This window comes from Schistocerca nitens, chromosome 2, assembly GCF_023898315.1.
Source record: "Schistocerca nitens isolate TAMUIC-IGC-003100 chromosome 2, iqSchNite1.1, whole genome shotgun sequence".
Taxonomy (NCBI): Eukaryota; Metazoa; Arthropoda; class Insecta; order Orthoptera; family Acrididae; genus Schistocerca; species Schistocerca nitens.
In genome coordinates, this window is record NC_064615.1 from 179,154,168 (window position 1) to 180,255,299 (window position 1,101,132).

The 1,101,132-nt window shown below is 41.1% G+C and overlaps 3 protein-coding genes and 2 non-coding genes across 20 annotated transcripts; 2 read left to right on the top strand and 3 right to left on the bottom strand.

Annotated features, from left to right (window-relative positions):
• Positions 1–27,082: 27,082 nt before the first annotated feature.
• On the bottom strand, positions 27,083–27,157 carry Trnas-cga (transfer RNA serine (anticodon CGA)). The gene has a single exon. It is a non-coding gene; the product is annotated as a tRNA-Ser (tRNA).
• A 245,450-nt stretch (positions 27,158–272,607) lies between these two features.
• LOC126235854 (cryptochrome-1-like) lies at positions 272,608–733,099 on the top strand. Of its 9 annotated transcripts, XR_007544820.1 has the most exons (12): positions 272,608–272,985; positions 399,454–399,562; positions 403,465–403,610; positions 406,924–407,108; positions 411,829–412,058; positions 412,435–412,602; positions 416,264–416,404; positions 418,743–418,894; positions 419,022–419,224; positions 444,054–444,092; positions 478,800–480,393; positions 732,887–733,099. XR_007544820.1 is itself a non-coding variant. In XM_049944722.1 (11 exons), the coding sequence occupies exons 1-11, from the start codon at positions 272,813–272,815 to the stop codon at positions 731,949–731,951; spliced, it is 1,743 nt and encodes a 580-aa protein (XP_049800679.1). In that variant the 5' UTR covers positions 272,608–272,812; the 3' UTR covers positions 731,952–733,099. The 9 variants fall into 9 exon arrangements, 5 of the variants coding, with proteins under 5 accessions (XP_049800679.1, XP_049800676.1, XP_049800680.1 ...); XR_007544823.1 differs by lacking the exons at positions 478,800–480,393; positions 732,887–733,099 and adding an exon at positions 731,755–731,864 and having other exon boundaries at positions 443,992–444,092; XR_007544822.1 differs by lacking the exons at positions 444,054–444,092; positions 478,800–480,393; positions 732,887–733,099 and adding exons at positions 699,593–699,693; positions 731,755–731,864.
• LOC126235855 (probable glutamate--tRNA ligase, mitochondrial) lies at positions 534,271–887,563 on the bottom strand. Of its 8 annotated transcripts, none has more exons than XM_049944732.1 (9): positions 887,325–887,563; positions 874,000–874,234; positions 858,733–858,928; positions 858,442–858,653; positions 858,062–858,290; positions 838,511–838,671; positions 829,607–829,779; positions 545,776–545,936; positions 534,271–534,672 (listed from the first exon to the last, which is right to left on the bottom strand). In XM_049944732.1, the coding sequence occupies exons 1-9, from the start codon at positions 887,482–887,484 to the stop codon at positions 534,577–534,579; spliced, it is 1,623 nt and encodes a 540-aa protein (XP_049800689.1). In that variant the 5' UTR covers positions 887,485–887,563; the 3' UTR covers positions 534,271–534,576. The 8 variants fall into 8 exon arrangements, with proteins under 8 accessions (XP_049800689.1, XP_049800690.1, XP_049800688.1 ...); XM_049944733.1 differs by lacking the exon at positions 829,607–829,779 and adding an exon at positions 572,335–572,507 and having other exon boundaries at positions 534,272–534,672; XM_049944731.1 differs by lacking the exons at positions 829,607–829,779; positions 838,511–838,671; positions 858,062–858,290 and adding exons at positions 572,335–572,507; positions 581,134–581,294; positions 600,328–600,556 and having other exon boundaries at positions 534,273–534,672.
• Trnat-ugu (transfer RNA threonine (anticodon UGU)) lies at positions 625,426–625,500 on the bottom strand. Its single transcript has one exon. It is a non-coding gene; the product is annotated as a tRNA-Thr (tRNA).
• A 71,092-nt stretch (positions 887,564–958,655) lies between the features above and the next one.
• On the top strand, positions 958,656–996,551 carry LOC126235857 (DCN1-like protein 1). The gene is made up of 5 exons (XM_049944734.1): positions 958,656–959,090; positions 959,203–959,416; positions 959,500–959,668; positions 960,291–960,504; positions 996,289–996,551. The coding sequence occupies exons 1-5, from the start codon at positions 959,088–959,090 to the stop codon at positions 996,472–996,474; spliced, it is 786 nt and encodes a 261-aa protein (XP_049800691.1). The 5' UTR covers positions 958,656–959,087; the 3' UTR covers positions 996,475–996,551.
• Positions 996,552–1,101,132: the final 104,581 nt, after the last annotated feature.

Genomic DNA, 1,101,132 nt, shown 5'->3' on the forward strand with positions numbered 1-1,101,132 from the left:
CTGAAAACTCTGGTGAACACTGTACGATCAGGAATTGGACGTGTCGGAAAGAGCCAACGGTATTATTCGACAGCAGATGGAGCACAACCATCGCAGAAACTGTAAACATACACCATATCCCCATATTCTTCATTTTTGTAAATGTGACATTTTAGACAGCGCATGTAGAGACACTGTTAACCGAGTTAGTTAATTATTTAGTTACTTTCCTGTTCCATGGATCATTTGGGACGATAATTCGTCATGATGTGGAACGAGTCGTTTTACATTCATATTGAAAAATAATTTGTACATCTGTTTGTACTCTCAACATCACCATATAATTATCCCCATCCCCCACTGAAATGAAAACAAGATATACAAATTGAGTTAGTAATTCCTACCCACCTTTTACACATTACAAACAAAGAAATTCTTCTGCGGAATAGAAGGAGTTGTGAAGGAGAAACTTTTTCAATTTATTTTCAAATTTTACCTTCCGTCTGTAAGACATTTTATATCTCTGGGTAAGTGGTCATTAATTTTTCTTCCAGTGTTGTGCACCCCTTTCTAAGCTAAAGGCAACCTTAATGTTGAGTAATGAATGTTATTTTCTTCTAGTATTGTAATTATGTAACTCATTGTTCCTTTTGAACTGTAGTGGATTATTTACAACAAACTTCATGAGGGAATAAATATACTGTGAAGCAGTAGTCAGAATGCCCAATTCCTTAGACACATGTCTACAAGATGATCGCAGGTGGGCACCACACATTATTCATACAGCATGTTTTTGGACAATGAAAACCTTCTTTCTCAAAGATGAGCTACCCCAGAACATTATTCCATATGACATTTTACTGATTTCTCTCTCCTCAAAATTTGGTAAAAATGTGGCTGACTAAGTCGTTTCAGGTGTTCCAAAACGTGCGTTTTTCCAATTTAAATTCTCATCAATATGGACAGCTTAGAATTTTGAAGTTTCCACCCTATGTATTATTTCATCACCATGTGTTACACTTATCACTGGTGCAGTACCCCTAGAGGTGCAGAACTGAATATGATGTGTCTTTGTGAAATCCAGGGTGAGACCATTCGCAGTAAATCAGTCAATGATACTTTTGAGAACTTTGTTCACCATTTCTTTCATTTCTGTATGTCTACTGGGATTGATTGCAATACTGGTGACATCTGCGAAAATGACTAATTCTATTTGTTGTAAATTAGACGGTAGATCATTTACATATATGAGAAACAGTAGTGGACCGAAGATTTAACCTTGGGTAACCCCATACATGATTTCTCCCCAGTCAGAATTAAGTCCCTGGATTCTATTGGTTGAATTACTACCAAGTACAACTTTCTGCATTCTTTTGGTTAGATGTGACGTGATGACTTCTCTCTGATGCAATTTCAATTCCCCGCACCCTCCAGACACTTGCCAACTGCACTTTCAACCAGTTTAATGACAAAAAGACATCTCGTGAAAAGAGGTTGAAAGCAAGCAGGTAAGTTGTGCTAGAATAAAACATCAAAGACGTTGGTGGGTAAGAGACGTATGTACACGTCACCCAGCCCCCCCCCCCCCTCCTACCCATAAAAACAAATATACAGGCTGTCATAAATTACTTTTACAAGTTAACAATAGATATTAATAGATGATTTTCAACGTGTAATAAAATAACTCATTCATTCATGCACAACAATAAGTGCTCCATTAGTGGCACAGATAATGTATAGTCGGAAATCCATTTCTCTCCACGTACGATAAAGATTACCATGGTAACATGTCCAGATGCATTGGGAATGCGTTACTTCAAGTTCTGTAGGTCTCTAACCTTGGTTCGGTATACATATCCTTTACAAAACCCGACAGGAAGAAGCCTGGTGGTGTATGAGTCAGGACACACACTGAGCTTACTCCTATGGCGTCCACGTTTCATCAGGTTATTAAGTAAAATTCTGCGAAAAAATTGCGTCACCTGGAAGGTAAAAAAACTTTATGAGTTATCTTGTCACATGTTGAAAATCATTTGCTAGTAGCTAGCATAGTTTTAAAGCTATTAAAGTCTTAAGTCGTAAACATAATTTATGGACACTATATATGTTAAATGTGATCTCTATCGGAAACCATTCGAAATAGGGCACATGTACATATGAAGTTTTTTGCTTCAAAAGAGAGTGTCTGTCATAACCCTCTTTTGTATGAATGTATTATAGTTGTGATGCTTCTGACACGAGTAAATAATAAACAACCGGTTGTCCGTTGTTAAAGTAGTGGGATCTCGTTCGTATAGCAATGTTACAGTTTATTATAAAAGTTACACACGGCTATAATGTCATATGAGCATCGCTGTGCTTCTTCCCACAACTGGTCGTATCATGCTCACATTCACAGGAGGGCAACGATGCTCAAGTTACATTATAATCGTGTGTGAAATTTAGTATTACTGTAACATTGCTATACGAATGAGGTAAATATTATAGCTGTTTCCTACGAAATGAACGTTATGAAGCAAAATCACTGATAAACGTCTCCATATAGCAGCGTCGATGCCTTGTTACCGCTCTTCCCTCATACAAGGCGCCACTACGGCCACGTGACACCCAGCCGAGAAGCCACACGTAATGATCCTGTTGCGGGTGAGCCACGTGGGGTGCGCCAAGTCTTTTGCGGCACCAATGCGTCGGCAGGCGGCCAACGTCTGAGGCGGTTGGCTCCTGACCGAAATGAAATGTACTGTGGCTACGTCCTGCCATAGGGTAGACTTGGCAGAAAATCCTAAGAAATTTTGGTCTTATGTCAAAGCGGTAGGTGGATCAAAACAAAATGTCCAGACACTCTGTGACCAAAATGGTACTGAAACAGAGGATGACAGACTAAAGGCCGGAATACTAAATGTCTTTTTCCAAAGCTGTTTCACAGAGGGAGACTGCACTGTAGTTCCTTCTCTAGCTTGTCGCACAGATGGCAAATTGGGAGATATCGAAATAGACGACAGAGGGATAGAGAAACAATTAAAATCGCTCAAAAGAGGAAAGCCCGCTGGACCTGATGGGATACCAAATCGATTTTACACAGAGTACGCGAAGGAACTTGCCGCCCTTCTTGCAGCGGTGAACCGTAGTTCTCTTGAAGAGTGTAGAGTTCCAAAGGATTGGAAAAGGGCACAGGTCATCCCCGTTTTCAAGAAGGGACGTCTAACATATGTGCAGAACTATAGACCTATATCTCTAACGTCGATCAGTTGTAGAATTTTGGAACACGTATTATGTTCGAGTATAATGACTTTTCTGGAGGCTAGAAATCTACTGTGTAGGAATCAGCATGGGTTTCGAAAAAGACGATCGTGTGAAACCCAGCTCGCGCTATTCGTCCACGAGACTCAGAGGGCCAGAGACACGGGTTCCCAGGTAGATTCGTGTTTTTTGAGTTCGGCAAGGCGTTCGATGAAGTTCCGCACAGTCGTTTAATGAACAAAGTAAGAGAAAAGGGACTATCAGACCAATGGTGTGATTGGATTGAAGAGTTCCTAGATTACAGAACCCAGCATGTCATTCTCAACGGAGAGATGTCTTCCGAAGTAAGAGTGATTTCAGGTGTGCCGCAGGGGAGTGTCGTAGAACCGTTGCTATTCACAATATACACTCCTGGAAATGGAAAAAAGAACACATTGACACCGGTGTGTCAGACCCACCATACTTGCTCCGGACACTGCGAGAGGGCTGTACAAGCAATGATCACACGCACGGCACAGCGGACACACCAGGAACCGCGGTGTTGGCCGTCGAATGGCGCTAGCTGCGCAGCATTTGTGCACCGCCGCCGTCAGTGTCAGCCAGTTTGCCGTGGCATACGGAGCTCCATCGCAGTCTTTAACACTGGTAGCATGCCGCGACAGCGTGGACGTGAATCGTATGTGCAGTTGACGGACTTTGAGCAAGGGCGTATAGTGGGCATGCGGGAGGCCGGGTGGATGTACCGCCGAATTGCTCAACACGTGGGGCGTGAGGTCTCCACAGTACATCGATGTTGTCGCCAGTGGTCGGCGGAAGGTGCACGTGCCTGTCGACCTGGGACCGGACCGCAGCGACGCACGGATGCACGCCAAGACCGTAGGATCCTACGCAGTGCCGTAGGGGACCGCACCGCCACTTCCCAGCAAATTAGGGACACTGTTGCTCCTGGGGTATCGGCGAGGACCATTCGCAACCGTCTCCATGAAGCTGGGCTACGGTCCCGCACACCGTTAGGCCGTCTTCCGCTCACGCCCCAACATCGTGCAGCCCGCCTCCAGTGGTGTCGCGACAGGCGTGAATGGAGGGACGAATGGAGACGTGTCGTCTTCAGCGATGAGAGTCGCTTCTGCCTTGGTGCCAATGATGGTCGTATGCGTGTTTGGCGCCGTGCAGATGAGCGCCACAATCAGGACTGCATACGACCGAGGCACACAGGGCCAACACCCGCCATCATGGTGTGGGGAGCGATCTCCTACACTGGCCGTACACCACTGGTGATCGTCGAGGGGACACTGAATAGTGCACGGTACATCCAAACCGTCATCGAACCCATCGTTCTACCATTCCTAGACTGGCAAGGGAACTTGCTGCTCCAACAGGACAATGCACGTCCGCATGTATCCCGTGCCACCCAACGTGCTCTAGAAGGTGTAAGTCAACTACCCTGGCCAGCAAGATCTCCGGATCTGTCCCCCATTGAGCATGTTTGGGACTGGATGAAGCGTCGTCTCACGCGGTCTGCACGTCCAGCACGAACGCTGGTCCAACTGAGGCGCCAGGTGGAAATGGCATGGCAAGCCGTTCCACAGCACTATATCCAGCATCTCTACGATCGTCTCCATGGGAGAATAGCAGCCTGCATTGCTGCGAAAGGTGGATATACACTGTACTAGTGCCGACATTGTGCATGCTCTGTTGCCTGTGTCTATGTGCCTGTGGTTCTGTCAGTGTGATCATGTGATGTATCTGACCCCAGGAATGTGTCACTAAAGTTTCCCCTTCCTGGGACAATGAATTCACGGTATTCTTATTTCAATTTCCAGGAGTGTATATAAGTATATACATCTAGTGAGCAGTGTGTCTTTCAATTTTTTTTTCTTTATTGTTATTTTAAAACCTGTATAACATGCAGGCTGTCAGCAGCATTCTACGCTGCTCTTCAGCCATAGAATACACAATGAGAAAAAACAGAAAGCATACACATAAGTTACAGAACGGTGGGCAATAAAATAGTAGACACATAAAGACAAACACGAAGCCGTTCACACTCGACGATAATCCACACTGCAAACTGTTGACACGACGCACAAACACTGAAGATGGCGATGGCACACGTGACCGATGGAGTGTGACGGTGACGGTCAACACTGAACACTAAACACGACGGCACACACAAGACACTGATGGCGATGATCTCCAGTGCGCGAATGTCCACTTAGCGTATGCGAGTCCGGGGACCTGCCAAGAGGGGAATAAGGGTGAGGTGGGGGAGAGGGGAGAACAAGGATGCCAATGGCTGAGGAGATGGGGGGAGGAGGAGAGGGACAGGGGAGGGGAAGCCCGGGGGTGGAGTGGGGAGAAATGGATGAGGGAGGGAAGAGGAAGAGAAGGGAGGGAGGGTGCCCAAAGGAGCAAACACAGGAAGAGGGAGGGAGGATCAAAGTTGGTAGGAGGGGTAGATGGAGGGGAGGAGGGCATCATCAGGGAGGGGGAGCTGGCGGAAGCCACCTTGGGAGAGGGTAAGCAGGGTGATGAGATTGAGACCGGGTGGGACGTGGGAATACAGGCGCGGCAGCGGGCGGGGGTGGGAGAGGATGGGCGAGACAAGTGGGTGAGGAGGATCGAGCTTGCGGGATGTGTACAGGATCCGTATCCTTTCAAGGAATAGGAACAGGTGGGGGAACAGAATGAGATCGTACAGGATCCGCGTGGGGGAGGGGAGACGGATGCGATAGGCGAGGCGGAGAGCATGGCATTGTCTTTCAATTTTTTTTTTCTTTATTGTGATTTTTATCACCTTACACAAGGCGGGCTGTCAGCAGCTGAGTACGCCGCTCTTCAGCCTTGAGATTTACAATAAGTAATAAATAGAGGGGGCACAGAGAATACAATCAAAACGGCGGGCAAAACAATGTAGACACTAAAAAACAAAAAACACGGAGCCGTTCACGCCTGACGAGAAAACATCACTGACACTAGTTGACACGGCGCACAAAACATGGATGATGGCGATGGTACACGTGAACAGTGGCGGCGTGACGGCGAACAAACACGAAACACAAACGAAGGCACACACACGAGACACTGACGGCGATGACCTCCGGCGCGCGAATGTTCACTGTGCGTGTGTGAGTCCGGGGACCTGCCAAGAGAGGAGGAGGAGGAAGGGGAGTGGGAGAGCGAGAGGGGAGAGCAGAGATGCCACGGGCAGGGGAGATAGGGGGAGGGCGGAAGGGGGAGGGAAAGCCCAGGGAAAGAGGGGTGGAGGGAGGGGATGGGGGAAAAGGAAAGAGAAGGGAAGGGAAGAGAAGGGAGGGAGGGTGCCTAAAGGAAAGGACACCGGAAGTGGGGGGGGCAGGGTCAAAGTTGATAGGAGGGGTAGATGGAGGGGAGGAGGAAATCATCAGGGAGGGGGAGCTGGTGGAAGCCACCTTGGGAGAGGGTAAGGAGGGTTGAGAGATGGAGACCGGGTGGGACGTGGGAATACAGGCGCGGCAGTGGGCAGGGGTGGGAGAGGATCGCGGAGACGAGCGGGTGAGGAGGATCGAGTTTACGGGAGGTGTACTGGATCCGTATCCTTTCAAGGAAAAGGAGGAGGTGGGGGAAGGGGATGAGATCGTACAGGATCCGCGTGGGGGAGGGGAGACGGATGCGATAGGCGAGGTGGAGAGCATGGCGTTCAAGGATTTTGAGGGATTTATAAAAGGTAGGGGGGGGGGCGGAGATCCAAGCCGGATGGGCATAACAAAGGGGTTGTCTTTCAACATACAACAGCAATATGTATCACAATATACTGTCATACAACCAGGGAAATGTACAGATAAAATACGGTATAACGTACCCTTTTTACACCATGTCCTAAAGTGATAAGGCCATAATGGCATCATCAAAGCATATAAATATAATCAGCACAGCATCGTCACATAGATGTAAAATAAGGTGTAGAATAGGCCACATCGTCCACATAGTGATTATTGCAACTGGCTACTGAAGTACAGCAGCAACCAGAAACCTGTTTGCCTACATCTTCCCTAGATGTCGCTACTATGGGCTTACTTAGATGTAGTCATCATTTATGCAAAAATATAATCTGATAAAAACACATTAGGTAAAATTCATGTAGCAGACTTATTAAAATTTGTGACTATCATAGGAACCAATTGTGATACATTAAAAGATGAATGCAGTTACCCACATATAATTATTAAAAGGAAATATATGAAGAGAATATGTCCGACCCTTTTTTTATGGTGAATTTACGGTCAACAATTAATACACGTAATACATTGCCTGTGGCAACCTATAAATTGCTTGTTGTTGTTGTTGTGGTCTTCAGTCCTCAGACTGGTTTGATGCAGCTCTCCATGCTACTCTATCCTGTGCAAGCTTTTTCATCTCCCAGTACTTACTGCAACCTACATCCTTCTGAATCTGCTTAGTGTATTCATCTCTTGGTCTCCCTCTACGATTTTTACCCTCCACGCTGCCCTCCAATACTAAATTGGTGATCCCTTGATGCCTCAGAACATGTCCTACCAACCGATCCCTTCTTCTGGTCAAGTTGTGCCACAAACTTCTCTTCTCCACAATCCTATTCAATACTTCCTCATTAGTTATGTGATCTACCCATCTAATCTTCAGCATTCTTCTGCAGCACCACATTTCGAAACCTTCTATTCTCTTCTTGTCCGAACTATTTATCGTCCATGTTTCACTTCCATACATGGCTACACTCCATACAAATACTTTCAGAAATGACTTCCTGACACTTAAATCTATACTCGATGTTAACAAATTTCTCTTCTTCAGAAACGCTTTCCTTGCCATTTCCAATCTACATTTTATATCCTCTCTACTTCGACCATCATCAGTTATTTTGCTTCCCAAATAGCAAAACTCCTTTACTACTTTAAGTGTCTCATTTCCTAATCTAATTCCCTCAGCATCACCCGACTTAATTAGACTACATTCCATTATCCTTGTTTTGCTTTTGTTGAAGTTCATCTTATATCCTCCTTTCAAGACACTGTCCTTTCCATTCAACTGCTCTTCCAAGTCCTTTGCTGTCTCTGACAGAATTAAAATGTCATCGGCAAAACTCAAAGGTTTTATTTCTTCTCCACGAATTTTAATACCTACTCCGAATTTTTCTTTTGTTTCCTTTACTGCTTGCTCAATATACAGATTGAACAACATTGGGGAGAGGGTACAACCCTGTCTTACTCCCTTCCCAACCACTGCTTCCCTTTCATGTCCCTCGACTCTTATAACTGCCATCTGGTTTCTGTACAAATTGTAAATAGCCTTTCGCTCCCTGTATTTTACCCCTGCCACCTTCAGAATTTGAAAGAGAGTATTCCAGTCAACATTGTCAAAAGCTTTCTCTAAGTCTACAAATGCTAGAAACGTAGGTTTGCCTTTCCTTAATCTTTCTTCTAAGATAAGTCGTAAGGTCAGTATTGCCTCACGTGTTCCAGTGTTTCTACGGAATCCAAACTGATCTTCCCCTAGGTTGGCTTCTACTAGTTTTTCCATTCGTCTGTAAAGAATTCGTGTTAGTATTTTGCAGCTGTGACTTATTAAACTGATAGTTCGGTAATTTTCACATCTGTCAACACCTGCTTTCTTTGGGATTGGAATTATTATATTCTTCTTGACGTCTGAGGGTATTTCGCCTGTTTCATACATCTTGCTCACCAGATGGTAGAGTTTTGTTAGGACTGGCTCTCCCAAGGACGTCAGTAGTTCCAATGGAATGTTGACTACTCCGGGGGCCTTGTTTCGACTCAGGTCTTTCAGTGCTCTGTCAAACTCTTCACGCAGTATCATATCTCCCATTTCATCTTCATCTACATCCTCTTCCATTTCCATAATATTGTCCTCAAGTACATCGCCCTTGTATAGACCCTCTATATACTCCTTCCACCTTTCTGCTTTCCCTTATTTGCTTAGAAATGGGTTTCCATCTGAGCTCTTGATATTCGTACAAGTCGTTCTCTTATCTCCAAAGGTCTCTTTAATTTTCCTGTAGGCGGTATCTATCTTACCCCTAATGAGATAGGCCTCTACATCCTTACATTTGTCCTCTAGCCATCCCTGCTTAGCCATTTTGCACTTCCTGTCGATCTAATTTTTGAGACGTTTGTATTCCTTTTTGCCTGCTTGATTTACTGCATTTTTATATTTTCTCATTTCATCACTTAACCCCAATACCTCTTGTGTTACCCAAGGATTTCTACTAGTCCTCCTCTTCTTACCTACTTGATCCTCTGCTGCCTTCACTATTTCATCTCTCAAAGCTACCCAGTTTTCTTCTACTGTATTCCTTTCCCCTGTTCTTGTCAATCGTTTCCTCATGTTCCCTCTGAAACTCTGTACACGCTCTGGTTCTTTGAGTTTATCCAGGCCCCACCTCCTTAAATTCCTACTTTTTTTGCAGTTTCTTCAGTTTTAATCTACATCCATAACCAATAAATTGTGGTCAGAGTCCACATCTGCCCCTGGAAATGTCTTACAATTTAAAACCTGGTTCCTCAATCTCTGTCTTACCATTATATAATCTATCTGATACCTTTTAGTATCTCCAGGGTTCTTCCATGTATACAACCTTCTTTCATGATTCTTAAACCAAGTGTTAGCTATGATTAAGTTGTGCTCTGTGCAAAATTCTACAAGGCGGCTTCCTCTTTCATTTCTTAGCCCCAATCCATATTCACCTACTACGTTTCCTTCTCTCCCTTTTCCTACACTCGAATTCCAGTCACCCATGACTATTAAATTTTCGTCTCCCTTCACAATCTGAATAATTTCTTTTATTTCATCATACATTTCTTCAATTTCTTCGTCATCTGCAGAGCTAGTTGGCATATAAATTTGTAATACTGTAGTAGGTGTGGGCTTCGTATCTATCTTGGCCACAATAATGCGTTCACTATGCTGTTTGTAGTAGCTTACCCGCATTCCTATTTTCCTATTCATTATTAAACCTACTCCTGCATTACCCCTATTTGATTTTGTGTTTATAACCCTGACCAGAAGTCTTGTTCCTCCTGCCACCGAACTTCACTAATTCCCATTATATCTAACTTCAACTTATCCATTTCCCTTTTTAAATTTTCTAACCTACCTGCCCGATTAAGGAATCTGACATTCCACGCTCAGATCCGTAGAACGCCAGTTTTCTTTCTCCTGATAACGACATCCTCTTGAGTAGTCCCTGCCCGGAGATCCGAATGGGGGACTATTTTACCTCCGGAATATTTTACCCAAGAGGACGCCATCATCATTTAATCATACAGTATAGTTTCATGCCCTCAGGAAAAATTACGGCTGTAGTTTCCCCTTGCTTTCAGCCGTTCGCAGTACCAGCACAGCAAGGCCGTTTTGGTTATTGTTACAAGGCCAGATCAGTCAATCATCCAGACTGTTGCCCTTGCAACTACTGAAAAGGCTGCTGCCCCTCTTCAGGAACCACACGTTTGTCTGGCCTCTCAACAGATACCCCTCCGTTGTGGTTGCACCTACGGTACGGCTATCTGTATCGCTGAGGCACGCAAGCCTCCCCACCAACGGCAAGGTCCATGGTTCATGGGGGGATTGCTTATGAAAGATAAAATGTATATATGACAGCTGAAAAAGAGACAGATCAATGATCAGCGCCCTCTGTTGGGTCGGCCGCTAGGATGTTACTTAGGCGCGCACCGTTCGTAAGAACTTAACCACTAGAGGGCTTTACATACATCGTGACATGTCTCCCACAGAAAACGTTTAAACAACTTATAAGCAGTCAATAAATAAAATTATATAGTCTGGCTATACATTCCATGAATAGGTAGGAGATAATCAGTTACAGGATTAGAGCGACTAATGTTCGGATGTAAGGCAACGCCTACTGTTCTTAACATAACTCATCAAGTAAGGCTAGGTATAAATATGCGAGGCATTATTTGGTTATCGTAGTATGTTATCAAATAAAGCAAAGTAGCGGCCAGCGATCAAGCGGCTGTAAAGATGCGAAATGGGCATGAACCCAAAAAAAAGCCTGAAGATAACGAGTAGGAAACTTGTCGAAACGTTACCACAGAACGACGCCTTGACTCAGCTGAAAAGCCGAGAAGACTTCATCATCGAAATTCACCGAAATATCTTGCATTCCCAAATACACTCCTGGAAATGGAAAAAAGAACACATTGACACCGGTGTGTCAGACCCACCATACTTGCTCCGGACACTGCGAGAGGGCTGTACAAGCAATGATCACACGCACGGCACAGCGGACACACCAGGAACCGCGGTGTTGGCCGTCGAATGGCGCTAGCTGCGCAGCATTTGTGCACCGCCGCCGTCAGTGTCAGCCAGTTTGCCGTGGCATACGGAGCTCCATCGCAGTCTTTAACACTGGTAGCATGCCGCGACAGCGTGGACGTGAACCGTATGTGCAGTTGACGGACTTTGAGCGAGGGCTATAGTGGGCATGCGGGAGGCCGGGTGGACGTACCGCCGAATTGCTCAACACGTGGGGCGTGAGGTCTCCACAGTACATCGATGTTGTCGCCAGTGGTCGGCGGAAGGTGCACGTGCCCGTCGACCTGGGACCGGACCGCAGCGACGCACGGATGCACGCCAAGACCGTAGGATCCTACGCGGTGCCGTAGGGGACCGCACCGCCACTTCCCAGCAAATTAAGGACACTGTTGCTCCTGGGGTATCGGCGAGGACCATTCGCAACCGTCTCCATGAAGCGGGGCTACGGTCCCGCACACCGTTAGGCCGTCTTCCGCTCACGCCCCAACATCGTGCAGCCCGCCTCCAGTGGTGTCGCGACAGGCGTGAATGGAGGGACGAATGGAGACGTGTCGTCTTCAGCGATGAGAGTCGCTTCTGCCTTGGTGCCAATGATGGTCGTATGCGTGTTTGGCGCCGTGCAGGTGAGCGCCACAATCAGGACTGCATACGACCGAGGCACACAGGGCCAACACCCGGCATCATGGTGTGGGGAGCGATCTCCTACACTGGCCGTACACCACTGGTGATCGTCGAGGGGACACTGAATAGTGCACGGTACATCCAAACCGTCATCGAACCCATCGTTCTACCATTCCTAGACCGGCAAGGGAACTTGCTGTTCCAACAGGACAATGCACGTCCGCATGTATTCGGTGCCACCCAACGTGCTCTAGAAGGTGTAAGTCAACTACCCTGGCCAGCAAGATCTCCGGATCTGTCCCCCATTGAGCATGTTTGGGACTGGATGAAGCGTCGTCTCACGCGGTCTGCACGTCCAGCACGAACGCTGGTCCAACTGAGGCGCCAGGTGGAAATGGCATGGCAAGCCGTTCCACAGGACTACATCCAGCATCTCTACGATCGTCTCCATGGGAGAATAGCAGCCTGCATTGCTGCGAAAGGTGGATATACACTGTACTAGTGCCGACATTGTGCATGCTCTGTTGCCTGTGTCTATGTGCCTGTGGTTCTGTCAGTGTGATCATGTGATGTATCTGACCCCAGGAATGTGTCAATAAAGTTTCCCCTTCCTGGGACAATGAATTCACGGTGTTCTTATTTCAATTTCCAGGAGTGTACATAAATGGGATGATGCTGTGGTATAGCGAGAGGTTGTAACAATGGAAAATTGTACTGAAATGCAGGAGGATCTCGAGCGAATTGACGCGTGGTGCAGGGAATGGCAATTGAATCTCAATGTAGACAAGTGTAATGTGCTGCAAATACACAGAAAGAAATATCCTTTATCGTTTAGCTACAACATAACAGGTAAGCAACTGGAAGCAGTTAATTCCATAAATTATCTAGGAGTAGGCATTAGGAGTGATTTAAAATGGAATCATCGTATAAAGTTGATCGTCGGTAAAGCAGATGCCAGACTGAGATTCATTGGAAGTATCCTAAGGAAATGCAATCCGAAAACAAAGGAAGTAGGTTACAGTACACTTGTTCGCCCACTGCTTGAATACTACTCAGCAGTGTGGGATCCGTACCAGATAGGGTTGATAGAAGAGACAGAGAAGATCCAACGGAGAGCAGCGCGCTTCGTTACAGGATATTTAGTAATCGCGAAAGCGTTACGGAGATGATAGATAAACTCCAGTGGAAGACTCTGCAGGGGAGACGCTCAGTAGCTCGGTACGGGCTTTTGTTGAAGTTTCGAGAACATACCTTCACCGAGGAGTCAAGCAGTATATTGCTCCCTCCTACTTATATCTCGCGAAGAGACCATGAGGATAAAATCAGAGAGATTAGAGCCCACACAGACGCATACCGACACTCTTTCTTTCCATGAACAATACGAGGCTGGAATAGAAGGGAGAACCGATAGAGGAACTCAAGATACCCTCCGCCACACCCCGTCAGGTGGCTTGCGGAGTACGGATGTAGATGTAGAGACAGGTCGCGTGGTGGAAGTCTTTTTGGCTGACGCCAGTTCAGCGACTTGCGCGTCGATTAGGATTATACAATGCTGAAGACAACACAATATCCAGTCTCCGAGCAGAGAAAATCTCTGACCCAACCAGGAATCGAACCCGGCCCCCTCGCATAGGTCTTGGCAGTAAGAAGCACTTAGAAATCCTGTTGTACAGTTGGAAATAATTACATGTTACTGAATTAACAAAAGTGCATCTCTGCGATTTACTTGGCGTAATACACTACTGGCCATTAAAATTGCTACACCAAGGAAATGCACATGATAAACGGGTATTCATTGGACAAATATATTATACTACAACTGACATGTCATAACATTTTCACCCATTTTGGGTGCATAGAACCAGAGAAATCAGTACCCAGAGCAACCACCTCTGGCCGTAATAACGGAATTGAAAAGCCTGGGCATTGAGTCAAACAGAGCTTGGATGGCGTGTACAGGTACAGCTGCCCATGCAGCTTCAACACGATACCACAGTTCATCAAGAGTAGTGACTGGCGTATTGTGACGAGCCAGTTGCTCGGCCACCATTGACCACACGTTATCAGTTGCTGAGAGATCTGGAGAATGTGCTGGCCAGGGCGCAGTCGAACATTTTCTGTATCCATAAAGGCCCCTACAGGACCTGCAACATGCGGTCGTGCATTATCCTGCTGAAATGTGGGGTTTCGCAGGGATCGAATGAAGAGTAGATCCACGGGTCGTAACACATCTGAAATGTAACGTCCACTGTTCAAAGTGCCGTCAGTGCGAACAAGAGGTGACCGACACGTGTAACCAATGGCACCCCATACCATCACGCCAGGTGATATGCCAGTTTGGCGATGACGAATACACGATTCCAATGTGCGTTCACCGCGATGTCGCCCAACACGGATGCGACCATCATGATGCTGTAAACAGAACCTGCATTCATCCGGAGAAATAACGTTTTGCCATTCGTCTACCCATGTTCGTCGTTGAGTACATCATCGCAGGCGCTCATGCCAGTGACGCAGCGTCAAGGGTAACCGCAGCCGTGGTCTCCGAGCTGATAGTCCATGCTGCTGCATACGTTGTCGAACTGTTCATGCAGATGGTTGTTGTCTTGCAAACGTCCCCATCAATTAACTCAGGGATCGAGACGTGGCTGCACGATCCGTTACAGCCATGTGGATAAGATGCCTGTCATCTCGACTGCTAGTGATACGAGGCCGTTGGGATCCAGCACGGCGTTCCGTATTACCCTCCTGAACCCACCGATTCCATATCCTGCTAACAGTCTATGGATCTCGACCAACGCGAGCAGAAATGTCGCGACACGATAAACCGCAATGGCGATAGGCTACAATCCGACATTTATCAAAGTTGGAAACGTGATGGTACATATTTCTCCTCCTCACACGAGGCATCACAACAACGTTTCCCCAGGCAACGCCGGTCAACTGCTGTTTGTGTATGAGAAATCGGTTGGAAACTTTCCCATGTCAGCACGTTGTAGGTGTCGCCACTGGCGCCAACCTTGTGTGAATGGTCTGAAAAGCTAATCATTTGCATATCACAGCATCTTCTACTTGTCGGTTACATTTCGCTCCTGTAGCACGTCATCTTCATGTTGCAGCAATTTTAATGGCCAGTAGTGTACAGTGCATCGTACTTCTGAACAACACAGGCACTGCAAGATCGTATAGTGATAAATGTGAATCCGAAGCTGTGGAGGAATCTAAGCACACAACAAAAGCTATTCTCTCAGGGACATTGCTATCGAACCATTCCTACGCGGCCTGTATGTGGATGTCAGGGTAAACGGGACAGTCACTTACGCGAGTGACTTATTAATTGTTCCACAAGATTTGGTACGTAGGATATCCGCAGGTGAGAGGCACGATAATTAAATTAGAGGGATACTCTTGTACTACTTATTTATTCAAACCATTACCGGCTTTGGGGTTTTATTAGTCGTTGTATCAGCAACACCACGAGTACAATTAGAAAACATAACTGCACGGCTTTTCATAAGTATAAGTAATTGGTGTAGCGAAAACAAACTCAGAATATCAGCAAATAAAACAGTTAGTCTGTTAGATGGGGATCAACCGGATAACGTTAACATACAGAATAAACAAGTAACACGATATTTAGGGATATATACTGACGAACGTCTTAAATTGAGTATGCACATCAGACTAACACCTGACAAAGCAACGAAACTGTTGCACAAGCTTGCAAGGCTAAACACCACGCAAAACAGATTACCTTTGAGGAACTGCCACACAGATCTCTTTGAAAAAATAGCATGCTTTATAGCAAGTGAATGGGTTTCATGAACAAAGAAAGTTTAAAACAACAGCAAGTGACAGTTATCTGGAAAGCTTGGAGTCTATATTCTTTCTAACCCATAAATAATTGCTTTCTTTTCGAAAGAAGTATTTTGCACCACTGTGGTGCAGCTTTTGTTGTAGCTAGACAATAACATTTCCACAGTATCATATGCTCTGTAAGTATAAAGTATTGTCGAGCCTGGTTGTTTATGATAGCTTTTAGTGCTTACATGACCTCCGTTTATTTACAACTGATATTTAAATATTCAAGTTGCTGCATGTTGACAATGAATCCAAATCATATAGAGGTATGTCAAAATTGACATTCAGATGATAGATCGTTGTTTGTCGAAAATAAGACCAAGATATGCTAATTAGTGAACCATCCCAGAGATCTGAGTTCATTAAGGTGCATGCTTCCGCCACACTGGGAGATGTGCTGGCCTCAGATTGATTCCATCTGGCGGGTAAACGATGGGGGACAGTGATCTGGTCGGTCTAGATATGTTTGTAGGTGGGTTTCCATATCTAATAAAGTAAATCTCACCTTACCTCAGTCGCACGCTCTGCAAACATTGAGGAAACGTTCTCAAAGTTGAACATGAGATTTACTCTAAGTACAGACAAACAGAGAAAACAAATCCTGCTCTGGGGAAGTTTCTTTTTAAATGCAATCTGCGTTTCGACTGGAAGACATTAGTGTACGAGTATTTATCTCTTGGTCTCCCTCTACGATTTTTACCCTCCACGCTGCCCTCCAATACTAAATTGGTGATCCCTTGATGCCTCAGAATCTGCCCTACCAAGCGATCCCTTCTTCTAGTCAAGTTGTGCCACAAATTTCTCTTCTCTCCAATATGTGATCTACCCATCTAATCTTCAGCATTATTCCGTAGCACCACATTTCGAAAGCTTCTATTCTCTTCTTGTCTAAACTATTCATCGTCCATGTTTCACTTCCAAACATGGCTACACTCCATACAAATGCCTTCAGAAACGACTTCCTGGCACTTAAATCTAAACTCGATGTTAACAAACTTCTCTTCTTCAGAAACGCTTTCCTTGCCATTGCCAGTCTACATTTTATATCTTCTCTACTTTGATCATCATCATTTATTTTGCTTCCCAGATAGAAAAACTCATCTACTACTTTAAGCGTCTCATTTCCTAATCTAATTCCTGCAGCATCACCCGATTTAATTCGACTAAATTCGATTATCCTCGTTTTGCTTTTGTTGAGTTTCATCTTACATACTCCTTTCAAGACACTGTCCATTCCGTTCAGCTGCTCTTCCAGGTCCTTTGCTGTCTCTGACAGAATTACAATGTCATCGGCTAACCCCAAAGTTTTTATTTCCTCTCCATGGATTTTAATTCCTACTCCGAATTTTTCTTTTGTTTCCTTTACTGCTTGTATTATCAAGCGGAACCCAGGTGCCTCAGGAAGGCCATCCAGCTGCCAATTACCACTACCACTCCCACAATCCATATAATAGTGCTACTGTCATTAACGTTTAAATAACAGCTACTACTACTGGGACTGCAGCCACTGCCTCAGCTGTGATGAGGTAGTTACGTGTCTGATGCAAGTTGGCGAGTCACACTGTGGCCACTGGCCTAACATTCAGCCACTGTCGTTTTGGCTCATGCCCCTAAGGTCGCACATGGTCAGGTAACTGTATAACAATCAACTCTCACCCCACATGTCTGGAACAATGGGTCTCTTGTCACTGAGTCACCATGCATCACTCTGATTTCGAAACCTATTCGAGAAGTTACTTCCATGTTAGCGATGTGCAATCTGCATTCTGCAAACTCTATCTGATCAAAAGTGTCCAGACACCTGCTAATAACGCAAACATAGCGATCAGAGGTACAGTGGTCCCTCCCAGATGCATTGGTATACATATCTTACCTTTTTTCCTCAATTTATTGTGTTTGCAGCCGGACTCGCCACAAACAAAGACTGCTCGCCGCATTTAATGTGATGCTCACTGTCAATGGAAAACGTTTCGTTGTTTTCTGTCAAAAACAAAATGACTTTAAAGCAATGTTTTACTTGTTCATTCGACAAAGTAGTCCCAAATTAGTCTAGTGTAATATTTGTTTAATTGATACGTATTAACTGGGGCATTAAAACTTGAATAAGAGCCAGTACTCCAGCAGACTCAGTAGTACAGAGGGAATTTAATGGCATACATTTATTAAAATACCAGCCTCAGTGACTTGTTAATGCAAGATGTCACTCTCAAGTGAACAGTACATCCCACCTGGGCAACAGTACTCTGTGGTAGCAGAAAGTGTTAACACATCTTGCTTCAAAGTACATGTATTAACAAGGATATTAAAACATGAAGCACAGGCAGAACTCTAGCAGCTCTGACAGTGGTCACCAACCAATCTTAGATTTTAACACCCCACACCACTAATCTACAATGCCAACTAAGTAACCAAATGACTTCAGATGCGCAACATAGATTTCCACCATTCCATTAACAGCGTATCTTGTCGCCAATAGTATATCGTGAAGGAAATTTAGTTATAATTACACAGTGCTTAGCAAAGTATCCACATGACACTTGATTTCAGCTTGATAGTGCACTGTATGATCAACATTATACACTCCTGGAAATTGAAATAAGAACACAGTGAATTCATTGTCCGAGGAAGGGGAAACTTTATTGACACATTCCTGGGGTCAGATACATCACATGATCACACTGACAGAACCACAGGCACATAAACACAGGCAACAGAGCATGCACAATGTCGGCACTAGTACAGTGTATATCCACCTTTCGCAGCAATGCAGGCTGCTATTCTCCCATGGAGACGATCGTAGAGATGCTGGATGTAGTCCTGTGGAACAGCTTGCCATGCCATTTCCACCTGGCGCCTCAGTTGGACCAGCGTTCGTGCTGGACGTGCAGACCGCGTGAGACGACGCTTCATCCAGTCCCAAACATGCTCAATGGGGGACAGATCCGGAGATCTTGCTGGCCAGGGTAGTTGACTTACACCTTCTAGAGCACGTTGGGTGGCACGGGATACATGCGGACGTGCATTGTCCTGTTGGAACAGCAAGTTCCCTTGCCGGTCTAGGAATGGTAGAACGATGGGTTCGATGACGGTTTGGATGTACCGTGCACTATTCAGTGTACCCTCGACGATCACCAGTGGTGTACGGCCAGTGTAGGAGATCGCTCCCCACACCATGATGCCGGGTGTTGGCCCTGTGTGCCTCGGTCGTATGCAGTTCTGATTGTGGCGCTCACCTGCACGGCGCCAAACACGCATACGACCATCATTGGCACCAAGGCAGAAGCGACTCTCATCGCTGAAGACGACACGTCTCCATTCGTCCCTCCATTCACGCCTGTCGCGACACCACTGGAGGCGGGCTGCACGATGTTGGGGCGTGAGCGGAAGACAGCCTAACGGTGTGCGGGACCGTAGCCCAGCTTCATGGAGACGGTTGCGAATGGTCCTCGCCGATACCCCAGGAGCAACAGTGTCCCTAATTTGCTGGGAAGTGGCGGTGCGGTCCCCTACGGCACTTCGTAGGATCCTACGGTCTTGGCGTGCATCCGTGCGTCGCTGCGGTCCGGTCCCAGGTCGACGGGCACGTGCACCTTCCGCCGACCACTGGCGACAACATCGATGTACTGTGGAGACCTCACGCCCCACGTGTTGAGCAATTCGGCGGTACGTCCACCCGGCCTCCCGCATGCTCACTATACGCCCTCGCTCAAAGTCCGTCAACTGCACATACGGTTCACGTCCACGCTGTCGCGGCATGCTACCAGTGTTAAAGACTGCGATGGAGCTCCGTATGCCACGGCAAACTGGCTGACACTGACGGCGGCGGTGCACAAATGCTGCGCAGCTAGCGCCATTCGACGGCCAACACCGCGGTTCCTGGTGTGTCCGCTGTGCCGTGCGTGTGATCATTGCTTGTACAGCCCTCTCGCAGTGTCCGGAGCAAATATGGTGGGTCTAACACACCGGTGTCAATGTGTTCTTTTTTCCATTTCCAGGTGTGTACATACACTACATGATCAAAAGTATGTAGACAATTTCTAATGGACGTTAATATTGGATATGTCTTCCAGTCGAAACGCAGATTGTATTTAAAAAAGAATCTCGCGACTGACAGGATTGGGACATGAGCACTGGATTTGCGACCATCCATCTGGTACACACATGTTGACTTGAAATCTGTTTGGACACACACATATGCAGTTCCCAAAAGTGGTTTCTCATCTCTCCATTATCAATGCTGTTCTATGCATTTCGTAATATCCCATCCTAATTCAGTAAATCACTTAACCCAAGTCCTCTGTTTAAACACAGCCATCACAAGAGGATAACTTGTACCACTGCTGTCACTCCCAAAAAAATGGTTCAAATGGCTCTGAGCACTATGGGACTTAACTTCTGAGGTCATCAGTCCCCTAGAACTTAGAACTACTTAAACCTAACTAACCTAAGGACATCACACTCATTCATGCCAGAGGCAGGATTCGAACCTGCGACCGTAGCTATCGCGCTGTTCCGGACTGTAGCGCCTATAACCGCTCGGCCACCCCGGCCAGCTGTCACTCCCACTCAACCCACATGGGCACTGTGCGTGCATATGGAGATAGATCTAAATGCAATACACATCCGTTGTACATTTGTCATATCTAAAAAGAAAACACATTGAAAAAGAGAATGAAGTATATAATTCAGGTGTAATTGATACATTAGAGCCACACCAGAATTCTATAACATATAAATTGCAGCAAGCATAAAGTAAACAAATATGCATTTGGACACTAAAATTATCATTCTTTAATTCTGGGCACCTTTTTCAAAGGATGTGTTAAGATCATATTATAACATAAGTGACACATCACTTTAACAAAAACAGCTGTAATATTAGACGAAGCAGCAGTCGACAGGAAAGAGATTGGGGATCCAGTATTGCAATCAGAATTTAAAAAAAACCTTCGAAGATTTAAGATTAAATAAGACAGAATGGACAGACAACATTCCATCGGAATTTCTAAAATCATTTGGGAAAGTGGCATCAAAACTATCACTCACGTTGTTGCTTAGAATGTATGAGACTGGCGATATACAATCAGACTTTCGGAAAATTATCATGCACATAGTTCCGAAGACAGCAAGAGCCGACACGTTCGAGAACAAATACTATGAACGTGTCTTGATTTTTCTTCAGTCTTGCTTCCATTATCAACCACAACGTCAGAACTGCCTCTCTGATGCCTTTACCTTTCCTAAAATCAAACTGCTCATCATCTGACACATCCTCAGTTTTCTTTTCCATTCTTCTTCATGTTATTCTTGTCAGAAACTTGGATACATTAGCTGTTATGCAGATTATGCGATAATTCTTGCACTTGCCAGTTCTTGAAATTTTGGGAATTGCGTGGATGATATTTTTCCGAAAGTCTGATGGTATATCGCCACTCTCTCACATTCTATACATTAATGTGAATAATGGTTTTGTTGCCACTTCCCTCTACGATTTTAGAAATTCCGATAGGGTAAATAGTGCAATTATAGGGAAAAACGAAAGTCACTTGTCTCTTTCAGGAGGGAATTTTGCGATTATTCCAGGTTCAAGTTAGTCTCAGTAACACAGAAGAATGAGACTGACAAGCTCTGAGCAATTCGTGAGTTCACTATGGTAGGAAACTGTAGTTTGAGGAACCTGATCCTTATCGCCTGCTGGATGAAACTGCATTATTTACTTACGTCATTTATCAATGTATCCTAACAAGCGGCAAGAAACATGACAATATACGTGCCAGGCTTTTTGCCACATATTTAATATTCGTTCGGTATCATGCTCAAATAGACAGTTTTTGTCGCTATTTGCTCGTCTCCTTCTGAAAAGGAATAATTTGTTTTTATTGCCTTCAAAAGCTGAGTTTCTTCACTCGGACTGTGTAATCGTGGATATTAACACTAGTTTTGAATTTAATACAATTTGATTTGTTACTAAATTTTCAGCAGATGCCTAATGTTTCTATATTCTGTAGAGGGATTCCACCGCAGTGAAATGTATGCAGCTGGGATTTCGAGGACTGGCCTCACATAGCACCGACGCTGTGTGTAGGATGGAGAGTGAGTAGTGACGCGTAAGTTGTCGCGCAATGGCTTTTTCTGGAAGGTGATGCACAGTTGTTTCCGCAGGCCTTCGAAAGTATCTCACATTTACTTATTTCATTTATTAATAGCTAGTTTTACATGTGACCTACATTATAGTAAACGATGTATTATTATCGTTATTATTATTACTATTCTTATTATTATTACCATCCACAACACATTAAGAACAGTTCTCCATTATTTTGTAAATATAAGTGACGATCAAAAAGTTTCAGCCATAATGCCACACTAACCTTTCGTCTACACGTCGGTGTCTATATTCCCACATAGGTGTCGCGATGGGCTACATATACACTGCAGCAGCGCTCTCAAACGGAGACTTCTTGATCACCCCTTATAGTTTACTGTATACACCCGAAAGCCAAAACTACGTTGTGGGGGAGACTTCTGCAGTTACAGCAGGGGTTCCCAGACTTTTGGTCAGTTTGACATTTTTATAATTGTAGGCGTACCACTATAGCTTGTTCACTTTTTAACGAACTCTGATATGGGGGAGAGGGCGGGGGGGTGGGGGGGGGGGGGGGGAAGGGTGCGTACAGTTCAGCGACAACTGCCGCAGAGGGGAGGAAAGGTACGTGGGGATAGTTTCCGCATTCGCCATCTTGCTCAGTCTAGGAACACAGTACTCTTTTTGTGTCATGCCGATCAACTACCACCCATAGTAGAAACGTTATGCCGATCAACTATGTATGCTAGAAGAGTGACACACATACGTAATAAGGTTTCGTGGAAGAATTTCTTTACAGAGTCAGTCATGTTATGTGGTTCATTTGTTGTTGTGGTCTTCAGTCCAAAGGTTGGTTTGATGCAGCTCTCCATGCTACTCTATCCTGTGCAAGCCGATTCATCTCTAATAACTGCTGCAACCTCCTTCCTTCTGTATCTGCTTACAACGTTCATCTCTCTTGGCCTCCCTCTGATACTTCCCCTCCCCCTCCCCCTTCCCCCATAATTCCCTGCAATACTAAACTGGTGGTCACTTGACGTCTCAGAAGGTGTCCTACAAACCGATTCCTTCTTCTAGTCAGGTTGCACCACAAGTTTCATTTCTCACAAATTCTATTCAGTACCTGCTCATTAGTTACGTGAGCTACCCATCTAATCTTAAGCATTCTTCTGCAGCACCACATTTCAAAAGCTTCTATTCTATTCTTATGACAGAGAGGGGTAGCGCAGTGGTTAGCACACTGGACTCTCATGCGGAAGGACAACGGTTCAAACCCACGTCTGGACATCCAGATTTAGTTTTCCGTGATTTACCTAAATAGCTCGAGGCAAATACCGGGCTGGATCTTTCGAAAGGGCACAGGCGCTTTCCTTCTCCATCCCTCCATAATCCGAGCTTGTGCTCCATCTCTAATGACCTCGTTGTCGACGGGACGTCAAACACTAATGTGGTCGTCCTCTCTTCTTGTGTAAACTGTTTGTGGTCCATGTTTCACTTCCATACACGGCTACACTCCAGACTTAAGTCTATATTGGATGTTAACAAATTTCTCTTCTTCAGAAACGCTTTTCTTGGCATTGGCAGTCTACATTTTATATCCTCTCCACTTTGGCCACTATCAGCTATTTTGCTGCCAAAATAGCAAACCCTATCAACTACTCTGAGTGTCTTGTTTCCTAATCTATTTTCTCAACATCATCTGATTTAATTTGACTATATTCCATTATCCTTGTCTTGCTTTTCTCGAAGTTCATTTTATATCTTCCTTTCAAGATACTATCCATTCTGTTCAACTGCTCTTCCAAGTCTTTTGCTGTCACTGATAGAATTACAACTTCATCGGCAAAGCTCTAGGTTTTTATTCCTTTCCCTGAACTCTAATTCCTACTCCAAATTTTCTTTGGTTTTCTGTACTGTTTGTTCATTGTACATTTAGGATAGGCTACAACCCTGTCTCACCCACTTCTCACCCAATGCTTCCCTCTCATACCCTTCGACTCTTGTAACTGCCGTCTGGTTTCAGTACAAGCTGTAAATGGCTCTTCGATCCCTGTATTTTACTCCCGCTACCTTCGGAATTTCAAAGATAGTATTCCACTCAGCATTGTCAAAAGCTTCCTCTAACTCTACAAATGCTATAAACGTAGGTTTTCCTTTCCTTAACCTTTCTTCTAAGAGAAATTGTAGAGTCAGTATTGACTCGCGTGTTCCTACATTTCTCCGAAATCCAAACTGATCTTCCTCGAAGTCGGTTTCTACGAGTTTTTCCATTCTTCTGTAAAGAATTAGTGTTAGTATTTTGCAACCATTAGTTATTAAACTGGTACGAGGATCTCTCGACTGTTTCATATATGTCACACACCAGATGGAAGAGTTTTATCGTGGCTCTCTCTCCCAAGGCTATACTAGTTCTGGCGGAATGTCGCCCACTCCAGGCGTCTTGTTTCAACTTAGGGCTTTCTGTGCTATGTCAGATTATTATAGCAGTATCACATCTCCCATCTCATCTTAATCTACGCCCTCTTCCATTTCTATAATATTGCCTTCAAGTTGATCTTCCTTATGTAGACCTACTTATTCCTTCCCCCTTTCAGCTTTTCCCTCTCAGTTCTGGTTTTCCATATGAGCTCTTGATATTCATACAACTGCTTTTCTTTTCTACAAAAGTCTGTTTAATTTTCCTGTAGGCGGTATCTATTTTTCCCCTAGTGAGATATGCTTCTAAATCCTAACATTTGTCTTCTAGCCATTCCTGCTTAGCAATTTTGCACTTACTGTCAATCTCATTTTTTTAGACGCTTGGACTACCTTCGGTTGCTTCATTTACTGCATTTTTATATTTTTCCCCTTTCAACATTTAAATTCATTATCTCCTCTCTTATCCAACGATTTCTACAGGCCTTGTCTTTTTACCTATTTGATCCTCTGCTGCCTGCATTATTTCATTTCTTAATGTTACCCATTCGTCTCCTGCTGTATTTCTTTCCCCTGTCCTAGTCAAGCGTTATTTAATGCTCCCTTTGAAACTCTCAACAACCTCCGGTTTTTTTTCAACTTATCCAGGTCCCATCACATTAATTTCCTACCTTTTTGCAATTTCTTCAGTTTTAATTTACAGTTTACAACCAATAAATTGTGGTCAGAATCCACATCTGCCCCTGAAAATGTCTTACAATTTTAAGTGTGGTTCCAAAATCTCTGTCTTAACAACATCTAATCAATCTGATACCTGCCGGTGTCACCAGGTCTCTTCCACTTATACGACCTTCTTTCATGATTCTTAAACCAAATGTTAGCGATGATTAAATTCTGTGCAAAATTCTACCAGGAGGCTTCCTCTTTCATTCCTTTCCCACAGGCCATATTCATCTACTATTTTTCCTTCTCTTCTACTGAATTTCAATCCCCAGACACTGTTAAATTTTTGTCTCACTTAACTATCTGAATAATTTCTTTGATCTCATACATTTCTTCGTCTTTGGAGCTAGTTGGCATATAGGCTTGTACTACTGTGGCAGGTGTGGGTTCCCAATGCTGTTCATAGTAGCTTACGCACATTCCTATTTTTTTACTCATTACACCCATTTAATTTTGCATTTATAACTCTGTATTCACTTGACCACAAATCCTGTTCGCCCTGTCACCGAACTTCACTAATCCCCACTGTATCTAACGCCAATCTAACCATTTCCCTTTTTAAATTTTTTAACCTACCTGTCCGATTAAGGGATCTGACCACCATCTGATCTGTATAACGCCAGTTTTATTTCTCCTGATGACGACGTCCTCCCGAGTAGCTCCCGACCGGAGACCCTAATGGGGATCATTTTACCTGCAGAATAACTTACCAAAGAGGACGCCATCATTATTTAACCGTACATTAGAGCTGCATACCCCCGGTAAAAGTTACGGCTGTTGTTTCCCCTTGCTTTCAACAATTCACAGTACCAGCACAGCAAGGCCGTATTGGTTGATGTTACAAGACTAGATCAGTCAGTCATCCAGACTGTTGCCCCTGCAACTACTGAAAATGCTGTTACCCCTATTCTGGAACCACATGTTTATCTGACCTCACATTAGATACTCCTCTGTTGTGGTTTCACTTACTATCTGTATGGCTGAGGCACGCAAGCCACACCACCGACGGCAAGGTCTATGATTCATGGGGTTCGATGTGGTACTTTTTTGTAGGAAATAATATTAAATTAGATTAAGCTGGTCCTTATACAAATATTAAATGAGAAAGTAAGGAATGACATTGAAAATGTTTATTTAATTTTTACATCACCGTTAATATAAACCAGTTGTGCAAGAGAGTAATAAACTGAAGACGGAGTGTAGTAAGTTATAGTCCTAAAAGCAAAAAAAATCAGAATCAGATCAAACTTTGACGGTAAATCAGACTGCAAAATACTTAGTCAGTTGTCAAATTTAGATTCTGATTAAAGAACATCTACATGTTTCACCTGGAAGCAGGTGCTGTTCATATTTAATCAGAGGTTCAAAAACTGGCTTGATTGAGCTCAACTTAACTCTCACGTCTTCTTCAACAGTAAACCTGTTTCTTTATTTGTTTTTAATATACGAGAACTCAGAAAACCCACTTTCACAGATGCAAGTAGTAACAGATAGCACCAAACGTTGGATGGCTTGTTTGCAAAGAGAAGGGTATTCTGGCAGATTAAAACTGTGTGCCCGACCGAGACTCGAACTCGGGACCTTTGCCTTTCGCGGGCAAGTGCTCTACCAACTGAGCTACCGAAGCACGACTCACGCCCGGTACTCACAGCTTTACTTCTGCCAGTACCTCGTCTCCTACCTTCCAAACTTTACAGAAGCTCTCCTGCGAACCTTGCAGAACTAGCACTCCTGAAAGAAAGGATATTGCGGAGGCATGGCTTAGCCACAGCCTGGGGGATGTTTCCAGAATGAGATTTTCACTCTGCAGCGGAGTGTGCGCTGATATGAAACTTCCTGGCAGATTAAAACTGTATGCCCGACCGAGACTCGAACTCGGGACCTTTGCCTTTCGCGGGCAAGTGCTCTACCAACTGAGCTACCGAAGCACGACTCACGCCCGGTACTCACAGCTTTACTTCTGCCAGTACCTCGTCTCCTACCTTCCAAACTTTACAGAAGCTCTCCTGCGAACCTTGCAGAACTAGCACTCCTGAAAGAAAGGATATTGCGGAGACATGGCTTAGCCACAGCCTGGGGGATGTTTCCAGAATGTAGGAAGGTAGGAGGCGAGATACTGGCAGAAGTAAAGCTGTGAGGGCCGGCCGTGAGTCGTGCTTCGGTAGCTCAGTTGGTAGAGCACTTGCCCGCGAAAGGCAAAGGTCCCGAGTTCGAGTCTCGGTCGGGCACACAGTTTTAATCTGCCAGGAAGTTTCATATCAGCGCACACTCCGCTGCAGAGTGAAAATCTCATTCTGGAAACATCCCCCAGGCTGTGGCTAAGCCATGTCTCCGCAATATCCTTTCTTTCAGGAGTGCTAGTTCTGCAAGGTTCGCAGGAGAGCTTCTGTAAAGTTTGGAAGGTAGGAGACGAGGTACTGGCAGAAGTAAAGCTGTGAGTACCGGGCGTGAGTCGTGCTTCGGTAGCTCAGTTGGTAGAGCACTTGCCCGCGATAGGCAAAGGTCCCGAGTTCGAGTCTCGGTCGGGCACACAGTTTTAATCTGCCAGGAAGTTTCATATCAGCGCACACTCCGCTGCAGAGTGAAAATCTCATTCTAGAAGGGTATTCTGTTTTTGATCCCATCCAAAGAGAAAGCGGAGTTTGTTTTTGAAAGCATCTTCCTCTGAACTATCGCTACTCACGTCGATGAAATTTTCTTTCTTGATTACTCGTACCGATACTTTTGCCGAAAATGGATTTCTTATCCAGTCGTATTTTTTAGTACTTTACTCATCTTGAGGTGTAAAGCGGAATGTGTAATAATTATTTGAGAAAAGATGAACTTCTTAGCTAAGATTGCTTGTTTACAATCTTTATTGTTGATTACAGGTTTCAGTAAGCATGGTTATCATCTTCAGATCTCGATAAAACGTTGTTACATGTCTCATATACCAGCTGTTCAAGTTCTCTGTCTAAAACATTGCCACGTGTGTGAGGAAAGACATGAACGACGGATCGGCAAGTATATAAGAGTAATTCACCAAATGCTCGTGACCCATAGCGGACACTATTACGTCCTTCATTGCAGCCAGAGCACAACTACACTCCAGTGTGTGGTATGTGGCAAGAGCATTTGGCGAATTACTCTGTATATTGTGGTTTCAACCATGACTTGCGGATGCACCGCTCATTTCGCTCGTCGCATTCTTGGCACGTGTACAGCCGGTATACGAAAAACATAATAACCTTTTATCGAGGTGTGAAGATGGTAACCATGCTTACCGAAACGGGTAACCTACAATAAAGGTTGTTTACAAGCGATCTTGGCTAAGAAGTTCACCTTCTCTCAGGAAGTCGTATTTTGCGTAATATTCAGCAAAGTACTTTTCAAAAGATTTCTGAAGCGCCTCTAAGTGTATAATAATTTCTCGAACTAAATCTTGCATGGCAGCTGGTTCATTGTCTTCAAAAAATGGTGTACGAGCAGGGAATGCGAAAAAGTTATTGTTCAGTATTTGTGAACTTTTAAAGGAATCAACTTTCTTTTGAAAAACTAAGACTGCCTCGTCCTTGTCGGACCATATTCAAAATATTAAACCTGTCGAAGATATCAGCTAAATAGACCAATTTTGATAACCACTGATCATCAGCGAAAAATTCATGTCACTGTTTTATCACTGATAAACAACAAAACCTCGGACCTCAGTTCAAATATTCGTTTTAAAAACTTGCCGCAGAAGAGTCATCTTACTTCAGTACGAAGAATCATGCTTTTAAATTTACCTCCCATATCAACAGTGTGAACAGCCGTGAATTGAGAGCCCTTGCCTTGATGAAGTTTATAACCTTTACAACGGACAAATTCTCAGAAGCCAATGCTTCTCGTGTATTATACAGTGTGTGCTTCGACAAACAGGTGCAACCTGTTTCCAGTTGTAGCAATTGATTCAAGTGGTTTTCAAAATAAAAACTCTTCTCTTCATGATAATCGAAAAGGACAAAAACGGGTAACTGCGCCACATATGTGACATCTGTACTCTCGTCTATTTGAAGAGCGAAATAAGCGCACTCTTGCAGTTGCAATAACAACGCGTCTTCACTACTGAAAGACATATCTTAAGTTCCCCTTTTCATCGTATGGTATTATTGGATAATGGAATTTATTTGCGTTTCTTTGGCCGCTTCCCCCACCCCGGGGTCACGTCTCTAGCCGCAGGCATTAAGAGAGCCTCACCAATTACGTGACAGGCATGAGACTTTTATCTAGTTAGTGTTAAGAAAACTTTTGATACATTTGGATTCTTCTTTACAGAACGCAGATTTTCTTTGAAGAAAGTCAACAGGTTTACCTACCAGATCAGAGTGCTTAGAACTTTGATGACTTTCTAATAAGGCTTCCTGCTATGATCTGAAAACTTTTCAAAAGCATAAAACGCATTGAAGAACTGGGTTCTCATTAGTTTCTGTACCGGCCGTTACCGTAAAAGCACATTGTGAGTAGCTTTCATCATACTTGCAGTTAGAGGTTGGGTTGGGTTTTTTAAGTGCATGCTGGGAGCTTCGTGGCTTCAGAATCACTTCATGGTAAACATAATCAAGTATAAACTCCATAATCAAGTTAAACTTCACTTAACAATTGTAGTAGTCAAGAATTAGGTCGTTGCAATACACACACTCCCGTTCCAGACGCAAGTTTTCTTCGTATGACAGTACCATTTACCGTAATGCCCAACAAAGCGAGAATAACAGCAAACAATTCACTGCGTAATGACTACTGCAGTGCCACACACTGGTACACCGCAATCAAGCCCGACGGCAGGGAAAGGGAAAAGGGGGGGGGGGGGCAAAATCCTCGCATCAGTCCTGATGACAGGGGGGGGGGGGGGTCGGCAAAATCCAGGGGGCCCAAGCCTCTCAAGGTTCGGATCCCCAAAGATGCTAAATTGGCGAATATCAGACTGTTATTGTAAAACAAATTTTGATCATATAATAACTAAAATAACTAAAAGAAAACTACCCCAGTACCAGCATAACCAAACTTTCTCTTCCTTTCCACTTCATTTCTTCTGGTTTATGAGTCATACAGGACAATTGTGTACAGTTATTTTTCGTGTTTAACCTTGAATGCACAATATTTTCTTTAGGCATCGTGCACTAAAACCACTTTGTGATGGAGTGGAAAATGCGTTTTCTTTAAATGTTATTGGAAATCCTTCCAAAACATTTCCCTAGCAAATAAATAGCTGTGAAACAGCAGTGAAAAGCTGTTATAATTTGGCAGGTTTGCCGCCAGTATTCAAAGATAAGGCACTTCTGATTCCATCACAAGGTGATTTAACACGAGAAACGCGTGTACAGAAAATATTTTGCATTCAAGAGCAAACTCTAAATAAAATATTTCTGTATGTATATAGTTGCTCTGGAAGAAAGGTAAAAGTGAAGAAACAAAATGACATACATGAAGTACACTGGCCACGCTAATGCTCGAAAGTAAAGATGATGATGATGTTTGGTTTGTGGGGCGCTCAACTGCGCTGTGGTCAGCGTCCGTACAAATTCCCAATCTTTATACAGTCCAATATCGCCACCTTCACGAATGCTGATGAGATGATGAGAACAGCACAAACACCCAGTCCTCGGGCAGAAAAATCCCCAACCCTCTGGGAATCGAACCCGGGACGCCGTGATTCAGAGGCAGCAACGCTAGCAACTAGACCACGAGCTGAGGAATCGGAAGTAAAGAAGTAATGTTCTTATTTGTTCGTCCTTAGAATAGCCAACTTACACGGGAACCCTCTCGTTACTTAATGTGGCGTTATATCTTGGCCAAAGAGGCTTGGGCTTCAGATGTTCAGCGCAGAAAATTGGAAATCCAAATAACACTAATTCCCTCGGAATGATTAGAGCTCTGGAGTCACTGTGATCCACTTCCTGCAAAACATTAGCAAGGTCAAAGACAGACAAGAAGCTGGAAAGAGTTTACAAGGCCATTACCTGTTAAATTAGTTTTGTAACATATAGGAACATACTGCATTTGTGAAGACATGTTCAGTGTTTCATAAGAAGTTATATTTAGTCTATGTTTCATCCCAATGAGTAATTTTTGTGTGCCTTCAGTATTTCCCAAATTGCATAATGTTTAAATCATATCAAACCTTCTTTAATATAACAATAAAATTGGGTTGCTATATTTGGAGATGGGGCCTAATCACACATCTTGCCTGGGGCGCAGTGCTGGTTCTGTCCAATGATGGTTGAATAATCACAGTTCTCGAGTACACGGACGTAGCTCAGTGTGGATTAATGCATTTAACGATCATTATCAAACCCCGAAGGTCTTCCTGAACACGGGGAGTCGTTAATGCCAAAACAGTTCTCCTTAAAACAAGAAAACCATTTTCCTGCCGTAATCTGTCCAAAGACATCATCTGCAAACACGGCGCAAATGTTTCTGGCTGCCTGCGTTGCTGTCATCCCTCTACTGAACTCAAAGAGAGTAATGTATAGAAAATGTTCCGATTTCTCCATTTGACACTCCATTTTCTAGCGTCCGCAGCCCCACTCACTGTCTCTATATCAAAAAATGAAATATGTGAACTCAGGTAGCAACACTGAAGTACGAAAAAAAATCCATAGATAAGTATACATAATACAAGCTTAACACAAAATCGTTAGCTTTACATTTTTTCTCAGTACTTCGCTTATCGACTGCAACTCATCGAAAACGGCCAGCTTATGATTTGTTTCATAAAAGGTAAGAATGTTATTATAAATAATTTACTGAATTTGCAGTCTTTCCAATTTTACGTAATTTCTGCCAGTCATTTTAAGTTCTTTACAGACATATTTTTTGTCCATTTTTTGTTACTGCAGTACCACTTTTGGCATATTTGTATAGGCATGAAGTGCCCATTATACGGTGACAGCGCATCATAAAGTAATTACTGGTGAACAAATACTGATTAAAAACATAGTTTGGTGACCTTAGAATCCGTGCGATGATCCGAGAAACCTTCCCACGTGTTCACAACGTCAGTTAAAACTACATTTACGCCTCGGACTGGATTACGCGCCTATTTTAGTGCATAAATACGATAGCTTTAAACCCTGATACTTGGTAACGGATAACGATACCGAAAAAGGTTTCGAAGTTTCATGAGAATCTCACTTAAGAACATACGCTACAGATTAATCGCCTGCCATCAATAGAAATTATAGAAGTTGTCGTCCCTAAAATTGGTACATTTCGTGTCCAAAATATCGTAGTTTTTCGGGATTTTCTCAGTAATCGCCATTGAACAAATGTTGCTATTACAAATCGTCTAAGGTCCACTCTAGACCACACCTAATGCAGAAGAACCAACCAATTTGCTCAATTTTTCTGCTCTGGAGAAAGTGGGTTATTGTTTTAACTTGGGTCTTGTACTGTAGGATAGCTGCAGCTTGCTAGTTTTCTGATAGTGGTGCAAATAGTCTCTAGCCCAAGCGATATCCAAAACAGTTGACCCGTATCTCTGTGGTCAACGGAAACCGAGGTATGACCCCTGAACCAACGGTATTTTGGAAAATATTAGTACCGTGCACGGGCTGATGTTTGGTGTTTAATAAGAAATTATATTTATTCTGTTTTTCACCCCAATGCGTGTTTTTTGTGTATATCCAAGATTACCCGAATTCCGTTATGTTTAATTAATGTCAAACCTTCTTTAAAATTACAGTACAATTGGGTTGCTATATTTGGAGATGGGGATCAGTCACTCATATTGCGCCGAACCCAGTCTTGGCTTTCATTGAACCTGCACCGCCGAAGTTGGCAGCAGTTTGTGAGGTAATGGGCGAGTTGCGACACCCTGGAAATATTCTAAGTTCAGAGTTGGCGGTCACCGCTCGGGCCGCGAGGCAGTGCCGAGCTCGTTAGCAAACACGTGGTGCCACACGTTAGCCGGACGAGAGGGGTAGCCCCAGCGCATGGTCCAGCCACGTAGCTGGGAATTCCGCTGTGACGAGGACGGTGCTTTGTGTCGACGAAGGAGATGTCTACGACGGGAGTGCCAAAGATGGCGGACTTTGTGAAACCTTAATGGCAGACATTTCACAGTTCGTATAGAAATTAATAGCAGCCAGATGAATCATGATACCTCAAAATCAAACATGTACATTACTATTATTTGCACGACGATTCTGATCGTGTAATCATATTTTCAATATCTGTATTAGTTTAAAGGTTAGTATCTGACGGTAAATTATACAAGTAACACCCAGCAACGAATTTCCAAAATATAAACGCTTCATCCGATTTTGTCAATCGCCGTGTCTTTAGAAAGCTATTAGTGTAAACCTAAGTTGGTATGAATTACAGGCATGTAACATAAATAGCACATGAGTTATTGTAGGTCAAAGTGGCCGATTACTATCGATCGCGTCACGCCATAAGTACTGCAGTTACACGAAAAAACGGTAGCAGCATACTTATTGTGGTGTCACCGCCAGACACCAAACTTGCTAGGTGATAGCCTTTAAATCGGCCGCGGTCCGTTAGTATACGTCGGACCCGCGTGTCACCACTATCAGTGATTGCAGACCGAGCGCCGCCACACGGCAGGTCTAGAGAGACTTCCTAGCACTCGCCCCAGTTGTACAGCTGACTTTGCTAGCGATGGTTCACTGACAAATTACGCTCTCATTTGCCGAGACGATAGTTAGCATAGCCTTCAGCTACGTCATTTGCTACGACCTAGCAAGGCGCCATTTACCAGTCACTATTGATGCTGTAAAACATGTACCGTCAAGAGCGATGTTCACCAGTTATGGATTAAAGTTAAGTATTCCAGCAGCTACGTACGTTTTTGGCTATTCTCATTTCCGTGTCCTGTTCCAGACCTCACGCCAGCCTGCGTGAGCTTAAACGCGTCCCTTTCGGCTTCCTCCTAGTGGATTGGCTGTCTTGCCAATCCACAACAAGTAGCGACGAGACCACACCGCGTTCGTAACTCTACTGCCCTGATTTACTTGTGTAATGGCTTCGCCACAATCTCCAGATGTACTGTCCGAATTTTATCGCTTACAGAATCAGCAGACGCAGGCCTTACTGGATGCCCTTTGACAGCTCGTCCAGGGTCAACGTGCAATGCAAAATGATGCGGCAGCCGCCACTCCACCGCTCACGCAGCCACAACACGCACTTGCACCACCTTTTCGTCCTTTTGATGCGGCACTGGAAAGCTGGACGGAGTGGTCACGCCAATTTGGATTCCATCTCGCCGCCTACAGAATTCAAGGTAATGAGCGGCAGCCTTATCTCCTTTCGTCCGTCGGCGTCCACACGTACTGTGTGATAGTCAAATTATTTCCCCGACACGACATAGCAACTCTGTCCTACGACGAAATTTTGTCTGCATTAGATACATATTTCAAAGAATTAGTCAGTGTAGTTGAAAAAGGTATACCTTCTTTCGTACAAAATTTACGGCAGGTCAGACAAACGGGCAGTGGGTTGCAACCTTGCATGGCCTTACTAGGGATTGTGCTTTTGAGTGTCAATGTGGACTCCCTTATTCAGATACTATGGTACGTGATGCAATTGCACAGAACGTTTCTGATGTTCATATACGGGAACAGATTTTGAAACTAGTCAATCCCTTCCTTCAACAAGTGATGGACATATTGGATCGGCAGGACACACTTGACTTTGCTCAGGAATCATTTGAAACTTCGCCACCCGTGTGTCAGGTTATCCGGCCCGCCGGGCGAGCTGCACGGAACAGTAAACAGTCCTCGCGCCAGGCCGCGCCAAAGCCGCCTGGCTCTCAGCCACGTGTACCGCGCCAGCAAGCAAATGCGGTGAAATCATGCCTGCGGTGTGCTACTAGACATTCGCGTGAGAATTGCCCGTCCCGCCAGGCTATTTGCTTTTTCTGTAATAAAAAAGGACATGTTCAAAGTGTTTGCCGGAAAAAGCTCGGATCGGACACTCACATCCATTCCAGGCCCTTTGCTTCACGCCGGAATCGAACCAAGAATACTCAGGCTCGTGAACCTTCGCCCATGGAAATTCATGGAGTTCATTCCACTCCGCCCAGTGCCACTCTCTCTAACAGTGACTGTGTTCGTCCTACAAATAGTGTGCGTCGACATCGATGGAAATCCCGTCATGTCACAATTGATTTTGTACCAGTGTCAGTTCACGTTGCACGAGACAGTCGCTCTTGTCGTCAGCAGGACAATAAACTTTTTGTAAACTTGGACATTAACGGCAAAGTGATACTATTCCAGCTCGATACTGGAGCTGCAGTTTCACTGATCAATCAAGACACGTACAAACAGCTGGGCACACCTCCGTTGCGTGCCGCAAATGTTAAGCTAACTACATATTCAGGTCATGGGCTCCCTGTGTTAGGACAGTGCAGCCTTCTTGCAACATACAAGGGACAAACAAAACTTGTGTCATTTTACGTCCTTCGTTCTTCTTCTGCAGTGAAATTGTTTGGTTTAGATTTATTTCAGTTGTTTAACTTGTCTATAGTAAATCAGGTCCTCTCAGTGAACCAGACTGTGCCTTCAGCCAGTGTTTCTCGTCTATGTGAAGAATTTGCAGACATTTTTGCACCGGGCCTCGGTTGCGCTAAGAACTATAAAGCACATTTGGAACGGAAAGTAAACGCGCAACCGAAATTTTTCAGAGCGCGCAATGTTCCCCTCGTATTGCGTAATGAGGTCACAAAAACATTACACGATTTGGAATCACAAGGTGTGATTGAACGTGTGCAGGCTTCTCTCTGGGCATCACCCTTAGCAATTTTACCGAAACCTTCCGGAACATTGAGACTTTATGTGGACTTCAAGGCAACAGTGAATCCATAACTAGTGATTGCAACTTTTCCTTTACCCCGCCCGGAAGATCTTTTTGACAAACTGTGCCCGGGTAAATATTTTTCGAAGTTGGACCTAGCAGATGCGTACTTGCAAATACCGGTGGACGAAGACTCCCAGCGCGTTTTGGTGGTTAACACGCATCTTGGTTTGTATCGATTCAAACGACTGCCATTCGGGTGTGCATCCGCCCCTGCATTGTTTCAGCAATATCTGCAAACTGTTTGTGCGTCGGTCCCTACTGCAGCAAACTATCTGGACGATATTGTGATCTCCGGAAAGACGGAAGAAGAACATTTAGCCAATCTCAGAACATTATTTCAGGTCTTGCGACAAAATGGTCTTCGCTTGCCATACAAGACTTGCCTTCGCCGCAGAATTTGAAGCAGCTACAGAGTGTGCTGGGAAAAATCAATTACTACCATAAATATGTGCGCCACGCCTCTTCCATTTCAGCTCCGCTTCATCGCTTACGCCGTAAAGGTGTTCCGTTCGTCTGGACGACGGAATGCGAACGCGCCTTTCGCCAGTTGAAATCGGCGTTGCTTTCCAATACTTGCCTTACGCCATTCGATCCCCAGAAACCCCTTTTGTTGATGGTAGATGCATCGGATTTCGGGATCGGTGCTGTGCTTGCGCACAAAGATGGCTCGCACGATCGCCCTATTGCCTTTGCGTCCAAATTGCTCTCGTCTGCGCAAAGAAATTATTCACAGATCGAGAAAGAAGCATTGGCTCTCGTATTTGGTGTTACAAAGTTTCATGATTTCTTGTATGGTCGTCACTTTACCATCATCACAGACCACAAACCTTTGACATCGTTTTTTCATCCGAACAAGCCTGTACCTCCACGTACAGCGCAGAAATTCATTCGCTGGTCTATTTTCCTATCGCAGTACCGCTACGATATCTTGTATCGGTCCACTGCTCAGCACGGAAACGCCGATGCGTTGTCCCGTTTGCCTGTTGCTGAGGATAGAGCATTCGATTCCTCCGACCTTGCTTGCATGTTCATTGATGCGGAAACCGATGACGTGGTCGAATCGTTTCCGGCTGATTTTCGTCGTGTAGCTACAGCCACAGCTGCTGACCCTGTCCTTGCTCCCGTAATGCGTTTTGTTGCTACTCAATGGCCCTTGTCAAAGTTACGGATCGGGGATCCGTTGGTTCGCCGATTTTTTGCTCACAAGGAGAGACTTTTTGTACGACGTGGTGTTTTGCTGTTGCGTTCAGATAATGATGAGTCCAGGGTCGTGGTCCCACGTTCGTTACAGTCCTCTGTCTTACGGCTTCTCCACCAAGGACATTGGGGTATAGTGAGAACGAAACAACTTGCTCGTCAGCACTGTACTTGGTTCGGAATCGATGCTGCGATTACACAAATGTGCTCTTCTTGCATGGTGTGTGCCAAACAACAATCAGCACCACCGCGGCAATTCTTTGCATGGCCAAAAGCCGCTTCCCCTTGGCAACGCTTACACATCGATTTTGCTGGTCCATTCTGGAATGCTCGATGGTTGGTTCTGCTCGATTCATTCAGTAATTTTCCTTTTGTTGTCCGGATGTCTTCCACGACGTCTTCTGCCACCATCCAAGCGTTATCTGCTATCTTTGGCATTGAAGGTCTTCCACAGACTATTGTTTCCGACAATGGCCCACACAATTCATGTCCGCAGACTTTCAGTCATTCTGCAAGGCCAATGGTATTCAACATCTGACGTCCGCGCCGTTTTCGCCACAGTCAAACGGTGCCGCTGAACGATTGGTCCGGACTTTCAAGTCACAGATGTTGAAGTCGAAAGAGTCGCATTCTCGGGAGGACGCGTTATTGCTCTTTTTGTCCTCGTATCGCTCTCAGCCCCGAGATGGTCGCTCACCGGCTGAGTTGCTCCGCGGTCGCCCTCATCGAACCTTGATGTCTTTGCTACATCCGCCGCATCAGGTTCCTGTGCAGCGGCAGACACCTGCTTTTGCTCCTGGCGACGTTGTCTACTACCGCAATTATCGAGGTTCACGGCGTTGGCTCGAAGGGCGCATTCTTCGCTGCCTCGGCCGCGCGATGTATCTGGTTTTGGGGGCCTCTGGTGAGGTGCATCGGCATCTCAATCAGCTGCGCCTCTGTCATCGCACGGGATCTGCCGCTCCCCGTCTGCTTTCAGCGACGGTGCCGTCCGGTCAGGGCCCTGGGGACCCATCTACTGGCTCGCCTCAGCCCCAGGTGTTACCGACGATGCCTTCCATTTTGCCCCATGGCGACGCGCCGCCGCCGCCGCCTGTCCTCCCGCCGGCGCCGACCGCAGTGGACGCGTCGCTGCAACCACCGGGCGCCTCCCTGGGTCACGCGCCGCCGATCGCTTCCCGTGACCAGTTGTCCTCCGCCATGGAACTCTTGCCCGCTCCGGACCATATGTCGTCTTCGCCCGTCGGGTGCCCCAGCCCGATGGAGGTCGACCCTTCGGCCCCTCCTGTCTCTCTACGGGCGCATACACAGCATGTTGGCGTGCACCCTGGAGTAGGTTTTCAGGCGTTTCCTAGCTCCCCTCGGACCGAATGGCAGGGTGCGGGTGGCGCAGCCTCGCCTGTTGTTAGGCTCCCCACCACGTCGCATACGTCAACATGGGGTCCTTCCCCCGGCGGGCGGAAGCCTTACGCCACAACCGTCCGCCGATTTGCGGGGGAGGAATGTGGTGTCACCACTATCAGTGATTGCAGACCGAGCGCCGCCACACGGCAGGTCTAGAGAGACTTCCTAGCACTCGCCCCAGTTGTACAGCTGACTTTGCTAGCGATGGTTCACTGACAAATTACGCTCTCATTTGCCGAGACGATAGTTAGCATAGCCTTCAGCTACGTCATTTGCTACGACCTAGCAAGGCGCCATTTACCAGTCACTATTGATGCTGTAAAACATGTACCGTCAAGAGCGATGTTCACCAATTATGGATTAAAGTTAAGTATTCCATCAGCTACGTACGTTTTTGGCTATTCTCATTTCCGTGTCCTGTTCCAGACCTCACGCCAGCCTGCGTGAGCTTAAATGCGTGCCTTTCGGCTTCCTCCTAGTGGATTGGCTGTCTTGCCAATCCACAACACTTATAAATATATTGATTCATCTATGTCTTTGTTAATATCCGATTTATGCTATTGATGAAGAAACTGGTCAATTATTTACTGTGTTTTAGAAAGCACAGAGACATTAGGCTCCTGGTCGACCTTTTGCTTCTTTTCTTTTGATATATGTTTACTTAATTGTTTATGTAGTTAATAATGTGTGTTAGAGCGTGTTTATGGTCCAGCCGTAGGAATATTTACTCAATTTCAAGTAGTTAAATGTAAATCCAGTATCTCGTATGTGCTTAAATATGTTTGTGAGTGCATGTCGGCTTGGGCCCGCATCTCGTGGTCGTGCGGTAGCGTTCTCGCTTCCCACGCCCGGGTTCCCGGGTTCGATTCCCGGCGGGGTCAGAGATTTTCTCTGCCTCGTGATGGCTGGGTGTTTTGTGCTGTCCTTAGGTTAGTTATGTTTAAGTAGTTCTAAGTTCTAGGGGACTGATGACCATAGATGTTAAGTCCCATAGTGCTCAGAGCCATTTGATTTTGTCGACTTGGAGGGCGCGTTCTAGCCAATCACAGCGCTCGTTACTAAGAGAGACGTACGGAATCTGAGAACACAGGGGAGTTCGCAACGGTGTGGCGCGAGGGACAGTCGCACAAGACATGGGAAGTGCTGGACAGTGGAGCAGTTTGTGCGTGGTCGCAGATGATAGAAATATTTCGGAGTGCCGACTTGTGCTCTTGTGAGATTTCCGTGGCTTCTGCAGTGAAGACGTAGTATGCGTTTAGAAGTGAATATCTCGCGAGCTACGTTGTTGTTCGTAACTAATTACGTGCAGTAGGAATCTATTGTTTTCCTGTTATTCAAGTTATATTTTATTTAATTGCTGGACCATAGACACCAATGAGTGTTTTGCAGAGATATGCGGCATTTTCAAAAGTACTTTTGCTATCGTACTCATCATTTAAAGTCGTTAAAATAGTACCTGCAGATTTTATTTAATTGCAGTCTTTCATTTATAAATTTCTATATCAATTCGCAATTCCCGAGTGATAGGAACCTTCGACCATTCGATTCATGTGTGTATTCGTATTGTATACTGTAGACTCAGCAGTATTTGGCCTGTAATGCGGCAACTACGTATCCCAGCCCCTAGACAACGAAGCCAGCCAAAACTTTTAATATTACAACTCTGAGTCGGAGGGTGCTTAGTAATTTGAAAGCCCGCAAGTTGCAAAGCGGTACAAAACTTTCGTATACGGAAATGCGTGGTGTCTGTACTTTCGGGCATGTCAGATAGAACAGAAACCACGCATTTATATAATTGAACGCCCAGCTGGGTAATTGATCCATCTTCTTCAGTGTGGATGCACAAATACGTCCGACCTCCTGTGAGAATCTAAAAGTAGCGAACGCGAGTAAAATGGACAGGGGAAACGAATAGGTGGCGCTCGGTGGGAATGTGGATCGACTGTGAGACGTGTCGAGATAGTCCGCGCACCTGCGATAATGCTGTCTCCCAGATGGTGCATTGGTTTACGCACGTGCCTAGTAAGAAACCGGTTAATTTGCATATAAACTTTCTTATAACCACCGACAGGACCTGATCAAAAAGTAGCCCATGTCAAAGCAAGATGGGAAAGGTAGAGAGGATACAATCCGACCGGACTGTGTCCTATGTACAGTCCTAAACAAATATCTATGGTAAATTCATTTTCTTTAACATTATTCAGTTCCTGTTTTTATCAGTCAGTTGTTTAACAATAATTTTCTCTTAAGAATAAAGTAATGTAAGAGAATAATTCTAGCCGGCCGACGTGGAAGAGCGGTTCTAGGCGCTTCAGTCCGGAACCGCGCGACTGCTACGGTCGCAGGTTCGAATCCTGCCTCGGTTATGGATGTGTGTGATGTTCTTAGGTTAGTTAGGTTTCAGTGTTTCTAAGTTCCAGGGGACTGATGACCTCAGATGTTAAGTGGCATAGTGCTCAGAGCCATTTGAAGCATTAGAATAATTCTACTTCTCAAGTTTTCTGTTTACTTATATGTATACCAGCAGAAAAGTTATTGCTTACCACCAGTGGTACGCTTATCATTGTCTGGGAACCTCCGACGCAGGGATAGTGTACCCAGTTAACACACGACGGAGGAATATTCTGTAGAGCAGGGCTTCCCAACGTGTGGTCCGAGGACCCCTTAAGGTACTACAGGGTGGCCCAAAAAGGATGGTCACATTTTAAATAACTATAACTCCATCAGTTTTACAAATTAATTTTATTCAATTACGTAACTAAATGCTCCCAGGCACCCAATTACAAGAACTAACCACAAAAAATCATGTACGGAAAATGACTTCCGGAAGATGGTGTCCTTCCTCGGTGATGCATTCCACAAGTCTTTCCTCGAAATTTTCCATCACTTTCACTACTGTTTCTTCTTGAATTGCCATAATTTCCGCACTGATTGCCTCCTTCAGATCAATTAAGTTTCGGGGCTTCTGTACGTAGACTTTTGACTTTAGGTATCCCCAAAGAAAAAAATCACAGGCTGAGAGGTCAGGTGATCTCGCGGGCCAGTGGACATCTCCAAAACGCGAGATGATGTGGTGGGGGAACATCCGCCTTAAAACACACATGGAGTCATTGGCTGTGTGGGCCGTGGCCCCGTCCTGTTGAAACCAAATTCGATCTCGATTTACATGTAACTCTCGCAGTTTCGGCACCAAAAAGCTACGTAGCATGTTAACGTAACGTTTCGAGGTCACTGTGACTGTAGCGTTGTTCTCCTCAAAAAAATAAGGACCAACAATCCCCAATCTTGAAATTCCACACCAGACTGTTACCTTAGCACTATGAAGAGGCTTTTGGTGCAATTCTCTGGGATTATCTGCTGCCCAGTACCTGCAGTTTTGTTTATTGACATAGCCGTCTAAATGGAAATGGGCTTCATCTGACATAAGAAGCACAACATCATTATTAGAGTACAAGATGTCAAGCATTGATTCACAAAATCGTCTTCGCTGCTCAAAATCACGATCATACAGCTTTTGCGTGATCATAATTTTGTATGGGTGAAACTGTAACTCACGGCTTAAAATACGCTGCAACGAACTACGGCTGAGGCCTAAAGTTTGAGCACGACGCCTAGTGGAACGACGCGGGCTTTGCAGCACTGACGCTCTAACATCATCAATGTTCTGTGGAGTAACTGCCGTACGTGTACGCCCTGTAGATTTACCACTTTTGACAGACCCTGTTGTCCGGAATGCAGTCACCCAACGTGATATGGATCTGCGATCTGGAATGGGTCCATCACGCGCTACACCAAAACGTTGTCGAAACAATCGTTGCAAAGTAATAAACGATTCATCATTTCTGAAAAACTGTTCCACAGCAAAAACACGATGCTCGACCGTCCACTGCGCCATCTCGTGGCAAACTGGGTGTAATGGCCGACTTGCAGACGGCCGGCAGTGGTCCCCCCTCCTCACCTTTCAATGGTACTACGCAGTTCAAATCCGACCATCCTTTTTGGGCCACCCAGTACACTCCTGGAAATGGAAAAAAGAACACATTGACACCGGTGTGTCAGACCCACCATACTTGCTCCGGACACTGCGAGAGGGCTGTACAAGCAATGATCACACGCACGGCACAGCGGACACACCAGGAACCGCGGTGTTGGCCGTCGAATGGCGCTAGCTGCGCAGCATTTGTGCACCGCCGCCGTCAGTGTCAGCCAGTTTGCCGTGGCATACGGAGCTCCATCGCAGTCTTTAACACTGGTAGCATGCCGCGACAGCGTGGACGTGAACCGTATGTGCAGCTGACGGACTTTGAGCGAGGGCGTATAGTGGGCATGCGGGAGGCCGGGTGGACGTACCGCCGAATTGCTCAACACGTGGGGCGTGAGGTCTCCACAGTACATCGATGTTGTCGCCAGTGGTCGGCGGAAGGTGCACGTGCCCGTCGACCTGGGACCGGACCGCAGCGACGCACGGATGCACGCCAAGACCGTAGGATCCTACGCAGTGCCGTAGGGGACCGCACCGCCACTTCCCAGCAAATTAGGGACACTGTTGCTCCTGGGGTATCGGCGAGGACCATTCGCAACCGTCTCCATGAAGCTGGGCTACGGTCCCGCACACCGTTAGGCCGTCTTCCGCTCACGCCCCAACATCGTGCAGCCCGCCTCCAGTGGTGTCGCGACAGGCGTGAATGGAGGGACGAATGGAGACGTGTCATCTTCAGCGATGAGAGTCGCTTCTGCCTTGGTGCCAATGATGGTCGTATGCGTGTTTGGCGCCGTGCAGGTGAGCGCCACAATCAGGACTGCATACGACCGAGGCACACAGGGCCAACACCCGGCATCATGGTGTGGGGAGCGATCTCCTACACTGGCCGTACACCACTGGTGATCGTCGAGGGGACACTGAATAGTGCACGGTACATCCAAACCGTCATCGAACCCATCGTTCTACCATTCCTAGACCGGCAAGGGAACTTGCTGTTCCAACAGGACAATGCACGTCCGCATGTATCCCGTGCCACCCGACGTGCTCTAGAAGGTGTAAGTCAACTACCCTGGCCAGCAAGATCTCCGGATCTGTCCCCCATGGAGCATGTTTGGGACTGGATGAAGCGTCGTCTCACGCGGTCTGCACGTCCAGCACGAACGCTGGTCCAACTGAGGCGCCAGGTGGAAATGGCATGGCAAGCCGTTCCACAGGACTACATCCAGCATCTCTACGATCGTCTCCATGGGAGAATAGCAGCCTGCATTGCTGCGAAAGGTGGATATACACTGTACTAGTGCCGACATTGTGCATGCTCTGTTGCCTGTGTCTATGTGCCTGTGGTTCTGTCAGTGTGATCATGTGATGTATCTGACCCCAGGAATGTGTCAATAAAGTTTCCCCTTCCTGGGACAATGAATTCACGGTGTTCTTATTTCAATTTCCAGGAGTGTATTTCGCTGCGACTGCCCGCCGTAGCGGCGGGCCTTAACTGCCAGCCGTAACTGCCGACCGCCACTGCCTGTGCATTTCGTTGAGACTGCTGACCGCAGCGGCCACGCCACTCAGTGTTACCTCTGTGAAAAGAACACACACGCGAGTTCGCAACATGGATGCTAATACCTTTCTAGGTTTTTTGGTGGACGAGGAAGAAGAAGAGGAAATTGTTGCAATGCTTACAAGATCTTGTCCCTACAGCATTTTCTAAACACGGAAAAGTGAAGGAATTTATGCTAACTTAGTAACCGGTCACTTGCGAAACGATGAAGAGAGGTTCAGAAATTTCTTTAGACTTAACCCATCTCAGTTCGATTTTGTTTTAAGTCTGGTGAGAGAAGATATAGCAGGAACAGCTACCAGTACAGTGCAAACTCCAATAGAAGCCGACGAAAAAATGGCAGTGACTTTACGGTAAGTAGCTCTATAAAAGCATACGTATTCATCAAAATGGTTTAAAGTGGATAATTTTGTGTTTCTATGAAATAACATAAATTTCTATTGAAATAATAAGTTTATTTGGAAACGACTCAGGGCCTGTACAGATTGTTGTTTATGTTTACATTATCTTTACACTGTGTTTACATTATGATTAGTAATTATTTTCAAAAGTAGTATCACCTGCTTGTGGTTCGACGTTTATTAATGAGGTGAAAGTGTACGTACCGTCTCCAACCGATGAAGTTCGTTCGAATGGGGGTGAAAGGGAAGACGAGCCGGAAGGTCTGATGCTGACAGGTAGTGGCACAAGAGATGATTCTGAAGAACTGTCAAGTCCCGTAACATAGCTGAAAATGTCAATTTTCGCTTTATTAATGAGGTGACGTGGTAGTTTCCTAATGGACGCTGCGATGCTTCTCATGAACAGCCCCACATCATCTTCCGGGTCCCGATTATTAGCCAAGCGCTGCAGCAATTCCAATCGTTGTTGGCCCCTTTGGTTGATTGAATCCCAGTGTGTTTTCCTCGATCTGCGAGCTGAGATGGAAGAGTTGGCAGCAAGTGCGTCACCAGTGGACAAGGAAGCAATGGCTTGTGGAGTGTCAGGCCCTGTTTCATTGGCATTTTGTCCGTCTTCATCAGACAGCAGTCCTTCAACACTTGTTGGCTCCTTTAGCGGAAAACTGCAAAAAGACGGCCGCTCCCTTTCTACAGCTCTCAAAAAGCCTAGTCTGTTGAACAACGCCCATTTTGTTGTTGAACTTGGTGCTGCAGAACCTGTTTGCAGTTGTTCTTTTCGAACTGTTTTCCAGTAATCTCTGATGTGTTTCCATCTCTTCTTACACTGGTTGCCTAAAACGGAACGATATTTGTTTAGCTTGTAATTAGGACAAGACGTTTATGTTTCATGTATTAATAATAATTATGGTTTGTGTTACAGGTTTCTAGCTACAGGGCAGAGTTTTATCTCGAGAATCTTTCAGGAAAGGTGCGAAAGAATTCTACACTCTTTCGGGTTTCCCTAACTGCTGTACTGCGATTGATGGGAAACATATAAGGATACGGTGTCCTGGAAAAAGTGGTCCCCTTTCTTGGAATTACAAAGGGTACTTCTCCATAGTACTTTTGGCATTGGTTGATGCGAACTGTAAATTCGTTGCGATAGACGTAGGTTAATATGGGAAGGAAGGAGACAGTGGCATATTTAATAAGTCGGCAATGGGGAAAATGATCATGAAAGGAGACGTGTTTCCAGCAGATGAAGAGCTTCCATTAACTGACATCAAGATGCCATTTGTTATAGTAGGCGACGAGGCATTCCGCTTGCGAAAGCATATTCTCAAGCCTTACACTCGCTCGTCTGCCCAGCAAGATAAATCAAAAGCGACCTTCAACTATAAATTGTCACGAGCGGGCCGAGTTTCTGAAAACGCTTTTGGACTTTTGTGTTAGGTATTTCGAGTGTTCTACACAAATCTGAATCTGGAACCTAACACATGTGATAAACTCGTTACAGCTTGTTGCTGTCTACACAATCTCATCAGGGACGCCTATTTAGAAAAAGGAGGACGACCTTTTTATGAACTTGAACATGACGTGAGTTTACCACAGAACATTATTCCCCTGCCCCGAACAGGGGGATTCTACCAAGCTGTAGGGTTTCAGGTACGAGTTACATTTAAGAATTACTTCTGCGAACCTACAAATCAATGATTACAACCTGGAAAAGAACTAAGACTCAAATAAAGGAAATAAATTATTGTTACTATTCGTAACGACTATTGTAATCGTTTGGTGACAGAAAGAATGGAAGCATTGTTGTAGCCTTCATATTGTACAATTAGTCACAGTAGGAAAAAAAGCATAAATAAATGAATGTGTATATGCAAAACACTTACCATCTTTTTTCATTGCTTCTCCTATCTTCGTCCACAACTTATCCTTTGCCATCACATTTCTGACATCTGTATGCGTATTATCATACAGTATAGAGTATCTGCTCACATACTCCACTAACTGTTCGTCGTCATCGTGAAAACCTTTCTTCGACATAGCGCGTCGTTGATTTCTGCAGTCGTCACACACCTGGCAGTCGCGGCCCAACTGCTTGACTGCTTCTGCAGCGGCCGAGACGCGGCAGTCATCGCGATGACGTCACGACCGCTAACTGCCGAGCAGTTACAACGACATATGTTCCGTTGCTTTGCCTAAGAGCAGTAGCACGGCCGCCTGTATTAGAGGCCAGAGTCGTCAAGCTGACAACGTCGTGTCCTGTGACGTCAATAGGCCGGCTAGCGTGACCAGCTAGGCCGAGACTGAAGTTTAGATTTCGTCGAATGAAGACGACGTGTCAGATATAAATACGAAATCACTTTCTTTTTTTTTTGTAGATTTGGTCCCTATAAATAACACAGTAACCTAGAAAAGCCAATTTCTCGCAGTATTACGCCGACTTTATGTCGGAATTACGCATTTTATTCTCGTTTCCTTGCAACGATGAACTTTTCAATAACTCACACGTGCTTCTTAGCAGTATATTATGACGTTTCTTACCCGAGATTTGGAGATACAAGTTCAGCAAACAATTTTGTGAGGAGCCTACTAACATTATTTGCAGACTTGCAATTATTTCAGTCTGTTATTTGAAATGTATTATCATGTTCCTTCCTATATAAATGACAAACTAATATAAAAGTTTCTGACAGCTGCAACATATCTTTCACACCTTTATATATGAGGGTGGCATAATAATAATAATTTTTAACGAATGTTTTTTGTGTATTGTTCATTAGTATGTTAGATTTTTTTTTTAAATCACAGGTCTTCAGAAAAATATAGAGTATAAAAGAATATCTTATTCTCTTTAACACTAACACTCCACTTTCCTACACTGTTTATTCTATCCTGGTACTCAGCACACAAACACTGAAAATTTGCAATAATGTCCTCATTTAGCATGGCTTCATCCTTCTCTTCATGGCGTGCACGCTTCCTTCTTATTTCTGCGTCACACCTTCTTGGAGGCTGCACCTTACTTAAATGCGATGGTAACCCAGGGAATATTTTGGGCACAGCTTCTGGTAAAAGCAATGGCCTTTGGCGAGGAAACTCGTGACAGTTCCCTTCAGAGTCCTTGTAAATCTCCACTCTTGATACATCACATTCTTCAAAATGTTTAATGCAAACAACACTTCTATTTGATGGAGTCCAGTCCTTTCTGGGGATATTTCTTGTCCATCGTTTTCTGTTTTCCTCTTCAGTAGGGAATCTGAACATTGAGAAGTAACCCTCTTCCTAGCTGGATTTGTAGTTGCTATTGCAACCAGGAACACAACATTTTTCTGGCATCTGCAAATAGAATGATGCATTAATTGCTAACATCTTAAATCAAAATACTATTCTGTAAAAATAGTAAATGAGAATTTGAGGGGACTGGTTTTTTTCTACTGCTTGGACATCACGAAACACAAGTCCACAAATAGAATCAAATATGTAGAAATATTCGTAATATTAACACAAAATCACTTAGGAGAAGATTCTGATACTAAACTTGTGAATTCAAAACTTTGTTTTCAAATTGTATCTAGAATATAGTAGAACTTTTTTTGCAATTGTGTAGACGAAAGTCGTTCACGTAGCACACTTGCACATATACATGTAAAAACACTACAAACTTCACAGGATTGTATACTTACATTGTGTTATATCTTCGACTGTAGTCACGACTAGTTGCCATAATTTTTGCAGAGTCCATTGTAGCATAATTACACTGTAATGTCGGATAAAACGGACACCGCGAAAGTACGTAAACAAATGCTTCCGTTCGCTACTTTATAGCCACAGCCATGCGGTAGGCCTTAACGTAACGTTGCCACATTTCAGTCCTCCGGCCTCTAATACAGGCGGCCGTGGCAGTAGTCAACTGCCCGCAGTCACTGCCGGCAGCTACGGCCGGCAGTTGCAGCGAAATAGTGCCTTTAGGGGTAAGCCGGCTCTTTCTAGGGGGTCCGCTGCCACCTTTCACAAAATCGTGTAAAATAATGAGTAAAATTATTGAATAAAAATGTGGAAATCAAATTCATCACTATTTTATTTTCGTGTGAAAAACATATGTACTTTTACTTCAGGTCGTATTGCCAAGCAGCCTTCGCGGTTCCAAGTGAGTACGCATACACAGTTTAGCGCAGGAGAATGCGGCTTCTCTGATCGACTGTTTCGCAACAATACGGGGGTCGATTGTGCGCGGGCGCACGGCGCTGGATGCGCTGAAACCTTTTACGCATGCGCGGAGCGAGTTTTGTTAACCAATCACAGCGCTCGCTGGCACGTATGCGGCCCCAGGCGTCATTAAATGTTGAACTTGCTTTGTCAGTGCGCTACCTATTTTATAAGTCGATTTTTGACCAGTTTATTACTTCTAACATGGATCGGTGGCTGAAGTCAGGATCATTGAAGAAGGGTGCAGTTTCCAGTTGAAATGAATGAGGAGGGAGGACGACCAAAGGAAGACTTTACATACATTTGAACTTTTTTTTTTCGGATTTCACGTAAACCATACACACACACACACACACACACACACACACACACACACACACACACGACTGTTACGAAATGTGCGTGCTCCTTACAAAGGGAGTAAATCCACTAGTAAGTGTCTGGATACAGTGGGAATTCAAATTGGATCGTTAATTTCAAGTTATTTTCATTCATCTCTAAATCAAAGACTATTGATACTTCGAGGGGGAGGGGGGTCATTGGGAACATGGCACTTGCATTAAGAAGCTTTCAGTTCCCATGGGTTTCGCTCTGAAATTTAAAGTTGCTGTGCTCTTGACTGACTAGGGGTCCGCCATGGATTTTCGTCTGAAGAAGGGGTCCGCCAACTGAAAATGTTGGGAGGCCCTGCTGTAGAGACTACCATAAGCAGTTTTCGTCTTTTTCCACAGTTTTTGTTGTTGTTAGACATGAGATTGCGTTTTGGGCACCACTTGTAAATGTTTCGCATTCTACACAATTAATTGTTGTATAACACATTAAAGCCGTTTGGAACACATTGTTAATTCTTCAGTTACAGAATTTTGTTGTAAGTAAAATGCTATATATTTTTAGAACTGTTTATACAGTGTAACATATGGACAGTTAAGCCGTACTTCATTGGTCCTGCATCATCTCGTACCTTGAAAAAGGTCTTTTCCCATGGAACACGTGATACTTGCAAATGAACTGAGTTTCTTTAATGTCTTAACAATTTTACCTGCACTGAAAATGGAAATTTGTGTTGGTTTTCAACAGCTTCTATTTCTAAACGTATTTAACTTGTAACTGGTTTTTGATAATACTTGTGCTTAATTTTATTTCACTTATGATTATCGGTGTGTAGTAAAGTAATAATGAAACAGATATACAACTAAATACCGTACTGACTGCATTTTCTCGATTACAACATTTTAAATTTCAATAGAATGTTTGTTGCTAGGTAAATGCCACGCTTTGTAACATGTTTTCTCTTTTGGAAAAACTTTAATTTTTTTTTGTCTGAACAGACCTTGAAGGCCCAACGTTAGCGACCGGCCGCCGTGTCCCACTTAGACGTCGCCGGATGCGAATACGGAGGGGCCCGTGGTCACCACACCGCTCTCACGGCCGTAGTCAGTTTTAGAGACCGCTGCCGCTATTCCTTAATCAAGCAGCTCCTCAATTGTCCTCACAAAGGCTGAGTGCATCCCGTTCGCAACAGCACTCGTCAAACCCGGTCAGTGACTGAGACAAGTACTAGTCAAGCCCGACAGCGCTTAACTTCGGCGATCTGACGGGAACCGGTGTTACCACTGCGACAAGGCCGCTGGCAATTTTCTAGAGCAATTTTTGTAATTTCAGAAAAAGACTGCACCACATAAAAAGCAATGCCGTCGCTTGAAAATAGAATAAGAAAATATATTGAACTTCTATGGCACGACTGGCTAGAGGAGAAATTCTGAAGAGCACACCAAGATACAACACTCTCCCCTGGAAGAAGTGTACTCTTAGTGCTAGATGGCAGAGCAGTTGAGAACTGTTCTCTTATTGCTAGATGGCAGAGCAGTTAATATTGTAGTACCTATAAGAATGTTCCTTGAACATATCGAGGAGGACGACGGTTCAATCCCGTCTCCAGCCATCCTGATTTAGGTTTTCCGTGATTTCCCTAAATCGTTTCAGGCAAATGCCGGGATGGTTCCTTTGAAAGGGCACGGCCGATTTCCTTCCCCATCCTTCCCTAACCCGAGCTTGCGCTCCGTCTCTAACGACCTCGTTGTCGACGGGACGTTAAACAACATTAACCTAACCTAACCCATATCGAGGAACTGATTGAAAAGTGTGAACTTCCTAACAGGCATACACTAATGAGCCGAAACATTATTGGTCCGTGGCGACTTTCTCGAAATGTATCGATATCACTATTGTTATGACCTTTGACTAACATACTGCCATTAGAGCGCAACGCCCTCTGGTGTGGCGGCTCCGGGCGGGATGGCCGATTTGGTGGGCGATAACGCCGGTATTACACAATCAAATTTCTTTGTCAAAGATTTGATCAAAGATGTGATCAAATATTAGTCAAATATATTTGACAAAGATCTTTGACGTGGCGCTAAAAAGGGGTATTACACTGTCATCACATTTTTCGAAAAAGTTCAAGATGGCTGACAACAACTTGTTATTAACTGCAGCAGTTGCATGTACCACAATTGCACTGTGTGCACATGTGGAAGAGAAGTGGGGGTAAAAAAGGAAACGTACCTGGGTGAAGCTGTGGGTTTTACGACGACACGATAAAAGCATTCAACAAAACTTGTTATGTGAGCTTATAGTGGAGGACGTCAAGTCGTACATCAATTACTTAAGAATGGATGAGCATATATTTCTGTATGTGCTCAGTGAAGTGTATCCTCATATCACAAAGCACAATATTCACTTAAGAACTGCTACATCTGCAAAAGACAGGCTCACTGCAACACCCCGATTCCTTGCTACAGGAGAGAGTTAGGTTAGGTTAGGTCAGGTCAGGTCTCCAATCTTCTTAATCTACTTTTGTATTCAGGGTGCCTCACGCTGTAAAGCGCCTCATCAGCTTCATACATCTCTATTAATTTTGTAGTTGTCGGTACACACCTATTGTATTTACTGGCAATGTTTATAAAAATGGCTCTGAGCACTATGGGACTTAACTTCTAAGGTCATCGGTCCCCTAGAACTTAGAACTACTTAAACCTAACTAACCTAAGGACACCACACACATCCATGCCCGAGGCAGGATTCGAACCTGCGACCGTAGCGGCCGCGCGGTTCCAGACTGTAGCGCCTTTAACCGCTTGGCCACCACGGCCGGCGGCAATGTTTATATAAACACTACGGATGACAGAACGCTGCAGCGATGCTAGCGCTCCACGTGGTAACATGTCACACTGCAGTGAACAGAAGAAAAGCGACTTCTTTGATCAAATCTACAGCGAGGCCCTAGATTTGATCAAATATTTGACGACATTTGACACAGTTCCCTATTACACCATCAAATTTCTTTGACAAAGATATTGTACAAAGAAATTTGATAGTGTAATACCGGCCTAAGAGCTGAGGAACGAAGCTGTAACGAGCTTTCCGTGGCGTCTCTTCGACTGTTAGCTGTTGGCGGGCGGCTGATATTGGGGTCATGTTACCTCGTGCAGCTTATAGAGTACCGACGTGGCTTGTGCTGTGGTTTTTCAGAAGGGCACCGAGCTGTCAGGGCAGTGTTTACTGTCATTTTTGTCCGTCTTCCTTCTGTTTGTTGGGTACGGACGCCCATGTCTCCATGGTATTCGAAGGGCAATGATATTCCAATATCTGGTAGTTCTGGACTGATTCATTGGCTAATATCTTATTGTAATTTGTTTTATGTGTTAACCTTGTGTATCCGTGGTGCTTGTAAACCTTTAGCCAGCGTAAAGCGCCGTGTCCCAGAAGAAAGCTTGTTTGGAAGGTTGGCCGTGTGCATTAGTGTATTGTTACCTGATCTTGTCCGCCTCTCATTAATTCTTCTGATTTCTCAAGTAAACGATTGATCATGTATATTTCAATTGGAGGCGGAGTGAAATGTTTAGTATTACCAGTTACCACATATGTTTAATTCTTCATGCCAGAGTGTGCCGGGTTTACTATTTTGTTGGCCTATTTACAATTTGCTTTTATTGTTCTGGTTTCCTTGAAGTTAATGCTAAAAGGCTTATGCGTTTAAGAAATTACATAGAGCGTCTGTTGTATTTAAGTGGTTCAGATAAATTTTAGTTTGTTCCAGTACGCATTTGTTCTCTCCGAACCACTATGGACTAATGTGTGTACGGATGAGCTTTGAATGTCACGGAAGTGTCCTTGTGGCTGCTTTAAGAAAAAAATTCTGATATTACTATTTTATTGCTGAAATCTCTTTTTTAAATTTTTTTGGCTGGTTGCTTAAATCTTTTGCTCGTCATGGTTTTTGGTAAGAACTTACATTAATTAATTCTACCCTAAGAGTTACTTATTGGGGCATGGCTGTGTGATGAAATTCTAATTAAAATTATTTGTGCTGCACGGAACTGTCGTTAGTAATTTTTTGTACTCCATTACTGGTACGTGTTACCCAGGATCGGGCCCCACTTACGTCCCGTCCGCTTGCTTAGCCAGGTGTTTACGTCATTTGTAGTGCATATGCTCGGTAGCTCTCGCCACTGTCTGTCTTTCACGTTGTTTCCCTCAACCGCAGCTGCCCTGCATAATGTTCCGGTTCAGGTTAAGTTTATACTTGGAATAATAATTCTGAATTTGTATCAATTAGCTTGTGGCAACCACCTTCAGCAAATTTTAATGTGCGTTGGAACCCCATCATGTACCTTAATCTGTTGCAACTTAATTATTCTTGTGTTATTGGAAAATGTGTTAAGTCTTCAATTGATGTGTGTTTCTGGGCTCAAAATTATCTTGCCTAGGTATTGGTGTTAAATGGTTTTTCGTTGTTTTAAGTATAGTTTTAGTTTTTTCATCAGTCAAGATTAAAGCATGTTTTATTCTCACAATTTGGTGATTAAGACCCTTCTGATCTGTTCTGGTACTGTTGTTTAGTTTTACGTCTGCCTTTATTACGACTTTACTGTTATTTCATTCTGTGTTTTATATAGAGTGTGTCTTATCGTCTTGTTAAAGTTAACTTTAAATTTTCTGTAAAGTATTTAAACTGGCATTGAATTTTAAATGAGTCACACTGCTTGGGCCTTTAATTAATTAAAAATGGGCTTAATTGGCTGCTATGGCCGGCCGCTGTGGAGGAGCGGTTATAGGCGCTTCAGTCCGGAACCGCGCTGCTGGTACGGTCACAGGTCCCGAATCCTGCCCTGGGCATGAGTGTGTGTGATGTACTTAGGTTAGTTAGGTTTAAATAGTTCTAAGTGTAGGGGACTGATGACCTCAGATGTCAAGTCTCATAGTGCTTAGAGCCCTTTGAACCATTTGGCTGCTATGTGACCAAAACTGTGCAAAATAAATTTGTGTTCTATCAGGGAATGAAGTGTGTAAAATCCCCGCTGGTCCAGCCCTTCCCGGTTTACCTGCCTGGCTGAATTAAGAGGCCGTAATTATCACATTTCAGTTATGACAACCTGCTTAATAGCTTGTTTCGTTGGAACGAAATGCATCACTGATTCTGCGTATCATGGGTCCGACAGTTTGGTGGGCTTGTGGTATTAGACGTCTACTCACAGATCATGTAATTCGCGTACTTAACAGGTTGCTGATTTGCGTACGCGGTGATGGCGCCCAATGGCGACCCAGGTGGGTTCAATGGAATTTACATCAGGTGAATTTGATCGCCGAGTCATCAACGCCGTCCACTAGAATGCTCCTCAAACTAGTGTAGCACGGTTCTGGCTCCGAGACACGGACAGCTATACTGCTGAAAAGTGACATCGCCGTAGGGGAACACATGAAGTATGAAGGGATGCAGGTGGTTCGCAGCTGTCAGCGAGTCTTCGATTACTACCACAGGTCCCATGCAAGCACAGGACAATGTCTCTCATAGCATAATACTCCTCCCAACAGCTTGTACCCGTGGCGCGCTGCCGCCGTTTACCTCGATGATGGTGCTTACGGAGACGACCATCGACCTAGTGTAGCAAAAATGTGATTCACCCGAAGACCCGACACGTTTCCATTGATCGACCGTACCGACGGTCCCGTGCCCACTGCAATCGTAAATGGTGATGTCGTTGGGTCGACATGTGAATACGTTGGGTTGGTCTGCTGCGGAAATCCATGTTCAACAGTGTGCGACGAACGATGTGCTCCGAAACACTTGTGCGTGCGCCAGCCATTATGCTCTTTCGGCAGAGATGCCTACTTTACAGAGCAGACAAGCCTCCGAACCTCAAGAGTCTAGTGGTAGTTTCACTGTCCTACCTCTTTGCGCAGATGCTCACGACAGGAGCACGTGAACATTCGACCTGCTTCATGGGCTCAACGTAATAAGCCCGTATGTTCGCTAGAGTGACCCCTCCATCCCTGTCTGCTCCGCTTACATACTTCCGTGACCGCGTTACGTGCCCGCAGCGGCACCAGGCGGCATCCAGCGTCGCGGTGGGCAGTAGTCATAATGTTTTGGCTAATCACTGTACACCTATCTCCTACCTATTGACAATCCAAAAAATACGCTGCGCCGGCCGCTGTGGCCGAGCGGTTCTAGGCGCTTCAGTCCGGAATCGCGTCGTTGCTACGGTCACAGGTTCGAATCCTGCCTCGGGCATGGATGTGTGTGATGTCCTTAGGTTAGTTAGGTTTAAGTAGTTCTAAGTCTAGGGGACTGATGACCTCAGATGTGAAGTCCCATAGTGCTTAGACCCATTTGAACCAATTTTGAAAATACGCTGCCTTGATCTACACTGGCAAAAGCTATCGGTTCAAGGTCTTGCTGTTCATTCTGAACGAAGTTCTGTACTATTTATTGCATCATTGCACGCTGTACTTAAGCCTGAATTGTTATACGTGGTGGCTTTGTTCGTTGATGACCTTCTCATATGGCCACGAGATTTGACTTCTAGAGTTCTCAATAAACATTACGAAGATGGGGGTTATCTTCAGTCTTCGAAAGTCTAAGTTTGGGCACAAAGATATAAAGTTATTGGGTCATTCAACACCACAAGAGATTTACCCTGACAAATCAAAAATAAGACCAACAGCTAATTTTCCCACAGTCAGGACAAGGAAACAATTGAAAGCATTGCTTGGTTTGACACCATTCTAATGTCTTTTTGTAGCTAATAAATAATTGAACAGTGAAGCATTGTTATATTTACTTAAGAGACACTTACAGTAGTAATAATCAAAGCACTGACAGACAACAGGTGGTAACATAAAACACACTCTGATATCCTCCACTATGTCATTTCACCCAGATTTGTCCCTGAACTTCTGTTCTCTGACAAATGCCTCGAATCTGGGTTCGTGGTGTCTTTCTGTTCCAGATTAGGAACATAGAGGGAAAACACACAATTTGTACTATCGGTTTTGCAAGTCTCACTTTGTCGGACTGCAAACGGTCTTATTGTGGCAACGAATTGGAAACACTTGCGGACTGCGGCCATCACTAATTAGCTGTAAATGACAGAATTGTATATTGCGATCTCCCAATATGTTGCTTTTTATAGAGTTGCAGATTACTACATGCGAGGTTAGCAAGGTGGTCCCTTGTCCTACAAAAATACAGCTTTGAAATACATGTAAAGGGCGAAAACGACATAACAGCGGACGCACTTTCTCGTCTGCCACAAGGGCTGGAAAAGTTACACTATTGTAGTGAGAAACCCTATGATTTTGAAGTTGTGTTCATGAATGACGTAGTTAACTTTTATTTATTTATTTATTTATTTACACGTTAAGCTCCGTAGGGCCAAACTGAAGAGCAAATCTCCAAGGTCATGTAACGTGTCAGTACATGAAATTACAACGTAAAAGTAATGACAGATAAAAATAAAATGTTTATGAAACCGAAAAAAGTCAAGCCGAAAGTTTAAATAAACGCAGTCAGCAATACAACAAGAATCAGCTTAATTTTTCGTGGAACTCCTCGATAGAATAGAATGTGTGACCCAAGAGGAAACTCTTCAGATTGGATTTGAAAGCTTGTGGATTACTGCTAAGATTTTTGAATTCTTGTGAATGCAGCAGTATATTACACGCCTTTCTGCACAAGAGTTACGGAAGTCCGATCCAAATGCAGGTTGGATTTCTGCCGAGTGTTAACTGAGTGAAAGCTGCTTATTCTTGGGAATAAGCTGATACTGTTAACAAGAAACGACATTTCAAAATACCCAGACTAGTGAACAGGAGTCGACAAGAGGTTCGTGAACTTACACCACTTATTGCACTAACCGCCCATTTCTGCGCCAAAAATATCCATTTAGAATGGAAGGAGTTACCCCAAAATATAACACCAACGACATAAGCGAATGAAAATAAGCAAACTAGACTAATTTTCGTGTCGAACTGTCACTTACTTCAGATACCGTTCGAATAGTGAAAGTGGCAGCATTAAGTCTTTGAACAAGATCCTGTACATGGGCTCTCCACGACAGTTTACTATCTGTTTGAACACCTAGAAATTTGAACTGTTCAGCTTCACAAATCATATGACCATTCTGTGAAATTAAAACGTCGGGTTTTGTGGAATTGTGTGTTAGAAACTGTAAAACTGAATCTTACCGTGATTTAGCATTAGTTTATTTTCTGCAAGCCATGAAATTATGTCACGAACAGCAGTATTTGAAACCGAGCCACTGTTGCACACAAAATCTTTTACTATCAAGCTAGTGTCATCAGCAAACATAAATATTTTAGAGTTACCTGTAATACTAGAGCGTGTATCATTTATATAAATAAGGAACAGGAGTGGCCCCAACACTGATTCCTGGGGCACCCCCCCCCCCCCCCACTTGACCCTACCCCGTTCCGACCCCACATCACAGCCATTCTCAACACTGTGAATAATGACCTTTTGCTGTCTGTTAAAGTAAGAGGTGAACGAATTGTGAGCTACTCCACGCATTCTGTAATGGTCCTACTTCTGGAGCAATATTTTGTGATCAACAGAATCAAACGCCTTAGTTAAATCAAAAATATGCCTAGCGTTCGAAACCTTTTGTGTACTCCGTCCATTACCTGACAGAGAAAAGAGAATATAGCATTTTCAGTTGTTAACGACTTCTAAAAACAAACTGTACATTTGAAAGCAAATTATGTGAAATTAAACGATCAATTATCCATACATGCACAGCATTTTCAATAACTTTAGCAAACACTGATGGCATAGAAATGGGTGCAAAATTGTTTATATTATCCCTTTCTCCCTTTTTATAAAGCAGCTTTACCACTGAGTACCTTAATCGTTGAGGAAAATGACCGTTCCTAAAGGAATTAGAAATATGGCTAAACACAGGGCTAACATGTGCAGCACAGTACTATAATATTCTGCTAGGCATTCCATCAGATCCATGAGAGTCCTTAGTCTTGAGTGATTTGATTACTGACTCAATCTCCTCCTTGTCTATATCACAGAGAAATATTTCAGACAGTCTCCAAAAGGCATTTGCCTGTAATCTAACCATAACATGGTTAGATTACAGAATGTAAAACAACTGAACAGCTTCGAGCTCACTATAGGGTGCATAATGAAGTACTGTTTTATCAGCATAATCCTCAAACTGAAAGCTTTGTGTGTGTGTGTGTGTGTGTGTGTGTGTGTGTGTGTGTGTGGGCGCTCTCGCGTTCCCATTGCTAGAAAGAAGTATATCTGGTACACGTACCATGTGTGGGGCTATTTCAGTGCAGTAAACTGCGCAAAAAAGATTGACGGTTACTGTTACTATGCGAATGTGAACACAAGGTGCAGCAATTTATTAAGACTTGTTTCATATGTCAGAAAGAAAAGCCAACAAAGAAACGCAGTGAAGAACTGCATTCCGTTCTTCTCTAATTAACAAGATAAACAAAACAAAGGCAATTATTGTATACTGGACCATTTTTCATAGTGAGAATACCTCATTATGCTGCCTATTTGTTATTCTATACTGGGTCTAATAAAATAAAAGGTGATACGTTATAACGCAAGGTACCGTTGGTGCCATGCCTTGTGGTGTCTGCAGTTACCTTGCCAAGCCGCAAGAGGACATGAGATCCACATGTGCTGGTTTTAAGATGGGGTGTGGGAGATGGACCATGGAAGAACATTGGCCGATGGAGTCTCCTGGCAGCGGCGAGCACCCCAGCATAGCCCAAGTACAGGGATGGTTGCCAACTTGGACAGGAAGCAGGTCTCCCAGTTTGGAGTTGATTATGTGACTGGTAGCCACTTACAGATTGTTCTGTTCTTTTCTTGCTGGTCTTCAACATTTCCACGCAGCGGATCCACGTTCTGATCCTGCACGAAAATAGTTCACACCAACGTGTAAATGATGTGAGATCGTTGTGGTAGTCATCATCAACATCGTATAATGGAAGTTAATGGTAAGCTTCCGTCTGCCGAGTTACACCTTAATGGAGCTTAATTGTACCAAAGTGAGTTAACATACCACTTGCGTGGGTAAATCATGATATTGCTCACGTGAGATCGGCTGCCCTATCATTTACGTGTCGATAAAAATTGATTCTACGTTTGATGTGTAGAAATCAGATGCCAACTATTGTGGTACAGTATGTTAAATTTATGCGTTCCTTTCGTTTAAGATTTAAGAGTGCTAACAATAACATGTGCATTCCTACGTTTTAATTCAGTCTGAAACGTTGTACCCACGCGTGGAATCTTGCCGCAACCTTCACTTTGTTTTGAACTGGCTGAGGTGGTCGTTTGATGGTAAAGTTTTTTTTTTTTTATTGTGGTTTGTTTCGTTGATATGGGCTGTCCTTGGGGATACATTTATTTAATAACATCAGTTAAGAGTGAATTCCCCGATGCGGTTCCTTAATTATTAGCTAGCACTCGGTTTAAATGTGTGTTACTGCGCCAAATGGACCATGTAGTCAGCCGAATTACTGGAACTGTCATGATTTTTACCATGGGTGGGGATGGCCTGTTGAGATCTTAGGCGAATGTAAATAATTCTTGTACCAGCTTCTGAGTGGAATTTTCCAGGCTGAGTCTTTCACTTCCTTCGTTGGCTACTGCCTTTTTTTCCTGGTATTATAATTAAGTTATGGATTATAATTTAACTCTTGTTATCGGAATTTCTATGTTACTAGTTTTGAAATAATTCAACACTGAGACAAAGGTGTACTTTTAAGGGAAAGTGTTTTTATATTCAAAGTGTCTTATTTAGTTGTCAGTGATTCTAAACTACTCAGTATTTACCTTGGGAGTGTTTAACTTATTAATCATGTGCGCTCAGGTTATCAGTGTATGCCTTACATAAAACTGTTGGTGTGAAATAAACTATGAAAATTTATTTTGCTGAGTGTGTTTTTGGCAGCTTACCACACCCGCATCTCTGTATCCTTACCATTTCAAAAGATTATGTCCTAACCAGAATCCAAAAATACTTTAATTGATTAGTTCCTTTGCAGAGCTATATTTAATTAGTTTGATACGCATCAGGAAATTGCTATTTTTCTGTGGCATGTCAAAAAGAACATAAACTCTGAAAGCCAGTATGTTAAATAATGTAGGCTGTGAATGTAAACTCTCATAGTGATTGCCATGTAGGACACAATTAGTAGTCTCTTGTGATCTGACATGAATATCCAGTGACTGAAATTATGATATCGAAAAGCGTACTTTTTAGCGTATCTTAAGGAAATACATTTTGCGGACAATGTGTTAATTTTAGTAAATAGTAGAATTACTAACCTATGTAAAGCCCTATATGAGTTTATATGCGTTATAACAGTAAGAATCTCTCATTGCTGATAAAGCTTAATTTGCAGTGGATGCTCGGATGTCATTTTCTATTTATTTTTCATTGTACAGCTGGTAAGAGTTTAGCACGTAATTTTTTTCTACGCTCTTCAAGTGTATAACAAATTAATAAGTAAAAAGTAATGCTCACCGCAATCTGTGATATTGGTCTTTTAAGATTCAGGGTTTATGACGAGAGACAACTGATGAGCCTCGGTGAATTTTTTCACGTAATAGACTGAGGATAAGTACTGGTATGCTGTGAATACCTGAGGTAAGATTTATGTTGCTTTTATGATATCGCAAGCCGAAGATGTGAAAGGAGTGTTATTGCAAAGAAACAAAGTTGGTTACTAATTTAGTTTAATTATTAATTATTATAATAACGCTTTCTATTATACTTAGTTGTATCTGCAGCCATACTTTCAAGTGTGATGTGCGGGCTGCAGTCTCATATATGATTGACTCACAAACTGATAAAATACACGTACATAGCATTGACTGGTTAGAACACTCGTGAATCGGAAGTCGGTACAAATGATGTCACAAAAACAAAGATTACAGTAATGCATGCATAAAGATTGACACGCCAGTTACCTTTCATCTGCATCACGGCGGTGTGTAGAACTTCTATCACCGTGTGTGTGGTGGATGGTTTTGTCCCTGTAAACACAAATCATGGCATGTTTCTACATCTACATACATACTCCGCAATCCACCATACGGTGCGTGGCGGAGAGTACCTCGTACCACAACTAGTATCTTCTCTCCCTGTTCCACTCCCAAACAGAACGAGGGGAAAATGACTGCCTATATGCCTCTGTACGAGCCCTAATCTCTCTTATCTTATATTTGCGGTCTTTCCGCGAAATGTAAGTTGGCGGCAGTAAAATTGTACTGCAGTCAGCCTCAAATGCTGGTTCTCTAAATTTCCTCAGTAACGATTCGCGAAAAGAACGCCTCCTTTCCTCTAGAGACTCCCACCCGAGTTCCTGAAGCATCTCCGTAACATTCGCGTGATGATCAAACCTACCAGTAACAAATCTAGCAGCCCACCTATGAATTGCTTCTATGTCCTCCCTCGACCTGATAGGGATCCCAAACGCTCGAGCAGTACTCAAGAATAGGTCGTATTAGTGTTTTATAAGCGGTCTCCTTTACAGATGAAACACATCTTCCCAAAATTCTACCAATGAATGTTTAGTGGAACATGCGCGTTCACTCTTCACTAACATGTTGTAACGTGTTATGGCACTAAGATTGTAACGGCTATGGAACCGCCAATCAAACGTTGCCAGACTGTATAGTTGCTGTTCAGTTGACTGAAATGGTTATCACACAGGTATGACTGCCGGAAGTTAAATAAATATGAACGATAAACAGCAAAGGCGCTCCACGAGTGCGCTTGAGGATTATCATAAACAAAATGAAGAATGCTACTGACTTGTGGCTAGAGTAATGATGTCCTTGTCCTAACAATGCCAGCTAGTGAACTTCGTGAAAACTTAAAATTACAAGAGCCACCGGCGAACACATTGGACACTTAAACTGTTACGCCCCCCTCCCCTCCCCCCCCCCCCCCCAAATTCGTCGGTATCAAGTTTAATAATAAAAAATGTAACAATAATTAAAAACAACAAAAATAAAAATAGTAACAATGGAATTTGAATTTGAGTAAGATAATTAAGTGGCATGTTTTCTATATTTTTCGCACGACTGTTACACCTATTGCTCCCATCTCGCGTCCTGGATAGCGTTTTCAGGATACTGGGCCTGAGATTTCCACGTACGTTCCTCTCAAAAGCCAGATGTTCAACCAAACAAGCCCGTCCCTCGTATGACCTGAGAGTAGCTCCACACAACTTTTCCCTCCCTGTATTTTATCCCTGTTATCTTCAGAATTTTGAAGAATATGTCCCAGTCAACAGTGTCAAAAGGTATACTGAAACCTACAAATGCTATAAAGCTTGGTTTCACTGTCTTCAGTCTAATTTATAAAACGCGTGTTGCAGTCAGTACTTCTTCGAGTGTTCCTACATTTCTCTGGAATCCAAACTCATCTTCCCCAAGGTCAGCTATTGCCAGTTTCCCCATTCCTCTGTAAGTAATTCGTGTTATTGTTTTACTTATTAAATTGTTGGTTCGTTAATATTCACGCTTGTCAGCATCATTCTGTCCTCTTTGGATTTGTAACTAAATGTGTTTGTTGAGGTCTGACGGTATTTTGCTTGTCTCACACACTTTGCAAACCAGGTGGAACAATTCTGTCACGGTCTGTCCTCTTGAGACCTCAATAATTCTGAGCGAACGTCGTAATATCTAGGAGCCGTTTCCCGGCATAGGTATTTCCTGCAGATGCAGTGTAGTTTGACATTTACGAAGTTCTTACTGTGGTTCGGACCACTGGCGTTTCTATGTTTCAGATTTTTTTTAGATTATCTTCTACTTCTTCGAGAGTGTGTCTTTCGTTTTCTTTGAGGTCAACAATGTTTGTAACCGTTTCTGAATCTTCATGCAATTCAGAATGCTAGCACACATTTTGCAGAGCTGCTTCTGTTGTTCATCTGATATCAAATTTTATCCAGGCTATGTTTTTTTTCTATTTGTGTAACTGTTGTTGTATGGTATTACGGATAATCGAATACTTGCGGTACAGCCGAAATGATCCCCAGCCGTAAACACCGCAGTTAGCAGGAGGTCGCCAATTGGCACTACTTGCGATACTGATTAGAAGACGACTGATAATGACAGGGTTTTTTTGGCACGCTTAGTGTACTTTCGTTAAAATGGCAAAATGACCAGAAGCCACACATTTCAGCGGTTGACAATTCAACGCTACATCAGCACATATATTGACAGCACGCAAAAGCAGTCTTACGGGTGGTAGATTGTATGCAAAGTCTATTTCGTGGATGTTCCTGCTGGGAACCCTGATTTCCATAAAATGTATAAACAATACACATGGTTATTTTTGGTGTCCTGAGGGTCATCGGCGAAGGCAACGGGACTTTTGGTTTTTTGTATTCTACCCAAATGGATAATCGAATCTCTAAGTTCACTGTACAAATTTTATTTCCGCACTTAAGCATTCAAGAGTCGAAATGGCCTAATCAGCACAAGAAAAGAATACAAGTCAGTGTGTACTCTTTGGGAACAGTAACCAGTAAAACTGATGGAGCACAGCATTATGTGGTGGTGTAACATGGGCTGCGGGAAAACCGGAAAAGAGGAGAATTGAAGCATTTAAGACGCAGTGTTACAGAAGAATCTTGAAAATTAGGAGGACTGATAGGCTAAAGAATGAAGAGAGTCTCCGGGGTATCGGCGAGGAAACGAATAAATGGAAATACTGACAAGAAGAACGGACAGGATGGTAGGACATCTGTTAAGACGTCACGGAATAACTTCCATGGTAATAGAGGGAACCGTAGAGGGTAAAAACTGCAGAGGAAAACAGAGACTAGAATACATCAAGCAAATTATTGAGGACGTTTGCAAGTGCTCAAAATGGCTCTGAGCACTATGGGACTCAACTGCTGAGGTCATAAGTCCCCTAGAACTTAGAACTACTTAAACCTAACTAACCTAAGGACAACACACACATCCATGCCCGAGGCAGGATTCGAACCTGCGACCGTAGCGGTCGCGCGGTTCCAGACTGTAGCGCCAGAACCGCTCGGCCACCAGCGGCCGGCTGCAAGTGCTACTCTGGGAGAAAAAGGTTGGCACAAAAAAAACCTGCTAAATTTATTACGTATTCCTAAGTCTATAATGAGTTATGGGGTGGTAAACACTCATACCAATGAAGCAGGATCACAAAATCGTACACAGTGGTTTCACTGACAAGTTTTAAAAACTTTGCAGGGAATTATCACTGTCAACTTCCGTTAGTAAAATATGCCCTAAGGAGGAAGACATATCCCAAAAGACTGCAGTTCAATCAACTTTTTACCATGCACATAAGGCTACACTTGCAGAGGCATCAGTATCAGAATCAGTTTTACGACTTCAATAGAAAGCTTCTTCAAACACAGGCAAACAGTCTAAGCGTAGACTGTGGTGGTGTCTGAAACGGTAGAGACAGTAACTGGCCCGGCTCCAGGGATTTTTGACACCCGGTGCGGAATTTTCAAGCGCCCTCCTCTCTGACTGTCACCCTCCTTGCACTTTCAGACGCAGCAACCTATTTCACAATACGGGGTCCCTGGTTCGATTCCCGGCGGGGTCAGGGATTTTCACCTGCCTCGAGATAACTGGGTGTTTGTGTTGTCCTCAACATTTCATCATCATCATGAAAGAAGCGAGATAGGCTAAGCAAAGGTTCGGAATTTGTACGGGCGCAGATAAATGCGCAGATGAGCGCCCCACAAACCAAACATCATCATCATCTTTCACAATGTCATCCATGCATGACGCCTTATTTTCATGTGAATACGTCTTGAAGACCAGAACCAGTTAGGGGGCACCAGTGAACGAAACGGATGTGAAAAGTTTTCAATATAATACATTAATTATGCAACCAAAATTAAATTATGTCACTCGCAGACTATGTAACTGAAATCTGTTCACCTTTTCCTCGTTTGATGAACAGAGGGGAGCGTGCCGCGCGAGACCTGTAGCAACCAGCACAGCTGAGTACTACACTGTCGGCGGTATCGTCGTCGCTTCTGCTGTACAAAGTAGAAGTCATAGGACAGCGTATCACTTCCAGATGAATGTTTTATTTGTAGATAAACAAGTGTATAAATCGCCAGTGTCTATTTATTACTGTAATGCCTCTTATACCTTATAAGCTCATTACAAATTTTACCGATTGTATCCCCCCTTTACTATTTTCCGATGTTCAATTAATCATTGAAGGCTACAGTAGCGACATCTGGTGAACTTATAACACAAACATCTTGTGGCTCCTGTACGGCAGTTTGTTTCGAACAGTAGTGCTGCTGACAACATGACTCGTACATATGCTGTTATTTAGGCCTATATATATTTGACGATGCTGGTGCTGATTTTACATTTAACATTTTACGATGCCACTATGGATGCAGGACATTAGCACATTCCGTTCAGCCGCTCTTTCAGGTCCTTTGCTGTCTCTGACAGAATTACAATGTCTTCGGCGAATCTCAAAGATTTTATTTCTTCTCCAGGGATTTTAATTCCTACTCCGAATTTTTCTTTTGTTTCCTTTACTGCTTGCTCAATACACAGATTGAATAACATTGGAGATAGGCTATAACCCTGTCTCACTCCCTTCCCAACCACTCCTTCCCTTTCATGGCCCTCGACTCTTATAACTGCCATTTGGTTTCTGTACAAATTGTAAATAGCCTTTCGCTCTCTGTATTTTACCGCTGCCATCTTCAGAATTTGAAAGAGAGTATTCCAGTCAACATTGTCCAAAGCTTTCTCTAAGTCTACAAATGCTAGGAACATAGGTTTGCCTTTCCTTAATCTATTTTCTAAGATAAGTCGTAGGGCCAGTATTGCCTCACGTGTTCCAACATTTCTACGGAATGCAAACTGATCCTCCCCGAGGTAGGCTTCTACCAGTTTTTCCATTCGTCTGTAAAGAATTCGTGTTAGTATTTTGCAGCCATGGCTTGTTAAACTGATAGTTCGGTAATTTTCACATCTGTCAACACCTGCTTTCTTTGGGATTGGAATTATTATATTCTTCTTGAAGTCTGAGGGTATTTCGTCTGTCTCATACATCTTGCTCACCAGATGGTAGTTTTAATGGAATGTTGTCTACTCCCGGGGCCTTGTTTCGACTTGTCTTTCAGTGTTCTCGTGCTTGCATTCCATCCAAATGTAGCATCCATTTCCTTATGGCACCGAGTCCGCCTCACGCTGATCTGCCTTTCCCTCAACTTGCACTCTGATACGAATACGTGTGTAATAATTTTCCATAATTCTGTAGTCGAATCCAATATCAATCGTTCCTAAGAATGTGAATAAATATCATAGTTTGCAATGCTCCATTTTAAATTACCAGTTTCCTAGTCTCAACATCATTTTAGCAGTTAGTATAAAACAAGGAAGGTACAAATTCCATTCAGTGATATAAGTAGTCGTCTCCACAAGGCTGTGCAGACTTAACGTCACCATGCGCAGGGTTAGACTGAGACGTCTCTGTCTTGAACTCAGGGCTTAGAGGATTCATTTTGGACAGAACTCGGTATGGTCACTGCAATTATGGTTGATGATCAATGCAAACTGAAAAAGGTGGGACGTATGGTGAGAGAAGTTGCTAATGTGTTCTTGCAGTTAAGGAGCAATCAGCTGTTACTAAGTCGCAAGTCTTTATCATATATCAGCCCCATCTATTGCCAAAGATTTACACTGAGTTGACAGAAGTCATGGATGCACACATACAGATGGCGGTAGTATTGAGTACACACGGTATAAAAGGATAATGCATTGCCGCAGCCTTCATTTGTACTCAGATGATTCACGTAAAAGGATTTCTGACGTGATTATAGCCGCACGACAGGAACTAACAGACTTTGAACGCGGAATGGTGGTTGGGAGCTGTACGCATGGGACATTCCATTTCGGAAACCGTTAGGGAATTCAATATTCCAAAATCAACAGTGTCAGGAGTGTGGCGAGTATACCAAATTTCAGGCATTACCTCTCACCACGGACAACGCAGTGGCCGACGGCCTTCACTTAGCGACCGAGGGCAGTGGCCTTTGTCAGCACTAACAGGTAAGCAACACAGTGCGAAATAACCGCGGAAATCAATGTGGAACGTACGACGAACGTCTCCGTTAGAACAGCTGCGGCGAAATTTGGCGTTAATAGGCAACGGTAGCAGACGACCTATGCGAGTGCATTTGCTAACAGCACGATATCGCCTACAGTGCCTCTCCTGGCTTGTGACCATATCGATTGGACCACAGATCACTGGAAAACCATGGTCTGGTGAAATGGGTTCCTATTTCAGTTAGTAAGAGCTGATGGTGGGTTCCAAATGTGGTGCAGAACCCACGAAGCCATGGGCCCAAGTTGTCAACAAGGAACTGTGGAAGCTGTTGGTGGCTACATAATTTATAAACCACCAGGATCCGCATGGCCAGCAGATGTTCTTCAATCACACCGCCATCCCGCGGTCTTTATAGGGGACTTTAACAGCTACCACACGCAATGGCGATACAGAACAACTGATACAAATGGTGAAGCCTTAGCAGACTGGGCAGAATAAAATAACATCCACCTCATTTTAGATGCTAAAAATCGTGTTTCCTTCAGATCAGCAGCTTGGAAACGGGATTATGACCCAGACCTATGCTTTCTCACAGCTGATGAAAATCACCAGCTGGTCAATACAAACCGAAATGTTTTGCCAGATTTCCCTCACGGTCAACACCGTCCTGTTGTCCTAGTAGAAATCGGCACAAGTATTCCATTGACAACCTCAACGCCTCGACCCAGATGGAACCTACAAAACGCGGATTGGAAAGCTTACTCTGAAGACCACGATAAATGCCTGGGATGGATCTGCCCATTTGCTGATAGCTATAAAAGATTTGTGGAAGCAGTTATCAGCACAGCAAAAAAACACATACCTAGAGGATACCGCAAAGAATACATTCCAGGTTGGGACGAGAAATGTGAGGAACTGTATAACGACTACCAAAGCAGCGGTGACAGAGAAATAGCAGACGAACTCATACACAGCCTTGATACTGCATGACGACAGAAGTGGATGGAAACTACTCAGGCTATGGACTTCAAAGTATCCAGCAGAAAAGCATGGTCCCTGCTTCAAAAACTAGCAGGAGCCAGCCGTATCACTCGAGAAGAAAACCCCACAACACCTAACCAAACTGCTTTGCACATTGTTAAAACATCTAAAGGGCTAAACCACCGAGAGATCACAACACACATTAAACGTGAACTTAGAAAGCTAAAAGCAACAGCCCGTGTTGACACTAAATACACTCCTGGAAATGGAAAAAAGAACACATTGACACCGGTGTGTCAGACCCACCATACTTGCTCCGGACACTGCGAGAGGGCTGTACAAGCAATGATCACACGCACGGCACAGCGGACATACCAGGAACCGCGGTGTTGGCCGTCGAATGGCGCTAGCTGCGCAGCATTTGTGCACCGCCGCCGTCAGTGGCAGCCAGTTTGCCGTGGCATACGGAGCTCCATCGCAGTCTTTAACACTGGTAGCATGCCGCGACAGCGTGGACGTGAACCGTATGTGTAGTTGACGGACTTTGAGCGAGGGCGTATAGTGGGCATGCGGGAGGCCGGGTGGACGTACCGCCGAATTGCTCAACACGTGGGGCGTGAGGTCTCCACAGTACATCGATGTTGTCGCCAGTGGTCGGCGGAAGGTGCACGTGCCCGTCGACCTGGGACCGGACCGCAGCGACGCACGGATGCACGCCAAGACCGTAGGATCCTACGAAGTGCCGTAGGGGACCGCACCGCCACTTCCCAGCAAATTAGGGACACTGTTGCTCCTGGGGTATCGGCGAGGACCATTCGCAACCGTCTCCATGAAGCTGGGCTACGGTCCCGCACACCGTTAGGCCGTCTTCCGCTCACGCCCCAACATCGTGCAGCCCGCCTCCAGTGGTGTCGCGACAGGCGTGAATGGAGGGACGAATGGAGACGTGTCGTCTTCAGCGATGAGAGTCGCTTCTGCCTTGGTGCCAATGATGGTCGTATGCGTGTTTGGCGCCGTGCAGGTGAGCGCCACAATCAGGACTGCATACGACCGAGGCACACAGGGCCAACACCCGGCATCATGGTGTGGGGAGCGATCTCCTACACTGGCCGTACACCACTGGTGATCGTCGAGGGGACACTGAATAGTGCACGGTACATCCAAACCGTCATCGAACCCATCGTTCTACCATTCCTAGACCGGCAAGGGAACTTGCTGTTCCAACAGGACAATGCACGTCCGCATGTATCCCGTGCCACCCAACGTGCTCTAGAAGGTGTAAGTCAAATTCCCTGGCCAGCAAGATCTCCGGATCTGTCCCCCATTGAGCATGTTTGGGACTGGATGAAGCGTCGTCTCACGCGGTCTGCACGTCCAGCACGAACGCTGGTCCAACTGAGGCGCCAGGTGGAAATGGCATGGCAAGCCGTTCCACAGGACTACGTCCAGCATCTCTACGATCGTCTCCATGGGAGAATAGCAGCCTGCATTGCTGCGAAAGGTGGATATACACTGTACTAGTGCCGACATTGTGCATGCTCTGTTGCCTGTGTCTATGTGCCTGTGGTTCTGTCAGTGTGATCATGTGATGTATCTGACCCCAGGAATGTGTCAATAAAGTTTCCCCTTCCTGGGACAATGAATTCACGGTGTTCTTATTTCAATTTCCAGGAGTGTATTCATGCGGCATCACCACCGAAGAGATCTCGGCAGCAATAGCGGCATCACCACCGAAGAGATCTCGGCAGCAATAAAGGATATAAAACCAGGTAAAGCTCCCAGCTCAGATGACATCCTCCCAGAGTTTCTTAGCAAGTCTGACAAATATACGAAAATATGGTTAGCAAAGTTCTGCACATCACTACTGCAGACAGGAAACATACCCCAAGAACTTAAACGTGCCAAGCAAAATGCCCTCCTAAAGCCAGGTAAACCGGGAAATCTTCCGCAAAACTACCGGCCCATGGCACTGCTTAGTATGGTGCACAAATTTCTGGAATGAGTACTACTTAACAGGATCGGTCAGACAATACTCACGGCCATCCCAGTAGAACAAGCCGGCTTTCGTCCCAACCGAAGCTGTGCAAACCAAGTCCTGGCCCTTACGACACATATTGAAGAAATAAAAACATCTGTGGCCTTCATTGACTTGTCAGCAGCCTATGATACCGTCTGGAAACAAGGTCTACTCTATAAATTAATGAAAATTATTCCCTGTCAAAAAGTGACAAAGCTTATTGGTAACACGATTGTTAACAGATGATTCCAGGTCACCATGGGAAACAAAGTCAGTAGCCAGAGATCCCTTCAAAACGGCTTACCTCAAGGCTCGGTATTAGCCCCACTGCTTTTCATACATTGATGACATGCCAGAAACAGCTTGTACGAAATTTGGCTACGCTGATGACTGATCCACTGCAACGAGGCATACCGATTTTGATACAATGGAAGAAACCCTGACATCCGATCTGTCTACCCTGGCAGCATACTTCCGTAAATGGAGGCTTAGGCCTAACACCACGAAGACAGAAGTAACTTGCTTCCACCTGAATGACAGAGAGGCCGACAGAGCTCTGGAAGTATACCTTGACGACACACGCCTCAACCACAACAAGGAGTCAAGGTACCTAGTGGTCACGTTAGACAGAACCTTGTCATTTAAATCACACCCTACAAAAGCAGCTGCCAAGGCGAGAACAAGAAACAACCTCATCCACAAACTCTGCGGAACCACCTGGGGATCAACGGCAACAACTCTGAGGACGTCTGCACTGAGCCTGGTATACTCTGCGGCGGAGTCCTGTGCACCAGTATGGCTAAACAGTAGTCATGCGAACAAAATCAATGTCGAACTTAACAACACCATGTGCATTATTTCAGGAACCGTTAGGTCTACACCTAACATACGACTACCTGTCCTCAGTCATATACCACCCCAAAAAATACAAGCAGCCTTGGTCAGGGAATACAACAAGATCGAAGCAAACCCTGAATTACCGGTACACATCGATATACCTGATCTGAGTATCAAGAGGCTTCGTTCAAGACATCCTCCTCTTGCTCTCCACAGCCTCACTGGGGCTGACATCAACTCTTGGAGAAGAGAATGGCTCCTAAATGCCCCAACAACTTACCACCTACTGCCTTATATTACTGAGTCAGTTCCTGCGTTTGATCAGCCCCGAAAGATCTGGTCAACTCTGAACCGACTACGAACTGGGCATGGAAGATGTGCTGACTTACTCTTCAAATGGGGACTGTTGCCTTCGCCAGTATGTGACTGCGGCGCGCCTAAGCAGACCATCCAACACATCAGAGAAGAATGCAGTACCACAGTGTTCAGTGGGGACTTTGAAGAATTCCTCATGGCATCCCAAAAACCCATTGATTATATACAAGGATTAGATGTTTCTCTGTGAATATAAGTAACGTTATGTAATGTAGAATAATGTGATCCAATATTGAAATGTATTTAAATGCCTTACGCGAAATAAATAATAAATGGTGCGGACTGTATTTACATGGAAAGCACTTGGTCCAGGTTATGTTCGGTTTGCAGCCGTTCATGGGCTTTATGTTCCCAAACAAAGATGGAATGTTTATCGATGACAATGCATCATCTTACTGGGCGACAATTGTTCTCAGTTTTTTCAGATAACATTCTGAACATATCGAGTGATTGATTTGGCCACCCAAATCTCCATACATAAATCCCATCGAACAGCAAATGTCGTAAACACCACAGTTGATGATCCAAGTACCATTAGTATAACACTGTTTGACAAAGGTTCTGCACCGATGGGCTGTTGTGTGAGGCTTATTCGTATTTTACTTCTTTTTCACGAATTTGAAGATTTTATATCGCTAGTGCTTTAGTTCTTAATGTGTCTTAACAGCTTAATCATATACAGAGTTAGTTCAAATAAACCAAAATCCCTCACAAATTTTAAAGTATTTCAATGTAAACTGCTTTTATAAAATGTACTGCTGATGTTCCGATAGACGTTGCAGTTTATTAAACTATAAGACAACTCAGCTGGAGAGTATAATCGCAGATGCACGGTATTCTTGGGAGCCGGCCGGGGTGGCCGAGCGGTTCTAGGCGCTACAGTCTGGAACCGCACGACCGCTACGGTCGCAGGTTCGAATCCTGCCTCGGGCATGGATGTGTGTGGTGTCCTTAGGTTAGTTAGGTTTAAGTAGTTGTAGGTTCTAGGGGACTGATGACCTCAGATGTTAAGTCCCATAGTGCTCAGAGCCATTTGAACCATTTTATTCTTGGGAAACATCGTTGGGGAGCTCCAAATACTACAGCTAGGAAGAGCTGAGTTTTACTATGGAACCAGCAGAATACTGTCTCCAAATAACCCGATGTAAAACTGAAGTCCAGACTTCTTTGCCAAGAGACAGGGAAAAGTTAAAACAGTTGGCGCTGGAATGAGGCAAAAGCCAAAATTTATTCCTATAGTAAATGATAAGAACATCCTTTAGAGCTTCCGTTGTCAGTGGAAGAGCGTCGAAATATTCCTACCCTTTTCTGGGGTGGAGGGGGGGAGGGGCAAAATGAAAGACAAGTTTTTCTAGTAAGCCGGCAGCATTATTTCCTCTGGCACTGAAACTTCCTGTCAGATTAAAACTGTGTGCCCGACCGAGACTCGAACTCGGGACCTTTGCCTTTCGCGGGCAAGTGCTCTACCATCTGAGCTACCGAAGCACGACTCACGCCCGGTACTCACAGCTTTACTTCTGCCAGTATCTCGTCTCCTACCTTCCAAACTTTACAGAAGCTAACTCCTCTGGCACTATCTGTCGGCCAGGCTTTGAACAAACACAAATAACTGAAAGTAGGTGTTATCTAACAGTTTTTCTAATGTAATAATTACTTTTTCAAAGTTACTTTCAAGAAAGTGTAAAAGCTGAGCACTACGGCTCGTAATGGAACTATCCGAAACCTACGAATTAAAATTCACTGTCAAATGTTAGCAGCAGCTGGTGAATGAGACGAGGTTTATTCAGCAAAAAAGGCGCCGCACATCCTAAGCGATCAATATAGGCGATGTGAGAGAGCCATGGCAATGTTAAGCTAGCTAAACTTGGAGAGTTAAAGCGGATGGGTCGCTGGTTTAGCAGCGTGGTCCTAGTAAGAACAGATCTTCGTAAATCAACCAAAAAATTTCGCTTTGCGATATAACTGTAATAACGAACGTAAGATTCATCATCTGTGACAGCTCGGACTAAGGAGTCGTTCGTGGCTTCTGTCGTGAGGGGGTGAGGGGGACATGTTGTCGGAAACTTTTGTTGCATTTTGTGTTGTACAGGCAGCATACGGGTCTCTCAACTTAGACAGACTTCTGCTTCGGCTAACTTTTCAATTACCGCAGATTCAGAACAGTCGATGGCAGCAGCAAAGCGCCTGTAATTACCATTGCCTTTGATCCGCTTGCGCTCTTCAAAATACTTACGCTTCTAATTAATTTTAATAGCCTGATCTGGCAGGTACTTTTCATTTCAGATTGAAATTCATTATCAATATCGTCTTATTAAATAGCCTTTCATCAGAAAAAAAATGGAAGACAGGGTGCTGCTGGTGCATTCGGATGGGCTACCATATCAATAGGACACTTTTGCATTCCTTAAACATTAATTTAATTGTATATAAAGTCATCAGTTGCCTGCAGGCCAATGAGCTAAGCACAAGTGCCTCATTTAAACATACACCACCGTGCATCAGTTGGTAATTTGTGCACTAACTTTTCCTCATAGCCTCTTGAGAACGTGATCGTACTGCCAGGTCGTTATTATGGATTGATGGTAACGGTGTACTGCACATTTTGCTCACTTTGAAAGTTCAATTTGGCAAATGGAACATGTTTAAGGGGCTCCGGAACGCCCTATACTTGCAATGTTAAAATAACGCTTATAAATTACATCTTTCCTCACAAAGTATTTGAGGTAGGAAGTTGAACTTTTTACAGATTATTTATTGGAATATGGGCTACAACTTAACACAGGGATTTTACAAAATTTTAGTTCAGTTATTAAAGATGATTTTTTTTCAATTGTAATGAAAATTCACAACATTTTTTTGCAATTTTTTATTTATATATTCAAAAATATACAGCTTTTTGGAAAAAGGCTGTGTTAAATTATGCAGAAGGTACTGTGTAACATTAACTGAAAGTTTGAAACAAATATGTTTGGAAGATCCTTAGAAAACGTAATTAGTATGAGAAAATAAAAGTTTTGGGAATCGAGCGACAAAGATTGGATTAACTTTTTAGTGCATTCCAGGTCCATAGGATGGATTATCTTCATCCTCTGCAAACTCCTCCTCCAGCTTCCTCTTGTTCCTCCTCCTGTTTACTCTTGCTTGTATTTCTAGACTCTTTACAGCCCTGTCTGCAGCCCGAAGGCGTTCCTTGTCTAAAGCAAGCATCGCTCGTACCATGTTAGAACCTATCTTCATTCCCATATTTCTAAATACCTTTGGCTTTCCAACATTTCTCCTTTTCTTAAAAGCCTTCAGAGGATTTCTAATAACTTTACTTTTACTCTTTATTATACTTCAACAAAACAGAGACTCAAGAAACAGAATTAATTATGAATATTTTCGAGATAACGACAGAGTAAATAAACATGAAACGATCGACAATCACACCAGCGATATATATTGAACCATCACAGGTTAGCCACAACACATACTTTATCTCACATCACTAAAATGTACCTGATGAACACGGACGTTAATAATAACACCATTTGACAGCAGTTTAACAGCGCCACAGTGGGTCACGCCCATGTAGAACACATTTCAAAAAAAAATTAAAAATAGTTGTAGTCTTCGGAATTGAATAAATTATATATCTATTAAAAGGTAATAGTCTGCAGATTCAGAAAACGCAAAAAAGTAAAAATTGAACTTTTCATGATTTTGAGCCTTTCCGGAGCCCCTTAAGAGTCAGTGAATAGTTAGCTCATTTACTGTGTCAGGTGGGCCAAAACGTTTCAACTTGCCTCTGCTGTGCCGTTGCCTAGATTAGCATATACACTGCCGGAAAAAATGCGACAACCTCAAGGAGAGTGTTCAGTGGTACCAGGATATAACACGTGCGTACGAAAGGGTTGTAGTGTCAGTGATTCATTTGTCACGGTCACTGGCGATCAGGACGCCTGTCTTTGCACCCTCAGTTTGCCTCTGCAGGAAGTAATTGTGGCGAGTTCACAGATGAATAGTGTTTGCAACATTCATTCTGGGGTACAACTACACCCCACCAACTCCTACTGAACAGCTTCAGCTATCTGAGCGGAGTCGCAATTTGGATCTACTGGAAAGTAGATGGATGTAGCGACGGATTGCGGCACTAGTTGGGCAGAGTGTATCGGTCGTGTGTCGCTGCTTTCAACAGCGATCTATGGAACATTCCTACACCTGTATGACAGGTTCTGGACATAGGACATCCGCGTAGAACAAAAGGCGCACATCAATATCGCCGCATTGTGCGAGCAAGGGTGGCCGACCAAAAAAAAATCATCCAGGGACGAAATCTGGCCTCTTGTTGCATCTCCTGTGTCATCAGGGGCCATTGGGAACCGTCTGCTTGCAGCAGGATTAAGGTCACGTGCCCCTCTGGCCAGACTATCACTGACGCTACGACACTGTCAAGCGTGGCTACACTGGTGTTGTTAAAGAGTTTAGTGGAGCGTGGAAAGGCGCTCTTTTTACTTCAGGGATGAGATTATGTTGTGTCTGTATGCGAATGATGAACGTACACATGTATGGCGGCGACCTGGTGAACTGCCTATTCCAGAGTGCATCCGCCCACGACACGCAGGTCTCACTCAAGGTCTCATGGTGTGGGAGGGCTAACAGTTGCAAACCGTGGTCAAATCTGGTGTTCCTGCGGGTGAAGTTACCATTGCTACTGCATTTATTCGACAGGGAGGTGGTGAGCTTTTTCAGCAGAACAACGCACATCCACATACGGCTGCTGCGACGCACGTGCTCTTCGTGGTGTACAGCACGAGAACACAAGCTTCCCGTGTCACCAGAGTGGGGTCCCCTGTGTACTGATGTGACTTATTGGGCACGCTTTACTGTGGCATATGTGCTTCATTTGGTCTGAATTTCTTAGTAGTGTATATATTCCTACAGTGATGAAGTATGTTTCACTTCACATGTCATAAGATGATCTTGTTCTTCAGGGTGTTGCATATTTTCCGGGAGTGTAGTTCCATTTTCGGAAAAGCGAGTTCATAGGTTGGAAGATATAAATGCTAAAATGTTGTTGTGTACCTCATACAATTCACCGGATACCCGTTATAACTTAGCGGAAGCATCAGCTCGATATATTTATTCGTTCTGTGTATACATATTATGGATGACCTATCTTAGATACCAATAGTACTGATAACATTATAGAGGCGTATTTACAGGGGTCAGTAGTTTGTGACTATCACGAACTATTCCGTGATTTCCTTTCGTTATTTCAGACTAGAGTTGCGAAGGCCCCTTTAATACAGTTCCCTTGCCCATCCTTGTTCAGCTGAGATAGCGTTCCCTCGAAGTCTCGATGTCGACGGATCGTTAAACACGAGGATTCTTTCGTCGTCCTTATTTTGCACTTGAAATTCGCTACCGCGTTTTCATTCTTATTACTTCTGGCAGTAGCGAGAATACCGACCTGCTCCTCACTGTTGCCAATGCAGCAGCGTGTGAAGCGTTTTCCGACGCTGTAGCTTATTCGCATGCTTGAAGCACTAAGGTAAGGCTGCAGGTGGCAGACAACAGCCGGCGTGTTCACACTTTCACAGGTGCGGTTTGCACTGCAACGTTGTCGCGCTCCGCAGCTAACCTCGAGTCACAGCCTAAGTTGGGCACAGATTGCACAACCTCGAATATAGTTGCATCAGCCATGAACTCGTATTCAGTGGAAACACAATGCACGAAAAATACTAGCTCTAGCTACACACTACGCTCACCACGACGGCATCCTCACCAGAAGGAAAGTATGGCTTTTTTGTTATTTCTTTCTCTTTGGTGACATAAAAAAAAAACAGAATTGGCTGAGGCATGTCCTTAATTTATTCTGTTTCTTCAAAGTCAACATTTATCGCTAACATGTGTGATGGATCTTACTTTGGTTTACCCATAATCAAATGCATCGTAACACTGTGCGGGGCAAACATGAAATATAAACACGCTCGCGCCATAAGGAGACATGCACGTAATATTTCACTCTTCAACTATCTGTCTTCTCCCGTCCGTGATTCTGGGTGAACGTGTTGCGTGTGTGAGCTATGATTATTTCTGTAAAAGTTTCTTTTTTCTTCTGGAAAGAGAGGTAGTTTCTAGAACAACGGCGACCTCATTTATGATTGTATCAAACTGCATTCTTTATCACAGTGAGGGACGACGTTTCCTTCTCTTCAAGAAGGAAGAGGTAAATATCATACTATTAAAGGAAGAATTATTATACTAATTAATTAGACTGTTTCAGTGGTAATAGTAGCGAAGGACCGCGAAAGTATGAACTTAGACACGTGAACTGTTGCTGGTGAAAGTATCCACCAGCCACTCACCCCCAAAGAATCCACATTATTCGCACCCCCCTTACGTCGCCAGTGCCTTAATAACTACTATAACTGGTGACCGTGAAAAGGACGATGCCAAACACAGATAACTTAAGTAACTGAAATGCATAAAACATGTTGTAAAAATTTTCCATTGTATTAATTACTTTTAGTTTCTTTGTTGCATGAAACGAATAATGCTGCCAACTGAGAAAAAGAGTAAGGTTCACGAAAGAGGGATATGCATGGACGGAGAATAAGATTTGTATGGAAACTAACAGAAAAAGAAACTGCGAAGCCCATCGAGAAGGTAGGAAAATTCTAATTTATGGCAAGCACGGTTGCGCTTGGTAGCGCCTCTGAGTAAATAGTAGTACCTCTCTCCTCCAATTCTAAAAGTGGAGCATTTTAATTTGTAGTAAAATAGTGCATTTATTAAAAATCATTTTATCTGATCAGAATTCTGAATGAGTGTCAGTGCGGCAGCCATTAGTTACAGTATACGTTCGCAACACGTCACAGGATAGTCCAAAAAAAATTTCTCAGAGTAATTTAGAAAAGGATATTCATTTTAAAATTTTGCAATTAGTAAATCACAGGGACATAAATGGATACAGCAGATAAAACCATTGTTGACAATTCAGTAGTTACTGTAGAAGCACAAAATGTCGCCGCAACTCGCACGATGACAGATGATAGTGAGAGTGAAAAGTCGGTGAGTCACACGACAACCGTGAGTATTATTTAAGCTCAACTATGATTGAGGATAGCAATGTTGTGATTAATGATATGACTTTTCTTACTGTGGATGAAATAAATTTACAAATATTACCGGAAAGCATTTTTTCACACGAGGCTTGTGAAAAGCGCGGTAGTGCAGATTCGCATTGGGCGAAACGGAGCCGAGTGTAATCAGATACGACTCACTAGGTGTCCCAAATCATACCCCAATATTGATACAGCTTATCCAAGGGATGATGAAAATTCATAATGATTTTAGGAATGAACAATCACAAAACTTTAATAATCTAACGCAAAAATTTAACAATTTAACATAAAAGGTCGAAGATTTTTCGAAACAACAAATATAGACATTTAATGATTTAGGAATCACGTGACACGAAAATTTGAGGAACTTTCAAACGAACAAATGCAAAAATTTGATGACCTACGTAAAAAGTTGCGAAATGACTTGTCAAATGATTTAACATGAAAGTTGTCTGTAAAGGGAAAAGAATTGAAGCTGGAGTTATTTACAGATCTGTCTCAGGAAATAGGTAAGCTACGTAAAATCTATCGGATGTTGACAAGGAACAGAAGGAAATGGCAGGTAAGCTGAAAAACGTGAGCGACACACAGGTTAAAATGAAGGGGACTCAGCCAGAAATTAACAAAAGTGTAAAGAAGATGCATGATACTATTCAAATCAAATGGCTCTGAGCACTATGGGACTCAACTTCGGAGGTCATTAGTCCCCTAGAACTTAGAACTACTTAAACCTAACTAACCTAAGGACATCACAAACATCCATGCCCGAGGCAGGATTCGAACCTGCGACCGTAGCGGTCTTGCGGTTCCAGACTGCAGCGCCTTTAACCGCACGGCCACTTCGGCCGGCCATGATACTATTACCGAGTTGCAAGCTGTATGTAAAGATTTGCCTGACGAAGTACAGGAACTGTCTGTAGAATTGAATAATTTAAAACTGAGCAATTAGTTCTTAAAGAAAACCCAAGAAAGAACGGGTAAGAATGTAAAGATCTTAATGGAGAGAGCGGAATCAGGATTTCTGGATAAGAATACGACACTAGCACTGAAGGTAGTGCAAGAGCGTAAGACCTATGTGGAAGGGTTTGAAGAGGTGGTCAAGGAGAAGGAAAATAAACTAATTGTAAAAAAAAAAAAAAAATGGCTCTGAGCACTATGGGACTTAACATCTGAAGTCAGCAGTCCTCTAGAACTTAGAACTACTTAAACCTAACTAACCTAAGGACAGCACACACATCCATGCCCGAGGCAGGATTCGAACCTGTGACCGTAGCGGTCACCCGGTTCCAGACTGAAGCGCCTAGAACCGCTCGGCCACTTCGGCCGGCAAACTAATTGTCAAGACTGAATCAAATTTAAAGGCAGAGAAAGAAAAACTGCGGAACAGATTCGCTAATGGTACTGATATCACAAAGGAGCCACTAATCGCTAACAGTCGGATGCAGTCTGACAGAATAGAGAGCTGCAATATCTATCCGCCGTTTACCACTAATCCTTCAGGCGAAGAGCAAGGGGAGTATAAAATGCAACAGGCACTGCCAATGTCAATACCAGTTGCACCGGCAAACACGGAGTGTAACAGTATGTAGCCGAACTATGCAACGGCAGTAGCAGACGTACATCCCGCCTGTCTAGCTGACGAAGGGTTGCTACGGCATAGGCAGTTTCCGATTTTTACGACAGAGGGTAAAAGAACGCACCCCATGGCATTCTTCAGAGCCTTCTGTAACATGTTACCAAGCAACTGGACCGAAACACAGCAGATAAGGTTCGTTGTGGTGTATTCCCAAGGTTATGGTTGATTATGGCGACCCATACGGGCGAGCATTGCCATACTTATGAACAGTTTGAGCGTGCCTCCTTGGGCAAATTCTGATCAATAGCAGTCCAAGAGAGGCTAAGGCGAGAGGTATTTAACCCAGTACCATTCGATAGTAAACACGGGGGCTACGGAAATATTTTGAAAAATTCCTACACAAAATAAGATACAGGACAAATCCAGTCTTTCATGTAGATGTACTAAAAATAATCAAAAGTCGCTTACCAGCACATATCAAGGAAAAATTAATCATAATACCCCATAACGCTATGGAATACTTTTTATCCGTTCTGGATTCCGTTGACCTGATTTATGAAGAGGGGCAGTCGCAACCCCAAACAATAATATGCAAAGTGAAAATCCACGAAATAGTGATCTGCAAAGTAGTGACGGCGGAAGCAACAAGCACGTTGGGCACCAGTACCATCCGCGAAATAATAATCATACGAGAGATAACTATGGTAACTGGGGAAACCAAGGACACAAACGAGGTTTTAAAGGAAATCATGTGATACCGAACAGAGGGGTTTCGGACAACAGATTCAAAACGTAAACCTGGCGGGCGATGATAACCAGTATAATAATTGGCAAGGGCCGACCAGTGGTAGAAGGCTAGGCAGTCCTCCTCCTGCTAGTTACAACCAGCTGAACAACAATCATGTACCAGGAGGTCAAGGTCAAAGGAATTTTAATTCATGGGCATCGCAAAACACAAATTGGCTGTCAAGACCACACTGCGCATGTAGAGGAGGTTATCGAAAATGGGGAGATTACCCCTCCCCCCCTCCCCCCTTCCCCAACTAACCTGGAAAACCAAAGCAGGTCATGATAGGGCCCCGTTCACAGACCGAGGAAGGAGACGGAGGCGTACAATTAATTCCTAATTATTTTCTGAGATATGACAAAGAAGTAGATGTCAAGGAGGACTTGCTTCAGGAAAATGTGGAAAATTTGGAAGACAATGGAAGAGTGTCTCTACAGACTTTAATAAGTGCCCTTATAGCTGTTTTAGACATGCACATTGTGCTGGATACAGGTGAATCGATGAGTGTAATCTCACAAGGTTTTTTTAATGAGTTACGAAAGCCAACACACGTACCAACCTTTCCTGTGCAGAACAGTCGAATACTGACTGCAGTGGGGAGCTAATCTAAAGGGGCGAAACTTCAACCATTAAAACCCATCACCATAGAAAAATTTTCTTTAACTTGCATTTTCCTAGCAGTGGAAAAACTTATAGTTAATTATCTTACTGATGTGGATAGCTTCCGACAGTACAAGGTACAGATTGACATAGGACATGGAAAGTGTTTCTTTACAATTAACGAACAAAGGTGATAAGTAGATTTAATCGGAACCAATAAAACAGAAAATAAACGTCTTCCAAATATAGACATTAGAGTACAATAATCTTTTTCAGGTGTATTGTTCTGCGATACACAAAAAGACGAACAGCTACATGGAAGAAGTATGGATCTAACACTAGCACAAGCAAAAGCAAATGAATCAGTTTGCTTGTCGGAAGAACAGAAAGAGGAGCTACAGGAAAATATCCTATAGTATGCGCTTGTATTTGAAAAGCACACAGGAGTAATCCACATCTACATCTACATGGATACTCTGCCAATCACATTTAAGTGCCTGGCAGAGGGTTCACGAAACACCTTTACAATTCTCTATTATACCAATCTCGTATAGCGCACGGAAAGAACGAACATATATCTTTCCATACGAGCTCTGATTTCCCTTATTTTATCATGGTCATCGTTTCTCCCTATGTTGGTTGGCGTCAACAAAACATTTTCGCATTCGAAGGAGAAAGTTGGTGATTAGAATTTCGTGAGAAGATTCCGCCGCGACGAAAAACGCCTTTCTTTTAATGATGTCCACCTCAAATCCTGTATCATTTCAGTGACATTCTCTCCCCTATTTCAAGATAATACAAAACATGTCGTCCTTTGAACTTTTTCGATTTACTCCGTCAGTCCTATCTGGTAAGGATCCCACACTGCGCAGCAGTATTCTAAAAGAGGACGGACAAGCATAGTGTAGGCAGTCGCCTTAGTAGATCTATTACATTTTCTAGGTGTCCTGCCAATAAAACGCAGTCTTTGGTTAGCCTTCCCCACAACGTTTTGTATGTTATCCAATTTAACTTGTTCACAAATGTAATTCATAGGCATTTAGTTGATTTTACAGCCTTTAGAATTGACTGATTTATCGTGTCACCGAAGTTTAACGGATTGCTTTTAGCACTCGTGTGGATGACCTCACACTTCTCGTTATTTAGGGCCAATTGCCAATTTTTGCACCACACATATATCTTTTCTAAATCGTTTTGCAACTTATTCTGATCTTCTGATGACTTTATTAGTCGATAAACGACAGCTTCATCTGCAAACAACCTAAGACGGCTGCTCAGATTGTCTCCCAAATCGTTTATACACAAAAAGCTAATTCTGTATCACAAGATGTTTTCACTGTGTGTCAATAGACTGTTTTCTTCGAGGTAATTCATACTGTTCGAACAAAATATAAGTAGTAGTATAATGGGGTTTGAGGTGCAATTATGATATCAAATTGAGGGGCAAATTAATTAAATTGATCAATTAATCATCCCGCCTCCACCCTCCCACGCCCACCCCGCCGACCACGCCCACCTCCGCTCCCAGATGACGTCATGTGTTTTTTCAGCTGCACGTGTACCCAGCCCCTCCTTCCCCTCCCCCCCCTCACCCCACCTCCCCCCAACCTACCCTACTGGCGGGAATTTCGAATTTTGGCGGGAAATTAAAATTGGCGGTAACCTTTCTGGAACTCGAACCCTGGTCCTCCTGGGCGGAAAGCCCAAGTGAACCCCCCTAACACAATTAAACCACCAGAAGCGCTTGGAACTGACGGGAAGTTAAAATTGGTGGTACCCTTTCTGGGACTCGAACCCTGGTGCTCCTGGACGGGAAGCCCAAGTGCACCCCCCCCCCCCCTTTAACACAATTAAACCACCAGAGGCACTTGGAATTGACGGGAAATTAAAAATGGCTGTGCCGTTTCCGGGACTCGAACCCTGATTCTACTGGATGGTAAGCCCAAGTGCTCCTCCCCCCCCCCCCCCCCCCATGGAAACAGTCCAGATGCTGGAGAGGAAGGTTAAGTTTATGTACTTAATTTATTTTGACAGGAAAGTGACGCAATTATCGATCGTAATTACGTAGTTAATCACAAAGATCGGTCCTAAATAACAACTATATGCATAGCGCTACACAAGGACGGCATAAAAGCACAATACAGCTCAAAAACTGACGATACCACACAACCGGTGTTATCCTGCTGGAAAAAATTTCGCAATGCCACTCGAAACAAGCAACAGACACACTCAAACTTTACTGTACAACTACAAGCTGGTAGGAAAAAGGCACATGTGTAAGGTAGTATCTTCATTCTTTTTGATGGAAATACATTCAACTGACAAAATGCTGGTGTTGGACAGAGAGGAGTTTAAAAAGTGTATTATCTGTAAGCGCACAGTATCTATCACTATTTGACGTCAGTGTTCGCTACATATGCCTGCTCAAAAACCATCCTGCAGTCCAGGTAATCAAGGCAAATATACGCTCCCACAACTGATGGAAAAAATGCATCACAGTTCTAATTACATTTCTAAAATTGTCGTGAAAACACCAGCACTGGTGATGAACGGGTCATAATGCAGTACATGTACTGGGGGAAAATCGTCGTCCTAAAAGACTGCAGAGTGCAGAGGGGGTGGTAGTTGAAGGTGTGTTCTTCTCAATGTACAATCACAAACTGCCAAAAACCAAGGCCTTCTCACTTCCCCTCATACCTCCCCCTCCCCCCTTCTATGATGCACCACCGAGTGTCTTGCGCCCCCGCTATCACCCTCTAAGGCCACTGCTCGCTCTAGGCTATCAACCATCTGGCCACCGCCTTAAGGCTATGCTCCTACACCTGCACCTAGTCAACTAAACAAATGGAGATAAAAATAAGGCCACCTCAAATGCAATTTGTTCATCTAAAATATAGCGACAGAGCCCCACGCACCACAGATGCACCCCCGCTGCCACTCCCTTTGCGCCACTCGTGATACGCGGCATGCCCTCACACGAAGGTCCTTGACAACACAAAAGGGAAATTAAGTAGCATAACCCCACCCACCCAGAGAACAGTCCACCAACTGGCCGCCGCCTTAAGGCGACCCTTCTATGGCAACACAGTAGTGTGTATAATCAACTAAACAATTGGAGCTAAAAGGAAGATCGCCTCAAGTGCAAGTTGTTCGTCCAAAATATAGCGACAGAGCCCCCACACGCCGCCCACCGGACAGAGAGCAGCTGTGTCCGGCGACTACTACAGCAGACACGCCCCCTCCCCCTCACCCACAGCAGCCCGCCGTTCGGCGATGGAGAACAATTGTCTTGGATGTAAACACATCTATGTGTTTTTTTCTGTATGTCTGGGAGCCATCTGCGACACATGCATGCACACAGACATACAGAAAACAGAACAACCGCACTGCAAATGTGGAATATGTGGGTGGAGGCGACTGGATGCAATCGAGCACAGTGCTATACTATGCCTCCCGATCAGAAAAATAGTGTGTTTGCGCTAGATGTTGTCAGCTGTACTACAGTTACAGGCAATTTTAGAACACGAAATGAGAGGTTATGTCATGATCGCATGGGTAGAAGTGGCATAAGAAAATTATACAATTGCAAAAAATACACATAATCTGAGGGAAAATACGCCGAAATGCGGGGAAATTGGAGCAGTACTTGTATGTCTTCTGACTGGTGAAGAGCAATTCTTGTACATGGGACCGAGTATACGACAGCAAGAGGAATACGGGAAATCGGCGAGGTGGAAGCAGCGGGAACTGGGTATACAATCTTTTATTTTTCGTCTAGGCAGCATTCTACTGCGATGTTTAAAGCTTTCCCGGCGTACTGATTGTACGTCCAATTGTGAGTAACATTGGAGCAGCCACATACGACCTAGCAAAATTCTTGGCATCTTTGCTCAAACCAATGATAGGTAAGTGTGCACATCACATAAAGAATTCTGGTGATTTTATCAGCCGACTTCAGTCACTACAACTGCAAAGTAACGACTTATTGGTCAGTCTTGATGTGGTTTCACTTTTCACAAAGGTGCCTCTGGTGGACTCACTACACCTCATTGGCAATATGTTTGGTGCAGACATTACAGCGTTGTTTGAGCACACTCTCTCCTCTACATATTTTATATTTAACAGTGAATTTTACGAGCAATCTGATGGTGTCGCCATAGGGAGTCCTTTGTCTCCCCTGGTGGCCAATCTTTTTATGGAGGATTTTGAGGAGACAGCACTCGACTCTGCCACTTTTAAAGCGACGGTATTTTAGCGATACGTTGACGACACTTTTATAGTGTGGCCTCATGGTCTGGACCGTCTCCAAGAATTTTTACGTCATATGAACTCCATACATGAAAACATAAAGTTTACCATGGAGGTAGAGAAAGCTGGTTGTCTGCCATTTTTAGACGTCTTGGTGCGACGGAAGAGAGTTGGCACACTTGGTCACTCGGTGTACAGAAAGCCCACTCACACAGACCTGTATCTACAAGCTACTAGTTGTCACCATCCAGCACAAACAATGGGCGTTCTCAAAACCTTGATCCACCGTGCCCATACGATCTCTGACGCCGACAGTCTTCAAGCGGAACTGGAACACCTGCAGAATGGCTTTTCACCTAGGCAAGTGAACAGAGGGATGAAGACCTACAAACGACGAAACAAGGAAGAGGAAGAGGCCTTCAGGTCGACTGCTTATCTACCATTTATTGGGAATATTTCTTCACAGATAGGCAGAATATTGAGAAAGTATCAAGTGAGGGTCATCTTTCGCTCTCCTTGCAAAATTTCATCACTGGTGGGATCCGTTACAGACGACCTGTGCCTGAGTAAACCAGGTGTTTACAAAATTCCGTGTGAATGCGGCAAATCATATATAGGGCAAACAACACGAACTGTGCAGGAGCGCATTGTGGAGCACCAACGGCATACTCGCCTTCTCCAACCCACCAAGTCCGCAATCGGCGAACATTGTATTTCCACGGACCATTCCATGAATTATAACGACACAAAAAAAATTTGGCCCATACATCAAACTTTTGGAGCTCGATTATCAATGAATCTGTGGAAATGAGATTGTCTGGCAACGAGACTCTCATCAATCGAGATAGCGGTTATCAGCTAAACTCTGCTTGGAATCCTGTTATAGAGAAACTTCGTAGTCGACCTAGTTATCTGCATAAAGATGAAAATCGAGCTGATATCGATGCGCCAAGCTTTCACCGTGGAGGGCGCGAGGCGCAGCGCACGGAGTTGTTATGAACGCGCACGCTGAGCAGCGCATGCGCAATGTTACCTCAGTATGGCTTTAAATAGCGGAGCTCAGCGCGTACTCTCCAGTACTACTACAGTGTCACTCACCTAAAGATGGCCAGAAGACTCTGCGCCGAAATATCGTGGCAGGACGCTACTGATATCCGGCAGTTCTTCCGTGTTTTTATGGAACAGCATTCTACTGTATGACTATTGAGGTAATAGTGACACGCGCGAGTTGACTGCTGTCTTCGATGCTTTCCTGGAAAAAAGAGAATCATCTGCCTCTACACTTACTTGCATATGAATTAAAGGATGACAAAGAGTGGACAGAGTGATAGAGTGAGATGGAGCTGTAGCGAGGTAGGATTTAATGGTAGACTGATGATACATTCTAGAGAGAGAGGGACATGTTGCTGCATGTCATTTTACCATTTTTTTCCGCTGCTCTGTCAGGATGCACCAATTGAGTAACATAACCTGCGTTCGACTCGCATACAGCTGTGTGTGACGTAAAGTACTGTCTACTTGCAGTCGTTAACAGCAAACCTCTCGGTCGTCAGAGGACTTCCATCCTGTTTCGACACATTCCTGTAGACGAACGAAGATTTATACGACGTACTCCATTCCCCTGCCGCATCTTGGGTATAAAATCGAGTCTTCAGTTTCGTAACTACGGTGATTCTAAGTTAGCGATAGGTGTTTGTCAGGTACTATAACCTCCATGTATACATCTGCTTGACATATGTCCTGTATACGGAGTAAGTGGTGGAATGACGCATAATTTCACATGTCAAACACCGCTGCTATGCATTTGTCCCTTTCTTTGTAAGAGGCATTCCCCATTACTAACGATCATTTTATATAGGACTGATGCGAGCATAGTGTAATTTTTGAACCGTGATCGGATCTGAACGGTGGGAGCTATACACCTCTGGAAAGCTATATTGCACATGTATCACAAGGAATCGATGTTTTAAAGGAGTAGTTTTTCATTCTACAGTTTATCAACATAGTTTATCGTAGAGAAACCTGCAAGGAGAATTGAAATATATTTCTTACATTGAGATAGTAACAGTGTTGCATTCCATACGACTAATAGGTCGGAAACCGCAACAATCTAACATTATAGCGTGTTCTAAGTGCAGAACATTGTAGCCTTAAGAATGCATGTGTTTATGTTCAAAAAATGGTTCAAATGGCTCTGAGCACTATGGGACTCAACTGCTGAGGTCATTAGTCCCCTAGAACCTAGAACTAGTTAAACCTAACTAACCTAAGGACATCAGAAACATCCATGCCCGAGGCAGGATTCGAACCTGCGACCGTAGCGGTCTTGCGGTTCCAGACTGCAGCGCCTTTAACCGCTCGGCCACTTTTTTTTTTTTTTTTAAATCTCATTTTGTTCGTTTTTTTTGTTCGTTGTATCTGCTCTGGGCGGACGTCGAAAGACACCCGTTACAGTTCGTTGTTGATCCATTAACTCAGTTTTTTTTATTACAGAGGGTAGCTAGCCCTCTGACCGAACACGCTGAGCTACCGTGCCGGCTTAGAATTGCTAGCGCAGTTGATTTACGTAAAACGCAGCAAAACTCCATCCGCCTGGATCTCCATCATGCATAAAAACCACCCTTTTCTTGTTCTTAAACATCTGTTACATCATCACAACAGTTTCATATCTACTGCACAGCGATAAGGGGTGCTAATCTCCTCGACATTCGCGCATCTGGAGAAATCTTCTCTCTTGGATGGGTGCAGGACAGCAGTTACAGCCTCGGTTTGCACTGTTCCTACACGAAACGTGGAATGTAGCGGTCTACTTCTGGTGAGCTGCAGGGAGCGTTGGTCAAAGACAATGCGAGGAGATCTTTCGGTCTCTGACTTCAGTCTAAGAATGCGAGAATGCCCTGTGACTCCCATGCACATAGAGAACGAGTGTCAGGTACGCACTATGATTGAAGTGCTCCAGATATGTAGGTTGCTGTCTGGTATACTTCGGTGTACGTGTTCGAGAATTAACAATGAATGAACATACTGCATAGTCATCTACTTAAATTCGTGATGGTACTCACAAAGTAGTGGAGGGGCTGTTTACTGATGATACAGAAATCGGTAAGCATGCTGCTACGTCATTGATCAATGTTGAAATTACGATAAACTTGCTAAAATTGATCGCACTATCAACTATGATGCTTATTATTACAGTACATCGACGGTCTCTTTTCCATCCCAACAGTCCACTGGTACGATGTTGATTACCACATAATGTGATTTACACCATGCGATGTATACTGTCCTGGTGGGGAGTAAATGGAACAAACGTGCTATATGTAGGTTTAGAATCTGACACAAACGTCGAAGTCGTGGCGGAAAAAAAAAATGTATGGCAGTGTATGAAGCGTGTTGCAGCAGAAAAAGCGGTGCATCATACAACGAAACAGGGACCCTCTCCTGCGACTGATAACTTGTGGGAGAAGGTTCTCGTACAGTACAGGCGAAGAAACTTTACACTGGTCTGTGAAAGAGACGTCACTGGCCACCTCCTCCAATCGATTAATACATGTATATTTAATATGATCCCTGCATATTCTAGATGCCGACACATAGAAAGTATTCGTTTTCGATATATCGGAAGAGAGAGATGCTGTAAAAATCTATCGGATAAAATTAACGGAGCTTTTATAGTTCGTAATTTTTCTCTGCTGGATGGTATAGAATAACGATGATGGAATGCTTGGGTGATAGAGGTGAATGTATCCTAAGGGATGCGGATCTGCTTCGATGCTGAGTCTTCCTAATTTTCCCAGTAAGAAACACCACCGTAACTGTTCGTACTGTCGTCGTGTTGCAGGAGCAGGCTTCATTTGCCGCTGACCTTACACGTAGTAAACAGGTGGCGGAGCTACAACAACATGTTCCCATTTCCAACGAGTGGTCAAACACACTCGTATAGCATTAACTCAGCTCACTCTGTCTCTACACAGGTTGCAGAATGTGGTGGATATTGCTCTCTCCGATTTCAGAGTAAAATTGCTAAAATTGATCTCGCTATCAACTGTGGTGTGTACTACAGTACATCGCTCCATATCTATGATGTCTTTCCAATCCCAGCCATCCACTGGGTACGCTGTTGATCACTGCATAATGATAGACTGACACCACTCCACTGATATGCAGGGAACCTTGACAGGACACTGGATATCTGCTACTTGTCACTAAGGAACAAGGGATTAAATCTAAAGGTCATCACCTTAATACAGTTGTTTGGAAGCATTCCTCATTGCTACAGACTCGTCCTATTTCCATATGCTGCGGTACTCTACACATGTTTTTATTTTTTTTTTCACCAATAAGAAAACAGTACCTCTTTTTATTTGTGTTACCTCACGCATATTATGAACAGCGCCTTCCGGCGATGGTCAACACCAGAACAGTAACCGGAACAGTAATCATGAACATGACTGCAAAATGAAGGAACAATGCTTTTTGAAACGGAGTGCCAAGACATCCGCTATGGTGTCGATGGGACATATGACCAGTATCTCTTTGGATTTTCTGCCAGGTTTCGAGATAAAGTTTCGTTGTGGAACATGTCATAGGCATCTCACTTTGAAGTCTGCGCTAAATTTCGAGCTACTGTAAAAGATCGCCAATCTTGGGGATTTTGCGTCTGTTTAAATTTGACATGTTTGTTTCGTTGTTTCTGCAACAGTGATCTGGCCCGTTTTGGGCACCAAGGAGGATCAGCTCCGTCGTTTGTTAATTTATTTGGTATAAATCTCTCAACTGTTGCCGATACTATTTCTTTGAATTCAAGCCACATCTGGTCTACACTTATATTGCTAATTTAGAAGGAGTGGAGACTGTCTCTCAGGAAGGCGTCAAGTGAATTTTTATCTGCTTTTTGAATAGGTATATTTTCCGTTTATTTTTGGAGGATTTGGGGATTACAATATTCAGTCTCGCTACGACAACACTGTGTTCACTAATCCCTGTATCTACACTCCTGGAAATTGAAATAAGAACACCGTGAATTCATTGTCCCAGGAAGGGGAAACTTTATTGACACATTCCTGGGGTCAGATACATCACATGATCACACTGACAGAACCACAGGCACATAGACACAGGCAACAGAGCATGCACATTGTCGGCACTAGTACAGTGTATATCCACCTTTCGCAGCAATGCAAGCTGCTATTCTCCCATGGAGACGATCGTAGAGATGCTGGATGTAGTCCTGTGGAACGGCTTGCCATGCCGTTTCCACCTGGCGCCTCAGTTGGACCAGCGTTCGTGCTGGACGTGCAGACCGCGTGAGACGACGCTTCATCCAGTCCCAAACATGCTCAATGGGGGACAGATCCGGAGATCTTGCTGGCCAGGGTAGTTGACTTACACTTTCTAGAGCACGTTGGGTGGCACGGGAGACATGCGGACGTGCATTGTCCTGTTGGAACAGCAAGTTCCCTTGCCGGTCTAGGAATGGGAGAACGATGGGTTCGATGACGGTTTGGATGTTCCGTGCACTATTCAGTGTCCCCTCGACGATCACCAGTGGTGTACGGCCAGTGTAGGAGATCGCTCCCCACACCATGATGCCGGGTGTTGGCCCTGTGTGCCTCGGTCGGATGCAGTCCTGATTGTGGCGCTCACCTGCACGGCGCCAGACACGCATACGACCATCATTGGCACCAAGGCAGAAGCGACTCTCATCGCTGAAGACGACACGTCTCCATTCGTCCCTCCATTCACGCCTGTCGCGACACCACTGGAGGCGGGCTGCACGATGTTGGGGCGTGAGCGGAAGACGGCCTAACGGTGTGCGGGACCGTAGCCCAGCTTCATGGAGACGGTTGCGAATGGTCCTCGCCGATACCCCAGGAGCAACAGTGTCCCTAATTTGCTGGGAAGTGGCGGTGCGGTCCCCTACGGCACTGCGTAGGATCCTACGGTCTTGGCGTGCATCCGTGCGTCGCTGCGGTCCGGTCCCAGGTCGACGGGCACGTGCACCTTCCGCCGACCACTGGCGACAACATCGATGTACTGTGGAGACCTCACGCCCCACGTGTTGAGCAATTCGGCGGTACGTCCACCCGGCCTCCCGCATGCCCACTATACGCCCTCGCTCAAAGTCCGTCAACTGCACATACGGTTCACGTCCACGCTGTCGCGGCATGCTACCAGTGTTAAAGACTGCGATGGAGCTCCGTATGCCACGGCAAACTGGCTGACACTGACGGCGGCGGTGCACAAATGCTGCGCAGCTAGCGCCATTCGACGGCCAACACCGCGGTTCCTGGTGTGTCCGCTGTTCCGTGCGTGTGATCATTGCTTGTACAGCCCTCTCGCAGTGTCCGGAGTAAGTATGGTGGGTCTGACACACCGGTGTCAATGTGTTCTTTTTTCCATTTCCAGGAGTGTATTTTGATGCTCGTTATTGTCTCAGGATTATTTGTTGCTAAGAAGTCAAGTGTATTCTCACAACAGTGGGCTCGTGAACTAACTGCTCGAAATAATTTTCAGAGAACGCGTGTAGCGCAATTCCGGATGAGGCTTTATGCGTATCTCCGGAATTAAACATGTATTTTCACCAAATATCGAGGGCAAATTAAAGTCACCACCAACTACAATCGTATGAGTCGGGTACGTGTTTGAAATCAAAATGAAATTTTCTTTGAACCTCTCAACACCTGTCTCTTTTGAATTGGGAAATCGGCAAAAGGATCCAATTATCATTTTATTCCAGCAATGACCTCTGCCCACACTAACTCACAAGAACTATCTACTTCAATTTCGTGATAAGATAAACTCCTCCTAACAGCGACAAACATGCCACCGCCAACCGCGTTTAGCCATATCCTTTGGGAACACCGTTAGGTTCTTCGCAAAAATTTCGGCTTTAGCCAGATTTCAATGCCTATAACGATTTGAGCGCCCAGAACCGCTCGGTCGCAAAGGTCGGCTCAGACCCTCCACTCGGCTCTGCAACAGAGGTCCGCAATCGGTTCTGTCGACTATGTTGCAAATGTTCAGCTCTGCTTTCTATTAGCGCTTGGAGCTCTGGTACTTACCCAACACCGTTACACTATTTTACAACTGTTATACCGATGGTTCCTATATTTACGATCTCCCTATGTTCGACCTGCACCCTTTGAGACTGAACCTCTTTTTGTGTCTTCCGAGACCATCTAACCTAAAAAACCGCCCAGTCCACGCCACACAGGCCCTGCTACCCGCGTAGCCGCCTCCTGCGTATAGTGGACTCCTGACCCATTCAGCAGAACCCGAAATCCAACCACCCTTTGGCGCAAGTCGAGGAATCTGCAGCCTACACGCTCGCAGAACCGTCTGAGCCTCTGATTCAGACCCTCCAAAAAATGGTTCAAACGGCTCTGAGCACTATGGGACTTAACATCTGAGGTCATCAGTCCCCTAGAACATAAAACTACTTAAACCTAACTAACCTAAGGACATCACACACATCCATGCCCGAGGCAGCATTCGAACCTGCGACCGTATCGGTCGCGCAGTTCCAGACTGAAGCGCCTAGAACCGCTCGGTTGCAACGGTCGGCTCAGACCCTCCACTCGGCTCTGCAACAGAGGTCCGCAATCGGTTCTGTCGACTATGTTGCAAATGTTCAGATCTGCTTTCATCTCGCAAGCAAGACTGGCAGCCTTTACCACTTCTGTTAGCTGCTCGAAACCAGAGAGGATCTCTTCTGGTCCAAAGTGACACACATCATTGGTACCGACGTAAGCCACCACCTGCAGTTGGCTGCACCCTGTGCTCTTCATGGTATCCGGGAGAACCAATTCCACGTCTGGAATGACTCTACCCGGTATGTACATTGGCATTCTTCCCCTTCTTGGCAGCCATATCCCTAAGGGGCCCCATAAAAGATTACTCATAAAAAATGGGCGGTTACCCACACGAAACGTTCCGTTTTCCATCATATTCCATGGCCTGGTCCAAGAAGGAGGCAGTGAGGTACGAAATTGAGAGGACGATAAACTGGTCTATCATACAACACTTATATTTGTCATATTGTAATCCTATTTTAGCTCTCGCCAAATCCGACGGTAGCATCAGGTTTGTACTCGACGCATGGAATATAAAAAAGATCATTGTTCCTGTTAGTACACGTCCCGACAACTTAGAAGAACAGCTACTAAGGTTCCATAAAATGAACTACCTTACCATTATCGATTTAAAGGCATCTTATTGGTAGATAGCTCTCCTGAAGACATTAGGAAATACACAGCGTTTGTATGTGGGGGCAGAAGCTATGAACTTTGTTTCTTGCCTTTCGGCTTAAATATGAGTGCAGGTGTTTTCATTTCTGCTTTAGACAAAGTCTTAGGTCCAGAACTATTTAATAAAGTTACTGTCTACGGGGGTGGCTCGCTGATAGCAACACCTATCCGGTAAGAGCATTTGCGACTTTTGGGACAAGTACTATACGATTCGCAGAATACGGTGTTACAGTGAATTGAAAGCAGTCTGAATTTGGGAAGGGAAAAGTCAAATTCCTAGCACACATCATATCACCCGAAGACATTTTAGCAGATCCAAAGAAAGTAGATGCGACCAGACATTTCCTCCCTTCTGAGAACAAAACACGGCTCTAAGCTTATCTAGGCTTAGTGACTTTCTTTGGAAAATGTATTCCTGGCCATTTGCTTGCAAAAAACGAGGTAGAAGATTTTTATCTCTTGTACATATAGTTAAGAGTATGTTGAGTCCACGTTTTCGACCTCCAAAACCCTTGGACAACTTTTTGTAGCCAGAAACCAAGAAATTTTGCCACTTTTTTCAGGTTTTCACTTAAATTTCGGAAATTCAGCACCCTACTGAAAATTTTACTATCACCAAAATTTTGTGTCGAAGGAGCTACTTCAATATCACAATCGGTGCAGCCGTGTGACCACAATCAGTTGTCAAAGTTCGTTCATTTTCACCAGCTTGGCCAAAATGTCGGTCCCAGCGCCTGTAACTCAAAAGTGGCTACCTCAAATGAAAAATGTCAAGTTATCGAAGTAGTAAAGTATGAAATTTCATGTTACAAAAGCATCTAGTTTTTGAGTTTTAGGCACTATTAAGCGTTCATACATTTGAAAGTCAAAGTAATCCCATTACGAGTTTTTTAAGTCAAAGTCACTCAATGAAATCAAATTGCCAGTGGGGAGACGGCTCTCTAAGGAGCACATACTTGTTTTCTCTGTATATCTTTTTAATTTTCTTCATTCACGTGTATTTTATTCATTTTTATCCTTGTCTTAAATGGTAAGAGTGGGTTGCTAAAATGAAAACTAAGTACATAGCGATGGCCAATATGTATTTACAAACAAGTAATCTAAAATTTGTACAAATGAACAAATAAAAGGACATGACAATATTAAAACAACGCAATTTCAATGTCAAATAGATGTAATATGACAATACCACGTGAACCAGTACATGAGCTCTTACTACTAGAGTGTATGCACGCCCACTCAAAACTTTATCCAAACTGTTTACAGCAAATATTGTGGGCAGTAGGTCTCTCAAGACAGTTCCTGTCATTATTATAACGGAACACGCCAAGGAGGACATTAGAAGATGAAACTCCCCTAACCGTGCAATGACATGTTCTAAATCACTGTCTTCGCTTCTTACAGTATTCGTCGCCTTCAGATAAAGTGGATGATTGAAAATAACAAAACATCACCTTTGGCCAAGTTTTACATATTTTTTCAACACTGTTGTGTCGTACAAAGGATAATTTAAGAATCAGAGGAACATTATTTTTGAACGAATCGACTGTCGATGATTTGCCGCTTCTTCCACGAATCCATTCCACTCTGGCACATCAGTGAATTTCTTCCACTTTCCATAACGCCACAGAATATCATATCCGGAAAGCGATACCTTTAATCACTTTGCTTTTTAATTGGTGATCAGCTGAAGTACACAAACTGTAGACAGAAATTCAGAAGATGAACGTCTTCTTTCCCAAACAATGTTCATGTCAGACTCCACAGCTTTGTAGGGAGTGACTGGATGATTCCTCCATGGAATAGAAAGTATTCAACCCGTCAGTCTCGCAGATGTTAAAATCAACCTTATCAAACATGGACTGGATAAGTTCTTCACTGGTTATGTTAGGATGCTCAGACTATGCAAACGAGGACATCTCAAACAGGTAAGCTTTCACATATGGAGCTGCGAATCCAATTGAACTAAGAGGATCGACAATAAGTCTTGATCCAAATCTTTTGTACATGAACGTTCTGAGCCCAGTGAAGAGTGAAGATAGAAATGACCGTGGCCTTACTGCAGAAATCACTGCATGTGACAGAACAACACACTTTCTTCCATTTATTTAGAGTTCCTCTTTTGTTTTTCAAAATCAACGACTCAAAGAAATGCAACAATGATTCAGGGATCACTGATTGGACACCTGACAAGAAATCATCAGATGGAGGAGGAGGGGTGTTTCAGTGTATCATAGGCCTGTTACAGATGTTCTCAAGAAGTATATCTGCAGTGGCGTGTACTTGGTCCTTTACCTCCTGAAAAGTAAACTGGCACTCCTCTGCTCGTTCAATGTAGGAAGAAATCATTTCCGTTGCTTCATCTATCTGTGTGCGTCCAGCACTTCCTTGTTTTCCTCCACCCCTGGTTGGTTGGTAAAAATCCCTCTGACAGAACCTATGATTTTGAGCATCTTTAGTGCAAAGGTCCTTATCACGGTTACGTTCCAGTACTTCGTGAGACTTTCACCACCTCGGTTTTCAGTTACCCCAATAACAGTGTCTCTTAACTCAAATTTCATCACGTTCTGAAAAATATTTCATTTTGTATAGGGAAATCTGAAAGTTTCTCCCAATTAGCATCAATTTCCTCACCACAATCAAAGCACTGTTTATTAAAGTCAAATACCTTCTTGGATGATCGAAGATTCGATGTTGAAGGTGCAGGGACTTCTGTCAAAGACGATCTAATTAATTTTGGGTTATTGTACTTCTTCTGACAAGCACTGCGCACTTCAGATTCTGTCCGCCAGTTAATAATTTACGATGTACTGCGATTTTACTATCCTTACTAACTGTACTGTTTCCAGTCCTTTCTGTTTCAGTTTAACTGCATCACCAACAGCTAAATTGACGTCGCATATACAACCCACCTCCGTACTATCTGAAGCATTCATATTTTAATGCACTGGCCACACAACGAAAGTAAATTCAAACGTGGAAACGAGAATTTTGGAAGACACAAGAAATTTTGAATGCATCTGTCGCACAACACAGGAAGACTGGGCGAGGCTAACAATGGAAACAATAAAGGAACGGAGGAGATCGCAGCCTCGGCTGTTTAAGACATATCAGTCGAGGGAGATCTATAGATGATACCTCTACACCCAAAGGAGGAACAGTGTTATTTTACTGAATAATTTTGACTTACAAAAATCTGTTGAATGGAATTACTTTGACTTTCAAGTGAATGAACGCTTAATAGTGCCTAAAACTAAAAAAAAACTGTATGCTTTTTATAACACGAAATTTCAAGCTCTGTCTTTGATAACTTGACCTTTTTCATTTGGAGTACTCGTTTTGGAGTTACGGTCGTTGGAGCCGACTTTTTAGCCAAGCTGGTAAAATGACAGAACTTTGACAAATGATTGCTGCCAAACGGCTGCACCGATTTTGACATTTAAGTAGGTCATTCGATGCAAAATATAATGCTCTTTCATTTTGCTGATAATAGTATTTTCAGTAGCTTGCAGGATTTCCGAGTAATAGGCGAAAATCTGAAAAAGTGCCAAAATTTCGTGGTTTTTGGCCACAAAAAGTTGTCCCGAGGGTTTTGAAAGTCAAAAACTTGGATTCTACATACTCTCAGCTATAAGCATAAGATAAAAGTAAAATCTTCTGCCTCATTTTTTGGAAGTCTAAGGCCTTTTTCTGACGCCGTTACTAGACTTGAAAGGCAGTGCCCTGTTATACCTGTTACGAAAGAATTACCCATGGGTATGGACCAATCAATGTCAAACCGACTCTGAAAACATAAAAGGAGCTCTACTCAATGCAAACATATTGCAGCGCCCAGACGTGTCACAAGAGATGTTTAACCACTGATGCGTCTTCGCAGGGTCTGGGGGCACGCGAATTCCAAATCACTGATATAGATGGACAACGAACACCCAAGATAATTAGTTTTGCAAGGAGAACTCTTACTGGATGTGAGCGATCAAATTCAGTAACGGAGATCGAAGCTCTTACTACAATGTGGGCTTTTAAAAAATTCGTATATTATTTGTGAGGAAAACACGCTGTGACTACCAAGCGCTTTCTTTTCCCCTGACGTGCAAACTGCTGCACAGAAAAATAGCTAGATAGTGTCTTTGCTTGCTCGAATTCAGTTTCGAGGTAGTGTACATAAAAGGTAAACGAAACCCCAAGGATTAAATGAGTTTTTAGAACTCACCGAACAGATTTCTGAAATCAATACTTACGCAAGACAAAACACACCAGCCATATAATACATATAATATGAAAATATGCAATAGTTTGGAGCAATTGCAAGAAGAAGATCCACGCTGGAAAAGGGTAAGACTGAAACTATTTGAAGAAGATAATGAAAATTACTTAAAAAACTTTTGTGCTGTTTATAATGGAGTACTGTTTCACCGACATATACCTAATCAAGAACGGTGGTACGTATGTTTACCTGAAAAGTTTGGAGATGAGTTCATTCTTTACACACACAGCGTATTGGGCCATAATGGTGCTTCTTAAATGTACCGATAAGATAAATACATACTGCTATCCAGAATGAGATTTTCACCCTGCAGCGGAGTGTGCGCTGATATGAAACTTCCTGGCAGATTAAAACTGTGTGCCCGACCGAGACTCGAACTCGGAACCTTTGCCTTTCGCGGGCAAGTGCTCTACCATCTGAGCTACCGAAGCACGACTCACGCCCGGTCCACACAGCTCTACTTCTGCCAGTATCTCGTCTCCTACCTTCCAAACTCAACAGAAGCTCTCCTGCTAAGTTTCCCGCGAAAGGCAAAGGTCCCGAGTTCGAGTCTCGGTCGGGCACACAGTTTTAATCTGCCAGGAAGTTTCACATACTGCTATTTCCCCAACAGGCGGCGCCGAATTCCCCAATTTATCCGAAAATGTATTACTTGTCAGGAGACCAAACGCTCCAACAAATCAAAATTAATTGTGACTGCATCCAACAGTTCCCACAAAACGTTTAGAATTAGTATCATTTGATGCTGCTGGTCCTTATCCAAAAGGAAAATTAAATGTTAAGTATATAATTGCCTTATATGATGTTTTTTCCAAGTACCATAATCTCCCAAGAGTAGGTAAGCTGCAGATACTGTTAACTGATAATGCGTCGTACTTCACAAGTAACTGAGGGATGGGATTCACGACCACAAATAAAATAAAATACATACTGGTATCACGATTCCACCCCAACGCAAGCTCCATAGGAAGGGTGTTTAAATAATTTAATAGATTTATACGCCGCTAGACACCACAGAAATATACGAAATGGATCAAATTCGTCTCGCCGTTTCAGCAAATCGTTAATAACTTGCCACATACTTCGACAGGTTTTAGACCAATTGAAATAATGTTTGAGAAACGAGAAATGGACGAGTGGGAAAAACCACTGCATAAAGTACCTAAGGGGAATATGTCATCTGAAGGAAAAATACGCCACGCCTTGATTAATCTAGAAGAGTAGGCTGAGCAGGGAAAAAAGTCTTAGAACAAAAGATTAGGGCACACCGTACAATTCCACACAGGACAAGAAGTATAGCTGCGAACGCACCCAAAGTCCACCAAACATGGAAAACTTAACTGCAAATGGCAACTCTTATAAACTTCCATTCGTAATTACACAAGTCCCTCATCCAGGATCATATAGACTAGCTTAACCTATGAGTGGAAAGGACAAGGGCCTTTATACACACAAGGATCTAAAGGAACTTGTATGTTGAATGGGTTTTACAAAGGTTAAACCAACGTATGAAGACGTATGAACGTTCCAGACGCTCGGCTAACATTAAATAGAATATACCCGAAAGATTATGAATATAAATTGATTACTAAAATAAATACTGAGGTATACACTACAAGAATAAAATTAATACAAGAAAATGGTTACTGTTTACAACATATACACAAAAATCTACATTATGGCTACATACCAACTAAACTAAGCACTATACTATAGGATATCTGTATACGAGTATACCGTGAAGGAATGAATAATTCTTGGGATATGCTCACGCTGCAAAGGCTACGAGAGGTGGTAATGACACCGTGCATCGTCTAGGAAGATACCTGTTAATTGTGTGAATATGAAAGAGATAGAAAAGGTAAGTCGAAGCGAAAAACATGCTGTTAATATTTGCGCTCCTCACAAAAAAAGGTTGAATTCTGAGAACCAGTCAGAAAAATAATGAACTACAAATATTTGCGTTATATATATATAAGTGTGACTGATACTTTGGTTTGTCTTGGAGCAACTACGTACTTAGCTGATAAGAAGTTAATATGAGGTTTTTTTTTTTTTTTTTTTTTTTTTTTTTTTTTTTTTTTTTACAGGGAACGATGCAAGGACATGTCCCAGAAATTTAGGTAGTTGGTACCAAAATAAACGGGACATATCGCAACATGAGTAATTATTTATATATAAATATGCATATGAATGTGATAGTGCGAATGATGTGTGTGAATACAGAGAAGTTATAGTACGTGAAATGTATTGAAATCGAGGTCCTGTGCTAACAAAGGATAAAAATGAGGGGCCAGACCGTACATTGAAGAATGCAAGTAACCGATATGAACGCCGAATACTAGTGTTCAGGACACAATTAGACATGATCACGGTTTAGCTGAATGTCCTTCCATGAACATTTTTTTCTTTTTTTTTTTTTTTTTTTGACACAACCTTCGTAGCAAAGGAGTTACACTTACGCTTGCAATAGTATGTAGGAGCATTATCGCGTAGAGAAAAGTATACATTAAGTACACTCAAGTACAATAATTACAGGTATTTTTTAGCAACTGGCATTAATAATCTCGTATGACATCATGATGTTAGAATTTTATCTATAGCGCTGCAAACACTGAGTAAATACTGGTATTTTGTCACAAAACGCAAAGCTACCCTCTGGACATTATAACGACGTGCAGTTCGTCGTCATCTACGAAGTTATAGATCCGGACTGAACTGTTCTCCATAGTTGCACGGATAGTATCGCAAGACGCGCACGGCGAACACCGGTTAACGTCTGATGTGCTCGCACAACTATGGGTGTCAGTTACGACTTAGTAATAGAGTAAAACACTCCAATTTCAGCATGCTCTTTGTCGAGACGTGATCTCTCATAAAATGACTTTTGAAGTTAAGTAAATTTCGTGTAGATGATTGTAATATAAACGAAGCTGACGTGCAGGGGATAAATAAGATATAAACTTGGCCACAAATAAGGGGATTTGATTCCTGTCCTTGTCAAAAAGTAGTTTAGGTGGTACTTTCATATGAAATTCGTTTATTTATGTTATGTATGTTTGTAAAATGCATCACTACTGCATACTGTCGTCCAGTAAACATAGAAACGCCAGTTTACAGTAGAAAGGCAGTTCTAATAGATCTTATTTTGGTTTACCTATAAAGCATATCAATACACTAAGCAGATTCAGAAGGATGTAGGTTGCAGTAGGTACTGGGAGATGAAGAAGCTTGCACAGGATAGAGTAGCATGGAGAGCTGCATCAAAACAGTCTCAGGACTAAAGACCACAACAACAACATATAAAGCATGTGTCATTTAACAAATATGGGAACACTGTGAGGGGCAAAGATGCAATATAAACATGCCCGCGTCAAAAGGAGATACACTATGTGATCGAAAGTATCTGGACACCTGGCTGAAAATGACTTACAAGTTCGTGGCGCCCTTCATCGGTAATGCTGGAATTCAATATGGTGTTGGCCCACGCTTAGCCTTCATGACAGCTTCCACTCTCGCAGGCATACGTTAAATCAGGTGCTGGTAGGTTTATTGGGGAATGGCAGCCCATTCGACACGGAGTGCTGCACTGGGGAAAGGTATCGATGTCGGTCGGTGAGGCCCGACACGAAGTCGGCGTTCCAAAACATCTCAAAGGTGTTCTATAGGATTCCGGTCAGGATTCTGTGCAGGCCAGTCCATTACAGGGATATTATCAGGGGCGATTCTAGAAGTCGGTCAAGGGGGTAGGGGGGGTACTAATGGGGGAGGGGGGTTTGGGGGAATGGAATATCGCTTAACAAAAGGAGGGTTGGGGTCCTCCACCGACAAATTGGTAAAATTTGGTGTTGCTTAAAGTAGTTTTGGTAACTGTTTTTGAGTTCAGGGTAAAAAATGTGCATTAATAAATAATAAGACGCCCATTTTAAGTTAAATGGTATTTATTGATTTAGATAGTAAGATATTAGCCGCTCTTATTCTTTTGTTGAAATGTGTTTGGAATACATTGCAACCTATATTGCAACATAATTATAAAAAAATGATTGAATCTGTTGGAGTAATAATATTCGCTGATTTCTGAAGTCATTTTATCCAGCGTAATATGATAGTCCATTGGGGGGGGGGGGGGGCTTGCCACCACCCCTGGATGTTATTGTCGTGTAACCACTCCGCCACAGGCCGTGCATTATACGAACAGGTGCACGATCGTGCTGAAAGATGCAATCGCCATCCCCGAATTGCTCTTCAACAGTGGGAAGCAAGAAGGTGCTTAAAACATCCATGTAGGCCTGTGCTGTGATAGTGCCACGCAGAACAACAAGGAGTCCAAGCCCCCTCCATGAAAAACACGACCACACTATAACACCACCGCCTCCGAATTTTACTGTTGGCACTATACACGCTGGCAGATGACGTTCACCGAGCATTCGCCATACCCATACCCTGCCATCGAATCACCACATTGTGTACCGTGATTCGTCACTCCACACAACGTTTTTCTACTGTTAAATCGTCCAATGTTTACGCTCCTTACACCACGCGAGGCATCGTTTGGCAATTACTGAAGTGATGTGTGGCTTATGAGCAGCCGCTCGACCATGAAATCCGTTTTCTCACCTCCTGCCTAACTTTCATAGTGCTTGCAGTGGATCCTGATGCAGTTTGGAATTCCTGTGTGATGATCTGGATAACTGTCGGCCTATTACACATTACGACCCTCTTCAACTGTCGGCTGTTTCTGTCAGTCAACAGACGAGGTCAGCCTGTACGCTTTTGAGCTGTACGTGTCCCCTCACGTTTCCACTTCGCTATCACATCGGAAACAGTGGTCCTAGGGATGTTTAGGAGTGTGGAAATCTCGCGCACAGTTATATGATACAACTGACACCCAATCACCTGACCACGTTCGAAATCCGTGAGTTCCGCGGAGTGCCCCATTCTGGTCTCTCAAGATGTCTAATGACCACTGAGGTCGCTGATATGGAGTACCTGGCAGTAGGTGTCAGCGCAATGCACGTAATATGAAAAACCTATGTTTTTGGGGCGTCCGGATACTTTTGATCACATAGTGTATATGCGTAAAGCAAAAAATGACAATTCTTTTGTTTCTTTAAGCTGATATCAAGTTTTTCACTCTCTAACTATGTGTCTTTCCTTGCCCTTGATTCTGGGTGGACGTGTTGCGTGTGTGAGCTGTATGCATTTGTGGAAAAAAATTCTCAATATATCTTCTGGAAAGGGAGGCAGTTTCTTTCATTTCTAAAATATTCCTCCTGGAAACTATACCTGGAAGCACAAGAACCTACAGTCTTCGATAACAACGGCGCCCTCATTTATGATTCATGACGATGTTTCCTTCTCTTGAAGAAAGAGAGAGGTAAATATCATCCTGTTAAAGGAAGAATTATTATAGTAACCAAACGACGGTCGGAGTATCCATATTGTAGGCCCAAGATCCTGGGGTTGGTGGTCATGCGTGCACGAGGTGTCCTGGCTTGTGTTTATCTTTTGTTAATGAAGGTTGTGGCCGAAAGCTTTTTTGCAAGTGTCTTTTAATTGTGCCTGTCTGCAACTGGACATGTGTTCTTTACGGTAAGTAGCAATCTGTCTTTTCCTACATCGTTAGTATTAGATTGTTCAGTGTTAATCGTAGCGATAGACTGTGGAGGTGCGAACTTAGACGCGTGAATTGTTGCTGGTGAAAGTATCCGCCAGCCACACACCTCGAAATAATGCACATTATTCGCACCACCCTTACGTCGCCGATGTCTCAATAACTCCTATATGTGTAAATTGTGATAGAAAATTAGGAAGTTTTTATTTGGCTAAGAGTGCTTCGCAGCACTAGCGGTACTGATTCAAACAGCTCCTCGCATAGTATTGAGCAGCCATTGTGTAGGGAACCACAACGTACTACAGTCAGCACCCCATTTAGATTCAGTGCATTGCTGTCTATATACGGAATCTTAAAGACCTACTAAAATAACGTAGAGTGGCGAGAGGAAAACAAAGAAAGATTAGGGTTTTCAGTTCCAGCGACATCGAGGTTGTTAGAGACAAAGAAGAAGCTCAGACTGGACATGGCTGGGGAAGCATATGTGCTGTACATTCACTCCAGTATTCACTTTAAACGATTTGGCGAAACCAGGAAAAGCAACAGGGTGGCAGGACGGGGTTTCGAACCCTGCTCTCCCCGAGTACAAATGCAGCTTCTCCTGTATGTCGTTACATTATACATAGCATATATGAATACATAAACATGTAATTTCTACACACCTGAACAAATGCTGACGATGCTCAAATACTGAATCTTACGTGACGGGCATTAGGCACACGACATTCGACTCTGAGGGATTCTATAAACTTAAGTTTCGAAAAAAAAAAAATGGAAAAGAGTAGTGTATTCTTTATTAATTTTTGGCATAACACACGTTAAACAACTTTTAATGTTATTTTTTCTTATTTTTGCAACGAAGTCAATGGGAAGGATGACCTTGCTTCTTCATAGTCAGTTCTTTAAGCTAGAAAACCTCCATCAAATAAGTAGGATGCTGCAGAAGCACACTGGACTCGCATTCGGGAGAATGACGGGTCAAACCCACGTCGGGCCATCCTGATTTAGGTTTTCCTTGATTTCCCTAAATCGCTTCAGGCAAATGCCGGATGGTTCCTTTGAAAGGGCGCGGCCGACTTCCTTCAGCACCCTACCCTAATCCGAAGGAACCGATGACCTCGCTGTTTGGCCCCTTTCTCCCAAACCAACCAACCAACCAAAAGGTACCAAAACCCTCAGGGCCTTGGTATCTACTTGCGGACACTCCTGCTTCACCAAGCTCCAAATCTAAACAAATGATGAAGAGACTAACATTGATTTCAGTGTGGAGTCAAGGAATATCAATAAACCGCTCTTGTTTTTCAGTGGTAAGTGTTGGCAGACGTAGCGGTTCTGGCGCTGCAGTCCGGAACCGTGGGACTGCTACGGTCGCAGGTTCGAATCCTGCCTCGGGCATGGGTGTGTGTGATGTCCTTAGGTTAGTTAGGTTTAAGTAGTTCTAAGTTCTAGGGGACTTATGACCTAAGATGTTGCGTCCCATAGTGCTCAGAGCCATTTGAACCATTTTTTTGTTGGCAGACGTTCTGTATTGAAAGGATCTTCTATCCAATTTTGTTGATCAACTTGTTCTACAACGTACTCCAGAAAGTAATCACTGAATTCAGTTAAACGATCCGCAAAAACGGACGTCAATGAAATCTTCATTCACGTGAGTGCCATTATCTTCTAAGACCGCGAGAGGATCAATGAAAAAGTAAGTATATCTGTATCATCGAATTTTTCTTCCACAATAGTAGTTTCTTACTGAAGGAGAAAATTTTGCCTGACAGTTGCAGACTGTTGGTCTCATTACGTTGAAGGGATACATTTCAGTGAAGTGAGTATTTTTAATATGTCACAAAGATACACTAGCTTCAAAACAAACTCATTGTCTACGAACTTGTCGGACCTCCACTGTTTCTTTTAAACGAGGTAAAAGTAAAGTTTATTCGCGAGTTCACACACCCTTTTCAACACGTTCTCACGTGAAAGCCAGCGACAGCTGATGCAATGAAACAGAGAATGTACTCTGACCACGTATCAACGCACATTTAATGAAAACGCCTCAACTTATGTGACCGACTTTGAAGCTTATCGCTTCGATCACGAATAAAGTGCATCATGAAGGAAAGGGTTTTTTATGATAGTGCTTCTTGGTGAATAAAACGGTGTGTCCAAATAGCCTGAGGAGCCTCTTTACAGATAAAAGCTTGCAATCTAGCTCAACAGCCAGCTATACCACGACCTCCGTCTGTACACACGCCTACACGGTTTTCCCAATTGATGTTTTCTTCCACAAAGAGTATAGTACTTCAAAGAGATCTGTTGCTTATGTTGCAAGAGTTATTTTCTTGCACAAAGAAAATCTACATGAAATCTATTGGCCGGCCGGAGTGGCCGTGCGGTTCTAGGCGCTACAGTCTGGAACCGGGCGACCGCTACAGTCGCAGGTTCGAGTCCTGCCTCGGGCATGGATGTGTGTGATGTCCTTAGCTTAGTTAGGTTTAATTAGTTCTAAGTTCTAGGCGACTGATGACCTCAGAAGGTAAGTCGCATAGTGCTCAGAGCCATTTGAACCATTTGAAATCTATTGTCTGTATAAAACGCAGAGCACCAAATTAGATGCATATCATTGTGGTTGTAGCTTCACGCAACTCAATAGCGTAATCACTATTACCTTTGAGTTCCAACAGTAGTACACGGAAATTCAGGTAACTGTCGTCATACTTCCTGCATTTTCACCTAATAATGTCTTTAGAACTCTATCACACATTGGAAATATCACGTTTAGTACCTACATTTAAAAATTTGTCCATGTTGACAGAGATACACAAATAACAAAGGACAAATAATAATGATAAACGATCTAAACTTCAAAGTGATTGTTACTGAATAAAAACAAATCAGTCACGTAGTAGATTCGACTGCGATCTCAAACTCTGCCCCAGCACTTTCACTTACATGCCACCCTGCTAGACCGCACTACCAGCGCACACGTCGTTCCCTCACTCAGGAAACAATTAAACCAAATTATTATGTATACGAAACCACCGCGACGCCCCAACTCTAAGGCCGCGGCACCCCTGCGATCCGGTGTGCCATGCACTCTACTATTCAGGCTTAACAGTTTAATTCGAGATGACAGATTCATGAACTAAGAGAATCTCATTCTACTTACATGCGTTGTTCGTTTCTTAAATCACTAACCTCCGTCTTTTGAAAATTGAAATAATAACTACACAAATTTTGCGATGAAGATTAATCATGACGTTCATCGACAAAGCAAGTCGATTAAACGGTGATTTAGCTATCCCTAAAAACGTCGTTTTACGCAACCCTCAATGTTATATCCGACCTTCAAAAACGACGTGCGAGATTTTCATATTCTCTCGCTCGCCACGCTGCAAACTGTTAGTCCTACAGGAAAAAAATGAGCAGGATACTTTTGTAGAAAATTTAACGTACTTAAATTTTGTACTAGCATACGTTTACGCTAGAGGACGTAGTTCGAGTTATTTAAGGAAAACGTACAAAAGTGACCTTCAAACGCACCACCACTCTCACACTCGGCCCCTGACGGTCAAGAATACTAGTATGTTGGTCATGGCACTCCCTTCTACCATTATACAAAAGTTTGCGACTGTACGAATTATTTCCCACAGTCGGCCTTTTTTGGTCTTAATTGACTGGCCTTATTACGCCACAATCTTGATCGAGCACTTCCAAATATTGTAAAACTGCCATTTGTGTAAATTTTACCTAACAGTTTTGTGAATTTTAATAGCATAAAATAAACAACTGCATCACTGTATTCCTCAGGCTTTCCGACTACGAAACTGCTGTGCTTGTAATGGGTACTTTTGGACTGAATTGTCAGCGTTAATTGGTTTTTGCGTAATGTCTACGAAAGACGTTTTTCTTTCATTATCCTCACGGGCACGCACAAAATTAATAATGTTAAGGAAATAGCCGACTACGCAGGTGCCGTAATAGGCCAATATAGAGACCAAACAAAGGTTGAATAGTTCGTGCAGTCGGATATTTTTGAACAGTGGTAGGAGGGAGTGCCACGAAAAACATACAAGAATCTTGACTGGTGAGAGATCTGTGTGGGGGTGGAGGTGCGTTTGAAGGTCACTTTTGAATGATTCTCCTGAATAACCTGGAAACTGTGGCCTCCAGCGCAAACGTGTCCCTGTACCAAATTTAAGTGCATTAAATATCTTACAAAAAGATGCTGTAATTTTTTCCCGTTGGACTAACAGTTTGCGCATAGCGAGCCAGAGAATGTGAAAACCTCGCACAAGGTTTTTGAAGGCCGAATATAACATTGCGGGTTGCATAAAACTACATCGGTAGGGGCAGTTGAATCACCTTGTATAAAGGCAATACCTACACGATATTTATTTATTATTTATTTTTATGTGTTTAATTTGCCTAGCAAGATTACGTCCATCAGGCCCTCTCTTAACGTGAGTCTACATCTGCCACTTTTCTCCAGAAATATCTGTATCTCGAGTGCTGGATAGAATATCGTTTTGACTGTTTACATACTGATAGAAATTACTAGAAATTTATGTCATGTATATTAACTGACAGTTCTCGAAATGCTATAATCCATACAAATTATTCATAAAAATGGATGTACCTATGTATGTACATATGTATACAGGGTGGTCCATTGATCGTGGCCGGGCCAAATGTCCTCACGAAATAAGCGTCAAACGAAAAAAACTACAAAGAACGAAACTTGTCTAGCTTGAAGGGGGAAACCAGATGGCGCTATGGTTGGCCCGCTAGATGGCGCTGCCATAGGTCAAACGGATATCAACTGCGTTTTTTTTTAAATAGGAAACCCAATTTTTTATTACATATGCGTGTAGTACGTAAAGAAATATGAATGTTTTGGTTGGAACACGTTTTTCGCTTTGTGATAGATGGCGCTGTAGTAGTCACAAACATATGGCTCACAATTGTAGACGAACAGTTGGTAACAGGTAGGTTTTATAAATTAAAATGCAAAACGTAGGTTGTTCCAATGTGATACATGTACCTTTGTGAACTTATCATTACTGAGAACGCATGCTGTTACAGCGTGATTACCTGTAAATACCACATTAATGCAATAAATGCTCAAAATGATGTCCGTCAGCCTCAATGCATTTGGCAATGCGTGTAACGACATTCCTCTCAACACCGAGTAGTTCGCCTTCCGTAATATTCGCACATGCATTGCCAATGCGCTGACGCATGTTGTCAGGCGTTGTCGGTGGATCACGATAGCAAATATCATTCAACTTTCCCCACAGAAAGAAATTCGGGGACGTCAGATACGGTGAACGTGCGGGCAATGGTATGGTACTGCGACGACCAATCCACCTGTCATGAAATATGCTATTCAATACCGCTTCAACCGCACGCGAGCTGTATGCCGGACATCCATCATGTTGGAAGTACATCGCCATTCTGTCATGCACTGAAACATCTTGTAGTAACTTCGGTAGAACAATACGTAGAAAATCAGCATACATTGCACCATTTAGATTGCCATCGATAAAAGGAGGGCCAAATATCCTTCCTCCCACAATGCCGCACCATACATTAACCCGCCAAGGTCGCTGATGTTCCACTTGTCGCAGCCAGCGTGGATTTTCCGTTGCCCAATAGTGCATATTATGCCGGTTTACGTCACCGCTGTTGGTGAATGACACTTCGGCGCTAAATAGAACGCGTGCAAAAAAACTGTCATCGTCCCGTAATTTCTCTTGTGCCCAGTGGCAGAACTGTACACGACGTTCAAAGTCGTCGCCATGCAATTCCTGGTGCATAGAAATATGGTACGGATGGAAGCGATGTTGATATTCTCAACATCGACGTTTTTGAGATTCCCGATTCTCGCACAATTTGTCTGCTACTGATGTGCGGATTAGCCGCAATAGCAGCTAGAACACCTACTTGGGCATCTTCATTTTTTGCAGGTCGTGGTTGACCTTTCAATTGTGGCTGAACACTTCCTGTTTCGTTAAATAACGTAACTATCCGGCGAACGGTCCGGACACTTGGATGATGTCGTCCAGGATACCGAAGAGCATACATAGCACACGCCCGTTGGGCATTTTGATCACAATAGCCATACATCAACACGTTATCGACCTTTTCCGCAATTGGTAAACGGTCCATTTTAATACGGGTAATGTATCACGAAGCAAATACCGTCCGCACTGGCAGAATGTTACGTGGTGCCGGCCCCCGTGGCCGAGCGGTTCTAGGCGCTTCAGTCCGGAGCCGCGCGACTGCTACGGTCGCAGGTTCGAATCCTGCCTCGGGCATGGATGTGTGTGATGTCCTTAGGTTAGTTAGGTTTAAGTAGTTCTAAGTTCTAGAGGAATGATGACCTCAGATGTTAAGTCCCATAGTGCTCAGAGCCATTTGAACCATTTTGTTACGTGGTACCACGTACGTATACGTTTATGACTATTACAGCGCCATCTATCACAAAGCGAAAAAAGTGGTCCAACTAAAACATTCATATTTCTTTACGTACTACACGAATATGTAATAAAAAATGGGGGTTCCTATTATAAAAAAAGGAATTCATATCCGGTTGACCTATGGCAGCGCCATCTAGCGGGCCAACCATAGCGCCATCTGGTTTCCCCCTTCAAGCTAGACGAGTTTCGTTCTTTGTAGTTTTTTCGTTTGATGGTTATTTCGTGAGATATTTTGCCCGGTCACTATCAATGGACCACCCTGTAAATGTATGTATGTATGTATGTATGTTCCACATCTCCTCTTAAACCATTGGACCGATTTGAACCACACTTGGTACACATATCATTTACAGTCTGGAAAGAATCACTGTGAGGGTGAAAACCACCCACCTATCAAAGGCATGAGGGTGGCGGTGCAAAAGCAGCGTAGTCCAGGACACGAGAATACCCATACTATAGTCATCCATCATTTGAGAATGAGCGCGCACTTAGAGACCTGTAACAAACTTTACACATAATTTCAAACCTATAGAAACTTTTTCTCGCTGACGACTCCCAAAAAATTATGAAAGGAAAAAAAGTTGATCACTTACCACGTTTTCACTGCTCATGCAGTAAAAAAGTATTCGCGTATACCACTGGACGTACGAAAAAAATTGTATCATTATACGGCACATAGTTCGGGAAATATGACGTCATAAACACTGAGCTGCATGAAAATTACGGCATCAGGCAGCACGTTTAAATTTATTACTTCGCTGCTACTCACTCCAGTCACAACGCTTTTCGCACACTGTATCCACATACCCCTCTGAATGTACCTGCAAAATTATATCATTGTACGTCACAACGTTCAGGAGATATACCGTCAAATACTGATATGCGTGAAAATCTGCATGCATGACGTTTGAATTTATTACTTCTTTCCTATTAAATCTATTCACAGCTCATTTCGTAGACAATAACCTTACATACCGCTGAATGTACCTACAAAAATTTATCGTTGTATGAATCGTAGTTCAGGATACATGATGTCACAAACGCTGAGCTGCGGGAGAAACTGCCGCATCATTCATGACGTTTTAATTCAGTACTTCATTATTACCAACTCCATTCACAACAAATTTCGCAGACAGTTGACGTGTACCAGTGGATGCATCTGCAAAATTATATGACTGTACAGCACACAGCAGGAGATGCCACCTCATAAATAGTGAGCTGTCTGAAAACCAAACTGCAGGGCGAAATTCGCTACACATACTGGTGAAATATGTGTGCAGATACACGCGACATACACTGACCAGCCAGAACATTGTGACCACCGTCCTGCTGTCGATATAAACCCGTCCAGGCGACAGCAGCACACACGGCGAGGAATGACTGCTAGTCAGACACACGCACGGTGCTTGTACTATCAGTGACCGTGCTGTCCTTACGTAGAATGAACTCTGACTTTGACCGAGGGCAGATTGTGATGACCTGGAAGCTCGGCACGAGCATTTCGGAGACGGCGCGATTTGTCATGTGTTCGAGGAGTGCCTTCAACATGTGGCGAAACGAAGGTGAAACCATGTCCAGACGTCGTGGGGTTGTGCGGCCACCTCTCATTACAGATGTCGGACGTCGTAGCCTGGGCAGATAGGTAAAACAGGCCAGGCGGCGAACTGTGGCGGAACTAACATCAGACTTTGGGTTCAAATGGCTCTGAGCACTATGGGACTTAACATCTGTGGTCATCAGTCCCCTAGAACTTAGAACTACTACCTAACTAACCTAAGGACATCACACACGTCCATGCCCGAGGCATGATTCGAACCTGCGACCGTAGCGGTCACGCGGTTCCAGACTGAAGCGCCTAGAACCGTACGGCCACACTGGCCGGCTAACTACAGATTTTAATGCTGGGCAGAGCACAAGTGTGTCTGAACACACAGTGCACCGAACACTCCTGATGATGAGCCTTCCCAACCGACGAACCACGCATGTGCCAATGTTAACACCACGGCATCGCCAGCTACGACTGAAATGGGCACGTGACCATCGGCACTGGACGTTGGCGCAGTGGCAGAGCGTTGCACGGTCTGATGAATCCAGATATCTTTTTCATAACACCGACTAGAGCGCGTGAATTCGTCATTTTCCAGGGAAAGAGCTCCTTGACACCTGTACTGCGGAACGAAGATAAGCTGTCGACGGCTCCATTATTCTCTGGGGAACATTCATGTGTGCATCCTTGGGTCCAGTGGAGCATGACGGCCAAAGAGTATCGTACACTGGTTGCAGACCATGGAGACCCCTTCATGACGATCACGTTTCCCGACGGAAGTGACATTTTTCAACAAGATAATGCGCCATGTCACAAGACCAGGAGTGTGATACAGTGGTTCGAGGAACACAGTGGCGAGTTCCAGTAGAAGTGCTGGTCTCCCAACTCGCCAGACATGAATGCGATCAAACACGTCTGTGGTGTGATTGAACATGGCGCCAGAGCTCATCGGCCCCCTTCCTGGAATTTACGGGAATTATGTGACTTGTGTGTGCAGATGTGGCGCCAACGACCTACCAAGGCCTCTGCTTGCGTGCCATGACGCATCGCTGCTGTTACACCTTCCAGAGATGGACATAACAGCTGTTAGATAGGTAGTCATATTGTTATCGCTGATCAGTGTATGTTAAATATGCGTGGAATATGTTTGACACGTGCACATGTAGGCAAATCCACAGCTGAAAAGCTCATCCTAAACGCTGGAATGATTTCAATCCAATTTGACACACATATTGCAACCTGGAAAGAAAAACTATAGGGGGCAAGAACCGCCAGCTTCTATTAGTGCGAATGTGAGAATGTGAAGAGAAAAGGGAGGATGAGGAAACAGGGCAGACAGCGAGGGAGAAGGAAGAGATAGGCACACATAGGAGGCAGGGGAGGAGGAGGAGATTAACAGAGATAGGGGGTAGAAATGAACTGAGAAAGGAAAGAGGAGGAGATGGAGAGAGAAAGCATAGGAGATGGACAGAGACGGGGGTGGGTGTGGGGGGGGGGGGGGAGATAGAGAGATGACGGAGCAGTGGAAGGAGGAAATGGACAGAGAAAAGGAAGAGGAGCAGATGGACAGAATGGACAGAGTGAGGGGAGGAGATGGACAGATTGAGGGGAGGAGATGACCACAGAAAGGAAAGGGGAGCAGATGAACAGGAAGAGGGGGCAGGAAAGGGACAGAGAGAGGGGTAGGAGAAGATGGACAGAGAAAGGGGAGAAGGTGACTGACCAAAAGAGTGCATGGAACAGATGGACAGAGGGGAAGGAGCAGATTTACAGATAGAGGGGAAGGAGAAGATGGACAGAGACAGGAGCAGGAGGAGATGGACAGAGAAGAGATTGGTGACGATGGACAGAGGGGAAGGAGCATATCTACTAATAGAAAACTGGAATAAATACACACCTGGGCAACGCCTGGTACTCTGCAAGTTTGTAATAAATGTACATCCTGACATGCAAATATGTTCTTTGCGGTACATTTGCTTTATTCTACTTACCTTGTTGAAAGCATCGAACCGCAAAATCGCGACCTGTGTATTGGATGTCAGAAAAGAAGAAAAAACGTTGTGTGCAGATTCTAGAGTGGATTTTAATACGTGAAAATTTCGGTACCTACAGTCGATTAAGGACTGGGCTCCGTATTGAGGATTCAGCGCAGTTCTCGAATGTTTTAATAATAAAACCAGCTAATTTCGAAAAGCTAGCTTGTAAAATTGGTTCACTTATATAAAAGCGAGATACCAAATTCAAAAAAGCTATTAGCGTAACACAAAGACTTGATGTCAACGTTGGGATGTTTTGCACCAGGTAAGGAAGTACTTAAGGTTCTTAATGAAATAGTAATTTATTTCATGAAGTATTTATTAAAAATATATTGTTTGGAATTGAACATTATACATTTACAGATGATTCTTACATAAGCCTAAGTTGTTTATTCAGAATAGGAAAATGTACAATAATCCTCATTGTTCCTGAAGTATGTAGAGCAATTATGTCAGCATTAAAAGAAGGTAAGGTAAGAAAATTCTTACTGAATAGGTGAAAAGGTACTTCCAGTTTCAGTCAGTATCTAAGATGCTAAGGCTTTTGGTGATTGCAGATTTATATCACGTACTGTTCAAATTTACTTGACGATTCGGAAAAGCAACTGAATTCGGATTACTATAGGTGTGAGCAGCAGAACTTGCTTGTAGCTCATCCTCCTCATTTATCTCCAGTGTGCCTTGCTGAAATTTTCTTTTCGCGTTTTAACATAAATATTCGGAAGAGAGACTTGTCATTTCGACTGTAAAAAATTTTCCAAAGACATCACATTGATCCTTTTCTTCGTTCACCTTTTAACGGCTCTTTTTTGCTGCTATGTTTACTCAAAACATACAGAGCCAGAAAAGTAGACGAGCACCCAACCTCTGCGATGTCTGTCGGAAGATTCTGAACTTTCAAATAAACGATGTTTATATCTGTTGGCATAGATGTGTCAACACATATCGCTGGTAGTAGAAATACGCTAATCTCGGTCCCTGTAGGCCTTCGCCAGGAGACCGAGACCAAGAGTGAAGGCAATAGGTCTATGCAAGAGAACGTCAATATGAATCGCTATCAGGATGGTAAGAAAATCGAAGATGAACTGTATCAAGAATCTACCGTTGCTGATAGGGAAGAAAAGAACAGTATTCAGGCAAGTGTTAATGGAACTACGAATTGTGTAGCAACCATTAACCTCCTCGACACAGGTGCGAGTTTATCGGTGATGAACGCACAATTTTTCAAGAAGGTAAAGCAAATAAAAAGACTGCCCATTTTGCCTGTTACGAATTGCAAAGTTATAGGCGCGCTGGGAAACAAGGCACAAATTATAAAGTACCAGACACAGGTTGAGGTTTCTTTGGGGAATGATAGCGTTATATGCACGTTGCTATCAATGGAAAGCTTGTCAATATCGGTGTTACTGGGCCTTGAGTTTTTACGGCTGTAATAGATCTCGCCCGGGGAACATGTGTACTCAAGTAGTGGCAGCAACTAATAACGAGGAAGTTGAATCGAGAGTTCGGTGCGAACCTTCCCGGTGTTAGAGTATGATCATCCATAAAATTGTCATAATAAGCGAAACAATGATGCACGCAATACCGTGAGTGACATCGGCGCAACAATAGAGGGGAAGGTGAAAGCGATGGGAAGAGGAATTCCGGCGTATGCAAGACACCTTTTTTCTGTTTTGTTTCACCCAGACATGTTTCAGCCTGTTTTGTGGTCTCTTCAGTGAATTCTTTTTTAATTTTTTAACTGTAAATTGTTGTTACAAATTAACATTTAACGAAACTTTTGGTATATAATATTTAGAATTGTGAATGAACAATTGTTGTAAAATAATATACATCATTTGCTCATAGTTCACAGCTGAGATATTTATTAACGACCTGATGCACTATGTGCTGTTTATAACATTATGTCAAAGTTCTGTTTCTAGATGTAAACAGAACTTTAACATAATGTTATAACTATAACAGAACTTTAACATAATGTTATAAGCAACACATAGTGCATCAGGTCGTTAATAAATATCTCAACAGTGAACTACGAACAAATGATGTACAATATGTACAACAATTATTCATCCACAATTGTAAATATTATGTACCAAAAGTTTCGTTAAATGTTAATTCGTAACAACAATTTACAGTTAAAAAATTAAAAAAGAACCCACTGAAGATAGCACAAAATGTGCTGAAACATGTCTGGGTGAAACAAAACGGAAAAGAGGTGTCTTGCATACGCCGGAATTCCTCTTCCCATTTCGTAACAAACACGGACATAACAAGAACTGCAGCACCACAAGATGATTAACGTGAAAGGGGCTTCTTGCATTGACGCTTCACAGGCTGGACAATTAATGAAATTGCTCTCCAGATACCATGAAGTATTTGTAGTTCGACCAGTTATCATAAAAGATTATGTTTATGATATGAAAGTCTATCCCCATAAGATCTGTTGTAGAGCTTTATACTCGGTCCCTTGAACAAAGAAGATGGCAATTATTGTAAAAAGGACCATTTAAAATAATCTCAATCCCACGTGAGGGATGTTATTTACTAGAAGATGTCAGTACAGGCAACCGAAAGGGACAGTATTGAAATAGAGACATTAAGAAATATTTGCAGTAGGAAGCCACTTTTGAGTCTCTATTAAGAGAATAATATGTCCAGTGCAAATGCGCGATTACACAAATATAAATAGTAGTTATAATGGAAAAGTTAGCATAAGTGATTTCATTAATTTATATGTACTAGTCTGTAAGTTCACATGTCAGTAGTTACACTGCAGTATTCATGAAGTGTAAATCCCATAAGGGAGAATAATGTTTCTATGATAAAATTTTTATTATTCTGAAAAAGTCATTTATATATAGACCACAATCACTTTTGTACGTTTTTCTTGAGTAAATCGAAAATCTCACCCTCCAGCGAAAAAGTGTCGCAGTACAAAATTAAACTATATTAAATTTCCTACAAACAAGGTCCTATTCATTTTTTTTTTTTTTTGCTCCAGAACTAATGGTTTGTGCGAAGAGAGCGCGAGAATGTTGAAAAACACGCTCGACACGCATGCGCTGTAGCTTACGTAGTTTTTGTAGGCCAATTTGAGGTAGTTTGCGTACGTGGTAGACCACCAGTGTCCCGTACCAAACTGTTCGTCTCAACTTGCTACCTGAATATGCTACCTCAAATTGGCCTGCAAAAAGTACATAAGCTAAAGCGCATGAGCGTCGAGAGCGTTTTTCAACATTCTCGCGCACTCTTCGCACAAACCATTAGTTCTAGAGAAAAATAGGACCTTTTTTGTAGGAAATTTAGAGTATTTTAATTATGTATTGCGACACGTTTTCGCTGGAGGGTGGGGTTTTCGAGTATTTCAAGAAAAACGTACAAAAGTGATATTAAATGTGGTCTATCTCGGAAACCATTCGGAATAGGGCATACGTCCATATGAAGTTTCTTGTTCAGAATCACTAATACTATCACCCCTCAAAGCATGTACCTTTGCTCCTGACTCACCCTGTATGGAGCATTTTCTTTTTGTGTACCGTTTTGGGTAAGTTTTCCTTACGCGGTTGTCTTTGCCGTTTGCTCTCGTGAGCTTTTCTCTTGTTAGGTGAACCGAACATGGATATCTGTCCCATAATCTGGTAATAATTCTAACAAGAATGTGAATGAATGAGTATAAAAGAACATAAGTAAAATGAATGCTATCAAGTATGGAAATGTACTGGTATCTACATGGTTCAATGATGATCCTGTGGTCAGAACAATGTAGAGGAGTCCAACAGTCATCTTCTCTTTTTTTTTTTTGTTGACAGTATATGATCTTTGATATCATGTTATTACAATATGGAACAACTTTGTAAAGTGTCAGTTGTATAGAAGATTGTTTGTTAAGTGGTTTATGAATCAATCAGGACAGTGAAGCGTGTCTCGCAAGAACTATGAAAGTCTAGTGGATGTGTGAAAAACTGTGTTTTCTTCTAAGGAAAGTGATAAACAGTGATTTTAGCTGTGACCAGCGAACATATGAACGCTCATAGAGAGTTAATGTTAGCAGCAACGACATGGACGTTGAAAAACTGTTGACAGTATAAAAATTGCTATGAAAGTTCAGACCTCAAATAAAGCTGTTCCGAGTCACCTTCGCGTGTCAAGTTTTATGAGAAAGACTGTACAGCCAGCCGCTCGGCAACAATATAGTGCAACGCTGGCTCTGCAGTACCTCGCACAAATGTTTGCTTACCGCAGAAAATAAACAAAGCACACGATGGACACCAGACTGAAAAACCGTAAAGTATCGTACATGTGCATCGCTAATTAAAGTTGACAATGAATCACTACATTCAAATGAACAGTGTTAAGATGCAGAACATCATCCGAAAACAAACAGTACGAATCCGTGTGATTGAAAGTGAACTTGAAAGTAACACTTCTTGCAGAGCATGAATTTAATAATTACCTCGTTACTGACACCCCCTTTCGACATTTCATGTACCCACCTTGCACGAGAGAGGCGTGGAACGAGCGAAGCAGGACTCCTGCAGTAATAACTTCCAGACCCAGGGTGCGATCGACGTCAGTCGACGATCAATCCACGCGGTCGGGGGCGTTCCAGCAGCGGTTGCTGCCTTGCCTTCGATTCAGCGGCTCGACGCGGGGGCGGCTACGCAACGTCGTCGGGAAATCGTCATATGAACTTCTGTTATTTTGAACTACATGAACTTTTGATTTTCATGTTAATCCTCGATGAAAGAATCATTTGACCTCTGATACAACTGAACACAAACATAAATACTCGTGTTCAAAATATTTTCTGTTATAATCATGTCAAGCCTGTATCTTCTTGAAGCCCCTTGGACGATTTTATTCCCGGTTTTCCGGATCCAGTGATACCCAGGTGGTGGAGGGGGATAAGTTCATCCGGGAAGTCTCCGCTGCATTTTCCAAGATTTTACAGTTACTTAAGTCATTTACACAATCAGATCAATACTAATTGTGTCATGAGTTACTCAGTGTTATATCTGAACATTTGCATAATGAGAATAGTGTGTTAATGAAGTGAAAGTGAACAATAAGCAACGTGATAAAAAAAATACAGTACATAAACCAGTTCTTTTTTTTCTCAGCCCAAGGGACAATGTAACATCCACGCCTGTATTTTTTTCAAAATACTATTCACGACAGCATTTTATGTGGAATGTGACTGAACTTTGATCGTAATCTCGTGATACTGATAAAAGAGACTTCAACGTTCATAAAAAATAATTATTGTCAACGACATAATTTAATATTTTGCAAAAAATTATATCCCAGACAATACCCATGTAAAAAGATAATGAGAACCTCAATCTTTTGTTATCAATGATTTTTGTAGGAAAATCCTTCTTCTTGTTCGAAGTATTGTACTGATAGGATGTGATTGATGTCTCGTAACACATAGGTCTGTAAAAACTGCACTAAAGTATTGTTATGTTGCTGTACTAAAATATTGTTATGTTGCTAACATATTTAAAAATAGAGCTTATGTGTTATTGAAATGAATCTTCTATGTTTGGAGTTTTATATCATTGTAATTCTGCTCCTATATAAAGGTTAAGTTTTCTGGTCTTATGTTAGCCGCCATCTTAGTGAAATAAAGTAGCGACAGTTTTAAATTTATTTTCTATACAGACTTAAATATTGTTGGTTATAACTGCCATATTAATTGTGTACTAGTGGTCGAGGACCCACTTCGAGCTAATAAATTCCAGTTAGACTGTGAACATATCGAACTTCTATGAATGCAAAAATAGCATCTTACGTGATATAAATTCTTATCTGCTGATGTGAAGCCTGGTAATTTCGTAACAATTTTTATGAAATATTTCGACAGGAAAATACATTAGTGTTATATACGTGTGGTACTGTGTGCAAAACTGTTGTTTGCTTAAAGAAAAGTGTTGCCACCTCGAGATAACAATAGCGTTAATTTTCATAAACGATCTGCAGCTAGCAAAAAGTCTTTTAAACAACAGCACTGAAATTACTACACCGCTTGACAGACAACACTGCTACACGTTACCAGGTGGAGATTTCTTTAACAAAATAACGTTCATTAGCCGGAAAAAGCAGTGATTAAATAAAACCTCATGTTACATTAGTAATAAGTAACTATTTTTTAGGAAACTTGCTGAAATTATAAAACACAACACAATACACACGATTACACCACACGCCACAATACCTTTAAGACTACGAATGCGCCATTGTCAATAGCTCACTGAGTTTGAACAACGTCGTTTAACGGGGCTACAAGAGACTGGATGTTCCTTCCGCGGTATTTCTAAAAGACTTGGCAGGAATGTAGCCATTGTACGTGACTGCTGGCAGCGGTGGTCACAGGAAGGTACAGTTGCAAGAAGACTGGGCTCCGGACATCCACGTGGCACAACCAAGGGGAAGACTGCCGTGTTCGGCGAATGGCCGCGGCGCATTCGTACTGTGTCTGCAGCAGCAATTCGAGCAGCAGTTGTCACCGCAGTGACGCAACGAACTGTTACAAATCTGTTACTTCAAGGACAGCACCGAGCCAGACGCCGTGTAGCGCCTATTGTACTGACCCAAACCATCGCCGTCTGCGACTTCAGTGGTGTCAAGTAGAGCTCTGTTGTGTTTTCTGACGAAAGCCAATTCTGCCTCGGTGCCACTGACGACGAAGGTCAGATGAGCACCTGCAACCAAACTGTCTGCAGCCTGGAGACACTGGACACACACCTGCGATTTCGTATGCCAAAAGGACACTCACGCACTCTGACTGCAAATTTGTACGTTAGTCTGGTAATTCGATTTGTCATGCTGTCTTTCATAAACAGCATTCCTTGAGTGTTTTCCAACAGGATAACGCTCGCTCACATACCGCTGTTGTAACCCAACATGCTCTTCAGAGTGTCGACATTTTGCCTTGGCCTGCTCGATCACCAGATCTGTCTCCAATCTAGCACATATGGGACATCATCGGACAATTCCAGCGTCATCCATAACAATTTGTATTGACCGGCCAAGTGCAACAGGTATGGAACTCCATCCCAAAAACTGACTTCGGCATCAGTATGACACAATGCATGCACAGTTGCATGCTTGTGTTCGACTGTCTTGCCGTTACAGCTGTTGTTAATCTACCAGCCTTTCACGTTTGCAATGGCTTTTCTCGTGCTTACATTAATCTGTGAACTTACAAAGTTAATCACTTAAATATGTTCCCTAGACAAATGTATCGCCGAAATTTCATTACTCTACATTAATTATCTCTTGACGTCGGAATTTTTTCCTTCCGTGTACGTTGCGAAAGTTTTGAGGGTATAGAGGCAATCTAAAGAGTTCCTGCATTTGCCGAAAGTATTTGAAGACCAGTAGATGTGTTCATTTGAAATTAAAACCAACTTGTTCATTGTTTTCTCATATAGTATTGGAATAACGTAGAGAAGAATAGGAGGCAAATATTCGCGTAATTCATAAGTTACTAGTTTCTAACAGTTCATATCATACATGATACCTTACCTCAAACCCGCCAGTTGACAGCTACACGTCCCAAATGGGTTTAAACACGTAACACAATGTTTAACAGAATGAAATCTGCAGAAGACTAAATTAAATCAGAGATTTGGTAAACAAGGGAACAGTGTAGAACATAAATATAGAAATACTGCCTGCCAACAATATGGGAAAACATACGTAATCGAGACCTAGCTACCAAACATGTGATATCAACAGAAAAAGCACTACGAGTTCCGCACACAATACAGTTAGCAGATAACTCAAAAGCACAATCTCCAAATTCGTAGAAAGTGAGAAGCACAGATTCGTCTTCTGAAAAGTTACAGAAATACGGAATATCTTTCGGGAAATATTATCAGCAGTAAACAGAAGCATACCCAGTACCATAATATGCAGGGTGTAAACGGTAACTCTTTGCAACGTACCACTGTTTACAATGTATCACAGGGGAAATCAAAACGAACAAATTAATATAGGACACTTGCGGTCTGTCAAGCTGGAAAGAGCTTCGAATTGACCTACAAAAGCTGCCTAAACTGCAGTGCATGGGCGCCACGGTACATACTGAGTTGCAGGTTTGATGGTTTAGTACATTATTATACACATTGAGTTCTTCGTTATGTCAGTGAGGGTTTGGAGTCTTGGTTACACAGTTTTTCATAGTTCAGCAGGACAAACTCGGCCCTGTTTGTTTTGGAATGTGCGAGCTTTCTTTGAAGAAGTATAGCTTCCATGGTCTTCCTAGACTGCACGCTCGTGTAAGGTGAGATCCTTGAATACGGTTGTACGATACACAGTTCGTCACGATCTTAAGGCAATCACTGTAGTTAATTAGTTACATGTTCCATATACGATTGACACGAGCTCTGTCGAAATTTTGCCGTATCAGTCACTTTATGAACTTCCAATACATTGGTACTGAAGGACCGTTTTAGCCAAGATCTGTCGGGGCGCATGCGCTGTAGTTTAGGCAGTTTTTGTCGGTCAGTTTGAAGCTGTTTTCGGTTTGATAGACCACGAATGTCCTATACAAATTTGTTCGTCTCAGCTTCCCATGTGCTACATTGTAAACACTGATAGACCACGAATGTCCTATACAAATTTGTTCGTCTCAGCGTCCCATGTGCTACATTGTAAACAGTCTATGATAAACCAGGTAATATATCAGCTGTGGTTCTTCGGTGGCAGCTATCACGGCGAAAAATTGGCTGTAAATGTGAGTGGGTATTGCACTACCTACATCCAATGTTGTGGTCGAAATATACATAATTTGTTTCACCGGTTTTACTTCCATAAACGTCACACCCCCCCCCCCCCCCTCACTGAATTAGTTATGGCCACTTCCTTGACGTAATTGTGTAGTTAAGTCTCATATACCAGTATGCACATACTGCACTTTCTACTTATACGGTAATAGTCGCTGTGCAGTATGAAGTAGCTAACCATCAACAGTCTCACTCAAATGAACAATACATGTGGCACTTTCATCTCAAAGTTGATCAGTAATCATTGTTACTTGTTTTACTTCACTGTCTGTCTTCTTATTCATAACAATACGTCGATGCACCAGCACGTTATTACTGTTCTGACTGACACGGGATCCACTCTCGAAATCTCGGAACAGACGGACTAAAAATGGCTTCAGGCCCAATGCTTATTTAGTTTAGCAAAAATGGCTACTGAAGTTTCATATTGTGAAATACATATTTTAGATAATTTACAATTAGAATTTTACATCTGAAATTAATTGAATAGTACAAGAAAATTGGTTTTGATCAGAAATTTATGTTACAATAAGAATTGCGACTGAAATAAGCCTTCTTGGTGACGAAATCTGCAAATGTAGCTAAATAAACAATAACATACATAAAAGTGTTCATTATCCGGAAACTAATTAATTGATGATATTACTACCATGTTTTGGAAATGAGCTACACAAATACTTTAAGGATTTCTATGGGTTATTTTCTTAACTTTATCAGTAATGTAGTAATTACTTCTGCTTACAAATCAACAATGTGACTGGAATAAGAAATAATTACTGTTCGTTAATTGAACTGAGGTTTAGGAAAACTCTTTACTTGAAAGGTTCAAATTAATAAGGAAATTACTTTCACTAAATTAATTTAGCAAAGCTGGTGGGCCTGGTGTTATACTCGGAATTATAGAATGGCTGCTTTATCTTATGACACATCTCTCACTAACACAAATTATAATTAAGAAAGCAAAAAATAATATCATTTAAGGAGGCTAATAACAAATCAAAATGGGAGTGGCTCCCAGCTTGCTTTGTTACGAGGGATACATTGTAAACAGTTACCGTTTACATCCTGCATATTATGGTACTAGGTACGGTTCTGTTTACGGCTGCTAATATTTCCCCAAAAGATATTCCATATTTTCTTAACATTTTCGCAGACGAGTCTGTGCTTCCAGTTCTACCAGATTGCAGATTGTCCTTTTGGCTTATCTGCAAAACGTATTGTGTGCTGAACTCGTAGCGCTTTTTCTGCTGATATCATAAAGCTCTAACTTTGGTAGCTAGGTCTCGATTATGCCCTATATTTATTCATAGCGTTAAATGCATTTCAGTCACACGTATAGGTCTATACACAATTTGTCTGACAAACCAGGACATTTCTCTTAAAGTGACTAAAAACTGATGTAGTTTGGGAAGCAGAAACCGGGACATTTTCCTTATACTTAAAAAAATTTCCCCTTTAATCAGCAGATTGCGAACCGCTGCAGCGAATCGTTCACGGTAGGAGACATGTGGCTCACACGAGCCTCTGACCAGGCACTTCAGATAACAGCTGTCCTCCAGTCATTGAGTCACACTGTGCTCGACGGGGAAGAAGTAGCAGCTGTTGCTGTGGTGTCACCGCCAGACACCACACTTGCTAGGTGGTAGCCTTTAAATCGGCCGCGGTCCGTTAGTGTACGTCGGACCCGCGTGTTGCCACTATCAGTGATTGCAGACCGAGCGCCGCCACACGGCAGGTCTAGAGAGACTTCCTAGCACTCGCCCCAGTTGTACAGCCGACTTTGCTAGCGATGGTTCACTGACAAATTACGCTCTCATTTGCCGAGACGATAGTTAGCATAGCCTTCAGCTACGTCATTTGCTACGACCTAGCAAGGCGCCATTACCAGTTACTATTAATGCCGTAAAACATGTTCCGTCAAGAGCGATGTTCACCATTTATGGATTAAAGTTAAGTATTCCACAGCTACGTCCTTTTTTTTTTGCTAGTCTCATTTCCTTGACCTGTTCCAGACCTCACGCCAGCCGGCGTGAGCTAAAACGCGTGCCTTTCGGCTTCCTACAAAACTCCGTGGGTTGGCTCCTGCCAATCCACAACAGTTGCGGCTGTGGTCGTATTCACCGTAAGTGTTGTCGCCCAATAATAAATTTAAAACAAAGGTACATTTGCACATTTATTGCTTTCCCGGTCAGCTGCATTCAGAAGTACTTCACACCAGGTGTAGAAGTATTTCCCTATAGATGGTGCTAGCCGTCAGTGTACGGCCCGTGAGACAGCGTCTGCAGCGCCATCTGCTTCCGCAATGGCTGACGACGAATGTCAACACACAGTAACCCAAGTTCCATCCATACATCGGTATCTGTTTCAAACCTATAAACATCGAATTTGTGCTGACGAACTACGATTTGCGGACAGCATTGGTTTTCTGTTATCATTTGAAGATAACTGCTGCAGAATCGCATCAAATGTCGAAGCTTTCGGCGAACATGCTCTTGGGAAAACACAGTGTTTTGAGTGGTTTAAAAAATTCGAAAGTGGTCATTTTGACATGAGAAACGACGAGCGTAGAAAACCACCACAAAAGTTCGAAGACAACGAACTGCAGGTCTTATTGGATGAGGATGATACTCAACAGGAACTTGTGGAACAGCTGAATGTGACGCAGAAAGCCGTTTCTGTTCGGCTGAAAGCTACGGAAAGGCGCAGAAAGTGGGAAAATGGGTTCCGCATGAACTGAATGAAAGACAGCAAGCAAATCTAAAGACCCCTTGTGAAATGCTGCTCGAGAAATACAAAAGAAAGTCGTTTCCCGATCAAATAGTGACAGGTGATGAAAAAGGGATATATTTTGAGAATCCTAAGCGTCGTAAATCATGGGTAAATCCAGGCAAACCATCGACATCCATTGCAAGACAAAATCTCTTTGGAAAGAAGACAATGCTCTGTGTTTGGTAGGATCAGAAGGGTGTCATCTATTATGAGCTGCTAAAACCAGGTGAAACCGTTAACGCCGGCCGCTGTGACCGAGCGTTTCTAGGTGCGTCAGTCCGGAAACGCGCTGCTGCTACGGTCGCAGGTTCGAATCCTGCCTCGGGCATGGATGCGTGTGATGTCCTTAGGTTAGTTAGGTTTAAGTAGTTCTAAGTCTAGGGGACTGATGACCTCAGATGTTAAGTCCCTTAGTGCTTAGAGCCATTTGAAACCGTTAACACTGTGCGCTACCAAAAGCCGATGACCGATTTAAATCGAGCATTGCGTGAAAAACGACTGGAATATGGAAAAAGGCAAGACAAAGTCATATTGCTCCATGATAACGCCCCATCATATACAGCAAAACGGGTTAGGGAATCGACCGAGGCGTTCAGTTGAGAAATACTAGGGCATGCAGCTTTTCTCTAGATTTGGCTCCGTCCGGTAATCATCTATTTGCATCACTGGGACACGCTCTCGCTGAAAACGCTTCAATTCGTATGAAAATGGATCACTGACTGGTTCGCTTCAAAAGAACTGTCTTTTATGGCGTGGCATTCATAGTCTGCAGGAGGGGTGGGAGAAATGTATAAATAGTAATGGAGATTATTTTGAATAAAATTTTGTTTATCAGTTTCAAACAAAAGACATGTCATTATTGCAACGAAATTTCGGTTTCATGCTTCTACACGTGGCACATTCTGCTGCTGTCCGGCTTTGTATGTTTGTTGTTATCCACTACTTTGCATTCACGTATGTGCTCGCTGAATTGAAATGTATGGTACGTTTACGTAGAGAACAATGAATTTCGTCAGATAGAACCGCTATTTTTGTTTGTTTCAGGACTCTAGGAGCCAAGAGGCCTATACAGGATACCTTATACGAATTTCTTCGCGATCTCAAAGACAATGCCAGAAGAGACGAAATCTTACCGGCACCGCAGGCAGACTGCTACAGCATAGGCCTGCGGTGTTTCACTTCGAACTGCTCAGAGAATATTTGTGGAAGCACGGTTAATGAAATCTATCATTTTTTTTTTTTTTTTTTGAAGTACCTGCAGGGTACACATTTGATCTGTGGTTTAAGCTAGCTAAATGATTCTTAATATCTGCTCTTCTCCTATGTAGAATGGAAACGTAACACTTACAAATTGCACATTTCACTTCATAGTCACATCTTCCTCGTTTTATGAAGAACCATTCTTCGGGAATACTTTTCTTGGAATGAACAATTCCTCTTTGGCATTTTGAGTTCACCTGAAACAATCAAACCCTTTAATAACAAATTAATCAAGATAAGACTGGACAGAGAAACAGAAAATCAGTGAACTGAACTGAGATAATGGACAATAATGGAAACTCAGCAGTGTTACCGTGCAATAATACTCATTAAGCGAGTCACCAGCGATATTAAACACTTCTTTGTACAGCTTAACAGCTGGAGTTGAAGTATAGATCCACGCAAGAATTTGGAGAAAAATATATTGTATGAGAATATTTGTTTGAAAGCCGGGACAAACTGCCAGCCAGATTTCGTAATCTGAAACCGGGACAGTCCCGGAAAACCGGGCCATCTGTTAACCCTACGTATATAGACAGCTATGAGTCATAATTTTCACGATCGTTAGTGTGTTTTCCGTCGCAAAAAAGGAAGTAGGTATACCAATTTCAGCATGTCTGATGCAGCCTGTCTCTACCTCCTGCTTTTCATCAACTTGTTTGTTATAGTTAGCGAGAAGCATATTACTGACGCGACAGCTGTTACCAATAACAGGGAAGTAAACAAATCAATTGTTGCAGTGACGCATCTAGTACGTAACAAGTCAGCGAGAAACGTTTTCCAGCGCTGCTGGCGCTGCCTGTATGTACGCGCTATGAACCAGGACGATGACGTCGCAACGTTGGCGGTGGGCGGCTAATTCTCGCGACTGACTCGCTCAGCCTTGAACAGCTGTGTGGCTTCGCATCCTGGATTCAGTAGGGACGTGCACGAGCCGGCCACGAGCCACAGCCTGGTCAGCAAGTCAGTACGCTATGACTCTAACGAGGCGAGAATCAGCTGAAGTTGTAGAAGACATGATGCAGCGTAAATAAAAGAACTCACAAAGAACTAATAACATCAATTAAGGTGTCTGTTTGGTGACATACTACTAACGTCAATGAGTACTATACCCATCTTAAGTCACCAATGAGGCCCACACGCTAAAGGGCAATGCTCTTCATGATGCTGCCTATTACATAATTGGAAAATGACTACATTGACGCCAGACGTGATGTCATTAAAGCACTCTAGTCCAATGACACTCGTGCGAGAGATAGCCATTTCGTATCCTGATGGTGAAAACTTTTGTCACCTCCAGGAATTGATTAATAGGAGTAGGAAAGTTGGTGACATGAAGTTCTCCTTGAGACCATAAATCCTTCAGTTCATACATACGTCATGCCGGAGTTACAACCTGTACACTCATGGCACTGAGGAGTTACTGTCCTAGAAGATAGCCACAAAGTCCCTTATACATTAGCCAGTACTCATCACTTGACAATGACCAGTGCATGAGGGCTTAATTATATAATGAATGCAAATACTTTTAATTTTAGTCGCTGTCTGTCCGATTACGAGTCTCGTAACCGGTTGGCCCTGTCTGGTATAGTACGCAATCTGACTGCAGAGAATAACAACAAAGAACGAAAGAAAACTTCCGTTAACACAATTAATTAATTAAGTCCCCAGCAACTATGAAAGCTACGAAACAACAAGGCAAAGTGTCGCTGTTCGGTGTGTGGAAGTGTGATTCAACGTACACATCTGGCACGGTTCTTCCTCAATACGACAAGATATTTTAAATACCATTTATACTGAAGTAATAAAAAAAATAAACAAATACTATAATTACACATAGAAACCAGAAATGCAGTCTAATACAAGGAACACGAGCCAGATGCTTTGTTGACTGAACCTGTGACCAAGAGGCATTATTGTTTAAGACATTGAAATAATAAAAAAAACGGTATTTTTTTACCTTCATATATATTGACGAAAAGCACACTCTGATCATTACAGCCTCCCAATCCAATAACATCTGGTGTCTAGCCCATCAAAACAATACTACAAATTCTGAACAAGCACTCACTACCGCAACTTCTCAACTACGACTCACCACTGCTACATCTCAACAAGCATTACTTACTACGACTTCTCGACAAGAACTGCCAGTGGAGGCGGCTGAATAATACTCTTTGGCGCAATCTCTGGCGCTGTGGCTTAGTGTAGCCACCTTTCATATGCCCCTCCTCCACGGGCCAGAATTTGATGGTATTTTTGCCAGCATTGGTGGTGAAAATGCCACCAAATTCGTCCCAAAAAAAACACAAACAAAAATAAAAGATAATATTAATAATTAAATATCATATAACTAAATAAATTTTGGCTTTGCACTGACCCTTCAATAACCTAATATATAAAATACAGTAAGGAATACAAATGCTTTCATACATGTGATTTTACATAATAGTTTACACAAGTACCATTCAATCAATGGCACCAGTAATGTCAAATAGGTGCAGGTAAGAGTCTCATAACATCTCATAAACAGTAAACACACAAAAAATCAGTTTATACAAATATTCACATAAAATCCTTTCAATAGTTCAATAAACAAGTAGAACTCCTCAGAGTAGTTGACAGTTCCAACAGTAGCACCCAGCAATGATCAACAGGTGCAAATAGCAGTCTCATAACATTTCATCAGCAGTATTTAAACAGCTTCAACAGTGGCACCCAAAAATGGCGAGCAGGCGCAGACACCAACAAGTGACATTATCTCAGTAGAAGCAGTTCCATTAGTGGCACTCAGTAACGTTGAACAGGTGCAGACACCATCAAGCGACATCATTTCAGTAGAAGCAGTTCCAACAGTGGCACCCAGCAATGTTGAACAGGTGCCGACACCAACAAGTGACATCATTTCAATAGAAGCAGTTCCATCAGTGGCACCAAGCAATGTTGAGCAGGTGCAGGTACCAACAAGTGATATTATCTCAGTAGAAGCAGTTCCATCAGTGGCACCCAGTAATGTTGAGCAGGTGCAGACACCAACAAGTGACATCATTTTAGTAGAAGCAGTCCCATCAGTGGCACCCAGTAATGTTGAGCAGGTGCAGACACCAACAAGTGACATTATTTCAGTAGAAGCAGTTCCATCAGTGGCACCCAGCAATGTTGAGCAGGTGCAGACACCAACAAGTGACATTATCTCAGTAGAAGCAGTTCCATCAGTGGCACCCAGCAATGTTGAGCAGGTGCAGACACCAACAAGTGACATTATCTCAGTATAAGCAGTTCCAACAGTGGCACCCAGCAATGTTGAACAGGTGCAGACAGCAGTCCATAATATTCACTATCACTAATTAGACAGTTCATCAGAGTTTACCAGCAGAAATTAAACATCTCCTAGTAGCACCCATCATGTTGAACAAGTGCAGGTAATAGTCCATAATATTCACTATCACTAATTAGACAGTTCATCAGAGTTCATTAGCACAAATTAAACATCTCCTAGTGGCACCCATCAATGTTGATACATGTAAGCACGAACAACAGTTTAAATGCACTCACAATTGCTTTTACAAAATTATTATCAATGCTCTAACACTAAACATACAAATTATAATAAAGACACAAATGATATCAGATAATTGTCATATTAAATATTACAAATACACAAATATCAGTAAACCTATAATATTTATGGGTGTCAGTGCAAGCCACAACAAACAAGTAAAATAATATTTAGGAGATAGGTCGGTACCAATTATTTGGGATTAGGAAAGGAAAACACACTCACTCATCTTTCATCCACATAGTAAGTACTACTGTGTAATTCAATAGTGTTAACTGTGTAAATGCAATTCTGTCAAAATTTGATGTTCAACATGTGTATCAAGTAGTACTGGCAGCAGTGTATTACAGTCAATAATAGTTAGTCAACGTCATAGTCATCATGTCAAGACCAATGTTTGCCAAGCCAAATCAAAATGTACGGTTGCTGAACAACTGTCAGTGTGCCAAGATATGCAATTACTTCCTCTCTCCAAAAAAAAAAAAAGTATATACTGCTTAGTGATTTAACAAAGTGTGTGTGTAGACTATCTTCCTTCTACTTGAGTGTTCTAGTCTGCCAACTTCATCCTCCTTGTTCCATATAAACCAACAAAAAAATATGCTCCTCACTTACATTAACTCATATCCACCAAAACTCCAATAATCATTATCATCACATAATCTTAATACTTCAATAATACCTCTTACGTCGATACATATAAACCTTATCATCAATATCATTTACCTTACCTCTTGTCCACCAAAACTCCAATAATCATCAACTTCACACAATCTCACTACCTCAATAATACCTCTTCAATACGTCGATACATATAAACCTTATCACCAACATCATTTCACTTCCATAACAACTCTTTTCTCCAGTCAGTCTCCTCGAACAAGTACAGATAAAATCCTAGTGCAAACTTCAATTCATCATCCCATACAATCCGAAGACACAATCTCCACACACAACCTCTGTGTAGTCCACCTGAGCCAAATCTTCTACTCATTATGAATTATAAAATACATTTTGGTTACCTTGTCCATCATAAAATAAAAGAAATGCATACATGACCTCTAACAGCCTTCAGTTTGAATAACTTTCAGTAAGTAGGTGCGAGTACGTAGTATGAAAGATCACATAAGACTTTGAGTGAATAAATCATAATATTTCACAGTGTGTACACCACTTCAAGAATCATGGCAAAACAGAAGCAAACATGTGGAGTATTTCTTGTGTCAAGTGTCACTTACTATTTCAGTTGCTCACGAAGAATGCAGTGTAACAACTGTCAATGGTCTAAACCTAGTGTTGGTATTTCATGTCGTTAGCTTCCTTTCTGTTAGCATAAATTTATACAGCTTCCATAAAACCTCCAGCTCATGTGACTTATATGACGTTTCTTGCACTAATGTCGTTCGTCGAGTTATAGCAGTTCATTTTCTTATCTTAAAAATATAAGGCACTGAGCGTAAGCAAAACATGCTATAGCGAGTAAATATACCAGTAGAGAACAGAACGTCAACAAGTGGATGCAGCACAATCCCTATAACGAGGCTCTGCCAAGCGAGCAATTTATAATTAACACCATACTGTGGCCTAAACTCCATGTTCGTACACCATATATCAGCATTTCTATATACCAAATTAAAGAGTAGTTATAATAACAAAACAGAAATGTGTAAATATGCAATCCATACGCAAAGCAGCAAATATGTATCTTCCATAATAAACAGATATTTAGCATCATATCAGCATAAGCAAATAAATGTTCATATGTAATCTTAATAAGTAAACATGAAGGCGCAAGCAGATAAATCACAAAGTATAACCTACACATAACCATATCAGCACGACTAATCAGGTGACAATTATAATTTAAATAAATAAGCACAGCAGACACATAATAAAAAAATGTGACATCAGTGAAAAGGCAGTGCAGCCAAGCGATGCATAATATACACAATTAACAACCCTGTTCATTAATCAATCATTGTCAAAATCAGTTAACACAAAGTATAAATCACGTAATCGCGAGCAGCAAATTACGTCTAAAGTACGTACCTAAGTGGAAATATGTTACCTGAACAATAAACTCAATTAATAGTTACCTTTTTAGTTTATTACTTTCTTCTTCGAAATTACATTCTTCCTGAAATTTTCTCGATAGCAAGTCCTCTTAACGTCGGACACACACAGAATTTACCTGAAGTTCTTAAATATTTTACACAACTGTATCCTGAAAAATACTGAACGTTAATAACATAATTTATCAAGTCACTATAGCTTTATACTGAATTTAATCGGAGAAATTAGACTATGTATTTGTTTACGGCTGTCAGTGCATTCGCACTGAGCGCTCGATCACCTGTAGGTACGCGTGACGTAGGAAGTAATTGTTTGCGGTCAACGACTGCCTTGTGCGGCGCGCAGACTTGACTGTTGCTTTGAGTATGTGCCGCCGCCGAAACAGGGCACGGTATCCTTGTATTCTCTGCATGTTTAGGTATAACTGTTGGTTTCTCGAAAGTATGTCATTCCACAAAAATTTTAACGTTAGATATATGATGTACTCCCTTAGAGCGTCGAGATTTGAGAGTTTCTACTTCGACAGTGTTATCATGAATAATTTTGCGAACTCTATATGGACCGTTATAAAGCAGAAAAAATTTGCGTCACAAGCCTTTTCCTTTGTGAGACAAACGATGAAACTTAATTAACACCTTTTGACCAACTGACAAAGTTTTTAAACGACCAGGACGTTTAGCTGATTTCTCTCTTCTAGCAGCCGCAGATGCAATATTTTGCAGAGCTATGTTGACAACTTCAGAATGCTGCAGTTTCCGTGTAGGCGGAAAAGGAACGATTTCAGAAATGCGATTTGTCGGTGCTTTATTTTTTAATATCAATATAGGCGGTAAAGAAGTTGAATCATTAGGGAGTTCATTCAGAATGTTTTGAAAAATATGAAGATACTGATCCCACGTTCTGTGATTATGATGACAATAAAGACGACACAATTTATTGATTTCCTTCATCCATCTCTCTGACGCATTAGATTGAGGGTGAAAAAGTGAAATGAAAATTGGTTTAATCTTACGACGCCGTAGAGTACGAAGCCAAATTTTAGAGCGAAACTGTGATCCATTATCTGATATAACTTCATCAACATGACCCACTTCTTTAAGCAAATGTTTGATGAAAGCATTAGATACTGAACGACCTGTTGCTTTGCGTAAAGGTGTAACACACACATATTTTGATGTCAATTCCACTGCTACTATAATGTGCGCAAAACCATTAGTAGAACAAACCACTGGACCGAACAAATCGACTGCAGCCATCTCCTTTAATTTCGCTGGAATGATAGGAAACAACGGTGCTCTGTGAAAAATAGTTGGCGGCTTTGCCTTTTGACATAATTTGCATTTGGCAAGAACAGATCGAATACGTTTTTCCATATTACTGAAGTAGCTATTTTCTCGTAATTTATGAAAGCATTTTCTGGGACCAAAGTGTGCATAACTGAAATGTGTGTATCAAATCAATTTATTGACCCACTCATCAGGAATACAAACTTACCAAACAGAGTTGTCAACCGATTTTCGTTTAAAAAGAACTTTCCAGATATTTCGCAAAAACGAGGTGTGGCCAAACTGTCCAATCTAACAAAGCGTCTAAGAAAATTAGAGACACCAAGGAAACTATGAACATCACGTTTTGTCGTAGGGACAGCATAATTACGAACAGCGTCTAGTTTCTCTGGATCAGGAAGAATACCTTCTGTAGAAATAATATGACCAAGAAATTTCACCTGAGAACAACCAAATTCAGATTTTTCCAATTTCACTGTAATGCCAACTCTTGCAAAAATACGTAATAATGAATCCAAAATTTTGTTATGCTCACTCCAAGAACGTTTAGCAATAAGAATATCGTCAACATATGAAGTAATATTGTCACGAAGATAAACAGGTAAAATTTCGTTTAAACCACGAATGAATGCTGCTGAAGATACAGTAAGTCCAAACGGTAATTTCCGAAATTGGTAACAGTTACCAAAGGCTAAAAAGGAGGTGTATTTTCTACAATCAGGGTGGAGTTCAATTTGCCAAAAACTTGCGCGCATATCAATCGTGGATAAGACTTTAATTCCATGGAAATGTTGAAGAAGTTCATCTAAATTTTGTGGGCGGTCAGTTTCAGGAATGATGATATTATTAATCTGTCTGGAATCCAGAACCAAACGAATTGACCCATCCTTTTTAAGAACGACGTGTAATGGGCTGGTATAAGGACTGACTGCTGGCTCAATAATGCCTTGATCTAACATGTATTGAAGTTCACTCTTAACCTTGTCTCTGTAAGCCAAAGGAATAGCGTACGTTTTCCCCCGAAATGGTGTGTGTTCTTTTACTTTAAATAAATATTGTAAGTCTTGTACAGTTCCTGTGTGATGACTAAATACTGTAGCACGTGAAGTCAAAATTTGGTGCAGTTCTTCTCTTGCAACGTCATCTGGCACTTCGGCTTTCTTAACCTTTTCATTAATTAATTCTTCGCTATTAATTATATCATCCATCGCGTCTCTGTATCAATTGTCGTTGTCATGAATGAACACATTGTCGTCATAATACTCAGCGAAAACATCAGAAGTAAGAAACCTTAAACATTTTGCATCTTATTCAGATCTTGTTAAACACTCGAAAAATTTCAAACTTTTCGGCATTCCGGCAACAGTCAAATTCACACTTCCTTCTTTAAGGTTCAAAATTGCCTTATGTGTGTTAAGAAACTCCATACCTAATACAATTTGTGTATTGAGTAGTGGAACAATAATAAAATTAGCAGAAAATTCGTATCCTTGACAAATGAAATTTAAGTTGGTCTGTTGTTTGACTTCCACACTTTTTCCAGAAATAGCGCCTCGAATTGTAGTTTTAGAAACAGGTAACACAGGACAAGCAATAGTTCTTACACATATACGAAAAACTGATTCACTAATGACATTCAATGGGCTCCCAGAATCTAAAACTGCAGTGAACTTATTCTTACCCACACATACTTCAATAACAGGATGTAAAAATGCGTCTACATTATTTTCCTTTTCGTCTAGCAAAATGTCTCTCATGTCTTCCAGGCGTACGTAGTGTAAAGTCGTAGTGTCATTACTTTCTGAACCGTCTATATTGCTGCCAGAAGCCGAAGCTACAAGTCATTGTCGATTGCTTGCGTCACGTCTTTGATTATTCGCGTCATTTCGCGGATCAATTTCTACGATTTGCACTTGTCTCTCTGAAGTTCTGTCACGTGGAGGATGCCAATTAGGTCCTTCCTGTCTGTTAGATGCAAATTCTTGGTTGTGTCTGTTATTAAAATTTCTATTTTCCTGTCTGTCTGCATAACTACTTCTTGTGTAATTTCGACTGTCACTTCTGAAATTATTGTTATATCTACTACCCTGGTTATTTCTGTAGTAAAAAGTCCTATTATTGTATGAATAATTTCTGTCTTGATGATACCGATTACTGTTTCCGTATGATTGATCATTCCGGTAGGAATTTCCGTTATTATAATTGTCTGTGTAATTTCTGTTAGAACGTCTGTTATTGTCATAAGGTTGGTATCTATTGTCCTGTCTGTTTAGTCTGTCATTCTCAAAATTACCCATATAACGTCCGTTGCGATCATTATCCCTTCTCTCTGAAAACCTATTGTGATTACCGTTACTGAAAAAATTACAAGCAGTCCCGTCGTCGTTGTCATACTCAAGTTCTTGTAGCAAAGTCTTAAAAAGTCTCAATGTCGTCTTTACATCTTCCAGCTAAAGCAATTTGTCTTATCGATTGTGGCAGCTTAGTTAAGCCAATGCGAATTAATTCAGTCGGGCTATAAGGGTTGGACAGGAATTGATTCTTTCGAATCATGTCTTCAAAGTATTCTGCTGGCGTGCGGAACTCAGACTGTTTAAAATTACGCTGCATAATAAGACTATGTTTGACTCTATCTTGCGTGTTTTCGGACCAATATGCCGATAGAAATGCATGATAAAAATCATTTAAATTATTACAATCTCTAATAAGTGCGCGCATCCGCGTCGCCGGTTCGTTCTCTAAATCTCCACACATAAATTCCAGTTTGTGACTTAGTGGCCAATTTGGTGGAAGTGCGTACATAAATTGATCTAACCATGAACATGGATGTATGTCATTCTTAGAATTGCGAAAGATCTTAAATTTCCGAACAGTTAAAAAGTGTTTATAGTCAAAGTTTTCGCCTCGTGGCGACAAAGACCTACCGCGTCTGTCCCAGTCCGAATGTCGATTATTGTCAAGTTCGCGCGCCTGGCGCTCTCTTATTGCATCTCGTAAATGAAATAAATTATTTTCTTCAAAGCCCTCTGCTATCTGTGATTCTGAATTTCTTCTGCTGTCTTTTCCTACGATTTCGCCTTCAATTTGTTTAACTTGCTTTTGTAATGCCTCAAATTCCCTTTTAACGCGTTCATTAAATTTTCCCTGATTTTCAATATGCTTATTTATGTTCTGGTACTCTTCGGTTTCTGCAAATGGTAATGGTGCTGTATCATCCGAATCTCTGTCCCAATTTAAACTAAGACTTGTCAATTTATCTGAAATCTCCTCAACTCTTTCCGATAAATCACCTATTTGTTCTTTCTGTTTATTTACGTCTTCTGTAAGTGTCGCGACTCGGGTTTGAGTATTGACACATTTAGTAGTTAACTGTTCATATTGTTGTGTTAGGTTATTTATTCTGTCATTTGGTACGGATTCCTCGATTCTCTCAAATATTTCTTCCTTATCGTGTGCACGTTGTAAATTTAACTCTGAAAATTTTTGTACCATCACGCGATCTCTTTCTTTCTGTTCTCTATCCTGCTCCCTTTGTCTGATTTCTATTGAAATTAATCTATTATTGTGAGCACTCAAAATCGGTTGTACTTCTTCTCTAATTTCTTTCTTTAATTCATCTTTCATGTTTCTGAAACATGTCCCTATTCGTGAATCTAACCGTGTTTCCATTGTTCCCATCTCAGTTTTAATTGTTCCTATTTGTGAGTCTAACCGTGTTGCCAAAGTTCCCATCTCTGTTTTAATTGTCCCTATTTGTGATCCCACTGTTTTTAATTCAGATCCCAACTGTGATCCCAGATTTAATATTTCACCCATCAACTGCTCCACAATGACTGGTTCGAAATTCCTTTCGCCCCTAACATTTCCCGCAAAACCAGCTTCCTTCGTCATAGCTGTAAAGCTATCTGTGTTCAATACTATTCCAGAATCTTCTGTCATTAATCTCGTATTCTGAAAATTCTTTAATTGTGAAAAGTTTTGAACTGGTTCTGGACTATTTTCCCTGCTTATTAAATTGCTTTCTACTTCATTATTCATGATACTGTTTTCCTCTGTTGGCGAGTTCGCCATGTTAACACTTTCGTCATTCTCACTATCCATCATTTTTGCCTTTTTCATCGATCGCGTAATCGTTTACAAAACATACAAAACTCATCACTATACGAAAAATAAACACAATATGACACTTTATCACCAACAATACCATTCACACGAAATGCTTCCCTCAAACACCATTAACGAACAATTGAAATCTTCATAATTACACAAAATTGTCAAACGTATATACAAAACAAAAAATTAAATTCTGCAAAAAATACCATTAGAAGAATGACAATTACCAAATCTACACATGCAATATAGACTACAATTACTTCAACAATACTACTGTCTGCTATTTTTACAATCAGAAGAACTCCAAGGGACGATCTGAAGCAGCGGTCGCCACGTGCATGGGGGCTTAATTATATAACGAATGCAAATACTTTTAATTTTAGTCGCTGTCTGTCCGATTACGAGTCTCGTAACCGGTTGGCCCTGTCTGGTACAGTACACAATCTGACTGCATAGAATAACAACAAAGAACGAAAGAAAACTTCCGTTAACACAATTAATTAATTAAGTCCCCAGCAACTATGAAAGCTACGAAACAACAAGGCAAAGTGTCGCTGTCCGGTGTGTGGAAGTGTGATTCAACGTACACATCTGGCACGGTTCTTCCTCAATACGACAAGATATTTTAAATACCATTTATACTGAAGTAATAAAAAAAATAAACAAATACTATAATTACACATCGAAACCAGAAATGCAGTCTAATACAAGGAACACGAGCCAGATGCTTTGTTGACTGAACCTGTGACCAAGAGGCATTATTGTTTAAGACATTGAAATAATAAAAAAAACGGAATTTTTTTACCTTCATATATATTGACGAAAAGCACACTCTGATCATTACAGCCTCCCAATCCAATAACATCTGGTGTCCAGCCCATCAAAACAATACTACAAATTCTGAACAAGCACTCACTACCGCAACTTCTCAACTACGACTCACCACTGCTACATCTCAACAAGCACTACTTACTACGACTTCTCGACAAGAACTGCCAGTGGAGGCGGCTGAATAATACTCTTTGGCGCAATCTCTGGCGCTGTGGCTCAGTGTAGCCACCTTTCACCAGACAGTACTCTGCAGAAAGCTCTTGAAGTTCGAACCACTTGAACTGGCTGGACGCATGAGAAGCGTTTATAAAATCATATCGCCATAAGACTGTGGGTTGATGCCTATTGGCTGGTTCAAATGGCTCTGAGCACTATGGGACTTAACATCTGTGGTCATCAGTCCCCTAGAACTTAGAACTACTTAAACCTAACTATCCTAAGGACATCACACACATCCATGCCCGAGGCAGGATTCGAACCTGCGACCGTAGCGGTCACGCGGTTCCAGACTGAAGCGCCTAGAACCGCACGGCCACACCGGTCGGCTATTGATACCTATTAATCTCATACAGGGGAATATGTGGCGACTTGTGTTTACCATCAAAGAACAAACTGAGAATGGACGTTCAGTGTATGTGAAGGAAAGAGCATTAGCTGGTACTGAATGGCTCACAGAGGCGTGATTTCACTATGAAAATGCACCAGTTAACCTTTGTCCTGCTGAGAATTAAGATGCGAATCCAAGTGATCATTCATCACATATTTCGGAATGACAGCTACAGTCCACACTGCAACTCTGTCAGCTGGTCCCATCTGCAGATTTTTCTGCTGTTTCTATTGGATGTTAGTAGAGGAATGATAGGGGTACTGGTGCAGAGTGCATTGTCGCCAGATGTGTCCAAGATGGCAGCAGTGGCATCATCCAAGATGATCGCCTATAGACTTGGCAACAGCGCATGTCGTCATCCAAGATGGCGCCCGTGCTGTCAGCTGTTGATGTAAGTATCATTATCCAAGATGGCGGCTTTTGGCAGGAAAGTGCCACACCCCCTGGCAGGAAGTTTGAATTTTGGCGGGAAATTGAATTATTTGCTTCTACAGGTCACCTGGCAGCCATCTGCCCCCCCCCCCCCCTTCCAACTTTTTGCATGATGGCGCGATAACCTCTTGGAAAATTGGCGGGAAAACACGAATTTTGAAGGGAATTTTGCTCTAAGAGATTACCCCTACAGCTGGGGTGAGTTAGTACGGTGTTGCTGCCACTAGAGACTGCTAATGATGTCAGTCATTTCAAATATTATTTGTTTAAATTTGCATAAATTTGTTTGAATTTGTTGGAATTTATTATGTACCTACAGCAGTAGTGGCTTAGTGCGGTGTTACCACCACAAGAGGCTGAGATATCAATGCTTGTTGATCTGTCAATGTGGAAGGAGCATGTGTTCAATTAGCAAGATGTTAGTGCCAGACAGAGGGAGTTTTAATAGCTGTATTACATGCACTCATTCAGCTGAGGAGTGCATCCACAGCTCACTGCATGAAGAATGGAAGAGAGCATTAATCCTTGAACATATGAAGAGGAAGAATATGGTCCTGCAAATAAATACTTTGCATTGAGATGCATTACACAATGCATGGAAACATCTGTCTCCGCTGGAACTGTCTATCATTTCTAAAACCTACATATAAGTTCCCATCCCACAAGAGACAACTGCCTCCCAGCCAGCAGACCAAATAACTGACCTAGTACACAGTACAGCCACCAGAGGGCGCCATCATCCCTCCCATGATGTAATCCAAGATGGCGTTGTGGAGGGGAAAAATGGTGGGAAAAGGACTCAGCCTGTTCTGGGCTGGTGCAGAGAGTAAGGAGTGTACTTTATTTATTTTTGAACAATTTATTTAGGGATGGATTTCATGTAGTTTATTTATTACACTGATACAAAACACTCTCCCTGACGTGCTTGGGGTCACAACATACAGTTTACAGACCTGCAAACTACTCGTAAATAATGCACTACAGACGCGAAAACAACTCGTATATTACCGAAATAATGCACTGCACAGTGTACAGACATGCAAACTACTCGTAGATCACCGAAATAATGCATGTGTAATGCTATGCAAACACATTCGCAACACCTAAACACCCGAAAATAATGCAGTGCACACTCACTCAGTGCACATAAAAAACGCAATGTATCAGCGACTCGAACGCTGATTCTACTGGATGGAAAGCCCAAGGGCACCCTGCAACACATGGAAACTGTCCAAATGCTGGAGATGAAAGTTAGGTTAGTGTACTTTATTTTGGTCCGGAAACTGACGAAAATATCGATTCTAATTACGTAATTGATCACAAAGACCTGGCCTAATTAGACAACTATATGCATAACGCTACACAAGGATGGCAAAAAAGCGCAATAAACGGCAAAAACTGACGATACCGTACAACTGATGTTACTCTGCTGGGTAAAAATTTCGCAATTTCACTCGAAACCAGCGACAACAACACTCAAACTCTACCCTACACCTACAAGCTGGCAGGAAGAAGGCTAGGGTGTAAGGTACTATCTTGATTCTTTTTGGTGGGGAATACGTTCAATTGACTAGATGCTGGTATTGGGCACAGAGGAGTTTAAAAAGTGTATTACCTACAAGCATACAGTATCAATCGTTTCCAGAATGAGATTTTTCACTCTGTAGCGGAGTGTGCGCTGATACGAAACTTCCTGGCAGATTAAAAACGTGTGCCGGACCGAGACTCGAACTCGGGACCTTTGCTGCCCGCGAAAGGCAAAGGTCCCGAGTTCGAGTGTCGGTCCGGCACACAGTTTTAATTTGCCAGGAAGTTTCAGTATCTATCGTTGTTTCACATCAGAATTTGCTACAGACGCCCACTAAAACTCACCCTAAAGCCAAGATAACTGAAGCCAAAACACGCTATCACAGCTGATGGATAAAATGCGTCACAGCTCTAATTACACTTCGAAATTGTCGTGAAAAAGCCGACACTCGTATTGAATGGGTCATAATGCAGCACATGTACTGGGGGAAAATCATTGTCCTAAAAGACTGCAGAGGAGGCAGTAGTTGAACGTGCATTCTCGTCATTGTACAATGACAAACTGCCGAAAATCGACGCCCTCCCTCCCTCCAACCACCTACATAGTGGATGGACGGAGGGAGGGAGCTACTCCGCCATCAACCACACGACATGTGCTGGCCGCTGTCTGCCTTGAGATGATTGTCCTTCGCCAATACAAACGTAGGTATAGTTAACTAAGCAATAGGAGATAAAAGGACAGCTATCCTGAATACATCTTGGTCGTCTAAAGTATAGTGTCACAGCCATTCCTAATGGTTGAGGGGCGCACCAGCGGTGATGACCCGTCACAGACTAGACAGATCCTCAACGCCTCCAATAGGCCTCTTGTTCTCGGATGGAAAACATTTTTGTTTAATGGGGACTGCTGGGACTGTAGGAGAGCCACGGTCTCATAGGGAAGTCGCCTGCCATTCTATGCTGGACTATTCAACATCAACTCGACCCCTATAAAAAAGCAACTATTAAAAAAAGGAAAAAAACATTCGTGACGAGAACAGATGTCCTCCTTCAAGAAAATAGACAACATCCATTTTCATTTAGATTTATGAGCAAAATCGGTATAGATTTTTACGTTAGATTCCACTCGCATCTCATTATTTTGTGATGTCTAGCGAAGTGTACTGACACTGATCACAAATGATCAGCAGAGACATACCCCCCCCCCCCCCCCCCACACGTAAAATTAGGAAAAAAAAATCGACTATTTTGATGCGAAAACTGGCGATCACCGGAGAATATTCTCGTTATCTCGAAATTAAATTGACCATGAGAGTCACTTTGCATGGCAAGTTATTTTTGTTTTTGTTTTTTTCTGTTTTCGGGTTACACTCACCAGATGGGTCAAATGGGAATCCGTGGAGGGAACACGATGTTCTTTTCGAGGAACACTATTGAGAAATGACCTCTGAAGATGACCACAGAGGGATTCTACAGCCCACAACATACATTTCGCATAAGAACTGTGCTATTAAAAACACGATCGTCGCGACCTCGTTACCGTCACCCTTCATGAAAAGCGGTCATGAATCTACAGGTACACGCACGAGCCACTGAAAATGTTACGCTTTCTGGTAGAAATGCTGTCAGCGATTTTGAATCAAGTTTATTCATTCAATCACTTACCTGCGTTGTATCCTGTAGAGACATCCTTTAATGATTACAGCCACTGATGAATCATATTCATGGCACTCTCATATCTCGAAATGAGTCACTTTTTTCGAACCTGTCTGCTAAGGATATCATATGACAGAAACTCCAGCGCTGTTTTTTAGACAGTCCCTCAGCATCTTGTAACTGCCTCTAAATCTATGCCGGAATTTGGAGAGCGCTATAAATCTATGCCGGAATTTGGAGAGCGCTATAAATCTATGCCGGAATTTGGAGAGCGCTATATCTAAGACCTTCTGTATCCTGTAGGGAAACAGGACGAGCTGTGTTAATGCGACAGGAGGGCGTGTTGACCACTCAGTAGAAATGGGACCATGATGTCACATCTCCGCTAGCCGTGTACAGTGTGTAAGACCATCGCCAAACGAAGCTTTCCCTTGCAACAAGAGGTAGTAGGAGACATAGTCCAAGCAGTTACGGTGATGTTTCTTGTTGGGAAAATTAGAAAGACTACACATCATACATGGCATGGGGGAAGGACAAAGATTTTTTGACACATCTCCAAACCACATACAGTTGTCCGAAGGAGATCTGTATCTCGCAGGGTGCATTCATGTCTATCACCCAAACATATGTGGCGATCCTACTAAATATACAGGTTAGTTGGAGCAGGTGGTTCGTGGTCGAAGTCACTTCCACAGACCGGTGTAAAGTTTCATCACTTGTACTGTAGGATGACCATATCCAACAGACTATCAATCACACGAGAGAGTTCCTGTATTGCTCCTTCATAAGCAGTTTAATACTTGTTTTTTCGGTTGTAACACACCCAATCAGTGTACATCGCCATACACTTTTTTTTCTGTCATGACTTAGAGACCCGTCTCAGGTGCTACTAAACCGACATTAACACGTTTTGATCCTCTGGCTCTCACAGAAAACTGAACAACGCATGGCATAAACTGTACAGCTACCACAACACTGGCTAGTAGAAATGAAACGCAGACACTATGTTTCTCATTGACAAAAATGTGGAAGACATCGCAACATATGGAAACTGGAAGAGTCTGTGGTATTGTAGAGCACTTCCAATAGCTATTCGAAGGTGATAACCTGTACAATTAATCTCATCTTCCCATCGAAAGGGTAGCGGATGTCTCGGTGCTCCATTTCGAAAAGAATTATTCCTTCATTTTGCAGTCATGTACATGATTACTGTTCCGGTGTTGAGCATTGCCGGAAGGTGCTCTTTACAACACACGTGTGGTGGCACAAAAGAGAAGTGGTGCTGTTACCTTATTGGTGAAAAGAAAGTAAAAATACACTCCTGGAAATTGAAATAAGAACACCGTGAATTCATTGTCCCAGGAAGGGGAAACTTTATTGACACATTCCTGGGGTCAGATACATCACATGATCACACTGACAGAACCACAGGCACATAGACACAGGCAACAGAGCATGCACAATGTCGGCACTAGTACAGTGTATATCCACCTTTCGCAGCAATGCAGGCTGCTATTCTCCCATGGAGACGATCGTAGAGATGCTGGATGTAGTCCTGTGGAACGGCTTGCGATGCCATTTCCACCTGGCGCCTCAGTTGGACCAGCGTTCGTGCTGGACGTGCAGACCGCGTGAGACGACGCTTCATCCAGTCCCAATCATGCTCAATGGGGGACAGATCCGGAGATCTTGCTGGCCAGGGTAGTTGACTTACACCTTCTAGAGCACGTTGGGTGGCACGGGATACATGCGGACGTGCATTGTCCTGTTGGAACAGCAAGTTCCCTTGCCGGTCTAGGAATGGTAGAACGATGGGTTCGATGACGGTTTGGATGTACCGTGCACTATTCAGTGTCCCCTCGACGATCACCAGTGGTGTACGGCCAGTGTAGGAGATCGCTCCCCACACCATGATGCCGGGTGTTGGCCCTGTGTGCCTCGGTCGTATGCAGTCCTGATTGTGGCGCTCACCTGCACGGCGCCAAACACGCATACGACCATCATTGGCACCAAGGCAGAAGCGACTCTCATCGCTGAAGACGACACGTCTCCATTCGTCCCTCCATTCACGCCTGTCGCGACACCACTGGAGGCGGGCTGCACGATGTTGGGGCGTGAGCGGAAGACGGCCTAACGGTGTGCGGGACCGTAGCCCAGCTTCATGGAAACGGTTGCGAATGGTCCTCGCCGATACCCCAGGAGCAACAGTGTCCCTAATTTGCTGGGAAGTGGCGGTGCGGTCCCCTACGGCACTGCGTAGGATCCTACGGTCTTGGCGTGCATCCGTGCGTCGCTGCGGTCCGGTCCCAGGTCGACGGGCACGTGCACCTTCCGCCGACCACTGGCGACAACATCGATGTACTGTGGAGACCTCACGCCCCACGTGTTGAGCAATTCGGCGGTACGTCCACCCGGCCTCCCGCATGCCCACTATACGCCCTCGCTCAAAGTCCGTCAACTGCACATACGGTTCACGTCCACGCTGTCGCGGCATGCTACCAGTGTTAAAGACTGCGATGGAGCTCCGTATGCCACGGCAAACTGGCTGACACTGACGGCGGCGGTGCACAAATGCTGCGCAGCTAGCGCCATTCGACGGCCAACACCGCGGTTCCTGGTGTGTCCGCTGTGCCGTGCGTGTGATCATTGCTTGTACAGCCGTCTCGCAGTGTCCGGAGCAAGTATGGTGGGTCTGACACACCGGTGTCAATGTGTTCTTTTTTCCATTTCCAGGAGTGTAAAAACATGTGTAGGATATCACAGCTTATGTAAATAGGACAAGTCTGTAGCAATGAGGAACGCTTTCAAACAACTGTATGAAGGTGATGACCTTTACATTTAATCACATGTTCCACAGCAACAAGTAGCAGATATCTAGTAGTCCGTCAAGTTTTCCTCCATATTAACAGAGTGGGGTCAGTCAATCTTTATGCGGTAATCAACAGCATGCACAGTGGATGGTCAGGATTGGAAACACACCATTGATATCGAGTGATGAACAGTAATACACACTGCAGTCGATAGCGAGATCAATTTTAGCAATTTTACCCAGAAGTCGGAAAGAGCAATATCCAACACAATCTGCAACCTGTTTAGAAACAGAGCGAGCTGAGTTAATGGTATAGGAGCGTGTTTGACCACTCGGTGGAAGTGGGAACATGTTGTAGCTCCACCACCCGTGTACAGTGCGTAATGCCAGTGTAAAATGAAGCCTGCTCCTGCAACGCGACGACAGTACGAATAGTTACGCATTTTTTCCTGATTTTAAGCGGGGTATAATTAGAACTGTGACGCATCACTGTGATAACGTGTATTGGCTTCAGTTATCTGGGCTTTCGGGTGATTTTTAGTAGTAGCCTGGAGCGAACTCTGACGTCAAACAACGATAGATACTGTATGCTTGCAGGTAATTCACTTTTTAAACTCCTCTATGTCCAACACCAGCATCTAGTCAGTTGAACGTACACGACTGGCCATTAAAATTGCTACACCACGAAGATGACGTGCTACAGACGCGAAATTTAACCGACAGGAAGATGTTGTGATATGCAAATGATTAGCTTTTCAGAGCATTCACACAACGTTGGCGCCGGTGGCGACACCTACAACGTGCTGACATGAGGAAAGATTCCAACTGATTTCTCATACACAAACAGCAGTTGACCGGCGTTGCCTGGTGAAACGTTGTTGTGATGCCTCGTGTAAGAAAGAGAAATGCGTACCACCACGTTTCCGACTTTGATAAAGTTCGGATTGCAACCTATCGCGATTGCGGTTTATCGTATCGCGACACTGCTGCTCGCGTTGGTCGAGATCCAATGACTGTTAGCAGAATATGGATCGGTAGGTTCAGGAGGGTAATACGGAACGCCGTGCTGGATCCCAACGGCCTCGTATCACTAGCAGTCGAGGTGACAGGCATCTTATCTGCATGGCTGTAACGGATCGTGCAGCAACGTCTCGATCCCTGAGTCAACAGATGGTGCTGAGTACACACGATACTTTATTGTTCATTAACGTACAGGTTGCGAAGAATGTTCGATATGTTATAAAGCTAAACACGGACTATAACAAACAAAGAGTTCACATCACTCGGTGCTGCCGACATCAACAGTGTGATTCTGACCTCCAGGAAGCGATTCAGTTCGTCGAGTCCCCACAATTTTTTCAGTCTCTTCATCATCTGCGCATCTTGTGGCCTTATCAACTTGTACTACTGTAGTTGTTGTTCACTTTGTTTCCATCTTGGCTACGATAATGGACTCACTACGCTGTTCATAATAACTTACCCGCATTCCTATTTTCTTATTCATTATTCGTTATTATACAAGGGCCCACAGTACTCTTGATGTTATGTGTATTACTCTTGCTGCATTTGTACTGTGCACAATAAATGCCATAGCTTGCCCCGCCAAAACAACCAATTCAGTTTTCACTGCTCTGCACTGCGGAAACAGACTTTTGTCTCTGCACTTTTGCATAGCGACACCGGCGAATACACACAACCAACGTCACCAATCCTCTCCTCGCGACTCCCAAGAGCTATTTTTTTGGGCCCGCTCGCACGCTCAGCGATAATGCATTTACAAAGTATTACACCTTTTGACTATAGCTCTTCCCTGACTAGGTCAGCGTTGACTATAGCTCTTCCCTGACTAGGTCAGCGTGTCTACTTACAAAATGTTAACATCCATGTCTATTCTCTTTCTTAAATAACAACATATTTACAAGAATAATATTCGGCACAACTAATAAAGCAAACGTCGCAAAACACGTAGAAAATGTATGATCATCTACAGAGTTGTGATGTTACAAGCAGACGTATCAGGGAAGTTCACATAACAAGCAAGGGGCATCTCTGGAATATCATTAAGGATGTGAGGAATCATGTAGGCTCGCAATATCTTGAGCTTGAGTTTGTGAGGCAGTCATTAAATTTAAGGGAGGATACTTTGACGAAAGTAAACTCCAGTTGTTTCTGTTTGTATTATAAAGTTTGACTGTACAGAATTATATTTTTGGAGAAGTAAAATTTTGTTTGTGTTCATATTCGAAATACTAGATAGCAGTCATGGTTTGTTGAAATTAATGAGCGGTTCTGTAAATGATATTGTAATGTTTCATTTTAGGCGAAGGAAGTAACACAAGCTTTTTGTACAGTTCTGAACGACGCAAGGATCCAAAGTACTGACGTAAATAAGTAGGTTGAAAGACGGCCAGTGAGAACGTATCTCGGTAGGGATAGTGGGTCGTGGAAGAGACAAGGATGGGTCCTTGTGAAACAGAAACAAGCAGAAGGTTGTCAAACACGGAGGTTCGCCTCTGTGTGTGAGTGGAGCACGTGACGGCCTTTCCAGACACCAGGGTTTCTTCGGTGCAATACGGCGAAGGTTACCGCGCCATCCGGCTCCATCTGAGGCTGCCATAGTAGGCGACACTTCCGCTGCCTTTAAGGAGACTCCGTCTAGTTAGTTAGTGTTCCATCGATCAATCTCACGGTAACCGTTATGTGGAACGTGTCAAGTGTATAAGAAATGCACACATGAAGTAAAGTTGTTTTTAAAGCTTAAAATATTTGTTACCTACCCCATGCCCTTAAATGGCACAAAATACATATATTATACCTATAGGTTTATTTATTCCTATTCAAGAATTCATCTATGGTACAGAAGGAGTTGTCAAGGAGAAATGATTTCAGTTTATTTTTAAAACTGTTACTATCGTCTGTCACACATTTTATTTCATCTGGTGATTTATCGAAAAGCTTTACCGCAACTTATTTCACCTCTTTTTGTGCCAAGGAGAGGTTAAGTAGAGGATAGTGGAAGTCTTTCTTTCTTCTGGTATTATAATCATGACTGTTGTTTTTAAACTGGTCTATGTTGTTGAGAACAAATTTCATTACTGAGTAAATGTGCTGTGAGGCTGTTTGAAGAATTCCTAACCTTTTAAAGATATGCCAACAAGATGTGCGACTATGAGACCCAAATTATTCTAATCAATTTCTTTTGAGCAGTGAATACTTTTTGCCTAGGTGTTAAGTTACCCAAATATTATTCAGGATGACATCGGAGGGTGAAAGTATGCAAAGTATATTGTTGTTGTTGTTGTTGTGTTCTTCAGTCCTGAGACTGGTTTGATGCAGCTCTCCATGCTACTCTATCCTGTGCAAGCTTCTTCATCTTCCAGTACTTACTGCAACCTACGTCCTTCTGAATCTGCTTAGTGTATTCATCTCTTGGTCTCCCTCTACGACTTTTACCCTCCACGCTGCCCTCCAATGCCAAATTTGTGATCCCCTGATGCCTCAGAACATGTTCTACGAACCGGTCCCTTCTTCTTGTCAAGTTGTGCCACAAACTCCTCTTCTCCCCGATTCTATTCAATACCTCCTCATTAGTTATGTGATCTACCCATTTAATCTTCAGCATTCTTCTGTAGCACCACATTTCGAAAGCTTCTATTCTCTTCTTGTCCAAACTATTTATCGTCCATGTTTCACTTCCATACATGGCTACACTCCATACAAATACTTTCAGAAACGACTTCCTGACACTTAAATCTATACTCGATGATAACAAATTTCTCTTCTTCAGAAACGCTTTCCTTGCCATTGCCAGTCTACATTTTATATCCTCTCTACTTCGACCATCATCAGTTATTTTGCTCCCCAAATAGCAAAACTCCTTTACTACTTTAAGTGTCTCATTTCCTAATCTAATTCCCTCAGCATCACCCGACTTAATTCGACTACATTCCATTATCCTCGTTTTGCTTTTGTTGATGTTCATCTTATATCCTCCTTTCAAGACACTGTCCATTCCGTTCAACTGCTCTTCCAACTCCTTTGCTGTCTCAGACAGAATTACAATGTCATCGGGGAACCTTAAAGTTTTTACTTCTTCTCCATGGATTTTAATACCTACACCGAATTTTTCTTTTGTTTCCTTTACTGCTTGCTCAATACACAGACTGAATAACATCGGGGAGAGGCTACAAACCTGTCTCACTCCCCTCCCAACCACTGCTTCCCTTTCATGCCCCTCGACTCTTATAACTGCCATCTGGTTTCTGTACAAATTGTAAATAGCCTTTCGCTCCCTGTATTTTACCCCTGCCATCTTTAGAATTTGAAAGAGGGTATTCCACTCAACATTGTCAAAAGCTTTCTCTAAGTCTACAAATGCTAGAAACGTAGGTTTGCATTTCCTTAATCTATTTTCTAAGATAAGTCGTAGGGTCAGTATTGCCTCACGTGTTCCAACATTTCTACGGAATCCAAACTGATCTTCGCCGAGGTCGGCTTCTACCAGTTTTTCCATTCGTCTGTAAAGAATTCGCGTTAGTATTTTGCAGCTGTGACTTATTAAACTGCTAGTTCGGTAATTTTCACATCTGTAAACACCTGCTTTCTTTGGGATTGGAATTATTATATTCTTCTTGAAGTCTGAGGGTATTTCGCCTGTCTCATACATCTTGGTCACCAGATGATAGAGTTTTGTCAGGACTGGCTCTCCAAAGGCCGTCAGTAGTTCCAATGGAATGTTGTCTACTCCCGGGGCCTTTTTTCGACTCAGGTCTTTCAGTGCTCTGTCAAACTCTTCACGCAATATTGTATCTCCCATTTCATCTTCATCTACATCCTCTTCCATTTCCATAATATTGTCCTCAAGTACATTGCCCTTGTATAGACCCTCTTTATACTCCTTCCACCTTTCTGCTTTCCTTTCTTTGCTTGGAACTGGGTTTCCATCTGAGCTCTTGATGTTCATACTAGTGGTTCTCTGTTCTCCAAAGGTCTCTTTAATTTTCCTGTAGGCAGTATCTATCTTACCCCTAGTGAGATAAACCTCTACATCCTTACATTTGTCCTCTAGCCATCCCTGCTTAGCCATTTTGTACTTCCTGTCGATCTCATTTTTGAGACGTTTGTATTCCCTTTTGCCTGCTTCATTTACTGCGTTTTTATATTTTCTCCTTTCATCCATTAAATTCAATATTTCTTCTGTTACCCAAGGATTTCTACTAGCCCTCGTCTTTTTACCTATTTGCTCCTCTGCTGCCTTCCCTACTTAATCCCTCAGAGCTACCCATTCTTCTCCTACTATATTTCTTTCCCCCATTCCTGTCAATTGTTCCCTTACGCTCTCCCTGAAACTCTGTACAACCTCTGGTTTAGTCAGTTTATCCAGGTCCCATCTCCTTAAATTCCCACCTTTTTGCAGTTTCTTCAGCTTTAATCTACAGTTCATAACCAATAGATTGTGGTCAGAGTCCACATCTGCCCCTGGAAATGTCTTACAATTTAAAACCTAGTTCCTAAATCTCCGTCTTACCATTATATAATCTATCTGATACCTTTTAGTATCTCCAGGATTCTTCCATGTATACAACCTTCTTTTATGATTCTTGAACCAAGTGTTAGCTATGATTAAGTTATGCTCCGTGCAAAATTCTACCAGGCGGCTTCCTCTTTCATTTCTTACCCCCGATCCATATTCACCTACTATATTTCCTTCTCTCCCTTTTCCTACTCTCGAATCCCAGTCACTCATGACTATTAAATTTTCGTCTCCCTTCACTACCTGAATAATCTCTTTTATCTCATACAATTCATCAAATTCTTCATCATCTGCAGAGCTAGTTGGCATATAAACTTGTACTATTGTAGTAGGCGTGGGCTTCGTGTCTATATTGGTCACAAGAATGCGTTCACTATGCTGTTTGTAGTAGCTTACCCGCACTCCTATTTTTTTTATTCATTATTAAACCTACTCCTGCATTACCCCTATTTGAGTTTGTATATATAACCCTGTATTCACCTGACTAAAAGTATTGTTCCTCCTGCCACCGAACTTCACTAATTCCCACTATATCTAACTTTAACCTATCCATTTCCCTTTTTAAATTTTCTAACGTACATGCCCGATTAAGGGATCTGACATTCCACGCTCCGATTCGGCTGTAGTTTCCCCTTGCTTTTAGCCGTTCGCAGTACCAGCACAGCAAGGCCGTTTTGGTTAGTGTTATAAGGCCTGATCAGTCAATCATCCAGACTGTGTTGCCCCTGCAACTACTGAAAAGGCTGCTGCCCCTCTTCAGGAACCATACGTTTGTCTGGCCTCTCAACAGATACCTCTCCGTTTGGTTGCACCTACGGTACGGCCATCTGTATCGCTGAGGCACGCAAGCTTCCCCAGCAACGGCAAGGTCCATGGTTCATGGGGGGGGGGGGGGGGGAGGGGCTAAGTATATTAGCTTGCTAATTTCTATATCTTCAAAATAAGCAATTATTCTGATTGCAAAAGTTGCTGAACCTAGTCGCTTTATGAGATCCAAAATATGAATTTTCCAATTAAGATTCGCATCTATATGTACAAACATCCAAAAACTTAGTATGCTCTACCCTAACTACTGACTACTGTTGATGTGTTATTTTTATTGAAGGAACTGTACTTCTTGCAGTAGAAAATTGGATGTACTGTGTTTTTTCAAAGTTCAGAGCAAGCCTACTTTCAGAAAACCAGTTAATAACTTTTCCAAAGACATTATTTGTACCATTTTCCATTGGAGTTCCTTTTACTGGATTAATAATGGTGTCAGTTTGGCTTCTTGTTTCAGATAAGAAGGGAGGTCACTCACATATATGAAGGACAGAAGGGGATCCATTATCGAATCCTGTGGAACACCTAATGTAATTTCATCCCAGTTGGATGAAGTGGAAAACTTCCTTAATTCACTTAAAACATATAAAGAAACTTGCTTCCTGTTCTATAGATATGGCTCATATGCTGCTCCGCTTATAACATAAAATTGTAATTTCTGTAACAAAATGTCATGGTTCACACAGTCAAATGCTTTGGAGAAGTCACAGAAAATTCATATTGGTGACATTTTACTATTTAAAGAGTCTATTACGTGGGCAGTGAAATTATTGTATATTGCTGTCTCAGAGGAACAGCATCTTTGAAATCCGAACTGTGATTTACTAAGTATCCCATTACTGTTGAGGTGGCTAACCACTCCTGAGTACATTACTTTCTCGATGATTTTTAAAAATGCTGTGAGCAAGGATATTGGCCAGTAATTATTGACATATGTGGTTACCCCTTTTTTGTAGAGAGGCTTGACAATGACATATTTTAACCTGTCTGGGGAAATATCTTGAGGTAGTGATGCATTGCATATTTGACTCAGAACATCAGCTATAACTGTTCTACATTGTTTTAATATCTTGTTACAGATGTAATCTACTCCAAGACAATACTTGGTTTTCAAGATTTAATGATTTTCGTTATTTCACAAGAGGTTGATAGATGAAAATTAATCTGACTAGGATTTCTCAAAACTGTCTCTTCCGTGTACTGCATAGCTTTTTCTTTTGAACTATTCTCACCAACTTATTACTTACACTTAAAAATGGATGTTAAATACATTAGCTACTTGTGTACTGTTGGTTAAGATGGTCTCATTCTCTTTAATAGTAATACTATCTACCCCAGTGGTTACTTTTCCTGTCTCTCTTCTAACAACATTCCATTCTGACAGATAGCGTAATAGGCAGTCAAACCTTTTTAGGAATAGCTCCCAATCTCTTATGGGGACCTGTACACTGCTGCTAATACACTCCTGGAAATGAAAACAAAAACACATTGGCACCGGTGTGTCAGACCCACCATACTTGCTCCGGACACTGCGAGAGGGCTGTACAAGCAATGATCACACGCACGGCACAGCGGACACACCAGGAACCGCGGTGTTGGCCGTCGAATGGCGCTAGTTGCGCAGCATTTGTGCACCGCCGCCGTCAGTGTCAGACAGTTTGCCGTGGCATACGGAGCTCCATCGCAGTCTTTAACACTGGTAGCATGCCGCGACAGCGTGGACGTGAACCGTATGTGCAGTTGACGGACTTTGAGCGAGGGCGTATAGTGGGCATGCGGGAGGCCGGGTGGACGTACCGCCGAATTGCTCAACACGTGGGGCGTGAGGTCTCCACAGTACATCGATGTTGTCGCCAGTGGTCGGCGGAAGGTGCACGTGCCCGTCGACCTGGGACCGGACCGCAGCGACGCACGGATGCACGCCAAGACCGTAGGATCCTACGCAGTGCCGTAGGGGACCGCACCGCCACTTCCCAGCAAATTAGGGACACTGTTGCTCCTGGGGTATCGGCGAGGACCATTCGCAACCGTCTCCATGAAGCTGGGCTACGGTCCCGCACACCGTTAGGCCGTCTTCCGCTCACGCCCCAACATCGTGCAGCCCGCCTCCAGTGGTGTCGCGACAGGCGTGAATGGAGGGACGAATGGAGACGTGTCGTCTTCAGCGATGAGAGTCGCTTCTGCCTTGGTGCCAATGATGGTCGTATGCATGTTTGGCGCCGTGCAGGTGAGCGCCACAATCAGGACTGCATACGACCGAGGCACACAGGGCCAACACCCGGCATCATGGTGTGGGGAGCGATCTCCTACACTGGCCGTACACCACTGGTGATCGTCGAGGGAACACTGAATAGTGCACGGTACATCCAAACCGTCATCGAACCCATCGTTCTACCATTCCTAGACCGGCAAGGGAACTTGCTGTTCCAACAGGACAATGCACGTCCGCATGTATCCCGTGCCACCCAACGTGCTCTAGAAGGTGTAAGTCAACTACCCTGGCCAGCAAGATCTCCGGATCTGTCCCCCATTGAGCATGTTTGGGACTGGATGAAGCGTCGTCTCACGTGGTCTGCACGTCCAGCACGAACGCTGGTCCAACTGAGGCGCCAGGTGGAAATGGCATCGCAAGCCGTTCCACAGGACTACATCCAGCATCTCTACGATCGTCTCCATGGGAGAATAGCAGCCTGCATTGCTGCGAAAGGTGGATATACACTGTACTAGTGCCGACATTGTGCATGCTCTGTTGCCTGTGTCTATGTGCCTGTGGTTCTGTCAGTGTGATCATGTGATGTATCTGACCCCAGGAATGTGTCAATAAAGTTTCCCCTTCCTGGGACAATGAATTCACGGTGTTCTTATTTCAATTTCCAGGAGTGTATCAACACTACATTATCTAGCTGTAGTTAACATACACAAACTTCAAAGTGCAGATCGACACAAAATTTGCTCACTTCTGCAGTTTTGTACTTACACCCTTGTTTTGTGTAAATGGCAACTTCTCCTTTATCTATACTAAATCTGCAAGTGTGAGACGCTAAATTATACCCATTTATACTGACACATACCATCCCCACAGTTACAAGGTTTTCAGACAGACAAAGTATATCGATCTGATACTTATTTTTGAGATCATCTAAACACACCAACAGCTCATCTATTTAATTTTTTATTCCCCTGATATTTTGATGACGTAAATTGATACTACCCTTAGCTTTATCCCTGTTTACTATACATGAAGTTTATTTTATTCTATTTTTCTTGATTATTATCTGTCTGGACTTTGGCTTGAACATAAAAAACCTGTCTGCCTGGTCCCATTAACCACAGGAATCATCCTTTGTGGGACTGTGCCCCGCCCCTCCCTTACACTATCTGCTATTAGAGAAGCTAAGTTATCTTTCCCTTTCCTGTTTAGGTGCAGGCCATGTGTAGTGTATCCCCACCTACCAACAGCATCAACTGGAACAACACTCATGTGAGATTTTGCCGATGTCTGGAGCATCCTGTACAGCTCAGTGTTAACATGCCTTACCCCAGTGTTTGCCCAGAGCCGATCATGGCGCTGAAAGACCTCTACAAACCTCACATTTGTGTGCCCAGTTTCTGCTCCTATTTTGTCCAGGTCACTCCTAATACTATATCTTGGATTCATAGCCAGGCTGTTTCCTGCTCCCCCAACTATAATTACCTGATCTTCCTTCTCAAAGTCCCTGCATATCTGACCTAAGTCAGCTGTCACCTGGCTAAGGCTAGCACTTGGTTTCACAAGACTTTTCACCTGGTAGCCTTCACCTAATTTCTGCTGAAGGCTGCTGGCCTACACCCCCCCCCCCCCCATGACTGTCACCTAGAAGCAGAATTCTTCTATTCCTGTCCTGATTTGATCCCGACGTGCTTAAATGGTTCAGATGGCTCTGAGAACTATGGGACTTATCATCGCAGGTCGTTAGTCCCCTATAACTTAGAACCACTTAAACCAAACTAACCTAAGGACATCACACACATCCTTGTGGCAGGATTCGAACCTGCGACCGTAGCGGTCGCGCGGTTCCAGACTGAAGCGCCTAAAACCGCTCGGCCACACCGGCCGGCGATACCGACCTGTCTTTTTTCTTTAAGCTACTATTGTGCTTCAACTCACATTCAGCTACATCACATTCAGATCCACTACTTCAGATAGCAAGCCAAGCTGATTTATTAACGGAATTTCTAAACTTTTTTCAACAGTTTCCCTTTTTTGCCCTTTGCTTGCTACCTTTTCGCAGCACCCCGTCTCTTCTTCTTCCCTTAGCCTACATAATTCCAAATTCGCGTATTCTAATTCATCCTTAAGGGCACAAATCTTTGTCTCCTGTTCAGCGATTTTTCTGTGCTTCCTACATAACCTGCATTGCCATGGAAGAGTCTCATTATCTATCCCCGTTTCCTCGCCGCTACATTCGGCGCAATGAAACCATAACCTGCAGTCTTCACAGAAGACCCCCTCGTTCAGATTTCTACGGGATCCACCACATTTGTCGCACCTGGTTTGACAGAAAAATTTACACAAACTCTACATAAAAGAAGAGAATAACTTGGCACGGAAGTTTCGTAGCCTGTACTAATACGTAACTAAACGCTAGTGTAAACAAACTTGTAAACTTACTTTCGAAAGTTCTAATTAACTACCTAAAGTCTGTATGACAGACACGAATTAATTTAACTTTGAACTGCTAAGTCTAGTAAAAAAATAAAGATCTACACTCGCCCGAAATTTATGATTAAAATATAAACAAAACTAACGACTATCGGCCCTTACGAAATATTTTCTTTTCGATCTAAATAAGCTCTGAAAAGCGAAACCTTCAATTGGTAGCGAAGAAGTAAATGCACTAGTCTAATATGTAATACTAACTAAATTAGCTCTTACTTAAATATTAATCACTTAACTTAGCAAGAGCTTCGTGAACGTGCCTCTGCCAGAGAAAATGACACTGATGCTCGAGAATTTGGTATAATTCAGCTCATAACGCCTAGGCTGCTGTGGATTAGATGGGTACTAGTCTTGAAAGTAAAAGATGGTTGCAGTATGTTCTGCAAACTAAGAAAGGGACTGCCATCATCTTGTCAAACGACCTATACTGCTTCAAGGCTTGCTGCAAAAATGTTTTATTAACTGATCTTAAATATGTAGTGATGCTTCACAATTACTTTTATGTAATCTACCGTGTCAGCTGTGAATACATCATTCGTAAAAGCTATTTCAGCCAGTGATTCAAAATAACGTAATACGCCCATTATAAACTTTCTCCTGGAAAACTTAGCGGGGCGATGTCAGATCATGTAGGAAACTACCTGGCATCATGTCGACGAAGTCAGTGCTGTGAGGACATTGCAAGTAAGTGAACTTCTCGAATCCTTAAAACTGTGACCAGTATAACTGCAAGCATCGGACTGAACTGCCTTAAGTGCCTTTCACTTAATTAATTTTGTCACTGTTGTGGTTAGATGCTGGAGCAGTGTTTACTATCTTCTTTTAATAATATTCCAGTTGTAAAATTAATAAGAAATTTCATTCATCATCTCATTAATGTATACAGGATGATTTTTTCCACCGCGTACAAACGCTAGGGAATGATTGATGAGAAGATACAGAACAAAAAAGGTTAAATGAACTTAGATCCGGAAATGTATGGTTTCCATGCTAGAGACCATTTATTTCATCATACATTGTCACAGAGACTGCGGTCTAATACACACTATACCATGCAGCCCCAGTCACAGTTGAAAAGGGTTTCCAGGTGCCTCAAGACATGCCTGTATGTGTCGCAGTATGTTCTGTCTCACATGGTCACATTGTCCAGGCTGCATCCGAACAGTGTCAAGGGCAGCGTGAATACGCTACTTCAGTATCTCTACATCTGGAATGGGCTCTTTATTCACGATACTTTTCAGATGGCCCCTTAACCAGATGTTAAGACTTCTGCACCACTTGCTAGCAGCAGACACAGCGGCTGCGCCAAGAACTGAGATGGCGTTCAATTTTACAATTATTTATTGAACTTTCTTTACAATTTCTCCCTCGTCGTCGCTGCCCAGCCCTGCAGATCCCTCCGCCTGCCTGCTACTGTGTAGATTCTCCCACAATGTGAGCAATGCGCGCCGCTGATCGCACTCGGGAGCCTCAGGCCACCAGTGCTCTGCTGAAGCCAGGATGCCCTGTGGTTGAGATGAACTCGTCGCCGCTCGATGAGGTCAGCTGCCGATGCCTGCTGCACTGGCGGCTGGGAAGCCGTCAGTCGCGATGTCCCGGAGATCCCGTCATGGACGGACCACGCGCCATGGGGCCGGGTTGCCGTGAAGTCCGGGCGTCAGTCCCCGGCGGCGCCTGTGACCGAGACCGCGCTGCGGCCGGTCCTGCTGGAAGTTCTCGCTGTAATTAGTCAGCCACGGTGCCGACCGAACTCGGGCCGACCTCCAGAGCTGAACTTGACATCTGGCGGCGAACGGATGACTCCTGCGAGCTGGAACAGACTTCCGGAATCGTCACCTACGAAGATTGAACATTCGGATACGGACCACGTCCGTCCTGAGATACGAACTGCTTCCTAATGGCTTCTGTCTGTTGCTGCCTGCGCTCCATTATTTATGTCTGGCAGGAGGACGTTTTTTACCCTCAGTGGTAGCTTTTTGTTATTACTCCCGCAGTATATTTCAGCGTAACTTAGCGTGCTGGCCTCACTTCCCCTTACTCAGCACTCTGCAGGCTTCGCTCAGCGCTCGGTCTGTGTGCGTCCTTGCGTCAAACTGTTGGTAGACTGCTGCTGTCAGCAAGGCTATGTGTGCCTGCCTACTTCGCAACACCTCGGTCGCCAGCATGCCTCTGTTTTGCCATTCTCCACTGCGCGAAGCAACACTTACTACATGTGGCCGCAACACAGAAATCGCATGGCTTGAGATCTAGTGAACGATCAGGCCATGAGACTAGACCCCCACGTCTGGTCCATCGACCAGAAAAGACATGATGTGTCCGGACATTAAGGCAAAGTGGGCTTGAGCACCATCATAGAGGAGTCACATAACCCTTTAAATCATCAATGGCACTTCTTCCAGGAGGGGAGGAAAAGTCACCTGCAAGAAACGCTGATAGTTCCAGCCTGTTAGGCGATGTGGAAAGAAGACTGGTTCCAAAATACGGCGCCAATTATCCTGGCCCACATATCGTCTGCACCGATGCTGATAATTCGCTGTCACTACACGATGGGGGTTTTGCGCCGGCCGCGGTGGTCTCGCGGTTCTAGGCGCGCAGTCCGGAACCGTGGGACTGCTACGGTCGCAGGTTCGAATCCTGCCTCGGGCATGGATGTGTGTGATGTCCTTAGGTTAGTTAGGTTTAAGTAGTTCTAAGTTCTAGGGGACTGCTAACCACAGCAGTTGAGTCCCATAGTGCTCAGAGCCATTTGAACCATTTTTTTGGGGGTTTTGCACAATATCCCACAGACGACTGTTAAGAAATTTGAAGATACCACTCCACGTGAACGTGGCCTCGTCTGTAAATAGGATTGATGACGTAAGTCCTAAAATTGTGGTTGCCTGATGAAGAAACAAGTGACAAAATTGCTTCTGATGTGGAAAGTCCGTCGCTAGTAATCCCTGCACACGTTGTAAGTGGTAAGGGTAGTAACAGTTGTTATCGAGAATGTTTCACATGCTCGTCTGGCTTACCCTGTACTGGCAGGCCAACTGCAGCCTGGCCTGCTGCTAGGGTTAGAGAACTTCCTGTACAGCTTTTATAAACTGAGTGCAGCAGGAACAAAGTGTGCCACGTGGCTATATGGAACCCACATTTTTCTCATCACTAAAATCTGCTTTGAACAAGCAGACGTAATAATAGTGAATCTGGTAAAACAATTGTAACTAAAATGGATTCCGATAGCTGAAAATTTGTTGCAACCGGAAGGAAAAGGCAGTTTTTATGACAACTATTGCCGGGTGCATTATAGGTCACCATTTAAATATTCCAAGAGTAACAAGATGCAAGACTACACTGGTTTTGCAGATCAATTCGAAAGGCTGCATACCATGGACCAATCTGACTCATTTTTACAACATTGCGCACCAGGAGATCGAACATCAAGTCAGCAGACCTGATACAAGCAAAATTGTCTCGGCACAGTGAGTTGTTGAAGATGACTGAAGTCTAAACTTCACAAGCTGCGATTAGTTTAAACGGTTAGTAAAGCTAAGACTTCGCTACAGGCCCCTCAGTCAAGACCTTTGCCAGTGCGAAGTCACGCTGAGGACGAGTGCCCCAAGTGCAAACCACTCTTAACAAAAATCGAGTCTGAATCAAAAGTCATATTTCTTTGTTCCACCCTTTGCATCAAACCTCGGTAAATTCCAAAAAAGCATCCATGCAAAACGCTCCCACAAGGATTTCGTGCCAGTCACCAGACTCCAGGAGCACCATGTCTTCCCTCTGGCTTATCTGCTCTACCGTCTGGCCAATCCTTATCAAAGTTAATAATTAAATGAAACAAGTTTACTGTTACCAGTCACTGTTTATTTATCTCCACGACGCGTTTCAAAGGTTTAAACCTCCATCATCAGGTGGATTTACATTATCTAATATGACATTTGTGTGTGTTGTGTTAGGATTTTCTGGAGGAACTTTTGGCACTGTCTCCAGTGGTCACAAGTTCCTTTCACTGTCGTAACACACCACTTGTACATTTTCATATGCCACCTGACATGTGTTCATATTACAGACCTCCACCTGTATCCTAAAAAGTCCTCTTCATCACCCAAGAAATAAAAATCTTGGGGCATCTAGTTTATGATGATAGAGTCCATCCCGATCAGAGAAAATAAGGGCAGTCACAGATTTTTAGAGTTCTCGGCACATTCATGATGTAAGAAGCTTTTCTTGGAAAGTGCTCATGCAATAAGCGATTCATAAAGAACTTCTGTACCAAGGTATATCCTTTTCCAAGAATTACCGCAGGGAGACGCCAGATTTTCCTGGAGCAGGGTGCAAGAAAGATCGTTCATTGTCTTTAAGATGGTGCTAACATTTTCTTCGGTCTTAGCATTGTATGATGTAAATCCAGAGACAGAACTTTACACTAACGAATGGTTCAAATGGCTCTGAGCACTACGGGACTTAACATCTGAGGTCATCAGTCCCCTAGAACTTAGAACTACTTAAACCTAACTAACCTAAGGACATCACATTCATCCATGCCCGAGGCAGGATTCGAATCTGCGATCGTAGCGGTCAGGCGGTTCCAGACTGAAGCGCCTAGAACCGCTCGGCCACAAGGGCCGGCTCACACTAACGTTATTGGTTTTGGAATAGGGGCAGTCCTAGTGTAAATTCAGTCAGTTGCTGAAAAGATGTTAGCTTAAGCTGCCAAATGTGAGATGAGCTATTCTACAATCGAGAAAGAGTGTCTTGCACATGTCTGGGCTATCAACAAGTTCCGGCCGTATTTACATGGAAGATCACCATTCTCTGTGCTGGCCGACAAGCCTGAGGTATCAGCCTGGTCAACTAGTGAGATGAGCGTTGAAACTTCAGGAATACGACGTCACAGTGGTATACAAAAGTGATCGCAAACACAATGATGCCGATAGAGTTTCAAGAAATCTTTTGTTGGAACACAGCAGCGTGGATGAAATCAAGTCATCGTTGCGTTAAATGACTTTACTGCTGAAGAGGAAGGAAGATGCAACATTGCTAAAAGCCATAGAAGCCTTGAAGGAGGAAGAACAGATCAAAGGCGAATTTTGATTAACAAAAAATTGGCTCTGAGCACTATGCGACTTAACTTCTGAGGTCATCAGTCGCCTAGAACTTAAAACTAATTAAACCTAACTAACCTAAGGACATCACACACATCCATGCCCGAGGCAGGATTCGAACCTGCGACCGTAGCGGTCACGCGGTTCCAGACTGAAGCGCCTTTAACCGCACGGCCACACCGGCCGGCTTTGATTAACAAACGGAACATTGTATAAGAGGAACTATGATCCACTGGGGCAGAAATCATTGCCTGTCATTCCAGATCATTCACTGGACGCTATCGTGAAGTATTTCTAACATGCTTCCACATTTGATCCCCTGGAATTCGTGAAGATGCTAGACAGAATCAGAGGCAGGTACCGCTGTCTAGGTCTCTACTGATCCATTAGACACTATTTGAGCCACTGTCAGGAATAGCAGTGACAGAAGCACGTGTGTGCCACAGTTAACTTCTGGGCATCTGATACCAATTGAGCCTATAGCAGCGTTATTCCTTGGACTGGAAATCAACCTCTTGGGGAGGTCCCGAAGTCGACAAAAGGAAATACATGCGTACTAGTCTGCACCGACTACCCTCCGCAAAGCTGTGCCGACTACCAAAGCTCCGTAAATGGCAAGGTTCCTCATAGAGAAAACCGTTTCGATGCACAAAAATGGTTCAAATGGCTCTGAGCACTATGGGACTCAACTGCTGAGGTCATAAGTCCCCTAGAACTTAGAACTACTTAAACCTAACTAACCTAAGGACAACACACACATCCATGCCCGAGGCAGGATTCGAACCTGCGACCGTAGCGGTCGCGCGGTTCCAGACTGTAGCGCCAGAACCGCTCGGCCACCAGCGGCCGGCCTTCGATGCACAGAGCGCCCCATGTGATGATCTCTGACTGTGGAAAAGTATACCTGTCAAATCTGGTATCAGACGTAATTTCACGTTATGACATCACCCACAGGATGAAAACAGTTTACAATCCACAGACGAACGCCACCACAGAACGCTTTAATAAGACGTTGGCAGATGGCTCTCCATGTATGTTGATGTCGAACGGAGAGACTAAGGTACAATATTGTCCACTGTGACACTGCCATACAACACAACGAAGCAAGACTCTACAGGCTTCACATAGCTTTTTCTGCTCCACGGTCGCGAGCACGAAACGACAATGGGTATGCTGCTGCCTTTTCAACTGCACGATACTCAGGATGACTACGTGAGTCACTTCATCACCCGAAGTGAAGAAGCAAGAAGCCGTAAATCGTTTATGAGTATATATTGCTACGAACAGAAGAGGCCTATCACGGTTGCTTGGGGAGCCCCAAGATATAACTTCGGTATCACCGATTACTTTCCCTCAGTTGCTACGTACTGTACTCCCCTGTCTAGCCGAGGTCGCTAACGAATGGACGTGCAGTGGCGATCAATTCGGAGATACGCCGATTCGAATCCTGATGATGCATGAAATTTTCATTTGCAATATTTGGCCAGCAAGGGAGAGTGGTGGCATAAAGTTCCTGATCATCAGTCTTCGCTTAATATCCTGCATTAAATTCGGGACCTCTCCGCAGTATCTCATGAAGTGAGGGCATGACCTCTCCGCAGTATCTCATGAAGTGAGGGCATGTGGCAAAATTGATGGTGATCCCTCCGTCGGATAAGGATGTTATGTTCGGCGGCGCCGCATCCGTAATAGTCACCCGCACTCCATAGCTACACACACTATACAGCTTTCACATAACTGCAAGGAAAAAGGCTAAGGTTGTGCAGTGGAAGAACATCCTTTCCTTCAGGCGGCCGAACCCACACTGTGTGAGATCTCTGTCAACAACGTCATACGACATTTATGTTTTTACTACGTACTGCGACCTTTCTGACAGAATATCAAGAATTCAGTCGCATAATTGAGACGATACTGCATAGGTATTCAATTTGGTTGGAATCTACATCATGGTAGCTCTTACACGCTGTGATTTTCAATCCGGTCCTTGGGCTGATGCAATACATGAAAGAAAAATTCATCTGCAACGACTTTTGCACAATTTTGTTTCTCTGGTGTCACCGTAGGGTATGTGTGAATTGCGCAATCTAATTAACACCATACTCCCTCTCGGAGTAGACATCCTGATCGGATCCATGAGGAGATGGTGTGGTGATACATTTATTATTGGTGTCAAACTGCCTATTGGCTTCTGTCTCGGGTTCTTCGGCCGACGTTCATCTAATGATTTTTCTGACGTTTCGCCAGCACGAGTGGCTGGCATTGTCAAAGCTTCACCCTCCATTGCCGGTGGTGAACCGGCAATGGAGGGTGAAGCTTTGACAATGCCAGCCACTCGTGCTGGCGAAACGTCAGAAAAATCATTAGATGAACGTCGGCCGAAGAACCCGAGACAGAAGCCAATAGGCAGTTTGTCAACAAGTGGCCACGAAAGCCTTAACAATTTTGTATTATTGGTGTATTATGAAGTAAACTAAAATAAGTGAAAACGCTACCTCCTAATAGGCTGTGTGTCCCCGAATCAAGGGAGAGACGGACAGTACTTAACATTATTCCGTCTGTACAGGAGTAATTTTGGGCCAGGTTAATTTTAAAGTAAAGCGTTTCAAACTGTAAGTATTGGAGCTCACAAAAGAAAACGAAGTAAATATTCCAGACTTCGAATCGAGAACAGCTGCCAACATGAGTAACGTAGAAGTAAATATCCTTGGAGTAGCGAAGCAACTTCAATCACTTAATAAAAGCAAGTCTTCTGGTCCAGACTGTATACCACTTAGGTTCCTCTCGGAGTATTCTGATGCATTAACTCCATACTTAACAATCATATACAACCGTTCGGTCGCCGAAAGATCCGTACCCAAAGACTAGAAAGTTGCACAGGTCACACCAATATTCAAGAAAGGTAGTAGGAGTAATCCACAAAATTACGGGCTCATATCTTTAACGTCAATATACAGTAGGATTTTGGAACACATATTGTCTTCGAACATTATGAATTACCTCGAAGAAAACGATCTAGTGACACACAGTCAACATGGGTTTAGGAAACATCGTTCCTGTGAAACACAACTAGCTCTTTATTCACATGAAGTGTTAAATGCTATTGACATGGGATTTCAGATCGATTCCATGTTTCTGTATTTCCGGAAGGCTTTTGACTCGGTACCACACAAGCGGCTCGTAATGAAATTGCGTGCTTATGGAATATCGTCTCAGTTATGTGACTGGATTTGTGATTTCCTGTCAGAGAGATCACAGTTCGTGGTAATTGACGGAAAGTCATCGAGTAAAACAGAAGTGATTTCTGGCGTTCCCCAAAGTAATGCTGTAGGCCCTTTGCTGTTCCTTATCTGTATAAACGATTTGGAAGACAATCTGAGCAGCCGTCTTCGGTTTTTTGCAGATGACGCTGTCGTTTATCAACTAATAAAGTCATCAGAAAATCAAAACAAACTGCAAAACGATTTAGAAAAGATATCTGAATGGTGCAAAAAGTGGCAGTTGACTCTAAATAACGAGAAGTGTGAGGTCATCCACATGAGTGCTAAAAGGAACTCGCTAAACTTCGATTACACTATAAATCAGTCTAATCTAAAAGCCATAAACTCAACTAAATAACTAGGTATTACAATAACGAACAACTTAAATTGGAAGGAACACATATAAAATGTTGTGGGGAAGGCTAACCAAAGACTGCGTTTTATTGGCAGGACACTTAGAAAATGTAACAGACCTACCAAGGAAACTGCCTACACTAGGCTTGTCCGCCCTCTTTTACAATACTGCCGCGCGGTGTGGGATCCTTACCAGATAGGACTGACGGAGTACATCGAAAAAGTTCAAAGAAAGGCAGCCAGTTTTGTATGATCGCGAAATATGGGAGAGAGTGTCAGAAATTATACAGGATTTGGGCTGGACATCATTAAAAGAAAGGCGTTTTTCGTTGCGACGGAATCTTCTCACGAAATTCCAATCACCAACTTTCTCCTTCGAATGCGAAAATATTTTGTTGACACCGACCTACACAGGGAAGAACGATCACCACGATAAAATAACGGAAATCAGAGCTCGTGCGGAAATATATAGGTGTTCATTCTTCCGCGCGCTATACGAGATTGGAATAATAGTGAATTGTGAAGGTGGTTCGATGAATCCTCGGCGAGGCACTTAAATGTGATTTGCAGAGTATCGATGTAGATGTAGATGTAGATGTAGAACTTCCTTAGTTTGAAGGAGGACGCGCCAGGGCTGGAAGGCTACTTTTCCGGGATGTAGTTGGCGACTAGGTTCATCGAGGTAATGGCAACGTAACAGATCTGGATAGCTCCCTCAGAACTCACTGGTATGACACACATAATTTTGTATGAACGGCCGTTTAGTGTGGCAGTAGAAAATAGTGCCTACCCTGACAGTGCATTGTTTTCTTGCTGGGTTAGATTCTGCATACAGGACCCAGCAAGATCACTCAGCCTCAACATTTGCCGGTGAGTTGGAGCGGGCAACACGTAGCGTCCGGATTCGACACAGAGAACCTCGTGGACGACTGCCAGCCGCCTTTGAAACAATACGGCGGGACGCCACGGCCAATTGGATAGGTTAGGCCCCATCATGCTCCACTGTTGGCTTGATCACTATGGGACTTAACATCTGAGGTCATCAGTCCCCTAGAACTTAGAACTACTTAAACCTTACTAACCTAAGGACACCACACACATCCATGCCCGAGACAGGATTCGAACCTGCGACCGTAGCGGGCCCGCTGTTTCAAACTGAAGCGCCTAGAACAGCTCGTCCACACCAGCCGGCCGCTCCATTGTTACTCCTCATTACTAGCATTTCTCTCTCTCGGTCGTCTCAACGTTATAGGATCCTCATTGTTCGCAATTTTGTAGCCTTTATTCTGATGCTCGATAAACTGTGAGCTCAACATTGAACATCTCTTGAAAAACAACACTCTTTCCTTCTAATTTCAGTTCTTAATATTCGTTTTACATTGACTCATAATTCTGCAAAACAAATGCACACGGTCCTGTGCCATTAATGTGACCACCACCTACGTTCGACGTCAACGTGTAATAACCACTTACAGGCGGCAGGAGGCAGCAAAAGCAGTAGAGGCTATATGAAGCGTATCAGAGGGACGTGGAAAACAGTTCAGTCATCGTTCGGGCCGAAGACAGAAACATGTCCAAAACGGCCTGCCGCCGTGGTTAAGTTATATGGTGTATGGCAAAATGGCGCTATCCAAAACCGGCGCCGAGGCAATTGTGGTGCACCACAGGCCATAGATGACAGATGAACGACAGCAGCAGAGATGTGTACAGGCGAACAGACGTGCACTGTTAACCAACTACCGCCCAGAGGAACCAAGGGGCTACCAACAATGTCTCCTCAACGAGCATTCAGCGAACGTTTATGGCGACTGGTGCCCTTTACAGAGGAAACACGTTTAATGCTCCATCAGACAGACAGCCTTCGGCGTGTATGGCGTGATGCGTCTGAAAGCAAACATCCTGCTACAACCATTGGAAGGGTCCAGACTGCAGGGCACCCTCCGGGTGATGTCATTCTGGAAGACACAATGGATCAATATAAATGTGCGTCTATCCTTGGGGACCATTTCCACATCTACACGCAGTTTGTTTAACCTCAGCCCGATGGTATCTACCAGCAGGGCAATGCAACGTGTCACACAGCTCTTAATGTACATGCATGGTCCGAAGAGCACCAGGATGAGTTTACTGTACTCCCCTGGCCACCAGACCCTCCAGGTTGTACACCTAATCGAGAATCTGTGCGATCACCCCGATCGGGCTTCGCGCCGTGGATCCTCAACCGAGAAACCTATCGCAACTGGCCACTGCACTGGGATCGGCATTTCTCCACGTTCTTGTCGGTACTTGGCAGAACCTCATTGGCTATCTTCCTGCACGTCTTACAGCTATCCGCATTGCAAAAGGTGGTTATTCAGGTTTTTGATAGGACAGATTATCTAAGTTGTGGAGTTCAGTTATGACTCTCCTCATTCTGATGACTGTGGTAGGCCTGTTGCCCCTAGTTCACATCCATTCCCATTATTACCTTCGATCAGTCCATATTCTAAGTGACTGCTTGCTAGCGGAAGCAGTGGCCAGGCGAGGTGTAACACCACACTGGGAATGGGCGTCCGCATCAGTAAGTAGGGGTGTGAAACTCTGTTGAGATGTGTCATCCACATAGGATTGCCTTACGCTCTTAAGCAATGAATTAGAGAACGTATAACTAAGGCGATTATCTGACACACATCAAACTCGGATGGAAGAATATAAAGCAAACATGAATAATATGTACACAACTGCCACGGCTACTTAAAATCCAGGACACGTGAATCTGTCGCTTTTAATGGATGAAATTAGCTGATGTTCCAACCTGGGTACACACAGCAGAAACTAAAAAGTTGAAAGCAGTAAATGCTTTGATCGGTGGCAAAATTTCACGAAATTCATGCAACAAAGAAAGACGACTCTTGGAAGAGTCAAAGAAAGAAACTTTTCGCACATGAAAAGCGGACAGCTTACTTCAAATCACAGATTGATAAGGAATTTTATACAGAAGTATTGAAATTGGCGGAATATTACTCTGAAATTGCAGGCCAAAACTCCAACGTCGAAAGGGTGATCTCCTTTACAAATGCACACAGGACAAAGGAACGCAATAAACAGCAAACCGAGACGATCGCATACATTATGTTGTTGTGTAATTTATAGTTATCCTGCCAAGAGCTTCACGGAACGATTTCCAAGAAAGATAACGTTCTGGATAAAGTGGGTCCAAATGACAGATATTAGTACTTAACTACAGACTATTGTTATTTAATTATAAGTCTAACTGAAGTTGCCAGAGTTGTTGAATTTCTTTTCGTTTTCCGTCCCAGAAGAACAGATAATTCTTTACTTCTTTTTAATGAAAAACTTACAGTTTATTTTGACGTAAGATTATCTTAGGAAGGAGACTGAGCCATAGGGAAATTCAACACTCAGTTGCTATCATTATTGTCCAATTATAAGGCTGTCTGTTGACTGCTTTTTTTCAGTTTAAGCACGTTTAAGGTTTATCTCGCAAAAAATGTAACACCTATATAGATTAGAAGTAGGTTTATATTATGTAACTTGTGTCTGTAATTATGAAGTGTTTATTCTTTGTTAGTTAAGTCATTGATTTTTAAGAGGAAATTTAAAGTTTGTAATATATATATAAATTTCCTCTTAAAAATCAATGACCTTAACTAACAAAGAATAAACACTTCATAATTACAGACACAAGTTACATAATATAAACCTACTTCCTATATATATACAGGGGGGTCCAAAAAATGTATCCACTGTTTAAAAGTACATAACTGGCAAACTAATTGACGGCGTTGTCTCATCTTTGGTAGTGTAATAGTTTGTAGTTCCGGCAACCGCCACACAAGCGTTGTATTGCGTTGTTTTGTTTTGTCAGCCAGTCGCCAAATAGTCAGTTTTTTGTTCTTAGTTGCACCTAGTTACTCGAGTAAACTTAGCTGGTTCAAGGCTTACGTTCGATGAAAGGAAGTCAGTTTTGAAGTGGTATTTTAAGTAAGAAAACATTAATGAGGTTCAACGGCAATGGCGAATGAGTATCAAACAGAGTCACCGACACGTTTAACGATTCGTCGCATTCGAGACAAATTTAAAGCCGAAGGCTGTGTTAAAGATGTGCACAAACAACGATCTGCACGACCTGTAACAGTAACAAGTCCAGATAACTCCCGTCGTGTGTTCAAACTCAATGGTACAGTAAATCGCCACAGTTGCATCTGGTGGGCCGCCGAAAATCCGAACGTCCATGTAGACAAAGCCGTGAATTTTTTGCCAGGAGTAAATGTGTGGTGTGGGTTGTCTTACCGGGGCTTGATTGTGCCATTCTTCTTTGACGGCACAGTTACCGGTGAGGTGTACCTTCAGAAGCTTCAGACATCCATTTTACCTGCCATCCGAGACTTGTATGGAGACGGAAGAGTTTGCTTTCAACAAGATGGTGCCCCACCCCACTACCAAAATCGTGTTATAGCGTATCTCGACAAAAATCTACCAGGAAGACAGATAGGCCGTAGAGGTGCTGTGGAGTATCCACCGCGTTCCCCAGACCTAACTCCTCTGGACTTTTACCTGTGGGGAACACTAAAGGACGTCGTTTATCGACAAAAGCCACGTGCATTGGATAAACTTCGAGAATACATCGTACATTCATGTGCAAATATCCAACTGAACACGTTGCCGTCAGTAGTTCGTGCTGCAGGTCGGCGGCATCGTTTGTGTGTTCATGTTAATGCTGATCATTTCGAACACCTACAGTGATATCTTTAAGTTGGGCTTTAAGCTACACTTTCACCAAAAATGAGACAACTCCGTCAATTAGTTTGCAAGTTATGGACTTTTAAACAGTGGATACAATTTTTTGGACCCCTCTGTATATGGAAAAAGATAAATGATTGTTTAAAAGAATGAAATTTTATAGTATGTGTAAGTTTATAAGGTAAACAATGTGTATTGGAAGCTGGTTCATTCTTAGGGCACTTGTATTGTAAAATGTAAAAGACGTAGTCAAGTCCCTCCTCAGCGGAAGTGGCACGGCGCGAGGTAAAAGGTGGTTTTGGCGGTCGAACTTGGCGGCTCCTTGGTGGGAACGGTACGGAGTCAGTGGCTAGCCGTTGCACGGTACACATCGACGGTGCCAAGGGAGGCAATTACAGGCAGCTTTGAGTTGAATTTTGCCTCGGATGTGGATTTGGCTGTTGCTTGGTACTCTCGGCAGTAAGGAATAGCTGTAATAAGTTGAATAACCGTCGCCAAGAAAAAATTTTATAGAGCATTCAAACATCAAGAGCAGTGAGGATCAACAAAAGCGAAGTTAGTTAGAATTTTGCTTAAGTACTCTCAGCTTATTGCAAAGTATCGTTTTGCAAAAGTACTGTGCCAGATTGTGTATATGTTATTGTGTAAAATACCTGCTTCACAAGCGATGAAAAAGGCATATAACTTAAACTCGTTTGAAACATAATTTACCCTTGATTACTATCATGAAAGTTAATTGAGCTCAGTGTTGAATAATTTGCCTAGAAAAGTAAAATATAAACTATCTCAAGTGAAACTTCCTGGCAGATTAAAACTGTGTGCCCGACTGAGACTCGAACTCGGGACCTATGCCTTTCGCGGGCAAGTGCTCTCGGTCGGGCACACAGTATTAATCTGCCAGGAAGTTTTATATCAGCACACACTCCGCTGCAGAGTGAATATCTCATTCTATCTCAAGTGAAGATTAAGTAGACATTGAACAACTTCGTGATGCTTTAGTCGCTGCTCCACTTCTTTCACACCCTGATTTATCTAAAGATTCTTGTTTGGCGACGGACTCATCATACAAAGGCCTAGTTGCACACTTATTTCAAGAGATAGAAGAAAACGGCGCTGTAGTACAGAAAACTATTGCTTTTGGAAGTCGTGTTCTCTCTAAATCAGAAAAGAACTATTCGATCACGGAACTTGAAGCTTTGGCTGTTGTTTGGGCTTTCACAAAATTTCGCATCTTTTTGTATGGCAGGCATACTAAGGTGCCAATCATCGAGCTCTGGAATTTCTTATGTCAACAAAATTAACACATGGAAGATTATCACGATGGGCACTGTATCTACAGGAATTTGATTTTAGTATTGTTTACATCCAGGGTTCTTCTAATATTATTGCTGATGCTATATCACGTGCACCTATGGGTTTGAAACAAAGTGCTGAGGAGGACTACAAAGAAAACAATTATTGTTTGATGCATATTCAAGGTGTTGCGTTTGTAATTTTCATTTCGTCTTCGCTCCAGGACATCGCTAAGGAGCAAAACAAGGATCCAGTCTGGAAGGACATTAAGGAGAAGTGGAGGAGAAAGGAAAGCGTAGCGATTAGACACTATTATTTAGTTCGCAATGATATTCTTTTTAAACGAAAATTGGTTGACAACTCTGTTTGGTTAGTTTGCATTCCTGATGAGTGGGTTAATAAATTGATTTGGTATACACATTTCAGCTATGCACACTTTGGTCCCAGAAAATGCTTTCATAAATTACGAGAAAATAGCTACTTCAGTAATATGGAAAAACGTATTCGATTTGTTCTTGCTAATGCAAATTATGTCAAAAGGCAAAGCCGCCAACTATTTCTCGCAGAGCACCGTTGTTTCCTATCATTCCAGCGAGATTAAAGGAGATGGCTGCTGTCGATTTGTTCGGTCCAGTAGTTCGTTCTACTAATGGTTTTATGTACATTATGGTAGTAGTGGAATTGACATCAAAAAATGTGTGTTTTACACCTTTACGCAAAGCAACAGGTCGTTCAGTATCTAATGCTTTCATCAAACATTTTCTTAAAGAAGTGGGTCATGTTGATGAAGTTATATCAGATAATGGATCACAGTTTCGCTCTAAAATTTGGCTTCGTACTCTACGGCGTCGTAAGATTAAACCAATTTTCATTTCACTTTTTCACCCTCAATCTAATGCGTCAGAGAAATGGATGAAGGAAATCAATAAATTGTATCGTCTTTATTGTCATCATAATCACAGAACGTGGGATCATTATCTTCATATTTTTCAAAACATACAGAATGAACTCCCTAATGATTCAACTTCTTTACCGCCTATATTGATATCAAAAAAAATAATAAACCGACAAATCGTATTTCTGAAATCGTTCCTTTTCCGCCTACACGGAAACTGCGGCATTCTGAAGTTGTCAACCTGGCTCTACAAAATATTGTAACTGCTGCTGCTAGAAGAGAGAAATCAGCTAAACGTCCAGGTCGTTTAAAAACTTTGTCAGTTGGTCAAAAGGTGTTAATTAAGTCTCATCGTTTGTCTCACAAAGGAAAAGGCTTGTGTCGAAATTTTTTTTCTGCTATATAACGGTCCATACAGAGTTCGCAAAATTATTCATGATAACACTGTCGAAGTAGAAACTCTTAAATCTCGGCGCTCTAAGGGAACACATCATATATCGAACGTTAAAATTTTTGTGGAATGACATACTTTTGAGAAATTAACAGTTATACGTAAACACGCAGAGAATATAAGGATACCGCGCCGTATTCTGGCGGCGGTACATACTTAAAGCAACAGTCAAGTCTGCGCGTCTCACAAGGCAGTCGTTGACCGCAAACAATTACTTCTTACGTCACGCGTACCTACAGCTAACAGCCGTAGACAAATACACAGTCCAATTTCTCCGATTAAGTTCAGTATAAAGCTATAGTGACTTGATAACTTATGTTATTAATGTTCAGTTTTTCCAGGATACAGTTGTCTAAAATATTTAAGAACTTCGGGTAATTTCTGTGCATGTCCGACATTAAGAAGACTTGCTGTCGATAAAATTTCAGGAAGAATGTAATTTGGAGGAAGAAAGTAATAAACTAAAAAGGTAACTATTAATTGAGTTTATTTTTCAGGTAACATATTTCTGCTTAGGTATGTACTTTATACGAAATTTCCTGCTCGCGATTACGTGATTTATACTTTGTGTTAAATTTTATGCTCTATGAATTTAATTGTGAAGCGACATGCGTGCGTACATTTGCTGATTTTGGCAATGTTTTATTAATGAACAGGGTTGTGACTTGTGTATATTATGCATCACTTGGCTGCTATGCTTTTTCACTGATGTCGTATTTTTTATTATGTGCCTGCTGTGCCTATTTATTTAAATTATATTTGTCACCTGATTAGTTATGCTGATATGGCTATGTATGTAAGTTATACTTTGTGTTTTCTCTGCTTGCGCCTTCATGTTTACATATTACGATTACATATGAACATTTATTTGCTTATGCTGATATGATGCTAATGACCTATTTATTGTGTAAGATATATACTTGCTGCTTTGTGCATGGATTGCATATTTACACATTTCTGTTTTGTTGTCATAACTACTATTTAATTTGTTGTTGTTGTTGTTGTCTTCAGTCCTGAGACTGGTTTGATGCAGCTCTCCATGCAACTCTATCCTGTGCAAGCTTCATCTCCCAGTACTTACTGCAACCTACATCCTTCTGAATCTGCTTAGTGTATTCATCTCTTGGTCTCCCTCTACGATTTTTACCCTCCACGCTGCCCTCCAATGCTAAATTTTTGATCCCTTTATGCCTCAGAACATGTCCTACCAACCGGTCCCTTCTTCTTGTCAAGTTGTGCCACAAACTCCTCTTCTCTCCAATTCTGTTCAGTACCTCCTCATTAGTTATGTGATCTACCCATTTAATCTTCAGCATTCTTCTGTAGCACCACATTTCAAAAGCTTCTATTCTCTTCTTGTCCAAACTATTTATCGTCCATGTTTTACTTCCATACATGGCTACACTCCATACAAATACTTTCAGAAACGACTTCCTGACACTTAAATCTATACTCGGTGGTAACAAATTTCTCTTCTTCAGAAACGCTTTCCTTGCCATTGCCAGTCTACATTTTATATCCTCTCTACTTCGACCATCATCAGTTATTTTGCTCCCCAAATAGCAAAACTCCTTTACTACTTTAAGTGTCTCATTCCCTAATCTAATTCCCTCAGCATCACCCGACTTAATTCGACTACATTCCATTATCCTCGTTATGCTTTTGTTGATGTTCATCTTATACCCTCCTTTCGAGACTGTCCATTCCGTTCAACTGCTCTTCCAAGTCCTTTGCTGTCTCTGACAGAATTACAATGTCATCGGCGAACCTCAAAGTTTTTTATTTCTTCTCCATGGATTTGAATACTTACTCCGAAGTTTTCTTTTGTTTCCTTTACTGTTTGCTCAATATACAGATTGAATAACATCGGGGATAGGCTACAACCCTGTCTCACTCCCTTCCCAACCGCTGCTTCCCTTTCATGCCCCTCGACTCTTATAACTGCCATCTGGTTTCTGTACAAATTGTAAATAGCCTTTCGCTCCCTGTATTTTACCCCTGCCATCTTTAGAATTTGAAAGAGAGTATTCCTGTTAACATTGTCAAAAGCTTTCTCTAAGTCTACAAATGCTAGAAACGTAGGTTTGCCTTTCCTTAATCTATTTTCTAAGATATGATTCTTGAGTTTCTCCCGGCGTATTTGATAATCAAAATATCCACGGGTGTACTGCCGGTCTACAGTGTCCAACGGACACAATATTTCGGCGATCATACATGTCGCCATCATCAGGTGAACTGACGGACTGAGCTCCTGTGAACGTGCAGGCACGGAGATCCGTACACTATGGCTGCTCAGGGGGAACTGGGTTCGGTCGCGGCGGCCGATTTAAATACCCTCCGCCCGCGGCGCGCTCACTCCGCCGTCCGCGCCCCGCGCCACGGCCGCGCGGTGGAACAGATTGCGACGGCGTCTGAGATGACGTCGGTGTGATGGCTCTGTCCGCCGTGGTCGTCACAACTATACATTTGCTCGATTTACTCTTGATTAACCCAATCGCTGGTTCCCAAGCCTTGTTAAGATTATAGCCACAGTCACGGTTTATGAGGTCGTCATTGGTGCGAATTTCGATGGCCTCTCTAACAACGCTGTCCCAGTATCTCGACGTCTGTACCAGAATCCTCGTGCGTTCATACTCCATAGCGTGATTTTCCGACAAACAATGTTCAGCGACCGCCGACTTGCTCGGATACATCAGTCGAGTGTGCCTCTGGTGTTCACGGCATCGATCCTCGACGGTACGCATCGTCTGACCAATATACGACTTGCCACATTGACACGGAATCTGGTACACGCCGGCCTTCCTCAAACCGAGGTAATCTTTGGCGCTCCACACCAGTGCACGGGTTTTATTCGGAGGACAAAACACAGTTCCGACCCGGTGTTTCTTCAAAATGCGGGCGATTTACCCCGAGAGTGCGCCTGTATATGGGATAAACGCAGTTCCTACCTCCTCCCTCGTGATTTCATCCATCTCCACAGGTTGTGCTGTAGTGGTTGCGCGGAGAGCACGTTGAATCTGCCACTCTGAGTACTCATTTTTTCGAAATACAGTTCTCAGATGTTCCAATTCCTGGGGTAGACTCTCTGCGTCAGAGATAGTGCGCGCCCTATGTACTAGAGTTTTAAGTACCCCATTTCTCTGTGAAGGGTGGTGGCAGCTGTTTGCGTGCAAATACAGATCAGTGTGCGTTGTCTTCCGATACACCCCATGACCTAGGGTGCCGTCAGGCCTTCTCTTGACCAAGACGTCAAGGAAAGGTAGTTTACCCTCCGTTTCAGTCTCCATAGTGAATTTGATGTTGGGGTGTATGGAGTTAAGATGTGTAAGGAAGTCAAGGAGTTTATCCATACCATGTGGCCAGATGACGAACGTGTCGTCCACGTAACGGAAAAAGCAAGTAGGTTTCCATTCGGATGACGACAGGGCTTCCTCCTCGAAGTTCTCCATGTACAAATTCGCTACCACCGGTGAGAGTGGGCTACCCATGGCGACTCCCTCCGTTTGTTCGTAGTATTCCCCATTAAAAAGAAAATACGTGGAAGTCAAGACATGCCTAAAAAGTTCAGCGGTCTTCTCGTCAAACTTCTGACTAATCAATTCTAGTGACTCTCGCAGGGGTACCCTCGTGAACAAGGAAACGACGTCAAAACTCACCATGATATCTGACTCACCCAACGTGAAGCTATCAAGGCGTTTAACAAAATCCACGGAATTACGGATGTGATGAGGGCATTTACCCACATAAGGACTTAATATTCCCGTCAGGTATTTGGCCAACAAATATGTAGGTGCCCTGATGTTGCTGACAATGGGGCGTAATGGTACCCCCTCTTTGTGAACCTTCGGGAGTCCATATAGTCTAGGCGGTACGGGACCTTGGGGTAACAATTTCTTAGCGTCACCCTCCGGTAAATCTGCGTCCTTGAGAAGCGACCTCGTCTTGTTGTCCACTTTCTTTGTAGGGTCAACGCTGATCTTCCGGTAGGAATTGTCATTTAGCAGGCTCTGCATCTTATCAGCGTAGTCCTTATGGGAGACAACAACTGTAGCATTGCCTTTGTCAGCCGGTAAGACAACAATTTCAGAGCGCTCCCTCAGATCACGAATGGCCGCCCTCTCTTTACTAGTGATATTTGACTTCATCAGCTTGGATTTCGTCAACGCACGACAAGTTTCACGACGTATTTCCTCAGCTGATTCAGGCGGAAGTCGAGCTGCAACCTGTTCAACAGCACTAACAATTTCTGCAACCGGAGTGAACTTGGGGGTGGGAGCGAAGTTGAGACCTTTCTGCAAAACCGAGACCGCATCATCACTCAACACTCAACGGCAGTACACCCGTGGATATTTTGATTATTTTCTAAGATAAGTCATAGGGTCAGTATTGCCTCACGTGTTCCAACATTTCTGCGGAATCCAAACTGATCTTCCCCGAGGTCGACTTCTACCAGTTTTTCCATTCGTCTGTAAAGAATTCGCGTTAGTATTTTGCATCCGTGACTTATTAAACTTTATAGTTCGGTAATTTTCACATCTGTCAACATCTGCTTTCTTTGGGATTTGAATTATTATATTCTTCTTGACGTCTGGGGGTATTTCACCTGTCTCATACATCTTGCTCACCAGATGGTAGAGTTTTCTGAGGACTGGCTCTCCCAAGGCCGTCAGTAGTTCTAATGGAATGTTGTCTACTCCCGGGGCCTTGTTTTGACTCAGGTCTTTCAGTGCTCTTCACGCAGTGTCCTATCTCTCATTTCATCTTCATCCACATCCTCTTCCACTTCCATAATATTGTCCTCAAGTACATCACCCTTGTATAGACACTCTATATACTCCTTCCACCTTTCTGCTTTCCCTTCTTTGCTTAGAACTGGGTTTCCATCTGAGCTCTTGATATTCATACAAGTGGTTCTCTTTTCTCCAAAGGTCTCTTTAATTTTCCTGTAGGCAGTATCTATCTTGCCCCTACTGAGATAAGCCTGTACATCCTTACATTTGTCCTCTAGCCATCCCCGCTTAGCCATTTTGCACTTACTGTCGATCTCATTTTTGAGACGTTTGTATTCCTTTTTGCCTGCTTCATTTACTGCGTTTTTATATTTTCTCCTTTCATCAATTAAGTTCAGTATTTCTTCTGTTACCCAAGGATTTCTACTAGCCCTTGTCTTTTTACCTACTTGATCCTCCGCTGCCTTCACTACTTCATTCCTCAGAGCTACCCATTCTTCATCTACTGTATTTCTTTCCCACATTCCTGTCAATTGTTCCCTCTCCCTGAAACTCTGTACAACCTCTGGTTTAGTCAGTTTATCCAGGTCCCATCTCCTTAAATTCCCACCTTTTTGCAGTTTCTTTAATTTAGTATAGAGAATTTTTTTTTATTTTTTCATATTTTTTTATTTTAATTTAGTATAGAGAAATACTTATACACTGTGTACTAACATTGAGTTTGCTATGGTATTAATTATAGATTGTTCGCTTGGCAGAGCCTCGTTGTAGGGATTGTGCTGCATCCACTTGTTGATATTCTGTGCTCTACTGGTTCAAATGGTTCAAATGGCTCTGAGCACTATGGGACTCAACTTCTGAGGTCATTAGTCCCCTAGAACTTAGAACTAGTTAAACCTAACTAACCTAAGGACATCACAAACATCCATGCCAGAGGCAGGATTCGAACCTGCGACCGTAGCGGTCTTGCGGTTCCAGACTGCAGCGCCTTTAACCGCACGGCCACTTCGGCCGGCGCTCTACTGGTATATTTACTCGCTATTGCATGTTTTGCTTACGCTCAGTGCTTTACATTTTAAGATAAGAAAATGAACTGCTATAATTCTACGAACTACATGGGTACAAGAAACTTCATTGAAGTCACATGAACTGGAGGTTTTATGGAAGCTGTATAAATTCATTATAATAGAATGGAAGCTGACGACGTGAAATACCAACATTAGCTTTAGACCATTGACATTTATTACACTGCATTCTTCGTGAGCAATTGAAATAGCAAGTGACATTTGACACAAAGAAATACTCCACATGTTTGCTTCTGTTTCGCCATGATTCTTGAAGTGGTGTACACACTGTTAATTATTAGGATTTACTCATTCAAATTCTTATGTGATCATACACTGGGTACTCACACCTACTTAGTGAAAGTTGTTCAAACTGAAGGCTGTTAGAGGTCATGTATGCATTTCTTTTATTTTATCATGGACAAGATAACCAAAATGTATTTTATAATTCATAATGAGTAGAAGATTTTGCTCAGGTGGATTACACAGAGGTTGTGTGTGGACATTGTGTCTTTGGATTGTATAGGATGATGAACTGATTTTGCACTAGGATTTTATCTGTACTTGTTCGAGGAAACTGACTAGAGGAAAGAGTTGTTATGGAAGTGAAATGATATTGGAGATAAGGTTTATATGTATCGACGTATTGAAGAGGTATTGTTGAAGTATTGAGATTGTGTGATGTTGATGATTATTGGAGTTTTGGTGGATAAGAGGTAAGGTAAATGATATTAGTGATACGGTTTATATGTATCGACGTATTGAAGAGGTATTATTGAAGTAGTGAGATTATGTGATGCTGATGATAATTGAAGTTTTGGTGGATAAGAGGTAAAGTAAGTGAGGAGCATATATTTTTGTTTGTTTATATGGAAGAAGGATGAAGATGGCAGACTAGAACACTCCAGTGGAAGGAAGATTGTCTACACACACACACATTGTTAAATCAATAAGCAGTATATACTTTTTTTCGGGGGGGGGGGGGGAGGAAGTACTTGCGTATCTTGGCAAACTGACAGTTGTTCAGCAACTGTACATTTTAATGTGGCTTGGCAAACATTGGTCTTGACATGATGACTATGACATTGACTAACTATTATTGACTATTATACACTGCTGCCACTACTAATTGATACACATGTTGAACATCAAATTTTGGCAGAATTGCATTTACACAATTAACACTATTCAATTACACAATAGTACTTAGTATGTGGATGAAAGATGAGTGAGTGTGTTTTGTGTGTTTTCCTTTCCTAACCCCATACAATTGGTACCGACCTACCTCCTAAATATTATCTTACTTATTTGTTGTGGCTTGCACTGACACCCATAATTACTGTAGGTTTACTGATATTTGTGTATTTGTAATAGTTAATATGATAATTATCTGATATCATTTGTGTGTTTATTGTAATTTGTATGTTTAGTGTAAGAGCATTGATAATAATTTAGTAAAAGCAATTGTGTGTTCATTCAAACTGTTGTTCGTGCTTACACCTATTATCATTGGTGGGTGCCACTTGAAAATGTTTAATTTCTGCTGATGAAATCTGATGAACTGTTTAATTATTGCTGGTGAATATTATGGACTGTTACCTGCACTTGTTCAACATTACTGGGTGGCACTGTTGGAACTGCTGCTACTGAAATGATGTCATTTGTTGCTGTCTGCACCTGCTCGCCATTGCTGGGTGCCACTGTTGGAGCTATTCAAATACTGCTGATGAAATGTTATGGGACTGCTATTTGCACCTGCTGACCATTGCTGGGTGCCACTGTTGGAACTGTCAACTACTCTGGGGAGTGCTACTTGTTTATTGAACTATTAAAAAGATTTTATGTGAATATTTGTGTAAACTGATTTATTGTGTATTTACTGTTTATGAAATGTTATGAGACTCTTATCTGCACCTATTCGTCATTGCTGGTGCCATTGATAGAACTGTTTAACTACTCTGAGAAATGATACTTGTGTAAACTATTATGTAAAATCACATGTATGCAAACCAAATTCTAACCCGTGGAGGAGGGGCATATGAAAGGTGGCTACACTGAGTCACAGCGCCAGAGACTGCGCCAAAGATTATTATTCGGCCGCCTCCGCTGGCAGTAGTAGTTGAGAGGATGTCAAGGGCAGTTGTTGTTCTGTTGGGCGAGAGAGTAGATGCTGTTCGGTTGGTGTAATGTATAGATGGAAGATGTTGCAATTGTCACAGTGTATTTAAGAAAGGAGATGGGCTTTTGATTTATGATGCTGGTAAAATGGAAAATTTTCGTCAATATATAATGAGGTAAAAAGGTATTACAGTTTTCTTTAATGACAATGGCTCTTGCTCACAGGTACAGTCAACAAAGCATCTGGCTCGTGTTCATTTATTATACTTGTAATTCTGGTTTCTATGTGCAATTATAGTATTTCTGGTTTTCAATTAGTTCATTGTAAACGGTGTTTAAAATATTTTGTCGTATTGAGAAAGAACCGAGCCAGATACATGTACGTTGAGTCATACTACCACACACAGAACAGTCACACTTGTGCTTTGTTGTTTCGTAGTTTTTATAGTTGCAGGAGACTTAATTAATCAATTGTGTTAATGGAAATTCCTTGTATTCTTTATTTTTATTTTATACAGTCAGATTCCGTGCTAATACTAGTCAGGGCCAACCGGTTACGAAACTCCGTAACCGGTCACACAGCTACTAAAATTATTGCATTTATTCATTAATATTTTTAATTAAGCCCCCATGCAATGCTAGTGCGGTACTTTAATCCTACAATTGCAATTAACGCCAAAATATTAGATATCCGGAATTTACCTGGAGAAACTGCAGTCATTATACACTGAAACCCCAAAGAAACTGGTATAGGCACGCGTGTTCAAATACAGAGGGATGTAAAGAGACAGAATACAGCGCTGCGTTCGTCAACGCCTATATAAGACAACAACTGTCTGGCGCAGCGGCGCAATGGCAGGTTATCAAGATTGAAGTGAGTTAGAACGTGGTGTGATAGTCGGTGTACGAGCGATGGGACACAGCACCTTCGAGGTAGCGATGAAGTGGGGACTTGGCCGTACGACCATTTCACTAGTGTACCGTGAATATCAAAAATCAGGTAAAACATCAAATCCCCGACATCGCTAAGGCCGGAAAAAGATCCTGCAAGAAGAGAACCTACGAAGACTGAAGGGAATCTTTCAGTGTGACAGAAGTGCAACCTTTCCGCAAATTGCTGCAGATTTCAATGTTGGATCATCAACAAGTGTCAGCGCGAGAACCATTCAACGAAATATCATCGATATGGGTTTTCGGAGCTGAAGACCCACTCGTGTACCCTTGATGACTGCAAGTCACAAAGCTTTACGCCTCGCCTGGGCCGCCAACACTGACATTGGACAGTTTATGATTAGAAACAAATTGCCAGGTCGGATGAGTCTCGTTGCAAATTGCATCGAGCGGATGGACATGTATGGGTATGGAGACAACCTCATGAATCCATGGACCCTGCAAGTCAGAAGTGGAATATTGAAGCTGGTGGAGGCTCTGTTACGGTGTGGGGCGTGTTCAGTTGGAATAATATGGGATCCCTGATACGTCTAGATACGACTCTGACAGATGACACGTACGTGGGCATACTATCTGATCACCTGCATTCCAACGAACTTGGGCAGGACAATGCGACACCTCACACGCCCTGAATTGCTACAGAATGGCACCAGGAACACTCTTCTGAGTTGAAACATTTCCGCTTGCCACCAAACTCCCCAGACACGAACATTATTGAGCATATCTGGAATGCCTTGCAACGTGCTGTTCAGAAGATATCTCGAGCCCCTCGTACTCTTACGGATTTATGGGCAGCCCTGCAGGATTCATGGTGTCAATTCCCTCCAGCGCTACTTCAGACATTAGTCGAGTCCATGCCATGTCGCGTTGCCGAATTCTGCGTGGTCGCGGGGGCCCTACATAATATTAGGCGTACCAGTTTCTTTGTCTCTTCAGTGCATATGATTCTTTAATGGACATTCGTGAAAATCACGACCTTAAAGACAATGCAAATACAAATTTTAATAGAATTCAACGTGAAAGACAATATATCGTTTTCTTCAAACTTCTAGAGGGCTTAGGAAGAAAAGTAGTTGGTGTGAGACACTCAGCACACATTGCACACGACGCTAGACGAACATCAGCAGATCTGTTACCAATGGACGTCGGATATATTGTTACGAAGATACATTGTACTTTTATATATACACAGTATATGTAGGAGCTCTCAAAGATTTTTGCAAAGAGGCAGATATGCAGTACAAAAGAATTTTGGTATACAGTAAAACTAGATGGCATGCACTTTTGCCTGCAATTCAGAGAATCTTTTACATGTATGTGCTATTGAAAGCTTACTTTTTATCGCCAGAAAAATGTGCAGCTGTACTACATGCAATCTTCTCTAACGCATGCTCGGAGGTGTGGCTAAAATTCGTACACGTTCAAGTTGCATTTTTTAACGATTCCGTAAAAATGATGGAAGCAGACAAAATTAGCTTTACGAGAATTTCTCGTTTATTGATGGATCTGAAAAACAAGTACAACAACCGCTTAGAATACAATTATATTCCTCTCAGCATACGAAACGAGTTAAAAAGCTTGTGGAGGGAGAGCGAATCGACAGAAATTATTTTATGGGGCATGCACGAACTTCTATGACTGCTGCATCCAGTGTCTACAGTAATATATTCATCAGTACCGTGAATTCGAAACATATAATTGGACTGAGCTAAAGCAATGGCTGGAATGGGTTGGCGCAGAGCAGACTTACCATCAGTTAATATCCCAGATGCCTACGACGGTAACGACAATAGCAGAACGTAATTTATTCGAGGAAGTAAGCTACGTCTCAGATTACGTAGACCACAATGTTCTGAAAAGATGAGAAGAGATGAAGAACAATATAGAGCAACGGTGGTTAGAGGTGTTTGAACAACTTAATTAACGGCAAACACCATACAACAACTGCAGACAGTACCTACTCCGTTTACCAGGGACGAACGCACCTACCGGACGAGATTTTCGTTGATGAATTCCATGTGGACATCGGAAAAATTGTCACTTAAAGCTGAAACGCCACTGAAACGCTTACTTACGATTTCGTGACCTTTTTAAAAAAATCGGAGAAAGTGCATTGTCAAGCGACCATAGGTCACGAAATCGGCGTATTCACTTCGCCAACAACATATGAGAAAGCAACACAGTGCCAAAACCATGAGAAATGGTAGATTATGTAGCAGCATAGCTACCAAAATAAATGTCCAATAGTATCATATAAGTTAGAAAATAAAAAATTATCCACTGAAGATAGCAAAAAATGTGTTGAAACACGTCTAGGTGAAACAAAGCAGAAAAAGGGGTCTTGCATAAGGTGGAATTCCTCTTCCCACTCTAGAGGAAGACAGAGATTGGAATACATCCAGCAAATAATTGAGGACGTAGGTTGCAAGTGCTACGCTGAAATGAAAAGGTTGGCATAGGCAGGAATTCGTCAAACCGGTCACAAGACTGATGACGCAAAAACCTGTGTACACCCGGTTGCAGGCTTTCAGATACATCTGGGTGAACATCCATGGCAGCCAAACCGTTCAACCTTTCACCGTCATTCTCGTACGAAGCTACGATTTTATTCGTTTATGCGATGAGAAGCTGCGCTCCATACGTACTTTATGCGTCTCTGTTGCTGTTTGTGGAAACGTACTCTGTCTCACCAAAGCTCTTTCCAAAGAGCTATTTCTCCCGATCACGAGAGAGGATGAGGCAAGTCGTTGTTGTAAACACGTGCACCTGCCACTGCCGAGTTCAGATTTTCTGTTTCTACTATGACACATGGTATAAGGGCGAACAGGTCAAGAATTGAAGGGTGCTCAGCTCTTGAAAAGTGACTCAACTGTCGCAACACAAAATCGATAAAAGGTAGGAATACATTGAATCTGAAAAAAAAAGAAAAACACGACATGACACTATTCTCGAGCTCTAAAGAACATAACAGAAAAGAAAGAAGTGCTGCATCAAGAAAAAGGCGTGTGTATGTATTGAAGGTTTATTTTACCTGTGGTATTCCTCAACATCCAGTGCTTCTAAATTTGAGCGATGAATTGAACGTTTAGAGGATCTGGGGGCCTGCACTGAGATGTCCAAATGTTCTATAGTATCACACGCCTCTTGGAAAATTTCTTCATCTCACAGCGAAGATTAAATCTAATGCAGACTGATACCTTCTAGTTTAGTCCCAACCATTTAATCTCCAGCCACCTAACGCAAACAGTCTGAGCTGCCGCGAAAGGGAAACAGTAATTTCAAATACAGCGACGGTTACCTTCACAGATAAGACAAAGTGGAGACGTTGAATAGAAGCCAGAAGACATGCACTTTCCGACGACCGAGACGTTCTGTCTATTTCTTCAAGGAACTGTACGATAGAGTGAAAGAGCTCTTTGAACTGAAGGAGTGCTTCTTGTCTTTCAATCCAGCGTGTGTTACTAAGACTTAGTAACTTAACTCTTTCTCCTCTCAGTGTCTTTCAAGGATATCTCGCTTGACAAGTTCTACCCTTTCTGCTGACTCAAGTACAAAATTGGTAACACTACTTACAGCTCCCATCATATTTCGAACACTAGGGAAGCTGCAAGCCTTCATGATAGCTAGGTTTAGTTTACGTACTGCACAACGGATTTCAATCACTAGCGGTTGGATCTGCTTTATTCGGGATTGTACGCCACTAAACTTTCCAAACATCCTGGCAACTACGTCATAACTTTGACTTCTCATAATAACTTGTAGACCAACTGACTTTAATTCTTGAACTATTTGATCATTGAGTGCAGCACCAGTCAAATCAGCTACAGGTAGGAAATACATTAACTCTTCGTGTATTGTGTTCTTTTGCATATCCAAACATTTGACACATACATTGAGTTGTCCTGTACCACTGGTATCGGTTGTTTCGTCAGCAAGTAACTCACAGTATTTTGCTTGTTTGACTTTGTCGAGCACCTTTTTTTATGACAATAGCAACAATCGATCAGCAGGTTCTGAGTTGCTTTACTCAGATATGTGGTATTTTTCGAAGTTGTCTGTATGTTTTTGAAGGGAGACTCAATGCGAAATTTTGAAAGTGCTAAAAATCACTCAATGTACCATGATCTCGGTGACCTCTTAACGGTATATTTCCTCGGCCACCTAGTATGACCATCCTTACCATGGGAATGAACCGTTCTTAGTTTGACTTAATGTCTCTATTACCGAGCGAGGTGGCGCAGTGGTTAGCACACTGGACTCGCATTCGGGAGGACGACGGTTCAATCCCGTCTCCGGCCATCCTGATTTAGGTTTTCCGTGATTTCCCTAAATCGTTTCAGGCAAATGCCGGATGGTTCCTTTGAAAGGGCACGGCCGATTTCCTTCCCCATCCTTCCCTAAACAGAGCTTGCGCTCCGTCTCTAATGACCTCGTTGTCGACGGGACGTTCAACACTACTAACCTAACCTTTGACTTAGTGGTTTTCAGTTTCTCAGTTTCAACTAAGATATTGACAGCCTTTTCAGAGTTTTCAAATGAACTTTTGAAATGTGTACTTTCCAACACTGCCATTTAGGGGTAAGCGGTAGCGAAATGGTTTCTGGAGATTTCTAGAGCTTTTTTGTATTTGGAAACTGGGCGAGTGACTAAAGCTCCTGAGCCACAGATTACTTCCCCCGCTATCTGGAAAAATGTTCAAATGTGTGTGATATCTTATGGGACTTAACTGCTAGGGTCATCAGTCCCTAAGCTTACACACTACTTAACCTAAATTATCCTAAGGACAAACACACACACCCATGCCCGAGGGAGGACTCGAACCTCCGCTGGGATTAGCAGCACAGTCCATGGCGGCAGCGCCTTAGACCGCTCTGCTAATCCCGCACGGCCGCTATCTGGACCAGAAAATAATACGCAAGGCAATGTTGTTGGGTATAGACTAGCTAGGACTACTGCTTTTGTTAGTCAAATAGAAACTTTTTGTCAACTCTCTCTCTGCTTTGGATATTCACAACTATGAGATGGTTCTGATCACACTTTCAGATGTTCATACTTTTCCTCGTCACCAAGTATTTTTGCTGTTACATAAAAAATGTCAAAACAATTTTCAGCGCGCAAGTTGTGGGTGTACTAGCCACTTCCAGTGGCACTGGTTCCGGCTCAGTAACAACAGCAAACAAAAACTACAGCTTGTATACGAAGCAGGGAATCATATATAAACAAATTAACAAGTTGAAACTTCATGGCAGATTAAAACTGTGTGCCGGACCTTTGCCTTTCGCGGGCAACTGCTCTACCGACTGAGCTACTCAAGCACGACTCACGCCCCCTCCCCACAGCTTTAATTCCGCCAGCTGTGAGGATGGGCCGTGAGTCGTGCTTGGGTAGCTCAGTCGGTAGAGCACTTGCCCGCGAAAGGCAAAGGTCCTGAGTTCGAGTCTCGGTCCGGGACACAGTTTTAATCTGCCAGGAAGTTTCATATCAGCGCACACTCCGCTGTAGAGTGAAAATTTCATTCTAGAAACATCCTCCAGGCTGTGGCTAAGCCATGTCTCCGCAATATCCTTTCTTCCAGGAGTGCTAGTTCTGCAAGGTTCGCAGGAGAGCTTCTGTGAAGTTTGAAAGGTAGGAGACGAGGTACTGGCGGAATTAAAGCTGTGAGGACGGGGCGGTAGCTCAGTCGGTAGAGCACTTGCCCGCGAAAGACAAAGGTCCCGAGTTCGAGTCTCGGTCGGGCACACAGTTTTAATCTGCCAGGAAGTTTCATATCAGCGCACACTCCGCTGTAGAGTGAAAATTTCATTCTAAATTAACAAGTTACCAACAACTTAAGTAACTCTTCGGAACTACATGGTTATTTATCAATGGTCAATAATCCTTTAAGGGGTTAAAATATTACTCATCAGTCAATGTGAACAGCTTTTATTATGTGACCAACTTCGAAATCGTGGAAAGAAAAAAATCAACTATCCTTACAAAAGTCACATACCTACTAAGCTACTCTCCCAAAACGTATGAAATTGCTGGTTTTTTTTCCCCACGATTTCGTAAATGGCCCCACAGTACAAGTTGTTCTTATTCTTGAGTATCTTAAGCCCTTAAAGGATTATTGAACCATTCTAGGTAAATAACGCGGTATAACACATTGAATATCGCATCTGCAGGCAAGCGAAGAAAGCTGATTTAAAAAGATTTTAAAACTGAACAAATGCGATGATTGTTATTTATTACAGCGTTTACGTCGAACGTTACTTCACGCTGTCCCTTTCAGGGCAGACGTAGAGGTTCGAGCACCGACTCCAGTCCACACCAAATCGAACGAATCATCAATGATCTCAACCGAATAAAAAGCCACTAACTCGACTAATTGTGTTTATAGAGGGTAGGTCACTTATTATATGCAATTTAATTATTTTTTTTGGTAGAACTGTCGTTTTACGTTGATAACGCATGCTTAGTTTATTTGTTGTTATATCTTTACTGTTTTCAAGCTGCTAGGTTAGTTTCGTTATCGCTGCCGTGCTGCTAATCATGACTGCCACGCTGTTTGTTTGCACCAAAGAAGAGTAACGTTCAGTGATCCGTTTTTTGTGGTCGGAAGGCGTATCAGGGGCCGAAATTCATCGAACACTTTCGGTACAGTACGGGAACAGTGTTTTGTCACAAAGGAGTGTCTACGAATGGACTGAAAAATTCCGAAATGGTCGCACAAGTGTTACGCACGATGAAGGAGCCGGACGGCCGTTTACCGCCACAAATGAAGAAAACATTAGCGTTCACGTGAAATGATTCTCGTAGACAGGCGGTTGACTATTTACAAATAGCACATCGTCTGCAAATTAGTCACAGCTCTGCCTACGAAATCATCCACAACAGACATGGGTTTCATAAAGTTTGTGCAAGATGGGTCCCAAAACAACTCACACAGTTGCATAAACAAACGCGCTTGGACATCTGCAGACAACATTTGGATCGCTATGGTAACGAAGAGAACAACTTTTTAGACAGGATCATTACTGGTTACGAAACATGGATCCATCATTACGAGCCGGAGAGTAAACGGCAGAGTATGGAATGGAAACATCCAAATTCGCCGTGCAAGAAAAAGTTCAAGACCCAACCGTCCGCAGGAAAACTGGTGCTAACGGTTTTTTGGGACGCACAAGGTCCAGTACTGGAACATTATGGGGAAAGGGGAACAACAATAAACAGTGTACGTTACAGTGAGATGCTTACTGCCAGGCTAAAGCCTGCAGTTCAAAGCAAACTCCGAGGATTGCTGTCAAAAGGTGTTGTGTTGTTTGTATGACAATGCCCGTCCGCAAAGAGCTGCCTACACTGCTGAAACGCTCCAGAAACTCAAAGTACTGGACCATCCTCCATATAGTGCCGATCTTGCCCCTTCTGACTATCACTTGTTTGGTCCACTCAAATAGGCATTAAGGGGTCGTCGATTTGCCTCGGTAGAGGCAGTGAAAGAAGCGGTGCATTCCTGGTTCGCAGCTCAACCGAGAACCTTCTTTTATGAGAGCATCAGGAAGCTTGTACAACGAGGGACCAAGTGCGTTGAAACGCAAGGAGACTATGTCGAAAAATGATGTTCTTGTAAGTTTCCTATTTGATTACAATAAAATTTTATAACTACTTTGCGGATAATAATTGACTTACCCTCGTATAATTCCGTTCAATATATACAATACAGTCTTAAGGATGTATCTGACGAACTCTGAGTCGACAGTGATAAGTCACTGAACAGTGTAATATTGGTTTATTTTCGCTCGATTCGCCTACTTTCCTATTTTTCAGTAAAAAAAAGTACCACTTGTGGGCGAGCTGGGGGCGGTGGTAGCTAGCTGTCCGCGCGGCTGCAACTCGAATGCCTTCGTACGGAATAAAAAGTCGTCACGTGAACACCTTATAGAAATTTAAAATTTGAAAACATACTGTAGCTACTTGGAATGGATTAAGTAATGCTAAGTGGTGAAAACTTTACTGTAGATAGTATAGTACTAAGAAAGCAGGATAAAATCAAGTTTGACATTTGTTAGGGGTGGACCTGGTACTTTTTTTGGGGGGGGGGGAGACAGGCAGGGGGGGAGGAAGGGGGCTTGAACTCGTTAGCCTCCCCTCTGGATCCGCTATCAGCGAGTCGATGATATCATCAGTGGTGTCTGAGGGTTGACTGCAGATGGTATCCACGGTTGCATCGCATTTTTCAATCTTCCATGAATGCGAATGCGCGATTCATCTTCTGCATTCAAATATTCTATCACAGAACGCTGTCTGAGATGAGAGTCGAATTTGGCCGTTTAGCAAGCGATTGCATTAGAGGCATCTGTAGAATGAAGAAAGTTACTACTGCAGTGGATTCGAGAAGAGGCATTGCGAAATAGCGCCAGACTCAAATTTTTCACTTAACACCTTTATTTAGGGAGAAAAAAAGAGGCGTTTCTTTCTCACTAACCCTCGGAGAGTTCGATTACAACATAGTCATCATACGCACATTACGAGAAGAGTCAAATGGTTCAAACGGCTCTGAGCACTATGGGACTTAACATCTGAGGTCATCAGTCCCCTAGACTTAGAACTACTTAAACCTAACTAACCTAAGGACAGTGTATACACCCATGCCCGAGGCAGGATTCGAACTTGCAACCGTAGTAGCAGCGCGGTTCCGGACTGAAGCGCCTAGAAACGCTCAGTCACAGCGGCCGGCTCGAGAAGAGTCATATAGACATAATCATATCAGAGTATAAAAATGATCTGACATGTTTATGCCCATATAACTCTTCTCGTAATGTGCATATGAAGGGCTTATTTCAATAGTGGTACAAGTCCATTACCTCCATTTTTCTGTCTATAATGCTTCTGACATTAATGGACCAAACAAACAGAAAGAAAGGTTCATCTCCAGCAAGAAGCCATGTGCTTGAATATTTCTGGTATCTCGACTGCAGATTTTTCAGCGCTCATGTAACTTTAGGACTCTGTATCTCAGAATGAACAAAAATGGACTTGTACCACTATTGAAATAAGCCCTTCATATGATGACTATTTTACAGTCGAAATCTAGATCAGCAGTAAATCACGGATGCTGCACTGACTGCTGTATGTTTGAGTCTATTTTAAATAGGTAGGCCAGTATTTACGGATAAACGTACGGCTGCATGTAATGTCAAGTCTGGCTTTTCTGCTTTTCGGGCCTGGCAATACCATCTGCTCACCGCTCGCTACAGATGCTGCCAAGCGGTGCAGCAGCCGACCTTGATAGGAGCGCATATGACCTTGTGTGTGAGATGCGCTCCCCTGCTAGCGCGCAGCGAGATAAACCTGGACCCTCTCCCACTGCCTGCCTGCTGCCTGCTTTGTGTGTGTGTGTGTGTGTGTGTGAGCCAGCGGTGCGCAACAGACGTGACAACGCCGGCGGCACTGTGGGCCGAAGCTAAGCCCTGCAGCCGACTTGCCGCACATCGTCGCCTCGAAACGTTCCAAGGAACTCGCAGCATTCTGTACGTGGATGGTAGGCGCCGGTGTTCGAACGACTCCAATACGTTGTTTGCACCACTAACCAGCGGTGTCACATGTTGTAGTTTTGCCCACTTGCTACGCAGCGGTGTACAACGTTTACTAGCATAGTAACAGTGTGATAGAACAGTGAGAAAGTAGTTTCGGACAACAGTCACATTACCTTGTGTTCTGTCCCAGCTACAACGCGGCTTAGGGCAGGGACAATCAATGGTGTTGAAACGTCCCCTTAGAAAAATTAATGAATTACTGTGCTGATAAACCTCTTACGTTATTTGATTTTCAAACAGCTGAGCGGAACTGAACGTACTCAGACATTTCTCTCTTTACTTATATTTTTAGCGCAACGCAATCTGACTTTCAATAATACCTACAAAAGAATGGCCCTGACTGACAATAACCTATACCTTTCATGAATCACTTACCTCACAAAAATCTTCGTTATCGAACTACTGGAATACAGCGAGCGCCAATACTGCCAGCTAAATAAAAGTTTCTAACTACTGAAGGCACTAACTACTGATAGGCATACTTAGCAAATGAAAGATATTGATAGAGAATAAACAATGTATTTACCTTAATAGTGTTCAAAAGTCATTATATATATATACTCCTCCATCTCTCTCCCCACATCCACCACTGCTAGCGGCTCACCTCCAACTGCGCAACGCTACGCGCTGTTCACATCCAACTGCCTAACACTACAATAGCAACTATTCCAACAATGCCAACCAGCCACAGACTTCACACAGCACAATCAGTGATTTTCATATAGAGCGCTACGTGGCGTTACCAACATAAAAACCTAAACAGGCTACTTACAGTGTCATGCAACGTAAGCGTGAACAAATATCTTCACACATCCCTGCAATTCTTGTAAATAGCTAGCGCTAGATGAAGTCAGAAACATAAGTACAGTCCCCTAGACTTACAACTACTTAAACCTAACTAACCTAAGGACATCACACACACCTATGCCCGAGGCAGGATTCGAACCTGCGACCAATGCGGTCGCGCGGTTCCCTACTGTAGCGCCTAGAAACGCTCGGCCACAACGACCGGCTTTTAATTAAAAACACACATTTTTCAAAGTAATCACTCTTTAAGTCAAAGCAATGCACTCATCGTGGACGGTAAGACAGAAAGGTTAACCATCTATTGTTGCAGTCTATGAGATATATATGTACCTCAGGTGTTCCAATTTTGTAGCAATTTACTAATGATATACCTGTATAAAGTGGATTTTCGATCACTTTTCAGAATTTTACATGTTGCCCATAAAATAATGTCCCTGGTATAAATTTTGGTAGTATCAACTATAACGTTGGAGAGTGTTGGTTGGAGATCACAATTAAAGAGTAACTCAAAACAGTTTTGAATAAGCAAATGCCCGAGTATTGCTTTCTTGTTTTCCCACTTGCAGCGCCACATAGGCAAAATCCTGAATCCTGAGCGTAAGGCGTTTTGCGTTCTGTAGTTTGCCAGAGTGAATCTGCAATTTCGGTTCAACGTGCGTTTCGTTTAAAGTTTAATTGTGGTGCCCCATGTGACAAAAACATCCACCTGTGGTATGGTCAGTTCGAAACGACTGGATGTATGTGTAAAGGGAAAAGAACGATACGCCCAAAAGTGTCTGAAGAGGATGGTGACAGCGTCAGAGTAGCTTACCCTTGTAGTCCTAAAAAGTCTATTCGGAAAGAAAGTCTTGAACTTCAACTGCCAAAGTCAACAGAAGAAGGTTTTAAGAAAACATGTACACGTGCGTCCTTACTGGAGTTCCTCCCCATTGGCATCATTTTGCATGAGAATGGTTGAACGTCGAAATCCCTGACTAACCGTTAGATTGGTAGTAATGGCCTATTCGATAGAGTCCTTTTCCGTTGGCCTCCACGTTCAGCAGACTTCATACCATGCACATTATTCCCTTTGAGACTTTGTAAGAGATCGTGTCTATGCTCCATTCCATCACTAACTAATGATTTGCCAGAGTTGAGACACAGGGCTGAAGAGGCTATTGCTTCAATTACTCCGAACGTACTAACCAAAGTTTGGGAAGATTTGGATTTTAGTTTGGATTAATACCAAATAACTGAAAGGTATATACTGATCATTGTAAGAAAAACTAGGTTAGTTTAGCTTCAGTTTGACGTATAATTTCTTGTAAATAGTCTAAATTAAACTGTTATAATTTACCATTGAAACTGGAACATTCTTTTATGGCCACCCTGTTGACTGTTGTGTCGATGGATGGTTGGTTAATTTTGGAGGAGGGACCAAAGAGCGACGTCGTCGGTCCCATCGGATTAGGGAAGGCTGGGGAAGGAATTCGTCGTGCCTTTTCAAGGGAATCATCCCGGCATTTGCCTGAAGCGGTTTAGGGAAATCACAGGAAACCTAAATTAGGATGGCCGGACGGGGGTTTGAACCGTCATCCTCCCGAATGCGAGTCCAGTGTGCTAACCACTGCGCTGCCTCGCTCGGTGTATGTAACTGTCGAAGTGCTTTACTCTTATGTTTCTGGTCTCAACAACGTTCCTCGTTTGGCGCTCGCTTGCGTGCTGTGGGTGTAGTAGTATGCATGAGTGTATGCCGTAGCGTTGTACGTGTTTCATGTGTAGGGTTATCCGTACGATAGTGGCACATTGTCATACAAAATTTAATAACTGTCACGAGAGATGCTTAGAGAAACTGATAAAATAAACGGAAGTCTTTGTTAAGCACTGCTCGACTTACGCGTTATCCTGCGATCATCACAGACCATTCCTTAACCTGGTAATACAGGAGCTTACCAACAAAGTTTTTGAGTTCTTGTTTACCAGAGAAATTGGCGACCTTATATTTGAGCTCACCGCTTAGCACGACAAGAATTTGGACGGAAATTGTGCTGCTGGTATTTAAAGAACAGAAGCAGAATGAACCGGATGATGATGTGGATGTAACAATAGAGGTCATTGACATGCAGCACCTGCTACCTCAGAGTAGTTCAGCAGAAGTACACGCTGCCATTTTAGAGGCAACTGAGGGCAGTGTCGATCAAGTAAATACGAATTCCCCCCCCCCCCCCCCCCCCCGCCATATGATCAGTTTGGCATCTAGGGATCATTTACGAACAATAGTGCAACCCCTCCACTCACCTCATGCAACGTTCTGTGCGATGAAAGTGAGCGAGGGAACACCTGAAATGGAAATTTAATTCTCGCACCACTGCAACGATAATATAGATATTAGTGTCAGTGTTGGTGAGAAACAGCTGGAATCACTAAAACCGAACAAAGATCCAAAGTCCGATGAAATCCCTGTCAGATTCTAATACCTAATTTGCGGATGAGTAAGTACCTCTTTCAACTGCAGGTGACCCAAAAGCCCAGTAACATTTGAAAATGCAATACTACACGTAATAATGTAGATGGAGACGTGAAAATTAACACACGTGCTTGAAACGACATGGGGTTGTATCGAAACCACAAACGTGTACAATGGAAAACTAATGGCGTTTCAAATGATACAAAAACAATAATAAGCGAAACAATCGATTTTTAGAAAAGACGATGTTCTTTATAACAAATTCTCAACATGTCGGCCGTCATTCACCAATAATACCTGTAGTCGAGGGACGATGTTGTGAACAGCACTGTACAGCATATGAGTAAGTATGGTGAGAAATTGCTGTCGGATGTTGTCTTTTAGCATCCCTAATGAAGTCAGACGATCGCGGCAGACTTACGATTTCAGGTAATCCCACAACCAATAATCACAGGGATTGAGTTATGGAGACCTGGGACGCCAGGTATGTCAGAAGTGGTGGTTCAGCATGTGATCCTCATCAAACGATGTGGGCACGAGATCCTTCACACGTGTAGAAATATGGATGGAGTACCTTCCAGCACCCTCCCCCCCCCCACCCCTTCCCCTGAACCATGGACCTTGCCGTTGGTGGGGAGGCTTGCGTGCCTCAGCGATACAGACGATACAGATAGCCGTACCGCAGGTGCAGCCACAAGGGAGGGGTATCTGTTGAGAGGCCAGACAAACGTGTGGTTCCTGAAGAGGGGCAGCAGCCTTTTCAGTAGTTACAAGGGCAACAGTCTGAATGATTGACTGATCTGGCCTTGTAACACTAACCAAAACGGCCTTGCTGTGCTGGTACTACGAACGGCTGAAAGCAAGGGGAAACTACAGCCGTAATTTTTCCCGAGGACATGCAGCTTTACTGTATGGTTAAATGATGACGGCGTCCTCTTGGGTAAAATATTTCGGAGGTAAAATAGTCCCCCATTTGGACCTCCTGGCGGGGACTACTCAAGAGGATGTCGTTATCAGGAGAAATAAAATGGCGTTCTACGGATCGGAACGTAGAATGTCAGATCCCTTAATCGGGCAGGTACGTTAGAAAATTTAAAAAGGGAAATGGATACGTTAAAGTTAGATATAGTGGGAATTAGTGAAGTTCGGTGGTAGGAGGAACAAGACTTTTGGTCAGGTGAATACAGGGTTATAAATACAAAATCAAGTAGGGGTAATGCAAGAGTAGGTTTAATAATGAATAAAAAAATAGCATTGCTACAAACAGCATAGTGAACGCATTATTGTGGCCAAGATAGACACGAAGCCCATGCCTACTACGGTAGTACAAGTTTATATGCCAACTAGCTCTGCAGATGATGAAGAAATTGATGAAATGTATGATGAGATAAAAAAAAATTATTCAGGTATTGAAGGGAGACGAAAATTTAATAGTTATGTGTGACTGGAACTCGGTAGTAGGAAAAAGGAGAGAAGGAAACATAGTATGTGAATATGGACTGGGGCTAAGAAATGAAAGAGGAAGCCGTCTGGTAGAATTTTGTACAGAGCATAACTTAATCATACCTAACACTTGGTTAAAGAATCATGAAAGAAGGTTGTATACATGGAAGATTCCTGGAGATACTAGAAGGTATCAGATAGATTATATAATGGTAAGACAGAGATTTAGGAACTAGGTTTTAAATTGTAAGACATTTCCAGGGGCAGATGTGGACTCTGACCACAATCTATTGGTTATGAACTGTAGATTAAAACTAAAGAAACTGCAAAAAGGTGAGAATTTAAGGAGATGGGACCTGGATAAACTGACTAAACCAGAGGTTGCACAGAGTTTCAGGGAGAGGGAACAACTGACAGGAATGCGGGAAAGAAATACAGTAGATGAAGAATGGGTAGCTCTGAGGAATGAAGTAGTGAAGGCAGCGGAGGATCAAGTAGGTAAAAAGACAAGGGCTAGTAGAAATCCTTGGGTAACAGAAGAAATACTGAACTTAATTGATGAAAGGAGAAAATATAAAAACGCAGTAAATGAAGCAGGCAAAAAGGAATACAAACGTCTCAAAAATGAGATCGACAGTAAGTGCAAAATGGCTAAGCGGGGATGGCTAGAGGACAAATGTAAGGATGTACAGGCTTATCTCAGTAGGGGCAAGATAGATACTGCCTACAGGAAAATTAAAGAGACCTTTGGAGAAAAGAGAACCACTTGTATGAATATCAAAAGTTCAGATGGAAACCCAGTTCTAAGCAAAGAAGGGATAGCAGAAAGGTGGAAGGAGTATATAGAGTGTCTATACAAGGGCGGTGTACTTGAGGACAATATTATGGAAATGGAAGAGGATGTAGATGAAGATGAAATGGGAGATACGATACTGCGTGAAGAGTTTGACAGAGCACTGAAAGACCTGAGTCGAAACAAGCCCCGGGAGTAGACAACATTCCATTAGAACTACTGACGGCCTGGGAGAGCCAGTCCTGACAAAACTCTACCAACTGGTGAGCAATATGTATGAGACAGGTGAAATACCCTCAGACTTCAAGAAGAATATAATAATTCCAATCCCAAAGAAAGCATATGTTGACAGATGTGAAAACTGTCACTTTAATAAGTCACAGCTGCAAAATACTAACACGAATTCTTTACAGACGAATGGAAAAACTGGTAGAAGCCGACCTCGGGGAAGATCAGTTTAGAATCTATAGAAATGTCGGAAAACGTGAGGCAATACTGACCTTACGACGTATCTTAGACGAAAGATTAATGAAAGGCCAACCTACGCTTCTAGCATTTGTAGACTTAGAGAAAGCTTTTGACAATGTTGAACGGAATACTCTCTTTCAAATTTTAAAGGTGGCAGGATAGAGCAGCATGGAGAGCTGCATCAAACCAGTCTCAGGACTGAAGACCACAACAACAACAACATAGCTTTTTATAAGCGTTGCGAAGAAACTTTACAAAAGAACAAACAGCAAGAAGGATCTGTGGTGTGAGGCTGTCGATGTTAATTCACGAGTGAACTGTTAAGGCTGACTAAGATTGCAGACGGTCGAAGACTGTGAGTGAGACTGCCCCTGGCCATCCTATATTCCATCGGCAGAGGGCCTCGTAGTCGGAGCAGCTGAAGGCGTGGCTCAGCAGGCGCACATCACCAGATCCGCTGGGTCCTTGCGCGAGCACTATCGGCATTGAGAGGTGGCCTGCCACTCTCTCACTTTAACGACACTGTCAGTCAGATAAATATTCGTATTTCAGGTCATGATCTACATTTACTGTATGCACACTATGTGATCAAAAGTATCCGGACACCTGGCTGAAAATTACTTACAAGTTCGTGGCGCCCTCCATCGGTAATGCTGGAATTCAATATGGCGTTGGCCCACCCTTAGCCTTGACTACAGCTTCTACTCTCGCAGGCATATGTTCAGTCAGGTGGTGGAAGGTTTCTTGTGAAATGGCAGCCCATTCTTCGCAGAGTGCTGCACTGTGGAGAGGTATCGATGTCGGTCGGTGAAGCGTGGAACGAAGTCAGCGTTCCAAAACATCCCAAAGGTGTTCTATAGGAATCAGGTCAGTACTCTGTGCAGTCCAGTCCATTATTGTCGTGTAGCCACTCCGCCATAGGCCGTGCATTATGAACAGGTGCGCGATCTTGTCGAAAGGTGCAACCGCTATCCCCGAATTGCTCTTCAACAGTGGGAAACAAGAAGGTGCTTAAAACATCAGTGTAGGCCTGTGCTGTGATAGCGCCACGCAAAACAACAAGGGGTGCAAGCTCCCTCCATGAAAAACATGACCACACCATAACACCATCGCCTCCGAATTTTACTGTTGGCACTACACACGCTGGCAGGTGACGTTCACCGGGCATTCGCCATTCCCACACCCTGCCATCGGATCGTCACATTGTGTACCGTGATTCGTCATTCCACACAACGTTTTTCCACTGTCCAGTTGTCCAATGTTTACGCTCCTTACACCAAGCGAGGCGTCGTTTGGCGTGATGTGTGGCTTATGAGTAGCCGCTCGACCATGAAATTCAAGTTTTTTCACCTCCCGCCTGTCATAGTACTTGCAGTGTATCCTGATGCAGTTTGGAATTCCTGTGTGACGGTCTGTATAGGTCTGCCTATTACACATTACGACCCTCGTCAACTGTCGGCGGTCTCTGTCAACAGACGAGGTCGCCCTGTACACTTTTGTGCTGTGCGTGTCCCTTCTCGTTCCCACTTCACTGTCACATCGAAAACAGTTGCCCTAGGGATGAGTAGGAGTTTGGAAATCTCGCGTACAGACGTACGACGCAAGTGACACCCAATCACCTGACCACGTTCGAAGTCCGTGAGTTCCGCGTAGCCCCCCACTCTGCTCTCTCACGACGTCTAATGACTGCTGAGGTCGCTCATATGGACTACCTGTAGGTGGCAGCACAATGTACAGTCGTGGACAAAACGAGCGAGACCCCTCGCCTTTTCGTTATGCTGATCCGCACATCTTTAAAGTCTGCTACACAGCATAACAGGCAAGGCGACGAAGTGCTACCATCATAATATGAACAGGCGTGAAATTGACAAACTATCCGAACTTTGTCAGACTGTTTTCAATCATGTGTGTGACTATATTAATGCTGATTAGTGTGTTAAACACAACACGTAAATATAAGATATAAATGAAAGAAGAAACGCTAATTAGTATGAACTGTACTAATAAAAATGAATTTCAGATTATCGAGATAACATAACTGTTTTAGTAAGACAAAGTACCACAGATCGTTACGAATTGGCAAAACTGGTTTTAAGGGCTGGGTAGACAGTTAGACGGTGAAGAAAGTGAGACTAGTAGGGTACCATGTTTACCGATTTAGGTGACGAAATCCTAACAACGAAAATGGCTACGACAGTTACTGAAGATGAGGGCCGCATAAATAATTCCCACTACTCTTTATTGGAAATGTTCTAGTTGCAGTCGATACATCAGCATATTACTCGTAGATATGCTTTCAATCCAAATCACGTTTACAGGAATGCAAATAAAATCCATTTGCCTATACACGTGGTAATTCAGATCCCAGTATTAATGCCACCGCGCTTTAGAAGTGCAAGCATTCCCATTGCTAGGTAGCTTAAGAAATGAAGTGTCGGCAGAAGTGCCAACACCGTGTTGTTTGACAAAGCCGAAATGCACGCTATAAACTCACGCAGGCTGGCGTGAGGTCTGAAACAGGATACGTAATGAATGCTATAAAGAAAAGTACGTAGCTTCTGGAATACTTAACTTTAATCCATAATTGGTGAACATTGGTCTTGTTACTGTACATGCTTCATTAGATACATAGCAAAGGAGAAATGGCGCCTTGCTAGGTCGTAGCAATTGACTTAGCTGAAGGCTATGCTAACTATCGTCTCGGCAAATGAGAGCGTAATTCTCAGTGAACCTTTCCTAGCAACGTCGGCTGTACAACTGGGGCGAGTGCTAGTAAGTCTCTCTAGACCTGCCGTGTGGCGGCGCTCGGTCTGCAATTACTGACAGTGGCGACACGCGGGTCCGACGTATACTAATGGACCGCGGCCGATTTAAAAGCTACCACCCAGCAAGTGTGGTGTCTGGCGGTGACACCACAAGAAACACTTCGGCTAATGAACGTTTTCGGGCTGTGGCGAGTCTAATGGAGAATTCGATACATTGTAAAATACGTTTGGCAGCTATGTAGCTGTTTATTTCCTGAGGTGGTGCAGAATTATTCTACTAAGTTTACTCGCTTAATAACAGTATTTTGTTATTTCGATAAACATCCCGAATGATTGTCACATAAGCGGTGACATAAAGGTAGAAAATTCTTGCTTTTGATTCCAGAAAGCACTATGCAACAGAAACTGCAGATCATTTTGCCATTTTCATTGCGAAATTGCCGGCTTATTCAAGCCTGGGGTAATAATAGGGGGCTGTTTGTTTGGGTTGTCTGCTAGCGTAGTGAAAGATGTTTGCTACTGCAAGGGAGGTCTGGTTTGTTTTCGGTTCTAATCTCGATGGAGGCAGATAGACTATCAGTAAAGCAATTTTAAGAAATTCTCGCGCCCCCAAAACGTTGTATTGCTACCTTTATTCTGTACCGGCGCCCCGTGGATGTAAATATGAAGATCTTGTAGAATTTCATGCTTGTTACTGATTACTTTTTCCGCTTCTGCCAATAATTGATTTGACTTACGTGTGGAACTGAATGATTTTTAACTGAATTTCGTTATGAATCTTCACGCATTGCTAAATTTGCGCACTTTCATGGTAGGTCAGCAACGGTAATCCAGTATGACTGGTCTGAACGCTGACACAGATCGTTTCCCAGCCGAATGCGTATAATGTTTTGCTAATTCGTAACGATCTGGGGTACTTTGTCTTACTATAACAGTTATGTTATCTCGATAATCTGAAATTCATTTTTATTAGTACAGTTCATACTAATTAGCGTTGCTTCTTTCATTTACATCTTATATGTACTTGTTGTGTTTAACACACTAATCAGCATTAATATAGTCATACACATGATTGAAAACAGTCTGACAAAGTTCGGATAGTTTGTCAATTTCACGCCTGTGCATAGTATGTTGGTAGCACTTCGTCGCCTTGCCTGTTATGCTGTGTAGTAGACTTTAAAGCTGTGCAGATCAGCATAACGAAAAGGTGAGGGGTCTCGCTCGTTTTGTCCGCGACTGTACCTAATATGGAAAACGTCTTTTTGGCGGTGTCCGGATACTTGTATCATATAGTGTAGTTAATGACTTTTTACATGAGTAAACTGGGAAAAACGTTTCATATAACTTCATGTCTTGCTTGTAGAAAACGTATACCCGAGGGGCCATAGTGGAGGCAGCGGAGAACAGGGAGAGAGATGGACTGCAGGCCATGAAGTCTGAGTGCAGTGACCTGGCTGTGAGAGTGATTCTGGGAAACAACTCTGCCGGCCGGAGTGGCCGAGCGGTTCTAAACGCTACAGTCTGGAACCGCGCGACCGCTACGGTCGCAGGTTCGAATCCTGCCTCGGGCGTGGATGTGTGTGATGTCCTTAGGTTAGTTAGGTTTAAGTAGTTCTAAGTTCTAGGGGACTGATGACCTCAGAAGTTAAGTCCCATAGTACTCAGAGCCATTTGAACCATTTTTTTAAACAACTCTGCGTATTGTGTTTGCAGAGGGTCATCTGGGTGTACTAGTCCCCTCTTTGCGCTTAAGGTTGGAGCAGCAGGGCGCTGGCTCACAAAACATTTTTCCTGGGCCAGGCGGCAGTCCGTCGCGAAGGCGACCAGTTGGCGGAAAATGGGTGGAGGAAGCCATTTAAGAGAAACTGCTTCAAACTGAGCCTTTGTGTAAACGGTGAAAAGGTCATAAAACTTCTTGCATTCTCATGTTAAAAGCTGGGACGATATGGACAGAACACTTAGTGCACATATTTACTGGAGGAAAGACTGTAACTCCCCTGACACCAGGAAGTCACCACGTTCTTTCAGCGAGCGCCAAGAAATATGCAGGGTGTCCATAAATTCCCTTTACAGCTTCAAAGTTTTATTACAATGGCAGCTGTTGAAATATTTTAAGAAAATTTCTTATATTGTAATCAGTGTTTACTAAAGGTTTTATATATGTTGAAATACGTTAACAGAATTACAGAATTTCTTTTATTGTAATCACGGTTTACTAAAGTATATATATTCTGTCTTTCAGATACTCTGTTGGTGGAAGGAACTGAACCTCTATAACATGGCAACTCCTCAAGAGAAGGCACAATGTCTGTTCTGGTTTATTGAGACAAAATCGGATGTTCAAACTCAATGAAACTTCAGAACGAAGTATGGAAGAGATCAATCCGTGCATGGCACAAAAAGTTTATAGAGACAGGGACAGTGTTGGATAAAGGGAGGACCGGACGACCAAGAACATCCGAGGAAAACATCGATCGCGTTTTAAACGTCTTGACTCCTTCTCCTACGAAGTCCATCCGCACTGCTGCCAGACAGTTGCCACTACCACATTCAACTGTATCTAAGGTTCTCCACAAGAACTTATGGTTGTACGCTTACAAAGTGCAACTGTTACAGACACTTGAGCCAAATGATAAGCCAGAACGGACAGAGTTTGCAATCAACATGCTGGAACGCCTTTCGGAAGCATTCCTCAAGCGAGTTTGTTTCAGTGACGAGGCAACTTTTCATGTTTCTGGGACATTAAACAGACACAATGTGAGAATCTGGGGATCTGAACATCCCCATATGACTAGGGAGCTTCACCGGGATAGTCCAGAATTAAATGTGTGGTGTGGAATCATGTGTTACCGAATAATTGGTCCATTTTTCTTCAACGTGTTAACAATTACTGCAGCTGTTTACCTCGACCTTCTGACCGAATATGTAGCACCAAAACTGATTGACTTACAACCAACTATCATTTTCCAGCAAGATGGTCATCACTAGATTAGTGACTGTATGTTCGTCAGTTCCTCAATCAAACATTTCCGGCAGCTGGATTGGGAGGGATGGGCCAATTCCTTGGCCACCGCGTTCGCCAGATATCACTCCCTTGAAATTTTTTTATGGGAGTATGTAAAAGATATCGTATACCAAACACAGGTAAGGGACATTGCTGACATGAAGCGAAGGATTTGTAATGCCATTGCCATAATTGATGACGCTATGCTATGGCGAACATGGCAAGAAATCGAGTACCGTCTTGTGCTTCGTGCAACTAAAGACGCCCATATAGAGGTCTATTAACCACAGTAATATATATATATATATATATATATATATATATATATATATATATATATATATATATATACTCCTGGAAATGGAAAAAAGAACACATTGACACCGGTGTGTCAGATCCACCATACTTGCTCCGGACACTGCGAGAGGGCTGTACAAGCAATGATCACACGCACGGCACAGCGGACACACCAGGAACCGCGGTGTTGGCCGTCGAATGGCGCTAGCTGCGCAGCATTTGTGCACCGCTGCCGTCAGTGTCAGCCAGTTTGCCGTGGCATACGGAGCTCCATCGCAGTCTTTAACACTGGTAGCATGCCGCGACAGCGTGGACGTGAACCGTATGTGCAGTTGACGGACTTTGAGCGAGGGAGTATAGTGGGCATGCGGGAGGCCGGGTGGACATACCGCCGAATTGCTCAACACGTGGGGCGTGAGGTCTCCACAGTACATCGATGTTGTCGCCAGTGGTCGGCGGAAGGTGCACGTGCCCGTCGACCTGGGACCGGACCGCAGCGACGCACGGATGCACGCCAAGACCGTAGGATCCTACGCAGTGCCGTAGGGGACCGCACCGCCACTTCCCAGCAAATTAGGGACACTGTTACTCCTGGGGTATCGGCGAGGACCATTCGCAACCGTCTCCATGAAGCTGGGCTACGGTCCCGCACACCGTTAGGCCGTCTTCCGCTCACGCCCCAACATCGTGCAGCCCGCCTCCAGTGGTGTCGCGACAGGCGTGAATGGAGGGACGAATGGAGACGTGTCGTCTTCAGCGATGAGAGTCGCTTCTGCCTTGGTGCCAATGATGGTCGTATGCGTGTTTGGCGCCGTGCAGGTGAGCGCCACAATCAGGACTGCATACGACCGAGGCACACAGGGCCAACACCCGGCATCATGGTGTGGGGAGCGATCTCCTACACTGGCCGTACACCACTGGTGATCGTCGAGGGGACACTGAATAGTGCACGGTACATCCAAACCGTCATCGAACCCATCGTTCTACCATTCCTAGACCGGCAAGGGAACTTGCTGTTCCAACAGGACAATGCACGTCCGCATGTATCCCGTGCCATCCAACGTGTTCTAGAAGGTGTAAGTCAACTACCCTGGCCAGCAAGATCTCCGGATCTGTCCCCCATTGAGCATGTTTGGGACTGGATGAAGCGTCGTCTCACGCGGTCTGCACGTCCAGCACGAACGCTGGTCCAACTGAGGCGCCAGGTGGAAATGGCATGGCAAGCCGTTCCACAGGACTACATCCAGCATCTCTACGATCGTCTCCATGGGAGAATAGCAGCCTGCATTGTTGCGAAAGGTGGATATACACTGTACTAGTGCCGACATTGTGCATGCTCTGTTGCCTGTGTCTATGTGCCTGTGGTTCTGTCAGTGTGATCATGTGATGTATCTGACCCCAGGAATGTGTCAATAAAGTTTCCCCTTCCTGGGACAATGAATTCACGGTGTTCTTATTTCACTTTCCAGGAGTGTATATATATATAAACACTGATTACAGTAAAAGAAATGTAATAAAATTTTAAAGTTGTAAAGGGACTTTATAGACGCTCTGGATATATTTCATGTGTACGACTGTCTGGGAAGCTCAACAGCCTTCCGAAATTGGAAATGGTCAGCCTGGAAAGATCAGATCTCTCCGTAAATGAGGAACTGTGGTCCCATCTAGGTAGATTTTTGTTCTTCTAATAATTTGGCCATGCTTACCATGAGAACGGCGCCTCCTTAATCTAAAATCTTATTTTTTTAATCAAGAGAGATTTTGAGACCCTGATTGGCTCCTCTCAGGATTTGCAAAGTGGTAGCTTGACTACTCCTGCTTGGGAATCCCGGTGCTATGTCTGGATTGGCTACCAGTCCAACACAACAGTTAAGAGGGAAGATTCAATGAGTAGAGGATAATTTGATTGGTTTGTGCAATGTGGGGGCAGTTTCGTTTTTGCTAATTCAGCTCCCGTACCGAGGCCTGGTGGAAAGTGGTTGTGATTGTTTGCCTTCTTCATCTTGTGGCTGGTAGAGAGCTTCAGGTCTTTCCCTGGTGGGTGAGACTTGTGATATGTATCTTGTGGTGGACTAAGAGCTAGTGGCAGTTCCCAGCTGTACTGACAGTGTGACTGCATATCATCTCGGACATATCTTGTGTCATGAGGGCGACCTCATTCGTTCTGAGTCGGCCGTCTGACATTTGACACTTCCAGCACGCACCGTCGTGCCTGAGAGTCAAATTGGTTCGGCCAGACCAGCGAACAAGTACACCTCACACTGAAATCTCCGGGGATTTCAGGGCTCTGACACGGAATTTTCCCGCGGTCTGATAATCACAACGCTAGATGGCGTAGTTTGCAAATTTTCGTCGAATGCTCAGAACAGCTGCAGCATCGCACCGCTTCTCGCCCAAGGTGAAAGGGTAAAATACTGTTGTACCGGCGTAAGGTCGTTAAATACGATTCACAGCTCCCTGTTCTCTGGTGAACCTTAGCTTGTGGTACACTTGGTCTTAGTTAATTCCATTTGAATAAAGTTGGACCTCACATTGGATTCATGTAAACGAAGTCAGATTGCGTTGTAAAAGGGTTTAATTCGGGGGCGAATTTGTACAATTTGCAGGAATGAATGCTTTGTCAATCAAGCACCATACCTTTTCTGATTTGTGTTTGTCTTTTTTTGCGTGTAAGATTTATCAGCTCGTTGTAGTTATAAAAGGATTAATAAAACTTGTCATTATTTTTTTAAACTTAAATACGCCACTGTTCTCATTCATACTCCCTGAACTCTTCCCTGAACTATATTCTCCTCATCTGAACACATGCGACTCCTTTTTGTTGGGCTATACAAAAGACAAGGTGTACTGCAATAACCCCAAAACCATTTCTCAGCTGAAAACAGTCATTCAGGAGGCCATCGGCGTGGCCGGCCGGAGTGGCCGTGCGGTTCTAGGCGCTACAGTCTGGAGCCGAGCGACCGCTACGGTCGCAGGTTCGAATCCTGCCTCGGGCATGGATGTATGTGATGTCCTTAGGTTAGTTAGGTTTAATTAGTTCTAAGTTCTAGGCGACTGATGACCTCAGAAGTTAAGTCGCATAGTGCTCCGAGCCATTATTAGGCCATCGGCAACATCGATGTTCCGCCGCTTCAGGGGGTCACGCAGAATTTCGCTATTCGTCTGCGCCTCATCATCGCCAATGATGGCAGGTATATCGAACATGTCGTAACCTAAATCCGAATATCTGTAGTGACCTTTACATGTTGAATCAAATGTGTTCACTCCGTAGCTTGTAACTAATTTACCTGTTTTTCATATACACTCCTGGAAATTGAAATAAGAACACCGTGAATTCATTGTCCCAGGAAGGGGAAACTTTATTGACACATTCCTGGGGTCAGATATATCACATGATCACACTGACAGAACCACAGGCACATAGACACAGGCAACAGAGCATGCACAATGTCGGCACTAGTACAGTGTATATCCACCTTTCGCAGCAATGCAGGCTGCTATTCTCCCATGGAGACGATCGTAGAGATGCTGGATGTAGTCCTGTGGAACGGCTTGCCATGCCATTTCCACCTGGCGCCTCAGTTGGACCAGCGTTCGTGCTGGACGTGCAGACCGCGTGAGACGACGCTTCATCCAGTCCCAAACATGCTCAATGGGGGACAGATCCGGAGATATTGCTGGCCAGGGTAGTTGACTTACACCTTCTAGAGCACGTTGGGTGGCACGGGATACATGCGGACGTGCATTGTCCTGTTGGAACAGCAAGTTCCCTTGCCGGTCTAGGAATGGTAGAACGATGGGTTCGATGACGGTTTGGATGTACCGTGCACTATTCAGTGTCCCCTCGACGATCACCAGTGGTGTACGGCCAGTGTAGGAGATCGCTCCCCACACCATGATGCCGGGTGTTGGCCCAGTGTGCCTCGGTCGTATGCAGTCCTGATTGTGGCGCTCACCTGCACGGCGCCAAACACGCATACGACCATCATTGGCACCAAGGCAGAAGCGACTCTCATCGCTGAAGACGACACGTCTCCATTCGTCCCTCCATTCACGCCTGTCGCGACACCACTGGAGGGGGGCTGCACGATGTTGGGGCGTGAGCGGAAGACGGCCTAACGGTGTGCGGGACCGTAGCCCAGCTTCATGGAGACGGTTGCGAATGGTCCTCGCCGATACCCCAGGAGCAACAGTGTCCCTAATTTGCTGGGAAGTGGCGGTGCGGTCCCCTACGGCACTGCGTAGGATCCTACGGTCTTGGCGTGCATCCGTGCGTCGCTGCGGTCCTGTCCCAGGTCGACGGGCACGTGCACCTTCCGCCGACCACTGGCGACAACATCGACGTACTGTGGAGACCTCACGCCCCACGTGTTGAGCAATTCGGCGGTACGTCCACCCGGCCTCCCGCATGCCCACTATACGCCCTCGCTCAAAGTCCGTCAACTGCACATACGGTTCACGTCCACGCTGTCGCGGCATGCTACCAGTGTTAAAGACTGCGATGGAGCTCCGTATGCCACGGCAAACTGGCTGACACTGACGGCGGCGGTGCACAAATGCTGCGCAGCTAGCGCCATTCGACGGCCAACACCGCGGTTCCTGGTGTGTCCGCTGTGCCGTGCGTGTGATCATTGCTTGTACAGCCCTCTTGCAGTGTCCGGAGCAAGTATGGTGGGTCTGACACACCGGTGTCAATGTGTTCTTTTTTCCATTTCCAGGAGTGTATTTCAATAATTGTTATCCTGTAAGTACCAAAGAAGAAGAGATAGAGGATGACCCCGACAAAGACAAGGGCCAAAGAAGAACAGACAGAGGAAGACCCCGGCAAAGATAAGTATCTTAATGGGCAACTTCACCTAATACTGAAACGTCCCCTTAGAAAAATTATACATGACTGTGCTTAAACTGACACACAATATTTTTAGTGCAACGCAATCTGACATTTAATAATCCCTACAAAAGAATGGCCCTGACTAACTTAACCTATACCTTTCAAAGATCACTTACCTCACAAAAATCTTCGTTACTCAAAGTACTGCAATACAGCGAGCGCCAATACTGCCAGCTAAATAAAAGATTCAAACTACTGAAGGCACTAACTACTGATAGGCATAGTTAGCAAATGAAAGATTTTGATAGAGAACAAACAATGTATTTACCTTAATAGTGTTCAAAAGTCATAATATATATATATATATATATATATATATATATATATATATATATATCAGTCCATGATATCCAATATTACGAATTTACTCTTTCTGATGGACATACGTCCAGACCGTCCGCTCTCAAAATTGCGCCATCTCTCTCCCCACATCCACCACTGCTGGTGGCTCACCTCCAACTGCGCAACGCTACGCACTGTTAACAACCAACTGCCCAACACTACAATAGCCAACAACAATGGAAACCAGCCACAGACTGCACACAGCACAACCAGTGATTTTCATACAGAGCGCTACGTGGCGTTACCAATATAGAAACCTAAACAGCCTACTTACATAGCCCCCATGCTCTCCACAAAAAATTTTACAAACTGTTTTGGGCAGTGGCCAATACAGATTTGAAATATTTTTTCATAATTACAATAATAAAGAAATCAAATGCACACACTTATCGATACAGTGTCGGTCAAAAGCTAAAATTATCTCACAGTCCAAAAGACAGTCCTGATCGTTCATCACAGTAAAATTGCAATGTTTTCTCAAAGTCTGAGCAGTAAAAGAAAATGCACACGGAAGTAGTGGATTTCCATGCAGTCTTGAAGAAGTAGTGTTGTCCTTCCAACGGAAAGACAGTGCTGACTCTTGACATGCAGACAGGTAATGGGCCACAACAGAGCAAACCCACAGCAGAGTCATTCGAAGTTTTTGAAGAATATTGGTAGGTAGGTCATCACAGAGCAGACCCACTGCAGTCCTGGTTGAGATTACGGTATTGGTGGGCCACCAGAGGTGCAGACCCACTGCAGTCCTTGTAGAAATAATGGTATTGGTGGGCCATCAAAGGTGCAGACCCACTGTAGTCCTTGTAGAGACGGCCAGCAGCCATCTCTTGCGACTGTGCAGGTGCAGAATCACCATCGAAGAGTCTTGCGGACAATATAGCAAGTCCATAAACCACCACTTGTGCACTCACAAAGTTTTTGGAATTGTCCTTAGAACCAGCAATGCTGTTAACCAGTCCCTTGCTGAATTATCGACACACGTGCAAGCACTAACAGTCCCAACTTCTCACATACTGTGCATATATTATGACCAACAGAAACGTGTGCAGTGACATGATACTTAATTTGAAGAACTGGCGTCTATACAATTATAAATTTACAACATAAGAATACAATTACAAAGGTACAAAATACATCATTAAAGAACATAACAGTACAGATAACATTTGTAGTAATACAGGCTTTTCAAAACAATAGAAATAAACATATACATCAGTGTTACAGGAATTATGACATAAGTAAATACGTAAAAGATCAGAATAACTTTTGAAACATCAACTTCACACATGAGCATTAAAACAAAACAGAACAAATAATGTCTAAACGTCTTTACAAAGTAAATAACATGTTATCAGAAAAATTCTACAACGTAAATCTTATTAGCTAAACACATAAAGACAGGAGAAACACAAATTCACATAGCGTAATACCACAAAAGTACAGGACAGGGTTTGTTTTCAGTGTGACATTTGGTACTGCAGTCCCACCCAAAACATCATTCTGTAGATCTTTCCTCTTATTTCCACCAAAAAAAAAAATTCTATCCAACCATGCTTTCTGTATTCTGTTCACTTCCTCTTTCAAAAACAGTTTTTCTCCACTGTACACTACTTTTTTGGCCAAACCATTTTCTTATAGCTTCTCAATGCATTTCTTCCAATTCATCATAGTTAGTTTCTTATATAGTCTACCCCCTCTTAAGCTATCTTAAATCTACTGAGCTCAGATATATATACCAAGGGACGAGGCAATGCAGCAGCGCATAACAAAGTAACAAAAACAGCAATGACAAAAAATGGAAATTGACAAAGCAAGCAGCAGTATACATAAATTAGCAAAGCAATTGCAATATTACAACTAATATAAGGCAATGTGCAGCAAACAAGAAAAATAAATCCATAGTAAAACTGGCTTAACAGAGTAATACAAAGTCAAATTCAGTAACACTATGCCTGGCAAACAGCAGCAGCAAGTGCTATAACTTATACCTAAACATGACAAAGCTCAAGCAGAAAAAATATTACACTAAAGACAAGAATGCAGATAAGGGAAATGTCTAATCACATCTTAATGTCTATGTAATTAAAGTGGTGCAAAACAAAAACTTATTCTACAAAAAATTACCAAGTACTTGAAAAGAAAATTCTGTATGCAATTCCTGTGAAGGGAAATGTCTTTTTGCGCTCCTTCGTTTCTTTGAAGTACATGATAAAGTTATTATTTACTGGATCTGTAGGCATAAAATATTTATATTAGTACATCTATAAAATTTTATTTTCACCAATGCTGCAGTCCGGCTAGAAACTAGATATTAAACAAAATAGGCAAAGCAAGGCGTGAAACGTCATTCACTAGCCATATGGCATTTCACAATGCAGTAAACAATCTTTCAACTAGCAAGACAATAGACGTGAAATTTTTCTCATCATTTCATTTCAGTAAATATCATAAATTAAGAACTCTACAGTGTAATCATGTTTTCAAGTTTGAGAGTGTCACATTTGCGATGCTTTCTACAAAGAAGTGTCAATATCGAGGTTAATGGCCTCTTTTTTCTCCACCTAATGGCTTTTTCTCCAGGCGACGCACAGCTGGGCATCAACGACGCATTACGTCGAGGTCACTTAGCTTTCTTACCGAAATTTAGAACAGAAGTTTCCGCTAAAGTGACAGTTTGATACAATGATACAAATAAAATTTCACAAGTCGAGAAATTACAGTAGAAATGTGTAGAAACAAAATCCTATAAATATGTTGTTGTTGTTGTGGTCTTCAGTCCTGAGACTGGTTTGATGCAGCTCTCCATGCTACTCTATCCTGTGCAAGCTTCTTCATCTCCCAGTACCTACTGCAACCTACATCCTTCTGAATCTGCTTAGTGTATTGATCTCTTGGTCTCCCTCTACGATTTTTACCCTCCATGCTGCCCTCCAATGCCAAATTTGTGATCCCTTGATGCCTCAAAACATGTCCTACCAACCGATCCCTTCTTCTAGTCAAGTTGTGCCACAAACTTCTCTTCTCCCCAATCCTATTCAATACCTCCTCATTAGTTACGTGATCTACCCACCTTATCTTCAGCATTCTTCTGTAGCACCACATTTCGAAAGCTTCTATTCTCTTCTTGTCCAAACTAGTTATCGTCCATGTCTCACTTCCATACATGGCTACACTCCATACAAATACTTTCAGAAACGACTTCCTGACACCTAAATCTATACTCGATGTTAACAAATTTTTCTTCTTCAGAAACGCTTTCCTTGCCATTGCCAGTCTACATTTTATGTCCTCTCTACTTCGACCATCATCGGTTATTTTACTCCCTAAATAGCAAAACTCCTTTACTACTTTAAGTATCCCATTTCCTAATCTAATTCCCTCAGCATCACCCGACTTAATTCGACTACATTCCATTATCCTCGTTTTGCTTTTGTTGATGTTCATCTTATATCCTCCTTTCAAGACACTGTCCATTCCGTTCAACTGCTCTTCCAAGTCCTTTGCTGTCTCTGACAGAATTACAATGTCATCGGCGAACCTCAAAGTTTTTACTTCTTCTCCATGGATTTTAATACCTACTCCGAATTTTTCTTTTGTTTCCTTTACTGCTTGCTCAATATACAGATTGAATAACATCGGGGAGAGGCTACAACCCTGTCTCACTCCTTTCCCAACCGCTGATACCCTTTCATGCCCATCGACTCTTATAACTGCCATCTGATTTCTGTACAAATTGTAAATAGCCTTTCGCTCCCTGTATTTTACCCCTGCCACCTTCAGAATTTGAAATAGAGTATTCCAGTCAACATTGTCAAAAGCTTTCTCTAAGTCTACAAATGCTAGAAACGTAGGTTTGCCTTTTCTTAATCTTTCTTCCAAGATAAGTCGTAAGGTCAGTATTGCCTCACGTGTTCCAACATTTCTACGGAATCCAAACTGATCTTCCCCGAGGTCGGCTTCTATCAGTTTTTCCATTCGTCTGTAAAGAATTCGCGTTAGTATTTTGCAGCTGTGACTTATTAAACTGGTAGTTCGGTAATTTTCACATCTGTCAACACCTGCTTTCTTTGGGATTGGAATTATTATATTCTTCTTGAAGTCTCAGGGTATTTCGCCTGTCTCATACATCTTGCTCACCAGATGGTAGAGTTTTGTCATGACTGGCTCTCCCGAGGCCATCAGTAGTTCTAGTGGAATGTTGTCTACTCCCGGGGCCTTGTTTCGACTCAGGTCTTTCAGTGCTCTGTCAAACTCTTCACGCAGTATCTTATCTCGCATTTCGTCTTCATCTACATCCTCTTCCATTTCCATAATATTGTCCACAAGTACATCTCCCTTGTATAAACCCTCTATATACTCCTTCCACCTTTCTGCTTTCCCTTCTTTGCTTAGAACTGGGTTGCCATCTGAGCTCTTGATATTCATACATGTGGTTCTCTTCTCTGCAAAGGTCTCTTTAATTTTCCTGTAGGCAGTATCTATCTTACCCCTAGTGAGACAAGCCTCTACATCCTTACATTTGTCCTCTAGCCATCCCTGCTTAGCCATTTTGCACTTCCTGTCGATTTCATTTTTGAGACGTTTGTATTCCTTTTTGCCTGCTTCATTTACTGCATTTTTATATTTTCTTCTTTCATCAATTAAATTCAATATTTCTTCTGTTACCCAAGGATTTCTATTAGCCCTCGTCTTTTTACCTACTTGATCGTCTGCTGCCTTCACCAGTTCATCCCTCAGAGCTACCCATTCTTCTTCTACTGTATTTATTTCCCCCATTCCTGTCAATTGTTCCCTTATGCTCTCCCTGAAACTCTCTACAACCTCTGGTTCTTTCAGTTTATCCAGGTCCCATCTCCTTAAATTCCCACCTTTTTGCAGTTTCTTCAGTTTCAATCTGCAGTTCATAACCAATAGATTGTGGTCAGAATCCACATCTGCCCCAGGAAATGTCTTACAATTTAAAACCTGGTTCCTAAATCTCTGTCTTACCATTATATAATCTATCTGAAACCTGTCAGTATCTCCAGGCTTCTTCCATGTATACAGCCTCCTTTCATGATTCTTGAACCAAGTGTTAGCTATGATTAAGTTATGCTCTGTGCAAAATTCTACAAGGCGGCTTCCTCTTTCATTCCTTCCCCCCAATCCATATTCACCTACTATGTTTCCTTCTCTCCCTTTTCCTACTGACGAATTCCAGTCACCCATGACTATTAAATTTTCGTCTCCCTTCACTACCTGAATAATTTCTTTTAGCCGGCCGAAGTGGCCGTGCGGTTAAAGGCGCTGCAGTCTGGAACCGCAAGACCGCTACGGTCGCAGGTTCGAATCCTGCCTCGGGCTTGGATGTTTGTGATGTCCTTAGGTTAGTTAGGTTTAACTAGTTCTAAGTTCTAGGGGACTAATGACCTCAGCAGTTGAGTCCCATAGTGCTCAGAGCCATTTTTTTAAATTTCTTTTATCTCGTCATACATTTCATCTATTTCTTCATCATCTGCAGAGCTAGTTGGCATATAAACTTGTACTACTGTAGTAGGCATGGGCTTTGTGTCTATCTTGGCCACAATAATGCGTTCACTATGCTGTTTGTAGTAGCTAACCCGCACTCCTATTTTTTTATTCATTATTAAACCTACTCCTGCATTACCCCTATTTGATTTTGTATTTATAACCCTGTAATCACCTGACCAAAAGTCTTGTTCCTCCTGCCACCGAACTTCACTAATTCCCACTATATCTAACTTTAACCTATCCATTTCCCTTTTCAAATTTTCTAACCTACCTGCCCGATTAAGTGATCTGACATTCCACGCTCCGATCCTATAAATATAACAGTGTCCAAAAAATTTTCGCCGGCACTGTGATACATTCACGCATTTACACACACTTCATAACACTTAAAGTACGATTCTTGGTTTCCAACATCCTTTTTCTCAAATCGGAGTGCCTAACCACTACTCATTATTCCTTACCTTATTACCTATATACATATTCGTCGATAATTTAATATTTCATCATAATAAATACATAGCATAATCAAATTCCTCATATAGCATCAGCTTATTGATCATAAACATACCTCAACAGCATAATACACGTTGTCATCGTAATAATATCATAAAACCTCAGCCAAATCTCAAAAACTTCGTAGCTTTCTGCAATAATTTCAAACCCTAAAAAATATTCTCTGCTCATTTCAATAGTGTCATCTACCTCAAACGTACTTTAAAAATCATGATCTCATACCAAATACATCATTCAAAGCTCTCATAGTATCACAATGGTTCTGAAACAATATGAACAGTTCACAAAGTACAGACAAAATACAATTTCATTAGTGTGAAGTTATCCAACTGTGTAATTACGTAAACATGTGTCACTGACATAGTAAAAAAAATGTTTCTCTCTCTCAGTTAAATAATCAGAGAGCTGTGTATTTTACGTTTTAGAGAAATATGGTACCGATGTGTAAAGTTGTATAAGCAAATACCATATTAGCTAGGGCTCCTTGTGCTTGCCACACACATGGTACACAAAGTAGGCGTGTACCCCCCTGAGGATTAATGTAATTATACCCTCAGGTGTTACAGATTACAGCAATGGAATGAAATGTATCACAGAAAACCTTTGTATCATTGTAATTCAAAAATATTTAAAAATAAATGTTTTAAGTACAAAATTAATCACTCAAATACGTGTCCTTTAGCGCTAAATGTGCGTCTTGCTATAAGATAATTCTGTGGAAGTGTCGTAGTTCGTCCTCCGAAAACTAAGTTCTGCAGAAGTCAATGTACTTACCTCATGATAAACAAAAGTGAAATGCTATGCGTATAGATATCGTAGTTATTACGTACATTACCGTGATCAAGAAAGTACAATACTGTAACGTATTGTTACGCTACGAAAAAGGCTGTCACATTGTAGCTATACCACAAAAGTTACTACTAAAACATGTTTTACTTTCCAGAATAATACAGAAAAACTGTGCAGATATAAAACAGATACACCGCAAAAGCAACAATGTAAATTGTGTCACATATTAGTAGTGTCGTGATATAATCGTGTAGCTATCAAAGAAAGCAAGTGTTAAGTCATCTTTAATCTCACAGAATGTACTTCAAATAGAGAATATCTTTTCAAGTAAACCAAAATGTTGCATTAAAATCTCATTAGCAGTATATGCTCTAAGTATGTAAGCCGTATATTCGTTACGTAATAGTGCAACCAACAAGCAAGAATATACAAATAACAACACTGTGTCGTCTGTTCACTATAACAATGCATTCGTAATTTCTGTTTAAATAAGTTCTCTTGGTTCTTGACTGGATATTTAACTTCAAACATTGTTGCATGTTAACAGATTCTAAGTCTGACAAAGCATACTAGTAACGTGAAGTGAAAAGTTTTATGGCAAAGTTAAACAGCAGATTATCTTTCAATAAACGGTTTTACATGTGAAATGTGGTGTAAACCTTTACTCTTCCTAGTACGCAGAGTTTCAACTTCAACACAATTATCATGTGGTATACGTCGGTAAGGAATGCTAAAATTTTTCTCAAGGTTAGCGTCTATGTTATTTTTCTCTGAGCCAGCCGGCGCACGTGGCTGCCTGCGGTGCGAGTCATTGTCTGTCTCTTTGTTGGCGCGCGTCTTTATTGGGATTAGGAGACCTAGCTTCTACAAATTCACCTTGTCGAGAGGGCCCTGCCCTGTTTGAATCCCGCCAGTTCTGATGCAATTCAGGTCTGTCGTTACGATTATATCGTCTGCCGTCATGTCGGTAGATTCCTTAGTTTCTTTCTTGCCGGTCATGTGGTGGAGAATTTCTCCCTGAATCGTAACTGTGCGCTGAACTGTTGCGTCTGAAGTTATTCTGTCTCCCATGATAATAATTATTTTGGTTCCCATATTGTCTGTTTCTCTGATTGTCTCTGTGATAGTCATTACCGCGGAGAGGTGATCTTTCCCTGTAATTATTACTACTCTGCCAACGGTTGTCATACGGGTGGAGTCTGTTTTGGTCACGATTTACGTTGTAAGAATAGCCTTGTCCTGTCCAGTTATTATTTCTGTCATCGCAGAATTGTGACGGATGTGACCTGTAATTGTTGTGCTCCTGTTTTCGCGTTCTGCGATTGTCAGTGTCAATTTCCAGTTCTTGTAACAGTCCCTGAAAAGCTTCAATGTCGTCTTTGCAACGTCCTGCCAAAATAGTATGTCGTAAATGTTCAGGCAATTTGATTAAGCAAACGCGGATGAGTTCTGAGGGGCTGTAAGGGTTTGATGGGTACTGATTCTTGTGCAACATGTCTTCAAAATATTTCACAAGACTGGAAAATTCAGATTGTTCGAAATGTTTCATCATTATGATGCTATGTTTTACTCGGTCTTGTGTGGCTTGAGACCAATATGTTGAGAGGAAGGCATGATAAAATTCTCCTTCACTGTGGCAGTCGTGAATGACCGATCGCATTCTTACAGCTGGTTCATTCTCCAAGTAGCCACACATAAATACCAACCTGTGCTCCAATGACCAGTTGGGAGGAAAACAATGAGAGAATTGATGAAGCCACGCTTGTGGATAAATGTCGTTGCCAGAATTCTTAAATGTTTTGAATTTACATGTAGTAATGACCAGCTTATAGTCAAAATCATCGTGTTGGCGAGTCGCATATCGGTCACTGTTACGTCGTGTCGGCGATTCCATCTCAAAATTCGGTGCACCTTGCCAATTTCTTTCATAATTTCCGAAATGCCCTGTGTTATTATTTTGTGGCTTTTCCGTATTTCTAAGTCCCTCTTCCCGTGTTGGAGCGTGAGTGTCCTCTGAAATATGCAATTCTTGTATTACTTGGCCAACTGATCTTGTACTTCCCAGATTTCTCTTTTGTGTTGCGTATTAATTTGATTCTGATTTTGTTTGAATTTCTTAATTTGTTCATACTCTTCTGTGTCAGTGAAGGCTACAGGTCTTGTGTCATTCAGATCATCATCCACCTTTGTAGATAAGTTAGTGCACTGATCTGAAAGTTCGGCTACTTTTTCCGATAGTGAACTTATTTCTTCAGTGTTTTTTTCAGAACCAAGTTTCAGAGTGTTCATTTGTATTGAAATCGTATCTAATGTGTCCTTTAAGTTTTCCTGAGTTTTTGCAAGTTACGTAACCGAATCGGTAGATGCAACTGAGTCAATTTTAGCTTGCAAGATCTCATGATTTTCATGAACAATAGTTTGCAGTTCTTTTATGGCTGCTTCGTGATTCTGTAATGTATTTTCATGCCGCGGAAAAATAGGTTGGAAATGCTCACAAATTTGTGTTTTTACGTCATTACAGTCTTTTTGACATTTCGATTCGATTTTATGTAACTCAGTAGTTAAATCTTCACGTGTTTGTTCAAGCGTGGTGTCTAACTTTTGAAGATTATGTTCCATTGCGTCTAACTGTTGCTGTGTTTGTCTCTGGTGTTGTTCCATTGTGTCTAACTTTCGAAGATTTTGTTCCATTGTGTCTAACTTTTGAAGATTTTGTGCCATTGTGTCTAACTTTTGAAGATTTTGTTCCTTTATGTCTAACTTTTGTAGCCCTTGTCCCATTTGTTGCATTAACTGTAATAACAATGCACTGGTGTCTGAAACATGTTCCTCAGTGCTATTTGGCAGTGCATTTGAACCGGCAATATTCGCATTTTGAAAAGCAGGAAATGTGTCTTGACTTATTTGAGAAAACGGTGAGGACGCAAAACCTGAATCTACAGTATTTGCAAGATTGTGTCCTTTCGTTTCGGAATCCTGAGGCGAGCTGTTGCCGACCGATCGATCGATAATGCTTCCCTGTTCACTAATTGTTTCACTGCCTACACCATTATTTGCAGCCCGCTCCATTTCCCAATGCACAATTACCAAATTACTACTTTGAACATTAGTTAATTCATTACTCGGCGGCGCTAACACACTGCTTCCGTCTTCACTGTCATTTCTCAGTTTACTTTGCAGCCTAGCATTACGTTTTTCACACGCCATTATTGTCACAATATTTCACACGACAACACAGAAAAGCACAATTTGAAGAGCAAAATAAGAAAACACATTAACATAGCATTGAAAATACTATCTCATTAATTGCTAGGGCAGCTGCGAAATATTTGGTGCAAATCTACCTGCATGCCACAAATGTTTTACTGTACAACAATAAAAGACTGCAACTACAAAGGAGATTCTCTCTACAATTACGCGCTAGCAATAAACAAAAGCTACACTAATTACACAAACTACAAGAAAAAATCAGAAGATTCCAGTGAGGTACCCTCATCTAAGGCTCGACATATGAAACGTCCCCTTAGAAAAATTATACATGACTGTGCTTGAACTGACACACAATATTTTTAGTGCAACGCAATCTGACTTTTAATAATCCCTACAAAAGAATGGCCCTGACTAACATTAACCTATACCTTTCACAAATCACTTACCTCACAAAAATCTTCGTTACTCAAAGTACTGCAATACAGCGAGCGCCAATACTGCCAGCTAAATAAAAGATTCAAACTACTGAAGGCACTAACTACTGACAGGCATAGTTAGCAAATGAAAGATTTTGATAGAGAACAAACAATGTATTTACCTTAATAGTGTTCAAAAGTCATAATATATATATATATATATATATATATATATATATATATATATATATCAGTCCATGATATCCAATATTACGAATTTACTCTTTCTGATGGACATACGTCCAGATCGTCCGCTCTCAAAATTGCGCCATCTCTCTCCCCACACCCACCACTGCTGGCGGTTCACCTCCAACTGCGCAACGCTACGTGCTGTTAACAGCCAACTGCCCAACACCACAATAGCCAACAACAATGCAAACCAGCCACAGACTGCACACAGCACAGCCAGTGATTTTCATACAGAGCGCTACGTGGCGTTACCAATATGAAAACCTAAACAGCCTACTTACAATACCTGAAGAGAAGAAAAAGAAGATGACACGTTTTCTTTATTTTTCTCGTGAAGTAATTGTCGTGCTTTTTCACATAAAGATTTTTGAACTTGCCTTCTGGAGCCATGTCAGGCTACTGTCGACTCCGGTTCCAGACTCTGAGTCGGATCCCTGCGTTACTTGCGATGTTTTACGTCCCTTTGTTACATGCTCTTTTTCCATTCCATGTCGCATAGACTATCTTGTGGTCCGATGCTTGAATCTCTAAGCATCTGAAAGCATTTTCCTGCCTGACTTCAGCTTCAAAATATTCCGATGACATCACCTCTGTGAGATAATCACTATAGACAACAATCGCCGAGTGCGAAGACAATAACGCACCGTCGGCTGCCGGGCCACACTCCACATGGAGAGATTACTCCAGGAGCACGGAAGGTATGTCGTATTACGCTGCCCTACACATGGCATCAAAACAGCAAAACGCGGAAGACAAAAATCATCAGCTGGCAACCGGCAACAACACATAAAACACGCCGTCATCACATCAGCTGCACCTACCGACATGCAAAACTGTTCCATCGATCGGTGAGATGAAATACAGGCCATTCAAAAAGCAGGAACAGTTTCAAACATTTATTTCTTCCAAACTAAAAAAGATAGAAACACATTTCCAACGTCCCTGGAAAGAAAAAAGTTCAAATTTTACCTTTTTAAATGAGAGTATCAAGTGCTACACGAAAGTTATCAGAAGGGTGGCTCATTTCCTTCCACACACGAAGCAGTTGGTCTCTCGTTACAGAATTCACAGCTTCAACAATGCAATGTCGCAAACTTCTAAGTGTGTCAGTTATAGGGAGGGGGGAACGTGGTCTTTTACGTACGTCCACAGATAAAAATCGCAAGGTGTGAGGTCTGGAGACATGAGAGGAAACCGGCAATGAAGTTCATCTTCTGCCCCCCTCCTCTTCCAATCCAATGTCCTGGGAATGGTGTCATTCATATAATTTCGAATATGCTTAGGGAAAGTCTTGCATGAAGATGAAGTCATCTGAATCATCTTCAAGTTAAGAAAATAACCAGTTTTGAAGCATATCTAGATAGGTTAGCCCCTTCACAGTTTTCTCCACGAAGAAGAAAGCAACGGCGCCAATGCGACCAAGATTGGACCGTCTGCCCGAACCGTTCAAATTTTAGACAGTTGTCTGCCCCGGAACGTTGGAATTATGATGCTACCTTTGTAATCTGGAAGGCATAAATGTTTGAAATCTGTTCCTTCTTTTTGAATAGCCCTGTAGTTCATTGCTCAAATACTGAGTTTATGTCCAGTCAAATCGGCCCTGAGAGTATACTTGCATTATTGCTCTGATAATGAGAACTATAATAAATATAAATATTTCGATGGATTTACTGCCTTCGAATTCCATACATTTTTGTGATCTTGTTTACACATCAATCCCCTCCATAAATTTAATTGCAATTCCCGACATTTTGGCTCCCTCCGTGGAGCGACGTCATTTTCAATTAATCAAAGCAATTTTAATTAATACATTTTGGCACCCAGCTTGGAGTCAGTTGAATTTTAATTTCCTCAATCAAGTCCAAAACATTTTTGGCGTCGGATATGGGGTGATCGGCAGATTAATTTCCACCAACAAATATGGACTTACGATTTAGGTTCGCAACGTGGGGCTACGATTTAATTTCATCCTTCGTTTAGTGCTAGCGCGACGACCCTGCATCATTAGCACGACTCGGGAAAAGTTAATCTCCCATATCTACATCAGCGGTCATCAAACTGCGGCCCGTGGGCCGTATGCGGCCCTAACCTGTTATTTGTGCAGTTCGCGTTTCTCAGCGGTATCTTGAAACAACATGCATTTAGCATCTACTTGAAAATAAAAGGAAGGTTCAAGAGTGGAATTAAAATTCAAGGAGAAAGAATATCAATGAAAAGATTCGCTGATGACATTGCTACCCTCAGTGAAAGTGAAGAAGAATTACAGGATCTGTTGAATGGAATGAACAGTCTAATGAGTACAGAATATAGACTGATAGTAAATATAAGAAAGAGGAAAGTAATGAGAAGTAGCAGAAATGAAAATTGCAAGAAACTTAACATCAGGATTGATGGTCACAAAGCAGATGAAGTTACGGAATTCTGCTACATAGGTATCAAAATAACCCATGATGGACGGAGCAAGGAGGACATCAAAAGCAGACTTGCACTGCAAAAAGGGCATTCCTGGCCATGAGAAGTCTACTAGTTTCAATCATTGGCAAAATTTAAGGAAGAAAATTTCTGAGAAGGTACGTTTGGAACACAGCAGTGAAACATGGACTGTGGGAAAAGCGGAACAGAAGAGAATCGAAGCGTATGGGATGTGGTGTACAGCCGAATGTTGAAAATTAGCTGGACTGATAAGGTAAGGAATGAGGAGGTTCTGCACATAATCGGAGAGGAAAGGAATATGTGGAAAACACTGACAAGAAGAAGGAACATGATGACAGGACATCTGTTAAGACATCAGAGAATAACTTCCACGCAACCAGACTGAGCTGTAGGGGGTAAAAATCTGTAGAGGAAGACAGAGGTTGAAATACCTCTAGTACCTAACTGAGGACGTTGGTTGAAAGTGCTACTCTGAGATGAAGAGGCTGGCACAGGAGAAGAATTCTTGGCGGCCCGCATCAAACCAGTCAAAACACTGATAATTCAAAAACGCCAACTATTGTTAAGAGCTTCTTAACAATGTAGTTTTCGTGCTCAGTAACAAACAAATAGACTTACAGAGACAGTAATATTATAAGATGAGCTTACAGATACAATAATATTGTAAGGTGGGCTAATTTTTAATTGGCGTTGGTTGATTCGGCCGTGCGCTAAGTAAAGTTGGCCTGTTATACCCAGGGACAGACGGGTAAGTCGCGCGACATTGGGGCTACAGGCTGTGAGAAGGGGAGTGTTTTATTGTTTGTCTTACAGTACTGACAAATTGTACTGACTACAGGGTGGCGCACGAAATGTGTTACCATTTTGTTTTTGAATAAAAACTTTATTGTCAATACAATCTGAAAGGAACATATACTACAATGTAGAGCCGTCCATTGGGATTTGTTCTAACTCAGCACATGCTCAATATGTCCACCATTTCGTTTCCTAACTTCCTTCTAACGAACACTGAAGTTAGTGATTACCATACGGCACATGTCTTCCGTAATTTCACTGCAAGCTTGAAGAGTAAGTCTTCTGAGCTCCATTAAATCACGTGGACGTTTCGGGAAATTTTTTTCCTTTGGGTACCCCCAAAGAAAAAAGTCACATGGATTGAGGTCTGAACTGTTGGGGAGGGGGGGGGGGGGGGAGTGGCAACTTTGTCCGTCATTGAAGAGACCTGGAAACCTGAGTGAAATGATCCGCATGTCGGGAAAAAACTCCAACACGGTATTTGCAATATGTGGCCTTTCTCCATCTTGCATGAACCACTGCGTGTTGAAGGGCAAGGCAGTAGCAAGATGTGGAATGAAGCTATTGTGAAGCATGTTCAAATAACGCTCGCTGTTCACAGTTTCTTCAAAGAAAAAGGGTCCAATAAGTCCGTGACTAGAAATTGCTGCCCACGCTGTAATCCACGGAGCATAATGTTGTCGTTCATGAAGCACTTGTGGGTTTTCAGTGGCCCAAAAGCGTACATTTTGTTTGTTAACCACACCGTCTAAATGAAAATGCGCCTCGTCTGAAAACGCAAACGTTGTTGAGAGTTTCTTCCCTATCCTCCGCTCACTGAGCAAACAGTAATCTCTGCTGCTTGTGTTCTTCAGTGAACTTCTGTGCACAGGTCATCTTGTATGGGTACATATGGAGGTCACTTTTAAGAATGCGTTGAACGGAGCGTCTGGATATTCCCAGTTGCACTGCTGCCTTTCTACACGATTTCCCGGGACTTCTCTGTACAGCAAGTCGTACCGCTTCAATATTCTCCGGCGAACAAACAGGCTTAGGCCGAGGTCGCTTCGTTTCCAATATTGTTCCTTGCTGTACAAATTTATCGTACAACCTGTGGATGGTCTTCTTGCAAGGGACCCATCGTGTGTTAAACTGTTGTCGAAAACGCCTCTGAGTCACAACAAGGCTTTTCGTTTCGTGAAAAAGTAACACAGTTGCCGATCGTTGCTGTGTCGTCAGTCTTCCATTGTCAGCCATTGCTGCTTACTATAGTTCAATTCTTTTATCTTGGCGGTTCGCGCATGCCCGCCCAGACGCGGGAGATTGCTGCGTTGCCAGTTGTACGCGCCAAGAGAAGCAGCTCCATAGGATAGTTCGCAAACTTACGTTTAGGGGGGAGCACGCAGTTTATGAAGTAAAGCCACCACGGCCACATTAACCCTTTCGCTGCTACAGAGACGTGCTCCCCGCATTCCGCGATTTTGTCATCATTGCACTGCTCGCCTGTGCAGACACATGGTGTTTCGACTGCTTTGACAAACTTTATCATTCGATTTCACAAAAACTATTTGGCCCAAAAATTTGATTTTTACACATCTTCTTGACTGATACCTTCCCCCCATTAATGACGATGTTCAACGCAGTTATTGTGCAGCATTAGATGTAGTAAACCATTGCACGAAATTTTGAAGAGTTTGCAGAGGTAAAAGTCCATAGCGTATACTTTCCGTATGGTCGATTTTAGTTGCCACTAAAAATTTCAAAAAATTACATTCGAACGAATAAAATTCATGAAGTAAGACACTTCGATATTGTTTTTAAATAAAGAAAATATTAAGCACCGAGCAAGGTTTGAACTCAGAACCTTTCGCTTAGCAGCCATACACTTAAAAAAAAAAAATCTCATTTTGTTCGCTTTTGTTCGTTGCATCTGCTCGGGGCGGACGTCGTAAGACATCCATTTAAGTTCGTTGTTGATCGATTAGCTCAGTTTTTTTATTACAGAGGGGTGTTAACCCTCTGACCGAATATGCTGAGCTACCGTGCCGGCGACACTTGAACCATTACGCTAACGCAGCTCGTCATTCAATTACATTTCCCGGAGGACTTTAAAATATCATGCAAAATACCGACAATCACTGTTGGTATGATTATGACTTACTCACATTCCGTCGAAGTGCAATAGGAAATAAACAATTGCCGCTGTTCTTTATTGCGATAGAGCGGTTAGTGAGAATGATACAAATACCTTTCCTTGCTATCGCCTGAATTAGGAGGCTTATTGCTTGTTTGGTTTAATTAATTAATAGAATATGAAGCAATTGGTATAAAGAATGCTTTTTCCAAACTTTCTATAAAAGAAAGTCTGCTATCAAGACATTGCTTTTGTTCAAGTACTTTATTTATGACTGAACGTTTCTAAAACTCAAGACACTCGTCCGTGCTCTGCACTGCAGTCGAGCTCTGGCAACGTCGTTCTCTGTTCATTGGCTGACTGTGTTTTGTGACGTCAGATGCGCAGAACGAACCTAAACACGGCCGCCGTCATAAATGACGCGCACTTTAGTCTCCTAGCGCCAGTATCGTGAATTACACGTAATTTCGTAACTCATTTGTTTTTCCAAGCTCTGCTGGTACTGCTGTAGAGATCCCAGCGGGATATCTAATGTGTGTCGTAAATTGTGAAAGAAACAACTGGTAACAAATTTCGTGCGCCACCCTGTATATGCCGTGGTATAAATTTCAAACAATAGTAACGGGGATTCGTGAATGCGCATTATAAAGACAGTCATCTTCGAACGTGGTACGTATTTATTGCAGGGAATATGAAATTAAGGCTGCTGTAATACAAAGCAATGAGTGGAAGAAAAATTGAATTCAAAATATTCAGTAAATATTTACGATCGTGTCTCATTTATCAACATGTATTTAAATATAAGTAAAATTACTGTTATTAATCGTCCTGTGACACAGAGAACACGACAACACAATTACAGTGTCACAACTTTGGGGCCACTGAGGGTGGCAGTAATGTGAAACGGAGAACTGTCTACACGAACTGCTCCGAATAGTGCCGACTTTTAATGATTAGTACGGTGGCCAGCAGCCAACTTATCGCGCCCTTAAATCGCTACTCTATTGGAGGCGTACACTGATCAGCCAGAACATTATGACCATAGCCGGTATGTCCACCTTTGACACGGATAACAGGGGCGACTCGTCATGGCATAGAAGCAATGAGGCCTTGCTAGGTCTCTGGAGGGAGTTACTACCACAGCTGCACACACAGGTCACCTAATTTCCGTAGGTTACAAAGAGGAGAGCGATGAGCTCTGATGCGACGTCCAATCACATCCCAGATGTATTCGATCGAGTTCCGATCTGGGGGGGGCCAGCACTTCAACTGGAACTCGCCACTGTGTTCCTCGAACCATTCCATCTCACTCCTGGCCTTGTGACGTGGCGCATTATCTTGCTGAAAAATTCCACTGCCGGCGGGGAGCACGACCGTCATAAAGGGGGGTACGCAGTCTGCAACCAGAGAACGATACTTACTGGCCATCATGGTGCGTTGCACGAGCTCCACTGTACCCGTGGATGTCCACGTGAATGTTCCCCAGAGCATAATGGAGCCTCCGCCAGTTTGTCTCCGTCCCGCAGTACACGTGTCAAGAAGCTGTTTCCATGGAAGACGACGGATTCGCGCCCTCCATTCGGTATTGTGAATAAGGTATCGTTATTCATCAGACCATGCAACGTTCTGCCACTGCGCCAACGTCCAGTGCCGATGGTTACGCGCCCATTTTAGTAGTAGTTGCCGTTGTCGTGGTGTCAACATTGGCATATGTATGGGTTCACCGTGTGTTCAGACACACTTGTACTCTGTTCAGCATTAAAGTGTGATGTTGGTTCCGCCACAGTTCGCCGCCTATCCTGTTTTACCAGTCTACGCCGTCCGACATCTCTAATGAGGTGAGGCCGCCCAACCCCATGGTTTTACCTTGGTTCCGCCACTTGTTGAAGACACTCACCATACCACTCCTCGAACACCCGACAAGTCTTGCAGTTTCCGAAATGCTCATGCCAAGCCTCCCTGTCATCACAATCTACCCTCGGTCGAACTCAGACAGATCGCCTCTCTTCCCTGTTTTACACACGGACAGCACGCTCACTGATCCTACATGCACCGTATATGTGTTTGGCTGGCAGTCATTCTTCGGCAGGTGATGCTGTTATCGCCTAAGCGGGTTTATATCGACAGTAGGTCGGTGGTCATAATGTTCTGGCTTATTAGTGTATAACAATAACTTATGTAGGCTACCAGTTTATAATAAGATCGGTAAATATGCGGCACGAGATGCTGCTTCACAATGTCTATTTTGGCTCCTAAGCACTGATTTACATAGAAAATGCTAACCTTTTCGCGTCCGATGTCAGGTGCAGGAATGTGTGTGTGTGTGTGTGTGTGTGTGTGTGTGTGTGTGTGTGTGTGTGTGTGTGTGTGTTGTCCTCACACACAAAGAAAGAAAATATGTTATGTGGACATGAGTCCGGAAACGCTTACTTTCCATGTTAGAGCTCATTTTATTACTTCTCTTCAAATCACATTAATCATGGAATCGAAACACACAGCAACAGAACGTACCAGCGTGACTTCAAATACTTTGTTACAGGAAATGTTCAAAATGTCCTGCGTTAGCGAGGATACATGCATCCACCCTGCGTCGCATGGAATCCCTGATGCGCTGATGCAGCCCTGGAGAATGGCGTATTGTATCACAGCCGTCCGCAATACGAGCACGAAGAGTCTCTACATTTGGTACCGGGGTTGCGTAGACAAGAGCTTTCAAATGCCCCCATAAATGAAAGTCAACAGGGTTGAGGTCAGGAGAGCGTGGTGGCCATGGAATTGGTCCGCCTCTACCAATCCATCGGTCACCGAATCTGTTGTTGAGAAGCGTACGAACATTTCGACTGAAATGTGCAGGAGCTCCATCGCGATTGAACCACGTGTTGTGTGCTACTTGTAAAGGCACATGTTCTAGCAGCACAGGTAGAGTATCCCGTATGAAATCATGGCGGTGAATCGAGGAAGTGCAGTACATACTGACGAAACTAAAATGAGCTCTAACATGGAAATTAAGCGTTTCCGGACACATGTCCACATAACATCTTTTCTTTATTTGTGTGTGAGGAATGTTTCCTGAAAGTTTGGCCGTACCTTTTTGTAACACCCTGTATATAGCAAACAAAGATGTTTCAGATGTAGTTCGTATGCTTATATGTCTGTAGCCGCATTACTCCCCGTATCTTGTGATGCAATTTTAGAACGTGTAGTTTGTTGTTGCTTTAGTGTTTTGGTTTATGTTTCCATTCGTCTGTCTGCTGCTACCCGCACTGATTTTGGCTTTATTTTGTTTACGTCACCTTTTTTTCCGTGGAACACTCTCGTTTCGTGTTCTTGGGTTCCAAGCGGCTAAGGTCTGAGAAGTTGTAGACATGGAAGCTGACAAGTCAGGCGAAGAAAGTTGGAGAGTGAATGGAAGAGCACAGTGCGCTTCCGTGAGGGTATAGAAAGCCTGAGTCCACTGGGTCGCATCCTTGTAATGTTAGCAAACGCAACTAAACAAAGCACTTCCGCCACAGCAGCTTACTTAGCCGAGCTGAAAATCTGAAATGCCACACCTGCAGAACAGCTAGCTGCGCTAAAACAAGGAAGTGTGTAATGGTACTTGAATTACGTAACCATTATGGTACCTCACCGGAACCTCTCGATACCAGTAATATTCTACTGTATTTCTGTTACCAGTAATATTCTACTGTATTTCTGTTAACTACTTAACATATTTCTGAGACAACATTCAGATTTGATTTCACTTTTGATACATCGGTATGTTGCAATGATATTATTCTTATGTGTATTCTTTCTTTTGTCACTATGATCTTTGACGTACTTGTAACTGATTTTTGGGCGCGTAAGCGATTAGTTGGTTGTTAACTCGTTAGAGAGTCGGACCCTGAGAAGGTCAAGTGTTGGACGTCATGTTGGGAAGATGCATATTGTAGTTGGCTTATAAAATGTGAGGAAGATGTTTTCAAGTATGTTTTGTATTGTGAAGTGATGTTTTGTGTGTTACGTGATACTGCAATAAAAGCAATTAAAAGGAAGTGTAACTTAAATTCGGAGTGCTGATTATTTTTTTACATCACTATTGTGCTAACTTAGAAAGGTTTAATCTCCAAGAATGGTTTGTGAATCGCATCTACAAAACTTTTGAATATAGCAGAATAAAACCTAGGCCTCTTTGCATCCGAGCTTGGAATCATAACCACCTAGATTTTCAACGATTGAGCCATGATTTTACGACGAGACCAGCGTGGGAAACACAAAAAAGACGAGTGCCTAGTTTTTTGATTATTACATGAAATGAGTTTATTAACTGTGCTCTAATGACATCTGCCACATAATATGACTGTTGTTGCCCGAAAATGCAGTATTTAGAAGCGTGAGCAACACCACAATCGTTATTAAATTCTGACCTTTGTTGTGGTAGGGTTGTTAGAAGTGCTACCGCAGTGGAGCTGTTGGCCGAATTAAAAAAGGGAAATGCAGAAACTGCGGAAGAATTCGCTGAGATGAGTGAGGACAACCAGACGCAATTTGCGAAGCTAGAGGCCACGCTCAAACTCAGCAATCAAAAGATTGATTGTCAGATCACAGAAGTTAGGTGTGCAATTGGTGCAGAGACAGCAAAAAAAATTTTTAAAAAAATACAGGCGGAAGTCGGCAGTAACCTGGGCGAGGTGAGACACGTGTATGATGAGAGAGTCAGCAGTGTGGAAACACGAGAAACCACAGAAATTGCGGAGATCGCCACACAGAGCAGGACGCTAGCCGGCAGTTATGCAACACACAAACAAGAGGGTCCGCTCTCGACGAAGAGGTGTCAGCAAAGCGACAAAAAAGTGCTCTTGCAACGCAGGTCACACCAACGGCTTTGCATGCCGTGTTTCCGATACAGGATGTGGACATACTGTTGTCTAAGTTCGACTGAACGCCAAGCATCCACCCGAACGAGTACTTACAGAATTTCGACGTGTATCTGCGAGCGAAAAGAGCGGCAGAATGCAAATGCACTGCTTGTTGCGCGGCAGCTGCTTGATCATGAAGAAGCTGCCTGCTTCGTTGTTACGATTGGGACAGCAGCACTTGCAAAGGTTTCTGCAACATGTTCCTGACGATGACTGGAATCTGGTCACTAAGGTGAATGCCAAAATGAACGTAGGCTAAAACTAGTAGAGTTCATATTTGTCAGTATGTGCCAGCAGAAGCCTGTCAGTAGCGAGTTAGTAGTTGTAGCGAACAGGTGTCCTGAAAATTCTGTAGTAATTGTGAGCATATTCGTACGTTGTAGAAGGGAATTTTCTCACCGACTGGCCGAGCTAAATGTCTGAAATTTCATGAACATAGTACAATATTGCTAAACACTGAAGAGCCAAAGAAACTTGTACACCTGCCTAATATCGTGTAGCGCCTCCGCGGGTACGCGGAAGTGCCGCAACACGACATGGCACGGACTTGACTAATGTCTGAAGCAGTGCTGGAGGGAACTGACACCATGAATCCTGCAGGACTGTCCATAAATCCGTAAGAGTACGAGGGAGTGGAGATCTCTTCTAAACAGCACGTTGCAAGGCATCCCAGATATATTCAATAACACCATTGTCTGGGGAGTTTGGTGTCCAGCAGAAGTGTTTCAACTCAGAAGAGTGTTCCTGGAGCCACTCTGTACAATTCTGGACGTGTGGGGTGTCGCATTGTCCTGCTGAAATTGCCCAAGTCCGTCGGAATGCACAATGGACGTGAATGGGTACAGGTGATCAGACAGGATGCTTACGTATGTGTCACCTGTCAGATGCGAGTGAGACAGACGAGAACCTACGTAATAAGGAAACCCAGCAAAGGCCGTTAGTGGCCGAGGAGATGTAGCAGTGTTAAATAATGCGGATCTAAGATCGGCTATAAAGGGAAACATTCATGGAAAATATTTAATTCTATAATAATGCAAGGAATGAAGCCACAGTAATTTTAATCTACCATCCTTCATAAATTTTAATGGTGATACCAGTAAAACTTGAATATTGATCATATCTATTTTAGTTTAGGATTTACTGTTAAAGTGAAATTCACAAGTTTTGTAACAAAGACCTGGATGCTAAAATCTGAACGCTTTAGTCGATGTTAACAATCGACATTTCATACAGAAGCGCATCACTAAAATGACAAATGTTGTAAATATCAACTCTGTAACTTCATTTGTTTAAAAGATATAGTAAATTTAAATTATCAGAATTTTCAATTAAGCATCAGATCATCTATTCCTCCACACAAAACACATTGAACGATGACAGCATGACACCTTATTGAATCATTAGGTAATAGAATATTTGTTGTAAAGTTTAGTGCATAATAGTTCCTTTTGTTCTTTATTTAACATAAAGCCCATTGGTGCAAGGCTACTGGCCGTGACATTCAAGGTTAAGAAGGAAATTAATTGGTTTTATGTAAAAGAATTTAACAATGGATAGTATTGCTACCTTATTTAGAACGTCGAAGTGGTCAAGCGTTGATTATTTAAATATGTTGAAATGTAAAATAATGTAGAGTAAGCTGTAGGCAATCAGATGGACAGCTTCAGGAAAGGGAACTGCCCTAGTCAGTTGAGCGAGGGTATTCGGCGAGCGGAAAACGCGGCCGGGGACGGGCAGAGGGACAGTGCTGGTGCACAGGCGAAAGCGGCCAGTTCTGCTGGAGACACCAAAGTGAACAGTTCGTTTCTTTTTTTTTTTTTGTTTTGTTTAGGGCGCTCAACTACTAAGGTCATTTGTGCCCAGTCACAAACGTTAGTGCACTAATGGCGTAGAAAAATGCAAGGGGGCACATCAGAAAGTACTTACAGGGACGCAGATAAACAAAGAAAAGAGTTATATCTTTTTGGACAAGTCCGACAGTGTAATAAAACGAAGGACACGAGCAACAGACGGCAGACATAGGACAACACGAGAGTGAATAAAACGGGGACAGGACAATAAAACATGGCGCACCGTCAATGGATGACCACAGGGGCGCTGCGGTGCGGGGTCACCGGACAACAGGTAGCGGTGACTAAATCGGCAATGCCCAATCCGCAACCTGGCCAAAATGACCTCCTCTCGCCGGGAAGGGCGTGAGGAGGTCGTAAAAGCTGTCGGGATCGGTTTGATGGCCCTAAGCTTATTTTCATGGAGAGAGGACCAAGCCTCATGCCACAATGATGAAACGCGCCGACAAAGAACCCCACTAACATCAGCTGATGGGACACAACAGGAAGCTGTCCGAGGTAGGAGGACAGCAGCCTTGGCCGCAGCATCAGCAGCTTCGTTCCCAGCACACCAACGTGGCCAGGAATCCACAAAAAAGGACACGATCGCCGGTATCAGCTAGTGACTGAAGGGACCTTTTAATTCGTAGCACGAGAGGGTGGTCCGAATATGGGTCATGGAGACTCTGAATGGCGCTCAAAGAATCAGAGCAGATGGCATAGGGAGAATGGCGATGGCGGCGGATATACTGAACAGCCTGATAGAAAGCAAAAAGCTCAGCTGTAAAGCTTGAACACTGGTCAAGGAGCCGGTATTGAAAGGTATCATCTCCAACGACAAAAGCAGTAGTCTTGGAGCCATCTGTGTAAATAAAGACGTTATTAGCGAGCCTCGAATGAAGTTCGACAAACCCCGAGCGGTATATCGAATCCGCGGTCCTCTCCTTTAGGAGCGAGCTGAGTTCAAGGTGAACGCGAACCTGAGCCTGGAGCCAAGGTGGCGTCGGACTCTTACCCACTCGAAAAGTCGTAGGGAGGGTAAAATCAAGGTACTGAAGCAGGCGACGAAAGCGAACTCCAGGAGGTAACAGGGCAGAGACATACAGCCCGTATTGGCGGTCGAGGGAGTCGTCAAAGAAAGAGAAATATGACGGGTAGTAGGGCATTGACATCAGTCGGCAGGCGTACCGACAAAGCAACATATCGCGCCGGTAGTTTAGCAGTAATTCGGCAGCTTCGGCATACAGACTCACAACAGGGCTGGTGTAGAATGCTCCAGTAGCCAGACGTAACCCCCGATGGTGGGGCACCCCATTCTCCTGGCGAAAGGCATCTGACAAAACAGAACCCACACAAATGCATTAATAAAAAGAGGGAGGCGACCGCGAAGGCCCCAAGTGTTTATGGTGTGGAGAATACCCGCCCTCCAACAGGTGTCGTAAGCCTTCTCCAAATCGAAAAACACAGCCACCATCTGGCGCTTACGCAAAAAGTTGTTCATAATAAAGGTCGACAAGGTAACTAGGTGGTCAACAGCAGAGCGGCGCCGACGAAAGCCAAATTGGACATTGGTAAGGAAGCGTCGAGATTCAAGGAGCCAAACCAGTCGAGAATTTACCATGTGCTCCATCACCCTGCAGACGCAGCTGGTTAGGGAGATGGGGTGACAATGGAAGGAAGGTGTTTGTCCTTTTGTGGTTTGGGTATGGGAACAACAATTGCTTCACGCCAGCGTGTGGGAACATGACCTTCAGTCCAGATGCGATTATAGGAGCGAAGAAGAAAGCCTTTACCTGCAGGAGAAAGGTTCTTCAGCATCTGAATATGGGCACCATCGGGCCCCGGAGCAGAGGACCGCGACCGGGCGAGTGCACTTTCGAGTTCCCGCACGGTGAAGGTGGCATTGTAACTTTCACGATTCAAAGACTCGAAATAAGGTGGCCGTGCCTCCTCCTCTTGTTTTCGGGGGGAGGAAGGCAAGGTGGTAATGGGCAGAGCTCGAAACCTCCGCGAAAAAGCGGCCGAAGGCATTTGAGACATCCTCAGGATCCACAAGGACTGCATTCGCTACAGTCAGGCCAGAAATCGGGGAGTGGACCTTGGTGCCAGATAGACGGCGCAGGCCACCCCAGACAACCGATGAAGGAGTAAAACTGTTGAATGAGCTGGTGAAAGCCACCTAGAAAGCCTTTTTGCTTTCTTTGATAACACGACATTGCGCTCGGAGTCGTTTGTAACTGATACAGTTCGCCATCGTAGGGTGGCGTTGGAAGGTGCATAAAGCACGTCACCGAGCACGAATAGCGTCGCTGCATGCTGTAGTCCACCAGAGGACTGGGACTCGACGGGGAGAAGAGGAAGTATGAGGGATGGAATATTCAGCAGCAGTGAGAATAACGTCCGTGAGGTATGCGACCTGACTATTGCAGATGGAGAAGTCTTGATCACGGAAGGTCGCCAGGGAGATGAAAGTCCCCCAGTCGGCTTATAGATGTTCCAGCTAGTGGATCGTGGAAAGGAGTGTGATGCAGGAGATGGATTACGCAGGGGAAATGGTCGCTCGAGTATGTGTCAGACAGAGTATACCACTCGAATCGACGTGCGAGTTGGATAGTGGATAATGAGAGGTCCAAGTGGGAATAGGAATGCGTTGCGTCCGAAAGGAAGGTAGGTGCACCGGTATTTAAGCAGACTAGATTGAGGTGGTTGAAAAGGTCTGCCAAGAGGGAGCCTCTCGGGCAGGATGCTGGAGAGCCCCATAGAGGATGGTGGGCATTAAAGTCTCCAATCAACAAAAATGGTGTAGGAAGCTGAGCAATCAGTTGAATCATGTCTGCCCTAGTAAAGGCAGACGACGATGGAGTGTAAACAGTACAATTGGAAAATGTGAAAGTGGGGAGAGTAATTCGGACGGCAACTGCCTGCAGATCTGTGTGCAATGTGATTGGATCATAGTAGACATCATCCCAAAGCAGCAACATGACCCCTCCATGAGCCGGAATACCTGCCAGAGGGGATAGGTCAAAACGCACTGAGGTATAGTGTGCCAGGTCAATACGATCGCATGGGCGTAACTTCATTTCTTGGAGACCTACGACAAGTGGGCAGTGCATTCGAAGGAGCAATTTTAGTTCCTCTCGGTTGGATCGAATGCCGTGATATTCCACTGAAGAAGTGGCATTATGAAAACGAAAAAAAAAAAAAAAGAAAGAAACAAGAAAGGGTCACCTCGATGGCCACTAAGGGCCTGGCTTCGAGGGAGCGCTGCTGCTGCAATCGATAGGTGGTGGGTCATGGTCCATCAACTCAACAGTTGCGTCTGCCACCTTCCTGAGCTGGTCAGGAGGGGCAGCTTCCTCCGCCGGTGAAAGGGCAGATGATCGGTTACCAGTAGTGCGGCCTGGCGTAACTGAAGATGGCCGGGGACGGCAACCGCTGGGTGGCGCGGGAGAAGAAACGCGCCTCGGCGGAGATGGAGAACTCTTTTTACTATGAGCCTTCTTTGAAGAATTACGTTTTGTCGAAAATACAGTTGATGGCTGTGAAGTTCGGGTACGCAAGAAATCTTCGCGTGTCGGTTCTTTTTTGAAGGTCCGAGCATCTGATTTAGAGGACATCTTAGCAGTAGCAGATGATGATGTTTGAGCCTTAGTGTTGGTGGGAGGAAGAAGAGACGCTGATGGGGCGATCTTAGCACTGGTCGATCTGACGACCGAATCGCTAAATGTTAGATCGCATGTCTGTGTAGCTACCTCCCTGCTAGGCCGAGGAGAGGCGAGATCTGTACTGTATTTCCCTGCCGGGAGCACAGTGGGCTTTCTGCTATTGAATAACTTGCGAACAGCCGAGATCGACACCTTCTCTTTCACACGAATTTCCTGTATACTTTTCTCATCGTTGTAGACGGGGCAGTCGCGAGAGGAGGCAGCATGGTCGCCCATGCAGTTGACGCAACGAGGGGATGGAGGTGGACAGTCACCCTCATGGGCGTCCCTGCCACAGGTAACGCATTTAGCCGCACTTGAACAAGACTGCAGTGTATGGTTAAACCGCTGACATTGATAACACCTTGTAGGGCTGGGTACATACGGCCGAACAGAATTGATCTCATAACCCGCTTTAATTCGTGAAGGCAATTGCACATTGTCAAATGTCAGGAATATGGTTTGGGTCGGTATGAGGTTCTTGTCGATCCTTCTCACGACCCGATGGACTGTCGTCACTCCCTGATCAGAGAGGAAAGACAGCATCTCCTCATCAGTTAGTCCGTCGAGTGACCTGGTATACACCATGCCACACGACGAATTCAAGGTGTGGTGGGCCTCCACCCGTACAGGGAATGTGTGTAAGTGAGTGGCTCGAAGTAATTTTTGGGCCTGGAAGGCGCTCTCTGTCTCCAACAGCAAGGTACCGTTGCGCAACCGAGTACAAGATTTCACTGGTCCTGCAATCGCATCTACAGCCTTCTGAATGACGAAAGGGTTGACTGTTGAAAAATCGTGACTGTCAGATCTTGTGGCAACAAGAAACTTCGGTGCTGGTGGTAGAATTTTCGGAACAGGAGTTTCATCTAGCTTTCTTTATTGGGCAGAAGACAGGGAAGAAGAAGAAGAAGAAGAAGAAGAGAAATCCATTGCGGATGAATCCCCCATGATTGCCAGCGTCTCCGATGGCGCGCTCCTTCCTTGTGGGGGCCCCCTCAGAGGGCACTCCCGCCTTACGTGGTTGTCCACACCTCAGGTCACACCTCCCGAGAAACGGACGGAGGGACCAATCGGCACGTTCGGAAGGTAACAGCTCAGGTAATCACCCCTCCCTGGGCCTGGCCTTTACCAGGGGGTACTTGTCTAGCCAGGGCGGGGAATTACGCGTTACCCCGTCACGGCTACGAGTGGGTCGGCCTTCAGACACGCACAGGGAGGAAAGAAGAGAGGAAGGAGAGAGAGGGATAGAGGGATAGAAGAAAAACGCCGAAGCGGAGAATAAGATATGGAAAAGAAGACAAGGACAATAGGGCAAGGAGAATGAGGCAGAGATAGAAGTAAGGGCATGAAAGCAAGGAGAAGAGTGAACGTAGGGAAAGACCAATAGAGGAAGAAAGCGTGAGGATGGAGAAAAACAAAGGAAACAGGATCCAGGAGTGTTCAAACGTCCGTCTCCAGACGAAGGCTCGATACATTACTCCCAAGAAGAGGGAGTGTGAAGGGGAGGTAAGGGGGGCGGGAAGGATTGGGAACGAGGAGGGATGGGGAAGGGGGGGGGGTAGGGCAGCCCAGAAAGGAAGGAGAACTGCACTAGCTCGGGACCCCGTGCTCTGCAAGCACGTATCCACAAAAGAGTTGTGGACCCCCTGGGGGGAGTGAACAGTTCGGATTGAGACGCGAAAGCGGACCGTCGGTCTGTAGGCAGCTAGGAAGTGAAACGACTTAGAAAATTTGGCGTTGGGTGGTATCGCGGGACTTAGTCTCTGAGCAGTGAGCAGCCACACGCCTTGTGTGAACTTTTTGAGTAGATAACTTGTATATTGCGATGAGATTGTGAATGATCGAACTGTGTCAAATGGATATGCGCTCGAGTGGCACAGTAACTCTAAATACGACCACTTTTGCCATTAGTTTGCTTTCTGTATAAACATTCTAACCAAGTCGCAACAGTGTGGCCTACATCATTTATGGATCGTTAATTTAATTCCCGGTATTATTGTTACTGTTATTATAACTTTGTATTTTTCAAACTTGCCATCAGCCAGGCAATTTAACCAAAGGGTCACAAATGTCTAATTTAGGGCGTGTAATGCGACACCTGGGGTCAACCCCTAGACGAGTTTGAGCCAAGATATTTCGACGAAGAGGAACCGCATGTGACTCCGAACGTATTTGGGATGTTAGCTCGCAAACACTCCAGTGTCGGTGTTGACGGGCCCAGGCGAGGCGTAGAGCTTTGTGTCGTGCAATCACCGAGTGCGGAAGGGTTGCGCTTCTGTAGCGTTGAGCGATTTCTTCAGTCGTCGAAGGTCCTGTTCTTGCAGGATCTTTTCCGACCGCAGAGATGTCGGAGATCTGATGTTTTACCGGATTCCTGATATTCGCGGTACACTCGCATGGTCGTACGGGTAAATCCCTACTTCATCACTACCTCGGAGATGCTGTGTCCCGTCTCTCGTCCACCGACTGTAATACTACGTTCGAACTCACTTAAATTCTTGATAATCTGCCACTGTAGCAGCAGTGACCCATCGAACAACTGCGCCAGACTCTTGTGATCATATTTAGGCGTTGCCGACGGCTGTGCCGTATTTGAATATGCATGCCTATACCAGTTTTTTCTGCGCTTCAGTGTATGTACATATACCGGGTGATCAAAAAGTCAGTATAAATTTGAAAACTGAATAAATCACGGAATAATGTAGATAGAGAGGTACAAATTGACACACATGCTTGGAATGACATGGGGTTTTATTAGAACCAAAAGTTCGAAAAATGTTCGACAGATGGTGCTTCATCTGATCAGAATAGCAATAATTAGCATAACAAAGTAAGACAAAGCAAAGATGATGTTCTTTACAGAAATGCTCAATATGTCCACTATCATTCCTAAACAATAGATGTAGTCGAGGACTAATGTTGGAGCACTGTAAAGCATGTCCGGAGTTATGGTGAGGCATTGGCGTCAGATGTTGTCTTTCAGCATCCCTTGAGATGTCGGTCGATCACGATACACTTGCGACTTCAGGTAACCCCAAAGCCAATAATCGCACGGACTGAGGTCTGGGGACCTGGGAGACCAAGCATGACGAAAGTGGCGGCTGAGCACACGATCATCACCAAACGACGAGCGCAAGAGATCTTTCACGCGTCTAGCAATATGGGGTGGAACGCCATCCTGCATTTTGGTTCTAATAAAACCCTATGTCATTCCAAGCATGTGTGTCAATTTTTACCTCTCTGTCTACATTATTCCGTGGTTTATTAAGTTTTCAAATTTATACTGACTTTTTGATCACCCGGTATATGTACATGGATTTTTATAACACATATGATTAAATTACAGCTGCTTTCCTGAATTTACGTCACTGCTATGCACCGATTAAAATTGCTTTGTGACTGACGCTTCAACGAGTCGAGCGGTAGGGCCAGCCGCCATCCAACCGGAGTTCTTTCTCTACCGCCACGTGCTTACTGCGTTGCCTCATTTGCAGCTACAGGGTGTTTCAAAAATGACCGGTATATTTGAAACGGCAATAAAAACTAAACGAGCAGCGATAGAAATACACCGTTTGTTGCAATATGCTTGGGACAACAGTACATTTTCAGGCAGACAAACTTTCGAAATTACAGTAGTTACAATTTTCAACAACAGATGGCGCTGCGGTCTGGGAAACACTATAGTATGATATTTTCCACATATCCACCATGCGTAGCAATAATATGGCGTAGTCTCTGAATGAAATTACCCGAAACCTTTGACAAAGTGTCTGGCGGAATGGCTTCACATGCAGATGAGATGTACTGCTTCAGCTGTTCAATTGTTTCTGGATTCTGGCGGTACACCTGGTCTTTCAAGTGTCCCCACAGAAAGAAGTCACAGGGGTTCATGTCTGGCGAATAGGGAGGCCAATCCACGCCGCCTCCTGTATGTTTCGGATAGCCCAAAGCAATCACACGATCATCGAAATATTCATTCAGGAAATTAAAGACGTCGGCCGTGCGATGTGGCCGGGCACCATCTTGCATAAACCACGAGGTGTTCGCAGTGTCGTCTAAGGCAGTTTGTACCGCCACAAATTCACGAAGAATGTCCAGATAGCGTGATGCAGTAATCGTTTCGGATCTGAAAAATGGGCCAATGATTCCTTTGGAAGAAATAGCGGCCCAGACCAGTACTTTTTGAGGATGCAGGGACGATGGGACTGCAACATGGGGCTTTTCGGTTCCCCATATGCGCCAGTTCTGTTTATTGACGAAGCCGTCCAGGTAAAAATAAGCTTCGTCAGTAAACCAAATGCTGCCCACATGCATATCGCCGTCATCAATCCTGTGCACTATATCGTTAGCGAATGTCTCTCGTGCAGCAATGGTAGCGGCGCTGAGGGGTTGCCGCGTTTGAATTTTGTATGGATAGAGGTGTAAACTCTGGCGCATGAGACGATACGTGGACGTTGGCGTCATTTGGACCGCAGCTGCAACACGGCGAACGGAAACCCGAGGCCGCTGATGGATCACCTGCTGCACTAGCTGCGCGTTGCCCTCTGTGGTTGCCGTACGCGGTCGCCCTACCTTTCCAGCACGTTCATCCGTCACGTTCCCAGTCCGTTGAAATTTGTCAAACAGATCCTTTATTGTATCGCTTTTCGGTCCTTTCGTTACATTAAACCTCCGTTGAAAACTTCGTCTTGTTGCAAGAACACTGTGTTCTAGGCGGTGGAATTCCAACACCAGAAAAATCCTCTGTTCTAAGGAATAAACCATGTTGTCTACAGCACACTTGCACGTTGTGAACAGCACACGCTTACAGCAGAAAGACGACGTACAGAATGGCGCACCCACAGACTGCGTTGTCTTCTATATCTTTCACATCACTTGCAGCGCCATCTGTTGTTGAAAATTGTAACTACTGTAATTTCGAAAGTTTGTCCGCCTGAAAATGTACTGTTGTCCCAAGCATATTGCAACAAACGGTGTATTTCTATCGGTGCTCGTTTAGTTTTTATTGCCGTTTCAAATATACCGGTCATTTTTGAAACACCCTGTACATGCAGCGTCTGGTGAAACGTGACTGGCTGCACGTCGACAACGCTGCCCCTCGCCACTGCAGTCTGTCGACCGCAAAATAATTCTAATCGTAATTTATCTCTCGTAAATTGAGCCTGGGTTCAGTGTGCGCCGCATGACACATTCGACATCACCTGTCGCTGCATGACGTGCCTTGTAGAGGTAAGCGCTCCTGGTGTCAGGGCACGTGCTGCAAAATAGAGCGGCTTGTTTTACACTGGAGCCAATCGAAGCGAACACAAGAGAACGAGGAATCGTATCTACTTCGCCAGTGTTCACTACAATTCGCTTTTACCTGCGAGCAAGCCTTTACACTGGAGGGAACGGTAAAGAATACGACAGAACGAATGTAATTTTCAACCCTATTTTATTTTCGCGCTAATAATCGTCATAAAGGTTTTACTCGATACATCACTAGTTATAACCATGATGTAAAACTTGCCTACGGAGATGGGATTATTCTATACGGTGAGTGTGCTGTGTTTGACGAACCAAGTAGAATGGCGTTGGAAAAAATGAATGTACGTGCTTGTATTTGTACGAAAGTGCGAAACCGGTGGAGGCAATTACTTACTACTGAACTGCAATTCAAACTCTTAACATTATTAAAAAATTTCGCACACATGGCGGTTGACGCTTTTCGCTTGTTTCTCGTTACAACTGAGGAGAAAAGTTAGAAGCAGAAAACTAATTACCGACGAGCAACACAACTTGAAAAAGGCAAGCATTTACACTCTGGTAATTGGCATCTGCAGACTTTTAGAACTTGTTTCGTATTTCAACATCTGTTAGATAGTTCCTGATGCGTGCAGTGACATGTGCGAAGCATCAGAGGATTTTACTTTGGTACATATAAGGAAGATAACGTCAATACACACAGTTTATTAGAGGGCATATGGTGTAGCAAGCGTATATTCTATCTCGTCATTTAAGGATAATTAATTTCTGCAGACTGCCTATTATTATGAGCTGGTAATTAAGCTAGCTGTCATATAACCATGGACTTCGATGCTTGCTCTAGAGTAATGAATGGAGGAAGCAAGTAATTTACATAAATTTTGTCTCACTCTTGTCCACCGCGCATACAATGTCGACTGCTCGGATGATTAACAAAGCTTCTTTGTAATGATTGTGCAACAGTGAGGCCCTTGTGGTACAGTTCGACTACACAGAGATGTAGTGCACATCACATAAACACTGATTACTTATGAAATTTGATTAAATGTTATTTGTTATCTAAAAGGACTTGATTCCTTTATCTTTAGAGGGACAGCTGAAGGATACAGGAGATCACGGCAAGGGCGAATGTTTGGAAAGCAACTCGAATTAAAACCGCTGATTTGTTATAATGAGCGACAGCCGACATGAAATACAGTAACTAATATCAAACCAAATTTGAAATTATAGTCCCTTACTTGCGTGATAACTGTGCTGAAATAAAATGACAGGGGGAGGGGGGGGGGAAGCAGCATGAGTGACTTCAGATGCAAGAATATGAAAACTGGGAGACCAAACAAACAGGAAAATAATCCTACACTGTCGTTAGAATGATTACACACATAATAGTGATTAAAAGAGACAGTTCCTTCCCCACACCCATTAAACCACACGAATGAAAGAGAGTGAGCTACAAACTGACTGAAGCTGAACCTATCCATTAAAATTAATACATTCCCTAACTACAATTATATTTGAAAAATATTATGCAAATTGGGATTCATTCTGCATAGAACCACTTATATATTATAATCAGCAGGATAGTGTGTGCTCATGATATCTTCACTTTGTTCACACAGCAGGGAGGCCACGTAAAGGTTCTTACACCAGAAATCAAGAAACAACTTCAAGTCTCATGATCAGATTCACGTAAATACACGTCAAGACTACGAGTTGATCGCTAAAGATGATAACTTTGAGTAAAACCGAGCCAGTGGGACTCATTTAACCTGTTTTGGGGAAACCTGCTTTGTACCATGCCAAGAGGACGCAAATGTAAAAGGATTGGTGTCTATTAATCGTCAGCAATTTAAATGTGCCGGCCGGTGTGGCCTTGCGGTTCTAGGCGCTTCAGTTTGTAACCGTGTGACCGCTACAGTCGCAGGTTCGAATCCTGCCTCGGGCATGGATATGTGTGATGTCCTTAGGTTAGTTAGGTTTAAGTAGTTCTAAGTTCTAGGGGCCTGATGACCTCAGATGTTGAGTCTGATAGTGCTCAGAGCCATTTGAACCATTTCAATGTATGGCGTGTAGGGATTGCGGCAGGGGCATGAAGAAACACCAGGTGCTCTCACTGTGTATGCCTGGAGGTCTGATTGAACATGTTGAAAATTCTGTTCAGGCAGTCACTGAGGAAAAGGGTGCAGCCAACTGCAGTTTGTGGCGCACGCTGGAACAAACGATGCATGTCGTCTGTGTGCCGAGGTCATACTTGGATCGTACGACTGACATAGAAGATTGATTTTCAGCAAAGCTCACAGTTTGCAACATAGTCCCCAGAACTGATAGTGGCCCCCTAGTTCAGAGCGGTGCGGAATGACTGAACCAGAGAATTCGAAGGTTGTGTGACAAGCTAGGCTGCGACTTTCTAGACTTCTGTCATGTAGTTGAGAACTGTGAGGACCCCTAAATGGGTCACGTGTGCTCTGCACATCATAGGCTGCTACCCAGGTAGCTGACTGTGTGGGTGCACACAAGGTTTTTTTTTAGATTAGGCGACTCACCATCAAATGGCTCTGAGCGCTATCGGACTTAACATCTGAGGTCATCAGTCCCCTAGAACTTAGAACTACTTAAACCCAACTAACCTAAGGACATCACACACATCCATGCCCGAGGCAGGATTCGAAACTGCGACTGTAGCAGTCGCGCGGTTCAGGACTGAAGCGCCTAGAACCGCTCGGCCACCGCGGCCGGCTGACTCACCATCCAGTCCAGGTAAAGACAGCTGTAGGAAACTAAGAATTATCAGACTAAGGAAGAAATGCCTCTCGCAGGTGAGAGCCTAAAATTCTGGTGGTCAACTGTCGAAGCAATCGCAACAAAGTGCCAGAGTCTGAAGCACTCCTAAAAAGCACTGAACTCACGAAACAGGATGGCAACTTACACTAGGGGTAGCTTAAGCGACGACCGACCGACTAACCTATCTGCCTAACGTCCGATCACCAGTACAACGATGGGATATTTTTAGGCAAGGGCGAAGAGACGGACAGCACCACGTCTTCAGAAACACACCCAAGGCAGAAGGAAACACTAGAACCAAGGTAGGCCTTCCAAAAACAAATGTACAGTACAATTCAAAAGGCTGTCGAATACATGCTGTGTCGGACAGTATCAACACGTCGAGGAAAGGTCCACTGTTGGAAAAGTACGCTAACCTCCAGGGCACGTAACTGGGGCATTAGCAGCCACAAGGCAGAAAATACCGCTAGTTGCACTTGTCTAATAAGAATAATACTAAATCCAAACTAACATCAATGAGTAGAAGGCAGCTAATAGCTTCTGCCAACCTGACAGACTCCACTTGTTGTGGTTGGTCTCACCGACCCTGGGAGCACCAACACGCAAACAACAGTGCGACCTCAAACAGTGGAGGTTTCAGTACTGGATTCGGTTCTCTCAACTTCAAACGTCCTGGGTTCGGTCATCGGCTACAGCCCCTCAATCCGACAGTGCCAGCACACCGTCAGTGGTTCCGGCCTGCCCTCGCGCTGCAGACCTCCTCGCTGCTCCGTCCGAAGCCCCGAACTGCCTGACACACCGAACGATCCAGGAATACTAGTCGTGGCACGAAAGTTAGTACCACAGTACGGGCTATCGATAACCGCTGCTGTTGCCACTCGCGGACAAACAAGACTAGCAACTCAGTGGCACCAATAACACAAGAATGAATCGTCACGCCACTGCCACTATTACGAGATGCCAAGCTATGAACGGCATCAACGCGAGTCGCACATGGCTCAACCTCACCCCCTCAGACATCAACCCGGGGGTACCAATGAGAAGCCTAACCAATTTAGTTTGATAAGGATGCACTTGGTTATCATTAACCTAATAACCCAAAAACACAAACAATTTTACAATCAGATCTCAAAATGAAATCGACTGGCAGCTCCTTAAGGAAGGCGAAAAATAATGGCCATGAGAAAGCCCCAAGTGAGACACTCACTCGGACCCAACTCTGCAGAGGGAACACCTGCCCACTGGTCACTTAACATCCCTGCACCAGGAAAGGACCGACCTAAGTCCCGCAAGATGACCAATTCAAGAAACCATTGCTAGCTCAGCAACAAAAGAAGCGAGATACCCACTCGGACTTCAACCATGCAGAGGAACCCACGCCCATAGGCAACCCAACATCCCTGCACTGAAGATGGTACCGAGCTAAGTCTCACAAGATGACCAACTTCAAGAACTATTCGAAGCTGCCCAACCAAAAGGAGCTACCAGAATTGAAGGGGCACAAAAGGTTGGCCACCTACTCAAAAACATGCATTAATTGTGCCCGCACCCTGTCTAACTGACTGCCACTAGGTTGAGTGCGCTCCAAAAAGCCTATGGTGTCCTCAAGGCCCCTAATGGCCTTAAACAAAAACACATCCGGGGTGACGTGAATAGGCTGAAGAATGGTAGCACGCAAATGAGCTGCTAAGTCCGGAACGCTACCCTCAATAGGCTGGTGCCCTATCGCCAGCTCATAAATGAGGTAATCCCTCCTCAACAGGCCGATCCCGGGGCACTGCCTGACCGCTATTAGATATAGTCACCTAAAACAACAAATAGCAAGACAAATATCATGTTACAATTCAAACCAACGGTAACTTAATGGGCATATTACAATCGCAACTACACTCTGCTACCACTGATACGTGGGACTTAGGGAAAGGAGGAAAGGTGTGAACGGGGTCTAATCAGTTGCCGTTGGTTGCACAGAAAACACATATACTTTATTTTTAAAAAAACAAAACTCGCAACAATCATTTTTAAAGATTTTACTACACTGGTGACTGAAAGCCTTATTAGAAGAATTGCAAGTTATTGTCAGCTGAAGGCCACAAGCAGTGTTACAGACAATCAACGGCTGAAGGCCTGATTAAGAAGGTTCAAAATTATTCGTCGTTTAATGAAATTTCATTTAAAGAAAAAAAAAGTAATCATAATCAGTTAAAACAGTTACCTTTTCTTTTTTAAATTTGTTTTTTAGTTAATTTGCCTTTCTCTCCTTCTGTACGTACGAACTTTGTTGTAGAACCCCTTATTTACGTGTGGTAATAAAAATTCATTTAGACAGAATTAAATCCTTTACATAATTCGGCCTTGGCACACATTTTCTAAATGCAGTGGTTTTTTTTAATATTTACTGAATTCTTTCCAGGCGTTAGCTATGGAACACAAGACTGTCTCTATTAGCAGAAAATGGTTAAATATTGCCAAGCCGACGTTTAATTATCACTGATAAAACACACTTCATTATACATTTAAGTTATTTGAAAGAACCAAAATTGTTAAATTTCAACGTTAACTATCCGCCTATGAATGCACAAATATGAAACTAGTAATAAATTCCGTCAGTCTCAGGATCGCTGTAAAAGAAAAACATTTTCTTAATTCACTGTTGATTTTTATCTGCTCCCGATTTACGGGTTTGGTTAATTTTTCTTAGCGGAACAATTTTTTAAATGTGCCGCCGCTGCAAATCGTTCGGTCGCGGCACAGCCCAGCAACACCGCTAAAAACGCTGAAAATTCTTTAAATAAATATTATAGATGACATGGGCAAGCTAATTTACATGAGTAATACACACTTTTGTTAAATTGTAATGTATTTAGACACAACAATAATTCAACTTACATTAGTTTGTAATTTCTCCTCTAATGGCGGCTACCTCTAGATACAGACAAAAGAAGTCTACCCATTCATAAAATGCTTCGTCACAGCTTGCTCTCACTTTCAGCTCTACCGGGAGACGACAAAGAACGCACACCATGCAGTGTTATTTATATTATTGCTGACCATTAACATCTCTTTGTAATCTTACAACATTATTTTCCTCTGTGGCTCAATTTTACATTTTTGTTATTGCAGATATTGACACATTTCGCAATTACATTATGAGTATAGTAATATTACAATCATAAATACATCGAGAATATTACTACAGAAAATATTACAATAATAACGAATGTCCTTTACACAAAATTAAATAATATTTTTTGTTAAATAATTACAGTATATACAAATTGCTTCAGAGCGGCGTATATAGTACAATTAAATTTTAGTTTATTAACAGTGTGTTTCCAGGGAACGTTACAGTCGGCTGAAGGCCAGAAGCAATTTCAAAAATACACAACGGCTGAAGGCCTGAATTACCAATAAGGTGGACAATTACACGTTAAAAAATACCAAAAACCCTTTTAACAATTTTAATAACTGTAACAAGTTATAGTGACGGCTGAATGCCTTATCAAGACAGAACTGAAACTATTTGTCAGCTGAAAGCCACAAGCAATGTTACAAACAATTAACAGTTGTAGGGCAGCAGCAATTTCAGGATACACAACGACTGAAGGCCTGAATTACAAATAAGGTGGACAATTACACTTTAAAAATACTAAAACCCTTTCTAATAATCTTAATAACTTGTAACAAGCTATAGAGATGGCTGAAGGCCTCATTAAAACAGTATTGAAAATTATTAGTCGGCTAAAGGCTACAAGAAATGTTACAAAGAATTAACAGCTGAAGGCCTGATTAAGAAAGGATTCAAAATAATTAGGGACTGAAAGCCACAAGCAATTTTCGGAATACTCAATGGCTGAAGGTCTGAATTACAAGTAGGAAGGCAGTTGCATGTTAAAAAACTAAAACCTTTTTAAAACAATCTTAACAAACTGTAATAGGCTATAGTGATGGCTGCAGGCCTTATTAAGAGAAAATTGAAAATTATTTGTCGGCAGAAAGCCACAAGAAGTGTTACAAACCATTAATGGCTGAAGGCCGGAATTACAAGTGGGGAAGGCAATAACATGTTAAAACATTGGGGTAAATTTTAAACAATTATGACAACTTGTCCAAATAAGATAGAGTGATCCACAGACAGTGCTCCGTGGATCGACTTGAGGAAGGTGACTACAGCTGTGTAAGCGGTGAAACAGGCAGCCAAGAGTTGTACTCACATAACAGTATGGCAACTCAGACTACGGGTAGCTTAAGCGCCAACCGACCGACTAACCAATCCGCCTAACGTCCGATCACCGGTACAACGATGGAATATTTTTAGTCAAAGACGAAGAGATGGACAGCACCACGTCTTCAGAAACATACCCAAGGCCGAAGGAAACACCAGAAGCAAGGTAGACCTTCCAAAAACATATGCACAGTACAATTCAAGAGACTGTCGAACTACATGATGTGTTGGACAGCATCAACACAACGAGGAAAGTTCCACTGCCGGAAAAGTATGCTAACCTCCAGGGCAAGTAACTGGGGTGTTAGCAGCCACAAGGCAGAAAATACCGATGGTTGCAATTCACTCAGGAATAATACTAAATCCAGACTAACAGCAAGGAGTAGAAGGCGGCTAATAGCTTCCACCAACCTGACAGGCTCCACTTGTTGCGGTTTGTCTCACTGACCCTGGGAGCAGCAACATGCTCACAGACCCGCGAGGGCCGGAATAAGGAAGGAATAATTCCATCTGATGTCTTGGATATTGGCAGAACCCTGAGTGCTTTAACCGCCCCTTTATGCTTCAGAGCACTTTCAGCGGCATACATAGCTGCCAGGATACAGGTTTTTAAACATTCCTTCTTCTTCTTCTTCATCGTCATTGTCTTCTTTTTCCTTAGTGCATGAAATGCTGCTTTCATAACTTGCTTGAAATTCATACCCAAACCCAACTTCATTTTAGTATGCATGGTTTTATCAGTTGCAAATGCTGCAATCCGCTGTCCTATACCAGTAACCCTTCTTGCATGTATTGCCTTGTCTTTATCAGCTAAAATTCGATCTGCAGTCTGACATCCTGGGATATCTTTATTTGCCGTGTATGGGACGCCATGTTCATACACAACTCATCAAACAGGTCAATCCGCTTCTCACTAAGTTCAAGCTTTGTTGTAAGGCTACAGTACTTATATTTCAGAATGTGTAATTCGACCATCATTTTTTTGAGAATACCACCACATCCTCCAATGTGTCTCCAATCACATAAGTTACACTACTTAGGTGGTTGTGGTCTGCACACCCCATTACATAGCAAATCGTTGGTGTTGATCCAGTTGTTTTGTGCTCTATTCCCTTGACGTCTTATGACATGTTCTACGAGAAACGCATGCGGTTCCAAGCTCTTCTGTTGTTCCTCTGATTAAAAGCATCCTGCAGTTTCAGTACTGCTGCTAACCCTTAAGATAAAAGTTCTTTGCATGATTTATCAAATGCTGTCTTGTGTTTTGAGAGATGTACTAAATCACCTACATTAAGTTTCTGTTTGCGTGAATCCAGCATTTTAATACAATTGTGTGCTGTAGTTACGAGTACATTATCACGAACATCTATTGGTCTCATCTTTATTGTGTTATGTTTGGTCCTGCAGGATGTCTGTCCATTTGTATGGACTGTGAAGATTACAGCTCATCCATATTTGAGCTTACACTGTTCTGTTCAGATGTTCCATGGTACTTGCCTTGAAGTGGGTGATGGTTGACTAGTGGTGTATTCCATACTGTTCCATCAGCTTTGAAATATCTGCTGTAAAACTCTCCACCATGACCTATTTGAAGGTTGACCAGACACCGATTCGTCACCAGCTGCAGCAATTGCTCAAACACTTGCGCAACATCTCTCCCCATTTTTACTTTTTCAGGTAATTCCCAGGTAAGTTCAGACTATTTATCAATGACCATTAAAACATACTTGAAGCTGTTATTCTCATGTGAATATTCCCTCATATCTGCAAGATCTGTTTGCCACAAGTTATCCAGACCTTTAATCATAAACTGTCTATGAAAATACGTTTTGCATACCGGTTTGTGTAGTTCTCAGACTACTGTCTCATACTTTTTCGATAATACCACTCTCTCTAATCTCGGAAGTTATTGAAACAATCTCATTTGAATGAGCTGTATTATCAGCAGCAGCTGATGTCATGAACAGTCGTAGCTAACTTATTAGCTCATTGGGGTCGTCATAGTATATATGCTGTAAGGGGGTCGATTATTCACTCTTTTATGCTGAATGTCAATAACGTCATTACTGTTATTTTGAGAATCTAATATAGGTGTTATAATGGTTTTATGTTTCAAGCTGCTTCGGATTTTTAGTACTCCATTTGCTTTCTTAGGTACATCTGTCAGTTTTCTAGAACGTTTTTGTAAATAATTTACGGTTTTTGAAGGTCTTAGGAAAATAAAGTTCAGTAGACCTGGTTTTCTTTGAAATTCCCTATCACCGAACTGTATCATGTTATCCGTTAAACTTATAGGCTGATTGCCCAGCATGTATGGTTTCACAATGCTGACACTGTATACTCTGTCTAAATTAAAAAATCGGCGATAGCATTGTTGTCATGTTATTTTGTCAAGAGCTGCCTGACCGATACAATAACAGGTTCAAAAGTTTGTCTTACAAGAGTAGGCCACGACGTTGGGGTAGCGAGGTATTTTATTAAAATGATTGGTCTCGGCTTAGTTTTAGGCCATCTTCAGAAGAGCACTTTGAAAGGCAGAAAACGTGTTAGTTACATAAAGAAGTCAGTGATTTAAAATAAAGTAATTTATACATATTAAAATCGAAGAGCGTCCATAGATAGCAAGTTCAGACAGGAAGAACAATATGTAGATTGAATAACATCAGGCGTAGGCTACAACGTTGTCATACTTCCTTCTCAACCATTGCTTCCTTTTCATGTCGTTCGACTCATGTAAATTCGGTCTGTTTTCTGTACAAGTTGTAAATAACACTTCTAACCCTGTATTTTCGCTACTTTCTGAATTTCAAAGAGTTTAGTCCAGTCAACACTGTCAAAACCTTTCTCTAAATCTACAAACTGCCTTTCCTTAATTCATCTTTTAAAATAAACGGGAATTAATACATTATTTTTGAAGTCTAAGGGTGTTTTCGACTGCCTCATATAAGGATGAGACAGGAGGAAAGGTACTGCTTTGCGGAGTGACAGTGTTAGTGGTTTTGACGAAAAACGTCATGTGAACAATGTCTTGTTCTTAACAGTTTCCAAGGAAACGAGGAAAACTAATGAAAACAAAGGGAGGCAGGATAAATGTTTTGTTTTATTGTGTACATTCTTCACAAAGAGAGATGTTTAACTGCAACGCATTTTGGAGCTCTTGTAGACGGATGCTGTGTTACTGGTCATGAGCATACGCTTGTAAAATACGAGTGCAAGAAAAGTGCGCAACACTACGTAGCCTAACGTCGCTTTGGGGTGTCACTGCCAGACACCACACTTGCTAGGTGGTAGCCTTTAAATCGGCCGCGGTCCGTTAGTATACGTCGGACACGCGTGTCGCCACTATCAGTGATTGCAGACCGAGCGCCGCCACACGGCAGGTCTAGTCTAGACTCCCTAGCACTCGCCCCAGTTGGACAGCCGACTTTGCTAGCGATGGTTCACTGCCTACATATGCTCTCATTTACAGACACGACAGTTTAGCATAGCCTTCAGCTACGTCATTTGCTACGACCTAGCAAGGCGCCATATTCGGTTACTATGTCTTCTGAACAGATAATATTGTGAATCATGTACCGTCAAGAGCGACTTTCATCATTAATGGATTAAAGTTAAGTATCAAACTAATTACGTCCGCTTTCTGAATGCTAATTCCTGGTCATGTTCCAGACTTCACGTCAGTATAGTCCTTCCCTCCTCACGCTAGCCTGCGTGAGCTAAACGCGTACATTTCGGCCTCCTCTCGTAACACGGTGTTGGCTCTTCTGCCAACACAACAGCTTTGATTGTATTCGCATGTGAGTGCTGGTGAAGAAAGATTGAAACGTCCCCTTTTTATAAATATATATACGACTGTGCTTAAACTGACACAATATTTTTAGCGCAACGCAATCTGACTTTCAAAAATCCCTACAAAAAAATGGCCCTGACTAACATTAACCTATGCGTTTCACAAATCGCTTACCTCACAAAAATCTTGGTTACTCGAACTACTGCAATACAGCGAGCGCCACTACTGCCAGCTAAATAAAAGATTCAAACTACGGAAGGCACTAACTACTGATAGGCATAGTTAGCAAATGAAAGATTTTGATAGAGAACAAACAATGTATTTACCTTAATAGTCATCAAAAGTCATAATATATATAGGAGTTCATAACATCCATTCTTACAAATATCAAAACTCCGCCATTTCTCTCTCCACATCCACCACTGCTGGCGACTCATCTCCAACTGCGCAACGCTACGCGCTGTTCACATCCAGCTACCGCTGCCCAACACTACAATGGCAGACAACAATGCAAACTAGCCACAGACTGCACACAGCACACCCAGTGATTTTCATACAGAGCGCTATGTAACGTTGCCAATAAGAAAACATAAACAGCCTACTTACACAGCCCCCATGCTCCCCACAAAAAATTTTACAAATTGTTTGGGGCAGTGGCCAATAATGATTTGAAGAAATTTTTCATAATTACAATAGCAAAGATATCAAATGCACACACTTATTGATACAATGTTGGTCAAAAGCTAAAATTTTCTCACAGTCCATAAAGACAGTCCAGATTGTTCATCATAGTAAAATTGCAGTGTTTTTCTCAAAGTCTGAGCAGTAAAAGAAAATGCACATGGAAGTAGTGGATTTCCGTGCAGTCTTGAAGAAGTAGTGTTGTCCTTCCAACAGAAAGACAATGCTGACTCTTGACATGCAGACAGGTATTGGTCCACAACAGAGCAAACCCACAGCAGAGTCAGTCGAAATTTTGAAGAGTATTGGTAGGTAGGTCATCACAGAGCAGACCCACTGTAGTCCTGGTAGAGATTACGGTACTGGTGGGCCACCAGAGGTGCAGACCCACTGCAGTCCTTGTAGAAATAATGGTACTGGTGAGTAAGCAAAGGTATAGACCCACTGTAGTCCTTGTAGAAATGGCCAGCAGCCATCTGTTGTGACTGTGCAGGTGCACAATCACCATTGAAGAGTCTTGCGGATAATATAGCAAGTCCATAACCACCACTTGTGCACTCACAAAGTTTTTGGAATTGTCCTTAGAACCAGCAATGCTGTTATCCAGTCCCTTGCTGAATTATTAACACACGTGTAAACACTAACAGTCCCTACTTCTCACATATTGTCCATATACTATGACCAACAGAAACGTGTGCAGTGAAATGGAACTTACAAGTTAATAATATGATGAACTGGTATCAATTACAATTTTATAGCATAAGAATACAATAACAATGGTACAAAATACATCATTAAAAACATAATAACACAGATAACATTTGTAGGAATAGGGGCTTTACAAAAGAATAGAAATAAACATATACATCAGTGTTACAGGAATTATGACATAAGTAAATAAATAAAAGATCAGAATAATTATTGAAACATCAACTTCACATGAGCATTAAAACAAAACAGAAAAAATAATGTCTAAACATCTTTACAAAGTAAATAACATATTATTAGAAAAATTTTACAACATAAAACTTATTAGCTAAACACATAAAGACAGGAAAAACACAAATATACAAGAGTACACAAACACATAGGGGGATAACACAATGGAAAGGACTGGGTTCGTTTTCAGTGTAACATTTGGTACTGCAGTCCAACCCAAAACTTCATTCCATAGATCTTTCGTCTTATTTCAACATTTGTTTTCACCAAAACATCCTATCCAAGCATGCTTTCTGTATTTATATGTTCACATATTTCTTACCTCATTATTTATTTTCCATTATCTAACATCATTTATTTCCAAGAAAATCCTACCTAAACTTGTTGTCTCTAAACCCCACTTTTTTGTTCATATCCTCTTTCAAAATACTTTTTTTTGGCCAAACCATATTCTTATAGCTTCTCAATGCATTTCTTCCAATTCATCACAACTCGTTCTCTTATATAGCCTACCCCATTTTAAGCTAACTTAAATCTACTGAGCTCAGATATATATACTAAGGGATGAGGCAATGCAGCAGCACATAAAACAATTAATACAAACAGCAATGAACAAAAAAAATGGAAATTGTCAAAGCAAGCTGCAGTAAATCTAAATTACCCCCCTGAGGATTAATGTAATTATACCCTCAGGTGTTACAGATTACAGCAATGGAATGAAATGTATCACGGAAAACTTTCTTTGTAATTCAAAAATCTTGAAAAATAAATGGCTTAAGTACAAAATTAATCTCTCAAATGCGTCTCCTTTAGCGCTAAATGTGCATCTTGCTGTAAGATAATTCTGTGGAAGTGTCGTAGTTATCGTCCTCTGTAAGCAAAGTTCTGCTGAAGTCAATATACTTACCTCATCATAAACGAAAGTGAAATGCTTTGCGTATGGATACCGTAGTTATTACGTACCTTACCGTGATCAAGAAAGCACTATAATGTAACGTATTGTTGTGCTACGAAAAAGGCTGTCTCACTGTAGCTATACCACAAAAGTTACTACTAAAATATGTTTTACTTTCCAGAATAATACAGAAAAACTGTGCAGAAATAAAACAGAAACACTGCAAAAGCAACATTGTATATTGTCACTCATTAGTAGCGTCGTGATAAAATCGTGCAGCTGTCACATAAACTAACCACTGTGTCATCTGGTATCTCACAGAAAGTACTTTAAATCCAGAATGTATTTTCAAGAAAACCAAAATGTTGCATTAAAATATCCTTAGCAGTACTGGTTAATGTTCTAAGTATGTGAGCCTTATAGTCGTTACGTAATCGTGCAACTAACAAGCAAGAATGTACAAATACAACACTGTGTCGTCTGTTCACTATAACAATGTATCCGTAATTTCTGTTTAAAAATGTTCCCTAGGTTCTAGACTGGATATTTAACTTCAAACATTGTTGCATGTTAACAGTTTCTCAGTGTGACAAATTGTACTAATGCGTGAAGTGAAAGTTTAATGGCAAAGACTAAGTAAAAAAACAGATTATCTTTCAATAAATGGTTTTACGTGAGAAATGTGGTGGAAACCTTTACTCTTCCTAGTACGCAAAGTTTCAACTTCAACGCAATTATCGTGCGGTATACGTCGGTAAAGAATACTGGAATTTTTCTCAAGGTTAGCGTCTATGTTATTTTTCTCTGAGCCAGCCGGCGCACATGGCTGCCTGCGGTGCGAGTCATTGTCTGTCTCTTTGTTGGCGCGCGTCGTTATTGGGATTAGGAGACCTAACTTCTACAAATTCACCTTGACGAGAAGGCCCTGCCCTGTTTGAAGCTCGCCAGTTCTGATGAAATTCAGGTCTGTCGTTATGATTATATCGTCTGTCGTCATGTCGGTAGTTCCTGTAGTTTCTTTCTTGTCGTTTAAGTGGTGGAGAATTTCTCCCTGAATTATCACTGCACGGTGGACCGTTGCGTCTGAAGTTATTCTGTCTCCCGTGATAATAATAGTTCTGGTTGCCATATTGTCTGTTTCTATGATTGTCTCTGTCATGTTCATTACTACGGAAATGTGATCTTTCTCTATAACTATTACTACTCTGCCAACAGTTGTCATACGGGTGGTGTCTGTTTTGGTCACGATTTACGTTGTAAGAATGGCCTTGTCCTTTCCCGTTATTATTTCTTTCATCACGGAATTGTGACGGATGTGACCTGTAGTGATTGTTTTCCTGTTTTCGCATCCCGCGACTGTCTGTGTCAATTTCTAATTCTTGTAAGAGTCCCTGAAAAGCTTCAATGTCGTCTTTGCAACGTCCTGCCAAAATAATATGTCGTAAATGTTCAGGTAATTTGATTAAGCAAATGCGGATGAGTTCTGAGGGGCTGTATGGGTTTGACAGGTACTGATTCTTGTGCAACATGTCTTCAAAATATTTCATAAGACTGGAAAATTCAGATTGTTCGAAACGTTTCATCATTATGATGCTATGTTTTACTCGGTCTTGTGTGGCTTGAGACCAATATGCTGAGAGTAAGGCATGGTAAAATTCTCCTTCACTGTGACAATCGTGAATGACCAATCGCATTCTTACAGCTGGTTCATTCTCTAAATAGCCACACATAAATTCTAATCTGTATTCTAACGACCAGTTAGGAGGAAAACAATGAGAGAATTGATGGAGCCACGCTTGTGGATGAATGTCGTTGCCAGAATTCTTAAATGTTTTGAATTTACGTGTAGTAATGAACAGCTTATAGTCAAAGTCATCATGTCGGCGAGTCACATATCGGTCATTGTTACGTCGTTTCGGCGGTTCCATTTCAAAATTCGGTGCACCTTGCCAATTTCTTTCATAATTTCCGAAATGCGCTGTGTTATTATTTTGTGGCTGTTCCGTATTTCTATGTCCCTCTTCCCGTATTGGGGCGCGAGTGTCCTCTGAAATACGTAATTCTTGTATTACCTGTGTCAGCTGATCTTGTACTTCGCGGATTTCTCTTTGGTGTTGCGTATTAATTTGATTCTGATTTTGTTTGAATTTCCTAATTTGTTCGCACTCTTCCGTGTCATTAAAGACTACCAGTTTTGTGTCATTCAGATTATCATCTACCTTCGTAGATAAATTATTTAGCTGATCCGAAAGTTCAACTACTTTCTCTGATAATGAACTAATTTCCTCCATGTGTCTTTCTGAACCAATTTTCAGAGTATCTACTGTGTCCTTTAAGTTTTCCTGAGTTTTTGCAAGTTGCGTAACCGAATCGGTAGATGCAACTGAGTCAATTTTAGCTTGCAAGGTCTCATGATTTTCATGAACAATAGTTTGCAGTTCTTTTATGGCTGCTTCGTGATTCTGTAATGCATTTTCATGCCGCGAAATAATAGGTTGAAAATGCTCACAAATTTGTGATTTTACGTCATTATAGACTTTTTGACATTTCGATTCAATGTTATGTAACTCAGTAGTTAAATCTTCACGTGTTTGTTCAAGTGTGGTGTCTAACTTTTGAAGATTTTGTTCCATTGTGTCTAACTTTTTAAGATTTTGTTCCACTGTGTCTAACTGTTGCTGTGTTTGTCTCTGGTGTTGTTCCATTGTGTCTAACTTTTGAAGATTTTGTTCCATTGTGTCTAACTGTTGCTGTGTTTGTCTCTGGTGTTGTTCCATTGGGTCTAACTTTTGAAGCTTTTGTCCCATTTGATGCATTAATTGTAATAACAATGCACTGGTGTCTGATACATGTTCCTCAGTGCTTTTCGGCAGTGAATTTGCACCGGCAACATTCACATTTTGAGAAGCAGAAAATGTGTCTTGACTTATTTGAGAAAACGGTGAGGACCCAAAACCTGAATCTACAGTATTTGCGAGATTGTGTCCTGTCATTTCGGATTCCTGAGGCGAGCTGTTGCCGACCGATCGATCGATAATGCTTCCCTGTTCACTAATTGTTTCACTGTCTACGCCATTATTTGCCGCCCGCTCCATTTCCCTATGCACAATTACCTAATTACTACTTTGAACATTAGTTAATTCATTACACAGTGGCGCTAACACACTGCTTTCGTCTTCACTGTCATTTCTCAGTTTACTTTGGAGCCTAGTATTACGTTTTTCACACGCCATTATTGTCACAATATTTCACACGACAACACAGAAAAGCACAATTTGAAGAGCAAAAATAAGAGAACACATTAACATAGTACTGAAAATAATATCTAGTTAATTGCAGCTGCGAAATACTTGGTGCAAATCTACATGCGTGCCACACCTGTTTTACTGTAAAACAATGAAGGACTGCAACTACAAAGGAAATTCTCTCTATAATTACGCGCTGGCAATAAACAATAGCTACACTAATTACACAAACTACAAGAAAAAAAAATCAGAAGGTTCCAGTGAGGTATCCTAGGCTAAGGGTCGACATATGAAACGTCCCCTTTTTAATAATTTATATACGACTGTGCTTAAACTGACACAATATTTTTAGCGCAACGCAATCTGACTTTCAAAAATCCCTACAAAAAAATGGCCCTGACTAACATTAACCTATGCGTTTCACAAATCGCTTACCTCACAAAAATCTTGGTTACTCGAACTACTGCAATACAGCGAGCGCCACTACTGCCAGCTAAATAAAAGATTCAAACTACGGAAGGCACTAACTACTGATAGGCATAGTTAGCAAATGAAAGATTTTGATAGAGAACAAACAATGTATTTACCTTAATAGTCATCAAAAGTCATAATATATATAGGAGTTCATAACATCCATTCTTACAAATATCAAAACTCCGCCATTTCTCTCTCCACATCCACCACTGCTGGCGGCTCACCTCCAACTGCGCAACGCTACGCGCTGTTCACATCCAGCTGCCGTTGCCCAACACTACAATGGCAGACAACAATGCAAACTAGCCACAGACTGCACACAGCACACCCAGTGATTTTCATACAGAGCGCTATGTAACGTTGCCAATAAGAAAACATAATCAGCCTACTTACAAGATATGCGAATGACGCTCGTGATTTTCAAACAGTTGTATGCCAGATCGGTTAAGAAAAGGACATAAGTTCATTTGAAATTTTTTGTTCAGAATCAGATGGAATAGTTTTGTCCTGTTTGCCTCTCCCAAAGATCTCAATAATTCTGACATGAAATATATAAATATGGTTGACACGAGGACGATAGTGTCTTAACAGGAATGAATATCCATTGGCGCACTTCATAGAGAGTTGCAATGTTGTCATTTCAGAAAATGCTGTACGGCTATGAAGGCGAGTAAACAGAAAAAAAATCAGTTGCTCATGAGTGTGTACTTAGCGATTTCCTACTCTTGTTTCAGACGTCAAGGGTTTGTAGAGGTTATGGCACAGTCAACGTTCCGAATATGAACCCAAGTCCGTAATAGCGTTATTTCTCCACTATGATTAAGGGAAATCAAAGCAGTCTAAATTGATTGCTTCTACTGGAGTCAGAGAGCCATCGCAGCTGTTTATTTTCTAAAGCGTCGTGCCTCTCCACGTGTCTTCGCGACAGACGCCTTGAATCATCCCGACTAAACATTTCGAGGAGCCCAGCACAGCTGTGTGATCTTACCGACCGCTGGATTTAGCTACGCTCAATTTTTCCTTTGTAACGCATTAACTACGTAATTTACGACGCACGAAGTCGCAGTAAGCTCTGTGAGGAGAATTTCTGTCCGTAACAGCTGTACGCTTACTCAGCACTAGTGCTGGGTTAAAAACTTCTCGCAGGCAGAAACCACGTAGTTAAAATCTTCTGGGTTATTAGGCCGCGTCATAATTCTTTTAAAATGTTCGACGTTTCGTTCCCTCTGCTGGGATCTTCCTCAGGAACTTTTGGTGTCCTCTACTGCTAGAACACTGTCGCGTCCACTTACAAAGGGGGAGTTTTCTGTCATTCGTGCTGGAGAAGTGATAGTATTGGTTCAAATACATGTGGCTACCATTGGTGGGCCATAGTCATAGGCTAATACAGGTGGGGCGCTGGTAGCTCATCTCCTGTGGATACTATTGGCGGTCATCGTCATTGGATAGAAAGGCACTGTTCCACACATGCTGGAGAAGGGTTGGGGGTTGTTTCGGGGAGAATCCCAGACAGCGAGGTCATCGGTCTCATCACGTTAGGGAAGGACGGGGAAGGAAGTCGGCCGTGCCCTTTCAAAGGAACCATCCTGGCATTTGCCTAGAGCGATTTAGGCAAATCACGGAAAACTTAAATCAGGATGGCCGAACGCGGGATTGAACCGTCGTCCTCACGAATGCTGGAGAAGGGTTATTGGTTGAAATGCCTGCTACCGCTATTGGTTGGTCGTCATCAGTGGCTAGATTCGAAACGGACAGAGCAAGAGAGGGGGAATGTTTACCCAAAATATTATTGTCCGACGAGGTGACTTGCAGCGCGTTGTTTATGCCGCTCACACACCGCGGCCGCGTCTTTACTTCCTTGATGGCGGGGAGCCACGATGCCGGAAGCCTATAGCCGTCCTCTCTATTGAAATTAGATGCATTCTTAGAAATTTCAACCGCTTCTCGGACCTTCCTTCTATAGATGTTTGTTTCCTTAGCCAGTACACGTACCTTATTAAAATCGATGTCAGAGGCACAGTTCTCGTGATGTTCCGCTACTGCCGATTTTGCGCTTTGATTTAGCCGCATGTGCCGTTCGTTTTCCTTAATGCGTTCTTTAATAGTTCTTGCCGTTTCGCCTATATACACTTTGCCGCAGCCACATGACACTTGATAGACGCTTGCATTGTGGAGGTAATCAGCTGCATCCGTTTTCCGTCGGAAAAAGTCTTTTATTTTGTTTTGACTAAAGAAAGATGTCTGAATACCATTTTTCTTTAAAATTCTGCTTATGCGGTCAGTGACCCCAGAAACGAACGGTAACATGACGGAGTGAGAAGGCGGTTCCTCGTCATTCTTATTAGCGGTATTAGCGGTATAAATATCCCGCCTAAAAGCCCTGTCGATTGAATAACTATCATACCCATTTGTCTTCAATGTCCTCTTTAAAAAAGTCTACTCCGATTCCAAGTTGTCGTCATCGCTGATACGGAAGGCACGTGAAGACAGAGTGTTTGAGTACTGCTTCCTTCTGGGCTGGGTGGTGGTGGGAAGTGGCATCTAAATACCTGTTTGTTTTAGTCGGCTTTCTGTACACTCTGTGACCTAGAGTGTTGTCCGATCTTCTGTATACCAACACATCCAGGAATTTTAAAGAAAAATGGTACTCAGACATCTTTCTTTAGTCAAAACAAAATAAAACTTTTTCCGACGGAAAACGGATGCACCTGATTACCTCCACAATGCAGGCGTCTATCAAGTGTCATGTGGCTGCGGCAAAGTGTATATAGCCGAAACGGGAAGAACTATTAAAGAACGCATTAAAGAACACGAACGGCACATGCGGCTAAATCAAAGTGCAAAATCGGCAGTAGCGGAACATCACGACAACTGTGGCTCTGACATCGATTTTAATAACGTACGTGTACTGGCTAAGGAAACAAACATTTATAGAATAAAGGTCCGAGAAGCGGTTGAAATTTCTAAGAATTCATCTAATTTCAATAGGGAGGACGGCTATAGGCTTCCGGCATCGTGGCTCCCCGCCATCAAGGGAGTAAATACGCGGCCGCGGTGTGTGAGCGGCATAAACAACGCGCTGCAAGTCACCTCGGCGGACAATAATATTTTGGTTAAACATTCCCCCTCTCTTGCTTTGTCCGTTTCGAATCTAGCCACTGATGACGACCAACCAATAGCGGTAGCAGGCATTTTAACCAATAACCCTTCTCCAGCATAAGTGTGAAATAGAGCCGTTCTATCCAATGACGATGACCGCCAATGGTATCCACAGGAGATGAGCTACCAGCGCCCCTTCTTCTGTATTAGCCTATGACTATGGGCCACCAATGGTAGCCACATGTATTTTAACCAATACTATCACTTCTCCAACACGAACGCCAGAACATTCCCCCTTTATAAGTGATAAGTGGAAGCGACACTCGTCTCTGACAGTGTTGTAGCAGTAGTGGACACCAAAAGCTCCTGGGGAAGATCCCAGCAGAGGGGTCGAAACGTCGAACATTTTAGAAGAATCATGACGCGGCTTAATAACCCAGAAAATTCTAACTTCAGTGACAACGGCCACGAAAGCCTGCAGATTTACAAGAAACCAGGTACTTTCCCGGTCAAATGTTATCCACTTAACGTCTGCTACTCTAAATGCAATTATAAAACCGTCGTTTAGCATGTATTTGCAGCGGTCCACTTTAAGGCGACTCAAAAGTTTTTTGTTACCTGAAGAGAACCGTAGCAAAGGGCGGTCGAAACGTCGGTGTTATAGCTGCTTGTAGTGCTTCACAAAGACGCCGCCGGATCGCAGATCGATTTTACTCAAATTGACAGTAACCGTGGAAGACTAAGCGCTTACTTTGTCCTTTTTTTGGATAGTACTCGACTGCTGAAAAGACTTACGTTCAGCGTATCGCGAAAAATTTTTGTATCTAATTTTATTAGTCTTTCACGTTTCTTTTATATCTTCCATTTCAGTCTTCGCGTAGTATTTTCTCTCCTTCACTTACAGTCAATGTTTCATCATTCTCTCGCTGACCTCTCTTTTGATTTTTTGTGCGTCCTGAATATCATGAACTAATAGGCCTTTGGTCTCAATTCAGGTATGTTCAGTTAGTCCCCTTCTTCGACTGTTAATCTGGCGAGATCCATCCTCACTTCTTGTAATCAGTTTGGCGCTGTTTTCCTTTGGTTAAAGTAGCAGAAAATACTAATCGTTTCTTGACCTGTATTCTTCATAAGTTTTAAACTGTACAGATGTGTTACCTTTTTAATTGCTGTTACCATTCCTTCTGTGTTTTTGTACCTTTGTTGTTACGTCAAAGCTTCTTTCTCCACAAGTTTCGTTTTCAAATTCAAGAGTTTTTAAAAACATTTTCCTCTTGTGTTTGAGATTTCTCTTCCTTGACATTTTCAGTCTTTCTACTGTAAAAGTTTGGCGGACCACCTCGGAAGACCAGACCATCAGTCCTGGAACTCGAAAATGAACTGTCATCTCTCTGATTTTCAGAAGTAACGTATGAGTGCATCGAAAAATGTAAACGAAAGAGACTTTTGATGAAAAGGCCCAATTATGGGACACCTGTCGGATGGCGAAACGTTGCAAGAATTCAACTATTCAGTCCTAAAAGAACATGGTATTCAGAGTTCAAACATTCAGTAATAGACATCGACGGCTGCTCCCGCTACGTCAGGCAGCGAGACAAACTGTTAGACAATCGTCAAATTGGAAAATGGAAATGACCGTATGACATTGTGGACCGGGAGTCCCCCATTCGGGGAAGTTCGGTTGCCATGGGCAAGTACTAATTCCATTCGACGCCACATTGGGCGACTTGCGCGTCGGAGATGGGGATGAAATGATGATGAGGACAACACAATACCCAGTCCCTGAGAGGAGAAAATCTCCTGCCCCAGCCGGGAATCAAACCCGGGCCCCTTGGCGTGGCATTTCGCCGCGCTGACCACTCAGCTAACGGGGTCGGACGTCAAATTGGAAATTCCCCTACATATAAATGTCACGAACCTTGCCCGACAATCCAAAATCTATGTCCGCATGGCGAAATACACACATCAAAAAAAAGTTTTGCGTCACCTCGGTTCCGAGAGTTCCGGAACCTGTACAGAAAACTGGAGTAGGGATCATCATAAACATCATTTCCGCCCTTTTTACTGCTCATGAAAACCACACATTGCATGTTGTACCACCATACAGCGAGACCTTCAGAGGTGGTGATCTAGATTGCTTTACACACCGGTACGTCTAATACCCAGCAGCACGTCCTCTTGCATTGATGCGTGCCTGTATTCGTCGTGGCATAATATCTACAAGTTCATCAAGGCACGGTTGGTCCAGATTGCCCCACTCCTCAACGGTGATGCGGGGTAGATCCCACAGAGTGGTTGGTGGGTCACGTCGTCCATAAACAGCCCTTTTCAATCTACCCCAAGCATGTTCGATAGGGTTCATGTCTGGAGAACATTCTGGTCGCTCTAGTCGAGCGATGTCGTTATCCTAAAGGAAGTCATTCACAAGATTTGCACGATGGTGGCGCGAATTGTCGTCGATGAAGACGAATAACTCGCCAATGTTCTGCCGATATGGTTGCACTACCGATTGGAGGCTGGCTCATGTATGGTACAGCCGTTACGGCGCCTTCCATGATCACCAGCAGCGTACGTCGGCTCCACATGCCACCCCAAAACAGCAGGGAACCTGCAGCACTCGCTGGACAGTGTGTCTCAGGCGTTCAGCCTGACCGGGTTGCCTCCATACACGTCTCCCACGATTGTCTGTTTGAAGGCATATGCGACACTCATCGTTGAAGAGAACATGATGTCAATCCGAACAACATCGCTTTGGTTCACCCCGAGACGCGTGGACACTTCCCTTGTTGAGGGCCCTTCCTGGCACAAAGTAACAATGCGGATGCGATCGAACCGCGGTATTGATCGTCTAGGCATGGTTGAACTACAGACAACACGAGCCGTGAACGTCCTTCCTGGTGAGATGACTGGAACTGATCGGTTGTCGGACCCTCTCCGTCTAATAGGCGCTGCTCTTGCAAAGTTGATTACATCTTTGGGTGGGTTTAGTGACATCTCGGAGCAGTCAAAGGGACTGCGTCTGTGATAAAACATCCACAGTCAACGTGTATCTTCCCAAGTTATGGGAACCGGGGTGATGCAAACCTTTTTTGATGTGTGTATTTATCTCCGAATTTCGAGATGAGAAGACACGAAGCCACAGCAACCACATTATCTGTTTGACTCGACAGGTGCTCAGACAACTAATTGCAGAAGATAAAATCATTTACAGTCAGTTATATTGACTGCTTATTTGTTTACATTGATAATCCTTATCGCTTTTACTTACGTATCCCCGATGTTGATCTCGACAATACTCACACCGATTAGAGAAAAGACGGCCGCTGTGGCGGAGCGGTTCTAGGCTCTTCAGACTGGAACCGCGCTACCGCTACGGTCGCAGGTTCGAATCCTGCCTCGGGCATGGATGTGTGTGATCCTTAGGTTTAAGTAGTTCTAAGTTCTAGGGGACTGATGACCTCAGATGTTAAGCCCATAGTGCTCAGTCATTTGAACCATTTGATTAAAGAAAACATTGTTAATTACTGATTCTTCGCACAACATTTCTATCACACTATAGTTCACTAGTTTGTGTTATTGGGATTGGCAGCACACCGAGATGACAAACGTCATGGGATGTCTCCTAATATCTTGTGGGGCTTCCTTTGGCCCGGAGTAGTGCAGATATTCAGCCATGCTGCTGCTACAGCCGCCCAAAACTGCGCAAGTGTTGCCAATGCAGGATTTTGTGCACGAACCGACCTCTCTATTATGTCCCATAAATGTTGCATGGGATTCATGTCGGGCAGTCTGAGTGCCCAAATCTTTCATTTGAATTGTCCAGAATGTTCTTCAAACCAGTCGCGAACAATTGTGGCCTGGTGACATGGCGCATTGTTGTCCATAAAAATACCATCGTCGTTTGGGAACATGAAGTCCATGAATGGTTGCAAATAGTCTCCAAGTAGCCGAAAATAACAATTTACAGTCAATGATGGGTTCAGCTGGACCAGAGGACACAGTGCATTCCATGTAAACTGAGTCCACACCATTGTGGAGCCACCACCAGCTTAAACAGTGTCTTGTTGACAATTTGAGTCTATACCTTCGCGGGGCGCGCCACACTCGAACCCTGTCATCAGCTCGTACCAACTGAAGTTGGGACTCATCTGACCAGGCCATGGTTATACAGTCGTCCAGGGTCCACCCGATATGATCACGAGCCCAGGAGAGGTGCTGCAGGCGAAGTCGTGCTGTTAGCACAGGCTCGCACGTCGGGCGTCTGCTGCCATAGCCCATTAACGACAAATTTCAAAATGGCTCTAAGCACTGTGGGACTTAACATATGAGGTCATCAGTCACAAAATGGTTCAAATGGCTCTGAGCACTATGGGACTTAATTTCGGAGGTCATCAGTCCCCTAGAACTGAGAACTACTTAAACCTAACTAACCTAAGGACATCACACACATCCATGCCCGAGGCAGGATTCGAACCTGCGACCGTAGCAGCAGCGCGGTTCTGCACTGAAGCGCCTAGAACCGCTCGGCTACAGCGGTCGGCTCGCCAAATTTCGTCGCATTGTCCTAGCGGATACGTTCGGCGTATGTCACACATTGATCTCTGTGGTTATTTCACGCAGTCTTGCTTGCCTGTTAACACTGACGACTCTATACAAACGCCACTGCTCTCGGTCGTTAAGTGAAGGCCGTCAGCCACTGCGTTGTCCGTGGTGAAAGGTAATGGCTGCAATTTGGTATTCTTGGCACACTCTTGACACTGTCGATCTCGGAATACTGAATTCCATACTGATTTCCGAAATGGAATGTCCTATGTGTATAGCTGCAAATACCAATCCGCGTTCAAAGTTTGTTTATTCCCGTCGTGCGGCCATAATCACGTTGCAAACCTATTCATATGAATCACCCGAATACAAATGACAGCTCCGCTGCTAACGCTCTGCACTTTTACACACTGTGTACGCGACACTACCGCCATCCGTATATGTGCACATCGCTACTCATTACTTTTGTCATCTCGCTGTATATGATTAAGAAAGGGAATGAGATGTATGGAAGCTTCGGTGTCAACATGTCAAATGTATAAGTAATTTGTAAACTTATTAAATGAAACTGAAGTTGGCTAAGTAACTGGATAGCTATGGGTCAAATAAAAAAGAAAAACTTCCTGGCAGATTAAAACTGTGTGCCGGACCGAGACTCGAACTAGGGTCCTTTGCCTTTCGCGGGCAAGTGCTCTACCAACTGAGCTACCCAAGCACGACTCACGCCCCGTCCTCACAACTTTACTTCTGCCAGTACCTCGTCTCCTAACTTCCAAACTTTACAGAAGCTCTCCTGCGAACCTTGCAGAACTAGCACTCCTGAAACAAAGGAGAGCTTCTGTAAAGTTTGGAAGGTAGGAGACGAGGTACTGGCAGAAGTAAAGTTGTGAGGACGGGGCGTGAGTCGTGCTTGGGTAGCTCAGTTGGTAGAGCACTTGCCCGCGAAAGGCAAAGGACCCTAGTTCAAGTCTCGGTCCGGCACACAGTTTTAATCTGCCAGGAAGTTTCATATCAGCGCACACTCCGCTGCAGAGTGAAAATCTCATTCTGGAAAAAAGAAAAAGCTTTTGTTGCGAACGATCAGGTTTGACGGCTGCATCGAAGTGTTTCACTTCAGACTCTTCAGACGATGGTTTCTTGTTTTGGTGACAGCAGCTAATAAGCGATTTCCAGTGTTCTCACACCTTCCTTAATCGCACCCTTCTCCTGGATCAAAATGTTCAAATGTGTATGAATTCCTAATGGACTAAACTGCTGAGGTCATCGGTCCCTAGACTCACACACTACTTATATTATTTATGCTAAGAACAACACACACACCCATGCCCGAGGGAGGACTCGAAGCTCCGGAGGAGAAGCCGCGCAATCCGTGACATGGCGCCTCTAACATCTACTCTACGTGATTACTCTGCTATTCACAATAAAGTGCCTGGCAGAGGGTTCAATGAACCACCTTCAAGCTGTCTCTCTACCGTTCCACTCTCGAACAGCACGCGGGAAAAACGAGCAATTAAATTTTTCTGTGCGAGCCCTGATTTCTCTTATTTTATCGTGATTATCATTTCTCCCTATGTAGGTGGGTGGCAACAGAATGTTTTCGCAATCGGAGGAGAAAACTTGTGATTGAAATTTCATGAGAAGACCCCGTCGCAACGAAAAACGCCACTCCAATTCACGTATCATGTACGTGACACAATCTTCCCTATTGCGCGATAATACAAAACCAGCTGCCCTTCTTTGTACTTTTTCGATGTCATCCGTCAGTCCCACTTGAAGCGAATCCCACACCGCACAGCAATACTCCGGAATAGAGCGGACAAGCGAGGTGTAAGCAGTCTCTTTAGTAGACCTGTCGCACCTTCTAAGTGTTCTGCCAATGAATCGCAGTCTTTGGTTTGCTCTACCAGAATATTATCTATGTGATCGTTCCAATTTAGGTTATTTATAATTGTAATCCCTAAGTATTTACTTGAATTTACAGCCTTCAGATTTGCGTGACTTATCGCGTAATTGAAATTTAGCTGATTTATTTTAGTACTCATGTGAATAACTTCACACTTTTCTTTATTCAGGGTCAACTGCCACTTTTCGCACCATACAGATATCTAAATCATTTTGCAAGTCGTTTTGATTACCTGATGACTTTACAAGACGGTAAATGACAGCATCATCTGCAAACAATCTAAGACGGTTACGCAGATTGTCTCCTATGTCGTTAATATCATCCCATTTATTTTGTTTCAGGATCTTGAGCTCCTCCTGGTGTTATTTTGCAGGGTAAAATTGTATAGACTGGTCGCCAATTAAGGCACGAATTGTTGCCCACCACGCGCAGATACAACAATAAATAGATAAACATGCAATAATTACATAATAAAGAGGTAACCAATAAGCTAATGCAAAGGTCTATATTTACTGACCTGATCTGTCTTTTACATTACCGGCGGCTGTGGCCTAGCGGTTCTAGGCGCTTCAGTCCGGAACCGCGCTGCAGCTACGGTCGCAGGTTCGAATCCTGCCTCGGGCATGGATGTGTATGATGTCCTTAGGTTTAAGTAGTTCTAAGTCTAGGGGACTGATGACCTCAGATGCTAAGTCCCATAGTGCTCAGAGCCATTTGAACCATTTTGTCTTTTACATTATGTGACATTAAGTGCCGAAAATTACATCCTTGTGCTTAAAGCACTTTTGTCTGCGCCCAAACATGTTAATATACATTTTGCGCTAACCTGGCGCATCAATTCTCAAAATTTCATTACGAATCTTGTCCTTCAAACCTTCTAACGTTATTGGATTATTTGCGTACACATTTCCCTCTAGACTGCCAACAGATAAAAGTAACAAAAGGTTAGATGCAGCGAACGCGGCGGCCTTAATCCTTTACTCACGAATTCGTGAGCTTGACTCGCGTGAAGTGTCACAAGCCGACCCCTCCTGTTGAAAGACACTATACATACGTTCAAGGGAGGGGAAGGGGAGGGGTCAACTGTGTGTAAAATTCCTCAAATATTTTCTCAAATACACAGCAGTGCTTACTGTTGTTCCAAAAAATATGGGACCCACAATACGACTTGCTGACACAGCAGAACGCACTCCGATTTTTTCACCGTAAATATGATCCTCATTAATCGTATAGGGATTACTTGTTGACCAGTGTGTTCTGGGAGCTCAAATGTCCTGTCAAATGGAACTAGGTATCATCACCCACAAAATACAGCAGCGGATCCATCATTTCTATTCTCAGTTGTTTGACACAGGCCCGCGCAATTCACAAGTTTTGCCTCTCCTTCAGTTCTTGGAGACATGTCATTTTGTAGGGCTTCATCCGTGGATGGTGTTAAACACGTTGCCAACACCTACGCGAAACGTTCAATTGTTGCGGCAATTTACGTGCCGACTTCTTTGGACTCTGGATCATTCGTGCTTTGATGTCCGCGATCACAGCTAGTGTACGAACGGACGAGGCTCGATTCTTTTTTGCGTTTGCAATTGACACTGTAATATGCCACTGGTCACCAAATTCTGTATAGTGCTTTTTGCAGAACAAGGTGTATTATTGCGCACTTTTATTTTTTCAACAATTGTGCTTTGAATGATATTTGAGTGTGGGAGAGATATACGAAAATTCAGTAAGGTAGATACTGTTAGATAACTCCAACTGTATGAAGAACAGTTTGATCAAATTTTATCCACAGACGAGCCAAATGTAATAACGCTGACATTACGTTAACGGATTTTTTTAAATTCAAGAGCTTGAAAAATAATTTACTCAGATTTACTCATGTCAAGTATGTAATTCAGTTTAAAACAGTCTCAGGGAAAAACTTTTCCACGGTATTTTGCATCACATCTTAAAGGCGTGTACTGCGTTTTATTTTAATGGCTTTAATAGCCAGGCAAAACTAAAAATTTAGTGGCGTGCTTTGTGTGTCTCATTCTCGATGCACTAGTGCTTTGAATGCAGGTATAACAATTTGAGGTTTTATTTCTATGATATGCACATAAAATATCAACCCGGTTTTTAAACTCGATATTTTGACGCGAAAATGAATTTAAAAACATCTTCATATCGTTTGTTTCGCATGACTTTCTTTTTCTCACAATAAAAACATAAATAATTTTTTTTCTAGGTACTTACAGGACAAACTTCACAATATATGCACTGTAACGTTAAATTATTTAGTACACTTAGCAAACTACTACGAATAGAAGCTCGGTGCTCCTCTCCCAATTCTGTGACCGATGCTGACACATGGTTTATTACAACTGTGAATTGTGGTTCATCCTGCATAAATCAAAATCTGGTTTACTTCGAACTGCTTCCTTCATTATCGTGAGGTTGCGATAAAAATTTGCTGACGTCAACTGTGTTACAACAGCGTTTCCAGTAAGGCTCTCAACTGTTACTTGTTCGTTGTTACGTTTTTGGTCTTCCGTGTGTATGCTGACGAGCCCAGTACACACGCCAACATAGCTTTAGTTTGCCTTTTTGTGCGTTTTAATTCAATCTAATAAAACATTTTCATGTGATACTGAAATAAGTTTTGAAATATTAGTTCAATTCAAATAATTTTCCTTTAATCAACCATATTTTTTTCGGACAGAAGTGGGACTTTCATATATTTTCTTGGCCAAAAAGTGGGACAATTTTTATTTCTCGTTAAATATCACTTTTAATGTTAACATTTCTTCTTCCTCTGCAAATATAGCCTTCACTGATATTTGTATGTGTGTGTGTGTGTGTGTGTGTGTGTGTGTACAAAACCAAACAAAGAATGGAAAGACTGGAAAGAAGTACATTTCAAGTTTTAAGAAACTTACTTGTTAAGAAATGTAACATTTATAACACAGAATGTAGAAAGACACACAGTAACAATCACTAAAAAAAATTCTAAGTGATCACAAGGAATTTATGGTTTTGTGCATTCCACACTGCAATCATATTTCTTCGAAGATGAAATTTCATTCAGCAACTCAGGTTTGCCTAATAGGTATGAATAGAAGTCAGTGCAACTGTATTTACTGAAGTTTTAACAGGTCAGTAAAATACACTTAATGCTCCTCAACGTAAATCTATTCCTCTCATCTGTCAACTGTGACGATAGTAAGCTGAAAACTCTTTCAACATTTGCATTGTGGGCAGGGAGTGAAAAGAAGTACTGCGCTATATTAAGCGATTCTCTGAACTGTTCATTACACTGGCAAGATCTGAAAAACCTACACCATTTTTTCATGTGCCATCAACTGATTCCATTGTTCACTGTCTGTTTCAACTTGTTGTTTTACAAATGACTGTATATTAACTATTTCATCAAATAAGAGGCTTTCATTTACTAGAATGCCCTTTTCATTTAGCCACATTTAGGAGCATTCACGATACTGACACTGAGTGCTGACAACAATGGCAAGCAAGCATTGTTGACAATTGCTTCACACTTTGTTCTTCCACAAGAAACATTTTCTGCAATCTTATAATCAGGAAAATATTTTTTTGTTTAGTTGAACACTGCAGTCATTAGAACGATAGCTTTGGTGGTGTTTAACAACACGGAATGACAGGGTTCCTTATGCTGCAGCTACGTTTTTCTGTTCCTGTGTATTTGAAGTTACAAAATATCTTGTCATTTTTTGCGAGGAACCTGCCCAGCGTAGATTCGTCCTGTGTTTCTCTGATTGCATATGATGCTTGAGATCTGCAGCACCACCATGAGACACGGATACAGCACAGTTACATATGTTACATTTTGCTGAACAGTCATTGTCTGTAGCAGTGAAGCAAGGAAATTTCCTCTGAAGCTCTCCCGAAAACATTGATTTTCGTTTCGGCATCGCCACGACGTGCTAGCACTTCACGATACTGACACTGAGTGCTGACAACAATGGCAAGCAAAAGCAAAGAAAATAAGAGTACGCAACCATTATAGTGCTTAAGCTGTACATTATCAGGGGGTTCCAACGCACGGAATATCAGTTTCAATTGATAGTTTATAAAATCGACACTCAGAAAATATTTTAACCACTTTGTAAATGTGTGAAAATAAGCCTTGAAAATCGGGACAAATTGCTCGTTTAAAAAAAAAAATGTCGGGACAAATTTTTGAGCGTCAAAAAACGGGAAAATCCAGATTAATCGGGACGTATGGTCACCCTAATTTCAATGCTTCTCTGTTGTCAAGAAAAAAAGCTAGAAAAGAAAACAAATGATGGTGAAGAAAGCCATAATTTTCGGACCCCAGCCGAATCACTCATTTGCCAGATAAACGCTATTAAAAAGAAGCCAGAGTTAGTTCTTAAAAAATCTGACAGGCAACACTGGGTCGTCGCAACAGCTTCGAAACAATAGTTGACAATTGGTGGACGACAATGATTAGTCTAGTACTTGGGGCCGGTTTTGCGTGAGTCAGTCCGTATTTTCTCACTAAGCTCCAATTACGCCACGTCGTATCAAGGCATTTTTAGTCCTTTTCTTATTTTCTTGGGTAGGATAAATCTAGTTTATATTCACGTGACATCAAGCCTACTTGAATTCCCCGTTACACTCCCCCAATCATGATCTTCTGCGCTTACCTGGAATTCGCCACAAGATCATTTTGAAAATCACATAGGATCAGCTTAGAATATTTTTTTTTTCGTTTTCTTACATTTGAATGTACTTGAATTCCCCGTTACACTCCCCCAATCATGATCTTCTGCGCTTACCTGGAATTCGCCACAAGATCAATTTGAAAATCACATAGGATTGGCTTTGAATATTTTTTTTCGTTTTCTTACATTTGAATCTAGTTGATCTCTGACTGAATCATGCTACACCATTCACAGACTTAAAATGGATATTTTTCAGAAGTGAATAAAGTTTTCGTAAATTTGATAACCTAGTGTTTCGTATGCATTGGATTGGTCGCCCTTCTCAAAAGTTGTAATGATTCTTAATAAATATCTATAAAAATGTGTATACTTGCGCACAAAATCAGGCAAAGAGGCGAGAAAACCACGAACTATGTCGGCTAGAAAACTCTACCGAACCGATTCCTGAGTTGAAAAGATTTTGCTTCATCACACTATACGCATATACATAAGGATCCTCAAAAATTATATGTATCGCACAACTAGAAATATTTGACTCTCATGCAAAAATCGCCAAGACTCCAAAAAACAATTTTCCGTTAACTTGCGAGTCAAAGAGTTCTGTTAACTACGTTTAAGCTCTCTTCGAAAGCTAAGAAATTTCACCTTGTTGTAGCCTTGTGTTAATTCCCGGGCAGCAGCAGAAAGGTCAGAGGTTCAGGCTTTTTCTTCGGTCCAGGAAAGAACGTTTCGTAACCACATCTATGGAGAGCATCAGATTTAACGAGGCGGCAACAATCTGGTCGCATAAATTATTTATTCCTCTGCGTATATTTCGTGTCATTAAGTGAAATGATGATCCTTGGTATACATCTTGATCTTTCGAAATGGCGTAGAGAGATATCTGCGAGACAACAGCAACACCAACGAGCGACAGCGCTCTCTTTTGTTTAGCCGGATGCCGCTGCCGACAGATCGAAGGAGCGACGCTGCCAAAACGTGCCGTTTCCGTATTTTTAACGGCTGCGGTAAACACCTTCGCAACACACGTCGCTCGCTTCTCCCCCACCTCCGCCGCCTAGCGCAGTCGATGGCCACGCCGAGCTCAACGTGACTTCTCGTACCACGTGACCGCTGGCTCCAATAGCGAAGCGGCTGACGTACAATGTCACGTTGCACGCAGCGTGCTGACTTCGCCCGCCACTGGGCGCCCACCGCGTACGTTTCGAGAAGTGTTCAACGTTTGGCAGCGAGCAGCTGTGTCCCTGACCCGCGTCACAACTTTTGCTAGAGCAAACGCAGCGTCGACAACTGCCCGCCGTTCGTGAAGAATGCCAAGATGAGCTTCGCTTCGCATCCAGTGAATCAGTGTCCGGGATAAATCAACTATGTGTGCGAAAACCACTCAGGAACACACTGTGCATTGGTTCAGAAGGGGACTTCGTCTACATGACAACCCTAGTCTGCGTGCGGGACTGATAGGTGCGAGGACATTTCGGTGTATTTTCATCCTGGACCCTTGGTTCGCGGGTTCATCTAATGTCGGCATTAACAAGTGGAGGTGAGTGCTGACATCAACAGTTAATTTTCATGTTCTTAAGATGCTCCGTTTCATAAACTCTTTTTGCCTTCTGTTTGTTTGCCTGATTTGTATTTTATGCAGTAACGCTTTGTTCAGTTCTCTCCCTCGCTGTAGCTGTGTCAATGCTAGATTTAAGTTTGCATACGTATGGTGAATCTGTAATAAACATTTCTTCTCTTGTGACGTAACTGGCGATAACCGTTGGTTTTTCTCAGTGTATTTTCCTTGCAAGTGTGTTGTTCGCCAGTGCTCAAGCTGGATGGTTTGACCTTCATAAGTGTATTCCATTACAAGAAGTGAAAGTCTGTGCTCAGAAACGCAATTGTGTTTGAAAGGATGTACGTAATATTGTAGTTTTTTTTTTTTTGTATCACTAGAAACAGTCGATGAAATGGATTCATTCAGTGTTAAAGCGACCGTATAGTAGTTGTCAGATCAGTAAGTGGATACCGGAAGTAATAATAAGTACGAAGTACCTTTTACGGTGTCCTGTTGACACCTATCAGTTGGCTGTCACTTCTTCGTGTTCAAAATTTATTTCAGTAATGGCGCTCCGTGGAGATTAGTCATCACCTCCAGTCGCCCACCGTTTAATGTTTGCGTCCTCTACAGCGCGAGGGAGGGGCTAGGTGGGGAGCTAGGCCAGGTAACGCAGCATCATTTGTCATTGTTGCAACACAAGAGTCATCCCAAGAAAGATACCATCACGCCTACCTTTTGTCACAATAGTAATACCGCTGTTACTCAGCAGATTTTTTTTTTGTTATTGTGTATATAATATCGCACTCGAAAGGATGGGGCAATAGTACGAAGCTTTCAGTGGGAAAAGGTTTACAGAACGAGCGTGGGCTTTTAATTCTAGTAATTAACATCTCCCTTAGGTGTTTATTTGTCACAGACGTGTAATATTTCTCTCAAATATGATAAATTGTTTCATCTATGAAATGCTTTCCGCCTGTGAGCCTGTGATCTTGGTGAACATTTTACTGCGCAGTGGTTGTTCAGAAAATTGAAAGTATTGTTGGCGATTATTGTGTATGTCGATGTGCCTCCATAAATGCTTCTCGTTGGTGTACGACTCCTCATGATAAATGACAGAATTCAATATGTGAGAAATGACAGGATTCAAGACATTGTAGGGGAATATCAGATCTTTACTGGCGGAACAAACCATCGCGAATATCATAGGACTAGTGTGTAGAAGAAACGAAATTTCAGGAATAAGAATTTGCATTTTTAGCTGTTCACAGAAAAGTAAAAATTTCGCGAAGTCCACTCATGACGGAAATTTGTTAGATCTTAATGACAACAAACAGACCTTACCTCTTTTACGATGTCCGCATTGAGACTGGTAGATTTGTCTCTGAGGCAGATGTAGCAAAAAATATTATCGAAGAACAAAGGGCAACTACAACAAATAGTGATTGTACATGTTAAGTGAACTACATAAAAAGCCAGTAGTTTCATATTTCACTGAGGAATATGAAACATTGAGAACTGGACAGGTGCCTCCAGAGGTATTATAGCTCAGTTTAGGATAGTTGATCAAGCACTAGATGTGTACGTACCTAGTAGATAAGTTCATAATGTGAGGGACGCTGGTGGTGTCTGTAAAGAAATTCTAAAGAAACAGAGGCTGCTGCACAGTAGGTACAAAACAAAATGCAAGTCCATAGGGGGACCCCAAATAAGGCGTGTTGACTGTCAGAGGGGCAATAAACGAAACTTTCTGTGACAGTAGCAATATCTTCTCGAAAGGCTACCCCACAAAACGCTTATAAAGTCTGGTAATATATCAAAAGTGCTAGTGGCAGCAGAGTTAGGGTCCTGATTCAATGATGACACAGAAACGGAAATTGAGGGTAGAAAGAATATTCCGTTTTCAAGTGTTCCCTTTCAAAGGATGATGTAGGAGTATCGCCTCAGTTTAATTCTTGCATCACGTCAAATTTGAGTGATAGTAATTGTGAGATTGAGATACAAATGAAATTATGGACTGGGACCTGCAGGAATCACTATCAGATTCTACACAAAATTTACAGCTGGGCTACCCGTGATATACAAACGAAAATATCGTCACATAGGTTATCATAGCAGGTTTTTTTCTTTCTACTTAACTTATGATACACAAACAAGCAGTTGAAAATACACATACCATCTTTCTACACCCCTTCATCGTGCATCGCATGTTCGGAAAGGGATCTGTCATCTGGTCTTGGAGGTCTATATATGCCATCCACTCCTTAATGATGTCGAAAGACACTGTAAACTACTGCTTGCAGGTCTTCAGAATCTGAATCACCATGATATACAAATCACTTCCTTATCGCTGTTGAAAATATCATCAAGCTTCTGTAAACCCCCCTCCTCATCATCACCACGAATTACTCTCATCGGCTTGTTGTTTGTTTACTAAGATCAGCTACCACTGACACACATGGCTGTGCTTCATTTCAGAATACATTTAGTTAGATATTGAATTTCAAACTGCGTGATACACACTGTGCTGTCTTACAATACCTTTTCCTCATTTCCGGTTTCGTTCATGGACCATCTTCACAGTGGAAAAAGACCTTTTGTGTCATGTTCACATGGCATACCTGCTGTTTAACCAGGAAAGTATAGGCAATTGTTGGCTTGATGACTGTGCCTCAACAATGGTGCTATGCTCTTACTGGTCTTATTTGTTTTCATGTTTTCAAGATGTTTTCTGCTTCGTTGAGCCTGTATTATGGCGTTAAATACCAATTTCCTTACGTTTTCATATCGGCAATGGCATATACGTTCCTGGTTAAATAGCATGTACGCCACGTGATGTTGTTAAAAAAAAATGGCTCTGAGCACTATGGGACTCAACTGCTGTGGTCATAAGTCCCCTAGAACTTAGAACTACTTAAACCTAACTAACCTAAGGACAGCACACAACACCCAGCCATCACGAGGCAGAGAAAATCCCCGACCCCGCCGGGAATCGAACCCGGGAACCCGGGCGTGAGAAGCGAGAACGCTACCGCACGACCACGAGATGCGGGCACGTGATGTCACAGCATGTATTCTTCCACTGTGAAGATGGTCGATGATGGAAACCGGTAGTGAATAAATGTATTGTGAGATAGCACAGTGTGTATCATGCATTTCCCCAAGTATATCGATGCTGTTGATAGTTGCTGAAAAAAAAATTAAATTTCAAACATTCATATAATGAAGGGCGCTTTGCAAACTGATCTCATCATACGATTTAAATGCCATAGCAGCTTCATGCGATTCCAACTCGTCATTTGTTGCGACTGGGTGAATGGATATTATCAACAGGCTCAATCGTAGGTAATGGAGGTGATTTCTTCTCACTGGTAGATTAACTGTGAAAATGAAGTCGGCCTAGAAAGGAGGTTGTTAAAAAGAAATTGTTTGATTCATCCTGGAATATTGCTCAAATGTGTTAGAACCATAACAGATAAGAGTAACAGGAGATACTGAATGTAGAGCAACAAGATCAGGTCCTGTGGTCACAAGTTTGTTTGCCTCGCGGAAATGCTGAATAATCTGGACTGGCAGGCGCGAAGACCATTTACAACGTTTAATGTACCAATATTAACTGAGGAATCTAGTATAGCACAACCCTCCTACATATCGCTTCCGTATAGACTGCTAGAACAAGTTAAAAGTAATTACATTCCGAACAAGGGCGTTTGAGCCGTCATTTTTCCAGCATTCCAGACGTGACAGGAAAGGGAAGCAACCCTAATAAGCGATGAAGTGTCCTCTGCCGTGCGCATCACTGTAATTTGCAAAATAGGGATGTAGATATCTTTCCTCAAGGGAATAACAAATACAGCTTGACCGTAAAATTTCCGAATAATCTCATGGCGAACTTGCACTCCTAATTTTGTCGCAGGCACATTGTGCTAAAATTTGGTTTAGCTGCGAAGAAAACAAACAAGGGATGAGAAGTCCTATCTGAGGAGGACTATCTGTTGACAGTAGTGGAACTTTTATTTATCTGTCTAACGGAAAAAGCATTTGGTGGTATGTTCCTATGGGACCAAACTGCTGAGGTCATCGGTCCCTAAGCTTACGCATTTCTTAATCTAACTTACGCTAAGGACAAAACACACACACACACACACACACACACACACGTGAGCCGCGCGAGCCATGGCAAGGCGCCTCAAACCGCGTGGCTACCCCCACCCCCCACCCCACCGTGAAAAAGCAATGTTAACAATATTTAATAGTCTACACATCTTTCAATGACATATGCAGTACGGTTGGTGAGCAGCTTAAACCAGATAAAATGTCCTCGGTTGCTTTTGGGGAAGTACTAAGTGTTTTGCAGTCTTTTAACTGATAGGACGCAGCTTTATCATAGATAAGTCTCTTATCAGTGGATTAATATTTTGCATCGCCATTTTTTCATTTCCAGTCTGCAGCGGGAAATTAGGAAAACTGTTATGACACAAATGTATCACTGTTGCGGACTGTATCGTAGGTATATTAAGTATATAGATCAAGGTTCGCATTGAACGACATACCGATTGGAAGCTCGATGATGACGACATTGTAATCTTATCCGGCATTCTAAATGCTCCTGTCCAATGTGCACTCAGTTCGTTTTTCCGTGGCGAATGTGCAGGCTGATCAAAAGGTTCATCCGATTTCACAAGACTGTATCTTCTCCATGAATGAAGAACTTTGGGTGAACTTTAACTTATTCATAGGACTATTAAGTTGTATCTCACCAATGAACCAGTCAGTTTTAGAAGGTTGTATATAAGGGGCAGTCCAATGAAAACGAAACAGAGAAAAAAAGTAAGTAAACAGTTTATTATTTCAAAAGGAATTGCCTTAATTGTTGATACATTTGTACGACTCTGAGACAAGACGTTCAGTGCCTTCACGGAGAGAAGCATGATTGTACGCAGACGTGCACCTCTTTGCCCTTCATGGCTCCAAGATATGGAAATCGCGTGAGGAGAGATCGGGACTGTACAGAAGAAGTGTAAGGGTTTCCTAGTGAAACTTCTGCAGCGCACTCGAAACAATCTTGGCAGTACGTGACCCTCTGTTTGCTTCGGAAGAAGAGCTGCTTTTTCGTACCTGCCTCGTTTTTATTTGACTGCCACACATATTTTTCATGCATGTACATACAATCTTGGAGTACATTGTTTTTAGGACCAAAGTTATGTTACCATTCACAAATGTACACTCTAAAACAAAACAAAAAAGACGCACCACGAAGGAATTGGCCAAATGGTATGGAATCGGGAAGAGTGATGTACATGTACAGATAAACAAATAATTATAATTTGAGAAAAATTGGATGATGTATTCAAGAGAAAGAGCTTCACAAATTCAGCGAGTCAGTAATGCGTTGGTCCACCTGTGGCCCTTAATGCAAGCAGTTACTCGGCTTGCCATTCATTGATAGAATTGATGGGTGGCCCTCTGAGGGATATGGTGCCAAATTGTGCCCCATTGGTGCATTAAAGTGTCAAAATCCAGACACTGTTGGAAGGCCCTGCCCATAGTGCTCCAAAGGTTCTCAATTGGGGAGTGATCCGGCGACCGTGCTGGCCAAGGTAACAGGTAAGCACGAAGGCAAGCAGCAGAAACTCACACCGTGTGCGGGCGGGCACTACCTTGCTGAAATATAAGCCCCGGATGGATTTCCATTAAGGGCGACAAACCATGGCTAACATCGTCAGCTTATCGCTGTAAGGATCCCGTGGATAACAACCAGAGGGGTCCTACTATGAAAAGAAATGGCACTCCAGACCGTCACTCATGGTTGTCGGGCCATATGGCGGAAGATAGTCAGGTTGGATCCCAACACGCTGTCTGGGGCGTCTCCAGACAGGTCTTCACAGTTGGAACTCGTCACTGAAGACAATTCTACTCCGTCCAGTGAGATTCTAGCCGAAGACGTGTCTGGAGACGCCCCGGAGAACAATTGGGTACCAACTTCATTGTCGCCGCCCTACAGCGCGACAACCAGGAGTGATGGTCTTTGGTGCCATTTGTTTTCATAGCAGGAGCCCTTCGGTTATCACCCGCGGCACCGTTACAGCACAGCGGTACTTCGACGATATTCTACGCCCCAGTTTGTTGCCCTTCATGGCAAGCCATCCTGGGCCCACATTTCAGCAAGATAATGTCCCCCGCACGTGGCAAGTGTTCCTACTACCTGTCTTCGAGCTTTCCAAACCATACCTTGGCCATCAAGGTCGCAGGATGTCTCCTCGATTAAGAACGTTTGGAGCACCATGGATAGAGCCCTCCAACCACCTCGTGATTTTGACGATCGAACGCGCCACTTGGACAGAATTTGGCACGATATCCTCAGAATGACATCTAACAACTCTATTAATGAAACTTCCTGGCAGATTAAAACTGTGTGTTGCACCGAGACTCGAACTCTGGACCTTTGCCTTTCGCGGGCAAGTGCTCTACCATCTGAGCTACCCAAGCACGACTCACGCCCCGTCCTCACAGCTTTACTTCCGCTAGTACCTCGTCTCCTACTTTCCAAACTTACAGAAGCTCTTCTGGCCGAAGTAAAGCTGTGAGGACGGGGCGTGACTCGTGCTTGGGTAGCTCAGATGGTAGAGCACTTGCCCGCGAAGGGCAAAGGTCCCGAGTTCGAGTCTCGGTCCGGAACACAGTTTTAATCTTCCAGGAAGTTTCATATCAGCGTACACTCCGCTGCAGAGCGAAAATCTCATTCTGGAAGCTCTATCAATGAAGCCAAACCATAAAACTGCTTGCATAGGGGTCAGAGGTGGACCTACGCGTTTCTTGCTCAAATAAATCATCCAGTTTTTTCTGAAATTATAATCATTTGTTTGTATATGTACACTATATTTACCGATTTCCATCCCATTGCGATAATTCCTTAGCGGCGCGTCTTGTTTTTTATTTCTTGAGTATATAATGAGCCCTCTACCTGACGCACAGCAAACATTCAGTCGGTTGCCAAATTCGCCCCATACTTTTACGAGGATGTGTGGAGTTATTGCATCCATTTCTGTTGCCATGCGCCGCCACAGTTCATCTAAAGTTGTAAGGAGAGGCACGTAGATGAAGACATTCTAAAGCGTTGCAGTGCGAAATCCGTTCGCGCCTTCCTCTTGTAGGAGGTGTACTGCGACAATCTCAGCGGAAATCATGTCTTATAGCTGTAACTGAATTGCATCTGTTGAAACGGGAAACGCAAAACCCTTTTTGTTGTGGGCATCTCGACCCGACTCACTTTGGGTAACGAACTGGCGCCCTGGTAAACTCTTGTAGTTTCGATGCATGAGTCAAAATTCACCCCAAATTTCTGTCTTCAGTCACGGATAAGATATATTATTGCGAAATCGGTTGAATATTTTTGAATCATACTGTAAATTCCATGAATGTTAGCTATTATGAAACCATAGGAGAGGGACGACAGTAAGTAATATTTTGTTTAATGTAGCAATTAATGTGTCCATCTGAAGATGAATCTGTTACGATGAATAAATCTTTATATCAAAGCATTTCTTACTTACAATTTGCGGCGCCATTGCTCTGCAAGAGGCAGCTTCAACTCTCAACACAAACATGTTTCCGTCATCAGTAGAATCAGAAAGTTGGGTAGAATTGCGACTGGCGTAAGGACGTGGTTTTATAATAGGTAGTTTACACTATTCTTCATTTCGTCACAACTATCTTGCTGTATTATCAAGAAAGGTACTGGGATAGCAATTTCATTCACGTCCGATTTACGACTGACAGGAGCGGTGAGTAGTGTGACAGCTGACGATTACGATGCTGTATTTGGGACTGTGAGCTAAACTGCACGCGATGTTTCGTGATGCCGTTGACCGCTTTGATGAGAAGCAAAGTAAAAGATTGTAATTTTACCTGTAGCGCGCGGGATGCGTTGAAATAAAGAAGTTTCGAAGACATTTCTAGAGTAGTGACAGTCCACTGATGTTGATTGATGAGAGCAAGATCAAAAATGGTCGTCACTGAGTAATTAGGTGTCATGGGATAAGGAACAAATACTATTTTTGTAGTTTAACGAACAAAGGGAAACATTTTACCGCCAAACTGTAGTTTCGTTTACTTAGGTAGGTATGTGACAGATCTGTTATTATAATTAGAATTATAACCCTTGCTGTACCAATTCCAGACGGCCGTATTAAGTGATTCACTGCGTTGTGCAATGCCCACCCTCCCTTCATAAATTAGAAGGCCTAAAACGGTAGATTTCTCTTCACACCACCAGTGGTTTGTCAGCTGCATTTTAACAAGTCCTGTATCCGTTTTGGAGACACTCTAGAATAGGAACGCTGTTACACTGTCTCTTTGCATTCTGTCGGGAAATACGTTTTTAATGAACTATGCAGCTTTCTTTTATCAGTTTCCTAACACGGACTTAAGTCAGTGAGTGGTGACTGCGCCCGCTAAGGAAGCTTAAGGCCCACATCTTTGGTCTGATAGTACCTCTAGACCGCTTTCGAATCTCCAGAGAGGAACTCCGGTACTCTTGCGTAGCCTACTAGGACTCCTGAGAGGAAACATACCGCGGATAATGTTTTCAGACCGAATCTCTAACTCTGCTGAGGAGTGTGGTTTCTTATGAACTTTAATAATTTTAATTGAAAGCTATTTCCTCTTGTGTTTTTGTCGCCACCTCATTGATCTTATTGGTGCATAGGAACTACAGCGTCGAGCACAATTCAACAAAGGACAAAAAGTATACGTCGAACGTACAACTACGTCTGACCTTAGATCCACCGAAAGATGTTGAAATGCGTCACATTGAAGTAAAATATACGCTAAAGAAATATGTGCTCATGCCATATATATATAAAAGCCTTTCGTAAAAATTCTTTGTGTTGCTCCATTGCCGCGCCGGCCCTGAGCTTTAAACTGCTGCCAAAAAGCCTTCTGCCTGTGTCGTGTGCCATGTCTCCATTCGGGGTTCACTTGTTTGAGTCGTAAATAATTGACTATGTTGTACTTTTTTCCAAGCAAGCGGTGTTCTTGGGATGAAGGTCAGCCTCGGGAACAAACGTGCTAGTCCCTTTGCTCCTGTTTGAGAGTTTTTGAGTTTAAACTCCCAATTCGATCATCTGGATTTACAAGCTTACCGACGTCTCTGTAAATGAATTCACATTGAGGGAAATCATTCTACAAGTTCGCGGTTACTCTCTCTCCAGCCGAGTTACTTGCTGCGCCTTAAAACTGTGGAACAGATATCAAGCACAAATCTACCGTGTTTAAGCTGCCTATCTTTAAGGGCTTTACAGACCTGGAAGATTAGCATATTGTACATTTCACGTTACCGGCCTTAAATCCTAGTCAGGCTTAAATGCAGTTGACAGTAGTTTAGCGGTTTAAAATTCTTCCGCTTTTTATTTTTATTTTTATTCGATCTGCAGAGTTTCCCCCCTCACACTGCACTTCGAGTTTGAATTTAGTTGTTATTGATGATGACACGTTAATGTCTTTACCTAACCATAGTATCAAACTATTGGACGACATATGCAGAAAACCCTTGTTTACTGGACATTTTTTGTTGCTTTGGTCCATACTCTAAATGCTCCTCTCAAAATATGAAAAGCAAAGAGCTTCCAGTAGAAGAGATTTGTTCGAAGATACTATATACCTGTTAAGGTAAGCATCTTAGAGCACATGTTTACCAGACTTTTTTGCTTCGAATGATCGTTCCCACCATATTCCTGAGTTTATGATTTTGGTCATGGCTGTTACTGAACAGCTGCAGAATATTTCAACAAAGATAAGTCAGTCGTCAGCTGCATAGGAGAACCTTTCTTTGGTTCACTTTACTGGTTTCAACAGTTTTAACTATCTTCTTCAGAAGTGAAATAGGCTCAAATCATTGATAAGCCAACGTCGAAATAAAAAACTAAAACTCCGCCCGAACACGCCGGCCGCCGTGTTATCCTCAGCCCACAGGCGTCACTGGATGCGGATATGGAGGGGCATGTGGTCAACACCACTCTCCCAGCCGTATGTCAGTTTACGAGACCGTAGCCGCTACTTCTCAATCAAGTAGCTCCTCAGTTTTCCTCACAAGGGCTGAGTGCAGTCTGCTTGCCAACAGCGGTCGGCAGACCGGATGTCGCCGATCCAAGTGCTAGACCAGCGCGACATCGCTTAACTTCGGTGATCTGACGGGAAGCGCTATTACCAGTGCGGCAAGGCCGTTGGTAGCGTCAAAATAAGAAGACACTACCGCCCGATTCTTATTGGCTTAACAGTGATTTGAGCCTTCTAAATATGACAGTTGAAACTGTTGAAACCGGTAAAGTGAACCAATGAAAAGGTTTTCTTGTGCAACTGACTCCTAACGTTTTATCTTTGTTGAAATTCTCGTAGGTATTGGCTACTCCTCCTGGGTCACCCTTTATATGTATCTATGGTCGAAGGACCACATCATCTAATGGTGCTTAAATTAATGAAATAAAATTTTATTGGACGTTATATTCACATAGCACAAGAAAGTAAATTAACGCACTTAAAAAAGTGCGAGGGCGAGCTAAAAAAGTAATGCCTCCGAGTTATTATTCGGTCGATTTTCCCGCTTCGCCGACGCAAATTGCAATCCTCTGCCGCTAGAGGGCTCCGAATTGTGGCTTGTAACATGACAATGCGTAACGTAGCTATGTCTGTACGTAATAGACCCTCAGAAAACTGAAAGCACTAACTCGAAGAGTTCGTCCACCTGAGTTCCGACTTGGCCCCATCTGATTTACATCTGTTTTCAGAACTTGAAGAACACCTTCAAGGACTTCACTTTGACAGTGACGAGGCGGTGCAAGTAGAGCTGGTCATGGCTCCTTCAAAACATTCTACAGTGACGGTATCAACAATCTTGTCTCTCGGTAGGAGAAATGTGTTCGTCGCCAGGATGATTATTTTGGGAAATAAAAATGTAGACATGAATAGGTATAATGTTAATGAAGTTTAATTTAAAAAACTTCAAGAGTTTTCATAGAAAAAAATCGGAGGTATTTCTTTTCACCACGCCCTCATAGTACATGTTACTGACTATGGGCCTCACGCTATTTTAAACCGGCCCTAGTCAAAACGCTAAATGGGTGACCATTTCCTCCTCTTGTATCGTGCATCGGAGCCTGACGCAGGAGCTGGATGCGTCGCAGATAAGACTTCGGGCTATCACGTTCCTCGCGCGCTTGCGTTACGCAATGGCCGCCCACGGTTAGCGACCGCTGGACTGACAGCGACTCGTCACCGCCGCCGGTTACTGCATCAAACGTAACCTCTCCCGGCACGCCGTGTCTTTTGTTTTTCGTAACGAGTTCCTACGGTACGCCATCGAGAATTCCCCGACAACCAGCGTACAATGACCCATCTAATGCCACGTCTGTTATTTTCCTACCTGAATGAACTTCAACCTTTTTCGTCTTTTGAGAAAGCTAAGTGCAGTTCCTGCTAACTGTTATCACCCCGTTAGTCGTAATGTTGTGACGAAGGAAACGCATCTCGCAAAACTAGAGAGCAACGCGTGTTTTATAATTCCCCTCCTGTGTATCTTCATGTGCGTTTCTAGTATTGTCACTATTGTGCACGGTACATTATTACTAGTGATGAAAAAGTAACGACTAAATTTTGGGCCAGCCGGTGTGGCCGACCGGTTCTAGGCGTGTCAGTCTGGAACCGCACGACCGCTACGGTCGCAGGTTCGAATCCGCCTCGGGCATGGATGTGTGTGATGTCCTTAGGTTAGTTAGGTTTAAGTAGTTCTAAGTTCTAGGGGACTGATGACATCGAATGTTAAAGTCCCATAGTGCTCAGAGCCATTTGAACCATTTTTGAACTAAATTTTTTAACGTACGTATTTGGTAATGTCGAGACACCTATCCGTTAAAAAGTATTCGTTACTCGTTACTTTCGTTACTGAATGTCATTACGTACGAGTATGTTTTGATATTTCAAATGTTTTTTATTCCAGTCTCTGATCACAATATCAATTCTTTAGACGATGACCGGTTTCAGTCCGTAATGACCATCCTCGGATCTAAAATATATATAAGTATATACATCTAGTGAGCAGTGTGTCTTTCAATTTTTTTTTCTTTATTGTTATTTTAAAACCTGTACAACAGGCAGGCTGTCAGCAGCATTCTACACTGCTCTTCAGCCATAGAATACACAATGAGAAAAAACAGAAAGCATACACATAAGTTACAGAACGGTGGGCAATAAAATAGTAGACACATAAAGACAAACATGAAGCCGTTCACACTCGACGATAATCCACACTACAAACTGTTGACACGACGCACAAACACTGAAGATGGCGATGGCACAGGTGAACGATGGAGTGTGACGGTGAACACTGAACACTAAACATGACAGCACACACAAGACACTGATGGCGATGATCTCCGGCGCGCGAATGTCCACTTAGCGTGTGCGAGTCCGGGGACCTGCCAAGAGGGGAATAAGGGTGAGGTGGGGGAGAGGGGAGAACAAGGATGCCAATGGCTGAGGAGATGGGGGGAGGAGGAGAGGGACAGGGGAGGGGAAGCCCGGGGTGGAGTGGGGAGAAATGGAGGAGGGAGGGAAGAGGAAGAGAAGGGAGGGAGGGTGCCCAAAGGAGCAAACACAGGAAGAGGGAGGGAGGATCAAAGTTGGTAGGAGGGGTAGATGGAGGGGAGGAGGGTATCATCAGGGAGGGGGAGCTGGCGGAAGCCACCTTGGGAGAGGGTAAGCAGGGTGAAGAGATTGAGACCGGGTGGGACGTGGGAATACAGGTGCGGCAGCGGGCGGGGGTGGGAGAGGATGGGCGAGACAAGCGGGTGAGGAGGATCGAGCTTGCGGGATGTGTACAGGATCCGTATCCTTTCAAGGAAAAGGAAGAGGTGGGGGAACAGAATGAGCTCGTACAGGATCCGCGTGGGGGAGGGGAGACAGATGCGATAGGCGAGGCGGAGAGCATGGCATTGTCTTTCAATTTTTTTTTTCTTTATTGTGATTTTTATCACCTTACACAAGGTGGGCTGTCAGCAGCTGAGTACGCCGCTCTTCAGCCTTGAGATTTACAATAAGTAATAAATAGAGGGGGCACAGAGAATACAATCAAAACGGCGGGCAAAACAATGTAGACACTAAAAAACAAAAAACACGGAGCCGTTCACGCCTGACGAGAAAACATCACTGACACTAGTTGACACGGCGCACAAAACATGGATGATGGCGATGGTACACGTGAACAGTGGCGGCGTGATGGCGAACAAACACTAAACACAAACGAAGGCACACACACGAGACACTGACGGCGATGACCTCCGGCGCGCGAATGTTCACTGTGCGTGTGTGAGGCCGGGGACCTGCCAAGAGAGGAGGAGGAGGAAGGGGAGTGGGAGAGCGAGAGGGGAGAGCAGAGATGCCACGGGCAGGGGAGATAGGGGGAGGGAGGAAGGGGGAAGGGAAGCCCAGGGGAAGAGGGGTGGAGGGAGGGGTCGGGGGAAAGAGAAGGGAAGGGAAGAGAAGGGAGGGAGGGTGCCTAAAGGAAAGGACACCAGAAGTGGGGGGGGGGCAGGGTCAAAGTTGATAGGAGGGGTAGATGGAGGGGGAGCTGGTGGAAGCCACCTTGGGAGAGGGTAAGGAGGGTTGAGAGATGGAGACCGGGTGGGACGTGGGAATACAGGCGCGGCAGCGGGCGAGGGTGGGAGAGGATCGGGGAGACGAGCGGGTGAGGAGGATCGAGTTTACGGGAGGTGTACAGGATCCGTATCCTTTCAAGGAAAAGGAGGAGGTGGGGGAAGGGGATGAGATCGTACAGGATCCGCGTGGGGGAGGGGAGACGGATGCGATAGGCGAGGCGGAGAGCATGGCGTTCAAGGATTTGGAGGGATTTATGAAAGGTAGGGGGGTGCGGATCCAAGCCAGATGGGCATAACTAAGGGGTTGTCTTTCAACATACAACAGCAATATGTATCACAATATACTGTCATACAACCAGGGAAATGTACAGATAAAATACGGTATAACGTACCTTTTTTACACCTTGTCCTAAAGTGATAAGGCCATAATGGCATCATCAAAACATATAAATATAATCAGCACAGCATCGTCACATAGATGTAAAATAAGGTGTAGAATAGGCCACATCGTCCACATAGTGATTTTTGCAACTGGCTACTGAAGTACAGCAGCAACCAGAAACCTGTTTGCCTACATCTTCCCTAGATGTCGCTACTATGGGCTTACTTAGATGTAGTCATCATTTACGCAAAAACATAATCTAATAAAAACACATGTAGCAGACTTATTAAAATTTGTGACTATCATAGAAACCAATTGTGATACATTAAAAGATGAATGCAGTTACCCACATAAAATTATTAAAAGGAAATATATGAAGAGAATAGGTCCGACCCTTTTTTATGGTGAATTTACGGTCAACAATTAATACACGTAATACATTGCCTGTGGCAACCTATAAATTGCTTATGAAAGATAAAATGTCTATATGACAGCTGAGAAAGAGACAGATCAATGATCAGCGCCCTCTGTTGGGTCGGCCGCTAGGATGTTACGTAGGGGCGCACCGATCGTAAGAGCTTAACCACTAGAGGGCTTTACATACATCGTGACATGTCTCCCACAGAAAACGTTTAAACAACATATAAGCAGTCAATAAATAAAATTATATAGTCTGGCTATACATTCCATGAATAGGTAGGAGATAATCAGTTACAGGATTAGAGCGACTAATGTACGGATGTAAGGCGATGCCTACTGTTCTTAACATAACTCATCAAGTAAGGCTAGGTATAAATATGCGAGGCATTATTTGGTTATCGTTATCAAATAAAGCAAAGTAGGGGCCAGCGATCCAGCGGCTGTAAAGATGCGAAATGGGCATGAACCCAAAACATAGCCTGAAGATAACGAGTAGGAAACTTGTCGAAACGTTACCACAGAACGACGCCTTGGCTCAGCTGAAAAGCCGAGAAGACTTCATCATCGAAATTCGCCGAAATAGCCTGCATTCCCAAATAATTATGATTTTTTCGGTTTGTTACCACAATCGCCCTTTTTCCTGCGAAAATACTTTCACAACAGTGAAGAAGCCTGTAATATGCAATAATCAAAACGTACACAAAACACAGTGATGCAACGACCCTCAGACAACACACATACACTTTTATTACAGTGTGATAACTAGGTTCTGTCAGTGTGTTGTATAGCATGTAACAAATGCAAAACTGTTCCCTTAGAAGTACACCATGATCACGGCAGGGTGTACAGCGACGCACCGTCGACGTTCTTATACGCTCAAAAATTCCAGGAGTTTAGCGTCTACTTCCGCGGCTGCTATAATCCTAGCAACCAGGCCCATGTGAGCACCGATCGGAGTCTCGTAAGCAAGCGGAAGGAATAAGTTTGTTTCCCAAAATGACACACAGCAAATACAATCGATGAAGTTTGTCGGCGTAGTTTCGATTCGCCGTGTATATGTATTTTGAACAGTAATAGTTGTCATGGTACACGCGAAGCTACTATTAGTCCTGAAGATACCTTTTTGTGATGTTACATAGGCAGCTTTGCGGTAATAATTACTGATCGGCTGTTGTACCTCTCAAAGTCAACAGTACAATAGTTCCGCATGAGCTAGTGCTATTATTTGGCGACAGTTTTGTATCAGATTGATGGGTAATAGCTAGAGAGGGTGATTATTGAAGAAGAGGATTAGGCGAGGTTTGGCTCTGAGTACTATGGGACTTAACTTCTTAGGTCATCAGTCCCCTAGAACTTGGAACTACTTAAACCTAACTAACCTAAGGACATCACACACATCCATGCCCGAGGCAGGATTCGAACCTGCTACCGTAGCGGTCGCGCGGTTCCAGACTGTAGCGCCTAGAACCGCTCGGCCACTCTGGCCGGCGATGAGGCGAGGTTTATTTGAATAAGAACAAACAGTGTTGCTTCCTAAGAAACTGGAGCGTTTGATTTTGTTCTGACTTTTGTGACTTTCACATCTTTGACGTCTTGTTATGAGATGTTGTCTTTGCTGAGATTACAGTGGACGTGGCAAAGAGCCAGGTTGAATAAGAGTTGTTCGAGTTGCGTATTTGGAATCCATTAGGCAAATTGTGGGATTTATCTCAGTGCAATATGATGGCTTCCTCGCTTTTTCATTTTGTGAGTGGATGTGGGTTCCTTCATTTTTGTGACTGTGCCAACTTTCCCAGAGTAGCACTGAATCCAGCACCTTAACTCTGTGGCTTGTCCAGCAATTTTCGTCCCTTACTGCTCCTCCTAGTACCATGGAAGTTATTCCATGACGTCTTCACTCGTGTCCTATCATGCAGTCCTGTTGCTGCGCGGGATTAGCCGAGCGGTCTAAGGCGCTGCAGTCATGGACTGTGAGGCTGGTCCCGGCGGAGGTTCGAGTCCTCCCTCAGACATGGGTGTGTGTGTTTGTCCTTAGGATAATGTAGGTTAAGTAGTGTGTAAGCTTAGGGACTGATGACCTTAGAAGTTAAGTCCCATAAGATTTCACACACACACATCCAGTCCTGCTTCTAATTAGTGTTTACAACATTTCTTCCCCGATTGAACAGGGAATCTTATCATTTATTATCAGGCCATTTAATTTTTGTAATTCTTCTGTACAACATCTTAAAAGCTTCGGCCCTTTCCTATTTTTTTGATTACCCTTGTCCATACACTGCTGTACTTATGATGTACATTTTCAGAAATTTACGTCTTCAAATTAAGTGCTATTTTTGATATTAGTACACCTTTGTTAGCAAGGAATGTCCTCTTGTCTGTGCTAGGCTGCTTCTCACGTCCTCCTTACTTCAAGGTAACACAGCTCCTTTACTTCTACTACGCTGCCCCCAATTTCATCGCTAATCTCGTTTCTGATACTCCCCATTACCTTCGTCTTCTTTGCCTTTCTCTCAGTCCATATTTTGTGTTCATTAGACTCTTCACGTCAATGAAAAGCCCTGTGATTGTTCCTCACTTACACAAAGTATAAAAATGCAATCAGCGAACCTTATCATTAATATAGTTTCATCCTCAATTTTAACCCTATTCCTGTACTAATTATTTGCTTGATAAATTCTGCGATATACTGATTGAACAGTAGGGGCGACAGACTGCATCCCTGCCTTACACCCTTTTCAATCCGAGAACTTCTCTCTTGGTCACCCATTCTCATTGGGGCTCGTAAATACTGTATATTATCCGTCTCTCCTTGCCGGCTGAAGTGGCCGTGCGGTTGTAGGCGCTACAGTCTGGAACCGAGCGACTGCTACGGTCGCAGGTTCGAATCCTGCCTCGGGCATGGATGTGTGTGATGTCCTTAGGTTAGTTAGGTTTAAGTAGTTCTAAGTTCTAGGGGACTGATGACCTCAGAAGTTAAGTCGCATAGTGCTCAGAGCCATTTGAGCCCTCTCTCCCTGTAACTTACATGTATAATTCTGCTTGTTACTGGGCAGTAATCAGTTACGTCCGCGTTTTTAATCCTGTCTAATGAGTTAAGCGATACTGGCGTCTCTTCTCAGAAACTATTTAACTAATATATCACAACAGATACCTGCCTTGAACCTCCAATAGGAAATTTGTTTCCCGGCTGTAGCGCTTCCTCGTGCGTCAACAAGGCGTTTGGACGACAGCATGGGCTTGCTTTCGAGACTTCGCATCGCTGAGAGGATAAGAAATCAATTATCACAGAACTACTGAATCCGTCCTATAAATAGCTGCTATTTACAGCCAAAATATAGCAAATTTTTCCTCGACCTCAGCACCTGTGCATTGGCTATTACACTCAGGCGACAAAAGTCATGGGATAGCAACATATACATATACAGATGGCGGTGGTAGCGTACACAAGCTACGAGGGTAATCCCAAAAGTAAGGTCTCCTATTTTTTCATAAGTACATAGACCTGTTTATTTCTACAATGGTTTACATCACTTTACAGTTTGAACATTTATCAATTTTTCGACATATTCACCATTTATGTCGATGCATTTTTGTTGACGCTGCGGCAGCTTTTGTATGCCCATGTCATACCAGCTCGCCGCCATGCTGTTGAGAAAGCTATGTACCTCTCCTTTCACCTCGTCGTCGGAGCTGAATCGCTTTCCAGCCAAATGTTCTTTTAACTTACCACACAGAAACTGTTGCAGGAGAGCAATGGTTTGCCTAGCGATGTGTGGGCGAGCGTTATCATGGAGAATGTGCACGCCCTTGCTCAACATTCCTCTTCTCCGGTTCTGAATTGCCTGTTTGAGTTTTTTCAGATTCTCACAGTACCTGTCAGCGTTAATTGTGGTCCCAGTGGGCATAAAGTCGACCAACAATACCCCTTTCCGATCCCAAAAAACGGTTGTCATGACTTTACCGGCAGACTGTGTTTGAATTTCCGTGGCTTTGGCGAAAAAGGATGACGCCACTGGCATCATTGTTGCTTGGTCGCAGGTGTAAAGTGGTATGCCCAGGTTTTGTCACCCTTAACAATTGAGTCCAGAAAGTTGTCCTGTTCGGCTGCAAGTCGGTGAAGAAATGCGCGGGAAGCATCAGCTCGTTGCCGCATGTGGTCTTCAGTCAGAATGCGTGGAGCCCATCTTGCGCACACCTTCCGGTAATTCAATGTTTCCGTTAAAATTCTGTGAGCGGTGCTTAGGGAAACCTCAGGAACCAACGTGCAGAGATCATCCAGGGTGATCCGCCGATCTTCACGCATGCTTTGCTCAACCTTCAACACTGTCTCCTCAGAAATTGACGGTCTCCCGCTCCTTTGTCCGTCGTGAATTTCGGTCCGACCAGCTGCAAACTCTCTACACCACTTACGAACATTTTTGACATCCATGCACGACTCACCATACACTTCCGTCAATTGGCGATGGATTTCAATCGGCGCATTGCCCTTCGCGTTCAAAAACCGAATAACTACGCGCAGTTCGCATTTGGCGGTAACCTCCAACGGGAGCTCCATTCTCAACGGTTGCCAAGCCAAGACTGAGCTCCTCAGCGCGGCGTGCGCATGTTTACACACAGCGCGTGAAGCAGTCTTCATAACCGTGTGACCAACTGCAACACAAACAGAGTTCTGTACTTATAAAGAAATAGGAGACCTTACTTTTGGGATTACCCTCGTAGAAAAGGGCAGTGCATTGGCGGAGCTGTCATTTGTAGTTAAGGTGGTTCACGTCTAGAGGGTTACCGACGTGATTATGGCCGCATGATGGGAATTAACAGACTTCGAACGCGTTATTGTAGTTGGAGCTAGACTCATATGTGCATTCCATTTCGGAAATCGTTAGGGAATTCAATATTCCGAGATCCACAGCGTCAAGATTGTGCCGAGAATACCAAATTTCAGACATTACCTCTCACCGCGGTCAACGCAGTAGCCAACGGTGTTCACTTAACGACCAATAGCAGCAGCGTTTGCGTAGATTTGCTAGTGCTAACAGGCAAGCAACATTTCGTTAGATAACTGCAGAAATCAATGTCGGACGTACGACGTTGGGACAGTGCGTTGGTGTTAATGGGCTATGGCAGCAGACGAACGACGCAGGTGCCTTTTCTAACAGCTCAGCATCGCCTGCAGCACCTCTCCTGGGCTTGTGACCGTATCGGTTGGACCCCAGACTACTGCAAAACCTTGGCCTTCTCAGATGAGCCCGATTACAGTTGGTAATAGCTGATGGTACGGTTCGAGTATGGCGCAGACCCCAAGAAGCCATGGATCCAAGTTGTCAACAAGGCACTGTGCAAGCTGATGATGGCTCCATAACGGTGTGGGCTGTGTCTGCACGGGATGGGCTGGAACCTCTATTCCAAATGACTGCAAATGGTTATGTTCGGCTACTCACAGACCATTTACAGCCACTCATGGACTTCATGTTCCTAAACAACGATGTATCTTTTATGAATGTTATTGTTGTGGTCTTCAGTCCTGAGACTGGTTTGATGCAGCTCTCCATGCTACTCTATCCTGTGCAAGCTGCTTCATCTCCCAGTACTGCAGCCTACATCCTTCTGAATCTGCTTAGTGTATTCATTTCTTGGTCTCCCTCTACGATTTTTACCCTCCACGCTGCCCTCCAATGCTAAATTGGTGATCCCTTGATGCCTCAGAACATGTCCTACCAATCGATCCCTTCTTCTAGTCAAGTTGTGCCACAAACTCGTCTTGTCCCCAATTCTATTCAATACCTCCTCATTAGTTACGTGATCTACCCATCTGATCTTCAGCATTTTTCTGTAGCACCACATTTCGAAAGCTTCTATTCTCTTCTTGTCCTAACTACTTATGTTTCACTTCCATACATGGCTGCACTCCACACAAATACTTTCAGAAACGACTTCCTGATCCTTAAATCTATACTCGATGTTAACAAATTTCTCTTCTTCAGAAACGCTTTCCTTGCCATTGCCAGTCTACATTTTATATCCTCTCTACTTCGACTATAATCAGTTATTTTGCCCCCCAAATAGCAAAAGTCCTTTACTACTTTAAGTGTCTCATTACCTAATCTAATGCCCTCAGCATCACCAGAGTCAACTCGACTACATTCCATTATCCTCGTTTTGCTTTTGTTGATGTTCATCTTATATCTTCCTTTCAAGACACTGTCCATTCCGTTCAACTGCTCTTCCAAGTCCTTTGCTGTCTCTGACAGAATGACAATGTCATCGGCGAGCCTTAAAGTTTTAATTTCTTCTCCATGGATTTTAATACGTACTCCGAATTTTTCTTTCCTTTACTGCTTGCTCAATATACAGATTGAATAACATCGGGGAGAGGCTACAACCCTGTCTCATTCCCTTCCCAACCACTGCTTCCCTTTCATGCCCCTCGACTCTTATAACTGCCATCTTGTTTCTGTACAAATTGTAAATAGCATTTCGCTCCCTGTATTTTACCCCTGTCACCTTCAGAATTTGAAAGAGGGTATTCCGGTCAACATTGTCAAAAGCTTTCTCTAGTCTACAAATGTTAGAAACGTCGGTTTGCCTTTTCTTAATCTAGCTTCTAAGATAAGCCGTAGGGTCAGTATTGCCTCACGTGTTCCAATATTTCTACGGAATCCAAACTGATCTTCCCCGAGGTCGGCTTCTACCAGTTGTTCCATTCGTCTGTATGGAATTCGCGTTAGTATTTTGCAGCCGTGACTTATTAAACTGATATTTTGGCAATTTTCACATCTGTCAACACCTGCTTTCTTTGGTATTGGAATTATTGTATTCTGCTTACAGTGCACTATTTTACAGGGCCAAAGTTGTTTGCGATTGGTTTGGAGAACATTCTGGACAATTCGAGCGAATGATTTGACCACGCATAACCCCCGACATGAATTCCATCGAAAATTTATGGGACATAAAATCCTGCATCGCTAACACTTCCGCAATTACGGACGACTGTAGAGGCAGTGTGGCTGGATATTTCTACAGAGAATTCGTTAAGTCCACGCCACGTCGAGTTGCTGCACTATCTCGGGGAAGAGGAGATGCGATACGATATTAGGAGGTATCCCACGACATCTGTCATCTCATTTTAACACCACTTTATGTACCGTTCGCCATAGCTACGTTTGTGTTGAGCATGCATTTGTTTGCGCTTCACGATGTACATTTAAATTAGGTCTTGAAAATCTTTAGAAATGAGATTTTTTTTGTCGCCTTTTTTATGTCTTCTTGAAGTTGAAGCAAAGCTTTTGATGCACGTTTGCGAGATGTGTTGTCAGTACGACGTGTTGAAAGGATCATTCGGGTACTGCCTTGCACAGCGTATGAGTCAAGATAGCGCGTGACGAGTGCGTCACGTAAGCTGCAGCAGAGCGCAGCGATAGCGGGTTTCAAGGTCACGTTGAGTTTTGTGCGGGATGTACGGTCGTCTAGAGTCCAGAACGATCCAACATAATCACCGTCCGCTGCCCCGTAGTCCTTTTAAGGTGAAGCAGGGTCTGCTGGCTAGTTAGAACCTAAAAAGGACCACATAACAAGCGATCACAGCTTGGCACTGTCTGCTACTCTACACGCTTAAACTCGTCAATAAGCAATACCGTGCGGAGGGGCCTGAATGTTTATTCATTAGCTTACGTGATTGTAGGCAGACAAAATGGCCGTCCTAGAGCGCTTACCCAACGTTTGTTGTGTGAATTCTCTACGTATTATCATTGTACCTCTGCACGACGAAATCTTCTGCTGATAACAGTTTGCACAGTAAGTTCTTGTTCTAATCGTTATCAGCACTTGATTACGGCCATTGACCGCTTTCAGAGACAGTGACTATTTTCTTCGTTTAGCTGCGTAATGTTAAACTCTGTATTGTGTTTTATTTATGCCTTTGTTTTTTACTGCGTCAATTCGAGCACATTATACATAAAAACGGACACTAACTCTATAGCTTAAAACGGCGATAAAACGAGAGAATAGAATTAATATATTAAAAACACAAGCTGTGGATATTACAAAGTATTGTAGTATTTAATTACAAAATTAGTTGCAAACTTCGTCCCACAGCGTTTAGTTCAAATATTTGGCCGTAATGCTACGAAGGGATGGTTCGAAAATGTGGGATGAATATTAGGGAAGGCGAATGGGACAGAGATTTGTTATAAGACTTCTTGGAAAGCGTGGTACATGTCTAAAGGAGACCAGTAACTGGGCTCCATTGCGACTAAATCCTGATATTATTCTCGAGTTTCGAGTTTTTACCGAGTAGAGGTGACAGTAGGTGCCGAACAAGTTTAGAAACGCACTTCTAGGATCGTAACAGATCTATATAGCCAGTGCGGAAGTGTGGCAGTGACGCTCATAGAATTTATATGGAAATGGAAGACGATACTGTTCTTGTGAATTCGTTTTGGCTGAATGTAGAGTATTCTCGAAATACTGTGCGACAGTCGTACTGCCTCAGTCCTATACCTCGCGTGGAATCATGAGAATAAGATACAGTCCAGCGCTCGTACCGAAGTTGATAGCCATTTTCCTCTCGCTCCATACGCGTTGTAAAGTGGCAACCCTAGTATGTTTCATTATTAATAAACATCGTTTTCCAACATCTTTGTTTTGTTTTAATAAGAAATTTCGCTTCCCTCCATGAAACTGAGTGCTCGCCTCCCAAGCGCATCTCCTGGGTACGCTGGTGGTTTCTTACCATAAACTAGAATTCAGATTTGTAGTTTTTTGTGACTGTAGAAGACGAAGAATTATTTATGTTTTCAGCAAGAGAGCGAGTACGGCTCCTTTGCCACACTACTCTGACTTCAGTCTCATTATCTGCAGGGAGGTCAGCGGGGCACAGCTAGCTGCTGAAAATGTCGATTATTCTTCGTATTTCGTTGTCGCCATCAATAAGTAACCTTCAGGTGAATAAAGCATCACACGAAATAAAGGCTTCTATATCGACTGCGATGGTAAAATTGTAATTTCTACAGTGTTTTGCTGTGTTGGCAGAAGAGCCAACACCGTGTTGCTAGAGGAGGCCGAAATGCACGCGTTTAATCTCACGCAGACTGGCGTGAGGTATGGAACAGGACAATGTCTTGAGAATTGCAATAAAGTACGAAGATCTTGGAATACTTAACTTTAATCCATAATTGTAGAACATCGCTCTTGACGGTACATGTTTTATAATTTCAATATTAACTGGTAATGGCGCCTTGCTTGGTCGTAGCAAATGACGTAGCTGAAGGCTATGCTAACTATCGTCCCGGCAAATGAGAGCGTATTTGTCAGTGTAGCATCGCTAGCAAAGTCGGCTGTACAACTGGGCCGAGTGCTAGTACGTCTCTCTAGACCTGCCGTGTGGTGGCGCTCGGTCTGCAATCACTGACAGTGGCGACACGCGGGTCCGACGTATACTAGCGGACCGCGGCCGATTTAAAGGCTACCACCTAGCAAGTGTGGTGTCTGGCGGTGACACCACATGTTTTGTTTATGATGGGAACCAAAACGTCAATTTCCAGTGACACTGGGTCAGAGAGAGAGAGAAGGGAGAGGAGAGGTTGGCTAGATGAGGTGTATAGGAGTAAAGGTAATGAAAGTTTTGTATACTATTCGCTGTAGGGAGAACACAATTTCTGATCACTCGCACTGGCGGAGACGGTGGAACAAACAAGCAGTTCCTGTTGTTTATAAGGGCGGGGTTCACGAACTCGTTTGGTTATCATCAGTTGATCGTAGACCATAATGGTGACTGCTATTGCCAAGAAAGTGGGCACCAGAAATATCATGAAACGCGTACGCTGATACTGTGACGTCTTAAGCTTTGGCAATTTTTAACACATCGCTCAGGGTTGGATCAGACGACTCCAAAGCCTTCGCCGTATTTTCTCAATCAGTAGCTAGCAGCTGTCCGTATAATTACATCACAAATTAATGATTCCGCATAGGATGTACCGTATTGTTGACAGGAAAAATCGCACTTGCATGTGAAGCTTTGTAAGACAGCAGCACGTGTTGTTAAGGTTTGTTTATGTTGCTGTACATTGACTGTATTTGAGCGCAGTTTCAACCATGTGAGTTTGGAGACCATAATATTCAGTCAGCAAACCATAAACATCAGAAAAGCTCGAACTGCAGGGAACCGAGAGTGGGCGTAGTTTTTCCACAACTTTGTTCAATTTAGCTCTAAAAGAAAGAAAGAGTGCACTCTGGCATTCAACGTCAGCTATTTAACTTTCCTTGCAGTGAAGAACTAAACAAAATAAACAGACCTGATAACTCTCGCTTGCTTTCTCGAAGCAAATGAATGATTGAGGGGGAGGGAGTGATCCTGCAGCTGCAGAATGTTGTTGGTTTCGCAGTGGTTGTAACAATTCCTGTTGCTGTTGGAATTCCAACTGCTTGTCTTGTTGTTGCTGCAGCTGTTTCTGTTTCAGCTGCAGCTGCTGCTGCCACAGTTGTAGAAATTCAGTATTCATGATTCACAGTGAATAACTGCTCTGTAGCAGCCAGGATGTGAACCGCTACTGTGAGTAATGCTGGCTGAAGTGTATCAGAATGTCTCCAATCCACCGCTCTGGTGGCAGGCCTTAGATGGTGATACGTCATGTAAACAGTACAGGCTAATAAAATCCCTTTATTTCAAAACAAGCTACAGCAGCGAAGATAGTACTGAGAATGCAACCAATGCCCGCCATGATATAGGCTGGCCTCGACCAGCAAAGCGTCCTAGTGTGAGCAGCAGCCTAGCAAATGGACCATTGAGTCTTCCCACTCAGGCCTTGGCGGCAGCCGGCAACGTGAAGATGTCAGCAGCGTGGCTATAGCGCCGATTCAGAAATGGCATGGAGTGGAGTGGCCTGATTACGACAGTGCCCGAAGCCCGCAGCACCTGGCTGCCCTCGTCGCTCAGCATGAAGTGGAATGGGACAGGGGGGATCAGACTGTGGTCTTCAGGATGGACGATGGTGTTGATGCGTACCTGCACAGAGCGATGGTTAATAGCAGCAGCGTGTGCCCTCCCAGGGCGGTGAAGAACGACAGTATTTGCCCATAAAGGCGGAGAAGGCTGGGCAGCTAGATGACCCATGCACGAACTCCAGGCCACCAGGAAGCCAGCCAACAGGACGTGACGGTCATCCAGATGGTGGAAGGGTGCCGGTGGAATTGTGACAAGTCGACACCATTCAGACATAGCGCAGTTGGCGGCTTGCAGTTACGGAGACAGTGTCTGGCAGTGGTGGCTTGCTGACTCATCTTAACTCAAGACTGGCACAACTCTCACCTCGCGGCTGGCAATCACTGAGACTGTCTAAATTTGGCAGTGTATATACTGGCCTGGTCCACTGTTGTTTCTGAAATGCTAGTGGTAGCGATTTTGCCCTCCAAGTCAAGGAGCAACCGCGACATCATTGCTCCATTTTTCCCTTCATGTCAACAGCTTCACAGTCGTGATGTTACTATAGTGATGTCGCAACTTATTCTTGCAGAAGCCCCAGTCAGAAACTTCTAGAATGTCAGCAACCTCAAGCCGTAACTCAGTGAATGTCTCCTCCAGCCTCTGTACTTTGTTCCTCACTTGCCATGCATTGCATGTCAGTTTCAGCGTCCAAACGTGACTAGGTAGGATGATATCCCCCTGCCTGCAGAACAGTTCCCCTACTTCCAGTTGCTTCTGCAAGATGCCTACCTGTTAACCACTGAAGATGTGTAGTACTCACAGAAGTATGACATGCATTAGGTCGTTTTTGATGGTGACGTCACCTGGGGAAGGGAAGCCACAATCACTCACCTTCCGGAGAAGACTGGATGTTGTGGTCCATCAACATACACATTATGAATATATAAATTATTCTGTTATGTTAACACACCTTCGTCATACATCATTTCTTGCAAAATAAACTCTGTGTCATTCCTGTGTCTACAAAATACACAAAAATAATATAAATTTCAGCATATTTACAAACAATAACCCAAGCCAAATCAAGAAAAAACACATGAACAAAACATAACCCTCCACTGCATTTCCCATGCATCCCTTACATCCTACATAACTAATAACTTATAATAAATAACCTCAATACACATGGTAGCCTACCTATCTTTATTTGCGACCTCAATGCATATGGCATTTCATGAGAGCTTCCATATCCTTACCCCTCCCTTAGCCCCCTACTTTCTTCTCAGGTAATGGTGCTGGTACCTGCGGGAAGGCATTTGGAGAACCTTTAAAGGGACAAATATGGCCCACTTTGACAATAGTTGTCCTTAATTGCAGTTGCAATTTATCATTTACTGGCAGTGTCATTTCGACAACTTGGTATGGTCCCTGATACCATGCCGGCCGAAGTGGCCGTGCGGTTAAAGGCGCTGCAGTCTGGAACCGCAAGACCGCTACGGTCGCAGGTTCGAATCCTGCCTCGGGCATGGATGTTTGTGATGTCCTTAGGTTAGTTAGGTTTAACTAGTTCTAAGTTCTAGGGGACTAATGACCTCAGCAGTTGAGTCCCATAGTGCTCAGAGCCATTTGAACCATTTGACCCTGATACCATGTGATAAATTTCTCCGTCTTACCCCTCTGCGTATTTAGTTAATTTCATCCATTGGCCAACCTGATATTCTGGCAGTTTATCACTACACCATCCCATTTTCTCCTTTCATTCGAGTGCCCAAGAATTCACCTTCTGTGACCACTTTCATACATCTTGCAATGTTCTAGTGATGTTCTGTGAAAGTTATCCATTTTTTCCGATCTTTCTTAATAATCTCAAACAGTGATGACATTGTCTTTCATACACTACTTCATATGGCGAGAGACCAATGCTATTATGCACCCTTCAGTTACATCCCGTCATGACCTATAAGTAAACAGCCCAGTCATTATGGTGACTAATACTGTAATAGCTAAGCATCTTACTGATCCCTTGGTGAATGAGTTTAGTCCTCTCGTTAGCCTGTGGGTGCAATGACCTAATTCACAGTTTATAGATACTTAACAGGTGACTTCCCTGTTTCATTCCATTTGACAAGAAGTTGGAGCCTTGAGCCATGATTATCGTATCAAAGACGCCAAACTTCAACTACCAGTTCTTCACCATCATATGCGGAACTGTGCTTGCTAGCTGATTTGGAATGGCAATCGTTGCAACATATCTCGAGAAAAGATCTCTGATAGAATATATGTGTTGTCTGGCTAAACAAGTCTAAGATGTTCACCCAAACATCTTAAATGGCTTGGTTGTCTCTGGTAGCCTGTAAAACGGTATTTGCTGATGACTTAAGTCTGCACATTGTTCACATGGCCCACAATTCTTCACATTCTGGTCAATATATCATTTCTGTGCCCTCCATAAATAATGCTTGGCCACACTGCGATACGTTGGCGTGTATCTTGAGTGTCCAGATAACACATGATCATGTGCCTCAACACTTCCTCTCGTGGCACAGCAGACACTGTGATGTGTTGCCTATCCTGCAGAACAATCTATTGTCAGTGGAAAACTGCAGCAGAGTTCTGAATACGCCGCAGTCTATGTCAGCGGTTTGTGCCTTCTGCCATCTCGCAAGGCCATGACCGAGCGCTCATATTACGCCAGTCTTCCTGCTCAGTCCACGTGTGTTGCCATGTTTATTACCCGGTTTGCGAATCACGTTAAATTCGGATTCACTCAGCTTCAATGTCCACTGAATCAGCCTACTTGATGGATCATTTAGACTTAACAACCGTTTTAACTGTGGGCGGTCTGCTAATACCAAATTTCATTCTTTATAGGCAACATTTGAAGTAAGTGATGTCACATAAAAAACCTAAAATTTCGTTTTCACTGATCCAGTAATTTGTCGCAACCATATTCAGATGTCATGATGTGTAGTTTCAGGGGATATTAACACAGAGCTAGTTGGTAGTGCCACCTGAAATTTTTCAAACGCAACTTGACAGTCTGCCAGTCATTGATACATTACACCCTTCTTTTATAATCGTGTCAGTAGTCTTGTAATATCCTAAAATCCCACAACAAATTTCACATGTTAGCTAGTCCCAAGGAAGACTGACGCTCTTAACTCCCCTGTGGTGCTGGGAAACTGCATGTATCAATCTCAGACCAATTTTTGCACCATCTTGGCTAATCACATGTCCCATGTAGATCACTTCTGTTAATGCAAAATGACACTCCACGATACTCGATTAGGCGTGCAGAATAAATGGTTCAAATGGCTCTGAGCATTATGGGACTCAACTGCTGTGGTCATAAGTCCCCTAGAACTTAGAACTACTTAAACCTAACTAACCTAAGGACAACACACAACACCCAGCCATCACGAGGCAGAGAAAATCCCTGACCCCGCCGGGAATCGAACCCGGGCGTGGGAAGCGAGAACGCTACCGCACGACCACGAGATGCGGGCGTGCAGAATACCTTTTAAAACTTCAATTACTGTGGAAATTCCTTCATACCCTTCGAAAATACAATTATATCACCCAGGTACACAGTGCATTGGCATGGCTTTGAACTTCTTGGAAACCATCCACAAACCGTTGAAATCTGGCAGGTACATTCTTTAAACCAAAGAGCATTCGCCAATATTGGCAATAGCACCAATAGGCTGCAAACAGTTTTTGGCCAGTCGACTGTCATTACTTCTAATTGATGTTAACCATTTTTCATTTACTAGTGTATATAGAAAAGTATTTGGACTAATCCAAATTATCCAGGATCTCGATAATATTTGCTGTCGGATATGAATCCATAATAGTTCTAGCATTCCAGTAGCGATAATCACAGCAAAACCTAAACTTTTTTGTATTGTTTGACGACATTTTGGATAAGATAATGACTGATGCTTCCCAGGGACAAGTAATTTCTTCTGTTATGCTATCATTTAATTGCTGGTTAATAAACTGTTCCATTACTGGCTGTATATGATGGAACATTCTACATGGTTTCTGGCATACGGATGATTTGTCTCCTGTTGGAATTCTATTACGTGTTATGGATGCTGCTGGCTATATTTCGGAGGGAATGAATAGGTCCATGAATTCTACTGACGACTTCTCCATGACTATCCTATCTTATCTTTCCAAATGCTAAACTTTTGCATGTAATGCAACTGCACTGCACTTTGGTTATGATTAAGGACCATACTTGATCTGTCTAAGTTGTTCTCATCCAGAATGTACTAACTGGCAACTAAAAATCCTTTTGCCAAAATCACTTCATGGATGCCAGATTTATCCGCATTGGCAGGAGAAATATGTTTACCATCTACTTCTTATACACGTTCAACACTGCTGTGAATAAAACATCAAGTTCATCTGGTTCACCATTGATCTGCAACAGTTCTAGTACACATAAGACAATGGTTTGTAATTCTGTACCTACACTCATCCATAGCAATATATTTCTATGTCATGCGGCACTTTTATCACGCAAATTGAATTTAAATGACTTTGTATGCAGTTTAATTGGTTCAGCCTTTAAGACAGGAGAACCTTCCGACTGAGTGTTGTTGGCAACACTTTCCTCCAGTCAGAACAAAACCCCACTGAGTTCCATGGTACGTTGTGAGAGAACTTTTTTGCATGATGCTTATTTAAGAAATGTAACCCTAGGATTGTGCAATACCCTTCAGCTACATGGGGCAAAATTACCATACTCCCTCGGAATTATTTTGCTCCAAAGCGATACCCAAGCACTGCTGAACCTAGCGATGTCACATCATTGTATCCTATACCCACAAAATCGATAGGGGAACTCGGGGCGGAACGGGATACTTAATGTTTAACAATTTGTATAAAACAAGGGAACACAAGGAAACACTTCTTAAAGTTATAAAAAAAAAACCTGTAGTGTAACCTAATGTACCTTATTTTAAAATCACTTAAAACAATACATTTTGCATTTTTTACAATTTTTTTAAAGAAAGTCTTGCATATTTCCCGTTCTGCCCCACCCACGGGGCTTTATGCAATGTTGATTTCGGTACGTTGAACTGCTTAGATGCTTTTAAAAACCCCATTTGGGAAGATGAAACGGCTGAAACTGCCATCTCCATCGCTTTTACGTCCCATTGCTGTCTTATCAGTCTTTTTCATGTACGTTCGCACCATCTGGAACAGCAAGGGGGAAAGAAAAAAAATATAGTTTGCTTTCTACGTGCATCAAAATATGACGGGGCAGAACGGGACACTATCCCTTTCTGCCCCGTCCCGTTCCGCCCCAAGAGCACTTTTAAGGTTAACAACTTTTATGGAGTGTAATGCCATGCACTTTAAGGGAATGTGTCATTTTAGGGTATACAATTAACAATTAACAGCTTACCTGGCGTTGAAATTCACCAAACGTTAGAACAACGTAAGCGGACAACAATTCACTTAGATCTCGCACTTCAAACAAAATCAAAATGGCTGCCCTGACTTCCCTTCCATTCGGAGAAATAGTTACATGTCCATACAACATGCTGCAGTACTGTCCAGTCTAGAAAAGAGCAATTTCCCAATGCGCCCCGCTATCCCGTCTGCCCCTAATGCAGAGACTACAATCTCCTCTTACCCAAGAGGTCCTAACTTGCCACAGACACATGGATCATGTGACCAATAATAACTTATCCTCTCTACCATCTTTTACGCCACTTGAGTAACAATCCGCTTCTGCAAATGTCTTCATAGCATTGGAAAGCATTGGGAACGCCAGCTAGTGGATTTGGAGTTTCAGTTGGTGTTCAGCGACCGATTATTTCGTCCTTTCCCATGCCGCTTTTTACTTCTACAGTCATGTTCCCAGTGTCCAGCCTCTCCACGTTTGTTGCATTGTAGCTGGCGACACTGCCTCTGAATGTGCCCCCGCACACCCACATCGATAACACCTTACGTCTGCAGAGAATACATCCCATTTTTCTTGTACCCCTGCCACTATATCTATTTCTTCTGGATCTGTGGCTACACTGATAGCGGCGGGAAGGTCCTTTGTGTTTTGTATATGCACCCTCCTGTGATAGCTCATTCAGGAATTCATCCAATGCTTTTCCTCCTGCTTCCTGAAGGAAGCTAGACTGGTTTCAAAAATGGTTCAAATGGCTCTGAGCACTATGGGACTTAACATCTGTGGTCATCAGTCCCCTAGAACTTAGAACTACTTAAACCTAACTAACCTAAGGACATCACACACATCCACGCCCGAGGCAGGATTCGAACCTGCGACCGTAGCGGTCACGCGGTTCCAGACTGAAGCGCCTAGAACCGCACGGCCACATCGGCCGGCTAGACTGGTTTCATTTGAAAAGATATGAAAAAATACGACATAATGTGACGAGTGTTTCATTTTATTGCTCCCATAGACTAGTTTCACTTGGAAAGAATGAATAAATAATAATCCAATTGATGTGTAAAACTACAACCGATTGAATTGATTGTTTTCATTAGGTTTTTCCGATCATTAGCATGACAGGTGAAGAAAATCCCTACTTGATGTATCATGGGGACTTTGTATGTACATTCAGCAGCTTAAGACAGGGTTCGTGTAGTGCCATAAGAAACTGTGTAGTATGAGGTTCTTTTGTAAGCAGCTCAGTGGAGTGCAGCAGAGGCGAAATGAATTGGTGGAAACTTTTCTCGATTAGAATAATTTATGACTCGTACCTATGAGTTGTCGGAGAATGACGAGACAAACAGAGTTATTCTCATGGAAGTAGGACGAAGAGCACTGTGCGCATACCCTATATGTCAAGGACGGTGCATACAGAAAACCCAAAGGACCTTGCTGCCGCTTCTACATTAGACACGGCGCTAGAAGAAATAAACGTGGCTTAAGTACGAGACAAAAGAGGTGTCTTGTCTGCAGACGTAAGGTATTACGTAAGAGGTGAACAAAAAGTTTCCGTTCGAAGGCCGTACAGTACAGAATCGGTACGCCAATCAGACAAAATCGCTGTGATGATTGGGGCAATCACCCCGCTGACACAGCAGGTCGAAGGTACCCGTCTGGTAAAATACCGTGTCCTTGTTGCATGAAGAAGTCCTTAAACGCCTGCTGCACACACTCGTCCTATAGGAAACGTCAACTGTTCAAGGCCTTTTTTTAACGGCGAAGTCGTGATATTCGCGTGGGGAGTTTGGTGCACCATTCCACAGCGGTGGTTTCGACAAACATGCTGCCCCATGTAAATTCTCCGTTCTCCAGTGGGTATCTACCAGTGTTTCTCCTTCGGCAGCCAAGAAAAAACCAACAGCACGTTGGTCCTGTTTGGATACATTTGCTAATAAATTCGACGTAGATCACGTTTCCGTACTTACCACCGAGCGAGGTGGCGCAGAGGTTAGCTCACTGGACTCGCATTCGGGAGGACGACGGTTCAATCCCGCGTCCGGCCATCCTGAGGTTTTCCGTGGTTTCCCTAAATTGCCTCAGGCAAATGCCGGGATGGTTCCTTTGAAAGGGCACGGCCGACTTCCTTCCCCATCCTTCCCTATCCGATGAGACTGATGACCGAGTTTGTTCTCCTCACCCCCCCCCCCCGCCCTCACCCCAACCCTCGTATTTACTACACGCGTGTCGGAAAGACACGAATGCCACATTAATCACTCACTACATGTAGGTCCTTATATACCCGCACCGGAGTCGCGCTACGTTGCATATACGCTGCAGCAACGCCCTCAAATGGGATCTCTTTGATCGCCCCTTATACATGTGGGCGTGCGGGCCACGTTTAGAAGCAATGTCGCAAATCACAATGCAACATATGTGAAGTGGCTGGGCACCAAGAACGTAAGTGTAGGAGTAAAAAACTAAATGGACTAGGGCGAAATAATATGACAATAAACACCAACGGCAACACCAAATCCACCAGACGTTGTTCCCAATAAAACGTTGTAAGGAGGACTGATTCAGCATACAAAAAGTCAAAACAACCTTCGGGGAAATTAAAAGCAAGGGCGGGAACATTACAGCGTTCAGGGGCAATTGGATTGCTAACGGAGAGGAGAGAGTGGGTAGGTGGAAACAGAAAAGGCCTCTGCAAGGGGAAAACTTGTCTGATGACACGTTAGAAGAAGAAATGATAGTTGATGTGGTAGATACTAGTGACACATGATGTAAACTTGGTTGTCTCTCGTAAAGCGCATCAAATATTTTCCTGACAAGTTTTGCTTTGGCTGTCCCAACCCCTTTACGTTGACGATGCAGTGAGAAACGCCTTTCAGAAACTTAAGAAGACATGGTATATGTGTGTACTACATGCAATTACTATTTACAAAATGTAGTGTGCGAATAAAGCAAGCTGTTTTTCCACATATGAGTGATTTTGTTTTTGTGTACCCATGGTTGTTAATAGGACTATCCTCCACAGATTTCCAGTCACACGGGAGTGTTTGTTGCTCGAGATATTCTCGGTTTCCTGTCGTCTTCAGTTTCAGCGGTAGACTGATCAGTTTCAGCGCTAGACTGATGTAAGAGGCACTATTTAGAAGTTTTAGATCCGCTAATTTAATTTACGATTACTTATGACCAGAATATCCTAGGATTTTTTGAACCGGTATTATGACAGGATCTGACTGTGGAAATGACCGTATGCTTCTAGCATAACTCGTCTTGATGCACTAGTATCGGGCAGGCGTGCAGCCTCCGTTGCTCGTATACGCCTAAACGTCGCGCGCGCTCCATGCCGCAGTCACGACCGGACAACAGGCTATTGTACCAGCTCTCACAGACGCCGCCACTTCCGAGGGCCTATTCGCTTCCTCATAACACCTGACTTTTGTATCCCGCCTGGGAGGCGGCGCATGGGTAAGGAACAGGAAAAAGTACTAATCTCTCGGTACTGCAAATACGGCTTAAGCACCTTTACTAGCGGATAACATAAGCAAACGTATTACATAACTTGCAAAGTGGTGCGAAGTTGAAGTAAAGTGTCCTGGCTGTCTGCACCTGATGAAATGGGCTGAAGCAGTCGCGTAGCTCGTAGACCTCGACAGCACCGGCTAGAGGGCGCTGTCGTCTGTGTCTTGTCGTAGTGCCAACCTAAGCAGTGGCATCGTAGGTGCTCCAACCAATGTGATGAAATTTCCGAACGCAACACATGCTTATCAGTCCGTCACTCATATTTCTTTTCCGAAACACATTTACGATGATGTAACTTGCACGAAGGCCAAGCAATTTAGTTATGACAAAACCAGTATGACGTTTCAGCTACACTTCTAACTTTTGCACAAGAGAATGCAGAACAGCTGAAACAGATCGTAACAATGTATGCCTAATGTCTGAGTATATCACGTCAGTTCCTGTTGATTACTACAATTTGCTGCAAATTTATGGTTTCTTGCACATGATAAAACAGGCTCATGTTTGAACGTTCCCAAGAAAAGAATGTATTTTATTTTGAATATCTTCACTAGTGGTAAAAGAAAAATTAAAAAAATTGTAATAATGATCCCAATGAAAAATTAAAATATTGTAATAATGATCCCATATGAATGTTATATTCACACATTAAGCCAAAACGAGCAAGTCACATACAGAACGGTTTACCACAAGGATCTGTCCTGGCTCCACTGTTGTTCAACCTGTATATAAGTGACATGACAGAAACTATATCCAAGAAATTCTGCTAAGCAGATTGCATTTCGAAGCAAGCACCTAGAGGATGGAGAAAATGTGCTCACACTAGACCTGAAAGTTGTTGTTATTGTTGTTGTGGTCTTCAGTCCAGAGACTGGTTTGATGCAGCTCTCCATGCTACTCTATCCTGTGCAAGCTTCTTCATCTCACAGTACCTACTGCAACCTACATCCTTCTGAATCTGTTTAGTTTATTCATCTCTTGGTCTCCCTCTACGGTTTTTACCTTCCACGTTGCCCTCCAATACTAAATCGGTGATCCCTTGATGCCAAGAATATGTCCTACCAACCGATCACTTCTTCTAGTCACTTTGTGCCACAAATTTCTCTTCTCCCCAATTAGATTCAATACCTCCTCATTAGTTATGTGTTCTACTCATCTAATCTTCAGCATTCTTCTGTAGCACCTTATTTCGAAAGCTTCTATTGTCTTCTTGTCTAAACTATTTATCGTCCACGTTTCATTTCCATACATGGCTACACTCCATCAAATACTTTCAGAAACGACTTCCTAACACTTAAATCTATACTCGATGTTAACAAATTTCTCTTCTTCAGAAACGATTTCCTTGCCATTGCCAGTCTACATTTTATATCCTCTCTACTTCGACCATCATTAGTTATTTTGCTCCCCCAATAGCAAAACTCTTTTGCTACTTTAAGCGTCTCATTACGTTATCTAATTGCCTCAGCATCACCCGATTTAATTCGACTACAGACCTGAAATTACTATGTGATTATTATAGAAATTGGTTATTGTGCCATAACCCTACAAAAACTGCAGTGAAAGCTTTTCTCATTAACAACCGCTTAGCAAACCAGTCGCTAAATATCACCTTCCATAAGAAAACAGTTAAGTATAACCCTCCCCCTTGGAATCTCAGAATCACATCGGATCGACCACTGCCATTCGACCACGTCACATACAGAAAAGTTAAAGACTAGGAACAAGATAATCCGGAAACTAGCTAGAACTTCGTACACCCGCCTTGTCTCCTGCATATTCTGTAGCTGAATATTGCGCACCAGTATGGTACAAGAGTGTGCATGTCAGTAAGTTGGTTAGTCATCTGAACGAAGCCATGAGAATCATAATAGGTATCTTGAAATCAACTCCTCTATCTTGGAAGTCTGCGCTCAGTAACATCGGTCCACCACATTTGAAACCACAACAAGCAGTGACCCGAGAGTGGGACTTACGAGTTTTCCCAAAGGCTACCTGTCCAGCAAATTTCGGTCAGTCCACCCAGCATGCGTCGCAAGTCAAGGAAAACATTCTGGACAGCTCATGGGAAGCAATCACTGAAGAATGAAGATGTGTGGAAAGAAATGTGGAAAACCAACAGCAGTGTACGCAGTCATGGCCTCGAGACACCACATATCAGACTTGCAGATTCCTAGAAGAACCTGGTGTCAGTTGATGTGGACACAGAATAACTGAGTCCTTCATGTACAAATGGGTACTCACTGACACGCTATTATGTGACTGTGAACCTTCAGCGCACACCACTGATCTCATTTAGAGGACTGTCCCAAGAGATGTTTCAGTGGAGACTGGAGGGATATCATAAATATCTCCTTTTAGAATGGATACACTCTCTTGCCATCACTCTGTAAGATCAACTGGCACCAGAGCTCTTGCATATTCCTGTTGTACTTCATTATGTAAATAATACTGTGAATTCGATATGTACCGGTACATTCGGCAAAGACCATGCTTCTACGTCGTTCTTTAGAGTGAAACGTCTAGAAGGTGTTGCAGTTTGTGAACAACATAAATATTCGATTAAAGAAAAACGTAAAAAGTCTGTGCAGAGCATATAGTCTATGCGAGCGAAGCAGCTGGTGCTAAGATAGTACATACTATATTCATCCAGTATTTGAGAGTGAGACCTACACATAATTTCAAAAGTATCGAAAGTTTTTCTCACGGACGCACCCCGCTACACACACATATAATCAAAACAATGAAAGGAAAAAAAAAGTTTATTCCTTGGCCAAGCTGGAATGTAAGTGTACGCCGGTCTGAAAGTAAAGCACAACTGAGGGAAAGGAGAAAATAGAACGAGAAATGACGTCTTAATTTATTACTTCTTTACTATTGACGCTATTCGCAACACTTTGCTGGCAGTATCCACGTATACCACTGACTGTACCTATAAATTGTACGGCATATAGTTCAGGACACATGACGTCGTAAACACTGAAATACGTGAAAAACCAGCTTTTGCGTAAAACGGGACGGAAATTACAAAGACTATATTCATCCATTGATTTGTACATGACACTGGCGGTCGCAAAAAGGCATCGCCACACGTGCGGCTCATGTGGCAGTATCTGTTGGCTGCGTTCCATGCTTTTATACTTAATATCACTTGGTCAGCAAATGTTTAATGGGGGTTTCTGGGCGGTGTAATCTCTTGGCGCGCGCAGTTTCTCCTTTCATCTGTCTTTGTCTCTCTCTCTCTTTCTCCGTCTACGCTCGGGTCGGACATAAACACCGGAGCTCAAGTAATCGTACTACACGCTTGCCAGAATAGAAATAAGTTGCTGCAGCTTATAGGCAGATCAGTTACCCCAACGCTATAACCTGAACGACAACATTAGCTCGCTTACCACACTACAATGAGACGGCTGATGTTAGCCACTAGGTCTTCGCTATTGGTCTTGCGCATGCGCACTAAGCTGTGTTCTGTCTGTCACTCCTCTGACAATGGGCATCTCAAGACGCACCCACAGTAAATACCACTATTTTTTCATCTTACTGGTGCTAGTCCCACTTCCATATTTATCGTATGGTTTTTTAAGCACAAAATTAAAATACATTACTAGCCATTAAAATTGCTACACCAAGAAGAAATGAAGATGATAAGCGGGTTTTCGTTGACAAATATATTATACTAGAACTGACGTGTGGTTACATTTTCACGCAATTTGAGTGGATAGATCCTGAGAAATCAGTACCCAGAACAACCACCTCTGGCCGTAATAACGGCCTTGATACGCCTGGACATTGAGTCAAACAGAGCTTGGATGGCGTGTACAGGTACAGCTGCTTACGTACCTTCAACACGATACCACAGTTCATCAAGAATAGTAACTGGCGTATTGTGACGAGCCAGTTGCTCGGTCACCATTGACCAGACGTTTTCAATTGGTGATAGATCGAGAATGTGCTGGCCAGGGCAGCAGTCGAACATTTTCTGTATCCAGAAAGGCCCGTACAGGACCTGCAACATGCGGTCGTGCATTATCCTGCTGAAATGTAGGGTTTCGCGGGGATAGAAAGAAGGGTAGAGCCACGGGTCGTAACACATCTGAAATGTAACGTTCACTGTTCAAAGTGCCGTCAGTGCGAACAAGAGGTGACCGAGAGGTGTAACCAATGGCACCCCATACCATCACGCCGAGTGATACGCCAGTATGGCGATGACGAAGACACGCGCCAATGTGCGTTCGCCGCGATGTCACCAAACACGGATGCGACCATCATGATGTTGTAAACAGAACCTGGATTCATCCGAAAAACTGACGTTTTGCCATTCGTGCACCCAGGTTCGTCGTTGAGTACACAATCGCAGGCGCTCCTGTCTGTGATGCAGCGTCAAGGGTAACCGCAGCCATGTTATCCGAGCTGATACTCCATGATGCTGCAAACGTCGTCGAACTGTTGGTGCAAATGGTTATTGTCTTGGAAACGTCCCCATCTGTTGACTCAGGGATCGAGACGTGGCTGCACGATCCGTTACAGCCATGCGGATAAGATGCCTTTCATCTCGACTGCTAGTGATACGAGGCCGTTGGGATCCAGCACGGCGTTCCGTATTACCCTCCTGAATCCTCCGATTCCATATTCTGCTAACAGTCATTGGATCTCGACCAACGCGAGCAGGAATATCGCGATACGATAAACTGCAATCGCGATAGGCTACAATCCGACCTTTATCAAAATCGGAAACGTGATGGTACGTATCACACAACGTTTCACCAGGCTGTTCGTGTATGACAAATCGGTTGGAAACTTTCCTCATGTCAGCACGTTGTAGGTGTCGCCCCCGGCGCCAACCTTGTGTGAATGCTCTGAAAAGCTAATCATTTGCATATCACAGCATCTTGTTCCTGCCGGCCGTTGTGGCCAAGCGGTTCTAGGCGCTTTAGTCTGGAACCGCGCGACCGCTACGGTCGCAGGTTCGAATCCTGCCTCGGGCGTGGATGTGTGTGACGTCCTTAGGTTAGTTAGGTTTAAGCAGTTCTAAGTTCTAGGGGACTGATGACCACAGACGTTAAGTCCCATAGTGCTCAGAGCCATTTCATTTCATCTTCTTCCTGTCGGTTAAATTTCGCGTCTGTAGCACGTCATCTTCGTGGTGTTACAATTTCAATGGCCAGTAGTGTACCACTATTTTTGCATCTTACTGGTGCTAGTCCCACTTCCTTATCTATCGTATGGCTTTTTAAGCACAAAATTAAATAAAATACAACAGTAGCATATCTGATTTACAGACATTTAATTAATAACACCGACAAACTGCAGGGACGGATTCCTGACTGGAACATAGTACACAGCAACATCGCATCCACGTCACAGCAGATGTTCAGAGTGACCTCCATGGGATAGTAGAGGTTGTCATGCAGGATACACATAATCGTACTTGGCTTACACCATGTTGACGGGCCACTTGCCTGGAGCTTGTGCTAGGGTTCGTCCCAGTGTCCTGTAAGACCTGCTCCTCGAGATGTGGTGTACGCACAGTCCGCCGCCTCCCTGCACGTTAGTCTGTCTGAAAGGACCCACGATCACACAAACGCCAAAAAAAAAAAAAAAGCGCTTGAATGTGTGTGATGTGGTTGGTGTCTGTGAGGGTACTTGTTTTGATGTAGCCGTGCTGCCTTTCGACTGTTTCCGTCTGCTTCGCCGTACACAAACGCCATCTCGGCTTGTTCCCGACGTGAACAGTAGACCATTCTGCTGCTTACAGTACGCTGCGTCAATTACACAGCGTGCAACACACAAGAAACACACGACACGTGGTCAGAGGAGCTGTCACTCGTCGGACCCATCTACCGTGGCAACAACGCATTCCCTATTCATAGACTTTTCTTCCTCCATTTTCAGTTAGAAATCCGTCCATGCAGTTTGTGAGTTTTATTAACGTTCACCCTGTATAATCAATTGTTTCGTTCGTTATCATCAAGAAATCGTTGAATGTTCCACGATGTGTCCTGCTGTGACATTCTGTGACAATGTGGCGAACGGTTTGGCTAGCTACTTCACCATCACGTTTTGGAGATGGAGTCTTACCACATCTACAGGGTGGTCCATTGATCGTGACCGGACTAAATATCTCACGATATACGCGTCAAACGAAAAAACTACAAAGTACGGAACTTATCTAGCTTCAAGGGGGAAACCAGATGGCGCTATGGTTGGCCCGCCTGATGGCGCTGCCATAGGTCAAACGGATATCAATTTGATGATTAGGAACATCCATTTTTATTACATATTCGTGTAGTACGTAAACAAATATGAATGTTTCAGTTGGGCCACTTTTTTCGCTTTGTGATAGATGACGCTGTAATAGTCACAAACATATGGCTCACAATTTTAGGCGAACAGTTGGTAACAGGTAGGTTTTTTAAATTAGAATACAGAACGTAGGTACGTTTGAACATTTTATTTCGGTTGTTCCAGCGTGATGCATGTACGTTTGTGAACTTATCATTTCTGAGAACGCATGCTGTTACAGTGTGATTACCTGTAAATACCACATTAATGCAATAAATGCTCAAAATGATGTCCGTCAACCTCAATGCATTTGGCAGTACGTGCAACGACATTCCTCTCAACAGCGAGTAGTTCGCCTTCCGTAATGTTCGCACATGCGGCCCACTCCGCAGATCTCAGTTTGGCTGTAAATTGTAGGTAAGGGGAACGCTCGACTTCGTTTTATTGGAAGAATTTTGGGGAAGTGCAGCTCATCCTTAAAGGAGACGGCATTTAGAACGCTAGTGCGACTCATTCTTGAGTACTATTCGAGTCTGTGGTGCCCTCACCAGGTTGGATTAAAGGAAGACATGAGGCAGTTGAGAGGCGGGCTGCTAGATTTGTACGCACGCAAGTATTACGGAGATGCTTCGTGAACTCAAATGGGAATCCCTGAGGGAAGACGATACTTTTTCCGCAAACCACTGTTACGCAAATTTAGAGAACCGGTATCTAAGGCCGACTGCAGAACGATTGTACAGCCGCCAAAGTACATTTCGTGTAAGGACCATCAAGATAAGATGCGAGAAATCAGGGCTCGTACAGAGGCTTTTAGAAAGTCGTTTCTTACTCGCACTATTTGTGAATGGAATAGGCGAGGTAATGGCTAGTAGCCGCGCGGGATTAGCCGAACGATCCAGGGCGCTACTGTCATGGACTGTGCGGCCGGTCCCGGCGGAGGTTCGAGTCCTCCCTCGGGCATGGTTCAAGTGGCTCTGAGCACTATGGGACTTAACATCTATGGTCATCAGTCCCCTAGAACCCAGAACCACTTAAACCTAACTAACCTAAGGACAGCACACAACACCCAGTCATCACGAGGTAGAGAAAATCCCTGACCCCGCCGGGAATCGAACCCGGGAACCCGGGCGTGGGAAGCGAGAACGCTACCGCACGACCACGAGCTGCGGACCCTCGGGCATGGGTGTGTGTGTTTGTCCTTCGGATAAAGTAGGTTAAGTAGAGTGTAAGCTTAGGGACTGATGACCTTAGCAGTCAAGTCTCATAAGATTTCACACATTTGAACATTTTTGAAATGGCTAGTAGTGGTACAATGTACCCTCCGCCATGCATCGTACAGTTGTTTGCGGAATATGTGTGTAGATGTTGATGTAGATTGGTGCGCAGTCTGTTAATCGTTGTCTAAAATCTTCGCGATTGATCAAAGGCAGGGGATTTCTTTCTTATGCAGGGCAAGTTCTGACATTGTAGAGGGCCTGCCTCTGTCGTAGTTGTAGCAGCCGTCTGATGGCATTCACACCCCAGCACTGTGGAATCAAGAATCTTCTTGTCCGAGATCAGCGGAAGTTACCGGAATTGCCTTCCCCCCCCCCCCCCCGCTGTCCCCTCCCTTCCCTCCCGACAACCGCTTCCTTGGAACTTTCGCATTCGCTTTCAATCCATTTAGTATAATTATATGCCGTTTGCGACGTGAGTTTAATAAGGCGCTAACGGAGCTTTCTGTTCCCCACTCTTTGGCACTTCGTTTGTAGTCCATTTGATGACGGACAACAAGTGGAGGGATTCATACCTTCTTATACCAGAGAGAGGTATTCAGTGCAGAGAAACAGACTGAGATTGTGCCACTGCATGTCGTACCACAAGCCAAATGGATATTGTGGGCAAAATAATGTAACATAAAAACCTCCATTAAGAGGAAACATTTATTTTCTACTCTCGTTCTATTTTCTTCTTTCCCTCAATTGTGCTTTACTTTCAGACAGCGGCGTACATCACACTTTGGTTTTCTGAGAACACACTAACAGTATTCACAATTACATCCCAGTTTGCAATACGCCTCTGACCTGACGGTTTACCCATTTTAACAAACTTATCGCAGTCTTGGAGAGGACAGAAGTCAAAGTATACACTGAACAAGCCAGGTTGTGGCTTATCAGTGGAACCAAAAACAAAACAGAGCGGTTCTGTCAGGCAGTACCGAAGCAGACCATAAGGAAGAAAGCTATTAAAGCCAGAGGTTAGAAATCATGAGAAGGTCCACAGTGCATAGTGAGCTGTTGTAAAAAGAAGCCGGCCGGAGTGGCCGTGCGGTTCTAGGCGCTACAGTCTGGAACCGAGCGACCGCTACGGTCGCAGGTTCGAATCGTGCCTCGGGCATGGATGTGTGTGATGTCCTTAGGTTAGTTAGGTTTAATTAGTTCTAAGTTCTAGGCGACTGATGACCTCAGAAGTTAAGTCGCATAGTGCTCAGAGCCAATTTTTTGTAAAAAGAACCGCACAGGCGGGTTGCAAACAGAGGTACAATCTTGTGGCTCAAGTGATACATTGGAACTTGTCAGTAATGTCGTCAGCCAGTAGAGAACAGCTGATGGGATCAAAGACGAGGCAATATCGTCGAAAATGAACAAGGCAAACTACTGTGGGACTTTCCTACACAGACTCACTGAACGCTGGGACACAATCGTGGAGAGAAATGAAGTATGGATCGACATTTGCTATTGCAGGCAACAGAAGTCTAAACGAACAACAGTTGAATAAACTTACACGATACGGAGACCTGAAAATAGAACTTCAGTGGCTTTGGCGTAAAACATTCTAAGTGGCCCCAGCGGTTTTGGGTACAAAAGGCGAAGCGCCGAGAAATCTCAGGGGGCGCATGAAACCACTTGGCATCGATAAAAAGTCCATTTGTCAATAGGCTAGCTACAGAAAGCAAATTTGGGTCGCTTGAGGAGTGTCTGACTGGTGAAAAACCTGAAGTCGAGCATAGTGAACTAATGTGCTATGTTTATCGTTTTCTTTTACGTCAGTAAGTAATAGGTGGCACAGAAGTGGCGTACCGAATGCGAACCAGGAGGAACATACCTCCAGTGTTTCTCTCTCTTCTGATTGTTCTATACGACATTATACGGGGTGTATAATATTTGGCAGCGAAAACCGCCATGGGTTGAATAAGCGATATGAGAAGCAAAAATGTTCCAGTAAACATGAAACCACAAATGAGCCTTTTGTGAGATAATTCTGGATGTGTGATTACAAGCCGCTACTAACTTGAGTACGAAGTATCTTTGTAGTTATCACAAATGAACGTGGAATGCAAAATTTTTGGTCTAGTTCCTATTTGGAATGTAGTAACTACTGCTATTGTTAGTCCAGCCCAAACATTCACGGTAGTAGAAGAAGATTCCCAGGTACAGTTCCGTAAGGGTAGTCATCACAGCAATGATTATTAAGCACTTGAATGACTATAACAGAGACGCGGCAACACGATAAGAAATCACTAATAACATTAATTAAGAGTATGTTTCAAAATGGTACTAAACTTTGCTGCGTGGCCTTGATGTCCTATAGCAATAACTTAGCTGTTTTGGCAGTCTATGATATTGCAGCTCTCAGTGAATGTAATGTTGCAGACATTCTATTAGTGGTACATGATTTCCATAAATAGCGACTGCTAAGTTCGAAGGTAGTCAGTATTGTGCTGAGCTGACTGGAGGCCTGGACTGAACTGTCTAATTGCGGGATCGTAAATATTTGAAAGTCTGCAGCGCGTCGTGTTTTGGTACCTGTCAGCGGAAGGATTTACATGTCCGCCAGTATGAGGCGAAAGCAATGTAAACACAGTTGACAGTGCTCCATACGGCTGCTGTTCATACTATCGGCAGACGTATACGACGCGCTGGAGGAAAGGTGCGGAAGCAGGAAGAGGTATGTATTTGTGAGCACCATCTGGAGGTTGCTGCACGAAACTGAGGTGTGAGACACATTTTTATAACTCTATGATGGTGGCCTCTCGCGATATTTCTTATGTGCCTCTTGCTTAGTACACAACAGTTCCCATCTATTACTCACAAATGTCACTCATGTTTTCACTAAACTGCATAAGACTTGTACAGTACTCAGTAGAAATGGGTCTTTCGCGAACTAACGGTTCCAAAGGAACGGTTCATCAAGAAGAACGGAACGAGCAATGAACGAATGCTAAGGAACTGTCTTTCATAGTTCACTTCGGTTCAAAAATGGCTCTGAGCACTATGGGACTCAACTGCTGTGGTCATAAGTCCCCTAGAACTGAGAACCACTTAAACCTAACTAACCTAAGGACATCACACACATCCATGCCCGAGGCAGGATTCGAACCTGCGACCGTAGCGGTTGTGCGGTTCCAGACTGTAGCGCCTTTAACCGCTCGGCCACTCCGGCCGGCCAGTTCACTTCGGTCACGGCTTTCTACTTATAGTTCCCGGGAACGGTAAACGGTCTGTCTCGTTCCCGCAACGGCACGTCGGCCGGTCTCGTTCCAGCCTCGGTCCCGTTCCCATCCGTCTCGGTCTCGCTCGGCCGGACTCGTCCTTCTTCGCGTGGCCACTCGTCGCAGTTCCACTGCCGACTGCTCATAGTTCAGTATAGAGTTGTTCGTTTCGTTCGCTGCTCACACACGTTCTAGATCTGTTTCATATATTTTTTGAACGCTGAACTTCTGGTTCTTTTCGTATTCTATTCAGCGTCCATGACCAGTGATTAAAATGTATTTTATAATTACGCAAATTACATAAAATTACGTTGTATGTAATACATACATCTTTTCAGGTAACATAACGGCGTATCAGCTCACTTCACTATTTCGATAAACAGCAGGCGAAATACTTGTAAAAAGGCAAGATTTTTTTAGTAGACATGCAAAGGAAGTCGGCACGGCACACACACGTGTCCATTTTCCGTCTTTTTTTTAATCCAAAGTACACTACTGGCCATTAAAATTGCTACACCACGAAGATGACGTACTACAGATCCGAAATTTAACCGACAGGAAGAAGATGCTGTGATATGCAAATGATTAGCTTTTCAGAGCATTCACACAAGGTTGGCGCCGGGGGCGACACCTACAACGTGCTGACATGAGGAAAGTTTCCAACCGATTTTTCATACACAAACAGCAGTTGACCGGCATTGCCTGGTGAAACGTTGTTGTGATGCCTCGTGTAAGGAGGAGAAATGCGTACCATCACGTTTCCGACTTTGATAAAGGTCGGATTGTACCCTATCGCGATTGTAGTTTATCGTATCGCGACATTGCTGCTCGCGTTGGTCGATATCCAATGACTGTTACCAGAATATGGAATCGGTGGGTTTAGGAGGGTAATACAGAACGCCGTGCTGGATCCCAACCGCGTCGTATCACTAGCAGTCGAGATGAAAGGCATCTTATCCGCATGGCTGTAACGGATCGTGCAGCCATGTCTCTATCCCTGAGTTAACACATGGGGACGTTTGCAAGGCAACAACCATCAGCACGAACAGTTGACGACGTTTGCAGCAGCATGGACTATCACCTCGGAGACCATGCCGGCGGTTACCCTTTACGCTGCATCACAGACAGGAGCGCCTGCGATGGTGTACTCAACGACAAACCTGGGTGCACGAATGGCAAAACGTCATTTTTTCGGATGAATCCAGGTTCTGTTTACAGCATCATGATGATCGCATCCGTGTTTGGCGACATCGCGGTGAACGCACATTGGAAGCGTGTATTCGTCATCGCCATACTGGCGTGTCACCCGGCGTGATGGTATGGGGTGCCATTGATTACACGTCTGGGTCACCTCTTGTTCGCATTGACGGCACTTTGAACAGTGGACGTTACATTTCAGATGTGTTACGACCCGTGGCTCTACCCTTCATTCGATCCCTGCGAAACTCTACATTTCAGCAGGATAATGCACGACCGCATGTTGCAGGTCCTGTACGGGCCTTTCTGGATACAGAAAATGTTCGACTACTGCCCTGGCCAGCACATTCTTCAGATCTCTCACCAATTGGAAACGCCTGGTCAATGGTGGCCGAGCAACTGGCTCGTCACAATACGCCAGTCACTACTCTTGAACTGTGGTATCGTGTTGAAGCTGCATGGGCAGCTGTACCTGTACACGCCATCCAAGCTCTGTTTGACTCAATGCCCAGGCGTATCAAGGCCGTTATTACGGCCAGATGTGGTTGTTCTGGGTACTGATTTCTCAGGATCTATCCACCCAAATTGCATGAAAATGTAATCACATGTCAGTTCTAGTATAATATATTTGTCCAATGAATACCCGTTTATCATCTGCTATTCTTCTTGGTGTAGCAATTTTAATGGCCAGTAGTATAAAAGAGCATGTTCATTGTTATGAACACATTTTGCAAAGAGAATATCATAACTTCTAGAATGTTATTTCAGTGGTACAGGGTGGCTCACGAAAAATCGGCCCCGCGTAGTGGACTGCTCATTGTCGCCTACCAATCGTCATCTATTGTTTTGAAGTTGATGTTTGCATTAGCTTTTTTGTTATTTCTTCACTGCCTAATTATTACACGTTTATTTATTCTGCTCGTAGCGGTCAACAAATCCTGCATGATTGGCGAGCAATTTGTATTCGGAGCCACTATCCTTAATATTACAGCTGATTCAACACCCACTCGTAACGGTCTTAGTAACATTTGGTCAAAAGTTGGAGATCAGACGAAAACGCACATGCCTTAATGGAGGCATATTTTCAGAAACGTTTCTCTGTTAAAGTGTGCTGTGGCATGGTAGATAACAAGTTTATTGGGCCTGTTGTGTTACCATGTCGTCTTACAGGGCCCAGTTATCTAGACATTCTTTACAACAAACTTTCACTTCACTGAAAGTGTTTCCTTTGGTTACAAGGCTTGGTTCTTCCAGCTTGACGGGACCCTTGGATACTCTAGTCGTCACGCCACACATCATATACACCTAACCTAAGCAAACCCGAAAGATGGACCGGCAGGAATAGTCACTTATCTCGGTCATCAAGTTCCTCTTTTGATTTTTGCCTCTGAGGATGGTTGAAAGTGGACGAATTGCTCGTCCGGATTATGAACAGCGCTGCCCCATTAAAGAACGCCAACACAAAATGGAAAGAGCTACGCGTGGTGGCGTTAAGGGAATGGTTGAATTCCAACATCTGTAGCTCTGTAATCAATAAAAGCTGGTCTCATATTATAATCAATGTTTTATTCGAATTATTCTGTACTACTACCCCTCGAAACACGCTGTGTACACTAAGAGATCACTGAATCGTGTGTACCTTGGCTAGCTAATAAACCGCAGCGTAGACTAAGGAAGACGAAACTTTAATGCTTTTTGCTCCAGAAGAGATAAAGAGAATAATTTGGTGTCTTAGTGCCATGCCACCTACTTCAATTGCAGTCTCCTGGAGAATAACAACGCCGCATGTGGGTACTCCGTTTATACCGACGACTATTGAAACAGTGCTTGTATGACGCTTGGCTTTCTTTCAGGAGAGCTTCTGTAAAGTTTGGAAGGTAGGAGACGAGGTACTGGCAGAAGTGAAGCTGTGAGGACGGGGCGTGAGTCGTGCTTGCGTAGCTCAGTTGGATGCCGGCACGGTAGCTCAGCGTTTTCGGTCAGATGGGTAGCTGCCCTCTGTAATAAAAAAAAAAAAAAACCTGAGTTAATCGATTAACAACAAACTTAAAAGTGTGTCTTACGACTTCCGGTCCGAGCAGATGCGACGAACAAAAGCGAACAAAATGAGATTACAAAAAAAAAAAAAAAAAAAAGTTGGTAGAGCACTTGCCCGCGAAAGGCAAAGGTCCCGAGTTCGAGTCTCGGTCCGGCACATAGTTTTAATCTGCCAGGAAGTTTCATATCAGCGCACACTCCGCTGCAGAGTGAAAATCTCATTCTGGAAACATCCCCCAGGCTATGGCTAATCCATGTCTCCGCTATATCCTTTCTTTTAGGAGTGCTAGTTCTGCAGGTTCGCAGGAGAGCTTCTGTAAAGTTTGGAAGGTAGGAGACGAGGTACTGGCAGAAATGAAGCTGTGAGGACGGGGTGTGAGTCGTGCTTGGGTAGCTCAGTTGGTAGAGCACTTGCCGGCGAAAGGCAAAGGTCCCGAGTTCGAGTCTCGGTCCGCCACATAGTTTTAATCTGCCAGGAAGTTTCACGCTTGGCTTGTTTCCGTAGTGGAGCATAGCGACAAACTAACCTTTACCAAACATAATTAAATGTTCAATGTTCACGCCAAACTCGTGCAACATACAAAAAGACAGAATGACGCTATTTCCTGATGCGTCACATAGTACAAATACACACTGAGGTGACAAGTCATGGGATAGCGAGATGCACATTCACAGATGGCGTTAGTACCGCGTGGTTCGATTCCCGGCGGGGTCAGGGATTTTCTCTGCCTCGTGATGACTGGGTGTTGTGTGATGTCCTTAGGTTAGTTAGGTTTAAGTAGTTCTAAGTTCTAGGGGACTGATGACCATAGATGTTAAGTCCCATAGTGTTCAGAGCCATTTGAACCATTTTTGAGTACCGCGTACACAAGGTGTAAAATGGCAGAGCAATGACGGAGATGTCTCATTTGCACTCAGGCGATTCATGTGAAAAGGTTTGCGGCGTGGTTACGGCCACACGCCGGGAATTATCAGTCTTTGAACGCCGAATGGTAGCTGGAGCTAGACGCATGCGATATTACATTTCGGAAATCGTTAGGGAATTCAGTATTCCGTGATCCGCAGTGTCAAGAGTGTGCCGAGAATACCAAATTTCAGGCATTTCTCTCACCACGGACAAAGCAAGTGGCCGAAGGTATTCACTTAACGACCGAGAGCAGCAGCGTTTGCATAGAGTTGCAGTGCTAACAGACGGACAACGTTGCGTGAAATAACAGCAGAAATCAATGCGAGACGTACGACGAACGTATCCGTTAGGACAGTACAGCGAATTTTGGCGGTAATGGGCTATGACAGCAGATGACCGACACGAGAGCCTTTGCTAATAGCACGAGGTCGCCTGCAGCACCTCTCGTGGGCTCGTGACCATATCTGTTGGTCACCTAGTCAGATGAGTCCCGATTTCAGTTGGTAAGAACTGATGGTAGGGTTCGAGTGTGGCGCAGACACCACGAAGCCATGGACCCAAATTGTCAACAAGGCACTGTGCAAGCTGGTGGTGGCTCCATAACGGTGTAGGCTGTGTTTACTTGGAATGGACTGGATCATCTGGCACAACTGAACCGATCATTGACTGGGAATGATCATGTTCGGCTACTTGGAGGCCATTTGCAGCCATTCATGGCCTTTATGCTCCCAAACAAAGGTGGAATTTTTATGGCTGACAGTGCGCCATGTTAGCGGGCCACAATTGCTCGCAACTTGTTTGAGGAACATTCTGGACAATTCGAGCGAATGATTCGGGCACCAACATCGTCCGACATCGAACATTTGTGGAGCATAATCGAGAGGTCAGTTCGTGCACAAAGTCCTGCACAGGCAACTGTTTCACAATTATGGACGGTTATACTGGCAGCGTGGTATTTCTGGAAATTGGAAATTTGTGGTAAGGTCACTAAGCTTACACACCATTTAGTCTAACTTACACTAACGTACGCTAGGTACAACACACACACCCATGCCCGAGAGAGGACTCGAACCTCTGACGGAGGGAGCCGCTCGGAAAGTGACAAGGCGCCCAAGACCGCGCGGCTACCACGCGCGGCCTGAATATTTCTGCAGGCGACTTCGAACGACATGTTGAGTCTACATCACGACTATTTGCTGCACTATGTCGGGAAAAAGAAGGTCCGAGAGTATTTTGGGAGGTATCCTACGACTTTTTTCACCTCAGTGTATTTACTCCTTATTACGTGCATCTCCCCTCCACACACTGTCTTACACACACTATTCAATCAGCACCAATGAATATTCGACTGTGATGGCGGACAAAAATATATAGATGTTTCGTAATTGGCAGATGGGCATATTTTGGGGGTGCGGAGAACTGGTGGTTATGAAACTACAGATTTTGTAGGGTGTTCGTGGTGTACGGGGGAGGGGGGGGGGGGGGGGGCGAGGCGGCCTTCAGCCGCATCAATCGTGCATTGCGCTGGTCTGTAGGGCGGTAGTATGATATCGGAATATGTTTACATGGTAACAACATCGACCTAAAATGTCTGTAAAGGGACCGAGGGAGGTGGCGCAGTGGCTAGCACACTGGACTCGCATTCAGGAGGACGACGGTTCAGTCCCGCGTCCGGCCATCCTGTTTAGGTTTTCCCTGATTTCCCTAAACCGCTCCAGGCAAATGCCGGGATGATTCCTTTGAAAGGGCACGGCCGACTTCCTTCCCCGCCCTTCCCTAATCTGATGAGACCGATGACCTCGCTCTCTGGTCTCTTCCCCCAAAAACAACCCAGCCCAACTCTGTAAAGAGATGGACGACTGCTTTCCGGGTTCCCAATTTGTTCTCGATGTACCGGGTGATCAAAAAGTCAGCATAAATTTGAAAACTTAATAAACCACGGAATGATGTACATAGAGAGGTAAAAATTGACATACATGCTTGGAATGACATGGGGTTTTATTAGAACAAAAAAAAAAGAACAGAGTTCACAAAATGTCCGACAGATGGCGCTGGACAGCCAAACGTCAGTGACTGCGCATGACAATCGTGTATAAAAGGAGCTGTAATGAGAGAGAGAATCAGATGCGCCAGCAGTCGCAGCATGTTGACGTTACCTGAAAAGGCGCTGATAGTGAAGCTGTATTATCAGAATGGAGAATGTGGTAGTTCAGCGTTACGACACTATCGCCACAGGAAGGGGATTTGAACGGGTAAAGGTCCGTTGACAAATGCAGCTGTGGCGAGAATGATTTCGAAGTTCGAAGCCACGGGTTGTTTTGACGATAGACCCCGTTGTGGCCGACCGAGCAGAAGACGTAATGCTGCTGAGACAGTTGACTGTATCGGGTTCATTTATGCACGGGGAGGTCAGCGCTCGTGCAGTCGCACGTCGCACCGGCATTCCATACACTACTGTTTGGTTGGCACTGAGGCGTACCCTCCGATGCTATCCTTACAAAATCCATCGGCATCATGAAGTGTTACCTGGCGATTTAGTGAAGCGAAGGGCATTTGCGGTGTGGGCGTTTCAAAAGATGGCGGAAGATGACGATTGGTTGAGTAACGTGTTGTGGACCGACGAAGCTCATTTCACGCTCCGAGGGTCTGTCAACGCCCACAACTGCGGAATTTGGGCTACCGAAAATACTAGAACTGTCGTGGAAACTCCACTGCACGACGAGAAAGTCACAGTATGGGTTGGAATTACCACATCTACCGTTATCGGGGCTTTTTTCTTCGAGGAAATGCCTGATTCTGCTTTTGTAACTGCTACCGTCACGGGTGAGAGGTACGCCGATATGTTACAGAATCGCATCATCCCCAGCCTGGCTGATAAACAGCTGCTGGAACGTACGATGTTTATGCAGGATGGCGCTCCACCCCATATTGCTAGACGCGTGGTGATGATCGTGTGCTCAGCCGCCACTTTCGTCATGCTTGGCCTCCCAGGTCCCCAGACCTCAGTCCGTGCGATTATTAGCTTTGGGGTTACCTGTAGTCGCAAGTGTATCGTGATTGACCGACATCTCAAGGGATGCTGAAAGACAACATCCGACGCCAGTGCCTCACCATAACTCCGGATATGCTTTACAGTGCTGTTCACAACATTATTCCTCGACTACAGCTATTGTTGAGGAATGATGTTGGACATATTGAGCATTTCCTGTAAAGAACATCATCTTTGCTTTGTCTTACTTTGTTATGCTAAGTATTGGTATTCTGATCAGATGAAGCGCCACCTGTCGGACATTTTTTGAACTTTTGTATTTTTTTTTTTTTTTGGTTCTAATGAAACCCCATGTCATTCCAAGCATGTGTGTCAATTTGTACCTCTCTATCTACATTATTCCGTGATTTATTCAGTTCTCAAATTTATACAGACTTTTTGATCACCCGGTACTTGTACCGAACACTTTCCCAGCGGTGGCGTCTTTTCAGACGGCAATGCACTTAGCCATTGCGCTTGTTCCAGACAGCAGCATTTAAAGAACAGTGCATATTTCTTCTCCACCTTAAATGACTTTAGTCTGAAATGATTTATCGACACTATACGAAGCTAAGTAATAATGATGACGTCCGCAACCGAGGCTACCTTATATTACGAAAATCAACATTTCATCAACAGCGCCATTTCATTCGGTCCGTTTACAAAACTGATTAGCTTAAACGACGATCAATATACACATATTTCGTTTATCATGCTGAAGATCGCACTAAAACCTTTTAGGAAATCGTAAGTAAACACACTGTCCAAAAGAATTATGGGAACATGTGTTTCAATGTGCGGTATGTTAAAACTATTTTGATACAGGCGGTACAGATCTTATTGCACGGCTTGAGGTCTTCGCTTTCAATATAGGCAACAATTAAAATTGCTCCCCATTTGTTGGCTGTGTTGTACATTACAGTATCAGGTGACTTCTCAGAAGGAACCGCGCACCGTTGTTTCATTGTTTTGTAGTGAGGTACACAGATGGCACATGTCTGTTGTGGACGTTGTATTCAACCAAGCACATGCAAAGCGATATCTTAATGCAGTGCAAGTTGCAAGTGCAGTCTGTTCGATCCAAAAAGGATGGACTTTCGCTCATGTTGCTGCAGATGCCAATGCCTCTCCATGGGTCACCTGTAGCTTGTGGTCTCGTTACAAGGAGAGAGACGACTTGGACAAGGTCGCCGACGCATTGCAACCCCATGTGAAGACCGACATCTTAGCATCTATGCACTGCGGCGTCGAACGGATAACGTCAGAGCACTGCAAGACGATCTCAGAAGGGCCACTGCAGCCGCTGTGTCCGATCAGACTGGAATGAACAAGAGAAAGGACCGTGTTCAAGAACCCCACTTGACACGGCACTATCTTGCGGTTCGCCTTCAGTTCTGTCGTCTCCAAGTCAACTGGCAACTTCAGGAAATCGACAGATTACCAAGGTTCTGTAATGTTGTAGGAAGGCTTTTGTGTTGACAGCCAGTCGGATCTTGTCGTTGCCCATGGTCGCCTAACCGCCAGGCAGTACATCGAACTGACCCTGTTGGACGATGTGGTGGCTGCTGCGTACAGTGGTGGCCCTGAATTCCTTCTGATCCCAGGGCCTATGTGACGGGCATCTGCGGGGACCTCTTGCTTGACAAACGTTTTCATGATCGTTCTGTTCCACCAAAGAATCTCCCAAGAACTTTCTTGGGCTCTCACCGAAGAATGGGAACGGATACCACAGGGTGACCCTCCATAGACATATAAGGAGCATGCCACGTAGGTGTCAGATAGTGATAAAAGCTCATGGGGCACGTAGATGTATTGGAAGCTCTCAGAGTCCAATGAAAAGCACCTATAATGACAGGATGAATTATTGTTCCCACTTTGTTTTCGGCACCTGTCGGACATTTCAGTTCTTTTTATGTAAATGATCGAGGAATTATAATATTTTGTTATTGTTGTGTAGTTAATTTGTCAAAGATAAAAGTATGATTTGATAACATATACAGCCTCCAATGATTCCTCAATAGAGTACGGCTGACTCCCAAAGTCATGTTCCCCTATTAGTTTTGAGTGTGTGTGTGTGAAATCTTATGGGACTTAACTGCTAAGGTCATCAGTCCCTAAGCTTACACACTACTTAACCTAAATTATCCTAAGGACAAACACACACACACATGCCCGAGGGAGGACTCGAACCTCCGCCGGGACCGGCCGCACAGTCCATGACTGCAGCGTCTAAGCCCGCATCTCGTGGTCGTGCGGTAGCGTTCTCGCTTCCCACGCCCGGGTTCCCGGGTTCGATTCCCGGCGGGGTCAGGGATTTTCTCTGCCTCGTGATGGCTGGGTGTTGTGTGCTGTCCTTAGGTTAGTTAGGTTTAAGTAGTTCTAAGTTCTAGGGGACTGATGACCATAGCTGTTAAGTCCCATAGTGCTCAGAGCCATTTGAACCATTTTTTTGCAGCGTCTAAGACCGCTCGGCTAATCCCGCGCGGCTATTTGTTTTGAGCAGCGTAGTACAAGCCCTCGTTGCTTTGCTTATATCCAATTACCAGAATTTATATATACCCTCTCTATGTGTAATTTCATTCGAACCAGTGACACCACATTTCCTTCGTTTCATTTCCTATCGATGACATGGCAAAGGTAAGACGAGGGGTGTTAGAATACCTGGGGAACAGGCAGGAAAAGAGGAGAAGTCATGAGGCAGTACGTCGCTGATTGTTATCTGCAATGCACAGAGACAGCAATAAGGGCAGTAATGTAGCTAAATTTTGCCTATTATCGAGCAAAGTGCGAATCACTAGAAGGATAAAAGATTGTAGAGATGTCATTTAAGTGACCTGTTTCAGATGCAGCCGGTGGACTCCTCGAAGTGAGACCTGTTGGCAGTTACAGTATATTTCTGGCTCTTTGTAACTGTTCCGTGACAGAATACTAACTGCGCCAATTTACAAGATAGCTCGGCGCTGGCAGTGAGCCCGAGATAACCGGGACTTGCGCGAAGCAATTTTAGGAGTGTCATCAATCTCTCCACTGTTGCTTCGCCGGCCAGAGTGGCCGAGCGGTTCTAGGCGCTACAGTCTGGAACCGCGCGACCGCTACGGTCGCAGGTTCGAATCCTGCCTCGGGCATGGATGTGTGTGATGTCCTTAGGTTAGTTAGGTTTAAGTAGTTCTAAGTTCTAGGGGACTCATGACCTGAGAAGTTAAGTCCCATAGTGCTCAGAGCCATTTTTGAACTGTTGCTTCCCTTTGCGCCAGTGTTGGCGAGCTGTTGCAGTCACTACACTGCAAGCGACACCTGGCAGCCTCATTACTTAAGTGCCTGTTTACACGTTTCTTTTAATGCACAAAAAGAGACCTTGGAGTTTCGCAGTCTGTCTAACTCACTACTCCACCTTGCTGCTGCATGTTGCACGGAACCGAAGGGAAGCCTGTGCGTGTTTCGTCCATACGATGTTACACGAATGTTGGCAACAGAAACTGATATGTTCACTCGCACGTGTGCTAAGGGCAGCTTATCAGATTATAAAAGCGTGCAGCAGTATTCAAGAATTTTACATTAACTACGAAACGAAACTATCGCGGGTGACCAAAACGTTTCCGATCGTAGGCCGTACAGTTCAGAATCGATATGCCAATCAGGCGAAATCGACGCAATCATCCCACTGAAGATACCCGTTTATTAAAACACCGTGTCCTGGTGCTTGAAGATGTCCGTAACTGTGTGCTGCACGTTTTTATCCGACAGAAATCTTCGACCCTGAAAGGCTTTTGTTAAGGGCCCAAGGCGTGGTAACAGCGTGGGGAGAGATCAGGTCTATATGGCAGGTGCTCGAGCGTCTGATACTTGAGTTGGCGTTACTTCTGTTCTACAAAAGACGTGCACTATCATGAAGTTGGCGCTCTATTCCACGTCGGCGGTCGTTGACAGGCGTGCTGCCCCATACACATTCTTCGCTCTCCGGTTGATCTATACTGGCGTTTGTCCTTCGGCAGCCGAGAAAAGAATAGCAGCACGTTGGCTCTGGACGAATTTGGTAAAAACGTCGCCATAGTTGACGTTTCCGCATTTATCGCCCGCACGTCGGAAAAACACGAATACCACAGTAATCCCCTGCCTACATGTCGGTGCTTATATACCCGCGACGAAGTCGCGCCATACGCTGCATGTACGCCGCAGCAACGCCGTCAAACGTCATCTTTAATGGATGTTTCATCTGCCTGTGGGCAAAGGAAAAAGCCAGATACGTTCCTGTGGGCAAACAAAAAAGCACAGATACGGTAAGTATTCAACCTCACATTATGAAGCAGCAACGTTGATTGCGAATTTGTTCAAGTTAAAAAAAAAAAAATAGTTCAAATGGCTCTGAGCACTATGGGACTTAACTTCTGAGGTCATCAGTCCCCTAGAACTTAGAACTACTTAAACCTAACTAACCTAAGGACATCACACACATCCACGCCCGAGGCAGGATTCGAACCTGCGACCGTAGCGGTCGCGCGGTTCCAGACTGTAGCGCCTAGAACCGCTCGGCCACCCTGGCCGGCTGTTCAAGTTAAAACACTTTGCTCTTTGTTACATGACGTACTCGTACGCACGTTTCAAATCTTAAAGTGATTTATGTTAACTCATAAAAATTTCTCTTCGTACATCTCTTTCTTCAAAAGGAATCCTGCAACATTTACCTCCAGTATGTTCTTGTAAACTGCAGCCCAATGCATAGTACTGTGGCATTATTTCAGGGGCATAATACGTCCTATGCCACGCACGTAGTTGAAGTGTTAAGTCAGGCGACTCCAGTCAGTCGCGAACTGCAGATGGCGGCAAGCGTAAAGAAGAAAGGATGACACAAAGTTTTCAACAGCCTCGTAAGACTTTGAACCTCAATTTCTCGAAAACGCTTGAGAAACGCATTGTACTAGAACAGCACTCGTTACAAGTAAGTGTGTACTAAAACTGTGCGGAAGATGAGTGAAAAACTTTACCCGATGCATGTGTACTTTCCTTTGTAGATGGAGACTATGGGAACCAGGGACATATTTAGGATATATAACCATCTAAGCTGAACATGGCGTGATAACTAAGAGTTAAAATACCATTTTACAGCAGTTTTTGCATTAAAAACCTATAACTCAGCATTAAGAGTTTATTATTTAACTAACATCTTGCCCCGGCTTCACAAGATAGCACTAAGTTTCTACATCCGGATGACTTGTGTGGGATAGTGGTTACAATTTCTCTGTATTAGTGAAAATTGCACCCAAATGCTCCCTGCAGTAGTTCCTGAGATTCGCCTTGTCATGCAGACAGAAAAATGTGGCGAGTAACTTTAATTTATAATATTGCATAGATTCTCGTCAAGTTGTGCGCTCTCTGGAACTGCGGCAGTTGTTTGGTTTACTGCTTTTCCCGTCAGACACCACCCCCACTGTTACTGACCAGTCATAGCTCCCATCATAGGCAACAGGTGTCACAGCAAAGGCCAATTAAAAGTCGAACAGGCAACAATACATATATTACACACTCATCAGTACTATAAACAAAAAACTTCCTCGTGACTCTGTCTATCTCTTAATGAAAACCTTATAAAATCCTTACAGTACTTCCTGAGGTTAGCTTTCACACACAAACAAACACCGTCCGAACAGGTCGGAAAGACCCAACGGTACCGACCGGCCGCCGTGTCATCCTCAGTCCTTAGGCGTCAACGGATGCGAATACGGATACGGAGAGGCTTGTGGTCAGCACACCGCTTTCCCGGCCGTTGTAGTTTTCGTGACCGGTGCTACTATTTCTCAGTCAAGTAGCTCCTCAATTAGCCTTGCAAGGGCTGAGTGCACCCCCCTCGCCAACAGTACTCGGCAGACCCAGACAGCGGCTATCTTAACGCTAGCCAAGGCCGACAGCGCTTAACTTCGGTGATCTGACGGGAATCGGTGTTACCACTGCGGCGAGGCCGCTGGGCAGCCTTCATACACAGAAAAAAATGCGGCGAGGGACTTTAATTTAGTAATATGTGCAGATTCTATAAAATCTTATTTTGGTTAATTCTAGATTACTAAACGCTTGTAAAATTTACTGTTGCAGCAGGTTATAAAACAGTTCATTTTATACTTAATTTAGCATGTAACATATCATTGGAGATGTAATAATTGTAATCAACTAATGTATACCTATAAATTATTACCTGCTTTGAATAAATTTGGAGTAGTAGAATTTACGATGGTTTAGTAGCGACGTAACACCCCCACCCCTCCCTTTAGTAGTAGCGTTAAAAAAGGTCAAAAGGTTATTTCAGTTTTAAAAATAACATGTTGTAACTATCAGCAAACTTGTTTGTTATCAAAATGCAAGATGATGAAAGGAATATATCAAACAAGCAAATTTTAATTAAATTTGTCTCTAATATTATACTTCCGAAATAGTCAGTCTCAAATCGAAAGTTTTAAAAAATCTTTTTGGCCAATTGGTTTGCATGATCTGATGAATCCCAAGACCTTCTTCATCATGCCGATGGGAGGGCGCTAGTCCGTCGTCTTCCAGAGGAACAGCTCCTTCACACCTGTGCTGTGAGACGGAGACAAGTTGGCGGCGGTTGCATGATGTCTGGAGAACATTCACGTGGACACTGGACATCCATGGGTGTTCTGTGGAGCTCGTACAAGGCACCAAGAAGGCCAAGGGGTATCGTACACTGGTTGCAGACCACGTACACCCCTTCGTGACGATCATGTTTCTCGAAGGCAGTAGCATTTTTCAACCAGATAATGAGCCATGTCACAAGGACAGGAGTGTGATGGGGTGGTTCGAGGAACACAATCGCGAGATCCAATTGACACTGTAACCCCCAAACTCGCCAGATCTGAATACGATCGAACACAATAGGGATGTGATTGGCCTTGGCGTCAGAGCTCATTGCTCCCATCCCCAGAATTTACGGGAATTAGGTGACTTGTGTGTGCATATGATGCCAACTCCCTCAGCAATTTTCCAAGGCCTCAGTGCATCCATGCCAGGAGGCATTGTCGCTGTTATCCGTGCCAAAGGTGGACATAACAGCTATAAGGTAGGTGGTCATATTCTTCTGGCTGATCAGTGTATGAACGTAATGTGTAGAACTGGCGAAAGTTTTTTCGTCAAAAGTAAAATGTCCCATCCGCTAATGCGGTACTCTTTTTGCGAGGGTAATCCCAAAAGTAAGGTCTCCTATTTTTTTAAGTACATTGACCTGTTTATTTCTACAATGGTTTACATCACTTTACAGCTTGAACATTTAGCTATTTTTCGACATAATCACCATTTCTGTCGATGCATTTTTGTAGACGCTGTGGCAGTTTTTGTATGCCCTTGTCATACCAGCTAGCCGCCATGCTGTTCAGAAAGTTATGAACCTCTTCTTTCACCTCGTCGTCGGAGCTGAATCGCTTTCCGACCAGATGTTCTTTTAACCTAGGGAACGGGTGATAGTCACTGGGCGCCAAATCAGGACTATAGGGTGGGTGGGTGATTATGTTCCACTGGAAAAATGGAAATGTCGTGTGGCTAGGGCCTCCCGTCGGGTTGCAGGAGTGCAACGGTTTGCCGAGCGATGTGTGGGCGAGCGCTGTCATGGAGAATGTGTACGCCCTTGCTCAACATTCCTCTTCTCCGGTTCTGAATTGCCCGTTTGAGTTTTTTCAGAGTCTCACAGTACCTATCAGCGTTAATTGTGGTCCCAGCGATTCAGCTCCAACGACGAGGTGAAAGAAGAGGTTCATAACTTTCTTAACACCATGGCGGCGAGCTGGTATGACATGGGCATCACAGCGTCTACAAAAATATATCGACAGAAACGGTGATGATGTGGAAAAATAGCTAAATATTAAAGTTGTAAACTGATGTAAACCATTGTAGAAATAAACAGGTCTCTGTACTTATAAAAAAATAGGAGACCTTACTTTTGGGATTACCTCGTACTACACAGAAATTGCAGATTTTGTTTATAAGTGAAAAATACTGCATTATTTTCAAGGTCTACGATACAAAACCATTCGCCTCGACGCGTTAGAACATCTTAACTGTTTACTGCTTTAATTCCCTCTTTGCAGCGCGAGGATGCGTTAGCATCGTTTCCTTCTGGCTCTGTACAATGATAAATGAAAAGTAGTTGTTTCCATTTTATGTATTTCATAGCTAACTGACCTAGATAATTCTGCTCCTATTATTTTAATGGGTTATGAAGTTTAGTTCTTTAAACGCTTTTCTTTTGCAATTATTCCGCATAACATGATTCAGTAACCCTAGCGCTTTTGATTTCATGATTATGGTTGTCTGTTAACCCTAGAACACTAAAGGGGGCGGGGAGGTTGCATTGTTACTAAACCATCGTAAATTTTACTATTCCATATTTTATTCAAAGGACGCTATAATTTATAGCTTATGCCTTATTTAATTACAGTCATAAGGTCTCCAATATACTGAAGATACTGGATGGGCCGGAACCGAGAGTTGGTGCCAACTGCAATCGTAAATTTTACGTGGTTTACTAATCTGGGGTTACATAGACTGTATCACACATTCCCGCATTAATCTGTGAATTTGCGCCACAATTCTTCTCCGTGCACCTCCACGCAATGTCACCCTTCCTCATTTTACGCTGTTTCTGCATTAAAATTGATTTGCAATAGTTTTTACGAAGTCCATTCTTTAAACACTTAAACTGAGAAGAAAAAGATAAATGCAATTCGCTATCACTGTCGAGCCTTTGTTCCCACTACGTAAGTGGCTGGCTCTAAGCACTATGGGACTTAACATCTGAGGTCATCAGTCCCCTAGGCTTAGAACTACTTAAACCTAACTTACCTAAAGCCATCACACACATCCATGACCGAGGCAGGATTCGAACCTGCGACCGTAGCAGCAGCGCGGCTCCTGACTGAAGCGCGGCTCCTGACTGAAGCGCCTAGAACCAATCGGCCACAGCGGCCGGCCCACTGCCTAAGTGAAGCAGTGACTTCCGACTGTGTACGTGGAAATACGCAACACATCAAGGAGCTGTGCGACATAAACGAAAGGTGGTAGGCTTGTTTCGAAATATGAAAGATGATGTCTGTTTAAATGTCACGCCAATCGCATAAGAGTGGTGCCACTATGTGGATGCAAATCAGGTTTGCTTTAAATGCACGCTGTAACGGTCGTGAGCTTTAGTTACCTTTGATAATGGGCGTAGTGAGTTGATGTTATAATGCCTTAAAGGCGACAAAGACGCTATTCTCTACAACTACCCGAGTTTGAACGAGATTGTGTAACAGGGCTAAGAGAAGCTGGATGTTCCTTCTGCGGTATTGTAGAAAGACTTGGCAGGACTGTGGCCACTGTACATGACTGCTGGCAGCGGTGGTCATGAGAGTGCACGCAAGAGGACTGAGCTCCGGACGGCCACATGGCACCACCGAGAGGGAGGACCACTGTGTTCGGCGTATGCCTCAGCCGCCTCGTACTGCATCTGCAGCAGCAATCTGAGCAACAGTTGGCACCACAGTGACACAACAGACTGTTACAAATCGCTTACTTCAAAGATAGCTCCGAGCCACAAGCCCTGTACTGTCCATTCCGTTGCTGTTGTTGTCTTCAGTCCAGAGACTGGTTTGATACAGCTCTCCATGCTACCCTATCCTGTGCAAGCTTCTTCATCTCCCAGTACTTACTGCAACCTACATCCTTTTGATTCTGCTTAGTGTATTCATCTCTTGGTCTCCCTCTACGATTTTTACCCTCCACGCTGCCCTCCAATGCTAAATTTGTGATCCCTTGATGCCTCAGAACATGTCCTACCAACCGGTCCCTTCTTCTTGTCAGGTTGTGCCACAAACTCCTCTTCTCCCCAATTCTATTCAGTACCTCCTCATTAGTTATGTGATCTACCCATCTAATCTTCAGCATTCTTCTGTATCACCACATTTCGAAAGCTTCTATTCTCTTCTTGTCCAAACTATTTATCGTCCATGTTTCACTTCCATACATGGCTACACTCCATACAAATACTTTCTGAAACGACTTCCTGACACTTAAATCTTACTCGATGTTAACAAATTTCTCTTGTTCAGAAACGCTTTCCTTGCCATTGCCACTCTACATTTGATATCCTCTCTACTTCGACCATCATCAGTTATTTTGCACCCCAGATAGCAAAACTCCTTTACTACTTTAAGTGTCTCATTTCCTAATTTAATTCCCTCAGCATCACCCGACTTAGTTCGACTACATTCCATTATCCCTGTCCATTCCGCTCAACTGCTCTTCCAAGTCCTTTGTTGTCTCTGACAGAATTACAATGTCATCGGCAAACCTCAAAGTTTTTATTTCTTCTCCATGGATTTTAATACCTTCTCCGAATTTTTCTTTGTTTCCTTCACTGCTTGCTCAATATACAGATTGAATAACATCGGGGAGAGGCTACAACCCTGTCTCACTCCCTTCCCAACCGCTGATTCCCTTTCATGCCCCTCGACTCTTATAACTGCCATCTGGTTTCTGTACAAATTGTAAATAGCCTTTCGCTCCCTGTATTTTACCCCTGCCACATTTAGAATTTGAAAGAGAGTATTCCAGTCAACATTGTCGAAAGCTTTCTCTAAGTCTAAAAATGCTAGAAATGTAGATTTGCCTTTCCTTATTCTATTTTCTAAGATAAGTCGTAGGGTCAGTATTGCCTCACGTGTTCCAACATTTCTACGGAATCCAAACTGATCTTCCCCGAGGTTGGCTTCTACGAGTTTTTCCATTCGTCTGTAAAGAATTCGCGTTGGTATTTTGCAGCTGTGACTTATTAAACTGATAGTTCGGTAATTTTCACATCTGTCAACACCTGCTTTCTTTGGGATTGGAATTATTATATTCTTCTTGAAGTCTGAGGGTATTTCGCCTGTCTCATATATCTTGCTCACCAGATGGTAGAGCTTTGTCAGACTGGCTCTCCCAAGGCTGTCAGTAGTTCTAATGGAATGTTGTCTACTCCCAGGGCCTTGTTTCGACTCAGGTCTTTCAGTGCTCTGTCAAACTCTTCACGCAGTATCGTATCTCCCATTTCATCTTCATCTACATCCTCTTCCATTTCCATAATATAGTCCTCAAGTACATCGCCCTTGTATAGACCCTCTATATACTCCTTCCACCTTTCTGCTTTCCCTTCTTTGCTTAGAACTGGGTTTCCATCTGAGCTCTTGATATTCATACAAGTGGCTCTCTTTTCTCCAAAGGTCTCTTTAATTTTCCTGTGGGCAGTATCTATCTTACCCCTAGTGAGATAAGCCTGTACATCCTTACATTTGTCCTCTAGCCATCCCTGCTTAGCCATTTTGCACTTCCTGTCGATCTCATTTTTGAGACGTTTGTATTCCTTTTTGCCTGCTTCATTTACTGCGTTTTTATATTTTCTCCTTTCATCAATTGAATTCAATATTTCTTCTGTTACCCAAGGATTTCTACTAGCCCTCGTCTTTTTACCTACTTGACCGTCTGCTGCCTTCACTACTTCATCCCTCAGAGCTACCCATTCTTCTTCTACTGTATTTCTTTCCCCCATTCCTGTCAATTGTTCCCTTATGCTCTTCCTGAAACTCTGTACAACTTCTGGTTTAGTCAGTTTATCCAAGTCCCATCTCCTTAAATTCCCACCTTTTTGCAGTTTCTTCAGTTTTAATCTACAGTTCATAACCATTAGATTGTGGCCAGAGTCCACATCTACCCCTGGAAATGTCTTACAATTTAATACCTGGTTCCTAACTCTCTGTCTTACTATTATATAATCTATCTGATCCCTTCTAGTATCTCCAGTATTCTTCCATGTTTACAACCTTCTTTTATGATTCTTGAACCAAGTGTTAGCTATGATTAAGTTATGCTCTGTGCAAAATTCTACCAGACGGCTTCCTCTTTCATTTCTCTCCCCCAATCCATATTCACCCACTATGTTTCCTTCTCCCCCTTTTCCGACTCTCGAATTCCAGTCACCTATGACTATTAAATTTTCGTCTTCCTTCAGTACCTGAATAATTTCTTTTATCTCATCATACATTTCATCAATTTCTTCATCATCTGCAGAGCTAGTTGGCATATAAACTTGTACTACTGTAGTAGGTGTGGGCTCCGTGTCTATCTTGGCCACAATAATGCGTTCACTATGCTGTTTGTAGTAGCTTACCCGCACTCCTACTTTTTTATTCATTATTAAACCTACTCCTGCATTACCCCTATTTGAGTTTGTATTTATAACCCTGTATTCACCTGACCAAAGTCTTGTTCCTCCTGCCTCCTTCCAGCGAACTTCACTAATTCGCGCTATATCTAACTTTAACCTATCCATTTCCCTTTTTAAATTTTCTAACCTACCTGCCCGATTAAGGGATCTGACATTCTACGCTCCGATCCGTAGAACGCCAGTTTTCTTTCTCCTGATAACGGCGTCCTCCTGAGTAGTCCCCGCCCGGAGATCCGAATGGGAGACTATTTTACCTCCGGAATATTTTACCCAAGAGGACGCCATCATCATTTAACCATACAGTAAAGCTGCATACCCTCGGGAAAAATTACTCCTGTAGTTTCCCCTTGCTTTCAGCCGTTCGCAGTACCAGCACAGCAAGGCCGTTTTGGTTAATGTTACAAGGCCAGATCAGTCCATCATCCAGACTGTTGCCCCTGCAACTACTGAAAAGGCTGCTGCCCCTCTTCAGGAACCACATGTTTGTCTGGCCTCTCAACAGATACCCCTCCGTTGTGGTTGCACCTACGGTACGGCCATCAGTATCGCTGAGGCACGCAAGCCTCCCCACCAACGGCAAGGTCCATTCCACTAACCCAAAACGACGCCAGTGACGACTTCAGTGGTGCCAATCGACAGCTCATTGAAGGACAGGGTTGACGCCTGTTTTGTTTTCTGATGAAAGCTGGTTATGACTCGGTGCCAGTGGTGGACGTGTGTTGGTTAGAGGGAGACTAGTTTCAAGCAAACTGTCTGCGTGCTGGAATGAAATTTTCACTCTGCAGCGGAGTGTGCACTGATTTTCCTTTACAGAAGTTCTCCTACGAAACATGCAGGACTGGCACTACTGGAAGAAAGGATATTTCGGAGACATGGCTTAGCCACAGCCTGGGGGATGTTTCCAGAATGAAATTTTCATTCTGCTGCGGAGTGTGCGCTGATTTTGAAACTTCCTGGTAGATTAAAACAGTGTGCCGGACCGAGACTCGAACTCGGGACCCTTGCCTTTCGAATGGTTTGGAAGGTAGGAGACGAGGTACTGGCGGAAGTATAATTGTGAGGACGGGTCGTGAGTCGTGCTTGGGTAGCTCAGTTGGTAGAGCACTTGCCCGCGAAAGGCAAAGGTCCCGAGTTCGAGTCTCGGTCCGGCACACAGTTTTAATCTGCCAGGAAGTTTCAAAATGTCTGCGTGCTAGACACACCTTACCCACACTTGGAATTGTGGTCTGGGGTGTTATTTCATATGACAGCAGGAGCGCTCTCATGGTTGTCCACGCACCTCGACTGCAGATTTTTACCTTCAATATAGTGATTTAACCTGGTCGGCTGCTATTCATGAACAGCATTCCAGGGGGTGTTTTATTACATGATAACGCTCGCCCTATAATAAGCTAACATACTGTACAGAATATCGACTTGTTGCCTTGGGCTGTTCGATTACCAGATCTGTCTCCAATCGAGCACATACGGGACATCACGATCACATATAGGACATCATCGGACGATAGCTCCAGCGTCATCCACAACCAGCATTAACCGTCCCTGTATTGATCGACCAAATACAACAGGCATGGAACTCCATTCCACAAACTGACATCCGGCACCAGTACAGCATAATGCATGCTTGTTTGCATGCTTGCATTCAACGCTCTGGCAGTTACACCAATTGTTAATGTATTAGCATTTCACATTTGCAGTAGCTTATCTCGCTCTTACATTCACCTGTTATCTTGCAAATCCAATCACTTAAATTTGTTATTTAGGCAAATGTATTCCCAAAATTTCATTACTTTGCATGAATTATTTTTTGGTTTTGTGAGTTTTTTTCCGTCAGTGTATATGTATATGCCTGAATTTTAGTACCATGGGTGCATGGTAGAAAGTGCAAAGTATGTTTGTAGTGGGTGTATTATGTGAGGAAAAGATGTCCGTACTATCGTGTCGCAAGTTATAACCTCCACCACGGTATGTCACGCATGAATGCTGGAATTTGAAAAAAAAATATTAATATTATTGGTATCTTATCTAATCAATATTACAGTGTCGAAATAGTGATAACAGTAACGATAATTAAGAACAATTTAGTTTCTTGGTGGAACCTTTTTGTTTTTACTCTTCAGAAAATTTCATTCCACCCCTCAGAGGGTGATTCTGCTAGAGTCAACCCACAGTCTTCGATCTAGCGCCATCTACAAGCAGCAATAGTTATGTATGCAGGATGGTATACAATAAACGCGGAGTTGCAAAACTTAAGTAGTTTTCAATTAGGAATTTAACTGAACGACACTGAAAATTTATCTTTTGCGGTTATAGTGAAAAGTTCATTTTTTTCGGAATTTCTTTTACTTTTTTTCGCATTCGCTATCCAGCCTCCTGTGAGAAAGACACTTGATGCTGACGTGCCGTCAAGCGTAATATAAGGCCGCAATCGGCGTATCGCTTCTCGATCGGCTGCTGTGGCCACGACAGCTCCGATCGCCTGGGCCGCTGAGTTATTGAGCGGCTCGGCACTCGAACGCCGGCAGGTGGCAGGTGGAGCCTGGCGGCATCCACTCGGTCCTGACGTGCTCACAGCCGGGCGAAGCAACAGGCCCGAGAAAATGTCTTACGTCACGCATGCTACGAAAACTGTCGTCTAAAATATCCTGAGTCACAGTGTCTCAACAGTACTAAAATGCTGCTCTGTTCGTGATCACACGGCAGTAATTTCAGCAGGCACAATAGATATTTTGATCGCTTGTTTACACTCGAGAGGAAAATTATGGCAGGCGGGGAAGACTCTTGCAATATTTGTCGCTCCAGAGGAATAAAGTCGAATAAAATGCCCGTAATCACAAGTAGAATGGGTGGCAACAGTGGCTTAACCCGAGTCACTGGTCCCCAGGGCGAACTTTGCCTCTCTCCCCTCCCCATCAATCAACATCTCGCCAGTTTCGTAATTGTTTCAGGAAGGCCACAGTTCGTAAGTCTGACGGAAAATTATTAATGAAACAGAAGTCATGTATTGTATTCCTCCAGGAAGTGTTATAGTCTCCCTGTTGTTCTTAATCTATACAGGTTGTTAGGGGTATAAATGCAGATATTATGACCATTCGTTCCTTAATACGTACCCATTTCAGTGCATTAGCTGTTTTTTCTCTAGGCCTAACAGCCTTCCTGCAAACATGTCACACAATTTACTGCCTGATGTTTTCTGCACGGTCGTAACTGCACCACAAAAGTGGGCTACGCCTGTCAAGTACATTTCAACACCTGACCTGCTGCCCAGGAGAAAATAAGCATTTAATAGCTTACTTTTGCCACATGTGCTTGGTTGTATTAACCAACCTAAAAACATACTACTCCTAATCGCTGTACTTATTAGTCCTCAAATGCAGTAAATACTGATGTAATGATGCTCAGTGCACTGTCCTCAGTCACTAAGAAAAATATCTGCAATTATACATCTAACACCCTGTATAAACAATTTAGAAGACATTCTGAGGAGCCCTGCTTGATTGCTTGCAATGACACTGCAATTTACCATCTAGTAATCAGAAGAACAAAATCAATTGCAAAATGATTTAGACAGTATATCTATACGGTGCAAAAAGTGTGTAATGACACATTCCGACGCAGAGGCATACCATATCTTAAAGGCTGCGCCAAAGATTAAATTGAGAGGGAGGTAGAATATAACCACTGTAATGTTCACAATGGATTCTCTTTTGTTTCATACTCCAAGAAGGAGCTAAGAGACACTTCCGATTGTTGCCTTGTAGAGGATGGACTAATTTTTGGTATGTGCGGAAAGGCAGCCATATTGTTAGTATTTATTGTTTGTGCGACGAGCAGAGGAAGTCTTTATTTTCTTGTGAATAAAAAAATAGTGAGAAGTAACGAAGTGTTTCGAGAGTTATTTAAAGCGACGTAGCATTGTATTCCTTGGTTTCCACCGTCTTCGTGAAGTGAACCGATGCCAAACTCAGGAAGATCACACGGTCAACAAAGAGAAGAACATCGATGGCGACTAATGAATTAATATTGTGGCAGAAGGACGAATTTTACGTCTAAGGTGAGAACTCTGAATGAATCAACAATGACGTAGAATTAAAAAATGTAATTAATCGGAATGGTAAATTATATTACAGGCAATTTTCATGCAGCACTGGATTTGTCCGCATTCAAGCCGGTCAATACAGTCCGTAAAAAAAAGCCTTTCAAAAATTCTAAAGTTGCAATTCCATGTCCATAATTTTTCCTCTTTTCAAAAAACCAATAAATTTATTTTTTTTATTTATTTCGCCACAAGTGGTAAACAATGAAAAGTGCGAGGTCCTCCACATGAGTACTAAAAACACGTTAAATTTCGGTTACGCGATAAATCGCTCAGATTGAGAGGTTATTGATTCAACTAATTATCTAGGGATTACAATTACGAACACCTTAAATTGGAACCATCACATAAAAAATGTTATGGAGAAGGCGAACCAAAGATTAAGTTTTACTGGCAGAACTCTTAGAAGATGCCGACCAGTTTCCTCCTCCGAATGCGAAAATATTTTGTTGACGTACACCTACACAGCGGAAAAATGACCACTGTAATAAAATAAGAAAAATCAGAGCTCGCGTGGGATTTAGGTGTTGATTTTTCCCGCTTGCTATTCGACAATGGAACTGTCGAGAAATAGTCTGAAAATGGTTCTAAGAACCCTTTGCCAAACACTTAAGTGTGAGTTGCAGAGTTGTCATGAAGATGCATATACTCGCGCTGTTTAGCTTGTTTACACGCTTATTCAGATCAACACGAATTGGGAATGAAGCGAAATACGCAGTTCGTGCTCAGTGTTTAGCGGCGATGCATCTAGATCATGGGGTCCTGGTTTTGATTCCCCCCTGGGTCAGAGATTTGCTTCGCTCGGGGACTGGGTGTTCGTATTGGTCTAATAATATCTTCATCTTAACCACAAAGATGCACAAGTTGCCGAAGTGGCGTCAAATAGAAAGACTTGCATCTGGCGGCCGAACAACCCCAGACAGGTTCTCCCAACCAATAAAGCCATACAATAATTTCATTTCTGTTATTCAAGTCAACACATGGTTCAAGTCAACACCTGGTTCAACGGCTCATCCTGTTTTCACTGTTTCATTGTAGATCAGTGCAAACTCGAAACAAATGAAACAACAAATGCAGAATGTACTCTACGTCCTCACGTGGCGTAACGAGAGTCGCTGCACGACCATGGACAGACAGATCTTAAGGAATTGTTACTCAAAACAGTTCAGTCCACATCTCTTCATGATTTATCGTGCATCTCCGCCTAATTCTCATTTATTGCCCTCCGACTTGTTCTTATCATCATCTTCATCTTCTTCTTCTTCTTCTTCTACTACTACTATTAATACAAATTCTTCTGTCCCCATACTTCGCCCTATCTCTTCCCCCTTTCTTTCGCATTTCTTCATTTTTTTCCGCCTGTTACATTAATGAGGACCCATATCACGTAATGCGGTTGCCTTTCCCTTGTTACGGCCCTGGATATGAAGTACAGCGAAAATTCTGAAATTCCGATATACTGGTATTTTAGCTCGTGATGATACCGAACGAGGCGGTACGGTGGCTAAAGCAATTGAGACCTGGATTCAGGGGAAGCAGGGTTTAAATCCCTGTCCGGCTGTACCAATGTACATTTTAACCGTGGCTGGCGGGATATTTCTTTACACAAGGTACTTCTTCCATGTCCGGTTCGAGCTGGAACTCCGTCTGCAGTGACGACGACATTTACGAGATATCAGAATATGACCTTCGTAGCTTCTTTCCCGATAGCAAAAAGTGTAGGACTGGCTTATCGCTACTGTTGTTAACTGGTGCATCGAAGAAACAATGAAGCGAAAGAATATTGCAAACATGATGATTAAAGGTTACTTGTGGCCATAGTGGCTGATGGTGATCACGGAGCGATTTTTCCGGTGGCGGGGTTTTCTCGCCGTTTCAGTTGGAGCCTATGTGTTGTTCCTGCCGAACATTTAGACTGACAACGAGAGAGGATCACAAACAGCCCGCTTCAGTGAGTCTCGGGTAGCTTCACTTCCTCGAATCATATATATAGTGTGTTTTGGGAACCTTCTCCCACACGAGGGACATGTTTGGCGCCTTCGCCCCTGTCCTCCTCACACATTAGTTGCTTTTTCCTTGTGCTGTTGTTAGAGTCTTTAAAAATAAATCTAAATATAGCGAGCGGGAATGTTTTTTTTTTTTCTTTTAAAAGTTCTACATATACGGAGGTTGGAGCTTTAATAGTGGCAACTATTTATTTACAGCTCGTAAAAAATAGATACGTGTTTCGAAGTTTTACTGACCTTCAGAGTAGTAACCGGCATTGTGTATAGCCCGTTGCTAGCGATGTGGAAATCGTAGGATACCTTAGCAGTACCAGTTGTGTTGACAGTTCGAACGGCGCGTCTATTGCCCGACGAATTTGTAGCAGTTCTGAAGCGAATGCCGTGAAGTGTTTCCTTCCGTTTAGAAATCGAGTTGAACTTACGAGGGCTTAAGTCAGGGGAGTGCAGTAGGTGGTATAGCACTTAGCAGCCCCATCAGTCAAACAAATCAGTAACAGCTTGCAATGTACGTGCTTGAGCATTGTCCTGCAAAATGATGGTCAGGTCCTGCAGAAAGTGTCGTCACTTCTGTCTCCATGCTGTTCATTTTTTGAACACAACCTACGACCAGCTTAGAGACAGAAGTGATGACACTTTCTGCAGGACCTGACCAACATTTTGCAGGACAAATGCTCAAGCACGTACAGTGCAAGCTGTTACTGATTTGTTTGATTGATGGGGCTGCTAAGTGCTATACCACCTACTGCACTCCCCTGACTTAAGCCCTCGCGAATTCAACTCAATTTCTAAACTGAAGGGAACACTTCACGGCATTCGCTTCAGAACTGCTACAAATTCGTTGGGCAATAGACCGCGCCGCTCGATCTGTCAACACAACTGGCACTGCTAAGATTATCCTACGACTTCCACATCGCTGGCAACGGGTTATACACAATGATGGTGACTACTTTGAAGGTCAGTAAAACTTTGAAACACGTATCTATTTTTTACGAGCTGTAAATAAATAGTTGCCACCATAAAAGTTCCAACCCTCGTACATTCCTCTGTAACAGAAATAAATTTCAGAATCTTATTACAGTGATAAATATTAAAAGAACAGTTCATTTCCACTTAAGGTAGTTCCTGAGATCTTCGAAAGCATTTAGAGAAAGCAAAAAGAACTGAACTACTGTTCCAGCATCAATAAAATGTGCTGTCTATTATACCGGGTGGAAATAATGGAAATATTAAATTTTTTATATTTCTAGTTTAGTAATGAAACATTTTCTCTCTAAAATTCACAAATTATTTCACGTTCTATTGAAAAGTGTTTGACAGAAACAAAAAAAAAACGTCGTCTAATTTTATACTGATGTGTGAAACGTAAGACAATTTAACTGCCAGAGTTGTGTGTTAGACGTGGAGTAAACTCTCCGGTAAGCAGTTAAATTTTAGGTAATTTTCCAAGAACGTAGTTGAAAATTTATAAAGAAGGTCAAAATATTACGCATACAACTGAAAAAGATAACACAAATTCGTGTGTAATACGAAAGAGAAATCTCAAGGTGGACCCATTATCAGAAACGATTTTCTTGCTACTGCTAGTCTGCATTTTATATCCTCTCCCCTTCTGTCATCATCAATTATTTTGGCGCCCAAATAGCAAATCTCATCTACTAATTTTAGTGTCTCTCTCCCAAATCTAATTCCACGAGTGCAGCCTGATTTAATTCTACTACATATCATAGCACTTGTTGGTGTAAATTTAACATTTTTTCAATATACTATCCATTCTGTTTAACTGCTCTTGCTTGTCCTTTGCTGAGCCTGACAGAATTACAATGTCGTCGAGAGACCTAAAATATTTTATTTCTTCTGTCTAAATTATAATTCCCTTTGCAAATTTCTCCTTTGGCTTCTTTGCTGCTTGGTCAATGTGTGGTGTCACCGCCAGACACCACACTTGCTAGGCGGTAGCCTTTAAATCGGCCGCGGTTTGCTAGTATACGTCGGACCCGCGTGTCGCCACTGTCAGTGATTGCAGACCGAGCGCCGCCACACGGCAGGTCTAGAGAGACTTCCTAGCACTCGGCCCAGTTGTACAGCCGACTTTGCTAGGAAAGGTTCACTGACAATTACGCTCTCATTTGCCGAGACGATAGTTAGCATAGCCTTCAGTTACGTCATTTGCTACGACCTAGCAAGGCGCCATTACCAGTTAATATTGAAATTATAAAACATGTACCGTCAAGAGCGATGTACACCAATTATGGATTAAAGTTAAGTATTACATCATCTACGTACTTTATTTGCAATTCTCAAGACATTGTCCTGTTCCAGACCTCACGCCAGTCTGCGTGAGATTAAACGCGTGGCCGACCGCGGTGGTCTAGCGGTTCTGGCGCTGCAGTCCGGAACCGCGGGGCTGCTACGGTCGCAGGTTCGAATCCTGCATCGGGCATGGGTGTGTGTGATGTCCTTAGGTTAGTTAGGTTTAAGTAGTTCTAAGTTCTAGGGGACTTATGACCTAAGATGTTGAGTCCCATAGTGCTCAGAGCCATTTGAACCATTAAACGCGTGTATTTCGGCCTCCTCTAGCAACACGGTGTTGGCTCTTCTGCCAACGCAGCACAATGTACGGACTGAATAACTTTGGGGATAGACTACAATCCTGTCTCACTCCCATCTCAAGCAGTGCTTCTATTTCACGTCATCCGACTAACACAACTACATTCTGGTTTGTGTACAGTTTGCAGATGACGTTTCGCTCCATGTACTTATTTCAGAGAGTGTATTCGAGACAACAATGTAAAACGCTTTCTCTAAATCTGTAACTGCCATAAACATATATTTGTCTTTCTTTAAGGTATCTTCTAATACAAATCGCTGGTTTGTTATTGCTTAGCCAGTTGCTACATTTCTCCAGAAACAAACTGATCTTCCTCGAGGTTGGCTCCCAGCAATCTTTCCATTCTTCTGTAAATAACTCGCGCCAGTAGTTTGCAACCATGAGTTTTCAAACTGAAAATCTTGTAATATTCACAACTGTCAGCATCTGCCATCTTTGCAATTGGAATTATTACAGTCTTCTTGAAGTCTCATATATCTTCAGCACTATGTGAAATATTGTTTTCATATCAGGTTCGCCTCAAGGTTCTCAATAATTCAGAGGGAATATCTCTACTCCAAGGCTGTGTGACGACTTAGGTCTTTCAGTGCTGTGTCAAATCCTTCTCGAAATATCGTATCACCCACCTCATCTTCATACACTTGCTCTTCCTTTTCTGTAATATTGACTTCAAGTCCACTTCCCTTGTACAGCCCGTCTATATACTACTGGCCATTAAAATTGCTACGCCACGAAGATGACGTGCTACAGAGGCGAAATTTAACCGACAGGAAGAAGATGCCGTGATATGCAAATGATTAGCTTTTCAGAGCAGGATCTATGCACCCAAACTGCATGAAAATGTAATCACATGTCAGTTCTAGTATAATGTATTTGTCCAATGAATACCCGTTTATCATCTTCATTTCTTCTTGGTGTAGCAATTTTAATGGCCAGTAGTGTATTTCTTTCATATGTCAACTTTTCCTTCCTTGCTTAGTACTGACTTCTCATATGTACTGTTGAAGTTCATACAGATGCTACTCTTTTATCCAAAGATCTCTTTAATTTTCCTATGTGTGCTATGTATCTTTTCCCCTAGTTATGTATGCTTTTATAAGTTTGCTTTTGTCTTCTAGCCATTCCTGCTCAGCCATCTGTTCCTGGGAATATTTTCACTATAAAATCTGGTTTTGAAATCTTTGTTTTACCACTACATAACCTATCTGAAATCTTCCGCTGTCTCCGGATCTTTCACTTGTACAACCCCTTTTCTTGATTTTAAACCAAACATTTGCTGTAATTAAATTACATTCTAAGAGAAAACCAGTCTATTTCATTCCTTTTTCCAGTCGTTGTTCTTCTAGTGTTTCCCCTCTATTCCGTTTCATATTATCGAATTACATTACCACATCACAATTAAATTTTCACTTCCCCTAACCATCTAAATAATTTCTATTATCTCATCATGCAATCATTTAGTCTCTTCATGGTCTGTGGAGCTAGCATCTGCGAAACTATATAAACCTCAACGTACCTGTTTTTCTGTACCACACAAGAAGTAAAGTATGTTAGAACATACAGTGTTAATGTCTTTCGTCTAATGCTCGCCTCCTCTGCTTCCTCGTCGCCTTCTATGATAGCATTTTCGCTAGACAGATCGCATTAATTGGAAGCTCCGATTTAATCACTAATTAACATGATCCGCTAATTAGCTATACCTGTGTCAAATGACTTCCCTCAGTTTTTCTCCAGCAGGATTCCGCTTGCTCGTCGGCTCCTACAGTAGTACCGGAGGTAACTTACTCGTCGGTTAATCCGATTCGCTGGTCACCTATTATAGAGCTAAGTATTACGACCACTGATGACATCTTCTCGGGTTATCAGCCGAGACGCGCGTGGCGTCGTGTTGCCCCAGAAACTGAAAACTTTGCCTGAAGATAGCGAACAGTAAGCCAGTCGAAAAGTTGCGACTTCCCGATGCCACTATTCGGCTGATAACCCGAGAAGATCTCATCAATGTAAGTTGCCCAGAAAGCCTGTATTCTCTTACTAAGACTGTGGCTGTTAATGAATATCTATTTGCGTTTACTGCCACCTGGAAAACACTGACCGGGGAAAAGGGGTGAAAGAGGAAGCCTCCTGGTAGAATGTCGCACACAGCACAAATTTAATAATTGCAAACATTTAGTTTAAGATTATAAAGGAAAGTTATAAATCGGAAGAGACCTAGAGCACAACAGAAGGTTTTAGATCAATTATATAACGATAAGACAGACCAGAATTTAAACTGCAGAATATTTCCAAGTGCATATTTTGATCGAGGAACGTGCTCTGGAATTGGTGGCATTGAAACCCGCATACGTTCTAACATACGTAGATGATGCTTTTGTTATTTGGTCTTATTGCGACGAGAGTTTGCTCAGCTTGTTAGAATATCTCAATTCAAGCCGTCTCAATATTCGCTTCACTATGGAGTGGAAAAAGATGGCTGTCTTCTCTTCCTTGATATATTGGAGAAAGGAGGATCATACTTTGGGACGTGCCGTTTATAGGAAGCCAACTCAGACTGATTTGTGTTTCAGCTTGATAGTTGCAACCATCTGGCTCAAAGTGAAAGGGCACTTCGTACCTTGGTTCACAGGGTGCATGTCATCTCAGACCCTGAAAGTTTGTCAACCGAGTTAGCCCACTTTGAAGTTACATTTCTCCAGAAAAGATATAGTGCTTTCGCCCAGCTGTGAATTGGCTGAGTGATGCCCCGAGACGTGCGATTTTTGGAGTTATAGAAGAGGCCGATGTTCGATTACGGCAGTGGCACCCGACTTGAGCGTAATTACCCCCTGAGAGATACAAAGAAAATTTCTAATGGGTAAAAGGAAAACGGGTTCAATGAAGATTTAGTGACAACTCTAAACTAATTTGTTTAAAAAAATCGATATTGCCAAAATTTCGGTTCAAAAATGGCTCTGAGCACTATGGGACTTGACATCTGAGGTCATCAGTCCCCTAGAACTTAGAACTACTTAAACCTAACTAACCTAAGGACATCACACACATCCATGCCCGAGGCAGGATTCGAACCTGCGACCGTAGCGGTCGCTCGGCTCCAGACTGAAGCGCCTAGAACCGCACGGCCACACCGGCCGGAAAATTTCGGTAGACTTCAATATACACTGAGGCGACAAAAGTCGTGCAATGCCTTCTTATATTGTGTCAGGTCTCCTCTAGTCCAGCGTAGCACAGCAGCTGGACATGGCATGAACTCAACAAGTCGTTGGAAATCCCCTGCAGAAATATTCAGCCTTACAGCCTCTATAGCTGTCCATAATAGCAAAAGTGTTGCCGGTGCAGGATTTTCTGCACGAACTAACCTCTCGATTATGTCCGGTAAAATTTCAGTGGGATTCATGTTGGGCGATCTGGGTGGCCAAATCATTGGCATGGACTGTCCAGAATTTCTTCAAACCAATCGCGAATAATTGTGGCCCGGTGATATGGCGCACTGTCACCTACAAAATTTCCATCATTGTTCGGAAACATGAAGTTCGTGAATAGTTGCAAATGGTCTCCAAGTAGCCGAACATAACCATTTCCAGTCAATGGTCGGTTCAGTTGGACCAGAGGATCCAGTTCATTCCATGTAAACACAGCCCACACCATTACGGAGTCACCACCAGCTTGCACAGTGCCGTTTGGTAACTTAGGTCCATGGCTTCTTGGATCTGCGCCGAACTCGAACACTATCATCAGTTCTTAACAACTGAAGTCGGGACTCATCTGTCCAGGCCACGGTTTCCAGTAGTGTAGCGTCCAACCGATACGGTCACGAGCCCAGGCGATGTTGTGCTATTAGCAAAGCACTCGCCTCGGTCGTCTGCTGACGTAGCCCATAAAGCCCAATTTTGGCGCACGCCCCACAATGATTTTATTTTACACAGTGTTGCTTGTCTGTTAGCACTGACAGTCCTACGCAAACGCCACTGCTCTCGGTCGTTAAGGTAAGGCCGTCGGCCACTGCGTTGTCCGTGGTGAGAGGTAATGCCCGAAATGTGGTATTCTTGGTACACTGTTGACATTGTGCATCGCGGAATACTGAATTCCGTAACGATTTCCGAAATGTAATGTCCCATGCGTCTAGCTCCAACTACAATTCCGCGATCAAAGTCCGTTTATCCTCATCGTGTGGCCATTACCACGTCGGAAACGGTTACACACGAATCACCTGAGTGCAAATGACAGCTCTGCTAATACGCTGCCCTTTTATACATTCTGTAGGCGAAAAACTACCGCCATCTGTATACGAGGTGCGACAATAAAGTCATGAGACTGATGCGAAAAAAAAGTTGCTTACCGTTTTAGTCAAGTTTCGTGCTGTCTCCTTCAAAGTAGTTCCCTTCTGGTTGCACACACTTTTTCCAGCGCTTCTGCCATTGATCGTAACATTTCTGGATCTCATCTTCTGTAATATCCTCCAAGACCCCCGTCACAGCTTTTCGGACATCTTGTGTTGTTTGAAAACGGTGTCCCTTGACCCCCGTTTTGACTCTTGGAAATAGAAAAAAGTCGCACGGAGCGATATGTGGTGAATAAGGTGGCTGTGGTAGTACTGAAATTTGTTTTGAGGTTAAAAATTGCTGTATTGACAGAGCAGTATGGGATGGCACATTATCGTGATGCAGAATCCAATTATCAGCAATGTTGGCACGGACACGAAGAACTCTTTTACGAAGTCTTTTTAAAATTTCTGTATAGTAATAATGGTTAACTGTTAGTCAACGAGGCACACACTCTTTATGAAAAATTCCCTTGGAATCAAAGAAGCTCTCAAGCATGCATTTCACTTTTGACTTTGACACATGAGCTTTTTTGGTCTGGGTAATCCCGTTGAGCATCATTGCGAACTTTGGCGTTTTGTCTCTGGATCGTACTGAAAAAACCAACTTTAATCACCAGTGATAACACGGCTCAACAATTCTGGATTGAGTTCCGTTTACTCTTAACAGATCGGCTGCGACATTTTTCCGTGTTTCTCGCTGTTGTGGTGTGAGATTTCTGGTGACCACTTTTGCACAAATCTTTCTCATACCAAGATCTTCAGTATTATTAGACGAACCGTTTCTCGATTGATGTTCAGTTCTTCTGCAATCTTCGATCAGATCGTACGAGTTCACGCACCCTGGCCAAGTTGACATCCGTCCGTGAGTTTGATGGTCGTCCACTGCGGTCTTCATCTTCAACATTCGTTATGCCTTCACTAAACACTTTATGCCAACGAAAACCTTGAGCTCTTGACATAACCTCCTCTCCAAAAGCCTTCTGAAACTTACCGTTAGTTGTCGCGTTTTCACCCAATTTAACGCAAAAAGAAATGGCATACCGTTGCGTAATATTATGCGGTTCCATTTCCGTGACGAGAGACACAAACACATGTTAACTTATTACACCACAACTCACGTCTGAGATGTTGCATCAATGTGCCGCTTGGACTAGAAGCAGCTTACAGACCCAGGTCAAAGATGTTGTGCCTACGCAAGCCTGTAGGGTTGCCACATTTTGCAAAGAAAATCAGTCTCATTACTTTTTTGTCGCACCTCGTATGTGCGTATCCTTATCCCTTGACTTTTGTGACGTCAATGTAGAGCACATCATCACCATCATCAGTAGCAGCAGCCATTTGATATTTACTGCTTAATAAAAAGCTCCTACATATTTCCATGTCTTGTGATCTTTAGCGATATCTTACCTTCCATAAGTTTGTCTTAGCCATCTTTTCTTATTTCTTGGAATCCAGAAAAGAACTACATTTGGCCATCCACCTTCCATCTTTGTGGATATTGTCCAGCCCACCTTCACTTTCTTTTTATCACTCTCATAGTCATGTCTCCCATTCTAATCTGTTCCCTAACCCATTTATGTGCTTTCCTGTCTTGCTCAGTAATCTGCATCATGCATCTCTCCATCAGCCGATGAGCCACCCTCAAATTTTGGATAGTGTTCGTCTTAAAAGGTCATGTTCTACCGTAACTTCCTTCGCCGTCGGCGTTGTCGTGGTTACCGTGAGACACCGTTATACCAAGAGGAAAGGCGCGTCGATCTTAGAGCATGAGATATGATGACCTTAAGCCACTGACAACACACAACGGTCACGGTAGCACCTGATTCCAGAATAGCTGCAGCACTTAAGGTCTACGAACTATCCCCTGTTGACCAGGTCCCCAAAACTTAACTCGTAACGAGATCCCTTCAAAGCAAATTGTCATAACGATCGTCTATAAAGGCTTCGTACAACGAGAAGAAATGTTACAGTTTATGGAATAATAACAGGTACTACCAAACTGTCTTGTCTCTTCTGCTTTATTTAACATAACTTTGTTCACAGTTTCATTTCACATTCACCACTCATTCACCGAAACCCTTTGATGAACAGTTTTGGTTACTTGACACCAACAGTCAATGATAATGATACAGCTTTTCTCGTTTTTTTGTAAATTGAAGCCCGTTCTCCGTGATATAATAAAAAAAAAAAACGGTCTCAATATCGCGTCCCTCGTGAGATGCGAATATACTTATTCCGGAATTTACCGCCCTGTAGGTGTACTCAATTTAATGACCACACTTCACTGTCCGCTATTTTACGTAACTGAATGTCCATTTTTTAGTCTGATTATACACTGTAGCTATTTAAAATTCGCCCCTATATTTTCCACAACGCACAATTAGCACATCGTTACTTGTTTTCTTTTTTTTCTTCTAAGAGTAAACGGAAAAAAAAGACGCCGTATCATCGGCTTAGTCGATATAAAGCAAAACACCTTAATATGCCCAATTTTACCTCTTCTTATAGGATCGGCTACCTTACCCATGAATTTATTACATATTATTTCCAATAACGCTAAACAGATATCGCCGTTATATTTTAATTGTATTCAAAAGCATGTTACTACTATTATGACCGACCAAATCGTAACAAATCGCGCGGCGTGCGTTTTTAACGATAACTTTACGCTATTCAAGTTCCGTTACAGCTGTCTTGACTCGTAATGTTACACGGCCCCCCAGACTGTGATGTCTTGAAGAGGGTTCCAGACAGAACAGGCTTTTTTTTGTGTACTGTGACAGGAGAGGGTATTTGTTTCGGCGAATACACTCACTCTCAGATTCACTCAACAAGTCAGTACATACATTCTACAATATTTAAGTTGAGTTAATGGGCCTAGACAAAATGCCCTTAACTAAATTCCACATTTGTTTATAGGTTGTCTTAGAAACACTTCGCACTAATCACTTCATATTCACACCACATTTTTTTTTCTTGGATGAAGCCCTCAGTTCTTCAACAGACTGTGCAAGGCAGGGATCACAGCCGGGTTCGACGATTGGCATCCTAGGCCAAAACCCTTATCAGGCCACTTGTTTAACCAGAGAGGATTTGGTCCTTTTCTTTTCCTCTTAATTCCACTTTTAAATCATCCATCCTCGCTGTTCGGTGAGAGGATAAATCGTATTTCAGCGTCGACATTGTTGCTGATACCAAGAAGGTATCTCATGGAAATCGTCGGTACATTCTTTAATTTTCTTTGTAAGTTAGTATAAGTACGTATTTATCCATTGGTGCTTTTATTTAGTCCACTGAGTGTAGTCTTGGTATCATTCAGTGTTTCTTGAATCTATATTTTGCTCTTTATTGATAATACTTCTTCAGGTCTATGTGAGGGAACAAGCCTTTAATTACATCAGTATCACAATCTGCCAGGAGGTAGCTCCCTTCATGAGGTATTTTCATTATTTTATATGGACCTGTATATAAATATTGCCATTTCTTATTCAGTCTTTTCCTGGTTGATGCTTTTGGGTGATTTCTCAATAAAATTTCTTCCCCTACATCATATGTGACTACTTTCTTCACATTTTTATCAAAACGGGTTTTTCTCAATTGTGCTTGATGCTTCAGGTTTTCGTAGACCTTCTTCACCATATCTTCTTTCTTGGTAATCTTTTGTTCTATCGCAGGTAATTTCTTCATCCATTCTGGCACAATACTTTCACCAAATACTATTTGGTTAGGTGAATAACCTGTCGATAAGTGTGGCAAGTCATTATACACTTTCTCAAATTCATAAATCCAATCGATCCATTTATAATGTTGTTTGGGTATGTACACTCTTTGACATAAAACTTGACCGGCGGCCGGCCGCTTCAGAGGCTAAGTCCGCGCCGATCGCGACATGGGACAAAAAAACTGGCCAACTCGCTAATTCTCTAAGTCCGGTTATCTGCACAATCTGGCAACACTGTAGACTGCGGCACTTCCTGGAGGAAAACTTGTCCCATGATAGAGAAACTCTAGGCTGATTACGCCTGTGGTCTAGCGGTAGCGTGCGTTGTTTCTGTTCATAATGTCAGTGGATCGAGAGCAGCTGGCATAAAATATTTTTATAGCCTCTTCTGTCTGAATGCTGAAGACGTGAATGTAAAGGTAGCGCAGATTCAATCTATTTCGCTTTGTGACACACCGATATAAAAATTTTATCCAGTAACGATTTTGCGGCAGATTTCCTGCATACTGTCGTCCTCTGGACGCCGTATGCGGCAAAGCTCCGGGATCCATTTGCTGGCTACTGGCAGCGGCCGTGGCGACAGCAGCGACGCTGCACTCCCCCGTTCTTTATCGAAAGCGCCTGCTACCGCTCATCGCTTTTGATGATTTAAAACGCTTTATTATTAAATGTTGCTCCACAGAAAATTTCTACAATTTCCATTCACGCTCAAAAGCAACGGAGACAGACGCCCTGATTAGTAGGCGGGTATTATATTACATTAATCGGCAAGAGCTGAGTATGGCCCGAAATTAATTTTATAGACTGGGACGAAATTAAACCACCTCACTACATTCGATGAATTTATAAATGCTTCATACCTCGTTTCTTTTCCTTTCAAACTCAATTATTTGTGCAACTTTTGGTCAATGTTTGGATGTTTTCGTCAAGCCAGAGTGAGCGTCTATGGTGTAAAGTGTATTACAGTTCTTGTTTCATTCCTTATGGTAAGTCTATGCGATAAACTGTGTGACTACCTTGCAATGCATGCTCTGTAGCAGTGCAGGAACACTGCACATTTGGAGTTCCATGTATGGGTTCATGAAGTATTTATTGTTGATCGGAAGTGATAGTTAAGGTCATCAGATTTAAACCAGAAAAATTTGTCGTTTTGAAGGTTTCAGAGAACGGAAAGGAATTGCTAACGCCGGTGTTAGAAAACGTCTACAGTTAAATGCTATTGCAAAAATTTAGAAGAAGGGAACTATATTAATGAACATGTGCACTTCATAAACAACCTTCTGACATGTTAGACCTATATGACGAACAAAGCTCAAATTTATATCGTTGACAGTCGGTTTGAATCTTTTCAGGGTCTATTTTACAGTGAAGCACCTTGGAATTTGCAAAGCAGAAATCCATGATATTAACTTAATTTACTAAGTCGAAATCGGACGAAGATTGATGTTTAAAGGCATTCTTCAGATTTCGCATAAGAAATTTTTACTAGCAGTTTGCAACTCCATTAATTAAAATGGAAAATAAAAGGTTGTTGTCAGCGGCTTCTACCGTACAAGCACTGCAACGCACGAGGGAACCTCTGAGCTAACGACACACTGGCGGCCAGAGGCGGAATATAGTCACTGCGATGTTGCCTGAGCCTCAAAACGCAACCTTAAACACACGAACAGGGGAGGTGGAGATTACTGTTTTAACGTCCCGTCGACAACGATGTCATTAGAGACGGAGCACAAGCTCGGATTAGGGAAGGATGGGGAAGGAAATCGGCCGTACCCTTCCTAAGGAACCATCCCAGCATTTGCCTGAAGCGATTTAGGGAAATCATTGAAAACCCAAATCAGGATGGCCGGGCGCGGGATTGCACCGTCGTCCTCCCGAATGCACACACAAACAGGTGTTACTTATGTGAAGAACGCCGTTCTTGGAGTCCAGAAATTAAATATACTTTCTAATTGTGTCATCTTGCAGTGGATTATATCGTACGAGTCTTCGATGTGGAAAACGAATGTCAAGTGAATTTAGCGAGGTAACGCCGACCTACACCCGGAAGTAAATGCACTATCAGAGTGTTGACAAATACTTGCTACGACGCTGCCATTTCTAGGCTCTCTGACGAGGCAGCTCTTCAGCGAAATGCTTGCCGTGATTCTCCGATACGGTTCTTCAGAGTGGAGACGCGCGCGCACGTTTGGATTTTATGCGGCGTTCTCCCCTGATGGTTTCTGACGTCGCCTTGTGGGCTATGTATACATATGAGACATTCAATTATCATTAATCCAGAATCATACAAGTTTCAGCTTCCGGCGTGGAAGAAGGCCGTTGACGCCGACATTATATCATTTCAACGTAGGGAAAGCAAAACGGATCATTCAATGTTTCTCATTCAACATAAAGCATGTGAGATAATTTTCCGTAACGTTCATAATCATCTAAAAATACAAACGAAGTAAAAATACACCGGAAGCTTATTCGAATTGAATATAACGCTTTGCACCTCGATGTCGAATTTGTCCACTTGCAATCTTTTGCAGCATACACATAGAATGTCATGATTACCACGAGAATGAAGAAATATGTTGGTAAGGATGGAAGCAAGAAGAGACGCAGTCAACAAATATTCTATTCCTCATGGCATTCATTTCATTTGACACGTAAGAAGAGGTAAAGCGGGAATTTACTTTCGTTAACACGAAAGATATGCCGCACATATTGATAACGAGGAAGTCTGCGTCTTCATACGTTTCCTCCTTGAAATCTCTATGCTCTATTATATACTAAGTGGCCCGATCATTGTTTCAGTAATGTTACCTTCTTGTTTGACCCCGTAACGATGAACAGATTCCAAATGCATGTCTCCCTTCCTGGGTTGTTTTTTGTGTTTTATTGCTTGGAATTCCTGAAGCAGACCACTGTGCCTTCCCCCCTCGTGGGTTAGGTCTCAAAACTAAACCGCTTTGTATCCAATGGCATAATTTATTCAGCCAGCATCAGCATAAGACTATCAAACAAAGCCTTCCATTTACAGTTGCAGCACTCTAACCAGCACTGACCAAAGTGTAATCCACGGTCATGGTCCTAAATTACCAGCTGTCTGCTACTGTGGCAAAGTCCGTACTACACTTTCGATTCCGCAGCACCATTTTATCTGGTAACACTGTGTAGTTGCACAGTTGTGCTACCAGGTCTGTCCTCACGCTGCCAACTTTATGTATCTCACTTCTCCTGTAGCGTAGATCACGAGGAGCCGAAGTAAATGAGTGTATTCTGCATGACGTAACATTCAGTATTCCCTTCTTTCATAGCCACTCTTCATGTGCATCGATACCAAATAGGAATGCGAAAACTCTTGCGAGTGAGAGAATGACAATAACAATCGTAACAAGAACAAGCAAATAATGAATGATGTTTATTCCAACGCAGAACGAGAATGGCTTTAAATATAAAAATCTGTATCTATATCTATATCCATATCTATTGATCTTTGAGTTGGCACAATGCAAATATATTCTTAGCATTTAGTTACTGAATTTAGTTCTGGATGTTTGCAGAGAAAAGGAAAAGTCGGTACTTCTCGCTAGTGTAATATAATGTGAACCAGCAACTACACTTTCCTTAGAACACGACTCAAGCAGGTCCTCAAGTAGGTAGCAAGGCACTGCTGCATTCTGTTCCCTGACATTGCTCTGATGACGGTTAATGCAGATAGTTCCGATTATGAAATACAAAACGTATTGCAGGTTAGTTCCTAGGATAGTAACATTAAATTTGCGTTGTAGACGGCACATGAACGTGACGACTATCCATATTACTCATCAATATAAAAAGACAATATTTTGGGAATTTAGCAGGATTACTCAAAATGAATTCTGAAATTGGGTGACTGACTGCACAGGTGCTAAACGTCGTCAAGAGTATACGATGTCCTAATCGCATTAGGAATATGAAGATCGTCTTCGACAGCTCGCAAATTTCACATTGCTATCTCCACCCTACTCCAGACAGCCCTCGGTGGAGTTGCACTACGTTGCCGATGTTATGGAAGGCCTTCAAACCGACAACAGACCACATATTGAAAAATACAAGCGAATTCCCTTGCAGCGTAAGCTTATTGTAACTAATCTAAAAATTATTGGAGAGGAACATTGTCCTATTCAAAAAAAGTAAAATGTTACACACTGTTGACGTCAAACGGACATTATCTATGTCCTGTCTTGTGTCCTACTCATCTATAATATCAAGTGTACTATGAAAATGATTATATATAATGGATGATAGGGTAATGCATTGATACCAGATGGTGGGGGCCGGCCGGTGTGGCCGTGCGGTTCTAGGCGCTTCAGTCTGGAACCGCGTGACCGCTACGGTCGCAGGTTCGAATCCTGCCTCGGGCATGGATGTGAGTGATGTCCTTAGGTTAGTTAGGTTTAAGTAGTTCTAAGTTCTAGGGGACTGATGACCTTAGAAGTTAAGTCCCATAGTGCTCAGAGCCATTTGAACCATTTGAACTATTTAACACAAAATGACATTAAAAATTAAAGTTATTCACGAGCAGCTAGTTGAGAATATGTATGAACATTAAATGACACGACGAACTGAAATAATATGACGAAGAGTTCAGCGCTCACTGGGAATAGAGCCCCACACTTATCGTTGTTGACTACACACAAAGAGACGTCAGCTACCGAATTTTTATCCACCAGCTGCTCAGAATAGCATCTTGAACTTACAGTCATCTCGCAAATAGTTCTGTGTCTCACTGGGAGTTAAAAACGTCAGATATCGTTAGTGTTGACAACGAATGAAAATACATTAAAAATCAAAATTATTATCCACCAGCAGATAGGTGTTCTCATGATAGAGCTTGATAATACATAATTAAATCTTTAGTGCCGGGCCAGGATTCGATCCCATTCACGCGTAATATGTGAAGGTGATGAGGAATCTGCAGTTTTGAACAAACAACAAATTGTAGCCGAGCTGTATTGCCACGAAGGGATCAAATTCAGTTTAGAACCAATTTTATCGACATACAGAAGCTCAAATAAAAGATGGAATAAGTGTCCTGTGACCATACATAGCGTTTGTGTCGTCACTTGAAATAAATAACTAGTATAAGAAAGGTTACTGGTGATAGAGTTTCTACATGTCGCCACTCCAGACTTTATTGTGGTTCAACCTACCGTCTACTTGGTAAAGAAGGAATATCATCTTGAATGTGAATTTTCAGACCACGCAGCCATTATATCTCCTTCACTTGGTGTAGCCAGGAGAGAATGGAATCTGTCTCTCCCTATCTAAAATCATTGACGGAAGTGGGAATCGAACCCAGACCATAGGTATAACAACCTACCATCCTTCCAACAGACCACGAAATCCTCTTCTCTGCGAGTCATTTTTCTATCGTACCGCTGCTGGAACACGACCGTAGTCTTCAGGTAAAACGCGAGACCAGCTAATATGACGTCTGGCGACCGAAAGCACATATCGACAAAATTTTTATCGCCCCTTTCCTCTCGGTGCTGAAGCTATGAGTGTAATTCAACTGAATCTACAATATCATATTAGCTGGTCTCGCGTTTTACCTCAAGACTACGGTCGTAGTCAAGAGTAATGTACTAAGACTGGAGTCATGACTTCCTCTGGGAAGTGCCGCAGTCTACATGTTGCTAGATCGAGCATATTGCCAGACATAGAATTCTGAGAGGAGCACGACTGTATTGTCCACCTTACGTGAACGACTCGGCGGTCAATTTAAAAAAAAAAAGTAGTTTATGAGAGCAACGTTAACCATAGCGTTCGAAGTATTCATAGTATTGTATATGTGTGTGTAAACGCCTTCCAATGACCACTCAAGAAAGACAAGGATACACAGTCTAGCTCCAATATTATAAATACGCCTCAGTTTGTGGATTAACTCAGACTTAGGTTGATAATAATAGTGAAAATTTAGCAGCACTGTACCCATTGGTGTTAAACTCGTTTTCAACCAATGATTCCCACAGCTACAGGGATACTACTTGTGATACCTCTTAGACAAAATACTTAAGCAGTGTTATCAGACGGAAAAATCAACCTGACACAAACTGTGGGAAGTTTGTTTTACAACCTTCGTACCTGGATATTCAGCTTTTTCCTATTTGAGATATCTGTGAACGTTGCTGCTTAAGACGATTTAAGCAGAAACTAAATTCCCTCAGCTTCGACAATGTTTAAAGAAATCGTCTTATTGGCACTAAATCGTGGTTTGTGAATTGTTTACCGGCCGTACTCTGCCGTATTTTGCCGGTTGGAAGGCAAAAGCTTACTGACAAATTTCACACAGAAATTACTGTTACAGTGTACTTATGGAGCCAAATGAGTGAATTGCGTATTTTCCGGTGAGAAAGAGCACTGGCAAACAGTCTTCGCTACATTAGGTTATTTAAACTGGTGTCACTCTGAGCTAGAATGTATGGTCACCGACTAAGTGTAAGGTCAACGTTTCGGATGCGAGTTTTGCGACTGTGAAATACTTTCCTACATTATAGAAGCTAATATTAAATTTGAACTAATATTGCGAAAATTTTGTACTTGGACAGCTTAGAATGAAAATACTTCTGTTTATTTCAAAGGGAAACAATAGATTTTCTAAAACACTGTCTGTCATACACAACTTGAAACAGGTCATGTCGACCAAATCATGTGGAAGAACTAACAGCAACGTATATCGGAAGGCAGTAAGATCTCTTGCCTTTTGGTTTGTCAGTACTCGATAGCCATTTCTAGGCGAAAGTAAATGAAGAAAGGCAGTGCGTTTTTGTTACCAAGTAACGCCTTCGTCAATTACTTTAGTTTTAAAGTAATCTACGAGTAATTGCTGGTGTTTGATATTAACATGAAAAGGATTCCGTAGACAGGGAAAGAACCTGTTCTTGGGAAACTACATCTATAGTGACCAAAAGGCATTAAATGATGTTCAAGCACTTGTGTTACAGCAGCGGTATGAATAGAATGATATTAATAATAACAGTAATAATCGAATTATCCGGCAACTTCACACTTCACAGTGGATTTTCTCGAACTAAGAAATTTGCTGAATTTGTGAAAAATCAAAATGGCGTCACATCCAGTATATGATGCCTAGAAGAGTCTTTACATCCTGCTGACATGAGAATAGCATAATCTACGCGTCAGAAGCTTGCTTCTACTTGACCATTTAATAGACTCGCATTTTTTCCACCGTGACTAATTTTGTAAGCTAAGCACATCATCCGTTACAGCACACTCTTGGGGCTGGGTAATGTGGCCACAATGGTATGGTGGAACGAGCTATCACAGGTGCAATGCGTGGGTTCAGGCATTTACTTTTAAGAGGCACAAACAGATTTATTTTACCTCTGGTAACCTCAAGAGAAAGACGTTATAATCCAGAATCCGCATTAAACATCACGTTCCTTCATTACCAACTGGGCAGAGCCGGTTTACGTTGGGAAATGACACAGCGGAAGTCATGGTAAACAGAAATACAGTCGCCAGTAAGCTTACTTACATTAGGATATTTTATTTTATTTGATGAACCGATAGCCATTTAAAGGGACAGGGCTCTTATTTTACTTGTACTTGATTGAACTAGAGACGTTTAAAAATTTGGTGCTGGACTGTGATTCGAATTCGTATCTCCTCTTTCGAGGATCTGAATCTCTCGGAACAGTATAGTTCAGTCATTTCGTTCCTTTTCCCAAGACTGCAATCTTCTCTAGGTCTCCTCCAAAGGTAAGTATGTGGGTCTGAAACCTGATCCAGTACAAAAATATTCATAATTTCATTTCTAGCTTTATCAAGTGCACACCCACCTGCTAGTGAAAATTAACGCGCAATTTCAATGTCTGTTCATGTGTTTCCAACAATCGCAACAGGTGTCGTTATTTCTGGTCAAACACGCACACATCTTACTGTTCATGAGTAAGCAACTGATACTTAAGCTATATTCGTGGATGCACGGTAGGTGTGCAGTTCGATTGTCGCTTCGGCACAAAAGTGTGTATCCTTATTTTAGATTCAGACACCTAGCGGCTCGTAAGAAAAACCGATACGTAACATTTGATTTTTCTTAGTTAACAATCGGATTACGTGTTGGGTTCGTATCTCCGTCACAGAACTTCACATCATGCACTTCATCTTTACATGCATGCACACTTTGTTACTTCAGAATGGAGGTGTATCAGACATCTTTCGTGGTTAGATAACAGGGACGAAAGGGTCTTGATAGGAGTCACGGTTTATTACAAAAATTGTCGTCTTTTATTTTCTAGTTTAGATTTGGTTACTGGTATTGGCCAAAATTTCGGTAATTCATGACTCTTCATGGCTAATCATCAATATGATGTGATTAGATTACATTAGATTAACTCTTGTTCCATAGATCATGAATACGACATATCGTAATGATGTGGAACGTGTCATTTTAATGAAAGATTTCTTTAAATACCATGATTCAATTTCTTTACAATAATTTTTACACTCTCTCTCATTGCTTTTTATTTATCTCTCTCTCTCTCTCTCTCTCTCTCACACACACACACACACACACACACACACACACATTCTTTTTTATTTTTATTTGTATGTTGTGCTCGACTATCGGCGAGGCACGAAAACGCCTGTGAATGACTTTCTTAGTTTTGAGTACACTTACGAAAGAAATATAAAAACAACAATGAGAGTTACTGATTTATGATGCTCAGTTTGCAGTCAGTTCTGAGTATTATTAGTAACTACGCTCCAGTCCCTAAACCTAGTTACAGAAAGCGAATCAGACGCATTACGTATTCCAGGCCGTAGCAGCCGCGACTTGGAGACACCAGCTATGGTCACTTGCCAGACCGCTGTAGGATCACATCGGTTCGTCTTCTTCCTGCTGGTACTGTAACTGAGATTTGGCAACAAGGCAACGTATGTTTGGCAACTCTGTGATCGACGAATTACTTCCTGGTGTGCACGGAATTAAGCCTCAAAGTTCACTTGATTTTACCTGTCATTTCCATTGAATAATCTGAGTTATTATCGCGTGAAGGGTAACAAAAGATTGAAAATTTACGGTTTTCAGCCCAGGAAAGTCGTTGCAGGTGGAAACCGCAACTAATCTCGACCTTCAAATAGCGGTTTACGAGTTCTAGTTACTATTGCCCTCGTAATAGGAAGCTAAGACCCATACCTCCTCGCCAGCTCTGTGGTAACGTGCTGACCTGTGAAAAAGCGTCTGTTACGGTTCGCAGTTCCAGTCTCACTGACTGTAACGTTTTTATCCCTTCTGTGAAAGAGCTACAAGCAGTCAGATCAAACATCAATAAGGAAATCGCAAGAAAATGCTTTCAGCTTGTAGTGCAATGTTGAAAAACTTACAATGCTGCACAACAGGTAAGGCCTCTTTCCGCTGCTGCCAAGCGAATTTTGGGTTTCTGGGAATACGTAACTATATTTATGAAATGCCACATTTGCATACCTCTTGAGTATGACACAGCATACCAATTAAACACAGACCCAATCAAAATCTAAGTGAGTAGTATTTTACTAATTCGTGTCGATAGAGGCATGCTTGTGTACAGATACTTTCGTCGTAAGGTTATCATGGTTAGTTTTATTTCATTTCTTATAATACAGTGCACAATTTTCGTAAGGTTTCCTTTAGTGTTGTTAAAACAATAGTAAACATGAGAGAGAAATTAATCATCAACGATATATGCGAATTCTCTGATGTTACCTATGACAGTCTGACAATGCACATGCAGTTTATTGATTACATTCATGTAGAAAACTTGTTCTGAGTTAAAGCTGTCAAACAAAGTTTGAAGAAGAATAAAATATCACTACCACACGACGGCTAATGTAGAAAATACTTTTCTGACATATTATGGCACGATGCGCTCTCCCTGCACATCTTCGAGATGCATCTGCTGCCTGCTGTCTATTAAACCTGAATAGAACAAAATGTCACAGTAGTTAGCCCTTTTTCCACATGCGACTACTTTGGGTTGAGAAGTGAAGGGAATTATGTTCAAAGTTCCATTAGATTGATACCTTCAGCAGAGAGCAGAATTGCGTTTTAAAAAATGGAGCACTGAATGTATTCGAACTCGCGACATCTTATCTATGCTACAAGCTGACACGTAGCTACAGCAGCTCCAGAGCTCGGCAACTATTCCTCCAGAACTTTTGGATTCCACAGCACTGTGAGATTATGCATATGGCCAGGTCTTGACTTCTGAGAGACAAACCCAGTTACAGCTTTTCTTTTGGACTGAACGACGTTTTCTAGTAACAGATAGTGCAATAGAATAGCTCAAGTGGAAAGGAACACTTCCTATCTAAACTTCTGCATCCTACACTGTTGGCAGTTGTGTGTAGGTGGCAGTTACGTGATTTTATTTCTGTGATTACAAAATAGTCGAATGTATGCACTGGGTAGCCGAGGCAGCTAGTTCATGGTGATTCGGTCAACCAAGTAAATGAATTTACTGAACATGCTGCAAATTACTACAGGGAGCCTGTGTGTCAGAATTCTCATCCAGTGTGGCGCAACTGCGTTACGATAGAAAAATGACTCGCAGAGAAGAGGATTACGTGGTCTGTTGGACGGATGGTAGGTTGTTATACCTATGGTCTGGGTTCGATTCCCACTTCCGTCAATGATTTTAGATAGGGAGAGACAGATTCCATTCTCTCCTGGCTACACCAAGTGAAGGAGATATAATGGCTGCGTGGTCTGAAAATTCACATTCAAGATGATATTCCTTCTTTACCAAGTAGACGGTAGGTTGAACCACAATAAAGTCTGGAGTGGCGACATGTAGAAACTCTATCACCAGTAACCTTTCTTATACTAGTTATTTATTTCAAGTGACGACACAAACGCTATGTATGGTCACAGGACACTTATTCCATCTTTTATTTGAGCTTCTGTATGTCGATAAAATTGGTTCTAAACTGAATTTGATCCCTTCGTGGCAATACAGCTCGGCTACAATTTGTTGTTTGTTCAAAACTGCAGATTCCTCATCACCTTCACATATTACGCGTGAATGGGATCGAATCCTGGCCCGGCACTAAAGATTTAATTATGTATTATCAAGCTCTATCATGAGAACACCTATCTGCTGGTGGATAATAATTTTGATTTTTAATGTATTTTCATTCGTTGTCAACACTAACGATATCTGACGTTTTTAACTCCCAGTGAGACACAGAACTATTTGCGAGATGACTGTAAGTTCAAGATGCTATTCTGAGCAGCTGGTGGATAAAAATTCGGTAGCTGACGTCTCTTTGTGTGTAGTCAACAACGATAAGTGTGGGGCTCTATTCCCAGTGAGCGCTGAACTCTTCGTCATATTATTTCAGTTCGTCGTGTCATTTAATGTTCATACATATTCTCAACTAGCTGCTCGTGAATAACTTTAATTTTTGATGTCATTTTGTGTTAAATAGTTCAAATGGTTCAAATGGCTCTGAGCACTATGGGACTTAACTTCTAAGGTCATCAGTCCCCTAGAACTTAGAACTACTTAAACCTAACTAACCTAAGGACATCACTCACATCCAGGCCCGAGGCAGGATTCGAACCTGCGACCGTAGCGGTCACGCGGTTCCAGACTGAAGCGCCTAGAACCGCACGGCCACACCGGCCGGCCCCCACCATCTGGTATCAATGCATTACCCTATCGAGTAGGACACAAGACAGGACATAGATAATGTCCGTTTGACGTCAACAGTGTGTAACATTTTACTTTTTTTGAATAGGACAATGTTCCTCTCCAATAATTTTTAGATTAGTTACAATAAGCTTACGCTGCAAGGGAATTCGCTTGTATTTTTCAATATGTGGTCTGTTGTCGGTTTGAAGGCCTTCCATAACATCGGCAACGTAGTGCAACTCCACCGAGGGCTGTCTGGAGTAGGGTGGAGATAGCAATGTGAAATTTGCGAGCTGTCGAAGACGATCTTCATATTCCTAATGCGATTAGGACATCGTATACTCTTGACGACGTTTAGCACCTGTGCAGTCAGTCACCCAATTTCAGAATTCATTTTGAGTAATCCTGCTAAATTCCCAAAATATTGTCTTTTTATATTGATGAGTAATATGGATAGTCGTCACGTTCATGTGCCGTCTACAACGCAAATTTAATGTTACTATCCTAGGAACTAACCTGCAATACGTTTTGTATTTCATAATCGGAACTATCTGCATTAACCGTCATCAGAGCAATGTCAGGGAACAGAATGCAGCAGTGCCTTGCTACCTACTTGAGGACCTGCTTGAGTCGTGTTCTAAGGAAAGTGTAGTTGCTGGTTCACATTATATTACACTAGCGAGAAGTACCGACTTTTCCTTTTCTCTGCAAACATCCAGAACTAAATTCAGTAACTAAATGCTAAGAATATATTTGCATTGTGCCAACTCAAAGATCAATAGATATGGATATAGATATAGATACAGATTTTTATATTTAAAGCCATTCTCGTTCTGCGTTGGAATAAACATCATTCATTATTTGCTTGTTCTTGTTACGATTGTTATTGTCATTCTCTCACTCGCAAGAGTTTTCGCATTCCTATTTGGTATCGATGCACATGAAGAGTGGCTATGAAAGAAGGGAATACTGAATGTTACGTCATGCAGAATACACTCATTTACTTCGGCTCCTCGTGATCTACGCTACAGGAGAAGTGAGATACATAAAGTTGGCAGCGTGAGGACAGACCTGGTAGCACAACTGTGCAACTACACAGTGTTACCAGATAAAATGGTGCTGCGGAATCGAAAGTGTAGTACGGACTTTGCCACAGTAGCAGACAGCTGGTAATTTAGGACCATGACCGTGGATTACACTTTGGTCAGTGCTGGTTAGAGTGCTGCAACTGTAAATGGAAGGCTTTGTTTGATAGTCTTATGCTGATGCTGGCTGAATAAATTATGCCATTGGATACAAAGCGGTTTAGTTTTGAGACCTAACCCACGAGGGGGGAAGGCACAGTGGTCTGCTTCAGGAATTCCAAGCAATAAAACACAAAAAACAACCCAGGAAGGGAGACATGCATTTGGAATCTGTTCATCGTTACGGGGTCAAACAAGAAGGTAACATTACTGAAACAATGATCGGGCCACTTAGTATATAATAGAGCATAGAGATTTCAAGGAGGAAACGTATGAAGACGCAGACTTCCTCGTTATCAATATGTGCGGCATATCTTTCGTGTTAACGAAAGTAAATTCCCGCTTTACCTCTTCTTACGTGTCAAATGAAATGAATGCCATGAGGAATAGAATATTTGTTGACTGCGTCTCTTCTTGCTTCCATCCTTACCAACATATTTCTTCATTCTCGTGGTAATCATGACATTCTATGTGTATGCTGCAAAAGATTGCAAGTGGACAAATTCGACATCGAGGTGCAAAGCGTTATATTCAATTCGAATAAGCTTCCGGTGTATTTTTACTTCGTTTGTATTTTTAGATGATTATGAACGTTACGGAAAATTATCTCACATGCTTTATGTTGAATGAGAAACATTGAATGATCCGTTTTGCTTTCCCTACGTTGAAATGATATAATGTCGGCGTCAACGGCCTTCTTCCACGCCGGAAGCTGAAACTTGTATGATTCTGGATTAATGATAATTGAATGTCTCATATGTATACATAGCCCACAAGGCGACGTCAGAAACCATCAGGGGAGAACGCCGCATAAAATCCAAACGTGCGCGCGCGTCTCCACTCTGAAGAACCGTATCGGAGAATCACGGCAAGCATTTCGCTGAAGAGCTGCCTCGTCAGAGAGCCTAGAAATGGCAGCGTCGTAGCAAGTATTTGTCAACACTCTGATAGTGCATTTACTTCCGGGTGTAGGTCGGCGTTACCTCGCTAAATTCACTTGACATTCGTTTTCCACATCGAAGACTCGTACGATATAATCCACTGCAAGATGACACAATTAGAAAGTATATTTAATTTCTGGACTCCAAGAACGGCGTTCTTCACATAAGTAACACCTGTTTGTGTGTGCATTCGGGAGGACGACGGTGCAATCCCGCGCCCGGCCATCCTGATTTGGGTTTTCAATGATTTCCCTAAATCGCTTCAGGCAAATGCTGGGATGGTTCCTTAGGAAGGGTACGGCCGATTTCCTTCCCCATCCTTCCCTAATCCGAGCTTGTGCTCCGTCTCTAATGACATCGTTGTCGACGGGACGTTAAAACAGTAATCTCCACCTCCCCTGTTCGTGTGTTTAAGGTTGCGTTTTGAGGCTCAGGCAACATCGCAGTGACTATATTCCGCCTCTGGCCGCCAGTGTGTCGTTAGCTCAGAGGTTCCCTCGTGCGTTGCAGTGCTTGTACTATAAGACATAGCAGTTCGAATCACGGTAGAAGCCGCTGACAACAACCTTTTATTTTCCATTTTAATTAATGGAGTTGCAAACTGCTAGTAAAAATTTCTTATGCGAAATCTGAAGAATGCCTTTAAACATCAATCTTCGTCCGATTTCGACTTAGTAAATTAAGTTAATATCATGGATTTCTGCTTTGCAAATTCCAAGGTGCTTCACTGTAAAATAGACCCTGAAAAGATTCAAACCGACTGTCAACGATATAAATTTGAGCTTTGTTCGTCATATAGGTCTAACATGTCAGAAGGTTGTTTATGAAGTGCACATGTTCATTAATATAGTTCCCTTCTTCTAAATTTTTGCAATAGCATTTAACTGTAGACGTTTTCTAACACCGGCGTTAGCAATTCCTTTCCGTTCTCTGAAACCTTCAAAACGACAAATTTTTCTGGTTTAAATCTGATGACCTTAACTATCACTTCCGATCAACAATAAATACTTCATGAACCCATACATGGAACTCCAAATGTGCAGTGTTCCTGCACTGCTACAGAGCATGCATTGCAAGGTAGTCACACAGTTTATCGCATAGACTTACCATAAGGAATGAAACAAGAACTGTAATACACTTTACACCACAGACGCTCACTCTGGCTTGACGAAAACATCCAAACATTGACCAAAAGTTGCACAAATAATTGAGTTTGAAAGGAAAAGAAACGAGGTATGAAGCATTTATAAATTCATCGAATGTAGTGAGGTGGTTTAATTTCGTCCCAGTCTATAAAATTAATTTCGGGCCATACTCAGCTCTTGCCGATTAATGTAATATAATACCCGCCTACTAATCAGGGCGTCTGTCTCCGTTGCTTTTGAGCGTGAATGGAAATTGTAGAAATTTTCTGTGGAGCAACATTTAATAATAAAGCGTTTTAAATCATCAAAAGCGATGAGCGGTAGCAGGCGCTTTCGATAAAGAACGGGGGAGTGCAGCGTCGCTGCTGTCGCCACGGCCGCTGCCAGTAGCCAGCAAATGGATCCCGGAGCTTTGCCGCATACGGCGTCCAGAGGACGACAGTATGCAGGAAATCTGCCGCAAAATCGTTACTGGATAAAATTTTTATATCGGTGTGTCACAAAGCGAAATAGATTGAATCTGCGCTACCTTTACATTCACGTCTTCAGCATTCAGACAGAAGAGGCTATAAAAATATTTTATGCCAGCTGCTCTCGATCCACTGACATTATGAACAGAAACAACGCACGCTACCGCTAGACCACAGGCGTAATCAGCCTAGAGTTTCTCTATCATGGGACAAGTTTTCCTCCAGGAAGTGCCGCAGTCTACAGTGTTGCCAGATTGTGCAGATAACCGGACTTAGAGAATTAGCGAGTTGGCCAGTTTTTTTGTCCCATGTCGCGATCGGCGCGGACTTAGCCTCTGAAGCGGCCGGCCGCCGGTCAAGTTTTATGTCAAAGAGTGTACGTCCGTAAAAATCGGTTCAACTCTCGGAAGATTCTTTCAACCGGATTTCCACAAGGGTAAAATCTTGAGATGTAAATGTGCTGGATTCCTTGTTCTTTCATAGTGTCTCTCCATACTTTCCTTGTATAATAAGCAGCGTTGTCTGTCAAGATCATTATAGGTTTGCCAAGCTCAGTTATATAGTTGTTGATAAATTTGCGTAACATGGGTCGAACGTGGAGATTTTTCAAAGGATATAATTTCACATATTTTGAAAAGAGATCATAGAAAGCCAATACATATTTGAACCGTCCACGTGTCACGGGACATGGCCCACAGACATCACATGACACCAACATTAAAGGTTGTTGTGGGATGATAGGATGTAATTCTATCTTCCGACAATAGTTTATGGGTTTCGCCTTCTGACATATTTTGCACTTCTTAATAATATTTGTAGCTATACGTCCCAAATTTGGATGATAGCAGTATTGTGCTATTTTGGCTGTACATTTAGCGGAACCAAAATGACCCCAATTCAAGTGAGTGTACCATACTAGTGATTCTAAATATTTATTTGGAACACAAAGTTTCCAAACATCTTCTTCATCCTTCCTCCGATACAATATTCCAGATTTTAATTGATACTGTTCTTGAGAGTGACTTAGCGTTTTGCTTTCAACAGCATGCCTAATGGCTTTCCACAACTTATCATCTTCTTGCAGTTGTGGAAGACTTCGAGATAGCTGTGAAATCTGCCTCTCACAATATTGCCTTGATAAATTCATGACTTTAAAGTCAATAGTCCGTTCTTCACACTCGTTGTTATTCTTTCTTTTCGGTAGTCTTGAAAGAGCATCAGCTATGATGTTGTCTTTCCCTCTGATGTATTTGAGCGTAATATCATATTCTTGCAGTAGCAAGGCCCACCGGGTTAAACGTGAATGGAACATCCTTCCTGTTAAAATAAAAGATAAAGCTTTGTGGTCGCAGAATACAATGATCTTCTTTCCATATACAAAATAGCGAAACTTCCTAAGGGACCAGACCACGGCCAGTACTTCCAATTCAGTAGTACAATATGCACGTTCACAGCTAGAGAGTGTTCTGCTGGCAAACCCAATTATTTTGATGGTACTGATATCTTCTGGATTGTCCATCTGGAAAAGAGTGGCACCCAATCCTGTTTCAGAAGCATCCGCAGCAATATAAAAATCTTGATCAAGTCTCGGATGATGTAACAGTGGAGCATTAGTCAAAGCATTGCGGATGTTATCAAAAGCTTGCGTGCATTCGGAATTCCACTCCCACATGACATTTTTTCTTAACAGCCGTAACAGACAGTCTTGGCTTCCTAACTGATTGGGTAAGAATCGTCGAAAAAATGAAACTAAGCCGATAAATGACTTTAATTCCGTTCTATTCTTTGGATAAGCACATCTGTTAATCGCATCCATCTTTTTAGGATTTGGTTTTATCCCTTCAGGAGTGATTATATGTCCAAGAAATTTCAATTGGTTATGAGCAAACTTGGATTTTCTCAAATTTACAGTAACTCCGTATTCCAAAAATTTCGCAAAAACTCTTCTTAATAAGTCCAAATGTTCCTCCCAAGTTTCAGAAGCAATTAACAAATCATCCACATATAAAGTAACTTCATTCAAAAGGTCTCTGCCCAGTACGGTATCTAAGGCCGATATGAAAACACCACCGCTTATTTTCAACCCAAATGGCATGACAGTAAACTGGTAACTTCGGCCCAGAAAAACGAATGCAGTATATTTTCTAGATTCTTTCGATATTCTAGTTTGCCAATATGAACTACGCATATCCAAAGAAGTTAAGAAGCGGGCACCATAAAACTTTTGTACTAACTCTTCTAGGTTCTCCGGTCGCGTTTGTACAGGTATAATGATCTTATTGATCTCTCTGGCATCCAACACCAATCTGATGTCACCATTGGGTTTAATTACCGCCACAAGAGGGTTACAATATTCAGAATCTGAGGGCTCAATAATACCCCATTCTAACATTTTATTGATTTCCTTTCTGACTACTTCTTTCTTTGCCCATGGGATAGAATAGGAAGTACGACAAAAGGGTTTATGTGCATACGTCTTTATATGGTATTCAAAGTCTTTTATTATACCCGGACGTTTACTAAAAATTGACTGATATGCTTCCAACAAGTAGTACAGTTCATCCCTTTGGATAACAGATAAATATTCTGATTCTAACACCTTTTCCTGCAATGACATTTTATCAATCATTTCTTCAGAACATTCAATAAGGCATATATCATACACATTTTCATCATCAATACTGACATATTTTGCCATTAGATTCATACACAACTGATTTGGAATTACTCGGCCCTTTCTCAGGGTGGTTGTCAAAACGTTACCATTGGAATTAAATATACATTCACCTTTCTCTAAATTAATGATTGCACCGGTCTCACATAAAAAATCCAAACCCCAGATACATGGTACTGTCATTTTAGGAACAACCAGGAATGTACTTTCTATTTGAGCCCCCTGTATTGTAACGTCAACACGTACCTGTTTCACAACTTTTTGCATTTTTGCGCTGAACGCGCCAGACACGGTACATCCTGTGATAGGAAAAGTGGGCATTTTTACCCCTCGGCTTATCTGTTTTAAACAGTCCAACGTCATGACACTAATAGTTGCTCCAGTATCAATTAATATTTCAACATCAACATTATTTATACTTGTTGGAATTATTGCCTGTAAAATTTGTCCGCATTTATTAGAAACTTCAGGTTTTTCTTCAATTAACTCATTCCTTATATCCTGATCATTGTTGTACCTTAATACTCTCACTTCAAATTGATGCCTGCCTTCCTTCTCCTTTCCAGTCATCCTAGGAAGGCATTTGGTGACTGGTATTAGTTTAATCTATCTCGTTGAGTCATCGGTGGGGGTTCATGAACTTCCACAATCCGTACAGTATGATCCGAGTTATGGTATTCACCCCGTCGCACACTGGAGGCTCCTTCGCCCATTGGTATAACTCCTTGTGCTGGATGAGGACTCGAGGCATTTGTTCCATCCTGCCGATGAACATTATGCTTCGAATTATCTTCCCAAGGTCGAATGCTATTGGGTTCATCACTTGGGTACCTGTTACTCTTATTAATATCACTACTATGCACATTCGCGTCACCATATCGAGGTTTACCTCTAGCACAGTAAGTATCTCTTCTATATTTATTATAATCATTGTTTTTATTGCAACCATAGGATGAAGATTGTCCACGCTCCTGTGATGCGGGTTTGACCTGGTTTTCGGTATTATTATTATCATACGTTAAATTATTATTATAATTACTCGTATTACTATGAGTGTGAGTCGACATTTGATTACTACTCATTTGTCTTGCGTCTTCCATAATCATATCTATAGAGTCAATCACCGACAAGAATTGTTCTACATCGTGGTCAGGAACATTTATTAACTTTTCACGTATATTTATGGGCAACCTTCCCTTCAAAATTCTGATCACTTCCTTGTGAGAAATTGGATCACTCCAATAACGTGTCTTATTTATGTACTTTTCAAAATATTGCCTTAAAGTACTCCTTTTACTGTTAAAATACTCAGGTTGGTAAACCTCTTTTCTTAATTTCTCTTGTTTACTCGACGACCAGTATTTAGCCAAAAAAAGTTGTTCAAACTCAGCGCAAGTATGGCAACTTTCACTTACTTCGGCGGCCCATAATGCGGCTTCTCCGGTAATTTTGGATACTATAAATTGAAGTCGGTCGTGTTCTGACCAGCTACGCGGAAATATTCTTTTGAAATTATTGATAAAGATTTTCGGATGCAGGTTGTTCTTTTCAGTGGAGAATGTTGGGAATTGTCTACTTTTAAAAATGCTGTTCTCCACCTTTAAAGAAGACAAATATCCTCGCTGACCAAAAGAATCATCATCTTTACCAACCGAATCATCAACTTCCCAATGCAAATTTTCACCACAATTGTACTTCGTATTATCACATGTTCGGTTGTTTTTCAACCTATTCTCCGAACGTTCGTCCTCTGTCAACAAATTTTGTGATGACTTTCGTTCTAACTCCGCCAATTTATGATTGGTTTCCTTTTGCCATTTAGGTAACTCATCAACTATTTTGTCTTTTATTTTCTGAAATTCGCTAGTGAAGAGCTTAATTAATTCATCATTTCTACTTAGGTACTCATTGATATTTTCATTTGGCTGGGATCCAATAGTAGTCTTAACCTTGTCTACAATTTCATTTCCTTTTATTTCTATCCATTCAGATAGATCTTCGTCAAGTCTTTTAGTTTGATCTACTAAATACTTGTCAATCCCCTTACGAGCATCAGACTCAAATTCGACTATTTGTTTCGAAAGCTCTTCTATCTGTGCGCTAGCATTGAAACAGCTGCTTTCACACTTAACCATCCTATTGGACAGGCCATCATAACTCTTCGAAACTACCTCATATTTCTTTTCTACGTCATGAAGTTTTCCCATTAAATTATTATATTGCCTTTCTAAGGTGTTAGAAAACTCTACATCTAGTTCTCCAAATTTCGCATTTAATTGAGTCTCCCAGTCCGTCTTTAATTCTTTCTTAGTATTTTCTAGTTTATAATCAAAGGTGTTCAGTTTGCTTTCCAAAGAATCCATTTTAACTTCTAATGAGCCAAATTTGGCCTCAAATTTTTCATTTAACTTCTGATTGTCCTCTTTTAATTGCTTATTATCTCTTTCTAGTGAACCAAATCTTCCATTCATTACACCCATTTGAGTATTTATTGATACCAGCATATCAAATATTTTTTGATTAATATTTCCATTTTGAGGTTCAACTTGCTGATCTACTTCCGAAACCTCAAGATCTGTATGTTCTCCCACGCTGCTTACCTTACTTATCATTGTATTTGAATCTCCTAACGGCTCTAAATCAATAACTATATTATTATCTGTACATGTCTCCTGTCCCACATTGAGCTCATGGGATGCATCATCCCTATCCTCTTCACTTTCCTCTCTCTCTCTACTCATTACTCTACTCAACTGCACATTATCATGTATTCTTTTCGTTCGTTTTGACATGATTATAAGACATACACTTATTTTCACTTTGTATTTATATATATATTTATCTACCGAAATCACAAGTCTCAACTTCCTTTTTTTTTATAATTATACAGTTATTTTAATCATACCTGGTAGTATCGCTCACTTTTAGCGATTATTGAAGAATACCTCTTTCATTGGACAGACTCACTGGCTGCTACAATATTTTCCAACTCTAGGGTTCGTGAATCCGGATGACACTCGACTCGATGCAGCAATCCTCCTCGATCGAGCCCCACGTTGTGGCGCCACTTCTACCGTAACTTCCTTCGCCGTCGGCGTTGTCGTGGTTACCGTGAGACACCGTTATACCAAGAGGAAAGGCGCGTCGATCTTAGAGCATGAGATATGATGACCTTAAGCCACTGACAACACACAACGGTCACGGTAGCACCTGATTCCAGAATAGCTGCAGCACTTAAGGTCTACGAACTATCCCCTGTTGACCAGGTCCCCAAAACTTAACTCGTAACGAGATCCCTTCAAAGCAAATTGTCATAACGATCGTCTATAAAGGCTTCGTACAACGAGAAGAAATGTTACAGTTTATGGAATAATAACAGGTACTACCAAACTGTCTTGTCTCTTCTGCTTTATTTAACATAACTTTGTTCACAGTTTCATTTCACATTCACCACTCATTCACCGAAACCCTTTGATGAACAGTTTTGGTTACTTGACACCAACAGTCAATGATAATGATACAGCTTTTCTCGTTTTTTGTAAATTGAAGCCCGTTCTCCGTGATATAATAAAAAAAAAAAAAAACGGTCTCAATATCGCGTCCCTCGTGAGATGCGAATATACTTATTCCGGAATTTACCGCCCTGTAGGTGTACTCAATTTAATGACCACACTTCACTGTCCGCTATTTTACGTAACTGAATGTCCATTTTTTAGTCTGATTATACACTGTAGCTATTTAAAATTCGCCCCTATATTTTCCACAACGCACAATTAGCACATCGTTACTTGTTTTCTTTTTTTTCTTCTAAGAGTAAACGGAAAAAAAAGACGCCGTATCATCGGCTTAGTCGATATAAAGCAAAACACCTTAATATGCCCAATTTTACCTCTTCTTATAGGATCGGCTACCTTACCCATGAATTTATTACATATTATTTCCAATAACGCTAAACAGATATCGCCGTTATATTTTAATTGTATTCAAAAGCATGTTACTACTATTATGACCGACCAAATCGTAACAAATCGCGCGGCGTGCGTTTTTAACGATAACTTTACGCTATTCAAGTTCCGTTACAGCTGTCTTGACTCGTAATGTTACACGGCCCCCCAGACTGTGATGTCTTGAAGAGGGTTCCAGACAGAACAGGCTTTTTTTTGTGTACTGTGACAGGAGAGGGTATTTGTTTCGGCGAATACACTCACTCTCAGATTCACTCAACAAGTCAGTACATACATTCTACAATATTTAAGTTGAGTTAATGGGCCTAGACAAAATGCCCTTAACTAAATTCCACATTTGTTTATAGGTTGTCTTAGAAACACTTCGCACTAATCACTTCATATTCACACCACATTTTTTTTTCTTGGATGAAGCCCTCAGTTCTTCAACAGACTGTGCAAGGCAGGGATCACAGCCGGGTTCGACGATTGGCATCCTAGGCCAAAACCCTTATCAGGCCACTTGTTTAACCAGAGAGGATTTGGTCCTTTTCTTTTCCTCTTAATTCCACTTTTAAATCATCCATCCTCGCTGTTCGGTGAGAGGATAAATCGTATTTCAGCGTCGACATTGTTGCTGATACCAAGAAGGTATCTCATGGAAATCGTCGGTACATTCTTTAATTTTCTTTGTAAGTTAGTATAAGTACGTATTTATCCATTGGTGCTTTTATTTAGTCCACTGAGTGTAGTCTTGGTATCATTCAGTGTTTCTTGAATCTATATTTTGCTCTTTATTGATAATACTTCTTCAGGTCTATGTGAGGGAACAAGCCTTTAATTACATCAGTATCACAATCTGCCAGGAGGTAGCTCCCTTCATGAGGTATTTTCATTATTTTATATGGACCTGTATATAAATATTGCCATTTCTTATTCAGTCTTTTCCTGGTTGATGCTTTTGGGTGATTTCTCAATAAAATTTCTTCCCCTACATCATATGTGACTACTTTCTTCACATTTTTATCAAAACGGGTTTTTCTCAATTGTGCTTGATGCTTCAGGTTTTCGTAGACCTTCTTCACCATATCTTCTTTCTTGGTAATCTTTTGTTCTATCGCAGGTAATTTCTTCATCCATTCTGGCACAATACTTTCACCAAATACTATTTGGTTAGGTGAATAACCTGTCGATAAGTGTGGCAAGTCATTATACACTTTCTCAAATTCATAAATCCAATCGATCCATTTATAATGTTGTTTGGGTATGTACGTCCGTAAAAATCGGTTCAACTCTCGGAAGATTCTTTCAACCGGATTTCCACAAGGGTAAAATCTTGAGATGTAAATGTGCTGGATTCCTTGTTCTTTCATAGTGTCTCTCCATACTTTCCTTGTATAATAAGCAGCGTTGTCTGTCAAGATCATTATAGGTTTGCCAAGCTCAGTTATATAGTTGTTGATAAATTTGCGTAACATGGGTCGAACGTGGAGATTTTTCAAAGGATATAATTTCACATATTTTGAAAAGAGATCATAGAAAGCCAATACATATTTGAACCGTCCACGTGTCACGGGACATGGCCCACAGACATCACATGACACCAACATTAAAGGTTGTTGTGGGATGATAGGATGTAATTCTATCTTCCGACAATAGTTTATGGGTTTCGCCTTCTGACATATTTTGCACTTCTTAATAATATTTGTAGCTATACGTCCCAAATTTGGATGATAGCAGTATTGTGCTATTTTGGCTGTACATTTAGCGGAACCAAAATGACCCCAATTCAAGTGAGTGTACCATACTAGTGATTCTAAATATTTATTTGGAACACAAAGTTTCCAAACATCTTCTTCATCCTTCCTCCGATACAATATTCCAGATTTTAATTGATACTGTTCTTGAGAGTGACTTAGCGTTTTGCTTTCAACAGCATGCCTAATGGCTTTCCACAACTTATCATCTTCTTGCAGTTGTGGAAGACTTCGAGATAGCTGTGAAATCTGCCTCTCACAATATTGCCTTGATAAATTCATGACTTTAAAGTCAATAGTCCGTTCTTCACACTCGTTGTTATTCTTTCTTTTCGGTAGTCTTGAAAGAGCATCAGCTATGATGTTGTCTTTCCCTCTGATGTATTTGAGCGTAATATCATATTCTTGCAGTAGCAAGGCCCACCGGGTTAAACGTGAATGGAACATCCTTCCTGTTAAAATAAAAGATAAAGCTTTGTGGTCGCAGAATACAATGATCTTCTTTCCATATACAAAATAGCGAAACTTCCTAAGGGACCAGACCACGGCCAGTACTTCCAATTCAGTAGTACAATATGCACGTTCACAGCTAGAGAGTGTTCTGCTGGCAAACCCAATTATTTTGATGGTACTGATATCTTCTGGATTGTCCATCTGGAAAAGAGTGGCACCCAATCCTGTTTCAGAAGCATCCGCAGCAATATAAAAATCTTGATCAAGTCTCGGATGATGTAACAGTGGAGCATTAGTCAAAGCATTGCGGATGTTATCAAAAGCTTGCGTGCATTCGGAATTCCACTCCCACATGACATTTTTTCTTAACAGCCGTAACAGACAGTCTTGGCTTCCTAACTGATTGGGTAAGAATCGTCGAAAAAATGAAACTAAGCCGATAAATGACTTTAATTCCGTTCTATTCTTTGGATAAGCACATCTGTTAATCGCATCCATCTTTTTAGGATTTGGTTTTATCCCTTCAGGAGTGATTATATGTCCAAGAAATTTCAATTGGTTATGAGCAAACTTGGATTTTCTCAAATTTACAGTAACTCCGTATTCCAAAAATTTCGCAAAAACTCTTCTTAATAAGTCCAAATGTTCCTCCCAAGTTTCAGAAGCAATTAACAAATCATCCACATATAAAGTAACTTCATTCAAAAGGTCTCTGCCCAGTACGGTATCTAAGGCCGATATGAAAACACCACCGCTTATTTTCAACCCAAATGGCATGACAGTAAACTGGTAACTTCGGCCCAGAAAAACGAATGCAGTATATTTTCTAGATTCTTTCGATATTCTAGTTTGCCAATATGAACTACGCATATCCAAAGAAGTTAAGAAGCGGGCACCATAAAACTTTTGTACTAACTCTTCTAGGTTCTCCGGTCGCGTTTGTACAGGTATAATGATCTTATTGATCTCTCTGGCATCCAACACCAATCTGATGTCACCATTGGGTTTAATTACCGCCACAAGAGGGTTACAATATTCAGAATCTGAGGGCTCAATAATACCCCATTCTAACATTTTATTGATTTCCTTTCTGACTACTTCTTTCTTTGCCCATGGGATAGAATAGGAAGTACGACAAAAGGGTTTATGTGCATACGTCTTTATATGGTATTCAAAGTCTTTTATTATACCCGGACGTTTACTAAAAATTGACTGATATGCTTCCAACAAGTAGTACAGTTCATCCCTTTGGATAACAGATAAATATTCTGATTCTAACACCTTTTCCTGCAATGACATTTTATCAATCATTTCTTCAGAACATTCAATAAGGCATATATCATACACATTTTCATCATCAATACTGACATATTTTGCCATTAGATTCATACACAACTGATTTGGAATTACTCGGCCCTTTCTCAGGGTGGTTGTCAAAACGTTACCATTGGAATTAAATATACATTCACCTTTCTCTAAATTAATGATTGCACCGGTCTCACATAAAAAATCCAAACCCCAGATACATGGTACTGTCATTTTAGGAACAACCAGGAATGTACTTTCTATTTGAGCCCCCTGTATTGTAACGTCAACACGTACCTGTTTCACAACTTTTTGCATTTTTGCGCTGAACGCGCCAGACACGGTACATCCTGTGATAGGAAAAGTGGGCATTTTTACCCCTCGGCTTATCTGTTTTAAACAGTCCAACGTCATGACACTAATAGTTGCTCCAGTATCAATTAATATTTCAACATCAACATTATTTATACTTGTTGGAATTATTGCCTGTAAAATTTGTCCGCATTTATTAGAAACTTCAGGTTTTTCTTCAATTAACTCATTCCTTATATCCTGATCATTGTTGTACCTTAATACTCTCACTTCAAATTGATGCCTGCCTTCCTTCTCCTTTCCAGTCATCCTAGGAAGGCATTTGGTGACTGGTATTAGTTTAATCTATCTCGTTGAGTCATCGGTGGGGGTTCATGAACTTCCACAATCCGTACAGTATGATCCGAGTTATGGTATTCACCCCGTCGCACACTGGAGGCTCCTTCGCCCATTGGTATAACTCCTTGTGCTGGATGAGGACTCGAGGCATTTGTTCCATCCTGCCGATGAACATTATGCTTCGAATTATCTTCCCAAGGTCGAATGCTATTGGGTTCATCACTTGGGTACCTGTTACTCTTATTAATATCACTACTATGCACATTCGCGTCACCATATCGAGGTTTACCTCTAGCACAGTAAGTATCTCTTCTATATTTATTATAATCATTGTTTTTATTGCAACCATAGGATGAAGATTGTCCACGCTCCTGTGATGCGGGTTTGACCTGGTTTTCGGTATTATTATTATCATACGTTAAATTATTATTATAATTACTCGTATTACTATGAGTGTGAGTCGACATTTGATTACTACTCATTTGTCTTGCGTCTTCCATAATCATATCTATAGAGTCAATCACCGACAAGAATTGTTCTACATCGTGGTCAGGAACATTTATTAACTTTTCACGTATATTTATGGGCAACCTTCCCTTCAAAATTCTGATCACTTCCTTGTGAGAAATTGGATCACTCCAATAACGTGTCTTATTTATGTACTTTTCAAAATATTGCCTTAAAGTACTCCTTTTACTGTTAAAATACTCAGGTTGGTAAACCTCTTTTCTTAATTTCTCTTGTTTACTCGACGACCAGTATTTAGCCAAAAAAAGTTGTTCAAACTCAGCGCAAGTATGGCAACTTTCACTTACTTCGGCGGCCCATAATGCGGCTTCTCCGGTAATTTTGGATACTATAAATTGAAGTCGGTCGTGTTCTGACCAGCTACACGGAAATATTCTTTTGAAATTATTGATAAAGATTTTCGGATGCAGGTTGTTCTTTTCAGTGGAGAATGTTGGGAATTGTCTACTTTTAAAAATGCTGTTCTCCACCTTTAAAGAAGACAAATATCCTCGCTGACCAAAAGAATCATCATCTTTACCAACCGAATCATCAACTTCCCAATGCAAATTTTCACCACAATTGTACTTCGTATTATCACATGTTCGGTTGTTTTTCAACCTATTCTCCGAACGTTCGTCCTCTGTCAACAAATTTTGTGATGACTTTCGTTCTAACTCCGCCAATTTATGATTGGTTTCCTTTTGCCATTTAGGTAACTCATCAACTATTTTGTCTTTTATTTTCTGAAATTCGCTAGTGAAGAGCTTAATTAATTCATCATTTCTACTTAGGTACTCATTGATATTTTCATTTGGCTGGGATCCAATAGTAGTCTTAACCTTGTCTACAATTTCATTTCCTTTTATTTCTATCCATTCAGATAGATCTTCGTCAAGTCTTTTAGTTTGATCTACTAAATACTTGTCAATCCCCTTACGAGCATCAGACTCAAATTCGACTATTTGTTTCGAAAGCTCTTCTATCTGTGCGCTAGCATTGAAACAGCTGCTTTCACACTTAACCATCCTATTGGACAGGCCATCATAACTCTTCGAAACTACCTCATATTTCTTTTCTACGTCATGAAGTTTTCCCATTAAATTATTATATTGCCTTTCTAAGGTGTTAGAAAACTCTACATCTAGTTCTCCAAATTTCGCATTTAATTGAGTCTCCCAGTCCGTCTTTAATTCTTTCTTAGTATTTTCTAGTTTATAATCAAAGGTGTTCAGTTTGCTTTCCAAAGAATCCATTTTAACTTCTAATGAGCCAAATTTGGCCTCAAATTTTTCATTTAACTTCTGATTGTCCTCTTTTAATTGCTTATTATCTCTTTCTAGTGAACCAAATCTTCCATTCATTACACCCATTTGAGTATTTATTGATACCAGCATATCAAATATTTTTTGATTAATATTTCCATTTTGAGGTTCAACTTGCTGATCTACTTCCGAAACCTCAAGATCTGTATGTTCTCCCACGCTGCTTACCTTACTTATCATTGTATTTGAATCTCCTAACGGCTCTAAATCAATAACTATATTATTATCTGTACATGTCTCCTGTCCCACATTGAGCTCATGGGATGCATCATCCCTATCCTCTTCACTTTCCTCTCTCTCTCTACTCATTACTCTACTCAACTGCACATTATCATGTATTCTTTTCGTTCGTTTTGACATGATTATAAGACATACACTTATTTTCACTTTGTATTTATATATATATTTATCTACCGAAATCACAAGTCTCAACTTCCTTTTTTTTTATAATTATACAGTTATTTTAATCATACCTGGTAGTATCGCTCACTTTTAGCGATTATTGAAGAATACCTCTTTCATTGGACAGACTCACTGGCTGCTACAATATTTTCCAACTCTAGGGTTCGTGAATCCGGATGACACTCGACTCGATGCAGCAATCCTCCTCGATCGAGCCCCACGTTGTGGCGCCACTTCTACCGTAACTTCCTTCGCCGTCGGCGTTGTCGTGGTTACCGTGAGACACCGTTATACCAAGAGGAAAGGCGCGTCGATCTTAGAGCATGAGATATGATGACCTTAAGCCACTGACAACACACAACGGTCACGGTAGCACCTGATTCCAGAATAGCTGCAGCACTTAAGGTCTACGAACTATCCCCTGTTGACCAGGTCCCCAAAACTTAACTCGTAACGAGATCCCTTCAAAGCAAATTGTCATAACGATCGTCTATAAAGGCTTCGTACAACGAGAAGAAATGTTACAGTTTATGGAATAATAACAGGTACTACCAAACTGTCTTGTCTCTTCTGCTTTATTTAACATAACTTTGTTCACAGTTTCATTTCACATTCACCACTCATTCACCGAAACCCTTTGATGAACAGTTTTGGTTACTTGACACCAACAGTCAATGATAATGATACAGCTTTTCTCGTTTTTTGTAAATTGAAGCCCGTTCTCCGTGATATAATAAAAAAAAAAAAAAAACGGTCTCAATATCGCGTCCCTCGTGAGATGCGAATATACTTATTCCGGAATTTACCGCCCTGTAGGTGTACTCAATTTAATGACCACACTTCACTGTCCGCTATTTTACGTAACTGAATGTCCATTTTTTAGTCTGATTATACACTGTAGCTATTTAAAATTCGCCCCTATATTTTCCACAACGCACAATTAGCACATCGTTACTTGTTTTCTTTTTTTTCTTCTAAGAGTAAACGGAAAAAAAAGACGCCGTATCATCGGCTTAGTCGATATAAAGCAAAACACCTTAATATGCCCAATTTTACCTCTTCTTATAGGATCGGCTACCTTACCCATGAATTTATTACATATTATTTCCAATAACGCTAAACAGATATCGCCGTTATATTTTAATTGTATTCAAAAGCATGTTACTACTATTATGACCGACCAAATCGTAACAAATCGCGCGGCGTGCGTTTTTAACGATAACTTTACGCTATTCAAGTTCCGTTACAGCTGTCTTGACTCGTAATGTTACAATGTCTCACTGTCAAGAGTCAAAATTGTTAGTACGAACTATTTGTCAACGCTCAGTTTCGTACACATAAAAAGCTTCATTTTGAGAATTAATTTAGCTTATGAACACCACTAAAGGCCAACTTCACTCTTGTATTTATTGGTTTGCTGGTCCGTCCAGTCATAGTAATCACTTTCCATCTAGTCGTAGTAATCACTTTCCATCAGCAACGAAGTGTATTAGTAACTATTTTTTTCAGATCTAAGCCCAGTTTCAGTGGATAAGGGTATATATTCAAGTACATAAATATTTCATCCATCCTGGGAATCGAGAATCTCGACAATTTTTGCCTATTATTGATATAGACACTGGTAAAATATTAGTCCCAGGAATTCCAAGACTTTCGAGAATGTTTTAATTTTAAGTTTAAATTTTTTGTGTGATGTTGCATTCGGTATTGTAGTTTTTCATTTATTTCGTTAATTTTAGAGTTATATTAACATGCTATGCTAATTGGCGATTGCAGCTGCGTTGACTTCGCCTGCTCACATCATGTTGCGATTATTGATTATATTTGATGGAAGGCTCCAGAGAACAAAACTTTAAATCCCGTCATAGGGCTATTGTTGTTTCGCAAATGCCAAATTGTTCTGTGGAATGCTGTAATGGATATTTTATGGGATAGCGGAACCTGATCCCAAACAATATAAGTGCAGTCCTGCATCAGTTACGAGTATTACTTTGCTTTGAAGCATTACAGTTGCGGCACATATCGTAGTCGTAGACTGTCAGGGAATGTTTGTACGTAAATGAGCACTTCGTTAAAGGACCTGCGAAGCTAGCGCGGGCGTGGTGTGGACTTAAGCCTATTACCGCTTGCTGGCAAAGCTACTGTTTTCAGCGGCAGGGGATATCACTTCATCGTACCTCAGCCAGTTAGCACGAATTATTTGTAAACTATATACACAAACCTTCCTCGTGACTCCCTCTACCTATTATTGAATACCAGATCAAAATCCGTACAGTAGTTCCTGAGATTTTTGGCGGATTACGAACGGAATGTGAGTTAGTAATAACAAAAAATATTTCTTATGTAGTATTATTACAAATTAACTATTCTCGGATTATTACTTGTACTTTGAAACCTGGCTTCTTGCCAAATATTATTATTCCATTCTGATTTTGTCCACTATAAACCGTTTTTTGAAATCCTGTGACGGTGAAAACAGTTGTTTTTAATAAACAACTTTTCTGCTACGGGTCGCGATTTTCTTTTATCATATTTCAAACGACGCGTTACGGAAAATGATTCCTATTTTCAAGTGCGGTTCCCCTTTGTAATACCATTACGCTCACATTCGGAAGGACGACGGTTCTAGCCCATGTTGGGCCATCCTGATTTAGGTTTTGCGTGATTTCCCTAAATCGCTTCAGGCAAATGCCGGGATGGTTCCTTTGTAAGGGCACGGCCGATTTCTTTCCCCATCCGTCCCTAATCCGAGCTTGTGCTACGTCTCTAATGACCTCGTCGTCGACGGGACGTTAAACACTAATCTCCTCGTCTTCCTCCTCCTACTCCTTTGTACGATGTCATTTTTACGTAATGCTTTCGGTGTGTGAGGTTCTGATTAGTTTTGTTGACTTTAAGTTTGCTTATCGACCATTTGTGCAGAGTCTCAGACATGTTAAACATCACACACAACTTTCATTGCACAGTATACATTCTCGATGTAATCTGTGCACTGAAGTTTACTTATCGTCCACTTGTGCAGAATCTCACCCATTTTAAACATCACACATAACTTTCAGTGCACAGTATACGCAACTGAAAGTGTGAGACTCTGGGGCCGATCGCTGTGTCAGTCTGGAACCGCGCGACTGCTACGGTCGCAGGTTCGAATCCTGCCTCGGGCATGAATGTGTGTGATATCCTTAGGTTAGTTAGGTTTAAGTAGTTCTAAGTTCTAGGGTACTGATGACCTCAGATGTTAAGCCCCATAGTGTTCAGAGCCATTTGAACCATTTTGAGACTCTGGACGAATGGACGATAAGTAAACGTAAAGTTAATAAAACAAAGCAGAATCTCACGCATCGAAAACATTACGTAAAAATGGCATAGTACAAAGAGAAAACGCATTTGAAATTGGGAATCATTTCCCGAATCGCGCTGTGTGAAATACGAATAAAAGAAAATCGTGGCAGGTAACAGAAAAGTTATTTATAAACAAACTCATTTCATGATCCTGTGTCAACGGGAAGTAAGCTACAGGTGTTCTACATCTACGTGATTACTCTGCTATTCACAATAAAGTGCCTGGCAGAGGGTTCAATGAACAATGATGAGTGTGTCTGCGAGTATCAGAAACAGGCCATATTTTTGCGTTGACTTCGAAGCTTAATTTTATTACACCGCCAAGTGACCTTAGATTTTGTTAGCGACGTAAATTTCAACTGTGTACTTCTAGCCGTTCCTGAGAAAAAGGGTTCTTAACAGCCGGACAGATGGACGGACAACAAAGTGATCCAGTAATGGCTTCGTTTTTGCCGATTTGGGATACGGAATCCTGATAAGACTTGTTACAAATAAGCAAAACGAAACTTCCATTGACTCAATACTTTTTGGTTTAGTGAAAAACATAAAAACGTGTGAGTTTCAATTGTTTTAACAGTAACTAATTATTATAATATACACTACTGGTCATTAAAATTGCTACACCACGAAGATGACGTGCTGCAGATGCAAAATTTAACCGACAGGAAGAAGATGCTGTGATATGCAAATGATTAGTTTTTCAGAGCATTCACATAAGGTTGGCGCCGGTGGTGAGACCTACAACGTGCTGACATGAGCAAAGTTTCCAACCGATTTCTCATACACAAACAGCAGTTGACCGGCTTTGCCTGGTGAAACGTTGTTGTGATGCCTCGTGTAAGGAGGAGAAATGCGTACCATCACGTTTCCGACTTTGATAAAGGTCGGATTGTAGCCTATCGCGATTGCAGTTTATTGTATGGAGACATTGCTGCTCGCGTCGGTCGAGATACAATTACTGTTAGCAGAATATGGAATCGGTGGGTTCAGGAGGGTAAGACGGAACGCCGTGCTGGATCCCAACGGCCTCGTATCACTAGCAGTGGAGATGACAGGCATCTTATCCGCATGGCTGTAACGGATCGTGCAGCCACGTCTCGATCCCTGAGTCAACAGATGGGGACGTTTGCAAGACAACAACCATCTGCACGAACAGTTCGACGACGTTTGCAGCAGGATGGACTATCAGCTCGGAGACCATGGCTGCGGTTACCCTTGACGCAGAATCAGAGACAGGAGTGCCTGCAATGGTGTACTCAACGACGAACCTGGGTGCACGAATGGTAAAACGTCCTTTTTTCGGATGAATCCAGGTTCTGTTTACAGCATCATGATGGTCGCATCCGTGTTTGGCGACGTCGCGATGAACGCACATCGGAAGCCTGTATTCGTCATCGCCATAATGGCGTATCACCCGACGTGATGGTATGGGGTGCCATTGGTTACACGTCTCGGTCACCTCTTGTTCGCATTGACGGCACTTTGAACAGTGGACTTTACATTTCAGATGTGTTGCGAACCGTGGCTCTACCCTTCATTCGATCCCTGCGAAAACCCATATTTGAGCAGTATAATGCACGACCGCTTGTTGCAGGTCCTGTACGGGCCTTTCTGGATACAGAAAATGTTCGACTGCTGCCCTGGCTAGTACCTTCTCCAGATCTCCCACCAACTGAAAACGTCTGGTCAATGGTGGCCGAGCAACTGGCTCCACACAATACGCCAGTCGCTACTCTTGATGAACTGTGGTATCGTGTTGAAGCTGTATGGGCAGCTGTACCTGTACACGCCATCCAAGCTCTGTTTGACTCAATGCCCTGGCGTATCAAGGCCGTTATTACGGCCAGAGGTGGTTGTTCTGGGTACTTTCTCAGGATCTATGCACCCATATTGCGTGAAAATGTAATCACATGTCAGTTATAGTGTAATATATTTGTTCAATGAATACCCGTTTATCATTTGCATTTCTTCTTGGTGTAGCAATTTTAATGGCCAGTAGTGTATAATTTTTATATAAGTTTTCTCTTTCAAAATAGGACTATTAATTCCTGCAGTCTTATGTTTAGTTAGGTCCCAGGCTTTGTATAGGGTATTGCATGGCATATGATCTCGTCCAGAGGGAATGGTTTCGCAAATACTGGGAACCACTGGATTACAGGGGAGAGAGAGAGAGGAAAAACGCATGGCCGTGCGGCTGACAGGAAAATCGAAAATAAAGCGGGGGCGCGTTGGTACGCGTGGCCACGGGCGCACACAGCGGGCAACGTGGGTGGGTGCCCGGCCGAGCCGGGCGCCTGTGGGCCAACGTGACACGCGGGCCCCACGTGCAGCGCGAGTCTGGGGCCGCCCGCCGCCGTGCTATAAGCCACCGGTCACGGGCCTCGCCGAGCGCCGCGTATACGGGGTGGTTATAATTAAACTTCCGCTACTCGAGCCCGTGTAGATGCAAAACTATTTTACCGCAAGAGTTCCCAACTTCATAGGATTTATGTTCAGACTGTGCGCTGTGGGATTTCCGTTGTTAGCGGTGTTAGGCTGTTAGTATCATCACTTGCCGTTAGGCGCCGGTACTGGCACCGTGTTACGACTGACATGAGAGAACGTTTTGCTGTAGAAAATATTTATCATTTAAAATTCAATATACTTTTGCCCTCACAACTACTGAAACATGACGTTAATGATGTGGCACATAAATTGAACCAGTACTTAACTGAACTGCCGTTCTTTGAAGAAGTATCACTCTTTGTGATTAAAAAGAGACTAATGGGAGAGATTCTTCAATACAAGCAAACGAGCATAAACGCCCTTAATTGTGTATTGTGTTTTATTTATCTCATAGCTTACATTTGCAATCCATTTGGTTTGCGTACAGGAGACATGTCAGAAATTTATAAAACAGTTACAATGATTTTTACATTAATAAATAATAGCACTCTTATAAATAATAATACTACAGGGTGAAAAGTATTTAAACCGACAAAGTCTGGGAGGTTGTAGGGGACATCAAAACAAATATTTTTCCCTAAAGTCATTTTTTCCTATGAGGAGTATTTAAACCGGTAGAGGAAGATTTCTCTGGCGGCAGATAATTAAACCAACAAACACTTTTCTATTCTTTTACGACCAAAAGACAACAACTAGGTAGCAGATACGGCCCAATTAAACAGTCCCCAACAACACCGACCCACACATTAACGAAGAACCGCACTTGGTGAGCGCTAGTAACTGTGGCATGTGGATTATCCTCACTCCAAACATGCGAATTGTGCATGTTGAAGACTCCATCACCCCCGAACGTTGCTTCATCGATAAACAACACGGAGGATGGAAATGTAGGTTGCATTTCACACAGTTCCAGGTACCACTGCGAAAACTGTGCTCTGGGTGGATAATCAACTGGTTCCAGGTTGTGGACACGCTGTAAGTGAAATGGACATAACAATTGCTCTCGAAGGACTGTTCTTACATTCGTCTGATTCGTCCCCATCTTACGTGCAATTTCACGAGGGCTGATTGAAGGATCCCGCTCCACATGCTGCAAGACAGCTTCCTCAACTTGCAGCGTTCTTACCGTGCGACGGCGTCCCTGTCAAGGTAATCTGCTAAATGACCCGGTCTCACGCAGACGTTGGTACTCAGCAGCAAAGGTCGTATGATGCGGGATACGGCGATTAGGATATTGTTGTTGATAAACCCGCTGTGCAGCTCGTCCGTTGTGGTGCACCACATAGTACGCACCAACCATATCAGTGTACTCACTCCAGGTGTATCGCTACATTAGTAAACAGAGACAATGCACTACTGCACTGGTGAACAGCAGTTGCCTACAACTGAAGAGCGTAATACCGCCTCTAACGCCGGCCAGTGTGGCCGAGCGGTTCTAGGCGCTTCAGTCTGGAACCGCGCTGCTGCTACGGTCGCAGGTTCGAATCCTGCCTCGGGCATGGATGTGCGTGATGTCTTTAGGTTAGTTAGGTTTAAGTAGTTCTAAGTTCTAGGGGACTTATGACCTCAGATGTTGAGTCCCATAGTGCTCAGAGCCATTTGAACCATTTGAACCGCCTCTAACAACTGAAGATCGTAATACGGCCTCTAACAGCTGAAGAGCGTAATACGGCCTCCACCGGTTTAAATAATCGTCATAGGAAAAAATGACATTAGGAAAAAAATATTTGTTTTTATGTCCCCTACAACGTCCCAGAGTTTGTCGGTTTAAATACTTTTCACCCTGTATAAGGATATTTCTTGGAATGTGTAACACATTGTATCCAGCTCAAATTTCCAGTTTGTTCGGCATGAATTCATCCACTGAGAATTACACTTCAGAGTCAGTACCTCATATAGCTTTCTTTTCAGTGAACCTAAATTCATCTGCCTCAACTCGTTCCCTTTTAAATTATTACAAATTTTCATTCCCATGTATTGAGGTCCCTGGGCATACAGTCTGAGGTGGTGGGTGGGGAGCAAAAAAATTCTCTTTGTTTCTAGTATCATGTGAATGGACAAAATGGTTTCCCTCAAATAATTCATGTCTGGTGTACAAAAATATAATAATCTCATACATGTATAAGGATGGAAGCGTTAATATTTTAAGTTTTCTAAATAATGGTCGACATGGTTCTTTGTGATTTGCAGTACACATTTTTCGAATGATTTTTTTTTCTGTATTTTTAGTATCCGCACTATGTTTGTCGAGTTACCCCAAAAACAATATCATCCCTAATAATGGATACGAAGTAGCTTGTTATGCTACTTTTCGTGTGTCCATGTCAGTTGCAGTTGATAATATGTGCACTGCAAATGCAAAGCTGCTCAGTTTGTTTGCCAGGTATTCAATGTGAGCCTGCCAGCTCAAATTTTTATCTACACTTAAACCTAAGAATTTGATTGAGCCAACTTCTTCTATTCCTTGGTTGTTGTTTACAATCTTAATCTGCTCACATTTTGACTGTTTGGTTTTGAACTGCATCGCGTGAGTCGTAGATATATTTAGATTCAACCCATTTAGCTGAAACGTGAGTCTGTTATACAAGCGTTGTCTGTTTGTCCTAGATCTGACTATCCTACTTTGCACACGCTGTACAAAATATTTGCTTGTCTACCTGCATCTATTGCTACAGTATAAAAAAGTTTTTCTACGTTGCAGCGTACAAAGATATGGCTGAGGTCGACAATGGAGGAGGATCGACTTAATGGCTTCTCTCTTTTTGAATACTCACCCTGACATTGGTTGTCCTATTGACGATGTAATTAAGCAATTTACCGGGAAGAATAGGAGCATAAAATTCATCATTTAAGTAGGAGAACCACAATTGTAACTTTTTTATACCATGAGATGGCATTGTCTTCTGTATGTGTATAATCAGTTTAAATAAAACTTTCTCAGACTTTGCATGTGACTTGATTATTTTTTATTACGGTAAAAGTAAAGGTAGCTCAAGATATCTTTAGCGCCCTCCTCCGTGAGGGTTTTCTGTATCCGCCACTGGTTGAAACACAAGAGTGCCCATTAACAGTTACAGATAGTCAACACGGGTCTTGGCAAGGTCAGCAGGGCTTTTTTACTCGTGAAACTGCTTTTTCAAGACATGGTGGTTCAAATGGCTCTGAACACTATGGGACTTAACTTCTGAAGTCATCAGTCCCCTAGAACTTAGAACTACTTAAACCTAACTAACCTAAGGACATCACACACATCCATGCCCGAGGCAGGATTCGAACCAGCGACCGTAGCGGTCACGCGGTTCCAGACTGTAGCGCCTAGAACCGCTCGGCCACCTCGGCCGGGCAACACATGATCCGGACGTTGAAATTAACTGGTGTTTTGCGAACTACTCCTGGGATGGTTTACGGCCTACTGCGCCACAAATTGTTGAAGACATTATTGATTCCATGGCTGAGAATGGTGGAAGCAATGTGTGATCTTCAAGCAGTGAACGAGCTGTGCCACGGCATCTGAACATTCCATGATCCGCCGTTGTTTCGGACAGCGTAGACCAATCTTTCGGTACCACTATCTGATCCCTCCAACCGTGTTCCAGTCGCGAATAGTGTATGGGAAGAATAATTGTCGGTAAGCCTCTGTATTGGCTCTTAATTTCTCGAATTTTCTCCTCGTGCTCAGTACGTGCGACGTATGTGGGAGGGGGAAGTAACATGTTGTCCGACTCCTCCTGAAAAGTGCTGTCGCGAAATTTCAATAGTAAATCTTTCCGTGATGCACAACGCCTTTCTTGTAACGAAAAAAATGGTTCAAATGGCTCTGAGCACTATGGGACTCAACTGCTGTGGTCATCAGTCCCCTAGAACTTAGAACTACTTAAACCTAACTAACCTAAGGACATCACATACATCCATGCCCGAGGCAGGATTCGAACCTGCGACCGTAGCAGTCGCACGGTTCCGGACTGCGCGCCTAGAACCGCGAGACCACCGCGGCCGGCTTTCTTGTAACGTCTGCCAGTGTTGAGCATTTCCGAAACGCTGTCTCGCCAGCTAAACGATCCCGTGACTATAAGGGGCCGCTCTTCGTTCTCTATCTCCTCTATCAGACATACCTGATAGGGATCCCAAATAGATGAACACTACTCAAGATTCGGGCGAACAAGCGGCTTATAATCCACTTCTTTCGTGGATGAGTTACATTTCATTGTCCTACGACCATGGGGCCCTCTCAAATAGCGAAAGTTTAGTTACAACCGCCCTGTATACTGTACATTTCATATCGGGGTACATTGTACGCATTTGACCGATTGTCTGGTCTGTGCCATTCACGTGCTGCTTCGCATCACCGTCCTAGATTTTCAGTTTTGTCTAACTGACGGTTCATATTCTTCTCGTAATGTACGGGATGACTCAGCTAAGACAGGCCAACACAAACATATCCACAAGGACTAGTTACAGTGTGGGCACAAACAGTCTGAAAAGCTTGTAAGGGTGCTTCAGGGTAGCTTGTGCTCAGAAATAGTTATGAAGAAAAAAAATCTATACTTTGTGCCCTTTCCGAGTAAATTAACACTGAAGTTAGCCAATCAGACCGTTGCGCGCCGAAATTCATGCGGCCCGCCAGAGTCGGTCGCCCAACATGTTCTTCGTTTGGTTTCCTAAAACCGAACAAGAACGCGATACGAAAATCGGACGTGGAACGGTAGTAATGATCAATCCCGAACCAAAGGCTGAGCAGTCCCGTGCGCTATCGCCAAAGCTGTGCGAACAACTGACACTAACGGTATCTGGCGGACCACTTGAATTCACGCGCAACGGCTGGATTGGCCAACTTCAATACTAATTAACTCGGAAACAGCTCAACGTATCAAACATTTTTCTTAATAATCATTTGATCACTAACCTATGCTGCAAAGGCCTTACAAGATTTTCAGACTGTTTCTTCACACCCTGTACATAGAAATGCGGCTTTAGCAGTGTGGCGAACTGTCTGATGTATACGAGTAATTCTTAATATTTATAGCTGCTGGATTGTGTCAGCGATTCTTTTTTATTTCGTGTAATAATTTTATGGTAATTCTGTCAGAGACGACAAAAGACAAGAAAGAGCAGCTTAAGAAGAACCACCCGTGCTCCATGAGATCGAGCATTATCGTCCATCAATACGAAGTTTGGGCCCACAGCACCTCGCAACAATCGCAGATGAGCTCCCAAGATCTCGTCTAATACCTGATAGCAGCTAAACCTTGCCGTTTCACCCGTACAGTTTCATGAAGAGGGGTCCGAGTGGTCAACATAATACCTGCCCACACCATTAGGGATCCTCCTCAACATCGGTCTCTTTCCACAATGTTTGGGTCCTAAAATCGAGGTCTACGTGCCCTCCAGATGCGAATTCAAGAATCACTCTCCAGAGTAAACCGGGACTCTTCTGTGAAAACAATATTGGCTCACTCTTCGACCGTCCTAGTGGCATGTTGTGTAAACAACATTGGGCCACTCGTCGACCGTCCAGGTGGCATGTTGATGACTCCACTCTAGACGTTCGTTTCTGTGAAGAAGTGTCAGCGGTAGATATACAGCAGGTCTCCAACAATAAAGGCCACTCTGCCAAAGCCTTCTGCACGCCGTTTGTCTCGATACAACACGTTCAGTAGATGCTGCGAGCTCACACGCCAGTTGCCTTGCAGTACTCAGGCGGTACTGTCGTGCCCTTAGAGCCAAATAACGCTCCTCTCTTCAGAAATCATACGTGATAGATGCTGCCCTAGTCTTCGATGTACAGTTTCGGTCTCTATAAACTGTCGCCACGTCCGGAAAACAGTTTGCGACTGTCCTGCTTCCTTTCTTTCTATGGCTCTCCTCTACAGAGAGTCTGGTAGGTATCTTCTCTGTCTCATAATGCGCCGTCTGTGACAGTGTACACAGCGATTGTAGATGTGGAGTTACTACCTCGTTTCGTAAGTGCCCTGACGTCATCGTTGGCATGGTTGCCAGTTGACCGGAATGCCATCTTCCGTGCATAACACGATCGTACGGACATCTGGTTGACATTTGGTATGATTTATGTCGTGAATTAGACACAGGACGGGGAAATAGCGCGGTTTGTTGCTTTAATTTTAGACACCAATGTATTTCAGTCCTTCTTATCAGAGAATCACGCACTCTTTCAAATACATTTGTATTTCGTCACAAGCGTTGGTCACACGTTCCTGTAAAGTCCGCACATTGTTGATGCGTTGGGCATTCGCCGAGCCTTTTTAATGTCCCCATAGCCAGAAATTCAACTACTCCAGGTCTGGTGAAGGGGATGGCCATGGTACCGGACCTCCTGGACCATGAAACGTTGCAGTGAGGTACTGTCTCTTTGTCGAGTCCCGAGCGTGGATTTTGCCAGGGACTGAGCGACAGGTGTTCCTGTCGAAGGAAATTCAGTCTGTTGACCTGAGTGAGAGGGAGATTTGATTGCCAGGCGTGAATTCCCTGAGGTGGATATAGATGATTTGAGGAGAATAACCATTCAGAATGTGCAATTAACCTTCAAGTTTATTCTGAATCTCAATTTGCAGAGTGACTTTCCTAATTGAGGTGCCTCCACGTTAAAGTCAATTCCTTACGCAGAGACAGTGATTGCTCAATGCTATTCCGTCTGCTAACTGAAATCCTCGTGTAAATCTAAGATCAAAAGAGCCTTGAAGCTATCTAACTCCAGGCTGTAACTCAAACTGCTACCGTTTACTATCTCACTTCTACCGACTTCTTTCTACGTGTTTCTGCGATCCTAGGCCCTAGTTCCTAACATTTTGCTCGCCTTCACCTTCGATCCCACCAGTCCCTGACATGACGTGGCGTCGCAGGCTTCACACCGCCTCATTGGCTATCTTGGTTCGTTATTCTCCAGAAATCGTTCAGAGAGTGAGAGGAGAGGGTAGAAAGCCCTTCCCTACATGGACACGGAATTCGTCCTAAGCCTTCCATTGGCTTGTCATGACGTAGCGTAGACTTCAACAAAAGCCCCTCTCTTTCTTTTTTCCCTCTGCTTCATTTATTACCCTTTTATTGCCGAAGGACTTTGCTTAATTTATTATGCCACCTTATTTATCCTTTACTGTCTAAGCCCTTTGCTTCATTAATTCTATCATCTAATTTATCGTTTCCTGTCTAAGGACTTCACTTCATACATTATGTTACCACATTCATTCTTTTATCGCGTAAGGTTTTCGCCTCAAATGTCTCGTCAAATAACTTATTTCATTAGGCCTTCCATATCGCGCTCTTCTGGCCAAACACGTATGTTCTCGGGACTTCTTCTTCCACGTCAAAGTTCCGTCTGTGCTATCGATATCGTTTACAGAACTTGTCTTTTCGCTATGGACACGACAGCATGACCCTTAGAAAATAACTGGTGCGCCGTCGTAAGGTATACCACAGTCGTCTTTCTGTTAGGGTAAAGTACTCCAATAGCGCTGGCAGTTCATCGCTCTGAAATCGTGATACACAGCACAGGCTAATCTGTTTGGTAACGTGTGTGGCCCCATCCCAATGTGTATATCGTTGACAATTCCTGTCCATATGTTGCGTTGATACTGAAACGATCCTGATGCCTCATGCCCGTGATTTCCAAGGGTTTGGTTTTGCCCACACGTGCGCGTTGTAATTTACTGTGTGATCTCTTGTGAATCGTCCCTCATCTATAAATAAAATGCAGCATGTGAATTGCGCATCTTCAACGGCCAGTATCTCAATTCTCAACAGGTATTTATTTCCGAACCAAGGGCGCCCATATCCGTGGCCAACGACCCCCGCCCCCCCCCCCCCCCCCCCCCACACACACACCTTTGCGGCCTAGCTCTCATCGAAAGGGAAAAAAACCTAGTTTATCCAGATGTTTTTATTTCGAGAAAAGGATTTTAAAAAGTCGTTAATACGCAGGTTTTTTGCGTGGTCGGAAATGGAACTTTTTATGGCTACTTACAGGTTCCCATTCATTCGTCTTCCAAAATATTAAAAATACCCCATACCCCCAAGTATAGGCTACTCTTAAAAAAACTAGCGTATGAGCGCCCTTGTTCCAGACATATCATTATAGGAAATTTTCTTCTAGTTTGACCAGTAATTTGTAAGTGACTCTTCGTTTTAAAACACTCACTATAAGCCTTGTACAAGGACTGGCGAAACACTAATGTTTGAGCGGACGTGTTACATATATAAGTGGGACTGAAGAAGGGTAACAAGTCTAATGACGTTAAGCAGCCAATCACATAGTATCACTTTTAGGCAGAGCAAATGATGCGTTTCATCCCCTTGGAAACTACGGTTTGATTGTTTTGTCCGTTTCTATTTAGAACCTGGAGCAGATCCCCGATTGTTAACTATTTAGGTATTCAGAGCTGCAGAAAAGTATTTTGTTCGTCATTCACCGCTCGTTTCCGTTACAGAGTATTCATCGTCGCGTATAGTGACAGTAATCACAGTTGTTGTTGTTGTTGTGGTCTTCAGTCCTGAGACTGGTTTGACGTAGCTCTCCATGCTACTCTATCCTGTGCAAGCTTCTTCATCTCCCAGTACTTACTGCAACCTACATCCTTCTGAATCTGCTTATTCATCTCTTGGTCTCCCTCTGCGATTTTTACCCTCCACACTGCCCTCCAATGCTAAATTGTGATCCCTTGATGCCTCAGGACATGTCCTACCGCCGGCCGGAGTGGCCAGCCGGTTCTAGGCGCTACAGTCTGGAGCCGAGCGACCGCTACAGTCGCAGGTTCGAATCCTGCCTCGGGCATGGATGTGTGTGATGTCCTAAGGTTAGTTAGGTTTAATTAGTTCTAAGTTCTAGGCGACTGATGACCTCAGAAGTTAAGTCGCATAGTGCTCAGAGCCATTCGAACCATTTTGAACCATGTCCTACCAACCGGTCCCTTCTTCTTGTCAAGTTGTGCCACAAACTCCTCTTCTCCCCAGTTCTATTCAATACCTCCTCATTAGTTATGTGATCTACCCATCTAATCTTCAGCATTCTTCTGTAGCACATTTCGAAAGCTTCTATTCTCTTCTTGTCCAAACTATTTATCGTCCATGTTTCACTTCCATACATGGCTACACTCCATACAAATACTTTCAGAAACGACTTCCTGACACTTAAATCTATACTCGATGTTAACAAATTTCTCTTCTTCAGAAACGCTTTCCTTGCCATTGCCAGTCTACATTTTACACCTTCTCTACTTCGACCATCATCAGTTATTTTGCTCCCCAAATAGCAAAACTCCTTTACTGCTTTAAGTGTCTCATTTCCTAATCTAGTTCCCTCAGCATCACCCGACTCAATTCGACTACATTCCATTATTGATGTTCATCTTATATCCTCCTTTCAAGACACTGTCCATTCCGTTCAACTGCTCTTCCAAGTCCTTTGTTGTTTCTGACAGAATTACAATGTCATCGGCGAACCTCAAAGTTTTTATTTCTTCTCCATAGATTTTAATACCTACTCCGAATTTTTCTTTTGTTCCCTTTACTGCTTGCTCAATATACAGATTGAATAACATCGGGGAGAGGCTACAACCCTGTCTCACTCCCTTCCCAACCACTGCTTCCCTTTCATGCCCCTCGACTCTTATAACTGCCATCTGGTTTCTGTACAAATTGTAAATAGCCTTTCGCTCCCTGTATTTTACCCCTGCCACCTTTGGAATTCCAGTCAACATTGTCAAAAACTTTCTCTAAGTCTACAAATGCTAGAAACGTAGGTTTGCCATTCCTTAATCTTTCTTCTAAGATAAGTCGTAAGGTCAGTATTGCCTCACGTGTTGCAATATTTCTACGGAATCCAAACTGATCTTCCCCGCCCCGCGGTCGGCTTCTACCAGTTTTCCATTCGTCTGTAAAGAATTCGTGTTAGTATTTTGTAGCTGGGAATTATAAAACTGATAGTTCGGTAACACCTGCTTTCTTGGTACGTTAATATAAGACAGTTTACAACATTTAGATGACAGATGAGTAAAGCACACTCGCGTGAGTGAGATACCTGATCTCATTTAGAAAAAGCATAAACAATTATACTTAACAGAAATTCACACTTAATATCTAGAAAGACGGCAATTGCTTCTCACTTTTCCGTGCACAAGCACAAATGACCAGTATTAAAATCATTTGTGCCGTATGTCAGTCGTTATTCCTGCTGTTTCTGTTGTAAGTTGTGCATGAAGAGCATTTTTGTAATCGAATTTGAATATGGTGATACTTTCCACGGTGACATGAAACTGGTCGAGACTACCCGCACAAAAAATGGTTCCAATCGCTCTGAGCACTATGGGACTTAACATCTATGGTCATCAGTCCCCTAGAACTTTGAAATACTTAAACCAACCAGCCATCACGAGGCAGAGAAAATCCCTGACCCTGCCGGGAATCGAACTCGGGAACCCGGGCGTGGGAAGCGAGAACGCTACCGCACGACCACGAGATGCGGGCTACTGCCCGCACACAAATAGTTCATAAGACTGCGTGAGCTTACTGTTGCGCATCCAAACACAATCTCTCAGAAAAGTTCGGCAAATGTGGGTTTCATTCGTACACACCTGACTATTCTCTGTTTTACAGTACAAATTATGTTAACAATATAAGCATGTAGAATGATTGTTGCATACCGCGGAGTTTCTCCAGTGAGCCCTCCTTCCGGTAATTGCTCGCTTCGTGAAGTTGTTAATAAAAACAGTAAGTGAATCTTCTGTGCAAATATAAATAAATAAATACGTAAATACAGGACAAATACACATAATATTAATTGCTTGGTCTTACACTTAGTGCAAAATGTAAACAAATAGAGTTCTATTAATGTCCTAGATGACAATTCTGGTGGGATGTTGGTGATATGTGCAGTACACTATGCTTGGTCCACAGATATTCCTACATTTTAGAATATATTTCCCGCTAATTATTTTAGTTTTTCAGATTGCTGTACTAGGCTTTTCATTTTATTTTTCAGGTTTCTTCTCCAGTGTCTCGAAGACCTCGATTCTAGCTTGCGGAAGCTCAATTCTCGGCTGTTCGTCATTAGAGGGCAGCCAGCTGATGCCCTTCCAAAATTGTTTAAGGCAAGTTATTTCCATGCTGTTACTTAAAGCTTAAAAGTGCCAGGTATATTGTTTCATTCTTGTGGCAAAAATTCAAATTTTTTGCTGCTTGGAATGAAGGAGAGAAAATTAAAGGATAACGTAGGATAGGGTATGGTAATAGACACTACTGTGACAAATATTTATTCACTGATACAATTGCTAAGCAATCTCACTGTGATACATCCTTCAACCATTCATTAGTCATCTGTGGAATATAATATGTTGCAACGATATATTCAACTGTGTGACAAAACAATAAAAGTCTGATATTGCTTAGTGATGTCACATACATAGGTCTACAAAAATCACTGATTTAATTTACTTGAGTTTCATCAATATAAGCAGTATAATACATACAAAAAGTCAAAAAAATGTAAATAAATCTTAGTTTACAACTGTCATTACAAGTTTATTGCAGTACTCTAGCTTTATCATTATCTAAATGTTCTGTGACTGACTAATAACAATTTTTCATAAGGATGGCATGTAATTTTCTTTTCAGCATATCTTATTTTGTACTATTAAAGGTTTGCACTTTTAATCTATTATGAATTTACAGAGCCATTTACTGAGGGGTTGAGGTTTGGGAATAGAGATATAATCTATCTAATCAAATTTGGAACTGATATGTGCAATGACAAACAAACTTTTGTTGAAATATGCAATTTATACCTGAACAGTGGTTGCATTTCCTCAAGATATAGTTGACATCCTGTAGGATGACTGCTGGCTTGTTTCTTCAATCTGTTTCTGTTAAAACCGCTTAACATTTCAGTATGAGCAGAAACCATGAGCTACAGGAGTTGAGCATAGAGCAGGGTGGGAGACAGGTAGTGTTTTCTGTTTGTGGGCTGGTTCCAGAGTTCTTGGTTACGCAGCACTAGCATGGAGGAGCAGCTCATGCTAGATAATTCCCCTGCCCCCTCCCTCCATACACTCATAAAATGAACCTTTCATGGAGGCAGCTTCATCCTAGAAAAGTAGGATTGTGGGGGGGGGGGGGGGGGGAATTGGGTTGTAGGACATCAGATATCAACTAGATATGGTATACTACAGAAACTCACAATCAGAAAAAGAAAAAATGGCCTTTCAGAGGAAGACCTCTGGCTTCTGTAGGTGGAGGGGTTACAGCTGATTATTCCCCTCCCACCTGCTGCTGTGTATGCCCAATCTAACTGAATACATAACAACCTGAGACAAAAGCAAGTGCAAATGTGAGTATAAACAATTACAGTTACTTGATATAGTGTGAAAGGTGGAGCTGTCTGTATTTGCTCACAAGCTCATCAAAGTCTGGTTGCATTTCTAATGCAATTTAGATAACTATGACTAACTGATTGTCAACCATCATATGCAAATGCAGGTTACATTTCCTTTGGTTCATGACCAAAATGCCTTATGGTATTCCTTAATTTTCTCTTTCCACTTTTTCACAGTTACAAACTTTTCATATATTTTGTTTGTGATATTTTTATTTTATTTATTTTATATAAATTATATAGTTAGGTACTGTGTCACCACCTACTTGGATCTTGGAATACCATACAAAAACATATTATGTTTGTCTACTGGGAATATGGTTCTGAGAATTTAAAATTCATTTGCTTTTATAGCAATCAGAAGACACAGTATAGCTTTTCAAATACCTTTGTGGTTTTTACAGCTCTTCTTTTATAGTAATATAAAATATGCTGCTGGTTTCGTATGCTTTCTTGTAATGACAGATATCTGATAATGAAGGATCTATGAACAAAATGCACTTTATTGTTTACAATGACAAACTTCTCTGCCTTTAAAAAGAGGGAGACAAACACACAGAGTGATGTGAACCTTTGTCCTATTTTGTCATAGGTGGTATTTATTCTTTTCATAATTATTTTATATTTAGATATCAATATGATTTGTTACTACACTGGGGGTAGAAAACAAAGAAATATTGCCGTTTATTCACAATAACATAGGCCTAGTGCAACATCACTACCATTCCTTTGGCAAAATTCTGTAAGTTTAGTTTGTGCAGTTTTTACAGACCGGCCTTGGATTCAGGAGGATGGAGTTACTAATCCCCATCCAGATGACCTGGTTTAGGTTTTCCTGATATCCCTAAATTACTTTAAGCAAATGCTGGAATATTTTATGCTATAAGACCATGGATGTCTACAAGTCGCATTCTTGTCAAGCAAGACCTGTAAGTATGTAAATGCATGTATATCTGAATTATGTTTTTTGTTTGTCAACCATAATGTTGTGAAATCTCCAGAATCATTGTAAAAGTGATTGACTGTGAACAAATGTAAATGCATGTATATTTGAATTATGTCATTTTTTCTTCAACCATAACACCATGAAATGTCCAACAGACTTGCAAAAGTGGCTGATTGATGAACAAAACTACCAGTACTACTACTACCACCAACACTGTAGTATAAGAGATTCTCATCATCATTTGCCACAACTGAAACTGTGGAGCAGAGTTAATAGAACTGGGAAAAAGAGTGAGAGTGACAGGGGAGGGGGGATTATATATATATATATATATATATATATATATATATATATATATATATATATATATATATATATATATATAACAGAGGGAAACATTCCACGTGGAAAAAATATATCTAAAAAGAAAGATGATGAGACTTACCAAACAAAAGCGCTGGCAGGTCGATAGACACACAAACAAACACAAATATACACACAAAATTCAAGCTTTCGCAACAAACTGTTGCCTCATCAGGAAAGAGGGAAGGAGAGGGAAAGACGAAAGGATGTGGGTTTTAAGGGAGAATTTTATGTGTATGTTTGTGTGTCTATCGACGTGCCAGTGCTTTCGTTTGGTAAGTCACATCATCTTTGTTTTTAGATATATTTTTCCCACGTGGAATGTTTCCCTATATATATATATATATATATATATTACTTTTTTCAAGGTGCAAAATAATTTAACTAGACATGAAGAGGGCGGGGGGGGGGGGAGGTGGGGGTGATCAGCAAGAATGAGTATTGTTGGGAGAGAAATTACAGGAAGTAACAGATCAAAATACAAAAGAAGTTTGAGTTAACACTAACTCCTTTCAAATAATTTGAGCATGCTTTCCCCACTGTGTGTACTTCGTTTTAATAGCTGTCTCCTACTTGACTATTACTCCAGTAGCTCAAGAGCCAAAGTGTTCTGTCTTTTTTTGTACATACCTGTTCTACAGGAGCAATAGTTTTGTTTATTTGTGAGCTGAATAATGTGCATTTTTGATGACTTGTGGTATTGTTAATTATAAGGAGCACTATAAGACTAAAAAAAGCCATCAATAGACATCTGTAATTTACCCAGTAACACAAAAGTCAACACAAACAAATTAATGTCTTTCCTGTGTTTTATATCAGACACTTGAACTAACTACTCATATTTAAGAGAATTGTGTGTGTGTGTGTGTGTGTGTGTGTGAGAGAGAGAGAGAGAGAGAGAGAGGGAGAGAGAGAGGGGTGAGCAGGAGTGAATGAGTTTGGGGAATGGTTGTTGCATCATTCACAAGTACAGTAATTTACTTTCACTCTGTTTTCAGATGGAATGTAATTGTCAGTAAAAGATTTCTGTTATGCTATATAACTGAATCTGAAATAACAGAGAAGGGCAGATAAGTTTTGTATTTAAGAGTAAGTTAACCATTGTGTGTATAAAGTCACTGGAACTCAAAAGTAAAGTCTGTAGAAACAAAGATTTACCTCACAATTAGAATTAGTGATGATTACAATATATAGTGAGTGACCTGGTGTTTTAATGTGATTTATTAGTGGTCAGTATTCCACAAAAATTTAATGAAGATGAAAATTTTTCTTGATGTGAAGGATGAATAAAACAGAGATGCTGATCTTTTTAGCAGGAATGGGGGACAACAAACTTGACCTTTGAGGAAGATCCTGAACCATTTGGAAAGGTGCGTGATCAGAACATAATGGCAATGTGCAGAGAAATGGGAATCTCAGTAATTTCCATAGCTTCACACACACTGTACAGTCTTGATACGTGAGTAAATTTTGTGATTCATTAATTTAGTTGTCAGAGTTGTTTCAGTTATTATATTTTGTTCTTTGGTGCTACTGATTTTTCTGTCACTGTGCCTAATATTTGGGATTATTGTCGAAACTTCTAAGATAAACTGACAAAATTTCTCTTAAAATTAGATTTTTTCACAGTAATGGTCTTTTTGGTAATTGTATAAGATGATCATTTGTAGCCTTCTAAGCAAAAGTAGAAAAACTTTGATTATTCTTAACAGTAGCTAAGTGTTATTTTATGCATGTTTCTCTATTTATTTATATATTTATTGCCCTCTGAATCAATACTGTGCATGACATGCACATGGTGATGCATAAACATACATTTGATGTTGGACATTATGATAATTTGCTGGCATGAAGTAATATGCCGAAAGTTTACACAAACATGAGCTTACATACATATTTTCTGAGAAGTTATGAACACACAAATTTATGAATACACAAATTACATACTCAGTTACACATTTGTATTTTAGTGCTGTATTCCTCTCACACATATACACAACAGTACCTGGTTGGATATTCTTTCTGCACTTAATTTGCTTAGTAGCAGATGATATAGATGCAAGATTTTTGCACATACTTGCATTAATGTTTTACTCTTGACAAAATTCTTTGCTGCAATTTGTTTATGTTTCTTTCCACCCATGTGGAGCAGAAATTCACTTGCACTGTAGAAACAATGATCAAGTGGGAATGATTTTAATTTTTTATTAAATACAGTCAGGGACTTACTGTTTTTTTATTTCTGATGGCAGGCTATTGTATATTTTAATACCTTTGTTGAAGGGAGAGTTTTTAAAGGCAGAGGTGCGCATTCCTTTAACATGGAGTTTCATTTTCTGTCTAGTACCGTAGTCATGTACATTTACATTTTTATTAAATGTTGCAATATTACTTTTTACCAATTTGCATAGTTCTAGTATATACAGGCTGCCAAGGGGTAGGATGAGCAACTTTTGGAAGAGAGGTCTGCAGCTAGTGTGTACCTTAACTCATTCCAACATCCCTAACATTTGCCTTCACAACGGAGTCTACAGAATGTGATAAATATGAATTGCTCAAGTCAAGACTGTCATAGATATGCAATACTACTATGCTTTGTAATTTATTTAGACTTAAGCATTAAACATAATAAGGTACCCATGAAATAATGATGCAGTGATTTTATATTTTATTTACTAGGCTTTCAATAATTTTTCAGCTTTGCGAGTAAATAACGGAAGTCTGAGTCTGCTCATTCACTATTTCATTTCAGGCTGGTACTTCATCCATTCATTCCATTTTTGAATCCTTTGTGCCAGCTTCTTGCATTTCTTGGTAAACAGTTTACAAAGTACTTTGCTATGTATCTGTCACTGATATCCTGTGTAACGACCAATACTTTCCCCTCTGTCATTTTGGTGCCTTTTGATCATGTTACTTTGTCTATGTAGAGCTTTTTTGCTTTGCGGTTTCGATATTGAAAATTTTTCATGCCACTTATAGAAAAGAATTCTCAAGCATCCAACACAATCAGTCACTGTTACATTTCCACATTAATACATCTCATGTAAGCAGCAGGAAGATAATAGGAAATTAATAGATCTAAGCTATTACATAGAGAAGAGTGTGGAGTTTTTATGTTGATCTATGAAGCTCATGAATGTATCTGAGAAAGCCATATGCACAAAAAATGAGCATTAGGCAGAGTCATATCATTTATGGCTGAATTATATAATTGTTGGATCATAGGCAACTCCATTTGAAATGTTAATGATTAAAAAGTATTAAAACTGAAAGAAAAATGCAGTTAAAATGCATTATAAAAATGAAGAACTCTTTACAAGATACAGAGAAAGGAGAAAAGGTGTAATGTCCTGCAGTGAAGAAAGATTTGTATATCTATGAAAGCACATAACAGGAGAGCAGAGAAATGAAAAACAGATGCTGAAAGTATGACTGTCCCTTCAAAAGCCTGATCCAAGTGATCATTCCAGCAAGTGAAAACAGTTTTTTAGACAAATACTAAATTCCATTTAACACTTCCTTCCTTTCTGTTTCTGCCCAGTTTGCCTTCCATACTGGTACTGACCTTACGTGTCATCCTACTACCTTGTGCTTCTCATTGCTTTCATACAAGTTATCTATTTTCCACTGTTCTCAGTTACCTCACTGTGAACCAGCTTAAGACTACATTCTTTTCATTGTTTTGCATACTGTATTTCAATGTGCTAATGGAATTAATGACATACAAAAGTGATAGACTGATTCTTGTGTAATAAGAGTAGTTAAATATTTGCTTCAGAACTTCAGAGAAACTTACAAAATGTAGATGATAAAATGAAGTTATCTCCAGTTTGACAACATCTGCAGAAATTAACTTTCCATCTCTACCTTGGCAAAATCTGTAGAAATTATCACCACTAATATGACTGCATTAATTTACTGGTCTCTCTCAGCTTCTAACATACCTCTTTCTTCCAAGCATTCCTTATCTATAATTTGATTCACTTAAGTAATGTAAGGAGTAAAGTTAAGCAACTCACTGTGTAGTTCAGGCACTTGGTAGTCGATAGAGACATAAGCAAGACTGAAAATATTGCTAAGCTTTCGGATGACGTCCTTCTTCAGAACTAACTGGTACCAAACACACACACACACACAGACCTGTGTGGCTACATTGTTCCAGCTGTGTTCATTGTTGCAGCACTGCAATTTACATTTTGCTATCGCTTTACTCTACTGTTCTGCCACTTAGATCTTTACCCCTTGCGTCTTTCTTAAGAAAATAACAGATCTTCCTCCTCACCCAGAATGGTGCCCCTATTCTTATTACCCCCTGTCTAATCTTCTCTTGTACTCTTCTCCCCCCCCCCCCACCCTTTTCAGCTCCATTTTCACTTTACTTCTCTCTATAAATCTTCTTACAACTACAATGCTACAGGGGATATTACAGTCTGTATATCATCTTGTATATAATATTTTACATGTACCTCTATACTCCTCAAGCCAACTTACAGGGTGTGATGGAGAATACATCCACTACCACTATCATTTTCCCCCTTCCCTGTTCCATTTCTGGGAAGAACAACTTTCTACAAGCTCCACGTCAGTTCTAGTTTTTCTTATGTTCTAGCTGCCATCAGTTCTGAAGCACCATCACCTTTCTTCTGCTCCCAGGATTGCCCACTTTTGGAATCATTTCAAATTCTGGTTTATCACCTTACCAGAAACATTGTGTTAAAGTAAAATCCCTTTTTTGCACTTGTGGATTGATGTAATATATGTTTTTACAGGATCATTGAAAAAAATGGAGGGAAAGCACCTTTAACTTACCACCAGTTTCAAAATATAGTGGCTTCCATGGACTCACCACCTCCAGCTGAACCCAGTATCACACCAGCATGTGTGAAAGATAAATTTACCCCTATTTCTGATGACCATGACGAACGATTTGGTGTTCCTACCTTAGAGGAATTAGGTAACATTGTTATTAAAGTTTTAATTGTTACAGTAAATTGGCTAAGTACCTTAAATGTGTTTTTTTCTTTACTCTGCAGAATTGGCATGCAAGTTATAATGAAGGCACTGATCAATGGATATATATATATATATATATATATATATATATATATATATATATATATATATAAAATCTTTTACGTGTGTGTGTGTGTGTGTGTGTGTGTGTGTGTGCGTGCGTGCGTGTGTGTGTGTATGCACGGAAAGGGGGGCGGGGGGCGGGGCATGTGGTAGCCCCAGTATTTCTTCTTCCCATTGTCTCAACTTAGTCATCCATAAACTGATAAAAAAGAGACTTATCTTTTCGATCTCCTCGTATGTTGAATGCCAGTAAAACTTTTTTTGTTCAGACCTCTTTTACATTTCTAGTTAAGAATATTATAGAATATGTGTGTGGTGTTTTTAATGTTCAAACATGTATTTGAGGCCTTTGCATTTTTCATGTGTTAGTTTGTGCTTTGTGTTGGAATGTTTGGATGATGATGCATGAATGGTTTGCTAGATTTTCAGTCATGTAAAACTGTTACTATCCCTATTAATGAACTATTCATTATGAAAGCAAGGATTGAATATTGACAACATATGCAACAAAGAAGAGCACTGCAGGGAAATAACTTGGACATTACTGACTGGCACACAAATCAAAAACATTATTGAACCAGTACCAGAGAAGGAAAGTTGCTAATCACCATATAGCGGAGATGCTGAGTTGCGACAGGCACAACAAAAAGATTCACACAATTGTAGCTTTCAACCATAAAGGCCTTTGTCAGCTGTAGACACACATACACATACGCACACACAGACACTCATGCAAACGCAACTTTCACACACGTCTGCAGTCTCAGAGAGCTGAAACCACACTGCGAGCAGCAGCACCAGTGCATGATGGAAGTGGCGAATGGGTAGGGGTTAGGAGGAGGCTGGGGCGGGGAGGGGGAGGGATAGTATGGTGGGAGTAGCAGACAGTGAAGTGTTGCAGTTTAGATGGAGGGCAGGAGAGAATGTGTGGAGGAGGGAGGTGGTAAGTAGCGGAAAGGAGAGAAATAAAAAGAAATTAAAAGACTGGGTGTGGCGGTGAAATGACGGCTGTGTAGTTCTGGAATGGGAACAGAGAGGGGGCTGGATGGGTGAGGACAGTGACTAATGAAGGTTGAGGCCAGGAGGGTTACGGGAATGTAGGATGTATTGCAGGGAAAGTTCCCACCTGTGCAATTTAGAAAAGCTGGTGTTGGTGGGAAGGATCCATATGGCACAGGCTGTGAAGCAGTCATTGAGATGAGGGATATCATGTTCCAAACATGATATCCCTCATCTCAATGTTCCAAACAAGGACTAACTGCTGAGATTAAGATTCCAGACTAATGCCTTTAATGGACTACAGATAGTTTCAAGATGTGAAGTAAAACAATTACATTGTTGTGCAGAATCTTTCTACGACTGACCTAGTCAGGTTTATCAGGTACTGCAAGTGTGGTCTTAGGATGTAATACTGCTGTTCATTGCATGACAAGTAGCAATATTCACTGTAAACAAATTTCTGTTGCTACAAATGTTGATAACTGTTGTATGCAAATGATAAGTTATAAGCAGAAGCTTTTTAATGAAACTAATTGAGACAGAAGCAACCATTTTTTAACAATTTGTTATGTGCACAACTAATTTATGGGAGTTTAACAACAGTTAATTATTAATGCCATCTTTAAAAACAATTTGTCTTCGATAGTGTATAAGCTGGTCCATTTCACACCTATGAAGATTCTCTTTCATGAAGTGATGTATGGAACATGAAGTATGGACAAATGGATGAATGAATTAATTAATTAACCATGCTCAGTACCTCAGTTTCTACGAGAGTGCTTGGAGTTGAGCAGTAGGAAATTCTAAAGCAATTGCTCTCATTGTGTGATGAAGACAACTAAATCAGATATCAAAATATTGTGAAATCAACTGGAATCTTCAACATGGCTAGACAAGCAAATATACAGGGTAACTTTGGAATGTGTTAAGGAAAATTTAATTCCATACAGATAATGCTGAAAGGAATTGAAAAATTATATACCGCAGTTCACAAACACTAACATTTACATTTGTTGTTTTTCTGTAGCTTGAAAGCAACAAGTTGGATCAATGGAAAACTAAATATTTTGTTTCTAAAATGAGCATAATATAAAGAGTTCGTGAAGCTCATTCATGTAAATGAACCACATTGGTTGCATGATACAAGAAAACTTTCAGTAGTGATCCAAGTGGAAGAGTGTCACTACTGTGGAAACTTTTATTACTGCATGACACAGCCAGAAGAACTACTTTCTGAGTGCCATGAATGAATGTGGCATACTTTTCCTTATGTGTATTTGTTACATATTGTCAACTCATCCAAGAAGTGTCCTACACAGCTGCTTGTTACAGTAACATCACCCTGGTGCCTGATGTGACCACAGGCAGTTTCTGAAGGTTGTTCCTATAAACAAAAAACTTTGCAAATTAAGTGCACTTCTACAAGTGACACTCCTGTACGCATCAAAAAGTCACCCTGGAAAGGAATATCAACAATATTATGAAATGGATAGATTGCTACTCACCCTAAAGATGACATGTTAAGTTGCAGATAGTCACAACAAAAAGACTGTTAGACACTGAGCTTTCGGCCAAAGCCTTCTCCGGAAAGCAAACCACAAGTAAGCACATCGCATGCCTGCATAACCACTACTTCTGGCCACTCGGGGCGGATCTGTCTGAAGCGGCCAGAGACATCAGTCATATCTGCATGAGGTGTGCTTGTTTGTGTGAATGTGTATGTGTTTCCCTTTCTGAAGAAGGCTTTGGCTGAAAGCTCAATGTGTAACAGTCCTTTTGGTGTACCTGTCTGCAGCTCAGTGTGTCATCATTATGGTGAGTAGCAGTCGATCCTTTACACAATATTGTTAAGAAGTCACCCCGTATATTTTCTAGAGTAAGCATTGTCAAAAGAATTTAAGATGTTGTAGACCTGTTTCTGAGGATTTTGTAGTAGCTTCGGGCTATTGCATGGGACTCTATGACAGTGAATCATGGCAGTGAATACGGAGACGCACTTACCTTGAGGAATGGTACCTACAAGTACGGATGGAGATGTGCAAGTAAGTAGTTCTGGGTCATGAGACCCCAAATGGTGGAAGTGTCACTGTTTCCTTGCCCGTGACTCCATTCTGCTTCTCTCTTTATAGTGTCAAGACAAAGTGAACAGCTCCCTTGCCTGGCCTCTAGATTTGAGGAGTGAGCTGGTAGGAGTAGAAGACCATTACTCTGTTAAAAGGGGTGGCACGCCCCCCCTCCCCTTTCCTCCTTTTTATACCTGGGATAATCCTTCCTTCCTGAGGGATGGATTAGGATGGAATAACAATGACTATACTTGTTCAGTACTATGGTTTACCCTTTACAAGTGATGAGTGTGCAGCAATCTTGACTCAACTGTGGGTAAGTGTGGCCAACTGGGAATTTAGTTCCACAGATTTTTCAGCAACATAGTGCCACATGGGAGTTTTATCACTGCTGACTGACAGTTAAAGGTGTTCTTTATTTGAGGGTCATTCCCCATTTGTGGTTATATTTTTTCAAAATGTTTTCTAGATTTGGTGTACAGAGCAGTTTGTGGATAACCCTATGTTTTCCATCGCCAGTTTATAGTAGCCTTGGTACATCTTGGGACTGCTGGGAAACCATGGAAAAAGAGGGAGAGGACAGTATTTCAACATGGAATTTCTTGCTTATTGATTTGATGTATTACTCTTTTTTTGTTTTATTTATTCTTATTCACTTCTTTGTTGGGAGGTTGGTAGAGGAAACATGAATGATTCCATTAGAAGTTAGTATTCATGAAATATAATGGACATTAATTAGTCACTTTGAGCATTAAATTTATTGTGCATTGTGGGAAAATTATTCCATGCAGATATCACACATCATTTTTAGAAAACTTACGAAATCTGCTATGATACAAAGTGGTGTTACAGTACTCATTTAAATGCAAGAACTGTTTTTGTTTCCCAGTTGGAAACTTGAAGGTACAATGTAAATTTTATATTTATTATAGTAATTTAGTGGAGATGTTGAGTTACAGGCAGGCACAACAAAAACAAGTGAACTTTTGGCCAAAAAGGCCTTCTTGTAAAGAAGGCAACATGCATGTGTGTGTGTGTGTGTGTGTGTGTGTGTTTTGTCTATTTTAGAAGAATTACTTTTGGACAAAAGATCACATGTTTGGCAGTCTTTTTGTTGCACCTGTCTGTGACTCAACACCTCACCAAGCAGGGCAGCGCAGTGGCTAGCACATTGGACTTGAATTTGGGAGGACAGTAGTTCAAACCTGCATCCAGCCATCCTGATTTAGGTTTTCCATGATTTCCCTAAACCACTTAAGGCAATTTCCAGGATGGTTCCTTCAAAAGGGCACAGCTGCTTTCCTTCTCGATCCTTCCCTAATCTGAGCTTGTGCTCCATCTCTTATGGCCTCATTGTCAATGGCGCATTAAACACTAATCTCCTTCTCCTCTTTCCTTTCTCCTCAACATCTCCACTATATGGTGAGCAACAATCTGTACTTTTCATAATATCATCAGTAATCCATCCTGGATTTTATATTGTTTGTCATAATAATGTATTTTACACTATTAATTATTTCTTTTTTTCTATATTAGGTTTTGATACTGATGGCTTGATGCCTCCTGTGTGGCAGGGAGGAGAATCTGAGGCACTTGCGAGGCTGGAAAGGCACCTCGAAAGAAAGGCATGGGTGGCATCCTTTGGAAGACCAAGAATGACATCACAGTCATTGCTTGCCAGTCAGACAGGTCTCAGTCCGTATTTAAGATTTGGATGTTTGTCTACGAGGCTTTTCTATTACCAGCTTACTGATCTTTACAAAAAGGTAAGCACATAGTGGTAGTTACAATTTCTACAGTTATTATTTGTTGTTTCTTAGACATTGGTTATAGCTTCTGAGTAGGGCTTTTTTATTCTAATTGCTTAATCAGGGCTCAATTGACAGTGTTTGTGACATATTATATATGATTTGAACTGAGAAATTGTTTTAACCATTAGCTAACTGACACATTAGCTGATAATTAAATGTGAACTCAGGTACAATATTAACATTTTTCCAGTTTAATGGTGTTTCAGAGTCAAATGCAAAATAGTTTTTATAACAATTGTGCAAAAAATTGGATAGTTGTTTCAGTGTGCATTCTTTCATAACTTTTTAAATATTTTCTCACAGATGTTATTATTTATTCAATGTGTTCCAGATAAAAAAGGCATGCCCGCCTCTTTCTTTACATGGACAGCTGTTATGGCGGGAATTTTTTTACTGTGCAGCAACAAAAAATCCATATTTTGATAAAATGTATGGAAACCCAATATGTGTACAAATTCCATGGGACAGGAATCCAGAAGCACTTGCCAAGTGGGCCACAGTAAGCATTGTTTTACTATTTATTTGCCTTTCTGTACATTTGTAAATCTACATTGGACTTTCTTTCCAAATGTGTGGTACCACACCTTCTTTAGATTAATATGTTATCATATTTATCATCTGCAAATTTGAGCCCATTTGTGAATGACTTTGTACCCTGAAAGTACCTACAATATGCTGTGCTTATAGATCTTATGAGGGGTCTTAGTAGGGAGTAAAATCATAAATTTCCTGTGGCTTATAGGTGAAAAAGCATGGCTAAGCAGAATGCAGAATATGTTGAGTGAGATCAAGATTACAAGAAGCCTGGCTAAATGATTAAAAGTACTAATTATCTCATGGACAATTAGATAGGTTACCATGTTTTTTCTGCACTGGCAAACTTCACGAATGACTAAACCTATGGGTAACCTCACAAGAGTATGGTCAGACGTGTCATGCCAACCTATTCGATTTCTTTCCCACTGTTAACTACCTTGCAAAATTGCTCTCTACAAAATTTCAGCTGCCAACATGAACTGTAAGTTATCAATAGTAATTATGAAGTAAGACACTTTTTGCATTGTTTCCACACTTGAAAGTGCTTGGTGTACAACCCTGAATTTTCTCACTGCACAATGCAGCATTCTTTTGCATCTGCTTTCTTTGGTTTTTGAGCCAAGTGCTGAAACTCTATCTAAAGGTGATCAAAACATAATTTAATATTTACAAAGAAATAAAACTTACCTTTTATCAATAAAATGTTTTTTCTTCCAAATTGGTAATGAGCATACACAACTTCAGAGCACTTCCTATATTGCTGCTGAATGGGTTGCTGGAAATGAACAGTTCACTTGTTGTTCAACAAACAATATTTGATATGCTTTGGGCGTAGACCATCTTTAAAATGCCAGCTAAGTAAAATACAAATTCATGAAAGCACAAGCCTGCGATTCAATAACCATTAAGAGTACAGATGTTACAAAAACCTTTAAAGTAAAAACACATATCATACAAAATGTCTTCATACAAAGTATGGCATCACATTTGTATGCCCTCGCCATCAGCTGCTCAACTAATGATGAGTCACTGTTACAAAGGATAACTATCAAAACATGCCAGAAGAGGGCCTGGTTGTATGATAGCAGTGGTGTTAAAAACATTCATAGAGATAACTGAGCAAATTGATACCAAAACAGTACTTGAAAATTATAAAGAAAATATGGATAGAGACCTATATGTAAAATTAAATGCAATAATTCAAATTGTACCTATAAAAATACAATTATACAAGGGATATAGGGAAAGTAGTGTTCCAAGATTTTTCACATGTACACAAATGCATATATTTCAATGAAACATATTGGAGCAGTAGCATAGGTATTACATCATATTTTCACATAATCACCATTCATGCTTTTTGCCAACTGCAGGATGAGCTTCTTATTTCCTGCTTTGTAAATATCTCCCATCAGCTCTACTTTGATTTGCACCTCCTCATTGTGGGAAAAGTATTTTCCACCCACATATTCCTTCCATTTAGGAAATAAATGATAGTTGCTAGGTGCAAGATCAGGACTGTGATTGGAGTGGTTTAAAAGATTTCAATGAAATGAAATCAGCAACTCTTAAGTTGCTTGACTGGAAGGCTGCCTAGCATTTTGATGAAGGAGGCAGACTCCCTTATCAGCATTTCACACTGTTTTTTCTGTATGGCTCTGCAGAGTTTCTTAAAGGTCTCACCATATCATGCAGAGTTGACTGTTTCACCTCTTGGGAAGAATTTGACATGCAGAACCCCTTTTCTGTCCCAGAGAATGGTAGCCATTACTTTTTGAACTGATTGCTGACTTCTGAAGTTTTTTTGTTGAAGGGGGTTGAGTGTAGCACCACTGCTTTGATTGCTGCTTGTTCTCTGAGATATGTTAGTGAACTCATGTTTCATCTCACATCACTATGGAGCTGAGAAAAGTCTCGTTGTCACTTGCAAAATGACCAAGAAACTCTCACGCGCATCCTAGACTTTGTGTTCTGCAGTAAGCATGTTCGGAACTCATCGCTCACAGAGCTCATGATATTCTAGTTGATCAATCATGATTCCATGAGAAATGGTTCAAGAAACTTCAGGATACAGTTCATGCAGGTCATCAGTGATCATGTGGTGATCAAAACAAATATGCTTTTCACATTTTGCACCAGTTCATTATTCACCATGGTTGGGCATCTACTTCTCTCTTCATCATGAATTTCTGTTCTTCCAAGAAAGTGAAATGCTGTACCCATTTGGTCACATGTTGCCATGACATAATACCCTCCCCATTCACTGACACAAAATTGTGACGAATCACCGTGGCATTCATGCACTTCGCATTCAAGTAGCATATTATAGAACACACTTAGCATTTGGTGGGAGACAGAATGAAAGCACTCATTTTTAACCATCACCACAGTGAGAATCAGAACGCTCTTGATGACCCTTATATACATTCATTTCAGTGTACTCTACCATACACAACAGTGGCACCAACTATGAAAAATTCAATTCCCTGGTAGAGCAAAGGGCCTTGTAACCTTACTTTCTGGTTATCCCTCATAAATTGTATATTTCATTTGATGGGCAGTGGGGAAGGGGATGAAAGGAGAACAGGAGGGGGAGGGCAGGAGCATCATAGTAGAATTCATAAGAGTAAGGACCAATAACATTAAAAAAAATGCATACTCATGAGCGGGTATGAGGAGAAGGGGACATATCAGGGATTGGGAGAAGCATCTTTATTAAAATTAATGTAGCCACTGCACCAATATAAACAGTGAAATATCAAGGAATTTAGGAATTTACAAGCAATACATGATTTACAAATGTCATTAAACATCATTGCACCATTGAAGCAAAATATAATATACAAACTAAAAAGTATTTATAAATTTGTTTACAAATTTTGATAGTTACTGTTTATAATGGCTACAAACAAATACTCATCATACTTGGTTGCACCTGTTCTATAGCTATCTGTATCGCAGAGGCACACAAGTCATCCCACGTCACCATTGTTGATGGTTTGTGGGGACTGCTTATATAACAATATGTATTAATATCCATTGTAAGAGAATATGCAGGAACTTCTCATGTTTCTTAACAAAACATCTCTGATCACAATCATGAATCCTGAAGCTGATGAAATACATTCACATCTCCCAGACCATAACACAAAATACAAAATATCTTCCTGTTAAAAGAAGTGTCCTATAGTGAAATACAATTTACGGCAACCTGCCTGACTACATAAAACTGGAGAAAAATGAAATCCTTTTTAAAAACAGTCATAAGTTATTTCTGCTGAACTAAAGTTTTTAATTTGTAATTGACTGCCCTGTCAGATGAAATGGAAATTCATGATGTAGAATTCTGGTAGGCCTACTTTGTATCATACTTGTGTGTGTGTGTTTGTGTGTGTGTATTCAGATCAAAGTGAAGAAATGCTTAAAGACTATGACCATCTTATTTTGTGCTCTTTCACTGTAGGCTACAGTTCAGATTGCTTATATTCTATCCAGGATGACACATTATTGGAAAAACTGCAAGCAAAAATATTTTGTCATGTGCTACAAAATAATGTTGCAAAATAAGTTAACATCACATCATTGTTACACTTTTGTGAAATAATTATTACTTAATATTTCAGGGCCAAACAGGTTATCCGTGGATTGATGCTATAATGATACAGTTGCGTGAAGAAGGTTGGATACATTATTTAGCCAGGCATGCTGTGGCGTGTTTCCTTACACGAGGAGATTTGTGGATTTCATGGGAAGAAGGCATGAAGGTATGTATTTCAAAACAGTAGTTGTTATAACTGATGTTCAGTTCTGGGAGAAAAAGAGGGCATAAAAATTGGATTTATAGAGGAAAAATTGTTTAGAATGTGAGATAAACCTCACATTTTCACTGAATTTCTTAATGAATTACTTAATAAGTCAGTGCTGTTTCATTCATGTAATATCTAATTGGTCATTAAATTCAATAAATTCTTCCCGCCAACAGATGAGAACACAGGGACAAAAAAGGCACCACTGAAAGCAGTTTCATTGGAATTACTTTGACAGGCATTGCATATTTCACCAGTAGACATCAGTTTTACCAAATCAATTGTAAAAGACATCACAAAAATCATTAGGTTACTCAAAAGGAGTCTTTCTTCTGGCTATGATAGTATTTCAGTTAAAGAATTAAAATATTGTGTTAACTTGGTTGTGCCACCCTTGAGTTTTGCTTTGAAACTAGTTGATGAATTGATGTACATTTCCTGAAACTCTGGACAGAATCGTATCTTAACAAGGGAAAATGAAGCTTCACATTAACATATGATACCATCACTGTAACCTTTGGTGCTTGGTCCACTCCTGTTCTTGACATATGTAAATGACTTATCTGGGATATCAGAGGATTCTGAAAAAAATATTTTGTTTGTTGAGGGCACATATTATTCAGTTAAAAAATAAATAAATTTACTGGTTCAAGAAATAAACATCAATAGGCATACACTAGATGAGGCTCCATATGTAAAGTTCCTAAGCCTTTTAATATATGATATCTCTCATAGCTGCGACATATGTAACATTCTTGTCTTTATTTTTCTTGTCAAGAATTCTTTATTATCAGTTAGGTGCACACAATAGCAATTTTATCTCTGTTGACATCTCATTTTCATTTGCCTTGAAATAAATGAAAAGAGGGAGAGGCAGATGTTATTTGTCTGAGATGGCACAAACAAAGGGATAAATCAAGCAATGGAAAATCCAGGATGGAATGTAACAATACCAGAGAAGGAAAGTTGTTACTCACCATATAGCGAAGATGCTGTCACAATAGGCACAATAAAAAGAGTCACACAGTTAAAGCTTTCGGCCATTAAGGCCTTCGTCAGCAGTAGACGCAAGTACACACACACACACACACACACACACACACACACACACAGATATATAGATATATATATATATATATATATATATATACACAACTTGCACACACATCTGCAGTCTCAGAGAGCTGAGACCACAAAGGGATAAGTTAGCTAAAATTCTGAGTCCTGCCTGCTGTGCATTGATCTAAAAACTGAATTGCTAGCCCAATTTGCATTTTTCCACTCATTAGTGTCTGAAACCTTATCTTCTGGGACAATTTGGTAAACTATTAAAAGTACTGTATTCATTCTATGGTAATGTACAGTAAGAATATTGTGAAAATTTGATAACCAAACATCTTCTAGAAGCCTCTCCAATGACCTTGAGATTCTTACACTTGCATGCCAATACATACACTACAGGATGGTTTTTGTTATCAATAATAAGAGTGAATTTAAGGTGAAATGTTGCAATTCACAACCACAACACTAAGAGTAAAATAATTTCTGTGTAGACTATGCACCCTTATTTACTGTTCACAACAGGATTTTATATTTTAGTACAAGTCTAAACAGGTTGCAATCAGATGTCAGGGATAAAATTGAAAATTGCCATATATTAAAATAACAAGATAAATGATTACATTATTAGTGCTTCCTTCTAAAATTTATCAGAATATCAAAACACAAGGAAGTAATTTTAATTTAACTCTAATGCTGGCATTAAACAGATCTTGACATATCCAGTATACTGACAGCTGATAGTGTTCTTTGTAAGGGTACAGAAATGCTGTTTTAAATATTCAATAAAAAAAAGCAGATAGGTAATATAAGAAGAGGAACAGTGAGTTTTTTACTTCAAAGTAGCTCTTACACCTCTAAAATAATCTAGAATTAATTCCCATAGTTAGAAAATCAAGCACTAATCGTGATTTATTGATTGCATACTTTACAGCAGTAGTCTGCAGAAGTTGCTGCTGTCTGTTAAGGTATAGCTTGACTCCTACACATCTTAAACAACACTTCACTTTGGATCTGCAGAATGAAGAGTAAATCTAAATATATCAATTCTTGCATAAAATATGCACCCTGCATTTTGTTTTTCTGATGTTTTCAACTTTCTCATAATCTCCTCACTATGATTGATGGAATATACAACATATTTACTGTGATCAAGACACATTTTTCTATGGTCAGTAATATCCACATTCTCTTGTTGGAAGCATTTAATGCATTACAGAATTATCTTATTGTACAGGTGTTTGATGAACTACTGCTTGATGCTGACTGGTCTGTTAATGCTGGAATGTGGATGTGGCTGTCTTGCTCATCCTTCTTTCAGCAGTTCTTCCATTGTTATTGTCCTGTCCGGTTTGGTCGCAAGGCAGATCCAAATGGGGACTTCATAAGGTATTGAAATATTATGATTATGACGTAACATATCTTCATATATTTGTTGTTAAAGTTGCATATGGACTGTATTTAAATGAATGTTGAATCATCTCCTAAAATCAATTTTTTTTCATGTTGCAAACAGGAAGTACCTGCCCATTTTGAAGAACTTTCCAACACGGTACATCCATGAACCTTGGAAAGCCCCTGAATCAGTACAGATAACAGCAAAGTGCATCATTGGGAAGGAATTTCCTTTGCCTATAGTGGATCACCAATACGCAAGTCGAATAAACATAGAACGAATGAAGCAAGTGTATCAACAGTTAAGCAAATATCGAGGTCCAGGTGAGCTGTAATACCAGTTATAGTCTGTCTACTAACTTTTAAATTTGGATCAGTATTTTACATAATGTTGTGCTTGATAAATGTGTAGCTCAATTTTAGTACTAGCTCCCACCACCCTAGCTGTCTTCATTTTTCCATGATATTATTATAAGTACAATATAGTGATGTATTCATTAGAAATCTGTAGATTTGTCTTTGAGTACAGGAAGGCCAGTTCAATTAGTAAGATAGTGTAAGATAGTTATACCTTATATTTATAGTGCTGTATTTTCATAATTGGGTAGGAAATGGGAGAAAATTAACTTCTTTTTGTACATACTATCTCAAGTGTAGTCATATGTTGTATTTGAAATGTTTTGAGGTAAACGATGATCATCTTAACTCAAGGTGACAGGGGGAAGGCTGTTGTCATCATTGGTGAAGAAGTGATAAACAGTCTGTCCAAAAAATGTTGTTTGTCACAGCTAAAATACACATAATATTGAAGATATTCATATGAAGTGATCAGATGTTGAACTGAATCAGTGTCAGTGAGCTGAACAACTCTATGATAAATTTATGACAGTGTGAAACAGAAAGTGTTAGAGTGAAACTCAGATAAGTGACTGAAGATTACACATACACTAGTATGAGAGTCTCGATCAAGTATTGTACTGTAGCATAGGAAACCAGCTTCTGAATCTTGTTTTTCTCAGTCTCTTCCTGCTCCTCCCTAGCTGGAACATTTTAGTTACATGGCATCCATTATGTACCATACAACTATGACAAGGGAGAAGCAAAACTCAAGTTTTTTAAAGAAATCCAGAACTGTGTTAGATCAGAGAAAATCATAGAAAGAACAATAATTTTCTTCATGTCTGTACCACAGCCATATATTTATTGAAGGATGTAGTCGTGGTTTCACCTCAGCTGTTGTTTACATGTATTTACTTTATTTAATTTTGCACTATTGGCCAATTTAGCCTTACAGGTCATTCTTAATTGCTGTAGGTGCCAACATGTCATAATATATCTTTATTTGGCAGTGGATATGGCAGTTCTGAAAGCGAGCACATATGTGCAAGTATCAAACCTAAAAGAGAAATTGACCAATCATGCAAAATTAAATAAATTAAATACATGTAAACAACAGCTGATATTATGACCTTCATAGAAATAACTTTTTGAGGCAGTACATTCCTGTGGGCTTTGAACAGTTGTTTTGTTGCTTCATTAACCTGCCATTCTTCTCTTGAGACCAGCATTTGCTGCATGTTATGGGCTGTTTGTTACTCTCACAGGGTGGTTTGATTAAGCTATCATCAGTAGTCTATTTAGTGCAAGCCTCTACATCTCTCTGTCACCACTGCAACCTATACCCATTTCAAACTGATTACTATTGTGAAGCCTTGATCTCTATGGGGGATGTTGTGCACTTATCCATTCAGATGCTTCCAGTGATTTTATCTGCTCTGACTACTGCAGGGCACACAGATGACAGATGATCTTCATTTAATGATGAAGTTCAACAAGCTGTTTTCAGATACATTACAGTGAGTCTTTTTGTACTTATGTATTTGAGAATTACTTTTGAAAAGTATTCAGCTTGGCATATAAAAAACAAAATTTGAGAGACAACATATTTGTTCCAATGACTTTCCAATTTTTTATCATCCTCAGAAAGATACTATTTGTCCAACTGTGCAGAATAAGCATCTATCTCACTTTTAACATCACCACTTGATGTGAATCTGCATTCATTTGATCATTCCTGAACAGTTCAAGTACAAAAATTAATCACAGGAAGCCAAATTTAGATCATAAAATACATCATCATGGATTTTTATTGCAACCTCATTGGTCATACTGGTTTTTGTACATCCTGACAGCTTATTGTCTTTAAGGTAAGGCCACACATTCAATTTTGCACTGTCCAAAACTGAAAGAAAGAGAATCACTTGATATTGGCTCTAACTCCTTTTTTATGTGCATTGGGGAAAAAATCCTTAAAACAAAGTACTTTCTTTATCACAAGAAGTAAATGTTTATACATATCAGTAACGTCACTAAATGTTAGCTAAAAATTAGTACTTTTCAAAATCTAGTAGTGTGGACACATTCATGCTCTTTATAAGCTGAAGAATGTGTAGGACATCCTGCTATTGTTATAGATATTTCTGAATAACCTGAATATTGTGTAAATATAAATTACACAGCAGCCAAGGTTAAGCCAGTGGATTACTCCTTAATAGCAATGCCAGTTCAAGGTTTTTAGGGTTTCCCTAAACTGAAAAGAATACAGTGATATCCTTTTTGCCCTCGTTGCTTGTTTCCTTCCTTATTTTTTGTAAATATTAACTGAAGTTTTAATATTGTGACAGGTGTTGTTGTCTTGCTTGTTGGATCATTTTGCAGTGGAAAACTTACTTCAGTAATCTTTCTGTGAAATAAGCATATCAATTTTTTGTCATCTAAGCAGAAGACACCAATTTAGACATATGACAGTCCCTGCAGATGCAGTATCTGTTGCAAGAATTTAGAACACAGAATGCAGAAATTGCTGGGTAGAAGATATAGTGTAAAACACAGGTGTATAAATAAATGGAGTTAAACTTGTGTGATTGGTCAAAACTCAGTATATAGATAAATCAGTAAATTATAAAGAAAATATACAATATATTCTGAAGTTTGTGCTTACCAGCTCTAAGGAACGAAGCAAATCATGCAGGAGAGTCTCTCTGCAGTCATGCTGTTGTGTGAGCAAAGTCATTCACCAGAAAAGGAGATCTTGCACCTCTACTTCTTCACCTTAATTAAACAATATTTAAATGGTAGGTAATTCATACAATAATAATAATAATGAGCCATAAATTTACCATAATTACAGCAACAAGATGTAACATGAAACACTTTATTTCAAAGAAATGATTTGGACAAGTTTTTTTGTAACCGTTAGGAATGATTAATGCCAATGCCTTGCCGCAGTGGTAACACTGGTTCCTGTCAGATCACCGAAGTTAAGCGCTGTCAGGCTGGGCTAGCACTTGGATGATTGACCGTCTGGTCTGCCGAGCACTGTTGGCAAGCAGGGTGCACTGAGCCCTTGTGAGGCAAAATGAGGAGCTGCTTGATTGAGAAGTAGTGGCTCCAGTCTCGGAAACTGACATATGGCCGGGAGAGCGGTGTGCTGACCACATGCCCCTCCATATCAACATCCAGTGATGCCTGCGGGCTGTGGATGACACGGCGGTCTGTCAGTACCATTGGGCCGTCATGGCCTGTTCGGGAGGAGTTTTGTTTAGTTTTTTAGGAATGATTAATAATTGAAAGTGTTCCGTCTCTATGTTGAACTTAATGTTACAATGTGAATATAAAAAACTGGTAGGCACACTATGCATGTGAAGAAGAGCTGTACCATTGTGTTGTTGAGGCCTTAAATTGTCATGCAGCCGACATATGCACAGTCTAATGAACTGTACTTCTGTTAATAGAATTCGTCCATTGGAATATAATTTGTAATGGTTGCTTTAATATATTCTCTGCAAGACAAATAACCTCATCACGTAAGGCAATCCTTGCATCAATTTGGACAAAGAAAGTTTTTCCAAACTGTCACATGGTACTGATAAATTAGAACATAGGGACAAGTGAGTAGATTGTATTGCTCTGCATTGTACTTGTTAATGCACGACATTGCGAGACTGCAATGGATAAATATTTTGCTCTTTCTTTTTTCTAAACTGTGACATTCACAGCATCTGTAACACACTGTTGAGAAAATACAAATTATTTTTCAGGGCCAACATGTTGTAAATAAAGCAAACATCCTCTTCACTGTCATTTCAACCAGTGCTTTATTTCGTATTCATTTGTTGCACAATTTGACAAAATTCATTTAGGAAGTAACATCTGCATTACATGTTGTTGCATTAGAGAGACAATTGTGATTGCCTTCGTACCAGTCTTAATTGTTGTTTTTGTACAAACTTTGTGTTATTTTCTTCCTTATTCTACTTTCAGCCTTAAATATGTGTATTTGAAGCTTTATGAAGTCAGCCTATACCAACCCTTTGGAAGTTGTTTTCTTTGGTCCAAATACCACATTTTTCTGTTTGTGATCAACTTTACGGCCTTTTTTGTTTTTATTTTCTGTTGGAGTAATTCAAAAGGATGGTAACCTTATATGCAGGTACAGAAAGGATCTTGGATTCTTAAGACTGAAGTTTTCTTGGAAATAGTGTGTTATCTAATAGGCATTATATTTCATAATATTTATTATAGATCAGTGTTAACTATTACTCACTAACACTTAATTATAATAAATAACTAACACGGCTGCCCAGAGATTTTCAAATGGTGTTCAATTTGCTATATATTATATGCCAAATTGTATGGACCACAACATTGTGAGTGAAGTACACCTATTCATGTTTCACTAAAGCATGTTTCAGAATTTGTGGCACTCTTCTTTGCAGCGGGTGAGAAATGTTGTATGAGTTTCAGTAGTGCCACATATAAATTGACAGCTAACTCTGTTCTTGTGCTTGATGGAGTGTGATACTTTCAAGGTACAGATAATACTTTGCTGGTTTATTATGGGGTCAACTTAATCCTTTTCCAATATGGCAGTTCTTGAGAAGGGTAGCTGCATGTTTGGTTCAAGGTCTTCTCAGTCTAACAAACTTTCAGGGCTGAAAAAATTAATGCATTAATACAATCACTCAGCTGTACAGCTCTGGAACGATGGTTTTTAAAAAGAAATTATTATAGACTTGACTTTTTCTATTTGGAAGACTGGCCAGATTTATGTGGAGTGAAATTTGTAAAAATAGTTTGAAATGAAATCTTTTTAAGGGTATCCTAGCCTATAAATGACACAACAAGCATCCTTCAGATCTAGTGAAAACATATTCTTAGCATTGCAGCACAGCTTGTAACAATAGTGACAAGTTTACACTAATAGACTCTACTTTAACTCTGCCATACAGAAATGAGATGTCTAATATTTATTAAGACAGTTAGAGCACAATGTGCAGTACAGTAAAATTTCCCAGAAGATCTGAAATTTTGAGAATGGAAACAGCTTTCAGAAATATACAATTAGTTTGCAGAAAAGCAATAGATATCCATTATGGTCTCAATAACTGATGTAGTAATGGCCAAAAATGATATGTTTTCTTATGAAAAGAACAAAGCTTATACATCATTTAAAGACAATTATTTTCCTTCTATCTGGCTTTCAGTCCTACTCAATCAGTATCTTATTTCAACATGGAGTGTTTTCTGGTACAGTTTATTTTTTGTGTATGGCGCCCAGGGATACATCACACTTAATAAATGCACATACCATCATCATAATTTAAATACCACTCCACTTATCAGTACTGTATCCTGACGTGTATATTCCACTTAGCAATAATGAGATCATCAGTCAAGTTAGGTGTGTGAGCTTTTCAATTATACTGCTGGTGCCTATGAGCTATGATTGTGAAGCATAGCCACCACAGTACCACTATCTGTTGTCCAAGATGCAAAATTACAGCACAGTCCACAATACAGTGCTGGTCTTAGCCAACCTGCAAACTTACAGTGTCATTCTCAGTTTTAGGAGCTCAGCACAATTATTTAGCAGTGAAATCTAACGTATCCTGCCTGCTGAATCGTCATTGGACCCATAAATAATCACACACACACACACACACGATTTCAATGGTAATTCAAACAGTGGATTGTATGGTGATGTCAGTGGTCACTTGTGCGATGGCATACACCATAATTTAAATGGTCACCTGAGCAACAGATTGTATAGTGCCTTCAGAGGTTTCTTGTGCGATAGAATATGTCAGTAGTCATGATGATCTCTTGAGTGGTTTTAGTGATTGCTCATCCAGCGGCAGTGAGACATTTTCAGTGACGAAGTGGTCACCCCTGTGACGGATAATGTTTTGTGACCATGTGACCATTTCTGTGACTGTTTTCTTGTACCAACAGAGCTATTAATAAACGTTAACATAGTCAGCAGTTGTGTCTTTTATGTGCCGTAACATGCCAAAGTGATGATACCTGGTTGGCACAGACCAATTTCCTTGTGACTACCACCTTTCTGGCCTACCTGTGCCGTGCTCTGGCTCATGCAGTTTGACACCATCTTCCATTACAATGGCTTAATGTCAGAAGATACAAAACATGCTTATGTTGTCAGCCAGCTTGACCAGTGCTACACCACCAATGCTGCCAACACCATCACTGTGACACCACCCAATGAGCCACACTAGTGCCTCAAGAGGGAACTCATATGCCACCTCTCCATATCTCCAGCTTTGAGCATACATTGGCTGATTTATGGCAACAACAGTGGTGACAGGACTCCATCATAGCTCCTGTGCCACCTCCGCAGCATGGTTGACAGCATCACAGTTCCAGACAAGCTGCTCTGTATGCTTTAGCTGAACTGGCTGCCCAGGCTGAACTGGATGCCCAGCAAGGCACTTGCAATCCTTGTAACTCAGCAGTCACTTTTGCTGCAACAATTAGCAGCCCTTGCTGAGACTATGGTCCCTCACTGCGGCCCTATGTTCTACCCCAACACTTGTTGCTGCTACCTCAAACACAATGACTACACTGAGACACAGTACAGTGGATTTGCACCCTTTGGTGCAAGTATCTGCACTTTGTACCCAGTCACCATGCCTTTGCCAGCACAACTGGGACCATCAGCATGCCGAAGATTAACTTTGATTAGCAAGGTTCCCACTTTTACCCACCATGCAACCACACAATCATCAGTGGCATCTGCAAGCGAGCACACATGGATGCCATGCTACTTCAAAGCACTTCTTCATCTCCGACTGGTCTTGCATGCTTTTACTTATAGATTCTGGTTCCAATCTGTATGCCCATCCACACGTGTTGACTTTCTGATTCCTGGGTGTTGACCAACAATGTCATTTTGGCTGCCAGCTGCCAACAGCTTGTCCTTTGCTAACTGTGGTGTCTACCTAACGCAGTTGAACCTAGGAGAGCACCGCATCTTCAGTTGGCAATCCACTGCACAAATGTCACAGTGCCAATCACTGGTGCTGATCTAGTAGCACATTTTAACTCCTCCCTGACATTGCCAGCTCTCATCTCATTGACAAGGAGTTCCGCCATGTTGTGCAGAACTCTGTGCTGAAGCTCATCCGTGCCATTGACACAGGGGTGTACCAAGACCTTCTTGACCATTTCCCAGCCATCACATGCCACCTGGAGTTCTACAAGAAGTAAAGTATAGCATAGTCCATCACATCTGTACCATGCCTAGCCATCCAGTTTTCAACATACCATGTTGACTAACACCAGAGTGGCTTGCTGCAGCCAAAGCTGAATTTAAGGCTGTGCTTTGGGATGGCATCATTCACCATTCATACAAACCCTGGCCCTCTGCTCCCCGCCTCACATTGAAGAAGGCTTCATCCTGCTAACCTGCAGCAACTGTCGTGCTCTGAATGCATCACACCATCCTGGACAGGTAACTGGTCCTAAACCTTCACCACTTCAGTCATGTCCTCAGTGGTGCTTTGGTGGTGAATCCATCGACTGCTTGAAGGCACCCGTGCTGACAACACTTGTCATGGAAGACAGCCAACAGCATGCCCTTTGGCATCTTTGAATCACTTTATGTGACATTTTGTCTCCGAAAAGCTGCACAGACATGGCAGCAATTCATCCACAGTGTGCTACTTGACCTAACCTTTTCCTTTGCCTATCTCAAAGACCTGGTGTTTTCTTCTTCACCGTAGCAACACCATGAACATCTTTCAACAGTGTTTCAAAAGATAAATGACTTCAGGGTTATCATTAATCCCTCCAAATTCAGCTTCAGTGCCTCCAATGTGACATTCCTGGACCACCAGATTTGTGCAGACAGTATCACTCCCCCTTCCTGAAGAAATTCAGACTATTTGTGAAACTCAGCACCCAAGAACTTTCCAAGAACTTCACTGGTTCCTCAGGATGCTTGTACCACTATTATGTCCCCTGCACAACCTCTATTCAAAAGCCACTGGTAGATGTTCTTGCTGATCCTAACACTGAGAGCAACGATCTCTTTCCGTGGATGAATCAAATAGGAATCGCCATCACTGCTGCCAAAAAAGCCTTGCTACAGGGCATTTCTGTCTCACCCAGCACATGATGCCGTGCTGGCACTGGTGGTTGATGCCAGACAGCAGTCTTAAGCATAGTCTTTCAGCACCTCTTCATTGGTTCCTGACAACCGTTGGCCTTCTTTTCAAAGAAGCTCATGCCTATACAACGTAAGTGGAGTCCCTTGCCTTCTATGAGATGATCTGCTACTTTCGCCCATTACTGAAGGCTAGGAACTTAATGATATTTGCCAGCCACAAACCCCTCATATAAGCCTTCCAGCAGACAAACTGTCTCTGCCCACCTAGTTCTTTGTATTGGAATATACCGCTCAGTTCAGTGCAGACATTTGGCATGTCTCAGGAATGGAAAATACTGTTACCGATCATATGTCACAAGTCACTGTGATCACTGGTTTTACCACACTCACTGCAGCAGAAGAGGTCAATATGGAGCTGGACCCCATGACCCAAACACTGGCCTCAGACTGGAACTTGTCTCTATCATTGGCATAGACACAAAACTATTGTGTGACACCTCCATTGGCAAGCCACAAGCTTTCCAACCAGCTGCTTTCCACTGGCAGACCTTTGACAGCATCCAAGACCTGTGCATTAAGGCCACTACAATGCTTGTTACCCATCGCTATGTGTGGCTTGGTATCTGCTCAGACTGCCACAGCTGGGTCTTGCTGTTGTGTTGCTTGTCAGCATAGTAAGGTTGGCCAGCGTTTTTATGCTCCCCTTGGTGATTTCCCTTAGAATACAGGGAGGTTTACCTACATCCATATTGACAATGTCAGTCCACTCCCCACCTCACATGGCCAGCGGTTTCCCACTCCAGATCACCACACATCGCAGAAGGTAATTTGATCCCAGCAGTTCAATAAGCTTGCCTGACTCTGTGGCACTTATCACCACCTCATACCAACAAGCCAGCAATGGTATAATCAAGCGATAGCATCAAACTTTGAAGACTGCTCTACTTTGCCACAACACAGCATGAGATATTGTACTCCCTATTGTTCTTCTCAGCCTCTGCACCACCTTTAAGATGGACCTCAATTCCTCAGTGATGGAACTGGTCTGTGGTAAACCCCTTTGCCCCTTCAGATACCTGGAGAATTTGTCAAGCTCCCTGCTGCCACTTCTGTCTCTGATGTACCAGCCTTCCTGGATGGGCTGCACTCCGACATTGCACACATCCTTTCTCGAGCCAGCTCTCAGCACGGCACCTCACCTTCATTCATTCGTACACATTTGTCTACTGCCACACAGGTAATGGTCTGGCGTGAAGAGGTCAGGACTGATCGTCAATCTCCATACTCCAGTTCTTACATAATTGTTGGACATGGTTACCATACACTGGAGTTAGCCATCAGTGGGAATATACAGTGCCATTGGACAATGTTAAGCTGGCCACATCTTCCCACCTGAGCCTGCCCCTACACACCCCTCTCAGATGGCCGACCACCCCTACCACCACCACCACTGCCGCCAACACCACCGAAACCACCACCTCCCCAGTCAGCGTGGCCATCGATTCAAGACAGTCAGTCCTGCTCTGGGTGACGATTGTGCTTCCAAGCTCAATTTGCTTCAGTACTCTGCTATTCCTGGGGAGGTGTCTGTGTGGTGACTACCATCCATGACAGCCAAATACAGACAGCCACAGTACTGCCATCTTTTGGCGATGGTGTGGACTTAACAGCACAGGTCACAATGCAGGGCTGCTAATAGCCTTGGCCAATCTGCAGGCTTACAGCAGCGATCACAGCAGTGCATGACTAGTATGCGGGTGAGACAGCTAACATAAAAGCAGAAATACAGGAACCTCATGATAGAGTTTGTCAGTGCTGCATACAATTCCTACCAACTTTAGTGTAAATCTGTTGTGTTCACTCTGCTGAAACTTAACTGTAACAGTATATAGCTACACACAGGTGCCTGACAGAGCTTCATGGTGCTGCAGTTTCAGTGGTCGCCTGAGTGATGAGTTGTGTAGTGCCATCAGTGCTAGCCTGTGCTATGGCAAATGCTGTGATTTCAGTGGTTGCCTTTTACTAGCTGCCATTCGCCTTCCAAAATATTAAAAATACTTCATATCTCCTCGATTTGCGCCCCTCCACCCCCACCAAACTATTGTGTGGACAATGTTGGTGCTTGCTTGTGTGAGGGCCCATGTTCAGTGGCAAAGTGGTTGCACTTGCAGCGGGTAATGGTTTGTGACAGTGTGATAATTTCTTGTGAGTAGCTCCTCATACCAACAGAACTATAAATAAATATTAACTTAGTGAGCAATTCTGTTTTTTGTGCACCAGTACATGCTTGCACTATGTCCTGTGTGAACTATCCCAAAACATTGTCACTTCCTTTAACCCACATATTTGTGCAGAAGTTGATGTCACATGTTAGGGTGGTAAGTTGTTTATTGTCATTATCACAAGACATTTATCAAGAAGCAGTTGTTTATTCACAGATTTATATTACATCATTATCAATACCAACAATGTTTTGTTGAAAATAGTGTTTGATATATGACATACATCCTTACTTGAAGAATTTTTACTTCAGTAACCATTGTTCCACACTTTCTTTGGTAACATTTGTGTATAATTCCCAGGGTGTCTGTAAGATTGACCACATACCTGCAGCCAGTTCACATAAATGTTATTAAATTTAGAAGTGAAAGTAACATTTACCGCCGGCCGTTGTGGCCGAGCAGTTCTAGACGCTTCAGTCTGGAACCGCGCGACTGCCAAGGTCGCAGGTTCAAATCCTGCCTTGGGCATGGATGTGTGTGATGTCGTTAGGTTTAAGTAGTTCTAAGTTCTAGGGGACTGATGACCTCAGATGTTAAGTCCCATAGTGCTCAGAGCCATTTGAACCATTTTTTTAACATTTACCTTATTAAGTTAAATTGTATTTATAGGACACCAGTTACAAGCAACAGGGAGGCAGCATTATTCAGAGGGAAAGAAATAAAAAGAAAAACATCCAATGATTATTAGTCATTTGAGTCTGGTTCTTGAAAACTGTATGAGCAACAACAGAAATGCTAAAACTGGGACCATCTGTTCAAATTATACAAAACCAAGCTGTACTGTTGGGCTTTGTTTGTAGTTTAAATTTGTGGAGAAGATTAATGTAATGTGGATGGTAGCTACTACTCTTCTGGTTACCACGTAGGGAACTGGGGGAGTCCTGGGTGAAACAATGGTAAATTTAAAAAAAGTAAAGAAAATGAGGTTTAAAGAGAATCAGAAACTTACTATTCTTTCGTAATGTGACTCAAGTCCCTGACCCAGAATAATTGTAAGGAATAGACATTCCCATTTACAAAAAAGCTGTGTTTCCATGAATTATTGTACATTTTTCCTGCAATGTCAAGAACAGGTCTCTGCTTCATATATGATATCCTAGGGGACAAATTCTTAATGATTATGATCAGTTTATATAATTGATGCTTATGTTATGATAATCCATATACCATTTGCATTTCTTACTTTTTTATTGTTGGTGAATTCCATTGCTATAGCATACAACTTTAGTAGTGGCACTGCGGGTTCCTGAGTATGTGGACTGTCATAAAGTTGATTCCCATTTCCCTGGATATCTTCTGGTCCATTGTATGCTGCATTGTTCTTCTCTGTCAGTTAGTTCCTTTTCCATAAATCATTCACATTATATGAAGCCTACAGAAGGAATAGCATAAAGTTTATATTTTGTATGAATAGAAATGAACTTGGAAGCCAGTTGTGGCAATTATTGTAACATAAATAATTTTGTGCAGCAGATCATATAGGAAGCAAAAAAGGAAGTGTTTTAAAAGCACCGTTCTTCTATGTTGGGTGTTATTTGACAGTAGGGAAGTGGGCAGATTTTTAACCTGAGAATATATAATTAGGCCCTATCTGAATCAAAGCCAGCTTTACAGAAAAGTGATGAAAACATTTTTCCCTTTGTAGTGTTACCATTTTATGGTCTTCAAACTGCTGTACCTCATATCAATAAGTGTGTTATGAAAGTATTTTTAGTGAATTCATTTTTAATATGCCTACTTCCTAAAGAGGGCCCTGGCATTGACTTGAAGCGAGAATGATAAAGAGCTTGATTATTCATATATGTCTGATTACTTTACAAATGAGTTAATGTGTTAAATTAAACAATGGAAAATCCAGGTTGCAATGTCAACTATGTTATGGAAAAAATAGATTGCTACTCACCATAAGGATGACATGTTGAGTTGCAGACAGGCACAATGAAAAGACTGTTACACTCTGAGCTTTCGGCCAAATCCATCTTCGGAAAGGTAACACACACACTTTCACACAAGGAAGCACACCTCACACACACATGACTGCTATCTTTGGCCACTCTGGTCAGAATGCAACTGCGTCAAACAGAAGCAGCAGTCCAGAGTAGAGGGGAAGAGGGAGGGATACAAGGGTACAGGTGGGGGAGAGAAGTAAGCACTGCCTGGCAGAGCATGCAGGGACTAGATGGTGACAAGACAAGGCTGCTGGGTGCAGCGTCGGGAGGCTATGGGGCGGATGTTAAGTAATTGACATTCAGCACCTAAGTGAGGAAAAAAATTAGAAAGTGTTTAAAATCATGCGTAAAGTTTGTTGGAAGTCACTAAGTACTCTCAGTGTGAAACACTGGATGAATATAGCCTGGGTAATTTGCACTCCATTTTGAAATAATATAATTTTGCAGGTACATTCAGTGATATATATAGCTACTGCCTGCAAATGTGTTGCGAATGGAGTTAGTAATAAAGAAGTAACAAATTAAAATGTCATGCCTGATGTAGAAGTTTTACTGCACACCATTTTAAGCAGAAGGTAGTTTTTCACACATGTAAATGTCTATGACTTCATAGCTCCTGAACTGTGTGTCATACGGTGATACAATTTTGCAGATATGTTCAGTGATATATGAGTAGATTATGACAGCATTAAAGGTTCTTAAATTTGGTTGATAGTTAAACAATTTTTTTTGCCCTAGAAGGCATAACATAGGCAACATTCAACTGGTGCCAGGTTCTGGGCTCCTAGATAGTCATTCAGTATTATAGATTCTGTGCTGTATAGAACTGTAGTTACCTACAAAAAGAACTCGTTTTAATGGAGACATCTTCCTGCTTAATGAGTTGTTCTCTTGTCTCTCATTTCATTACATAAGATGCAAATCAAATTTTTAATTTGCATTATTAATGTATTAGATTTTGCTCTTTAGCCATGTGTCTTAATAGATTGCACTAATTTCTATGGTTCTGCAAATTCATGGCATACTAACTTGTCCTAGTCGTTGTAAAAATTTCTTATTTCAACTTGTAGGACATATAAATTCCTTTACTGATCTGTAGACTTTTATAAGTTTAATTATATACTTTTTAATAATTTATTATGAAATTTACTTCTAGTAGTGAAAAAAATCTGTTAAGTGATATTTTGAATTTAGTATTAATTCCTGGATGATTTTAAAATTTCACCAAAAGTGTTAATGATAGCACTTGCACTCTTTTATTGTCGCGTAAATTCTTACTGTATAGATCACTTTACACAGTCAGTAATCTGAAACACCTGTTTTGATCCAAAATGACTCTATTAATTTGCTTCCTCTACACTTCAACCATTAGGCATTTGCCTGTTGTGGCAATATCTGTTCACAAAAAGAAATAACATTTTTACATAATTGTTTCCTCCATCTCAATTTCACTGTTACAAAATACATCAGACAAGAATTACTCACTGAAACCATGAGTAACCATTTAGTTTCCTGCAAAAAACATAGCTTCATTGTCTCAAACTAAAATTTGCCAGCACAGGGACCTGATTTTGTAATCCTCACCGCTACCTTAATCATCTTCTTTTGGTCGCTCCTCTTCTGCATTTTGTCATCTCTTTCATCCCTCCAACCTTTATTTTTCTTGTCTGTTTTATAATCCCATGGGTATACAGAAACAGTTATAAACCTAAATTGTTGACGTTGATATGTTGTAGAATTATGCAACATCTTTTATGCTAAAGAATTATGACTTTCTCGGAGAACGAAAATCTCGTGTATAAAAATCATCATGGACTCCACAAACAATACTCAGTTCACTCTGTTCCTCCATGAGATCCAGACCAATGTAGACCACAGCACTGAGGTTGATAGGTTGATGCTGTGTTCAGTGACTTCAGAAAGGCATCTGACACAGTCCCACACTGCCAATAGAGGAGGAGGGGGGGGGGGGAGACAGGGAAGGATGGGGGGGGGGATGGGACACAGTATGAGATTATTGAGTACTGGACCTGTTTTGCGACTGGATTCAAGACTTCCTTTCAGATAGAACTCAACATGTCACTCTTAATGGAAAAAAATTGACAGATGAAAAGGTAATTTCTGGAGTACTCCAAGGAAGTGTGATAGGGTCGTTACTGCTCACGATGTACATAAATAATCTAAAAAAGCATTGGATGCTCTTTAAGGCTGTTTGTAGATGATGTGGCTGTATATAACTAAGTAGCTGTGCCAGAAGACATTATCAATTTGCAGAATGACCTGCTGAGGAAAGTGAATGCAGCAGGCTGTGGCAGTTGACCCTAAATGTAAATAATGTAAGGTATTGTGCATACATGGGGAAATACATCCATTATTTTACAACTGCCTATCAGTGACAAACTGCTGGAAACAATCCTACCATAAAATATCGGGGAGTAACTATCCAAAGTGACCTTAAGTAGAATGACAACTTAAAACAAATAATAGGCAAAGCAAATGTCAGACTGAGGAAGAATCTTGGAAGTGTAACTCATCCACAAAGATGTGGCTTATAAGGCCTTGTTTGACTGACTTTAATGTTGTTCATCAGTATGGGATCCTTACCAGATAGGACTGATTGGAGAGATACAGAAGATCCAGTGGAAGAGAGGTGCATTTTGTCATGGGGTCATTTACTCTGCAAAAGAGTGTTACTGAGATGCTCAACAAAGTCCATTGATGGATGTTACTAGAGAGGTGTTATGCTCCATGAAGAGGTTTACTATTGAAATTTCGAGAGAGCCCTGACAACATATTACTTCCTTCCACATACATCTTGCATAATGACCATGACAAGAAAATTCGAGAAATCAGAGCCAGTACAGACGCTTACCAACAATCATTGTCCCTGTGTGCCAATCATGAGTGGAACAGGGTAAGGGGGATCCGTTAGTGGTACCAGAAGTACCCTTTGACACACACTGATCAGATGGCTAGTGGAATATGATGTAGATGAAGATGTAGACCATTATTATTATTATTATTATTATTATTATTATTATTATTATTTTCCCCTCTAACTGATGGTACTCTTTATGTTTGCTAGATAGTACTGTAAGCTGGACTAAAGGGTTTCAGAAAATGAATACATATTACATTTCATAGTAAATAGAGTTACTTGGTTAATTTGGCAGTTATGAGACAAATTAAGACATGAAAGGCAGTGATACTCAGGTGTTACAAAGCCACTTTTGTGTTTGGAAAGTTAACAAAAACAAATAGAAACATTCCAGAATTAACAGAAGGATGTAGAGGTTATTTAGTGTGTCGAAACACTAAGAATTTGTATATGTACTAACCTGGTTGTAGTTTGAAGTTCCTCTTTGGCACATGCAGAATTATAGTTTCATAATCTGAAATTGCTTTTGTTGGTGATCATACAGTTCAATGACATTTGAGCAAAATTTTTCATGATTTTGCATTTTTCAAATTTGACATTGAACCTTACATTACTGTTTACATACCATCAACACCAGGCTAGTACTTACATTTCTTGATAATTTCAGTGGCAACAAGTTTTGCAAACATTAATCTACCACAGATCACAGTTCTTTGAACAATAGTCAGTTATGCACAGCTTGGTATGAGTCAACAATCACTTTCAAAACAGTAAAGGTACTTAAAGTGCAGACAGGCAGAGACAGTTCATATGTGTATTGACTGCAAAAGTTTGTAAAGATATTTAACAAATGATGTTGACTGTACATATGCTGGTGACAGGTTTGTTGTATGTAGGTCTTACTTGTGTGATTACTGGGAGCAGACTGAAGATTTTTGGGTTGGAGGTATTATATAAAGTCTGGCGTAATGGTATTTTGTAATCTTGATAATTACATTGCAGTTTATAAAACTGAAAGATGAAAATTTTATAATATAGATGACTTACAGGTTCTGACAATGATTAGCTTTAACTAAAAGATAGCTGGTTAGAAAAGTAACTAAAATACAACAGTAAAATAATGAAACTGGTTAGAAAAACAGCTTTACTTACGTTTTTAACCAACTGCACACAATTACTCCACTGGTGTTTACAATGTTGGTAGCATCTCTCGAACTCAACTTCTGATATACCAGTAAAATCCCTAGTTAAAGCTGTTTGGATCTCCTGTGCTGTTTCAAAATGGTGTCCTTTAGCAACTGATGTCAGTTTTGGGAATTAAAAAAATCACACAAGCCACACAATGAACTTTGACACCAAAAATTGTCCAACAGACAATGCAGTGTGGGATGGTGCATTATCATGAAGGACCCTTTTTTGAAACCTTTTAAGAATTGATTGGTAGTAATATTGGTTTACTGTGTGGTCTGGAGGTAACCACTCATATGCCAATGCCAATGGAAACAAAGAAACACACAAGCATACATTTCACCTTTGACTTCAACACGACCAGCTTCTTTGGTCTTGGCAGTTCCTTCAAACACCATTGCGACCTTTGATGTTTTATATCAGTATCACACTGGAGAAACTAACTTTAATCACAAGTGGCAAATTGGTTCAGTAATTCTGGATTCAGTTACACTTGCTCCAACTGATCAGCAACCACAATCCTTTGTTGATTTCTTTTTTTATTTTATTTATTTATTTATTTATTTATTTATTTATTTATTATTTTTTTTTTTTTTTGTGTGTGCTGTGTGAGATTTTTGGGAACCATTTTTGGCATGAAGTTTTCTTATTCCCAGATTTCCAGTCAATTTCAAGTAAACAGTTTGGCTCTGCTAATGTTCACTCCATTTGCAATCTTTTTCAGAGTTTATCTTCCGTCAATTCAAACAAGTCCATTCACTATGGCTGTATTGTCACCTGTTCGTGCTGTTGATGATCACCCAATGTGTTGTTGATCTTCAGCATTGTTTCTACTTTCAGAAAACATTTTGTACCAACAAAACACATTTGGCCGGCCGGAGTGGCCGTGCGGTCCTAGGCGCTATAGTCTGGAGCCGAGCGACCGCTACGGTCGCAGGTTCAAATCCTGCCCCGGGCATGGATGTGTGTGATGTCCTTAGGTTAGTTAGGTTTAATTAGTTCTAAGTTCTAGGCGACTGATGACCTCAGAAGTTAAGTCGCATAGTGCTCAGAGCCAACATAACACATTTGCCCTTGATAAAACCTCATTTCCAAAAGCAAAAGCCTGCTGAAACTTCACATATGTTACAGCAGCATTCTCACTGAGTTTCACACATGAAGAGCTGGGACACTGCTGCACAATGTGTTAAGTTTTCATTGTTGTGATGAGGAGCAAACACAGGACTTCATTCTTCAAGCCGCTACTCCTGATTGAAACATTGTAGGTGCATGCCACTTGTGGCTGTGGTGGGGAAAGGCAAACATCACACACTGCCTGCAGTAGCGGGCTGCATGGTTGCCACCCTATGGGGGAGGAAATCAGTCTCATCACTTCATTGTCACACCTCATAAAAGTTCACAGTACTATTTCATAAGCATAGGTAAAGTTGCCTTGTTTAAAATTTTGTTAATTTGTGTAAACTTTTAGATAAAGGCTTAACTGAAAATCCTGGAATCTAACAAGCATAATGATGTGACTGATCTTTAATTATGAACATTTTTTAAGTTAATTAGTGTTTGCAAAACTGAAAGAGGTCACTAGAAAGAATGAAATGAGGACTTTCTAACAAGAGGTGTCAATTCTGTCAGAACTACTGATTAGGTCACACAGATTTCACCAGTACGCATTGTTTTAACTAATTTTGTTACTATTAGGGGCAGTCAAATAAAAACAAGACATGTGGAAGAAAAGTAAGTAAACTGTTTATTATCTCAAAAATAATTGCCACAACTGTTAATATATTCTTCCCATTGTGAGACAAGTTCTCTTTCTGTTGGCAAGTGGGACACATTAGTTGTGTATGAGTATTTGTTATATGTTATCTGCTTGCTGCCTTCCAACGACAGCACTATGTATTTATTCACTTGGTCCTTTCACTCTGTGGCCTCTAGCCGGCCCTTTCAGGATGAGGGTGACTTATGACAATTACAGTTGAAAAGTGGTTGTTGCAGGGGCACATTTGGGTATTCAGTCTGATGAGCCTTGTATGGCAAATGAGTTGCCTTGTAAGTTAGCTTTGACATGTACACTTCGACCTACTGTTTATAGATACTCCTGAAGATGGAGCTGAGTCCCTGAAACCTGGTAGTGTAAAGACTTCAGTCAATAAGTAACTGTACAGTTGTATCAGATGTTTTAAACATTTGCACAAATAACAGTTGTGGATGTCTCACCAACAAAAATTTATGTCACATTGTTGTTGTTGTTGTGGTCTTCAGTCCTGAGACTGGTTTGATGCAGCTCTCCATGCTACTCTATCCTGTGCAAGCTTCTTCATTTCCCAGTACCTACTGCAACCTACATCCTTCTGAATCTGCTTAGTGTATTCATCTCTTGGTCTCCCTCTACGATTTTTACCCTCCACACTGCCCTCCAATGCTGAATTTGTGATCCTTTGATGCCTCAAAACATGTCCTACCAACCGATCCCTTCTTCTAGTCAAGTTGTGCCACAAACTTCTCTTCTCCCCAATCCTATTCAATACCTCCTCATTAGTTACGTGATCTACCCACCTTATCTTCAGCATTCTTCTGTAGCACCACATTTCGAAAGCTTCTATTCTCTTCTTGTCCAAACTAGTTATCGTCCATGTTTCACTTCCATACATGGCTACACTCCATACAAATACTTTCAGAAACGACTTCCTGACACTTAAATCTATACTCGATGTTAACAAATTTCTCTTCTTCAGAAACGATTTCCTTGCCATTGCCAGTCTACATTTTATATCCTCTCTACTTCGACCATCATCAGTTATTTTACTCCCTAAATAGCAAAACTCCTTTACTACTTTAAGTGTCTCATTTCCTAATCTAATTCCCTCAGCATCACCCGATTTAATTTGACTACATTCCATTATCCTCGTTTTGCTTTTGTTGATGTTCATCTTATATCCTCCTCTCAACACACTGTCCATTCCGTTCAACTGCTCTTCCAAGTCCTTTGCTGTCTCTGACAGAATTACAATGTCGTCGGTGAACCTCAAAGTTTTTACTTCTTCTCCATGAATTTTAATACCTACTCTGAATTTTTCTTTTGTTTCCTTTACTGCTTGCTCAATATACAGATTGAATAACATCGGGGAGAGTCTACAACCCTGTCTCACTCCTTTCCCAACCACTGCTTCCCTTTCATGCCCCTCGACTCTTATAACTGCCATCTGGTTTCTGTACAAATTGTAAATAGCCTTTCGCTCCCTGTATTTTACCCCTGCCACCTTCAGAATTTGAAAGAGAGTATTCCAGTTAACATTGTCAAAAGCTTTCTCTAAGTCTACAAATGCTAGAAACATAGGTTTGCCTTTTCTTAATCTTTCTTCTAAGATAAGTCGTAAGGTCAGTATTGCCTCACGTGTTGCAACATTTCTACGGAATCCAAACTGATCTTCCCCGAGGTCCGCTTCTACCAGTTTTTCCATTCGTCTGTAAAGAATTCGCGTTAGTATTTTGCAGCTGTGACTAATTAAACTGATAGTTCGGTAATTTTCACATCTGTCAACACCTGCTTTCTTTGGGATTGGAATTATTATATTCTTCTTGAAGTCTGAGGGTATTTCGCCTATCTCATACAGCTTGCTCACCAGATGGTAGAGTTTTGTCATGACTGGCTCTCCCAAGGCCGTCAGTAGTTCCAATGGAATGTTGTCTACTCCCGGGGCCTTGTTTCGACTCGGGTCTTTCAGTGCTCTGTCAAACTCTTCACGCAGTATCGTATCTCCCATTTCGTCTTCATCTACATCCTCTTCCATTTCCATAATATTGTCCTCAAGGACATCGCCCCTGTATAGACCCTCTATATACTCCTTCCACCTTTCTGCTTTCCCCTCTTTGCTTAAACTGGGTTGCCATCTGAGCTCTTGATATTCGTACAAGTGGTTCTCTTCTCTACAAAGGTTTCTTAAATTTTCCTGTAGGCAGTATCTATCTTACCCCTAGTGAGACAAGCCTCTACATCCTTACGTTTGTCCCCTAGCCATCCCTGCTTAGCCATTTTGCACTTCCTGTCGATCTCATTTTTGAGACGTTTGTATTCCTTTTTGCCTGCTTCATTTACTGCATTTTTATATTTTCTCCTTTCATCAATTAAATTCAATATTTCTTCTGTTACCCAAGGATTTCTATTAGCCCTCGCCTTTTTACCTACTTGATCGTCTGCTGCCTTCACTACTTCATCCCTCAGAGCTACCCATTCTTCTTCTACTGTATTTCTTTCCCCCATTCCTGTCGATTGTTCCCTTATGCTCTCCCTGAAACTCTGTTCAACCTCTGGTTCTTTCAGTTTATCCAGGTCCCATCTCCTTAAATTCCCACCTTTTTGCAGTTTCTTCAGTTTCAATCTGCAGTTCATAACCAATAGATTGTGGTCCGAATCCACATCTGCCCCTGGAAATGTCTTACAATTTAAAACCTGGTTCCTAAATCTCTGTCTTACCATTATATAATCTATCTGATACCTTTTAGTATCTCCAGGATTCTTCCAGGTATACAACCTTCTTTTATGATTCTTGAACCAAGTGTTAGCTATGATTAAGTTATGCTCTGTGCAAAATTCTACAAGGCGGCTTCCTCTTTCATTTCTTCCCCCCAATCCATATTCACCTACTATGTTTCCTTCTCTCCCTTTTCCTACTGACGAGTTCCAGTCACCCATGACTATTAAATTTTCATCTCCCTTCACTACCTGAATAATTTCTTTTATCTCGTTATACATTTCATCAATTTCTTCATCATCTGCAGAGCTAGTTGGCATATAAACTTGTACTACTGTAGTAGACATGGGCTTTGTGTCTATCTTGGACACAATAATTCGTTCACTATGCTGTTTGTAGTAGCTAACCCGCACTCCTATTTTTTTATTCATTATTAAACCTACTCCTGCATTACCCCTATTTGATTTTGTATTTATAACCCTGTAATCACCTGACCAAAAGTCTTGTTCCTCCTGCCACCGAACTTCACTGATTCCCACTATATCTAACTTTAACCTATCCATTTCCCTTTTTAAATTTTCTAATCTACCTGCCCGATTAAGGGATCTGACATTCCACGCTCCGATCCGTAGAACGCCAGTTTTCTTTCTCCTGATATCGACGTCCTCTTGAGTAGTCCCCGCCCGGAGATCCGAATGGGGGACTATTTTACCTCCGGAATATTTTACCCAAGAGGACGCCATCATCATTTAATCATACAGTAAAGCTGCATGTCCTCGGGAAAAATTACGGCTGTAGTTTCCCCTTGCTTTCAGCCGTTCGCAGTACCAGCACAGCAAGGCCGTTTTGGTTAATGTTACAAGGCCAGATCAGTCAATCATCCAGACTATTGCCCCTGCAACTACTGAAAAGGCTGCTGCCCCTCTTCAGGAACCACATGTTTGTCTGGCCTCTCAACAGATACCCCTCCGTTGTGGTTGCACCTACGGTACGGCCATCTGTATCGCTGAGGCACGCAAGCCTCCCCACCATCGGCAAGGTCCATGGTTCATGGGGGGGTATGTCACATTATACTTTATAAAACTTGAGGGTGAAAATTTAATATTGAAGATGACTGTATGTCGCAGCAGTGATTTACTTCAACTAGAAGATAGCTAGATAGATAAGTATAAAAATTTTCAGTATTATATGATTAGCACACTATATACCTCGGCGGTGGATTATCTGTTTTTGTGTAAAGTTGCCACATTGAAAATTTTGTTATTTTATGAACCTTTTTAATTAAAGCCTTAATTGAATGATGAAGGGCATTATCTGGCTCAGGAAGAGTGGGGCAATAAAAATATAAAGTAAAATCCTGGAATATGACAAGCATAATGGCTCAGCTGGTAAAAGTAAATTTGGGTGTGAATGCTCTTTAACTAAGAATTTCTTGTAAGTTAATTAGTTTTTAGAAAATAGAAACAAGACACAAGAAAGAATGAAATGAGAACTTTCTAATGAGTGGTGTCAATTTACTCAAAACTGCTGATTACCTCACATGAATTTCACCATTATATGAGGTTCACTCAAATGAAACCTGGTCATTGTATCTACTTTTGCCTTACACGTAAGATGGCACCATGTAACTGTAGGTATGATGGCGCCATCTGTTGGTAGAGAGGCTAATGTGTGCGCACCATTTGATGTTGCATAGAGCCACTGTGGTTTCATGACGAAGAAAAGGTGGTTACAGAAGTTATCGTCCACTACTGAACATGCAGGTGAGTAAGCAAGAACAATGAGGAGTGGTTCAATTTTTGGCGGTGGAGGGAGTTGGAGGCTGAGGAATGTATCGACAGATGAAGGCTGTGTGTGATGAGTACAGTCTGAGTTGTTCAAGTGTTGTGTGATGGTGCAAATGATTCCTTGAGAGGCGCAAGTCACTGGAAGATGATGCTTGTCGTGGACAGGCTCATTGTGTCATCACATCCGAAGTGGTTGTGTAAGTGAATGCTTCAGTCTTGGACAACTGCAGAATCACTGTGGATGAGATCCATTGATTACTAGGTATTAGCATGGGCACTGCCCACACCATAATGCATCAACATTTGAACTTTCGAAAAATATGTGCGCAGTGGGTTCTCCCCTATCTGACCGCTGAACAGCGCAATACTTGAATGGCACTGTCTTTGAGTCATTTGGAACATTATCATAAGGAGCAATAAGGCTTTCTGTCGCGTATGGTCACAGGTGATGAAATATGGTGTCAACATTTTGAACCGGAAAGCAAGCATCAGAGCAAGTAGTGGAAACATGCGACTTCACCACCTTCAGGGAAATCAAAGGCCATGCACACCAGTTCTGGTAAGGTCATGATGTCTCCCACTGCCTGTTGAGTTCCTGGAATGGGGAACCACCATCAATGCCCAGCTTTATCAAGCCACTTTACAGAACCTTAGACGAACCATCAAGTCATAATGCCAAGGCATGTTGTCCAATGGTGTTATCCTCCTACATGATAATGCCTGCCCACACATGGCCAATGTGGTGAGGATGACATTGCAGCAGTTTCAGTGGGAAACGCTGGAACATCCACCGTACAGTTCCAAACTTTCACTGTTTGACTTTCATATGTTTGGATGTCTAAAACAAGCTATTCATGGACATCGATTCACAACGGACAATGAAGTGTGTGACTGGGTCCAGGCCTGGATCCGACAGCAACCTGCTAGCTTCTTCAAGGATAGAATCGACCAGTTAGTGTCACAATGTGATAAAAGTGCCAACAGTTTTGGTGACTATTTTTGAGTATGTGTACTGTGTATAACTACATTTTTGAGTTAATAAAATCATTACCATTACTTCACACTTGTGACTAGGTTTCATTTGAATGCCCCTTATATGTTGTAATTACTTTGATTAGTGATTTCTATTAATTAACATGGTTTTCAGTAAATTAAATATACCTCTATCGTCAGCAGTTGGTAAATTCTGATACAATTTATGAAATTAAATTAAATACTACATAAATAAGAAATTAACCATTTTGAATATGTACTTGGCATATGCCCTACTTATAGAAGTACAATCAGCTTAAACACTAAGAAAAAAATAATTATTAACAGGAGTATAACAACAGAAACAGGAATAGATACAACTTGCTATGTTTCAAGTGCTCTTTTAAATTATGTCCTTTCACATCGGTAGCTCCTTCATTGAATCTATTTTCTTTCTTTTCTCATTTTTTAAGGACCACAAGGAAGACAACAATGTTTCTGATAGTGTACGGAGTTTCAGTTACATAGCAGTTATATAGCATATATTGTAACTTTTATTTCTGAACTATAATTACTTTTGAAAACATTTGTAGATTTGTATCATAGAACACCAAAATGTTGAAGGGTGTGTAAGGTTAACTGCACAAGATGTGACTCAGCAACAAAAGGAAATAAACTACTGTACCATTTTAGTATCACATGTTGTATTATTTCACACATAATCACACATTCATAAAAGTAACAATGGACTGGTTGGACACTATAAGAGTAACTATGAACGATGATTAAATCTAATGGGGGATTTTATAAAATGTTTAAATAACATGAAGGTGAGGGTTGAGTACTGTTACATGCAGTTTTGCCATACAATACACTGAAAAAAATAGAAGTTTTCAATAACACATTGAAAATCTCTGCTGCAGCAACTAGACTTACATTGTATTTATGGTAATTCAGTATGAACCATATTGTGTTAGTTACTGAAGGAACTAAATACAAAATGAAATGAGATTAAAGAAAGGTTTGCAGAAAGATTCATTATTTTCTGTTTTTAATCACTTCTTTTAATCTCAGCCATTTTTCCTCTACATTTCAGCAAAATTTTCATGGCAGCAGATCAACCTCTGTTTTAAATGAAATTTTTCAACAATTTTGCAGGCAAGGAAGATATTACTTCAAGCGCATGTAAGGTTTTAGGTGAGCAAAAGATTTATCCAACATGTCATCAATATCTTCTCAAAAATCCTACATATCTTCCTAGGAAAGGAATGCACCTACATTCATATTAATATAATAAGTACTTTTCTATCAAGTTTGCTAAATGTGAAACAACTTTCTTAGTTTTTGTGAGTAATCTTTTGTCTTATTCAAAACTCTCCAGTATGTCCTTTCACTAACCTGAATAATGTATCCCCAGAATCTTTATTTTGTTATGTTATTTCTTTATTTATCATTGATTTTGAGATGTATTTTGTTTTGCATTCTCATATTTTACTGTTTGTTACTTTCATCTGTAACTGAAAAGATGATAATCTCTCTGTAATCATCTGGAAGTTATCATTCTAACTAGTTGTAGTACATAAACAACATAAGCTACTGCATTGTTTGGACAAACAAGAGTAGAAATATTGTTATTCTCATCAAATACATGGCATATTGTTTTGACACTGACACTGGCAGTTTTGTCTTAGAAATGAACTACTACATCAACAAAACCCATCCAAAATGCATTTACAAACAGTTAATTTCTTACAAAGTTTAGTTTGTATCAGGTTTATCTGCAATATACATAGGCAAGATCATTCACCAAGTTGTCATGAAAGAGAGAGAGAGAGAGAGAGAGACTTCGAGGGTTCTGTTTGGGCAAGACTACTAGCAGCAGTGGGTGTAAAATTGTAATTTGATTCTTCTATTGATCACCAGACTCACTTTCTGATGTATCTGAAAACTTTAGAGAAGACTTCAGTTCGATAGTAGATAAGTTCCCCAATCATATTGTAATTATTGGTGGAGTCTTTAAAATCCAACGATCAGTTGGTAAAATTACGGTTTTTTCAGTGATGGGCTTGACAGGGGATTCTGTGAAATGTTACTAAATGCCTCTACTGAAAACTGCTTAGAACAGATAGTTTGGAATCCTCTCACGATGGAAATATATTAGATCTAATGGCAACAAATAGACCTGACCTCTTTGAGGATGCCCACATCAAAAATCGTATCAGTGACCATGAGGCAGTTCTGACAACAATGATTACCAAAGTACAAAGTCTATTTGGAAAGTAAAGAATGATTGGTCGCAAAATGGAAACCACAATGAAGATGTGATGAAACTTTGTACAGAAGTGTTGGACAGTGTCTCTAGTATGGGCCTAGATAGCATCATGGTTGGTTGGTTGGTTGGTTTTGGGGAAGGAGACCAGACAGCGTGGTCATCGGTCTCATCGGATTAGGGAAGGATGGGGAAGGAAGTCGGCCGTGCCCTTTCAGAGGAACCATCCCGGCATTTGCCTGGAGTGATTTAGGGAAATCACGGAAAACCTAAATCAGGATGGCCGGACGCGGGATTGAACCGTCGTCCTCCCGAATGCGAGTCCAGTGTCTAACCACTGCGCCACCTCGCTCGGTATAGCATCATGGTGCTCTTCTCAGTTCTGAGCACACAGTGAGCACATAAGACACCTAGAAAATAGTGTCTTTGCTAAGTATGGATGCCTGCCAGGCAATTTCACCCAATTTCATGCAACCCCACATAACGTAACTGGCACGAATTTCATCTTCATGTCACGTTTCGGCTGCACACTGCAGGGGCAATGAAAATGCTCCTGCAATGTTTATGGTGGGAAGTGTTTGATCACCTGTCATACAGCCTGGGCTTGGCTCCCTTGATTTTCATCTCTGCTCCTATGAATGGCTGACTGTGAACACAACATTTTGGCACAGACAACAAGCTGTAGTTCAGTATTGTCTGAAAGCCCAGGAGGCTGCCTTCTGTATTGAGAACATTGGAAAGTTGATACAATGCTATGACAGATGTCTTAAGTAGGAGTGGCAACTTTGTAGAGAAATAGCTGGAAGGTGTAGCTTACTGTTGCAAATAAAACAGTTTTGATTTTCACCATTTCTCACCCGACTGTTCCTTACTTTCTGAATAGCCCTCATACAAAGGGCATCTAATACAAGAATAAAGATATATCTGTTCAATAAACTATATAAAACAGTAGTATTTTGTCTCAAAGGTTAAAAGAGTAGTTGACCGTGCACTGGTTAGATACATACCCAAAAGAATAGTTCATAAATGAAGGGAATCACTGTAAAAAATTTCTAAAGAAACGGAGACTACTGCATAATAAGTATAACAAATCTTAGGCCTGTAGATAGAGAGATGCTAAAGGAAACACATTTGGCTGTCAAAGATAGCAGTGCATGGAAGAATATTGCTAAACAATCTTTCACAAAACCGAAAGAAATTCTTGTCACACGTAAAGGCTGTTGGTGGCACCAGAGTTAATGTCAATTACCTGTAGATGAAACAGAAACTGAAGCAGAGAGTAGCAAAGCAGTAGCAGAAATGCTTAGCTCTGTTTTCAAGTACTGCTTTAGAAAGGAAAACCCAGGAGAGGTTCGCCAGTTTAATCATTGTACAGCCGGAAAGATGAGTGAAATGAATGTTTGTGTCAGTGATGTTGAGAAACATCTGAAATCATTAAAATTGAAGAAATCTGCTAGACTTGATGAAATCACTGTCAGATTCCATACTGAATTTGCAGCTGAATTAGCCCCTCTGTTAACAACAATCTGTTGTAGAGCCTTTGAACAAAAATATGTGCCCAGTAATTGGAAGAAAGCACAGGTCACAGCCAGTATAAGAAGGGTAGTAGAACTGACTCACAAATCTACTGTCCAACATCCTTTACATTCATTAGTTACAGAATCTTAGAATACATTAAAAGCTCAAACATATTGAGGTACCTTGAAGAGAATAACATTCTCCATGCCAACCAGCATGGATTCTGAAAACATTGACCTTGTGAAACCACTTCTCACTTGTTTTCATATAACATACTGAAAGCTTTGGATTGAATTTTATTATTTCCGAATTTTATTATTTCCGAAAAGCATTTGACTCATTGCCACATCTACACTTATTATCAAAAGTATGATCACATGGGGTATTTGTGACTGGATTGAGGATTTTTTGGTAGGGAGGGTGCAGCAAGTTTTTGAATGGACAGTCAACAACATATGTAGAAGTACTTTTGGATGCTCGCCAGGGAAGTGTGTTGTGCCCCTTGTAGTTTAATGACCTTGCAGACAATATTAATAATAACCTCAGACTTTCTGTATGTGATGCAGCTATCTACAATGAAGTGCAGTCTGAAAGAAGCTGCATAAACATTCAGCCAGACCTTGATAAGATTTCAAAGTGCTGTGAAAATTGGCAACTTGCTTTAAATGTTCAGAAATGTAAAATTGTCCACTTCATAAAACAAAAACAAAAAAAAACATGGTATTTATAACTACTGTATTGACGAGCCACAGCTGGGGTCGGTTAACTCATACTAAATATCTGGGTGCAACACTTTGTAGGAGTATGAAACGGAATGTGCACGTACACTCAGCCATGCATACAACGGGTGGTACACTTCAGTTCATTGACATAATACTGGGGAAATGTAATCAGTCTACAAATCACCTGTGTGAGCCATCCTAGGATACTGTTCAGGTGTGTGAGACCCATACCAAACAGGGCTAACAGGGAATATTCAGTGTGCACAAAAAGGGACAGCATGAATGTTCCCAGGTTTATCTGACCCATGGGAAAGTCTCACAGAGATGCTGAAGAAACTGAATTGGCAGACTCTTGAAGATAGACATAAACTATCCCAAAACAGCCTACTTAAAAGTTTCAAGAACCAGCTTTAAATGATGACTCCAGGAATATACTACAACCATGTGCATATTGCTCCCGTGGGTAGATTATTTGCAGCACTCCATATGAAGGAAACAGGAAAAAAAAAACTAATAAATAGTACAATGGGATATACTCTGTGTTACCTATAGGCAAACATACAACAGTGTAGGAAAAGATGGATTTCTACTTACTGTAAACAAGACACAATTAAAAGACATTTATGTAAAGCTTTCGCCCTCAGCCTTTATCAGCAAAAGAGAAACACACACCTTTCATACGTACAGGCAAGTGCATGCACACACACACACACACACACACACAGAGAGAGAGAGAGAGAGAGAGAGAGAGAGAGGAGAAGCAATTGGTGTATTGGATAGGAATGCAGTACAGGCACTGGTGAGCTCATTTTGGCTGCAGGCACAGGTCTTTGTGCACAGCACAAATGATTGAAAGAAATGGATTGGGAGGGGCAGATAGAACAGAAAAATTGGAGACTAGGGAAGAGGGTTTGGGTATAGGATGAGTGAACTCATGGTCCTGGGGGAAAGGTGGAGATAGATGTGGGGCAGGGGCTAGTGGAGATTTAGGCTAGGAAAATTACAGATTCTCTGCCTCCTCCCCTGGGGCAGGGCATCTGATAATCTACCTGCCCTCACCACCTTTCTTCCCAACACAACCCTTGATCCCAGAGTGGAACTTCAGCAGTGCCACATTGTAGTCAGGTGAGACAGTGTGTGTGTGTTTGTGTGTGTTGAGAGAGGTGGGGGGGGGGGGGGGGGGCACACACTCATATGCACAAGCACTCTATTGTACTAAAAAAGGTTTTGTCCCAAAGCTAGCAGAATCTTCAGGCTTTTTGTGTGCCTTTTGATAACTTAACTCCTCTATTGTTCAATGCATTGTTACGTTTACTCCCTAAATTATTTAAATTCCACCAGTACTTTCTGTTACTATATATACAGTTATCAATGTGAGCTGACTAGCAGTAGTCATAACTTGCTATCAGTATAAGGTATAGATGTAGCCTGCAGCAGCTGCTTCTGCCAATTGACGTAAAATTTGACACATTCCACATCCTTCATGATGGGATTTGTGTAAGACGATGAGTGAACAAATGAATGAAATAATTTTTATTTTTATTTCATTAAAAATTAGTACTACCATATTATATCCATGTGCTTTATTTTCAAGCTTGATTCCTCATGTCCTGAATTCTGGGCCACAACAAAGAATGGGAACTACTTCACAGTCAAAGTAATTGATAATACGATATAAAAAGGGACTTCAAAAAGTAATTTACACTTTATTATGGCAGGAGAAGCAACTTTCATTGAGTGCTCCACTACATTTCAAAGTGACAGAGATAAATGACACTATTTTTGAACATAATGATGAGCTGTCTGTAAACAGTGGTCAGAACTACCAGTCACTTAATTTGTCACTGCTGTGTGAACATCCTCATCACTGGAAAATCTCTTCCCCCCCCACCCCGGATGTTCTTTCAGGATACCAAAAATATTGGTAAATGGATTTAAACCTGTTGAGCACAGAAACAAGGTCATAGTACTGGTGTGAAAAGATGGAAATTGCATGGTGCAGGATCTGGACTTCCTGGTCAGCATCATCCACTTGTTTGTGGCTTCTGTCAAATTGTTGGCATCGTTTCACTGTGCCTGGATGTGACATTGCATTTTCTTATGGCAATGTGCCACTTTCTGCAGCCTCTACATATAAATGAAGAGTAAGAATATCATTGTGTGTAGAAATGATCTTTTATTTGAGCCATTGTTTGAAACTTAAGCAAATGGACTGACACCTTCTGTACTGCAGACCGTGATAGTTATGTCTGGTATAAAATAAAGCATCTATTTTATTTTATTTCAAAGTGCAGAAGTTATGGAAAGGTGCTTGCTCTGGAGTTGTCAAAACAAAAACACTGGAATGAAGCTGATAGGCATATAAACAGGAAAAGCAAAAATTGGATCTGAAAAGCAAAGATTGGATCGGAGCTAGGGATCTATAAAAATAGGATCTTCATTGGGAGCAACAAATAGTCGGAGACGTAGGTAAATAAGGGAAGGAAGAAATCCTCTGAAGTTTAAATCAGAAAACAGGAAAATTTTTACTGCAAAGTAAGTTTTCTCTCAGCATGTGGGACACTCATTCTTCTTTTACCTTTGTTTAGCAGTCCTTGCCATACATTGTTTTCTCAGCAATTTGCCGCTATTGCCCAGTATCTGTGACACCTATTTTATCTAAAGTTTTGGAATCCATGATTGCCATACATTGTTTTTTCTCAGCAATTTGCCGCTATTGCCCAGTATCTGTGACACCTATTTTATCTAAAGTTTTGGAATCCATGATCAGCTCCCAGCTGTGTGATTATCTGATGTGTAATAACATTATTACTGCGGTACAATTTGGCTATAGGAAGGGCAAATCCACAGTCCATGCCATTGATTCCCTGATTAAAAAAGTGTTTAATGCTTATGAAGGAAAAAATTTTGCTCAGGCTACCTTTTGTGATCTTAGCAAAGCCTTCGATTGCGTGGAGCATATTTCACTCGTCAACAAACTAGTTTATTACGGAATCACAAACAGTGGAGTTGATAACTGTAAACAAATTGTTTGTATTGGTAAACAGAAATCACAGCTGGCTGAAGTTAAGTGCGGTGTGCCACAAGGCTCAGTATTAGGACCTCTGCTATTTATCCTAATGACAAACGATCTACCATCTTACATAAATACTCACTCCATTCTCTATGCAGATGATACCACTTTTTTCAGTATCAGCTCAGACATGGATATGCTCCAAACTGTGGCAAATGACACAATATCACAAGCATCAGTCTGGTTTCGTGCTAATGGGTTCCTGCTTAATGAGAGTAAAACTTAAAAGATTGTAGTTAGTTTCAGAGATCTGCCAGTAGCAGACTTCATGGATAGTGTTAAGTTCTTAGGTATTGTTATAGATAGTAAATTGACTTGGGAGCCACATATTAAATACATTAGTGCAAGGCTGTCTAGAGTGGTGAATTTGTTAAGGAATTTAAAAAACCATGTACCTACGGCCTATGTAAGATCGGCCTACTTTGCTTTTTTTCAAAGCATTATATCTTATGGGCTTTTAATATGGGACAACAGCTCACACCTTCAGGACATTTTGGTACTTCAGAAGAAAGTAATTCCAATTATCACAAACAGTGATAAACTGGCCCACTGCAAACCACTGTTTATCAACTTAAAAATACTAACCGTCATAAACATGTATATTTACACTGCCCTATTGCATATAAAGAGCAACTTATCAGAATACCAGCATAGAAGAGATGTACACTCTCATGGAGCCAGAAATAGTAGCCATCTTGACATACCTTACTACAGATTATCCAAGTCACTGAACAGCTACGAAGTGGTGGGTATGAAGATGTTTGACAAACTGCCACTAGAATGGGTAGAAGCTCCATTTGATTTACTTAAAGACAAATTATTAAGTTGGTTAGCTGCAAATCCTTGCTACTCACTTCAGGAATTTTATGACTGTAAAATATCATATTAGTATCGGTTTGGAGAGTACAGCATAATTTCTTTAACTGAGTAATTTATGATGCAATGTTTTCATATTATTTGATTTTAAATATTGTATTTTATGGAAAACCAATAGTGACATATTGATCTTCAACCCATGTATATATGCTGTATAACTTGTATATACCGGGTGATCAAAAAGTCAGTATAAATTTGAAAACTTAATAAACCACAGAATAATGTAGATAGAGAGGTAAAAATTGACACACATGCTTGGAATGACATGCGGGTTTATTAGAACCACCCCATATTGTTAGACGCATGAAAGATCTCTAGCGCGCGTCGTTTGGTGATGATCGTGTGCTCAGCCACCACTTTCGTCATGCTTGGCCTCCCAGGTCCCCAGACCTCAGTCCGTGCAATTATTGGCTTTGGGGTTACCTGAAGTCACAAGTGTATCGTGATAACCCGACATCTCTAGGGATGCTGAAAGACAACATCCGACGCCGATGTCTCACCGTAACTCAGGACATGCTTTACAGTGCTGTTCACAACATTATTCCTCGACTACAGCTATTGTTGAGGAATGATTGTGAACATATTGAGCATTTCCTGTCAAGAACATCATCTTTGCTTTGTCTTACTTTGTTATGTTAATTATTGCTATTCTGATCAGATGAAGCGCCATCTGTCGGACATTTTTTGAACTTCTGTATTTTTTTGGTTCTAATAAAATCCCATGTCATTCCAAGCATGTGTGTCAATTTGTACCTCTCTATCTACATTATTCCATGAGTTATTCAGTTTTCAAATTTATACTGACTTTTTGATCACCTGGTATGTAACTTGACTTTGTCAATTGCTGTAATAGCTAAACGACAATAAAATTTCATTCAATTCAATTCAATTCAATTCTGTTTTTATCTGTTCTTTGCTCTCTTGTGTGTCCTCACGTGTCTCATTTAGTGAGTCTCATTCAGCACATCCTCTTACCTGTGACCACTCATTTCTTCTGTTGCAATGAAACCTTCTTTTAATTGTCCTTTTTGGTATTCTGTCATCTGCAATTCTCTGAACACATTGTAATTAATGTATGTTCATGACTAAATGAATTTAAAAGTGTTTTCCATTTTATAAGTCTGCCTAGATCAGATAGCCTTAGTTTTGGTATGAAGATATTCTTTTCAGGTCTTCATTTGCTTTTTAAGTGTTTCGTCATTGTCCGTACTTCTGAAATGATATTATTAGTAATCTATCATTTTCCTTTATGATTCTGGTCAGTATCTTTTCAGTTTCTACCTCCCTTCTGCTGCCATATTTCTATATGTCAGTTTTTTTGTTATATTTGCTCTAGTGTTTCCTCTCCTTCTGAGTTGCTTATCAATGTGGCTTTCTGTTGTTTGTAGTTCATGGATTTCAAGAGCTCACCCTGTTTTCAAATATCTGATTTCTGAATGCATAGCCCTTAAATGGTCTGTAAATTTCATTGTGATAGCCTTATGCTTCATCTCCAACTCACAGTAGAATGTGTCATCTTCACTTGCCATTCCCCAAACAGTTATGTTTACCATGATTTGGCTTGTTATGTCACTCTCTATGCAGTTCCAAAATCTCATGCATACTATTTAATTTAATATTTCAGCACTTCTAATCTTCTATGAAGCCAGTACAGTAATAAATATACTTTCTACCTTACTGCAGCATCCACAGGACTAAAGAAACATACCAAGGAGAAATCTTGATTTTGGTTAGTCCTACAATTGTTGTAGTAATTTAGAAAACATATTTATTAGTGAATCCCTGTAATATGAAGAAGGAATCCTTATTCACAACTTATACAGTTCATGTATAAATAGTTATACAAAAATAAACTTTAAATGTGAAAACGGTAAAGAACTTAAAGTATACATTGAAGTTTTATTTACAAGTGTTCAATGTGGCTGCCTTTCGTAACATGACCAATGTCCCAACTGTACTCAGTTTCCTGCTAAATTCTCTGAAGCTAGTCTTGATATGTGGTGGCAACTGCTTGTGTTATCCATTATCATAGTTCATCAACATTTCCCAGAAGCAGGGGAATAAATACTCTGTCCATATACAAAAATCCATTGAGATTAAATAAGGTGATCGTGGTGGTCAGGATATCGTTGTGGTGGTGCACCATGTTGCTGGAAAATTGTTTCTATGCCCGTATCCTGTTGTAACTGAGGTATTAGATAATGTTCAACTATGTCCAGGTGTGCTATGCCAGTTACAGTTGACTCAGCAAAAAACAATAGGACTTAAGTGAATCTCATACATGTTCAATTATGTGACATAGTTTCTGCTCACCCCATATCTGAACATTATGCCGATTCACTTTATTGCAGGTATGGAAGGTGACTTCATCACTAAACACAATTTTATTAAGAAAATTATCATCAGTATGAATTTTGTATGCAGTTTGTTAAAATTTTCTACACAAAATTTAGCTCTTTTTCTTTGTCGATTTCTCTTAAAGTGTGCAACAGTTCCAATTTGTAGGGTCTGAATAATAGTCATTTCCATAATACCTTCTACACTGAACACTAGACATATTCAGTTCTAAGCTAGTACGTCTCATTGATTTACCTGGACTATGAATGTAAGACTGCACAGACTTGTTCAATTGCTGCACCAGAGACTGCTGGCTGACTCTGATGCAGCATCCTATGTGATACACAATCAGTTTCAGTGAAACGATTGTGCCAATTAATAACAGTTTGTCTTTGGTGGTTTGTGCTATTTAGTCTGGAACTGTCTCTGTGGTTGCAGATTTGGATTCATGAATCCATAAACAACACTGTGCATGCTCTGCACAGTAATATGACTCCATGGTGACTATTGGAGTAACTCATTCACATTTTCCAACTGTGGGAATGTAGGGGATCAATAGTGTTAGGGGGGAATAAAACTTGAAGATATACTCCATTCAGTGCTGTATCAAACATTTCTGTGAGTTATTTACCCTTCTCACAATTAAAGCTTACTTTTTACAACTAATTTATAAACTTTACCATGAAACTGGCTTCATACTAGAGCACAATAGTAGGCTATGCCAAGCATTCATGATATTTAAAACTTTAAAAACCTAAGTCAATAAATGGATACCATAATATTATGTTATCTACATGTACATGTACCATTGTAAGGTGCATGGCAGAGGGTATGTCCCATTGGCCAGTTGTTAGAGTTTCTTCCTATTCCATTCACATATGGAGCATGGAAAGAATGATTGTTTGAATGCGCCTGTGCATGAAGTAATTATTCTAATCTTATCTTCATGATCCGTATGTGAGCAATACATAGGGGGCTGAAGTATATTCCTAAAGCAATCATTAAACTTGAAACTTTGTTAGTAGACTTTCTCAGGACAGTTTACATCTATCATCAAGAGCCTTCCAGTTCAGTTCCTTCAGTATCTCTGTGACACTCTCCCATGGGTTAAACAAACCTGTGACCACTTATGCTGCCCTTTTCTGTATATGTTCAGTATCCCCTGTTAGACGTGTCTGGTATGGGTCCCACACAATTGAGTAATATTATAGAACGGGTTGCACAAGTGATTTGTAAGCAATCTCCTTTGTAGATTGATTGCACTTCTCCACTATTCTACCAATAAACTGAAGTCTACCACCTGCTTTACCCATGACTGAACCTATGTGATCATTCCATTTCACATCCCTAAAAAGTGTTACCCCCAGGTATTTCTATGAGTTGCCTGATATTATAGTCATAGGATACCATTTTTTTAATTTTTTGAAGTGTAAAATTTTACATTTCTTAACATTTAAAGCAAGTTGCCAGTCTCTGCATCACTTTGAAATCTTATCAAGATCTGACTGAATATTTATGCAGCTTCTTTCAGATAGTACTTCATTATAGACAACTGTGTCATCTGCAAAAAGCTTGAGTTTACTATTAATATTGTCTGCAAGGTCATTAATACGCAACATGAGCAGCAACGGTTCCAACATACTTCTGTGGCACACACCTGAAGTTATTTCTACATCTGACAAAGACTCTCCATCCAAGATGACATGTTGTGTCCCCCCTACCAAAAAGTCCTCAATCCAGTTACAAATTTCATTTGATGCCCCTTATGACCATACGTTTGAAAATAAGTGTAGTTACAGTACTGAGACAAAAGTTTTTCGGAAAGCAAGAAACACAACATCTGTGTGATTGCCTTGATCCAAAGTTTTCAGTTTGTCATGTGAGAAAAGTGTGAGTTGGGTTTTATATGATTGATGTTTTTGAAATCAATGCTAGTTGGCACTGAGGAGGTCACTCTGTTCAAGGTACCTCATTATGTTTGAGCTCAGAATATGTCCTAAGATTTTACAACAAATTGATGTTAAAGGTATGGGATGGTAGTTTTGTGAATCACTTCTACTACCCTTCTTGTAGGCAGGTATGACCTGTGCCTCTTTCCAAGAACTGGGCAGGGTTTTTTCTTTGAGGGGTCTACGATGGATAAGCATTTCAGTTTTTGCTTTGCTACCCTCAATTCCATTTCTTGTCTCATTCACTAGGGATGGGACACAAACTTTGGTGTCACTATCAGCCTTTACATACAACCAGAATTTCTTTGGGTTCTGTGAAAGATCACTTAACAATATGCTGCTACAGTAGTCATTGAACATATCACGCATTGCTCTCTTGACAGCCAAACACATTTCATTCAGCATCTCTCTATCTATAGTCCTACACTTTGTTTGACATCTATTTGCAGTAATATCTGTTTCTTTAGAAGTTTCTTTTACAGTGATTGTATATCACGGAGGTTCACTCCCATAATGAACTGTTCTACTTGGTGCATACCTATCCAGTGCATGGTCAACTATTCTTGTAAACCTCAGCTGCAGTTCCTCCACATGCTCCTGCCCTGTAAAATGGATTGAGTGCACCCTTTTATACAGTTTTATTTTTAAAAATTTTAATAAATTGGTTGAGCAAAAAGTAGTAATTTATCTACGAGTCTGAGGGCATTTACTTTTTATGAGCTTCCAGCTCTAGATAGCTTGTGCCTTGACGTAGTAAGATTTTCTTAACTGAACATCAGATCTTGTTCATCTGGGGTTTCTTCATTGTGAATCATGGTGCAAAACAAGAAAAGGAATAACTTTTATGATAACAGGATGATAAGAGGAAATCACTTTTGATAGTTTCTCTTTTGGTGTACAACAGAGTAGAACCGTGAAATGATATAAATTTTAAAAAGCAGGAAAATTACAATCAAGTGGCTGAATATGAACAATCATTTCCCCAAACTATTTTCTTCATATTTTGATAATAGATGACATGTTGTCACGGGAGAAGCATATACTGTAATTACTGCAGTATGTACTGTTATATTCATTCTGTAAAATGTTTTTCATTGTGAAAAAGCCAGAGGATTATACTCTACAGATTATGCTGTGCTGCATTGGGCTAACTTAATAGCTATTTCTTTGTTACCTTTCTTCAGCTAAACTAGCATGGAATCAATTTTGACACTTTTATTAGTACTAGCTGCCAAACCCAGCATTGCCCAGGAATTCAATTTTCCTGTTTTTTGAGATGAAAACAAGAAAATTAACTGTGTTTGTAGTGAAGCACTGAAAAAATTTCATTTCTGTGTATTCATTGAATCATGTTTGAAATTGTGACACTCGTACAAAGAAATATGCATAATGTAGAAATGTATAAGTACAGTATCCAAATTAAGAAACATGATCCCGGACAGTTTAGGTAGCTGAGCACAGGTGCTCCATGTCTCTACAATGTTATTTTGCAAACATCACTATGGCAATGCCTCTTCATAGCTCTATAGATGGATACTGTTTTTTGCCTACAACCATTTGTGATATTCAGTTGAAAGGTGTCAAATGTGCTGCAATGTGTCAGGGATTTCCTTAATTTGACACAACTGTATTAGCTGCACTATGTTTTCTGCACTGCAACTTAATTAACAGTTTACATTAACAACATAGTCCATTACTTCTTAAATCTGTATATGCAGACGTAACTGAAGAGTGCATGGCTATGCCTGTGACATTTTGCACAGATTCAGTTACTGGCTGAAGTATAGGCTTTCATACAAATTAGCAAAGTATAATTTTTAAAAACCACCTTGAAATTTTATAACCACTCTTTAAAACAAATACCACTGTTTCCATCCCAGAATTTTAATTCTGTTTGTCCAGGATTTCTCATCCTCGGATTGGCGAGTACCAGTCACTGACTAGATACCCTATTGTGTAAAAGACTGGTATTGATGTCACACTTACCTCACAGGCCTTCCATGTACCATCCAGATTAATGAGGGATAGGTACTGAAAACTGCCCAGTTAGTGGATTGATACCAATTTCTTATAATTTAATCACTTAACAGAAACTTCCTCTTTACTTTGCCAACACTTAAACTTAAGCATTCATTGAACATTGTATTCTTGATATTGGTAATTTGTGCTACTGTAGTTACTTGAGGACTTAATGTGTCTCTAATTAACTACATGACTGAAAGTATAACTTGTTATTTACATATAGACCAGTTGCTGTTGATTACACAATTACATGATGCAGTTAATACTAATTCCAAAATTTGTTCACTGTCTCACTTTATCACTTTGTTGTAGATATTCACATCAGATATAGGCAAGCTGAGGTGACAACTGTCGCCACAGAGCAGCAGCCCATCTCTGATTCTCTCATAGGGTCAGCTTCTATTTGTTTTATTTTGTTGCTTTCCTGGGACTATAAGTGCTATTCTATATTGGAAAAATTATTTCCATTACACATAATATAATCATAGGTTGCTCCTCGTAGTGCCTTGTAGGCAGCAGCTGGCCAGTCGGAACAGGCCTAAGGCTTAATCTGCAAGTGGTGTGTACATTTTATTACATATGTTATACACTTATTTATATACAATAATATAAATTATTTTTATTTGTTATAGTTGAAACCAAACAGGGATATATATCTAAATGCAGGAATATTTACGAGAATTCTGTGACGTTTGCAGCAAAGCCAAAAAACATTAACAACTAGTACCTTTTAATTTTCATCTATTAAACTTGTGAGTTTACAATGTTTGCTGCTAACACTAGTATTATAAGGGACATCAGATCCTCCACTGACACAGAGGTGATGCCAACAAACTTACTTTGTTCAAAGTATATTCACTACCAATAAACTTGAGCCAAACATACTTCCTTCAGCGTTATGCTGATCACAGAAGCCCATAGGAGATACCTATTTTCCACAATAGTAAACAGATACAAAGAGAGTACTGCACAAAATTCTTAAATGTTACAAATGTAGATATTAGTCTCACCTCATACCTTACAGACCTTAAAAAGATTGATGGTGGTGGTGGTTAGTGTTTAACGTCCCGTCGACAACGAGGTCATTAGAGACGGAGCGCAAGCTCGGTTTTAGGAAAGGATTGGGAAGGAAATCGGCCGTGCCCTTTCAAAGGAACCATCCCGGCATTTGCCTGAAACGATTTAGGGAAATCACGGAAAACCTAAATCAGGATGGCTGGAGACGGGATTGAACCGTCGTCCTCCCAAATACGAGTCCAGTGTGCTAACCACTGCGCCACCTCGCTCGGTAAAAAAAAAAAAAAAAAAAAAAAAAAAAAGTGGTAACACCAATTCCCATCATACCACCCAAGTTAAGCACTGTTGTCTTGACTAGCAATTGGATGGGTGACTGTCAGGCTCTGTTGAGCTTTATTGGCAAGTAGGGTGTATTCAGCCCCTGAGAGACGAAGTGAGGAGCTACTAGATTGAGAAGTAGCAACACCAGTCATGAAAACTGACAACAGCAGAGTGTGGTGTGCTGACCACATGCCCTCCATATCCGCATCCAGTGATGCCTGTGGACTGAGGATGACATGGTGGTTGGTTGATACCATTGGGCCTTCCAAGGCCTGTTCAGATGGCATTACAAATCACACGTTTTGGTATTATCTTTTAGCGTAATTTACCAAAATAAAAATCTTATGTTTAAAAAAATGGAGGTTGAGGTTTTATGAACCATATGCAGAGCGTCCCAAGAATCTCCTATTAGTCTGTTCACAGTTATAACACTTTATTGTTTGAATTTTCCATTATCTCACAAATTTATCACTTTAAATATTGACAGTTTCTGTCCTTTTTGTCATTTACTGTCAAAAATTTGCAGTGTCTGAGAACAGTGTTGTTTCACGCGAACTTCTTCGCAGACTGTGAATCACTATTTTCATAAAATTTAATTGACAGTTATTTCTCACAAGTTGAATTTCATTTCATTTCATTTACTTCCATCTTGGTTCATCTCAATAAATGCATGCACCTTGTGGGAAGAGAGAAGGAAGGAAGATTGGGTTTAACGTTCCATTGACATCGATGTCATTAGAGACGGAGCATAAGCTCAGATTGTGTTGAGGATGGGAAAGGGATGTGGCTGTGCCCTTTTTCAAACGAATGACCCTGGTATTTGCCTGACTGATATAGGGAGATGATGGAAAAACTAAATCTGGATGGTAGGATGCAGGTTTGAACCATTGTCGTCCCGAATTCGAGTCCAGTGTTCTGACTACTGCGCCACCTTGCTCAGTGCACCTCATGGGAGAACATTAAACAGATTTATTGAAACATCATCTGGATCTATTGTGATTTTATTTTATTTTTATCTGTATACATATTCTGCAGATCCTTTTAGGGTTTGAGACGCTAGGATATGGAATGAGTTAAAGGATATACAAGTACAGGTTATATAGAGCATATTACAAAAACATTTGTGGAGAAAATAAAGACATAAAACTAGAACAAAACAGAAGTAAAGTGAAAAGAAGACATAATAATCAGCACTTGTTGTACAATACATAACAAGCAAACAGTAAAAGTATGTGCCTGAAAGGTATACGCATTTCTGTTAAAACTCATCTAGTGAATGAAAAGTTTTATCAAGTAAATACATCTTTGATTTATTTTTAAATAATGTGCTGTTATTACTAAGTAGACCTTTTGATTCTGACAATGATTTAAATATTGTAATACTGGAATAATGCTCATCTTCTTTGTGTACCTCGAGTTAGATTTTTGAGATCACAGTGGTGGTCAGCCTTCCTTCTTGTATTATGACCATGGTATGTAGTAGTAGTAGTAGTAGTAGTAGTAGTTTATTCAACCAGAGACAATATACAATGCATGAATTTTGTGAGAAAACTCACAGCATAAAGGATACAAGGGTGTATAGTACCACACATAATACAAGGATGCGTAGTGCCATACACAATAACACATCCAAAATAACATATACAACTGTAATGAATTATAGAAATGTGTGAAAAGGTATTATTATGAAAAGCCTAGATTCCTACTCACCATATAGCAGAGATATTGAGTCACAAATTGGCATAACAAAAAGACTGTCAAACAAGTAAGCTTCTGACCAGAAGGGCCTTCGTAAAATTCCTTTTTCCCAGAAGCTTACTTGTTTGACAGTCTTTTTTGTTGTGCCTATCTGCAACTCAACATCTCCTCTTTATGGTGAGTAGCAATCTATCCTTTTTGTAATACTGCCATTATTCCAACCTGGATTTTAGATTGTATGAAAAAGGTATTTTATACAGAATTCGTAGTAGATATTTATGTAAAAATAAAATCTCATTTGTATCACTTTCACTCAAAATATCTGTTCACATTATAGGAAGCATTTGACTAGAAACAATATTGATATATAAGTAAATGAATATAGTTATTTGCTACAAATTTGTTGCAGTTTGTTTACTGCAAGTAGAACAACAGTAATTATTCTGACAGCTCTTTTCCAGGTTTGTCTTATTATGACTCATTCCACATCATTATGATCTATCTTGCAAAATGGTCCATAGAACTTGTAACTAATTAACTAACCAGCTAAAATTTTGAGTACTGCTTCCTTAAACGAAGAATTTTTAAATTTTTTTAATCTATGCTGGAAGTTTGTGAACACTAGTAACCTGACAGTTTGTTTTTATGCTAAAGCCTTGTTTTCTCTTTGTATATGGATGTCATTTCACAGTCTTGAACTGTGAGAAAGAAGTTCTGAGTTAGTTCTGAAATTCTTAGTGTGCCTTTTTATATAAATTACACCTTTTTGTATATAGAGGCGTGACAAGGATAGAATATTTAGCTGTTGAAATAATTGTTTGGAGGGTGTTAGCGTTGAACTGTTTGTAATTATTCTAACAGCTCGGTTCCATGTTTGTCTTATTATGACACCAGACTGTGAGGCCATAGGTAATAATAGAATGAATGTATGCAAAGTAGGCAATACTGCTACACTGTCTAATACATACAATTCTAATTACTCGTAATGCAAAGCAAGCAGAACTTTGTTTGTTAGTGAAGTAGGGGCTATGGACTCCCCAGTACAAATTTTTGTAAATATGCACATTTAAAAATTTGGTGACAGCTACCCTCTCAATTTGTTTAGTTTGAATTCTGCAGTCCATGTTATGATGTGAGTTTGTTTTTTGTAATGAATATTATTAGTTCTTGAAAGATTTAAGGTTAACTTATTCATTCCAAACCAGTTTTGTATATATTCCAGAACTATGGCTGCAGATGATGGGAATACCTTTATACCAGTTACAATAACATTTGTGTCATCAGCAAACTGAGTTCTGCAAATACCACAGATTCAAATCTTAATGTCATTTACATAAATAAGTAAAAAGAGAGGTCCTACAACACTGTTCTGTTGTACCTTTCTTGGTGCAGTCTGAATATCAGATTTGTAAGCAGCACTTTGGTTTTTAACAACTAAACATATAGCAATAGCCTCTAATTTATGTGGCAAAATATCATGTTTGCCAGTACTGAATGCCTTCAATAAGTCCAACTTTATTCCTATTACACTGTTGTTTCTATCAATTCTTTTTAGGGAACTGAGTAATAACCGACTCTGTACTCATTCCTCTGTAAAAAGCTTGTCTATTTACAGACAAAAGATTGAACTGTTCAAGGTAATTTGTTACCCTGTGTTTCATGACTGTCTCTATTACTTTTGAAAAAACAGTCAATAAAGTGACTATCTATAGTTTCCCACTTCATATACAGGGTGTCCAAGGGGGAATGGTCAGTATTCAGAGATATGATAGGAACACTCATTTGAAGCGAAAAACCTCTTATGAACAGATACGCTATTTTGAATGGTTTCCGCATTTACAAGCATTATGTGTCAGAAACGGTATGCACTGGTTGGAGCTTTGAAGTTTGCTGCAATTGAAGAGCCAGAATTGATTGGTTTTATGTGTTTTAGGTACTAAATTACCAGTTTTTCTTGTCAGTTATAACTTACCCCGAATAAGGAACTAGTAATAAGCTGTGTATTTTGTAGAGTTTGGTTCAAAGAGAGGTGAATGTCTTTTTGTTTCATGGCTTGTTTGTCAGTTTGTTTTTACTCTTACTATAGCCATTATTGTTACTTAAAGTTGACATGTCTAAATCGTGCATTGTTTAAGCTAAAAGTAATAATAGTAGTTTGATGGAACACATCATCTCCCCCTCCCTTGTGTGTTTATATCCTGGTCAGTGCTACTTGGTTTTGTGTCTATATAATGCTCAATGCTCAATTTGTACAGTTATCAATGGTCTGTCACGCACCACTATTTGTAATGGAACCAGTAATTTTCTGTAATAGTACTATGTTAATGCATTAGATTATACACTCGTGCTCAGAAAAAAGAGAACACCTTGAACAGCTAGCAACAGGACGTTCATATTCACAGGACATGTACATTAGTAGGCTCTGCAGAAGTGATTAGCATTTGAGTCATGTGGGTTCCAGGTCAACATCAATATCTCAGCCCAACACCACCTACTGGTAAAACGTGCCTGCAGCTCTTGTTGTTGCTCTAAATGGAAGGTAATGGATTGGTGCGACATGAGCAGACATGCAGGATGCCTCGCAGTCATAAGTGCAAACCATACCATCAAACTAGTGAGTTTGAAAGCTGGGACATTATTGGCATGAGAGAATGTGGTGCATCCATCGAGGAAAATGCTGCTGATATGGAACAAAGTGTTTCAGCAGTGCAATGGGTGTGTGCAGAATGGCTCACAGAAGGCCAAAGAACACGACAAGATGGGTCAGGTCACACCACCCAGAACCCCCCCATGAAGATGTAATCTACACCTCATCTGAATGGCATTGCAGAACAGATCTGCGTCTTCCTTGGGTCTGGCACAACAGTGGAATAGTGTAACACATTGTACACTATCAGGGGTGACAGTCTGTTCTACAGCTACATCTATACTCCGCGAGCCACCTTACGGTGTGTGGCGGAGGGTACTTATTGTACCACTATCTGATCCCCCCTTCCCTGTTCCATTCACGAATTGTGCGTGGGAAGAACGACTGCTTGTAAGTCTCCGTATTTGCTCTAATTTCTCGGATCTTTTCGTTGTGATCATTACGCGAGATATATGTGGGCGGTAGTAATATGTTGCCCATCTCTTCCCGGAATGTGCTCTCTCGTAATTTCGATAATAAACCTCTCCGTATTGCGTAACGCCTTTCTTGAAGTGTCCGCCACTGGAGCTTGTTCAGCATCTCCGTAACGCTCTCGCGCTGACTAAATGTCCCCATGACGAATCGCGCTGCTTTTCGCTGGATCATGTCTATCTCTTCTATTAATCCAACCTGGTAAGGGTCCCATACTGATGAGCAATACTCAAGAATCGGACGAACAAGCGTTTTGTAAGCTACTTCTTTCGTCGATGAGTCACATTTTCTTAGAATTCTTCCTATGAATCTCAACCTGGCGCCTGCTTTTCCCACTATTTGTTTTATGTGATCATTCCACTTCAGATCGCTCCGGATAGTAACTCCTAAGTATTTTACGGTCGTTACCGCTTCCAATGATTTACCACCTATGGCATAATCGTACTGGAATGGATTTCTGCCCCTATGTATGCGCATTATATTACATTTATCTACGTTTAGGGAAAGCTACCAGCTGTCGCACCATTCATTAATCCTCTGCAGGTCTTCCTGGAGTACGTACGAGTCTTCTGATGTTGCTACTTTTTTGTAACTGTTTATTATGGCATGGGTTTCATGCACATTGTCCACTTCTCTGCCTGCCTCTGAAAAATATGTGGAAACATGTTAGACAGCCATGGTATATGGAAGGTTCTGTTTGTTTGAAAATGATGGCCGTATTTTGGGTCGTCGCAGACAGGGGGAGCAGCATCACAGTGACTGCATTCACACAAGACATAAAGTACCAGCTCAAGGTCTTGTGGTGTGGGGTGCTATTTGGTACAACCACAAATCACAGTTGGCACATGTCCAGGGTACTGTGACCGATGTGAATGAATGACATTCTGCAACCTGTAGCCATACCCTTTCTGCACACCACCGCAGGCACTATTTTTCATCAAGACAATGCATGACCACTTGTTGCTGCATGAACATGTGCCTTCTTGGTGTCATAGGATGTCAGCCTTTTGGCCTGTCCCACCAGATCGCCAGACTTTTCACCATATCCAACACATTTTCAATTGGTGACATGATGGGTGCAGCACTGTGATCTAGTGCCAAACACTACAGATGAACTCTGGAACCAGGTGAATGCAGCCTGGATGGCCATACAACAGGATGCCATTCGTGATTTGTGCCTTATATGTGTCGATGTCATAATGCATGGATCAAGTTATCAGGGCCCAAGGCAGTCCCTGTGCGTGCTAGGCAACAGGACACATGCTGAACTGAGGTGGCTGAAATGTTAATCATTTCTGCAAAAGACATTAATGTGCATGTCCTATGAATATGACCATCCTATCTCTAGTTGTGCAAGGTGTTCTGTTTTTTCTGAACATGTGTGTAATACTTACTTTACCTGGTCCTCAACTACTTCACATTGTACAGAATACAAGATATCTCTGTCTCTTTCTGTCTATAGCCATGGTTACTGCCTCTCAGCACTTCTTTGATTCCATTTTTCCATGTCTTTCTTGGCCGTCCTTGCCATTGTCGTTCGCCATTCACCTTTACCCCCCACACTAACACTGGCATGCTGTCTTTTGAAATTTACTGGATGTGTCCAAGCCACTTATGTTTTTACTATTGGATATTCATCTGTGGAGGCACTGCATTAAATTTTCCCAAGTCATTGTGTTTCAGATGATGTTTCCCCTTGTCTTGTTTATTTTGCAGTGGTGTCTCATTTCTGCTACTACTGACTTTTTATTTGTTTACTATCTATCCAATACTAAAAACTTTGAGGTTTGTCAGTAATATTGAAATTCTATCAGAGTTGACAAAAGACTTGGAAGAGCAGTTGAATGGGATGGATAAGAGGTTGTAAGATGAATGTCAACAAAAGTAAAACATGGATTGTGGGAAATAGTCAAATTAAATCAGTTGTGACAGAATTAGATTAGGAAAGGAGATGCTGAAAGTAGTAGGTGTGTTTTGCTATATGGGCAGAAAAATAAATAATGATGGCCAAAGGGGAAAGGGTATAATATGCAGAGTGGCAGTAGCAAGAAAAGCATTTCTAAAAAAACGATATTTGTTAATATCAAATATAAATTTAAGTCTTAGGAAGTTGTTTCTGATGGCGTTTGTATGGACTTTAGTCATTTTTGGAAGTGGAAAGTGGATGATCAAGGGTGCAGACAATAAGAATAAAAGAGCATTTGAAATGTGGTGCTACAGAAGAATCTGAAAATTAGATGGGTAGATCGAATAACTAGTGAGGAGGTACTAAATCAAACTGGCGGAAAAAGAAATGTATGGCACAGTTTGACTAAAAGAAGATATTGGTTAATAGGACACGTCCTGAGGCAACAAGGACTAGTCAGTTTAGTGATGGAAGAATGGTCTGTGGGAGGGGGGAGTAAAAATCATAGAGGTTGACGAAGGCTTGAGTGCAGTAAGTGATTCAGCGACTCATATGGATATTGGTTGCAGTAGTTCTGCAGAGAAGAAGAAGCTCACACATAATAGAGTAGTGCGGAGACCTGCATCAAATAAGTCTTCAGACTGGTACAACAACAACAAAACTGTCTAAGATTTACAATCATAGATCAGAGTCAAGACATAAGTTCATCTATGTACTGCTACCTTTGTGCCTTTTGATATATCTCTCTTTTTGAGGAAATTCAGCCTGAATGATGAAAACCCAAAAATGTCCACAAAAGCCACTTGGTAGAGATATGACATTGCCTGAAGTATGAAGGCTAGGCCACCCAATAGCCCAGTTGACATAGTGTTATTGAAACAACCGCATGCAGTGCAGCCAACAAGAAGTTTGGAAACATGTCATGAGAAGGTGTTAAGCTGGAGAGGGAAGAAACACAATTACATATCAACTGAAGGCTGGGAACTGCTACAAAATAAATTGAGGACGAATGGGACAGCAAGTAATACAACAAATGGCATTTACAGGTTGTGCAGTAAGAGTCACTAAGATAAAATTAAAACTAAAAGTTCCATACAAAAACTTCCTGTTATAAAACAATAGTAATATAATGACCTATAAATAGTTACAATAGCAACAAAACCCATTGGAAACATTAAACTGAGACAAGTAACCATTCTGCGCTCATAACATGATATCAGACATAGGTAGTACGTATACATATGTGGACAGGCTATGCAAAAGTTACTAGTCTTCATTTAATATGTTCTCCTAATCAGTTTTGTTGCTGTTGTAACAATTTTTATAGGTCACTGTGTAATCTTTATATTACTCATATTTAATCACAGGAAGTTTATGTATAGTACTTGTGCCCTGTAAGTGCCCTCTATGTATTTGCTATATTTCTCACTGAGTTGAGCAGTTGAACGGAATGGACAGTGTCTTGGAAGGAGGATATAAGATGAACATCAACAAAAGCAAAACGAGGATAATGGAATGTAGTCAAATTAAATCGGGTGATGCTGAGGGAATTAGATTAGGAAATGAGACACTTAAAGTAGTAAAGGAGTTTTGCTATTTAGGGAGTAAAATAACTGATGATGGTCGAAGTAGAGAGGATATAAAATGTAGACTGGCAATGGCAAGGAAATCGTTTCTGAAGAAGATAAATTTGTTAACGTCGAGTATAGACTTAAGTGTCAGGAAGTCGTTTCTGAAAGTATTTGTATGGAGTGTAGCCATGTATGGAAGTGAAACATGGACGATAACTAGTTTGGACAAAAAGAGAATAGAAGCTTTCGAAATGTGGTGCTACAGAAGAATGCTGAAGATTAGATGGGTAGATCACATAACTAATGAGGAGGTGTTGAATAGGATTGGGGAGAAGAGAAGTTTGTGGCACAACTTGACTAGAAGAAGGGATCGGTTGGTAGGACATGTTTTGAGGCATCAAGGGATCACAAATTTAGCATTGGAGGGCAGCGTGGAGGGTAAAACTCGTAGAGGGAGACCAAGAGATGAATACACTAAGCAGATTCAGAAGGATGTAGGTTGCAGTAGGTACTGGGAGATGAAGAAGCTTGCACAGGATAGAGTAGCATGGAGAGCTGCATCAAACCAGTCTCAGGACTGAAGACCACAACAACAACAACTCACTGACTTGTTCCTCCTTAATTTGTTTTGCAACAGTTTGCAGCCTTCGGCTGATACATAATAGTGTTTCTTCTGCCTCCATCTTTGCATCCTCCAGTGACATTTTCCATAATGCTTGTTGGCGCTTCTCTTGGCACAATGTGTGCTAGGAATTTGAATAATACTACATCAGCTGGACTTTTAGGTGGCCTGGCCTTCCTAGCTACTTCATGCATAGTCACATCTTCATCATGTGGCATTTGTGGGAATTTGTTGATTTTTTCATCACTGGTGAGTCAGTATATTTTTATCTCCAAAAGTGGGTTTATTCCAAAAAATTTTTCTCTGGGGTCTTATTTCAACTCCTTTGAGTGTAGGTCCATACTTGTAGCTTGCAGTGCTCATGTGCACTATCTGTGCCTACTACCCAATGAAATTTTGATTGTTTCATCTTGTAACCATCAAATTTAGGCAATTCTGCAACTCGAATGCCACCTGAAGGTTGGAAACCATGTATTTTTAACAAACCAATGTTAAATTAGTTGATTGAGTATTTGTTCTGGTGTCTTTCTGGTTAATTGCCTTATTTTTACCATTATTATACCTTCTAATTCGTATTACATTTATTCACATACGTGTACATCTGAAGATGCTATTAAATCATTGCGAAATGAGTTGTGTATGATCTTATACCTGTGAACAGCTAATGCAGCTACTAAAACGTTTTGTTAGTAGATTTCAATAGTTAAAAAAAAGTATTTCCATCATGTATGTAATCTGTGGGTTCCCAAGTCATTAAATCATATAATGTTATGCCTTTCATCCTTTTTATTTATAATCATAACTTTGCTTTTTCAGATATTTACCTCCATTCCTTTATTGTTAAATACTTCCATCCAAACATTGAGGTTACGTTGGAGGTATTGTTAAGTAGACTACTATCATCAGGTATTGCGGAAACTCCAAGCTGGCCTATTGAGCCAGTTCCATCTCATAATTTTTGGTGGTCAGCTTTGTAACTATAATGCTACATTCCTTAATTTTCCAATCAACATATTTTAGAAAAAGTACCAGACTGAGACTACAGCTGTTAGAGACACCTTGTCTCTTAATCAGTTCAATAGATCTCTGATTTCCTGTTCTCATATAGTTCTTAGAATCTGCTAAAAGGGTGACGACGGATCTACACTTATGAGCCAAAACATTATGACCACCTGCTTAATAGCTTGTTATACGTCTTTGGAACAAAGTACATCACTAATTCTGTGTATCAGGGATCCAACAATGTGTTGGTAGGCATGTGGAGGCATGTGGCATTAGATGTCCACGCACAGGCCACAGTGATTCGTGTAAATAATGGGCTGCTGATTAGCGGATGTGGTGATGGCACCCAATAATGATCCAGATGGGTTCCCTACGATTTATATCAGGTGTATTTGGTCACCAAATGCTTCTCAAACCACTATAGCATGGTTCTGGCTCTGAGGCGTGGGCAAATATATTACTGAAAGATGACATCGCCATTGGGGAAGACTTCAGACATGAGGGATGCAGGTGGTTTGCAGCTGACAGCATGTTTTCGATTATTACCACAGGTACCATGCAAACACAGGAGAATATCTCCCGTTGCCTAATACTGCTCCCACCGGCCTATGTCTGTGTCGCACTGCACTTTTGGGCCACTGTTCACCTCGATGATAGTGTTTTTGGAGATGACCAGCAATATATTCTAGCAAATCTGTGTTTCAGCTGAAGAGCTGATATGTTTCCATTGATCAAAGATTGAATCCCGATCATCCTGTGCCCACTGCAGTCATAATTGATGATGTCGTTGTATCAGCATGTGAACATTTGGACGTGTAGATTTGACCAGCTTTACTGTTTTCAAGATAACCATTCACAGGTTCTGCCTAGTAATAATCTGCTCTTTCACAAACACACACACACACACACACACACACACACACACACACAGAGAGAGAGAGAGAGAGAGACAGAGAGAGAGAGAGAGAGAGAGGTGGGGGGGGGGGGAGTTAATTTTATGTTCTAATGTGCAACTTAACACTCATACAATATATCATTAGTTATTAATAACTACTTGGAAATTTTCATCGTGCATTTATTTTATGATAAATGTTTATACAGACTCCAATGAACAAAAATTGAGCTTCAATAAATACTCTCAGGGCTCATGCTCAATCAAGTGGTTACACATGCACAAGCTTTTGGCCAAATGTTCCTCAGCTGCTGTACTAGCTGTGGTGTTACTGGTGCTCAGTCCGTTGTCTTATAAGGCAATGTTTTCGGCCTGCATCTGCTACACCCACTATAATCTAACAAGGGCTGTGTTCCATATTGTATAGCTTCTTTTATTGCACTATCCCAGAAAAAGATTTCCCTGGACAGCGTAGTCACAGACACCTCTCATGCTCATCCTGGTATTTTTCTGTCATGAGTATGGTATGCCCAGTTGTTTGCAGTTGAGTGGTATATTGTATGCCAGCAGGCCTGTGGCATACATTGTCTTTCACAGCCTTCACGATTTGGTGTATTTTAGTTAAAGGCCTGAAGACCGACTTGATTTTATGCCTTTCCAGGAGCTGAATCAAAGAAAGGCAAAAATACCAGTTTTTATTCCTCTACTTGATCATGGTCTGCTTGTGTATAATTTGTGGAATTGCTTGTAGTATTTATTTGTTGTTGTAGCTGTTCTCCTTTTTTGTAAATGGTTCAGTTCTTATGAGAAGCTTTTGACACCAGAGATGGCTTTTGCTCAATCAACCAATGTCCTCAGAACAATGTGCTTCTGGACCAGGTAGTGATAGCTAAAACATGAAAATACCAGTCCGTATGAATGGATTTTTTGTTTAAGTCATAGCTGAGGCATCCATTGGGTTTTTGGTAGACAAGAATGTCACAGCTGGGCAAGGCACAATCTTTTTCAACCTCCATCATGAACCTGATGTGGTCATGGATGCTATTGATGTGTTCCAGAAACTCTGCCAATTTTTCAAGCCCTCTGGGGGCAAACAATGTACTTGTTGTTGACATAGCAATGAAAACAATGCAGTTTGTGTCCAGGGCAATATCCTGAAAGTTCTCTATCAACAGGTTAGCTACAGTTGGAGGTAACAGGGTCTCCATTAGAACACTGCACATCTGATTGAAAGACTCATACTTTCTGCCTTATGAAAATAAGACAATTTCAGGGTATGCTTGAACAGATCCACCATATCAGGTGTTTGATGGGAACACATCAGAGCTGATCACAATATCAATTTCTAAGAGAGCAGATGCTTAATATAGCTGACAAAATCACCCATATTCTTTATGTCATGTACAGTAGCCCACATTTTAACTAAAGACACTAGCAAGATGTGAGGGAGAAAATTCTTAATAACACACTCTTCCAGTGATCACTAGTTAGTAGCTCTAGTGTCTCTCACATTATCCTTGAGATTTGGTTATATGGCAATTTTTGATAGACGACCTTTTCCAGTACCAACTGGATCTTCAGGTCATATTCAACTTTTTCCAAAATTATGCTCTTGTTAGCTGGCTGGATGACAATGGAGGATTATTGTAGAGTGTAGAGAGACTGTTGTTGCTCTCAGCCCTTGTCAAGTTGAGAGCTGGTTGTATGGATTTTGAAAGGATCCGGCTCATTTTACAGCAAATTTCATTGACATCTTATCATCTTGTGAACTGCATGTTCCACACCATTCATTGTTTTGCATAAAGCTACTGAATGGAGCGTTTTAATGAAGTATATTGTGCGCCATGTTGTGGTTGCAAAGGTCAACTGAATGTTTTTTCTGTTGTGAATATCTTCCAAGAGACTTTTGAGGCTCTACTGTGGCCAGATGAGTTAAGTTCCAGTCTAAGGCTGAGGGTGAGTCCATCAGTTGCAGATGAGCAGCCAAGAGCTCATGGTCATTTGCATCCAGCTGATTTCTGTAATGTGTCCTTTCTCACAGCAAAGCAAGGTTGACAAATGCAAGATTCTTTTGGCCACAGTAGTGTTGATATAATGGCTCAAAGTGGCATCATATGCTTGTTTAGCTTGCACCAATATATTGTCTTTATGTGGAATATTGCTATCACAAAAAGTATTTTAGTGAGACCTACAGTCTTTGACTGTACTGTATGTTGCCATCATGTATTTAGATTTGTTGATACATGAAAAACAATTTCCCCATATTTTGTCAGGAGCATGTTCTCTATCACAAATGGTAGTCTCTTGGGTTCAGTGGAATGCACACTACAGGGTGTCTGGTTCGGAACTGTCCTTGAAGTAGTCGAATTGTAACAGTTCGTTGTGGCACTGTGTGACAACTGCTGCTCAAATTGCTGGTGCAGATGGAGTATGATGTGCCAGAGCCCCACACCAAATGCAAATATTGTCCATATACCACTGCTGAACCTAGCATGTTCTACAGAGTGTCATCATATTGCCTTGTCCTGCTCGATCACCAAATCTGTCCACAATCGAGCATGTATGGAACATCATCAGACGACTGCTCCAGCATCATCCACAGACAGCATTAACAACGCCTGTATTAACTGACCAAGCGCAACAGATGTAGAACTCCATCCTACAAACTGATATCTGGCCACCCATACAACACAATGCATGTACATTTCCATGCTTGCTTTCAACATTTTAGCAGTTGTACCAATTATTAATGTGCCAGCATGTCACATTTGCAGTGGCTTATCTCACACTTGCATTAATCTGTGATCTTGAAATGTCAATCATTTAAATATGTCACCTAGACAAATTTATTCCTGAAATTTTGTTATTCAACATTAATTATTTTTTGGTGTTGTGATTTTTTTCCCCATCAGTGTATGTAAACCACCAGCTAGGATGACTACAGGTGTTTGACCGATTGATTTCATGTCATCTATTTGGAGCCATATCAGGTGATTGATAATGTTCTGTTAATGAGATCACAGCCAGTTTGAATCGTGGCACCAAGAATCCATCTTTATCACAACAACATGGAGACAAATGCACTGCCTAGGCTTCAGCAAATGATGAGCATTTATAATATCCCTTGGCCTTCCCATAACTTATAACTACTCAGTGTATATTGAAGAGATTTTAATCCATTCACAAACCACCCTGAAGCTCTATTGACATCTACTTTACTTTTATTTGCTGCAAGGAGATTTCTGTGCATCTGCTTTCATAAGAGATCATGTGAATAAATGTATGCAACTTGCAGCAGACACTGACAAACTAATTATTTCAATTTTTAATTGTATTAATTTTTCAAGAGTAGAATTCGTAGTAATTTTCTAAAGAAAATCATTTTTTTACTGCACCTAAATTATAACTTGCATTTCTTTCTTAAGTTATTACTGAGACATTATCAAAAACAGAAATTTACTGCTGTCGGATATTTCATCAGGCAGGAATTCGAACTCATCGGATTATTAAAAGCAGTAAAATAAGAGCCATGGCAATAAAAATTAAAAGAAAGGAACAATAATTAAGGTTTAACATCTGAAATAAAAATTAAGTTGGAACTGTGGCAGTACAAGTTAAATGCTATATTTTCCAGTTTAAATGGGACTGGCAGACTTGCAGTACTTTGACATCAGTGCACATTTCTAACCATCTCTGCTCCATCACCACATTCATGTAAACTTCTGATATATAATCTCTTTGCTCATAGTATATGGATTAATTTGGCATCGCACTAAAATAAAAGATCAGCTACAAAAAATGGTAATTATATAAATAGAAGAATTATTTTGGGTTTACCTGTGTGGCACACCAAAAATAAATAATTAATTAATAAATACTCACAGGGACAAAGAGAGAGTTTTATAGGTGATATTGTAAAGAAGACCCTTCATGGTTGTTGGCCACTTGTTGTTTCACATTATCAAATGAAACTGCTGTAGTAAACAAATTTTAAGTTATCCAATAACTGTAAGATATTGTGCAAATGTCACACACAACCAGTAAGAGGCTACTTGGTCAGCTAAATGCCAGAAGCATCCACTCTGACCAAAGCAGTATCCATCCTACCTTAAGGATTTCCAGTGTGTTTCCTAGCAATTTACGGGGAAATTCATGTGAAAGGAGGAGCTTTCCATCCTTCCCCTTAAATGCAGGTCCATTATATTTGACCACTGTACCACCTTGACCTTGCTCTTTTTTCCCTACTGTGAGCTTGCTAAAGTTAGTTGAACACGTTGTGAATCTCCACTACACACATAAAGTAGGGGTGTGATTCCACAAGAAAAATTATATTAAATTGGTGGTTTTGCTAACACTGTTCTCTTGAGACTTCCATAACTGAGCAGTGTGTGTACCGATGCTCATGTACCAGACACCTGCATTGTATTTTATATCCTCATAAACCAGACTGACTCTTCCTCTCCTTAGTACCTGTCTACATTTTATTTCTGTTGTTGCATCTCATGTTCCAATCTTCACCTTGCTCTAATGTGTTTAAAGTGTGTCTATGAAGTTTTCATTACTAATCACTAACAATATTTGTCAGGAGCATGGCAATTGAGTATCGTTCATCATAACTCTACATGATGCTTAGCAAGATTAGCACTGGCATTCTGAGCACAGATGGGCCTATCAGAACCTACTGACTACCATACCATCATCTACCCCATGGCATGAAGTGGATGTTGTATAGAGGGGCATGAGAGTCAGCACACTGCTCTCTTGCCTGTTGTCAGTTCAGCAGAGCTTGGTGCCACTACTTCTCATTCATGTAGCTTCGCAGTTGGCATCATGTGATGTAGGGTCCTCATTACAGTCCTCCCACCAAGGAAAGATTCCTGATAGTACAGGGGGATGAAACTCGGGGCCCTGCATTTCATTCCACTGGCCACTCAGCTACAGAAGTGGACACACTATGTGATCATACTCTCTATTTCATATTCTATGACTGTCGTAATGTTCTTGTGTCTTTGTGTTTCCTCCCTATTTGGTGTCTGTCTGTAAAAATATTAGTCACCTGAAGCCTGTACTTTGAACTATGGTTCTCAGTATGTGGTGTCATTGGAAAAAAGAAAGGTTTTCTTTCTTTACTGGATTTCTCTTTAATCTTCTATGTTTTTTTTTTCTTAAAAATTCAGAAATGCTGACTTGTATATTGATTGGCTGTTGTTTTTACATCTCTCACAAATGTGGCTGTACATGTCTGTTATGACAACAAAACATTTCAACAGAGGTTCATAATTTTTATCTTATCTGAGACAGAAAGCAGTGTGTATCAGTGCCATGTCAACCACATAATAGGCTTTCAGAGTTGTCAGACATGATGTACCACAGGTTTCTATTTGAGGTTCTCTCATTTCTGATATTTATAAATGATCTTCCATTCATAGTTTCAGAGCACACAAATTTTCTACTTTTGCAGATGATAGAAGTATGGGAATAAAAAGTAGTATCAGTCCTCTTACTGAAAAGGCAGCTAACAAAATATTCGAAATCATCAAAGGTACTTCAGAGCAAATAAAAACTGTCACTGAATTTTGATGAAACTCAGTACATGCAGTTCCGTATTTGCCACAGACATGTCGAGTTATAAAAACAGTCTTCTGAAACAATGAAATACAAGAAGTAGAAGGTGTTGGTTTTTGGGACTGGAGATAGATCACAATACTAATTGGAAAACTCACTGAGAAGAATTAATGAGGGGCCTTAGTTAAGCGAACTTTGCAATATGCATGATCACTGGTATTGGTGATTTAATAAACATAGAAATTATTTTATTTTGCCTACTTCTGTTCCTGATTAGCAATGGAATAATTTTGTCTAGAAACTCAACTTTTAGGAACAGTACTTCAGAGTGCAGAAGCATGTTATAAAACTGTATACAGAGATCATTCTAGAATATCCTGCAGAAATTGCTTAAAAGAACTTGGTATTTTAACAGTTCCTTATATATAAAAAAAATATGAAAAGTGTGAATATAACACAAGGACAAAACCCAGCCTCTACAAAGATTTCAAAGAGTTAATATTAGTACACAAAGGAGTCAGATACATGAGCAAACATGTAATCAACTGCCTATTAGAGCACATCAAATGACATGTAAGTATCACATAATGTGGTGAAGTTTAAGACTCAATTAAGGAACTTCTTATTGGACAACTCACTCTGCACCACTCAGAAATTCTCAAATGTAATGTTTTGAGCTATTTTAAATTGATATTAGCACATTAATATAGTAGTCTTTTGTAATATTGAGTCATTTCACTGTATTGTACTTCTGCACTATTTCACTGCATTGCACTTACACACTTAAATTAAATGTATGTCTTTGCCTTCTTTCCACATCTCAGAGAACCCTGTCGACAAGATTCATGGAATACAGCTATTGTAAAGTACTTTGTAATTGTGTTCAGGTATTTCCTGGAGGCTAAACTTTGCTGCTAATATGTATCTGCCAATCTCTCTTATTGTGTCAGTTGAGTGTTCCAGTGCTTGGGATGGAAGATGCAATGGTTGTAATATAGTGTAATGTAGAGTGGAATATTGTAGTGTAGTGGTTTCTGTCAACCACCTCATTATCACCTGTCTGCTTGTTACCACCACCAAGCCCACATCTTGTCTTTGGGATCTGTCATAATCTTGTATGCTTTACTTACTTGGAAATAAGACATAATATACCACTTATAATTAAGTAAACTGTTTAGATCTACAAAAATCAGGCACATCAACAGAGATACAAACTGCCTATTGGCTTCTGTCTCGGGTTCTTTGGCCGACGTTCATCTAATGATTTTTCTGATGTTTCGCCAGCACAAGTGGCTGGCATTGTCAAAGCTTCACCCTCCACTGCCGGTGGTGAACTGGAGCCGAGCTCGCGGCCGCAGACTATATGTACCTGGCGCGCCAACGTCCGAAGGCTTCTCTGCGGTCATTTCTGGTGCAGTTCTCCTCTTGCTACCTGCGACAGTCGTTTGCTGCAGTACAGGAAGCCAGGATCCGTTTACCTTAATGCTTTCCTCTTTCTTGTCGAAACTGTTCGCGTGTTTTTGTATTTCTACAGCTTCTCTGAACAAGCGCGTGTGATAGTGCTTCTCTACAGCCAGAACTTCCGTGGTTGGTCTCATTCAGTGCGTGCTCTGCCACGGCCGATTTCTCCACCTGCCCCAACCTGCAATGTCGCTTATGCTTTTTGATCCTGGTGTTAATTGATCGTCCAGTCATTCCGACACAAACTTTTCCACATGTGCATGGTATACGGTATATTCCCGACATTGCGAGTGGGTCTCTTTTCTCCTTCGCCGATCTAAGACACTCTTTGATCTTCCTTGTCGGTTTGAAAATCGTCTTTACGCCATGTTTGCGCAATATACGGCCGATTCTGTCCGTCACTCTGGGAATGTATGGCAGAAAGGCCGTACCCGACATTTCTTTTTCTGGTTCCTTACTTCGCTGAGTGTTTGGCTCTGTTACACTTCTAATATAATTTGTGGAGTACCCATTGCTCCTCAGAACAGTTTCCAGGTGTTGCATTTCTCGTTTGAGGTGTTGCGGCTCACATATTCGTCCTGCTCTCGTTACGAGTGTACTAATCATGCCTCTTTTCTGGCTCGGGTCGTGGTTTGACAGTTTGTGCAGGTATCGGTCCGTGTGAGTCGGTTTACAATACACGCTGTGTCCCAGGTTTTCGCCATTGCGCAAACATGGTGTAAAGACGATTTTCAAACCGACAATGAAGATCAAAGAGTGTATTAGATCGGCGAAGGAGAAAAGAGACCCCACTTGCAATGTCGGGAATATACCGTGTACCATGCACATGCGGAAAAGTCTATGTCGGAATGACTGAACGATCAAAGAGCATAAGCGACATTGCAGGTTGGGGCAGGTGGAGAAATCGGCCGTGGCAGAGCACGCACTGAATGAGACCGACCATGTAATAAAATTCGCCGACATGGAAGTTCCAGCTGTAGAGAAGCACTGTCACACGCGCTTGTTCAGAGAAGCTGTAGAAATACAAAAACACGCAAACAGTTTCAACAAGAAAGAGGAAAGCCTTAAGGTAAACGGATCCTGGCTTCCCGTACTGCAGCGAACAACCATCGCAGGTAGCAAGAGGAGAACTGCACTGGAAATGACCGCAGAGAAGCCCTCGGACGTTGGCGCGCCGGGTACATATAGTCTGCGGCCGCGAGCTCGGCTCCAGTTCACCACCGGCAATGGAGGGTGAAGCTTTGACAATGCCAGCCACTCGTGCTGGCGAAACGTCAGAAAAATCATTAGATGAACGTCGGCCGAAGAACCCGAGACAGAAGCCAATAGGCAGTTTGTCAACAAGTGGCCACAAAAGCCTTAACAATTTTGTGTAACAGAGATACAGTTAAGTAGAATGTCTAATGTAGCTTTAAAGGTACATTAGAAGCATTTTGGAAGTAATAACAGCCATAGATACCAGGATGATAGCTTGTAAACTGAAGAGCAGTTAGTTGTAGTCCAATACCATAATCTTCACCCCCCCCCCCCCCACACACACACAAAAAAAAAAGAAAAAAAGAAAAAAAAATTAATGGGAGGGACGCATATGTGACCATTAGGAGAAAGTAGGTATACTTACACGATAAGGCAGCCCCAGTTTGATCATATGCAGGTGAAATTGAGGTCTATTAAAATGCCAATAATATGAGACAAATCTAACCACTAACCAAAAATGAATAAATGATTCACTCATCAGCAAAGTCTTAATACTCCCTGCTTAAAGATTATAGAATAATGTTTCCTCATTCTAGAATTATTAATATTTTTATAAAAATACTTTTTAAAGAAGTGATATTTTTGTATTAGTTATTTGAAACTTTGGCTGTAAACAGTTTGCATGAGGGGAAACTGTTTACAGCTGAAGGGAAGTTTATTGCAGAGAACTGATGTCTGAACTTGGTATGTGTAATCTATGCATTGCAGGTCTTTTGGCAACAGTTCCTACAATCCGATCACCTTCAGTTAAGGGCGGTCAATACGACGGCAAAGAGGACAAAACTACACCAGAAAACAGGATAGTGAGTGCAAACAATGATTGCAGTATGTATGTTGAAACTCAACAGCAGATGACACCGCAAGAAACTAAATGTGACTGGGAGTTTTGCAGGAGAAACATGTGATTCTTTACATTGGCAGTAACCAGTGAAATCCCATAAAACTAATGTGTTATGAAACAGAAGTCTTTCATTAGTAGGCCTTACAGCAAGTGTTGGGTGCACATTTTAAGAAGTTAAATTATAGTCTGTGATAATGTACTAAATGTGAGGACATATGTGGGAAACAATCAGTATAAAATGAGACATTTCACTGAATTCCAGTCATTGTATATAGAGTGTAAATATATCACAAATTTCTCATTTTTTAACTAAAACTATTTTTAAAATATTTCCAGTGATGCGAGATTTTTCTGTCTTGATTTGTTACTCATGTTCATTTCTCACAATGTTAATTGTAGCAATTTTGCTTTTATAAAGCAACATTATGATTTACCTTTTATTGTATGTGTTTTCTACCAGTAGTCATAGCATTTACTGTGACTGTCTTTCCAATATACTATGAAATTATTTTCTACATATTTTCTATTTGAATCATATTATGCACAGGAAAATCATCTCATATTTTAAAATATGCAAAGAAAGTAACATTTAGTAATTAAATTGTCATTATCATAATGGAAAATTCCTCATACAGTACAATGTAATGTGCCTAGAAAAGAATTCATTGTATACAGGAACTGTTGAGCAGTAGCTTATTTATTTATTGTATTTTTTGCATGGAGCCACCAACTGATGGCTTTTGCAAACTCCATAGCAATTTTTTTACATGTTTTGTACAAACAGAGAATACACACATTTTATATATGCATAATACAGATGTCAGTGTACTTAGTAAGACCACAAAATTGTGTGATACACCATAATTATTATATATATTCAGATTTTGATTTAAGTGTCAGGAAGTCGTTTCTGAAAGTATTTGTATGGAGTGTAGCCATGTATGGAAGTGAAACATGGACGATAACCAGTTTGGACAAGAAGAGAATAGAAGCTCTCGAAATGTGGTGCAACAGAAGAATGCTGAAGATTAGATGGGTAGATCACATAACTAATGAGGAGGTGTTGAATAGGATTGGGGAGAAGAGAAGTTTGTGGCACAACTTGACTAGAAGAAGGGATCGGTTGGTAGGACATGTTTTGAAGCATCAAGGGATCACAAATTTAGCATTGGAGGGCAGCGTGGAGGGTAAAAATCGTAGAGGGAGACCAAGAGATCAATACACTAAGCAGATTCAGAAGGATGTAGGTTGCAATAGGTACTAGGAGATGAAGAAGCTTGCACAGGATAGAGTAGCATCAAACCAGTCTCAGGACTGAAGACCACAACAACAACATCATTCAGATTTTATAGAACAGAATATAAAAAGATTTCAATTTAGTTTAATATTAATATTCATTCAGGGAGTATATGCACTTATCTATCAGGAATGATTTCAGTTCCCTTTGTGACAAAGAACTAGGTAGTTCGTAATAACATATCTGGACATTAATGCATGGACCATCACTTATTGTTTTTAGTTTAGTTGTTTGTCTGTAAAAGCAGTCTTTCCTTATTTATATTGTAGACATGCATATCGGAGCACTTGGTTGCAGTGTTTTGATGTGTCACAAAAAATGTAATTAATTTGTAAAGATACAACAAGTAAACTGTGGTCATGTGTTATGTACGGAAATTTCCCTGCAGGGGTCTCTGTACCCTAGTCCATGGATACTCCTGACCGCTCTTTCCTGTGGGGTTAGTATTCTGCTCTTATGTATGTCAGCAGCACAGTCCCATGTCTCTATCCCAGAATTAATCAGTGCAAAAATTGTCCCATAATAAATTGCTTATAATGTCTTATTACAGACTACTTTTGATGATTGGCTAATTAGGTTAGTGAACTACTGATTCTATTACATATAAAACTGATATTGTTTATCTATTGTAGATTTCCATCTAGGTATATATCTAGAAATCGATGTTCATCTGTTTCTATTGCTTCAATTTTGCCTATGTTAGTGACAGAAGTTTAGTGTGAATTTGCGAGTTTAAAAGGCAATTAATTGAGATTTACCAACATTAATCTTCAAACCCTGATCATGGAAATAAGTAGTTATTTGATCTAGTCCCTCAAATTTGCTGCCAGTGTTAGCTCATCATTTTGTTTGCCAACAAATAGTTGTGAGGCATCGTCTAAGTAGTTTAGCAATTGGGAGTTGAGAGGTGGCTCTATATAAATTATTTGCACTAGGAAGGGGGAAATACCCAGAAGTGAGCCCTGGATACAGCTTGTGTGACTGTTTCTCATCTGGACTGGAAGTTTATGACCTCATTACTTTGTAACACAGCTTTGTACGTTGCTTACGATTAGCTAGGTATGTAGTCAGCAGTTACGTGGGTATGGCATGTACATTGTATGCCTCAAGTTTACTTAAGAATAAATCATGGTTTACCAAATTGTAGGCTTTAACAGGGTCTAGAAATATGCCGTGTGTTTACATTCATTGATGAAAGCCACCACCATACTCTTTATGAAGAAACTCCTCTTGATCAAAGATACCACCACACACTTTATGAAGGAACTCCATAATTGCTGTGATAGTGTTGTGATCCTTTAGGAAGCTATGTTGTGTTTCTGTTTGTAACTTAGTTTTTGAGAAATACAAGTAGTCAATAAGTTGTGTCAGCAGTACAACTTCAAATACTGTACTGCAGATGCGTATTAAAACTTACGGGCCTAAAGTTTGAAACCTCTTCCTTGGATCCTTTTTTGTGCACTGGTTTAACTGTGCTACACTTCACTGTATTTTATAAAAGTGTGTTCTCTGATACTATAGTTAATCAGATGAGTAATTATTTTAACTACATCTTTAATCACAACACTACACCACCTGATGGGTACTTACTCTTTAAGTAATTTATTATCATGCCTATTTCCTTTTTACTCATTTCTTGGAATTCACAGGATGACTCTTGCATGGGGCAGAGCTTTGCTTTAACACTCACATTTGCAGTATTAACTTGATTGACAGCTGCAAATATAAAATATTTACTGAAACACTGCATACTTTATTAGATCTTAAACTGTGTTTCCTTCACATCTAGTGTTTACAGTTTCAGTTCCTGGTTTTGGAGTGACTTTGCAAAATTTATTTATTACATTCTAAGAAGTCTTGGCTATGTTGGCTGATAGAGCTATTTCATTCCTGTACATCTGTTTTCTTAGATTTGTAAGCTCTTTCTGAAAGATTTTTTTTCTGGATTCATTACACTTATCCCTGAAATTCTGCAGCTTTGTTGACTCTTGTAGCACACACAGGTCCTCAATATTTTACCTGAGTTTAATCTTATTTGCTCGAAGTGGCAACCTGGTATTTTTTACATCTTGGTTATGGGTTAGCACTCTCTGTATTTCCTTAACTGGGCAGGAAAAGTCAAAATGTCTTAGCGTAATATGATAGAAATTTGTTTTCTGACCCTTTAGCCTGATAAATAAGATCCTAACCCTCAGTCACTATTTTTACGGCACTGATGTTATGATCCTTTAGAAATAATTTATTTTCCACAACTCTTGTCATATTTGAGATACTTGTGTACTGACATTTGTGGCCAAAGTGTTGAAAATCAACATTTCTGCACATGACACTGTCTTTAAATCAGTATTTGTTTGCTTTAGAGGTTTTTTAGGAAAGTTTTAAACTTAGATATCAAGCACAAAAATCTAAAAGATTCAAAACAGACAAGTTTGCTTTTTTAAGGAGTAAATTCACCAGAGAATCCAACCATTTTCAAATGTATTGTCACGAAGCACACGGCACCATTCCTTGGAAGCTGAAGGAATGTGTGACAGCAGATAATTTTTTCACATCTTTGCATATGGTTAAAATACTGGAAGGTAAGAGTATAAGCTTAGAGTGAGTACAGTGAACTGATCAAGAAGAGCAATACCTAAAACAGTAATAATGTCAAAAGCACCACTGTAAGAAATTTCTGTGATGAAGTGCAGTCCAGAGTGTTAAAATGCAAGAATAAGACAACTGACATATAACACTTCTAATAAACCTGTGTGTGGAAAATGTATGGAAGCAATTTTAAGGTAATGCATCTTTTGCTTTCAGGACCACTAAGAAAACCCAGTCTTAGTTTCTATCATGTCATTACTCCGAAATGAAATTATTCACAAATATAAATGATAACTATATATGGAATTAATGTGAGACTTCACTTTGAATGTTCTTTTCATGAACAAAACTTTTTCCATCCAATTAACATTGCATAAAAATAGAAAAAGGATAGCTTTACCATTGCAGTCAATTTCATCACTGCTGTGGTTTCAGGTACATAAAAAGTTCCATAGTTCTTGTGTTAAGGGATAGATGCTGTTTTTCCATTATAGTGTCCTTATAGAATATATTTAGTTTTATGGTTTTCTAACTTCTTAATTAAAATATTATTTAATCCTCTAGTGCAAAATAAGCTTAAGCAACAACATCTAATGGGGGACTTCATCCAAAAAACATTTTTAATGTTTTGGAACAAAAAGTAACTACAGAAAATGAAACCCATAGAATGTAACAACAGTCTGACATGTGAGATAGCACATTATCATGACAAAAGAGAACTTTCTCCTTCACAAAATGTGAAAGATACGCCTCAATAAATTACTCAGTTCTCTCAGCAGTGAACTCTTATATTTGAGGATGATGGTTCTGCATGCACTTAAGGGAGTTATCAGAAAGCTCTGAAGCTCAAGAATCACAGAAATTAGGGCCATTACTTTGTCTCCCAGTGGATACATTTTTGCTTTCTTTGATGCACTTTCTCCTTTCATCATCCTTTGTTTCAAATGATCCTTTCCATCTAATGAGAGCTGCATATTTCTTCTGCTGTTGTGAAATACTGGAGGATTCAGTGGATTACATTAAACAAGTCTAAATACTTTAAAGTGGTGTCCTTTCTAACTGTAGCGGGAAAGTGGTCAGTGAAGATCTTTGTAATGTTAGTGATCTCTGTAACTTTCATCAGCAGTAACTGAGTACAGTATAGTAAACTTTTGCTCCATTCTCATTGGTTTGGACATCGTGAGTGCTCATAATCCTCAGTTGCTGCATGATCATGCTTAGCCCACTGTCTGATCCTTAACCATCAAAAACAATGGTGGAGAAACTTTGTTTAATCTAACCCTTTTTTCAAATCCATTCTTGAAAGATCTATTACAATTAAATACATTGTACAATTCATAAGTCAATTATATCTTTTTTCTCTTAATTGTTTATGTAATAGTCACAAACAAGCAATGAAATGCTCACCTCCAATCAAAGTATTTTTATTCATATTTGTGTCATTACAGTAATAAGCTGTGAATTTTCAGAATGTTCCTGAGTATTGTCTTAGTATGCTTTTCACTGCTCTATGCTCAAGACTCCTTTGGTAATATTTTGGAAAACATTCTTGCCAAATGAAGATTCAGCCATTTTACCATAAAACTCTTAGATATTCTGAGAATTCCAAGTTCTGAGAGGATGGATTTTTGCTGTAATGAGTTCAAGTGTTGCTTCACGTTGTCATTATCTACACAGATTGTCACCATCAAACACATTTTAGTTTTGAAACTTCCCAACAGAATAAACCAGTGTGCTGGAGTGGGAATCGAAACCTAATCCCTGGGCTTTTGTGTGAAGTGCTCTTACCAACTGAGCTAACCGCACTTAATTGAAAGAACTATCCTACCCAGCATTAACTTTTTATCCAGAATTCACTTTAAGTGAGTTGAGGAAATCACAAAAAGCCTAGAAATGGACTTTCAAATGCATATTTGTAAACCATATCTTCTGAATATATGTCATGGATGTTAACTGCTATATCACACTACTTAGTAAATGATCGCAATGATAATTACACTTCCAATGTTACTAAAATAACCTTAATGTTGAATGATTTTGTCTACATTCTCTGCTAGTCAAAAGCCAGATAACATAAAATAAATTGTTAGAAAGTAGGTATATCCGTATCAGCTTTGAACACAACATCAACAATACTTTATACCAAAGAAGAGCCTCTGTTTACCAAGCATTGACATGGGAGCAACAGAAGTAACACTGACAGGCACACAAATCTAAAACACACAGTTGAATCTAAGGCATTTGGAATTTTTAAAATTCGAGATAGATGGCATGAGGCAATACATATGCTGGCACAACTGGTATTGTGTCAAACTGTAAATGATTATTCACCAAATGTTGCTATACGGTTGGTTTGGATTTTGCAGTGTCAATGGAGAACATCCAATATTGGAGTAGTTTTATTGATCCTGCAAGCTCTCTTGGCTGTTTACTGTTAGGTGTAACTGGTGGCCCAAGCAATCCACTGGAGGACGTTTGATTAAGAGAGGTACGGGCAATTTTAGTTTCACAACAAAGTGTGTGAAATACAGTCAACCCAAGTGTAGCACCCTATGACAGAGCAAGCCTAACTCCACTATATTACAGTGGAAACTCAGTGGTTGCTTCTAGAATTACCATTTGACTTCAACAGTCATTCAGTTCTTTGGAGCATAGTTCATCTTGAGGTTGGAGTTCAGCTACTATAGGTTTATATCCTTTATGTGATAACACCAAAATTCTCACTCTTACAAATGCTGTCAACCATTGATCTTCACCAAAGCATGTCTTAAAATACCACAGTATACCAACAGCAAGAAGCACTTAAGATTATTCAGTACTCAAAATGTAACTCCACCTGTATGGTTATCTGGACCAAAAAGGTATAACAAGTTATTATAGAAGGTTACTGTAAGCAGAATTCATTATGTTATCCAAGAAGATGCGTGTTTTAAGAATTATAATCTTATCCTTAGCTAAAAAGAGAGCATAAGGTAAACTATGCTGCAATTGCTTGGAGAAGAAAAAGTTATGGTAATTGATGACCTTAAAATATAAATTAAATAAAAGAAGGGATACACACTGAGTTCGGATGTAACTTACGTTAGAAAAACATTGAGTGGATATATAGAATCCCTATAAATGATTGATTTATTTGGAATTAAGAGAAATGCCGTATCTAGATAGCTGATAAAACAAACCAATAATCAAGACTATTGATTATGGAAACAGTTAGCCTATGAACTTGTTGTGAGATCATTCATCTGAGGAGGGAAAATATGGTGTTACATATCATCTCAAAAGTAATTTAACTGGATGCATAAAAAAATCTACTCACCAAGCAATGGAAGAACATACACATAAAAAAGGATGTTGTGATTGGCAAGCTTTTGGAGCCACTGGCTCCTTCTTCAGGCAGAAGGGTAGAAGGGAAAAGAAGAAGGGTGAAGGAGAAGGACTGGAGAGGTCTGGAAAAAGGGATAGATTTTGGGGAAGTCACCCAGAACCATGGGTCAGGGGAGACTTACCATACAGGATGAGAAGGAATATCATCCCAGAAGAGTGACGTTTAACCCTTTGTCTATATTGATGACGTATGACACTTGTGAACTATAAAACAACATGATGATTTGATATCGAGGAAAGTGCAACCGTTATGCATGGTTTTGCTGTCATCTTGAGGGGTGATGTGTCTTAGAGGTGAGATGAAGATCACATTAACTTAATGAAAGTACCTGTGGGGTATTTGTGCACTTGCTTTAAATCATTACCCCAGGTAGGAAAAATGCATTGGCCCTGGAACAAGAGCCACAGATAACAATGTGGAAGGCAACTGAAGCATTTAGAACATTCATTGACTGATGTAACTAAATGCCCCATATACAGTCTTGTGATGTTCCCCACGTTGTAAGGGTTTGAACAGAAGTGGTTATATCTTATAGAATAATATACAGAGATTTTTACAGAAGGAACCTTTCATATTTATTTGACAACATTATGCATATGTTGAAGTATTTCGATTCCAGTGTACTCAAGACTGCAAAGGCAATGAAGTCTGATCAACCTGCACCAATGCGGTCATAACACAAGAAGATTCCAAGTCTAGAAATTGATAATTACAAGGCAACAGAATCACTTCTGAACTCACACTTACAGGGAACATTGCACCACTGACAATAGTGGTAGAGGATATTATTCTGTGTATAACACTAATATCTACACAGAGAACCAAAAAAGATTGTGGGAGTAGACGTGCTTTGAGTTTGGTGTATAGTCTTTGAAGGACACACTGTGTCTCTGTGACTTGTGAAGCAAGCTTTCAGTTTTTTTTGTACAGGTATGCAAGCAGTCTCTCCTTTGGCACAAGTTATCAAGTATATATGCAGGTTGTGAATAAATTTTGATTATCATTTAGCACTCTTATATGTGTGTTGCATTATGGTTAAAATACCCAAAAATGGGTGACCCCCTAGAAGAAAATTGTCTCCAACCAGGAGGTTACATGCAAGTCAGAATGCCTACAGCAACCAACATGTTTTCCTGGAACAGAAACATGGAGACACTTTCAGTCCAAATAGTGACTTTTGTATTCAGGCTGCTCCAAACACTTGGGAACAGATATTACCACCGAGTTTGTGACCTTTCATACTGGTGGCAAAAATTTTGGCTGATGTTAAATGTGTCTCAACTACACTGTGAAGCAGGGGGAAATAACGCTATATTTATTGTAGCATCCAGAATTATTGTTCTGCACTTATGTAGTAGAACTTTTTTCACTGAATATGGTGTTTTAAGTGATGAGATGCAGTTCATACTCATAATTGATGCACAGACTCTTATACATTGATTTGGATGCCAAACAATATTCAGAACACGACCTGCAGAGTAAGTACCAACTTGTAAAAAGACACTTTATTAAAAATGGTTTGCAAATCACAGGTTCAGCACAACCAACAATTGCTGAACAGTGAACAAATTGGTGATAAAGCAACATCTGACTTTTGAGCCGTTTATATGCTATTGTTAACAAGTCCGAAGTAGTGTCAGTCAACTGCCACTTCCAGTTAAAACAACAGTTCTGACATAGCCCAATAGAAATCTTACGCAAGTAAGTAGCATCATACAGGCAATGAGTCATGACTTTACTGTAACAGAATATCTGGCATGTACCAGCCTACAGCTTCTTTCAAGAAGTGTCACTACCTTGCGGGCAATGAAATATCAAGTTCATTATTATAAATTAAGTGTACAGCAGTTTATCCTGTTAACAGTAGTAACTGTGTTAATTTCATCCTCATATCTGCAGTACTTTTAAATATGTACAAAATTACTTAAAACACCATATTTAGAACTTCCATAAATCAGTAACAAAAAAGTTTAAGGACATGGACAACTTTCAGTAGCAAGAAAAAACCGTTTTCTGTGAAATAATTAATTTTTATGTAATGATTTTCATTGTTGCTGATGTTATGTGTTAGGGTAAACAAAGCCAAATGTACCTGTTTTCTTATTTGAGCGAAATAAAAGTGGTATGTATGTATGTATGTGACTTGTGAATATTTGCAATTGTAAAAAGTACCTATGTTGTAGTGTGGGAACATGGATCTGTATCATGTGGATGAGTCACATACAATGGCGCAATTTGTGTACTGTAAGAAGTCAGTTCAAGTCACTGACAAAGCAAGAAACAAAGTTCAGTAATTTAAACTTGTAAAGAGGGGACTAATTTGAGTTCATTAGTTTACTTGAATCATATTACTAAACTGAACTGATATAAAGTGCTTTGATCATGTGATTGGATCAGAACAGAAAATATGGGATGGTACAGAATATAATTGAAGTCTGAGTTGTTACATTTGGATGTGCCCAGTCAGAAAACAGCAATTTCGTGTGCTTTACTATGTCTAGCACTAGTGCAATCTGTGGTCTGCAAGAACTCTTGATTCTTGGCTTCTGTGACAGTAAGTCATGTTTGTAATTGCTGTACAAAAATGTTTTAGTACTGAGTAATCATGAGATTTAGAAGACTGTGGAGTGTTGGAAAGTATTACATGACAAACACAACTGACGATTGTGCAAATTGCGGAGTTTCTCTGTGAACTGTGAATAACAAATCCTGTGTGGCTTACTGGCCAAATCATAACATCCACAGATAACTCGTGTGCTTTCAGTAAAAGGTCAGGGTGGAAGCCTTAAATTGGCTCCCATGAGTGATAGTGTTTTATGTGTGAATGTCTTACTTCAAGCTGCACCTAGTATGGACCTGGTAGTTAAAATGTGTGTTAAAGGAATGACAATACAGCAGAGTTTTCAATTAACAACTTTCTCTCATTCAGTTGTTAGACAGACCTGTAATTTGAACATGTGTAGTGCATCTGGTTTCTATAACCGTTTTTCCAGTTTACAAACATTATTTGTAGCTTCAGGAAAGGAGTTCCTGCATGCAGGAGAAGTCACTTAAAGGTGAGTGGACATTTTCTGTAGACTACAGACAACACAGCCACACAGTGATTAAAAGTGACAGATGTGCTATTCAACAATATTACGGAAAGACTAGATTCCTACTCACCACATAGAGGAGCCACTGACCTGCAGACAGGCACAATGAAAAGACTGCTAAACATTCAGACAAAAAGCCCTCCTCCAGAAGTAAAATGTGTGCGATTGCCCAAACACACACACACACACACACACACACACACACACACACAAAGATGGCTACTACCTCCAGCCTCTGGGGCCCCAACTGTGGACTGTGCCTGCGTCTGATGTGCAGCAATTTTAGGTGCATGGTGGGGTATGGAAGAGGCATAGAGTGGGTGGTGGGGAAGGAAACAGGGCAAGGCTGCTTATAGGATGTTGGTGGTGGTTATTGTTTAACGTCCCATCGACAACGAGGGCATTAGAGACGGAGCGCAAGCTCGGGTGAGGGAAGGATGGGGAAGGAAATCGGCCGTGCCCTTTCAAAGGAACCATCCCGGCATTTGCCTGAAGCGATTTAGGGAAATCACGGAAAACTTAAATCAGGATGGCCGGAGACGGGATTGAACCGTCGTCCTCCCGAATGCGAGTCCAGTGTGCTAACCACTGCGCCACCTCGCTCAGTCTCTGCTTATAGGAGCATGAAGGGACACGATGGGCTGCTAGCTGCAGAGTCAAGTGAAGTGGCTGTGCTAGCGAGTGGGGGGAGGGAGGGGGAGGGGGGGGGGAGAGAGAGAGAGAGAGAGAGAGAGAGAGAGAGAGACTAGGTGTGTTCGTGGAATTTGTAGTGCTGGAGTGGGTGCAGGGGAAGGGTGTAGAGAGAGGGAAGACAGCAACTAACGAAGATGGAAGACCGGGACGGCGGTTACAGGAATGAAGGGAGAGTTTCCACCTGCATAATTCAGAAAAGCTAGTGTTGGTAGGGAGGATCCAGATTGTACAGGGTGTGAAGCAGTCTTTGAAGTGAAGCGTATCATGTTAGCAGCATGTTCAGTAACTGGGGGATCCTACTGTCTCTTGGCCACAGTTCCGTGATGACCATTCATGCAGATAGATAGCTTGCTAGTTGTCATGCCCATACAAAGCAGCACAGTGGTTGCAGTTTAATTCGTAAACCTCATGACTGCTTTCATACTTTGATGAAATAAGAGATGCCTGTGACAGGTCTGCAATAGGTGATAATGGCAGATGTATGGAACAGGTCCCCCCTATGAACCATGGACTTGCTGTTGGTGGGGAGGCTTGCGTGCCTCAGGAATACAGATAGCCGTACCAAAGGTGCAACCACAAAAGATGGGTATCTGTTGAAAGGCCAGACACACGTATGGTTCCTGAAGAGGGGCAGCAGCCTTTGCAGTAGCAGCAGGGAAACAGTCTGGATGACTGACTGATATGGCCTTGTAACATCAACCAAAACGGTCTTGTTGCTGTGGTACTGCCAATGGCTGAAAGCAAGGGGAAACAACAACCATAATTTTTCCCAAGGGCATGCAGTTTTACTGTATGGTTAAATGATGATGGTGTCCTCTTGGATAAAATAGTCCCCCATTTGGATCTCCGGGTGGGGCCTACTAAGGAGGATGTTGAGGACTATTCAGGACGACATCATTATCAGGAAAAACAAAACTGGCATTCTACGGATCAGAGCGTGGAATATCAGATCCCTTAATTGGACAGGTAGGTCAGAAAATTTAAAAAGGGAAATGGATAGGTTAAAATGAGATATAGAGGGAATTAGTGAAGTTCGTTGTCAGGAGGATCAAGACTTCTGGGTAGGTGAATACAGGGTTGTAAGTAAAAAATCAAATAACAGTAATGCAGGAGTAGGTTTAATAGTGAATAAGAAAAGAGGGGGGGGGGGGGGGGAGGCAGGTAAGCTACTATGAAAAGCATAGTGAATGCATAACTGTAGCCAAGATGGACACAAAGACCACACTTACTACAGTAGTACAAGTTTATATGCCAGATAGCTCCAAAGATGATGAAGAGATTGGAGAAATGTATGACGTGATAAAAGAAATAATTCAGATAGTTAAGGGAGATGAAAATTTAATATTAATGGAGGACTGGAATTCGATTGTAGGAAAAGGAAGAGAAGGAAAAGTAGGAAGTGAATATGGACTGGGGGTAAGGAATGAAAGAGAAAGCCGCCTGAATTTTGCACAGTGCACAACTTAATCATAGCTAACACTTGGTTTAAGAATCATGAAAGAAGGTTGCATACACAGAAGAGGCCTGGAGAAACTAGAAGGTTTCAGATAGATTATATAATGGTAAGACAGATTTTTAGGAAACAGGTTTTAAATTGTAAGTTATTTCCAGGGGCAGATGTAGACTCTGACTTCAATTTATTGGTTATGAACTGTAGATTAAAACTGAAGCAATCGCAAAAAGATAGAAGGAGATGGGACCTGGATAAACTGAAAGAACCAGAGGTTGTAGAGAGTTTCAGAGAGCACATTAGGGAACGGTTGACAAGAACAGAGGAAAGAAACACAGTAGAAGAAGAAGAATGGGTAGCTTTGAGAGATGAAATACTGAAGGCAGCAGAGGATCAAGTAGGTAAAAAGATTAGGGCCAGTAGAAATCCTTGGGTAACAGAGGAGGTATTGAATTTAATTGATGAAAGAAGAAAATATAAAACTGCAGTAAATGAAGCAGGTGAAAAGGAATACAAACATCTCAAAAAAGAGATTGACAGGAAGTGCAAAATGGCTAAGCAGGGATGGCTACAGGATAAATGTAAGGATGTAGAAGCATATATCACTAGGGGGTAAGATAGATATTGCCTACAGGAAAATTAAAGAGACCTTCGGAGAAAAGAGAACCAGCTCCATGAATATCAAAAGCTCAGATGGAAAACCAATCCTAAACAGAGAAGGGAAATCAGAAACATGGAAGGAGTATTCAGAGGATCTATACAAGGGCGATGTACAGGGTGATTATAATTAAAGTTAATCTTTTAAAACGCAGTAGAAATAACACTACTGGTCAGAATGACATCAAACTGCAACAGAATACTATCGGACAAGGGGGAAAACGTATGGCAGAAGGAAAAAAAAGTGTGAAAATTGATCAATAGATGGTGGTGTATGTGTCAGAATATGTAAATGAAAATGTCTGTTATGAGCACGACCCATTGAAGTTGTTATAAACACGCCAGGTACACTGCTTTTCTTCCTTTCGCGTCTGCGATGTTCGCCATGACTGTCTCGATGCAGGATCGCACTTTGCTTGTAAAGCTGTCTTACAAGAATGATGATGCTTGTAAAGCTGACTGTGCTCATGTCACACTGCAGAAGTTCCGGATGCTGAAGGGTTTGAAAAAAGGCGTTGGTCCGATGACTGCCATGTATCTGGAGAAAATCATTCAGAAATTCAAAAAGACAGGTTCATTTTGTGTGCAACTTGGTATAGGGAGGGAGATAATTGATTTGACATCATTGCAAGCAGTGGCCACAGCAATGCAGGAGGAGACAAGTGGTAGTGTGCAAACATGTAGTGCACAGAGAATTGCCCAAACATTGGACATCCCCTTGAGAATGGTGCTTAAAATCCTACGAAACACCCTTCTTTGCTATCCATTCAAAATTACCCATGAGCACGAGTTGCTTCCTGTGGACCTGCCTGCAAGAGAGACCTTTGCTTCAGAATTTCTTGCTCACATGGAAGTGGACAATGATTGGCCGTGGAAGATTTTGTGGACAGATGAAGCCCACTTCCATCTGACAGGATATGCCAATAAACAAAATTGTCGAATATGGGCAACGGAAAATCCACATGCGAATCAACCAGTACCACTTCATCCTGAACACGTCACTGTGTGGTGCAGGTTTGCGGCATCATTTATCATAGGGCCATATATTTTCAAAGATACAGGTGCTTCCAGTCCTGTTACCTGTACCGTCACTGGTAAGTGGTATGAGTGTCTTTAGCACAACCACATCATTCCAGCTCTCCAACAGTGTGGATGGAATCATTTTTAGGAAAGATGGCACACCTCCACACATTGCAAATCCAGTTAAGCAGCTGTCGAAGCACCATTTTGGAAATGCTAGAATTATCAGTCATCGTTTCCCTGCAGCCCTGCTGTCCCAATCACCTCATCTTAATCTGTGTGACTTCTAGCTGTGGGGCTATCTGAAAGATGTTGTGTTCAGTGTTCTGAATGCAAACTTAGCTGCACTGAAGGTACACATTGTGCAACACATTCTGAACGTGACCCTGGAAACGCTTCGATTAGTTGTGGAACATGCTGTTTCTTGATTTCAACTTGTTGCAGAAAACGGTGGACAACATATTGAACATGTTTTGCGCCAGTGCCACGGAAATTAATAATCTGATTTGATTTGACTGATGCTTTTTTGCAGTTTTTGGCCTCAGGACAATTAAAAACTGATGAGGTTGATTATTCTTATGCAGGAGAGCTTCTGTAAAGTTTGGAAGGTAGGAGACGAGGTACTGGCAGAAGTAAAGCTGTGAGGACGGGGCGTGAGTCGTGCTTGGGTAGCTCAGTTGGAAGAGCACTTGCCCGCGAAAGGCAAAGGTCCCGAGTTCGAGTCTCGGTCCGGCACACAGTTTTAATCCGCCAGGAAGTTTCATATTCTTATGCAGTTTTTGGCCTCAGGACACTTAAAAACCAATGTGAGTTATGCTTTTAAGGTCATTTTTGGCCTCATGACAATTAGAAACCGAGCTGCTTGATGCTTTTTATGGAGTTTTTGGCCTTCTGACAATTAAAAACCAATGTGATTGATGCTTTTTATGCAGTTTCTTTTATCTTTCCTATCTGGCCATGCTCGGCCAACCCTTGTTCTTTTCTGACCCTGACATTATTATGTTTTGAGGACTAGGGTTCTTTCATTTCCCAACCTATACTTCTCATCCAGTGTCTGACCCAGAGTGGGTGGCTGTGAAAGGCATCTGTATCCTGAGTTAGGGGTGGCCTCCACAACTGTGGAAGGCAACGGAATACCACTGCAAATTATCTTTCCTGCATAATGCAGTCTCCATTTTATGCACAAAAATCGCTTCCTCTCATGTTAAATCGGTATCTAGAGGTAAAACAGTCCCCCCTTCGGACCTCTGCACGGGGGACCAGCTTGAAAGGAGGCAAAAAATCAAAATGAGAATTGATACCTGGAATGTTAGAATTCTGCTATAAGCAGGAAAACTGGAAAACCACGAGTTGCTGAGGTAAGATGGAATGGATGTGGAGAGTTACAGTCACATGAATATGTATTCTACTATACAGGAGAAGAAGTAAAAGGAATGAAAGAAATAGGGATTATTAGGACAAAGGAATTGGCTAAATGTGTGGAATATGTGGACTGTGCAAATGACCATGTTTTTGGTGTAAGGCTGTAAGGAGCACAAAAAGATTTACTGATTGTCCAGGTGTAACTTCAGAAAAGGATGACCAAATTGTAGAGGAAACGTACAATGTAATAGAGACAATAAGGGACAAAAATAAAAAAAATGCTGCAAAATATTAATGGGAGACTGGAACGGCATGGTGGGAAAAGAGAAAGAAGGAAACACAGTAGGTAGTCATGGTCTTGGAAAGAGAAATGATAGAGGTGAATGGCTAATTGACTTCTGCAGGGAAAGGCAGCTGATAGTGGGAAATGCTTGGTTCAAGAACCACAAGAGGAGGCTTTACACTTGGAAATCACTAGGGGATAAATACAGAAACCAAATCGATTTTATACTGGTAGAAGAAAGATACAGGAATGGAATCAAGAAGGTGCGCACATTATCAGGTGCAGATATTAATAGTGACCACAACTTACTTATAGCAGAAATAGAAATAAGAATGAAAAAACTGAAGAAGGCGACCATGGTCAAGAAGTGGGATCTAGAGCAGATAAGATCCAACAAAGAACAAATTACAGAAGTGCTGTCACTTGAGTTTCTAAAACATTACGAGACAAAAACCCAACGAGTACTAGAATATGCTGAAAGAAGGAATCATTAAAGCAGGACAGCAAAATATAGGATATGTAAAAGGAGAAAAGAGCAAAACATACATGGGTCACAAAAGAAATGATTTCCAAGATGGAGGAGAGAAGAAAATTTAAAAACAAGAACACTGAAGATGCAAGAAAGATGTACTGAAGGTTAAATAATGAACTGCGAAGAGAAACAGAGCAGGCTAGGAAAAAAATAGATAAAAGAGGAATGTGATGCAATTAAAGAACTGGACAGGAAGGGAAGATACAACTTACTCTACACAGAGTAAAGACTATGACATGGGATCAAAACAGAACAGGAAGTGCTACTGAGGAAATTTTGAGTAAAGACGAAGAGGTAGTATATGAAGATCATGACAATGTCCTCCAGAGGTGGGAAGAATATCTAAAAGAGCGATATGACACAGATCGCAAACCAGAAACTCTGGAACATGAATCACTCAACAGTGTAAGTGATGAAGAAAGGACCAACCATCGTAATGGAAAAAGTCTGCCATAGTTGCAATGAAAAATGGCAAAGCAGTAGGTACAGGTATGATACTGGGAGAAATATTAAAATGCTTGAACCAAGATGGAATAAGAGAAATATTGAGGTTATGTAATAAAATATATGACAGTGGTGAATGGCCTGAGGACTTTCTGAGAACAGTAATGTTTCTATTACTGAAAAAACAAGGAACCAAGAAATGCAGTGAGCACGGGACAATCAGCCTCATTTTACATGCAGCCAAAGTTATGTTAAGAGCAGTTAATAAGAGACTTGAAAAAGTAATGGAGGAGAATCTTGGCGAGCAGTAGTTTGGCTTTAGATGGAATACAGCACCAGGGGTGCAATAGGGCTCCTACGAATCTTGGGAGAAAGGTTTATTGAAAAAGGAAGAGACCTCTATACGTGCTTCATCAGTCTAGAAAAGGCATTTGACAATGTGGCTTGGGACAAGCTGATGATTATAATAGGTAAAAGAGAGTGGACTGGAAAACCAGAAGACTTGTAAACTCATTACATCTGAATCAGAAAGTCTCAGTTAAAGAGAGAGGAGAAAGGACAAACTGGATTGGACTAGGAAAAGGTGTAAGACAAGAATGCTGTTTATCACCTACCCTTTTCAACCTCTACTTGAAAATATGATTGACCAATGCTCATTAGATGACAAAGGAGAGGAAATTGGAGGAAGAAGAGTAGGGTGTTTGAGGTTTTCTGACGACATGGTCCTTCTAGCCACAGGGGAAAAAGAATTACAGGATTTAGTGGGCACCATTGAAGCTAACGGAAAAAATTATGGAATGAAAATGAACATAAAGAAAAAAAAAGTATTGGCACTCGAAGGAAATAAAGAAATAAAAATTATGCTGAGTGGAGAAATATTAGAACAGGTGCAAAGTTCTTGGAAGCAGGGCAGATACCGACTGTAAGTTCAGCATAGAATTAAAAAAAGGATAGTAATGGCAAAAGAGGCATTTTTATAAGCAAAGGAGCATTTTATGCAGCAGTCTGGACAGAGAACTGAGAAAAAGACTCTGAAATGTTTTGTATTGAGTGTTCTTCTGTATGGCACTGAAAAATGGTCTTTGAGGAAGAAAGGCATAGAAAGACTGGAGGCTTTTGAGATGTGGACATGGCGGGGGATGGAAAGAACAAGTTGGATGGACAGAGTAAACAATGAAGAGGTACTGAGAAGAGTGGGAGAGAAAAGACAGTTACTAGATGTAATAAAAAGAAGAAAAAGAAATTGGACTGGGCATGTATTACAAAAGAATGACGAACTGATAAAAATAGTTTTTGAAGGTTATGTAGAAGAGAAAAGGAAGCGAGGAAGGAAGAGATTTCAGATACTGGATGATATGATGGACGGTACAACATACAGCAGCCTTCAGAAGGAAGCAATGGATCACAGAAAATGGAGAGGTAAAGGAGCTGCTAATATAGCAGAAAAATAATGATGATACAGTTTTTGGCCTCAGGACAATTAAAAACTGATTTTTTCCATCCGATGTGATATGACCTTCCATGGTGGTGGTGGATGGGCTTTCGTAACTAACAGTGTCAAACCTGTACACCCATGCACACTGAATAGCACAGTTTGCTTAATTTCAAACATACACTTTAGGCATTGTTGTACTATTCATTTGACATTTGTAGTCGACCACTATTAAATTACGATGCTTACAGTGCCATCTGTTGCTACATTTTGTAACTATTTATTTTACTTCTGCCATACATTTTCCCCCTACGATGATAATATTCCATTGCAATTTGACATGGTTCTGATCAGTGGTGTTATTTCTACAGTGGTTTGAAAGTTTAATTATAATCACCCCGCACTTGGCTGCAATATTATGGAAATGGAAGAGGATGTAGATGAAGATGAGGAAGAGGATGTAGATGAAGATGAGGAAGAGGATGTAGATGAAGATGTGGAACAGGATGTAGATGAAGATGAAATGGGAGATATGATACTGAATGAAGAATTTGACAGAGCACTGAAAGAACTAAGTTGAAACAAGGCCCCAGGAGTAGACAACATTCCATTAGAGCTACTGACAGGCTTGGGAGAGCCAGCCATGACAAAATTCTTCCATCTGATGAGCAAGATGTACGAGACAGGTGAAATACCTTCAGGCTTCAAGAAGAATATAATAATTCCAATCCCAAAGAAAGTAGGTGTTGACAGGTATGAAAACTGGCAAACTATCAGTTTAATAAGTCATGGTTGCAAAATACTAACATGAATTTTTTACAAATAAATGGAAAACCTGGTAGAAGCCGTACTGACCCTAAAACTTATCTTGGAAGATAGGTTACGGAAAGTGAAACCTATGTTTCTAGCATTTGTAGACTTAGAATAAGCTTCTGACACTGTTGACTAGAATACTCTCTTTGAAGTTCTGAAGGTGGTAAAATAAAGGGAGCAGAAGGCTATTTACAGTTTGTACAGAAACCAGATGGGTGGTGCTAATGGAATCAGATTAGGAAATGAGACACTTGAAGTGGTAGATGAGTTCTGTTATTTGGGCAGCATAATAACTGATGGAAAAAAAAGAAAGAAAGAAAATTGTGAAGAAGAGAAATTTGTTAAATCAAATATAGACTTAAGTGTTAGGAAGTATTTTCTGAAGGTATTTGTCTGTAGTGTAACCTATTATGAAAGTGAAACATGGATGGAAAACAATTGAATGAAAAGAGAAAAGATGCTTTTGAAATGAAGTGCTACAGAAGCATCCTGAAGATTAGATGGGTCAATCACGTAACTAACGAGGAAGTACTGAAGAGAATTAGGGAGACAAGAAATCTGTGGCACAAAAGAAGGGATCAGTTGACAGAACACATTCTAAAACATCAAGGAATCAACAACTTAGTATTGGAGGGAAGTATAGGAGATACACACCATAGAGGGAGATCAAGAGATGAGAGTCAGAAAGATGTAGATTGCAGTAGTTATTTGGAGATGAAGAGGCTCGCACAGGATAGAGCAGCAGGGAGAGCTGCATCAAACCAGTCTTTGGACTGAAGACAACAACAACAACATATAGCATATAGTGTTACTTGAAATCAGTGAAGTTACCTAAGTGCTTAGTGTGTAGCATCAGATAAAAACAGCAGCTGAGTAGTGTAACAAGAAGAGATGTGGATTTTTCAAAGTAACTGCTTTTCTCCTAACGGGTGGCCCATAAGTCAGATGTTAGAACTGCATTTTCCTTCAATAATACTAAACAAATGAAAATAGAAAGTTATTAGCAACACAAAAATACAAGAAGAGTTCAATGAATCTACAAAATATGTTCAAAATGGTCTCCATGCTGTTTGTTCTAAGCAAACATCATATCTTTTCAACACTGGATCTCAAATTTTGTTGCAAATTTTCCAGTACAGTAGGTTTTCAAATTCTGACTGGATTTGTTCCTTCAAATGCGCAACATCACAAATCTCGACAGAATAAACCTCATTTTCTAGTATACCTCAGACTGCAAAATCCACGTGTGTGATATTTGGGGATCATGGAGGCCCTGTCTGCCAAACCATTTAACAAAGTTTTCATTTAGAAAGTCTCTCACAATAACTTCATCATGCAGGGAGCTCTATCTTGTTGCAATATCAGCTTTTGCCTAACCAGATGCAGATATTCCACAAGTGGACTATTTTCCAGTTTTAATGACACTTCTTGAAACATATTTATGTGATTTACAGAACTGACAGCACTAATAACAAAATGAGGCCCTATTAGCCCACCACTGAAGATCCCTGACCACACACTCCCATTGGGAGAATTTAGCTCTGTCTACCTCGCCACATGAGATTCGTACAGTTCCAGTACACACAGTTGTGTCTGTTCACTCTATCAACCACCTTAAAAGTCTCTTCAAACAATGGAAAATCCAGGATGGAATGTAACAATACCAGAGAAGGAAAGTTGTTACTCACCATATAGTGGAGATGCTGAGTCGCGATAGGCACAATAAAAACATTCACACACTCATAGCTTTCGGCCATTAAGCCTTTGTAGTGGAAAGGAGAGAAATAAAAATAAATCAAAAGAATGGGTGTGGCAGTGAAATGACGGCTGTGTAGTGCTGGAATAGGAACAGGGAGGGGGCTGGATGGGTGAGGACAGTGACTAACAAAGGTTGAGGCCAGGAGGGTTATGGGAATGTAGGATGTATTGCACGGAAAGTTGTGCGATTCAGAAAAGCTGGTGTTGGTGGGAAGGATCCATATGGCACAGGATGTGAAGCAGTCATTGAGATGAGGGGTATCGTGTTTGGCAGCGTGTTCAGCAACAGGGTGGCCATTCATGCAGACAGGCAGCTTGTTAGTTGTCATGTCTACATAGAATGCAGCACAGTGGTTGCAGCTTAGCTTGTAAATCACTTGACTGGTTTCACAGGTAGCCCTGCCTTTGATGGGATAGGTGATGTTAGTGACCGGACTGGAGTGGGTGGTGGTAGGAGGATTTATGGGACAGGTCTTGCATCTAGGTCTATTACAGAGGTATGAGCGATGTGGTAAGGGATTGGGAGCAGGGGTTGTGTAAGGATGCAAGAGTATATTGTGTAGGTTTGGTGGACGGCAGAATACCATGGTAGGAGGGGTGGGAAGGATAGTGGGTAGGACGTTTCTCATTTCAGGGCACAACGAGAGGTAATTGAAACCCTGTCGGAGAATGTAATTCAGTTGCTCCAGTCCCAGATGGTACTGAGTTACATGGGAATGCTCCTTTGTGGCCGGACTGTGGGACTTTAGGAGATGGTGGGAGACTGGAAAGATAAGGCATGGGTGATTTGTTTTTGTACAAGGATGGGAGGATAATTATGGTCAGTGATGGCTTCAGTGAGACCCTCAGTATATTTAGAGGAGGACTGCTCATCACTGCAGATGCGATGACCATGAGTGGCTAGGCTGTATGGAAGGGACTTCTTGGCAAGGAATGGGTGGCAGCTGTCAAAATGGAGGTATTGCTGGAGGTCAACATCTAGGAAGGTGGCTTGTTGGGTTGAGTAGGACCAGGTGAAGCAAATGGGGGAGAAGTTGTTGAGGTTCTGGAGGAATGTGAATATGGTGTCCTCACCTTCAATCCAGATAGAAAAGATGTTATCAATGAATCTGAACCAGGTGAGGGGTTTACGATTCTGGGTTTTTAGGAAGGATTCCTCTAGATGGCCCATGAATTGATTAGCATAGGATGGTGTCATGCGGGTGCCCATAGTTGTACCGTGGATTTGTTTGTAGGTAATGCCTGCAAAGGAGTAGTCATTGTGGATGAGGTTATAGTTTGTCATGGAGACTAGGATGGAGGTTGTTGGTTTGGAATCCATTGGGCGCCTGGAAAGGTAGTGTTTGATAGCAATAAGGCCATGGGCATTAGGAATGTTAGGGTACAGGGAGGTGGCATCAATAGTGATGAGCAGGGCACCGTGTGGTAAAGGGAAAGGAACTGTGGAGAGTCAGTTGAAGAAATGGTTGGTATCTTTTATATAGGAGAATTGGTTCCGGGTAATAGGTTGAAGGTGTTGGTCTACGAGAGCAGAAATTCTCTCAGTGGGGGCACAGTAACCGGCCACAATGGGGCATCCAGGGTGGTTGGGTTTATGGATTTTAGGAAGCATGTAGAAGGTGGGAGTGCGGGGAGTGGTAGGGGTAAGTAGAGAGATGGACTCTGGGGAGAGGTTTTGGGATGGGCCTAAAGATTTGAGTAGTGACTGGAGATCCTGCTGAATTGCTGGAATGGGATCACTGTGGCATGGTTTGTAGGTGGATGTATCTAACAGCTGACAGAGTTCTTCTGCCACGTAATCCTTGCAGTTCAAAACAACGGTGGTGGAGCCTTTGTTTGCAGGTAGTATTATAAGATCGGGATCAGTTTTTAGATGGTGGACTGCGGTTCTTTCTGCGAATGTAAGGTTAGTATGCACGTTGAGGGATTTGGTGAATGATGGTGAGGCAAGGTTCGAGGATAAGAAATTCTGGAAAGTTAACAGGGGGTGGTTTTTATGCAGTGGGGGTGGATCACGGTTGGGATGGAGGAGTGAACTGAGTTAGGCAATGCTCAATATTGGTTTTTGGTTGAGTCTGATTGGTCGGGTTGGTGGCGAAAAAGTGTTTCCACTGTAGGGACCGGGAGAAGGAGAGAAGGTCTTTAACTAATCCTGCATGGTTGAATTTGGGAGTGGGGGCAAAAGGTGAGGCCTTTGGAAAGGACTCATATTTCTGTGGGACTAAGGCTTCTGTTGGAAAGGTTCATGACTGTGTTGCGGTTCTGATTAGGTTTTGGGTTCTGTGTGGTGGTGGGAGGGAGTTTTGGAGGGTGAGGTAAGTGTAGTAGGTCTGCGAGACAGGGTTTGTCAGCTATGAGGGGATGTGGGGGAGGTTTGGAGGTTGTTGTAGATGTGGTGGACAGTGGTACTCCGAGGCGAGAGTAGGAAGTGAGCAGGATGGAGAGCTTTTTGAGGTGGCGTTGCGCATGTTGCTCAAGTTTCTGCAGGACAAGAGTTTCAATGTGTGTTATGGGTTCCAGGAATTTGGGATTACATAGCAGGAGAATTTTGTGGATGGAGAGAAGGTACTGCAGGGAGCTTGGTTGATATGGTTTTGCAGGACTATGTTGGTGAGGACTAAGGATTGGCAGAATCTGAACAGGTGGAGGTCATTGTGGAAGGAGGGGTGGCAACCAGAGATGGGTAATTTGATGGTAAGACCATTAGGGGGAATTTCATGAGCCAAGCAACAAAGCAGGAACAGTATGTGGGACTGGGATCTGGCCAGGGATAAGGAAACTTTTCTGTATTGACGCAGATGGAAGGAGCAAGGATCCATGGTGGTGCAAAAATGCGAAAAATTACGAAATTTTTGCGTAATTCTACTTTCTTACGTAATTTTTTGGACGTAATTCTACTTTCTTAAGTAATTTTTCAGACGTAATTCTACTTTCATAGCTATTTTTTCGCATTTTCCTTCCCACCCCTCCTACCATGGTATTCTGCCGTCCACTGAACCTACATAATATACTCATCCATCCTTACACAACCCCTGCTCCCAATCCCTTACCACATCGCTCATACCTCTGTAATAGACCTAGATGCAAGACCTGTCCCATACATCCTCCTACCACCACCCACTCCAGTCCGGTCACTATCACCTATCCCATCAAAGGCACGGCTACCTGTGAAACCAGTCAAGTGATTTACAAGCTAAGCTGCAACCACTGTACTGCATTCTATGTAGACATGACAACCAACAAGCTGCCTGTCTGCATGAACGGCCACCGATAAACTGTGGCCAAAAAACAAGTAGACCACCCTGTTGCTGAACACGCTGCCAAACATGATACCCCTCATCTCAATGACTGCTTCACATCCTGTGCCATATGGATCCTTCCCACCAACATCAGCTTTTCTGAATTGCGTAGGTGGGAACTTTCCCTGCAATACATCCTACATTTCCATAACCCTACTGGCCTCAACCTTTGTTAGTCACTGTCCTCACCCATCCAGCCCCCTCCCTGTTCCTATTCCAGCACTACACAGCTGTCATTTCACCGCCACACCCATTCTTTTAATTTATTTTTATTTCTCTCCTTTCCGCTACTTACCCCCTCCCCCCTCCGCACCTTCTCTCCTGCCCTCCGTCTAAACTGTAACACTTCACTGTCCGCCACTCCCACCATACTATCCCTCCCCCTCCCCACCCCAGCCTTCTCATTACCCCCATCCAGTCGCCATTCTGATCATGCATTGGTGCTGCTGCTCACAGTGTAGTTTCAGCTATCTGAGATTGTAGACATGTGTGCAAGTTGCGTTTGTGTGTGTCTACTGCTGACAAAGGCTTAATGGCCGAAAGCTATGAGTGTGTGAATGTTTTTATTGAGCCTATCGCAACTCAGCACTTCCGCTATATGGTGAGTAGCAACTTTCCTTCTCTGGTATAGTTAAAAGTCGCTTCATCACTTCAAAGAATGCTTTTGTTAAACTTGGGATCGGCTTCTTGTCAGACTGTATACAACCTGCAGAATATACCAGTCTGGATCATAGCCATTTAGGCCTTGAAGTAAAATAAGTCTATGGTCTCCATTTCATTTCAGCTTTTTCTGACTCCTTTGTACATTTTCCCTTGCTATTCCATACTCCTTGAAGGCCTTCCTTTGAGATTTAGTCTGTGATTGTATGAAACATTGTGTTCCAGTATTACAATTCTCTTTCGTTCTAACTTATTTTGGTCTACCTGGACAAGGAAGCTCCACTATCAACCCAGTCTCTTCAAAATTTGAATCCAATTTGTGAATACCTTGTTGAGATGGAGGTCAGATATCTGGAAAACATTCCACAAACATCACTGTAATTATTCTGTAGTTAACTTTCTATACCTTGTTTCTCAGATAACAACAAACAATATAACCTCAAACTGATAGTGTAAATTGATTTATGGGTACTGCACACTAGTCAAGTTCACAACTACCACTATGCTAGACAAAACAAGGTCTGAGACTAGCTAGTGACAACTGACTTACAGCCCATGTACTGTACGTATCCCATAATTATCAAAGTAGGTGGATTAGTAAAGGGAATGAATGAATTAGTAGAGGGGATGAAGATGATGATGTGAAGATCATAATGTTGCCCTGTACACTGTATTCTGCTTTTATGCATATAATTAATAAACTGGTGTTTTGATCTCACATCTCTATAGGGTGTAAAAAGGGACATTATGTTTCAAGAAACTCCAGTTTGAGCACAGTGCACAAATATATTGGAGGTTTTGTTTATGGTGATATTAAAAACTCATAACTCATTATTTCGAGCTTTAAAGACTCTTTAGCATCAACATGTAAAGTAATTCATTAAAGGGTTTATTTTTTCAACAAACTTTGTAAAAAACCAACATGTTAAAGGCTTCAGCAAGAGAAAATGGTAAGACGGAGCATTAATGGGAAGGGGATGGATAAGGTTCTCAATAAGTATACTAAATTGGGATAGGTGACCCAGCGAAGAAATAAAAGAGTTGGAGAAAATGTTCACTCAGGCATTTGATTTTGAACTTTGTACCATGAATTCATGTTTGATTGGTAACAGACGTTGTATCTTAGTATAGAGTACATTTTAACAGTGATAAAAAGCATGCATCCTCTACTGAATCATGCTTTTTTGTTTCAGACTCATAAAAACTACTATAAATGTTTTTCTGATGCACATCTGTATTGCATTGCAGATATATCCAGAAAAAGGTCCATTTATTCTAAAGGAATTTTGACATCTTCAACATGGCAATTAAATTGTCCCAATTGGACAAGTCTCTTTAATAAAAATTTAAAAGGAATTTCACTAGGCATCAAGCACCATGCATTTACTTCATGCACAGTATTTGTAGGTTGCTATACTCCATACAGCAAGAGAACTCTGACAATTGGAGTGGTGTTGGTGCAAGTGCTTCACATGCCCATGACTGCCAATCAGATCATGAGATTTTGTTTACATTACCGTGACAACATCCCAGTGTTGTGTAGTGCTAGGCGACCACTGCTTTCAGTCAGTGGTGTCGCATGCTTCATTCAGATTTGTATGAGTGCAATCCACTAAGTCAGTGAGTTTTTTGCCATGTGTGTGGAAAATGGCCTCCTGTAGTGCTGAGAATCTTCTGCAGCAGTCTGGACAGAGAACTCAGAAAGAGACTCATAAAATGTCTTGTATGGAGTGTTCTTCTATATGGCGCTGAAACATGGACTATGAGGAAAAAAGACAGAGGAAGGCTGGAGGCTTTTGAGATCTGGACATGGCGGAAAATAGAAAGAATAAGTTGGATGGACAAAGTAAGAAATGAAGAGGTACTGAGAAGAGTGGGAGAGAAAAGACAGTTACTAGATGTAATAAAGAGAAGAAAAAGAAATTGGATTGGGCATATATTAAGAAAGAATGACGAACTGATAAAAACAGTTTTAGAAGGTTATGTAGAAGGGAAAAGGAAGCGAGGAAGGAAGAGATTCCAGATACTGGATGAGATGATGGACGGTACAACATACAGCAGCCTTAAGAAGGAAGCAATGGATCGCAGAAAATGGAGAGGCAAAGGACCTGCTAATATAGCAGATAATTGATGATGATGAGTGCTGGGAAGAGGACTTTTGGAAAAGGAGTTATACTGAACTCTGAAGCACACAACTTTATATACAGGTTGCACGTTTACTTTGAAAGGGAGAAGGACAATAATGAGTGTTTGATAGCAGTGAATAAAGAGATTGACAGGGTGGCAGAAGCACTGAACATCTCCACAGCAACAGTGAAGATAGTCACAAATGATAAAGAGGCTGCTAATTTAGATCAGAGTCCTGTTATTGCGACACCTGGAAAGTGATGGAAGAGATTGTGTCATGCGACTGAAACAGGCACCTTTGATGAAAGTGCTATCAGACAACAGATATAAGCATACTACAGTAGGAAGGAGTATACGGCACTTAAAAAGTTGATGGCATACAGTCAGACAGTGGTTTTTTCACAGACAGAACAATTCTCTCCACTGTTTTTTTTTAATTTGGATTCCAGTGGAAAAAGTTCTCAGAAAGAAAGCGCTAATGGAATGCAGAGACATTGTGGCATGAAGATGTTTTCTAGAGGGCAACTTATTACCGTTCATGCTGGCTCTACGAATGACTTTGTACCTAGTGCTATAATGATGTTCAGTCAAAAATAAAAAATCCCTGTCAATTTCCACGAGAAAATGAATGCAAAAATATTTAAAGACTGGTTCGTTACTCGTTCTCAAGTAAATGTCAGTTCTGGTAGTGTTTTCGTAATGGACAATGAAGCATACTATTCTGTACAATTAAAAAAGGCACCAATGGCTGCTGTAGGGAGACATGAAATAGTCAGCTTGTTGCAATATAATATAATATAATAGACTCTGAACAGAATATGCGAAAAGCAGAACTTTTGGAATTAGTGAAACAATGTGAGCCACGGAAGATGTAGTATGTAATTGAGACATTAGCTGAGAATCAAGGTCACAAAGTTTTATGCCTTCCAACATACCACTGCCATTACAATGCTATCTAACTTGTCTGGACTGAAATAAAAGCTGACATCATGAAACAAAATTAAATACATTCTCGTGGAGCAAAACTAAACATTTACATTGTGAGACACAGAGAAACTGGTAAATGAAACTGTCACATAAATATCTCCAGAAAATTGGAAGAACATTGTGAACCATGTGGGTAAAGAGATTACATGGTAAAGAGAAGAAAGTGTAAGAGAAGAATCCCTATAAAATACTGTAATTTCTATATCAGACAATGAGGACTGCAGCAGCAGCTGTATGGTCGTGATAAGATCTTTGGGTTTCCATTCTCCCAAACAAAAATTAAGGTAAATCATAATTCAATATTTTACAAATAACATTTGTGCATTTTGCTTTATCTTGTTAATGTCAAAAATCTGTTTGTGTGTGATTGTGTAAGGAGGCAAACACTGCTAGCGAATGGAAGGAAAGAAAAGAAACTGACCAAGGAACACATCGCTCAATAGAATGCTGCCAACAAAAATGCAACAATGAACAATGCACCATTATTAAGCTCTGTAGCCATCGCTGCCATGTTGCCAAAGGGTGGAGGGGAACGTCCATCACCCAGCTCTCTGCCCTGCCAATCGCTGGCCCACTGCACTTTCATGCTGAATACTGGCAACTGTGCTTCCACCTCTTCTCTTCCCACCAGGACCACAGTAGCATATACTTGTATGAAGGTGTTTGTGGTAACTTTGTAACACTTCTTACTATGTGTGTACGAATGCACACTTCAGTGCCTCTGATATTTTTTCTCTTTTTCAAGTAACTGCCAGGAGTCATTCTAATATTTCAGCATCTTTCAGTTTTTGTGAGGAGGTGGAGAGTATTGGATACGGAAGAGGGGATCAGGAGGGGGAGATAAGATCAGTTTCCTCATAGTACATGCTAGTTTACTTCTCTTTTTTTTTTTTTCTTTGAGTATTCTGTGTTACATTCGGACATCCTTGATCTGTGTTTCATAAATTTGCTATTCATTAATAAAGACTGGGTTTTGACTATGGTTAGGGAGGCAAATGTTCAACTTTTGCATCATTTCACATCTATACATCTAACATCTCTTTATTGTTCTTTTTGGGAATTGCCAAATTTGGGCTTTCAAACAATGGAAATTCCAGATAGGAATATCAACAATGTAAGAAAAGATAGATTACTACTTACCATAAAGATAACACCCTAAGTTGCAGATGGGGACAGTTAAATGACAATTACACATTAGCTGTCTGTCACAGACAAGCACATCTCATGCACACATGACTGCCAACTCTGACAGGGGAAGTGGGGAAAGATGGGCAGATGTGTTGGCAGAGGTTGGCATACAAAGAGTGCAAGAGACAGGAATGGGGAGGAAGTGATAGGACAGAGGGGTGGAAACTATTGGGTGGATGGTGTGGGGGCAATATTTTACCATAGTTTGAGGCTGGGATTATTATGGGAGCAGAGGATGTCTTGTAAGGACATCTGTGCAGCTCAGTTCAGAAAAGCTGGTGGTGGAGGGGAGGACCCAGACGGCTCCAGTAGTGAAGCAGCCATCAAAATAAGGCTATGTTTAGTTGCATGTTAAGCCACAAGATGGTCTAAAAGGTCTGTTCAAAAAATTCCAGAATTTTGTCTACAAAATTTTTCTGCACTTCCCTTTTACTTATTTTGCATGTTCTCCTTCAAAACATTCTCCTCCACAGTGAATAAACTGCTCCCAATGCTGTTTCCACTTCAGGAAGCAGTCTTGGTATGCCTCTTGCTGGATTGCATGAAGCAGAGTCTGCAAATTTTTTTTATCTTGTCTATCACTGCAAATCTATGTCCTCTCAACGGGGTTTTCAATTGTGGAAATAAAACAAAAACACCGCAGGGGCCAGGACTGGAGAGTACAGAGGATTAGGCAGCACAGAGATTTTGCTTTTTTGTGCAGTAGTCAGCTACCAACAGGGCTGAATGTGTGAGTGCATTATTGTGATGCAACAGCTATGAATTGTCTCGCCACATTTAAGGACATTTCCTTCTCGCATTTTCTTGCAGGTGTCACATCACCTCCTGATAGCACCATTGATTAAGAGTTTGTTCCTGTAGCATGAATTCATGAAGAACTAATCCTTCAAAAAAAAAAAAAAAAAAAAAAAAAAAAAAAAAAAACCATCAACATGGTTTTGACATTTTTACCTGACCTGACGGCCATTTTTTGGTCTTGATGAACCTTTCCCGTCCCATTGTATAAATTGAAACTTGGTCACAACATCATAACCCTACACCCGTGTTTCGTCATCAGTTATGATGGTCTTAAGCAACAACTCATTCTCATTTGCATGATCCAAAAGCTCTTCACAAAGGTCTTTCTGGTCTTCACTCATGAGCTGTGGGACAAATTTGGTGACAACATGGTGCATTCCACAATGCTGTGTCCAAATTTCATGCCATGATCCAACTGAAATGTTACACTCTTCTGCAATCTCTCGGACAGTCAGTCTTCAATTAGCATGCAAAATTTCATTGATGTTCCTGACATGAATGTCGTCAGTAGACGTCGAAGGGCGTCCTGAATGAGGGTCATCTTTAACTTCCATCTGAGCCATTTTTAAACTGTCTGAACCATTCGTAACATTGCGTACGGCTTAAGCATTCATCACTGTAGGCTTCCTGCATCATTTGGTGTGTCTCTGTAAAGGTTTTCTTGACTTTCGTGCAAAATTTAATGAAAACATGTTGCTCCTCGAACTCCGCCATCTCAAAATATGCAAAATGTGTGATGCAATGTTCTACTCAATACAGAACTGAAAAATAGATGACAGACATGCAACAATGAAACTTCTGGCAGTTGCACATTAAATGCAGCAACAGCACTTTGCTCCTACACACAGCTGACATGAAATTAAGAATGTTCTGGAATTTTTTTAACAGACCTCGTACTTTATTCTTAGCCACAGTTTGGTTGTAGCTGTTCATCCTGGTGGACAGTTTGTTGGTAGTCACACTAATATAAAAAGGTTTGCAATGTCTGCAGCAGATCTGGTAAATGTCATGGCTGCTTTCACATATGACCCAGTCCCTCAGAGATAGGACAAACCTTTGACAGGACTGGAACAGGGAGTGCTGGGTGGGTGAATTGGGCAGGTCTTGCGCACCTGGGTCTTCCACAGGGATAGGACTGGGATTGGAAGTGGCATAGAGATGGACTAGGATGTTTTGGAGGTTGAGTAGGAAAGGGAACAACACTTTAGAAGGTGTGGGAACTGCTATAGTGTGCCTACTATGGAGTGCCAGTGGCCAAATGTCAGCTGGCCACAATATTAAATGCTCATGGCTCTGCTCGTACTGTGGCAGGGCAAGAAAGCCAACAGGGAAGCCAGCAGAGGGCAACTCTGGCAGACACGCCAACACCACAATCATTGCATACAGCTAGGACTTCCACAAGCAGATCAGCACTACGTTCTGTTTCCATGGCTCAGCTCTACAGCCAATCAAAATGAAGCAATCCCCCACAAAGCAAGGATTTAAGCTCTCACCGAAGCAAGAGAAAGATTTACATTGCTTGCCTGGAACTGATAATCACCACCAGAGCAGCAGCCACTGTCATCATCTAGTCCATTGTTCACTGCCACTCCTCTGACCAAGACGTCGCACTACCACATTTCGGGGATTGTAGTATGGAAATTTAACTTGACATCACCTGTACTCATACAAGAACTCAGCATTAAAGACGAGTGTTTCAGAATTTAATTTTTGTTTCCACTATAGAGTCTAGCAAGTGACTTCATTCTTGGCAGCAGCAAGAATAGCCTTTTATGCCATTTAAGAATTATTGAAGAAGTGTATGTGTGGTGTTTAATCTGGAAGACTTTCCAAGTACATTTAAGATGTTTGTTCAAATAATAAGAATTGAGTGAACAAACGATTAGTCAATTCAGTCGTGCAAGTTGTGTTGTATTGGACATCAAGGGAAGAATCTCATTCAGACCATGATGATAGATAATCAAAGCCATGGTGAAGGATGTGGTTCAGCTGTTCCAGTCCAGAGTGGTATTGGGTGATGAAGGGAGCACTCCTTTGTGGATGGTTCTTGGGGGTGGTGGGAGGATTGGAGGTGCAAGGGGGAAATGGCATGGGAGATCTGTTTGCAGACCAGGTCTGGGGCTATTGCCTATCTGTAAAGGCCTTGGTGTGATGCTCAGCATCCCGGGTAAGGAAGTTCTTGTCACTGCAAATATGCAGTCCCTGGGTAGCCAGGCTGTATGGAATGGATTTTTTGGTGAGAATGAGATGACAGCTGTCAAAATGCAAGTTGGTGGTTGGAGGGTTTAATATTGGATAGAGCCAACAGAGAGGAGGAGGTCAACATCTGGTAAGGTGGCAAGTTGGGTTGAGGAGGACGAGGTTAAGTGGATGGGAGAGAAGGTGTTGAGATTATGAAGGAATAATGACAGGGTGTCTTTGTCCTGAGTCCAGATCATGAAGATATCATCAAAAACCTGAATCAGGCTGCGGGTTTGACGGTTCGGTAGGCTTGGAGGTCTCCTCTAGATAGCCCATGAACTGGTTGGCATAGGAGTGTGCCATATGGGTAGCCATGGCTGTGCTACAAAATTTTTGTACACCATCCCTTCAAAGGAGAAGTAGTTGTAGGTTACGATAAACATAGTAAGGTCTACAAGGAACGAGGTGTAGGATTTGGAGTTTGAAGGATGTTGCGAAAGGTAGTGTTCAATAGCGATAAGACCATGGGCACGAGGGATGTTGGTGTATAGGGAGATAACGTCAACAATGATGAGTAGGGATCCAGGAGGTAAAGTGGTGGGGATGGTGGACATTCGGTGAAAGAAATTGTTGGCATCTTTGACATCAGTGGCTATATTACAGGCAATTAGTTGGAGGTGTTGGTCAATGAGGGCCAAAATTCTTTCAGTGGAGCACGATAACCAGCCACAATGGGGTGTGCAGGATTGTTGGGGAGCCTGTGGAAGATGGGAGTGTAGGATGTCATAGGGGTGAGGAGGGAAATGGATTCAGGGGAGATGTCCTGGGAAGAGTCTACTGCTTTAAGCAGGGATTGGAGGTCATGTTGGACTTCTGGGATGGCATCACTTGTTGTTGTTGTTGTTGTTGTTGTCTTCAGTCCTGAGACTGGTTTGATGCAGCTCTCCATGCTACTCTATCCTGTGCAAGCTTCTTCATCTCCCAGTACTTACTGCAATCTACATCCTTCTGAATCTGCTTAGTGTATTCATCTCTTGGTCTCCCTCTACGATTTTTACCTTCCACGTTGCCCTCCAATGCTAAATTGGTGATCCCTTGATGCCTCAGAACATGTCCTACCAACCGGTCCCTTCTTCTTGTCAAGTTGTGCCACAAACTTCTCTTCTATCCTATTCAATACCTCCTCATTAGTTACGTGATCTACCCACCTTATCTTCAGCATTCTTCTGTAGCACCACATTTCGAAAGCTTCTATTCTCTTCTTGTCCAAACTATTTATCGTCCATGTTTCACTTCCATACATGGCTACACTCCATACAAATACTTTCAGAAACTACTTCCTGACACTTAAATCTATACTCGATGTTAACAAATTTCTCTTCTTCAGAAACGCTTTTCTTGCCATTGCCAGTCTACATTTTATATCCTCTCTACTTCAACCATCATCAGTTATTTTGCTCCCCAAATAGCAAAACTCCTTTACTACTTTACGTGTCTCATTTCCTAATCTAATTCCCTCAGCATCACCCGACTTAATTCAACAACATTCCATTATCCTCGTTTTGCTTTTGTTGATGTTCACCTTATATCCTCCTTTCAAGACACTGTCCATTCCGTTCAACTGCTCTTCCAAGTCCTTTGCTGTCTTTGACAGAATTACAATGTCATCGGCGCACCTTAAAGTTTTTATTTCTTCTCCATGGATTTTAATACCTACTCCAAATTTTTCTTTTGTTTCCTTTACTGCTTGCTCAATATACAGATTGAATAACATCGGGGAGAGGCTACAACTCTGTCTCACTCCCTTCCCAACCACTGCTTCCATTTCATGCCCCTCGACTCTTACAACTGCCATCTGATTTCTGTACAAATTGTAAATAGCCTTTTGCTCCCTGTATTTTACCCCTGCCCCCTTTAGAATTTGGAGGAGAGTATTCCAGTCAACATTGTCAAAAGCTTTCTCTAAGTCTACAAATGCTAGAAACGTAGGTTTGTCTTTCCTTAATCTTTCTTCTAAGATAAGTCGTAAGGTCAGCATTGCCTCACGTGTTCCAGTATTTCTATGGAATCCAAACTGATCTTCCCCAAGATTGGCTTCTACTAGTTTTTCCATTCATCTGTAAAGAATTCGCGTTAGTATTTTGCAGCTGTGGCTTATTAAACTGCTTGTTCGGTAATTTTCACATCTGTCAACACCTGCTTTCTTTGGGATTGGAATTATTATATTCTTCTTGAAGTCTGTGGGTATTTCGCCTGTCTCATACATCTTGCTCACCAGATGGTAGAGTTTTATCATGACTGGCTCTCCCAAGGCCGTCAGTAGTTCTAATGGAATGTTGTCTACTCCGGGGGCCTTGTATCGACTCAGGTCTTTCAGTGCTCTGTCAAACTCTTCACGCAGTATTGTACCTCCCATTTCGTCTTCATCTACATTCTCCTCCATTTCCAGAATATTGTCCTCAAGTACGTCGCCCTTGTATAGACCCTCTATATACTCCTTCCACCTTTCTGCTTTCCTTTCTTTGCTTAGAACTGGGTTTCCATCTGAGCTCTTGATATTCATACATGTGGTTCTCTTTTCTCCAAAGGTCTCTCTAATTTTCCTGTAGGCAGTATCTATCTTGAGATAAGCCTCTACATCCTTACATTTGTCCTCTAGCCATCCCTGCTTAGCCATTTTGCAATTCCTGTCGATCTCATTTTTGAGACGTTTGTATTCCTTTTTGCCTGCTTCATTTGCTGCATTTTTATATTTTCTCCTTTCATCAATTAAATTCAATACTTCTTCTGTTACCCAAGGATTTCTACTAGCCCTCGTCTTTTTACCTACTTGATCCTCTGCTGCCTTCACTACTTCATCCCTCAGAGCTACCCATTCTTCTTCTACTGTAGAGTTTATAGGTGGAGGGGTCAGTTAATTGGCAGAGGCCTTCTGCCCGATAGTCAGTGTGATTGATAACAACAGCTGTTTGTAGGAAGGATGATTAGGTCAGGACTAGTTTTGAGATTGTGTATGGCTGTTGAAAGTTGGTGTTCTGAGTAAGGAATCTGGGAAAGGATGGTGAGGCTAAATTGATGGGAAGGATTTCATGAAAGATCTATATCTACATATATACTCTGCTAGCCACTAAGCAGTGTGTGGTGGAGGGCACAATCTGCGCCAAAGTTATATTTGCCCCCCGGTTCCACTCACGGATCGCGCGAGGGAAAAACAACTGTCTGAATGCCTCAGTACGAGCTCTAATTTCCCTTATCTTTGAATCATGATCATTGCACGATTTGAAAGTTGGTGGTAATAATATATGCTCTACATCCTCGACGAAGATCGGATTTCAGAATTTAGTGAAAAGCCCCTTCTGCTTAGCACGTCGTCTATCTGCAAGTGTGTCCCACGTCAAAATTTCTATGAGATTTGTAACGATCTCGCGATGGCTAAATGTACCAGTCACGAATCTTGCCGCTCTTCTTTGGACCTTCTCAATCTCTTGAATCAGACCCAACTGGTAAGGGTCCCATACAGACAAACAATACTCTAATACTGGATGGACTAACATATTGTACGCAATTTCCTTTGTTGAAGGACTGCATCGCTTCAGGATTCTACCAATACACCGCAATCTAGAGTTCGCCTCGCCCGTTGCTTGTGTAATCCGATCATTCCATTTGAGATCATTTCGAATAGTCACACCCAGATACTTGAAGGATGTTACCGCATCCAAAGACTGGGCATTTATTTTGTCCTTGTACATTAATGGGGATTTTCGTCTTGTTATATGCAGTAGGTTACACTTGCTAAAATGAGAGATAACTGCCAGTAATTACACTACGCATTTATTTTCTGCAAATCCTCATTAATTCGTTCACAACTTAGGTGCGATACTACTTTCCTGTAGACTACAGCATCATTGGCAAACAGTCTAATACCACTGTCAATACCATCAACCAGATCGTTTATGTAAATCGTAAAAAGCAGTGGATCTATCATGCTGCCCTGGGGCACACCTGAATTTATGCTTGTTTCTGTTGAAGTCACCCTATTCAGGACAACATACTGCTCTCTGTCTGTTAGAAAACTTTCTATCCAACTGCATATGTCATCAGACAGACCATAAGTGCGCACTTTTTGTAGCAAGCAACAGTACAGAACTGAGTCGAACACCTTTTGAAAGTCAAGAAATATGGCATCAACCTGAGAGCCGGTATCTAGAGCCTGTTGTATATCACGCACAAAGAGGGCCAGCTGTGTCTTGCATGACCGATGTTTCCTAAAACCGTGCTGGTTTCTGCAATTGAGCTTCTCGGAGTCTAGAAAGGTCATTATGTCTGAACACAAAATATGTTCCATGATTCTACAAAAAATCGATGTCAGTGAAATTGGCCAACTATGTGCATCCGATTTTCTACCCTTTTTATAGATTGCTATGACTGGGCCTTCTTCCAGTCCTGTGGAATTTTCCACTGTACCAATGATCTCTGATAGCTGATGGATAAGAATGGTGCTATATTTGTAGCATAGTCAACATATAACCTTCCGGGGATACCGTATGGGCCAGATGCCTTCCTGGCGTCTAAGGATCTTAACTGTTTTACAATACCAGATACACTAAACACTATGTCAGCCATCCTTGCATTTGTTCGATAATTGAAAGGGGGAATGGTGCCTGCAGTCTTATAACGTAAACGAGTTTTTGAAAGCTAGGTTTAGAATTTCGGCCTTTTGTTTATCATCATCCGTTCCATTACCTGTACTGTCAGCAATAAAAAATGGTTCAAATGGCTCTGAGCACTATGGGACTTAACATCGATGGTCATCAGTCCCCTAGAACTTAGAACTACTTAAACCTAACTAACCTAAGGACATCACACAACACCCAGCCATCACGAGGCAGAGAAAATCCCTGACCCTGTCAGCAAGAGAAGGTATTTAATTATTTGTTGCGTTCATAGATTTTACATAAGACCAAAATTTTTTTGGGGTCATTTTTAGAATCTGCAGATAAAATATTGCTTTCAAATTCATTAAAAGAATCTCTCATTGACCTTTTGACAGCTGCTTTCATTTCACTTAATTTCTGTTTGTCAGCGGGGCAGTGACTACATTTAAAACGACTGCGCAAAATTCTCTGCTTTCTCAGCAACTTCCTAATATGTTTGTTGTAGCAAGGTGGATCTTTTCCCTCCCCTATATTTTTCCTAGGCACATACTTCTCTAGCACGTGGTGGACAAGACCTTTAAATTCCGACCAAAGATGCTCAATATCTTTGCGACCCGCGGTGAATGCTTGGAGCTGACTATGAAGATATTCATTAATGACACTTTTATTTGCTTTCCCAAACAAGAAAACACTATGCTGTTTCTTTGTTTTTTTTTTTTTTTTTTTGCAACTTGCACTGACATGAAAGCCACAATGACATTATGGTCCCTAATACCTTCTTCTAGATTAACTTCCCCAAAAAGAACAGGTCTGTTTGTTGCAAAGATGTCTAATCTGCTCCCATCACTAGTTGGTTTTCTAACCAATTGCTCAAAGTTGTATCTTGAGAGTGCTCCTAGAATAACTTCACATGAGTCTTTGCTTCTATGCCCTGTGATAAACATGTAATTTTCCCAGTCAATGAATGCCAGATTAAAGTCTCCACCTATAATTAACGGATAATTTGGATATTTATTTCCTATGTACTCAAGACTTTCCCTGAAACGTTCTGCGATGTTTGCTGCAGATGCTGGTGGTCTATAAAACATCCTAATACAATGGTCAATCCTTGTCTGATTGACAGCTTTATCAAGACTGTTTCACAGTCCGACCCAGTATCGATCTCAACTGCATTTAAACAGCTTTTAACTGCAATAACACACCACCTCCCATAGCATCAGTCCTATCCTTCCTAAACATTGTCCAATCAGAGTTCAAAATTTCACTGCTATCTATGTCTGGTTTCAACCAGCTTCTGGTACCTAATACAATATTGGCATTGCTACAGTTTATTTTGGAGAGTAACTTGGGGATCTTGCTACAGACACTTCGACCATTTACTAACATGAGGTTTAGCATATTTAGATCCTTTGGAATGACCTGCTTAGGCGAACTAACAATTTATTTTGGCACACCCACATCAGTGTGGTGAACTGGTAATTTTTCAGGCCACCGGTTTGTTTCCCGTAGGGAGGAACCTAAACTAAAAAACCCCCACGTGCATGCCACAAGTACTGTGCTACTTCCTGTGTGTAGTGCACCCCTGATCTATCGAGGGGCATCCTACAACCTAATTTTATCATAACCCACAACTATTTCTCCTCTGAAGGCAAAGTATACAAACAAATCTGCAGCACAGTCATGGGCATCCACATGGCGCCCTCTTATGTCAAACTGTTCATGGGCTATCTAGAGGAGACCTTCCAAGCCTCCCAAACCCCTAGTCTGGTTCAGGTTCATCAATGATATCTTCATGGTCTGGACTCAGGGCCAGGATACCCTATCATCAGTCCTCGACAATCTCAACACCTTCTCTCCCATTCACATGGTCCTTCTCAACCCAACTTGCCACCTTCCGAGATGATGTCCTCCTCTTCCCTAATGGCTCTATCCCACACCTCTGTTCACATTAAATCCACCAACCAACAACAGTACCTGCATTTTGGCAGCTCTCATCCCTTTCACCCCGAAAAATTCCTCCCATACAGCCTGGCTACCCGGGCACAGCATATCTGCAGAGGAAAGAATTCTGTTGCCCTGGAAGCTGAGGCTCTCACCAAGGCCCCAGACCTAGTCTGCAAACACATCTCCCATGCCATGTCCTCTCAGAACCCCCAATCCTCCCACCACCCCCCAAGAACCAACCACAAAGGAGTCTCTTCATCACCCAGTACCACCCTGGGCTGGAACAACTGAACCATGTCCTTTGACAGGGCTCTGATGACCTATCATCATGCCCTGAAATGAGGGACATCCTACCTGAGGTCCATCCAAACCCTCTCAAAGTGGCGTTCTGTTACCGACCTAAACTCCGCAACATCCTAGTCCATCCCTACATCACTCCCAGTACCAACACCTTGCCACAACGATCATATCCCTGTGGAAGACCAAGGTGCAAGACCTGCCCAGTCCATCCACTCAGCACTTTCTATTCCAATTCTGTCACAAGTTTATCCTACACTATCAGGGGCCAGGCCATGTGTGAAAGCAATCACGTCATTTACCAGCTCTACTGCAATCATTGCACAGCTTTTTATACTGGTATGACTACCAACCAACTGTCCACCATGATGAAAAGCCAGCATCAAACTGTGCCAAGAGCAAAGTAGACCAGCCTGCGCCACAACAAACAGCAAAACATAACATCCTTGATATGAATGGCTGCTTCACTACCCCAGCCATCAGGATCCTCCCCTCCACCACCAGCTTTCTTTCTCCACTCCCATAATTATCCCAGCTTCAACCTACGGCAGCACACTGTCTCCACATCCTCCACTCAATAGTTCTCACCATTTTTATCCAATCACTCCTCCCCATTCCCATCTCCTACACTATTTGTTTGCAACCCTCTGGTAATGCACCCACCCATCTTTCCCTGGTCCTCTCTGTTTTCCCACCTCCCTGCCCCACAACCTCCTGATGCTGTGCCTGTTGGTCTTCCAGTCCCTGCATACTCTGCCAGATAGTGCTCCTCTCTTTCCCCACCTGCACGGTACTATCCCTTCCCCTTCCCCACCCCCTCCAGAGTGCTGTTACCACCCTCGTGATAGCTGGATTTTGACATGCAGTGCTGGAGTTGACGGCCATGTGTGTGTGTGAGGTGTGCCTGCTTGTGTGTGTGGCGCCGATGAGGTCGACACCAGTATTGATCTGTGTATCGTCTTTGAACTAAGCTAAACATTATCTTTGCGCAGTTCCGTCAAGTTAGTTCTGTGTAAGCCTTGCTTGTGTAAAGAGGTGAATATATGAACTACTGTAAAATGGGAGTGTTGTTTGGTGTAACCAACACGAACTTCCTCCTCATGTGTATGAATGATGAGTATTTCTCTTCTTCTGATGATGGTTGTGGCCAAAAGGTTACATGTAACTGTCTTTCAATTGTGCCTATTTGCAACTTATAGTGTTATCTTTAAGGTAACTAACAATCTATATTTTTGTTCCCTGAGGATCTGAAAATAGGGTGACTGGATCACGTAACAATAAAAGAGTTGTCTGCTTGTGATGTTTGCCTGCTTTATCATCTCGTTGACAGTCCTTGGTGTCGACATACTGCATTGTGATTCTGGCTGAAAAATGGTGTGTGTGTGTGTGTGTGTGTGGCGGGGGGGGGGGGGGGGGGGAGGAGGTTGAAGTACAACACTGATTACTGTAAATAAGGTAGCCGATAGGTGCACAGTTGCGTTTCACAGTTTTTTACTTTCACTGTTCACAACCGCACAATATATACAGTTAATATGGCTAGTTAACTATTGGCAATTTTTGATAAGCGTCATTAATAGGTTGCAGGCAAATATTCAACAGTAAACTATTGCTACGGCACCGGCTGTTACACCCACGTCATGCTCCTCGTCAGGCCTGCCGACTGGACACAGCTCGCCGGCTTATATGCATGTCGCCTCCTCCGTCCACTCCGTATTGTGTGCTGTTTGCAACCACCTCCCCACCCAGACCTCGGCTGACTCACCGCTACCGCACTTTCGGCTCAGAGGCGTCCTTCTCTGCCCACACCGATCTCTACCTGTCGGTGCTGCCTCAACAAGAGTAACCAGCCAGGTTCCTTAAGCTACCTGCATTGCAAAAAGACAATCAAAAAACTTGATTCGCCTTAGTAAGTAAGTGTAGGCAAAAGGCAGAGGGAGCAAAATGGAATCGATGAACCACTGCCATGTCTGCGCAGAATTTTTCACTCCATAAAGCATGTAACAGTATTCAAATAGGCCGAAGAGTGATGATGGCCATCTTTGGAATATCCAGTGGATGCGTAGGAATTAGGTGACATGCTTTGAAACAATCCAATATGGAGAAAAAGACCTCCTGGACATCCATGGCATTTCCAACGACAGTGGCTGTTTTGTCTGCCTGGAGAGCCATCTCCACGCACATAAGGACCTCATCAGGGACTTCCTCCTCTCACCGCCCACCTCGCATAAATATTAGATGGCCAAATCACTGCTTATCGAGTGCCTTTCCTGTCCTTTGGTGGAGATGATCCATCACATTATTCATGAGGAGCATCTTGATGACCGCATCCCTTCACAACTTTGGAGGCATCTACATGCTCTAATCGAGAACCAAGCACTGCCTGAAGTTGCCCTTTGGATGCTGTGGATGGTCAAAATGCTTTCGGATATGCAGCTTCATCTACTGTCTCATGTCGCTGACCCTCTTGAGGTTCGATTAAGCATGGTGGATTGGGCTTATGCCACCATTCAGCACCGACACCACCTCTCACGAACGACATCTGCACCATCCTACTCAGCTGGCACACCTGTGCCTCTGGTTCTGCACCTTGTTACAGAGGCCGACACACTCGCCTCGGCGCCTATGCTGCCCATCAGGAGCAGCCACCTAGCGGCCTACAGGATGCCAGCAGGCTACCGACATCTGCCGACTTCGCCTGAGCAGTGACCTGATCGGCTACCGGCCCCGTCACAGTCAGCCACAACCCCTGTCTGCAGCGCGCCGACCCATCAATCGGCCTACCTGCTGTTCTGGTTCTGTGCTACTTACAGGGATGCCACCCGCAACTGCCGTGTGTCCTGCATCTACCCAAATGAGGCTGGTTGGTATGTTTAGGCACCATGTACCTTCATGGCGCCTATCTTCCAATGCTGCACCACTTGCTTCAGCGGCGTAACGCCCCTATGCCACAGCTATCCCAACCAGCATCTGCTTTCTCGTCGACACTGGCACCGACGTTAGCATCATACCGGCCAAGCATGCTGTCGATGCGCTATCCCCCTCTACCCTCGCCTTGATCGCCGCCAACCATTCTCCCATTGTGGTCCATGACTCCATCAAGATGTCGCTTCATCTCTCACCGGTTCACACCTTCCCTTGGACCTTCCACGCTGCCAACATGGATGAACCTGTGATCGGGTTGGATTTTCTACACCATTATGAACTTTCACCACACCTGCAGGCCGCCGCACTCCGCCGTGTGTCTGGTTCTACAGTTCCATGCACACCCGAGTTCAGCACCACTTCGCTCTCTCCCTCCTTGGCTACGCTTTCCACGTGTGCTTCCCTGGTCGAGCGCATAACCACATGGCTCCCTGATCTGTCATACATGCACTCCTAGATCAATGAACTCCGCACCCAGAAAGATGACTTACACATCCACATTGCATCTGCTCTGCTGAATTGTCACATGCACGACATACTATATATCACCTATCTGAAGCCCCACAGGGAGGCGGCCCAACACACTCCCCTACAGAGTCTTCTCACCAACCTGCTCCAGCATCAAGCACTCCACCACCTGGTGTTTTTTTCACATCACTGCGGCCGAATTTCCAAGACGCACCTGCATGTGCCTCTTCTGATTCTTCGCGCCGCTTCACTCCTGTGTCGCACCTTCAGGTCACTGACTGCAGCTGATGCCCCACCTACATTGTTCCGGTTCATCAACATCAGTGAACCGACATTGCCTGTGGATACTTTATTGACCCCTCATGTCAACTTCTCTATGCAATTATTGGCTATCAAATAAGATTTGGCCCACCAGTTCGTTATAAGGGCAGGTGCCTTAATGCTCCCAAACTTCTGTGCACCAAGGAGGTCATTGAGGATCTGTTGGCTTCGGGCATCCTCCGCCCCTCCAATAGCAACTGTTCTTTCCATATTCAACTTGTTACCAAAAAGGATGGCACCTTATGTATGTGTGGGGACTACAGATCCCGTAATGCCCACACCATTATCGACAGCTACCCCACTCTACATATCCAACATTTCATGTAGTTGCTTCATGGTTCTACCTTTTTCTCCATATTGGATTGTTTCAAAGCGTGTCACCAGATTGCTATGCATTCATTTGATATTCCAAAGATGGCCATCATCACACTCTTCGGCCTATTTGAATACTGTTACATGCCTTATGGATTGAAAAATGCTGGGCAGACATGGCAGTGGTTCATCGATTCCATTTTGCTCCCTCTGCCTTTTGCCTACACTTACTTAGGCAATAACCTTAGCTTTTCTTCCCCCGTTGAGGAGCATCAAGTTCATCTCGATGCAGTTCATTCGGCCCTTGCTGCCAATGTCGTGGTGATCAACCATGATAAATCTCAACTGTGTTCCACATCCGTTACCTTCCTCAGCTATTCAGTCTCTGCCAAACGCCTCTAACCAATGAGTTCTCGTATCAAAATCATACTTTAACTCCCTCTCCCCGATGATTATGCTCAGCTCCGTCATTTTCTGGGTATGGTAAACTTTTACCACCACCATATTATTCAGCCTGCCTCTGTCCAAATGGCCCTCACCGACGCTCTCTCTGGCAAAAACACCACTGGGAAACGGAAGTTGGAGCGGACCTAACCGATGTTCGACACTTTTGGTAACCTTAAAACTGCCCTCACAAAAGCCGTCACACTTGCCCACCCTGACCCTGAGGTTTGTGTCTCGATCACGACTGATGCCAGTGACTCAGCTGTGGGCACTGTTTTAAAGCAGCACACCGCCGACTCCACCCAACCCCTCCACTTCTTTTACAAGAAACTGACTAAGAGCCTGTGCAAGTGGTCAGCATTTGACCGCGAGCTACTTGCTGTGTACGAGGTGATTAAACATTTTTGTAATGACCTCTGGGGGTGACCCTTCACGATTTATACTGCTCACAAGCCACTCGTGAACACTATTTCTAATCCAGCTAAGGACCTTTCACCCAGGCATTTCCGCCATATGGACTACATCTGTCAGCAATCTTCCAACGCATGCAATATCCGCAGCACGGAGAACATTGTGGCAGACTACATTTCCTGCATCTGTGTGCTAACCACACTGCTGAATCTGGAGGAACTCGCCTGACTACAAGCCGACGGCGATGATATACAGTGAATAAAATCAGACAACAACTCATCATTCTCTAATCAGCCCCATATACTACCTGGTTCGGTGATCCCTGTCCTTTGTGACACCTCTACAGGCACAATTTGCCCCCTGGTACCTGCCACCCTCCGTCATAGGGTCTTTATCGCCTTGTTTGGCTTAGCTCACCCTGGGACGCGAGCCACGATGCAGTTGGTTATGGAGTGCTTCATCTGGCCTGGCGTGAAGCATGACTGTTGCACTTGGAGCCGTGCGTGCGTTCCATGCCAGCGCAGAAAGGTTGGCAGGCATGCTCAACCTCCTCTGGGCAAGTCTGACGTCCCGAGGGGACTTTTCTGGCACATCCATATCAACGTCGTTGGTCCCTTCCCCCCGTCCGAGGGCTACAGATATATCTTATTGATCATCGACTGTATGACCCGCTGGGTCCCCCTTGCTGACATCACAGCTGAGACCATCGCCCATTCCTTCCTCTCGGCGTGGATTGCTCGCTTCGGCTGTTCCCTATCTCTCACCATCAACCAGAGATTTCAATTTGAGTCCACACTCTTCGCGCGACTGTGAACTCTGCGGCGGCGCCAAGTTTCATACCACATAATACCACCCACAGTCGAACGGCCTCGCCAAGCAGTGGCACCGCACACTCAAGGTCACCCTAATGTGCCACAAAGGCCCTCCTGTGGGTCCTGCTGGGTATTTGCTCTGGTCATAAAGAAGATCTTAATGCCTCACTCGCAGAGGTTCTGTATGGTTAGCTTCTCCTTCTCCCTGCCACATTCATTGAGGATTCACCTTCCTCCTTATCTGAGGATCTCACTGCCCTGGTCGAGAGCGTCTGCACACACGTCGTGCACCTCTGCACCCCCCCCCCCTACCCCCCCTACCTCGACCCCACACCACCCTTCCCTGTGCTTGTCCACAAGGACCTAGCTATGTGTGACTTTGTTACGCTGTGACACGACACTGTGCGGGCAGCGCTTCAGCTGTCCTATTCGGGCCCTCACCGTGTGCTACATCTCAGTACCAACACATTCGTCATCCACCTCCACAGACAGCCACAGTCAACAGACTTAAACTAGCATGATCCCTCAACGATGATCTACCTCCCGATGCAGCTGTCCTGCTTTCAGCCGATTCATCTCCGCCCCTGTCACCTCTCACATGCAGCCGTTGGAACCACCGGGCTTGCAGCACTGCCCCCCCCCCCCCCCCACTTCCTGCGCCGGCCACTGCGTTGGCACCAAGATTACGACTTCATCTCATGAGGCTTCCCTCCAATGTGCTCCACACTACCGGGACAGGGGGAGTGAGGGTGGGGGGTGCAGGGTGCACCTCTGTGGCGTCTCTGACACAGAGAGCCCTATCTTTGGCACCTTCCTTCTTTGGACTACTTGTTCTTGTGTGAACTTAGATGTGTAACAGCCTATCTTTGGCACCTTCCTTCTTTGGACTAGTTGTTCTCGTGTGAACTTAGATGCGTAACAGCCATTCTTTGTTATATATATGAGTGACCAATAAATGTGTATTCAATATTAAGTGTGTTATCTCTCAGCTAATATTTTGTGATAACTACTTAGTTTGACAAACAATAATTTTGTCGAAACTGGAAATTACTTTGGAACTGATTAAGAGTTGGCTTTGCTAACATGTTTTCAAATAGAGCCAAATAAAAATCGATGACTAAAATCCAGAAAGAGCTTCCTCAGATCTACCAAGGCTCTAGTTGGGCACCACAGCAATGCCGAATTGAATTATGGCATGCAAGGCTTACCAGTGCTGTGGCATGGATTACACCAAGCGGAAGACTAACACCCGGCTACACAGAGAATTGGAGTACATGGAGATCCCTCAACACACTACGCTCGGGTATCACGAAATGTAAGAGCAATTTGACTAAATGGGGTTTCCTAGAGGAGCTGCCACTCTGTGAGTGCTCCAATGTGGAAGATTTTGGTTTCTTTCGCACTTGCAAAATCATTAAAACTCAAGATGTGCAGTAGCATGGATTTACTAATCATTACATTATGAAAAAAGAATAGAGTCACCATGACACAACTTAATTACTACTCAACTTAAAATTAAGGGGATGGAAGTTGTACCAAATCATTGCCCCACTTCTCTACTCAACTCTGAGCACTACTCTCATTCAATCAGAAAATTAAATCCTCAAAAAATGTTACCAAATAGTTGACCTGTCAGAATAGTCACATCACTCTAGTGCCACAGTCACCAGTTAATCAGTAAAATTACTTTTCTTCCTTCCAGTATTAGCACTTTAACCGTCAGAGGTTCGAGTCCTCCCTCGGGCATGGGTGTGTGTGTTGTTCATAGAGTAAGTTAGATTAAGTAGTGTGTAGGCTTAGTGACTGATGACTTCAGTAGTTTGGTCCAATAAGACCTTACCACAAATTTCCTTTTTCACTTTAAGCTCATAATTCCTCCCAAACACAAACAGAAGTTTTCAGATAACCTATACATCCAATGATGCAGCATTATATGACTTGTACCTCTCTAAAATATTGCTCTTTCTGTTAAGCTCTCACTCCCAGTTGCAGTGTCATGAATTGCACAACATACACAGTACCCAATGTTGCCTAGTTCAAAATTTAGATCCTCAATAAAGTTACACCACATTTGTTGTACACAGTTATCTTTTTCATTAATCATGTCTGTCAGCCCCATTATTTTATTTACATTTCTTACCTCGTTAGCTAGTGAAGTGCCTTCTCAAAAAAATATCCCTGCTGCAGAGACAGGTTCACTAACCATTAAGACCCTAACATCAATCATTATTTTATTATCTAATAAATAAACACCTGCTCTGCTTATCTAATGCAAAATTGATTCTACTGAAAAACACTCCACACTAACAGATCCTTATGCTAAGGCAAACTTAACTCTCATTACCAATCAGACAAAATTATCACTCAGAAAAACCACTCTCAATGTATTCCATCAAATAGCTTGAGATTCTAGCCTGAAGGGCGATACACATACAACTCTTGCTTATTCTTTCCACACACATTACTCCAGGCAACTATGTTTAAAGTTATATTTCAGTAATGTTAGAAGAGTCTTCTGTACAATGACACTTACATGGGTAGATAGGTATCTCCATATACTGACAGCACTGAACACAAACACTTCTATTATACCACAAATAATATAAGATCTAATACTCAAGATAATTTTTACAGCATATTGTCTCTGCTGCTGCACTCATGAACTGATTACTTCAGATGTTAATTGTAGTTCTCACATAATCTACACCTTCTCCTCTACATATGCTGACACTTTTAATTTTTTGTCTATCTTACCTCTTTGTTTGACAGAAATTCTTTAACCATGGTACCAATTTACTTTCTTCCATCCTCTTATGATTGCATTACTTATCACTAACACAACATTATTCTCTAAAATATTGCTATACTAAAGTATCCTGCTGTACAAAATCAAGAGATAGAATGTTTCTGATTCACTCATAAACTACTGATACAATAGGAGTAGAGTTTGACTGCCTCAGGAAACACGAAAAATGAGACAGATAGCTGGCGTAAGCATTATCGCCGCATAATGACGCCAACACAGAAATTTTGAACCCCCTATTTGCTATTTGCACAAGAAATTAGTCCCAAATATTACATCAATGCTGAGATTTTGAATCACCAAGAAATTGCACTCCAACAGCTGTCCTACCAATTCCACAGTTAAATAGTACCTCTTGTTTCACACTCTTTGATAGCTTACCAGTAGCAACAATAACTTTTATTCCGGAAACATGCATCACTACTATACCCTCTTTTTTCTTAATAAACTCAAAAAATGCCTGTGATATTCCATTCAAATCACTACCACTGTTCAGTAAATACTTAACATGTATACCTCGTACACTTGCTGTTATTACAGGGTGCCACACTTCCTTATTACTTACCATGTGATCTTCTTCATACAACAAATCCTCATTAATCCTTTCCTTGGAAAAACTATCATCCTGCTTGCCAAAATAATTATCAGACACAGTCAAATGACATACAGCATGGTCCTCTTCATCATTACCACTCTCAAACTCTAACTCTTCATTAGGATTAACATTATCCTCCTTTATTCTTTCTTTACTCAACACATTGCCATCATTATCAATTATAAATTCAAATACCTCGTCCTGGTCACTACTGGATTCGTCACTGCTATCATCATTACAACTACTGTCAGAATCATACCCACTGTCACTTTCATTGTCCTCAAATACTTGGGTAAATTTCCAGTATTAGACCACAAAGCAAAACACCTGAATTCCTTATGTCCTCTTAAAAATTTACCATCCATTTTGACACTTTGGACATCCCGAGGAACAGGAAGTGTCTCATCACTGGATTTTATTATAGCAAGTCCCTCCTCTCCTTTCATGGGACACACATTGTTACCAACACCACCATTCAACATCTCACTAGAATTAGTAATTACACTCATCTTACTACTATCATTTACATTACCCTTATCTGTGATTACAGCACATTTATATGCAAGTGGCTCTTCATCACTACCTGCTCTAGTGCAAGCCAAAACTGGAGCATTATCTAGTTTAAATGGTTTGATCCAGAACTAAAATCATCTCCTCCATTTCTGTTCCTTGAATTTCTCCTACCATTTCCACGCCCATTCCAGCTATCCTCCGCCCAACCATTCCTTGAATGTCTACTATGATTAGTCCTGTTCATCCTATTTACCCGAAATTCTTTCCCTGATTGATTGTTGTCATCAAAATTCCCTCTACAATCTTCCACTGAGAGCTTCACCCCCTCTACTTTATCAACATAGGCCCTAATTCAAAAAATCACTAATATTACCCCTAGGGGTTCTCTAACTTTCTGAGGCAACTTAGTTTCTAAACCCATAATTAATGATTCACTACCTAGCTCTTTGTCCAAATAGTTCAGTTTGTTTTCTAATGATGACAGAAACCTTTCAAAGTACCCTCCCTACAGTCAAATCTCTCCCCTCCTCAAAATTTTCTGCAGCTTCTCTTTGGACCAAGATTCATCTAAAAATTCTTTCTCAAAGCTTTGCCACAAAGTACAGCTATCAGCTACCTAAGCTGCCCTTCCATAATCATCCCCTTTCAAAAAACCTCTCACAAATGACATTTTCTCTTTTGTCATTCCATGTTTCAGGCAAATCATTAAATTCCCTAATGAAATCCAGCAGATGCACTTCCCCATGTTGTTGTTGTTGTGGTCTTCAGTCCTGAGACTGGTTTGATGCAGCTCTCCATGCTACTCTATCCTGTGCAAGCTTTTTCATCTCCCAGTACCTACTGCAACCTACATCCTTCTGAATCTGCTTAGTGTATTCATCTCTTGGTCTCCCTCTACGATTTTTACCTTCCACGCTGCCCTCCAATGCTAAATTTGTGATCCCTTGATGCCTCAAAACATGTCCTACCAACCGATCCCTTCTTCTAGTCAAGTTGTGCCACAAACTTCTCTTCTATCCTATTCAATACCTCCTCATTAGTTACGTGATCTACCCACCTTATCTTCAGCATTCTTCTGTAGCACCACATTTCGAAAGCTTCTATTCTCTTCTTGTCCACACTAGTTATCGTCCATGTTTCACTTCCATACATGGCTACACTCCATACAAATACTTTCAGAAACTACTTCCTGACACTTAAATCTATACTCGATGTTAACAAATTTCTCTTCTTCAGAAACGATTTCCTTGCCATTGCCAGTCTACATTTTATATCCTCTCTACTTCGACCATCATCAGTTATTTTACTCCCTAAATAACAAAACTCCTTTACTACTTTAAGTGTCTCATTTCCTAATCTAATTCCCTCAGCATCACCCGATTTAATTTGACTACATTCCATTATCCTCGTTTTGCTTTTGTTGATGTTCATCTTATATCCTCCTTTCAAGACACTGTCCATTCCGTTCAACTGCTCTTCCAAGTCTTTTGCTGTCTCTGACAGAATTACAATGTCATCGGCGAACCTCAAAGTTTTTACTTCTTCTCCATGAATTGTAATGCCTACTCCGAATTTTTCTTTTGTTTCCTTTACTGCTTGCTCAATATACAGATTGAATAACATCGGGGATAGGCTACAACCCTGTCTCACTCCTTTCCCAACCACTGCTTCCATTTCATGCCCCTCGACTCTTATAACTGCCATCTGGTTTCTGTACAAATTGTAAATAGCCTTTCGCTCCCTGTATTTTACCCCTGCCACCTTTAGAATTTGAAAGAGAGTATTCCAGTTAACATTGTCAAAAGCTTTCTCTAAGTCTACAAATGCTAGAAACGTAGGTTTGCCTTTTCTTAATCTTTCTTCTAAGATAAGTCGTAAGGTTAGCATTGCCTCACGTGTTCCAACATTTCTATGGAATCCAAACTGATCTTCCCCGAGGTCCGCTTCTACCAGTTTTTCCATTCGTCTGTAAAGAATTCGCGTTAGTATTTTGCAGCTGTGACTTATTAAACCGATAGTTCGGTAATTTTCACATATGTCAACACCTGCTTTCCCGCCTGTCTCATACATCTTGCTCACCAGATGGTAGAGTTTTGTCAGGACTGGCTCTCCCAAGGCCATCAGTAGTTCTAATGGAATGTTGTCTACTCCCGGGGCCTTGTTTCGACTCAGGTCTTGCAGTGCTCTGTCAAACTCTTCACGCAGTATCTTATCTCCCATTTCGTCTTCATCTACATCCTCTTCCATTTCCATAATATTGTCCTCAAGCACTTCGCCCTTGTATAAACCCTCTATATACTCCTTCCACCTTTCTGCCTTCCCTTCTTTGCTTAGAACTGGGTTTCCATCTGAGCTCCTGATATTCATACAAGTGGTTCTCTTCTCTCCAAAGGTCTCTTTAATTTTCCTGTAGGCAGTATCTATCTTACCCCTAGCGAGACAAGCCTCTACATCCTTACATTTGTCCTCTAGCCATCCCTGCTTAGCCATTTTGCACTTCCTGTCGATCTCATTTTTGAGACGTTTGTATTCCTTTTTGCCTGCTTCATTTACTGCATTTTTATATATATGATGCTTCAAAATTATTAAATTTCTTACAATTAACAAATGAAGGACTGTTTGGGACACTACATACTCTATGCTTTAGATTTTATACCTCTTCCATCTTTTTCTCCATTTCAGTCAATTTTGAATCTACATTTTTATTTACTTTTACCAGTTTTTCCTCTGCCACTACAGCACACTTGGTTTCTACCTCTGCTCAAAATAATTTTTCCATCTGATCGATTTGGTTCTCAAGTTTAGCCCTGTTTTCAGCACAAAATTTCCTGCCTGCTTTGACTTCATCTCTAGACTGTTTTTCAGAAGCCTCCATGCTCCAACTATAGTTGTTAATTCCTCATTATTATTTTGTACTACTTTCTTTATCTTTTCATCACAATCTGTCCCTACTGTGTCAACCTTCTTATTTAACTCTGAAAGACCAAAGCTAACTACCTTAATTTCCTTTTTAATTTCTTTCTTCAGCTCATCCTTTAAGCTAGTCATGTCAGTTATCAATACTACTAATGTCTTCTTTCATACACATAATTTGCCTTAACATCACTTGCAATTTTCCATCTGCCATAAACTGTTGCCCTTGCTGACCTTTGCTACTAGATTCCTCTCCCTTAATCTTAACAATTTCATCCACTTCAGTACTGTTTTCACCCATTTCACTCACCCACCATACACTGCAGATGATGCTTTTATCATTTCATCTACAGTAGGACTTTCATCCCAATCATTCAAAGTTACATTCATGTCTGATTTAAAGCCACTACCATCTACAGAATAAGTCCCAATTAGGTCTTTCTGTTCATTTCAAAACTTAACCTCTACAGCTTTGGTTTCAGTGACACCACTACCCTGTTGTCCATTGTCTCCAATCACAGGCTTGTTTGTTAATGCTACTCATTATATATCACTTAATATAAAACGGCTTTTGCTATGAAATTACCTTATTCTTATTCACTTGTTACCTGCTGCTGCTGCAGTCGTCATCTTGATTCGTCGTCTGCACGGTTGCTGCAAGTTGTAATTTTCTCAGTGATGCGTGTTGTGTAACCCGGTCGGCTGCATCCACCTGCGTGCTGACTGACTGCTCCTATACTCAATGACTGCTTCCATAGAACCCACTCGTTGATTGGCTGCTGTCATACTGTGGCCATGAAACCCATGCGCTGATCGGCTGTTGCACTTCCTTCACTAAAATCACTGTACTTTAAACCATTCTTGAGTTCACTGTTCAAAGTTCGTGAGTCCTAGTTTGTTGGGCCCACATAAAATAGTCCTCATCTGGAAGGGAACCATAAGTGACATTCGCCTGCTTTATTATCTCGCTGATAGTCCTTGGTGTCGACGTACTGCATTGTGATTCTGCTGAAAAAAAAGGGGGGGGGGGGTTGAAGTACAACACTAATTACTGTAAATAATGTAGCCGAAAGGTGCACAGTTGCGTTTCACAATTCTTTACTTTCACTGTTCACAACCCCAAATATACACAGTTAATACGGCCAGTTAACTACAGGCAATTTTCGATAAGCCTCATTAATGGGTTGCAGGCAAACATCAGCATACTGCTACAATAGTTTACTTTTGAATATCTATGAGTAGTAAAAACCGAACCACACAGTTCACAGTTCTTGCAGAATAATATGGTATGTATTGAACAGACACTGTCATTGTTTTAAGACACAGCCTATTTCTGTTACACTTATTCCACAGTTAAGTTGAAGCATTGTTGTTGATCTAACCAATATGGATTCCTTGTCTGAAAATCAGCCGTGGACTGTCTGTCTTGGGACCAAAAATCGGGCCTTTATGTGTCATCGCAATAATAGGTACTGAAACTATACATTGTTTGATGTTTAATTTACAGACATTACAATTGAAACATAACTCATTAAATTAACTGAATACATCAAAAAATTGGTTCTTTTTAAGAGTTTCTTCTACCAAGAGCATTAAGCCAAATTATTTAACCGATGAAATTAACAGATATAGTAATACAAACAATACTTTTGATAAAGCTGGAAATTACTTTGGAATTAATTAAGATCCGGCTTTGCTAACATGTTTCCAAATAGAGCCAAATAAATACTTTAAGGGTCTTACTGATTCTTTTTCCAAATGTTTATCACTTTTACAGAACTTATATTTGTTTGTAAGTCAACAACAGAATTCAAGTCACGAAATAATTACGGATTTCACCCTATAATGAAAGATATTAACTAGAAATAGTCAAAATAAATTAGAAAATCAATTTTATACATAAAACTAACAAGGGAACCTCCCCATCGCACCCCCCTCAGATTCAGTCATAAGTTGGCACAGTGGATAGGCCTTGAAAAACTGAACACAGGTCGATCGAGAAAACAGGAAGAAGTTGTGTGGAACTATCAAAAAAATAAGCAAAATATACAAACTGAGTAGTCTATGTGCAAGATAGGCAACATCAAGGACACTGTGAGATCAGGAGCGCTGTGGTCCCGTGGTTAGCGTGAGCAGCTGTGGAATGAAAGGTCCTTGGTTTAAGTCCTCCCTCTAGTGAAAAGTTTAATTTCTTTATTTTTGCAGTTATGATCTGTCCGTTCGTTCATTGACGTCTCTGTTCACTGTAATAAGTTTAGTGTCTGTGTTTTGCGACCACACCGCAAAACCGTGCGATTAGTAGGCGAAAGGACGTGCCTCTCCAATGGGAACCGAAAACATTTGATCACTAGGTCATAGGTCAACCGATTCCTCCACAGGAAAACACGTCTGATATATTCTATACGACACTGGTGACGGCATGTGCGTCACATGACAGGAATATGTTGTCGACCCACCTAACTTGTACACTTGGCGAATGGGTAAAAAGATTCTTCTACCTTGTCCGATTTAGGTTTTCTTGTGGATGAGATAATGAGCCCCTAAAAGTGATGAAAACATAAGAGTTTGTCACATAAACTGCAACAAATGAATGCAACAGTTTCACAGTCGCACAGTTTTCCCTGTGCTCTGTCAAAATGCATGTTTTTAACGTTTTCAAATTTTTCCGTGTGTAGACCGTCAAATCTTGCATATGTCCATGCAAATCTGAACATGTCCTGGATATTTGGAGAGCGAAGTTGATTGTGTGTGTGTGCCTGAACTTTGATAATTGTCTGAAAATAAAAAATTAAAATTTTCACTTGAGGGAAGACTTGAACCAAGGACCTCTCGTTCCACAGCTGCTCACGCTAACCACAGCACTACTCAGCAGATACTCCCCATAATATTGTCTATGTTAAGCATGGACTACTCAGTTTGTATATTTTGCTCATTTTTTTAATAGTTCCACACAACTTCTTCCTGTTTTCTCGATTGATCTGTGTTCAGTTTTTTAAGGCCTATCCACTGTGCCAACTTATAACTAAATCTGAGGGGGGTGTGATGGGGAGGTTCCCGTGTAAGCACAAAATTACATCTGGTGTTATATTCTTTAAAACTGAGGGCCAACCTTTCTCTTTTCTGAAAATGAAGGTTATTCTTAAGTATGTTAATGGTAATTAGTAAAACAAAAAATTAATTTAAGGAAGCACATTGCAAAACAAGAGAGGAAGTAAAAACATCCCAGCTTGCTTTGTCACGTGCTCATATAACTCACAACCCATAATAAAGTATCAATATTCAGAAAACAATATGTTTTCTACTGATGCTACTCAACATTTGCACCTGAGTATCACTTTCGTTGTTACAGGAGGCTCTACAAAAGCTGGGGCTGTGTCAATACATTGCTGACCACTTGAATCATTTCATGGCTTGTATCTCTCTCCCCCCCTCCCATCCCCACATAGAGAGAGAGAGAGAGAGAGAGAGAGAGAGAGAGAGAGAGGTATTGACTTCACCTTGCCACGACTGGACTTGTTAAAATGCCTATTCCTTCATCAGGCATCCCCACTGCGTGGTGCTGCTGTGTTGCTGTGTGGTGTTATTTGTATTCCGCCCCAGATTTTTCATTATTATGTACAAGCACATTACTTTATATCCCCTCATTGCAGTCAAAATTTAATATATTTTGGCAGTTTCCATTCATTCTACAGAGGCTGTTCTTTTCGCACTTCATCAATTAACGTTTCTGTGAATGTTGCTACTGTCATCTTAGCATTCTCGATTTGAAGGGTTAATTTTTATCAAATTCACTTACACTTGGGACAAGTGAAGAAGTATACAAAGCGCCATAATTTTATTACTGATGATCTAAAATACTTTCTTTAGAAAAGAGCACATAGTGGCCCAAAAGAGCATTGCAAATCAATATGCTGATAAGATGTATGGTGCTTGTTTATTGTATCACAATGCATAAAATGTCTGTAATGAACAGAATATTACAATGGGTAAGTTATAGAAAGCTGCTGGAGAGCTTTGTTTTCTTTGCTATATTACTATATCACGATAACAATAATGTTGGTACCCAGATACTGTTACTGTTGAAAACTTAATGTCACTGTTATTGTTCAATGAAAATCAACATATTAGATTCTTGATCATTCCATTCACATCATCACATCATGAATCACACATATGAGAAACAACAGAAATCATTCCTGTTTCAGCAAAGGTAAAGCATGTTGCAGTCTGGAAACCGTTCTTTCTGGTCCAAGCATTTCCATCATCTCAGCAACACCTGGACCTTCCTAAAACACATACAAGGCAAAAGAAAAATCACGTAAAAACCAAATTTTTAAGACCTTCAGCCACAAATCAGTCAAAAAGACAACTAAATGTTAATTACCTGATCTACACTTCCAGAGAAAATCTGGAACAATTTTGACTGCTCAAATCAGCATTAAAATTATTCCAAAAGAATTTATTTTTGGAACATAAATAAAGGTCAACTACTTTCAGGTTTTTCACAAATTCTTACATACCAGAATCTGATACATTAATGTCTCATGTGTACAGAAGGTAATGAAACAAATGCTACAAAAGACAGCTGAGCTGATGGAAAGAAACTCTCTTTGTAAACAAAAAAATTGCCATCGAAAACATTTAAAGTGAAAAAAATTGAAGAGACCAGGTGACTTTTGTTAGATCAGCATACACAAAATGGCATGTAAATAGGTAATTTTGTTCTGTGACAATAATTTAGATGCATTGTAATGAATAGTGAAAATTTAAGACAACAGTCCATGCAAGCCAACAAAGGGAAAAATGATACAGTCATTAGAAAATGATAATTATGGTGATATACTATGTCCTGAAAATACAGTTGTTTGCAGATTCTACAGTTTTGTCAAAGATATGTTGCCCTGACCTGGGAACCAAGTGCTGTAAATAAATTTCCTCAACTAGCTGCGAAAATAGTACATACGATGAGGTCGGTTTACATTATAGAACTGGCGCAAAAAAAAAGACATATGAAGGCAATCTGAGACTCATTTTAAATCATGATCTATATAAATAAAAATGTAAATGTATGTTTGTTCAAAATCATGTATCTCCAAAAATTCTTGACTGATTGCTTTGAAATTTTGATACAATGTTGCATTTGAATATTCAAATGTTTTATGTATCTACTGGAATGTCATCTGGTATGTATGTAATATATCGGTAATAAAAAGGCAAACATTACAAAACTGTAAACAGTGGTTTGTTCAAACACAGTTCTTGATCGATTGCTCTAAAGTATTGACGCAACATTGAATTCTAGTACAGGCGTTGTAGTGATTCGAGAATTTCCACGTAAATTCTGGAACCACTCGACTTTCTGCCACCTTGAACACGCGATGTTTTAAAGATAAGTTTGAGAGAGAGAGAGATAGAGAGAGAGAGAGAGAGAGAGAGAGAGCGCCTATTTACTATGCAACACATGTCCGTGTGTGCAGGATGGACGTTTATCGTGGGAAGACAAGAGTTGTGTCAGACGAGCGACACCGACAAGTGTTTGCCGCTCGCGCCATAGAACCTGTATGGAGGATGCAAGGAGTAGCTACGAATTATTCCTTGGTGGTCAAATAACTGTAATTGTTATAGACAATTGAAAACATGATTTGTCTAGAGACTCTTACTTAATCTTGGTGGACTTGCTAGAAGACAGACCTGTTTTTTTTTTTTTAATTTCAGAGTGGTTCTAAAACCAATTAAGTGTGTTTCTAAAGCTCGAAGTATGAGTGAAATACAACAAGATGGAGACATTTATGTCTAAAAAGAGAATTTTATGGTATATAAAATACATCGTGAATTGCCTACTTATTTAACAAGGACAGCAATCCGACTTTACACGTCCTGTCGCTGAAATCATTAGAAAGTGGCGACCGACGTGATCAGGACTCGAAGAAAGAGGAACTTTGAAACGAAATCAAGATAAAAAGATATTGCGAGTTGCCTTAACAACCATTAGTAACAAGACAGGGAAACTGTTTATCAGAGTTGGATTCTGCATAAACAGTAAAAAGGGGGGTGAAAATTAATAAATACCATACAAGAAAATATGCAAGGAAAATCTCAACAGTTTAGACTAAGAAGAGTTACGACGAGGTCTATTTGACGACGAAGATCCAGTGTGGAGAGTAAGTAGCCCTCACACACACGCGGGAGCCTGCACCCCGTAACCAGCAAACGATGCCGATGACACCAGCAGCTGCTCACCGGTGCTGACTACAAATCCGTTGACCGACACCAATGCTGAGACCAACCTTTGATGCTGTCGGCGCCCATGCTGTTCACCAGCATTGATTCTACACCTGCTCATCCACGCAGCCTAAAACTCTACACTGAGTGAGTGAAAGAAAATTATTTGAGTGTGAAGTTAAGGATACTGTTCAAAACACACTGTTAGTATAGTTATTATACTCTGGTGTGAATTTTTTAATGATAACTCAATCTAAAAGTAAGAAAAATATGGATAATACTCGAAAAATTGGGGAAACATCAGAACCAGCCATGGCCAAGACAGTGACAAATGAAATGCCAGACTGGACTGAGGTAGAAAATTTAATTAAAGCACTAAGTCTTAAATTAGATAACCAAAGAACAGAGTCAGATGCTAAAATTGCAACTTTAAGTGAAAAATTAGATGCCCAAAGTAAAGAATTCACTGCTCAAAATACTTCTTTAAGAAAGGGGCTAAATACAACTCTAAAGGCTTGCAGTCTTAAATCAGATTCAGTGAATGCTCAATTAAATAATAAATTGGATGTTCAGAATGAGACTTCAGAAGATGAACAAAGTAAAGAATTTAGTCAGTTATGTGAAGGCATGGGAAATTTGAAGACTGAATTTGACGCTTAAACTACTAAAGTAGAAAATTTTAAAATAAATTTGAGAAAGGAGTTATCTGGTTCGTTAAGTAGTCAAGTAAACCAACTGTTCACTGACGTGAGTCAGACACAGAGTGACCAATTTCACAACTTAATAAAAAGTTATAATGTGATACTGAACATAAGTATAATAATGTAAATGCTGAACTTGGTGAAAAATTAGGATCATTTCAAAGTGTATGCAATGTTACATTCGATGCTGTATAGCACAGGCTGCACACCTTAAAAGAGTGTTTGGACACAGGATAAATTAATATCTATGGTCAAATCGTAAACTGCATGTATTAGTACATGAGTAGATAACGTGGAATGTGACTTTAAGGAGAAACTAGTCACTTCAGACTTAATAAATATAAGTAATCTGGATGAACAGGTAGAGGAAATAATTGATCGAAAAGTTTCCGCGAGGATAATCTCCAGAAACGTTTCAACTGTTGATTTTTCCAAACTTAATGATAATAGCAATGTTATAGACAACTTGTGCGAAGAATTCAAACTTGTCCATGACAGAGTAGAAAATAGAATAACTTTACTTAATGTTGCGTCTCCTAGTAAAGTGGTAATTTTTTTGTTGTGGGAGGCTTTCGCACAAAATTTAACCAGAAGTATTGGTCCGTAAGTGCTCAAGTGAGATTAATATCAGATCCATGGGATCCAGGCGGAATCATCGGTTCCCCCTAGGGACGTTAACGTTCTGTGTTAACGGGCGGTATGACAACTGTCGGGTCCCTAGTTGTTTTCGGTGTATCTTCTGTACTATTTTTCCTGCACCAAATTCCCTTCAAATCTTTAACTATTCTGTAATCTATTCTTGAATTCTTAAACTATCCTATAATTTTAGTACCTAGGAAACTAAATATGACTAAAAGATAATAGACTTAAGATAATCATGGATAAACAGTGATCTCTAAACATGAAATGCAACGAATAGTATATAGTATTAGTGGAAAACATAATATGATGGTACTATTCAAACAGAATTATATCTAGATGACATAAACTGAACATTTTATGTGTGTATAAAAATATAGTATAAGCTTAATGACTAAACAACTATTTTATTGTAGTGTATAATTTTCTATTTAGTATAGAATATTTCATACCTTTTATGAAATGTGATGTAGATGGGAGGGTTTGTATTGGTTTTGGGAGGGGTGGGTATTATAGATTAAAGCATGATTTACACTAACAAATAAGTCATGGCTAACAGAGAACACACAACACACCTTTCAAACAACCCTCACAAACAAGTGTAACTGATTCTTCACCATTTGTCGTTCCATAGGGGTTGCTAAAGATTTTCTTTGGGGACTTCAAAGGTGAAGGTGAGAATGTCCATTCTGTAGGAGATGTTTAACACCATACCTCCTCCAGCTTCTCACTCAAGTACTGGCAAAGAAGGGATCCTGGGGTAGGGGGGTGGGAGCGGTTTCCTGTCTTTGGGGCTATCTTCTTTCACTTCTTCAATCTTACCAACCATTTCTACTTTTCCCTTCCTTACTTTTCTCATTTGAGTACCTATCTATCTTTCCCTCTTTCCATATTCAACTACTTCTATTACAGAAGTCCTTCTCATTTTCTGTGGTTTCCAATAACCTACAATTTATTTTATATAAGTAGACTGAAGAATCAGGCTACACAAACACACTTACACTTACACACAAAAAATACGATTACACAAACAATGTTCTTACAAATCAAAAGGGGAGAACCGGCAAGCGTTGTAGGGGGAAAGGAATGTGTATATTGGGAAAGGATGCACACATTACACATTACACATTGCCTATGTGCATAAGTATAGAAGAACTATGCTTATTTTACATTGAGTATACCTAAGTAGGAAACATGAGTAATTAAGGAGAGCATAAGCCAGAGAGGAAGGGTTTGTGATAATTGTTAAGGAAGGTCAGTCTGACAAATATTTTGACGACTGGTAGGACAGTGGTAATCTTATAACACAAGTAAACACATTTTGTATGAATAGTGTATAGAGGCAGAGTATATATAAAGAGTATAAAAGCTGAAAAGTAGAGGAGGACTCTAGGATACTAAATGAAGTATTAAAAAGCGAGTGTGAAATAGATTTTGCAATTTTACCGGAGGATATTTAGTTATAGAGTACATAAAGATGTATATTCGGGTAATGAACCTAGAGGCCTACTCATAAAGGATAAGGAGGGTGCACCCAGCATTTATTGGATACAAAGGGCAGATAGGCACACCTAAGAAAGGCTGACCTATACTGTGCAGACAGGGGCACCAAGAAGGGGATTGACCAGTACCATAGGAGAATAGAAATTTAAATGGGCATACCTACTAAAATGGAAGGAGGAAGGGCACTCATAGGCTCAATCCACGTGTAAGGTATAGATGCTGATCTGAGGGGAAAAGGACAGTATCGTGACAGAAGTCACACATTTTGTAGCAATTATTCTGGTAAGTTCAAATTCTATATTTCACTAGCATTATTGTGTTTTCTGAGTGTCAATAGGAACACTGTCATTTTGCCCAGAGTTCCTCCAGATTACTATAAGTAATGAGGCCATTCCGTACTAAAGAGGTAGTACAGAGAATCAGAATAAAGGATGAAATATTCAAGGGTCCATGACACCTGGAATTTACGATTGGAAAAAGAGCAGAAAATAAAAATTTTGGTCCTCTCATTTGTTAGATATTGAAAGAGGTAATTTCAACATGGACTGAAAGGTTCACGTTTTATAACTGTAGTAGAATGGAAAAAAGTAATGACCAAGCAATAAGAACAAGAGTATTTACGATTACTAATAGAAAAAGATGTATTGTTGAAAAATGAAGTATTATCCTATGAGATGTAGATGTACATGATAATTATGTATAAAATATCGCATGTTCGATCTAAGGGGGGGGGGGGGGGGGGAGGAGAGATATGCAGTGATTTGAGAATTTCCATGTAATTTCTGGAACCACTCGACCTCCTGCCGCCCTGAACACGCAATGTTTTAAAGACAAGTGTGTGTGTGTGTGTGTGTGTGTGTGTGTGTGTGTGTGTGTGAGAGAGAGAGAGAGAGAGAGAGAGAGAGAGAGAGAGCCTATTTACTGAGCAAAACATGTCTGTGTGTGCAGGATGGACGTTTATCTTGGGAAGACAAGAGTTGCGTCAGACAAGCGACGCCGACAAGTGTTTGCCGCTCGCGCCATAGAACCTGTATGGAGGATGCAAGGAGTAACTCGTATTATTCCTTGGCGGTCAAATAACTGTAATTGTTATAGACAATTGAAACATGATTTGTCTGGAGACTCTTACTTAATCTTGGTGTTAGACTTGCTAGAAGCGAGATCTGATTTTGAATTTCTGGGGCTGAACCACACAATAACCCTGGGTTCGGTGTGGGGCGGTGGAGGGGCGAAGTGAACTGCGGTAGTCGTCGTGGGGTTGCAGACCCCTGCGGCTGCGGCGGGGACGGCGCCTCTCCATCGTTTCTAGGTCCCCGGTTAACATAACATAACATAACCTTGAGTCAATGTTACAATTCAAGACTTATTTCTTTTTACATCTTTATTGCCATGCAATGAACCCAGTAGAGGATGTCAATGAAAAAATTCATAGCCCTCATGTAAGTGTTGCTGATCTGGAAAAAATATATGAGGGCTTGATTTGTATATTGAATGGAAGGCGTGATAGTTTTGAATACTTTTGGGAATTGTGTTTAAAAGAAAAATCTTCACAAGTTGATCCATCGCTTCCTTGGAATCAAAGTATACCAAAGAAGTATGAAAACAACGAAGCCAGCTCACCACACACTTTCCAAACCCTAAAGGAATACTACAAAGCTATTTACATTGAAGTTTGTGAAATGGTGCAATGTTGCATTACTGAGCGGTTTGCTTCAACTGGACTCATACAGGTCATTGCAGTTGAACAAGAGTGCTTGTTCAACTGCACAGAGGTGAAACAAATTTGGAAAAATCAACTGAGTTTTTAAAAAATGACCTAGACATTGAGAGACTGCGAGAGACTGCGCTTACACTTGAATATGTTAGCCAATATCACTAATAAAAAATAACTGGTCTTAAAAACGTGTAATGTAAGAAAGTACATTACACTAGAGCCTGCAGTTGGAGAAATGTTATGTGAAGTAGTGAAGTGCATTAAGCTTCTCCAAGTAGTTCCAACCACAACAGCAACAGCAGAAAGGTCATTTAGTGCCCTTAGATGTCTGAAGTCATATCTCTGATCAACAATGGGACACAAGCAATTGAACAACTTGGCTGTTCTTCATGCCTACCGCAACGTTTTGGATGAATTGGATATCCGATCAGTCATCAATGGCTTCATATTCAGTAATCCAGTCAGACAGTTGACATTTGCACCTTTCTAAAGACACTCTGGCCCTAATAATGGCATTTAGAGCAATATTACAAATCTTTATAAAATAGATAATTAAATGCATACATAATGTTAAATCTTCAGTTTCGAAATATTAGTACTAGTTTAGTACTGTATTACTATAGTACTGTATTATTTATTTTCAAATACTTATATGTTTTTAGGGTGTAAGACCCAATTAAAACCAGCTATTTACATACTTTTTGACTGAAAGTATTAGGCATACTGTATTAACTTTATTAACTGTATTAAAGCATTAACTTTGAGATATTGTTTTTGTTTAATGAACACTGAGACTTATTCAAAGTAAGCTTAAATTAGCAATTTCACTTATTAGTCAAAGTCCTATTAATGTGCGACAGTGATATTTTATGTTTTATTCTTTTAATGACGGTCTAAGATTTATTTAAATATATTGTCAGTCTTTTCAGAGCTATATATTCGCTGCTTTGTAATAGTCTATAAGCATTATTAACACAGTAAACTAAATTAGCTTTTTACAAAAATACCATGCATGTTTATGTTTTGTTACTTTTTTTCAAAGCCAAAAAAATGTGTCAGGCTTGTTGAGTTTCCCAGAGTATCGAGTTATCGAGAGTCCAGTTTTCAGGGTTCTAATTGTGATCATATGACTCGAAGATGCTTACAAAAACTTTAAAACTCACTATTTTTCATCTAAAATTTAGAAACTTTCCCGGGGCAAGGCCCCAAAGTATTCCCCCCCCCCCCCATATTTTTTTTTAAGTCGGCATCGCTGCTTACATAAGAACATAATTTGAAATATGTAGGTACTGTCCCTGTAGATACTGGCGCTACAGAACAATGCTGAAGATTAGGTGGGAAGATCACATAATTAATGAGCAGGTACTGAACAGAATTAGAAAGAAGAGGAATTTGTGGCACAACTTGACTAGAAGAAAGGATCATTTGGTAGGACACGTTCTGAGGAATCAAGGGATCACTAATTTAGTGTTGGAGGGAAGTGTAGAGGGTAAAAATCATATAGGTAGACCAAGAGATGAATACATTTAGCACATTCAGAATGATATAGGTTGCAGTAGTTATTCGGAGATATAGAGGCTTGCACAGGATAGAGCAGCAAGGAGAGCTGCATCAAACCAGTCTCTGGACTGAAGACCACAACAACAACAACAGACACTGCCCATATATGTTCATGAACATTTTCAAAGTGGATGTTATGGTTAGAAATATAACATCATTATTTTTTAATCATGTATAACCTATTAAACTAAGAGGAAAGGCAACAGCCCACTTACAGGTGATTGATATGAGATGCAGACACACACTTTTCCTTCAGTGACTGGACTATCTGCAGATGGTGTAGAGCTGGTATCAGATGGTCATGCGACTCTCCACAGCAATGGAGTGGGGTGTATGTGTAAGTAAGTTGTAAGGAATCAGTGCAGTAAGATGGTTCGATGCTGACACATAACAGAGCCACAGAAAGGCGCTACCGTATTTGCACCACACCATGAATTAACTTCTCTGATTTGTTGGAATATCAATGTGGACTGTCCAACTTGTCAACAAAGAATAATATACTGATCACATCCATGTAACATGGCATAAGAAGAGATGTAATAAAAAGATCGTATCCAAAAGGGACCAAAGACAAGTGTTACACCTTCTCAAAGACAATCAATTTCAAACTTGATGGAAATTGGTGGTGTCAGTGAATGCATGTCCATCTCAACCGGTTTACAAGCAAATATTGAAATATTGCAAAGAGAACTACACGCAGTGTACATCTGGTGTCAATTACGTTGCAAAAGGCCACTGCTCATACAGGCACATAAACCTGTATGTCTTTAATGGGTCAAATAACACAGAAACTTGACTGTAACCGACTAGAAGCATATAGTGTGGTGTGATGAATTATGAATTTGTCCCTTATCAAATGATACAAGGTGTCGGGTGTGCTGATGGCCCAAAGAAGCAGTCAACCTGCATTGTGGAGGGGGTAGTTTGGGCCAGAGATGGTTTTATGATATTTTGGACTGTTTTTCATACCAAGACCTGGGTTCACTCACACAAGTTACCATGAACACGAACCATATTCATGGTAACCAAGTGTTACACTGTTTTCAACATTCTATGATGAGTATGCTGTGGATGCTCCCATCTTTCAAGGTGACAACAGTTGAGTTTATAGGGCTGCATGGCATATCTTCATGGTTCGATGAGTACTCTTGTAGCCTGTAACACTCTGACTCGCCCACTAAATCACCTTATCTTACTCCCACAGAAAAAATCTGCAACTGTTTGGAACAGCGAGTGAAATGTAACAATCAACATCCCTGTTTATTATTATTCATGTGACTTAAATGATCATTTTATATTTCCACTTAAAGACTTCAGATATAAATGTTTAAGTATATATAAAAAATACAAAATGCAAAGAAACAAACATACAAAAATTTTATACTGAATATCCAGGTCTCTTAACCAGTTCTCCAATATTAGTATCACTAAATGCAGTTCACTGAGATCGTTAAAGAATTTTGTAATAAACTTTCATCAACCACATGCTGCATAGTTTGCACAGCAACCCCACAGTTGCACTTTGAGGAATCCTCGAACTCTCCCTGCAACAAACAGGAACTATGCCTTTAACACCCTGTATGGAATTGATTCACAGCTGCCCATGCCAGTTCTGCAGGATATAATCATCAATGAGTGGCTTTAGCTGGATATGGCATATTTGAAGGAACTTTCAGATTCTCTTCCTCACCAAACTGATGTCATTATCAAGGCTAGAGTGATGATACACAGAGTTATTGTCTTGTCCTCTGGGGGTGACTTATTTTTGTCTGGTGTGTTTATCTTATAGAATGACATACTAGTTACAATGCCATTACTCCACAATTTGTAACTGTGGAATCCACAAACAAAGTTATAGAATGCTGTGACAGTTTGTCCTCTGAGGAAGTATGCAGGACCATCCAGCCACTTCACTGATAACACACTCTCTACATATAATCACACCATTCATTGCCTGGTAATTATGATCCATATGTTGTATTTTTCACTATCCAATTCTTTGTACATACTGTAAAACTGACACCTTTTAGATATCACATTTAATACCAGTCACAATTATTCAACAGCACAACTCACATCTGTAATTTCATAGATACTACGAAAATGTTTTATTTTATGAATGTATTTAAATTAGCATAACATTACTAAAATTGAGAATAATTATGCAAAATCCAAGGTGAGCACTCTTGAACAGTCATCAAGATTCAATATAGAGATGATAAATGCGCAGCTGCATATCCATATTTGCTTTCTCACTTTATTACTCAGAATTTTACTTTTAAAATAAAGTATTTAATCCATTACAATGACCATTCCCACTGAGATACCCATAAAACACAACAGAATAAAATACAAGCGAATTGCACTTGCAGGTCATTTGAAGGTAAGGTGAATGATTGATTTTTTTTATAGATTGGTAGTTTACTTGGAAATAAAAGTCTATTCCCACTGAAACAGCAATTAAATAGAAACATAAGTGGGATGACTTCAAAACTGCAATTGCAACTTGTACACAAAGAAACTCTCCTTGAAATACAGTGATTTAACACACTGGTTCCTACTCAGCAGTAGAATGTGAAGAGCAACAGAAATGCACGAGTTTCCATAGGAGCCTAACAATCATCTAAACTATAAAGGTAGCCATCACACGAACTACTAGTTACAGTGGTCAAACAAGTCAAACAACTAGTTATAAATGAGAAATCCAGAAATAAATTGCTACTGTTTATATGCAGATCACCTGGGTTTATCAAGAAAAGTTAAGATTGATTGCATTATGTACAATAGCACAATATTAAAGTTTTTTTCACACTTTCTACATGAAAGTCCACAGAATAATTTTCAATGATACTTGAATTGTAAGCTATGTGACACGTTACAATGACAGTATAAAACATAAGTATGTGTAAAGTAAAATATTTGTTTTGTCTTTTAACTTTATATTCTTTGCAAAATGTACTCCTAATGTACTTTACATTTCAAAATGATCATACTTTGAAGTGTACATTTCGAATATCACAAATATTAAAACCATAAAAATCTAACAGTACCTTTAAGCCACTAAGAATATGCCGGAGAGCTCTCATGAAGTTACTGAAGGATATCCTTTTCTCAGATGCAAATTTTCGCAGCAGTGCTTTCAAATTGTTCTTCTGGAAATCATCTTTCAACTGTTCCTTCGAGAGGTACGCTATCAGTTCCTGAAGAATACCTAATAATAATAATAATAATAATAATAATAATAATAAAACATCATCATCTAGTAAAAGTATAATGGCTGTCCAGTAATTCAGTCACAAATAAAGCAAAAAAAAAATTTCTTATTTAGAAGCACAATAATTAAATATGATCAATCCTAGTTCCTGAAAATACTGAGTGTTAATGATCATTTAAGTATGTGATGAATAGAAAGTACTAGATAGAAATTTTTTCCATTTTCTGTGTAGTGCTATTTTCTGTGCTCTCTCTCCTGTCTGTCTTTCCTCAATTGTTTCCAGTTTCTCACTTTTGTTTAAGTTATGAAAGGAACGTGAGCCATTCAGATCCTTCCCTCCATCTCCAGTTTTTCTGAACTATGCAGATGGGTGTTATTCTTGCAACACATCCTGTGCTCCCATATCCTTTTTGTGCTCAATTTCTGTTAAACCAGTGTACCCACACACTCCACCCAAGAGTTTCCCCTTCCACTGTTCCGTCACCTCCTCCCTATTCACGTATCTCCTACATTGCGCTCCGCTCCCCACCTGCTCTGGCACCATGCATCACATGTCTAGCCTGTGTACCTGCAACCCCTCCCTTCCACATTCCTAGCCAGCAAACCAGCTGTCTCCCTCTGAGCCACTTGCTATCCATCCCCACCCCCTCATCCTGCCTCCTGCCTCTCGGCTCCCCCTACTCATCCCACCAGATACAACTGTGAGAAGGATTTATTTTGAAAGCTAGCACATTTTCTCTCTCTCTTGTGTGTGCCTGTCGATTTCTTGATGCTGCCCTATTTGGTGAGTGGACTCCTTTACTCCTAAATTATGAACATTGCTAAGGCTACACAAGTGAAGTCAAAGACTGCCTTGGAAAAGAAATCTTACACATGATAACACTGAATCCAAAATAAATTTTGAGCATAGCAATGTGAAACTGAATGAAGCCTATATATATTTTTCACCAATGTAAAAAAAAAAAATTATAATTTTAATTTCAATTGACGTTAGTGATGGAGTAGTAGCCAGGATGGAAAAGAATGGTGGATTAAATCAGCTGTGATTTTTTAATAATCCATCACACCATTTCATAAATCACGAGTGATTTAAATTTGAATACTGTAGGAAAAGACAGATTGCTACTTTCCATAAAGAAGACATGACAAGTTGCAGATGGCACAATTAAAAGACAATTACATAAAGCTTTCCACTACAATCTTCATCATTAAAAGAGAGACAAACACCATTCACACACACACAAGCAAGCACACCTCATGCACACACAATGGCCAACTCCAGTGTCTCGGACTGGAATGCAACTATCGTGTGGGATGCAAGCAGCAATCGGGATGGGGTGAGGAAGAGGAAGGAATAGTTGTGTATGGTGGTGAGAGAGATGAATGCTGCTTGGTGAAGCATGCAGGGACTATAATATCAACAGGTGCAGCGTCAGAAAGTTCTGAGGTAGGGAGGTTGAGAAAAAAGGAGCAAAAATGGAGAGGAGCAGGGAATGACAGACAGAGGTGTTGGCACATGGCTGCAAATAAACAGGGTGGGAGATGAGAATGGGGAGGACATGATAGGGCAGGGGGGTGGAAACTGTTGGGTGAAGGGTGTGGGGACAGTATGTTACAGTATGTTACTGCAGGTTTGGGCCGGGATAATTGTGGGAGCAGAAAATGTATTGTATGGATAACTCCCATCTGCACAGTTCAGAAAAGCTTGTGGTGGAGGGGAGACTCCAGATGGCTCTGGTAGTGTAGTTGTCACTGATATCAAGTGCGTTACATTCAGCTGCATTTGTGTCACAGAGTGGTCTACTTTGCTCTTGGCCACAGTTTGGCAGTGGCCTTTCATCCTGGTGGACAGCTGGTTGGTAGTCATACCAATATAATAAGCATGCAATGATTACAGCAGAGCTGGTAAATGAAATGGCTGCTTTCACAGATGGCTCAGTCCCTGATGGGGTAGGATATACCTGTGACAGGGCTGGAGTGGGAAGAGCGGGGTGGGTGGATTGGGCAGATTTTACACCTGGCTCTTGCATGGAGATATGATCCTTGGGGGCAAGGGTTTGGGATTGGTAGTGGCTTAGGGATGGACTAGGATGTTGTGGAGGTTGGTTGGGCAACAGAACACCACTTTGAGAGGGGTGGCATGGATCTCGGGTAGGATGTCCCTCATTTCAGGGCATGATGATAGGTCATCAAAGCCTTGGCGAAGGATGTGGTTCAGTTATTCCAGTCTGGGTGGAAATGGGTGATGAATGCCACACTCCTTTGTGGCTTGTTCTTGGAGATGGTGGGAAGATTGAGGGTATGAGGTGAAATGGAACGGGAGATCTGTTTGCAGACTAGGTCTGGGGGAAAGTGACCGTCTGTGAAGGCCTTGGTAAGACCCTCAGTAGATTGAGCAAAGGAGTTTTTGTCACTGCACATATGCAATCTCCAGGTGGCCAGGCAGTATGGGAGGGATTTACTGTGTTGAACGGATGAGAGCTGTCAAAATGGAGGTACCGTTGGTGATTTGTGAGATAAATGTGAACAGAGGTGAGTGGCAAGTTGGGTTGAGAAGGACTGTGTGAAATGGATGGAAGAGAAGGTGTTGCGGCTGCAAAGGAATGAAGACAGGGTGTCTTAGCCCTGAATCCAGATCATGAAGATATTATCAATAAACCTGAACCAGACTGGGGGTTTGGTGTTTTGAGAGGCTACGAAGGTCTTCTCTGGATGGCCCACAAAAACAGTGATATAGGAGTGTTCCATGCGGGTGCCCATGGCTGTGCCACAAATTTGTTTAAATACCTTCCCTTCAAATGGGAAGTAATTGCAGGTTAGGATGAAGTTAGTGAGGTATATGAGGAAAGAGGTAGTGATTTTGGAGTCTGAAGGATGTTGGGGAAGGAAGTGTTCAGTAACATTAAGACCATGGGCAAGAGGGATGTTGGTGTATAGGCAGATGGCATCAACAGTGACAAGGAATCCAGTAGGTAAAGGGATGTGTGTGTTGGAGAGTCAGTGAATGAAATGGTTGGTGTCTTTGAATTGTTAGGCTAGATTACAGACAACTGATTGGAGGTGTTGGTCTATGAGGGTAAAATTCTTTCAGTGGGGGCACAATAACCAGCCACAATGGGGCAGCCTGGCTTGTCGGGTTTGTGGATTTTGGGGAGCATACAGTGGGTGGGAGTGCGGAGTGTCATAAGGGTGAGGAGGAAAATGGATTCAGGGGAGATGTTTTGGGAAGGGCCTAAGGCTTTAAGCAGGGATTGGAGTTTGTGTTGGACTTCTGGGATGGGATCACTTTGGCAGAGTTTATAGGTGGAGGAGTCAGATAACTGGCAGAGGCCTTCTGGCAGGTAGACACTGCAGTTCATGGCAATGACAGAGCCTTTGTCTGCAGGTAGGATGATTAGGTCAGGATTTGTTTTGAGATTGTGTGTAGCTGTTCTTTCTTCTACTGAAAGGCTGGTGTTCTGAGGGAGGGTTCTTGGGAAGGATGGTGAGGCTAAGTTGGAGGTAAGGAATTCCTGGAAGGTGACCAACGAATGGTTTGGTGGAAGGGGGGGGGGGAGGAGGATCATAGTTGGATCGTGATATGAACCAGAAGAGGGAGGGTTCTATGTTGGAATTAGGGTGGTTTTGGTTGCAGGATTGGTGCTTCCATTGCAGAGATCGGGAGAAGGAGAGAAGGTGTTTGACAAGTCCAGCATGGTTATATTTGGGTGTAGGACTAAATGTGAGGCCTTTGGATGCGACTGAAACTTCTGTAGAGCTGAGGATTTTGGTGGAAAGGTTAACAACAGTGTTACAGGAATGTTTTTGCTCAGGATTTAGTGGAAACTTGGTAGGGAATTTTGGGGGTGTGGCAAGTTGGAAAGGTCAGCTAGGCAGGGTTTAGCTGCTATGAGGGAGGGGACAAGGAGGAATATTGTGGGTACATAGGTGTTTGATAGTGGTGACCCGAGGTGGCAGTAGGAAGTCAGCAGGTTAAATAACTTATGGAGGCAATGTTTGAAATGTTCTTCCAGGTGCTGGAGAGCACATGTAGATATATGGAGTATGGATTGCTGGTTAGTAGTATCCTGTGGAGGGAGCAGAGGTGGTTCTGGGATGCCTGTGCCATGGAGATATGTTTTTGTAGTACGAGGTTTGTGAGGGCCAGGGATTGGTGGAATCTGAAAAGGTGTAGGTCACTGTGAAAGGAGGGGTGGATCCAGGGACAGGAATCTTTACAGTTAGTCCATCTGAGGGGATTCTATCGTTTAGGCAGCATCTGAGAAACAAGATATGGGACAGGGTTTTAGCAATTCAAATTTCGATAGTCATGCATAAATTTGAGTCCTGTCCCTCCTGCACTTGTCTCACGCACGTACCTAGCCTGCAAAAAATCTGCGGCTTATTTAAAGCACACATTGTAAGAGCCAACAGATTGCCGGAACATCTTGCTAGTCTTTTTGACATGTACATTGACCATTGTGTATACAGTATAAAGAACTGATCCACATTTACTGCTCACATTAGGGATACACAACTGAGTGATGTATAATCCTTATTTATTTTTACTTGTAATTCACATAGCCTCCTGTAAGTGACCATCAAATTGCTACTCCATATGTTTTAATTAATGTTTCAAACATCGAATCAAGGTAATCCTGAGATGAGAGTCACCAAAGAATAAGTGAAAACAAATGTGATTACTAAATGTGAAAGACCAAAAAAGGCAAGTTTTCATTACAAATGGTGTAAGGCACTACTGCAATAACTATTTTGGGTTTAGCTTTTATGTGAAAGATGCAATGAAGGAAGAGTAAGTAAATTTTGACAGAGGAATGAAAATGCAAGAGCAACACAAACCAATGCCAAGGTTCACATACAATGTAGACACTCGGAATCAAGGTAAGGAAGACTTAAAGAGAGTAAAGTTTATTCTATTTTGAGCATCAGTAGTATGTTAATTATTTTATGAGTAGCTATCGTAGCTTGTTCACCTTCCAGCACTCAAGCAAATCAGAGGATTTTTCAAGCACTGACTTTGAGCTGCCTGTGAAAATTGCAAGAATATACAGAGAACATCTTTTACTGACCTAGAGCTGCCTGTGAAAATTGCAAGAATATATAAAGAACATCTTTTACAGCATGTGGTAACATTTTTGTTACAGTTTAAACTTGTGTGCTGTAGCAGAACATGAAAATGGAAACCTTGTTTTTGCAAGCAGTACACTTCCAATGTTATCAACACGCACCTCACAGGATGACAACTTGTTGCTTTCAATAAAATTCTTCTGGGTATGTGGCAACATTGTCAATGTATAAGATTTCTCCAATGTTTCAGGAAGAAGTTTCTCTGGGACAAAATAAATATCAGAGAGTTTGACTTAACTATAGTTTTGGCATTATTACCGAGATCACACATGTTACTCTATGTGGAGTACATGATACAAATGGCATTTTCTGATAATTTGAAACGGTATGCTGGATGAAATACAAGGCAGGCAGGAAATAAGTGACAAGTTGAAACTTTGGGTTGGTCCATGAGGCACAAAAATGTTAATGCAAGAACATTGTCAGTACAGACTACTACATAATTTCCATTAGATCTAGGAGAAGTCCGATTGAGAAATGACAGAAAACAGACTCATAACTTGATTTTCACAGGTATCATTTTGCGTGACTACTTATCACAGTTTACTTTCTTACAGAATATTTCACAACATGTGCCTTCAGTACACTGTGACTCTGTGATACAGAGCAGTAAGTACACCATGTGATCAAAAGTATCGGGACAACCCCAAAAGCATACATTTTTGATATTAGGTGCATTGTGCTGCCACCTGCTGCCAGGTACTCCATATCAGTGATCTCAGTAGTCATTAGACATCGTGAGAGAGTAGAATTGGGTGCTCTGTGAAATTAATGGACATCGGACATGGTCAGGTGATTGGGTGTCACTTGTGTTACACATCTGTACACAAGATTTCCACACTTTTAAACATCCCTAGGTCCACTGTTTCTGATGTGATAGTGAAGTGGAAATGTGAAGGGACACATACAGCATAAAAGTGTACAGGTCAACCTCATCTGTTGACTGACAGAGACTGCCGACAGTTGAAGAGGGTCGTAATGTGTAATAGACAGACATCTATACAGACCATCACACAGGAATTCCAAACTGCATCAGGATACACTGTAAGTAATATGGCCAACTAGGTGGGAGGTGAGAAAACTTGGATTTCATGGTTGAGCAGCTGCTCATAAGCCACACATCACGCCGGTAAATGCCAAACGACGCGTCTCCTGATGTAAGGAGCACAAACATTGCACGATTCAACAGTGAAAAAGCATTGTGTGGAGTGACAAATCATGGTACACAATGTGGTGATCCGATTGCAGGAAGTGGGTATGACGAATGCCAGGTGAAAGTCATCTGCCAACGTGTGTAGTGCCAACAGTAAAATTCAGAGGTGGTATTGTTATGGTGTGGTTGTGTTTTTCATGGAGGCAACTTGCACCCCTTGTTGTTTTGCATGGCACTATCACAGCCCAGGCCTACATTGATGTTGTAAGCACCTTCTTGCTTCCCACTGTTGAAGAGCAATTCGGGGATGGCAACTGCATCTTTCAACATGATCAAGCACCTGTTCATAATGCACAGCCTGTGGTGAAGTGGTTGCACGACAATAACATCCCTGTGATGGCCTGGCCTGCACAAGAGTCCTGACCTGAATCCTATAGAACACCTTTGGGATGTTTTGGAACGCCGCCTTCATGCCAGCCAGGCCTCACTGACCAATATCGTTCCTCTCCTCAGTGCAGCACTCCAAGGAGAATGGGCTGCCATTCCCCAAGAAACCTTCCAGCACCTGACTGAATGCATGCCTGCGTGAGTGGAAGATGATATCAAGGCTAAGGGTGGGTGAACACCATATTGAATTCCAGCATTACTGATGGAGGGCGCCATGAACTTTTAAGTCATTTTCAGCCAGGTTTCCAGATACTTTTGATCACATAGGGTATCTGATGTTCTCGCAATTGCAGACCAACTGAGAGTATCAGAGGGACCAGTGACATTGATTATCAATGCACACGTTCTTTCACAGGTTTTATCTACTATTATAATAATTGTATTTGCTATTAAAGGACTCAGACCAAAATAAAACTGAGTCTAGGTTTGTCCATGATGCTCCGTATATGCCAGAAGTAGGTTACACAAAAGATGTTCCTTAATCATAGGCAGTACATTCAACAGAACAAATTTGCATGAATGATTTGTAACCAGGTTTTCTTTCTTTCTTTCTTTCTTTCTTTTTCTTTAAATCTGGAGATTTTTTGATGACGACAGTTTTTGCATCCTCTATGCTATAGGTGCCCTTCTTGCCCATAATACATCATTCACAATGGACATCAGGTAAGGTTTATTCTGTGGTGCAAGCTGTTGCAACACTTCCAAATGGATGTCACTGGGTATGGTCAATTCAGCTTTCTTTAACTTGAGTAAAACTTCTTCATATGCAAGATTCAAATGGTTCTGAGCACTATAGGACTTAACATCTGAGGTCATCAGTCCACTAGAACCTAGAACTACTTACACCTAACTAACCTAAGGACATCACAAACATCCATGCCCAAGGCAGGATTTGAACCTGCGACCGTAGCAGTCACGCGGTTCCGGACTGAAGCGCCTAGAACTGCTCGGCCACAGCAGCCGGCTCCATATGCAAGGGGTAAAATGACAATTCCTTGTTTAAAGTTTCTGTCTTTTGTCTTTGTTCTTATTTAACTAACAGTGAGTTGTCATCACATAAGGGTTGATGCATTGAGTACTCCGCGGCATACAGACCCACTACAATCCTAGTGTTATTTCTTAGATGTCTGCTGCAGTCTTACTTGTTAAGTCTTATATCTCCACTGGACATTGATACAGAGGTCAGGGATTAACATGTGAGTCACCAGTCTACACATTAGCACAGTGGAGCAAACAGCAGACAAAGCCCTCCTCTGGGCTGGCAGCAGTGGTATATACTCCGACTGGTCTCTTACCATAAGGGCTACACACAGAAGATATTTCTGCATTTAAAAAAGGTCAAAGTAGGAAGCACACAACTTCCACCATTACACATTAGTGAAAGATATTGCTAAGAACTCAAGAAAGTTCTAGTCCTACATAAAGTCGCTAAGTGAGTCAAAGGCTTCTATTCATTTGCTCATCGAACAGTCTGGTGTAGCAATAGAAGACAGCAAAGGGAAAGCTGAAGTTCTAAACCTTGTGTTTAAAAAAGTCATTTACACAGGAGGATCATATTGACTGATTGACTGTCACACACTCCTGATGGACTACACAGAAATGGACATCCCTGGTATTGAGAAGTAACTGGAAAAAGCTGGAAACAAAGAAGTACTGATCTGGATGGAATCCCAATTCAACTTTACAGAGAATACTCTTCAGCACTGATCACTCAAATACCTCACATTTATTGTGAATCCATCGCCCAGTGCAAAGTCCCAAACAACTGGAAAGTATAAGAACGGACCTCTAAAACTGCTGACCAATATCCTTAATGTTGGTTTGCTGTAGAATTCACTATCATATTCTAAGTTTCCATATAATAAATTTCCTTGAAACACAAAAGCTTCTGTCCACAAATCAGCACAGATTGAGAAAGCACTGCTCATGAGAAACTCAGTTTCCCTTTTCTACACGATATCCTCCTGTGAACCATGGATGGAGTTCCAACAGGTATATTTCATATGCCTAGATTTCCATAAAGCATTTAACACAGTACCTCACCATAGACTCTAGAGAGAATCCAGGCATAAGGAATAGGTTCTCAGACATTCAAATGAGTTGAAGAATTTCTGAGTAACAGAACCTAGTACACTGAACTGGATGGCGTGCAATCACAAGAGTAAAGATAACATCAGGAGGGCCCCAGGGAAGTGTGTTTGCTATGTGAGGTAACGAGCGAGTTGTGGTGCCCTGGAAATATTCTACGTTCGGAGTTGGCGGACCGCATTGGGGCCTCTCAGCAGGTCGCGGCCCGGCAGCAACCACATGGTGCCGAATGTTAGCTTAGCAAGAGGGGCAGCCCCAGTGCATGGTCCAGCCGTGTGGGTGGGAATTCCATGGTGACACTGTGTCGATGAAGGAGACACGCTGGGAGTGCCAAAGATGGAGGACTTTGTGAAATATTAATGGCGGACATTTCACAGTTCATATAGAAATTAATAGTAGCCAGATGAATCATGATACCTCAAAAAGAAACATGTACATTAGCATTATTTGCACGGCGATTCTGATGGTGAAATCATATTTTCAATATCTTTATTAGTTTAAAGTTTAGTATCTGACTGTAAATTATACAAGTAACATCCAGCAACGAATTTCCAAAATCTAAATGGCTCATCCGATTTTGTCGATTGACACGTCTTTAGAAAGCTATTAGTGTAAACCTAAATTGGTATGAATTACAGGCATATAACTTGAATGGTACAAGAGTTATTGGAGGTCAAAGTTGCCAATTACTATTAATCGCATCAGGCCATAAGTACTCCACAGTTACACGAAAATATGGTAGCAGCATGCTTATAAATATATTTATTCGTCTCTGTCTTTGTTTATATACGATATATACTATTCACGAATAAATTGCTTGAATATTTACTGTGTTTTAGAAAGCACAGAGACATTAGGCTACTGGCCTACCTTTTGTTCTATTCCTTTGATATACGTTTATTTAATTTGTTTATGTATCTACTAATGTGCGTTAAGAGTATTTTTATGGTCCAGCCGTAGAAATATTTATTTAATTTCAAGTTATTTAAATGTAAATCCAGTATTTCGAATGTGTTTCATTATGTTTGTGTGGATGTGTTGGCTTGAAGACATAGCGCGAGCACTCCAGCCAATCGAAGCGCTCATGAATGGGGAGACTGGATGGAAGTGGGAGAAGAGTTCTGAGCAGGACAACAGGACACAGGGAGTCCGGGACAGTACGGCGCGAGGGATGCACGGTCGCGGGAAAGACTTCGAGAGTGGAGCAGTTTGCGCTTGGTAGCAGGAGAGAGAAATACTTCGGAGTGCCAACTTGTGCTCTTATGTGATTTCTGTGGCTTCTGCAGTATATCTCGCAAGCTATGTTGTTGTTCATAACTTATTATGTGAAGTAGAAATCTATTGTTTCCCTGTTATTCAACTTATATTTTATTTAATTGCTGGACCATCGACACCAATAAGTGTTTTGCAGTAATAAAGGGTATTCTTAAAGGTATTTCCGCTATCGTTCTCATCATTTAAAGTTGTTAAAATAGTACTTGCAGAATTTATTTAATTGCAATCTTCCGTTTATAAATGTCTATATTATGTTCAAAATTCGCAACTGCCGAGTGATAGGAACCTTCGACCATTCGATTCATGTGTATATTCAAATTGTATACTGTACACTCAGCAGTATATGGCTTGTAATGTGGCATCTACGTATCCCAGCCCCCTAGACAACAAAACCAGCCAAAACTTTGAAAATTTCAACTCTGAGTCAGAGCGTACATAGTTGAGGGCCACCACAACATTTCATTTCATTATTTGGAAAGCCTGTAGCTGATGATGCAATTGTGTACAGTAAAGTTTCATCATCAAGTAACTGTAGAGTGATACAAGGCAACTTAGACAGGACTCCTCTTTGGTGTGATGAATGGCAGCTTCCTCTAAATGTAGGAAATGTACGCCAATGACATGCATGGAAGAAATACTCATGGAATGTTTGAATACAGTGTCAGTGGTGTTGCTGCTCAACTCTGTCATGCCATTTTAATATCTAGGCATAACATTGCAAAGTGATATGAAGTAGGACAAGTACTTAAAGTCAGATTCAGGGAAGGCAGATAGTGGACTCTGGTTTATTGAGAGAATTCTACGAAACTGTAGGTCATCTATAAAGGAGACTACATGCAGAACACTTGTGTAACTCATTCTTGGATACTGTTTGACCATCTAAGTTTCTCACCAGGTAAATTTAAAGGAAAACATCGAAGCCACTCAGAGGTGTGCTACTAAATTTATTGCCAGTGGATTTGATCAATGTGTGGGTGTTACGGAAATGTGCTGCTAAATTTATTGCCAGTGGGTTTGATCAATGTGTGGGTGTTACGGAAATGTTCCATGAACTCAAATAGGAAATCCTGGAGGGAAGACAATGTTCTTTTTGGAAAATATCACTGAGAAAGTTTAGAGAACCAGCATTTGCAACCGACTGCACAACAATTCTACTGCAACCATTGTGTACCTTGCTTAGGGGCCACAAAGACAAGACAAGAGAAATTACTGTTCGTACAGAGGCATGTACACAGTTGTTTCTCCCTTGTTCCATTTGCGACTGGTACAGAAAAGGGGACGACAAGTAATGGTACAAGGTACTCTCTGCTATACACCATTTGGTGGCTTGTGGGGTATAGATGTAGATAGTAAAATGTTTTCTTCTGATCTTGCTGTCATGAACACATCATGGACATAAAATTTTCTTCTGATTAATGAGTGGATAGCAAAAGGAAGTGTGTTTATCATCACTGTCAATAGGATTTCCTTATTCTTCGTATAATGAGCAGATTGTGTTAGAAAAGGACTGTGGAAGCTCATGACAAACTGGGAGTAATTGGTTTTGTTAATGACACTAAAGAAGTATACATAGAACTTGTATTTTGTGACTGTGAAGTAGTAACACTGACCATAATTTCACAAGGATCTGTAATACTCTAGTTACAGCAGTTCATATTAGTACTGTGCAGGTAGAAGAAGTAGAAGAAGAATGGGTAGCTTTGAGAGTACGAAATAGTGAAGGTAGCAGAGGATCAAGTAGGTAAAAAGACGAGGGCTAATAGAAATCCTTGGGTAACAGAAGAGATATTGAGTTTAATTGATGAAAGGAGAAAATATAAAAATGCAGTAAATGAAGCAGGCAAAAAGGAATACAAATGTCTCAAAAATGAGATCGACAGGAAATGCAAAATGGCTAAGCAGGGATGGCTAGAGGACAAATGTAAGGATGTAAAGGCTTATCTCACTAGCGGTAAGATAGATACTGCCTACAGGAAAATTAAAGAGACCTTTGGAGAAAAGAGAACCACTTGCATGAATATCAAGAGCCCCTATGGAAACCAAGTTCTAAGCAAAGAAGGGAAAGCAAAAAGGTGGAAGGAGTATATAGAGGGTCTATACAAGATGTATGAGACAGGCCAAATACCCTCAGACTTCAAGAAGAATGTAATAATTCCAATCCCAAAGAAAGCAGGTGTTGACAGATGTGAAAATTACCAAACTATCAGTTTAATAAGCCACTGCCGCAAAATACTAACACAAATTCTTTACAAACAGATAGAAAAACTGGTAGAAGTCGATCTCGAGGAAGATCAGTTTGGATTCCGCAGAAATGTTGGAACACGAGAGGCAGTACTGACACTATGACTTATCTTAGAAAATAGATTAAGGAAAGGCAAAACCTATGTTTCTAGCATTTGTAGACTTAGAGAAAGCTTTTGACAATGTTGACTGGAATACTCTCTTTCAAATTCTGAAGGTGGCAGGGGTAAAATACAGGGAGCAAAAGGCTATTTACAATTTATACAGAAACCAGATGGCAGTTATAAGAGTCAAGGGACATGAAAGGGAAGCAGTGGTTGGGAAGGGAGTGAGACAGGGTTGTAGCCTCTCCCCAATGTTATTCAATCTGTATATTGAGCAAGCAGTAAAGGAAACAAAAGAAAAATTCGGAGTAGGAATTAAAATCCATGGAGAAGAAATAAAAACTTTGAGGTTCGCCAATGACATTGTAATTCTGTCAGAGACAGCAAAGGACCTGGAAGAGCAGCTGAACGGAATTGACATGGTCTTGAAAGGAGGATATAAGATGAACATCAACAAAAGCAAAACGAGGATAATGGAATGTAGTCGAATTAAGTCGGGTGATGCTGAGGGAATTAGATTAGGAAATGAGACACTTAAAGTAGTAAAGGAGTTTTGCTATTTGGGGAGCAAAATAACTGATGATGGTCGAAGTAGAGAGGATATAAAATGTAGACTGGCAATGGCGAGGAAAGGATTTCTGAAGAAGAGAAATTTGTTAACATCGAGTATAGATTTAAGTGTCAGGAAGTCGTTTCTGAAAGTATTTGTATGGAGTGTAGCCATGTATGGAAGTGAAACATGGACGATAAATAGCTTAGACAAGAAGAGAACAGAAGCTTTCGAAATGTGGTGCTACAGAAGAATGCTGAAGATTAGATGGGTACATCACATAACTAATGAGGAGGTATTGAATAGAATTGGAGATAAGAGAAATTTGTGGTACAACTTGACTAGAAGAAGGGATCAGTTGGTAGGGCATATTTTGAGGCATCAAGGGATCACCAATTTAGTATTGGAGGGCAGCGTGGAGGGTAAAAAGAGACCAAGAGATGAATACACTAAACAGATTCAGAAGGATGTAGGTTGCAGTAGGTAATGGGAGATGAAGAACCTTGCACAGGATAGAGTAGCATGGAGAGCTGCATCAAACCAGTCTCTGGACTGAAGACCACAACAACAACAACAACAATTGTGCAGGTGTTATTTACAATGCAGTATACTATCCAAAAATCCTTCCATTAATGCAACTCTTCCACTTGCCTTCCCTACTACAGATTTCTCTTTTCAGTAATTCATCCATGATCGAAGCAGTCTATGTATGACACGTCGCCAAGATCTGGTATGTTGCGTTACAGTGTAACATTTTTGTTGTAAATATGAGGGTAGTCAATTATTAGCAGCAAAGTAGTTACAAAATTTTATTGTAATCAAATAGGAAACTTCCAAGAACATAATTTTTCGACATAGTCTCCTTGTGTTTCAACGCACTGAAGTTCTCTTACAGGACGGTTCTCGGTTGAGCTGTGAGCTAGGAATGCACCACTTCTCACTTCTTCATCTGAGGCAAATTAATGCCTGTTTGAGTGGACCAAACAAGTGATAGTCAGAAGGCGCAAGGTCGGGACTATATGGAGGATGATCCAGTACTTCAAATTTGAGTTTCTGGTGCGTTTCAGCAGTGTGGGTGGCAGTATGCAGACGGGCATTGTCGTGCAACAGCACAACCTTTGACAGCAACCCTCGGTGTTTGCTTCTAATTGCAGGCTTTAGCCTGGCAGTAAGCATCTCACTGTAACGTACACTGTTTATTGTTGTACCCCTTTCCCCATAATGTTCCAGTATGGGACCTTGTGCATCCCAAAAAACCGTAAGCATCAGTTTTCCTGCAGATGGTTGGGTCTTTAACTTTTTCTTGCATGGTGAATTTGGATGTTTCCATTCCATACTCTGCCGTTTACTCTCCGGCTCATAATCATGGATTCATGTTTCGTCATCCGTAATGATCCTAAGATGTTGTCCCCTTCATTACCATAGTGATCCAAATGTTTTTAGCAGATGTCCAAGCGCATTTGTATATGCAACTGTGCGAGTTGTTTTGGGACCCATCTTGCACAAACTTTATGAAACCCAAGTCTGATGTGGGTGATTTCGTAGGCAGAACCGTGACTAATTTGCAGACGATGTGCCACTTTGTCAATAGTTAATTGTTTGTCTAAGAGAGTCATTTCACGTGAATGTTCAATGATTTCTTCATTTGTGGATGTAAACAGTCGACCGGTTCCTTCATTGTGCCTAACACTTGTGCGACCATTTCAAAATTTTTCAATCCCTTCGTAGACACTCTGTCATGGCAAAACACTTTTCTCATACTGTACCGAAAGTTTTCGATGAATTTCGGCCCCTGATACGCCTTCCGACCACAAAAAATGGATCACTGAACGTCGTCGTTCTTTGGTGCAAATAGACAGCGGAGCAGCCGTGATTAACAGCACAGCAGCAATAACAAAACTAACCCAACAGTTTAAAAATTGCAAAGATATAACAACAAATAAACAAAGCGTGTGTCGTCAATATAAAACGACAGTACTACCACATAAACAAAAATATAACTAAATTGCAAACAATAACTGACTTACCCTCGTAGTTGTTTTAACAGCAATCCATAGCTTAAAATGTGCCAAGATGAGTGTATTCAAATTTTTAAGCACAACACAAAGATAGCAGAACCCAGTATGTTGTCCTCAACAGCAAATATTCACGAGAGGCAAGAGTGTCTTCAGGAGTCTTCAGGAGTGCTTCAGGGAAGTGTGATAAGACCACTCTTATTATCATTCTATATAGATAAATATGACAGTTAGGATGAGCAGCAATCTGTGGACGTTTGCTGATGATGCTGTAGTGTATGGGACAATATCATCATAGAATGATTGTAGGAGGATACAGGATGACAGGCAAAATTTCCAGTTGGGCTGATGAATGGAAGCTTGCATTATATGTAAAAAACTAAGTTAACAGAGATGAGTAGGAAAAAATATTCCATAATGTCTGAATAAGCATTAGTAGTATATTTGACACAGTACTAGTAGGATGTGTGACAGCTGTGTACGGACGCAGGAGGAGCTGGCCACTGTTCGCGAACAGCTGAGTGTGTTGATGGCCGCGGTCACCAGCTTCAGGCTGCTGCCTCGGAGTGTAGCGGCAGTGGGGAATCTGGTGCGTCGCATGGTACACCCCAGGTGTTACACACTTCACCCACTGTCCCTGCTGTCGAGACATCTTCGCGGGTACCGGGCGCGATTGGACCACCCTCTCCCCAAGGGGAGTGGCGGGTTCAGCGGCGTTCGCGGCGCACGACGTGGAGGGTAAATGTGGAGGCTGGCCGTGTGGCATCGTCCGCTCTGCCTGTGAGTGGACATGTGGCTGCTCCTTCAGCAAGGTCTGAGCAGGCACACGGGGGGAGGGGTTTATTAGTTATTGGGAGCTCCAACGTTAGGCAGGTGATGGAGCCCCTTAGGGAAATAGCGGAAATGTCGGGGAAGAAGGCCAGTGTTCACTCTGTCTGCTTGCCGGGGGGTCTCATCTGAGATGTGGAGGAGGCCCCGCTGGCGGCGATAGAGAGCACTGGGTGCACCCGACTGCAAATTGTTGTTCATATCGGCACCAATGACTCCTACCGTCTGGGCTCAGAGGTCATCCTCAGTTCGTACAGGCGGTTGGCAGAATTGGTGAAGGCAGAAAGCCTCGCTCGCAGGGTGGAATCAGAGCTAACTATTTGTAGTATCGTTCCCAGAACCGATCACGGTCCTCTGGTTTGGAGCCGAGTGAAAGGCTTAAACCAGAGGCTCAGACGATTCTGCGGAGATCTGGGGTGCAAATTTCTCGACCTCCGCTATCGGGTGGAGAAATGTAGGGTCCCCCTGAATAGGACAGGCGTGCACTACACGCCGGAAGCGGCTACAAGGATAGCGGAGTACATGTGGAGTGCACATGGGGTTTTTTTAGGTTAAAGAATTCCCTCCCTAGGCCCGACAAGACGCCTCCCGAGATGCGGCAAGGTAGGAGTAGGCAAAATGCAACAGGGAATAACAATATTAATGTGCTAATAGTAAACTGCAGGAGCATCTATAGAAAGGTCCCAGAACTGCTCTCATTAATAAACGATCACAACGCCCATATAGTACTAGGGACAGAAAGTTGGCTGAAACCAAACGTAAACAGTAATGAAATCCTAAACTCAGATTGGAATGTATACTGCAGAGACAGGCTGGACAGTGAAGGGGGAGGCGTGTTTATAGTGATAAGAAGTGCAATAGTATCGAAGGAAACTGACGGAGATCCGAAATGTGAAATGATTTGGGTGAAGGTCACGGTTAAAGCAGGCTCAGACATGGTAATTGGATGTCTCTATAGGCCCCCCGGCTCAGCAGCTGAGCACCTGAAGGATAATTTGGAAAATATTTTGAGTAGATTTCCCCACCATGTTATAGTTTCGGGTGGAAATTTTAATTTGCCGGATATAGACTGGGAGACTCAAACGTTCATAACGGGTGGCAGGGACAAAGAATCCAGTGAAATTTTTTTAAGTGCTTTATCTGAAAACTATCTTGACCAGTTAAACAGAGAACCGACTCGTGGCGATAACATATTAGACCTTCTGGTGACAAACAGACCCGAACTATTTGAAACAGTTAACGCAGAACAGAGAATCAGCGATCATAAAGCGGCTACGGCATCGATGATTTCAGCCGTAAATAGAAATATTAAAAAAGGTAGGAAGATTTTTCTGTTTAGCAAAAGTGACAAAAAGCAGATTACAGAGTACCTGACGGTTCAACACAAAAGTTTTGTCTCAAGTACAGATAGTGTTCAAGATCAGTGGACAAAGTTCAAAACCATCGTACAATATGCGTTAGATGAGTATGTGCCAAGCAAGATCGTAAGAGATGGAAAAGAGCCACCGTGGTACAACAACCGAGTTAGAAAACTGCTGCAGAAGCAAAGGGAACTTCACAGCAAACATAAACATAGCCAAAGCCTTGCAGACAAACAAAAATTACGCGAAGCGAAATTTAGTGTGAGGAGGGCTATGCGAGAGGCGTTCAATGAATTCGAAAGTAAAGTTCTATGTACTGACTTGGCAGAAAATCCTAAGAAATTTTGGTCTTACGTCAAAGCAGTAGGTGGATCAAAACAAAATGTCCAGACACTCTGTGACCAAAATGGTACTGAAACAGAGGATGACAGACTAAAGGCCGAAATACTAAACGTCTTTTTCCAAAGCTGTTTCACAGAGGAAGACTGCACTGTAGTTCCTTCTCTAGATTGTCGTACAGATGACAAAATGGTAGATATAGAAATAGACGACAGAGGGATAGAGAAACAATTAAAATCGCTCAAAAGAGGAAAGGCCGCTGGACCTGATGGGATACCAGTTCGATTTTACACAGAGTACGCGAAGAAACTTGCCCCCCTTCTTGCAGCGGTGTACCGTAGGTCTCTAGAAGAGCATAGCGTTCCAAAGGATTGGAAAAGGGCACAGGTCATCCCCGTTTTCAAGAAGGGACGTCGAATAGATGTGCAGAACTATAGAACTATATCTCCAACGTCGATCAGTTGTAGAATTTTGGAACACTTATTATGTTTGAGTATAATGACTTTTCTGGAGACTAGAAATCTATTCTGTAGGAATCAGCATGGGTTTCGAAAAAGACGGTCATGTGAAACCCAGCTCGCGCTATTCCTCCACGAGACTCAGAGGGCCATAGACACGGGTTCACAGGTAGATGCCGTGTATCTTGACTTCCGCAAGGCGTTCGATACAGTTCCCCACAGTCGTTTAATGAACAAAGTAAGAGCATATGGACTATCAGAGCAATTGTGTGATTGGATTGAAGAGTTCCTAGATAACAGAACGCAGCATGTCATTCTCAATGGAGAGAAGTCTTCCGAAGTGAGAGTGATTTCAGGTGTGCCGCAGGGGAGTGTCATAGGACCGTTGCTATTCACAATATACATAAATGACCTTGTGGATGACATCGGAAGTTCACTGAGGCTTTTTGCAGATGAAGCTGTGGTGTATTGAGAGGTTGTAACAATGGAAAATTGTACTGAAATGCAGGAGGATCTGCAGCGAATTGACACATGGCGCAGGGAATGGCATTTGAATCTCAATGTAGACAAGTGTAATGTGCTGCGAATACACAGAAAGATAGATCCCTTACCATTTAGCTACAAAATAGCTGGTCAGCAACTGGAAGCAGTTAATTCCATAAATTATCTGGGAGTACGCATTAGGAGTGATTTAAAATGGAATTATCATGTAAAGTTGATCGTCGGTAAAGCAGATGCCAGACTGAGATTCACTGGAAGAATCCTAAGGAAATGCAATCCGAAAACAAAGGAAGTAGGTTACAGTACGCTTGTTCGCCCACTACTTGAATACTGCTCAGTGGTGTGGGATCCGTACCAGATAGGGTTGATAGAAGAGATAGAGAAGATCCAACGGAGAGCAGCACACTTCGTTACAGGATCATTTAGTAATCGCGAAAGCATTACGGAGATGATAGATAAACTCCAGTGGAAGACTCTGCAGGAGAGACGCTCAGTAGCTCGGTACGGGCTTTTGTCAAAGTTTTGAGAACATACCTTCACCGAAGAGTCAAGCAGTATATTGCTCCCTCCTACATATATCTCGCGAAGAGACCATGAGGATAAAATCAGAGAGATTAGAGCCCACACAGAAGCATACCGACAATCCTTCTTTCCACGAACAATACGAGACTAGAATAGAAGGGAGAACAAATAGAGGTACTCAGGGTACCCTCCGCCACACACCGTCAGGTGGCTTGCGGAGTATGGATGTAGATGTAGATACTTGACACAGTACCAGTAGCATACTTGACACAGTACTAGTAGTATACTTGACACAGCCACATCAATCAAATATCTAGGTGTAATGATGTAAAGTGATATGAAATGGGATGAGCATGTAAGGATGGTAGCAGAGAAGGCCAATGGTTTATTGGGAGCATATAGAGCACTAGTGGAACCCATTCTTGAGTAGTGCTCAACTCTTTAGGGTCCCCAACAGGAAGACATTGAAATAATTCAGAGGCGGGCTGCTAGATTTGTTACCAGCAGCTTTGAACAACTTGTGAGTATTACAGGGATGCTTCTTGAACTCAAATGGGAAGCTTAGGAGAAAAGAAAACTCTCTTTTTGTAGAAAACTAGTGAGAAAATTTAGAGACCCAGCATTTCAAGCTGACTGCAGAATGATTCTACTGCAGCCAACATACATTTCGTGTAAGGACCATGAAGATAAGATATAAGAAATTAGATATTTTGCAGTAAGTTGCTATGGAACCAAACTGCTGAGGTCATCAGTCCCTAGGCTTACAAACTACTTAACCTAACATAAACTAACTTACGCTAAGGACGACACACACACCCATGCCCGAGGGAGGACTTGAAACTCTGATAGGGGGAGCCACGCGAAACGTGGCAAGGCGCCCTAGACCGCGTGGCTACCCCATGCAGTGAGAAATTAGGGCTTGTATGGAGACGTACAGATAGTTATTTTTGTCTTGTTCTATTTATGAGTGGAACACGAAAGGAAATACCAGTAGTGGTACAAAGCACCCTCCAACATGCATTATACAGTGGCTTGTGGACTATCTATGTAGATGCAGATGAAATAATGAGGAGTGCCTCACTCAAACCAAGAAGAAACACACAACTGGTGGAGCCAATGGGGAGGTAAATTTAAAATTTCAAGCTTTTGAATTTTTTAGCACTTTAAATTATGTCAAATAAAAATATTATTAATAACATATTTATGTACAGAATTAATATGCTTGACCTTTGTATCAACATAAGCCATGTTAGGAATTATTTGCTAAAGAAAATGGCAGTATGTAGAAACAACCAACCAAAAAGATTCACAGTGAAGTATAGTGATGTAATGAATACTGAAGAACAATTTTTTGTCAATCCCTGGTGAGTTTTGGGAGAAAATAGACAGCAGTTAATTAGAAAAATGAAAACATTTATTCTCTACTGCATCAGCTGTGTTCAATATTTTTATATCTTTCCAAACACCCGTTCAAAAATAATTAGCTGATGATGTGCAGTCAACAGGTACAGTACCTGCTGGAGTCGATCTGTTGAGTACAGTGCAGAAAAGACACAGTGAAGTGAGTGATATCTGCTCACACAATGCACGCTTTGATGGCCAGTATTGGTGTCCTTGATGATTTTTGTTTTGCGATCTTAGGCAGCAGACTGATGATGTCACAAACTAACCTTTGCGTGGATATGTGTAACTACTTTGGCTTGCTGAGCTTGTTTAAGTTTGAATATGTTGTCTGATTCTTTACAGCTTCTGATTAAGTCTTCAGCATTGGAAGACGAAATGTTAGTTAAAGAAATATCCCTTTGACCACAGCCAAAAGCCTATGAAAGTAAAATCAGTAAACTGACTTTCAATAGCATCCCAGCACTGTGACCATCAAAGTTCCATTACATTGCTTTTGACTGCTTTTCTCATTATATAACTCTGCCATGTTAAATGTAAAATTACTGTTGGAACACTCATAACTAATCTTCTGGTACCATTCTGAATGTTTCCCTTTACTTCTGAGAGGTTGAGTGTTACTTTTCAGCATCAATATCTGGTTTGATGTACTCAGTGGTCGAATTGCTCTAAGTGGTAGAAACTGTGTTGTCAAATGGTGAAATGATTCCAAAATTATGAGAACATCTTTCATATCATATATAACCTTGAACAGTAAATTATACTACCCCTTGTAATACCCAACAGATCTGGCATAGAAGGGAGTGGAGGCAGGAGACCCACATACATATTCTGGTGAGAATAGAGTGATATATCAGTAGCTAAGACAGTGGCTTGTGGCAGTAGCTGAGACAGAGCCACCCCTCACAGACGGTAACATAAAAAGTGTTTCCCAAGCTGTCTTCCACTGTGCCCCTTGTCCTCAGCTGTGGGCAGTGTTTTGTGCACTGTCTTTAAGATAGAGTAAGGATGGCCTGTGAGAATTTAATGATACCCGATAGCCGTGGAACAGTACACATTTCCACTTTGTGAACAACTTCATAGTTATGACTGTGGGAGTGATATGGTATAGTAACAATCAAAATATCACAATGAGAGGAAGTCTGATTGCCAAATTATTCTCATGATATCAGGGGAAAGATTTTTATTTGAATCGTAAAATCAACTAAGGTCATGAGAGTTACAAGAAGCATTGTCATGACAGTATGATTTTGTACAGTACACTCATGGCATATAAAAGACACCATGAAAAAGTTAAAAGAGTAGCTGCAATATAACACAGTTGACCCGTATCACAGGCTGTGAATTTTGAACAGGTGCTCGATCACGTTGAAAGATCCAATTGCCATCCCCGAATTGCTCTTCAACAGTGGGAAGCAAGTAGGTGCTTAAAACATCTATGTAGGCTGTGCTGTGATAGTGCCACGCAAAACAACAAGGGGTGCAAGTCTCCTCCATGAAAAACACAGTCACACTGTAACACCACTGCCTCTGAATTTTACAGTTGCCACTACACACACTGGCAGATGACAATCACCAGGCATTCGCCATACCCACATCCTGCCATCGGATCGCCACATTGTGTACTGTGATTTGTCACTCCACACAACCTTTTTCCACTGTTCAATTGTTCAATGTTTACGCTCCTTACATCAGGCGATGTGTTGTTTGGCATTTACCGGTGTGATTTGTGGATTATGAGCAGCTGCTCAACCATGAAATCCAAGTTTTCTCACCTCCCGTCTAACTGGCCATAGTGGAATTCCTGCATGATGGTCTGGATAGATGTCTGTCTATTACACATTACGACCATCTTCAACTGTCAGCGGTCTCTGTCAGTCAACAGACGAGGTCGGCTTGTACGCTTTTGTGCTGTACGTGTCCCTTCATGTTTCCACTTCACTATCACATCAGAAACAGTGGACCTAGGGATGTTAGGAGTGTGGAAATCTCACGTACAGATGTATGACACACATGACACCTAATCACCTGACTGTGTTCTAAGTCCATGAGTTCTGTGGAGTGCATGATGCTCCTCTCTCACGATGTCTAATGACTATTGGTGTCGCTGATATGGAGCACCTGGCAGTAGATAGCAGCATAATGCACCTAATATGAAAAACGTATGTTTGGGGGAAAGGGGGGGGGGGGAGGTGTCCACATACTTTTGATCACATAGTGTATGTAAATGGTATTTTTATGATGGCACATTTGACATCCAGCTGGTACCTACAAACCACACTGCTGGGGTAGCAAACTGCAGGCTTTCCCTCACTACTAGCACCCCAGTTCCAACATCCACTATACAGTTCATTCACCTTGATCTCTACACACAATTATGTCAATGTTACTTTAATAAAACAAAAGGTCTAGATGTTTTCTGACAGTTAATACCATGTGACATAGAAATGGTCTATTTTAGCTGCTTGGTATCACTGATGTTATACTGACTTTTTACACTTTGTACTAAATGGAATTGTATTCCATTTAGTTGGTGTACAACAGCAACAACAAACTAAATGGAATATAATCAATCATGTACATGTCCTCCCCATGAACCATGGACCTTGCCGTTGGTGGGTAGGCTTGCGTGCCTCAGCAATACAGATGGCCGTACCGTAGGTGCAACCACAACGAAGGGGTATCTGTTGAGAGGCCAGACAAACATGTGGTTCCTGAAGAGGGGCAGCAGCCTTTTCAGTAGTTGCAGGGGCAACAGTCTGGATGATTGACTGATCTGGCCTTGTAACAATAACCAAAACGACATTGCTGTGCTGGTACTGCGAACAGCTGAAAGCAGCTGTAATTTTTCCCGAGGGCATGCAGCTTCACTGTATGGTTAAATGATGACGGCGTCCTCTTGGGTAAAATATTCCGGAGGTAAAATAGTCCCCCATTCGGATCTCCGGGCGGGGACTACTCATGAGGATGTCGTTATCAGGAGAAAGAAAACTGGCGTTCTACGGATCGGAGTGTGGAATGTCAGATCCCTTAATCGGGCAGGTAGGTTAGAAAATTTAAAAAGGGAAATGGATAGGTTAAAGTTGGACATAGTGGGAATTAGTCAAGTTCGGTGGCAGGAGGAACAAGACTTATGGTCAGGTGAATACAGGGTTATAAATACAAAATCAAATAGAGGTAATGGAGGAGTAAATTTAATAACGAATAAAAAAATAGGCATGCGGGTAAGCTACTACAAACAGCTTAGTGAACGCATTATTGTGGCCAAGATAGACATGAAGCCCACGCCTACTACAGTAGTACAAGTTTATATGCCAACTAGCTCTGCAGATGATGAAGAAATTGATGAAATGTATGATGAGATAAAAGAAATTATTCAGATAGCGAAGGGAGACGAAAATTTAATAGTCATGGATGACTGGAATTCGAGTGTAGGAAAAGGGAGAGAAGGAAACATAGTAGGTGAATATGGATTGGGGCTAAGAAATGAAAGAGGAAGCCGTCTGGTAGAATTTTGCACAGAGCATAACTTAATCATAGCTAACACTTGGTTCAAGAATCATAAAAGAAGGTTGTATACATGGAAGAATCCCGGAGATACTAAAAGGTATCAGATAGATTATATAATGGTAAGACAGAGATTTAGGAACCAGGTTTTAAATTGTAAGACATTTCCAGGGGCAGATGTGGACTCTGACCACAATCTATTGGTTATGAACTGCAGATTAAAATTGAAGAAACTGCAAAAAGGTGGGAATTTAAGGAAATGGGACCTGGATAAACTGAAAGAACCAGAGGTTGTACAGAGTTTCAGGGAGAGCATAAGGGAACAATTGACAGGAATGGGGGAAAGAAATAAAGTAGAAGAAGAATGGGTAGCCTTGAGGAATGAAATAGTGAAGGCAGCAGTGGATCAAGTAGGTAAAAAGACGAGGGCTAGTAGAAATCCTTGGTAACAGAAGAAATATTGAATTTAATTGATGAAAGGAGAAAATATAAAAATGCAGTAAATGAAGGAGGCAAAAAGGAATACAAACGTCTCAAAAATGAGATCGACAGGAAGTGCAAAATGGCTAAGCAGGGGTGGCTAGAGGACAAATGTAAGGATGTAGAGGCTTGTCTCACTAGGGGTAAGATAGATACTGCCTGCAGGAAAATTAAAGAGACTTTTGGAGAAAAGAGAACCACTTGTATGAATATCAAGAGCTCAGATGGAAACCCAGTTCTAAGCAAAGAAGGGAAAGCAGAAAGATGGAAGGAGTATATAGAGGGTCTATACAAGGGCGATGTACTTGAGGACAATATTATAAAAATGGAAGAAAATGTAGATGAAGATGAAATGGGAGATACGATACTGCATGAAGAGTTTGAAGGAGCACTGAAAGACCTGTGTCGAAACAAGGCCCCGGGAGTAGACAACATTCCATTAGAACTACTGATAGCCTTGGGAGAGCCAGTCCTGACAAAAGTCAACCGTCTGGTGAGCAAGATGTATGAGACAGGCGAAATACCCTCAGACTTAAAGAAGAATATAATAATTCCAATCCCAAAGAAAGCAGGTGTTGACAGATGTGAAAATTACCAAACAATCAGTTTAATAAGTCACAGCTGCAAAATACTAACGCGAATTCTTTACAGACAAATGGAAAAACTGGTGGAAGCCGACGTCGGGGAAGATCAGTTTGGATTCCGTAGAAATATTGGAACACGTGAGGCAATACTGACCTTACGATTTATCTTAGAAGAAAGATTAAGGAAAGGCATACCTACTTTTCTAGCATTTGTAGACTTAGAGAAAGCTTTTGTCAATGTTGACTGGAATACTCTCTTTCAAATTCTAAAGGTGGCAGGGGTAAAATACAGGGAGCGAAAGGCTATTTACAATTTCTACAGAAACCAGATGGCAGTTATAAGAGTCGAGGGACATGAAAGGGAAGCAGTGGTTGCGAAGGGAGTGAGACAGGGTTGTAGCCTCTCCCCAATGTTATTCAATCTATATATTGAGTAAGCAGTAAAGGAAACAAAAGAAAAATTCGGAGTAGGTATTAAAATCCATGGAAAAGAAATAAAAACTTTGAGGTTCGCCTATGACATTGTAATACTGTCAGAGACAGCAAAGGACTTGGAAGAGCAGTTGAACGGAATGGACAGTGTCTTGAAAGGAGGATATATGATGAACATCAACAAAAGCAAAATGAGGATAATGGAATGCAGTCGCATTAAGTCGAGTGATGCTGAGGGAATTAGATTAGGAAATGAAACGCTTAAAGTAGTAAAGGAGTTTTGCTATTTGGGGAGCAAAATAACTGATGATGGTCGAAGTAGAGAAGATATAAAATGTAGACTGGCAATGGCAAGGAAAGCGTTCTGAAGAAGAGAAATTTGTTAACATCGAGTATAGATTTAAGTGTCAGGAAGTCGTTTCTGAAAGTATTTGTATGGAGTGTAGCCATGTATGGAAGTGAAACATGGACGATAAATAGTTCAGACAGGAGGAGAATAGAAGCTTTCGAAATGTGGTGCTACATAAAAATGCTGAAGATTAGATGGGTACATCACATAACTAATGATGAGGTATTGAATAGAATTGGGGAGAAGAGGAGTTTGTGGCACAACTTGACGAGAAGAAGGGACCAGTTGGTAGGACATGTTCTGAGGTATCAAGGGATCACAAATTTAGCATTGGAGGGCAGCGTGGAGGGTAAAATTCATAGAGGGAGACCAAGAGATGAATACACTAAGCAGATTCAGAAGGATGTAGGTTGCAGTAGGTACTGGGAGATGAAGAAACTTGCACAGGATAGGGTAGCATGGAGATCTGCATCAAACGAGTCTCAGGACTGAAGACCACAACAACAACAATGTACATGTACGGAAACTGACAAACTGTATATGAATGTTTTACTTTATAATAATTAGCTACACTCCTTCTCAGCAGCAGTTATCAGAGCCACTACCCTAATTGATTTTTACAAACTGGAATACCTTGACTCAATACTTCGGTTGTTGAACTTTGAAGACTGGAAGAAGATGGTAGTGTCCACAGGAATGCCATGTCACTACCAGTCAGATCAGTAATACTATGAATACGGTTCTGACTCCACAACAGTACTGCTTTAATGTGGCTATCATCCAGCTGTAAGACCGTGTTTTCTAACCTGTGGAAAGAGCACATTATATCAATAGATGTAACTACCGAATGTCTTGGGAAAAATGGAAAATGTTGCAATAATTGAATAATGAACTCATATCATCAGCACTACATCATCTAGCAATGAAATGTGACTGCACTGATTACTTGTTTTCACTGAGCTTCACACACACACACACACACACACAATCAAATGCACAGATTTAAGGATATTAAATAGCTGTTTATGAACCTTTGGATCTAGTAGATGGACAGATGAAGGTGAGAGCAGAGGAAAGGATTTGAACAACTGGGAGTAGTAATACTTCACAGATTGAAATTAAATTCACATCCTGTGAATATGCTGTGTTATACATAGACCCACTAAGTGAGTCAACAGGTAATGTACCCTCTGCAGGACAAAAATTGGGTGCAATGCACGTTACTTATCAGTAACTACCCTTTTCCTCACAGCTTCACCCGTATTTTCTTTTTGACACATATATTAAACACATCTTCTCTCCTCCTCTATGTCCACCTCTTCCTCTCTCTCTGCCTGTCTCTCCACATCTGCCTCCCAACTCTATCTGGCTCTCCCCTCATCCCCACATTCTCTCTTCACATGTTCCTCCCCTCTGTTGCCCATTTCCTCCGCCCCCTCTCTCATCTCAACTTCCTTGCCCTCTCTCTTTCTATCTCCGCCTTCTCCTCTTTGTTAAGCACCTGCCTACTACCATCTACACATTCCACCAGCCTCATGTATCTCCCCCCTCCTCGCTTCTTTCTGTATGTTTCCTCCTCTCTCTTGTGCTGTTCATGCCCTCCTCTGTCCATCTCAACCTGCCTCCTGTCATGCTCACTGGCACATGTAGCCCCTGCAACACAGTTCAATAAAGCAAGCTGATACTAATCCCACAACACAGCTCTGATGCACAACAGGCTACACATCATGGGCCTGAAAATCATTTATTTGCCCCTGACGTACAGGATGCCATGCAAAGCAGGCCGATATTACCCCAACACTACATGCCTTTCATGCAAGGTACCCTACATGTCGGGGCCTAGAGAACTGTTTCTAGCAAGCTGAATTGGCAGGCTGATGTTCCCACACAACATGCCTGTCATGCAGGGCAACCTATATGGCAGGGGCACGGAGAAACATGTTTTTGCCTGTATCTCCACTCCATGTTGAGTAGCAGAAAGGGTCAACAAAAAGCCTGCAATGCAAGTAAGCTTTCCGTATAAAAGGCCTTCTTCTGAATTAGACAAAACACACACACACACTCTCTCTCTCTCTCTCTCTCTCTCTCTCTCTCTCTCTCTCTCTCTCTTAACTCATACACAAATGACAATTGTTTCTGGATGCATTGATGGAATAAAAGGTGGCATTGTGTTCGGGTGGAAACAGGACAGGAAAGGGGATGAGGGGGAGGGGGGGGGGGGGGGTGAACGTTGAGGTCAGGAAGGTTACAAGAACGTAGGATATATTGCAGAGGAAGTTCCCATCTGCACAACACAGAAATGCTGATGTTGGTAGAAAGGACACAGATGGCAGAGGCTGTGAAGCAGTCATTGGAATGAAGAATGTTGTGCTGGACAGCATGCACAGCAACTGACTGGTCCAGCTGTTTCTTGGCCACAGTTTGTCAGTGGCCATTCAGGTGGGCAGACAGCTTGTTGGTTGTCATGCCCACATAAAACACTGCACAGTGGTTGCAGCTTAGCTTATAGATCACATGACTGGTTTCACAAGTAGCCTTGCTTTTGGTGGCATAGGTGACACTTACGAGCGGACTGGAGCAGGTGGTCATGGGAGGAAGTATGGGACAGGTCATGCATGCAGGTCTATTACAGGAATATAAGCCATGTTGCAAAGAGTTGTGAGCAGGGGCCGAGTAGGAATGGACAAGAATATAGAGTGGGTTCAGTAGGTGGTGGAATACCACTGTGGAAGAGGTGGGAAGGATAGTGGATAGGACATTTACCACTTCAGGGCATGACAAAAGGTAGTCGAAATCCTGGCAGAGAATGTGATTCAGTTGCTCCATCTTGAGTGGTACTGAGTAACAAGGGGTTCCTCTGTGGCATGACAAGCAGTCACTCAAAATGCACTAAGAGTCTCACTGACGCCTTCAGAGACCGTAATTACCCTCTCAACCTTATACATAAACAGATCTCCTGTGCATTATCTTTCCAGTCACCCACCTCCACCCACAGTCCCATTGTCTGCCCACAGAGCAGTTCCCTCGTGACTAAATACCACCCAGGACTGGAGCAACTTAATCACCTTCTCCGACAGGGTTTCAACTACCTCTCATCACATCCTGAAATGAAGACTGTTCTATCCTCTATCCGTCCCACTCCTCCTATTGTGGTATTCTGCCTCCCACCAAATATACACAATATCCTCTTCCATCCCCACTCAACCCTTGCTCCCAACTCCTTGCCTTCCCTTTATATCCCTTTAATAGATCTAGAAGCAACCACCTACTCCAGTCAGCTTACAAGTGTCACCTATCCCATCAAAGACAAGGCTACCTGTGAAACCAGTCATGTGACCTACACACTTAGCTGCAACCACTATGCTGCATTCTACATGGGCATGACAACCAATTAGCTGTCTGTCTGTAGGAATGACCACTGACAAACTGTGGCCCAGAAACAGCTGGACCACCCAGTTGCTGAGCATGCTACCCAACACAAAGTTCTTCACTTCAATGACTGTGTCACAGACTGTGGCATCTGAATCCTTCTTACCAACACCAGCTTTTTTGAATTGCACAGGAGAGTACTCTACCTGCAATATATCCTATGTTGCCGTACACCACCTGGACTCAACCTTCTTTAATCACTGTCCTTCACCCACCTATCCCCTTCCCTGGTCCCACTTCTGCACTACTTAGCCTTCTATTCCACCAATGTACCCACAGTCTTTTTATTTCAGTCCTTATCTGCCCCGCGCTTCCTCTATCCAATCTTCCAATTGCACCTAGCTCTATAGCTCTATCCTCTCCCCACATCATCCCTGTATGCTCTGCTGAAAAGCACTTTACTGTCCCCCACCTCTATCCTGTTATCACTCCCCCTCCCCACCCCAGCCTCCTCCTTACCCCCACCATTCAGGTTACTTCTCCCATCATTCTCTGCTGATTGCATGGCCTCAGCAACCAGACAGTGGTCATGTGTGTGTGTGTGTGTGTGTGTGTGTGTGTGTGTGTGTGCGCGCGCGCGCGCACACGCGTTGTCTAATCCATAAGAAGGCCATTTGGTAGAAAGCTTGTTTAACAGTCTTTGTGTTGTGCCTGTCTGTGCCTGAACATGTACACCATATGGTGAGTAGCAGTTTATCCTTTTTATAATATTGTCATTATTCCAACCTAAATTTTCCATACATAAAGGTTGAAATTAATGCTATGTTATCACACCCTCTGAGTGCAACAGATAATCTGCCCTCTGCAGGATGAATACTGGATGTTATGAATTCCATTCCAATACTGTATACTTTATTTTCCATTCAAGCAGATATTTCTGTTATGCTGAGGCTCTTGGGAGGCAAACCTTCTGTATACTACTGAGCACAGTGAAATCTTACTGTCACACATTCGGCAGCTATCATCTGAGAAAGTAAGTCTCTGATTTTTATACGCTTTGGCAATATATTGATATTTTTGCTGTTGTTAAAATATAAACCTTTAAAAATGAAACTTTCTAGTATTTATTATCTTGAATATGGACTGAACAGTATTCTGTGGCTGGCACTGAACTGCAATCATTGCTGTTAAATGTGAATGCTATCTCAATATCTGTTAAAGGATCAATAAATTTAATTTAATATTTCAAGAAAAGAATAAAGTTTTATATTTTAAGATTTTACTAAACAAAAGTATAAAAGTCAGATGAACAAGATGATTATCCATTACAAAGCTACCATGGTTTAACATCTTTTCCACTGCAAGCTCATAAAAATGCAAACGATTTGTTAAAACTAAATTGGAATACACAGATTAACTATACCACCAATGCTCTTTGGTGAAGATAGTCTTTAAATGCAAAGGAGCTGAAGTTTGGTGCCTGAAGATCTTATATACCTAAATCTCAGTATGAAACAAGACACTTTGATGAACATTTTGATACAGTGTGGGAGATCTTAACACTGATTCAAAAGAAGACATGAGGAAGGGAGGGAGGGAGACGTGCAGATTACGCTATGCTTGCTTCATTTATATCTCTGCAACTTGACTGAAAACAAAGGTAACAGTAGTGGGAATAAAAATGTGGAGTATGACTGTTGCTAGACACAGCTAAAATACAGCATATGTTATCAGCATCTCTTACCCCATCAAAGTGAGGGCAACACGCAAAAGCAGCCAAATGATCTAAAAACATACCTGCAACCTCTGAGCCACATTCTATGTGGGCATGACTACTAATAACCTGTTTGTCCGCATGAGTGGTCACCACCAAACTGTTATCAAGAAACAGCTGGACATGCTTGCTAGGCATGCTGACCAACAAATTATGCTTCACAGCCTGTGCCATCTCTACTCTTCCCACCATCAGCAGCTTTTTTGAACTGTGCAGGTGGGAGCTTTCCCTGCAACATGTCCTCCATTGCTGTAACCCCCTGGTCTCAATCTTTGCTAATCCATCCTTCAGCTGCCTATTGCCATCCCTGCTACCTCTTCTTTACCACCTAAGGCTTCCTGCCAATGCACATACATAGTCTTTCGCCTTCTCTACTTTTTTCTCTCTTCCTGTTTCATCCCCCATCCCCCCTCCGGCCAATTGTGCTGCCATATCTAGCCGCCCTATACTGTCTTTATGTCCTTACACACTACCACAGGCGGCACTAGCATCTTCCCCAACCCCTACCATATCCCCCCCCTCCCCTCCCCAAGTCTCTCCTGTATTATAGCTACCTATCACAGGTAAATTGCTGATAACCTCAGATGCAATTGCTGTTGGGTCTTAGCACTCGGAGACAACAGTGGCCATGTACACGTAAGTTTTGTGTTTGTGTGTGTGTGTGTGTGTGTGTGTGTGTGTACACGTGCACATGAATTTTCCACTTCTAGCTACAAGTGCGCATTATTTTTCCACTTCTAGCAAAGAACATAGTCCGAAAGGTGAACATTTCTACTTGTCGTGGACTTCCTCTTTATTTCATTCAAACTTTGCAAAGGTTCTCCCACAGTGCTGTGGTACTAGCACCTCAAAAAGCATAAAATGATGTGCAATTATGCCTTGCTGCTGAGAATAAACAACAGTGACAGAAACAACAACAGCAACAACAACAACAAAACTGAGACTGCGGTTGAGCCAAACTCCCCACGCACAATTCTTTCAGAAAGGAAAAGAGAGAACTTCACAACAATTTGAAGCATTGAGTTGATTGATGAGATATGCTGGGATGGCACAATTGATAGGTCATTGCCCATACAGGCAAGAATCCAAGTTTGGGTTGCAATTTGATGTAGAATTTTCACTTGTCACATACAACCAATATGATGTGTAGGGGAGACAGAAGCAACACCCCCACACCAGATAATACTGAAATCTTCATTTTCCCAGTAGAATAGCACATTAGACAGTAGGAGACAGCGCTGCTGCATAACTGACAGTGCTAGAAATAGGGTGCAGAAGTGTCAAATTCTATCAATTACAGTCTTGTTGTGGTGTTAAAACTTGATTTTTATTTCACTTTGAAGTTACTTTTTGTTTATGCTTAAAGTGAGGTAGACATTTTAACACTCTTTTAAATGTATTGACTATAATATCTGTAGATAGTGTGTTTTCTAGTGCATCTTTTAGCATGAGTTTTTAACTTTTCTAGCATTAAAATGGCCATTAAAATCTGGTATCCCTCATGTTGTCTGAATGGGGTAACACTGACAGACAAGTATGGGGGCAATGCCCATGGGATGTCAACAATTCCCCATGCTCTAAATTCAAGGAAAAAGGGTGTTTATGCTTGAGTAATGCATTATATCAAATATCAGATGGTGAAGACGTGGAAAAGAAAATAAGACACAGCTAAATGGACTGTAGAAAACCTAAAAGAAGCAAAAGCATTAAGTTTAATGAAGTCAGTGAGTTCACTGAAATCATATTGAACAAGCTGAGCATACCAATAATTACACTTTAGGATCGAGTAAAATCAAATTCAGGTAAGAAACCTTCCTCAAGATGATTTGTTTTTACTCCTGAAGAGGAACAAGAATTAGTCAACCATGCAACCACATTGGTACAGTTAATCTACAGCATTACCCTGGTTGAGTTGTGACTAACTGCATATGACTTGGCCAAAAATTTAGGCTTTGGGCACAATTTCAATAAACTACCAACATTGTTGGAAAAGACTGGATTTTTTTTTTTTTTTTGTTTTAATAAGAGAATTCCTAAGATAAGCTTAAGAAAACCATCAGCAACAAGTATCAATAGAGTTCTAGGTTTCAATATAACTGAAGCTGATTTTTTTTCCCAACTTAGGCATTGTTTTTGAAAAATACCTTTTTCATTCAGTAAGGATTCACAACATGAATGAAACTTCAAAAAATGTTTATGTAGCTCCAAGGACATTCAGCATTTTACGATTTTTCTGTTACCGCTATGTGAATAGCATTCCTGGATCATACAAGGTACAATAAATTTTTCCATGGACACGACAGATCCCAATACAAAACTAAAAGTCTCTTAAATGCACCAGTATTCCCCCAATCTCCCCTACTTCACAGAGAGTAAGAGAATTCATGCTCATATGTGATATACATTTAAACGTAGGTTACTATGTCGATTAGGGGGGCCATAAGAGAAGTTCACATAACAGAAAAGATTGTTAAGAACTGCATTATGTAGTACACAGCTGTATCAGTATATTTTATTAGAGATGATAACTGTTATTCCAATTACATAAATGCATAGCTGAGATCTGTTTTGGATCCGATGAAGGTCTTATAGTAGACTGAAATCAATCGTCTCTAATATAATACAGGGCGAGTCAAAATTATGTGAACAGTCTTAATCTTGTTTCATTTTCTATTCCCAGTTGTTAGTATCCATGGCTGACAGACTCATTCTGGAGCAGAGAAGAGTGGTTGAAAGCTAAACGGAAGTTGTCCAGTCAGTGACAGAACTACTTTGAAGGTTTGCAGAATAATTTCCTGATAGATGGCTACCATTTTGTTTAACGATTTATTGCATTTACCAGAAGTCTGTAGGAACTGGATCTGTAGCAGACAATTGTAACAGAAATGCAGCATGATCTAGACCTAGCAGAAGAGAAGTACGCATTGCTATAGTGCAGAAGGCCAAACTACAGAGTCCAGCAACATTGACGAGACGCTACTGTCTGGAATCAGGGATTCCATAGAGGACAATGAACTGAATTCTATCAAAGGACCTTGGCATGCGGCCATATCACCTACGAATTGTTCAAGGTATGACAGCTCAGCAGAGACAGGAATGCATAGAATGTGGTGAGATTCTAGCAGAAATGTCACAGATGCAACTGGGCATTGTTAGGTAAATGATTTTCAGTGAAGAAGCTCCTTTCATACCAGCGGTCATGTTAATCATCATAACACAATTTTCTGGGGTACTGGAAATCCACGTATCACTCAAGAGAATGAACATGTGTCCCCAAAGGTAAATGTGTGGCGTGCCGTGACTGTTACTGGTGGTCTCGGTCCATTTTTCTTTACAACCCCAACAGTAAATGCACGTGATTACTTGCAATGCTGAAAGAGTTTGGCATTGACAACATGCCCATACAACTCAAGGGTATTTCCAACATGATGGTGCACCATCCCATTTTGCTTATTCCCTTTGTGCTCACCTTGATCAAACGTTCCCAAACCATAGGATTGGTCACAATGGACCATTGTTATGGCCTCTCCAATCTCTGGATCTCACACTGATTGAGTTCTAGCTATGGGGAATGATAAAGCAGTGCATGTTTAGTACAAAAGTGACAGACCTTGAAGAACTCTAGGACACAATAAAAGTGTGATATCCAACATTTCCCCAAAAATGTGTGTTCTGGCACTAAACTGTAATGTTGAACGTTGGTTTGGGTGCATTAGTTGTGCTGGTGGTCAGGTTGAGACTCCAGATAACGAAAACTATGAGTAAATGCTTTCTCTCAAATAGTGTTCAGACAATTTTGACTCACCCAGCATACTGATACAACTGCGTACTGCATAATGCAGTTATTTAAGTTCATTAAAGTCATGCAACACTACCTCCATAAAATATTTCAGAAAATATGGTTTTACAAAGGAGAAAAACTTCACTACAATGAACCTAGCAACAACTCTGTAAACAGCATTCAAAGATAAAGAATATTTTGATACTAATTCTACTTCCTCTTTACATCTTTCCTGGAAAAATTGAATTCAATGAGACAAAGAAAATTATCTTGTATATAAAATCATTAAAATAATTACTTTCTCTTCATTTATTTCATTGACAAGACAAAAAATGCATCTCGTGTTGTTATTCAACAGGACACAGAGTTCCAATGTGGATACAGATACTAAGTCAATTTAAATGTTGAATAAAAAGCATGTAGTACACTCAATAAACTTTTCGAGTTCATAAAAAAGAATCTAAACGTATAATCCATAAAGACATTTAAGCACCAAAGAAGCACTAACCTGTCTTTAAATGTGTCTGAGATGATATCTTTCACTTTCTCAATCAATACTTTGGTCTCGTCTTCATTTCTAAGTTTGCGTTGCAGTTCTAGTTTGTTAAACTCTTCCAGTCTTTCTGGCACCAAGCGACAAGAATTGGGATTAATTCGAGTTGTGGAGAACTACAGGAAATATAGTTAGAATGTAATAACTAATTCATTTAAAGGAAACAATGAGTTCTATTTACTTTTGATTATAATTCTATGAGCAGCTTTTTTACCATGTCAAATACTTCTGCTCTACTTATAAAATATGATTTAGCTGATCTCTCTCTCTCTCACTCTCTCTCACTCACACACACACACACACACACACATGACAAACACCTTAATATCATTAATTTTTCTCTCTAATAATTTGAGAAGTAAGTCACATTTCACAGAACTTCGAAGCTGTATCAGATTCATCTCATTGTTTGCAGATCAGAACGAAGGATGATTAGGTTTTCATGTTCAAATGGTGACAAGGTCATTAAGAGATAAAGCACAAGCTCAGATTAGACAAAAACAGGGAAAGAGACTACTTATGCCATCCCCTAAGGAGCAATACTGTGTTTTTACCACTATAGGGAAACTTTGGACACCTAAATCTGGGTGGTTGGATTTGGATTTGACTTACACTTTTTTCCTAATGTAAGACCTATGTATTAATAACTGTGGGATCTCATTTCTGAGGCCAAAAGGAGATAATTCACAGTCAAACAGTTGGCTTCTCTAAGTTCAGCTAACTGTCAATAATTCCAGCCACACTTCATCCCACCAACACATGATTCCGCACTTCCAACAGCAAGGCGATAGGTCATTTGGATGTCACACTGACACATGGGATTTCCAGTGCATGATCCCTTAGCTGCTACATCAATTAATTTGTTTCCCTGATTTTCCATATGTCCTGGTAGACAGCAGAATGATGCTTTCTTTCTCAGCCTTCACATGTGGAGAATGGTGAACCTGATAGTCTGTACTTGTTTTACTGCTGAAATATATACTGTATAAACTGAGAGACATGCAAGGGGTGAGCATAGAGAATTGCTTTCAAAGTCACGCGAACCCTTGAATTAAAAGAGCATTTGCAAATAGATCTAGATGACAGGCTTAGGGAAAACCACAGAGCAACCAAGAGAGCCTCTACTTAGACACATCTGTGAATACCAAAACAAAGATGTGGTGCCCATTTAACATATCATAAAATATTGAGTTACATCCAAGTGCAACAATACTTGTTCTCTTGTACCTCCATAATGCTAAGATTTGGAGTGCAAGAATACTACTTTGTGTGAAGAGGGTAGTATTTTGGGTATGACACTTTGTCAATTACGGGCACAATGACAGGTAGTTGAAGCCCTAATGACGAACGTGGTTAAGTTTTTCAGGACTAGGTTTATTGGTATCCAGGATGAGATGGCACTGGAAATCTGTTTCTGGACTAACTTACAGGATAGTGTCTGTCTCTGAAGGCTTCAGTAAGGCAATAGGCATATCCAGCTAACTTTTCCTTTCCTGTCAGCACACCTCTCCTCCTCTTACTTTTCCCCCCACATTCTCCTTTCCCTTCTTCACCCACTTTTGCTTCTGATGTTACTCTTAATGAGAACCATCTGCCCCACTTCTACCATGCCTCCCATTATTTCCCCCAACCCCATTTTGCATCGTATGTGCTACACCCTCCCAGTTGCCACATCTCTTTCCACCTTTCCCCACTCCACCACCACTCTCCTGTCAATCTGAAGAAACACAATGACACAGTCAGTACCTCCACAGCCATAGTTGTGTATGTTTAGAAGTCTGTGTAGAAATCTGAAAGCTAGTTAAGCTTAGTGCTGTTACATGTGGCTTTGTAACACTTATCAAACCACCTGGTTCATTTTCCTCACCTTTGCTTATTACTTGTCTGTATACCAAACAAGAACCATTATCTCTTTGTTAAGAATTCAGAAAATACACTAATGTAGTATATAAATTCATGTGGATAGGTATCACTCTTTCAAACAAAAATCAAAAAGATAATAACATTCCAACCATTAAATCTTCTCTAAAATAGGACCTCTTTGAGTGCATCATTATTAGTATGTGCTAGTTTTACTCTGGTAAACTCAGAAAAACGCATCTTCCATGATGAAAATAGCTATTTTGTACACACAAAAATTAATTATACTTGTTCTTCCATTAGTTACCCTGGGAGTTGTAATGATTTCATAAATTATCACTTATTACTCTGAGCAATAATGTGGTTTTCTTTGTTTGTGTTTCATCTCTCTCTCTCTCTCTCTCTCTCTCTCTCTCTCTCTCTCTCTGACACTGCTTAATTGTACCCTAAAATAAAGGAAAAGCAATGTTACAATGTCCTGATTTGTTTTTGCAGCCAGGATACAGATTTGAATGCTTATCTGCCTTCTATCATTTCTCACTTTTGTTCAAGATGACCAACAAAAGTTTTATCCAGCCACAAAGTTCAAAGAAGTCCTTCTACACCATGAACAGCATGATGGAACTATCTCATTATTCAAAAAAGTAGTTTATAATCTACTTTTGTGAAAAGAATGGCTGTATTTTGCCATTTTTCTACTCTTACATGAAATAAAGACATTCAAACTATGTCAAAATCCAAATGGATAGCAAAATAGATTTCAACTGACAAATAGCAGTGCTATAAATTGCAATCCATTATAAATATGGACTACTTTGCCTTTAAAAAAAAAGTTCCAAATGATTTTTTCCAGATATTTCGTTGTTCTGTTTCTTTTTTTTTTTTTTTTTTTTTTTGCATTTCTATTATATTTACATGTATATCATCACAGTCATTAAACATCTATTGCTGGATAACAGCCTCCTATATTCATTCATTATGGTCTTCAGTTACATGCAGCCATATTGAACCTGCATATTTTGTAATGTCATCTTCCATTCAATCATCACCTCTGTTATTTCTTATCTTTTGAAATCTAGCAAAGAACAATCCTGGTCAATTTATAAGTTCACCTTCAGTACCTCCCAATGACCTTCACTTAATTTCCATTACAATTATGCTATGTACTTCACTCTAGTCTGTTTCCTAATCTATTTCTTTGTGTTATATCTCTTCAAGTACTTCCTAACTGCATATCACCATTGCACACTGAGCAATCCGCAGTTAGAAACCCCAATAACTCTCCTATGCCAACCTTTTAATGGGTCATATAGAAGAAGCTTTCCTGAAGCTGCTCTGAACTCATGGTGAAGAAGAATACCTTGACATCCTTTGACAATGTAACTCCTTTTCCAAACTCAAAAGAGCTGCTACACTAATGAATCCTTCAACACCAACATTAGCAACCTTTCCGCAACTATCCCACAGACTTGATTTGCAAACAGATCTATTCAGACAGTACCCTCCTCCTACCCAAATGACTAATACAGCTCCCACTTCCATTTACTCAGACATATCCTCTTGTTACTCAATAACACACAGACCTTTATTGCCTTAACACTTTTCTCTGCCAAGGCTTTCATTAGCTCAAGTCGAGTGCTGAAATGAGATCATCTCTCCCAAAGACCCTCCCCCCTATACCCACAGCTGCTTTCAGTTGTCTCCTGACTTCCACAACATCCTAGTCAAACCACATGACATTCCTGAACCCTTACCCTATCCCAAGGAACCGATGCTTGAAATTGTACCCATTTTGAAACGTGCCCTTTTCCACCATCACCTACTCCAACCCCACCACTAGTAAATCATACAACATCAACAGCAAAGAAATTATGAAACAACACATATTGTTTATCAACAAACTTTTGGACAATCCCTAGCTTTCATATAGGAAAGACCACCAACAATCTAGCTGAGAGCACGAATGGACATAGAAGAACTGTCTGCCATGGGGACACCAAATATCATGGTGCTGGACATGTTCTATGGCAGGCATGGGCGATCTTTGGTGATCCGTAGGCCTGAATCACATACTTACTGAAGCTGTGGGCCACCTCATCACATGAAGTGACAGCAGGGCTCCTAGCACATAAAGTCAGAACTATAGCATCCTTGATGTCCATATTTATGGGATAATGTTCCAACACATCAACAAATTATACCTCAAAACACATGTTTTTGAGGGTTCATTCATTTTATGTTCACTCCATCTTCAAATGTTTGCATTTATTTGCGTGTCTTAAACATTTTTTTCTTTACTTATAACGTTTTACAGCATCTGTCTTTAAAGACTTCCACTGCAAAATTCCGCAATGCCATTAGTAAAGAATGTATGTTCTCAACACATCAGTAAATGTGAAGATCTAAAAATGGGAAGTTAGGCATCTTGAAACATCACAATTCATTATAAATTACCTACAATTTCACCAGCTGCAGTGCTCCAAGGCATCTACAATGGAGAAGAATTACTTAGTAACACTAATACTGTTGTGACTTGCCGATCATTCAAAGCGGCGCCGCGCAATTACGCGTGTCCTCTACGTGCGGCGCTGTCTGCCAGCCATGCAGCAGCTGCGCCACCTAAGCGGCCAGCCGAGCAGCGGCCGCTAGACTGGGACTCAGTGCTCATTCGAATGCTAACGTGTACACATGTCTTGCTTGTCAACTTACTCTGTGACTTATATGTGTTGTATCGTTCTGAAATATATGTGTTAAACTTGGCATTATAACAAATGGCGATGAGGTAGTGGATCTTTCCTTTTCACCGTTGACCCACAGGTTTCCATGGCTACTGTCGAGCAACTATTGCAAAATCTCTTTGAACAGCAAACGCTTCTAACAGCAGCGATTCGCGATTTCGTCGCGGCGTCAAATGCGGGGCGTTTCTCGTCGTTGGCTATACCCCCTTTTCCTCCTTACGACGAGACGGCGGAAGACTGGTCTGATTATGAAAAACGTCTTCGACAGCACTTCTTGGCATTTCATGTCACGGACGAACAACCATGTAAGTCTTTGTTCCTTTCCTGGATTTCACCTCAAATGTATCGGTTGTTGTCGCAACTGGCTCCTTTGAAGAATCCTGCGTCTTTGTCCTTTGCTGAAATGTGCTCACTTCTGTCTGTCTATTTTCAAAAGCAAACGCATGTGGTAGCCTCTAGTGTTGCCTTTTATCGTTGTCAAAAACAGCCACATCAATCCTATCGCGCTTGGGCTGCTGAACTTCACGGCCTCAGCCGAAAGTGTCAATTTGTTACTGATGTTCACAAAGAATCCTATGCCGCTTCCATGGTACGGGATGCTATTATCTGGTAGGCGCCCGACAAAGAAGTTCGGCAACGATCCCTTCAATTAGCAAATCTGACTCTAGATGAAGTTCTCTCCATTGCGCAGTCTTTTGAAATTTCTCGCGCCGCTGGGGCGCAAATAGAGGCATGGGTTGATGTCGGGGAAATACAACCTCTGTGCGTTGTTGACGAGGCGTGCGGTGCGTCCCCGCCTGCCGACGTGGCCACAGTGCGCTCCCACGCACAGCCTCGGCCTACCCGTAAACAACCCGCTAAGAAACTGCAGCAAAACCCCCGGCAACGTCCTTCATGTCCGCGGTGTTTTACGAAACATTCACGCGAGGATTGTCCCCAATGTTGGGCTGTGTGTCACAATTGCAAAAAGAAAGGTCATGTGTCTTCCGTTTGCAAATCCGACCGCATACATGATGTTCATGAACATGACACTGATTCTGATTCTGTGTTGTCTGTCAATTGCACTTCTTCCCTTTCAGGGAAGTTATTCCTCACTGTCCAAATCCTTGGTCGAGATGTTCGCATGCAGGTGGATACCGGTTCTGCTGCCACTATAATTAATTCTCAGACGTATCTTCAGTTGGGTTCTCCACTCCTGTCACCTGTCACTCGGCAATTACAGACGTACAATAAACAGAAGATTTATCTCTTGGGACAGTTTAATGCTGAGGTATCTTACAAATCCGTCATTCGCACTGTTCCCATATTTGTGGTCGACCACAGTAACGCAGAGAATCTTTTTGGTTTCGATGCCTTTTGTGTTTTTGGGTTCTCCATAGATGACACTGTCAATATCGTCTCTGATGCTATTCCTTATGCCCAATTGGATTCCTTGTCGACGACATTTTCGTCCCTTTTTTCTCCTGGGTTAGGCTGTGTAAACAACTTTGAAGCTCATATCACGCTCAAACCCACTGCTCGGCCTAAGTTTTTTCAGGCTCGGCCCATTCCTGTGGCCCTTCGTGATCAGGTAAAACGGGAGCTGGATCGTCTCCCTACTTCAGGGGTCTTGCTTCCTGTCACTTCCAGTGAGTGGTCCTCTCCTGTCGTTGTCGTTGCTAAGCCAAATGGTGATATTCGTCTCTGTGGCGATTTCAAAGCCACTGTAAATGCTCAATGCCTCATCGACACTTACCCTATGCCCCGTCCTGAAGAACTATTCACTAAACTTGCTGGAGGCCAGTATTTTTCTAAAATTGACCTGTCAGAAGCTTATCATCAACTTCCTCTCGACGCTGCTTCCCGGCAGTTTCTGGTCCTTAACACGCCTTTCGGCCTCTATCAATACCAACGCTTGCCATTCGGGGTTGCTAGCGCCCCTGCTCTCTTTCAGCGATTCTTGGAACAATTATTGCTCCCTGTCCCTGGTTGCATCAATTACATGGACGACATTGTTGTCACTGGCTCCACCACTGAAGAACATCTTCAAAATCTCCACACACTTTTTCATGTCTTACAGACTGCCGGTCTTAAGTTTAATCTTCAGAAATCACAATTTTTTCAGGCATCTATCACGTACTTGGGGTTTCAACTCTCTCGGGATGGTATTCGTCCGCTTCAGCAAACTGTCGCTGCGATCGATGCCCTTCCTCGCCCTACATCTGTTAAGGAACTGCAGGCCTTGGGGAAAATAGCATACTATCACAAGTTTTTACCGTCTGCGGCTTCGGTGGCTCAGCCGTTGCATCGCCTGTTGCATAAAAACATGCCTTTTCACTGGTCCCCGTCATGCAATGCGGCTTTCCAGAAATTGAAGACTATGCTGAAACAGGCCCCGTGCCTGGCTACTTATCGACCTGGCCAACATCTTGTTCTTGCCACAGATGCCTCTCAATACGGGATCGGTGCAGTCCTTGCGCACCATTTTTCTGACGGTTCGGAACAACCCATTGCTTATGCCTCCAAAACGCTCACGGATGCCCAACAAAAGTATTCTCAAATTGAAAAAGAAGCTTTGGCCATTATTTATGCTCTTCATAAGTTTGGTGTTTTTCTCTATGGCTCAAAATTTCATCTTGTTACGGATCACAAACCACTTGTTTCCTTGTTTCATCCTTCAAAGTCACTTCCCGACAAGGCTGCACACCACCTCCAGCGTTGGGCTCTTTACTTGTCTCGTTTCAATTATGAGATTCATTTCCGGCCAACGGCTCAACATGCTAATGCTGACTCTCTGTCTCGCCTTCCCATGGGTCCTGATCTGGCATTCGATAGGGACGAACTTTTGTGTTTCCACCTGGATGTTGCCGAGCAGCGGGTTGTGGACGGGTTCCCCATCACTGGGGACAGGCTGGCGGCTGCTACGGGTTCTGACCCTACCCTCTCCCGGGTTTTACGCTGTATTCAGAAGGGTTGGCTAGATCGCCCGTCCGCTATGACTTCTGATCCGTTGCGGAACTACTACGCTTTGCGCTACCACCTCACGGCTAGGGATGGTGTTATCCTCCTTTCCACTGACAATGCTTTGCCGCGTGTTGTGGTACCTGCGTCTTTGCTTGCTTCGGTCTTGCGCCTCCTTCACCAAGGGCACTGGGGTGTGTCTTGCACAAAATCTCTGGCGCGCCGTCACGTGTACTGGCCTGGCATAGACTCTGAAATAGTACACATGGTCGCTGCCCGCGGTCCTTGTGCGTCACAGGCCGCTGCCCCGAAGTCATCTTTGTCACCGTGGCCTTCGCCTGAGAAGCCCTGGGAGTGCATTCATGCTGACTTTGCGGGACCCTTTTTAGGTACTTATTGGCTCCTCGTAATTGACGCCTACTTTAACTTTCCTTTCATTGTCCGTTGCACGTCGCCTACCACCGCGGCAACCACCAGTGCTCTCGCCCGCATTTTTTCTTTGGAAGGCCTCCCCTCTACTCTTGTTACTGATAATGGTCCGCAATTTGCCTCTTCCGATTTTGCGGATTTTTGTGTTTGTCACGGCGTTATGCATGTCACGGCCCCACCGTTCCATCCACAATCAAACGGTGAGGCTGGACGACTGGTCTGCACATTTAAGGCTCAGATGCGGAAACTTCTAACTTCTTCTGCTGCTGATGATGCGCTTCTCCAGTTTCTGGTGTCTTACCGTTTCACCCCCATGGGCGACCACAGCCCGGCTGAGCTCTTACATGGCCAACATCCCCACACGCTACTTCATCTTCTGCAGCCATCCACCTCACTGCCGCAGGTGCCTTCACTTGGCCGGTTCACCGCCGAGGACCTCGTCTGGGTACGGGGATATGGCAGGCGGCCAAAATGGAGCCCGGGCCGCATCTTACGACACCGTGGCCGATGCCTGTATGAAATCCAGATGGACACGGGTGTTGCAGTGCATCATTCGGACCAGCTTCGGCCTCGTGTGCCGGCAACGCCTGTTCTGAATGCCGCTACACCACCTTCGGCTCTACCTGACGTTCGGGATCTTGGCATCTCTCAATACTCACAACACAGCCCTCTCACCGTAATCGCGATGCCAGCACAAGAACGGACGCCACCAGGAGATGTGCCCATGCAGGAACTGAATGACCATCCTCTGTCAGAGCCAATCTACTCGCCTCCTCCTCCAACGGACGCCGACACATCGCCCATGTCTCCTGTCATATCAACCGGACTTGCCGCAACGGGCAGATTGGTGCATGGGGCCCCAGCAGATTCGACCTCTACGTCTCCTGTCATCTCGACTCGTTATCATCGGGGACACTTCTGTCCGTACGGGAAGCCTTCTCCTCAAGACTTTACGACGAGTCAAACAGCGCCTATGGACGTTAGCCATCTCCAGAACACCTCCATCAGGACCAGTGCAACAATTTCAAAGGGGAGAAAAGTGTTGTGACTCGCCGATCATTCAAAGCGCTGCCGCGCAATTACGCGCGTCCTCTATGTGCGGCGCTGTCTGCCAGCCATGCAGCAGCTTCGCCACCTAAGCGGCCAGCCGAGCAGCGGCCGCTAGACTGGGACTCAGTGCTCATTCGAATGCTAACATGTACACATGTCTTACTTGTCAACTTACTCTGTGACTTATATGTGTTGTGTCGTTCTGAAATACATGTGTTAAACTTGACGTTATAACAAATACGAGAAAGTATAGAGTGCAGTTTTTCAACAATGCATTTTGTAGAAAAATATCTTTTCATATTTAATTACATGACAACATGGCAATTCACAACATAACAACAAACATATTTATCTGTGTAAATGGTAAGGAAATAATCCTCGATTCCCATCTCTTGGAATTAACGACATCCTGCACCTACTTATCTCTTCATAACGCCACATATTTTGTGAATAAACTCACTAAAGAAGCACACAAATAGTTGCACGAAATTAACAAACAGCTAACACAGAACTTTACGTATGAACTGACAACAGATAACAAGTTTGTTGACCAATTTATGGCCCCTGCTGACACTCAAATTGGTATATTTTGTGAGTAGTCAGTACTTTTTATACCATTGTTGCCTACTACCAATGTTTGTGATGAATGTGTACCACAGACGTAGTAAACAGTTAGCAGTAAATAACATACAAGTGTTGTTAGCAATGATTGAGAGACAAAAATACTTCTTCCCACACACCTTCGAGGTAGGTGTCACCCCCCACTCTCCACATGCACATCAGCACATGGGTCATAACTCTGAGCTCAGACTGGAGCCATGTTTCTCTTTGTTGTTCAAATCTAATGGCGGCAAAATGTCATTGCCTTTGCACAGAGTAAACAAAACTTTCACTGATCTGCTTAATGAGCTGCAAACCCGAAGTGAGCTGTCTGTGGAACTATGTGAAGGTCTGTCTAGGGTGCAGTATAATGTGAGCACCTCACTCTCTCCCCCACGAATTCCCTCTGTGAGCTGGACTGAAACCAACTGCAGGCCAGATGCAGGCCATGGGCCGCTAGTTGCTCACCAGTGCTCTGCAGCATGACTCAAGGGACTTGACTGCCTCCTACACCATATGGACTATAACAATCCTCCATCTGATACTAGTTTCCCTGAACCCTGGAAATGGGAACTTGCACTTCAACACATCCTTACATTCCTCTGGATTTAACCTCTGTTACATTCTCTAGGACTTGTCCTCTGTTAATGCTTGCTTTCTCTCTCTCTCTCTCTCTCTCTCTCTCTCTCTCTCTTTATCTATCTATCTACCTACCTCTTTTTCATTACCTTCATCTTTTAATTACGTTGTATAGTATATGTTTTTTATTTATTTTGTCTCACTATTTCCTTGTTTTACTTTTTGTTTCTGCTTTATCTATTCATTCCCACCTCCCTTTCTCTCATTTTCTCTACTTATTAATTGTAATACTCATTTCTCTTCCTCTTTATCTTTTACTCATTATCTCTAGACCGAAGCTGGCACAGTGCTTATAAATGTACTGTCTTTGACCTCCTACACTCTCTGATGCCACCCCTTTCATCTTTCTCTTCCCTCATCCTTACAACACGTGGATCTCTAACATCCTGGGGTCTCAGTGACCTGCTTTTCCTTTTTGGCCTTGCCCATACTAGCCCTCTCTTCCCCCTGAGGAAGAAGCTATTACTTCCAAAAGCTACGACAGTGTATGTAATTTTATATTTGTCTATTGGAAGCACAGAAATTCCCACCTGAAGGCAGTCACTGGCTAGCAATCCTGTCTCATAATTTTACATTAGCCGACTGTAAACTTCCCATTTCATGCACTCTGGATTCTTTATTTTGAAAGTTGTTTTCCAATATTGGTCAAAACAGTGTTTATTCTTCTATTTATTTTGTTCCTTTTCTATCTGATGCTTCAATTCAACTAACCTACGTATCAACTGTTTCTAAAATTTCACTGTTTATTTCTTCTTGTTGTTGTGGTCTTCAGTCCTGAGACTGGTTTGATGCAGCTCTCCATGCTACTCTATCCTGTGCAAGCTTCTTCATCTCCCAGTACTTACTGCAACCTACATCCTTCTGAATCTGCTTAGTGTATTCATCTCTTTGTCTCCCTCTATGATTTTTACCCTCCACACTGCCCTCCAATGCTAAATTTGTGATCCCTTGATGCCTCAGAACATGTCCTACCATTCAACACCTCCTCATTAGTTATGTGATCTACCCATCTAATCTTCAGCATTCTTCTGTAGCACCACATTTCGAAAGCTTCTATTCTCTTCTTGTCCAAACTATTTATCGTCCATGTTTCACTTCCACACATGGCTACACTCCATACAAATACTTTCAGAAACGACTTCCTGACACTTAAATCTATACTCGATGTTAACAAATTTCTCTTCTTCAGAAATGCTTTTCTTGCCATTGCCAGTCTACAATTTATATCCTCTCTACTTCGACCATCATCAGTTATTTTGCTCCCCAAATAGCAAAACTCCTTTACTACTTTAAGTGTCTCATTTCCTAATCTAATTCCCTCAGCATCACTCGACTTAATTCGACTACATTCCATTATCCTTGTTGTTTATTTGTATTATTTTCTATTCATTGTGTTGATTATATTCTAATTATAACTGAATTTCAATACTACTTTCTACTACGCTACGCCAATTTTATTTTATTTTATTTTTATTTTATTGCAATATGTATTATTTAGATCCAGTTCTGCGTGTTAACACATGGATGTGGAACATCCCAAAAACATTTAGTTCATTATTACATTAGTTTCCATAGGGACAATAAACAAAGATTCATAATACAAGCTGGAAACACAATCAGTAAGATAAAATTACACTCACAAGCAGAGTTCCAGATACAACATTCTGATTTTGTCCAACAATTTTTTACAGATCACCAATTAATCTGGTTAACACAGCAAGATATACTGAGGCAGGAATATACAATAGTATTTGGGAAATAAACTTGGCAATCTCTGCTATAGAATTCTTCTAGAGAATAGAAAATTTTTTCAAGCAAGAACTCCTTTAGTTTATTTTTAAACAGTACTTTTTTCTCTCGTAGCACTTTATATTACTTGTAAGTGCATTGCTTGTGTATTTCACACCTTTCTGCACCCGGGACAGATTTCTCAGGTTACAGTTATATATTGTGAAGTAGTGGGTAGGATCCCTATTTGTTTAAAAAGATTGCGACATGAGATTCTTGGAGGCACTCCACACAAAATTTGGACAACCTTTTTCTGGCTTGTAAAAACCTTTTTCGATAGATTATTTCATAACACATAAGTGTAACGTAGCCAAAGTAAGCAGATTTTTGAGACATTAATGTCATTTTTAGACACTGATGTCTCCAATTTTGGCGATTATCCAAATGGCAAATGTTGCTGAGCTGAGCCTTTTCAGGGTTTGGTTGATGTGCTGTTCCCAGTTAAGCCTGCTATCTATATATATGCCCAAGCATTTCATTTCAAACAATCTGCTCTCTCTATCTGCTGGCTCTCATGTACTGTGTTATTTCCTGTGGACTTTTGATTCTACGACTAACACAGTCAAAGGCTTTAGACAGATCGCAAAATATGCCCACAGGCAATGTTTTTTTGTTGAGGCATTACAAAACGTTATTCGTAAACTAAAATATTGTTTCGGTTGTGGAGATACCTTCTCTGAATCCAACCTGGTTTTTACTAATTATTGCATGTTTTTCTAGGTGACTGACTATTCTGGCATATGTTAGCTTTTCAAGAACTTTAGAAAATGTAGTCAAATGTAGTCAATAGTTTGTAACATCTGAGGCATTGCCTCTTTTGTAGAGGAGCTTTACAACAGCACATTTCATCCTTTCAGGGAAGATACCTTGTTTTAGAGAGGCACTGAATATATGAGCTAGGACTTCAATGAACTCATTGCAGCAGGCTTTTAGCAATTTGCTAGAGATGTCATCAACACCAGTTGAATTTTTTGCTTTTAAAGAAATAATTGTTTTTCTTACTTCTTGTACTGTTATAGGGGCTATACCTATCTGCCCTATGGAGTTTGGTAAATGACCTTTCAGTATTTTTAATGCTGCTTCTAAGGAGCCATTGTGTCCTGCTTTCTCAGCAACACTTAGAAAATGCTCATTGAAAATTTTTGCCACAGTATTTTGATTTTGTACCTGTCTATCTTCATTACTGAGAACAATGTTTTGGGACCTATTGGGGCAATTTGCACCAGACTCTCTCTTTTCACTTCCCATACAGTTTTGATTTTGTTACCAGATTTATTAATTTTGGAGCACAGATCCAAACTTTTTGACTTCTGAATAATTTTGCTTAGTACTTTGCAGTATTCTTTTATAGTGATTTAGCTGGGTGTGGTTGTCTGAATTTTTTGTGACAATCTACAGTTGTCGTTTCCTTTTGCATGAAATCTTAATACCAGTGGTTATCCAGGGCTTTTTGGTATGTTTTGTGGTTTGGATCTTGTATATCCTTTTTTTGGATAGGTGCTTTCAAATCTCAGTGCTACTTCATTACTGAAAAAACTGTATTTGAAATTGGCATTTTCTAAATTATACATAGGTGCCGAGTCTGTGTCTTGGAGATACGATTTAAAAATCTGGATATTTTCTCCATTAACTGTCCTAACTGTTTTCCAATTGGGTCCACTATCATTCACATAAATACTTGTGCTGTTTATAGTGAGTCTTTGTCCATCATGATCAGATAGACCATTCATGACTTGCCTGGTAGTGGTATCACCCATTTTGATCTGGTCTATAAATATATTATCGATCAGTGTGCTTGTACACAAAGTTATTCTAGTAGGAAAACTAACCACAGAAACCAGATTATATGTGGACATCAGTTTTTCTAGGCCTGATCTGTCTCTAGAATTTGTTAGAAAGTTCACACAGAAGTCCCCAAGCACTGTCACATCTGTTTCATGTTTGAATATGTATATTAGGAGAGCATCTAGCTTACTGAAAAAGAGACTAAAGTTTCCTGAAGCTGCTGTGTATACTGTGACTATTGATATATGGGAATTATTCAAGGGCAATTCTGTGGCACACACTTCCAAATGTTGTTCTAAACAATAATTCTGCACATTTATTACTCTAAATGTGATATCGTTTTTAACATAAATGGCAACACCTTTTTCTTTACATTTTCTACAAAATGATGATGTTAAGTAATAATTGTTTATTATAAGGTTTTCTATACCAGAATTAATATGCTGCTCACTAAAACATAAAACATGGGCATAATCTATATCTTGTGGTTTCATGTATATTGATTATAAGCTCATTGATCTTACTACTTAGGCCTCTAATGTTCTGGTGATAAATTGCAAGCTTTTGTTTGGCAGAAGCAGTTACACTCTTTTCTCTAAAAAAAAGAAGTTTTGATTGAAGGTCTGGTCAATGTATTTTTTACTACCCATCTCTCCAAATTAGTCTTCTATTTCCACACGCTTGCAGATTGGGAAGACACACTTTTTCCTTGATTTTTCACCATCCAGTTGTCCAATGTAGTCTGCCTATACCCATTCCTGCAATTATTTTGTGCACTGGTACACTCTTCAATGAAATCTGATTCTTTTGTGTTCACATTGTTCCTTGCCTTTGCAACTATGTCACAAATTATTTGTTTATGAAATTCATCTGCACCACACGCCAGAGTACAATATCATCACAAAAAAGTAGATGGATTGGATGTGTTCCATTAACACATTTTCCTTCTTCATTTTCCCAGTTTGAGGATCTGAGAAGTTGTTCTAGGATAGCTGAGAATAGTTTTGGTGATACAGTATCTACTTGTCTGACTTCTTCTTCTTCTTCTTCTTCTTCTTCTTCTTCTTCATGGATGGATCACTTAGGACCATGCGTAATCAACATTTGTTAGCCTTCCTTTTCGCCCAGTATTCCTTCAGGCATAACGAATGGACTAGTTTTCGTTGTGCAGACCACGTATGTCGGTTACTTTTTCTCCGTTCTTCCTCAAAACCCCATGTGTTTGTGATTTTTCTGATTTCAGTTGTCACGTAGATTTGGAGATCCTAATTCTCTCAGGTGTTTTTCCATCTGTTCGTACCCGTTTGGTCTTGTAGTTTTGTTCTTTAAAAATTTATGGATTTTGTGCGTTAACCTGTTTGAGTCCATTCTTTCTAAATGCCCCATGAATTGGATTTTTCTCATGCACATTGTGTCTGTTATTTTGGAGATATTTTTATATATTTCTGCATTGGGTTTTGGATAATGCACACCACCTTTAATTCTTGGTCCTACGATTTTCCTCATTATTTTACGTTCTTTCACTTCTAATTCCCCTTTTAGTGTTCTGTGTTGAAGATTTAGTGTCTCAGATGCGTAGAGAGCTTCGGGTTTAATTACTGTTGTGTAGTGTTATATTTTGCAGTTCCATGAGAGACACTTTTTGTTGCACACATTTTTTGTTAGCTGAAACGCTGTCTCCATTTTCTGGACTCATGATCTGACAGATTTTTTTTCATTACAATTTTCTGCAATCCATTCACCTAAATAAATTATTTTACTGGAGAGATGTTGTTATTACCAGTTTTGAGGTCAGACGGTGCATCTTTGATGTCAGTCATAAATTTTGTTTTTTCAAATGAAATTTCTAATCCTATTTTTGCTGCCTGCTCTTGTAATAATTCTAGCCATTTCTGTGCATCAGTAATGTCTTGAGCGACCAGTGCCATGTCATCAGCAAATGCTAAACAGTCTAATTCTATGCCCTTACATTTTTGACTTCTCTTTCAATTTTGAGTTTCCTATTATATTGCTGAAAATAAAGGAAACTGTAGCATTCAAGTATATTCCAGTGCACCAACATAGGTTGGATCAATACCTCATTTCTTAATTGCTGTTAGTACAGATTTTGTAGAAATTAAGTCAAAAGATTTCTCAAAATTTATGTAAGTAAGGGTACACACACACACACATCAGATTTCACTGGACGCTACCAAATCTGTTGCTTTTAATACTCATGCAATAGAGACCAGATAAACATGCAACTGTGTATCGTAACCTAAAAAAAAGAATACTCTGGCCCATTGCTTGATAGGCCAGTATTGCTTAGTTACAACACATCAGAATTGAAAGTAAAATGTATTACATCCATATATCTGCATTTTAACATAGTGCCAAAGACCCTATTTCACAGAAAAAGCAAAAGAAGTCAATGAACAAAAGCTTTTATATATTTTTTAAAAAAAGGGTATAGGGTTATACAAATTTATTTCCTACTCTGTGTTGATTCTGTGATGACTCTTCAAGTGTAAGAATATTCCAAAAGACTGCCAACCAAGAGATAACTTTTATTAGTAGTAGTTTTGTTCACTTGCAGATCACTTTTACAAGGATATGGTACATCATGGTATTACAGTCTAATGGGGTTGGGGGAAGAGTTTGTATACACAGGCATTGACATACTTAAAGGTCATGTCTGACAAAGATGGGACATTTAGCTGCTATGACCTTGTAGTACAAACAATCCCAGCATTTACCTGAAGTAATTAAGGGAAGCTACCAAAAACCTAAATCAGGATGACCAATGGAAACTGGAACCTCCTTACTCCCAAATACAAGCCCAGTCTGTTCACAAGAACACAATAGTGTTGTAAAAATTAGAAACTAGGCACAAAACATCAGAGCCTTGACTACAAAAGATTTTCAAGATTTTTAAATCACATATTTTTGTTATTTTTGGAGCAAAAATGTAGTAGTCACACAAAGTGAGAAACATTTCAAACATTGCTGTTGACTGATGTCATCAGTATCATCTCAAACAGCTCACTCACATCCTCTACCACAATATTTTATTCATCTGTGTCATTCTTGGATACGAGAAATAAGTTCCTTCTGTCATTCATTGGGTTCCAAACGCTCACCGAAGCCCTACACAAAGCGTACATGCATCTTTTATGGAGCTCAGTTTTTCAATACCCTTCATTTGAAATATTCTGGTACAATTTGCAACTTTGTCAGTGTTTAGAAAACAGATATGCCACATATTTATGCCTCCAATTGTGTGTGGGGAGTTTTTACAGAATCAACACTTATATGTAAAAAGTCACTGACAGTAAAGTGGCTAACCATCTACCATAACACATTGTACTTCAGTACCATCATCATCAGCACAGTTATCTAAATTCTTATATCAGAAATCACAGTTTCTGGACTTTTCCAGTAACTGGCTCAGTTTAATTATGTCATGATCTGTCTCTTCAAGCTCACCAAAACTGTCAGCTTTTTCTTAATTAATTTGGTTTTCTTCACTTTACAAATTTATTTCTCATCATCCTTCCACCCCACCGCCCACTGCCTTATTTTCCTTCTCTTTATTGAATCTCTCTCATTATATTCAGAGTTTATTCCATCCCTCTGATTGCACTTTTCTCTTTGAAATTTAATGTTTTCTGTCTTTTTGTATATATCAGAAATCCTCATTAGCCTTATGAAATGTACAGATATTAAGCAAGGCTCTAAACAAAGAGCATATGTCTGACTCATAACCAACTTGGCCACTATTACAATATAATGAATTCTTCATGAAGTAAATCAGTCACTATACTCGTATTCATTCAGTCACAATTCTACAATTCTTTTTTAGTAGTCTTTGCATTACATCTTTTGATGTATCTTATACTGACAGTTAGTGCAATTTTAATGCACAGCATTTACAAAAATACTCCTAAGATGGTGTTTAACACAAGGCTTCTATAAAATGACATTTTCTTCAGCAGTAGTGTAAGCTTTTAGAAAACAACTTGCTCTAAGATCACTGTTGATCACTAAAATCAAAAGACTTCATTGACAAATTCTTCGGAGCAGTATTTGCTCTGGCAATCAAATCTCAACCATCTACAAGTCTTTGATCTTCCATTATCCATAGGTGAGAAATTATTAGTTTGTTATTATGGAAACAACTACACCAATTTCTGACAATGTTTTTAGGAGTTCCTATCATAGCCGCTAAACTATCAGTGAAAATTTTATAGCGTAAATACTAAATTTAATCGGATGTGTTGCACTTTCAGTCCATATAACTTCTGGCATAACTATGAATTAAAATTCTAATAATTTGCCAATTCAATAAAGAGGATATTTCTTAGACTTGATTCTAAAATGACGGAATCCTGTATTTCAAATCATTGTGACAAATAAGGTGACAACTATACATTCTATATTTAATTATTCTTTTCAGTTGCATCGCCCTCAGATTACAATGAATAGGATACTCTTTGCTTCATTTTCATTCAATTCATTCTTCCTATTCTTTTCTTACCCTCTTCCTATTCCAAATCTAAATAACTTAGTAGTATACACTGATGAGTCAAAACATTAGACCATCTGCTTAATAGCATGTTGATCCACAATACAGCAGCAATTCTACATGGCATGGATTTGACAAGTACAGCACTGCCCCACTGACCTGCATCAGTGATGCAGCAGATGTTTGGAGCAGTTGTTTCCCTGGATATCAGTGTATCTGGACAAGACTATTCACCAAGTGTAACAAGTACTGTGATTCCCCCAAGTGGTAACTGACAATGTCATGGGGTCAATATGGAAACATGCAGGGATTGTCTATTTCAGAGCCCCACGTTCAACAGCGTGCAGTGAATAGCGTGCTCCCAAACACTTTTGTCTGACACTAGATCTGCCACAGATTGCAGTGTATTCTGGTTTACAGAGTGGAAAACCTCCACCCTCTATGTTCTGTGATGAGACTTGCACACCCAACAGTTGCCTACTCGTGGTGTCGCTTTCCATAGAGGCTCACGACAGTAGCACATGAATAGCTGACCAGCTATGCTGTTTCCAAGATGCTCATTCCCAGATGCTGAGCAATAACCCACCCTTAAATGTTCAAGTCACATATGTCAGTGCATTTCCCCATTTGCAGTCTATACTGTCACTAGAATGATTCCTCATTCACCTCTGCTCTACTTTATATTTTCCTTACAATATCATGTGCCTACAACACCACCAAGTGGCATTCAATGTCGTGGTGGACAGTGGAATATTTTGGCTCATCAGTGTATATTTGGTCTAGTAGATGTACTGTCACAACTTGCAAACAGCTTACCTGATTTATCAGGTCTTGCATCAAGTATATCTGTGGTTTCACTTTATCCATATTTCTTTCAAATCCACCACCTGCACTTGTAATGTAGTTAATTAAAGCTAATGGAAAGACGTTAGCTTTCTTGAAATACTCCACAGTTATGTCACCTTGGCGCTTAGACAGTTTGGTACCATCCTTATTCATAATCAGAGGAAGATGACCATACAGTGGTGGCCGCCAACCAAATGCTCTGTAACATGAAATCAAAAATAAGAAAGGGAGGAAAAATTTCATTAATCCATGATTAAAAAACTGCCACTTGCATAAGAATAGTGTCCAGGCAATTTGATGAATACAAAATTATTACTAGAAAAATCTACAAATGTTTCAGATATACTTACTTGTATAATAAAATGTGTTTGCTTGTTGAAATCTGCCATTCTACACCTCGCAAAACATGAGAGATTTCCATAAAATGATCATCAACAACATTCGCAAAATGGTATGTGGGATAGCCATCGGCCTTCATAATCACAGGATCACCTTCAGATTTTGTCAAATCATATGAAATTTCACCATATATTAGATCTAAAAAAGGATCTGTAGGTGACAGCTAAAATGAATTACAATAATTTTAAAAGTGGTAGACAAATTTAAGACATTGTCAGTCTTACTGCAGACAGATGCAATACCTTGAACCGAATGCAGTGAGGAGTACCTTGCTCTAGTCTCTCACCAACCTCACTGTTTGACAAATGACGGCATTTATTGTCATATCGTGGAACTTGCCTCGCTTTCAACGCCTCTTTTCGCAGTAATTCGAGGCGCCGTTCAGTGCAAAAGCATGGGTATGCTTTCCCAGAAGATAATAAATATTCTGCGTGTTTCCTGTAAAATTAAATGGTGAAAAACAGATAATATAGATTTGGAACACACATCAAACAGCTGATGAACAACTGAGTTTAATTTCAAGTCAAGTCACTACACGATGAACAGAAGCTTGGACTAGAGAAAGAAATGCAAGGTAATCAGTTGTGTTGTTTTCAAATGAACCATCTCATATTTGCTTTAAGCAATGAAAATCTAAATCTGGAATGTTTGATGGTGATTTGCATCCTGAATACTCTAAGTATAGGAAGTAGAAATGGTTACAAGTGCCTGCCATGCAGATTCTACACAATACATTCATATTAATATGACCACCGCCTGTGTCCGACACCGCCTATGTCCGACATCAATCTGCAACAACTACTCACGGTCTGCAGTGATAGCACTAGCAGTGGAGTGTGTATAAAGCATGTCAGGAGTTGTCGAAAACAGTGCAGTCATTGTTGCAATGTAGAAACAAAGTGATTCATTTGACGTCTTTTGATGTCTAAAAGGGCATGATAATTGGCTTTCGGGCCAAAGGTGGAAGCATTTCCAAGACAGCTATGTTTGTAATCTGTTCTCATGCTGCTGTGGTTAAAGTATAACATGGCAATGTCCAAAACTGGCCCCAAGGCAGCTGTGTTGCACCATGTGCCATTGATGCCAGAGGTGAACAGCAGTTGCAGACACGTGTACAAGTGAATGGACATGCAACTGTTGAGGAACTGACCACCCAGATGAACCAAGGGGCTACCAACAGTGTCTCCTCAACGACCATTCAGCAAACATTGCATTTGCAGCAGGCAGTTGGTTCATGCAGCCATGCTAACTGCTGTTCTTCAGCGACAAAGGCTGGAATTTGCATACTGGACGTCCACTGAGTGGCAACAGGTGGCCTTTTCAAAGAAATCATGTTTTATGCTTCACAGGACAAATAACCATTGATGTGTACTGCAAGAAATGTCTGAAAGCAAATGAGGAGGGAGCACTATGTTTGGGGAATGATTTTATGTCATTCCCCTGGTCATCCTGTCATTTTGGAAAGCACAATGAATCAAAGTGTACGTGCATGGCTCAAAGAGCGCCAGGATGATTTTACTGTACTCCCCTCACCAACCACCTCCCAGATTCAAATCCAATCAAGAATCTGTGGGACCACCTCGATTGGGCTGTTCGTGCCATGGATCCTCAACCAAGAAACCTAGCATAGATAGTCCAGGCACTGGAGTCAACATCATTGTCAGTACTTTCCAGAACCTCAATAATTTACTTTCTACGTGTTCACAGAGGTCCACGCTGCAAAAGGTGGTTATTCAGGCTTCTGACAGAGGGTCACATTGATGTGACTGGACAGTGTATCTCATAAGTGAATTAAAACAGACACTATCTAACCCATCTGAAGTTTTTTTTTTTTTCTGGCCTATTTCCGTCACTAGATAACCGCCTTTTACAGGGAGTGCTCTTCCAGCGTTCATCTGAATATATGGCATGGTCTGTCTAAAGACTTCAGTTTATCACTGGCTCTTCTCCTCTGAGACATTCAGAGGAGTTCTGATAGCAGAATGAGATGTTCATATCCGACTCCCAGTCTGGCATATAGTGTTAAGATGCCTGAAGTATATCAGTGCCTATACTCCACAAGCCACCTGATAGTGTGTAGTGGAGGCTACCTATCGTACCCACAGTGATTTCTCCCTTCTCTCTTCCATTTGAAAATGATGGGAGGGGTGGGGGGACAACCATCTATAAACTTTCACATGAGCTCTAATTTATTCCTAGGTATTTTAGGATTGTTACTGTTTTCAGTGAGTTTCCACCAATAATGTAATTGAACAGTAATTGCTCTCTTTACCTATTTATGTGCGGTATATTAGCTATGTAGGAAAAGACAGATTGCTACTTAACTGTACAGAAGACACATGGAGTTGCAGACAAGCACAACTAAAAAACACTTACACAACGCTTTCAGCCACAGCCTTCATCTTTAAAAGACACACACACATACACACACACACACACACACACATACACACACACACAAACACACACACCATTCATATACACAAGTAAGCACACCTCATGCATACTGCCTGCTAACTCCAGCATCTCCGGTCATCTTGAGATGCTGGAGTTGGCATTCAGACGGTGTTGCTTGAAGTCAGTACTGCAGCTGTCTATTGCACTCTGTGAGTGATGGAAAGGTTGATCCCGAAATGCTATCTTCTTATGATGAAGCATGGTTGAAGTTCTGAAAATCCTCATAATGTATGTCAAGAGCCCCTGCACAATGTAAAAACAGGACAGATGTTTTCAAATTAGGGCATCACAAATTATTGGACTGATCCTTCACCACAATAACTTCTGACAGGTGTGTGAACAGTATACAAGGTGAAACCTGAGTTTCTCCTGGTATATAAATTGTTCAAATAACTTACCGGAATGCACCCAAGTGACATCTTCGACAACCGCCAATCTTTTGACAGGTGCACACCCTGTTATTTCCAAGGCAGTAGTGCCAGTGTTTTACAATTTACTGTGTGTGTGTGTGTGTGTGTGTGTGTGTGTGTGTGTGTGTGTGTGTGTGTGTGTGTGTGTGTTTTATAAGTGTTACCTATCTTTCCAGAGATGCTCTGCATACCAATGTTTTAAATCTCCTTGCACTGCACTTTCTTAGTGCATTTGTACCCTGAAAATGACAGGGTGTGCATCTGTCGAAATGTTGGTGGCTGTAGAACAGTGGTTACCAATCTTTCTACGGCCATTACCCCTAAGTGTAATGAGATATGAACTGGCTACACCCACCTCCACCCCCAGTGCCACCATCATGAGCATCAGTGCCTAACTAAACTAACAACTATTTTTTCTTTCTTTCTTTTTTTAATCTGCATTGAGAGGCAGATACTTGTTACAAATCATGCTTCCTCTGCAGCACTCATCTCACTAATACCACTTGCTTTTTCCTGACCCCGCATGTAAAATTAACCAAGTGAAAATGTGTACACTAACTCTGCCAATGGGAGGTACCATGGAAATCCCAGTGCCAGTCCCAAGCCTGGATAAAGGAGGATGGTTGGGCATGGGGCTAACAACCCTACACTGGAAAGAAGAGCTCATTATGGAACCAAAGTACAAACAAAGCCAGATGGACATAATGGACAAACAGTGGAGATGGCATATGAAATGGTATGAAGTGACATGGAATGTGAGAACACTGAATGAGACTGGAGGACTAAAGAATCTGAAATAGGAAATGAAAACCTATACTGTGACAATAGTGGCAGAACAAGAGGTGAAATGAAAAGGAAGTGGAATATTACCACCTGGGACACACACGTTGTTCTACTGCTTTGGAAACAGAGGATACAAAGGCACAGATTTTTTTGGTTGATAGTGTTCATAAGTCTGCCACATTGGACTTTAAAGAATCTGTGTACTATGAATGAAAGCCTGAGCCTGCTTTTTCAGAATATCTTTCATATGTACATATGCTCCAACAGAAGATGGAGAGCCAGTGGAAAAAAAAAATATATTCTATGAGCAACTGGAACAGAAAATAGCTAGGGTGGCAAAGCAAGATATAACATTGGTTATGGGGGACTTCAATGCTCAAGTAGGAAGAGAAATTGCATACAGGAAAACAGCTGGTAAGGAGACTCTACATGAAACTTCTAACGATAATGGTCTCCTACTAATTGATTTTGCCATGGGCAATAATATTATTATTAAAAGCACATGGATGCAAAGGAAGGCCGTAAGGAAAGTTTGGTGCTCCCCAGATGGGGTCACAAAAAATCAGATCAATCACATACTCATAGATAGACAACATCCTTCAGATATATTACAAGTGGATAGTTGTCATGGTGTGGATGGAGATAGTGGTCACCATTTGGTAAGAATAAAATACAGGCATATGGTAGCCAATTACAGACAGGGCAAGGAACTATTGTGCCAAGGTTTGATGATGCCAAGTTAAGAAATGATGAAAATACAGTACAACAGTACAAAACTATTTTGACAATTAGACTTAATGAAGCTGAAGACTGACAGGAGATGGTACTGATGAAAGATGAGAAACAGTCAATGATATAATACATAAGACAGCTGAATCTGCACTGGGTAGAAAGAAGCAATCGAGAACCCAGTTCTGGTTTGATGAAGATTGTAGGAGGAAGATAGAAGAAAGGAATGAGGCAAGAAAAAGTATGCTGCAGTGGAGAACAGGAAGTACTGTAGAAGAATACCAAGTGAAGAGATGTGAAGGGAAGCAGATAATGAATGTAGGATGGAAAAGAGAGCAATTGAAAAACAGTGTATTAACGGGTTAGAAGAGAGAAAGACTGCTCAGGTAACAAGGTAATACTATATGAGGGTGAAAGATATAAAGAAAGGATTCCAACCCAGCACAGCTTTCTGTAAAGATAAGGAGAGAAACCTGATTGGGGGAAAAGATCAGATTTTAGACAGTTGGGATTTTAGTGAACTACTGAATACAGAATCAGAAAACAAAGGTAAGGTTGATGCTGGTATGGTAGAAGAGGTGGAGCTGGAAGTAAACAGAGAAGAGTACCAGGAATCAGTTGAGGAACCAACACTGGAAGATTTTTGGACAACATGGTTGTGGAGATGAAGCAGCGATTAGTATGATTAATCAATTATTCAAAAACAGTCTTAATCACATTTATTATTATTATACCGCCATAATAATAATAAATGTGATTAAGACTGTTTTTGAATAATTGAACACTGGAAGAAGTTAAAGTTAGTATCAATACTCTTAAAAACAATAAAGCTCCAGGAGAAGACAATATTACAACAGAAACGATCAAATATGGCAGAGAAAAACTAATAAGGGTTTTGCATGAGATTATAGTGGAAATATGGTGGAAAGAAAACATGCCAGAACAATGGAATACAGCAATACTCTGCCCTACATAAGAAACATGACAAAGCCGACTGAGTGAATCATAGAGGAATTGCACTGCTTTGTATAGTATATAAAATATTAGGAAAAATCAGCATCTACAAGACTACCAGTGTAGTTTCAGAACTAATAGATCCACTACAGATCAGATTTTTACTATCAAATAGATCCTTGAAAATGTTATGACTATAAGATCAATGTCCACCAGCTGTTAATTGATTTCAAACAAGCTTATGATAGTATCAAAAGGGATCAATTTCGGAGGGCAATGCAAGAGGCAGGAATACCCAACAAACTTACAAGACTGGTTGAAATGACTTTGAGAAGAACTGTAGGCAAAGTAAAGGTTGAGGTCACTTTATCAAACGCGTCTGATGTTAACCAAGGATTACACCAGAGTGATGTGCTCACCACTATTCCGTTTAATGTTGCCTTGGAATGGGTAATGCAAAAAGACACACAGCAGCAACCCTGGGGAACACTGTGTAATAGAGTGATACAGGATCTTGAATATGCAGATGACATTAATTCGTTATCTAGTAGGAAACAGGACTGGAAGAAAAGCTTGAAACATTACAAGGATGTGGAGTGGAGATGAGGCTGGCAATTAAACAGTCAAAGACCAAGTATATGTTAACACATCGTAAAAGATATAGCGAAGGAGAAAGAAGCAAGTCCCAATTTTTTTATACAGTCCAATATAGCCACAGTCACAAATGATGATGATGAAATGATGAGGACAACACAAACACCCAGTCCCTGGGAAGAGAAAATCCCCAACCCGGCCGGGAATTGAACCCAGGACCCCATGATCCAGAGGCAGCAACACTAGCCACTAGACCACAAGCTGCGAACATTGAATGGGAAAGAATGATAGCTTTAAATATCTTGGGTCTCTGGTAACTGAGAATAATGATTTGAGAGAAGAAATACATGCAAGGATTGCCGCTGGTAATAGGAGTTACTTTGCACTGATTAAAGTATTTAAAGCAAGAAGCCATAGTAGGAATCTGAAGCTGACTGTGTGTCATAAGGTAGTGAGACATGTGGTTATGTATGATTTAGAGACTTGGACAATGACATAAAATGATGAAGAGCTGTTGCAGAGATGGGAAAAGAAGAAAATCTGTGGGCCAGTGAATGATAGGGGATTTTAGTTGTATAACAAATCAGATATCATTCCATAAATAGAGAGTAATAGACTACATTGCTTGGAACACGTAGGAAGTATGATGGAGAACAGCAGAGTCACGAAAGTTTTCACAGGAGAACCAGATGGACACCTTATGAGGGGCAGGCCAAGGATCACATGGCTCAACAACGTGGAGGAGGACTTGAGAAGAATGGATATTACAAGGTGGAGAGCCAAGGCAGCTAACAGAGAAGAGTGGGCAGAGATTGTCCAGGAAGCCAAAACCCTATAAGGTCTATAGTGCCCAGGAGTAAGTAAGTAAGTAAATGTATACATTGTACTTATTGCTTCTAAATCACTTGATTACTGGACTCCTTACTTCTGAAGTGGAAGAAATTGGAAGACCTCACACTGCCAACACTTTGTGCCTAACCATTGCCACTAGTAGTAGTAGTAGTAGTAGTAGTAGTAATAATGTGTAAGCCCTACAGCAATTTAATAGCCATTACATAATTACTGTTGTTTTGTGCTGTCAATTACTTCATTTATCTGTTGTGAAATGAATAATGAAGCAATTTCTGATCCACTGTGGGAACTACCTACAACTCAGAGTTCTCTCATGAGCTATTTAAGCATTTATGATGCATATGCCACAGTTTTACTGTCATCGATGGGTGGTACAAAGTACATAGCATATGGGTTGTGAGTGGACTATATGAGGAAGATGATTCTTATATATTCGTTTCACAAGCTGTAGCCTCCACACCACACTGTCACATGTTAATGCTAGAGAGAGAGAGAGAGAGAGAGAGAGAGAGAGAGAGAGAGAGAGAGAATAATTTTTTTTTTTTTTTTTTTTTTTAGTCAGTATTACAGTCTTACAGGAAGTGATGATAGTAATGGTCTTTTAAATATAATTCAGTTTCGTGACCAAAACAAAATTGAACCCTTTTGTTTTGATCCCACAGAAAATTTCATTTTAACACTCAGTGGGTAATCACCCATAGGCTGGAAACCACTGTTGTAGACGATGTCACTGGACTGCATTCCTGTAAGTCATCTGAACAAAATACAAGGTGTGCACCAAGAGTCATGAAATATATTTTTCAAAAGTTTTGTAGTAATAATAACAATAATGGATATTCTTGGATAAAATAAGGAGCAGACTGATGTGTGGATCACTGAAACACAGAACAAAAAGCAACAATCACACTAGTTTTAGAACATTAGCTCTTTTTCCATCAGAAAACACACACACACACACAAATGTGTCCAAACACTGGGCTGCGTAAAGAGTTAATACTCTTCAAACTATTCTCCATGAGCATCTACACATTTTTTTTCCATTTCCCAGGCCTGGTGCACCTCCTCGATGGCCTTGATGGGAATCTCCTTTAAAGCTACCACAGCCACTTAGCCTCAAAACAGCATCCTTTGAGTACATTCTTGACCTTGAGGAACAAAAAGAAGTCAGGGAAGGAGATCAGCACTGTAGCGTGCTCTGATGCCATGTTATGCTTTGCCAGGAAGTGTTGCAGTAGTCAGGTAGCAGCAATGTTTTTTCATACGAGGATGGTTTTCGCAATCTTCCCAGAACAGCCTGGCTAGGAATACAAGATATATTATTAGGAGTAACCTGGATAAAATAGGTGCAGAAACCGGGCACACAAATGCGGGGTTTGTGGAGGTCTTTGAGCACCATGATCGGCCCTGGGTAAACACTGCTGAAAGGTATGTTAACACTGAGCTGAACGGGATGCTCTAGACATCAGCAAAATTTCACGTTAATGTTGTTCCAGTTCATGCTATTGGTAGGTGGGGATACTCTGCACATGGCCTGCACCTAAATAGGAAGGGGAAAGATAAGTTGCCTCCTCTGTTAGCGGATACTGTAAGGGAGGTTACAGTCACACAAAGGACGATCCCTGCCATTAATGGGACCAGGCATAAGGTTTTTTTTAGGTTAAAGCCAAAGTCCAGGCAGACAACAATCAAGAAGAATAGAAAAATAAAATAAAAGAAGTTTCAAGAACAGTAAATAGGGATAAAGCTAAAGGTAGTATCAATTTACTTCATCAAAATATCAGATGAATAAAAAATAAAGTAGAAGAACTGTTAGTGTGTTTATATGATCTCACAAATAAAAATGAGATTGAAATACTTTGTCTGAACACCATGTAACTGTGGGGGTGGGAAGTGTCAGTATAAATTGGTATAATTTAGCATCTTATACTTGCAGATCTAGCATGAATAGAGGAGGAGATGCTATTTACACTAAACAAGGGTATAAATACAAAACTGTAGAAGTAAGCAAATTTTGTGTCGATCAGCACTTTGAAGTTCGTGCATTTGAACTACAGCTAGATAATGTAGTGTTGATATTAGCAACAGTGCACAGGGCCCCATTACGAGATTTGGAGCTATTCATAAAAAAGTTTGACTACATATTATGCTGTTTGTCACACAAAAAGAATAAGTTATTAATCTGTGGTGATTTAAATGTAAACTTTATAAGCAATTCTAATAGGAAAAGTGAACTAGAAGTGTTATTAATGACATAAAACTTAGAATCAGTGATCAGTTTCCCTACACATATAGCTCAAGACAGTAGCACTCTAACAGATAATGTATTTGTACAGCAAGAGGATGTAAAGCTAACACACTTTCCCTGTGATAAATGGATTACCAGACCATGATGAACAATTGCTTAACTTACAAAATGTAGCAAGGTGTACAGTTCAGGAACTATTAAGTAAAAGGGTAAGGTTGCTCAACCCAGTCTCTATAGAGCACTTCAGAGAAAGTTTAAGAAATGTTAATTGGGGAGATGTGTATAATGAGCCAAACGCTAATGATAAATGCAACATATTTTTTGATCCATTTATATTTCTCTTTGAACATTGTTGACCAACCAAAAAAATAAATAAATAATAAACAAAAATAAAAAATACTAAAACTAATACCAAATAGTTTTCAAAGATACTTTGGATTATAACAGGTATTAAGGTGTCTTCAGAAAAAAAAAGAAAATTGTATGAGACAGCAAGATTTAGTAAAGACCCAGAAGTAATTTTACACTACAAAAATTATTGCAACATATTGAGAAAAGTTGTCAGAAAATCAAGAAATACGTATGTTAGAGACGAAATTAACAACTCGGGCAATAAAATAAAATCAATATTGAATGCTGTTAGAAGGGAGGCAGGAAAAGTAACCACTGGGTTAGGTATTATTACTATTGAAGAGAATGAGACCATTTTAACCAACAGTACACAAGTAGCTAATGTATTTAACAACCATTTCTTAAGTGTAGGTGAAAAAGTTGGTGAGAACAGTTCAAAAGAAAAAAACCAAGCAACACATGGAAGAGTCAGTTAATTGAGAAATCTTAGATTAATTTTCACCAAACAACCTCTTCTGAAATAAGGAAAATCATTAAATCTATGAAAACTGAAATGTTCTGTTGAAGCAGATGATATCTCTAATAAGATATTAAAACAATGTGGAGCAGTTATAGCTGATGTTCCGAGTCAAGTATGTAATGCATCACTAACTCAAAATATTTTCCCAGACAGGTTAAAATGGTTAAAATATGCCACTGTCAAGTCTCTCTACAATAAAGGGGACACCATAGATATCAATAATTACTGGCCAGTATCTTTGCTTACAGCATTTTCAAAAATCGCCAAGAAAGTAATGTACTCAAGAGTGATTAGCCACCCAACAGTAAAGGGATACTTAGTAAATGACAGTTGAGATTTCATAAATGCTGTTCCACTGAGACAGCAATATACAATTTCACTGCCCACATAATAGAGTACAAAAATAGTAAATGTCGCCAACAAGAATTTTCTGTGACTTATGCAAAGCATTTGATTGTGTGAACCATGACATTATATTAAAGAAAATACAATTCTATGGTATAAATGGAACAGCATATGAGTGTTTTAAGTCATATCTACAGAACAGGAAGCAAAAAGTTTCTTTATAAGTTTTAAGTGATTTAAGGAAGTTTGCCACTTCATCTAACTGGGGTAAAAATAGATTAGGTGTTAAATAGGGTCCCCTTCTGCTCTTGATATATGTGAACGACCTGCCATCTTAGCTGAAACAAGAAGCTAAACTAACACTGTTTGCTGATGATACAAGCATCATTATTAATCCAGTAAAAGAAACTCCAATAGAAAATGATAGAAATAATGTTTTTTGGTTTTCTGCAAATGGGTTTGCTCCGAACTTTGAATTTTCTGCTGCAAGAAGTACAGTTCCTTCAATACCTATAATACATAATCAGACGTCAGTAGCCAGAGCAGAGCTTTTGGGTGTACATATAGATGAGAATCTTAACTGGAAAATTCATATTTTGGATCTCCTAAAGTGGTGTGGGGCTGATAGTCGCACGTCTTGTAGGCATCTGTTGAAAAGGTTAGGAATTCTTATAACAGCCTCACCACACATTTACTCAGTGATGAAAATTGTTCTCAACAACGGGGACCAGTTTAAAAACAACTGTGACATTCACAATTATAACACTAGAAGAAAGGACAACTTACACTATCTTCTACTTCACTGACCTTTGGCACAGAATGGGGTAAAATATGCTGCTGTAAAACTTTTTGATAAATTAGCATATGAAATGAAATGTCTGACAGACAGCAGTAATAGGTTCAAAAATAAACTGAAATCGTATCTCCTTGAAAACTCCTTCTACGCCACAGGTGAATTCTTGAATAGGAATAAATAAATTTAAAGGTACAATATATGCATTTTGTGCCATTTAAGGGAATGGGGTAGGTACTAAAAATTTTGAGCTTAAAAAAAAAAAAAAACCCTTGATTCATGTGTGCATTTCTTGTGCACTTGACACATTCCACATCATAATGGTTGCCGTGAGATTGATCAACTGAACACGTAACTAACTAAGTAACTAAATTATCCTCAACTCAGATTTACTCATCCCCCGACAACTTCTGTTTCAGGGTGTGCCATTCGGCACTCTGGCACTTCGTCTTTGGGTCAGATTGGAATGTTCATGTTTCATCACCATCAATGATGTTGTTCCAATAACCTAGTTAAGTTTCTGCATGCTGCGTCACTTTCCTTGCGATCAAACCTTGATTGGCCTTTTGCTCATCCATCAACAGTTTGGGGATCAGCTCAGTTCATACCTTTTGCATATTTAATTCTTCTGTAATGTTGCAATGCACAGCAGTTTCTCTACATCTACATCAGTACTCAGCTGTCCACCTGACAGTGTGTGGCAGAGGGTACTTCTGGAACCACTATCTGATCCCATCTTCCCTGTGCCACTCGCAAATGGTGCATGGAAAGAATGATTGTTGGTAAGCCTCTGTATTAGCTCTAATGTCTCAATGATGTCATTTAGTGAAATATATGTGGGAGGAAATAATATGTTGTCTGAGTCAATAGCAAACCTCTCTGTGATGCATAATACCTCTCTTGTAGCATCTGCCATTAGCGTCTGTTAAGCATCTCTCTAACACTTTCATATCGGCTAAATGATCTCGTGATAAAACGCGCCACTCTTCATTGGATCTTCTCCATCTCTTCTATCAGTCCCACCCGGTAAGGGTTCTAGAATGATGAACAATACTCAAGAACCAGACGAACAAGTGCCTTGTAAGCCACTTCTTTTTTCCTGGGAACCTGTGTGGCATCTGTTTTTCCTACTATTTGTTTTAGGCAGTCATTCCAACTGAGGTCACTCCGGATAGTTATTCCTACGTATTTCTTCGTAGATACTGCTGCCAGCAATTTGTCATCAATAACGTTAGCTGTACAACAGTGGATTTCTTTTCCTATGTATGTGCAATATGTTACATTTATTTATGCGCAGGGTCAAGTGGCATTCATCAATCCTCTGTAGGTCATTCTGCCTATCTTCCGGTGTTGCTACTGTCTTTTAGACAACTGCACCATATGTGAACCGTCTTAAAGTGTTTCTGATGCTTTTACTAGGTCATTCATATCCACTGTAAACAGTCCTACCACACTTCTGTGGGGTACTACAGAAATTACCTTGACAACTGTCAACTTAGTTCCATTACGAGCGATGTGTTGAGTTCTATCTCTACAGAAGCCTTGAATCCAGTTGCAAATCTGGTCAAATAGTTGGTAAGCAGCATTGTGGGACAGTTCAAATGCCTTCCTCACATCAGGGAACACAGCATCAATCTGTGCTAGAGATCTCATGCAAAGACATAGGGCGCCGAGTTTCACAAGATCTCTGTCTGCAGAATTGTGGATTTTTACATAGGAGATTTTCATTCTCCAAAAATGTTATAAATTCTTTAGCATTAACATGTTCCATAAAAAAAAAATGAAATGATCGTATGGCATTGTTGGCCGGGAGGCCCCATTCGGGGTAGTTCGGCCACTGTATTGCCACATCGGCGACTTGTGAGTCAATGATGATGAAAATGATGATGAAGGACACACAACACCCAGTCCACTGCTGGAATCGAACCCGGGCCCCCTGCGTGGTAGGCAGTAACACTACTGCTACGCTACGGAGGTGGACACATGTTCCATAATTCTACAACAAACTGACGTTGACAATGTAAGGCTACAATGATGTGCACCTTTCCTTGAAAGTGGGAGTGACCTGTGATTTTTTTTCTAGTTGGTAGGTACCCTTAATTGCTCTAGTGAACTATGATAAAATGCTGCTAGAAGTGAACCCAGTTGTTTTGCATAATCTTTGTAGAATCTTGTAGGTATCTCATCTAGTTGTAATGCCTTTCCACTACTAAATGAATGTAGTTGCTTTTCTATTCTGCTATCAACTATCTCAATGTCCACCATTTTGGCATGCATATGATGACTGAAAGGAGATAACATATTACGATCTTCTGCAGTGAAACAACTTCAGTATTTCGTCCTTCTCTCTGCAATCTTCGTTTTCTGTGTCTGTATGGTCCACAGACTGAATAAATAAATAATTTCAAATCACTACTGATTTTACACAAGACCAAAACCATTGTGGAATATTCATCAGGTCAGCAAACAGCCGAGCACTAATTTTAAGTCAGCATTCAGCAACCCACATATGTGAGTTGCATTTTCATCAGATTGGCTTGTTGATGGTCATCAAGGACGGAGATCATCATCCAACCACTCCTGGTTCCTGTAAAACTTCCCCGACCCAATAACTTGCACATATAAAAGAGCAGACTCCCCAGAAGCTTATTTAAGAAGTTCACGGTTTTCTGCAGCATTTTTGTCGAGTTTTACGAAAACTTTATCGCCCAACATTGTTCAAAAGTACCCACTATGATGTGATCTCAAAACAGAGGTGCACTAAATGATTCTGATGCCATCAATGCTAGGAGCAAAGCGACCAATGTTGTGCTGCAAAGCTGAGAGTCCACCCACCTGTCTCAAAATGCCCAACATGCTGCAACCTGACATGGAAAAAAAGAAAGAAAGAAAAACAGACATTTTTCATAAGTTTTGGGATGCAATCCTTTTCCCCTCAAATATATTGCTCATTGTGATTAAGACATGGAAGATTAGCTTCTTTTCGTTGCTGCAAAAGACACTGTCGCATGTTATTCACTTACAGGATATTTAAAACGAACATTCCTTGCCTTCCTGTCACAGCTCAGAGCAAGTGCTACCAAAATTACCACATACAACATTCAAGTAATCACATTCCTTCTATTCTTAACTTTAACTCTGTTCACTGCCCCTTCTATAGCATGGTGGCTGTCTTTTCTCTTGGCACTGTACTCCACCCTCAGCCTACCATTACAATATTAAATAAAAGTAACACAGATGTAAACCATGGGAAGCTAAGAAGAATCTATACCTGTTACACGAGACAATTTTGTAGTCTTAGATATTTGACAAATGACAGTAGACAATGCATAAGAAAGTGTCTTTCAGGGAATAGAAGAAGTTACAATGTTGGAGGACATACTTACTGACTTACAAATACACATTTAAATATTTGCAAGTTTGATCACATCATTCTCCGCCTTTCTAACTCTTAGTTTGTCCTTTCCTATACCCTCCCCCTCTCCTCCCACGCCCCAACTAACTGTGTTTCACTTTTCTGACAATCACAATTTATGTACTCTAAACAACAAACCTTTGTTGCAATTTCTACTGTCTCATTTCTACGATTAAATCTGACTTTACTATTCTATCATCATCTTCTTCTTCTCCTGTTGATTGAGAAACTGTGAATGGTTCAACATTCACACTTCATAAACCTTTCCTTCGCTAAAATACTTATCGGAAAACAATCACAGGAAACAGAGTGGGAAAGAGGATTGAATGAGAGAGTGAGTGAGCGAGCGAGTGCTTGAGACAGAGAGAGAGAGAAAATATCATAGAATACAATACATGAAGCTAATTTGCATAGTCTTTTAGTTTTACTTAAACTTTATTTTTCAGAGTTTTACTTCATTTAAACTTTGTTTTGTGATGAACTATACTTACTGTAAAATTAACATGATACAGTACTAAAAGTTCAAATTTATGTGAGCAAATGTTAAAGCCCTTAATAACTGAAGAAATAATTTTGTTAAGTATAAAGAACCATTAACAGAACATCATAATTATAATTTTGTTAGTTAAAAAAAGTCAAGCAATATGGCACAAGAAATCTAATTGTAAATAAAGTTATAACAAAGTTACAAATATTATTGTAGGTATGGCCGCATGACTCAGTACTGATTTCTCTCTCACTCAGTATGTTGCTCAATTCTTATACAACCAAGTAGTTTTGTTACTTAAAATGTTTAGAGCTACTGTGTGATTGGGACACTTTTTGCCTGGTACAATAAACAAAAAGCTGTAACCAGAATGCATAATTTTATTTCTGTTGTACAAACCTGAGACAAATTGATCACACATAGTAATAAGATAAGTAACTGAGTAACTGTCTTTAAAGTTACTCCTTCAATGATAATATGTCCTGATAGTACTAGTTTATTTGCTACAAAAATTACCTGGTTAACAAATTTACTTACTAAAGTAATTAATATTCTGTATTATGCGACAGAAGAGTAGTATGATAAACAATAGATCAAAAATTGACATTTTGGATGAAGAAGAACTTACCTATACAAATTCAGTCTCTCTGATTGCTTATACGGGCCATATGGACCACCCTGTAATGGACTTTCATCTGGCTCAATACCAGCCCAATTAAGGTCTTTTTCTAGTTTTTCTGTTGCCTCTGGCACAAGCCTACTTTGGTCAGTATCTTCTATCCTAAGTACAAACCGTCCATTGTGCGATTTCGCAAATAAGTAATTATACAAAGCTGTTCTCAAACCTCCCAGGTGGAGATGACCTAAATTAAAAGAATTACACATTAGTAATAACAATACACAATTGATTTAATAGTACACATATAATAGCCTTTGAAATTATAAAACAAACACCACTATCACAAAAATATTATTTACAACTAGCAGAAAAGACAAATAATGCACAAGAACTGGACTTCGAAATAAACATATATATCAGTGCAAATGGTAATTTGTATACTGTTATTTGTATCAAATGTGCCTGCAAATTTGCTTAAAGGTTGTATAAAAAGCAGAATAAAACTGAAACCATCATGGGTGGTTGGCTGGATTTTTAACAATGGAGACTGTGTTTGTAGAAATCCTTTCCTGAAATGAGTGCGAGAGACTGCAGCTATTCTCCTCTCTTTATAAAATTATAGCTTGAATATCCAACGATGAAACTGCCACTAGGAGAAATGATTGGGTGATGTGTAGTGAATCCATTCAAGTGCAATAGTTAAATAAAAATCACCTATCCTTGCAGTACCAAACTTTAATCAGCCAATTCCTTCTCTCGCTAAATGTAATAGTCATTATTGCCATAACACTTTGTCATCCCATGAAATTGCTTCTCAATTCTACTTTGTCCAATAACGTCTGATATTGATGACATATTTATTTGTCACCAACAATGTTACCAATATATGCAGGAAGACTGCTTTGAAAGTCTGGGCACAAGAAGCAGGGCGACAATTTTGGCTGTTAGGTGCAGGAATATCACATTTCCTGAACTAGGGTACACACAAGGTGCACTTGCAGCTTTCTGCACTGTGGTTGCATCTTAGCCAGCTGTGATGGGTGCCTGCCCTTGGCTTCCACAATATTGTGGCTGGGAGTTGTTCCTTCAGCTCACCTCCACTTGAACTGGTAGCCAGAGTCAGGTAGTGAAAAAGCCACTCAAAGGACTAATCTGAATGATGAAATTACAAGCCACCTGAACCTTGTTGATGGAAAGGCAGTTGCTCAATCACACTCAGCCCACTTCAATCATTGCTACCACTATAAGATCATGGGCAGCTGCATCAACATGTGAGCAGTTTTTCCACATGTGGTGATCCTCGCTGGTCACAGTTGCATACTCATGTCCTCTCAACTCTTATTAGGCCCCCTACATTATTTCATGAGCCAACTAGCTCTTGAAAAGCAATGTTCTCTTTCTGAGCTTTTTGTAAAGTTAGTTAGTTACCTAGTGTCATGTTTCATGTATCATCTGCACATTAAATCTTAATGTTGTGGTATGTTTCATCCTATTCACATCACAAATTATTTTGGAAATATGACTATATGCTTATAATTTACAAGTGTGTGCTCCCTTTTTTTTCTATTTGTTTGTACAAGTATATTCATCCTTGTTGTGTGCTAATTAATTTCATCAGAACAGCAACACCTTACAGAAGTTTAATCCTCCACCAGCTGCCCCCTCCTTCCTCTTCTCTTCCGATTTAGTAGACTGGTTTGATGCAGCTCTCCATCCTAGTCTGTACTGTGCAACTCTCTCTATCCCTACGTAACTACTGCAATGTACATCCACTTGAACCTGTTTACTATATTCAAGCCTCGACCCCCTTAGCTGCCGCCCCCCACCCCCAAACACAAACACACATTTCCCTCTGTTACTAAACTGATTATTTCTGGATGCCTTAGGATATGTCCTATCTACCTTCCTCTTCTTCTACATCTATGAGAGTCGGTCAATAAGTAATGCCTCACATTATTTTTTTAAAAAAAAAAGCTGTTAATAAACACAGACAAACATCCTTGTTGGGGTTTCACATCTGATGTCTGTTTTGTGCACCGGTGAAGTTTCAAACCATTCTGTCAGATGGCAGAGCCGTAGTACAACATCAAAATGGTGTCTACATATGACTCATATTACAAGCAGTGTGCTGTTATTGAAGCCTTGTGTGCAGAAAAAGAAAATGTGGTGAACATAATAAGTGTTTGTGTGCAGATTATTGTGATGCTGCAGTTGATAGGAGTACAGTTGGTTGATGGGTAAAGGGAGCTACAGCCTCAGGAAATGCAGAAACAGAGCTCCATTATCAGCCACGCTTGGGATGTCCTATCACAGCCACAGCTCCAGACACGCTAAATCTTGCAGATGCCATTATTTGTGATGACTGCTTAAAGATTCCTTACAGGGAACACACTTTGAAGATGACGAGAGTGTCAATCATGCAGTGCAAACATGGCTATGTGTACAGGACAAGAGCTTTTACCAGAAGGGAATACATGCTCTTCCACAATGTTGGCGTATGGCTATAAAAAATGATGGAGATTACATAGAAAAATAGGACATGGACAAGACATGTTGATGTACAGGGTGGTCCATCTGAAGTTTCGGATGAGATTATCTCGAAAACTATACATTGGGTAAAAATATTGGATAAGGCGGACATCAAATGAAACTACACGTGACCCCCAGCCCCCACCCCCTTGGGTGGGGTGGGGGTCAACTTTTAAATCTTAAATGTAAACACCCATTTTTTTATTGCAGATTCGGATTCTCCATCAAAAAGTAATCAAGTTTTGTCTGAAACATTTTTTTAAACCATTGACAGATGGCGCTGAAATCAATAAAACAGTATAATTGGGGAAGAACTCTGATTTATTTAGAATTATCTGAGAAAGACGCATCAAATCGATAAAAAATGTGCACCAATTCTTTCATTATGCCAAATAAAGCTACTTTTGGTACAAAATATACTGTATCCTACTTTTAGCGTCATGCAGGAACAACGACATGGACATAGTAGAATGACAGTCCCATGGGATGCTTCATTAGTGTGAGCCCCTTGCCTCTTAGATGTTGGGGTGCTTCATTAGTGAGAGTCCCCTTGCCTCTCACAATTTGGCATGGTTAATTAATGAAATTTGCCATGAATAAATTGTTCAAAATTATCCCCATTTGCTTCAATGCATAAAGTCAATTGTCTGCGAAAGTTGTCCACAGTTTTGAGCAGCACATTCCGTCTTATGGCTGCACACGCTCTTCGAATGTGTTGGTCCATATCGTTTCGGGTTGTGGGCTGTCTTTCATAAACAATATTTTTTTAAATAACCCCACAAGAAAAAATTACGAGATGTTAGGTCTGGTGAACATGGAGGCCACTGAATTGGTCCACCTCGTCCTATACACCGACCAGGGTATCATAAATTTAAAACGTTCCACACATTTTTAGCATAATGGGGAGCTGCTCCATCCTGTTGGAACCACATTCGTTGCCTAGTTTCTAGATCAACATCTTCCATCAGTTCCAACAAATCATTGCAGAGAAGTTGTAAAAAAGATTCTCCAGTAACATTTTGATCAAAAAAATATGGTCCTATCAAGTAACCATTTCAAATTCCACACCAGACCATTAACGACCATTTGTGTTCATTGTCAACGGATCTGTACCAGTGTGGATTGACAGGGGACCAATAATGACAATCATGACAATTTAATTTGCCATTGTTTTTGAATGTGGCTTCATTGGTGAACATAACGTATCTAAAAAAATCATTGTCACCTCTTATCATTTCCAAGGCCCATTGGCAGAAATGCACGCGTATTTGCATATCTTTCAGCATTAATGCCTATGTCAGTATGATATGATACGAATGACATTTATGTGCCTTCAAAATACTCAAAACAGTGATTTCGGTATTCCAGTTTGTCTCTGAATCACACAACTACTCATTTTGGGATCCAGTTGAACACAGGCGAGAACAGTAAGGGTCCAAGCGTAATTTTCATTGTATTCGCAATGACAAGGTGGATGGTGCTTGTAACTATTTCCAGCTCATTGAGTGCAATTTTGAATAATGTTTTCACTTGGATGTCATCTGTTTGGGAAACAATCCACATACAACTGCGCAGCTGCTGCGTAATTGGTATGGCATTCACCTAAAATTAACATCATATCAACAATCTCTGTAGGAGGATAGTGAGCCATGTTTCACTAAAGAATAATTTACTTTCGTGAGTTGATGTTTACGGTTCACAATCTGAAAGTGAAGTGACGTCTGATCGCATTGCACTGACCTTTATACTGAGCCATAGTTCGCAGTTTGGCCATGGTAGCACCAAAGTCAGGTGAGTAATGCAATGGTGAAGAGTTCCCTAACGAGATTTTGATATAAAAGAGCTTGATTTGGTGTAATGAAAGAATTGGTGCACATTTTTTATCGATTTGATGCATCCTTCTCGGATCATTCTAAATAAATCAGAGTTCTTCCCCAATTTTAATGTTTCTCGATTTCAGTGCCACCTGTCAATGGTTTAAAAAAATGTTTCAGGCAAAACTTGATTACTTTTTTATGGATAATCCGAATCTGCAATAAAAATGGAGGTTTCCATTTAAGATTTAGAAGTTGCCCCCTGCCCCACCCAAGGGGGTGGGGGCTGGGGGTCACGTGTAGTTTCATTTGATGTTCCCCTCTGAGCTTACGAACTTGTCTTACCCACTATTTTTACCCAATGCATAGTTTTCAAGATAATCTCAAAAAACCAACAACATGGGGCATTATATACTGAATGGCCATTGTATATCTACACGCTGCAAACCACTCTAAGTGCATGGCAGAAAGTATACCCTACTGTACAAGTTACTAGGGTTTCTCCTTGTTCCAGTCACGTGTGGAACACAGGAAGAATGATTGTTTAAATGATTCCGTACATGCTGTAATTAGTCTTATCTTATCTCTACATCCTAGAGTCATCATTTAAAGCAAGATCTTGAAACTTTATAAGTATGCTTTCTACAGACTGTTTACGTCTATCTTCAAGAGTCTGCCAGTTCAGTTTCTTCAGCATCTCTGTGATACTCTCCCACGGATCAAACAAACCTGTGAGCATTCGTGCTGCCCTTCTCTGTATATATTCATTATCCCTGTTAGTCCTATCTTATATGCAAAGTTGAGCATTATCTGAGATGGGTCACATGAGTGATTTGTAAGCAATCTCTTCTTTTAGTTAAATTGTGCCATACAACTCTTTTCTCTCCAGTGCATCTTGACTAATTACTCGATCTACCTGCCTAATCTTTAGTATTCTCCTGTAACCACATTTCAAAATTTCTATTCTCCTCATCGGCACACTGCTTGATGCTCAAGTTTCACTTCCATATAAGACTACTGTTCACTCAAGTACTTCTCAACATTTACACCTATAGAGACTAGGCATACAGCTTAGGCCTACTGCCTGAAGGGAACACGGTGACTGTTTGTAATTTGATATTTTTAACTAGTGAACCCTCCAATGCTTTGTGTCTGCTAAGTATGTATTGGTATTGGATATACATCCTAACCTCCTCCTTCTCCTCTATCTCTCTGCCCCCCCCCCCCACCCTCTCTCTCCATCCATCTCCTCCCCTCCCTTTCCCCATCTTTCTGTCCTTCTACTCTTTCCTCCTCTCTACATCCACTTCCCCTTCCCTCCTCTCTCTGACCTTGAGCCTTGTTTATTTTTATTCCAAACAAAATCTTGATTGGGAAATGAAGGCACTCAAAATGTGTGGGTAAATCGACTGGGACCATTAGGGTACATAGGATATGTGAGAGACTTCTCCAGTTGCTGGATCTGTGAGGATAGTAGCTTCAGTGACAGTATCCTGTATAGTTTTAATCTGCAAACAGGCTGGATTACAAAGTTCTAGATGATTCAGATTCTGTGGTAGTACTCTAATCGTAAGCCGATAAGCTATAAATAAAACTCTGCTGTTTTATGTTAAAACCGACTGCCATGAAGATTTAAAAAACAGCCCATTTTTGTGTATATTATATATGAGGAGAAAGAACAAAAGGGAGAAACATTTTGTGTAATATCTTGTTGCCCTCTTATTTCACTGGATGTCATTAACATTAGTGAATTAAACTCTGTTGTGAAAGTAATGAAATGAAAAGACTTTTCAATACATTACACAAAAAATTATTACATTTCCAATCCAATCAAAACTCAGCCCTTACAAACACACTCGTCTTGTAGTAAGAAGGCTAAAGAGAGAAAACTACCAAGATAGTGGCATAAGAGGGGCGGTTCTCATGCACATTAGCCTAAGTGATGTTTGTAGACCAATTTGAGATTGTTTCCGGGTCTGACAGAACACAAATGTCTTATATCAAACTGTTCATCTGAACTTCGCCTACACAACTGTGGTATATTGTAAAAGTTATCATTAACACCCCTTATATCTGTATGTCCCCCTCCCCCCACACTTATTCTTTATCTTAATGTCATCCCCTCCTTCCTTGTTGGGCATCATACCAAGTGTCTTTAACACACTGACTTGTATTTAAGAGGAAGAGGGGTGTTCAAATCCACACCCAGCTATCATAATTTGGTCTTCCTTCATAATCTGAGCAAATGTTAGGCTAATCCCTTGAGAGAGAGAGAGAGAGAGAGAGAGAGAGAGAGAGAGAGAGAGAGTGGGGGAGAGGGGGGGGGGGGGGAAGAAAACTTAATAATACACAAGAAAATTTGTCAATATTATAAAAAGGAAAGTCACTGCTCACCATACAGCAGAGATGCTGAGTCGCAGATACGCACAACATAAAAACTGTCCCAAATGAAGCTTTTAGCCAGTAAGGCCTACGTCAAAAATAGACCGACCACACACACACACACACACACACACACGCACGCACGCACGCACGCAAACGCTACTTACACACACGACTGCAGTTTCAGGCAACTGAAACCACACTGCGTTTCAGTTGTCCGAGGCCGCAGTCGTGTGTGTGTGTGTGTGTGTGTGTGTGTGTGTGATCTATTTTTGACAAAGGCCTTATTGGCCGAAAGCTTTATTTGTGACAGTCTTTTTGTTGTGCCTACTCTGTGACTCAACATCTCCACTGTATGGTGAGTAGAAACTTTCCTTTTCATAATATTGTTATATTCCATCCTAAACTTAATTTTTCCTTAAATACAACTCTATGTCACTCTGAATATGACCTCCACACAAAAAGCTGATGGTAAAGTGGAAAAGGATGGGAAACACCGTAGATCAAAGAACCTTGCATAAACAGTACAGAGAGTTCTATTTCATTCCATCCACTCCTATACTTTCCAAAGAGTCAACAGCTCTTATTTCCAGGTGGAAGAACATGCAAACAACATGTTTTCCATAAAACCTGTGCCAGGAAATGGGACCTGTCACAGTAGCAATAGTAGTAGTAGTAGTAGTAGTAGTAGTAGTAGCAGTGGCAGTAGCAGCAGTTGTTTTATTCATCTGTATATCTCTTTTACAAGGATATTGGCCATGTCTTGGCATTACAATTTAAGAACAATAAAAAATAAAGTAATTCACATACACAGACATTTACATACTTAAAGATCTAGTATGGCACAGATAGAACTGGTAGTTGGCTGTGCTCCAGCATTTGCCTGAAGTAATTTAGGGAAACAACAGAATTAGGATGGCTGCATGAAGACTGGAGCCTCCACCCTCTAAACACTAGGCCACTCTGTTTCAAACAGTGCTACCTCATTTGGTTTACCCATAATTTACAATATTGTTTTACAAATAAGTCATTTAATAATGTAAAAGGCTAATGCTACATTGTTCATTCATGCCTCACACCCAGTCACTGCAAACATACAAACACTACACACACTATTAGCTGACACCAGCATCATTTTATTTACCACAACTTTCTATTTAATGTAAATGGACTGACCGAAAAAAAAATCTACTCACCAAGTGGTGGCAGGGTGACACACACATAAAAAAGGATTTAACTTTTACAAGCTTTCAGAGCCAGTGCTCCTTCTTCTAGCAGAAGAGTTGAAGGGGAAGGAAGAGGGGTGAAGGAAAAGGACTGGATCAGATTAAGGAAAGGGGTACAGTTCAGGAAAGTCACCCAGAACCCCAGGTCAGGGGAGACTTTCCTGAACTGTACCCCTTTCCCTAAACTGATCCAGTCCTATACCTTTCCCCCTCTTCCTTCCCCTTTAACTCTTCTACCACAAAAAGGAGCCAACGGCTAAAAAAGCTTGTAAAAGTTAAATCCTTTTGTGTGTGTGTGTTCCCTGGGCCCTGCTTGGTGAGTAGATATTTGATCTATCCATTTATATTATATTATCAATATCTGACAAGTTTCTATCTGCTAGCATGAAAAACTGAGTCAGCATCTTTCTATAATGAAAGAGACTTCAAGTTCCAGAAGGGAATAAGGTATTTAATATTATACATCGCACAGCCTTGGGAATCAGTTAAGAAAGGAAAAAGAAGGAAAATATATAGTAGGAAAGTGCTATGTGGAATGATAGATGTTTTATTATTGTTATTATTATTTATTTATGTTATATTTTTTACCAAACAACTACTGTGAGTTATCTCAGCAATCCTTCAATGCATAGAATCTATTTCTTAACAATGAAATGTTAATTAAATAGACACCCTAGCTGCATACAGGCATTGATGTACTTCATTGGGGACATGTTGAAAATGTGTGCCCCGACCGGGACTCGAACCTGGGATCTCCTGCTTACATGGCAGACGCTCTATCCATCTGAGCCACCACGGGCACAGAGGAAAGTGCGTCTGCAGGGACTTATCCCTTGCACGCTCCCCGTGAAGTCCACATTCCCAACATGTCCACACCACTACATTCGTAGTGCGCCTAATAGATGTTTGCCCATCATACTCATTACTCGTGGCAGATTAATCTACCAAGTCCCATACGAGTTCGGGCATAGCGTGTGCGTTCGCACAAGAAGGTCAATGCCGGGAAGCCATATTTTAACTATATATGACTGTAGTATCTGTTCCCGAAAGAACAGTTACCGTGAATGACCATGCAGCTTTGCTAGAAATGAAATGATAATTAAATAGACACCCTAGCTGGATACAGGCGTTGATGTACTTCATTGGGGACATGTTGAAAATGTGTGCCCCGACCGGGACTCGAACCCGGGATCTCCTGCTTACATGGCAGGCGCTCTATCCATCTGAGCCACCGCGGGCACAGAGGAAAGTGCGTCTGCAGGGACTTATCCCTTGCACGCTCCCCGTGAGGTCCACATTCCCAACATGTCCACACCACTACATTCGTAGGCACACTCCCTCGTGAGATGCGAATATACTTATTCCGGAATTTACCGCCCTGTAGGTGTACTCAATTTAATGACCACACTTCACTGTCCGCTATTTTACGTAACTGAATGTCCATTTTTTAGTCTGATTATACACTGTAGCTATTTAAAATTCGCCCCTATATTTTCCACAACGCACAATTAGCACATCGTTACTTGTTTTCTTTTTTTTCTTCTAAGAGTAAACGGAAAAAAAAGACGCCGTATCATCGGCTTAGTCGATATAAAGCAAAACACCTTAATATGCCCAATTTTACCTCTTCTTATAGGATCGGCTACCTTACCCATGAATTTATTACATATTATTTCCAATAACGCTAAACAGATATCGCCGTTATATTTTAATTGTATTCAAAAGCATGTTACTACTATTATGACCGACCAAATCGTAACAAATCGCGCGGCGTGCGTTTTTAACGATAACTTTACGCTATTCAAGTTCCGTTACAGCTGTCTTGACTCGTAATGTTACACGGCCCCCCAGACTGTGATGTCTTGAAGAGGGTTCCAGACAGAACAGGCTTTTTTTTGTGTACTGTGACAGGAGAGGGTATTTGTTTCGGCGAATACACTCACTCTCAGATTCACTCAACAAGTCAGTACATACATTCTACAATATTTAAGTTGAGTTAATGGGCCTAGACAAAATGCCCTTAACTAAATTCCACATTTGTTTATAGGTTGTCTTAGAAACACTTCGCACTAATCACTTCATATTCACACCACATTTTTTTTTCTTGGATGAAGCCCTCAGTTCTTCAACAGACTGTGCAAGGCAGGGATCACAGCCGGGTTCGACGATTGGCATCCTAGGCCAAAACCCTTATCAGGCCACTTGTTTAACCAGAGAGGATTTGGTCCTTTTCTTTTCCTCTTAATTCCACTTTTAAATCATCCATCCTCGCTGTTCGGTGAGAGGATAAATCGTATTTCAGCGTCGACATTGTTGCTGATACCAAGAAGGTATCTCATGGAAATCGTCGGTACATTCTTTAATTTTCTTTGTAAGTTAGTATAAGTACGTATTTATCCATTGGTGCTTTTATTTAGTCCACTGAGTGTAGTCTTGGTATCATTCAGTGTTTCTTGAATCTATATTTTGCTCTTTATTGATAATACTTCTTCAGGTCTATGTGAGGGAACAAGCCTTTAATTACATCAGTATCACAATCTGCCAGGAGGTAGCTCCCTTCATGAGGTATTTTCATTATTTTATATGGACCTGTATATAAATATTGCCATTTCTTATTCAGTCTTTTCCTGGTTGATGCTTTTGGGTGATTTCTCAATAAAATTTCTTCCCCTACATCATATGTGACTACTTTCTTCACATTTTTATCAAAACGGGTTTTTCTCAATTGTGCTTGATGCTTCAGGTTTTCGTAGACCTTCTTCACCATATCTTCTTTCTTGGTAATCTTTTGTTCTATCGCAGGTAATTTCTTCATCCATTCTGGCACAATACTTTCACCAAATACTATTTGGTTAGGTGAATAACCTGTCGATAAGTGTGGCAAGTCATTATACACTTTCTCAAATTCATAAATCCAATCGATCCATTTATAATGTTGTTTGGGTATGTACGTCCGTAAAAATCGGTTCAACTCTCGGAAGATTCTTTCAACCGGATTTCCACAAGGGTAAAATCTTGAGATGTAAATGTGCTGGATTCCTTGTTCTTTCATAGTGTCTCTCCATACTTTCCTTGTATAATAAGCAGCGTTGTCTGTCAAGATCATTATAGGTTTGCCAAGCTCAGTTATATAGTTGTTGATAAATTTGCGTAACATGGGTCGAACGTGGAGATTTTTCAAAGGATATAATTTCACATATTTTGAAAAGAGATCATAGAAAGCCAATACATATTTGAACCGTCCACGTGTCACGGGACATGGCCCACAGACATCACATGACACCAACATTAAAGGTTGTTGTGGGATGATAGGATGTAATTCTATCTTCCGACAATAGTTTATGGGTTTCGCCTTCTGACATATTTTGCACTTCTTAATAATATTTGTAGCTATACGTCCCAAATTTGGATGATAGCAGTATTGTGCTATTTTGGCTGTACATTTAGCGGAACCAAAATGACCCCAATTCAAGTGAGTGTACCATACTAGTGATTCTAAATATTTATTTGGAACACAAAGTTTCCAAACATCTTCTTCATCCTTCCTCCGATACAATATTCCAGATTTTAATTGATACTGTTCTTGAGAGTGACTTAGCGTTTTGCTTTCAACAGCATGCCTAATGGCTTTCCACAACTTATCATCTTCTTGCAGTTGTGGAAGACTTCGAGATAGCTGTGAAATCTGCCTCTCACAATATTGCCTTGATAAATTCATGACTTTAAAGTCAATAGTCCGTTCTTCACACTCGTTGTTATTCTTTCTTTTCGGTAGTCTTGAAAGAGCATCAGCTATGATGTTGTCTTTCCCTCTGATGTATTTGAGCGTAATATCATATTCTTGCAGTAGCAAGGCCCACCGGGTTAAACGTGAATGGAACATCCTTCCTGTTAAAATAAAAGATAAAGCTTTGTGGTCGCAGAATACAATGATCTTCTTTCCATATACAAAATAGCGAAACTTCCTAAGGGACCAGACCACGGCCAGTACTTCCAATTCAGTAGTACAATATGCACGTTCACAGCTAGAGAGTGTTCTGCTGGCAAACCCAATTATTTTGATGGTACTGATATCTTCTGGATTGTCCATCTGGAAAAGAGTGGCACCCAATCCTGTTTCAGAAGCATCCGCAGCAATATAAAAATCTTGATCAAGTCTCGGATGATGTAACAGTGGAGCATTAGTCAAAGCATTGCGGATGTTATCAAAAGCTTGCGTGCATTCGGAATTCCACTCCCACATGACATTTTTTCTTAACAGCCGTAACAGACAGTCTTGGCTTCCTAACTGATTGGGTAAGAATCGTCGAAAAAATGAAACTAAGCCGATAAATGACTTTAATTCCGTTCTATTCTTTGGATAAGCACATCTGTTAATCGCATCCATCTTTTTAGGATTTGGTTTTATCCCTTCAGGAGTGATTATATGTCCAAGAAATTTCAATTGGTTATGAGCAAACTTGGATTTTCTCAAATTTACAGTAACTCCGTATTCCAAAAATTTCGCAAAAACTCTTCTTAATAAGTCCAAATGTTCCTCCCAAGTTTCAGAAGCAATTAACAAATCATCCACATATAAAGTAACTTCATTCAAAAGGTCTCTGCCCAGTACGGTATCTAAGGCCGATATGAAAACACCACCGCTTATTTTCAACCCAAATGGCATGACAGTAAACTGGTAACTTCGGCCCAGAAAAACGAATGCAGTATATTTTCTAGATTCTTTCGATATTCTAGTTTGCCAATATGAACTACGCATATCCAAAGAAGTTAAGAAGCGGGCACCATAAAACTTTTGTACTAACTCTTCTAGGTTCTCCGGTCGCGTTTGTACAGGTATAATGATCTTATTGATCTCTCTGGCATCCAACACCAATCTGATGTCACCATTGGGTTTAATTACCGCCACAAGAGGGTTACAATATTCAGAATCTGAGGGCTCAATAATACCCCATTCTAACATTTTATTGATTTCCTTTCTGACTACTTCTTTCTTTGCCCATGGGATAGAATAGGAAGTACGACAAAAGGGTTTATGTGCATACGTCTTTATATGGTATTCAAAGTCTTTTATTATACCCGGACGTTTACTAAAAATTGACTGATATGCTTCCAACAAGTAGTACAGTTCATCCCTTTGGATAACAGATAAATATTCTGATTCTAACACCTTTTCCTGCAATGACATTTTATCAATCATTTCTTCAGAACATTCAATAAGGCATATATCATACACATTTTCATCATCAATACTGACATATTTTGCCATTAGATTCATACACAACTGATTTGGAATTACTCGGCCCTTTCTCAGGGTGGTTGTCAAAACGTTACCATTGGAATTAAATATACATTCACCTTTCTCTAAATTAATGATTGCACCGGTCTCACATAAAAAATCCAAACCCCAGATACATGGTACTGTCATTTTAGGAACAACCAGGAATGTACTTTCTATTTGAGCCCCCTGTATTGTAACGTCAACACGTACCTGTTTCACAACTTTTTGCATTTTTGCGCTGAACGCGCCAGACACGGTACATCCTGTGATAGGAAAAGTGGGCATTTTTACCCCTCGGCTTATCTGTTTTAAACAGTCCAACGTCATGACACTAATAGTTGCTCCAGTATCAATTAATATTTCAACATCAACATTATTTATACTTGTTGGAATTATTGCCTGTAAAATTTGTCCGCATTTATTAGAAACTTCAGGTTTTTCTTCAATTAACTCATTCCTTATATCCTGATCATTGTTGTACCTTAATACTCTCACTTCAAATTGATGCCTGCCTTCCTTCTCCTTTCCAGTCATCCTAGGAAGGCATTTGGTGACTGGTATTAGTTTAATCTATCTCGTTGAGTCATCGGTGGGGGTTCATGAACTTCCACAATCCGTACAGTATGATCCGAGTTATGGTATTCACCCCGTCGCACACTGGAGGCTCCTTCGCCCATTGGTATAACTCCTTGTGCTGGATGAGGACTCGAGGCATTTGTTCCATCCTGCCGATGAACATTATGCTTCGAATTATCTTCCCAAGGTCGAATGCTATTGGGTTCATCACTTGGGTACCTGTTACTCTTATTAATATCACTACTATGCACATTCGCGTCACCATATCGAGGTTTACCTCTAGCACAGTAAGTATCTCTTCTATATTTATTATAATCATTGTTTTTATTGCAACCATAGGATGAAGATTGTCCACGCTCCTGTGATGCGGGTTTGACCTGGTTTTCGGTATTATTATTATCATACGTTAAATTATTATTATAATTACTCGTATTACTATGAGTGTGAGTCGACATTTGATTACTACTCATTTGTCTTGCGTCTTCCATAATCATATCTATAGAGTCAATCACCGACAAGAATTGTTCTACATCGTGGTCAGGAACATTTATTAACTTTTCACGTATATTTATGGGCAACCTTCCCTTCAAAATTCTGATCACTTCCTTGTGAGAAATTGGATCACTCCAATAACGTGTCTTATTTATGTACTTTTCAAAATATTGCCTTAAAGTACTCCTTTTACTGTTAAAATACTCAGGTTGGTAAACCTCTTTTCTTAATTTCTCTTGTTTACTCGACGACCAGTATTTAGCCAAAAAAAGTTGTTCAAACTCAGCGCAAGTATGGCAACTTTCACTTACTTCGGCGGCCCATAATGCGGCTTCTCCGGTAATTTTGGATACTATAAATTGAAGTCGGTCGTGTTCTGACCAGCTACGCGGAAATATTCTTTTGAAATTATTGATAAAGATTTTCGGATGCAGGTTGTTCTTTTCAGTGGAGAATGTTGGGAATTGTCTACTTTTAAAAATGCTGTTCTCCACCTTTAAAGAAGACAAATATCCTCGCTGACCAAAAGAATCATCATCTTTACCAACCGAATCATCAACTTCCCAATGCAAATTTTCACCACAATTGTACTTCGTATTATCACATGTTCGGTTGTTTTTCAACCTATTCTCCGAACGTTCGTCCTCTGTCAACAAATTTTGTGATGACTTTCGTTCTAACTCCGCCAATTTATGATTGGTTTCCTTTTGCCATTTAGGTAACTCATCAACTATTTTGTCTTTTATTTTCTGAAATTCGCTAGTGAAGAGCTTAATTAATTCATCATTTCTACTTAGGTACTCATTGATATTTTCATTTGGCTGGGATCCAATAGTAGTCTTAACCTTGTCTACAATTTCATTTCCTTTTATTTCTATCCATTCAGATAGATCTTCGTCAAGTCTTTTAGTTTGATCTACTAAATACTTGTCAATCCCCTTACGAGCATCAGACTCAAATTCGACTATTTGTTTCGAAAGCTCTTCTATCTGTGCGCTAGCATTGAAACAGCTGCTTTCACACTTAACCATCCTATTGGACAGGCCATCATAACTCTTCGAAACTACCTCATATTTCTTTTCTACGTCATGAAGTTTTCCCATTAAATTATTATATTGCCTTTCTAAGGTGTTAGAAAACTCTACATCTAGTTCTCCAAATTTCGCATTTAATTGAGTCTCCCAGTCCGTCTTTAATTCTTTCTTAGTATTTTCTAGTTTATAATCAAAGGTGTTCAGTTTGCTTTCCAAAGAATCCATTTTAACTTCTAATGAGCCAAATTTGGCCTCAAATTTTTCATTTAACTTCTGATTGTCCTCTTTTAATTGCTTATTATCTCTTTCTAGTGAACCAAATCTTCCATTCATTACACCCATTTGAGTATTTATTGATACCAGCATATCAAATATTTTTTGATTAATATTTCCATTTTGAGGTTCAACTTGCTGATCTACTTCCGAAACCTCAAGATCTGTATGTTCTCCCACGCTGCTTACCTTACTTATCATTGTATTTGAATCTCCTAACGGCTCTAAATCAATAACTATATTATTATCTGTACATGTCTCCTGTCCCACATTGAGCTCATGGGATGCATCATCCCTATCCTCTTCACTTTCCTCTCTCTCTCTACTCATTACTCTACTCAACTGCACATTATCATGTATTCTTTTCGTTCGTTTTGACATGATTATAAGACATACACTTATTTTCACTTTGTATTTATATATATATTTATCTACCGAAATCACAAGTCTCAACTTCCTTTTTTTTTATAATTATACAGTTATTTTAATCATACCTGGTAGTATCGCTCACTTTTAGCGATTATTGAAGAATACCTCTTTCATTGGACAGACTCACTGGCTGCTACAATATTTTCCAACTCTAGGGTTCGTGAATCCGGATGACACTCGACTCGATGCAGCAATCCTCCTCGATCGAGCCCCACGTTGTGGCGCCACTTCTACCGTAACTTCCTTCGCCGTCGGCGTTGTCGTGGTTACCGTGAGACACCGTTATACCAAGAGGAAAGGCGCGTCGATCTTAGAGCATGAGATATGATGACCTTAAGCCACTGACAACACACAACGGTCACGGTAGCACCTGATTCCAGAATAGCTGCAGCACTTAAGGTCTACGAACTATCCCCTGTTGACCAGGTCCCCAAAACTTAACTCGTAACGAGATCCCTTCAAAGCAAATTGTCATAACGATCGTCTATAAAGGCTTCGTACAACGAGAAGAAATGTTACAGTGTATGGAATAATAACAGGTACTACCAAACTGTCTTGTCTCTTCTGCTTTATTTAACATAACTTTGTTCACAGTTTCATTTCACATTCACCACTCATTCACCGAAACCCTTTGATGAACAGTTTTGGTTACTTGACACCAACAGTCAATGATAATGATACAGCTTTTCTCGTTTTTTGTAAATTGAAGCCCGTTCTCCGTGATATAATAAAAAAAAAAAAAACGGTCTCAATATCGCGTCCCTCGTGAGATGCGAATATACTTATTCCGGAATTTACCGCCCTGTAGGTGTACTCAATTTAATGACCACACTTCACTGTCCGCTATTTTACGTAACTGAATGTCCATTTTTTAGTCTGATTATACACTGTAGCTATTTAAAATTCGCCCCTATATTTTCCACAACGCACAATTAGCACATCGTTACTTGTTTTCTTTTTTTTCTTCTAAGAGTAAACGGAAAAAAAAGACGCCGTATCATCGGCTTAGTCGATATAAAGCAAAACACCTTAATATGCCCAATTTTACCTCTTCTTATAGGATCGGCTACCTTACCCATGAATTTATTACATATTATTTCCAATAACGCTAAACAGATATCGCCGTTATATTTTAATTGTATTCAAAAGCATGTTACTACTATTATGACCGACCAAATCGTAACAAATCGCGCGGCGTGCGTTTTTAACGATAACTTTACGCTATTCAAGTTCCGTTACAGCTGTCTTGACTCGTAATGTTACAATGTCTCACTGTCAAGAGTCAAAATTGTTAGTACGAACTATTTGTCAACGCTCAGTTTCGTACACATAAAAAGCTTCATTTTGAGAATTAATTTAGCTTATGAACACCACTAAAGGCCAACTTCACTCTTGTATTTATTGGTTTGCTGGTCCGTCCAGTCATAGTAATCACTTTCCATCTAGTCGTAGTAATCACTTTCCATCAGCAACGAAGTGTATTAGTAACTATTTTTTTCAGATCTAAGCCCAGTTTCAGTGGATAAGGGTATATATTCAAGTACATAAATATTTCATCCATCCTGGGAATCGAGAATCTCGACAATTTTTGCCTATTATCGATATAGACACTGGTAAAATATTAGTCCCAGGAATTCCAAGACTTTCGAGAATGTTTTAATTTTAAGTTTAAATTTTTTGTGTGATGTTGCATTCGGTATTGTAGTTTTTCATTTATTTCGTTAATTTTAGAGTTATATTAACATGCTATGCTAATTGGCGATTGCAGCTGCGTTGACTTCGCCTGCTCACATCATGTTGCGATTATTGATTATATTTGATGGAAGGCTCCAGAGAACAAAACTTTAAATCCCGTCATAGGGCTATTGTTGTTTCGCAAATGCCAAATTGTTCTGTGGAATGCTGTAATGGATATTTTATGGGATAGCGGAACCTGATCCCAAACAATATAAGTGCAGTCCTGCATCAGTTACGAGTATTACTTTGCTTTGAAGCATTACAGTTGCGGCACATATCGTAGTCGTAGACTGTCAGGGAATGTTTGTACGTAAATGAGCACTTCGTTAAAGGACCTGCGAAGCTAGCGCGGGCGTGGTGTGGACTTAAGCCTATTACCGCTTGCTGGCAAAGCTACTGTTTTCAGCGGCAGGGGATATCACTTCATCGTACCTCAGCCAGTTAGCACGAATTATTTGTAAACTATATACACAAACCTTCCTCGTGACTCCCTCTACCTATTATTGAATACCAGATCAAAATCCGTACAGTAGTTCCTGAGATTTTTGGCGGATTACGAACGGAATGTGAGTTAGTAATAACAAAAAATATTTCTTATGTAGTATTATTACAAATTAACTATTCTCGGATTATTACTTGTACTTTGAAACCTGGCTTCTTGCCAAATATTATTATTCCATTCTGATTTTGTCCACTATAAACCGTTTTTTGAAATCCTGTGACGGTGAAAACAGTTGTTTTTAATAAACAACTTTTCTGCTACGGGTCGCGATTTTCTTTTATCATATTTCAAACGACGCGTTACGGAAAATGATTCCTATTTTCAAGTGCGGTTCCCCTTTGTAATACCATTACGCTCACATTCGGAAGGACGACGGTTCTAGCCCATGTTGGGCCATCCTGATTTAGGTTTTGCGTGATTTCCCTAAATCGCTTCAGGCAAATGCCGGGATGGTTCCTTTGTAAGGGCACGGCCGATTTCTTTCCCCATCCGTCCCTAATCCGAGCTTGTGCTACGTCTCTAATGACCTCGTCGTCGACGGGACGTTAAACACTAATCTCCTCGTCTTCCTCCTCCTACTCCTTTGTACGATGTCATTTTTACGTAATGCTTTCGGTGTGTGAGGTTCTGATTAGTTTTGTTGACTTTAAGTTTGCTTATCGACCATTTGTGCAGAGTCTCAGACATGTTAAACATCACACACAACTTTCATTGCACAGTATACATTCTCGATGTAATCTGTGCACTGAAGTTTACTTATCGTCCACTTGTGCAGAATCTCACCCATTTTAAACATCACACATAACTTTCAGTGCACAGTATACGCAACTGAAAGTGTGAGACTCTGGGGCCGATCGCTGTGTCAGTCTGGAACCGCGCGACTGCTACGGTCGCAGGTTCGAATCCTGCCTCGGGCATGAATGTGTGTGATATCCTTAGGTTAGTTAGGTTTAAGTAGTTCTAAGTTCTAGGGTACTGATGACCTCAGATGTTAAGCCCCATAGTGTTCAGAGCCATTTGAACCATTTTGAGACTCTGGACGAATGGACGATAAGTAAACGTAAAGTTAATAAAACAAAGCAGAATCTCACGCATCGAAAACATTACGTAAAAATGGCATAGTACAAAGAGAAAACGCATTTGAAATTGGGAATCATTTCCCGAATCGCGCTGTGTGAAATACGAATAAAAGAAAATCGTGGCAGGTAACAGAAAAGTTATTTATAAACAAACTCATTTCATGATCCTGTGTCAACGGGAAGTAAGCTACAGGTGTTCTACATCTACGTGATTACTCTGCTATTCACAATAAAGTGCCTGGCAGAGGGTTCAATGAACAATGATGAGTGTGTCTGCGAGTATCAGAAACAGGCCATATTTTTGCGTTGACTTCGAAGCTTAATTTTATTACACCGCCAAGTGACCTTAGATTTTGTTAGCGACGTAAATTTCAACTGTGTACTTCTAGCCGTTCCTGAGAAAAAGGGTTCTTAACAGCCGGACAGATGGACGGACAACAAAGTGATCCAGTAATGGCTTCGTTTTTGCCGATTTGGGATACGGAATCCTGATAAGACTTGTTACAAATAAGCAAAACGAAACTTCCATTGACTCAATACTTTTTGGTTTAGTGAAAAACATAAAAACGTGTGAGTTTCAATTGTTTGAACAGTAACTAATTATTATAATATACACTACTGGTCATTAAAATTGCTACACCACGAAGATGACGTGCTACAGACGCGAAATGTAACCGACAGGAAGAAGATGCTGTGATTTGCAAATGATTAGCTTTTCAGAGCATTCACACAAGGTTGGCGCCGTGCTGACATGAGGAAAGCTTCCAACCGATTTCTCATACACAAACAGCAGTTGACCGGCGTTGCCTGGTGAAACGTTGTTGTGATGCCTCGCGTAAGGAGGAGAAATGCGTACCATCACGTTTCCTACTTTGATAAAGGTCGGATTGTAGCCTATCGCGATTGCGGTTTATCGTATCGCTACACTGCTACTCGCATTGGTCGAGATCCCACTACTGTTAGCAGAATATGGTATCGGTGGGTTCAGGAGGGTAATACGGAACGCCGTGCTGAATCCCAACGGCCTCGTATCACTAGCAGTCTAGATGACAGGCATCTTATCCGCATGGCTGTAACGGATCGTGCAGCCACGTCTCGATCCCTGAGTCAACAGATGGGGACGTTTGCAAGACAACAACCATCTGCACGAACAGTTCGACGACGTTTGCAGCAGGATGGACTATCAGCTCGGAGACCATGGCTGCGGTTACCCTTGACGCAGAATCAGAGACAGGAGTGCCTGCAATGGTGTACTCAACGACGAACCTGGGTGCACGAATGGTAAAACGTCCTTTTTTCGGATGAATCCAGGTTCTGTTTACAGCATCATGATGGTCGCATCCGTGTTTGGCGACGTCGCGATGAACGCACATCGGAAGCCTGTATTCGTCATCGCCATAATGGCGTATCACCCGACGTGATGGTATGGGGTGCCATTGGTTACACGTCTCGGTCACCTCTTGTTCGCATTGACGGCACTTTGAACAGTGGACTTTACATTTCAGATGTGTTGCGAACCGTGGCTCTACCCTTCATTCGATCCCTGCGAAAACCCATATTTGAGCAGTATAATGCACGACCGCTTGTTGCAGGTCCTGTACGGGCCTTTCTGGATACAGAAAATGTTCGACTGCTGCCCTGGCTAGTACCTTCTCCAGATCTCCCACCAACTGAAAACGTCTGGTCAATGGTGGCCGAGCAACTGGCTCCACACAATACGCCAGTCGCTACTCTTGATGAACTGTGGTATCGTGTTGAAGCTGTATGGGCAGCTGTACCTGTACACGCCATCCAAGCTCTGTTTGACTCAATGCCCTGGCGTATCAAGGCCGTTCTTACGGCCAGAGGTGGTTGTTCTGGGTACTTTCTCAGGATCTATGCACCCATATTGCGTGAAAATGTAATCACATGTCAGTTATAGTGTAATATATTTGTTCAATGAATACCCGTTTATCATTTGCATTTCTTCTTGGTGTAGCAATTTTAATGGCCAGTAGTGTATAATTTTTATATAAGTTTTCTCTTTCAAAATAGGACTATTAATTCCTGCAGTCTTATGTTTAGTTAGGTCCCAGGCTTTGTATAGGGTATTGCATGGCATATGATCTCGTCCAGAGGGAATGGTTTCGCAAATACTGGGAACCACTGGATTACAGGGGAGAGAGAGAGAGGAAAAACGCATGGCCGTGCGGCTGACAGGAAAATCGAAAATAAAGCGGGGGCGCGTTGGTACGCGTGGCCACGGGCGCACACAGCGGGCAACGTGGGTGGGTGCCCGGCCGAGCCGGGCGCCTGTGGGCCAACGTGACACGCGGGCCCCACGTGCAGCGCGAGTCTGGGGCCGCCCGCCGCCGTGCTATAAGCCACCGGTCACGGGCCTCGCCGAGCGCCGCGTATACGGGGTGGTTATAATTAAACTTCCGCTACTCGAGCCCGTGTAGATGCAAAACTATTTTACCGCAAGAGTTCCCAACTTCATAGGATTTATGTTCAGACTGTGCGCTGTGGGATTTCCGTTGTTAGCGGTGTTAGGCTGTTAGTATCATCACTTGCCGTTAGGCGCCGGTACTGGCACCGTGTTACGACTGACATGAGAGAACGTTTTGCTGTAGAAAATATTTATCATTTAAAATTCAATATACTTTTGCCCTCACAACTACTGAAACATGACGTTAATGATGTGGCACATAAATTGAACCAGTACTTAACTGAACTGCCGTTCTTTGAAGAAGTATCACTCTTTGTGATTAAAAAGAGACTAATGGGAGAGATTCTTCAATACAAGCAAACGAGCATAAACGCCCTTAATTGTGTATTGTGTTTTATTTATCTCATAGCTTACATTTGCAATCCATTTGGTTTGCGTACAGGAGACATGTCAGAAATTTATAAAACAGTTACAATGATTTTTACATTAATAAATAATAGCACTCTTATAAATAATAATACTACAGGGTGAAAAGTATTTAAACCGACAAAGTCTGGGAGGTTGTAGGGGACATCAAAACAAATATTTTTCCCTAAAGTCATTTTTTCCTATGAGGAGTATTTAAACCGGTAGAGGAAGATTTCTCTGGCGGCAGATAATTAAACCAACAAACACTTTTCTATTCTTTTACGACCAAAAGACAACAACTAGGTAGCAGATACGGCCCAATTAAACAGTCCCCAACAACACCGACCCACACATTAACGAAGAACCGCACTTGGTGAGCGCTAGTAACTGTGGCATGTGGATTATCCTCACTCCAAACATGCGAATTGTGCATGTTGAAGACTCCATCACCCCCGAACGTTGCTTCATCGATAAACAACACGGAGGATGGAAATGTAGGTTGCATTTCACACAGTTCCAGGTACCACTGCGAAAACTGTGCTCTGGGTGGATAATCAACTGGTTCCAGGTTGTGGACACGCTGTAAGTGAAATGGACATAACAATTGCTCTCGAAGGACTGTTCTTACATTCGTCTGATTCGTCCCCATCTTACGTGCAATTTCACGAGTGCTGATTGAAGGATCCCGCTCCACATGCTGCAAGACAGCTTCCTCAACTTGCAGCGTTCTTACCGTGCGACGGCGTCCCTGTCAAGGTAATCTGCTAAATGACCCGGTCTCACGCAGACGTTGGTACTCAGCAGCAAAGGTCGTATGATGCGGGATACGGCGATTAGGATATTGTTGTTGATAAACCCGCTGTGCAGCTCGTCCGTTGTGGTGCACCACATAGTACGCACCAACCATATCAGTGTACTCACTCCAGGTGTATCGCTACATTAGTAAACAGAGACAATGCACTACTGCACTGGTGAACAGCAGTTGCCTACAACTGAAGAGCGTAATACCGCCTCTAACGCCGGCCAGTGTGGCCGAGCGGTTCTAGGCGCTTCAGTCTGGAACCGCGCTGCTGCTACGGTCGCAGGTTCGAATCCTGCCTCGGGCATGGATGTGCGTGATGTCTTTAGGTTAGTTAGGTTTAAGTAGTTCTAAGTTCTAGGGGACTTATGACCTCAGATGTTGAGTCCCATAGTGCTCAGAGCCATTTGAACCATTTGAACCGCCTCTAACAACTGAAGATCGTAATACGGCCTCTAACAGCTGAAGAGCGTAATACGGCCTCCACCGGTTTAAATAATCGTCATAGGAAAAAATGACATTAGGAAAAAAATATTTGTTTTTATGTCCCCTACAACGTCCCAGAGTTTGTCGGTTTAAATACTTTTCACCCTGTATAAGGATATTTCTTGGAATGTGTAACACATTGTATCCAGCTCAAATTTCCAGTTTGTTCGGCATGAATTCATCCACTGAGAATTACACTTCAGAGTCAGTACCTCATATAGCTTTCTTTTCAGTGAACCTAAATTCATCTGCCTCAACTCGTTCCCTTTTAAATTATTACAAATTTTCATTCCCATGTATTGAGGTCCCTGGGCATACAGTCTGAGGTGGTGGGTGGGGAGCAAAAAAATTCTCTTTGTTTCTAGTATCATGTGAATGGACAAAATGGTTTCCCTCAAATAATTCATGTCTGGTGTACAAAAATATAATAATCTCATACATGTATAAGGATGGAAGCGTTAATATTTTAAGTTTTCTAAATAATGGTCGACATGGTTCTTTGTGATTTGCAGTACACATTTTTCGAATGATTTTTTTTTCTGTATTTTTAGTATCCGCACTATGTTTGTCGAGTTACCCCAAAAACAATATCATCCCTAATAATGGATACGAAGTAGCTTGTTATGCTACTTTTCGTGTGTCCATGTCAGTTGCAGTTGATAATATGTGCACTGCAAATGCAAAGCTGCTCAGTTTGTTTGCCAGGTATTCAATGTGAGCCTGCCAGCTCAAATTTTTATCTACACTTAAACCTAAGAATTTGATTGAGCCAACTTCTTCTATTCCTTGGTTGTTGTTTACAATCTTAATCTGCTCACATTTTGACTGTTTGGTTTTGAACTGCATCGCGTGAGTCGTAGATATATTTAGATTCAACCCATTTAGCTGAAACGTGAGTCTGTTATACAAGCGTTGTCTGTTTGTCCTAGATCTGACTATCCTACTTTGCACACGCTGTACAAAATATTTGCTTGTCTACCTGCATCTATTGCTACAGTATAAAAAAGTTTTTCTACGTTGCAGCGTACAAAGATATGGCTGAGGTCGACAATGGAGGAGGATCGACTTAATGGCTTCTCTCTTTTTGAATACTCACCCTGACATTGGTTGTCCTATTGACGATGTAATTAAGCAATTTACCGGGAAGAATAGGAGCATAAAATTCATCATTTAAGTAGGAGAACCACAATTGTAACTTTTTTATACCATGAGATGGCATTGTCTTCTGTATGTGTATAATCAGTTTAAATAAAACTTTCTCAGACTTTGCATGTGACTTGATTATTTTTTATTACGGTAAAAGTAAAGGTAGCTCAAGATATCTTTAGCGCCCTCCTCCGTGAGGGTTTTCTGTATCCGCCACTGGTTGAAACACAAGAGTGCCCATTAACAGTTACAGATAGTCAACACGGGTCTTGGCAAGGTCAGCAGGGCTTTTTTACTCGTGAAACTGCTTTTTCAAGACATGGTGGTTCAAATGGCTCTGAACACTATGGGACTTAACTTCTGAAGTCATCAGTCCCCTAGAACTTAGAACTACTTAAACCTAACTAACCTAAGGACATCACACACATCCATGCCCGAGGCAGGATTCGAACCAGCGACCGTAGCGGTCACGCGGTTCCAGACTGTAGCGCCTAGAACCGCTCGGCCACCTCGGCCGGGCAACACATGATCCGGACGTTGAAATTAACTGGTGTTTTGCGAACTACTCCTGGGATGGTTTACGGCCTACTGCGCCACAAATTGTTGAAGACATTATTGATTCCATGGCTGAGAATGGTGGAAGCAATGTGTGATCTTCAAGCAGTGAACGAGCTGTGCCACGGCATCTGAACATTCCATGATCCGCCGTTGTTTCGGACAGCGTAGACCAATCTTTCGGTACCACTATCTGATCCCTCCAACCGTGTTCCAGTCGCGAATAGTGTATGGGAAGAATAATTGTCGGTAAGCCTCTGTATTGGCTCTTAATTTCTCGAATTTTCTCCTCGTGCTCAGTACGTGCGACGTATGTGGGAGGGGGAAGTAACATGTTGTCCGACTCCTCCTGAAAAGTGCTGTCGCGAAATTTCAATAGTAAATCTTTCCGTGATGCACAACGCCTTTCTTGTAACGAAAAAAATGGTTCAAATGGCTCTGAGCACTATGGGACTCAACTGCTGTGGTCATCAGTCCCCTAGAACTTAGAACTACTTAAACCTAACTAACCTAAGGACATCACATACATCCATGCCCGAGGCAGGATTCGAACCTGCGACCGTAGCAGTCGCACGGTTCCGGACTGCGCGCCTAGAACCGCGAGACCACCGCGGCCGGCTTTCTTGTAACGTCTGCCAGTGTTGAGCATTTCCGAAACGCTGTCTCGCCAGCTAAACGATCCCGTGACTATAAGGGGCCGCTCTTCGTTCTCTATCTCCTCTATCAGACATACCTGATAGGGATCCCAAATAGATGAACACTACTCAAGATTCGGGCGAACAAGCGGCTTATAATCCACTTCTTTCGTGGATGAGTTACATTTCATTGTCCTACGACCATGGGGCCCTCTCAAATAGCGAAAGTTTAGTTACAACCGCCCTGTATACTGTACATTTCATATCGGGGTACATTGTACGCATTTGACCGATTGTCTGGTCTGTGCCATTCACGTGCTGCTTCGCATCACCGTCCTAGATTTTCAGTTTTGTCTAACTGACGGTTCATATTCTTCTCGTAATGTACGGGATGACTCAGCTAAGACAGGCCAACACAAACATATCCACAAGGACTAGTTACAGTGTGGGCACAAACAGTCTGAAAAGCTTGTAAGGGTGCTTCAGGGTAGCTTGTGCTCAGAAATAGTTATGAAGAAAGAAATCTATACTTTGTGCCGTTTCCGAGTAAATTAACACTGAAGTTAGCGAATCAGACCGTTGCGCGCCGAAATTCATGCGTCCCGCCAGAGTCGGTCGCCCAACATGTTCTTCGTTTGGTTTCCTAAAACCGAACAAGAACGCGATACGAAAATCGGACGTGGAACGGTAGTAATGATCAATCCCGAACCAAAGGCTGAGCAGTCCCGTGCGCTATCGCCAAAGCTGTGCGAACAACTGACACTAACGGTATCTGGCGGACCACTTGAATTCACGCGCAACGGCTGGATTGGCCAACTTCAATACTAATTAACTCGGAAACAGCTCAACGTATCAAACATTTTTCTTAATAATCATTTGATCACTAACCTATGCTGCAAAGGCCTTACAAGATTTTCAGACTGTTTCTTGACACCCTGTACATAGAAATGCGGCTTTAGCAGTGTGGCGAACTGTCTGATGTATACGAGTAATTCTTAATATTTATAGCTGCTGGATTGTGTCAGCGATTCTTTTTTATTTCGTGTAATAATTTTATGGTAATTCTGTCAGAGACGACAAAAGACAAGAAAGAGCAGCTTAAGAAGAACCACCCGTGCTCCATGAGATCGAGCATTATCGTCCATCAATACGAAGTTTGGGCCCACAGCACCTCGCAACAATCGCAGATGAGCTCCCAAGATCTCGTCTAATACCTGATAGCAGCTAAACCTTGCCGTTTCACCCGTACAGTTTCATGAAGAGGGGTCCGAGTGGTCAACATAATACCTGCCCACACCATTAGGGATCCTCCTCAACATCGGTCTCTTTCCACAATGTTTGGGTCCTAAAATCGAGGTCTACGTGCCCTCCAGATGCGAATTCAAGAATCACTCTCCAGAGTAAACCGGGACTCTTCTGTGAAAACAATATTGGCTCACTCTTCGACCGTCCTAGTGGCATGTTGTGTAAACAACATTGGGCCACTCGTCGACCGTCCAGGTGGCATGTTGATGACTCCACTCTAGACGTTCGTTTCTGTGAAGAAGTGTCAGCGGTAGATATACAGCAGGTCTCCAACAATAAAGGCCACTCTGCCAAAGCCTTCTGCACGCCGTTTGTCTCGATACAACACGTTCAGTAGATGCTGCGAGCTCACACGCCAGTTGCCTTGCAGTACTCAGGCGGTACTGTCGTGCCCTTAGAGCCAAATAACGCTCCTCTCTTCAGAAATCATACGTGATAGATGCTGCCCTAGTCTTCGATGTACAGTTTCGGTCTCTATAAACTGTCGCCACGTCCGGAAAACAGTTTGCGACTGTCCTGCTTCCTTTCTTTCTATGGCTCTCCTCTACAGAGAGTCTGGTAGGTATCTTCTCTGTCTCATAATGCGTCGTCTGTGACAGTGTACACAGCGATTGTAGATGTGGAGTTACTACCTCGTTTCGTAAGTGCCCTGACGTCATCGTTGGCATGGTTGCCAGTTGACCGGAATGCCATCTTCCGTGCATAACACGATCGTACGGACATCTGGTTGACATTTGGTATGATTTATGTCGTGAATTAGACACAGGACGGGGAAATAGCGCGGTTTGTTGCTTTAATTTTAGACACCAATGTATTTCAGTCCTTCTTATCAGAGAATCACGCACTCTTTCAAATACATTTGTATTTCGTCACAAGCGTTGGTCACACGTTCCTGTAAAGTCCGCACATTGTTGATGCGTTGGGCATTCGCCGAGCCTTTTTAATGTCCCCATAGCCAGAAATTCAACTACTCCAGGTCTGGTGAAGGGGATGGCCATGGTACCGGACCTCCTGGACCATGAAACGTTGCAGTGAGGTACTGTCTCTTTGTCGAGTCCCGAGCGTGGATTTTGCCAGGGACTGAGCGACAGGTGTTCCTGTCGAAGGAAATTCAGTCTGTTGACCTGAGTGAGAGGGAGATTTGATTGCCAGGCGTGAATTCCCTGAGGTGGATATAGATGATTTGAGGAGAATAACCATTCAGAATGTGCAATTAACCTTCAAGTTTATTCTGAATCTCAATTTGCAGAGTGACTTTCCTAATTGAGGTGCCTCCACGTTAAAGTCAATTCCTTACGCAGAGACAGTGATTGCTCATCGCTATTCCGTCTGCTAACTGAAATCCTCGTGTAAATCTAAGATCAAAAGAGCCTTGAAGCTATCTAACTCCAGGCTGTAACTCAAACTGCTACCGTTTACTATCTCACTTCTACCGACTTCTTTCTACGTGTTTCTGTGATCCTAGGCCCTAGTTCCTAACATTTTGCTCGCCTTCACCTTCGATCCCACCAGTCCCTGACATGACGTGGTGTCGCAGGCTTCACACCGCCTCATTGGCTATCTTGGTTCGTTATTCTCCAGAAATCGTTCAGAGAGTGAGAGGAGAGGGTAGAAAGCCCTTCCCTACATGGACACGGAATTCGTCCTAAGCCTTCCATTGGCTTGTCATGACGTAGCGTAGACTTCAACAAAAGCCCCTCTCTTTCTTTTTTCCCTCTGCTTCATTTATTACCCTTTTATTGCCGAAGGACTTTGCTTAATTTATTATGCCACCTTATTTATCCTTTACTGTCTAAGCCCTTTGCTTCATTAATTCTATCATCTAATTTATCGTTTCCTGTCTAAGGACTTCACTTCATACGTTATGTTACCACATTCATTCTTTTATCGCGTAAGGTTTTCGCCTCAAATGTCTCGTCAAATAACTTATTTCATTAGGCCTTCCATATCGCGCTCTTCTGGCCAAACACGTATGTTCTCGGGACTTCTTCTTCCACGCCAAAGTTACGTCTCTGCTATCGATATCGTTTACAGAACTTGTCTTTTCGCTATGGACACGACAGCATGACCCTTAGAAAATAACTGGTGCGCCGTCGTAAGGTATACCACAGTCGTCTTTCTGTTAGGGTAAAGTACTCCAATAGCGCTGGCAGTTCATCGCTCTGAAATCGTGATACACAGCACCGGCTAATCTGTTTGGTAACGTGTGTGGCCCCATCCCAATGTGTATATCGTTGACAATTCCTGTCCATATGTTGCGTTGATACTGAAACGATCCTGATGCCTCATGCCCGTGATTTCCAAGGGTTTGGTTTTGCCCACACGTGCGCGTTGTAATTTACTGTGTGATCTCTTGTGAATCGTCCCTCGTCTATAAATAAAATGCAGCATGTGAATTGCGCATCTTCAACGGCCAGTATCTCAATTCTCAACAGGTATTTATTTCCGAACCAAGGGCGCCCATATCCGTGGCCAACGACCCCCCCCCCCCCCCACACACACACACCTTTGCGGCCTAGCTCTCATCGAAAGATAAAAAAAACCTAGTTTATCCAGATGTTTTTATTTCGAGAAAAGGGGCCGGCCGAAATGGCCGTGCGGTTAAAGGCGCTGCAGTCTGGAACCGCAAGACCGCTACGGTCGCAGGTTCGAATCCTGCCTCGGGCATGGTTGTTTGTGATGTCCTTAGGTTAGTTAGGTTTAACTAGCTCTAAGTTCTAGGGGACTAATGACCTCAGCAGTTGAGTCCCATAGTGCTCAGAGCCATTTCGAGAAAAGGATTTTAAAAAGTCGTTAATACGCAGGTTTTTTGCGTGGTCGGAAATGGAACTTTTTATGGCTACTTACAGGTTCCCATTCATTCGTCTTCCAAAATATTAAAAATACCCCATACCCCCAAGTATAGGCTACTCTTAAAAAAACTAGCGTATGAGCGCCCTTGTTCCAGACATATCATTATAGGAAATTTTCTTCTAGTTTGACCAGTAATTTGTAAGTGACTCTTCGTTTTAAAACACTCACTATAAGCCTTGTACAAGGACTGGCGAAACACTAATGTTTGAGCGGACGTGTTACATATATAAGTGGGACGGAAGAAGGGTAACAAGTCTAATGACGTTAAGCAGCCAATCACATAGTATCACTTTTAGGCAGAGCAAATGATGCGTTTCATCCCCTTGGAAACTACGGTTTGATTGTTTTGTCCGTTTCTATTTAGAACCTGGAGCAGATCCCCGATTGTTAACTATTTAGGTATTCAGAGCTGCAGAAAAGTATTTTGTTCGTCATTCACCGCTCGTTTCCGTTACAGAGTATTCATCGTCGCGTATAGTGACAGTAATCACAGTTGTTGTTGTTGTGGTCTTCAGTCCTGAGACTGGTTTGACGTAGCTCTCCATGCTACTCTATCCTGTGCAAGCTTCTTCATCTCCCAGTACTTACTGCAACCTACATCCTTCTGAATCTGCTTATTCATCTCTTGGTCTCCCTCTGCGATTTTTACCCTCCACACTGCCCTCCAATGCTAAATTGTGATCCCTTGATGCCTCAGGACATGTCCTACCGCCGGCCGGAGTGGCCAGGCGGTTCTAGGCGCTACAGTCTGGAGCCGAGCGACCGCTACAGTCGCAGGTTCGAATCCTGCCTCGGGCATGGATGTGTGTGATGTCCTAAGGTTAGTTAGGTTTAATTAGTTCTAAGTTCTAGGCGACTGATGACCTCAGAAGTTAAGTCGCATAGTGCTCAGAGCCATTTGAACCATTTTGAACCATGTCCTACCAACCGGTCCCTTCTTCTTGTCAAGTTGTGCCAAAAACTCCTCTTCTCCCCAATTCTATTCAATACCTCCTCATTAGTTATGTGATCTACCCATCTAATCTTCAGCATTCTTCTGTAGCACATTTCGAAAGCTTCTATTCTCTTCTTGTCCAAACTATTTATCGTCCATGTTTCACTTCCATACATGGCTACACTCCATACAAATACTTTCAGAAACGACTTCCTGACACTTAAATCTATACTCGATGTTAACAAATTTCTCTTCTTCAGAAACGCTTTCCTTGCCATTGCCAGTCTACATTTTACACCTTCTCTACTTCGACCATCATCAGTTATTTTGCTCCCCAAATAGCAAAACTCCTTTACTGCTTTAAGTGTCTCATTTCCTAATCTAGTTCCCTCAGCATCACCCGACTCAATTCGACTACATTCCATTATTGATGTTCATCTTATATCCTCCTTTCAAGACACTGTCCATTCCGTTCAACTGCTCTTCCAAGTCCTTTGTTGTTTCTGACAGAATTACAATGTCATCGGCGAACCTCAAAGTTTTTATTTCTTCTCCATAGATTTTAATACCTACTCCGAATTTTTCTTTTGTTCCCTTTACTGCTTGCTCAATATACAGATTGAATAACATCGGGGAGAGGCTACAACCCTGTCTCACTCCCTTCCCAACCACTGCTTCCCTTTCATGCCCCTCGACTCTTATAACTGCCATCTGGTTTCTGTACAAATTGTAAATAGCCTTTCGCTCCCTGTATTTTACCCCTGCCACCTTTGGAATTCCAGTCAACATTGTCAAAAACTTTCTCTAAGTCTACAAATGCTAGAAACGTAGGTTTGCCATTCCTTAATCTTTCTTCTAAGATAAGTCGTAAGGTCAGTATTGCCTCACGTGTTGCAATATTTCTACGGAATCCAAACTGATCTTCCCCGCCCCGCGGTCGGCTTCTACCAGTTTTCCATTCGTCTGTAAAGAATTCGTGTTAGTATTTTGTAGCTGGGACTTATAAAACTGATAGTTCGGTAACACCTGCTTTCTTGGTACGTTAATATAAGACAGTTTACAACATTTAGATGACAGATGAGTAAAGCACACTCGCGTGAGTGAGATACCTGATCTCATTTAGAAAAAGCATAAACAATTATACTTAACAGAAGTTATTCACACTTAATATCTAGAAAGACGGCAATTGTTTCTCACTTTTCCGTGCACAAGCACAAATGACCAGTATTAAAATCATTTGTGCCGTATGTCAGTCGTTATTCCTGCGGTTTCTGTTCTAAGTTGCGCATGAAGAGCATTTTTGTAATCGAATTTGAATATGGTGATACTTTCCACGGTGACATGAAACTGGTCGAGACTACCCGCACAAAAAATTGTTCCAATCGCTCTGAGCACTATGGGACTTAACATCTATGGTCATCAGTCCCCTAGAACTTTGAAATACTTAAACCAACCAGCCATCACGAGGCAGAGAAAATCCCTGACCCTGCCGGGAATCGAACTCGGGAACCCGGGCGTGGGAAGCGAGAACGCTACCGCACGACCACGAGATGCGGGCTACTGCCTGCACACAAATAGTTCGTAAGACTGCGTGAGCTTACTGTTGCGCATCCAAACACAATCTCTCAGAAAAGTTCGGCAAATGTGGGTTTCATTCGTACACACCTGACTATTCTCTGTTTTACAGTACAAATTATGTTAACAATATAAGCATGTAGAATGATTGTTGCATACCGCGGAGTTTCTCCAGTGAGCCCTCCTTCCGGTAATTGCTCGCTTCGTGAAGTTGTTAATAAAAACAGTAAGTGAATCTTCTGTGCAAATATAAATAAATAAATACGTAAATACAGGACAAATACACATAATATTAATTGCTTGGTCTTACACTTAGTGCAAAATGTAAACAAATAGAGTTCTATTAATGTCCTAGATGACAATTCTGGTGGGATGTTGGTGATATGTGCAGTACACTATGCTTGGTCCACAGATATTCCTACATTTTAGAATATATTTCCCGCTAATTATTTTAGTTTTTCAGATTGCTGTACTAGGCGTTTCATTTTATTTTTCAGGTTTCTTCTCCAGTGTCTCGAAGACCTCGATTCTAGCTTGCGGAAGCTCAATTCTCGGCTGTTCGTCATTAGAGGGCAGCCAGCTGATGCCCTTCCAAAATTGTTTAAGGCAAGTTATTTCCATGCTGTTACTTAAAGCTTAAATGTGCCAGGTATATTGTTTCATTCTTGTGGCAAAAATTCAAATTTTTTGCTGCTTGGAATGAAGGAGAGAAAATTAAAGGATAACGTAGGATAGGGTATGGTAATGACACTACTGTGACAAATATTTATTCACTGATACAATTGCTAAGCAATTTCACTGTTATATATCCTTCAACCATTCATTAGTCATCTCTGGAATATAATATGTTGCAACGATATATTCAACTGTGTGACAAAACAATAAAAGTCTGATATTGCTTAGTGATGTTACATACATAGGTCTTTCATCAATATAAGCAATATAATACGTACAAGAAGTCAAAAAAATGTAAATAAATCTTAGTTTACAACTGTCATTACAAGTTTATTGCAGTACTCTAGCTTTATCATTATCTAAATGTTCTGTGACTGACTAATAACAATTTTGCATAAGGATGGCATGTAATTTTCTTTTCAGCATATCTTATTTTGTACTATTAAAGGTTTGCACTTTTAATCTATTATGAATTTACAGAGCCATTTACTGAGGGGTTGAGGTTTGGGAATAGAGATATAATCTATCCAATCAAATTTGGAACTGATATGTGCAATGACAAACAAACTTTTGTCGAAATATGCAATTTATACCTGAACAGTGGTTGCATTTCCTCAAGATATAGTTGACGTCCTGTAGGATGACTGCTGGCTTGTTTCTTCAATCTGTTTCTGTTAAAACCGCTTAACATTTCAGTATGAGCAGAAACCATGAGCTACAGGAGTTGAGCATAGAGCAGGGTGGGAGACAGGTAGTGTTTTCTGTTTGTGGGCTGGTTCCAGAGTTCTTGGTTATGCAGCACTAGCATGGAGGAGCAGCTCATGCTAGATAATTCCCCTGCCCCCTCCCTCCATACACCCATAAAATGAACCTTTCATGGAGGCAGCTTCATCCTAGAAAAGTAGGATTGTGTGTGGGGGGGGGGGGGAATTGGGTTGTAGGACATCAGATATCAACTAGATATGGTATACTACAGAAACTCACAATCAGAAAAAGAAAAAATGGCCTTTCAGAGGAAAACCTCTGGCTTCTGTAGGTGGAGGGGTTACAGCTGATTATTCCCCTCCCACCTCCCGCTGTGTATGCCCAATCTAAATGAATACATAACAACCTGAGACAAAAGCAAGTGCAAATGTGAGTATAAACAATTACAGTTACTTGATATAGTGTGAAAGGTGGCGCTGCCTGTATTTGCTCACAAGCTCATCAAAGTCTGGTTGCATTTCTAATGCAATTTAGATAACTATGACTAACTGATTGTCAACCATCATATGCGAATGCAGGTTACATTTCCTTTGGTTCATGACCAAAATGCCTTATGGTGTTCCTTAATTTTCTCTTTCCAATTTTTCACAGTTACAAACTTTTCATATATATTGTTTGTGATATTTTTATTTTATTTATTTTATGTAAATTATATAGTTAGGTACTGTGTCACCACCTACTTGGATCTTGGAATACCATACAAAAACATATTATGTTTGTCTACTGGGAATATGGTTCTGAGAATTTAAAATTCATTTGCTTTTATAGCAATCAGAAGACACAGTATAGCTTTTCAAATAGCTTTATGGTTTTTACAGCTCTTCTTTTATAGTAATATAAAATATGCTGCTGGTTTCGTATGCTTTCTTGTAATGACAGATATCTGATAATGAAGGATCTATGAACAAAATGCACTTTATTGTTTACAATGACAAACTTCTCTGCGTTTAAAAAGAGGGAGACAAACACACAGAGTGATGTGAACCTTTGTCCTATTTTGTCATAGGTGGTATTTATTCTTTTCATAATTATTTTATATTTAGATGTCAATATGATTTGTTACTACACTGGGGGTAGAAAACAAAGAAATATTGCCGTTTATTCACCATAACATAGGCCTAGTGCAACATCACTACCATTCCTTTGGCAAAATTCTGTAAGTTTAGTTTGTGCAGTTTTTACAGACCGGCCTTGCATTCAGGAGGATAGAGTTACTAATCCCCATCCAGGTGACCTGGTTTAGGTTTTCCTGATATCCCTAAATTACTTTAAGCAAATGCTGGAATATTTTCTGCTATAAGACCATGGATGTCTACAAGTCGCATTCTTGTCAAGCAAGACCTGTAAGTATGTAAATGCATGTATATCTGAATTATGTTTTTTGTTTGTCAACCATAATGTTGTGAAATCTCCAGAATCATTGTAAAAGTGATTGACTGTGAACAAATGTAAATGCATGTATATTTGAATTATGTCATTTTTTCTTCAACCATAACACCATGAAATGTCCAATAGACTTGCAAAAGTGGCTAATTGATGAACAAAACTACCAGTACTACTACTACCACCAACACTGTAGTATAAGAGATTCTCATCATCATTTGCCACAACTGAAACTGTGGAGCAGAGTTAATAGAACTGGGAAAAAGAGTGAGAGTGACAGGGGAGGGGGGATTATATATATATATAAAATAGAGGGAAACATTCCACGTGGGAAAAATATATCTAAAAACAAAGATGATGTGGGTTTTAAGGGAGAGGGTAAGGAGTCATTCCAATCCGGGAGCGGAAAGACTTACCTTAGGTGGAAAAAAGGACAGGTATACATTCGCACACACGCACATATCCATCCGCACATACACAGACACAAGCAGACTATCGATCTGCCAGTGCTTTCGTATGGTAAGTCACATCATCTTTGTTTTTAGATATATTTCTCCCGCGTGGAATGTTTCCCTCCATAGGTGGATGGATAGGTGTGTGCGTGCGAGTGTATACCTGTCCTTTTTTCCCCCTAAGGTAAGTCTTTCCGCTCCTGGTATTGGAATGACTCCTTACCCTCTCCCTTAAAACCCACATCCTTTCATCTTTCCCTCTCCTTCCCTCTTTCCTGACGAAGCAACCGGGGGTTGCGAAAGCTCGAAATTTTGTGTGTGTGTTTGTGTGTTTTTTATTGTGCCTATCTACCAGCGCTTTCTCGTTTGGTAAGTCATGGAATCTCTGTTTTTAATATATATATATATGAGTGTATACAAACACAAACATATTTAAATATGTCTGCTTGTGTCTGTATATGTGTGGATGGATATGTGTGTGTGTGCGAGTGTATACCCGTCCTTTTTTCCCCCTAAGGTAAGTCTTTCCGCTCCCGGGATTGGAATGACTCCTTACCCTCTCCCTTAAAACCCACATCCTTTCGTCTTTCCCTCTCCTTCCCTCTTTCCTGATGAGGCAACAGTTTGTTGCGAAAGCTTGAATTTTGTATGTATGTTTGTGTTTGTTTGTGTGTCTGTCGACCTGCCAGCACTTTCATTTGGTAAGTCACATCATCTTTGTTTTATATATATATATATATATATATATATATATATATATATATATATATATATATATATATATATTACTTTTTTCAAGGTGCAAAATAATTTAACTAGACATGAAGAGGGCGGGGGGGGGGGGGGCAAGAATGAGTATTGTTGGGAGAGAAATTACAGGAAGTAACAGATCAAAATACAAAATAAGTTTGAGTTAACACTAACTCCTTTCAAATAATTTGAGCAGGCTTTCCCAACTGTGTGTACTTCGTTTTAATAGCTGTCTCCCACTTGACTATTACTCCAGTAGCTCAAGAGCCAAAGAGTTCTGTCTTTTTTTGTACATACCTGTTCTACAGGAGCAATAGTTTTGTTTATTTGTGAGCTGAATAATGTGCATTTTTGATGACTTGTGATATTGTTAATTATAAGGAGCACTATAAGACTAAAAAAAGCCATCAATAGACATCTGTACATCTGTAATTTACCCAGCAACACAAAAGTCAACACAAACAAATTAATGTCTTTCCTGTGTTTTAGATCAGACACTTGAACTAACTACTCATATTTAAGAGAATTGTGTGTGTGTGTGTGTGTGTGTGTGTGTGTGTGTGTGTGTGTGTGTGTGTGTGAGAGAGAGAGAGAGAGAGAGAGAGAGAGAGAGAGAGAGAAGTGAGAGGAGAGAGGGAGGGGTGAGCAGGAGTGAATGAGTTTGGGGAATGGTTGTTGCATCATTCACAAGTACAGTAATTTACTTTCACTCTGTTTTCAGATGGAATGTAATTGTCAGTAAAAGATTTCTGTTATGCTATATAACTGAATCTGAAATAACAGAGAAGGGCAGATAAGTTTTGTATTTAAGAGTAAGTTAACCATTGTGCGTATAAAGTCACTGGAACTCAAAAGAAAAGTCTGTAGAAACAAAGATTTACCTCACAATTAGAATTAGTGATGATTACAATATATAGTGAGTGACCTGGTGTTTTAATGTGATTTATTAGTGGTCAGTATTCCACAAAAATTTAATGAAGATGAAAATTTTTCTTGATGTGAAGGATGAATAAAACAGAGATGCTGATCTTTTTAGCAGGAATGGGGCACAACAAACTTGACCTTTGAGGAAGATCCTGAACCATTTGGAAAAGTGCGTGATCAGAACATAATGGCAATGTGCAGAGAAATGGGAATCTCAGTAATTTCCATAGCTTCACACACACTGTACAGCCTTGATACGTGAGTAAATTTTGTGATTCATTAATTTAGTTGTCAGAGTTGTTTCAGTTATTATATTTTGTTCTTTGGTGCTACTGATTTTTCTGTCACTGTGCCTAATATTTGGGATTATTGTCGAAACTTTTAAGATAAACTGACAAAATTTCTCTTAAAATTAGATTTTTTCACAGTAATGGTCTTTTTGGTAATTGTATAAGACGATCATTTGTAGCCTTCTAAGCAAAAGTAGAAAAACTTTGATTATTATTAACAGTAGCTAAGTGTTATTTTATGCATGTTTGTCTATTTATTTATATATTTATTGCCCTCTGAATCAATACTGTGCATGACATGCACATGGTGATGCATAAACATACATTTGATGTTGGATATTATGATAATTTGCTGGCATGAAGTAATATGCCGAAAGTTTACACAAACATGAGCTTACATACATATTTTCTGAGAAGTTATGAACACACAAATTTATGAATACACAAATTACATACTCAGTTACACATTTGTATTTTAGTGCTGTATTCCTCTCACACATATACACAACAGTACCTGGTTGGATATTCTTTCTGCACTTAATTTGCTTAGTAGCAGATGATATAGATGCAAGATTTTTGCACATACTTGCATTAATGTTTTACTCTTGACAAAATTCTTTGCTGCAATTTGTTTATGTTTCTTTCCACCCATGTGGAGCAGAAATTCACTTGCACTGTAGAAACAATGATCAAGTAGGAATGATTTTAATTTTTTATTAAATACAGTCAGGGACTTACTGTTTTTTTTATTTCTGATGGCAGGCTATTGTATATTTTAATGCCTTTGTTGAAGGGAGAGTTTTTAAAGGCAGAGGTGCGCATTTCTTTAACATGGAGTTTCATTTTCTGTCTAGTACCGTAGTCATGTACATTTACATTTTTATTAAATGTTGCAATATTACTTTTTACCAATTTGCATAGTTCTAGTATATACAGGCTGCCAAGGGGTAGGATGAGCAACCTTTGGAAGAGAGGTCTGCAGCTAGTGTGTACCTTAACTCATTCCAACATCCCTAACATTTGCCTTCACAACGGAGTCTACAGAATGTGATAAATATGAATTGCTCAAGTCAAGACTGTCATAGATATGCAACACTACTATGCTTTGTAATTTATTTAGACTTAAGCATTAAACATAATAAGGTACCCATGAAATAATGATGCAGTGATTTTACATTTTATTTACTAGGCTTTCAATAATTTTTCAGCTTTGCGAGTAAATAACGGAAGTCTGAGTCTGCTCATTCACTATTTCATTTCAGGCTGGTACTTCATCCATTCATTCCATCTTTGAATCCTTTGTGCCAGCTTCTTGCATTTCTTGGTAAACAGTTTACAAAGTACTTTGCTATGTATCTGTCACTGATATCCTGTGTAACGACCAATACTTTCTCCTCTGTCATTTTGGTGCCTTTTGATCATGTTACTTTGTCTATGTAGAGCTTTTTTGCTTTGCGGTTTCGATATTGAAAATTTTTCATGCCACTTATAGAAAAGAATTCTCAAGCATCCAACACAATCAGTCACTGTTACATTTCCACATTAATACATCTCATGTAAGCAGCAGGAAGATAATAGGAAATTAATAGATCTAAGCTATTACATAGAGAAGAGTGTGGAGTTTTTATGTTGATCTATGAAGCTCATGAATGTATCTGAGAAAGCCATATGCACAAAAAATGAGCATTAGGCAGAGTCATATCATTTAGGGCTGAATTATATAATTGTTGGATCATAGGCAACTCCATTTGAAATGTTAATGATTAAAAAGTATTAAAACTGAAAGAAAAATGCAGTTAAAATGCATTATAAAAATGAAGAACTCTTTACAAGATACAGAGAAAGGAGAAAAGGTGTAATGTCCTGCAGTGAAGAAAGATTTGTATATCTATGAAAGCACATAACAGGAGAGCAGAGAAATGAAAAACAGATGCTGAAAGTATGATTGTCCCTTCAAAAGCCTGATCCAAGTGATCATTCCAGCAAGTGAAAACAGTTTTTTAGACAAATACTAAATTCCATTTAACACTTCCTTCCTTTCTGTTTCTGCCCAGTTTGCCTTCCATACTGGTACTGACCTTACGTGTCATCCTACTACCTTGTGCTTCTCATTGCTTTCATACAAATTATCTATTTTCCACTCATCTCAGTTACCTCACTGTGAACCAGCTTAAGACTACATTCTTTTCATTGTTTTGCATACTGTATTTCAATGTGCTAATGGAATTAATGGCATACAAAAGTGATAGACTGATTCTTGTGTAATAAGAGTAGTTAAATATTTGCTTCAGAACTTCAGAGAAACTTACAAAATGTAGATGATAAAATGAAGTTATCTCCAGTTTGACAACATCTGCAGAAATTAACTTTCCATCTCTACCTTGGCAAAATCTGTAGAAATTATTACCACTAATATGACTGCGTTAATTTACTGGTCTCTCTCAGCTTCTAACATACCTCTTTCTTCCATGCATTCCTTATCTATAATTTGATTCACTTAAGTAATGTAAGGAGTAAAGTTAAGCAACTCACTGTGTAGTTCAGGCACTTGGTAGTCGATAGAGACATAAGCGAGACTGAAAATATTGCTAAGCTTTCGGATGACGTCCTTCTTCAGAACTAACTGGTACCAAACACACACACACACACACACACACACACAGACCTGTGTGGCTACATTGTTCCAGCTGTGTTCATTGTTGTAGCACTGCAATTTACATTTTGCTATCGCTTTACTCTACTGTTCTGCCACTTAGATCTTTACCCCTTGCGTCTTTCTTAAGAAAATAACAGATCTTCCTCCTCACCCAGAATGGTGCCCCTATTCTTATTACCCCCTGTCTAATCTTCTCTTATACTCTTCTCCCCCCCCCCCCCCTTTTCAGTTCCGTTTTCACTTTACTTCTCTCTATAAATCTTCTTACAACTACAATGTTACAGGGGATATTACAGTCTGTATATCATCTTGTATATAATATTTTACATGTACCTCTATACTCCTCAAGCCAACTTACAGGGTGTGATGGAGAATACATCCACTACCACTATCATTTTCCCCCTTCCCTGTTCCATTTCTAGGAAGAACAACTTTCTACAAGCTCCACGTCAGTTCTAGTTTTTCTTATGTTCTAGCTGCCATCAGTTCTGAAGCACCATCACCTTTCTTCTGCTCCCAGGATTGCCCACTTTTGGAATCATTTCAAATTCTGGTTTATCACCTTACCAGAAACATTGTGTTAAAGTAAAATCCCTTTTTTGCACTTGTAGATTGATGTAATATATGTTTTTACAGGATCATTGAAAAAAATGGAGGGAAAGCACCTTTAACTTACCACCAGTTTCAAAATATAGTGGCTTCCATGGACTCACCACCTCCAGCTGAACCCAGTATCACACCAGCATGTGTGAAAGATAAATTTACCCCTATTTCTGATGACCATGACGAACGATTTGGTGTTCCTACCTTAGAGGAATTAGGTAACATTGTTATTAAAGTTTTAATTGTTACAGTAAATTGGCTAAGTACCTTAAATGTGTTTTTTTCTTTTCTCTGCAGAATTGGCATGCAAGTTATAATGAAGGCACTGAACAATATATATATATATATTGAATTGTGTTGAAAGGAATTTTGAGGTTTTGGAGGGAGTGGAGCTGGAAGTGGGAGATTGAGTAGATGGGAGAGACTGGGTTTGTGTGCAATGAGAGGTGGTTGAGGTTTGCTGGAAAGGCTTGTCTGACATTTGGCATTACCCCCAAAGGCCTCACACTTAAAGTTCCCATCTCTGGCTGCAACCCTTCCTTCCATCAGTCCCTATACCAGTTCCAAACTGAACAATCCATTGCCCTCACCCACCTAATCCTTCACCTACACATCAACTCAGCCAATGAACACACCCGTCAACTCCTATCCTTAATAAAAGTCCTTAATCTTTCCTCTCCCACATCCACACCGGCTGTTCAGAGCATCCTCCTACAGGCCAACCGTAAATTAGAACAGCATGCCACCCTCCACCTCAAAAAACTATCCAATCTCCTGGTTTCCCACCTCCGGAAAGGCAACTCACTCACCCTTCACAACCTTTCCAGCAAACCTCAACCACCTCTCATTGCACACAAACCCAGTCTCTCCCATCTACTCAATCTCCCACTTCCAGCTCCACTCCCTCCAAAACCTCAAAATTCCTTTCAACACAATCTGGAACCACAACACCCTAATTCAGTAGTTAACCTTTCCTCCAAACCTCTCTCCCAATCCGAAACCTCTGTCCTATCCAAAGGCCTCACCTTCAGCCCCACTCCCAGATTCAACCAAACAGCCCTCGTCAAAGATTTACTGTCCTACACCCGTACTCTCTGCTGGAAATATCACTTTGCCATGAAGAAAAATGATCCTAATCCTACCCCTAATGATCCAACTCCCCAAGACACCATCCAAATTGAACCCTGCCTGGAACAGTTCCGTCCTCCGTCACAGCGGGACCCACCTCCTCTTCCTCAAAATCACCCTCTCCAAACCTTCCAGGAATTTCTGACTTCCAGCCTTGCATCTCAATCCTTCTTAAAAAACCTTAATCCTACACCCAACATCACCACTGCTGAAGCCCAGGCTATCCGTGATCTGAAGGCTGACCGATCCATCGTCATTCTTCCGGCGGACAAGGGTTCCACGACCGTGGTACTTGATCGTCGGGAGTATGTGACTGAGGGACTGCGTCAGCTTTCAGACAACACCACATACAAAGTTTGCCAAGGTAACCCCATTCCCGATGTCCAGGCGGAGCTTCAAGGAATCCTCAGAACCTTAGGCCCCCTGCAAAACCTTTCACCTGACTCCATCAACCTCCTGACCCCACCGACACCCCGCACCCCAACCTTCTACCTTCTTCCTAAAATTCACAAACCCAATCATCCCGGCCGCCCCATTGTAGCTGGTTACCAAGCCCCCACAGAACGTATCTCTGCCTACGTAGATCAACACCTTCAACCCATTACATGCAGTCTCCCATCCTTCATCAAAGACACCAACCACTTCCTTGAACGCCTGGAATCCTTACCCAATCTGTTACCCCCGGAAACCATCCTTGTAACCATTGATGCCACTTCCTTATACACAAATATTCCGCACGTCCAGGGCCTCGCTGCGATGGAGCATTTCCTTTCACGCCGATCACCTGCCACCCTACCTAAAACCTCTTTCCTCATTACCTTAGCCAGCTTCATCCTGACCCACAACTTCTTCACTTTTGAAGGCCAGACATACCAACAATTAAAGGGAACAGCCATGGGTACGAGGATGGCCCCCTCGTACGCCAACCTATTCATGGGTCGCTTAGAGGAAGCCTTCTTGGTTACCCAGGTCTGCCAACCCAAAGTTTGGTACAGATTTATTGATGACATCTTCATGATCTGGACTCACAGTGAAGAAGAACTCCAGAATTTCCTCTCCAACCTCAACTCCTTTGGTTCCATCAGATTCACCTGGTCCTACTCCAAATCCCATGCCACTTTCCTTGACGTTGACCTCCACCTGTCCAATGGCCAACTTCACACGTCCGTCCACATCAAACCCACCAACAAGCAACAGTACCTCCATTATGACAGCTGCCACCCATTCCACATCAAACGGTCCCTTCCCTACAGCCTAGGTCTTCGTGGCAAACGAATCTGCTCCAGTCCGGAATCCCTGAAACATTACACCAACAACCTGACAACAGCTTTCGCATCCCGCAACTACCCTCCCGGCCTGGTACAGAAGCAAATAACCAGAGCCACTTCCTCATCCACTCAAACCCAGAATCCCCCACAGAAGAACCACAAAAGTGCCCCACTTGTGACAGGATACTTTCCGGGACTGGACCAGACTCTGAATGTGGCTCTCCAGCAGGGATACGACTTCCTCAAATCCTGCCCTGAAATGAGATCCATCCTTCATGAAATCCTCCCCACTCCACCAAGAGTGTCTTTCCGCCGTCCACCTAACCTTCGTAACCTGTTAGTTCATCCCTATGAAATCCCCAAACCACCTTCCCTACCCTCTGGCTCCTATCCTTGTAACCGCCCCCGGTGCAAAACCTGTCCCATGCACCCTCCCACCACCACCTACTCCAGTCCTGTAACCCGGAAGGTGTACACGATCAAAGGCAGAGCCACGTGTGAAAGCACCCACGTGATTTACCAACTGACCTGCCTACACTGTGATGCATTCTATGTGGGAATGACCAGCAACAAACTGTCCATTCGCATGAATGGACACAGGCAGACAGTGTTTGTTGGTAATGAGGATCACCCTGTGGCTAAACATGCCTTGGTGCACAGCCAGCACATCTTGGCACAGTGTTACACCGTCCGGGTTATCTGGATACTTCCCACCAACACCAACCTATCCGAACTCCGGAGATGGGAACTTGCCCTTCAGTATATCCTCTCTTCTCGTTATCCGCCAGGCCTCAATCTCCGCTAATTTCCAGTTGCCGCCACTCATACCTCACCTGTCTCTCAACAACTTCTTTGCCTCTACTCTTCCACCTCGACTGACATCTCTGCCCAAACTCTTTGTCTTTAAATATGTCTGCTTGTGTCTGTATGTGTGGATGGATATGTGTGTGTGTGCGATAGTATACCTGTCCTTTTTTCCCCCTACGGTAAGTCTTTCCACTCCCGGGATTGGAATGACTCCTTACCCTCTCCCTTAAAACCCACATCCTTTCGTCTTTCCCTCTCCTTCCCTCTTTCCTGATGAGGCAACAGTTTGTTGCGAAAGCTTGAATTTTGTGTGTATATTTGTGTTTGTTTGTGTGTCTATCGACCTGCCAGCGCTTTTGTTTGGTAAGTCTCATCATCTTTCTTTTTAGATATATATATATATATATATATATATATATATATATATATATATATATATATATATATACTTTTACGTGTGTGTGTGTGTGTGTGTGTGTGTGTGTGTGTGTGTGTGCACGGAAAGGGGGGGGGGCATGTGGTAGCCCCAGTATTTCTTCTTCCCATTGTCTCAACTTAGTCATCCATAAACTGATAAAAAAGAGACTTATCTTTTCGATCTTCTGGTATGTTGAATGCCAGTAAAACTTTTTTTTGTTCAGACCTCTTTTACATTTCTAGTTAAGAATATGATAGAATATGTGTGTGGTGTTTTTAATGTTCAAACATGTATTTGAGGCCTTTGCATTTTTCATGTGTTAGTTTGTGCTTTGTGTTGGAATGTTTGGATGATGATGCATGAATGGTTTGCTAGATTTTCAGTCATGTAAAACTGTTACTATCCCTATTAATGAACTATTCATTATGAAAGCAAGGATTGAATATTGACAACATATGCAACAAAGAAGAGCACTGCAGGGAAATAACTTGGACATTACTGACTGGCACACAAATTAAAAACATTATTGAACCAGTACCAGAGAAGGAAAGTTGCTAATCACCATATAGCGGAGATGCTGAGTTGCGACAGGCACAACAAAAAGATTCACACAATTGTAGCTTTCAACCATAAAGGCCTTTGTCAGCTGTAGACACACATACACATACACACACACAGACACTCATGCAAACGCAACTTTCACACATGTCTGCAGTCTCAGAGAGCTGAAACCACACTGCGAGCAGCAGCACCAGTGCATGATGGAAGTGGCAAATGGGTAGGTGTTACGAGGAAGCTGGGGCGGGGAGGGGGAGGGATAGTATGGTGGGAGTAGCAGACAGCAGACAGTGAAGTGTTGCAGTTTAGATGGAGGGCAGGGGAGAATGTGTGGAGGAGGGAGGTGGTAAGTAGCGGAAAGGAGAGAAATAAAAAGAAATTAAAAGACTGGGTGTGGCAGTGAAATGACGGCTGTGTAGTTCTGGAATGGGAACAAAGAGGGGGCTGGATGGGTGAGGACAGTGACTAATGAAGGTTGAGGCCAGGAGGGTTACGGGAATGTAGGATGTATTGCAGGGAAAGTTCCCACCTGTGCAATTCAGAAAAGCTGGTGTTGGTGGGAAGGATCCATATGGCACAGGCTGTGAAGCAGTCATTGAGATGAGGGATATCATGTTCCAAACATGATATCCCTCATCTCAATGTTCCAAACAAGGACTAACTGCTGAGATTAAGATTCCAGACTAATGCCTTTAATGGACTACAGATAGTTTCAAGATGTGAAGTAAAACAATTACATTGTTGTGCAGAATCTTTCTACGACTGACCTAGTCAGGTTTATCAGGTACTGCAAGTGTGGTCTTAGGATGTAATACTGCTGTTCATTGCATGACAAGTAGCAATATTCACTGCATGACAAGTAGCAATATTCACTGTAAACAAATTTCTGTTGCTACAAATGTTGATAACTGTTGTATGCAAATGATAAGCTATAAGCAGAAGCTTTTTAATGAAACTAATTGAGACAGAAGCAACCATTTTTTAACAATTTGTTATGTGCACAACTAATTTATGGGAGTTTAACAACAGTTAATTATTAATGCCATCTTTAAAAACAATTTGTCTTCGACAGTGTATAAGCTGGTCCATTTCACACCTATGAAGATTCTCTTTCATGAAGTGATGTATGGAACATGAAGTATGGACAAATGCATGAATGAATTAATTAATTAACCATGCTCAGTACCTCAGTTTCTATGAGAGTGCTTGGAGTCGAGCAGTAGGAAATTCTAAAGCAATTGCTCTCATTGTGTGATGAAGACAACTAAATCAGATATCAAAATATTGTGAAATCAACTGGAATCTTCAACATGGCTAGACAAGCAAATATACAGGGTAACTTTTGAATGTGTTAAGGAAAATTTAATTCCATACAGATAATGCTGAAAGGAATTGAAAAATTATATACCGCAGTTCACAAACACTAACATTTACATTTGTTGTTTTTCTGTAGCTTGAAAGCAACAAGTTGGATCAATGGAAAACTAAATATTTTGTTTCTAAAATGAGCATAATATAAAGAGTTCGTGAAGCTCATTCATGTAAATGAACCACATTGGTTGCATGATACAAGAAAACTTTCAGTAGTGATCCAAGTGAAAGAGTGTCACTACTGTGGAAACTTTTATTACTGCATGACACAGCCAGAAGAACTACTTTCTGAGTGCCATGAATGAATGTGGCATACTTTTCCTTACGTGTATTTGTTACATATTGTCAACTCATCCAAGAAGTGTCCTACACAGCTGCTTGTTACAGTAACATCACCCTGGTGCCTGATGTGACCACAGGCAGTTTCTGAAGGTTGTTCCTATAAACAAAAAACTTTGCAAATTAAGTGCACTTCTACAAGTGACACTGCTGTATGCATCAAAAAGTCACCCTGGAAAGGAATATCAACAATATTATGAAATGGATAGATTGCTACTCACCCTAAAGATGACATGTTAAGTTGCAGATAGTCACAACAAAAAGACTGTTAGACACTGAGCTTTCGGCCAAAGCCTTCTCCAGAAAGCAAACCACAAGTAAGCACATCGCATGCCTGCATAACCACTACTTCTGGCCACTCGGGGCGGATCTGTCTGAAGCGGTCAGAGACATCAGTCATATCTGCATGAGGTGTGCTTGTTTGTGTGAATGTGTATGTGTTTCCCTTTCTGGAGAAGGCTTTGGCTGAAAGCTCAATGTGTAACAGTCTTTTTGGTGTACCTGTCTGCAGCTCAGTGTGTCATCATTATGGTGAGTAGCAGTCGATCCTTTTCACAATATTGTTAAGAAGTCACCCCGTATATTTTCTAGAGTAAGCATTGTCAAAAGAATTTAAGATGTTGTAGACCTGTTTCTGAGGATTTTGTAGTAGCTTCGGGCTATTGCATGGGACTCTATGACAGTGAATCATGGCAGTGAATACGGAGACGCACTTACCTTGAGGAATGGTACCTACAAGTACGGATGGAGATGTGCAAGTAAGTAGTTCTGGGTCATGAGACCCCAAATGGTGGAAGTGTCACTGTTTCCTTGCCCGTGACTCCATTCTGCTTCTCTCTATATAGTGTCAAGACAAAGTGAACAGCTCCCTTGCCTGGCCTCTAGATTTGAGGAGTGAGCTGGTAGGAGTAGAAGACCATTACTCTGTTAAAAGGGGTGGCACGCCCCCCCCCCCTTCCCCTTTCCTCCTTTTTATACCTGGGATAATCCTTCCTTCCTGAGGGATGGATTAGGATGGAATAACAATGACTATACTTGTTCAGTACTATGGTTTACCCTTTACAAGTGATGAGTGTGCAGCAATCTTGACTCAACTGTGGGTAAGTGTGGCCAACTGGGAATTTAGTTCCACAGATTTTTCAGCAACATAGTGCCACATGGGAGTTTTATCACTGCTGTTCTTTATTTGAGGGTCATTCCCCATTTGTGGTTACATTTTTTCAAAATACTTTCTAGATTTGGTGTACAGAGCAGTTTGTGGATAACCCTATGTTTTCCATCGCCAGTTTATAGTAGCCTTGGTACATCTTGGGACTGCTGGGAAACCGTGGAAAAAGAGGGAGAGGACAGTATTTCAACATGGAATTTCTTGCTTATTGATTTGATGTATTACTCTTTTTTTGTTTTATTTATTCTTATTCACTTCTTTGTTGGGAGGTTGGTAGAGGAAACATGAATGATTCCATTAGAAGTTAGTATTCATGAAATATAATGGACGTTAATTAGTCACTTTGAGCATTAAATTTATTGTGCATTGTGGGAAAATTATTCCATGCAGATATCACACATCATTTTTAGAAAACTTACGAAATCTGCTATGATACAAAGTGGTGTTACAGTACTCATTTAAATGCAAGAACTGTTTTTGTTTCCCAGTTGGAAACTTGAAGGTACAATGTAAATTTTATATTTATTATAGTAATTTAGTGGAGATGTTGAGTTACAGGCAGGCACAACAAAAACAAGTGAACTTTTGGCCAAAAAGGCCTTCTTGTAAAGAAGGCAACATGCATGTGTGTGTGTGTGTGTGTGTGTGTGTGTGTGTGTGTGTATGTGTATGTTTTGTCTATTTTAGAAGAATTACTTTTGGACAAAAGATCACATGTTTGGCAGTCTTTTTGTTGCACCTGTCTGTGACTCAACACCTCACCAAGCAGGGCAGCGCAGTGGCTAGCACATTGGACTTGAATTTGGGAGGACAGTAGTTCAAACCTGCATCCAGCCATCCTGATTTAGGTTTTCCGTGATTTCTCTAAACCACTTAAGGCAATTTCCAGGATGGTTCCTTCAAAAGGGCACAGCTGCTTTCCTTCTCCATCCTTCCCTAATCTGAGCTTGTGCTCCATCTCTTATGGCCTCATTGTCAATGGCGCATTAAACACTAATCTCCTTCTCCTCTTTCCTTTCTCCTCAACATCTCCACTATATGGTGAGCAACAATCTGTACTTTTCATAATATCATCAGTAATCCATCCTGGATTTTATATTGGTTGTCATAATAATGTATTTTACACTATTAATTATTTCTTTTTTTCTATATTAGGTTTTGATACTGATGGCTTGATGCCTCCTGTGTGGCAGGGAGGAGAATCTGAGGCACTTGCGAGGCTGGAAAGGCACCTCGAAAGAAAGGCTTGGGTGGCATCCTTTGGAAGACCAAGAATGACATCACAGTCATTGCTTGCCAGTCAGACAGGTCTCAGTCCGTATTTAAGATTTGGCTGTTTGTCTACGAGGCTTTTCTATTACCAGCTTACTGATCTTTACAAAAAGGTAAGCACATAGTGGTAGTTACAATTTCTACAGTTATTATTTGTTGTTTCTTAGACATTGGTTATAGCTTCTGAGTAGGGCTTTTTTATTCTAACTGCTTAATCAGGGCTCTGTTGACAGTGTTTGTGACATATTATATATGATTTGAACTGAGAAATTGTTTTAACCATTAGCTAACTGACACATTAGCTGATAATTAAATGTGAACTCAGGTACAATATTAAAATTTTTCCAGTTTAATGGTGTTTCAGAGTCAAATGCAAAATAGTTTTTATAACAATTGTGCAAAAAATTGGATAGTTGTTTCAGTGTGCATTCTTTCATAACTTTTTAAATATTTTCTCACAGATGTTATTATTTATTCAATGTGTTCCAGATAAAAAAGGCATGCCCGCCTCTTTCTTTACATGGACAGCTGTTATGGCGGGAATTTTTTTACTGTGCAGCAACAAAAAATCCATATTTTGATAAAATGTATGGAAACCCAATATGTGTACAAATTCCATGGGACAGGAATCCAGAAGCACTTGCCAAGTGGGCCACAGTAAGCATTGTTTTACTATTTATTTGCCTTTCTGTACATTTGTAAATCTACATTGGACTTTCTTTCCAAATGTGTGGTACCACACCTTCTTTAGATTAATATGTTATCATATTTATCATCTGCAAATTTGAGCCCATTTGTGAATGACTTTGTACCCTGAAAGTACCTACAATATGCTGTGCTTATAGATCTTACGAGGGGTCTTAGTAGGGAGTAAAATCATAAATTTCCTGTGGCTTATAGGTGAAAAAGCATGGCTAAGCAGAATGCAGAATATGTTTAGTGAGATCAAGATTACAAGAAGCCTGGCTAAATGATTAAAAGTACTAATTATCTCATGGACAATTAGATAGGTTACCATGTTTTTTCTGCACTGGCAAACTTCACGAATGACTAAACCTATGGGTAACCTCACAAGGGTATGGTCAGACGTGTCATGCCAACCTATTCGATTTCTTTCCCACTGTTAACTACCTTGCAAATTTGCTCTCTACAAAATTTCAGCTGCCAACATGAACTGTAAGTTATCAATAGTAATTATGAAGTAAGACACTTTTTGCATTGTTTCCACACTTGAAAGTGCCTGGTGTACAACCCTGAATTTTCTCACTGCACAATGCAGCATTCTTTTGCATCTGCTTTCTTTAGTTTTTGAGCCAAGTGCTGAAATTCTATCTAAAGGTGATCAAAACATAATTTAATATTTACAAAGAAATAAAACTTACCTTTTATCAATAAAATGTTTTTTCTTCCAAATTGGTAATGAGCATACACAACTTCAGAGCACTTCTTATATTGATGCTGAATGGGTTGCTGGAAATGAACAGTTCACTTGTTGTTCAACAAACAATATTTGATATGCTTTGGGCGTAGACCATCTTTAAAATGCCAGCCAAGTAAAATACAAATTCATGAAAGCACAAGCCTACCATTCAATAACCATTAAGAGTACAGATGTTACAAAAACCTTTAAAAATAAAAACACATATCATACAAAATGTCTTCATACAAAGTATGGCATCACATTTGTATGCCCTCGCCATCAGCTGCTCAACTAATGATGAGTCACTGTTACAAAGGATAACTATCAAAACATGCCAGAAGAGGGCCTGGTTGTATCATAGCAGTGGTGTTAAAAGCATTCTTAGAGATAACTGAGCAAATTGATACCAAAACAGTACTTGAAAATTATAAAGAAAATATGGATAGAGACCTATATGTAAAATTAAATGCAATAATTCAAATTGTACCTATAAAAATACAATTATACAAGGGATATAGGGAAAGTAGTGTTACAAGATTTTTCACATGTACACAAATGCATATATTTCAATGAAACGTATTGGAGCAGTAGCATAGGTATTACATCATATTTTCACATAATCACCATTCATGCTTTTTGCCAACTGCAGGATGAGCTTCTTATTTCCTGCTTTGTAAATATCTCCCATCAGCTCTACTTTGATTTGCACCTCCTCATTGTGGGAAAAGTATTTTCCACCCACATATTCCTTCCATTTAGGAAATAAATGATAGTTGCTAGGTGCAAGATCAGGACTGTGATTGGAGTGATTTAAAAGATTTCAATGAAATGAAATCAGCAACTCTTTAAGTTGCTTGACTGGAAGGCTGCCTAGCATTTTCATGAAGGACGCAGACTCCCTTATCAGCATTTCACACTGTTTTTTCTGTATGGCTCTGCAGAGTTTCTTAAAGGTCTCACCATATCATGCAGAGTTGAATGTTTCACCTCTTGGGAAGAATTTGACATGCAGAACCCCTTTTCTGTCCCAGAGAATGGTAGCCATTACTTTTTGAACTGATTGCTGACTTCCGAAGTTTTTTTGTTGAAGGGGGTTGAGTGTAGCACCACTGCTTTGATTGCTGCTTGTTCTCTGAGATATGTTAGTGAACTCATGTTTCATCTCACATCACTATGAAGCTGAGAAAAGTCTCGTTGTCACTTGCAAAATGACCAAGAAACTCTCACGCGCATCCTAGACTTTGTGTTCTGCAGTAAGCATGTTCGGAACTCATCGCTCACAGAGCTCATGATATTCTAGTTGATCAATCATGATTCCATGAGAAATGGTTCAAGAAACTTCAGGACACAGTTCATGCAGGTCATCAGTGATCATGTGGTGATCAAAACAAATATGCTTTTCACATTGTGCACCAGTTCATTATTCACCATGGTTGGGCATCTACTTCACTCTTCATCATGAATTTCTGTTCTTCCAAGAAAGTGAAATGCTGTACCCATTTGGTCACATGTTGCCATGACATAATACCCTCCCCATTCACTGACACAAAATTGTGATGAATCACCGTGGCACTCATGCACTTCGCATTCAAGTAGCATATTATAGAACATACTTGGCATTTGGTGGGAGACAGAATGAAAGCACTCATTTTTAACCATCACCACAGTGAGAATCAGAACGCTCTTGATGACCCTTATATACATTCATTTCAGTGTACTCTACCATACACAACAGTGGCACCAACTATGAAAAATTCAATTCCCTGGTAGAGCAAAGGGCCTTGTAACCTTACTTTCTGGTTATCCCTCATAAATAGTATATTTCATTTGATGGGCAGTGGGGAAGGGGATGAAAGGAGAACAGGAGGGGGAGGGCAGGAGCATCATAGTGGAATTCATAAGGGTAAGGACCAATAACATTAAAAAAAATGCATACTCATGAGCGGGTATGAGGAGAAGGGGACATATCAGGGATTGGGAGAAGCATCTTTATTAAAATTAATGTAGCCACTGCACCAATATAAACAGTGAAATATCAAGGAATTTAGGAATTTACAAGCAATACATGGATTACAAATGTCATTAAACATCATTGCACCATTGAAGCAAAATATAATATACAAACTAAAAAGTATTTATAAATTTGTTTACAAATTTTGATAGTTACTGTTTATAATGGCTACAAACAAATACTCATCATACTTGGTTGCACCTGTTCTATAGCTATCTGTATCGCAGAGGCACACAAGTCATCCCATGTCACCATTGTTGATGGTTTGTGGGGACTGCTTGTATAACAATATGTATTAATATCCATTGTAAGAGAATATGCAGGAACTTCTGATGTTTCTTAACAAAACATCTCTGATCACAATCATGAATCCTGAAGCTGATGAAATACATTCTCATCTCCCAGACCATAACACAAAATACAAAATATCTTCCTGTTAAAAGAAGTGTCCTATAGTGAAATACAATTTACAGCAACCTGCCTGACTACATAAAACTGGAGAAAAATGAAATCCTTTTTAAAAACAGTCATAAGTTATTTCTGCTGAACTAAAGTTTTTAATTTGTAATTGACTGCCCTGTCAGATGAAATGGAAATTCATGATGTAGAATTCTGGTAGGCCTACTTTGTATCATACTTGTGTGTGTGTGTGTGTGTATTCAGATCAAAGTGAAGAAATGCTTAAAGACTATGACCATCTTATTTTGTGCTCTTTCACTGTAGGCTACAGTGCTTCTTCTGTATCTAATAAGATTGCTTATATTCTATCCAGGATGACACATTATTGGAAAAACTGCAAGCAAAAATATTTTGTCATGTGCTACAAAATAATGTTGCAAAATAAGTTAACATCACATCATTGTTACACTTTTGTGAAATAATTATTACTTAATATTTCAGGGCCAAACAGGTTATCCGTGGATTGATGCTATAATGATACAGTTGCGTGAAGAAGGTTGGATACATTATTTAGCTAGGCATGCTGTGGCGTGTTTCCTTACACGAGGAGATTTGTGGATTTCATGGGAAGAAGGCATGAAGGTATGTATTTCAAAACAATAGTTGTTATAACTGATGTTCAGTTCTGGGAGAAAAAGAGGGCATAAAAATTGGATTTATAGAGGAAAAATTGTTTAGAATGTGAGATAAACCTCACATTTTCACTGAATTTCTTAATGAATTACTTAATAAGTCAGTGCTGTTTCATTCATGTAATATCTAATTGGTCATTAAATTCAATAAATTCTTCCCACCAACAGATGAGAACACAGGGACAAAAAAGCCACCACTGAAAGCAGTTTCATTGGAATTACTTTGACAGGCATTGCATATTTCACCAGTAGACATCAGTTTTGCCAAATCAATTGTAAAAGACATCACAAAAATCATTAGGTTACTCAAAAGGAGTCTTTCTTCTGGCTATGATAGTATTTCAGTTAAAGAATTAAAATATTGTGTTAACTTGGTTGTGCCACCCTTGAGTTTTGCTTTGAAACTAGTTGATGAATTGATGTACATTTCCTGAAACTCTGGACAGAATCGTATCTTAACAAGGGAAAATGAAGCTTCACATTAACATATGATACCATCACTGTAACCTTTGGTGCTTGGTCCACTCCTGTTCTTGACATATGTAAATGACTTATCTGGGATATCAGAGGATTCTGAAAAAAATGTTTTGTTTGTTGAGGGCACATATTATTCAGTTAAAATATAAATAAATTTACTGGTTCAAGAAATAAACATCAATAGGCATACACTAGATGAAGCTCCATATGTAAAGTTCCTAAGCCTTTTAATATATGATATCTCTCATAGCTGCGACATATGTAACATTCTTGTCTTTATTTTTCTTGTCAAGAATTCTTTATTATCAGTTAGGTGCACACAATAGCAATTTTATCTCTGTTGACATCTCATTTTCATTTGCCTTGAAATAAATGAAAAGAGGGAGAGGCAGATGTTATTTGTCTGAGATGGCACAAACAAAGGGATAAATCAAGCAATGGAAAATCCAGGATGGAATGTAACAATACCAGAGAAGGAAAGTTGTTACTCACCATATAGCGAAGATGCTGTCACAATAGGCACAATAAAAAGAGTCACACAGTTAAAGCTTTCGGCCATTAAGGCCTTCGTCAGCAGTAGACGCAAGTACACACACGCGTGCGTACACACACATGCGCGCACACACACACACACACACACACACACACATATATATATATATATAAATGCAACTTGCACACACATCTACAGTCTCAGAGAGCTGAGACCACAAAGGGATAAGTTAGCTAAAATTCTGAGTCCTGCCTGCTGTGCATTGATCTAAAAACTGAATTGCTAGCCCAATTTGCATTTTTCCACTCATTAGTGTCTGAAACCTTATCTTCTGGGACAATGTGGTAAACTATTAAAAGTACTGTATTCATTCTATGGTAATGTACAGTAAGAATATTGTGAAAATTTGATAACCAAACATCTTCTAGAAGCCTCTCCAATGACCTTGAGATTCTTACACTTGCATGCCAATACATACACTACAGCATGGTTTTTGTTATCAATAATAAGAGTGAATTTAAGGTGAAATGTTGCAATTCACAACCACAACACTAAGAGTAAAATAATTTCTGTGTAGACTATGCACCCTTATTTACTGTTCACAACAGGATTTTATATTTTAGTACAAGTCTAAACAGGTTGCAATCAGATGTCAGGGATAAAATTGAAAATTGCCATATATTAAAATAACAAGATAAATGATTACATTATTAGTGCTTCCTTCTAAAATTTATCAGAATATCAAAACACAAGGAAGTAATTTCAATTTAATTCTAATGCTGGCATTAAACAGATCTTGACATATCCAGTATACTGACAGCTGATAGTGTTCTTTGTAAGGGTACAGAAATGCTGTTTTAAATATTCAATAAAAAAAAGAAGATAGGTAATATAAGAAGAGGAACAGTGAGCTATTTACTTCAAAGTAGCTCTTACACCTCTAAAATAATCTAGAATTAATTCCCATAGTTAGAAAATCAAGCACTAATCGTAATTTATTGATTGCATACTTTACAGCAGTAGTCTGCAGAAGTTGCTGCTGTCTGTTAAGGTATAGCTTGACTCCTACACATCTTAAACAACACTTCACTTTGGATCTGCAGAATGAAGAGTAAATCTAAATATATCAATTCTTGCATAAAATATGCACCCTGCATTTTGTTTTTCTGATGTTTTCAACTTTCTCATAATCTCCTCACTATGATTGATGGAATATACAACATATTTACTGTGATCAAGACACATTTTTCTATGGTCAGTAATATCCACATTCTCTTGTTGGAAGCATTTAATGCATTACAGAATTATCTTATTGTACAGGTGTTTGATGAACTACTGCTTGATGCTGACTGGTCTGTTAATGCTGGAATGTGGATGTGGCTGTCTTGCTCATCCTTCTTTCAGCAGTTCTTCCATTGTTATTGTCCTGTCCGGTTTGGTCGCAAGGCAGATCCAAATGGGGACTTCATAAGGTATTGAAATATTATGATTATGACATAACATATCTTCGTATATTTGTTGTTAAAGTTGCATATGGACTGTATTTAAATGAATGTTGAATCATCTCCTAAAATCAATTTTTTTTCATGTTGCAAACAGGAAGTAGGTGCCCATTTTGAAGAACTTTCCAACACGGTATATCCATGAACCTTGGAAAGCCCCTGAATCAGTACAGATAACAGCAAAGTGCATCATTGGGAAGGAATTTCCTTTGCCTATAGTGGATCACCAATACGCAAGTCGAATAAACATAGAACGAATGAAGCAAGTGTATCAACAGTTAAGCAAATATCGAGGTCCAGGTGAGCTGTAATACCAGTTATAGTCTGTCTACTAACTTTTAAATTTGGATCAGTATTTTACATAATGTTGTGCTTGATAAATGTGTGGCTCAATTTTAGTACTAGCTCCCACCACCCTAGCTGTCTTCATTTTTCCATGATATTATTATAAGTACAATATAGTGATGTATTCATTAGAAATCTGTAGATTTGTCTTTGAGTACAGGAAGGCCAGTTCAATTAGTAAGATAGTGTAAGATAGTTATACCTTATATTTATAGTGCTGTATTTTCATAATTGGGTAGGAAATGGGAGAAAATTAACTTCTTTTTGTACATACTATCTCAAGTGTAGTCATATGTTGTATTTGAAATGTTTTGAGGTAAACGATGATCATCTTAACTCAAGGTGACAGGGGGAAGGCTGTTGTCATCATTGGTGAAGAAGTGATTTACAGTCTGTCCAAAAAATGTTGTTTGTCACAGCTAAAATACACATAATATTGAAGATATGCATATGAAGTGATCAGATGTTGAATTGAATCAGTGTCAATGAGCTGAACAACTCTATGATAAATTTATGACAGTGTGAAACAGAAAGTGTTAGAGTGAAACTCAGATAAGTGACTGAAGATTACACATACACTAGTATGAGAGTCTCGATCAAGTATTGTACTGTAGCATAGGAAACCAGCTTCTGAATCTGTTTTTCTCAGTCTCTTCCTGCTCCTCCCTAGCTGGAACATTTTAGTTACATGGCATCCATTATGTACCATACAACTATGACAAGGGAGAAGCAAAACTCAAGTTTTTTAAAGAAATCCAGAACTGTGTTAGATCAGAGAAAATCATAGAAAGAACAATAATTTTCTTCATGTCTGTACCACAGCCATATATTTATTGAAGGATGTAGTTGTGGTTTCACCTCAGCTGTTGTTTACGTGTATTTACTTTATTTAATTTTGCACTATTGGCCAATTTAGCCTTACAGGTCATTCTTAATTGCTGTAGGTGCCAACATGTCATAATATATCTTATTATTTGGCAGTGGATATGGCAGTTCTGAAAGCGAGCACATATGTGCAAGTATCAAACCTAAAAGAGAAATTGACCAATCATGCAAAATTAAATAAATTAAATACATGTAAACAACAGCTGATATTATGACCTTCATAGAAATAACTTTTTGAGGCAGTACATTCCTGTGGGCTTTGAACAGTTGTTTTGTTGCTTCATTAACCTGCCATTCTTCTCTTGAGACCAGCATTTGCTGCATGTTATGGGCTGTTTGTTACTCTGATAGGGTGGTTTGATTAAGCTATCATCAGTAGTCTATTTAGTGCAAGCCTCTACATCTCTCTGTCACCACTGCAACCTATATCCATTTCAAACTGATTACTATTGTGAAGCCTTGATCTCTATGGGGGATGTTGTCCACTTATCCATTCAGATGCTTCCAGTGATTTTATCTGCTCTGACTACTGCAGGGCACACAGATGACAGATGATCTTCATTTAATGATGAAGTTCAACAAGCTGTTTTCAGATACATCACAGTGAGTCTTTTTGTACTTATGTATTTGAGAATTACTTTTGAAAAGTATTCAGCTTGGTATATAAAAACAAAATTTGAGAGACAACAGATTTGTTCCAATGACTTTCCAATTTTTTATCATCCTCAGAAAGATACTATTTGTCCAACTGTGCAGAATAAGCATCTATCTCACTTTTAACATCACCACTTGATGTGAATCTGCATTCATTTGATCATTCCTGAACAGTTCAAGTACAAAAATTAATCACAGGATGCCAAATTTAGATCATAAAATACATCATCATGGATTTTTATTGCAACCTCATTGGTCATACTGGTTTTTGTACATCCTGACAGCTTATTGTCTTTAAGGTAAGGCCACACATTCAATTTTGCACTGTCCAAAACTGAAAGAAAGAGAATCACTTGATATTGGCTCTAACTCCTTTTTTTATGTGCATTGGGGAAAAATCTTTAAAACAAAGTACTTTCTTTATCACAAGAAGTAAATGTTTATACATATCAGTAACGTCACTAAATGTTAGCTAAAAATTAGTACTTTTCAAAATCTAGTAGTGTGGACACATTCATGCTCTTTATAAGCTGAAGAATGTGTAGGACATCCTGCTATTGTTATAGATATTTCTGAATAACCTGAATATTGTGTAAATATAAATTACACAGCAGCCAAGGTTAAGCCAGTGGATTACTCCTTAATAGCAATACCAGTTCAAGGTTTTTAGGGTTTCCCTAAACTGAAAAGAATACAGTGATATCCTTTTTGCCCTCGTTGCTTGTTTCCTTCCTTATTTTTTGTAAATATTAACTGAAGTTTTAATATTGTGACAGGTGTTGTTGTCTTGCTTGTTGGATCATTTTGCAGTGGAAAACTTACTTCAGCAATCTTTCTGTGAAATAAGCATACCAATTTTTTGTCATCTAAGCAGAAGACACCAATTTAGACATATGACAGTCCCTGCAGATGCAGTATCTGTTGCAAGAATTTAGAACACAGAATGCAGAAATTGCTGGGTAGAAGATATAGTGTAAAACACAGGTGTATAAATAAATGGAGTTAAACTTGTGTGATTGATCAAAACTCAGTATATAGATAAATCAGTAAATTATAAAGAAAATATACAATATATTCTGAAGTTTGTGCTTACCAGCTCTAAGGAACGAAGCAAATCATGCAGGAGAGTCTCTCTGCAGTCATGCTGTTGTGTGAGCAAAGTCATTCACCAGAAAAGGAGATCTTGCACCTCTACTTCTTCACCTTAATTAAACAATATTTAAATGGTAGGTAATTCATACAATAATAATAATAATAATGAGCCATAAATTTACCATAATTACAGCAACAAGATGTAACATGAAACACTTTATTTCAAAGAAATGATTTGGACAAGTTTTTTTGTAACCGTTAGGAATGATTAATGCCAATGCCTTGCCACAGTGGTAACACTGGTTCCCGTCAGATCACCGAAGTTAAGCGCTGTCAGGCTGGGCTATCACATGGATGATTGACCGTCTGGTCTGCCGAGCACTGTTGGCAAGCAGGGTGCACTGAGCCCTTGTGAGGAAAAGTGAGGAGCTGCTTGATTGAGAAGTAGTGGCTCCAGTCTCGGAAACTGACATATGGCCGGGAGAGCGGTGTGCTGACCACATGCCCCTCCATATCAACATCCAGTGATGCCTGCGGGCGTGGATGACACGGCGGCCTGTCAGTACCATTGGGCCGTCATGGCCTGTTCGGGAGGAGTTTTGTTTAGTTTTTTAGGAATGATTAATAATTGAAAGTGTTCCGTCTCTATGTTGAACTTAATGTTACAATGTGAATATAAAAAACTGGTAGGCACACTATGCATGTGAAGAAGAGCTGTACCATTGTGTTGTTGAGGCCTTAAATTGTCATGCAGCTGACATATGCACAGTCTAATGAACTGTACGTCTGTTAATAGAATTTGTCCATTGGAATATAATTTGTAATGGTTGCTTTAATATATTCTCTGGAAGATAAATAACCTCATCACGTAAGGCAATCCTTGCATCAATCTGGACAAAGAAAGTTTTTCCAAACTGTCACATGGTACTGATAAATTAGAACATAGGGACAAGTGAGTAGATTGTATTGCTCTGCATTGTACTTGTTAATGCACAACATTGCGAGACTGCAATGGATAAATATTTTGCTCTTTCTTTTTTCTAAACTGTGACATTCACAGCATCTGTAACACACTGTTGAGAAAATACAAATTATTTTTCAGGGCCAACATGTTGTAAATAAAGCAAACATCCTCTTCACTGTCATTTCAACCAGTGCTTTATTTCGTATTCATTTGTTGCACAATTTGACAAAATTCATTTAGGAAGTAACATCTGCATTACATGTTGTTGCATTAGAGAGACAATTGTGATTGCCTTCGTACCAGTCTTAATTGTTGTTTTTGTACAAACTTTGTGTTATTTTCTTCCTTATTCTACTTTCAGCCTTAAATATGTGTATTTGAAGCTTTATGAAGTCAGCTTATACCAACCCTTTGGAAGTTGTTTTCTTTGGTCCAAATACCACATTTTTCTGTTTGTGATCAACTTTACGGCCTTTTTTGTTTTTATTTTCTGTTGGAGTAATTCAAAAGGATGGTAACCTTATATTTTGGTTTTTTATTTTTTTATTTGGTATGCGTATTCCATAGATCCGTACATGCGAGTGATTCGCCTGGATGTGGAATGTGTCAATACAATTGTACAAATACAATTAATGCTACAGAATAGTAATATAATACAATGATATAGATATTATAAGTATCTCATTTACAAACTGTCATTAAACTAGTATAGCAATTCTCAATATAACATTATAACATTAACATTATGACATTAACATAATATTGTATCATCCATCTAATAACTAAGAGACTAAATACATCTATTATTAAGGGAGGGCATTACTTCTGGAAAATAATTCATCTAACGAGTACAGTGGATGGTCGAGCAGGTATTTTTTTAACATACCTTTGAACAGCGTTTCATTTTCTATTGTGCATTTAATATAATTAGGCAATGCATTAAAAGTCTTTATAGCAGCATACTTTACTCCCTTCTGTACAAGTGTTAAATTTTTTAGTTCAACATGTAGGTACAGAAAGGATCTTGGATTTTTAAGACTGAAGTTTTCTTGGAAATAGTGTGCTATCTAATAGGCATTATATTTCATAATATTTATTATAGATCAGTGTTAACTATTACTCACTAACACTTAATTATAATAAATAACTAACACGGCTGCCCAGAGATTTTCAAATGGTGTTCAATTTGCTATATATTATATGCCAAATTGTATGGACCACAACATTGTGAGTGAAGTACACCTATTCATGTTTCACTAAAGCATGTTTCAGAATTTGTGGCACTCTTCTTTGCAGCAGGTGAGAAATGTTGTATGAGTTCCAGTAGTGCCACATATAAATTGACAGCTAACTCTGTTCTTGTGCTTGATGGAGTGTGATACTTTCAAGGTACAGATAATACTTTGCTTGTTTATTATGGGGTCAACTTAATACTTTTCCAAAATGGCAGTTCTTGAGAAGGGTAGCTGCATGTTTGGTTCAAGGTCTTCTCAGTCTAACAAACTTTCAGGGCTGAAAAAATTAATGCATTAATACAATCACTCAGCTGTACAGCTCTGGAACGATGGTTTTTAAAAAGAAATTATTATAGACTTGACTTTTTCAATTTGGAAGACTGGCCAGATTTATGTGGGTTCTCCTTTTATTGCTTTGGCAGTATAGTGAAATTTGTAAAAATAGTTTGAAATGAAATCTTTTTAAGGGTATCCTAGCCTATAAATGACACAACAAGCATCCTTCAGATCTAGTGAAAACATATTCTTAGCTTTGCAGCACAGCTTGTAACAATAGTGACAAGTTTACACTAATAGACTCTACTTTAACTCTGCCATACAGAAATGAGATGTCTAATATTTATTAAGACAGTTAGAGCACAATGTGCAGTACAGTAAAATTTCCCAGAAGATCTGAAATTTTGAGAATGGAAACAGCTTTCAGAAATATACAATTAGTTTGCAGAAAAGCAATAGATATCCATTATGGTCTCAATAACTGATGTAGTAATGGCCAAAAATGATATGTTTTCTTATGAAAAGAACAAAGCTTATACATCATTTAAAGACAATTATTTTCCTTCTATCTGGCTTTCAGTCCTACTCAATCAGTATCTTATTTCAATGTGGAGTGTTTTCTGGTACAGTTTATTTTTTGTGTATGGCCCCCAGGGATACATCACACTTAATAAATGCACATACCATCATCATAATTTAAATACCACTCCACTTATCAGTACTGTATCCTGACGTGTATATTCCACTTAGCAATAATGAGATCATCAGTCAAGTTAGGTGTGTGAGCTTTTCAATTATACTGCTGGTGCCTATCAGCTATGATTGTGAAGCATAGCCACCACAATACCACTATCTGTTGCCCAAGATGCAAAATTACAGCACAGTCCACAATACAGTGCTGGTCTTAGCCAACCTGCAAACTTACAGTGTCATTCTCAGTTTTAGGAGCTCAGCACAATTATTTAGCAGTGAAATCTAACGTGTTCTGCCTGCTGAATCATCATTGGACCCATAAATAATCACACACACACACACACACACACACACACACACACACATACATGATTTCAATGGTAATTCAAACAGTGGATTGTGTGGTGATGTCAGTGGTCACTTGTGCGATGGCATACACCATAATTTAAATGGTCACCTGAGCAACAGATTGTATAGTGCCTTCAGAGGTTTCTTGTGCGATAGAATATGCCAGTAGTCATGATGACAGTGGGACATTTTCAGTGACGAAGTGGTCACCCCTGTGACGGATAATGTTTTGTGACCATGTGACCATTTCTGTGACTCTTTTCTTGTACCAACAGAGCTATTAATAAACATTAACATAGTCAGCAGTTGTGTCTTTTATGTGCCGTAACATGCCAAAGTGATGATACCTGGTTGGCACAGACCAATTGCCTTGTGACTACCACCTTTCTGGCCTACCTGTGCCGTGCTCTGGCTCATGCAGTTTGACACCATCTTCCATTACAATGGCTCAATGTCAGAAGATACAAAACACGCTTATGTTGTCAGCCAGCTTGACCAGTGCTACACCACCAATGCTGCCAACACCATCACTGTGACACCACCCAATGAGCCACACCAGTGCCTCAAGAGGGAACTCATATGCCACCTCTCCATATCTCCAGCTTTGAGCATACATTGGCTGATTTATGGCAACAACAGTGGTAACAGGACTCCATCATAGCTCCTGTGCCACCTCCGCAGCATGGTTGACAGCATCACAGTTCCAGACAAGCTGCTCTGTATGCTTTAGCTGAACTGGCTGCCCAGGCTGAACTGGATGCCCAGCAAGGCACTTGCAATACTTGTAACTCAGCAGTCACTTTTGCTGCAACAATTAGCAGCCCTTGCTGACACTATGGTCCCTCACTGCGGCCCTATGTTCTACCCCAACACTTGTTGCTGCTACCTCAAACACAATGACTACACTGAGATACAGTACAGTGGATTTGCACCCTTTGGTGCAAGTATCTGCACTTTGTACCCAGTCACCATGCCTTTGCCAGCACAACTGGGACCATCAGCATGCCGAAGATTAACTTTGATTAGCAAGGTTCCCACTTTTACCCACCATGCAACCACACAATCACCAGTGGCATCTGCAAGCGAGCACACATGGATGCCATGCTACTTCAAAGCACTTCTTCATCTCCGACTAGTCTTGCATGCTTTTACTTATAGACTCTGGTTCCAATCTGTATGCCCATCCACACATGTTGACTTTCTGATTCCTGGGTGTTGACCAACAATGTCATTTTGGCTGCCAGCTGCCAACAGCTTGTCCTTTGCTAACTGTGGTGTCTACCTGATGCAGTTGAACCTAGGAGAGCACCGCATCTTCAGTTGGCAATCCACTGCACAAATGTCACAGTGCCAATCACTGGTGCTGATCTAGTAGCACATTTTAACTCCTCCCTGACATTGCCAGCTCTCATCTCATTGACAAGGAGTTCCGCCATGTTGTGCAGAACTCTGTGCTGAAGCTCATCCATGCCATTGACACAGGTGTGTACCAAGACCTTCTTGACCATTTCCCAGCCATCACATGCCACCTGGAGTTCTACAAGAAGTAAAGTATAGCATAGTCCATCACATCTGTACCATGCCTAGCCATCCAGTTTTCAACATACCATGTTGACTAACACCAGAGTGGCTTGCTGCAGCCAAAGCTGAATTTAAGGCTGTGCTTTGGGATGGCATCATTCACCATTCATACAAACCCTGGCCCTCTGCTCCCCGCCTCACATTGAAGAAGGCTTCATCCTGCTAACCTGCAGCAACTGTCGTGCTCTGAATGCATCACACCATCCTGGACAGGTAACTGGTCCTAAACCTTCACCACTTCAGTCATGTCCTCAGTGGTGCTTTGGTGGTGAGTCCATCGACTGCTTGGAGGCACCCGTGCTGACAACACTTGTCATGGAAGACAGCCAATAGCATGCCCTTTGGCATCTTTGAATCACTTTATGTGACATTTTGTCTCCGAAAAGCTGCACAGACATGGCAGCAATTCATCCACAGTGTGCTACTTGACCTAACCTTTTCCTTTGCCTATCTCAAAGACCTGGTGTTTTCTTCTTCACCATAGCAACACCATGAACATCTGTCAACAGAGTTTCAAAAGATAAATGACTTCAGGGTTATCATTAATCCCTCCAAATTCAGCTTCAGTGCCTCCAAGGTGACATTCCTGGACCACCAGATTTGTGCAGACAGTATCACTCCCCCTTCCTGAAGAAATTCAGACTATTTGTGAAACTCAGCACCCAAGAACTTTCCAAGAACTTCACTGGTTCCTCAGGATGCTTGTACCACTATTATGTCCCCTGCACAACCTCCATTCAAAAGCCACTGGTAGATGTTCTTGCTGATCCTAACACTGAGAGCAATGATCTCTTTCCTCGGATGAATCAAATAGGAATCGCCATCATTGCTGCCAAAAAAGCCTTGCCACAGGGCATTTCTGTCTCACCCAGCACATGATGCCGTGCTGGCACTGGTGGTTGATGCCAGACAGCAGTCTTAAGCATAGTCTTTCAGCACCTCTTCATTGGTTCCTGACAACCGTTGGCCTTCTTTTCAAAGAAGCTCATGCCTATACAACGTAAGTGGAGTCCCTTGCCTTCTATGAGATGATCTGCTACTTTCGCCCATTACTGAAGGCTAGGAACTTAATGATATTTGCCAGCCACAAACCCCTCATATAAGCCTTCCAGCAGACAAACTGTCTCTGCCCACCAACCTAGTTCTTTGTATTGGAATATACCGCTCAGTTCAGTGCAGACATTTGGCATGTCTCAGGAATGGAAAATACTGTTACCGATCATATGTCACAAGTCACTGTGATCACTCACTGCAGCAGAAGAGGTCAATATGGAGCTGGACCCCATGACCCAAACACTGGCCTCAGACTGGAACTTGTCTCTATCCTTGGCATAGACACAAAACTATCGTGTGACACCTCCATTGGCAAGCCACAAGCTTTCCAACCAGCTGCTTTCCACTGGCAGACCTTTGACAGCATCCAAGACCTGTGCATTAAGGCCACTACAATGCTTGTTACCCATCGCTATGTGTGGCTTGGTATCTGCTCAGACTGCCACAGCTGGGTCTTGCTGTTGTGTTGCTTGTCAGCATAGTAAGGTTGGCCAGCGTTTTTATGCTCCTCTTGGTGATTTCCCTTAGAATACAGGGAGGTTTACCTACATCCATATTGACAATGTCAGTCCACTCCCCACCTCACATGGCCAGCGGTTTCCCACTCCAGATCACCACAGATCGCAGAAGGTAATTTGATCCCAGCAGTTCAGCAAGCTTGCCTGACTCTGTGGCACTTATCACCACCTCATACCAACAAGCCAGCAATGGTATAATCAAGCGATAGCATCAAACTTTGAAGACTGCTCTACTTTGCCACAACACAGCATGAGATATTGTACTCCCTATTGTTCTTCTCAGCCTCTCAGCCTCTGCACCACCTTTAAGATGGACCTCAATTCCTCAGTGATGGAACTGGTCTGTGGTAAACCCCTTTGCCCCTTCAGATACCTGGAGAATTTGTCAAGCTCCCTGCTGCCACTTCTGTCTCTGATGTACCGGCCTTCCTGGATGGGCTGCACTCCGACATTGCACACATCCTTTCTCGAGCCAGCTCTCAGCATGGCACCTCACCTTCATTCATTCGTACACATTTGTCTACTGCCACAGAGGTAATGGTCCGGCGTGAAGAGGTCAGGACTGATCGTCAATCTCCATACTCCAGTTCTTACATAATTGTTGGACATGGTTACCATACACTGGAGTTAGCCATCAGTGGGAATATACAGTGCCATTGGACAATGTTAAGCTGGCCACATCTTCCCACCTGAGCCTGCCCCTACACACCCCTCTCAGATGGCCGACCACCCCTACCACCACCACCACTGCCGCCAACACCACCGCTACCACCACCTCCCCAGTCAGCGTGGCCATCGATTCAAGACAGTCAGTCCTGCTCTGGGTGACGATTGTGCTTCCAAGCTCAATTTGCTTCACTGCTCTGCTATTCCTGGGGAGGTGTCTGTGTGGTGACTACCATCCATGACAGCCAAATACAGACAGCCACAGTACTGCCATCTTTTGGCGATGGTGTGGACTTAACAGCACAGGTCACAATGCAGGGCTGCTAATAGCCTTGGCCAATCTGCAGGCTTACAGCAGCGATCACAGCAGTGCATGACTAGTATGCGGGTGAGACAGCTAACATAAAAGCAGAAATACAGGAACCTCATGATAGAGTTTGTCAGTGCTGCATACAATTCCTACCAACTGTAGTGTAAATCTGTTGTGTTCACTCTACTGAAACTTAACTGTAACAGTATATAGCTACACACAGGTGCCTGACAGAGCTTCATGGTGCTGCAGTTTCGGTGGTCGCCTGAGTGATGAGTTGTGTAGTGCCATCAGTGCTAGCCTGTGCTGTGGCAAATGCTGTGATTTCAGTGGTTGCCTTTTACTAGCTGCCATTCGCCTTCCAAAATATTAAAAATACTTCATATCTCCTCGATTTGCGCCCCTCCACCCCCACCAAACTATTGTGTGGACAATGTTGGTGCTTGCTTGTGTGAGGGCCCATGTTCAGTGGCAAAGTGGTTGCACTTGCAGCGGGTAATGGTTTGTGACAGTGTGATAATTTCTTGTGAGTAGCTCCTCATACCAACAGAACTATAAATAAATATTAACTTAGTGAGCAATTCTGTTTTTGTGCACCAGTACATGCTTGCACTATGTCTTGTGTGAACCATCCCAAAACATTGTCACTTCCTTTAACCCACATATTTGTGCAGAAGTTGATGTCACATGTTAGGGTGGTAAGTTGTTTATTGTCATTATCACAAGACATTTATCAAGAAGCAGTTGTTTATTCACAAATTTATATTACATCATTATCAATACCAATAATGTTTTGTTGAAAATAGTGTTTGATATATGACATACATCCTTACTTGAAGAATTTTTACTTCAGTAACCATTGTTCCACACTTTCTTTGGTAACATTTGTGTATAATTCCCAGGGTGTCTGTAAGATTGACCACATACCTGCAGCCAGTTCACATAAATGTTATTAAATTTAGAAGTGAAAGTAACATTTACCGCCGGCCGTTGTGGCCGAGCAGTTCTAGACGCTTCAGTCTGGAACCGCGCGACTGCCAAGGTCGCAGGTTCAAATCCTGCCTTGGGCATGGATGTGTGTGATGTCGTTAGGTTTAAGTAGTTCTAAGTTCTAGGGGACTGATGACCTCAGATGTTAAGTCCCATAGTGCTCAGAGCCATTTGAACCATTTTTTTAACATTTACCTTATTTAAGTTAAATTGTATTTATAGGACACCAGTTACAAACAACAGGGAGGCAGCATTATTCAGAGGGAAAGAAATAAAAAGAAAAACATCCAATGATTATTAGTCATTTGAGTCTGGTTCTTGAAAACTGTATGAGCAACAACAGAAATGCTAAAACTGGGACCATCTGTTCAAATTATACAAAACCAAGCTGAACTGTTGGGCTTTGTTGGTAGTTTAAATTTGAGGAGAAGATTAATGTAATGTGGATGGTAGCTACTACTGTTCTGGTTACCACGTAGGGAACTGGGGGAGTCCTGGGTGAGAAACAATGGTAAATTTAAAAAAAAGTAAAGAAAATGAGGTTTAAAGAGAATCAGAAACTTACTATTCTTTCGTAATGTGACTCAAGTCCCTGACCCAGAATAATTGTAAGGAAAAGACATTCCCATTTACAAAAAAGCTGTGTTTCCATGAATTATTGTACATTTTTCCTGCAATGTCAAGAACAGGTCTCTGCTTCATATGTGATATCCTAGGGGACAAATTCTTAATGATTATGATCAGTTTATATAATTGATGCTTATGTTATGATAATCCATATACCATTTGCATTTCTTACTTTTTTATTGTTGGTGAATTCCATTGCTATAGCATACAACTTTAGTAGTGGCACTGCAGGTTCCTGAGTATGTGGACTGTCATAAAGTTGATTCCCATTTCCCTGGATATCTTCTGGTCCATTGTATGCTGCATTATTCTTCTCTGTCAGTTAGTTCCTTTTCCATAAATCATTCACATTATATGAAGTCTACAGAAGGAATAGCATAAAGTTTATATTTTGTATGAATAGAAATGAACTTGGAAGCCAATTGTGGCAATTATTGTAACATAAATAATTTTGTGCAGCAGGTCATATAGGAAGCAAAAAAGGAAGTGTTTTAAAAGCACCGTTCTTCTATGTTGGGTGTTATTTGACAGTAGGGAAGTGGGCAGATTTTTAACCTGAGAATATATAATTAGGCCCTATCTGAATCAAAGCCAGCTTTACAGAAAAGTGATGAAAACATTTTTCCCTTTGTAGTGTTACCATTTTATGGTCTTCAGACTGCTGTACCTCATATCAATAAGTGTGTTATGAAAGTATTTTTAGTGAATTCATTTTTAATATGCCTACTTCCTAAAGAGGGCCCTGGCATTGACTTGAAGCGAGAATGATAAAGAGCTTGATTATTCATATATGTCTGATTACTTTACAAATGAGTTAATGTGTTAAATTAAACAATGGAAAATCCAGGTTGCAATGTCAACTATGTTATGGAAAAAATAGATTGCTACTCACCATAAGGATGACATGTTGAGTTGCAGACAGGCACAATAAAAAGACTGTTACACTCTGAGCTTTCGGAAAGGTAACACACACACTTTCACACAAGGAAGCACACCTCACGCACACATGACTGCTATCTTTGGCCACTCTGGTCAGAATGCAACTGCGTCAAACAGAAGCAGCAATCCAGAGTATAGGGGAAGAGGGTGGGATACAAGGGTACAGGTTGGGGAGAGAAGTAAGCACTGCCTGGCAGAGCATGCAGGGACTAGATGGTGACAAGACAAGGCTGCTGGGTGCAGCGTCGGGAAGCTATGGGGCGGATGTTAAGTAATTGACATTCAGCACCTAAGTGAGGAAAAAAATTAGAAAGTGTTTAAAATCATGTGTAAAGTTTTTTGGAAGTCACTAAGTACTCTCAGTGTGAAACACTGGATGAATATAGCCTGGGTAATTTGCACTCCATTTTGAAATAATATAATTTTGCAGGTACATTCAGTGATATATATAGCTACTGCCTGCAAATGTGTTGCGAATGGAGTTAGTAATAAAGAAGTAACAAATTAAAATGTCATGCCTGATGTAGAAGTTTTACTGCACACCATTTTAAGCAGAAGGTAGTTTTTCACACATGTAAATGTCTATGACTTCATAGCTCCTGAACTGTGTGTCATACGGTGATACAATTTTGCAGATATGTTCAGTGATATATGAGTAGATTATGACAGCATTATAAGTCCTTAAATTTGGTTGATAGTTAAACAATTTTTTTTGCCCTGGAAGCCATAACATAGGCAACATTCATCTGGTACCAGGTTCTGGGCTCCTAGATAGTCACTCAGTATTATAGATTCTGTGCTGTATAGAACTGTAGTTACCTACAAAAAGAACTCGTTTTAATGGAGACATCTTCCTGCTTAATGAGTTGTTCTCTTGTCTCTCATTTCATTACATAAGATGCAAATCAAATTTTTAATTTGCATTATTAATGTATTAGATTTTGCTCTTTAGCCATGTGTCTTAATAGATTGCACTAATTTCTATGGTTCTGCAAATTCATGGCATACTAACTTGTCCTAGTCATTATAAAAATTTCTTATTTCAACTTGTAGGACATATAAATTCCTTTACTGATCTGTAGACTTTTATAAGTTTAATTACATACTTTTTAATAATTTATTATGAAATTTACTTCTAGTAGTGAAAAAAATCTGTTAAGTGATATTTTGAATTTAATATTAATTCCTGGATGATTTTAAAATTTCACCAAAAGTGTTAACGATAGCACTTGCACTCTTTTATTGTCGCGTAAATTCTTACTGTATAGATCACTTTACACAGTCAGTAAGCTGAAACACCTGTTTTGATCCAAAATGACTCTATTAATTTGCTTCCTCTACACTTCAACCATTAGGCATTTGCCTGTTGTGGCAATATCTGTTAACAAAAAGAAATAACATTTTTACGTAATTGTTTCCTCCATCTCAATTTCACTGTTACAAAATACATCAGACAAGAATTACTCACTGAAACCATGAGTAACCATTTAGTTTCCTGCAAAAAACATAGCTTCATTGTCTCGAACTAAAATTTGCCAGCACAGGGACCTGATTTTGTAATCCCCACCACTACCTTAATCATCTTCTTTTGGTCGCTCCTCTTCTGCATTTTGTCATCTCTTTTATCCCTCCAACCTTTATTTTTCTTGTCTGTTTTATAATCCCATGGGTATACAGAAACAGTTATAAACCTAAATTGTTGACGTTGATATGTTGTAGAATTATGCAACATCTTTTATGCTAAAGAATTATGACTTTCTCGGAGAACGAAAATCTCGTGTATAAAAATCATCCTGGATCCACAAACAACACTCAGTTCACTCTGTTCCTCCATGAGATCCAGACCAATGTAGACCACAGCACTGAGGTTGATAGGTTGATGCTGTGTTCAGTGACTTCAGAAAGGCATCTGACACAGTCCCACACTGCCAATAGAGGAAGGGGGGGGGGGGGGGGACAGGGAAGGATGGGGGTGGGGGGGGGGGGGGGTGGGACACAGTATGAGATTATTGAGTACTGGACCTGTTTTGTGACTGGATTCAAGACTTCCTTTCAGATAGAACTCAACATGTCACTCTTAATGGAAAAAAATTGACAGGTGAAAAGGTAATTTCTGGAGTACTCCAAGGAAGTGTGATAGGGTCGTTACTGCTCACAATGTACATAAATAATCTAAAAAAGCATTGGATGCTCTTTAAGGCTGTTTGTAGATGATGTGGCTGTATATAACTAAGTAGCTGTGCCAGAAGACATTATCAATTTGCAGAATGACCTGCTGAGGAATGTGAATGCAGCAGGCTGTGGCAGTTGACCCTAAATGTAAATAATGTAAGGTATTGTGCATACATGGGGAAAGACATCCACTATTTTACAACTGCCTATCAGTGACAAACTGCTGGAAACAATCCTACCATAAAATATCGGGGAGTAACTATCCAAAGTGACCTTAAGTAGAATGACAACTTAAAACAAATAATAGGCAAAGCAAATGTCAGACTGAGGAAGAATCTTAAGGAAGTGTAACTCATCCACAAAGAAGTGGCTTATAAGGCCTTGTTTGACTGACTTTAATATTGTTCAGCAGTATGGGATCCTTACCAGATAGGACTGATTGGAGAGATAGAGAAGATCCAGTGGAAGAGTGGTGCATTTTGTCATGGGGTCATTTACTCTGCAAAAGAGTGTTACTGAGATGCTCAACAAAGTCCATTGATGGATGTTACTAGAGAGGTGTTATGCTCCATGAAGAGGTTTACTATTGAAATTTCGAGAGAGCCCTGACAACATATTACTTCCTTCCACATACATCTTGCATAATGACCATGACAAGAAAATTCGAGAAATCAGAGCCAGTACAGACGCTTACCAACAATCGTTGTCCCTGTGTGCCAATCATGAGTGGAACAGGGTAAGGGGGATCCGTTAGTGGTACCAGAAGTACCCTTTGACATACACTGATCAGATGGCTAGTGGAATATGATGTAGATGAAGATGTAGACCATTGTTTTTTTCCCCCCCCTCTAACTGATGGCACTCTTTATGTTTGCTAGATAGTACTGTAAGCTGGACTAAAGGGTTTCAGAAAATGAATACATATTACATTTCATAGTAAACAGAGTTACTTGGTTAATTTGGCAGTTATGAGACAAATTAAGACATATGAAAGGCAGTGATACTCAGGTGTTACAAAGCCACAAAGCCACTTTTGTGTTTGGAAAGTTAACAAAAACAAATAGAAAAATTCCAGAATTAACAGAAGGATGTAGAGGTTATTTAGTGTGTCGAAACACTAAGAATTTGTATATGTACTAACCTGGTTGTAGTTTGAAGTTCCTCTTTGGCTCATGCAGAATTATAGTTTCATAATCTGAAATTGCTTTTGTTGGTGATCATACAGTTCAATGACATTTGAGCAAAATTTTTCATGATTTTGCATTTTTCAAATTTGACATTGAACCTTACATTACTGTTTACATACCATCAACACCAGGCTAGTGCTTACATTTCTTGATAATTTCAGTGGCAACAAGTTTTGCAAACATTAATCTACCACAGATCACAGTTCTTTGAACAATAGTCAGTTATGCACAGCTTGGTATGAGTCAACAATCACTTTCAAAACAGTAAAGGTACTTAAAGTGCAGACACAGTTCATATGTGTATTGACTGCAAAAGTTTGTAAAGATATTTAACAAATGATGTTGACTGTACATATGCTGGTGACAGATTTGTTGTATGTAGGTCTTACTTGTGTGATTACTGGGAGCAGACTGAAGATTTTTGGGTTGGAGGTATTATATAAAGTCTGGCGTAATGGTATTTTGTAATCTTGATAATTACATTGCAGTTTATAAAACTGAAAGATGAAAATTTTATAATATAGATGACTTACAGGTTCTGACAATGATTAGCTTTAACTAGAAGATAGCTGGTTAGAAAAGTAACCAAAATACAACAGTAAAATAATAAAACTGGTTAGAAAAACAGCTTTACTTATATTTTTAACCAACTGCACACAATTACTCCACTGGTGTTTACAATGTTGGTAGCATCTCTCGAACTCAACTTCTGATATACCAGTAAAATCCCTAGTTAAAGCTGTTTGGATCTCCTGTGCTGTTTCAAAATGGTTTCCTTTAGCAACTGATGTCAGTTTTGGGAATTAAAAAAATCACATAAGCCACACAATGAACTTTGACACCAAAAATTGTCCAACAGACAATGCAGTGTGGGATGGTGCATTATCATGAAGGACCCTTTTTTGAAACCTTTTAAGAATTGATTGGTAGTAATATTGGTTTACTGTGTGGTCTGGAGGTAACCACTCATATGCCAATGCCAATGGAAACAAAGAAACACACAAGCATACATTTCACCTTTGACTTCAACATGACCAGCTTCTTTGGTCTTGGCAGTTCCTTCAAACACCATTGCGACCTTTGATGTTTTATATCAGTATCACACTGGAGAAACTAACTTTAATCACAAGTGGCAAATTGGTTCAGTAATTCTGGATTCAGTTACACTTGCTCCAACTGATCAGCAGCCACAATCCTTTGTTGATTTATTTTTTTATTTTTTTATTTTATTTATTTTTTTGTGTGTGCTGTGTGTGATTTTTGGGAACCATTTTTGGCATGAAGTTTTCTTATTCCCAGATTTCCAGTCAATTTCAAGTAAACAGTTTGACTCTGCTAATGTTCACTCCATTTACAATCTTTTTCAGAGTTTATCTTCCGTCAATTCAAACAAGTCCATTCACTATGGCTATATTGTCAGCTGTTCTTGCTGTTGATGATCACCCAATGCGTTGTTGATCTTCAGCATTGTTTCTACTTTCAGAAAACATTTTGTACCAACAAAACACATTTGGCTGGCCAGAGTGGTCGTGCGGTCCTAGGCGCTATAGTCTGGAGCCGAGTGACCGCTACGGTCGCAGGTTCAAATCCTGCCCCGGGCATGGATGTGTGTGATGTCCTTAGGTTAGTTAGGTTTAATTAGTTCTAAGTTCTAGGCGACTGATGACCTCAGAAGTTAAGTCGCATAGTGCTCAGAGCCAACATAACACATTTGCCCTTGATAAAACCTCATTTCCAAAAGCAAAAGCCTGCTGAAACTTCACATACGTTACAGCAGGATTCTCACTGAGTTTCACACATGAAGAGCTGGGACACTGCTGCACAATGTGTTAAGTTGTCATTGTTGTGATGAGGAGCAAACACAGGACTTCATTCTTCAAGCCGCTACTCCTGATTGAAACATTGTAGGTGCATGCCACTTGTGGCTGTGGTGGGGAAAGGCAAACATCACACACTGCCTGCAGTAGCAGGCTGCATGGTTGCCACCCTATGGAGGAGGAAGTCAGTCTCATCACTTCATTGTCAAACCTCATAAAAGTTCACAGTACTATTTCATAAGCATAGGTAAAGTTGCTTTGTTTAAAATTTTGTTAATTTGTGTAAACTTTTAGATAAAGGCTTAACTGAAAAATGAAGCTTGTTATCTGGTTTAGAAAATTTAGGCAAAAAAAAAAAAAATCAAAATAAAGTCAAATCCTGGAATCTAACAAGCATAATGATGTGACTGATCTTTAATTATGAACATTTTTTAAGTTAATTAGTGTTTGCAAAACTGAAAGAGGTCACTAGAAAGAATGAAATGAGGACTTTCTAACAAGAGGTGTCAATTCTGTCAGAACTACTGATTAGGTCACACAGATTTCACCAGTACGCATTGTTTTAACTAATTTTGTTACTATTAGGGGCAGTCAAATAAAAACAAGACATGTGGAAGTAAGTAAACTGTTTATTATCTCAAAAATAATTGCCACAACTCTTAATAAATTCTTCCCATTGTGAGACAAGTTCTCTTTCTGTTGGCAAGTGGGACACATTAGTTGTGTATGAGTATTTGTTATATGTTATCTGCTTGCTGCCTTCCAACGACAGCACTATGTATTTATTCACTTGGTCCTTTCACTCTGTGGCCTCTCGCCGGCCCTTTCAGGATGAGGGTGACTTATGACAATTACAGTTGAAAAGTGGTTGTTGCAGGGGCACATTTGGGTATTCAGTCTGATGAGCCTTGTATGGCAAATGAGTTGCCTTGTAAGTTAGCTTTGACATGTACACTTCGACCTACTGTTTATAGATACTCCTGAAGATGGAGCTGAGTCCCTGAAACCTGGTAGTGTAAAGACTTCAGTCAATAAGTAACTGTACTGTTGTATCAGATGTTTTAAACATTTGCACAAATAATGGTTGTGGATGTCTCACCAACAAAAATTTATGTCACATTGTTGTTGTTGTTGTGGTCTTCAGTCCTGAGACTGGTTTGATGCGGCTCTCCATGCTACTCTATCCTGTGCAAGCTTCTTCATCTCCCAGTACCTACTTCAACCTACATCCTTCTGAATCTGCTTAGTGTATTCATCTCTTGGTCTCCCTCTACGATTTTTACCCTCCACGCTGCCCTCCAATGCTGAATTTGTGATCCCTTGATGCCTCAAAACATGTCCTACCAACCGATCCCTTCTTCTAGTCAAGTTGTGCCACAAACTTCTCTTCTCCCCAATCCTATTCAATACCTCCTCATTAGTTACGTGATCTACCCACCTTATCTTCAGCATTCTTCTGTAGCACCACATTTCGAAAGCTTCTATTCTCTTCTAGTCCAAACTAGTTATCGTCCATGTTTCACTTCCATACATGGCTACACTCTATACAAATACTTTCAGAAACGACTTCCTGACACTTAAATCTATACTCGATGTTAACAAATTTCTCTTCTTCAGAAACGATTTCCTTGCCATTGCCAGTCTACATTTTATATCCTCTCTACTTCGACCATCATCAGTTATTTTACTCCCCAAATAGCAAAACTCCTTTACTACTTTAAGTGTCTCATTTCCTAATCTAATTCCCTCAGCATCACCCGATTTAATTTGACTACATTCCATCATCCTCGTTTTGCTTTTGTTGATGTTCATCTTATATCCTCCTTTCAAGACACTGTCCATTCCGTTCAACTGCTCTTCCAAGTCCTTTGCTGTCTCTGACAGTATTACAATGTCATCGGCGAAACTCAAATTTTGTATTTCTTTTCCATGGATTTTAATACCTACTCCGAATTTTTCTTTTGTTTCCTTTACTGCTTGCTCAATATACAGATTGAATAACATCGGGGAGAGGCTACAACCCTGTCTCACTCCTTTCCCAACCACTGCTTCCCTTTCATGCCCCTTGACTCATAACTGCCATCTGGTTTCTGTACAAATTGTAAATAGCCTTTCGCTCCCTGTATTTTACCCCTGCCACCTTCAGAATTTGAAAGAGAGTATTCCAGTTAACATTGTCAAAAGCTTTCTCTAAGTCTACAAATGCTAGAAACGTAGGTTTGCCTTTTATTAATCTTTCTTCTAAGATAAGTCGTAAGGTTAGTATTGCCTCACGTGTTCCAACATTTCTACGGAATCCAAACTGATCTTCCCCGAGGTCCGCTTCTACCAGTTTTTCTATTCGTCTGTAAAGAATTCGCGTTAGTATTTTGCAGCTGTGACTTATTAAACTGATAGTTCGATAATTTTCACATCTGTCAACACCTGCTTTCTTTGGGATTGGAATTATTATATTCTTCTTGAAGTCTGAGGGTATTTCGCCTGTCTCATACATCTTGCTCACCAGATGGTAGAGTTTTGTCATGACTGGCACTCCCAAGGCCGTCAGTAGTTCCAATGGAATGTTGTCTACTCCCGGGGCCTTGTTTCGACTCAGGTCTTTCAGTGCTCTGTCAAACTCTTCACGCAGTATCTTATCTCCCTTTTCGTCTTCATCTACATCCTCTTCCATTTCCATAATATTGTCCTCAAAAACATCACCCCTGTATAGACCCTCTATATACTCCTTCCACCTTTCTGCTTTCCCTTCTTTGCTTAGAACTGGGTTGCCATCTGAGCTCTTGATATTCATACAAGTGGTTCTCTTCTCTCCAAAGGTCTCTTTAATTTTCCTGTAGGCAGTGTCTATCTTACCCCTAGTCAGACAAGCCTCTACATCCTTACGTTTGTCCCCTAGCCATCCCTGCTTAGCCATTTTGCACTTCCTGTCGATCTCATTTTTGAGATGTTTGTATTCCTTTTTGCCTGCTTCATTTACTGCATTTTTATATTTTCTCCTTTCATCAATTAAATTCAATATTTCTTCTGTTACCCAAGGATTTCTATTAGCCCTCGCCTTTTTACCTACTTGATCGTCTGCTGCCTTCACTACTTCATCCCTCAGAGCTACCCATTCTTCTTCTACTGTATTTCTTTCCCCCATTCCTGTCAATTGTTCCCTTATGCTCTCCCTGAAACTCTGTTCAACCTCTGGTTCATCCAGTTTATCCACGTCCCATCTCCTTAAATTCCCACCTTTTTGCAGTTTCTTCAGTTTCAATCTGCAGTTCATAACCAATAGATTGTGGTCAGAATCCACATCTGCCCCTGGAAAAGTCTTACAATTTAAAACATGGTTCCTAAATCTCTGTCTTACCATTATATAATCTATCTGATACCTTTTAGTATCTCCAGGATTCTTCCAGGTATACAACCTTCTTTTATGATTCTTGAACCAAGTGTTAGCTATGATTAAGTTATGCTCTGTGCAATATTCTACAAGGCGGCTTCCTCTTTCATTTCTTCCCCCCAATCCATATTCACCTACTATGTTTCCTTCTCTCCCTTTTCCTACTGACGAGTTCCAGTCACCCATGACTATTAAATTTTCATCTCCCTTCACTACCTGAATAATTTCTTTTATCTCGTCATACATTTCATCAATTTCTTCATCATCTGCAGAGCTAGTTGGCATATAAATTTGTACTACTGTAGTAGACATGGGCTTTGTGTCTATCTTGGTTCACAATAATTCGTTCACTATGCTGTTTGTAGTAGCTAACCCACACTCCTACTTTTTTTATTCATTATTAAACCTACTCCTGCATTACCCCTATTTGATTTTGTATTTATAACCCTGTAATCACCTGACCAAAAGTCTTGTTCCTCCTGCCACCGAACTTCACTAATTCCCACTATATCTAACTTTAACCTATCCATTTCCCTTTTTAAATTTTCTAACCTACCTGCCCGATCAAGGGATCTGACATTCCACGCTCCGATCCGTAGAACGCCAGTTTTCTTTCTCCTGATATCGACGTCCTCTTGAGTAGTCCCCGCCCGGAGATCCGAATGGGGGACTATTTTACCTCCGGAATATTTTACCCAAGAGGACGCCATCATCATTTAATCATACAGTAAAGCTGCATGTCCTCGGGAAAAATTACGGCTGTAGTTTCCCCTTGCTTTCAGCCGTTCGCAGTACCAGCACAGCAAGGCCGTTTTGGTTAATGTTACAAGGCCAGATCAGTCAATCATCCAGACTGTTGCCCCTGCAACTACTGAAAAGGCTGCTGCCCCTCTTCAGGAACCACATGTTTGTCTGGCCTCTCAACAGATACCCCTCCGTTGTGGTTGCACCTACGGTACGGCCATCTGTATCGCTGAGGCATGCAAGCCTCCCCATCATCGGCAAGGTCCATGGTTCATGGGGGGTATGTCACATTATACTTTATAAAACTTGAGGGTGAAAATTTAATATTGAAGATGACTGTATGTCGCAGCAGTGATTTACTTCAACTAGAAGATAGCTAGATAGATAAGTATAAAAATTTTCAGTATTATATGATTAGCACACTATATGCCTCGACGGTGGATTATCTGTTTTTGTGTAAAGTTGCCACATTGAAAATTTTGTTATTTTATGAACCTTTTTAATTAAAGCCTTAATTGAATGATGAAGGGCATTATCTGGCTCAGGAAGAGTGGGGCAATAAAAATATAAAGTAAAATCCTGGAATATGACAATCATAATGGCTCAGCTGGTAAAAGTAAATTTGGGTGCGAATGCTCTTTAACTAAGAATTTCTTGTAAGTTAATTAGTTTTTAGAAAATAGAAACAAGACACAAGAAAGAATGAAATGAGAACTTTCTAATGAGTGGTGTCAATTTACTCAGAACTGCTGATTACCTCACATGAATTTCACCATTATATGAGGTTCACTCAAATGAAACCTGGTCATTGCATCTACTTTTGCCTTACACGTAAGATGGCACCATGTAACTGTGGGTATGATGGCGCCATCTGTTGGTATAGAGGCTGATGTGTGCGCACCATTTGATGTTGCATAGAGCCACTGTCGTTTCATGATGAAGAAAAGGTGGTTACTGAAGTTATCGTCCACTACTGAACATGCAGGTGAGTAAGCAAGAACAATGAGGAGTGGTTCAATTTTTGGCGGTGGAGGGAGTTGGAGGCTGTGGAATATATCGACGGATGAAGGCTGTGTGTGATGAGTACAGTCTGAGTTGTTCAAGTGTTGTGTGATGGTGCAAATGATTCCTTGAGAGGCGCAAGTCACTGGAAGATGATGCTTGTCGTGGACAGGCTCATTGTGTCATCACATCCGAAGTGGTTGTGTAAGTGAATGCTTCAGTCTTGGACAACTGCAAAATCACTGTGGATGAGATCCATTGGTTACTAGGTATTAGCATGGGCACTGCCCACACCATAATGCATCAACACTTGAACTTTCGAAAAATATGTGCGCAGTGGGTTCTCCCCATCTGACCACTGAACAGCGGAATACTTGAATGGCACTGTCTTTGAGTCATTTGGAACATTATCATAAGGAGCAATAAGGCTTTCTGTCATGTATGGTCACAGGTGACGAAATATGGTGTCAACATTTTGAACCGGAAAGCAAGCATCAGAGCAAGTAGTGGAAACATGCGACTTCACCACCTCCAGGGAAATCAAAGGCCATGCACACCAGTTCTGGTAAGGTCATGATGTCTCCCAGTGCCTGTTGAGTTCCTGGAATGGGGAACCACCATCAATGCCCAGCTTTATCAAGCCACTTTACAGAACCTTAGACAAACCATCAAGTCATAATGCCAAGGCATGTTGTCCAATGGTGTTATCCTTGTACATGATAATGCCTGCCCACACATGGCCAATGTGGTGAGGATGACATTGCAGCAGTTTCAGTGGGAAACGCTGGAACATCCACCATACAGTTCCAAACTTTCACTGTTTGACTTTCATATGTTTGGATGTCTAAAACAAGCTATTCGTGGACATCGATTCACAACGGACAATGAAGTGTGTGACTGGGTCCAGGCCTGGATCCGACAGCAACCTGCTAGCTTCTTCAAGGATAGAATCGACCAGTTAGTGTCACAATGTGATAAAAGTGCCAACAGTTTTGGTGACTATTTTTGAGTATGTGTACTGTGTATAACTACATTTTTGAGTTAATAAAATCATTACCGTTACTTCACACTTGTGACTAGGTTTCATTTGAATGCCCCTTATACACTCCAGGAAATTGAAATAAGAACACCGTGAATTCATTGTCCCAGGAAGGGGAAACTTTATTGACACATTCCTGGGGTCAGATACATCACATGATCACACTGACAGAACCACAGGCACATAGACACAGGCAACAGAGCATGCACAATGTCGGCACTAGTACAGTGTATATCCACCTTTCGCAGCAATGCAGGCTGCTATTCTCCCATGGAGACGATCGTAGAGATGCTGGATGTAGTCCTGTGGAACGGCTTGCCATGCCATTTCCACCTGGCGCCCCAGTTGGACCAGCGTTCGTGCTGGACGTGCAGACCGCGTGAGACGACGCTTCATCCAGTCCCAAACATGCTCAATGGGGGACAGATCCGGAGATCTTGCTGGCCAGGGTAGTTGACTTACACCTTCTAGAGCACGTTGGGTGGCACGGGATACATGCGGACGTGCATTGTCCTGTTGGAACAGCAAGTTCCCTTACCGGTCTAGGAATGGTAGAACGATGGGTTCGATGACGGTTTGGATGTACCGTGCACTATTCAGTATCCCCTCGACGATCACCAGTGGTGTACGGCCAGTGTAGGAGATCGCTCCCCACACCATGATGCCGGGTGTTGGCCCTGTGTGCCTCGGTCGTATGCAGTCCTGATTGTGGCGCTCACCTGCACGGCGCCAAACACGCATACGACCATCATTGGCACCAAGGCAGAAGCTACTCTCATCGCTGAAGATGACACGTCTCCATTCGTCCCTCCATTCACGCATGTCGCGACACCACTGGAGGCGGGCTGCACGATGTTGGGGCGTGAGCGGAAGACGGCCTAACGGTGTGCGGGACCGTATCCCAGCTTCATGGAGACGGTTGCGAATGGTCCTCGCCGATACCCCAGGAGCAACAGTGTCCCTAATTTGCTGGGAAGTGGCGGTGCGGTCCCCTACGGCACTGCGTAGGATCCTACGGTCTTGGCGTGCATCCGTGCGTCGCTGCGGTCCGGTCCCAGGTCGATGGGCACGTGCACCTTCCGCCGACCACTGGCAACAACATCGATGTACTGTGGAGACCTCACGCCCCACGTGTTGAGCAATTCGGCGGTACGTCCACCCGGCCTCCCGCATGCCCACTATACGCCCTCGCTCAAAGTCCGTCAACTGCACATACGGTTCACGTCCACGTTGTCGCGGCATGCTACCAGTGTTAAAGACTGCGATGGAGCTCCGTATGCCACGGCAAACTGGCTGACACTGACGGCGGCGGTGCACAAATGCTGCGCAGCTAGCGCCATTCGACGGCCAACACCGCGGTTCCTGGTGTGTCCGCTGTGCCGTGCATGTGATCATTGCTTGTACAGCCCTCTCGCAGTGTCCGGAGCAAGTATGGTGGGTCTGACACACCGGTGTCAATGTGTTCTTTTTTCCATTTCCAGGAGTGTATATTGTAATTACTTTGATTACTGATTTCTATTAATTAACATGGTTTTCAGTAAATTAAATATACATCTATCATCAGCAGTTGGTAAATTATGATACAATTTATGAAATTAAATGACATACTACATAAATAAGAAATTAACCATTTTGAATATGTACTTGGCATATGCCCTACTTATAGAGGTACAATCAGCTTAAACACTAAGAAAAAATAATTATTAACAGGAGTATAACAACAGAAACAGGAATAGATACAACTTGCTATGTTTCAAGTGCTCTTTTAAATTATGTCCTTTCACATTGGTAGCTCCATCATTGAATCTATTTTCTTTCTTTTCTCATTTTTTAAGGACCACAAGGAAGACAACAATGTTTCTGATAGTGTACGGAGTTTCAGTTACATAGCAGTTATATAGCATATATTGTAACTTTTATTTATGAACTATAATTACTTTTGAAAACATTTGTAGATTTGTATCATAGAACACCAAAATGTTGAAGGGTGTGTAAGGTTAACTGCACAAGATGTGACTCAGCAACAAAAGGAAATAAACTACTGTACCATTTTAGTATCATATGTTGTATTATTTCACACATAATCACAAATTCATAAAAGTAACAATGGACTGTTTGGACACTATAAGAGTAACTATGAACGATGATTAAATCTAATGGGGGATTTTATAAAATATTTAAATAACATGCAGGTGAGGGTTGAGTACTGTTACATGCAGTTTTGCCATACAATACACTGAAAAAAATAGAAGTTTTCAATAACACATTGAAAATCTCTGCTGCAGCAACTAGACTTACATTGTATTTATGGTAATTCAGTATGAACCATATTGTGTTAGTTACTGAAGGAACTAGATACAAAATGAAATGAGATTAAAGAAAGGTTTGCAGAAAGATTCATTATTTTCTGTTTTTAATCACTTTTTTTAATCTCAGCCATTTTTCCTCTACATTTCAGCAAAATTTTCATGGCAGCAGATCAACCTCTGTTTTAAATGAAATTTTTCAACAATTTTGCAGGCAAGGAAGATATTACTTCAAGCGCATGTAAGGTTTTAGGTGAGCAAAAGATTTATCCAACATGTCATCAATATCTTCTCAAAAATCCTACATATCTTCCTAGGAAAGGGATGCACCTACATTCATATTAATATAATAAGTACTTTTCTATCAAGTTTGCTAAATGTGAAACAACTTTCTTAGTTTTTGTGAGTAATCTTTTGCCTTATTCAAAACTCTCCAGTATGTCCTTTCACTAACCTGAATAATGTATCCCCAGAATCTTTATTTTGTTATGTTATTTGTTTATTTATCATTGATTTTGAGATGTATTTTGTTTTGAATTCTCATATTTTACTGTTTGTTACTTTCATCTGTAACTGAAAAGATGATAAACTCTCTGTAATCATCTGGAAGTTATCATTCTAACTAGTTGCAGTACATAAACAACATAAGCTACTGCATTGTTTGGACAAAAAAGAGTAGAAATATTGTTATTCTCATCAAATACATGGCATATTGTTTTGACACTGACACTGGCAGTTTTGTCTTAGAAATGAACTACTACATCAACAAAACCCATCCAAAATGCATTTACGAACAGTTAATTTCTTACAAAGTTTAGTTTGTATCAGGTTTATCTGCAATATACATAGGCAAGATCATTCACCATGTTGTCATGAAAGAGGGAGAGAGAGAGAGAGAGACTTCGAGGGTTCTGTTTGGGCAAGACTAGTAGCAGCAGTGGGTGTAAAATTGTAATTTGATTCTTCTATTGATCACCAGACTCACTTTCTGATGTATCTGAAAACTTTAGAGAAGACTTCAGTTCAATAGTAGATAAGTTCCCCAATCATATTGTAATTACTGGTGGAGTCTTTAAAATCCAATGATCAGTTGGTAAAATTACGGTTGTTTCAGTGATGGGCTTGACAGGGGATTCTGTGAAATGTTACTAAATGCCTCTAATGAAAACTGCTTAGAACAGATAGTTTGGAATCCTCTCACGATGGAAATATATTAGATCTAATGGCAACAAATAGACCTGACCTCTTTGAGGATGCCCACATCAAAAATGGTATCAGTGACCATGAGGCAGTTCTGACAACAATGATTACCAAAGTACAAAGTCTATTTGGAAAGTAAAGAATGATTGGTCGCAAAATGGAAACCACAATGGAGATGTGATGAAACTTTGTACAGAAGTGTTGGACAGTGTCTCTAGTACGGGCCTAGATAGCATCATGGTGCTCTTCTCAGTTCTGAGCACACAGTGAGCACATAAGACACCTAGAAAATAGTGTCTTTGCTAAGTATGGATGCCTGCCAGGCAATTTCACCCAATTTCATGCAACCCCACATAACGTAACTGGCACAACTTTCATCTTCATGTCACGTCTCGGCTGCACACTGCAGGGGAAATGAAGATGCTCCTGCAATGTTTATGTTGGGAAGTGTTTGATCACCTGTCACACAGCCTGGGCTTGGCTCCCTTGATTTTCATCTCTGCTCCTATGAATGGCTGACTGTGAACACAACATTTTGGCACAGACAACAAGCTGTAGTTCAGTATTGTCTGAAAGCACAGGAGGCTGCCTTCTGTATTGAGAACATTGGAAAGTTGATACAATGCTATGACAGATGTCTTAAGTAGGAGTGGCAACTTTGTAGAGAAATAGCTGGAAGGTGTAGCTTACTGTTGCAAATAAAACAGTTTTGATTTTCACCATTTCTCACCCGACTGTTCCTTACTTTCTGAATAGCCCTCATACAAAGGGCAACTAATACAAGAATATAGATATATCTGTTCAACAAACTAGATAAAACAGTAGTATTTTGTCTCAAAGGTTAAAAGAGTAGTTGACCATGCACTGGATAGATACATACCCAAAAGAATAGTTCATAAATGAAGGGAATCACTGTAAAAAATTTCTAAAGAAACAGAGACTACTGCATAATAAGTATAACAAATCTTAGGCCTGTAGATAGAGAGATGCTAAAGGAAACACATTTGGCTGTCAAAGATAGCAGTGCATGGAAGAATATTGCTAAACAATCTTTCACAAACCCGAAAGAAATTCTTGTCACACGTAAAGGCTGTTTGTGGCAACAGAGTTAATGTCAATTACCCGTAGATGAAACAGAAACTGAAACAGAGAGTAGCAAAGCAGTAGCAGAAATGCTTAGCTCTGTTTTCAAGTACTGCTTTAGAAAGGAAAACCCAGGAGAGGTTCACCAGTTTAATCATTGTACAGCCGGAAAGATGAGTGAAATGAATGTTTGTGTCAGTGATGTTGAGAAACATCTGAAATCATTAAAATTGAAGAAATCTGTTAGACTTGATGAAATCACTGTCAGATTCCATACTGAATTTGCAGCTGAATTAGCCCCTCTGTTAACAACAATCTGTTGTAGAGCCTCTGAACAAAAAAAATGTGCCCAGTAATTGGAAGAAAGCACAGGTCACAGCCAGTATAAGAAGGGTAGTAGAACTGACTCACAAATCTACTGTCCAACATCCTTTACATTCATTAGTTACAGAATCTTAGAATACATTAAAAGCTCAAACATATTGAGGTACCTTGAAGAGAATAACATTCTCCGTGCCAACCAGCATGGATTCTGAAAACATTGACCTTGTGAAACCACTTCTCACTTTTTTTCATATAACATACTGAAAGCTTTGGATTGAAGTAGGCAGACAGTTGCAGAATTTTATTATTTCCGAAAAGCATTTGACTCATTACTAGATCTACACTTATTATCAAAAGTATAATCACATGGGGTATTTGTGACTGGATTGAGGATTTTTTGGTAGGGAGGGTGCAGCAAGTTTTTGAATGGACAGTCAACAACATATGTAGAAGTACTTTTGGATGCTCGCCAGGGAAGTGTGTTGTGCCCCTTGTAGTTTAATCACCTTGCAGACAATATTAATAATAACCTCAGACTTTCTGTATGTGATGCAGCTATCTACAATGAAGTGCAGTCTGAAAGAATCTGCATAAACATTCAGCCAGACCTTGATAAGATTTCAAAGTGCTGTGAAAATTGGCAACTTGCTTTAAATGTTCAGAAATGTAAAATTGTCCACTTTTTTTTAAAAAAAAAAAAAAAAAAAAAAAAAAAAAAAAAAAAAAAACACGGTATTTATAACTACTGTATTGACGAGCCACAGCTGGGGTCGGTTAACTCATACTAAGTATCTGGGTGCAACACTGTGTAGGAGTATGAAACGGAATGTGCACGTACACTCAGCCATGCATACAACGGGTGGTACACTTCAGTTCATCGACATAATACTGGGGAAATGTAATCAGTCTACAAATCACCTGTGTGAGCCATCCTAGGATACTGTTCAGGTGTGTGGGACCCATACCAAACAGGGCTAACAGGGAATATTCAGTGTGTACAAAAAGGGACAGCACGAATGTTCCCAGGTTTATCTGACCCATGGGAAAGTCTCACAGAGATGCTGAAGAAACTGAATTGGCAGACTCTTGAAGATAGACATAAACTATCCCAAAACAGCCTACTTAAAAGTTTCAAGAACCAGCTTTAAATGATGACTCCAGGAATATACTACAACCATGTGCATATTGCTCCCGTGGGTAGATTATTTGCAGCACTCCATATGAAGGAAACAGGAAAAAAAACAACTAATAAATAGTACAATGGGATATACTCCGTGTTACCTATAGGTAAACATACAACAGTGTAGGAAAAGATGGATTGCTACTTACTGTAAACAAGACACAATTAAAAGACATTTATGTAAAGCTTTCGCCCACAGCCTTTATCAGCAAAAGAGAAACACACACCTTTCATACAGGCAAGTGCACGTGCACACACACACACACACACACGGAGAGAGAGAGAGAGAGAGAGATAGAGAGAGAGAGGAGAAGCAATTGGTGTATTGGATAGGAATGCAATACAGGCACTGGTGATCTCATTTTGGCTGCAGGCACAGGTCTTTGTGCACAGCACAAATGATTGAAAGAAATGGATTGGGAGGGGCAGATAGAACAGAAAAATTGGAGACTAGGGAAGAGGGTTTGGGTATAAGATGAGAGAACTCATGGTCCTGGGGGAAAGGTGGAAATAGATGTGGGGCAGGGGCTAGTGGAGATTTAGGCTAGGAAAATTACAGATTCTCTGTCTCCTCCCCTGGGGCAGGGTATCTGATAATCTACCTTTCTTCCCAACACAACCCCTGATCCCAGAGTGGAACTTCAGCAGTGCCACATTGTAGTCAGGTGAGACAGTGTGTGTGTGTGTGTGTGTGTGTGTGTGTGTGTGTGTGTGTAGAGAGAGGTGGGGGGGGGGGCACACACTCATATGCACAAGCACTCTATTGTACTAAAAAAAGGTTTTGTCCAAAAGCTAGCAGAATCTTCAGGCTTTTTGTGTGCCTTTTGATGACTTAACTCCTCTATTGTTCAATGCATTGTTACGTTTACTCCCTAAATTATTTAAATTCCACCAGTACTTTCTGTTACTATATATACAGTTATCAATGTGAGCTGACTAGCAGTAGTCATAACTTGCTATCAGTATAAGGTATAGATGTAGCCTGCAGCAGCTGCTTCTGCCAATTAATGTAAAATTTGACACATTCCACATCCTTCATGATGGGATTTGTGTAAGACGTTGAGTGAACAAATGAATGAAATAATTTTTATTTTTATTTCATTAAAAATTAGTACTACCATATTATATCCATGTGCTTTATTTTCAAGCTTGATTCCTCATGTCCTGAATTCTGGGCCACAACAAAGAATGGGAACTACTTCGCAGTCAAAGTAATTGATAATATTATATAAAAAGGGACTTCAAAAAGTAATTTACACTTTATTATGGCAGGAGAAGCAACTTTCATTGAGTGCTCCACTACATTTCAAAGTGACAGAGATAAATGACACTATTTTTGAACATAATGATGAGCTGTCTGTAAACAGTGGTCAGAACTACCAGTCACTTAATTTGTCACTGCTGTGTGAACATCCTCATCACTGGAAAATCTCTTCCCCCACCACCCCGGGTGTTCTTTCAGGATGCCAAAAATATTGGTAAATGGATTTAAACCTGTTGAGCACAGAAACAAGGTCATAGTACTGGTGTGAAAAGATGGAAATTGGGTGCAGGATCTGGACTTCCTGATCAGCATCACCCACTTGTTTGTGGCTTCTGTCAAATTGTTGGCATCGTTTCACTGTGCCTGGATGTGACATTGCATTTTCTTATGGCAATGTGCCACTTTCTGCAGCCTCTACATATAAATGAAGAGTAAGAATATCATTGTGTGTAGAAATGATCTTTTATTTGAGCCATTGTTTGAAACTTAAGCAAATGGACTGACACCTTCTGTACTGCAGAATGTGATAGTTATGTCTGGTATAAAATAAAGCGTCTATTTTATTTTATTTCAAAGTGCAGAAGTTATGGAAAGGTGCTTGCTCCGGAGATGTCAAAACAAAAACACTGGAATGAAGCTGATAGGCATATAAACAGGAAAAGCAAAAATTGGATCTGAAAAGCAAAGATTGGATCTGAGCTAGGGATCTATAAAAATAGGATCTTCATTGGGAGCAACAAATAGTCAGGGACGTAGGTAAATAAGGGAAGGAAAAAGTCCTCTGAAGTTTATATCAGAAAACAGGAAAATTTTTACTGCGAAGTAAGTTTTCTCTCAGCATGTGGGACACTCATTCTTCTTTTACCTTTCTTTAGCAGTCCTTGCCATACATTGTTTTTCTCAGCAATTTGCCACTATTGCCCAGTATCTGTGACACCTATTTTATCTAAAGTTTTGGAATCCATGATAAGCTCCCAGTTGTGTGATTATCTGACGTGTAATAACATTATTACTGCGGTACAATTTGGCTTTAGGAAGGGCAAATCCACAGTCCATGCCATTGACTCCATGATTAAAAAAGTGTTTAATGCTTATGAAGGAAAAAATTTTGCTCAGGCTACCTTTTGTGATCTTAGCAAAGCTTTCGATTGCATGGAGCATATTTCACTCGTCAACAAACTAGTTTATTACAGAATCACAAACAGTGGAGTTGACAACCGTAAACAAATTGTTTGTATTGGTAAACAGAAATCACAGCTAGCTGAAGTTAAGTGCGGTGTGCCACAAGGCTCAGTATTAGGACCTCTGCTATTTATCCTAATGACAAACGATCTACCATCTTACATAAATACTCACTCCATTCTCTATGCAGATGATACCACTTTTTTCAATATCAGCTCAGACATGGATATGCTCCAAACTGTGGCAAATGACACAATATCACAAGCATCAGTCTGGTTTCGTGCTAATGGGTTCCCGCTTAATGAGAGTAAAACTTAAAAGATTGTATTTAGTTTCAGAGATCTGCCAGAAGCAGACTTCATGGATAGTGTTAAGTTCTTAGGTATTGCTATAGATAGTAAATTGACTTGGGAGCCACATATTAAACACATTAGTGCAAGGCTGTCTAGAGTGGTGAATTTGTTAAGGAATTTAAAAAACCATGTACCTGCGGCCTATGTAAGATCGGCCTACTTTGCTTTTTTTCAAAGCATTATATCTTATGGGCTTTTAATATGGGACAACAGCTCACACCTTCAGGACATTTTGGTACTTCAGAAGAAAGTAATTCCAATTATCACAAACAGTGATAAACTGTCCACTGCAAACCACTGTTTATCAACTTAAAAATATTAACTGTCATAAACATGTATATTTACACTGCCCTATTGCATATAAAGAGCAACTTAATCAGAATACCAGCATAGAAGAGATGTACACTCTCATGGAGCCAGAAATAGTAGCCATCTTGACATACCTTACTACAGATTATCCAAGTCACTGAACAGCTACGAAGTGGTGGGTATGAAGATGTTTGACAAACTGCCACTAGAATGGGTAGAAGCTCCATTTGATTTACTTAAAGACAAATTATTCAGTTGGTTAGCTGTAAATCCTTGCTACTCACTTCAGGAATTTTATGACTGTAAAATACCATATTAGTATCGGTTTGGAGAGTACAGCATAATTTCTTTAACTGAGTAATTTATGATGCAATGTTTTCATATTATTTGATTTTAAATATTGTATTTTATGGAAAACCAATAGTGACATATTGATCTTCAACCCATGTATATATGCTGTATAACTTGTATATACCGGATGATCAAAAAGTCAGTATAAATTTGAAAACTTAATAAACCACAGAATAATGTAGATAGAGAGGTAAAAATTGACACACATGCTTGGAATGACATGCGGTTTTATTAGAACCACCCCATATTGTTAGACGTGTGAAAGATCTCTAGCGCGCGTCGTTTGGTGATGATCATGTGCTCAGCCACCACTTTCGTCCTGCTTGGCCTCCCAGGTCCCCAGACCTCAGTCCGTGCGATTATTGGCTTTGGGGTTACCTGAAGTCACAAGTGTATCGTGATCACCCGACATCTCTAGGGATGCTGAAAGACAACATCCGACGCCAATGTCTCACCGTAACTCAGGACATGCTTTACAGTGCTGTTCACAACATTATTCCTCGACTACAGCTATTGTTGAGGAATGATTGTGAACATATTGAGCATTTCCTGTCAAGAACATCATCTTTGCTTTGTCTTACTTTGTTATGTTAATTATTGCTATTCTGATCAGATGAAGCGCCATCTGTCGGACATTTTTTGAACTTCTGTATTTTTTTGGTTCTAATAAAACCCCATGTCATTCCAAGCATGTGTGTCAATTTGTACCTCTCTATCTACATTATTCCATGATTTTCAGTTTTCAAATTTATACTGACTTTTTGATCACCTGGTATGTAACTTGACTTTGTCAATTGCTGTAATAGCTAAACGACAATAAAATTTCATTCAATTCAATTCTGTTTTTATCTGTTCTTTGCTCTCTTGTGTGTCCTCACATGTCTCATTTAGTGAGTCTCAGTCAGCACATCCTCTTACCTGTGACCACTCATTTCTTCTGTTGCAATGAAACCTTCTTTTAATTGTCCTTTTTGGTATTCTGTCATCTGCAATTCTCTGAACACATTGTAATTAATGTATGTTCATGACTAAATGAATTAAAAAGTGTTTTCCATTTTATAAGTCTGCCTAGATCAGATAGCCTTAGTTATGGTATGAAGATATTCTTTTCAGGTCTTCATTTGCTTTTTAAGTGTTTCATCATTGTCCGTACTTCTGAAATGATATTATTAGTAATCTATCATTTTCCTTTATGATTCTGGTCAGCATCTTTTCACTTTCTACCTCCCTTCTGCTGCCATGTTTCTATATGTCAGTTTTTTTGTTATATTTGCTCTAGTGTTTCCTCTCCTTCTGAGTTGCTTATCAATGTGGCTTTCTGTTGTTTGTAGTTCATGGATTTCAAGAGCTCACCCTGTTTTCAAATATCTGATTTCTGAATGCATAGGCCTTAAATGGTCTGTAAATTTCACTGTGATAGCCTTATGCTTCATCTCCAACTCACAGTAGAATGTGTCATCTTCACTTGCCATTCCCCAAACAGTTATATACTTTCTACCTTACTACAGCATCCATAGGACTAAAGAAACATACCAAGGAGAAATCTTGATTTTGGTTAGTCCTACAATTGTTGTAGTAATTTAGAAAACATATTTATTAGTGAATCCCTGTAATATGAAGAAGGAATCCTTATTCACAACTTATACAGTTCATGTATAAATAGTTATACAAAAGTAAACTTTAAATGTGAAAACAGTAAAGAACTTAAAGTATACATTGAAGTTTTATTTACAAGTGTTCAAGGTGGCTGCCTTTCGTAACATGACCAATGTCCCAACTGTACTCAGTTCCCTGCTAAATTCTCTGAAGCTAGTCTTGATGTATGGTGGCAACTGCTTGTGTTATCCATTATCATAGTTCATCAACATTTCCCAGAAGCAGGGGAATAAATACTCTGTCCATATACAAAAATCCATTGAGATTAAATAAGGTGATCGTGGTGGTCAGGATATTGTTTTGGTGGTGCACCATGTTGCTGGAAAATTGTTTCTATGCCCGTATCCTGTTATAACTGAGGTATTAGATAATGTTCAACTATGTCCAGGTATGCTATGCCAGTTACAGTTGACTCAGCAAAAAACAATAGGACTTAAGTGAATCTCATACATGTTCAATTATGTGACATAGTTTCTGCTCACCCCATATCTGAACATTATGCCGATTCACTTTAGTGCAGGTATGGAAGGTGACTTCATCACTAAACACAATTTTATTAAGAAAATTATCATCAGTATGAATTTTGTATGCAGTTTGTTAAAATTTTCTACACAAAATTTAGCTATTTTTCTTTGTCAATTTCTCTTAAAGTGTGCAACAGTTCCAATTTGTAGGGTCTGAATAATAGGCATTTCCATAATACCTTCTACACTGAACACTAGACATATTCAGTTCTAAGCTAGTACGTCTCATTGATTTACCTGGACTATGAATGTAAGACTGCACAGACTTGTTCAATTGCTGCATCAGAGACTGCTGGCTGATCCTGGTGCAGCATCCTATGTGATACACAATCAGTTTCAGTGAAACAATTGTGCCAATTAATAACAGTTTGTCTTTGGTGGTTTGTGCTATTTAGTCTGGAACTGTCTCTGTGGTTGCAGATTTGGATTCATGAAACCATAAACAACACTGTGCATGCTCTGCACAGTAATATGACTCCATGGTGACTATTGGAGTAACTCATTCACATTTTCCAACTGTGGGAATGTAGGGGATCAATAGTGTTAGGGGGGAATAAAACTTGAAGATATACTCCATTCAGTGCCGTATCAAACATTTCTGTGAGTTATTTACCCTTCTCACAATTAAAGCTTACTTTTTACAACTAATTTATAAACTTTACCATGAAACTGGCTTCATACTGGAGCACAATAGTAGGCTATCTCAAGCAGTCATGATATTTAAAACTTTAAAAACCTAAGTCAATAAATGGATATCATAATATTATGTTATCTACATGTACATGTACCATTGTAAGGTGCATGGCAGAGGGTATGTCCCATTGGCCAGTTGTTAGAGTTTCTTCCTATTCCATTCACATATGGAGCTTGGAAAGAATGATTGTTTGAATGCGCCTGTGCATGAAGTAATTATTCTAATCTTATCTTCATGATCCGTATGTGAGCAATACATAGGGGGTTGAAGTATATTCCTAAAGCAATCATTAAACTTGAAACTTTGTTAGTAGACTTTCTCAGGACAATTTACATCTATCATCAAGAGCCTTCCAGTTCAGTTCCTTCAGTATCTCTGTGACACTCTCCCATGGGTTAAACAAACCTGTGACCACTTATGCTGCCCTTTTCTGTATATGTTCAGTATCCCCTGTTAGACGTGTCTGGTATGGGTCCCACACAATTGAGTAATATTATAGAACGGGTTGCACAAGTGATTTGTAAGCAATCTCCTTTGTAGATTGATTGCACTTCTCCACTATTCTACCAATAAACTGAAGTCTACCACCTGCTTTACCCATGACTGAACCTATGTGATCATTCCATTTCACATCCCTAAAAAGTGTTACCCCCAGGTATTTCTATGAGTTGCCCGATTCCAACAGTGATTTACTGATATTATAGTCATAGGATACCATTTTTTTAATTTTTTGAAGTGTAAAATTTTACATTTCTGAACATTTAAAGCAAGTTGCCAGTCTCTGCATCACTTTGAAATCTTAACAAGATCTGACTGAATATTTATGCAGCTTCTTTCAGATAGTACTTCATTATAGACAACTGTGTCATCTGCAAAAAGCTTGAGTTTACTATTAATATTGTCTGCAAGGTCATTAATATGCAACATGAGCAGCAACGGTTCCAACATACTTCTGTGGCACACACCTGAAGTTATTTCTACATCTGACAAAGACTCTCCATCCAAAATGACATGTTGTGTCCTCCCTACCAAAAAGTCCTCAATCCAGTTATAAATTTCATTTGATGCCCCTTATGACTATACGTTTGAAAATAAGTGTAGTTACAGTACTGAGACAAAAGTTTTTCGGAAAGCAAGAAACACAACATCTGTGTGATTGCCTTGATCCAAAGTTTTCAGTTTGTCATGTGAGAAAAGTGCGAGTTGGGTTTTATATGATTGATGTTTTTGAAATCAATGCTAGTTGGCACTGAGGAGGTCACTCTGTTCAAGGTACCTCATTATGTTTGAGCTCAGAATATGTCCTAAGATTTTACAACAAATTGATGTTAAAGATATGGGATAGTAGTTTTGTGAATCACTTCTACTACCCTTCTTGTAGACAGGTATGACCTGTGCCTCTTTCCAAGAACTGGGCAGGGTTTTTTCTTTGAGGGGTCTACGATGGATAAGCATTTCAGTTTTTGCTTTGGTACCCTCAATTCCGTTTCTTGTCTCATTCACTAGGGATGGGACACAAACTTTGGTGTCACTATCAGCCTTTACATACAACCAGAATTTCTTTGGGTTTTGTGAAAGATCACTTAACAATATGCTGCTACAGTAGTCATTGAACATATCACGCATTGTTCTCTTGACAGCCAAACACATTCATTCAGCATCTCTCTTAGTCCTACACTTTGTTTGACATCTATTTGCAGTAATATCTGTTTCTTTAGAAGTTTTTTTACAGTGATCGTATATCACGGAGGTTCACTCCCATAATGAACTGTTCTACTTGGTGCATACCTATCCAGTGCATGGTCAACTATTCTTTTAAACCTCAGCTGCAGTTCCTCCACATGCTCCTGCCCTGTAAAATGGATTGAGTGCACCCTCTTATACAATTTTATTTTTAAAAATTTTAATGAATTGGTTGAGCAAAAAGTAGTAATTTATCTACGAGTCTGAGGACATTTACTTTTTATGAGCTTCCAGCTCTAGATAGCTTGTGCCTTGACGTAGTAAGATTTTCTTAATAGAACATCAGATCTTGTTCATCTGGGGTTTCTTCATTGTGAATCATGGTGCAAAACAAGAAAAGGAATAACTTTTATGATAACAGGATGATAAGAGGAAATCACTTTTGATAGTTTCTCTTTTGGTGTACAACAGAATAGAACCATGAAATGATATAAATTTTAAAAAGCAGGAAAATTACAATCAAGTGGCTGAATATGAACAATCATTTCCCCAAACTATTTTCTTCATATTTTGATAATAGATGACATGTTGTCACGGGAGAAGCATATACTGTAATTACTGCAGTATGTACTGTTATAATCATTCTGTAAAATGTTTTTCATTGTGAAAAAGCCAGAGGATTATAGACTCTACAGATTATGCTGTGCTGCATTGGGCTAACTTAATAGCTATTTCTTTGTTACCTTTCTTCATCTAAACTAGCATGGAATCAATTTTGACACTTTTATTAGTACTAGCTGCCAAACCCAGCATTGCCCAGGAATTCAATTTTCCTGTTTTCTTTTCTTTTCTTTTTTTTTTTTATTTATTTTTTTTTTAATTAGAGGTGAAAACAAGAAAATTAACTGTGTTTGTAGTGAAGCACTGAAAAAATTTCATTTCTGTGTATTCATTGAATCATGTTTGAAATTGTGACACTCGTACAAAGAAATATGCATTGTTATTTACATATAGACCAGTTGCTGTTGATTACACAATTACATGATGCAGTTAATACTAATTCCAAAATTTGTTCAATGTCTCACTTTATCACTTTGTTGTAGATATTCATATCAGATATAGGCAAGCTGAGGTGACAACTGTCGCCACAGAGCAGCAGCCCATCTCTGATTCTCTCATAGGGTCAGCTTCTATTTGTTTTATTTCGTTGCTTTCCTGGGACTATAAGTGCTATTCTATAGTGGAAAAATTATTTCCATTACACATAATATAATCATAGGTTGCTCCTCGTAGTGCCTTGTAGGCAGCAGCTGGTCAGTCGGAACAGGCCTAAGGCTTAATCTGCAAGTGGTGTGTACATTTTATTACATATGTTATACACTTATTTATATACAATAATATAAGTTATTTTTATTTGTTATAGTTGAAACCAAACAGGGATATATATCTAAATGCAGGAATATTTACGAGAATTCTGTGACGTTTGCAGCAAAGCCAAAAAACATTAACAACTAGTACCTTTTAATTTTCATCTATTAAACTTGTGAGTTTACAATGTTTGCTGCTAACACTAGTATTATAAGGGACAACAAATCCTCCACTGACACAGAGGTGATGCCAACAAACTTACTTTGTTCAAAGTAAATTCACTACCAATAAACTTGAGCCAAACATACTTCCTTCAGCGTTATGCTGATCACAGAAGCCCATAGGAGATACCTATTTTCCACAATAGTAAACAGATACAAAGAGAGTACTGCACAAAATTCTTAAATGTTACAAATGTAGATACTAGTCTCACCTCATACCTTACAGACCTTAAAAAGATTGACTTCAGCCATATTTGTAACTACGAGAACATTGAATATTGGTGACATAATTGTTACAAGATCTTTTTACTTCCACTGCTAGTATGTCACAGCCTACAGTCTTGTCGCAGTGGTAACACCAATTCCCATCATACCACCCAAGTTAAGCACTGTTGTCTTGACTAGCAATTGGATGGGTGACTGTCAGGCTCTGTTGAGCTCTATTGGCAAGTAGGGTGTATTCAGCCCCTGAGAGACGAAGTGAGGAGCTACTAGATTGAGAAGTAGCGACACCAGTCATGAAAACTGACAACAGCAGAGTGTGGTGTGCTGACCACATGCCCTCCATATCCGCATCCAGTGATGCCTGTGGACTGAGGATGACATGGTGGTTGGTTGATACCATTGGGCCTTCCAAGGCCTGTTCAGATGGCATTACAAATCACATGTTTTGGTATTATCTTTTAGCGTAATTTACCAAAATAAAAATCTTATGTCTAAAAAAATGGAGGTTGAGGTTTTATGAACCATATGCAGAGCGTCCCAAGAATCTCCTATTAGTCTGTTCACAGTTATAACACTTAATTGTTTGAATTTTCCATTATCTCACAAATTTATCACTTTAAATATTGACAGTTTCTGTCCTTTTTGTCATTTACTGTCAAAAATTTGCAGTGTCTGAGAACAGTGTTGTTTCACGCGAACTTCTTCGCAGACTGTGAATCACTATTTTCATAAAATTTAATTGACAGTTATTTCTCACAAGTTGAATTTCATTTCATTTACTTCCAACTTGGTTCATCTCAATAAATGCATGCACCTTGTGGGAAGAGAGAAGGAAGGAAGATTGGGTTTAACGTTCCATTGACATCGATGTCATTAGAGACGGAGCATAAGCTCAAATTGTGTTGAGGATGGGAAAGGAATGTGGCTGTGCCCTTTTTCAAACGAATGACCCTGGTATTTGCCTGACTGATCTAGGGAAATCATGGAAAACCTAAATCTGGATGGTAGGATGCAGGTTTGAACCATTGTCGTCCCGAATTCGAGTCCAGTGTTCTGACTACTGCGCCACCTTGCTCAGTGCACCTCATGGGAGAACATTAAACAGATTTATTGAAACATCATCTGGATCTATTGTGATTTTATTTTATTTTTATCTGTATACATATTCTGCAGATCCTTTAAGGGTTTGAGACGCTAGGATATGGAATGAGTTAAAGGATATACAAGTACAGGTTATATAGAGCATATTACAAAAACATTTGTGGAGAAAATAAAGACATAAAACTAGAACAAAACAGAAGTAAAGTGAAAAGAAGACATAATAATTAGCACTTGTTGTACAATACATAACAAGCAAACAGTAAAAGTATGTGCCTGAAAGGTATACGCATTTCTGTTAAAATTCATCTAGTGAATGAAAAGTTTTATCAAGTAAATACATCTTTGATTTATTTTTAAATAATGTGCTGTTATTACTAAGTAGACCTTCGATTCTGACAATGATTTAAATATTGTAATACTGGAATAATGCTCATCTTCTTCATGTACCTCGAGTTAGATTTTTGAGATCACAGTGGTGGTCAGCCTTCCTTCTTGTATTATGACCATGGTATGTAGTCGTAGTAGTAGTAGTAGTAGTTTATTCAACCAGAGACAATATACAATGCATGAATTTTGTGAGAAAACTCACAGCATAAAGGATACAAGGGTGTATAGTACCCCAAATAATACAAGGATGCGTAGTGCCATACACAATAACACATCCAAAATAACATATACAACTGTAATGAATTATAGAAATGTGTGAAAAAGGTATTATTATGAAAAGCCTAGATTCCTACTCACCATATAGGAGAGATATTGAGTCACAAATTGGTATAACAAAAAGACTGTCAAACAAGTAAGCTTCTGACCAGAAGGGCCTTCATCGGAAATTTTGTGTGTGTGTGTGTGTGTGTGTGTGTGTGTGTGTGTGTGTGTGTGTGTGTGTGTGTGTGTGTGTGTGTGTGTATAAAATTCCTTTTTCCCAGAAGCTTACTTGTTTGACAGTCTTTTTTGTTGTGCCTATCTGCAACTCAACATCTCCTCTTTATGGTGAGTAGCAATCTATCCTTTTTATAATACTGCCATTATTCCAACCTGGATTTTAGATTGTATGAAAAAGGTATTTTATACAGAATTCGTAGTAGATATTTATGTAAAAATAAAATCTCATTTGTATCACTTTCACTCAAAATATCTGTTCACATTATAGGAAGCATTTGACTAGAAACAATATTGATATATAAGTAAATGAATATAGTTATTTGATACAAATTTGTTGCAGTTTGTTTACTGCAAGTAGAACAACAGTCGATCTGTTGGTAATTATTCTGACAGCTCTTTTCCAGGTTTGTCTTATTATGACTCATTCCACATCATTATGATCTATCGTGCAAAATGATCCATAGAACTTGTAACTAATTAACTAACCAGCTAAAATTTTGAGTACTGCTTCCTTAAATGAAGAATTTTTAAATTTTTTTAATCTATGCTGGAAGTTTGTGAACACTAGTAACCTGACAGTTTGTTTTTATGCTGAAGCCTTGTTTTCTCATTGTATATGGATGTCATTTCACAGTCTTGAACTGTGAGAAAGAAGTTCTGAGTTAGTTCTGAAATTCTTAGTGTGCCTTTTTATATAAATTACACCTTTTTGTATATAGAGGCATGACAAGGATAGAATATTTAGCTGTTGAAATAATTGTTTGGAGGGTGTTAGCATTGAACTGTTTGTAATTATTCTAACAGCTCGGTTCCATGTTTGTCTTATTATGACACCAGACTGTGAGGCCATAGGTAATAACAGAATGAATGTATGCAAAGTAGGCAATACTGCTACACTGTCTAATACACACAATACTAATTACTTGTAATGCAAAGCAAGCAGAACTTTGTTTGTTAGTGAAGTAGGGGCTATGGATTCCCCAGTACAAATTTTTGTAAATATGCACATTTAAAAATTTGGTGACAGCTACCCTCTGAATTTGTTTAGTTTGAATTCTGCAGTCCATGTTATGATGTGAGTTTGTTTTTTGTAATGAATATTATTAGTTCTTGAAAGATTTAAGGTTAACTTATTCATTCCAAACCAGTTTTGTATATATTCCAGAACTATGGCTGCAGATGATGGGAATACCTTTATACCAGTTACAATAACATTTGTGTCATCAGCAAACTGAGTTCTGCAAATACCACAGATTCAAATCTTAATGTCATTTACATAAATAAGTAAAAAGAGAGGTCCTACAACACTGTTCTGTTGTACCTTTCTTGGTGCAGTCTGAATATCAGATTTGTAAGCAGCACTTTGGTTTTTAACAACTACACATATAGCAATAGCCTCTAATTTATGTGGCAAAATATCATGTTTGCCAGTACTGAATGCCTTCAATAAGTCCAAGTTTATTCCTATTACACTGTTGTTTCTATCAATATTTTTAGGGAACTGAGTAATAACCGACTCTGTACTCATTCCTCTGTAAAAAGCTTGTCTATTTACAGACAAAAGATTGAACTGTTCAAGGTAATTTGTTACCCTGTGTTTCATGACTGTCTCTATTACTTTTGAAAAAACAGTCAATAAAGTGACTATCTATAGTTTCCCACTTCATATACAGGGTGTCCAAAGGGGAATGGTCAGTATTCAGAGATATGATAGGAACACTCATTTGAAGCGAAAAACCTCTTATGAACAGATACGCTAATTTGAATGGTTTCTGCATTTACAAGCATTATGTGTCAGAAACGGTATGCACTGGTTGGAGCTTTGAAGTTTGCTGCAATTGAAGAGCCAGAATGATTGGTTTTATGTGTTTTAGGTACTAAATTACCAGTTTTTCTTGTCAGTTGTCACTTACCCCGAATAAGAAACTAGTAATAAGCTGTGTATTTTGTAGAGTTTGGTTCAAAGAGAGGTGAATGTCTTTTTGTTTCATGGCTTGTTTGTCAGTTTGTTTTTACTCTTACTATAGTCATTATTGTTACTTAAAGTTGACATGTCTAAATCACGCATTGTTTAAACTAAAAGTAATAATAGTAGTTTGATGGAACACATCATCTCCCCCTCCCTTGTGTCTTTATATCCTGGTCAGTGCTACTTGGTTTTGTGTCTATATAATGCTCAATGCTCAATTTGTACAGTTATCAATGGTCTGTCACGCACCACTATTTGTAATGGAACCAGTAATTTTCTGTAGTAGTACTATGTTAATGCATTAGATTATACCCTCGTGCTCAGAAAAAAGAGAACACCTTGAACAACTAGCAATAGGACGTTCATATTCACAGGACATGTACATTAGTAGGCTCTGCAGAAGTGATTAGCATTTGAGTCATGTGGGTTCCAGGTCAACATCAATATCTCAGCCCAAAACCACCTACTGGTAAAACATGCCTGCAGCTCTTGTTGTTGCTCTAAACGGGAGGTAATGGATTGGTGCGACATGAGCAGACATGCAGGATGCCTCGCAGTCATAAGTGCAAACCATACCATCAAACCAGTGAGTTTGAAAGCTGGGACATTATTGGCATGAGAGAATGTGGTGCATCCATTGAGGAAAATGCTGCTGATACGGGACAAAGTGTTTCAGCAGTGCAATGGGTGTGTGCAGAATGGTTCACAGAAGGCCAAAGAACACGACAAGATGGGTCAGGTCACACCACCCAGAACCCCCCCATGAAGATGTAATCTACACCTCATCTGAATGGCATTGCAGAACAGATCTGTGTCTTCCTTGGGTCTGGCACAACAGTGGAATAGTGTAACACGTTGTACACTATCAGGGGTGACAGTCTGTTACTGTTTATTATGGCATGGGTTTCATGCACATTGTCCACTTCTCTGCCTGCCTCTGAAAAATATGTGGAAACATGTTAGACAGCCATGGTATATGGAAGGTTCTGTTTGTTTGAAAATGATGGCCGTATTTTGGGTCGTCACAGACAGGGGGAGCAGCGTCACAGTGACTGCATTCACACAAGACATACAGCACCAGCTCAAGGCCTTGTGGTGTGGGGTGCTATTTGGTACAACCACAAATCACAGTTGGCACATGTCCAGGGTACTGTGACCGATGTGAATGAATGACATTCTGCAACCTGTAGCCATACCCTTTCTGCACACCACCGCAGGCACTATTTTTCATCAAGACAATGCATGACCACTTGTTGCTGCATGAACATGTGCCTTCTCGGTGTCATAGGATGTCAGCCTTTTGGCCTGTCCCACCAGATCACCAGACTTGTCACCAATTGAAAATGTGTTTGATATGGTGAAATGATGGGTGCAGCACTGTGATCTAGTGCCAAACACTACAGATGAACTCTGGAACCAGGTGAATGCAGCCTGGATGGCCATACAACAGGATGCCATTCATGATTTGTGCCTTATATGTGTCGATGTCATCATGCATGGATCAAGTTATCAGGGCCCAAGGCAGTCCCTGTGCGTGCTAGGCAACAGGACACATGCTGAACTGAGGTGGCTGAAATGTTAATCATTTCTGCAAAAGACATTAATGTGCATGTCCTATGAATATGACCATCCTATCTCTAGTTGTGCAAGGTGTTCTGTTTTTTCTGAACATGTGTGTAATACTTACTTTACCTGGTCCTCAACTACTTCACATTGTACAGAATACAAGATATCTCTGTCTCTTTCTGTCTATAGCCATGGTTACTGCCTCTCAGCACTTCTTTGATTCCATTTTCCCATATCTTTCTTGGCTGTCCTTGCCATTGTCGTTCGCCATTCACCTTTACCCCCCACACTAACACTGGAATGCTGTCTTTTGAAATTTGCTGGATGTGTCCAAGCCACTTATGTTTTTACTATTGGATATTCAACTGTGGAGGCACTGCATTAAATTTTCCCAAGTCACTGTGTTTAAGATGATGTTTCCCCTTGTCTTGTTTATTTTGCAGTGGTGTCTCATTTCTGCTACTACTGACTTTTTATTTGTTTACTATCTATCCAATACTAAAAACTTTGAGGTTTGTCAGTAATATGGAAATTCTATCAGAGTTGACAAAGGACTTGGAAGAGCAGTTGAATGGGATGGATAAGAGGTTGTAAGATGAATGTCAACAAAAGTAAAACATGGGTTGTGGGAAATAGTCAAATTAAATCAGTTGATTGTGACAGAATTAGATTAGGAAAGGAGATGCTGAAAGTAATTGGTGTGTTTTGCTATATGGGCAGAAAAATAAATAATGATGGCCAAAGGGGAAAGGGTATAATATGCAGAGTGGCAGTAGCAAGAAAAGCATTTCTAAAACACCGATATTTGTTAATATCAAATATAAATTTAAATCTTAGGAAGTCGTTTCTGATGGCATTTGTATGGACTGTAGTCATTTTTGGAAGTGGAAAGTGGATGATCAAGAGTGCAGACAATAAGAATAAAAGAGCATTTGAAATGTGGTGCTACAGAAGAATCTGAAAATTAGATGGGTAGATCGAATAACTAGTGAGGAGGCACTAAATCAAACTGGCGGAAAAAGAAATGTATGGCACAGTTTGACTAAAAGAAGATATTGGTTAATAGGACACGTCCTGAGGCAACAAGGACTAGTCAGTTTAGTGATGGAAGAATGGTCTGTGGGAGGGGGGGGGGAGGGGGCAGGGGAGTAAAAATCATAGAGGTTGACGAAGGCTTGAGTGCAGTAAGTGATTCAGTGACTCATATGGATATTGGTTGCAGTAGTTCTGCAGAGAAGAAGCAGCTCACACATAATAGAGTAGTGCGGAGACCTGCATCAAATAAGTCTTCAGACTGGTACAACAACAACAAAACTGTCTTAAGATTCACAATCATAGATCAGAGTCAAGACATAGGTTCATCTATGTACTGCTACGTTTGTGCCTTTTGATATATCTCTCTTTTTGAGGAAATTCAGCCTGAATGATGAAAACCCAAAAAATGTCCACAAAAGCCACTTGGTAGAGATATGACATTGCCTGAAGTATGAAGGCTAGGCCACCCAATAGCCCAGTTGACATAGTGTTATTGAAACAACCGCATGCAGCGCAGCCAACAAGAAGTTTGGAAACATGTCATGAGAAGGTGTTAAGCTGGAGAGGGAAGAAACACAATTACATATCAACTGAAGGCTGGGAACTGCTACAAAATAAATTGAGGACGAATGAGACAGCAAGTAATACAACAAATGGCATTTACAGGTTGTGCAGTAAGAGTCACTAAGATAAAATTAAAACTAAAAGTTCCATACAAAAACTTCCTGTTATAAAACAATAGTAATATAATGACCTATAAATAGTTACAGTAGCAACAAAACCCATTTGGAACATTAAACTGAGACAAGTAACCATTCTGCGCTCATAACATGATATCAGACATAGATAGTACGTATACATATGGGGACAGGCTATGCAAAAGTTACTAGTCTTCATTTAATATGTTCTCCTAATCAGTTTTGTTGCTGTTGTAACAATTTCTGTAGGTCACTGTGTAATCTTTATACTACTCATATTTTATCACAGGAAGTTTTTGTATAGTACTTGTGCCCTGTAAGTGCCCTCTATGTATTTGCTATGTTTCTCACTGACTTGTTCCTCCTTAATTTATTTTGCAACAGTTTGCAGCCTTCGGCTGGTACATAATAGTGTTTCTTCTGCCTCCATCTTTGCATCCTCCAGTGACATTTTCCATAATGCTTGCTGGCCGCTTCTCTTGGCACAATGTGTGCTGGGAATTTGAATAATACTACATCAGCTGGACTTTTGGATGGCCTGGCCTTCCTAGCTACTTCATGCATAGTCACATCTTCATCATGTGGCATTTGTGGGAATTTGTTGATTTTTTCATCACTGGTGAGTCATTATATTTTTATCTCCAAAAATGGGTTTATTCCAAAAATTTTTTCTCTGGGGTCTTATTTCAACTCCTTTGTGGCTTGCAGTGCTCATGTGCACTATCTGTGCCTACTACCGACTGAAATTTTGATTGTTTCATCTTGTAATCATCAAATTTAGGCAGTTCTGCAACTCGAATACCACCTGAAGGTTGGAAACCATGTATTTTTAACAAACCAATGTTAAATTAGTTGATTGAGTATTTGTTCTGGTGTCTTTCTGGTTAATTGCCTTATTTTTACCATTATTATACCTTCTAATTTGTATTACATTTATTCACATACGTGTACATCTGAAGATGCTATTAAATCATTGCGAAATCAGTTGTGTATGATCCTATACCTGTGAACAGCTAATGCAGCTACTAAAAAGTTTTGTTAGTAGATTTTAATAGTTAAAAAAAAAGTATTTCCATCATGTATGTAATCTGTGGGTTCCCAAGTCATTAAATCATATAATGTTATGCCTTTCATCCTTTTTATTTATAATCATAACTTTGCTTTTTCAGATATTTACCTCCATTCCTTTATTGTTAAATACTTCCATCCAAACATTGAGGTTATGTTGGAGGTATTGTTAAGTAGACTACTATCATCAGGTATTGCGGAAACTCCAAGCCGGCCTATTGAGCCAGTTCCATCTCATAATTTTTGGTGGTCAGCTTTGTAACTATAATGCTACATTCCTTAATTTTCCAATCAACATATTTTAGAAAAAGTACCAGACTGAGACTACAGCTGTTAGAGACACCTTGTCTCTTAATCAGTTCAATAGATCTCTGATTTCCTGTTCTCATATAGTTCTTAGAATCTGCTAAAAGGGTGGCGACGGATCTACACTGATGAGCCAAAACATTATGACCACCTGCTTAATAGCTTGTTATACGTCTTTGGAACAAAGTACATCACTAATTATGTGTATCAGGGATCCAATAGTGTGTTGGTAGGCATGTGGAGGCATGTGGCATTAGATGTCCACGCACAGGCCACAGTGATTCGTGTAAATAATGGGCTGCTGATTAGCGGATGTGGTGATGGCACCCAATAATGATCCAGATGGGTTCTCTACGATTTATATCAGGTGTATTTGGTCACCAAATGCTTCTCAAACCACTATAGCATGGTTCTGGCTCTGAGGCGTGGGCAAATATATTACTGAAAGATGACATCGCCATTGGGGAAGACTTCAAACATGAGGGATGCAGGTGGTTTGCAGCTGACAGCATGTTTTCGATTACTAACACAGGTCCCATGCAAACACAGGAGAATATCTCCCGTTGCATAATACTGCTCCCACCGGCCTATGTCTGTGTCGCACTGCACTTTTGGGCCACCGTTCACCTCGATGATAGTGTTTTTGGAGATGACCAGCAATATATTCTAGCAAATCTGTGTTTCAGCTGAAGAGCTGATATGTTTCCATTGATCAAAGACTGAATCCCGATCATCCTGTGCCCACTGCAGTCATAATTGATGATGTCATTGTATCAGCATGTGAACACTTGGAGGGGGGGGGGGGCTGCTGCAGAGCTCCATGGTCAATAGTGTGCTGTGAATAGTTTGCTCCGAAACACTCGTATGTGCACCAGCACTATGCTCTTTCAGCAGAGATGCCACAATCACCATCTATCCTAGTTTACGGAGCAGACAAGCCTCTGAACCCCATGTTCTGTGAAGAGTTGTGGGTGTCCAACCATTTACCACCTATTGGTAGTTCTACTGTTCTTCTACCTCTTTCCGTAAAGGCTTATGACTGTAGTACGTGTAGATTTGACCAGCTTTACTGTTTTCAAGATAACCATTCACAGGTTCTGCCTAGTAATAATCTGCCCTTTCAGAGTCACCACACACACACACACACACACACACACACACACACACACACACAGAGAGAGAGAGAGAGAGAGAGAGAGAGAGAGAGAGAGAGAGAGAGAGAGAGAGAGAGACGGGGGGGGGGGGAGTTAATTTTATGTTCTAATGTGCAACTTAACACTCATACAATATATCATTAGTTATTAATAACTACTTGGAAATTTTCATCGTGCATTTATTTTATGATAAATGTTTATACAGACTCCAATGAACAAAAATTGAGCTTCAATAAATATTCTCAGGGTTCATGCTCAATAAAGTGGTTACACATGCACAAGCTTCTGGCCAAATGTTCCTCAGCTGCTGTACTAGCTGTGGTGTTACTGGTGCTCAGTCCGTTGTCTTATAAGGCAATGTTTTCGGCCTGCATCTGCTACACCCACTATAATCTAACAAGGGCTGTGTTCCATATTGTATAGCTTCTTTTATTGCACTATCCCAGAAAAAGATTTCCCTGGACAGCGTAGTCACAGACACCTCTCATGCTCATCCTGGTATTTTTCTGTCATGAGTATGGTATGCCCGATTGTTTGCAGTTGAGTGGTATATTGTATGCCAGCAGGCCTGTGGCATACATTGTCTTTCACAGCCTTCACGATTTGGTGTATTTTAGTTAAAGGCCTGAAGACTGACTTGATTTTATGCCTTTCCAGGAGCTGAATCAAAGAAAGGCAAAAATACCAGTTTTTATTCCTCTACTTGATCATGGTCTGCTTGTGTATAATTTGTGGAATTGCTTGTAGTATTTATTTGTTGTTGTAGCTGTTCTCCTTTTTGTAAATGGTTCAGTTCTTATGAGAAGCTTTTGACACCAGAGATGGCTTTTGCTCAATCAACCAATGTCCTCAGAACAATGTGCTTCTGGACCAGGTAGTGATAGCTAAAACATGAAAATACCAGTCCGTATGAATGGATTTTTTGTTTAAGTCCATCCATTGGGTTTTTGGTAGACAAGAATGTCACAGCTGGGCAAGGCACAATCTTTTTCAACCTCCATCATGTACCTGATGTGGTCATGGATGCTATTGATGTGTTCCAGAAACTCTGCCAATTTTTCAAGCCCTCTGGGAGCAAACAATGTACGTGTTGTTGACATAGCAATGAAAACAATGCAGTTTGTGTCCAGGGCAATATCCTGAAAGTTCTCTATCAACAGGTTAGCTACAGTTGGAGGTAACAGAGTCTCCATTAGAACACTGCACATCTGATTGAAAGACTCGTACTTTCTGCCTTATGAAAATAAGACAATTTCAGGGTATGCTTGAACAGATCCACCATATCAGGTGTTTGATGGGAACACATCAGAGCTGTGACAAAATCACCCATATTCTTTATGTCATGTACAGTAGCCCACATTTTACCTAAAGACACTAGCAAGATGTGAGGGAGAAAATTCTTAATAACACACTCTTCCAGTGATCACCAGTTAGTAGCTCTAGTGTCTCTCACATTATCCTTGAGATTTGGTTATATGGCAATTTTTGATAGACGACCTTTTCCAGTACCAACTGGATCTTCAGGTCATATTCAACTTTTTCCAAAATTATGCTCTTGTTAGCTGGCTGGATGACAATGGAGGATTATTGTAGAGTGTAGAGAGACCGTTGTTGCTCTCAGCCCTTGTCAAGTTGAGAGCTGATTGTATGGATTTTGAAAGGATCCGGCTCATTTTACAGCAAATTTAATTGACATCTTATCATCTTGTGAACTGCATGTTCCACACCATTCATTGTTTTGCATAAAGCTACTGTATGGAGCGTTTTAATGAAGTATATTGTGTGCCATGTTGTGGTTGCAAAGGTCAACTGAATGTTTTTTCTGTTGTGAGGCTCTACTGTGGCCAGATGAGTTAAGTTCCAGTCTAAGGCTGAGGGTGAGTCCATCAGTTGCAGATGAGCAGCCAAGAGCTCATGGTCATTTGCATCCAGCTGATTTCTGTAATGTGTCCTTTCTCACAGCAAAGCAAGGTTGACAAATGCAAGATTCTTTTGGCCACAGTAGTGTTGATATAATGGCTCATCGTGGCATCATATGCTTGTTTAGCTTGCACCAATATATTGTCTTTATGTGGAATATTGCTATCACAAAAAGTATTTTAGTGAGACCTACAGTCTTTGACTGTACTGTATGTTGCCATCATGTATTTGGATTTGTTGATACATGAAAAACAATTTCCCCATATTTTGTCAGGAGCATGTTCTCTATCACAAATGGTAGTCTCTTGGGTTCAGTGGAATGCACACTGCAGGGTGTCTGGTTCGGAACTGTCCTTGAAGTAGTCGAATTGTAACAGTTCGTTGTGGCACTGTGTGGCAACTGCTGCTCAAATTGCTGGTGCAGATGGAGTATGATGTGCCAGAGCCCCACACCAAATGCAAATATTGTCCATATACCACTGCTGAACCTAGCATGTTCTACAGAGTGTCATCATATTGCCTTGTCCTGCTCGATCACCAAATCTGTCCACAATCGAGCATGTATGGGACATCATCAGACGACTACTCCAGCATCATCCACAGACAGCATTAACAATGCCTGTATTAGTTGACCAAGCGCAACAGATGTAGAACTCCATCCTACAAACTGATATCTGGCCACCCATACAACACAATGCATGTACATTTCCATGCTTGCTTTCAACATTTTAGCAGTTATACCAATTATTAATGTGCCAGCATGTCACATTTGCAGTGGCTTATCTCACACTTGCATTAATCTATGATCTTAAAATGTCAATCATTTAAATATGTCACCTAGACAAATTTATTCCTGAAATTTTGTTATTCAACATTAATTATTTTTTGGTGTTGTGATTTTTTTTCCCCATCAGTGTATGTAAACCACCAGCTAGGATGACTACAGGTGTTTGACCGATTTATTTCATGTCATCTATTTGGAGCCATATCAGGTGATCGATAATGTTCTGTTAATGAGATCACAGCCAGTTTGAATTGTGGCACCAGGAATCCATCTTTATCACAACAACATGGAGACAAATGCACTGCCTAGGCTTCAGCAAATGATGAGCATTTATAATATCCCTTGGCCTTCCCATAACTTATAACTACTCAGTGTATATTGAAGAGATTTTAATCCATTCACAAACCACCCTGAAGCTCTATTGACATCTACTTTACTTTTATTTGCTGCAAGGAGATTTCTGTGCATTTGCTTTCATAAGAGATCATGTGAATAAATGTATGCAACTTGCAGCAGACACTGACAAACTAATTATTTCAATTTTTAATTGTATTAATTTTTCAAGAGTAGAATTCGTAGTAATTTTCTAAAGAAAATCATTTTTTTACTGCACCTAAATTATAACTTGCATTTCTTTCTTAAGTTATTACTGAGACATTATCAAAAACAGAAATTTACTGCTGTCGGATATTTCATCAGGCAGGAATTTGAACTCATCGGATTATTAAAAGCAGTAAAATAAGAGCCATGGCAATAAAAATTAAAAGAAAGGAACAATAATTAAGGTTTAACATCTGAAATAAAAATTAAGTTGGAACTGTGGCAGTACAAGTTAAATGCTATATTTTCCAGTTTAAATGGGACTGGCAGACTTGCAGTACTTTGACATCAGTGCACATTTCTAACCATCTCTGCTCCATCACCACATTCATGTAAACTTCTGATATATAATTTCTTTGCTCATAGTATATGGATTAATTTGGCATCGCACTAAAATAAAAGATCAGCTACAAAAATGGTAATTATATAAATAGAAGAATTATTTTGGGTTTACCTGTGTGGCACACCAAAAATAAATTAATTAATTAATAAATACTCACAGGGACAAAGAGAGAGTTTTATAGGTGACATTGTAAAGAAGACCCTTCATGGTTGTTGGCCACTTGTTGTTTCACATTATCAAATGAAACTGCTGTAGTAAACAAATTTTAAGTTATCCAATAACTATAAGATATTGTGCAAATGTCACACACAATCAGTAAGAGGCTGCTTGGTCAGCTAAATGCCAGAAGCATCCACTCTGACCAAAGCAGTATCCATCCTACCTTAAGGATTTCCAGTGTGTTTCCTAGCGATTTACGGGGAAATTCATCTGAAAGGAGGAGCTTTCCATCCTTCCCCTTAAATGCAGGTCCATTATATTTGACCACTGTACCACCTTGACCTTGCTCTTTTTTCCCTACTGTGAGCTTGCTAAAGTTAGTTGAACACATTGTGAATCTCCACTACACACTTCAAGTAGGGGTGTGATTCCACAAGAAAAACTATATTAAATTGGTGGTTTTGCTAACACTGTTCTCTTGAGACTTCCATAACTGAGCAGTGTGTGTACCGATGCTCATGTACCAGACACCTGCATTGTATTTTATATCCTCATAAACCAGACTGACTCTTCCTCTCCTTAGTACCTGTCTCCATTTTATTTCTGTTGTTGCATCTCATGTTCCAATCTTCACCTTGCTCTAATGTGTTTAAAGTGTCTCTATGAAGTTTTCATTACTAAGCACTAACAATATTTGTCAGGGGCATGGCAATTGAGTATCGTTCATCATAACTCTACATGATGCTTAGCAAGATTAGCACAGTCATTCTGAGCACAGATGGGCCTATCAGAACCTACTGACTACCATACCATCATCTACCCCATGGCATGAAGTGGATGTTGTATAGAGGGGCATGAGAGTCAGCACACTGCTCTCTTGCCTGTCGTCAGTTCAGCAGAGCTTGGTGCCACTACTTCTCATTCATGTAGCTTCGCAGTTGGCATCATGTGATGTAGGGTCCTCATTACAGTCCTCCCACCAAGGAAAGATTCCTGATAGTACAGGGGGATGAAACTCGGGGCCCTGCATTTCATTCCACTGGCCACTCAGCTACAGAAGTGGACACACTACGTGATCATACTCTCTATTTCGTATTCTATGACTGTCATAATGTTCTTGTGTCTTTGTGTTTCCGCCCTATTTGGTGTCTGTCTGTAAAACTATTAGTTGCCTGAAGCCTGTACTTTGGACTATGGTTCTCAGTATGTGGTGTCATTGGAAAAAAGAAAGGTTTTCTTTCTTTACTGGATTTCTCTTTAATCTTCTATGTTTTTTTCCCCTTAAAAATTCAGAAATGCTGACTTGTATATTGATTGGCTGTTGTTTTTACATCTCTCACAAATGTGGCTATACATGTCTGTTATGACAACAAAACATTTCAACAGAGGTTCATAATTTTTATCTTATCTGAGACAGAAAGCAGTGTGTATCAGTGCCATGTCAACCACATAATAGGCTTTCAGAGTTGTCAGACATGATGTACCACAGGTTTCTATTTGAGGTTCTCTCGTTTCTGATATTTATAAATGATCTTCCATTCATAGTTTCAGAGCACACAAATTTTCTACTTTTGCAGATGATAGAAGTATGGGAATAAAAAGTAGTATCAGTCCTCTTACTGAAAAGGCAGCTAACAAAATATTCGAAATCATCAAAGGTACTTCAGAGCAAATAAACTGTCACTGAATTTTGATGAAACTCAGTACATGCAGTTCCGTATTTGCCACAGACATGTCGAGTTATAAAAACAGTCTTCTGAAACAATGAAATACAAGAAGTAGAAGGTGTTGGTTTTTGGGACTGGAGATAGATCACAATACTAATTGGAAAACTCACTGAGAAGAATTAATGAGGGGCCTTAGTTAAGCGAACTTTGCAATATGCATGATCACTGGTATTGGTGATTTAATAAACATAGAAATTATTTTATTTTGCCTACTTCTGTTCCTGATTAGTAATGGAATAATTTTGTCTAGAAACTCAACTTTTAGGAACAGTACTTCAGAATGCAGAAGCATGTTATAAAACTGTATACAGAGATCATTCTAGAATATCCTGCAGAAATTGCTTAAAAGAACTTGGTATTTTAACAGTTCCTTATATATATAAAAATATGAAAAGTATGAATATAACACAAGGACAAAACCCAGCCTCTACAAAGATTTCAAAGAGTTAACATTAGTACACAAAGGAGTCAGATACATGAGCAAACATGTAATCAACTGCCTATTAGAGCACATCAAATGACATGTAAGTATCACATAATATGGTGAAGTTTAAGACTCAATTAAGGAACTTCTTATTGGACAACTCACTCTGCACCACTGAGAAGTGTCTTCACAGAAATTCTCAAATGTGATGTTTTGAGTTATTTTAAATTGATATTAGCACATTAATATAGTAGTCTTTTGTAATATTGAGTCATTTCACTGTATTGTACTTCTGCACTATTTCACTGCATTGCACTTACACACTTAAATTAAATGTATGTCTTTGCCTTCTTTCCACATCTCAGAGAACCCTGTCGACAAGATTCATGGAATACAGCTATTGTAAAGTACTTTGTAATTGTGTTCAGGTATTTCCTGGAGGCTAAACTTTGCTGCTAATATGTATCTGCCAATCTCTCTTATTGTGTCAGTTGAGTGTTCCAGTGCTTGGGATGGAAGATGCAATGGTTGTAATGCAGTGTAATGTACAGTGGAATATTGTAGTGTAGTGGTTTCTGTCAACCACCTCATTATCACCTGTCTGCTGGTTACCACCACCAAGCCCACATCTTGTCTTTGGGATCTGTTATAATCTTGTATGCTTTACTTACTTGGAAATAAGACATAATATACCGCTTATAATTAAGTAAACTGGTTGGATCTACAAAAATCAGGCACATCAACAGAGATACAAACTGCCTATTGGCTTCTGTCTCGGGTTCTTCGGCCGACGTTCATCTAATGATTTTTCTGATGTTTCGCCAGCACGAGTGGCTGGCATTGTCAAAGCTTCACCCTCCATTGCCGGTGGTGAACTGGAGCCGAGCTCGCGGCGGCAGACTATATGTACCTGGCGCGCCAACGTCCGAAGGCTTCTCTGCGGTCATTTCTGGTGCGGTTCTCCTCTTGCTACCTGCGACAGTCGTTTGCTGCAGTACAGGAAGCCAGGATCCGTTTACCTTAATGCTTTCCTCTTTCTTGTTGAAACTGTTTGCGTGTTTTTGTATTTCTACAGCTTCTCTGAACAAGTGCGTGTGATAGTGCTTCTCTACAGCCAGAACTTCCGTGGTTGGTCTCATTCAGTGCGTGCTCTGCCACGGCCGATTCCTCCACCTGCCCCAACCTGCAATGTCACTTAAGCTCTTTGATCCTGGTGTTAATTGATCGTCCAGTCATTCCGACACAAACTTTTCCACATGTGCATGGTATACAGTATATTCCCGACATTGCGAGTGGGTCTCTTTTCTCCTTCGCCGATCTAAGACGCTCTTTGATCTTCCTTGTCGGTTTGAAAATCGTCTTTACGCCATGTTTGCGCAATATACGGGCGATTCTGTCCGTCACTCTGGGAATGTATGGCAGAAAGGCCGTACCCGACATTTATTTTTCTGGTTCCTTACTTCGCTGAGTGTTTGGCTCTGTTACACTTCTAACATAATTTGTGGAGTACCCATTGCTCCTCAGAACAGTTTCCAGGTGTTGCATTTCTCGTTTGAGGTGTTGCGGCTCACATATTCGTCCTGCTCTCGTTACGAGTGTACTAATCATGCCTCTTTTCTGGCTCGGGTCATGGTTTGACAGTTTGTGCAGGTATCGGTCCATGTGAGTCGGTTTACGATACACGCTGTGTCCCAGGTTTTCGCCATTGCACAAACATGGCGTAAAGACGATTTTCAAACCGACAAGGAAGATCAAAGAGTGTATTAGATCGGCGAAGGAGAAAAGAGACCCCACTTGCAATGTCGGGAATATACCGTATACCATGCACATGCGGAAAAGTCTATGTCGGAATGACTGAACGATCAAAGAGCATAAGCGACATCGCAGGTTGGGGCAGGTGGAGAAATCGGCCGTGGCAGAGCACGCACTGAATGAGACCGACCATGTAATCAAATTCGCCGACATGGAAGTTTCGGCTGTAGAGAAGCACTGTCACACGCACTTGTTCAGAGAAGCTGTAGAAATACAAAAACATGCAAACAGTTTCAACAAGAAAGAGGAAAGCCTTATGGTAAAAGGATCCTGGCTTCCCGTACTGCAGCGAACAACCATCGCAGGTAGCAAGAGGAGAACCGCACTGGAAATGACCGCAGAGAAGCCCTCTGACGTTGGCGCGCCAGGTACATATAGTCTGTGGCCGCGAGCTCAGCTCCAGTTCACCACCGGCAATGGAGGGTGAAGCTTTGACAATGCCAGCCACTCATGCTGGTGAAACGTCAGAAAAATCATTAGATGAATGTCGGCTGAAGAACCCGAGACAGAAGCCAATAGGCAGTTTGTCAACAAGTGGCCACAAAAGCCTTAACAATTTTGTGTAACAGAGATACAGTTAAGTAGAATGTGTAATGTAGCTTTAAAGGTACATTAGAAGCATTTTGGAAGTAATAACAGCCATAGATACCAGGATGATAGCTTGTAAACTGAAGAGCAGTTAGTTGTAGTCCAATACCATAATCTTCACACCCCGCCCCCCCCCCCCCCAAAAAAAAAAAAAAAAAAAAAAAAAATTAATGGGACGCATATGTGACCATTAGGAGAAAGTAGGTATACTTACACGATAAGGCAGCCTCAGTTTGATCATATGCAGGTGAAATTGAGGTCTATTAAAATGCCAATAATATGAGACAAATCTAACCACTAACCAAAAATGAATAAATGATTCACTCATCAGCAAAGTCTTAATACTCACTGCTTAAAGATTATAGAATAATTTTTCCTCATTCTAGAATTATTAATATTTTTATAAAAATACTTTTTAAAGAAGTGATATTTTTGTATTAGTTATTTGAAACTTTGGCTGTAAACAGTTTGCATGAGGGGAAACTGTTTACAGCTGAAGGGAAGCTTATTGCAGAGAACTTATGTCTGAACTCGGTATGTGTAATCTATGCATTGCAGGTCTTTTGGCAACAGTTCCTACAATCCGATCACCTTCAGTTAAGGGCGGTCAATACGACGGCAAAGAGGACAAAACTACACCAGAAAACAGGATAGTGAGTGCAAACAATGATTGCAGTATGTATGTTGAAACTCAACAGCAGATGACACCGCAAGAAACTAAATGTGACTGGGAGTTTTGCAGGAGAAACATGTGATTCTTTACATTGGCAGTAACCAGTGAAATCCCATAAAACTAATGTGTTATGAAACAGAAGTCTTTCATTAGTAGGCCTTACAGGAAGTGTTGGGTGCACATTTTAAGAAGTTAAATTATAGTCTGTGATAATGTACTAAATATGAGGACATATGTGGGAAATAATCAGTATAAAATTAGACATTTCACTGAATTCCAGTCATTGTATATAGAGTGTAAATATATCACAAATTTCTCATTTTTTAACTAAAACTATTTTTAAAATATTTCCAGTGATACGAGATTTTTCTGTCTTGATTTGTTACTCATGTTCATTTCTCACAATGTTAATTGTAGCAATTTTGCTTTTATAAAGCAACATTATGATTTACCTTTTATTGTATGTGTTTTCTACCAGTAGTCATAGCATTTACTGTGACTGTCTTTCCAATATACTATGAAATTATTTTCTACATATTTTCTATTTGAATCATATTATGCACAGGAAAATCATCTCATATTTTAAAATATGCAAAGAAAGTAACATTTAGTAATTAAATTGTCATTATCATAATGGAAAATTCCTCATACAGTACAATGTAATGTGTCTAGAAAAGAATTCATTGTATACAGGAACTGTTGAGCAGTAGCTTATTTATTTATTGTATTTTTTGCATGGAGCCACCAACTGATGGCTTTTGAAAACTCCATAGCAATTTTTTTACATGTTTTGTACAAACAGAGAATACACATATTTTATATATGCATAATACAGATGTCAGTGTACTTAGTAAGACCACAAAATTGTGTGATACACCATAATTATTATATAAATTCAGATTTTACAGAACAGAATACAAAAAGATTTCAATTTAGTTTAATATTAATATTCATTCAGGGAGTATATGCACTTATCTATCAGGAATGATTTCAGTTCCCTTTGTGACAAAGAACTAGGCAGTTTGTAATAACATATCTGGACATTAATGCATGGACCATCACTTATTGTTTTTAGTTTAGTTGTTTGTCTGTAAAAGCAGTCTTTCCTTATTTATATTGTAGACATGCATATCAGAGCACTTGGTTGCAGTGTTTTGATGTGTCACACAAAATGTAATTAATTTGTAAAGATACAACAAGTAAACTGTGGTCATGTGTTATGTACGGAAATTTCCCTGCAGGGGTCTCTGTACCCTAGTCCATGGATACTCCTGACCACTCTTTCCTGTGGGGTTAATATTCTGCTCTTATGTATGTCAGAAGCACAGTCCCATGTCTCTATCCCAGAATTAATCAGTGCAAAAATTGTCCCATAATAAATTGCTTATAATGTCTTATTAGAGACTACTTTTGATGATTGGCTGATTAGGTTAGTGAACTACTGATTCTATTACATATTGTTGTGGTCTTCAGTCCTGAGACTGGTTTGATGCAGCTCTCCATGCTACTGTATCCTGTGCAAGCTTCTTCATCTCCCAGTACCTACTGCAACCTACATACTTCTGAATCTGCTTAGTGTATTCATCTCTTGGTCTCCCTCTACGATTTTTACCCTCCACGCTGCCCTCCAATGCTAAATTTGTGATCCCTTGATGCCTCAAAACATGTCCTACCAACCGATCCCTTCTTCTAGTCAAGTTGTGCCACAAACTTCTCTTCTCCCCAATCCTATTCAACACCTCCTCATTAGTTATGTGATCTACCCATCTAATCTTCAGCATTCTTCTGTAGCACCACATTTCGAAAGCTTCTATTCTCTTCTTGTCCAAACTATTTATCGTCCATGTTTCCCTTCCGTACATGGCTACACTCCATACAAATACTTTCAGAAACGACTTCCTGACAGTTAAGTCTATATTCGATGTTAACAAATTTCTCTTCTTCAGAAACGCTTTCCTTGGCATTGCCAGTCTACATTTTATATCCTCTCTACTTCAACCATCATTAGTTATTTTACTCCCTAAATAACAAAACTCCTTTACTACTTTAAGTGTCTCATTTCCTAATCTAATTCCCTCAGCATCACCCGACCTAATTTGACTACATTCCATTATCCTCGTTTTGCTTTTGTTGACGTTCATCTTATATCCTCCTTTCAAGACACTGTCCATTCCGTTCAACTGCTCTTCCAAGTCCTTTGCTGTCTCTGACAGAATTACAATGTCATTGGCGAACCTCAAAGTTTTTATTTCTTCTCCATGAATTTTAATACCTACTCCGAATTTTTCTTTTGTTTCCTTTACTGCTTGCTCAATATATAGATTGAATAACATCGGGGAGAGGCTACAACCCTGTCTCACTCCCTTCCCAACCACTGCTTCCCTTTCATGTCCCTCAACTCTTATAACTGCCATCTGGTTTCTGTACAAATTGTAAATAGCCTTTCGCTCCCTGTATTTTACCCCTGTCACCTTCAGAATTTGAAAGAGAGTATTCCAGTTAACATTGTCAAAAGCTTTCTCTAAGTCTACAAATGCTAGAAACATAGGTTTGCCTTTTCTTAATCTTTCTTCTAAGATAAGTCGTAAGGTTAGTATTGCCTCACGTGTTCCAACATTTCTACGGAATCCAAACTGATCTTCCCCGAGGTCCGCTTCTACCAGTTTTTTCATTCGTCTGTAAAGAATTCGCGTTAGTATTTTGCAGCTGTGACTTATTAAACTGATAGTTCGGTAATTTTCACATCTGTCAACACCTGCTTTCTTTGGGATTGGAATTATTATATTCTTCTTGACGTCTGAGGGTATTTCGCCTGTCTCATACATCTTGCTCACCAGATGGTAGAGGTTTGTCATGACTGGCTCTCCCAAGGCCATCAGTAGTTCCAATGGAATGTTGTCTACTCCCGGGGCCTTGTTTCGACTCAGGTCTTTCAGTGCTCTGTCAAACTCTTCACGCAGTATCTTATCTCCCATTTCGTCTTCATCTACATCCTCTTCCATTTCCATAATATTGTCAAGCACATCGCCCTTGTATAAACCCTCTATATACTCCTTCCACCTTTCTGCCTTCCCTTCTTTGCTTAGAACTGGGTTTCCATCTGAGTTCTTGATATTCATACAAGTGGTTCTCTTCTCTCCAAAGGTCTCTTTAATTTAGACGTTTGTATTCCTTTTTGCCTGCTTCATTTACTGCATTTTTATATTTTCTCCTTTCATCAATTAAATTCAATATTTCTTCTGTTACCCAAGGATTTCTATTAACTCTCGTCTTTTTACCTACTTGATCCTCTGCTGCCTTCACTACTTCATCCCTCAGAGCTACCCATTCATCTTCTACTGTATTTCTTTCCCCCATTCCTGTCAATTGTTCCCTTATGCTCTCCCTGAAACTCTGTACAACCTCTGGTTCTTTCAGTTTATCCAGGTCCCAACTCCTTAAATTCCCACCTCTTTGCAGTTTCTTCAGTTTCAATCTGCAGTTCATAACCAATAGATTGTGGTCAGAATCCACATCTGCCCCTGGAAATGTCCTACAATTTAAAACCTGGTTCCTAAATCTCTGTCTTACCATTATATAATCTATCTGATACCTTTTAGTATCTCCAGGATTCTTCCAGGTATACAACCTTCTTTTATGATTCTTGAACCAAGTGTTAGCTATGATTAAGTCATGCTCTGTGCAAAATTCTACAAGGCGGCTTCCTCTTTCATTTCTTCCCCCCAAACCATATTCTCCTGCTATGTTTCCTTCTCTCCCTTTTCCTACTGACGAATTCCAGTCACCCATGACTATTAAATTTTTGTCTCCCTTCACTACCTGAATAATTTCTTTTATCTCGTCATACATTTCATCTATTTCTTCATCATCTGCAGAGCTAGTTGGCATATAAACTTGTACTACTGTAGTAGGCATGGGCTTTGTGTCTAACTTGGCCACAATAATGCGTTCACTATGCTGTTTGTAGTAGCTAACCCGCACTCCTATTTTTTTATTCATTATTAAACCTACTCCTGCATTACCCCTATTTGATTTTGTATTTATAATCCTGTATTCACCTGACCAAAAGTCTTGTTCCTCCTGCAACCGAACTTCACTAATTCCCACTATATCTAACTTTAACCTATCCATTTCCCTTTTTAAATTTTCTAACCTACCTGCCCGATTAAGGGATCTGACATTCCACGCTCCGATCCGTAGAACGCCAGTTTTCTTTCTCCTGATAACGACGTCCTCTTGAGTAGTCCCCGCCCGGAGATCCGAATGGGGGACTATTTTACCTCCGGAATATTTTACCCAAGAAGACGTCATCATCATTTAATCATACAGTAAAGCTGCATGTCCTCGGGAAAAATTACGGCTGTAGTTTCCCCTTGCTTTCAGCCGTTCGCAGTACCAGCACAGCAAGGCCGTTTTGGTTAATGTTACAAGGCCAGATCAGTCAATCATCCAGACTGTTGCCCCTGCAACTACTGAAAAGGCTGCTGCCCCACTTCACGAACCACATGTTTGTCTGGCCTCTCAACAGATACCCCTTCGTTGTGGTTGCACCTACGGTACGGCCATCTGTATCGCTGAGGCACACAAACCTCCCCACCAACGGCAAGGTCCATGGTTCATGGGGGGTTCTATTACATATAAAACTGATATTGTTTATCTATTGTAGATTTCCATCTAGGTATATATCTAGAAATCGATATTCATCTGTTTCTATTGCTTCAATTTTGCCTATGTTAGTGACAGAAGTTTAGTGTGAATTTGTGAGTTTAAAAGTCAATTAATTGAGATTTACCGACATTAATCTTCAAACCCTGATCATGGAAATAAGTAGTTATTTGACCTAGTCCCTCAAATTTGCTGCCAATGTTAGCTCATCATTTTGTTTGCCAACAAATAGTTGTGAGGCATCGTCTAAGTAGCTTAGCAATTGGGAGTTGAGAGGTGGCTCTATATAAATTATTTACACTAGGAAGGGGGAAATACCCAGAAGTGAGCCCTGGATACAGCTTGTGTGACTGTTTCTCATCTGGACTGGAAGTTTATGATGTTTCTCATCTGGACTGGAAGTTTATGACCTCATTACTTTGTAACACAGCTTTGTACGTTGCTTACGATTAGCTAGGTATGTAGTCAGCAGTTACGTGGGTATGGCGTGTACATTGTATGCCTCAAGTTTACTTAAGAGTAAATAATGGTTTACCAAATTGTAGGCTTTAACAGGGTCTAGAAATATGCCATGTGTTTACATTCATTGATGAAAGCCACCACCATACTCTTTATGAAGAAACTCCTCTTGATCAAAGATACCACCACACACTTTATGAAGGAACTCCGTAATTGCTGTGATAGTGTTGTGATCCTTTAGGAAGCCATGTTGTGTTTCTGTTTGTAACTTAGTTTTTGAGAAATACAAGTAGTCAATAAGTTGTGTCAGCAGTACAACCTCAAATACTGTACTGCAGATGCGTATTAAAACTTATGGGCCTAAAGTTTGAAACCTCTACCTTGGATCCTTTTTTGTGCACTGGTTTAACTGTGCTACACTTCACTGTATTTTATAAAAGTGTGTTCTCTGATACTATAGTTAATCAGATGAGTAATTATTTTAATTACATCTTTAATCACAACACTACACCACCTGATGGGTACTTACTCTTTAAGTAATTTATTATCATGCCTATTTCCTTTTTACTCATTTCTTGGAATTCACAGGATGACTCTTGCATGAGGCAGAGCTTTGCTCTAACACTCACATTTGCGGTATTAACTGGATTGACAGCTGCAAATATAAAATATTTACTGAAACACTGCATACTTTATTAGATCTTAAACTGTGTTTCCTTCACATCTAGTGTTTACAGTTTCAGTTCCTGGTTTATTACATTCTAAGAAGTCTTGGCTATGTTGGCTGATAGAGCTATTTCATTCCTGTACATCTGTTTTCTTAGATTTGTAAGCTCTTTCTGAAAGATTTTTTTTCTGGATTCATTACACTTATCCCTGAAATTCTGCAGCTTTGTTGACCCTTGTAGTGCACCCAGGTCCTCAATATTTTACCTGAGTTTAATCTTATTTGCTGGAAGTGGCAACCTGGTATTTTTTACATCTTGGTTATGGGTTAGCACTCTCTGTATTCCCTTAACTGGGCAGGAAAAGTCAAAATGTCTTAGCGTAAAATGATAGAAATTTGTTTTCTATGATCCTTTAGAAATAATTTATTTTCCACAACTTTTGTCATATTTGAGATACTTGTGTACTGACATTTGTGGCCAAAGTGTTGAAAATCAGCATTTCTGCACATGACACTGTCTTTAACTTAATATGTTTACTAAGTATAATGTAATTTATTCTGCTAGAGGTGGACTTTGTTACTCAGTTATCAGTATTTGTTTGCTTTAGAGGTTTTTTAGGAAAGTTTTAAACTTAGATATCAAGCACAAAAATCCAAAAGATTCAAAACAGACAAGTTTGCTTTTTTAAGGAGTAAATTGACCAGAGAATCCGACCATTTTCAAATGTATTGTCACGAAGCACATGGCACCATTCCTTGGAAGCTGAAGGAATGTGTGACAGCAGATAATTTTTTTCACATCTTTGCATATGGTTAAAATACTGGAAGGTAAGAGTATAAGCCTAGAGTGAGTACAGTGAACTGATCAAGAAGAGCAATACCTAAAACAGTAATAATGTCAAAAGCACCACTGTAAGAAATTTCTGTGATGAAGTGCAGTCCAGAGTGTTAAAATGCAAGAATAAGACAACTGACATATAACACTTCTAATAAACCTGTGTGTGGAAAATGTATGGAAGCAATTTTAAGGTAATGCATCTTTTGCTTTCAGGACCACTAAGAAAACCCAGTCTTAGTTTCTATCATGTCATTACTCCAAAATGAAATTATTTGCAAATATAAATGATAACTATATATGGAATTAATGTGAGACTTCACTTTGAATGTTCTTTTCATGAACAAAATTTTTTCCATCCAATTAACATTGCATAAAAATAGAAAAAGGATAGCTTTATCATTGCAGTCAATTTCATCACTGCTGTGGTTTCAGGTACATAAAAAGTTCCATAGTTCTTCTGTTAAGGGATAGATGCTGTTTTTCCATTATAGTGTCCTTATAGAATATATTTAGTTTTATGGTTTTCTAACTTCTTAATTAAAATATTATTTAATCCTCTAGTGCAAAATAAGCTTAAGCAACAACATCTAATGGGGGACTTCATCCAAAAAACATTTTTAATGTTTTGGAACAAAAAGTAACTACAGAAAATGAAACCCATAGAATGTAACAACAGTCTAAGACATGTGAGATAGCACATTATCATGACAAAAGAGAACTTTCTCCTTCACAAAATGTGAAAGATACGCCTCAATAAATTACTCGGTTCTCTCAGCAGTGAACTCTTATATTTGAGGATGATGGTTCTGCATGCACTTAAGGGAGTTATCAGAAAGCTCTGAAGCTCAAGAATCACAGAAATTAGGGCCATTACTTTGTCTCCCAGTGGATACATTTTTGCTTTCTTTGATGCACTTTCTCCTTTCATCATCCTTTGTTTCAAATGATCCTTTCCATCTAATGAGAGCTGCATATTTCTTCTGCTGTTGTGAAATACTGGAGGATTCAGTGGATTACATTAAACAAGTCTAAATACTTTAAAGTGGTGTCCTTTCTAACTGTAGCGGGAAAGTGGTCAGTGAAGATCTTTATAATGTTAGTGATCTCTGTAACTTTCATCAGCAGTAACTGAGTACAGTATAGTAAACTTTTGCTCCATTCTCATTGGTTTGGACATCTTGAGTGCTCATAATCCTCAGTTGCTGCATGATCATGCTTAGCCCACTGTCTGATCCTTAACCATCAAATACAATGATGGAGAAACTTTGTTTAATCTAACCCTTCTTTCAAATCCATTCTTGAAAGATCTATTACAATTAAATACATAGCACAATTCATAAGTCAATTATATCTTTTTTCTCTTAATTGTTTATGTAATAGTCACAAACAAGCAATGAAATGCTCACCTCCAATCAAAGTATTTTTATTCATATTTGTGTTATTACAGTAATAAGCTGTGAATTTTCAGAATGTTCCTGAGTATTGTCTTAGTATGGTTTTCACTGCTCTATGCTCAAGACTCCTATGGTAATATTTTGGAAAACATTCTTGCCAAATGAAGATTCAGCCATTTTACCATAAAACTCTTAGATATTCTGAGAATTCCAAGTTCTGAGAGGATGGATTTTTGCTGTAATGAGTTCAAGTGTTGCTTCACGTTGTCATTATCTACACAGATTGTCACCATCAAACACATTTTAGTTTTGAAACTTCCCAACAGAATAAACCAGTGTGCTGGAGTGGGAATCGAAACCTAATCCCTGGGCTTTTGTGTGAAGTGCTCTTACCAACTGAGCTAACCACACTTAATTGAAAGAACTATCCTACCCAGCATTAACTTTTTATCCAGAATTCACTTTAAATGAGTTGAGGAAATCACAAAAAACCTAGAAATGGACTTTCAAATGGATATTTGTAAACCATATCTTCTGAATATATGTCATGGATGTTAACTGCTATATCACACTACTTAGTAAATGACCGCAATGATAATTACACTTCCAATGTTACTAAAATAACCTTAATGTTGAATGATTTTGTCTACATTCTCTGCTAGTCAAAAGCCAGATCACATAAAATAAATTGTTAGAAAGTAGGTATATCCGTATCAGCTTTGAACACAACATCAACAATACTTTATACCAAAGAAGAGCCTCTGTTTACCAAGCACTTACATGGGAGCAACAGAAGTAACACTGACAGGCACACAAATCTAAAACACACAGCTGAATCTAAGGCATTTGGAATTTTTAAAATTCGAGATAGATGGCATGAGGCAATACATATGCTGGCACAACTGGTATTGTGTCAAACTGTAAATGATTATTCACCAAATGTTGCTATACAGTTGGTTTGGCTTTTGCAGTGTCAATGGAGAACATCCAATATTGGAGTAGTTTTATTGATCCTGCAAGCTCTCTTGGCTGTTTACTGTTAGGTGTAACTGGTGGCCCAAGCAATCCACTGGAGGACGTTTGATTAAGAGAGGTACGGGCAATTTTAGTTTCACAACAAAGTGTGTGAAATACAGTCAACCCAAGTGTAGCACCCTATGACAGAGCAAGCCTAACTCCACTACATTACAGTGGAAACTCTTGGTTGCTTCTAGAATTACCATTTGACTTCAACAGTCATTCAGTTCTTTGGAGCATAGTTCATCTTGAGGTTGGAGTTCAGCTACTATAGGTTTATATCCTTTATGTGATAACACCAAAATTCTCACTCTTACAAATGCTGTCAACCATTGATCTTCACCAAAGCATGTCTTAAAATACCACAGTATACCAACAGCAAGAAGCACTTAAGATTCTTCAGTACTCAAAATGTAACTCCACCTGTATGGTTATTTAGACCAAAAAGGTATAACAAGTTATTATAGAAGGTTACTGTAAGCAGAATTCATTATGTTATCCAAGAAGATGCATGTTTTAAGAATTATAATCTTATTCTTAGCTAAAAAGAGAGCATTAGGTAAACTATGCTGCAATTGCTTGGAGAAGAAAAAGTTATGGTAATTGATGACCTTAAAATATAAATTAAATAAAAGAAGGGATACACACTGAGTTCGGATGTAACTTACGTTAGAAAAACATTGGGTGGATATATAGAATCCCTATAAATGATTGATTTATTTGGAATTAAGAGAAATGCCGTATCTAGATAGCTGATAAAACAAACCAATAATCAAGACTATTGATTATGGAAACAGTTAGCCTATGAACTTGTTGTGAGATCATTCATCTGAGGAGGGAAAATATGGTGTTACATATCATCTCAAAAGTAATTTAACTGGATGCATAAAAAAATCTACTCACCAAGCAATGGAAGAACACACACATAAAAAAGGATGTTGTGATTGGCAAACTTTTGGAGCCACTGGCTCCTTCTTCAGGCAGAAGGGAAAAGAAGAAGGGTGAAGCAGAAGGACTGGAGAGGTCTGGAAAAAGGGGTAGATTTTGGGGAAGTCACCCAGAACCATGGGTCAGGGGAGACTTACCATACAGGATGAGAAGGAATATCATCCCAGAAGAGTGACGTTTAACCCTTTGTCTATATTGATGACGTATGACACTTGTGAACTATAAAACAACATGATGATTTAATATCGAGGAAAGTGCAACCGTTATGCATGGTTGTGCTGTCATCTTGAGGGGTGATGTGTCTTAGAGGTGAGATGAAGATCACATTAACTTAATGAAAGTACCTGTGGGGTATTTGTGCACTCGCTTTAAATCATTGCCCCAGCTAGGAAAAATGCATTGGCCCTGGAACAAGAGCCACAGATAACAATGTGGAAGGCAACTGAAGCAAACAACTGAAGCATTTAGAACATTCATTGACTGATGTAACTAAATGCCCCATATACAGTCTTGTGATGTTCCCCACGTTGTAAGGGTGTGAACAGAAGTGGTTATATCTTATAGAATAATATACAGAGATTTTTTACAGAAGGAACCTTTCATATTTATTTGAGAACATTATGCATATGTTGAAGTATTTCGATTCCAGTGTACTCAAGACTGCAAAGGCAATGAAGTCTGATCAACCTGCACCAATGCGGTCATAACACAAGAAGATTCCAAGTCTAGAAATTGATAATTACAAGGCAACAGAATCACATCTGAACTCACACTTACAGGGAACATTGCACCACTGACAATAGTGGTAAAGGATATTATTCTGTGTAGAACACTAATATCTACACAGAGAACCAAAAAAGATTGTGGGAGTAGACGTGCTTTGAGTTTGGTGTATAGTCTTTGAAGGACACATTGTGTCTCTGTGACTTGTGAAGCAAGCTTTCAGTTTTTTTTTTTTGTACAGGTATGCAAGCAGTCTCTCCTTTGGCACAAGTTATCAAGTATATATGCAGGTTGTGAATAAATTTTGATTATCATTTAGCACTCTTATATGTGTGTTGCATTATGGTTAAAATACCCAAAAATGGGTGACCCCTAGAAGAAAATTGTCTCCAACCAGGAGGTTACATGCAAGTCAGAATGCCTACAGCAACCAAGATGTTTTCCTGGAACAGAAACATGGAGACACTATCAGTCCAAATAGTGACTTTTGTATTCAGGCTGCTCCAAACACTTGGGAACAGATATTACCACCGAGTTTGTGACCTTTCATACTAGTGGCAAAAATTTTGGCTGATGTTAAATGTGTCTCAACTACATTCTGAAGCAGGGGGAAATAACGCCATATTTATTGTAGCATCCAGAATTATTGTTCTGCACTTATGTAGTAGAAATTTCTTTCACTGAATATGGTGTTTTAAGCGATGAGATGCAGTTCATACTCATAATTGAGGCACGGACTCTTATACATCGATTTTGATGCCAAACAATATTCAGAACACGACACTGCAGAGTAAGTACCAACTTGTAAAAAGACACTTTATTAAAAATGGTTTGCAAATCACAGGATCAGCACAACCAACAATTGCTGATAAAGCAACATCTGACTTTTGAGCCGTTTATATGCTATTGTTAACAAGTTCGAAGTAGTGTCAGTCAACTGCCACTTCCAGTTAAAACAACAGTTGTGACATAGCCCAATAGAAATCTTACGCAAGTAAGTAGCATCATACAGGCAATGAGTCATGACTTTACTGTAACAGAATATCTGGCATGTACCAGCCTACAGCTTCTTTCACGAAGTGTCACTACCTTGCGGGCAATGAAATATCAAGTTCATTATTATAAATTAAATGTACAGCAGTTTATCCTGTTAACAGTAGTAACTGTGTTAATTTCATCCTCATATCTGCAGTACTTTTAAATATGTTCAAAATTACTTAAAACACCATATTTAGAACTTCCATAAATCAGTAACAAAAAAGTTTAAGGACATGGACAACTTTCAGTAGCAAGAAAAAACCGTTTTCTGTGAAATAATTAATTTTTATGTAATGATTTTCATTGTTGCTGATGTTATGTGTTATGGTAAATAAAGCCAAATGTACCTGTTTTCTTATTTGAGCGAATGAAAGAATAAAAGTGGTATGTATGTATGTGACTTGTGAATATTTGCAATTTTAAGAAGTAACTATGTTGTAGTGTGGGAACATGGATCTGTATCATGTGGATGAGTCACATACAATGGCGCAATTTGTGTACTGTAAGAAGTCAGTTCAAGGCACTGACAAAGCAAGAAACAAAGTTCAGTAATTTAAACTTGTAAAGAGGGGACTAATTTGAGTTCATTAGTTTACTTGAATCATATTACTAAATTGAACTGATATAAAGTGCTTTGCTAATGTGATTGGATCAGAACAGAAAATATGGGATGGTACAGAATATAATTGAAGTCTGAGTTGTTACATTTGGATGTGCCCAGTCAGAAAACAGCAATTTCGTGTGCTTTACTATGTCTAGCACTAGTGCAATCTGTGGTCTGCAAGAACTCTTGATTCTTGGCTTCTGTGACAGTAAGTCATGTTTGTAATTGCTATACAAAAATGTTTTAGTACTGAGTAATCATGAGATTTAGAAGACTGTGGAGTGTTGGAAAGTATTACATGACAAACACAACTGACGATTGTGCAAATTGCGGAGTTTCTCTGTGAACTGTGAATAACAAATCCTGTGTGGCTTACTGGCCAAATCATAACATCCACAGATAACTCATGTGTGCTTTCAGTAAAAGGTCAGGGAGGAAGCCTTAAATTGGCTCCCATGAGTGATAGTGTTTTATGTGTGAATGTCTTACTTCAAGCTGCACCTAGTATGGACCTGGTAGTTAAAATGTTTGTTAAAGGAATGACAATACAGCTGAGTTTTCAATTAACAACTTTCTCTCATTCGGTTGTTAGACAGACCTGTAATTTGAACATGTGTAGTGCATTTGGTTTCTATAACCATTTTTCCAGTTTACAAACATTATTTGTAGCTTCGGGAAAGGAGTTCCTGCATGCAGGAGAAGTCACTTAAAGGTGAGTGGACATTTTCTGTAGACTACAGACAACACAGCCACACAGTGATTAAAAGTGACAGATGTGCTATTCAACAATATTACGGAAAGACTAGATTCCTACTCACCACATAGAGGAGCCACTGACCTGCAGACAGGCACAATGAAAAGACTGCTAAACATTCAGACAAAAAGCCCTCCTCCAGAAGTAAAATGTGTGCGAGTGCCCACACACACACACACACACACATACACACACACAAAGATGACTACTACCTCCAGCCTCTGGGGCCCCAACTGTGGACTGTGCCTGCGTCTGATGTGCAGGAATTTTAGGTGCATGGTGGGGGTATGGAAGAGGCATAGAGTGGGTGGTGGGGAAGGAAACAGGGCAAGGCTGCTTATAGGATGTTGGTGGTGGTTAGTGTTTAACACCCCGTCGACAACGAGGGCATTAGAGATGGAGCGCAAGCTCGGGTGAGGGAAGGATGGGGAAGGAAATCGGCCGTGCCCTTTCAAAGGAACCATCCCGGCATTTGCCTGAAGTGATTTAGGGAAATCACGGAAAACCTAAATCAGGATGGCCGGAGACGGGATTGAACCGTCGTCCTCCCGAATGCGAGTCCAGTGTGCTAACCACTGCGCCACCTCGCTCGGTCTCTGCTTATAGGAGCATGCAGGGACACGATGGGCTGCTAGCTGCAGAGTCAAGTGAAGTGGCTGTGCTAGAGAGCGGGGGGAGGGGGGGGGGGAGAGAAAGAGGGAGGGGGGGAGAGAGAGAGAGAGAGAGAGAGAGAGACTAGGTGTGTTCGTGGAATTTGTAGTGCTGGAGTGGGTGCAGGGGAAGGGTGTAGAGAGAGGGAAGACAGCAACTAACGAAGATGGAAGACCGGGACGGCGGTTACAGGAATGAAGGGAGAGTTTCCACCTGCATAATTCAGAAAAGCTAGTGTTGGTAGGAAGGATCCAGATTGTACAGGATGTGAAGCAGTCTTTGAAGTGAAGCGTATCATGTTAGCAGCATGTTCAGTAACTGGGGGATCCTACTGTCTCTTGGCCACAGTTCCGTGATGGCCATTCATGCAGATAGATAGCTTGCTAGTTGTCATGCCCATACAAAGCAGCACAGTGGTTGCAGTTTAATTCGTAAACCTCACGACTGCTTTCATACTTTGATGAAATAAGAGATGCCTGTGACAGGTGTGCAATAGGTGATAATGGCAGATGTATGGAACAGGTCCCCCCTATGAACCATGGACTTGCTGTTGGTGGGGAGGCTTGTGTGCCTCAGGAATACAGATAGCCGTACCAAAGGTGCAACCACAAAAGATGGGTATCTGTTGAAAGGCCAGACACATGTATGGTTCCTGAAGAGGGGCAGCAGCCTTTGCAGTAGCAGCAGGGAAACAGTCTGGATGACTGACTGATATGGCCTTGTAACATCAACCAAAACGGTCTTGTTGTTGTGGTACTGCCAATGGCTGAAAGCAAGGGGAAACAACAACCATAATTTTTCCCAAGGGCATGCAGTTTTACTGTATGGTTAAATGATGATGGTGTCCTCTTGGGTAAAATAGCCCCCATTTGGATCTCCGGGTGGGGCCTACTCAGGAGGATGTTGAGGACTATTCAGGACGACATCATTATCAGGAAAAACAAAACTGGCATTCTACGGATCAGAGCGTGGAATATCAGATCCCTTAATTGGACAGGTAGGTCAGAAAATTTAAAAAGGGAAATGGATAGGTTAAAATGAGATATAGAGGGAATTAGTGAAGTTCGTTGTCAGGAGGATCAAGACTTCTGGGTAGGTGAATACAGGGTTGTAAGTAAAAAATCAAATAACAGTAATGCAGGAGTAGGTTTAATAGTGAATAAAAAAAAAGGGGGGGGGGGGGAAGGCAGGTAAGCTACTATGAAAAGCATAGTGAATGCATAACTGTAGCCAAGATGGACACAAAGACCACACTTACTACAGTAGTACAAGTTTATATGCCAGATAGCTCCACAGATGATGAAGAGATTGGAGAAATGTATGACGTGATAAAAGAAATAATTCAGATAGTTAAGGGAGATGAAAATTTAATAGTCATGGGGGACTGGAATTGGATTGTAGGAAAAGGAAGAGAAGGAAAAGTAGGAAGTGAATATGGACTGGGGGTAAGGAATGAAAGAGAAAGCCGCCTGAATTTTGCACAGAGCACAACTTAATCATAGCTAACACTTGGTTTAAGAATCATGAAAGAAGGTTGCATACACAGAAGAGGCCTGGAGAAACTGGAAGGTTTCAGATAGATTATATAATGGTAAGACAGATATTTAGGAAACAGGTTTTAAATTGTAAGATATTTCCAGGGGCAGATGTAGACTCTGACTTCAATTTATTGGTTATGAACTGTAGATTAAAACTGAAGCAACCACAAAAAGATAGAAGGAGATGGGACCTGGATAAACTGAAAGAACCAGAGGTTGTAGAGAGTTTCAGAGAGCACATTAGGGAACGATTGACAAGAACAGAGGAAAGAAACACAGTAGAAGAAGAAGAATGGGTAGCTTTGAGAGATGAAATACTGAAGGCAGCAGAGGATCAAGTAGGTAAAAAGATTAGGGCCAGTAGAAATCCTTGGGTAACAGAGGAGGTATTGAATTTAATTGATGAAAGAAGAAAATATAAAAATGCAGTAAATGAAGCAGGTGAAAAGGAATACAAACATCTCAAAAAAGAGATTGACAGGAAGTGCAAAATGGCTAAGCAGGATAAATGGAAGGATGTAGAAGCATATATCACTAGGGGGTAAGATAGATATTGCCTACAGGAAAATTAAAGAGACCTTCGGAGAAAAGAGAACCAGCTCCATGAATATCAAAAGCTCAGATGGAAAACCAATCCTAAACAGAGAAGGGAAAGCAGAAACATGGAACGAGTATTCAGAGGATCTATACAAGGGCGATGTACAGGGTGATTATAATTAAAGTTAAACTTTTAAAATGCAGTAGAAATAACACTACTGGTCAGAATGACGTCAAACTGCAATGGAATACTATCGGACAAGGGAAAAAACGTATGGCAGAAGGAAAAAAAAGTGTGAAAATTGATCAATAGATGGTGGTGTATGTGTCAGAATATGTAAATGAAAATGTCTATTATGAGCACGACCCATTGAAGTTGTTATAAACACGCCAGGTACACGGCTTTTCTTCCTTTCGCGTCTGTGACGTTCGCCATGACTGTCTCGATGCAGGATCGCACTTTGCTTGTAAAGCTGTCTTACAAGAATGATGATGCTTGTAAAGCTGTGTTACAAGAATGATGACTGTGCTCATGTCACACTGCAGAAGTTCCGGACGCTGAAGGGTTTGAAAAAAGGCGTTGGTCCGATGACTGCCATGTATCTGGAGAAAATCATTCAGAAATTCAAAAAGACGGGTTCATTTTGTGTGCAACTTGGTATAGGGAGGGAGAGAATTGATTTGACATCATTGGAAGCAGTGGCCACAGCAATGCAGGAGGAGACAAGTGGTAGTGTGCAAACATGTAGTGCACAGAGAATTGCCCAAACATTGGACATCTCCTTGAGAATGGTGCTTAAAATCCTACGAAACACCCTTCTTTGCTATCCATTCAAAATTACCCATGAGCACGAGTTGCTTCCTGTGGACCTGCCTGCAAGAGAGACCTTTGCTTCAGAATTTCTTGCTCACATGGAAGTTGACAATGATTGGCCGTGGAAGATTTTGTGGACAGATGAAGCCCACTTCCATCTGACAGGATATGCCAATAAACAAAATTAACGAATATGGGCAACGGAAAATCCACATGCGAATCAACCAGTACCACTTCATCCTGAACACGTCACTGTGTGGTGCAGGTTTGCGGCATCATTTATCATAGGGCCATATATTTTCGAAGATACAGGTGCTTCCAGTCCTGTTACCTGTACCGTCACTGGTAAGTGGAATGAGTGTCTTTAGCACAACCACATCATTCCAGCTCTCCAACAGTGTGGATGGAATCATTTTTATGAAAGATGGCACACCTCCACACATTGCAAATCCAGTTAAGCAGCTGTCGAAGCACCATTTCGGAAATGCTAGAATTATCAGTCATCGTTTCCCTGCAGCCCTGCTGCCCGATCACCTCATCTTAATCTGTGTGACTTCTAGCTGTGGGGCTATCTGAAAGATGTTGTGTTCAGTGTTCTGAATGCAAACTTAGCTGCACTGAAGGTACACATTGTGCAACACCTTCTGAACGTGACCCTGGAAACACTTCGATTAGTTGTGGAACATGCTCTTTCTTGATTTCAACTTGTTGCGGAAAACGGTGGACAACATATTGAACATGTTTTGCGCCAGTGCCACGGAAATTAATAATCTGATTTGATTTGACTGATGCTTTTTTGCAGTTTTTGGCCTCAGGACAATTAAAAACCGATGAGGTTGATTATTCTTATGCAGGAGAGCTTCTGTAAAGTTTGGAAGGTAGGAGACGAGGTACTGGGAGAAGTAAAGCTGTGAGGACGGGGCATGAGTCGTGCTTGGGTAGCTCAGTTGGTAGAGCACTTGCCCGCGAAAGGCAAAGGTCCCGAGTTCGAGTCTCGGTCCGGCACACAGTTTTAATCCGCCAGGAAGTTTCATATTCTTATGCAGTTTTTGGCCTCAGGACACTTAAAAACCAATGTGAGTTATGCTTTTAAGGTCATTTTTGGCCTTATGACAATTAGAAACCGAGCTGCTTGATGCTTTTTATGCAGTTTTTGGCCTTCTGACAATTAAAAACCAATGTGATTGATGCTTTTTATGCAGTTTCTTTTATCTTTCCTATCTGGCCATGCTCGGCCAACTTTTGTTCTTTTCTGACCCTGACATTATTATGTTTTGAGGACTAGGGTTCTTTCATTTCCCAACCTATACTTCTCATCCAGTGTCTGACCCAGAGTGGGTGGCTGTGAAAGGCATCTGTATCCTGAGTTAGGGGTGGCCTCCACAACTGTGGAAGGCAATGGAATACCACTGCAAATTATCTTTCCTGCATAATGCAGTCTCCATTTTATGCACAAAAATCGCTTCCTCTCATGTTAAATCGGTATCTGGAGGTAAAACAGTCCCCCCTTCGGACCTCTGCACGGGGGACCAGCTTGAAAGGAGGCAAAAAATCAAAATGAGAATTGATACCTGGAATGTTAGAATTCTGCTACAAGCAGGAAAACTGGAAAACCACGAGTTGCTGAGGTAAGATGGAATGGATGTGGAGAGTTACAGTCACATGAATATGTATTCTACTATACAGGAGAAGAAGTAAAGGGAATGAAAGAAATAGGGATGATTAGGACAAAGGAATTAGCTAAATGTGTGGAATATGTGGACTGTGCAAATGACCATGTTATTGGTCTAAGGCTGTAAGGAGCACAAAAACATTTACTGATTGTCCAGGTGTATATGTCAACTTCAGAAAAGGCTGACCAAATTGTAGAGGAAACGTACAATGTAATAGAGACAATAAGGGACAAAAATAAAAAATGCTGCAAAATATTAATGGGAGACTGGAACGGCATGGTGGGAAAAGAGAAAGACAGAAACACAGTAGGTAGTCATGGTCTTGGAAAGAGAAATGATAGAGGTGAATGGCTAATTGACTTCTGCAGGGAAAGGCAGCTGATAGTGGGAAATGCTTGGTTCAAGAACCACAAGAGGAGGCTCTACACTTGGAAATCACTAGGGGATAAATACAGAAACCAAATCGATTTTATACTGGTAGAAGAAAGATACAGGAATGGAATCAAGAAGGTGCACACATTATCAGGTGCAGATATTAATAGTGACCACAACTTACTTGTAACAGAAATAGAAATAAGAATGAAAAAACTGAAGAAGGCGACCATGGTCAAGAGGTGGGATCTAGAGCAGATAAGATCCAACAAAGAACAAATTACAGAAGTGCTGTCACTTGAGTTTCTAAAACATTACGAGACAAAAACCCAACGAGTACTAGAATATGCTGAAAGAAGGAATCATTAAAGCAGGACAGCAAAATATAGGATATGTAAAAGGAGAAAAGAGCAAAACATACATGGGTCACAAAAGAAATGATTTCCAAGATGGAGGAGAGAAGAAAATTTAAAAACAAGAACACTGAAGATGCAAGAAAGATGTACTGAAGGTTAAATAATGAACTGCGAAGAGAAACAGAGCAGGCTAGGAAAAAAATAGATAAAAGAGGAATGTGATGCAATTAAAGAACTGGACAGGAAGGAAAGATACAACTTACTCTACATAGAGTAAAGACTATGACATGGGATCAAAACAGAACAGGAAGTGCTACTAAGGAAATTTTGAGTAAAGACGAAGAGGTAGTATATGAAGATCATGACAATGTCCTCCAGAGGTGGGAAGAATATCTAAAAGAGTGATATGACACAGATCGCAAACCAGAAACTCTGGAACATGAATCACTCAACAGTGTAAGTGATGAAGAAAGGACCAACCATCGTAATGGAAAAAGTCTGCCATAGCTGCAATGAAAAATGGTAAAGCAGTAGGTACAGGTATGATACCGGGAGAAATATTAAAATGCTTGAACCAAGATGGAATAAGAGAAATATTGAGGTTATGTAATAAAATATATGACAGTGGTGAATGGCCTGAGGACTTTCTGAGAACAGTAATGTTTCTATTACTGAAAAAACAAGGAACCAACGAATGCAGTGAGCATGGGACAATCAGCCTCATTTCACATGCAGCCAAAGTTATGTTAAGAACAGTTAATAAGAGACTTGAAAAAGTAATGGAGGAGAATCTTGGCGAGCAGTAGTTTGGCTTTAGATGGAATGCAGGCACCAGGGGTGCAATAGGGCTCCTACGAATATTGGGAGAAAGGTTTATTGAAAAAGGAAGAGACCTCTATACGTGCTTCATCAGTCTAGAAAAGGCATTTGACAACGTGGCTTGGGACAAGCTGATGATTATAATAGGAAAAAGAGAGTGGACTGGAAAACCAGAAGACTTGTAAACTCATTACATCTGAATCAGAAAGCCTCAGTTAAAGAGAGAGGAGAAAGGACAAACTGGATTGGACTAGGAAAAGGTGTAAGAGAAGAATGCTGTTTATCACCTACCCTTTTCAACCTCTACTTGAAATTATGATTGACCAATGCTCATTAGATGACAAAGGAGAGGAAATTGGAGGAAGAAGAGTAGGGTGTTTGAGGTTTTCTGACGACATGGTCCTTCTAGCCACAGGGGAAAAAGAATTACAGGATTTAGTGGGCACCATTGAAGCTAACGGAAAAAATTATGGAATGAAAATGAACATAAAGAAAAAAAAAAGTATTGGCACTCGAAGGAAATAAAGAAATAAAAATTATGCTGAGTGGAGAAATATTAGAACAGGTGCAAAATTTTAAGTTCTTGGAAGCAAGGCAGACACCGACTGTAAGTTCAGCATAGAATTAAAAAAAGGATAGTAATGGCAAAAGAGGCATTTTTATAAGCAAAGGAGCATTTTATGCAGCAGTCTGGACAGAGAACTGAGAAAAAGACTCTGAAATGTTTTGTATTGAGTGTTCTTCTGTATGGCACTGAAACATGGTCTTTGAGGAAGAAAGGCAGAGAAAGACTGGAGGCTTTTGAGATGTGGACATGGCGGGGGATGGAAAGAACAAGTTGGATGGACAGAGTAAACAATGAAGAGGTACTGAGAAGAGTGGGAGAGAAAAGACAGTTACTAGATGTAATAAAAAGAAGAAAAAGAAATTGGACTGGGCATGTATTACAAAAGAATGACGAACTGATAAAAACAGTTTTTGAAGGTTATGTAGAAGAGAAAAGGAAGCGAGGAAGGAAGAGATTTCAGATACTGGATGATATGATGGACGGTACAACATACAGCAGCCTTCAGAAGGAAGCAATGGATCACAGAAAATAGAGAGGTAAAGGAGCTGCTAATATAGCAGAAAAATAATGATGATACGGTTTTTGGCCTCAGGACAATTAAAAACTGATTTTTTCCATCCGATGTGATATGACCTTCCGTGGTGGTGGTGGATGGGCTTTCGTAACTAACAGTGTCAAACCTGTACACCCATGCACACTGAATAGCACACTTTGCTTAATGTCAGACATACACTTTAGGCATTGTTGTACTATTCATTTGACATTTGTAGTCGACCACTATTAAATTACGATGCTTACAGTGCCATCTGTTGCTACATTTTGTAACTATTTATTTTACTTCTGCCATACATTTTCCCCCTACGATGATAATATTCCATTGCAATTTGACATGGTTCTGATCAGTGGTGTTATTTCTACAGTGGTTTGAATGTTTAATTATAATCACCCTGCACTTGGCTGCAATATTATGGAAATGGAAGAGGATGTAGATGAAGATGAGGAAGAGGATGTAGATGAAGATGAGGATGTAGATGAAGATGTGGAAGAGGATGTAGATGAAGATGAAATGGGAGATATGATACTGAATGAAGAATTTGACAGAGCACTGAAAGAACTAAGTTGAAACAAGGCCCCAGGAGTAGACAACATTCCATTAGAACTACTGACAGCCTTGGGAGAGACAGCTATGACAAAATTCTTCCATCTGATGAGCAAGATGTACGAGACAGGTGAAATACCTTCAGGCTTCAAGAAGAATATAATAATTCCAATCCCAAAGAAAGTAGGTGTTGACAGGTATGAAAACTGGCAAACTATCAGTTTAATAAGTCATGGTTGCAAAATACTAACATGAATTTTTTACAAATAAATGGAAAACCTGGTAGAAGCCGTACTGACCCTAAAACTTATCTTGGAAGATAGGTTACGGAAAGTGAAACCTATGTTTCTAGCATTTGTAGACTTAGAATAAGCTTCTGACAATGTTGACTAGAATACTCTCTTTGAAGTTCTGAAGGTGGTAAAATAAAGGGAGCAGAAGGCTATTTACAGTTTGTACAGAAACCAGATGGGTGGTGCTAAGGGAATCAGATTAGGAAATGAGACACTTAAAGTGGTAGATGAGTTCTGTTATTTGGGCAGCAAAATAACTGATGGAAAAAAAAGAAAGAAAGAAAATTGTGAAGAAGAGAAATTTGTTAAATCAAATATAGATTTAAGTGTTAGGAAGTATTTTCTGAAGGTATTTGTCTGTAGTGTAACCTATTATGAAAGTGAAACATGGATGGAAAACAACTGAATGAAAAGAGAAAAGATGCTTTTGAAATGAAGTGCTACAGAAGCATCCTGAAGATTAGATGAGTCAATCACGTAACTAACGAGGAAGTACTGAAGAGAATTAGGGAGACAAGAAATCTGTGGCATAACTGGACCAAAAGAAGGGATCAGTTGACAGAACACATTCTAAAACATCAAGGAATCAACAACTTAGTATTGGAGGGAAGTATAGGAGATAAACACCATAGAGGGAGATCAAGAGATGAGAGTCAGAAAGATGTAGATTGCATTAGTTATTTGGAGATGAAGAGGCTCGCACAGGATAGAGCAGCAGGGAGAGCTGCATCAAACCAGTCTTTGGACTGAAGACAACTACAACAACAGATAGCATATAGTGTTACTTGAAATCAGTGAAGTTACCTAAGTGCTTAGTGTGTAGCATCAGATAAAAACAGCAGCTGAGTAGTGTAACAAGAAGAGATGTGGATTTTTCAAAGTAACTGCTTTTCTCCTAACGGGTGGCCCATAAGTCAGATGTCAGAACTGCTTTTTCCTTCAATAATACTAAACAAATGAAAATAGAAAGTTATTAGCAACACAAAAATACAAGAAGAGTTCAATGAATCTACAAAATATGTTCAAAATGGTCTCCATGCTGTTTGTTCTAAGCAAACATCACATCTTTTCAACACTGACTCTCAAATTTTGTTGCAAATTTTCCAGTACTATAGGTTTTCAAATTCTGACTGGATTTGTTCCTTCAAATGCGCAACATCACAAATCTCGACAGAACAAACCTCATTTTCTAGTATACCTCAGACTGCAAAATCCACGTGTGTGATATTTGGGGATCATGGAGGCCCTGTCTGCCAAACCATTTAACAAAGTTTTCATTTAGAAAGTCTCTCACAATAACTTCATCATGCAGGGAGCTCTATCTTGTTGCCATATCAGCTTTTGCTTAACCAGATGCAGATATTCCAAAAGTGGACTATTTTCCAGTTTTAATAACACTTCTTGAAACATATTTATGTGATTTACAGAACTGACAGCACTAATAACAAAATGTGGCCCTATTAGCCCACCACTAAAGATCCCTGACCACACACTCCGATTGGGAGAATTTAGCTCTGTCTACCTCGCCACATGAGATTCGTACAGTTCCAGTACACACAGTTGTGTCTGTTCACTCTATCAACCACCTTAAAAGTCTCTTCAAACAATGGAAAATCCAGGATGGAATGTAACAATACCAGAGAAGGAAAGTTGTTACTCACCATATAGTGGAGATGCTGAGTCGCGATAGGCACAATAAAAACATTCACACACTCATAGCTTTCGGCCATTAAGCCTTTGTAGTGGAAAGGAGAGAAATAAAAATAAAAATAAATCAAAAGAATGGGTGTGGCGGTGAAATGACGGCTGTGTAGTGCTGGAATAGGAACAGGGAGGGGGCTGGATGGGTGAGGACAGTGACTAACAAAGGTTGAGGCCAGGAGGGTTATGGGAATGTAGGATGTATTGCACGGAAAGTTCCCACCTGCGCAATTCAGAAAAGCTGGTGTTGGTGGGAAGGATCCATATGGCACAGGATGTGAAGCAGTCATTGAGATGAGGTGTATCGTGTTTGGCAGCGTGTTCAGCAACAGGGTGGTCCACTTGTTTTTTGGCCACAGGTTATCGGTGGCCATTCATGCAGACAGGCAGCTTGTTGGTTGTCATGTCTACATAGAATGCAGCACAGTGGTTGCAGCTTAGCTTGACTGGTTTCACAGGTAGCCCTGCTTTTGATGGGATAGGTGATGTTAGCGACCGGACTGGAGTGGGTGGTGGTAGGAGGATGTATGGGACAGGTCTTGCATCTAGGTCTATTACAGAGGTATGAGCCATGTGGTAAGGGATTGGGAGAAGGGGTTGTGTAAGGATGCATGAGTATATTGTGTAGGTTTGGTGGACGGCAGAATACCATGGTAGGAGGGGTGGGAAGGATAGTGGGTAGGACGTTTCTCATTTCAGGGCACAACGAGAGGTAATTGAAACCCTGTCGGAGAATGTAATTCAGTTGCTCCAGTCCCAGATGGTACTGAGTTACATGGGGAATGCTCCTCTGTGGCCGGACTGTGGGACTTTGGGAGATGGTGGGAGACTGGAAAGATAAGGCATGGGTGATTTGTTTTTGTAGAAGGATGGGAGGATAGTTATGGTCAGTGATGGCTTCAGTGAGACCCTCAGTATATTTAGAGAAGGACTGCTGATCACTGCAGATGCGATGACCATGAGTGGCTAGGCTGTATGGAAGGGACTTCTTGGCAAGGAATGGGTGGCAGCTGTCAAAATGGAGGTATTGCTGGAGGTCAACATCTAGGAAGGTGGCTTGTTGGGTTGAGTAGGACCAGGTGAAGGAATGTGAATATGGTGTCCTCACCTTCAATCCAGATAGAAAAGATGTTATCAATCAATCTGAACCAGGTGAGGGGTTTACGATTCTGGGTTTTTAGGAAGGATTCCTCTAGATGGCCCATGAATAGGTTAGCATAGGATGGTGCCATGCGGGTGCCCATAGTTGTAACGTGGATTTGTTTGTAGGTAATGCCTGCAAAGGAGAAGTCATTGTGGGTGAGGATATAGTTGGTCATGGAGACTAGGAAGGAGGTTGTTGGTTTGGAATCCATAGGACGCCTGGAAAGGTAGTGTTTGATAGCAATAAGGCCATGGGCATTAGGAATGTTAGTGTACAGGGAGGTGGCATCAATAGTGACGAGCAGGGCACCGTGTGGTAAAGGGAAAGGAACTGTTGAGAGCCAGTTGAAGAAATGGTTGGTATCTTTTATATAGGAGAATTGGTTCCGGGTAATAGGTTGAAGGTGTTGGTCTACGAGAGCAGAAATTCTCTCAGTGGGGGCACAGTAACCGGCCACAATGGGGCATCCTGGGTGGTTGGGTTTATGGATTTTAGGAAGCATGTAGAAGGTGGGAGTGCGGGGAGTGGTAGGGGTAAGTAGAGAGATGGACTCTGGGGAGAGGTTTTGAGATGGGCCTAAAGATTTGAGTACTGACTGGAGATCCTGCTGAATTGCTGGAATGGGATCACTGTGGCATGGTTTGTAGGTGGTGTATCTGACAGCTGACGGAGTTCTTCTGCCACGTAATACTTGCAGTTCAAAACAACGGTGGTGGAGCCTTTGTTTGCAGGTAGTATTATAAGATCGGGATCAGTTTTTAGATGGTGGACTGTGGTTCTTTCTGCGAATATAAGGTTAGTATGCATGTTGAGGGATTTGGGGAATGATGGTGAGGCAAGGTTCGAGGATAAGAAATTCTGGAAAGTTAACAGGGGGTGGTTTTTATGCAGTGGGGGTGGATCACGGTTGGATGGAGGAGTGAACTGAGTTAGGCAATGTTCAATATTGGTTTTTGGTTGAGTCTGATTGGTCGGGTTGGTGGCGAAAAAGTGTTTCCACTGTAGGGACTGGGAGAAGGAGAGAAGGTCTTTAACTAGTCCTGCATGATTGAATTTGGGAGTGGGGCAAAAGGTGAGGCCTTTGGAAAGGACTCATACACTCCTGGAAATTGAAATAAGAACACCGTGAATTCATTGTCCCAGGAAGGGGAAACTTTATTGACACATTCCTGGGGTCAGATACATCACATGATCACACTGACAGAACCACAGGCACATAGACACAGGCAACAGAGCATGCACAATGTCGGCACTAGTACAGTGTATATCCACCTTTCGCAGCAATGCAGGCTGCTATTCTCCCATGGAGACGATTGTAGAGATGCTGGATGTAGTCCTGTGGAATGGCTTGCCATGCCATTTCCACCTGGCGCCTCAGTTGGACCAGCGTTCGTGCTGGACGTGCAGACTGCGTGAGACGACGCTTCATCCAGTCCCAAACATGCTCAATGGGGGACAGATCCGGAGATCTTGCTGGCCAGGGTAGTTGACTTACACCTTCTAGAGCACGTTGGGTGGCACGGGATACATGCGGACATGCATTGTCCTGTTGGAACAGCAAGTTCCCTTGCCGGTCTAGGAATGGTAGAACGATGGGTTCGATGACGGTTTGGATGTACCGTGCACTATTCAGTGTCCCCTCGACGATCACCAGTGGTGTACAGCCAGTGTAGGAGATCGCTCCCCACACCATGATGCCGGGTGTTGGCCCTGTGTGCCTCGGTCGTATGCAGTCCTGATTGTGGCGCTCACCTGCACGGCGCCAAACACGCATACGACCATCATTGGCACCAAGGCAGAAGCGACTCTCATCGCTGAAGACGACACGTCTCCATTTGTCCCTCCATTCACGCCTGTCGCGACACCACTGGAGGCGGGCTGCACGATGTTGGGGCGTGAGCGGAAGACGGCCTAACGGTGTGCGGGACCGTAGCCCAGCTTCATGGAGACGGTTCCGAATGGTCCTCGCCGATACCCCAGGAGCAACAGTGTCCCTAATTTGCTGGGAAGTGGCGGTGCAGTCCCCTATGGCACTGCGTAGGATCCTACGGTCTTGGCGTGCATCCGTGCGTCGCTGCGGTCCGGTCCCAGGTCGACGGGCACGTGCACCTTCCGCCGACCACTGGCGACAACATCGATGTACTGTGGAGACCTCACGCCCCACGTGTTGAGCAATTCGGCGGTACGTCCACCCGGCCTCCCGCATGCCCACTATACGCCCTCGCTCAAAGTCCGTCAACTGCACATACAGTTCACGTCCACGCTGTCGCGGAATGCTACCAGTGTTAAAGACTGCGATGGAGCTCCGTATGCCACGGCAAACTGGCTGACACTGACGGCGGCGGTGCACAAATGCTGTGCAGCTAGCGCCATTCGACGGCCAACACCGCGGTTCCTGGTGTGTCCGCTGTGCCGTGCGTGTGATCATTGCTTGTACAGCCCTCTCGCAGTGTCCGGAGCAAGTATGGTGGGTCTGACACACCGGTGTCAATGTGTTCTTTTTTCCATTTCCAGGAGTGTATTTCTGTGGGACTAAGGCTTCTGTTGGAAAGGTTCATGACTGTGTTGCGGTTCTGATTAGGTTTTGGGTTCTGTGTGGTGGTGGGAGGGAGTTTTGGAGGGTGAGGTAAGTGTAGTAGGTCTGTGAGACAGGGTTTGTCAGCTATGAGGGGACGTGGGGGAGGTTTGGAGGTTGTTGTAGAAGTGGTGGACAGTGGTACTCTGAGGCGAGAGTAGGAAATGAGCAGGATGGAGAGCTTTTTGAGGTGACGTTGCGTATGTTGAAGTTTCTGCAGGGCAAGAGTTTCAATGTGTGTTATGGGTTCCAGGAATTTGGGATTACATAGCAGGAGAATTTTGCGGATGGAGAGAAGGTACTGCAGGGAGCTTGGTTGATATGGTTTTGCAGGACTATGTTGGTGAGGACTAAGGATTGGCGGAATCTGAACAGGTGGAGGTCATTGTGGAAGGAGGGGTGGCAACCAGAGATGGGTAATTTGATGGTAAGACCATTAGGGGGAATTTCATGAGCCAAGCAACAAAGCAGGAACAGTATGTGGGACTGGGATCTGGCCAGGGATAAGGAAACTTTTCTGTATTGACGCAGATGGAAGGAGCAAGGATCCATGGTGGTGCAAAAATGCGAAAAATTACGGTATTTTTGCGTAATTTTTCGGACGTAATTCTACTTTCTTACATAATTTTTTGGACGTAATTCTACTTTCTTAAGTAATTTTTCAGACGTAATTCTACTTTCATAGCTATTTTTTCGCATTTTCCTTCCCACCCCTCCTACCATGGTATTCTGCCGTCCACTGAACCTACATAATATACTCATCCATCCTTACACAACCCCTGCTCCCAATCCCTTACCACATGGCTCATACCTCTGTAAGAGACCTAGATGCAAGACCTGTCCCATACATCCTCCTACCACCACCCACTCCAGTCCGGTCACTAACATCACCTATCCCATCAAAGGCAGGGCTACCTGTGAAACCAGTCAAGTGATTTACAAGCTAAGCTGCAACCACTGTACTGCATTCTATGTAGACATGACAACCAACAAGCTGCCTGTCTGCATGAACGGCCACCGATAAACTGTGGCCAAAAAACAAGTAGACCACCCTGTTGCTGAACGCGCTGCCAAACATGATACCCCTCATCTCAATGACTGCTTCACATCCTGTGCCATACGGATCCTTCCCACCAACACCAGCTTTTCTGAACTGCGTAGGTGGGAACTTTCCCTGCAATACATCCTACATTTCCATAACCCTACTGGCCTCAACCTTTGTTAGTCACTGTCCTCACCCATCCAGCCCCCTTCCTGTTCCTATTCCAGCACTACACAGCTGTCATTTCACCGCCACACCCATTCTTTTAATTTATTTCTCTCCTTTCCGCTACTTACCCTCTCCCCCCTCCGCACCTTCTCACCTGCCCTCCGTTTAAACTGTAACACTTCACTGTCCGCCACTCCCACCATACTATCCCCCCACCCCAGCCTTCTCATTACCCCTATCCAGTCGCCATTCTGATCATGCATTGGTGCTGCTGCTCACAGTGTAGTTTCAGCTATCTGAGATTGTAGACATGTGTGCAAGTTGCATTTGTGTGTGTGTGTGTGTGTGTGTGTGTGTGTGTGTGTGTGTGTGTCTACTGCTGACAAAGGCTTAATGGCCGAAAGCTATGAGTGTGTGAATGTTTTTATTGAGCCTATCGCAACTCAGCACTTCCGCTATATGGTGAGTAGCAACTTTCCTTCTCTGGTATTGTTAAAAGTCGCTTCATCACTTCAAAGAATGCTTTTGTTAAACTTGGGATCGGCTTCTTGTCAGACTGTATACAACCTGCAGAATATACCAGTCTGGATCATAGCCATTTAGGCCTTGAAGTAAAATAAGTCTATGGTCTCCATTTCATTTCAGCTTTTTCTGACTCCTTTGTACATTTTCCCTTGCTATTCCATACTCCTTGAAGGCCTTCCTTTGAGATTTAGTCTGTGATTGTATGAAACATTGTGTTACAGTATTACAATTTTCTTTTGTTCTAACTTATTTTGGTCTACCTGGACAAGGAAGCTCCACTATCAACCCAGTCTCTTCAAAATTTGAATCCAATTTGTGAATACCTTGTTGAGATGGAGGTCAGATATCTGGAAAACATTCCACAAACATCACTGTAATTATTCTGTAGTTAACTTTCTATACCTTGTTTCTCAGATAACAACAAACAATATAACCTCAAACTGATAGTGTCAATTGATTTATGGGTACTGCACACTAGTCAAGTTCACAACTACCACTATGCTAGACAAAACAAGGTCTAAGACTAGCTAGTTACAACTGACTTACAGCCCATGTACTGTACGTATCCCATAATTATCAAAGTAGGTGGATTAGTAGAGGGAATGAATGAATTAGTAGAGGGGATGAAGATGATGATGTGAAGATCATAATGTTGCCCTGTACACTGTATTCTGCTTTTATGCATATAATTAATAAACTGGTGTTTTGATCTCATATCTCTATAGGGTGTAAAAAGGGACATTATGTTTCAAGGAACTCCAGTTTGAGCACAGTGCACAAATATATTGGAGGTTTTGTTTATGGTGTTATTAAAAAACTCATAACTCATTATTTCGAGCTTTAAAGACATCTTTAGCATCAACATGTAAAGTAATTCATTAAAGGGTTTATTTTTTCAACAAACTTTGTAAAAGACCAACATGTTAAAGGCTTCAGCAAGAGAAAATGGTAAGACGGAGCATTAATGGGAAGGGGATGGATAAGGTTCTCAATAAGTATACTAAATTGGGATAGGTGACCCAGCGAAGAAATAAAAGAGTTGGAGAAAATGTTCACTCAGGCATTTGATTTTGAACTTTGTACCATGAATTCATGTTTGATTGGTAACAGACGTTGTATCTTAGTATAGAGCACATTTTAACAGTGATAAAAAGCATGCATCCTCTACTGAGTCATGCTTTTTTGTTTCAGACTTATAAAAACTACCATAAATGTTTTTCTGATGCACATCTGTATTGCATTGCAGATATATCCAGAAAAAGGTCCATTTATTCTAAAGGAATTTTGACATCTTCAACATGGCAATTAAATTGTCCCAATTGGATAAGTCTCTTTAATAAAAATTTTAAAGGAATTTCACTAGGCATCAAGCACCATGCATTTACTTCATGCACAGTATTTGTAGGTTGCTATACTCCATACAGCAAGAGAACTCTGACAATTGGAGTGGTGTTGGTGCAAGTGCTTCACGTGCCCATGACTGCCAATCGGATCATGAGATTTTGTTTACATTACCGTGAAAACATCCGAGTGTTGTGTAGTGCTAGGCGACCACTGCTTTCAGTCAGTGGTGTCGCATGCTTCATTCAGATTTGTATGTGTGCAATCCACTAAGTCAGTGAGTTTTTTGCCATGTGTGTGGAAAATGGCCTCCTGTAGTGCTGAGAATCTTCTGCAGCGGTCTGGACAGAGAATTCAGAAAGAGACTCATAAAATGTCTTGTATGGAGTGTTCTTCTACATGGCGCTGAAACATGGACTATGAGGAAAAAAGACAGAGAAAGGCTGGAGGCTTTTGAGATCTGGACATGGCGGAAGATGGAAAGAATAAGTTGGATGGACAAAGTAAGAAATGAAGAGGTACTGAGCAGAGTGGGAGAGAAAAGACAGTTACTAGATGTAATAAAGAGAAGAAAAAGAAATTGGATTGGGCATATATTAAGAAAGAATGACGGACAGATAAAAACAGTTTTAGAAGGTTGTGTAGAAGGGAAAAGGAAGCGAGGAAGGAAGAGATTACTACGAATTACTTTGTACCTAGTGCTATAATGATGTTCAGTCAAAAATAAAAAATCCCTGTCAATTTCCACGAGAAAATGAATGCAAAAATATTTAAAGACTGGTTCGTTACTCGTTCGCAAGTAAGGTTGTGTAGAAGGGAAAAGGAAGCGAGGAAGGAAGAGATTCCAGATACTGGATGACATGATGGATGGTACAACGTACAGCAGCCTTCAGAAGGAAGCAATGGATCGCAGAAAATGGAGAGGCAAAGGACCTGCTAATATAGCAGATAACTGATGATGATGAGTGCTGAGAAGAGGACTTTTGGAAAAGGAGTTATACTGAACTCTGAAGCACACAACTTTATACACAGCTTGCACATTTACTTTGAAAGGGAGAAGGACAATAATGAGTGTTTGATAGCAGTGAATAAAGAGATTGACAGGGTGGCAGAAGCACTGAACATCTCCACAGCAACAGTGAAGATAGTCACAAATGATAAAGAGGCTGCTAATTTAGATCAGAGTCCTGTTATTGCGACACCTGGAAAGTGATGGAAGAGATTGTGTCATGCGACTGAAACAGGCACCTTTGATGAAAGTGCTATCAGACAACAGGTATAAGCATACTACAGTAGGAAGGAGTATACGGCACTTAAAAAGTTGATGGCATACAGTCAGACAGTGGTTTTTTCACAGACAGAACAATTCTCTCCACTGTTTTTTTTAATTTGGATTCTAGTGGAAAAAGTTCTCAGAAAGAAAGCGCTAATGGAATGCAGAGACATTGTGGCATGAAGATGTTGTTTTCTATGTGAGTTGCCAGCAATGAACCCAGAAAATGTAAAATGAATTGATGAAACAAGGGTCAACGTGTTATGCATGATCCATCATGTGGAGATAAGACGTGCCAATTATGAATGTGCCAACTGATAAGGGAGGGCAACTTATTACCGTTCATGCTGGCTCTACGAATTACTTTGTACCTAGTGCTATAATGATGTTCAGTCAAAAATAAAAAATCCCTGTCAATTTCCACGAGAAAATGAATGCAAAAATATTTAAAGACTGGTTCGTTACTCGTTCGCAAGTAAATGTCAGTTCTGGTAGTGTTTTCGTAATGGACAATGAAGCATACTATTCTGTACGATTAAAAAAGGCACCAATGGCTGCTGTAGGGAGACATGAAATAGTCAGCTTGTTGCAATATAATATAATATAATAGGCTCTGAACAGAATATGCGAAAAGCAGAACTTTTGGAATTAGTGAAACAATGTGAGCCACGGAAGATGTAGTATGTAATTGAGACATTAGCTGAGAATCAAGGTCACAAAGTCTTATGACTTCCAACATACCACTGCCATTACAATGCTATCTAACTTGTCTGGACTGAAATAAAAGCTGACATCATGAAACAAAATTAAATACATTCTCGTGGAGCAAAACTAAACATTTATGTTGTGAGACACAGAGAAACTGGTAAATGAAACTGTCACATAAATAACTCCAGAAAATTGGAAGAACATTGTGAACCATGTGGGTAAAGAGATTACATGGTAAAGAGAAGAAAGTGTAAGAGAAGAATCCCTACAAAATACTGTAATTTCTATATCAGACAATGAGGACTGCAGCAGCAGCTGCATGGTCGTGATAAGATCTTTGGGTTTCCATTCTCCCACACAAAAATTAAGGTAAATCATAATTCAATATTTTACAAATAACATTTGTGCATTTTGCTTTATCTTGTTAATGTCAAAAATCTGTTTGTGTGTGATTGTGTAAGGAGGCAAACACTGCTAGCGAATGGAAGGAAAGAAAAGAAACTGACCAAGGAACACATCGCTCAATAGAATGCTGCCAACAAAAATGCAACAATGAACAATGCACCATTATTAAGCTCTGTAGCCATCGCTGCCATGTTGCCAAAGGGTGGAGGGGAATGTCCGTCACCCAGCTCTCTGCCCTGCCAATCGCTGGCCCACTGCACTTTCATGCTGAATACTGGCAACTGTGCTTCCACCTCTTCTCTTCCCACCAGGACCATAGTAGCATATACTTGTATGAAGGTGTTTGTGGTAACTTTGTAACACTTCTTACTTCGTGTGTACGAATGCTCACTTCAGTGCTTCTGATATTTTTTCTCTTTTTCAAGTAACTGCCAGGAGTCATACTAATATTTCAGCATCTTTCACTTTTTGTGAGGAGGTGGAGAGTATTGGATACGGAAGAGGGGACCAGGAGGGGGATATAAGATCAGTTTCCTCATAGTACATGCTAATTTACTTCTCTTTTTTTTTCTTTGAGTATTCTGTGTTACATTTGGACATCCTTGATCTGTTTCATAAATTTGCTATTCATTAATAAAGACTGGGTTTTGACTATGGTTAGGGAGGCAAATGTTCAACTTTTGCATCATTTCACATCTTTACATCTAACATCTCTTTATTGTTCTTTTTGGGAATCGCCAAATTTGGGCTTTCAAACAATGGAAATTCCAGATAGGAATATCAACAATGTAAGAAAAGATAGATTACTACTTACCATAAAGATAACACCCTAAGTTGCAGATGGGGACAGTTAAATGACAATTACACATAAGCTGTCTGTCACAGACAAGCACATCTCATGCACACATGACTGCCAACTCTGACAGGGGAAGTGGGGAAAGATGGGCAGATGTGTTGGCAGAGGTTGGCAAACAAAGAGTGCAAAAGACAGGAATGGGGAGGAAGTGATAGGACAGAGGGGTGGGAACTATTGGGTGGATGGTGTGGGGGCAATACTTTACCATAGTTTGAGGCTAGGATTATTATGGGAGCAGAGGATGTCTTGTAAGGACATCTGTGCAGCTCAGTTCAGAAAAGCTGGTGGTGGAGGGGAGGACCCAGACGGCTCCAGTAGTGAAGCAGCCATCAAAATCAAGGCTATGTTTAGTTGCATGTTAAGCCACAAGATGGTCTAAAAGGTCTGTTCAAAAAATTCCAGAATTTTGTCTACAAAATTTTTCTGCACTTCCCTTTTACTTATTTTGCATGTTCTCCTTCAAAATATTCTCCTCCACAGTTAATAAACTGCTCCCAATGCTGTTTCCACTTCAGGAAGCAGTCTTGGTATGCCTCTTGCTGGATTGCATGAAGCAGAGTCTGCAAATTTTTTTTATCTTGTCTATCATTGCAAATCTTTGTCCTCTCAACGGGGTTTTCAATTGTGGAAATAAAACAAAAACACCGCAGGGGCCAGGACTGGAGAGTACAGAGGATTAGGCAGCACAGAGATTTTGCTTTTTTGTGCAGTAGTCAGCTACCAACAGGGCTGAATGTGTGAGTGCATTATTGTGATGCAATAGCTATGAATTGTCTCGCCACATTTAAGGACATTTCCTTCTCGCATTTTCTTGCAGGTGTCACATCACCTCCTGATAGCACCATTGATTAAGAGTTTGTTCCTGTAGCATGAATTCATGAAGAACTAATCCTTCAAAGTAAAAAATCAACATGGTTTTGACATTTTTACCTGACCTGACGGCCATTTTTTGGTCTTGAAGAACCTTTCCCGTCCCATTGTATAAATTGAAACTTGGTCACAACATCATTACCCTACACCCGTGTCTCGTCATCAGTTATGATGCTCTTAAGCAACAACTCATTCTCATTTGCATGATCCGAAAGCTCTTCACAAAGGTCTTTCTGGTCTTCACTCATGAGCTCTCGGACAGTCAGTCTTCAATTAGCATGCAAAATTTCATTGATGTTCCTGACATGAATGTCGTCAGTAGACGTCAAAGGGCGTCCTGAATGAGGGTCATCTTTAACTTCCATCTGAGCCATTTTTAAACTGTCTGAACCATTCGTAACATTGAGTACGGCTTAAGCATTCATCACTGTAGGCTTCCTGCATCATTTGGTGTGTCTCTGTAAAGGTTTTCTTGACTTTCGTGCAAAATTTAATGAAAACATGTTGCTCCTCGAACTCTGCCATCTCAAAATATGCAAAATGTGTGATGCAATGCTCTACTCAATTTTTGACAGACATACAACAATGAAACTTCTGGCAGTTGCACATTAAATGTAGCAACAGCATTTTGCTCCTACACACAGCTGACATGAAATTAAGAATGTTTTGGAATTGTTTTAACAGACCTCGTACTTTATTCTTAGCCACAGTTTGGTTGTAGCCATTCATCCTGGTGTACAGTTTGTTGGTAGTCACACTAATATAAAAAGGTTGGTAATGACTGCAGCAGATCTGGTAAATGTCAGGGCTGCTTTCACATATGACCCAGTCCCTCAGAGATAGGACAAACCTTTGACAGGACTGGAACAGGCTGTGCTGGGTGGGTGAATTGGGCAGGTCTTGCGCACCTGGGTCTTCCACAGGGATAGGACTGGGATTGGAAGTGGCATAGAGATGGACTAGGATGTTTTGGAGGTTGAGTAGGAAAGGGAACAACACTTTAGAAGGTGTGGGAACTGCTATAGTGTGCCTACTATGGAGTGCCAGTGGCCAAATGTCAGCTGGCCACAATATTAAATGCTCATGGCTCCACTCGTACTGTGGCAGGGCAAGAAAGCCAGCAGGGAAGCCAGCAGAGGGCAACTCTGGCAGACATGCCAACACCACAATCATTGCATACAGCTAGGACTTCCACAAGCAGATCGGCACTACGTTCTGTTTCCATGGCTCAGCTCTACAGCCAATCAAAATGAAGCAATCCCCCACAAAGCAAGGATTTAAGCTCTCACCGAAGCAAGAGAAAGATTTACATTGCTTGCCTGGAACTTATAATCACCACCAGAGCAGCAGCCACTAAAGCTGTCATCATCTAGTCCATTGTTCACTGCCACTCCTCTGACCAAGACATCGCACTACCAGACACCGGATACTACCAGCTAGATGGGTCTGGAGCAGGACATTTCGGGGATTGTAGTATGGAAATTTAACTTGACATCACCTGTACTCATACAAGAACTCAGCATTAAAGACGAGTGGACTAGCGGTGTTTCAGAATTTAATTTTTGTTTCCACTATAGAGTCTAGCAAGTAACTTCATTCTTGGCAGCAGCAAGAATAGCCTTTTATGCCATTTAAGAATTATGGAAGAAGTGTATGTGTGGTGTTTAATCTGGAAGACTTTCCAAGTACATTTAAGATGTTTGTTCAAATAATAAGAATTGAGTGAACAAACGATTAGTCAATTCAGTCGTGCAAGTTGTGTTGTGTTGGACATCAAGGGAAGAATCTCATTCAGACCATGATGATAGATAATCAAAGCCCTGGTGAAGGATGTGGTTCAGCTGTTCCAGTCCAGAGTGGTATTGGGTGATGAAGGGAGCACTCCTTTGTGGATGGTTCTTGGGGGTGGTGGGAGGATTGGAGGTGCAAGGGGGAAATGGCATGGGAGATCTGTTTGCAGACTAGGTCTGGGGCTATTGCCTATCTGTAAAGGCCTTGGTGTGATGCTCAGCATCCCGGGCAAGGAAGTTCTTGTCACTGCAAATATGCAGTCCCCGGGTAGCCAGGCTGTATGGAATGGATTTTTTGGTGAGAATGAGATGACAGCTGTCAAAATGCAGGTTGGTGGTTGGAGGGTTTAATATTGGATAGAGCCAACAGAGAGGAGGAGGTCAACATCTGGTAAGGTGGCAAGTTGGGTTGAGGAGGACGAGGTGAAGTGGATGGGAGAGAAGGTGTTGAGATTATGAAGGAATAATGACAGGGTGTCTTTGTCCTGAGTCCAGATCATGAAGATATCATCAAAAACCTGAATCAGGCTACGGGTTTGACGGTTTGGTAGGCTTGGAGGTCTCCTCTAGATAGCCCATGAACTGTTTGGCATAGGAGTGTGCCATATGGGTAGCCATGGCTGTGCTACAATATTTTTGTACACCATCCCTTCAAAGGAGAAGTAGTTGTAGGTTACGATAAACATAGTAAGGTCTACAAGGAATGCGGTGTAGGATTTGGAGTCTGAAGGATGTTGCGAAAGGTAGTGTTCAATAGCGATAAGACCATGGGCACGAGGGCTGTTGGTGTATAGGGAGATAACGTCAACAATGATGAGTAGGGATCCAGGAGGTAAAGGGATGGGGATGGTGGACATTCGGTGAAAGAAATGGTTGACATCTTTAACATCAGTGGCTATATTACAGGCAATTAGTTGGAGGTGTTGGTCAATGAGGGCCAAAATTCTTTCAGTGGAGCACGATAACCAGCCACAATGGGGTGTCCAGGATTGTTGGGGAGCATGTGGAAGATGGGAGTGTAGGATGTCATAGGGGTGAGGAGGGAAATGGATTCAGGGGAGATGTTCTGGGAAGAGTCTACTGCTTTAAGCAGGGATTGGAGGTCATGTTGGACTTCTGGGATGGCATCACTTGTTGTTGTTGTTGTTGTTGTCTTCAGTCCTGAGACTGGTTTGATGCAGCTCTCCATGCTACTCTATCCTGAGCAAGCTTCTTCATCTCCCAGTACTTACTGCAATCTACATCCTTCTGAATCTGCTTAGTGTATTCATCTCTTGGTCTCCCTCTACGATTTTTACCTTCCACGTTGCCCTCCAATGGTAAATTTGTGATCCCTTGATGCCTCAGAACATGTCTTACCAACCAGTCCCTTCTTCTTGTCAAGTTGTGCCACAAACTCCTCTTCTCCCCAATTCTATTCAATACCTCCTCATTAGTTATGTGATCTACCCATCTAATCTTCAGCATCCTTCTGTAGCACCACATTTCAAAAGCTTCTATTCTCTTCTTGTCCAAACTATTTATCGTCCATGTTTCACTTCCATACATGGCTACACTCCATACAAATACTTTCAGAAACGACTTCCTGACACTTAAATCTATACTCGATGTTAACAAATTTCTCTTCTTCAGAAACGCTTTTCTTGCCACTGCCAGTCTACATTTTATATCCTCTCTACTTCAACCATCATCAGTTATTTTGCTCCCCAAATAGCAAAACTCCTTTACTACTTTAAGTGTCTCATTTCCTAATCTAATTCCCTCAGCATCACCCGACTTAATTCAACAACATTACATTATCCTCGTTTTGCTTTTGTTGATGTTCATCTTATACCCTCCTTTCAAGACACTGTCCATTCCGTTCAACTGCTCTTCCAAGTCCTTTGTTGTCTCTGACAGAATTACAATGTCATCGGCAAACCTCAAAGTTTTTATTTCGTCTCCATGGATTTTAATACCTACTCCGAATTTTTCATTTGTTTCCTTTACTGCTTGCTCAATATACAGATCGAATAACATCAGGGAGAGGCTACAACTCTGTCTCACTCCCTTCCCAACCACTGCTTCCCTTTAATGTCCCTCGACTCTTATAACTACCATCTGGTTTCTGTACAAATTGTAAATAGCCTTTTGCACCCTGTATTTTACCCCTGCCCCCTTTAGAATTTGGAAGAGAGTATTCCAGTCAACATTGTCAAAAGCTTTCTCTAAGTCTACAAATGCTAGAAACGTAGGTTTGTCTTTCCTTAATCTTTCTTCTAAGATAAGTCATAAGGTCAGTATTGCCTCACATATTCCAATATTTCGACGGAATCCAAACTGATCTTCCCCTAGATTGGCTTCTACTAGTTTTTTCATTCGTCTGTAAAGAATTCGCATTGGTATTTTGCAGCTGTGGCTTATTAAACCGATTGTTCGGTAATTTTCACATCTGTCAACACCTGCTTTCTTTGGGATTGGAATTATTATATTCTTCTTTAAGTCTGAGGGTATTTCGCCTGTCTCATACATATTGCTCACCAGATGGTAGAGTTTTGTCAGGACTGGCTCTCCCAAGGCCGTCAGTAGTTCTAATGGAATGTTGTCTACTCCCGGGGCCTTGTATCGACTCAGGTCTTTCAGTGCTCTGTCAAACTCTTAACGCAGTATTGTATCTGGCATTTCGTCTTCATCTACATTCTCCTCCATTTCCAGAATATTGTCCTCAAGTACGTCGCCCTTGTATAGACCCTCTATATACTCCTTCCACCTTTCTGCTTTCCTTTCTTTGCTTAGAACTGGGTTTCCATCTGAGCTCTTGATATTCATACAAGTGGCTGTCTTTTCTCCAATGGTCTCTTTAATTTTCCTGTAGGCAGTATCTATCTTGAGATAAGCCTCTACATCCTTACATTCGTCCTCTAGCCATCCCTGCTTAGCCATTTTGCAATTCCTGTCGATCTCATTTTTGAGACATTTGTATTCCTTTTTGCCGGCTTCATTTTTATATTTTCTCCTTTCATCAATTAAATTCGATATTTCTTCTGTTACCCAAGGATTTCTACTAGCCCTCGTCTTTTTACCTACTTGATCCCTGCTGCCTTCACTACTTCATCCCTCAGAGCTAGCCATTCTTCTTCTACTGTAGAGTTTATAGGTGGAGGGGTCAGTTAATTGGCAGAGGCCTTCTGCCAGATAGTCAGTGTGACTGATAACAACAGCTGTTTGTAGAAAGGATGATTAGGTCAGGACTAGTTTTGAGGTTGTGTATGGCTGTTGAAAGTTGGTGTTCTGAGTAAGGAATCTGGGAAAGGATGGTGAGGCTAAATTGACGGCAAGGATTTCATGAAAGATCTATATCTACATATATACTCTGCTAGCCCCTAAGCAGTGTGTGGTGGAGGGCACAATCTGCGGCAAAGTTATATTTGCCCCCGGTTCCACTCACGGATCGCGTGAGGGAAAAACAACTGTCTGAATGCCTCAGTACGAGCTCTAATTTCCCTTATCTTTGAATCATGATCATTGCACGATTTGAAAGTTGGTGGTAATAATATATGCTCTACATCCTCGACGAAGATCGGATTTCAGAATTTAGTGAAAAGCCCTTTCTGTTTAGCACGTCGTCTATCTGCAAGTGTGTCCCACGTCAAAATTTCTATGAGATTTGTAACGATCTCACGATGGCTAAATGTACCAGTCACGAATCTTGCCGCTCTTCTTTGGACCTTCTCAATCTCTTGAATCAGACCCAACTGGTAAGGGTCCCATACAGACAAACAATACTCTAATACTGGACGGACTAACATATCGTACGCAATTTCCTTTGTTGAAGGACTGCATCGCTTCAGGATTCTACCAATACACCACAATCTAGAGTTCGCCTCGCCCGTTGCTTGTGTAATCTGATCATTCCATTTGAGATCATTTCAAATAGTCACACCCAGATACTTGACGGATGTTACCGCTTCCAAAGACTGGGCATTTATTTTGTCCTTGTACATTAATGGTGATTTTCGTCTTGTTATATGCAGTAGGTTACACTTGCTAAAATGAGAGATAACTGCCAGTAATTACACTACGCATTTATTTTCTGCAAATCCTCATTAATTCGTTCACAACTTAGGTGCGATACTACTTTCCTGTAGACTACAGCATCATTGGCAAACAGTCTAATACCACTGTCAATACCATCAACCAGATCGTTTATGTAAATCGTAAAAAGCAGTGGACCTATCACGCTGCCCTGGGGCACACCTGAATTTACGCTTGTTTCTGTTGAAGTCACCCTATTCAGGACAACATACTGCTCTCTGTCTGTTAGAAAACTTTCTATCCAACTGCGTATGTCATCAGACAGACTGTAAGTGCGCACTTTTTGTAGCAAGCAACAGTACGGAACTGAGTCGAACACCTTTTGAAAGTCAAGAAATATGGCATCAACCTGAGAGCCAGTATCTAGAGCCTGTTGTATATCACGCACAAAGAGGGCCAGCTGTCTCTCACATGACCGATGTTTCCTAAAACCGTGCTGGTTTCTGCAGATGAGCTTCTCGGAGTCTAGAAAGGTCATTATGTCTGAACACAAAATATGTTCCATGATTCTACAAAAAATTGATGTCAGTGAAATTGGCTGATAACTATGTGCATCCGATTTTCTACCCTTTTTATAGATTGCTATGACTGGGCCTTCTTCCAGTCCTGTGGAATTTTCCACTGTACCAATGATCTCTGATAGCTGATGGATAAGAATGGTGCTATATTTGTAGCATAGTCAACATATAACCTTCCGGGGATACCGTATGGGCCAGATGCCTTCCTGGCGTCTAAGGATCTTAACTGTTTTACAATCCCAGATACACTAAACACTATGTCAGCCATCCTTGCATTTGTTTGATAAGTGAAAGGGGGAATGGTGCCTGCAGTCTTATAATGTAAACGAGTTTTTGAAAGCTAGGTTTAGAATTTCGGCCTTTTGTTTATCATCATCCGTTACATTACCTGTACTGTCAGCAAGAGAAGGTATTTAATTATTTGTTGCGTTCATAGATTTTACATAAGACCAAAATTTTTTGGGGTTATTTTTAGAATCTGCAGATAAAATATTGCTTTCAAATTCATTAAAAGAATCTCTCATTGACCTTTTGACAGCTGCTTTCATTTCACATAATTTCTGTTTGTCAGCGGGGCAGTGACTACATTTAAAACGACTGCGCAAAATTCTCTGCTTTCTCAGCAACTTCCTAATATGTTTGTTGTAGCAAGGTGGATCTTTTCCCTCCCCTATATTTTTCCTAGGCACATACTTCTCTAGCATGTGGTGGACAATACCTTTAAATTCCGACCAAAGATGCTCAATATCTTTGCTACCCGCGGTGAATGCTTGGAGCTGACAATGAAGATATTCATTAATGACACTTTTATTTGCTTTCCCAAACAAGAAAACACTATGCTGTTTCTTTGTTTTTTTTTTTTTTTTGCAACTTCCACTGACATGAAAGCCACAATGACATTATGGTCCCTAATACCTTCTTCTAGATTAACTTCCTCAAAAAGAACAGGTCTGTTTGTTGCAAAGATATCTAATCTGCTCCCATCACTAGTTGGTTTTCTAACCAATTGCTCAAAGTTGTATCTTGAGAGTGCTCCTAGAATAACTTCACAAGAGTCTTTGCTTCTATCCCCTGTGATAAACATGTAATTTTCCCAGTCAATGAATGCCAGATTAAAGTCTCCACCTATAACTAACGGATAATTTGGATATTTATTTCCTATGTACTCAAGACTTTCCCTTAAACGTTCTGCGATGTTTGCTGCAGATGCTGGTGGTCTATAAAACATCCTAATACAATAGTCAATCCTTGTCTGATTGACAGCTTTATCAAAACTGTTTCACAGTCCGACCCAGTATCGATCTCAACTGCATTTAAACAGCTTTTAACTGCAATAACACACCACCTCCCATAGCATCAGTCCTATCCTTCCTAAACATTGTCCAATCAGAGTTCAAAATTTCACTGCTATCTATGTCTGGTTTCAACCACCTTCTGGTACCTAATACAATATTGGCATTGCTACAGTTTATTTTGGAGAGTAACTCGGGGATCTTGCTACAGACACTTCGACCATTTACTAACATGAGGTTTAGCATATTTAGATCCTTTGGAATGACCTGTTTAGGCGAACTAACAATTTATTTTGGCACACCCACATCAGTGTGGTGAACTGGTAATTTTTCAGGCCACCGGTTTGTTTCCCGTAGGGAGGAACCTAAACTAAAAAACCCCCACGTGCATGCCACAAGTACTGTGCTACTTCCTGTGTGTAGTGCACCCCTGATCTATCGAGGGGCATCCTACAACCTAATTTTATCATAACCCACAACTATTTCTCCTCTGAAGGCAAAGTATACAAACAAATCTGCAGCACAGTCACGGGCATCCACATGGCACCCTCTTATGTCAAACTGTTCATGGGCTATCTAGAGGAGACCTTCCAAGCCTCCCAAACCCCTAGTCTGGTTCAGGTTCATCAATGATATCTTCATGGTCTGGACTCAGGGCCAGGATACCCTATCATCAGTCCTCGACAATCTCAACACCTTCTCTCCCATTCACATGGTCCTTCTCAACCCAGCTTGCCACCTTCCAAGATGATGTCCTCCTCTTCCCTAATTGCTCTATCCCACACCTCTGTTCACATTAAATCCACCAACCAACAACAGTACATGCATTTTGGCAGCTCTCATCCCTTTCACCCTGAAAAATTCCTCCCATACAGCCTGGCTACCCGGGCACAGCATATCTGCAGAGGAAAGAATTCTCTTGCCCAGGAAGCTGAGGCTCTCACCAAGGCCTTCATAGACAGGCAGTATCCCCCAGACCTAGTCTGCAAACACATCTCCCATGCCATGTCCTCTCAGAACCCCCAATCCTCCCACCACCCCCCAAGAACCAACCACAAAGGAGAGTCTCTTCATCACCCAGTACCACCCTGGGCTGGAACAACTGAACCATGTCCTTTGCCAGGGCTCTGATGACCTATCATCATGCCCTGAAATGAGGGACATCCTACCTGAGGTCCATCCACAGCCTCTCAAAGTGGCGTTCTGTTACCCACCTAAACTCCGCAACATCCTAGTCCATCCCTACATCACTCCCAGTACCAACACCTTGCCACAACGATCATATCCCTGTGGAAGACCAAGGTGCAAGACCTGCCCAGTCCATCCACTCAGCACTTTCTATTCCAATTCTGTCACAAGTTTATCCTACACTATCAGGGGCCACGCCATGTGTGAAAGCAATCATGTCATTTACCAGCTCTACTGCAATCATTGCACAGCTTTTTATACTGGTATGACTACCAACCAACTGTCCACCATGATGAAAAGCCAGCATCAAACTGTGCCAAGAGCAAAGTAGACCAGCCTGCGCCACAACAAACAGCAAAACATAACATCCTTGATATGAATGGCTGCTTCACTAACCCAGCCATCAGGATCCTCCACTCCCATAATTATCCCAGCTTCAACCTACGGCAGCACACTGTCTCCACATCCTCCACTCAATAGTTCTCACCATTTTTATCCAATCACTCCTCTCCATTCCCATCTCCTACACTATTTGTTTGCAACCCTCTGGTAAGGCACCCACCCATCTTTCCCTGGTCCTCTCTGTTTTCCCACCTCCCTGCCCCACAACCTCCTGATGCTGTGCCTGTTGGTCTTCCAGTCCCTGCATACTCTGCCAGATAGTGCTCCTCTCTTTCCCCACCTGCACGGTACTATCCCTTCCCCTTCCCCACCCCCTCCAAAGTGCTGCTACCACCCTCGTGATAGCTGGATTTTGACATGCAGTGCTGGAGTTGACGGCCATGTGTGTGTGTGAGGTGTGCCTGATTGTGTGTGTGGTGCCAATGAGGTCGAAACCAGTATCGATCTGAGTATCGTCTTTGAACTAAGCTAAACATTATCTTTGCGCAGTTCTGCCAAGTTAGTTCTGTGTAAGCCTTGCTTGTGTAAAGAGGTGAATATATGAACTACTGTAAAATGGGAGTGTTGTTTGGTGTAACCAACACGAACTTCCTCCTCATGTGTATGAATGATGAGTATTTCTCTTTTTCTGATGATGGTTGTGGCCAAAAGGTTACATGTAACTGTCTTTCAATTGTGCCTATTTGCAACTTATAGTGTTATCTTTAAGGTAACTAACAATCTATATTTTTGTTCCCTGAGGATCTGAAAATAGGGTGACTGGATCACGTAACAATAAAAGAGTTGTCTGCTTGTGATGTTTGCCTGCTTTATCATCTCGTTGACAGTCCTTGGTGTCGACATACTGCATTGTGATTCTGGCTGAAAAATGGTGTGTGTGTGTGTGTGTGTGTGTGTGTGTGTGTGTGGGGTGGGGGGGGGGGGGGGAGGTTGAAGTACAACACTGATTACTGTAAATAAGGTAGCCGACAGGTGCACAGTTGCGTTTCACAGTTCTTTACTTTCACTGTTCACAACCGCACAATATACACAGTTAATATGGCCAGTTAACTATTGGCAATTTTTGATAAGCATCATTAATAGGTTGCAGGCAAATATTCAACAGTAAACTATTGCTACGGCACCGGCTGTTACACCCACGTCATGCTCCTCGTCAGGCCTGCCGACTGGACACAGCTCGCCGGCTTATATGCATGTCGCCTCCTCCGTCCACTCCGTATTGTGTGCTGTTTGCAACCACCTCCCCACCCAGACCTCAGGTGACTCACCGCTACCGCACTTTCAGCTCGGAGGTGTCCTTCTCTGCCCGCACCGATCTCTACCTGTCGGTGCTGCCTCAACAAGAGTAACCAGCCAGGTTCCTTAAGCTACCTGCATTGCAAAAAGACAATCAAAAAACTTGATTCGCCTTAGTAAGTAAGTGTAGGCAAAAGGCAGAGGGAGCAAAATGGAATCAATGAACCACTGCCATGTCTGCGCAGAATTTTTCACTCCATAAAGCATGTAACAGTATTCAAATAGGCCGAAGAGTGATGATGGCCATCTTTGGAATATCCAGTGGATGCGTAGGAATTAGGTGACACGCTTTGAAACAATCCAATATGGAGAAAAAGACCTCCTGGACATCCATGGCATTTCCAACAACAGTGCCTGTTTTGTCTGCCTGGAGAGCCATCTCCATGCACATAAGGACCTCATCAGGGACTTCCTCCTCTCACCACCCACCTCGCATAAATATTAGATGGCCAAATCACTGCTTATCGAGTGCCTTTCCTGTCCTTTGGTGGAGATGATCCATCACATTATTCATGAGGAGCATCTTGATGACCGCATCCCTTCACAACTTTGGAGGCATCTACATGCTCTAATCGAGAACCAAGCACTGCCTGAAGTTGCCCTTTGGATGCTGTGGATGGTCAAAATGCTTTCGGATATGCAGCTTCATCTACTGTCTCATGTCGCTGACCCTCTTGAGGTTCGATTAAGCATGGTGGATTGGGCTTATGCCGCCATTCAGCACCGACACCACCTCTCACGAACGACATCTGCACCATCCTACTCAGCTGGCACACCTGTGCCTCTGGTTCTGCACCTTGTTACAGAGGCCGACACACTCGCCTCGGCGCCTATGCTGCCCATCAGGAGCAGCCACCTAGCGGCCTACAGGATGCCAGCAGGCTACCGACATCTGCCGACTTCGCCTGAGCAGTGACCCGATCGGCTACCGGCCCCGTCAGTCAGCCACAACCCCTGCCTGCAGCGCGCCGGCTCATCAATCGGCCTACCTGCTGTTCTGGTTCTGTGCTACTTACAGGGATGCCACCCGCAACTGCTGTGTGCCCTGCACCTACCCAAATGAGGCTGGTTGGCACGTTTAGGCACCATGTACCTTCATGGCGCCTATCTTCCAATGCTGCACCACTTGCTTCGGCGGCACAACGACCCCATGCCACAGCTATCCCAACCAGCATCTACTTTCTCGTCGACACTGGCACCGACGTTAGCATCATACCGGCCAAGCATGCTGTCGATGCGCTATCCCCCTCTACCCTCGCCTTGATCACCGCCAACCATTCTCCCATTGTGGTCCATGACTCCATCAAGATGTCGCTTCATCTCTCACCGGTTCACACCTTCCCTTGGACCTTCCACGCTGTCAACATGGATGAACCTGTGATCGGGTTGGATTTTCTACACCATTATGAACTTTCACCACACCTGCAGGCCGCCGCACTCTGCCGTGTGTCTGGTTCTACAGTTCCATGCACACCCGAGTTCAGCACCACTTCGCTCTCTCCCTCCTTGGCTACGCTTTCCACGTGTGCTTCCCTGGTCGAGCGCATAACCACATGGCTCCCTGATCTGTCATACATGCACTCCTAGATCAATGAACTCTGCACCCAGAAAGATGACTTACACATCCGCATTGCCTCTGCCTCTGCTGAATTGTCACATGCACGACATACTATATATCACCTATCTGAAGCCCCATTGGGGGGGGGGGGGGGGGGGGGGGGCGGCCCAACACACTCCCCTACAGAGTCTTCTCACCAACCTGCTCCAGCATCAAGCACTCCACCACCTGGTGTTTTTTTCACATCACTGCGGCCGAATTTCCAAGACGCACCTGCATGCGCCTCTTCTGATTCTTCGCGCCGCTTCACTCCTGTGTCGCACCTTCAGGTCACTGACTGCAGCTGATGCCCCACCTACATTGTTCCGGTTCATCAACATCAGTGAACCGACATTGCCTGTGGATACTTTATTGACCCCTCATGCCAACTTCTCTATGCAATTATCGGCTATCAAATAAGATTTGGCCCACCAGTTCGTTATAAGGGCAGGTGCCTTAATGCTTCCAAACTTCTGTGCACCAAGGAGGTCATTGAGGATCTGTTGGCTTCGGGCATCCTCCGCCCCTCCAATAGCAACTGTTCTTTCCATATTCAACTTGTTGCCAAAAAGGATGGCACCTTATGTATGTGTGGGGACTACAGATCTCGTAATGCCCACACCATTATCGACAGCTACCCCACTCTACATATCCAAGATTTCATGCAGTTGCTTCATGGTTCTACCTTTTTCTCCATATTGGATTGTTTCAAAGCGTGTCACCAGATTGCTACGCATTCATTGGATATTCCAAAGATGGCCATCATCACACTCTTCGGCCTATTTGAATACTGTTACATGCCTTATGGATTGAAAAATGCTGGGCAGACATGGCAGTGGTTCATCGATTCCATTTTGCTCCCTTTGCCTTTTGCCTACGCTTACTTAGACAATATCCTTAGCTTTTCTTCCCCCGTTGAGGAGCATCAAGTTCATCTCGATGCAGTTCATTCGGCCCTTGCTGCCAATGTTGTGGTGATCAACCATGATAAATCTCAACTGTGTTCCACATCCGTTACCTTCCTCAGCTATTCAGTCTCTGCCCAAACGCCTCTAACCAATGAGTTCTCGTATCAAAATCATACTTTAACTCCCTCTCCCCGATGATTATGCTCAGCTCCGTCATTTTCTGGGTGTGGTAAACTTTTACCACCACCATATTCCTCAGCCTGCCTCTGTCCAAACGGCCCTCACTGACGCTCTCTCTGGCAAAAACACCACTGGTAAACAGAAGTTGGAGTGGACCTAACCGATGCTCGACACTTTTGGTAACCTTAAAACTGCCCTCACAAAAGCCGTCACACTTGCCCACCCTGACCCTGAGGTTTGTGTCTCGATCACGACTGATGCCAGTGACTCAGCTGGGGGAACTGTTTTACAGCAGCACACCGCCGACTCCACCCAACCCCTCCACTTCTTTTACAAGAAACTGACTAAGAGCCTGTGCAAGTGGGCAGCATTTGACCGCGAGCTACTTGCTGTGTATGAGGTGATTAAACATTTTTGTAATGACCTCTAGGGGTGACCCTTCACGATTTATACTGCTCACAAGCCACTCGTGAACACTATTTCTAATCCAGCTATGGACCTTTCACCCAGGCATTTCCGCCATATGGACTACATCTGTCAGCAATCTTCCAACACATGCTATATCCGCAGCACGGAGAACATTGCGGCAGACTACCTTTCCTGCATCTGCGTGCTAACCACACTGCTGAATCTGGAGGAACTCGCCTGACTACAAGCCGACGGCGATGATATACAGTGAATAAAATCAGACAACAGCTCATCGTTCTCTAATCAGCCCCATATACTACCTGGTTCGGTGAACCCTGTCCTTTGTGACACCTCTACAGGCACACTTTGCCCCCTGGTACCTGCCACCCTTCGTCATAGGGTCTTTATCGCCTTGTTTGGCTTAGCTCACCCTGGGACGCGAGCCACGATGCAGTTGGTTATGGAGTGCTTCATCTGGCCTGGCGTGAAGCATGACTGTTGCACTTGGAGCCGTGCGTGCGTTCCATGCCAGCGCAGAAAGGTTGGCAGGCATGCTCAACCTCCTCTGGGCAAGTCTGACATCCCGAGGGGACTTTTCTGGCACATCCATATCAACGTCGTTGGTCCCTTCCCCCAACCGAGGGCTACAGATATATCTTATTGATCATTGACTGTATGACCTGCTGGGTCGATGCGGTCCCCCTTGCTGACATCACAGCTGAGATCATCGCCCATTCCTTCCTGTCGGCGTGGATTGCTCGCTTCGGCTGTTCCCTATCTCTCACCAGCAACCAGAGATTTCAATTTGAGTCCACACTCTTCGCACGACTGTGAACTCTGCGGCGGCGCCAAGTTTCATACCACAGAATACCACCCACAGTCGAACGGCTTCGCCAAGCAGTGGCACTGCACACTCAAGGTCACCCTAATGTGCCACAAAGGCCCTCCTGTGGGTCCTGCTGGGTATTTGCTCTGGTCATAAAGAAGATCTTAATGCCTCACTCGCAGAGGTTCAGTATGGTTAGCTTCTCCTTCTCCCTGCCGCATTTGTTGAGGATTCACCTTCCACCTTATCTGAGGATCTCACTGCCCTGGTCGAGAGCGTCCGCACACACGTCGTGCACCTCTGCACCCCCCCTACCTCGACCCCCACACCACCCTTCCCTGTGCTTGTCCACAAGGACCTAGCTATGTGTGACTTTGTTACGCTGTGACACGACACTGTGCGGGCAGCGCTTCAGCTGTCCTATTCGGGCCCTCACCGTGTGCTACATCTCAGTACCAACACATTAGTCATCCACCTCCACAGACAGCCACAGTCAACAGACTTAAACTAGCATGATCCCTCAACGATGATCTACCTCCCGATGCAGCTGTCCTGCCTTCAGCCGATTCATCTCCGCCCCCGTCACCTCTTACATGCAGCCGTTGGAACCACCGGGCTGCAGCACTGCCCCCCCCCTCCCCCCCACTTCCTGCGCCGGCCACTGCGTTGGCACCAAGATTACGACTTCATCTCATGAGGCTACCCTCCAATGTGCTCCACACTACCGGGACAGGGGGAGTGAGGGTGGGGGGTGCAGGGTGCACCTCTGTGGCGTCTCTGACACAGAGAGCCCTATCTTTGGCACCTTCCTTCTTTGGACTAGTTGTTCTCGTGTGAACTTAGATGTGTAACAGCCATTCTTTGTTATATATATATGAGTGACCAATAAATGTGTATTCAATATTAAGTGTGTTATCTCTCAGCTAATATTTTGTGATAACTACTTAGTTTGACAAACAATACTTTTGTCGAAACTGGAAATTACTTTGGAATTGATTAAGAGTTGGCTTTGCTAACATGTTTTCAAATAGAGCCAAATAAAAATCGATGACTAAAATCCAGAAAGAGCTTCCTCAGATCCACCAAGGCTCTAGTTTGGCACCACAGCAATGCCGAATTGAATTATGGCATGCAAGGCTTCCCAGTGCTGTGGCATGGATTACACCAAGCGGAAGACTACCACCCGGCTACACAGAGAATTGGAGTACATGGAGATCCCTCAACACACTACATTCGGGTATCACGAAATGTAAGAGCAATTTGACTAAATGGGGTTTCCTAGAGGAGCCGCCACTCTGTGAGTGCTCCAATGTCCCGCAACATGCACAACACAAGACCTGCTACATGCAACACCAAATGCAATAGAGGTTGCTAACTTCTGAGCGGCAAAAGTGTAAATAATTGTCTTGTAAATATTGTCCATTATTTTATACATCCTAAATGCTTCTGACACAAATAAATAAATAAATAGTTTAAGAATCTCGCTGATTCTTTTTCCAAATGTTTATCACTATTACAGAATTTATATTTGAATGAAAGTCAACAATATAATTAAAGTCACGAAACAATTACCGATTTCACCCTATAATGAAAGATATTAACTAGGAATAGTAAAAAAAATTAGAAAATCAATTACATGCATAAAACTAAGCACAAAATTAGATCTGGTGTTATATTCTTTAAAAATGATGGCCAACCTTTCTCTTTACTGAAAATGCAGATTATACTTATGTATGTTAATGGTAATTAGTAAAAAAAATGAATTTAAGGAGGCAGATGGCAAAACAAGAGAGGAAGTAAAAAGACCCCACCTTGTTTTGTCACATCACCCCCTCACTGGATTGACCAGACAGATATTGCAAATAGCTAACAGGGCAATTCAATGACCATAAGTGACCCAGAAATTGGGTTTAACAATCTACATACAAAAAAAATTACATAAGAAATCTTATCAAAACTATAGTACATGTGTGTTTTAAATTCCTACTTATATGCACTGGCCATATGAAAATCCCCATACAAAATGTTTACACATATTGTATTCTACAATGGCACAAAATATACATTAGTTATATTTTTAATAAAATTTAGGCATGATATCCTTTTTGGATAAACAAGGATTAAATTCTAAGATGCATATCACTTTATACAAGTACTGTCTTGCTTAAAAAAATATGGGTTGCAAAAAGTTAAATTACACTGTGCATTGCAGTTCACTTTCAGGCAAGAAATTTCACTTGCTCAATGTTTAGTATTTTGCACAAGCACTTTCACTTTTTCAATGAGCTTTAACACACTTTCTCACCAAGTTGACCACGCCTTCAACAGGTCCAAGTGGCAGTTAGTAAGGAAATGCACTGCTATGAGTTCCCTTGGAGGTGGTTCTCCTCCGTTACAGTTCATGAAAAATTAGACAAACTACCTTACTTTAGTACACTAAGTATAAGGAAAAATGTTTCAACCTAAAAATGATAATCATTACTTTATAAATAAATACATAATATAGTTCTCATAACATTACAATAATTAACACTAAAATTGACTATAGTACGAAAGATGGGGACTAGAAAAAATTTTCAAATCAAGTACACATTACACTACAAAGCATTACACTAGGTTGTAACTCTGACTGAAACTGGTTAAACTTGGAAGATTTGGGTTTCTTTCCCACTTGCAAAATCATTAAAACTCAAGATGTGCAGTAGCATGGATTTACTAATCATTACATTATGAAAAAAGAATAGAGTCACCATCACATAACTTAATTACTACTCAGCTCAAAATTAAGGGGATGGAAGTTGTACCAAATCATTGCCCCACTTCTCTACTCAACTCTGAGCACTACTCTCAATCAGAAAATTAAATCCTCAAAAAATGTTACCAAATAGTTGACCTGTCAGAATAGTCACATCACTCTAGTGCCACAGTCACCAGTTAATCAGTAAAATTACTTTTCTTCCTTCCAGTATTAGCACTTTAACCGTCAGAGGTTCGAGTCCTCCCTCGGGCATGGGCGTGTGTGTTGTTCATAGAGTAAGTTAGATTAAGTAGTGTGTAGGCTTAGGGACTGATGACTTCAGTAGTTTGGTCCAATAAGACCTTACCACAAATTTCCTTTTCCACTTTAAGCTCATAATTCCTCCCAAACACAAACAGAAGTTTTCAGAGAACCTATAGATCCAATGATGCAGAATTATATGACTTGTACCTCTCTAAAATATTGCTCTTTCTGTTAAGCTCTCACTCCCAGTTGCAGTGTCATGAATTGCACAACATACACAGTACCCAATGTTGCCTAGTTCAAAATTTAGATCCTCAATAAAGTTACACCACATTTGTTGTACACAGTTATCTTTTTCATTAATCATGTCTGTCAGCCCCATTATTTTATTTACATTTCTTACCTTGTTAGCTAGTGAAGTGCATTCTCAAAAAAATATCCCTGCTGCAGAGACAGGTTCACTAACCATTAAGACCCTAACATCAATCATTATTTTATTATCTAATAAATAAACACCTGCTCTGCTTATCTAATGCAAAATTGATTCTACTGAAAAACACTCCACACTAACAGATCCTTATGCTAAGGCAAACTTAACTCTCATTACCAATCAGACAAAATTATCACTCAGAAAAACCACTCTCACTGTATTCCATCAAATAGCTTGAGATTCTAGCCTGAAGGGCGATACACATACAACTCTTGCTTATTCTTTCCACACACATTACTCCAGGCAACTATGTTTAAAGTTATATTTCAGTAATGTTAGAAGAGTCTTCTGTACAATGACACTTACATGGGTAGATAGGTATCTCCATATACTGACAGCACTGAACACAAACACTTCTATTATACCACAAATAATATTAAGATCTAATACTCAAGATAATTTTTACAGCATATTGTCTCTGCTGCTGCACCCATGAACTGATTACTTCATATGTTAATTGTAGTTCTCACATAATCTACACCTTCTCCTCTACATATGCTGACACTTTTAATTTTTTGTATATCTTACCTCTTTGTTTGACAGAAATTCTTTAACCATGGTACCAATTTACTTTCTTCCATCCTCTTATGATTGCATTACTTATCACTAACACAACATTATTCTCTAAAATATTGCTATACTAAAGTATCCTGCTGTACAAAATCAGGAGATAGAATGTTTCTGATTCACTCATAAACTACTGATACAATAGGAGTAGAGTTTGACTGCCTCAGGAAACATGAAAAATGAGACAGATAGCTGGCGTAAGCATTATCGCCGCATAATGACTCCAACACAGAATTTTGAACCCCCTATTTGCTATTTGCACAAGAAATTAGTCCCAAATATTACATCAATGCTGAGATTTTGAATCACCAAGAAATTGCACTCCAACAGCTGTCCTACCAATTCCACAGTTAAATAGTACCTCTTGTTTCACACTCTTTGATAGCTTACCAGTAGCAACAATAACGTTTATTCCGGAAACATGCATCACTACTATACCCTCTTTTTTCTTAATAAATTCAAAAAATGCCTGTGAAATTCCATTCAAATCACTACCACTGTTCAGTAAATACTTAACATGTATACCTCGTACACTTGCTGTTATCACAGGGTGCCACACTTCCTTATTACTTACCATGTGATCTTCTTCATACAACAAATCCTCATTAATCCTTTCCTTGGAAAAACTATCACCCTGCTTGCCAAAATAATTATCAGACACAGTCAAATGACATACAGCATGGTCCTCTTCATCATTACCACTCTCAAACTCTAACTCTTCATTAGGCCTAACATTATCCTCCTTCATCCTTTCTTTACTCAACACATTGCCATCATTCTCAATTATAAATTCAAATACCTCGTCCTGGTCACTACTGGATTCGTCACTGCTATCATCATTACAACTACTGTCAGAATCATACCCACTGTCACTTTCATTGTCCTCAAATACTTGGGTAAATTTCCAGTATTAGACCACAAAGCAAAACACCTGAATTCCTTATGTTCTCTTAAAAATTTACCATCCATTTTGACACTTTGGACATCCCGAGGAACAGAAAATGTCTCATCACTGGATTTTATTATAGCAAGTTCCTCCTCTCCTTTCATGGGACACACATTGTTACCAACACCACCACTCAACATCTCACTAGAATTAGTAATTACACTCATCTTACTACTATCATTTACATTACCCTTATCTGTAGTTACAGCACATTTATATGCAAGTGGCTCTTCATCACTACCTGCTCTAGTGCAAGCCAAAACTGGAGCATTATCTAGTTTAAATGGTTTGATCCAGAATTAAAATCATCTCCTCCATTTCTGTTCCTTGAATTTCTCCTACCATTCCCACGCCCATTCCAGCTATCCTCCGCCCAACCATTCCTTGAATGTCTACTATGATTAGTCCTGTTCATCCTATTTACCCGAAATTCTCTCCCTGATTGATTGTTGTCATCAAAATTCCCTCTACAATCTTCCACTGAGAGCTTCACCCCCTCTACTTTATCAACATAGGCCCTAATTCAAAAAATCACTAATATTACCCCTAGGGGGAGGTACAAGCAATTCTCTAACTTTCTGAGGCAACTTAGTTTCTAAACCCATAATTAATTATTCACTACCTAGCTCTTTGTCCAAATAGTTCAGTTTGTTTTCTAATGATGACAGAAACCTTTCAAAGTACCCTCCCGACAGTCAAATCTCTCTCCTCCTCAAAATTTTCTGCAGCTTCTCTTTGGACCAAGATTCATCTAAAAATTCTTTCTCAAAGCTTTGGCACAAAGTACAGCTATCAGCTACCTAAGCTGCCCTTCCATAATCATCCCCTTTCAAAAAACCTCTCACAAATGACATTTTCTCTTTTGTCATTCCATGTTTCAGGCAAATCATTAAATTCCCTAATGAAATCCATTAGATGCACTTCCCCATATGCTTCAAAATTATTAAATTTCTTACAATTAACAAATGAAGGACTGTTTGAATCTACATTTTTATTTACTTTTACCAGTTTTTCCTCTGCCACTACAGCACACTTGGTTTCTACCTCTGTCTCAAAATAATTTTTCCATCTGATCGATTTGGTTCTCAAGTTTAGCCCTGTTTTCAGCACAAAATTTCCTGCCTGCTTTGACTTCATCTCTAGACTGTTTTTCAGAAGCCTCCATGCTCCAACTATAGTTGTTAATTCCTCATTATTATTTTGTACTACTTTCTTTATCTTTTCATCACAATCTGTCCCTACTGTCTCAACCTTCTTATTTAACTCTGAAAGACCAAAGCTAACTACCTTAATTTCCTTTTTAATTTCTTTCTTCAGTTCATCCTTTAAGCTAGTCATGTCAGTTTTAATACTACTAATGTCTTCTTTCATACACATAATTTGCCTTAACATCACTTGCAATTTTCCATCTGCCATAAACTGCTGCCCTTGCTGACCTTTGCTACTAGTTTCCTCTCCCTTAATCTTAACAATTTCATCCACTTCAGTACTGTTTTCACCCATTTCACTCACCCCACCATACACTGCAGATGATGCTTTTATCATTTCATCTACAGTAGGACTTTCATCCCAATCATTCAAAGTTACATTCATGTCTGATTTAAAGCCACTACCATCTACAGAATAAGTCTCAATTAGGTCTTTCTGTTCATTTCAAAACTTAACCTCTACAGCTTTGGTTTCAGTGACACCACTACCCTGCTGTCCATTGTCTCCACTCACAGTCTTGTTTGTTAATGCTACTCATTATATATCACTTAATATAAAACGGCTTTTGCTATGAAATGACCTTATTCTTATTCACTTGTTACCTGCTGCTGCTGCAGTCGTCATCTTGATTCGTCGTCTGCACGGTTGCTGCAAGTTGTAATTTTCTCAGTGATGCGTGTCGTGTAACCCGGTCGGCTGCATCCACCTGCGTGCTGACTGACTGCTCCTATACTCAATGACTGCTTCCATAGAACCCACTCGTTGATTGGCTGCTGTCATACTGTGGCCATGAAACCCATGCGCTGATCGGCTGTTGCACTTCCTTCACTAAAATCATTGTACTTTAAACCATTCTTGAGTTCACTGTTCAAAGTTCGTGAGTCCTAGTTTGTTGTGCCCACATAAAATAGTCCTCATCTGGAAGGGAACCATAAGTGACGTTCGCCTGCTTTATTATGTCGTTGATAGTCCTTGGTGTCGACGTACTGCATTGTGATTCTGCTGAAAAAAAAAGGGGGGTGGGGGGTTGAAGTACAACACTAATTACTGTAAATAATGTAGCCGAAAGGTGCACAGTTGCGTTTCACAATTCTTTACTTTCACTGTTCACAACCCCCAATATACACAGTTAATACGGCCAGTTAACTACAGGCAATTTTCAATAAGCCTCATTAATGGGTTGCTGGCAAACATCAGCATACTGCTACAATAGTTTACTTTTGAATATCTATGAGTAGTAAAAACCGAACCACACAGTTCACAGTTCTTTCAAAATAATATGGTATGTTTTGAACAGACACTGTCATTGTTTTAAGACACAGCCTATTTCTGTTACACTTATTCCACAGTTAAGTTGAAGCATTGTTGTTGATCTAACCAATATGGATTCCTTGTCTGAAAATCAGCCATGGACTGTCTGTCTTGGGACCAAAAATCGGGCCTTTATGTGTCATCGCATAATAGGTACTGAAACTATACACTGTTTGATGTTTAATTTACAGACATTACAATTAAAACATAACTCATTAAATTAACTGAATACATCAAAAAATTGGTTCTTTTTAAGAGTTTATTCTACCAAGAGCATTAAGCCAAATTATTTAACTGATGAAATTAACAGATATAGTAATACAAACAATACTTTTGATAAACCTGGAAATTACTTTGGAATTAATTAAGATCTGGCTTTGCTAACATGTTTCCAAATAGAGCCAAATAAATACTTTAAAGGTCTTACTGATTCTTTTTCCAAATGTTTATCACTTTTACAGAACTTATACTTGTTTGTAAGTCAACAACAGAATTCAAGTCATGAAACAATTACCGATTTCACCCTATAATGAAAGATGTTAACTAGAAATAGTCAAAATAAATTAGAAAATCAATTTTATACATAAAACCAAGCACAAAATTAGATCTGGTGTTATATTCTTTAAAACTGAGGGCCAACCTCTCTCATTTCTGAAAATGAAGGTTATTCTTAAGTATGTTAATGGTAATTAGTAAAAAAAAATTAATTTAAGGAAGCACATGGCACAACAAGAGAGGAAGTAAAAAGATCCCAGCTTGCTTTGTCACGTGCTCATATAACTCACAACCCATAATAAAGTATCAATATTCAGAAAACAATATGTTTTCTACCGATGCTACTCAACATTTGCACCTGAGTATCACTTTCGTTGTTACAGGAGGCTCTACAAAAGCTGGGGGTGTGTCAATACATTGCTGACCACTTGAATCATTTCATGGCTCGTATCTCTCTCCCCCCTCCCATCCCCACATAGAGAGAGAGAGAGAGAGAGAGAGAGAGAGAGAGAGAGAGAGAGAGAGGGGTATTGACTTCACCTTGCCACGACTGGACTTGTTAAAATGCCTATTCCTTCATCAGGCATCCCCACTGCGTGGTGCTGCTGTGTTGCTGTGTGGTGTTATTTGTATTCCGCCCCAGATTTTTCATTATTATGTACAAGCACATTACTTTATATCCCCTCACTGCAGTCAAAATTTAATATATTTTGGCAGTTTCCATTCATTCTACAGAGGCTGTTCTTTTCGCACTTCATCAATTAACGTTTCTGTGAATGTTGCTACTGTCATCTTAGCATTCTCGATTTGAAGGGTTAATTTTTATCAAATGCACTTACACTTGGGACAAGTGAAGAAGTATACAAAGCGCCATAATTTTATTACTGATGATCTAAAATACTTTCTTTAGAAAAGAGCACATAGTGGCCCAAAAGAGCATTGCAAATCAATATGCTGATAAGATGTATGGTGCTTGTTTATTGTATCACAATGCATAAAATGTCTGTAATGAACAGAATATTACAATGGGTAAGTTATAGAAAGCTGCTTGAGAGCTTTGTTTTCTTTGCTATATTACTATATCACGATAACAATAATGTTGGTACCCGGATACTGTTACTGCTGAAAACTTAATGTCACTGTTATTGTCCAATGAAAATCAACATATTAGATTCTTGATCATTCCATTCACATCATCACATCATGAATCACACATATGAGAAACAACAGAAATCATTCCTGTTTCAGCAAAGGTAAAGCATGTTGCAGTCTGGAAACCGTTCTTTCTGGTCCAAGCATTTCCATCATCTCAGCAACACCTGGACCTTCCTAAAACACATACAAGGCAAAAGAAAAATCATGTAAAAACCAAATTTTTAAGACCTTCAGCCACAAATCAGTCAAAAAGACAACTAAATGTTAATTACCTGATCTATACTTCCAGAGAAAATCTGGAACAATTTTGACTGCTCAAATCAGCATTAAAATTATTCCAAAAGAATTTATTTTTGGAACATAAACAAGGGTCAACTACTTTCAGGTTTTTCACAAATTCTTACATACCAGAATCTGATACATTAATGTCTCATGTGTACAGAAGGTAATGAAACAAATGCTACAAAAGACAGCTGAGCTGATGGAAAGAAACTCTCTTTCTCAACAAAAAAATTGCCATCGAAAACATTTAAAGTGAAAAAAATTGAAGAGACCAGGTGACTTTTGTTAGATCAGCATACACAAAAAGGCATGTAAATAGGTAATTTTGTTCTGTGACAATAATTTAGATGCATTGTAATGAATAGTGAAAATTTAAGAGAACAGGTCATGCAAGCCAACAAAGGGAAAAGTGATACAGTCATTAGAAAATGATAATTATGGTGATATACTATGTTCTGAAAATACAGTTGTTTGCAGATTCTACACTGTCTTGTCAAAGATATGTTGACCTGACCTGGGAACCAAGTGCTGTAAATAAATTTCCTCAACTAGCTGCGAAAATAGTACATACGATGAGGTCGGTTTACATTATAGAACTGGCGCAAAAAAAAAAAGACATATGAAGGCAATCTGAGACTCATTTTAAATCATCATCTATATAAATAAAAATGTAAATGTATGTTTGTTCAAAATCATGTATCTCCAAAAATTCTTGACTGATTGCTTTGAAATTTTGATACAATGTTGCATTTGAATATTCAAATGTTTTATGTATCTACTGGAATGTCATCTGGTATGTATGTAATATATCGGTAATAAAAAGGCAAACATCACAAAAATGTAAACATTGATTTGTTCAAACACAGTTCTTGATTGATTGCTCTAAAGTATTGACGCAACATTGAATTCTAGTACAGGCGTTGTAGTGATTCGAGAATTTCCACGCAAATTCTGGAACCACTCGACTTTCTGCCACCTTGAACACGTGATGTTTTAAAGATAAGTTTGAGAGAGAGAGAGAGAGAGAGAGAGAGAGAGCCTATTTACTGTGCAACACATGTCCGTGTGTGCAGGATGGACGTTTATCGTGGGAAGACAAGAGTTGTGTCAGACGAGCGACGCCGACAAGTGTTTGCCGCTCGCGCCATAGAACCTGTATGGAGGATGCAAGGAGTAGCTACGAATTATTCCTTGGTGGTCAAATAACTGTAATTGTTATAGACAATTGAAAACATGATTTGTCTAGAGACTCTTACTTAATCTTGGTGGACTTGCTAGAAGACAGACCTGTTTTTTTAAATTTCCGAGTGGTTCTAAAACCAATTAAGTGTGTTTCTAAAGCTCAAAGTATGAGTGAAATACAACAAGATGGAGACATTTATGTCTAAGAAGAGAATTTTATGGTATATAAAATACATCGTGAATTGCCTACTTATTTAACAAGGACAGCAATCAGACTTTACACGTTCTGTCGCTGAAATCATTAGAAAGTGGCGACCGACGTGATCAGTACTCGAAGAAAGAGGAACTTTGAAACGAAATCAAGATAAAAAGATATTGCGAGTTGCCTTAGCAACCATTAGTAACAAGACAGGGAAACTGTTTATCAGAGTTGGATTCTGCATAAACAGTAAAAAGGGGGGTGAAAATTAATAAATACCATACAAGAAAATATGCAAGGAAAATCTCAACAGTTTAGACTAAGAAGAGTTACGACGAGGTCTATTCGATGACGAAGATCCAGTGTGGAGAGTAAGTAGCCCTCACACACACGTGTGGGCGTGCACCCCGTAACCAGCAAACGGTGCCGATGACACCAGCAGCTGCTCACCGGTGCTGACTACAAATCCGTTGACCGACACCAATGCTGAGACCAACCTTTGACGCTGTCGGCGCCCATGCTGTTCACCAGCATAAATTCTACACCTGCTCACCCACGCAGCCTAAAACTCTACACTGAGTGAGTGAAAGAAAATTATTTGAGTGTGAAGTTAAGGATACTGTTCAAAACAGACTGTTAGTATAGTTATTATACTCTGGTGTGAATTTTTTAATGATAACTCAATCTAAAAGTAAGAAAAATATGGATAATACTCGAAAAATTGGGGAAACATCAGAACCAGCCATGGCCAAGACAGTGACAAATGAAATGCCAGACTGGACTGAGGCAGAAAATTTAATTAAAGCACTAAGTCTTAAATTAGATAACCAAAGAACAGAGTCAGATGCTCAAATTGCAACTTTAAGTGAAAAATTAGATGCCCAAAGTAAAGAATTCACTGCTCAAAATACTTCTTTAAGAAAGGGCCTAAATACAACTCTAAAGGCTTGCAGTCTTAAATCAGATTCAGTGAATGCTCAATTAAATAATAAATTGGATGTTCAGAATGAGACCTCGGAAGATGAACAAAGTAAAGAATTTAGTCAGTTATGTGAAGGCATGGGAAATTTGAAGACTGAATTTGACGCTTAAACTACTAAAGTAGAAAATTTTAAAATAAATTTGAGAAAGGAGTTATCTGGTTTGTTAAGTAGTCAAGTAAACCAACTGTTCACTGACGTGAGTCAGACACAGAGTGACCAATTTCACAACTTAATAAAAAGTTATAATGTGATATTGAACATAAGTATAATAATGTAAATGCTGAACTTGGTGAAAAATTAGGATCATTTCAAAGTGTATGCAATGTTACATTCGATGCTGTATAGCACAGGCTGCACACCTTAAAAGAGTGTTTTGGACACAGGATAAATTAATATCTATGGTCCAATCGTAAACTGCATGTATTAGTACATGAGTAGATAACGTGGAATGTGACTTTAAGGAGAAACTAGTCACTTCAGACTTAATAAATATAAGTAATCTGGATGAACAGGTAGAGGAAATAATTGATCGAAAAGTTTCCGCGAGGATAATCTCCAGAAACGTTTCAACTGTTGATTTTTCCAAACTTAATGATAATAGCAATGTTATAGACAACTTGTGCGAAGAATTGAAACTTGTCCATGACAGAGTAGAAAATAGAATAACTTTACTTAATGTTGCGTTTCCTAGTAAAGTGGTAATTTTTTTGTTGTGGGAGGCTTTCGCACAAAATTTAACCAGAAGTATTGGTCCGTAAGTGCTCAAGTGAGATTAATATCAGATCCATGGGATCCAGGCGGAATCATCGGTTCCCCCTAGGGACGTTAACGTTCTGTGTTAACGGGCGGGATGACAACCGTCGGGACCCTAGTTGTTTTCGGTGTATCTTCTGTACTATTTTTCCTGCACCAAATTCCCTTCAAATCTTTAACTATTCTGTAATCTATTCTTGAATTCTTAAACTATCCTATAATTTTAGTACCTAGGAAACTAAATATGACTAAAAGATAATAGACTTAAGATAATCATGGATAAACAGTGATCTCTAAACATGAAATGCAACGAATAGTATATAGTATTAGTGGAAAACATAATATGATGGTACTATTCAAACAGAATTATATCTAGATGACATAAACTGAACATTTTATGTGTGTATAAAAATATAGTATAAGCTTAATGACTAAACAACTATTTTATTGTAGTGTATAATTTTCTATTTAGTATAGAATATTTCATACCTTTTATGAAATGTGATGTAGATGGGAGGGTTTGTATTGGTTTTGGGAGGGGTGGGTATTATAGATTAAAGCATGATTTACACTAACAAATAAGTCATGGCTAACACAGAACACACAACACACCTTTCAAACAACCCTCACAAACAAGTGTAACTGATTCTTCACCATTTGTCGTTCCATAGGGGTTGCTAAAGATTTTCTTTGGGGACTTCAAAGGTGAAGGTGAGAAAGTCCATTCTGTAGGAGACGTTTAACACCATACCTTCTCCAGCTTCTCACTCAAGTACTGGCAAAGAAGGGATCCTGGGGTAGGGGGGTGGGAACGGTTTCCTGTCTTTGGGGCTATCTTCTTTCACTTCTTCAATCTTACCAACCATTTCTACTTTTCCCTTTCTTACTTTTCTCATTTGAGTACCTATCTATCTTTCCCTCTTTCCATATTCAACTACTCCTATTACAGAAGTCCTTCTCATTTTCTGTGGTTTCCAATAACCTACAATTTATTTTATATAAGTAGACTGAAGAATCAGGCTACACAAACACACTTACACTTACACACAAAAAATATGATTACACAAACAATGTTCTTACAAATCAAAAGGGGAGAACCGGCAAGCGTTGTAGGGGGAAAGGAATGTGTATATTGGGAAAGGATGCACACATTCCACATTGCCTATGTGCATAAGTATAGAAGAACTATGCTTATTTTACATCGAGTATACCTAAGTAGGAAACATGAGTAATTAAGGAGAGCATAAGCCAGAGAGAAAGGGTTTGTGATAATTGTTAAGGAAGGTCAGTCTGACAAATATTTTGACGACTGGTAGGACAGTGGTAATCTTATAACACAAGTAAACACATTTTGTATGAATAGTGTATAGAGGCAGAGTATATATATAAAGAGTATAAAAGCTGAAAAGTAGAGGAGGACTCTAGGATACTAAATGAAGTATTAAAAAGCGAGTGTGAAATAGATTTTGCAATTTTACCGGAGGATATTTAGTTATAGTGTACATAAAGATGTACATTCGGGTAATGAACCTAGAGGCCTACTCATAAAGAATAAGGAGGGTGCACCCAGCATTTATTGGATACAAAGGGCAGATAGGCACACCTAAGAAAGGCTGACCTATACTGTGCAGACAGGGGCACCAAGAAGGGGATTGACCAGTACCATAGGAGAATAGAAATTTAAAGGGGCATACCTACTAAAATGGAAGGAGGAAGGGCACTCATAGGCTCAATCCATGTGTAAGGTATAGATGCTGATCTGAGGGGAAAAGGACAGTATCGTGACAGAAGTCACACATTTTGTAGCAATTATTCTGGTAAGTTCAAATTCTATATTTCACTAGCATTATTGTGTTTTCTGAGTGTCAATAGGAACACTGTAATTTTGCCCAGAGTTCCTCCAGATTACTATAAGTAATGAGGTCACCGTACTAAAGAGGTAGTGCAGAGAATCAGAATAAAGGATGAAATATTCAAGGGTCCATGACACCTGGAATTTACGATTGGAAAAAGAGCAGAAAATAAAAATTTTGGTCCTCTCGTTTGTTAGATATTGAAAGAGGTAACTCCAACATGGACTGAAAGGTTCACGTTTTATAACTGTAGTAGAATGGAAAAAAGGAATGACCAAGCAATAAGAACAAGAGTATTTACGATTACTAATAGAAAAAGACGTATTGTTGAAAAATGAAGTATTATCCTATGAGATGTAGATGTACATGATAATTATGTATAAAATATCGCATGTTCAATCTAAGGGGGGGGGGGGGGGAGGAGAGAGATGCAGCGATTTGAGAATTTCCACGTAATTTCTGGAACCACTCGACCTTCTGCCGCCTTGAACACGCAATGTTTTAAAGACAAGTGTGTGTGTGTGTGTTTGTGTGTGTGTGTGTGTGTGTGTGTGTGTGTGTGTGTCAGGATGGACGTTTATCTTGGGAAGACAAGAGTTGCGTCAGACAAGCGACGCTGACAAGTGTTTGCCACTCGCGCCATAGAACCTGTATGGAGGATGCAAGGAGTAACTCGTATTATTCCTTGGCGGTCAAATAACTGTAATTGTTATAGACAATTGAAACATGATTTGTCTGGAGAGTCTTACTTAATCTTGGTGTTAGACTCGCTAGAAGCAAGATCTGATTTTGAATTTCTGCTGGTTATTAAACCCACCACATTCAAATTACAGTTAATAGTATCTGATGGTTATCAGTGTAGTTGACTTGCAAGTGTTTGTATGCTTCTATGAAACTTGTGGAAATGCAAATATACCTGTACTGAACTGAAATTATAAGGGTACCAAATTATTTCTAGTGAGAGAGAGAGAGAGAGAGAGAGAGAGAGAGAGAGAGAGAGAGAGAGAGAGAGAGAGCATTTTTTTCCTCTAACCAGCATTATTTCTTTGGAGAACAAGTTGTGGAGACTGACACAGACGCATATCCATAGAAGAGGATCAGCTAAATGTTTCAAGTGTAGTAAGAGAAGCGTGAAGTTTGCAATCCAGTTTTGCACTGCTTCTCTTGTCACCAAAGCCGTTAAGAGTGTGTTTTTAGGTACCTAGTTCTTTAATATCTGTACATTTTTAACACACACAAAATACAGACAAAGGAAAATATTATTACCAAAAATCTGAAACATTTCTTTCCGATTTACTTCAAATGCACACAGAGAGAGAGGGGGGGATGGGGTGTAAGAGGAGGCGATGGAAAAGAAGGGGGGAGAGGGAGAGGGACAGAGACTGGGGAGTCGAAGAAATTAGGATGTGTAGCCAATTTTCATAAATACTAAAAACATGTCCTTTCTCTTTTATTTCTTTTCCATTTATGCAGATTGATCACATCTTGTAAATCAATAAGAAAGGAGATTATATTTATTGATATTCTTTCAGTTCAGTTATCACACATTTTCAGATGTAGAAACATGAGGTACAAAAGCAGTACTGATGCACTGGCAATTGGTTGCGTGTAGTGTTGGGGAAAAGGAAAGGAGGGAGAGACAAAGAGGAGAGGGGGCTGGGAAGAGGGGGCGGAGAGGGCGGGGGGAGGGGAAAAGAGAGAACTGGAATATAGGAATACACCTACTTGACAGATATTTGCTGTGCATTTGTTGATCTCCATATCTTTTACTCCAATTATGATGGTTGGTTGGTTTTGGGGAAGGAGACCAGACAGCGTGGTCATCGGTCTCATCGGATTAGGGAAGGATGGGGAAGGAAGTCGGCCATGCCCTTTAAGAGGAACTATCCCGGCATTTGCCTGGAGTGATTTAGGGAAATCACGGAAAACCTAAATCAGGATGGCCGGACGCGGGATTGAACCATCGTCCTCCCGAATGCGAGTCCAGTGTCTAACCACTGCGCCACCTCGCTCGGTCTCCAATTATGAAGAAATGGTATTGGTCATGAATTTTCTTTCACTTACATACAAAAGCGCTGTCTCCATGGGGCCTGAGGAGGGGGGAGGGGGGGGACACAAAGTCTTAATACACACCATAAGGTAATCCAACAAAAGGATGGCACTTTTCAGAAGCATACGCTGTGAGAGCGCCAACGACCAAGCTGGTCTACGACCCCTTTGCCCCACTCGATGGACTATGTGAGCTTCTACTATCTTGAGAATATTGAAAAACTTTGAAGAACTTCTAGAGTTTTTTGAAACATTTTCTGCAGAGGACAAAACAGAGGCACGTTACAAATATGCAGTCTACCTTGAGTCAGCCCGCCCGGTTGGCCGTGTGGTCTAATGCACAGCTTTCCGGCAAGAAGGAGTGTCGGTCCCCGGCACGAATCCGCCCGGCAGATTTGTGTCAAGGTCCGATGAGCCAGCCAGTCTGTGGATGGTTTTTAGGCAGTTTTCCATCTGCCTCGGCAAATGCAGGCTGGTTCCCCTTATTCCGCCTCAGCTACACTATGTCAGCGATTGCTGCGCAAACAAGTTCCCGGGGGGTGGGGTGGGGGTGTTCCCCCGGGGGCTGAACCGCACGATAACCCTGGGTTCGGTGTGGGGCGGTGGAGGGGTGAAGTGAACTGCGGTAGTCGTCGTGGGGTTGCAGACCACTACGGCTGCGGTGGGGACGGCGCCTCTCCGTCGTTTCTAGGTCCCTGGTTAACATAACATAACGTAACATAACCTTGAGTCAATGTTACAATTCAAGACTTATTTCTTTTTACATCTTTATTGCCATGCAATGAACCCAGTAGAGGATGTCAATGAAAAAATTCATAGCCCTCATGTAAGTGTTGCTGATCTGGAAAAAATATATGAGGGCTTGATTTGTATATTGAATGGAAGGTGTGATAGTTTTGAATACTTTTGGGAATTGTGTTTAAAAGAAAAATCTTCACAAGTTGATCCTTCGCTTCCTCAGAATCAAAGTATACCAAAGAAGTATGAAAACAACGAAGCCAGCTCACCACACACTTTCCAAACCCCAAAGGAATACTACAAAGCTATTTACATTGAAGTTTGTGAAATGGTGCAATGTTGCATTACTGAGCGGTTTGCTTCAACTGGACTCATACAGGTCATTGCAGTTGAACAAGAGTGCTTGTTCAACTGCACAGAGGTGAAACAAATTTGGAAAAATCAACTGAGTTTTTAAAAAAGACCTAGACATTGAGAGACTGCGCTTACACTTGAATATGTTAGCCAATATCACTAATAAAAAATAACTGGTCTTAAAAACATGTGTAATGAAAGAAAGTGCATTACACTAGAGCCTGCAGTTGGAGAAATGTTATGTGAAGTAGTGAAGTGCATTAAGCTTCTCCAAGTAGTTCCAACCACAACAGCAACAGCAGAAAGGTCATTTAGTGCCCTTAGATGTCTGAAGTCACATCTCTGATCAACAATGGGACACAAGAAATTGAACAACTTGGCTGTTCTTCATGCCTACCGCAACGTTTTGGATGAATTGGATATCCAATCAGTCATCAACGGCTTCATATTCAGTAATCCAGTCAGACAGTTGACATTTGCACCTTTCTAAAGACACTCTGGCCCTAATAATGGCATTTAGAGCAATATTACAAATCTTTATAAAATAGATAATTAAATGCATACATAATGTTAAATTTTCAGTTTCGAAATATTAGTACTAGTTTAGTACTGTATTATTTATTTTCAAATACTTCTATGTTTTTAGGGTGTAAGACCCAATTAAAACCAGCTATTTACATACTTTTTGACTGAAAGTATTAGGCATACTGTATTAACTTTATTAACTGTATTAAAGCATTAACTTTGAGATATTGTTTTTGTTTAATGAACACTGAGACTTATTCAAAGTAAGCTTAAATTAGCAATTTCACTTATTAATCAAAGTCCTATTAATGTGCGACAGCAATATTTTATGTTTTATTCTTTTAATGACGGTCTAAGATTTATTTAAATATATTGTCAGTCTTTTCAGAGCTATATATTCGCTGCTTTGTAATAGTCTATAAGAATTATTAACACAGTAAACTAAATGAGCTTTTTACAAAAATACCATGCATGTTTATGTTTTGTTACTTTTTTTCAAAGCCAAAAAAATGTGTCGGGCTTGTTGAGTTTCCCAGAGTATCGAGTTATCGAGAGTCCAGTTTTCAGGGTTCTAATTGTGATCATATGACTCGAAGATGCTTACAAAAACTTTAAAACTCACTATTTTTCATCTAAAATTTAGAAACTTTACCGGGGCAAGGCCCCACAGTATTCGCCCCCCCCCCCCACTCATATTTTTTTTTTAAGTCGGCATCGCTGCTTACATAAGAACATAATTTGAAATATGTAGGTACTGTCCCTGTAGATACTGGTGCTACAGAACAATGCTGAAGATTAGGTGGAAAGATCACATAATTAATGAGCAGGTACTGAACAGAATTAGAAAGAAGAGGAATTTGTGGCACAACTTGACTAGAAGAAGGGATCATTTGGTATGACACGTTCTGAGGAATCAAGGGATCACTAATTTAGTGTTGGAGGGAAGTGTAGAGGGTAAAAATCATATAGGTAGACCAAGAGATGAATACATTTAGCACATTCAGAATGATATAGGTTGCAGTAGTTATTCGGAGATATAGAGGCTTGCACAGGATACAGCAGCAAGGAGAGCTACATCAAACCAGTCTCTGGACTGAAGACCACAACAACAACAACAGACACTGCCCATACATGTTCATGAACATTTTCAAAGTGGATGTTATGGTTAGAAATATAACATCATTATTTTTTAATCATGTATAACCTATTAAACTAAGAGGAAAGGCAACAGCCCACTTACAGGTGATTGATATGAGATGCAGACACACACTTTTCCTTCAGTGACTGGACTATCTGCAGATGGTGTAGTGCTGGTATCAGATGGTCATGCGACTCTCCACAGCAATGGAGTGGGGTGTATGTGTAAGTAAGTTGTAAGGAATCAGTGCAGTAAGATGGTTCGATGCTGACACATAACAGAGCCACAGAAAGGCGCTACCGTATTTGCACCACACCATGAATTAACTTCTCTGATTTGTTGGAATATCAATGTGGACTGTCCAACTTGTCAACAAAGAATAATATACTGATCACATCCATGTAACATGGCATAAGAAGAGATGTAATAAAAAGATCATACCCAAAAGGGACCAAAGACAAGTGTTACACCTTCTCAAAGACAATCAATTTCAAACTTGATGGAAATTGGTGGTGTCAGTGAATGCATGTCCATCTCAACCGGTTTACAAGCAAATATTGCAAAGAGAACTACATGCAGTGTACATCTGGTGTCAATTACGTTGCAAACGGCCACTGCTCATAGAGGCACATAAACCTGTATGTCTTTAATGGGTCAAATAACACAGAAACTTGACTGTAACCGACTAGAAGCATATAGTGTGGTGTGATGAATTATGAATTTGTCCCTTATCAAATGATACAAGGTGTCATGTGTGCTGATGGCCCAAAGAAGCAGTCAACCTGCATTGTGGAGGGGGTAGTTTGGGCCAGAGATGGTTTTATGATATTTTGGACTGTTTTTCATACAAAAGACCTGGGTTCACTCACACAAGTTACCATGAACACGAACCATATTCATGGTAACCAAGTGTTACACTGTTTTCAACATTCTATGATGAGTATGCTGTGGATGCTCCCATCTTTCAAGGTGACAACAGTTGAGTTTATAGGGCTGCATGGCATATCTTCATGGTTCGATGAGTACTCTTGTAGCCTGTAACACTCTGACTCGCCCACTAAATCACCTTATCTTACTCCCACAGAAAACATCTGCAACTGTTTGGAACAGCGAGTGAAATGTAACAATCAACATCCCTGTTTATTATTATTCATGTGACTTAAATGATCATTTTATATTTTCACTTAAAGACTTCAGATATAAATGTTTAAGTATATATAAAAAATACAAAATGCAAAGAAACAAACATACAAAAATTTTATACTGAATATCCAGGTCTCTTAACCAGTCCTCCAATATTAGTATCACTAAATGCAGTTCACTGAGATCGTTAAAGAATTTTGTAATAAACTTTCATCAACCACATGCTGCATAGTTTGCACAGCAACCCCACAGTTGCACTTTGAGGAATCCTCGAACTCTCCCTGCAACAAACAGGAACTATGCCTTTAACACCCTGTATGGAATTGATTCACAGCTGCCCATGCCAGTTCTGCAGGATATAATCATCAATGAGTGGCTTTAGCTGGATATGGCATATTTGAAGGAACTTTCAAGATTCTCTTCCTCACCAAACTGATGTCATTATCAAGGCTAGAGTGATGATACACAGAGTTATTGTCTTGTCCCCTGGGGGTGACTTATTTTTGTCTGATGTGTTTATCTTATAGAATGACATACTAGTTACAATGCCATTACTCCACAATGTGTAACTGTGGAATCCACAAACAAAGTTATAGAATGCTGTGACAGTTTGTCCTCTGAGGAAGTATGCAGGACCATCCAACCACTTCACTGATAACACAATCTCTACATATAATCACACCATTCATTGCCTGGTAATTATGATCCATAAGTTGTATTTTTCACTATCCAATTCTTTGTACATATTGTAAAACAGACACCTTTTAGATATCGCATTTAATACCAGTCACAATTATTCAACAGCACAACTCACATCTGTAATTTCATAGATACTACGAAAATGTTTTATTTTATGAATGTATTTAAATTAGCATAACATTACTAAAATTGAGAATAATTATGCAAAATCCAAGGTGAGCACTCTTGAACAGTCATCAAGATTCAATATAGAGATGATAAATGCACAGCTGCATATCCATATTTGCTTTCTCACTTTATTACTCAGAATTTTACTTTTAAAATAAAGTATTTAATCCATTACAATGACCATTCCCACTGAGATACCCATAAAACACAACAGAATAAAATACAAGCGAATTGCACTTGCAGGTCATTTGAAGGTAAGGTGAATGATTGATTTTGTTTATAGATTGGAAATAAAAGTCTATTCCCACTGAAACAGCACTTAAATTGAAACATAAGTTGGATGACTTCAAAACTGCAATTGCAACTTGTCCACAAAGAAACCTCCTTGAAATACAGTGATTTAACACACTGGTTCCTACTCAGCAGTAGAATGTGAAGAGCAACGGAAATGCACGAGTTTCCATAGGAGCCTAACAATCATCTAAACTATAAAGGTAGCCATCACACGAACTGTTAGTTACAGTGGTCAAACAAGTCAAACAACTAGTTATAAATGAGAAATCCAGAAATAAATTGCTACTGTTTATATGCAGATCACCTGGGTTTATCAAGAAAAGTTAAGATTGATTGCAATATGTACAATAGCACAATATTAAAGTTTTTTTCACACTTTCTACATGCAAGTCCACAGAATAATTTTCAATGATACTTGAATTGTAAGCTATGTGACACATGTTACAATGACAGTATAAAACATAAGTATGTGTAAAGTAAAATATTTGTTTTGTCTTTTAAATTTATATTCTTTGCAAAATGTACTCTTAATGTACTTCACATTTCAAAATGATCATACTTTGAAGTGTACATTTCGAAAATCACAAATATTAAAACCATAAAAATCTAACAGTACCTTTAAGCCACTAAGAATATGCCGGAGAACTCTCATGAAGTTACTGAAGGATATCCTTTTCTCAGATGCAAATTTTCGCAGCAGTGCTTTCAAATTGTTCTTCTGGAAATCATCTTTCAACTGTTCCTTCGAGAGGTACGCTATCAGTTCCTGAAGAATACCTAATAATAATAATAATAATAATAATAATAATAATATAACATCATCATCATCTAGTAAAAGTATAATGGCTGTCCAGTAATTCAGTCACAAATAAAGCAAAAAAATTTTTCTTATTTAGAAGCACAATAATTAAATATGATCAATCCTAGTTCCTGAAAATACTGAGTGTTAATGATCATTTAAGTATGTGATGAATAGGAAGTACTAGATAGAAATTTTTTTCCATTTTCTGTGTAGTTCTATTTTCTGTGCTCTCTCTCCTGTCTGTCTTTCCTCAATTGTTTCCAGTTTCTCACTTTTGTTTAAGTTATGAAAGGAACCTGAGCCATTCAGATCCTTCCCTCCACCTCCAGTTTTTCTGAACTATGCAGATGGGTGTTATTCTTGCAACACATCCTGTGCTCCCATATCCTTTTTGTGCTCAATTTCTGTTAAACCAGTGTACCCACACACTCCACCCAAGAGTTTCCCCTTCCACTGTTCCATCACCTACTCCCTACTCACCTATCTCCTACATTGCGCTCCGCTCCCCACCTGCTCTGGCACCATGCATCGCATGTCTAGCCTGTATACCTGCAACCCCTCCCTTCCACATTCCTAGCCAGCAAACCAGCTGTCTCCCTCTGAGCCACTTGCTATCCATCCCCACCCCCTCATCCTGCCTCCTGCATCTCGGCTCCCCCTACTCATCCCACCAGATACAACTGCGAGAAGGATTTATTTTGAAAGTTAGCACATTTTCTCTCTCTCTTGTGTGTGCCTGTCGATTTCTTGATGCTGCCCTATTTGGTGAGTGGACTCCTTTACTCCTAAATTATGAACATTACTAAGGCTACACAGTGAAGTCAAAGACTGCCTTGAAAAAGAAATCTTACACATGATAACACTGAATCCAAAATAAATGTTGAGCATAACAATGTGAAACTGAATTAAGCCTATATATATTTTTCACCAATACAAAAAAAAAATAAGTTTTAATTTTAATTTCAATTGACGTTAGTGATGGAGTAGTAGCCAGGATGGAAAAGAATGGTGGATTAAATCAGCTGTGATTTTTTAATAATCCATCACACCATTTCATAAATCATGAGTGATTTAAATTTGAATACTGTAGGAAAAGACAGATTGCTACTTTCCATAAAGAAGACATGACAAGTTGCAGATGGCACAATTAAAAGACAATTACATAAAGATTTCCACTACAATCTTCATCATTAAAAGAGAGACAAACACCATTCACACACACACAAGCAAGCACACCTCACGCACACACAACGGCCAACTCCAGTGTCTCGGACTGGAATGCAACTATCGTGTGGGATGCAAGCAGCAATCGGGATGGGGTGAAGAAGAGGAAGGAATAGTTGTGTATGGGTGGTGAGAGAGATGAATGCTGCTTGGTGAAGTATGCAGGGACTATAATATCAACAGGTGCAGCGTCAGAAAGTTCTGAGGTAGGGAAGTGGGGAAAAAAGGAGCAAAAATGGAGAGGAGCAGGGGATGACAGGCAGAGGTGTTGGCACACGGCTGCAAATAAACAGGGTGGGAGATGAGAATGGGGAGGACATGATAGGGCAGCAGGGTGGAAACTGTTGGGTGAAGGGTGTGGGGACAGTATGTTACTGCAGGTTTGGGCCGGGATAATTGTGGGAGCGGAAAATGTATTGTATGGATAACTCCCATCTGCAAAGTTCAGAAAAGCTTGTGGTGGAGGTGAGACTCCAGATGGCTCTGGTAGTGTAGTTGTCACTGATATCAAGTGCGTTACATTCAGCTGCATTTGTGTCACAGGGTGGTCTACTTTGCTCTTGGCCGCAGTTTGGCAGTGGCCTTTCATCCTGGTGGACAGCTGGTTGGTAGTCATACCAATATAATAAGCATGCAATGATTACAGCAGAGCTGGTAAATGAAATGGCTGCTTTCACAGATGGCTCAGTCCCTGATGGGGTAGGATATACCTGTGACAGGGCTGGAGCGGGAAGAGCTGGGTGGGTGGATTGGGCAGATTTTACACCTGGCTCTTGCATGGAGATATGATTCTTGGGGGCAAGGGTTTGGGATTGGTAGTGGCTTAGGGATGGACTAGGTTGGTTGGGCAACAGAACACCACTTTGAGAGGGGTGGCATGGATCTCGGGTAGGATGTCCCTCATTTCAGGGCATGATGATAGGTCATCAAAGCCTTGGCAAAGGATGTGGTTCAGTTATTCCAGTCTGGGTGGAAATGGGTGATGAATGGCACACTCCTTTGTGGCTTGTTCTTGGAGATGGTGGGAAGATTGAGGGTGTGAGGTGAAATGGAACGGGAGATCTGTTTGCAGACTAGGTCTGGGGGAAAGTGACCATCTGTGAAGGCCTTGGTAAGACCCTCAGTAGATTGAGCAAAGGAGTTTTTGTAACTGCACATATGCAATCTCCAGGTGGCCAGGCTGTACAGGAGGGATTTACTGGTGTCGAACGGATGAGAGCTGTCAAAATGGAGGTACCGTTGGTGATTTGTGAGATAAATGTGAACAGAGGTGAGTGGCAAGTTGGGTTGAGAAGGACTGTGTGAAATGGATGGAAGAGAAGGTGTTGCGGCTGCAAAGGAACGAAGACAGGGTGTCTTAGCCCTGAGTCCAGATCATGAAGATATTATCAATAAACCTGAACCAGACTGGGGGTTTGGTGTTTTGAGAGGCTACGAAGGTCTTCTCTGGATGGCCCACAAAAACAGTGATATAGGAGTGTTCCATGTGGGTGCCCATGGCTGTGCCACAAATTTGTTTAAATACCTTCCCTTCAAATGGGAAGTAATTGCAGGTTAGGATGAAGTTAGTGAGGTGTATGAGGAAAGAGGTAGTGATTTTGGAGTCTGAAGGATGTTGGGGAAGGAAGTGTTCAATAACATTAAGACCATGGGCAAGAGGGATGTTGGTGTATAGGCAGATGGCATCAACAGTGACAAGGAATCCAGTAGGTAAAGGGATGTGTGTGTTGGAGAGTCAGTGAAGGAAATGGTTGGTGTCTTTGAATTGTTAGGCTAGATTACAGACAACTGATTGGAGGTGTTGGTCTATGAGGGTAAAATTCTTTCAGTGGGGGCACAATAACCAGCCACAATGGGGCAGCCTGGCTTGTCGGGTTTGTGGTTTTTGGGGAGCATACAGAAGGTGGGAATGCGGAGTGTCATAAGGGTGAGGAGGAAAATGGATTCAGGGGAGATGTTCTGGGAAGGGCCTAAGGCTTTAAGCAGGGATTGGAGTTTGTGTTGGACTTCTGGGATGGGATCACTTTGGCAGAGTTTATAGGTGGAGTCAGATAATTGGCAGAGGCCTTCTGGCAGGTAGTCACTGCAGTTCATGACAATGACAGAGCCTTTGTCTGCAGGTAGGATGATTGGGTCAGGACTTGTTTTGAGATTGTGTGTAGCTGTTCTTTCTTCTACTGAAAGGCTGGTGTTCTGAGGGAGGGTTCTTGGGAAGGATGGTGAGGCTAAGTTGGAGGTAAGGAATTCCTGGAAGGTGACCAACGAATGGTTTGGTGGAAAGGGGGGGGGGGGGGGCGGGGAGGAGGATCATAGTTGGATCGTGATATGAACCAGAAGAGGGAGGGTTCTATGTTGGAATTAGGGTGGTTTTGGTTGCAGGATTGGTGCTTCCGTTGCAGAGATCGGGAGAAGGAGAGAAGGTGTTTGACAAGTCCAGCATGGTTATATTTGGGTGTAGGACTAAATGTGAGGCCTTTGGATGGGACTGAAACTTCTGTAGAGCTGAGGATTTTGGTGGATAGGTTAACAACAGTGTTACAGGAATGTTTTTGCTGAGGATTTAGTGGAGACTTGGTAGGGAATTTTGGGGGTGTGGCAAGTTGGAAAGGTCAGCTAGGCAGGGTTTAGCTGCTATGAGGGAGGGGACAAGGAGGAATATTGTGGGTACATAGGTGTTGGATAGTGGTGACCCGAGGTGGCAGTAGGAAGTCAGCAGGTTAAATAACTTATGGAGGCAATGTTTGGAATGTTCTTCCAGGTGCTGGAGAGCACATGTAGATATATGGAGTATGGATTGCAGGTTAGTAGTATCCTGTGGAGGGAGCAGAGGTGGTTCTGGGATGCCTGTGCCATGGAGATCTGTTTTTGCAGTACCAGGTTTGTGAGGGCCAGGGATTGGTGGAATCTGAAAAGGTGTAGGTCACTGTGAAAGGAGGGGTGGATCCAGAGACAGGAATCTTTACAGTTAGTCCATCTGAGGGGATTCTATCGTTTAGGCAGCATTTGAGAAACAAGATATGGGACAGGGTTTTAGCAATTCAAATTTCGATAGTCATGCATAAATTTGAGTCCTGTCCCTCCTGCACTTGTCTCACGCATGTACCTAGCCTGCAAAAAATCTGCGGCTTATTTAAAGCACACATTGTAAGAGCCAACAGATTGCCGGAACATCTTGCTAGTCTTTTTGACATGTACATTGACCATTGTATATACAGTATAAAGAACTGATCCACATTTACTGCTCACATTAGGGATACACAACCAAGTGATGTATAATCCTTCATTTATTTTTACTTGTAATTCACATAGCCTCCTGTAAGTGACCATCAAATTGCTACTCCATATGTTTTAATTAATGTTTCAAACATCAAATCAAGGTAATCCTGAGATGAGAGTCACCAAAGAATAAGTGAAAACAAGTGTGATTACTAAATGTGAAAGACCAAAAAAGGCAAGTTTTCATTACAAATGGTGTAAGGCACTACTGCAATATCTATTTTGGATTTAGCTTTTATGTGAAAGATGCAATGAAGGAAGAGTAAGTAAATTTTGACAGAGGAATAAAAATGCAAGAGCAATGCAAACCAATGCCAAGGTTCACATACAATGTAGACACACTGAATCAAGGTAAGGAAGACTTAAAGAGAGTAAAGTTTATTCTATTTTGAGCATCAGTAGTATGTTAATTGTTTTATGAGTAGCTATCGTAGCTTGTTCACCTTCCAGCACTCAAGCAAATCAGAGGACTTTTCAAGCACTGACTTTGAGCTGCCTGTGAAAATTGCAAGAATATGCAGAGAACATCTTTTACTGACCTAGAGCTGCCTGTGAAAACTGCAAGAATATATAAAGAACATCTTTTACAGCATGCGGTAACATTTTTGTTACAGTTTACACTTGTGTGCTGTAGCAGAACATGAAAATGGAAACCTTGTTTTTGCAAGCAGTACATTTCCAATGTTATCAACACGCACCTCACAGGATGACAACTTGTTGCTTTCAATAAAGTTCTTCTGGGTATGTGGCAACATTGTCAACGTGTAAGATTTCTCCAATGTTTCAGGAAGAAGTTTCTCTGGGACAAAATAAAATAAATATCAGAGAGTTTGACTTAACTATAGTTTCGGCATTATTACCGAGATCACACATGTTACTGTATGTGGAGTGCATGATACAAATAGCATTTTCTGATAATTTGAAACGGTATGCTGGATGACATACAAGGCAAGCAGGAAATAAGTGACAAGTTGAAACTTTGGGTTAGTCCATGAGGCACAAAAATGTTAATGCAAGAACATTGTCAGTACAGACTACTACATAATTTCCATTAGATCTAGGAGAAGTCCGATTGAGAAATGACAGAAAACAGACTCATAACTTGATTTTCACAGGTATCATTTTGTGTGACTACTTATCAAAGTTTACTTTCTTACAGAATATTTCACAACATGTGCCTTCAGTACACTGTGACTCTGTGATACAGAGCAGTAAGTACATCATGTGATCAAAAGTATCGGGACAACCCCAAAAGCATACATTTTTGATATTAGGTGCATTGTGCTGCCACCTGCTGCCAGGTACTCCATATCAGTGATCTCAGTAGTCATTAGACATCGTGAGAGAGTAGAATGGGGTGCTCTGTGAAACTAATGGACATCGGACATGGTCAGGTGATTGGGTGTCACTTGTGTTACACATCTGTACACAAGATTTCCACACTTTTAAACATCCCTAGGTTCACTGTTTCTGATGTGATAGTGAAGTGGAAATGTGAAGGGACACGTACAGCACAAAAGTGTACAGGTCGACCTCATCTGTTGACTGACAGAGACTGCCGACAGTTGAAGAGGGTCATAATGTGTAAAAGACAGACATCTATACAGACCATCACACAGGAATTCCAAACTGCATCAGGATACACTGTAAGTAATATGGCCAGTTAGGTGGGAGGTGAGAAAACTTGGATTTCATGGTTGAGCAGCTGCTCATAAGCCACACATCACGCCAGTAAATGCCAAACGACACGTCTCCTGATGTAAGGAGCATAAACATTGCACGATTCAACAGTGAAAAAGCATTGTGTGGAGTGACAAATCATGGTACACAATGTGGTGATCCGATTGCAGGAAGTGGGTATGACGAATGCCAGGTGAAAGTCATCTGCCAACGTGTGTAGTGCCAACAGTAAAATTCAGAGGTGGTATTGTTACGGTGTGGTTGTGTTTTTCATGGAGGCAACTTGCACCCCTTGTTGTTTTGCATGGCACTATCACAGCCCAGGCCTACATTGATGTTGTAAAGCACCTTCTTGCTTCCCACTGTTGAAGAGCAATTCGGGGATGGCAACTGCATCTTTCAACATGATCAAGCACCTGTTCATAATGCACAGCCTGTGGCGGAGTGGTTGCACGACAATAACATCCCTGCGATGGCCTGGCCTGCACAAGAGTCCTGACCTGAATCCTATAGAACACCTTTGGGATGTTTTGGAACGCCGCCTTCATACCAGCCAGGCCTCACCGACTGATATCGTTCCTCACCTCAGTGCAGCACTCCAAGGAGAATGGGCTGCCATTCCCCAAGAAACCTTCCGGCACTTGACTGAATGCATGCCTGCGAGAGTGGAAGATGATATCAAGGCTAAGGGTGGGTGAACACCATATTGAATTCCAGCATTACTGATGGAGGGCGCCATGAACTTTTAAGTCATTTTCAGCCAGGTTTCCAGATACTTTTGATCACATAGTGTATCTGATGTTCTCGCAACTGCAGACCACCTGAGAGTATCAGAGGGACCTGTGACATTGATTATCAATGCACAAGTTCTTTCACAGGTTTTATCTACTATTATAATAGTTGTATTTGCTATTAAAGGACTCAGACCAAAATAAAACTTAGTCTAGGTTTGTCCATGATGCTCCGTATATGCCAGAAGTAGGTTACACAAAAGATGTTCCTTAATCATAGGCAGTACATTCAACAGAACAAATTTGCATGAATGATTTGTAACCAGGTTTTCTTTCTTTCTTTCTTTCTTTCTTTTTCTTCAAATCTGGACATTTTTTGATGACTACAGTTTTTGCATCCTCTATGCTATAGGTGCCCATCTTGCCCATAATACATCATTCACAATGGACATCAGGTAAGGTTTATTCTGTGGTGCAAGCTGTTGCAACACTTCCAAATGGATGTCACTGGGTATGGTCAATGCAGCTTTCTTTAACTTGAGTAAAACTTCTTCATATGCAAGGTTCAAATGGTTCTGAGCACTATAGGACTTAACATCTGAGGTCATCAGTCCCCTAGAACCTAGAACTACTTAAACCTAACTAACCTAAGGACATCACAAACATCCATGCCCAAGGCAGGATTTGAACCTGCGACCGTAGCAGTCATGCGGTTCCGGACTGAAGCGCCTAGAACTGTTCGGCCACAGCAGCCGGCTCCATATGCAAGGGGTAAAATGACAATTCCTTGTTTAAAGTTTCTGTCTTTTGTCTTTGTTCTTATTTAACTAACAGTGAGTTGTCATCACATAAGGGTTGATGCATTGAGTACTCCGCGGCATACAGACCCACTACAATCCTAGTGTTATTTCTTAGATGTCTGCTGCAGTCTTACTTGTTAAGCCTTATATCTCCACTGGACACTGATACAGAGGTCAGGGATTAACATGTGAGTCACCAGTCCACACATTAGCACAGTGGAGCAAATAGCAGACAAAGCCCTCCTCTGGGCTGGCAGCAGTGGTATATACTCTGACTGGTCTCTTACCATAAGGGCTACACACAGAAGATATTTCTGCATTTAAAAAAGGTCAAAGTAGGAAGCACACAACTTCCACCATTACACATTAGTGAAAGATATTGCTAAGAACTCAAGAAGGTTCTAGACCTACATAAAGTCGCTAAGTGAGTCAAAGGCTTCTATTCATTTGCTCATCGAACAGTCTGGTGTAGCAACAGAAGACAGCAAAGGGAAAGCTGAAGTTCTAAACTTTGTGTTTAAAAAAGTCATTTACACAGGAGGATCATATTGACTGATTGACTCTCACACACTCCTGATGGACTACACAGAAATGGACATCCATGGTATTGAGATGTAACTGGAAAAAGCTGGAAACAAAGAAGTACTGGTCTGGATGGAATCCCAATTCAACTTTACAGAGAATACTCTTCAGCACTGATCACTCAAATATCTCACATTTATTGTGAATACATCGCCCAGTGCAATGTCCCAAACAACTGGAAAGTATAAGAACGGACCTCTAAAACTGCTGACCAATATCCTTAATGTTGGTTTGCTGTAGAATTCACTATCATATTCTAAGTTTCCATATAATAAATTTCCTTGAAACACAAAAGCTTCTGTCCACAAATCAGCACAGATTGAGAAAGCACTGCTCATGAGAAACTCAGTTTCCCTTTTCTACACGATATCCTCCTGTGAACCATGGATGGAGTTCCAACAGGTATATTTCATATGCCTAGATTTCCATAAAGCATTTAACATAGTACCTCACCATAGACTGTTAGAGAGAATCCAAGCATAAGGAATAGGTTCTCAGACATTCAAATGAGTTGAAGAATTTCTGAGTAACAGAACCTAGCACACTGAACTGGATGGTTTGCAATCACAAGAGTAAAGATAACATCAGGAGGGCCCCAGGGAAGTGTGTTTGCTGTGTGACGTAACGAGCGAGTTGTGGTGCCCTGGAAATATTCTACGTTCGGAGTTGGCGTGGCCGCGTTGGGGCCTCTCAGCGGGTCGCGGCCCGGCAGCAACCACATGGTGCCGAATGTTAGCTTAGCAAGAGGGGTAGCCCCAGTGCATGGTCCAGCCGTGTGGGTGGGAATTCCATGGTGACACTGTGTCGATGAAGGAGGCACGCTGGGAGTGCCAAAGATGGAGGACTTCGTGAAATATTAATGGCGGACATTTCACAGTTCATATAGAAATTAATAGTAGCCAGATGAATCATGATACCTCAAAAAGAAACATGTACATTAGCATTATTTGTACGACGATTCTGACGGTGAAATCATATTTTCAATATCTTTATTAGTTTAAAGTTTAGTATCTGACTGTAAATTATAGAAGTAACATCCAGCAACGAATTTCCAAAATCTAAATGGCTCATCCGATTTTGTTGATTGACACGTCTTTAGAAAGCTATTAGTGTAAACCTAAATTGGTATTAATTACAGGCATATAACGTGAATGGTACAAGAGTTATTGGAGGTCAAAGTTGCCAATTACTATTAATCGCGTCAGGCCATAAGTACTCCACAGTTACACGAAAATATGGTAGCAGCATGCTTATAAATATATTTATTCGTCTCTGTCTTTGTTTATATACGATATATACTATTCACGAATAAATTGCTTGAATATTTACTGTGTTTTAGAAAGCACAGAGACATTAGGCTACTGGCCTACCTTTTGTTCTATTCCTTTGATATACGTTTATTTAATTTGTTTATGTATCTACTAATGTGCGTTAAGAGTATTTTTATGGTCCAGCCGTAGAAATATTTATTTAATTTCAAGTTATTTATATGTAAATCCAGTATTTCGAATGTGTTTCATTATGTTTGTGTGGATGTGTTGGCTTGAAGACATGGCGCAAGCGCTCCAGCCAATCGAAGCGCTCGTGAATGGGGAGACTGGATGGAAGTGGGAGAAGAGTTCTGAGCAGGACAACAGGACACAGGGAGTCCGGGACAGAACGGCGCAAGGGATGCACGGTCGCGGGAAAGACTTCGAGAGTGGAGCAGTTTGTGCTTGGTAGCAGGAGAGAGAAATATTTCAGAGTGCCAACTTGTGCGATTTCCGTGGCTTCTGCAGTATATCTCGCAAGCTATGTTGTTGTTCATAACTTATTATGTGAAGTAGAAATCTATCGTTTCCCTGTTATTCAACTTATATTTTATTTAATTGCTGGACCATCGACACCAATAAGTGTTTTGCAGTAATAAAGGGTATTCTTAAAGGTATTTCCGCTATCGTTCTCATCATTTAAAGTCATTAAAATAGTACCTGCAGAATTTATTTAATTGCAATCTTCCATTGATAAATGTCTATATTATGTTCAAAATTCGCAACTGCCGAGTGATAGGAACCTTCGACCATTCGATTCATGTGTATATTCAAATTGTATACTGTAGACTCAGCAGTATATGGCTTGTAATGCGGCATCTACGTATCCCAGCCCCCTAGACAACAAAACCAGCCAAAACTTTGAAAATTTCAACTCTGAGTCAGAGCGTACGTAGTTGAGGGCCACCACAACATTTCATTTCATTATTTGGAAAGTCTGTAGCTGATGATGCAATTGTGTACAGTAAAGTTTCATCATCAAGTAACTGTAGAGTGATACAAGGCAACTTAGACAGGAATCCTCTTTGGTGTGATGAATGGCAGCTTCCTCTAAATGTAGGAAATGTACACCAATGACATGCATGGAAGAAATACTCATGGAATGTTTGAATACAGTGTCAGTGGTGTTGCTGCTCAACTCTGTCATGCCATTTTAATATCTAGGCATAACATTGCAAAGTGATATGAAGTAGGACAAGTACTTAAGTCAGATTCAGGGAAGGCAGATAGTGGACTCTGGTTTATTGAGAGAATTCTACGAAACTGTAGGCCATCTATAAAGGAGACTTGAACACTTGTGTAACTCATTCTTGGATACTGTTTGACCATCTAAGTTTCTCACCAGGTAAATTTAAAGGAAAACATCAATGCCACTCAGAGATGTGCTGCTAAATTTATTGCCAGTGGGTTTGATCGATGTGTGGGTGTTACGGAAATGTTCCATGAACTCAAATAGAAAATCCTGGAGGGAAGACAATGTTCTTTTTGGAAAATATCACTGAGAAAGTTTAGAGAACCAGCATTTGCAACCAACTGCACAACAATTCTACTGCAAGCATTGTGTACCTTGCTTAGGGGCCACAAAGACAAGACAAGAGAAATTACTGTTCGTACAGAGGCATGTACACAGTTGTTTCTCCCTTGTTCCATTTGCGACTGGTACAGAAAATGGGACGACAAGTAATGGTACAAGGTACTCTCTGCTATACACCATTTGGTGGCTTGTGGGGTATAGATGTAGATAGTAAAATGTTTTCTTCTGATCTCGCTGTCATGAACACATCATGGACATAAAATTTTCTTCTGATTAATGAGTGGATAGCAAAAGGAAGTGTGTTTATCATCACTGTCAATAGGATTTCCTTATTCTTCGTATAATGAGCAGATTGTGTTAGAAAAGGACTGTGGAAGCTCATGACAAACTGGGAGTAATTGGTTTTGTTAATGACACTAAAGAAGTATACATAGAACTTGTATTTTGTGACTGTGAAGTAGTAACACTGACCATAATTTCACAAGGATCTGTAATACTCTAGTTACAGCAGTTCATATTAGTACTGTGCAGGTAGAAGAAGTAGAAGAAGAATGGGTAGCTTTGAGAGTACGAAATAGTGAAGGTAGCAGAGGATCAAGTAGGTAAAAAGACGAGGGCTAATAGAAATCCTTGGGTAACAGAAGAGATATTGAGTTTAATTGATGAAAGGAGAAAATATAAAAATGCAGTAAATGAAGCAGGCAAAAAGGAATACAAATGTCTCAAAAATGAGATCGACAGGAAATGCAAAATGGCTAAGCAGGGATGGCTAGAGGACAAATGTAAGGATGTAAAGGCTTATCTCACTAGCGGTAAGATAGATACTGCCTACAGGAAAATTAAAGAGACCTTTGGAGAAAAGAGAACCACTTGCATGAATATCAAGAGCTCGGATGGAAACCAAGTTCTAAGCACAGAAGGGAAAGCAAAAAGGTGGAAGGAGTATATAGAGGGTCTATACAAGATGTATGAGACAGGCCAAATACCCTCAGACTTCAAGAAGAATGTAATAATTCCAATCCCAAAGAAAGCAGGTGTTGACAGATGTGAAAATTACCAAGCTATCAGTTTAATAAGCCACTGCCGCAAAATACTAACACAAATTCTTTACAAACAGATAGAAAAACTGGTAGAAGCCGATCTCGAGGAAGATCAGTTTGGATTCCGTAGAAATGTTGGAACACGAGAGGCAGTACTGACACTACGACTTATCTTAGAAAATAGATTAAGGAAAGGCAAAACCTACGTTTCTAGCATTTGTAGACTTAGAGAAAGCTTTTGACAATGTTGACTGGAATACTCTCTTTCAAATTCTGAAGGTGGCAGGGGTAAAATACAGGGAGCGAAAGGCTATTTACAATTTCTACAGAAACCAGATGGCAGTTATAAGAGTCAAGGGACATGAAAGGGAAGCAGTGGTTGCGAAGGGAGTGAGACAGGGTTGTAGCCTCTCCCCAATGTTATTCAATCTGTATATTGAGCAAGCAATAAAGGAAACAAAAGAAAAATTCGGAGTAGGAATTAAAATCCATGGAGAAGAAATAAAAACTTTGAGGTTCGTCAATGACATTGTAATTCTGTCAGAGACAGCAAAGGACCTGGAAGAGCAGCTGAACGGAATGGACATGGTCTTGAAAGGAGGATATAAGATGAACATCAACAAAAGCAAAACGAGGATAATGGAATGTAGTCGAATTAAGTCGGGTGATGCTGAGGGAATTAGATTAGGAAATGAGACATTTAAAATAGTAAAGGAGTTTTGCTATTTGGGGAGCAAAATAACTGATGATGGTCGAAGTAGAGGATATAAAATGTAGACTGGCAATGGCAAGGAAAGCGTTTCTGAAGAAGAGAAATTTGTTAACATCGAGTATAGATTTAAGTGTCAGGAAGTCGTTTCTGAAAGTATTTGTATGGAGTGTAGCCATGTATGGAATTGAAACATGGACGATAAATAGTTTGGACAAGAAGAGAATAAAAGCTTTCGAAATGTGGTGCTACAGAAGAATGCTGAAGATTAGATGGGTACATCACATAACTAATGAGGAGGTATTGAATAGAATTGGAGAGAAGATAAATTTGTGGCACAACTTGACTAGAAGAAGGGATCGGTTGGTAGGGCATATTTTGAGGCATCAAGGGATCACCAATTTAGTATTGGAGGGCAGCGTGGAGGGTAAAAAAGAGACCAAGAGATGAATACACTAAATAACTAATGAGGAGGTATTGAATAGAATTGGAGAGAAGATAAATTTGTGGCACAACTTGACTAGAAGAAGGATTCGGTTGGTAGGGCATATTTTGAGGCATCAAGGGATCACCAATTTAGTATTGGAGGGCAGCGTGGAGGGTAAAAAAGAGACCAAGAGATGAATACACTAAACAGATTCAGAAGGATGTAGGTTGCAGTAGGTACTGGGAGATGAAGAAGCTTGCACAGGATAGAGTAGCATGGAGAGCTGCATCAAACCAGTCTCTGGATTGAAGACCACAACAACAACACCAATTGTGCAGGTGTTATTTACAATGCAGTATACTATCCAAAAATCCTTCCATTAATGCAACTCTTCCACTTGCCTTCCCTACTACAGATTTCTCTTTACAGTAATTCATCCATGATCGAAGCAGTCTATGTATGACACGTCGCCAAGATCTGGTAGGTTGCGTTACAGTGTAACATTTTTGTTGTAAATACGAGGGTAGTCAATTATTAGCCGCAAAGTAGTTACAAAATTTTATTGTAATCAAATAGGAAACTTCCAAGAACATCATTTTTCGACATAGTCTCCTTGTGTTTCAATGCACTGAAGTCCTCTTACAGGACGGTTCTCGGCTTAGCTGTGAGCCAGGAATGCACCACTTCTCACTTCTTCATCTGAGGCAAATTAATGTCTGTTTGAGTGGACCAAACAAGTGATAGTCAGAAGGCGCAAGGTCGGGACTATATGGAGGATGATCCAGTACTTCAAATTTGAGTTTCTGGATCGTTTCATCAGTGTGGGTGGCAGTATGCAGACGGGCAGTGTCGTGCAACAGCACAACCTTTGACAGCAACCCTCGGTGTTTGCTTCTAATTGCAGGCTTTAGCCTGGCAGTAAGCATCTCACTGTAACGTACACTGTTTATTGTTGTACCCCTTTCCCCATAATGTTCCAGTATGGGACCTTGTGCATCCCAAAAAACCGTAAGCATCAGTTTTCCTGCAGATGGTTGGGTCTTTAACTTTTTCTTGCATGGTGAATTTGGATGTTTCCATTCCATACTCTGCCGTTTACTCTCCGGCTCGTAATCATGGATTCATGTTTCGTCATCCGTAATGATCCTAAGATGTTGTCCCCTTCATTACCATAGTGATCCAAATGTTTTTAGCAGATGTCCAAGCGCATTTGTATATGCAACTGTGCGAGTTGTTTTGGGACCCATCTTGCACAAACTTTATGAAACCCAAGTCTGATGTGGATGATTTCGTAGGCAGAACCGTGACTAATTTGCAGACGATGTGCCACTTTGTCAATAGTTAATTGTCTGTCTAAGAGAATCATTTCACGTGAATGTTCAACGATTTCTTCATTTGTGGATGTAAACAGTCGACTGGTTCCTTCATCGTGCCTAACACTTGTGCGACCATTTCAAAATTTTTCAATCCCTTTGTAGACACTCTGTCATGGCAAAACACTGTTCCCACACTGTACCGAAAGTTTTCGATGAATTTCGGCCCGATACGCCTTCCGACCACAAAAAATGGATCACTGAACGTCATTCTTCTTTGGTGCAAATAGACAGCGGAGCAGCCGTGATTAACAGCACAGCAGCGATAACAAAACTAAACCAACAGCTTAAAAACTGCAAAGATATAACAACAAATAAACAAAGCATGCATCATCAATGTAAAACGACAGTACTACCACATAAACAAAAATATAACTAAATTGCAGACAATAACTGACTTACCCTCGTAGTTGTTTTAACAGCAATCCATAGCTTAAAATGTGCCAAGATGAGTGTATTCAAATTTTTAAGCACAACACAAAGATAGCAGAACCCAGTATGTTGTCCTCAACAGCAAATATTCACAAGAGGCAAGAGTGTCTTCAGGAGTGCTTCAGGGGTCTTCAGGAGTGCTTCAGGGAAGTGTGGTAAGACCACTCTTATCATCATTCTATATAGATAAATATGACAGTTAGGATGAGCAGCAATCTGTGGACGTTTGCTGATGATGCTGTAGTGTATGGGACAATATCATCATAGAACGATTGTAGGAGGATACAGGATGACAGGCAAAATTTCCAGTTGGGCTGATGAATGGAAGCTTGCATTATATGTAAAAAAACTGTAAGTTAACAGAGATGAGTAGGAAAAAATATTCCATAATGTCTGAATAAGCATTAGTAGTATATTTGACACAGTACTATTAGGATGTGTGACTGCTGTGTATGGACACAGGAGGAGCTGGCCACTGTTCGCGAACAGCTGAGTGTGTTGATGGCCGCGGCTTCAGGCTGCTGCCTCGGAGTGTAGCGGCAGTGGGGTTGGGGGGTAGGGTGGGGGGGGGGGGGGATCTGGTGCGTCGCATGGTACACCCCAGGTGTTACATGCTTCACCCACTGTCCCTGCTGTCGAGACATCTTCGCGGGTACCGGGCACGGTTGGACCACCCTCTCCCCAAGGGGAGTGGCGGGTTCAGCGGCGTTCGCGGCGCACGAGGCGGAGGGTAAATGTGGAGGCTGGCCGAGTGGCATCGTCCGCTCTGCCTGTGAGTGGACATGTGGCTGCTCCTTCAGCAAGGTCCGAGCAGGCACATGGGGGGAGGGGTTTATTAGTTATTGGGAGTTTCAACGTTAGGCGGGTGATGGAGCCCCTTAGGGAAATAGCAGAAAGGTTGGGGAAGAAGGCCAGTGTTCACTCTGTCTGCTTGCCGGGGGGGTCTCATCTGAGATGTGGAGGAGGCCCTGCTGGCGGCGATAGAGAGCACTGGGTGCACCCGACTGCAAATTGTTGCTCATGTCGGCACCAATGACTCCTGCCATCTGGGTTCAGAGGTCATCCTCAGTTCGTACAGGCGGTTGGCGGAATTGGTGAAGGTGGAAAGCCTCACTCGCGGGGTGGAATCAGAGCTAACTATTTGTAGTATCGTTCCCAGAACCGATCGCGGTCCTCTGGTTTGGAGCCGAGTGAAAGGCTTAAACCAGAGGCTCAGACGATTCTGCGGAGATCTGGGGTGCAAATTTCTCGACCTCCGCTATCGGGCGGAGAAATGTAGGGTCCCCCTGAATAGGACAGGCGTGCACTATACACCGGAAGCGGCTACAAGGGTAGCGGAGTACATGTGGAGTGCACATGGGGGTTTTTTAGGTTAAAGAATTCCCTCCCTAGGCCCGACAAGACGCCTCCTGAGACGCGCCAAGGTAGGAGTAGGCAAAATGCAACAGGGAATAACAATATTAATGTGCAAATAGTAAACTGCAGGAGCATCTATAGAAAGGTCCCAGAACTGCTCTCATTAATAAACGATCACAACGCCCATATAGTACTAGGAACAGAAAGTTGTGTGAAACCAGACGTAAACAGTAATGAAATCCTAAACTCAGATTGGAATGTATACCGCAGAGACAGGCTGGCAGTGAAGGGGGAGGCGTGTTTATAGCGATAAGAAGTGCAATAGTATCGAAGGAAATTGACGGAGATCCGAAATGTGAAATGATTTGGGTGAAGGTCACGGTTAAAGCAGGCTCAGACATGGTAATTGGATGTCTCTATAGGCCCCCCGGCTCAGCAGCTGTTGTGGCTGAGCACCTGGAGGATAATTTGGAAAATATTTTGAGTAGATTTCCCCACCATGTTATAGTTCTGGGTGGAGATTTTAATTTGCCGGATATAGACTGGGAGACTCAAACGTTCATAACGGGTGGCAGGAACAAAGAATCCAGTGAAATTTTTTTTAAGTGCTTTATCTGAAAACTACCTTGAGCAGTTAAACAGAGAACCGACTCTTGGCGATAACATATTAGACCTTCTGGTGACAAACAGACCCGAACTATTTGGAACAGTTAACGCTGAACAGGGAATCAGCGATCATAAAGCGGTTACGGCATCGATGATTTCAGCCGTAAATAGAAATATTAAAAAAGGTAGGAAGATTTTTCTGTTTAGCAAAAGTGACAAATAGCAGATTACAGAGTACCTGACGGCTCAACACAAAAGTTTTGTTTCAAGTACAGATAGTGTTCAGGATCAGTGGACAAAGTTCAAAACCATCATACAATATGCGTTAGATGAGTATATGCCAAGCAGGATCGTAAGAGATGGAAAAGAGCCACCGTGGTACAACAACCGAATTAGAAAACTGCTGCGGAAGCAAAGGGGACTTCACAGCAAACATAAACATAGCCAAAGCCTTGCAGACAAACAAAAATTATGCGAAGCGAAATGTAGTGTGAGGAGGGCTATGCGAGAGGCGTTCAATGAATTCGAAAGTAAAGTTCTATGTACTGACTTGGCAGAAAATCCTAAGAAATTTTGGTCTTATGTCAAAGCAGTAGGTGGATCAAAACAAAATGTCCAGACACTCTGTGATCAAAATGGTACTGAAACAGAGGATGACAGACTAAAGGCCGAAATACTAAATGTCTTTTTCCAAAGCTGTTTCACAGAGGAAGACTGCACTGTAGTTCCTTCTCTAGATTGTCGTACAGATGACAAAATGGTAGATATTGAAATAGACAACAGAGGGATAGAGAAACAATTAAAATTGCTCAAAAGAGGAAAGGCCGCTGAACCTGATGGGATACCAGTTCGATTTTACACAGAGTACGCGAAGAAACTTGCCCCCCTTCTTGCAGCGGTGTACCGTAGGTCTCTAGAAGAGCGTAGCGTTCCAAAGGATTGGAAAAGGGCACAGGTCATCCCCATTTTCAAGAAGGGACGTCGAACAGATGTGCAGAACCTATATCTCTAACGTCGATCAGTTGTAGAATTTTGGAACACGTATTATGTTCGAGTATAATGACTTTTCTGGAGACTAGAAATCTATTCTGTAGGAATCAGCATGGGTTTCGAAAAAGACGGTCGTGTGAAACCCAGCTCACGCTATTCCTCCACGAGACTCAGAGGGCCATAAACACGGGTTCACAGGTAGATGCCGTGTTTCTTGACTTCCGCAAGGCGTTCGATACAGTTCCCCCCAGTCGTTTAATGAACAAAGTAAGAGCATATGGACTATCAGACCAATTGTGTGATTGGATTGAAGAGTTCCTAGATAACAGAACGCAGCATGTCATTCTCAATGGAGAGAAGTCTTCCGAAGTGAGAGTGATTTCAGGTGTGCCGCAGGGGAGTGTCATAGGACCGTTGCTATTCACAATATACATAAATGACCTTGTGGATGACATCAGAAGTTCACTGAGGCTTTTTGCAGATGATGCTGTGGTGTATCGAGAGGTTGTAACAATGGAAAATTGTACTGAAATACAGGAGGATCTGCAGCGAATTGACACATGGTGCAGGGAATGGCATTTGAATCTCAATGTAGACAAGTGTAATGTGCTGCGAGTACATAGAAAGGTAGATCCCTTATCATTTAGCTGCAAACTAGCAGGTCAGCAACTGGAAGCAGTTAATTCCATAAATTATCTGGGAGTATGCATTAGGAGTGATTTAAAATGGAATGATCATGTAAAGTTGATCGTCGGTAAAGCAGATGCCAGACTGAGATTCATTGGAAGAATCCTAAGGAAATGCAATCCGAAAACAAAGGAAGTAGGTTACAGTACGCTTGTTCGCCCACTACTTGAATACTGCTCAGCGGTGTGGGATCCGTACCAGATAGGGTTGATAGAAGAGATAGAGAAGATCCAACGGAGAGCAGCGCACTTCGTTACAGGATCATTTAGTAATCGCGAAAGCGTTATGGAGATGATAGATAAACTCCAGTGGAAGACTCTGCAGGAGAGACGCTCAGTAGCTCGGTACGGGCTTTTGTTAAAGTTTCGAGAACATACCTTCACCGAAGAGTCAAGCAGTATATTGCTCCCTCCTACGTGTATCTCGCGAAGAGACCATGAGGATAAAATCAGAGAGATTAGAGCCCACACAGAAGCATACCGACAATCCTTCTTTCCACGAACAATACGAGACTGGAATAGAAGGGAGAACCGATAGAGGTACTCAGGGTACCCTCCGCCACACACCGTCAGGTGGCTTGCGGAGTATGGATGTAGATGTAGATGTAGATACTTGACACAGTACTAGTAGTATACTTGACACAGCCACATCAATCAAATATCTAGGTGTAATGATGTAAAGTGATATGAAATGGAATGAGCATGTAAGGATGGTAGCAGAGAAGGCCAATGGTTTATTGGGAGCATATAGAGCACTAGTGGAACCCATTCTTGAGTAGTGCTCAACTCTTTAGGGTCCCCAACAGGAAGACATTGAAATAATTCAGAGGCAGGCTGCTAGATTTGTTACCAGCAGGTTTGAACAACTCGTGAGTATTACAGGGATGCTTCTTGAACTCAAATGGGAAGCTTAGGAGAAAAGAAAACTCTCTTTTTGTAGAAAACTATTGAGAAAATTTAGAGACCCAGCATTTCAAGCTGACTGCAGAATGATTCTACTGCAGCCAACATACATTTCGTGTAAGGACCATGAAGATAAGATATGAGAAATTAGATATTTTGCAGTAAGTTGCTATGGAACCAAACTGCTGAGGTCATCAGTCCCTAGGCTTACAAACTACTTAACCTAACATAAACTAACTTACGCTAAGGACGACACACACACCCATGCCCGAGGGAGGACTTGAAACTCTGATAGGGGGAGCCACGCGAAACGTGGCAAGGCACCCAAGACCGCGTGGCTACCCCATGCAGTGAGAAATTAGGGCTTGTATGGAGACGTACAGACAGTTATTTTTGTCTTGTTCTATTTATGAGTGGAACATGAAAGGAAATACCAGTAGTGGTACAAAGCACCCTCCAACATGCATTATACAGTGGCTTGTGGACTATCTATGTAGATGCAGATGAAATAATGAGGAGTGCCTCACTCAAACCAAGAAGAAACACACAACTGGTGGAGCCAATGGGGAGGTAAATTTAAAATTTCAAGCTTTTGAATTTTTTAACACTTTAAATTTTGTCAAATAAAAATATTATTAATAACATATTTATGTACAGAATTAATATGCTTGACCTTTGTATCAACATAAGCCATGTTAGGAATTATTTGCTAAAGAAAATGGCAGTATGTAGAAACAACCAACCCAAAAGCTTCACAGTGAAGTATAGTGATGTAATGAATACTGAAGAACAATTTTTTATCAATCCCTGGCGAGTTTTGGGAGAAAATAGACAGCAGTTAATTAGAAAAATGAAAACATTTATTCTCTACTGCATCAGCTGTGTTCAATATTTTTATATCTTTCCAAACACCCGTTCAAAAATAATTAGCTGATGATGTGCAGTCGGCAGGTACGGTACCTGCTGGAGTCGATCTGTTGAATACAGTGCAGAAAAGACACAGTGAAGTGAGTGATATCTGATCACACAATGCACGCTTTGATGGCCAGTATTGGTGTCCTTGATTTTTGTTTTGCGATCTCAGGCAGCAGTCTGATAATGTCACAAACCGACCTTTGCGTGGATATGTGTAACTACTTTGGCTTGCTGAGCTTGTTTAAGTTTGAATATGTTGTCTGATTCTTTACAGCTTCTGATTAAGTCTTCAGCATTGGAAGACGAAATGTTTGATAAAGAAATATGCCTTTGACCACAGCCAAAAGCCTATGAAAGTAGAATCAGTAAACTGACTTTCAATAGCATCCCAGCACTGTGACCATCAAAGTTCCATTACATTACTTTTGACTGCTTTTCTCATTATATAACTCTGCCATGTTAAATGTAAAATTACTGTTGGAACACTCATAACTAATCTTCTGGTACAATTCTGAATGTTTCCCTTTACTTCTGAGAGGTTGAGTGTTACTTTTCAGCATCAATATCTGGTTTGATGTACTCAGTGGTCGAATTGCTCTAAGTGGTAGAAACTGTGTTGTCAAATGGTGAAATGATTCCAAAATTATGAGAACATCTTTCATATCATATATAACCTTGAACAGTAAATTATACTACCCCTTGTAATACCCAACAGATCTGGCATGGAAGGGAGTGGAGGCAGGAGACCCACATACATATTCTGGTGAGAATAGAGTGATATATCAGTAGCTAAGACAGTGGCTTGTGGCAGTAGCTGAGACAGAGCCACCCCTCACAGACGGTAACATAAAAAGTGTTTCCCAAGCTGTCTTCCACTGTGCCCCTTGTCCTCAGCTGTGGGCAGTGTTTTGTGCACTGTCTTTAAGATAGAGTAAGGATGGCCTGTGAGAATTTAATGATACCCGATAGCCGTGGAACAGTACACATTTCCACTTTGTGAACAACTTCATAGTTATGACTGTGGGAGTGATATGGTATAGTAACAATCACAATATCACAATGAGAGGAAGTCTGATTGCCAAATTATTCTCATGATATCAGGGGAAAGATTTTTATTTGAATCGTAAAATCAACTAAGGTCATGAGAGTTACAAGAAGCATTGTCATGACAGTATGATTTTGTAGAGTACACTCATGGCATATAAAAGACACCATGAAAAAGTTAAAAGAGTAGCTGCAATATAACACAGTTGACCCGTATCACAGGCTGTGAATTTTGAACAGGTGCTCGATCACGTTGAAAGATCCAATTGCCATCCCCGAATTGCTCTTCAACAGTGGGAAGCAAGTAGGTGCTTAAAACATCTATGTAGGCTGTGCTGTGATAGTGCCACGCAAAACAACAAGGGGTGCAAGTCCCCTCCATGAAAAACACAGTCACACTGTAACACCACTGCCTCTGAATGTTACAGTTGCCACTACATACACTGGCAGATGACAATCACCGGGCATTCGCCATACCCACATCCTGCCATTGGATCGCCACATTGTGTACTGTGATTTGTCACTCCACACAACCTTTTTCCACTGTTCAATTGTTCAATGTTTATGCTCCTTACATCAGGCGATGTGTTGTTTGGCATTTACCGGTGTGATTTGTGGATTATGAGCAGCTGCTCAACCATGAAATCCAAGTTTTCTCACCTCCCGTCTAACTGGCCATAGTGGAATTCCTGCATGATGGTCTGGATAGATGTCTGTCTATTACACATTACGACCATCTTCAACTGTCAGCGGTCTCTGTCAGTCAACAGACGAGGTCGGCTTGTACGCTTTTGTGCTGTACATGTCCCTTCATGTTTCCACTTCACTATCACATCAGAAACAGTGGACCTAGGGATGTTAGGAGTGTGGAAATCTCACGTACAGATGTATGACACACATGACACCTAATCACCTGACTGTGTTCGAAGTCCATGAGTTCTGTGGAGTGCATGATGCTCCTCTCTCACGATGTCTAATGACTATTGGTGTCGCTGATATGGAGCACCTGGCAGTAGATAGCAGCATAATGCACCTAATATGAAAAACGTATGTTTGGGGGAAAGGGGGGGGGGGGGGTGTCCACACACTTTTGATCACATAGTGTATGTAAATGGTATTTTTATGATGGCACATTTGACATCCAGCTGGTACCTACAAACCACACTGCTGGGGTAGCAAACTGCAGGCTTTCCCTCACTACTAGCACCCCAGTTCCAACATCCACTATACAGTTCATTCACCTTGATCTCTACACACAATTATGTCAATGTTACTTTAATAAAACAAAAGGTCTAGATGTTTTCTGACAGTTAATACCATGTGACATAGAAATGGTCTATTTTAGCTGCTTGGTATCACTGATGTTATACTGACTTTTTACACTTTGTACTAAATGGAATTGTATTCCATTTAGTTGGTGTACAACAGCAACAACAAACTAAATGGAATATAATCAATCATGTACATGTCCTCCCCATGAACCATGGACCTTGCCGTTGGTGGGTAGGCTTGCGTGCCTCAGCAATACAGATGGCCGTACCGTAGGTGCAACCACAACGAAGGGGTATCTGTTGAGAGGCCAGACAAACGTGTGGTTCCTGAAGAGGGGCAGCAGCCTTTTCAGTAGTTGCAGGGGCAACAGTCTGGATGATTGACTGATCTGGCCTTGTAACAATAACCAAAACGACATTGCTGTGCTGGTACTGCGAACGGCTGAAAGCAGCTGTAATTTTTCCCGAGGGCATGCAGCTTCACTGTATGGTTAAATGATGACGGCGTCCTCTTGGGTAAAATATTCCGGAGGTAAAATAGTCCCCCATTCGGATCTCCGGGCGGGGACTACTCAGGAGGATGTCGTTATCAGGAGAAAGAAACCTGGCGTTCTACGGATCGGAGTGTGGAATGTCAGATCCCTTAATCGGGCAGGTAGGTTAGAAAATTTAAAAAGGGAAATGGATAGGTTAAAGTTAGACATAGTGGGAATTAGTCAAGTTCGGTGGCAGGAGGAACAAGACTTTTGGTCAGGTGAATACAGGGTTATAAATACAAAATCAAATAGAGGTAATGGAGGAGTAGGTTTAATAACGAATAAAAAAATAGGCATGCGGGTAAGCTACTACAAACAGCTTAGTGAACGCATTATTGTGGCCAAGATAGACACGAAGCCCACGCCTACTACAGTAGTACAAGTTTATATGCCAACTAGCTCTGCAGATGATGAAGAAATTGATGAAATGTATGATGAGATAAAAGAAATTATTCAGATAGCGAAGGGAGACGAAAATTTAATAGTCATGGATGACTGGAATTCGAGTGTAGGAAAAGGGAGAGAAGGAAACATAGTAGGTGAATATGGATTGGGGCTAAGAAATGAAAGAGGAAGCCGTCTGGTAGAATTTTGCACAGAGCATAACTTAATCATAGCTAACACTTGGTTCAAGAATCATAAAAGAAGGTTGTATACATGGAAGAATCTCGGAGATACTAAAAGGTATCAGATAGATTATATAATGGTAAGACAGAGATTTAGGAACCAGGTTTTAAATTGTAAGACATTTCCAGGCGCAGATGTGGACTCTGACCACAATCTACTGGTTATGAACTGCAGATTAAAATTGAAGAAACTGCAAAAAGGTGGGAATTTAAGGAAATGGGACCTGGATAAACTGAAAGAACCAGAGGTTGTACAGAGTTTCAGGGAGAGCATAAGGGAACAATTGACAGGAATGGGGGAAAGAAATAAAGTAGAAGAAGAATGGGTAGCCTTGAGGAATGAAATAGTGAAGGCAGCAGTGGATCAAGTAGGTAAAAAGACGAGGGCTAGTAGAAATCCTTGGTAACAGAAGAAATATTGAATTTAATTGATGAAAGGAGAAAATATAAAAATGCAGTAAATGAAGCAGGCAAAAAGGAATACAAACGTCTCAAAAATGAGATCGACAGGAAGTGCAAAATAGCTAAGCAGGGGTGGCTACAGGACAAATGTAAGGATGTAGAGGCTTGTCTCACTAGGGGTATGATAGATACTGCCTGCAGGAAAATTAAAGAGACTTTTGGAGAAAAGAGAACCACTTGTATGAATATCAAGAGCTCAGATGGAAACCCAGTTCTAAGCAAAGAAGGGAAAGCAGAAAGATGGAAGGAGTATATAGAGGGTCTATACAAGGGCGATGTACTTGAGGACAATATTATAAAAATGGAAGAGAATGTAGATGAAGATGAAATGGGAGATACGATACTGCATGAAGAGTTTGACGGAGCACTGAAAGACCTGTGTCGAAACAAGGCCCCGGGAGTAGACAACATTCCATTAGAACTACTGATAGCCTTGGGAGAGCCAGTCCTGACAAAAGTCAACCATCTGGTGAGCAAGATGTATGAGACAGGCGAAATACCCTCAGACTTCAAGAAGAATATAATAATTCCAATCCCAAAGAAAGCAGGTGTTGACAGATGTGAAAATTACCAAACAATCAGTTTAATAAGTCACAGCTGCAAAATACTAACACGAATTCTTTACAGACAAATGGAAAAACTGGTGGAAGCCAACGTCGGGGAAGATCAGTTTGGATTCCGTAGAAATATTGGAACACGTGAGGCAATACTGACCTTACGATTTATCTTAGAAGGAAGATTAAGGAAAGGCATACCTACTTTTCTAGCATTTGTAGACTTAGAGAAAGCTTTTGACAATGTTGACTGGAATACTCTCTTTCAAATTCTAAAGGTGGCAGGGGTAAAATACAGGGAGCGAAAGGCTATTTACAATTTCTACAGAAACCAGATGGCAGTTATAAGAGTCGAGGGACATGAAAGGGAAGCAGTGGTTGGGAAGGGAGTGAGACAGGGTTGTAGCCTCTCCCCAATGTTATTCAATCTGTATATTGAGCAAGCAGTAAAGGAAACAAAAGAAAAATTCGGAGTAGGTATTAAAATCCATGGAGAAGAAATAAAAACTTTGAGGTTCGCCGATGACATTGTAATACTGTCAGAGACAACAAAGGACTTGGAAGAGCAGTTGAACGGAATGGACAGTGTCTTGAAAGGAGGATATATGATGAACATCAACAAAAGCAAAACGAGGATAATGGAATGCAGTCGCATTAAGTCGAGTGATGCTGAGGGAATTAGATTAGGAAATGAGACGCTTAAAGTAGTAAAGGAGTTTTGCTATTTGGGGAGCAAAATAACTGATGATGGTCGAAGTAGAGAAGATATAAAATGTAGACTGGCAATGGCAAGGAAAGCGTTCTGAAGAAGAGAAATCTGTTAACATCGAGTATAGATTTAAGTGTCAGGAAGTCGTTTCTGAAAGTATTTGTATGGAGTGTAGCCATGTATGGAAGTGAAACATGGACGATAAATAGTTCAGACAGGATGAGAATAGAAGGTTTCGAAATGTGGTGCTATAGAAAAATGCTGAAGATTAGATGCGTACATCACATAACTAATGATGAGGTATTGAATAGAATTGGGGAGAAGAGGAATTTGTGGCACAACTTGACGAGAAGAAGGGACCAGTTGGTAGGACATGTTCTGAGGTATCAAGGGATCACAAATTTAGCATTGGAGGGCAGCGTGGAGGGTAAAATTCGTAGAGGGAGACCAAGAGATGAATACACTAAGCAGATTCAGAAGGATGTAGGTTGCAGTAGGTACTGGGAGATGAAGAAACTTGCACAGGATAGGGTAGCATGGAGATCTGCATCAAACGAGTCTCAGGACTGAAGACCACAACAACAACAATGTACATGTACGGAAACTGACAAACTGTATATGAATGTTTTACTTTATAATAATTAGCTACACTCCTTCTCAGCAGCAGTTATCAGAGCCACAACCCTAATTGATTTTTACAAACTGGAATACCTTGACTCAATACTTCGGTTGTTGAACTTTGAAGACTGGAAGAAGATGGTAGTGTCCACAGGAATGCCATGTCACTACCAGTCAGATCAGTAATACTATGAATACGGTTCTGACTCCACAACAGTACTGCTTTAATGTGGCTATCATCCAGCTGTAAGACCGTGTTTTCTAACCTGTGGAAAGAGCACATTATATCAATAGATGTAACTACCGAATGCCTTGGGAAAAATGGAAAATGTTGCAATAATTGAATAATGAACTAATATCATCAGCACTACATCATCTAGCAATGAAATGTGACTGCACTGATTACTTGTTTTCACTGAGCTTCATACACACACACACACACACACACACACACACACACAAACACACACACACACAATCAAATGCACAGATTTAAGGATATTAAATAGCTGTTTATGAACCTTTGGATCTAGTAGATGGACAGATGAAGGTGAGAGCAGAGGAAAGGATTTGAACAACTGGGAGTAGTAATACTTCACAGATTGAAATTAAATTCACATCCTGTGAATATGCTGTGTTATACATAGACCCACTAAGTGAGTCAACAGGTAATGTACCCTCTGCAGGACAAAAATTGGGTGCAATGCACGTTACTTATCAGTAACTACCCTTTTCCTCACAGCTTCACCCGTATTTTCTTTTTGACACATATATTAAACACATCTTCTCTCCTCCTCTATGTCCACCTCTTCCTCTCTCTCTGCCTGTCTCTCCACATCTGCCTCCCAACTCTATCTGGCTCTCCCCTCATCCCCACATTCTCTCTTCACATGTTCCTCCCCTCTGTTGCCCATTTCCTCCGCCCCCTCTCTCATCTCAACTTCCTTGCCCTCTCTCTTTCTATCTCCGCCTTCTCCTCTTTGTTAAGCACCTGCCTATTACCATCTACACATTCCACCAGCCTCATGTATCTCCCCCCTCCTCGCTTCTTTCTGTATGTTTCCTCCTCTCTCTTGTGCTGTTCATGCCCTCCTCTGTCCATCTCAACCTGCCTCCTGTCATGCTCACTGGCACATGTAGCCCCTGCAACACAGTTCAATAAAGCAAGCTGATACTAATCCCACAACACAGCTCTGATGTACAGCAGGCTACACATCATGGGCCTGAAAATCATTTATTTGCCCCTGACGTACAGGATGCCATGCAAAGCAGGCCGATATTACCCCAACACTACATGCCTTTCATGCAAGGTACCCTACATGTCGGGGCCTAGAGAACTGTTTCTAGCAAGCTGAATTGGCAGGCTGATGTTCCCACACAACATGCCTGTCATGCAGGGCAACCTATATGGCAGGGGCATGGAGAAACATGTTTTTGCCTGTATCTCCACTCCATGTTGAGTAGCAGAAAGGGTCAACAAAAAGCCTGCAATGCAAGTAAGCTTTCTGTATAAAAGGCCTTCTTCTGAATTAGACAAAACACACACACACACACACACACACACACACACACACAAACACACTCTTAACTCATACACAAATGACAATTGTTTCTGGATGCATTGATGGAATAAAAGGTGGCATTGTGTTCGGGTGGAAACAGGACAGGAAAGGGGATGAGGGGGAGGGGGGGGGGGGGGTGAACGTTGAGGTCAGGAAGGTTACAAGAACGTAGGATATATTGCAGAGGAAGTTCCCATCTGCACAACACAGAAATGCTGATGTTGGTAGAAAGGACACAGATGGCAGAGGCTGTGAAGCAGTCATTGGAATGAAGAATGTTGTGCTGGACAGCATGCACAACAACTGACTGGTCCAGCTGTTTCTTGGCCACAGTTTGTCAGTGGCCATTCAGGTGGGCAGACAGCTTGTTGGTTGTCATGCCCACATAAAACACTGCACAGTGGTTGCAGCTTAGCTTATAGATCACATGACTGGTTTCACAAGTAGCCTTGCTTTTGGTGGCATAGGTGACACTTACGAGCGGACTGGAGCAGGTGGTCATGGGAGGAAGTATGGGACAGGTCATGCATGCAGGTCAATTACAGGAATATAAGCCATGTTGCAAAGAGTTGTGAGCAGGGGCCGAGTAGGAATGGACAAGAATATAGAGTGGGTTCAGTAGGTGGTGGAATACCACTGTGGAAGAGGTGGGAAGGATAGTGGATAGGACATTTACCACTTCAGGGCATGACAAAAGGTAGTCGAAATCCTGGCAGAGAATGTGATTCAGTTGCTCCATCTTGAGTGGTACTGAGTAACAAGGGGTTCCTCTGTGGCATGACAAGCAGTCACTCAAAATGCACTAAGAGTCTCACTGACGCCTTCAGAGACCGTAATTACCCTCTCAACCTTATACATAAACAGATCTCCTGTGCATTATCTTTCCAGTCACCCACCTCCACCCACAGTCCCATTGTCTGCCCACAGAGCAGTTCCCTCGTGACTAAATACCACCCAGGACTGGAGCAACTTAATCACCTTTTCCGACAGGGTTTCAACTACCTCTCATCACATCCTGAAATGAAGACTGTTCTATCCTCTATCCGTCCCACTCCTCCTATTGTGGTATTCTGCCTCCCACCAAATATACACAATATCCTCTTCCATCCCCTCTCAACCCTTGCTCCCAACTCCTTGCCTTCCCTTTATATCCCTTTAATAGATCTAGAAGCAACCACCTACTCCAGTCAGCTTACAAGTGTCACCTATCCCATCAAAGACAAGGCTACCTGTGAAACCAGTCATGTGACCTACACACTTAGCTGCAACCACTATGCTGCATTCTACATGGGCATGACAACCAATTAGCTGTCTGTCTGTAGGAATGACCACTGACAAACTGTGGCCCAGAAACAGCTGGACCACCCAGTTGCTGAGCATGCTACCCAACACAAAGTTCTTCACTTCAATGACTGTGTCACAGACTGTGGCATCTGAATCCTTCTTACCAACACCAGCTTTTTTGAATTGCACAGGAGAGTACTCTACCTGCAATATATCCTATGTTGCCGTACACCACCTGGACTCAACCTTCTTTAATCACTGTCCTTCACCCACCTATCCCCTTCCCTGGTCCCACTTCTGCACTACATAGCCTTCTATTCCACCAATGTACCCACAGTCTTTTTATTTCAGTCCTTATCTGCCCCGCACTTCCTCTATCCAATCTTCCAATTGCACCTAGCTCTATAGCTCTATCCTCTCCCCACATCATCCCTGTATGCTCTGCTGAAAAGCACTTTACTGTCCCCCACCTCTATCCTGTTATCCTTCCCCCTCCCCACCCCAGCCTCCTCCTTACCCCCACCATTCAGGTTACTTCTCCCATCATTCTCTGCTGATTGCATGGCCTCAGCAACCAGACAGTGGTCATGTGTGTGTGTGTGTGTGTGTGTGTGTGTGTGTGTGTGTGTGTGTGTGTGCGCGCGCGCGCGCACACGCGTTGTCTAATCCATAAGAAGGCCATTTGGTAGAAAGCTTGTTTAACAGTCTTTGTGTTGTGCCTGTCTGTGCCTGAACATGTACACCATATGGTGAGTAGCAGTTTATCCTTTTTATAATATTGTCATTATTCCAACCTAAATTTTCCATACATAAAGGTTGAAATTAATGCTATGTTATCACACCCTCTGAGTGCAACAGATAATCTGCCCTCTGCAGGATGAATACTGGATGTTATGAATTCCATTCCAATACTGTATACTTTATTTTCCATTCAAGCAGATATTTCTGTCATGCTGAGGCTCTTGGGAGGCAAACCTTCTGTATACTACTGAGCACAGTGAAATCTTACTGTCACACATTCGGCAGCTATCATCTGAGAAAGTAAGTCTCTGATTTTTATACGCTTTGGCAATATATTGATATTTTTGCTGTTGTTAAAATATAAACCTTCAAAAATGAAACTTTCTAGTATTTATTATCTTGAATATGGACTGAACAGTATTCTGTGGCTGGCACTGAACTGCAATCATTGCTGTTAAATGTGAATGCTATCTCAATATCTGTTAAAGGATCAATAAATTTAATTTAATATTTCAAGAAAAGAATAAAGTTTTATATTTTAAGATTTTACTAAACAAAAGTATAAAAGTCAGATGAACAAGATGATTATCCATTACAAAGCTACCATGGTTTAACATCTTTTCCACTGCAAGCTCATAAAAATGCAAACGATTTGTTAAAACTAAATTGGAATACACAGATTAACTATACCACCAATGCTCTTTGGTGAAGATAGTCTTTAAATGCAAAGGAGCTGAAGTTTGGTGCCTGAAGATCTTATATACCTAAATCTCAGTATGAAACAAGACACTTTGATGAACATTTTGATACAGTGTGGGAGATCTTAACACTGATTCAAAAGAAGACATGAGGAAGGGAGGGAGGGAGACGTGCAGATTACGCTATGCTTGCTTCATGTATATCTCTGCAACTTGACTGAAAACAATGGTAACAGTAGTGGGAATAAAAATGTGGAGTATGACTGTTGCTAGACACAGCTAAAATACAGCATATGTTATCAGCATCTCTTACCCCATCAAAGTGAGGGCAACACGCAAAAGCAGCCAAATGATCTAAAAACATACCTGCAACCTCTGAGCCACATTCTATGTGGGCATGACTACTAATAACCTGTTTGTCCGCATGAGTGGTCACCACCAAACTGTTATCAAGAAACAGCTGGACATGCTTGCTAGGCATGCTGACCAACAAATTATGCTTCACAGCCTGTGCCATCTCTACTCTTCCCACCATCAGCAGCTTTTTTGAACTGTGCAGGTGGGAGCTTTCCCTGCAACATGTCCTCCATTGCTGTAACCCCCTGGTCTCAATCTTTGCTAATCCATCCTTCAGCTGCCTATTGCCATCCCTGCTACCTCTTCTTTACCACCTAAGGCTTCCTGCCAATGCACAGTCTCTCCCCTTCTCTACTTTTTTTCTCTCTTCCTGTTTCGTCCCCCATCCCCCCTCCGGCCAATTGTGCTGCCGTATCTAGCCGCTCTATACTGTCTTTATGTCCTTACACACTACCACAGGTGGCACTAGCATCTTCCCCAACCCCTACCATATCCCCCCCCTCCCCTCCCCAAGTCTCTCCTGTATTATAGCTACCTATCACAGGTAAATTGCTGATAACCCCAGATGCAATTGCTGTTGGGTCTTAGCACTCGGAGACAACAGTGGCCATGTACACGTAAGTTTTGTGTGTGTGTGTGTGTGTGTGTGTGTGTGTGTGTGTGTGTGTGTGTGTGTGTGTGTGTACACGTGCACATGAATTTTCCACTTCTAGCTACAAGTGCGCATGATTTTTCCACTTCTAGCAAAGAACATAGTCCGAAAGGTGAACATTTCTACTTGTCGTGGACTTCCTCTTTATTTCATTCAAACTTTGCAAAGGTTCTCCCACAGTGCTGTGGTACTAGCACCTCAAAAAGCATAAAATGATGTGCAATTATGCCTTGCTGCTGAGAATAAACAACAGTGACAGAAACAACAACAGCAACAACAACAACAAAACTGAGACTGCGGTTGAGCCAAACTCCCCACGCACAATTCTTTCAGAAAGGAAAAGAGAGAACTTCACAACAATTTGAAGCATTGAGTTGATTGATGAGATATGCTGGGATGGCACAATTGATAGGTCATTGCCCATACAGGCAAGAATCCAAGTTTGGGTTGCAATTTGATGTAGAATTTTCACTTGTCACATACAACCAATATGATATGTAGGGGAGACAGAAGCAACACCCCCACACCAGATAATACTGAAATCTTCATTTTCCCAGTAGAATAGCACATTAGACAGTAGGAGACAGCGCTACTGCATAACTGACAGTGCTAGAAATAGGGTGCAGAAGTGTCAAATTCTATCAATTACAGTCTTGTTGTGGTGTTAAAACTTGATTTTTATTTCACTTTGAAGTTACTTTTTGTTTATGCTTAAAGTGAGGTAGACATTTTAACACTCTTTTAAATGTATTGACTATAATATCTGTAGATAGTGTGTTTCCTAGTGCATCTTTTAGCATGAGTTTTTAACTTTTCTAGCATTAAAATGGCCATTAAAATCTGGTATCCCTCATGTTGTCTGAATGGGGTAACACTGACAGACAAGTATGGGGCAATGCCCATGGGATGTCAACAATTCCCCATGCTCTAAATTCAAGGAAAAAGGGTGTTTATGCTTGAGTAATGCATTATATCAAATATCAGATGGTGAAGACGTGGAAAAGAAAATAAGACACAGCTAAATGGACTGTAGAAAACCTAAAAGAAGCAAAAGCATTAAGTTTAATGAAGTCAGTGAGTTCACTGAAATCATATTGAACAAGCTGAGCATACCAATAATTACACTTTAGGATCGAGTAAAATCAAATTCAGGTAAGAAACCTTCCTCAAGATGATTTGTTTTTACTCCTGAAGAGGAACAAGAATTAGTCAACCATGCAACCACATTGGTACAGTTAATCTACAGCATTACCCTGGTTGAGTTGTGACTAACTGCATATGACTTGGCCAAAAATTTAGGCTTTGGGCACAATTTCAATAAACTACCAACATTGTTGGAAAAGACTGTTTTTTTTTTTTTTTTTGTTGTAATAAGAGAATTCCTAAGATAAGCTTAAGAAAACCATCAGCAACAAGTATCAATAGAGTTCTAGGTTTCAATATAACTGAAGCTGATTTTTTTTTCCCAACTTAGGCATTGTTTTTGAAAAATACCTTTTTCATTCAGTAAGGATTCACAACATGAATGAAACTTCAAAAAATGTTTATGTAGCTCCAAGGACATTCAGCATTTTACGATTTTTCTGTTACCGCTATGTGAATAGCATTCCTGGATCATACAAGGTACAATAAATTTTTCCATGGACACGACAGATCCCAATACAAAACTAAAAGTCTCTTAAATGCACCAGTATTCCCCCAATCTCTCCTACTTCACAGAGAGTAAGAGAATTCATGCTCATATGTGATATACATTTAAACGTAGGTTACTATGTCGATTAGGGGGGCCATAAGAGAAGTTCACATAACAGAAAAGATTGTTAAGAACTGCATTATGTAGTACACAGCTGTATCAGTATATTTTATTAGAGATGATAACTGTTATTCCAATTACATAAATGCATAGCTGAGATCTGTTTTGGATCCGATGAAGGTCTTATCGTAGACTGAAATCAATCGTCTCTAATATAATACAGGGCGAGTCAAAATTATGTGAACAGTCTTAATCTTGTTTCATTTTCTATTCCCAGTTGTTAGTATCCATGGCTGACAGACTCATTCTGGAGCAGAGAAGAGTGGTTGAAAGCTAAACGGAAGTTGTCCAGTCAGTGACAGAACTGCTTTGAAGGTTTGCAGAATAATTTCCTGATAGATGGCTACCATTTTGTTTAACGATTTATTGCATTTACCAGAAGTCTGTAGGAACTGGATCTGTAGCAGACAATTGTAACAGAAATGCAGCATGATCTAGACCTAGCAGAAGAGAAGTACGCATTGCTATAGTGCAGAAGGCCAAACTACAGAGTCCAGCAACATTGACGAGACGCTACTGTCTGGAATCAGGGATTCCATAGAGGACAATGAACTGAATTCTATCAAAGGACCTTGGCATGCGGCCATATCACCTACGAATTGTTCAAGGTATGACAGCTCAGCAGAGACAGGAATGCATAGAATGTGGTGAGATTCTAGCAGAAATGTCACAGATGCAACTGGGCATTGTTAGGTAAATGATTTTCAGTGAAGAAGCTCCTTTCATACCAGCGGTCATGTTAATCATCATAACACAATTTTCTGGGGTACTGGAAATCCACGTATCACTCAAGAGAATGAACATGTGTCCCCAAAGGTAAATGTGTGGCGTGCCGTGACTGTTACTGGTGGTCTCGGTCCATTTTTCTTTACAACCCCAACAGTAAATGCACGTGATTACTTGCAATGCTGAAAGAGTTTGGCATTGACAACATGCCCATATGACTCAAGGGTATTTCCAACATGATGGTGCACCATCCCATTTTGCTTATTCCCTTTGTGCTCACCTTGATCAAACGTTCCCAAACCATAGGATTGGTCACAATGGACCATTGTTATGGCCTCTCCAATCTCTGGATCCCACACTGATTGAGTTCTAGCTATGGGGAATGATAAAGCAGTGCATGGTTGGTTGGTTTGTGGGATTAAAGGGACCAGACTGCGATGGTCATCGGTCCCTAGCAGTGCATGTTTAGTACAAAAGTGACAGACCTTGAAGAACTCTAGGACACAATAAAAGTGTGATATCCAACATTTCCCCAAAAATGTGTGTTCTGGCACTAAACTGTAATGTTGAACGTTGGTTTGGGTGCATTAGTTGTGCTGGTGGTCAGGTTGAGACTCCAGATAACGAAAACTATGAGTAAATGCTTTCTCTCAAATAGTGTTCAGACAATTTTGACTCACCCAGCATACTGATACAACTGCGTACTGCATAATGCAGTTATTTAAGTTCATTAAAGTCATGCAACACCACCTCCATAAAATATTTCAGAAAATATGGTTTTACAAAGGAGAAAAACTTCACTACAATGAACCTAGCAACAACTCTGTAAACAGCATTCAAAGATAAAGAATATTTTGATACTAATTCTACTTCCTCTTTACATCTTTCCTGGAAAAATTGAATTCAATGAGACAAAGAAAATTATCTTGTATATAAAATCATTAAAATAATTACTTTCTCTTCATTTATTTCATTGACAAGACAAAAAATGCATCTCGTGTTGTTATTCAACAGGACACAGAGTTCCAATGTGGATACAGACACTAAGTCAATTTAAATGTTGAATAAAAAGCATGTAGTACACTCAATAAACTTTTCGAGTTCATAAAAAAGAATCTAAACGTATAATCCATAAAGACATTTAAGCACCAAAGAAGCACTAACCTGTCTTTAAATGCGTCTGAGATGATATCTTTCACTTTCTCAATCAATACTTTGGTCTCGTCTTCATTTCTAAGTTTGCGTTGCAGTTCTAGTTTGTTAAACTCTTCCAGTCTTTCTGGCACCAAGCGACAAGAATTGGGATTAATTCGAGTTGTGGAGAACTACAGGAAATATAGTTAGAATGTAATAACTAATTCATTTAAAGGAAACAATGAGTTCTATTTACTTTTGATTATAATTCTATAAGCAGCTTTTTTACCATGTCAAATACTTCTGCTCTACTTATAAAATATGATTTAGCTGATCTCTCTCTCTCTCTCACTCTCTCTCACTCACACACACACACACATGACAAACACCTTAATATCATTAATTTTTCTCTCTAATAATTTAAGAAGTAAGTCACATTTCACAGAACTTCGAAGCTGTATCAGATTCATCTCATTGTTTGCAGATCAGAACGAAGGATGATTAGGTTTTCATGTTCAAATGGTGACAAGGTCATTAAGAGATAAAGCACAAGCTCAGATTAGACAAAAACAGGGAAAGAGACTACTTATGCCATCCCCTAAGGAGCAATACTGTGTTTTTACCACTATAGGGAAACTTTGGACACCTAAATCTGGGTGGTTGGATTTGGATTTGACTTCCACTTTTTTCCTAATGTAAGACCTATGTATTAATAACTGTGGGATCTCATTTCTGAGGCCAAAAGGAGATAATTCACAGTCAAACAGTTGGCTTCTCTAAGTTCAGCTTACTGTCAATAATTCCAGCCACACTTCATCCCACCAACACATGATTCCGCACTTCCAACAGCAAGGCGATAGGTCATTTGGATGTCACACTGACACATGGGATTTCCAGTGCATGATCCCTTAGCTGCTACATCAATTAATTTGTTTCCCTGATTTTCCATATGTCCTGGTAGACAGCAGAATGATGCTTTCTTTCTCAGCCTTCACATGTGGAGAATGGTGAACCTGATAGTCTGTACTTGTTTTACTGCTGAAATATATACTGTATAAACTGAGAGACATGCAAGGGGTGAGCATAGAGAATTGCTTTCAAAGTCACGCGAACCCTTGAATTAAAAGAGCATTTGCAAATAGATCTAGATGACAGGCTTAGGGAAAACCACAGAGCAACCAAGAAAGCCTCTACTTAGACACATCTGTGAATACCAAAACAAAGATGTGGTGCCCATTTAACATATCATAAAATATTGAGTTACATCCAAGTGCAACAATACTTGTTCTCTTGTACCTCCATAATGCTAAGATTTGGAGTGCAAGAATACTACTTTGTGTGAAGAGGGTAGTATTTTGGGTATGACACTTTGTCAATTGCGGGCACAATGACAGGTAGTTGAAGCCCTAATGACGAACGTGGTTAAGTTTTTCAGGACTAGGTTTATTGGTTTCCAGGATGAGATGGCACTGGAAATCTGTTTCTGGACTAACTTACAGGATAGTGTCTGTCTCTGAAGGCTTCAGTAAGGCAATAGGCATATCCAGCTAACTTTTCCTTTCCTGTCAGCACACCTCTCCTCCTCTTACTTTTCCCCCCACATTCTCCTTTCCCTTCTTCACCCACTTTTGCTTCTGATGTTACTCTTAATGAGAACCATCTGCCCCACTTCTACCATGCCTCCCATCATTTCCCCCAACCCCATTTTGCATCGTATGTGCTACACCCTCCCAGTTGCCACATCTCTTTCCACCTTTCCCCACTCCACCACCACTCTCCTGTCAATCTGAAGAAACACAATGACACAGTCAGTACCTCCACAGCCATAGTTGTGTATGTTTAGAAGTCTGTGTAGAAATCTGAAAGCTAGTTAAGCTTAGTGCTGTTACATGTGGCTTTGCAACACTTATCAAACCACCTGGTTCATTTTCCTCACCTTTGCTTATTACTTGTCTGTATACCAAACAAGAACCATTATCTCTTTGTTAAGAATTCAGAAAATACACTAATGTAGTATATAAATTCATGTGGATAGGTATCACTCTTTCAAACAAAAATCAAAAAGATAATAACATTCCAACCATTAAATCTTCTCTAAAATAGGACCTCTTTGAGTGCATCATTATTAGTATGTGCTAGTTTTACTCTGGTAAACTCAGAAAAACGCATCTTCCATGATGAAAATAGCTATTTTGTACACACAAAAATTAATTATACTTGTTCTTCCATTAGTTACCCTGGGAGTTGTAATAATTTCATAAATTATCACTTATTACTCTGAGCAATAATGTGGTTTTCTTTGTTTGTGTTTCATCTCTCTCTCTCTCTCTCTCTCTCTCTCTGACACTGCTTAATTGTACCCTAAAATAAAGGAAAAGCAATGTTACAATGTCCTGATTTGTTTTTGCAGCCAGGATACAGATTTGAATGCTTATCTGCCTTCTATCATTTCTCACTTTTGTTCAAGATGACCAACAAAAGTTTTATCCAGCCACAAAGTTCAAAGAAGTCCTTCTACACCATGAACAGCATGATGGAACTATCTCATTATTCAAAAAAGTAGTTTATAATCTACTTTTGTGAAAAGAATGGCTGTATTTTGCCATTTTTCTACTCTTACATGAAATAAAGACATTCAAACTATGTCAAAATCCAAATGGATAGCAAAATAGATTTCAACTGACAAATAGCAGTGCTATAAATTGCAATCCATTATAAATATGGACTACTTTGCCTTTAAAAAAAAAGTTCCAAACGATTTTTTCCAGATATTTCGTTGTTCTGTTTCTTTTTTTTTTTTTTTTTACATTTCTATTATATTTTCATGTATATCATCATCCTCATCAACATCATCAACAGTCATAAAACATCTATTGCTGGATAACAGCCTCCTATATTCATTCATTATGGTCTTCAGTTACATGCAGCCATATTGAACCTGCATATTTTGTAATGTCATCTTCCATTCAATCATCACCTCTGTTATTTCTTATCTTTTGAAATCTAGCAAAGAACAATCCTGGTCAATTTATAAGTTCACCTTCAGTACCTCCCAATGACCTTCACTTAATTTCCATTACAATTATGCTATGTACTTCACTCTAGTCTGTTTCCTAATCTATTTCTTTGTGTTATATCTCTTCAAGTACTTCCTAACTGCATATCACCATTGCACACTGAGCAATCCGCAGTTAGAAACCCCAATAACTCTCCTATGCCAACCTTTTAATGGGTCATATAGAAGAAGCTTTCCTGAAGCTGCTCTGAACTCATGGTGAAGAAGAATACCTTGACATCCTTTGACAATGTAACTCCTTTTCCAAACTCAAAAGAGCTGCTACACTAATGAATCCTTCAACACCAACATTAGCAACCTTCCCGCAATTATCCCACAGACTTGATTTGCAAACAGATCTATTCAGACAGTACCCTCCTCCTACCCAAATGACTAATACAGCTCCCACTTCCATTTACTCAGACATATCCTCTTGTTACTCAATAACACACAGACCTTTATTGCCTTAACACTTTTCTCTGCCAAGGCTATCATTACCTCAAGTCGAGTGCTGAAATGAGATCATCTCTCCCAAAGACCCTCCCCCCTATACCCACAGCTGCTTTCCGTTGTCTCCTGATTTCCACAACATCCTAGTCAAACCACATGACATTCCTGAACCCTTACCCTATCCCAAGGAACCGATGCTTGAAATTGTACCCATTTTGAAACGTGCCCTTTTCCACCATCACCTATTCCAACCCCACCACTAGTAAATCATACAACATCAACAGCAAAGAAATTATGAAACAACACATATTGTTTATCAACAAACTTTTGGACAATCCCTAGCTTTCATATAGGAAAGACCACCAACAATCTAGCTGAGAGCACGAATGGACATAGAAGAACTGTCTGCCATGGGGACACCAAATATCATGGTGCTGGACATGTTCTATGGCAGGCATGGGCGATCTTTGGTGATCCGTAGGCCTGAATCACATACTTACTGAAGCTGTGGGCCGCCTCATCACATGAAGTGACAGCAGAGCTCCTAGCACATAAAGTCAGAACTATAGCATCCTTGATGTTCATATTTATGGGATAATGTTCCAACACATCAACAAATTATACCTCAAAACACATATTTTTGAGGGTTCATTCATTTTATGTTCACTCCATCTTCAAATGTTTGCATTTATTTGCGTGTATCAAACATTTTTTTCTTTACTTATAATGTTTTACAGCATCTGTCTTTAAAGACTTCCACTGCAAAATTCCGCAATGCCATTAGTAAAGAATGTATGTTCTCAACACATCAGTAAATGTGAAGATCTAAAAATGGGAAGTTAGGCATCTTGAAACATCACAATTCATTATAAATTACCTACAATTTCACCAGCTGCAGTGCTCCAAGGCATCTACAATGGAGAAGAATTACTTAGTAACACTAATACTGTTGTGACTTGCCGATCATTCAAAGCGGCGCCGCGCAATTACGCGCGTTCTCTACGTGCGGCGCTGTCTGCCAGCCATGCAGCAGCTGCGCCACCTAAGCGGCCAGCCGAGCAGCGGCCGCTAGACTGGGACTCAGTGCTCATTCGAATGCTAACGTGTACACATGTCTTGCTTGTCAACTTACTCTGTGACTTATATGTGTTGTATCGTTCTGAAATATATGTGTTAAACTTGGCGTTATAACAAATGGCGATGAGGTAGTGGATCTTTCCTTTTCACCGTTGACCCACAGGTTTCCATGGCTACTGTCGAGCAACTATTGCAAAATCTCTTTGAACAGCAAACGCTTCTAACAGCAGCGATTCGCGATTTCGTCGCGGCGTCAAATGCGGGGCGTTTCTCGTCGTTGGCTATACCCCCTTTTCCTCCTTACGACGAGACGGCGGAAGACTGGTCTGATTATGAAAAACGTCTTCGACAGCACTTCTTGACATTTCATGACACGGACGAACAACCATGTAAGTCTTTGTTCCTTTCCTGGATTTCACCTCAAATGTATCGGTTGTTGTCGCAACTGGCTCCTTTGAAGAATCCTGCGTCTTTGTCCTTTGCTGAAATGTGCTCACTTCTGTCTGTCTATTTTCAAAAGCAAACGCATGTGGTAGCCTCTAGTGTTGCCTTTTATCGTTGTCAAAACAGCCACATCAATCCTATCGCGCTTGGGCTGCTGAACTTCACGGCCTCAGCCGAAAGTGTCAATTTGTTACTGATGTTCACAAAGAATCCTATGCCGCTTCCATGGTACGGGATGCTATTATCTGGTAGGCGCCCGACAAAGAAGTTCGGCAACGATCCCTTCAATTAGCAAATCTGACTCTAGATGAAGTTCTCTCCATTGCGCAGTCTTTTGAAATTTCTCGCGCCGCTGGGGCGCAAATAGAGGCGTGGGTTGATGTCGGGGAAATACAACCTCTGTGCGTTGTTGACGAGGCGTGCGGTGCGTCCCCGCCTGCCGACGTGGCCACAGTGCGCTCCCACGCACAGCCTCGGCCTACCCGTAAACAACCCGCTAAGAAACTGCAGCAAAACCCCCGGCAACGTCCTTCATGTCCGCGGTGTTTTACGAAACATTCACGCGAGGATTGTCCCCAATGTTGGGCTGTGTGTCACAATTGCAAAAAGAAAGGTCATGTGTCTTCCGTTTGCAAATCCGACCGCATACATGATGTTCATGAACATGACACTGATTCTGATTCTGTGTTGTCTGTCAATTGCACTTCTTCCCTTTCAGGGAAGTTATTCCTCACTGTCCAAATCCTTGGTCGAGATGTTCGCATGCAGGTGGATACCGGTTCTGCTGCCACTATAATTAATTCTCAGACGTATCTTCAGTTGGGTTCTCCACTCCTGTCACTTGTCACTCAGCAATTACGGACGTACAATAAACAGAAGATTTATCTCTTGGGACAGTTTAATGCTGAGGTATCTTACAAATCCGTCATTCGCACTGTTCCCATATTTGTGGTCGACCACAGTAACGCAGAGAATCTTTTTGGTTTCGATGCCTTTTGTGTTTTTGGGTTCTCCATAGATGACACTGTCAATATCGTCTCTGATGCTATTCCTTATGCCCAATTGGATTCCTTGTCGACGACATTTTCGTCCCTTTTTTCTCCTGGGTTAGGCTGTGCAAACAACTTTGAAGCTCATATCACGCTCAAACCCACTGCTCGGCCTAAGTTTTTTCAGGCTCGGCCCATTCCTGTGGCCCTTCGTGATCAGGTAAAACGGGAGCTGGATCGTCTCCCTACTTCAGGGGTCTTGCTTCCTGTCACTTCCAGTGAGTGGTCCTCTCCTGTCGTTGTCGTTGCTAAGCCAAATGGTGATATTCGTCTCTGTGGCGATTTCAAAGCCACTGTACATGCTCAATGCCTCATCGACACTTACCCTATGCCCCGTCCTGAAGAACTATTCACTAAACTTGCTGGAGGCCAGTATTTTTCTAAAATTGACCTGTCAGAAGCTTATCATCAACTTCCTCTCGACGCTGCTTCCCGGCAGTTTCTGGTCCTTAACACGCCTTTCGGCCTCTATCAATACCAACGCTTGCCATTCGGGGTTGCTAGCGCCCCTGCTCTCTTTCAGCGATTCTTGGAACAATTATTGCTCCCTGTCCCTGGGTGCATCAATTACATGGACGACATTGTTGTCACTGGCTCCACCACTGAAGAACATCTTCAAAATCTCCACACACTTTTTCATGTCTTACAGACTGCCGGTCTTAAGTTTAATCTTCAGAAATCACAATTTTTTCAGGCATCTATCACGTACTTGGGGTTTCAACTCTCTCAGGATGGTATTCGTCCGCTTCAGCAAACTGTCGCTGCGATCGATGCCCTTCCTCGCCCTACATCTGTTAAGGAACTGCAGGCCTTGGGGAAAATAGCATACTATCACAAGTTTTTACCGTCTGCGGCTTCGGTGGCTCAGCCGTTGCATCGCCTGTTGCATAAAAACATGCCTTTTCACTGGTCCCCGTCATGCGATGCGGCTTTCCAGAAATTGAAGACTATGCTGAAACAGGCCCCGTGCCTGGCTACTTATCGACCTGGCCAACATCTTGTTCTTGCCACAGACGCCTCTCAATACGGGATCGGTGCAGTCCTTGCGCACCATTTTTCTGACGGTTCGGAACAACCCATTGCTTATGCCTCCAAAACGCTCACGGATGCCCAACAAAAGTATTCTCAAATTGAAAAAGAAGCTTTGGCCATTATTTATGCTCTTCATAAGTTTGGTGTTTTTCTCTATGGCTCAAAATTTCATCTTGTTACGGATCACAAACCACTTGTTTCCTTGTTTCATCCTTCAAAGTCACTTCCCGACAAGGCTGCACACCACCTCCAGCGTTGGGCTCTTTACTTGTCTCGTTTCAATTATGAGATTCATTTCCGGCCAACGGCTCAACATGCTAATGCTGACTCTCTGTCTCGCCTTCCCATGGGTCCTGATCTGGCATTCGATAGGGACGAACTTTTGTGTTTCCACCTGGATGTTGCCGAGCAGCGGGTTGTGGACGGGTTCCCCATCACTGGGGACAGGCTGGCGGCTGCTACGGGTTCTGACCCTACCCTCTCCCGGGTTTTACGCTGTATTCAGAAGGGTTGGCCAGATCGCCCGTCCGCTATGACTTCTGATCCGTTGCGGAACTACTACGCTTTGCGCTACCACCTCACGGCTAGGGATGGTGTTATCCTCCTTTCCACTGACAATGCTTTGCCGCGTGTTGTGGTACCTGCGTCTTTGCTTGCTTCGGTCTTGCGCCTCCTTCACCAAGGGCACTGGGGTGTGTCTCGCACAAAATCTCTGGCGCGCCGTCACGTGTACTGGCCTGGCATAGACTCTGAAATAGTACACATGGTCGCTGCCTGCGGTCCTTGTGCGTCACAGGCCGCTGCCCCGAAGTCATCTTTGTCACCGTGGCCTTCGCCTGAGAAGCCCTGGGAGTGCATTCATGCTGACTTTGCGGGACCCTTTTTAGGTACTTATTGGCTCCTCGTAATTGACGCCTACTTTAACTTTCCTTTCATTGTCCGTTGCACGTCGCCTACCACCGCGGCAACCACCAGTGCTCTCGCCCGCATTTTTTCTTTGGAAGGCCTCCCCTCTACTCTTGTTACTGATAATGGTCCGCAATTTGCCTCTTCCGATTTTGCGGATTTTTGTGTTCGTCACGGCGTTATGCATGTCACGGCCCCACCGTTCCATCCACAATCAAACGGTGAGGCTGAACGACTGGTCTGCACATTTAAGGCTCAGATGCGGAAACTTCTAACTTCTTCTGCTGCTGATGATGCGCTTCTTCAGTTTCTGGTGTCTTACCGTTTCACCCCCATGGGCGACCACAGCCCGGCTGAGCTCTTACATGGCCAACATCCCCACACGCTACTTCATCTTCTGCAGCCATCCACCTCACTGCCGCAGGTGCCTTCACTTGGCCGGTTCACCGCCGAGGACCTCGTCTGGGTATGGGGATATGGCAGGCGGCCAAAATGGAGCCCGGGCCGCATCTTACGACACCGTGGCCGACGCCTGTATGAAATCCAGATGGACACGGGTGTTGCAGTGCATCATTCGGACCAGCTTCGGCCTCGTGTGCCGGCAACGCCTGTTCCGAATGCTGCTACACCACCTTCGGCTCTACCTGACGTTCGGGATCTTGGCATCTCTCAATACTCACAACACAGCCCTCTCACCGTAATCGCGATGCCAGCACAAGAACGGACGCCACCAGGAGATGTGCCCATGCAGGAACTGAATGACCATCCTCTGTCAGAGCCAATCTACTCGCCTCCTCCTCCAACGGACGCCGACACATCGCCCATGTCTCCTGTCATATCAACCGGACTTGCCGCAACGGGCAGATTGGTGCATGGGGCCCCAGCAGATTCGACCCCTACGTCTCCTGTCATCTCGACTCGTTATCATCGGGGACACTTCTGTCCGTACGGGAAGCCTTCTCCTCGAGACTTTACGACGAGTCAAACAGCGCCTATGGACGTTAGCCATCTCCAGGACACCTCCATCAGGACCAGTGCAACAATTTCAAAGGGAAGAAAAGTGTTGTGACTCGCCGATCATTCAAAGCGCTGCCGCGCAATTACGCGCGTCCTCTATGTGCGGCGCTGTCTGCCAGCCATGCAGCAGCTTCGCCACCTGAGCGGCCAACCGAGCAGCGGCCGCTAGACTGGGACTCAGTGCTCATTCGAATGCTAACATGTACACATGTCTTACTTGTCAACTTACTCTGTGACTTATATGTGTTGTGTCGTTCTGAAATACATGTGTTAAACTTGACGTTATAACAAATATGAGAAAGTATAGAGTGCAGTTTTTCAACAATGCATTTTGTAGAAAAATATATTTTCATATTTAATTACATGACAACACGGCAATTCACAACATAACAACAAACATATTTATCTGTGTAAATGGTAAGGAAATAATCCTCGATTCCCATCTCTTGGAATTAACGACATCCTGCACCTACTTATCTCTTCATAACGCCACATATTTTGTGAATAAACTCACTAAAGAAGCACACAAATAGTTGCACGAAATTAACAAACAGCTAACACAGAACTTTACGTATGAACTGACAACAGATAACAAGTTTGTTGACCAATTTATGGCCCCTGCTGACACTCAAATTGGTATATTTTGTGAGTAGTCAGTACTTTTTATACCATTGTTGCCTACTACCAATGTTTGTGATGAATGTGTACCACAGACGTAGTAAACAGTTAGCAGTAAATAACATACAAGTGTTGTTAGCAATGACTGAGAGACAAAAATACTTCTTCCCACACACCTTCGAGGTAGGTGTCGCCCCCCACTCTCCACATGCACATCAGCACATGGGTCATAACTCTGAGCTCAGACTGGAGCCATGTTTCTCTTTGTTGTTCAAATCTAATGGCGGCAAAATGTCATTGCCCTTGCACAGAGTAAACAAAACTTTCACTGATCTGCTTAATGAGCTGCAAACCCGAAGTGAGCTGTCTGTGGAACTATGTGAAGGTCTGTCTAGGGTGCAGTATAATGTGAGCACCTCACTCTCTCCCCCATGAATTCCCTCTGTGAGCTGGACTGAAACCAACTGCAGGCCAGATGCAGGCCATGGGCCGCTAGTTGCTCACCAGTGCTCTGCAGCATGACTCAAGGGACTTGACTGCCTCCTACACCATATGGACTATAACAATCCTCCATCTGATACTAGTTTCCCTGAACCCTGGAAATGGGAACTTGCACTTCAACACATCCTTACATTCCTCTGGATTTAACCCCTGTTACATTCTCTAGGACTTGTCCTCTGTTAATGCTTGCTTTCTCTCTCTCTCTCTCTCTCTCTCTCTCTCTTTATCTATCTATCTACCTACCTCTTTTTCATTACCTTCATCTTTTAATTACGTTGTATAGTATATGTTTTTTATTTATTTTGTCTCACTATTTCCTTGTTTTACTTTTTGTTTCTGCTTTATCTATTCATTCCCACCTCCCTTTCTCTCATTTTCTCTACTTATTAATTGTAATACTCATTTCTCTTCCTCTTTATCTTTTACTCATTATCTCTAGACCGAAGCTGGCACAGTGCTTATAAATGTACTGTCTTTGACCTCCTACACTCTCTGATGCCACCCCTTTCATCTTTCTCTTCCCTCATCCTTACAACACGTGGATCTCTAACATCCTGGGGTCTCAGTGACCTGCTTTTCCTTTTTGGCCTTGCCCATACTAGCCCTCTCTTCCCCCTGAGGAAGAAGCTATTACTTCCAAAAGCTACGACAGTGTATGTAATTTTATATTTGTCTATTGGAAGCACAGAAATTCCCCACCTGAAGGCAGTCACTGGCTAGCAATCCTGTCTCATAATTTTACATTAGCCGACTGTAAACTTCCCATTTCATGCACTCTGGATTCTTTATTTTGAAAGTTGTTTTCCAATATTGGTCAAAACAGTGTTTATTCTTCTATTTATTTTGTTCCTTTTCTATCTGATGCTTCAATTCAACTAACCTACGTATCAACTGTTTCTAAAATTTCACTGTTTATTTCTTCTTGTTGTTGTGGTCTTCAGTCCTGAGACTGGTTTGATGCAGCTCTCCATGCAACTCTATCCTGTGCAAGCTTCTTCATCTCCCAGTACTTACTGCAACCTACATCCTTCTGAATCTGCTTAGTGTATTCATCTCTTTGTCTCCCTCTATGATTTTTACCCTCCACACTGCCCTCCAATGCTAAATTTGTGATCCCTTGATGCCTCAGAACATGTCCTACCATTCAACACCTCCTCATTAGTTATGTGATCTACCCATCTAATCTTCAGCATTCTTCTGTAGCACCACATTTCGAAAGCTTCTATTCTCTTCTTGTCCAAACTATTTATCGTCCATGTTTCACTTCCATACATGGCTACACTCCATACAAATACTTTCAGAAACGACTTCCTGACACTTAAATCTATACTCGATGTTAACAAATTTCTCTTCTTCAGAAATGCTTTTCTTGCCATTGCCAGTCTACAATTTATATCCTCTCTACTTCGACCATCATCAGTTATTTTGCTCCCCAAATAGCAAAACTCCTTTACTACTTTAAGTGTCTCATTTCCTAATCTAATTCCCTCAGCATCACTCGACTTAATTCGACTACATTCCATTATCCTTGTTGTTTATCTGTATTATTTTCTATTCATTGTGTTGATTATATTCTAATTATAACTGAATTTCAATACTACTTTCTACTACGCTACGCCAATTTTATTTTATTTTATTTTATTTTTATTTTATTGCAATATGTATTATTTAGATCCAGTTCTGCGTGTTAACACATGGATGTGGAACATCCCAAAAACATTTAGTTCATTATTACATTAGTTTCCATAGGGACAATAAACAAAGATTCATAATACAAGCTGGAAACACAATCAGTAAGATAAAATTACACTCACAAGCAGAGTTCCAGATACAACATTCTGATTTTGTCCAACAATTTTTTACAGATCACCAATTAATCTGGTTAACACAGCAAGATATACTGAGGCAGGAATATACAATAGTATTTGGGAAATAAACTTGGCAATCTCTGCTATAGAATTCTTCTAGAGAATAGAAAATTTTTTCAAGCAAGAACTCCTTTAGTTTATTTTTAAACAGTACTTTTTTCTCTCGTAGCACTTTATATTACTTGTAAGTGCATTGCTTGTGTATTTCACACCTTTCTGCACCCGGGACAGATTTCTCAGGTTACAGTTATATATTGTGAAGTAGTGGGTAGGATCCCTATTTGTTTAAAAAGATTGCGACATGAGATTCTTGGAGGCACTCCACACAAAATTTGGACAACCTTTTTCTAGCTTGTAAAAACCTTTTTCGATAGATTATTTCATAACACATAAGTGTAAAGTAGCCAAAGTAAGCAGATTTTTGAGACATTAATGTCATTTTTAGACACTGATGTCTCCAATTTTGGCGATTATCCAAATGGCAAATGTTGCTGAGCTGAGCCTTTTCAGGGTTTGGTTGATGTGCTGTTCCCAGTTAAGCCTGCTATCTATATATATGCCCAAGCATTTCATTTCAAACAATCTGCTCTCTCTATCTGCTGGCTCTCATGTACTGTGTTATTTCCTGTGGACTTGTGTGACCAGAATGTAATTAGTTTTGCTGAGGTTTATTGATAGAGAATTTACTGTGAACCAGGTCAGAACATCCTCAAGTAAGTGGTTGGCATTTAATTCTAGATCAGAGGGTATCTTACTGTCTATCACAATACTTATGTCATCAGCAAACATTGTAAAATTGCTTGCTTTGTTTGAAGACAATGATAGGTCATTGATATATATGACCAAGGACAGAACCTTGTGGAACTCCATATTTTACTGTTCCCCAGTCGGACTCTACCCCTCCTATGTGACTATTGTTATCATCTAGCACTGTTTTCTGTTGTCTACTGTGTAGGTAGGATTTGAGCCAGTTGCGCATTTGTCCTCGGAGTCCATAGTGGCATGCTTTCTCTATACATATTCTACGACTAACACAGTCAAAGGCTTTAGACAGATCGCAAAATATGCCCACAGGCAATGTTTTTTTGTTGAGGCATTACAAAACGTTATTCGTAAACTAAAATATTGTTTCGGTTGTGGAGATACCTTCTCTGAATCCAACCTGGTTTTTACTAATTATTACATGTTTTTCTAGGTGACTGACTATTCTGGCATATGTTAGCTTTTCAAGAACTTTAGAAAATGTAGTCAAATGTAGTCAATAGTTTGTAACATCTGAGGCATTGCCTCTTTTGTAGAGGAGCTTTACAACAGCACATTTCATCCTTTCAGGGAAGATACCTTGTTTTAGAGAGGCACTGAATATATGAGCTAGGACTTCAATGAACTCATTGCAGCAGGCTTTTAGCAATTTGCTAGAGATGTCATCAACACCAGTTGAATTTTTTGCTTTTAAAGAAATAATTGTTTTTCTTACTTCTTGTACTGTTATAGGGGCTACACCTATCTGCCCTATGGAGTTTGGTAAATGACCTTTCAGTATTTTTAATGCTGCTTCTAAGGAGCCATTGTGTCCTGCTTTCTCAGCAACACTTAGAAAATGCTCATTGAAAATTTTTGCCACAGTATTTTGATTTTGTACCTGTCTATCTTCATTACTGAGAACAATGTTTTGGGACCTATTGGGGCAATTTGCACCAGACTCTCTCTTTTCACTTCCCATACAGTTTTGATTTTGTTACCAGATTTATTAATTTTGGAGCACAGATCCAAACTTTTTGACTTCTGAATAATTTTGCTTAGTACTTTGCAGTATTCTTTTATAGTGATTTAGCTGGGTGTGGTTGTCTGAATTTTTTGTGACAATCTACAGTTGCCGTTTCCTTTTGCATGAAATCTTAATACCAGTGGTTATCCAGGGCTTTTTGGTATGTTTTGTGGTTTGGATCTTGTATATCCTTTTTTGGATAGGTGCTTTCAAATCTCAGTGCCACTTCATTACTGAAAAAACTGTATTTGAAATTGGCATTTTCTAAATTATACATAGGTGCCGAGTCTGTGTCTTGGAGATACGATTTAAAAATCTGGATATTTTCTCCATTAACTGTCCTAACTGTTTTCCAATTGGGTCCACTATCATTCACATAAATACTTGTGCTGTTTATAGTGAGTCTTTGTCCATCATGATCAGATAGACCATTCATGACTTGCCTGGTAGTGGTATCACCCATTTTGATCTGGTCTATAAATATATTATCGATCAGTGTGCTTGTACACAAAGTTATTCTAGTAGGAAAACTAACCACAGAAACCAGATTATATGTGGACATCAGTTTTTCTAGGCCTGATCTGTCTCTAGAATTTGTTAGAAAGTTCACACAGAAGTCCCCAAGCACTGTCACATCTGTTTCATGTTTGAATATGTATATTAGGAGAGCATCTAGCTTATTGAAAAAGAGACTAAAGTTTCCTGAAGCTGCTGTGTATACTGTGACTATTGATATATGGGAATTATTCAAGGGCAATTCTGTGGCACACACTTCCAAATGTTGTTCTAAACAATAATTCTGCACATTTATTACTCTAAATGTGATATCGTTTTTAACATAAATGGCAACACCTCCTTTTTCTTTACATTTTCTACAAAATGATGATGTTAAGTAATAATTGTTTATTATAAGGTTTTCTATACCAGAATTAATATGCTGCTCACTAAAACATAAAACATGGGCATAATCTATATCTTGTGGTTTCATGTATATTGATTATAAGCTCATTGATCTTACTACTTAGGCCTCTAATGTTCTGGTGATAAATTGCAAGCTTTTGTTTGGCAGAAGCAGTTACACTCTTTTCTCTAAAAAAAAAAGAAGTTTCGATTGAAGGTCTGGTCAATGTATTTTTTACTACCCATCTCTCCAAATTAGTCTTCTATTTCCACACGCTTGCAGATTGGGAAGACACACTTTTTCCTTGATTTTTCACCATCCAGTTGTCCAATGTAGTCTGCCTATACCCATTCCTGCAATTATTTTGTGCACTGGTACACTCTTCAATGAAATCTGATTCTTTTGTGTTCACATTGTTCCTTGCCTTTGCAACTATGTCACAAATTATTTGTTTATGAAATTCATCTGCACCACACGCCAGAGTACAATATCATCACAAAAAAGTAGATGGATTGGATGTGTTCCATTAACACATTTTCCTTCTTCATTTTCCCAGTTTGAGGATCTGAGAAGTTGTTCTAGGATAGCTGAGAATAGTTTTGGTGATACAGTATCTACTTGTCTGACTTCTTCTTCTTCTTCTTCATGGATGGATCACTTAGGACCATGCGTAATCAACATTTGTTAGCCTTCCTTTTCGCCCAGTATTCCTTCAGGCATAACGAATGGACTAGTTTTCGTTGTGCAGACCACGTATGTCGGTTACTTTTTCTCCCTTCTTCCTCAAAACCCCATGTGTTGGTGATTTTTCTGATTTCAATTGTCACATAGATCTGGAGATCCTAATTCTCTCAGGTGTTTTTCCATCTGTTCGTACCCGTTTGGTCTTGTAGTTTTGTTCTTTAAAAATTTATGGATTTTGTGCGTTAACCTGTTTGAGTCCATTCTTTCTAAATGCCCCATGAATTGGATTTTTCTCATGCACATTGTGTCTGTTATTTTGGAGATATTTTTATATATTTCTGCATTGGGTTTTGGATAATGCACACCACCTTTAATTCTTGGTCCTACGATTTTCCTCATTATTTTACGTTCTTTCACTTCTAATTCCCTTTTTAGTGTTCTGTGTTGAAGATTTAGTGTCTCAGATGCGTAGAGAGCTTCGGGTTTAATTACTGTTGTATAGTGTTATATTTTGCAGTTCCATGAGAGACACTTTTTGTTGCACACATTTTCTGTTAGCTGAAACGCTGTCTCCATTTTCTGGACTCATGATCTGACAGATTTTTTTTCATTACAATTTTCTGCAATCCATTCACCTAAATAAATTATTTTACTGGAGAGATGTTGTTATTACCAGTTTTGAGGTCAGACGGTGCATCTTTGATGTCAGTCATAAATTTTGTTTTTTCAAATGAAATTTCTAATCCTATTTTTGCTGCCTGCTCTTGTAATAATTCTAGCCATTTCTGTGCATCAGTAATGTCTTGAGCGACCAGTGCCATGTCATCAGCAAATGCTAAACAGTCTAATTCTATGCCCTTACATTTTTGACTTCTCTTTCAATTTTGAGTTTCCTATTATATTGCTGAAAATAAAGGAAACTGTAGCATTCAAGTATATTCCAGTGCACCAACATAGGTTGGATCAATACCTCATTTCTTAATTGCTGTTAGTACAGATTTTGTAGAAATTAAGTCAAAAGATTTCTCAAAATTTATGTAAGTAAGGGTACACACACACACATCAGATTTCACTGGACGCTACCAAATCTGTTGCTTTTAATACTCATGCAATAGAGACCAGATAAACATGCAACTGTGTATCGTAACCTAAAAAAAAGAATAATCTGGCCCATTGCTTGATAGGCCAGTATTGCTTAGTTACAACACATCAGAATTGAAAGTAAAATGTATTACATCCATATATCTGCATTTTAACATAGTGCCAAAGACCCTATTTCACAGAAAAAGCAAAAGAAGTCAATGAACAAAAGCTTTTATATATTTTTAAAAAAAAGGGTATAGGGTTATACAAATTTATTTCCTACTCTGTGTTGATTCTGTGATGACTCTTCAAGTGTAAGAATATTCCAAAAGACTGCCAACCAAGAGATAACTTTTATTAGTAGTAGTTTTGTTCACTTGCAGATCACTTTTACAAGGATATGGTACATCATGGTATTACAGTCTAATGGGGGTGGGGGAAGAGTTTGTATACACAGGCATTGACATACTTAAAGGTCATGTCTGACAAAGATGGGACATTTAGCTGCTATGACCTTGTAGTACAAACAATCCCAGCATTTACCTGAAGTAATTAAGGGAAGCTACCAAAAACCTAAATCAGGATGACCAACGGAAACTGGAACCTCCTTACTCCCAAATACAAGCCCAGTCTGTTCACAAGAACACAATAGTGTTGTAAAAATTAGAAACTAGGCACAAAACATCAGAGCCTTGACTACAAAAGATTTTCAAGATTTTTAAATCACATATTTTTGTTATTTTTGGAGCAAAAATGTAGTAGTCACACAAAGTGAGAAACATTTCAAACATTGCTGTTGACTGATGTCATCAGTATCATCTCAAACAGCTCACTCACATCCTCTACCACAATATTTTATTCATCTGTGTCATTCTTGGATACGAGAAATAAGTTCCTTCTGTCATTCATTGGGTTCCAAACGCTCACCGAAGCCCTACACAAAGCGTACATGCATCTTTTATGGAGCTCAGTTTTTCAATACCCTTCATTTGAAATATTCTGGTACAATTTGCAACTTTGTCAGTGTTTAGAAAACAGATATGCCACATTTTTATGCCTCCAATTGTGTATGGGGAGTTTTTACAGAATCAACACTTATATGTAAAAAGTCACTGACAGTAAAGTGGCTAACCATCTACCATAACACATTGTACTTCAGTACCATCATCATCAGCACAGTTATCTAAATTCTTATATCAGAAATCACAGTTTCTGGACTTTTCCAGTAACTGGCTCAGTTTAATTATGTCATGATCTGTCTCTTCAAGCTCACCAAAACTGTCAGCTTTTTCTTAATTAATTTGGTTTTCTTCACTTTACAAATTTATTTCTCATCATCCTTCCACCCCACCACCCACTGCCTTATTTTCCTTCTCTTTATTGAATCTCTCTCATTATATTCAGAGTTTATTCCATCCCTCTGATTGCACTTTTCTCTTTGAAATTTAATGTTTTCTGTCTTTTTGTAGATATCAGAAATCCTCATTAGCCTTATGAAATGTACAGATATTAAGCAAGGCTCTAAACAAAGAGCATATGTCTGACTCATAACCAACTTGGCCACTATTACAATATACTGAATTCTTCATGAAGTAAATCAGTCACTATACTCGTATTCATTCAGTCACAATTCTACAATTCTTTTTTAGTAGTCTTTGCATTACATCTTTTGATGTATCTTATACTGACAGTTAGTGCAATTTTAATGCACAGCATTTACAAAAATACTCCTAAGATGGTGTTTAACACAAGGCTTCTATAAAATGACATTTTCTTCAGCAGTAGTGTAAGCTTTTAGAAAACAACTTGCTCTAAGATCACTGTTGATCACTAAAATCAAAAGACTTCATTGACAAATTCTTCGGAGCAGTATTTGCTCTGGCAATCAAATCTCAACCATCTACAAGTCTTTGATCTTCCATTATCCATAGGTGAGAAATTATTAGTTTGTTATTATGGAAACAACTACACCAATTTCTGACAATGTTTTTAGGAGTTCCTATCATAGCCGCTAAACTATCAGTGAAAATTTTATAGCGTAAATACTAAATTTAATCGGATGTGTTGCACTTTCAGTCCATATAACTTCTGGCATAACTATGAATTAAAATTCTAATAATTTGCCAATTCAATAAAGAGGATATTTCTTAGACTTGATTCTAAAATGACGGAATCCTGTATTTCAAATCATTGTGACAAATAAGGTGACAACTATACATTCTATATTTAATTATTCTTTTCAGTTGCATCGCCCTCAGATTACAATGAATAGGATACTCTTTGCTTCATTTTCATTCAATTCATTCTTCCTATTCTTTTCTTACCCTCTTCCTATTCCAAATCTAAATAACTTAGTAGTATACACTGATGAGTCAAAACATTAGACCATCTGCTTAATAGCATGTTGATCCACAATACAGCAGCAATTCTACATGGCATGGATTTGACAAGTACAGCACTGCCCCACTGACCTGCATCAGTGATGCAGCAGATGTTTGGAGCAGTTGTTTCCCTGGATGTCAGTGTATCTGGACAAGACTATTCACCAAGTGTAACAAGTACTGTGATTCCCCCAAGTGGTAACTGACAATGTCATGGGGTCAATATGGAAACACGCAGGGATTGTCTATTTCAGAGCCCCACGTTCAACAGCGTGCAGTGAATAGCGTGCTCCCAAACACTTTTGTCTGACACTAGATCTGCCACAGATTGCAGTGTATTCTGGTTTACAGAGTGGAAAACCTCCACCCTCTATGTTCTGTGATGAGACTTGCACACCCAACAGTTGCCTACTCGTGGTGTCGCTTTCCATAGAGGCTCACGACAGTAGCACATGAATAGCTGACCAGCTATGCTGTTTCCAAGATGCTCATTCCCAGATGCTGAGCAATAACCCACCCTTAAATGTTCAAGTCACATATGTCACTGCATTTCCCCATTTGCAGTCTATACTGTCACTAGAATGATTCCTCATTCACCTCTGCTCTACTTTATATTTTCCTTACAATATCATGTGCCTACAACACCACCAAGTGGCATTCAATGTCGTGGTGGACAGTGGAATATTTTGGCTCATCAGTGTACATTTGGTCTAGTAGATGTACTGTCACAACTTGCAAACAGCTTACCTGATTTATCAGGTCTTGCATCAAGTATATCTGTGGTTTCACTTTATCCATATTTCTTTCAAATCCACCACCTGCGCTTGTAATGTAGTTAATTAAAGCTAATGGAAAGACGTTAGCTTTCTTGAAATACTCTACAGTTATGTCACCTTGGCGCTTAGACAGTTTGGTACCATCCTTATTCATAATCAGAGGAAGATGACCATACAGTGGTGGCCGCCAACCAAATGCTCTGTAACATGAAATCAAAAATAAGAAAGGGAGGAAAAATTTCATTAATCCATGATTAAAAAACTGCCACTTGCATAAGAATAGTGTCCAGGCAATTTGATGAATACAAAATTATTACTAGAAAAATCTACAAATGTTTCAGATATACTTACTTGTATAATAAAATGTGTTTGCTTGTTGAAATCTGCCATTCTACACCTCGCAAAACATGAGAGATTTCCATAAAATGATCATCAACAACATTCGCAAAATGGTATGTGGGATAGCCATCGGCCTTCATAATCACAGGATCACCTTCAGATTTTGTCAAATCATATGAAATTTCACCATATATTAGATCTAAAAAAGGATCTGTAGGTGACAGCTAAAATGAATTACAATAATTTTAAAAGTGGTAGACAAATTTAAGACATTGTCAGTCTTACTGCAGACAGATGCAATACCTTGAACCGAATGCAGTGAGGAGTACCTTGCTCTAGTCTCTCACCAACCTCACTGTTTGACAAATGACGGCATTTATTGTCATATCGTGGAACTTGCCTCGCTTTCAATGCCTCTTTTCGCAGTAATTCGAGGCGCCGTTCAGTGCAAAAGCATGGGTATGCTTTCCCAGAAGATAATAAATATTCTGCGTGTTTCCTGTAAAATTAAATGGTGAAAAACAGATAATATAGATTTGGAACACACATCAAACAGCTGATGAACAACTGAGTTTAATTTCAAGTCAAGTCACTACACGATGAACAGAAGCTCGGACTAGAGAAAGAAATGCAAGGTAATCAGCTGTGTTGTTTTCAAATGAACCATCTCATATTTGCTTTAAGCAATGAAAATCTAAATCTGGAATGTTTGATGGTGATTTGCATCTTGAATACTTGAAGTATAGGAAGTAGAAATGGTTACAAGTGCCTGCCATGCAGATTCTACACAATACATTCATATTAATATGACCACCGCCTGTGTCCGACACCGCCTATGTCCGACATCAATGTGCAACAACTACTCACAGTCTGCAGTGATAGCACTAGCAGTGGAGTGTGTATAAAGCATGTCAGGAGTTGTCGAAAACAGTGCAGTCATTGTTGCAATGTAGAAACAAAGTGATTCATTTGACGTCTTTTGATGTCTAAAAGGGCATGATAATTGGCTTTCGGGCCAAAGGTGGAAGCATTTCCAAGACAGCTATGTTTGTAATCTGTTCTCATGCTGCTGTGGTTATAGTATAACATGGCAATGTCCAAAACTGGCCCCAAGGCAGCTGTGTTGCACCATGTGCCATTGATGCCAGAGGTGAACAGCAGTTGCAGACACGTGTACAAGTGAATGGACATCCAACTGTTGAGGAACTGACCACCCAGATGAACCAAGGGGCTACCAACAGTGTCTCCTCAACGACCATTCAGCAAACATTGCATTTGCAGCAGGCAGTTGGTTCATGCAGCCATGCTAACTGCTGTTCTTCAGCAACAAAGGCTGGAATTTGCATACTGGACGTCCACTGAGTGGCAACAGGTGGCCTTTTCAAAGAAATCATGTTTTATGCTTCACAGGACAAATAACCATTGATGTGTACTGCAAGAAATGTCTGAAAGCAAATGAGGAGGGAGCACTATGTTTGGGGAATGATTGTCATTCCCCTGGTCATCCTGTCATTTTGGAAAGCACAATGAATCAAAGTGTACGTGCATGGCTCAAAGAGCGCCAGGATGATTTTACTGTACTCCCCTCACCAACCACCTCCCAGATTCAAATCCAATCAAGAATCTGTGGGACCACCTCGATTGGGCTGTTCGTGCCATGGATCCTCAACCAAGAAACCTAGCATAGATAGTCCAGGCACTGGAGTCAACATCATTGTCAGTACTTTCCAGAACCTCAATAATTTACTTTCTACATGTTCACAGAGGTCCATGCTGCAAAAGGTGGTTATTCAGGCTTCTGACAGAGGGTCACATTGATGTGACTGGACAGTGTATCTCATAAGTGAATTAAAACAGACACTATCTAACCCATCTGAAGTTTTTTTTTTCTGGCCTATTTCCGTCACTAGATAACCGCCTTTTACAGGGAGTGATCTTCCAGCGTTCATCTGAATATATGGCATGGTCTGTCTAAAGACTTCAGTTTATCACTGGCTCTTCTCCTCTGAGACATTCAGAGGAGTTCTGATAGCAGAATGAGATGTTCATATCCGACTCCCAGTCTGGCATATAGTGTTAAGACGCCTGAAGTATATCAGTGCCTATACTCCACAAGCCACCTGATAGTGTGTAGTGGAGGCTACCTATCGTACCCCACAGTGATTTCTCCCTTCTCTCTTCCATTTGAAAATGATGGGAGGGGTGGGGGGACAACCATCTATAAACTTTCACATGAGCTCTAATTTATTCCTAGGTATTTTAGGATTGTTACTGTTTTCAGTGAGTTTCCACCAATAATGTAATTGAACAGTAATTGCTCTCTTTACCTATTTATGTGCGGTATATTAGCTATGTAGGAAAAGACAGATTGCTACTTAACTGTACAGAAGACACATGGAGTTGCAGACAAGCACAACTAAAAAACACTTACATAACGCTTTCAGCCACAGCCTTCATCTTTAAAAGACACACACACACACACACACACACACACACCATTCATATACACAAGTAAGCACACCTCATGCATAGTGCCTGCTAACTCCAGCATCTCCGGTCATCTTGAGATGCTGGAGTTGGCATTCAGACGGTGTTGCTTGAAGTCAGTACTGCAGCTGTCTATTGCACTCTGTGAGTGATGGAAAGGTTGATCCCGAAATGCTATCTTCTTATGATGAAGCATGGCTGAAGTTCTGAAAATCCTCATAATGTATGTCAAGAGCCCCTGCACAATGTAAAAACAGGACAGATGTTTTCAAATTAGGGCATCACAAATTATTGGACTGATCCTTCACCACAATAACTTCTGACAGGTGTGTGAACAGTATACAAGGTGAAACCTGAGTTTCTCCTGGTATATAAATTGTTCAAATAACTTACCGGAATGCACCCAAGTGACATCTTCGACAACCGCCAATCTTTTGACAGGTGCACACCCTGTTATTTCCAAGGCAGTAGTGCCAGTGTTTTACAATTTACTGTGTGTGTGTTTTCTAAGTGTTACCTATCTTTCCAGAGATGCTCTGCATACCAATGTTTTAAATCTCCTTGCACTGCACTTTCTTAGTGCATTTGTACCCTGAAAATGACAGGGTGTGCATCTGTCGAAATGTTGGTGACTGTAGAACAGTGGTTACCAATCTTTCTACGGCCATTACCCCTAAGTGTAATGAGATATGAACTGGCTACACCCACCTCCACCCCCAGTGCCACCATCATGAGCATCAGTGCCTAACTAAACTAACAACTATTTTTTCTTTCTTTCTTTTTTTAATCTGCATTGAGAGGCAGATACTTGTTACAAATCATGCTTCCTCTGCAGCACTCATCTCACTAATACCACTTGCTTTTTCCTGACCCCGCACGTAAAATTAACCAAGTGAAAATGTGTACACTAACTCTGCCAATGGGAGGTACCATGGAAATCCCAGTGCCAGTCCCAAGCCTGGATAAAGGAGGATGGTTGGGCATGGGGCTAACAACCCTACACTGGAAAGAAGAGCTCATTATGGAACCAAAGTACAAACAAAGCCAGATGGACATAATGGACAAACAGTGGAGATGGCATATGAAATGGTATGAAGTGACATGGAATGTGAGAACACTGAATGAGACTGGAGGACTAAAGAATCTGAAATAGGAAATGAAAAACTATACTGTGACAATAGTGGCAGAACAAGAGGTGAAATGAAAAGGAAGTGGAATATTACCACCTGGGACACACACGTTGTTCTACTGCTTTGGAAACAGAGGATACAAAGGCACAGATTTTTTTGGTTGATAGTGTTCATAAGTCTGCCACATTGGACTTTAAAGAATCTGTGTACTATGAATGAAAGCCTGAGCCTGCTTTTTCAGAATATCTTTCATATGTACATATGCTCCAACAGAAGATGGAGAGCCAGTGGAAAAAAAATATATTCTATGAGCAACTGGAACAGAAAATAGCTAGGGTGGCAAAGCAAGATATAACATTGGTTATGGGGGACTTCAATGCTCAAGTAGGAAGAGAAATTGCATACAGGAAAACAGCTGGTAAGGAGACTCTACATGAAACTTCTAACGATAATGGTCTCCTACTAATCGATTTTGCCATGGGCAATAATATGATTATTAAAAGCACATGGATGCAAAGGAAGGCCGTAAGGAAAGTTTGGTGCTCCCCAGATGGGGTCACAAAAAATCAGATCAATCACATACTCATAGATAGACAACATCCTTCAGATATATTACAAGTGGATAGTTGTCATGGTGTGGATGGAGATAGTGGTCACCATTTGGTAAGAATAAAATACAGGCATATGGTAGCCAATTACAGACAGGGCAAGGAACTATTGTGCCAAGGTTTGATGATGCCAAGTTAAGAAATGATGAAAATACAGTACAACAGTACAAAACTATTTTGACAAATAGACTTAATGAAGCTGAAGACTGACAGGAGATGGTACTGATGAAAGATGAGAAACAGTCAATGATATAATACATAAGACAGCTGAATCTGCACTGGGTAGAAAGAAGCAATCGAGAACCCAGTTCTGGTTTGATGAAGATTGTAGGAGGAAGATAGAAGAAAGGAATGAGGCAAGAAAAAGTATGCTGCAGTGGAGAACAGGAAGTACTGTAGAAGAATACCAAGTGAAGAGATGTGAAGGGAAGCAGATAATGAATGTAGGATGGAAAAGAGAGCAATTGAAAAACAGTGTATTAACGGGTTAGAAGAGAGAAAGACTGCTCAGGTAACAAGGTAATACTATATGAGGGTGAAAGATATAAAGAAAGGATTCCAACCCAGCACAGCTTTCTGTAAAGATAAGGAGAGAAACCTGATTGGGGGAAAAGATCAGATTTTAGACAGTTGGGATTTTAGTGAACTACTGAATACAGAATCAGAAAACAAAGGTAAGGTTGATGCTGGTATGGTAGAAGAGGTGGAGCTGGAAGTAAACAGAGAAGAGTACCAGGAATCAGTTGAGGAACCAACACTGGAAGATTTTTGGACAACATGGTTGTGGAGATGAAGCAGCGATTAGTATGATTAATCAATTATTCAAAAACAGTCTTAATCACATTTATTATTATTATACCGCCATAATAATAATAAATGTGATTAAGACTGTTTTTGAATAATTGAACATTGGAAGAAGTTAAAGTTAGTATCAATACTCTTAAAAACAATAAAGCTCCAGGAGAAGACAATATTACAACAGAAACGATCAAATATGGCAGAGAAAAACTAATAAGGGTTTTGCATGAGATTATAGTGGAAATATGGTGGAAAGAAAACATGCCAGAACAATGGAATACAGCAATACTCTGCCCTACATAAGAAACATGACAAAGCCGACTGAGCGAATCATAGAGGAATTGCACTGCTTTGTATAGTATATAAAATATTAGGAAAAATCAACATCTACAAGACTACCAGTGTAGTTTCAGAACTAATAGATCCACTACAGATCAGATTTTTACTATCAAATAGATCCTTGAAAATGTTATGACTATAAGATCAATGTCCACCAGCTGTTAATTGATTTCAAACAAGCTTATGATAGTATCAAAAGGGATCAATTTCGGAGGGCAATGCAAGAGGCAGGAATACCCAACAAACTTACAAGACTGGTTGAAATGACTTTGAGAAGAACTGTAGGCAAAGTAAAGGTTGAGGTCACTTTATCAAACGCGTCTGATGTTAACCAAGGATTACACCAGAGTGATGTGCTCACCACTATTCTGTTTAATGTTGCCTTGGAATGGGTAATGCAAAAAGACACACAGCAGCAACCCTGGGGAACACTGTGTAATAGAGTGATACAGGATCTTGAATATGCAGATGATATTAATTCGTTATCTAGTAGGAAACAGGACTGGAAGAAAAGCTTGAAAAATTACAAGGATGTGGAGTGGAGATGAGGCTGGCAATTAAACAGTCAAAGACCAAGTATATGTTAACACATCGTAAAAGATATAGCGAAGGAGAAAGAAGCAAGTCCCAATTTTTTTATACAGTCCAATATAGCCACAGTCACAAATGATGATGATGAAATGATGAGGACAACACAAACACCCAGTCCCTGGGAAGAGAAAATCCCCAACCCGGCCGGGAATTGAACCCAGGACCCCATGATCCAGAGGCAGCAACACTAGCCACTAGACCACAAGCTGCGAACATTGAATGGGAAAGAATGATAGCTTTAAATATCTTGGGTCTCTGGTAACTGAGAATAATGATTTGAGAGAAGAAATACATGCAAGGATTGCCGCTGGTAATAGGAGTTACTTTGCACTGATTAAAGTATTTAAAGCAAGAAGCCATAGTAGGAATCTGAAGCTGACTGTGTGTCATAAGGTAGTGAGACATGTGGTTATGTATGATTTAGAGACTTGGACAATGACATAAAATGATGAAGAGCTGTTGCAGAGATGGGAAAAGAAGAAAATCTGTGGGCCAGTGAATGATAGGGGATTTTAGTTGTATAACAAATCAGATATCATTCCAGAAATAGAGAGTAATAGACTACATTGCTTGGAACACGTAGGAAGTATGATGGAGAACAGCAGAGTCACGAAAGTTTTCACAGGAGAACCAGATGGACACCTTATGAGGGGCAGGCCAAGGATCACATGGCTCAACAACGTGGAGGAGGACTTGAGAAGAATGGATATTACAAGGTGGAGAGCCAAGGCAGCTAACAGAGAAGAGTGGGCAGAGATTGTCCAGGAAGCCAAAACCCTATAAGGTCTATAGTGCCCAGGAGTAAGTAAGTAAGTAAATGTATACATTGTACTTATTGCTTCTAAATCACTTGATTACTGGACTCCTTACTTCTGAAGTGGAAGAAATTGGAAGACCTCACGCTGCCAACACTTTGTGCCTAACCATTGCCACCAGTAGTAGTAGTAGTAGTAGTAGTAGTAGTAGTAGTAATAATGTGTAAGCCCTACAGCAATTTAATAGCCATTACATAATTACTGTTGTTTTGTGCTGTCAATTACTTCATTTATCTGTTGTGAAATGAATAATGAAGCAATTTCTGATCCACTGTGGGAACTACCTACAACTCAGAGTTCTCTCATGAGCTATTTAAGCATTTATGATGCATATGCCACAGTTTTACTGTCATCGATGGGTGGTACAAAGTACATAGCATATGGGTTGTGAGTGGACTATATGAGGAAGATGATTCTTATATATTCGTTTCACAAGCTGTAGCCTCCACACCACACTGTCACATGTTAATGCTAGAGAGAGAGAGAGAGAGAGAGAGAGAGAGAGAGAGAGAGAATAATTTTTTTTTTTTTTTTTTTTTTTTGTCAGTATTACAGTCTTACAGGAAGTGATGATAGTAATGGTCTTTTAAATATAATTCAGTTAGTTTCGTGACCAAAACAAAATTGAACCCTTTTGTTTTGACCCCACAGAAAATTTCATTTTAACACTCAGTGGGTAATCACCCATAGGCTGGAAACAACTGTTGTAGACGATGTCACTGGACTGCATTCCTGTAAGTCATCTGAACAAAATACAAGGTGTGCACCAAGAGTCATGAAATATATTTTTCAAAAGTTTTGTAGTAATAATAACAATAATGGATATTCTTGGATAAAATAAGGAGCAGACTGATGTGTGGATCACTGAAACACAGAACAAAAAGCAACAATCACACTAGTTTTCGAACATTAGCTCTTTTTCCATCAGAAAACACACACACACAAATGTGTCCAAACACTGGGCTGCGTAAAGAGTTAATACTCTTCAAACTATTCTCCATGAGCATCTACACATTTTTTTTCCATTTCCCAGGCCTGGTGCACCTCCTCGATGGCCTTGATGGGAATCTCCTTTAAAGCTACCACAGCCACTTAGCCTCAAAACAGCATCCTTTGAGTACATTCTTGACCTTGAGGAACAAAAAGAAGTCAGGGAAGGAGATCAGCACTGTAGCGTGCTCTGATGCCATGTTATGCTTTGCAGGAAGTGTTGCAGTAGTCAGGTAGCAGCAATGTTTTTTCATACGAGGGTGGTTTTCGCAATCTTCCCAGAACAGCCTGGCTAGGAATACAAGATATATTATTAGGAGTAACCTGGATAAAATAGGTGCAGAAACCGGGCACACAAATGCGGGGTTTGTGGAGGTCTTTGAGCACCATGATCGGCCCTGGGTAAACACTGCTGAAAGGTATGTTAACACTGAGCTGAACGGGATGCTCTAGACATCAGCAAAATCTCACGTTAATGTTGTTCCAGTTCATGCTATTGGTAGGTGGGAATACTCTGCACATGGCCTGCACCTAAATAGGAAGGGGAAAGATAAGTTGCCTCCTCTGTTAGCGGATACTGTAAGGGAGGTTACAGTCACACAAGGAACGATCCCTGCCATTAATGGGACCAGGCATAAGGTTTTTTTTAGGTTAAAGCCAAAGTCCAGGCAGACAACAATCAAGAAGAATAGAAAAATAAAATAAAAGAAGTTTCAAGAACAGTAAATAGGGATAAAGCTAAAGGTAGTATCAATTTACTTCATCAAAATATCAGATGAATAAAAAATAAAGTAGAAGAACTGTTAGTGTGTTTATATGATCTCACAAATAAAAATGAGATTGAAATACTTTGTCTGAACACCATGTAACTGTGGGGGTGGGAAGTGTCAGTATAAATTGGTATAATTTAGCATCTTATACTTGCAGATCTAGCATGAATAGAGGAGGAGATGCTATTTACACTAAACAAGGGTATAAATACAAAACTGTAGAAGTAAGCAAATTTTGTGTCGATCAGCACTTTGAAGTTCGTGCATTTGAACTACAGCTAGATAATGTAGTGTTGATATTAGCAACAGTGCACAGGTCCCCATTACGAGATTTGGAGCTATTCATAAAAAAGTTTGACTACATATTATGCTGTTTGTCACACAAAAAGAATAAGTTATTAATCTGTGGTGATTTAAATGTAAACTTTATAAGCAATTCTAATAGGAAAAGTGAACTAGAAGTGTTATTACTGACATAAAACTTAGAATCAGTGATCAGTTTCCCTACACATATAGCTCAAGACAGGAGCACTCTAACAGATAATGTATTTGTACAGCAAGAGGATGTAAAGCTAACACACTTTCCCTGAGATAAATGGATTACCAGACCATGATGAACAATTGCTTAACTTACAAAATGTAGCAAGGTGTACAGTTCAGGAACTATTAAGTAAAAGGGTAAGGTTGCTCAACCCAGTCTCTATAGAGCACTTCAGAGAAAGTTTAAGAAATGTTAATTGGGGAGATGTGTATAATGAGCCAAACGCTAATGATAAATGCAACATATTTTTTGATCCATTTATATTTCTCTTTGAACATTGTTGACCAACCAAAAAAATAAATAAATAATAAACAAAAATAAAAAATACTAAAGCTAATACCAAATAGTTTTCAAAGATACTTTGGATTATAACAGGTATTAAGGTGTCTTCAGAAAAAAAAAGAAAATTGTATGAGACAGCAAGATTTAGTAAAGACCCAGAAGTAATTTTACACTACAAAAATTATTGCAGCATATTGAGAAAAGTTGTCAGAAAATCAAGAAATACGTATGTTAGAGACGAAATTAACAACTCGGGCAATAAAATAAAATCAATATTGAATGCTGTTAGAAGGGAGGCAGGAAAAGTAACCACTGGGTTAGGTATTATTACTATTGAAGAGAATGAGACCATTTTAACCAACAGTACACAAGTAGCTAATGTATTTAACAACCATTTCTTAAGTGTAGGTGAAAAAGTTGGTGAGAACAGTTCAAAAGAAAAAACCAAGCAACACATGGAAGAGTCAGTTAATTGAGAAATCTTAGTCAGATTAATTTTCACCAAACAACCTCTTCTGAAATAAGGAAAATCATTAAATCTGTGAAAACTGAAATGTTCTGTTGAAGCAGATGATATCTCTAATAAGATATTAAAACAATGTGGAGCAGTTATAGCTGATGTTCCGAGTCAAGTATGTAATGCATCACTAACTCAAAATATTTTCCCAGACAGGTTAAAATGGTTAAAATATGCCACTGTCAAGTCTCTCTACAATAAAGGGGACACCATAGATATCAATAATTACTGGCCAGTATCTTTGCTTACAGCATTTTCAAAAATCGCCAAGAAAGTAATGTACTCAAGAGTGATTAGCCACCCAACAGTAAAGGGATACTTAGTAAATGACAGTTGAGATTTCATAAATGCTGTTCCACTGAGACAGCAATATACAATTTCACTGCCCACATAATAGAATACAAAAATAGTATATGTCACCAACAGGAATTTTCTGTGACTTATGCAAAGCATTTGATTGTGTGAACCATGACATTATATTAAAGAAAATACAATTCTATGGTATAAATGGAACAGCATATGAGTGTTTTAAGTCATATCTACAGAACAGGAAGCAAAAAGTTTCTTTATAAGTTTTAAGTGATTTAAGGAAGTTTGCCACTTCATCTAACTGGTGTAAAAATAGATTAGGTGTTAAATAGGGTCCCCTTCTGTTCTTGATATATGTGAATGACCTGCCATCTTAGCTGAAACAAGAAGCTAAACTAACACTGTTTGCTGATGATACAAGCATCGTTATTAATCCAGTAAAAGAAACTCCAATAGAAAATGATAGAAATAATGTTTTTTGGTTTTCTGCAAATGGGTTTGCTCTGAACTTTGAATTTTCTGCTGCAAGAAGTACAGTTCCTTCAATACCTATAATACATCAGACGTCAGTAGCCAGAGCAGAACATACTAAGCTTTTGGGTGTACATATAGATGAGAATCTTAACTGGAAAATTCATATTTTGGATCTCCTAAAGTGGTGTGGGGCTGATAGTCGCACGTCTTGTAGGCATCTGTTGAAAAGGTTAGGAATTCTTATAACAGCCTCACCACACATTTACTCAGTGATGAAAATTGTTCTCAACAACGGGGACCAGTTTAAAAACAACTGTGACATTCACAATTATAACACTAGAAGAAAGGACAACTTACACTATCTTCTACTTCACTGACCTTTGGCACAGAAGGGGGTAAAATATGCTGCTGTAAAACTTTTTGATAAATTAGCATATGAAATGAAATGTCTGACAGACAGCAGTAATAGGTTCAAAAATAAACTGAAATCGTATCTCCTTGAAAACTCCTTCTACGCCACAGGTGAATTCTTGAATAGGAATAAATAAATTTAAAGGTACAATATATGCATTTTGTGCCATTTAAGGGAATGGGGTAGGTAATAAAAATTTTGAGCTTTTTTTTTTAAAAAAAAAAAAAAAAAAAAAACCTTGATTCATGTGTGCATTTCTTGTGCACTTGACACATTCCACATCATAATGGTTGCCGTGAGATTGATCAATTGAACACGTAACTAACTAAGTAACTAAATTATCCTCAACTCAGATTTACTCATCCCCCGACTTCTTCTGTTTCAGGGTGTGCCATTCGGCACTCTGGCACTTCGTCTTTGGGTCAGATTGGAATGTTCATGTTTCATCATCATCAATGATGTTGTTCCAAAAACCTAGTTAAGTTTCTACATGCTGCGTCACTTTCCTTGCGATCAAACCTTGATTGGCCTTTTGCTCATCCATCAACAGTTTGGGGATCAGCTCAGTTCATACCTTTTGCATATTTAATTCTTCTGTAATGTTGCAATGCACAGCAGTTTCTCTACATCTACATCAGTACTCAGCTGTCCACCTGACAGTGTGTGGCAGAGGGTACTTCTGGAACCACTATCTGATCCCATCTTCCCTGTGCCACTCGCAAATGGTGCATGGAAAGAATGATTGTTGGTAAGCCTCTGTATTAGCTCTAATGTCTCAATGATGTAATTTAGTGAAATATATGTGGGAGGAAATAATATGTTGTCTGAGTCAATAGCAAACCTCTCTGTGATGCATAATACCTCTCTTGTAGCATCTGCCATTAGCGTCTGTTAAGCATCTCTCTAACACTTTCATATCGGCTAAATGATCTCGTGATAAAACGCGCCACTCTTCATTGGATCTTCTCCATCTCTTCTATCAGTCCCACCCGGTAAGGGTTCTAGAATGATGAACAATACTCAAGAACCAGGCGAACAAGTGCCTTGTAAGCCACTTCTTTTTTCCTGGGAACCTGTGTGGCATCTGTTTTTCCTACTATTTGTTTTAGGCAGTCATTCCAACTGAGGTCACTCCGGATAGTTATTCCTACATATTTCTCGGTAGATACTGCTGCCAGCAATTTGTCATCAATAACGTAGCTGTACAACAGTGGATTTCTTTTCCTACATATGTGCAATATGTTACATTTATTTATGCGCAGCGTCAAGTGGCATTCATCAATCCTCTGTAGGTCATTCTGCCTATCTTCCGGTGTTGCTACTGTCTTTTAGACAACTGCACCATATGTGAACCGTCTTAAAGTGCTTCTGATGCTTTTACTAGGTCATTCATATCCACTGTAAACAGTTCTACCACACTTCTGTGGGGTACTACAGAAATTACCTTGACAACTGTCAACTTAGTTCCGTTACGAGCGATGTGTTGAGTTCTATCTCTACAGAAGCCTTGAATCCAGTTGCAAATCTGGTCAAATAGTTGGTAAGCAGCATTGTGGGACAGTTCAAATGCCTTCCTCACATCAGGGAACACAGCATCAATCTGTGCTAGAGATCTCATGCAGAGACATAGGGCGCCGAGTTTCACAAGATCTCTGTCTGCAGAAACCTTGTGGATTTTTACATAGGAGATTTTCATTCTCCAAAAATGTTATAAATTCTTGAGCATTAACATGTTCCATTAAAAAAAAAAAATGAAATGATCGTATGGCATTGTTGGCCGGGAGGCCCCATTCGGGGTAGTTCGGCCACTGTATTGCCACATCGGCGACTTGTGAGTCAATGATGATGAAAATGATGATGAAGGACACACAACACCCAGTCCACTGCTGGAATCAAACCCAGGCCCCCTGCGTGGTAGGCAGTAACACTACTGCTACGCTATGGAGGTGGACACATGTTCCATAATTCTACAACAAACTGACGTTGACAATGTAAGGCTACAATGATGTGCACCTTTCCTTGAAAGTGGGAGTGACCTGTGATTTTTTTCTAGTTGGTAGGTACCCTTAATTGCTCTAGTGAACTATGATAAAATGCTGCTAGAAGTGAACCCAGTTGTTTTGCATAATCTTTGTAGAATCTTGTAGGTATCTCATCTAGTTGTAATGCCTTTCCACTACTAAATGAATGTAGTTGCTTTTCTATTCTGCGATCAACTATCTCAATGTCCACCATTTTGGCATGCATATGATGACTGAAAGGAGATAACATATTACGATCTTCTGCAGTGAAACAACTTCAGTATTTCGTCCTTCTCTCTGCAATCTTCGTTTTCTGTGTCTGTATGGTCCACAGACTGAATAAATAAATAATTTTAAATCACTACTGATTTTACACAAGACCAAAACCATTGTGGAATATTCATAAGGTCAGCAAACAGCCGAGCACTAATTTTAAGTCAGCATTCAACAACCCACATATGTGAGTTGCATTTTCATCAGATTGGCTTGTTGATGGTCATCAAGGACGGAGATCATCATCCAACCACTCCTGGTTCCTGTAAAACTTCCCCGACCCAATAACTTGCACATATAAAAGAGCAGACTCCCCAGAAGCTTATTTAAGAAGTTCATGGTTTTCTGCAGCATTTTTGTCGAGTTTTACGAAAACTTTATCGCCCAACATTGTTCAAAAGTACCCACTATGATGTGATCTCAAAACAGAGGTGCACTAAATGATTCTGATGCCATCAATGCTAGGAGCAAAGCGACCAACATTGTGCTGCAAAGCTGAGAGTCCACCCACCTGTCTCAAAATGCCCAACATGCTGCAACCTGACATGGAAAAAAAGAAAGAAAGAAAAAAAAAGAAAAACAGACATTTTTCATAAGTTTTGGGATGCAATCTTTTTCCCCTCAAATATATTGCTCATTGTGATTAAGACATGGAAGATTAGCTTCTTTTCGTTGCTGCAAAAGACACTGTCGCATGTTATTCACTTACAGGATATTTAAAACGAACATTCCTTGCCTTCCTGTCACAGCTCAGAGCAAGTGCTACCAAAATTACCACATACAACATTCAAGTAATCACATTCCTTCTATTCTTAACTTTAACTCTGTTCACTGCCCCTTCTATAGCATGGTGGCTGTCTTTTCTCTTGGCACTGTACTCCACCCTCAGCCTACCATTACAATATTAAATAAAAGTAACACAGATGTAAACCATGGGAAGCTAAGAAGAATCTATACCTGTTACACGAGACAATTTTGTAGTCTTAGATATTTGACAAATGACAGTAGACAATGCATAAGAAAGTGTCTTTCAGGGAATAGAAGAAGTTACAATGTTGGAGGACATACTTACTGACTTACAAATACACATTTAAATATTTGCAAGTTTGATCACATCATTCTCCGCCTTTCTAACTCTTAGTTTGTCCTTTCCTATACCCTCCCCCTCTCCTCCCACGCCCCAACTAACTGTGTTTCACTTTTCTGACAATCACAATTTATGTACTCTAAACAACAAACCTTTGTTGCAATTTCTACTGTCTCATTTCTACGATTAAATCTGACTTTACTATTCTATCATCATCTTCTTCTTCTCCTGTTGATTGAGAACCTGTGAATGGTTCAACATTCACACTTCATAAACCTTTCCTTCGCTAAAATACTTATCGGAAAACAATCACAGGAAACAGAGTGGGAAAGAGGATTGAATGAGAGAGTGAGTGAGCGAGCGAGTGCTTGAGACTGAGAGAGAGAAAATATCATAGAATACAATACATGAAGCTAATTTGCATAGTCTTTTAGTTTCACTTAAACTTTATTTTTCAGAGTTTTACTTCATTTAAACTTTGTTTTGTGATGAACTATACTTACTGTAAAATTAACATGATACAGTACTAAAAGTTCAAATTTATGTGAGCAAATGTTAAAGCCCTTAATAACTGAAGAAATAATTTTGTTAAGTATAAAGAACCATTAACAGAACATCATAATTATAATTTTGTTAGTTAAAAAAAGTCAAGCAATATGGCACAAGAAATCTAATTGTAAATAAAGTTATAACAAAGTTACAAATATTATTGTAGGTATGGCCGCATGACTCAGTACTGATTTATCTCTCACTCAGTATGTTGCCCAATTCTTATACAGCCAAGTAGTTTGTTACTTAAAATGTTTAGAGCTACTGTGTGATTGGGACACTTTTTGCCTGGTACAATAAACAAAAAGCTGTAACCAGAATGCATAATTTTATTTCTGTTGTACAAACCTGAGACAAATTGATCACACATAGTAATAAGATAAGTAACTGAGTAACTGTCTTTAAAGTTACTCCTTCAATGATAATATGTCCTGATAGTACTAGTTTATTTGCTACAAAAATTACCTGGTTAACAAATTTACTTACTAAAGTAATTAATATTCTGTATTATGCGACAGAAGAGTAATATGATAAACAATAGATCAAAAATTGACATTTTGGATGAAGAAGAACTTACCTATACAAATTCAGTCTCTCTGATTGCTTATACGGGCCATATGGACCACCCTGTAATGGACTTTCATCTGGCTCAATACCAGCCCAATTAAGGTCTTTTTCTAGTTTTTCTGCTGCCTCTGGCACAAGCCTACTTTGGTCAGTATCTTCTATCCTAAGTACAAACCGTCCATTGTGTGATTTCGCAAATAAGTAATTATACAAAGCTGTTCTCAAACCTCCCAGGTGGAGATGACCTAAATTAAAAGAATTACACATTAGTAATAACAATACACAATTGATTTAATAGTACACATATAATAGCCTTTGAAATTATAAAACAAACACCACTATCACAAAAATATTATTTACAACTAGCAGAAAAGACAAATAATGCACAAGAACCGGACTTCGAAATAAACATATATATCAGTGCAAATGGTAATTTGTATACTGTTATTTGTATCAAATGTGCCTGCAAATTTACTTAAAGGTTGTATAAAAAGCAGAATAAAACTGAAACCATCATGGGTGGTTGGCTGGATTTTTAACAATGGAGACTGTGTTTGTAGAAATCCTTTCCTGAAATGAGTGTGAGAGACTGCAGCTATTCTCTTCTCTTTATAAAATTATAGCTTGAATATCCAACGATGAAACTGCCACTAGGAGAAATGACTGGGTGATGTGTAGTGAATCCATTCAAGTGCAATAGTTAAATAAAAATCACCTATCCTTGGAGTACCAAACTTTAATCAGCCAATTCCTTCTCTCGCTAAATGTAATAGTCGTTATTGCCATAACACTTTGGCATCCCATGAAATTGCTTCTCAATTCTACTTTGTCCAATAACGTCTGATATTGATGACATATTTATTTGTGTCACCAACAATGTTACCAATATATGCGGGAAGACTGCTTTGAAAGTCTGGGCACAAGAAGCAGGGCGACAATTTTGGCTGTTAGGTGCAGGAATATCACATTTCCTGAACTAGGGTACACACAAGGTGCACTTGCAGCTTTCTGCACTGTGGTTGCATCTTAGCCAGCTGTGATGGGTGCCTGCCCTTGGCTTCCACAATATTGTGGCTGGGAGTTGTTCCTTCAGCTCACCTCCACTTGAATTGGTAGCCAGAGTCAGGTACTGAAAAAGCCACTCAAAGGACTAATCTGAATGATGAAATTACAAGCCACCAGAACCTTGTTGATGGAAAGGCAGTTGCCCAATCACACTCAGCCCACTTCAATCATTGCTACCACTATAAGATCATGGGCAGCTGCATCAACATGTGAGCAGTTTTTCCCCATGTGGTGATCCTCGCTGGTCACAGTTGCATACTCATGTCCTCTCAACTCTTATTAGGCCCCCTACATTATTTCATGAGCCAACTAGCTCTTGAAAATCAATGTTCTCTTTCTGAGCTTTTTGTAAAGTTAGTTAACTAGTGTTATGTTTCATGTATCATCTGCACATTAAATCTTAATGTTGTGGTATGTTTCATCCTATTCACATCACAAATTATTTTGGAAATATGACTATATGCTTATAATTTACAAGTGTGTGCTCCCTTTTTTTCTATTTGTTTGTACAAGTATATTCATTCTTGTTGTGTGCTAATTAATTTCATCAGAACAGCAACACCTTACAGAAGTTTATTCCTCCACCAGCTGCCCTCTCCTTCCTCTTCTCTTCCGATTTAGTAGACTGGTTTGATGCAGCTCTCCATCCTAGTCTGTACTGTGCAACTCTCTCTATCCCTACGTAACTACTGCAATGTACATCCACTTGAACCTGTTTACTATATTCAAGCCTCGACCCCCTTAGCTGCCGCCCCCCACCCCCAAACACAAACACACATTTCCCTCTGTTACTAAACTGATTATTTCTGGATGCCTTAGGATATGTCCTATCTACCTTCCTCTTCTTCTACATCTATGAGAGTCGGTCAATAAGTAATGCCTCACATTATTTTTTTTAAAAAAAAGCTGTTAATAAACACAGACAAACATCCTTGTTGGGGTTTCACATCTGATGTCTGTTCTGTGCACCGGTGAAGTTTCAAACCATTCTGGAAGATGGCAGAGCCGTAGTACAACATCAAAATGGTGTCTACATATGACTCATGTTACAAGCAGTGTGCTGTTATTGAAGCCTTGTGTGCAGAAAAAGAATATGTGGTGAACATAATAAGTGTTTGTGTGCAGTTTATTGTGATGCTGCAGTTGATAGGAGTACAGTTGGTTGATGGGTAAAGGGAGTTACAGCCTCAGGAAATGCAAAAACAGAGCTCCATGATCAGCCACGCTCGGGATGTCCTATCACAGCCACAGTTCCAGACACGCTAAATCTTGCAGATGCCATTATTCGTGATGACTGCTTAAAGATTCCTTACAGGGAACACACTTTGAAGATGACGAGAGTGTCAATCATGCAGTGCAAACATGGCTACGTCTACAGGACAAGAGCTTTTGCCAGGAGGGAATACATGCTCTTCCACAATGTTGGCGTATGGCTATAAAAAATGATGGAGATTACATAGAAAAATAGGACATGGACAAGACATGTTGATGTACAGGGTGGTCCATCTGAAGTTTCGGATGAGATTATCTCGAAAACTATACATTGGGTAAAAATATTGGATAAGGCGGACATCAAATGAAACTACACGTGACCCCCAGCCCCCACCCCCTTGGGTGGGGTGGGGGGCAACTTTTAAATCTTAAATGGAAACACCCATTTTTTTATTGCAGATTCGGATTCTCCATCAAAAAGTAATCAAGTTTTGTCTGAAACATTTTTTTAAACCATTGACAGATGGCGCTGAAATCAATAAAACAGTATAATTGGGGAAGAACTCTGATTTATTTAGAATTATCTGAGAAAGACGCATCAAATCGATAAAAAATGTGCACCAATTCTTTCATTATGCCAAATAAAGCTACTTTTGGTACAAAATATACTGTATCCTACTTTTAGCGTCATGCAGGAACAACGACATGGACATAGTAGAATGACAGTCCCATGGGATGCTTCATTAGTGTGAGCCCCTTGCCTCTTAGATGTTGGGGTGCTTCATTAGTGAGAGTCCCCTTGCCTCTCACAATTTGCCATGGTTAATTAATGAAATTTGCCACGAATAAATTGTTCAAAATTATCCCCATTTGCTTCAATGCATAAAGTCAATCGTCTGCGAAAGTTGTCCACAGTTTTGAGCAGCACATCCCGTCTTATGGCTGCACACGCTCTTCGAATGTGTTGGTCCATATCGTTTCGGGTTGTGGGCTGTCTTTCATAAACAATATTTTTTTAAATAACCCCACAAGAAAAAATTAGGAGATGTTAGGTCTGGTGAACATGGAGGCCACTGAATTGGTCCGCCTCGTCCTATACACCGACCAGGGTATCATAAATTTAAAACGTTCCACACATTTTTAGCATAATGGGGAGCTGCTCCATCCTGTTGGAACTACATTCGTTGCCTAGTTTCTAGATCAACATCTTCCATCAGTTCCAACAAATCATTGCAGAGAAGTTGTAAATAAGATTCTCCAGTAACATTTTGATCAAAAAAATATGGTCCTATCAAGTAACCATTTCAAATTCCACACCAGACCATTAACGACCATTTGTGTTCATTGTCAACGGATCTGTACCAGTGTGGGTTGACAGGGGACCAATAATGACAATCATGACAATTTAATTTGCCATTGTTTTTGAATGTGGCTTCATTGGTGAACATAACGTATCTAAAAAAATCATTGTCACCTCTTATCATTTCCAAGGCCCATTGGCAGAAATGCACGCGTATTTGCATATCTTTCAGCATTAATGCCTGTGTCAGTATGATATGATATGAATGATATTTATGTGCCTTCAAAATACTCAAAACAGTGATTTCGGTATTCCAGTTTGTCTCTGAATCACACAACTACTCATTTTGGGATCCAGTTGAACACAGGCGAGAACGGTAAGGGTCCAAGCGTAATTTTCATTGTATTCGCAATGACAAGGTGGATGGTGCTTGTAACTATTTCCAGCTCATTGAGTGCAATTTTGAATAATGTTTTCACTTGGATGTCATCTGTTTGGGAAACAATCCACATACAACTGCGCAGCTGCTGCATAATTGGTATGGCATTCACCTAAAATTAACATCATATCAACAATCTCTGCAGGAGGATAGTGAGCCATGTTTCACTAAAGAATAATTTACTTTCGTGAGTTGATGTTTACGGTTCACAATCTGAAAGTGAAGTGACGTCTGATCGCATTGCACTGACCTTTATACTGAGCCATAGTTCGCAGTTTGGCCATGGTAGCACCAAAGTCGGGTGAGTAATGCAATGGTGAAGAGTTCCCTAATGAGATTTTGATATAAAAGAGCTTGATTTGGTGTAATGAAAGAATTGGTGCACATTTTGTATCGATTTGATGCGTCCTTCTCGGATCATTCTAAATAAATCAGAGTTCTTCCCCAATTTTAATGTTTCTCGATTTCAGTGCCACCTGTCAATGGTTTAAAAAAATGTTTCAGGCAAAACTTGATTACTTTTTTATGGATAATCCGAATCTGCAATAAAAATGGGGGTTTCCATTTAAGATTTAGAAGTTGCCCCCTGCCCCACCCAAGGGGGTGGGGGCTGGGGGTCACGTGTAGTTTCATTTTATGTTCCCCTCTGAGCTTACGAACTTGTCTTACCCACTATTTTTACCCAATGCATAGTTTTCAAGATAATCTCAAAAAAAAAAAAAAAAAAAAATAATGGGGGGTGGGGGGGGCATTATATACTGAATGGCCATTGTATATCTACACGCTGCAAACCACTCTAAGTGCATGGCAGAAAGTATACCCTACTGTACAAGTTACTAGGGTTTCTCCTTGTTCCAATCACGTGTGGAACACAGGAAGAATGATTGTTTAAATGATTCCGTACATGCTGTAATTAGTCTTATCTTATCTCTACATCCTAGAGTCATCATTTAAAGCAAGATCTTAAAACTTTATAAGTATGCTTTCTACAGACTGTTTATGTCTATCTTCAAGAGTCTGCCAGTTCAGTTTCTTCAGCATCTCTGTGATACTCTCCCACGGATCAAACAAACCTGTGAGCATTCGTGCTGCCCTTCTCTGTATATGTTCATTATCCCTGTTAGTCCTATCTTATATGCAAAGTTGAGCATTACCTGAGATGGGTCACATGAGTGATTTGTAAGCAATCTCTTCTTTTAGTTAAATTGTGCCATACAACTCTTTTCTCTCCAGTGCATCTTGACTAATTACTCGATCTACCTGCCTAATCTTTAGTATTCTCCTGTAACCACATTTCAAAATTTCTATTCTCCTCATCTGCACACTGCTTGATGCTCAAGTTTCACTTCCATATAAGACTACTGTTCACTCAAGTACTTCTCAACATTTACACCTATAGAGACTAGGCATACAGCTTAGGCCTACTGCCTGAAGGGAACACGGTGACTGTTTGTAATTTGATATTTTTAACTAGTGAACCCTCCAATGCTTTGTGTCTGCTAAGTATGTATTGGTATTGGATATACATCCTAACCTCCTCCTTCTCCTCTATCTCTCTGCCCCCCCCCCCACCCTCTCCCTCCATCCATCTCCTCCCCTCCGTTTCCCCATTTTTCTGTCCTTCTACTCTTTCCTCCTCTCTACATCCACTTCCCATTCCCTCCTCTCTCTGACCTTGAGCCTTGTTTATTTTTATTCCAAACAAAATCTTGATTGGGAAATGAAGGCACTCAAAATGTGTGGGTAAATCGACTGGGACCATTAGGGTACATAGGATATGTGAGAGACTTCTCCAGTTGCTGGATCTGTGAGGATAGTAGCTTCAGTGACAGTATCCTGTATAGTTTTAATCTGCAAACAGGCTGGATTACAAAGTTCTAGATGATTCAGATTCTGTGGTAGTACTCTAATCGTAAGCCGATAAGCTATAAATAAAACTCTGCTGTTTTATGTTAAAACCGACTGCCATGAAGATTAAAAAAAAAAGCAGCCCATTTTTGTGTATACAGTTTTTGTTTAATATTATATATGAGGAGAAAGAACAAAAGGGAGAAACATTTTGTGTAATATCTTGTTGCCCTCTTATTTCACTGGATGTCATTAACATTAGTGAATTAAACTCTGTTGTGAAAGTAATGAAAGGAAAAGACTTTTCAATACATTACACAAACAATTATTACATTTCCAATCCAATCAAAACTAAGCCCTTACAAACACACTCGTCTTTCAGTAAGAAGGCTAAAGAGAGAAAACTACCAAGATGTGGCATAAGAGGCGCGGTTCTCATGCACATTAGCCTAAGTGATTTTTGTAGACCAATTTGAGATTGTTTCCAGGTCTGACAGAACACAAATGTCTTATATCAAACTGTTCATCTCAACTTCGCCTACACAACTGTGGTATATTGTAAAAGTTATCATTAACACCCCTTATATCTGTATGTCCCCCTCCCCCCACACTTATTCTTTATCTTAATGTCATCCCCTCCTTCCTTGTTGGGCATCACACCAAGTGTCTTTAACACACTGACTTGTATTTAAGAGGAAGAGGGGTGTTCAAATCCACACCCAGCTATCATAATTTGGTCTTCCTTCATAATCTGAGCAAATGTTAGACTAATCCCTTGAGAGAGAGAGAGAGAGAGAGAGAGAGAGAGAGAGAGAGAGAGAGAGAGGAAAGTCACTGCTCACCATACAGCAGAGATGCTGAGTCGCAGATACGCACAACATAAAAACTGTCCCAAATGAAGCTTTTAGCCAGTAAGGCCTACGTCAAAAATAGACCACACCCACACCCACACCCACACGCACACACACACACACACGCAAACGCTACTTACACACACAACTGCAGTTTCAGGCAACTGAAACCACACTGCGTTTCAGTTGTCCGAGGCCGCAGTCGTGTGTGTGTGTGTGTGTGTGTGTGATCTATTTTTGACAAAGGCCTTATTGGCCGAAAGCTTTATTTGTGACAGTCTTTTTGTTGTGCCTACTCTGTGACTCAACATCTCCACTGTATGGTGAGTAGAAACTTTCCTTTTCATAATATTGTTATATTCCATCCTAAACTTAATTTTTCCTTAAATACAACTCTATGTCACTCTGAATATGACCTCCACACAAAAAGCTGAGGGTAAAGTGGAAAAGGATGGGAAACACCGTAGATCAAAGAACCTTGCATAAACAGTACAGAGAGTTCTATTTCATTCCATCCACTCCTATACTTTCCAAAGAGTCAACAGCTCTTATTTCCATGTGGAAGAACATGCAAACAACATGTTTTCCATAAAACCTGTGCCAGGAAATGGGACCTGTCACAGTAGCAATAGTAGCAATAGTAGTAGTAGTAGTAGTAGTAGTAGCAGTAGCAGCAGTTGTTTTATTCATCCGTATATCTCTTTTAGAAGGATATTGGCCATGTCTTGGCATTACAATTTAAGAACACTAAAAAATAAAGTAATTCACATACACAGACATTTACATACTTAAAGATCTAGTATGGCACAGATAGAACTGGTAGTTGGCTGTGCCCCAGCATTTGCCTGAAGTAATTTAGGGAAACAACAGAATCAGGATGGCTGCATGAAGACTGGAGCCTCCACCCTCTAAACACTAGGCCACTCTGTTTCAAACAGTGCTACCTCATTTGGTTTACCCATAATTTACAATATTGTTTTACAAATAAGTCATTTAATAATGTAAAAGGCTAATGCTACATTGTTCATTCATGCCTCACACCCAGTCACTGCACACATACAAACACTACACACACTATTAGCTGACACCAGCATCATTTTATTTACCACAACTTTCTATTCAATGTAAATGGACTGACCAAAAAAAAAAAAAAAAATCTACTCACCAAGTGGTGGCAGGGTGACACACACATAAAAAAGGATTTAACTTTTACAAGCTTTCAGAGCCAGTGCTCCTTCTTCTAGCAGAAGAGTTGAAGGGGAAGGAAGAGGGGTGAAGGAAAAGGACTGGATCAGATTAAGGAAAGGGGCACAGTTCAGTAAAGTCACCCAGAACCCCAGGTCAGGAGAGACTTTCCTGAACTGTACCCCTTTCCCTAAACTGATCCAGTCCTATACCTTTCCCCCTCTTCCTTCCCCTTTAACTCTTCTACCACAAAAAGGAGCCAATGGCTAAAAAAGCTTGTAAAAGTTAAATCCTTTTGTGTGTGTGTGTTCCCTGGGCCCTGCTTGGTGAGTAGATATTTGATCTATCCATTTATATTATATTATCAATATCTGACAAGTTTCTATCTGCTATCATGAAAAACTGAGTCAGCATCTTTCTGTAACGAAAGAGACTTCAAGTTCCAGGAGGGAATAAGGTATTTAATATTATACATCGCATAGCCTTGGGAATCAGTTAAGAAAGGAAGAAGAAGGAAAATATATAGTAGGAAAGTGCTATGTGGAATGACAGATGTTTTATTATTGTTATTATTATTTATTTATGTTATATTTTTTACTAAACAACTACTGTGAGTTATCTCAGCAATCCTTCAATGCATAGAATCTATTTCTTAACAGGTACTTTTTAACTGCCTTTTTAAATAACTTAGTTTTATCAATTTCTTCCCTCTCTTTTGGCAATTTATTGTATAGCTTTATGCTCTGGTGAAAATGTTTTAAGTTTTATGTTTGTTCTTTCATTGTAAATGTAAGTTCAGTCTAGATCTCATTCCATTGTCATGGACAGAATTGTTGGTGCAGTAATTGACAATGTTATTTTTGATATGTACAAATGATTGGTAAATGTTCTTGCATGGTGCAGCTAAAACCTGCAGTGTTTTGAAGACATTTTTACAATGAGCTCAACTAAAATTTCTGGTTATTATTCTTATGGAGCTTTTCTGCAGTTTGAAAACTGCGTTCATATTTTGCATATTTATTCCCCAGAAAGGAACGCCAATGAACAGTATGTAACTAAAAGACACAGGCTTTACACACTGACAACAGGATCCTAAGGGCATAATACGTCGATGACATTTTGTTTGCAAGTATTTTTGTGAGTTCACACCTGTTCAACTCTGAAACAAAATGATAGATAAACTCCAGTGGAAGACTCTGCAAGAGAGACGCTCAGTAGCTTGGTATAGGCTTTTGTTGAAGTTTCAAGAACATACCTTCACCAAGGAGTCAAGCAGTATACTGCTCCCTCTTATGTATATCTCATGAAGGGACCATGAGGATAAAATCAGAGAGATTAGAGCCCACACAGAGGCATACCAACAATCTTCCTTTCCATCAACAATACGAGACTGGAATAGAAGGGAGAACCGATAGAGGTACTCAAGGTACCCTCCACCACACACCATCCAGTGGCTTGCGGAGTATGGATGTAGATGTAGAATATTAATTTTTAGAAACTTTGCACTTTTCACAGTCTATAGACACGCCACCTACTTTTAACAGTGTCATTTTCTCTCTTCAATCTGATCTTACATGGCATTAGACTGCAGAAAAAAAGAACCCTAAGACTGATGCAGCAGAGTCTCTCAAATGGTTAAGAAAACACTGGCAGCTATCTATGAAAATCTCAACTGTGAAGCTGCTTCATGGTGTGAGATCTCTAATTAATATCACAAGCTTTCTTAATGCCAAAAAGAAAGGTCTGTATGATGTGTAACTTCCTTAGGAAATCTTTCGAGACTATATCCTACAGTTAGGACACAACGAAATGATATGCCTGCAGTCAAGGCATTTGTTAAGTCTCGTTGTTTCAAGAATCTGTATCATATGGTAGAGCAGCTTTTCCATTGCTTGCTATTGTTGGTAACAGTTTGTTTAATAAGTGATGGGTGGCAATCACTAAAAAATCATGGGTTGGATGGAGCTAGACACTGGCACTGCTTGTTCGTAGTTTCCTTTGCCTCGTAAATGAAGTTGGCTGGTACATTGTTTCACTTGCAGCAATTTAAACTGATGTATTAGGTCCAATCCTATACACCTTCTGAGGAATCACAATATATTACAGAAAAACTGTGGTGCCTATGATAAAAGTTATTGTAAACATCTTTTAAGCTGTGCTATCAGGTGCCAACCTAACCACAACATCGGAAACCATGAAACATTTGGAAAAAAAACAGCCAAAATATTTGTGAAGACAAAGATTATAAGACTGAGCAATTCTTACTGACTACCTTATACTACTACCCGATTGGCTATGACCAAAGATAACGAATTGCCAACAGCATCACGAAATGGAAGAGTCATGGACATCGTTAAGTGCACTTCAGCTGACAACTTTGTTTATCACTATCACTATCTTCATATGGCATCTGCAGTTTTCATCACTGACAGAGTAGCAGGGCAGTTTCCTTTTGGGAAGAAACTGAGGTGACTGCTAAAATGATCCATAGCACCAATCGGTCAGCTGATAGTGACTTGTTGGATGTGCCTGGATCTGGAGCTGTTTCTCATTGATGTGTGTGGCTGATGACAGAAGGTTAGCTCCTTCCACTACCTAATAGGTTTGAAGCATTGCCTCCTCCTGATAATTAGACATAGCCAGTAGGCCTTGCCTCTCCTCCTCATACAACGGTTTTCTTCTCAGTTGTGGCCAGGGCAACCACGGAGGAGAAATAAGGTAGGCAGCTCCAATATTGGGCACATCATGGTATATAATTGAACCAAATGTACACATAGTATGTGTTCCAGGAAGAACTGCCTGACATGTGATAGAAGCAATGCTGGGAGCACATGCTGTACTCAGCTGTAGTGTGTTGATAGCTCCAGCTGGCATCAATAATGACAGTAATTGGGTTCTGCAACCATTCTCAGTTAGGTGCAGAAGTGTTGAAGACAACTAGCCCCATGTGGGAGGTCTTTGCACAGCTGTTGATTTGCAGCATCATTCTGAGGACTGATTACGACATATGATGTGATCTGCATGCGGAGTGTACTGTCTCTGTGGTAAGACCATTTGTAGAGTCCTCATGATGAGATACAAAATGGAGACTTGAATCACATTGAATAGATCAGTTGTGTACTATACACACTTTACACAAAGCTACAATATCGTTTGTAGAAAATCCAGCATCAGACAGACCAATTATTTCAAAAGATGGGATAACAGATCTGGAGAATGAGAATCTTAATATATTAGTTTTCATGGCCAGAGTACTCACAGTAAAGTCCTAGAGCTCATGTCTCTCATGGAAATTAGCTGTCCCCACATCAGACGACGAGGAATTAGTTAAACCACAAGTAGAGAATAGGGAAATTCTTGATGACATGTAGAACATATAATAGAAAATAGATTATACTCTCCAGGAAGAGTGGGTTTATAGTGACGAGCAAGTCTAGTAAGATAACAAATGAAAACTTAAAACTGATACGGACAAGAGCAAACATAGCCAGTGAATCTACATTAATAACTGAATGTTTCAATTGACTATTAGATTCAGAGTCATTCAAGATGATCGGAAATTCACAGCATGGAAATCCTCCCAGACATACTGTACTAGTAAGTAGAGAATTTAGCCAGTATCGATAAGGAAACCTGCAAATTTATTATTGCTAGCACAGACCAAACAGTCTTGTGAAGTAATAGTGAAAATATAGTCCGACATCTGCACTTCCACATCAACATATACCATATGAAGTAACGGAGAAAAGTTTATAGTAGCTCATGCATTCATAAGGACCACATCTGAAGTGTAAATTGGCCAAATTGTGGTGATGGAATTTTCAGAAATCCCAAAGTTACTGGTCTTATGTACAGTCGGTTAATGGTCCAAACCTTCCATTCAGTCCCTCGTGGATTCATGTTACAGAGTTGCAGAAAGCAAGCATAAATATTAAATTCAGAATTAAAAATGTATCCAGGCATGAGGATACCAATATACCAATGTCTGACTACCGCAGAGATTAACATGTGAAAGTTACTGATAATGATACAGATACTACTGAACAACATTAGACCAATATATCTCTGCCACTCGTCTGCTGCAAGATCCTAGAATACACTTCAGATAAAAACACTATGATGTTTCAAAGAATAAGCACAGACTTGTATAAAAACCATTAGGGTGGAATAGATTCTGATTTATTTATACATGACATCTCGCAAACAGTGGATGCAGGTGAACAGGTAGATTCCGTCTTCTTAGATTTTGGAAGGTTCATGATGTAGCATCACATTTTTTTATCACTAATCATGTTATGATCATACAGATTATCATTGCAAATATGTGGCTTGTTCAAGGAATACTTGCCCAGAACCTAGTTTGTTACACTAGGCGGTGAAGGTTCCACACAAACATCTGTTGTGCCCCAAGGAAGCATATTAGGACCTCTAATGTTTTCAATGTACACAAACAATTCATCAGACACTATCAGCAGCACTGTAAGACAGTTCACTAACGATTTTGTCATATATAGAAAAGTGACTTCATTGAAGGACCAAGGTGAATTGCTGAAAGACTTGGATAAAATTCCTGCTTGGTGCGATGTATGGTAGCTCCCATCAAATATGAACTACGGTAAGACAATGTCAACAATAAAGACCCAACAGGATGTGATTGCAAGATTATTATTAGTAAGAAACCATAAGAAAGCTCAGACAATCTCGGAAAATCAGTATGAGGGAAATGCAGGGGGACGACAAATTTTCTGGGCAGATTCAGGGAAAACAGAATGCATCTATGAAGGAAACTGTGTGTAACACGAGGGTACTTTCGAGTACTGTTTCAGTCATTGAAAGTCTTTATCAAAATATATTGAACGAATTGACAAATTGGCTGCTACGATCGGTAAACAAATTATACCGATCAATAACTTTTCAAATTATCACGTATATAACACATTACACGTAACTAGGCACCTGATTTAAATCAAAGTTTTCTATTATACGTTATCATAATCAGAAGAATGAGTAGGCCTACTGGTTTACAAATGCAACTAAAGTGCAGGGAGACGGAATCAAATCATCTGAGATCCCTTACCACATTAAAGAAAATTAATGAAAGAGGGAAAAGAAAGAGAAGAGAGAATAGGCGCATACGCAGCGGAAAGTGAGACTTGTCAAAGCAGCACGGTAAGTATATAGAATTACTGAAAAAAAAAAAAAAACTTCTGTAATACTGCAGTACTCTGCAAAAATTACGAGTGACAATATTAAACTAAAAAATACAATGACAGGATGTCTGAGGGTGCAGTTCGTAACACGATCTGTGACAGACATGCTCAAGTGAAGATGACGCTGAGAATTAGCATTAGCAAATCATTTCACTCAACAGGGAAAAGTGACGTCCTAACGCACACTACAATGAGAAAATATGTAACACCAATAATATTGTTTACCGGTGGGACTAGGTGCAAATCTCACACGAACTTCGTGACGCCCTTCTAATACCTTCCCTTTGCTCCTCCTTAACGAAGCAGTGCTTATATTCCTTGAAGCAAACTCAATAAAAACGCAATATTTAGTTCCTTTCGTCAACATATTCGACAACCAGCACATAACCTTTACAAAATATTATGTAAACAAACACGCGCTCAGAAAGATTTTAGCTTGCTGCAAAGATAGTAAAAACAACAGGTCGATACGCTATGACCACAGTCTAACATAACAGTCGCGGCAGTCACTGCTGTAAAAGTTATTACCGTTTGACAGATGGAGCGAGACTAGCACGCCAAGCGGCGAGTAAGGTGACGCGTCATAGGCATAATGTTTTTCTGCATCAATTTCCTATGTCATTTACGAAACATTTGCAGTTATTTTCTTGCCTCCAAAGGTTTGTGTGATATCAGAAGGCATATATGTTTCCAAAAATGATTCTAAAATAAGCGCAAGTATGGACAAAACCCATGAATCGATTGGCAAGCTGCAACACATTCGTGAAGAATCACTTGTGAAGTTCGATAGAATTGCAGCTTACCACGTTGAAATCAAAAGAATATAAACACACAGATTCACACGTCAGAAGCACATACATGTTCCTCTACTTGCAAAAGCGATCTATAGCTCATTTATCGTTCTGTAGGCCTACTGTGTTTGTCATTGTCGCCTGTTGCCACAAGTACGACCTTCATCTTTATATTATTATAAGTGGGACAAGCAAAGGCCAAATAGTGGGAGAAATATGTTGAAAACATTGTAATGAACTGATTACATTACATTTCACTCAAAACCGAATACTTGAATAATTTTCAAACAATCTGTCACTGAACAAGGTGCTAGCAAAAAAATGTCATCACACGAAGGAAGCAAGGAAAATTAAGTGACTAACAATAGAAGTGAATTATATACATTGCAAACATTACGCGGTTTTAAGACACGAATAACTGCACTTAATCTAACCATTTTATCGTCAAAGAATGTCTGTGTTGACGATTCACAGGAATCTGGCACTGATACATCGAGAGTTGAACTAGCAGCTTCTGTGTCATAGGACTGTTTTACAGCTTTAGATGGACTGTCGAATTTTTGTGGCAGTTTCCTCTTCATCGTCAGTTGAGGTGGCTTATTTGGGATGTCAAACAGTGTGGGTACTGCATTCCACAGGAGTTTATTATTGTCTGCGTTCATGAACTGGTTTTGTTCGAAATGTAGCCAACAAAAACCTAATATTATATACAGGTAAACTGGGTCTTTTTTCAAAAGGTCTTCTCGTCTGCTATTAACTAGCCATTTTCTGCTCCTAAAACGAAACATTAATCATTACACACATGTAGTTCGCAAGTGAATCCTGACAATACAGTTTAGTAACATGATAATACAGTATATATCTCTCAAGATCCTTAGGAAAGTTATAAAAGACAGCTGTGGTGTCTTCTACCTGTTGTTGCTGCAATTTATTGCGCTACAAACGCTCCCGCTTCTAAAAACTATTGTAGAAATCAAAATAAAACCGCTATCCGCTTTCACGATCGCGTCGAACTCACACTGGCCGCGTGGGGCGCTGCTTGCGCGGTAGGCAACAAAATCGAGGTGAAGTGTGGTGACTGTTATGTCAGACTGTGCTATGACTTAGCTTTGCAAGCAACTATGCAGACTAATAGAAATGTGTTTTCTTCATCTCATAACATACACAATTTCAGAACACATGTCTGATGTACAGGAGACGTGTCAAGGATTCAATTCGCTTATTTGAAATTTTCACATACTTACAATAATACTTTGCGAAGAATTTACTTATTTAAAATTTGTCAAACTTACCATTTTTACATCCCTTCTAACTATCAAATTTTTGTTCCATTTAGGGATCCAGCTAGAAGTGTCACTTCGTTCTTCATGAAATCTTCCGCAGAGTAATATCATCTTTCAATTAGAAAATCACGTAACCAACTTTTTAAAATATTTATCTTCATATTCACTATGTCACACCCTTTGTGTTGTGAGTTTTCATGGCTATATACTGAGGAGTCTGACTGCAGTTTTAAGCGATGCGTGGTGAGTATAAAATTATCTTTTTGTCTCCTATTGTATGAGTGCCCTAAAGGAGTTTTCTGAATAGATCGACGCGGTTGCGTAGAAAAAGAAACACCTCAAAGATGTATAAAGAGAGGACAGTTAATATTTTAGATCTTTAAATAATGGTCGACATGATGCCCTCGGCTGTGCAGTGCCCATGTTGCGAATGATTCTTCTTCGCAACTTTAAAATTTGTGTAACGTTCCCCGAGTTTCTCCAAAAAATTATGCCGTGTATAATAACATATCAAAAGTGGCTATAGATGCTATTTTCCTGGTGTCCATATGAGTAAATTGAACCATTTTCGAAGTTATTTAACGTGTTCATGACACTGTGATATATTCTCAGAATTTTCTTTTTCAATTAGAGCAGAAGTATCATTTCCAGACAAGGTTAAATGAGTATTTATATTGAGAGGCAAGTAGTTCACATAGAATAGGAATACAATTGGTCCACTTTGAGAAGCAATCTGCTCCATTTGATGTGATTATTACCTTTTGTTTGCTCTCCATTAGATGTGCTTCAAACCATTTCAAAGGAATATCCCTTATTCCATACCCACTGAGTTTGAAAAAACATCAGGGCATCATTTACAGACATGAATGCTTTTGTAAGATCACAAAATATTACTGCGACTTTGCCTTTCCTATCTAATGATGATGCATTTTTTTTCAATAAACTGATTTATCGCATATACTGTCTTTTTGCCTTGTTGGCCAAATTGGTTATGTGAAATGATATAATTCTGTGTGATGAAGTTTTATAACTGTAATGCAGCAATTTTTCAAATATTTTTGATATGACAGGGAGTATAGATAATTTCCCATATAATCTTTTGAACCTTTTTTATACAATGGTTTTACTTCCGCATGTTTCAAGAGATCATGGAAGTAACCTTCCTCAAAGGATTTGTTTATTCTGAGAGAGAGAGGATGATCTATTATGTTGCAAACTTTTTAAATTACTTTGGTGGTTATCCCATCCCAGCACATAGAGTCTTTGTCTGTTAAGGAGAGAATGATATTTCAATAAATTTAGTTGAGAATGTGTTGAATTTTTTAAGACATTCACTCATATTGTCTTTCAACCTGAAACTGTTTACTTTCTGCTCATAATGTGCCACATCTAAATCAGATTTTGCTACATTTATGAAGTACTCATTGAAGCACTCAGTTATTTGAGCTGGATTGACAACAGATTTTCCTTAAGTTCGAATTTTGAAATGTCTTGCTTGTTATTTCTGACATCTAATTCAGAATTAACTACAGACTATACTGCCCTTGTTTTAATTCTTGCCCTAGAATGAATTTGTTGTTTGCCATTTGTTTTGAACCTTTAACAACTTTTTTAAAAATAGTTTTATAGTTCCTTACATATTTTACAAAAACGGGATCTTTATTTTACTTCAGATGATTGTGTAGCTTCGTTTTCCCCTCATTGGAAATTTTTATTCCTGGTGTGATCCAACTGATTTTACTTGATGTTTTATTGCAATACGTTCTTGGCGGGAAAGTTTCATATAATACTTCAAGAAAACTGTTTAAGAATGTACTAAACTTTTGATTTGTTGAATCATCATCCCCAAAACATCACCTAACTTTACTTAGTTTCTCATACAATATTTCAGTATTTGTTTTATTGAAACTTCTGTTGATTTGTTTTTCTCATATTATGTTTATGAGTTTTTGGCAGTGAGACAAAAAAGGTTAAGTGATCAGAAAGTCCTAAGCCTAGACAGAATTTATGTACATTATAAAAGTAGTAATTTGTTACAATGTTATCATTACATGTTGTTGAGTGAATATTTTCTCTGGTGAACTCCGAAAATTTTTATTTAAAGCTAGGCTTTTTAATTTAATCAATAAGTTTTGTTGATTCTGTATTGTCATTTGCAGTGTTTATATTAAAATCAGCTCCTATTACAATTAGTTTCTTCTTTTCTTTCATTAGTTTATCTAGCAAGAGCTGGAATTTAGAGAGAAATGGTGTGATTAAAGCTGTTTCTGGAATTCTATAAATTGAAATGACAAATACACTCCTGGAAATGGAAAAAAGAACACATTGACACCGGTGCGTCAGACCCACCATACTTGCTCCGGACACTGCGAGTGGGCTGTACAAGCAATGATCACACGCACGGCACAGCGGACACACCAGGAACCGCGGTGTTGGCCGTCGAATGGCGCTAGCTGCGCAGCATTTGTGCACCGCCGCCGTAAGTGTCAGCCAGTTTGCCGTGGCATACGGAGCTCCATCACAGTTTTTAACACTGGTAGCATGCTGCGACAGCGTGGACGTGAACCGTATGTGCAGTTGACGGACTTTGAGCGAGGGCGTATAGTGGGCATGCGGGAGGCCGGGTGGACGTACCGCCGAATTGCTCAACACGTGGGGCGTGAGGTCTCCACAGTACATCGATGTTGTCGCCAGTGGTCGGCGGAAGGTGCACGTGCCCGTCGACCTGGGACCGGACCGCAGCGATGCACGGATGCACGGATGCACGCCAAGACCGTAGGATCCTACGCAGTGCCGTAGGGGACCGCACCGCCACTTCCCAGCAAATTAGGGACACTGTTGCTCCTGGGGTATCGGCGAGGACCATTCGCAACCATCTCCATGAAGCTGGGCTACGGTCCCGCACACCGTTAGGCCGTCTTCAGCTCACGCCCCAACATCGTGCAGCCCGCCTCCAGTGGTGTCGCGACAGGCGTGAATGGAGGGACGAATGGAGACATGTCGTCTTCAGCGATGAGAGTCGCTTCTGCCTTGGTGCCAATGATGGTCGTATGCGTGTTTGGCGCCGTGCAGGTGAGCGCCACAATCAGGACTGCATACGACCGAGGCACACAGGGCCAACACCCGGCATCATGGTGTGGGGAGCGATCTCCTACACTGGCCGTACACCACTGGTGATCGTCGAGGGGACACTGAATAGTGCATGGTACATCCAAACCGTCATCGAACCCATCGTTCTACCACTCCTAGACCGGCAAGGGAACTTGCTGTTCCAACAGGACAATGCACGTCCGCATGTATCCCGTGCCACCCAACGTGCTCTAGAAGGTGTAAGTCAACTACCCTGGCCAGCAAGATCTCCGGATCTGTCCCCCATTGAGCATGTTTGGGACTGGATGAAGCGTCGTCTCACGCGGTCTGCACGTCCAGCACGAACACTGGTCCAACTGAGGCGCCAGGTGGAAATGGCATGGCAAGCCATTCCACAGGACTACATCCAGCATCTCTACGATCGTCTCCATGGGAGAATAGCAGCCTGCATTGCTGCGAAAGGTGGATATACACTGTACTAGTGCCGACATTGTGCATGCTCTGTTGCCTGTGTCTATGTGCCTGTGGTTCTGTCAGTGTGATCATGTGATGTATCTGACCCCAGGAATGTGTCAATAAAGTTTCCCCTTCCTGGGACAATGAATTCACTGTGTTCTTATTTCAATTTCCAGGAGTGTATATTAAGGTCTTTAAGCTCTACACAACAGCTTTCGAATGTACAATCTTCATTTAAACAATTAAAATCTGTTTTCACTTCATAGCTTATAGAAGAGCCCAGGAGTATGCAACAATCTCCATGAGATTTGTGCTCCCTGCAATAGCTGCTTGCAACATTGAAATTTCCAATTTTATTTAAAATATTTATTGTATTAGAGCTAAGCCAATGTCCATTTAAACAAATAATTTTTATGTTTTTACATTCTGAGAGACGAATTTTTAACTTATCAAGTTTGTAGCTTAGGCTACTGGAAGATTTCGAATTTAAGCCATTTATATTTCAGTGCATCAAATAAGAATTTTCGCGTGTTTTGATGGTATTAAGCATACATTTTCATAAACATTGTTTAGCAGTTTTCTTTTCAGCTAACATGCATTTTTCTTTTACATCCCTCCAGTAAATATTAGTTTCGCTTAGTTTTAATGATTTTACAAACATCCATAAACATTTTGCTGAAGGTCATCTATCCTAGTCTGTTTAGATGCAGTCCTCCTTGGCGAGACATTCCTTGCCCTAAACCTTATTTGAGTTCATAAATATAGCACCTAGTCTGTCGCAACACTCATTAATTCTGCAGTTGATTTTATCGATAAAACTGTCACTCACCAACCTGTTTATGGCTCCGCTGATTACTATGCTGGAATCAGGGTATATTTTTCTGCTGATCGGATTTTTATTTCTTGATTCGTTTATTATTTCCTGTTTGCTGTATCCTCAAAAAAAAATGGCTCTGAGCACTATGGGACTTAGCTGCTGAGGTCATCAGTCCCCTAGAACATAGAACTACTTAAACCTAACTAACCTAAGGACATGCCCATAGGTTAGTTAGGTTTAAGTAGTTCTAAATTCTATGGGACTGATGACCTCAGACGTTAAGTCCCATAGTGTCCAGAGCCATTTGAACCATTTGACATCACACACACCCATACCTGAAGCAGAATTAGAACCTGCAGCTGTAGCGGTCCCGCAGTTCCAGATGTAGCGCCTAGAACCACTCAGCCACTGCAGCTGGCGCTGTATCCTCAGAGGGAATTTGTCCCAACATGGATGAAAACTGTTTTGTAATTTTTGTTTGCTCTTTTTCGATATCTTCTTTTTAATTTGTAATGTTTTTAAAATAGTTACTGAGCTGATGGGACCTAATTGCTGGACAGACTTTAACTTCACAGGGTGGCACTGCAACATTTTTCAATATGGAATCGCCAATTATGAGAACTTCATTTTCAGCTACACTTTTAATAGGATGACGTCTTTTGTTCTTGAACTTTTCACTTGTCCATTTATACATAGTATGTATGCTTATGAGTATGCACTTTTTCAAAATCACGTGACGTGTAATACTCGTTTCGCAGTAGCAGGAGGGGAGGAAATAGATGAACCTGCTCATGGAACGTATCTGATCGTGGGTTTGTTCAGTATAGTATTTGTTGCCTTTTTGAGTTCAGTGAAAGCCTCCATTAATTAGGGGGCCGTGGTACAGTGAATTCCAAAATTTTTAAAGTTCGAATACGTCGACCTCTCGTATTTGGAACTTTCTGCACCTAAAATATAATTATAATTCGATCGTGATGGTGCAGATCAATTGGATTTGTGGCTTGTAGTCTTGAGTAATGCTAGCATTGGAATCTTCATAACAATATGAAATTTCCATAAATAAATACAAAGAGGTTGTTTTGTAACAATATCTATATATTGTCCCATAAAGTAGGCCTACAATAGCTTTTTCCAAACACGACTTTACAACATAGAGAGCATCACATAAGAGTGTGTATTTTCGTTTGACAACTCTATACATCAGTGAATCTTATCTAGGTTCCTTCTGTTCCTGTATATATCATTCACAGTACTGTTATACAGCAGATTTTGACTCTGGGATTTCTGCAGTCTTCCAAACCGATTCAATGATTCATGGAGGTTGTACAAACGCCCACACAGATACTTTGTCTCATGGAGGCATTGCGATCGCCACCCCACCTGAAAGACAAGCGGTATTCCTTTGTATACTTATTACAGGCAAAAGTGTAGAACTAATCCTTCAAACAGTCCATGCTCATAACTACTGAACCACTATATCACTTATAGATCACGAGCATCATTTGTCAGCTAACTACACATGGTGTTACATATCACTCTACTGGAGTTGTATGTAACACCACAATGGTCTGAGCACATCCTTTCACTTAAAATTCCCATTTCCTATCAAAAGTATTCTGTACTGTATTTCGTATTTTGAAATTCTGCTTTCATTTTGTGTCTCAAAACCTACTATAAATGTTTAATTAATTTCTAAAATCTAATTGCAACTATAGGCCACATAAACAATAATTTTTTCATGTTTAATGAAAACAGTTCTTGTTAACATCGATTTACGGATATTTCGTTTCGAGGGAAGAAAGACATGGGTAATGATTTGCATTTAATCAACTGTTGAGAATAAGCATTAAATCTTCATTCGCAATAAATGTGACAGCAGTGAATGAAAACTAAAGAGACAATAATAATAAACTTCCATTAACACAACCTATCAGTCTGAAGTGATTGAAGGTTGTTAATTTGAGAGCATTAAATATCCATTATCACATAGTGCTAGTCACATGTGATCATTGTGAATCTGAGGAGGCACCCTTTGATTTAATTGTACACTCAGGCATGTGTGTGAGATCGTCAGAAGAAAGCAAGGAGGATCAATTATCATTGATTCTACATCTGCTTCAAAATCATTAACATATAGAGTTCGCATTACTTTTTCAACATTTGTCATCTGATGGTAAATTATAACATTGCAATTACTGGCCAAGTGCCTTATTAATCAGTATTCACATAATGTGTATTGACTAAATTCCACAGTTCCAGTCTTGTTGTACATCCATATTATCATTGTCAAATCATAGTTTAGCCACAAATGCATATGTATTGAGAACTTGAAAGTAATGAAATAAATAATAATAGAACATGAATTACCGCTTTGCTGGGAATCATAAATTTCAAGGAAGTTCAGAAATGTATAGCAGTCAGGGTAGACGAGCGATATGGAGGAAGGTGAAAATGGCAGTGATAGGCCAGGATGGATGACAGTTCACCTCCTATGCCGTTATAACAGCGGAATGGGGACAGGCTATGGGCAGTGATCCTTCATGGAAATGATATTCGTTAAATTAGTCCTGTACTCATAACAATTACAGCTGCAAAGGCGTATATGGCCTCTGTGAGATGGGCGATGTCAACTGCTGCAGTGTACTGGAGTCAGCAGTACCCCACCATAAGGGCAGCATGATGCATGTTCCCCACACTGAAGGCAGGATGTCGATGGCAAACACATTCGACTAGTTGGGGTCAACCCATGGTCTTTGGCATGGCACATGGCGATGGTGTGTGCTTGTACTAAGCAATAGACATCGAGAAAGTTCAAAGAAGAGCAGCACATTTTGTATTATCGAGCAATACGGGAGAGATTGTCACGGATTTAATTCAGGATTTGAGGTGGACATCATTAAAACAAAGGCGGTTCTCGTGGCAGCGGAATCTTCTCCCGAAATTTCAACCACCAACTTTCTCTTCTGAATGCAATGATATTTTGTTGACACCGACCTACATAGGGAGAAACGTTGATCATAATAAAATAACGAAAATCAGAGCTCACAAGGAAAGATATAGGTGTTCATTTTTTCCATGTGCTGTGCAATAGTGGAATAATAGAGAATTATTGTGAAGGTGGATCAATGAACCCCTCTGCTGGCACTTCAGCGTTATTTACAGTTTATTTGTGCAGATGTAGATGTAGAATAGACAGTGATAGCATCTGACCATGGAAGGCATTGACAGCTAGGCAGCCAGGTTTGAGCCTCGGTCGACCTGAAAGACAACCAGCAGCACATGACAGTCACATACCAGATGACCCATTGGTTGAAAGGAGCCAAGTCGACAGTGATCTGTAGCTACTGACGGCAGGATCCAGCAACAGCAGGTAGCTGGTGCATCTTGGTACACAGACTGGCATGCACTTCCCCTTGCCAAATGATGACTCAGAAAGAATGCCTATATCTGGTGGTATTTATGCTAACCAGGCACTTAAAACCGCATATAAGTTCATGACGAATTATCCAGTCTATATCATTAATACAACTCATAGAAGAGTTGCCTTATCACGAAGTCCGATTTTAAATGCAGATAGAAGAAACATGGTTAAAAAATAGATAAATGGATCTTTAGCAAATTCTGGACGGCTTTTTGCTTATGTTCCTGCAACAATAGTGGTTTTGCCCTATAAGCCAAAGTGTGAGCCCCAGCCACTGAGCACTGCCACCTAACGAATAAAATACGAGTCTACAGTATATGAGACTAATTGTATGATTGGACTGAAGAATTCCTAGCAAATGAAACACAGAAAGTCTTTCTCAATGGAGGGAAGTCTTCAAACATAGTAATAACTTCAAGGGTGCTCCAAGGAACTGTTGTAGGACAACTGCTTTATAAAGGCACATTTGCATGCTGAGATTTTATAAACAGAAAACGTAACTCTAAGTAGTGAAATATAGAAATAATTTGAGCCATAGATATAGTCCATGGCTGTATAAATATGGTATGCACCCACTGGAAATATTAAAGATTTTTGATCGTCATATCATTTGTCAGAATAAGAGGTACCTTTTTTTTCTAGGTCTTGTCCAGATCGGACGTATTTTGGCCCACCGCCTTTAATACTACATTATTTTGTTAATACATTCACGAGTTGCAACCAAATGGCAATCATAATTGCATAATGTAAGTGTCATAAGTAAAATTCTGTTTCTATTTCGGAATATACTGTTATTACTAACCTATGTATGTTTTATTCTATATCTTTAGTCTTATCACGAAGTCCGATTTTAAATGCAGATAGAAGAAACATGGTTAAAAAAATAGATAAATGGATCTTTAGCAAATTCTGGACGACTTTTTGCTTAGCTGTATGGAACCTTTTGCCATGTTCAAGCGTGTCCATCGTGCTTCTATGGGGTTTTGGGCGAGAGTTATTTGATCCTCCACCACATAGCTCATATTTGGCGCTTTTTGATGCCTTAAAAACCGATGTGAGTGGTGCTTCTTATGCAGCTTGTCTGTCAAACGCCACTGGTGTGGAATGCTGAGTTTCTTCTCCTCTTCTGCTGCATGCGATTGCAACCACTGGTTAGTACTGGACGCTGTTCGGCCTCAGTATAAAGGAACTGTATAGCCAGTCACATTCAATGCTGGGAAGAGGTAGTAGTAACACAGTGCCTTGTTTATATCAGGTTATGATGAATGGATCATAGAACAACTGATTCATCAGACTGCATTGATATAATTTTAACCCCGCTTTCCAGGTGGGCTAAAATTATAAATATATGTGTTTTTTATATGAAGATATTTTTAAATGTAGGTAGTTGATGAAGATGATTAAAATATTTAATAAATTTTAATAGTGCCGGTTTGGAATTATTAAGAGGGAATGAAAAAATACACAGAACAAGGGTGTACCCAACAGCTACAGCCTTTGAACATACAAATCAATTTCCAATTACTTTCTTGATAGTTAAATTTTCATTAACATTCATAAAAACCGCATAAAAAGCATCAATCACATCGGTTTTCAATTGTCCTGAGGCCAAAAACCGCATAAAAACCATCAATCACATCGGTTTTTAATTGCCCGAAGCCAAAAACCGCATATAAGTTCATGACGAATTATCCAGTCTATATCATTAATACAACTCATAGAAGAGTATTGTAACTTCACAGAAAACGACTATGAAACTTTAATGCAACTTTCAGTGATAAACTTCTGAATGACACACTTGCTCATATAGTTATGTATGGCAAGAAAATTTTAACTTATGATGCACAATTTTTGTTTGATTTTTTATTTTAATTGATTAATTATATAAATTGTTTGATTATATAAACGAATAAGAATTAGAAAACGTTATAGAAGTGAAAATTTCATGTTTATTTGTTTACATTTCATTTTGAAATATTTTCAGAAAGATAGAGAAAATAAAAATTGAAAAATTTATTATGTCAATTAGAAAATGATACCCAATTTTATTCATTACATTTTTACAGAATAGCCCTTTTTATGTATATTACGTTAGCATTTTAAATTGTAAAAATCGGTTAATATTTGACTGAGAAATACTGCCGAGTCATAGAGTCTACTGTGGTGGCTATTCGGACGTATTTGATGAAAAACATGGGTTCTTGATGACTGTACACTAGATGCATTTTACATGTATGAAACTGGAAACTAGATGCATTTGACATGTATCAAACTGTAAGCTAGATGTATTTTACATGTATCAAACTGTACATACTAGAAGAGATATCTACTATACAATAAAACTACTAAATTAGTTTCAAACTTGTGTCAACAGATGACACTGACATTTGTTCCATTTAAATTAATAGGGGAACATTCTTGATTTTAAATTTAAATTATTTTTTATAATGAATTAATCAGAATATTTGAATATTCTATTTATGTTACATGTTATTTACAACTAACCTCTTCAAATTAAATATGAAAATTTTAAAAACATGATTTTCAACCAAAATAATTCTAGAGAAGTGACTAAACTAGAGCCAACTTTGTCTGCCAAATACCAAGAATGTATACAAACTGCATACGGTTGTCTGTGCACACGGTTGCCCCAGGCTGGGATTGGGCTGGCCACTCAAGCAATGGGGATCATTGAATACTAAGATGCTGGTGAAGGAGATCTACCCCCTCAAATAAAGAAGACAGGTGACAGACGCAGGTCGGGAGGACGACGGTTCAATCCCGTCTCCGGCCATCCTGATTTAGGTTTTCCGTGATTTCCCTAAATCGTTTCAGGCAAATGCCGGGATGGTTCCTTTGAAAGGGCACGGCCGATTTCCTTCCCAATCCTTCCCTAACCCGAGCTTGCGCTCCGTCTCTAATGACCTCGTTGTCGACGGGACGTTAAACACTAACCACCACCACCACAGACGCAGGAGAAGAGCAGCTGTTAGGAATTCACTGAAAAGACCTCAGAGAAAAAACCCTAGAGGATAAGCAAATGAGAAAATCGAGAAGTTGAAAAATTCCCTCCAAGGGTTTTCTTGAGATAGCGCCAAAGGTTTTTGGACTTTTTGATGACGAATTTTTTGTTTAAATTTATTCCAATTGCCCAGCTAAATAATAAAATACAGTGAACTGGAGAACAAGTAAAATTTTAATATGAATTATTCTTCGTGAGAATGAATTAAAATTTTCTTTGTGCATCTTTCATAATAAAAATACTAAATTAATTTTCTTGCATCCACCTTTTGTGAGAAAAAAATAATTATTTTATAGTAAGTGAATGTGACACAAAAAATATTCTCTTTCATTAATTTTTCTAAGTAACATATACTAAAATAAGCATTTTTTAAATGAAAAGACCTAAAAATGTGTATTATAGTAGGGTATAAATACCAGTCCTGGGTAACTTGGGTTGGTCCTGAGGTGAGCCATGACTGAGTCAAGTGAACTACGTCTGGTATTTATATCATACTGACGAGGTAATTAATGAGGTGGAAGTTTGTTCAATAGACAAAATGCAGACTTCTACAACTCAGAAATTCTCCAAGTCGTTTATTGGTGGCGGAATGATGCCGCATCCAAGGGTGAATATGTAGAAAAGAACCATCACTATTTTCATGGTCGCAGTTTGATTCTGTTGAGGTGTTAACTCAAACTTTGTGGTTAGCACATATCTGACAGAGAAATCAATGAGCAATGGGACAAATCCATAAGCGAATATCAACGGGGAAATGAAAATGGCATCCTACATGGATTTACCACGTTAAGCATCTGAACTAAGAATGGTGTGCTGGGCAGAAGGTTACATTTGCTTAAGTTACTTTTGGCATCACACAAGCATTGTATGGTTGGTTTAACCCCCTCAACAGGCGAAGCATTCATCACGTTGCAGAGCTGTCTTTGGGAGGATTAGTGAGTAATATGTTTTCTTAGGTATATGGAAGCGTCTAAAGATTTGCTATCCATCTGATTAATGTTACTGAATATGATACAATGTGTGGAGATATCAGCCAGATCAACCTAACTTCCTGAGTTTCAACAAGAAATGAAAAGTTTATTAACAAACAGCAAGCAGTTCTGGGACGCAAAATATATTAGTAAAGCAAGATGGAGGTCACTGTGACAAAAGAACGAGCTTGGCAGTTGTAACTAGCTGATTCCAAGGTAGATGGAGTGGTAGGAGAGGTGCAGAAGATTGATCTGTCCCATCGATGACGACGATATGGTCATTACAGACTGTTCACAAAGCCACAATGGGGAAGGATGGGTAAGAGACTCGGTAATGTCCTTTCCTGAAGAAACCTATCTGAAATTTTTCATATGCTACTTTTGGAAACCATGAAAAACCTACATGTGAATCACTAGACAGGGACTCGAACCCTGTCCACTGGTATATAAGTCCAGTGTGATATCTAGACTGCCTCTCGCTACGTACTTCCCATAATTATGGAAGGTTAATCTGATTACAGAGCAATCTTCAGATCTGGAATAATAAGAGAAAGTTGCATGAAGGTAAGGCACGAGAAGGGATTACAAAATCCACAATACAGGCAAAAAGTTAATACATACTGACTATTAAAAAAAATTTACCCGTCTGCTTGAAAAATGAGAAAGACATAACATCTGCATCATAGAAGACACTCATGCATGAGACAGATCTCAGTTTCGCCCAGTCCATGTGCAAAGACGACAGACAACAACACATTCAGGTGTGGAGTGTTGGCATTGCAATAATTTTGTAGCCTAATCTATGTTTTCGTTTATTTAAATTATTATATACCCCTAAATTTCCTACCTGATTTCGTCCATGTGTACCACATATCAGTGGTCATAAATTTGTACATGTTCACCTTATATGCATATATTTTTACATTATTTCCTTAGTTTTTCTGGGTGTATTGATATTTAGTATGCAATTGTTAGTTAATTCTCGTAGTGAAATAACATGCTTATGGAATATCATCTCAGTTATGTGACTGGATTCATGATTTTCTGTCAAGAGATCACAATTCGTAGTAACTGACAGAAAGTCATCGAATAAAACACAAGTGATTTCTGGCGTTCCCCAAGGTAGTGTTATAGGCCCTCTGCTGTTCCTTATCCACAGAGTGATTATAATTAAAGTTAAACTTTCAAACCATTGTATAAATAACATCACTGGTCAGAATGGCATCAAATTGCAAAGGAATATTATCAGAGAAGGGGAAAAACGTATGGCAGAAGAAAAATAAATAGCTACAAAATGTAGCAATAGATGGCACTGTAAACATCATAACTTAATTGTGGTCGACTACAAACGACAAATGAATCATACAACAATGCCTAAATTGTACATTTGACTTTAAATAAACTGTACTACTCAGTGTGCATGGGTGTACTTGTGTGATACTGTTAGTTACCGTATGTTAAGCCCATCCACCACAGCAAAGTCGTATCACATCGGATGGGAAAAATCGGTTTTAAGTGTCCTGAGGCCAAAAACCGTATAAAAAGCACCACTCACATCGGTTTTTAACTGTATGGAGGCCAAAAACCGCATAAAAATCATCAACCACATTTGTTTTTAATTGTCCTGAGGCCACAAATCACATAAAAAGCATCAATTACATCGGTTCTAATTGCTCTGGATTTAGGCTGTGCATAATTAAAACAAAGGCGTTTCTCGTTGTGGCGGAATCTTCTCTTGAAATTTCAATCACCAACTTTCTTCTTCGAATACGAAATTATTTTGTTGACGCTGACCTACATAGAGAGAAATGATCATCATTATCAGATAAGGGAAACCAGAGCTCGGTCGTAAAGATATAGGTGTTCGTTTTTTCCGGGCATTGTTCGAGATTGGAATAGTTAAGAATCATTGTGATGGTGGTTCGATTAACCCTCTGCCAGGAACTTAAATTTGATTTTGCAGAGTGTCCATGTAGGTGTAGATGTAGATGTATCCATAGTTCACTTTTTGTATGTCATTATGTATATTTCTTTGAGCGTACTGTTTGTAACTGAGTGTACTCTTGTGCCACATACAGGGATTTTACGTTTTCTACATCTACTATATCTATTGTCTGAAAACCTCCATGAGAAGCATGACAGAGCGTAGGCCTCACTGTACCAGTTATTACGGTTTCTTCCTGTTCCAGTCACTTATGGAGCGCGGGAAGAATGATGACTTGAATGCCTCTTTGCATGCAGTAATTATTCTAGTGTTCTCATCACGACCTCTATGTGGGCGATACATATGGAATTGTAGTATATTCCCAGAGTTACCATGTAAAGACGGTTCTTGGAACGTTGTTAATAGACTTTCTTGGGATAGTTGGCGTCTATTTTCAAGAGTCTTCGAGTTCAGTTCCTTCAATATCTCTGGGACACTCTCCCACGGTTTAAACAAAGCAGCAACCATTTGTGCTGCCCTTCTCTGTATACGTTGAATATCCCATATCAGTCCTATTGGTATGGGTCCAACACACTTGAGCAATATTCTAGAATCGGTCACACGAGTGATTTGCAACCAATCTCCTCTGTAGACTGATTGCACTTCCCCAGTATACTACCAATAAGCTGAAATCTGCCCACCTGATTAACCCACTACTGAGCCTATCTGACCATTCCATTTCGTATCCCTACAAAGTGTTACACCCAGGTGTTTTTATAAGTTGTCCAGTTCCAACAGTGACACATTGACTTTATAGTCACAGGATGCTAAATTTTCTAGTTTTGTGAATTGCATATCTCCGCATTGCTTAACATTTAAAACAAGTTGGCAGTCTTTGCACCACACTGAAATCTTATCTAGATCTGAGTGAACATTTATGCAGCCTCTTTCAGATAGTACTTCACTATGCATAACTGCATCATCTGCAAAACGTCTGAGGTTATTGTTAATACTGTCTGCAAGGTCATTTATATACAATGTGAACAGGAATTATCCCAACACACTTCCCTGCTTCCCTGCAGTACACCTGAAGTTCCTTCTACATCTGACGATCACTTTCCATCCAAGATAACATGCTGCGTCTTCCCTACCAGAAAGTTCTCAATCCAGTTACGAATTTCACTTGCTACCCCACATGATAGTACTTTTGACAATAAGCGTAGACGTGGTACAGAGTCAAATGCTTTTCGGAAATCAAGAAATACTGTATCTACCTGACTGGCTTGATCCAAAACTTTCAGTATGTCATGTGAGAAAAGTGCGAGTTGGGTTTCACTCGATCGATGTTTTCGGAATCCGTGCTGGGTGGCATTGTGGTCATTCTGTTCATGATACCTTATTATGTTTGACCTCAGAGTATATTCCGAGATTCTACAACAAATAGATGTCAAGGATATTGGACGGTAGTTCCGTGGACAACTTCTACTGCCCTTCTTGTAGACGGGTGTGACCTGTGCTTTCTTTCCAAGTAATGGCAGATTATATATAGAAGAGAGTTTAACTCAGCCCCAAAGTCAGAAATATCATTTGACAGGGATTCCATCTGGCCTTGGAGATTTGTTCAATTTTTATGATTTCAGCTGTTTGTCAACATCACTTACACTAATACTTATTTCATTCATATTTTCAGTGAATTAAATTGGGGCAATTCTCCTGGGTTTTCCTTTGTAATGGAACATTTGAAAACGGAGTTAAACATTTCAGAGTTTGCTTTGCTGCCCTCAATTTCAGTTCCACTTCATTCGCTAGGGACTGGACACTAATTTTGGTGCCACTAACAGCCTTTGCATATGAGCAGAATTTCTTTGGGTTTTGACAATATTCTGCTATGAGGTCACTGAACGCATCACGCATTGCTCTCTTGACAGCAAAACACATTTCATTCAAAACCTCTTTATCTATAGCCCTACGCTTTGTTTTACACCTGTTATACAATAATCTCTGTTTCTTTAGAAGTTTCTGCACAGTGACTGCAAACCATGGAGGCTTCCTCCCATTATGAACTGTTCTATTGGGTACATATCTATCTATTGAGCCATAGTTCTACCTCCTGCTCCTGTCCTGCGCTGAAAGTTTCATGTTCCTCACTGGAAAATGACACTACTGATTTTTTATCTAGTTTACTGAACGTATATATCTTTCTGCTTGTTTTAGTTTCCCTTTGTACTTAAGTAACCGTTGTTGCCACAACCGCATCATAGTCACTGATACCAATTTCGATATGGACATCCTCAATGTGGTCAGGTCTATTTGTTGCCAATAGACCCAATACATTTTCATCATGAGCAGGGTTCCTAACTATTTGTTCTAGGTAGTTTTCAGAGAAGGCATTTAGTAAAGTTTCACAGGATCTCCTACCATACCGACCAGTAAAAAAAAACTTTAATTTTCCCTATAAATTGTTGGATGATTGAAGTCTCTACCGATGATTACAGTATGGTTGGGGATCTGAGATTTTCGCTAAATTCTTTTGTTATGTAGTCTGGTGGGCGATAATATGATCCAGTAATCATTTTATGCCCACCCCTGACTCTGAACCTTCCCCAAACAATATCATATGCAGCTTCAATTTCTATCTCGATGGATTTGGGTTTCTTGTCAACTGTAGCAAATACGACACCATCATTTCTCATTTGCCTATGTTTATGATATATACTTAAATTTTTCAGAAAAATCTCACTGCTATCAATTTCAGTTTTCAACCAGCTTTCTGTACCTAGTATTATGCGATCTTCATCGCTTTTCATGAGCTCTCCAAACTCTGGCACTTTATTGCGAATGCTTCAACAGTTTACTGTCAAAATTTTAATGCTCTAACCTATGGAGGCATTTCGTTCGATCTCACACTGATGCCTCTGGGTTCCCTACAGCTATCGTTATCCGGATTGTATGGAGAGACGCCTAATCTAAAAAACCCTTGTGTGCACCCCACATACAATCGGCTACCTGCGTAGTAGCCTCTGATGTGTAGTGCATAGCGACCCATTTAGGGTCCAGCCTTGCATGGCACAGAGCCTTAACAGTCTCTGGTTCAGTCCATCTACTCGACTCAGAACCAAAGGGCCACGATCAGTTTTGGGGACAATACTGCAAATTGTGAGCTTCGTTGAAACTTCCTTCTTTGAAATTTCTTTATGAGCTGGGCGAGCAGGCATAGCCAGTGAGCCTGCTTTCTACTCTGAATGGTGCCACATACATCTTGACCCGCTAGCATTCCTGTACATAATGTTTTGCTTGACAAGTTACTGGCGTAATGGTTTTGTAAGCAAAATGCAATATATCAATGCAGACGTATAAGACGATTTTGTACTGTGCGTATGTTTCATTTGGTTCATGGCGTTGTGTGTATTATTATATATTAGCTTAGAGCCCACTGCTTCGCCCGCGTAGATTGTATGGTCTGGACAGATCTTTTGTTTTTCTTTAATCGAATTTCTGTGTTGTTCACAAACTGCAACACCTTCTAAGTTTTTCAGACTAATTAAGGCCATAGAAGCATGGTCTTTTCCCAATGTACTTCTGACCAAAAAGCAGTTGTGGTTTCTGGAGTCCAAGGTTATTATTAATCATGCCTTTTGCGGCCTTGTGGTGGTATTTGCGTAAAAACTTTCATCCCTTATTACATATTTTCTTATATCTAACCGAAAAGTGAGATACCAATTTTCATTGATTTAGTTTCAGAATTTTTCTGATACAATGAAATATTCTCTTAAAAATTTTCATCCCCTATTTCACTCCCTTAGGGCTTGAATTTCCAAAAACAGTGAAACACGTACTTTTTATTTCTAAGAGAGAAGCCAAATACAAATTTTCGTATAATTTCGCAAAACTTTTCATCTCCTATTTCACTCCTTTAAAAGGCTGAATTACCAAACGTGATACACATGTTTTTTTTTTTTTTAATTTCTAGCTGAGAAGTGAAACACTGATTTTCATAGATGTAGCCTTAAAATGCTTTAGAATTTCTTTAATAGTTATTTATTTTCAAAAAGCTTTCGCCCACTATTTTATCCCTTTAGTGCTCCAATTTCAAAAAAATTCTGAAACATTCGTTTTTTATTTCTTACTGAGATACCAAATACAGATTTCCGTAGTTATAGCTTCAAAATTGCCTTAATAACGACATATTTTCAAAAAGCCTTTCAACCACTATTTCACCCTCTTAGGAGTTGAGCTTAGAACAATCCCTTCTTAAACGACGCCCTCTTGAAATTTCAAGTTTCTGTCGTTAGTGATTTGGGCTGGGAGAATCAGTCTGGATCCACTTCACCCACTTAGGGACTGAATTTCTTAAATCAATGAAACACACTTTTTTTTCTAACCAAGAAGCCAAATACCAATTTCCATACATTTAACTTTAAAAATGTTTTCACAATAAAATATTTTCATATACATTTCATCCCTATTTCACCCCTTGTGGGTTGAACTAACAAAAACCGTAAACCAGAATGAGATTTTCACTCTGTAGCGGAGTGTGCACTGATATGAAACTTCCTATCTGATTGAAACTGTGTTCTGCACCGAGACTTGAACTCGGGACCGTTGCCTTTCGCGGTCAAGTGCTCTACCAACTGAGCTACCCAAGCACGACTCAAGCCCCGTCCTCACAGCTTAACTTCTGCCAGTACCTCGTCTCCTACCTTCCAAACTTTAAAGAAGTTTCAAATCACCGCACACTCTGCTCCAGAGTGAAAATCTCATTCTGGAAACATCCCCCAGGCTGTGGCTAAGCCATGTCTCCGCTATATCCTTTCTTTCAGGAGTGCTAGTTCTACAAGGTTCGCAGGAGAGCTTCTGTAATGTTTGGAAGGTAGGAGACGAGGTACTGGCAGAAGTAAAACTATGAGGACGGCCCGTGAGTCGTGGTTGAGTAGCTCAGTTGGTAGAGCACTTGCCCACAAAAGGCAAAAGTCCCGAGTTCGAGTCTCGGTCCGGCACACAGTTTTAATCTGCCAGGAAGTTTCAAAAACGGTAAAGTTCGAATCTTTTTATTTCTGAGAGAGAAGCCAGTTTCAAATTTTCATAGACTTAGCTTTAAAAATTCTCTCATAATGAAATATTTCATAAAGCATGCAATCCTCTATTTCACAACCTTAGGGTTGAATTTCCAAAACCACTGAAATCAGAATTTTTTGTTCACAACCGACAAGCAAATACCAATCTGATAGATGTGGCTTTGAAAATAGTATAGTAGTATTTTAATAATGATTTATTTACAAACGTTTTGACCCACTATTTCAACCTATGGGGGTTAAATTAAAAACAAAAAAATGCTGAATCACGTATGTCTTTGTTTCTGATCGAGCAACCAAACATCAATTTTCGTAGTTCCAGCCTCAAAACTGTCTTAATAGTGACACATTTTCAAAAACCTTTAATTCCCTGTTTCACCTCCTCAGTGGTTGATATAAGATCAACGTCTTCTCCGAGTTTTAAGTTTGTGTCCTTAGTGGTTTTGGCTGGACGATGATGGGCCAGTGAGTGAGTGAGTCAGTCGGAACATTACCTTTTATATATAGAAATTGATGTCTTCCATTTATTTCTTAGTTACCCGATACCTAACGTTTTATCTCAATGGTATACGCCGTTATTTTACTGATATCCGGCTCTGGACCGAGCGTCCACTGTGATGCAGACGTTGTGCCTTAGTCTCATTTTACGAGGAGATACTATAATGATTTTTTACAATCGGTGTGTGTAACGGGCCATCAAAAAGTTTTCATTCGAAGGCTATACAGTCCAGAATCGGAATGCCAATCAGGCAAAATCGCCGTAAGCATTGAGGCAATCATCCCACCAATGCACCAGGTTGAAGATACCTGTTCGGTGGAACGCCTTGTCCTGCTGCGTGAATAATCCGTTAACCGCTTGCTGCACATCCTCGTCCGACAGCAGCCGTCGTCCCTTCAAGGCCCTTTTTAATGGACCGAAGGCATTGTAATCGCGCGAGGAGAGGTGAGGACCATAGGGCCGGTGCTCAAGTGTCTCAGTGGAGTTGACGTAACTTCTGCGTTACATTTTCGATATGGGGAGGTGCGTTATCATGAATTAATAGCATCCCTTGTCACAGCATTCCACACCGGTGGCGTTTGACAGACAAGCTGCCTCATACACATTCTTAATTCTCCGATGGATGTCTATCGGCCTTTGCCCTTTGGCAGACAAGAAAAGAGTAACAGCACGTTGGTCCTGTTTGGACTCATTTAGTAAAAAAAAAAGTCGCCATAGTTCACGCTTCCGCATTTACCACACGCACATCAGAAAGACACAAATGCTACACTAATCCTTTGCTTACATGTCGGTGCTTACACTGATAAGTCAGAACATTATGACCATCTGCGGCGGGACGGGTTGGTCTCTCACTATCCTTTAAACAATCAGTCCGCCTACCTGAGATAGGTTTCAAGTTGTCTGCCCCTTCACTCTACGATGGTAGATACTGGTTTAGTCGACAAGAGCAGCGTTGACGAACATTCGTCTAAATTCGTACTACTCAAGGGTATATAGCTCCAGTCCGTGGGCAGTAGCTGAAAGTTAGTTAAACTATCGATCGTTCGGGATTCTTGCATGACTCGTTTGAAAAAATGTCCAACATTTCCTGTAAGTTAGTTTATTGTGTTTAAAACAGGGAAAATGGCAATCAAATCCGTATTTAATATCCCGACTTTAAATGTGCAATGTTATTGACTGTCTCTGTTACAAGTTCACACCCGAAATAAGCCAGAAGATATTTAAGCCGGCCCGATCTTTTGAACGCCCTAAATTGTGCAGCTGGTATCGGCGGAGGTTCGAGTCCTCCCTCAGGCATGGGTGTGTGTGTTTGTCCTTAGGGTAATTTAGGTTAAGCAGTGTGTAAGCTTAGGGACTGATGACCTTAGCAGTTAAGGGGCTCCGGAAAGGCTAAAAATCATGAAAAGTTCAATTTTTACTTTTTTGCGTTTTCTGAATCTGCAGACTATTACCTTTTAATAGATATATAATTTATTCAATTCCGAAGACTACAACTATTTTTAAATTTTTTCTGAAATGTGTTCTACATGGGCGTGACCCACTGTGGCGCTGTTAAACTGCTGTCAAATGGTGTTATTATTAACGTCCATGTTCATCAGGTACATTTTAGTGATGTGAGATAAAGTATGTGTTGTGGATAACCTGTGATGGTTCAATATATATCGCTGGTGTGATTGTCGATTGTTTCATGTTTATTTACTCTGTCGTTATCTCGAAAATATTCGTAATTAATTCTGTTTCTTGAGTCTCTGTTTTGTTGAAGTATAATAATGAGTAAAAGTAAAGTTATTAGAAATCCTCTGAAGGCTTTTAAGAAAAGGAGAAATGTTGGAAAGCCAAAGGTATGTGTTATTACTGTAAACAATGAAGACGATGAAAATCCACAACATAGCTTGTGTCCCAAAGAAGAAGACAGTTGGTGTAAATATAACAAAGGATTGCTAACTGGTGAAGTGTACACTCATAAGCATAGTCTGCCTCATGCAATAATGGAGGTGATAAAACCTATTTTCAGAGACTTAGCAGCACCTGAACTGTTGAAAAAGTGTATACACTAGCAAGCCGTGCAGCTTCATTCCTGGTGTGGTCATGCGAGCGTCCAAAGACGATAGCTCATGAAACTTCCTAGCAGATTTAAACTGTGTGCCGCAAGAGGACCTTGGCTTCTTGCGGGCGTGTGATTTACCCTTTCAGCTATCCAAGCACGACTTAAGACCCGCGGTCTTAGCAGTGCCTCATCTCACAATACCTCCCACACTTCACATAAGTTCTCCCACGCACAAAGTCCCAGTGTGACACACAGTTTAAATCTGTCAGGAAGTTTCACATCAACACGTGCTTGCTGCAGAGTACATCATTATTGTCTTTCGACTGGTGCCTTCACTAGTTAGAGTCTTTTATTTAGCTAGCAGTATTGGCGCTCGCTGTATTGCAGTAGTTCGAGTAAGGAAGATTTTTGTGAGGTAAGTGATTCATGACAGGTATAGGTTATTGTTAGTCAGGGGCATTCTTTTGTAGGGATTACTGAAAGTCAGATTGCGTTGCGATAAAAAAATATTGTGTGTCAGTTTAGTGATGATCAGAATAAGTAAAGAGAGAACTGTCTGAGTACGTTCAGTTTTACTCAGCTGTCTTTGTATCAAATAACGTAGAAGTTTTCCAGCACTGTCATTTTTAATTATTTCTAAGGGGACGTTTCAATTATTAGTTAACATCACATTTCAAACGTTTTCATTTTCTTTTTCTCGATGTTTCCAGTGGACTACGTCTTTACTCCATACAATGCTGTGCATCATTTCCATATTACTTTCAGATAACGGCAGGGCTTTCTTATCGAAGAAAGATTTATCCTCATGTGAGTCTATTTCTAATGTTCTACGAGGGGTAGTCATAAAGTTTTAATAGCTACTTCAGAAAAATAAAGTTTCGTAATTAATTTGTTCATTTATTTGCTGTAACAAGTACACAGTCACAGTACAGTCTGAAATCCCCAGGCCAAAGTATTGCAACACACCACTAGCGGAGCAAAATCAAAACGGAACAGTCCATTGATAAAATAGAGTATCATGTAGTAATTCTTTGTCTGCATTTGAAGACGAACCAGCGCTGCTGATTTGGTCGATGGGTGCAGCAACAATGCACCATCATACAACATAGTTGTTGTGGGATGGGACAAACGCTTCTAGAATGGTTAAACAAGTCCGAATTACGAAGAACGAAGTGGAAAATCACCTCTCTGTGAAGGACTCAGAAACATAAGAGAAGTGTAAGACTTCTGACCGAAAACCGTCCAGTGACAATCGAGGCGATAATGGAGAAAAGTAAAAATCAATTTCACCATCTGGCACGACATTTTGGGCATGGAATAGTCACCACCCGCAGGATTTCGCAATTGATCGCATCTTTCAGGCCATCCAGACGACTTTTTTAGCTGCTTAAGTACCACAAGTGATTGCAAAACAAGGAGTAATAATCATGTAGATTCACCATCGCCGAAAAAAAGCGGAGACCTAGTCCTCAGCAGGCAAGGCGATGCTGCGTGTTTCTTTGGGATTTCCACTATGTGCTGATCACAGTTATGCTCCTAAGGAGGAAACAGTGACAGCACCAAGCAACCTAAATCTCCTGATGAGGTGGCAAGACTGAAACTCAGCAACTGTTAATGACCATAACTAGAGTCATTTAATCCCACACTCGAACTCGGCAGCATTGTATACAGACAACAGGACGGCCCGAGTTAACATGGATGGTGTTCCTGGCCCTAAATCGTCAATTATGAGAACGACAGCAGCTCACTAACACCTGTGCAGAACCAGTCAGTGTTTCTTTGTGTCTTTCAAGTTAGTTATCTAAGGGAAAAATATGCCAGAAATTCGCCTTTTGCAACCTACTTTTACTGATCTTGGTAATATACATTTATCCTGCAATGGTTATAAATTCAAACTTACAGCAGAGCTCTAGGAATTGAACGACATGGATGACGCTGTTGTAGTAGAAATTCGCGGTGTTCTGTTGAATTACCTACACTAGTTAGCGAAAATTTATTTTCACCTAAGAATGCGAGAATGCTCTGTGGCTCCCATCCGCATAGGGGAAGATGGTAAATGACGCACTATGATCGAGGTGCTAGAAATATGTAGATCGCTCACTGGTATAATTTGGTGTGTATGATCGAGAATTAACGTACTGCACAGTCATCTATCTACATTCGCAATGGTACTCACAAAGTAGAGGAAGGGCGGTTTAGTTATGATGCAGACATTGGGAAGTGTGCTGCCGTGTCACTGGTCAGAGTTGTAAAAAACTGATAAAATTGCTAAAATATGATCGCACTATCAACTGTGGCGCTTATTATTACAGAACATTAGTGGTGTCTTTTCCATCCACTGGTACACTGTTGATTACCACATAATGACTGACTGTCATCGCTTGTTTGAGATGGAGAAAGAGCCTTGGTGGGCAACACCTTCCGGGGATGGCTTGCACCTTAACAGTAATCGCCTACATGACAGCAATACGAGGAATCAGCCAAAATTGGAACACCAAGCCATAAGCTAACCTGTCACTGTGGAAGGTGAGTTTAAACGTACAGGTCATCAATCATCTTCGGATGTATGTGTGTACGTATGTATGCATGTACAGCAGTTTGGAAAGGCTCCAAAATCCCATAAAACTCTTCCAGTTTCCTTATGCTGTGACTGTCTTTTATTTCAATCATCCAGTGTGTGTGTTGTGCGAACAGCAGCAACATGATATACACCAAGCGATGTCCAGTTTTCTGTGAAAGCCAATGGATCAAAACGTGTTAATGTCAGTGTAGAACTTGACGCATACCTCGAAGTCGTGGCGGAAAAAACAAAATGTATGACGGTGGTCAAAGCATGTTACAGCATAAAAAAAACAATGTATCAAACAACAAAACAGAGACTGTCCCTTGCGCTTGATAGTCTATGGGATATGGTCCTCCTACAGTACAGGCAATGAAACTTTACATCAGTCTGTGCAGGCGACTTCGATCACTGAGTGTATCAATACCTATATGTTAAATAGGATCGCCACATATGCTTGATGCCTGCATGCTTGTTTTTGATATATCGGAAGACAGAGATGCAGTAAAAATCTTACCGAGTTCTCTGTCGGATGAAGTTAGTGGAGCTTTTATAATTCGTAGTTTTTCTCTGTTGGGTGGTACAAAATAACGATGACTGGGTGATAGACGTGAATGACGCTGAAGGGCCACCAGATCGGCTTCGAACTGCGGTACTAGTATTATGTGGAGTCTTCCTAATTTTCCCAATGAGAAAAACCACCATAACTGTTTGTACTGCTTTTTATACTACCTCATGTTGCAGGAGAAAGCTTTGTTTTGGCGCTGACCTTACACATCGTACACCATTGGCAAAGCTATGACAACAGGTTCCTATTTCCATCGAGTGGTCAAAACACAATCCTGTCGCATAAACTTAGCTTACCGTCTTTCCACACAGGTTGCAGAATGTGGCAGATATAGCGCTTTCCGACTTCGGCTCAGTTCCGACTTAAATTAGAACGATCACACACGCAAAGTTGTAGGGGTGGCGGGGAGAGACCGAGGAGCAGTTACAAGGTGCGTAGCAACTATCTAAAATCATGTTGGAGTTTTACTGTAGCAGATAGGTTCGAAAAAGGTGACTTTTTTCGAGCTATTAGAGTGCTTCGAATATGCTTGACTAGTGGCTGTAAGTACGAGGGCTATCCACAAAGTACATTACGTTTTCGTTTGTGTCCGTTAGGGGCGGGCCTAGCGCGGCCATCTTGGTGTCATGGCATTCCGCCGCTTAGTCGGCATCCTGCCGTGCTAGTGAGAGGTTCGTGCTGTACTCCGTTGAGTTACTGTGACAGTTTGAAATGTCAGCGTTAATTGAAAATGCCGCGAAGTGTGAAGTGCGTGCTGTAATAAGGTTTCTGACTGCAAAAAACTGTACACCAATAGAAATCTATCGGCAGCTTAGTAAAGTGTATGGGGACAACATAATCACTGAAGGTGGAGTGCGTCAATGGGTCATAAAATTTAAAAATGGCCGAACTAACGTTCTTGACGAAGAGCGAAGTGGAAGACCCAGCATAGTGACTGCCGAACTTGTCGAAAAAGTCGATGCCGCGATCCGTGAAAACCGTAATTTCACAATAACGGAACACTCGATGAGTTTTCCACAAACTTCACGAAGTTTGTTGCACGAAATCATTACCGAAAAGCTTGGTTACCACAAGTTTTGTGCAAGATGGATACCAAAAATCTTGACAGAGATTCACAAAAATCAGCGAATGGCTGCAGCGTTAACGTTTTTGGACGCTTATGAGAAAGATGGCGACTCATTACTCGATCGCATCGTTACTGGTGACGAAACATGGGTTAAGCATGTGAACTGCGAGACAAAATTGCAATCAATGCAGTGGGGGCACACAAATTCCCCCCAAAAACCCAAGAAATGCATGCAGACAATGTCGGCAAGGAAGGTGATGGCGACTGTCTTTTGGGACAGAAAAGGTGTGATTTTTGTGGATTTCCTGGAAAGAGGCACTACAGTAAACTCTCAAAGGTATTTGCCAAACTCTGCACAACCTCAGAAGAGCAATACAAAACAAGCGCAGGGGAAAGTTGGGCTCAAAGATCTTGCTGATTCACGACAACGCCCGGGCCCACACGGCAAATGCCACTCGTGAAGTTCTCGAATTTTTTAAGTGGGAGTTGTTTACTCATCCGCCGTACAGTCCCAACCTGGCACCGAGCGACTTCCACTTATTCCCAGCAATGAATAAGTGGTTGGCTATGCAGCATTTTGATGACGACGCACAGCTTCAAGAAGAGGTAACCACGTGGTTGAAGGCGCAGGCGGCCGAATTTTACGACGAAGGAATTTCCAAACTCGTCCATCGCTACGATAAATGCCTTAATTTAAATGGCAACTATGTAGAAAAGTAGTATTTAAGTGTGGCTTTCATCTGTATACAATAAAAAAAATTTCCAATTCTTTATTTATTTTTAATTCCAAAACGTAATGTACTTTGTGGATAGCCCTCGTATTAAAAGACATCTCCATAGGATCCAATGTAGGCATATGGTTGAATGGAAAGACTTGATTCCGAATCGCATTTCTACCAGATAGCTTTACACTATCAGTGACTCTAGTGTGTGGCTGTAGAACCAAGACAGCTTTTTATGCAGGGTAACAGTAACATAGTCGTTGTGATCGTGTTTTTAATAGCATGGTCCTTACATGTAATGCATGTTGCTGGCGGTAGAATCCTTCTGTGGTCTGTTTCAAATGTCGGTTCTCAATAGTGTTTCTCCAAAAAGAACATCGTCTTCCCTCCAGAGATACCCATTTGAAAAATCTGGTGAGTTAATCCGACTGCTGAAAAAGAAAAGTTACTGGCCATGCAAAGTGATTCAAAAATGGCTCTAAGCACTGTGGGACTAAACATCTGAGGTCATCAGTCCCTTAGACTTATAACTATTTAAACCTAACTATCCTAAGGACATCACACACATCCATGTCCGAGGCAGGATTCGAACCTGCGACCGTAGCAGCAGCGCGGTTTCGGACTGAAGCGCCTAGGACTGCTCGGCCACAGCGTCTGGCTGCAAAGTGATTCTCATGATCAATTTAATTAATTATCCTATCAACTTGATATCAGTGACATGCCGCCTGTCAAATGTAGGGGATGTCTAAGGTGCCACAGATATGATTCTTCACTTGGTGTTTTTTCGTTGCGGCGATATCTTTTAACGATATTTCGTTTGTTCTCCTATACAGGGAGAGACAACGATCGTAATAAAATCAGATGTGCTACCGAATTTATAAAGTGATACGTAGTATAAAACTTATATTAACAACGTCTATGTGCTTTTACCTTAAGAGACTTCGTATGTGGCGAGATATTCGGTTACCTTAAGAGAGAGTTCGAAAGTGAGAGGACGTCCTGTGGCACTTACCACTCTGTCATGAGCCCAAAATGAGTTTAATATTCTAGTCCTGTGATGCATGACGTGACACATAAGGAAAGGTATTTTTCTACTTGATGAAAGAATACTTAGAGGGAATATAGCCTATGCATTAGTCCTGTACGGGATTTTCACAACAAGTAACGATAGTTAGCGACGTGAAAATGAGCGTGCTGTCCTATTTCTTCTATCTTCGAAAATAACTTGTATAAACGGAATGAATCTACATTTCACGTGAGAAATTCTAGATGTATGGTCAACAACGTCGTTACCTCGGATTAGGTAATGTAGATTGCTTAAACTGGCGGGTCTATGTGAGGGTGGGATTGTTTAGAATCACTGTATCTGTCCAAACTGCAGCTGCTTGTTTCGCAATGCACCGCAGCTGCCTGCAAGGGTCATCACGAGGAGTCAGTAACCAGAAGTAATGGATTAGCTCAGACTTTGATGTGCATAAAGAATACGCCTGCCTGCCTGATCTTGCCCACGGCAGCGAGGCTGGCGAAATGACCAGTGTACTGGGTGACTGCGACAGAAGCGGACATGTGTGTATTTCGTGAGAGAAGGTTAAAAATTATGGACATTTGCTCTGGATGTATTGATAACATCCGAATTCCTATCACTCCAATCATCCCTTGATGCCCTCCATGACCAGGGGTGGTGTATCTGGCTTACCCGCATGTCCACGACTGTGACTGCAGCTGCAGCTGAAATTTTCACTTACATCAGCACTGGCAGTGTACATGGGTTGGCGGAGGGGGGGGGGGCGGCAATGGGTGTGGACCACGGAACAGAAGCGCGTGGGATGTCTGACTGTTTTCAGCCATCTCCGATATCTAGCCCAGACAGCTTATTACTACTGGATTGTGGTTCAAGTGTGACGTGTTTAATGCTTCTCAATACATCGCAGTGGACTCTGTCTTGCAGTGGTATTTGCTGTTTCTATTCTATCATGTTGTAGAACCTTCCTTCCTCCTTCCAAATGAAGTGAAGAGAATCAATTTAGATTGTCTATAGCCCTTTAAAAAACCCAGTCGCGATGTCAGATTCCCGATTGATCAATTTATTGTTCCCAATAGTTGTATTGTGTGCATGCATGCTTTCGGATGTTGGTGTCTCTCTACCGGCCAGCGCGGATGAGGCTACCTGGCAGTCGGCGGTGCGCAATTTGTGATCGTGAGTTTGTGTGATCGTCAGGATTTATTTTTCACCAGATATGTTGTGGAAACGTTGTAGTGGAGGAGTGCGTGTGCAAGACCCCAGATACATTTAGCGTTACGATCTATTTGTGACTTAAATTTCATTACTTTATTTGCATAATGTTTGTGTGTGATACTCAAACGCTGAAAATATGTTTTATTATGATGAAGGATCATCGTAAGGTGGAAGTGAGTGTTGTAAGTGATCTATTTGACTCCTGTAAATTTTTAAACAATTAATTGACAGTGTAGTGCAAATGGATTATTTCACTCTATTTTTGATATCAAAACTGCCTCAGCTTTCCCTTTGTCTCCACATTAGCAGATAGGAATATAGTATTCGGAGGAGAGATGAAAACCTCCATTCATGTATAGAGATGTTTGCTCATATAGATGAGCAGGGAATGACCTCTTGAGAGCGACAGAGACAGGAAGCGAGTCTGGAATTTGCTAATCGACAGAATGCTGCCACTTAATGCTTTGTTTGGGGGCCTTGAGATGAAAGGAAGTTGGTATCCAGTCTGTGGTCAGTGGAATTTAGTAATGTTTTCTGTAATTAAGGCATTTGGTTGTTTTGACCTTTGTAGGGGCATCCTGACGATAGACACAGAAGCAGGAGACCCAAAATGGTGGCAACTATATCACACTTCATTCCATTCTCTTGCGATTACAGTTATTATGTCATGGGGGGTGGGCGGCGGGGGGGGGGGTGGGTCAAGGGTCGGTGGTGCAGTCATGATAGCTACCTAACTGGTGGAACCCTGTCTCCCTCAAACTGATTAAATAAAGCATATGTATCAAAATATTATTGACTTTGATTTGAATTTCGTGTCGTGAAATCCTTCTTCTCCAGCACAGAGTGAATCCATTTTCTACCAATTTTTTCTGGGAGGGGTGAGGAGGGAGGGGGCGAGGGGTAAGGGGGGGGATGTGGAACATCTTCTGGTGGTGGCATTGTGCACTAGCTTAGTCGATAGCTGCATGTCTAGGTGAGTGCACACAGGAAAGTTTTCTGATGAGACAATTCCCTCAGTCTGCCAAAGTATAATTACATAATTAGGACATGTAGTTGCTGGATTTGAGATTTTCCCACTAAATAAAAGCGAGATCCAGCCTCTGCAAATTGGATTTTATAAACAAACACTGTACCCTATGCTATATAATTGAAGTTCTTGTCATGAGATCCTTTTTCTCCATCACAGACGGCAGCTTAGAGCACGTGGCAGAATCTATCCTCAGATAGACGTTTGCTTTGGAAGGAAGGAGTTCTCATGTGCGTTGGTATTCTGCAGGTGTTTATGGGGTAAACACCGTTTTGTGTGCGGTTTGCTTTGACTGCGACCGACCTCGAGTGCAAGCCCAGCAGGACACAAGAAGAAACAGAGAAAGAGCATGTGTTCCAACAGAAATTTCTTGGATGCTTTTGTTTGGAGATAAGTGTGACATTCGGTCTGTCAGTCGCGGGACCCAAGTGAACACCTGCACTCTTGCCGGTGCACCCTTACTCTGGCAGCTTGCACGGGTGGTGTTCGCTACGGGCCCATGGACAGGGATGGCAGAAGATGTGTGCTTCGTGATCGAAAGATTTTCAACAGTGTAATTAAGTGTGATATGTGTTTCATGATGGTATTACTTGTGCAATCGGAGTAAAAAGAATCGATCTATTTAATAACTTCTTTAAAAGATCTGCATCTTCCCAAACAGCAGAGAATGATGAGCAAGAGAGAGATTAACCCCCTGAAAACTGAATTTTCTACAAATAAACAATATATCCTGTGCTATTTAATTGAATTTCATGTCATAAGATCCTTCCTCTCCACCACAGAGTCGCCAATTTCCAGGTAGGGGAGGGGGAGAGGCGAGGGGAGGTTTGGGAGGTGTACCAGAGGGGGATGGGTTAATTAATTGATCAATTTAATTAAGTAGTAAATCAAATTGATAAGTGTGAGAGGGGGCTATTAGAAAAACTCAGTCCTGAAAGTATAACTGTATCAATGAGGGGGGAGGGAGAGGATTGGAGGTTTCCTGAGTGGTTGTGGTGAGGAGGGGGATGGGTGGGGAAACAATAGATTAAGGACCTGTCAATCAAAAGGAAGGATTATCCCCAGGGAGTGATAACCAGTCAATCAAACGAGAACAATAGGTTTACACTTGAGCACTTGTTTCTGATGTTGGTAACCCGCACTAATCAATACATACCAGCTCTCTCTTTGCCCTACTACTCCCATACCAAGATAACTTAAAGAGTAAAATTAATAATCTCACATTATGTTGAGGTGTATTGCTACCAAAAAAATTGAAAAACATGCGTGATTGCCATAATAAGGAACAATACATGTGCTTTTCAGGACTTTCTTACCTGTAGAAAAACGCAGACAGCAAAGAAAATACTGACTGTATGAAAAAGCACCAAAGCGATAGTCAAGAAAAGCACATTGAAGTCGATAATGAAGCAAGTGAAGTCAATAGTGAGGCTAGTGAAGTCAGTAGAGAAGCAACTGAAGCTAACACCACTAAACCCATTAACATACGTGAACCAAAACGAAGGAAAGTCAACAAAATGACGGAAGACCGAATACGTGAATTCATAGAAAAAAGGATCCAGTCAATGAAAAATATCGAGAGAGTGCTACAACAAAATAATTTCTCGAAACAAGATGATGATAAACTTTTTTGCTTGCCATTATACAAAGAACTCAAGAATGTACCAGAAAAAAGCGTTTAGCGACCAAAATTGACTTGCTTCAGGTGATACAAAAATGGCAAGTTTTACCACCCCGTCTTCACAACAGTTCTCATCAGATAATTTTTATTTTGCCTGGAGCCATGGTCATGGTCAGTTTTTTGAATTATCTGGCCCCCATATTTCAGCCTTAGGCTATTTGACATAAAAATAAATTTTTGTACTTGATAATGGCCTAAGACCGAAATCTGGATCGTATAACAATAAAACAAAAGTTATTACAGCCAAATGGCGGCAACATCATCCAAAAAATTCTCATCAGATTCTTGTTATCACATCATATTGGCACAGTCAACAATATTCAAACCGACAGCGGTATTTTACTGCACCTGAATCAGATTTTACAGCCATAGCGCCACTTTTATAAACAATGTATATGCTGATTTTGATGAACAACAATAAACAAATATCTTACCTCAATGGTATTACGAGTTTTTCTTCTGGTAACATGCTTCGTCTTAAGTGTGCTTGAGAACTTGAAATGTCTTTCCTGACCAATCGAAGCAGCTCGTCAAAATAATTTATTACACCCTCAAATAGTCAAAGAATTTTTCTGCGTACGTTCTTAATTTAGGACATAAGATTACGAACTGAGCAAGTAGGAGACGATCACTTAGTATAGGATGCACCCAATACTGTCTTTTTTTTTTCTTCTCGCTCTCTTTTTTATGAGCAACCAGAGTAAACATTGCGTTTCTCCTTCGACTTCTTTTTAGGAACTGCTAATTCCCGTGACACACCGCTCGTGCCAACAGCTTACCAACTGCGATCGGACAGCGCCTGTCTGAATATAAAGGCTGTCATTTTGCGGTTCAAACCGCGCCATTTAACGCTCGCGATTCCCGGGTGTCTGAGCGAGGACCAATAGTCTGGCGATTTTCACCTTAAATGATATTCACTTTTTCGACTATCGTACATATTGTGAATGTGTCAACAGCTTTACGAGCAAGTTACGTGATTGCTACAACAGCAGAACACGGACTGTGGGCTTCAAGAGCATAGGTAAACATAATTACCATAAATGGTTCAAATGGCTCTGAGCACTATGGGACTTAACATCTGAGGTCATCAGTCCCCTAGAACTACTTAAACCTAACTAACCTAAGGACATCACACACAACCATGCCTGAAGCAGGATTTGAGCCTGCGACCGTAGCGGTCATGCAGACAATAACCATACATGAGTTACGTGTTTGTGACATTTGGTATAATAGGGCAGACCTTTGGGGAACCTCTTCTCTTGACGACGGGACAGTAGTTTGTGCCGTTTTCCTCTTGATACTAATAGATAAAGTCACTTACATATTATTTCGTTAGAGTTCTCATAGAAGCTTCTTTCAAATGCCACAGGAAAAAAAGTATACGGTTTCATTATATAAAAAAACAAAGTCGGTGTCTTAATTCGGCGACTATAAACGATGAGAATTACTAGCGAACGTCGGGAAATTCACCACATTGTGCGCTAAAACTTGACGAAAACCGCATCTCGATATATTCATTCACTCTGGATATATTTGGGGTGGCTCACCCTGTATGTATATGTTTGTGGGTTCCCGTGGCACATGTATTTCGGTTCATCTGTCTTTGTGCGATCTGCTTTTTGGCACTGACGTTTTCATACCGACAGTGAACATACAAAAATTCTGCAACCTTGAGAAAAACTTCCAGCAACTGGCAAGTTCGGCCAGCGTTTCCAGCAGTATGCAGAAAACTGTAATTATATCTACATCTGAATCTATGCACTGCCGACCACTGTGATGGTCATGGCAGAGAATAAGTCCCATTGTACCAATTATTTGGGTTTCTTCCGATCCCATTCGCATATGGAGCGTTGGAAGAATGATTGTTTAAATGCTTCCATGTGTGTTGTAATGAATCTAATCTTGTCCTCAAGATGCCTAGGGGAGTGATACATAGGGGCTTGTGGTATGTTCCTAGACCCATTATCTGAAGCTGCTTATTGAAACTCTGTAAGCAGACTTTCTCGGGATAGTTTAGATCTATTTTCAAGAGTCTGTCAGTTCACTTTCCTAGTCATGTCTTTAACACTCTCACACAGGTTAGACAAATCTGTAAAGATTTGTGCTGTCCTCTGAATACATCCAATACCATCTTTTAGTCCTATTTGGTATGGGTGCCACATACCTGAGCAGTAATACAGGAGTATTGGGATAAAGCGTATTTCTGGCCCAAAGTACCATTATCCAAGACGGCATCATCCAAGATGGTGGCGATGACATCATCAAAGATGGCAGCCATGACGTCATACAAGATGGCGGATTTTGGCTGGAAGTTTGAATTTTGGTGGGAAGATAGGTCAATTGGGCTACCTCCATTAACCTAACCCCCCTCCCCTCTCCCAGAAAAATGGCGGGAAGTTCAAATTCCAACAAGATAATGCATCACACCTCTACTAAGCTAAGAAAATCGTGGGATAGGTCACTTGGGCTACCCCCACTAACCTAAGTCCCCCGACCGCCACCTCTTCCTAGGAACTGGCGCCAAGTTTGAATTTTGGCGGTAAAGAAAGGTCACTTAGGTTGTCTCTAGTAACCTAAGAAAATGGCGCGAAAGAAAGGATACCTGGACTAACCTCAGTCACCCGACCGCCACCTCCTTTTTCGTGGGAAAAAGACTCGACCAGTGCTGGACATAAGTCTTTATTTTGCATGCAGCAGTCTTCATTTAAACAATTTCATGCAGCACAGCCATCCAGTGGGTTCACCAGGAGGCCAGGACTCCAAGTGACCTAGTACACAGTACCAGCAGCAGAGGGTGCTCTCATCTGTGAAGTAATCCAAGATGGTGGGGGAAATGGTGGGAAACAGTGTGTTCACCATGAGGTCCGGACTCAGACTGACCTAGTACACTACCAACACTAGTGTGCACTGTCGTCCGTCACGTTATGTAATCCAAGATGGGGGCCATGATGTCAGTTGATGACGCCAGTACCGTTATCCAAGATGACGGCAAACAGTGTGTTCACCATGAGGCCTAGTACATACTGCCACCACTAGAGAGTGCTACTGTCTGTTCTGTGACGTAATCCAAGATGACATTCTGGGGTGGATGAAATGGCGGGAACCAGTAGGAACCTTTAATCCAGTCACGTGCTCGACGTCAGCCAATAGGATGGTAATATTTGGTGACGTCATTGTAGGAGATATAGGCGAGGCTCAGCAGCTCTGGGACCTCAGTCTTGTCCAGTCAGCAGCAGCAGAAGAAGAACAAGAAAATAAGCGCCAACAGTAGTAGCACTCCAGCACAGTCATGCAGAACAGGATTAAATGGAAAAGTAAGTACCCCTTATCACATCTTTCTCTCTCTCATTAGCCTTACTATTATTATTACTATTATTATTCAAAGTTTTCACATCTAGGTCCATGTCTAATGCTTCCTCGTCTTTGTTCAACAGGGTCGAGCGCCAACATGACAAGCTCTGCTGCCATGTCCAGACCTGTATCAACCTCGGCAGCCAACTTGTCGAGACCTGCAGCAACAGCCTCCACTGGGTCTGAACCAGTAGCGGCCATGTGGGATCTGGTAGTGCACATAGCCCACTTGATGGAGCAGGACAAGGAGTTGCTGTTATCCATTCCACTCATCAATTTGTGTGATGAGGACACGTGATCTGCCCCCAACTCATTGAATGCTGTCGCTGGAGGTGTTAAAGAACAAGATGGAGGTCAGTACTGGTCACCAACATATGACCCATCCCACCAGAACACCCCTGTGACAGTGAAACCACTGAGTGCAGATACTGTGGATAAGAAGGCGTCGAGTGCACCTACACTTTTCACCTCCACATACAATTTAACTCCCAGTGGATCAAAGCGTGTGAACATTGCTGTGGAAGCGCATCATGTCTGGTGGTTGCATGTGAGAATGGAGTTTAAAAATGTATCCAAGTGTGTTAAAGTGCCAATTTCCGAGTTCGACTGGGATGATATTTGTCGTGCAGAGCGCTACATCAATAAGCAAATGACTACTGAGTATTATCCAACTCGTTCTCCCCCAGACATTCACCTTACTGGTGTGACACTTTCTATTACAACAGTGCATTATGTGTGAAATCAGGTGACAACTGTGTTTATCTAAGACATGCCTCAGTTACAAAGTTATATGATCTGGACAGTGCCATATGACTTGCACTGGACAGACTGAACCATTGGTTGCCTAGCATAGACTCTGCATACAATGATGTTGTAAACTGCCTATGTGTGCATAGTGTACATGTTGACAAGCTTAAGCAGCATCTTTGTTCGCACATGAACGCAAAACCTAAAGAGAAACAGAGTAAATGTGTGTGTGAGAAACCTGAGTACTGTGACGCACCTATTGGCTTGAGGGAGATATGTGCTGAATTTATTGCATGTCAAAAAGCCTTATTTGGTAAGTACTGTACAGGTGCGAAGAAGAAGAAGATACATACAGATTGTAATGATATTCCTGAAGTACTACACCCTGTGTATGATATTTAAATAAATAATTTATGTACATATAATCTCAAACCATGTTTGTGTTTTATTTCATACCTCTCTCATTCTAATCAAAGTAATACAATTATTAATTTTTTTCAATGCTATATGAGTTACTGAGGTGATCAATGCTCAAGTTACTCATCATGGGTAAAATATATATCTGTTTTCTCTGTGTAGTCAATATAGCTCCGTCGGTTAAGTGATGGAACTATAGTGGCTACACATACTATTATTATACTTTCAAGTGTATTTTTCTATATATGTCAACTACTTGTCTGTACCTGGCGTAGTTAGTATCATGGCAGGCTGGATGAAGCACCCTCGCCACAAGGACTTTGCTGTCGGTGACTGGTCCTGTGAAGATGCAACTGGAGACCTGAAGAAGAACAAGAAGAATGGAATTCTCCTTCCTGATAATATATGAGCAATTATTGTAGGTCCATCCAATTGTGGGAAGACTAATGTCCTCATGACTCTGCTAACACAAATAGATGGGGTCCAATTTGAACATGTTTGTGTATTCTCAAACATACTGTTTCAACCCAAGTATCAGCTATTGCAGGAAATATTGCGTGGTGTAGATGGTGTTACATACATGACATTCAGTGAAAGCGGTTGTATTCCTCCACCTGAAAAAGCAAATACGAACACCTTCTTCATATTTGACAATGTTGCTGTGGAAAACCAAGACCAATTTCAAAAACACTTCTGTTTCGGTCGTCATATGGGTGCTGATGTTTTTTATCTATTCAAACATATCCCAGAATCCCCAAACAGTTGGTTAGGGATAACGCAAACCTCATTATAGCCTTCAAACAAGACAATCGGGATTTAAAACATATTTACCAGGCACATCTTGGAACGGACATGTCGTTCAATGATTTTGTAAAGATATGTGCTGATTGCTGGAATCATTCACAGTCTGGATTTCTCGTTATTGATAAAACAAGAAAACTGAGTAATGGTTGGTACAGGCGAAACTTTCAAGAGTTTTTGCATATATATCACGGTAAGAGAGGTTAGTACATCAGTATGCGCTATACCATTGATAAATTCGCGGGTATGTCTACCTCTCAACCCAAGAGGATGGGTGTACACAAACAGAACATTCTCCTATACGTGGATGCGAAAATTCAGGATTGCGCATACGTTGCAGGTATGTGCAGGGAAGTAGAGACGTATTAGCAGACTCTTTTGAGAATAGTGAACTCGTTAAATGAGTTAGTTAATGAAGTCGGTAAGAAAGTAGCCGACTTAACTGAAAAGGTTCAGGCTATTGAGGGGAAAATAGTCGTAGAGTTCCTTGTTGTTGAGAAGGGTGAGCAGGTACGTAGTAAGAGGAAGAAGAAAATGACTGGATATATAAAGCCTCACGCTGCAGAGATGTCTGATTAGTATAAACCGAGACGTCGGCAAAGCAGAATGTGATTCAGGTGCGGAAGGCAGTTTGTGAGAAATTATGGTTGCTGAGGTTAGGGCATATTGATCGACAGCAAACACTAAAAGAGACCTTTAAGCCGGTTATTGCATCTCTCCGACAGCTCTCAACAAAAACAAAAACACACGATAACGAGGGTGTTGCCATTGACGAATTCATTATTCGTCACACCCCCGGTCAGATAGAACATCCGGCATTAGCAGGGGAAGACCATACATGTTGGGTACACATCCTTTAACTGTAAATGATGACACAATACAGATTGGTGATAGTCGGTTTGAGAGAGCACCCAGCTTAATGAATCTTATTTTCCTAAGACCTACCAAAAAACCTATAAATTATTAATGATAGGGAATTGTACCGTGAAATACTGCACATGACTGGTTACATGAGATCACGAAAAGCCTGAGCAACAAGAAATACACTCCTGGAAATGGAAAAAAGAACACATTGACACCGGTGTGTCAGACCCACCATACTTGCTCCGGACACTGCGAGAGGGCTGTACAAGCAATGATCACACGCACGGCACAGCGGACACACCAGGAACCGCGGTGTTGGCCGTCGAATGGCGCTAGCTGCGCAGCATTTGTGCACCGCCGCCGTCAGTGTCAGCCAGTTTGCCGTGGCATACGGAGCTCCATCGCAGTCTTTAACACTGGTAGCATGCCGCGACAGCGTGGACGTGAACCGTATGTGCAGTTGACGGACTTTGAGCGAGGGCGCATAGTGTGCATGCGGGAGGCCGGGTGGACGTACCGCCGAATTGCTCAACACGTGGGGCGTGAGGTCTCCACAGTACATCGATGTTGTCGCCAGTGGTCGGCGGAAGGTGCACGTGCCCGTCGACCTGGGACCGGACCGCAGCGACGCACGGATGCACGCCAAGACCGTAGGATCCTACGCAGTGCCGTAGGGGACCGCACCGCCACTTCCCAGCAAATTAGGGACACTGTTGCTCCTGGGGTATCGGCGAGGACCATTCGCAACCGTCTCCATGAAGCTGGGCTACGGTCCCGCACACCGTTAGGCCGTCTTCCGCTCACGCCCCAACATCGTGCAGCCCGCCTCCAGTGGTGTCGCGACAGGCGTGAATGGAGGGACGAATGGAGACGTGTCGTCTTCAGCGATGAGAGTCGCTTCTGCCTTGGTGCCAATGATGGTCGTATGCGTGTTTGGCGCCGTGCAGGTGAGCGCCACAATCAGGACTGCATATACGACCGAGGCACACAGGGCCAACACCCGGCATCATGGTGTGGGGAGCGATCTCCTACACTGGCCGTACACCACTGGTGATCGTCGAGGGGACACTGAATAGTGCACGGTACATCCAAACCGTCATCGAACCCATCGTTCTACCATTCCTAGACCGGCAAGGGAACTTGCTGTTCCAACAGGACAATGCACGTCCGCATGTATCCCGTGCCACCCAACGTGCTCTAGAAGGTGTAAGTCAACTACCCTGGCCAGCAAGATCTCCGGATCTGTCCCCCATTGAGCATGTTTGGGACTGGATGAAGCGTCGTCTCACGCAGTCTGCACGTCCGGCACGAACGCTGGTCCAACTGAGGCGCCAGGTGGAAATGGCATGGCAAGCCGTTTCACAGGACTACATCCAGCATCTCTACGATCGTCTCCATGGGAGAATAGCAGCCTGCATTGCTGCGAAAGGTGGATATACACTGTACTAGTGCCGACATTGTGCATGCTCTGTTGCCTGTGTCTATGTGCCTGTGGTTCTGTCAGTGTGATCATGTGATGTATCTGACCCCAGGAATGTGTCAATAAAGTTTCCCCTTCCTGGGACAATGAATTCACGGTGTTCTTATTTCAATTTCCAGGAGTGTATAAAACCATTATAAAACCAATACTTGAAGGCGAAAACAACAACAGCAGCAGCAGTGATGGTATTGATATTGAGCATAAAGCAGTGAACAATCGAATCCCTGAGTATATATATTATGACGACACCAACGAGCTAATAGATCGACTACGGCTGCTCATGGCATCAGCTGCTGCAGGTAATACAGCTCATTTGAATGAGGTTGTTTCAGTAATCTCTGAGCTTAGAGCGAGAGGTATCATCGAATAAGTGTGGAGACGAAACATACCCTTGCAGGCATGTTATGATCAAAGGTTTGGATGACCTGTGGCAAGCCGATCTTGTAGATATGAGGGAATATTCACATGTGAATAATGGATTCAAATATATTTTAATGGTTATTGCCTGTCAAAACAAAAACAGGTAGAAATGTCGCGGATGTTTTTGAGCGTTTGCTACAGACAGGAACAAATCGATGTCCAGACAACATCCAAACCGATCACGGTGGGGAGTTCTACAATAGGGATTTCCAGACCGTGATGCAGCGGTATGGAATAGATCACTACTCGACATTCACTCGCCTGAAGGCAAGTATCATGGAGCACCTGAACAGAACAATAAAAGGTCGAATGTAGATGCGTTTTGACCTACACGGCTCATACAAATGGACAGATATCCTCACAGAAATAGTTGCTCAGTATAATCGAACCAAACATAGCACAATAAAAATGAGGCCAATCGATGTTAGTGATAATGGACTCTTGGATACGGTGTACTATCGCATTAAGATGTTGGATCCACGCAAACAGAAATTTTATGTAGGTGATTTGGTGTGTATCTCAAAACACAAATGGCATTTGAGAAATCATACCTACCGAACTGATCAACTGAGATATTTAGTTTCAAAGGTGCAACGAACTACCCGGCTGGTGTGGCCGAGCGGTTCTAGGCGCTTCAGCGTGGAACCGCGCGACCGCTAGTTCAAATCCTGCCTCGAACGTGGATGTGTGTGATGTTCTTAGGTTAGTTAGGTTTAAGTAGTTCTAAGTTCTAGGGGACTGATGGCCTCAGATGTTAAGTCCCATAGTGCTCAGAGCTATTTTTGCCATGAACGAATCCTAGAACTTATATATTGAGGGATAGTAAATGTGAAGAAACTGTAGGCTGTTTCTACACCGAGGAGATGCAGAAAAGCTCAGAACCGGATGTTTTTCTCGTGGAGAGAGTCATAAGACGTCGGGGAAATAAAGCACTAGTCAAATGGCTTGATTTTCCTGCTACACAAAACAGCTGTATTGATGCAGGCGATTTGCTATATAATGGGCGTGCATAGTCCCCAGCCACTACAGTAGCGTAACATGCATGCTAGGAGACACTTTAGAGGAGGTGGTGGTATACTAGACAAACTGCCAGTGGAATTACACATCCCTGGGTGTAACTACTGGAACTTGGGACAAAGCTTCAGAAACGCTTGGTGCGAGGTGATAAGGGGTTAATCTGCTCGACAAAGCGTGCATACGCTGCCAATAAATATCTATCAAGTCGTCACATTGCAGATAGGACTTTAGCTGATAAGGCTAAGGCGATACGGAGAAGAAAGGATATTGGTGTAGGTCAATGCATCACAGCATTTGCAGTTGATAAAACCATGAATGGAAAAAAAAGTTGGGTTTCGGAGTGATGAATTTCAAGCGAGTTATGAATGCTGCATGTTGTGCACTAAACAAGAAGAAGAACAAGAAGGGCGGGAATCAGGGCTGTTTGAAGAACTGTGTCCTGACAGCGATGTATGCAGCTAAAAACGCACTGAAGCAGAAAGATGGGGGAAAAAGAAGAATAAGAGGATCAGTTAAAGCACCTAGAGTTCTACCATTACCCAAGACATCTGGTGGTTTTATTTCATTTCTCATCCCGGCCCTCTGCGCGCTCTCAGCGGTAGGTTCCCTCGCTGGTGGTGCTGCAGTTATTGCTCGAATGGTCAAGAATGCACAAAACTCCCAAGCACAGTTAGAAGAGGCAAGAAGACATAACCGCATGATGGAAGCCACAGCCATCGGAAAAGGACTATACTTGAAACCATACAGGAAAGGGCTTGGTCTAAAGCCCATTAGCGGTCTTACCAGATCAACCACTCACAAATACAGGTCTTCTTAAGTTTGTTAGAGACGAATTAAGGATACCAAGATTCCGTGGTGTGTTTATGTGTGATACATTACCGAAGACCATGAGGAAAACTGGTGAATGTGGTATTGTGAATTTAGATACTGCTGGAGGTGCCAGCACCCACTAGGGTCATATGTTATGAATAATGCGGATACCGCCTATTATTTAGACTCATTTGGTGAGCTGCAACCACCAGAAGAATTACAGCGTTACTTCACTCACAGAAGACGTGTGCTCTACAATTATCGACGCTATCAGGACTTTAATTCACACCTCTGTGGACATCTATGCATCATATTTCTCTTGACGTTCACAAAGAAGAAGAAGAAGCACGCTATATAAGAAGGAGACTTAAACATTCATTCATCAGTTGAGATTCAGATGCAACATTGTACACTTTGACGTTAAAAGAATTTTCATCTGTATTGTGTGCAGGTTACTTCCTGGCAATTGATTTGAGCGTTGGTGAATGGAGTATTGCATTGATTGGACTGGAGATGTACAACATCATCCCAAATATCGCTGAGACTAAGAATAAACTGCATCTGGATATTTAAAAGATATTGGATATGAAAAAGATATTGTGGAAATAGAACTGGGTGCATACGATATCAACAATTTAAACTAAGCCTTAAAACAGTCTGGAAAAGGTATTGAACTACGTGCAAACATCAATAAACTTAAATCTGAAATAAGGACTGTAAATGCAACGATTGACTTTAACTAGAAAGGTTCTATAGGACGCATGCTGGGTTTCACAAAAGGACAGATTTTGAAGAAGTCAGATCAGACAGTGGACATACTCCCCGTCAGCACAATCCGTGTCGAGTGTAAAGTTTGCAACGAACTCCAATCTCAACGATAGTCTGATTCAAACTATTTACGGATTCTTACCCTCAGTTGCAACGGGGTATAAGATTGTTGAGACCCCTGCCAATGCAATATACCTTCCAGTGGTAGCTCAGACATTGGGCTATTTGGAGCTGCGAATTGTGGACCAGAATAATCAACTTGTCGACTTTCGTCATGAGGAAATCATTGTACGATTACATCTAAGGCGGGATGGGCGTTCGGTATAAAACAAGTGCACGCAGTCCACAGCATTCCACTTCGCTACTGAATGGCAAAGTGATAACACATGCGAACTACGAGTTTCTTAAATCAGTTGGCCAGAAGCCGTGCAATGACGTCCCCACTCAATATAACCAGTACGGTAGGGTAAAATGAGAGAATTATACTTCAGGAATACTTTTCTCATAAACCTTACGCTTCAACCACGTTTAACAAGAACGATGAAATCAGGATTGTCATCCAGCACCAAGATGCACTCAGGCTTCCATGCAATAGTTTCATATATCTAGAGGGATCATTCAAGAAATCTGACAGCAGCAATACAGCGGGATCCAAGCTTACACGTAATGCTTTAGCATTCCTGTTCCAAGAGATATGCTATGAACACAACGGGTCTGAGATTGACCGCACATGCAATATCGGCATAAAATCAACCCTTAAAACCTATGTCTCTGCATCACCAGCAGATTTGCATAGTTTAGAAAATGCAGGCTGGTTCATAGACGATCCAGAGGATAGATAGTTGCAGAGTACAAGCGATTTACAGCCTGCATACCTCTAAAAACGCTAATGGGCTACATTGAGGAGATGAGACACATTATTATGAACGTTAAACAGTAACCCATTCTGGTGCGGAGTGCAACAGACAATAACTCATATGTTCAAGGAGCTCAAGAGGAGAATATGATCACAATCATCAAGATAATATGGAAAATGCCTCACATCAGTGTATCAGACAAGGAGCATTTGAAGCTTTTAAAAGTCCTGAATTTAGGTACATTTCTGTCACTGACACTTCATTCATGGGAGATTTTCGAGTACCCAGTGTTACCGACTGCGAGCAGACAAACATGGGCTATTAAAACCTCCAGCCATCTAGAGACACCTAGATTCATCATATTTGCATTTCAGACTGATATAGCAAATGATTCCACCATGTTCGATAACTGCAACTTAACTAATGCCAAAGTCTACCTCAATTCAGAATTCTACCAATATGACAATCTACATCTGCAGTGGAATCAAAATGTATACAGTTTAGCATATGAAATGTATGCAAGGTTTCGTACTTCTTCGTGTGAAACTGCCAAAGGAGAGGGAGTAGGGTGTCTACTTGGTCTACATAAGTTCAAAGAGCTTTCACCGATCATTGTAATAGACTGCTCGGAACAGAATGAGATAATTAAGTCTGGACCTATAGATGTGCGAATTGAATTTGAATCATCGACAAATTTCCCAGAACACACTGCCGCATATGCTCTAGTTCTACATTTCCATGTGATCAACTACTCCCCACTCACCGGTGTTGTGTAGTGAGCTGTATAAATGAATAGGTACTGCACCATACATAGAGCATTTCTCGATGTGTCATGGTGTGAACATCATTGTGGACGCTCAGGGTTTCTATGACGATGAGCATAGACAGTTTGTATTTAATGATGTCACGTTTGAAGTGTACACAGAGGATTCTGGAATAATAGAGACTTTCTCTGCAAACATTGCATCACCAAGATCTTTCAAGTAAGTGAGGTGTGCAAAGACAAGGCAGAAGTGGTTAACACATTTCTACCATGGAATTCACTGGGATGATCGTGGCATACCCTATAAAGATATGTTGACTGTGCTTAAATTATTCGATCACATGGACACCATCGTCTAAGTGAATGGGAAGGAGGAGATCTCCTGGATGCATCAAATTTTTAAATTTGTTTCTATTCAAGACTTGGAATTCTACGGCTGTCCTTCTATCCATTGACTCTAGAATATGTATCAAAAAAGTGCTGTTGTATCTGCTTATGAAAATCTAAAATTACTTTTAAGTTGGATGAGAAATATATAATTTTGTCTCCCCTAACAATCCTTGTATACTTTTTTTCTTTTTGACACTTATGTCCTTAGCAAGTAACTTTAATCATGATACTATACCTGCCTCCGTCTATACATGCATTCCACTGGAACTGCCTGACTCACCACAATCTTTGCGTGCTGTCACCAGAGGAGGCGCGCACCTATGCTATTAATAGGTGCGCTTTCACATTCCTCAGCCCACACCTGCAGGGAAGTCTCTGAAAATATGTGTGTTAACTAACTAATTGTAAACTCAAGTACTGAATTGAAATCAATAAAGGAAAATAATTTGTTACCCTACATCACTGTTCTTATTTAAAAAACCCTAATCATAATGATTTTGCTAAAACATATCTGCAAACATTTTAGTGATGTGCAATATATATATATATATATATATATATATATATATATATATATATATATATATATATATATATATATATATAGTTCTTGAGATGCATTTCAGTTCAATGCAGCGATACTCTTAACTTATTATAATTATTATTATTACTAGAATCGAACACATGTTGGAGATTCCTCGAACAGAATATTTTTTTCCTTATAGAGCCATATTTAAAACTAAAAGAGGTATTGACTAACTTACTAAATACTGTTACTAATGAAATTCCATCCAAACAGACTATGTTGAACCTAGCTGCTCTATGAATTAACGTTCTCCTACTTAACTAGTTGGCTCTAAATTTTTTTTGTTTTGAGGTAGACATTTTATGTGAAACAATTAATTAAGGAGACAAGTTTATATATATATATATATATATATATATATATATATATATATATATATATATATATATATATTTGAAATATACATTTATCATTGAAATACTTTAATTACATCAACATTTAATTGGATGGTTCCAACTTAACCGAGTGGCTGTAAATATTTTTTGAACTGGGTATCTTTAGTCATTTTCCACCATTTTCCATAATAACAATTAATTAGGTGGCTCTAAAGTGTCCAACCCAAACAGCTGTACTGAAGAAAAAAAAGTTTGGTTGGAAATAAAACTACTTTGACTGGATGGCTAGCGGTAGGTGAAGCTTAAACACTACTCTATTTACACACACACACACACACACACACACACACACACACACACACACACACATGGATAATGAGAGAGAGACAAAACAATATTTTTTTGTCAGCACATTGTGTTTGTATATAAATAAAGTCACAATAATTTTGTTTATTTCACAGCACGTGGTGCTTGTATATATGTATATATAAGGAAATAAATTTTTATTTATCTCAGCACATTATGTTTATATCACACACCCAATCAATAATTACACTATGATAAAAGAGCTATACTATTTGATGCATGAACCCCCTCACCCCATTCACACACTCATTCTCTCTATCTCTCAATCAGAGTCCCCCACCCCTACTTTTGCTTCAAGTAAATAGTGTGAGTATGGGAGGGTTTCCACCCCATACTCACAAATGACTCTTTTATTGTCATGAGGAGACAATCCGACTTTAGATTGCAGTACAGTGTACAATTCATGACCTCGTGATTGAATACTAGTTTGCTGAATGATATGTGAATGAGCGCCTTGAATGTTGCGACCATACAGGCACTGCAAATAGTCTTCAACCATGAGAGCCCAAGATGCCACTTGTGGTGGTGGTGGTGGTGGTGGTGGTGGTTAGTGTTTAACATCCCGTCGACAACGAGGTCATTAGAGATGGAGCGCAAGCTCGGGTTAGGGAAGGATTGGGAAGGAAATCGGCCGTGCCCTTTCAAAGGAACCATCCCGGCATTTTCCTGAAATGATTTAGGGAAATCATGGAAAACCTAAATCAGGATGGCTGGAGACGGGATTGATTGAACTGTCGTCCTCCCGAATGCGAGTCCAGTGTGCTAACCACTGCGCCACCTCGCTTGGTGCTGCTTGTCTAACACCCTTTGCCCACCTCTGGATGCCCCCGTCTATTGTACAGTATGCATACATTTTGGACCTCAATCCCACAAACTCTACAATCGGTAAACCATTTGCGTCATCTTTCATGAGACCGATAACCTTCTTGCTCTTAGAAACAATACCGTAAGGATTATCGATCTCATAAGAAGACGTGTCGAATTCTTTACTGTGGCACCTAATTACATCATATGGATCACAGTTCTTGATCCAGTAGATAGAGCTGTCTGTATCCATATAAAGTAACTATCGTTCTACGAAATGAGGTCTCACAAACTCGTAGTGGGAGCGGTACATGTAGAATTTGGAGATATCCAGTATGCACATCCCCAAATAAATAGGCTTCATAAACTCTAATGCAGTCTTCTACATCTCCACAGCAACAAAGTTTTCATTGAAGATGGTGGAACACTTAAAATTGGGCCTGGTGATACACTTTCTCATGCTGTAGCGCCCTTCCCATGCGTTCTAATCAAAATATCGAGTTCATTTCTTACATTCTGCATAGTTTTCCCTAAAATGGAATTGTTCATTAATTTATAAAAATCTTCATTACTCGCGACCGCCAGGGGGATTGCGTGCAGGAGGTAGCCCGACAGCCCAGGTGATTCTAACAAGCTTCATCCCTAAGCTGAGGCACTGCTGGAGGTTATGATAATGAATAATATACCTCTGCTTATCTCCAACAGTAACCAACAGTTTAGGGATGGTGCTTCCTCATGGGATTTGTTGCTCTGGACATAACGGCAAGTCGCTTGTCTCTCCATGCAAATTTTTAGTATACGTGATGACTGCCTCAGGCACATACCCTACATCATGATCAGCCGCAAGACGCATTATTTTTCCCACATAATCCCTTCAATTCGTTTTCAGGCACCCATCAAAACACACTAACCGGCAGTGGCTACATCATGGAGCGCCCGTATAAGTTGTTCCCATCTATGTATGTAACGTAACTCGAATCAAGAGATGTGTTAAACCTGACAACCATCCATGGGTTATTTGCCTTAGCATGCCTGTGAACGCATTGACAAAGTCCCCCACAGATCCTGCGCTCAAAAAATAGAAGCATTACAGCATCAGTCAAAAGTTCGATGCTGCGCCCCATTTTTTTGAGCATAGCATCCCAGGACAACCCAGGTGCCGTGTAATAAAAAGCTGGGTCCAGAGAGTACTTGGCCATACATACACTCCGGAACTTCTTGAAAACATCTGAAAGCAAATGCACATCTGTGTCCATGTATAGTCTTGCATATTCTCGCATTCTCCCAAATTGGGGATGTTGAATTCCTGCCAGACATTCACAGTATGCTCATAATCTGCTGTAGTTATGGCATCGCCTGTGAGAGTACTGGTAAATGCAGATATGTCAGGAAGCCTGGTTTCATTGAGTTTTGCCAGACAATCAACATACTCGTATGGGTTAACTCCTTTCCTAGTCGCAAGCTGGAACTTTTCCTCATCAGGAAATGCAGATCGAGTGATATGCATATCATTCTGAGGTAAAGTTTCAATGAGTTTCTGGGGTTTTATTTATTTATTTATCGTATCCAAGACATCACCATAAAAATAATTATATTACAATGCAAGAGAAGCAGTTATAATACAATAATACATGGTTATAAGGTAAATTAACTACAATAATATAGAAAAGTATGTAACATATAATGATAAGCGCTAAGGATGCGAAACAGAGCGATTTTCATATCCCACGTGAAGCCCAATACACTGCAGCTTGAATAGCCTTGTCATTTGCTTCAAATAGGTCTTGAGTCGAACATGGGTTGTTTAGTTTCCTGCAGGCCAGTAGGTGTTGTGGGTCTTGCTGTTCTCCACACTCGCCGGGCTCGTCTGCACTGATGTAGCCCCATTTTTCCAAGTTTGCTATGCATCTTGATACGCCTGTTCGTAGTCTATTCAGGGCTTTCCAGGTCGTATATGGGAGTTCAGAGCCAGCTGTGGGTTCTTCCCTGGGGCTATTCCCTGGTCTTCCTGGGTCCACATTGTACCACAGCTCTTCTCGTCGTGCTCTAGGCGATAAAAGAGTTGCTTCATTTGTTCGTAGGAAACTCTTCCTTGATTTAAGTCGGCGAGGTTGAAGATTGTATCCGAACATTGGATGCCTGGGGTCTGTCTCCTGTTTATGTTTCTCGATTTCTGCGGCAGTCCTTCTGATGTCTGGCGGGGCTATGCCCATGAGGTGGTACAGCTGCTTTGTGGGAGTTGGGCGGAGGCATCCTGTCACGATGCGTCCAGTCTCATTCAATGCTATATTTACTTGTTCAGCGTGGGTGGAATTTTGCCAAATGGGTGCCGAGTACTCCGCAGTGGAGGAACATAAAGCTAAAGCTGACGTGCAGAGAACTGTAGGTTGCGCTCCCCATCTGCTATTTGTTAGCTTGCGGATGATGTTCCTGGCACTCACTTTCATCTTTGTGGCCAAACAGTGTTCCTTGTAGGTGAGAGCACGGTCAAGTTTAATCCCAAGATATTTTGGTGTGTCGCAGTGAGGTAGATGTTGTCCCTTCCAGCTTATGTTGAGTTTCCTCCTTGCTTCCTTATTACTTAGGTGAAAAGCACAGACCTGGGTTTTTGCTGGGTTTGGCTTGAGGTGGTTATTATCATAATAGTCACCCACCTTTCAATCGCTAAAGTTAATTTACTTTCTACCTCTTCAAAGGTTTTTCCCTGGGTGGCAACGACTGTATCGTCTGCATAGATGAAGGAGCGAGCGTCCATGCTGATTGGTTGGTCATTGGTATAATTACGAGGGCCGTTCAGAAAGTAACCTCCAGTTGATTTAAAAAAATACACCAAGTTAAATAAAAATATTTTAATATATACATCTTACAACTACATCTTTGCACTATTTTTCTACATAGTCTCCATAGCGATTGAGGCACTTATCGTATCTCTTCACAAGCTTTGAAATTCCTTCTGCATAAAAATCACCCGCTTGTGCCTGGAGCCAGCCTGTGACCACATCTTTGAGCTATTCGTCGTCATCAAACCGCTGTGACCCGAGCCATTTCTTCAAATGCATGAAGAGGTGATAATCACTTGGCGCCAGGTCTGGGCTGTAAGGTGGATGGTTGATAATGTCCCACTTGAAGGACTCAAGAAGGGCCGTTGTTCTGCGAGCAGAGTGAGGACGGGCGTTATCGTGCAAAAAAACGATACCGGAAGTCAGCATACCACGGCGTTTGTTCTGTATAGCCCGTCGTAACTTTTTTATTGTTTCACAGTACACGTCTTGATTAATGGTCGTACCATGTTCCATGAATTCAACCAACAACACCCCTTTGGCATCCCAAAACACCGTTGCCATCAGTTTTCTGGCAGAAAAATCTTGCAAGGCTTTTCTTGGTTTGGTAGGCGAATTTGAATGTGCCCACATCTTTGATTGTTCTTTTGTCTCAGGGTTCACGTACTTAATCCAGGTTTCGTCACCGGTCACGATTCTGTTTAACAATGGTTCTCCTTCGTCCTCATAACGTGACAGAAAGTCTAATGCAGAGGCCATTCTTTGAGTTTTGTGGTGGTCGGTAAGAATTTTGGGCACCCATCGTGCACAGAACTTACGGTAACCCAATCTTGCTGTCACTATCTCGTACAAGAGAGTCTTAGAAATCTGTGGAAGACCAGTAGACAACTCCGACATTGAGAAACGTCGATTTTCACGAACTTTTTCATCAACTGTCTGAACGAGTTCGTCAGTCACCAATGATGGTATACCACTCCTCTCTTCATCATGAACGTTTTCTCGTCCACTTTTAAATGAACGTACCCATTCAACTCCTTCACTCATAACTCTTGGTCTGTACACGGCACAAAGCTCACGATGAATAGCTGATGCAGAATATCCTTTGGCTGTAAAAAACCTTATGATAGCACGCACTTCACATTTGGCGGGGTTTTCTATTGCAGCACACATTTCAAACTGCCACAAAAACTAAACTAGCGCAGGTACGACGTTCACTCGACCACGGCTTGATGCCGACTGACCTGTTGAGTGCGTGAACGCACAGATGGCGTCGCTACTCCCCCCACAACCCGCACTGTGACCAATCGGAGGTTACTTTCTGAACCGCCCTCGTATTATAAAGCAATGGGGCGAGGACGCTACCTTGAGGTAGGCCGTTTTTCTGGGTCCGCCATCGGCTCTTCTTCGACTGCAGCGTGACAAAATACCGTCTATTCTGCAACAGGCACTGGATGAATTGCGCCAGTTGGTAGTCTTTTGTGGTGTTATATATTTTTGATATTAACTTACTGTGGTTTATGGTGTCGTAAGCTGCTGTAAGGTCGATAAAGGCTGCACCTGTAATTTGTTTCCGCTTGTATCCATCTTCTATGTACTGTGTAAGGTTGAGGATTTGTCCGCAGCATGACCTTCCTGGGCGGAATCCTGCTTGCTCTTTAATTATATTCTTGTCTACATGTTCTGAGATGCGGTTAAGGATAATTGTTTCTAAGACTTTATAGAGCTGACAAAGCAGGGAGATAGGCCGAAAATTTTTAGGGTCTGTGGGGTTTTTTCCAGGTTTTGGTATAGCTACTATATTTGCCTTCCGCCAAGTCTTGGGGATTTTCATTTCAAGAACACATTTGTTCATCATATCTAGTAACCACCGTCTGGTAACAGGTCCGAACATTTTTATTTGTTCTGGGCGTAGATCATCTAGGCCAGCAGCTTTATTAATTTTCATTATAGAGATGGAATCTTCTAATTCTTTCAGAGTAAAGGGGGTGCCTAGGTGGTCTTTTTCTTGAGTGCCTCTCTGTAGTTTCTTTCTTGGGTGCTTCCTGTTGGTTTTACCATTAAGTAGAAGTTGATTTGCTATTTGATTTGGTGTGACCTTATACAAATTTTGTGTATTAGATGAGGGGTCATTATTGATGTTTTTAAGAAGTTGCCAGGCCTTTCGGCTATTCTGTTTCATGTCTAGGTTTGTGATTAGATTACACCATTTCATTGTTCTTGAGGCTGATATGGCCTGGAGGAGTTCTTCTCCCGCCATAGTTGTTTCCTCTGAAAAAGGGTTTTCCTCGAAGAGCTGTTGGTAATGTTCCAGAAGAACCTTTGAGTTTCCGTCAAGTCCAGGGATATAACTAGTTCTGTAGCCTCGGGGGATATTTCTTCGGGAGACAATTTTAACTAATTCAATGAAAGTGTCATATTTTTCCGGGCTAGCATCAAGGTTCTGCACCTCTTTGTCAAGTTCTTCAGAGAATTTGCCCCTTGGGGCACGTTTATAATTAAAACGTCTTTGGGAATGGGTCGTTGCTGGTTTAACAACTGCTTCAACCAGACATAATATAGCTCAGTGCTGAGTATGTGGGAGGGGTTCTCCCACATCCTTCCTGGTTTGATGTGCTACGTTTTCGCTGACAAAGATGTTATCTGGATTGTATCCACGGTTCCACCTGCTGCTGTTGAAGGAATATGGAAGTTTGGGGTCGTGTATTAATTTAAGGCCAGTTGAGTCTGCCCAGGTTTCTAGGTCGTCCCCACTTTTGTCTGTGTGCCTGTACCCCCAGGCTGATCCATGACAGTTGAAGTCACCCATTACTATTTTCGTTGGTTGTGAGTTGAAGTTGGTTGGCTCACTGAATCTGAACTCCCTGCTCGGTGGCTTATATATAGACGTCACAGTGCAGCACTGTAACTCTACAGTCAAGATTTCGATGTCTTCTTGAGATGTCAGTTCTGCAGATATAATACCTAAGCCCATTTTGGCGAAGATTGCGCTGCCATATTGCTCGTGTGGTCTTTCAATTACTAATTTCATTCCGTGGATCTTTGGTCTTCTATTTGTGGGGCCAATGTGGGTCTCTTGGATTAGTAAGAGATCACAGTTGTGAGTTTTACACGCTACAGCAAGTAGCACTTCTTTCTCATGAGAGAGCCCTTCAATGTTTATGGACATTATATTTTGTGCTGTCTTTGATAAAAGCCTTTTTGTGGTGTCTTGGTGTTGAAAGGATTGGCCGTTAGGCGCAGGCCTAACGTTGCCCAGGGTACGCCCGATCGTTGTCATGATCTTCGGGGAGGCTCCTTTCGTGTACCCCGTTTCTGGGGTGAAGTCTGCATAAAGCGTAAAGAGTCAAGGAAGTGGAGCGTAATTTTTGGCGTCTTTCGTTTTGAGAAAGAAATGTACTTCTCAACACTTTTCTGCAGGACACTGACCTGATCATTCTTCATACCGAAATTAGCCAAGAGCTCAACGAGAAAATGAGCGTCATACCCATTCAAATTATGAAAAAAGACAGGTATGTGCCGTGGTAACAAATTGCATGCGTTATGAGTTGCATTGCTGAAATTTCCCACATGATGGCAATGACCTCTACAGGGAGTTTCCGATTTTCAATCTAAACGTAGCCCACAAATATGACAATTAACCGCCTTTTCATACAAATCATCGTCTTCCTTTGATCTGGTCGTGGGAATGCTGGTGCTGTAGAGCTTATCAACTTCTCATGAAAGTTTTTCAAGCTCAGTGAGGAGTCAAACCGCAGGATCATCCCCGACATAAGACTCGTAGCGGATAAGTTCAGAATCATATCCACATACAATATGAAACGCTGCTGCATAAGGTACGTGTTTTTGTGTGAAGGTTGTATGTGAGGCAAAGGGGTTCCCTTCACAATGAGTAATAGGAGCCAGTAGGCATTCATAGTCGGCGTACACTACAAAAGGTCATCGCTGCTGGTGGTGAGCATTTTGAATTTTAATGAGGTTATTTTCCTCTGTGGGCATAATGACACATACCGGATCCTTGGAAGCACAATCTAATAGATGTATCACTAATAACTCTTCTGATGGGAAATGATCCAGACACCTTAACCAAATATGCTTTGGATGATGACTAGTTGATAGTTGGGAGGAAAGGAGTCGGGACATGTCTTTGATCCAAACATAGTGATAATTGTCACCTTCAGAGAAGAGCAGAATGTTTATTTGCAGCTCTCGCTCACCTGCAAATTTTGAGAACTGGAGGAGGCCGACGATGGTGTGTTTGTGTTACTCATCTGACTTGTTTTTCTTCTCCAGGCCATAAACGTGAACCGATATGCCGCTATTCTGCGCCTCAAATTTAGGTATGTCCTCGATCTTTACGAGGAGCTCTATACCATCAAAGTTATAAGATGTCTTAATATCACTGACTTTGTAACTGTCCGGACACTGCCCTAGCAACTGCTGAGTATTCTAGAGGGGTCATTATACCGTCATTCTGATGTCCTCCACTATCAGTAGGATGGAGGAGAGCACTACTGCTAGCCATAGGACGATGAATATTACTAGTACTACTACTACAACTAGGAGTCCATCCTGTCGATGACGGGGCTGGTGAGGGTGCGTCAGCTGTAGGGAGGGGTATACGCCTTGGTACACAAACCTTTCATTGACGGCAGGGGCAAACTGTCTGAGGAGGTGGAGGTGGTGATGGTCGGTGGGAACAACCAGGCTGGGTGATGGCTCCCGGTGTCTGATGTTACCATTACCAACCGGTGAGGTGGGGAGACAGATGCCCTTCTTCGTCTTCTGCCGGCTGAGTTGCCCATGGGCGCCAGAGGGCTTGTGGCGGTGAGGGGGCAGGTGCTGCTGCCACCTCTCGTACAACTGTGATCAGCACTATATACGGCGCTGCATGTCTCTGTGGTGTGTGGGTAATTCCCGCCCCTGCAACCACCACTCTGGGAACACGATGTACTTCATGTGATATGCCTGTAACATAAATAAGAAAAAAATAAGTTTAATGATCTAGATTTAACAAAGTAAATAATAAGACTAAATAAGGGTAATTATTTGATGTAATGATAAAGTTCAAAAATATTCACTTTCTCCACTCTGACTCCATGGCTTTAGCAACTCATAAGCACATCCCACCCACTCAGGTATATCTTCTGCCTCATCTAAAAGGGCCATACACTTGCTCCTTTTGGATCCTCCTTCTTCATCCACAGCAGCCGCCATCTCATGAACCCAACAGGGATTTCACTCCCGCCTTGCTCTGCTTGCACCACACCCTCAGCACCTCCCTCCCTATGCATAGAATCATCTAGAAAGATAGAAGAGAATATGTCTCAGACAGCTCAATCTAGGCACTTGGAAAACCAATATATATTACACAAAATTATTTTATCTAAGAACTATGTTGTACAAATGTACTTACATACACGCTGTGCTTCAGCCCTCTCGAGCTCTGGCTGATAGGCTAGCTCAGCTAGCATGCGAGGGATGAATTCTAGAAAGACGGAAAGATTGAGTATAATATCCAGTAAGGAAAAAAATCTCTGTAGCATGCACATACAGAAAAAACACACACACACAATCTGTTAAAGGGCTGTGGCCCAAACAGATATTTGACAAACAAACACATAACACAGACATAGAATCTGTTAAAGGGCGCAGCAGTCTGTGGACTGTCGCCCAAACAGATATCTGACAAACAAAGATATAAAACAGACATATAATCTGTTAAACGGCGCAGCAGTTTGTGGACTGTGGCCCAAACAGCTATTGGAGAAACAAACACATAAAACAGACATAGAATCTGTTAAAGAACGCAGCAGTCTGTGTAGACTGCGGTCCAAAACAGATATAACACAGAGACACTGAACACAGAGACATTGAACACACACAACCGTTAAAAGACGCAGCAGTCGATGTAGACTGTGGTCCAAAACAGATATAACACACACAATCCGTTAAAGGACGCAACAGTCTATGTAGACTGCAGTCCAAAACAGCTATAGCACAAACAAACATTGAATACAGACACAGAATCTGCTAAAGGGCGAAGCAGTCTGTGGACTGTGACTCAAACGGATATTTGAACACCGAAAAAGTACTCACCAGGTAATGGATATTCATCTCCTCGGCAGCGCTTGCCGCTGCTGCTGCTGCTGCTGTTAGTATGCTTCATGATGAGCACGAAAGTACAAACGATTGACCTCTGGGAAACTCGTAGAAGTACAGAAGCAGAATGACAGCGAGTTCGGTTGTGGCCTGGCTTATGTAGCTTCTATGACATCGAATCACGTCACTGATGCAGTAGCCAATAGGAAGCACAGCATTCTACGGGAGGTGCTACGTCATGAATGAGCTATGACTGCAATCCTAGTGGGAAAACCTCAAACGTCTCATTTGATCATTGAATCTCCATGTGATACATTCATTTATCGAATATCATTAAAACTGGATTGGAATTAAGATTTACGTAATTCATACATTAGATGCACAATGAGTCACTCGCACCCCGTTTGAATCACGAGCAGATTTCTTGTAGAGCATGTTCTGTGATGTCAACATGTGCGTGCGGCTATACACTGTAACGTCAGTACTTGTGCGTGAGGGCTGTACAGGTCAGGCACGGTACGTTAGGATGGCGCGGAAAGGGGATACATTGCAACATCTCTCTCTCAGCGCTTGACTACAGGTGGGGTGAGGGATGACACGTGTTTCACATAATGCGAGTGACGATCTTGGATTACGTAATGGGAGTTTGCTCTGGCTGTGTCCTAGACCACGTGGCGAACACAATGTTTGCCAACATCTTGGGTGACGTCATGGACGACAGCATCCTCTGGTGGCAGTACTGTGTACTAGGCAACTTGGGCCTCGTGGTGAATGTAGTGGACTGTTAAGGCAGCCAGTCCACAGAAACGGGTAGCCGAAAGGGCACACGTACACACACGCCGACTGGCGCGAAGTCTGGAACAGGATTCGTAATGAATGTGATAAGAAAAGAACGTAGCTACTAGAACACGTAACTTTTATATCGTCCTTTGGTATACAGCATTCTTGATGATACAAGTGAGACTATCTTGAGATACAGGCAATGGTACAAATGGCGCCTTGCTAGGTCGTAGCCATTAACTTAGCTGAAGGCTATTCTAACTGTCTCTCGGCAAATGAGAGAAAGGCTTCGTCAGTGTAGTCGCTAGCAACGTCGTCGTACAACTGGGGCGAGTGCTAGTACGTCTCTCTAGACCTGCCTTGTGGTGGCGCTCGGTCTGCGATCACTGCCAGTGGCGACACGTGGGTCCGACATGTACTAATGGACCGCGGCCGATTTAAGCTACCACCTAGCAAGTGTGGTGTCTGGCGGTGACACCACAGTGAACGTACTGATTATCGCCATCTTGGATAACAGTAGTCACGTCATCAGCTGACCTCATGTCCGTCATCTTGGACGATAGCAATCTCTGGTGGTGGTACTGTGTACTAGGTTCAGACCTCGTGGTGAACACACTGTTTGTCAACATCTTGGATAACGGTACTAGCGTCATCAACTGACGTCATGGCCGCCATCTTGGATTACGTAACTGGATGGATGACAGCGCCCTCTGGTGTACTAGGTCGGTCTGCGTCTATACCTAGTGGTGAACACACTGTTTCCCTCCATTTTCCTCACCGTCTTGGATTACGTCACAGATGAGAGTGCCCTCTGCTCCTGGTACTGTGTACTAGGTCAGTTGGAATCCAAGCCTCATGGTGAACACACTGGATGACTGTGCTGCATGAAATTGTTTAAATAAAGAATGGTGTATGCAAAATAAAGACTTATGTCCAGCACTGGTTGAGTCCTTTTCCAACGAATCCCTAGGAGGAGGTAGCGGTCTGGTCACTGACGTTAGTCCAAGTGTCCTTTCTTTCGCACCATTTTCTTAGGTTACTAGAGACAGCCCAAGTGACCTTTCTTTACCGCCAAAATTCAAACTTGCCGCCAGTTTCTAGGAAGAGGTGGCAGTCGGGTAACTTATGTTAGTGGGAGTAGCCCAAGTGACCTATCTTCCCATGATTTTCTTAGCTTAGTAGAGGTGTACTCGTATCCTGTTTGAATCACGAGCAGATTTCTTGTAGAGCATGTTCTGTGATGTGAACATGTGCATTATCCTGTTGGAATTGTAACTTCCCCCCCATTTTTCTGGGGGAGGCAGGGGGGTTAGGTTAGTGGAGGTAGCCCAATTGACCTATCTTCCTGCCAAAATTCAAACTTCCCACCAAAAATCCGCCATCTTGTATGACGTCACGGCGCCATCTTGGTTGATGTCATCGCTACCATCTTGGATGACGTCATCGCCGCCATCTTGGATAACAGTACTTTGGGCCAGAAATGCTTTGTCCCAATACTTACAGGATATGTCACACAAGTGATTTCTAAGCAGTCTCCTTGTAGATTGATCGTGTTGCCCCAGTGTTCTACTAACAATCTGAAGTCTACTATTTGCTTTACCGACGACTGAGCCTATGTGATTACTCCATTTCATATTTCTACAAAGTGTTACACTCTGGTACTTGTATTAGTTAAACAAGTCCAACTGTGACTCTTGATATTATAGTCATAGGATGTTACGATTTTTTCGTTTCGTGAAGTGCATAATTTACATTTCTGAACATTTGAAGCAAACTGCCTATTTTTGTGCCACATTGAAATCTTATCAAGATCTGACTGAATATTTATATACTTTCTTTAGTACAGTACTTCGTTATAGACAACTGCATCATCTGTGAAAAGACAGAGGTTATTACTAATACTATCTGCAATGTTATTAATGTGCAACATGAATGGCAAGGGTCCCAACAGCCTTCACCGGGCACACCCCAAGTTTCTTCTATATCTGTTGATGACTCTCCATCTAAGACAACTTATTGTGTCCTCATCACCAAAAAATCCTCAATCCAGCCATAAATTTCGTTGGTACCCCATACGAAAGTATTTTTGATAATAGGCATAGAATTGGTACAGAGTAAAAATTGTTTCCGGAAATCGAGAAATACTACATTTGCCTGGTTGCCTTAATCCAAGAGCAACACCGATGGATAATATCCTTGGCAGACACTAGAAATTCATCCCAGTTCTACTGTGGCAGCTCCCAGAAGGCGAACTGCCTGTGTCAATCACCAGTAACCTGCCAGCTAGGGGGAAATACTGAGCAGGTTGCACAGGGAACGAGTGGTACCCAAGTCTGCAACCAAAGCATAATGACATCATAGAAGCCAAGAGATACCGTCACACTATGCTAGGTACAACGCAAAAGTAGTATTCAGGTGTCAAGCCAGCAGAACAGAGCTTCTGAAAGGTGAAGTTGCGAAAGTCTGAAGTCACTGGGAGAGCTGAAGGCGAAAGAAAACCAAGACACCTGATCTCAAGCCACTCCACGGCCAAAGACCGCATGGGGAAGGCCAAAATAAATATCCCACCCTTCTTAACAAATGCCTGATTGCTGAACGCTGATTTCTGACTGCTCAGTGCATATCTCAGCCCTTGTGTCAATTGCAGCTATTCAGTGAGATGGGAGACAGTGGAGGTCGACATTCGGCACACATAGCTGTCTTCAGTCATCTATGGAACCACGAGTCTGGCTGGAAGCACCCTGCTGCTGCCACAGGCACTACTGCCTTAGGAGGCAAGCAAGATGTGTGAGACCTGGATGCTGTCCATCGGCCACCTTCGAGTCAGGGAGCACAACAGCTTCTCATCTCATTCCTTCAGCAGGCACCAATACTGCTAGCTCTTGTCTCATAAACAGGGGCTGAGAGCCGACACCTGCGCGCCAGCAGGTACTTCATGTGGACCTGAGTGCAAATCTTCGACATCAATGAGTGCACTTTGGAGATTGATACGTAGAGCTGGATGCCGCAGGAGTTCGTGTCGTCAACGACCACCCTGTGATGTAACAGCAGCCACCTGACACTTTGCTGTGCTGGCAGTACTGTAAATCGAGTGCACGCCAGCAATCAGCTGCTGATGAGGCGCTGCTGTGCCACCCAGGTTTTGGAAGACAAATCAATGTGTTATTGTCAATGATGTTTTCTTGGCGCCTCAAGCGTAACTAGGTCCTCACAACCGCCTTCTGCCTGGCTCTCTCCTGACGATTGTAGAAGTCTGGGACCAGCCCCCTATTTGAGTCTTTCAGGATGTCAAATTGAGAAAAGTGCGAGTTGGGTTTCGCATGATCGTTGTTTTTGGAATAAATGCTGGTTGGCATGAAGATGGTCATTCTGTTCGAGATACCTTATAATGTTTGAGCTCAAAATATGTTCTAAGAGTCTTTAATAAATGGATGTCAAGGATGCTGGACAGTAGTCTTGTGGATCGGTTCTAGTACCCATCTTGTAATAGTTGTGACTTGTGCTTTCTACCAATTACCAGACATGGTTATTTATTCAAAGGACGTACAGTAGATTATTGTTAAAACCAGGGACTAACTCAGTGGCAAATTCACTACAGAATCTGGCAGGGATTCCTTTCGGTCATGGAACTTTGTTCAATTTTAACGATTTCAGTTATTTCTCAACGCCATATCCGTTTCACTTATCTATTCTGTGATACGAGAATTAAATTGGGGCACTACTCCTGAGTTTTCCTTTTTAAAGGAAAATTTGAAAGCAGAAATGAACATTTCTGATTTTGATTCGCCACCCATAATATAAGTTCCTTTCTCATTCACAAGTGAGGGGACACTAACATTAGTGGCACTAGCAGACTTTACATACAACCAGACTTTCTTTGGGTTTCTTGAAAGATCGTTTGACAATATTCTGCTATGGTAGTCACTGAAGGCTTCGTGCATTGCTCTCTTTATAGCTAAATAAGTTTCACTCAGCATATCTCTATTTATACCTCCTTGCTTTGTTTTATGCCGATTATGCAGCAGTCTTTGTTTCTTTAGAAGTTAATTTCCTGTGACTATATGGCATGGAAGTTTCCTCACATCATAAACTGTTCTACTAAACACATATCTATCCAGTACATAATCACCTCGATCCATAATTCCTCTATGCCCCTTGTCCTGTGCTAAAACTTTCTATTACCTTACTAATATATAACACTAGTGCATTTTTTCTACTATTTGATTTAGTTGCACTTCGTACGTTGATAATAATTGTTGCCACAACCACCTCATGGCCACTGATACCATTTTCGAGATGGACATCCTCGAAGAGACCAGGTCTCTTTATTGTCATTAGATCTAATGCATTTCCAAGAAGGCTGGATTTCCAAACTGCTGTAACACAACCGTTTTTCTCTGACACTGTCCACTAAAATATTTCGGAGGACGAATGCAAATTTCCTTGATCAATTAATCATCCAGTTACACTGCTCCGAAATTGCAGATCCGGATTAGCGTTGCCAGTGACTGTGTCGCTTCACTATTTGCTTTTCTGTCTTTTTTATTGTTTGTTGGAGGTTTCGAAGACCTAAAAGCCTAGAAGTTGGATGCACAAGATAAGGTTCCTTTTAAGAGAAATTTGTCGCTATAAAATTGTTGTACTCTGGGCAGGCGCCCAGCTGCAGGTAGCGGGGCTGGCCTTGTCTTTCTCCCAGCTCGCTGTCTAGGAGGGTTCCGGAACACTCATTCCCGTGTCAAAGGAATCATGGAATTCTTCCCAAGAGCCTCTCAGCCAAAAGAGTTCTCTAGGTAGGTGTGGCCTCTCTCAGTGTGTGTGAATGTTCGTTACGACACTTCAGATATGTTCGGTTTAAACTTTTAGAATACAGCCTTCTAATTTGGTCATGCTGTCATTTTAGGGAGAGCCCGCACTTTTTTGCTGTGCCTATTTGTAGAACTTTTCATTTCTCAATTTCAGTACCATGTCATGGTGTTGGAGATGTCTCCTGGTTCTGGCTACCCGCCTCTCAGCAATTAGGGTGAAGTGAAGTGGGATAAAAAAGCGTAGGTTCAAATGGCTCTGAGCACTATGGGACTCAACTGCTGAGGTCATTAGTCCCCTAGAACTTAGAACTAGTTAAACCTAACCAACCTAAGGACATCACAAACATCCATGCCCGAGGCAGGATTCGAACCTGTGACCGTAGCGGTCTTGCGGTTCCAGGCTGCAGCGCCTTTAACCGCACGGCCACTTCGGCAAAAGTGTAGGAGATTGTTTAACACTATTATGTATTTTTCATTCATCGGAACTCGGAATCTCTGTGCTCACTGGTCGACAATTCTCATTTCTGGCAGCAAGACTGCCGAGTTTCAGATGGCTTAGTGTTAGACTTTCCTGCAGTAATTACTTTATCTTAGAATTTTGAAGAGTAAACGCTTCTTTTCAGGTTGTTGTAGAGTAAACACTTTGCTTTAGGCTTTTATAGAGCAAACAGTTCAGGTTAGTATGGGATAGATGACTGATAAGACGAGCCGTGCAAGGATGTCTGCTCTTCAGCACTAAGTTCAAAGAGAGGGCGAAAGTCATATAATCCAGCCGCTGCCGCTACCAGATACCTAATCCATGTTCCATGTGCTTAGGTAAGATGAGCTATCATTGTACCTGCCAAAGTCGTTCAGACGGACAGCTATTACGCTCCCTTCATGAACCAAGTATGCGTTGTTAAAGTCGCATGTAGAACGTATCGCTCACAATGTATGTTTTGCCAATCTTATGGTGCTCGTTCCTGTCTTTCCGTGTAATCACTGCTTTTAACTTGAAAGGGTGCCTATTGGCTGGATAAAACTAATACCCTGATTTGAGTAAAACCTGTATCTTACTGTCGTGAGGATACAGACCACCCCCAGGAACTGTCTCTCTCCCTACTACGCTCATGTATGTCTGCATACAAAGGAATCTATTTGGCCCTGCCTTTAATGACACTTCATGAATTGACCCCCTCTGCCAAAAATGTGATTAAGTTCAGGGTATTCTAATGTGATGCAATAAATACTCAAATGATAGTGAGATTTATTATCGGAATGAGAATTGTTGATTTAAACCCAAATGAATTCAGTCTTCAGGTATTATGACAAGTTGTGGTTATTCAAACATATGACAAGTACAACAAGTTTCCATGAATAATTAGTTGGCAGATTGAATCGGGAGCCTATCAAATGATTGTAGTCCCTTTCGTCATCTGTGAGTGGGCTGATTACCTTAACAGATAGCCAGTTCGCCAAACTGTAGTGAAGTGAACGATTAACAGATCTCATTTGTAGTATCACATACGAAAATTATATCTGTTGTGGACACTGTGTGGGCAAGCGCGATGTCAGGGGCGTCAAAATAACTGTGTCCCCACTTTACTGGAGCTGTCAAATACTTTACCAAACGCCGTGCTCGATTCGTGTGGAGTCAGCTATCAGTGATGGGGTTGCACTGCAGTCTGCAATCAGGACTGCTGACCACCCTCGCGAATTGTGGCCATGGATAATGTTGTAACAAACCACGATATCAAACCCAACTTATGCTGACTGGCAGTCCGGATCAGCACTTACAAAAACTCTGTCTGGGCTTCTGAGTGAGTGAATACTCTTAATTCGATCGATCTCTAGTCACTACATCATGTCTTCTCTCTCCAGCAGTCTGGAATAGACTTGCTGGAGAAGTTGCATTCTCTACACAATCTCTGAAAACATTAAGATGCATCAACCCCATCAAGCCACACGGCTGCCAATAATGGCCAATTGTGGATCTCAGTGCCATTCTTAAGTGTACCAAACGCCGCACACAACCCCTCCAAAACACCATAAATAATCCTATTCCAATTGAGTGGCTTGGCTCCAAAAAATAGTGGCACCTTCTTACTCCAGCAAGCATCACCAGCTGTCTACCAATCAGCTTGCTCTTGCTCTTTTAAAGTGGATACAGGAAGACCACGACGTGGGAAGAGTAACTGTCACAGCAATATACTACATCTGCATGAGGCACCTGATTTGCGGATATCCCATTGTCACCAAGCCACGATTCTAAGAACACGACAGTACAAAGCCTGACCGCCCTGCCCCAGGCACCACGGCGTCGCACTGGCAGATTCCACGGTATCGTTGTTGCCTTCCCTCCAGTCGAGAGCGAGTTGAGGTTGCCTTTGAAAGACAGTGTTCCTGAAAACCGCTATTGTCGCCTCAGCCTAGTGGCGGATACAGAAAAACCTCAAGGAGGGGGCGCTAAAAATACTTTGACCTACCTTTACTTTTACTGTAATAAACAATGATCAAGACACATTCAACGTTGAATAAAGTTTTATTTAAACTGATTATACACGTATACAAGACAATGTCGTCTTATAAAAAAGTTACAATTGTGGCTCTCTTCCTTAAATGATGAAATCTATGCGCCTATTCTTCCTGGAAAATTGGTTAATTACATCGTCAATAGGACAATCAATGTAAGGGTGAGTGTTCAACAGAGCTAAGCCATTAAGTCGATCCTCCTTCACTGTCGACTCAGCCATGTCTTTGTATACCGAAATGTTGAAAACTTTGCCGGCCGCGGTGGTCTCGCGGTTCTAGGCGCGCAGTCCGGAACCGTGCGACTGCTACGGTCGCAGGTTCGAATCCTGCCTCGGGCATGGATGTGTGTGATGTCCTTAGGTTAGTTAGGTTTAAGTAGTTCTAAGTTCTAGGGGACTAATGACCACAGCAGTTGAGTCCCATAGTGCTCAGAGCCATTTGAACCATTTTGTTGAAAACTTCTTTCTACTGTAGCAATAGATGCAGGTAGACAAGCGAATATTCTGCACACAGTAAGATAGTCAGATCTAGGACAAACAGACAGATATTTATAACGCTACATATCGAAGGTTTTCTGTACAAAAAACAGTAGAATATTCGCGACTTTTCTTGAACATATGCCAGAGAGAATAACGTATCGAGAGCACTAGAATGGCTGTGACTTTTCTCAAAGGTATGGTTGGCTATCTATGTGCCAGGCAGAAACGTATAAAATACGATGATGCGAATGCTCGTGCTACATAGGAAAGTATAACTACTCCATAACTCGATTCAGTCGAGTCGCCTGACGAAAGAAACGAACGAATAGTATTCGGGCTGACTGGCTGGGGTGGCGCAGGTGGAAATGCAGCCGGCCCCGAAAGGGGGAGGGGGGGATATGTATCCGCCACTGCCTCAGCCTGACCTTCCTGGAACCAGGCGAATGTGGCCACACACAGCTCCTATTTCCCAGAAGCATCTTCCACACAGAATGGCTACCAACAGAACTTGGAAACTATATCACATGGCATAAGACCCATCAACTGATTTAATTCAAGCAAAGAGTAATTAAAGCCCTTGATACCCAATCACCTTCCTATCATCATCCCTGAGAGGTCAATTAAAGAAAATAAATGAATGATGACAAGCCAAAGGGTTTGGTGTCTCTCAAACTAACAACTTTTGCAGTCACTGGTCCTGCCTGAGAATTACTGATGTAACTGTGCTTCATCCTCCCTACCCACTGGTGTCAAGGTTATACTTTGAGCTGCATTCCCTTTTTCAGATTTCAGTCGGTAATTTTCATACTCGATGTCAATAAAGCTATTAGTTATAGAGTCCATTTGTTTCCAATCATAACTAAAAGATCCCTCCTCCCATTAATATATCTATGTGTGTAGTGTGGTACCAATTTTTTTCAAACTTACTTTGGCCATTCTTATCAATATTCATTTAAACAAGCCGTTTTCCATTGCATGACATTATCCCTATTTTCAATTAATTTTCATAGTCATGTGAGGTGGTTCCCCATTCTGTTGGGCAGCAAATTTGGTTTTGTGCATCCTAAAGTTATGCTTTTACAACTACTGGCATCCCACTCTGTCCATTCTCAGTAGTTTTCCAAGAAGACATTTAGCAGTGTTTCGCGGGATTTCACGCTCACCACTAACAAAACTTTGTTTTTACCAGTTGATTGTTGGATGACTGAAGTCTCCACTGGTGATTACAGTGTTATTGGTGAACTCATACACTACTGAACTGAGGTTTTCTTTAAAGTTTTTGGTGACATCACGAGGTGAGTCCGGTGATCAATAAATAGATCTGGCAATAATTTTATATCCACCCCTGGTACCGAGTTTTTCCCAAACATTCTTGCAAACAGCTTTAATTTCTGTGTAGATTTGAATTTCTTGTCTGTTGAAAAAAACATTGCATCCATTTCTCATTTGCCTATCCTTTCTGTATACACTTAAATTTTCTCCAGAAATGCCACTGCTTTTTACTTCAGGTTTCAACAAGTTTTCTGTCTTGTGTGAGCTTCTGCAAGTTGACATAACTTGTGAATTCGATTTTCTGGGGTTATTTCCACATCAAATAGCTTGCAAAAATAGCTTCTGCAAACGACTAGCCGAAATTTACTTGATAGTGGACACATGCTTTAACTTTCTTTCTATACAGAGTGATTTTTTCTACTGGGACAAACTCTAGAGACTAATCTATGAGAGGATATAAACTTATTTCTGGAAATGCATTATGTCCATACTGGAGCCCATTTATTCAGTCATACTTTGAACAGAGACTGCTGTCTAATATGCGCTGTACCATGCAGCCACAGTTACAGCATGCATGGTTTCCTTCTATAGGGTGGCACTGTTCCTCATACATAATCCCCAGCTCCCTTTCCTGCCACAGAAGTTGGTAATGTTCTGTCTGATTCACTTCTCTTGGTGACTCACCTTGTAGTGGATGTGATATGGCGTTGTACACAATGGTTCTGTATTCGAATCGAGAGCTTGCCGACATGATGTTCACTTATGGAAAGATGAATGGCAATGGATGGCAGGCAGAACGGTTGTATCAGGAGACTGATCCCCACCGACAACAACGACAACATTCGATGTTTGCAACAGTGTTTCGCCATATGTTTGAGACAAAGTAGGAAGCAGGAAATCATGAAGGACATAACTGAAATGTTCAGACACCAGACTTGGATGAAAACGTGATTAACAATGTGGAAGGCGACCACGGTATCAGTACCAGGCAGCTCTCCCACTAGTACAGGGCAAGCAAGACGACTATGTGGAACATTCTCCTTGACAATTGTTACTACCCTTATCACTTACAGAGTGTGCAGGGCTTACTGGCGACAGGCTTTCTGCATCAGAAGCAGTTTTGTCACTGGTTTCTTCACCAGGCAACCACTATTCTGGGATTTGTGTCATCCATCCTTTTCACAGATGAGGTCACTTTTACATGGAGTGGTATCTTCAGATGTCATAATAGGTATTGTGGAATAGTATGCAAATACCCATGGTATGATGACAGCTACTCATCAGCATCGATGCAGCCAGAATGTGTGTTCTGGGATAACTGGCGACCATATATTGGGTTCAGTCTTCTTTCCAAGTCATCTAACAGGCCGTAACTATCGGCTTTTCTTGCAGATGACTTTACCTCACCTACTAGAAGATGTGCCATTGATGATTCAAAGGGTTATGTGGCTGCTGCATGATAGTGCTCCCGCCCACTTCGCCACTTATGTCCGGACGCATCTCAATTGTGTCTTCCCTGGTTGATGGATAGGACAAGGGGGTCCAGTTGCACTGCCTGCTCATTCACTGGGCTTCAACCCATGCGATTTCTGGCAATGGGGCCATCTCAAAAGTATTGTGTATGCAGTGCCCATTTCAGATATGGAGACACTGGAGCAGCATACTCATGCCGCCCTTGACACTGTTCAGCTGCAACCTGGCTGATGTGAATGTGTGAGACAGAACATACTATAGCGTATTGAGGCACATGGAAACCATTTTCAGCACATACTGTAACTGTGACTGTATGGTACAGCACATATTAGACTGCAGTCTCTGTAACAATGTATGAGTGAATGAATGGTCTGTAGTGTAGAAACCATGCATTTACAGACATTAGTTCATTAGAACTTTTTTGTTCCATATCCTCTCATTGATCAATCCGTAGAGTTTGTACATAGTGGAAAAAATCACCCTATATAAGTAAATCAAATTCACTTCTCTCCTATAAATTGATAAAATGTTACAAAACTCGCAAACTTGAAGAACAATTTACCACTTTCTTTTCTATCCACTGCTATGTCAGTGTGGATGTATTTACCTTTACTTCAGCTCCACAACCTTTATCCTGGACCATGTCATCACCAGCATTCTATCTTGTTAACCCAAAAGTTTGTACCTACCTCAGACCATTCTATTTAATGTAGTTCTATCCTTCTTCCTGACTTCGCCATTGACTGATGCTCTATGGCTACAACCTATCTCCCAGTCCTGAAATCTGTCGTTGATACTATCCTAACTCAGTTTCCACTTCCTTAGCTACTCAGCAAGGTAGTGCTTATTAGGGAGGATCGTGCTGAAATCTCCATTCAGTCATTGCACTTTAGATTTTGTTGAGGCAAATGCTCCAATAGTTCTCTTGAAAACAACATATCCAATTTCCTTCTATCCCAGATGTAAGCTTATGTTCTGTCTCTAATGACCTTGTCACCAATGAAAAGTTGAACCCTAATCTGCTTTCTTCTTACACCCCAATCTTATGCCACCTAATGCTCAACAACCTACACCCCTTCATACAAAGTTATCCCACTACATCATTCTACATCCCACAATGGTATCTTCTCCATTTTACAGGGAGATGGCCTCCATGAAGGCTAACATTTACCATTTAATTTATCTGTGTAGCCTGACACTGTCAACATTGTCATATTCCGTTTTTTTAGATAAAATTTATCAATTTTATATATCCTTTGCAGCAGTTCAATCTCAAAATTCAGTTCATTTAAACTAGAAATGTAAGCTTATATTTTTGAAATTAAATTAATCTAAATAGCTACTACATGATGATTCCCATGTGTCAAATGATGTTATCAGTAAGAAGAAACTACGAAATACGGGGAATGAAGGAAGTGGAAATGGCGCATACTCTTTTGAGGTATGACTACATGTTAGTTTCACTGAATCCTTTTATATGAGAGAACCATTCCCAGTTCTGCGCTGACAGTTAAGAGTTTCACTGTTATATGAATGAAAAGTTGTATAATGGCCTGGACAAGACATTCAGAGACAAAGGTAGGCACTCGAGTCTCACTTTACAGCATCTATGGATGGGTTTCTTTGCTGATTCATAGTTTAAAACTATATTTAAAAATGTTCCTGTTTTGTTTCTAAACATTGTAAGAAATTTGTAGCTACCCTGGCACTACAACAAATTCAATGTAGTGAATTATGGACATTAAGAAAAGGAAAGAATGGGAAGCTGATACAGCAAAAAAGTAGTCTCGAGTCATCAAAAGAAGAAGAAATAGGAACGTTTGTATATATTTTCTCCAAACTTTTGGTTATGGAAATATATTTCTGTTTTAGTGTCGAGTACTAAAAAAAATCATTAGCAGTTTGTCATAGTTATCATATTGATAAAAAGTACATTCTTTCAGCAAAGCACAGTTTGTAGGAAGAAATTAAATTTCTGCATCTGTGCACGAATATGTTGAGATAATCAAAATATTTCATGCAGTTAGTCTCGCTCTTTCTACAATACTGGATAGTCAACATAACTGTTTATCATCTATATGCTGAAGACTACTCCCTACTTCCAAGAGCAACCCAATACAAAGATACAAGTAACTAAAAGCAGTTCATCTGCTCCAAAATGTTCCTAGACTCTATGTGAACAGTCGTTGTGAGTAAAGCAAAAATAGTTCTTTATCTCTTTGGAGTAAAGTGTAGCTACTTTGTTTGTCAATGTCCTGCCACAAAGTTTATTCACTACTCTATGGGCTGGGAACCTTAGACACCATAGAGCATGTCAGTCATAGTTAGTAGTTCACAGCAACGAATGTGTGACTGAGCAATATGTTCCAGATTTGGTAGTAGCTCCAAGAAATGTTCTTTTACAAGGTCGATCATACACAGACATCACATCTGGCAGATGTAAGTATGTGTTGTAGCTTCACCGACTCCAGTGTCTGACAGGCTGTCTGACCATGATGGGAAACTCATCACTTTGTATGGCGCTACGTGTTTTAAGAAACTAATCAACACCTGGAAATCTATAAGGTTATTGAGCAGACACTCGCTGAAAATTCTCAAATTCTCCCTCTTTGAAGAAGCTTTTCCAAACAAAAGTTTGTTAGAAACAATAATTCCACATCCCTGAGGAAACCCTGAGTCACAACAAGGACTAGACCGTCATGCAAAACAGGTAAATATCTTTGTATTATAGTTAGAATGTCCAAGCAGCAACAAACTGTTAACTATAAAATGTACTGTAAATCTTAAAGAAATTGATGCAAAAATTAAAGTCATTATATTATGAACAAGGAATTAATAACTCTAATAATAAAATGAGAACTGCCATAATGTTACATGGGAGATCGGGAAGAAGAAAAGAAACGCAGAATACTTCAAAATCTAGATGAAGAAAATCTCACTTCTCATTATGTCAGAACAAAGAGGCTGAAAGGGATCTCTTAATAATGTTTTATCGGACCTAGTGTCTACGGTTAACTCATACCTGGAATCCAAACTGTATTTTCTAGGTAGAAAATAATTAATCTCTGTAACGTATAATGTGGATGTACTTCACATGAAAAGTTGTTATGAAACTGGTAATCGAGAAACTTCGAAATGTGCAATTGTAAGCAGTCGTGAAACTTTTAAAATGTTATACATTTATTGGGTCTCTAAACATATTAAGGACCTTTAATAACGGTAGCTTGGAGATCGATACAAAGACAGATTATGATACTTTGGCTGCAACGTTTCTATCATCGCACATGAATTTCTGTCAAGATCGCTATCGGTCATGTTTCTATCGGGGCACTGCGATTGTTTGTCAATCATCAATCTTTGGCGTGGCTACCATAGATTACAGACATCATCATAGACTAGCTTATTGTCACTAAACCATCTTTGGCGACTGTGAAGTGTTTTGTACCGTAAATCAGTGAAGAGCACGTATTTTCTAATATTTTGTTTGTTAATCAGTATAGTTTCATTTGAGCAATGTTCTAGTTAGTAGTATCATTTGTGAAAAAATTATTCTTGTGTTTCTGCCGCCCAAACGAAATTTAGTTTATGTTCATATCGTATTGCATCGAAGACAGTAGATACCAGATTAGTTGGGCTTCCCATTACACCGAGAGTCGAAGACTAAATAAAAAAACCATCGTGAGGTAGCTGAAACATGTACACATCCCTGTCAAGATCTGTGTGAAGTCATTGGGTCAGCCGGACCGGAAAGTGAGCAACCATGGTAAGTTCGTTTACAACACTAGCCTAATCATAACAGTAAGTTAGGTGCCACAGAGGGACACGTATAGACAAGGAATACATTTTTTCGTTTCTTTATCATTCTTGTCTTCCAGCACAAATTGAAATCTTCACAGAGAGACAAAGTCAAGAAATTCATAGCTTTTACTCAAACTGGGGAAAATACAGCTATATTTTGCTTATCGCAAAATGATTGGAAGTTGGATTTGGCCTCCGATAATTATTTTCAGAATCCTGATGTATACTTCAGAGAACCGAAGATATCTGTTGACAAGAAGAAGCTGGAGCAGCTATTCTCCAGATACAGAGGTTGTATGCATTTTCATTTCCTGTAGGTTTGTGCCGAGCTATTGTTAAGCATAAGAAGTTTCTAATTATTATTCTGTCACCAGATCCATTGGAGCCAGACAAGATGACTGCCGATGGTATTATGAAGTTTTTGGAGGAACTAAATTTATCACCAGAATCCAAGCTTGTACTAATTATTGCGTGGAAGTTTAAAGCTGCCACACAATGTGAATTTACAAAGGAAGAATTCATGAATGGCATGACAGAACTGGGGTATGCATTGTGATAATCCGGAAACATTTCGTTGTATTTAGCTACTTTAAAAGCAGATTCACAGTTTTTGTGATAGATTAGTGTTCAGTTATTCAGAAAGACTGTGAACTGTCAGGTTAAACGTTTGGAAGTCTGAATTTATTTATAGACATGTGATTTACTTGCTGCAAACTCCTGTATCAATCTTTTGAAAATATGTTTTTATCTACTGGTATTGGTGACCTTTTTGGGTCACATATTATAGTAGACATCGCGTGTGTTGCTGCAGTTTGTCTGTAGTATGACTTCATCAGGAGTGAGGCAAACAAAAATGGCAACTAAATTTAAATTGGTTTGCTCTGGTATTTATGGATTTTAGGTTTAAATTATATAAAGAAAGCAGCCCACAAGTTGTATTGCCAAAAAAATTCATAGAACAACATGTTAGGCCTACCTTTAGTTTTGTTTAGTAAGGGGTATGTTGTAGAGTACTGGAATTAACTTTGTATATTATTCATGCTCATGTTTTGTGAGGCATTGTGATTAATGGTTAGTGTTCATAATGACACTGAATTGCATTGTGTTTTAAGATGTGTGTTGAATTTCAAATTTGACTTTGTAATCTGACTTTTTTTATTTGTAGGGTGGATAGTGTGGAGAAACTCAAAGCTAGACTGCCGTCACTTGAAAATGAGCTCAAGGATCCATTAAGGTTTAAAGATTTTTATCATTTTACATTCAACTATGCCAAGAATCCAGGACAGAAAGGTTTAGATCTTGACATGGCTATTGCTTACTGGAATATAGTTCTACAAGGAAAATTTCAATTTCTAGATCTGTGGTGTAAGTTTCTGCAGGTAAGTTTTGTTTTGGCTGCCAGGCTTTGGACGCTTCTGTTTCAAGGGAATTGTGATAGTGTTCTTGGTTAGCTGTTGTCATACTAACACCTTGTATACTGTATAATTGTCCTTGTATGGGGATTTTTAGTTTTGCTGATTTGTTGGTCCTAAAGTGGGCTTGACAAAATTTATGTCTGCAGCTCATCTTTTATTGGTACTGGAAGTGTACTATTCAGTTAGCTGTTGTATGAGATTATTAAAGCATGAAGATATTACTTTTGTGTTAAAGTTGAGTGACAGTTGTAAACTATTTTGATTCTGTTCAACCAGATGAAGTATATAAAAGTGCTCATGATATGATTGATGACATGACAAGTGATACATTGCTGTCCAGTATCGTTTACATGCTCCTTCACTTATGTCTGTAGCATGTTGTTTGATTGTGTTGGGAGTTGTGCATTTATGTTTCATTCAGTCATTTGAAGAATGTGAAGGCAACCAGGTGGAAGTCTTCTGTTTGGTCCTCACCTCACATAACCTGAAGTGATGATGAAATTGCTGGAAGTGTGGAGAGAGATAGCGTTGCAACCCATATGGTAACAGACATAATTATTACAATTCTTGTTATGAGTAGGCCTAATAACTTAAGTAGTCCATCGTGGTGATTATGTTGAATTGCACTATTGTGCCATTGTACACATTCCTGTGTTTGTGTGTCAGAGTAGCTCATTTGATACCTATCCACAATATTCACAAATGCTGGTTTTACTTTTTGTACCAATGTTTTATTCACCTTGATGCATGTTCAGATGATGCCTTCCTGCCATTTATGGTAGTAATGCGTGGTACCACAGTCACTATATTGAGGGTCTAAGTCACTGTAGTTATTTGTGTGTCCAGTCAACCATGCAAATTCTCAGTAAGGTGTGTACTCTATCGACTTATTTATAAATATATTTTTCTCAGTGTAAAATATGACTATATACAGACCATTTACACAGTTGCATTTGATTTAATTTTAACTCTCTCTCTCTTTCTCTTTTGTTCAGAAACTTTTCGGTGGTTTAGGAGGAGTTGTAAAGCAACTTTTACTATCAGTCATCTTCAGGTTCAAATACTTGCCTTCTTTCATTGAATGAGAAATGGGTTTTAGCAAAAATTAGTTCTCATTAAATTGTTGAAGTATGTTTTCTCATTTTTAAACTGCGGTTAGTGACAAACTGCAATAAATGTTGACAACTCTTTAAATAGTCTCACAGTACAAGTGTGTCGAGAGTGAACACTGCGTGGAAATACGGAAGCATCCAATCCCGCCCATCTGCTTTGACCCATGACGTTACAAATATGGCGGAAACGACCATAAACCATGATTCCAATATGGCGCATATAAAGTCGCTATGTACACATTGTGAGGACGAAAATACATCGAAAAACAAACACACACACTTTCCACAAGAAGCCTAATGACACTGACGGGACAAGCACGGGAAATGGGGTGTTTTGGGTGGGGGGCAAACTAAATATAAACAAATTTAGACGCTCACCCCCATACAAAACCACACAAAAAGATGAAAAAAACCGACATCACAAAACTCCCCAAATACCACTAAACAATATCATATGGAATCGGACACTTCCCTTGACCTATATAGCTCAACAGCAGCTCCCGATCCCATAAATTAGGATCAAACACTTCCCTTGGCCTATATAGCTCAAAAACACCTGATACCAACATACACAGCCACACATCGGGATCGAACACTTCCCTTGACCTGCGCACTTAATTTTATCCGTCATATCCATTCCTGAACAAAAACAACCGATTAATTTTACTAAAATTACCACACGACGTACAGCGAACACTAAATTAACCTTCACACAAAATCATTAACTCAGTGAAACGAATTCCACTACAAACACAGCTGACACACTAACAATTCTGGATATTGAGCAAAAGCAAACTGAGCCCATTACACCACATGAACGAAAACCCTGAACATACCACCAGAGAGCACAACAAACCACAACACGATGACATCTACAAACACGCCACACTCAAACCAAACTCCGCGCCGTCATGACGTCACACACGACAACACCCTTACGTCACGGGTGAAAGCCGACGCGAAAAAGATCAACATTATATGTGGAAGCTTAGCTTCTCTTGCAGCTTATTAACCTTTGAGACTACAATTATACGTGAAACCTCTGTTTTTCTTGTAGCAACACTATGTATATTAATTTAAACCATCAACTTTTCTTATTTGTGTGTTCGCGATACTTAAGAGTGATCTTGCTATTGGCTGACATCATCACGTGTCCTATGCTGTCATCAGCTGGCGAGATCACATGACATGAGCTATGACTGGCTCACAAAAGCTCGCCGCAATCTCGATTTCAATACCTTGGAAAGTAACATGCGGTGTTTGGTTGAATTTGAATTTATATCTTCGTAACACGAAAATATGCAGCGTGCATGTTGAACTCTGGTCAAGTGATGTACTTTTCGACAGCTATACGATCATATTCAGCAAATAACTTTTGTTTTCGCTTTCTAGCTCTTGCAGACTGTGTCAAACGGAAAGCGAGCACAGATTTGTGTTCCAGTGACCACTTTCCAGTGTGGCTCCACCTGCTGGATGGAATGGTGGTTGACAGGAGACCATGAAGATGGCTGCTCTAAAGACCAAAGTGGCTGTGGTACAGTCTTCGAACAGCAGGAATATGCACTGGGGAGATAGTGGATCATACCACTAGACTGGTACACCAGGCTGCCACCAATTCCGTTCCACTGTCTATAACAACAATCTCAGATGACAACCTGTTCCTTGAAGTATGTCACTCAGCCATCAGAGCCAGGCATACAGTTTTGCACAAAGTCAAACACCGTCCATCTGCACCAAACTTTCATGCCTTCAAGACTCCAAAAGCCCAAGAAAGACAAATGATAAAAGAACAGAAGAGAAACATCTGGAAGGAATTTATAACTTGCATTAAGTGGTCCACTTCCACTACCCTAGTTTGGGTATCAGTGAGGACTACTGCTGGTAAGGGTGTTATCACCTTCCTCTGCAGCGTGGAAGAGAAAAGGGGTCTTGACAATGTGCCTAGATATGTAGCTCAGGTTTTAGCTCAACATTTTTTACCATTGCTGCATCCCTTGGTCAAACTCCTGAATTCCAGGTGTTCTGTCAAAGTATGGAAATTGGAAGGCCCCACTTCTTTGCGTGGATTGAGGAGAACTAAAATTATCCATTTTGCGTATGGGAATTGACGTCAGCTCTGTCCACGACCAAAGACACTCTCCAGAACTGGATCAGATTCATTATACCATGCTCCATCATGTGTTGTTTGGAGCCCAAGGCAAGCTCCTATCTTCTTTCAGTCAGATCCGCATTGATGGACCATACCCCGTTACTTGAGAGGCAGAATTAATTCCCGTATGGAAACCAGCCAAGGATTTACCAACCCTAACAGCTACCAGAGTGTAGCTCTTACCAGCGGTAGGCAGAAGACTAGAGTGCTGCCTCTTCTGGCTCCTCAAATCCCTAAGTGACTTGTGTTGCTCCCAGTGCAGTTTCAGGCACTATCATTGTGCCCTTGACAATTTAATTCTACTGGTGACAATGGTAAGCTAAATCCATTTAGTCGGTCTGTTTTTTTGACGTTGAAAACTTGAAGGTGCAACATCCTTCCCCATCTTCTAGAATGGCAGCTACATGAATGTCTGTTGCTTCTTAGTCAATCCTTCCTCGATGACAGGCTTTTTAAATATTTCATTGGTGATACCATGTCTGACTGCCTTGTTCAGGAGGATGGGATGCCCCCCCCCCCCCCCCCCCCCCCGATTCAGTATTCACAGTGTTGTCTGTTTACAATCACTGTCAGTGGCATTGTTTGTGGATGACTTCACAGTGTTCTACTCTTCCTTCAATCATGCAGTGACAACAAGGCAACTATAGTTGAGCATCAGATGGCGGGAAACTAGCCCAGTGAAACTAGTTTTAGGTTCTCGCTAGAGAAAACTACTGCATCTACTTAACCATGCTCTTGAAGTTTTAACCAATCAGGGCTCACTATGGGTACAGTACTTTAAATATTAAGGACAATATGCAGTTTTGGGCATATTGACTAGAAATTGTGGCTCCTGCACCTGAAAGATCTATGATCCAAGAGCATCAGGTTATTGAATGTTATGAAATGCCTCAACAGAAAGGTGTGGGAAATTGGCAAGTCCTGCCTCCTGCAGTTTTATGTGGCAGCATGGTTTATGTATCATCACATACTTCCTACCCCACGATGTTAGACACTGTCCACCATGAGGGCATCTGGATATCGAATGGAGCCTGGTGGACCAACTCTGGAGCTTGTGTGCAGAGGCTGGTGATCTACCACTTCAGATTTGACAGTGCTCTGTCCTTGCTCAAAAGGCCTTGAAAATATTAGCATAGCCTCATCAGTCTTTGGCATTTAGTGTGGTGGTTCAACCTAATTGGCCACACCTGGATGACACACAGCTTTTTATTGCACCGCGAGGACCCACCTTTATGTCGCTGCGGGTCAGCTTTGATGGTGGTCCACATCTTGTTGGACTGCCCGCTTTTAACTCTGCTCAGGCAGACGTTTGCGCTGCTTGATACACTTCCTTCACTTTTATCAGATGACGTTGCGATGGCAGATTTAGTTTTGAGTTTTATTCGTGCAGGGTTTTTTTATTGTTGATCTAAGTGTGTTTCCTTTTTTGTGTTGAGTCTGGCCTTTGGCCTACTATTTCAGACTGGGGTTTTTAGTGTGTTTCTTGGTTGTTGGCTTTTCCTTTTTTGTTTCTGTGGTCAGTCAATCACTGTCACACTCGGTGTGATTTTAATTCCTTTTTTCTGGTCTGTGTCTTTCTTGTCCTGTGTCTTCTCTTGTCATCTCCATTGTTTGTTTTTATTCCTTGTGGGTGTTTAAAGTTCTTGGAAAAAGGACTGATGGTCCTAGTAGTCTGGTCCCTTCAATCCCACAAACCAACCAGCCAACCAACCAACTTTCCCACTAATACTCTAATGTATAGGATATAGAGATTCATAAAATATTGTATTTTTTCAAGCATTCAATTTGCATCCATACCCTGGATAATTCCAGGTGTTTCCAACAAAAACTTGCTTATATTGGTTTCAAACTTTTATTAGGCGCTGGCTCTGTACTGGTTCTGAGTCTTCACACTCCTTAAGCATTGTTGAGTACTATTGGCCTATGGTTATATCTTCTACAAGATGTTCTTCCATCCAGCTTACCACATCATTTTGCTGGTCAATTGATGCTACAGTGGCTCGCCACACCTCTGTCTGAAACTTTCTACTCCTCTGTCAGCTGATCACCCCAAACTTTTACTTTCCTTCTCACTCCCTTGCAACACACTTGTTTTCCATTCCTCAATATAAAAACATTGACTTGGCTTTTACTAAGCCAGTTCATTCCCAGCAAGATTTTTCACTCTTTTTCCCAGTTTTGCTGGAAATTTATCCTTTGGATACAAAATTTTATGTCACCATTTTCCTTTTCAGTCCCATTGCTAACTCTCATCACCCAATGCAAAATCAGTAGAGTCACTTCCTCCCCATGTTTAATACCTCCATACATGTTGGATCAATTAAACTAATAGGGTTCAGACAGGTAGGTTTGAGTGGTAAGGTATTAATGACTAAACACAATTATTAGCACAAACAGTTTTATTAGGTTGGCCTTCTACAAAAATAACAAAATTCATCAACATAGAATTTCTTGAAAAACAGATCTGAACATATACAACATTTATCCAGTTCATTTGTTATACAATATTTTGAAATTAATGAGCAGCGAAGGGATAGGAGAACTAATTAAATAACGTATTTATATCAACACAATTAAATAAATATACTTCTGAATTAATTAGTTTCACAAACCCACTGGGGCCTTGGAACAGTAATACCATTTCACAAATGATATGTAACTATAACACGAAGATAGGAACAAAATTAAAAGGAGTATGTACGTAATTAAAACACCAATTTAGACAACTAGCAAAAATTGGCGATAGGAAAACACAGGGGGTGCCAATTATACTTTATTAAGTAACCAGGGCTTAATATGCCAGACATTGATTTGATTTGATTTGATTTGATTTGAACTAGGAGGTAAAAACAAATATGGCCCCAGCCCACTACTGCCCACACCAGAGCAGAGTTCATTGTGCAGTTTCACTCTCTGTGACTCTAGCAAGGCCAATCAGTACCCTTCAAGAGCAGTATTCAGCCCATTACTAGTTCCTTATTAGACATAATTTCTTCAAGACTCGATGATCTGAATATCCTGCATCTTTTGATCTCCAACACTTCACATTGGAAGATAGGTGTGGTGCAGTTTCATCACCCTCACCACGTAGCCTGCCCTTAAGGGCTTCCCTCTCTCCACCCATTGTGTGTTGGTGTTTCTTAAAGTTCCCTTGGGCTGTTGTTAGTTCTATGCTACAATCTTTGTAGTGCTTACACAAATTCTTCTCTGTGCACTCCCTGATAGTGGATATTTGTGCTTGGAATACCGTGTGCAGCTACCCTAGTGTGTCTGATCTCTCTATTCGAGGCTGGACAAACACTGTAAACCCCGCCCCCTGTGCCTTTGTCTATTACTGGCCCCTCAGTAAACCAGACTGTTTCCTGTATGGTGTTCATGATTTGTTCTTCCAATGGACCATACTTCCAGTTGTTACACTGAAACGTTTATTGAAGCAGCTGGAAGTTATTGTATAGTCAGCGAGCATTTCCCCAACTGTTCCTATGTTCTCCACATTCCTGATGTGTGGAATTCTCGATACCCCAAAGGTATCTAGTTATTTCCAGTTCTTAGCCTGTATGCCTCTGCCACTGCCTCCAATGGTGTAATAGGGGCATGTGTAGTGTGGTCTCCATTCCAGCAGTGAGTTTGCTGCTAATTCCACCTGTTGGGGCTAAGCAGGCCAATCTTTGCAATTTGCGAAGCTCCTTAGTAGACGTCTGTCCTACTTCATGCCACCATACTGTAGCCACATAAATTATCGTAGGTTTTATTACAGTGGTTTAAGCCCAGTACATAATCTTGGGGTTTGGACCCCAGTGGCTTCCACAGGCCATTCTAGTGCTCATAAGAGTAACTTTCACCTTCATTTGAGGGGTCCATGGCAGTTTCCCATCCAGGGTTACTCCTAGATACTTCACTACCCACTCTACAGGTAAAATTCATCAAGAAGTCTAAGATTCCTGTACTTGTGCTGGATATACTTTGTCATGAATGGTACTACAGTAGTTTTCTTGGGACTGAGCCTTAGATCCTGTTTCCTGCACCAATTTTGCACAGTGTTCAGTGCACATTGTGCCATTGTTCTAACAGTACTACCAAATTTGCTAAGTATTACTGTGACTTAGCCATCTACTTAACCCTGCCAAAAGTAGCCTTCTAGTATTTAGCTCTTCAATAAGTTCATTCACTACTATGTTCGTCAGTGGGGGGGGGGGGGGGGTGGCGGCGACAAAGCCCCTCCTTGATGTTGATCACCATTTTTTCATTCATCATGGTGGATTCTTCCTTTCTTCAATTTAACATTGTCTTAAACCTCCTACATATGGTGGTCGTAATTCCTTGCTCTGCTGCAGGTCTAGCCATGAATCCGAAGGTTGTATTGCTAAAAGCCCCAGCAATATCCAGGAAGATGCAGAGACCAGATTCCTGAAAGTGTTGTACTTTTTCCACCTTCCCAATAAGTTGGAGAAGTACTGTTTCATGTGGTTTGCCGGGTTGATATGCATGTTGGTTTACATGTAAAGGAACCTCTGTTAGCATCCTTTCCCTAACATCAACTTCAAGCCGTTTTTCTAATGTCTTTAGAAGGAAGGAGGACAGATGATCAGGTCTCATATCCTCAGCCTTGGTATATGGCGATTCTCCCTGTCCAAAATTACTTCAGGATTGACACTTCAACAGGAGAAAGTGGAAGCAGAGCGCAGAGTTGACATATGCCGCCCAGAACACGCTCATAATCTTATATTCATTCAACTCGTGCAAAGAGGCAAACTTATTCACTTAATAAGTATGGAAATTGCATCAATGCATTCTGGGAGGGTTACAATGTGTTTTGATTGTAGTTTTATTCCCCCTGCGGGTCTGGAGGTTAGAATAGGCCTGAGGTATACCTGCCTGTTGTAAGAGGCGACTAAAAGGAGTTTCACACGTTTTGGCCTTTATGTGATGGTCCCCTGTAGGCTTTGACCTCCATTCTTCAAAATTTTCCCAAAGAGAGAGCCAATTGGGGAAGGGTGCCTTACATGGTGCATAGTGTCCATCGTGCATTGAGATCTTTAGCCCACTTTCTCATCGTTGCATTTTCCTGCTCATTCTCCATCTCTTGGGTGAGAACACGTTCCTGGGTGCATTTTCCACCATGCACTATGCACTGTTGCTTTCTGCATCAACGGTGAACATGGACTTCTTTGCAGATGATATCCAGCATGGTAACCAGTCTGTTATGGTGGGGCCGCCATGTACCCTGTTGGTTGTAGCCCCCTGACCAGACAGGGATCGCTCTGCTGATGCCTGTGCTCCCCACATATGCCATGGGGTAGATGCCCATCCCCCTGGGGCATCAGGACTTCTGGCAATGGCCATCCTGCCAGGTGGCCTTTGTTGCGGCTGGGTGGCACCCATGGGGAGGTCCCCTTGGTCGGAGTGGGTGGCATCAGGGCGGATGACACGCGATGAAGTGAAGTCCATCATCTCTTGCTGGTGGTGAAACCCCAGCAGTCTCTTAAGCGTTCACGAGCTCAATTCAACACACAGAAGTATGACCCCAAATCATTCCCCTCCCTGGCCTCACCATGGGAGGAACGTCAGGCTAAGGATGGCAGTGGATCTTATTAGCCCCAGTACCTTGTACATTTGAGAGCTGATGGCGAATCTTTCATGATGATGAAGCCTCAGTTTTTTGTTGAGCATTTAGAGGACAAGTTTGGGGAGGTGGAGGGATTGTCCAAAATGAGATCTGGGTCAGTCTTGATCAAAACAGCTTTCTCTGCCCAGTCACGGATTTTACTCGCTTGTGACAAGCTGGGGGATATTTCTGTAACCATCACACCCCATAAGAGCTTAAATATGGTCCATAGTATCATATTTCACAGGGACCTTCTTTTGCAGTCTGGCCGCCGATTTAGAGTGGCGAGGTGTACATTTTGTTCGGCTTGTCCACTGGGGTCCGAGGGATAATCAGGTTGCCACCAGTGCCTTCATCTTGGCCTTTGAGGGTGATGTATTGCTCAGGAAGGTCAAGGTGATGGTCTACCGATGTGATATAAAGCCCTATATCCCTCCCCCGATGTGGTGCCTCCCATAGTTCCATCCATATCCAGGAGAATTGAGTCCCTCAGGGCTCTGTATTGAGTGTCTTTGCAGTTTTCTGCCATGAGGATGTGTGTCATGCTTTTCTGTCATGCATTTTCCTCTCCCCGAGGTCCATTCACATACACCTCCATGGTGTAGCTGTAGGCCGAAGCTTCGCCTGGACCTTTCGCGTGGCCCTAAGGACTCCATTAACCCTGCGGCTCTCTGCTGTCTCTTCCTCTCGATTCTTGAAGTGTTCCGGGGCTCTGAAGTGGTTTACACCGACGGCTTGATGGCTAATGGTAATGCTGGCTTTGCCTTTGTCCACAGAGGCCATAATTGAACAGCATTCCTTGCCCGATTGCTGCAGTGTATTCACTGCAGAGCTGTTGGCCATATCTCGTGCACTTCAGTATATCCGTTCATGCCCCTAGGAATCGTTTCTTCTGTTTACTGACTTCTTGAGCAGTCTACAAGCTATGGACCAGTGCTACCCTCGCCCTCTTTTGGTGACGTCCATCCAGGAGTCCATCTATGCCCTGGACCGGTCCTGGTATTCAGTGGTGTTTGTGTGGACCCCAGAACATGTCGACATCCCAGGCAACGAACTTGCCGACAGGCTGGCCAAACAGGCTATGCGGAAACTGCTTCTGGAGATGGGCATCTCTGAACCTGACCTGCATTCTGACTTACACTACAGTGTTTTTCGGCTTTGGGAGACAGAGTGGCATAACAGTACGCACAACAAACTGCATGTCATTAAGGAGACTATGAATGTGTGGAAGTCTTCCTTGCGAGCCTGTAGCAGGGAATCTGTTGTTCTCTGCTGGAGCCACATTGGCCACGCTTGGACAACCCATGGTTACCTTTCGCGCCGTGAAGACCTGCCTCAGTGTCGGTGCGATGCCTGGTTGACAGTGGCCCATATTCTGGTACACTGCCCCACTTTGACTGACCAGCGACGAAATCTTGGGTTACTGGACTTGTTGCCGCTCATTTTATCTGATAATGCCTTACTGGCTGATTCAGTTTCACGTTTTATTCGTGAGGGTGTGTTTTATCACTTGATCTAAGTCTTAGCGCATGTCCTTTGTCCCTCTGTGTCCTCCACCCTAGTGCTTTTAGGGTGGAGGTTTTAATGTGTTGCAGAGCAGCTGGCTTTTCCTTTTTATTCTTGGGGTTGGCCAGCCACTGTAATCTGCTTTATTGTTTCTAGCATCTCTCTGTTGTTTTCTTGTCCTCTTTTGTTCCTTTTAGTGTTCGTTGTCGTTTCTTTGTTCTTGTGAATTTTCCTTTCTTTCTGTTTTGTGTTATATGTCTTGTCTGTTTTATTCTCACACTTGTAGCATTGTTTTATCAGGATCAAGGGACTGATGACGTCTTAGTTGGGTCTCTTCCCCCCTCTTTTAAACCAACCAACTTTATTTTTATCTGCAGCAACAAATTATTAAAGCAATACAAGAACAGTTTATGAAAATGCATTTTTTCATGATGTAACTGAATTTTCAACATGCGGAAAGAATACATCGTATTTTCATTTGTTAAAATGTAGAAATCTGTCGGAGACCTCTAATGCGAGATAATTTGAGTTAAATGTGACACACAGTGGTCCGCTTGTGCATCAACTACTAATCAGGCGCCCACACAGTTTCACCACAAGAAACAGATCACTATAGGATTGTAATAAAACTATTATTAATATTTCTGATCTGCCTACTTAGTTCTAACACAACAAAAAATAAGATTAACCATGTTTATGATGGTGGGAAATGTATGTTGAATAGGCCAACCTCTGTTGTTCAGAAAGAACAAAAACAATACAAATAATAGGGCCTCTGTATTACAGCAGTTATATTGTAAACAGTAATACTGATTTTGTATCCATGCCAGCGGACTATTGGGCGTCATTTTTAACTCAAATTATCTGAAGCTAGAGATCTCCAACAGAGTTCTGGTTTTGGACATATGAAAATTTGATGTATTCTTAAGATTTTATTTGCTTCAGGGTAATCAAAGGTATTGGAAGTGTTCATGACAGCAAGATGGAGACTGCAAGTATTGCATCATTTTCTGGGGAGACAGGAGGTGGCCCGGATCCACGAATGTCTGTCTTTATAAAGTAGCCATTTTGGGCCGCTGTAGGAACCAGAGCTAAGTTGATTTATGTTAGATATCTAAGAAACTCAAGGACATGCATTTATGTCAAAAATAAATTTCATTCATTCTTGGAACTTGGTGACAATCAGGATGAATCATTGTGAGGAAGGAAGCACAGCGGAATTTCATTGGCTTCGGCTTACTTTCATTATGGGGACAGTGCTTATCTCTCCCAGAAAAGGAAGAGACGGGTAAAAAGCTGCTGGTTGGTTGAGAAGTCAGTGCCCACAACCTGGTGTGAGGAAGCAGTGACACCTACAGCTAAGGTGAGTACCTCCTTGAATATCTACTTGAAAGCAACCTGGATATCATGAATAGGACAGGGGACCTATGTTCAGGAATATAAGAAGAGAGGAAGCAATTGTCATAACTTTTTGCCCATTCTGATGGGTAACTGTGTCAGACAATGGTAGGTGGCAAGGAGCAATCCTTATCTTACTACATGTATATTCACAAAACTTTGATAAGACATCCAATAGATTTCGAGACAATGTCAGATGGAGTGACATCTGCCAGTATAACCTTGTATTTAGAAAATGCCCAATCACCAAGAAGGGCACAAACAGGAATATACCTTGGTGGAACAATAACCTGGAATTGCAAAAGAAAGCAGGTAAGAAGGCTGTTCAACCTTGCAGTAAAGAAATGACAAAGTACCAAATACAACCTTGCATTTAAGCAAGCAAAACTATCATCCTGGAAGGCATTCTGTGAAGAAGTGGGAGGTAATGCTGCTTACACCAGACTTCACAAAATCCTCATCAGTATACCAAGTAATTCAGGTGGTACTCTGAGGAGGGACAATCTTGAATGTATGAGGACAGCAAATAAGACACTGGATGCACTCCTTAAGAATCATTTCCCTGAATGCACTCTTGCAGATAACATGGACCAAGATTCAGTTCCTAAGAGGCATTAGCTTACAGGCAACCAAAGGGAGAAATGGGCACCTACCAGATATTGTGGTGGTTTCAAAAAGATCCAGTGTTTGGTGGAATGTTTTAACCATTCAAGTCACCAGACCCAGATGGAATCTTACCAGCTCTTCTGCAACAAGCAGGATACAGTTTAATTATAGTCTATCCACTTTCTGCCAATACCACACAACCTGCTGCCTCATCATATCCTCAAAGTTGCTAAACCTTTACCCACACCACAAAACTTCCTGTTTACAGTGGGCTTCAGTTGCAGCCAGCTTGCTGCCCTGTGCAATCACTGCACTCTGTGACTGTCTGTGTTTTGGTTTTATTCGTTGTTACCATTATTAATTGTTTTTGATAGTTTGGTATTCATTGTTACTGTTATTCATTTTTACATTATTTGTTGTTTGGTGCTGAACAATGTTAGTCGACGTTCATCGAAAGTTATGTGTGGAGAAGTTCGACATCGTTATCTAGGCAAGGGGTTTGCCATATTGAGGGAAGTCAAGAGAAATGGTTTGTGTGTTATGTGCCTTCTTTGAGAATGAAAAATGTAATGGCGGTGCACTGCCCTCCTTTAGCATAGTGATGACAGTATCGCTCTAGCTTTGAATATAGACAAAAACACTGTTGTGAAGTTTGGGAAGGAAATGTTCAAGAAAGAAAAGGAAGCTGATTAACCATCAAAACTTAACACTCCAGAAAAGAACATTGTGTGGACAAGTGGATTACCAACATGGATTCATTTGCAGAGGATGTGATTCGTCATCAAGTTTTGTTATTATTGCATTAAGGAACATCCGACGCTTAGGAAGTTACTGGTCTCACTGAGAAAATCAGGATTTTTTTCAAGGCAGTTGCGAAACCTTATCCACAACTTTACACAGCCTTGGCTTTCATTTTGCTCTTTTTTGTGGCTGTAAGTTGTTGATGGAGAGGGAGAATATTGCTGCATGCTGGTGCTGATTTTTAAGGCACTCCATAGCATAAATACCGAGGAAGTGGTATGGCTCTACAAAATGTAGGACAGTTCTGGCCACAATGTGAAGCAGGGCTGATCAGATGACACCACTAAAGGAATGATGGCAAGGCTGTCTCACAAGGGGGGGGGGGGGGGGGGCATGATTCTTCTTCTTCTTCTTCTTCATGCAAGCACCTCGCAAGGTTTTCCCCCAAACGAACTCTCGCTTTTTGAATGGAAGAAAACAGGAGATTATCAAGAAGAAATGAACCATGTTAATTTACAAAGTGGTTCAAAGATTCATGAATACCAAATCTTGGAAAACTGACAACAGTTGTTCTAGATAATGTTCCTTACCATTCAACTGTTGTTGATCAGGCACCTACCATAGCAAACTGAAAGGAGGAAATGATTGATTGACTTCAGTGTCAAAATGTTGATTACCTTAAAAAGGTGGAGGTTATGCAAAAATATCTCTCCACATGCCACAGTTCCCCTGTACAAAATCGATGAACTGGCAGAACAGTGAGGGCATACAGTTGTTTGGTTACCACCTTACCACTGCCATTTCAACCCAATAGAGTTAATATGGGCCCATATTAAAGGTTATGTTGCCAGAAATTAATAATAAATTTACTCTCTGCAGCCAAAACACTTAAAAGAGAAGCTGTTGGGAACATGACTGCTGAAGATTGGAAAAAAGCTGTTGAATATATGGAGAACATCATGGAAAGTGCTAATGAGAATAAAGTTCTTTTGAAAAGTCCAATAGAGGAGATGATAATTTTATCAAATGACAGTAGTGACAGTGATAATGATAGTGACACTTCAAGAATCTGAAATAGCAACGAAAGTGATATCAGTGAAGCTTTTCCATTATTCTTGTAGAAATATATCATAGGAGGATCCAGCTACATGGTTGGCATGTGCAGTTTACATCTCTTAGTACCTACATAACAAAATTGTATCATTGAAAGGTTTGAAATTAATAGGAAGGCCTTAATAACTAATAATTCCAAATGAAGTTCATCTCAGAGAATGACGTTGAACTTTCGTACGTATAACTTTCGGCAGACTTCCCACTGACATCGTTCAGTACCCCACAACAAATAATGGAAACAATGAATAACAGTAACAACAAATAAAAGAATACCTCCTATAACCATAAAAACGAATATGTAGAAGGTCATGAGGCAGAATGATTATACAAGACAGCAAGCTGGCTGCAACTGAAGCCCACTGTAAACAGGAAGTGTTGTGGTCTGGGTAAAGGTTTGGCAACTTCGGGGATTTGATGCAACTGCAGGTAGCATGGTAATGGCAGAAAGTGGCCCAGCCCTGCCACATACGCTTCCCACTCTACCACTTCTGTCCTTCCTGTCAGTCCTAAAATTTTGAATAGACTGTAATTAAAATGTATCCTGCTTGTTGCAGAAGAGCAGGGAAGATTCCATCCGGTTCTGGTGACTCGAATGGTTAAAACGTTCCACCATCCACAGGATTTTTTTGAAATCACCACAATATCCGGCAGATGCCCAGTTCTCCCTTTGGTTACCTGTAAGCGAATGCCTCTCAGGAACTGACTCTTGGTCCATGTTATCTGCCAGAGTGCAATGGGGGAAATATTTCTTAAGGAATGCATCCAATGTCTCATTTGCTGTCCTTGTACACTTGAAGATTCCCCCTCCTTAGAGTACCTCCTAAATAGGTATACTGGTGAAGATTTTTTGAAGTCTGGATTGCTCCTTGCCACCTACCATTGTTTGACACAGTTATCCATCAGAATGGGCCAAAAGTTACGACAATTGCTTCCTCTCTTCTTATATTCCTGAACATGGGTCCCCTGTCCTATTCATGATCTCCAGGTTGCTTTCAAGTAAATATTCAAGGAGGTACTCACAGAAGGTTGTATACAAAGAAGAATCCTGGAGATACTAGAAGGTATCAGATAAATTATATAATGGTAAGACAGAGATTTAGGAACCAGGTTTTAAATTGTAAGACATTTCCAGGGGCAGATGTGGACTCTGACCACAAACTATTGGTTATGAACTGTAGATTAAAACTGAAGAAACTGCAAAAAGGTGGGAATTTAAGGAGATGGGACCTGGATAAACTGAAAGAACCAGAGGTTGTACAGAGTTTCAGGGAGAGCATAAGGGAACAATTGACAGGAATGGGGGAAAGAAGTACAGTAGAAGAAGAATGGGTAGCTCTGAGGGATGAAGTAGTGAAGGCAGCAGAGGATCAAGTAGGTAAAAAGAAGAGGGCTAGTAGAACTCCTTGGGTAACAGAAGAAATATTGAACTTAATTGATGAAAGGAGAAAATATAAAAATGCAGTAAATGAAGCATGCAAAAAGGAATACAGACGTCTCAAAAACGAGATCGACAGGAAGTGCAAAAAGGCTAAGCAGGGATGGCTAGAGGACAAATGTAAGGATGTAGAGGCTTATCTCACTAGGGGTAAGATAGATACTGCCTACAGCAAAATTAAAGAGACCTTTGGAGAAAAGAGAACCACTTGTATGAATATCAAGAGCTCAGATGGAAACCCAGTTCTAAGCAAAGAAGGGAAAGCAGAAAGGTGGAAGGAGTATATAGAGGGTCTATACAAGGGCGATGTACTTGAGGACAATATTATGGAAATGGAAGAGGATGTAGATGAAGATGAAATGGGAGATACGATACTGCGTGAAGAGTTTGACAGACAACTGAAAGACCTGTGTCGAAACAAGGCCCCGGGAGTAGACAACATTCCATTAGAACTACTGACAGCCTTGGGAGAGCCAGTCCTGACAAAACTCTACCATCTGGTGAGCAAGATGTATGAGACAGGCGAACCACCCTCAGACTTAAAGAAGAAAATAATAATTCCAATCCCAAGGAAAGCAGGTGTTGACAGATGTGAAAATTACCAAACGCTCAGTTTAATAAGTCACAGCTGCAAAATACTAATGCGAATTCTTTACAGACGAATGGAAAAACTGGTGGAAGCCGACCTCGGGGAAGATCAGTTTGGATTCTGTAGAAATATTGGAACACGTGAGGCAATACTGACCTTATGACTTATCTTAGAAGAAAGATTAAGGAAAGGCAAACCTACGTTTCTAGCATTTGTAGACTTAGAGAAAGCTTTTGACAGTGTTGACTGGAATATTCTCTTTCAAATTCTAAAGGTGGCAGGGGTAAAATACAGGGAGCGAAAGGCTATTTACAATTTGAACAGAAACCAGATGGCAGTTATGAGAGTCGAGGGACATGAAAGGGAAGCAGTGGTTGGGAAGGGAGTGAGACAGGGTTGTAGCTTCTCCCCGATGTTATTCAATCTGTGTATTTAGCAAGAAGTAAAGGAAACAAAAGAAAAATTCGGAGTAGGTATTAAAATCCATGGAGAGGAAATAAAAACTTTGAGGTTTGCCGATGACATTGTAATCCTATCAGAGACAGCAAAGGACTTGGAAGAGCAGTTGAACGTAATGGACAGTGTCTTTAAAGGAGGATATAAGGTGAACATCAACAAAAGCAAAATGAGGATAGTGGACTGTAGTCGAATTAAGTCGGGTGATGCTGAGGGAATTAGATTAGGAAATGAGACACTTAAAGTAGTAAAGGAGTTTTGCTATTTGGGGAGCAAAATAACTGATGATGGTCGAAGTAGAGAGGATATCAAATGTAGACTGGCAATGGCAAGGAAAGTGTTTCTGAAGAAGAGAAATTTGTTAACATCGAGTATAGATTTGAGTGTCAGGAAGTCGTTTCTGAAAGTATTTGTATGGAGTGTAGCCATGTATGGAAGTGAAACATGGACGATAAATAGTTTGGACAAGAAGGGAATAGAAGCTTTCGAAATGTGGTGCTATAGAAGAATGCTGAAGATTAGATGGGCAGATCACATAACTAATGATGAAGTATTGAATACAATTGGGGAGAAAAGCAGTATCTGGCACAAATTGACAAAAAGAAGGGATCGGTTAGTAGGACATGTTCTGAGGCATCAAGGGATCACAGATTTAGCATTGGAAGGCAACGTGGAGGGTAAAAATCGTAGAGGGAGACCAAGAGATGAATACACTAAGCAGGTTCAGAAGGATGTGGGTTGCAGTAAGTACTGGGAGATGAAGAAGCTTGCACAGGATAGGGTAGCATGGAGAGCTGCATCAAACCAGTCTCAGGACTGAAGACCACAACAACAACATCCATCAGAATGGGCCAAAAGTTACGACAATTGCTTCCTCTCTTCTTATATTCCTGAATATGGGTCCCCTGTCCTATTCATGATCTCCAGGTTGCTTTCAAGTAAATATTCAAGGAGGTACTCACCTCAGCTGTTGGTGTCACTGCTTCCACACACCAGGGTGTGGGCACTGGCATCACAACCAACCAGCAGCTAGTTTATTCTGCTCTTCCGTTCCTGGGAGGGACAAGCACTGTCCTTGTAGCAAAGGTACCAAAGCCAATACAATTCCCGTGTGCTTCCTTCCTCACAGTGATTCTGCCTGGCAGTCACCAAGTCCCTAGACTGAATGAAATTCCGTTTTTGACATAAATGCATGTCCTGGAGTTTCCCAGATATCTAGCATAAATCAACTTAGCTCTGGTTCCTCCACGGCCCGAAATAGCTACTTTATATAGGCAGACATTCGTGGTTGGGGGCCACCTCCTGTCTTCCCAGAAGATGAATCAGGGCGGCAGTTGCCCTTTTACTGTGTCGCAGGTTTATCTGCAATACTTGCAGTTCCATTTTAAGATATATTTGATTACCCTGACATTAACTTATGAGAACTGAGAATACAGTCTCAGGTCCTGTTCCCACGCTGTCGTGAGGGATTTTTCAGTAATTTGCGTCATGAGAGTTTGTCCTCTGGTACAACTTCTCGGTTGATAACCCTTCATTCTCCTCCGGTACAACTTTTCAGTTGATTACCCTCCAGTCTCCTCCGGTACAACTTTTCAGTTGATTACCCTCCAATCCTCTTTAGAGACCTTGTGGTTGTACACCCTTGTTTCTCAAACAGTCTTTGGTGGAGTATCCTTAAGAAGTTTCAGTACCCAAATTGATAACTTTACTGTCTTGAAGAGCTCAGCAGCTTCAGCTCCACCCACGGAGATATCTTGTCTCTGTCTCCTTCAGTGAATTCACTCATCGTATCCTCTCACAAATAAAGATAAGAACTCATTTGCCCTTGCAGACCCTCCTGGATTTGGGACCTGGGCTAAATTCCTCCCCAATCTTCTTGGTGCCATCCGAAAAAGCTCCACTTCCTGCAAGGTGATGGTGACCAGTTAGTATACCTGTTGGATAATTGCCACTCTGAAAACTGTGATTACAGCACTGTAGGTTTGCTTTCCTGTTTCTTCCCTCGTCTTATTTTGCATATGATTGTCCTGAGGAGTGGAAACATTAGACTCCTCTCTTGTTCTTGTGTATCCTGTCTTAGCTTTAGCTTCACCTTCCTTTTGTTTTTGTTGTTGGAGAATTTTTCTCATTTTTACCCCAAGACAAAGATTTAATCTTGACCTAGTCCAAATTCTCTGTGACAATTGGTCTGTCACAGAAACAGCTTCTGTTGGTTCCAACCCTTATGTATGAATACCTGAGGTTGCATCATATTCCTCAGTTTTTGTTTTTCCTTGTTCCATGTTCATCATTTTGTTCCATGAGAATTGAGTATATGAGAGATGGGGGTGTTATGCAATACCCTTCATCTGGTACATCCACTGAGGCCTCTCTGGTGTGGGAGACCCTCCAATGGGTATGCTGCTGTTGCTGGCATAGCCCTTGTCATCTTGTGAACATGCCTCTCTGCCCACACAGTAAGTGCTTCAAGGTGGTGTTCCCAGTGGAGGATGTCCATAATACTCTGATAAAATTTAAATAGGTTCCAGCCAAATATAATTAATCCCCAGGGGAGGATGCCCATTATACTATGATATCATTTAAATAGGTTACAGCTGAATATAAGTAAAGTGTAGTTGTGGTTAAGTGCTGCCAAAACTATGTTCTGCTTTGGCTCTTCCTGAATTATGTCAGTAACTTAAGGGGGAAAAAGCTATAGTCGTTGGAGGTCCCCAGCTGAGGTAATAAATTAAAACATTAAATACGATACTAAACAGTTCATAACTGGCCCAGAGGAAGAGGCGGCGTATCCTGCAATTATGAGTAACTGTCAATCACTCACACTAAAATTTACATGATACTGATAAACACACACGTAGAATATTAAAAATGGCAAGTAGAGAAGGAAAATGTCAGTAACAATTTTTGGTTGAGATCCGAAGCAATGACAGCAACAAGTTTAACACAGAGTTCTCATCAAATAATTTTCTTATTTCACAATCCTGGAGTAACTGATTCATAGCCTTTAGTGTCGTGTGTCAAACTTAATTCACTTAGGCGAAATTCCTTGAGGAGGCACATCATCAGTTTAACAGCTAGGCCTGGACTGCAGGAACGCAGTAGAATTAGAAATCTGTCAAGAATAAATCTCTCTCTCACTCTCACTTATGCACACACGCACACTCACTCACTCACTCACTCACTCTGCCACAGCATAGAGTAATGTGGCAATGTGCCATGCCTAGCCCATTAGCGGTAATTTCACAAATCACTCTGGCAGAGAACTGACCCAGCGAACTTGACTAATTCATGTAAATTCTGTGTTATAGTGGCTGCTGCTCCCCTGTCCAGTTAAGAGAAGACATATTGACATACTGACATATACTAACAATACCTTCTCCCCTAAAAGTTAAACATGGGAGGGAGCCTTCAAGACTGGATAGACCCCCTCCATGCCCCCTGATGACGCAGCGGCTGACGCCGCTGCTGATAAGAACGCGCGGCAGCCAATCAGCGCTCAACTGGATGGGCGTTGGTCCTACTTCCTGCCTTTTTCTCAGCGGATCGCGCTCTGTTAGAACTAGAGTGCGATCCTCCAGCTCTGGCGGCAGCCAGGCGAAGCTCGTTCAAACTCACCCGCCTTTCGTAGCTGCAGCGGCTAAATGAAGACAGCCATACATGAATATCCACCCGCCTCCCCAGGGGCGTAACCCCTGCAACCCATAGAAGATAAAGATGCTTCAGTAGCCGAATTAGTGTTTAAAGCTTTTAAAAAAAAAAAATTCTCACGAGATAGAACGAACTGATCTGAAATAAAAACTGAATTAGTGTTTTTGGCTTTTTTCTTAAAAAAAAAAAAAAAAAAAACCCTCACGAGATAGAACGTACTGATCTCAACTATGAACATCATAGAGAATAGAGATTGAGATTGCCAGAGATCCCAGAGTACACAGAGAAACCCAGAGTGCATCCCAGAGTGACCCAGGGAACTACAACACTAAGAAGAATTGCTTCTCGGCTTTTGGCAAGATCAATGTGTAGTTGATTTGTAATCGACATTAATATTAGAACATATAAAGCTGTATTAAGTGGTCTTTTTTTTTTTTTACCAGTTTTCAAGTTTTTTATGATCAAACTTACAGGGCTGTGCATGTCAGTGACCTCATAGGAACCTATGAAATGTGGCAGTAGCTTAGCCAAGATTGTTGATTGCCTTAGTGTGCGCCCACATGTTTTTAATAAAAACATGTTCACCTATCCGCATTGAGGGTGGACGCCTATCTTGGTTATATCTGTGAGCCTTTTGCCAATATGCTGAGTAAATGCTATTAACTGCTCTCTTCCAATTCTGCTTGAGCGTATTGGGATCTACATTCTCAGGAAGAAGAGTGTCAATAGACAAGAGATTAGGTATTGCTGAATTTACTGCATAAGCAAACATGAGGTTGACTGGTTTAGTTTTGAGACATGGTCTTGTGAGACTCAAGCACAGCTGAACTGAAGGCAACATTTAACCAATTAACATAGTTATCCTAGTTACATTGATTTAGGCGACATTTAAGCAAGTAACATAGTTATTGTAGTTACCCTGAGCTTGACTGCGATAGATGATGAGTGAGACTTCCAGATTTCTGTTAACTCGCTCAGCAAGACAGTTGAGTTTAATGTGAGTTATGGGATTCCCAAAACAAATATTTTTGAATTGTCACGGTGTAAAAGTAGGTGCATTATCATTATTGGCCCAGAATAGAAAATTGTCTACTCAGATGGAAACTGGTTAAACCATCACCACATCCTGGGTTAGCACAAGCCACACAAAGCATGTAGAGGCATAAACTGTTATCAACAAGTACCTATTGCCACATTTAATCCATAGAAACAGTTCCAAGTAATCTATAAAAAGCTTGTCCATTGGCTGCTCTTCACAACGGGACTGTAAAAGACCACTCCCAACACTGTCCAACCAGTCTTCTGATGTCAAATGTTAAACTGAACCAAGTAAGATGTTTCTTAGCTTTAGAGTTCTCTAACTGACCATCACAAAGAGAAGGATTGAAGTAATGAAAAACTGTGGGAGTAAGAAGACAGATTTCAAGTGCCCATTGTATTTAGTGTGATCACATAATATACCCTTATTCAAATAATTTCCTTGAACATACTGATTGACAGAGCTGATATTTAATATCACCAATACTGTGATCCTTCTCTTGCCTACTCGATAAGATTTTGAAGAAGATAGGCCATCTCTGTCAGAATGATATTAGTGAACTCAGTATCCATCTTGCTGCAACAGTTCATCTCCCTCTAGGCCTTCATGGAAGACTTGACTCAACACATCTGTTGGTTGTTGCTCTCTTTTATCTGACTAACAGCAAAATGGAAGGCTGAAACCCGCAGCACCCAGTGAGCAATCCATTCTGTTTTGTGAGGATGAGCCAAAACCCAACTGAGGACCTGATTGTTGATCTCTAGATGAAATTTCCTGTGCTGTAGACAGGATTTAAATTTTTTTAAGCCAAAGAGAGCAGCCAACGCAAAGAGCACATACACTGAATCTTTAAGGTCATCAGTGGAAGGAGCTCTAAAGATGTACATTGTTGGTCGGCAGGCTCCTCGATAATCTTACAACAAAATGACAGCAGTATCTGAATTGGATGTGTCTATCAGCAAAATGAATTCATGCTGAAAATCAACGAACCCAGAAATAAATTCTGTAAAAAAATTAACCATGCCAGTAGAACGTGCTATTGCTTTCTTATCTGCTGGAGGGAAAAATTATAAATAGCTCTAATGCATTCATTATCAATCTTTATTCCTTGAGCAAACATGAGATAATCAAGAAAAGTATTTCTGTGTAAGCAAAATCAATCTTGCCAGGTTTTACAGTCAATCCTGCATCCCTAAGGCAGGTCAAAATCTTACAGAGGTGTTCCAAATGTTCAGGAATAGATTGACAATAAATTGTGTTATTATCTATGTTGTTGTAGGTCTGCTTGAATTTAAGTTTCCCAAGAATTGTCCAACAAATGGGACAATACAAACCGAAGAACACTGCCTTATATTCAAATAATTTATAACCAGTGCAGAAGGCAAGCAAAGACTTAGATTGTTGTGCAAGCTGACATTAAAGGTAAGCCTAATTAACATCAGGAACTAACGTGCCCCAGAAAACAAGGTGAAAGAGGTGTAGAGTTTGGACGAGGGCACAGACTGCAAGACAATTTTTTGGTTGAGGACAATGTAGTGAACTACCTACTGGCTTATAACCTTCTCCCCTCCATTTCGGCACCAAAAACACGGAAGATGAATAGGAATATGCATTTGATGTGGTGACGCATGGTAGGTGGAATACCTGACAGGGATTCAGCTGATAAGCTGAATTTCACATTCAGTTTCACCAGTAAGCTACAAAAGATGAGTCAAAAAATCGTGGAACTGGTTAAGCAAATTCAGCAAATGGTTAGCTTGATCTCAAGGTAAATATCCCACTTCAAATTGAGATTTACTGCCATTAAGATCAATAATTTGAGGAATGAAAAAATGCAAAGTGATTCATGGTTAACAGCCAGGCAAACCCTAGGCAAGGAAGTTCTAGTAACACCACCTAGTCGAGTCACACCCCGTGGGTGGTCAGTTCCTTTGGCTACTGTGCTGTGCAGCTGTTCCCAGGTGCCTGCTGTTTCGTTTTAGCCATGTGCAAAATGCCTGATTACATCAGCAGGTGTCTTTCCCAATTTACTTGCTAATTCCCCTGATTTTTGGAAATCACTCTTATCAGGTGGTTTATTTTAGACTCTTATGATCTTCTTTGTTGGCTGGAAAAACTAGTACTCTCAACATAATGAATAATTTCGCTGAGTTCGAGAAGGATCTCAGGTTTATTACTGAAAATTACCCTAGATTGATCCTAGGGTTGCATACGATGAATTGTTTTCAACGACCTCTCTTTCAATAGCTTCAACACAAAAGGCAAGTTGGGCCATCTTAAAGAGTTTCAGCATAATCAAAGGAAGGTTCCTGCTGGCCTTGCACTAGAAAATAATTCTCATTAATAAGCTGATCTTTCAATCTATTGGATTGCTAAATATTCTCCTTCTTAAATATCTCAAGATGTCCCCTTCCTCGGTAACCTGTTCTAAAGTGCTTCGGAAATGACCCTTGGCCAAGGGAACCACAATTTGAATAATCAGGAAGACAGATTGTTGCATCTCAACTGATAAGTGGAGGTACTGTGCAATCTGGGTACTGTTATCCATGGGTAATTCATGAATACCTTGCAGAATGGCCCTAACTTAATTAGGCAAAAGATTAAAAGCTACCACATATCCACATCATCACCCTCCAGCAATCCAACCCCCATCTTGCTGGCCTGCTTGAAGAGCAGAGATTTCCATACACTGCTGCAATTGTCGTAACATTTTCCTGCAGTTCTTCTATTAAAGAAATTTTCTTGGCCTCCAAATTAATCTGCAATACTTTGCATATTGAATTATTTAATGGGCATTTACTCTAATCAATTGAGAAAGTGATAGGGAGCTACTTTGCAAAATGTGCAAATTAAGTCCGAAGCCTGGCAAGAGACTTAAGACAAATAAGGACTGTCTCTTACCTCATAGAGGTTAGTGGAACTGAGCTGTATCAGGCAGTTGAATGTGCCCCTCAAGAACTCACCCTGTTTCATTAACATTTCATCCTGTATGGCATCTATAAATGTAAGTTCATAGGCCAGCTGCTCCTTTTTGGAGCACCCAAGGTTTAAAACTGAGCGAGGCCCCTACAAGGATATTACCTGTGAATCAAAAGCAAAAGACAGTACACAAAATTGATACAATTGTTAAACACTTTAAATTAACTTTGCACCTTGCCTGGTATGGCCACTTACTTACCTCTCTGCTATCATTGATAGGAAGTGGGAGGTAGGTTTGAGTGGTAAGGTGCCACAACATGAATAAACAGAATTCTCAGCACAATTTTATTAGGGTGGCATGTAAAAATAAGAAAATTTCTCAACATATAATTTCTCAGAAAATGGATCCCAACATTTGAGAAAGGAATGTCATTTACTCACATCATGTGTCATACAATATTCATGAAATTAATAAGAAATGAAGACTAGTAGAATTAATTTGGCAAAGTTAAAGAAACATGCTTTTGAAAAAATAGGTTAACATAACAAGCTTACTGGAGCTTTGGAATGTAATAACATTTATTCAGGATAGTAAATGATGCAAAATTATAAAAATCCAGAAAAACCCTCCATCAATCCACAGGAAGTCAGTCCTACTGTAAAATATTAAAAAGCAAAGAATAAGTACATCTTTTATAATTACATTGATGCCGCTTCATATTTAAACCTTGCTGATCCAGTGTAAATTTTTTCACTCACTCACACACTGATGTCAACTCTGATTGTCAATCAGTGGTTTCTCTCTCAAATTATCATTCCCAATAGATGACAATACCCATATCTGTCATGGATCGTCCCACATCTTTATGTTACCAACATTCTGTGTGACATGAAAAATAAAGTAAAACCACAATAACACCAACTGTCTCTTTTCATACTATTTGGAAAAAAAAAACAAGCAAGGAAAAATCTGGGATGGAATAATGACAATATTATGAAAAGGATTGATTGCTACTCACCATACACCGGAAATGTTGAGTCACAGATAGGCACAACAAAAAGAAAGACTTAAATAAGTAAACTTTTGGCCAAAAGGTTGCCTTTGGAACACACACACACACACACACACACACACACACACACACACACACACACACACACACACACAGAGAGAGAGAGAGAGAGAGAGAGAGAGAGAGAGAGAGAGAGCTGTGTGGGAAAAGCAATCTGGGTGGTGTGTGTAAGGAGGAGGCTGGGGAATTAGGGGAGGGATAGCAGAATAGGTATGGGGGACGCTGAAGTGCTGCTTGTAGGAGCATGAAGTGGCGAGGGTGGAGAGAAAGGGTATGCGACTTGGTGCAGTCAGGAGGTTGGATGGAATTTCAGGTAGTTTTGTGTCTGTGTGTGTTTTATGTATTGACATCAGGGCAACCATCGGTTTGGCTGGAGACCTGCCCCCTATTCTTTCTGACCAGCATACCATGTATTTTGATATTTTGGGATCTGTCAAATCTCATCCTTAGGGTGCTGTGTTGGTGATGTCGGCATGCTTTGAATAAATAGCTTGCCCAGGCAGCATAACATTTTTATTACTCCATTTTCAATGTCATAGTTCAATGCTGTGGCTCCCAACTAATTAAATTTTCTGACAGCTAAGAACGAAAGCATTCAATTGTGTTTCGGTCACTAAATTATTTTTAAAAGTCATGACTATTATTCCAAATTTTGCAAGACTTTAATAGTGATAACATAAGTTACCAGTAATTTTTTTCAATTACTAGTGTTAAAACATATCATAGTGCGGAGGAGGTTAGAGCTTGTGAAAGGAATGTATGAAAATCATCTTCCTCACATAGTCCAACCAATACTCTCATACTCTGTACCATGCGTCTATGATAGAGAGACTGATATTCATAAACATTACATATGTTTAAATATCTCTTAAAAATGTATTATAGAGTCTAGGTAGCTTCCAAAATAGACAAGAAATTGCTTCCTTATCCACATCAAAACAGTTAATGAACTAATTGACAGTTTAGCTTGGACATTTTAGCCATGTAGTGGCATTTAAATAGGTAGAGTGTACAAGTATAATAATAATAATAATTATAATAATAATAATAATTATTATTATTATTATTATTATTGGAAGGAAGGAATGCAGTCATCAAAGGAGTGCAGTGATCAACTGATGTACAGACAGTAAGCACAGGGCTACTATAAATGATTAGTTCATTTTAGGAGTTGTGTATTTTCCAAAATATTACATATACAAATTTTATTGATGCAAGAATAGAACTGTAAACTTGCTGAGTTTGCGTTGTGACTGCTGGTTGGCAAGAAAATAGTTTTTGTGACTTGGAATATGTAATATGTTTATCTGGTGCAACAGTGCAGTGTGCCTTCGGTAGGAATTATGGAAAAGCAAAGAACTCTGATGTAAACAGAACATTGTGCTTTGGTACCGACAATTTAGGGACACTGTTTGTTTCTGCAAACGGAAAAGTACTGGTCGACCAAGTGTGCCAGGTGCAATCGTGGAGAAGGTAAGGGAAAGTTTTTATGGGGGGAGACCAATAGTCGGTGCTAGCCTTGAACTTGTAACAGCACAGCATATTGTGTGGTATATTCTGCGATGGGGATTACCTTCCAAACCATACCATCTGCAGCTCATGCTGGAATATTGCAGCAAATTGTGTGGTAGATTAGGCTTTGGAGGCTACCTTCCAAACCATACCATCTGCAGCTCATGCAACAATTAAAACCAAAAGATTATGGCTTGTGCCTTCAATTTTGCATCACAGTATGAGAAGAAAGTTGTTGATCAGTGATGAAGCAACCTACCATTTATCTGGAAAGGTTAATCACCATAATGTGAAAGTGTAGGACACTGCAAATCCTCAGGAAATAGTGATGCATGAATGAGATTCTCCTAAGACTACTGTTTACTGTGCTTTGCCGCAGATGATGCTGTATTGACTGTTTTTCCTCTCTGAGAAGACTGTGGCAGATACCTCGTACCTTGCTACATTACAGTTTTGTTTGATACCACATCTAACAGCTGATTCTGATAATTTCATCTTCCAACAAGACCCTCTCACTGAAGGAACTTAAACAGTGTACATTGTTCGATTGGGTGTAATGTTGAAAGTGAGGTGGGGCTGGAGGTTTATAAAGGACCATGTTTATGATCCCCCCACTGCCAAGGAAACTAGAACAGCTCAGAAAACACATCAATGCTGGTGTGATGAAAAGTGATAGGGTGTTGCTAACATAAGGTCTGGAACAAACTTGACTACCGCTTGGAGATGGGTCATATGATCAGAGGGGCAATCATAGAATATTTTTAGAGTGCAAAATGTAAACTTGGTAAGTTTACAGTTCTAGTCAGGCAAGAATCATATTTTTACTTGTAATACTTTTTAAAATATACAGCTTTGAAAATGAATGAATAATTTATAGCCACCCATAATAGTGCTCTTGCTTTAACTTGTTTGAACATATGGGTTGGGCTCCATTGTGTGCGTGTGAAGCAGATGTCAGAAGGGAGAGGAGTGGTGCAGAGGAACCATGTTTTGTGACAAGTGATGACCCTTAATGTGGATAGTTCACTTCCTTTTCTGAGAAGGAGTTGTAGGTATTTCCAGCAGTGCACCAAGAATTGCGTCGTCATTGTAAAAGAGGTTGTTAGAAGTAGGCAGTACCAATTACATCACTGACTCATTAGTTCATGGTTTAATAAAACACCTACAAAAGCTAAATATCATTTATCTTTTGCCGTTAATTTTGTTGGGCACTAGTGGTTGGTGGTGATAAAGCGGGTTTACTAGCTAATACCTGATTGCACTCATGGCTAATGGTCTCAGAAAAGTTGGTGGGAACCACTGGTTTAGTGTATCTTGATGGCAGTTTTTATAATTGATAGGTGGATGTAAATGCATTTTAGGTAACTCTGCCAGTGAGGACAGCCTTCATCCCCCTCACGAGAATGCATACTGAGACTTCACAAGGTCGCTGTTGACCATGCTGCACCCATCGTTCCTGATCATCAAATATTGCATTACATGAAAACTGTATTTTTGAGTTCATCTCAGTACAAAGCAGAGCGCTCTTAGCAACAGTTATAAATGGAAAACCTCGAACACAACACATTATAAAAATGACTAATTTTTTTTGTGAGCAATCACTAGATCAAGTAAGATCAGTGTGATATTTTTGGATCCAACAACTATCCGTGGGGGGGGGGGGGGGGGGGGTAGGGTAATGGGGAACACATAAGAAAACTGCCAAAGCAGAAATAATGTGAAACAGGTTCATCGTTCACCCTTACTATATGGTGGAATGAAAAACAATTCATGACTGAAAAATGATCTCTTCATGAGGGTTGGGAGATCTAGAAAGTATTTTATTTTAGAGGATATTGCTTCAGTGTCCCTGCCTTGCTCCTGTAATAGTGTTAATTAGGTCTTCAGATTCAGCTGTTTTGTTATATTTCTGTTTACTACTTCACTTCTTGTTACAGCTACTGAATAGAAGATTATTAAACTTCTACATTTGTGGATTACATGATTGTATCTGTCTGTCCAAAAAGGAAACACTGTATAATGGGACTGATTTGTAGTTCATTAAACGCCTAACATTTTAGCATCTGTCTGGTCTGTAGTGATATGATGTGCATTGCCTATTCTGTGCAAATCATTATTCTTCTTCTTAAAACAGCACTGTATAAAATTAACTACCTGTTTTGTTCTTCTGTGTCTTCTGATGCAGTTGTAATCAAATGCCCTGGTAGTGCAGTGGTTAGCACACTGGACATGCATTCGGGAGGACAACTGTTCGAACTAGCGTCCAGCCACCCTGATTTAGATTTATCTAAAAAGCTTAAGGCAAATGCTGGGATGATTCCTTCAAAAGGACACAGCTGCTTTCCTTCCATAATCTGAGCTTGTGCTCTGTCTCTAATGACATTTTTGTCAACGGGACATCAAACACTAATCTCCTCCTCCTCCTCCTCCTCCTCCATGTTGAATGCTATGCTCTTGCCATTAAGTCTGTCATATAGAGCTAAACTTTTCCATATTACTAGTTAGGACAAAGGTTTGTGTTGTTTGAAAAGGAAGATTCACTTGAGAGAACTACAAAATTACACGGAAGCAAAATAGCTGCCCCGTACTTGCCTTTAAGAGACAAAATTCCAAGCACATTAAAAAGTGGGAAAAAAACTATTCGTAAGTTTCAGAACTATAAGTGCCTTCCTTAGGGAGGTAAGATGAATAGGATGGGAAAGATTTGAAGAAAGGGCTGTTCACTCAGATCCAAGGATGCGTGGTTAGGACAATGGGAACAGAAGTTGTTGTAAGAGTTGTCTGTGAGTGTAGGACAATACTGGTCAACCCTCTGCCAGTTTTTCACTTCATAGATGATGTAAGAATAAGGTGAGAAAATGATGGATAGATGGAGAGAGATGAGGCATGAGATGAACAGAGCAATGCAGAACTGAATAGAACATGAGGAAAAAACAGATGGTGGATAGAGCATTCCTAGTTTCACAATACAGAAATACATGTCAGAATATCAGCCACTTTATCTTGTTTTCTCAAGAGTCAATATTAAAATATTAAATGAAACTACATGCTTCCAAAGACCTGTATCAATTCTCAAACATCACCCTGGCACAGTGACTTGCACAACCGTTTGGCCTACCTGAGCATGCTTCCTTCCTCATTCCAAATTCTCGTTCATGCCTCAGGGCACTTGGTAATCCCCCTAAAATCGAACAGCTTGCAGAAGTCTCTGCAGTTGTGCAAAGTCACCATGATGGTGTGGCTTAGTGGCTAGCGCATCTGTCTAGTAAGCAGGAGATCCAGGTTAGAGTCCTGGGCTTGGTACATATTTTCATTTGTTGCTTCACTCTGCATATACACAATAAAATGCCATCTGTTCACTTTTATAATCCCCTGTTTTCTATGTATTATTATCAAGATTGGCATCGGATTTTGATATGTTATACAAACAGGAATATCAGAGCTTGTAATTTTGTCAGCGGAGGAAATGACATAGTAAACATCTTGTGGATGATGTGGAACTTAAGCTGAAAGTAAATTTTTGTTCAGCAGCTTCTCTTACAGCAGTGAAGAATATCTTCACGCAAATCCTTAAAATCAGTGTCTTAGATTGTAATATACTTAATATTAGTGCTGTATACCATACTCTTTCATGAAGTAAGCCATTTCGTTTCATCTTAGATAAATGAAACAATCACTTTTGACTTACTTCTGCAAGGTGGGGCTATGAAATAACCTGATTAATGCTGTAAAACATTGGTTTTTGTATGGGAGCTACTTGATGACATGTTGCAGCTTCTTGTTTCCTTGCTTCAGTGGACCAAAATCTTGTTCCATGTATTGGAAGTACGACGTTGAGGAATAGGTAAGTCGCATGGTGCTAGGTCAGGTGAAAAAGCTGGGTTGTCTAACACTGGGATGCTGCACTTAATTAGAAACCTCTTATCAGACAATGCAATATGAGCCAGTGTATTGTCTTGATGAAGAACCCATGACTTGATCTTCCACAGCACAAGGTTTTTTTTTTCCCCCCTCATAGAGTTGAGCAAAAAACTCAAGGTTGTAATGTTGATTAATAGTCTGACCTTCAGGAATCCAATGAAGATACACAATTCCATGAATATATATAAAATTATGGCAATCAACATCACTTTGAATATTGATTTACTCAAATGAGTTTTTTTTGCTCTTGGTGTATTTAGCCCTTTCCAATACACACAGTTTCCGGATCATAAGCAACAAACCAAGATTGGTCACATGTTATCACTCTTTCCAAGAAATTACGATCATTTTCAGTGGTATTCAAAGTGCCAGTACAAACATTTTCACAAGTTTCTTGCTGTTCAATTGTGAGAATCTTCTGCACCAGTTTTGTACACACTTTTCTCATGTAAAACTGGTTATGTAAAATTTGCCTTACACAATCTGTCAATTCCTACAATTTCAGCAATCAACTTGACCAACTGTCAGATCGAATCAGATGACCTACATTTTTGATATTTCCATCAGTTTTTGATGTTGAAGGGCATCCCGCACATGAGCTGCTGTCGTATTCTTGGCCATCTCAAAATCTGCTCAGCTCAGTAATAAACAATTTTCTCAATGCAATTTTTTTTACTAAAAGTTCAATTTTCTTTACTGAAAGTTAGGTTTCAGTAGCAGTTTTTCCAGGTTTCAAGTGAATCTTCGTGACAATTCTTTGCTCTATTATTACACTTATGATTTTTTCTGGCAAAACAAAATAACTGCTCCTACACAAAGGAAAGCCATGGCCACACAGATTTGTCTACAAACAGCAGATATGCCATATTCAACTGAAAAGGCTTCACACTTAACAGCTATTGGTCATTCATGTTTGGTGCATGCGTACGTACTCTGTGACAGTAACAGTCCCATTATTTTATGGCCACAATTCGTATACTGCCGAGACTCTTCTTCATGGAATCTATGTAATGTAATTGTACACATCATGGCTTTAAACTTCAGACAAACCAATGATTCCTCCTTGTTGACACATCTCCCTCCCTCCCTGACATGAGACCTGCTTAATTGTTTGAATATTATGAGAAGGAAAGTTGCTACTCTCCATATAGCGGAGGTGCTGAGTCGCAGATAGGCACAACAAAAAGGCAACTGGTTTCAGTTGCCTGAGACTGCAGCCATGATGTGTGTGAGTTGCGTTTGCATGAGTGTTTATCTGTGTATGTCTGTTTCTTGTTGACAAAGGCCATTGGCCGAAAGCTTTAAGTGTGAAAATCTTTTTGTTGTGTCTATCTGCGACACAGCTTCTCCGCTATATGGTGAGTAGCAACTTTCCTTCTCATAGTATTGTTACATTCCATCCTGGATTTTCCATTGTTTGATTTCTACTTAATTGTTTCATATTGCAATAGAAATTGAAAAAAACTGGTAGTGAAAAGTCTAGTCATCTAAACAGTTTCACCTTTTAGTAAGTAGGCAGCAAGCAACTTCTGAGAGTGTCTTCCTGGATTTACTATATATTCACTTTTAATCCTAGAACGTTACCAACCTTAGACTCTCAAAAATAACATCTTTATTTCTTATTTAGGTGGAATGTTTTAATATACGCGTGAAACATAACACTTACACTAAATCCACACGTTTTCATTAGTGGCGCAGATTTCATATGAGTTAAATCATTTTCTTAAACTCTTCCAATAAATTACCAAAGAAATGAATATCAAATTATCAAAGAATATGGTGACTTGTAGGTATGTAGATCACATTCTAATTCAAATGCAAACTTGACACAGTGGCCTCGAAGCTGTTTCTAGTCTTTACAGAAACTGGGAACGGGGTTGGAATGAACCTCTTGAACAGACCACTAATTTGTCAATTTAGGTTTCTTAATAAGACACATGTGCATAATTTCAGTGAGAAATAAATAGATTTTATGTAGCTTAGTTTTGCCCACAGGTGCTAAACCCTCTGAGGCTGCTTTTTCCAGCTTGTTTCCAATCTTCGGCTAGTAACTAGAATAGTCATCATATTGTGTTGTGTTCAGGCTTGGTTTCCAGGGAGCTGAATGTAAGCCTCTCTGCGATATGAGGGGTGTTCAAACTAAAAGATGCAAAACAACAGTGTGGGTATAATTGAAGTCTTTTTTCAAAAGTAATCACCAGAAATGTGAGCACAACTATCCCATTGTTTCACAAGCGAAAGGATTTCCTGTTCCCAGAAATCCTGTGCTTGTAATGAGAGTGTCGTTCACAGTGTCCGTCAGTTTGTTGTCAGAGCCGAAGCATTTCCCTATGATACGTTTTTTAGCAGACAAAACACACGGAAGTCACAGGGTGACATGTCTGGACTGTAGGATAGGTGCTCAAGCTGCTCCCAGTTAAATTTGGCCATTACACTTTGTGTGGTCTTGGAAACATGTGGACGCACGTTAACATGGAGCAGAATCATTCCGTTTACGAGCATCCAAGGCCATTTGCTCTTGATGTACTTTGATAGATAGTCTGACATTATGTCAGCTTATAGTTTTTGTTGTGTGACCCATATCAATGAGGGATTTGTCCATGACTGAGTAAATAATATTCTTATGAGTAAAAGATTCCCATTCGGATAATTCTACAATACAATGAAATAAGCAAAACTTGGCAAAATCATACCCACTGCACATGCAGAAGGAGGCAGTATGTGTGAACCAGGGTTTTAAAAAAGTTCTATTAATTGGTTAATTATTCACAGGGTTTTGTGTATTTGTGATGAAATGTGGATTTCTTCAAATTTGCCAGTGAGACATTTTGAGTGTAGTGTTCACTCACAGTCAACCACAATCATTATATATATAAAAAAATTCTTGTGAACCATCATGTTTACATGATACATCCACAGGGAATGCATTTTTATTGCGTCAAAAGGAAAATTAACTTGTGAAAACTATGAAATTAAAAGGAGACATGGATAGCCAACTCTTACTTCAGGAGGTGAAACGCGCTTCAAGTATTGGTAGTAGACACAAAAAAGTACAAAAAACTTCCCTAGCTTTTGGAAATATTAGCTTGTACTGAGCAAGGTGGCACAGCTATTAGCACACTGGACTCTCATTCTGGATGATACTGGTTCAAATCCTTATCCAGCCATCCAGATTTAGGCCTTCCATGATTTCCCTAAATCATTTAGGAAAATGCTGGGATGGTTCCTTTGGAAAGGGCGTAACTGATTTCCTTCTCCATCCTACGCCCTCTAATGACCTTGATGTTGAAGGAATGTTTAACTCTAATCTTTCTTCCTTCTTTCTCAAGGGAGGAAAGATTAGTAGACTGGGTAAGGTTAGAAAGAAGTGGCAGGATGAAAGACGTAGTTATTTTGATGATTAAGGGAAAGAAAGATGAAAGATCAAGGAGGGTAAGAGGTTAAAGATGGTAAATTTGAAGTACAGCTGTTGATATAGTTTTTTCCAAAAAGTATCGATATATATATCTGCGATATTTTTTTCACCGATATATCAACATAGAAATGTCAATATCAAGTGCCGGCATTTTTGCTTTGCCCCCCCCCCCCCCCCTCTTCCCCCGGTAAATATTTGAAATTGTAGTAGGAGGGGAAAAAAAAATTTATGCAACTAGTATGCTATTTCTTCACATCACCATTCTTCAAAAACAGTTGCTGAAAATGATGAACAAAAATCTAAATGACAAGATTGGTCTTTGCGGAAGGCGGAGACGTGTGTGGGGAAATGCTAACGTAATAAGCACTTTGCGCTGCCAACAGAAACTGTGATGTTTAGCTTCACGATGCAATTTTGACACTACAGCTGCTAGGTTACTGGCATTTGCAGAAATGAAAAAAGCATGGATGTAGACATGAAGTGTTCCGGACAAATCAGATATGTGATGAAACTGAATGACAGACATATTGGACACCTTATATTGTGCCAGTTACATGCAGTTACCAATGTTAGCAAAGTGGTTACCACCAGGTGTGAACGTGCATCATTTTCAATTCTTGCTCCAAGGGGGTGTTGTACAGAATATCTAATAGTAAATCAATACTTAAACATATAGCTCTAAAACTGGCAGTATATTTACAGTGTGCAGTTGATATTTTGATAGGCCAGTACATTGATATCTTTTCTTTTGATATAACAATATATTGCTACTTTTTTATTTATTTTTTTCTTTGATATATCTAGGGCTGATAATGATATTTCTTTAAATATCAGTATATGGGATTCCGAATATTTTTTTAAATGTCAACAGTCCTAATTTGAAGCACTGTGCCAGCTTCAGTCCAGAGGTCCTGGATCAGGGTGCCTCCCCAACACCTTTCGTGTCACATGGAGTACTTCTTGGAGCCATTTTCAGGGTGTAAGGGGTTGTTACACGCTACTATACAAATGTCTCAATTGCTATAGAGTTTGTTACTTTTGTGTGTGTTCGTCAAGCTCAGCCACACAGTGGAGCAATATTCTTTTGTGGGAAAGAAATCGGAAGATAGAATTCATTGTTTTATATGCCATTTTGCCAACATTTCATTTCTTTTTACATTTGTTAATTGGAAATATTATTCAGCTATTTCACAATATTTCTGCCAGCCCCCTGTAAACACTAAAACCACAGTTACTTTGTTGCATTTTTCTTATTCGATATCATTTTTGTCAAAAGTTTGGTCCTGTTAGGGGGGAAGTTTGGCTATTCAGGGACAAGTACCTATGATGAGCAATTCCTATAAACATCACAGCCTGCCACAAAATACGTTTTAGACTTTTAAAAGCTGGCATTCAGTTTACAGTTGTTTCAGTCACGTACTACTGCTGACAATGCAGGCCAATTTCTCTCTCTCTTTCTCACTCTGTGTACATGTAATTTTACAGATGGATTGTTTTTTTATTTGCTTCAGGAACATCATAAACGTTCAATACCTAAAGATACTTGGAACTTACTCCTGGATTTTGCAATGATGATAAATGATGATATGTCCAACTATGACGAAGAAGGTGCGTGGCCCGTACTTATTGATGACTTCGTGGAATATGCACAGCCGTTGGTATCAGCGGGCACTGCTCCACAGAACACTCAAGTTTAACACTGCTTTTGTTTATAGTGTTAACAAAAAAAAAAAAAAAAAGTGTGCATCGTGCTATGTTTCGTCTTAACATTGTTCAGATTGTCTCCCAAAAACTTGAGAATAGGAATGTCAAGAAGGACATGTGTTTTGTGTAGTCACATAGCAAATTCATGCTGTGCAAGTACCTGCCATAAACGAAGTGCTTCATATTTTCTGACTTGATACATTTGTTAAAATGTTGTCAGTGCTTTCTGTTGTTTTGCAGTTTTATCTTTGTTTCATGTATTGTAAAAAAAAAACGAAAATTAGAAATATATATAATTTTTTAAAAATTATACAAATGACTTTGATGCTTGTTGGAAAGTACGGGACTAATTTTCAGCCAAAAATTGCTACTTATAGTTTAAACTTGCCCTGTCATGAAGGCTCAGAGTGTGAGAAAAAAAAGGAAATGCTTAACAAAAGTGTTTGCGCAGATCAGATACTTACCTTATGTTAGTTATTTGATACAATGTGTATGATAATTTAGCAGAAATGTGATATATATTTTGAGAGAACCCCCTTGTTTTTTAAGTTGGTATGTTTTGAGAGATTCTGTGGTATTAAAAATTTGATCTCCAATGTTTTGTAACTGGCATTTTTGCTTCCTATAATGGTGGAAAATAAAAGGACCATACTCATAAAGCAGTGCAGTCAGTGCACCAGCAGATATGCTTTATTATGTTTACAGTACAGGGAAAGTGCAAACTCGGAAAGAATTATCTTTCCATTTGTGACTTCTTGTCTCTCATAAACATTATAATTTATTTATAATGTTTTCCTTAATTATCTTAAGGAGCTCTTTTGTTAGTTAATCTTCCTGAGCTTATGATGAAGAACGTTTTATAAATCAGGCACGCTCTGTTAATTTATACTGCTATATCCCAGTTTTCTCACTTGCTCAAAACATTTTTGTGTCTCCCGGTGACAAAAATTTATTACATTATTAGCCACTCCGTTCTGCTTTTGTAGAATGTAATGTTTATGTGAAAAAACAATATTGTATGTGAGAGAAGGATAGAGTTCATTCAGGTAGTATTGAGTGAACATTATGTTAACATAAATGTTGGACTGTTATGCTTTATGATTGCTTCGTTTAGAATCATCCATGGTTCCCACTATTGATTTTTCGCACAGCTAGCGGAATTGATTGGATAATAACATTAATGACTATGGTAGAAATACAATTGTGCCTGCAATTTTCCATGTAAGATGTTGACTGGTTGTGTCTGTCTTAAAATGTGGAACTTCTCTACTATTTAAACACTTTTTTGTGCCTTTGGAAATTTCTGTTCCATAGCGTAATTATTTTGTTAGGGCCTCTGCTATCCATATAACATAGAACCTATTAAAAACAGAAGATGAAATGTCAAGTATGATGAATTTACAACAATTGCATATTAGTGTTTATGTATAGTTTGATTGTTCTGGGCCGTTTTAGTTGCTATTCCTATGCACATCACAGCCTGATACAGAGTACATTGTTGACTCTTAACAGCAGGTGTTCATTGTACAGTTTTTTTCCGTCATATGGTATTTCAAGGAAAAAAGAACATTACCCATTGATTTGATTACTGTTCATTATCCAAGTGCAATCAAGAATCATTTATATGGGAGTCTGAACTATGCATAACAGTACTTTTTACTGGCCATCATCTAGTGAAATTGCTTAATATTTGGAGTTTAATGATTGTTATCTCAGTTTTTATGCATGCACATTTTTTTATAGCATTGATGTTTATTAATTAAACCCATCATTGCGTGTAATAGTTTGTTTTCTGAACTTATGTGCAAAAGTCAAAATAACATGTCCTTCAAAACTTACCTTAAAGTAATGAAAGTTTTTAAGCTTCAGGCTATAAATTAGTGAAAAATGATTATTTAATTTTATCCTCCCCTCCCTCTCCCACCCAGACAGAATTCCCCCTTCCCCTCTCACTGGATGTTTATCTTAGCTGTTATTTGACATTGTTTTGTATTTCTGGAGAACTGTGGTACTGTTATACACTTGGCTTTAAATAGTGTGTAATAAATAAACTGCATTGACAAATAATTAAGAAATGGAATGGTTGATGAAAAGAAATTCATAAGTAAATGTTTAATCAGATACCACAAAAGTCAACAGAAAACTTTCAAACAATTGAAAAAAAAAAAAGAAGCATTGAATTTCACCTCCTTGGAAATGAAAGATCTTTCTTTACGAGCAACCGCACTTCAGATTTTTCCTATCTCAGCTTTAAAAAAAAAAGAGGTACTTTTAGCTCCAGGAGATAAATGTCAGTGTTTACTTATAGGTACTTCTGCTAGGCTGTGATGTCAGTTGGTAGTGAATGCAACATTTTGTCATGCAATATTATGTTAAATAACTTGATTTCAATTCACATTAGGGGGGAAAACACCAACAATTGCATATTTGTACCGTAGCATAGTTATGGAATCTGTAATAATCATTTAGTTTTTATCACTTGCAACATAGTTCCAAATTATTGCCCATATGATCCACATGATGAATGTTCTTGATTTTCTGTTGATATTAACTGGATATGTGAACATGTGACTTACAAGAAATGGTATATTTTGCTCAAGGAAAGCTTATATCAATTTCACCTGCTTTTAATTGTACTGTAGCTGATAATGTTTTATGTTGTCTGCTTTCCCTAGTAGGTTATTGTTAACGGTCTTTGCTTTTGATTAAGTCTAGGTTAATTGAATGACAGTTAACATTTTGAACTGATGGTGAAATAATATGTAGTCAAGAATTTTCAACCTTCTGGCAGAAGCAGAGCATTTGATTCTAATAGTCAGTCAGAAAGTACATTTATGTGCACAAAAGTATTCCTTTGGAATCTAGTACAACTTCAGTAAAAGTTTTTGGCAAGCGCATTTTTCTATATATTTGTGCACAGCACTTCTTTATCAATGTTATAAAATGTAAAGCGAATCCAACCAGTTGTATCTAATTGCATTGGTCCCTCTGTCGCATAATGGTCTGCAAAAGTTCTGTACTGTATACAAGATATCTGTCTTACTCAAGCTAATTATATGTGATAAGTTATTGTTCTGGTCATTTCTTCTCCAGTTGTTGTTTAATTTTATTCCAGAAAGGATCATAATTGTGTTTGCTTGCCCTTTGATTATGTTTGTTTTGTATAGTGATGTAATGTGTCTTTTGACAATGTATCATGTTGCACCATTGCCTAGTGTTTTCAAGGACTATAGGCAAACAAAGTAATGTGGTATTTGATTGTATCATGTATCTGTCGAGTGAAATAATTCATTGTAAAACTTAGAAAATCTTCTGTTTTATTCAGTTCCCTTGGAAGAGACTGAATTTGCTCATGTCTTATGAATCTTTGTATTTTACTGTTGTAATCGTTTTCACAATATCACTATTTTTGGTAATGTATCACTATGAGATTACAAATTTTTTTCAAGTCTTGTACCCTACATTTAATCTAGATACCTCAATTTTTTAGCTTGATATAATTAACAGTGTGGTGTACGAAGAATTAATTTAACAGTTGGCATGTTGTTATGAACAACAATATGGAGAGAGAATTTAATGTTGTAGATTTCTTTGTATTCTGACAGAGGCATGTTTCAGTAGATTACTCGTGTACATAGTGCAGGGCTTAAAAAACATTAAAAATAGTTCATTTTCACACTAATGATGTACAGGCAGAGTGTAACCGCGTGCATTACGTTTGACATAAATTTTTGTACTTGCAATGTACAATGGCAGTCTCATGTATATTATTTCATTGTTACTCCGCAAACCACTGAATATTCTCTTTGAATTGGGTGAGTACAGGCTTTTGTAGAAGGCGTTTAAAAAATTGTTTTGATGTATTAACTAACTCGTGTGGAAGAGAGAGTTGGACTTGATAATGGCTCACTGAAAATTTTGAAGGGTGCCAAATATTTATTCAGTTATTTGTTACTTAAAGCTTAAAGCATTGCACTGCATACATTTTTGCAATTGCCATACATTTTTATGTTTGTATGATGTAAAATCTTACGAGGAATTGTGGATAAAGAATAGTTTTATTTGGATCCTAAATAATCAATTTTTGTTGGTTGTCAGTACAAAAATTTTATTACTTCACCACTGTATTATGGCAGTACTTAAACACCACCAAATCAAAGCTCAATTTTCTTGATAAGTAGAGCAGCAACATGAAAATTAATGTTTCATGTGTGTGTGGTGGCAGCATCAGTGTTAAAAATGTGCCTCGTGTTGTACACCATAACATGAAGAGACTATATTGAATCTTTGAGTAGGTACAGTGTAGACTGAATTTGCAAGTGCTTCTTAACAGTTCCACCTTTTTTCACAATGGCTGTTGACCCTGGTATTCATGACATACTTAATTAGTGCTGAATCATGAAATTGTTCATCTCGAAGTGTTTCACCAATAAGAGTTGTGATATAATTTATATTTTCCATTGCACATGGAAATGGTTTGTTATAACAAATATGTAGAACAAATCATGAAATTGTATATATTGTACAGACTACTGGAATGATTCAGTAATTAATAAAATGATCCTGTTGTTTTTCATGTTCGTATGTATTACATTCTTACTATATGTTAACATTTCAGTGATCCCCACTCTACATCACCCCCACAGCTCTATTGTATAAATTTTTGACAATCTACAGTGAGATATTGAATTTGTCCCTCAATGGAGAGAGAGAGAGTATCAAAATACCTATACTGAAACAAAGCCAGGACCCAAAAAATAGAAATAGCTACAGACCGATCAACCTTACAAACAACTTATCAAATTATTAGAAAAGATGGTTAATATGCAGTCCTGTTAATGTTTGGAATCTGAAAAAATCTCCTTTCCCAATTCCAGTGCAGATTCCAAAGATCTCAGACTACCATGGATCATCTGATACGGTTGGAGTTTGTGAATCAGGAGGCCTTTTTGCACCATCAGCATAGTATTTTTTGACCTACACAAAGCGTATGATACAATGTGACAGCGTCACATTTTATCAACTCTGCAAAAACGGGGTTTTTGAGGAAATTTACTTGTCTTAATACAAAATTTTTTTCTCTAGTCAGATTAGTGGCAGGATTGGTTCGACCCTTAGTAATTGATACATGTGGAAGAATCTAGTTGCATGAGGATCAGTTTAAAGTGCCACCCATTTGCTATTTAAAAAAAAAAAAAAAAAAAAAAAAAAGGCGTAGTAGACATAGTGTCATGCAGTCTCACCAGCGTTATATAGGTCATCTTTCTTTTCTTACCAACCAAATTGTGTGTCATACACTTTGGTAGAATGTTTACATCTTTCAGACACCACCAGAAGATTAAGGGGCTAATAACCACATAGTTCAGTCTGTGTATATTTACAGTCATCGTCATCATCAACAGCAACAACAACAACAACATCAACATCATGGGTCAACCACCTTCAAACTCCAGCAGCAGAAAAGCAATTTGTTGTACCTCGAGGTCCTTGGACCTGCCTTTGTATTAACACTTTTGCTGCTACAGACGTGCTCTTTACATTCTGTGCTGCAGCCACTTTTGTTATGGCTGTACTGCTCGCCAAATGCTGGTACCTGTGCTGAGAGACGACATTCCGATCGATACGGAATGCTTATCATTCAATTTTTCAAAAACTATTAGGTGGAAAAATTGGATTTTTGCACATATTACAGTCTGATATCTACACTCAACAAAGAATTTTATTGTTCTTGTTTTCCATCGTACTTACTGCGCTGCATCAAATTAAGTAAAATATTGCATGAAATTATAAAGAGTTTGAGCAGATGTAAAGCCACATTGCGTAAACTTTGTGTATATTTGATTTTAGCTCATACATTATAGTGGATGAAATTTAGATAAGGTATTGAAATTTTATTTGAAATTTGGAGCAGAATGATATCTCATTTCATTCTCCGGTTTTTGGATTTTATACATGTCACACACTTGCATTCTCATCCTTGTGCAACGTGAGTCATCGCCGTAACAATCTTCATATCTCTTAAACAATTCAAGATACTGAAACAAATATTTTTTGCAAATAACGTGCAGTGAGATACATATGTTGCATGATAAAATACTCAAAACGTTTTGATTCACAGAGATACGGTAGTAAGTTGCCCTTAGCATTGAGAGGTTGATGGCTTATGACACATTCTGATATCCATAACATTTTTGGAACACCCAAGTGGCATGCATGTACGTGTTTACAACATGTGAGGAACAGTGTAGCGGGATATGTATACATGCCCACAGGCGCAAAAGGGTTAAACTTACACCATTCTGGAAGAAGCCTTTAAAATTAATTAAGTTTTATTCACTGTGGGTTCCACACTGCTTGATTTAGGGGCAGATGTCCCATTGCATCTTGTCACACAAAGAAAATCTTTGACAAAAAAAATTTGAAGTGAAAATCTTCCAGTTATTGGGGTTGCTCCAGGTGACAAAATCTGTTTTTAGTGTGTCCTATAGAGATGCAAAACAAAAGAGGAATATGGGTAGAATGAGGATAACACAAGCATAGACAGATAGTAGTGAGATTAAAACATCTGTGAACATCTGATGGGTTATATTTCCGTGAATATAATGGATGACATTTAGTTAAATCAAAAAGAAAAAAGCAATTAATGAGAACCCGTATAGAATAGGTTTTTATGTAACATGAGCACAGTGCAAGTGGAGCTATAAAAGTATAACTGCTCATTTAGAGTCCATTATTGAGTAAGTTTTACTGTGCAAGCAAAGAGTCTAATTGTTCTCTCTTCAATTCTCATCTATAAGTATGTTATGGTGGGATGTCACAAAACACCTTTTGTTATGCTAAACACTCTTTGGAAATATTCAGAAGTAAATGAGTGCTCAATACACTGGAATCCAAAAATGTAGTGAGTTTTTAAAGTTCACAGTAAGTGGGTCGAGTGAATCTCAATCCAACAGTTTTCTCAAGGGAAAAAGTTAAACAGTTTGGGTGTAATAGTCATCAAGTTACTGTTAATGTGTATCTGTTTGCTAAGAGATAACATCTGAGTGTTTTACTGTCTGCAGAATTATTAAAGTTCTGTTGTATTTTCTGTCTTGGGTGGGGGTATGCTAGTGTGATACCACTGAACTTGCATTTATGACACTAGACTTACTCATTCTTATTTAGGTTCTCTGTAAATAAGTTCGGACAAGTAATACACGGATCATTCTTTTGAAAAGGGCATAGGCAGTTACCTTCTGCTTCCCTTTTCAAGCTGGCTGACTGCTCTTATGTCTAATAATCTTGCTGTTGATGAGATGCTAAATTCTAACCTTCCTTCTGAGCCACATCTACACCTGCACTCTACAACATATCGCTGGCCAAGGGCACGTCCAATACCTCTCTCATTTCCTTCATTTAATGATCCGTTGCCTGGGAATAATGACTGTTGGTAAGCCACTTTATGAACTCTTTAATTCTCTGCTTATCTTGTCACGATCATTTGATTAGTTATATATAGGATTCAAATCAGGCAATCTAAAAATGAATTTTCTGTGGTTCCCTTGAAAAGGCGAATTTCCTTCCCCATTCTTTCCCTGTCTCAACTTACGTTTAGTCTCTAAGACCCTCTTGACTGAACAATAAAACTTAATCAGCTTCTTTGCTTCCTTCCTTACTTCAAAAGCAATGCATGTCATAGGTTCTTGTTTTGAACAAGATGTCAATGGTCTTTTAGGAGCTGTATTTATGACACATTATCTCTCAACTCAGTTGCTGCTACATGTTCAGATAATTCTTAGCTGTACCATCGGAAATTTGTCATCCCTCTCTTTCAGCGACTCATCATTTCACTGACATGTGACCTTGTGCCTCAACAAAAATTTCGTTGTAAAAGTATGGAACCAGCAAATAAGCATTTTATGGTTCATCCAGGTTTCCTTAGTTTTATAATCTGTTCTGAATTCCCACAGGGCATGCAGCCAACAAAGTAACATTTCCATCCGTAGCTTCCATTAATATATGACATGTTTCTCTGCTCCTTACTTGAACTTGGTTGTGTGATCTGCATTCAGTGGATCACAACAGATGAACAATTTTGTAGTTAAAATATAACTACGTGAGCATAGTGTTTAATCGATCATACACACCTGGTTTCATTGACAAGGAACACAGGACACATGTTATGGAAAGCCACAGAGCAGTCTAGACTCATCAGTGTATGCTGGCGTAAAATTGTGTTATTGTTATGGAGACTTCGCTCTCTGAGTGACAACCTATCTATACTACTGATTATTGACAAATTGTTGTTTAGCATTGAACTAATAATTTGGAAAAGAACTTGACCAGTTTACTGCAATTTTTTTTACATGATACTCTAATATGCCTTTGGATGGGCATATGATGCACATTTTTTTAAAAAAATATGTGGTACATAAGTAGATATATCCATCCATACAAAAATGGATGTTGTATGTATGTTTCACATTTCCAGAACCAGCAGACTGATTTCACCCAATGGTACACATATACCTTACTGTCTGGCGACAATTGCTCTATGGGAAAAACCACCTACCTATGAAAACGGTGGGGTTGGGCAGGAAAAAGAAGCTTAGATCGCTACGTGTAAATTCCCAGACTTTATTTATCCAATTTGAGAATGAGAGCACTTAGCAACATGCAACAAACTTTACACACAATTTCAAACCTTTACAAAATTTTTTCTTGCTGTCATCTCCTACAAAATGATTGGAAAAACATTTATCACTAACTACTTTCCCGCTGTTCATGCAGTAAAAGTACCACATGAGACACGACATTATTGTTTGTTACTTCTTTACTACTAACTGCATTTGTGTCACATTTTACAGACAGTATGTCTATATACCACTGAATATAAGTGCAAATTTGTATCAGTGTATGACTAATATTTCAGGAGATAGGGTGTCATAAACAATGAGATGCATTAAAAACTGCTGCATCATGCATGACATTTAAATTAATTATTTCTTTCCAAGTAATTCTATTCACAGTAAATTTCACAGACAGTATTCACATATGCCATTGAATGCAGCTACAATATTGTATCCTTGTATGACATATAGTTAAGGAGGTATGATGCCATAAACAGTGAGATGGGTGAAAAACTGCTACATCGTGCATGATGTTTAAATTTATTGCTTCATTGCTACTAACTCCATTCACAACAAATTTTTCACACAAACATATGCGTATGTCATTGAATGTACCTACAGAATATCCTTGCTTGACTCATGTTTCAGGAGATATGACATCGTAAGCAATAAGCACAAGGCTAGACACTGTGTGGTATTACCAACCACAATATTATTGCACTTGGTCTCCCAAGGCCATTGTCGGAAAAACATGATGACATTACAATAAATAAGTAAAGTGACGACAGGAGAACGCATTGAATTATGAAGGATTTCGAGACAGTTGCGCATATACTATTTAGTGGTTCTGTGAGTCTTCATGAAATGTCGTGGTAAAAACTCACGGTAAGCTGACCAAAGCGCCTTCACTCCCAGGTGCAATAATATTGTGGTTGACTAATGAAGGTGTGGATGCAAAGCTGTAAATAAATTCAGTACCTGTACCTGGGAAACAGGTAATTGATGAAAGGAGAAAATATAAAAATGCAGTAAATGAAGCAGGCAAAAAGGAATACAAACATCTCAAAAATGAGATCGACAGGAAGTGCAAAATGACTAAGCAGGGATGGCTCGAGGACAAATGTAAGGATGTAGAGGCTTATCTCACTGGGGGCAAGATAGATACTGCCTACAGGAAAATTAGAGAGGCCTTTGGAGAAAAGAGAGCCACTTGTATGAATATCAAGAGCTTTGATGGAAACCCAGTTCTAAGCAAAGAAGGGAAAGCAGAAAGGTGGAAGGAGTATATAGAGGGCCTATACAAGAGCGATGTACTTGAGGACAATATTATGGAAATGGAAGAGGATGTAGATTAAGATGAAATGGGAGATACGATACTGCGTGAAGAGTTTGACAGAGCACTGAAAGACCTGAGTCGAAACAAGGCCCCAGGAGTAGACAACATTCCATTAGAACTACTGACGGCCTTGGGAAAGCCAGTCCTGACAAAACTCTACCATCTGGTGAGCAAGATGTATGAGACAGGCGAAATACCCTCAGACTTCAAGAAGAATATAATAACTCCAATCCCAAAGAAAGCAGGTGTTGACAGATGTGAAAATTACCGAACTATCAGTTTAATAAGTCACAGCTGCAAAATACTAACTCGAATTCTTTACAGACGAAGGGAAAAATTGGTAGAAGCCGACTTCGGGGAAGATCAGTTTGGATTCCATAGAAATGTTGGAACATGTGAGGCAACACTGACCTTACGACTTATCTTAGAAGAAAGATTAAGGAATGGCAAACCTACGTTTCTAGCATTTGTAGACTTAGAGAAAACTTTTGACAATGTTGACTGGAATACTCTCTTTCAAATTCTAAAGGTGGCAGGGGTAAAATACAGGGGGCGAAAGGCTATTTACAATTTGTACAGAAACCAGATGGCAGTTATAAGAGTCGAGGGGTATGAAAGGGAAGCAGTGGTTGGGAAGGGAGTTAGACAGGGTTGTAGCCTCTCCCTGATGTTATTCAATCTGTATATTGAGCAAGTAGTAAAGGAAACAAAAGAAAAATTCGGAGTAGGTATTAAAATCCTTGGAGAAGAAATAAAAACTTTGAGGTTTGCTGATGACATTGTAATTCTGTGAGAGACAGCAAAGGACTTGGAAGAGCAGTGGAACGGAATGGACAGTGTCTTGAAAGGAGGATATAAGATGAACATCAACAAAAGCAAAATGAGGATAATGGAATGTATTCGAATTAAGTCGGATGATGCTGAGGGAATTAGATTAGGAAATGAGACACTTAAAGTAGGTAAAGGTTGAGCAGTCTCGTGCACTATCATCTACACTATGAGGGAGAAAGATCTCTCTCATACCATGTATACCAATGATACCAACAAATTTATCCATTCATTTTAAGTGCTTTTGATTCCCAGTCTTGGTTTCATTTGCAGTAACATTAAATGAAGCTAAAGGTCAGAGAGAGGGGAGAATAGGAGATGAACCGGAGGGGTGAGGGGGGGATGGGGGTGGGGGGGGATGTACATGTGCAGTCAAAGCAAGTGTCGTATCTGCTGCCTGCCTACCTGTAATATGCAGTGGGTTGAACTGATGAAAAATTGAAATTTAAAAGTAAAGTTATAGCACAATCGTACTTGTGATCCAGTAAATATAAAATAATTTTGAGTATTTTAAGTAATCAATGCACTCAAAATGAGATTTTAACTCTGCAGCGGAGTGTGCACTGATATGAAACTTCCTGGCAGATTAAAACTGTGTGCCCGACCGAGACTCGAATTTGGGACCTTTGCCTTTCGCGGGCAAGTGCTCTACCATCTGAGCTACCGAAGCACGACTCATGCCCGGTACTCACAGCTTTACTTCTGACAGTATCTCATCTCCTACCTTCCAAACTTCACAGAAGCTCTCCTGCGAACCTTGCAGAACTAGCACTCCTGAAAGAAAGGATACTGCGGAGACATGGCTTAGCCACAGCCTGGGGGATGTTCCCAGAATGAGATTTTCACTCTGCAGTGGAGTGTGCGCTGATATGAAACTTCCTGGCAGATTAAAACTGTGTGCCTGACCGAGACTCGTATCAGCGCACACTCCGCTGCAGAGTGAAAATCTCATTCTGGAAACATCCCCCAGGCTGTGGCTAAGCCATGTCTCTGCAGTATCCTTTCTTTCAGGAGTGCTAGTTCTGCAAGGTTTGCAGGAGAGCTTCTGTAAAGTTTGGAAGGTAGGAGACGAGATACTGGCAGAAGTAAAACTGTGAATACCGGGCATGAGTCGTGCTTCAGTAGCTCAGATGGTAGAGCACTTGCCCGCGAAAGGCAAAGGTCCCGAGTTCGAGTCTCGGTCGGGCACACAGTTTTAATCTGCCAGGAAGTTTCAATCAATGCACTAGTCAGCTACAGCTTTATCAGATTCAAATTTTATTCGACCAGATGACATTATGTCTTGTTTTGCACAGATTCCAAAAGGCATATTAACTTGTAAATGATCTGTGAATGTCATTTCCATGGTAAGGCATCCTACAAGATGTGATATCAGAGTTAGTAGAATGCACAGGAACCTGTTTTCCTAATGTTCCAAGAAATGGGTAATAGCATCTCACCCGACTCGCCAAAGAGCCTGGCTGTGGAATGTTCCCATAGGTATATGTTCATAACATTGTCCTCACATGGTGGAGAGAAAGTTGCTGATCTGTTCAGATCTTGAACTTACTGATCCTACAACTGGCACTTCCATGCAGCCAGGATTACGAAAACCTAATAGAACTGAATCAGATCCACTCTTGTCTGCTTTCTAATACTTTTGGCCAATGCACTTAGGATATTCAGTACCTTAAGATCTATGGTCTTGAAATCCATATAAAAAACCGGGCCAAAAACACCAATGAATCTTTGAAACTGGAACACTGTTCATCATTCTTTTTAGAGGTGTGTTAAATAGGCTATGTGAACAAGTATAATTGAAAAACAGTTTTCTTTAATGTAAATTGAAATCAAATTCTCCCTGCATCCCGCAGTTTCCTTATTCTTAGAATAAACAGATGAGTGGTCACTGGAAGACAGAAAATGCAAGAGTTATTCACAAATTATGAGAATTGGACTAAGGTCTAGCTCTATACAGTTAGTTATAAATTATTAACATTGTAGAGAGTGTAGTAACACTTAAAAGCAGGCTTAATGTACACAGTTTTCTTGTTTGTTCTGTTTACACAGAACCATCAACTCAATACATGAAAATATGTGGGAGCAAAAGTCGCATGAAGATGTCCATGAAAAAGTTCTCCAAGGCCATAATTGTGCCCCCCCCCCCCCCCCCCCCCAAGTACTTCCACAGGCCTTGTCAGGATTGAAAGGTGTATCAGTAAGGTGTTGTCTCTATAGGAACATTTCTTGTATTGCTGGTCAAATTGAGGAGTGGTACTACCTCAACTCTTACTGAAAGAAAGACAAGAAGTTTCATTGATGAATTCTTCTTGGGTGACCAGCTGAGTGGTACCCATCATCCTCGCTTGTGGATGATGGGTACAAAACTTATCGAAACATTGCGACAAGACAACGCCCCCACTCAGCTGATCACCCGAGAAGAGTTCATCACTGGAATATGCTGAGAAAGCCTGCAATCGTATTTAAGAAGTTTCATTAATTTTAAGACACTGTCTATATACTTGTTAACCAAGCACATCCACATCTTCCCTCTCTGGTAATGAGGGCATCTCTGTGATGACTACTGGGTTTGAGGATGGAGCCAAGACTGGTTGCTGACCATGAATGGGGGAACATTTCCAGACAGACAAATATTATTAAAAATGCACCAGAGAATTTCCTTCTTCCTTTGTTGCAGATACTTTAACATCATCAACTGAATTTTACTTTTTTTGCTGCCTGGACCTCAGAAAGTGCAGATGTCAGCTCTGACACAAAGAAAATAGAATTTTTGTTCCTCATTGTTGGATGGAAATTTCAGCTTTTCTTTCCATAAACACCCAAGTGCTGAGGGAAGCTGTATGCTTTGTTTCGGTGACAGTGACTGAAAGAAAACAGTTCCTTTGTCTGAGATATGTCTGACTTTGAGCAGTGCGCAATAAGGAAGGATAACAGACAGATCAACACTAGAATGTGTCTGTACTGAATCTCTACAGTGTGTGTTACAAATTGTGTCTGAGTACAGCAGATACTGGTAACCAGAAATGTCTGCCAAAAATCTTCTTCATGGGTTCTCACACAGTTGTGAAACTAGTCGAATTATATCTTTTATCACTTTTAGTGAGCATGTCGCTCACTCTAATTGTTCTCTGTGACTTTGCCCTCGTGACCTAAAAGGCAACATGGTTCTCTGCATGTGGAATTTCAATTATTGCAAAGTAGTATGACTAACACTAGTTGTAGACAAAACTCATCATTCCGCTACTGTTCCTCCTGTTAAGTTGATTCAAAGAATTTGGGTTAAATACTTCTGTGGTGCTGTAATGTGTTTCTCCAAGTCCTGGATTCATCTTGTTTACCAGCTGCCTGAACAGTAAGATGGGTGACTTGTCATCCATCATGGTGGCTTCCTGTTTGTAGACCACTCTATCTGATAGTGGGGTCTACATCAGGACTGGCCAAATGCTGCACACTGTGCAAAAGTGCAGAGGTATGGCACACATGTGCACATCTCAGCCAGTGTGCAAAGTGGAACAGTGACTAGACATGTATACCAAATGAGCCCGGTGAGAGTTCCACTTCCTTGTTTACGCAGTACCAGGACAAAGCACGCCCAGTCTTGCTTCCCTCTGGTGACTGTTGCCTTAGGGGAGACACACTGAGAAATGGCAAGTACTGCAAAAAAGCAAAGAACAGAAAATCAGCATTTTCAGTCATTAAAACACGACTGGGAACTGCAGTTCTTCTTTACAGAAGTAGGTGAAAACTCAGTGTTTACTGTGCTGCTCAATAATAGGTGGCCAGCACAAGTACATGATTAAGAAAAGGAAAGTTGCCACTCACCATATAGTGGAGATGCTGAGTCGCAGATAGACACAAAAAAAGACTGTCACAAATAAAGCTTTTGGCCAGTAAGGCCTTACTCAAAAATAGCCCCCCCCCCCCCCCCCCACACACACACAAATGCAATGCAACTTGTACTCACATGACTGCAGTCTCAGGCAACTGAAGCCTCACTACAAGCAGCAGTACCAGTGCATGATGGGAGTGGTGACTGGGTAGGGGTAAGGAGGAGGCTGGGGCTGGGAGGGGGAGGGATAGTAGGGTAGGGGTAGTGAACAGTGCAGTACTGCTGGGGAGCGCGCAGGGACGAGGTGGTGACAGGGTAGTGCAGTTATGTGCAGTCAGGAGGTTAGATGGTGGGCAGGGGAGAGGTGGGGAAGGGAGGGGGTAGCAGAAAAGAAGATAAGTAAAAAGGCTAGATGTGATGGTGGAATGAGGGCTGTGTAGTGCTGTAATGGGAACAGGGAAGGGGCTGGATGGGTTAGGACAACGACTAATGAAGATTGAGACCAGGAGGATAACGAGAACGTAGGATATATTCCAGGGAAAGTTCCCACCTGCACAATTCAGAAAAGCTGGTGTCGGTGGGAAGGATCCATATTGCACAGGCTGTGAAGCAGTCACTGAAATGAAGGATGTCATGTTTGGCACCGTGTTCAGCAACAGGGTGGTCCACTTGTTTCTTGGCCATTCATGTTGACAGACAGCTTGTTGGTTACCATGCCCACATAGAATGCAGCGCAGTGATTGCAGCTTAGCTTGTAGATCACTTGGCCCTGCCTTTGATGGGATAGGTGATGTTTGTGACTGGACTGGAGTAGGTGGTGATGGGAGGATGTATGGGACAGGTCTTGCATCTAGGTCTATTTCAGGGGCATGAGCCATGAGATAAGGGGTTAAGAGCAGGAGTCATGTAGGGAGGAACAAACATATTGTGAAGGTTCAGTGGATGGCGGGATACCACTTTGGGAGATGTGGGAAGGATAGTGGGCAGGACATTTCTCATTTCGGGGAAAGACGAGAGGTAGTCGAAACCCAGGCGAAGAATGTAAGTCAGTTGCTCCAGTCCTGGGTGGTACAGAGTTATGAGCGGAATGCTCCTCTGTGGTCTAACGGTGGGACTTTGGGAAGTGGCGGAAGACTTGAAAGATAAGGCACAGGAAATTTGTTTTTGTATAAAGTTGGGATGATAATTACAGTCTGTGGAGGTTTCAGTGAGACCCTCGGTATATTTTGAGAGGGACTGCTCATCACTGCAGATGCACCGACCATGGAAGGCTATGCTGTATGGAAGGGACTTCTTGGTATGGAACAGGTGGCAGCTGTCGAAGTGGAGGTACTCCTGGTGGTTAGTAGGTTTGATATTGACAGAGGTACTGATGTAGTCATCTTTGAGGTGGAGGTCAAAATCTAGGAAGGTGGCTTGTTGAGTTGAATATGACAATATGAAGCAAATGGGCAGGGGGGGGGGGGAGCTTTGATGTTCTGGAGGAATGTGGACTGGGTGTCCTCATCCTCAATGCAGATGTCATAAATGAATCTGAACCAGGTGAGGGGTTTAGGATTTGGTTGTTTAGGAAGGATTCCTTTAGATGGCCCATGAATGGGTTGCCATGTGGGTGCCCATAGCCGTACCTCGGATTTGTTTGTAGGTAATGCCCTCGTTTGTGTCCCTTTCCTTTTCATAATATTATTACATTCCATCCCGGATTTTACAAGTTCATGATTGAAAGACGCTATATCTCATTTTGCAAAGATGAGTGTAATGTACTGAACAGTAAGAAAGACAAGCCAAATTCAATGCATTTAAGAACATGGTTGAAGCACGTCAACAGATTTTTAATGTAAGTCGTAATAATTGATACCTCTCGAACTCTTGGTTTCTTGTGTTACATTCATATCTATTTTACTGTACAACCTACTGTCTTCAGTTTTCCAGAGTGATGATAACAGTACATCTGCAATGCGAGCAAGTTTCAAAATTGCATTAAGAACAGCAAGATCTGGTAAACCATTTTCTGAAGGGGAGTTCGTAAAAGACTGTCTCATTGATGCTGCAGAACTGTGTCCCACAAATGTTAGCAGGTTTCAAGAATCAGCCTTTCCAAACAAACAGTGACACAATATATAAATGTTATGGCTGGAAATGTGCACAAGCACTTAATAAATAAGGCTAAGGACTTTTCTGTTTTCTCTGTTGTATTGGATGAAGCAATAGATTTCACAGATATAGCACAGGTAGTAATATACATACGAGGTGTCGATAATGCTCTGTATGTAACAGGACCCTTTCGAAGGGTCTACGATAGGTGCAGACTTACTCCAAGCTCTCGAGCAAGTGATTAATGATTTCAGTATGGACTGGAATTGGTTAATCTCAGTGACCATGGATAATGCACTGGCAATGCGAGGCCATCAGAGAGGACTCATAGCACTGATGCGCAAAAAGCTAGGACACACAGAAGAGATGTTGTATGGAATTCACTGCAGTCTATGTCGAGAGACACTTTGTGCAAAATCAGTAATGTTAGAAAACGTCACGCAAATTGTTGTGCGTACTGTAAATTATCTGAAGGCACATGGGCTTATGCATCACCAGGTTTGGTAGTTCTTGGAGGAATTAGTAGTAGTGCATGGCTGTAGGATAAGTTCTTTGCAGTACAAAGTACAGAAGAATTCTGTGAAAACTTTCCACTGCAAAGTTTCCAAGCCTGCATAACAAAGCTGCAAGAGTTACCTCCATGTATGGATCTACTTGTGTGTGTGAAATATTTTTCACCATAATGAAAATGAATAAATCAGGGTTTCAATCAAGTATTAGTGATGAAAATCTTTGCAACTGCTTGTGTTTAACGTGTGCCGTGCTTTATCATTTCTTGTCCTCAATGATAAACATGTTTCGGATTTCTTTCTTTTTCTCCTTTAAAATTGTTATTTACTAGCTGTGACTCATCCTGCTCCATGTTACATAGGCAAACATTATTATTTGAAAAATTTGGTATTAAACTGGATGTTCAGGGTATACTGACATGCTTAAAAATTATTGAGAGACATGTTTGATATCCTTGCCATGAAGTATATTCAGGTATCTAAAGTGGGGATAAAACCAGTCCGGCATATTTATGCACCTTCTGTTTTTACGTTATGTTTTAGAACTGTGATGTTTTCTTGCTAAGGCGATGGAAAAATGCTATACCTTCCTGTTGATGAAATAATGCACTACCTTTCTCTGATTGCACTGCACACTGTGAAAAGAGCACAAGAGCACCCCACGTACAGTGTACCCCAGCTAGTGGGTAGACTGAAGTGACAACATCTGTGCTGAGAGACATAAACTAAATGAGCAGTGACAGTTCTGTTTCCCTGTTTACACATCTGATAAGTGTGCACACTGTGACCAGGAAGTTGCATATGTGCAGCGGCTCCATAATTGTGCAGAATTTATGGCTGGTCCTGGTCTACATAGATTGAGATGGGGAAGCAGTCATCTGAATGTAAATTGTCAGCCAATTCCTAGTGAACAGTATCTAAGAAGATGGGGGTGCAAGATTAAAGTGAGATCACTGAAGTCCTCCAAAACATGTCACCACTGTTATTTAGTTGCAACTGATGTGAAATAATGATTTTTCTCAATAACAGTACCCTTTAAGTTCTACACTTTTAATTTATTTTTGATTTGATAAAGTGCTTCCCCATCTATGGATATGAAGGAGTAGATTTAGTAAGAGAAGTGTTATTCTCTCCTGATGGTCTGTGTGACACTGGTGTTGATCTTATCATTTAGGAGGTCTCAAGTTTTTTTTTATTGATACACATGTACATCTGTGTTTGCAAGTAGAGATGTATTGGAAGATTTCACACAACTGGGTTTGTGCTGAGGTATCTTTGTACTGTACCGTTGTCTTCAGACCTGTAGCAAATGATTTATTACATCTGTCCTTTTCTACTTGATAAAAGTTGTAAATCTGCATCTATATACCACAAGCCACCTTACTACATGTGATGGAGAGTGTGCTTGGTGCTATTATAATTTCCTCATTTCCTGTTTCATTTATAAAAAGTGTCTATGAAACACTGAAAGCAAGGGGAAACTGCAGCTTTTATATATTCCAATGAGAGGAACCTCTGCTGCATCGTTTGAAGATGATAGCATCCTCTTTTATGAAATACAGATGTTGTGAGAATTAGTGAAGTGTAGTGGCAGGAAGAATGGAGTTTCTGGTCAAGTAAGTGATGGGAGCATCCAAATGAAAACAGTCAATTCATTTGGTTGTTGATAAACAATAGACTCATTTTGATGTAGTTAAATGTATGAGTTGAATTATTCATTTGTTCTTTTGAGTGAAACTAGTCTGCAGGAGCAACTGAAAGAAAACAATTGATTCAGTTGGTTCAATTACTCATTCACTCTTTTGAGTGAAAACAGACTGTGGGAGCAACCAAATAAAAACAGTCTTTCAGTTGGTTGGACTATGCAGTCATTCTTTTGAATGAAACCAGTATGTGGGAGCAACCGAATGAAAACACTTGTGATAGCTGGCTGTAGTGTTATCTGTCAATGTTGTATTATTATTGTTATTATTATTATTATTATTTGAGTGAAAGTAGTTAGTGGTAGCAATCAAATGAAAATATTTGACACATTGTAGCTTTGCATATTGGTTGAATTATTCATTCTTTCTTTTCAAGAGAAAAAAATCAGTAGTTTTGCTGTCAGTTGAACCATTTGTTCAACTGAAACCACTCTCTAGTGTTTTAGATGACTGAGTTATCCATTCATTCTTCTGAGCGAAACCAGCCTGCAATAATATAATTAGTTGAACTAAAGCAGTGCTACATTATGCTGACAGAGGTTGGTCCTAAGTGAAGATGTATGTTAGGGTTATGCAAAGTTGAAATACGCAGTATACATGTTCGTTTGATTATGTACTGAATGGAGTAATTTTTCTTTTCATCATTTAAAACTGATTCATGTATTGTTGTGGATTATATTGCTCCAGGTGTCATTAACACATAACTTATTAACCTGATGTATCAGAGGGGCAGGCCTGTCACAACATAAATTGCCAACCCTAGCCAAAAACTTCGAAAACCCTGGACATCTGGGTCAGATCAGATTATTTTCCTGGACACATACAGTCTATAGACGGTAAGTTGGTCAATGGCCACGATGTTGCACGGGGAGCATGGACATGAGAGGGGGAATGTTTTCTCACTTGCGTTTCGGCACTGACAATGCCAGTGGGCACATGCGTCCGTCCGAGCAATAGATATGAATTACGCATGAGACTGACAAGGATTTGTGAAAGTGCATTATGGAGACCTTCATGTTCAGACATAATACTGATTTGCGGTAAGGAGTATGAACACAAATGAAATCAGTTTGGTATAGCTCAATGAGTAGAAGGCAAATGACATTTAAGATATTCAGTTGTCTAGCAGGGCAGCATCACAGTGCATCTGATCGCCCACTGTCAGCAGCTTCTCACTGTCGGTGGCTTCTCATTGCCTCAGTAAAGAAGTACGGAAAATACAGGGTGTTCCAAAATCATCTTTACAACTTCGATCACATATATTTCAGGAATGGGGATAGGTAGAAGAGTGCGGCTTGTGGCACAATGTTTATTCATACCTAAGGTTCTAGTGGCCACTTAACAGAGTTCAGTGTGTTAAGATGACCATATTTCCTAAAGCCAAATTCAGGACACAGTAAAAGACCTTGATACTGCAGAAAAAGTCTTAATTGAATGTAATAAATGCAAACTGCCACTTTAATTTGTTACAAAAAGTACATTAACTTGTATTTTATTAGTTCCTTCTAAGATGAAGGAGTGTGAGCAGACATACAGCATCCATCAGTGCTGTAAATTTTCTTCAGCGTGTCTGTATTCTTCAACAGTGTTATGAAAACATTCAATTCACGTTTCACCATAATTCACTCTAATCACTAAAATTACTTTTGTAGTTTCTACAACAAATTGTGTTTTATCACTGCTCCATACATTACTCATTTGGGAAAATACCCTTCCAGCAACATCATACTGATAGAGGCGAAATGAACATATAATTTGAGATAAATCATTCCATAATTGTTAAATCCAGGACAAATAGATATCCTGAATTACTTCCGAAAAAAATTTGGGAAAGAGCTAGGAAAATTGTGACTGTCATGAAAAAAAGGGTGGACAGAGGGATGGATGGTAACCTCAACTGTGTGCGCCGTCTGTAGCACACAAGTTATCTAAGCGATATTCCAATTCTGTGTCTGGCCTAGGATTTCCTCATTAAAGTGCGCCATTGTTGCTCTGATGCAAGCTCACAGTTCATGCAAGTTCTGCAGAACTTGGGTGTTGGAGGGGTCTGTGCCAACCATTCCACACATTGTGCAACTGCTGGAGGTTGGCCAGTCAGTAACTAACATGGAAAAATAAGGGGAAAAAAACTAGCTTTATGTGTGTGTGAACATTATGCTGGAAACTGCACCATTCTACCATTTCCATTTCTAAAATATATATGGTCAAGGTTGTGTAGATCATTTTGGAGCATACTGTATGCTGCAGAAGAGCATCTAATTGTGCCTGCTGCTGCATTTTTAATAGACTAAAACGAAGAAACTATCTATGGTTTTGTCCTCCTTTAATGAATTTTAACTAAGGTTTATTACAATCTATTTTCAATCAATCAAATTTACACAGACATGAAAAAAGGTCCAGATTTTCTCCAGACAGTTGTATAAAAATCCCTCCAGCAGACCTGTGGATGCCCTCAAAATTAGGACCAATCTGGAAAAATCCAGATGTTTTGCAGCCCTAATTGGGGGTGCAAAGATGAGCACAATGGTTCCCTTAATGATCTATGAAGAAGAAAGGAGTCTTAAGTGACCGTTTGCATTCCATTTTATAGGCAACGTTTGATGATGTCCGCAAATCAAAAACATTTGAACATTCAGCCATTATTTGTGTGGAAAGTGAATATTTTATACAGAAAATTACGTCACCTGCTACATATGTGCTGCTGATGTTTTGTTTTACATGTTGTGTCATAGCTATTAAAAATTCACAAGCACAATTGTCAGGACTACCTGTATGATGTTAGGAACCTGCAAGGGACTAGGAGAGATTATTTAAGATTTATTAGTCAATTTTAAAACTGTTCTATATTAAAAAGTTTCTCTGTTTAAATAGCTATATTTACTTTCTAGTCTTGTGTGTATCGAGAAATTTTTTAACTGACTTAAAACATTTTGATGAGGTTACAACAGAGTCATGTGGTAAACTTCAGATTCATTTCAGATTCGCTTCAGATGAGTCAACCAATGTATTGCTTCCTTTTAGGCATATGTTGCAAAAAGACCACAAATGTAAAAATGAGAGAGAATCGAGCTCATAGAGAAGCATAGCAGCAATTGTTCTTAACAGCAAAACATTTGTGACTGGAACAAGAAAACAGGGAAACAGCACTGGTACAGCAAGTACCTACTCTCTACCACACACCAGAAGAGAAGCTGTGTTAATATTGCATTGTCATCCAGTTCTGAGCTTCAAGTTTCAAGTCTATAGCTTATTGGGAAGTTAGTTCAAAATCAATTGTAAAATCTGTACTGAGCAGACAGATGGTAAAACAAAGTACCTTCTGCCACACACCAGACTCGAAAGCAAGTTAATTTGCAGTGTCATCAGTTCTTACACCAAGTTCCTACCCTCCACCATATACCAGAAAAGAAAGCAAGTTAATATTGCATTGCCATCCAGTTCTAGGTCAAGTTAAAAGTCTCAAGTCTTTAGTTTATAGGGAAGTTAGTTTAAAATCCATTCCAAAATTCTACCAAACAGACAGACAGACCAAAAACAAAGTACTCTCTACCACACACAAGACTTGAAATTGAGTTAATATTACAGTCTCATCCACTTCTGAACTATGTTGAAAGTTTCAAGTCTCTTATCAGGAAGTTAGTTCAAAATCAATTGAAAAATTTGTACAAAAAAAAAAAGACAAGAAACTGACCTAATAAAAACTTGTTAAAAATGATTGTTCATTTATATATACACAAATCTACACTGCAGCACCAGATATTTAACTTCTAAAACCAACAAAAAATTGATATTTAGTGCCACAAGTACAAAAATTCGTATTTCAGTAAGTAAACACATACATTTTAAATATATTTTACCTAAAAAAATTTTTTAAAAAACTTTTCATTCACATCTCCTTAAAATAAAAATTTTTATTTGTCTCTAAAAATGTTGTCAACTGTAGTCATGGTTCAAGTACACACAAAAAAAATGTTTTGGATCACCCTGATTCCCAGAACTCCTGAAGATAGACATTGACTGTGGATATTGTATCAGAGACACAGTCCCCATTGACTGTTCAGAGATACCACTACATCCAACCAGAGATGTAAACAAACAAGCATGAGCAGCACCTATTAGACGGAGGGGGTCCGACAACCGATCATTTCCAGTCATGCCACCAGGAAGAAGGTACACGGCTCGTGTTGTCTGTAGTTCAACCATGCCTAGACAGTCAATACTGTGGTTCAACCACATTCTCATTGTTACTTTGTGCCAGGAAGGGCTCTCAACAAGGGAAGTGTCCAGGCGTCTATGAGTGAACCAAAGCGATGTTGTTCGGACATGGAGGAGATACAGAGAGACAGGAACTGTTGATGACATGCCTCAGTCAGGCCGCCCAAGGGCTACTACTGCAGTGGATGACTGACAGCTATGGATTATGGCTCGGAGGAACCCTGACAGCAATGCCACCATCTTGAATAATGCTTTTTGTGCAGCCACAGGACGTCATGTTATGACTCAAACTGTGCGCAATAGGCTGCATGATGCAGAACTTCGCTACCAACGTCCATGGAGAGACACATTTTCGCAACCACAACATCATGCAGCATGGTGCAGTTGGGCCAAACAACATGCTGAATGGACCGCTCAGGGTTGGCATCACATTCTCTTCACCGATGAGTGTTGCATATGCCTTCAACCAGACAATCGTCGGAGACGTGTTTGGAGGCAACCCGGTCAGGCTGAACACTTTAGACACACTGTCCATTGAGTGCACCTAGGTGGAGGTTCCCTTCTATTTTGGGGTGGCATTATGTGGGGTCGACATAAGCCGCTGGTGGTCATGGAAGGCGCTGTAACAGCTGTACGATACGTGAATGGCACCCTCCGATCTATAGTGCACCCATATCGGCAGCACATTGGCGACGCATTCGTCTTCATGGACAACAATTTGTGCCCCCGTCGTGCACATCTTGTGAATGATTTCATTCAGAATAATGACATCGCTCGACTAGAGTGGCCGGCATGTTCTCCAGACATGAACCCTATCAAACATGCCTGGGATAGATTGAAGAGGGCTGTTTATGGATGATGTGACACACCAACCACTCTGAGGAATCTACGCTGAATTGCCGCTGAGGATTGGGACAATCTGGACCAATAGTGCCTTGATGAACTTGTGGATAGTATGCCAACACAAATACAGGCATGCATCAATGCAAGATGACGTGCTACTGGGTATTATAGGTACCGGTGTGTACAGCAATCTGGACCACCACCTCTGAAGGTCTCGCTATATGGTAGTGTAACATGCAATGTGTTGTTTTCATGAGCAATAAAAATGGCAGAAATGATGTTTATCTCTATTCCAATTTTCTGTACAGGTTCTGGAACTTTCGGAACCGAGGTGATGCAAAACTTTTTTTTATGTGTGTATAACCGAAAAGTAAGAAAAAGATGCAATTAAAATCTTTCAGACACAGTGAGTGAATGGAAACATTCATATAATGGCCACAACCAACAGAGACTTGTTTCAGTTGGTTGTCTCACATCATGTGAAACCACTCAAACCTGATGAGTGAGTGAAAACATTCATATAATGGCTGCAACTGACAGAGACTTGTTTCAGTCACTTGTCTCACACTGAGTAAAACCAATCATACATGGTGAGTGAGTGAAAACATTCATATAGCTGACATAGCTGTAGGACTAGTTTCATTCAGTTGTTTCATTTGATGGAAAAACTGACAGAACAAAAAAACAATGGACTGACCAATTGATTGTTAAAACCGTCAATTGTGCCATCACTAGTTATCAATACAAAATCAAATAGGGGTAATAGTGGAGTAAATCTAATTATGAATAAGAAAATACAGATGCAGGTGAGCTGCTATGAAGAGCTTAGTGAATGCATTATCATAACCAGTCTAAACACAAAACCAACTCCTGTTACAGTTGCGAAGTTCATGTGCTGCAGATGATGCAAAAAGTGAAAAACCATAGAAGATCATGGACTGAAGAAAAGGTAGCATTTTGCGCAGAGCACAATTTAATCATTACTACAAATTTTTTTAGGACTAATGTGGAAACCTGTATATGTGGAAGAGACCTGGACACACTGGAAGGTTACAATAGATTATATAATTACAAGACAAAGTTATGAAACCAGATTTTATCTGAACATCATTTACGTGGGCAGATGCGGACTGTGACCACAATTTATTGGTTAATAACTGCAGATTAAAGGTGGAGAAATTGCAGAAAGATTGAAAATTAAGGAAATGGGACCTGGATAAGTTAAAAGAACTGGAGGTTGTCAAGAGTTTCAAAGTGAATGTTAGGCAACAATTGCATGGAACAGGGGAAAGGAATACAATAGAAGACAAGTGTGTAGCTTTCAGAAACATAATAGTGAAAGCAACAGAGGATCAAATAGACAATAATACAAGGTCCAATAGAAATCCTTACATAATATGCGAGGTATTGATTTAACTGAAGAAAGGAGAAAATGTAGAAAAACAGCAAGTGAAGTAAGCAAAAGGGAATAGAGACATAAAAATTAGACTGACGGGAGTTCCAAAATGGCAAAGGAAGGACAAGTAGAGCAGCAATACAGACCTGTATAAGTATGCATGACTATGGGAAAGACAGACACTACCTACAGGAAAATTAAAGAGACCTTTAGAGAACGGAAAAACAACTGTTTCAATATGAAGAGTTTAACTGTCAAGCCAATACTACACACAGAAGACTGAAAGATGGATGGATTATGTAGAAGGGATATACGAAGCAAACAAACTTAAAGACAAGATTATGGAAACAGAAGAGGAACTAGATAAATATGAGATGAGAGATATGATACTGTGAGAAGAAATTAACAGACCAATGTCTTCAGACTGGTTTGATGTGGCCCACTAAAAATTCCTTACTTGTGCCTACCTCTTCATCTCAGAATAACATTTATATTCTATTTGTTCGATGTATTCCAATCCCTGTCTTCCCACACAGTTTTTACCCTCTACAGCTCCCTGAGTCTTAACACATGTCCTATCATTTTGTACCTTCTTCTTTTCAGTACTCTCATATTTTCTTTTCCTTGCTGATTCTGGCGAGAAGCTTCAATGAGAAGCTTTATCTTGACAGTCAACAGAATGTTCAGTTTCCTTCTATAGCACCACATAGCAAATGCTTCGATTCTCTTCTTTTCCAGTTTTCCCACATTCCATAATTCACTACCACATAATGCCATGCTCCAAATGCACTGTCTTAGAAATTCATTTCCCAAATTAAGCACGATGTCTAATACTAACATCAGTATTGCATATAGGACAGACTGCTACTCACCATAAAGAGGAGATGTTGAGTTACAGAGTTACAGACAGGCACAACAAAAAGAGTGCTGTACTTGAGAACTTTCAGCCAAAAAGCCTTCTTCTAAAGTAGCAAACACACACACACACACACACACACACACACACACACACACACACACACACACACATGACCACTGCCTCTGTCATGGTCATGTGTGCATGAACTGTGCTTGCATAAATGTGTGTGTGTTTCCATCTTTAGAAGAAGGCTTTCAGACCAAAAGCTCACACACATAGCAGTCTTTTTGTTGAGCTTGTCTGTGACTCAACAACTCCTGTATGTGGTGAGTAGCAATCTATCCTTTTCACAATATTGTCACTATTCCATCTTGGATTTTCCATTGTTTGACTGTCTAATACTTGTAGACTTCACTTGACAATGAATGCTCTCTTTCCCATGATGTCCTTGCTTCATCTGTCATGTCCAAGGTCTCAGTCTACAATTTTGATTTGGGTTTATCGCTTACCTGATTTCTGCTACTTCTCCTGACACTCATCTTTTTTTTTGTTTGCCATGAGTCCATATTCTGTTCTCATTAGACTGTTTATTCCATTCAACAGGTCCCATAATTCTGTTTAACTTTCACTGAGGACAGCAATGTCATCAGAAAATCTTTTCATTGATATCCTTTCATCCCGAATTTTACCCCTCTGTTGACCCTTTCTTTTATTTCAATCATGCTTCTTTGGCCTACAGATTGAATGGCAGGGCTGAGAGACTACATCTCTGTCTTACACTATTCTTTGTCATCTATGTTTATTGTTCCTTCTTGGTTCTTGTACATTTTACTTATCAACTGTCTTTCCCTGTAGTTTACTTCTATTTTAATCAGAATTTTGAACATTTGCACCATTTTACACTGTCAAACAGTTTTTCCATGTCGACAAATCCTATGACCATATCTTGATTTTTATTAAGTTTCACTTCCATTGTCAGTCGAAATGTCTGAACTGCCTCTGTGGTGCCTTTACCCTTCCAAAACCCAAACTGATCATCTAACATACCCTCAGTTTTCTAGTCCATTTTTCTGTATATTATTCTTGTTACCAACTTGGATGTGTGAATTGTTATTCTGATTGTATGACAATTCTTGCATCTATCTGCCCTTGCTCTCTTTGGGATTTTTGGGGATAATATTTTTCCATAAACAGTATGTGTGGCGGCTCATAAAATCTGCACACATACTTGGAACGATGGCCTGCTTACCTCTTTCCCTGTTGATTTCAGAAATTTGAAAGGAATGTTATCAATCCTTTCTGCCTTATTTGACTGCAAATCTTCCAAAGCTCTATTAAACTTTGACTTTAACACTGGATCCCCCATGTCTCCCATAGCAACTCCAATTTCATTCTGAGTTATGTCATCAAAGAAGTCCTTACTCTCATAGTGGAATTCAGTGCACTCTCTCCACCTATCTACTGTCTCCTTTGTGTTTAACAGTGGTATTCCCATTGCATTCTTAATGTTGATGCCCTTGCTTTTAATTTCATAGAAGGTTGTTTTGACTTTTCTATATGCTGAATAAGTAATTCTGAAGACCATTTCTTTTTTGATTTCTTCATGTTTTTCCTGAAACCATTTCATTTTGGCTTCCCTATACTTTATGTTTATTTCATTTCTAAGTGACTTATATATCTGTATTCTTGAATTTCCCTGAACTTTTTTGTACTTACCTCTTTCACTGATTGGTTAAAGTATTTGTTGTGGTACCCAAGATTTCTTCGCAGTTACCATCCATGTACCTGTGTTTGTCTGCTCAACTTTTGTTGACAGTCATTTTTAGAGATGTACATTCCTCTTCATCTGCAATGCCTACAGTGGTATTCATCATCACAGTATCTAGGGCTTCAGAGAACTTTAAACACATTTCATCATTCCTGAGTACTTCTATATCCCCTTTTTTGAACACCAATTCTTCCAGACAATTTTCATTAACTTCACCTTTCTCTTCATCACTACTAAATTGTGATCCAAATTTATATCTGCTCCTGGGTAGGCATTATAGTCCAATATCTTATTTTGGAATCTGTGTCTGACCATAATCCACCTGGAATGTTCTTGTGTCTCTAGGCTTTTTCCAAGTATAGGTCTTCCACTTGAGATTTTTGAATAATTTATTCACTGTTACTAGCTGACTGTCATTGATCATTGATGAGTCTTGCCTTTTAGGGTCATTTTTCCACCACAAGAACAAGAGGTTGCCCTGAAACTCTGTCCATTTCTCTGCCTTTTTTGACAAGGCCATTGGCAGAATGCAGGTGACTTCGTATACTGGGAGTCTTCAGCCACAATTGCTAACAATTTTTATTCAGTATTTAATGAGTGACTGGGTTTGAACCTGGCACTACAGCATTTTGACTATTAGTCAAAGACAGTACCTCTATCCCATGGGTCACATGCTTTGTGGCCCTACTTTGTTAGAAGAAGAGACTGTTTGAAAGGGCAAGGCATCAAGGATTTAACACTTTGGTAATATTAATAAATGCATGGGTTAAAAATTTTAGAGGGAGGCTGAAGCTTGACTACATTTAGCAGATTTAGACAGAAGACCTAACACAAAACAAAGCACTTGAAGTAGGTGACAGTCCATAGAATTATTGAGGTCCTTGAGAGAACATACCACAGCAAAACCACCTGGTATGCACGATATATGAGACATGCAAAATACAATAGAACCTCACATAGTGAGCGTAATTTGTTCCATATCTTACTCATAGTGTGAAACACTCATTAAGCAAAACAATTTATCCCATATAAATTAATGTAAAATATGATAATGTGTTCAATGCAAAAAAAGTACTAAAAGTTTTATCTTGTTCATGCCATTTATTCAATGAAGATTATACATGCAGCATTATGTACCTTATTGTTCACAGTACCTAAGTAACTGTATTTTACTAGGAAGCTGTCTATAGTAATTTGTTTCTGCCCATCCTGCAACACTTAGCAAAAATGCGACACAGCATTATCGTCAAATAAATTTGTAGTGCACGGAGCCACTGCTTTATTTGGGTGATGATTTTCAGTGTATGATACAACTGAATCCCATGCTTTCAGCATTTCTCTTATTGCGCCAGAAAATTGCTGTTTGCTGTTACTGCCTCTTCCTCCTCCTCTGAAAAACTCCTCTCTACAACTTCCTGCTGTGAAACACACTGCAACTGCATAATCTCCTTAGTGGTCATTTCTTGGCTGTGATCTCCCACAAGCTCATCGATATCACTGTTATCCACTTCTAGCCCATGCCCTTGGCCAAAGACGCAATCTCGTTTACTATAGGTTCCATAGTTAGTGACTCAAATGCCCCAGAGTCACATTCAACAACACATTGCTGCCAAAGCTTCTTCCAAGCAGAAGTGAGAGTTCTCTTAGTAACCCCTTCCCACACCTTTTTGACCATCTTGATGCAGGCAACGAAGTTGAAGTGATATTTCCAAAACTCTCTGAGAATGAGATTGGTTGTTTCAGTCAACTCAAAGCAATGCTCGAAGTGTGCTTTGGTGTGGAGCTTCTTAAAGTTAGAAATAATCTACTGTCAGGTTACCTTCCATTCGGAAAGCAGTTGCTCTCAGTGACTGTTATATTGACTTGTAAATTATAGAGTGCAGCAATCAGTCGTCCTTTTTTAAATTTTATTATGCAGATCTAGATTTTGGCTAGAAGCTAGCCGTTCTCAATGCTAAGAATACAAGAAGTACATAGTCAGATGATGTCATAAAAAGTTACAAGTAATGGCTTAACTCAGATGGTTTATATATTACATACCACTATTATATTCGCTCAAAGCACGTAAGTCCCTGTTGATCGGACTTCACCCACAATTCATTGAATACTACTGTTTGCGGGAGGCAGGCTGTATGGAGAACACATTGGTTGGTTACATGGCGCCACCTATGTGAACTACGTATATAAAATTCGAGGGAAGTAAACCACTTCAAATTTGCATGAGAATTACATAAAATAAAACATAAGTAAAATTCTTTACATTGTAGTCCAACTTATTTCATATTTTCTGGCAAGTAATAAAATTTCCACATTCACTCCTTGTGAGTCTGTTATTATTATTAAAACATCTAAATTATGTCAGATGGATAAAACTTTTCAATTTTTTTTTTAAATTTATAAGACAAGAAGACACATGATGTATACACCTATTAGTTGATGTGGCTTAGATATTTTTATCTTTATATTATATCTCCCTTTATTAAAACATAGTAAGTATATTGTTCATCATATACTAAATAGTTCATAGATGGTACCCAATATCAGTCAGATGCATGGTTGGTGCAAGTTCGTTATTCCGCTATAGACATAGGGGGTACTAACCTCATTATCCCTTAAAACTGATTTTCATTGTAAATGCAAAACAACCAATACATTGAATTGCTGTTAATAATACTGTATATGCATCTGAGCTAATGTGTCATGGAAGAAGTTCTGTTAGTTCAGAATTATAATCATCGTACTCGTACAGTATTATGCAAATGGCTGCTCATAATGACAAGACGGCAGGTGTTACCTCATTCCCCCTGGTAAAACCCTACACTGTTTCCCAGCAACAATATCAACCTGATCATTAATCTGGTTCCTGTCAGTATTTTTGTGATAACAGAAGATCTCTAGCTCTTCTGGGAGGTCGAGAAACCTGCCCTTCTCGCACTTATGCGGCAACCTCACATTGGATGTCAAAGTTAGCACCTTGTGTTTTGTTGTAAGTAAATGTGCAGCCATACTCGATTTCTCCATGGTATCTTTCATTTTATGCAATTCTCATGCAAATTTAAAGTGGTTTACTTCCCTTGAATTTTATATACATAGTTCATGTAGATGGCACCATGTAACCAACCAATGTGTTCTCCATACAGCCTTCCTTCCGCAAACAGTAGTATTCAATGAACTGTGGGTGAAGTCCGATCAACAGGGACTTACGTGCTTTGAGCGAAAATAATAGTGGTATGTAATATACAAACCATCTGAGTTAAGCCATTACTTGTAACTTTTTATGACATCATCTGACTATGTACTTCTTGTATTCTTAGGATTGAGAATGGCTAGCTTCTAGCCAAAATCTAGATCTGCATAATAAAATTTAAAAAAGGACGACTGATTGCTGCACTCTACAATTTACAAGTCAATATAACAGTCATTGAGAGCAACCGCTTTCCGAATGGAAGGTAACCTGACAGTAGATTATTTCTAACTTTAAGAAGCTCCACACCAAAGCACACTTTGAGAATTGCTTTGAGTTGACTGAAGCAACCAATCTCACTCTCAGAGAGAATGGCTAGCTTCTAGCTGAAATCTAGATCTGCATAAAAAATTTAAAAAAGGGTGACTGATTGCTGCAATCTGTAATTTACAAATAATCTACTGGACCATAGGCTCGAGTAACAGAGTGGTATTGTGAGGCAGAAACTGGATCTTGATGAATTGAAATTCTTTGAGGAGGCGGACTTGTAGGCCTGGAGAACTGATGGGAGCATTGTCCATAACAAACAAGGCATGGAGTGGGGAGATTCATCTCAAGCAAATATTTTTTCACTAAAGGACCAAACACTTCATTGATCCAATCACAAAAATGATGACATGCCACCCAAACATTGTTGTTGGACTGCCACATCACATTTGACCTGCTCTTCTGGACTTTACAATTCTTGAAGGCTCGTGGAGATTCTGAGGGGTAAACAAGCAGTGGTTTAATTTTCAAATCACCACTTGCATTGGTACAAAATAGCAGTGTGAGACAGTCTTTCATTGACTTGTGACCAGGCAATTCATTCTCCTCTACAGTTATAAAGATACACTTTGGCATCTTTTCCTGGAAATACCAACCTCACCACAATCAAAAACCTGTTGTGGCACATAACCCTCAGAAACTACAAGCACCTTGAAGTTCATGATGATGTCATCTGTTGACTTTGTGTTGGAGCTGGCTGCTTCACCATGCCTTGCAATGCTGTCGATACCTGTTCTTCTTTTAAACTTCTTGAACCACCCACAGTTTTGCTTAAACACTTCTTTGGCCACTGGTGATCATGGCAGCTTCTTGACGAGGTCAGCAAAAATCATTCTTGCTTTCTCAGAAATGATATTCTCATTAATAGTGTCACCTTGCAATTTCTTTTCATTTATCCATATAAGGAGCAACCTTTTGAGATCATCCAGAATACAAAATTGTTTTTTAGATACTCTTGTCACTTCCTTTGAAGCATCTGCCTCCTTAATTTGTGCTTGTTCTTGAGGATAGCACGAGTAGCTGATGTAAGCTGACTGTATGTTCATGCTAAATCAGTAACACTCACACCATGTTAGCATTTTGCAATGATTCTACGTTTCATTTCTGAGGTCTTTTTTTTTTTTCTCTTGCAGTTGTCTTCTTGCAGCTTTACCTTCAGGGACAGTTCTATGAGGGTTATTAAAATTATCAAACAGAAAAACACAAGTTTAGAAAAATGTGTTATCACAAGCTGCAGTAAGATGGTAGCAGAAAGAGCACTAAACCCAGCTTGCAGTATGTACTAAAGACATTGTTCATGTGCCACTGCTGACAATGAAAGGTGTTCATATTGTTGAATGTTTTCCCTGACATGCACAAACGGCTGGTGATGCCACACTAAATTGTCATCACTCATTATGTGAAATGTTGCTCATTAAGTGAGTAATTTTTTTACAATTTGTTTTGGTCATTATGTGATTTTAACATTATGGGAAGTGCTCGTAAAGTAAGGTTCCACTGCACCCTCGGACTTAAAGAAGAAGAACACGATAATTCCAGCTCCAAAAAAGGCAGGTTGTGACAGATATGAACATTATTGAACCACCAGTTTAATAGGTAATGGTTGCAAAATGCAGACACCAATTATGTGCAGACCTTGAGGACAATCAGGGAGACTAAGGCTTGACTACAGTAAATGGATTCAAACAGAAGTTGGATGCAGTAGTTGTGATAAGATGAAGATGCTTACACTGGGTAACCCATCTGGAGAGTTTAAGACTGAAGACTGCAACAACAACATATGCAATGTCATCATCTGTGAGAGTTCCATGGAGCTTCCGATATTATCCATGAGATAAATTATCATGAACTGGAATATTCATGTAAGATTCCCTCTGGGGACACAAGAAATTACAGTCAAAACTGATGATTTCTTGCCATTAAAGGCAACATGCTATTTTCTGTGTGCTAATAAGCCTTCTGTACAATCACTGAACTGGTCCAATATACTTTTAAGCTCACAGTTTGCTTACTAGCCAACAATCTTTATCTACACTTTAATGCCTTCCAGAAGAGCAACAACCTGGGCACCAAACTCTACTACCTTCTGGATCTCATGGATGAGTAGAATGAACTTAATTTCACAAGATCTCTGTTTGTTGGAATCCATGTTGATTCCTATAGAAGTGATTTTTATTCTCCAAAAAAGTCATATCAAGAAAGCATAAAATGTGTTCTATGATCCTACACTAAATTATTGGTGATATAGACATGTGGCAACTATCGACCAAGATGCGTATAACATCTTTGTTTTTCAAGCTCTTTTTGTGAGCAGTCTGTGGTCGTGAGCGATACGGTAAACATGTGTGTACAAGAATCAGCAAAAATGTATATACATGAATATTGGTGCTTTGGTCCAGTAAAATAGTGTGTATTACATGTGGTATAGTGTACATCATTGGATCTGGCAATCCTACAACACAAAACCCATAGACATATAGTATTGCCTTTCACCCTGGTAACTTTTCTTAAAAGAGTGATGGCATTTCCTTTGTAGAGCAATATAGTTTTTGTTCTTGTTCTCTAATCTTTTGTCTCAATATCTGTCATTTTAGCATTCACGTGTTGATTGAAAGGCAGAATAGTATTATAATACTCTGCACTGAAACAGCTGTGAAAGAACAAAATCAGTACTCTGTCCTTCCTTCTGTCAGCCCCCTTGTTCAGTGCCAGTGTGATCACTGAGCAACTGCACACATGATTTTTGTCTGTTTAGAGACTTTACATAAGGCCAAAGCTTCTTAGGGTTTTTCTCTGGTTGCTAGGCAATATTTTATTTTCAAATAATTGAATGTTCCACACAATGGCCCGCTTATGTTCATTCAGGTTTCTTTCAACTTTTGTTTGTCAAGATAATTTTGACTTTCTTTAAATCGATTATGAAGCTTTGTCTGTTTTTGTAGTAACCCTTAAATGCAATTACTGAAATGCGGCATTTCTTTCCTATCACTCACAACCTTGCTTGGTACAGAAGTGTGTAAAATGTGTAAAACTTGATCCACTGATATACCAAATTTTCAGCATCACTATAGATGAGCATATGATGCTTAGATAATCTGCAGTTTCCTGTTGCACTTACCAATGAAAAATATTTCCTCCCTTTCTAAAATTTGTTTTAAAAGCAAGTCACTGATATTAGAACAGTGTTTAATCCATACCGGATGATAAGCTGACCAACTGAGAATGAGTTTCCAGTTACTGATTTAGCTGTATTTTTCTTGCTTCTTTTACATACTGCCTGACTTCTTCATGTCCCAGTGTTGTGGTCACATCCCGGTAGTTAAAGTGGCTCATAAGATTGTTCTTCTGGTGGATATATCCTGCCTTAATATTCTTCCCAAATCAATGCAGGCATTCTTCTTCTTCAATTCTGCTATGCTTTCAAGCACTGAGGTAACCTCACTCTATCAATTTCTTCCATTCGACTCTGTTCTTGCACAATCTCTTCATTCCCACAACTCTTTTTCCACATCTTTGTCCCACTTTCTCGACCCTGTCCTCCCGTATGATGCTGGGTCTTCCTTGTCCATCTCCACCCTGCACATGCATTTCAAATAAATACTTGTTTTGCTTTTCTTTCCTCTCCCATTCTCTTAAAATGTCCATACCACCTCAGCTGAAGCTCTTCAGCTACCATACTCATTACTTTCTTCTTCACAGTCTCTTCTCTAATTCTTTCATTTCTTACACAGTCTGTGCTGTTCTCTCCCACTGATTTCCTCATTAACTCCATTTTGGTGGCAGAAACCCTACTTAAGTGTTTCGCTTGTAGAGCCAAACTCTCTGTGCCATACGCTGTAATTGATGCCATAATTGAATTTTGGATTTTAGATCTTTCTTCCCTATTATTCATCTGATAGTTCACTGAAACTGTGTTCTTAGTTCTATTTAGCACCTCTTGTTCTATTCTCCCATTGCTACTTAGTAGGGTGCCAAGATATTCAAAATTGTGTACTTTTCCAAGAGGCCTTCCATTACACTATGGCCTGTTGAAGTCTTTCTGGTATGTCAGCCACCAATACTGTATTATCTACATAGAGCAGTGTTTCAAGATAGACTGGTTGTAGCTTCCACAGTTCAAACTTTTTTTCTGTGGGTTTGTCACTCGTGTAGTTTTGCTACTTTGTCCAGAAAGATGTTAAAGAGTAAAGGGCTGAGCATATCTTCTCTTTGACTCCTTTTCCCATTGAGAAATCTCCTGATTTTTCACCATAAATATGAGCCACTCTCATTGGTTGTTCATACGCACTCTTTATGGCATTCATCAATTTCATTGGTACCGTCTTTGCTACTAATGCTTCCCACACACACTGCCTTGGAATGGTGTCAAATGCAGCTTTAAAATTGAGAAACATGAGATAAAGATCCTATTTCTTGACTATGCTCTTCTCCATGACTGTTCTGACAGTTTAGATGTGGTCACGTGTCTGCTGCCCTAGCCTAAAAGCAGCCTGCTTCTCCTCCATACCCTCTTCTACCACCCTTCTCAGTCGCCGCACCAATACTTGAGTATAAACTACTAATGATAGACAAGTAACCCTGTAGTTAACAATGTCAGTTGTTCTTCCATTCTTCTGGGTCATTATTCTCATCCCACACTTTCTGTAACAGCTCAGTAAGTTCCTTTACCACCTCTGCTCTACCATACTTCATTAGTTCTGGAGCTGTCCCATTGTGTCCTGCAGTCTTCTCTGTTCGAAATTGGACAACACCATTTACACGAGTACCTCTTGTATTTTTTTCTCTCCTCCAGTGTCTTGCATAATTACATACTGTCTGATGATAATTCCTTCTTGTACTCACTGTTTTTTTTCCTTATTTTTATTTGTAGTGTCTTCTCCACACTTCAGACACTACTGCTTTCTCTGATGCTAGCTTATTCCCACCCTTAACTGTCCTTGTGTGCATTTCTTTTAGAGCTTTTATGGTTTTTCAGAAGCTCATTGTGTTCTTCTCTCTTGCCCTGCCCTCGCCCATGTTTCCAAATTCATCTCAAGATTTCCTTTCAGCTTTCTTCACTATTTGCTGTAATCCATTCTTTCCCTCCTGAGATACTATGTATCTTTTCCAAGCTTCCTTTTTATCCTTCATTACCTGCTTCATTTCCTCATTCCATCAACTTGTTCTTTTCTTCCTTGTATCTACCAGTACATCCCCACATATGTCTTCTGCTGACTAGTAATACTGATTTCAGCCTACTCCCCATGATGTTAATATCTTCATGCTCATTAGTTTTGCATTGCAGCCTTGTTGTCACTAATTCTGCATACTGAGTCTTTTTCTCTCCCTTCTGAAATTCCTTTAGTTTAATCGACTTGAATTTCGTGGTTTTAGGATCAGATGGTTTCTTGAACCTATTATCCATCACCTATGTCTATGATCTGTATTATGTTATGTTCCTGGAAAAATCTTCGCATTCATGACATTATTCTGTATACCCAGGGGATATATAAAGATATCAACAATGCTTTTGTCATTTATACTTTTTCTCTGCCTCGTGATGACTGGGTGTTGTGTGATGTCCTTAGGTTAGTTAGGTTTAAGTAGTTCTAAGTTCTAGTGGACTGATGACCATAGATGTTAAGTCCCATAGTGCTCAGAGCCATTTGAACAATTTTTTCATTTATACTTTTATGGTTCACAGGTAATGTTTGTGAGGGAAAATGTAGTTACCCAGTAATAATTAATTATTCATACAGAATTCTATTAGACACCTGCCACTATAATTTTGAGTTTTCTCTCTTCCATGACTGCCCATGCATCCCTGTGCTAGTCTTTTGTTCTGGTCTGTTCTACCATTCCTCCTATTCTTCATAGCTCATAACTGATACTTTTTATACTCGTGATGGAAATATATTAGAAATAATGGCAACAAATAGACCTACTCTCATTGAGGCTGTCCATATTGTAATGGGTATCAGTGACCACGAAGATCACTGAAGTACAAGGGGCAGCTAAAACAAGTATGAAGATTTGCATGTACAGGAAGTTGAATAAAAAGGTCATCATGTCATATCTCAAAGAGGAAATTGAAACATTTACCTCTGGACAGGAGCATATTGAACAATTTTGTCTCAAATTTAAAAGAATACTTGGCAATGCACTGGATAGATATGTACCTAGTAGAACAGTTCATAATGGGAGGAACTCACCATGGTATACATTCACCATAAATAACATCTGACGAGACACCAAATTCTGCATAATAGTGTCATAGATAAAGAGATTTGGCTGTTAAGAGGGCAATGCATGAAAACTTCAGTGACTACTTTAGCAGAATGTCATCAAAAGATCCCTTACAAAACACAAAGTTAGTGTCCAGACACTCGTGGATGCCACAGGAACTGAAATTGAGGATGAAAAAACAAAATTAGAAATACTGAACTCTATTCTCAAATGGTGTTTTACCAAGGAAGATATGGATATACTGCCTCAATTTATTTCTCATTCCATTGAAAAGATGAGTTATAAAGATATTAGTACCAGTGCTTTTGAGAAGCAGCTAAAATCACTAAAATTAAGCAATGCTCCAAGTTCCAATGGAATCCCTGTGAGATTCCATACAGCATTTTCTGCTGAGTTCGCTCTCATTTTAACCATAATATACTGTAGGTCGTTGAATGAAAAACTATGCCCAGTAATGGAAAAAAATCGCAGGTCCCATCTTCCTACAAAAAGGATAACAGAAGTGATCAACAGAACTAGCACCTAATGTCATTGGTATCCGCCTGTTGAAGAATCCTGGAACATATTCTGAATTAAAATGTAATGAGGTGTCTTGAACAGAATGACCCCCATGCCTACCAGAATGTATTCTGAAAACATCAGTCATGCAAAACCTAACTTGGACTTTTCTCACATAACACAATACAAAGATTGGCAATTTGCTTTAAATGTTTATAAATATAAAACTGTGTATTTCATAAAATGTAAAAAGGTAATATCATGCAACTACAATATCAACAAGTCACAACTGGAAGTCAGCTCATAAAAATACCTCGGTGTGGCGATATGAAATGGAATGTGAAAAAGGGTCAGTAATAAGTAAGGCAAGTTGCAGACTTAAGTTCATTTGCAGAATACTGGGAAATTGCAGTCAGTCTACAAAAGGGACTGCTTACAAATCACATGTGTGTCCCATCCTGAATTATTACTCAGGTGTGTGGAACCTGTACCAGATAGGACTAACAGGGGATGTTGTTGTTGTTGTGGTCTTCAGTCCTGAGACTGGTTTGATGCAGCTCTCCATGCTACTCTATCCTGTGCAAGCTTCTTCATCTCCCAGTACCTACTGCAACCTACATCCTTCTGAATCTGTTTAGTGTATTCATCTCTTGGTCTCCCTCTACAATTTTTACCCTCCACGCTGCCCTCCAATACTAAATTGGTGATCCCTCGATGTCTCAGAACATGTCCTACCAAACCGATCCCTTCTTCTAGTCAAGTTGTGCCACAAACTTCTCTTCTCCCCAATACCGTTCAATACCTCCTCATTAGTTATGTGATCAACCCATCTAATCTTCAGCATTCTTCTGTAGCACCACATTTCGAAAGCTTTTACTCTCTTCTTGTCTAAGCTATTTATTGTCCACGTTTCACTTCCATACATGGCTACACTCCATACAAATACTTTGAGAAACAACTTCCTGTAACTTAAATCAATACTCGATGTTAACAAATTTCTCTTCTTCAGAAACGCTTTCCTTGCCATTATCAGTCTACATTTTATATCCTCTCTACTTCAACCATCATCAGTTATTTTGCTCCTAAAATAGCAAAACTCCTTTACTACTTTAAGTGTGTCATTTCCTAATCTAATTCCCTCAGCATCACCCGACTTAATTCGACTACATTCCATTATCCTCGTTTTGCTTTTGTTGATGTTCATCTTGTATCCTCGTTTCAAGACACAGTCCATTCTGTTCAACTGCTCTTCCAAGTTCTTTGCTGTCTCTGACAGAATTACAATGTCATCGGCGAACCTCAAAGTTTTTATTTCTTCTCCAAGGATTTTAATACCTACTCCGAATTTTTCTTTTGTTTCCTTTATTGCTTGCTCAATATACAGATTGAATAACATCGGGGATAGGCTACAACCCTGTCTCACTCCCTTCCCAACCACTGCTTCCCTTTCATACCCCTCGACTCTTATAACTGCCATCTGCTTTCTGTACAAATTGTAAATAGCCTTTCGCTCTCTGTATTTTATCCCTGCCACCTTCAGAATTTGAAAGAGAGTATTCCAGTCAACATTGTCAAAAGCTTTCTCTAAGTCTACAAATGCTAGAAACGTAGGTTTGCCTTTCCTTAATCTTTCTTCTAAGATAAGTCATAGGGTCAGTATTGCCTCACGTGTTCCAACATTTCTACGGAATCCAAACTGATCTTCCCCGAGGTCGGCTTCTATCAGTTTTTCCATTCATCTGTAAAGAATTCGAGTTAGTATTTTGCAGCTGTGACTTATTAAACTGATAGTTTGGTAATTTTCACATCTGTCAACACCTGCTTTCTTTGGGATTGGGATTATTATATTCTTCTTGAAGTCTGTGGGTATTTCGCCTGTCTTGTACATCTTTCTCACCAGATGGTAGAGTTTTGTCAGGACTGGCTCTCCCCAGGTTGTCAGTAGTTCTAATGGAATGTTATCTACTCCAGGGGCCTTGTTTCGACTCCGGTCTTTCAGTGCTCTTTCAAACTCTTCACACAATATCATATCTCCCATTTCATCTTCATCTATATCCTCTTCCATTTCTATAATATTGTCCTCAAGTACATCGCCCTTGTATAGGCCCCCTATATACTCCTTCCACCTTTCTGCTTTCCCTCCTTTGCTTAGAATTGGGTTTCCATCAAAGCTCTTGATATTCATGCAAGTGGTTCTCCTTTCTCCAAAAGTCTCTTTAATTTTCCTGTAGGCAGTATCTATCTTACCCCTAGTGAGATAAGCCTCTACATCCTTACATTTGTCCTCTAGCCATCCATGCTTAGCGCCTAGTCAGGGGATACTGACTGTAAACAAACAAGGGTGGCACAACTGGTCCCAGGATTGTTTGACTCATGGGTGAACATTATGGAAATGTTGAAAAACCTGAAATGGTGGGCTCTTGAGGGTAGATGCAAATTATCCTTTGAAAGCCTACTTACAAAATTTCAAGAACCAGTGTTAAGTGAAGAATTTGAAGATATTCTTCAGCTCCATATATACTACTCTCATAGGGTCACTAAGAAAAAATTACATTTATTACAGCATGCATAGAGTCATTTAAGCAGTCACTCTTCCTGTGCTCCATATGCGATTGGAACAGGAGGAGGAGATTAGTGTTTAACGTCCCATCGACAACGAGGTCATTAGAGACGGAGGGCAAGCATGGGTGAGGGAAGGATGGGGAAGGAAATCGGCCGTGCCCTTTCAAAGGAACCATCCTGGCATTTGCCTGAAGCGATTTAGGGAAATCACGGAAATCCTAAATCAGGATGGCCGGAGACGGGATTGAACCGTCGTCCTCCTGAATGCGAGTCCAATGTACTAAGATTGGTACAGGAAGAAACCCTAACCTGTGGTACCATGATAAGTACCCTCTGCCTTGCACTTACCAGTTGTTTGTGTAGCATATGCTGATAAGCCAAAACATTATGACAACTGCCCCCTGTGATGTTGGATGTCGCCTGGTGGCGTTGTGGGCATATGACACGGTAACAAAAGTATGTAAGCAGAGCTAACACGGATGGGGGATTACCCTAGTGAAGATATGGGCTGCAAATGGGTAAATACATTGAGGTAAACAACTTTACAAAGGGTAGATTATTATTACACAGAGCCTGCGAACTGGTCGAATATTCACGTGTTACTGTCGTGAGCATCTATGGAAAGAGATAAGACAGTGAAACTACCGCTAGGCGCTAAAAGATTGGACGTCAACATCTCTTCACAGAACGTGGGGTTTTGCAGGCTTTTCTGCTCTGTAAAGTAGGATAGATGATGATCTACATCTACATCTACATTAATACTCCGCAAGTCACCCAACGGTGTGTGGCGGAGGGCACTTTACGTGCCACTGTCATTACCTCCCTTTCCTGTTCCAGTCGCGTATGGTTCGCGGGAAGAACGACTGTCTGAAAGCCTCCGTGCACACTCTAATCTCTCTAATTTTACATTCGTGATCTCCTCGGGAGGAATAAGTAGGGGGAAGCAATATATTCGATACCTCATCCAGAAACGCACCCTCTCGAAACCTGGCGAGCAAGCTACACCGCGATGCAGAGCGCCTCTCTTGCAGAGTCTGCCACTTGAGTTTATTAAACATCTCCGTAACGCTATCACGGTTGCCAAATAACCCTGTGACAAAATGCGCCGCTCTTCTTTGGATCTTCTCTACCTCCTCCGTCAACCCGATCTGGTACGGATCCCACACTGATGAGCAATACTCAAGTATAGGTCGAACGAGTGTTTTGTAAGCCACCTCCTTTGTTGATGGACTACAGTTTCTAAGCACTCTCCCAATGAATCTCAACCTGGTGTCCGCCTTACCAACAATTAATTTTATATGATCATTCCACTTCAAATTGTTCCACACGCATACTCCCAGATATTTTACAGAAGTAACTGCTACCAGTGTTTGTTCCGCTATCATATAATCATACAATAAAGGATCCTTCTTTTTGTGTATTTGCAATACATTACATTTGTCTATGTTAAGGGACAGTTGCCACTCCCTGCACCAAGTGCCTATCCGCTGCAGATCTTGCTGCATTTTGCTACAATTTTCTAATGCTGCAACTTCTCTGTATACTACAGCATCATCCGCGAAAAGCCGCATGGAACTTTCGACACTATCTACTAGGTCATTTATATATATTGTGAAAAGCAATGGTCCCGTAACACTCCCCTGTGGCACGCCAGAGGTTACTTTAACGTCTGTAGACGTCTCTCCATTGATAACAACATGCTGTGTTCTGTTTGCTAAAAACTCTTCAATCCAGCCACACAGCTGGTCTGATATTCCGTCTATAGGCTCTTACTTTGTTTATCAGGCGACAGTGCGGAACTGTATCAAACGCCTTCCGGAAGTCAAGGAAAATAGCATCTACCTGGGAGCCTGTATCTAATATTTTCTGGGTCTCATGAACAAATAAAGCGAGTTGGGTCTCACACGATCGCTGTTTCCGGAATCCATGTTGATTCCTACATAGTAGATTCTGGGTTTCCAAAAACGACATGATACTCAAGCAAAAAACATGTTCTAAAATTCTACAACAGATCGACGTCAGAGATATAGGTCTATAGTTTTGCGCATCTGCTCGACGACCCTTCTTGAAGACTGGGACTACCTGTGCTCTTTTCCAATCATTTGGAACCCTCCGTTCCTCTAGAGACTTGCGGTATACGGCTGTTAGAAGGGGGGCAAGTTCTTTCGCGTACTCTGTGTAGAATCGAATTGGTATCCCGTCAGGTCCAGTGGACTTTCCTCTGTTGAGTGATTCCAGTTGCTTTTCTATTCCTTGGACACTTATTTCGATGTCAGCCATTTTTTTGTTTGTGCGAGGATTTAGAGAAGGAACTGCAGTGCGGTCTTCCTCTGTGAAACAGCTTTGGAAAAAGGTGTTTAGTATTTCAGCTTTACGCGTGTCATCCTCTGTTTCAATGCCACCATCATCCTGGAGTGTCTGGATATGCTGTTTCGAGCCACTTACTGATTTAACGTAAGACCAGAACTTCCTAGGATTTTCTGTCAAGTCGGTACATAGAATTTTACTTTCGAATTCACTGAACGCTTCACGCATAGCCCTCCTTACGCTAACTTTGACATCATTTAGCTTCTGTTTGTCTGAGAGGTTTTGGCTGCGTTTAAACTTGGAGTGAAGCTCTCTTTGCTTTCACAGTAGTTTCCTAACTTTGTTGTTGTACCACGGTGGGTTTTTCCCGTCCCTCACAGTTTTACTCGGCACGTACCTGTCTAAAACGCATCTCTTCAAAAAGAGCACAATGCTGGTGCATGCACAAGTGTTTTGGAGCACACAGTTCATTATACATTGTTGATCATGGATCTCCACAGCAGACCTCCAATACGTGTTCATGTGTGGACCTAATGGCATCATCAATTATGAATGCAGTGGGCTTGGGACCTTTGGGATTCAACTGTTGATCAATGGAAATGTTTTGGCTGTTTGGGTGAATCACATTTTTGCTACACTAGGTCACTGGTTGTTTGCACAAATGTCATCACTGAGGTGACTGGCAGCTTGAAACAAAAAATGCAGCGCACCATGGATGCAGGGTGGTGGGAACAGTATTATGTGCTATAGGAGACACTTTCCTGCACTTGCTTAGGACATGTGGTAGTAATAGAAGACACACTGGCAGCTGTGAACCACATGCATCCCTTCATGCTTGATGTCTTTCCTGAGAGTGAAGTCATCTAACGACAGTATAACTGTCTTTCAGCAGAATAACTGTCCATGTCTCAGAGCCAGACTTTGCTACAATAATTTGAGGTGCATTATAGTGAACTCACATTGATGTTGGTTGGTTGGTTTAATGGTAAAGGGGGGGGGGGGCACTCGGTGACCAAATTTCCCTGGTGTAAATCCTATTGGACCCACCTGGGTTGCTATCAGGCGGCATCATCGTGTACCATTACTTACACAAATTACGCGATCTGTGCATAGAATATAATGCCGCATACCTTCACAAACCTACCAACTAACTGTTGGATCCCTGATATGCAGAATCAGTGATGTATTTCATTCCAAAGATGGACAAACATCAGTTCAGTTGTTTGTGCAGTATATATGCAGATGTAGATTCATTCATTTACTTCAGGTGGATATATCCCGCATTAATATTTTCACCAAATCAATGCAGGCATCCTTCACAGCTTGCAATTGACTCATTTTGCATTATTCACACAGTTACCATTTCCTAATGTTGGAACATGGCACCAAGATGAGATACATGCTCCATTCTGCCTCATTCACTGATTATTGAATAAGTGATTTTATGAGGTAATGTAATTTTGATTTAGTCCTGGCCATGAGCTGGATGGCTAAAAAGCCTGCTGAATGTGATACCAAGTTATCAACAAGCTCCAGTGTACTCGGTACCATCCACCTGTCCCATGCAAAAGAACATTGCATTTTACTAACAGATGAATGACTTGGACACTCCTGTGCACAGTGTTTTGATGTACGATTCCCTCATGGGCCGCAATCTTTTTCTGTTAAGTATTTACTTCCATCCAGAGAGCCGAGTGGCCAGGCTGTGTTCAGCCAAGAGCTGGATTACCATGAAGCCTGCTGAGTGTGATACCAAGTTGTCAACAACCCTCAGTAGACTCAGTACCATCCATCTGTCCCATGCAGAAGAACTTTGCATTTTACTAACAAATCAGTGACTTGGACACTCCTGTGTGCAGTGTTTTGATGTATGACTCCCTCATGGGTCACAATGTTTTGCAAATTAAGTGTCTTAAATAATAAAATCTACATAGTTAAGACCATGTCAACATTAATTACTGTTCAGTGACTGTCTGTTCATACCTCCAAGCGATAAGCCAACAAAAAGACAGGGAGTGACAGTGCAGAGCTTTTCTAGATCTAACAATTGCACATTTTTGAGTTGAAGAGCAGGACCCAAGTCAAGCTGCAGGAATTAACACTATATAGCACCACAGGGACTGACAGGAAAAGTTCTAGTAAAAATAACAGTTACTGTCACTGAACTGAGGTTATAAGTAAGGGTGCATTCTGTATTTTGGGGAGAAGGTGCAGGGACTGAGCATTCAGTGGAAACCTGTGTGACTGCTTAATAAAAACAATGATGTGATTGAAAAGATGATGTGCCACTAGCCATGACAAGGGCTACAGAGAAACTACCAGACACTCTTCATGCTGTAGTACACATTGTTGGTGGCATTTCATCCCAGCAGCAACTGTAAACCATCCCTTGGTGTTAACAAAGGCAACACAGTTGCACAGTTAAGTCTCAAGTAAGACTCCAAAATTCTAGCACCTTGTATTTGCAAATTCCTGATAACAGTTTAAATCACTGAGGGCTGCTGGGTCCTGGTAGATAACATAAAGTTTTGAGTTGTGAAAAAATGTGTAAGATCCACATGGATCTTTTGTGTTGGTTCCGGGCATAGTAGTAATTCAAGAAGAGCTTTGTTCTATGTATTGTTTTAAGAAGCCTCAACACTTCCAAATAAATGGTTTCCTATCAGAAAAGTTATATTTCTTATGATTGCCTAATTGACTGAAATCTATTCCTAATTCAAGTAACTATTTTTCCCATCTAGGCGAGTATTTTACTCTCTCTGCCTCCTCTATGGTGCAGTTTGGAACATCAGCTGGGAAACATATTTAGATCATTGTTCTAGAATTTTATACTTGCAGTGAATAAATGTTTCCACACTGTTTGGATGTAATATTTGATGTCAGAATGGACACTTCATACAGTAACTGACTTGCATATTGCCACTGAACTAGAGATCATTTGCCATGTAGTCAGAAAAACCATGGAGAGCACTTAAATTATTGTTGGGAAGTGAAGCACAGGGGGGGGGGGGGGGGGTGACAGACTTTTAATGAGAGTGAAACCAGAGGCAGCTGTGTCACAAGAAACAAGCAGTTCCAGTCTACACAGTGGGGAGTCCATTCCATCTGGTGGTGTCTCTCTCCTGCATTCCTTAGTCAACAGCCATGGAAGTTTCGTTGTGCAGTGTCAGAGAAAGCCCCCAGTGCCTCTGCAGCAGATGGAGCAAGTGTGAGCAGTCATCATGCCACTACATGCATTTTTGCCATGCAGCTCACCACGGCATCTTTCTTCTTGGCATTTCAAGACATCAAAGCTGTTTTTCTGTTCTGTTACAATTTGTTGCTAAAGTAGTTCAGCATGGCTGGTAGTCAAGTAGATTCAGATTTTTTTTGGAATGAAAACCTCCAACAGATGTATATAAGATCCTTTATTTGATTCAGAGTTGCCAGCTTTAGAAGATGCAGGCACACAAGGGCCATCACTTCCAAGATTGTCAATGTAGAAAGACCTTACAATAACAAATCCTGTAGATGAATCTTCTGAAGCAAAATGAGGTGATATACATGTCCTCAATGAGGAAGTAGAACAAAAACTGTCACAGAAGGCAGATTCTGGTGATCTGAAAGTTAAGTTGATTGAAATGTTAAGCAATTTGCTGTCTGAAGCTAGGACCAGTGCAGAACATTATTTCAGACAGTGGCTGCATTTAAAAATGAAGTTTCACAGTCAGTTATAAAATTAACAGAAAACACATATAAGTTATTTTCAGAACACAAACAGCAGTTTGGAATCCTGATTTCTGACAAGTTTGTTGATCTGGAAAACAAATGACCTTCTCAAATTACTAAAATAGATGTGATAATCCTTACACACGAAAGTATCAAAAGATCTGGAGACATTCAGTAATGATTACCAAGCTTATTTATCAAAAAGCTAAACATGACAATCTTATCATGATTTATTTTTTGATAGTTCTATTAACAAATTGCTTGGTCTGTTTTTGCATGATCAGTGTGATAAACTGAGTTGATGAGTGACAGGCTGTGAATCATTTCAAAACAAGCAGCTAGAATTTAAAGAAGATGTGGACAAGAAGATTACTGATTCTTCCAAAAATACTGCACAAGAATTTACAAACATTTTCAAAAGGATTTCACAGAAGACTCCTGTCATTGCAGCAGAGAGAGGCTGCATTCATTAAGTTTAAGAAATGTAATACATCGGAACCTCAGGGTCTGGTATATCTGAAAAGAGTTTGATTATGTGTTACCTGAATCCTGGAGTCAAAGGGAAGAAATTGCTTTTGTTAGTGGTAATATGTAGGGGGTGCAACCAGATGGGCACAGGAGGTTGTGGAACTGTGTGCTGATGTGAGTGAGTTTCAAGAAACGATTTTGCAAGAGTACTCATTGCATGAAATACAACAGGAATTATCAGTGGATTTCTGGAATGGGGAAAGGTACCAACAGTGGCAAGGCTCTGTGAAATGTTTTTGTGAATATTGGTGGTCCAAACTGAAGTATTTTTAGAAGTTAAAAGATATTCAAATTTTTATAATGGGCCTGGAACAAAAGATTCTGTTTGATGTGAGGCATATTACAGTATCAGCACCCAGTGGTAGCTATGATGAATTTGTGAAATTTTCAGAGTGAGTTATGCATTTACTGAGAAGTAACAGACAAGGTCATTCAAATAGGAAAGGCCTAGAGAGACTCCTTAGGTTCATGCACATGAGGTTCGTGAGGGGTTGGATTAGTCTTGGATATCCACAGGTTAAGACCAGGTGCCATGGAGTAATGGATGCACAGGTAAAACTGAACAAAATTCTCAGAATTGTCATTCTGATTATGAGAAGCATCCTTTAAATCTGAGTCACTCTCAGCTAGGAATTGAGCAGAGACAGGATCATTACAGGTTCCAGCACATTAAAGAATAGCAAATATGATAATTGGAGCAGAAGATGGAATAATGGCTGATGTTCTAGGAGAGGTAGACACATAATGCTGGAAGGACACGTGGTTTTTTTCACATTGCAGTAGCGAGTGCACTAGATGAATTTTTGAATCAAAGAATGGTAACTAATGATGAAGTGACATTAAATTCTAATGAAGTTCTCATGGCTGTGCGCATTTACAAAAAGAAGATGTATCTCAGAAAGAAAGCAAGTAGGACAAATTTAGTGTTTTGTAGAGGGTGCCAGCCAGGCAAGGAATATTTAGGGATTCAGTTTAAAAAAATTATTTCAGAGGTATCAGCCACATCTTTCAAACACTTTTCCTGTGTCATTCTGTACACCTATACTGGGCTTGAGTGACCTGGGTTGCCTGCCTTTCAGAACTGAGGCAGTTCTCTCCAGTTCAAACCACTGAAAAGATATGCCTTCAACCCTCTGCTAAATCTTCTAGCAAATCCATGCCATCGGTTTAGCCAATAGCATGTGTGGGAGGTGGGTCATGTGTGTGGTCATTGGAGGGTTCTGGAGTGCTGAATGCAGTTGCTTCACACTCTTGTAATCCAGACTTCATCTTAGTTTTCAGATTTCAGAGCAGACAGCCTAGTGTGGTCCATCACTGTCACAACTTGCCAGGATTGGTTATCAGCCCTATAGACATGAACTACCATCTATCTCACTTCCTATTCCTTTAGTCAGGTCCAAGTCCTAGACTGCAAGCCACCCCGTAGCTTCCACTCGCCAGGCCAAGCCATTGTGTACCCCGTCTTTCAGTACACAGATCCCAAGTTCATTGAATTTCTCTCTTTCCCTAAATACCCTTCTGACACCCTCTCTCCCATCTTTGACATAGCATTGCTCCACTTACTGGGGGGTGGGCCTGTACAGATTTTGTGTTGTAAGTTCAGTTCACCTACTGTTTAGCCTGGCCTGAAGGGTGGCTATGAAAATTTGGTTCATGTCGATGTTCTATGGCTGGTCAGAAGTACTCATCACTGTTATTTTGTCATGTGATGTATGCTGCAGCACACCATACAGTTAGCTGAAGTGACCTATGTTGTTCCATTCCAGGGTCCAAGGGAATCCTACTCACTGACTGTTACCATGCCAAATGCTGTGCAGTCACAAAGTCGTCCACATACTCAGGGCATGCAAAAACACATTTGCATTCATGCTGCACCCATGACGTCACCAAGTGCATGGGTATGCTATCTACAGTCGGCACAGCTCACCTGCCACTGCCACCGCCCAGAGGCATTTCCCATGTGTGTCACCCACCAAGTGCCTGCCTGCCTGGGAGTGTACTCATGGCCTCACCATGATGAAAGGAAGCCTGCTGGCCAAGACATCCATACTGCAGATCATACTGTTGCTGTCACCTAGCTGTGTGGCCCACCGTTTGTTACCCCTGTCTGTGGTAGCCCTACTGCTGACACAGTGCAGCTCCTGCTGCCAGTTCCAGGAGTCCTGTCCTGTATGCTGGTGCATCTATCTTCGCCACCATGTTGCTGTCCATCCTCACAGCCCATGTCTCTGCCATGGGGGCATCATGTATGTATAGGCCTCGACCTACTGCACTGGCTGACTTCCTTTGTGTGCCACACTGCTCCACCATCGCCAGCCACCCGACATGCATCACACTTACACTATGCCATGTGGATCTGTGATTTGCTCCCTGCCGCCGTTGGATAAGCAGCTGCAGCAGCAAGTCGTATACTCCTAGCTCACTCATTTGTTACATAGTTTAATTCTTAATTTCTTTGCGTGTTTTTGGTACTTGCATTGTTTAATTCATACATTTTGGGCATATTATAGTATTTGAGAGTTGCAGCATCGCGTTTTAGTACCTGAATAGTGTAAATTCGCGTAGTCGTTTGTCTTCTGTTTTTGTTTTGAACGGCCAGTGTTGGTTGGTCACAGTCAGTGTGCTCCCTGCCGCCGTTGGATAAGCAGCTGCAGCAGCAAGTCGTATACTCCTAGCTCACTCATTTGTTACATAGTTTAATTCTTAATTTCTTTGCGTGTTTTTGGTACTTGCACTGTTTAATTCATAAATTTTGGGCGTATTATAGTATTTGAGAGTTGTAGCATCGCGTTTTAGTACCTGAATAGTGTAAAATCGCGTAGTCTCCTTCCGCCGCCGAGCAGTGTGTCAGCAGTGCGCAAGTAGCAGCATTGCTGCATTTACTAGGCAATCTTGTATTTTAATAACCGTTTAAATTTTGTCGATTTGTTTGCGCTCTCTGTAGATTAGTTCAGACGTTCTTTGCACAACAGTTTTTAGCATGGATAGGGACTGCAACTGCTGTGTTCAGATGCAGGCTGAGTTGGCATCCCTTCGCTCCCAGCTTCAGACAGTGTTGGCTTCGGTCACACAGCTTGAGGCTGTTGCCAATGGGCATCACTGTGGGGGTCTGGATAGGGGTTTATCGGGGATGGCCAGCTCGTCCCACGCATCCCCCGATCAGACTACGACTGTGGTTGCCCAGGATACTGCCCGCATTGAGGCTGATCCCTCACCTGTGGTAGAGTGGGAGGTCATCTCAAGGTGTGGCAGGGGGCGAAAGACATTCCCGAGGGCTGAACGGAAGGCCTCTCCAGTTTGTCTGACGAACCGGTTTCAGGCTCTGTCTCAGGCTGATACTGACCTTCGGCCTGACATGGCTGCTTGTCCTGTTCCAGAGGTTGCCCCTCAGTCTGCAAGATCCGGGCGGTCACAGAGGGTGGGCTTACTGATAGTTGGGAGCTCCAACGTCAGGCGTGTAATGGGGCCCCTTAGGGAAATGGCAGCAAGAGAGGGGAAGAAAACCAATGTGCACTCCGTGTGCATACCGGGGGGGAGTCATTCCAGATGTGGAAAGGCTCCTTCCGGATGCCATGAAGGGTACAGGGTGCACCCATCTGCAGGTGGTCGCTCATGTCGGCACCAATGATGTGTGTCGCTATGGATCGGAGGAAATCCTCTCTGGCTTCCGGTGGCTATCTGATTTGGTGAAGACTGCCAGTCTTGCTAGCAGGATGAAACCAGAGCTCACCATCTGCAGCATCGTTGACAGGACTGACTGCGGACCTTTGGTACAGAGCCGAGTGGAGGGTCTGAATCAGAGGCTGAGACGGTTCTGCGACCGTGTGGGCTGCAGATTCCTCGACTTGCGCCATAGGGTGGTGGGGTTTCGGATTCCGCTGGATAGGTCAGGAGTCCACTACACGCAACAAGCGGCTACACGGGTAGCAGGGGTTGTGTGGCATGGGCTGGGTGGTTTTTTAGGTTAGATGGCCTTGGGCAAGTACAGAAAGGGCAACTGCCTCAACGGGTGTGGGGCAAAGTCAGGACATGCGGGGACCAAGCAGCAATCGGTATTGTAATTGTAAACTGTCGAAGCTGCATTGGTAAAGTACCGGAACTTCAAGCGCTGATAGAAAGCACCGAAGCTGAAATCATTATAGGTACAGAAAGCTGGCTGAAGCCAGAGATAAATTCTGCCGAAATTTTTACAAAGGTACAGACGGTGTTTAGAAAGGATAGATTGCATGCAACCGGTGGTGGAGTGTTCATCGCTGTTAGTAGTAGTTTATCCTGTAGTGAAGTAGAAGTGGATAGTTCCTGTGAATTATTATGGGTGGAGGGTACACTCAACAACCGAGCTAGGTTAATAATTGGCTCCTTTTACCGACCTCCCGACTCAGCAGCATTAGTGGCAGAACAACTGAGAGAAAATTTGGAATACATTTCACATAAATTTTCTCAGAATGTTATAGTCTTAGGTGGAGATTTCAATTTACCAGATATAGACTGGGACACTCAGATGTTTAGGACGGGTGGTAGGGACAGAGCATCGAGTGACATTATACTGAGTGCACTATCCGAAAATTACCTCGAGCACTTAAACAGAGAACCGACTCGTGGAGATAACATCTTGGACCTACTGATAACAAATAGACCCGAACTTTTCGACTCTGTATGTGCAGAACAGGGAATCAGTGATCATAAGGCCGTTGTAGCATCCCTGAATATGGAAGTTAATAGGAATATAAAAAAAGGAAGGAAGGTTTATCTGTTTAGCAAGAGTAATAGAAGGCAGATTTCAGACTACCTAACAGATCAAAATGAAAATTTCTGTTCCGACACTGACAATGTTGAGTGTTTATGGAAAAAGTTCAAGGCAATCATAAAATGCGTTTTAGACATGTACGTGCCGAGTAAAACTGTGAGGGACGGGAAAAACCCACTGTGGTACAACAACAAAGTTAGGAAACAACTACGAAAGCAAAGAGAGCTTCACTCCAAGTTTAAATGCAGCCAAAACCTCTCAGACAAACAGAAGCTAAATGATATCAAAGTTAGCATAAGGAGGGCTATGCGTGAAGCGTTCAGTGAATTCGAAAGTAAAATTCTATGTACTGATTTGACAGAAAATCCTAGGAAGTTCTGGTCTTACGTTAAATCAGTAAGTGGCTCGAAACAGCATATCCAGACACTCCAGGATGATGGTGGCATTGAAACAGAGGATGACACGCGTAAAGCTGAAATACTAAACACCTTTTTCCAAAGCTGTTTCACAGAGGAAGACCGCACTGCAGTTCCTTCTCTAAATCCTCGCACAAACAAAAAAATGGCTGACATCGAAATAAGTGTCCAAGGAATAGAAAAGCAACTGGAATCACTCAACAGAGGAAAGTCCACTGGACCTGACGGGATACCAATTCGATTCTACACAGAGTACGCGAAAGAACTTGCCCCCCTTCTAACAGCTGTGTACCGCAAGTCTCTAGAGGAACGGAGGGTTCCAAATGATTGGAAAAGAGCACAATTAGTCCCAATCTTCAAGAAGGGTCGTCGAGCAGATGTGCAAAACTATAGACCTATATCTCTGACGTTGATCTGTTGTAGAATTTTAGAACATGTTTTTTGCTTGAGTATCATGTCGTTTTTGGAAACCCAGAATCTACTATGTAGGAATCAACATGGATTCCGGAAACAGCGATCGTGTGAGACCCAACTCGCTTTATTTGTTCATGAGACCCAGAAAATATTAGATACAGGCTCCCAGGTAGATGCTATTTTTCTTGACTTCCGGAAGGCATTTGATACAGTTCCGCACTGTCGCCTGATAAACAAAGTAAGAGCCTACGGAATATCAGACCAGCTGTGTGGCTGGATTGAAGAGTTTTTAGCAAACAGAACACAGCATGTTGTTATCAATGGAGAGACGTCTACAGACGTTAAAGTAACCTCTGGCGTGCCACAGGGGAGTGTTATGGGACCATTGCTTTTCACAATATATATAAATGGCCGAGTAGATAGTGTCGAAAGTTCCATGCGGCTTTTCGCGGATGATGCTGTAGTATACAGAGAAGTTGCAGCATTAGAAAATTGTAGCGAAATGCAGGAAGATCTGCAGCGGATAGGCACTTGGTGCAGGGAGTGGCAACTGTCCCTTAACATAGACAAATGTAATGTATTGCGAATACACAGAAAGAAGGATCCTTTATTGTATGATTATATGATAGCGGAATAAACACTGGTAGCAGTTACTTCTGTAAAATATCTGGGAGTATGCGTGCGGAACGATTTGAAGTGGAATGATCATATAAAATTAATTGTTGGTAAGGCGGATACCAGGTTGAGATTCATTGGGAGTGTGCTTAGAAACTGTAGTCCATCAACAAAGGAGGTGGCTTACAAAACACTCGTTCGACCTATACTTGAGTATTGCTCATCAGTGTGGGATCCGTACCAGATCGGGTTGACGGAGGAGATAGAGAAGATCCAAAGAAGAGCGGCGCGTTTTGTCACAGGGTTATTTGGCAACCGTGATAGCGTTACGGAGATGTTTAATAAACTCAAGTGGCAGACTCTGCAAGAGAGGCGCTCTGCATCGCGGTGTAGCTTGCTCGCCAGGTTTTGAGAGGGTGCGTTTCTGGATGAGGTATCGAATATATTGCTCCCCCCTACTTATACCTCCCGAGGAGATCACGAATGTAAAATTAGAGAGATTAGAGCGCGCACGGAGGCTTTCAGACAGTCGTTCTTCCCGCGAACCATACGCGACTGGAACAGGAAAGGGAGGTAATGACAGTGGCACGTAAAGTGCCCTCCCCCACACACCGTTGGGTGGCTTGCGGAGTATAAATGTAGATATAGTAGATGTAGATGCAAACTCCCCTTGAACTTTTGAGTTACTTTCATACAGCCATGGAGAGTGTTAGACTAGAATTTCCTGTCTTCAACTTCATTTGTAATTTTTTGAGGAGATTTAAGTGTGGACTAGAAGACAGACATCATAGAGTTTATGATAACAGAAACAGACTGGCAAATACTTTTATTCTACAATAGGTACATGTTTCCTACATGTTACTTTTTAAGTAACGTTGTAGTGTGGGGACTTTTACCGTTAATATTAAGTCAATTTTGATAAGTCAAAATAGAATATAATTTTGCCTCTCCAGAGAATAGTTTTGTATGTATTGTGTACAGTGAGTTTCTTATTCCAGTTTTAAACTTCACTGATGTTGAAGTAGTACTTTTAAGTTGATTTCTGATATCCATTTTCATGCTTTGTTAAATGATGAGGAGAAGTTTATAGATGTAAATTGTTGAATACTATGTGACTAGGTGAGCCGCTTCTTCCTGCAGTGCCATGTGCCCAAGGTGATGTTCATGAGTAATATAATTGCAAAGGAAATATGGGAGATGATGTAAAGCAAACATTTAATTCTAACGTCTTGAGATAACTCCAGGATAGAGTTTTCATTAAATCTCCAGGGACTTGTAGCTGACAAGATGTGATTGCCACCAACAGAGTATACCAGCCATCCACGGCATCTCCTTTCATTTCACTCTCATGCCATGATTCATTCAACTTTCCTTTATGTTTCCTATAAGCACCATTTCTGTGCACCTTGTCGAAAGTAGGATCCTGCCCCTCACTCCAAGACTTGGAGGCCTCAAGGGCTCTGCAAGCCCCTGTGGCTCCATGCCGCATATGCAAGGCCTCCGAAAGTGTTGGTGCACCGAATCCTTTGAATCTTGATAAGAGTATGTTTCTGTTTCAAGCCTAGACACAGATGCAACATCCACATCTAGGTTTTGAAGTAAAACTGCAAACCATAGTGTTTTTCACTTGTGTTTGTGTGTGTCAGATTGCTAATGGGATTAGGCAGCTTGATTCCTGAAGATGCCCATACACTTGCTGTAAGCAATTAGCATCTGCTGCCACCAAAACTGCTAGAATGATAGTTCACCTACCTGATCATAAAATGAAAGTATTAAACTTTCCTTGCCCTCAAAAGGAAACTAAAGGAGAACCCTACAGTCAAGGCCTGAAGACCACATGATAGGCAGCCAACCTCTGTGTCATCCTCAGTGATTCATCATCTGATTGGTTGGTACTTACGGGCACTCATGCCGAGATTATCAGCACCATCATCGGATGCAGTATGGAGCAGCATAGGGGTCAGCACAGTGCACACTCGGCCATTGTCGACGACATTTCAACCTTGGAGCCACTACCTCTCAATCGGGTAGCTCCTCAATTAGAATTATGAGGCAGATTGCACCCAGGTCCAGTCTTCCCACCAAGGAAAAATCTCTGGCAGTACTGGGAATCGAACCCCAGTCTCTCACATGAGATTCTCTTATGTTGACTGCTTGACTATAGATCTCATCTCTCTACCCTCAATTCTAATTATCTTCCTCTTTCTTGCTGTCTGCATTCAGTTCAATTACTGCTTTTCAATTACTCCTTTCCCTTCTACCTTCTATCTGTCAGTGATAGTAGCTGCATTTACTATGAATTAAGTGATCTGATATGGGATAAATAATGATTTGTATATTTGAAGATGATGTAGCTAATATAATTTATGTGATGTATGATGAGAGAATATTCAGTGCACCAACTTTTTTTAGAGTTCACTGTTTTATGTCAAGTGACTAATAAAACTGGTTATTTTGGGTTACTTTCATATGTTACCTCCCAGAGTACAGTGAAGTTTGGTTGACTAATGATGTAGTATGGTATCCAGGAGAGAAAGTGATGATACTGAGGGCAGTTTGATTAATAAGAACACCTTTTCTGATAATTTGAACATGAGTGATTGATATTAAGTGGTCTATTTTATGGTGCAGACCCCAGAGGTCATTGTAGAACAAATGAAGTGAGCACATTTTATTTTATCATGCAACAAATTTCCAGTTGAGCAACAGTGTGCTCTTAGAGTCCTTTTAAGTTGCAGCTTCTGTGATCTGTGAACGTTTGCTATAAGCAACATGCCACATGGTGCAAATACATGGCCTTCCACAGCTGTTGCCATGCGATAAGCCAGACACACAAACACACACTACTATTTGTCTTTCCTTTCTTTGCCTCGTCAGCCATAATTAAATCTAGTTTTCACATGATGAACCAGTTCATAAGTATGAGAGATCACACTTTTAGGCTCAGTAATTGTGTAGGTCTTTGACATTTCATTATACTAGGCAATTGTCATTATTCAGTCTTTTTGCAGAATTTTGGTGTCATACAGTGTTTCTCTTGAAGAGGCTAGGATGTGGATGTCCTGCTAGACTTTCTTCATTGACAAGGATTTTGTATTGTCTATCTTGGGGTTTATTTTGAAAGAATGCATTAAATCTACCTTGCTATCTGAGTTTATGTACAATGCTACTTTTGAAAGTTCTGCTTTATTGATTTGAAGTCTGACCTGCAATATTCCTTCTCACATGCTGGAACTTCCATATTGAAGTTTTTGTCATCTTTGCACTTCTCTGCTGTGTGTTAATGCAAACAATGAATTCCATAAATGGTGGCCAGGATTTCCTGAGTTTAAGGTTACTGTGATTACACACAGAAACTTCCTATGGCGCCATCAAAATTTTAAAGTGCATACACACTGTTGTCTTATTCATGTTATTTACATTTCCAAATTGATATAAAATACATACTGCTGACCTGAGTTAAAACAACATGAAAATTCAACACATAGATGTACTCTGTCACCTTATTTCTGTTTCAGATTAATACAAGATCTGTACTACCTGAACTATGCCTCCCTAAAACTCATTTGCCCATTTGAGCCACTGCTCCTTGCCGTATTGTAAAGACAAAATCTTGCTGTGCCTGACCCACTGAGTTTAGCCTTAGTATAACTTGTCTTGCTGCTACAGTTGCTACTCTTTGCCTGATTCTAGTCCCCAAAATATGCCTGCACAAACTGATGTCAGTGTTTGGTCTTGTGCCCTATGAAAGCTAAGATCTTTTCGGTCTTCTGCCTTATAAAAGCTAGGATCCATTAACTCATGCACAAAATTAGTGTCAACCTGTCCCCTTTCATTATCTTATCTCTCTTAGAGTGTGTTTTTTTTGTTAAATAACGTTGTTGTACTCTGTTTTAAATGTATTTAGTGTCATACAGCTAATAAGTGCTACCACCTGTCCATTTAAAAACATGTTTACATCAAGGTCATGCATCACCAGTGCTGGCACACATTGCTCATCCCCTCCCTTCTTGCACACTTCCCTTTTCCCCTATCCGTACCTCTATTCCAGGCCTCACTCCCCCACTCTCACTTCCCACCTCTAGCAGCACTGCTGCATTTTCTCTCTTCTCCTGCATTACCATGTCTTTTTCTCCTCTTACTCCTGCACCTTACAACGCTTACCCTTCTGTTCTTTCCCCTCACAGGGAACCATGCTCTGAATTGCAAGTAGTATTCCTCTTCACCAGCTTGCTATAGAAGAACTCATAATTTTTCTTTGCTTGCAACTGTTCCAGGCCATCCCCACATGGTCAGTTGCTGCCACTTTGAAGTTTGTTCCAATGATGCCTGTGCCATGCCAAGTCACATTTTGGATACGACACTTTAGTATTTTGTCAATTGATCAAAGAGTCAAGCCACTCTTTCCCTTCATTTATGTGTAGTTTTATAACTAATGAACAGGTCCAGAATATTTTAGATATTTTTGTTGTTGTGGACACTCATAGTTATTTAATTTTTCTAGAGTTTTGCCTGTGTGTATTTCTCTGTGCCTTTAGTGTTACATTTTGTACTTTCCTGATGTATCTGGCTGGTTTCATAAGAGGCACAATATCAGTTGATGTCATGATGTCTTCATGAATAATTGGTTGCATTGGCATCTTTTCTATGTTTGCCTTTATTATGTATGAATTATATTTCACTGTACTGCCATGTATCTAAGTTTTATTCTATTGCCTTGAACAACACCAACTATTGTTCCTGTGCATGGTAATTGTGGTCTGAAGCTGACCACTTGTGTAATAATTTCTTATGGATCTCTACTTATGAAACCTCTATCAAATGTTACATAGACTTTGTAATACCCTATGTGAGAATGCAGGGTTTCTTGGAAAATCTTGATGATAAAATGTTCTCAAGTTGACAACCAAGTCAATGCGTTGTTCTCCAGCAACATTTCAGCAGGGAGCCGCAGGTGCCGGGTTGTGGTGTCTCACCTCAGTGCGGCCTATATATTCCATCCACCACCACTAACCTACCTCCATCAGTGCACTCTCATCTTATTCTTGATAATGTTGTGTTCCACGTGGTGCTGAGTTGGAAGCCACTATGGGGTGCCTACCATTCCTAATAAAGAAGAAAATGGACAGCACACTGGGACACTCGATCTACCGAAAGAAAACACACACAGACATGTACCTCAACGCCAACAGCTGCCATCATCCAGTAGTAGTGCTCATTCCATGCGACATGGACAGTTTATCTACTGAGATTCAACACCTGAACAAAACATTCCAGAAGAATGGCTACACTGAAATACAGATTAGACATGCTCTCAAGATGAGCAAGAAGAAGAAGAAGGACCTTCAGGAAGAAGAGAACAACAAAGGTCTGACATTCCTCCAATACACAGGGCGACCCAAGGCCAAGATTGCCAGTATATTGGAGAAGCACAAGATAAAAACCATCTTACGTCCTGCAGCAAAAATCAGGAATATGCTGGGCTCAATGGAGGACAGTTTGGGTCTAAGAACACTGGGTGTCTACAGCATTTCCCGTGAATGTGGGAAACAATATATTTGACAGACACAGCATTATGTCACACAACACATTTCTGAACATGTGAGAAGTGTTCGCCTTGGACAAAAGGAAAACTCTGTGATAGCAGAGCACAGCCTCAGTGAAGTACATGCATTTCAATTTGAAGAAACAAAGAGACTGTGTACAGCAAAAGGTTTCTGGGACTCTGTTAGTAAAGAGGCAGTGGAGATAAGGGTCAGTGATAACCTGGTCAACTGGGATAGTGGCTTCCAACTCAGTACCGTGTGGAACACAAAATTATCAAGAATAAGATGAGAGTGCACCAATGGAGGTGGGCCAATGGCAGTGGATGGAATAAACAGGCTGCACCGAGATGAGACGTCAGGACCTGGCACCTGCATCTCCCCTCCACCATGCACCACTGCGCCAATTCCGCTTGCGCCCTATTGGCTCGAAAGGTGCCGAGGATGCAGAGAAGCCATGGTCCAGTGGCTATAAAGATCCAGACAAGACGTGGACCCAACACTTCGACTGAAGATGGCAAGTAAGAAACTTGCTGAAATGCTACCTGAGAACAACGCATTGACTTGACTGTCAACCCGAGAAGATATTATCATTTGTAATATCTCTTTTTGAAAAATTTATTTTCTGTGTGTGTGTATCAATATTTGTATCCATGTAAATACCAACAATTTTGTATGTAACTCTTTCAGTAGTAAATGGGAGGCACAGCCTTGAAAGTTTTTAAAGAGCAGCTAGGAGAAGCCTGGCTGTCTGCATTTTTCATTTGCTTTAGCCTATCACAACGTAAGTATCGTGGGTTGCAGCTGTAAATAATCTCCTAATATACAAGCTTATTTTGAAATATTAATATTTTTCTTTCTTATTAATCCATAAGATCACATATTTATATGAATATTTATTGCATTACAAGTTCTATTTTTCAGCATTTCTAGCAGGAAAGACACAACCCTTTCAAGTGGCACCAATCGCAACTGGCATGATCTCATTACTAATTTACAATGTTCATTTTTATGTATTGTGTGCATGGGAGCTGCAGTCATTCAGAAAAGAAGTCTGAGTTTTTCAAATCATTTATACAGCATAGAATGATTACAAACTGTAATATGCAGAGTACACTTTTTTAAAATTCAGTTGGTCCATATCCTCTGTTGCACTGCTCCCAGCACGAGTATGGGACTACAATTTTCAATCTGTTAAAAACATTTTGAAATATTTGAGTTGGTGGAGGTGGAAGCCAGTTCACACTGGTCACTGTGCTGACACAATTATTAAACAATGCCTGTTTTATGTAGTTGGTATTGTTTTCATTGTACTAATTGTTTGTCTCTTTCATAGTCGAGCAATTGCTGAAAGTACTACTGTTTAAATATAAAATCAATGAAAAGCTGAACTTGAAACAACTAGACATCTACATCTACATCTACATTCATACTCCGCAAGCCACCCAACGGTGTGTGGCGGAGGGCACTTTACGTGCCACTGTCATTACCTCCCTTTCCTGTTCCAGTCGCGTATGGTTTGCGGGAAGAACGACTGTCTGAAAGCCTCCGTGCGCGTTCTAATCTCTCTAATTTTACATTCGTGATCTCCTCGGGAGGTATAAGTAGGGGGAAGCAATATACTCGATACCTCATCCAGAAACGCACCCTCTCAAAACCTGGCGAGCAAGCTACACCACGATGCAGAGCGCCTCTCTTCCAGAGTCTGCCACTTGAGTTTGCTAAACATCTCCGTAACGCTATCACGGTTACCAAATAACCCTGTGACGAAATACGCCGCTCTTCTTTGGATCTTCTCTATCTCCTCCGTCAACCCAATCTGGTACGGATCCCACACTGATGAGCAATACTCAAGTATAGGTCGAACGAGTGTTTTGTAAGCCATCTCCTTTGTTAATGGACTACATTTTCTAAGCACTCTCCCAATGAATCTCAACCTGGCACCCGCCTTACCAACAATTAATTTTATATGATCATTCCACTTCAAATCGTTCCACACGCATACTCCCAGATATTTTACAGAAGTAACTGCTACCAGTGTTTGTTCCGCTATCATATAATCATACAATAAAGGATCCTTCTTTCTATGTATTCGCAATACATTACATTTGTCTATGTTAAGGGACAGTTGCCACTCCCTGCACCAAGTGCCTATCCGCTGCAGATCTTCCTGCATTTCGCTACAATTTTCTAATGCTGCAACTTCTCTGTATACTACAGCATCATCCGCGAAAAGCCGCATGGAACTTCCGACACTATCTACTAGGTCATTTATATATATTGTGAAAAGTAATGGTCCCATAACACTCCCCTGTGGCACGCCAGAGGTTATTTTAACGTCTGTAGATGTCTCTTCATTGATAACAACATGCTGTGTTCTGTTTGCGAAAAACTCTTCAATCCAGCCACACAGCTGGTCTGATATTCCGTAGGCTCTTACTTTGTTTATCAGGCGACAGTGCGGAACTGTATCGAACGCCTTCCGGAAGTCAAGAAAAATAGCATCTACCTGGGAGCCTGTATCTAATATTTTCTGGGTCTCATGAACAAATAATGCGAGTTGGGTCTCACACGATCGCTGTTTCCGGAATCCATGTTGATTCCTACAGAGTAGATTCTGGGTTTCCAGAAATGACATGATACGCGAGCAAAAAACATGTTCTAAAATTCTACAACAGATCGACGTCAGAGATATAGGTCTATAGTTTTGCGCATCTGCTCGACGACCCTTCTTGAAGACTGGGACTACCTGTGCTCTTTTCCAATCATTTGGAACCCTCCGTTCCTCTAGAGACTTGCGGTACACGGCTGTTAGAAGGGGGGCAAGTTCTTTCGCGTACTCTGTGTAGAATCGAATTGGTATCCCGTCAGGTCCAGTGGACTTTCCTCTGTTGAGTGATTTCAGTTGCTTTTCTATTCCTTGGACACTTATTTCGATGTCAGCCATTTTTTTGTTTGTGCGAGGATTTAGAGAAGGAACTGCAGTGCGGTCTTCCTCTGTGAAACAGCTTTGGAAAAAGGTGTTTAGTATTTCAGCTTTACGCGTGTCGTCCTCTGTTTCAATGCCATCATCATCCCGGAGTGTCTGGATATGCTGTTTCGAGCCACTTACTGATTTAACGTAAGACCAGAACTTCCTAGGATTTTCTGTCAAGTCTGTACATAAAATTTTACTTTCGAATTCACTGAACGATTCTCGCATAGCCCTCCTTACGCTAACTTTGACATCGCTTAGCTTCTGTTTGTATGAGAGGTTTTGGCTGCATTTAAACTTGGAGTGAAGCTCTCTTTGCTTTCGCAGTAGTTTCCTAACTTTGTTGTTGTACCACGGTGGGTTTTTCCCGTCCCTCACAGTTTTACTCGGCACGTACCTGTCTAAAACGCATTTTACGATTGCCTTGAACTTTTTCCATAAACACTCAACATTGTCAGTGTCGGAACAGAAATTTTCGTTTTGATCTGTTAGGTAGTCTGAAATCTGCCTTCTATTACTCTTGCTAAACAGATAAACCTTCCTTCCTTTTTTTATATTCCTATTAACTTCCATATTCAGGGATGCTACAACGGCCTTATGATCACTGATTCGCTGTTCTGCACTTACGGAGTCGAAAAGTTCGGGTCTATTTGTTATCAGTAGGTCCAAGATGTTATCTCCACGAGTCGGTTCTCTGTTTAATTGCTCGAGGTAATTTTCGGATAGTGCACTCAGTATAATGTCACTCGATGCTCTGTCCCTACCACCCGTCCTAAACATCTGAGTGTCCCAGTCTATATCTGGTAAATTGAAATCTCCACCTAAGACTATAACATGCTGAGGAAATTTATGTGAAATGTATTCCAAGTTTTCTCTCAGTTGTTCTGCCACTAACGCTGCTGAGTCGGGAGGTCGGTAAAAGGAGCCAATTATTAACCCAGCTCGGTTGTTGAGTGTAACCTCCACCCATAATAATTCACAGGAACTATCCACTTCTACTTCACTACAGTATAAACTACTACTAACAGCGATGAACACTCCACCACCGGTTGCATGCAATCTATCCTTTCTAAACACCGTCTGTACCTTTGTAAAAATTTCGGCAGAATTTATCTCTGGCTTAAGCCAGCTCTCTGTACCTATAACGATTTCAGCTTCGGTGCTTTCTATCAGCGCTTGAAGTTCCGGTACTTTACCAACGCAGCTTCGACAGTTTACAATTACAATACCGATTGCTGCTTGGTCCCCGCATGTCCTGACTTTGCTCCACACCCTTTGAGGCTGTTGCCCTTTCTGTACTTGCCCGAGGCCATCTAACCTAAAAAACCGCCCAGTCCACGCCACACAACCCCTGCTACCCGTGTAGCCGCTTGTTGCGTGTAGTGGACTCCTGACCTATCCAGCGGAACCCGAAACCCCACCACCCTATGGCGCAAGTCGAGGAATCTGCAGCCCACATGATCGCAGAACCGTCTCAGCCTCTGATTCAGACCCTCCACTCGGCTCTGTACCAAAGGTCCGCAGTCAGTCCTGTCGACGATGCTGCAGATGGTGAGCTCTGCTTTCATCCCGCTAGCGAGACTGGCAGTCTTCACCAAATCAGATAGCCGCCGGAAGCCAGAGAGGATTTCCTCCGATCCATAGCGACACACATCATTGGTGCCGACATGAGCGACCACCTGCAGATGGGTGCACCCTGTACCCTTCATGGCATCCGGAAGGACCCTTTCCACATCTGGAATGACTCCCCCCGGTATGCACACGGAGTGCACATTGGTTTTCTTCCCCTCTCTTGCTGCTATTTCCCTAAGGGGCCCCATTACGTGCCTGACGTTGGAGCTCCCAACTACCAGTAAGCCCACCCTCTGCGACCGCCCGGATCTTGCAGACTGAGGGGCAACCTCTGGAACAGGACAAGCAGCCATGTCAGGCCGAAGATCAGTATCAGCCTGAGACAGAGCCTGAAACCGGTTCGTCAGACAAACTGGAGAGGCCTTCCGTTCAGCCCACCGGAATGTCTTTCGCCCCCTGCCACACCTTGAGACGACCTCCCACTCTACCACAGGTGAGGGATCAGCCTCAATGCGGGCAGTATCCCGGGCAACCACAGTCTTAGTCCGATCGGGGGATTCGAGGGACGAGCTGGCCGTCCCCGACAAACCCCCATCCGGACCCCCATAGTGATGCCCATTGGCAACAGCCTCAAGCTGTGTGACCGAAGCCAACACTGCCTGAAGCTGGGAGCGAAGGGATGCCAACTCAGCCTGCATCTGAACACAGCAGTTGCAGTCCCTATCCATGCTAAAAACTGTTTTGCAAAGAACGTCTGAACTAATCTACAGAGAGCGCAAACAAATCGACAAAATTTAAACGGTTATTAAAATACAAGATTGCCTAGTAAATGCAGTAATGCTGCTACTTGCGCACTGCTGACACACTGCTCGGCAGCGGAAGGAGACTACGCGATTTTACACTATTCAGGTACTAAAACGCGATGCTACAACTCTCAAATACTATAATACGCCCGAAATTTATGTATCAAACAATGCAAGTACCAAAAACACGCAAAGAAATTAAGAATTAAACTATGTAAGAAATGAGTGAGCTAGGAGTATACGACTTGCTGCTGCAGCTGCTTATCCAACGGCGGCAGGGAGCACACTGACTGTGACCAACCGACACTGGCCGTTCAAAACAAAAACAAAAGACAAACGACTACGCGAATTTACACTATTCAGGTATTAAAACGCGATGCTACAACTCTCAAATCAGTTTCATGTAATACAAGGGAAATTTTAAAAGAAACTAAGAATAATCCAGAGCCAGAATGAAAGCATTTTACTGCACTTTTACAGTCCATCTTGCTGCATCCAGCACATAATGGTGTGTTCCATTGCTCAGTCAAATGCAGTCTGTACTGTGGTCATTCAGCAATGGTGTTAAAATTTTCATTGTCAGTTTATGCCATTTGCTATAAAAATGATGTATTGCAATTCATCAAACTTTCATTACTATGGTGTAAACTAGCAAAAAACTAAACATGTCAGAAACAAATTATAGTACCTTGTATTCTGACAAAGAAAGTAGTGAGGTAGAAATGAATGAAAATATGGAATATATTAGCACTGCTGTGAGTGAAAGCAATTCTCGAGCTGAAGGTAACATATTAAAACCAGATGTGCAACCATCCATAAGTAATGCGCAGATCATGAACACAATGGCTGGTCCTTCACCTGGCCTTGCATTCCTGCCAGCATGAGCTATAAGTGAACTAAAGATACGACCACTGTTGCAAAAGATAATAAAAGGTGAGATGTCCTCTTTTGATACTAAAATAGCCACTCTGTGCTAAAATGACCATTTAAAAATGAAATAAAAAAATGAAATAAATGATGATGTATTCACTTTGGCTAATAAAAATGAAATATCCACTCTGAGTACAAAGGATGACATGATACTTTCAAAATGAAATAAAAACTGATACAATCACTTTCAAAGATGAAATCAGACGTGAAATTGCTGTGATAGTATCAACTGAAATGATGATAAAGTTTGATGAGGCAACACAAAATATCACAACCCAAATTTCAGAATTTTCATCAAGTGTAGTTAATCTGCAGAGACAGTTTAGAATGATTTCACCAGAGGTAGGACAAATATCAGAATAAAGTAACAATTTGAAACAACAGCAAGATACATTAGCCAACAATGTAACAAGACTATTGAATATTTGTCAAAATTTGTCTAAAGATATAGATAAGCTTGCTAGAGAAAACACTACATTCAATGAAATGGTACATATACTTCAAACTAAAGTACAGCATTTCACCACATAGCAGGAAAATAGTCTAAAGTTGCAATCTGATGACCAGTGCTAATTATTCTGAATGGATTGACAACAAAAATGAACACACTGACAAGTATATTAGCAAAGAGTTACTATGAGCAGCACAACAGCTGGTGGGTGAATATTTTACAATGAGGCTGCAAAACCAGAACAGTTTCATGAATTGAAACAACTGAAAGAGACTTCCAATAAAGATTTGCAGCTTTGGCAACAAAATGTGTCCTCACAGTTGTCCAGTTTACGAAAGGAATTAAGGCAAGTACAGGAAAATGTGACACATTCATCACCCTTGTTTGCAACCACCCATGAAAATTCCCATCACATGCAAGCTGCACAGAATTATGGTAATGGAAATCTGTATGGTATTAGTTTGCCATTGATGACCTGTTGTATAATGTGGGGACAGTTCCTAACTTGTTCACGGTATTACTTGATGAGTGGTTATTAAAACACCATCAATTTCAGGTATATATCCCAGAGAAAAAGACTGTCAACCCTGTCATATTTATAAAATCGTTCACAACAGCTTTGCACAGGATTTGGACTGACTGAACAAAAGATTAATTATGTGACAGTCTATATACAGCATGAGGTCACAGTATGGGCAAATGATACAATGGATAAATGTATCAACTACAAACAGTTTGAATGTGCTTTTCTGAACAAATTTCAGTCAAGCTCAGTTCAGAAGAGACTCATATAACAGTCTTTTGAGCCAGAGTTGTCCAATCCACATCAAGACAGCTTAAGACATAATTTGGAAAAGTACCTAAATATGATGCATTACTGGGGTAATCCTGTCTTAAAATGTGATGTACTGCGGATACTGAAAGCAAAATTACCAGTTGAAATATGCAAAAAGTTTATTCAAGTTCCAGAAACAGATATGCAAGGGTTAAAAAAGTCTTTGGGGTGCTCAAGTGTGTGTCTTCCACAGCAACCTGTACAAGACAGTGGTGTTTCACGTTGTTGTTATTGCAAATCATAGCAAAAAACTTTCACTTTGTCAGCATCAGGCAGTGTGGTCTGTGCTCAATTCACTGGCTTTAATCCAAGAAGACATGCATGGTTCAGAACATAACAATAGTAATATGGTCCATATGATGCAGCTGCAACAGTACAGTCAACCTAATTTGCCTGGGCAAAACTTTGTTGGCCATGTAGGATCAGGTATACTTGAGGATAGGGAAAGTTACAGAGTAAATGTTGTACTCTTTAATAATAATTTAGCTCGTATCAAATCTAACATTAAGAAACCTGTCAGAAGTACAACAGACCACCTGAATAGCTTAAAAATATTTCACCAAAATATAAGAAGTCTTTTAAATAAAGAAGAGGAACAACGGCTTTCTCTTCAAGAAACTATGAAGCTATTGCCTATGTGCTCTGCCTAACTGAACGTCACCTGGAAGCTACAGAAATCAATCAAATGCATTTAAATAGTTTCTCACTACTGGAGGACCAAGTTAAGGCAAGGTGGATTGGCAATTTATATGCACAATACTCCTAGAGCACAAACTGTAGATGTAGCTCAGTACTGTATTGAGCAACATTTTGAATGCTGTGCTGTCAAATTAGAACTGGAAACTTAATTGCAGTTTACAGGACACCTGTGGCAAACATTAAAAAGTTCCTCCCACAGTTAGAATTAGTTCTTACAAAACTTTACAGAAATAAATGTCAGATTATGGTATGTGGCGATTTCAACATTAATTTTCTTTCAAATAATAACAGTCTTAAACAACTGGAATCATTGTTCTCAATTTTCAACCTACTCCCAATGGTTTCATTCCCAACAAGAGTATATGGGAACGGGATGCATATAGAGGTATACCAAACCCTGGTTGGTGGTGTGGTGGCTGGACAGCCGAACCTAGCAATCCATGAGTAGATGAAACCCTTGGCCACAGTCACGACTGTGATGTTAGGTAGGTAGGTTGTCGACAGAATGTATCTGTGGCCCTCCAATGGTGGAAGAGGACCGATAAGATTGATATGTACATGGTGAAATTGTCCTGGGGGAATGTCGAACTTGCCCAGTGGTGGGGTGGTGTGGCGGCCGATTTTGTTGCATTGACAGGGAATGCAGCAGTGTGCCCAGGACTGACAGTCCCATTTTACATTTTTCCAAATGAAACACTCGGAGATGAGCCGTGTAGTGGTGCAGACGCCAAGGTGAGCGAGGTTATGCAGCGTGTTGAAGGCCTGCCAGTGCAGGGGGGGCGGGAGCAACGGGCGGAAGATACCGGTAAAAGAGTCAACCACACCTCGTCCACAACGCCGGGGAATTTAGCTTTGGTAAATACAAGGTATGTTTGAGGGTCCACGTGGAGAGCTTGAGGTTCCTCATCAGAGTCTTGTAGGGCGGCCAGGTTGGATAAGTCTATGATGCACGGATCCTCAGGGGGAGGGGGGGTGGTTGCAGGTTGAAGAAAGTGTCTGCGAGTGGTTTGTGATCCGTGAGGATGAAGAACGAGCAACCCTCCACATTGGGGCGGAAGTGTTTGACAGCCTCATAGACTGCAAAGAGTTCTCTATTAAAAGTGGAGTATTTCTTCTGAGCTGTTGATAGTTTTTTAGAGAAGAAATGAAGAGGGTAAACCGTGTCTGCCATGTGTTGCTGTATTACTGCTCCCACTGTGATGTCACTGGCATCTGCAGTGATGAACAACTCGGCTGAGGGGTTGGGGTGAGCGAGCATCACGACGTGAGCTAAAGAAGTCTTTAGTGCATTGAAGGCCTCCAGCATAGGTGCAGTCCAGTGAACGGGTTTGAGTCCTGAAGTCTGTTTACCCAACAGCGAGCCTGTCAGCAGGGCCTGCACAGTGGCGGAAGAGGGCAGGTGACGATGGTAGTAATTTATTGTGCCCAGGAAACATAGGCATTCATTGTAAGTAGCAGGGGGTGGCATTGACATGATGGTCTGCACACAAGATTTGGGAGGCTGTATTCCGTCGGTGGAGATGGTGTAACTCAAGAAAGTGACAGAAGGCTGGCACAATTGGAAGCTGTCTTTGTTAACCTCGACGCCATTGGAGTTCAAGGTCTGGAGAATCACGGATAAATGATTTTTATGTTCCTCAGCCGACTTGCTGAAAATGAGTAAATCATCCAGATATGCAAAGTAAATCTTGAACTGTCATAAGATGGAGTCAATGAAATGCTGCTATGTTTGCACCACGTTTTTCAGGCCGAATGGCATGAAGTTGTGTTGGAACAAACCAAGCGGCATGATAATAGCTGTTTTAGGGATATCTTCTGGCGCTACGGGAATCTGGTGGTAGGCACATTTACAGTCAATAACACTGAAGATTGTAGTGCCAAATAACATAAGAGTGAAACCATGTACGTTAGGCATGGGGTAATTGTCCATGATGATATGAGCGTTTAGGTGTCTGTAATCACCACATATTCAGAAAGAACCATCGTGTTTGAGGGCAAGGTGAATTGGTGAAGACCAGTTTTTGTCTGATGGTTGCAGGATACCTGCCTCCAAAAGTTCATTAATTCGCTGCTGGGCTGCACACAACCTAACCTTGTGCCTAACAGGAGGCCCGGCAGTGGTAACTATCTTGTGCATCTTTCTGTCAGTGACAGAAGAAACTGAGAACTGCACATGAGACTGATCATTGCCCTGACGCAAAGTTTTTGGACATGTAGGGCGCAACAAGGCATAGCTATTAGTGCGAGTGGGAAAGGGCAGCCTGAAAGTCACATGCCTAGTACGTGCTGCTATTTTTATTAAAGGCAGGCGGGTTCGCAGGACAGTTATCATTGCCACTGTCTGCCTCTGTAATTATTGTTATGACCATTATTATAGTGGATACCTGAAAGCAAGGGGAAACTACGGCCATAATTTTTCCCGAGGGCGTGCAGCTTTACTGTATGATTAAATGATGATGGCGTCATCTTGGGTAAAATATTCTGGAGGTAAAATAGTCCCCCATTCGGATCTCCGGGTGGGGACTACTCAGGAGGACGTCGTTATCAGGAGAAAAGGAGTGTGGAATGTCAGATCCCTTAATCGGGCAGGTAGGCTAGAAAATTTAAAAAGGGAAATGGATAGGTTAAAGTTAGATATAGTGGGAATTAGTGAAGTTCGGTGACAGGAGGAACAAGACTTTTGGTCAGGTGAATACAGGGTTATAAATACAAAATCAAATAGGGGTAATGCAGGAGTAGGTTTAATAATGAATAAAAAAATAGGAGTGCGGGTAAGCTACTACAAACAGCATAGTGAACGCATTATTGTGGCCAAGATAGACACAAAGCCCATACCTACTACAGTAGTACAAGTTTATATGCCAAATAGCTCTGCAGATGATGAAGAAATTGATGAAATGTATGATGAGATAAAATAAATTATTCGGGTAGTGAAGGGAGACGAAAATTTAATAGTCATGGGTGACTGGAATTCGACAGTAGGAAAAGGGAGAGGATGAAACATAGTAGGTGAATATGGATTGGGGGTAAGAAATTAAAGAGGAAGCCGTCTGGTACAATTTTGCACAGAGCATAACTTAGTCATAGCTAACACTTGGTTCAAGAATCATAAAAGAAGGTTGTATACATGGAAGAATCCTGGAGATACTAAAAGGTATCAGATAGATTATATAATGGTAAGACAGAGATTTAGGAACCAGGTTTTAAATTGTAAGACATTTCCAGGGGCAGATGTGGACTCTGACCACAATCTATTGGTTATGAACTGTAGGTTAAAACTGAAGAAACTACAAAAAGGTGGGAATTTAAGGAGATGGGACCTGGATAAACTGGCTAAACCAGAGGTGGTAGAGAGTTTCAGGGAGAGCATAAGGGAACAACTGACAGGAATGGGGGAAAGGAATACTGTAGAAGAAGAATGGGTAGCTCTGAGGGATGAAGTAGTGAAGGCAGCAGACGATCAAGTAGGTAAAAAGACGAGGGCTAATAGAAATCCTTGGGTAACAGAAGAAATATTGAATTTAATTGATGAAAGGAGAAAATATAAAAATGCAGTAAATGAAGCAGGCAAAAAGGAATACAAACGTCTCAAAAATGAGATCGACAGGAAATGCAAAATGGCTAAGCAGGGATGGCTAGAGGACAAATGTAAGGATGTAGAGGGTTATCTCAGTAGGGGTAAGATAGATACTGCCTACAGGAAAATTAAAGATACCTTTGGAGAGAAGAGAACCACTTGTATGAATATCAAGAGCTCAGATGGAAACCCAGTTCTAAGCAAAGAAGGGAAAGCGGAAAGGTGGAAGGAGTATATAGAGGGTTTATACAAGGGCGATGTACTTGAGGACAATATTATGGAAATGGAAGAGGATGTAGATGAAGACGAAATGGGAGAAAAGATACTGCATGAAGAGTTTGACAGAGCACTGAAAACCCTGAGTCGAAACAAGGCCCCAGGAGTAGACAACATTCCAGTAGAACTACTGATGGCCTTGGGAGAGCCAGTCCTGACAAAACTCTACCATCTGGTGAGCAAGATGTACAAGACAGGCGAAATACCCTCAGACTTCAAGAAGAATATAATAATTCCAATCCCAAAGAAAGCAGGTGTTGACAGGTGTGAAAATTACCAAACTATCAGTTTAATAAGTCACAGCTGCAAAATACTAACGTGAATTCTTTACCGACAAATGGAAAAACTGGTAGAAGCAGACCTCGGGGAAGATCAGTTTGGATTCTGTAGAAATGTTGGAACACAACTTATCTTAATTTCTGAAGGTGGCAGGGGTAAAATACAGAGAGCGAAAGGCTATTTACAATTTGTACAGAAACCAGATGGCAGTTATAAGAGTCGAGGGGCATGGAAGGGAAGCAGTGGTTTGGAAGGGAGTGAGACAGGGTTGTAGCCTCTCCCCGATGTTATTCAATGTGTATATTGAGCAAGCAGTAAAGGAAACAAAAGAAAAATTTGGAGTAGCTATTAAAATTCATGGAGATGAAATAAAAACTTTGAGGTTCGCCGATGACATTGTAATTCTGTCAGAGACAGCAAAGGACTTGGAAGAGCAGTTGAACGGAATGGATAGTGTCTTGAAGGGAGGATATAAGATGAACATCAACAAAAGCAAAACGAGGATAGTGGAATGTAGTCGAATTAAGTCGGGTGATGCTGAGGGAATTAGATTAGGAAATGAGACACTTAAAGTAGTAAAGGAGTTTTGCTATTTGGCCAGTAAGTGGGAGCAGTTGTGCCAACTAGCGGTGGGTGGTGAGCTGGCTGAAATTGTCTTAGCAATGAATACAGTTGGTCTGCGATGCAGAGATGAGAGCTGATTGACTCAAAGGAGTGTGGTAACAGGTGGAGACACTGGGAACAGGATGCTTGTAGAGGTATACTGAATGAACTCTCCCACAAATATCTGCGCATAAATATATATTTCCACAGTAGTCGTACACATGTACACAGCAAGAGACACAAATGCAGACTGCTAGAATAACATGGCGGCTCTTAGTCAAAGATCTTAGTCTGATCTTAGTCAAAGATCATGTTGTTCATGGTCAATATGACCTATCGACTCCACAAGTATATGGGCACAGCAACACCTTGATTGATAATCTGTTGCTAGAGCCCACAAACTACAATCATGTAAAAACACAAGTAGCTGGTCACAATGCTCAATTGAGAACATTAAAACTCGCCAGTACAAAAACAGTAAATGATCATACCCAGGTTACACATGTTAGAATAATAAATATAGAACCTACTAGCTTGCTTAGAAACAGTTTACACCATGAAGAATTGGAGGAAGTGTACCAGGCAGTTACAATGAATGAGAAATTCAATTAATTTCTGGACTTATTTCTCAAACACTCTGAAGCCTGCTTCCGCCAAAGACAGAGTAAAATGAAATCAGTCAAAGAGTGGATAACAAGTAGCATCAAAATATCATGTGCTAAAAATAGAGACCTGTATACGGAACAAAGGGCTAGCACAAACATAGCAGTGAAACTACATTACAAAAAATACTGTAAAATTCTAACAAGTGCAATCAGGAAGGCCAAATGAATGCATTATGCAGAAAAAATCAGCAAATCAAACAATAAAGTAAAAACGGTATGGAACATCATAAAAGTGAGACAAGTGGGAATAAAAATCAGAACAAGCAGTGACTCCACAGTCTTCTGGTAGTGGTTCAGATAAGAGTGATCAAAAATTTGCAGCCCCTGATTTTATTAACTTTTTCCTCACTGTAGCTGAAAGAACAGGGAACCATAATAAACAGTCTTCCACAGAAGCCATACAGCTACTAAATCACATGCAAATCATATCAAATACAGCGTTTCATTTCAAAAGCGCAGCTGCTAAAGAAACTGAAAAAAATCATAAAATTACTTAAAAGCTCTAGATCTTGATATGATGGAATATCAAACAGGATTGTTAAATCATGTGCTGACTTCATTAGGCAATACTGTGCTATTTATGTAACCAGTCAATGAAAACTGGGACATTTCCAGACAGACTGAAACATTCAATAGTGATGCCCATCCACAAAGTGAGCCAAGGAATGTACTATCCGATTATCGGCCCATGTCTTTGCTGGCAGTGATCTCAAAGGTGTTGAGAGAGTAGTTTATGATAGGATTTATGGCCATACAGCACAAAATAGCTTACTGACATCTATACAGTTTGGCTTTTGTAGGGGATTCTCCACAGAGAGAGCTATATTTAGCCTAACAGATGAAACTCTAGGTGAATTAAATCTGAGAAGGTATCCAATAGGGATCTTTTGTGACCTTGCTAAAGCTTTCGACTGTGTAGATCATAACACATTGCTAAAAAAGCTTCTACACTATGGCATCAAAGACAAACCTTTGATGTGGATAGTATCTTATCTACACAGCAGGAAGCAAAGAGATATCTTAATGGTGGCAGGTGTAACATTAAACTCAGACTGGGGAAATGTGAAATACCGATTCCCCAGGGCCTCTGATTTTCCTGATCTACATTACTGATCTACCAGTTTCAATTAATGACAGAGCAAAAATAACCATATTTGCTGATCAAGGGTCCCAACTCCGCAATGCAGGATACAGCCATGATAGTCACTAACCAAGTACACAAATGGCTCATAGCAAATTGCCTAACCCTAAAATTTTTCAAAAACTAACATTATACAGTTTCAGACAGTAAATAAAGTATGACAAGTTTCTGAAATGGAGATCAACAACCAAGAAACTTCGAAAACCACACACACAAATTTCCTAAGCATCTAGATAGACAGCCAGCTAAGATGGACAGAGCAAGTTGATCAGCTGGTCAAAAAACTTAGAACAGTGTATTTTGCCCTGAGAGCTATTTTTCACCTTGTTAACAGGGAAATATTGATTTTTGTCATATTTTTCATATTTCCAATCTGTACTCCCCTATGGTATAATCTTCTCGGAAAATGCTACAGGGATTGAAAGAGTCTTCAAACTAGTAAAACAACCAATGGGGTTGATATGTGGTGTCTCTAACACAACATCCTGCAGAGGTCTCTCTCTAAGGTTCTCAGCATATATACTGTTGCAAATCAATATATATACTTACTGATGATGTTTGTGGCCAGCAACAAGGAATTACCCCAGAAAAACTGACATTCACAAGCATAACACAAGACAGGGAAAAAATTCCCACAGGGCTCTGCAACTCTTACAGAAATACATAGGGGAGTAACTGAGTCAGGAATAAAAGTATGTTATAGCAAGCTTCCCATCAGTATCAAAAAAGAAATTGATAACATGCAAGTATTCAAAAGGAAACTAAAAACATTCCTCAAGAACAAACTTATTATAAAAAGAGTAATAAGGCAACCTTTTAAGTAAACACAGAGGAAAGAAAATCTTTACTTATGTCATGAAGACAAAATTGTGTACATCTAACATAAATGATAGTGATAAAATGTAAATTTATTTATATCTCATTCATAGGAAATAAGTATTTGTTTGATATATAAAATGCTTTCATAATTTTGTATTATTTCACTTGACTTCTCCTACATTACTAGTAGGTCCTTTGTACAATATGTAATCACCAGGACCAAGTAAAAAAATAAAATAAAATCAGGTAATCACTGAACAATGTGAATCTGGCTCTGCAAAATTATAGACAAAATTTACCTAACAAGAAAAGGAAGAATGGGAACTATTTCTCCAGGATACAATGGCAATCAGAAAAGACAAAACAGCTGGAATGGGAACCGGAATGACAATGGAAACTGTAATTACGGTATCCCTTATGATAATGGTCATAACAATAATTACAGAAGCAGACAGTTGCAATGATAACTGTCCTGCGAACCCACCTGCCTTTAATAAAAATAGCAGCCACTAAAGATGTTCACAAAACAGGGTGACTGGAGGATACAGCATACTGATGTGAATACAGCTGAAATGGCAAATGAACCTAGATTGTCAAATGATGGTCCACTAAACTAGATTTGGTCTCTTCTTACCCCCAGGTGAGGACTGGATATCATATTACAGGCAACACCCAGTTGCAAGATACTAACCAGGACCATAATGAACCAGACAGATCTATATTCTTATTAAGGTACAACAAAAACACAAAATCAAACAATGGAAAATCCAGGATGGAAAGTAACAACACTATAAAAAAGATATTTGCTACTCAACGTACAGCAGAGACACCGAGCTGCAGAAAGGCACAATGAAAAGACTGTAACACAATTAGCTAATGGCCAACAAGGCCTTTGTCAAAATTAGACTGGCTCCAGCTGCCAGAATCTGTCATCAAGCGTGTATGAATTTCATCTGTGTGAGTTGTACTTGTGTGTATGTTGTCTAATTTTGACAAAGGCCTTATTGGCCAAAAGCTAATTGTGTGACTGTTTTTTGTTGTGCCTTTCTACGAATCAGCGCATCTCTGCTGTATGGTGAGTAGCAATTGTTACAACAAAAATGTAGATCTTCGCGACAAGTTAATGGAAGAAAACAAAAAATGTTGTGGTCCAAAGAATGAAGTGACACAGACCACAAAACAAACTATTGTGGGTGTTATGCATACGAGGGCAACATAATTTGTGTAAGAGGATGAGGAAACTTGGCCCTATTCTGTATTTTCCTGTCCAGAAATGCCAAATCATGAGTGAAGTTGGCATTAAGTCACATAGGGTTAGAATGTAGCTTTATGTGACAGTTAAGCTAGGTAATGGAAAGAGAGAATGCCTATTCCCAGTAATTGATCATTTAGTTACTGACTGCCTGATAGGCATAGATTTTCTAAGAAAGGAAGGTGCAATAATCGATTTTTCCTTAGGAAAATGTTTCTTGGTGCACAATGACATAAAGGTTGAAGTAATTCTGGACAGATAAATGGTAAATAATGGCAAATACTGTGAGAGCTATCATATACCATTCTTGGGCAATGATGACAGGCAAAACATTTGCCTCCTCTTAACAAAAGATGAAATATCAGATTTAAGGAAACTCATAGGTGATAAAGTGACTGACTCCACAACAATTACAAAAAAAGAACAACAAGGTAAGCTGTATGATTTATTACCACATTATTTACAGGTATTTACAAAAAACCAGTTGTCAGTAAAACCTATATTTACAGTACAAGAAGTTCACCCTCAAGAAGTATTTTGCCACAACACATATATGAACCCCTGGTCAAAGCAAACAGCAGTGAAAGATGAGGTCAAGCAGATGCTAGAACGAACAAAATTGAACCATAAATATCACCGTACCATAGTCCGTTGTTAGCAGTAACCAAACCTAATGGAAGTAATTGTCTCCTGTTAGATGCATGAGCTATAAATCAAATAATTGTACCTGTACACACAAGATCCAAAAACCTTGATGCACAGTTATAATAATTTCATGGCATCAAATACCTTGCAAGTATTGATTTTAAAAGTTCATATTGGCTGGTTAAACGTACACAAGAGTTTAAAAAGTACATTTCATTTTTGGTGTTCGAAGTTATCAGTTTTATGTGCTATCTTCCAGACTTAATGTTAATTCTGGAGTGTTCATCACTGCTTTAAACACAGTACTAGGTCCAGAACTATTAGAAAATGTGAAAGAACACTTATACATTCTGGAAAGAACACAAGATAAGTTTTCACTAGAAGTTTGCAAGACAGTAGATAAAATTCTTAGTACACACAATATCATCGCAAGGAATATGATCAGGTCCTGATAAAATTAACACAGTCAAGAGTTTCCTACAGCCAAACACCAAGAAGCAGCTAAAGGCATTCTCTGTACTCTGCTTGTGCTTCTGATGTTTTGTGCCAAACCAATTATTAAATAGTACAACATTACGAATTTTACTTCAGAAGAATGCTTTATGGCTTTGGATACAGGAATGAATCCATGATTTTAATGCAGTTAAAGAAGCATTACTTAATTCAGATATCTTATGGCACACGGATATGATTTTTGTGTTGTTACAGGTTTGGACTCATGTCTGTTTCTAACTGATCAAAGATAGTGTAAGTATAAAGTAAAAGTGATTATCTTTGCAAGCAGAACATTCATGGAATTCAAGTGTTCTTATTCAATGACAGAATTAGAAACACTAGCTACTGTGTGGGCATTCAAAGATTTCAAGTATATGTTGATCACTAAGCTTTAGATTTCTGATGTCATGCAGTCTATTGCATCAGCTCTTGGTACATTGGACATTGTTTTTACAAGAATAGTTGTATGTAGTAATCCACATAGTGGGGAAGCAAAATACTGTAGCTGATGCACTGCATAGATGGCCACCAGGTCTTTTACGCGTGAAAGACAAACACTGCAAACAATACTATACTGATATTTTTTTTATTTACTTATTTACATTTTCTTTGCATGGAGCCATCATAATGATGGCTTTTGCAAATACCAGACTTAGTACTATGGTTATATTTACACTTATAAAATACACTATATTGTGTTGCTTCTTATTTTTTTCATTTATCACATTACAACTGATATGCTAATGCCTCATGTTCCAATCACTATCTTAAAATTCATTGAAAGAATATAAACATTTTTATATTAGAAAAGATTTTAATTTTGTTTTAAAAACATTTCCCATGCACGTTCTTAGAGAGTTTGGTAGCTTGTTATACCAAATCAAACCACTGATATCAGTCATTTTTAACATTGTTCTGTTATGGAAATAGATTCACTTTGTTCTAGTGTTGTGATCATGTACATCACTGCCCTTGATAGATTCTGTTGGTTGACTTATAAAAAATACAACTATTTTAAAGATGTACAGAGAGTATATTGTCAGATACTTGTGCTGCACAAACACTTCACGACATGAATCTGTATGTCACTTCCCGTGTGTATGTCTTATTGCTCTTTTCTGTAGTAGTAGTAGTAGTCTTTTTAAATGTACATCAACTGCACAGCCCCATAGTTCAATTCCGTAATTGAGAAAGGGATAAAGTGTCCCATAATATACTTATTTCAATGCTTGGCTAGGAACTATCTTTGCAAGCTGGCTGAGGAGATATATGGCACTACTGACTTTTCCGCATACGAAATTAATGTGGTATGTCCACCGCAGATTTTCATCTACATACACACCCAGAAATTTACAGTTACCATTTTCTGTTGGAGAGATATTACACACACTATTCATATTGTTGTGGTGAGAACTGCCTGTTTTAAATGTCAGTAGTTGAGATTTGGTGACATTCACCTTGAGTCCCTGATCATTGAAGTATTTTGTTACTTCTGTTACACCACTAGTAGCAAGAGATTCTAGCTCATTACATTCACTCCCATAGAATAAGATTGATGTGTCATCTGCATAGCTTACAATATGGGAGTTAATGGGTTGTGCAATGTCGTTAATTTATACAGGGTGTTACAAAAAGGTACGGCCAAACTTTCAGGAAACATTCCTCACAAACAAATAAAGGAAAGATGTTATGTGGACATGTGTCTGGAAATGCTTAATTTCCATGTTAGAGCTCATTTTAGTTTCGTCAGTATGTACTGTACTTCCTCGATTCACCGCCAGTTGGCCCAATTGAAGGAAGGTAATGTTGACTTCGGTGCTTGTGTTGACATGCGACTCATTGCTCTACAGTACTAGCATCAAGTACATCAGTACGTAGCATCAACAGGTTAGTGTTCATCACGAACGTGGTTTTGCAGTCAGTGCAATGTTTACAAATGCGGAGTTGGCAGATGCCCATTTGATGTATGGATTAGCACGTGGCAATAGCTGTGGAGCGGTACGTTTGTATCGAGACAGTTTTCCAGAACGAAGGTGTCCCGACAGGAAGACGTTCGAAGCAATTGATTGACGTCTTAGGAAGCACGGAACATTCCAGCCTATGACTCGCGACTGGGGAAGACCTAGAATGATGAGGACACCTGCAATGGATGAGGCTATTCTTCGTGCAGTTGACGATAACCCTAATGTCAGCGTCAGAGAAGTTGCTGCTGTACAAGGTAACGTTGACCACGTCACTGTATGGAGAGTGCTATGGGAGAACCAGTTGTTTCCATACCGTGTACAGCGTGTGCAGGCACTATCAGCAGCTGATTGGCCTCCACGGGTACACTTCTGCGAATGGTTCATCCAACAATGTGTCAATCCTCATTTGAGTGCAAATGTTCTCTTTATGGATGAGGCTTCATTCCAACATGATCAAATTGTAAATTTTCACAATCAACATGTGTGGGCTGATGAGAATCCGCACACAATTGTGCAATCATGTCATCAACACAGATTTTCTGTGAACGTTTGGGCAGGCATTGTTGGTGATGCCTTGATTGGGTCCCATGTTCTTCCACCTACGCTCAATGGAGCACTTTATGATTTCATACGGGATACTCTACCTGTGCTGCTAGAACATGTGCCTTTACAAGTACGACACAACATGTGGTTCATGCACGATGGAGCTCCTGCACATTTCAGTCGAAGTGTTCGTACGCTTATCAACAACAGATTCGGTGACCGATGGATTGGTAGAGGCGGACCAATTCCATGGCCTCTACGCTCTCCTGACCTCAACCCTCTTGACTTTCATTTATGGGGGCATCTGAAAGCTCTTGTCTACGCAACCCCGGTACCAAATGTAGAGACTCTTCGTGCTCATATTGTGGACGGCTGTGATACAATACGCCATTCTCCAGGGCTGCATCAGCGCATCAGGGATTCCATGCGACGGAGGGTGGATGCATGTATCCTCACTAACGGAGGACATTTTGAACATTTCCTTTAACAAAGTGTTTGAAGTCACGCTGGTACATTCTGTTGCTGTGTGTTTCCATTCCATGATTAATGTGATTTGAAGAGAAGTAATAAAATGAGCTCTAACATGGAAAGTAACCTTTTCCGGACACATGTGCACATAACATATTTTCTTTCTTTGTGTGTGAGGAATGTTTCCTGAAAGTTTGGTCGTACCTTTTTGTAACACCCTGTATAAGGAAGAGAAAGGGTCCAAGGATTGAGTCCTGTGGTACACCTTGTAATATAGGTTCACTGGTGGACTGGGAGTTCATGATTTTATTATCTAGTTTGTATGAAAATTTAGTTCTTTGCTTATGATTCAGCAGGTATGTGGTTAGAAGATTCATGGCTTGATCCCCAATACTATAAGTTTTTAGCTTTTTAAGAAGTACTCTATGGTTTACTTTATCAAATGCTCTTGTCAGGTCCAAAAATATACCTGCAGTCTGCATCTTCTGGTCCAACAGACAGTAAAATTCATGGATGAACTGTGTAACTGCTGTGGTTGTACTTAGATCTTTTCTGAAGCAATGCTGCGAATCTACAAGCAGTTTATGTTTTGTGAAAAAGGCACTTAGCAGAAAAAGGATAATGCTTTTGAATATCTTACTAAAAGTGGGAATTAATGATATTGGTCTATAGTTGGAGACATCTTCCTTACTTCCCTTTTTATACACTGGTTTCACTACACACATTTTTAGACCCGTTGGATACATGTTTTCTCTAACGCTACAATTAATCAGGTGAGTAAGAGGTTTAGAGATTTCTTTTAAGCATGCTTTAGTAATAGATCTGGATACACCATCCCATCCAGATGAAAATTTTTTCTTTAGCATGTATATTGCCCTGCGAACTTCCTGCTCATTCACTTCCACAAATTCAAATTCCGTACACTGGGTGAGATGGCATCGGGTTTCTACCTGTGAATCTATAATATTGGTTGATTGTTCACCAGAAATGTAGTAGTTATTAAAAATATTACATATAGTATCTGGGTTTTTAATAATGTTACCATCATGTCTTATGCTGAGTGATTCCATGTTCATCTTGTTGGGACCTTTTCGGTATTTGTCAATCAGCTTCCAAGATGCTTTGCTTATGTTGTCAGACTGTTCTATTGTTTTGCTGTTAATCTGCTTCCTTAGGTTAACAATTTCAGTTTTAAAAGTTTGCTTGGCCCTATTGTATTTTTCCTTGAAAACCTGCATAGTAGTAGCTTTATAAAGCTGGTTTAGATCATGTACTTGCTGCCTGAGCCTAATCAGATTTGTTGGGAGTTTTAGCGTAGGATTACTTCCATTTTGACCGTGTTTAACTACTTTCTGGATTTCTCTGACTGGACAACTATATTCATAATGATGCAATAGGGTTGAGTAGAATTCATTCCATTTATCATCCGACCCTTTTACCTGGTACACAGAATCCCATTTCTCATTTGCTAGTTTGTCTTTAAGAGCATTAGTGTTTGAGGTATTCAGCATTCGTTTCTGTAGCACAATTTTTGTTGTTTTAGGCACAACTGAATTTCTGTATTCTATCACCTGACAGAAGTGGTCAGAATAAAGAAAATCTAAGTTACTGTAATTTACCTAATCTATTACATCTTTGTTGATTATAGCATAATATATTCTAGTGGAACATGTGTCTGTCACTCTGGTGTCAGAGTTCACTATATTTACAAGATTGTATGAGGTCAGTACATCATTGAGTTTCAAGTTTACTATACTATTTGAGTTTGCATCTATATTAAAGTCACCTAATATAGTAAGGTCATTAGAACCGGCCTGACCAACAACACTACTAAGTTTATCCATAAACAGCATTACATCAGCATTTGGTGGCCTATATACTCCAATCACTTTATGCTTCGGTAACTTAGGATCATTACTGTGGAGTACAATACCTGTCATTTCAATTGATCCTTTTTTGGTGTGGTGTTCAAGAAAGGATTTTTTTTAGCTTCTATATCCTTATTAACATAAACTGCCACACCACCATCTTTATGGTTTTGCCTACAATAACTGTTTGTTAGTATGTAACCTTCTAATGTATAATATATTATTTCACTGCATTTTAGCCCATGTTCAGTTATTACTAGTACATGTGGCAAGTGTTCCTCTATGAATATTTGTAGAAACATGAAAGAATTAAAAGAAGCAGATCCACATTGGCACAAGATGAGAACACAGTTAACCCTTGAGCAGTCATGCTAGTTGACTGAGTTAACCAGAGTTAATTGTTCTTCTCTGATTATTAATTACTCATTATTGGACTGCTGGTGACTCCACCTGTCTTCAGTTTGGACCTCTGTTACTCATCTGTTTTGTTGCCGGAGTTTTACTGAGAAGGTGTTGGCAGTAATTGCAGCATCTTTTTGTCCATGCTCTGTTTGGTGTACACAGTCAACCACATGACTGATAATGTAAGTAAATTTCTTTTTATATTAATTATTTACACCATTGTTTTCATTGGTTAAAATCTTTCATCATCATAAGTTTCATTTTTGTTTGTACTTTAAGGGCTCATTCCAGAAAAGCAATGTCAGACGAGAAAACTGAAAAGCTCTAAATGACGATTCTGATGACAGCAAACATTCTGAATTTGGCTGGTCCAATGGGGAGAAAGAACAAATATGAGTTTTTGATCACAATTGAAAATCAGAAACAGAAATGGGTCCTTTAAAGAAAAATGAAGATATACATCTTGAAGAAGAGGAAATGCAATGTCATGCAGAAGAAGATGTTGGTGATGACAATTTTGATTTTGTTTGTGGGTCTTTCATCGGTAAATATCATGAAACTAAGTAGTCCACAGAAGGTGTTAAACCCAAAGCAGCAAAAACATCCTAAAAAATATAATAAAAATCCTTCCTGGTTCAGAGAGGTCTGTTAAGGATAATATACAGGAAGTGATGGCACTCAGCAAGATTATTAGTGAGATTATTATTGATTCACTTACTGAACACACCAGCTTGCTTATTAAAAACCTGATATCACAAGACAACTACTCTGGAGGGATGTGAAGGAGACTGAGGGAAGAGATCTGTGCTCTTGTTGGAACACTTATTTCGGCTGGCTTGAAGTGTACAAATAAAACAAATGCTGAAGAACTTTGGAGTAATGATGGCACTGGGTATGGTGATTCTCGCTGCTTGTATGTCGTATACATGCTTCCTATTTCTCCTCAGAAGCGTGAGATTTGATGAGTTGTGGTCTTCAGTCTGAAGACTGGTTTGATACAACTCTCCAGTCTACTCTATCCTGCATGAGCTTCTTCATCTCTGAGTAACTATTGTATCCTAAATCCTTCTGAATCTGCTTACTGTATTCCTCTCTTGGTCTCCCTCTAAGATTTTTACCTCCTGCACTTCCCTCCTCTACTAAGTTGGTGATCACGAGATAACTCAGAATGTGACTTGTCGACTGATCCATCCTTGACTTGTCGATTGATCCATCCTTTTGATCAAGTTATGCCACAAATTTCTTGTGTCCCCAATTCTATTCAGTACCCTCTCTTTAGTTACATGACCTACCCATCTCATCTTCAACATTCTTCTGTAGCACCACATTTCAAAAGCATCTATTCTCTTTTTATCTAAACTGTTTATCACCCATGTTTCACTTCCACATGTCTACACTCCAGACAAGCACTTTCAGAAAAGACTTCCTAACACTTAAATCTATATTCAGTGTTAACGAGGTCTTCTTCTTCAGAAATGCTTTTCTTGCCATTGCCAGTCTACATTTTATATCCTCTCTACTTCTTACCATTGCCAGTCTACATTTTATATCCTCTCTACTTTGGCCCTCATGTTATTTTGCTGTCCAAATAAGAAAACTCATCTACTACTTTAAGTCTCTCATTTCCTAATCTCATTCCCTTAGCATCATCTGCTTTAATTTGACTTCATTCCATTATCCTTGTTTTGCTTTTGTTGGTGTTCACCGTACATCCTTCTTTCAAGACACTGTTCATTCTGTTCAACTGCTCTTCCAAGTTTCCTGCTGTCTCTAACAGAACTACAATGTTGTCAGAAAACCTCAACAATTTTATTTCTTTTCCCTGAACTTTAATTCCTACTCAAAATTTTTCTTTGGCTTCCATTACTGCTTGCTCAATACAGAGATTGAACAACATCAGGTAAAGGCTACAACCCTACCTCATTCCCTTTTCAACCATTGCTTCCCTTTCTTGCCCCTCAATTATTGTAACTGCAATCTGGTTTCTGTACAAATTGTAAATAGCCTTTTTCGCCCTGTATTTTACCCCTGCCACCTTTAGAATTTGAATGAACTGTCTTCTAAGATAAGTAATAAGGTTAGTATTGCCTCATGTGTTCTTACATTTCTCTGGAACCCAAACTCATCTTCCCCGAGGTCAGTTCCTATTAGTTTTTCCATTCTTCTGTAAAGAAATTGTATTAGTATTTTGAAACCATGACTTATTAAACTGATAGTTTGATAATTGTTATACCTGTCAGCACCTGCTTTCTTTGGAATTGAGATTATTACATCTTCTTCAAGTCTGAGGGAATTTCACCTGTCTCATACATCTTACACACCAGATGGAAGAGTTTTGTCATGGCTGGCTCTCCCAGGGCTATCAGTAGTTCTGATTCCTATCATCTACTCCCAAGGCCTTGTTTTGACTTAAATCTTTTAGAGCTCTGTCAAGTTCTTCTCACCGTGTCATATCTCCCATCTTATCTTCATCTGCATCCACTTCCCTTTCTATAATAATGCCTTCAAGTTTATCTCCCTTGTACAGACCCTCTACCATATCTCATTCCACCTTTCAGCTTTCCCTTCTTTGCATTGGATTGGTTTACTGTCTGAGCTCTTGATATTTCTACAGCTGCTTTTCTTTTCTCCAGAGGCTTCTAATATTCCTGTAGGCACTATCTATCTTTTCCCTAATGAAATGTACTTCTAAATTCTTACATTTGTCTTCTAGCCATTCCTGCTTAGCCATTTTGCACTTCCTGTCAATCTCATATTTTAAACATTTGTATTCCCTTTCACCTGTTTCAGTTGCTGCATTTTTATATTTTCTTCTTTCATCAATTAAATTCAATATCTCTAACATTATCCAAGGATTTCTACTAGGTATTGTCTTTTTACCTTGATCCTCTGCTGCCTTCAATATTTCATCTCCCAGAGCTACCCAGTTGTCTTCTACTGTATTCCTTTCCCTTGTTCTGGTCAACCTTTGCCTGACGCTCACTCTAAAACTATCAGAAACCCCTGGTTCTTTCAACTTAACCAGATCCTATCTCCTTATTTTACTACCATTTTCCAATTTCTTCAGTTTCTGTGAGAACACAAAATTCCTGGTTGCAAATACAAGACATTTTATAATTTTACATCCATCTTGATTTTTATTTATTTTGCCACTTGTTGAGAGAAGATTTTTGTGTATACATATTAAAAATGTTCAGAGAGCCGCTGAAAATGTTCACTTCAGATAAAAGTAAGGAGTGAGGTACACCAAAACATCTTTCTTTATTTTCATTAGTTTAATAGCTCTCTAAATAACAATTTTTATGTGGGACAAAACTGATTCCCAAAACTAAAACTCTCATTTCAAATAAATTGCTAACAATGAATCCAAGACATTTTTTATGTATGATTCTTTAGGCATTGAAAATTTAGACTTCCTTCAGGGCCTTCTGACAGTTAGGCATGTCACTACTCACTTTACTGTAATGACATTAAGTAATCTAAAACTAATCTGTCTGATCATAAGTACTAAGTAGAGGTCAACAGTATCTGAGGAATTAGAACAGACTATATTATTATCACAGCATGACTTTTCTTAAGTGCTGCGTTTATTTTGAAAGCAGGAAATATTAACTCTAGAGATGAGGGACAATGATTTCTTTGGCATGTAATGGGATGCTTAGAACAGTATTATACTTTCATATAGTATGTTAAGACATGAACAAAAGCAGTTTGGGAACTCTGGAAGCTTCAGTGAGCATGAAAGATAAGCAAGCTATTGACCTTTGCTAGAATAACTGCATTAAATGACCTGACATACATATTATGACGAAAAAATAAATGAAACTGCTTGCATTATTAAAACTCTTGTCTTGGTGAGTTGAAGCTTGACTGTTTTTCTAGCTTGAATGATGATCTTCTGCAGTGCTAAGTTTCATGAAAACTGATGCAGTGAAAGAGCAGTTTACTAAAAACATGTTCTTCTGCTCTATTGAAAAATATCATGTGCGATGGCTAATACAAAAGAACATAAATTGATGCTTTAAATTTATGCACTTGCAAAATGTGCATAATTGGTGGTTGTTGTCTTCATTTGAGTCAATACATCTGCACTACTTCTTTCTACTGCTTAAAATATGTTGGCATTTCTTTTTCCAAGAGGCTACACAGATATTCTGCAGTTTTGTTTTCTGGTAGAGTGCATAGTGAACTGCTCATCCACAGCCACTAAGCTGACTGATTTTGATGAAACCTGTCACCATACAAGAACACAGTCCACGGTTGCAAACAGTCACGTGCTAATATACCATTCCCAGTAGTTGCTAAATAATGTGCACAAACTTTTTTGTTTATTGTTGGACCTAATATTTCTGGTGATCCAGTGTAATGTACAAGAGTGTGTAACACTTACATAGCATACTGAAATTAAATTTACTATAGCAGAGAGATTATGCATGATAACTTATTTACAGAGATAGGAAGCAGAATGCACCAATAGAAGGCAAGATATTGGGGGAGGCATCATCTATCCCACATGACAATTATTAGAATCTACAAAAAACTATTGGTAGGAGAATACTGGAAGGCCCTGAAAGAGGAGGAGTGAACTGGTGAAGGAGTAGGGGAATAAAATTGATGTTCTGGAAGCAATGGCTCACAACCTGCTGCTAACTCCAGAAAAGTATCAAACAATGCTACATAAGTCAGTAAAATGCTGTGTGTATATTTGGGTGACACCAATCCCATATCTGTAATTTGTAATTCATTACAAACAAAAAGAATGGTTAATTACTGTATGGAATTCTATTAGAGTATCTTCCCATGAATACAACATGAGAAACATTTTTTCAGCAAATTCTGTTGATTTATAGAGAAACATTTACAAATCATGTCCATCTGAACCCCAAAAATGTATTTTATTTGATACCAATGAGAATCTTCACTGGTTCAAGCCGTTCAAGGAAACCTCGTGTGTCTGACTGGTGTGAGATAAACTGTGATCTTATCATTGGCAATATTGCACTGAAGGAATCTTAACAGACCTAGATATGAAATTTTTCCCAACTTGATACACATCCTCCTGGAAATTCTACCTTTTCAAATATGCCTTATGACCTTTCCAATAGAGATGTGGATGTGGTTTTCCATGCATGGACAGCATTTTAATCACTTAATTAAATTAGAAAAAAATCACTGTAGCTTCAGTCAATGTCCCCACATATTACGTACCATTAATTTTCTGTTTTTATTCATCTTTTGAATTGACATTAAATATAGAGCAAGTTTTATTTTAAACATAGCGCAGTATCACTTATTAGTCAAACTATTCCTATTCCTTTTGATCAAATTGTTCCTTTAGGCCTTGTTAATTGTTCTTGTTATCCTGTTAAAAAATAAATATATCTGTTCTTGATACCTTCCACAACAACGATTTAATGTTCCATCCATACAATAATGTTGTTCCATAAAAGCCATTACTTATACACCTGGTGTGTAAGATGTTAATGCAAATGTTGAAAGGTTCAATATCATTTAGTGCCATGATATAGTCATGTTACAATAAGGTGAAGGATTTCTGTAAATTAATAACTTCTGAAGTCATAAATAGCGTGTGATTTTCATTTTCATTAAAAGCACATACCAAATATTGACAATAATCTTCCTGTCATTCAAAAAGAAATGAGCCAGAGGATGTAAAATGAAAACCACTGAAGGGGTCATAATGCCATTGCCTATGGAAGAAGGTGTGATCTCTATAAGAGTTCTGAAGCCTCACACTTGTTGCTAGAAGGATATGGGTGCACCTGCATGAATCGACTTTCCACTGCACTCACGCATGCTGAAAACAGAATTATGGAGGCTTCAAAAGAAGAATAATGGGGTGTAGTGCATTTCCCTACAGTGATAGGAGTGCAAGGAATGGAAATTCAATGAAAGAATGGCACAAGTGTAGGGCAGCACTGAATGTCTGTTGCAATTTTAATGCTCTATTCAACCTCTGGGGCAATGGCTGCATCTGTAACTCACCGGTCTTCAATAATGGGGGCATTCACCTTCTGCACAATGGTATTGGTAATGTACTGTGGCATTCCAGATCTCGCATCACTGCCAATGACAGCTTTCCTGCCGGCCACTGTGACTGAGCGGTTCTAGCTGCTTCAGTCCAGAACCGCGCTGCTGCTATGGTCGCAGGTTAATCCTGCCTCGGACATGGATGTGTGTGATGTCCTTAGGTTGGTTAGGTTTAAGTAGTTCTAAGTCTAGGGGACTGATGACCTCAGATGTTAAGTCCTATAGTGCTTAGAGCCATTTGAACCATTTGACCATTTGACATCTGTCCTCTCTTGAATCACTTGTGCCACACTTTGATCCTTGCATGAGTCATGCTCTTTGTACTTCTGTGACATTGTTTGATGAACTGCCATTCCCCACACTCCTTCCACTGACATGTCTTTGCTCTTCTTTTGAAGTCTCCAAGGCTGAGTGCTGTGGATGTTTATGGGTGTACATGTTTGCTCTGTCATGTGGGTGTGCACCCAAGTCCCTCTAGTGGTGAGCTCGGAGCTTCAGCATTTTTATAGGGACCGAACATTCTTTTATAGACAATGTCATTATGATCCCTTCAGAGCTTTTCATTTTACAGCCTCTGGCTTGTTTATTTTTGAATAAATCTAATATATTTGTGTGCCTCAAGCCACCTTACAGTTTGTGATGGATGATACTCCCATCCCTTTCATGAACTGTGTGTGAGAAAAACAGCTGTTGATAAACTTCTGTATGAGCTCTAAATTCTCTGATTTGTTTGGTATGATGATTTTGTGAGACAGAATTAATGAGGCAGAATTAACCAATCAGTCAATCTATCTATCTCTTTATTCATCCGTTAACAATATACATTGTATGCATGTAGTCAATGTTGTCCACCTCTTCTTCAAACATACAGTCTCAGAATTTCAACAGTAAGCATCTCCATGAAACACAAACCTTTGCAGTGACTGTCTGTTGAGCCTCTCTGTGGTGATCCCATGATCTTATCTACAAATTCTGTTAAACCTACTCGGTAAGAGTCCCAAGTGATGAACAATATTCAAGAACTCATTGAACAAGTGTTTATTAAGCCACTTCTTTTGTGAGCGAATTACATTTTCTTCAGATTCTCCCAATGAATTTCAGCCTGGCATTTGCCTTTCCTACAACCTGTGTTATGTGGTCATTCCACTTTAGGACAGTCCAGTTCATTGTTCCTAGATAATTTACAGTTGTAACTGTTTTCAGTGATATTTCACCAATAGAGTTGAGGGAATAGGATATAGTTGTAGGTAAACAACTAGAATTCTCTCAGATACAGATTTATTAGCACTTCGCTTCTACACAGATACAAGTCTGGAGGCTAACTGCCATTAGCAGCCAACATCCTCCCAAAACCCTCTTCTCAAAGATAGCACACTTATGCGCTGAACAAATATAGATATTTATGGCGCTCTACGCCACATAGCCCCCCCCCCCCCCCCCCACACCGCGCAGTATGGAGTACGTGCCTGTGAAGAAGGTAACGCACAGTTCTTCCGCGTCAGGCAGAAGCGGTCGACTGGTAGGGGACCGGGGGGTGAAACCCGATACGTCAACAGCGAAGTCAGCAAGCGACGCCGGCGGCTGAAGACGACGTCCCTGGAGCGGAGGTGTAGCACTTCGTCAGCAGGCAGGCAGAGAGTCACCTTGCCAGAAGGCCTAACAAAGGAATGTAAATTGCCACACACAGCACTTGTGCTCAATTTAAAGCGGCACACCACACGAGTTTCTGCACTTCCTCCCTCAACATTGTCACACGTGAGTACCACACACACCGTATCGCCATCTACGACAACAGATAATTTATGTATGTCATCAGGGTGTACATGTGTTGTGAATTCTTGGGTGGCACCTGTACGAGCAATGGTAGGGAGGCAGGGAGGTGTGGGAAAGCCATGGCAGGGGGAAGCATCTGCGAAGAGGGGGGGTGGCAGGTGCACTGGACTGTGCAGGCGACAACCTCGGGCGATCACCTGACAGACGAGGGAGCGTGACCGAAGGCAACGAGGAGCCAGCGTGGATTGAACGGCATGACAAAGAGCTGTCACACGAAGATGGTAACACAATGGTAGAATGTGAGTGGTTGGCAGTTCGACTGCGAGGGCTGTGAGGAGTGAAACCTAGAAAAGATTGGCCCCTCGAATTAGATGAACACGGAGAAGAAGCAGTGCTCGGCAGAGAAGCACGCTGTGGAGAATCAATACCCGAATGTAAGGTATGAGAAGATGGATGGCCGCTCAAAGCAGGAGTGGAAGAAATAGGGGCAGAATCAGGGAGGTTCACCTGAGGCTCAATGAAAGCTGGTTTCACTCGGTTGAGTGAGACCATGGTTATAGAGTCTTTTATGAGGAGATCCATGTTATTTCAGAGCATTTGACGACCTTGTAAGGACCTGTGTAGGGCGACTGAAGCAGGGCTTTGATTGAGTCATCTCTGAGAAACACATACACACAAGAGTCTAGCGTGCGCGGTACGTACACGCGAGGAGATGTATGAGTAGCCGGAGGTGGCGGCTGAATTTTGCTGCAGTGCAAGCACACTCGCTCGAGAAGTGAAGGAAGTTCAGAGGGCCATGGAAGTGGGGTGGAAGTGATTAATTCTCCAGGCAAAACCAGAGGTTGGCCATACACAAACTCGGCTATGGAACCCTTGAGGTCTTCCTTGAAAGTCGAACAAAGGCCAAGAAGCACGAAGGGCAGTGCTTCTGTCCACAGTGAGTCACAGCAACGCAAGTTAGACTTTAAGGTGTGATGCCATTGCTCGACAAGCCCATTGCTTTGGGGGTGGTATGCGGAAGTATGAATTTTGACAATACCCCACATTTTACATAAGTCAGAGAAAACTGAAGACTCGAATTGTCGTCCCTGGTCAGTGGTGAGGTAAACAGGTGAGCCAAATCTAGAGATCCACAAATCTAAGAATGCTCGACTTACTGTCTCAGAGGTAATGTTCGGAATAGGCACAGCCTCAGCCCACCAAGTCATCCTGTCAATAGCTGTAAACAAGTAACGGAAACCCTTGGAGGGGTAGTTGCTAGGTGACGGAGTATGTGACCCAGAGTCTTGCACAGAGGCCGATGCACTATCGTTGTGGGGAGTTGAAGGTGCAGGCAGGGCGGCTAGTTTAACAAACTTGTTACTAGCAGCACCAGACAAGGGCGTGGTGTCAGAAAGCTTCTTAGTGCAGTCATGTCCAGAATGCAGTGCACTGAGCTCACGTTGCCTGGCGGAGTATGCTCTGTCGGCGGCGCGTAAACGTTCATTTACTGGCCTATCTTATACGCAGAGATTGCAGTCTGGACAGGCAAAGTCAGCTTTTCTGTCCAGATTTCTGTGAGTGTGTCATCAGGCATAACTTGCTCATCGACGAGAAGACGGATGCACCGCCACAGCTGGGACGGAGACCTGTCGTCGAGACGCTCTTCGTAGATGAGCTGTCGCACATTTTCTCTCCTGGTTTTCGAGACATGCTCCAGTATTGTCTGTTTTGCCACAGCATACTTCCCTGCTAGGGGGGGTGCTTTGACCAGATCGTAAATTAAATCAACTTGGTCATGAAGATGGTTCATGAGGCAGGCGAAGCATGCATCGTCGCCCAAAGCACAGACATTGAATGTTTGCTCAACCAGGTTAAACCGGAACTTCGGGTGAGCGGGTTTGAAGTCTGGTAGTTTCGGCAGATTCGGCACTGCAGTCACTGCGGAGGTGCGCCTATATCTTTGGATGGAAGCAGAGCATGCAGAACATAGCGAGTCCGAACTATTGGCGTCCCGTAATGCAGGTATCGCGAAATTCACCTGACGCCGGGGGAGGGGCTGAAAAGCAACGGACGCTTGAACAGTGTGAGGATCGTAGTTAAAATGTGCATTCTCATTGACATGGTAGCTCGGAGAGAAGCCACAAGTACTTAAGTACGCCGTTGAATGTCCGTTATGCACACTGTATTCACTCGACCATGAGTGGTGGGGCTGGTTGTAGATGTCTGGGTAATTACTGTCCAGCATAGAATTGTTGACTTGATTAGAAGCAACGCAAGGATGCTACACATGTCCACTAGGATGCACACTCGGTGTGATATTTGCTGTTTGGCGAGCATTGAGCACCTGTTGACTAGCTGGCGCGGAAGGATACACACGTGGCGGGAACTGATTCGAGTTTGAATTTACTACTGCATTTTCCAAAGTAGCAAAACTTCACTCGACGCCACGAACTGTATTGAATTGTGTGTTCGACACAGGAGTAGGAATGTTCCGACCAACACTCTGTGGAGAACACGTGGGAAGGTCCAGGCTAACAAAGCCAGAGTCCACGACCGTTGGTGGTTGGAAGAAACTGGTGGCACTTGATGAATTCCACTGCATGTTCGGGCTGAAGGATTCCAAAGAGTCTTGTGGCATGTCCACTACAATAGCAGGAGTGCTGGAGAGATGTTGCTGAAATCCGGGCGGCGGTGAGTGCTGAAAGGCCATAGTCTGAAGCTGACCAACGGCCCTCGCCGATCGCGAAGAAACCCGAGACGGTAGGGGCGTAAATAACCTTCGGGCGGTAACTTGGACGCGTATTACACAAAAATCTGGGTCACCAGTGAGGGAATAGGATATGTTGTTGTTGTTGTAGTCTTCAGTCCTGAGACTGGTTTGATGCAGCTCTCCATGCTACTCTATCCTGTGCAAGCTTCTTCATCTCCCAGTACCTACTGCAACCTACATCCTTCTGAATCTGCTTAGTGTATTCATCTCTTGGTCTCCCCCTACGATTTTTACCCTCCATGCTGCCCTCCAATACTAAATTGGTGATCCCTTGATGACTCAAAACATGTCCTACTAACCAATCCCTTCTTCTGGTCAAGTTGTGCCACAAACTCCTCTTCTCCCCAATCCTATTCAGTACCTCCTCATTAGTTATGTGATCTACCCATCTAATCTTCAGCATTCTTCTGTAGCACCACATTTCGAAAGCTTCTATTCTCTTCTTGTCCAAACTATTTACCGTCCATGTTTCACTTCCATACATGGCTACACTCCATACAAATACTTTCAGAAATGACTTCCTGACACTTAAATCTATACTCGATTTTAACAAATTTCTCTTCTTCAGAAACACTTTCCTTGCCATTGCCAGTCTACATTTTATATCCTCTCTACTTCGACCATCATCAGTTATTTTGCTCCCCAAACAGCAAAACTCCTTTACTACTTTAAGTGTCTCATTTCCTAATCTAATACCCTCAACATCACCCGACTTAATTCGACTACATTCCATTATCCTCGTTTTGCTTTTGTTGATGTTCATCTTATATCCTCCCTTCAAGACACCATCCATTCCGTTCAACTGCTCTTCCAAGTCCTTTGCTGTCTCTGACAGAATTACAATGTCATCGGCGAACCTCAAAGTTTTTATTTCTTCTCCATGGATTTTAATACCTACTCCGAATTTATCTTTTGTTTCCTTTACTGCTTGCTCAATATACAGATTGAATAACATCGGGGAGAGACTACAACCCTGTCTCACTCCCTTCCCAACCACTGCTCCCCTTTCATGCCCCTCGACTCTTATAACTGCCATCTGGTTTCTGTACAAATTGTAAATGGCCTTTCGCTCCCTGTATTTTATCCCTGCCACCTTTAGAATTTGAAAGAGAGTATTCCAGTCAACATTGTCAAAAGCTTTCTATAAGTCTACAAATGCTAGAAACGTAGGTTTGCCTTTCCTTAATCTTTCTTCTAAGATAAGTCAGTATTGCCTCACGTGTTCCAGTATTTCTACGGAATCCAAACTGATCTTCCCCGAGGTCGGCTTCTGCTAGTTTTTCCATTCGTCTGTAAAGAATTCGTGTTAGTATTTTGCAGCTGTGGCTTATTAAACTGATAGTTCGGTAATTTTCACATCTGTCAACACCTGCTTTCTTTGGGATTGGAATTATTATATTCTTCTTGAAGTCTGAGGGTATTTCGCCTGTCTCATACATCTTGCTCACCAGATGGTAGAGTTTTGTCAGGACTGGCTCTCCCAAGGCCGTCAGTAGTTCCAATGGAATGTTGTCTACTCCGGGGGCCTTGTTTCGACTCAGGTCTTTCAGTGCTCTGTCAAACTCTTCACGCAGTATCGTATCTCCCATTTCCATAATATTGTCCTCAAGTACATCGCCCTTGTATAGACCCTCTATATACTCAATCCACCTTTCTGCTTTCCCTTCTTTGCTTAGAACTGGGTTTCCATCTGAGCTCTTGATGTTCATACAAGTGGTTCTCTTATCTCCAAAGGTCTCTTTAATTTTCCTGTAGGCAGTATCTATCTTACCCCTAGTGAGATAAGCCTCTACATCCTTACATTTGTCCTCTAGCCATCCCTGCTTAGCCATTTTGCACTTCCTGTCGATCTCATTTTTGAGATGTTTGTATTCCTTTTTGCCTGCTTCATTTACTGCATTTTTATATTTTCTCCTTTCATCAATTAAATTCAATATTTCTTCTGTTACCCAAGGATTTCTACTAGCCCTCGTCTTTTTACCTACTTGATCCTCTGCTGCCTTCACTACTTCATCCCTCAGAGCTACCCATTCTTCTTCTACTGTATTTCTTTCCCCCATTCCTGTCATTGTTCCCTTATGCTCTCCCTGAAACTCTGTACAACCTCTGGTTCTTTCAGTTTATCCAGGTCCCATCTCCTTAAATTCCCACCTTTTTGCAGTTTCTTCAGTTTTAATCTACAGGTCATAACCAATAGATTGTGGTCAGAGTCCACATCTGCCCCTGGAAATGTCCTACAATTTAAAACCTGGTTCCTAAATCTCTGTCTTACCATTATATAATCTATCTGATACCTTTTAGTATCTCCAGGGTTCTTCCATGTATACAACCTTCTATCATGATTCTGAAACCAAGTGTTAGCTATGATTAAGTTGTGCTCTGTGCAAAATTCTACCAGGCGGCTTCCTCTTTCATTTCTTAGCCCCAATCCATATTCACCTACTACGTTTCCTTCTCTCCCTTTTCCTACACTCGAATTCCAGTCACCCATGACTATTAAATTTTCGTCTCCCTTCACTATCTGAATAATTTCTTTTATTTCATCATGCATTTCTTCAATTTCTTCGTCATCTGCAGAGCTAGTTGGCATATAAACTTGTACTACTGTAGTAGGTGTGGGCTTCGTATCTATCTTGGCCACAATAATGCGTTCACTAAGCTGTTTGTAGTAGCTTACCCGCGTTCCTATTTTCCTATTCATTATTAAACCTACTCCTGCATTACCCCTATTTGACTTTGTGTTTATAACCCTGTAGTCACCTGACCAGAAGTCTTGTTCCTCCCGCCACCGATCTTCACTAATTCCCACTATATCTAACTTTAACCTATCCATTTCCCTTTTCAAATTTTCTAATAGGATATAGTTGTAGGTAAATAACTAGAAGTCTCTCAGATACAGATTTATTAGCACTTCGCTTCTACACAGATACAAGTCCGGAGGCTAACTTCCGTTAGCGGCCAACATCCTCCCAAATCCCTCTCCTCAAAGATAGCACACTTATACACTGAACAAATATCGATATTTATGGCACTCTACGCGAGGCATTGTTGTGTGGAGGCCAACTCGTGGTGTATGTCGCGGAGATGCAGCAGCATTTCCATACGTTCCATCCGCAACTTCGACGACTTGGCACACTCCACTAGCCACTTGTTTGTCCAATATTGCAGCTCCAAGGATAGGTTTAAACACTTCTTAGCACAGCACACATGTTTGGTGTTAGCCGAACTGTCACTCGGCGGAGCGAAAGGAATATGTTTGTTTAGTGGGGGGTACAACACAGTATTTTGCACAAAATCTAGTGACAACTGATAGTGCTTGAGGAAATCAGTTCCAAGAATAGGTTCTTCAATTGTTGACACTAAAAACGTCCACTCCAGCTTGCACTCGGGCAAAAGTTTCACTGTATACAGAGTAGAACCCGAACACTGTAGGGTAGACAAGTTCACTGCACGAAGTACTGTTTTGTGTGGTTGTACTTTATTGGTTGCTAGGTGAACCGGCAGCAAAGAGATGGCTGCGCCAGTGTCTACCAGAAAACGTAAACCCGATTGTAAATCGTAAACATAGACTCGACCTCACTTACTGTTGTTGTCCGAAATGGAATGCAACGTTTGAAGGAGCCCGTTGTTTACATCGCAGGAGGTGGCACTGCAGCCTACCTGCAGTTGGAGTCTGGGATGGGGAAGTGTGCCTGGAAACTTTGTTCTGTTGACACAACACGCATGCCCTGGCCCAAGACTGACAGTCGCGGCACATGTCTCTCCAGACAAACCGTTCAGATACCAGACGGGTGGAAGCTTTGACACCGGGGTATGCTAATGTGTGTAATTTGTCAAAGACCTCGGGTTGAAGGGGCTTAGGAATGAATGGCCGCAACGTACCAGTCAATTCATCACACCACACTAAGTCAGATATGCCAGGGAAAGTAGAGCATACCAGTTGGAGAGAGGAGCTGTGGTCCGAAATTAACTGCATGGTATCAGGGTCTGCCGATAGCAACCGAGGTAGGTCCGTTAAGTCAGTTAAGGTTGTGACAGCACCAAAGCGCGAGAGAAAATCAGCAACCACATTGTCTGCTCCTCAGATGTAGCGAATGTTATTTGTAAAGTGCAAGATGTAATCGATGTGACAAAAGCGTCGTGGGGGCGGATCAGCTGCAGGATTTTTTATGGCAGGAACCAACGGCTTGTGATCAGTGAGCACATAGAAATCTCGTCCATCAACATCAGTTCTGAAGTGTCTTATGGCCTCATAAACTGCAAGTAATTCTCTGTCGGGAATGCTGAGTATTTCTTCTGCACGTTGTTTAGCTTTCTTGAGAAAAACTGCAGGAGGTCGTAACATCATTGTATGTCTGACTCAGTACTGCGCTGACAGCATTGTCACTAGCGTCAGTAGTGATAAACATTGTGGCGTCCACATGTGGTTGAGCTATAGTGGCAGTGGAGGCCAACAGCTGTTTGAGTTCGTTAAATGTCTTGTCCATATCTGGTGTCCATGGGACCTGGTGGATGCCAGAAGTTTGTGGGCCAGCGAGAGCATCTGTGAGAGGAGCCTGCACCGCAGAAGCGGTTGGCAAATGTTTACGGTAATAATTAACTGTTCCGATGAACCTGCATAATTCCCTATAGGTCTGGGGGCGTGGAATCTCGAGAACAGTCATGATCTTGTCCTGCGGTGGTGTCAGACTGTCTGACGACACAACATAACTTAGGAATGTGACGGATGACTGGTGCAATTGAGTCTTTTTATTGTTCAGTTCAATACCAGCAGCTGCTAAAATATCTATCACGACTTGAACACACTCCTCACTCTGTTCCAAAGTAGAAGCAAAAACCAATATGTCGTCCATGTATACGAAACAAAAGTCTAGATGGGATAAAGTTTGATTGATGAAACGCTGCCGTGTTTGGGGGGCGTTTTTCAACTCAAACGGCATAAATTTGTATTGAAACAGCCCGAAGGGAGTGGCTATGGCAGTCTTTTCGATATCCTCTGGAGCCATAGGAACCTGATGAAATGTATGCTTACAGTCCAAAACAGAGAAGTACTTTGCACCTGCAAGCGCATGATTTAAGTCCGCAATGTTTGGGACCGGGTATTTATCAATGACGGTGCGGGCATTTAAACGCCTATAGTCTCCAACCATACACCAAGTACCGTCTTTCTTTTGGTCAAACAGGATAGGACTAGCCCAGCAACTGGAAGAAGGTTCAATTATACCCTTTTGTAATAGATCATCTAATTGTTCTTTTGCAATTTTCATAAATTCCGGCTTGAGGCTGCGTGGGCGTTGTGATATGGGCGGCCCATCGGTTAGACGTAACCGATGACCTGTGCCATTAGTGACTACTACAATACGTGGCGCGGCATGACAGTCAGATGTCCGTGAAGCGGAGCAGGTGGTGGCAGACGGGCAAAGCTGTGGAGCCGAGGGCACGGAAGTACAGGTGTGCCAACCGCTCATAGGCTGCATAAAGGCCGCATGTGTGTTAACATGGGTGAGGTTGGTACACTGATTCTTGGTAGCGAGCCGTGCCGCTACGAGCGCTGTAGGCAGGAGTGGGCGTGGCCGAACAGCAGATGGTCGTAGGTCATTGCCACGAGCTTGGGAAGTTAATTGTCCATTTGGAACACAAGGAACATGAGCACTCGGGCATACACTGTCATTACAAGAGGGGGTGCTGACACAGTTTACAGAGTTCACAACATTGTCATTAACATGCGTGGGCATGGGAACACCAGATTGGCACGGCCTGACCTTGCCTGTAGCCGATGAGTCGTCTGCTTGTAGTGTCGTGAGGCATTGTTGTGTGGAGGCCAACTCGTGGTGTATGTTGCGGAGATGCAGCAGCATTTCCATACGTTCCATCCGCAACTTCGAAGACTTGGCACACTCCTCTAGCCACTTGTTTGTCCAAGATTGCAGCTCCAAGGATAGGTTTAAACACTTCTTAGCACAGCACACATGTTTGGTGTTAGCCGAACTGTCACTCGGCAGAGCGAAAGGAATATATTTGTTTAGTGGGGGGTAAAACACAGTATTTTGCACAAAATCTAGTGACAACTGATAGTGCTTAAGGAAAACGTCCACTCCCGCTTGCACTCGGGCGAAAGTTTCACTGTATATAGAGTAGAACCCGAACACTGTAGGGTAGACAAGTTCACTGCACGAAGTAAGTACTGTTTTGTGTGGTTGCACTTTTGTTGGCTGCTAGGCGAACCGGCAGCAAAGAGACGTCTGCGCCAGTGTCTACCAGAAAACGTACACCTGATTGTAAATCGTGAACATAGACTCGATCACACTTACTGTTGTTGTCCAAAACAGAATGCAAGATTGGATGGTGCCTGTTGTTTACATCACAGGAGGTGGCACCGTAGCCTACCTGCGGTTGGAGTTTGGGTAAGAACACGGTGACTGGCATTTGCGAGCTAGCTTCCCGAATCTTGCGTGGAAGAAGCACTAAGATTGGGCGGGCCTGTGCTCCTGTGGGTAGTTGCTAGGTGAGGGAGTATGTGACCCAGAGTCTTCCACAGAGGCCGATGCACTGTCGTTGCGGGGAGTTGAAGGTGCAGGCAGGGCGGCTAGTTTAACAAACTTTTTATTAGCACCACCAGACAAGGGTGTGGTGTCAGAAAGCTTCTTAGTGCGGTCACATCCAGAATGCAGTGCATGGAGCTCACGTTGCCTGGCGGAGTATGCTCTGTCGGTGGTGTGTAAACGTTCATTTACTGGCCTATCTTCATACGCAGAGATTGCAGTCTGGACAGGCAAAGTCAGCTTTTCTGTCCAGATTTCTGTGAGTGTGTCATCAGGCATAACTTGCTCATCGATGAGAAGACGGATGCACCACCACAGCTGGGACAGAGACCTGTCGTCGAGACGCTCTTCGTAGATGAGCTGTCGCACATTTTCTCTCCTGGTTTTCAAGACATGCTCCAGTATTGTCTGTTTCGCCACAGCATACTTCCATGCTAGGGGGGGTGCTTTGACCAGATCGTAAATTAAATCAACGCGGTCGTGAAGATGGTTCGTGAGGCAGGCGAAGCGTGCGTCGTCGTCCAAAGCACAGACATTGAATGTTTGCTCAACCAGGTTAAACCGGAACTTCGGGTGAGCGGGTTTGAAGTCTGGTAGTTTCGGCAGATTCGGCACTGCAGTCACTGCGGAGGTGCGCCTACATCTTCGGACGGAAGCAGAGGATGCTGAACATAGCGAGTCCGAATTATTGGCGTCCCGTAATGCGGGTATCGCGAAATTCACCTGACGCCTGGGGGGCGGCTGAGAAGCAACGGACACTCGAACAGTGTGAGGATCATAGTCAAAATGTGCATTCTCATTGATGTGGTAGCTCGGAGAGAAGCCACAAGTACTTAAGTACGCCGGTGAATGTCCGTTATGCACACTGTATTCACTGGACCATGAGTGGTGGGGCTGGTTGTAGATGTCCAGGTAATTACTGTCCAGCACAGAATTGTTGACTTGATTAGAAGCAACACAAGGATCCCACACATGTCCACCAGGATGCACACTCGATGTGATATTTGCTGTTTGGCAAGCATTGAGCACCTGTTGACTAGCCGGCACGGAAGGATACACACGTGGTGGGAACTGATTCAAGTTTGAATTTACTACTGCATTTTCCAAAGTAGCAAAACTTTACTTGACGCCGTGAACTGTATTGAATTGTGCATTTGACACAGGAGTAGGAATGTTCCGAACAACACTCTGTGGAGGACACGTGGAAAGGTCTAGGCTAACAAAGCCAGAGTCGGTGCCCGTTGGCGGTTGGAAGAAACTGGCGACATTCAATGAATTCCACTGTATGTTCGGGCTGAATGATTCCAAAGAGTCTTGTGGCATGTCCACTACAATGGCAGGAGTGCTGGAGAGATGTTGCTGAAATCCGGGCGGCAGTGAGTGCTGAATGGCCATTGTCTGAAGCTGAACAACGGCCCTCGCCGATCGCGAAGAAACTTGACGTGGTAGGCACGTAAATAACCTTCGGGCGGTAACTCGGATGCGTATTACACAAAAAATGGGGTCGCCAGTGAGGGAATAGGATATAGTTGCCGGTAAACAACTAGAATTCTCTCAGATACAGATTTATTAGCACTTCGCTTCTACACAGATACAAGTCCGGAGGCTAACTGCTGTTAGCGGCCTACATCCTCCCAAAGCCCTCTCCTCAAAGATAGCACACTTATTCACTGAACAATTATCGATATTTATGGCGCTCTATGCCACAAAGTAATTGAGCATTAATGGATCACTTTACCTATTTATGCTCAATATGTTCAGGGTCAACTGCCAGTCCCTGCACCAATTATCAACCCTTTGCAGGTCTTTCTGCATCTTGCTAGTCTTGTCATCTTGCAACTTTCCTCTAGGTCTTCTGACATTATTCATTAGGTTATTTATACATATTGTAAACAGTATTGGTTTTACAAGACTCCCTTGTGATATTCCAGAAATAACAATTACACCTGTCAGTTTCATCCCATCAGGAATTTCTTAGAAAGTCCTCAATCCAGTCACAAATCTGGTTCAGTACTCAATGAGCTCATATTTTGTTCACTAAATGATAATAAGAAAATGTATCAAATGCCTTCCAGAAATCAAGGTATATTGTATCAACCTGGGTCTTTTTCTGTGGCACTCTGGATTTCATGGATGAATTTTTTGAGCTGTGGTTTGCAAGATCTCTGTTTACATTTGTTTTTATAGAGCAGATTTGTGTTCTCCAGATATGTCACAATGTGGGAACACAGAAGTTGTCCCATAACAAAACACATTAATGTCACTGATATAGGCCTATAACTTTATGCATCAGATTGATGACTCTCTTGCAAATGGGAATGACTGTTGCTCTTTTCCAATTACTTAACACTCTTCATATCTAAATAACCTACAATATACTACTGCTAGAAGGGGAGCAAGTTCTTTCACATAATCTCTTAGAATTTCACAGATATCCCATCAAGTGCAGATGTCTTTCCACTATTGGGTGGTTTCAGTTGATTTTCTGTTCTGAAATTACTTAACTCAGTATCTGTCATGTTGGTATTTACGTGATTATTGGAAGGTGACACTGTATCATGTTCTTCCGTGGTGAAACTATTTCAGAATAGTGAATTCAATGTTTTGGCCTTCTTCCTGCCATCCTTTGTTTTGATACCATTATGGTCACTGATCAACTGAATAGATAATTTTGATCAACTTACTGACTTTATGTAGGACCAAAAATTTTTAGGATTCTTAGCCAGATTGGTTGGCAAAACTTTACTTTCAGATTCATTGACCAAATCTCACATTGTTCTTCATATATTAATTTTGGCTTCACTTAAATCATAGCAAACAAATTTATGAGACATATTCTAGGCACTATGTCTTTCCACTATTGGGTGGTTTCAGTTGATTTTCTGTTCTGAAATTACTTAACTCAGTATCTGTCATGTTGGTATTTACGTGATTATTGGAAGGTGACACTGTATCATGTTCTTCCGTGGTGAAACTATTTCAGAATAGTGAATTCAATGTTTTGGCCTTCTTCCTGCCATCCTTTGTTTTGATACCATTATGGTCACTGATCAACTGAATAGATAATTTTGATCAACTTACTGACTTTATGTAGGACCAAAAATTTTTAGGATTCTTAGCCAGATTGGTTGGCAAAACTTTACTTTCAGATTCATTGACCAAATCTCACATTGTTCTTCATATATTAATTTTGGCTTCACTTAAATCATAGCAAACAAATTTATGAGACATATTCTAGGCACTAAATTTCTCATTTCTGTCAACACTTCATTATATTAGCAGAATCAGTCCAAATAGCCATAAGTCTTAAGCAATTAAGAATATCAGATACTTGTTTGGACTTTTGCTAAATTACCTTAGAGCTTGTTATCAAACTAGCTGTTACTCACTGATACATGAGTATGTATCAGTAGTTTTCATGCTATGAGTGATGGTGAGTAAGTAAGCTACTGAATGTGCAATAACATCAGCTGCTCTCATGTGATTGCCTGTTTGGGTAAGCATAGCTCATGATGTGCACCCTACTCACCCCCCTCCCAGGCTTTCCCAACACCCCATGCATTGGCATGTGGAGCGTCACTGCAAAGCAGTGTGTTACAGAGGGACTTGGGTGTCTGTGCATCGTGCTATTGAAGTAGCTAGATATTATACAACGTGTACATTATGCAAGAAATATTGTGGAAGTAATGAAGACCATATAAGAATTGTATTCATTAGTTTAAATCATATCACGCAGCACATATCAACCAAGAACAGTAATTTCAAAAATATGATAAAGATCAAAAGTCAAAAAGTAAATGGCTTTTTTAAAGAGAAAATATTTTCCCCTAATTCATGTAATATTTTTCAGATCAATAAGTATCTTGTACAATACACTTTCTAAAGTAGCCTATGTTCTTCCTCAGGGATCAAGGTATCTCCATACCAAATTTCAATGAAATCAGGCCAGTGGGTTAGCTGTGAAAATGAAACAGGCAGAGTTACTTTTAGATTTATAATATTAGTATTAAAGCCTATATGTTGCACAAAGTTAAGCTCAAGTTACCTCTGAAAATGTCATGGAAGAGATTGGCATGTTTCAACAGACAAAAGACAGGTATGATGGTCTTAGATGAAACTTTAAATCTCAATATCTTTTTTCTGTGATCTGATTTTGATTAAATAAAGTCTATATGGTGCTCCAAGCTATACTCAAGTTATCTGTGAAAACTCCATGAAAATTCATCTAGTTGTTTTGCAGATTAGCATGTTTGAATAGACAACATGGTTTTAGTAAAATTTAGATCATGATATCTTTTTTTTTTTTTTTTTTTTTTTTTTTTTTTTTTTTTTTCCCCCATAATCTGATTTTGATGAGCTAATGCCTGCACAATGCCCCAAGCCAGGCTCAAGTTAACTGAGAAAAAAAAAACACATGAAAATATGTCTAGTAATTTTAAACAAGCATGTTCAAACAGGCAGACATGACCATTTTACAGATTTGTTATTAGTGTATAGATGTGTAATGTTTCTCCAATACATAGTAGTATTCTTTGGTAACAATTCCAGCTTCATTTTTTGAAGTGAACCTGTATTTCTACACCTAGTATATAATGTATGGAAATTATAAATTCAAGGACATAATTAGGCCCCTTAGTAACTAATAGACTTAAGCTTTTTGAATCGGTTAGTGGAGAGAAGGGGTTTAGTGATCATAAGGATGTTATAGCCATTGAATGTAGGTATCACAAGGAATGTTGAGATAGGCAGGAAAATATTTTTGTTTATAAATGTATAGGGAACAAATTGCAAAGTATGTGAGTAGTCAACATCAAATATTGAGCTCTGAGGCCGAGATGGAGCAAGAATGGACAAAATTCAGAATCATTGTTCAATATGCCTTTGACCAGTATTTGCTGAACAAGGTTGTAGGGGATGGTAGAGGCTCACCTTGGTAGAGTAGCTGTATTAGGAAGTTGCTATGAAAACACACCATTAACCAGTCACAATGAGAAAACCTAAGAGATCACATTTTTGTGATAATTTACAGCAACTCTTTTTTATGCAGCAGTATTTGTTTTGACAGTTTAAGTACATTAAATTTTCCATCAATTGCCTGCATGCAGCCTATTACAAACATCAGAATGAGCATGAGTACAGATTGTTTTGATTAGTATTACAGTTGTTAAGTATACATATCTTACAATGTCATGTTTGTTACATAGTCTAT

What these genes read in the sequence shown, in the direction of transcription:
- LOC126235854 (XM_049944722.1), top strand. Translation starts at nt 272,813, where the DNA reads ATGTGTGCGAAAACCACTCAGGAACACACTGTGCATTGGTTCAGAAGG. An exon ending in CATGGGAAGAAGGCATGAAG is followed by an intron (nt 416,405 to 418,742) that starts GTATGTATTTCA and finishes CTTATTGTACAG; the next exon opens with GTGTTTGATGAACTACTGCT. An exon ending in AAGCAAATATCGAGGTCCAG is followed by an intron (nt 419,225 to 444,053) that starts GTGAGCTGTAAT and finishes ACAATTTTGCAG; the next exon opens with GCAAGGAAGATATTACTTCA.
- LOC126235855 (XM_049944732.1), bottom strand. Translation starts at nt 887,484, where the DNA reads ATGTGCTGGTTGTCGAATATGTTGACGAAAGGAACTAAATATTGCGTT. An exon ending in ATTTGCACCTAGTCCCACCG is followed by an intron (nt 874,235 to 887,324) that starts GTAAACAATATT and finishes CTTTTAATTTAG; the next exon opens with GTCATCTCCACCTGGGAGGT. An exon ending in AACCGAAGTATTGAGTCAAG is followed by an intron (nt 545,937 to 829,606) that starts GTATTCCAGTTT and finishes TATTATTATTAG; the next exon opens with GTATTCTTCAGGAACTGATA.
- LOC126235857 (XM_049944734.1), top strand. An exon ending in AATGGCATGACAGAACTGGG is followed by an intron (nt 959,669 to 960,290) that starts GTATGCATTGTG and finishes TTTTATTTGTAG; the next exon opens with GGTGGATAGTGTGGAGAAAC. An exon ending in TGTGGTGTAAGTTTCTGCAG is followed by an intron (nt 960,505 to 996,288) that starts GTAAGTTTTGTT and finishes TATTTGCTTCAG; the next exon opens with GAACATCATAAACGTTCAAT.